A 964065-nucleotide genomic window follows, 5' to 3' on the forward strand; every position below is an offset into this window, starting at 1 on the left:
TGATTGCAAATTCACTTTCAAACACCAAATTGTTACTTTTGCCAGAATTTTGTGTAGCAAATATGTGACAAATTGTCGAACATTCTTAACAGTGTTACGTTCTCAGTCTCTCTTCGCACTCACGAGTCATTCTTTGTCTCTCCCATTTAATAGACTCTCCATTTCACCTGACTATCGCTTTCCATTCCCAGCACCCCGATTCTACACTACACTCGCTAATACTTCATTCAGCTTGTCCCAAGATACTACTAACCTACCCTCTGAAATGCACGCTTCGTTTTTACTGTTCCGTCAACTTCCTCACAATAAACATATAATTGATATTCTGAACATATCTAAAGTTATTGAACCTTCATCCCAACCTCTGGTTGTCCAAGTCCGTGATAGTAAAGCCGAACCAGTCTATTCCCTACCGCTCAGGAATAAAAGACCCTGAGGTCATGAAACTAGCTTGTCTTCCATTTATAATTGAAACTTATCAAAGATATTCGTCCAAAAAAGAAATTTAGGCCTCTGATGACATAAATTGATTACTCATTAATTACTGCTGTATGAAAAATACTTGATACTTTTTATCTGCAATAGATAAGCTAAGTGGTCGAAAACGATAATTTCCCGTGCGATGAAAGGCGAGTAATTAGATACAGGCACGCGAGCCTGCTTTTTCTTCTCAACATTTGATAGTACGATCCAGAGTAAGATGTCATTGCGGAATTTTATCCTGCAGCCCAGAGCTTTAGCACTTGCCGCGAGGAAAAGATAAGATGAAGAAAAGAGTAAAACTCATAATTTTTTTTTTTTTTGTTTGTTGGCGATGTCTGATATCTTTATGATCAGACAATAATTCTCCCGGTTTATGAATTATGGATGGGACGTAACTGTGCGAGGTGGGCAAGTCCGAGGAGAGGACAACCCATGTTTCACAACGAGAATACCCGTGCTCCGGAAAGGAAAGCACAAGCAGAACCAGGACAAGCGAGAATACTGTGGAACTGTTGGAATCTAGAACTAGGATCAGGCTGATTGTCAGACATCGGTGACAATGGACATTCAAAGTTCTCCTATAGCCGTTGTTTGAGGATGCACTCACCTCGTTCAATCGGTCCACCATGTCTCACCCCGTTATCAAGAAAACATACATGAGCTACGAGAAATTGATAATACAGGGTGATCCATTTATGTTAGCGCAGTACAGTATATTGAGAACAACGCATTTATAGGGAAAAATGTTTGTTTGCAGTAAGAACTTCATGGTTCGACGGAGTCTAAACACTGTTCTATCGTACCTTTCATTCGGTGGAGATTGACAAGGTTATTTGAAGGTCAATATTGTTTTTCGAATAGGATATGTACTTGTATCTCTGGTTTGTATTGCACATTTAAAGAAAAACTTTTATCCCTGATTGTTTTTGGGGACCTTGTAAACTTCCACTTAATCAAAAATGCGATAGGACAGTATTTTGCCCCCTTCGGTCATTGAAACTTCTATTGCAAATATATGCCTTTAAAATAAGTTGTTTTTAAGATATTCTGATATCTCAACTTAAATAAACCACCCTACGTAAGATTAATTGCAGGGATAAGTTCAAATAGCACAAAGTAAAACTACTACTTTGCTGAATGAGTACAATAAAGTCTCAAAAAATTCCTTGGCAATGTTATTCTTGTAGAATGATTCGACAGTCAATTGAGTTGAAAATTTATTAACTGGAGCAGCGCGTTAGAGAGGTCCGTCAACGACCCTGTAATAGTACGGGTGTATCATTAATACGCACCATTTGGTGAAAGGATGATGTCATAACTATAAAAAGAATTTCACGTCGTAACTCTGACCAAGAGTCACTGTGGAACAGTGCGGTTTTATATAATTTATTAATTCACCTCTTGCCTCTGCCCCACCACTGACACACAGCTCATGCATGACAGTTCTGAAAGAAATGATGTACTCGGATTGAAACTACGTAAGTGAATTAACGAGGTTTGGTTCACAGAGGCTGCAAAAAATTGAAGAAGGACGAAGATAGGGAGGCAAGAAACCGTTGAGAGGAACGGAAATTGAGGGTTGGATCCATGAGAACTCCCTCATACTGTCGCTCGTCTTCAAGGACCCGTGGGATTAGTATTCCTTACGTGGAGCCGCCTACCGATGTGCCGGGTTGCGCTAAACGGATTTGCCATCAATTCTATACGAACCCACTTCCACGCCTTGTCCCCCCTCGCTGCGATCCCTTTAGAATTGAATTCCTCACCTGTAAGATCGCCTATTAGAACTGACCCCTAATCTCGAAACACACGGTCACGAATGTCCACCGCCATAAGAACTTGCTTGGTCCCTTTTCTGTACATATATTATGGTTGCACAAAAACGACAGCGCAAGTTGCATGGGCAGGAAGACGACTATAAATTTTAGCAACAACCTCTTTCAAGTTGAATAGTTCGAAACTTTTGGCTTTTCTTCGAGGCTTTTTTATGAAACAGACTAATAATAAAAAGTGGCACGAGGTCACATCTCTTGAGACATGTCTGGTTCCTATGTAAACCCGAATTACACACTTATTTTCAAATTTCAGTCCCTTAATAAGTGATATTAAATTTGGTACTTTGTAAATTGAAAATCAATTAGACAGGTCTGCACGGAAATCCTCCATCAAAAGAAAAAAAAAAAAGAAAGAAAATTATCGACACTAGGGTTTAATGTGCCGGATCTATATCTGCTTTCCATTTGTTGCTGTCATGTATATATTACATGATGTGATTTTCTTTTTATTGTTAAAAATTCAGAATTTGTTATGTTTTGTCTTTGCATTTACACTACTTTAATCTATTTAAATAGCATCTGCACATACAAAACCAGTTGGAACTAATAGAAAGAGCATAAAAGATATTGCCTAACATTGTTTTCACACCAATGCATACACCTGCGCAGTTCTCGTTGTGACTTCATGTGGCGCACTACGTTAAAAAATTGTCTCGCGGTTATTTCTGTTTCATGCAGAATATTTTGGTAAGTTTTGCGTACAATTTAGACCTGAAGTGAAAATTTATGTTTATCTCAACTACACAGCGCATCGAAGTGTTTTATTTCAAAATACAATATAAATATATAATTAATATATTATATAGTTCTATTACATAATACTTGCAGAAGCAAAAATTCTGTTTTACCAAAAAAAAAAAAAAAACATGACATGAAAAGTGTACGTAATACATACTTTTTATCACTATATTTCTATTCAAAAGCATCTAATCATTCTAATCTATTATGTGTAATACACGTAATAAGAAGAGAAAAAAAGGTTTCTTTGCAGACTAGTGTTATTAATTGAAGCCGATTAGTGTTACTAATCTGAAGTACTTCATGGCAGAGCTGGTCCTGTTCATTCTTACTCCAGAAATTTCAAGCACACTGTAAGACATGGAAAAGGGTGTAAAAAAACTTTTAGAAAACTTTTGATAAAATCACAACTCTGATCTGCTGACGTTTTTCGTATCTCATGTAGGTTGAGACGCGGATTTTCCATTTTCGGAAGGTCTGTATAATTTTGTGAATTTGCAGTTTTTATTTTTAAATGAATGCCAAAGTTTTCTAAATGAATCCACTGACATGGAAAAAAGTAGGAAAAGCCGTTCGAAAGTAAACAAATTCTTGAATGAATTCATTGATTTACTTTCTAACAGTTTTCTCAGTTCTGAACAAATATGTGGCAGCTCCGTTCTTAGTGTTTTTTCTTCACGCATCAGTGTGCATGCACCTAAATATTTGGATCAAAAGTATCGTCCAAGTGGGCACCTTTTGCCCTCTTAGAATATACCGATCTAACATACACATCAGTGTTTTAAAGTTTCCATCCGCTTAGACGAGCGGCTCACTCAATGGATTGTGGAACCATCGCCATACAATGATAGGGTGAGCTATATTTTGAGCCAGAAGTGCAGTCATGAGTTGCACATCACCTGACTGCAAATACTGTTTTTTGGTTTTATTCTCTGATTATTTTATCGTTCCAGGTGGACTCATCTTCGATCCCATATGGATGGATTACAAAGAAATAGTTGATTGTAAAACCATGTATTCACGTTTATAAGCTGCGACACGCATTTGGAACAGAAAGTTAAAAATGTACAGAAAACAGCGGGGAATTTCGAAAAGATTGAACGCTGTTTCGGAGCAACCCACGATCTCCTTGGTGGATCTTTCGGGAAACTGTGCCAGAATGTTGAAATAGGTGGGTAGATATAGTGCGACATGGAAACATATGAAAAGGACAAGGAAAGGGAAATGCGCCCTCGTGCAGATAAGCCTGGGGGAAATCCTCAGTAAATGTCTCCTCGTGCTCGTGTTTACCAATGTGCTACTGCTTGCACTGGACAACGGCAATGTAGGATTTTCTTAACAATCCTGACAAATGTTCGAGTATACGCCTTGACACCGGACCCCTTGTAAGCCTTGCCTCTCAAATCATCCAGAATTCAGATCTGTCTCGTGGCAAATCTCTCGTCTGAGGTGCGGTGAAGAGATAAATGTACCACTGGCAAGAAACAGCCTCGTACCAAGGATTGACCACCTCCAATGCAGTCTTTTAACATGACTTTTTCAATCAAATGAGAAATCATTTATGAATCTCTAGATACCTTTTGAGTAACCGTCGAAATTCGGTTAAATTAATCTGAAATCCTGTATGGTTTTTTTTCTAACATATTGACTGATTTTTGATAAAAGAGCGGCAATCTTTGATTCTATCAAGCGACCTCTAAATTTTTCTTTTCTGGTTAGCATTTACATAGGTATTACCCGTAGAAAATGACCAGACCAGGTGCGTTGTGAACTGTGCAAAAAATTTAAAAAAATTTACATCGATAGTATAGGTAGACAAGCAATAATTAGTCATGCTACATCCAAAAAGCATCAGTGGCGACACCTTTCGAAATTTCTTTTAGAGCGGATATGGGCAAATCTCCAGATGTTTTAATTTCTACCGACGCGCGATAAAATTGAGAATATTTTTTAAGATAAAATTACAAGGGCAGTTGTTGATTTTTGAGCTGGTTCTACACTGTACAAAAAACGTATTTGCATAGTCAAATCTATCAAAATATATATATATTAGACTGACCGTTAAAAAAAAAGTTTGTACTAGCAGTTGAAAAACCTAAAGTTAACCTTGAAAAAGGAAGATCCTCCAAATTTCAATGCTCTATCTTAATATTAAGGTGTGCCGATAATTTTTTCAAGTTTTTTTTTTTTAATAAAATTTTGTTTCAGATCTTGATATTTTTTAATATTACAATGATTTAAAAAAATCAAACGGTAGAAAAAAAAATCTGGGATTGAAAATACTTTTTACTCAACATTCTCAATTTTTCATGATGGAATATTCAACATGGCGTATGGCGTCCAAAAAACATACATCCTAGAAATTATTCTTTAAAAAATTGTAAGGAAGCCTAGAATAAAAAATTAACAAATCAAAATATAAACCAAAAATAAACCAAGTGAACACAGATAAATGAACTCAAACGAACCTAAACGATGAACCCAAACGAACCCAAACAAATGAAAGTAGTAACAAAAAATAAATCAATTGTTCAATTGATTTTTTCAAGCCTTCTCCTTAATTCGTACATTAATGAAAGGATTTCTCGATAGTTAATCAATGGGACGCGAAAAATACAGTTATGAATAAATTTCTTTATTACAAAAATGAACAAACCATCAACATATACTTACAGATACAATCACTTCGAATTTTTATGCAAATTATCTCATAACTATTGGTTTTGTACAGTCAGGAAATTTTTTTCTATAGTCTGACAATACTCGCATTAAAAATTGCTTTTGTTCTTCGTCCCTTGATAAGATATTTACATAGCCTTCTACCAAACTTACAGCTCTTTCTGCTGTATCGTTGATAATTTTTAATCTTTTGACAATTTTGAGGCCTGTCTGAAAATTTTTGTCTTGAGCCCAAATTTAAGGATCTTTCTGCAGAAAATCAGTGTTAATTTCAAACCTCTCGGAAAATTTTAGTGACTCTGAACTAATAAAATCATCAATTTCTTTATCATGTAACTTTTCAATGTCTTTAGAATGAATAACGATTTTTTTCCAATTATTTTCACACAATTCTTCATCTTCACTAATTTTCATTTTTGTTACCATCTTTTTTTTCATATCATTTGAAAATTCTGAATAAAAAAAAAAACATTGCACCTGCTTCTGGAGTGAGATACCACAAGTGATGACCAAATTTTCTAAGTGTTATTTGAGACACTTTTAAATCAATAGATTTGCAATTGTATAATTTTTTTTAAAACTGTAAATCATGGTTCGGGGCTTGAGGCGCTAGAGGCGCTGTAAACCATGCTCTTATATATATTATCACGATGAAAATGCATATTTCTGAAAGAGCTTTCTTTTCTTTCGCTGTCAATCGAAATTGTGAACGAAACAAAAAAATTTTGAGGCAATATATCGCTTTTGACATCCAGCGAGCATGGTGAAATTCCCCTGGATGTTTGAACTTGACCTCATGAGGCGGAATAATACCGCAAAACACTCTTGTCAGTTCCAACAGTTCTTTGTAATCATTACGTGGATGATTTACCTTCAGCATTTCATCCACAAACGATAGAATGTTTTCAAGATGGCTTTCCAGTGCATTCGTTACCGCTTCGTCGGCTAATCCACCCAAGTAGTTGGTTGTATCCAAACTGTTCCATGTATCTTGGAATCTTTTGATAATCTGAACATTTGGACCGTAAGTCTGAGGCATTTTTTCATCAAACACACTTTTTATAATCAACTCGTAAATATATTGCCAGCATGGAAGATATGAAACTTCTCTTTCTAATAATTGTTCCAAGTTTATTGCAGCACCATTGATAATACCTAAATTAGACTTACAAGGAAACGTTTTCAGGTGTCCCCCTCCGATTTCGATGAAACTCTGGTATGTTATAGAGGGTCAAAATCGATGACATACGTATTTTTTTTATCGGCCCAAACTCATTTTAAAGGGGTGAAACACCCCTCCAAAGTTAACCACCTCCCAAGATGATTTTTCTGTTTTGCATACAAGGAGGGGATTTTGATAACTAATAATGATAGTAATAAATACATTGTCAAAAGTGACGAAAAACACACTTCGAATATTCTCAAGAACTCTTTATTTTAGGGGTTAACTTGTATGTACAAAGTTCATTTTTTACATTAGAAACAAGATGTTCATCAGAGCTCAATGAATCCAACAGCACTGCGAAGAGCATGCAAGAATACAGAATACGGTGCTTTCGATTTTTTCCAAAAAACTGAATTCTTATCGACTTTTTTCCCAATATTGCGGATTATGTCTAGTATTTAGCCATGAATCATTGAATAACATTGTTCGAGGCTCGCATTCATTCTGGCATCGCTCTCTTATCATTTTACTGTTTTACCATTTTTTTTCAAGAAACGTAAATATTTTTCATTTCAAGCAGACTATCAACTACTCGAAACTTCGATGTGTGTCATATGTAAACAAGTCATATCTCTACTTGAATTAATTCTATGGCACAGATATTTTTTTCAACGATTATGCGTATCTTTTGGATATTTTCAATATGAAAAGTCGTGAGACCGTTCAGTGCTTGTTAATACGTTAATAACAGAACTTCGAGCAGTTATTGAATTTCTTCTCACGTTCACAATGAAAGTGAATCCAATAAACGTTATTAAACTTCTGTGGGCAGCATTTGAGGTAATGAATATACCCGAGTCCCCGTTAACAAATGATGAACGTGAAATAGTATCGAACTTCGAAAACATTTTATTACAAAGCATGACAGAATATAATAGTGTGGAAATGATTGAGGAAAATTCTCTTGACTTTGAAGAGCCCTACAAAAGTCTTGAAACGTTCGCAGTGGAAGATGCAGATTTTCAGGTGCCTTCCGAAGGACCTGAAGATAGCTGTTCCGAAGATGACGAACCTTTAAGTTTCGATTATAAAAGAAGAGCTGTTGAATATTGGAGAAGTGCAAAGACAAAAAAAATCGCTCAATTGATACGGTTCGTCATAGATGTAAAAAAGTCAAATCAGTACGACAATTGCGTCGTTGGGCACACCAAATCAACCAGGGAGGGACATACATGGAAAAATTGGTTCGCATATCAGAGTATACATTGCAGAATATGAAAAATGCCATTGACACAGGCTTGATTGTTCATGATACGGATCTGCGAAGATGGGCTTTACACGCCCAAGGACTTATCAGTCATAAGGATTTTCGATTTAAAGCATCGCCAACGTGGTTACTTCACTTTAAGAAGATCCATCGCATTACCAGCAGAAAAATCAGTAAATTCGTCACGCGAAAATCAGTGGAAAATAGTGAATATTTACACAAGAGTGCTGAAGAATTTTTGAAAAGAGTTGAACCTTATATTTCCGAATATGGATTACAAAATATATATAATTCTGATCAGAGTGGTTTCCAAATAGAGATTCATTCTGGACGAACGTTAACGGAAGAAGGAACTAAACAAGTGTCGTGCATAGTACGATCAGTAACTTCAACAACGCACAGTTATACTATACAGCCTACAATTTCAGCGGACGGAAAATCATTATCTCCTTTATTTATTGTTTTAAAATAACCATCCGGAACGTTCGGACCTATAGTTGAACAACATTTATTCAGACCGCCAAATGTTTTTATCACAGCTTTCAAATCAGGAAAACTTACTTCAGGTGTAATAATTCTTGTTTCGCGCTGCATATATTAAAACGGTATTAATCACAATGATTCATTACAGAGCATTTCAAGATGTGGTTAGAAGAAGTGTTTATCCCAAAAGTGGGACTGAAGAGTCTACTTCTAATTGATTCTTGGAGTGGGCATTGTTCTAGAGTTGTGCAAGAGACAACACCCCCAGACAAAAAGTTGACGACTTTATTGATACCGAAAGGAACCACTGGAAAAATTCGACCTCTCGATGTTTTCGGTTTCCGTATATGGAAAAATTATATTCGTCATTTTTCAGACACCCTAGTTCTTCTTGATTATGATTTAAATTTACATTTAAGGAATAATGTAATAAAATTACAGTCTTTAGTTCACAACCAACTGTCATCTCCGCGATATCATAATTTGTTTCGTTATGCGTGGCATAAAAGCCGGTTCATTGCAAAGAAACCTGATGAATTTGATAACCCCATCGATTTTGCATTTGAACAGTCATCTCATCCGAATTGTGAAATCGAAGGTTGCACGAATGTCGCAGTAATCAGATGTTCTTGGTGTAAAAAATCACTTTGCCTATAGCATTTTTTTGATGAATATCATTATTGTACCGACAATCATCCATAAAGCGATTTATAGATAAACTTGGAACTTGTTTTTGTTTAAAGGGTGTGGCCACGGTAGAGGAAGTAGAATCATGTGCGTATTCAACAATTTTGTATTATATAAAAACGTAATTTATTTACAAAACTATTTACAGGTGTATTTAGTGTATGAATCAAAGTAACAAAAAAAAATTTCTCTATTCATTTTTTCAATGCAAAATGGATAATAATCACTACTTGTTTTTTGTATATCTTTTTCCCAGCCCTTACCCCTCAAATATCTGTGCCGTAGAATTAATTCAAGTAAAGATATGACTTGTTTACATATGACACACATCGAATTTTCGAGTAGTTGATAGTCTGCTTGAAATGAAAAATATTAACGTTTCTTGAAAAAAAATGATAAAACAGTAAAATAATAAGAGCGCGATGCCAGAATGAATGCGAGCCTCGAACAATGTTATTCAATGATTCATGGCTAAATGCTAGACATAATCCGCAATATTAGGAAAAAAGTCGATAAGAATTCAGTTTTTGGGAAAAAATCGAAAGCACGTATTCTGTATTCTTGCATGCTCTTCGCAGTGCTGTTGGATTCATTGAGCTCTGATGAACGTCTTGTTTCTAATGTAAAAAATGAACTTTGTACATACAGGTTAACCCCTAAAATAAAGAGTTCTTGAGAATATTCGAAGTGTGTTTTTCGTCACTTTTGACAATGTATTTATTACTATCATTATTAGTTATCAAAATCCCCTCCTTGTACGCAAAACAGAAAAATCATCTTGGGAGGTGGTTAACTTTGGAGGGGTGTTTCACCCCTTTAAAATGAGTTTGGGCCAATAAAAAAAAATATGTATGTCATCGATTTTGACCCTCGAAATCGGAGGGGGACACTTGAAAACGTTTCCTTGTTAGATAGGCATCCATCGGGAGTGGTTTCAGCGTTATTCGTTCATCTGTAGTCGGTGGTGATCGGTGTTGAGCTGGTACGTGACCCCTGTCAGGCAGTGTCCTGGTATCTTGAAGCGGAAGTCTCGTAGATGGTTCTCGTAGAGCGTTACAAAATTAGAAAATAGAATGGAATTAGCTTAATAAGGAGAATTTCACTTAAAGATAACTAGTCGTTCGTTTTGGAGTATTGGCCTCAGACGTGCTTTCGTTATTTTTAGCGATATTCGTACGTAGGGAAGTGCTATAATTAAACCATGTGACGGGGTACGAAATACCACGTCACAACATATATATCTTTCGTTGGTTAAACCAACTCTATCACTTTAAAATTTTATACTTTATACTTTAATACGTTATAATTCTGCACGGGACAGGAGCCCACATAAATGTTTTTCTTATAATTACACCCGTATGCATTCTAGGCCAGTAGACTTAAACATGAGTTCTATTCAACAGCCGCGCCTAGCCGTGCCAAATCGCCAATTTTTTTGTAAGTAGTTTAGATCTCAAAGAATATAGTGTGAAATTTGTGGAATCGCCAAATGACGACTTTTGGCCGAAAAAATTATTGTAAATAAACAAATGTTACTATTTTGATGTTATTATCTTTGGAATGAGATTTATCGAAAAATGTTTCCTACGAATGATGTGCGCCGTAATGAAATCTACAAAATAAGTTGAATGCAAAAATCACTTAGAATTGTTAGTTTGGCGGTAAATCACTGTTAAACAACAATTTCTCAAATAATTTATTATTGTATTTACGTGGTTTATTTATAAAGTACTGTTCTGAAACTCATCCACCACCTAAAAGAAACTGTTATGAAGAGATATCGGTAAGTTTTGTCCAGCCATGTTATATAGTTCAGCAATAATGACCGATTTTCGTAAATCCGGCGTGTCGATATAGCACTTGTTCCACAAGGCCGAGAAGGTGCAAAAAAATCAGGGTGATTCTTTTCAGCATGTACATTTAGGATTTAACGAAAAAAATTGGTTTTTTTAAAAAAAAACCATGTTTTTCGAAGATATAAAGTTTTAGCTTATAAACAAATAGAAGTTACGCCTTAAATATTTAAGTTATTCAAAATGTTCTTCAAGATTCTCATAGGTCTTAGCGAGACGCGTAATTTAAAAAAAAAAAGTCTCAATATCTTCATTACAAGCCGAGATACAATCATTTTTACGTTCGTTTAATTTATTACTGTTTATATCAATATTTTCGCGAAATTCAACTTCGCGGGCATTCGTAATAGTGCTACGCATAATATTTGATATTATAGAAACCGATTTGAGCATTAATCTCATGGGAGATCATGATTGCATTCGGTCGCTCGCGCGCGGAATGTACGGATGGCGACGTCGGTGCCGCCGGGTGGCGTGGTGGGAGCCTGCGTCTCGTCCCGCGGCTCCTCTCGTGCGGCTTAGTTAACTATTTCCATATCTCTCTTATAAATTGTCGTAAGCAAATTTTTTTTTTTTTGAATTAACGTAGTTTTTTCTCACGAATTCAAAAATGCTCATGAAAGTTGATATTCTCCAAGCCTCGCGCGGCTTAATAAACTATTTTCATATCTCCCTTATAAATTGTCGTAAACAAATTTTTTTTTTTTTTTTTTAACGTAGTTTTTTCTCATAAATTCAAAATTGTTCATAAAAATCAATATTTTCCAATACGTACCCCAAAAACTAGTTTTTAAATTCAACGTTTTGTGTGGGGTGCCGCAGGGAAGTGTTCTCGGTCCATTACTCTACTCTACTCTACTCTATTTATGTGACAGATCTTGGTCATCTTCTCAAACCTTATAAACACTTATGCTGATGATTTGGTCATTTACCTGGAATGTAAACTCAGTGATATTGTAAACTGTGCAGATGGATGGAGATGCAACTTTTTAACATACATATTCCTGTTTGCGAAGTTAAAATCTATAAATCTGTATAGCTTACTTCACCTCTACGTAAACTTGTACATTTTCGCTTTTTCGCCTGGAGTATAGGCAAACCCGCCACACTTGTACGTCGGATGGCTTGCCTACCCGGAGGCTTTGGCTGCTGGAGTTTGGCACGCTGTGCTCGCGGATAGGGTTCTCCCCCTTACCTCCCTTGTACCATAACCTGTCCAGATCTCCTCCCGCTCCTCTGCTACTACTACAGCGAGTGAAGCGACTCGCATGTTGTTTTCTTGCGCTGTTGAGATCGGCCAAAACTTGTCTCTGGTTTGCTCATCTTACTTCTTTATGAAACACGATTGTTTCAATGTTTTATTCTGCTACGGCTTGGTGTAGTCAGTGACAATCGCATCTTTAGGTGCGTGCTTCTCATTTATTAAGTTCGGTTTTTACGTATTTCGTTTACCTTTTTCGTGAAATGAATATGTCCTACATTTATCGTTTCAGAGTATCGAAGAAATTTTTGCTACGATCCTCACGAGAGGTACAGAAAGCCGATTTGCATAAATTCACAGAGACCTCTTGTCAACGTGTTGAAAACAATTTTAATCTTGTCGTACGGGTGCGATGACTGCCACAAATATATTGTTCCCGTAGATGCAGGTACAGCATTCCACGTTGGTTGACTTTTCGTTTTACTTATTATTGGTATTATTTATTTATATTAATATACTTTCGTTTTCAGGTATTGAGGTTCGAGGTGATGGACATCAGCATGGAAGAAATATTAAGGATATTTTTCAAGGTACATGAAGTCACGAAATTCAGAATGCTAAATGTAAATTCAATCAGTTCGCCTAATTTCAAGTCTTGATTTTAGTCCTTTTAGTTCGGTTCAAATTCCTCCAAGTCGAAGTGCTGCTTCTTGTTCCAAAGAAGGAACCCAGAAAAAATGAAATGTTTGCTTTGATATACACAAAAGGCACAAGAAGGCGGCTAGCCGGTAATTACGACGGTACCCTCTCTGTACCGTAATTTACCGACGTGCGATTACCATAAGAGAGCTTCACAGGTTCATACCATAGCTTCAAGATTCATATCGATCCACATACGATTTAGAGCGGGCGCTGACCAACATTCCGTTTGCAAAAACCGATGACCACATTCTGATTGATGATTTGAGTTTAGAAAGAGTTAAAAAAAGTTATTGTGGAGGTTGCCGGACAGAATTATGGTCCAGTTTTTTTTTTTTTTTCTTGTTCGCAAAATAAACATCAGCTTGTTCAATTTCTTTGCACGTATGCTCCAACATGTTTAAAAATCAATGCTGGAACAGAAGTTTTCATTACCGGTGGGTATGAAGATCCCGAAAAATGCTTCAAGCTCCAAGGTAATAGTTTATCCGAAGTCCTAGACTTGAAATCCAATCACCTAGAAGCAGATTGTAGAATGTTCAGCCACAACGGCGGCAACTTTCATATGGAAGGTATAGAACGCTCCACAGTTGAAATGCTCTAGGTGTGGAATTTCCACACCTGGGATTTTGAAAAATATCGTAATTTTATTTCCGTATCTTAACAGATTTTTTTTGTCGGACGACCTGTCGCCTGCTATAGGTACACGTGTTCGTAACTTATTTTCCTTCTAATAAGTTCATTCGTGCATTTTAACTACAAAGAATTGAATGGCGTTAATGGCCATCGCTTCTATCGCCAAATACTGAAAGTTCACCAAAATGACCAAAACTCGTCTTCTCCCGGTGCAAGCGGCAGCCGGTATTAGAAAATTCTACCTTGTTTGCGGGCGGCCGGACGGTGCGTTACGCAACTAACTGCCACGGCATTGCTACCTAACCTGTATACGTAAAGGTTTGTGTACGTCTACTGTTTACAGAAGACCACGGTTTTAGACAGGTCTGGGAACTCCGACTGTAGAACCGTGCTCGAAAATGAAGCCGATGTTGTGAATTTTCGCCGCTAGCCCCAGTGAGGGAGAGGCCTACTTAGTACGCATACACCGGCCTTGGAGATTGCAGCTCTCCGGTCTTCGGTGCATAAATTGAGAAACACAGGCTTCAAGATGGTCACGCTGCGTTATATAGGAAGGGGATTGGAGTGCCCAGACCTGTCTATAACACCGTGCTGAAGACTGAAAGAGTTCCCCATTGCGACTTGCGGCCTACAAATAATTGAATTGTGGTAGTGTATGCCATCGCCGATGAATTCATTAAAAGAAATAATGTACGCAGCAGCTCGTTTGCTATAATAAAATACAGATCGTAAGAAAATAATGTCTCCCCCCCCCCCCCCCCCCCCCCTTTGGCATAGCTCCACACCTGGCAAATCGGAAAGCTGCCGCGCCTGTTCAGCCATATATTTCATGCTGTTCGTGGAGGTATTGAACAAATAATTATAAATAGTACAGATACCGATGTTTTCATGCTTACCATTCACTTTTGGCATAAAGTTTCGAACATTGGTTGTCGAAGTATTTGATTTGAAGGATCGTACAAAAAAAAAAAAATCTTTTAAGCTGTCATTGAGCAGCTGAATCACTTGGCGAAAAAATTTGTAATATTTTACCCGCGTTACTTGCTTTAACAGGTTGCGACACGACAAACCGATTTGCGAGTAAAAAGCAATGTATAAGCGCTGCATCCGAAGAATTCGTTCAGGATGTTCTTTCTATTTTTGCGAATAACTCCGAAACTCCGATGAATTTTAATGACATTGAAAAAGTTTGCACTTATTTATTTGCTAAACAAAAAACTACAGCAGATGAACTGCGTTTCAAGCTAATTTCTCGTAACATCGGCTTCAATTTCAATGTATCCAAAGTTATTTGTACTTCTGATGCTTTGTATTTACATTGCTTAAGAGCTGCAGCTCAAACATATTTGTGGAGAAATTCCTCAGAACCAACACATGAGCCTCTGAATTTTCTCTAATTCGGTTATGAAAGACGAGATGGAAATGTACCCGGTGCAAATGGCATAACTGCCTTTGCCAAATTCTTTAATCAGACCTTGCAAATGTAATACTGATTGCAGAACAATGTCCTGCAGGTGCAAAAAAAGCGACATTAATTGTGTATCCCTTTGCAAATGCATCAGCAATAATGGTCAAAACTTACCAGAATAAGAGTAAAATTTTGTTATTTTTCACTACTTATTAATATGGAAGCACTTTTTTTTTTTCAATGATTAAATTTGTATTGCATTATCATCGTGGCGTTTTTCATTTCATACTTCACCCAAACAACCTTTTAATAGTCAAGAACAACGTTTTTTTTCACAGCTACAGCGATGGAAGGAAAACTCTTATTATAGGGCCGAAAAAAACAAATTGCACTATAATTCCATCCGGCTACCTCCACAATATCGTTTTTTAACTCTCTAAACTCAAATCATCAATCAGAATGTGGTCATCGGTTTTTGCAAACGGAATGTTAGTCAGCGCCTGCTCTAATTACCATTTCAGTGTGTAATTTGCACAATCTACATACAACATACGATCTGTTATTTCGCAACCAAGCCTACATTCGTGTAATGCTATGCAGTATATGTTGTAACGTAGATTTTTCCGTACCTCGACCACTCGGAGAAAATGACCGAGAACTCACCACCTGCACAATAATTTGGCGGCCCAAGATGTAACCTCGATCAACAAAAAAACAATATCGCGAAATGTGGTTGGGCGCCTGGCGTGATTAACACGCCTCGAAATCGTCAATGCGCTATACCTCGCAAATATGCTCGGTAGCTCAGTACCGCGGAGAGGGGAGGAGTAATTTTTGGGGAGAGAGAGCGCGAGATACTCAACATCGACACGTTATTTTACAAAACTAATATAAAATAAAATAATATATTTCTAGACAGCGATTATACAAAACAAGAGAAATAATAATTCTAAATTCCCTCTTCGCGATTACGGATCAAATGCTTAGATCTAACAACAAAAAAAAAATGTATTTCAACATTCGCTCCTCGCGATTCGAAATCAAACAACAGCTACAAAAAAAGACATTGACTCTAGAAGAAACTTAAGACTACGTGAGCTAGTCGCTTCCTTGAATACTCAACGGTAAACCAAAAACCAAAAAGAAAATCTGACCCGACGCGCTAACCGCGACAGTCCTCGACTAATTATAGCGGTAATCGCCAACTTAACAATAAGCCTCTGGATAAAATCTGGAACCAAAATCTTCCTCGACGCGCTAACCGCGATCGTCCTCTACGGTATCGCGCTAATTGCAACCTCGGCTAATACGCTCAAGGGCGGAATCTTTGGCAAAAAGAAAACGATAACGAGCCGTGCTTGCCGAGCTAGTTTCAATCCTAATCACTACTTTAAATCATGATTGCGTATTTCTACTTTGCTACCGTTCGTCGCAACGCATCCGAGTTCATCTTTCCCCGCAGTGCCCTAACACGATTCGCGAATTCGAACGCTTCCCCTGTCTATGATACGCGACCTACACGAGAGGTGACATTTTACCCAAACTGACTCGACGTGACCTCGGACAACGGAATTTGGGTTGCCCTCAAGTTGACACAATAGTGACTCGACTCAAAACCGTGACTCTACTCAACGTTCTCAATCACTCCAAATTGGCTCTATTTTATCACGCGCAATTCAGGCTACGGTCCCCACGCAAAGGTATCGGCCAAATAATCTCGAGTACTTTCGATAACGCAAATCCTAGATGGCTATCCGTTCCTCGGTAAGCCGTTATTGACCTACCCTCGAAATTCTTTTGCGAGAATATTAACAGCGCTCACCGCTCCACATCCAGTTGACGAATTCTCCAACCCCCTCGTGATTTTGCGGTGGTTCCATTTTGTTTCCGCAAGACTCCAACAAAAACGTACTCGCTCACGACTTTTTGACTTCGCGACTATCTCGCACGATCGCCAGAACTCGAGTGTCTCGGAATTGACGATCGCCGCAACGCCGATCTCGCTACGGTATTCCCTTCGTGATGTCATACCCCCAATAATGCGTAACAATCGATCCGTTATCGATTTCAGGGATTGCGCAACTTGGCGCGCCCCTATGTCGTCGCTTCGCAGCGCAGAACTTGAGGCTAGATCGCGATGTCGTCTTCCGCGCAGCTCTATAGTGTCTCGGGGTTGGGCGGGATGGTGCTCCCTCGTCGCTGGACGGTCTCTCGAAGCTGCCGCGATCCGATTAGTCCAGGGAAGATAGGAAATCAATCGGAAATTCTTGGAGACAGCAGATATTGAGATGCGGTTTTCTGCATTGTGTTCAGAAAGGTTCCAGGAAAAAAGTCCATATCGTCTGGTGGGGCCATTTTTCGAAAAATGCATTTTGCAATTGCATAATTACTTGCAACATCATGAGAAGGACTGGAAACTCGGAAAAATCGCTCGGAAATCGTTACTCGGGGGTTTTTGGGGATGCTGAATTCTATTCTGGCGTTAGAATTATCCTTGAAAACAAACGAAAATCGTTACTCGGGGGTTTTTGGGGATGCCAAATTCAATATTAATAGAAACTCCGACGATTTATCATTTAAATAAAGTGTTATTTTCATAATTTGTGATTTTTCACTCTCTCCATTACCTTTCCCGTAGAGCAACCGGAAGCAATTTGTTTATAATATATGTAATATGATTCAAGATTAAATTAAAATGTTTATAATTTATACCCCCCGATAATTCTATTGCCAGAGTTGAATTCGGCATCCCCGAAAACCCACGAGTAACGATTTTCGTCCGTTCTCATGGACGCTGCAATTTTTCCCCCAATCATCCCCCCCCCCCCCCCCCCCCCCTCCGGGCACGATCGAATGATTCTGATGCTAGAATCGAATTTGGCATCCCCAAAAACCCCCGAGTAAAGATTTCCGAGCGATTTTTCCGAGTTTCCAGTCGTTCTCATAATATTGCAAGTAATTATGCAATTGCAAAATGCATTTTTCGAAAAATGGCCCTACCAGACGATATTGACTTTTTTTCTGGGACCTTCCTGAACACAATGCAAAAAACCACATCTCGATATCTGTTGTCTCGAAAAATTTCTTTATTCCGGCTGATTTTGATCTAAATGCCCTGGACTAGATGTCGGCTGGGTGAGCAGGGGAGGCTGCGGCGCGCCGGCCGCCAGCGGGAGTCGCGTCCGCCTTGGATTCCCGCGTTGCAGGGATCTGCGTTGGCTCCCCCTCCGCAGCCTCGACATCCTTCCCGCGAGATCGTCGCTATTCCATCCCACCGAACTATCCTCGACATCAGAGTTGACCGCTGGCCTGGGGCCGGTGTACTCAAAAAAAATAAAAAATAAAAAACAAAAGCCTGCAATATCTCGATCATGATTCGCTACTGTGTCCCCTCACGGAAGCTCGGATGCGTGACTCCAGTTCTGGCGCTCTTTTACAATTACTTTGCGACCCGATCCCTGAAACCCCTAACTATTGGTTCCGCCCAGGGTTCAGGGGGCACCTTGTAGCGGGCAGCACAAAAAAAAATGCCACGTTACAATGTATAATTTTCATTTTTAACTTTGCGTCTTCAATTTCAACTTACACATGGACCGCACGCTCTACAATCAAAATTCGCAGAACTTGGGTTCATAAATCTCGCTCAACGAATGCTAAGAACGTGAGAACAGAAAGAATGAGGAATTCACAAAGCATCATTCTCAGAAGTCAAAAATGCATTCTTATAACTAAGTAACTTTTCGCTATTGCGCCGATTGGCCTCTTTAGGAGCAATTGTCTTGCACTAACGTAGCTGAAGACCAATCAGGAGTTTTTTACAAATCTCCCACTATTGGAGATCCTTTTCAAACCAGACTGATGCAACAGAGAATCACTTGAGACACGATGTAGAACAAATTAAGAGTTCAGACAATTCAAAATTATGAGACACTCATATTCAGAAACTTCGAACTTTAGTACAAATAACGTAATTCCGTTAGTGAAGCATATAAGTGAACAATCTATTGTAAAACCGAACTTTGAAAATCGATCGAAAGAACTTCTTATTGTTAATAAATGTGTGTTTAAATTAAAGTCTTGTGTAAAAAAAAGTATTTCAAGCGCACATAGTGATAGTTGGCACGATCCCTAAGAAAATAATTCTAGATTCAGACAGGTTGAATGAGAAATCAGTCCGTGCAGATTATTGAAGTTCATAAACCAGAATCTCAGAAGGTCTGTAAACCGATCTTAAGTCAAAAATCACTCAGTGCACCAAAGATTTCTCGCAACGTTCTTCCCGGGACGTAAAACTGCCTTGTATTGTATATAAATTTTCACCAGTCAGACTGTTTTTTGAAGAAAAGCAAAAGTAATACTACCATGATAATTTCACAGTAGGCTAATCTCTTAAGATATGCCATTTTTTTTCTTGTTAAATGATGTGTAGCGGTTTGGGCTGAAGTTGCGAATTTAATAAAGTACCGAAAGCGCCAAATTCCGAATTTTTTGGTGGCGAAATTTAAAGTAAAGAAATGAAACTTTGATGCAACATCAAGGTATCGAATGGTCAGGAACCCAACGTTCGAAGTTTTGAAAAGGCATAACTCCGACAGGTCAAAGTTCCGAAGTATTGAAATTCTGAGTGATCCAAGATTTTCAGTTCTGTGAATTTCTGGCTTGGTGAAACTTCACTATTTTGATCATTCTTCGTTTTGAATTTTCGATATTTTTACGTTCGGAATCCTGGTCACTTTGATTTTCGGATTTTCTGATTTTTTACACCCACTCGTTGAGTCAACTACGCTGTGTGAGTATATTTTAATTTTCAGAATTGTACTTTACCGATACTTAATTTTTCGGAACTTCGTTTCCTCGGAACTTTACTTTTCGGAACTTAGCTCTGTGGTAACTTGAATTTTTGGAATCTTGCATTTCGGAACTTTAAGCCGTCGGGTTTCAGACCATTCGAAACCTCGATGTTGCTTCAAAGTTTGGTTTCTTTACTTTAAATTTCGCCACCAAAAAATTTTGAATTAGGCACTTTCAGAAGTATTCAAATTCGGTATTTTAACCCCGCCCACGTATTGTATCGTAAGTAGTACACAATTCAGTCCAGTTGGCACGAATGTTGCATAAACATAGACGATGTAATTCTTATTTTTACAAATTCAAGCGGTTTACCAATTCGAATTTAGTTCCTGGTGAGATATTGTAGTACGGAATGCTATCAACGGCAAATGTTTTATGTCTTGACCGGTAGAAAAATTGTGTTCATCATGAACGATTGCTTATACGATATATTGCATTGGATGTGTCGACCTTATATGCGGATGGATTATGAGAATTTGAGGGTGGTGAGGGTCTCCACATCTGTGGCAACTTTCAAGAAAAAAAATGGACGCCAAACAGACCTGAGCGTGCACAGCCACCCCCTCATCAGTGAAAAAATGAAATGCGTTGGGGACATCACATGTGAAAAATCGGGTACCGAAAAGCGCGTGGCAGTGACGCCCGATGAAGATAAAATCTGGTTCTTAGACTCTTAGCCAACTGATTTATGCAATAATTGACGGCAAACACAACCGAACCCGCACACCTCCACTATCAATCTCTTGGGCGCATATTGTTACTGGCTTTAACCTGCATGCTTGCACTCAGATGGTGCATCCCGCTGGAAAGCGTGAACTTGTTCACCCCCACCACCCATCAGTGAAAAAATGTGTTAGGGACATCTGATGGGAAAAAAATTGGTTAGAGAAAAGCAGGTGGCGAGCGGCGTCTGATGGAGTTAAAATCTGACCCCCCCCCCCCTCCGGCCCCGACTCTTGACAGAGTGATTTATGTTTATGATAGTGACGTACAGAGGGGATCTAGTTGAGTGATTTATCCAACGGAGATTCATAAAGATCGATAACCGTAACGTTGAAGCGAAAATATCTCCAGCTCTACGGACACAATCTTGCTACATTGGTGACGGCTCATATCGTAGCTGAAGTAACAGTTTTCATTCTTGCGGTTGCAACTTTCGCCGAGTATGAGTTAAAGTCTGAGAGGTATGAGAGTTGAACGCGTGTGAACGAAGGATTGACACGACGATGTACCCTATGATTCGCGAGATTGAAGAACCAGCATTTCATGTTAGAATTTAGTGGTTTTCACAACGTCGGTCCCCACTCTTTCACAGATAGTGGATTCCGTGAGACCGAGCCTCGGGCTCGAGCAGCTTGTCAGTTGTGCTTCGTCTGGCCTTCTGCCGCTTGGCGATAATCGACCGTAGACGGACTGTCAGTCTCTGTCCAATCCCAATCATTCAGAACAATTCACGACTTTCTGAACAGACTTCTGCATTTCCGATGTGGACTCTGAGTACCGGATGCGAATAATGAATTTCTCGTCTTATGGTGTTGAAAGTGTAGTTGTTGCACCCAGAAATCTGACGAACGTACGAGATCACACTTTCAGGAATAAATCTCGGGTTAGGACTCGAATACCTCTAGCAGTTAGGTTAGTAGATCACCGTTGATAGCCTGGTCACCCCACGGCTTCCGTGCCTTACGAGAAGAGGGGCTTCGCGGGTCATACTTGCGAAGATGGATTCGTCCGATATGTGCTCTACTCGGGGCTCGAGCCGCTAGTGTTACGGTCGCTTCTCCACCGCTCGAGGACCCCAGCTTGGTGCGCATACTCGCTGCTACGCTTACGCAACACACGCTCGCTTTTACCCCGGTCAGCCAGCTTCGTTCAGTGTGCCTACTCACTGCAGCGCAAGCGCAGCATACGCTCGCTATCTGCTACCCCCAAATGCGAGTACGGTGCAACAGCGTTTCGCTCGCAAAGGCACCCGACCGTATTACCTTACGTCTGACTCGCTTTTCGATATGCGTGTGCGGTCTCCTGTCGTCTTTTCTTTAGGATGATGCTGAGACCGCATCACTTGACGCCTAGCTCGCTTTTGGTATGTGTGTACGGTCTCTGGTCGTCTTTTACTCAGGAAGATGCTGCGACCGCATCATCCGATGCCCGGCTCGTTTTCGATGTGCGTGTACGATCCTCTGGCCGTCTCTTCCACAGGAAGATACCGATACCGCATCACCACCTCGTAGACTTATCCTTCATAGGCTCCTACGGACTGTTATTCCACTTGCTTTTTCCAAACTGCTTGGCCGGATTATGGAGCTCACAGGTCACTGAGAGGCAAGGAAGACACCTCGTCCTATTCTCTCGTCGCCGTTCTTCCACTTTCTCACACTTGCGACTTATTCGCTAAAGCTGGTCCGACTAAAAAGGGGTTTAATAGGTGTTGTCCTTTGGCGACTATGGTGCTTAGCAAAAGATTGTTTGGGGAAGAGTCACGTCCACGTTATCAGTGGTCAATAACTAACGGGTCAAAAAAAAGTTGAACCCCTCGAACACTAGCTAACAGATCTTTGTTTGCGTTAGTTCATGACACTTGATAGAAATCGGCGGGAAGGTTAATAGTCACGTGGCACCTGATGGAAAAAGTTGGACTCCACAACTGATAGTTGAGAGATCTACGTTTATAATGCTTGGCGGCAAGAAAAGAAAGCGTCTCGAAAAAATTTTCTCTGCATTTATTTTTCTCACGTTACATTTTGTCGATATCCCATATGGTGTGCTACCTCATCAGCGATTGGTCAGTATAATTAATGTAGAGAATACAAATTCGAAACTTTCAGGTGACTTGAAAATTAACGACGGAGCTAGGAATCGAACTTGGTATCTAGAGATGCTTTGCCGGAGACTTAGCCACTAGATCACCTAGCCGTCGTGACTACAATGTCATTAGTTTCTCTTATCACCTGTATTCGAATTTGTTTTGGTTCGTGTGTTGTGTATTTGTAGAAGTTGCAGATTTCGTCGCAAGAGACACATTTAAGAAGTTGTGTGTATGTGGCATTTACGAATGTAACTCGGTACAATACTGTAAACAGCCAAATCGAACGGACCCGGCCGTCCATGAGACGATATGTAAGAATCATATTAATTATTTTCGAGGGGGAAATTTTATGTAGAGACAACTCAACAACAAAAAAATATAAATAAAAGGTAGAAATATAAAAAAAATCTTATGCCCACCCGTGCGAAGCCGGGAGGGGGCGCTAGTTCACAATAAAACGATCCATTATTATTGCGTATATGCTGAAAAACTGAATAAAATTGCCGATAAATGAAACATCTATTCCAAACGTCCAACCGTTATTTTCAAACTTTATTTTTCCCTTATTACCGCCACGTAAAAGTAGTCATTTACTGGTAGACATTAAAAAATGAAAGCAAAGTCGATTGAACGATGCCGATAGAATGAAACAACGATTGATCGATAAAGAAGTCGCCACTTCTGATGACATCTCCGTCGGTTAAATTTCTGCCATCTAACGGCAAAAGATTCAATAATTAACCTCTCTGTCGGTAGAATCAATCGGAAATATAGGTAATTTGTTACTCTTCGCAGGTAACATCAACTATCCGTAAGACTAGAGGTAGCACCATCTTGCGGTGGACATTGGGAACGTAACAGACCTGATTGATAAGACAGCGACTGATCAATAATGGGGGCGCCACCTGTGGTAACACTTCCATCGGTAAAAAGTCTGCCATGTAAGAGCAGAAATTCAAAATATACGCTCATCCGACAGCGAAATTTGAAAATGTTCACCCGTCTGATAGCACAAAATCTCGTTATCAAACTCTCTGTCAGCAACAACGACCGGTAATATAGGTGGCGCCATCTATAATAACGCTGTTGTCGGTAACGCTTTCACCGGTAAGGCAAGAATTCGTACCCCTCGCAGGTGACTTTGACTGCCGGTAAGATAGGAATCGGGGCTGATCCTGTTGGTACGCCACCATAATTGAATCAAGAATTCTCGTACATACTCTACTTACATCTTTCAAAAACTTGTGAAATCAAATTATTAATGCAACATGAGTTCTTTGACCTTTTTAGTCTTTTTCTATCCTCTTCCATAGATAACTACCGTTTTTTATCATCGTTCAAGAATTTTTTACCCTAGATTGACATTTTGTTTCAACTTGTGCAGAAAACTTTGGTAATTAATCAGTGCCCACAAAATGTATTCATGGCATCATGAGAAACAAAATGGATGCTCTTTACAACTCACTTAAACATGAAATTGCAAAAACTGATTTGTCACTAACGCTATTCCCATCGCTAGCTCTATCCAATATGTCCAAGGGTTTCGGAAAATATTAAGAGGCTGTTGAAAACAGGCAAGAGATTCATTGTCAACAAAATCAGGAACACCGACTTCAATTTGTTTTAAATCTGATAAATTCTGTAAGAGTGACGAGCCGTGTTATCATGATTTCAAAGTTCGATTGCAAAAGTTGTCGAACATGTTACGTGGGACAATCATCACAACATTACAAAAAAACCTTCACCAACATGAGTACGATCTAAGATGTAAAGAAATGGGAAAATTCACATTGGTTGCACACGCCCCGAATGAATTCCATGATTCAGACCTTGATGATTTTATTGTACTGCAAACTCAACAAAATATAAAATAAAAGAAAATAAATCATGAAATGATACAAATCTCTCTATAGGATGTTACAAACTGACGGACACATATTTAAAATCTGAGCTTTACCGACATACTTAGCACTTCTTACGACTAATATCAACCTTGCGATTACCTATCCATAGATACTTATCTACGATTTTTTTTCACACAACGGACTTTTCAATAAAACCATTTTTACGTTCGCCAAATGTATGACTGTCACTGTGTCACCAAGCTTGTCACTCACTGTGAACATATTAAACGCGACACAGAGAACGAAATAAGTCAGTGAAACAGTCATAGTTGTAACATGTTGATTTTTGAAACTTCTTCCTGCAGTATTATTGATGTAATTCTTATGTAATTGAAATTGAGAATGTTTCTTGTTACTGTCTACGAATAATAAAACTGTTAATAAAGATTTATCATGAGGCATATTCGAATAACTTCATGTATAGTCACATACGCCAAATGCATTACCCTACTTGTGAATGGTTTTTGATTGTTGCTATTTTAATTCTATGTTAATGTTTTCCGCCAATTGCTTTCTACAACAATAATTAAAAAATGACACGGAAATATACAGAAGTGGAGAGGAACTAGATCCTTCTTAGGGCGTTCGGAACGAACCATGAGCTGTTTAAAGACGTGAGGCTAAGTAAACGAATATACGAAATGAATCGGTGAGACAAGGCAGAAATTATATGTGATGGAAAATTAATATTCGTTTATTCAGGAAGTTAACAGGATAGCAAGGTACCTATAAATATATCCGTGAGAGCAAGGATGTTGGGTGTTTAGGAGTTGGCTCAATTTTCAGTGTATTTGGGATAGGTGAGTGCTTAGGATAATTTCACTTCCACAGTCGGATAGTTGGACACAAGGATTATGTACAATAATGTAAGGATAAACAATAACAAACCTCTGCTATGCGATAGTGATATACAGAAATACAACTATAATTGATAATAATGAATCCCCGCTATCGTATGGTTATACACAGAATAAATTATAATTTCGCTTTCAGTTTGTTCCTATTATTTGTTACGAGGACTTGCTGACGAGCGGTAACTTTGAAATTGAAAATATGGAGGTAACGTGATATGTGTAACTCTCGATTAAATACAATGTGACGAGACGCATTCTCGGAAATTATGTGCTGAATGCTGGGAGAATAACATGGAGCTAATACATGAATCTAAATACTAAGATGTAATATTTCCAAAAAAAAAAAAAAATTACAGTTTAATAGGCAGAAAGGCCAAGGCAATCTGGGTGCACGACTGCTGATTTAACTCGTGATTTAACTTATGATCGAGAGGCAGAAACGTCGAAGTACGATTTGCGATACTTTCCCAATCAGCAGTGTTCTCTAATACAATTTTAAATTTGCAAAGCAAATTCAAATGATCTTGACAGACAGAAGGACCAAAGTAAAACTCGGGTTGCGTCATCGTTGCCCTCGTAATATCGAAAGGTCTAATAGGCAGAAGGACGAAGTACAATCCGCGATGCATTGCCAACGAGACGAGGTAATAAATAAATCTACAAAGCAAGAATTCCATGAAGCCAAGGGTAGACAAAAAGACCGAAGTACGATCCACGATGAGCCACCTCAATATATAGGTAATATATTAGCAGATCTGATTCGCTGATTTGACAGATTAATAAGGTCCTATTCATTTATAATAATATACTAATTTGTTTACAAGACAACGATGCCATGCGGCAGACTGATAGGAAAGCTCGATCTGTCCGGTTTGATTTCTTTTGTAATATGTTATAGTAGTCTAAAAACTAGGCAACACGTATTTTTTGTATCTGCCATTAAACATTTTAAGGGGGTGAAACTGCCCTCCAAAGAAAGGTACGTCAAGGGGCAATTTAGCAGTTTTTTGTTCAATTGAGAAAATTATATTTTCCATTTCTCGTTATGAGAAAAATTTTCCAGTTGGATTAGTTAAAAAATATTATGTTGAGGCAAGTGCCCCAGTTATCCATGTAGACCCTGTCCCCATTATTCACCTTTTTTGGACGTATCTGTTCGATCCTTCATTTTAAAATTACCGAAAAATAAATTTTGAATGTCTAGCCCTCTAGCAATTGGTTTTAGTCATCGAGAAATACATAATTCGTGCCGTCAATTTATAATTTTGGAAAATAAAAACGTCAATAATTGGGTCTAAACATTTCAATAACTGATTCACTTACCTCATGCCAAAGTGAAGCAAAACGTAGCGAAACGAAACGAAGCGGATGGAAGAAGAAAAAAGTCGTCGGAATGTATCGGAATCGAAACGAAGCAATCGGAAGTTATCGGAAGCGAAACGAAGTTGCCGGAATTTATCGAAAGTGGAATTAACGTTTTATAAACGATCGGAATTATACTACTTAATCATTCAAGTAATTGATCACGGATTGATTAAGTAATTTGATTTTTGGTTAATTGATGAATTGGGGGACCGGGGTACGAAGCACCCCTCCAAAAAATTTTGACCAAAGAAAGTTGTTTTTTAATCCTGAGATATTATCAAAGGTTAGTTTAATATGTATTGATGCAAAGTATTAGAAAAAAAAAATTTCGAAAACTTAAAAAAATAATATTTTACATAAGTTCCATTTTCTCTAGAATAAATTTTTTTTTTTGTATTGCATATTGATAGATAATTAATTATTTATTCAATATCATTGGAATTAAAGAATGCAGAGTTAGTGAGATAAAAGAAATTTTGAAAAAAACTTGGAGGGGGTCCATCATGTCTCAGATCTTTCTTTTTTTTTTAATTATGGCAAAACAATGATGAATTTGTTCGAGATGGATCAAAAACATTTCTACCCGTTGCTTAAAAGCCATAAAAATAATTACCGGCTTGGGGAGTCCATCGTGCCCCGCTCTCGCCTTTGTAGAATGAGTAATAAAAATGAATTCAAAAAACAAATTGATTAGTAATTAGTATGAAATTTAATGAATAAATAATAATAAAATTAGTAACGATTTTTTAAGTAAGAATTTCGACAATATCTTTATTGGAATAATGTGCATTAAATATTTAAAATAATTCAAAAATTCTAATTATTAGCTGTTTTTTATTATTAATTATAACCTCCACAATATAAGCACATAATATCAAAATTATATCTTGATAATTCCAAAATAGAGAATTTTTGCACACATAAATTCAAGCATTGAAAATGATTGATTAACGATACGTGTTTCTAGATAGAAGTCAGAAACAAAACTGTTTTTACAATAATTTTAGTTGACGCAGCAATCTTATTCATTTCGTGAATTATGTAAGCTTTTAAACGTATTTTGATCTATGATGACTACTACATCAGAAAAGGTGGCAAAACGGGTGACTTCGCCCTTTGTAACAATATTATCTGCACGTGTCAAAGTTAGTGCAAATCGGAGTAAATTACGTTGTAGTACTGTTGGGCATATTTAATCTAGTGTAGTCATGTTCTCAAGCCGCGGCAACCGATCCATATTTCACTAAGATTTTCTGTCTGCAACATTGCGAAAAAGTGATACCCAAATTTCCTATTTCAGTCAAAGAGCAAGTGTTGTGCAGTTGATTATCCCTTGTTTGACACGCTTTTGCAGAATCGCATACTTGACACGCACTCGGGTCGCTTGTACACCAGAGAGAAAAATTGTTATAAAAAAAATGAACTATTTAATATTTGCACTTGAAAATTTTTTTTGAAGTTCTTGAAAGCTTACTTTTTGAAACTAAATGGGGTATATAATAGAATATCAAAATGCTAGATGGCGCCACAGACACGATTATTTAGATTTCGGTACTTTAAATTAATGAAGAACAAGCGTTGGGTCGTTTGTACCCGAGAGTGTCGAACAGGGGTTGATTATCACTCATACCCATTTGGACTCTTTCATTCTGCGAACGAACACTACAGCAGGAGACACAAAATACTCATTGAAAAATTCGTTCATATTGACGGTCTCTAACATCGAATTGTCTCCCATATTCCGAATTCTATAAGCACCAAGATTTTCTTCATTATTATCGACGTCCAAATTTGTTAACATGCCATCTGGTAAGAAATCAGGCAGGACGCATGTAGATAAAATCAACTTTTCTACACATATTCGGGCTTCATTTTTTATTCTACGCTAGTAGATCCTGAACTTGTGAGTCAGAATTTCAAATGCATTCTCTGATATACGCCTCGCTTCAGACGGTCGGTAATTGAAGATTTTCTTCGACTCATCGACTCTTGATTGAGTGCCAGGGCATGAGCACATAATATTCCTTCTGAATAGAAAGGCTTTGTCCCCAACAATCACGCAAGGCAACGGCTGAGAACTTGAAGGCGGTGCCTTACCGGCAGGAATGCTCAAGTTTCCTGAATTCAGCGCTTTGCCAAATGTGCTTTTTGCAAAAATACCTCCATCACTATTCTTGCCGTATGCATCCACGTCAAGGGCAATAATCCGATAGTCAGCATCTACTAGGGCCACGAGAACGATGCTAAACATTTTTTGATAGTTGAAATATAGGGATCCGGAATTTCCGGGAGCTTCAATATTAATATACTTGCCATCCAGAGTCCCAATATAATGTGGAAAATTCCAAATTCTTTCATTGAAAAATTTTTACACATTGTCATAGTATCGATATCTTAACCTAATGAAGGGGGGATCAAAATACATGATTATGTCACAGATATTGAAGAGTATTACATCATCTTGCTCAGGAAATATGAAGGTATTAATACAATCTAACGTTAGATTTATCTTCATCTTGTTCCTCTTCTTGACCAGATTTTTGGTTTTCTGTTCCCATTATAAGGCATATATGTATAATATATAAGACATCTCGAACGGCACTTTCTTCGATGAAAAACTGACTGTGAAGATGAAGTCTCCAGCATATGAAAATCTTCACTCGAAAGCATCCGTAAGGGTATATAAAATTCAGAGCAGTTTTTTTTAAAGTACAAAACAAAAGCCGTATACGACACCTAAATTATATAGACGAGATTTTCAACAAATTTAGAGACATTCATACGTGATTTTACATACCTAACAGATTTTCCAAGGCTCTTTATCACGATACACTCATCTTCCGAGTGATATATTCTGTGGTCCGAAGCTGTTGGAGCAGGAAAAGTATATTTATAATACCAAATATTTACGTATTTATGGGCTTCGTGTGAAACCAAGTCAAGAACGTTCTCAGCTAGTTTGTACTTATCAAATTCAGATAAAGATAAAAGTGAACGGACCTAGTCCGATTTATCTGACGGATTATCTAGATGCGGATTAACCTATACCTATGTTTTAAGTATTTCACACCATTCACCAAGTATTTCACAACTATTTCATGCAATTTCACGATCGTTTCACAAGTATTTCATGCTATTTCAAGAGCATTTCATACTATTTCATACCATTTCATACCATTGCATACTATTTCATACCATTCACAACTGGTTCTCAAGCGTTTCACAAGCATTTCGCACCATTTCAAAATCGACTGTTCGAACTATTTCACGAGTGATTACTCCCTCAGTTAAGCCCCTTTTATCGTGATTTTATATGGTGAAGAGTCGAAACCTACCCTTCATTCATATCACAAAACTTCAAAGTAGAAATTCCGACTGTACCTTTGAAGTCTCAGTGCTCAGGCGGAGGGTTGATGGATATCTATATTACTAATAATAATTTTATTCATTTTGTTGACACAGTACACGCTTCATTCAAAGTTTGCGGAAACTCAACCTGTGTTTAGTATAGTGGAAAATGTGTATATATATATGCATATATATGGGTGATCCTTACTTAGAGTGTTGATGATTTTTTTTCAGACCACCCCCCAAATCAACTTTAAATAATTCAAAAACAATTTCCTAATTCTTTCAGATTTTTATATCAATTCTAACCCGTGCCTGTAAATGGATGGATGTCAGAATTTAAAATACACCTATTTCAGATACATTCTCAGCATATAGGTAATTTATTGTAAGACTGACGATGTTCGAATCAATCTGTAATTGCGAAGATTTAGTGAGTATTAGTACTACTATCTGAGAAAAAATTCACATCATCATATCAACCAATCTCGACGAATTGCACACCCTAGAAATTTGACTTTTTCTTTTTATTCATAAGAGATGCAATTGTCTATATTACCTGGTATGATGATGTGAATTTTTTCTCAGATAGTAGCACTAATTATAATGCTCATTAGAACATTATTACTCATACAGTAAAATATATACTAAGAACGTGTCCGAAACACGTGTATTTGAAATTGGGAAATCCTTCCTCTTACAAGCACGGATTACAGTTGATATAAAAATCTGAAAAAAATTGTGAATTGTTTTTGAATTACTTATAGTTGATTTGATGGGGTGATCCGGCATAAATTCCTCAACATTCTAAATGAAGACCACCCTAATATATATATATATATATATATATATGAGTAAATTATCTATGAGAGTGGTAGTGATTTTATTTTTTATTTCGCTTGTATAGTTGAACAATGTCAGCAATGCTGGCGTAAAACTCCGTGGCTACTATGGAAAAGCTATAAATGCTCGCAAAACTAAGAGTGGACAGACAGCTAATAAATTTACACCATGGAAATACGAACAGCACATGCAGTTTCTATCGTTGTATTCAGTAGATAGGTCTACCCGATCGAATGTCTGCGATGATACGTCGATTGAATCTTAGGCGAATAGTCAAGGAGACTCACCGAGACTGGAGGAAGTGGAAAATTTGGAATCCGACGAAAGTCTTGAAACTGATGATCATGATGATAGCGAAAATGAATATAGGGAATCAAAAAACGGGCCTACGAATGGATCTGGCAATCTGGATTCATACCCATAGACCCTAAATACAGTATACTGAGTTTCATTGTTTGAACATGTTTACAAAGCTTCGAGATCTCACATGATTTAAACGATTAGTTGCGGGTTCCGAATTAACTAGGAATTCACATGACTTGGTAAGAATTGACACGATTGTGTTTAGTGTTGATAGATGACTTTCTAATATTATGTGAACAGCGTTACCTGGATCTTATTTACTTATACGCTTACAGATATCGCCTCGATATCTGCTGGATATAGAAGAAAGAAAAAATTGAATAAATGCAGTATGAAGAATAGTGCAACAACTTCAGAACGAGATTTATCAGTAGTGCTGCTTAATTATCTACACATAAAAAGTACTGATAGACCTTCTGCTGATGATAAACCAGCATTGAGCCTATTGATGAGTTTTTTCATGAGTATAGGCCAAAATGTACAAAATTTATCGGATGAAGATCAGATTCAGATGCATCTTGCGATTAAGGAAAATCAAACTGCGAACGGTACTGCTAATTATTTTTGTATCCATACTGATTTCGAAGACCCTCCGTGGTGTTCATCAGTTGCACCCATAAATGTTCTTAATGAGCCATGCTTAGTACTAGTTTGACTCTCATCATTACTGAAATCTACTTGTGCCGCCTTTCAGATTTCATCAATCAATTTCGTAAAGTAATTCGCATATTTTCATTTATATTTTTAACTTTTTAACCCGGCTATCACGTATTTATCATCGATAGATAATAACTGAATAAAGTCGAATTATATGGCTCACTGGTAAAACTACCTAAAAATATTACTTTAGCTATCAGTTTAATTTTCAATAAAAACTGGGATGTTAAAAATTGGTACAAAAACAGCTTCACATGATTATTCAATTTTATCTGCAACTGGATTATTATAACTGGTATTTAGAAAGTCATTATATTTATAAAATATTGAACTGCATTTACTGTTGATGTAACCATGGTTCAAAATGATAATAAATTATACGCGTCATCAATTGGCACCGAACGTGAATGCTGGTATGAACATTTTTATATATATTTACCTTAAATGAACAATAAGTCTTTCTTCTGAACATATTGAACGTCAGACGATCGTCTCTTCTTTTTGTAAATTGATATTTCAAAAAAGTGATCTGTGTACAGGCAATGACCAACGTCAATTCACGCTCTGATTCGTGTTTATTAATACGATTGTCCGCTATCCAAAATGACACTGATGGTATCTGTGCAAACATTTTCATGATACGTATCGCAATGGCCATGATTGATATGCACAGGGTGTCCTGTTGTAATTGACAGACATCCCGTTATTTGTGTAATTCAACGCAATAACTTCGACAGAACAAATACGTTTAAATAAATTCGAGGTGTCGGTGTTTAAGACTGAATCAATTCACATCATTTATATGTGAAAGAACGTACTCGCTTAATTTTGCAAATATGAATATTTGAATTTAGAGTATGCAGTATCCAGAGAATGTGAAGTAACGTACAATTTATGATGAGCGACGAGGGGTGATACCGTGTTTTCTAAAAAAAAAATTAAAATAAAAATGGTTTATTCACTGCAAATTACCAAAAAAACAAACAAAAACATTATTATTGTAATAATGTTGTTCCCTTATTGAAACGTGAATATATATCGTGGAATTTAGTCTAAACTTGTTTCAAAATTGTCGGAGTTTAGGGGAGTCATAAAATATGTAGATTGGATAATAGGACCTGCAAATTTTTCACGTTGCGCTAATAATCGCTGCTAATAATAATGTTCTTGCCACAAATTTTCCTCAGACTTTAATGGAATACAATAAAATGGATTTCAGATTAAGCAACAGTGCTTTCGAATCATTTTTATTTTAGCGCTGCATCCGGCATTTTACTGGCGATTTGTAGTGATAAAACGAACAGCAATTGACGTGGGAATATTAGGTGAAATTGAGTTTCACGAAGTAGGTATGATTATTATTATTAGTAAGTAAGTATTCACCTTGAAATTAGCGAGAACGCATTAATTTTATGAGCGAGCCGAGTGTGCGCTTTTTGAAGTTGATCAAAAATAGGATTGATTAAATTCAAGCAAAATATTGAATAAATTAATTAATCAATCGATCATTAATTTGATTATCTTATTAGAATTGAAGTGATTCAATTTACGATTTATTAATGTAATAATTCAATAAGTGTAAAATCAAATGAATTTATCAATCCACGATCAATTATTTGAATGGACAAGTAGTACAATTCCGATCGCTTATAAAACGGTCATTCCTCTTCCGATAAATTCTGCAACTTCGTTTCGCTTCGCTTCGGTATAGTGCGCGTTGACCTTTAAAGTGTTCAATGGCAGATAACGAAAAATGCCTGTCGCTTAGTTTTTAGTCTACTATAACATGTTACAAAAGAAATCAAATCGGAGAGATTGATCTGGGATAACTTCTTTATAAGTGAAGTTCGGCGCTGCCATCCGTGGTCCGGTAGAGACTGTGGATCACTGTCTTACCTCGCGCACTTACATATTTGCCGATCGGCGAGAAAAATTGACGAAATTGTGTGTCTTGATTGGCTGAATTCTAAGTTACAAGCGGAATTGTGTGAATAGAGTAGACGGATTTTGGCACGTTGCAATACCTACCCTCTAATTTATCCACTTATTGGTTATATAACATCGTTGACTTGCCCTTACTGTTTATTTATTTTTTTCATATTTCTATCAGCCTGATGAGTCATGATGGTGGGCTAGGCCCGACCGAAACGACACAATAATTGAATAATTGTGCTTAACCTCCTCCCTGGTGAATAGACTTCTACTTTTTTAACGAATAACGTCTCTTATTCAGAGAATATTATCGTTCCTACAGCCAACACCATTTAAATACGATGAAATATGAAAAAGCAATATCACGCACACCATAAATTAATATTCACTAGCGCGGCTAAGCGATCCTATGCAGCTGCCGGTAATGCCCCCCCTCAATCCTAACCTATCCAAGATCGCAAATAGCGTTGGCTCATGAATAAGGTTACGGTTAGCCTGCAAAACGAAGAAAGGTTTCGTAGAGGAAGGGTTTGTAAAGGGATTACTCAGCGTAGCGATCGTCGTTCAAACCGAAAACGTTGATAGGCAGTATCGGTTCATTGATACGAACTATTATACTCTCTTCTCTCTCCCTCTCTCTCTCTCGTACATCCCCGGAGTTGCTCCGAGGCGCAGAGACGGAGAGAGACGGATCGAGAATACTGAAAGAGAAGCGAGAGCGACAGAGAGCGAAGTATAGAACGGAGCGAGACTCGGCTCTCTGTGTTCAGTAACGCCGCGCCCCTTGCGAAGTGCGCTGTTCACCGTGAGGTTGCTCTGCGCGATTTGCAAGGCCAACGTTTTACGAAACCCTCGTGAACCGTCGATTATAACGCGCCGCATAATCGATGTGACAAGTCGCAATTACGACGACGCGATTGAAATGATATAAACCTGATTTTTGCACTCCGATCGTTACGTGCAAGCGCGACAAGGGTGGTGCTCGGTTTGTTTGAAAGATAATTTCTTTCCATTTTTTGTTTACTTTCCTTATCACGATCGCGCGCGCGCGTCTGTGTATGTGCATGTGATTCCTCTTCCGCATGAAATATTTTCGTTTCCCTTCGAGCCTGTTTTTGGCAGTCGAGTCACAGTGTAGGGGCGGTGACAGCCGGGTGTGCCGCGTACAAGTACAATTTAAGCAGAGTGATCAAGTACCTGCGCAGTTATCGAGGCTCTTGCATTACTTGGAGAAGCGGGAGTAACTGTTCTCGGCCGCAGCGAGCGGTATTTTATCTCTCGAATCTTTGGGGAAAGTTATATCGGAAGCCGGTGAAACTTTTCTCAGCCTGTAGGGAACGAAAGAAGACGTGGGAGAAGACGGAAATTCAGGACCGGGTAAAGAGACGAAAGTAAATACAACATTCGGCAGTTCTACTGCGATGTTGTGATCTCCTACCCTGTCGTTGGTCAAACATGAAAGAAAACTTTTCACGTCATCGACATTTACCGTTCTAGAAAGCGAATGTTTCGAACAAGAACTTCCATTCCTTTTGGATCATAATAATAACACTGGCACGCTGAACCTACTCAAGAAAAGCGATCAACGAATAGACGTTGCTAAGAATTCGTGAGAGAGATTAGACGGTCGAGTTAGTACAGAGTGATCAAATGCGTCAAGTGTTGTGGGGTTACTTTTGCGACTGTTTGTTTTGCTCCTAAATTGTTGACGATGGCAAGGAATCGACCAAGTGATACACACCGCGTGCCCCAGGCATTCGTCCGTTGAGAAATGGAAGGAATCGATGTATTATTCATAGCCGGAATTAATTCCATTAAAAGGCTTTAAACCTTCGGCGTAGCTCGTCCCGTTTTCGTTCTCGGCCGTGTACGTAGTCTTATACGTGCCATATTAATTTGCCGACGGAGCGGATGATTTGGTCCGCTACAAGATTACATTGCGTGTAAAAGTGTAAAGGTATCGAAGTGTGAAAGTGTAAAAGTGTAAAAGTGTCATTAAAAAAGAGAATCAAGTGATTCGAGATACAAAAAATCCTGCGAATACACAGAGATTACTAAAGCTGTTGAGCTGAGGGGCGACCAATTATAATAAACAACCCCTCTATTGCATCCTGCCCTCCTCCCCGTCTCTTCGTTGACACCTGTGCTGATCGGAAGTGAAAAGTGAACATACTAATTGCTTGTGGAAGTTATTTTACAAACGAAAAAGAAGAAGAAAAGCAGTAGAGGCTCGTTGGATATATGTGGAGTTGAAATTTTTCACGGCAATTTTGGCGGAGATTGAGGCATAGACGCGTCTTGGAGTGGATTTGTTGCAGTTGGCGTGAAAAATGCAAGCGACGACGAATGTCTAGAGGTAATGTCTGAGGAGGCGTGATGCGGTACTTTTGAAAGTCGAGAACTCGCTATTCGACTTATTTCCGCGGCAACCAGGCTGTGAAAAAGACTCGTAGCAGTCACGTTGATGTTAGCTTCAGGATTTACAAGGATCTCTCACCTATCACCTTCTATCAACTCAGGCGGCCCAACTTTTAGTCCTTGTGACAACAAGTGCGCGAAGAAACGCCTGCCTGGTGAGTTGTAATTTGTGAGACAACTTCGCTTCTTATCATTATTATAGTTATTCCATGTATTTCTGTATCGATCCCGTTCAGGCCTTGTTGGATTTTGGTTCTTGTACACTTGTTGAAACATAACAACGGAATCAACTGGGAATCATCTTTTTGGCTAATGTTTAAGAAAATTTCGGTGACGAGCTTTTCGATTTAACGTCACATTAACTTGTGCGGCAAAGGGATTAAATAGTTCGTTTTAAGTTAAAGTAGCCTGTAAAAGATAATCATTCCCGTCAAAGTTTAAGCTGTAAGACGTGTGTTCTACATCTCCGGGTCCTGTCAATCACGAACATGATGGTCGAAGAAAACTTTGTACAAAATAATTTATGATTCGAAGTTTCCTTGGTCCATCGTCAAACAATTGCGTATATACACAACAGTCGTGCCCAATAACATCGCAGCTACTCTTCTTTATAATTGGCAATTTTTGTTCATGATGATTGCGAATTGCATTATGAGACATTCAGTTATATGAATAGAAAGTAAATTGGGTGGTAGCAACTGAGAAGAAAATTTATGTGCAGCGGAGGAAAAGAGGACATACAATAAAGATTCAACATTTATGTACAGAATGAGGTGAACGAGGTGAAATTCGTTGCTGGTATTGCACAATAATCAAAAAATTAATTTTCACGGGAGGACAATTGTTGTACTTTGATCATCATTTTGTTACTTGTAGCTACATTGTACTGCGAAATCTTAGGTGGGAAACACATCCGAAATGAATGTCTATTCGCGTAGAAAAAAATAGGGAAAACTATACGCATGGTGAACAAATCGAGAATGAAATATTCGTCACCGTGGATTCATTGGACATTAGACATATGTTGGTTGTGCGTATTTTCTGCCTGTAAAACATTGTTGGTTATTCCGTCAGGAAAAGACTTCGTATCAATGTGCTTCATTGTTTATCCACATCTACAATAAAATGTACGAAGTTAGGGACAAACGAAGTAGAGTTTTACACGAAGTAGCTAATTGATTAAGAAAACGTAATCTTACAATATCTTGTTTTGTAATGACTAATAAAAATGTAAGACTCGTATGTTAAAAGAATCACAGCATTTGCAAACCATTATATTTCATTTTATGGTAGAATCGAATAACGAAAATGAGTTTAGTGCTTTAGAAAGAGTGAATTAAAATCTCGTACGTTCGATATATTATAATTTTTATTAAACCAATATACGAAAAACGGCAGTCACCTGATGTTATGAGTAACGCTGGCTCATGACTACCGTGATACACCACGCATATCATAACCCCAATCGACCAACTTTGTTAACTATATTTTGAAATTGAAAAGCTTTGTAACGATGCTTATCTGGACCTCTGGTTCTACGTTCATATCCACGAGGTTATAAGATATTTTTTACATATCTATAGTCAAAGCGACAGTGTACTTCAACGTTTAAGAACGAGTTGATCGAATACGTAACAATCTGAAGAAAATTTGCGTTGTATTAAATAAGGCCGGTATTTGATGTGAGGTTCCTAACACTAATGAACTCTCACGTTATCACTAGGTGAAACATATTCGCAACTCACTTTAATATTCGGGTGATACTTCCACCTATTTCTTTAATAAATTAGGAACTAAAGATCACATAGCCTTCTCAAAACTTATTTCTCTCTTCACACATATGAGATCGTGGATGCCTCACGGATGAACTGGTTGTAAGACGAGCACATACGACACTCGCAGTGTCACATATCCAGCTACATTAATTCCCCCGCTATTCTGAATTCATGTACTTTTCATGCATAATCGCTTCTCATCCACTTTAAAATGTCAACTTCTATTTCCCCTTCCAAACAATATCGTGTCACTCTCAGAACCACTCCGCGTCGACGCCAAATCTTATACTTAATAACCAATTATCATTAAACTACATCCTTTTGTCACAATATAGAAACATTTATTCCTTTCGTCACCTATTTTGTCCATCTGTTAGTCAGTAATTGTAGTTGTACGTGAGCATTGGAATCAATGAAAAGAACCGTAATAAAATCTAGCAGACAAATGTCTGGGTGAGCTTAGGTACAGATTCTGATTGCCACTTACCGGATCTTTCCATCTAGCCCGTAACACTTAGATTTGAATAACTTATTTTCGATATCTTGTTTCATTTTTTTTTCACATCATTTCAAGAAGACCGAAAATTTTAACCGCTTACTCAAAATGGAACCTTTCGTGGCCCATAACTTATAAATGTCTTAGAGAGTGAAACCGTCATTATTTTTAGCTGAGAATTTCACGCGATAATTGCTTTACCGATTAAAAACTGTGCAACAAGCGATAAGTACTAGTACACTAGTACTCGTACGATTTCCGCATTTTCCTTTTATGCACACTCATCGGAAATCGTCCACTTTTTGCCCTAGTAGTACAATTTATTTATAATTACTTACGTTTGATGACGTAATCATCAGATGTTAATATCCGCACGCACAATACGCTCACTTCGTCACCTTGCTTCCTGAGGTACCCATGTCTTTAATTTTGCTCTGAGCAGATTTACCAAGAAAAAGATGGTGGCATCGTCACAATTGCTGACAGCCAGAAATCGGCTGGAAACCTGCAAATCGGTACGTATTTATCAAGCAAAATAGGCCCGATGCTTGACCTGAGGTTATAAGGGAGGAGTATTAGGTCCATCCAAATAAAAATCCAACAGGGTCAAATCAATTTCTCACAAGATTGGAGGTGATTTATTACCCGCGTACTTTACCTTGCGACGGCTGTACCACCGCAACGATTTTGCGGCCTGATAAATATCTGCAACGAGCGAAATTGTGCGCCAAGTTTAAAGTGCTGAAATTTCTTTTGCTCTCTCTTGAGTCAGGCTGGTTTGATATGCCGGCAAGAAATGAGAGAAATCAGTCTTGTCGCACGCCGAAAAGATTATTTCTTAAATCAATACTCAACCAGCGCTGTATAGTCTTGATGGCACTATTTCAGCTTTCTGTTTTATTATTTCGCTTTTTGAACGATGTGGTTTCCAAAATCCGGTCAAACCCATTCTTGTTCCCCGAAATAGATTTCAAAATCTATTACCTTTATGTCTAAATTTTTTTTCGAACTGTCCAACTGGGTTAATATTGACACTTAACTGGATTTATATCGGCACCCAACTTTTTATACCCAACAGGCACTAATTAAACAGACATTATTTATAAGGAGAACGAAAAAGAGGGAAGAAAGTTGAATCAGCCTTTTTGGGCAAAGTACCCTAGTACTCATATTTTATGAAAGTTTGATATTTTTAATTCTACGGATCAATCGACTTGGAAACATTTTTCGCTGGTTTTAGTTTTGAAGGTAAGTTCACGGTAACAAGAAACAAGGTTTTTAGGAGGATCCCAGAAAAAAAGGAATAACATGTTACGCTATAGATTCATACAATTTCATAAATTTTATGCGGTATTATACGAAAACTCGTTTAATTATTTTAATCTGAATGAAATATAAATGTAACCGGAGCTGCGAAGCAAACACGTTTTAGAATATCCAGAATTATATCGAGCACCAAAATATATCGGCTGTGTACAGTCTATTGAAAAAGTTTATTAACAAAAATATCTTGAAACTCTAACTGTATAGAAAGTTTGACTGGGTAAAGTGTGATCAATAGACTTAAATGTGGCGTAGAAAACAATTTTTATTTGCAATCAAAAAACTGTAAAATCCAACTTTCGACAGTTCGACACGTTTCTTAAAAAAAAAAATTCGAAAAAACGAAGGATTCGGTGTTGGTAAAATCATTACAATTCAGCTATAAGAAATCTGTTTGTGCATCACTCAAAAGCAAATACATGTCAATAAACTGCTATCTCTATTGATTTCTAGAAAATTAACGAATGAGAAATCAATTCGAACTGTTTAGAATACAACGATCGACGCTAACTATCAAATTTAGTAGATTTTCACTATTTTCCGATGGAGGCACTTTTTTCCTGTCACCCAAAATCTATTAAATCACCTTCTTAAACATTATTTCTGCGTTTTTATGTTAGAAGGATGTTTTCTCTCGCAATACATTATTAAAAAATTGAAAGTTCAATTACGTGGATACAGTCGAAATGTAGAAACGCAGGGTTCCGGAGCGTGATTTTGTTCGTGACACAGTTACGTTATGCCGGAGCAATACCGACGGCAAACATTTCATAAAGTAATATTGAAATGTGTTTCCCTTTCTCCCTGCCGTACCGCCATCGTAACTGGAAGGAGGGCGTACGCCTCCCGTCTCAGTTTTACCGATTTTCAAATCGATTTGCATACCGAACAATTGTCAATGTATAATTTCCAATTACGAAGATAGGCTATTGACAGTTCTAATGAATTTTTCCATACATATATTAAAATTGATTGATCAACTAAATTTCCATGGGAAGGGTACGGCTGTTCGATTCGGCCTCATCTTCGATAGTTGCTTTGCATCTAAGTTGCAAATAATCATTTCTCAACATGTTACTGCGAAATTGAAAGAATCATTATTCATTCCCGTATCAGGTATTTTTCTCGATATCGACCAATGTCTATTTCCGAACATCATTTTTTGCATAGTTACTGTCAATCTACTATTTTCATTTCATTTTCAACATAAATTCATCCTAAGAAAGAACCCTGTTTGGAATTCGAACATTATGTTTGGTTGCATCTGCTACTAATCTAAGCATCCGATATGCACTTGTACTTCTTAACGCATCGTGCCGGAAACAAGTCGTCATCCGCTTTTGGAAATCACTGAGGTAGTACACACACCTTTAGCGTGCCTCTTTGATTGCACATTGGGATGAACAGAACGCTAAATAAAATAATAAGACGACACGACTATCAGCCTTTACTTCCGGCCTTCCGTACGCACAGTCGCTAAACAGCGGCATGCACGTAAACACAGGCCGAAAAGTAACGTTGAGATAATCCATTTGTGCGTAAACGCTCGTGCGTCTATTGTCAGAGTATGTGTCCGTGTCTTAATCAAAGTAGCGTATAATATAACCATTAACCGAGTGTACGCGATTTAACAACCGATCTGAACCTACATATAAGAAAATAAACACGTCGAGCCAATTAGCTCTTTCTTCAGGTACACGACTTGAACTGCGAACGCATTTCGATGAATGCAAAATTCACTGCAATCCAGCTGGACCGTTGTACATACTAGTACCCGCAACCAAAACCATAAACAGCCAAGGATAACCAATGCGTTGCCTCCTCGGACAATGAGTTCAAGCAATTATCACCTGAATCCAGCTGAACAACTGTTTCGGTCAGGCCGTGTTCAGGTCAGTAATAGATGCCTGTGATCTGTAATTCTGTGGGAGCACCGGTTTGTTTTTGTTACTACAAAAACTACTCTAGTGATCGTAATTGCGGATACTGCGAAACATGTCTTGAACAATTTGAGATGTTGATTTATGAAGTTCGAACAGTAATCAGTCCGATTTGTCAGAGCGGTTCTTGTCTTTGATTGGATATCATCAATGACAGTAAAAAGAGCAGAAAAGACTAAAAACGTATTGTAATGAGTGTGGAAAATGGTTATATTATAACTTCCCCGGACGTTTCGGTTCTCAGAAACAGAAAACGTTTCGAGATGTACGCACACTCCATTAACCTGCAAGGATTTTCGATTTGGGAATTGACTATTTGGAGTTTAAAGTTAAATCCTCAGTGTAGAATGAAAATTAGATGGTGGGTTCGGAATTTTAATTTGCGTACCTAGGAAGCACGACGTTGGAAAAAAAAATTCAATAAAAGTAAAAGCAGAAGCGAAGACAGGGGGATGTGGTGTGGTCATTTATACCAATGACACCCGCACGTGTAAACATGCAAACACTTTCATTTTGTCGATCCGTTCGAATGCAGTTTGCGAATGAAACTACAAAACTCTTCTGCAAATGCTCCGCATCCTTCGTATCCCAGTCTATTCCACACACTACTCTACGACTCTAACTAGAATTCCGGAAAATATTGCATTGAAGTTGTTTGCGTGGTTAATCGGCTGCGTTTACTAATGTGTTGGCATCAAAAACTAGAGGTAATAGTTAAAGAAACATGAAAAGTCTCATTTTTTTGCAGGAGGCACGACTACAGTAAGATTTCTCAGAGTTCGTTACTGTCGCAAAGTGAATGCGAACTTCAGAGGTTTTCAAATCAGCCATACTGATTTCTACTTCGTCAGTCAGGTATTTCTAGTATTTGACACTTGTCTTCACTTAAAATACCGTTGACAAGATATCTTGAAATAATTCGGGAAAATAGATTTACCTGTGACGAGAACTTGTGTACTGGATATTAAGACAGTGAATGGAAAGTGGGTATCTTCAAAATTTTTCAACCTGCAATGTAATGTTAATGTGACGGCACCTTGAAGACAACTTACTGTCTTGCACTTGTTTGGTGATTTTAATGCAGTTGATTTCGCAAAAAATGAGTACATTTTGCCTGATTTCAATTCGCTGAATTTCAGGCAAACATAACGTTTCCAATGACTAACGATTTTTTTTCACGAATGCATGGTTACTTTACCCTTATATTTTAAAACCGGAACTCCCAGACGATTTCGTAGCTAATTCTACCAAATTCTAAATTTTCATCATAATTCCGGCTGAGATGATGTATCCACTCTTCTGATAGTCATTAACTTCTCCGGATAGTTAACTCCGCTGTCAAGCGCCTAATGTAATTTATTTCCAAATACGGTCATTAGTCATTTTGCAGCAGCAAAGAGCGATGGACATTTGAATGGTTTTGTTTAATATCTCTACCAATTTATTATAATCAGTCAATTACTTTTTTTCAGATCAAAATAAATGGTCGAACAGCTTTGTGATCACGCTTCCAAAAACGCATATGCACATAGTGAATGAGATGTATTTTTCACGCCTCAAGTATGTAAAAATCGTCCAATTTAAGTGCGAATAAACAAGCTGAGGTGTGTTTTTTCAGTGATCATAGATCAAAGCAATTCTAATCATCTTTTTCTGTGGTTAGCCGCACGTGTATGTAGGCTGAAAGGCAAAGCTATGGTGGTCCACACTTTGTTTAATCAGTGATAACGGTGGGAAAAGAAGAAAAAAATATGCACATATACAGTTATAAATGGCACATTCTGAATAACTACGGACTATCCACAGTTGCCCATCCTCAAAATTCATTGGTTACACTATTATGTACTGTGTCATCAAACTTTATTGCCGGATTTTGAAAATCTACGATTCACCTGTTATATTCAAAGTATTATTTACCTCGAATGGAAGTCGTCAGATTCTTCGCTCGATATTCACCGTGAACCATTCGTTGTAGAAGAAGCATTTGAGGATCGTTTTCATACATTTAGAAAATTTCAAGTGTTCGGTTTTTTGAATCCTGTAAAACCAGTTGATGACATTGTTCTTCCGATATTTTGTTTGTGTCCAGACCTGAAAAGTACAGCGCACATGGTTTTCTTCGTGAACTTTTTAATATCTGAATGTCAGATCTATCCTTAGTACCTCAGTCTTCCCATTCAACCGTTCATCACCGTCAATTTTGTAATCTGACATCTTCATAATTTGTGCACACAGTATGAAACTCAGTAATGATCAATCGTTCTTTTAGAAGTGTCACGTAGCCTCCAGAAGTGTATTAATTCCCGTTGTTAATAATGCAAACGATTTTATCTGAATTTTGCCCTTTACTACACTCTGTGTATCTTTAAAACGCGAGTGTGAATTCCGTTGGGAGTTTCAAATGTAGTGTTATGCATCCGAAATGCGAGTCTCTGACCCATAAAATATACAAGTGTCTGGTGAGTATCATGCTGCAGGTATTCGATAACTATTTGCTTGAATTTAAATGGCGACAATCTGAGTGTCGAATAAATGTTTTATAGCCTTGGGTGCAAAGTGGAGCGGTCCGGGGATGGGGACCATTCCACCAGCATCCCGCACGTTGTCGTGGGGACGTATGTCCATAGCTATACATATATGTATAACGTATATCACGGAGTGGCGAGGGTGCCTTGATGTCCGCTGGTATGGTCCACAAGTAGGAAAGATAACGGAAGGATCGAATAACTATTAGTTGACGGGTGCGTTTTCAGGCCCTCTGGGGCCAAGTTGGTACGGATAAAACGAGGTTCAAGTTAGTAACGTTACTGTAACGATGCATGTTTAGGAACATCGTTACTTCGCACCCTTAGGATTGTCTGAACTTCAGGCAGTAAATCGTAAGAAAGAAAACATGTTCATATTTTGAAAAGCCATCTTCTTGAGTGTCCTTCTAAAATTTGACAACGATTTATTCCATGATGTTTCGACACGTGAATGTCACTAACTTCCGCCTTGTAAGATAAAAATTCGTCGCGCCCGTACGACGTGCCCTGTAGAATAGAGAAATACGTCTGCAACACTTCGCGAAGTCACAGAGACGGAATGACTTAACGACAAAAGAAAGGACCGTAATTTAAAAGTAAACACTGATTGAGTTAGCAACATGACGCTTTATTGGAGTACTGAATTATATCCAGTTACACGTAAACGTATTTGTGGCACATATTTAAGCTATTTTAGTAAACGGCAAAATGAAGTATCATTCACAAAACGCATAAGAAGAGTGTTCGGGACATCCTGAAAATTTTCCTACATTTGTAGCATTTTGGATAAGTCTGACAAATGTCGGTTTGTATATTGAACGTATCTGGTGACAAATATTTTCATACTTTATTACTGCTTGATGAATTCCATTCAACAATTTATATTTTCTTACGAAACATTAGTCGGTGTCGTAATCATAAATTCATGGTAACTTTGTTGAGCCTAAAGTATGTACGTTTATTATCACACAGGAAAAAAAAAACACAGGGAACATGGTTTTTTTGGAAGATCATTTGATTTTTGATTCATTTTTTATTTTTTTTTTTACTTGAGCAAATCAAAAAATATACCCAAGCATTAGATGCCTCGCAAAAAGTGTCATAATCATAGAGATAGTAATAATGACACAGGTGAACAAAAAAATTTGTTGCATGGTTTATATTTAAATAAATAAATTTTGATTGTACGAATCGAATAATAACCAAAATCTTTATTTATTACTTATAAAGTTTGTTTCTGTCTTTTTTACGTTGATAAATACGTCGGTGAAGTTTTCGATTGATAGTATAATCAAAAGGTAGCAAGCACGTTGAAATAAAAACAGACTTTATCTCATGAAATTTTTTCTTTTATTCCTTGCGTGAAAGAAGTATAAATTTGACGTCTAGAACCCAGACTCAAAATTCGTGTTGATCACCGCTAACTGATTGAATAAAATATTATTTCTAAGTGTGGACATTCATTGGAGCTTGTGCCAACAATCAGAAAATCGTATATATTTGGATACTTGTTCAATTATTATTATTATTGTTTTCTTTATTTAGCAAACGACATTGGTTGAGAAAGAGTGATATAACAGAGAAGGAAATTCACACGACCATTTCAACGAAACATGAACTATTCCTGGATTTCTGAACGAACATTGCAGTTAGAAACGAACGTCTTCCTCAAATTTCCACCTACTATCAGTGATTCTTGAAAGGTTCTAAGCTCCTGTGCCTCCATACCTAAAATGTTAGTTTTCTACAATTTGACACCTTAAATGGTCGTCATTCATTTTCGTATAAATAACGTCACACAATTCATTGTTTTACCTTCGCAACGGTCTGTCTACGTTTATACCACATTCAATTTGGTTAAATTTTTTTCCTGCGTAGCATTACAAGTAATTTGCAGTAAATCAACACCCTTATGAACCTGAATTTTCCGTAAACCAATACAGCTCCCCTTTTTGATACCATAAATTTGAAAGCAAACAACATCATGTTTATAACCCATTCCAGTAAACATTCTTGACACGTTTCTACCACTGTGACACTGTACTGTACGATCACTAGTACATTTCACCTTTTACGGTGTAGTTCTCCTGTGAAATTGTTATATCACAAAACGAGCACAAATATATGTAAATGTTATGTCACGTAGTACTCTGGTCGCTCATTTTACAAGTTCAATGTAGCAATATATTTAGGAAAGCAGAATTAATACGTGGAATTGACATCGTACTTCACACAAGTAACTATTGCATAACACAAGGATCACAGCGTTACGCAGTTAGAACAGCACAATTTTATATTAAACGCAAATCACGCAACACTGTCACTTTGCCTTGGATATTCAATGTTCATGTACCGTGCCTGATATGTCAAACTGATAGATCACTAACATGATACAACAGGTATGTATACTCTACAATGCTCAAGTCTCTATGTTTCTCGGCAATTTCCTCTCAACGACTAGGAACTTTTCCCATATATCTCAAATCTCAGGACCTCATAACGTTTGAAAAAATGTAACCTCACAATATTACATGGTTCAAAATCCTCACAGCTGCGTGCGTGCATCGACAACACAACCTTATAACATCACAATTCATAGAATCTAGATAAATTTTGCGTGTCAAGAATGGTCATGTAATGATAAATTCAGTTTAACGTAAAAATGTTTTACTGCAGTAATGTCAGCATTGCGAGTGAGTGTCTAAATATTTTTACAATCCTCGAAAATATAGATAGTCAAGGTAAGTACCAGACTGCGGATAGGTAGGTCATGTACCAATATATAAGTTAATTTTATAGGTACAGATAGGTATATTAAATGTGGGTACGTTGATCGTAACTAACAATACATTTCTAATAAACAAAAAACACAAGTACACCGAAGATATGTTTTAGTTTTTTGCAACGCATTTTTGGCTACACCTGTGACATATTGTTGTTACATCAACGTTGGATATCTGATTCGTAGATCTCCTAGGCATCTGTGTCACATTTGTTATATGAATATGTATCTCTATTTACCAACTCAGTTCTGTATCTGTGACGTATCAGTAATAACAGCGGATGTAATGTGATTAGTAATATCATGATTGCTATTGTGTAGTTTCTGCCGAGATTGATCACAACCCTCGTTATATGTACAATATATTGTATATATTACAAACGAAGTCATATTAATTGTATAAAATCTTACTACCTGCAGTCCTGATAAAGTCTCAGAATTTCAAGGGGCCATTTCATCAAACATACTAGACAAATTCACTGCCTACAATCAATGAACTTATTTGCCAGCTCTGCCATTGGTTTTCCGGTTGTATTATTAATAATTATATATTAGCAGTTGTGTTGAAAACTGAAAACGAATATTATCTAATTTTCGAGCACGATTTGAGTTCGGCAGTTCTCTTTTATTGTAGTTATTGGCTCCTTGCGGACACAAAAGTACGAGATACGAAAAATTGCTGTAGCAGTGTCGAAAGCTTCATCGGACGTAGCCGCCAAAAAATACGTAATCACGCTCTCCGTCCGCCTGAAGAAAAATCAAACAAACAAAAAACCAGTGAAACACAACTGATCAATGTTTTTTTCGATCAGGTTGAACGGCACTATTCGATATCGATCGCTGGCATTCTCCGTTCTCGTTAGAAATTGTTTTTTCCTCTCAAGTCCTGCCTATCGGGAAATCCTTTTTGGTGAAAATGTTGGTTGTCATTGTATTTCGTTTTTCCTGTACAAGGTATCTGCGCCGCATATACGTGCATCTATTCGCCTTTCAACGGGATTAACGGCGGCGGAGGGACGAGGGGGGCTGGTTACGTTGCGTTGCTGAGATTTCTTTTTAGCGAAATTGAATCCGTTGCATTTAACGAGCCGCTAGTTAAATTGAACGCGTCAGGATCAGGTATCTAACTGTGAAAAAGGTTTCCCTACATTTGGTCGATTGAAATTAGCAGTGAGTGCTCGTTCGTACGCTACATCAATATTCGCGCATTTTAAGTCGATTCTGACTCGAAGAGTGATAACGCAAATCTCGAATCTGCCTCGCGTTCACAGTAATTCAAAAACTTTACGTGTGATTCTTTGATTTACGACATAACTGATCCGGTCATCTAGCAAATTACTAAGTGAGGCTGTGAGAGAAAAAACGAAGGGAAAACGGTTTGAGTATATAATAGTGTTCAATTTTAGAGGCGTTTCTTCGGTCACTCTTGATTTGCAGTGTACTCATATTAATTTATATATGTACATATGTATATACTTCACGTGTAATTGTCTAGAATGTAGATAAAGAAAAAAGGAAATGCAAGGCAATATCTACTATTTTATGGATAGGTAGAACTCGTGGTGTTTTGGCGCTGCGGTAAATAATGATCCATGACATTTCTTGTTCGAGAAAGCAACTGATCGTAACTTTTTCCGTTTCAGACAACAAACAGGCGTGACTTTTCAGATTGGGAAACGTGCTTGCGTGACTTTCCCCATTTGGGTCCACGCGCGGCCATGACATTGCATCTTAGAGACCTTGAGGCGTCCAAGACATTTCGCGTTCGTGACTTTGAGAAAGTCCCTGGTCTGACTCAAGTTGACCGGGTGCATGACACTTCTTGAACATAAAGCGCGATAAGGATAGTTACTCTTTGACTTACCTATTGAAAATCAAAGAAGTACAGGTTTTAGAATTATAGTGTTGTCGCTATTATTCACTTATGAGTTAGTATAAGAAAAGAGAAACAAAAAAATAAATCAAATTCCGAGTGAAGTCTAGAGGTCCTAAACTCCTTCGGGTTCACTGATCATGACCAGCTGATATCAGTTACACAGAAATGGATAAGTTACAGTTTCAGCTATATCAATGATCCAGGAATATATGATTAGTCTTGAAACTGGACACAGATTTATTCCGTAAAGTAGATTTCACATTTCAAATTTGTGAGATTATTTTCTAACACTTGTAGGTATACTTTCACAAACGTTTCAATGCGACGGCATTAGATCCTTGCAGTATTCAAGAGGCTGAAATTTTCACAGGACTTTGCGGCATGTAAATACTGGTGTTCGAATATATAAATACCTTAACTACTACCGAAAGCCAAATATGTGGGCTAAACTGCAAGGCACAAAGTTTGAATGGCTTCCACTCTGGTTCATAATCCAGGAAATAACACTTTGCTAGAGAGCACTAGAGTATAACTAAGACTTCATATCTCGCCTGCACTTTTGGGCTTTACATAGCGTGTCTAATGGTTTAAGGTTTTAGACTATTCAACATGAAAAGAAATACCCTGCACGTCACGATCTACCAAACCTGGCTTTATCAAAATGCATTTCTGAGAGTAGAGCGTTCGATAATGTATGGTGAAGGAAGTACCATTATCAACAATAGTACGGACGTTTTTCAATTATGCAGGGGATTTTTCAGTTTTCTTCTGTTTTATTTTCATACAATTAGTGTCGTATTAGGTATATTTATAAATTTATATCCATGGATTACCTTATCAGAATTTTATTAATAAATACATTTTCTGCAATCCACAGTTTCACACAAATTTAAAATCGGCACCTCACCTTTGCGTGTTCTAACTGATCATTCGACCGAGTCACTCATACGTTGCACTTCCTCCCTCTTACTCTCTATCTCTATTTCTCACAGTCCACCGTATTTGGGCTTAACGAAGACATCCGTAGAGGTGTGAACGATCGTAAGGTGACTATTCTGGTGATCTTCGATTACAGTAAGGCTTTCCGTACGCTGTCTCCTGCTATTCGACTAACTAAGCTTTATAATCTTGGCTTCTCGCAGTACGTGTTAAAGCGGGTAGCGTCATACCTTCAAAACAGGGTGCAAGCGGTTTCTGTCGCGAACGCGGGTTTGCCCTCGTGGGCTCCTCTTGATCTGGGGGATCCTCAGGGTTCGGTCTTGGGTCCACTGCTATTCTTGCTTTTTTTCAATGACATTTCTACGTTCCTTCGCCACTCTTTCACCAGCTTTTCTACGCTGATGACCTACAAATTTACCTGCAGTGCACACCTGGAAATCTTCCGGAGGCAATGGATCGTGTGAATGAGGATATTGAAGCGGTTTTTTCTTGGACTATTTTACACGTCTCAATACAAACAAGACCTTCGCCCTACTGCTCGGCAACAGACCGTTCGTCCACAGCCACATCCACAGCCGATCTCCAAGAGTAGCCTAACATGATGCTAAATGGACACCGCTTTCCCTTTTCTGATTGTGAGCCCGCAACCATGGAGTTACCCTCGACAAGAAACTTGCATGGGCCGCTCATATCAACTTCATTTCTAGCCGTGTACATGATACTCTTCGTCAGCCATCTGCCTTTTCAACGCCTCGTTTCGAAGCCGCTACGCAAAACGCTAGTCACTACGTTAATGTTTCCCATCTTTGACTATTGGTACGTCGTGCACTATGATCTGTCTGGCATTCTGAATATAAAGCTCTTAATACGTTCCTCTTAATACGTGCGTACGCTTAGTAAGTGGTGTCACTCGTGACGAACATATCATTCCGTTTCGACGTAAGCTTGGCCAGTTAACGATTAGTGAGAGAAGGTTATATTTTCTGCTCTCGTTCTTTCTTACTATTGCTCGTACCGGCTGTCCCTCCTACTTACGTGAGATTCTCATCGAACGCGATCTATCTGCATACGGCTTACAGCGACTTGCGCATCTCCACTTTGTTACACCTACTCCGCGCACAGAATTGTTCAAAAATTTTCCTCGACATTCCCGTTCCACTTTACTTTACCTCCGCTAGTTCTAGATCTATATCTCATGGCAGTAGAAGTCATATAACATGAAATCGAAGAGCATGCTAGTACAAAAAATGGTCTTTTAGTGGTTTTCATTGACTTAAAAACGTATCTCCTCTTTCAATACTTGATATCAAGATCCGCTGATTTTTCACATGTTCTGTTGAGTAATTCGAACAACTTCAAGCATAGATTTTGCGAAATTCTTTTTCATTCTAAAAGAAAAATTTCAAACATGGCGAAGTTTTGCCGGAATTATTTTTCAATGTGGGACATCATGTCTTATACAAAACCATGCAAAAAAAGAAAAAAAAACAACAACAAATTAACAGCCTTTTAGCATATATGTATCATAAGGCTAGAATTTCTCCTTAACACTAAAAATGTACGTCGATGGTACTTCCCTTTACTATTTCGTCTGCACACCTTACCTTTGTTCTCTTGTACTCATAATTAGTCTAAAGTTCTTTCGGTACCTCGCTTAAGTTTGTCCAATATTGTGATGGATGAAAGTAAATTCTTTTCTTTCTTTCTTTCTTTCTTTCTCTCTCTCTCTCTCTTTCTTCTTCTCTCACTTTTTTGTCTTAATACATTTACTTTGAGTATAATACGTCGTCGCACCGGGAGGAAATGATGAAAGTTAGCCAGCTCGGTGACTTCTCATGCAGACTGGGCACATTAAGCTTCAGCTGTCAAGCGCGGCATATGGAGGTTTTGTAGGCTATGCGAATTTTTTATCAGGATAAGGTTCCAAAAGTCTCAAATGATTGATGTAATGATTTGCGATAGCTTGCCAAACTTTTATTGTTAATATGACTCAAGACCATCTAATGACTGCTACAAGTCATCGTAACAACATTACCTCCATTCGCTACTTGACAAGGAAAAGTTTGCCTTGTTTCTTGTGAGTTGCCTTCTTTGCCGTGCAGACGAAAATATTGCCGCGATATGATTTCGCTGACTGATAGATTCAGTCAAACGCAACGTAACTATGGTAAATTTTCGGAAAATCAAGTAACTTTTATCGGGCAGTTTTATTGTTGATGAAAGAAAACTGTGTTCTGATGAGTAGAAATTGTTTATTACATTATGGTACCACGGAACTTGAGAGTAGACTGAAGCAAACGCTTGACGCTAAGTTCATTGGAACGACAGGCTGTTACTACCGCATCTTGCATCAAGAAGAACATTATCCGCTTGGAATAAATTATCATGAGCGAAAGCAGTCGGGAGAGGTCCACCCTACCAACTGCTAGAACTTTCCAAGGCCCGGTATTTGATCCAGAGTCCCTGAAAAATCAATCTTCATTGTGTCGATATGTAATATACATGGCTGAATGATACAATGGCGGTATTTTAACTGCTGTTCAATAATCCTGATGAAGTGCTACGTCTGTGCCTATGTTACATGATGGGCCTACGGTCACTCTAAGGATAGCTAGTCCAATTGTTATTCTCATATGATACATAAATTTCATTGAATCATAGGACTGATTTGGACACTTGTTTCCTCTGAGGTTCGATTTTTTTTTTTTTAACCTTACGACATTGCCTTTGATAGCGGTTCTGATTGGCATGCTCAGTCATGCTCATCATGACCGTTCGTGACTTAAGCTGTCACCGTGGTGCAAACTTAGTGTCAATTTGAGCAAACTGCTTACAGCTAGTTCCGATGTTTAGCTAGTCACAGTGATTCCGTGTTGATTTATTGAGTAATTAATTCTAGCGTGGTATCATTATCTATGGATGCGAGTGAATAAATTTGCTCTTACTCAGCTGATAAAGTTTACGCCAGTAGAACTAAATCAGCACAAAACAGTCGGGTAGACTAGTTTCTGATGTACCGCAACTATAATTCTTGTCAAGAATCATTAACCTTAACGGAATGTTTTCCATCGGATCCTTTGATGTATTTTAAAATTAAACATTCCTACTTCCTCTCTCAACTGTTTACCGGCGGTCGTGACATTTTTGCGAGCAAAGGCCGATAGGTCAAGCTGAATTTGGTCTCGTTTCGATTACGGTCGAGCCCTGACATTAAGTATGTGTGAGGCAAAATTCACGCCTATCAAATTACTGAAAAATCAACGAGTTGTGCGCGTCTCCACGCTACGACACTTTCAATATTTCTTTCTTTTATAGTCATAAAACCGAACGTTACGATTTTCACAATTTTTACCCAAATTTTGAAATACACAAGATCAGGAAGTCGGAAATAATAGATCAGAATTTCAGATTTCAATAATGTTTTCTCTTTCTGTTTACTGCTGTCTCTTATTTACCGTTGATTATGGGTAATTGGAATACCTAGTGTAATTAAAGCCAAGGCTAAAAGCCGTAGTGTTTTAACAAACTGAGCAAAAGGAGAGCTTGCGTATCGCAATATATTTGAATACCGTTTGATAACGGCGAGGGCCAGAGTAAGGAATGCCGTTGTTCTGATCAAAACGACTCGGAAGTAATGGCCCGTGAATGCTTGTGGAAAATCTAAAACCTCGCGAGTCACTCATACCGCGATGAGGAAGTGAAGTGGATAGAGGAGAAACAAACGAATCCAAGGGCAGAAAAAAGAAGCGCACACACGAGGCAGAAGAAGAAAAATGATGCCCTCCATAAAAGAGAAACTCACCGCAGGGAACTCTGGAGGTCTCGCAGGCATAACACAACATCGCAGAGGGGATGCCTTCAGATTTGGTTAGGTGAGGTAAGTTCATTTAAATTTAAAACAATCGAGGCGTCGCAAGCGCCGATGTGGGGTTGTACTGCAGGAAGGAAAAAAAAAACAAAACAGAAATGCAGGGAAATAAATGGGTGGACAAAATAGTGGTTGAACTTTGGAGAGAAGAACGATTATAACAGTCACAATGGTAGTTGCAATAATAAGGATGCGGGTCCCATTTCTTGACTTAGTTTCTGGCACAGTTCCAATTCCGGACAAGAATACAAACGAAAACAAAAACATTGCAAAATAGTTCTCGTCTTAACGAGGCCTGCTTTACCGCTTGCACGCAGGGATACCAAAATTAATGTAATTGAGGGTCATGTTCGTGAAATTTATCCTGTGTGAGGGTCGCGGACGTGTCACTACTGTTACTTACAATTAGACCGAGGCTGAGGCAACGAGTTCCTACAGCTCACGTCGTAATTGCTGGCATTTCAGCGCTTTCACACTCAGCCAGTCAAACGAGCCCTAGGCAATCTTGAGGCACAAAAGAGTCTCGTCTTAACGAGGTATTCCCTTTGTTTTTCCTCGATAGGATCGAAGGAATAATACGCCTCTAAACACCCTGAAACGTATTTCCCGTTACACGTGGTATTCGAGAAATAAGCGATCTGATTAATAGAGAGCTGCGCCCATACCGTTTGTTCAAATGAAATGAGCCAAGGAGGCAGGAAACGGGGTAAAATTGGCGACCGAAAATTGTCTACCGTATACGAAATGTATACAGACACGCACTGGCCGTGCTCTAGTCTGTTGGGGGGTCGACTGGTACCGTGGGGACAAAGGGCGGGCCGAGGGTCGTCATGCTTCATTGGTTTCCTTTGTGACCGGGGAAGTCCTGGAATTGGAATGACTGCTGTGATACCGCCTGGTGAACGCCTCTTTCCGATTCAATCGGCGCCAGAATCAACCAGGCATCGATATCTGTCCGGTGCGGCGGTAGGATTAGAAAAAAAAATATATGCATAAAACAGGCGAAAAGTAAAATGTAAAAGGAAAAAGATTAATTGCTTTTAGCCACGTACAAGCTTTTGAATTTTTCAGACATATTGCGTTTTTAATGTCATTAAGATCTTAGGCGCCACCTCGCCACTTTTTGCTCCTGAAAAAGGCAAAAGGGCGTACATTTTTTTTACATCGTATCTAGACCTAATATGATCGGAAACATTGAAATTGAATACCAGTTTAAGATCAAAAGGTCGTGTGTACTGTCTACGATCTACCACGGTAATTGTATAAAGGCTGATCGGGAAAAAATTTTTGTTGTTATTCCTAGCATTCCGATAATTGACGATTTGCATAATCGACGTTTAGAAAATCGACATCCTCACCGCATAACATTGTTAGTTTCCATTTTATGTACGTTTTAGTTGGCGGTAAAACGTTTGCAAGAAAAAATAAAAAATTGGTAGTATCGACCTTTTGTTGTTATTTTTGAGAATTTCTTTTTACGATTTCTGATTCTTTGCAGATGTCGATTTACAAAAAAAAAAAAAAATTGTGCTCCCGACCTTCCATTACAATCGATTGTTTTCAAATGTACTCATAAATGGAAGAAGGTTATATCTGCCTAATATGCGACCTTTTGCCCTTATATTTTCAAACAGCTTCATTTCAATTGAATTATACGTTTTGATCATTTTCAGAGCTATTGATGAAAAAAATAAAATTCTACACCCTTTTGCCACTAAAATCGGAGTTAGGGTTTTTTTATTTTTGGCTACAGCCTTATGCCGTTCGACACGCGATATGGTAATCAAATATGTTGAAAGAAATGTTTTGTTGCGGGAGGGGCTCCGGTGAAATTCCAATAATATCGAGGTTTCCGCTTTTGAAATGTCTAAAAAAAAATGTGATTAAAATTTCATTCCGTGCTCACACACTTTCACCACAGAAGATTGAAATTTTATTTCCCCGACGAAAAATAAACCTGTAAGTTCGATATCAAGCATGCATTTCGTAACAGTTTGAATACGTCCGCCTAACTCAAAGTATAACTTGACTAAGTAGGTAAGCCCATAGGTGAAGCCTTGACTTGGCGGTTACTTTGACGATTTCCAACATGACAATCTCTCACCCCCATTCCCTTGACGCCGACTGAACGATAGAAACGTACCTGAGTAGAGCAATATGGAGTGCGTTCTTCAAAAAAACTAAAAACGTTTATCAAATCTACGTTTGTCCTTGAATGTTAATCTTCGTTGTCATCAAACAAAAATAACTAGTTTGCAAACAAACACGGTCGAGATAAAGCCAACGTATAACTGACACTTAGATCTAAAGTGCGACGGAAATCTATTGAAATCGAAACAGGAAATGGAGGCCTGAGCGAGGCAAAAATCCTGTATGGACTTTTCATGATAAGTTTTTATAGATATACATTTTAGTTATAGAGTTTTATTGCCATACATTTTATTTATACAGTTTTTATCGTTATACATTTTATTTATACACCTAGTAATATAAATTTACACCACTGTAATTTTGAAGATTTCAAAGTATTGTTCAAACTTATGTCTTGTCACAGGAACAATTAGATAACGGAAAATTTTGTGATTGACGAAAGTATTTCATATTTAAGTTTAATCTTTGTTACAATAATACAAAACAAAAAGAATCCGTTACTTTTCAGACATGGCTGTGAGTAACGATTTGGAAAAGAAACCTGATATCATCAGTCACTGCAATAAATATAAAACCAGCGTTGACACTACAGATAAAATGCTAAGAAAATATACAACTCAACGTCGATGTTCAAGGTGGCCAATGGCTATGTTTTTCAACATGTTAGACATCAGTTCACTCGCGGCATATAGAATTTGTTATGAAAATAATAAAATATTACCGAAAAAAATATCAGAATAACGTCATTTCATGCGGTAATTGTGTGAAGAACTAGCCAAACTAATGATTCAAACTTACACGACGAATGCTCGAGTGATGCGCAACTACACTCCAAAAATTGTAATAATATCTGAAGAAATTGCTGGTCCGACGGCTTAGCGAGACATAACGGAGAGGAAAAAGATCACTGGCTCTGGCCACATACGTTATAAATTAACATTCTTAGTTTGAATTTACATTCTTTCAACAATATTCTTCTCGTAAACAATGATATGCATATCCGCATATCATTCATTAGACGGCTTTGCTTGTCTTAGGGGGCTTCCCATCAGAAGCAAGAATTTCAGATGTAAACATTGCACCTACACATTATATTCTTACTGGTGCTTGAAGAGACGAAAATTCTCGATACGTTATAAATTAACTATTGAATGACGACGGAAACGGCGTGCACTGAGTGTCAACTGCTTGTTTGTGATGAACAGTTAGTAAATACTGTAAAATGTAATGATTGTCACGAATAACAATATTTTGTGAACATAATTGTTGTGTCTTTGATATCAAAAATAAAAACTTACTTGCGTGCGTCATAAAAAAATAATTTATCATGTACAAAGTATAAATACGTGTAGTGGGTACCCGGTTACCCCTTTTGCGACTAGAGTGATGGCTCAAGTTCGGTTCAATTCTTTTTCGGGGTTAATCGGAATACCAAAATCATGACCAAAATCGTAGCGATTTGTAAAATTCATAAAAATTTCATCCTGAAATTCTCTTATGCTGCCATTAATTTGTTAAATAAGAAATCATCCTCGCGGCAGGTCGTAGATTTCTTGACGCGAGTTCCCCGTGCATTGCAGATGCAGGTGAGCCTCCAGAATATTTCCCGAGTGGCGATAACCGCGATCAACCTGGCAGCGAATGTAGGTACGTGTAATCGAACCTGCCCACGTACATCGAATGTGAAAAATTCAGTTTATCTGGTTGGCTTTAGCGTGGGTGGACGATGAATGGCCGGCAGCAGCACCCGCGACAACAAGGACCTTCCGCTGCACGTTAAATCGAGTCCCAGGGTCCTCGATTGATTCGATAGAATTGAGCTGGGAGTAAATTCGCGCGTTCTCGTTATATTCGCTATCCGACTAACAACGCTGCGGGGAATACAACGTAAAAGTGAGAGAAGCAATTTTGTTTTTTCTTCCAACATTTTTCTTTTTCCTTTTTTTTTCTCCTCTGATTCCTTCACGTGCAAGAAATGCTTGTCGAAACGTTGATGGATGGTGGGATCCGATACGAGCCCGCGGAGAACACGGAAGGGCACTAAGGACACGAAGGGCACGGAAGGGCACGAAGGAACACGGAATTTTTAGATTATTGTCCCGTCTACCAGAGGATTCATCGGAAATGTCGTATCTGTCGGTGTAACGATGCGCCAGATTTTGATCAACTCGTCTGAGAAGTCGTCAAAAGAAAATACATTCTTCCACTCTCACGCTTTCGCCCGTCGCTTGTTATTGAGGCTTACACCCACCGACATGCCTGAGCTTTTTTTCAATTCTGTATAAATAGAATCTCTTTGACAAGTGAAGTAGGGACAAAGTTAAGCTTTTCTTTGAGCTGAAAGTCAGCACTGAATGAGATTTCTATTCCAGATAGAAATGCAGACTGTACTTTGAAAAATAAATCAAAAGCACAGATGTGGAATACGAGGTCTTAGAACGAAAGTGTGTCATTGTCGGCAGAAGAAGCAGGAAATTCTGGAGAACAATGTCTCTTCCCAACTTGAGGATATATCGAAAACCCCGTATAAACAGAGAAAATATTGCAAAGTAAACCGCAACACAAAATGTAAATATCAAGCAAAAGGTTCAAAATTGCGACTCAGGTTGATTAAATTCAATACAAATGAAGGAACAGCTTCCGAAAAAAATGGTGTTTGAGCCGTAATGATTTTATCTGTATAAAAGTCAAACAATTGAAAATTATACAGCAATCACGTGATTCCATTGTTTAATTTTCACAATTCACATTAAATGATGACTTACTTCGATCGTGACAAAAACCAGTTCTATTGCAGAGTCCAATATTCTCATGCTCTAGTAAGAGATATATATAAAGTCCTTCGATATGCGTTATATTTTGTAAAAATCATAAAAATAAGGTGCGGTCTGAAATTTTGTAGCAATAGTATATACGATAGTTTGCGATAGTAGGAATTGGGGAGTGGAAAGGGAAGAAGGAACTTCCAAACAATATTAATCGGAAAAATGAGTTCGTCACGTACGTTCAATGCTCTGAATAAACGTTCAAATTTTGTAAAAAAGCAAGAAAAAGGAACAACACTTTAGTGAGATGTCAGAAAAAGAATCAATAACGACAAGGTATTCGTCTCCGCGCAGCTTGTTTGAATGAGATTCATCGCCTTGGCGATTGAATACTCAAGTGTTTCGGATGTAGAAGCCTATATCAGAGACAAGTGTATGACGAAAACAGAATCGGATGAAGCGAAGTAGGAGAAAATCTTATATATTCAGAAAATGAAGAAAATGTGTCGGTGGAACTGAATTTTATTTCGTTTCGCTTTATTTTCCTAGGCCGTTCCGATCAATCTTGCCCTCGAATGGAAGGACCTCTTTACCTTGAATTTCGATTTAAGTGCTCGAGGGAAAAAGAGAGCGAGAGAACGAGAGAGAGAGAGAGAGAGAGAGACAAAGAGAGAAAGAAGGAGAGAAAGATAAAGACTCAGACACAGAGTCGATGGACACTTTCAAAGACGAGAATCGATTCAAATATTATCCCCTCGTTCTCGTTTGAGCCCCTGAGGACGTTTGCAACCACTTGTAAAACCTTGAACGATTGGCCCCTCGCTAAAAGTATGCTGCCGAAAATTCCTGTCTGGCTCTTCCTTGTCAGGATTCGTAAAAACGTGACCTAGCTTGTCCGTAAGCGGTTACATTTGTACTCAAATCCCACTCATTTCTCAGAACTCCTTCGACTGGGAAACCCGCTTCGAAACAACCTCCACGACTTCTCTCTGCAGTTTCCCCTTCTCACAGAAATATGCATGGAGGTATCTACGAACGTACTAGATTTATTCAATTTTTTTTTTTTTCATGTTTTGGTTCATCACTGTTATTTCTTTTTCTACGAATTACTTCGTACGAGTAAGAGAGGAAATACGAATGGGCGAGGAAATAGCGATTCATATTATACCAAAACAGGGCGGACAAAAAAGCTTAAGTCGAAATTGGAAGAATGCGGGATATAAGGGAAATAAAGGAAATATTCAGCCTGTGGACTGTTTCGTAAAGTACTTCGTAATCCATTCAAGGGAAGGAAGAAGCGGTAAGAAAATGCAAAATTGAGCAGAAAGGTGACTTCATATTGTCCAAGGATCAACGATACTTTGACAACGAAGGCCTGATACCTTGTTTGCCAGTAGTGGATGCCCTATTACCGAACGCTTGGCGAAATGGTCAATCCGATTGAGAAAATAATGCGGAACTGTGGAGGCATAGGCTACACGGGTGAAACTCATTACGTATACGAACCGCGTATTGAACGGATGGCCTGCCTTAGTTCCTGTCTTTCTCGTCTCTTTTTCTCTTGTCCAATTCTATGGTATAAGCTCTGTAAGACATCGAGATAAAGATACATGCTCGAGTGGTGTGAATCTTCCGAATGTAGAAGACTTCTGCCCTTACTAGGCTTAGAGAGGGGACAAATTTTGGCGCGTATCTTTGTTGAAGAGAAATTACCGCGCTCACCCCCTGCAAAAGATTACCCATCAAAATTGTTCGCGGCAGCTGAACTTGATCTCGAATAACTGATAGATTGAATGAAAATTTTAATTCGGAACAGTAAAAAAACACTTCTGTGGCACAAAAGACAGATGAGTTTTTTAATAAAATTTGATATCATCAATTTCACTACTTACATAATATCAATCAAAGTTTCAGGAAATTTCTAATACACCCGAAAGCAATTTCCATATAGATCCGAATGGCTACGACATGGAATAGACGCACTATTTCGTAGGTAAATCGCAAGTTTATAAGCGAACTGCGCACGCCTTTGGTTTGCATGTTTACAATGTATATTTTGATACGTAACGATGTCGGGTGATACGAAAGATTTTTCTCATCACTATGATCGACGAAAAATTTTGATAAACTGCATCACCTTGAACTATGATAATTCATTCGTAATTTTATAATTTCGCATGTTATATTACAAATACTGCATCATACGTATCGATAAGTTGTGCGCTCTATTGCAGCTATGATAGACTATTCTCACCGACAAACACTTGACGTAATAATCGCTTTATATGAACATCGTTTCGACAATAGAATAATGTGTCACTTAACGTGCTACTTGAAGGTTGAATAAATGAATAACAATAGTCAGTGCCTTGGTCGGAAGCACGAAACATCGTGCAATTGGTGGAGAAGGCGCCTCTCGGGTTTTCGAATTCATGTTCATGCTTTAAACATCGAAGGTGCTTACTCGCTTTCATGGTCTTTCAGCATTCCTTGCACTTTGGTAGCCTTTGGTGGTAACGATTCTTCTTGCAACCTACGGCAAAATACAACTGCATACGTACGCGCGAATGACACTCACGGCCCTGAGTTAACATTTCATTCGACTTTATGCAGCTTTGGATTAACTGCATTTTTAATTTGGGTTCTAGATTATTCATTTGGATCTAGCCAGGTTCACACTTTACAGGACAACAATTTAAATTTGATATTTCGGTGACGATAAGTACGAAAAACTGACGTCGATGTCATGCCTATTTTATGAGGGGATTCAATTATTTGATTCATCACTAAACTCGAACTTTTTGCAAGCACGGAACAGAGGACTTCTTATCAGTTCCAAATTTTGTCTCTGTTCAACTTGATTTAACTATATGAAAGTTGTAGACCTGATCAGATCAATGTAAATCCAATTACATAGATAAATGCAGACTTAAACGAATCTACTAATGACACATGATTGAATCTATTCAGATATGATTTGGTCCACCAATTATATTTATTAAGATCAGATTGGGTGGAGACAAAATCTAGATCTAGTTAGGTAAAATTACCTACATTCAAGAACACATCAAATCATGTCTTTTTATATACCGTAATGCACCTACAAGGAAAGTAACGAGGCTGTAGTTAGTAACGTTAACGTAATGATAAATCCGAATAAAAAATTATAATTAGACACTTTTATAATGACGTTTAAGGAGTTGGCTTTTCAGAATTAATGTATATTTTGTTTATAACCGTTTACTAAATGTCGGAGAGTCATAAAGATGCGATTTAGCGATTTCTCCTAAACATGCATCGTTACGGTAACCTTACTAACTTCAACTTCATGGAAAGTATCCGTAGTGTACCTCATCGATTTTATTCATTCCAGACGTGTTGTAGTACATCAAAAACAATACATAATATGATACCACTCAAGTCACACGTCCATCCTTCCTCGCTCGCAGGTATTCAATGATCAATGTACGAAAAAAATGCAACTTAAAAGCTGACGTAATACGTCGGGGCCAAGAAGTTCTAAAATTAAACAACCACATAAGCAAAAGACTTCTGATACGTCACCGTACGAGCTAGAAGTGGATTGAGGCTATCGGTTCTCGTTGGGCCGCGACGGCGGGATACATGCGGGTTTGACTGGAAACGGTGAAAACAGTAGCAGAGCCCTTCGTGAAGAGCCTTGTAGAAAACACAATCAATAATATAAAGTCAGTGATCACGCACGATAGTCGATAAGCCAATCGAGCCCGCGTCAAAAGCTGGAGATAAAGACAAACCACGATCGACGATGATGTAGCGCACGGTGTTGTTAACCGCCCTCAGGCAGATTTGTAAAGACTTTCACACAGTAGTCCAACTGCCCGCAGGAGAATCGTCCAGCATTGCTTTAAATTTTGTCTGTTTTACACTCGAGGCGGGGAGGGTTTTGCATTTACATACCGTTCCGAAAATCAGCATTCAGGTCCGCCGGTCACCGAACTAAAAACGCACGGTAGATTCAGCTCGGTGGGAGCTGGTGGCGTTTAGACTCTGCGAGGAAAATTAAGTCTGCAATATTAACCGAGTACATGACATCGTGGCCCGAAGAGCTGAGCTAATCTCAACTGGTAAGTAGCAGGCATGTTTCGTCTCACGCGTAGTTATGCTCACCGCACAAAGGCAGCTAGGATGTGTCACGCGAAGCGCATGCAGGATATCAACCGTTGGAATGTAATTGTATTTGATGACTGACTAACTTTTTCCTTTTCCTAATCGCTCGTCGACCTCCAATCCCATGTTTTACTTTGACAGAGATCGTTCTTTACGCTCGTACTCGACTTTGCATCGCTCAGCCGCACCCCCTGAGGATGCCTCAGGGAATATTGACAAAACTTTGTAGTCGGAGATATTTCCAGCAATATTAACCGATACTCCGTTCTTTTACGTCTCAAACGAGTAGGCTGCTAGTCTGAAGTCTGGCTCGCATATACTTCATGCCATCTCTAGGGGGTAAATAAGCTTTGAAATAGGGAATGTTGAACGCAAAGATTATTAGCGCCGCTTACAATATAGTCTTTAAGTGTTTCATAACCAGGACGAGTGCTTTCGGTGTCTAATGTCATGGGACATCGAACATTTTTTATTTGTTGGTATGTTTATCTCTCTCTCAAGGTGTATCATACCTTGTCATGTCCCAATCGGCATTTAGTTTCAGGTTTTAGTGAAAAACCAGACGCAACTTAAGCGTAACAGGAGTTGGTAATAATAATAAATGCAGTGAGTCAAGTGTACATTGATGACTGAACTACCATTCGTACTTGATGGGATGCTATGATATAATCACTAAAATCACAACCATCAACTCCCTGTATTGAATGAATCCAAAATCAACTCCGATTCATTTTTGGAGACTTATGTCACCATATTTCATTAAATCTATACAACACGCAAACAATTGTTTGGTACTTGCGACATGTAATCGAATCATTTAAACTACCTGTTCAGCAGTGCGGACTCCAAAAATTTACCTGCATTGAAATCACAGGAAAGAATCAATTAAATATTTATTTTGACAGAAAGTTTCGTCATATTGTTATTCAATTTGGGATGGGAATATTTTCATGTTAACTTGCAGATTCTACTTCATGTCATAACTGCTTCGATTCAGATATTAACCAACAGAGTCTCAAGACTCAAAGACTGAATTTTGGAAAATTCGTATTTCGAACGCCTCATCAATGAGTTCCTTTGACAGCTCAGCAGCCATTGTTGTACACTTCTGAGATTGCTGTAGCCGAGGAGCTTGATCAAATATGCATGTAAATATTATTCCTAGATCGAAGTTGCCAAAGGTATGATTTTATATTTCATCGCTCTTGTCTCGCATGAAAAACACCGGAAACCGAAAAGGTTCGGGCTGGTGTTCTCACATAAAAATAAGGAGATAGTTGCTAGGTGGCACGATGGATATTCTGAGCTGCGAAAAAAATGTGATTGGGTTTGAAGCTGGTATATACATATATATATATATGTATGGACGATATTGACGATATTGACGGAAAATCGAAGTTTCCAGGGAGTCAGGTATAGGCGAGGCTTTTTTCCCGTTACTCCTAGATTGTGTCAGCGTATATTCTGCCTGGCACTCACACAACCCTCGGAGGAATCAAATAATACTCTATGGTTGTGGCGATCGTAAGGAGTGTGGGGAAACGTTGGAGACTTGTTCTGATACTTCAAAATTATTACACCAGCCAGCGTATATCCATTTTTATTCCTATTGCTGAATGTCGTTGCAGGAACAGCTCTCTGCTGTAGCATCACTTTCGCCGCCCAACTAGGATGTATACAAATTTTTAAAGTTAGCTTGCCATGTACAGTGGTGAAATTTTTCGCGATCTAATTCACTGCAATTTTCCGGAAAAAGTCATCATGTGTCGAATATCACTTTTTTCAACAATTTCACGTCCTTTGTAGACAATTTTCAGAAAAATTTATTCAAGGATGAAGTATTGCGCAAGAAATTTAACGCATCGCAGTACAGTATTCGCAAAATGCGTAGAACAAAAGTTTCCGATTTACTACGAATCTTATTTTAACTTCGATGTAAGAAGATTGCGAGAAAGAATAACAAAAGTTTGGCGTATGTGAATGTTTTCAACAAGGCTATCCTGACTTTGGCTTAACAACTTTTCTTTTAGTCGGTTGTGAAAATATTATTAACGCATTAGTGCCATCGCCAAAAAACATACAGAAAACGGTCAAGAGCTTTCAAGATGTGTGGGGTGGCTCCAGCCGCAATAATGAAACTTTAAACGGCACTTGAAAATGGTACGGAACCGAAAACGTCGTATTGAAGTAACAGCGCGCGGTGCTTTCGAGCGAAAAAACCTCAAGCAAGAGGAAGAAAAGAGAGAAATAACGTTACACTTAGATCCAGTAGAATGCAGAAAACGAATAAACGTTGAAGAGCGAAGAAAGTCGTTACCAAATTGATTCCGTGAAGGCGAGTCTTGAAAGAGAGACTGTTTCGAAGTAGGTAGGCCTTATCGCGTCGGATGCTTCAAAGCCTAGCAGTAGGCAGTCTTCGAACTCTAAATGCTTTCCGTGGGATCCGCTTAACAAAGTTTCGGTCCACCTACTATAACGTTATCGTAATCCATACCACCGAGGAACACGTACCGGCCATAACAAAAGTTATCCTAGTGGAACGTACGCCCGTACCCAGCCAACTAGATGCGGAAATATTACACGGATATGCCAGAATCTAGTCAGCACTGCAGCATCCTCTGCCGAGGCATTACGAATATGATTGGATCTCTCAGCCCACGGATCGTTCCCAGTTCCTTCGGGTCTGATCTTACGGCCGATAACGCGGCTTTTCACTGCGTTTCAGGTTACTTCGGATTTATCTAGTCGATTTCCTTTCTAGAGGGTTAAAAAAAAATTATTCTACGAAACTAGGAATCACGCTTTACTCATATTTATGTCCAATGTCTCTCAAAATCTGAGGATAATTACCTCATTCGTTGCCTTGTTCTCAATCAAATATTTTCTCTTTCATTTGAATACAGCAAATCAGTCCTGATATCTAATACTGGAATTATTTCGATCAAAGCCGCCTCAATCAACCAGTTTGAAGACTCCCGAGTACCTAGAATAACATCACGTTTAGAAACAATATGTATTTTTTCTAGCAAGAAAAAAAAAAAAAGGTTCGGATTGAAAACCAACCCTACATTTTTGGATACTCTGAATCCAGCGATGAAAGTGTCCCAGGAATATCGAGTACGCCATGTTGTACAAGTATGGAGGGAAATCGGACCCGAAGGCATATTTTCATTCAATCTTCCACAGAAGAAGATAGATATTGTAAAAAGTAAAAACAATTTCGAGAACCCATCCAAGCACTTGTATCGTTACTAGATCCATTTTCCGTAATTGAGTTTTCCTTGGAGAACTGCTTGAAATGTTAGATTTAGCTCAAGATTCACTCATGTATGTGCAGGTATGAAGGTAGAATTTTGGGAGATTATAAGCCATAGAATTACATTATATGGTGATAAATAATTTCCTTTCTCTAAACCGATTCTTTCTCGCAAGCAGGAGTCGCATCACTGCCAGTATTCCATTGAAACAGTATATTAAGCTACAAGGGATGAAAATCGAACTTACGTCTGTGCGTGTCATGATTCCCTCGGCTTCGCCTTCGCCTCGGGAATCATACCACGCAGGGACGGGTTTTCAATTTTTGTCTCGTGTAACTTGTACTATTTTTCTTCATAGCCGGTCGAAAGTACGGAATTAATTGTGTGATTGATTTGTCATTATTCATTCTAAAATTTTCACGCTATGAATTTATAGTCAATGCTCGCGGCATTCACAGCACGAGCACCAACGAGGGCTGCTGGCCAGCGGCGGGCATTGACAACCAATAATTATTTTCAGTTTTAATTTTTTACTCATTTGTTTAAAGTAAACAATCTAAATTATCCTCCTCTTCTGTGGATAACGAATTTTTATTTTCTTGTCGCCAATGCTTGTAAGTGTCGTTAACCGCTAAGTACCGGCCGGTCGATTTCTTCGGTAAAGTTTCCTTTTGCACAATTAATGCTGCCTCTTATGGAGGATTTATATGTATATTTATATTTATATTTATATTTATGGAGGACCAATTATGGAGGACGAGCCTGGTATCGCTATACATTTACCGAGCGGTAAACATTCATTTGGCAAAGTTCTTGACACTTCATATTTCATTTTTCCGTTATTAGACAAAAGACTGACTAACTAAAAATTGAAAGTTGAGTTTTTCTTTTTTGTTTATATTCCACTTTAATTTTATACATTTTCTTATGTTATTCTCCATGGAAATATAAAAGCCAAGTAGGTTCTTTGTCACCGGGAAGCTTTTCCAAGGGATGGAATTACCCGTTATAGCGGAAACACTAAAGGGGTATTGTTTAAATTTCACCATTTACCGTTGCAAAAATTAAATAGGCCAAAATATGTTATAATCTTGGTGGTAAATGATGAAAAATACATTACGTTTCATATTACAAAGTTTCGTATCCACAAAAGTTATTAGAATGGAAATTCACCAAATAGCTGTAATAACAACCTGCTGCTTACATTTTCATTGGAAACATTGCAATTTGAAGACCAAAAGAAAAAAAATAGTCAACACCTGGTTTTTAGTTTGTCCGAAAAAGGCGTATTTGGAGTGACATATCGCTACAGATCTATGCACTAAGTCTTGGTACGACCTTACTTTGTTTATTTCATTCCAGTTAATTTCTACCCTCATATTTCCAACAATGTCAATATTAAAATCATATCAATGACGTTAAATTGATGTTTCATCTAAAATCGACCCCTTTATGCTTCGTAATACAATGATTTCTATACTTTGAAAACTCCAAGACGTTTAATTTTGAGAGTTTTCAGATATTTTTGGATATTTTTTGGCTGTGAATTGTTGAAATTTTTAATAACAAGTTGATTTACCAAGATGTCATTGGACGCCTGGCGTATCAACAGCATAGGCTGATGAAAATATGTTCATTCAGTAAAATCAACGAATTCAAACTTCTCGGACTTACGGCCAGCGTTGGAATGCAGAAAAAATTTTCCGTTATCGATTTCGCAACAAATCAATCATGACTCGTGCACTGCCAAACGAATTGAATGGTCAGCGAAGATGCCATAATATATGTTCTCCCAAACCTAAGTTTGCTGGCTAAGAACTTGTCGTGGACGCAGGCATGATTCCAGCTATTTACCGTTTACTAAAAATGATCCCATTCCTCTAATTCATCTGTGTCGATGGGTACGATGAAAACAGGAATGTAATGAAAATTTCTTATTTTACCCGCAGCGGTGAATAACTGGAAAAAGAATCGTGTGTAGTTTAAGGCGCAATCAGGTAATCTGACAGCGACGCAGTATTGAGCTCGAGGCATCCAGCTTGGAAGGACGGCGAGTCAGCTTGGTACGTTTCATACTCGGGATTACGACCAATGCTCCTGGTACGGAGGTCGGAGCTTACATTCCCTGAACAATGTCTATCTTCCTAGATTTCTAAGTGGTAAGGCAGAAAGCCAGCGCAAATTTGAAGGACGTTCATCGTAGCATTCAAATGCGCAGATAATTTTCGTGTCAAGCAGCCAATAATGAAACGGCCGTTTTTACTGAAGTGCATTGCTGATGGTTCTAGAATTACAGACTTATGACTGAGCCTCTGGGACATGCCTCTGGACCTCTCGAACCACTTTCTTCAAATTATTGATTTGACCATGCTGTAATCTCCACACTCGTCAGAAATTGCCCAATTTCGGCACTTGCAACACAACATACGGTTTTGTAACACATACACGATTTTCACGTTTTTTTACATGACTTCGGGAGAAATGTAACCCTTTTACAACCAGCGGGCAGTCAAAATCAACAGAGGGCGGAAAAGTTACAAGTGACCTTTATACTAATTAATAGTATATTATGAATGAATCGAATGAATATATATATATTGCATTGATTCCCCGATTTCATACATATTTCAATTTATTGATCAATGTGATTTGACCCCGGACTTTTGGCAGGAAAACAATGCCATATATATACACATATATGTACCAAAAAATATGGTTTGTACCAAGGGTGAAGGGTCAGTTTTGCCCTTGTGTATTTGCATTACCCGTTTCCGGTCAGCGATATGGACTCGCTTCGCTCGTGCTTGCGAGCCTGCGACTAGTACTGAAAATTTCACACGCGGGTAAAAGTGACCCGTTAGCCTTGGTACAGAATATGCTATTTCCAAACGCGTGCTTAGAATGTTCGATTTAAGAAGCCTGCGAAGTGTGCGAAAGTTTCCTATTTCCAAACAGTGCGGTAAAAACAACGTTGGCGCATACGCACAACTGAAGTGCTAGATTTTACGCACTGCGTCATTTAGCGTGTTACCTATCCCTAAATTCACGCGCCGTCAATAGCCGTTTTGCTGTTTCTCACATCAAACGCTTCTTCCCAGGTCTTGAGAAAAATGGCGTGTGTCACAGGGGCGAATGGGCGCTATATCTTTCTCGTGACTACAGCGCTCACCTCGGCTCATCCTGCCATCATATTAGTATTCATACAATTACAGCACTCGCCTTCGGCTTTTTCCGTTAACTTTGCACTCGTATTCGTGTGAACGTAGCACTCCTTTACGGTTTACGCTGCGAAGTTCACACTCATCGGAAAACTGCCACATTTCGCACCGGTAACCCATACTATTTCCTCCATCACGAACTGCTAAATAACTTGTCAAGATTTATAAAGAACTTCGACCACCCATTTCCAATTTCATATAAGATTCGCAAGTTTTTCGAAACTCTGAAATTGGTAGGTACAGTACCAACTAATTTTCAAGCGATCGTATTAAAGCTCGGTATTGAAATTTAAAAAGAATCATGATATAGTAAGTCATATTGATAAAATTATTAGCTCGAAACGTTTATGTATTTATTTATTCATTCGTTCGTTTAAATATTTATCTATTAATTTTAACTAATAAAAATAAAAGGGTTATCTTAGTTCAGTTGCAATTCCGACAAAATATCGTACTCTGAAAAAGTTTCACCCGTTAAATTCTTGTCAACTTCTATCAGCCTTCCAAAATAATATCAGAAGAATACTTTATTTCGCCCATAGTCCATAGCTTCACATCCCCCTTAACGTTTTTCTCGATCAAATCATATTATGTCATAGCGTTAGACAATCCCAACCAGAAGTCGGATCCACCGAACATTTGGCGTAGGAGCGTTCGCAGCACTATCAGGTTTGTTTCTTGGGCAGAAACATGCGGGTGCCGATAACAAACCATTGGGTGCAATCAATACGCGCACCGTGAAAAATCTGCACATGTGTACGTGTAACACGAACGCATCCTATGCATGTATCCAGGAGCTGAGTTCAGAATTTCGAGACTGTTGGCGTCGAGATGGTAGCACACTGTGCGCGTATTTGCAATTTAAAACAGTTCTCGATTAAACCTATATGTATATGAACTATGAACTATGGACGTGGGGTGAACGCCGCCGAGCCCATGAATACTGGATCCCTGGGAATGAGGAGGGCTATTTTCTTTCATCCGGTATCATCATTTCTAACTCTCCCCCATCCTGCCTGCCCCATGCTCTGGATGCCCTCGTTTGTGCCCGAAAAAGGGAAGGGTGGGTATATTCTAGATAGCGCGGTGGCTGCAATGATATCACCTTAAATTCTGGTACTTCTGAACCGGTAAACCGCTTCGTGCACCGCGATAAACGATTACTCGGGTCTTTTAAACAACCTGAATCTCCTCTGGCTAGTTGTGCTTTTAGCTATGCATGTATGTGAATTAAGAATTTATTTGGTTTTGGTTGAAAATCGTGGCTTCCATAATCTATTCAAGCGTCGATCTATCAATATGTATACATATTATGCGGGGTGCTGTAGGGCAGGTATATAATATCATACATAACCAGGTTTCTAAATGAGAGTTCCGAAAAATATGATCGAGCGGCTTTTTTTACTACCATATTAATATATATTTATTTCGTACTATAAAACTGAGGTACGGAAAAATAAATTGTGTGAAAAAATACTTTCAAGAGAGATCCGAAGTTTGAGAATATATTCATGATGCCAATTCTTAGCGAAGGAATCATTTTCCAGTTTCGCACACGTTGGTATAATTCAATGTTGAGATAAAAACGACTTTTATCATCGGTAAAGCAAGAGTCTGAAAAAAAAAATATGGGGTGAAGTTTTATCTAGACAGAAGGAGTCAGGGAGGTTGATGTGGGAAATGCTATAGACAACTGGGTAAGACTGTGGCGGCGTCTTATAAACGACGCGTAAATCGTAGGAAAACAAATTTCGGCCCTGTAAGCCGAGATTTAGCGGGGCTCGTGCGCTGGCGTGTGACGGGCGAGGGTTTAACCTACTCAGGTACCTGCACACACGTCAAGGTACGTCTCACACGCGCACGTGTTACAATAAACCCATTGCCCAACTTTGGGGCGACTCTACCCTTACCCTTAACGTAATTGTTTGTCAGGCCCTGTACGCATTGTTGTAATTAGCCAGAACTTGAGACGGACTCAAACGAGGTGTTTCGTGTCCCAAAACAGTCTCAAGACTTTTGTTCATCATGTGCAGAGTATATGGAATGTAATATGAAGAACTTTTATTGCTGCCTCTGATCAGGAAGAATCGTATCACAATTATTATAACGTTTTTATTTTTTCGATGGGTAAGGGTCTTGAACCACATCTGTCAACATCATTTTTGTACCCAAGTAATGCGTAGTTTGACTTGATTTCTTTCATCTCGAAAGTGACGAAAATCGTTATTCTTCTGTAAAAATTTAGTTTTTGGAATCAGAAGAGCAATTATTTGAAGTTGAATTGACGGCTAGCAATCGTTTCAATAAAGTGAGCCAAAGTTTTTGCCTGCCAAACAGCCTTATTTTTGACAAATTCATTCGAATTCAACCACGTTAAAACATTGATAACATTTTGATGGCGACAATAAAGTTAAATCAAGTATAGATACATTTTCCGATTATTTAAACATGAACATTACCCCTCGCGTGTTACCCTGGGGTTATAGCAACTCCAAAATGGAACCCCAAACTCACGTTTCTCGAGAGACAATATTTCTCAACTAACTGTATCTCAGAAGCCTTCAAATCTTACAATTTTTGCATTCTATAAATATTTTTCGACCAATTGACTGTGGCAATTGAAAATAAAATAAATATAAGCACGACTATTTTACTGGGAGTTATGATCAAAAACTGGGTGGGATTTCACGGATCGTGGGTAGTAGGTACGTCCCAAAAATGTAGATGTGGTATGCGAGGGTTAAGAAAATACCACTCACAGTGCAGGCATGAGAAAAAATTTTATCTGTCGTCCGGTGTAATTCAATGAACTTCAATACCACTCAAAATAAATCTTTCTATCTTTCTTTCACCACGTTGTCTTGATCCATTATAAAATTCTTCAACTATGTTGATAATAATTTTGTTTTCGGTCTTTCACCAAACAGATGGTCGTTCGACCCTCAGAATAGACAGCGTGCTGCGTGACACGTTCGACTCATCCCGTTTTCTGAAGCACTTTAAGCAGTGATTGGATCAATCGCACTAAGTAATCCTAAAAATACAGTAAAACGTTTCTTATCGGAAGTAATGGGACTACTCTTCAAATAAAGGGCTTAACGATAGGAACCTTGTGACGTCATGTTAGCTCAAGGCTCATTAAGGATATGACATTCAACTTATGACTTCAGCTCCGTCTAAATTAGCCGAAATTTCGGGTACGGGAATTTCGCATACGGAAAGTTTCACTGCATTCGGAAAAAGTATTAAAATTCATCGTAGCACTTGTGTTTTTAGGTCAGAGGGTCGAAACATCATTTTTTACAAGATCACGCATCAATCGCTGAATTTTGAGCGAAGTTAAATGCCCCCAAGGTTACGTAGTGCAAATTTACACTTGTGCTCACGCCTATCTCCCACCACCCAAGATTTTTTAAACTTGAGGATTTAAATTCTCAAATTACATTTCCAGCGTTTGTTCATAATCGAAATTCTACGCTCGAGTATGGCTAACAACTGGAAAACAAGATTGCAACAGCAATAAGATTCTTCTTTTGCTGGTAAATTGGTGTCAATTTCTATTTGAGTGTTCAAAAAAACCTCCCAAAAAGATTTAAATCTAAAATGTAGCTAAAACAGAATTAATTTTTCGTTTTATGCGTTCCATCAAAAACTGCTGAGCTATTCTTTATACACATCACAATTTTGTCGAGAACCGTTCACTTTAAAATGAAAATATCGACTCAACATGCTCTTATTTGACAAAAGAATCACTTTTTGGACGATTTTGAGATGTTTTGGACGTGTTTCAGAAATTGAGTTTTTTTTCGACATTTACGATTTTTTCGCAATATGAGAATAATTCTACAAATTAAATAGCGTCAACCGATTTGTCAGAAAATTTTACACTTAGTTCATATATTTGACAATTACTTGATATGCAGTATATCTCGGGAAAATCGTAAAAAACGAAAATCAAGATTGTATATTATAGTGTACAAAAAAGCAAATGGGTTAATTTTTCTCGTTTGAATCACTGTCATGGCGAATTGTTTCTCGCTCGTTGAACATTACTAACTTAATATTATATTGAAAGATTCTCGAACTTCAAGCCGTACGGCGTCGGTGAAGTACGAGATAATACCTCGGCTCAATTACCAAAACAAGGTTGATCACCACAAGTACGAATTATTTTTTGGATGTTTATTTTTAGTTCGGAGGAAATCATTCAGATACTCGAGAGGCTTTATAAGTATTCATATTGAGAATTGGTAAAAAATTGTCGTATGATTACCGATGTAGCAACTTTTTATCGAACGAAATTTTTTTTTTTTACCGCGACACTTTTTTACACTGCGGTAAAAAAAGGAAATACTTAATGTAATTTGATTGTATTCATAATATATATGTCATGTGAACCAGAACACGAAAAAGAAGAGCGAGGGAAAAAACATTAAGAAAGAAAAAGAACAAGTTCCCTCCGTCGTTGGCTGAATTTTACCCATAATAAAATTTACTCCACTTGACGTTTCAAGACAAAAAATTTTCACCCTGTGCGAGGATTATCTACATAATGATTTTTCCAATATTGAGACATTAACATATACGTGATATACGCATCGGAGCGTTAGAAGAAAATGCAATTTTTCATGCAAATTTCATACAAAATGGTATATTATGTTACAAGTGCGAAAAGTGGGCAATTTGTGATGAGTGCGAAGCTTGCAGCATCAGACATGAAAGCGAGTGCTGCGTTCACACGAATATGAATGCGAATTTTATAGCACTAACCCAAGCTGAATGCTGCAATTGTACAAGTGATCGTGTGAACATAACATGAGCCAAGGTGAGCGCTGTAATCGTACGAGTCATGTATCGCTCATTCGCACGTGCGACACACGCTTCTTTCCTTGTTCCTGTACACGAAAACTTGATTCGAGAAGCACCGACGGAGCCATTAACAGCGCTTAAAATTCGAGTTAAATAACTTACGTTTAGTGACACAATGCATAAAATTGAGTTATTCGAAAATGCGCATGCGCCAAAGAAAGCCCTAGAATGTGATCGAGCATTTCAGCTGTGCGCATGCGCTAACACCGTTTTACCACGCCTCTCAGGAATGGGGCACTTTACGCACACTCCGCAGGATTCGGAAATCAAGTTTGCCAAGCCAGTGCTGGGAAAAATAACACCGACGGGTCCCATTTTCAGTTTGGGATTAAAAATGTAAACTACAAATGTAATTAGTAACGATTTTTTTTCTAATTACATTCGAAATTTGTAATTAGAAGAATGTGCGATACCAATCACATCTGTCGTTTGTAATTAGAAGTAAAATCGATACTAATTACATTAGTAAATTTTAATTGAAATTTTTCTAATTACATCTTACAATTGTCATTAGTATATCTTATTCTTCTGATTACAAATTGAAATTGTAATTTTCTTTCAGTCTATTACAAATTACATTGGGTAAAATATTTCAAAGTGTAAGAGCATGTTAAAATTATTCTAACAAGGTAACGACATGTACGAATAGGTAACTAATGGTGGGGAAAAAATTTGACGCTTAGAACGTAAAAAGGTGCCTTACATTAGAGTACACAACTGTTTATTGAAGACCGTGGGCGAGACATAAGCAAACCATGAATTTAAGCTTAAGGGCCCAACGAGGATACCGAAAAGCAAGGCGTCAGCTAACTGCTGAGGGCTCTAAACCTGGTTCTCGTCGTAGTCGGACGTTAATTTGTATAGCCAACGTCGTTTCACAGTACTGTGCGGTTTATGCACGCTCTACAGGCTTCAAAAATTCATATATTTTTTTTCATAGGACGGTGAGCCGAAAAAAATTATGCTTCAAATTTTGCTTCAGTACGAGGAGAGCTGCAGTTTCTCTCGTATCGTAACGCCAAAAAATGATCTCACTTTTCTCTAACTTTCCGGTTTTTCCTGTACAGTGGCTACCATATTTTCACCATTATTGCAGATGTCACGATGATTGACTTGGAAAACGGTTATCTTGATCAGTTTTCCAGGTCATCAGTTTTAAAGAAACGATCCTCAGACAACTATCCGTCAGATTCGAATACCAAATTACGGAACGTGCTATGAAAATTTTATATTACGTACGAAAAGTTAATTCATAAAAACCAAATGGCAACATGTTAAAAAAAAATCATAAGGAGGTGTGTGCGTATAAAGGACACTCTCACTTAAATATCCTAACTTTGTCATTTTTTCTATATTTTCATCTGAAATTTGGAAGTGTTACCTCTTAGATACAATAATTTTGGAGAAAAAATAGTAGCAAAGTGCGCATTCCAAAAAACCTATTTATTCTCCGCGTACGGTGTTGTTTGATCGGCTGTCAGGTCAACACTAAAGCATAATTCAAACGCCTAACGGTCACGTAATTATAGAGGAAACTTTGAACCCCAGGTACATCTTGACTAAAGTCACGTTTGAAGCCAGGGATTATTAGAGAGTTAGGCCGAAAAATGATCGATGGGTCGATTCTATCTAGTTTGCCTACGAAAGGTGAAAGAGAATTTATTCACATTTTGAATATCCATTGAATATAGTTTGTTGTTATGTCAATAGTTGCAGGTCTGGTACGATGCAGGCACAATGTATTCAGTCTCGATTTCAGTGACAACAGAAGTTTTTGAGCCACCATAATGTACGTACATCACTACGCAATTTGCAGGGAGAACTTCATCTTGCCTTGAAAGAATTTTATTCTAATCTTGTTCTTTTTTACTCTCTTTGGTATTTTCAGCTTTCTGCTACGCTCTTTTTTCTTCGCCTCGCCTTTCATATTTTGGCGCTGTCCTAAGACGCCATATACAGATATACGGTAGCAAGCAATGGTGTTAGCGAATGGAAAGGGAAGCTTGGGTAGGGGGAATAAAAACGAGAGCGGGAAGATTTGCAGATGTTTCGTCGAGTCTCATTTTAGTTTGTGACCTAATCAACTTTGCGGGCCAAATTTTCTCGCCGCTTTACAGGTGGCGCCGTCATATACATCCTCAAGTTATCTTCCACGATTGCCACCTGCACATCTATACACGTGTATGTACCTCATGTAAAGGTATCCCCGCCCTCGTATTATTTATACGTCGTAGGAGAATTGCGGCCGACACAGAATTGCCGACGAATTAATCTTCTCCACAATCCGTAGACTCCAAACGTGGTTTCTAGTAAACGTTTCAAAAATTTGTAACGCAATACGGAATGCAAAAAAACCTCATTAACGAACCACAAAACCGTTCTCCTCTTCCTAGGAAACTAAATCATACTTGTTTTTCCATATAACGCAGTGCGATATGTTGAAACGGTAGTATCGGAATTAGTAATGGTGAAGGGTATGGAAGTTCTGTGTCCTTGTATAAATCATAATATTGATGAGATGAAAATAAATGTGACTTAAGAAAAGTACTTAGCAAACACAGCATTGTCAGCATTTTAATGGGCCAGCTTCGGTAACGAAGGCAAAGTGTTGGCATTGATTTGCCTTTACTCAATCAGTTCGGGCATGGTGACTGATACCTGGTATACTTTAGTCATGGCCAGATTGCCATCACTTCACCTTTATGGTATGTGGCTTGGTACTATTTTTATGGTTTAAACATAGGCGACACCGACTCAATTGTGATGGTGATATGCCATTGTTTATCCGACGAAAGCAAATTTTTATATATCCATGAAATGGAGTTCTTGGTAGATACATGGCATTCGGAATTGACTGATTCACCAGTTTTTTCTCCAATGCACTCTTTTAATACGTGACTATGGCTCATAGTAGCCACGAGTCGCCTAATGTCACTACGATTTTTGCCTCTGGAAAAGTTTGCTTTTCGAAGTATTATAGAAATGAACGTTCTCGCGCCCTTCAGGCCCTCACCTGATATTTCGCATGAACTTACAAATTTAACTCGTTCTCAAACCATTTGAATATATGTCCCGAATAGCCACAAATTTCGAACACGCTAAATTACACTTTTACATTTACTTAAAACAGAATAAATACTAACGAAATATTGCATTTGATCAATAATTTTCGATCTAAATATGCTGGTCTTATGAAGTCATAGAACCCAATTCTCTCTAAAGTATCTGAGGACTGATAACGATAAAATTTTGGATGGTAAAAATTCTCAGTTGAAAAAAAAATCTTACAGCTCAAGTCTTATAATTCCGCAGAAATAGTAAAATTCTCCACAAACAATCATCCTTTCCTCCTTTATTGCGGCTCTAAAAATCAACAATATACACGGATATTGACAACTTGGAGCCCTTTGTTGAGGCAATCGTTAATCAAAATTTCCGTTATTCGATTTGTCTAACGAGGTGATTTGTAATGCACTACCACAACGAGCAGTTATTTCAATAGTTAGAGTCGTGCGATATTATGAAAAAGTTTCTCTACACTTAGAGAAATGGTTTACTTATTCAAAAGAATGCAAGGTGGCGGTGGTGGTCACTTTGGATTTATATACAGTTCGACGTCTCAATAAGAAACGCCCGCAATACGAACGTATCCTTAGTTTCTCGCTTGTGTACTTTTCTCACTTTGACTCAACCTCAATGCTCCAATTATCGGCGTGCGAATCTCCCAATAAGAATGCTCAGCCTAAAAAAAACAAGAGACTCTTCCCCATGAGTGCTTTTGCGTTCCTATTGAGAGGTCGGACTGTATTATGGGAGGATACATTACACATATATGACGGCAATGAAGTAATTATGTTTCAAATTGAAAAAAAAACATCGAGAGCTTATAAATAACTGATAAGCACTTGACCTTATGATCATGCGTGAAAAGAAAAATTTGTGATTTTTTACAGCCACTTGTAAAAGGCGGAAAGGAAAACACTCGAGTAATGTGCATAACGCTCGGTGATTCCGGGTATAAGGACGGTAAGGTTCTTCATGAATATACAAGTTCTTCCCAAGAAGTCCTACAAAGTTACTCTCCAGGCCTCGTGTTTCCTGGAGTTCGAGGGTGCCGACTCGAAAAATACCCAAGTCAGACCTATTTTCTTTCATTCTTTCCTCGTGTTGTAGAGGCCCTCTGTTCTTTCAGACTTTAACGTTTTGGCGGCAAGGATTTTCGACCTCAGAGTTACGAGGTATGAAAAAGAAGGTGGAAATAAAGAAAGCGAGTAAATTCCTCCACAACACAACGTCTGGGCGATTGTGAGGCTGGCTGAGGATTCTCGATTCAATGACATAACTGACATAAGGTTCGGTCTTTGTCAAAACCACCTCAAATAGTCTAAAAGTCAAAAGTCTAGAACAAACAATTAAATCGAGAAATGGAATTATTGTTTATCATGTCGCTCAAGTACTTGCAAATATCCGCACAAAAGAACATTTAACGTAGTTAAAGAGAGAGAGGTGTCTAGATGTGGTAACCAAAAGCCGCGGACTGCCATATATAAAATGGATATCAAAGTTTCAAAAAATATTGTTCGAAATTAAAAGAGTAGTAAAAGGTCAAGGCAGAATATTTATTCACCACGGTTGCTTTATCACTTCGTGGAGAGTAAGGGATCTGGGTTGGTATTCAGAGACGGAGGAAAATCAGGTTGATCGATGCGTACTCACAATCAGTTCACACCATCTAGAGAACATTGTTCTCTCGAAATTAACCGTAGCATAATGGTGATAGATTGGTCAAGTCTCAGCTTCGGAATATTCGAGCGATGCCAGACACTGGACACCAACTTCAACACGGCTGGACGTTGGAGAATTTCATACTTGGTTTCCTAGGAACCTTAGACCAAGTTCCTTCCAGATTTATGGCTTCACCGGGGTGAATAATGCTCGTCCCTTATTTCAGGCGATCCCTCGATACAATATTGCATCGAAGGCTCGTAGGGGTTCATTGTCAGTAAGAAAGAGTGTTCTCGGCGTTGGTTCTTTATTTCTTATTTTTTCAGCATTTTGTTCAACTTCTTTTACTTGTTTCTTTCACAGTCTTACTTTTCTGTTATTTGTTTCTTCGAAAAGGCCGCTTACATTGCGGAGTGGCCATTTCACACATAGATTAGAAGCATGGGGGGCAGGCCTTCGTTTGAAACACAAAGTGACGATAAAATTATCGCATTAAGGTCTCCCGTTCGTTTGGAGGCACAGAGAGACTCTGTAACCCTGTCAGAGATTCTTCAAAGGCCTTTGGAGGTACAGAGTTGATCCGACGATCCATAAATAATACGAAGACGATATTAACTTAACCCAAAAAGCTTACACGCTGGCTTCTCAAAGACTTCCGGATAATTCGACCATATTCCATTGGACCCCGAAGGCAAATAAAGGTCAATTTTTCTCTGCCCCATGCCCACAACGACCACCGTACCAACGGTTTCTAGAATAGATTGAACCTTTGATAGGCAGGAAATCACTTTTTGTCTGAACAAGAAACGCAGATATTCAGAGTTTGAGTATTCGATACTAGTATGTTACTGAAACAATTGCACGAGTTGTGGAAACGTCCTTCAAATTTTACGGTGTTCAATTTTTTTGACCACAGAAAGCCGGCCTATTCTCGAATCTCATATGAAGAAGGCTTCTGCAGTTTCTGACCAGTTTATTTTATACTTTTAAGCATTCCTCTGCTTCCAATTTTGTCGATGGAATATTTCTGAGTAGTTTAGATGAAATATAAGTCGATACGATAAAATCGTAAACGCGTATTATTTACCCATCACAATTCACGGTGAGCACAATTTCGTAATTTGCATAGAACATTTATTTATCACGTAAATATCATTTGAATCGGTCGAGCTCTATAGCCCTAATTAAATTATCTCAAATCCTATAGACACACACGTGCTGGCTTAAAAACGAAGACGTAGATGATACGAGGTAAGCAGAAAGATTTATTCTTGACCTCAGTATTGATGAATTGGAGGGGGGGGAGGGGGGGAGAGTTTCTTGGATACGAAGGTCAATCAGACGACACAGGTTGCTGAAGTTTCGGCCCGAGTGGAGGCCCTCCTCGGAACGATTCTTCTAATTTGACGTCTGTCCAATTCATCTGATCTGACATCTGATATAAGGGAAGGTTTCTGCACCACCGTTTTCCAGAGCCAGACGTTTCCGTGCAGGGTCATTTCGGCGCTGAGGCATTTGGCGTCGGATGTTATGGTGCCAGACGTTTCGATATTTTTGCTTGGGTACGTCAAACACCAACGTACAAAAAATGTGACATCTGACGCGGCGTCACTCACAGAGAACCCTGTAAAAAAAATTTCGGAGTCCGAGCTTTGATAATCGGCTCCGAAGACCTATATCCTAGATCTGCAATGCTGTCGTGTCGTTGTTCGTGTTCATTGGCTACTGACATCACCGTTTTTCTTTTTACCTCAAATTTTCACTCGGCACACACATATTGAATAAAAGTCTTCACTTGAATTTTTATCTCCGCCAAAACGCTTTGTGCCGAAACGGCTCAGCGTGGAAATAGCTGTCACCGACACCGTAACACCAAAACGTCTTACAATTAGTGACAAAACGTCCTGGCGCCGAAAAGTCCGCGCACCGAAACCGTGGCGTCGAAATGCTTCACGCCGAAAGGTTCTGCTTCCTAAAATAATATGGAAGGTTAAAGACATCATTATTTGAAGTAGTGCCTTCAACGATTGGATTGATGAAACGTATTCCGCATTAAGATCGAACATTAAGAAAAAAAATGTCGTCAGTACCCATGCACTCGGAAATGACAATGAGGCTTCTACTTGGTTTCTCTAAAAGTGCTTTCAAATAGTTTATAAGCCTTGTTCTTCTGGAAAAATTTCTGTTAATTCGTGACATATAAGAAATGAAATAATTATGCTTTTCATAGGTCGGAAATTTTGCTGAGATCAGCTCGTAACAACGGGGATTCCTGTACACAATTTTTAAAAAAAATCCAGAGACTGTTCTTGGAAAAAAAAGTGAGTGGAAAAGTCTTCATTCTATGAACAGAAAAAAAGAAACCCTGCATCATAAGTCAATGACTGATCTCCATTGGCATTTAAAACATTAGAAATGTTCAATAGAAGTTCTCTCTTTGCTTACATGTTATGTTGTATCATAAAGCAATTGAATTGTATTTTCTGGCCTACCAAACTTGTCCAACACTGAATTTCCCATTAAATGTGATATCTTTGATAGTTCCAACTTCTTTTTCTACCCGTTCAATGCTCTTCAAATTTATTGTGTTACGTCGCCACTTACCGATTACGCTGGTCTGCAAAAAAAAAAAACTTCTGATTCTCCTTAATATTATTGTATATAATTATAATAAATTTGATGCTCTTGTATAGAAATATAGTAATAAAAAATATGTACGACGTATACTTTTCACGTAATGTTTTTTGCAATAAAATGCTATATTTGCCCACAAATTATAATAAAACACTTATGATAGCAACGATATTTATGAAGAAAAGTTGTAAAGTTGAAAAGTTTAAACATTAAAATTGTCAGAAAATATATCTACTAGTATAATTCTAGTTATTACGTAGTTTTCTTTATTTTCGCGAAGTCACAACCAGAACTGCGCAATCGCATTCATTGGCTCTACATACATTCCAGTGGTGTGAAAACAGCGTTAAGACGATATCTTTCTTTCCATTTCTATCATGGTTTTGTATGCACTTACATACAGACACTATTTAAATAGGTGAAAAAACACGAATTCTGCATTTTATACAATAAAAAAATCATGTAACGTAATTTATACGTCACAGCAAAAAATGGGAAATATATATAGATTTAGCAAATTAAAACCTTTATATCTGTAATATTTCATTTGAAGGAGGATTTTGTTGCAAACCTGTATTATTGATGTCTATCATGTTAACACAGATGTGAACAATCATCCGTAGCACCAGCTGTGACGAGCACTCACTTATACTTCTGATTCTTACAATTCTTCTTGAAACACCCAGCGAAATATGGCCACTTATCCCCTCCATTTATGATTTCACTTCACGTCTCAAACGTCAGTCCCTTCATCTATATTCTAAGGTTATGCTCCATCCATTTATTCCTACATCTGTGGATCCTGATAATCAAACCAGCGTTGGCCAACTTGTTCTTTTAATTAAAGGGTGAGTTACAGTGACAGTAACACAGATCTGCGGTTTTCTTTCTGCAAGTTCTTTTACTGGAGTATTAACACTCGTGAAATTAGTCCTGAATATAATACAAAACGACTTTCATATCATATACCTCACGTCACATTCAGCAGATTCAGCTGAAACTGTGTTTAAATGGAAAATAGGTGAATGGAAACTACTAGGTTGAATGAAATAACTCTACCTATACCTAAAGTTTTGATTAGATTGGTTAATAGTGGTTTTGTTGTCCTTGATATTTGAATATCTTAGTAAGATTTGAAGCTTGATGTAAATGACTAATGATCACGTACTTATAGGGGAAACTTTGATGTCATCGACCCTAGGAGTAAGTGTAGTTTTTCGAAATTGGCTCGAGTTATTTATTTTATCAACATTTTCATATATGACTTACAAAAGCAATATTTAGATGAAAAATTTAATTTTTTTTCTTACATCTAAAGTTTATCAAAAAAATACTACACCGCTCAACGTAGAAAATTTTTTTTTTGTTGCCCTGATTTTTTCCGTGAATTTTGGTGTTTCAGAACGTAGAATTTAGGAATAAAATCATGATTATGTTAGAACCCCCGCTTACAATACTACAATAACATGCAAACTAGCGCCAATTTAAGTGAATGAACAATGTTATGAGGTGAACTTTCAGACTCATATGAAACCCTGAGTTCTTATAGTTACTTAACATTAGTTAGAAAATATTTTTATAATTAGGATCTTTAACGTTGCCTGAAAATTTAGAAACAACGATTATGAAGGACTTTCAGAATTTTTTCTGAGCTTGTCATAACATTCTGAAAGTCTGCACCCTCACACCAACGAAGTAAACATGAGTTCACTAAATTACTCCTTTGAAACTGATACATATATTTATTATGATGTGATTCGTAAAAACGAAGTTCATGTTCTAAATCAGCAGACCAAAATCTATATGTATCGTGCACAAGTATTCAGAAAACTTTTTCATCGCAGACTTGTGTAATCAGTAAATATTCCATGACTTGACTGATAATTCAATTCAATTAATGCAACTTCATAACTTCGTATAACTAAATTGACTTGATGAAAAACTTTTTATGTTAGGTCAAACGATTTTCATCAAATATTCTCTGAATGTATTCAAACTGCCAATGTATTGTTCGGAAAATAAGAAGATGCAGTCGGTCTATTTTTTAATTAATTTTTTTATATCGATTCAAGCTCAAAACTTGATGTTGAAGAATTTCCAATGCAAAATTCAAAAATTTCTGACGTTACTGTATAGCTTCCAGAAATTTCGAACATAAAATTCCAAATTTGGTTTTACACACATTTTCACTTATTTGCGAAGGTTATGAAAATCCATTTCGTCTCGACACGATATTAAACAGCTGTAGCAGAAATTTTTTGCCACTTTCCATTAGACGAGAAAAATGGCCTTAATGTTTTTGCCTAAAACGAGAAACCAACTAATCAAAAAATTTCAAATGTGAAACTTCACGAGCGTACCTATAAAGTATACTTATCAGGGACTAACAGTTTCGCAGCAAATTTGAAATTTCAAAGCTTTTCACTCGAGATTGACTGTTGTCTTCGTAAAAAGATGAGCGATGTGATATCGATGCACTTTGCAGTTTCACCATCTGTGCTAAAGATTCTCTTTACATGGTCAAACCTGAAATTACAACGAGCAGTGATTACTTGCCAATACTTCAACAGTAACAACAGTGATAATGCTAACGAATATACCTATTAGAAATATATTCATCGGGATGTGATCATTGAGTTACGCATAGTTCGACAAAGAATAACAATCAGAAAAAATTTTCTCAGGTCAATGCCACGCTTCATTTTCTTATTGAACTTTGCGAACTTTGGTGTGCGTTGTAGCAATTCGCGAGTAAACAGAAAAGTTTTTCGGCGAATCAATTCTTCATTTCCTCATTTCTCTAAAGCCCTTTGTGCGGCTACACTTCACGCGTGAAATGTCAAATTACGTTAAAAGTTTTCTCATTGAATTAGGATCCAAAAAGGATCGAAGATAATTGAGGCGGAAATGAAAGCAATGGAAAGATCAGAAATAAAATAGAACTAAGTTGTAATTGAACGTAGGATATGTAATAAGGCAATGCCTTAGGGTCTCAATTGTCCAAAATTCAGAAATGCAACAAAATAAAATTTCTAAATCCGATATCCATGGGAATAAAAGTATTATCATAAAGTTTAGTATCCTGAACCCCTGGGAGATACACTACCCAAAGATTTAAGTGGGTTCTATTATTTGTTTGGATTCCATGAAGGCATTTCTATCACTCTGGGGTCCAGAACTTTCGTCCTACATTTTATACGCCAGTTAAATGTCTAAAATACATTAAGTGAATTCTCATTTTCTCCAATTTTTTCACAAGGGCGTAACGCTGTCATCGAAAATTCTTAAATCCAAATCATTCATCCGATAGTTTTCTTCTGTAGCCGCTTTTAGCTGCTGCGTAGGTGTTTCAGTCACTGTGGAATGAGGCAAGGACTAAAGTGGCTGAAGGTTATCACGGTAAGGTTCTATCTCAATTCATAAAGCATAGGTACTGACGCTAAATTTGGCTATACAGAGTTTATCAGATTATTTTTGGGATTCCTTAGGACCATCTAGCAAGGAAGGTATCCCAGGACAATCTCTCTGATTTTGATCTATGATAGTTCATATATGTCGTAGTGCATCGAAAACTAAGTGACACGTATTTTTTTCAGCGGCCAGAAAACAGTTTAAAGGGGTGAAAGTACCCTCCAAAGGTGAAAGTATGGGGCATCAATTTCGTTGTTTAACCCATAAAAATATTATAATATTTAACCAAACCAACTAGAAAATTTTTCTCATAATGAAAAATAAGAAATGTGATTTCCAAATTTGAACTGGAAATATATTTTGCAACACTTGCTTAGAAAGTTCGATTTTCGAAGCATGTGGACCTTGCATCAAGTGCCCTATTACTGATAGATATCTGACTAATCTAATTATATCACTTGCTTTGGTTCGTGCTACGTGCACACTCCTTGGAAATCGACCACTTTTCACACTTGCAACATAATATAATGTATTCTTATTATTTCTAATCTAATATACAATCTAACTCGGGCCGAAACGTTAACGAAAATTTACGTAACGCATTTACCGACCGCTCACCAAGATTTACCACTTCATTATCTACGAGGTCAAGAATTCTAATCCTTCATAATCTAATATGCCTGTAATTTCACGGATGCTGTGTAAAAAGTCTTCTCTTCTATGCTAATATATCAGATTTTTTATCTGTATGTTTGTACGGATTTAATTTAAAGTCTACGTGATGGCTTTTCATGAAATTTTTTTTTTCAAATATTCCTTATGATTCCAGAAGTGCTATAGGCTCTGTTGCATTCAACTTTTTATATAAACTTTTGAGTTAATAATTAATCGAAGTTTTATGCATTCTGCATTACTTGAGCTATCGCTGAGATTCACCGTTTCCCCACCACTCTGATCGCCCGTAGTGGGGGTTAGGTAATTGCTAAGGAGAGCATGGTATGAGTGGAAGAAGTGGAGCTAGATCTGTAATGCTTCCGGTCGCGTGGACAAACACGCGCGAATGGGCATTCTATGATGATCTCCTCTGTAAATGCGATATTTTTTCTTTATGAAAGAAAAAATTATAACCCAGGCAACTCCGAGTACTTCTGCTAGTTCAGGTATAAAAACAATTTTTCAATAAGTTGATTGGGTCTCGCGGATTTAATATGTACAACCAAGTGTCGGAAAATATTTGTATAGCCCTGGGTTTAATTAATCCTACCACTATGAGCATTATGAGAAATTTTCATTTTAATACAAATATATTCCATCCTTGCTAGCTATTTTGAACGCCGGATTCCGTCATGATCAGTATAACACTGAGCAGATTCCAGGTTATCGGGAATTTTATAGGTACGTCATTCATTACCCGTTGATATCCATAATACGATAATTGAGCTGTCTGAAGGTTCTCAAGAAGTAAAGTGGCGTTCGAGAGGATGTATACCTAGCACTCGACGAGTGATGAGGTCAATTTTTGCTGTGACATTGATGCAGAGGAGTGTACTTAAGGCTGCGACAGTGATCCACCCTGAGACACCGCATCTGGCGAGGGCGAATAACATAGGACATAAATTATTCATGATTAGATCGCGTGGTTGGGCCCAATGTGAGAGTCAAAGTTTCAGTCTCGTTATCTTTATCGATAGTTTGATAAGTTTATCCCTTATGGCGAGCTTCTCAGCCTTTTTTTCACAAGTGAAATGGTATTCTTGGACCCGTTACGAGGTCTTAGAACCATAGGCAAAGTGAATCTAGGGCCACTGGAAGAGGTAAAGCTTGCGCAAACAGGAGCCCACTTTTGTTGTTGACGTAGAAACTAGAGACTTCTTCACGGCCGTTGACCCTCACGCTACATTACGACGGAGGCAATGGAATAAAGCGAGATATCAAATATTGCACACTACGCAACGGGTTTGCGGTGAAACCCACATGCGGAGCTAATTCTTTTGTCTAAAAATCCAGGAGCACGAATAATGCATGCAAACTGATTAGTTGCGAAACAAGTGCTATAGTGGTAGGTTTTCGAACAGAAATTAGCGAATACTGGCTGATAATTAAACTGAAAAAATGGGTCTCGGCAGAGGAGAGATGGACAGAGATCTAAGAAGTAGAGGGAGACCAATGAAACAAATCAGAAGCTGATCTATCAAACTCTCGTCACATCCCGTTCTTCCAGGAACACTGCAGATCTTCAACTTTTTTTAAATCTTCATCCAGCAGCTCGATTGCGGGTTTCCTTTCTCTTCGAACACTTGCTGGACCAGAATTTTCTCATCTGGTAAACTGTTAGCCTAGGTCTACTGTCATACGCCTCAATTTTTTAATAGCTTTAGACTTCGGCGTAAAATACTTATTTTAATGCTCAGCCTGGCATTTCACCAGGCATTTTACCTCTCCAAACTTAATCAGTCATTGCAAATCAACGGATTCCGTAACTCGATCCCAGAATCAATCGTAAAAAAGCCCCTCATTTTAAGCAGGTAAAGATTCTTCGGAACGAACATCCTTCATAATTATACTGATTGGTATAATTCTCACGTGGTCGCGATATTCACCACATTCATTTGCAGAATCTTCCTTTGAGAGAATCTCACTTCGTCAGTTGATTCACATTCGATTCGTTCAGATTTCGATGCAGTCATGATTTAAATGGATCAGGTCGATTTTCTCATCGGCGCAGTTTTGTCAGACCCAAAAAAACTACAATACCACAAAAGTTATTATGATTTTCATGTGTCATTCTTACAAACTGACTTTAAGTACCAGTAAACCGCGATGAAGATTCTAATTCAAATAATGACTTTGAAATGGTACCTGAACAACGAAATTAGTTCAAGTACAGTGCAGCTATATTGATGTCCCCAATATTGCGTAGCAATTTTGGAGATAAAACGGACAAACTGTGTCATTCTGTCTTAGAATGGTACTAATTGAACAAGTCAATTAATTTAAAGTCTCAATATTATTCACAGGTGGTTTACGTAAGTTTGATAACATTTCATATTGATTTTTAGTTTCATTTGATTTTCACAGTGAGACCACTTCCGTCCCAGGCTTTGCTCTGTTTCGGTTTTCGTTGCTACTATCGTGACCCTTGGTTTCGGGTCATCCTGCTGTGACTTTGTATTTACGGAATTATCCCTTCTCAGATCTCTGAAGAACTTGAAATGTAAATAACGAATGACTTCATCATAATGGAACACCACCATTGACTTGTACTTGTCTAGACACCCGTGTAAACTATATTTCATACAAAACTCGTTATGTAGAGTGCGGGCAATGGCTATGGGTTTAGTGTCCGAGCTGTTTGGCTGAGTCCACTGATGGCTGGTAGGCCCAGGGCTATCGAAATCGAGTAAAACCACGAAGTCTTGCATGCCAAAAAATCAGTCAAGTACTGGGTCAGTTCTGGTGTTCTACAACCTTTGAGGGTAGGCAGGCGAATTATGATACTACGTACTCTCGAGAAATCGAAAAATTCATACGTCACTGTCTTCCTCCAAGGATACTTGCGTCAGTTTGTTTCCACTCGTTATGGTATGTTTACCTTGTAGACAACTATGGGTGAACTTGGCTTTAAATATCAAAAGGGACTGACTAAGAAACTTGCAACGATGCACCAGACCTGAATCACCATCTCGTTGACTTCCTCGCTAAACTACCCAGTGTGAAGATTCATCGTAAATCTGCACTTTTGAATCTAATCACCCCATTCACGAGGAATGTCTCCCTTGGACCCTGGATACCGTTTCTCCCTTGATTCTACGCCCGCACGAACTTAATCTTACATCTTTATTCCGACTCTCACAGTTTCTACCCTCCCCATTCCTTGTACTTACTTTACGCATTCAGTCGTGACATTGGTGTCCACAATATCTAGCCTCCTATTGGTGTCGAACACTGTCACTCTATTCAAATTCTATAACCAAAATCTGAAAGCACGTCGTTCTGCCTCGACTTCTTTCTTCGCTTATATATTTCCAGAACAGCAATAAATATTCTTATATCTTTTTCAGCTTTGTTCGATAAATATTAGAAATGTTTTACGGTGTCCATCGTACATAGAATATACTTTGACATAGCCTGTAGCACGAGAGTAATACATGCAATAGGTTCAATACATACGGTCCACGTACCACACATTCCCTATTAATAGCTCAAGAACGTTACAAGGGGAGGGACGGATGAATGGGGTGAAAGGCAGCACTTAGTTAACTTATTGCAAGAATAGCTGAGATATAGGGTTAGGTATCGTAACGGCGTGGGCGGCAAAGCTACCTAGCAATATTTTGCCACCACCCTCCTCGCAGCCCTCGGAATGTGGCTTACACTGGGCGGTAATGGCCGCCAGACCAATGCTCTATAGACTTATGATGGCTTAGCGGTCCAGTATGTACATACATGTTCGTGTGAATGGTATATAGAATTTTTCATACCTCCAAAATTTGGATACCTTCAAGCAATGAAAAATTAATAATAACGCAAATAGGTGGTTGACCTTCAACGCACAGCTACGCCTTATGGGTATTTTATTCCGACGACGAGTTCATTCCTTCAATAGATCAATTCACATCGGTGGGATACACATGGAAAAGCATTTGTTTTGAAATAATTCGCATTTACTTTCGAAAGGTCTTATAACTCGCGTCTGTAGCTACAGAATATTTCCTTATTTTTAAATTAAATTAAAAGTAGAGGATACGGGTCCTAGCTGTTAGACTTTTTACTCTATGATTGTTAGAATTTTTTCGAATATAATTTTATTTTATAAAGGCATGGGGCACTGTAGATGCACCCTTTGTACACCTAGAGAAAATTCGTGGTTGTTCCAAAGTCTAGATAGGATTTTTCGAATTTTTCAAAAAAAACATTTGTGGAGTGTGAAAACTTACCCCGGAGATAAGTTTTCCCAAGTATTTTAAATGACGGAAACGAGCAAAAAATTATGAATAATTTTTTTTTTGCACCTCTGTTTTTTTGTCTTTGTTTTGCTGTCAGAAACTCGAGTTTTCAGTGTAGATTTTTAAGCATTAATTCTTTTCTTCATTAGATTTTTTCCTGGAAACCATGAAACAGTAGACCTATACTGCGAAAACCACCAAAATCCGCCTCAGGCTTCGAAAATCCCGAAAAACTTGACCCGGACTCAGAAAACCACGGAAAAGTTGAAATGGAGTAAGTTGTCGGGAAATTATTGTTACATGTCACAACTTATTCCAACCCACGATTTTGTTTGAAAATGTGCATATCTTGCTGATCCGCTATTCAAATATCAAAAACATATAGATCAATTGAATGCGATAATAATCACCTTTCCGATCATCCTATTGCGAAATATCCCAATGTAGCCAAGAAAACGAGAAAAACATATTTTGAAGGAGAAAAGTAATTATTTATCAGGTCCGATTTTCGTTTTTCAATCACTGCGAAGCCGCATACGATGCGGTTCTAGTTAATAACATTCATTTGTTTCAAACATTCGACTACAACTTCAATCTATAGCGCCGCTTGTTTCGATATCTAACAGCGAAGATATGAACCGTGTGGCAACTGGTACTTGTGACAACTAGGACCCGTCTTCCCTACATCAATAAGGGTAGACTTCGGTAAAATTTTCCCCAAAAATGGTCGAGGAATGAATTTTTTTTGTTCCTCAAGGAAGAATGGTCTTGAAAACCTTTACCGAATCGATAAAATTTTGCATTCCTGTACACAATTTTTGAGGTCTGTTTTAGTCTGACGCATCACGGAGCGAATAACGCGCTCTGGTGCCACCATCGAGCGGAAAAATGACGATTGATTTGTTCACGAATCAGTGTGTCGTCTAAGCTTACCACCTACATTTAAAGTATCTGTGACTTAGTATGTTTTGCCGAATTAGGGGTTTTAGCCGCAGATTTGAGAGTTATTTCGACGCCTTATGAACGGGCTAAAAATAGGACATGATTTGTTCTGCGGCTTATTCTAATTGATTAATTTTCAAATAAATTTATTCGTAATATTTGGAGCAATAACCTTGAGCTTTAAATGTAGGCACAGTGAGTTACAAACACAATGCACTAATACCGTCAATGAAGGATGTTATAAATGTAATTGTTATTCGTTCTTCATTGAAAATATACGAACGCAGTGGAACCTAATTTTTCTTACAGATTACTGATGAATAATCCATATTAATTATTTTCGCGGTGCATTCTATCTTATACTATATAATTCATTAACTGCAAATAATTTACGCGTCTAAAAATTGGCGTCATTATCCTAGAGTTATGTTTGGCGTCTTTTCTGATGCCACCTAAAGGTATCTAGGGACGAACGAAATTTCATACAAGGGTAGTTCGTGGTAACTATCTGTCAACACCGCGCACATTCGCTTATCATACTGTTTCTCGAACGAAAGATTAACGAACTCTGACAAAACTTTCTTTGTGCGATTTGAATTACTTCATCTGTGAATTTTTACGAGATTACTTTTCAAAATGAATTGATCTAACTTTCTATGGCACGCTTCCAAGAAGTGTTCAAGTAAAACAGCAGATCACTTCCAAAAAAATTTCGTTGAGCAGGCTCCTACCGTACCTCATTCCTGCGCTCCTTTATCCGTGATCTTTCTCCACTAGGTTTTAAAGACACGAAGATCAATGCAGTGGCTGGATCATCTGGAGTAGGATCAAGATCTCAAATCCTGGAACCAGTCAACTTGACAGAAGTCTAAGCAATGGAAAGCTTCGAGAATCTCAGTCTCTTTGACATGATGTGTACATGAGAAGAAAATGGCTCCCAATTCGGAGGCATCGACGAATTTTTCTACATATACTTTATTTATTAGACTGAACTTTTCAGGAACCTTGCGTGCAGTGAATGCACAGTCACCAATCTCTTCGTACAGGTAAGAAAGCAATTAGATAGCAGACAGATGTGCTATCTAGATGAATACAATTCGATTATCCGTGCTCGTCAATTATCATTGCACATAAAAGTTAATAGATTTTTATACTTTGTTTCTGGTTTTCACATCAAGAGATTATATTCAAATTTATTGCACACGAATAAAAATGCTTCATTACATATACGTTGGTTTGTGCAATTATTTAATTTCCACCAAATTTTTGATGGTAATAATTAATGTCGATATGAACTTGGTCAAAACTTCAAATCTTCGCAGCAAATGGCTCATATTTTGCCTATTTATTTTCTGTTTCTCCGACACTGTGTTATAGCAAGTCATTGAATCGCGTTCATCTTACAACTCGGTCATTGAAAGACGCAACTTTATCATTAAGTGAGTTTTCACGATACGACGTGAAGATTCCAAGTAAGAACCTGGCAGACTATAAAGATTGGAACAATGGAAAAAATGTCTCCCTCAAAAGTGATTTAGAAAATTTACAAAAAATGAACAAAGATTTCAAATTTACATTCTATTAAATAGTAATGTCGAAATTAAAAGGTGTGAGGGTTAAACGTTGCTCGAAAGGGAGTAGAATGCGCTACAAATATTCGGATGAGATTAGAGATCGATAAGAAACCGATAACTCAACAAAATTAGCGAGACATATTTTAAGGAGTTAGGAAAATTTCTTTCAATCATTCCCAACTAATCGATTAGTTGTGCAGTGCATCAAACTAGTAATGATCTGAATTATTCCATTTTCTCCTCGTAAGTTAAAGTCCAGACTTTGGACAAGAATCCTAGTAATACCTCTGACCAGAGTAACATTTGAAGTCAGTCATGCAAACTTTACGCCACTATTTTGTCTCGAAATATGTTTAATTCAGTCACATTGAAGAAATATTTGACGAAATAATTCACAAGTATGACTTTACAGTCTCACTATCCGTTGAATATTGAACCAAATTGTATGTATGGAATGGTAGATACTTGTCGATGAAAATCCAACATTGAACTGCTGGATAATATTGTTCGCTGCAATGTTCGTTCCAGCAAATCACCAAATAAAATCGTGAAAACATAACAATCTTAAAATAAACTGACACTCGGAGGATTTTAATATTTACTTGCGATAGTTGACAATGGCATTATTCTTTGCAGCTCTGAAATAAATCATACTGTAAGCTGGTCCGAGACCATTATTGCATATAATTTTTGATAAATCGTGTTCCGAATACCTAGTACAGCCACAAATGAACCAATGTATTCAGGTGACAAATGCTATCATTTTATTCGTATTTAAACGTAAGGCGTAAGATCTCGCAAATCTTGGATTTTGCATGATTCTGAATTTACAGAGCAGTCCGCTGCTATAGTAAGATTGTGTTATCTAAAAATCCCCTTAAGACGATTTCGTTCTTCGGAGATTCGTAGCCGTTCAAGGCTTATGTGAAGCTATATTTCTTCGAAAGATGGTGAATCGGATTTGCAAGAGAATAAAATGTACGGATTCTGACTTTTCTTTCAACGATACGAATGATAATGTTGTAAGAGGGATGTATTTAGGTTCATTGAGAAGGAGAGAAATACGAGTGTTATTAAAATTACAGGTGATTTATCTAACAATAAGTCATTTTTCGAATGACATTAGCCGATGAGTCATTCTTTCAGAATATGGATAGCAAACTTTTCGAATATGAATAATGAGTCAAATATAACAATGGGTTTTTCACATTCTCACTTTGACCTGTACACAAGTGTACAAAACTGTGAAAAAGTCAGTATCTATATTCAGAGACTCGTAATCATAAATAGATAATGAATTTTTCAGGGTCTTTTCGAATCAACAGAGTTTTTTCAGTGCAATCACCTTATAAAAAATTCTGAGAGTTTATGCAACTGAACAAGTTGAGATAACAGTACGGTTTGATTATTTGATCATAAATCCTCGGCCATCGTGAGGTACATAAATCCAGCATCAATTTCATCCTCCCCAGTTCAATAATTCATGGGCAATTTAATTCTCCTCAAAACTACGTAAAGGTACTTCTACCATTTTACAATATAGTGCAGAATAATCGTGGCACAATTCATGTAATCTCGGGGTGTTATCGTAATTTGTTCACCCCTCGTTTGAACGACTCGACTTGACTTCAGGCAAAACTAACTGGTGATTCGGTACACTGCACCCAGGGTCTTGAAATACGAATTGGAATTGAATCAGTTCTCATCCCGTAGATTGCAATTAAGCGGACAAATCTCGACTCTAATTCTTATAGCTTCTCGCGGCTTTCAGACGAGAATTCGAAATGCTCATTGATAGAATTGATCATCTCTGACTATTTAAACTCGACACATCTACGAAATCGAGACATCACGGAAGATGTATCGCAGAAAAAGCACTCACAAAACTTTTACAAGCAAGAAAACTGTAATTCCAATACTGATGACGATCAAGGACGAAACAGAGCGTCTAATTAGCGTATACCATAATTCAAAACTTGTATATTGTCAGAGTTTGGCATTGATGGAGAGGTTTGAGGCTACCGCAACCTGTCGTTGTGTTCTATTAGGGAAAGCAAGATTATTGGTAATAAATCAAGCCTCAGTGTTTTGTTTCTGGAGGCACTGCTAATGATGGCAAAAAATGCGGGTGAGCAATAGTAGATGATGGTTTGATCATTATGTAATAGTTGTTTTTCCTTCCATTAGAAGCACCATACAGAGACCTTGACAAGCAAACGAGATAAAAACATGCTGTGATTGAAACAGTTTACAACAATGTCTTCTGAGATTATTTATTTCCTGTAAACGGAGGGTAGGGTTTTACTTTAGCTTTAATTGTTTTCAACGGCGAAATTTTACTCTGGCTATTATACAACGATCTTTGCCTGTGTATGTATCTTATTCACAAATAAGGGAAATTGAAAAATGTAAAGAAAGAATCGGACACACCCTAGCTTGCGAAAAAAACTAACAGACGAAATTCAATGATTGAATTCAGTGAAACAGAATCCCCGATACCAAGACAATTTTAAAAGGTAGGGGTTCACCCCCTTCAAATAACAGCTCAATGGGAAAACCGCGAGTAAATGGCTCGGATCTCAAGGCTGATTAATGAACTGTGGACTGAGCTATACGAATGGTAGGTTCGACGTCTGTAGGAGAGGACGGGTGGATTCTGTACCTACTGGCAGGAGGAGGAATTGAAACGATGTCAAAGACTGCAATTAGCTTTCAATGCCAGCTGACATAGGGGGCTGTTTTACGATACTTGATATCTAAGCGTAATTTGAACTGAAGCATGCTAATTCCAGCACTCAAGGGCGGTCACGCCCCGTGTCTCGAGTGTCTCTGTTCCTCGAGTACGTAAAATCGCTGTTAATTCCATGGAATTTTTGCCTCATGACTGATTACTACGTTTTCAGGCCTCCTTCACGTTTCAAGCACACCGATAACTGTGCATGCTAGGTTTATTAATTCAACAGTTAAACCGTTAACTAGGAACATTGACTGGCTCTGCCATACGCGCAAGCACTTACATAACGTTAAGTGGTGGGAGGCAGACAGCGTTGTATGACAATCGATACTCACTGTAAATATACAAAAAATAGTTGTCTCATATATTTCACGTCAAATGAAGCATTGAAAGGCCCACGTACGAATGATCACACAACTATGAACAATTAATCGACATAAATTGGTCGAACAGAATGGTTTTGATGACATCGGTATGGTGATTCCAACGAAAATAGCAAGTTTAACGTTATGATGATTTGAGTTGATGAAATTTGCTATGTCAATTAGTTATGGTATGCTTTGCTGGCCTATGATTGGGATTTCGGTCAGTCAAAAAGATTAGTTTGACCTTGCATCGATGGTCCCAATCAAATCTGTTGTAACTCAATCAAAAATGTATGAGATCAAGTAAATTAAATGTTAAATTTTATGTAACTACGGAAAGCATATGACGGGCGCAAATCTATGATAACCTTGAAACCTAAGAGCGGAAAATCCCAGTAAAATAGATTAATTGAGGTTTGTTACAGCAAAACGAAAAAGAGGAAACAAATTAACTGTTCAACGGGCATCTGTTTGGTTGTTGATAAATATTGAAGCATTTGCTAGGCGCGAAAACCTGACGACGTAGAAACGTTCGAATATTCAGAAATTGCAACCAACTTGTTACGTCTCATCGGTTGCAAATTTAAATTTAATGAAAAGTATCCGAAGGTTCCCGTCGAGTATTTTGTGGCCATAACGGATATCTATCATGAGTAGTACCCAGCTTATTGCCCGCTAATTCAATCTAGAGAATTAACAGTTCTTTACAACTTGTGTTCAACGACTAGGCATCACTCATTGACTACAGGATATAGACCAGAAATATTTTCTACAAGATCGGCCAGAATACATGACACATAAATTACATTTTGGTACTATTTAGTCGAACTTCAACATGGCTGCTGTGAAAAGTTCTGAACTTATAATATAATAGGTTCGTGATCTAAGGCAAGAAATCCTCAGTGAGATTAAACGATTCAACAGTGGACCAGTCTGAACCCTGTCAACTCACCTCTAACGTTTGTCGAGATATCGTGAATTGTTATGGTGAAGCTTTGAAAAGTGAGGTTTCTGCTTCGGGAAATGTGCGTACCGCAAGTGCAGATGAAAATATCTCAGCTTTAAAAACTACGAGGCATCGGTGGCAAGTGGCGGTACTAAAAATGTGATCAATTCGAAAGAGGAATTTCATACGATTGTGATAGAACTTCACTTAGACGTAATTTTGTTGAATTATTCAAATAGTTTTGCTGCACACGTTGCAGCACTATAAAATAATCGACAACATAAACGAGTATGAACATTTTCAGTTGCACTACTGAAATTTTTCTTAAACATTTTTATTTTTCCCACCGTAGAAATACCTGGTGCCATGTTAACGTCAATTGATTCTGTCACAAAGAAAAAAAACTTAGTCAAATATTTAGATGAATCGATAAAATTAACGTTACCATAAGTAATGAAATGGATTTCATGAAATGGAATAGAATTAAAAAGCTTAACTTGTTTGTCTTCACATATTGTGTACTCCTTGGTATTATGCACTAGGTACTGTGTGCAAAGGTACTTTAGATCTTATGACAGACGAGATGATAAGTGAAATGACTTTAAAATGAACGTCACAGAGAGTGGAGCGAAGAATAAGAACATCGCAAAAGGAAACGATTGCTAACCATCTTTAAGTAAGATAAAAGGCAGACCGCTGCCACTTCAAAAGGCAATGTAAATTTGTGTTTACAATTCAAAGCAGTACGTAAGCGGTATAACTTCCACTTCAGCCGAATATTTGCCCAAAACTTTACCGATGCCATATTATAGAACAAGCATTACAAAAACGCAGAAGAATTTTGATTTCAGTTCAACATAATCTGCTACACACGATTCACTTCGCCTAAAATTTCTTCCAATTGAACGAAACAGAACCCCACTCATACGATGTGTGTTTCGTGATTTACTTTTGAGAAAAAAGAAGAAGAATAAAGGCTACTTCGATTTTCAAATCTGCTATAAGCTTCAAGACATGGCTCAGTTTTTCTAACGATAAAAATTCAAGTCAATTTCATACCTTTGGTATTTTTTTTTTTTTTCGAAGAAATTGGAAGGCTACATTAGGACACTAAGAAGATCATTGAAACAAATGCATAATATCACAATCGCCTTACTGCTAGTAATAAGTCAAATGCTTCTCAAAGTATGATTCCTGTGTTAGAACCTGATCATCCGTGATACCAGAAACAAAGACAATTGCGTAGCGTACTACTAAGAATAAAAGCCTGCAAGTTCACAAATATTATTGATATCTAAAATGAGTTGTTCCAACATTGGATTGTTTGATTCTCGAAGCATGTAGAGCGTGCGTAAGCGCAGTACAACACCATTAGCGCATGCGTATAATGAAAATGTTTCTACACACTACAGATTTCCTTATCGAATGCCCACTGTGTTATGGAATATAAGTGACCTAATCCTATTTTCACGTGTTTTCAGCGGCACATTTGTCGCCTTTCGAATAAAACTTTGCTTTACAAATGTGAGAAAAAATGACGTATGTCACATGCGCCGAAGTGCAGTATCTAAATCATGTGATTATAGCGCTGCTCGCCTTAGCTCATGCTGCGTTATCGTTAGTACTAGTGGCAGCGGTGGGATAAGGTAATTGGCGAGTAGCAAAGTTACCAATGAAAAAGAAAAGAAAAAAAATCGAGTACAAGGCTTAGGGACAAGTACGGCAATATCGGTCAGCAGGCAGTTATAAATGTCAACGGTTTTAGCATTTGTATAGAAGTTGGTGCTAATTTGACTATTTCAGATGATACATTATTCACGCGGAAATACGAGAAACTAGTTTGAACTTCATGTCTATGTATGTTCGCCGAAATCAGTCCCGATTGTCTCTCAACGTTCTAATCTGCTAACATTTTTGTTATAAATATAAGATGTGGGTCGTGTTTAAAGTGGTTATTGCTGTGTTACAACAACCAATATGCGGTAAATCACTCGATCCTGTGAGGGCTACTGTCCCTATGACACATATAACGGGGCTAACGAAGAGCAGGTTGACGGTTAGTGGTAAAGCATGCGCTAAAGCGTGGCCCAGAAGGTCTGGGACTTAAAAATTAACAAATGCAGTCCTAAGTGGTCATTCAGGCGCCTTCCACCCATCGAGCAAAGCTTGATGCCGTGCATAGGAGACCTGGTGCTCCCTTCAGAGTAGAATGGTATAACGAACTACAAAGACGGAGACTTTTACAAGAGACGGAAAAGATTCCGACGAACGTCATTCTTATTCATCTAACTTATGCTCAAATGATATTCTTTTTTTGTCGATTTTGACATTATCGAACACTCAGCTGTCTAGCAATATTGGAAATCGATTAAAACATTATTACCTTGTCTTGATTACAATTTTTAGCTGCCTAGAAATTGCAGAGCACAGAAAAGTCGGTACGAAGAAGAAGAGAAAAGGACTGAAGAAAAATAACACGCGCGTCGAGTAGCAGATAACGTATCACTTAGCAGCATAACTTTGGAAATGGTAGGTAGCTGATCGTTATCAAGTTCAAAAGTTCGCAGAACGCAGGATCCAGTGTGGAAACTGTAAAACATGCTATTCCACAGTAGTGAGTGACCGTTAATTGGTTCAAAAATATTCGTGGACCGGAAAAACCTTTATGAGGATTATCAAGTTCAAGCTTTGGACGCCAACGTACCTTGCAGGAGATTTGTAACACCACGAGATGAAAGACTTGTAGAGGCAAAAAGAATAATTGCCTTTTTTCATGTTCAGTTATGCAGCACCTAAAATATCTTCACAGGATTTTCCCTACGGCGTAACTCCCCTTCTGAAATTCGCAAATCGTAAATCACGTGGGCAAACAATGTAAAAAAAAAAGCGTTTAAACAGTATTTATCACGGTACTTTTTATCACTTGACAAATAAATCCAATTATTGAAAGTACCATTAAGTATGATCAAAATCTGTTGTCATCGCCGTTCTTTTTTCTTCATAAATTAGTTTCTTTCTTTTTCATTAAAGTGTTTTTTTATGCATTATTTTATTCGTTTCATAGCAACTTGTATAAAAATTCTCCTAATTGCCGAGTGTACTGTGTCGGTGTTTTTCAAGGTTTTCGAGTTTTCGTTTCGATAAAAGCATACACTTAGAAGCCCACAATACAATTCTAAAATCGTCGGAATGTCATCTCGAGATGTGTAAAACATTGAAATTCATATTTTTCCGACTATTACATGCATTCAAATAAAACAAGATATGGCTTTTTCTATGCTCATCATTCAAGTATGAAGTTGTGCGAATTTTATATTTTCTCTTTAAACTGTTTCCGAGAACATCGCGGAAGTTTGTCGGGACAGACAGTCAGATCGACAAACTGAGATCTATTTCCAAAGCCAGTTTTTTGGATACCAGAGATCGGCAAACGTGAAGATAGATTTAAATTAGATGAAGTCGTTTTCGGACATCGAAACGACCCATGGGTCGCTGGTTCAAATCCGGCTCCAAGGACCAAAAAATGCTTAAAGATATAGCAATAGATGTTGGATCGTTGGCTCAGGATCCGCTAATTGGCGACGAAGGAGTGGAATTAGTGAACAGGATGGTAACTAACGATAGTTGATGATTGGTACACAACAAAAGACATACTTCATTTGAGAGAGATATGTGCTAGCTGTATCGCGAGATATCAGACTGACAACTGAGATTTTGACACAGGCGAGCGACTACATAGATGATACACATAGAAGATATTGAGGCAGTAGACAATGCGTAAAATACACATCTGGTATGTTTCGAAACGCGACACGGACAAGCGGCAGGATTCGAGGTAAAGATGGGCAGGTAAGTGTACGAGGACGACTCGAAATATGGATTGACATGAAACTGTAATGAGCCCTAGATAATACTTTCACTTGACCTGTTACATCGCTACTTTGCCGAAACAGGCTTAAACCATTACTGTCTTCGTATCGCCGTATGTAACGAAAGTAAAAATAATACTGCGAAAGGGGAACAGGTCTTTTGTGCTTCGATGTCGGGAGATCAATATTCGCGGCAGCGAATCGCCGCTAAGTACCAGCACGTCGCCAAGCGTTAGCCGAAAACCATTTGCTCGAAGTCAGAGTGGAACGAGTGAATATTTTCTAACAGGAGTTACAGAATCGAGAGACTTTGTCCATATGACCTTGTTCTATAAATGTGATCGAAATATGTACTACAGTTTCGGCCGTATTAACGGCCAAAGTTGATGTGGAATCAAAAGTCTTCTTTTTCTTCTACGCCTCAATAAGCGATGAACGGCCACACGCAATTGTGTTTATCATAAATGATCGGTTATACGATACAGTATTATTGCTATCACATACTTGCAAAAGGTAGTGAAACCCGAATGAAAAACGTCCGAAACGTAAAAAACGTCGCCAAGTAGCAAAATTATCTTACAATGAAAACCTTGTCTTTAATCTTTGCCGTGAAATCAGAAAAAATGACAAGTTATACAGCCTCGTACACGTCGTGAAGTCGGATCTCGCTGTTTCGTGTTCTGATATCGAAACATCATTCCAAGAGCTACGTACTTGGCGGACACATTTTTTCTATTCTAACAACGCTCGTCCCTAGCGTCCTTTTGTCTTCAACAAAACTGCACCATCGATAATAATATTATTAGCTCTGAATATAATAATTGTGATGACGATAAAAATTATATTTATATCGATATAATATGCAATATTTTCTGTATTATAATCAACACTGCTCACGCAAACAACTTAAACTCGAATGACTTGTAAAGGCTTTATGCATGAGGTGAGAATCAAATAGCTAGGGTACATAATCTAGCATCACTTTATTCTGATCAAAAAAATCAAACTTCCTTTCTTGCGTTTTTAATGTCACCGGATAAATTCAAGAACCGACTGGAAATTGCTGCTTACTAAGGATGTAACGACTAAGGATATAACTACTATTAAAAATAGCTTATCTTCAATGTGAAATATGAAAAGGCTTATTTCTTATGCTCATATATAAGAGATACGCCCTTTAATATTGCCACTTTGGAGATAAGCTCTAGTATTTTATTTGCAGTTTCGCTGCATAGTACTTGCCCAACAAAAATTGACTCTTCTACCGTTTTCTCGAAATCTTATGCTCGGACTTCGGTCGAGAACAATACATCACTACCTAGAAAAAAAACTTCATTTTGTACATAAAGTTAATTACAGAGGTGATTGTCGATGTTTCTCGCTGCCGAAGTTGCGACGTACGATCTGTCAATAATATATTAAAGTATTTGTCTAAGCTTACCTGTTACTTGAAGAATGAGAACATGCGCCGCACGTGGCGAACTTCCCATTTCCTGTATACAATAACCACATCCAAATGCCACTGACCATAAATATGAATAACAAAAGTCATACTATCAGCAGTTTCTCTCATACCCTGCTAATTGTAAGTGCCGGAACATGTGTTCTTAAAGAAAAGATGTCGGCAATTATTTGAAGGATACAATTTAGGGTGGTTCTTATTTGCTCAATGTTCGAATTTCAATTGTGCCACCTTCTAATTTGTTTCTAAATGAAAAAATCGAAAATTAAAAATTTTTTTAAATCACTTCCTTTTCATCATCTAATGTTATTATTTTACTGAAACATCTAATCTTTGACGAGAAAAAAATTGTATCAGCCATTCTAAGGAATTTTTACCCTGCTTTTTTGAATATTTTTCTTTGTTTGAAAATGGTGGGAAAAAAGCAAGATATCAGTCATATCTGACGTTTATTACGTATTCAGATTATCTAGAAATATAATATAAAGAATCCTAGGTTCTAACGAAGCCATTAAAGAGACATTTAAGTAGTAATCATCCACCTTTAATGTAACGAATGAAAAATTTCGAAAAAAAATAAACGTCTTCCGAGATCGATTTTTAGATTATTTCTTCAATGCATCTGTTGATATTTCCTCTTTTATCAATTAATAGTCAAAAAGTTTCTTCAAAAGTTGTAAGTCATGATTGGGCGCTCTTAGTGTGATCGGACATGTAAACCATGCTTCGATGTAATGTAAAATGATAAAAATTGATGTATCACAAACCGCTGGCCTTTCGCTTTCAGAAATTTCATACTCGGCGCAGAAAATGAATATTTTCAAGTTATAAATTGCTTTTGCCATGAAACGCGCATGATGATAAGCTCCAAGAAGATTGAACGATATTTTATCGGATAGAACACGTCCCAAATAAATAAGCGTTAGCTTCAGGAGCTCTTTGTAATCGATTCGAGGTTGACGAGTTTCCAAGATAAGTCCTGCAAATTAACTTATTCGGTTAATGTCATCAAATGTCACAAGCTTTCTTACATTAACATCTTGTATCTCACTCCTATATTTGATCTTATCAATAATCGACCAATTTTTATTGAGATTTTTGAAGAGTGGGATGATCGACCCAGTTGTCTCAGGTTGATTTTTTTCGAACAGACATCGCAATACCATATCCAACCAACCAACTCCATACCATACCAATCCAACTCAAAAATATGGTGTCCGCATGGCAGGAATAAAATATCTCTCATCAATAATCTTTCTAACAAGATTGCAGATCCACTTCTAATGCCGTGGTATAGCAGCAAATACCTTGAACAGAATTTGCGGGTCCTCAGTAATTTAAAACTTTATAAACTGCTTTCGCTTGCATTTTTTCTTCGCTGTTTTCTAACGCCAAAACCTGAAAAATTTTTTCAATTTTTCGATTTACCAACAGAATGGGAAACCTCTCTATTTTCCCTTTCTTATTTACAACTTCCAGAAGTTTCCCGTCATAGTGCACGACAAAAACTTTCAATTCCAATGTTTTGAAATACTCTTTCGTTTTTACAGCCCTTGCTTTACGTACTTTTCATCTGGCTAATCGAATCAAGGAAGTATGCAAGGTTACAAGCAGAGGATCAATCTCCAAAGACTGAACTACAGCAGCATCCAGATGAACAGCATCTTTGTCACTAACTTTGCTCTTGTCCAGGGCTGCCACGACTTTGTCATTATTAAAGGTATTGAGTGTACCTCGAGATCGTTTTGCTAATGATGGACCGACCGGCATCCGGTTCCCACCCTGACGAAGAAGTTGATTCCTCACCAGCAGTTATTTGACTCAAACCTTGCGGAGTGCCGTCACTACTCGAAGCCAAGACAACCATATCATCTGGAATATATTAATATCAAAACAGATGGAATAAATAAATTTATTCAATATATAATAATATTTAGAACAATGTCACCGTGCCAATAAAAAAGCTTATGGAAAATACGGTTTTTTTTTATAATAAATGAAGCAATAAAATTGAACTTCATTATTTTAATTGTTTGATATTACGCAAGTTTATCGTTATTATTATTAAATATGTATTTGAAATTAGTTTATAGCTTGTATCACCTCTCAATAAACAGTCTCATAAACTTACCCAATTTATTCACGTCAATCTCACTTCTTGCTGTGAGAAAGGATTTTTTGTCCTCTATTTTCTTGCTCCTCGAGTTTACCAAAGAGGCTCTCGGCGTCGCTGATAATACCTACGCGACGATTTTCTTTTTGGGCAAGAAAAAAATCTTTTCTCTGATCACCATCTTCCAATCATCAACAATACTACCGTAAGATATGTCAAATAAATTATTCATTAATCAAACGAATTGCTCCTCTTTTGGAATGTATTTAACATTTAACAACAGTTATTTAAACTGTTCTTTGTTTTTTTCTTCAGATTTAATCTCGATACAATGTAACGATTTTGTCCAAGCACCGCGATTCGTGCTGAACAAGAAATCAAGCCGTTTGCCAGAAAATTTTCACTTCGTTAGAAACCAATCGAAGACTCTCACGAACAGATTGTTATATATTCACAACACCTCGATGACTTGACCATTTGACTGCAATTTGTTTCCACAAATTTTTGGTTCAATATTGCCAGTAAAAAATTTCTTGTCACGTAAATCCATGGCGCCCGATATAATTTCTTTAAATTGCCATAAGGTCAATTAATAACTATCTAATTCAGACAATAAAAAATAAACGAATAATCCTACATGCATTTAAGTTAGTGTAATAATCTTTTTCTCATGAAGACTGTTGTGTGTAACTGACAGATACTAATAACAAGTCTAGCTACCACCGGCAGAAAGTTTAACTGCATTCGCCACTCGAACGTCGCTTGCCCTGCATCGGATAAAAATGAAAACCATTCTAGCACCAGTACGTTGAACTACTGGTATAATTTAGAATTTCATAGATTATGCTCTTTTGCACGTAAAAAAAGCTATGAAAAGTATAGCTTACTTTACGTAAATATTTTTCGAAATAATCTAAAAATCGATCTCTAAAACAATTCTTTTCCTTCGAAATTTTTTGTTTTTCAAATGAAAAGTGGATGATTGTTATGTAAATATCTCTTTGATGAGATTGTTAGAACTTAAAATTCTTCGAATTATATTTCCAGATAACCTGAATACGTAATTACCGTCAGATATGACTGATATCTTGCGTTTTTCCTACCATTTTCAATTGAATTAAGGAAATTTATTGAAATCAGCAAGGTAAAAATGCCGCAGAATGGCCTTTACATTTTATTTTTTTTTTTCCCTCGAAAGTACTAGCGATTCCTGTCAATTACACATAAAATTGATTTTTCTCGTCAAAGATTAAATGTTTCAGTAAAATAATAACATTAGAAGGTAAAAATCACGTGTATTTTAAATAGCAAACTTCGCGTCGTTACAGGAGGTAGTAAAAATCAAGTTGGGGCATTCATACTGGGCTCAAAATTGTTGTTTTTTCTTTATTTAGAAACAAATGAGGATGCGGCAAGATTGAAATTCAAACATCGGACAAATAAGAACCACCCTAGTATACATACAGTGTCGATATTTGAGTTTCGAGTTTCTTGATCAGCAAAAGCAGTCAACACGTATATCCTTTCCTCTTTCTAATCATCAAGCCGGGTAAGAAACAAATACATTGATGGCAAATTGCAGAAATTTAATGTACTCGCCAATTACGTAGCTCTTGGAATGATGTTTCGATGTCACTGCACGAAAAACGAGCTCCGACTTCACAATGTGTACGTGCGTGGAGGTCGTGATTAGCATTTTTCTTTTTCTGATTCTACGGCAAAGATTCATGATAAATTTTTCACTGTAAGATAATTTTGGTACGTGGTGGTTTTTGTCACATTTCCAATGTTTTCGAATCGGATTAAACTTACAGCTTCCTCTATTCGCGTTCTTCACTTTTGCTAACGCAGTAACGCGTATCTTATCCACGTCGTCTTGAGTTGCTCAGAAAATTACTTGACACACGAACAGAAACACCGAACCTCTCGCCGTAACGGTTTGCGCGTTTTGATTGTCACTGCGATTAGTCATTGTTCGCTTTTGGTGTCGCAAATAATTCAACAGAACACTCGATTTTCTTTCAGACAATTACCCGAGTGAGCTGGAAGTACCTTTGACATTACTGCAAAAGACAAAATGAAATTCAGTGATTAAAGACAGCGCGAGATCGTCTGTGTTTGGCATTTTAGAAACAAGTATTTACTTCACCCGGGCTTGATCCATCATCGTGAAATTTAATCTTAAAATTCTGTCTGATTTATTGACTTTCGGGAAACGTCACTAAAATATCAAACCTCCGCGATGTGAAACAATTTCTTCATTTCTAATACGCGTTTCACAAGTCATCTCATTCTTCCAAGACTATGTGGTTGGCTAGTATTTGTTCAACAGTAAGCCATGCAAGTCTATAAACTTGAAACAACAGGCAGTATCTGTTTTCGACGTAACGTTGAGAGACGGGGATGCATCTAAGTGAAACCTTGAGTGCTTTGTCTTGGAAATGACAATACCTGGCGGACAGATAGACGGACGACCGATTTGTCCTTCGATGTCTCAACATTGTGCAGCACTCAATACCCGCAACCGACGCGGTCGTGCTTATTGTCACCGTATTCAATTACGGAGGAGGTATTAATAAAAGCTTAGATCAACTACTCGGTATCTACATACGAATGCAACACTGATTCATATGTGCAGACCAAAAGATGAACGACTGGACGGAACACGGCTCAAATAAAAGTATGAATTGACAGGTGGTCGAAAGTGCGGAGGAAACCGATTCTGGATTGTTTCAAAAGCCCTACTTAGTGGTGCGAGGTTCTGGATGGGTCGGAAGATTTTCCCCTTCAGGCTACGAAACTTTTCTGTATAGTTTTCCAAGCAACGTTTTCGTCGTTTATTTTACTTCCATTAACGTACCAGTACTGCAACGTAACGGACGATAAATTTAAGAAATTTTGTCGCTGATGTTACGGTGTAAGTTTAAACGGTGTAAGTTTTATTTGCGAAATCGTTCATACCACTCTCTGTCTTGAATGAGCTCACAATTTTCTGTCACAGCACCGTTGAGCTTGCGATCTCAACTTTACGCTGATACGTACATCATCTGCAGTCGCCTAACAAGAGACAAAAAGAGGAAGCGAGACAAATAAGAATTAAAACACATACTGAACTTGTGTCAAGTTGTTGTCAGAGTACACGTCTGTCTTTCTCAACTTTTTTTAGAACAACGGCATTCGCCGTTATACGAGCAATTTGATGTTGTTACTAAAGGAATCTGTTGTACCTTGACCATAGTGTGCATTATATGATATGTTCTATATTGAGGGGCACAGTAACTTTTATCGAAAGAATGCTGCAGCTTCTGATAAACGGTTGTGTCCAAGAATTCTCAGACATAAATTTGTCTTATTCACTCCGTACAATCAACGTTTATGGTAATTTCAAGATACCAGCATCTCAAATTAAGTGTTTTAGAATTCCGCTTTTGGACAGGCAAATGAACAACTTTTTCGGTAATCCATTGAGGGCATGTGACATGTACATATACCCAGTGAGTATACCATAAAATTCGTGGGAGATACAAGCATAACCTCTGAATATGCAGACCTTACTTTTCATAAGTTGTACCCTCTTGTACCTTGATACGCATGAGCATCGTGTACCTTGGCACACTTTTTTTGTACGAAGTAAGTTATTTTTCGATCTTGTCCTCTTCTCTAGACGGGAAAAAGACTGATTTTTTTTATTTAGATAGTATAGATACCCACAAATGTCAAATTGACATCAGGGGTACTTACTTTATGCATTCCACAAGTTTGATGTAGGTACAAAGTAACACAAATGTTACGCGGTTATACAGCAAGGAGACCCTACTAAAAATGTTTATGTGCGAAATCATAAAATGTTTTACAAGAATTTGGCGTGTAATTTATGACATGATTTATCTTGTAAATTCGATGAAATATATAAGAAATCACATCAAACTTCACATAGTTCACGATATAGTTGATTATATGATTTTTTATCTAGTATATCTGACGATTCGTGCGTTCGTAATTTGTTATCTGATTTCTTATTAATTTTATCAAATTTAATAAATAAATCATGTAACAAATTACACACGAAATTCTCTCAAAACATTGTATGATTTGACACATGAACATTTTCAGTAGGGGGAGCACGATTGGCTCGTACAATAAATATCACCGAGTGTTTCCCTTGAACTTTTTGCGGAATTTATATTAATGTGATGTATCACAGATGTCACATTGTTATATCACTGACACACGTTGTTACGTGCAATTGAACTGCGATGCCGTAACGCCATGATCGGGACGTGTTAAAAAGAAATGATAATTTCCTTGCGGTATTTGTGAATGTCGGTGGTAATCTTTCTGGCAAATAAGGCGATTACAAATTCAGTTGCAAAATGATAAAAAGCAATCGGGGGGATCTTAAACGTGACCTATTTCAAGTGCTCCGAAAATTCTGAAAAAATTCATGCACGGTCTTTGGGGCGTCTAGTTTAAGATGGAATATTTTTTTCAATTAATTATTATTTTGGGAAAACGCCGCGCGCCTTCTGGTTTACAAAATATAAACATACCAAGAAATTTCAATAGAGGTGAAGTGTTGTCGATAATACCAACGCTGCTCTCACCGTCTGCTTATAATTGTATGTCCGATCGCACTTCACGTAACAAGCGAGTGCAGGAGATTTTTTTCTACGTCACACATCTATAAGTTATTAAAAATCAAGTAATAATATCAATGGGTTTGGTGAATTCCATGAAACGCATCGTACGAGAACAATATTTTGCCGCAGTGAATTATCCAAAGCTGCAGAAGTCAAACACCTGCACAACATTCTGACCTTTGTATCTTATAAGAATGTTATGGATACTGAAAGTATACCTGTCATATTCAATGAGAACGTGAGTGCAAACTTTGATAACCAATGCGAATAATCAATAAAAAAACGATGTAAAAACACACAAGAATACACAAAAACCAAAATTAAGAGCGATATCAGCTGCACTAAACCACTTCGAAATGCAAATCATATTTTAAACAACAGCCAGAGCACTTTACATATAAGCTCTCAAGGTATGTCGAAAGGTTTAGCATAAAGAAGTTTTCACAGTTAATGCGTCTATGTAAAGTATTCATGCCAGGAACTGTATCAGCTACCGTTTTAGTTTTTACCCCGCTCATCCCTACTGATATTATTAATGCGAAAGTGTGTTTGTTGGTTTGTCATTCTTTTATGCAGCAACGGAGCAACGGATCCACGGGATGTTTTTTTACAGAGATAGTTTATGGGCCAGAGAGTGAAATAGGCTACTTCTTATCCCGGAAAAATGCACGACGCATGTGGGATAGCTATTTAGCATAATTTTGTAATTCTCTCTTCACACTAACATGGCTGAACGGATTTCGATGAAATTCGGTTCTCCAAGTATCGATGACTACAAGTTGTTTCTACAAGTAGCGGTCCTATAAGTTCGTTTCTACAAGTGTCGGTCAAATAATTTAAATTAAATTAAATTCAATTAAATCAAAATGCACGAAACTGGCAATTAAATGTATGAGAAACGAACTTGTAGAACCGCAACTTGTAGAAACGAACCTTTCGGAGTGTATTGGGAGAAACGAATTTGTAGGACCGCTACTTGTAGAAACGTACTTGTAGGACCGCCACTTGTAGGTATTGGCACCTGTAGAAGGCTGTAACTCGAAAATCGTTGATTTGAAAAAAAACTTGCTAAGAGTAATTTTAGTCTCATTATTTTGCAAGGAATCCGTGAGAGCCCGGTGGTCCTCGAATACTGAAACACCCTGTATAAATAGTTCATTGAGCAGACAATTAGCTAAAATTTATTTGAAAAAAGAAAATATAACATTTTTCCGAGTTAGTTTCACGCGTTATAAGTAGCATACAGCTGAATATTCAGAATACAACTACGCAACACCCAAATTCAATAGATACGTGTATCTCTTTCGGTACAAACAAGTTTTAAAATTGCACATGCAATGATAAAAACAAGTAAACTGCAACTGAATGTTTATAACCCATCATACATTTTATCAAATAGTTAACGAACATGTATATAACTCATGTAATTACCAACATTCAAACATTTTCCAGAGTCAAATCCAGGTCCTGCTAGTTCATAGTTCATGCACTTCATACGTTAAAAACACTAAAAATTCAAACTGGTAATGTAGCTTGATACTGATTAATTTTCCATTTGAGACGTGGTCAGGATAAGCATCACCGTAACTCTGCAGTGTCACAGCATTTGCTTTTTACATATAATCAATAATATTTGTGACTCAAATTGTACTTATGATTAGCTTTCAGATTGAAGTTGGGAAACAAAATTGCTCATATCGATTTAGCAATCGCTAAAATTATGGGACATAGAGTAAAAAATGTAGATTGGGCGCAAATACATGCAACAGTGGCCGCTACTTCAGCAAAGAATTTCAATAAAATAGTACCTGTGCTTTTAAATAAAAGCGGAATTGGATGATTTTGAGGCAAATATAAATGAACACGTGGAATAGAGACACGAGTCTGTAAGTACTTGTCTCTCAAGTTTTTGTACATATATATTTTACCCCGTGCATATTTGCTAGTAGAAAACAGCACGTAACTTGACCAGCTATCTAGCCATAGATGATATTATACCTTCTATGACGAACAAGATGTAAGCAAAGCAGGTGATTCTGGGGTAAATTGTTTCCACGCTTCAAATAGTTCTGGGAATCAACTCGTTTTATATTTTCAGTATACAAAATTTGCATGTCCCATGATATCGAGTGTAAAAGGCTGTGCATGATACAAGAGCGATAATTGACAACCATCTTCGAAATTATGTGACTAAACAATAACCTAAGGAAATAAATGCTGCTGTTGCAGAATAGAGGTTAACATTGAAGTCATCGAGTAAGCTCATACTTGAATTCACATCAACTAAAAATAATGTGCACAAGTGGTCTGATGTTTAAAAAAATATAACCACAAGTAATACATTTTGGCAAAATTTTCTTGAAAATTTTGATTTTTGAAGCCTGTGCAAAATAATCATTGAACTACTTTCTGTTGTTAGATAGAATTTGTCCACTCAATCGAAGGTTACAATGCCAGAGATAATTTTAGTAGGATATTGAAAAAAGTTTTTACAAATCCACTTGCAATTCAATACTTCTGGCACGGTCTTTAAGGAAATCATATAAGTTATGTTTTTAGAACCTTATCCATCACACGTCTCTAGAATCACATAATTGTCATATGGGACTCGACCCCAGTATGGAAGCTGAGGGTTGAAATCTGCAGGTAAAATGAAAAGTAAATCATTTTCCTATTGCTGTTACAGATATGTTAAGTAATTAAAATCTTAACTGTATACAATATAACTACCAAATGGCTTTGCAATGTATGCAAGTAGATATTCTAAGGTGCACGGAATAACAATAAGAGTACATAGAATATGAATAATGTCATCATACCGGTTGCCATCCTTGAAGTCATTAGTTCTATTATACTTGATAATGATCATTTCAATTTTTTTACTGCTGAAGGCTTATTTTTTGAAAACTGGAAAATCTTCCGAAAATGTGAGGTGCATGGATCTCATTTGATTAATGACTCTGCTTGTGCACTCAATTATGTGCTGAAAAGCTGTTATGTTTGCTTTGTTTTTCTCACTGACAGAGTTCTAAATATATGCAATGTTATACATGAATTACTGAGTAATAAAATTTGCTGAATAGGATTCGTGAGTTGCGCATACGAATTTCGCTTTGCAGGTACACAGATTATGAGACAAACAGATCATCATTCGAATTCCACTACAGTGGACTCTCCATAACTTCGTACTCTTCGGTTGCTCAGGGAAGAGGTTTGCCGAGAATCGTAAACTTAGAAAACCATCCCTGTGCGCTAATCAATCAGAAACTCGTCGTAATGCGTTCATTTCTACTCCTTCGTTTTAGTTATGCAGTCGTGAAATTCATCTGTGTGCCGGGATATACGTAAGAAGAATCAAGAGCAATCCAAGTGAGACGTCGGTGAGCAAAAATGGAGTTATGGAGAATCCACTGTAGTAATATCAGTCTGCAGCTTTGGTGGGTTTTTTAGAAGTATGCTGCATATCACAATCTCTAACGTTATACGTATATGTTTTTATTTAAAACGGTAGTCATCAAAGGCACAAAATGAAAATGACAATATACAACGAGTGGTTCAGACATGCCTCCCAAAGGTTAAGCGAGAACGGAAACAAGCCTGGAACATTCATTATGTACCCCAAGCTGTGATGATATATTATTATCATATATATGTGAACGTTTTATAAATGTGTTAACACATTACATGCTGAAAGTTATATCCATAGATGATTGTAGTTTTATTTGTTGAATTTTTACAAACGTTGGTTTTCTCTGAGCTCTCTTCCGATAAGTTTCAAGAAATGCCTCTCACTTATCTTTTATGATGACAACCCTGGCTTTATTCACTTGCTTTTCGATACTGATTTTTGATTCTACCCAGGCCTAGGCAACTTTTTATTGAACATACTCTGAGGAGGGCTACCGAGTAATCTTATTAAATTTTAAGAAAGATTTGAGGCAGGTTCAGTTTTTCTCTCGAATGTATCTGTGTCTTAAGACTTAGTCAGTCAATAATCCGCTCAAAATACTTAAGATTCGGTAAGTTATAATTTCTTGGGTATAATGATCTGTTCACCGGGTATTTTATGATTTTATGAATATATTTTCATATTTAAAATTTCATTGGGCTAGAAATTACTGATGTGCCCTAAAATATAATAGTTAAAGAGTAACCCAGAATTTCTTTAAATTATTTTAAGCCATATCTCCGTTTCTACGCAATGATTTTTGATATGGGGTCTCCAGCGATCCCATTGTGACACCGGTCTTATACATAGAATGTGTGCGAAGTAAAGGTTAAATGAAGAACGGTATCACTAATTCTATCGGCGATGAAATGAATTACTTGTTACCTGAAATCTTGCCCCAAATCCTCGGGATATTCGCCGAGAATCCTGAAACGTGTTCTAATACCAACTATGAATTGAAAAAAGGTATCATTGTTTTTAAATTTCTATTATACATTTATTATTCAACCAGAGACGCATACGCGATGTCCTTTGATCGTCGAATAATTATTTGTACATCCATGTATTCCTAAATGCATTGCCGAACTTAGGTTTACTTCATTGAATAAAGTGACAAATGTTAATTTGACATACACATACTACTGAATTTTACTGTACTATTTATCACGTCCGTAGTACATGAATATGCTATGTACCAGAGACGGAATAAGTACATGTTGCAGTGTAGCAATAGTATCTGTGCTTTACGGCCTACATCTGTATAACCCCCGCGGTACGTACGTAGCTATCGGTGGTGCATAGATGAGATATCAATGATACACGTTCATGTGGTACATACCTTTGTCTCATACTCGGGAGGTTTCTGAGACATGCCTGTGTGGCGGACATCAAGTGCCACATGTATGACGCATAAACGGCGCGTGATGCATTGCAAGAAATCGCGGCCCAGCGACGAGGATGACAACTCAAAAATTGGGAGTTTTCAGTAGAATCAAATAACTATAAGTAAAAGCCTTGCATGCTTATCGAAGTTAGCAGTTTTCTACTCTGTGACGGCCAATTTTTTAACTACAGAAAAGTCACTTTTCAAGCTTATATATTAGAAATTTGGATTGTAACGTGGCATTTTTGATGCCCGTTACAAGGGGCTCCTTGAACCCTGGGCGGAACCAAAATTTAGGAATTTCCGAAATTGAGTCGCGAAGTGTTTGCAAAAGAGCGCCAGGACTCGAGTCACGCATCCGAAACTACGAGAGGGGACCTTAGCGAATAGCCTAAGATATTTCAGGTTTCTTTGTTTTTTTATTTTTCGAGCTACAACGGCATCAGGCAAGAAGTCGACACCGAATTCGAGGAAATTGCGAAGTGGCGGGCTAGCGACAATTGCGAAGGAAGGATGTCGAGGGTGCGGAGGGGGAGCCGACGCAGATCCCCGCATCGCGGGAATCCAAGGTGGACGCGATTCCCGCTGGCGGCCGGCGCGCCGCAGCCTTTCCCCCTTTTCTCCGCCAACAATTGACTAGCGAAGTTGCGATGGACCGATTAGCGACGAGGGAGCACCACGCTCACCGCCAAGACGTCATGGAGCTGCGCGGAGGATGAGATTGCGATCTAGCTTTAAGTTCTGCGCAGCGATGCTATTGAAGGTGCGCGTCGAGTTGCGCGATCGACGAAATCGATGACGGATCGATTATTGCGCATTCTTGTGGGTATGACGTCACGTATGGGATGGCGTATCGAGATCCGTGTTGCGGCAGGTCGTAGGTTTTTGAAACCACTCTAGTTCTGCCGGTCGTGATAAGTAGTCACGTTTTGGGGAGTTTCGCGAAGTAATGGAGTCGCCCATAAATCGCGAGGGGAACAGAAAGGGGGTTGCAAGGATGTAGAAGGTAAGCGCTGCTTCTATCCCCGCGATTGAATTTCGAGCATAATTACGAAAAGGCTTGCCGAGTAATGGATAGCCGTTTTGGATTTGCGTTGTAGAAAAGTACTCGAAATTCTTTTGCCGATTCTTTTGTTTGATGACCGTAGCCTGAGTACGCGTGTTAGAGTAAAGTAAATTTTGAGTTCCTGAGAAAGTTGAGTAGAGTCACGAGTTTTAGTTGAGTCTCTCTCGTGTGTGAAACCAAGTATAGGCGAATTTCGCTGTACCGGGTCGAGCCGCGTTATCGGGTTGTTCAATGTCACCTCTCGAGTAGGTCGGGAAGTACCGAATTGGAGTGCTCGGATTAGCGGATAACGTTTTGGAGGATTTTGAGAAGGTTTGATTTCGGATCCGTTGCGATAGCGTATAGTTTAGGTTACGTTTAGTTGCGCCTGCATTGAGTTCCATACCCGTTAGTTAAGATAATGTAAATTGAGTTGTGTTACCTTGAGCTTGTATTCAGTTGAAGCTGAATTTAGTGGTGCTTGCGCTTAGTTAAGTTGCCGCTTAGTTAAGATAGTGTTTAGTCGAGTTGGGGTGATGTATAGTCAAAATTGCCGTTGCGTTGAGCAGCAGTTGAGACGAGAAGTTTGAGTATCAAGTTTTGGTTGCGTTTGAAATATAGTAACGTTTGCGGATTCGTTTAGTTCAGATAAGTAGGAAGTAAGCTTTAGGTTAAGTTATGTTGTCACGTTTAGATTTAGGGCAGCTCGCGGTAGAGTCGAAGCTCCCAGTCGGGTGAGATCTCGGGTGAGATTGAGGACGCCGTCTGTTCGGTAGCCCGACGGCGCACCGTCGAATAATTAGTTTTAGTTTCGGTTTCGAGTGATTAGTTTTAGTTACCGTTTCGAGCAATAATCGCCATGGAGAAGAAATGGCGAATTTGCAAATTCAGAATTGCGTATGAAGATCTTGTGATCGTTGAGTGACATTTTAGCTAAGGAGCCGCGAGTTCAGTAGAGTAAGAAATAGAGTAGGTTACGTGCAATTTTCTGTTTATCTTTCGAATCGCGATGAGCGACTTTTGGATTAAATTTTTTTTGTTTTTGTATCACCACTATTGGAAAATATAAGATTTTATTTTACTTCTTTTGTTAAATAGCGTGTGTGTTTCGAGTGTCTCTCTCTCTCTTCAAATATTACCCCTCCCCTCTCCGCGGTACTGAGCTATCGAGCATATGCCCGAGGTATAGCGCATTAATGATTTCGAGGCGTGTTAATCACGCCAGGCGCCCAACAAAACTTCGCGATATTGTTTTTAGATCCAGGGTACATCGTGGACGCCAAATTATTGTGCACGCGGCAAGTTCTCGGTCATTTTCTCCGAGTGACCGAGGAGCGGGAAAAATCCACGTCACAGTATATCCAAATATGGTTCCAACTCAAAAATTACAATGATTAACTCCACGTCATAATATTGAAAGCTTTTCATTTACACTAAATGCAGGACTCATTTGTTTATTGATTTGTGTGTTTTTTACCATCGCCTGAAATATGTTCCAATTACCGAACCGATAGACCAGACGAACATGAAATGTTCAGTTAATAACGAACGACGCAATGAAAAACGAAGTCTGCTTAGTGCTCCGAAGCTCACAGTTGACATCGATATACTACCATATTCCATATATGCTACGTTACCTTGATTCACATAAAATACGCTTGAAAAATAAGAAGCCACAAAATGGAATCTTTTCTTCGATTGCCTATTATTTCGCATATCGCGTGATTAATGCCAAAAGGGCGTATAAAAATTGTACGCCCTTTTGGCTTTTCAAAACCAAAAGGGCGTATAATTTTTTTTTTTGTGCCAATCGTTTTGTCAATATATTCTAAGCCTAAAAATGAAAAAAAAAATTTCAAAGCCAAAAGGGCGTATATCTCAAGTTATAAAGCCAAAAGGGCGTATTATTTTTTTTATCACTAATTGTCTTTTAATTATATTCTAAGTTGAAAAATAAAATTCAAGAGTTCACATTGAAAGTATTTTTATTATTGAATTACACAAACTAGAAACAAATGACATGTAATTCAACTTTTTATTATTTAAAACATATTATAAGAAAATTTATTTATTGTTATAAAAAACAAATTTTAAAATTAGGGTGGTTAATTAAGGTACAATTCCCATAACTTCTATATCTTCATCTTCTACATTTTCTTCTGAAAAGAAAAGAACAAATTTATAAATTCCATTAACTCTTTAGTATACGAAAAAAATTTCAATTCAATACCATAATCTAAGTTTTCGTAAAACCGGTGATATTTATTTGGGATCGCTCCTGTAGAACAAAAGTATTGCAAATCGTCGTATTTTTTCCTTGAAATTGGCAACTTAGTATCATAAAGATTATCCAAAATTTGATTTTTTTTAAAGGAATGTTTCAAAATCACGGTTTTAAAAAAACTCCAATACTCATTTTTGATTAATAAACATCTAAAATAAAATTCATAGAGATGAGAATGGAATTAAAAATGAAAAGTTTAGCAATATACAAAAAATACGATACCGAGGACTTTTTCGAGTAACTTGAAACCATTTACCAGACTTCCATGTGACTTTAGTACCGTCGGTAAACCGCAAATTCGAAGGAAATAACTAAAAGAAAATCATCGGATTATTACAAAAATTGCATTGAAATACACAGCACAAAAATCGCAAAACAAATAACGATAAGTTAATCGTAATTTAGGATCAAACTTCACCCTTTACATGCATAATTTTTCATTAAAAAATTTCCAATATTTACACAAACTTACCCTGTTTTTGAGTTCTTTGTAATTGTTAAATGCGTCTGAATGCATTTCATGAACATAATATTGTTTACCGGTTTTTTTGGCCTGTCTAATGATTCTCACCCAATCACAAGGCGCATATATGGGTGTGTTTCGTGCTGCACGTTCAATTACTGAATGCATTGTATCACACTCCATATATGTGTGTCCAGACTCTAAAAATTTCAAATTAATCTCTTTAAGAATTGGATATTCATGAATAGAAACACCCAACATCGCCAGCACAATTGAATTTTTATTTTGACCTAAAAAATATGATGATAAAGATTTAAAATTAATTAGTGATTGACGTCAGATTTTTAGAGTTTTTTGGCTACTAACGTATGAAAGTATAATAATAAGTATTAAATAATTAATAACTGGATTATATATTCATTGATTAAAATAGCAAATAAAAATTTTCAATTCAATTACCTGCACAGTTGTCAGCGAAAAAATTCAATGTTTCTACTCCATTTGGAACCTCTTCATTAATGAATTTTGCGAGGCATGTAGAAATTTCTTGAGACCCTTTTTTTCCTTCACGCTCAGACCAAATGTAGCAATATCCTTTATGAAAAAATAATGAATAATTTTCGATTATTAAAATATACACAGAGAATAAAAATTCTATTAAGAAAATTTTTTTACTTCGAGATTTTACAAATTGAATAAAACTTAGTTAACGTACCATCATTTGTTCCTAAATTAAAAATAGTGAAATTGTGGGTGGCTAATTTTCGGCGATAAAACAATTCTTTTGATTTGAAAAATGGAGAATATAAGACAGCCTCAAGGTCAAAAACAGCTGTCGTGACAATATTTGAATTGCGACAAGCTGCTGTGTCGAGATTTTTTTTTTCTCGAGCAGCATCTTTTCGCCGAATATGGAGGTCATATTCTGCTTGTTTCTCAGCTTTTTCTTCGTCCGGCAACTTGGAGAAACGAGCACACCAGCACTGATCCTTTCTTGGTTTATGGAAACCAATATTCAGTTCTTCCAATTCAGCAAAATATCGAGTATCGCTAATCTGCCGAAAATTATTGTCAGTTGCATAATCCACATACAACTTGTAAACTTCCTGCTTGGTCCTAATGCCTTCCAAATAAACTTTGGAGCTGTCTCGTCGACACCAATGAGCCGGAACTTTAGGCAATAAAGACAAATGATGTCGAATCTGATTCACATCTTCCTCAGATAGCTTATTTACTGGTTCATGATGCCCACGCTGATCAGGAGATAACGATCCAGAAGTGCTCCGTTTTTCTTTAGACAGCATGGTTCTGACTTTTTTTTCAGAAATATTCAACGTCTTTAAGAAAAATTTTTGACAAACTCGGACGTAAGCATCATTCACTTTGAATCGGTACGTTAATTTGTTCCTGAAAAAAAAAACGAAAATTAATTTTTAAAATAAACCTGATTCAAAATTTTAGGCTTTTTTGAACATGAAAACTTTAACAACTTGGTTTAGATTTTTTTTAAACTTATTTAACTTTTTAAGACTTCCAAGAATTGAATTAGACTTACTTAGGCTTAAAATCCTAGTTAATAATTCTAGTTCAATGTTCAATCCTTAAAAGTCTTAAAAAGTTCAATAAGTTTAAAAAAAAACTAAACCAAGTTGTCAAATTCACAATGGAAGAAATCATTTTTATCATGTTTTGTTTAATTAGATGAAATATGTACTTACTTGCGTCGTCTATTATTATTTATATCAACTTCTACAACAATAAGTTTGCTGATTAATTCTCGCTGTCGATTTATGTCTCCTAATTTCCAAAATTCATTAAAAATAACTTCTCTGTCAGCTTCAGTGACACTAAATTCGCAATTCATGCGACACCCGCAGGAAGATCTCATTTTTTTTGCCGGTTGTATCTCACCTTTAACTTTGGTGTACTCGAGTCCTAGATTGCGGTTACATTTTCGTTTATTTTTCACCCATTGATGAGGTTGAGGCCTTTTATTTCGAGTACGACGTTGAGTCTCAATGTCTTCGTCGTTGGTGTTCGATGAATGATGATTTTCTGGCTGCTCAGGGTCTGGTATTTCGGAGTCAACATCTTCAATTTCGTCGAGTTCTTGCTGATCATGCTGGTCACTTGATGGAGTAAGCACGTGTCCCCGACGTTCAGTAGAGGTAGCAAGAGAACTATCATCCTCGATCTCAAAGTCTTCTGTTTCACTGTCTTCTGTTTCACTGTCTGAGAGTATGCGGTTAAATTGAGTCTTCCTCGATCTGGATGTAGAAGGAAGAGATATATCTTCTATATCTGATTCCTCTTCATCAGTTTCAGGAATGATGTGGTCGAATCGATTTTGTATCTGCTCAGGATCAAAAGTTAATGATGTTCGATCTTCCTGCTCACCGGGTCCACGTAAGCTTAACCTTGATGCCTGACGACTCAACTCCTCAAAACCTTCAAATATGTCTGGACTTTCTTGCTCATTGTTATCATCACTTACACAAGACTTATCCATTGTAATATGTATCATGTAAATAATAATATTTTAAATTTTATCAAGTCACACTATTCAATGACAACAAGTATTAAGTATAATTTGAAAAACTCTAACACAATTGTCTAGCAGAGCACTTTCACTGTTGTAGGGGGCGCCAGCGATAAAGTTTCGATTATCATATGGTAGCTAAGGCGCGAGATTGAGAAATATTCAAAAGCAGATCAGTTTAACTGTTGTAGGGGGCGCCAGTGGTAAGGCCTAGCTCAACATATGGTAGCTGAGACGCGAGATTGGGGAATATTTAAATATTGCCTGTTACTGTCTTATTCAATAACTTTTTTTTTTCCGATAAACTGAAATTGAAGTGCGCGCGTAATTTTCTTTTTGATAATAATTTCTAATTTATTCCTTACTCAATAATATGCAATTTTTATTCAAAATTTTGAAAAATCTTGATTTTTTTTATACGCCCTTTTGGCTTTAGGCCGGCAATTTCCTAAAGCCAAAAGGGCGTATATCTTGAGATACGCCCTTTTGGCGTTAGTACATCGAAAAATTTTTTTTTGCAGATCTTTACGTTTCGAGTGATTTTAAGTCGAATGGCAAAAAAAAATTTTTTTATACGCCCTTTTGGCATGGATCCCTATCTAACTGCTGTAGTACGCCCTTTTGGCATTAGTCACGCGATATTTTAGTCACTTGGACCATTTCTATCTCATTATCAATCCGCTGAAACAGAAAGACGTTTCACTGTGTTTTCACAAGACCATGTCGCAAAACAAAAGGTGGCCTGCAAGTATGCCAAAAGTTAACTCTCTATGTATGTCATCAAAATGAACCAGCTTCCACGAGACTAGCAACCACTAACTCGACCTGTCAATACTTCGGTATTACTAACTGCTTACCGAGAAGACCGGTATTAATAAATGTCATTACCTGCAATCAAATGGTATGCTATATATTTCCACGTTCACTAAATCACCTCACCTCATATGATACGTACAAACGCAGTGATGAGCCATTATCACTTGTTCGTTTCATCGAACTATATACGTAATAACACCATGATTGTTTTTTATTTGATATGTTTCATAGTCATGTAGACCATCTCTATTCGATTATCAATTCGTTGGAAGAGACATTACATTTCAACAAGTCACATCCCAAGGTACAATGCTCTTCTTTTACAATAATAACGAATGATCACTACTTGTAACACTCTACTCTACCAGAATTGTTCAAGCAAATAAATAAATAAATTAAAGGTAAAATAGTCGATAAAATTGTATAGATAAAATGGTGTAGATAAACAGGCTCATATAAATAGATTGAAACAAATAGTAAAAACAAAAGTGTGCACATAAAAAAGATCAAAAGTTATCCATTCACATATCCAAACATTCACACAATTTAAAAATACGCCTCCGATACACAATACATTAAAATATACTGATTCCTTGTCTTTTTCGTCGAATACTGTTAAAACCGATTAATCACTTTCCAATCCAGATATTCTTCTTTCCCTCCCTCTCGTTCGATGGATGCTTGTCTTCACCTTTTGGTTTCGTAATTTATACATGTTGTGATAGGAGATGAGACCAGCCTGGATCGTAAGGGTATCAAAGATTCGGTGAACCGATTCGGTATCATAGACCACCCTTTCACAAAGTTCATGAATTATTATTTTCAGCATGGGCTTGTACTCTTGGATAAATCGTAAAAGTATCTCTCTTCAAAACAATAAGTGATACATGTATAGTGTAAAGACTTTCTTACAATCCAAAAATTTGTTCGGAATCGTAAGACATGAATCTAATGCGATAAAAACAGCCCTTGAAAACGTAAAAAATTCAAAATTTTGACAGATTACAGATGCAATTTTACTCAATTGTGGAATAACTTCAGAGACACAATTTAGTAAAAGCGATCGCACGATTTCCAGGTGATTTCTTTTCGTAAATCCACATGGTAAAAACTGGCCATGCCAACATTTGGAGAGTATTAAGAAAATTCAGTGAAAGTTCCAATCCTCACGACAGATCCTCAGTAGATCTTGTAACCAAATGGCCTAATTGGTATAACAGATCGAACGCGACACAAACGAAGAATCAGTTTTCAACACCAACTACTGTGTAGACGATCAAATTCTCCATTATGAATTCTACCACAACTGATCGTAAATTATGGTCAGAGTTTTCGTCGATGCTTTTACCAGAAATGGATCACGTCCAAAAATGTCTTGACTCTTTGTGAACTGAACAGAGCTGAAAAGGTATCTCGAATCACTGGTATTTATGCAATTTAATTGGTACGCATTGATGTATCGTCAGTCGCTGAGGTCCAGGCAGAAAATTAGCTGCTTGGGTTTAGAAAATGGCACGTGTTTTTGACAAACTCAAAGGTAAATGTAAATGTAAATTTCATAAATTCCTGCCACCCACTGCTGTAGTTTCAGATGGTTACGGGAGCATCGTCGTCCTAAGAATTACCGATTGGATTTCTGTAAAATTCGACACACAGGTATATTTTGGGCTGAAAGTGAACTAATTAAATGTATGGGCCTTGGGTACACCTGAGAAAAGTTACGAGTTCTTTCTTTCTCAAACGCTCCACTCGGAAGCGTATGGAAAAACACACTTTTCGTAGTATTGCACAAGAAGTACGGTTTAAATTTTAATAATAATTTTCACCCTGTTACTGTCAAGGCTCAAGAATGTTCTGAATGAATGTATGAGAATAACGTTTTAGTAGACATGAGCGGGGTAATAAGTCAGTGTATGACGATAATTGAAGTTTTTACGGTGCGTTGGCCATGTCTCAGATGATGTAGCAACATAGGCAAGGTTAGATTATCGCAATTGCATACAACAGAAGCCGTGCAATGCCACTGCTGTATTCATTGTACTCCGCGATATCGCTACATCGCTATTAAACACCGCACCAGTCAAAAGCGAGCGTTCATTACACCGACCAGTTATGTACCGATGCAGGTACCACCTTAAAATCAATATGAATGTCATGCTGATCCGCAATCGATGAAGCGCGTCACACCACCGGAATCCTTTGCCTCTGTCACTATTGGGTACTTCACCACTGAGTTTCAAGAAATCGAACAGTATAGATCTCCCATCCCGTTTTCTACTTGCTGGAAGCCAAGTAGGAAAGCGTTATTGTAGATAGAGTCCTTTGTCGAAAAATTGGTATGTGTAAATATGCAGGTAAGAAATTCATACGCAAAGATTTCACGAGTGTTCTATTTAACTGAGCAGGATAAGACGAAAGTTGCGAAGCGGGCATCTATCGATCTCAAATTCTCTGCTTCCAGTCGTTCATCGCACAAGCTTAGTGAGTGTAGGTTGTTGGATGCTGGCTGGAATCCAAAGATGCAGGGTTTTATGGGAAGGAATGGGGCCTTGAATCTAGCACACACTAGTCGACAACTCTTGCCCCTACACTACGCTGTCTCCTTTTATATCTATGGCGAATGGAATAAAACACGAAATTAACGGAACTTGGTATACCGGCAACACAGGGGAAACAGACAGAAGAGATGAAAAAGGACGCCGGCTTAATATATTTCCTGGAAATAATTATGTTGTTTGAAAGAACTTCAATTACCCGCCTGTAATGTCTGATGTCGATCACACACGCGGTGAGTTTATGTGCACGCAATACGGACTGGAGTTCGCAAAGGATCCAGCGAAAATAAGAAATGTGCTATTTAAAGAACTGTATTTGCAGAAAAAAACAAGCGAGGCAAATTGTTGGGCTTCTGTGAAAAATATTAGGAAAATGATAGTTGAATTGACACACAGAGCGTTACAATCAAGCAGCAGAAAAGTATTTTTAAAATACGCAAGAAACAGAAAGCTGAAAGATAAGATGTACCGTATGATAAAATATCTCTGCGGAGTATCAATCAAAATATTTCACAAAGGGAAGACACAAAAGCTGTCAAAGACAAGTGAGCGTAAAATAGACGGGAGACTTTATAAAAAAATTCTTAACGGACGTAGAGAAGAAGAAATGAAGGTGAGCTACTGTTAGATAACTGATAAGAAAGCAGGCTTCAAGTTTATTTATCGAAATTGCAACGTGTTCTATTGGTAGAAATTGATTTTTTCCACAATTGGTTTGAAAGTTTGATTTTTGACGTCTGTGTAGCGTGCTTTAAAGCCTCATTTCCGTTAAAACAACGTGGCCGCGTACGTACTACTGAAATGTTCGATTCTACACACCGAAGCTTTCTTTGGCGCATCCTCGCTTTTGAATAACTCAATATTACGCATTGTCATTGAACGCGGGTTATCCAACCTCAATTTTGTACACTGTCAGTGAACCTTTGTTGCTTTTCAAATTAAATTTTGTTTCACAGGTGCGGGAAAAAATTTCATGTACCTGCTACACGTGGAAATAGGTAACAATCCGACACATTTGATTACAGCCTTTACAAATCACCCACTTTTCACATTCTTAACAATATATATTATTCTCCATGACGATCTTGAATGGTGAAAATTGTGGCAAATTAGAAAATTTGCGTAATAGGTTACAGAAGCCCGCGGAAAACATGGTTCATGCGAATATTTAGTGCAAATATTTTTTTTTGTTTAGATACATTATTCTTCATTCGGATTCAATAGAATGATATTTCTTTCACTTGACTGTGATAGAAATTGACTATCAAAGTATTCTGAAGTACGTGAGAAGTGGAGAGCTGATACCATTTCCTCTCTTTTTTTCGCCTGTGGATTGATTTTCTGAAATAACGTACATTTACGGAAGTCACGGTGCAGCACGCAGCCTCTGAAATACGGCAAGTAAAAGCTTTTCCGGGTATAAAAATGTAATGAAAACAGTTGAGAATCAGGAGATAGAAACATGGCGTTCAGTAAGAAATAATCCGGATGTGAAGATCCTGATAGCAGCTACCGCTATACGTTTTTTGGCTGGAAGTTTACGACGCAGTTCTGCTATGACCCGGGCCCCCTCTTAGGAGCAAAGTGGTCGCAAAAAAGAGGAGAAAAAATGGGAAAGAAGAAAGGGAGAGAGAGCTGAATCTTAGTGTCACGGTGCAGGATACGAGGAGAGTTATTCTAACAAAGTAGGCGCGCTTATCGTGATTTTCCCGGCTCTCTAGCCCTCCGCTTTATATAGTCTATGCTCTTATGCACACTTTGTTTTCACTTCATAAGCTTTTGCAAATATTCTGCAACCTCTCTGAACTTGCGGCCAAATCGGTTGAGCAACTAATTCGTTCAAAAATTAATTGACCAACATTTTTGATGCGATAATTGTAGCATTCGGCTGGGTTTATTATTTCAATAGGAATGGACATTTTTTACTATCAACATCAACGACCTGGTTATAAGCCATTTTTGAATCCCTGGTCTTCAATTAATCATGGATTTATTTGTATTCAGAAAAGCGGTGAAAAATAAACCTTCTAATGAATATGTATTCTCGAATTAATTATTTTTACTATAAGTCAATAATATAAATAAGTTCAATAAATATAAATAATTCAGTCGACGAGGGTCTGAAACTAAAGTAATACTCGTATATTGAGTAGAAATTTAGATTTTTCATAGCAGAAGAAGCCAAGAACAAGTGAGCTTTCAATATATGCGAACAGATGCTGATTGATGGTAACCTCGATCATATAATCTCTGATCAAATTTAATACTGTATAATACAATTGTAGAAAGAGTTGGTTCTTGATTTCTTTTTTCTCTCTAGTCTTGACACACATACATTTGGTTTGCCAATGGGCTCTCCCTTGTCCCCCATCTTATTGAATATGGTCATGGAAGAATATAATCACGGGCCTCAAATTCTTTAAGTTTCCGGCCAGCCTTTTATTACAGCTTCGTCAATGGTATTCTGCTTACATTTTCACCTAATAGCTTAGACCAGGTTCTTTTCATCTTCAACAGTTATCATGACAGATTACAATTCACCTCAGAAGTTGAAATAAATGGGAAGATTAGTTTCCTCGACGTACTTACAATGAATCGCAATGGTGAAATAATAACTGATTGGTACAAAAAACCATCTTGCTCCAAAAGGTACTTGAATTTTTTATTCTTATCACCCTGTGAAACAAAAAGTTCCGAACATCTATGATGTGGTAGACAGGGGTATCTCATTGCTAAACTCGCATTTTCAGAATAACAGTTTAAAATTGTTGAAAAAAATTCTTGTAAATAAGAATTATCCTTCAGAATTGAAAAACCCAGTTTTCTTTCCCTATGTCGAAGGGCTATCACAATAGATAGATAAAATGTTGAAAAGGTTCAATATTAGGTACGTCTACCGTAACACAATTAATTTGTCAAGGTTGTTTGTCTTACCAAAGGACCAAGTCCCCAAACAAAAGTCTTCCAGCCTGGTTTATAAATTACCATGTAATTACTGTGATAAATATCATACTGGCCAAAATAGCAGGTGCTTAAAAACTAGAATCAATGAACATAAATGTAATATTTTCGTAGGTCCGAAAACACAAACAGCGTTAACAAATTATAAGTTATGTCAGAGTTGGATCACACGTTCAATTTCAATGATATCAGCATCCTCTGCCATGAGAAGGATTATAGAAAAAGACTTATCCTGGAGATGTGTAACACCGTTAGCCATAAAAATGCTGTGAACCTTAGATTAGATACCGACAATCTGAGTGATGTCTAACCACAGGTTAATTACCAATGTGCTCGGTAGGTAACTTTTTCTCACGACGGAGGATCTAACTTATACAGTCGATAATAGGTCTGATAGTGGGATTGTTGACGCCATGACGATGTCGATTTTTGACGCCAAGCTTAGCTTATATGTATAAGTTCATCGTTCTTGTCAATTTGTTGTCTTTGTGTTCCCTCCTTTTCTCTATGACCTCGTAGGGACCCGTTACGTAAAAAAAAGGGTCCTTGAGATTCAAAAAAAACTTTGCAAAAACTTAATGTTGTTAAAAGACCCAGAGAAATAAGAGGGTTACCACCCAATTCTACGGTAATATTATGATAAACAATAAAGTTTATTTGTAATAATGGGAGACAGATTGACGGGAACGATGAACCCAGTCTAGATTTTATCGTTGTAGTTGAGGACCTAGCTATGGTCCCTGGATATGAATTTTCTGCACTGATTGTCATTTACTTTTTTTTTGGAATTAATGTCCTAAATTAATTCTACGTAAGCTCGATGTAAGTATTCAGAACTATTGTTTTCCCATTTGTTTGTTCGTCGCATCAATGTTAAAGATATTTTGGGTGACGCATTCTGACTGTAAATAAATGCATTACAGTTCTGAGGAAGGCCCCCCTCAAATAGCCGAAACGTAAACTGAAACTTGTTTCTATGTATTCACTGTTGACGCCCAAAAAAATTCTTTATATATATATATATATATATATATATATATATATATATATATATATATATATCTCTGGAGGTTGAGAGCCCTTTCATACATAATACAATCGTATATAATGTTTATGGGTTTCATAAATTAAGAACTTTTCTTGGTAAGAAATTTTCAATATTTTACTCAGGTATTTCATATAATGAAACTGTGTGATATTAATTGGAAGGCTGTCATCGATCGGGTCGAGTCAAGTAACAATATTAGGATTGAAAAACGAGATTATTTTCCTATTTATACAATTTAGCGTCTAACAAAAGACGAAATGGGATAAATAAAAATAAATTATTTCAGAACAATAAGTAATAGCCCACGACTGTTGAACGAAATTTATTTTGAATTGACAGTCAAAAAAGTGAAAAGCAGTTCTTTATTCCCAATTCCCAACAGATGTTAAACTGTAAGATTGAAGTAAATCATATATTTCCAAATCTCACTCCTTACCGGCAGCCTTCGCAATAATAAACCTAAATGTCTACTCAAAATATTACTTTCGCTTCAGACCCTCGTCAAGTGAATTATTTGCATTCATTGAACACGAAGTTATATTCACTTATAGAAATAATAATTAATTCGAAAATACATATTGATCAGACGGTTTATTCTTGACAGCTTTACTGAATACAAATAAATACATAATCAATCGAAGACCAGGGATTAAAAATTGGCTTGTAACTGGGTCGTCAGTTTTAATAGTAAAAAATTTCCATCTCTACTAAATAATGAACCTAGCCGAATACTACAATTATCGCATCAAAAATGTTTTGGAAAATATGCGGTTACTCGGCTCACTGAAGTGTTGCGACGCAGCATGTTTATTGAGGCTATTGGAGATACGCAATTTCATCCATTATTTTTTGCAACACCTGCATGGAAAGTCCATTTTTATGCACCATTTACAAGCACCGAAAGTAGTCTTTTATACACATGCGCGGGAAAAAATTTCGCGCATCGCTAGCGGTGTGAGAAAAAAACCTTCGCACTTTGCCGGCGGTATAAGATAAACCTTCGCACATTGCTAGCGGTGTGCGAAAAAGACCTCCGCGCTTTTATCCACAGTTGCGCATTTCGCAAACAGCTGCACTAACGCCACTGATGGAATAGTTTGTCACTCTTTGCCGTGCTCGACATCGTCACTGCACAGACATCGTGCCGTGGTTTCGTGTAAATATATCCGTGTATGTCGGACTTTCCATTACAGGTGTAGCAAAAAATAGAGTTCGATACACGCGCGAAAGTTGGCAATGCCTATCTCGCGTGAATGCGCCACACTCGCCCTTAAACTCGTCTCTGGGTTCGTGCTGCGCCTTCACGCTTGTGCGGGTATTGCTACCTTCGCGCACTAGTATCGAAAAACACTATCTTGCAACGCCTGCATGGAAAGTCCACTTTTATGCACCATTTACAAGCACCGAAAGTAGTCTTTTATACACATGTGCCGGAAAAACTTTCGCGCATTGCTAGCGCTGTGAGAAAAACCATCGTAAATTGCTAGCGGTGTGCGAAAAAGGTGGTCGCGCTTTTATTCACGGCTGCGCATTTTGCAAACAGCTGCACTACCGCCACCGATGGAATACTTTGTCACTGTTTGCTATGCTCAACATCGTGCCGGGAGGAAGCAGTATTATTTTTTTCATTTCATATCCCTATGTTTATCCCTCGTATACTATTATGATGATATTACTTTTTTTTAATGGGATTTCAGTTCCCATTTTAGGTCGGGGGGTTTCGCCTCTCCACCCCACCAGGGGCTTTGCCCCTGGACCCCAACGTCACGTAGGGGAGACTGGGGAGGTTTGACCAACTTTTTTTTCAATGACCTTGTTTATCGTTATACGGGAAATATTGACTTGTTTATTGGTATGACCTTTAAATTACTGGTGTTCAGAATATACACAAATTATTTTCAAATTTAATTTCTGTTCGCAAAAAAGTTGTTTCACATTTTATACTGCAATGTAATTGTGGCCAAACCTCCCCACGTATGGAAGGTTTGACCAATGCCATGGGAGGTTTGACCAATCAAGAAATGCACATAGTAATCGATAACGAAGAATAGACTGTCGGTTTATTTTGTGAAGTACAAGTTATTAGCATTTACATCATAAGAAACTGACAGTGAAACTGATGTGAAAAAGGTAATTTCATTTTTTTGTCACTACATTATTTTTTGATTCTTTCCCCTTATTCTCTTTTACACTATTTTTCTCCTTGTTCTCCTTTCCACATTTTTTATCCCTGTTCTCGTTTAAACGTTTTTTAAGTTGGTTCTCCTTTCCACTTTTTTTCACTTTCGGTACATTTTTAGCGCGTTCTGCTTTTTCTCTCTTAACTTCAATTGCTTTCATTTTTTTTGCATTTCGCGCCTCATACTCTTCCTCAATCGATTTCTTTATAGGGCTATCTGTTAGAATTCTGCTGATAACCCTCTTCCGTAAACGTGTTCCTTTTCTTTCTCCTGTTTTGGGATACGGTCTTATTTCCTCAGGAAGCACAATAGTTGGAGTGGTCTGATTTCTCAAACTTTGAGTTCGCAGCCGTTTCTGCTCGACTGCTGAAGAAGAAGTGCCCGGGATTTCCACTAACACGTCATTTTTGGGTGCCGTTATTGTGCCCATACTGGAACTGGAACGTAGATGAGGATCATCACTCATGTTCAAACTATTAATTGCAGCACCAGGATTAGGTCGGTCGGTCACATTCGAACTGAGGAAGTCATCTTCGGTAAATATGTCGGTATCTAGTGGACAGATTCCAGCGCACAGAAAACCTTTCTGAATATTAACTGGATTGAAGGCTTTTCTGAAAGCTTTTGCTGCCAGTGCTGGGAGGTCGTAGATGGTGATAGGTTGCGCTGGATGAGTAACCATGAAGTCATCAGCAGCAGCATTGTAATACGTTTTAAATGGGCCGAAAACACTCCTATCCAGAGGCTGCAGTTTGTGGTTAGTGTGTGGTGGCAAAGTGACCAATATGATCCCATCGTATTTACATATTTGCAATCCTTTCGGTGTTATATGGGACTCGTGGTTGTCCAAAATTATAAGGACTGGATTAGTTTTCGAGCACTTGGTGTATATTATAAAGTGCAACCAATACTTTTCGAAGTTCTCCGCAGTCATCCAACCACTCTCGTGAACTGCAATTTCCGAACCTGGAAGAGCTCCAGCGCTCATTCGGGGATTTATTCGTTTTCGCGGAAAAACGAACTATGGTGGAACCGCCACACCTATAGCACTCACAGCACAGCACATGGTAACAAGGGTTCCTTTCTCTGCAGAAGTTGCGCGGGATACCTGCTTTTGTCCTTTTTGTGCAATCACCTTACCTGGCTTTTGCACCGTCGTGATTCCAGTTTCGTCAATGTTGAATATGGCATCTGGACCGTATGCATGTTTGCTTAACACAGACTTGACGTTGCTAAAGAACTCTTTGACAGTAGTTTCATTAAACGCTGTTCCTCGAGATAGACTAGTTGCTTCAGGGCTTCGCGACGATAAATTGGGATGCCTATTCATAAAGCCTCGAAACCAATCATAGCTAGCAGACTGGTTACTGGTCCACTTTGAAGGTACCTTCTTATTGTTTTCATTCGCAAATTGGAAGGCGAACTGTCGAGCACCCGACGATGACAAACCGTAATTCAATTCAAACGAGTAAATCAAATATTGCAATAGTGCATTTTCTTCATCAACCGAAAATATTTGAGAAGAGTTATAATTAGCGACAAAAGTGGTTTCTTCGTTTTTTTTTAACTTTTTCGACATATCGGCCCAAGGTTTTCCTGTTTACGTTAAATTCTCGAGCAGTTGCATTTACGCTGTTATTATGCTCCAAGACATGCTTCACAGAATTTCTCATTATTTCTGCAGGCACCTTTTCGCGGACTTTTCCTTTGGATTTCCATACGAATGGCATTCTAAAAGAATTAAAACATTTATCGTACCTACCTATATAACAATCTGGACACACCTCCCTGTCATTTATGGGTCAAACCTCCCATGTGTAATATTTTTAACAAAGGTGAGGATAAAAACAAAATTTCGCGAGTAAATTAATCCGACGGGTCTCATATCTTTCAGGGCACCTACTGTACATTATATTTATAAAATAATAATCAAAATAAATATTTACGTACCTCACGTATATCCTTAGGGACAGACTTAAAAAATAACAACGATCTATGCTTAAAAACAAACTTGCACATAACCTTTTGTCTACGCTTCAGAAAATGACACGCATGTATTGTTTATGATTGGGTTGGTAGTACAATTATGTGGCGCCAGATGTCGCCATTTATCACGGTTTTGTTTTAAAGAGAACAGTTATTGGTCAGACCTCCCGTATGGTCAAACCTCCCCAGTCTCCCCAACAGTGGTCTGTTAGAAATCTCTTTTTTCAAGATTTTCGGACTTTTTCACTCTTTTACTGGTTTCATTTTCTTATGTCGGACTTTCCATTACAGGTGTAATAAAAAATGGAGTTCGATACACGTGCGAAAATTGGTAATGCCTAACTCGTGTGAATGCGCCACACTCGTGCGGGCATTGTCACCTTTGCACACTAGTATCGAAAAACACTATTGTAGAATTGAATTACTGAAAGGCTAGCAAGTGAAATTTAACTTTCATGCTATTGGCTCAAACGAAATCAACTAGTTTTAAACTATAAATCCCAAAATGACCAACGTCTTTTTAAGTTCGAAGAACCAGTTGTGCAAAAAGTATCGTTACTCCGTAAATCACGTCAACCTACGGAATGGCTGAATCATAATGTCAGGATTTGATTCAGTTTGGAATGCGTTAACAACCATTCGTACTTCTTTCCTAGCGAAGCATTCTATTTCTGTCACGTCAGTCTTAGAAATATTTTCCATTGAAATGTAGTTCGCAAAATCATGTAGTTTTGAATATTTTTTTCCAGATGCGACAAAATTATCACGATTAGATCGTCTTCTTTTACTAAAATGATAAACCCTTGAAAAAATGTACTGGGTATGTTTTTTTTTCTCACAAGCAGTACTGACAGCGCTGCGAACGCGTTTGGGTATACTGAAACTGTTATGACATCATCGAATTTGTGTGCTATTGCTGATGCATACATGCCGTACTTCTTACCGCGAGGACTCAAAGGCAGTCACAGTGAAACTAACAGGGTGTCCCTCTATCGCAACGACACTCGTGGTCACTAGGTGAAACGATCGGTGCTTCAATAAGAGGACACCCCCACTACTAAAATTTTGACCGAGTTTCTAGACCTGTATGTAAGACCGTGGTTTGAACTCTATCTGGTGGTGAAAATCTCAATAGCCCTGCTGAGAAGCTGATTGGCCGCATTTCGAATTCCGTGTAAATTCCCCTAGCTAGTTCCAGAAGCATGATGGCAGTACAGCCTATGCTGTTTACACGCGATACAAATATTTCTGTAATTTTGCTTAGTATATTCGTATAAGTAGTGTTTTTGCAAAATCATAATCGATATTTGTTTCCAAAAGGCACCCTCAAATAATGTACCAAAAATTGATATGGGTATGGTGGTGAAGTTTTTCAATAGAAACGAAAATTCCGCCGTAGCTGAAACACACGAAGTAACAACAGGTAGGCAGGTAATGTTTTGTGATTTATGTATTTTAGCATATCATGTTGGTAAAAATTTATGAGATTTGGTCAATAAATTGTGGTTTCTCTTTCATATATCAGGGATTCTCCGTTTTTTTTACCCTAGAACCTCGATCCGTGCCACTCTGGCGATTTTTTGGCGATATTGTCACACATATTGGAAGACTCTGTAATTTGTTCAGCAAAAAAAGGGTCCTTTTTGAATAAAAAAAATAACTTCTTCCTTTTTTGCAAAAAAATCAGCGTTACCGGAACGTAAAAATTTTTCCAAAAATTCCTCTCGAAAGCTAACGAAAAACTACAACTTTTATGTGGAGTCATTTTTTTTCAATTACTTCAAGTTTCCGAGATATATTCATTACAAAAAAACCGGCAATTTCTCAAATAATGAATTAAAATATCGGAAAAAATTCACATAGAGTACCTTTTAGTAGTACTTTAACATAACCAATTATGGGGCAGATCTGAGATGGTTGAAAGAAAAGTGGCCGAGTTGTCGGAGAATCCCTCATATATGTGTGATTCATTAACATTTTAACATTTTACGGCAAGATCTCGAAAGTGCATTATAACATCACAATGAACGTCAATTGCAGTCTGCTTCATTAATTGTGTTTTCTATATGCTTCTGTATACCCAAGAGAATGTGCAGAAATTATTTATTTATTAATGTCAATGAGCATCTGCGTTTTCGACATACATAACCTGGCAAATATACATCTTTTATATAATTAGGTTTGCACGAGAAAGTAGTGGTGAATCGTGGTGAGCGTTCAGTAAATGTTTTACGTAAATTTCCGTTAACGTTTCGGCCCGAGGAGGGGCCCTCCTCGGAACGATCAATTTTTTTATTTAACTGCCAAGAACATAGATTCCATCAGTAAGACAATAAGATCAATGGATATCATACTATTAAGAATCATTACCTATTGTAGATTGGAAAATACATTCAATATATGTATTACAACTAAAAATGTATATAAACAATTAAGGGAAAGTTTACCTTGTATAAAAAGAGAATAAAACACTGGTCAGTATCAGAAAAATCAAACAGGTGAGAGATGGTTCTTCAGATTAGATGACCAAAGACAATTGGTATCTTCTCCACTCGATAAACGATGTAGATGTATAAGATTTGACACTTAACATATAAATAAATTAACAGTGAGATGTTCACGAAGCACAATTCATAAAATTAAAAAAGGTAGAAAAAGGTTAAGCAAGTTAAAAAAGTTACAACGATGCCAACTACAGTAATATGGGTATCCTTATCTCCCAGTTCTCCGTATCAGAACCACTTTAGTCAACCGTTTAACTCAACTAGTAAACAATGACTCCTGGGCGAACCACCTGTGACCCTGAGTGAAGGCGAACAAATATAGTAAGAAGTAAAAACAATAGCAGAGTGGGAACCTCAAATGATGTACCACTTATTGTTAAGGTTAGACAATGTGTGACATGTGGTCAGTAATAAGAGGTTTGTAAACATTGCTAAGGTGTTCGACATCTTGTCTAAGGTTAACAGAATTTGAATGCCCTACAATATTGCACATTTCTAATAACCGTTTATAATAATTAGATTCTTCACCGAGGATGTTTACATTACCGTAATTAAAAGAATGATCGTTGTTGATCACATGTTTTGTTAGTGCCGTATGCCGATCATCATTCTCCTGCACATTACGTTGGTGTTCTTTAAGCCTAGTATCTAGATGGCGGCCAATCTGTCCAATATAGACTTGATTGCAGTCTTTGCAAGATATTTTACAGACAACATTCGATCGTTTGCCCACAAGGATCCCATTCTTTCCAGAATCAAAGACCAGTTGTAAAGCCTTTGAATTTTTTCTCACAAACTTGACATTATATTTTGGAATCAACCTGATCAAAGACTCAAAGAGACCAGATACGCACGAGAAAGTTCGTCGCTGAGCTCAGCATGCACTGAGGAACAAAAATCAGTCCAGTGCATAAAGTGCGCAGCAAATCTTACGTAGTAACATCGATGGCGGGCAAAGCCGAAGAGTTAATAGAATCTGCAGAATGTCACTAGTGTGCTGTGAGAGCTGGTATGTAGCATGAATTTAGTATCTTGTTTGACAGGTGGATGAAAGCTTGCTATTGCCTCTCTCATGTGGCTTTACCGAAGAAACGTAGATCCGGTACCTATAGAAGTTAGCTGATAATGGCAAAAAGTGAAGGATAAGGGTCGGAATATACAGAAAACTAGGCTCTCATTGAACAAGGCATTTTGTGAACAATCCGTCAGCTGTGTGATACATGATGCAAACGATGTTGGCCATTCTGTATAACAAATAAGTTGCTGTACAAGTATTTGCTGGCACTGGTGTCTCCTTTTTTGGCCTTGTTACCCTGATAAGTTGATTGTATTGTATTCGGTGCGAACTTATCGCAGGTCTGTTCTTGTTCGGTTCTGTCCATTTATTCATCATCATAGGGGTTGGAAATTTTTGTGCTACACAATGAAAGCTATAGGATCGGCAAATAATCACTTGAACACTACACATGGTTTGATATATTCTTGGAGTCATAACTTCGAGTGAAAACATGTAAAAAATGTAGAGTGCTCTATTTTAAGTAATTTATTCTTCTGTCTATCCTGAACATTAAGACATTCTTTCTATATTTTAGAGATTAAAAGCTGCGACTGAAGCAGAATTAGTGTGACGTGCGTATCGACAGCTAGTTTTTCATATATGAACGACCGAACGCAGGATCCAACACCAGCATCGTGGGACCATTCAATTGAGAAATTAGTTCAAATTACTGGAAATCACTGGAATTCAAGATGTACTTTAATATTGAAAATCACTTGGAAATCAGTAGTATGCCAAACATCTTCAAACGTTTAGGAACCACTTGAAAACTAATGAAATTCAAACTATTTTCGAATATTGGAAATCACCAGGAAATCACTTGTAAATTGTTGACCTTTACAAAGCGCGTGGCCTCTTCGACCATTGTCGTAAAATCTGTCCACAGATTTCTTTGTCCAACTTTAAGGTGCATCAAAATAAGTTTTATATTATCGCTTCAGGAAAATTTCAAACTTTTACACATTCAGAAGTTGAAATCGAGTCTTTCGTTAAAAATATAGTGATACCAATTTAACAGCAAAGTCCATGTGTGTTGATTTCCATATAATTAAATATTGGTCACTTAGAAGTAAAAGTTCACAAGATTGAACATAGTTCTAACATCTTTACTCTTGATGTTGTGTAGCTTTCAAATTTTAATTAAAAATTCAATTCGCTGTTCATATCCAGATTCCATGATAAATATATGAATAATCACAAAAATATACAAATTAATCACTATTATTAGACTACTTTAAACTGGTTTGATGAAACGCGGAGCTTTTGAAAAGGCTAGATGTACAGTTAATAGTCTTACGAAGCCCAAATTTATGCTTATGTAATCGGGTAGACTTGATTTGATAATTTAAAGCGCCTTCGAACCAACTGGATGCTGCGATGAAATCGTCTTAAAATAACCATGATGTTGTTTCAAAACAATTCTCTTCTTTTCGAAATTATCAATGTCGATTATAAGTAGTTTATACATAAGACTAAAGAACGAGTAACCAATAAATTTGTACAAAAAGTAGTAATATCTTCTCAAGAAGCACCTCTGGTGCAAAAGCCTTTCGCTAAGTACATTAAAAATGTGGTCATTACCCTCAAAGATACTTTCACTAATCACAAATATATGCATATAATCACCTCATACAAAAAACGATTCAAATCACATACGAATTGCCAAGTACACATATGTTTATTCAAAATAAAAGCATGATTGAAATTTAACCCTTAGACTACAAATGTAATTAAGTATGAATAAAAAACGAAACACCTCATACATTGATAAAAATCCACAAAAAAAAGACTGAATTAGTAAGTGGTACTTGGCAGACCGTTTTAGAAAAATATCTTCAGGAATAAATCAAATTGTATCATTATCGCTTCATATAAGTATCGTGCCTTGAAAGAGGCCCGTCAAGTTTTTCGTACCGATTTAATTTTTGTTTCAGGAGTTTTATCAACGTGTGAGTCATTTTGTTTTTCATTTATTACATATTTAATTATTATTTGTAGTTAAATGCATGTAGGGTCGTTCTGACCCCAGTGTGGCAGTTATGTGCTTCCAGACAAATGTGAAAGCTAAGGGTCAAGTTTCAACCATGCTTTTATTGTAAATTAATAGAAAATCAGTTTTTTTCTGTACGAGATCATTATATGCATATATTTCTGATCAGTGAAGGTATTTTTGAAGGTAATGACCATATTTTTAATATACTTGGCGGAAAGTTTTTGCACCAGAGCTGCTTTTTGGGGCGATAATATTCTACCATTGAGGTTATGTGATAGATAATTACATATATTTATATGAAAGAATTAATCATCCCGTGATACATTGTACCTATATACTTAACTTATTACATCTTGTGTCAATTCTTGACATACTTCTGTGAATTTTCGGCACTTATTTCTATTTTTTAACTGCAATTCAAGTACTGACTTTTTATCAGTGAATTCCAGGTTATGATGAGCAACTGAGAAAAAAACAATCGAGCTACATGCAGCGAACTGCAAACTGATCCATTCGACACATATTTACAGTGTTGAAAGCACTAAAATTTATTTCGGAAAAATTCTGCAGTGCACTGTGAAAGCGCCATATTGGAAGCACTGACAAAACGTAACCTGATTTTCACAAGTGTGACGTGCATATTAGCACCGTTTGGTATCATTCTGCATTCTTGTAGTAGTGCTGACATCTTTCGACCGCAATTAAAACCCTTGCAAATATACAATATCTTCTAATATCTCTTGTCCTTTGTACACTTGGAGACAATGAATCTGAAACGGCTAATTTATTACACTAGACACTTATGTTGGCAACACAGAGAAACATGCAGCGCCATAGTCGGCAGAGTGCGAAACTAACTCAATCTCAATAAACATAACATAACCTATGACCGTCGAATCTGACCTTAGAATACCGTGGGGATAATGACTTGTTGGATCGACACGCCAATTCTCAAGTTAGATTCGAAGTCATGGTTTATGTTATGTTTATTGAGATTGAGTTTGTTTCGCGCTCGCCAACTATAGCGCTGTAGGTTTCTATGTGGTGCCAACATAACTGTCTAGTGGAAAAAAATAGCCGTCTCAGATCTATTGTCCCCAAGTGTACATCAAACCCCTTTGTGATTCGCCTCTTGGAGAATTTCATTGAATCGCGATAAACTCAAAACTATGTTTATGGTTATTTGAAAAATTTCTTGTGCGTTTTATCTTAAAATGTGTAAAAATAATTTAAGTTCTAAAGAGTACAATTCATTTCCATGCGGAAAATTTGCCAAAAATTGTAATAGTTAAAAGTCCAGCTAGTTTAGGCAAGCATCCAAATGATGTTTAAAACTGTAATGGAAAGTTTCTTTGACAAATTTTTAGTTTATCACATTAAGCAGATTAATAAAAAACATCAAAATTCTACAATCAAACCTAATGCGCAAGGAATGTTTCGAAAAAGATGTAGGAAAATATTCACAAGATTCAAATTGCTAATATTACCTATTGAGCTCAAATTTGGACCAGTTTCCGATTTAAGAGTTCAATACAGATCATCCAAAGTTGGGAAAAGTTTATGTCAAAGATACGTAATTTTTAAATTTCTTAATGAATTTATTGAGGTTCTGTGTGAAATTGTTCAATTAATGTTAAAGATCAAATTCCACGTCAGAAATATTTACTTTATCACCAAGGGGATCGTAGAACTAGTTGATAACCTTCTTTTATTTACTCACATTGATTGTTTGTTGCCTGAGGTTAACGTACAAAGGCTCTACGAATTTGGCCTAGCGCGGTGAACAGAGTGGTGGGAATCCCACTGACAGCCTACCTTCGCCATATCAAACCTCACGGACGTGGCGTTCGCCTGTGTAGGGCTTGATACAATTCGTCGCGTAGCCGAATTCACCCGGGAGTCTTCGGAGAAACAAGAACTTTCGCTAAACAAGTTTCATGAAAGGCTGTGCTCCCCTGAGCCCTGGTCAGAGATGGCTGATGGAGACTCGAGCTGGTTTCACGTTGAAGAGAGTAAAGAATCAGCTGACACTAGCGGCAACTTTGATGTGATAAAACAGTTCAGCATGATTTTAATTTTTCATAAAGACTACTGCAAGATTGTTGTCACTGCCAAACACGAATCTATCCGAACGAGGTTAAAAGATGATGTAAACGGAGTTATTTCAAGTCAAGACGCAAGATTCAAATTCGTACTCAATAAAATAGGTTGGTTATTACTGTATTTATAGCTATTATATCAGTAAAAAGACAACTTGTTGAATTTTATTCAGAAAGACAAACCTATTCCGATGAGCTACTCCCCACAGCATGAAAATACTTTCGGAATGTGAAGGTAATCAATCAGCTCGAAAAACCTCGTTATGTCATATGTTTCTAAACAAGCCGTGAAAATGAAACTGACATCACTGTGACATCAGCGAAGTTAAGATCTTTCCAAACTTATAATTTTATCCGCAGGGTTATCTGAGTCTGAATATGACACGTAATGTGTACGCGTTCCTGTATGAGATATGAACGAACTTCCAAGCTATCTACTGCAACAAGAAACGTGAGCCGTTGTTGATGATGAAAAAACTCCTATAGTACACACCCTTGTTCGTCATTGACTGCTCAGGGCAAATCGAGTCTCCTCAGTACGGACCTGTTGATATCCATCTTGAATTTCAAATCGAAACGAACTTCCTCACTGAAACGTCGGCGTATTGCTTGATTCTTGACGATCGTTTTGTCAAATACAATCTACTGACAATGAGTAGTGAGATGAATAGGTTGGTATAAAAACTGTGTCAGCTGGAATATGCGCACTAGTATGTTCCTTGATGGGGTTCATAGTTTACACCAAAACAGTTGGCGGTAGCGTCATTCAACGAACAAATTGTTACGGCAATTTGCCTCCTTCAAGCATCGTACAAATGGGACTGTTTGTTCGCTGCATTTGAAAGTAAAAATTCATGGCTGTAACATAATGTCCATGGGGAAGTTCAGAATTACGATGATATAACTTCCGCAAAAATTGATTGTTTCATTAGAGATACATTGTGTGATATTTCAAAATTGAATGAAAAAATATCGCAAAAAAAAACAAAAAAATTGATTGAAGATAATTTTGGAGAGAAATGTCGAAGTCATTGATTTGATGGATTTGCAATTTCCTTCGTTGCAAAAATTGACCATACTTTGAGTCAAATTTTGAGCAACACTGTATTTAGTGTCAGTTAGAAGTTTACCAATTGATTATACACGCAATTCAGATTTAGTACTATAACAAAAGTTTATTAAAAAATAATTGGTTTGAGTTGAGAAAAAAAAAGAAATGATGTCATTGAAGAAAATACGAAGCTTGGAATTCAATAATTTGACTTCGATTTGGTTACCCACTTTGCACCTCGAATGATCTAAGATGAGTTGTTACCGGGCATCAATTCTCTGTAAACATTAAAGATCAGCTTAGACTTGGGAGACATGTTCTCAATGAACTTTCAATAGAGACTGCCTCACTGGGAGTATTTTTTTAAGAACTGTTTCGCTCACAGGTTTTTGATTTTGATTTTTTTTGCCTTGATCCTAACTGTGCAAGGCTTTCTTTATAGTGAGTTTTTCAGTTAGCAGTTTGTAACGCAATTTCTAATTGATTTTTCGTAATTTTATGGAATCTTGACAGACGAAAAAGATTTATATGGGTAAAGAATATTTTGAGTCTTCTTATTCGCTCTTTCACTCCTGCATTTTTGGCCTAGAGTAAGGTAAGTGTACCACTTATTGGCCCTGTTCCAATTATTAACCGTTTTTGGTTGTATCAGTTTGATCCTTGGTTCTAAAATTACCAAAAAATCAATTTTTAGCATAGAACCCTCTAGAGATTGATTTTACTCATTGAGAAATTCATAAGTTGAGCCAACAATTTAAAATTGTCGAAAATACAGGAGTCAATAATTGGGCCTACGCATGTAAATAAACGCTACACTTCCCTTAGTGGGTTAGTTACACCCACTCCAATTCTTCTCAAGGGCGCGGTAAGAATTTCCATCGTTTTCTCATGCATAATACTAATTAAAGTAACGCCACCTTCACTAACTCATTTTAGCGGTGGCTTGCACTCGAGCTGATGGTACTATGCCAGCTAATGAAGATTAAAGTTTTTTCCGAAAATCCTTTCTAAAGTTCGAAAGAACCAAGAACTTTTAGCAAAATCAAGAGTGTAAAGAAGCTGTTCCATAGAATAAAACGACTGTTAGCTTTGGTTGGTAATCGGGAGGATAACATGCAGCGAAAACTGATGGCCGTTGCGATATAGTCGATGAAACGTAAATTCAACATTTTGATATTTTTTCCCGATTCCTTCTTTGGTATTCTCTTGCCGAAGAATCTTTTTCGAAGATTTAAAACGTGACCTCATAATTCCACTTAGCTGATACACTAAAAATTTATGGAATCGTTCAATTTTTTAAATTCATACCATTCCATTCATTTTTGTGTATTCCATTCTCGAGTGGGTTGGGATTTGAAACACTTTCGCGTGTTTATTTATATTTTCATGAATTTTTTTGGAGGGTAAGGAATGTGTATATCTGTTCAGGGTCATAGATACTTTTCATCACGTAATTATAGTGTTCAAAATGATTTTTGTTACATCGGTCACTGTGAAGCTCTCCGGATGGGAGGCCGAATGCGGCGTACACTCCAGCACTTCGCAGGATTATTTGAATTAGTCTGCGCAAAAATATTGATGAGTACATACATGTGATTACTTGATGAACCAATAATATTCAAAAAATAATAATAATTGGCTAAAGGGGAGGCCTTAGAACAAAAAAGTTTATTTTTTCGGAAAAAATTTCAAATTTTGCCCCAGTCAAAAACACGTTTCTTTAGATCGTTTTGAGTCAATTTTAGGTTCGTCACTTGGATATAAGTATCACAAAAACGTGTGCTGAATATGAGCTTGATCATTTCCTCTCTGTGTGATTTATTGAATAGATATATATGGTACCTATATATATACCTATGCGCAGAGCTCCAAATGGAGCAGAGGTGAGTTTCGCTCAAAGGCTCTTGGGGCGCCATGTTTTCAAAATGACCAAAATCACTAGCTGCATCGTTTTCTATAACAGGTTTGAAACTATAACTTTAGGCAATAAAAAAAAATTACATTTTGCGAAGCATCCATAGGGAGTGGTCCCATTAATTCGATACAGTGGCTCCAACAGAATTAAATTAACGAAACGTGATACGCATATTTTGGGAATTGAAAATTGATGAACGGTGAAAATGAAGAAGATGGGGAAAATGTAGCGGAGGCAGATGAAAACAGAAACAAGAATGGATAAACCAATTAAAATCATATCAATATCGGCTTACACATCCATGGGGCGTTTGTTACGCTGCGCGCTTTAGCGAACACTGCCATGATTCCTTGTTACATACAGAGTACAGTTTATATAATTTTTGACAAAATAATCAAAATTTGCGGTAGCGAATCGCCGCCAAGTTACTTCGACGGCGAGAGCTAGCCGAGAGTTATTTACCCGGCCGAACTACTTCCGTATCTTCCCGTGTATAAGCAGTATGTTATATCTCAGGAACGCGTGAATTTTTAAATGGGACTTACAAGGCTGGTACTCCCGGCTGATATAACCTTAGTGTAAAATTCTGATCGTAATCTGTCAAGTGGTTTCCACAGTATCAGCTGTCGAAGATAATGAAAAAAAAAAAAAAAATTTCGTCTTCTACTTCTTCTTGTGCACGCCAGAGCGCCTTGCGAACACGATTCTGATTGAACATGTACACCAATCGACTTCAAGTCTTAAACACACATATTTTGCACCGCAATCTCGCCCCCTATGGATTTTGGTATGAATCTGAATCCGTGTTCGGCTGTTATATTATCATAAAGTTATGAAGTGAGTGGATAAAAAAAATGGCCGCTGGGTAGAGCACTTCATAATATAACCGCCCGATGGCTCTGCTGATCGTTTAACCGCAATGGCCGTCCCTGGCACTGTCACGCTCGTCACGCTGGTGATTGTAAAAATATCTATAATATATTGTTATATTTATTTATACGTTATCCAGTCTTGAAATAAACTTTTAAATTTGGTGAAAATCGGCTATGCCGATTATTCTATCAAATAAGTGAATGAGTGAAACAGAGTGAGTGTCCTGAGAGTGAAAAAGTACGACCGTGGCTTCAGGCCAATTCATGTTAATTATCACTAACATCTGCATTATGGGCTCTTGTCATTCCACAATATATATCTTTTCAACTAGGTGGTATCAAATAATCGAACCAACAAAGATGCGATATTGCGCAACTGATACAAATTTCCAAAACAGCCTAAATAACAATCAAAAGCATTTGTCTCACGCGTGAATGGATCGGAAGAAAATGCCCCGGAAAGGGTTGCTTGTTCGTCATGAATCTGACAACACAATGCTAGCCAGAGCACAGTCACGGTGCATGGAATCAGACGATATAATACATACGTTGATTCTCATTGGATTAAATTTATTCACGTAAGATGTAAAAGATGAATAGATCAGCCTCAATATTTTCATTTCCATTAAATGCAGGACTCATACACTACCGGCGGTAAGTTTCCGGACAAGAGTTAGAAAAAGTACCAGAACAGTTTTTTATGCCATTTCGCCGGTAGTTGGCCTAGGCCAATTTGACTAACGGCACTTTAAAGAGGGGGGATTTACCTACATTTTGGCTTTTCAGAAAAATTTTTACGATTTTTTTGACACTCAACACACAGTTTTGAAAACGTCCATTTCTTGTCGTTTTTTTGTTCTTTTGTGAGTGGACCCCGTTTGCAGTAAAAATTTTTTTCATGCATTTCTCCGACTAAAATCATAAAGGGGGAAGCCTAAGCTAGTTGTCTTACTTTGAGATCGAGAGTGCGGCTAGCACAAGTAGATTTAGGATTGATTCGATATTTTGCCTTTCTTTAATTTTGCATGTCCCTCACGAAAAGCGAATTGTATATTTTGTTGCTTTTTTTTTTTTGTGTATCGCTTTTCGTATAGAATATATCATTTTATTTTCCTTTCCGTTAAACTGCGTAGCATACAAGTGTCCTCTCTTTCTCTCTACAAAATTACCCCTTCCCTCTTCGCGGTAATGAGCTATCCGGCGCAGGAGAGCTCAGCCGAGGACTAGCGCAGATGACGATTTAGAGGCGTGTCGACTACGCCAGGCGCCCAACAAAAATTCGCAATATCTTTTTTAAAATGAATTTTTCCAGTTTTCATCGCGGGCCGCCAAATTATCGTGCACACGATAAATTCCCGGCAGCTTTTCCAGGTGGCCGAGTAGCAGCGAAAATCCGCATTACAACACTCAGCAATATACTATTCCTAAATCACCTGTAATCATATAAAGCGGGCTACAAACTTTATAACCATTTAATTATAGTACAGTTGAACCTCGCTAATTTGAATCTCAGGGGCAGAGCTAATTTCTTCGAGTAAGAAAGGTTTCGTCTTGCTGAAGTTTTAGAGTTATAGAGGGTGACCAAAACAATATTTAAATACATTGTTGAAACCCGGTAAAAGGTAGGTTGAGAGTAGATTTGTTACAGTGCAGTGCTCCGGAAGTCAGTAATCATGACGATGAACATGATATACATACAAATAAAATCAGCAACAAGGAATGAAAAAAATTATTCATCTTAAACACGAAGCTTAGGAGTACAAAAAGTAGCAATTCACAGCAGACGTACCTATAACGCAATACCCTCCAAAACCCTCGTTGACTCCGTTGAATAGTTGACAGGTAGGCAATATTTTCAGGTAGAAAACAATCCATCATCAAAGCGAGACTAAAGTTGTCAGACATCGAAGCATGTAACTAAATTTCTAATTCTGTGATATTTGAGTATTATAATATTTTCACATCTCTTCAACGATGGAATTCGTTTTTTTTAGCAGGCTCGAAATTTCAATTTTGGTTAACACGAGGAAAATCATGCCTTTCCTGATGGTCTGAACGTTTGGCGGCAAGGACCCTGGCTTCTCGATTGGTGTCACCATTCCAACCATTGAACCTGGTTGTTCCGACAGACAATGGGTGTCCGAGTGAAATTCTTCAGGCTATCGCTACCTTCGGCAAAATTGAAAAGCGTGATACACTACAGATCACGGTGCCTGAATATTCGATCATTGTAATTTTATCGAGACAATAGCAATAAGTTTGTTATTTAACCGATGCAGCTAACTCATTCTACCGAGGAATCACTTCGCATACTGTTGTAATCCAAACAGTATTATTGGCCAGACTTATTTTTAAAAGTTTTACACCATTTAATTTTGATATTTTATTTTGAAGCTTGCTTTTACTCTTTTTGGCATTTAATTCAGATGAATCGTGTTTCAAGTCTTGTATTAGATTGTAGGGATAAATTTTGCTAGGAAAACTGAACCAATCTAAATCTACAAAGGTTAAATAACTTCAGATGGGAATGTCTTTAAAGTTGATCTTAGTTAAACGTGTCATCTGATTAGTTAGTTGCAGGTATCATACATGCTTGGGAATCGTTCAACCCCAGAAAAGTCTAAGGAATGCATTCATTTACTGGTACACGTTGCCTTGCAAATAATCACTTGGTCTACACTAGGATTTACTTGCTCGCTAACTATTTTTTGTACTGAATCTGGATCAGGGTATTATCCTGAAACTTATCGAAAGTGTAAAACCAGATTCAATTTTAAGCTCTTGAAGAGGCCCTATGCTGTGACTGAAAGTCTGTGGATCTATTTATTGCAATTATTTCTGCATTTCATGTTAGCACTGCCTGAAACAGAAAAAATCTCATCCGGATGCTGGAAATGGAACCTGGAATACAGAAGTTATACAGTGGTACAAGGTGAAAATCAAGAATTTTATAATGGTTCCTGCGACACAGGAATTCTTTCTGAATATCCATGTTACAAGACGATGTTCGGAGCACTATGAGATAGATATTGTATTGGATTGGATTGAGTCTATTGTTCCTAAATAACAGTAACTAGGAGATTATTTGAGAACATATTTTCATGACTTGGTTGAAAATTGGATATTCATTTGTTTTAGAGAAACAGGGGACACGATTTTGAATTCGATTAGACAATATCCAATTAGTCATTTTTAAGACGTGTATCATTTAAGTGTTAATAAATCAAATATTACTGAATATTCAATTTTAGCATTGGGTCCTCTTCACACATTCAATCGGACATTGTCGGAAATTTGTAAAATGAACTTTGATAATTATTGGAAAATTTTTAATAACAGGAAAAATAATTTATTGATCAGAACGAATACATTGACTATAAACTATTAGTAAACTTTCTTGAACTAAATTCGAGAAAACATGGCTTTGCTATAGATAGTACGATATTCCAATTTCTTGAAAGATCGGTTTGATGTTTTTCATTTTCAAAAGTCATAAAATTTAATGTTGCATCCTGTAATTAAGCGAGAGCGAGAAAGTTACTTAGAAGATATGATTTGAATTGAAAGAAACCCTGAAACCTGCAACTTCTTTCGCCAAACTTGTTTTAAATAGATTTCTTACTTCAATCGAATAAAACGAATTTTCAAAGATTATAAACATTAAATTCCGACCGTTCTCTGAAGAATCAACTTTCCGACCCACTAACAAATGGTTCCCAAACCTTTCCTGGTCACTACCTTAATTACTTGAGATTCCAACCTTAAAAATTCGTATCAACTATATCGCCTCCAGGAACAGAGTTTGACAGCTGAAACTCGGGGTGGCCAGCCTGCACGAGCAGACGATAAAACTCGCGCATGCGCAGTTGGTTTTTCAAGTTTCAAGAGATTTAAGCGGTAGAGGTCGAATTACAGAGGCAAAATAATGAACCTTGACAGGTTTGGAAAACTTCGAGTTATTCTCTGCTTTTTCTTCAAATCACAGGGTTTTGTAAAGGAATAGACTGCATCTCAGATATATGGAGGTTTTCGAGTTATAGAGCTTCGGGTTAGCGAGGTTCGACTGTATAAATGCAATAGTATAAATGTATAGTGACTAGTTGTGTGTTCCTGGTTTTTTATGTGATTGTTGTTTTGTATATTTTTCTACAGAAACCTAAATTGTTCTTATTATCAATCCATTGATGAAAATTATACTCATTGTCAGTTTTAATGATAGTCAAAATCAGGATGTGAGCGTGATGGATGCTTTAGAACCAAGGGATCATTCACTTATGAAATCTGTTGAACACCCCGCTGAAAACTTGTGACTTCTTCCGCAAGCTTGTGAACTTTTGTGCGATCAAATCTCTTAAGTTTGTCTGTTCGCTCTGAATATCAAGGCACCAGTGTTGCATTGTACAATAAAACACTCCACTATGCTACACAAGCCAATTAAAACTGGTAGATTTTACCGCAAGAGTAAACCAAATAAATGAACTGTAAAATGCTTCAAACGATAAGACATCTTATAAAATCTTTTGAATAATTTGAAATGTATAAGATTTTGTTGAATCAATTAGAATCTACCGATATCTTTCATATTTAAAATGAAATTTCTTCGAATGTTTTAAATAATTTGTAGACTTGTGAAATTATTTGAAATCTTGGTAATGTTTGAAACCATTTGAAACCTATGAATTATGATAAATTAATCGACTACTTGTGGAATCGTTTCACATAAAATCTCTTAAAGTCGTTCAAATCATTTCAAATTTTCTGATGTTATTTTTAAATTAGTGAAATCCTCTAAAATAAGTATGTTGAAATGTTGTAAGATTATTTTGATAATGCTGAAGTAATTTAGAGTGTTATAAAATCTTTTGAGATCCATGAAATCAGTTGAATTACTTGATATCTTGCAAAATCTGGTCAAAACGGTTGATACCTTGTGAAATATGCTATCTATCAGATTACTGAAATAACGTACGCTATAATTGATATGTCCTTGTGCAATCACTTTGAACCGTGCGCCCTGGCCTGTATCTTTATAAAGCAACCTGTCCTGCAGATCCAACCACTATCCGCATCTACCCATACATTACATGCAATTCCTTGTCATTGTGATATGTTGACCAATTGTGATTATTTAACTCCTATTGGTTATCTTAATGTTAATGGTTCCAATGCAATGGCGAATATGTTACAACTGTACGACACGTGTCTAATTAATTAATAGTAAAATATTACATATATTTATCAGTCACAGAGAATGCTGTACATGAATTTCATTGTAGTTTAATCGCAGTCATGGATTATAGTATGATACTCACTTGATACGATAAATCATCAACATGCAGGGCGCAACTTGAAAATATCTATTTTAGGAAAATAGCATTGAAAACTGCAAGGTTGAATATGATGATATCTACTACAGGAAAATTTAAAATAAACGATATGCAAAACTTGAATCAGTGAAAATACCCGAAATATGAACTGGAATCACTGCTAACCGTACGTATGGATCAATATACTATAAAACAAGGAGTCATTTAACAGATCATGCTCCATAAGAAGAAAATACAACATTATTAATGGAGATGAAATAACAACTTTCACTAGCGTGCTACGATATTCGGACTGCAATCAACGACAATTAATATAACAGTAAAGATTGATGAAATGCATCCATCTATTCCAAAATCGACAATACGATAATCCGTTCGAAGCTAAATGATCAATTGACTTAATCCCATTGTCCTGAATTCTATAAAATATGAATATAGGCTGCAAGAAAAACTGGCTGTAAAACTATTTCAAATTGGATACGTTAGTAATATTGAGCAAGCTGTTATCAACCAGTCATTGTAATGCAAAATTTATTTTCTTCGAAAAAAAATCAGTTCATTTATTTGATGATAAATGTCAATGTCAGAGACGACATTGTTACACGAGTATAGACATTTCAGTAAAAAATACAAAGTAAATGTGCCCGCAAAGTACGTAGCTCTTGGAATGATGATTCTATCGAATCACACGGAATAGGAAGGTCCGACTTCACGACGTATACCAACTTGCTGAGAGATCCTAGAGCTTGGAGTTTTACCTTAATTTTACGACGGAAACTGGCAATACCTGACTTGTTCTTGTATTTTTATTGTAATGTGGTTTTGGTAACTTAGCGAATTTGTTCACATTTCAAGTACTTTTGACTCGATATACATTTCCAGGTAGGTAGTTCTGTTTCAATTATATCTAACGTTATGACTTGAGTTACAGCTGAGGTTATTTCTGATGTTATTTCTCATTATCTTATACCCTCACAATCGGTCCTTTTCGCAACGCTATCCATGACTCAAGTGGCAAAAGTATCGGGAATGAATCAATTTCCTTTCATCACTCCCACCCCTTATTCCACTATCCACTTCATCAAAATATATGGTAGCCAATCTAACCATCAATTCTCTTATTTTCATGAATTAACAGTCATCGAACGTAATAAATGGGCTGTCTACCAGTAAAATTAGAGTTCAGTAGAAAGGGATGTGATGAAGAAGCGTGAAAGAAAAAAATGCAAGGAGTTGAGTCAAAGGGTCTAGCCGAATAAGCATGTCAAAAATGCCCCCGAAGATTTTCAGCTGGGAATAGGGGCAAAAGATGTGTCATCCAAAAGAACACATTTCGGCCAAATTTGAACCCTCTAATCTTCCTATTTATTGCAGACTGTCAAGTACTGCATTATGGCGTTTTTCCTTTTTTTCACCGACCTCATTGGAGCTATCGTACTAAAAAACAAATCACAAACGCGGAACTGGTCAGAATACGTGAGCAAAATAGTTTTTTAACCCATCTTGGCGTTAATTCCGAGTAGAAAAAAATGAAGAAGTTTTCTTTTCCTGTTTTCACTATGATAAAATAAACTTGCACCTATCATTATTTTTTAGAAAGAGTATGTGCTCAAAGTACAAAACCTCTAATTTTTTCGGGTTTTTCGCATTCGTGCGCCATTGTCAAAAAAAAAAAAAAAATAAATAAAAACCGCATTTTTTGCTAGTTTTCCGGGGTTGTTCAGTATCTGGATATTCTATGGTTGATTTATTTCACTTTCAGGCACGCTCCTACAAATACACAACAGACGAAAAAAAAAAAAATTGCTCCAAACATGTATCGATTGGCCGATACTACTCATGGAGATTCCCGATGTAAGTTTAGAATCTCAATTCTGTCATCATTTTTTGTAATCATGCGAATGCGCCAATAGATTACGCACTGTTGGATGCTGCTCACACGTGGCCGTCACCATATATTATCGCGAGATTTTATCGCGTCCTTTTAATATTGGAAAAGTTTATCCGGTAATTAACGATGACACTGACGAAGATTGAAACTATTTGGTATGCATTTTATAAATAAATGAAATTTTCAAATACATACAGGACTATTTACTTCCAACCTACCACGTAACATTAATACTAGAACGTGAATTTGAGTGACCTCCAGTGTAAATGTGATACATAAATATAAATACTAGAAAAAAATCATTTACGTTCCTGCTGATTTAATATTGGGTCACATTAAAGGCTAGCTAGCTAGCTAGCTCAGGGTGAAATCTCGAGTTTCGTTTTGGAACAATGTGTCTGTACGTGTATTTGTAGAAGCATGCTCGGAAGTGAAATAAATCGACCATCGAATACCCAGATACTGAGAAAATCCCGGAAACATATTTAAAAAAGCGGTTTTTATTTTTTTTGACAATGGCGCACTAATGCGAAAAATCTGAGAAAATTAGAAGTTTTGTACTTTGAGTACATACTCTTTCTCAAAAATAATGATAGGTGCAAGTTTATTTTATCATAGTGAAAACAGGAAAAGAAAACTTCTTCATTTTTTTCTACTCGGAATTAACGCCAAGATGGGTTAAAAAACTATTTTGCTCACGTATTCTGACCAGTTCCGCGTTTGTGATTTGTTTTTTAGTACGATAGCTCCAATGAGGTCGATGAAAAAAAGGAAAAACACCCTAATGCAGTACTTGACAGTCTGCAATAAATAGGAAGATTAGAGGGTTCAATTTTGGTCGAAATGTGTTCCTTTGGATGACAAATTTTTTGCCCCTATTCCGCGCTGAAAATCTTCGAGGGCATTTTTGACATGCTTATGCGGCTAGACCCTTTTCATTGAACACATGGCATCAATAATTATACTTCCAGCCATGAGTATTATTATCACTTTTTTTAACAAAACTCGTAATTACACAACCAGTTACATTGATAATCGCATAATACGAATATACTTGACACGGTAAAGGTTCGACGGCGATACAGCGAAGCGGGAAAAGTTTTCTACGTACGTTGGCTCAGATATGGTATCGCGAGGCTAATATACAGGAAGTCAGTTGCAAGTCAAGCTCGCTGGCCAACAAGTTGAGTTTCTCCAAGTTTCATACAAGAAGTTAGGTGGCTGGCCTGTTCCAAGGCAATTAATCTGCCAGTGAACAAAGCGAAACAGGCCGTAGCGGTTACGATGCAAAAACTAAGGCAAATTCTGCAAACTTTTCCGCTGTGATAAGTAAGAAGGGCAGAGAAAAAGAGCAGAGACTCAACCCTTGCACGTGATAGCGAAATATTAAAAAATAGTAAGTACCTACTTCGCCGCTAGGCAGCGTGCTAGATGGACACTCTTTCCAGACTAATATATATCTATAGTGGGAAGCACGTCATCAAGCAGCTAGACTCCTTATTTGACAGTACTGGCGATTTCCCCGTCGCCGTGGAAAAATTCTGAAAAAGTAGTAATAGCGCCGCTATTAGCGAAAGCTAAAACCATTATGTGCTGGAATTTTCACCGCCGCCAGCTCCGTGTTACGTATGGGGAGTATCTTTTCTTTCCTTCTATACTTCATTTTCTCGTCAAGTGATCCTTGGTACTCTGTCCAACATTGCCATGGACAAAGATAAACTTTTCCTTCTTTTTCTCTACCCTCCATAGTCATTAACACCAGTGCTATATATATGGTCTACAGTTTTCCAACCTATAATTCGTGACCATGGAATTTAACAATTCGTTTATTATACTAGGGGGGCTCCGCCCCCCTGCACGCCTCGCGCGCCAGTCCCCATAGGAGTTTGGGCAAGTTCGGGTTAGGTTATGATAGGTTAGGTGCCGGTATTTCCGGATAGATTCGGGCAAGTTCGGATAACTTCGGCTAAGTTCGGATAGGTTCGGGATTCTTGACACGGCAGCGGCGGTGGAGGCGGCGATATCTTTATATAATACAAAACGATATATATCTATGGGTGGTTTCACATGAGTAGAACTCTAGGCTTGAGACATTCTTTCAAATCTGCCTGTCAATAGTCAAAATTGCGTAAGAAATTGTGGTGAGTAGTTGCAATACGGATTTCATGCGAGTTAATGTCACAAATTGTATTTTCTCAAGAATAATGTAACGCAGATGTTTTTGCGATCATATGCAGAAAATACTTAATTTTAAGCAAGAAGATTTCTCACGATTAATCTCAAATTATTTAAAGCACAACGTTGGTTTCGAATACTTCTTTCTCTCAGTATTATTTTTCAAGCATAAAACTGAGTATGATAAGCATGGCCTGCGAAAATATTGCTTTGACTATAATTGTAATGCAAATATGTAGATTTCTTTCTTCCAATTTTAAAACTTCCAGCTTTTCATCTCCGTAAAGGACAATTAATGTTATCGGACTCTCAGAATAAAACTGCGTTGGGTCGACATATTGTATAATTTAATCACTTTTGCTTACATTAGTCTCGTGGAGTTAATTCCATCGTAACACATGGCAGTTGATAAGCCTGCAGGACACTTGAGACACGAAGCAATAAATTACAGTGGCTTTGTAGAGTTACGCGCGAATGAAATTACGTTGTACTTGAGCGTCGAAATTTTTTATCGTGCCCCAGAAGGCAAGGAAGCCCTGCATATGTCGAGAATAAACCCAAAGGCATATATACCTATGTGTAGGTGAAAATTAATGCAGGGTTGAATAAGCCCACACAGGTGATTCTGGGCTGTGGAGGAAGCGAAACGAGTAGAATCCCCCCAAGTTTTATGTTCCTTCTGCTTTTATTTTTCTTGAATTACACAACGAAACGGACTAACCCTGGATTCACGTTGCTTCGGTGCCGCGCTCCTTGATTCCCTGCGGGACTATTGCGTAGTTGTTGCGCAAACTGCGGGTTAATGAGTGATTTCAATAGTATATTGCGTAACAAGGAGGCAAGTTCTGTCTTTTTGGACCGAGCGTGAGTTTGTAATATGAGTCGTCGGTGAGCCGTAGACGAATATTGCAAACACACGAGCTGAAAAGACCATCAAAGGGCCTTCTTGTTGCATACGATTCTTTAAATATAACAAGAGTATGTTAGACGTTTTTTCACGAAGCGCTAAATCGAGCGTACGGTCACGTAATGTCAGGTTTGTTTGCGACAGCGCATGCGTGCAGTACAGAAAAGAACACTTCTAACCCTAGGACATGAAAGTGGGCTTTTCAGTATTCCGCGCATGCGCATTCGCAGACTCACTCGACCGTTACAGAAACGGTTACTTTGTGTACGGAAAATACGCATGAAATAACGCGAACGCTTAATTTACGGAAGAGAAGACACAGGCGTGTTTCTTTCTTTGCGACGAAAATCCTCTACTTAATCGTTTTCACGATCCATCTGCAGTTTTTATTTATGCAAGCTCGTCCAGTTCCATTCGCGTAAAAAAATCCGTTACCGTTTTCCAAAATACAATAATGTATATTATATTTATTTTTGCGTAGAATTTAGGGTATTCGAAAAACATGCAGTGTTCAAATACGTAACACGATTATGACATATTGTACAGGTTATACGCAGAGAAGATATGACAATCAGACACAGAACTCGCGAAACTCTTGTGTGTAAACTTATTTTTTCTCACGTCACAATTAGAAAAAAACAAATGCTAGAGTTTTTCCGGAGAGAAATCCATGGATCATATGCATTGTAGATTATTTTTCTTAGCGGTATCAAAATGTTTAATGAGCTTATTGGTACGTATTCCGGCATTCACTAGATCATTGTATAACTAGTTGAGAAGAACTTGCTATCCGTTTTCCATGTCTAACTCAAATGTAGTGGCAGCTATTAAGAGTTCGTTGATTGACTTGGAAAAATATATCAATACTATTTTTATTTATTTATTTATTTTTTTGTTTTTTTTCAGAATATGAGACCTTTATTATTTCCATATATTATAATTCAAACATTAAAAATTATCAGTAAATGTTTTATCTCATAAGACTGGATAATTAAATTATTCTGCATCTCGATGAAGTGTGAAAAGAGGATTTTATACCTTGCTTTGTGTATATTAATATTACATTTTATATAATACACAGCTCCGATAAACGCTCCGGATTTGAAATTAGTTGAACAATGTTCGAACGAGCAAGGAAAGATTTTCAACGGTGCCGCTAAACCTTCGACATGGCAATAACTTTGGAATTTTTGAGGACAAAGTGATTATCAAACGTCATAATCCAGCCGCAGAGACTTTGCCTCCAAATTGGAATTCCTGCTGGCAGACCGACTTCTTAAATACTCGGCGTGACGGCATTCCAATATCCGTTCCCGTCGACTATCGATATGGACACGCAGCTATAGACTGTCTTTCATTCCGTGAGGACACCTTCTTCGACCCGAGCGAAGCAAAAGGGAGAAAGGTGTGCATAAATTGATAAATATGTGAGGAAATGGATCCAGTAACTCATGCTAACCAAAATTTAGCTGTTTTCTGAAGCTAAACAGAACAATTATTGTATTTCTTCAGATTGATTTGCAAATTGTCGAACTCATTTGATGAAGTGTTGCAAGGATGAAAAATGAGAAAAAATAGCTAAATTATTTTTTGTTTACTTATTTATTTTTACATGAATTTTTTCTAGGTCCTCACTTAAGTGTCTTTCACGAGATGATAAGGATCGCAATAATAATAGTCAATTTTAAGGTGGTAAAATATAAAGTCACATTTTCAAACTTTCAAGTCACGAGAATCTCGATTAAAAACCCTGACGTCACGAGCGCCCCTGAGGTGTCAGTTTAAGGTTAACTTGACATATTTTATTCAAGTAAGATTCCAAAAATTTGAGAAGTTACTTGAGGGCCAAGAACGTCTATTGCAAGGTAATTGGGTGTCCGACTGCGCATGCGTGAATGTGTCTTCGTCTTTTTCATGTATGCTGGATACGTTACGCATCATGAAGTCGAAGCTAACAGCCAAAGTTAGCATTCAACGCGTTGGACTTCTTTTAAATAGTGTAATGCAGTCCAATTTTATGCTAAACTTAATATATATAATTCTTCTGTGCGTCTGTTTGTTATCGTGCAACTTTCAAACGACTTGACTGACTGAGATCATATTCATACAACATATTTGTACTGTCGAGACGATGGTTCACAGATATGCAAAGATTTTTTTTTTCAACCGTGGGTTAGAATAGGTGCGGTTCTAGATTATGTCATTAAATTGGAATGCGCGACGGCCAGCTAATAGATTTGTAAAATTATCTAGGGTTAAGTGTGTTTGATGAAGTTTTGATTCTCGGGTTTCAATACTGACACAAAATCGATTTTTTATGAAATGTGGCGTCAAAATGAAAAAAAATCTAGAGCCACCGGAGGACTCAAAAGTTTACAATCCTTACTATTAGGCCCTGAACCTCGGTTGCTTCCCAGGCCACTTGAGAAGTATTACTCACAACAGGCTCTTGGTTTCTTTATCGGGCAGGTTCTTGTTCTTACTCATTACATGTATTTTACAAATTTTCCCCAAGCAAATATCAGTACCGTAATTTTTTCACGAGTCGAACAGGCGTATGTCGTATTCAAATCAACAATAGCACGTTCAATTGCAAACTCTGGCTGCTAACTTCAGTTTTGTAATGGAATGACCTGATTGATTTCGACGTTGACGTATATATTTTCAAATATCGCAGTCTACGTATGTCAAACAGGTTCATCAGGTCTCAAGTATAGTTCTTGTAGCGATTCAAAGAGGCTTGGAAAACCTTTAGGTCAACTTCATGCTGACTGATGATTGCTACAAGTCATCATAATCCATAATTCCAATTTATCACTTGACACGGAAGAGTTTGACATCTTATGCCCCGTTTTGGATAAGTTATCTGACTCACCTTGCAGATGAAATATTGCCGCGATACGATCTCCCCGATAAATTGAGATCAATTACTTTGCGCAAGCGCATTCGATTAATCAGCCTACGTGGTTTCACCGTTATCTTTTCGGTATATAATGTATGGGTAAAAAGAGGTTAATTTTGAGACTTAAAGACTTATCCTTCAAAAAATTGGGATTCTTTGTACCGTCACACTATTCTCTCTTCCTTAATTACGTGAGAAGGATCATGCTCAGGACACGAACTATTGAATTGTTACCATTTTTATTCCAGTTTTTTTTGAACAGAAGAAATAAAAGTCACACTGACGAATTATGTTCTAGAAGAGTTACAAGGGTTCGCATGTTAAATATGGGGTTTTTATTTTCAGGTATGAGAGTGGCTATTTCAATCACGGGCTTGAAATTTGAAGATAAGTGTTTGGCTTTACTCGAAAATTCTTTTTCTACGGTTTTGCAGTCATAAAACTGAAGTTACTGATTAAAAAGTTGATAAAGAAATTCTGAAAATTCAATATTTCTGTACATATCCGCGACATTTTGAAGAACAGTGAATATCTCCAAATTAGCACCTTCGTTCAAGAATTTTCTTAGTTGTATCTATGTATATAATTTTAAGGTTCTTAATCCAGATGTTAAATTGGAAATTTACACCCCTACAGTACGGAGAATAAGCTGTTCCCGTAATACGAAGGACAAACTTCTCTGTAAAATTCACCTTACATAAGTTTGGTGTGCGGTAACACGACATGACAAAACTATTTCCTATAAGTATGTGATACAATTGACATCATTAACCTCGAACCAATCTAGGCAAGATTATAAAATCTATGTCGATGCAAAAAATAATAGTTGCATATTTCACTGTGTAGCAATAAGTCACGAATAAACTAAACGGGAATGACTGTTTGAACTAATCCAGATGCATGTAGCTGGCAATCCAATTAAGGTACCTTACACTGGAGAAGGAAGGCTATGAACTACAATGAACCTGCGCAACGCGGTTTCCAGGGAGTATAATTCTACTGACGGCAATTTGACACTCGTCCAAATGCAAATCGCTGGCCATTTAAGTTTCTGGAGCCAGTTTCAGCCGCGAGTCATCCACTCTCCCCTACTTCTAGTTTGAATTATACTCACGTCTAGTCTCGCCGCAGCTTTTGCAGTACCGGCAAAAGAGACGTTGCCCGGAGAGACTCAATCCTAACAATTACACCGAACAACAGCGCAGTATTTCATTTTTTCTTTCCCCGCACAATTATCACGTGAACGAACATGGGATAAGAAAATTTCCAGTCGCCTTTATTACCAGTCTTAATAAGTAGTTAGAAAAAGGGATAAGAATGTAAGTTTCCACTCTCTTGCATTTGTTTCCTTCTCTGCAGACGTGTGTGTGTTTTTTGAGGTTAATTTTTGAGGAAGCGAAACTGACTCCATGTCGATCAGTGTAAAGTCTCAAAGCTGATGATAATTCGCACGGTTGTCTGAGTGACTTGAGTTGAGGAACATGCTGATAAGGGGAAACTTTGTTTAGGAAGTCAAACAATGCGTAATCTTTAAAAAAATTTCCTGCAATCAAAACAAAACTAATCATTTCGAAAGTCTGACAATATTTTATAGCATATACAAATGACGAAATACAATTTCTTATTGACAAATACCAAAAATAGTACAGAGTGGAACCATGTTGGTAGTATCGCGATGCTATTTTATTGCGTCAACTCAAGGCCGCAATTTTGTTCAATAATTAGGAGATCAGTTCTTTTCTTTAATCAAATCTATGTATCGCCCAATTAAACCAGAAGAACTGAATGTAAGAGAAAAGGTGAAAAATTTACATAGCTTTGAAATAAGATAACTATTTTTACAAGAAAGTTCAGTTTTTTTTTTCATCAAAAAAAGTAGTTCAACCTGATTTGTCATATTAATGTTTGGCCTTTGATTAATACAGAATCTAACTAGTCAAAAATCGAATCGAAAAACAGCTGAAACAGTAAGCTTAATTTTTATTCATAGTTTACGCATATTGATGAAAAAGTAACGAAACGTAACGTAACGAAAAATAATACTGATCGAAAACACACAAAAATTATACGCTAATCTGGGACGGCAGGCTCATATAATAATGTTTTAGCTTTGTCGATTATTCCTACAAGTCCAAACCTGGGTTCGAATTCACAGACACAAACAATGACTCATCTATTTAATTTAATTCTAAATTTCAAATGGGTATTCTCAAGTTGTGGTTCTATCGATCAAGATTAATTTTGAAGTTTAGAATTTTCGGTCCCTACCATCCAAGTTTCCCACGTTAGCAGCTGCGGAAGGGTGGAGGGTGGTAAAAAAAAAAAAAAAATAGAGTGATGAAAAAAATTAATGAGAGAGAAAAAAAAAGCGAGAAAAATGAGGTTCTCATGTAACTGGAGCGTAACGCATATACAGCTTGGCAGTGTCAGGTAGAAAAATAGAAACATTGTTCCCTACGTCTGGGAGTGAAACAAAATCTGCACAGATCCACCTGACACGTTAAGCCATCGTGTGGATTCTGTGAGGTGGAAAATGAAAAAAGCTGCAGTCTAGCACCAGGTTAGAACGTGGACAAAGAAGAAAAATATATGTGGACAAATGGAGACAGACGAGAAACTGTAAACTGAAGCTGATGCGCAGTTCTTACATTTAGCGCCAGTATTCACAATGCAAAAATAGCACAATTACATGTGTGTTGGCACGGGTGTTGGAATAAATCGCGATGCTCGTTATTCACGAGTATGATATTGTAGTCCAGGAACTCGTATCCAAAAACTGCAAGAGTTTTCTAAAGGACCGTACTTTGATATAGTGTTATATCAATCGTGCAGATGAGTGAACAACAGCGGGCTTTGAAATATTTAGTATAGTCAAGCATCATAACAGTGTTTGGGGAAAATCGCAAAGTGATATGCAGGTAGTTTTGTATGTATAAAACTGCAAGAAACTGCATTGGATTGATACGTCAACAAGTCATTATCCCAGCGGTATTCTAAAGTTGGATTCCACGTTCATGGGTTGTGTTATGTTTATTGAGATTGAGTTTGTTTCGCGCTTGGCATACTATGGCGCTGTAGGTGTCTCTGTGTTGCCAACACAACCGACTAGTGTAAGAAATTAACCGTCTCAGATTCATTGTACCCAAGTGTACATGTTACATATGTATATTCACGGAGGAGGTATATTCTCACATGAAGGGTTGTGCTCGTGGAGATTTTTTTTCAGAATGTCAATATCTACACGTATCAAATTTTCAATTCTCATAAGATAATTGTGGGTTCTTTGTTGTTACAAAAATCTTTTGCATCAGCTGAACATTAGAGTTATTCAAGCGGACAAAACTTATTCCTTGAATCATATCATTTTTGATTCCTCAAACTTGAAAAGTTTGCGAGTTTTACCCGATGTGTAATGGGTCACGCCCGAAAACTTATTACTGTATGTGTAGACGTTTAAATTGTACGTGTGTCAATAGTTTTTGTTTATTTGTAGTCAATATCAATTTCGATATATCAAGACTTCGTATTATGCTTTTTTTGATTCTAAAAGTTTTTATGAAAAAATTATCTAACGTCATCCGTTTCTGACTTCCTCATTGGCTGCCGGGTTTTATAACTATGTCTGAAGCTACTTTCGTAGCGAGAAAGTTCACCGTCTAGTAGCCGTTTATAGTACTAGTATACTGACGTTTACGACGAATATATTCTCTACTTGTTTCAAAGCACGTGGTCTTTCTTTTACCTCGTAAACAAATTAGTGCAGCTGATTCAACGAGTTACGCCAAACGATCTCCGCTGAGATCAACAAAGCATGTCATTCAATCGATGTAAGTTTCTTGTTTGCTAGATTCGTGTACTTATTTTATTTGAAGTACCTAATTGTTTTTGTTAACGAACATGCAAATTTGAGGAACAATACGTAAACTTCAAATGAAATGATATTTATTGTTAGTCAACTTAATTTCGGAAACACATGAAAAGGTTTATTCAAATCAATACTTCATTCGATCGCGACAAGAAAGACTTTTGTTGAATCAAGGAATTCACAATTACTCAAGCATTTTGACAAACTAACTACGTCGAAATTGTTGCATTGAAGTCATCGTATTTAGACCAAACAAGGGATACTAGATTGAAGCGAATGGACTTGAAGAAAATCTATTTTGTTGGTTCAAGAATTTCTTTCCCTCTGTGCATTCACTAAAGCTCGGAAAGAGGTCGGGAGTGTCTCAATTCGTTGGATGAAATACTCCCCTGTCTTGCCTTGCTGACGTTGGAATGCTGGCAATTAGGTATCGCAAATCGTACGTTTTAACACGGTTCTATTAGTTAGCCGTTTAGCCAGATGTCACCCAACTTTGGACCATTGTACAGAGTGAAAGAATCTATGTGCTATCGTTGGGTATCCTCCGTTTCCCGGAAACTAACATCTGTTAAAAACTTTTCGTGTCTTAACATTGAAACACTTCTGTTCGACAAAATATCAAAAGATCTATCACAAATACACAAGACTTCGTTATATTTTTTCGTACTTGATTTAAAATCTTAAAGGCTCTTACATGTTTGCAATATTTTTTTCTTCGGTGACATTGCTACTCGATGTTTTCCTTTAATTCGAAAATTCTTCATGTATTTTAGGTACGACCGTTTGTCGAAGGGGTACCTTGTACGTTTGCTGTAGCGAAAAAACGTTTATTTTAGAGAAAAATGTGAAATCAGCGTAGAAATATGTTTTGTCACCTTCAAAGTCGTCCGTAAGTAATTCTAAAACTTGATGTATATACGTATGTGTGTATATGCATTTACATGAGCATTGACTAAAAAAACTGCTTGACTCATTTGGTTGAAACTTGGACAGCACATTCATGACGATCCAATAATTTTGTCGACCCTTTTATACATTCGGAATCGTAATGGCGAAAGTTTAAACTTTTAGAAAATTCGCAACTTTCACATCCCTTGAGGTGATCAGTTTAACTTCTGAATAAAACATTTTTTTTCGTGAAAACAAGTTTCTCAGAGTACTCCCGTGATTTTATAACCAATAGATCGGCATAGGAATTTTTTTTAGACAGAATTCTGAACTAATGCCTGAAGCAATTATGCAGAAATCAGGATGGAAAATGAAGTACGCAATTTAACAGCGTTAGTATTGCGTGTGGTCAAGCCTTGTGTGAAAACGTGAAGATTTCCGGCCACACCGTTTCTTGAATCTGTAATGATATTATTTTTTTTTTTGCCAAAACCGAAATTAATGATGAGACAAAAACGAGAACTACTATAATTGAAATTCAGACATAGGTTTATATTATTACTAGTTCAATAAATGAGTGCAGAAAATATCTTACTCTATGTAATATATTTGGTTTATTCGAAACCCATGCGAAGAATATTACTCAATTTAACACAGATATGGTACCAAGGATAATAACTCACAATCATTCATTCATCCATTTATCCATACACTTGAAAATACGCCGTGAGGCCTGAAAGTTTTCAAGAATATATATTCAAATTTGATTTAAAAAACAAAAAAGAATCCCTGTTTCAATGAATCTACGTTATACTAAAGGGATTTGACGCTAAATTAACAGGACTATCAAAAGACGACGATGATTGGATTTCGGATAACACACTCGCAAATTTTACAGTATTTAACTTAATACATGATGATCATTACAAACTGTGACACAATACGACTATAGTTCGTAAGAGGTAGACCAAGATCTTTGATGAACTGCCACGTGGAAAGGAAGATCTTCAGCGATGTCCCACAAGATCCGTAGTAGACATTTGCGAAGAATTTTATATCAGGCCGACCAATAGCGAGTTATGTTTATATTTCATACACGTGTAGCGACTAAGTATGAAAAATAATGGCACACTGCTGCACGGAATTTGAGGAATCAATGTATTGCGACTAATGGCTTAAGCGTCTTCTAGCAGAGTGATAGCGATGTGGAGACTGAGTACTGGAAAATCGGTCATGTATGACTCTCGTTGTTTCTATATAAGCCCTTATTTGACTCTCGTCGTAGATAATTTTGTTTTGAGCTACTTAGCTCTGATGGCAGGTGTCAGCGTTATGTACCTGTCACAAATCCCAGAATAATTCGAAAACTTCTGTGTCAAATGATAATAAGCGTGAACAAACTTCTAGAACAGTGTTACATTTCTTACCTTTCATTGAGCCTATTTTGATGGACCTAATACAGTCTATTCAATACCGATAGGCAAAACACACTGAAAGAAGATTGTGTAATTATCATAAATTCGCAGTGACAGTTGAATATCATGCACGAAAACTCGGATTATGAAGTATAAAAGAAATAATTCGTAGTCATGTTTGTGACAAATAAATTCACACACAATACGAACGGTTCTCCTTTTTTTCTGAATGCTCTATCAGTTAATTCTGATTCTCCATTCTCTAAAATCATACGTGATCGAGTATCGGTGATTGCATTCTATGTTGACTCGATAAATAAGGGAAATATCAGGAGACTGATTACTTCGAAGCGTTGCCACCCTTTTTTGCAAACTTCACTTATCTTCGAAGACTGACCTCTGCTCATCTTATTAGTAGACCCTGTAATAAATTCTGTAAATTGCTGTTGTATTATAATTATTAGTTCGTAACGATATATAACCTCTCCTTGAATTCTCCAACAAAGCATTTCAATTCGTATAATGTGGCATTTAGTTCCACAACGTTAAAGCTCTCACTTTATTCTTGGATGTTCCACCAGCCACGCAATTTATTTCTAGTACAAAAAAAAAGGCATCAGAAAGAAACTGTAGTTCAAACTCATTTCTTGAAATGGCAGTTATTGTACTTGGAATTTCTTCAATTTACTTATGAAGGTTGAGATTTTACATATTAGACAATTTTGTAGTTGTATCAAAATTGTCGTGCGAATTTTCTAATGCTAGAAACTTTCGTTCCGTTGATTTGTTGAAGTATAAGAGGTTTTTCGTACAGCAGAACACGTTGCTACCAAAATCTTTGAAAAAATGGGTCACCTACATTTAGAATTTTCCTTATACTTGAATTTGTAAGCTGAAAATAATTCGCCTTTCCCGATTAATTAATCCTATTGACATTTCTGTAGGATTTAGTAAGAAAGCAAAAAATTTACTCGCTGGTTATCGCATTACTTGCCAATTTTCCAAAGTCATGATGTTTCAACGGCTTTAGTGAAAATTCAGTGACTTGAATATTGACGACGCATTCCTTTCATGACCAGCCAATTGAATGTGAATCATGCAAATATGTTACGGATATGAATTTTTGTCATATTAATCCATGCACGACTCATTAGGCAAGCTTAGTAAAAACGAATTGGATGATGCAAAAGCCGAAGGGGAAATGAATAAATTCATAATGGTGAATATTAACTATAACCCTCAAATATTCTTCACATATTTGATGCACCGTCATTGAAAAATACGTACCTCTCAAAACCAAAGAGGTAATTTCATAGTTCTTGTGCTACGTCGGCGTTTTCCGGTTTTCTAGTTCATGATGAGATGGATCGATACCTGCATTCGCCAGATTTTTTTGTCAGATACGGAATTGATCGCTTGTCGCCTTTTGGCGCGTTGCCCAGAAAAAAGATAAAATAAATTGCCATCTTATACGTTTGCATTTTAAAAAGAATCCTTTGCCTACTTACTGTATTACAGCGTTTTAAAGATTTTACGTTTGAGTGGTTTCCATTATGATTACGTGCAAGCGTACGATTGAAAATGTAAAATCAAATTTCAAGCTGTCGCGTATGGCTGTAGAACGATTTTATAAATGCCATAAATCACTTTGAAAAATTACTTTGACTTCTGAGGAGTATTGCAGAGTATTTCTCAAATTCCAGTGAAATTACTTATACGGCCAAAGCTTGTTTCGCATTACGCTGCGCTATCTACAAGATTGAGTTACGTTGTTTTTTCCAAACATTTCAGAAAATAGGTGTGAACAGATTAATCTCCCCCTGAAATTTAAATTGGATGTATAAACCACGCGCACTAACCTTAACTGAGATTGTTTTTACCTCTGGAATGTGGCAGCTTAAAAATTGAATTTTTTTGAAACAGTGTACGGTATTATTGTGGACGGTTAGGATATATGAAGAAATACAGCGAGGGCGAAAGAGAACAGATGTGGGTCATTTTTGAATTTCGACCAGTGTAAAATAATTAAAAAATGATTTTCTTATTTTTTCAGATTGTTTTCTTAACTCTAAGTCGTGCCCGTTAGAGGGTGGATTTTCCCATTCATCCCCTTCAGGGGCACAGCAAATCTGCCGAACGGATTTCGATAAAATTTGGTATAGCAGGATTTCTTGGGTCGCTGACTACGCGTCTGAACTTAAAATTTGAAAATTCAAAATGATGGATCTAATACGGTGTATCATAATCCAAAAAGTCACGCGATTTTTGTGAAATTCGGTACTTAGGGACCTTTAAGGTAGTTAATTACGAATCTGAAGTCGTAATCACAAAATTCAAAATGACGGATCAAATATGATGGACCGAAATGCCAAGAGTCACTTTTTTGAATTTTGTAATTTCAAGTTCAGATTCGTAATAAGTGACCTCGAAAATTCTCGTGCACGGAATTTCATCGAAATCAAATATGTAACTTTTTGCATTTGGGTCCGCCGTATTGGATCCGACATTTTTAATTTCCAAATTTTGAGTTCAGATGCGTAATAAACGACCCCAGTCCAGTGGATTTAATGTGCTGCTGAAAGGCTTAAACAGGGAAATCCACCCTCTTACAAACATGGGTTAGAGTTGAGATAAAAATCTGAAGAAATTTGGGAATTATTTTCGAATTATCTGGAACTGATTTTGACGGGTGAGTTGGTCGAAATTCGAAAATCACCTTTTTACGGACTACCTCAAATTGTAGGTGTTGCAGGAACGCTTTTTAGTGTACTGGAACCTTGCGCAATGTCACCGGTCGAACGTAATTTCAGTAAATTCATCGACTTGTGGAAAGACTTTTTTACCTTGTGCGATAAATTTTAAGACTTGGTCCAAGGCTTGCCAGCGCGGTTGTATAACGACAAATTTCTCAGGGATGATTTACAAGGGGGCAACTTTATAGGTTGCGTTGCTGGCCGATGAGATGTCTCGGAAAATATATACCGCGGTTATAATCTTGTCCCGCATTCCTCGCTGCTGTACCGAAATACAAAGTAAGGGTTTCATATGACAGTTTTGAAATTTTTTTTGAATTGAACAGAGGCCGAAGATTTGACCGTACAAACAAAAATAAATAAAAATTGCATACTAATGAGAAAAAATATTACAGAGCGGTCTCAAGCGTTTGAAGACCAATTGTTGTCTGTCTGAAAAATTTAAGCAGTGGTCCAGATGAATTGAGTGAAAATTTTACGAGGGTGGCGGTAGCCTTTGAACGTTGGGGATGAATGTGGGGCAACATCTGAAGCCGAGACCGTTGTCTTGGCAATCTCTCAGAATGAAAAGCTTTTTCTTTGATCGAAACGGTGAGGAAAGACTTTACCGTCGAGGGCGCGCTACGGGGATAATATCTCCGTTTTTCGCAGTGGTTGAGAAAAGTAGGATATAATCTGCCAATGCGTTGGCTCATCCAATGGCCTGATTCGCAATCACCCAAAAGAATGGCGTTCAGCTTTTTCTCTGCACGGCTAATCTTTGGGTAATAATAATGCCTGTACTCACTTTCATTCGTCTTAGTAAATTGGGCAACTTCCGTCCCACCTATTTTTAAGCCTACCGATGATCTTGTCCGCCTTCTTTTGTGTTGTACCTCAGGCAGAGTGTGAGGGCGTATTATTTTCGTATCGTGAAAAGTAAATTATGATTCAAGCCTGAAAAGTACTAATGTAAAAACGAAAGCTTACAATCTACCAATTTGTTACATTCTGGGAAGAAAGTCGCGAGAAATCTTTGATCCACTGATTGTGAGTGATTTTCGACTTAACTTCGATTTACAAACCTTATGGTGTCCAGGTTCTCGAGCTTCGATGATCTGCTGGTATTGATTTCTTGTTCAGCTTGGCTCAATCTGGATTTATGTTGTTGTGTGTCATCCAACTATTACTATGCGTGATTGAAACAATTTTTTTTTACATAACTCTTTTATTTAAATAGCCATTTATTAACTATGAAAGGTTCTTCTGACCGATTTTTAAGGTTCGGTTTTACAATGGTTTTGTTCACTTACATGATTCATTAATGCAATCACGTTAATTATACTAAAGTTCGAAGTTTCTGTATATGAGCGTTTTATGATTTACAATTAGTATGATCTGCACTGCTCGTATTTTCGATGTGTTCTGAATTGGCTGAAGTTTAAATTGGTTCTGCGTTTAATTTAGTTCTGTTTTCTTTGGTGTCTAAAGTGATTCTCTGTTGCGTCAGTCTGGTTTGAAAAGGATCTTCAATAGTGGAAGTCTTGGAAACACTCTTGATTGGTCTTGTAGAGGCCAATCGGTGCAGTGCTGACAAGATTCGTAGTTGCCTGAATGCTTTTCTGAGTTCTGTAAATGACGCTTTGTGCACTGGTCATATTTTCTTTTCTCACGTTCCTTGTGTTCAGTTAGCAAGGTTTTGGAATCTGGGTTTTGCGAATTTAGACTGTAAACCATGCGGTCTATGCGTGGGCTGAAATTGAAGATGTTAAGTTAAGAATGAAAATTATACATACTGTATAGTATTACACGAAACGTAAGCTCGATTTCGACATAACGGATGGTATGTTGCATGCAGATTGCCGGTGCAAGACCATTGCATACTGAAATTGTAACTGTATGTAGATCGATATGGATCTCAACGATATGATATGAGCATGTGCAGCTCTGTTATGGTAACTGCACGTCAGAAGTCACTGTACAGAAAGAGAATCGCCGTAATCATCGGCTGGGACGTAACAAATCATTGCAGTTACTGTAAAGAGTGGCGAGATTGAACATAATTATCAACTAGGTACTAAGACCCTCAAAAATGATGAGGAAAATTTTATAGAATTCCTTATTTGTACGTCAGAGACAAGAAAGCCTGTTGAAATTCACCGAATAACCGTGGAGTAAAGTGCACGTAATGGTAATTCTCTGACAAATGATTTTTGAAAATGTTGACCAAATATGATTAACGTACCAGCTGAGGCTGAACCAGGTAGAGTAGGAACCAATGATAGGTCCTACCGTACTTGGTTGGGTAGGGGTGAAAGAATCCAAGGTGTGGTACGATATCGACAGAAGGGGAAAACCTCTGGACCCGACATATCACGAGTGTGAAAATCCGCGGGCCAACTACGTCACTGATGTCTATTGTGGCACTCGGATGGACGGCCGAGGATGAGCGTATCTGACAACCACTTGCATGCTGTCAGTAAATTTAGCGAAGCACGGACTTGGCCCTGGTAGTTGGTATGTTTCTCCAACTTTCCTTAAACACGGTTATTTGTGATTGCTGCAAATGTGCGAAGTTATGGTTCAGGCAAATAATATAGGTAATTTTAGACTTAGCCTGGAATTGACTTACCTTGTGGGATGGAAAATTTCCGACTAGTTAGTTTGATTGGTCGAATCAAATATTTAAAAAATGGATTATTATAAGCAGTTATGCTAAATACAGAAAATCCGGACATGCGGGACCAAACATTCTGTCTTGCAAATGAATCTCATGATTCGTTCGTCAAAATAGCACGGAAAATTTAATCAAGGTGCCTAACTCTCCCACTTTTTCTTCAATAGTTTGTTCAGAAGTAATCCGGTATTTAAGCGAAATTAGCCGATTGTGAGTTGAAACAGGAATTTCTTGATGTAATTCTTAAATAATAAGTTAAAAATCACTAAGAACGAAAAATGTGGAGTCGAGCATTGAGTAGGATGAGTTTTCATCGTGACTTTTTTCGCTGAGACTTTCAGAAACACGATTGATGCTTGTTTATTGAATTATAAACGGTATGTTCACATCTGCTCTGTATTAAATCGCTATCAACTTTGCAAAATCTTGAGTACAGTTTTATTTGCGATTCAGGTTGAATAAATCTTTGATAAATTAATTTGAAGTATGGTTTCATCTAGAGCAACTATTTCTTCAAATCCAAGAAATTGACTAAGGTGCCGTATATTTCATGAGTATATTGGCTCTTCAAATTGCCATTGTAGTAAAACAATATGCATACTTGGGAATATAATTCTGTGAATTCCACGAAATCTTATCAACATTCTAAAGCTTCGTGAAATTTGTGAAGTCTCGTCGAGTCCCCATTGAATATTTTAGAAATTCTGATCGTTACTTCAGAAGACCTCATGATCTTTGTGAAGTTTCACGTCATATGTTATTTGAAATCCGTGTGGAATCGTACTCGAATAATGATGAATTGAAGTAAACTTTACAAATTCTTATCAAGCTCCTTGAGTTGGCTATCGTGTGGCTCTCAAGTGTGACCTTATTTCTTTATGTCGATGTTGTGCTTTGCACATAATCATTATTTTCTCTGTAAATGTTTGCCGCACCTCCGGTATTTCGGTTTGTTTCACAAGTAATTTCATGAAATAATCCCTTTTTTGTTGTTATACTACAACTTCTCCAATCGATTGAAATTCTTCGAAATTCTACCAAACTCTCGTGAAATCTTCTGTAATCCTATGAAATCTCGGTTGCAACTGATCTAAACATGGTGCATGTTTCATCACATGTTTTGATGCTGCATTTTGTGGAGTTCATCTGTGCCTTGGGGTTTGAGATACGTAATGCCTATATAATAAGAAATTCTTGGCACGCGACCCACTCAATCATAATCCTAAGGGAATGAAAGATCAGGTGCCGCAGGTTCAGCCCGGTGCTTTGACAGGGGTTTGACGGGAACTGGGTTATAAATGACAGGAGAAAGAGGAGTCGAAGGAAAAAGGTGAGTGGATCGGGTGCCAATCAGTCGGCAGGAGGCGGGGAGGTGTGACCCATTTGAACCCCGTCGATGTGTCTCTGCAGATAGACAAATAGCCCGTAGTACTCCGGCTGGATAAGCCTTCTTCTATGTAGTCTGCACCAGGCGTCCTGCAAAGAAGAAGGGTGGCAAAAAATCCTACGATAAAAAGCCAAACTATCACGCATCCATTTTTCTCTGGTCTAAAGACAGCGGCAAATTATTAAAGTACATTGTAATCGACCTAACGATCGAGATGACAGCAAATAATGTATTGATGCTCCTTCGCCACCCGCATCACAATTCTTGATGCTTCTATTGCTGTCGTTCCTCCTGCTCATGTTGTTGTGGCTCTTATTGCAACGTCACGGAGCTGATCCCGACACGTCTAGAGTGATTAATGCACCACCTTTCGGCGAGAACGGGCTTTATAATGGTAAAAGGCTTGCGGCGAACCTTAAATTCTTATTGTACAACAAGATTACGCCCGCAAGAAAGAGCCTTCGGCTAATCGCTTTTTAGTGTCCTGAAACAGTCTCACAATGGCTGACATCCTATACCTTCGCTTTTGAATTAATATGTGACAATCAATTATGAACCCCTTCTGGGTGGCAACTTCTTGTCACCGATGGTCACATTGTCGTCAATCTCGAAACAAATGTTCTTTTCAATCTGAAGTGTATGTAAGGAATCTTCTGAACACGAACGTCAAGTGGAATGTTAGTACCTTGTAGTGTAACCATATGACTATTGGGTTCTGTAGAATATCACCTCAGATCATATATGTTCTCAGGTGTCGTCACGGTGACGGCGGTTTTTACGGCCCTCGAAATAGGATATTCTATATGTATATTATATACATGCCGATATTACAGTGTTTATAGCTCAACCCGGCGAGACACGTTTTTACTTGAGCATTAAAGCTTCTGACTCAAGAGGATTTTTCAACATTAGACGGCACTCCGAGTCAAAATCCCATGATGGAAATACCTAATCCTTCGTGATACCTGTTCTAAACTTAGTCTTTACTTGTTCTTCGTTGTCATTCCAGGATAGACGGTCTGAGGATTGACGCAACGCGCGGACCAGTCGAAGAAAGCGATCGCTGGAACCACAAGCACGTGTGAGTATTCACGTTAGTAGTGACAAGAATTTCAGGAAGAAAAAGATGGTTCAGGAGACATGGGTGTCTAGATCGTAAACCAATGTTTGAAACAGTCTTCTCACCTTTCGAAAGAAAATAAATCAATATCAACTGTCACATATTTTTCATGGAAATTCGTCGTGTCCTCGAGCCTCGTCCGAATCGAGGGGAGCAGTTGTATTTTTGAATTCATGATTTCTACAAATTAGCTGTTTTCGAATTGCCTAATATACCTGCAAAAGTGTGGGTACTGACTTGATTAAACTACCATTTATAAATTTAATTGCATTGTGGAATGGTTACTAAAATGACGTGCACTATTCGATCGACTTGAACGAAGTTGCAGTTACGATGAAATATTTCACGTTTGCACTCATTGATTGAAAAAATTTATTCGACTGACTCCGCCAAGATTTGATATATGGGAAATGGGACTTGAAGAGGGTGACAGTATTTATTCTGATTGGAAATTTGTCAGGATTTTGCGAGTGAATTTACAATTACTGTGATTGAGTTTGTATATATATATTTATATATATATATATATATATAAGTTTATATGTATGTTGTCGTATGAAAATGCAATTTTTATTTGTGTGTACCATAAATTACAATGAAAAACGCGTCATTCAACGTTGATTCGTCTTGCTGAACCTTGAAAATTTGCCATCTCAAAACCTTGTTTAGTAGTTTCTAAAAGTCACAAAATGCAAAGATACGTTAAACCTAGCGAAATTAATTTTTTGTCCGTGGTTAATTCGGTACCTTTCATCAAAGTGAAGAAAAGTAAAGAACTCCATACACCCAAGAGCATGGAATTTTTGCAACAGGCACGACTGCATAACGGCATTCATTCCTTTTAATTATTCGTCGTTCAAGTTTAGTTGATATTTGAATAGAGAAGAACAGAGTAAAATTACATTCAAACTTAAGGAATAGCATGAGCAGAGTATAATTAAAAAAAAAAAAATTAGAAAATCAAGTAAACCGTATTTCGATTATTTTGAAGTTTGGGTGGCTACCGTTCGATAAACGGGAATTCCCAAATGTGTAAAAACATCGCGATACCCCGATTCAATTCTAGATTTTTTCAAGAACTTCTATTAAAATCTATAAAGCTATTTTTCATAATTCAGCGCAACTACTTAACTACAAGTGATAGAGGATTCATCATGTTTGCCGTACATCTTTGTCGGATACTAAATTCAGCCAAAGAATTTTGTGAAAATCGGCTGAACGGTTTGTAGAATTTAGGATGCATAAAATAATTATTAAAAAATTTCTATTCTGTAACCGAAAGTAATTAAAGTTTGGAAATTCATAAATCAGCTCCATTCAATACTCACTTTTTCGCCCATATTTTATCACAAATATTCAGAATTGAGTAAATCGGACCGACCTTTTTCCCAGAATTAAGGATATACATTTTTTTTCACAAGAGACATATACAACATACTTTGGCTGTAAAGTATTTAAAGCAACTGAAGTGTACAATCTTGCAAGTGTCAAATAAATAAACTTTCAGGGCAATCATGTAAGTACTGATGGAGCAAGCAATAAACTATTCCGGGTACTTTGACGTGAAACCGTAGCTCACGTCTGGTACAAATAGCATCATTAGAAACGTTTCTTCGATTCACTTTTCGAACACTGGTCCATCTGATTGTAATTGTGCAGTGCTTTTCAAATACCAGACACAAATCTGCGGAAGTCTTTAACCCGTAATGGTGACTGGGCTCCAGAGGACCCCGATAAAATTTACGGCTACGTAGCTTAGAAACTTCTACTTAAAATTCACCCAATTTTCCTCATCACAAATCCTATTATTGAATTTCAAATTATAGTTAAAAATTCATCACTTCAATCTTTAAAATTTCTATACTTTTTCAAGTGCCAACATTTAAACTTTTTGTCATTTCAAAATATAATGTGTCGGGAATATGCCCTTATATTTATACGGAAAAATATTGAAATTTGACAATTATGACTATTTATGTAAAAGAAGATAATAATTATAAAAAAAAATTCATATTGCCCATCGTAATATTGAAAAGGAGATTTTCCCCAAACAAACTATCCGGTCATGGAAACTACAATTTATTGTACGTTCAGTTAAATTTTTCTAACAATATTTCAATTGGCAAAGAATTACCAACTGTTTTCAAGCATGACCCATGTGACTATCGCGCTACATATTTGGAAATGTGACCACTACGTATTGGATAGTAGAAGAGCTTTGAAATATAGTCCAGTTCCGTAATGTATTTTGTATAATTTCTCGCTTTCGTCATAATCAGGAATGAAGGGATGAAATTTCTTTTCAACTTTCAATTATATCGATCTAAAATTACCACCAGATTTGATCTTCAGTGAAGAAAAAAAAAAAAAAGAATATCAGTGGGCGGTCTTCCAAACCTGCAGATACTGAAGAGTTTTTTCATTGCATATTGTGAGCAGTGCAAAAATATTTTCTTTACCCAGCATCAACCGTTTATTCAATGATTTTTTCACTTTTCCGGGTATGGTCACGGTAATTTGGATAACTGCACTAAACTTGAACCGCATGTTAAAACGTTCATCCTCCGGTTAACGTTCGTTCGTTAGTGCCTCTCCGGCACCTACGTGCATGTATGTGTTCACACAAATGTGTAAGGACTGTTTTATGGGGTCTTACGTATGTGTAGCGTACGTGGGCATGCAGGGTCTCTAATGGAGAAATTAATTAACATTCACACATAGGTTAAAGGTAAAACGGGATGAAATTTGGGTTCAGGGTGGGGGAAACCTAATAACTTTGAAACACGTCAGAAAATTACGGCAGCCACAGCCTCTGAACATATGCTTTGATTCTAATTTATTAGGTAACCCGAATAGTGTGTTGAATGTGCAAAATTACCCAAGCGGGTACATATGGCTTGAGCATTATCTATACCCATATTCACCCTTGCTCCTTGGGCTTCGAATGAATTCAACTGAAACGATGAGGGTAAACATACATATTGCAATAATAGTTTAATTTCATGAGGCTGAAGTTGGTAAGTTGGTAACGGAACAAAATATTTTGGTAAAAATCATCCCTTTGTAATTTTAGAATGACTTTAAGAGAGTTGACTTTTAAAAATAGGAGCATGTTTTGCTCAATATGGTTTACTAAATTTCAGATAATATTAAGGGTACGAAGTAACGATTTTTCCTACACATAAATCGTTACATTAACGTAACTGACTTCATCGTTATTCAATTCGCGGCTTCCATCGGAAGAAAGTGAAAACTACAGCTTGAGAAACGACGTCTATTATCCTTAAGGTCTTTTCAGTTTTTCCAATTCTAAAATTTTATTGCGCGATTGTTTTCCGGAATTCCGGAAGTCACGTCCTGTTCCTCTATTAAAAAATCTTCATTTCTGTGAATATTAAATTCGTCACGTTTCGAAAACTGATGTGCTGTGATTAGTGTTAACGTTAGTCATCTGAAAACCGCCAGGTAGTAAATTCGAACGAAACTAGTAGCTTTTTTCGTGATCCAAGCTTACATTAATTCCATACAATGGGTTGTTATCAATTCAAGAAATTCTTTACGTCAACGCTTCACGCAATTTCGCATCGACGTTTATCAATTCGTGGACATTTTTGGATCTAGCAAAAGTTATAAGTTGTATAATTTCTGTCACTAGTGGAAAATTCGAATACAAAGATTCTTCGTTCAGAAAATTTTATATTTCAACTGCTTATTGTTTGGTGAAATGTATGATTATAATTGTAAACATCCGGTCCGACGGTCACGTGTTCTAACGGAATGAAAGGTGAACAAAAATAATGAGCACTGAAAAATTGCTTATGGAATTTCTCGCGTGAGTGAGTATTTAGAAATTTGAAAACTTGACTTTTTGAAAATAAAAAAAAAAAAAAAGACATAAAGGGAAAAAGCTCATAAAATGCGTTCTATTATCATAACAATCATACTAGAGATACTCGTAAAACTGTGAGTGTAAATGAGTTATACAACGAGAATTCGATCTCGTGCCCTGAAAATTTGATGCAAGTACGCGTCAGGTTAGATGTTCGCTGCGTGTGATTTATGCAGATGATATTCAACGTCAACAATGCACAGCGGTGCAACTATTCGGTTACCCGTGAATCCAGCCATAATGCATTATCCCATAGATACCACGTCCGCCGTCGGTGTTACGAAGATACTCCAGACTTTTGCATGGATGCGTGTATCCACTTGCACCGCAGGCTTCCAACTTCTACATGCACGCCATAATCTCGTGTAACCTCGAGACAAGTAAATTCTGCTGGGGGTTGGTCGAGGGCGGGTATCTCCCTGAACTTGGCATAAAAACCGCAAACAGCAAAACCTGTCCCATGGATCGTCATTATCTCACTTGTGCAAAAAAGTCAACACAACGTCTATAATGTGTGTACCGGGATGCCCTCAATGCGCCCCGCACGTACCTTATATGTTTGTCGTACCGTACAATACCAGCAACATGTGTTTGCATACCAACACCAAAGACCTGCGAATCTTTATGCGAGTACGTGTATCCAAGTGGGTGTTTTGTATACACACGTTTACGTTACTACAGGATGCGCCCATCCACCTAGCATTCCTACGTATATTTCTAGCCTTGGGTCGTGTGGTCGGCACTCTGCGGGGACTTTCGCAAAAACTTAATCCCTCAGCGCCATCGTGAAATGCATATATATACCGACGTATGGGGCATTCTACTCTCCGAATTTCGAAAAAGTCCGTGTACCTCAACATTGTCAATTTGCGATAAGAGGGAGCGGCTTCTCTGGTAAGGAAGAATGTCAAAATAAAGAACATGTCGATTCGTTGAATTACCAAAAAATCAATTTTCCAGTCTTACGGAATTCGAAAAAAGCTCACTCGCATATATATGAATCACATCCGAAACTCGTATTGTCCAACAACCGTGAAAGCTTTTGCGCACAAACATTCGTTCGGTATTCAATAAGTTTCATTACCTCGTAGCAAAATTCACATTTTTTTCGGATCTCTTACTGACCGTGAGACTTCGTAATACTGTTTCTCATGACGTTGTTATCGTTTTTTTTTTTTTTTTCAAAGTCTCTCGCCGTAATTCCAATCTCAATTATTTATTTATAACCTTTTCGCGTTTCTAGCTTCTTCGATCGATTATGGAACGATATTTTTGGTAAAACGATATTCAAAGTAACGACTGCATTCTCGGTGACTAGAACTATTATGAGAAAATTTCAACATTCTCACCCGTTGTTATTTCTTCACAGACATCCGACGCGTGGCAATTGGAAAAACTAATGGAAGATGATGAGGGTTAGAGGTGGGTTGAGTAGACACGGAATGCCCCATACCCGCAGCCATGTGTGATTATACGTGCTCCATGTATTATACGCAGGATGAAAAATGACAGCCTCGTTTGCAAATTTTGGATGTATGTATAATCTGCTGAGGGATGGCATGTAATCCGTGAATGTATTAATTCCGACAAGGCGTGCAGGAGTCTTTGACTTCAATTTGCATGCTATAATATCCGCGAATACCCATTTTGTAAATGAAATACATGACCATATATATTCGTCTACCTGTAAGCATGTCAAACTTGTGCAAGTGCAGATTTCTTCATGCCTGTCAGCGCGTCGAAGCGAGGTTGAACAGATATGCTCGAGCATGTCCGGTGTCACGTCGGTTATAATACGACTTGATGCACGTGATTTATTAGAGCGTAAACATCGATGATTGACAGGTTTGATTATTTTTAATTCAATACCGGATAGTCTACATTATCTGGGCATCAGACACGCTCAGGCAATGATTCAGTCGATGCTGGCTAATAAAATATTCTCCCCAGGCGCAGGAGTGGAATTTTGTCTCATAGCTTGTAAGTTGACTGATAATAATCAGTTCTTCGGTCAGATCTAGGTACGGTGCTTTTGCCTGTAATCATTTGTCCGCACACACTGCGTAGACTTCAGGAAATTTAGTTGTACCTGCAGTTCAGTGAAACTATCTTTTTTTTTACTGTCAGTCTTACCGTAATATCGGACAAACGTCGCAGTAGCTAAAATGCATTTTGCTTGTGAATCAATTACTAGAAGGTTGACTTGTATGAACGTTTTTTTAATTTTATTGAACATACTTTATTCACTACAAATGTGATATGCAGTTAGAAAGACAAAAACAAAACAACCGAAATGATTTCGTGTCTTCGTTTAATGTGATCGAACAAACTTTTTCACGTAGATTGTACCCACAGAACCGCTTTCCCTCAATCGCGCTCAGCAGCTTTCCCTACTCAACCACTTGGTGAAAGTGTATCATGCAAAGCCTGATTATGAGCGTCTAAAATTCAAACGCGGCGTCCGCAGAATCAAGCGATGCTGGAGGAACCGCCGTTCTTGGAATTCTCTTCCCCTGTATAATACTTACTACCATGGCCGGCCCCATTACGAGAATCGACTATAATGACATCAAAGACCGACTTAACATCATTTACGATGAAACTTACACATCATTCTTCAATGCGATAATCGTTTTCTCTGTTCGTGTTCATTTTATGTGACTATTCGACTGTATGCTTAGGATGAAAACTGTGATGCAAAAAACTTTAAATAGTAATTTGAGTGACCGTAACTTTAAATTTGCGTTTACCGCAAGCTTAGTGCGGCTACTGACAGCAATGGTTCGTTTGCGAATGCTTGCAACTTCTTATTATCTCTCGATAATTTTCTTGTGAAAAACATCGTCTTGGATTATTTCAAAAACACTACGTCTAATTTGGATATGTACAAAAATATATCCGAATATTCTCAATATTCGAGGGAATAAGAAGTAAAAAATAAAAAAAAAAATGAATACATAGTGAAACAGGTGAAGAATGCAGCGACAATGAAATAAAAAACGATTTGCAGCCGTTGCATCATTCGTGACTGATTTCCAGTATGAAACTCACTTTCTCAAACCTAAGAGGGTTGCAACGTAGGAACAGAATTTTTTTCAACCCGTATGCCACGGCATGGCATGTCAGTGGAGTTGCCCAGGGGGATGAAAGAATTGAACCCTTGCCAGAGAGATAGCGGAGTCTCTGAATCATTCTGAAATACGTACCGTTGGGAAAATGCGAAAACGGCCGCGCGTTATTCGCGCACCACCGTGAATCCCTCCTTCCTTCCCTCTCTCGCCCGTCACCCTTCACCCCCCAAGGAACGGTCACCCTTGCAATTTGCACAGGGCCAGGGGGCGCCGCTGTGCTGTGATGACCAACAGGTGGAGCGCGAGTTCCCAGGGGAACCCGCAAACGTTAATTTAGTCTCGTTTTGCGAGAAGTGCAGGGTGGATATCCGGTCGACTGGGAAAACTGGACAACAATTTTCGGACTGTTGTATCGATGGAAGAGTTCGGATTTATTTTCATAATAATTTGTACTTTCGAGTAATTCTTTGTCAAGCTCGTCTCGTCTTACAAATCCAGTGTACGAACTGAAAAATTGACCACCCTTGAAGTATTTCTACATCACTCTAAATATTTTTCCAAATCTCATTTCTTCTTATATATTTTCTTATCGAGTGAAAAATCTTCTCATTTCAGCAAATCATTTCAAGCACGTGACGACTTTCAGAGTCCTCCACCGATCGAGATCGCAGGGTAAAACAGTATTCTATATTCCGCCGAACCACGGCTGGCGATGCTAACCTTCTCTCGTCCTTAGGGTGTGGCACCGATACACTCGTTGCTGTCCCGCGAACAAAGTAACATTTTTTCATGAATACCTAGGGCTTGATTATTCGATCGAATCAGTGAATCAGATCTGCTCATAACATATTGGCGTGCTGCATCGAAAATCGTACTTCGGTTGTTCTGCTTATCCTTGGGTTGTCGGTAAGAGTTTAACGTATAATCCTTGCGAATGAATTCATTTATCAACTTCTCTCAGTGGCGACATATCGTGGATTTTATTTCGGTCCTTCCGCCTGTCAAAATCGTCTGAATTTGCCTTTAGCATTAGAAGTGTTATTAAATAACTCTACTCATTGAAAAACCATCACAGATCGTACTTCGATCTTTTTGCCCGTCAGATCCTTTGAAACTACGTAAAACTGATATATTAAATAATGAATAAAATTGCGTGATAGAAATTTGTAACGATCCTTTCTGTTACATACTATTGACCGTTATCCAATGGCTTAACGAGATTTGCGCACTCGCAATAAGTTATTTCAACTCTCTTCGTTTAATATACCGGATGTGTACGCCATGGTATTTGCCGTAATTGCTCTTCTTCTCTTCCCCTACCTCAAATAAATTATTGAGACTACTTTTCTACCCCTCGCGTGATCATTTCTTCAAAGCTTTGCCCCTGTTTTTTAAGCTTCAGAATCGGCCTCAGGCATTCCCTGCATTCTTTTAATCATTTTTTTCCCGCCTCATTCAACTTTTTCCATACACATAAATTGGACCTTAAAAACTACGATTATAAAACGATAATTTATAATATACGAATTTGATACTGAAATCAAAAGTTTCGAAAAGATATTAACCTGGAACTAATCTAATGCGATTCTTCGTCAACCGGCGATGTTTACTCAACGTCGAGACGATTCTTTCTCACATTTACTCTTAGCCCCGCTGTTACATACGAGAGTAAAGAAATTATATCGTTCATTATTAACTCGCATATCAATTTTATGCCTCGCTTTTATGCTATAATGATAGTGTATGCAATATGACGTCTTTTTGTAACCATGGACAATTCAAAAATACATATATATTATTCCCTGGGATAGTTGGTAAATTATACAGATGCCCGGTAATGAAGTTAGATCATTATGATTGCTACATTATTATCGCTGAAAGAGAATAAACAATTCATCATTTTCCAATACTGCGATTGATACGAGCGTGTCGTAAATTGGATTTTTATATCTGCACAGTTGAATTTGAAGGAACCAGCACAGCTTCTTTCAAAAGCAACTATTATATTTTAAAATCGACTAATCTCTTAATTAATGTTCATTTCACATCCGAAAAATGTTCAAAAAAAATTTGCGTCGCAAGGATTCTTTCACATCAATGGTTCATTCATCCTTTCGATGCTTTATCTCCTTTGACGAACCATTCCTTATCGTTTGAACGTAGGCTTTCGAAAACAAAACATGATGCGAGTAATTATCATTAACAGATCAGTTAAAAAAAGAAAAATCATCGTCTAATAACTCGGTCAACATTTTTTTTTATATAATCCCCCCCATGTTCAATCTGTTCATATTATGACAAATGGTTCGCCGATAGATATGAGGCATCGCAAAGAGGAACTGGCCCATCGGTGTGGAGCAACCCTCGGGACACAGACTTTATTTCCAAACCTTTTTTCAACGTTGAATATACGTTAATTCAGAATTGAGTCGGCTTGGACTATGTTGATGTTTTTTGAAAAAAAGTTTTACTGGCCCCATCAATGAATTCAGATTATTCCTCCGACGTATGATTTTTTTGAATAATCAGTGTCCTGAGAAATACCTGAATATATTTTCACCTTGCGAAATTAAGTTACGCAATTCCCGTCGAATCGAACAAAAATTCTAAGCAATTCAACGAAAAAGTGTAATATACCGAGAGTTCTTTTCGAAAGGACCTGCTTCATAATTGTAACTCGTGTAGTTTGTAACGATGAAGGGAAATTATGACAGTTTCACAAATTCTATATTTTGAGCGAATTAAAATATCATTTAACCTATGCGTCATTTTTTAAATAGTGAGTTTCCATTTATTTAATACATATATTAAAAATTCTGAAGAAAATTTCGATCGCGTTTTTTGTCATATGCTTTCATACAAAAAATGATAAAGCCGATCTCAAACATCAGTATAGAATCTTTATCGAGATTTTATGGAATGCCCCATATATATAAGAGCGGTCCTATTTAGGGTGTTGACGATTTGTTTGTCGAACCGGCCCCCAAATCGCCTTAAAAAATTTATAAACAATTCCCTCATTTTTTCACATTTTTATTTCAACTCTAACCCGTGCGCCTGTAAGAGGATGGATTTCTCCATTTAAAACACATATTTTATTGCAAGAGTATCGATGTTCAAAAAAATTTGTAACTCCGAAGTTTTAGTGGGCACTAGTGCTACTACCTGAGAAAAAATTCACATCATCATACCATGCAATCGAGGAATTGAACGCCCTCGAATTCCAACTTTTTTCCATTTAAAGAAAGAGCAATTTGCCTAGATCACCTGGTATGACGATGTAAATTTTTTCTCACGTAGCAGTACCAGTGCCCACTGAAATCTCGCAGTTGTAGATTTCTTTGAATATCACTACTTTTACGGTGAGATGTATACTCAGAATGTGCCCGAAACACGTGTATTTTAAATAAAGAAATCCTCCCTTTTACAGGGGCACGGGTTAGAGTTGAGATAAATATGTGAAAAAATTAAGGAACTGTTTTTGACTTATTTAAAAATATTCAGGGGCGGTGGGGGGCCCAGAAAAAATTTGTCATCGCCCTAAATAAGGATAATTCTAATACATATGCAGGGTGTCTCATTTGCATCAATTCAGTCAAATATCTCGAGAACAAATAGTATGAGTGGAAAATGTTTCAGACAAAAGTTGTAAGGTTCAAAAGGGGAAAGAAGATGAGAACATCAGATTTTCCGTAAGTGGACCCGCCAAGGTCGGATGTAGGTTAACTTGGTTTTTTTTTCAGACAAAATAGTATATTTATTTTTTAATCCACATCTGAAAGGGGATTAAATTATTCATCGAAAAGTACTCGCATACTTACCAATTAAACTCAACTCGTGATGAGATACGATCCGGTCAAGTCGCTATGGAATGTTCCTGTCGTACTTGGTTCATGAGTTCCGCATGGATTCTTAGAGATGTGCATCTGACACGGGGCCCCCTTTACACCTTTTTCCGAAATATTAATATTTTTCTTAAGTTTTATCCTTGTGTTACGGGGTGGATGACCGTGATCACGACGAGCGGCTATCGATGACCGCATCTACACCCAGCCGTGATGTTATCACGGCATATTTCGTGTTCGTAACCCATCGACTGCTTGCACGTATGAAGGATCAGAGGAAATAAGAGGAAGTTGCGCTCATTGTCAGGTGTTGAATGTTCAAGTATACGTATAATTGACTTATCGTCAAAGATATGGAGAATACAGTGAGAAGATTCGGAGAAAGAAAAAGGGAAGAGAGGTGAATTTAGATTTTAACCGGATGGAAGATGACTTGAGAGTGAGTGTATGGGGGGAAGGATGCAAGGGACTGACTAGTTGCAGTGCAGGAGTAGAGGGGGTATACTGCTGACTCGGTGGAGATAAGGTAAGGTAAGGAGATAATTTAAATTTTTTGATTTTTCATTTCAATTTTTGTTAATTCCTAATTTTCTAATTCCACCTGTCTTTAGAAGGATGTTAGTTTATATTATTAGCAGCTTTAAAAATAAAAGGTTATTCGTAAACCGTATTTACGATAATATATTGTCAAATTATTAACACGTGTCGCGCTATTCGGAGAGCTGTACTACCATTCACAGTCGAACAATTTCATATAAGAACTCAACGATGCATTGAAAGTATGAGGAGATGTTCGCGAACATTTATTAAAGTGATTTATAACCGTATGTAATTTGGTATCGTAAACATGGTTTACGAATATCGAATTGATATGAGAAATGCTTATGATTAAATATATAGATGGTTTATTGGGATAGTAAAGAATTTATATGTATAGTTGAACAAAGTGGTTATTTTTAATATTGGAATTCGAGTCTATTTGATGAAGTATGGAACAGGTGTCGATTATATGAACGTTGGAATTGAAGTGACTTTGACAAACGATGGTATAGAAGGTATCTTGAAGGAGGATGGAATAGAAGTTTTGTGAGAGTTCAGAATAGTGGGGAATAGAATTAGCGGAGTAAGTGCGATAACGAGTAGCGTGAGGTTGGATAGAAATAGGAGGACAGGGTGAAGTCCGTGACGCTGCTATGAGGAATGTGGAAGAATTAACAGGTACAGGCAAGAGGTGGTCAAAGTGGATGAGGAAGACGTGTAGCCTAATGACGCACGTAACATAATGAAAAGTTAAACTGAAAAATTAAGATAGTGAATTAAAAAAAATAAATAATCTCGAAACTTGAAAATAAAAATTGACAAAATATTAATATTTATAAAGAAGGTAGAAAGAGGACCCTTATGAACGAAGTACGGCAGAAACATTCCGTAGCAACTTGACCGGCTCGTATTTAATCACAAGTCGAGTTTAAGTGATAAGTCAGTTAGCACTTTTTGATGCAGCATTCATTGCCCTTTTAGATGCCGAAGAAAAAAATATACTGTTTTATTTTAAAAAAAAAACCAAGTTAACCTTTATTTGACCTTGGGGGGTCCATTTTCGGAAAATTTTGCTTGATCGTCTTCTTTCCCGCTTTAAACCTTACAATTTTTGTAAGAAATATTTTTCACTCACACTTTCGGTTTTCGAGATATTTGACTGGATTGATTAAAATGAGACACCCTGTATACGTATCCACTAATGATTACCTGCGGCATACTTCCCCGTTGCAATAAAATGTGCGACCAAAGTCGAAGAATTTTTATGGATTTAATGGACGGTTTAGAATTTTCAAAGAGGCGGTTCAGTGAGTAAACGTTTTACTAAACCAATTATTAACTGATTTGACGAGGCGAATTTGTCGCATGAATTCAACCATCGGTGGTGTATATTTTATTCAACAAAGACGTATTAGGCCAAGCAAGTAAAACGAGTGCTTTTTCTCGCAGCATTTTCCCCTTTACGATGCACGCATTGCGAAAAACGTTCCACTCGCAAACTGTTGATACTTTCACTTTAGCAGTCTCATGCAAAGCATACTCACCCCTCGGACTGTGGACACTGACAGATTACATATCCCCGTTGACACATGGCTGGCGTAGGATCAACATTTCGAATGGATTGAATTTTCGAAGATAAATCGTAATGCAAGTGACGAGTCGGTGCGATGTATTATACAAACGTTTTAACGTTCTTACGGAGCTTTCACTAAGTATTATGTCAAATCCAAATCACCCTAACGATAGGTTCGATTTTCCGACGCATCGGAGCTTGGAATGCCGGCTTCCAAATAAACATTGCACCAAATTACTGAATTAGCAGTATACCCGTTAGGATGCCTTAAAAAAGCTACCCAAACAAATCACTGAAAATACTATCAAATATGATAAAAATCATACATCGTTAAGATTCTTTTTTATTCATAAAACGGTTTCTTTATTGTTCGTGAAATTGTTTTTCATTGCATCATCAATTCGATTTTCAAGATCATCGTGGAAATTTGTCCGGACCGACAGGTAGAAATTTTTTGAAAATCGTTCATTTCAAGTACTAGAAGTCCGAAAGCGTGAAGATTTATTGAAATTAGAAAAAGTTAGTTTTGGCCGAAACCAATATATTTTCACATCACCATGGGCGATGGAAAGTAACAATGCAACAGAAAAAAATTTCATGGTGAATAAAGAAACCATTTATGGACAAAAAAAAACGGCACAAGTGCGAGTAGGATTCGTGCCCTGAGCGTTCCGTACAGACTCAATTCTTTTTTTTCACCCGATATAACTACAAATTCAGTGTTTTCGAGATTTTTCCTTTACTTGAGATGTGAGACCTTGCTTCTCTCCAAATTTCGTGATTCCAGGTCAACGGGAAGAACTCCATAGTTTTTGGTGACTAGATTTGCGAGTATTTAAATATGTGACATAAATGATCGTATCTTTTGATTGCGTTGACTTAGAAGCTTGAATTTTTTACACCTCCGAGGGACCATATATCTTAGTATTTGGTATTAATTTCAACTTGATACCTCTACCCGTTCCGTTAGAGAAAGAATCTTGACAGACGGACAGACAGACAGACATACGGATAACGAAATGATCCTCTAAGGGTCCCGATTTTTCCGTTTGTAGTCGGAACCCCGAAAAACAGAAAAGTTAGGTACAACGAAAGATTCCGATCGTACTTAACGGTACTTCCATCAATTGAATTAGTTTGTGAAGTGACGAAGAGCACCGTGAAAAATGCTATTGTTACGGCCCATTTTTTCCATATTTTTCGTCATTATTTTTCTTTAGCATATCTTCTGAACACGCGCTGACAGCGTGGCGCGGAGGAGCAAAGGGATTGATATTTTTCAATGGAAATTCCCCTCTCTGGTAGAGCATGTGTCACTCGCTGAATAGATAAGACCTCAGCATCGGCGAGGCAGGAACACAGCGTGACGAGTGTCAATCAATCTTGACGCGTGGAGTCGCAGCTTTTGCGTTGCGGTGGATCAGTTGGGGTGGCGATGTAACTTGGCGGTGGAAGGGTGCCGAGAGAGCGAGAACAACCATTGAGAGATCTCGGGTGAAAGTCTACACTTTGTCAACGTGGCAGAAGAGCGTAATCCATTTTGCACGTGCTTCCAAGCTTCTTTCGAATTCTTTCATTTTTTTTTTTTTTTGTATTTCTTCTGTCGTTTTATTGTTTCTTTCTTTGTATTTTCCTCCGTTGGTTTCCTTATTTCATCAGCGCTACTGTAATGAATATGTACCGAGAGTTCTTTTTGAAAGGACTCGGTTGTAATGCGCGCGATTCAACTTGTTTTATCTCGATTGGCTGATATCGATTCTTTTAACCTGAAGCAAACCTTCGCCGACAAGAACAAATGGCCCAGAATCGATCAGTTGACAGGTGACAGTCAACCATAACCTACAATTTTTCACAAATCTGTCGAAGCCAGTAAACTAGACGAGTTGCAATTGTCGAACGAGTCCGTTTCAAGAAGAAATCTTGGTATAACTATCAATTTTAACTTGAATTTGCTCTAAGGTGGAGATTTGAACAGTTTAATTTATTTCGCTACTGTCATCTCTGGTGATTTTGAATGTTTACTTTTTATTAGCAATCCAAATGGCATTTTGATACAGTGAGCTTTGCATGCACTGAGAGAAATTTTTAGTTCCGCTTACCGCTCAGTCCTTAATTATTTTCATTTTTTTACCATAATCGAAAAATATAGTTCTCGGTAAAAAATGAAAATTAGTTTTGTAGCTGTTACCAGAAAGTCTAGTACCTGTTACTATTCTTTCTCATTACGATCACCGTTACTATATTCTTTTGTAACTGTTGCGAAAATTTAATGCTTTTGCAACAATAAATTGATGTTAAAGTCTTATTCAACTAAAAAAGTACAGTAAGCCGAAGAAACTGATTTTGCGTCGCAATTACCAAAAAAGAATCGACAATAGCGCAAAATGGTTACGTGTATCACGTTTTTCGTAATTCCAACAATATTCACACAGTTTTTCTAACGATACCTGTTTTACTGAATTTTTCTAGTTACTGTAACAAATGAAATTTTTCTCGGTGCGATAGTCTCTCCAGTGGCTCCCCTTAGTCTGAATTATCAAACGACCAATCAACATGTCACATCAAAACCATGTGAATGATTTTTTTCTCCAACGGCATAGTATAGTTCTGGACTGTCGTCATTGTAACCACATTGTCATTCTAATTTAGCTGGATTTTTCTTCGTACAGTCAAGCGGGTGAAGTGTTTTACTTTTATAAAATTTTTTTCCAATTCGGTTCAAAATCCTTCACATGTCTATCAATTACTTTGATTGATTACGAATTTTTTGTGTAAGCGAATGTTACAATGGGCTTGACAATAACCTACATCTGGATAGTTTTTGTAGATAAATGAGATATCTTTGTTGGTATATACTTCATGATTTCGGTAAATAAATGAAGAATTTTCAATAATGTGTAAAATATTACATAACATTGGAGTGATTAAATGCTGACAAAATTAGAATCAGAGTCACATGATAGGCTTAGTGTTGTAAATTCGGATTTCAACTTTCGAATTACATATCATTTCATAAAGAAAATTTAAAGTGTCGCACTGAGCTTATCAAACTCATTTTCATATGAGTATCATATAATCATTGAAACTAATTAGAGGAATTTTCAAATATTTTATTATTAAAGAACAACTCAAAACAAAGAAAATACGAGACTCACTTCTGTAAATATTGCTTTCTTTCGCCGAGTTATAAGCATTGTCAAGGTCGAAATTTTGAAATAATATATGGTCTGAGATCAAGTTGATATAAGATTCTGAAGAAAATCTTTGGTGCTAATTCGAATGGGTACTGAAAGACGAAAACAAATTAATGAATCAAAAACTGGTCAGGGTTAATCGCATGTTAAGTTGACATAGAATATCTTGTACATACATATATATACAAGTAATGTGCGATTAATTGGTTGATTGATAGTCTCGATTGTCATTTCTTCCGGTAAATCGATCTATTGAATGATCAACGGTTTTGCTTATTTGTTTTTATGATTGATCGATGAATAAATGTTTTCTAACCGTGATTTTTTTTATCAACCGTTTGGCGTTCCTCCCAAAACCGCATTTCTCAGCTACTCGTATCAAGTATTTTCTAGAGAAATTTGAAATATTTCAATTTTTTTTTTTTTTTTTTTCTTCAAGTATAGTTTTGAGTTTCACTTGGGTGGTTGCATGAAATATAAATTATAGCCGTACACGTTGGACAGAAATTTGTAGTTAACGTATTATGAATGAATCAAGAACCTTTCACAAATTGGTTCAACGATTATTCGAAACAGTCGATGAATCGGATAATCGATGAGACCAATTAATCGTACAGCTCTAAAAGATAGAGTATCATTTGCGCACAGTGCGTAAAAGCCCATACCAACTTGAGTTGACGGTAATTTTACACACTGTTTGTTTGTACACGGCCTGTTTCCACACAGGCACTTCAGCACATGGCACTATTGGACTCAAGATTTTTTCCCACGGTAAAGCATGAACAGTTAGGAGAAGTAAAATGTATGAAGATGGATTATGGGTAAAAAAATGTATGTGAATCCAACCTGATCACAGTCACTTTTCGTAATTTTTCGTAAGGAGTTTGGCTGTCGAATGTACTTTTCAGCTACAGTACACCGGTACCCTAAATTTTTTAAACTATTTCACAGTCACCTCCTCTAAATTTTTCTAATGCTTACGGGGGTTCGTTACCTGTTGGCTACAGGACACCGATAACAAAGCCGGCGTACAATATTGCCGTGTTCTCAAGGATTGTATGCGTGAGTGTCGTACAGAATAAAGTTTGTGTGTGCTAACGTGCTGTGTGATCAAATTCGTGTACGTAAACAGGCCGTGTGCCAACATGCCGTTTACAAACAAACGGTGTGCAAAAGTGCCGTCGGCTAAAGCTGTTGTTGGCTAATACTTTGTGTGAAAGAAGACCTTTCCTTCCCTAATATATACCCCCTTGAGGGATCCCCATGGTCTGTATTTGAAGAATCATGATAATTTGTAACCTAAAATGAACTCCATGGGTATAGTTGTGTTTGTGTTATAAACTGACAATACTAATTTGATCACATTTCACGTTTTTCAATGTCAGTGGACACTATTAATAGACAATATATCCTGTGTTATGCGCTTCGCGCCTCAGTGTTTAATGGGTTTTGTGGCCTGACATATTCTAGGCTTTGGAGTACTAGAGATCACTTAAAACCAGCTCACTTGTTCCAGCTTTTGGGCTGAGACAATAACCTGCAGCGTTCGTATCAGATTTTTGCCACATGCTCTGCGTAATCTTGATATGACTTACAATTAGTTGATATGTTATATAATTGATCATGTAGGATATGACTTTCAAATTTCTGCTAATAACATTGAGACAAAGCTTATTTTCGTTGTGATTTTAATAGTTCAATTTAGTGAAATAGGCCTCACCCGACGCGGCCGTGATCCGTCGGCTGTCGGGGCTCTGGATCTGATTATATTTAATTTTATTTGACAATCAATGGGCGCCAATTAGTTTCGGATCACTAATAACCTTATTTAATAAATAATTAACTAATTAAGTAACTAATTTCTTTACGAATAACACGAGACAATCACAGGATGGCTCCAGTTGGGGACCGTACAGTTAGATGTTGCAAGAAAAAAAGAGTTGAATACAGAGTGCTCGAGACGAGAATTATAGGCTTATATAAGGTTGACTTACTTGTATAATTGTAACCTCGTTACTTAATGAAATTGACGAATTGGCCGATATCACAGGATGGCTCCAGTTGGGGACCGTACAGTTAGATGTTGCAAGAAAAAAAGAGTTGAATACAGAGTGCTCGAGACGAGAATTATAGGCTTATATAAGGTTGACTTACTTGTATAATTGTAACCTCGTTACTTAATGAAATTGACGAATTGGCCGATATCACAGGATGGCTCCAGTTGGGGACCGTACAGTTAGATGTTGCAAGAAAAAAAGAGTTGAATACAGAGTGCTCGAGACGAGAATTATAGGCTTATATAAGGTTGACTTACTTGTATAATTGTAACCTCGTTACTTAATGAAATTGACGAATTGGCCGATATCACAGGATGGCTCCAGTTGGGGACCGTACAGTTAGATGTTGCAAGAAAAAAAGAGTTGAATACAGAGTGCTCGAGACGAGAATTATAGGCTTATATAAGGTTGACTTACTTGTATAATTGTAACCTCGTTACTTAATGAAATTGACGAATTGGCCGATATCACAGGATGGCTCCAGTTGGGGACCGTACAGTTAGATGTTGCAAGAAAAAAAGAGTTGAATACAGAGTGCTCGAGACGAGAATTATAGGCTTATATAAGGTTGACTTACTTGTATAATTGTAACCTCGTTACTTAATGAAATTGACGAATTGGCCGATATCACAGGATGGCTCCAGTTGGGGACCATACAGTTAGATGTTGCAAGAAAAAAAGAGTTGAATACAGAGTACTCGAGACGAGAATTATAGGCTTATATAAGGTTGACTTACTTGTATAATTGTAACCTCGTTACTTAATGAAATTGACGAATTGGCCGATATTCTCGGAATTTGCCTTCGGTAGGCAAATTCGAGAAACAGCAACGCCACACAGGTCCCCACAAAAGTCAATAGACTTCTTTAATACATGCTCGAACACTATTAATACTTAGACAAATTCACATACGATACCTCAACAAAATTATAATGACTATACAACCGGAAAACACGACGAAACTCCTCGAGGACTGACCTATCTCTCTCAATATTCAGAGATAAGTGGCAAATTTTGGCCCGCTTGACCACCTCGCTTGCGGTTCGCTAAACGCGAGGCATACGCATCCTTGTCTAACTCATAGGTAGGTAGAAAGGGTTTCGTCTCTCAGCCTCTCTCCGTCCCGTCGCTCACGCTACGACTCTGTTCAACGAATTTGGTGGCTCTCGCCTTATACACATGCAAACGGCCAATTTATTATTAACTAAATATAAACTTAACACTACTCATATTCGTTAAGGCGACAACGGATAATAGCGCCCGAGGCGTCGGATCGCGTATTGACGTCGAGGGAAAAGACGAGAAATATATTTTCCTGTCACAACATACTAAGCTTGACACAATTGCGGATCTCACTTTTCTGCGTCTATACATGTTCTTCTAATTCCTTAAATGAACCATAGTATCATCAACTTAGAGCTGCCATTAGGATCTGTGTGTAACGTAGACAAATCTACCAATAGAACTTCAACTGCTGGTTAAATATTATACCATCTCCGTGTCGGTAAAACAACAACCTGATGCGCATGATTCGTTATTTTTTTTTTTTTTTGGGACAGCTTCACATTGTTAGATTTCATTGTTAGTTTGTACCAATGGGTTTCATTCAACTGTTCAATTTACTGTTGAGAATGTTTGATTTAAGCGTTAAATTATGATGGTGAATTTCAAAACTATTTTTTCCAACACTTACTTGGAAAGTTCGCTTTCGAAACTTGTCGAGTATGCGTAAAGTGCCCCATTTCCTAACAGTGCGGTAAAAAACCGGTAGCGCATGCGCGCAATTTGAATCCTATACTTTGTACACTAGAGCTTTTTTCAGCTTACTTTCGAATAACTCAGTTTTATGCAATTTGTCATTGAGAGTGAGTTACCCAACCCCTAAACATTTTACGCTCTGTCCGTGGCACCTTCGTTGCTTCTTAAATTAAACTTACCTTTACAGGTCTTGCAAAGAAAAAAACAGAGTTCCAAGGAAAGGAAGCTGTCGTGCGCATGAAGCTGGGAATGGAAATGCTTTCCATTTGTGACTCAATTAACTCTTAAGTCACGATGTGTTGCAGCCCTTTCCATTCTGACACCCTCTTTATCACGCCTTGTTTCGATTTGGTTTGTGTTCCTGCGGGTAGAAAACCACTGAGAGGGTGTGGTTGCTGTGATGTTGACGTTCATGTTGGCTTTGGTAAGCCACATCTAGGGCAGGAACTGAGTAATTTTGAAACCTTGCGGTACAATAAACTTCTTGTTTGCCAGTTACGGATCACCTCGCAATGTCAAAAATAGTTCAGTGAGGTTAAAGTAAATCAGGAAAGTGGTTTTGCAGCACGATATCATTCAAATACCAGAACAAAAAGTTGATAAGAACTTTGAGTTAGGGAGGTTGCGTATTAGAAAAGTAGCATTTGCAAAAATATCAGACAGCACCGATGAATTTATCGTGTATCGTGACATAACTTCGTTTTGTTAAGTCGTAAACAAAGTTCTGGGGTTTGCTAAATTTGGTTATTCTGAAATCATACTTAATCGACGTCAACTGTATCATTGGGCACGGATACACCACGTAAATTTGTTTCGGCTAATCTCACAGAACAAGTATCAGACTCCCGCGTCACGGATGCTGCTGATACTACTGGGGATGTTAGTTTGACCGAAATTATGGAACTACTGACGTATAGTTTAATTTACTAGGCCTTTTTTAACATAATTGACAATTAACTATGTTGTTGGAAATTTGCAGTTTATACAAGTTCTGAGCAAGTAATGGTAACGGTTTAGTGCTCATTTTCATGTCCCGCACCTTATTGAGACAATATTCAAGTGCAATATACATTCGCATATGCACGAAGGTCCACCTGTGTATGCACCGGAAGATCTGCCAGTGCATAAATTTAACTAACGCCTGGTTCAACAGCCGAATCACACAAATGGAGCGCGAAAGTGCGGCAGGTGGCAAATGGGTCAGAGGTGAAAAGTAAACACAGGGTACGTGCGGGTATGTGCGAATGGTGGCAAAGGGGTATACGCAGCGAAGCGAGGTCCAGTAAGGGAGTTCTTTCGAGTCAGCGACCAGCGTATCACCGAAAAGCTAATTTTGGCACACTAACTCAGGAAAGCATCAACGTGAAAGCCGACGTCAACGCTGAGCAGCCCCGTTTTCACCCCTATTCGGATTGCCTACTAGTCGTTGAGTTTGTCGAACAAGAAGCCCTCGGTAGGTCGACCCGTCCGATTTTGATCTAGTACATACATGTAGTAGTTCGTCGAAAACTGGGAGACACGTGTATTTTTTCTCATCTGCTAGTTAACGGTTGGAAGGGGTGACAATGACCCCTAAATATCGGCACCCAACGGGGTGGTTTTTCAGCTTCGAATGAAAGTGCTTGACATATTCAAATGAAACCATTGCTTAGAAACGTGAATAATTATTAAGGAGTTCATCTCGTGTCCAGCTACCGTCGAACACGCGGAGCGGCCCGCGGTTCGAAATAATTTAGATAGACTGAAGGTAAATTGACGAACCTCATTTCAAAAGCTTGTGCCCACTCGGAATAAACCGAAACTCAAAGATTTTGAAGAGGAAAATTTAGTGTTAATTTAAGGTACGTCATGTTGAAGGATTCGTTTTAGATTTAGCATCAAATTGTATTGCGAGTTACTTTTTTTTTTAAAAACGAATATTCAAATCTAATTCACTATACCTAATTCCACTTTTACTCACTCTGTATCTACTCAAATTTCCACGCCGTAATAGAAACAACGAATTACCTGCGTAGGCTAAATGTGGCAAGAGTGTTCCACATTTTGAAGTTAAGTGAGTTTAAATTGCGAAACATAGTATATTGTATTAGGAGTGCGAGAAGTGGGTGATTTTTAATGAGTTTGCAGTTTGCAGCGTCAACCGCAAAGGCGAGTGCTGAAATCACATGACCACTAGTATAAACACAGCATGAGCGAAGGCGAATGCTGAAATCACACGAACCAGTAATCGCCCATCTACACGCATGAAATACGTTATATTCTTCCAACACCTGTGAAAGAAAGTTTGATTTGAGAAATAATGAAGGTGCCACGGACGGCGCGTAAGATTTGGGTTTGGTATCTTACGCTTAAATACACAGTGCGCGAAATTAAGTTGTATGAAATTGCACACGTGTCGACGAAAGCTCTGTCGTATTTATTTATTTATTTATTTAAAGCCAGATAAATACAATGTTGAATATGAGAAATATTCGATCATTATATCCTATAGAGGTGAATAAACACCTGTACATAGCTCTGGTGTGGAAGGAACTGTTTACAAAAATAAATAGCTAAGTAATACATAGAAAAGTTGTATTATTTCCTTGTATCAATAAGACGATTTTCCAGATGCTTTTTTACAGTATTTTTACTCAAGTTCAAAGCTTTCAGGTAATTATAATGTTTATTGAAGAAGACCATCCCTATTATAAAAGTACTTCTGTGATAAATTTATTTTTAACATTGGGATGGATTATACTTTTATTTCTCGTATTGAAACTTGAGCTATCATCGTTTGATTTCAGCTTTTCATACTAGTATTATAATGATTGTATAATAAAGGAGTTTTCAAAAGCCAAAGGCGCTTTCAACTCAGAGTTTTTAAGCACTATTTTCAGGAACCTGTTCTGTAATCTTTGTATAGAGGTCCAATAACGTTGGCATGTGCTCCTCCGCAAGCAGCTATCCTATATAAAGCCACACTATGGAATGAAGCTTAATAGATAATTAATGTAGTTTTTAGATCCAGTATCTTTGCTAGTTTATAAAAAATGAATAATAGATATCTAAGTTTTTTTTTTTTTTTATAACATTTGCTTGTATATGACATTCCCATCTCAGATGGCAATCTATAATTATTCCGAAATATTTACAGAATACAGTTCTGTTTAAAGTTATGTTATTTGTTTCGATTTCGATATTATTAGGAACACTGTCTTTATAAGCACCAAATGTCATGAAGACTGTTTTGTTAATATCCAATGAAAGTGCATTGTTGACTAACCAAATTGGAGCTTCTGCCAAATAATAAGAGATCTCAAGTTTAATTTCCTCCCACGTGTCTCCTGAGCATATAACAGCGGTATCGTCTGCATAGGCAATTATATTAGTGCTCCGTATGATTTGGAGCATATAATTTATGTAAATAATGAATAATAATGGACCAAGTATTGTTCCCTGAGGAACACCGGTAATTACTATACTAACATCACTGCGTGTATCGTTTACTCGAACGATTTGATTACGATTAGTTAGATAACTACGAATGAGTTTTTGATCCCATACAATTTTGTTTTTTCAAGTAACTTTTCATGATTAATAGTATCAAAAGCTTTTGCCAAATCCAAAAACGCAGCTATTACGGATTTCAAATCATTAATGTTCTTATAGATTTTGTCTAGTAGTTGGGCTATTATTGTATCACTAGTTCCAATGTTTTTTCTGAAATCGAATTGACTCGCCGACAAGATGTTACATTGGTTAAAAAGTTTAATAGTCTAGTATATATCGTGACGTGGATTTTTCCCGTACTTCGGTCACTCGGAGAAAATGACCGAGAACTTACCGCGTGCACGATACTTCGGCGGCCCGCGGTGTAAGCTGGATCTAAAAAAAAAAAAAACTATCGCGAAATGCTGTTAGGCGCCTGGCGTGATTGACACGCCTCGAAATCGTTAATGCGCTATTCCTCGGGAATATGCTCGGTAGCTCAGTACCGCGGAGAGGGGAGGGGTAATTTTTAGAGAGAGAGAGAGAGAGACGCTCGAAAAACGCACGCTATTTAACAAAAGAATTAAAACAAAATACTATATTTCACAATAGCGATGATACACAAAAACAAAAAAAATAATTCAAAATTCGGTCTTGGCGATCAAAAAAAAAAAAACAGAAAATGATACGTAACCTACGCTATTACTTATTCTACTGAGCTCGCGGCTCGCTAACTAAAATCTATCTCAACATTTACAAAATCTCCATTCGCCACTCTCAACGCGCAACTTCGAAATTTTTCCGCTATAGCAATAATTGCTCGAAACCGGGGAACTAGAACTACTTTCTCGACGGTGCGCCGTCGGGCTACCGAACAGACGGTGCCCTCAATCTCACCCGACTCGGAGCTTCGACGCTACCGCGAGCTACCTTACATCTAAACTTGACAACTTAAATTAAAACAAATCTTATTTCGTACTTATTTCAACTAAACAGATTCTTAAACGCCAACATATTTCAGACGGAACTAGAACCCAATGACACGAACTTCTCGTCTCAACCACTACGCAACGAAACCGCAATCTCAACTATACGCAACCTCAACTCAACTCAACTAAACACCATCTTAAATAAACGGAAACTTAACTAAGCGCAAGCGCAACTAAACGTACCCTCAACTAAACGCAATCTCAAGTTAACGCAACTCAACTAAACACCATCTTAACTAAACGGGAACTGAAATAAGCGCAAGCGCAACTAAACGTCACCTTAACTAAACGTTATCGCAACGCATCCGAAATCAAACCTTCTCGAAATCCTTAAAAACGTTATTCGCTAATTCGAGCACTCCAATTCGGTACTTCGCGACTTACTCGAAAGGCGACACTGAAAAACCCCCATAACGCGGCTGTACGTAACCGGTACACCGGAATACGGCTGTACGTAATTTCTAAAACGAGAAAGACGCAACTAGAGCTCGTGACTCTACTCAACATTCTCGAATACTCACAATTGGCTCCATTTTATCACGCGCACTTCAGGCTACGGTTACCAAGCAAAAGATTCGGCCAAAGAATTTCGAGTACTTTTCTACAACCCAAATCCAAAATGGCTATCCGTTATTCAGCAAGCCTGTTCGCAATTATTCTCGAAGTTCAACCGCGAGGATATAAGCAGCGCCTACCTTCAACATCCTCGCAACCATTCTCCATCCCCCTCGCGATTTTTAGGCGGCTCCATTACTTCGCAAAACTCCCAAAACGTGACTATCTAGCACGACCACCAGAACTAGAGTGGTTTCAAAAACCTACGACCGGCCGCAACACGGATCTCGATATGCTATCCCATACGTGACATCATACCCACAAGAATACGCAATAATCGACGCGTCATCGATTTCGTCGATTGCGCAACTCGACGCGCACCTTTAATAGCATCGCGGCGCAGAACTTAACGCTAAATCGCAATTTCGTCCTCGGCGCAGCTCCATGACGTCTTGGTGGTGAGCGTGGTGCTCCATCGTCGCTACTCGGTCCTTCGCAATTAAGTTCGATGGTCAATTGTTGGCGGGGAGAAGGGGAAGAGGCTGCGGCGCGTCGATCGCCAGCGGAAATCGCATCCGCCTTGGATTCCCGCGATGCGGGGATTTTCGTTGGCTCCCCCTCCGCAGCCTCGACATCCTTCCTTCGCAATTGTCGCTAGTCGGCCACTCCGCAATCTCCTCGAATTTGGTGCCGACTTCCTGCCTGATGGCGTCGTAACTCGAAAAATAATAAAAAAAAAAAAAACAAACCTGAAATATCTTTCGCTATTCGCTAAAGTGTCCCCTCTCGTAGTTTCGGATGCGTGACTCCAGTTCTGGCGCTCTTTTCTAAATACTACGCTACTCACCCTCGAAAACCCCTCAATTTTGGTTTCACCCACGGTTCACGGAGCCACTTGTAACGGGCATCAAAAATGCCGCGTTACAATATGTATAATTTTTTAAAATACTTTTGCCACGATGGGTGTGAGAGATAGAGATATTGGCCTATAATTTGTCGTTTCATGAGGAGAGCCAGCCTGAAATATTTGAACAATGATGGTTTCTTTAAAACGCATAGGCTATTTTGATTGTGATATGCAACCACCGAATACATGCTCAAGAATTACACTCAATAATTAATGGTTTCTTTATTCTTCCAGCCAAAACACTGTCAGTATTAGTAAAGTATTTATCAAGGCAGTTTGCTATTTCCTTTCCTTCAAAAATATTTTTATTATCCGCAATCAGTAATCAACTTTGTTCGTTTTGGCGCTTTTGGTGCTGCCTTCGACTTTACTATTTATGTAATTAGAACTTTTTGGCATTAGCAGGTATCGTTTGAACAATTTTTACTCGTGCATTTGTCTCATACAATTTGTAATTGCATTTTTGGTATCTTTTTCCAGTTGCAGCCACTTTCTTTCTGTATTCAAATTAGAAATGACAAGTCCATTAGTAATCCAATCCATCCTTGCTAACATCTTTGGTTTTTTTTAAATTTTAATTGTAGCTTTTACAATTATTTCCTTAATGGCACGCTATAATGGTTTGGTAAAGACGTTAACATAATTTTATAATAACACATGATCAGAATTCGTTTGCTTAATGCGATATTCTAATTTATTATAGCTTAGGGTATTATAATATATGTCGGGGTGAAGCCTCGGAAAGGCGGAGAGGATGAAGGATTGGCTCGTCGAGGATTGCTCATTGTAAAAGCGCGATGATCTCAACACGTCCGGTCAATTTGCCCGCTTGACCGTGACTGTCGATTTCATCCAAGCGTTGTTACAAACAAACCATTTGTTTGTTCTGTATTCAAAGCATGCTGAATAACGTTTGAATGCATTATTCAGAAAGGTAAATCAGCATCTCAGCTAATTGTCATATAATAATAGATACTTTGTGTGGCATGCCTGCAACCCCAGTGTTTTCAAACGGGGATGAAGCGTTAAGTGTGAGCTCGCGGCTCGTACTCCAAACATCATTTGAGTCAAATACAGTTTACACGCGTGAGTAGGTCGTTTTGCATCATTTACTTTCGATCGGGAGAGCAGACGAATGAGTATGTTTAGAACTAAGATAAGAAATACTTCATACCACAGTTTAAGCCGCGCATCAGAACTACGCTAAAAGTACTTTATACCGCAGTTAAAATCGCACATCAGAACTACGCTAAAAGTACTTCATAGGGTAGTTTAAACCGTACATTACAACTACGCTAAAAGTACTTTAAAACGCAGTTGAAACCGCGCATCAAAGCTACGCTAAAATTACTTTACACTGCAGTTCAAACCGCGCATCAAAACTACGCCAAATGTACTTCATACCGCAATTTAAATCGCGCATTAGAATTGCGCCAAAAGTACTGTACACCGCAATTTAAATCGCGCATCAGAATTACGAATAAAGTACATTATACCTAAGTTTAAACCGTGCAACAGAACTATGCTAAAAAGTACTTAATGCCGCAGTTTAAATCGCGCATCAGAACTACGCTAAAAGTACTTTACACCGCAGTTCGAACTGCTCATTAGAACTGTGATGTAAAAACGTTTTCGCGTAGTTCCAGATTTTATTATGTCAAGTGGCACTTCACTGATCGAGAATAGGCGATGCAAAGCGACCCTGTTATGAGTATGCCGAAAAAATGAATGAAAAATTGCAAACTCTTTTGCTTTCCCATGAATCTCTCTCAATTTTTACTTATTGTGTGCAGCCACTGGAGCAGACGTGGATCCAAATTTGAAATCATTACATTGAAAACTTCCAAAGTTACGGCATTCTTCCATTTTCTTATGTCTGAGTGACTGTGTCTTGATCATATCAATTTTCTTGGTCACGATTGGTATCTCATCCCAGGTACCCAGCTTACACCGCTGTGATATGAAAGTTATGTTACTTCATTCTTTCTAGACTCACAGAGAAATCACATGGACTATAAATGTTACAGTCCGTGAACTCTAAAATATCTGTCACATACTGGCATGACAGATATGTCAGTCATAGATCAGCGTTACAGAAATATGACATACACAAATTCGTATTAGAGTACACTTTGGAAGAAGAACCGAAATTTTGATTTCGTGATTCACATTTTGTTATCCATCCTCTATAATATGCAAGAAAAATATCTGAAATGTAAAAAAATCCGCCAAGTTACCAAAACCACATCAAAATAAAAATACAAGAACAACTCAGGTTTAGCCAGTCTCTGTAATTGAGAAAAAAACCTCAGCCCTAGGATCTCTCAGCAAGTAGTCACGCGTCGTGAAGTCGGACCTCGCTGTTTCGTGTAGTGATATCGAAATATCATTTTACGAACTACGTACTTGGTGGGCACATTTGCTTTTTTTTTTAAGATTATACTTGTTCGTGTAGTGGTCCCATGTAACAACATCGCCTCGAAGGTCGACGTTTATCGTCAAATAAATGGACTGTATTCTCTTTAGAACACAATCGAGTTTGAATTGGAATGACTGGTTGATAACAGCTTTATCAGTGTTACTAACGTATCTAATTTTGAATCTTTTTTTCTTATTGAGCACTTAATGGGTTGAGTTAATTGATCAGTTAGCTTTGAACAAATTATGGTATTGTCGATTTTGGATTGAACAGATGCATTTCCGTTTGCCGTTGTTTACCGTCCGAATATCGTTGCGTGCGAGCAGTGTTGGGCGTTTCTTATAAATTAGTTATATTCCAATTACAAATGTAGTGTAATTTGTAATTGAAAAAAAGGAAATGACTAACTACAATTTTAATTTTCAATTGGAAGAATAAAAATAATCATTACATTTGTGATTTGTAATTAGAAAAATGTCAGTTACGAGTTACGAATATCATTCGTATCGATTTTACTTCTAATTACAAACGGCAGATGAAATTGGTATGGCATATTTTTCGAAATTACAAACGGCGAATGTAATTTGTATCGCACAATCTTCTAGTTAGAAGAAAAATCGATTCTAATTAAATTCGTAATTTGTAATTGGAAGAAAAATCGATACCAGTTACGTTTATACTTTGAAGCAGAATCGATACTAATTACATGTGTAATTTGTAATTGAAATTTTTCTAGTTATGAATTGCAATTATAACTAGTAAGTTTTTATTTCCTCATTATAAATTGAAAATATAATTAGTATTTATTGTTCTCGTAATTACAAATTACCAATGTAATTAGTAATTTCGATTTAATTAATTGTACAAAGTAATTAGTGGTGCCCAAACAGAAGTGCAGGCAGCCTCCTGGAAATTGCGTATTATTTTAAGTGAATTCAGATAAGGTAAGTGAAAATCAAAATATTTTGCAGTAAATAAGTAAAAACGAGACATTGGACAGGAAAATTGTACAAACTAGAGCTTCTCTTGCTCGTGCCACGTAAAGTATTCAAGTGTGGCGACTTGGCCGTTCGCCACTGACGTTTTAAAGTATTTTCCAGTTTTAAAACATCTTCGGCATTTCTCAACAAAGTTTCAAATTTGGCCTTCACTCTAGTGCCCACGTCAAGCATCGCCTACGCCATCGCAGGCTAAGACTTTTTCCTACACATCTGGAATTTTATGACGCCATGCCACCCTTAGCCGCGGTCCGGGCGATGCCTGCATTTTCGCTTGAAAATACATGCAGTTTTAAACCAGCGGTCAGTCAGGCAACATATTCCTTTTTCGCCTTTACAGTCTTCGTCAGTAAACTCACTCTACACTCTACCGTTCCTTGAATAAATATATTTTTCGTTATTGATATAAGCTTGTGAGGTATTGATTCACCGTCACCCTGTTTACCTCACAAGCATTCTGTTTTCATACAGCAACCGGTTTTTGTTTTGTGTGGTTGAATAAATACTATTTCACGCTGTGAAAACATGTACAATTTATATTTCCAGGTCATTATTTCACGTAAATAACGTGAAAGATTGATGCCCATGATCACCTTGTCGCAATAGCATGCGTAATTCATCTCCATCAAAAATGTGCCCTCAAGTACACTTTAGAATATTGCAGGGATAATGATTTGTTCGATTGACACGTATATATTCTAAGGTTAGATTCGACGGTCATGGGTTATGTTTTGTTTATTGGGATTGAGTTAGTTTCGCGCTCGGCCGACTGTGGCGCTGTAGGTTTCTCTGTGTTGCCAACATAACTGTCTAGTGTAAAAAATTAGCCGCCTCAGATTCATTATCCCCAAGTGTACGTAGCTCTTGGAATTCTGTTTCAATATCACTAATCAAAACAGCGAGGTTCGACTTCGCGATGTATACTTACTGAGAAATCCTAGGGCCGGGGGTCTTTTCCTAATATCACGACAGAAGCGGCAGTACTTAAGTTGTTCTCGTATCTTTATTTTGATGTGGTTTTCGTAACTTATCGGATTTTTTTACGTTTCCGATGTTTTTGCTCGGATTTCTTTAAGTTTTTGTAAGTATGCGACAACGATACTGCTGTACCTAAGTAACTAATGAACCAATTGTTAGTAAATGAAAATATTTACACCTGTTCATTCGCAGAATTCGTAATTGTTGCGACGTATACATTTCTATTAAAATAGGTAGTAAAGTGAGATTGATTTAATTATGAAAATACCGTTGGCATTTCCCAACGCGGGTTTTTCCCGTTTTACAACATTCAGTTAGTTGACAGATATGAACCGTAACCAGCCTGGACAGCGTGGCTGGGAAAGGGTCACCTATTGTTTAACTTTTGAAAGCTTACCTCATCCTTTTCCCACCTTCGATGCCACTTTGCTTAATTTTCTTCACCAATCGTAAAATTGGTAACATTCCCACCAATCGAAAATCGCTAAACCGTGCGTTCTATTCAATTCCGTTTCCTACCCTTAATCGCGTTATGACAAATGAATCAAAAGGAGTGATAAACAGCTGTGACTGACGTTAGATTATTCACGAGATGTTTATGAATCTCATCGATTTATGATCACGTAGCTAGTGGATCAGAAATTTAGATCAATCGCTACGAAAATTATACAATATGTAAGTACAGATGTGAGAAAGTAATTGACGCAATGTAACGTCAGCATCCGTATTAACTGCCATAAGTATTATTTAAATTAATACCATATTTATATATGCAAATGTGTTTGTATAATCAAAATGAGTTATTAATTTGATGTTGTGTTCTAACACTTTTATTAGATCTTTTTTTTTTATGAAATACTCCACAAGATCGATGAACTTAGGCGTTGAACAAGAATCGGTTATTCATTTGTATTTGTCGCTCCTGGACACATAAGAGCGTAATATTAACATCAACAGTTTAGGTTCGATGTGCGTATCGGCTTGTATATAATAGAGATTAGTTTATGTGCATACACCTATATTATATATAAACCTGACACGCTTTTTCAAAAATTAATAGCCAATAAAAATAAACGCACTTTCCTTGTGCTTTCTGAGGCAAGTTACAAATGGTCCAACATTTGCTGCTCAGAATTAGGGAAACCCAGATAAAATCTAATTAGACCATTGAGCTTAATATTGAGATTCAATCGATCGATATTAACACTAATACTGTTCTAAGCCCATTGCGGTTCTCAGTTCCGAGAATTTGGCTGCTGTCAACACATCAGCCAACTGGTTACCTTTAGGAATGTATTTCAATTTTATTCCGTTTTTCTCAATCTTTTCTCTGAAAAAATGATATTTTATATCAATGTGCTTTGATCTTTTGCGGTCAGTCGAATTGTTTGCTATACTTATACAGCCGTTGTTATTCTCATAAATAACGATTGATTCTGAGCTACATATATATATATATATAAATACTGGTTGACAATGATTTTAATCACAAAGCTTTCTTCGACCGCTTCAAAAAGGACCATGTATTAAACTTCGGTAGATACGGATGCTACTAATATTTGTCTTTTCGTATTCCAGCATATCGTGCAACTCTCAAATAATTTAAATAACTAGCCCGTCGTACTTCGATTATTATTTTGGTCATATTTTCCCCAATCTGAATCTACGTAACCATTTAAAAGGACATTCTTACCACTTCGGATGTAAGTCAATTTCAAATTATCTGAACCTCTAAGATATTTTAGTAACCTTTTTAGATATCTCCAGAGTTCTGTATTATTTTTATTCAAATATTTACTCTATATATTGACAGCTGTGCTTATATCAGGTCGTGTACATAATATCACGTCCATTACGCACCCGACGAGATATCGACAAGGAGCGTCATAATTCTCGTCAGAATTTAAAGCTGTGTAATTCAGTTTATATTCATGTGGCGTATTGACAGCTTTACAATCGTGCATATTAAATTTCTTCATAATCGTTTCAATATATGCATTTGATTTAAAGTTATTCTATCACCGCTTCTATCAACTTTGATTCTTACGAAGAGTTTGATATTTTACAAATCAGTGATGCAAAATTGATAATTTTTGAAATTGCTCATTTAATGCTCGTCGTAGCAATTGTCAGATCATCCACGTAAAGTACGACATAGATATTTTTAAATACATTTCCTCTATCCAAAATATAAATGTAACGATCAACAGAAGAATTTTGAAAACCTTTGTCATTGAGAGCTTGTTAAAAAATCTCAAACCATCATCCTGCTGTTTGTTTCAACCTATATGAAGCTTTATTACATTTACAGACTTGATCACCTTTAGTTATAATTCCCTCAAGAACTTTCATATAAATTTCCTATTTCATTACGCCATTTAAAAAGGCTATCTTCCCGCCCCTATGATGAACTAATAAATAAAATTTATTTGAAAAAGCTAAACTGAAAAACTAAAGCTGAACCTAAAACTTGAATTTCTTCCAGCTGGCCTAAAAGTTTCATTATAATTTATTAGATATTCTTGAGTGAAACCTCGAGCAACGAGACGAGCTTTATGTTTCAACGGGTTTCCGAGTTCACCATTTTTGATAAAAAATACCTATTTACAATGAACAATATTTTGTTTCTAGGTGTCGGAACCAAAGAACAAATTTTGTTGATTAAAGGAGAATTGATTTCGTCTTTCATGGCTTCCACCCACTAAATTCTGGCGCATCTATTTTGCATTTCCTTAAATGAAGTAGGAATTTTACATATAATAGATTGAACACACATGAGGTTATGAGGTTATCTGGTACAGGATCTTCGTTATAAGAGATAACAGGACGATATTTTAACCTTTTATTTCTCCTTGGCTCAAGATCATGTGATATTTGTCTTTGACACTTAGGATTTTGAAAAAAATATTCATTGTGTACATTTGATTCAACTACAGATTTATTTGGATCGTGATGAAATATCGTATTTTTATTATAGGTCTTTTCTATTTCCGGTTTTAATGTATCTGATTAACACTATCACATTTATGAGGCTTTCCAACTAAATTTGACTGAGTATCAGATGCTTCAGTTTTATCACGGAAGTTTTCATAATTAATCCCTTCTGATTTTACTACTGGCATGGGTACCAAAAAATTTATCTCAACCACACTCACGTCTCTTACTACAATAGACATTTCAGTTTTCACAATCCACACTTTATATACATTCATTACATATTCAACCAGTATACCTTTCCAAGATTTTTGTTCAAATTCTTTTTGTCTTGTTTTATTATGTACGTAAACAGTAGAATCCAAAATCGTTAAATATTGCTGTGAACTAATGTCTTTTTGCACACAATAATCTTTCATCTCATTCGACAAATATTCTCCACCATTATCGCAATATAGGTCAACGACTTTTAAATTGAAGTGAGCTTCACTCAGCAATATAGTCTTGAAATACTGAAAACACAACGGATTTGAAATAAATTATACAAAATAAAATAATTTTGGTTTTTTATTGCTGACGGAGTGATTAGACCACAAACATCCGAATGAAGAATAAATAGTGGTCGTTTTACATAACTTTTATTTTCCACCTTTTCGAATGGAAATCGCGCCTGTTTTTTATTCATACATGCTTCACACAACTTGTCATTAGGATTTACTTAAGCAATTTGCTTTGTATCATCCATCATTTGTTTGTTCTTAAATTACAGAAATTTTTATTTCTCAACGTGACCCAAACGTTGATGCGACAATTCATAATTACCACCTCTGGTATTATTTACTCGAACAATAGAGTTGACTGAATTTTTATCGATGGAAAAATCAACATCAAGCAAGTTATTCGAAGGCTTACCTTACATTCTGGTCTGACCACTTTTATTGATTTCAACACCTTTTTTGTTGAAAACAACAGTTATTCCAGCCTGTTACATTCTTAGCACAGACAGTAAATCATATGGAATATTTGCGCAGTGAAGAACGTCCTCTATGAGTCCCTGGATTCCAATGTTGTTGATCCTTTTAATGTGCGTTTCTTCGTCGTCGTTACGAAGACTCCATTTCTCGCAACAGAAATCTTTACTGGTCGTTGTAATGCGAGGAAACTCATAATTCACAAGGTGATTTTATCTTTGTTTGCATCTTCAGATTCAAATTTGTAGTCTCCCGCCATAAAGGCAAAACCTGAAGTGTTATTTGATGTTGTTGGTTGAGTCATGTCAACGGTTTGCACAGTTCTTCTTCTCTCAGTATTTTGGTTATGAAGTTTCTTTTTATGACGAAAAATTTTTTTCTTTGGGATTTGAATCGAGGTATTTTCAGGTGTCCCTGACAATAACCATCTTGTTCTTGGTGATAATTCTTCGACGGTCTTCGAGTTTCCGAATTGGGTTTTTTTAAGGTTTGAAGCACCGTTGCACTTGTATCACGGCACTCGTTTGTTAGTTTCACTTCATGATCGAGGAATCTTGTTTTGACAAAAGCCAGAATTCAATTATCTTCTGATAACGTCTCTATTGCAGGTATTATCCATTTCCATCCATCGTAAAATGTAGAAAGCGTCAGTAATAAATGAGCCACTTTGTCGGTTTCGTCCGATATTGCACCAGTTGCTAATAACTCCGTAACTAAATCATCGAATTTTGGAAAATGCTTTATCAAGGAAGTTTTACTTTACAGTTTCAGACCTAGCAATTTCTTTCTTAGGGCCAATTGTGTGGCTAGACTTTTACGCTCGTAAATAACGTCTAAACTTGGCAGAACTTTTTATTTGCAGTACTTTCTGTTTTTGCAAAACCAAAAAAAAATCGTGCAGATGTTCTATAATAACGATTTTAGCAATCTGTTTGGCTTTCTTCCACTCTTCAGTCAATGGACTAAGAATTGGATCATCAATAACGTTAAGCAGATCAAATTCATTTGCTTTATCAAGCCGGTACTCTAAATTTTCATACACCGTATCTGTAACCGTTAAAAGCGTTAATGTTCCTTTGTCCTTTTAAGTTTACCATTTTCTTCTGCACTGAGGTCCCACACAAAATTTATGAGTAAGTATTATAGTCTTATCACTTTTAGTTGTTACATAGTACACAGATAGCCATGCGCGTATCTTGGGCTCATAACCTGTAAGTAATGGATTAATAATGCGGGATTATATTCCAACACTTTTATTAGGTCTTCCTTGTACGAAATACTCGACAAGAGTGATGAACTGTGGCTCTAAACAAGAATGTGTTATTCATTTGTACCTGTCACTCTGGATACATAAGAGCGCAATATTAACATCAACAGTTTAGGTTCGAGATATACATCGTCTTTGCATACACGAGAGATTGTTTTTGTACATACACCTATATTACATATACATGAAACCGACAAAACGGAGGTCGTTACTCTTTTTGTTTCGGCAATTAAAAACATTTTGAGCATTGGAATAACAAGAAACAGAACTTTTGCTCGAGTAATAAAAATTTTTCGGGGACTTATAAATATTTTTCATTACACGATAATTTTTCTTCTTTCTGAGCTGAATGAATGCTACCGTAAATGAAATTGAGATCTATCTGTTATGCGTTCACTTATTCGTATTTTGCTAACAGACTTTGTAGTTTACATTGTTGTTTTATGTGTAGTTTGAAATAGTTACTTCATCTCCATTCGTATTATTGTTTTCTCTTCCTGAGGATTATGATCAGGTAACTGTCTCCTTGTTTTATATGTTGATCCATACGTACAGTTGGGCGATGATGCCAGTTGATATTTTGGGTGATTTTACTGCCTTTCAAGTTTTTCACATCGTTTCTATTACATTTTCCTGGAACAGATATAATCGTATTCAACCTCAGAGTTTTTAGTATTATCTGTCTGAAATAGCTATTTTCAAGTTGTACCCTGAATGATGATCATTTCTCATATTGAGTAGGTAGTATATGACCTAAAACTGGATTCAAATTAACATGTGATTTCTGTACAGCATTGTTTGTGAGTGATAAATATATGTAAAAATAGTTTACTAGTAATTAATCACACATGTGTCGTATAGTTGTAACTCATTCGAAATTGTATTGAAACCATTAGGATACACAACAGATTGATTCGAATAATCATAATTGGTCAACACATTACAATGACAAGGAATCACATTTAATGTTGCATATGCAGTTGGTGGTTGAATCTGCAGTATAGGTTGTTTTATAAAGATACAGGTCAGGTCGCACGGTTCAAAGTGATTGAACAAGGACATATCAATTGTACCGTACGTTATTTTCTTAATCTAATAGATAGCATATTTCACAAGGTATCAACCGATTTGACCAGATTTTACAAGATATCAGGTAATTCAACTGATTTCATAGATTTTAAAAGATTTTATAACACTCCAAATTACTTCAGAATTTTCAAATTGATCTTACAATATTTTAACATACTTATTTCAGAAGATTTCACTAATTTACAAATAATATCAGGAAATTTTAAGAGATTTTAAAAACTTCAACAGATCTTATGTGAAACAAGTAGTCTAATGATTCATCATGATTCATAGGTTTCAAACGGTTTCAAACATTACCAAGATTTCAAGCGATTTTACAAATTTAAAAATGATTTAAAACATTCTAAAAGATTTCATTTCAAATACGGAAGATATCGGTAGATTCTAATTGATTCAACAAAATTTTATACATTTCAAATTATTCAAAAGATTCTATGAGATTTCTTATCATTTGAAGCATTGTACAGTTCATTTATTTGGTTTACTCTTGCGGTGAAAGCTACTACTTTTAATTGGCTCATGTAGCATAGTGGAGTGATTTATTGTACAATGCAACACTGGTTCCTCGATATTCAGAACGGACAGACAAACTTAAAAGATTTGATCGCAGAAAAGTTCACAAGCTTGCGGAAGAAGTCACAAGTTTTCAGCGGGGTGTTCAACAGATTTCATAAGTGAATGATCCCTTGGTTCTAAAGCATCCATCACGCTCACATCCTGATTTTGACTATCATTAAAACTGACAATGAGTATAGTTTTTGTCAATGGATTGATAATAAGAACAATTCTGGTTACTGTAGAAAAATGTATAAAACAAAGACCACATACAAAACGAGAAACATGCAACTAGTTACTATACATTTATACTATTGCATTTATACTATAATTGAATGGTTATTAAGTTTTTAGTCTATTTCATATGATTACAGGTGACTTAGTAATAATATTTTGCTCAGTGCATACCATTTGAAGTGAGACTTGGGATTACATCAGACATGTCGCTGGAGAGTCAATGGTGCTGTTGGATAGGCAGATGAAGTTAGTGGTTGGCAGACCAGTAGTAGTTAGTTCAGGGCAATGAGACATACGTAGAGTGCAACTTCGGAGCAAGTCTGGACCGTCTTTTGTGTCGGGACATTGTCATGCTGAAGTATCATGTTTGTCTGTTCCACCGAATTTATAATCCAATAGGGATCGTCCAGGTGACTGTGAAAATATGAAATAAAAAACATTCATGGTGTCATTATACATGTACTTAGATCAAATAAACAAGTGATGACGACTTATCATTGTGCTTGTACACATCATATGAGGGAAGGTGATTTACTGAATGTGGAATTGTATAGCAAACCATTTGATTACAGATATTGACATTTATACCAGTTTTCTTGGTAAGCAGTTATTGGTGGTAAGTATCGATAGGTTAACTTAGCGATTGGTAGTCTCGTAGAAGTTGGTCCATTCGATGCAATACGTAGAAGGTTAACTTCTGGACCATGTGCGGACCACCTCTTGTTTCGCGACATCGTCTTGCCAAATTGAAAGGTCTTTCTGTTCGAATGGATTAATAATAGGATAGGAATATGCCAAGTGACTGTGAAACATACAAAATAATAAGCAATTGAAGAAAAGGTTCCACTTTATTGCTTCTCATTTTTCAAGCGTATTTCGTGCTAATCAAGGCAACGTAGCAGATACGAAATATCGTGTCAACTGTAAGTTTCGAGGCAGTAGGCAGATTTTGTGTTTGATCGCATCATTTGTTATTTATTTAAAGCTTCATGTTCGCCAAGTTTATTGTATTCGTAATTGCGACATATCGTAGATGATTGAAGAAATCATACAAATAAATAAACGAACAAGTCATAGATTTAATAGACATGAAAAGGTTGAGGATGATCTATTCATTTCTCACATGCTATATGGATAAATGTTATCTAATGAGAATCACCGTACGTAATATACCATCTGATTTGAGGCATCATGAATATTCTTCCACCAGCATTGTTTCGTCAGATTCATAATGATCGAATAACCCTCTCCTGAGTATTTTCTTGCTATCCATTTGCGCGTGAGACAAATGTTTGCGATTGTTATTTAGGCTGTTTTGGAAAATTGTATCAGATGCGCAATATCCCATCTATGTTGATTCGATTCTTTGTTTCCACCCAGTTGAGAAGATTTAGTTTGTGGAATCACAAGAGCCCCGTAATGCAGATGTTAGTGCTAATTAACATGAATCGGCCAGAAACCACGGTCGTCGTACCTTTTCACTATCACGACACTCGCTCTGTTTCACTCGCTTACTTCTTTGATAAAATAATCGGCACAGCCAATTTTCACCAAATTTACAAATTTATCTGAAGATTGAAAGCATATAAATAAATGATTTACAGTGAACGTTTTTACGATTGACTGCGTGACAACGCCAGGGGGCGGCTATTACGGTTAAACAGTTTACAGCTCCATCGGGCGGTTATATTATCAACTGCTCTACTCAGCAGCCATGTTTTTATCGACTCACTTCGCAACTTTATAATAATATACAAGCCAAAAATGGATGTAGATTCATGCTAAAATCAATAGAGGTCGAGATTTCAATGCCATATATCTGTGTTTGAAACTTGAAGTCGATTGATAGTCGCGGTCGATCGGTATCGTCTTTACAAGACGCTCCGGCGTGGGAAGAAGAAGAAAAATGTTTTTTCATCACCTTTGACAGCTAATATTTCCGAATCCAATTGATCGACTTCGATCAGGCTTCAACACTGAGGTCATATGAGTTGGGAGTACCAGCCACGTAAGTCTCATTCGAAAATATTTACGCGTTCCTGAAATATATCGCCATGCTTATACACGGAAAGGTACGGAAGTAGTTCGGCCCGATAAATAATTTTCGACTAGCTCTCGCCTTTAAGGTTACGTGGCGGCGATTCGCTACCGCGAATCTTGATACCAGAAAAGTTAATCACTCAATTTCTTAGGCTGTCATCTGTTGAATTACAAGTTGATGAAGGACAAGCTTCTGAGTCAAGATGTATGCATACGCGTACAATCACATGTCAGACGGATGTGACGTCCCTGGATACGAGGACAGTGAAGCAATTAAGTGTAGAGGTGTAGTGACGGAAGGGGACGATGGACTCCTTAGCATCCTAACTACAAATACGTTCGCGACTTGCCACCGCTTCGACCCTTGACAAACTCCAGTTTTAGAGATTGGACTTACTTCATAGCTACAGTTTCATTATGTCCACGCCTGCTCAGAGATCGCAGTACCTACAGAATTTGTAAATATTTATGTGTTATTCTGGATGAGGCTGAAGTTAGTCACGTTAACATAACGATACATTACGAGAAAAAATTATTTTTGGACAAATTTAGGATGACTTTCAAAGAGTTGTCTTTTCAGAATTAATGTTTATTTTGTTTATAATAATTTACCAAAATTCGGAGAGTCATAAAGATACGAATTTAGGATTTCTCTTAAACATGCATCGTTATGGTAAAGTTACTAACTTCATCCTCATTATTCTGGTCCCTCGCACGTCATTTCAGAAAGCCATGACCAGTGACCAGAAGCATTCACAGTCAGCCTTGTTCATACTCGAGGTTTTTTCATGGATGGTAGTTAAAGTAAGCAGACTGATATAAAAAGATTTGGAAGAAAAATCTCGAATACGTATAGTTGTCGCAGGACCAGTTTAATTCTATCACACAATTTTTCTAACCTGCTACCATCAAAATTAAAAACCGAACATCAAAACGAACAAGTTTCAGCCATTGTCAACTTCAATAAAACCACAATGTTGTTTCGCATTTTAATGGGAAGGTTCGGTGCACTTTATCTATACGTATTGTTCTTGACCGTACGTCAATGAAGAAAATACGCGTCGTGAGTATAAATGAACATTTGCTTTGACCGAAACCGTTTAGACCCGCGAAGTGTATTTGCTTTTTTTGTATTTATCATAAATATCGATCCTAGAGGATTCAGAATTTTTTTTGGAGTTTCATCTGCGATTGCGAAGGACCCTTTACGATGGGCGAAAATTAAAAAAATCCATGACAGTTTCACAAATTCTATTTCCGAATGAAGTAAGATATCGTCAAACGTAATTCTTGAGACAGTAAGTTTTCATGTATCTGAAAAAATCGGAAGCTGATATTCAGATAATTTATAATTTATTTGCTTTGTACATGTTTTCTATTGATGCATTATTTAATGACAAATATTATTAAAGAAATACCTTGTGGTTAAAAAAGTACATAACTCATTTACTTCATACATATTTTCCATTAAATAATGCATTATGAATTATTATTTTTTATACCGAAAAGTTGTTCTTTAATGTGAAAATTTACCCTTAATACTAAAATCATATTCGTTGACCAGTTTTCAAGTCTTGGAACTCAATTAACCCTTGTAGATGAGTTTCTACGAATGACCTATAATGAATTTTTCTTAACATTAACATACGGATACAGCATACATTCATTAATTATATAATCTGTAATCATGTATTTAATCTCTGTTTTGCGAAATCTATATGGCCAAATGCACCAAAAAGAGCTGAAGTGATTCTAATTTACAAAGCGCGACCGAAAAATGATATCAGTAATTATAGACCAATATTGATTTATAATTTGGGTAAAATATTTTCGAACATAATACATAAAAGAATATACAATTTCATCTTGGAATGCCCTAAGGTCTTGGCTAAGAACCAGTATGGTTTCATAAAAAGTAAAGGGGCAAATGATGCTTTCAGCTATTTAACAAATAGAATCTATAATAAACTGGAGAAAAGCAATTCAACTGCTTTCATTTTTTCGGCCTACCAAAAGCTTTTTACACAATTGACCACAATGTGCTATTGCACAAACTTCAAAGATATGGTATTAGAGTGAAAACTTTAAACAAGATGAATAGTTTTCTGGATGATAGACAACAGATGCCTATAAAATAAAATTTCAACTCGAGTTCTCCAGAGCACTAGCTTGGGACCTTTCTTATTTATATTATATATGACATCCTCATAGATATTGATGGTACTGCCTGATGGTACTGTGCTGTCGTACGTAGGTGATAGAGCTACAATCTCTACCGACGAAAGTTGGTTTAGAGTAGAAAGAAAACTGAAAGATATTTGGCTTGTATTTTAAATTGGCTTACAGTGCATGAATTATCTGACGGTGTTTATAACCTTTGGAAGCTAATGAGGTAGTGAACCCACTAAATTGGGTATACTAGTGAAACGTATAAAACTAAATAGAGCTGAATATTGTGGATATTTGAGAATAATCATTGATTTTTACTTGAAACGGTATGAAGACATTGAGTGCATAACCAAAAAGATTAAGATCTAGTATTTATATTTTATAAATTGGGTAAAATAATTTACAGGGAGACCTCGGTGAAAAAAAAAGTCCCGTATTTTTGGATAAATTTCATCGAAACTTGGACCATTTATTTACAATCCTAAGACTAGAATCTGATCCAAAATTCAGCTCAATAGGACAAGTAATTCCAAATTTATGCATTTTTTCATTGTAGAAGGTTGACATTTTTTGTGGATATATTTAATACTATAGACTAAAAATTGTTGCACGGAATTTTCGATTAGAGATTTCTAAGTCATTGAAACTACTATATAGGCTGGGAAATGAATTATATTCACCGGAGCTGAAATTCCCCGTAATAATTTCAAGATCAAATGCCCAAGAATATATTTGCCAAAGGACAAAATGATTGGTTGAAACCTAACGCGCAAGGAATTTTTTGAATATCTGAAAACATAGTTCTGAGATAAGTGCGATTGAGTGAATTCAGTTTCATGATCTTCTAAGAAGCAAGTATGAAGTATGCACAGAATGAGTTATTTATTGTAGAGATGAGAAGCTTTGACTTAGTTGACTTTGGCGTTGATTTGGACCATCCAAATTGGGTCGAAAGAAAAAAAAATCAATATTCAGTAATTTTTTTTTTCTATTTAATTGAATTGAGTTCAAAATTCATCTCAGAATGTTAGTAATAATATTGATAAATTATGTGTCGCTCGTCAGTGCCTATCGCTGTTTTGATTGTCTTCAATTCCATTCCTCGGTGCCAGTTTGTATCCAATCGGATTCTGCATGTCTGTTCTGAGGTCAACCCTCTTCTTACTCCGCTTCTTCCTCCAGAATCACTCAATTTCAATCAACTCACTCCGGGACATAAAGGCAATGAAAGATCCAATCCTTTTATCGTGCAATCATTATTAGGACTAGACAAATATTTCGATCATATAATGAGTAAATGAAAACGATCAACTAATATTTATCTAGCCTCCACTTGAGTCTACTATACAACAACGCACCTGAATTTAACTTTGGAGCCGACTGCTTGAAAATTAGTCCTGTGAAGAAATCGTTAGAATTCCCCGGCACCATACGTTGTTCCTTCGGCTTCTGTTTCAGTCTCCTCCGTAGCGGTTTTTTTAATTTTCACTGTTCGTCTAGCTTCCTTGCACTCCGTCGTTGCTTTCCACTCAGCCTTACGCTTTCATCTGTCATCTCGTTGCTGACTCACCTTTTTTGCATTATGTGCCACCTTCTCAGGCCTCGCTGACATATTTGCCTTTTGAGCATGGAGCGCTCCCATGTTGAACTCAGCAACTGCGGTTGTTACCGCTAATTCTATTCTCTATTTGGAGATGAATATCTCTTTCGAACTTCAGTGCCAGATCAGGAAGTACAAGCTTTCGTTAGCATTCTGTTTCGCACCTCGGGCACACCGCGCTAGTGGATCATTGGTCGACAGGCCTTCGTACAGAGTTCAGCTTTTCGACTACTCTCGGGTTGAGCTCTGGTCACATGTTTTCATGGCCTTACCACTCTCCTCTCTTGGCCACACTTCAGTTGTAGAAACACCATGAGCCTGGTCCAGTGGGGCATTGCTCGTGCTGAGGATTCCTGTCGGTTGACCCGCAGTGGCTAATCGTTGCATCCATTGCTCGTTGCATGGATGGTATGTTAGGAATATGTTTTACAATGGCATTTCTGTAATAATTAACCAAGGATACGATCGTCATCTCCTTGAGTGTGCCGTCGTACCGCCTCCCCCCCACAGTCTTTCTGCTTTCACCTTCTATTCTTTGACGAGCGTTCGGAGTCCGGTACCCATTTGTTTCGTGATGTGATTCACACACTCCTCCGTTGTGACGGGCACATGGTCTCCGTATGGGGCGATACTTTTTAAATGACTAAATGTCTGTGCGTCTCCGTCGGATAGAAAAGTCGTGTATCGCATCTGGTTCTTCTCGACAGACCTGTTCCACAAATACGCTGCTGCCTTCGTGCCTATAATACCAAAGGATTCGCTGTAGTTTTTACTGCAATCTGATTTGTGACCATCTTGCCATACTGCAAAATCAGGCCAAGTAGCATCTAGTTGGACTGCGACAATGATACACACCTGGCAGTATTTTGAGAGTACCTCGTAATCGGTGGCCAGTCCAGTAAGGATGTCGACGACTATTCCTACTCCATATAACGATGTAAGGCCTCGTTTGTACCACGTAACGTCGTAAGATACTGCGACGTCAAGTACTACCCCACTCTCCATTGAAGGATCTATTACTTCATGCGCTCTCCTATCAGTTTTTCCATATTTCTCGAAAACTCTTGATTCTAACTTCTCAGTCTCCGCAGTCAACTGGTCCACGTGACTTTTGAAGCTACTGACACTCATGTTTTTCATACCCATTATGGTGCAGAATTTTTTCATACTTGAGTGCCCTAGTCCAACGCCGATCAATCCATCAACTAGTCGCCCGTTTATTTTGAAGGGTGGCCATGTCGAAGTGTCATTGGCTCGTGGGCTCTTGTAATTTTCACCCATTTTGTAACCCCAGCTATAGCATTTGACGATGAGCGAGTACTGATTCGATTCAATTTCAGAGGCAAATCTCTTTAAAATTTACGTCGGAGTAGTTGAAACCAAAAGAAAAATTTATCACATTTGGTCAAATCTATCGTTCGAAAAATAATATGGCCAACACATTCGCGGAGAATATTTCATTGTGACAGTCAAAAGTTCAAAAATTTGTTCATCGGGCCAAAAAACACGTTGAAATAATATTTTAGCAATGTCAAGTTTTTTCCAGGTGGGAGACAGTTCAAAGAATGTTTTTCCGTTATAAAACCGAAAATCCGTTTTACGGTCATTATTTACGAATTTTCACCGAAGTTTCCCCTTGACATCAGAACACATCGTATGGTTTTTTATGTCTTTTTCCATAGTATAACTATTTATGGAATAATTGCATGCGCCGGTGCTTACCAAACATGCGCAAATTTAGTGCAAGCGCTTCAAAATAGAATACTAAAAATAAAAAACAAAAATACTTTAGTCTTAAAAATATTAATCAACATTGAACAGGGTTTCTCTGTCCAATCTTTGAAATTTCACTACGTAGATATACAACCAAAATCTTTAACCTGAAATAGTAAAACATAGAACAATTACCAAACGTACGAAAAATATTGATAGGAAGTAAGAATTATATTAGCAAAAAACTTGAGGAAGGATTACGGAAAAATGTATGTGAGTCAACTTAATAAAATGAAATACGCTATCTGGTCGAAGAACATCTGTTGGACATAAAATGTTTACAAATGAGAGGTATAATATGTTCCTTTTTTCCATAAAATAAGAGGATACACTGAAAATTTAGACGTCTAGTTTATAAGTTTTTGTCTTTAGAATATAGGTGCCAATTCTGCGAATAGGTAATATTCGGCAGCTCTGCAGGTTCTATTGTAAGATAACTGGTGAATAATTGAATAAATGAATAGAATAATTATTTGAAATAAATTACCTCTTTCATTAACAAGCGAATTCACAAGAAAAAATCATCCGGGATAGACGAAATGAGTTACAGTTTATTAGAATTGAGAGAATGGTAAGATTTTGCGGTATTGTATAAATTACGCATCCATGTTATTAGCCTGGAAAGATTTATAACTGCCCTTATTTCATTCAAATTTCTTGGATCGAAAGGTTGTCTGTGTTGATGAGATGTTGTTTTTATTTTGTTATTACTTTAATGATCTTTAATTACAGTTTTAAACTTTTTTTTTTAAGTAATTTTTTCTAGATTCAATTTTCCTAGATCTTTTGTACGCTAACTTTCCTCTGTAATTATCAAATTTGTACGAATAGCGTTTTGTTGATCAACAAAGTCAATTGCCAGAAACCGTATCACAGAAAGTTTTCAATATCAACAGCACACGAGACATTCGGTCACGCAGCTGGGCGACACGCACAACATCTATATAGATATGTCCACATTCTGTTGTACATATTAATGAGGTGAAATCATTCTCTCGGGAAGAGCAGAGACGCACCGAATTTGCATGCATCACGCAAGAGCGTTCATTTGTTTTCATTAATACATCGCACCCTTTCCGTTTACCACGTCCCTTTTGAGGGATATATTTCAGACCCAGGTTAGCTCACGACGACAGCCTCATGTCTCCGTGTTTTGACAGACAACATTCCGCGTAATGAATCATGCAGCCGTACCTTCCGTTCCAACATGTACAAAATTGGTAAATATCTAGTTACACAGATCACAGGAATAAACATTTCATACCAACGGAACTGCTTTTCTTTATGCCGAATGAAATACAAACTGTAAGCAGTAGTAAAGGTGGAAAAAATTAACACCAAATAATAATGCTGGTCATAAGCATTTATTGCCACGTTTTTATTAGCTCGATTTCTTTCAACGCCAGTTCTCCTATCTCAGGACTCAGCCACTAGTTATAATTGCAATTCGCTTGACTTATCATTACACGAATTTTGATTTTACCGTTATCGGTTCACTCGTTGAGAAATGTCATTTACCGTAATATCTGCCCAATATATGTCTGCGCTTTATGAGAGCAACCGATGTTTTGTCCCTCGGTATATAAGTCTGCTCGAAACATATCAGCTCGATCTTTAAAATTTAATTATAAAATGGAATCCAAAACTTGATTGTCGGTATTTTCCTCACCTATTGAAGTTCACGTCATAATACGCGGTGATCTTTTCCATCTTCTTATAAAATGGATCCTAAAGATAAGTAAAGCGTTCAGTAACAGCTCGCATAAGAATTGCAGGCTACATCTTTCGAAAATTATAAGTAATATTCGTAGTTTGCATGCTCGGTCGAAGTTACAAGGAAATAGCAATTAAGTGGCTACATAACTGTTTTAGTAGTTTGAAAACCGCGACAGTTAATTTGCTAGTAAAGAGTCATTTTCAAGCAAATTACCCCGACTTTGTTGAGTTCAACAAAGTGGATTTCTTATCAACCGGGGTAATCGATATACGAGTTCATGCACACGTTTTGCCAAGCGTCTGAAGCACTGATAAATAAGATCTGGACTTCAAAGAAGCGTTTCGACCATAAAATATCAACATTCAGTGGGTTGTGGATAATCGAAAGATGAAAGTGACTTCTGAGCGTTCCACGGGTTAATTTTTGCATTCGGAAATGCCCACCCACTACGTGCCCGACAGAATTAATTTCGCAGTTCTGAGAAATCGTAACGCTTTCCCGAATTATCATTACCCATCACAGGAATGAGCTGGTTTTGCGTTATCGCTTCAATTCATGCCAGGGCGCTCAGTGTTCCACTTTTTTTCGCACCTTTTTACTTGCTACACTATTTTTTTAGTTCCACATGGTTCCTGAAATATTTCTCAGTGTAAAAAAATATAAAATTTATTTATTTATTTACTTGTTTATTGCAAAACTAACACATGTACACAAATGGTCGAAATTCGTAATTTTGCACGAAGAAAATGATTTTCTACTGATCCACCACGAAAATCCAAATGCCATTTTTTACACAAACTTAATACTCACCAGAAAGTATCGCAGAATTGTTTCAAAATTTTTCTTCTTGTTGTTTTTGTTCGTCCGCCAATCTGGATCTGCCATTTCGAATTTTCCAATTTCGAGCTCAGATTCGTAATTAGTGCCTCCATAAACCAAATAGCATGAAATTTTATTCTGAATAAAATATTGTATCCGCCATTTTGAATTTTCGGATTTCATATCCAAATTCGTAATCAGCGACCCCAGAAGCCCATGGATGCAAAATTTCAAGTGAATCGCACATAAGAAAAAATGTGTGCATGAAAGGGTTAACTCAACCCACACGAAAATCTACGGGCGCAATTGACCAAATGCTGAACATAATAGCAGCACCACGTTCTCCTGAAACCCCATCAAATGAATCGACCGCTCACGCGTCTACATCCACTACACTCTTTCAACGAATACGGTACATCTCGCGTCCGTCGAAATTTTCCTGACGTTTGCTGATAAACCTCAAACGCGTATCTACTAAGGCTGTGTAATTAATCGATTAAATAGATGGCCTTGATTAGTGATTTTTCCGATCAATGGACGATTTCGATCAATGGTTTTGCCTATCATGCGATTGTTTCGATTGATAATTTTTCCCACCAATCTATTAATTCGTGGTTTGAATTTATCATCTCTTCGATTATTAGTTAATCGAAAAGACGGTTACGTAAAACAATCGGCTAATCGATTAATCGCAAAGCCTTAGTATACACAATTACATTGTCTCTACATCAATTAGTGGTACCAAAACTTCCCACCGATGATGCCACAGGTTTCGAGATTAAAATTTTCAATTCCCAGCTTGGTTTTGCTGGAAGAAACAAAAATAAAAGAAGTTCCTACAATTACTCCGACAATGAAATGTCTAGATATCATTAGATCTTGATGTTTTAAAGTTAGAAAATCACCTCCGATCATTTGCAGATGAACATTTGGGTGTGTGCGTGTGCGTGTGCGTAAATGTATGCTTTTTTTAACTCAATAATCAGTTGATAAAATCGTTCGAACTATTATTTCCTATCGTGTATGCAATAAAATCGTCATTATTTGTGTAAAATGTATATAATATGTGTGAAAGGAATATAAATATGTGTATAATGTAAACTTATCACTAGCGATCCGCGTATGATTTTATCCCCGTGTTTGTCCAGTTTCGTCCGTTAATTTATTCAATTGTCCTTTTTGCGTTTTCGTAGTTTATTTATTTTATATGTTTCTCTTCTTTTTTATAATTCAGGTCCTTGTTTAAATTTGATAAATTGGTGAGTATTGGATAAACATTTAATTTTCGAAGAGCTCGCTCCATTTTTATATATATCTATATTATGTTTTTGACACGTGTCACCGCTTCGGTCGTCGTCGAGGGAGTGAGAGCGAAAAATGGTGAGAACGAAACTCATGGGCATAGCTACGGAGGTCAAGCCGTCACCTTTACTGATGTTCAAATTTTGTTGTGATTTAGGCGGGCTTATTTCAGCTGTTACAGAGGTTCAAAAGTTTAAACTTTTTTTCTGATTCATAGGACAATTTGAGAACCACAATGTATCCGAATAAAATGAAACAATAATTTAATCAAATAATTGACAAAAACCGTCAGGTTTTCGATAGTTTGTTAATGTTGGTGGCTTTCATATGGTATTCTGCTATCCGTTACAAACTGTCTGCAGATGGCTTCATAACTGTTTGCAAGAAAGTCAGGTTACTGAGATAACCTCGGATGGCATATTCATTGGAATTGAACACGCATAGGTCCTGTTCTAACACAAACAAGGTATGTACGTCACAGTCCACATTTTGTAAAAACTGTAAAACAATGAATATTTAATAACAATTAATATTTATAGTAAAATAAGTAATGCTTTAGCAATGTATAAAGAGAGTGGAAAAATCTTTGAAGTGAAAAAAAAATTTTACAGTGGTTTTTGGAAGTGCTCAAAGCTCGGAAAAATCTATGAATTAATAAATCTGTAAGTGATATCAACTCAGAGATTTGGAGAACCGCGCAAAGAAATCACTATTCCGGTCCTGCTCACACTACATGGGCTATAATTATATGTTCACCCGCGTAATAACATAACTGTACTCGAGGATAAATTGAAAAATTTTATACCACCATTACCACCACCGATGATGGGGTTACATCAGATTTTCGAGGTACAAGCAATTTACCTTTGCTGACAACAGAAGCTGACTATTTCTCAGTGGAAAGTGTGAAACGATGTCGGGGGCTACTGACGGAAAGATACAAAGGGTGGCAGCCGTGTCCTATGTAAATCCGGAAACATACACACACATACGCGGCCATATAAAAATATACCTATATATAGTGAGTTATTCATTCATATACAATGGGTGGCGTGTACGCAGTTGCGTCACAAGTGGCAGGCTTCAGTTCCCAAAAATTCATCAATGAGCCCCCATGCTTGCATGAACCCAAAGGCAGATTCAAATTTACATAAATAGCATGGATGACTGGAAAATACAGAATTATTAAGGAAATTAGCGTTTTTTGCTCCAGCCATACGGGCAATTCCTGAACCCTATTTGTTCGTCCTAAAGCCGTATAACGATGGTAGTCTCATCGTTTTACAAATAAGTGAAGCAATTTCACTAGAACGCGTAAGTAACATTGGACGAAAAATTGAGAGTGAAATAAAAGGATGGTAATAAAAACACTGCTTAACGTACATTTGAAGAATTTAAATTTGTTAGGAAAGCAATAGACAGAAATAACATGAATCAAACGAAACACCAATGACTTATTACTCTCACAAAAAAAAAAAATGGGTGCGTGTACTTATGTACGCGCGTGAGAAGTTATACTTTTTTGGCATCATTAAAAAATACACCAAATGTCAAAATCTTCTGTCACACAATGATAAAGAAAAGAAGTATGTAATAAAAAACAATAAAACAAATAACGGATGTCTTACATTATATTTAAATAATCTATTAAATTTTTGTCACGAACTTTTTATTAAATGTTCTATTAAATTTATTTCTTCATTTTGTAAATATTAAAAAACCAATAATAAATACTCAACATTGATAATTTAATAATATTTAGTATTAATTATATTAAATAATGATATTTTAATTTATATCAATAAATAATACATACGGATAACTAACCTCAATTATATTGGAGCACTTGAAAAAGTATTTTAGCACAATTTTTTCACTAATATTCACAAATAGTAAATAATATTAATCCAAATATTCAATTTAAATCACTACTGAATATATTTTATTGCCACATATATAATTCGCACTTGTATGAAAATAAAACAAGTGTTGTGACTGTAAAAACTAAAACCATGTGGATAAATATTTAGCTTTTTTTCGAGACTTAATGAATTCGGTTGAGTGGGCAACTTCATCCTGTTAATTTTGTGTTACAATTTTGTGTTACAGTGATGCGCGCGCATCCTGAAATTTCACTCTCATCAGTTTTTCATAACGCGCCTAAAGAAGTATAACTTCAAAAAGTGTCTGAAGTTATCAAAATTTTTTAGATACGACCATTGGGACATTGTAACCGTTAACGGACGATATAGACCATAACAGATCATAACGAATCTTGGAAAATTTCCTTGATAAAAATATTTTTGAGGAATGCAACGTGTTATTTCAGTTTCACAAAATTATCTCAATGACGCAATTGACCTGATAAAATTCACGAATATATTTCAATCATTTTTCTTCCTCACTTTATGGCTTTATCACAGCAGTATTGGCTTTGAAAATAGCCATCAAACTCCATCCCTACCTCAGATTTGTTTATCTCTTTTCACGACGATTTTCCAGACCATTAGCATCCACGCCGTTGGCTGGTAAAGTATCACCTTTGCAGGGAAAAATAACCTTGGAAAACTGAGAGAGAGATTTGTTCTGTCGACCGCGAAGTATGATTGGTAATCGAATTTCTCCGAGGTTGGAATTCTTCAAGAAAGCTCGTCCGGTCGAATGGAGGATATACGTATATCGGTGCCATCTTATACATGTGAGCATTTGCCGCGTCATTGAGTCGGTAAATGTTATACAGTCAATACGATTTGTGGAATTATCTGAGCTGCTTGAGTTACCTTATTTATGCGCTATTAATAACAGTGAAGAATAATTTCTAGAATCTGTTTAGATCGGTGTAAATGGGTATTAAATTTGTTAATCAGTGAACAAGTCAGGAACAAGCAGAACCTGGAGAAAGTGATTAATTATAATCCTCTGATGAGATCGATCCTGTCTCTGCACGTTTTGTGAAAAGGGTATCTTATTGAACGTCATTTTATCTCCGTTAAAAAATAAATTGAAAATCAACATACAGTTAATCGTACTTCTTGATGGGAGAATTAAGTAGTACTGAGACACGCAGAGGAATACCCACTAATTTTTCGGAAACACGTCGGGATGTTTAGAAGTGTGTGCTCTTTTTCTTTTGAATAACAAAATTTCCCACAATTAAGGATCACAGTTTCTCATAATTTATGTTTTGATGTCACTATAGCGAAAAAAAAATCGCAAATGTTAAAATTAGCAAAAGTCTCTTCTACCCCTTCCAATTTCATGAGTGAAAACTTCTCACGCGGGGCCTTGTTGAGCTGATTTCGATACAAAAATAAACTGCAGAGTTCGCTTTGAGTGTAACGTCTTCGAGGGAATAAAAATCCGTCACGAACCCTCTATCCTCGGTCTCTTCTCTGTGCTGATCTTCGTCCCCCCACTGTTTTATGCCTAAACACACCGAGTAGAGAGCCTTAGTACTTTGGGCTATATGCGTAGTATATATACATACAAGAACAATGATAATAATAATATTTATTCAACGTGACACCGGGACTAGTCCCATTCACACACAAACCACAATGTACACATTGTACATTGACCCAAAATAATTGACCCAATTTTTATTTTCAGTAATAAATATCTTAATAATAACAATAGTGAAAGTAAATATTCAGTATTGACACAAAAAAGACCTTACAATTGGACGTATATGTGTATAAAGACACGCCCTATACCAACACTCACAAGGAAGGTATCCCAGGTCGATCTCTCCGATTTGATTTCTTTTGTAATATGTTATAGTAGACTAAAAACTAGGTGGCACGTATTCTTTTTTATCTGCCATCAAGCAGTTCAGGAGGGTGAAACCACCCTCCAAAGTAAGGCATGTCAAGGGATGATTCAGCAGTTTTACCTGCAAGAACATAATTTTTTTTAACATCCAACTGGAAAATTTTTCTCATAACGAGAAATGAAAAATTTAATTTTCTCAATTAACCCTTGGCGGCCACACGGGGTAACTAGTTACCCCAGGCTCGGAAGATGTGGAATTAGCGGTCTAAAACCTTTGAAATTGATACAAGTAATGACATCTTCCGGTAGTAGACAAGTGTGATAAAAATCATTATAAATGTTGAAGAACTCTTCAACAAACATGAAACAATCAGTTAGAAGTCTTCAAACACCCATATATGTCTGGTACAACTAGGTTTTTCAGCGTGGGGTAATGAGTTACCCCATGTGGCCGCTAAGGGTTAAGAAAAACACAAAAAACACTTCCAAATTGTCCCTGACATGAGTTACTTTGGAGGTCGTTTTCGCCTCCTTAAAGTGTTTAATGTCAGATAAAAAGAAATACATGTCTCTTAGTTTTTAATTTACTATAACATATTACAAAAGAAATCAAATCGGAGAGATCGACCTGGAATACCTTCCTTGTTAAAATGGAATCCTAACTAGTGCATTGTAACTAGTGCGGCGTAACTAGATAGAGAGAAGAAAACTACGGAAAAAATCAAGTTTACAAATGATATTCTTGCGACATGTAAACACGCGACAATGTGTGGGGAGCGAAAATTTGCAAGACAAACATTTAAATAATTTCATGCGCAGAAGACGTGCTAATCGTAGCTATACCGTTACACCTGCAAGCGCCCCTGGGCTTCTTGAAGTGAGATCTAAGCAGCCAGTCTACGCTTGAATGCCAGTAGCAGGGCAGATTCAGGAACGCTTTGTGGTAGTGCGTTCCACAGTTATATTCCACCTAGTGTGAAAGACCTGCGAATATATTCCGTGGCATAGACCGGTTGTGACGAGAACTCGTAGTCTAATTAAGACTAATCGATAAGCTTTTGACTGCGAAGGTATGAGAGACTAATTTGACTAATCGCAGTTGATAATAGAGTACAGTAAGCCGAAACATTGACTCGATCACCCTTGGAATACTGTTATTTTATCATTTCAAACGAGACACTCTAAAATTATGACCATGGAGTAGGGAGCAGGCAGAGAGAATGGGCACTTTCCACACTTTTTTTCCAAACAGTTTAATTTAACTGCTTTAAGTAAAATATCTTTAAAAAAATAATTTAAATTAATTACCGTCAATTTAAAATCAAATCAACTTGGCTTCATTTTAAGTGAAAAATAGACATTTAACATTCGTTAAATTTACATTTTGAGAGAACACTTTAAATCCAACTAATAAGTAGCAATGTTGCGGAGGTTCGATATTCATGTCTACTCTTGACAACGCTATTTCAACACCTGATCCAGTTGAACATCAATAAATGAATAACTGCGAAAATGAAATTAAAGAAACTTAATAACGTTGAATTCTACCTAGAAGATCTCACGACTAAATTTCATCAGCAAACATCCGTGGCCACGAGGGATATATCAACGATCATCTTCAATCATCGTGGATCACCTTCATTTCACTTTACATAGAAGCTACTTTATTATATAAAAATTAGGTTAATCGATGGTTTCCTATTCGTATCTCTTCATTTCTAACGAAAGCACGAACAGACAAAGTTCACCTTCCCGTCTTGACCTAATTTATGAGAAACATTTCATCGTTCTCAGAGACATTTTTTTTTATGTATGAATGATTGCGTAACTAATTTAATAAAAACCAATATTATCCAAAACCTAAGAAACTCAGATTATACAATTTTATTTATACAGCGGAACAAGCAGGTTTGTTCTGTCACCAGCAACCCTGCGATTTACTCGCCTAGCGACATGGACGTCCTCGGCTAGATAGGGCGATGCCCCTCTATTCTCTGTTGCAAAAATATACTTCCGATGAAGAACAGCCAGCGACTTCCTGAAGTCGACCACCCGAGTTCGCGTCTGTGGTGTGACACACGCTCACCCCTTCGCAGGCTCCACGCGAAGCGGACACAGTTGTTCAGTGCAACAAGTAGCGTCGAGTCAATAACACCTGGCAAGTCGTTGCAGACTACGCTGCAATAGTCCAGATGCGGCTGTACCAGCATCCTTACAAGTCACTACCACAACTGTATTGTCCCGTACGATACTTTGGTGGAGTAAGGACATTTAATTAGAAATCAATCGTTGAGTCGAATTTTGGAAAACCTAAATGTATATTTACAAGTTGAATATTAGTATTATTCGTAGTAGTCTATAAATTTGAATCATTATATAGTAGTGATGTTCATATTGTATAGTAGTTTATTTGTTGTATTTTTCAGAGTTCGAAATGGTTGTTTATTAGATAGATCGATAATTAGTTGACTTGATAGTTAGTTAGGTTTATATCGTTCATGGTTGATGCTTGAAATTGTCAGGTAGTTGTTATCGGTTTGAGGACTTGACGTGTAGTGACTTTTTTGTTATGATCGAAGAAGGAATTTGGAAGATTTTTGGAAATGTGGAGGGTATAGGAGTTTGCTGATTGGTCAATTTTTCGTATTTGTTGATTATCGTGATTGGTACTAATTTATGATTGGTTAAGAATTTGTACTGGAAATGTTGCATGCAGGAGAAGAAATTTTATACATAAGAGGGAAGTGAGAGCATGCAAGTATGTCTTAAAGTTAAACAATACACGACCCTTCCGCGCTTTCGCGTATCTACAGTCCAGGCAGGTCAGTATCCATATCTGGCAGCCAACTGAGGGTTGTAAATGGTTGAACCCGGGGATAATAAAGGAGAAAAACGCGCGCTTAAAGTCACGTACGACCCTCTATTTAGGTCGAGCATAAGGTGGCGTTAAGTCACCGTGCCATGTGCGTTGCACACCGATAATTGAACCAAATGTGTAAAAGTGAAAGTGATTTTGTGTCAGTATACATGAAAAGACGAAATTCTTGAGAGAAGGTAACTTAAGCGAATGTTTTGACTTGAGTCGCGCGTCCCCGCGATGCTCTTTTATTTATATATTATCATAGTTACGAAAAAATACAAAAGTATATAAATACGAGTATGATATAATAAAAATGAACAGAGATAGGATAGATAATAAAGAAATAAAGGTGGGAACTACGTGAAATAGAATAAAATAATGTGAACTAAAATATAATCAATTGAAACAGACAGATTAGAATAAGGTGACACATTAAACTACATTTATGTAGTAAGGAACCAAAAGACCTTGCTAAACGTAGCTTTAAGGCGAGGAACCCAGAAAGGTAAACGCTGCAATGAGTCAGATTAATCTACGTTATTGTTCATCAGCTAGTGCGAGAACTGAACCGAAGCAACAACACGTCTATTGGCCAAAACGGACAGAGAACAACGCTTATAAAAAAGATGATATTCCGCACAATGGTTGCAATACACGTGGTCAGTCTTGAAGGCAAGGTTATTTAGAAGTATCTCTTTAGATATCGCTGAATCTGTTTTACAATAGATCAGCATCTTTAACGAAATGAGGATTCCGAACGACAGACGCATGTTCCAGCTTAGAACGTACAAAGACGTAATAGAGCAGCATGATTGCTTCGTGAGTTTTGAAGAATCGTATATTCCTGCAAATAAATCCGTAATTACGACAGGCGGAAGACATTACTTCACTAATGTGCAAACTGAACTCGAACTCGACGTCAAATGTTACACTCAAATCAACGTCGCTTAGAATTCGTTCATGGTCAGATACTCGGGTAGTTTTCAGTCATAATGCAGATTATTACACAACTTAGTAAAGCTAAGAACTCTACTGTTTCTGAAAAGTAGCGATGTAGCAGTTCAAACAAAAGTATTATCTCGCGTTTATTACTGTCTCATTTCACTCGCAATTCAGAATCATCTTCACATGTACTCATACTTGCGTGCAATGTTTACCTGTACGTCTCTACCTCAAATCTAGCCGCTTGCCCGTGCCAGGTCTCGAAGCAGATTAACTCTGTATCTCATGTATTGGGCTACTGTCTCAAAATCATATCTGTGTATTATCCATATATTCTTTCGATTGTATCAAACCTCAGTTATTACATAGATCTCTTGCGATACAAATCATATTGCCCTACCGTTCCCAAAATAAAGTATCCATTATCGTTCCTTAATTCATTATCAATCTCAATCATCATCCCGACTCCTCACTACAGTCATTTGTCACTAATTCGCGGATCTTACGTCAACGATACATATCCATCGCTATTTATCCAAATATTTTTGGTATATCTTTAGTGAAGATAAAAACTACACTTATTAATATTGAGCTGAAGCCAGGCCCCTGGTACTCCTAGTTTTACCGCGTCCCCGTTGATGTTCCACTGCACTACGCGGTGGCAATAAGCACCTGCTAGCAATGTCAGGTCCCTATTGGTCATGTGAAGGTTAGAAACGACGCAATAAAGGTTAGAAACAGTGCAGAAAGCAGATTTGCGAGGGAGTGGGGAGCGTAGGGAGTGAACCAGGTGACTACTAGCACCACATAGTGATGAGGCACATTAGCGGAACGTTTCTGCTATACGAGAATCTAGTCGAGAGCCAAGGGCCCGGGTCAAGCTTATTCTGATAAAAACAATCAACTATCACGTTTAAATCCTTCCGAATAGCTATACAGTCCAAAGCCGAGTCAACTCTATTAACCCTTACGTGGCATCCAGGGGTGAAATCGACGCTACGCCTGATAATGTGTGTACGCCTAAATGAATCATACTACAGTAGCGCTCAAAAGTATTTTGACAATATGAAATTCGTTATTATTTTGATCCATAATTCTTCTTGTTCTTCTTTACTTTAGCATTATTTTTTAACGAACGAGAGTTAAATTTCTACAATTATGTAGAACATCGAATTTCTTTCAATGAAAAATATCATTGATTCTTGTATTTTATATTATAACCCAATTACTATCTTTGTCAAAATACTTCTGATCGCTATTGTATATTGCAACGTACCGGTTACTCGACATACACATAACCGAGTACACGCATGACGGATCGACATGACAGAACCAACCTAACATAAGCGGGATAACCTCTACACACGACGAGGAGATAATACCCGAATAGTAAACCGAAGATATAAGGACCACGCTGAGCAGCACCAATCAACAGTGTTTCAGCAAAGACCGGACCTGACTCAATAGACAGACGTTAGGAGCAGTGTCGAGCATAGCGCCGCCTGACTCACATCAGATATAGTTTTAGGAGCAGAGCAAACGAGGTAAAGCACCCGCCTGACTCAAGGCGAGGAGCATGGTATGCACGATAATTTCGAGTCAAAGCAACCAAATTCATCAATAGATTAGAAAAAGGGGGAAAAAAGGTGATAATAGATAAGCTAGGACAGCTTCACGTTTAAACCTAGATTCTTATAAAACCAAATTTATTTTTATATTATTTTTCTTTTATATCAATTTTTGTTCAACAACTCCGTATTATTTTGTAGAATATATAATCATTATTCATCGTACATTCGGCACGTTATAAACTAACCACGGTTGTTTCCTCATCCGATAAGTAGAATCTCGGATAGTTGAGGGATTCAGCGACGGTGACACTACCTCACGCTTGGCATCGTTATAAAAACCATGATCCAGTCGTGTTATTGTTGATCCCGAGCCTGATTGATAGCCATGGCAATCTACCATGGACTGTAAAACTTATCGATAAAATAAATAGCAGGAACGGCGAGCACGGCGAGGGTTTTTTTTGAATAGGCAATACCTATCTTTCTTGTCCCTATTCCCTTGAGATAGCCCGAATTTAACAAACAAAATCATTACTAACATCTTTCTGCAATGAACTCACAACCAATGCACTTTCCACGAGCAGAGCTGCTCTTGAGGAAGCCCGCAAACATTACAATATACCCCAAGAGAAACTGTCAAGTGTCGTGAAGATAGTGAACTGTGTTTTTCTGAAAAATTTCTCTTTCGATTTTCCAAACAAATCTTTTTTTTCAAGTGTGCTCTATTCTGTTTTTGAAGTTATACTTCTTTAGGCGCGTTATGAAAAACTGATGAGAGTGAAATTTCAGGATGCGCGCGCATCACTGTAACACAAAATTGTAACACAAAATTAACAGGATGAAGTTGCCCACTCAACCGAATTCATGCGCGCGCATCACTGTAACACAAAATTAACAGGATGAAGTTGCCCACTCAACCGAATTCATTAAGTCTCGAACAAAAGCTAAATATTTATCCACATGGTTTTAGTTTTTACAGTCACAACATGTGTTTTATTTTCATACAAGTGCGAATTATATATGTGGCAATAAAATATATTCAGTAGTGATTTAAATTGAATATTTGGATTAATATTATTTACTATTTGTGAATATTAGTGAAAAAATTGTGCTAAAATACTTTTTCAAGTGCTCCAATATAATTGAGGTTAGTTATCCGTATGTATTATTTATTGATATAAAATAAAATATCATTATTTAATATAATTAATACTAAATATTATTAAATTATCAATGTTGAGTATTTATTATTGGTTTTTTAATATTTACAAAATGAAGAAATAAATTTAATAGAACATTTAATAAAAAGTTCGTGACAAAAATTTAATAGATTATTTAAATATAATGTAAGACATCCGTTATTTGTTTTATTGTTTTTTATTACATACTTCTTTTCTTTATCATTGTGTGACAGAAGATTTTGACATGTTGTGTATTTTTTAATGATGCCAAAGAAGTATAACTTCTCACGCGCGTACATAAGTACACGCACCCATATTTTTTTTTTTTTTTGTATATCGCGTGTCACAACCTTTTGTTTTAATTTTGTTTTTCATTTATTTATCAATGGAAAAAGGTTCTATGTGCCTAAGACACAACTTTTTGCCTTTATATTTTCAAATCCTTGATTTCAATTTAATCATACATTTTGATAATTTTCAATGCGTAGAGTTGAAAGAAAAAAAAAAAATCAACTGGTATGAGATGGGTTGGGTCTGGCTATTAGTTGTGTACGGAAATCCGAACTTGTCTCATAACAGTGATGACAGCGGTGGGATTATAAATGATCGACGTTTCCAATACGTTTTTTAAGGTCAAGAACTATACCTGCGCTCATACAAAGATCTGACACGCATTGAACTAATGAATATTTTTGATCTACTATTAATGAGTCACCTGAAGTTATTTTAATACTTTGCCTTGACTTCAATATCACATCCTGGATTTGTTGATTAATGGCTAATATTTGTTGTTCGTGTAACACTGTGTTTTTTAATAACGTGTTAGCATTCGCATTTATTCGTCCTGGTTTGTATTCCCAACTATATTCGTTTTCCGCAAGCTCCTCTCTTATTACCCTGTGCTTGTAGTCATAACTCGATCTGTTTTTTTTTCTACCTCTTCCTTAACACCGCATCGTTTGCATTTTTTCCACCCTCGACTGTAACGAACTCATCCTTATAGCGAACGCACGCACTCCGACAACTGTAAATCTAATCTAACTAATTGTGAGCTATGTCGTAATTCTCATCCGCATCAAATCTCGTTTCTTCTGTTTGGGATCTTGATGTTTGATATGGAAATGGAAAAACAAATGCTGAGTTCTTTTAAAAAATTGAGCTTATCAGAAGTGTTAAAAAATTCACTGACAGCTTATCTGAATATCTGCAATTTTCCATTTTAGAGTCTCAATTTGATAAGTTCTACACAGAGTTTCGTGGAGTTGTGAAGTGAGAATTGCGGGGATAAATTTGAAAATTGAGAGTAGCAATGTTTCCTAACATTTACCCTGAATACCGCCATCTCATTTTTCGTCCCATGAAAATTCAGACTCCATAATCTAGTACGGAATCTTGAACAACATCCATAGCCACTACAAAGCGGAGTACACCGGATCAACAATAAACAAAAATACAAAAAAAAATTGGAAAGTATATTGCCTCTGCACGGTCCGGTTGAGAGTACAATAAATATCGGGATTTGGTTCGTAGTCCAGAAAAGTTCCAGCACGGGGTGTGGTGGCGAATGAATGGATGAATGAATGGATAGAGGGAAGACAGAAAGGTAAGGATCAGAGATTCCCCAGATGCCATGGACATTCCGCGGTCCAGCTAGAGGATGAGTCACGTGCGAATGAGAGGGTCAGTTGGGAAGAAGTGGCATGCGTCTTTCGAGCTACCCACGATCTTGTCGGAGAACTTTGGTCAAAATGACTTGACCCGTTCTACGTTCGCTGAGGTCAACTGAAGTCGAGGCTACGTATCAAAGTGAGTTACAACTATGACTTTGAATACTGTGAGAAAACCTAAACGCCTTATTTAACTTTCATGCCCAATGTTTCAAGTGAAAATTGACTTGGATATTTTCGTTGAATCTTGTAAAAGAGAGATAAATGAACAAAAATGAACCATGTGGACCTCGCGATGTCGAACAAAATATATTGGCTCAAGCAATTGTGTAACATTTTGAACGGACAGAAACTTGACGATCATTTGCAGTTTTCACAAATTGTATTCAGCGTCTTCGGCTTAGAAAAAAGATTGAACTCTCACTAAGATGGATTGATAAAAAAATTTTAGCATGGTTTGGATGAAATAACTGAGTGCAAATACTTAAAATGTATCCGGTTGGAAAATCCGTTGGATCCACAATGAACTAAGCATTCTGCGTTGCTTCACGGTGCTTCCTGAAACAAGTGAATATTCAACACCCCGTATGTGATAAGCTGTTGTTAAATCTTTAAAGATCTATTGACACTGGAGGTCTGTCCACATTCCAGAATTCAAGTTAAATTCATTATTCTAAACACTGCTCACAATCAGTATAGACGTGAATATGGAAATTTAAAATATCTTGAACAGCGTGTTTTCATTCGGTCAGATGCCCATGTTGTTTGCGCTCGGCATCGATGGCGGTAAGAGATTTTTTACCAACGAGGGTTGTAAATCCTCGTCAAACCAATCGGGAAAGATTTTCGATGCACTGGCGTCCTTGAGACAATTGGATTTGACTCAAAGATGATTCAATGTTTGAAGGTTTTCAATCAACAAATATATTTATTAAAAGGCTTGAAGTAAATTGAATACACTGTTGATCTAATGTTGTACGAGATTCACGCGGGATAAAGGTAGTTAGAAGAAATTGTGGAAGTTAGAATAAGTTGGTCTTCTCTTCGCGTTGGTCGAAACGAATCTGCTCTTAGAAGTAGTTCTTAAAAATTAACTGAGTTCCGATGGCCAAAAAACCACTGGAAGGGGTAGGAGTGTCCCTTGAGAGAAGGGATAAATTTTGCTTGGGAGTGGGAGAGATAGTCACTCATAGGAAAATTTTGCACCGAAAAAAAGATTGTAGTGGGTAGGTACGAAGGAATGAGAGGGGGTGAGCAAGTGAGCGAGAAACAGAAACGTACATTCCCAATGTGAGATGCACGTGCGGGCGTTTTATGATACACGTCATAAAAAACAAGGAACGAAAGGTAAGGATTAGAGGATTGGTAGGTAGGCGAAGGTATTTACTACTAGAAAGTAGAGAAATTGTCGAGATTGCAAGACTGGCTGCCAGATGTGGCAGACAGGCGTAAGGATTATCCTTTTTTGCAAATCAGTCGAAGAAATTCGTCAATAAGGAATGGGAACTTCCAGCAGTTGAGTATTTTATGAGCTTTAAAACGTGACTACAATGTCCACGCAGAGATTTAGGATTAAAGAATGTAAAATAAAGATTAAGAAGGTTGAACGTGAAAAAGAATGCCGCTAATTTACAGAGCGGATTCAACACATGTTTTAATTTTTTTTTTTTTCGTCGTATCGTTTATCACGTTACATTTCTTATGAAAGGTCTTTATAGCCATGTAAGTTATTTGTTGGAACCTTTTTTCCGTACATTCGTTGAAGTTCCCTATGTGTACCTCCATAGATAGAGCTTTACCCTTCCCCACAAGAGATTGAAAACTTGTAAGTGGGGTATGGAAGGTTGAGCTTGCTTTTGTCCATCATTACGTTGGTGTCATCCGTTCTATATTTTTGTTTCCAATTTTGGTCAGCTTCATTCCGAGTTTGTCATTTCAGTGAAGTGTCTTCTTTCTTTGGTCAGATTTATTTTATTTTTATTTTGTTTTCTTAACTCATTTATAGACTGCTTACTCCGTTCCTTGGTGAGTTAGTTATGAATATTTATTCCTACTTATATTGTCTACTCGACGTTATCCATTTGCCGTTTGCGTTTTCAAGTTGGTTACTTTTTCATCGACTTTTGTCTTGGTGCATGCGTGTGTACAATCTTATATTCTTGGTCTGTTGAATTAGTTTTACGCATTTTCATCGCTGCAGCTTTCATTTAGATTTATCTGATGCATAGCAATCCCGTTTCTTCAAAAAAATTTCTTTTTTTTTTGGTACGCCATATCTTTCCAGTACGCGATTCACAGAATGAGCTTCTGAGTTCTTTTTTTCTTAAAGTGGTTTCAAGTGATTACTGTATTTTCCACCCCATCCTATTACCCCGTATTCGAAGATGGGATTCTCAAGACTCTAATACCATATTTTGCACGTTGATAAAGGTATCTATACCGGTTTTCCGACTGTTACTGATATTCGTCTTATGTGCGTTTTCGATTTAAGATTTTGGTAAATGATTGTTTTCAGGTATCGCAGTTCCACCCTTTTTTTAAATTTCTTCATACTCGCATTTCTTGCATATTATATCACATGTATGTAGTTTTATCGATTCTACTGGTTCTCTTGTTTCTTTATTCACTTTGGTTATTGCGTAGGTCATTTATTTGGTTTTCTTTTCATTTGAAGATAGCAGACATTCAATGCGATATAGGCACTGCATTCAGATCTTCAGTTGCTGTTTTAAAAGCTCTTTTCCGTGTATCTTTTGCAGTCACCATGACTGTGTTGTCATTGTATATGCCAATGTTTTGATGCCACCATCATATTTTAGAGGATAATAAATGCCTATTTCCATAAATTATTTTTATTATTAACATGATATTAGCTTTTGTATGAGCGGGTGGTTTTGCATAAAAAAATTATAAAGATTTAGCTTTGCGTATTTCCGATGGAACTAATAATGATATTATAATTCATTCAAGCAACATACATACTGTATATACACGCTATATACATCCGGCACTTCTTACGCTCCACAGCCTTGTCAACAGAGATAAATATTTTTCATACTTAGTTTAGCTTCTTATTCCCGGTAGGACGCGCCGCGGTTATGGGATTATTCATGGACTCAAGAATAATTGGAGGAAGATAAGATAAAGAAGCTAAGTGCTTAAAGCTGTCAAAAGCACAGGGCTTCCTTTTCCTGTGCCACACCAACTTTTCAGAAGCGAATGAGTGAGTGAGAAAATCTCCTTCCAAATCAACGACATCCGCCTGTGCACGAAATTCACCCTTATGTTTTGATGATTATAATAAATACGGGCTGATGTTTTATTTGGACTGTTATGATTCTTATCTTTATTCTGAGATAATGTACACTGATCGAAAACAATTCAACAATTTGAGTGGAAAATCACTGATCACGAGCACAGTAAACTCTCTATAACTGACTGATTGTTAGAGGTTGCTTAGGAATTATGAAGTCTGAGAATGACCTTTTGTGCCAATAAGGTGAGCACTCGATTCTTCGTGTTCGACACCAGTGCTCTACTGAGGCCTTGGAACAGTGATCAAATTCGTCTTCGCATAGTATCAAGCACGTGTTACGAGAAGCGATCCGACCGAGAAGTTGAAGAGCAAAACATTGCGAAAAGTTCACTCTTCCTTAGAAATTCTATACGGGTCAACTACATCTGAAACCCAGAGTCCACTGTATTGTACATTATCTAAACAACCATACGATTTTGCACTCGATAGGGCGAGTGGCAAGAAAATTTTTTAGCCCCGCCAGACTCTTCGTGGTTCGAATAACTTTGCAACAACGATTTCGATGCAAGGTTGCCAAAGATGAAGGCAGAAGAAAAGAAAAATGAAGCTCCAGAGTGAAAAAGAGAGAAGATAAACTAGGTGGATTTTCCTACCAAATTCCAGGCCCAACAACCGACGCGTGGAATTGAACAAAGACTGTTCATCTCGCTGTTCAGACCGTGACCGTGACCGTGACCGTTACCGCGACATGCTACTTTCAAACACGTTCGTATGAATAGCCCACTATAGATATGGGTTTCTGTGGGAATCTTGCTGGCTTTTTCCACGTCCAAAAGAGTTTCCTACATCTCTTCCGGAAGAACCCAGCAAAAGATAGAACAGATTTCTATTAACCACCCCGCTCAGGTATGTAGTATCGAAATAATTTTCGGTCACTTATTTTATTCACTTAATATCGCTTTAACAGTATTCGCAAATAGAATCCAAGATATTTGACATGACACCTTAGGTATGTTACAGTGTAAGCCTGAAATTCTGATCGATTGACTTTGATCAAAAACTTAATTCGTCACTGATGAAAACATATGATGAAGATTTGAGGAATTGATGAAACTGAATAGTTTGCAACTCCGCAAGTAAGCTCGACCAATCAAAATTTTATGTATGTGCTGCAATATGTGATATTGATCAGTTTATTTAAATTTATGGTATAAATTAAAAGATATATGTGAATTCAAAGAACACAAAAAATATACATCTCAATTTATGTTTATGATGCTTTTTTCTACTGATCATTACAATTGATAAAACTAATGTTGAAATCGTGCCATCGACCTTAAGATCTATCTACGTCTTATCTTATTTGGAGCTCTAAATTTTGCATAGGATTAGGTCAGCCGCACTTTTTGTTTCTTAATTTATCTGTAGCACACTGACAGAGTGTATAGTTTGAAAATTTCGATATAAATACATACGATCATGTTTCATTCTGTTGATATTTATATTTTCGTCATCTAAGCTCAATATAACCTTTCTTATGCGACGATTCGTGACAAATTGTCCACGAATGCTTGATAGCTTACCGTTGGCCCTACTCACACTTTATATTACATATTTTACAGGGTTATTTATTCATTGCTGAACACCAGCGATATGCTAATGTGGAAATGGGTAGAGATTCGTATTAGTTTAGATCTTAAGCGTGTCCCAGGATTGGCTGGTATGGCTGTCACGTAGTTCGAACGAGTGTCAGAGCAGAGAGATCCACATGTCGACCGTTAAGGTCATGTAGTACTCCTAAATTTACCGACCGAGGAAAGTCACCCCTTTTTTTCGTATATAAAATAAATAAACGAACGAAAAGGGTTTAAATTTTGATGGTGCATCACTCTTTTGTAGCGGAATTCAGAAAAGTTACTCATGGACGGAAATCATTAAAAAATGTGTGGTTTCTTGACACGCGTTAGTATTCCCATATTTGCGCATTTCAAGGGCCAAAAAGTGCATACATAGCTGAGATACTTTGCATCATTCTAGAAGGAATGGGGAGTAGAATGAGCCATCGTAAGACTGTCTTCAAGCAATATTGAGGTCGCTAAACGAAAACTAGAAATTAGAATAATTTCGTAAATAAATGATACTCTCATGATCGGCTGGGTGCACGGCCAGTCAAGGAACGCTCGGGTGCATTTGCTCGGTCAGTAATAGTAGAATTACTACATCACCTTAAGTTCCCTAACCATGTCGTAATTGTTGCTGTGCAACGGTCGACGTGTAGCTACGGCTGAACCTACGTGACAGCCGCGCAACCAATTCTGGGACGCACTCACGATCTAAATTACCAAGAATTTCTACCTATTTCTACATTGGTATAACGCTGGTGTTCAACAATGAATAAATGAACTTGTCGTATGTGGTAGACTGTGTGTATTTGTATAAACCATGCATCTACCATCTATCTGATTAACAATTTGCTGTCACATTTGCAAAATCACCAAAGTATGAAAACCTCAAGTACACTTTTTTGCTCTGTTTACGCAAATCACGAGCACTACAAAAACCTGTCCTTTTGGTTTACATATATATTTTTTTATACATACATAGTTTTTGTATAGTGTTGAAATTATTGGTAAAAGCTCGGAGTTTAATTCGTTTTTTAGGTTTCCACATTTTTCCCCGGAGGTAAAAAATAATTAGGAAAGTCGTTTTAATCGCCCCAAAAGTTGAATTTTCACCAAATCTCGAACTTATGGATGAACTCATGTGTGTGTGTGTATTTGGATTCTATCAGTCACGTAGTTTTTTTATTATGTGAATTAGAAAATTCTAAAAAGTTTTGAGAATTCCTTCTGTTCATGCTTGGTTGGCTCGAAACGGATTGTACTGGGAAATTTTCAGACTGATCTCATCAAGGTCAGCTAAATCGACCACTTGTTCTTGACTACTTTGTTCATCTATATTGTACGATTATGTCTGAATATGAATCCAGGCGAGACCAAGAATCGACAATTAGGAAGTAAAATAAAGGATGCTATCGTAAGGTTTACTGCTGGGATAAAGTTATCCAGGACCCTCATCATTCACCCTTTATTTTTCGACGCCAACCACCGCCATTCACGATGCTCATTCCTTGACAAAACATATCGAGTGCTCTTCTCCGCTAGGTATGTACAAGGCGCTTTCTCACCCTCGAGAATCCGATGCAGGGCGCAGGCCTAACCACGTGCCCTAATCCTCGCGCCACCCTCGTTTGTTCCCATTCTTGACATAGCAAATAAGTAAATACCGTCAGCTTGCTTTTACGACCCAGTGGGATATTGTTACTTTTTCACGATATGCAGGTTTATATTTTACATGTTGTGAAGAATTACATCCATAGTGAGCTTCCCAAAAAAAACATAAGGCCATGCGTACGATGAGAAAACAATTTAGCGAAAATGCTTTTCTTCTTCGCGGGGCGCACGACTGAGTGCTGTAGGACTCACTTGAATACTTAATTTTCTATCAAAATTTTCTGATACTAAAATGTTGATCGAAAACTCGTATGCGAAATTATGTAATTGAAAAGAATGGAGAAATTGTAAAGACATTTTAGTGGCAGAAAGTTATATCTACAAGCGATCCTCATTCGTTCTCTTTGGAATCAAATGAAACTTTCTAGGCATCTTGAGGGGATGAAAATATGAAACATTTATATCTTTGTACTAACCGAATTTTAGTTTCACTCTCTTTTCTTCAAAGAATATTCAACATAAATAGTGGAAATGACTAAAAAACGTTTGATGCGAAATCTATTCAGTACCGTAACTTGAATTAAGATACATTACTCAGAATTTTTCAAAACATTCTACCCAACCCTCCGTCTTGAAAAGATTTTCCATATTCTGTTCTGACAAAATTCACGCCTTTTTTATTCCGAAAGATTGGTATACGACATTTGAGTCTTGTGTGGAATCACAGCGGATTATATGATTGAGATGCGCTATTAGAGCAGACTCCAGAGTTAAGCAGCAACTCTTGGAAGCATAAATTCTTCTACACCCACGAATCCCTTGAAACTCAATTCGTGAAAGGCTTTTGAGGTAGCTGATTACAAATACGAGGTAAGTTTTTAAAATGTTTTGAAATTTGAAACCGTGGTTTCAAAATGAAGGGTTGAAAATTCTGAAAAACCGTCCGAGCTCCGGAAAAATACCTATATATTGAAATAGTGTATAATATTTTTTTATTTTTTAGAGTCCTCAACATGCCCATAAAGTTTCTGTTTCAGCGAATGCCTCATATATAATAGCGATCTCTGTATCTGTAACATGTCTCATATGTTCGCAAATTTATAGTCTCGTTTTCACTCACGTTGCTATATCTGTCTCTCTTGACGTATTCTCTGTTTCTATCGTCTCTATGGTTACTTTTCTTGTGATCTATCCTTCGCGAGTCTCTCGTATTAGCTGTATCCTCAGAAATGCTCTGAGCGCGGAATAAAGCGAACCTGTTAAAGAAAATATCTCTCTCTATTTCGATCTCCACCCATCCTCAAACCCCGTCCCTTTTGCGAACCTTCTAGGATTAAAATTATTGAACTTTCTCCATCTCTTAACATTTTGGTCCCTTGAGCCGGATACCGTTGATTATCGCGTTACAGCAGAAAGTACGAGTAAGTCTTGGTCTCACTTTTTAGTCATCTCTCGGGAGAAATTGATCGAAATCTTGTATCATTTGCGGAACTAAAGTGCGTGTAAGCACGTGTGTCTGAAGTGCCGCCAACAGAAAAGTGCATTTTTCGCTCAAACTTTACTCAGAAGTGACAGTGTGAGGTCAAATAGCATTTGCGTATCGAAAAATTGAAATCTCAATGGCAGACGATTGTCATCGAACTCTCGCACTTACGCACCATACATAGACAGCCTCGTAAATTAATATGCCGTTCATCGATAATAGTCTCGTCCTCCAGGTCAAACTTTTCGGACGCATCAGCCGCGTGGTCCAAAATCTATAGGAAGTAGATGCCGCGAAAAAGACGCGTCAACGTGTCATCGCGCGCATAGGAGCACTTACTGCAAATTAGGGAAAATTCCAAACCAATCATAAAGAGCTGATGGAAGCAAAATCGGACGCTGGCAAGGAACTCAAAACGTCCTGGTACATGCACCAACCAAATCGGCCCAATAAAACAAACCGGATGGGAGATTTTCTTACTTTTTTATTACTAATGTATTACCAAAATACTGAATTTATTACCCGTACAAGTTCAGCGTAATCGTCTTGTGGCGTAGGATTGGTCAAATCTGCACCAGCCATATCGTAGCTTACCTATATTTCACACCATCAAGGTGTAGCTTACGTGAAAATTTTTCACTTTTTCATTGTTTTTTGAGGATATCAACCAAAAATAAGGAATACTAACCCATGACGAGGTAAACAGTCCTTGTTTCCTTATTCCATGAATAAATCATCTTTCAGGCTAAATACTGACCGACATTAATTGCATTCGACGTTTGTTCGCACCTGCAGGCATACAGTTATGTGCGTTGGAGCATTTTCAGACATTAGGGGTTTCAAAAACCAAGGCACGTTTTGCCTAGGAGTACTTAATTGTGTCGAGATTCATTTTCGGATGTTTGGATTGCAGTGGGTTGTGGTAATAAATTGACTTACCCCAATAACATGCGTTTCCACCCGATTCCGTCGACATGTCGCGCGACTGATATTTTTTACTAACATCGCGCCTACGATGCCCCACGCCCCACCCGCTCGGTCCTCACGAGGCCGCGTTGTTACGGTTGCGCTCCGTAGGTCCCCACAGATTTAGCATCAACCTGAAAGGCGCTCGCGAAACCTTAGTCACTTTTGCATCAACGTATCCGAAGTGCTTCCCGAAGTTGAGTCTCGGGTCCAGGTGCACTCCGAGATATTTAATTAACCCCCCTGGAGTGAAGGTCAATCCCCCCACCCTCAGCCTTAGGGCCGCTCCGACATCGGGCTTCCTTCCTCCGTGAAAGATAACGGCGTCAATTTTGCTGGCGGATACCGTCAGGCCCAAGATTTAACGCGCCGGATCACCGATGACTGCTGGATATTTGCCAGCACGATTGCCGTGTCCAGGTCCCTTGCCACACTCAGGACCAATGTGTCATCCGCATAGGAGATGACTTCGCATCTTCGTTCCCTCCGGGTCCGGAGCACCCCGTCGAAACCAAGGTTCCGCAGGAGTGGACTCAGTACCGACCCCTGTGGAACCCACACACGCACGTTCCAATAACCTCCCCCCCCCCCTGCCCACCAGGTACAAGCAGATTGTCCGTTCGAGGTACCCCGGTACCCAGCTTGTGCCGGAGCGCCGTTATGATTGTTCATCCTGGGATGCTGTTGAAAGCGTTGGCGATATCTAGTGATACGGCACGGCCACCTCACCCCTCTCGATCGCGTCCTCCACGAAGTGGCGTGCCCGCAACATGGCGTTGTTCGTCGACCGCCCCTCTCGGAATCCAAATTGGTCCTCCGATAAGCCAAGCCTCAGGTTTGCGGCCATCCACCCTTGAAGGCGTTCGACGACGACTTTCTCGAACGCCTTGCTTAGTTCGTCTAGGAGGCAAATTGGCCTGACTCTCGGCAAAGGCTCCTCCGGTTTCCCTCCCTACAGGATTAGGATCAGCGGAGCGGTCTTCCATTCAGATGGGACTTTCTCCTCGCGGAGACATCTGGTCAAGCACTAAACCATCTCTTCCGGGAGGCTGGCCCAGATTTACTATTGATCCTGTCCCGGCCGGGGCCACGTTTCTGCGTCCTCCCTTCTTCAGATCCTCGCGGGTTTCCTCTAGTGTGACGGACCACTCCTCGCACCAGACTGAAACGTCCTCTTTCTCTTCCTCTTCCTGCCGCCCCGTTCTCCCACGTAGGAACAGCGAGGCCAGCAGCTGGGTGGTCATCCCTGTGTCCAGGGTCTCCGTCGGACCCGGGGTGGATTTTCGGAGCCTGCCCAACACCATCTTGTAAGGCATGCCCCAGGAGTCAGCCTCGATGGTCTCCATCAGTTCCCGCCAACTGCGGGCTTTTGCAGCTTTGAGGATGCAAAAATATGAATTTCATACCGGAAACGACGCCATCGACTATAAATCTATGCATTATTTCTGATCCGACTACGACGATTAATCAGCATCGGCCGCTCAGACACCGTTTTGCGGTATCGTAGGCCGCCTCATCGTGTGAATCCGGCAGCGAGGGGTGGTCGTGCCTGCTGAGCTGGCACCTCGCTCGTAGACAGGCCTTCCTCAGTTCCGCGATATTTTCGTTCCACCAATATACTGTCGTTCGGGGGCTCCGTTGTTTTATTCTGGGCGCCGCTGCGTCACAAGCCGCGGCTGTTAATAAGCCAATCCACCCGTGAGGCCCCTGGTCGGAGTCCCGTCCGCTCCAGTTAGGCTCCATGCTAGCTGGAGCTCGAGGGACGCCATAAATTTATCCCGGTCGAATTTCGCGAAGTTCCACTGTCTCGTTAGTGGCCCAGAGGCGGGGTCCCTGCCTGCGGAGGATTTGGTAACTTCGAAACCAATACACCTGTGGTCGGACAGATTTTCTACCTCCGTGTGGATCCTCCATCCCGCGACCCATGAGGCTAGACCCGGCGTGGCCCAGGCCAGGTCCACGACGGAGCTGCTCTGAGGCCTCACGCAGGTCATGGTCGTGCCGTCGTTGAGGAGGCACAGGCTACATACTACCGCCCATTGTTCCAAGATCTCACTCCTATGGTTCGCCCCTGAAGGGTCTCACGTTGACGATCGGGCGTTAAAGTCGCTCCCTATCAATGTTCTCCGCCCTCTCCTAGTAGCGTGCAGACGGCTTCTTGCAGCTCGTCTAGGTGAAGGCGAAATTCCTCCAATGAGATGTTCGGGAAGATATACCCTGAGGTCATGGAGAAATACCCGCACCTGACGGCTGCAGAACAGCGCCCCTTGCTGCTTGGAACGCACCCTCTCCAATGGCTCCCGAGTCTCCAGCCAATCGACGCTCGCCCATCTTCGCTGCTGAACCAGCAGCTGGAGTCCGGGGAGACGTACGGCTCGGAGATGAGGCACATGTCCACACTCGCCTCCAGGATAGGCTGGCTAAGCAGATTCCTGGTCCGCCAGCTGTGGTTCGTGTTTCACTGGAGTACCTCAACCATCTTTGGCTGTTTTGGTAGCGGGCTTCCGCCCACACTCGCTTACCGCCGTCCATCGCCCTGAGCCCATCCTATGGGTACCGTCTTTGCCCTTCTCGGCACATACCGCACACTTTGGGGCTGCTGTATAGCTCACCGCCGAGTGTCCTTCAGTGCCGCATCTAAAGCACGCCCGCCCTCGGGCCATTGGGGCCCCGCACGAGTTACCTATGTGGACGAACCCTCAGCAGTGGTAGCACTGTTTGGGCCAGACCTCCAGCATTTCAATTTGTGCTGCCATCCATCCTATCCGTACCCTCCCGCTGGCATTGTACCCAGGCACTTAGGAGTCTGTTCGCCATCTGGCGAAGTAGCCCCACCTTGACGTCTCCCGGCTCACATCCTCTGTTCCGGGCAATGGTATCGCGGATTTCCTCCGCTGTGGCTGAGTCGTCCAGACCCTTAATTCTGAGCTTCACCTTCCTTGTGGGCCGGGTGACATGTACCCGGTCGCTGAAGTCTTCGTGGACCACTTTGCTGAGCTGGGATGCGAGTTCATCCGCTTCCTGTGCTTTGTCGGGGCCCGCGACCTCCCGAAGAACCTCCCCCCCCCCCCCCCCCCCCTCATTCGTGGCTCTCCAGACTCTAGTGTCTGGAATATTTATATTTCCCTTTGCCATTCTCTTTCTGAGGATATCATCATATGGGACGTTCTCCCCTATCCCGGTGATGGCCACTGCTGCTGTTCTTGGGGGTTCCACGTGTTTTTTGTAGCCCCCATCGCGGCGCCACCTCTCTCCGGCCATACCTCTATTCTTGCGGCTGCACCCCCTGTGCTCCCCGGCATCTTGTTCTTCTCCGTGTCCTCACCTCTGGCTTCATATCTGTCCTTGCGCTTACCGCCGTCGACCACGGTCCACACGGCGTCCCTGTCATTCCCGGGTAGTCCTACCATTGCCCCAGAATCGTTCCGGCCCTCACCCGGGACGGCCCGCGTTACGATCGAGCGAGCCGGACTAGCACCTCACGCCCCTTCCGCGGGTCTTCTCTTTGGCCCGGGTGAGTCGTTGCTCCCCATTGGCCGCCGGACTTCCCTCCTTCCCTCATTCTCCAGTTGCTGTAGCTGCCTGGACACACTTTTCAGCTCTGACGAGACGTCTCGAATTGCCACGTATTGTTGCTCCACGGCCTTTTCTCCCTTGCTCTTATATTGGCTAGCAGCCAGTTGAGTTCGGCCTCGGTTAGACGCCGTGGCTCCGAAACTGTCGTGCCGCTGGTACCCGGTGGCGCGATCTCAGCGCTGGGGCTCTTCCCGTATTGCCCGGCTGCTTTGTCACTCCCCATCACCCTAACGGCGCGGCGTGCGCGTATGTTGATATATTTCGATCTACTGCCTGTCCCTTCACCCTCTCCAGTTTCCTCCTGATTTCCACCGGTTCACACCTAGCCTCATCTTTCTTCCAGGTTTCCGCCTGGAGTTGCGCCGTTAGCTCCTGATTTCACGGCACAAGGTCCGCCGAGTCCCGGTCGCCTCCGCTTTGGCCGTTAGAGTAAGCACGGCTTACTACACGCAGGCGACTCTTCTTCATTTCTTCGCTCGCCTGCCCTTGGATAGACCTACACTTAACCCCAAGTATGTCTAGCTCGTCTAACCAATCCCGTATTTGGGCCCGCAGGTCCGCCGTGGTCCTCCTTCGGTGTTCCGCTAGCTCGATCCCTTCCGGGGACTGTTTCTCCTGCCGATGTGGTGCCCCTTTTCTTCTTCTCGGCCGTGGTGGCGGTGGTACCCCTGGTTGTGACGGAAAATCCCCCCTGGGGTGAGCAGTCTCCGCGCATTACTCCGCGGCCATCTGCCCCTTTTGGTGGTTCCTTCCTGAAGTGCGCCGCCCTACACGCGGTCTTATATCTTCTTTTCCCCTAGGGCGCAGCCGCTGTACCTTCCGGCCCTCTTCCTTCTCTTCCAAGGGGGCCATTCCGCTCGCTTCCCGATAAGTGCTGGTCGTCGGGTCGACCCACGGATTTCGCCCACCTGTAACTAGCCTCCCGGTCCTCCCTCTTAGTCTCTGCGGTCGGAAGAGTTCCCCGTTCGTTGGTTGACCTCTGGAGGTGCCAACTCGTCGCCCTTTCTTTTGGCCCTCTGCGGCAGAGGTGTCGCGTCGGATGCCGTATATAACACTGCCTCCCCCCACTCAACCCACTTGCAGTACGTCCGTTAGGACACTCCGTGCGCCCAGACCAGACTTCATCCCGGTCACTGGTCATTCTGCGCTCCCCAGCTCTTGTTTTCCTCCTTCGCCCTATTGCTTCGCAATGTTCAATGAATGCATATCTATATTTGTAGTTTCCAACGACGGTTCAGTCATCGTGGCAGCCGCACCATGGTGTGGCATGTTTCCTCGCCGAGAGGTACCCTAAGCCCTATCACGGAAGCCGCTGTCGGCTTGTCAGGTGGTCTGCCCTATCCGTGTGAACTCCCCGTTTCCAGTATTTAGCTTCGCCTAGCCGGCGATCTCCCCTGTCAATCCGAAACAGGGTCGGCCGCCGGCCGAGTAAGACGTTGCTGGATTTACCTTGCCGGGCGTCGGATATGAAGAAATACTATGTAGAATTAATCTTGACCTCGTAGATTAATTGTAGGAAAAATGTTGGGAACAAAGGTCTTGTGATTGACAAAAATATATTTTTTGTGTCAACGTTTCGACCCTTCGTTGAGAGTTATTCTCAGGACAAATTTCATTCAATCAATAATCTATAAAAACAATTGACACCAATGGACTACAAATGATAGCCGCGTAAACAAACAAAAATACAAAATATATATTGTTACAAAGTGTGAAATCACCCGTCTTACCCCCTTTTCAATGATCTAGTAGTCATCATAGATAAAAGAAGTTCATAAACCTCTTGTGTCTTCAAAACGAACAAGGTTGCTGCGTCAACCAACATTATTGTAAAGACAGTCTTGTTTCAGACTTTAGACTGGAAACACGTTTTCTGCTATTAAAGTTTTTCCATAACATTTTATTTGCGCCTATAATTGACTCTCTAAATAAGCTTGCGAATCCATATTCATTTTGCAACGTCTTAAAACGTTACAATATCAAGTGACTGACCTTGTAATGTTTCAAGGGGGGCACATCGTATCTTTTGATTTTGATTTATGTGATAGAAAAAACACAATAGAGATGGACATGCCCATCACAACGCTAGAATAAATAAAATAAAATTGACTACACACAATAGTTAGGTAATATCGAGCAACACTTGGTTAACATTATAAAGACCAAACTTAATTTTTCAGAGATCAATCGTAAGATCGCGAGAGTAAAAAATGAGAGTAAAAAAGTCATAGCGTCAATCAGTCAGGTATCAATTTTAGTACTTTTTCCTTTTCTTCCTCTCCCAACTCGCCATTACATCAGAGTTAATTGAAGAAATTTAAATAACGATGAGATCGACAATCGTGTATTGTCCGTTACACGGTTTCAAACAGAAAAGAGGGACGAAAGAGGCGGAAGAGAAAGAAGGGAAACATAAACTTATCGGGAGTAAACTACGATACCTTACAGACCGTACCAGTCGATAAGGTAATTACAATTTGATGTCAGTAATTAGTTTTACGTAGGTGTCGCTTAGTTTTTCAATATGTTGTCTTAAATTCATAAAATTGGTATAACCAGCAATGTTGCACATTTCTAAAATTAAGCGGTTAAATCAAGCCTCCCTGCATGCTACTGCCAGATGACCGGTCGACCCGCATCTGTAACACCTATTGTCCTGCCTGTAGTTTCTAATAGAAACTTGCGTCTTCCCGATTTTTATGTACCCTTGCTGTATCAGAGAAGCAACTGCCTTCTCTGAAGCCGTAACGCATGCCGCCAGGGTACCAAAGGGTGTCTTCTTGACGAAGACCACCTCCCCCCGTCCCCTGTCTGTGGCTGCCGCACTTGCTATCTCTTCTACTAGGGTTGTTGGTTCTATATTTTGGATGATAGCCTTTTTTGTCCTCTCCCCCATGACTTCAGCCTCATATTCTTTGTCCTGAAGCCTGGCCATTATATATGTATATGTATTTTATATTTCTTAAAAAAGTGTTATCGAAAAAAAAAATACACGGAGAACGAAGTACATTTGAATAACACAAAGTCAATATTTAATGATGATTAATTCAAAAATAGTGAAAATATTGATTTTCAGAGATTTTTTTCCGAATATATGAACCATTTGTTAATGTTCTGTGAATATGGGATTAAAAGAGTACATATCTGGGCACATTATATAAAAAATGCAGAATTTTTTGATTGATCTGTTTCCGTTTATCAGTGATAAAGTGAATTAAACGCTAAAAATGGCGTTTTTAAACGTCCCGCGCGCCCCCTATATATCGTCAAAAAATCGAATCATTACACGGTGACTTTTATTTCAATGATATTTTTGATTTATGAGGGTAGCCAATAGTTTTTTAATTTTTCTATACACCCTAATATATACATATATATATATTGTGACGTGGATTTTTTCCGCTCCTCGGTCACTCGGAGAAAATGACCGAGAACTTACCGCGTGCACAATAATTTGGCGTCCACGATGTACCCTGGATCTAAAACAATATCGAAAAGTTTTTGTTGGGCGCCTGGCGTGATTAACACGCCTCGAAATCATTAATACGCTATTCCTCGGGCATATGCTCGATAGCTCAGTACCGCGGAGAGGGGAGGGGTAATTTTTGGAGAGAGAGAGAGACACTCGAAATATACATGCTATTTAACAAAAGTAAAATAAAATCTTATATTTCACAATAGCGGTGATACAAAACAAAAAAATATAATTCAAAAATCGCTCATCGCGAGTCTAAAACTAAACAGAAAATTACACGTAACCTACTCTATTTCTTACTCTAATGAGCTCGCGGCTCCCTAACTAAAACGTCCCTCGACGATCACAAAATCCTCATACGCAGTTCTCAATTTGCAAATTCGCCATTTGTTCTCCATGGCGATTACTGCTCGAAACGAAACTAAAACTAATTATTCGACGGTGCGCCGTCTGGTCTCGCAACTAAAACACCATGCTCAAACTTCTCGTCTCAACTGCTGCGCAACGCAACGGCAATTTCGACTATACATCACCTAACCTCGACTAAACACTATCTTAACTAAACGTAAACTTAACTAAGCGCAAGCACCACTACATTTAACTTCAACTAAACACAAGCTCAAAGTAACACAACTCAAACTACATTATCTTAAATAACGGGTACGGAACTCAATGCAGGCGCAACTAAACGTAACCTAAACTATACGCAATCGCAACGCAGCCGAACTTGATTCTTTTCAAAATCCCCTAAAACGTTACCCGCTAATCCGAGCACTCCAATTCGGCACTTCCCGACCTACTCGAGAGGTGACACTAAAAAAAAAACGATAACGCGGCTCGACCCGGTACGGCGAAATTCGGCTATACTTGGTTTCACTAACGAGAAAGATTCAACTAAAACCCGTGACTCTACTCAACTTTTTCAGAAACTCAAAATTTACTTTACTCTAACTCGCGTACTCAGGCTACGGTCATCAAGCAAGAGAATCGGCAAAAGAATTTCGAGTACTTTTCGACAACGCAAATCCAAAACGGCTATCCGTTACTCGGCAAGCCTTTTCACAATTATGCTCGAAATTCAATCGCGGGGATAGAAGCAGCGCTTACCTTCTACATCCTTGCAACCCCCTTTCCATTCTTCTCGCGATTTTTGGGCGACTCCATTGCTTCGCGAAACTCCCCCAAAACGTGACTACTAATCACGACCGCCAGAACTAGAGTGGTTTCAAAAACCTACCACCTGCCGCAACACGGATCTCGATACGCCATCCCACACGTGACGTCATACCCCCAAGAATACGCAATAATCGATCCGTCATCGATTTCGTCGATCGCGCAACTCGACGCGCACCTTCGATAGCATCGCTGTGCAGAACTTAAAGCTAGCTCGCAATCTCGTCCTCCGCGCAGCTCCATGACGTCTTGGCGGTGAGCGTGGTGCTCCCTCGTCGCTAGTCGGTCCGTCGCAAGTTCGCTGGTCAATTGTTGGCGGGGTGAAGGGGAAGAGGCTGCGGCGCGCCGGCCGCCAGCGGGAATCGCGTCCACCTTGGATTCCCGCGATGCGGGGATCTGCCTCGGCTCCCCCTCCGCAGCCTCGACATCCTTCCTTCGCAATTGTCGCTAGTCCGCCACTTCGCACTTTCCTCGAATTCGGTGCTGGTCGCTAAAGTGTCCCCTCTCGTAGTTTCGGATGCGTGACTCTAGTCCTGGCGCTCTTTTCCAAAAACTTCGCGACTCAATTTCGGAAATTTCTAAATTTTTGGTTCCGCCCAGGGTTCAAGGAGCCCCTTGTAACGGGCATCAAAAATGCCACGTTACAATATATATATTCTAACGATCAGCTGATCGATGGCACAGCGATCGACAGCTGACGCCATATATAAACAAATGCGACGACGAGTGACGTTACCGAGGATGGAGATGACGGATCAAGATCGACGGTAGATGATCGCCGATGACAGGATTGACCAAGGATCAATAGAGATGGACATCACAGTCAGCGGCGCACACATGTGCACTACGCACCAACAGCGTTTCACACTCCAGCGAGCAGCAGCACGACACTGCTATAGAAATTTTGGGTAAAAGTAGAGGGTCCTCGGAAGGATTTTTCAGCAGAACCGTAGCACAGCGCTCGAATGACTCATTTTGTCACTGATTGGAGCTCATCTGGAGACTAACTGAGGACTTAGAATCACGAACTAGAGATATTCAATAAGCACATCACTTTGAATTAGAAAGATAGAAATTTCACGATATATTCGCTACGCGGGGATATAGTCAAATGTCAGTAATTAGAAGAATGAAATAGAATCAAATAACGAAGCAATTCAAACTTACTGAAGTAACAAACAGGCATTTAACCTATAAATTTTACGACTTTTTGTAATCGTATAATTTTTCCTCTGAAGTTGATTTTTGTAAAGCTTGATCCATTATAGTCGAGTTGTGATTAATTAAACCTTTGTTTAAACCGTATGTATTTGCTTGAGTGCCATCGTCAAACTTTGATATCATACGGGGATAAAAGATGGTGTACAGTAAACCTGGTGATGTTGTACGGCAGTGTACTCTCGGTAATCGGGAACGAGACCTGGTGAACTTGAACCTGACAGACAGCCATGGCTTTCCGCCTTGGTCTGTAGGCTTGGTTGTCAAACACAAATTAAGATAGGGACGTCAGCTACGATCTTCATGATCCCAGTCTGATGAGGAATGCGGTTCAGGTAGATAAAAAAACCCGTGAATTTCTTTCAACGAATACTTTTCACGCAATACAAACCAATGCGGTGACTATTTATATCATAAAATTTGAAACCAATATTCACGTTTATATAAAAATCGTTGGCAATTATGTTACATCTACCTTGTACTTACCATCCAATTGCAACACACCCCAGCGGTACATTACTCCAACAGTAACCTGTATATAAATATTGTATTAGTGGGCCCAATTGTTCTATCAAATGCATGACGCTGCACACTGAACGCTAATGACGTCACCATTCAGATTAAGTTCGCAATATTTCTTCGAGAATTAGAAACGTCGCCTGTTGAACTCGTGGTGGGGAAAATTGCCAAAATAGTAGCATTGATTAGATTTTAAGAAAATATCGTTGGAACATTGAATAGCCTTTCCAACATTTTCACCACATACCGGCCTTTATATGAAGCCAGCGACCTCAGTGCGAACTCATCACTCTCTGGAAAAGTTTTCAAAGTGCAATGGCAAAGTATCAAGAAGTTAAAGTCATGGCCGGTGAAGCATGCGAACATCTCCTCGCCGCGGTGAGAGACGCTTACGATTTGGTGCGCACCCTGCCTGAGGGGCCAAAGCGTAACAAAATCGCCAATATACGTAAAATATGTAATTTTTACGTAACGTTTCCATGCATCCAACGACAACTATGAATGGGAAACATCAAATTCAGCACGCACTTACGCTCATGGGATCTTGGATGGAGAAATTACGGAGACACCTCATTACCGGAGGTGGTGTCATCAATCCTCGGGTGCTAATAATCGCACTCAATACGACGACGCAGACAGCTCGATTTGAGCGATTTTTTTGTGGATGCCAAGCGTTAAGCGCTCGAACGACTGGAGGGTACCTGACAAACTGATGGAAGTATTACAGCAAATGGGTATTTTATCGTGCAAATTCTGAAACATGAAGAATGGTGTAAAAATGGTGAAAATAAAACAGTTTACTACCCGGAACGAGACAATCCTGCCAACCACCGATCTTAACCAATGGTTTCACAATAACATTACCAACCGTTTCACAGTAAAAGTCAAGGAATTTGAACACCGTGATGTCGATGGGGCCATTGTGGATATCATCAACCTGGCGATCAGTATCAACTGGTATGATCCACTGTGTCATCGACATTTGCATCGTTGCCGAAGAAAATTCAACAAAGGCGCGCTGTGGTGAATATTGTCAATACCGATGAGTATTGCTTTTTGTGGGCAGTCAATGCAGGGCTCAACACTGGACCAACTCTGCGAAACGAATGCCGACCCACCAGCTATTTGCAGCATAGCACACACCTACAGTAAGAGGAGTTTTCGTACACCTTTTTCCGATATCCCCAGGTTTGAGCTGTAAAATAATGTATCAATTAATGCTTATGGGCTTGACGCGAGTGTGATGGTACTGTTATATTTGAGTACGAATTTTAATTCCGACACATAGACGACTCACTTGCTATAGAAAACAGAATTGACATAGTCGATGACAACGAACTCGCGTGTCACACGATATTCCATTACGCCGGATTCAAAATCTTTTCCGTTTACTCAACAGCCAATTGTTGCGTTAGAGAACTGCTAAATTATTATATGACCGCTGCTTATGCCATTTTCAAGTAAAGTCCGCATACCAAAATCATGTGCAAGATTTTTTGAGTGCAAACAAATGTAAAATAGATCTACCCAATAACGATTATAAGATTGTGAAATTTGAAAATTATCGGTATAAGCAGTCTGTACCATTCACCGTCTACGCCAATCTTGAATATATTCTGGAATCTATGGTTAATAAAGCACGGTGTACTATGTTCACTGCGCTTTTGACGATTCTTTGTCTCGATTCCACCTGAACCGTGGTCCTAACTGTATTTCGTAGTTCATCAGTGAATTGCATTCCTCAGCCATGACCGTCAAAGGTTATTTGACTAAAGTTGTGTCGATGGAACGATTGAGCGCGAAACAGGAACGTCAATTCGGAGTGGCGGAGGTTTGTCACATTTGCGAGGGGCCGATCGCATTCACCGATGTAAAGCACCATGATCATTGTCATTTTACAGGTAAATATCGCGGTGGGGCGCTTCAGGGTTGCAGTCTGCATTGCATGAAGTCGCTCAATATACCGATTGTGTTTAACGATTTGTTGAGTTATGACCCACATTTTTTAATTGGCGATTTGGCAACATCCATAAAAGGATCGTTTACTCTGCTCCCGATCGATAAGGAAAAGTATATCGCATTCACAAAGGAGGTCAAAGACATAAAGGTGAAATTGCGCTTCATCGAATCGTTCAGGTTCATGGCCAGCAGAATCGACGAACTTTCGTCGTATTTGGGTGATGCAGATAAACAAGTTACTAGCAAATTTTATGATAATGCTGAAGATTTCGAGCTTGTAACGCGCAAAGGTGATTTCACGACGAATATATCGATAATTGGGCGAAATTGAATGAGCAGCAATTACCGGATAAAGAAAAATTCCACTCGAATTTGAATGATTTCAACGTTTCCAATAAAGATTATGCGCATGCAAAAATGGGAATGCGATGGAAAATGTAAAAATACACAAGGCTGTTAAGTTGGCTACATAATGGGAGGGTCTACGGGGTGCAAGATCGAGGATTGCACAGCCCAATTTTCATAGCTGCACTATATTCGACATGGTTATAATTGAACTGACTCGACTGCACATTAAATTCAAGTAACCAATATATGTAGGTTTTTCGATTCTGGACTTATTAAAGACTTGGATATACGACTTTCACTATAATTACATACAGAAAACTTTTGGGGGCAGGGCTAAGCTCATGTTCACGGACACGGACAGTCTCATTTACCATTTCACCCTTCTAAATATTTGTGATGTCGTCAAATTGGATATTTCGAAGTTCAATACCTTTAATCAGTCCGCAAACAACGTCTACCACATCCCATTAGCAAACAAGAAAGTGTTGGGTCTTATGAAGGATGAAAACAATGGAGAGATCGTGACGGACTTTGTAGGATCACGAGCCAAACTCTACACCTTTAGAATCCAAGCTACAGATGATGATGATGATGATAACGATGACGATGACGATGACGATGATAATGATGATGAGAAGAAGTCTGAAAGAGTTAAGAAAAATGCAAAGGGTATGAAAGTCTCGACACTTCAAAAGATCAAGCTTGACGATTATAAGCAGTGTCTTTTTGACTGGACGGATCTGTAAATGCCGCAATGTCTGATCCGTAGCAAAAAGCACGAGGCGAACACTATTAGACAAGCAAAAGTGGGCGTTGAGGAGTAACGGCGATAAACGGATAATTTTATCAAATAAAACTGATATATTGACCTAGGGATATCTGCGAAATTGAAATATAAATATTATAAATTTTATATAAACATTGTAAATTTTATGTAAATATTTTGAATTTTATGTATATTATTTATGAATAAAAATGCGTTTTCGGCGGTGTGAATAATAATAATAATGATTGTATATGCATCAGTGTTTTCTGCCAATGTGAAATTATGTTGTGACAAATTATAAATGATAGTAATAATAAAATTGATGGTAATTATTTTCCACATCTTGTACGATTAAGAAAATTTTTTTGTGATTGTTAATAAATATGATTGCTCTAAAAATTTTACTTTACTTATAATTATTTCCTCCTGGTAGAAACCTCCTTCGATAGATTTATCTTAATAATCGATGAGTTTGTGAGTTGGGGAATTGGTATTTTTCACCTTCTTCACGGGAGATATTTCCGTTGTCCCATTCAGTGTATAGCCTTTTTCGAATGCATTTTTATATTTGCTGAATCGAAAGCGATCACCAACTTTGAATTTTCGGTTCTGATTACCCCGTTTGACTTGTTACAGCTTCTAAACACTTCGGTGCGACTGTTTTTCGTTAATGCTGGTAAAATTCACTGGCTTCATCTGGATCGTACAATGTTTGGTGTTATTGTAGGATTTGATCAAATCATGTAAAATATCAATCCACTTGTGAGAACCCCGGAGAGTAAATTGTTTCCACATTTTATTTTTCAACGTTCTATTAGAACGCCCACATATTGAAGCCTTTAAACTACTGAATGTCGAATACAGGTTGATATTATGCAGTTTCATGAGAGCTTTGAATTCGCTATTGAAAAATCCTTCAACCTGATCAAAGTGTAGACGTCTGGATACACGATCCACTGCCAGGATGGATGTCATGGCAGCAGTCACATCTTTTCCGCTCTTGGACTTTATCGGCACCGCCCACGGGTACTTGGAAGATACATCAATGATTGTGAGCAGGTATTTGTAACCGTTGTTGTGTCAGTTGTATACAGTAATATCAACCAGATCAGCTTGCCAAGTCTCATCAAGTCCACGTACATCTACAAACCATCGCAGATAATTACCTCGAGCGGGTCTGTGAAGTTCATTGGTTATCGCCTCCTTCATGCTTTAATTCATGGATTCGCTTCCGGTTTGCAATCAATCCTGCTGTTCTGAATCTTTTCAGACTTTTATCTGTTAGTTCAATTTTCATTCTTCTACCCGCGTGGTTAAGTTGTGATTGGTTACTTCCAGTGCTAACAGCGGAACATCAAGATTTCGAATGCGCTCGAACACGTTATTCATAAACTCGATATTCTTCTCATAATTCACACACAATTGTTTGATATCATTCAAGGACGCGAAAAAATTTGATTGAAAAGTTTCTGTAAGATCCTCAACAACAGTTTGTAAAATACTGTGCAGAACTATTAAGGGAACAGCATTATTTGCCTGCTGTAAATCAGAAATGTTACACAATCATTTATTGTCTATATCGTATTAATTGTCTGGATCTATTTTGAATCTGATACCTGGAAGTCCGTGCACACATTTCTCTACCCCGCCATGCGCCAACTGTCCGCCAAATGTTTCGATGCTCATTGTTGAACGTTTAATGTGTGAATGACAATTTTCTTGTCGATCTATCGCTAATAAACCATTCCAGTTTCCTGCAACTCTTCAATAATGGCAACTATTTCGTTGGAATTACTGGTATTGACAGCCACCTGCGACGCCATAAGCAGTCGGAGACGATTCATGATTTCATTCGAATTATCCAAGTAGATGTAATCGACTTTTTGCACCTCCTTTCATGCAATCTTGTAGTTGGGTAAGCTTCTACCAGGTTTTCGGGGTGAGCTGATATGTGGTGCAATGAAATTTTTACACTACAGTTTTCGGATTATCAAGAAAACTTTTTTTTTGCCTTGTAATTTTTCCGATACGCGTTTGTGGTGATAACAATTTTTATATAATTATTTTTTTACGGGTAATTTTTTTAACAATAATTCGAGTAATCCGGGTGTTATCTCGTAAGTTTCACCCCCCCCCCCCCCCCCACCCCCCCTCCATCTAATCATCAACAAATGGATTTGTGAATCACCAATCAGCATACGAGTTATCAAATTTCGAATGCTATGTGTTGTCTACATCATTTCGTTTTTTCGTACCGAACATTTTCAAATATCGCGTTACGGGGTTATGTATTTTCTTCATTGGTGTACTTGCAGTGGGAATGTCATCTAGTGTTAATGTTTTCGAAGCTGCATCCATGGAATTCTTGTCATCCATATTCTCGTTCTCTCCGTCGAAATCATAATAATAATTAAGTTCTTCTTTTTTCGTAGTAATGTATGGAAGTTTTATTTAGATTTCTTGTTTAATCTGCTGCTTTGAGGTAACAATTAATTCTTGCAACGGGGTTACCAGAGGCTTAAACATTTTCGCCATAACCTGCTCGGTGGCATCCCTATCCGACTCAATCATTTTGTGCTTCGGACGTATTGCATCACTAGCTTTCAATATTTCGCTTCACAGATCACCGTATTTATGAATATTGGTGCCATGTATCATGACGTCCGGATTTTTGCAACAAAACCGTGCGTGGTTGCGATAATTTATGCTTATAAAGCAGTCAAAACCCTTTCTGTATCATTCCCCATCGATTTTTCTGTCTTTGTCAATAACGAAAAAACTATATTCACTATCATCCCAGGATGCCGAGCAGAAGTCTTTTGATTGCTGATAAGTTATATCGGTATCTACGTGATCGTTGGAAATACGTTTTAGATTCATTTCATTCTGGTAAAATAATACCAATAAGATCACATTGTCACGCATGAGGTATATTGGAATACGCGCATACGTCTTGCTGAGATAAAAGCTATCGACATACTGATACCTACCCATGCGGAAGTATTCTCTGATATTATCTTGCTTCTCACACGCTACATGTTCGATAATCATAATGGAATTAGGGTTCGCATCTTCAGGTTTCACAACATCCACGTTTTCACCGAGTGGGTAATAATCCACACCCTGCACCGGTGTAGTAACTTTTACAAAAATTGATAATTAGGCTGTATGAGTAATTTTGAATAGATGTAGGCATTTTCGAATCTTAATCCATTGCTGTGGGTGATAAGTGAGAGGAAGGCGTTAGTCTTATCACAATTTGATGGTGCACAAAAAACTGCTCTTACGGTATTTGGTAGTAATTTCCCGTGGCGTTTCTTTATCTTTTTAACACGCTGAACCATTTTGTCGAAATTCACAAGAGGTAACCTATTCGTTTCATCTTGAAATTTCATGATGCTCGATTAACACGACAACGAGGACTAAGATGTTCATATATAAATTTACCCCTTTTATAGTAATGTAGTCGATTGTTATTTAACCATTGCGATATGTACACGCGTGAAACGTGGTGAAGGTCTGCTGAATAAAATCATCAATCATCTCCCTGTTAAATTACACGTGCCTGCGTATAAATACTGCGGACCCGGTATGGAATTGGAAAACAGGTTCACTTGTGGCGATTATGGCATTAATCCGTTGAACACTGTATGTAAAAGATACAACATTTCATATTCAAAGAATTAGAATAACATTGCTGCTAGAAATCAAGTTGATAAAGTGCTCGCCGTGATGACGTGGAATCGTGTCTTAGCTAAAAACACTAGTATGGTTGAAGAAACCATAACCTGGGGAGTCACACAATGAAAGCTAAACCTAAAATCGATATGGGCCTAATGGGAAAGCGATCGGGACTTGGCACCAAGAGTATGAATGGAAAAGTAAAAGCATATGCTAAGTGTCCTTTAACGAGTTTGAAGACTAAACAGCGAAAGAGAGCAATTAACTTTGAATCCGCTATTAAGGCTGCGAAGAAAATAGTGCAGTCTGATCGTAAAGCTGTTGTCACAGCGCTGTCAAGCGCCCCTTGATGGTTGAGGGTCGCTTAAAGAAAATACGTGTACCTCGTATAATACCGCTACCTGATAAAATCGGCAGTATCCCACCCTTCCTCATTCCAATTCTGGCCAGTTTGAGTGCTACAGGAGCTGTAGCTAGTAGCACCGCAGGTGTAGCTCAAGCCGTTAATGACGTCAGTGCCAATAAACATCAATTCAATGAGGTCAAACGACATAACGCTACAATGAAGGCAATTACTTTAGGCATAGGTTTATACCTGAAACCCAGCGGAAAAGATATGGCTTTGTATTAGTGACTGGTAAAAAACTAATAAGCCTACTACACTGAGTTCTCACCAATGTTGATTTACGCAAATTCGCCAAAGACATTAAAATTTTACATTCTTGCGATGCTTACATGCGAAATGATCTACCAAAATCGGGGCTGAGAAAGCATGAGTCGGCAATTATACACAATATTGCATACAAGAAAAACGGTGATCAGGTCGTTTATTTCGATAGCATCTAAGATCTAATGAAATACCTCGGTGTTGGTCGCGTAAAATACAATTATAAGAGATATCAGGAATATTATATTGTGATTTGCGGCTACTTGTGTCTCAAATTCCTCAGCGGGCGGATATAAAAAGGATGACGACGCCTGATCAAAGCACTAGTCATGGCTGATTTGTTTACGTTGACGTTGTTGGGCGCATCTTGCGTGCTGAAGACGCAATATTTCCCCCCTATTGAGTTATCATCAACGAAAAATTCTGTTTTTCGACTCGTTGAATTGCTAACTTTCAATTGGATGCCCAATATTGAAGCGGACTGCAATATATTTCACATAACGCGGTCAAATGCTGATCGGAAAATCATCAAAATACCCACGGGAAGCTACAAAATTGAAGGTATTGAAAGTTTTCCATGTAAGGCACTATCCCAAGACATCACCATCAGTCTGCAAGCCAATAACAACGAGTTGATCAGTGAAGTTACATACAATCAAACGATGGACTTTAGATCGAGAGATTCCATATGACGATTATTGCAATGGGTCTCAAAGAAGTCCAGCTGGCTAATGACATCCCTCGTAAATCTGAATTACCGGTGACTATACCGAAAGTCAACGCCCTGCGTGTCGAGTGTAATATAACCACAGGAGCATAAATAAACGATCGTCTAGTTCACACGATTCAAGAATTTTATCTCACTCCTCCATTAGGATAGAGGATCATTGAAGTACCCAGCAACGACAATTACCTGGTAATCGCTGTACAATCCATAGATCACTTACAGCTGAGAATAGTTCATCAAGACGGCGAGTTAATTAATATTCGCGGAGAAACCATAATTGTACGATTACATAAAAAATCTCTGAAATAATGGGAATTGTATTTGAGATGAAAAAATCTTATGTAAGCTATAAAAGCAACACATTATGGCCAAACGCTATCAGTTGTCAAGCACCTCCAACGGAGCAGACATCTATGACGAAGCCGACATCTCTGAACGCTTGGTTTCTCCGGAGTCCAGGTCTTTGATTACGTGAAGATTAGGAAAAATAAGAATTCGCATTCGTTGCACCCTGTCTATATTACCACGGAAGAAACGATAAGATTACAGAAACCTATAACATTCGACGATTCGATCGCGCACTATGAGATTCATGCTCAACTGCCGTTTGCATCATCTACCTTCCAGAACATCGGTGAAATCCATATTGTTGTTCAACATCAAGACATGTTTCTACTGCCCAGTAAAAACTCTATACACATTCATGGAAAAATTACAAGCGACGATGGTGTTACTGTAGTGGTGACTTCGAAATTGATCAACATGGCAGTGTGCCATTTGTTCGAGGAAATTCGTTACGTGTTGAACGGTTTGGAGATTGATCGGAATAAGAATATTGGTATCACCAGCGCTATAAAGGGTTACGTATCCTTAAGTCTGTGCCGCCAACATGTCCTAAAGAATACCGATTCGTTGAGTGGGGATAACGAACTAACCGATACTGCTGAAAAGGGTACCTTGAGTTATCATAGGTGAAATGTCCCCCGTCACGAATTTCTAAATCTGTATGCAATATGTATGGAAATATCATCACAAGATTTGGTAGATTTTCCTGAACTCACAATTGAAGATTTGGAATACTTATTTACCGGAACTTATCAATTGTCACGAGCTATTTCGTGCTTGGCTGAAATGCTTGAAGATAACACACTGAAGTTGAGTATTTAAAAAGTTGAACCCAGTATAATTGGGTTCGAAGTCAAATCTAGACATATTAGTCGAAAGACTTACAAAGTCGATGTTCTTGCTGCAGCTGTCCAAATGGCCTACAGGCCGTTGGATGTTGTTCGCACGTTGCACCAATAATGTACCACTTGTCGTAAGGCAGATACCAGTCAAGAGCCATACGTCTAGGCGAAATGCTCACCCATCTTTTCGATTTGGACAATATAATATGTCCTGTAGCAGATGAAGATAGCGAAAAGAATTGAATTACTATAAGTTGCATGATACCGATAAAAATAAAATTGGATATTGTTTCAAAATTTAAGTGACCGTAAATTGTTGTTTCAGAATAAGTTAAAATATGTATAGTTCTAGTTTTCGAAATAATTCTTTTTTTTTTTTTGTTAGATTATTAGAGCCCAATAAATGTAAAGCTCAATGAATACTGTTCTTAAATTACCCAATTCCTTAACATAAAATGTTTTTTTCATTATACGTGATTATTCATTTTTATGAAAAATGAATTGTGAAATTTCAAGTACTTGAAATAAATCAATTTATAAGTGACGAAATGCTTTATTGATTATATAACAAATGGAAAGAAATAAATCTCTCTCCATGTAGGGCATTTTGAGTAAAATGCAAAAAAATATCTTTCTTTACAGAGTTAATTAGTCGATTCGCTCAGCCAGGAAACATCGCCATAATCAAAATCACTTATATCTGTCCCTAGTGGTACAATGAATTATGTTCTTTGTACAAAGCCTTCCATGTAAGATCGTTAAAAATCTGTTTCTATATAAAAATATCGATACAAATCTCAGATTTGAATTTATAGACATGACGCACGGGGTTTAAAAATCTAAGAAAATTGATGAAAATAGAATTCAACCATAAAAATGGTATAGTGGAATAAAATTTTGCGCAGCTCTATTTTGGTCAAAACAAAATCTACTTTGTGAGTTGGAATATTTTTTTAGGAAGCTTATAGATGGGCCAAGAGTCTAAAGAAATTCCGAGTCAAAAGTATCAATGTTCTCTACTACCATGAATATTTTCAGATTTTTTACCTCTATGGTTTGAAGAAAACAAAATCCAAAATACTACATTTTTTTACCCTTAGGGGGTGGAAAAAAGATTTGCGAGGTATGGACCATACATACCTTAATTTGTGGTCCCAACTAACCACAAAATTATACAAATTTAGATATTCGTGACGAGGGGCAACACCTATTATAACGCAGGGTACCCTTTGGAGGTTGTTCTACCATTAAATTATGCTTTGGGATTCGCCGAGAATTGTTGCGGAATCGTCGTCAGTGCTAAACATGAGTTGATTCTTACACGTTCCAACACCGATTTGAATGCTGTGATTCAGACCCGGCTGGCGGAAAAATTTAAAATTACCCTAAGCAAAATCCAGTGGCTGCTGTCACACATCAAACTGACCGATAAACCGATAAGCCGATAATAAGCTACTCAACAACATTGCCAAGGACCCCACCGTATCCGCGAGTTTTTGTTCTTGGGAAACGTGCGTGTATCTGATGCTGCTGTCAGCGACGCAGCATGTGTGGGCATTCAAAGCATCGACACAGCTGGGGAAGCCGAGATACGTTATTCTGGGATTCCAGACTGCAAGGAGAAACGATACAATGACAAATGATAGCGAATTTTATCATTGCAGAATCAGAGATGTAAAACTCTTTCAACTTACCATGCTATTCCTACGAAAATTTGAATCATGATACTTCCAATAATCAGTACGCTATTCTCTAAGATATGTATGTCAGGTTTCAAACGGCTTACTACAACAAAAAATCCGAACCTTCGTTATCGAAGCGTGAATCCCTTAACCAAATTCCCCTCATCGTCATCGATTGCTCCAAGCAGAACGAGTAATTGAAAACTGGATCTGTGGACATGCGATTAGCATTTGACTCTTGCACTGAATTTTCCCTAAACACTGTAGCCCACCGTATGATCTTGCACGATCGCATCGTTGACTATAATCCGATTCGTGGTAGCGTGAAAAAGTTTGTATACAGTAGAAATTGATAATAATTTGTAACCATGAGTGAATAAAAATGTATATCATGATTTGTATTTGCAACGCTTTCTCTGAATGAAAATATGCTTGAGCTAAAAATTTGGGTATAGCCGGGTTAATATGGGAAATCTACCCCCGCGGCTTTTTTGACTCGCACTTAGAGGATTGATTTGGTGTCAAATAAAAATAATTCACCTAAATTTTTAGCTCTTTAACCCAAACGGTTTTCGAGATTTTCAAAAAAACCTGTTTTTTAGATTTTACTTTTATTTTTATAGTAAAATTCAAAATTAATCAATGATGATTTTTTTCCTAATTGTTAGGAGTCTAAGACATGACAAAAAAACGTGATCATGATTCTTAAACGAAAAACCAATTTTTAGCGAAGAAAAGAAAATTAAATTTTTTTTTTTTAGCCTTTTTGAAAGGTGTCACTCACTGAATTTTGTCAGAAAATGTCTTTTATACTCCTCCATACTCAGGAATTTTTTCGAATTTTTTAATGTGGTGCAACAATATCAAAAAAATTAAAAACTCATTTTGTCTCCGAAATCTTGCGTTTAAATATATTTCTGTTTTTTTTTTTTTTTGTTTTGGCTTACGCCATCTATTGGGATTTTCAGTACCTATCCATCACTTCTTCTAAGGTCTTGCTTGTTTCGGTAACCTAACCATAAAGTAGCCTTGCTGGTTGATGTCATTCATGACATTGTATGTATTAAATTGTAATTAATTCATTAATTGATCTAGCACATTTCTATTGGGACTATTTATAAGTTCCACGATCAAATAACACTGAAATATTATTTTTGTTATTTTATCTCTTATCATCATTATAATATATTATTTTTTAACGTTAAATAATATTACGGTTGATTACTTCCACTGAAGTAAGTAAAGTTTTTTATACATATTTAATCTGTTTGTATAATTCTACAATTCTGATACGTAATTTAAATCTCTATTTTAGAATGAATGTTGATAAAAAATGCATTAATTGTAACAATTATTTGCGTAGAACAGTTGGCTATAAAAAAGTTATTATTACAATTGATGAGGCTAATAATGCGACAGAAAAAATTGGAAAGAGAGTGTTTATTAATGATACTTTCTGTAGTGAGTGTCGAATAATTCTATCAAGACCACCTAAAGTCAATATCACTGAAGATTCATCTGCAGAACAAGTAAGTATCGAAGGACAGCCGATTCTTCTAAACAAAAAATGAGTTTTTAATTTTTTTGATATTGTTGCACCACTTCAAAAAATTAGAAACAATTCCTGAGTATGGAGGAATATAAAAGACATTTTCCAACAAAATTCAGTGAGTAACACCTTTCAAAAAAGCTAAAAAAAAAAAATTTAATTTTCTTTTCTTCGCTAAAAATTGGTTTTTCATTTAAGAATCATGATCACATTTTTTTCTTCATGTCTCGGACTCCTAAAAATTAGGAAAAAAATCATCATTGATTAATTTTGAATTTTACTATAAAAATAAAAGTAAAATCTAAAAAACAGGTTTTTTTGAAAATCTCGAAAACCGTTTGGGTTAAAGAGCTAAAAATTTAGGTGAATTATTTTTATTTGACACCAAATAGATCCTCCAAGTGCGAGTCAAAAAAGCCGCGGGGGCAGATTTCCCATATTAACCCGGCTGTACCCGCGAAAAGGATTGTGGGTCATCAACAATCCTAGTCTACTTAATTGCAATGGCACCATCGTGTCCGTTAGTGCAAAAAAATGTACTTAAAGCATCCCGCTATTATTTCAAAACGGCATATTCCCTTCCTTTTTGCCCCATCACCACCACGTCATCCTACTACTCTATCTTGCTCCACGAACTTTCCCCCGCCAACACGTCATCTACCACGTCCACCGTCTTACATACAGGTCTGTAAACTCTAGTGGTGGGGATATGTCCTCTCATTGAAGCACCGGCCGTTTCGCCTAGTGATCACGAGTGCCGCTGCGATAGAAGGATTCAGGCTGTGCGAGAGATATGGAAACACGTTGTTGACTATTCGTGGTTTTAAAATCTATTTTCGTCTCTCTCACACAGCCTGAATCCCTCGATAGCAGCGACACTCGTGGTCACGAGGCGAAACGGCCAGTGCTCTAATAAGAGGACATCCCCACCACTGAAATTTTGAGCGAGTTTCTAGACCTGTATGTAAGACCGTGACCACGTCGTCATGTTCCGCCATCTTTCTTCGCCACCTTGTTGTTTACATAAAATAGGTCAGATTAGGTTAGGTTACGTCCCTACGCCGGGATAATCCTCATCAACAGAGGGATTCAAGCAAAAATGATACACACCGGGAGAGGGTATGTCACAAAGGTATGTGCAAAGGTAGGAAAGGCTCTCGGCATAACCTCAGTGAACTTCTCGCCAAATAAAAGCATGATGGAGTTCGCGAGCTTCTGGGACGAGGTCATAGCTGAAACAATAAAAGCGGCGGAAAGGGAAGGGATCAGCATTATACTGGCCGGAGATTTCAATGCCTGGGTTCACGCATGGGGATGTGCTAAGGAAAATCCCAGTGGACGAATGATTACGGACACCATCGAGATACACGGTTGGACGTGTCTTAACACGGGGAGGACACCTACTTTCCTCGGACGAGATGTCACTTTCATTATAGATATCACCGTAGCTATGCAGGTGGCCGCTAGCAAAGCAGCGAAATGGCGCGTAATCGAAGGGATTAAAATAATGAGCGACCATCGGAGGATAGAGTTCATCATAAGACCAGGCAAGGCTTGATACGGAAATACAGGGACCGATGACCTGGTGAATATATCCAGATGGGGCGTGAGGCAGACTACCAAGGAAACGATCCGGAATGCCATGCAGAAACTAAAGTTAAATGTTAAGTGGGAGGAGCTCCGCGCACCCGAGTTACACCAAGAGATCGTCCAGCTGCTGGTCGATACTCTGGACAAAGTCGCAAAGAGAAAGGGCCGCTGCCCGGAAAGCCCCCTGTCTACTGGTGGACTGTGGACATTTCACAATGTCGCACGCGTTGTGTGAGAGCACGGAGAAAGCTCCAGAGGGCACGGAAGAGAAAGGAGACGGAAGCGCGCCTAGCGACGCTGACGACCGAGTTGCGAGAGGCCCGCAAACATGTTAAGATGCTTATAAAAAAAAACAAGGAGAAGGCATGGAACGAGCTCCTGACCCAACTCGAAGCTGACCCGTGGGGGAAACCCTACAAAATCATCACGGGAAAACTAGCGGGAGCCGGTTCTCTGGCACCTGCGTACAAGGAGGATACCATCAGGGTCATCGAAGAGCTGTTCCCTCGTGGGAAAATTCATTCCAAGCTTACTATGGACGAAACAGAGAGGGTTATCAAAGAAACTGAGGCTACGACCTTGAGGGTATCAACCCTAGAGGTAACCGAGGCATTAAGATCTAGCAACTCGGGCAAGTCACCGGGACCGGATGGGATCCCGGTGGAAGCGATTAAAGGCCTGCACAAAACGTACCCAGACGCTTTGCCTGTCCTGTACTCGGCAATTATAGGGAAACTGAAATTCCCCAACGAATAGAAAACCGCAAGGCTAATTCTGATCCTGAAGCCAAAGAAAACTGCGGAGGAAGCGGTCAAGTACAGGCCTATTTGCCCACTCAACTCCATAAGCAAGCTGTACGAGAGTCTACAGAGCAAGGTCTACAGAGTATCTCCAGCGATTCCAACGCATCTTCAAGTGGCGTCATCAAACCAACGACATTCAAATCGTCACTTGTTCTCGTCTTGGACGAACCATACTTTCCTTCGAAATCGCCACTCGCGCGCGTTAAGGCTATGCACCCGGGTTCAGACGATCTCGTTTGGGTAGTAACTGTGCGCACTAAATCCTCTTCGCTCACTAAACTTATTGTTAAGTTCTATCCTTCACCCTTATGAATTTCCAAAAAAATCTCGAACATTTGATGCTGCTTTGTCTTCGTCAACTAATGCGCTTTGACGAGACGGGTAGAATGTTTCGTCGAATGCCGTATATGTATAGTAGCGAGCTAGAAGGCTGAAGGTGTGAGTAGAAGTTACGCATTTTATGAGAGTTTGAGCGTTTGTTATTTCACCATTGAACGTAGAAACGGCTCAGCAAAGTTACTATCACATCAACCACATGTCAACAATTTTCTGTTCAAATTTCAGTCTTATGGATCAGTGGTTTGTTAGATATCATGTTCAAAAAAATCCGAAACTCATATGGTAATAGTGATATGTAAATCAAAAAAAAGAAATTTTTTATTTCCTTCATTCATATATTTATCCTTGACTAGTTATAAAAATTAACATTTAAACGACACACCCTAGTCGTTAAAACTCGTGTCACAGGCCACAGTATGCGAAATATGAAAACATTGCTTCGTATTGGCCCCCACTACCTTCCAAGCAATATATGGGTGCACTCGACTTCGCCTCACGAGTATGTGTGCAAGTAAAGTCGATAAACCATATATATATACAATTAATAGTGATACCTCGAAATTGCATGATAGGTAGGGCTGATATAGAGGGCGTACGTCGAATTTGGGCAACTTGGAGTAGAATCTCTTGGATACAGATACATATGGAATTTTAGTTGATTGAAACTCAAGGCTTAAAACCTGCGATCACACGCAGCCGGAATGATTCGAATAGGAGGTGAAAGGTCAAGCGGAAGAGGGAGGTGAGAAACCTCGTAACGAGTTCGCTTAAGTTGGGATATTATTGTGTATACTTGGTTTACGTAAATACTCGTAAAATGAACGGAATTGATTTTATGTCACCTAATTATTAAATATCTAATGAAATTTCATTTCATTACACACTTCGAGGTTTTATGGGGGGTGACGTTGGATTGTCTTCATTTAGAGCAGATGTCTTCGTTAGGCTGTCAATTACTTTACCTGAAAAATAAATTAGAATAAATGGCGCTGATAAACGATAAATTTCCGTTCAGGTAATAAAAAGTTATTTGTTACAATCATGTGAAATTAATTCCGTTCATTATTGTTGATGCTGAGGTAATAATTAGCTGCAAGACTTAAGTATCTGTTTCCCATTTCACCTTTTTAATAAGCTTCTTGTCTACAAACTTAATTACAATATCCTCAGAATCAGTTTTATAGGATTTTGAGAATGTACCAAGGGACGTATAATAGAAGTGTTGAAGCAAAAATGTAATTACACAATCGTTTGAAAAATGTCTCTGAAAATTATCCAGTTACATTTAAACACAAGAGTTTTCCATGAGACAAAAAAATATTTTCGAAGACTAATATTGACTGAATTATATAAAGAACAGCTGACTTTATTTATAAATAAATTCGTCGCAAATCGGCTAATCGTGATTATATTCTGGATAGCAATAATATGATCCACAATAAATTATGCTACTTGTTGTTTTAAACATTGTTTAGCTCTCTCCTATTACATATCCACAATCTCTATATCTTATAACGAACCTGGTGCAGAAGCCTTTGTACTTCCTTGTTTGTACGACAAAGCATTTGTTACTGCATTCATCACACGCAAAGTTCAGCATGAGCTCTTTTCAACAGGCAGCATGTACGATTGTGAATTTATCTTAGATCACACCTTGATATCTAGCTTGGACTGGTGTACACTTCTAATTTGAAAGACTCAGCTTTCCAAACCTTTCTACTACAGCATTGGTTAAAGGACAGATTGTTCCTGGAATATCCCGAGCTTCGAAGGTGCTTGGTATACCGAATTTTGATGTCACGAGTTGGCGCGCACATGAGGTCGTTGAAAAAACTAATGCTTTTGAAATCCACAGCATATTCGGATATGTAATGTATAATTTTTTCTGTGTTACAAATAAATTGACGTACTGTCTATAACAATTATCGTAGATCAATCACAATCCGATTCAGGTAAAACAGAGGCCCAAATTTGAGCGGGATTTACTTTTATAGAATTTTGGACAGTAATGTTATCATAAATAAACAGAGAGTGCAATTTTTAAATTACATTCACCGCAGAATTAATAAAATTACTCACGTATGTGCATATTGGGTGGAATTCGGCTCATGCAGAAACTATATGTATAGCATCCACGATATTTTTCACTGACAAGCAAAGATTTCAAAAACAATTTCCGGTTAAAAACAAATAATCAAAATTTCAGTCATTTTGGTCAACAAAACCTGCTACACCACCTCCCAAAAACGTCGCTGAAGCACCATGATACTATCAGTGATCAAAGACATCGGTAAAGCAGCGTCATGAGACGTTAATGAGGAAATATCGACATACTATTAACCAAATTATCGGTACGGAAGAGTCTCAACAATCCAGTAGAAAACAGTATTCTTCTCACATATTAACATACAGAAACCCACAACAGAAGTGAATAAACAAATATCAACCTGACGAACTTGGATACTCAAGAATAATTATGGAGCGACAAGAAAGGTGGATAGCATCCGCAGATAGCATGCAAGTGGCTCCTCTGCAATCCTTTTCTCGTTCCTTAGACCTTTCTCAAGAAATGAAGATATAACTTCAACGCTCGAAAAATATTATTTGAATACAGTATGACTGCATAAGGAGAATAGTTCATACGTTAACGTTAATAATCATATAAAATGACGAGGTGGCCTGAATCAGATACCAAGATGAGAACAGTACCGAGAAATACGTATTCTAAACGCCATTCGAATTATTAATGGCCGGTCAATTCATAGTTCTATATCTCTTTGTGGATAATTATATCATTACCATATATATATATATATATATATTCATTTATATATATGTATTTATATGTATATATATCGTTCTATATTATGTAAAGATATCACCACCACCGCCGCCGCCGCTAAGGCCGTGTCCAAGAATCCCGAACTTAGCCGAAGTAAACCGAACTTGCCTGAATCTATCTGGAAATACCTGAACCGAACCTACGCACACACACCACCCCGAACCTACCTGAAGTTACCCGTACTTGCCCGAATCTATCCGGAACCTAACCTACATACGTTTTTTTTTTCTTATTTACCGGAGGAGGTTACAATCTTCATAAGACATCCTGTTATTTATGGATAGTGTCGGATTATTGCCGATTAATAACTCCTGCTCCGTCCTCCCGAGACAGGGTGGGACCGCGTTAGCATTACTTCGCCTTGTCTCGTTTATACTGGCCGCCTCAGGTCATCTGGTCCCTAGGTCTTATGGTAGCGGCCGCCGCCAGTTTCCCAGTCACCATCGTTGTTCCGGTCGTCGCCGCCGCTGGTTCGCTGGTTCTAGGGTCTCCAAGGACGTCGTCGTCACAGCACCGTTGACGTCCTTGGTGCCCTGGTCCTTCCTCTGGTCCTCGGTCTTCCTGGTGCAATCGCGTTCCAGCGTTGGCGCATCCGCTCAACCTCCATCTTCCAGCCCATTACTTGCCGCATGAAGCTCTGGACGGCCTTCCACTGTTCTGGTCTGCGCAGCAGAGCCCTATTGACGTCGGCGCTACTGGTAACCTCTTCGGTCGTAGACTCCATCGTTGTTCGTGCTGCCCTCCACGCTGGGTAGACCAACAGCGTGTGCGGTGCATCATCCACCTTCACTTCGCAATGAAGGGATGCTAGCGTTGTTTCCCTTCTGATTCGATGGAGGTAACTCCCGAAGCAGCCGTGTCGAGTCAGGGCTTGTCATCTGATGGTCCACTTCCCCGAAGGCTCGCTCGTGTCATGGCGCGACGTCCCTGATGGCCTCGTGGGTCCAGCGGCCATTTCGGTCCCTCGCCCATTGCTCCTACTAGGCCTCCAGAGTCTTCTTCCGTTCTTCGCTCTTCACGGTCACCCGGCTGCCCCTCTGGTCTTCTTCGGGGCTCGGGATTCGCCTGCGTTCCGCCAGCCGCATGCGCTCCTCGGCCAGTGAGTCGATCGAAGGAATCTCCGCCAGCACCAGCGCTGCTCCCGTCGACACTGTCCGACACGCGCAAGTTACGCGCACCGCGCACAGTCGGTACTTCGCCAGCGTCAGAGCTTTGCCTCACACCGGTGCTCCGTAACGTAGAACGGAGTGCACCACGCTCGCCCATAGGAGCCTTTTCCTCTGCTTGGCGCCTCGACGCCTTGACGCTATATCGTCCGCGAATCCGATGGTGTTCAGGCCAACGGGCAGCTCCATCCGAAGTAGGCCGTCGTACATGACGTTCCACAGGAACGGTCCTAGCACCGATCCCTGTGGAACGCCAGCCGTCACCCATCGACTCTTCCGTCTTTCTCTGGTCCTGTGAATCAGTCGCCGATCGGTTAGGTAGCTCCTCACCATTCGGAGCAGGTAGGTGGAAAGGCTCCTGCGGTTCTCCAATGCCTCGATGATCTTGTCCCAGCGGGCCGTATTAAACGCGTTGCGGACATCCAGCAAGACCATCGCGCACGGCTTCGTGAATCGACCCGGCTTGGCGTTGGCCTCCACGGCGATCCTGGCGGCCACTTCGATAGCGTTCATGGTCGACCGGCCCCTCCGGAAGCCGTATTGGTTGTCCGAGAGCTCTCCTGCCGCTTCCAACGCGTCCGCTAGCCTCGAGAGGAGCATCTTCCCGAGGAGCTTCCCAGCAGTATCGAGGAGGCAAATGGGCCTGTACCGCCTTGAGCTTCCTGGCTCCAGTGCGCCCTTCGATAGCAGGATGAGTGCCTGCCTCTTCCATCTGGTGTGACACGTGCCGGCTCCCAGACACGCGTTGAATGCCCTCAGCAGCATCCCCGGGCAGCAGGATAACGCCTCGGCTATCACCTCGTTGGGGATCCTGACCGGCCCCGGTGCCTTGCCAGCTGCCAAGCGTCTCGCTGCCGCTTCGATTTCCCCGCTGGTAAAGGGTGGTGGTGGTTGATCCTTCTCGCTGGCCGCCGCGGCACTCTGGTTTAGCGGCTCTTCTCGCGCTAGGAAGAGTTCCGCCACCAGGCGCTCCATTTCTTCCGGGTCGACGAGAGGTTGCGCCCTCCTGCGGAGGCGCTTCGTCACCAGGCGGCATGGAAGACCCCACGGGTCGGCCTTTACCGTCTCGAGGAGAGCTCTCCAGCATCGCTCCTTGCTGGCCTTGATGGTCAATCGTAGGTCCTTACGCACGGTCTTGAATTCCGCCAGCCGGATCGCCCAGTCGACGTCCTTCTTCCTCGCCGCTCGCTGTGCCCGTCTCCTGGCTCTTAGACAATTGCCGCGAAGGTCCGCCACCTCGGGCATCCACTAGTGCACCGCGGACCTCCCGCGGGGCGCTCTTCTTCGCAGCATGGAGGCGTCGCACGCTAGCGCGATGGTCGCCATCGTCTCCTCTACCAGGTCTTCCGCAGGTTCGCACCTCCCGCGCAGTAGGACGTTCTACGCGACGATGGCCTTCCTAAAAGCCGCACGATCCAGCCTACGAGTGGCCTACCCCTTCTGGGTCCCGGGTTGCAAGGGCTTGGCAGCCTGGCCCATCCACAAGAACGAGATGTAGCCATGATCGCTGAGACTCTCCTCGCTCTCGAGGACGCGCCACGAAGAAATAGCCGCCGCAAGTCCCGCGCTGGCCAGGGTCACGTCGATGATGGAGCTCGACCCAGTGTGCTCTACGTTCACGTTGCCATAGAACCCTGGTCGAGCACCCGGAGGTCGAGCCTCGCCGAAAACTCACTCAGGAGCAGTCCCCTTTCGTCCGTCTGTGCCGAACCCCACCCGGCGGACTTCGCGTTGAAGTCCCCGGCTACCAGGGCCCAGCCGCTACCGTGGCCGCGAATGCTGTACTCCAGGACGTCCAGCTGTCCAACGAAGATGTCGATGCTGGTGTTTGGCGAGAAGTAACAGTTGTAGACTCTGGCGCTGCCGATCCACGCCCGCACGAAGCCCGTACCCCGGCCGCCCGGCCTGAGGGGTACGTTGCTGTTGGTAATTGCGATCGCCCCGCTCGCTGTGTTATCCTGTAGCCAATCTTCGGGGGCTCCAGCGGGGTTGACCTCGGAGAGCAGAAGGACATCTGCACGCTTCTCCCTGGCCGTCTGGAGCATTAGGTCCTGGGTGACCCAGCACTTGTTTACATTGAGTTGGAGGAAGTTGATCATCTCTTCGCTCGGTTTAGTTCCCTCAAAAAGGCCGCGCTCTGGCTGGCGCGAACCCAGGACGTGGCCGGCCGAGGCCGGACCACCAGCCGCCGCGCAGACGCTGCATCTCGGGTCTCTCGTGCAGGCTTTGGAGAGGTGACCGTCCTGTCCGCACCTCATGCAGCTCGTCGACCCGTCGACCGGGTCCCCGCAGTTGGCGCTGTAGTGGCCAAAGCCATGGCACCGGAAGCACCTGACGACCTGTGTCTGCTCCCGGACTCGGCAATTGATCCATCTCACCTTGAGTCTTCCCTCCTGCGTAATCTTCTTCGCGTCCTCGGTGGGCAGGCGAACGATAGCCATCTGGGTGTCGCGGAACGCTGGTCGGAGGGCCACAGCGTAGTCGGGGCAGGAGGTGAAGGTTACCAGAGCATTCCTGATCTCCGCCTCGTCTGTGACCTTGTCAAGGTTGTGAACCTCGATAGTAGTCTGTGGGAGCAGTGTGCGCACCATCGCTGCTTCTCCGAGAGTTGAGGCGAATGCCGCGTGGAGCTCCGATACACCGCCGCTTCCCTTCTCCAGCTCCAGGAGGAGGTCGCCCACCCATGGTGGCATAGTTGGTTGTGCCGCCAATCCCCTTCACGATGACGGCGTCGGCTGGCACGGGCCTGTGACGGCGTCGCTGTCGCGGCGTTTTCACCTGCTCCGTCTCTCTTGCCCCCGCAGTAGCGGGTTGGCCCTTGGTAGGCCTTCGGTGGCGCGCTATCTGCCAGGCGTTTTGCTCCGTGGCCGAAGTCTACGGCGGTGGCAGCGCGCCAGCAGCCGGCGTACGCAGCGTCGATTGTCCGGCTTTGGCGGCGTAAGACGGCGTCCGGGTCCACAGGGCCCAGAGCCGGAGCTTGCGGCTTAGGGGCCTGGGCATACGAAGGGCCCTCCGGGGGATCGATGGTCTTCAGGGCGCTTGTTTCCTCTCCTGCCTTCTTGCTCTCCGTAGCTCGCGGCTGCGAGGGTGAAGATCTCGCCTCTTGAAGGGGTCACCTTCCTTCTACCGCTGAATCTGTTTCAACGTCCAGTTCACCTCCGTCGTGTGCCGTCTTGGCTTTTTGCCCAAGTCGGTATCGTTGTCTTGTTTGAGGGCTGCACCCCCTCGCGTTGGGCCCCAGTCCGGAGCCAGAGTGTCGCCGCCTGTTCCGACGGATAAAGGCCATTCGACTCCGTTTACGGACCGGTGTCCATCCTTCTTCTCCTTGGTCTCAAATATGTTCTCGTTGGCTTTAAATATATGATCCATGCAATTGATTAGTCTGATTAATCAATCTACACACTACATATACCGAACTTAACCTGACCCATACCAAACTGATCCGAACTTGGCCAAACCGCCATGGGGGTTGGCGCACGGAGCGTGCAGGGGGGCGAAGCCCCCCTAGTATTTATGTAATAGGTTCTCCTTATCCCGTTTTTGAGGTTAGAATGAAACCCAATTGCGTTTCTCTGTGGTACAAAAGATTTATTTACACTATGTACAAAGTTTACTAATTTCCTTGATTCTTACCTTCAGAACAAAGGAAACAACATTCAAAGCAGGCTAAAAAATATCGAAAAAATCGGACCATCATGATCCAGGTGTCAAAATAATCGAAAGAAAAGACTCGATTCTTGAGACTTTTTGAAGATTTTTCATAACGTTTTAAGATGGCGTTTCGTTTGTTGAAAATGTTTAAAAAGCTAAAAAAAAATGGAATTAAAAATCCGCCCATCATCGACTAGGTGTCGGTATGATCGGAATGAGACACTAGATTTTTCATAATTTTTTCAGATTTTTAAAAACGACCATTTTCGAAAAGGGTTCGAATAATATTTAAAAAAAAAACGGTTAGCGAAAAATATTTGAAAAAATTCAGGAGTGCCTTTTTCAAATGGTAGAATCGTATAAGAAGTCGCGGAACGAATCAAAAATGGTGTGGGAAAAAAGGGGTAAGTTTAACGTGGATTGCCCCATATATATATATATCTGTCTTATGCTTTATAAAGAAATTTTATGGGATGGAAATTATTTGAATTCGAAATTTGCTGAGCTAAAAACAGAATACTAGGCCATCAATTCTAGACAAAAGTACTCGGAAAATAAATGACATATGTTTTGAAGGCAAGTGAAGCATGTCAACATATGAACTGAAAAAAATTCAATTGAAGACGAGTTGATATAATATCACAGTTCCAATGCAAGATCCCTACTACCGACACTTAACGACAGTCGGTAAGTTACCAACAAGGGGTAAAAATTCCTGCCTTGCCAACAGTTGGTGTTACTTGCAAGAGGTGAAAAATAATCCATACTGCTGGACGATTTCATCAACGGTAGTGTTATTGACAAGAGCGTTACCACAGGTGGCGCCACCTTCATCGACCAATAGTTGTACCGGTCAAGTCTGTTTTGTTTTTAATGCTCACCGCAAGATAGTGTTACCTGCGAGAGGTGAGAAATTACTGGTATTGCTAGTCGATTTTACTGACAGAGTTTTGATGGTAAAATTGTTTTACCGTCAGAAGAACAGACATCTTACCGATAAAAGTGTTACCGATAAGAGCATTACCGTAAGTGGTGCCCCTTTATCAGGTCAGGTCTCTTACGAATCTTTGTATCCAAGTATGGCTATACATACTAGCACATAAGATGTTACAGATTCATTTTACTAATTCACAATATTCAATAATGTTAGCAGATGCAGTGAAGATATTTACTATATTCAAAATTTTCAGTCCAACTAAATTGAAAAACCAACCATTTACAAAATTGTAATTAAAATGAAACAAATCACTCATGATGAACGTAATTTATACTTCATCTCACCTGAATCTTGAAATACAATGTAATTTGGGTTTTGTTTTATTGCAATTATAATACACAAAACGTAATTAGTATATTTTTCTATTTTAATGGTATGTGGTACTCCTACCCTTGCGAAAAACACCACTTTTCGAAATGACGATAAATAATACCTGTACACATATAGAACTTAACTGATTGAAACCGCGTCAAAAATATTCATTTCATGGAGCGTTATTATAAGTTCAAATTTCAAGCGAATCAAAAAAGTGCAGAGATTCACTGACGTGGCCCTTCAAGTGATACATTCGGAAGTTGGGATGATACACACGCACACAGACACACACATACGTTTCATATAACGTGACGATGGGCTGATTAGTCACTTCGGCTATACAGAAGTGAGTCAACACTGTGCGTGGAAACACGCACTCGAACAATAAATGTGATAACTTGGGCCAACCAAGGAAATGTAAAAAATATCATCATTATTGACAGTACTTCAATAGGAATTGCACGTTCGAATACACATGAAATCCCATACGTTGTCAAGCTATTGGCAGATGATGACAAAAATGATAAAAGCCGAGGTCATACCCGTATCAAATCCAAGCACACAGCACTAACACTAAGAGAGAGAGAGATAGAGAGAGAGAGAGAATTAAAAATACAATGTATTCGCCTAGGTACAAGTCTCCTGAGGCAGCATGAGAAGTTAACATTGTAAAACGCGCACATAATAGAACAAAAATAACAGATCAATGTAATGACATAAAATAAAATAAAGTATTAAAAGTAAATAAGGACAGTAGATATAGAGAGATAGATAAATAGATGTAGGTTGTTTTATGTCTTAGCCTGACAAGGTCTCGATGCAAGAAAAACATACAAAAATAATGGAATAGAAAAGAATAGAAACGGTTTTATTGTGTTATTGGGACGAATCCCCTATCTACACAGACCATACAAGAAATATTACAACATAAAATAAAGTAGAAACGCGACGTGTGCAGAATAAAGATGACAGTGATGGATATTGATGAATAAGAATAGAGTGATAGATATTGCGTAATGTGAAATACAACTCACACCAATGCAGATAACATAGGGCAAAAGAAGGTTAGATAAACGAAGAACTGAAAAAAATAAGGCTAGTGAGCTGATGAGGATGATTCTGATGCTAATATCCAATGAAGAGTAAATACTGGTACAGTATAATAAGTGAAGTAAATAGTAACACGAGGGGCGATCCATAAATTACGTCACACAAATTTTAGAACTTTTAAACCCCTCCCCCCGTCCTTTTCACAGGTTATCACATTTTCAGAACCCCCTCTCCCCTGATGTGACTTCACAAATTTTTCAAACTTATGCATGTATTTAAAAATAATCAAAAGAAAACTGTTATTCTAATTTTTTTCTTATTTTTATCAAATAATCTGTAATATGATCAACATACAGTTAAATATTTATGATAACAGAAAAAAAAACGAATTTTTTATTCACATATAAATTTCGTGTTTTAGTATTTTAAATTTTAACATGTAACGTCACAAAGCTTTTGACCCCCCCTGCCCCTTGTCAAACTATGTCACATTACGGTGATATCCCCTCTTCCCCCCAATAACGTGTGACGTAATTTATGGATGGCCCCCAATAAAATAAATAAATATAAATTGAATTGGCTGGTGGGGTGGTAGTAGTCAAGAGAGCAGAACAAAATAAACTCATAGGATGTAAGGATAAATTCGATACAGTTAGCAAAACGTAGAGCTAGGTATGAAGTGAAGTAAAGTACTATACAGAATTAATACATAGAATAATAGAAAGCATGTTCTGTACAAAAATAATACGCAAAATAGTAAGAGTAAAGTGAAACAAAACGATGTAGACAGAATTAGCAAGCAAGTAGTAATAGCCGAAGAAGCAGAAAATTTAAACGAAAGTCAAAAAGCAGCATGGAGCAGAGAACTAAGATAAAGTAAAAAGAGCAGGCACATGTGTATTATGGTGCATGTAATGTGTATAGCCTGGATCGCATTGCCGTGTTGGAGCTAGCCTCCGCTGCTAGAAGGTGATCATAGAGGCCAGGCTTGAAAACTTCAATAGAGTAAGCATTTTTGATAGATAATGGGAGACCATTCCAGCGGTAAATCGCAGAGAGGGTATAGGAATTTTGATACGCAGCAGTACTGGCAAAAGGAGTGGCTACAGGTAGACGCCGATCTGCAGCTATTAGCCTGAAAGACCGGCGAGTGCCAGAACTTACTTCAGGGAACAGCTTACACACATAGGAAGGCGAGAATGATGCAAGGAGTTGATCTATCACTGATTGTGAGTCAAGAAAGTATAACCACCGATCAACAACTGACAGCTACCGTAATCTGGTTCGATTGGGCGTAATATGCACATCTCTTCTAAGGCGGGAAACGAATCTGATGCCGCTACTGATTAGTTTTTTGGAGTTTAAGGTTAAGATAATTTTTGGCATTACAGTAGGTACGCTAAGCTGTAATAATCGATATAAAGTAAAATCAGAGTTTGGACAAGCATGGCATTCACTTAAGGAGAAAAAACATCACCACGGTGCTCAAGCCCATACAGTGTTGCGTGAAATTTTCTACGTACTTGCGCTATATTCCTATTTCACGTAAGATCGGGCGCTATATGGGCCCCCCTACATTACGAATCGAGTCGACATAGGGTGCAGGCTGGTCATTGATGAGAATGGGTGAAAGGTTTTGGTAATTTACTTACTCAATATACAAAGGACTTCCTGGTACAATCGCTTTCGTTTCTCTATCATTTATTTTCAGACCATTTCACAGGGCCCAATTAGCAACGACCTCAGCATGGTGATTAATTTTGGCAATTGCCTCGAGGATACTGCCAGACGGGGCGTGTAGGTAATTTTGCAGGTCATCTGCAAAGAACACATGTCTGAGACAGAGAGAGAGAGAGTAGAGTAGAGTAGAGAGTAATTGATTAGGTTCTGAAGTAACCTCCCTGAGAACCACAGACAATATTACAAGACATACAATACTTACAAAAATAAATACTACAAAGAAAGAAGTAAGAAAATAATAAAAGCTGAAAAAAAATAAATGAAATCAAAAAGCAGTTTTTTCTTTTCATAAACTACAACAAGATAATTAAATTAATAATCAAGTACGATAGAAAATGTAAATAAAAGGCAGGCGTAAGAATACATGAGATTATAAACTAAACCTGGCGTAAGAAAGCAGTTTATTGCGGTGAAAAATAGAAAAACAAGTTGATGACCATAACTCACATATCGCACATACACAGAGCTAAGCAGAGGGCAAAGAGAGCACTAAAGCCTGTCCGGATACGCCTCACGTTCTTCCGCCACCATCAAAAACTGGAAGCAATGTGTGCGGAATTGTGGAAAGCTGGACGCTGAAGTTACCTCAGATGGCAGTAAGTTCCAGAGCTATATGCCAGTTATGAAGAACGACTTCTAGAAAGAGACAGTGTGCGCGGCAGGAACGAGATGCGTATCTGTTCGGGAAGGATCACACCGCGATGCAAGGGTCGCATGGAGCCGTATTTGATTGCTAAATAACCATGGCTCATCAAGGCACAAGGCCTTAAAGAACATGCATCCGATCATGAGCTTACGTCGATTGAACTGGAGGAGCTAACCGCAGGCATCTCTGTGACGCGATATACAAGCGTCAAGCGGGACCCTAAGTAAGAATCGTACGCAGTTGTTGAGCGCAACCCGAAGAGAGTGTTCGAGTTCACCTGATGTATTAATCAGCACAGGAGCACAATAGTCGATAAAGAGGAGAAGCAAGGCAACACTTCACTGCTAGGCTTCATGAGTTGTCATTCATTCTTATACGATACATATAGCGCTGCCGCTACCTTTTTCTTTATCTGCAGAGCGGACTGCAACCACGACAGGGTACTGTCGAGAACCACCCCAAGATATTTGAATATTGGCACCCATTCAATGGCCGCAGCCCTCATTCTCAAAAGCGGAAGACCCCTAAGATACAGCGAATTGATAAAGCGTGAGCTGCCTAAGACCATCGCCTTGGTTTTTCCTACGTTCAAATGCAGCTTATTATTTAAAGATCAGCTCAGCACTCTATCAAAATCATCGCTAAGGCGGACAATATACTCGGCTACGTCAACCGGGCAACATTTGAGGTAGATAACCAGATCATCAACATAGAGTAAGTAGGAGCAGCTCCGCCAGCATATTAGCAGGTTGTTGATGAATAGCCAAAAGAGTAGGGGACCCAGGACGCTGTGCTGAGGAACTCCCGATCGCGTCAAATGCCGATACGAGAGCTCGCCACCACCCCCACGAACTGATTGCATACGGCCGCTCAAGTGAGAATGGAACCACGCGAGCACGTCTGTTAAAAAGCTCAACCCCTGAAGCTTTTACGGTATCAGACGATGATCAATCGTATCGAAGGCTTTCGTAAAGTCGAAGAATGTGGAAAAGGTAAGTTCGCGGTCATCCATCCATGACGCACGTAGTCAACAAACCTCAGGACAGTCGTCCGGGTCCCTGACCCTTGCCGGCAGCCTATTTGCCGCAAATCTAAGAGGTTGCGCGCTTGCAGAAACGAAAAAACTTGCCCAAACACCAGACGCTCGAGCAGTTTAGATCTAGCGCACAGCAGCGAAATAGGATGAAACTCCGAACACAGAAACTGGCAGTGTAACTTAGGAGGAGGGGTAACAATAGAGAACTTCTAGAGCGACCGGCAGATATTGTCTTCAAGTGACGAATTAAACAGCCAAGTAATGATTGGCAGCAAGGTAGAAAAGGCTGATCAAATCACCCCCAGGACGTTAAGAAGCCCAAATGTCTGACCGCGCAGAGGTCTAGCCACGTCTCAGATGTTTGGGTATGATGGATGGGCGGATACGGCACCACCTGCAGCCCTTGGGAGCAAAGAAGCCCTTGAGGAGGCATCCTTGGAGGCAGAAAGAAGTTCTGCGTTGAACTCACCGAACACGAAAACGAACATGTAGCGTGGCAGGAACGCCACCAGCTCTCCTCCTAATAAGATTAAGAAACCGATCTTCGGTGGCCTATGGACGACCGCAACCAGAAACTTCGGACGCGAACCACATTCCGGCAAGGAGGAAATCTGGCACGCCATCCCGGGCCAACCGAGACAATAAAGCCACGACATGTTCGCAAAACTAGTTGGCAAGAACAGCGCAAAACCGCCACCATGACGTCCTTTGCGATCAATCCAAAATACTCTGTATGAAGTAAGTGCGCTTTAGTCATCTACAACGCGTTCACTAAGCCACGTTTCGGTGACAGCAATTAGATGATAAGAGTGAAAACGGAAGAACTCGCGAAATTCATCAATGTGAGCTAAAGCAATCGTGCATTGCGACAGCAGGCAACGATCACAGTGAGGCGGCTAAGTTTTAGCGGACCCTTTTCAGCCGAGGTGTCTGTCAGAGTGACAGCATTTGTACGTCGGTGGACAGCACGACTTGAATAGGTTTTAAGGCATCATTCTTTTTGACCGGGACTGCCTTGTCGGCGATCCATACGGCTTTGGGTTGCAAGTTCGGAAACCGTTTCAGGATGTCATTACGCAGCTGATGCAGTTGCGCGGGTTGGCGGTGGTTAACGTCGACCTTAGACTTCGGGTGCCACGTACTGACCTGGGAAGCACATAAGTCCAGCTTGAGCCTTTTTGCAGCAATCAGCGCTTCACACCGCATTCTGGAAGACAGCTCAAGCAACATCGCGCGGGCATGAGATCGATCCAGGCCTAGTGCCATAGACGTTCGCTCTTTTTTTTAAAAGAGAGACAGAGAGAGAAATAGATTGACTGATTGATGTTTGTTAGCTTTCTCAGTTATTTGCTTACATCGTTACATCTTAATCTTACGTCTATATTGCTCTTATTTAAATTTTAATTAATTGCCCACATATTTGAAAAAATATTTTTTGCTCCCGTCTCTACCATTTAATATTCAATTTTATCCCTCCGATGTTCTATTTCTTTTTTCCACCATGGACAATCTCTGTCATATGTTCAATGATCTGATTTCAGGTTTTTTATTTTAAAGTTCCTGATTTTTTTTCACTATTAACACACTTTTTTGTCCCAGCTTGTCGGCACATTTCTTTCTTTTCTTAGAAAAATCTTAGAATCCCTACATAGTCTTGTACACTGCATATATTCCAGACTATTTTTAGCTTTTCCGACTGCAGAAATTTGTCTCTGGTCCCAGTATTCACCTCCGCTATCACAACCGTCTTTTTCGAATTATCCTTTGCCGCCTTATGTACTATCTTCCTCTTGATGGTGGTTTCCTCCAGTCCATTTTGGTCCACTATTTTTTCTGCCAAAAGCTTTGTTCATTTTCACAGTCTTCTTTGTCGATACCAAACATCTTCATCGTCAGTTTTCTTTTCTTTGGTGATTGTATTTCGTATTTTTCTCCCATATCTTTTACCACTTCTCACTTCAGATTTTCAGCTTAGGATTTGTTTTCGCACCCTACTACAACTGTTCCTTTCGTCACATTTTTCATTTTTGTGATCCCCACTCCTAATTTTGAGATATCAATTCTTTTGACATCTCTTTTCGTATTTTCACTTCAATTATTCTCTTCTCCATCCTTAGACTTAATGATTAACACCGATTATTGATTTTTTTTCTATTGTTTCACTGTGGCTCTTTTCTATTTGTCCTGTTCCCATGCTTGGCATCGGCATATTCCTTAATACTTATTGCATCTCAGTTTTCACTGTTTCACTCATTATTGTTTCCAATTCATAAGATTTACAGTGCTGAATTTCTACTCTTACTCTATTCACTTTTCTCTCTATTCACAGAGAGAGAGAGAGCGAGAGGGAGAGGGGGAGAGGAGGGAGGGAGGGAGAGATTAGATTACAACTCATTTATTAATGCCGTAGCCTAGTTAGGCCATAGGGCAAATGGAAGAATACAGAGTAGGCACATAGAATTCAAATATGTATACAGAAGAGACAAAAGGAAAACAGAGAGAAGTAGCGATTTTTCCACCATAGGTAGTAGCTATGGCAATGGTGATGCACACTATTTAAAATGTATAATAAAAATGAATTAGAGAACTAATGCGAACATGAAAAATGATAGGTATGATGAGATAGTTTTACATAGGTGGGAAAATCGATTCAATGACTTACCATATTAATTTAAAAAGGAGGGAAATGAGAAAGAGCAATTTGCAGTACAATCAAATTCAGGTGTGAGGTTTCAACGCTCTCACGCTGTTTCGAGAGTAGATATCACTTTAGAATACATGGGAGGACATAGTAAGTACGAGAAATATAGACAGTGTAGTAAAGAGGCCAAAACGAAAAATATGAGCAAAATGGCTAGCAGATAAACAGATAAGTTAAGAGTAGGTTTGCTATCACTGGGCGTTGGATATAATCATGGACTCAGTCGTAAGCAGATGACTGAAGAACCTAGCATGAAATATATCCATAGATTCGAGAATAGGTATTACTTAAAAATAGACGGAGTGACATAATAAATACAGTAAATGGGCAAATGCAAGAGATATGGACAAAATGTACTAGCAGATCAAACAGGTAGATTACGAATAGGTAGGCTATCACTTAGCGTTGCGTATAGTTATGGACTCAACTGCGAGCTGATGACTGAGAAGCCTAGTTTTGCATATATCCAGCGACGATGCTGATCTAATGGATAGTGGAAGACTATTCCATAAATATAGTGCAGAAAGAGCAAAGGAGTTTTGCAGGGTGGAGGTCCTATGAGTGGGAACAGCAAGGGATGAAACTGGGGTTGCAATCGCCAACCTGGACGATCGACAGATAGTAGGGTCCAGCTCAGGGAAAAATTCACGGAGGTAGGAAGGCACGGATGTCTGCAGGATCTGGAACAAGGATGCACCTAGAAACAAACGTCGACGATCATGCACTGACAGCCACCTCAGTTTCTGCCGGTAGGGTGTAATGTGGATGTCCCTTCTTAGATTAAAAATAAATCTTATACCAGAATTCATGATTCTTTGAAGTTTTAGATTCAGATAATTAGTAAGACCATGAAATACTAAACTACAATAATCGATGTGAGGCAGCAAGAGCGCAAAAACAAGAAGGGTTTTAATCTGTGGAGAGAGCAGGTCTCTGCGATAATTTATCTTATACAGTGTAGCATGGACCTTCCTGGAGATATGCGCTATTTGTGTGTTCCAGGAGAGGTCGTTGGATATAAAAACACCAAGATGTCGTACCTTTTCGACATATGGCACGCGGAGGCTGTTGATAACAATAGTCGGTAGATTTCTTAGGCGTAGTTGCTCAACATAGGCGGAGCTGCCGAGAATAATGGCCTTCGTCTTGCCGATGTTTAATTTCAAGCCGTTTCGCGATGCCCAATTTGAGACTGCGTCGGCATCGCTAATAATTTTATCGATGGCAGACAGGACATCATCAGGTGGAATATGCAAGTAGATCTGCAGATCATCGGCAAAAACTGCGTGCTTGGTGTGCAAGAAATCTTGAGCTATGTCATTAATAAAGATGAGAAAAAGTAGGGGCCCAAGGACTGAGTCCTGGAGCACTCCAGACAGATTTTGCAGAAAGCTAGATTGGGTATTATTAGGGTCTTGCACCGCCTGTGTTCTGCCAGTTAGGTAGGAGTGAAACCATTTAATCGCCTCATTGGAAACACCATATCTCTTAAGTTTAGTTAATACTAAACAGTGATTGATACTGTCAAACGCCTTGCTAAAATCGAATAATAGCAGGATTGTGACATACCGGCTATCTGTCGCATTTCTAATATAATCGAGTACTTTAAGTAGCACTGTCTGGGTGCTGTGACTCTTCCTAAAGCCAGCCTGAAACGGGTCCAGAAGTGTAAATCGCTCCAGGTATAAGTTTAGCTGGTTTGCTACAGCCCTTTCAAAGACCTTGGAGAGGTGCGAAAGGTTTGCTACAGGTTTTGTGTCAGCCTCTGATCTTGGGGGTTCTACTTTACTGAGAGGAATTACATAAGCCCTCTTCCAGACATCCGGAAAAACACCAGCCTCTAATGAGACATTGAAGAGATGTGCTACGTAATGGACAAGTAACAGTAAATGATCTTTGATATAAGATAGTTGTATCCCGACAGCCCTCCGGCCACGCGACTTTATAACATAGGATGATAGTAATGCTAGGACTTGATCATTTTGGATAAGAGAGAACGATAATTGAGATTGAATATCCGGCTTCTGCAGCAAGATTTGTTGCAAATCATTTTGAGCGCATGATGGATGGACGCTTGTTACTGCAGTTTAATACGTGTTAAGTTGGTGGGCAGCGAAGTGGTGAAGTGGCGACGTGGATGTGGATTTTCCAAGAACAAGTCCTAGGCGCTCAAGCTCCGACCAGACGCTTGACATGTCGGTTAGATTTAACAGGCGACTTTTAAAATAAGTATTTTTGGCACTCTTTATTTCTAGCTTAATATCCCTTCGCAGAGTACGATACTGGTTCAAGATAGCTCTGGATTTTGTACGCTTAGCTAGGGTATAGAGCCTGCTTCTGGATTTGATACGTTGTTTAATCACGGGAGTGAACCAGCCGGCAGGGGGCTTCTTTATCTCTCTAGGAACTACCGGTGCATGACTCTTTAGGGCATCCAGTATGGACTCACAAAGCACAGAGGCTAGCTCATTTGGGCAGACAGCTGACTCTAGCACAGGATTTGAGAGGTTATGCTTCAGGGTGTCACTGAGGGTCGAGACATCACAGTTTCCAAAGTCACGATATTTCTTGACATTTACTGCGGGCTGAGGGATGAATAGCTTGTAATTTAACTCAATTAGGTCATGGCCCGCTATAAGCGGAGTCTCAGTTTTGGTGAAGGACAGCAAATTTTCAGATGAGTCAATGATAGCCACATCCAGCCAGGACTCAGAATGAGATGTGTGGTGTGTATTGCCATGCGGTACAAGAAATAGTGAGTGACTAAAGATGAATTCATGAAGATACCTGGCCTCAAAGTTATCCGAGCTTAAATTACAGTTCAGGTCACCGGTTATAATTATATTTGTATAACTATGAGAAAAAGTTTCAAACTGAGTAAGAAAATCTTCCAGCAATGCCCCTTTCGGTCGGCGATAAATGGTAGAGAACAGGGCTTTATTACACTGGGATTTGATTTCTAAAATTAAAAATTCTGGAGAATTTGAAAATAGTGAAGGAGATGCGGCAAGGACCTTACACTCCAGAGATTTGTGGATGTAGACCCCAACCCCACCCTCAACCTTGCCAGATCTGTCGTTTCGGATGAAGCAGTAATTATCCATATGGACGAGTTGGTTTGGAATGTTGGTATGTAACCAAGTTTCCGAAACGGAAATTACATGATGAGTTTCATCGGCAAAGAATGTCCTTACTTCATCTATATGGCCAAGTAACGAGCTTGCGTTAGAAATTGCGATGTTCAACAGTTGAGCAGAGAAGGACGGCAATCGGTCGGTCACACCTGTGACCTCATTCGTGTGTCATTCAGCTCTTGTTAGGAGGTGTAGGTCAGCCTCAGAACGAATTATGATGGCCTGGTCTGCAGCGGCATCACGCTTAGCGTGAACGACGCTATTTCTGGTCCAGATATGGCTGTAGCCCACATCCCCTGCACGATCTTTAGTTTTGCCCAAGAGTTTCGCCAGGGAAGGCGAAAGTCGCTCATTTACGAAGACTGGGGAATGAGGATAATCTCCATTTAGGCCAAGCTCATCCGCATAGACGTGCCCTTTGGCGCGCTTTGCAGCCAGAATTTGATTTCGGAAACCCATTGATTTGAGTCGAGCTAAGATCGTCCGTGGCTTATCTAAATTTCGAGTGCTCTTGAGACGTACGATTTCGATAACATCAGTAGGGGAGACTGCAGTTGCAAGAAGAGTAGTCATTGACTGAAAAACATTGAGTAGATCTTCAGCCTCAAGTTCCGGGACTCCAGAGATCATTAGGTCGTTGTTCAAGGAGTTCTGTTCTACTTTGGATAGGCGGTCAGTAAGATCTATATTTAGAGATGTGAGTCGTGAGATCTCGGCATCCCGGTCTTCACGAGCTGTTTCCAGTTCGACTATTCGAACTGTGAGATCCTCTAATTTGTTGGTGAGTTCGGAGATAAGCGCAGTAGTGCTTATCGACAGCGTAGTCAGCTGCGTGTTGATCTCCTCGACTTTTTCGGGCAATGCCAGTAGCCCATCAAGCTTTGCAGAACTGGCAGTTACCGCTGCCATGATAGCTTCGAGTGTCGTTGCCGGGGCGGTTGAGGAGTGACTTTGCAAACTCGATGTCGTAGCCAATGCAAGGAACATGACTGCCGAACTTCTTGGTGTTCCAGCAGTACCCATCCCAGCCGTAAGTGACGTGGTCACGCAAGACTTGCATTTGAGGAGTAGCTTGCCATTTGCAGTGGTTTTCGTAAAGATGGTACATCTTGGATGGTAGCGACCAAGGCATGCGAGGCAGACAGTGGGGTTCTTGACTTCATTTTTGCAGCCTTTTCAGATAATGGGTGAGCGTGGTGACTGCGTAGGGGTTAATTTACCACTCATGGTTGAGTCATCAAGCATTTGTAAATATAAATTAAGAGTTGCAGAGTATTTAGCAAGATATACACCAAACAGTCGCACATCCGACGATCACTCGAGGTCCAATGCACCACTCACGTGCCGTACAATTGAAGAAGCACAGAATTTAAAGTCACACCATCAGCTGTTAAACAGAGTACACCAGATCACACCAAGCGACGTACATACAGTACACATACGCGCCACACAGTTGCACACAAGCACGGACTTCAAAGTCACACCGTCAGTTGTTAAACAGAGTATGTCAGATCGTACCAAGCAGCATACATACAGCAACATACGCGCCACACAGTTCCACACAAGCACGAAAATTAAAGTCATACGGTCAGCTGTTGTAAACAGAGTATGCCAAACTACGCTGAGCAACATACATACGGCACACATACAGGGGAAAGGTTTTGACTCGACCATTATGATGACAGACTGCCCATTTTTCACGCTATGAGAAGGATCTTTCACAAGCTCTCATTGTCAAACAATTTGTACTAATGCTACATTACCAAATTAAAGTGTGTTTAAAGGTCCGATCGTCGCTCTTTTGTGCATACGCAACAGTCGGCTGTCACAGCCATTGTATGGCAGATTCGTACTAAGCAACACACACACAATACACGTACCAGGCAACGGTGCCTGGCTTAGAAGTCACGATGACAGATTGACCGTTAACCACGATATTAGAAGAAAATGTATCACAAATTCTTAACCAGTGAAACAGGCATTGAATTTATAAATTTGGACACCAATCCTATGCCCACTGAAAGGCATGTCTTTTGCGCATACATTGCACCACAGTATAGATTTTTCAGATAATTTTTTCCATAAATAAACGTACGTCACTCTTCCAAGTCTCGCTAGAGAGAGAGAGAGAGAGAGAGAGAGAGGGAGAGGGAGAGGGAGAGGGAGAGGGAGAGGGAGAGGGAGAGGGAGAGGGAGAGGGAGAGGGAGAGGGAGAGGGAGAGGGAGAGGGAGAGGGAGAGGGAGCGGGAGCGGGAGCGGGAGCGGGAGAGGGAGAGGGAGAGGGAGAGGGAGAGGGAGAGGGAGAGGGAGAGGGAGAGGGAGAGGGAGAGGGAGAGGGAGAGGGAGAGGGAGAGGGAGAGGGAGAGGGAGAGGGAGAGGGAGAGGGAGAGGGAGAGGGAGAGGGAGAGGGAGAGGGAGAGGGAGAGGGAGAGGGAGAGGGAGAGGGAGAGGGAGAGGGAGAGGGAGAGGGAGAGGGAGAGGGAGAGGGAGAGGGAGAGGGAGAGGGAGAGGGAGAGGGAGAGGGAGAGGGAGAGGGAGAGGGAGAGGGAGAGGGAGAGGGAGAGGGAGAGGGAGAGGGAGAGGGAGAGGGAGAGGGAGAGGGAGAGGGAGAGGGAGAGGGAGAGGGAGAGGGAGAGGGAGAGGGAGAGGGAGAGGGAGAGGGAGAGGGAGAGGGAGAGGGAGAGGGAGAGGGAGAGGGAGCGGGAGCGGGAGCGGGAGCGGGAGCGGGAGCGGGAGCGGGAGCGGGAGCGGGAGCGGGAGCGGGAGCGGGAGCGGGAGCGGGAGCGGGAGCGGGAGAGGGAGAGGGAGAGGGAGAGGGAGAGGGAGAGGGAGAGGGAGAGGGAGAGGGAGAGGGAGAGGGAGAGGGAGAGGGAGAGGGAGAGGGAGAGGGAGAGGGAGAGGGAGAGGGAGAGGGAGAGGGAGAGGGAGAGGGAGAGGGAGAGGGAGAGGGAGAGGGAGAGGGAGAGGGAGAGGGAGAGGGAGAGGGAGAGGGAGAGGGAGAGGGAGAGGGAGAGGGAGAGGGAGAGGGAGAGGGAGAGGGAGAGGGAGAGGGAGAGGGAGAGGGAGAGGGAGAGAGAGAGAGAGAGAGAGAGAGGCCGGAAATACAAAATAGAGAATTATTTGCTATCAAATTCATAGACACATATGATATCATAACATAATAAAGATCGTAGAAAACAACTCACATAATACGAACAACGCAATAAATAGAATAAATTAAAAAGCAAATAACAATGAAGCAAAGGCTGAATAAAATGAAAACAAAGTAATTGCAAATATATGAGTAAGTAGGAGAGCAAGCACTGTTAACAATAAGTAGCGACTTAAAAATATATCTCATTTAGTTAATAAACAAAGTTAAGCAGTTTGAGAGCAAGCAAGGAAACAAGTCAGTAGGGGTAAGCAACAACAAATGCTTACACACAAATTATAATCTAACAGGTATCTATCTCAGTCAAATAACATAATATAAAAATAAGAATATGCTTATAATCAAGGAGAGAGAAAGAAAGAAAGAAAGAACATATTTTTATTGTACTAGGATACACACATCCGCGGGTACAAAGAGAGAGAAAGAGAGAGAGAAGGAATACAGAAATAGAGAGAGAAACGCACTGATCAAAGACTGGGATAATGAGTCCCCTGAGGGCTTACAAAAATACGGTTGTGGGAACAAAGGCTCTCATTACACGAAACTTACAAATACCTATAAAACGTTCGATAATGATTCACATAAATTAATTCAATTAAATAGCAACAGACGTGAACGAAAAACATAATAATTTATCATAAAAGAATTAAATGAAGATTGGAAATCTTGAGGTTATATCAGTGAATAAGTTTCGTAATTTGTGACAAGTTGGACAACTTGTGGCATAAAAAACAAAAATAATAGTTGTGTATTGATTATACAAGTCTTGGGTTGATATTGCACGGTTCTTCGTGAAGTTGATATTTTGAATAATATTCTTTTCAAACGAATTAAAAGAAATTGTAACGGATCGATCGTAGGTAACCCTTAATTCACGTACCGATGTATATATGCATTCAATGTCAACTCAACCAAAAATATTCACCTCACTATTTTTGATTTACTTCAAAATTTCTTATACGGTTCTCCGATCTCAAAAAAAATGATACTAAATTTTTTTCAGATTTTTTCCTACACCGTCGATTTTGTATGATTATTCAAACCGTTTTTAAGCCTTAAAAAATTCTCGAACAAGTTATCTTCCATTTGGCTCATTCTGACATGAGCCCATGATGGGGCGATTTTTTTCGAGTTTTTTTCAGCACCTTAAAAGTCTCGAACAAACAAACCTCATGTTTGAACGTTCTGAAAATTCTTCAAAAATTCTTTGTTTTGTCCTAAATCTTTTTACACAAAAACACAGAATTCATGGTAATTTTTGCGAATTTTGGGAACGTTGAAACATACTGTATTGTTTGATCAAGATGTTCAAAGTCTTAAAAAAATCAACCCATTGTAGACCGCTGTTAGACTGATTGGAATAAAAAATTAGATTCTTAAGAATTTTTGGAGACTTTGGAAAAAATTCGTATTTTTAGATAGGTTTGAATAATCGTAAAAACGGCTATAGAAAAGAATGTGAAAAATTCAGGAGCGCTTTTCTGAGATCGGAGAATAGTATAAGAGATCCTGAAGCAAATCAAAACTGGTGAGGAAAAATCATTGGTTAAGTTAACATTGAATGCCCCGTTGGTCACGTGTTCCCCCTACGATGGGCAAAACGTTCAATTCATGTTCAGTTTAGGTTAGCGACAGTGTAGGTAATGTAATGATCCGCTAACTCAAATGCACGCACAATGCGACGGTAGCGAACGAATGAAGCTCGTACTGTTTTGCTGTCAAAACATTGATTTACATAACCTCAAACAGTAGCAATGATTGAGAAAATCCAGATGCTTCGAAAATAACGTAGTTATCGTAACCTGTTGAACAGGTAATTACTGTATTTGTAAAAATTTTGTACGGAAATTAAATGTATTGAAAAATAATTTATCATTTTATTAGACCAATATGTTGATAACATAGCAATAGAGATATATTCTTTGCATGTATTTTTAAATTTTCCCCGGGTCGATTACACGGGTAATTTGTAGTAGTCCGCTGTCCACAATACCTACCATCCACGATGCCCTGCATGCAATCCTTCAAGTGTATGATTTGCAGGAAAAACTTTGACATTGGACTAAATGACCGTATTCCATATCTGAGTCAGAAAGTGAAAGTGATCGTGTGGTTCGGTACTCGATCGCAGTTCGGTTCGGAATAATTCGACAACGGCCTATATTGAAATCTTTGCTAAATGGAACCACCTTTCTTGCCACGTCACCAAACTGAGCTAGGAAATATTAACAGGTTTCCACAATTAACTACTCTCTTTACACTGTAGAATCCCTTTTTCATTTATTTTCTTGAATAAGGTTAAAACGGTTTGTGACTTGAATTAAATTGATAAATCCGGTCTCTGTGTTTTAGAAGCACGAACCACCAATCCGGTCACAAATATTTTATAATTAATGAGTTTATAATTTTTTACGTAAAACTTTCAAATTCAGGCAGTCTCAGTTTTGGATTTAAACAAATTCAGTTATTCAATCATCAATTGATGAAGTGATTAAGGTGTAGGCTTGATTGTTATCAAACGGAGGACTCCAGGAGAACGCAATCGAGTGATCAAATTATCTCTTATGAAATTTATTCCATTAAACTTCGTTTTACTCGCATGCGCTCTAATCTGGTTGATTTTGTAATGATTACACAAAATTTATTCATTTTACAATAACGGATAAAGATCATTGTAATAATTGTTTTTTAATAAATTATTTCACCTTTATTTTTCTACCGAATCGGTAATCACAGATCGTGAGATTTCGATTACCCGACTAATTTTCTTTGTACCGATCGCATACCCAAGATCAATTTTAACCTTTTTACGAGTTAACCCAAACCATCGATTGCCATGATGCTCGCGACCCTCTAAATACCTGGGTAGACAGTGATTATTGTCAATTCAGCAAAATGCTTCTGCCGTGCTCAGCTCATGTACAAATTAAGCAAGTGTTGTCATAAACGTACTGCGTCTCTCCGCGAAAGGGGGTGTTTCAAGAAGGATTCTCAGAATTTTAGAGCTGATGAGATACATGAAGCAACACCTCCCCTCTATTTTTCCCCATTTTATGACATCACACGAGCCCTGAAGCATAATATGCGAATCCAAAATATGCAACTTCAGCCAAGATTCAGATACGGCTATGATGTCGAAGTTGTGCTGCTTGAAATATTCTAGAAATTCATCAATATGAGCTAGCAAAGATTTGGCATTCACCTGACCATTTGCTGAGTTTCAGCCACTACATAATATGTAATTCTGAGCATTGGAGTATTGGCAATTGCGAGGCAATAAAATACTTCACCAAAAATACCTACGTACTGCATTGAAGCCACTTGGGTAAAACGCGGTGAAGACTAAAGTTTGACAGCGCTTGCAAAGCGATTATACGAAATCATTGACGTTCGTGCAACGTCGCTTTTGTAACACCAGCGAAGTATGTTTAGTGGGTTGTCTAGGGTAGTGGTACTTGCTATAATGGGATTTCTTCGATTCTCTCGGATCTGATTACAGAAGCGCTATCGCTTTAAGCACAAAGATCTTGCCTCCTAGGATCCAGAGATACTTGACAGCCTTGGCCTTTTTTTTTTGCTGCTGTGACAGCGGCGTGAATTTCGGCACAGTATAGCGGTAACGAACGATTAGTGACGGTACTGTTTCCTTTCCAACAAATATGTCCTGTGTTCAGTTAGACTTCGGCTTCATTTTTTGCGGTGATTACTGCATCATCGATCCGGCTGTCAATGAATATAAGCACGATAGGTCCCGAAGTGTTAGCTCTTTTATTTTATTGATACATATTCCTCACAGCAGTATCCGTTAGTGCAATTTGAAGCGCCTAGCAGACCCTTCGAATGACTTCGAATGACTCCAAGTGACTCCTCGCTCCTCATGTAGGAGATTTCGGTGATTTCTCAAATTCCAGCATGTGGGTCTGATTTCATTTCGTTTGTTTTACGTTCCCAACTTCACGATCCTAGCCATCAAGAGGGCATTCTCCGATGACATTGCTTTAACCTGACAACTGACAGCTGACAACCTCGTTGTTGTTCGACATTTGTAAGCATTTTTGGTACCAACTTGAGACTTAAAAGGTAACCATCAAGCAACTTTTAAATAAAATTACATATAGAGTTGGCAACATCAACTATCTATAAGTCATATCACGTGTCTGATTCTCCGCAAGTGAAAGTAGAACCGAAATCTTTTAAGATGCTTCTTTCGCCGATCTTTCATTACTAGTAGAGCAACGACTGTTTCTGAGGAAATATAATGTCGACGGTTACCTCGAGCAAGCAAGGAGAGATTTGATTTCCCATTTCATATATTATGCACCGTCACTGCATCGAGATCAAGATATCTGCTTTGTAAGTACAATTTGTCTTAATTAATAGCGATGTATCACGCGGCCAGCAAAGTTTTGATTCAGACACTTTCCGAATTTAATTCGCCCTCATTTTACTACCCGAGGGAGATCTCCATCCTATCCCTACGTTCTCTCTGAATTAGAATATTCAGAATTCATACAAAGTTACAGACTTCGGGGGGCCTCTTCTTTGCAAAATTCAATTACTGAATTCTTTATCCTTACGTGAAAGGTAAATAAAGTATTGCTGATTTGAATTTTATTAACTTTATTTTATCGCCAATCACTATCTGACATGCACCCTATGTTTTTGTATTTATGGAGCCCAATTTCGAACAGATGAATCGAATATCTTTGTTTCATATAGCGGTTTCATAGTTTAAAGAGGGTCATATTATCGCACACTCAATTCGATCTGAGATAATGTAACTTTCGGGAAGCCCGCTAAGCTACCATTTCTTCAAGTTGAAAGTGATTTTTCCTATGATGTAAAAAATTTCGAGTTTCACGGAGATAAATTTGAATGTATACTATTTAGCTTCGTTTCACTGGCTATTGCTTATACTCAAAGTATAAAAATTTGTTCTGAGTCTTGAAAACCGTATGATGGGGAATAAATCGGAAAATTAATTTTTTTTTTAATTTTGTGATTCAAAGAATCCATGGAACGATGTCTGGATTGTGGAGAGTCTTGAAGTGAGCATTGAGCACCAGCTTAGTTGCTGTCTTTTTAGCAGAATCCGTAAGTACATGACTTTGACACAAAACGCTTCTTGTTGTAATCCCTTCTTCCCGTCCGCAATCTTTCTTTGGAAAAGAGAGATAATATGGTGAGATGCTGTAATAACCCCGAGAATGGAAAGTGCGGTTTTCTCTAGATTTCTATGTTTTAAGGTCTAGAGAATCACTTCCGACCATTTTCGATCGGTTCCGTAGTTTTTGGGTTATGTAAATAAAAAAAAAATACAAAGATTAAAAATTTAGTTGATGATGTGTCATGAGCTTGAAATGCATCCGAGCAGGAAGTTCTAAGACTGGCCGATCAAAGGCAGTCGGATTTAGTTCTTCTTTATTAAAACTTCATTTGTTTTTTCTTTTTTTTTTTCAGTCAAATGATTTTCTGTATCACTCCTTGTTTCAGAGTTATTTGTCTAGTTTTTCCAGAATGGGACACCCTATATGTGGACTATCAAGCGAATGGTCTCCTCTCTCGTTAGAGGAAACCGCATAAAATGTTGATAGATCTGAGTTATATGGGATATTTCACACGAAACGGGACGGGTTTTACCGATGATCAGCGAATCGGACGTCTGGTCGGAATCTCGTTCCTTACTCTCTTGTGAAGAGTGTTCCATAGTTTTGGGTCCCAAAGAATTCTTGGCTTACCGCAAATCACAATTGAAGAAATTGCCCTTAGGGTCTACCCGATTCACTTCAAAATTTTACTGAAAATAATTGAAATTATGAAAAATTTTGCTGCAATTTTGAGCCGGATGTTTTTTCAACAGAATATTTTTTAGAAATAATTTACTACAGGCAAACAAAAGGAAATGTCCAGCTCCAAATTATACGACACTTTTTTCACAACTTGAACTATTTTCAATAGAATTTTCTAGTGAATCGAAAAGACCCTAAGGGCTATTCTTTTAATCGTAACTTTCTGTAAAATAGAATCATTTGGGACCCAAAAATATAAAAGACTTTTCACCAGATAGTAAGGAAAGAGATTCTGGCCAGACGTCGAATCCTCTGACCATCGGCCAAAACCTGTCCCGTTTCACCCGGAATATCCCGGATGTCCTTCTAGATAACGATTACCCCATGAAACGGTAAGGTAGCAATAAAACTAAATGAAACCATTCTGTATAAAGCGTCAAGATCCGTATGAAAGTGAAGTTGGTATCGAGCTACAAATCTTCTGTCAGCCACGTTGTTTCTCACATCTCCACTCATTTACATGTGAGTGCATGGCCCGAAAATTCAGGTTATTTCGATCAGCTTCCAAGAGTAGAAAGTTTTAAAATTTTGTCACCTTTCAAAATCATTTCAAGTTCCCTCTTACACTAGTGGCATATGTTAGATACATCAAGTGTCAAGTGTACAAGGTCAGATATTTTATAAACGTTTCTTCCCGTACGATCGTCTAATGGTACGTATAGCAATTCTCAGTAACCATTTTACTTGAATTCTATGCAACAACATGTGATGACGTGTGACTCAGTAAACATGTTTTTCTCAGCACGTGGAGAAGTTTCCACAGAAATTGTGCAGTAAATTTCATTTGAAACGACGACTCGGATCTCGTGTTGATGAGGACGTGGGAGAACGTTAACACAGTATCACAGCTTATACTTATCTAGAGTAAGAGAGGGATATTATTGACCCATTGATTTGACAGCAATGTGAGCTTATATAGTATTTACAAGCATGAAAAATGGAGTGACCCCAAAAACGATACCCAGAAATTCTCAGTATTTTCTTTATTTGATGAAGTGTGAAATTTGGAAGTATTGATTTTCATAATTGCAAAAACTCATTATGAGAGATAGCTTAGTCGATTTCACTCAAAATTTGATCACCCCTGATTGTAAGTTAGAAAAAATCATATCGATTGCAATCAACGTCATTAAAATTCGGTCTCGAGACATCGTATGAACGAAACATTCGTCACGTACCCATACGCGTGCGCATGTAGCCTGGAATTAATCTGAAAATGGTTGAAGATGATTTTATAGCCTTCAAATATCGTGATTTAGAGAGAACTCAACTCTTCATCTTGGGAGTGATAACATATAAAGTTGAAGTTCGTAACGGTAATATGACCATGAATTTTGAGGCAAAATTGTTAGTTTAGAAATTGAGAGTTGATCGAAATTCAGGAGATTGAAATAACGCGAATCACATATATATTTAAACGCGTGTACCTAATGTACGTACATGGTGACCCACGAGTTCCAGGATGGCTGAATAACTTAAATACTTCGAATCGTAATAAAATTGTTGGGCACCAAAATTGTAGGATATTCCCTTGTCTATCCAATCATGACCGTGGATTTGATCTTGACAATGATCTGCGAGGATATTTTAAATTCGAACCGATTTCTTCAAATAGAAATCCTAAGTTTTTCATCACAGAAATAAGGAGAGCGGAAAATTCTACAATCATACAGGATATTGAGTACTGCAAATTTCGACCTCTCAAGGTCATCTCAAGGCTGAACGCTACGTTCAGATCAAGCACGTGAGTTTCCCAAACATTCGGCTGCTACTATAGTTGCTATCTCAACAATAGCAACAGCAGGAAGTAGTGTCTCAAGCCTTTGTTGGAATCCTGCGAGGTATCCAAAAACTTCAAGAATAGGCACAAGAACTTTATGTTCCTTCGGTCCCGATCCCGACTAAAAGGACTTCCACCCCTTTAACCCCGGTCCCAACAAGGAGGAGGGACCTCAATGCATTCAATTATGAACCAGTGAAGGTATGATTCCATCTACGAAGAAAGCGAAATTCATCCAGTTACTAATATTTTCGAGTCTACTCGGGATCAGCACCAAGCGCAGGTTAATTTCTTTCCTTAGTGTTGCCATGTTCAATTGTATGACGTTTTAGAAGGTCGGTGCTGCACTTGTCACGTCGACTCACTCGGGGGTCGATAACCTGATAGAATTTATAGCCTTTTCAAAATTGAACAGTAATGTCGATGTGCTCTCTCCGCAGATTTAGAACTCGCTCGGACTAAATCAGCTCGCCACGTCTACCGCAACTCATGCAGCGATGCCTCCGAAACCCTAGGATCTGAAACCCGACATGTATGACAGTTGATCTATTCGGAGTTTGTACGACAACGTCAATTCAATATGATACGCAAGGTTAGCGGCTGAAGCCCTTCGCAAAATGGGGTCACATTGGTACAGCTTATTTGACCGGCCCAGCCTTGATTGTTCTTGGATCACTTTCGGACTCTGATTCCAAAACTATCGACAAGATGTGTGCGGCCTTTAAGCTTAGGTTCGGGGACAAGCTTTTGACCAAACTTTATTTTACATAATCTGAAAATAGGTGTCAAGGCCCCAAGGAATATTTAGGCTCCATCGGAAATGATATTGGGCGTGTTGCCCGACACTCCCTTCCTGACTGTTCCGCAAAAGCTAGGGACCAATTAGCCCGAGCTAAATTCATAAACGCGGTTCGAAACCCGGAACTGCGTTATCATTTAAAATTGGCGGCCCCAACCTCTCTCCATCGGGCGATAATTAAGGGGTTGAAGTTAGAAGGCATGAACGAAGCTGATCTTGGTCCATGATGGCTTCACCGTTTGTGCCAAGCGGAACCTTTCGGAGATTCTTCTTTCCGTTCTACAATGAGTTAGCCGAGCTCAGATTTCCCGACACCAACAAAGAACAGCGATTTCTCTCGCCATGCAACTACAATAGATCAAACACCAAGCGAACTGCTCAGAATGTCAGTTTTACGATGCAAGGAGAAGTATCGCAACAAAGATTTTTAAACTTGAGCATCAATTAAGAACTCCAGAAAATTTATGGCGTGATAGTGCCAGGGTAGGTGATAGATACATTTATTTCCTCTTTTGGGGAAGATTATTGTTGTGGTCGACAACTACTCCAGAAAAGCTCCACCCTCTCGTTGGTTGCTGCACTGCCCCACACGGTACGGCGATCATTAGCATAGGATCTAACCGACAGCGGCCACGCTCTCTTCTTGCAGTATTCAACCTGCCGTTGTGGCATCCTTATCGTCTAGAAAGTAGGCCAAGTTACCACCAGCTTTTTGCTCTCTGTTTTCCAACCAAACGCTGGGTGTTATTGCAATTGGGCTCATTGTGCAGTATCTGAGAGGGGGTAGCTGCTACCCCTTTCATCCGCACACAAGCTTTTGACCTCTCTCCTTGGTATCTCTGACCACCATATCATTGTTAGGGATACGCGCGTTCTGAGTCTCAACCGAGCGTTCGACCTTGAGATTACCTTCAGAGATCAAAAGTTGCAATGCCTAATGTCGTATTTTTATTTGAATTTTCCACCCTCTTCATTTCCGAGGTCAAGAATATGGGGTCCCATTTAAAAAAATCGGCCTCTAAAGTCATTACACAAACGAATCCAAGAATATCAATGAATAGCTAAGGGAAAATCTTACAATCTTATTGCCCAACATTTTTTCCACGACTCGGAGTTTTTAAGTGATTCAGCCGTCCTGGAACTTATGGGACACCCTGTATCATGAATATGTGCAGGGGTTAATTTTTTCATCTCAATTTCTTGTAACTATCTGTGTATGAAATATCGGAATCACCTCTGGCTTCAAGATGATAGAATGAACTCATTTTTACACAATAGTACGTCATGCTTCTTGCATCAAATTAATATAACGAAATAAAGTTAAAATATTGGAATGAGCTTTTATGTAAGCACATACGTTGCGTTGATGTCTCGTGTTTCGCATTGCTCGAGTGAAAGTCTCAATCCTGATGCTGAAATCTGTCCACTGAATATCAACGAGGCAACACAGAATATTGAATCAGAGAACTCTGGGGAAACTTCATATACAGTCGAGCAGCTAAGCCTTATTCAGCATTTCCAACTCACCTTGCAAGACCGGGTAAGCAAAAGAAAGTATGTTCCATCGGTTATTCGCATTGCATAACAATATCCCTGGATACGTATGCCTTACTGTATTCGCATGGCAGACCTGCTGAAGCTGCCGAGAAGAAAAACAGGGGCTGGGGGAAGAAAATTAACAAGTCGAAAAAGGGGTCCGCTGACAATGAGATAGGGAAAAAGCTTCGTCCAAATGTTACTAAATCTACATCGGTTTGAATTGATTATACTCAAGGGAAAATATCATCCCAACCTTGCCTGCGAATGTTTGGAAAGCCGATTTCACAGACTTCCAACTTTTGATAATAATAGTCTACCTACAGAAGATGCTAGAAGTGATGACCCTCGACTCGCAAACAATTGTGAATACGCTGATGAAAAGACCATTTAACTTCAGCCAACATTTATGGTGTAATTTCAGTACATGCTCGGTGTATTCTTTCTTTCATGCCGTCAGGCGTGGTAGATGCTACCGCCATTACGCGTTCTTTGACAAAACCCCATAAGAAGTAATCAAGTGATATTAGGTTAGGTGAGGTATCTTCTGTAGGTAGACACAAACCAAGGTTAATAAATCCTTCGAAAATAATTATTTTGCTTTGATTCGATTTTTCGACTATTTTCGTACTTCGCGTGCCTAGAATGACCTTGTGTTGTAAATTACTGAATTTACCTCAAAGTCATTAATAATGACGTAAAAAAAAAGTGCATTGTTCCATTTAAATAGTGACGTTGACCTTGACGTAGCTTCTGCACCTCCACCGAAAAAAAAATAAGATGGTCCAGTACGACGGCCTTCTCGAACAATGTAACTTTCATCTGAAACTTTTTTGAGTAACATCAATAGTTTGAGTACTATTGCTCTGTCACACTTTAAATGCCCCACCCTGTATACTGTTTTTCCACGTTCAGCGATAGTTTATTCAGAGCCAGCTGTATTGATATGTCATTGAAGTAATTATTCATTTTTCGTTCTGCAACTTCCCAAGAGTCATAAGTTAGGGTAACCGCAGGATCATCAGCATACGATAATATCGTATCTTCAGATGTATCAATTACAAGACGGTTTACGTATAATATCAACAATAGTGGTCCTAGGATAGTTCCTTGCGGCACTCCCGTAGTTAAATTAAAATTCCTACTAATTTCAATTATTCGAACGTTTTAATGCCTGTTGTGTAGATAGTTCTTCAAAACTTTGTTTGCATTACCTCTAATTCCGTAACAATATAATTTGTCCGATAAGACGTTATGGTTGACAGCGTCGAAGGCTTTAGCTAAATGAAGAAAATGATTTCTTGACCATGGTAAATTGTTGAGTAAATATTATTCTTGGATATGAAGGTCATAACAAAAAGAATTTTTTTGTGTTAACGTTTCAGCCCGGATGGGGGCCCTCCTCAGAACAATTTATTTGAGAACATCTGTCACGAACAGAAAAACAAATTATGTGATACAGTTATTTATCACAAAATTAATATGTAGAAAGCTTCTGTGATAAAAAAAGGGGATTGTGCTAGTATAATTAAGGGAAATTACCTGATGATGAACTGGCACTTTCAATTTACGAAGAAAAAATACAATGAGTAGAAGTAATAAATAAACATAAGCGTCTTCGAAAAACTCAACGTGTTTATTTTAAAAAATGTTATTTTCATTAAAAAAACACAACAACTGCGATGAGAAACTCCCAAGCATTCATCTTGATTGGTAAATTGAATAAAATCAAACAGACGACCATTTTTGAGACTGGCTCACTTTTGAACATGAGGATCGTCACGAGTGTAGTGGAAGGAGAACGACTTCAATCATTAGCAGAGCAAGCACAGAGTCAAAGGTTTAAATAGATGTAAGAAAATGTTAGAAGGTAAAATCAAGAGCAAGCTCAGTCGATAATTAATAGTTATGTAGGATGTATCATAGAGGTGTAAATAGTACTCAGATGTTCAATATCTTATCTTCGGTTGACAGAATTGGGGTGTGCAACAATATAGCACATTTCTAACAATAGCCTTTTGTAATACATTCGTTCTACATCTAAAATGCTGGCTTGAGAATAATTAAATGTGTGATTAGATAATATAGATTAGCTAAATCTAAGAAAGTTTTTACTATAGGTTTACTTGTATCGAGACTCTCATAGATTTTGTTGGTGATAAAACTCAGTGCATCTTTAGTTCCTTTCTTTTTAATGAAACCAAATTGATTTGTGGCTAGAATTTTATTTTTGCAGATGAAGTCAAATACTATATTATATATTAGTTTTTCAAAGATTTCGGCTATATTAGATATCGGTCTATAGGTGGCAGGCACATCCTTTTAACTAGATTTATATATAAGTACTTCAGTTGCTTTCAGGTCTTTGGACGAATTCAATTTTTCTTTACATATATACATTAAAAAGGTGCGCTTGTACACATGTGATATAATTATAAATTATTTTCATCGTCTTTGTATTAATTTGAGCAATTCCACCATTTTTTATTTTCACATTATTTATAATTTATTGTATTTCAAGAGTATTAATAGGTTTCAAAAATATTGTTTTTGGATTCATTTGTGGCATTTTCACTTCATTTTTATCTGGCGCTCGTATGTTCTTACTCAAATTAGCTCCTGTACAGCAAAAGTGTGTATTCATATAGTCTGCTATATCGCTAAACCGATCAATTTTATTGTTGCTTTCGTTTGCTAAGTGGTTGATACCATTGCCCCCAGTAACTTTTTATCCAATATTACAGTTAATAAAATACCATAGTCGTTTTCCATTGTTGTTATTTTTTTCCATTGTTTCTTTATCATGCCTGAATTTGACATCCGTAATAATTTTATCTAATAGTTTGGTGTACTCCTATAATTCAGCCTTTAGCCGTGAATTGTTAGGCAGTTTTTCCATCTGAGTTTCTTTTTCATTCGACATGAATTTATGATTGCTTTGGTAATCCATTTGGTTCTAGCTTTTTTTTGTTCATTTTCCTACTCGTAGGCTTATATTTAGAATTTTCTAAGCAATATCGTATTTCTTTAATCAGTGAATCGTCGGTCGCCTCGTTAGGATCCCGAATTGACTTAATGTATACCCAAACTCTTGGACTTGCTACATGATGCAATTCTTGTTAATTATAATAGTAAGTTGTATCTTTTTTTTTTTATTTTAGTTTGAGGATTATTTATCGAAATGAACAGTGGATAATGATGTGTAATCGGAGTCATTAATCTAAAGGTTTTCGTGTGTATAGACTCTGATTTAATGAGTATATAGTCAATGCAGGTACCCTCGTTATTATTGTCGGATGTTCTAGTTGTATCCATAAAACCAGGCATACAGTCTTTTTCCAGTAGATTGTTTAGGAATTTTTGACTGATAACGTTAAATTTAAATATGTTTATGTTGTAGTCACCTACTGTTAGGTGATTTTCACTATTTCTCTTATTATATATGCGTATAGATGTATATAAGTTTTTAGGCTTGAGACAAAGTCTAGACTATGAAGATCGTGAGATCTATACATAGCTGCCGTTTCTAAATTATTGTTATTATTTAATTTGATGCAAGAGTTAAGAATCTCAAGTTTGCCAAAATCTATTGTTTCAGTTATTTCAGTTACTTTATTATCTATCTTATATATACAACATCATCTGCTCTATTTATATTCCTATTGTTATAATAAATTTCATAACTAGGTATATCAAAATATTGATAGTGGTCAAGATTCCAAGTTTCCGCACATACTTTTATGTACGGCTTGATCATCAAACTCTCAATAAGAACTCTGAGTTTAGAGTGATTAGCATTTAAACTACGCCTGTCGACATATAAAATCCAAGTTTCTTTTGTATTAACAGCTTCGTTGAGAGTTTTAAGGTCAGTATAAAAAACTTCCTCTTGGATCATCTGACTTTGCATTTTTTTAACCAGATCAATGTGTTGCTCCATTATGAAAGACTACGGGGGACTGAGAGGCCTTGTTGTTGTTGTTGTATTCTTGTTGTTGGCACTGAAGGGGGTTGATGTACCGACCGTTGCCTGTCTCGATTGCTTGCTTCCTTCCATATTGCTAGAACAAGTGAGATTGGGTAATCCGTTAGGTCAATCACTTTTTTCGATTTATTTCTTAAAATTTCATATTTCGCCATATCATATGCAGTATGGTTTGTATTGTACTTAGTTTTATACCTAATGTTACTAAATTCGCAGTTTGCACATTTTATGGCGTTGCTGTTCCAGCGTTTCTCTAGATGCTCACCTGAGCATTCGAGACATTTCGATTCATTTTTACATTTTGAACCACTATCCCCAAATCTTCCACAGTTAAGGCACGGTTTGATATTTATTAAATCGTACACCTTGCCGCTTTGATATTCGACAAAGATTCTATTATTATTATCGCAGATGATTCTCTCGTTTATATATATATATATATGTGTGTAGCACTTGGCATTTATCAACAAAATTATTGAAATTTCTGCTATTTATATCAGTTTCCATCTTTTATATTATTAATTTTACATGTTACATTATGTATGTTTCTTAGTACGACGCATACTGCCGAACTGGGATGAAACGCACTACTTCGCGCCTGTTTTACCTGCATGAAATGACACGATATCAGAGGGGTTGGACAAAATAATGCATTGTTTGTCAAGGGCGCAAAGACCTATTTTGCGAGTGTGCAATTTGCGGCACGAGCTGAAGAGAAGTCCGTAGTGCACACGATTTTTCTCTTAACACTTGCTCTGCAGAAATGCCTGTTGTCAAAACGTGTGAGCGGGCACAAAACAGCACTTTGCGCCCAAATGCGGGAAAGTAGTCTCTTTCAACCGCGTTTAGCGAGAAGATCTGCTCTGTGCCCACTCAAGAGGTATGAAAAGTGACATTTTGCGAGCAGGTATCGACAAAAAAAAATATCATCTGCACCAGAGAAGGAAGGTTTTGCATCATCGGCAGAGCTTGCCTCTTCCTTGGTGCACATTATACTGTTCTCTCACGGGAGGCTAATTAAAAGTATACCACTACAGTAACATTTTCATTTCTCATAATGTTCCCTCATGTTTCTACAGTATGTAGAGAAGTTTCTAGTGATTTCGTAGTGCGATAGACTACTGAATGTCACAGGGAAATCTGTTAAATGGAAGATGTTTCATTAAACCTCGGACACTGCGTCGCGATGACACGACTTTATCAACTTTCATTCGATTTTCTAGTTGTACAAGAGTAGCCTAACAGTTCAGCTCTTACAATGCATAGTGAGAGGACATAGAAAAAAGGCAAGGTTCTTCAACGCAACCGGATTGTGGAACTGAAGGTAGTTGAATTGGAAGAAAAAGACTGCTCTTTGAGTTACTTCAGACGAAAAATAGACTCCTGAAACGCTAGTTTTTTTCGTCGCTACAGGTATATATGGTATTCTTTCACAGCTGGTTTGTCAGAGATGGCTACAGCACCTACCGTTTTGATAGTGCTTTCTTACGCTTCGTATATCTGGCTTAATACAGCACCGGCTTATGATAGTCTCAGGAGAAGCTCAGTGCAACTTAAGCTCCTTTCAAAGTGTTTTTGGGCAAACTTGAATTGAGAACCGCGAATGCTTTTCGCCAACTTCAATCCAGTGGTTTTTACTCTGACGAACTGATGCTGACAATTCACCAATTGTGCAACAATGCGGATAACAAGACATTACATTGGTGTTTCTAATCGAACAATCTTAAATCAGTTAGCAGGTAAGTTGTATTATCCACTTGGAAATCAAATAGTACCAGAGTACACGTCATTTCGAAGTCGAGTACGGAGAATCACGGTGGGTCGACCCCAGTAACGCTTTCAGCTAATCGTGAAGGTATCATTCAGATGCAGAAAATTTGAAAAAACAAGAAACACTTTATCTTAATAATGTTGTAATCAAATCTAATAATGAAATCAACAGTCAAGAATAAATCCCAACTGCTATGTCAATAAAACAAAAACATTTTTTGAAGTCGTTACTGCTCCAGTGCACTATAAATGGGATGGTATTAACTGCTCTTTGTTGTTGTTGTTTGTTTGTTTGTTTGTTTTATTTTTTTTCGATGTCAAAACTTACAAATGAGTTCACATTTTTTTTTATCGCTTCTTATGCCGGCACACGTATTGTTTGTGCACTTTTATACTTGGAATCCGAGTCTCACAATCAGCGAACGTTCAGAATATAATACCATGCAATACAAACACTCCGCAACTTCGTTGTCACTAAGGATTTCATTTTCTATGAACTCGGGTCTTTTCCTTCATTCTTTCTGATATTTACTTTGAGGCCTTACCCTTCTCCTGTCGCCATTCTCTCTTTGTTCTCGAGTAAGCAGCATGTTTCTGACTTCGTCTATTCTGCTTCGAACGCATATTTTCTGAAAAATATCCTGTGACCGACGTGAACCATATCTTTTGTCAGTTGCATTATCCAAAAAGAGAGCTAAAAACATACTAAATTCAGTGAAATAAATATTGGCTACAAGAATAAAAGGTTTCGTTTTTCTTGGCTCAGTCGAAAATTTTCGGAGTATTGAAACAGGACTCAAAACTTCTGCATAAACTACAATAATAGCGTGCGACAACAACTGCAACCTGATTAAACAATTTTGAATATTGTAAAACTGAAATCTTGACTGTTTGACAATCAGATGCAGCCAAATAGTCTTGGTAATTTGCTTTAGGGTAAGCTTCATTAATTTTTACTACATAATTTACAGCCAATTTTAAGAAGATCGTTAATGTTTCACTTATCCAAAACAGTCGATTCGTTGCAGTCAATTTTACCGCAGCTGTAGAAGAACCATTAGTTGTGCATTGTTTTTTCCTGCAGAGGCCATAAAATATTTTGCCATCCCAATCATACGATCCTCTTGTAATATCGAATAAGAACATTTTGACACAGCACACAGAGGGCAGAAATCGCACAAGGATTGACACAATGCACACGCAGGGAACTCTCATCTTAGGTTAATTTGTAAATAAAATCAAAAATTAGACCTGAACGACCTTTCAGGCCTGACATGACCAAATAGCCTCTATGAAGAGAACAAAAAAAAAGAATGAGGAAATACTCGTTTAACGCTTAGAACGCGTGGCGTTCGAGCACAAACTGGAGAGAAGGCCCGCTGTAGAAAGATGCCAGTAATAGAATCTTGCACGAAGTGCGTTGCAGGTGTCATAAAATGTTCATCTACTTTTTGAGGTTGGAAATTTTCTTCTCAATCAATATTACGGAAATAAGGTCTGGTAAGGTCCTGATGGGGAAATCTATATAGGGCTCTATTTAGAAAGGCGTCGCAGTCCCGATCAAGGGCTGAACGATCTTTCCTGGATCAAAAACTATTTTCGAATCCTGATATTAAATTCATCTAGTCTGACACTACTGGCACTTCAGACGAGCTGGTTCAAGAATAATAAAAGAAGTTTGTCTTGTGTAACAGAGACAGATGATTGCTTCTGTAGCCATGTGATGGAAAGTAGCATCGAAAAAATCATGTTCAACATCAATGAAAGTAAATTAGGGAATTCATCGAAACGATAAAACTGCAATAACATAACCTCGTTAAGTAAATAATGATCTAAAGTTTTGTACTGACGTGAAGGGTGCTATGAAAGAAAAAGTAGCTGGTATTCAGTTCATAATAATTTTTATTGAGTTTAATAAAAAGATTATATCATTTTGAAATTGCTATATGGACAACGCATTGATAGTTATCCGAAATTGTTTAGACAACCTAATTTCTTCTGATATTATTTTCAACCATCCAGGAATGAATAAAAATCTTCGACCGTCGCTGAAATTCAATAGACAATCCACAGAATATTTTGTTTGTCATTGAGTATGACTGAAAGTTGTTACACATCACTCCGGGGCACTTTAATTCGCAGCAGGTTCACCCAAACTAAACTTATTTAGTTTGAAATGGATTGATAACTTAGTTTACCAAAACTGGGTCAACTAATAGTCAATCAATACTGATGGTTCGTTAAAGTTGTGTATCCGCATATCAAACTCATCCTTTGATTCAGAATTCAACAGTAATAGTGGTAAACGTTAATCGAATGCATCATTTTCGTCAAAGTTTGGAAGCTTGAGCTGTATATTAAGGTGGACACTTCTTGGCCCACGAATGTTTATGCAATTAAATTTTACGTAATCCTGAAAATTTGCGTTAGCACGCGCGCAAACGTGTGGCAATCATTCGCGGTCACAGTGGTCAATTATCAATCACAAGTCAATTAAAAATAAAATTTCTTTCACACTGAGGGAACAAATTTTCCTACGAATCAGTAGGTCATTCAATCCGAGGTAGCCTTGTCAGTTACGGTTTTAATTATGCCGCTTATCGAGCGGTATAAGGACGTATGCGCCGTTATACGACCCTTTACCACGCGTAAAGGCAAAACTGTGTATTTTTTCCCCTTTGCATTTACGCGAAAAACATGAACATACATTCTAAAACGTTGAACTTGGATCGTTCAAATGGATCAATTAACAGTAAAAGGTCGTAAGCACTGTCGGTTATGTCCTTTCATCATGAACTTTATGAAACATAATCACCTTCACTAATGGTGTATGGTTGCATGTGCTCGTATACGACCTTATGCCGTTACGTCCAATATTATTTTTTGAGAGAATAAAAAATTTGTAAGATTTTTCCCTAAATTGACGAATTCTTACGTTTTACAAGTTTTCAAAGCGTTTGCGAAAAAAATTGGCGGGTACGACTTTATACCGTCAAGTGCAATAATTTTTTTTTAGAAAGTGAAAAATTTCAAAAATTCATTCTGACATCGCTAAATCTTCAAGTTTTAAAAGTTTTTGCGTTGCTTACAAAAAAAATCCATGATCCATAGATACATATAATCCTTCAACCCTATGAACTAAATACTCAATGTTGAGAAGCACAATAAAGGTGAAGCATAACATCAACGTAGAAAATTTTTCTCAGTGACATTCCTAAAACAAAATAGCAAGGGTTACGAAGAAAAAAATCGAAAGTTTTAACTTCAGATGACAGAAAAAATAAATTACGATTTTGCAGAGAGCCCCTCTAAAAAACTGACGTCACATTTCCCAATAATTTGGATTTGTGGGAAATATGATCTCATATTTCCCGCAAATGCGTTTCAAAGAAAAATCTGCCACTGTCGTTCCGCTTTTGAGAATGAAAAAATTAAATTTATGGTTGAGTCGGGAATAAATGTATTTTTTGTTTGCTAGATTGTAATGAAATTGGATTCAAGATGCACTATGATTCTTTTCCTTAAGAAAAAAAAAAAACAAAAAGATTCGTGTCCCATCAAGTCCCTTTTGCTGTCATATGAATGTTTTTACGAACAAGTGAAATGTGAGGTGGATATTTACCCTAGTCTGGGGCGAAAAGGTGAAAAAAATGAATGCGTCGTTCTACGGCTGAGCAACCCAACCGACAAACGATATCCGGTCGTAAGGACCGCAGTATAGAAGTATAATTTGAGACAAATTATAATTGCATTTGACATGCTGCAGATGACTGGCTGGTCTGAGTTAAGACGTCGAACACTTTTCAAGAAATATATTTCGAATCAACTCAAAAGTTTACCTAAAATTATTATCACGACAGTGGAGAAGATCCCTTAAGGCAGATCATTTAGAAAACATAATCATCAATCACAGTTCCACGGTACTTGAGAATTGAACCATACTCTACTATAGATACGCGGAAAAATGGAACAATAAATGAGAGATAGGCGAGTCTTCTGGGAATCCAACTGCTGATCAAAACATACAATAATGCTCGACGATGGGTTCCCCGTGACTCACATTTTTTTTCGGGACCAAAACTGGAACGAGTTTCTTTTCTAAACAAATTTCATACGCCAATGAGCAGCGATGCAAGGAACTGGAAAAACAAACTATATGTCGGCAACTTTTGTTGCTCGTGGAAGTTGCAACGTTGATCACAGACACACAAAATTTGTGCAGAAAGGAAACTCGTTCAGTTTTAATCTTAAGAAAAAAGGTAAACCACGTCTAGACGAGATAATTCTTCAAATCGCTAGCAAACGATGTATAATACTTTGGCGAGTGAATTTCTTCGCAAGTGATTTTCAGTAAGTAGAATAATCCCGTAATAGCTATATTGAAGCTGCTTCGTAAGCTCACTTGGTAACCGACATCTTCAGTGGAAGAAACTTCTCAGAAGAACGAAACAAAAAGCTCAGGATATTTCTTTCCACGGTTGTCGCTAAAATAAAAAAGATATCAAGTCTTTGAGAATTTTGCTAGCGCTAATTCAGCAGCTGTCCGTTTGAAATTCGTCTGAAATTGTTTAAGGGACTTATACAAAATCACTTGTGCACTAGACCGACTCTGGAAAAGATCTTTATCGAGCTTCCTTCCTTTAAAACTCATATTTGACACCTAAAATTATTCTTGCCCAAATCGAGCCCTGTACGTTAGGATTAAGGGAGCTTTCCAGTGTGACAGCCCGAAAAATCGCTGTTTTTCGCGATTTTTTTTTTTAAAGAAAAAATAATCTAATCGGTCTGGTTTTTTTTTTGTATATTAATTGGGTATTGAAGAATACAAAACAATTTTTTAAAGATCGATTTATTTATTAATTAATATCTATAAAAATGATGAAACAATTGTTGCAGAAAATGCACTTGGATGTGGTGTCCACGTTGGGGGTCACAATTTTGATCTGAAACAAAAAACACAAAAAGATTATTGATCGGTATATAATTGGCTTTCGTGCTATGGAGGCTTTTTTCTTTTTTTTTTTTTTTGCAAAAATGGCGCCGGTTTGAACAAAAAGTATCGATTTTAGCATTTTTTTTGGCAGTTTTTTTTACAAAAAAATAGGAAGATGTCAAAAAAAAAAAAAAAGCTTCCATAGCACGATAAACAATGACGTTAAGAATATTGTGTAAAAAATTCAACTCGATAGCTTTAAAACTCTGCCCTCCAAGTTGGACACCGTTTTGAAAAATGCTGTTTCGAGAAAAACGCGTTCAAAGTTTCAAGTGAGGAAATTTTAGGTAAATCGTTTACTTACGGTCAATCAGCGATGCCAGGTCCGTACAATATCCCTTCTGCTTCTTCGAAAAGATCGTGCTCAATGGATTGTTCAGTCCGACGAGCTGTCCTCGCCTCTTTGCTATCCAGGGACGCCTGGCGGTTTGCTTGGATGATGCGCGCATTCTTGTACTTAGCGGCGAAATGTGCGGCGCTCGGCCCTATCGTGCATCCCATCGTCTTCAAAATTTTTAAAATTGGGTCGTAACCTTCATTGAAGGTGCACACAGCACACTGCGTAGCGATTTCTACTATCTGCTTGCCGCAGAATACGTGCTTTGGGGCTAGTTGCCACACACAGTGATTGATTGATTTTCAAGAATTTAGCACGCCATCCGCTTTTTTTTTGAAAATTGAGTGCGACAAAAAAATAAGTCGCGCGACTAATTTACGGCTAATTAACGGCAAATTATGCAATAGTCCGAATTCACATTTTCGACAATTGGCGAGCCAAGTTCATGTACGTGCAGGTAGGAACGAGACAATAGAAATAACAGTCGCACGGGCAGACGGCCGACGCGGCAGCTGTAGCGCTCCCTTGCCTTCTTCCAAAAAATGCTGTACAGTAACCGAAATAATCTGAATTTCGGCATGAAAATTTCAGGGAATATTCGGAAGAGTGTATACTATTCGATAAAGCAAAAAAAAAAAAATCGATTTTTTGAAAATTTCACACTGGAAAGCTCCCTTAATAGGTGCTACATCGCGTGTGAGTATTAATTATTTCATTGACACAGGAACAATCGATATCTTTTAATTATACCTCAATAATTTCGTTTTGAAACTATAAATTGTGCATTGATGCAATAATTTGGGGGGGGGGGGGGGGCATTCGATCTAATAAAGCATATAAATGTGAAACGTATAATATGCTAATTGTTAACGAATTTACGGCAGAATGAAATTCGTTTATTTGGAAATGGCTCCACCGTTGCTCTCAAAATAAAAAGTACACATGATCTGACCTATCTGATCAAGGACTGTACTATGATAAGACATTGAGTTTCACTTTTTTCCAATCATAATTGGAAATTCAGTCAGAAACATTGTCCGTTACTCCTTACTCAACGAAAATGCTATTATCCGGAAGGCTTTTGCGAAACGTGAGACTGACAACGAGAGTGTGGTGTGCATATAATGCACCACATCTAAGGAATATGCCCACAATACGAATCTGGAATGTTCTAATAAATCAATATGATAATCAAGCCCATAGAAGCTTACATGTATAGAAGCATCTAGAATAAGAAGAACACTTCAAGTTAGTAGAAGGTAGTAGAAGATCCTCGACGGTGATCACTTTTCTCGTCGCGCATCCTTTCCAAAAACAAATACTTATTGCTCGAAACAAGAAGCAATAATAATAATCGGATAAAACCATTTGCGCCAGAGATAAAGCTAATCCAAAGTCTACCAACTTCCACATAATTAACTGATATCTCGATTCTGATTTAGTCGTAAAAAATACATTGAAAACAAAAGACCATTCCAGATACACATTTACTAATTCAGGAGATCCGAAAATCTGTGTGATGCACCATATAAGTGAGGCAGTCTGGAACTCCTCAGATCAGTAACGCATGATCTATTCCGCGAATAGTCGATCCAGTGAAAGAATCTTATCCTGAATTTTTAAAGTGATAATAATGATAAATAATTCAGAATATTTGGATAAAATAATAATTTCGAGGTTTAGTACATTGACTTAAATTAATTAATAGAGCAAAATGTTCATTTCATTAATTAGCCTGAATAACCATTTTGTATATTTCTTCTATATTTTCTTCATTTCCTATGTTTTGTCTACTTTCCATATTTCTTTGATTTTCTTCGTTCTCTTTATCTTCTGTGTAAATACTTCTTTCATTTCTATTTGTGTCAAATAAATTATTAGTAAAGTGTAATTATTATATCAGTATTAGTGTCATTGTTTCATTGCACCTTTTAAGGATTAACCCTCCAATTGCTAAGATTATATATTGTAGTTATAAGTCAATTATTACTAACATATCTGTGCCTTCGTATTTACTTTCACACTCAAGCCGATATCGATTTATTGTAAACGCTCCGCCTAGGCCATTACAATAGTCATAATTTTTCAGGTGTCTGAAGGATATGTTGTAAACCGCAGTTACTCCAAACCAAAAAGTGAGCAGAGCACATGGTACAAGATGGTTTGAAACCAAACAAATTTATTGATGCTCGATACAGTATCATCACTTCTTTACATCAGGCTTACGTGTAAAACACATCGCCAGAGGATAATCAAATAAATATCTCTATGTCACGAGTCTGGGGATGAGGATTTCAGAAACGTAAAAGGATTCTGTGGAAGCTAATGCGTAAAATTTGGTTATATATTTCAGGCTTTCCAACCTCCATCCCCGTGGAACACTCTCCAAAAGAATTGAGAATAAAAGGACATCTTTGAATTTATGTTTTGGTTCGTTTTTGCTTAGAGCTTTGCGCTGCGCGAGGCAGGATATCCAGAGGAACCTGCCAGCAGACTGCAACGATGCACGAGAAACTAGTGCCATCGTTAAAGTGTCAGCCCCCACGGAAACAGTCGTGGCTACACCTCGCATCTGTTGAACATTTTATTGAACTCGGTAGGATGAGCCGAGAACAGAAAGGGAGAGGGAGGAGGATAGCTCGTGTCAGAAGTCACAGGACGAAGTAATCTTCCCGGACGCGTACGCTTGACACACCAGGAGCATCCAACGTGTCTGATACCCGACACTGCAGTCTCGACAACGCAGCCAACGTTTGCGCGACACATTTACGGGCATCTGAACCCTTGGCTTTTCCTGTCGTCGGTGGAATCTCGCAAGAGAGGAATACGCAGAAAAAGTACACGTCTGTACCTTAGGGAATCTTCTCTGGCTGTAGGAGTTTTGCTTTTCATTTCATACGGTGTGGTTAACATCTACGGTGATCTGAAAACCTGTCAACATTGCAGTAACGGCACGCGGAGAATAAGAAAAATCAAAATCCCATTTCCTAGCGGCATGGTGGCACGTAGATAGATTCCCTAGCGTCTCGGTTGGTCGGTGCTGTACTAGTACAGCATTTCATCTGGAATCGGTTTACATATTCTTTCAAACTTGTAGACTCGAATTTACTTTGATATTTTTCAAGCACAAGCCATACGAACTTTAGTTACTATTTCATAAACTAGCTATAGCTAATTTCACTTCTGTCACCTTTAGCCTCTTGCCTCGCCAGACCTCTTACCGAATGAAAAAAAATTTAATGGTAAACTTCTGCAACACTGTTATACCTTGGATTACGTTGACCCTAATACGTATCATCCATTTGTAACCGCAAACGAAGTTTCAAAATTCATTCTGGTTATGTTTTTTTGCGCGCATTGCAATGCTTTATTCATCCAAAATCAGAGCTATGACGATCAACGTCATATGAAAAGTTGTCATCGCGTGTTTTGGGACCAAGCAGACCGTGTACTAGCTGACGAGTATTCCGATCACCCATGTTACATTTTTCTCTGTAAGACATCTGGGGCTCGTGTTAAAACAGCTGAACCATGGGTGGACCGACGCGGACGGTTGAACGGAACAACAAACCGTGAAGCCGGTATGCCTAGCATTGCATGTATGACGATTGAACTCGGTGCAATATCATAACTCCAGTATCATCAGTTGTGCCAGTTTCCCATTCTGGGTTGAGGGCTAACCTCAATTATTAGTGACATGCGCACGCACATTATTGTTCGTATTTCCGAACATGAGAAGGAATGATTTCACATCAACTAGAGTAATCATGGTAATCATGATACCATGATCGTAATAAGCATAACGAGGACGCTGTATGTAACTGGTAAACCCTTGAAAAAGTGCGCGAGACACAAGAAAATCGCGATAATGTTTTTCTGAATGTTTCACACTAAATCAGAGAATACTTTGAGACATGTGTAGTTGATATTGTGTGCTAGGTTACCATAAAAAATACCATATGCAGTAAACTCTAAAAATATAGAGTATTTATAAACATGAACAAGACGTGGATAGAACGAAAGCTCACAATTAGTTTGCTTTAGGTTCTTTGTCCAGTGATGAGCATAATAAAAAGTTTCAACCCAACTCTGAAGAATTTTCATGTTATCCACGGAGAATAAAAATTCATCTAACCAGCTACATATTATATTAAGTCAAAGCTGAATTGTTCAAGCAAATCATCCGCTTTTTAAATCAAACATGGTAAATTGGGTATCAAGGTAGCAAAGCTGGTCTTTTTATGCTAAGTTTGGGTTTGCGATATGATTGGTAGTTGAGCCAGTGCGCTAACTAAAAACGAATATTGCAAATACGCGAGGCATAAAGAGACTTCACCTCCGTGGCGCACACTATACTTTATGTAACGAGAATACGGTTTACAGGTTGTTTTCATTGCGAACGTAGGTAAAAAAGACCTACAAACCATACTTGCTTAATGTACAAGAATCAGTTGGAATACGACATTTAAACCATTTCATTCAATCACAGATTTGATTGAACGAATCAATCAATACAATTACGATATTTTATAATTTAACTGAATCGTACAGTCGCCACAGTTATTTTTTTTTTCGTAATATTTGAAACTATACCGGAAACATAATTATTCTTTTCTAGATGAAAATTTAATTTTAAAAAGTCTATAAAATTATAAACAAGAGCGAGAATTACACCTATCTTTTTCAACTACATTAGCTGCGCCAATATATTTTTCAAGGTATATATTGGAATTGTTGACAAAAACCACCCATTAAAAAGAAAACCTGATCAGTTAAAATTCTTTAATAAATTCTTGAAATGTCTATCGACTAGAATGGAAGTCCTTTCTGAAACGGTTAACTTTAGATAAATCGGTTACACCAATGCGATATTCGCTTGGTTGAAAAATTCGAATTGGTTCCTTATTATCTGCATACGACTATTTGGAATAATCAAAATATTCATGACAAATTTGCATGTCAAGATGAAATCCATATTATATCATTGTGTATTTGTATATGGCTGCCAAATAAATGGAACAAGATGATCAAGTTTCATAAGGGGTTGATTCACGTAGTAAATAGAAGTGTGCGGTTGTATAAAAATGGGTAGGTAGTACGAGCATTATATCTCGTTTTTATTCCGTTCATAGTTCGTACCTTTCCAGAAAATAAAAAATGCCTCTTCTTCAATCTACAGCTGATTATGAGTAGTTTGCGTCTGATTAATGTGTTCGGTAAGTTACAATCACCGTATGGGACAAATTTAAATTTTGGTTTCGACTACTAACGTTATGTGTCATAATCGTGGGGTCTTCTGAACTAATTACTTGGTTTCTTTGAACATATCCTTGCAGATTCCCAGAACTCAAAGACTTTTTGCACCTACCGTTTAATCGTTTGAATTGAAATGCCATACGGTATAATAAATCTACAGTTTCTGTCGAGTCAATCGAATATGAAATTAGAGATACTTTTTCTTGTTTGATTCAAGTGTACCATGTGATCATTGGTACTGCTTTGTGTATCCTGAGTTTGACCACAAGATTCAGTCAATTCAACCAAATTCTCACTTAGCGGCCGGTGATTCTTTTGTTTAGATGAGACAAAAGATGTTTCGTTGGCTTAGCTAATTCTTCTGTTCAGTGTAAGTGTTGCTGTAAGAACGTTGCCAATCCAGAAAGCGAGGACATATACATGGAAGAACGGGTGAAACCGACGTGAACAGTCTTTCGAAGAAACCATTTAAATATATTGCAAAACTTGAATGACAAGCACTGAGAAAAAAAAAAAAAAAATTGCTAGCTGTTACACAGCTCCAATAAATGTCAGAGAACTTGCAAATTTTATGAATAAAATTATATTTGCTTATAGAAATCCGTTTGAAAAATGGATATAATTTTTTTTGTTAATGTTCGTTGAATATTGTCTATCATCTGTCCATAAAACTGTACAGGTATAATTCATTTGATAGCAGGCTACAGTTACAACTTTCACAGTGTTCTTCCAAGCTGATTACACAATACAGTTTCCAGTGTTATTTTTGTACGTAGAAAAAATCATCTCGACATCGTGCCCATAAAAGAATGAAAAATATCGGTTTTTGATTTTCACGCACCTTTAGAAAAAATCTGGAAAAATCACAGAAAATTACACAATACCAGACGTTCAAGATGTCGAAAAGAGAAGGTGGTCACTTGCTAGAATCCACCGGAAATCAACAATCTAAACGTTCAAGAATTTTGAGACGCTCGAGTCTGCTACCGAAAAAATCCTTGACATTTGTACAGGTGTCTGCTAGATTTGTGATCTTTTTCATAATTTTCAAAGTTAAAATGACTGATTTAACGCGAATAGACTGAAAATCGAGTTATCTTGCGATAATTTCGAGCAAAATGGAGTTAGAAGGCTAAAATTTGGTATGGGTCAATCAATCATCAATAGAAAGCAAAAGGTCACTTGCAGAATCTATTCGTAGCGGGGGCACTTTTAGCATGCTTACCCGGCTATGCCTTTAATATACGAGAGTTTTTTCGGTCGCTGACTACGCATCCGAACTCAAAATTTAAAAGTTTAAGATGGCGGATCCAATACGGCGGACCATATCCCACAAAATCACTCGATTTCGGTAAAATTCAATACTCAAGGACTTTTGTGGTCGCTGATTACGAGTCTGAACTCGATATCACCAAATTTGAAATGTCAGATGTGATATGGTGGACCAAAATCCCCAAAGTTGTTTGATGTTATCATATTGGATCCGCCATTTGAAATTTTCAAACTTTGAGTTCAGCTTCGTAATCAGCGACTCAAGAAAGCCCCCCGTACCAAATTTTATCGAAATCTGTTTGGCGAATTTAATATGCTCCGAAACGGATTAACTGGGGAAATCCACCCTCTTAATCCACGTGTGTTAGAGTTAAGATAAAAAAATAAAATAAAAATGCAAAAATATGGGAATTATTTCTGAATTATTCGAAACCGATTTGGAGGGTGAAACGGTCGAAATTGAAAAATGACCCATTTAAGACCCACCCTGGCATACCATACCCAGATTTGGAAGATTGTAACTTGGACATTAAAAATTCTAAAACATAAAATGAGTCCTTACGGATGCTTTATTCAAATCTTGTGAATCAACAACAGTGAATCTTGAAAATTTCAATGCATCGAGTAGATGTACCTATCTGATTGAATTTGCTTTAAAACTACTCCTGTGCCAGGAACTCGCGGGTTGATCACAATGGAACGTGTAACTAGAGCCGATCGAGCATATAATGGTGAGCGAATCCCTGCACCCACTATATGCCAGAAGCGGTAAACCGAACCGAAACCTCGTTTCACAGGGGAAGGGAAAGGTGCAAGTAGAGAGCAGAATCAGGGAGTCGGACACATTTTCGAATCGGTGGATCTATACATGCGATCCCTGACAGATTACATTTCCCCACCCTTGTATGTTCCCTCGAATATATCACGTGCATGAAATCATACGGGTCATTCCATATCGTAATTACAGTTTAAAAAAAATCGTCTGAAATATGTTTTTTCTTATATAGAATATGAAAAGAATTGACACGTAGTTTTTAATTTTGACATGGCATGAAAAAGTTCGAAGTTATGAATTCTTGAAGTTTCCAAGTCAAAACAATCAAATTGTTTTTGAATGCTTTGAGTTCGGAAACAGTTTCATAGAAAAAAAAAAAAACAAAACTTTCGGACAAAGTCTAGATTCGCTCAAACTTCGCGTGTAGCAATGGATAAAAAAATATTTCGGTGATTTGATTTTTCGATCGTAAATACGATATGGAATGACCCATAGGCTAATTACTGAGGGTTGGTCTCACGCTATGCGTTGCATACTGCGCTAATCGAATATCTGGCGAACTCGCCCGTTCACTTTAAAATGAAAATATTGACACAAATTGCCTTTATTTTAGTAAAAAAACACTCTTTGGACGATTTTCAGATGTTTTGGACATGTTTTTGAAATTGATGGTTTTTTCTTTTAAATCTGCGTTTTTCTTGCAATGTGAGAATAATTCTACAAAATAAATAGTGGCAATCGATTTTTCAAATGTTACCCCTATTTCACATACTTGACAATTATTTAATATGTAGCATATCTCGAGAAATTCTTACAACGCGACAATCAAGACTGCACACTGTAGTATACGAAAAAGCGGATAGCGAATTTAATACGTTACTTCAAGTCAAGCGGAATGATAGCTTCCGTAAATAGCTTGAACTTTCGTATATAAAAAAAGCCCTTGTCGCCTAATTATGACCCATTCTGTTAAGGGAGTTCTATCGCAAACTCAACTGACGGTTAAAAAAAGATGAAGATTGAAACATTAAAGACAAATCAGTTAAATTTTTATGATTCGCGGATGCATGTGGGCCAAGATATCATTATACATAATCTGCATTATTTAACAATTTATCGTGTTCAATCACTCAGCACCTAATAATTGACGGTTAGATGTCGACGAAACGATCTTTAATAGCGACAAAAATATCTAACGAATCTTTTCAACGTTTAATATTGTTCAAAGGATTTTTGTGAATCGAAGAATGAATAATCTGGCTACAGAGATTGAGATTTTTGAAGAGAGCATCACCATCGATGTACCGGACGTGGCAACAGAGCGGTATCCGGGTATATAACGTACGATTTGAAGCCGACTAAGGGTGTACGCCTGTGTCCATGGGGGTGGGGTACAAAAATATGAAAGACCAAAAATTCAACGGTAAGAAATCCCGAAGGGCAAATTACTGACAGTTAAAAACATAGAGAAACCATAGATACGAAAAGTTGTCATGTAGAAAAATAAAAATTGAGAACGCAAAAAGGTATAAGTTTTAAGCCAACATTGTTTTATGACAATAGGCAACATTACGAAAGGCAAAAATTGAATGGCAAAACTACCGAACAGTCAAAAAGTAGACTTTTCAAATGTCAGACTCGGGCCTTTTTCGAAAACTTACGAATTCAAATTTATCATATAATGTCTTGAATAAATTGAAGGTATGGAGAAGAAGATGCACTGTTTAAATGTTATTAAAGACATGTTGCCTATGCCATTGCGTTCTTTTTTCTCTGATGACACTGACGATTGTCTAATACAATGAGATAATCTTGATAAGACTGTAGTATCAAATTGACGAATTTTACAAATTCCAAATTTTTAGAAGATTCGGTATTTTGGCCTTTCGGTATTTCGTAATTTCGGGATTTCTGATGTTTCTGCATTTTGCGAAGCGAAATTTTGCTCCATCTGAACTTTGATCGTCGATAAATAATTTTTTTTTGGTTTTTCAGCTGTTTAAAGTATTAGCCGCTCTCGATTTTTGATTTCGGAACTTTTATTTTTCTATATCGTCATATTCGGAATTTATTCGGAATGACGATTGTTCTGAAAATGCTTTTTCGTATATAAGTGCATTCGGTAAAATGAACTTCCGGGAAAACAGTTATTCTATAAGGTGATTCATTAGCAATCCCAATTTCGGTACACTGATCATTATTTTCAAATTCGTATCTCGGAAATTTCGGATTTTTGACCAATCGACTTTTTGATCGATCGGGATTTTGACGCTTACCTGTAATGTTTATTCATTTGAAAAATAAACAAACAATAACGAGATTTTAAAAACTACCCTAATATTTTTAGAAAAAAAAAACACTTAAATTAAGGACAGGGTTTCTTTTTTAAAAATAACTTCAAAAAACAGTTTTCTTTTAACGTATTAAATAAAGACGTTATAGCTATATTTTTTATTTGTTTCGTAGCTTCTTTCTTTGTATTGTTGCATTGTTGTGAGCATAAATGGCACATAAACTGTATACACAAACAAAATCATTCATTCATCCATTTGATTATTCGTACCTACAACACGTTAATCGTTTTCAAAAGTGTACAACGTTTAAATTTTAAAGGGTGAATTGTCTTTCCTTTCATTTTTTTTTCACATCAGTCATTTAAAATTGTCTCTTCGTATTTCTTTCCTATTTTATCAATTGCAAAATTGTCTCACTTTTGGTTCTTTTTTAAATCAAGTTTTCTTGATAATATCTTAAATTTTGAAATTAAAGAGAAAACACATGGAATTACGCGAAGATGGACACCACGTGATTCATACTGAGGGTCAAATTTCACGTTGGTATTGTTTTGATTTCAGGCAGGCATATTTGATTCGTTACAGCACGCTAACGAGATGTGAATCTCAATTATTGAGAGTAATCGTCATGGATCAATGGTTGAATTTAATTCCATTCACGGGTAGTTTTAACTATCAAAAGCTTCCGTCACTAATTTCCTAATTTTTAGCCATTGCTGACAATCGACGTGAATCTTGTAAATAACTAAAAGCCTCTGCCATAAATTATTGGTAATTGCCAATTTGATGAATAGGTACTCGCAGTAACTCTAACAAAACTAAATTTCCAAGAAAGACTGTGCTTACGAGGAAAGACCGTTGAATAGTACAACTCAGGGAGCAATCTAGTCTGGCCTATGACGAATCCAATGAAAGTCCAAGCTGTCACACTCGACTTGCTTCGAGTGGAAAAGTTGACTTTCTAGAAAAATAAACAATTCATCTAAGTGATTAAATTGATTGATTCGATTGGTTTATTTGTCTCGTCTTAAAGAACTGACAGAATATTTGTGAAGCCTTTGATTTGTAATGCACGACGTGAAGATATTTTGTGATAATAAAATAAATGACACATTTTTCGCTTTCAACTTTCAGAGCTCCCGCAAAAATTTAACATCGGTAGCTATACGTGGATGTATGTGAAATCATTTTCTGTTCCATTTTGAAAGAAAATATCCCGAGGCTCGCAATTAGATCCGGTATGTAGAGCTTTCACACCAATTTAACATCGATAACGAAACGAGGATGCATGTGGCAATATATTCTGTTTTATTTTGAAAGAAAATATCCCGAGGCACACAATTAGACTCGGTGTGTAGAATCTTGATTGGGTCAACTGGGCTTTCAATTAAACGCATGTGAATTTGCTATGATATTGAGAATAAATGAATTTAAATCCAGCTTTCACATAGTTTCGTCGAATTGTTGTGAAATCACAGGTCATCGAAATATCTGAAATTTTTACGTGTTTGTATAACCATTGCGACACGGTGCAATAGATAACCAAAAAATGGAAGCTGCCGTCTCGATGAGCATGTGACGTCAGCTACACCGCCATCTCTTTACCAATCACCCTGATCTGGTCTACCTAGGACTTGGACAGGACCTTCTGGACCACAAACACTGCTGCACCGTCCACATCAAACAAAACGCGATGGAAAGGCTGGGTACCGAGATATCCCGTCAGCCGTTGGTCTTCATCGGCCATTATCCAAATCTGCCAACCAACACCGTCCACCGATCGTAAAGAGCACAGCAAAGTAGCTGAGCATCACCTCTTTCTGAACTGCGGATGTTCCTGTTATCTTTCATCTTTACCATCCTTTACTATTCCTATCAATAATGTAAGAATTTCAAGCAGTTCTATCAGTCTGCACCGTTAAACCATTTCGCCAGATCGGCGATTAAGACGGCAGGCTTTCCACTTCGACGCTTTCTGCGCTATCCTCTACACATACCGTGTGTCCATGAACAAAGTGCGCATCTTATGCGCATGCGTCAAATTGTTCGAATTTTAATTGGCTGACAGTTACCACCTGATTGAGCAACCGACGCAACACCAATCGCGACTGTCAGAAAATCTCCCTAGGAGCCCACCGCTACCTGTGGGCAACTGCTGTCGATGTTGTTACGAAAAACAGTTCGCCGATTCGGAGCTAATCCTAAGTAAAATAAATCAGACATACGTTAATCGTGTCAATAAAATCGTCGGATTCCTTCGACGGGAAATTTATTACTGTAATCTGGAAATCATTATTAACAAAATACTTTGCCAAACTTCGCGCTTCCCTTGCGAACTCGAAAGAGGTTATGTTCTGACAGTTGCGATTGGTATTGCGTCGGCTGTTCAATCAGGTGGCAACTGTCAGCCAATAAAATTCGAACGACTTAACGCACGCGCACAAGGTGCGCATTTTCCTCACGAACACACAGTGTAAGAAGATGTCCTGAGTAATACAATAACGCCCGGCTCAAACTTCCGAACACAGAAGCATAAAATTTTGGATGTACACTTCTTTCGTGATGTACAAGTATCCACTGAGAAGCCATTTTTGTAAATTCAACTCCCAGGGGGACGAAAAGAGGTGAAACGTGTTTTCACGGATTTCTCGACAAATCTTGGGCCCGTTGCAATATCAACCTGGTGGTTTTCAGTGTAATAGACCTTGATGTGTGTTCACCACTGACAATTGGTGAGGTGCGTGTAGCGCGCAGGGGTGGATCCCCTGGTAGTTAATGAATTTGAGAGGAAGTTTTTGGTTGTGGAGCGTATAATCAATTAAAAATTCTCGGATATCGACCATTCATTTATTAAAATACGGCCGGTATCCTTCATCAACCTTTTTTTGTATGGGTATAGCCGGACAAGCATATAAAATCTGCCCCCAGTATTTTTTAAAAATCCATATAACTAATCAATTTCTGAATAAAAAATAAAAATTTTCATCAAATTTCAGCATATAGACCCAAATAGTTATGATATAATTCAAGAAAACGTGTTTTTCGGTATTTATTTTATCGTAACTATTCTACTGAATATTTTTTGAGAAAGATTTTTTTGGTGAGAATTATCGATAAGAGACGTTAAAAACCAATTACTTTATAAATTCTCAACCGTCCCTGTTTCAAATTAAAAAAGTTTCTGTCGTTTTACTTAAATACGTTCCTTTCGGGTGTAACTCACGAATTTTTCACAGAAAACTTTTATCTTACTCTTCTTTACACGGAAATTTTTTTATTTTGATCCATTTGGTGCAACATCATAGTAGTCCTCACATGGTAAGAAAAAAAAAAAAAATTAATTTTTTAAAATGTTATTTCCGAATATTATTTATTATTTTCTTTCCATAAGATCTAAGCCATCTGTCAAGTTTTGATAAAGTGGTAAAATATAATCTAGTTATAACGTTTTTACTCATGAGATGCCAATACTTTGAACAGTAGTAATAAAACAAATGATCTTGCAATCTTTGTATTTTGTCAAATGCACTATTTATACAAATAATTTAGCCATATTGTCAATTATATTTACATTATAACCCTAAAGATGGCTGGCCCTGGCCCAGCCGAAACGTCTTTATCTTCTTTTATACTTAGTATCTGAGCCATTTTGATCAATAATTATTAAACGAGTCCAGTCTTCTGTCATGTAGTCTTGCGTTACTGATTCACGTTACCGAATCCTCAGCCACGACATTCAAATATATTTGACCAGAAGGTTTACGTTGTCCAAAATCTCTTACTAGTATTTTCTAGTCAGCGACACACTCTTACAACAGCTTATTGCACGCACTTAGCCGGACGATCTCGGATGCGGAACTACATTACTAGCCACTGTTCATATCAACACGCGTATACACAACGGTAATAAATTAATCTCAAGTATTTAGGCATTAGCTTGTGCCGCTAATCGTCATGTAAACTGCGCAATGTCTTATCTGATAAGTGGAATTGTGCTTTCGCTGTCACAATCGTGATTGAAACGCACAGCTCTGTTAATTTTTTCTTGCTTATTTTCTTGTATTGCTGCTGTAAAATTCTATTGTTACGCTTAATAAAGACATTCTTATTTTTTTTTTTTTTATCTACTAATGAGGAAAGTTATTTATTTTTCATAATAATCGCAGACTATTAATTTATTAAGGACAATTTTTGCATGTTTCAACGAATCAAATTGCTTGTAAATTCTATTTCTTTTTGAATAAATGCGTAAAAGTAAAATTATATCAATTATAGTTTGCTTTTGTAAGCAGAAATTCTTTTTGTTAAATTTAATCATTCATTCGTACATCTATTCACTGTCATTTATACCAGTGAAAAATTTTCTCTTGAGAAATAATAAACGTTTGTAATAAATTAGGTTCTGACGAGTATATTAGGTTTTGCGCAATTTCGGATGAACTTAACTTTTGTACGATATCGTAGAATTTTCGCGAAGTGAAACGAAAGTTATTCAAGGTGGTCAAAGATGGTCGTCGATGATTCCCTCGCGCCAACACCAAGCTGCTGAAATTTATCTGATGTTTGCACACCATTCATTCCCAATAATCGCTTAGAGAAGAACAATGTGCTGTTCCAGTTTTTTTCAAAGAATTTGATACGCTTTATTTTTCATAACTGCAATTTTTTATCGTGCAACTAACGTATACGGAGAAATCCAAAAACGCTTCTACCACCTTTCAGTCCTCGATCCTTGCGTAAGTGGTTCTCGCTGGTGGTACCTCAACGTACGTATCACAGCACGTTCCATACTTATGAAAAAAGAAAGAAAAGAAATGTACTCAATTAATTAGCTTAGCTTAGCGTAATTTGTGAGTCCATTTTCCAAGAAACATCGGTGTCGGACTTACCTCGGGAGCTGTTTTCAGTAGTTTGCAGTGATTTGTGGGTTAGACAGCCCTTGCAAGTTGATGAAAAAGCAGCGTTTCACGCATACAGAAACACAAGCACGTTTATTTGCTTGTGAGGATACGCTGGAGGCTTCATAACTCCCTTGCGTCAATTGTTTCACGACCACTCCAGCTGATATCGTCGGTGAGGATTAGGCGGCACGCATCTATCCTTCACCTATTTCTATTCTCTTTCGCTCCTCAAAACTCTAACGGTAACCCCAATTCTCTGCTATTACCCTTCTACGAGCGTTATTGCCGGTATATACCGTGTACTCAGAAACTACGGCCGTAGAACCGAAAATGCTTTAGTTTGCTGTAAACTCACCGCATGAAACCCACCTCTCGGTCCTTCGCCTCATGAACACCAAACCGTTTGGTATACAGTTGACAAACCGTTCCAGAATTGAGTAAACATTTCGAAACCTGATAATTATTGTCTCTGGCCATACGATGTACTTCTAGGCAACGATAAACATGGAGCTCTGACAGTGTTTACTGATTTAGGTTCCGTGCTTCGACAATCGCGCATTGAGATCCTCACCGAATCTGTTCACACTCCACAAAATATTTCACGTGAGTCCACGTGCATGATTATACTCGTGTAGCGGTATAATGCCCATGGGGATAATCGCTTACAGAAAGGGTGTCCCGGATCGATCTCTTCGAATTTGATTTCTTTTGCAATGTGTTATACCGGAGTAAAAACTAAGCGATACGTATTTTTTTTGATCTGCCATTAAACACTTCAAGGTAAGCCCTCCAAAGTAAGGCATGTCAAGCGGTGATTTGGCAGTTTTGCCTACAGAAACATAATATTTTTGAACCGATCTAACTGGAATGGTTTTCTCATAACGAGAAACGAAAAATATCATTTTCTCAATTAAAAAAGAAAACTGCCAAATCGCCCCTTGATATGCCTTACATTGAAGGATGCCTTCACCCCCTCAAAGTGTTTACTCGTTGATAAAAAAGAATACGCGTCGCTTAGTTTTTAGTCTACTATAATATATTACAAAAGAAATCAAATTGGAGAGACCGACCTGGGATACCTTTCTTGTTAGAAAAATTGCCTTACCGGCATACTCAAACCAGATGCATAAGACCTCATAAGAATTAATTCGAATTTCGGAGATAATCAACCCCTCAGACAGTTCTCCAGAAAACGTGTTCAGAATTCTGACATTATTATTCACGATTTGTCCGAAAAAGAGCTCTTTGTAATGCCTTAGAGTAAACTCATTTGAATCCAACTTCATATGCATATCGGATTAGTACGTGTTCAAATATGTTTTCTATGGCGATTGGAACCTTCAATTCTGAAACAACAGTGTGAATAAAACTTTTTAGATTGCAAAACAATAATTCCCTTTCTGCTTTGAGTAGTGACATTTGTCAAGCTGATTATTCCAATTTCTGAGAACTCATACATGTATACATATTACATACATATGCATGAAATGACTTTGAAGACCCGATTGTTGATGAATTCAACTTATATGCGTCCAAATTTACTAACAATAAGAACCAATTTCCACTCACTAGTACACTTTAAATTGTAGATAAAACTATCTGGATGAAAATTATATCATATCTCACTATTGAATCATTTTTGTTAAAATTTCCAAGTCTACCAGCAGTTCGAAATTGCCATTGAAACGTAGATATTCAACTTATTCTTCTGCGGGAAATTTTCTTACTTCAGCAGCTTTTCCCAAACACCGTAATGGTTGATATTTTTACCAAATTCGAAAATCAAAGAGAATCAGTATTTTTGTTAAGTTCCAAATTTCCGGCGAATCGTTTTTATCATCCTTGATAGACATTTTCTCATGCTTTCGTATCCAAATTCAGACTGATATTGACACTCGTAAAAGGAATTAGCTGATGGACTGGTTGGTAGGGCATATGTAGTGAAAGCTTTTTTTATTGCGCGTGTTATTCTGAGATATATTAACCATTTCTTTGATAAGCCTGTGGTGGTGATTTGTCTCCGATTAAAGTATCCTGCGATTTTCAAAACCAAAAGAGTGCCCCAGAGTCAGGCTGCGATTGGTCAGTGTCGATTTATTTGGATCTCTGGATTTGATGCTATATTTTGTAACGATTTTTCGTCTTATTATTATTAAAAACTCGTAGTGACAAAATTATTCAAGTGATTTATGCGTGAAAAGGTGCACTCCATATACAGGCTTCAAAAAATGCATTTTTTTTTTATTTTACTACCAAGTGGAGAGATGAGTCGTTTATTCAATAATAACGGTTAGAAACGCTTTTAAAAGTTTCGAAACCTGGGTGCTTACAAATGAGTTTATACAATTTGTCGACAAGTCTCGGAGCTGGATTAATGCGAATGAGTTTACACAATTTGTTTCGAATTTTCTAAGTTCTGATTCCCTGATTCGTTAATTTACGAACATCCTGCAGATGAGATAATATCTGGCAAAATAATACCGCGCTAAAGGAACTACCAACCTAAACAGTAAAATAATATCAAACATGACTAAATAGTCAAAACGTCGTACGTGACTTCCAACGCGGTTTTTTTTCCTTTATTATACACGGGTTTTAACTCAAACTCTTACAGCCTCTACAGTTTCAAATAATTTTCCAAATTCTTTCTTCAATCATCGCCATAAAGTGAATACACGTCAAGTCCTCACACCTACAACCATTTCCTAATAATTTCGAGCACCAACCAACAAAATATCTAACAATAAGCCTAACTAACTATAAAGTCAACTAATTATCGATCTATCTAATGAACAGCTATATTTCGAACTCTAAAAAATTCAACAAACAAACCAATAGTCAATATCAACATCGGTACTATAACGAGTCAAATTTTTAAACTGCTACGAATGATACTACTTGGAACCTTTCAACCATAAATTTCCTATATTCAACTTGTCAATATGTAGTTAGGTTTTCCAAAATTTGACTCAACAATTACTACCTAATCAAATACCCTCATTTCAATCAAGTCTTGTGCTGGAGAATACAGAAGAAATATCATCTCAATGAATACTACGAATGAAACAGAATTTTTAAAAGAGTGTGTTGAAACGCAACACGCAATTGTCGAAATTTATACGAAAGATTTTGAAACTCGCACTGAAATCAAGTTGTTATTAGCATCGCATGGTATGACTTAATCTAATAATAATATTTATAGAAAAATTTAGAATAATCTGTGCAATCAATTACGATCATAACCTGACAATTTGAAGTATAAGTCAATTTGACTCAAGTTAAATTCATAAAGATATGGAAGATGATGAATGTACACTCCACTTTTGAAGAAGAAAACGATTTTCCCTACGTGTAGACAAGATCGAAACTATATTCCATTATTGGTCTTATCACACGTCAAATGAAACAGTGTTTTTAAAGTCACGCATGAATTTAAACTTTGTAGATACGAAGGGTTGGAAGTTATCACCCACATCGTTTCTGGAAACGTCGCTTAGACAAAAAGAGCCGTAAAATTTTCGCCAAAGTTTTCAACACATTATACGGCAGTATATTCGGTTCTACCCTATCTATTCTATGCTCAAGTCTTACACGGCACGAAGCGGTCTTATATTTGAGCTGATGCTTCTAAAAACTTTCTTATAACACCAGTTGATTATTAGTGACTGTGAAGTGATAGCACATAATTGAAAACTTTTGATGTGTGTATGAATTCAATATTTTCAATAATAATTTAGTCAACTTTCAAATAAAACCAGATGAAATAAATCTCAAATTTTGATCCAACATACAAATATTTCACATAGTTTCAGGTTCTTTTACATCGTTCGTAAAATTGTTCGAGTATCTACAGATTTTAGAATATATCTTTCACTTCCTAAGATCTGAAGCATTTTATGAGTAAACCAAAAGTGTCAGAAGACGTGATATTTTGAAAGATTGACACGACTCGGGATTTTCAAAGCTGACAAAGAATTATTGCAAATTTTGGCAGATTTGAAGAAATTTTATTTCATGCGCCTTTCAAAGATTCGTTCATGGGATTCCACAAAATTTGTTGCACGAATTCATCGCTCACTTGATATTTCCTATATTTGAATATAGTTTACTAAATTTCTGAAAACTCTGAGAAGGTTTCTTGACATTTTGAGAAAAAAAAAATTCCTACCGATTATTTCTTCGGTTTTGAGTATGCCATGTGATTTTAAAAGATGTAATAATTTCTGGAATTTTTAAACTGTCCTGAGATTTGAAATTATTCCACTCACTGTCAGTACAAAAGAGTTCATGATACTTTGAATGCGAATTCGTCATATGGAAATGTTTTCCAAAGCTTTCAACCAAAGTTATAGGAATAACTTTGTTTGACATAATATGGTTGGAATGAAATTCGAATAGTCGATTTACAAGTGATTTGTAAACCTGCAGCGTGTAGATGATTTGAAGGAACCTTGCGTAATTCGAGATTAGAACTGTATTTTAGGGTTACAAGGCCACTCGACAATCCTCGTACAATCTGTAATGAACGCGTTCGTTGTAGGAGCGCACAGACTCCGCCAGCATTTCTGCTTGCGGTTAGACTTTGAAGAATACATACGCGAGCCGGCACGGCACTCGACGAGACGTCAAGCAAAGGAGAAAAACGGGGCAAAATGCTGGCGGTGAAACGCTAACGCCGAATTTATGGCTTTCGTTTCTTGGTTGGTGGAACTCGCGTTACCAGACTGCTTGACGAGGGAATAAGTATTTTTATTTTTGCATTTTCACTGTAACTCATTGTTACCCAAGTCACGTATTGAATCGTTATATGAACGCACTTTTTTAACCTCCATTCTCGACAAACGATTCTGAACAAAGATTTCACGTAACTGGTACCCTTTCTTGTTATACCACAAGTAGAATGTGGAAATTACAGTCCTTTTTAGGACACGTTGTAGGGTAAATTACATTTTGTTTAATTCAATATGGGTCTTGTTAAGGTCATGAAATACTCCTACTCTTACCGACCGAGCAAATTCACCCTTTTTCTTCTCATATTGACTAAACAAACGAGCAAAAAGGGTTCAAATTTCGAAGGTGCATCGCTACTTTTTCAAGGAGTTCCGAAAATGTACTCATATCTCAAAAATCGTTAAAAAAATTTGTAAGTTTTTTGACATGTGTTACTATTCCCACATCTCCCGTATATCAGGGGCCAAAAAGTGCATAGCTAAGATACGTTGCGTAATTCCGGAAAGAATGAGGAGTAAAATGAGACATCGTGAAATGTTTTTAGGCAATATTGAGGTCGCTAGACGAGAAATAGGAATGCACAATAATTTCAGAAATGAAAGATGCCCTCGTGATCAGCTGGGCACATGGCCGAGCGTTCCTTGGTTGACGTGGTCGCCGCAGCACGAAGTGGCGCTTGTGGTCAATGGAGCTTGCGTTCTTCTCTAGCGACCTCAATATTGCATGAAAAGTTTCACGATGGCTCGTTTTACTCCTCTTTCTTTCCGGAATTGCGTAAAGTATCTTAGCTATGCATTTTTTGACCCGTAAAATGAGGGAAATGAAGAGATAGTAAAACGTGTCAAAAAACTACGCAATTTTTTGACGATTTTTGGGATATGAGTAACTTTCCTGGATTCCGCTACAGAAGAGCGATGCACTGTCGAAATCTGAACCCTTTCCGTTCGTTAATTTATTTAATATAGGAAGAAACAAGGTGAGCTTGCTCGGTCAGTAGAGCTAAGAGTACTACATGACTGTGAGTGAATAAAGTGAACGATGAGTCTGCATATGACTTGAAATGAATTACGGTCTATATTGACGGCCACGTGGAAAGAGTTGCTCTCTGGTTTGGATTGGAAAACCGGCTATCTCGGGTTTCCATCGAAAATTTAGTTGGCAGCACTGTCAGACTCCATATAATACTCATCGTTGCGATCTGGAATTCGCGCAAGCTCCATTTTGGGGATATTATATTAATTTCTACACATAGGGGCGAGGTGGCAAAATGTGCCCATTAAGGTGAAAAGGTTTCGAATGGAGACTCGAATTGGTGGATAGAGTAGGTTTTCTTCGCAGGAACACCGTATTATCAACAACACAGACAACAAACGTTTTTTCCAATTAAATATTTACGGGACGGGCGGGCAAAATAGGCCTTATGCGATCCAAGTTATTTTTGAAAAAGTGTTTAAAAACTGTTCTCAGGTCAAGACTAAATAAATTTGTAGGAGCGAGACCGGCAAGGACTCGTTCGGGTGTAGAGCCCATGTCTATGACTCGTGTGCGTAATTCAGAGTGCTTGACTCACACCGGAGACTGCGTACGTCTATCACGACGACCGGCTCACTTCTGATCTACTGAGTCTCATGAGCTCACTCTTATCTATCGTACGACTGACCTGCCATCTGGACTAACCTCTTACGTAACATTACAAGGTATTTACTACCACAAATTGTTATCTCGAAATTTTTGGAAGATCATGTTCTCGGTAAGGGACCCATTCTTCCCGACCCCCCCTTTATTTACATTAATGCATTATGATGAAACATTAGTTGAATGTTTATACTTTTTTTTAGCGAGTTCATAATATAATTTTCTGCAACTGGGAGCTATCGAAACCTTTCAGTATCATTAAATTCCAGAACCGGCAATTTTTTAAACCTTCAGTACCGATCATTGACTCGTATTGGTTTTCGGTTACATCGTTTTTTTTTTAATTCGAAATCAATTGAATAGTTGACAATATCGTGTTCATATGAAGAATACCTACTCTTTCCATCGATTCAAGTCTCCATTCGAAACCTTTTCTCCTTAAAGTGCATATTTTGCCACCTTACTCCTGTTTCTAAGAATATATTAAAGAGGGGGTAAGGGTTTCATCGTAAAGAAAACACTTTTTTTGTGCATTTTTTTTTTAAAGTATGGATTGAGCAAATTTATTCAAACCTTTTGTACATTATTAAGTACACTTTTAACAATATTCTGTTATTTTTTGATGCGGAAATATTGCAAAACAAGCCGGTGACAGAGCTTGCCCCAGAACGTCTTAGAAAAAAAGCAATTTGCGGTGTTCACTATATCTCGGTTGGAAATTATCTAAAATCAAAAATCATTAAAATTTAGTCAAAGTATCATCGAATCCTCCCCCCAACGTTCTATGATTATTTTCTTTTTTTCATTTACAAATTTTTGGTGGCCATCTAAAGTGTAAACTGCTATTTTCCATGAAAAATTCCGCCATTTTGTGGGTGGGAAACCCTCTTAATGTGAAAAAAAAGTTTTAACTAAGCATTGGGGGGGAGGTATTTTATATGTAAAAAATGTGTACCAAGTTTGAAATGAATCGATCCAGTAGTTTCTAAATGGCAGTGAACACGGACTTTGAAAAAGTAGTTTTGAGAAAAAATAACAAGCCCACGATCGAACGTACAACGACAAACTGACGCTCGTTTCTCGTTTTAAAATATTGTACAGTGTATAGTATATACATACAAATATAAATTACATTTTTATGGCTTTACTTACCTGTCTTTACTAAACAAAATATTCTCGAAACAGGATAATGGACCAGAACGATACAAGTGAATAAGCTGTATACCTGCTATCAGAGCTATAGTGTTAAAGGACAGGAGACTAACTAGACAATAACGTCAAGAGTTTTGCTGCCAACTAAATTTGCGATGGAAAAATTTCTCGAGCGAGACAGCCGGTTCTTCAAGCGAAACCTGAGATAGATTGTTCAATTGAAACCCGAGATAGCCGCTTTTTCCACGCGGCTGTCGATATCTGTGTTTCCCAAATCAAGTCCCATTTTTGCACTAAAACCTTGAGAAATTCTTGATGACTATAAAGTAAATGAAACTATAACTGCTTTTACCGTTTTCAGCTGAATGTGTACCAACTGTTGGCATAATAAACAAGTAGTCCCGGCTATTTATTAAAATTGAAAAATTGGGGTATATATATATATTGGTAATAGATTACAAATGCAAAGGTGTATACTGATACGAAGAATATCTGACATACAGGACCGAACAGCAGTAGAGGGGAGAAGAAAAAACTAAAACGTACAACATAGTGTCTGAAAATAATTAATTGTTTTCCATCAATAAATAAGTAACACGGGCAAGTAAAAGTATTGATACTCAAAATTAGGTTTATCTTTAACTCCCTGCGCTGCAACTATTACCAACGTCCAATTACTGCAAGCCACCTTCATCATACGCTGTAACTATAGTTCTAAGATCCAAATCGAACTAAATTTCACGTTTAAATATCATACGTTTAATATTTGCCTGCATATAAAACGCATGATCAGAATTTGCAAGACTCGGAGTAATGAATACCCACGATAGATCCTAATAGAAAACAAACAATAAATATAACTGAAAATTAAACGTGAGAAAGGGAAGCATAAGCAGTTCGCAATCAAGAACCCCTTATTATCAGAACAGAGGTTTTCTACCAGAATTTCATAGCTTGATCCTTCTTGACCAATCGTCTCGCGTTGACATATCGAAGACTCTCATTCACCAATCGCAATCCTTTTAACTACTCCTGCATTACATTCTTCATTCGAATCCCAACTCAGAGCAGAGAAGACAGAATCATTTTAGACATTGAAGGGGTCGTGCAATCGGAAAAAAAAAAATTTTAATCTATCAGCATTGATTTTAAACTATTTCTATTGACTGTTGATCGTTAAGAAATAAACCTAGAGTAGAGTCAGGCTGCAGTGATATCTTTATGGCCAGTAAGACTGTTATCTTTTTGTGCTTGGTTACTTTTTCCTATCAGGGTTTCAGTGCGCGCGTGGCGATATGTGCGATAATGTAAAAGGGCGTAAGTGTATTTCCTAAATCCAGCCATCCAAATAATTTAGCCTGCACCAATAAAATTTCTAGTGTACTCAGAGATCACCTACGACTGAAAATGTTACTCATGTTTCCAAATGATTTTCCTTTTACTATGTAACGTCCTGGACGACTTTCAGTGATTTTCGAGTTAGACAGAATCATTACAGAAAGTCACTGGAAATCACCTTTGACGCTCGAAAATCATTTAAAATCAATAAAACCACAGAATAAGTCAAAATTCAGTAGGAAACGCTTGACGTCGATGTTGATGAAAACTATTTAGGGTTTATCGCAACGCATACAGCTATTATTATAATTTCGAACGCTTACTATTTGATTTCTTAGCGCTATCACGTGATTTCAAGTGATAAAAAATGATTCCAAAACGCATTTCAGTCACCCGAGTACCCAAAATTCACAGTTTTACTTCCATAAATTTATGACTTTCATGAGTGAATGTCCCACCCACGTTAAAAGTCCGCCATCCGTTCAATGATGTTCATGAAACACCATAGAATTTAGGAAAACACTGCAGTCTTCAGCGCCGATTCATGATTCTACCATGGACTTTTCGGCAATTTTTCTCACCTCAGGTCACACAGTCACATCACCGATGACTCCCTCTTGTTTCGCTTTTCACGAAGCGATTTCTCTTCGAGGTGATAACCGAGCGCGAAAATCTCTCGAGGTTCATAAAGGACCGTCCCTTAGCCACCCTTTCAAGGGTAGCTGAGGTGTGTCCTATCCGCCGGTAACTGCGGGGAGATTTTAATCATCCCACGTTCTTTCCCTTGAGCTTATCCCAAAAAAAGCATACCTTGAGTTTCGCGCCCCGCAGTTCGTACGCCGTGCGTAATTCAAACCGGTATACCTCCGCCCCGGAATATTAGGTTTGAGGTATTAAGTTTTAGGTTTCTACAGCATTATTAGTGATTACAAGCGGGGCTTTTGTATACATAATAGATGCATGTATACATAATAAACGTAGGTAGAGGCCCCTAGGTGGCAATGAGGAATTCCTAGTCCGGACTTCGTGTGTGTGAAGATCCCAGTCCCACAAGCTCTGAATCGATATCACGTGGGCGCGAATTATGAGCCCCTCAATTACGAAAGCACTCGACAGCCTGACCCAGTTATTTGATGAAACTTTAGCCAATTATCATATCCATTGCACAAATTAAATCAGCTTAGTTGACAATCCATTCAACATTTAGGTAAATGATACTTACGAATTTTTTTCAATTTCTCTAAAGTATACCCGACACGCCTGATACTCTAAAAAATTACTAACGATCGCTTTCCAGAAAGCCGAATCTGCACTGGAAGGAATAATAATTTTAACAGATTTACGACGTTTTTCAGAACTGTGTGGAAAGTTGATATTCTTTCGCAAAATTTCGGGCTCGGGATATCTCGAATATAGCACGAAATGTGATTTGAATACGTATAGAAATAAAGTGTGTTTACATAAAGCATGCAAATTTGTCCTTTATATTTGTGACTGTAAGGAAATCTTATTTCTGAGTGAAAGAAAATCTGAATTCTGAATGAAGAATTTCGGCTGACAAAATTAGAATTGATAGATTTCAGGCACGCGATTTTCAAATTGAAATTACCGAACTCAGCCATCACGACTTTCTACAGTCGTTTCAAAAAGGATGCTATCTTTATTGCACCTTGGGACTCGTCATTTAGATAATTATATATTGATCCATTTCCAACTTTCCATAAAATGAGATGGAAAACGGACATGCAGAGAATTTTCACGAGTCCAGCTTGTGAGGCTAATGAGTTTTCCTATCGCAGAATCTGAATTTTTATTATCGGGGGTAACATACATGTAATAACCTAATCCTCGCAGGAATCGCTCTTTATTATCCGATGAGCAAGGTTAAGCAGTGACGACTTTCCTCGATAATTGGATACCCGATTAGAATCAAAGGTATTGTGAACTGCTACCCATGCCAAACAGTACAGGGTCCGCACCTTTGTTTGCTCAATTTCCGTTTTATGACATACCTATACTAGTTAAGTACAAGTATACACACATAAATTAATACGCATACACATATGACACATGTTCCGCCATACTTGTTATTTCATTTTTTTTTTTCTCTTCTTTCTCACAACGTTTCACTACCAGTTAAAGTCAAAAAGTTAAAAAGTTGGCTGAAACTTCAACTCGTACGCCGCCTATTTGAACAACAAATTTCATGGTGAGAGGAAGAAAAAGAAGGCGTAAACCTGCACCTGCTCAATGCAACTTCCCCTGTCCAACTTCTCTTCAACCGTCAAACACGCAACAGAAACGTACGAAGCTCTCGTCTCAAACTTTTCTAAAGTCTAGACATTTTCCAGACCGCGTTGACCTCGTAGATACGTCGCGCGACATCGTTTTACATATGAAATTTTGCCAAACACTTTTATCACCCTGCAATATGGCTCACTTTGTCCAATAAAACCCCAGCATAGTTCGGTGTCGCGTTGCTCAACCAAAGTAAGTACAGAATCGGTCAAATATCAAAGAAAGCTAATTTATTCATGGTATTTCAAAAATAGAACCATACTGCAAAAAAAAAAAATAACAAAACTGTTAAACCATATCATTTAAAGACGTCAATTCTCTGGTGCTTGGAACCTTGGACTGGTAATTTCACAATCCATTGGAAAAAAAAACAATAAAAATTCCTATGTATTGAATTTTTCTTTTATCGTTAGGTGAAGAACTTTTGCAAATAAAAATTTTGAAAACTATAACAGGCCTTCCATTCATTGTTAGAAAAATCCGAAATACCCAATCAGTGGCAGTATTATTGACCAAGGCGTATGCATTTTGATGTATGGAATTGATAAAAGTCACTCTACGATGATCTACAAATAATTCAGATAGCAATTGAGTAAATTGTTCACTAAAAACAGATAAGTAAAACCTCATCCGAAACTCATGATAGTTTGACCAATCTAGGACGCAGTATGCATGCGATATAGTTGAATATGTTTCTATATTTATATCGACAATTGGAAGCAGTGGCCACAATCCACTTAGGTGAAAATTGTCAGGTGCTATTCGCGCTAGCACAGTGTGAAGATTCTGCTCGTATCTGGTCTGAGGAGGAAGATGGTGACGACGAAGTGAGGAGGTGAGGCGATGCTGGGTGGTAGCTACGTGCGGTGAATCTAGAGTCCTCGAGTACCGAGTCCTGGGAAATCCTGGAAAATCCGTGGATAGAAGTACATGGATAGAATCGAACTGTGTACAGAGCTAACGGAACTACTATAAACCAACCAAAAAGATCTGAATAGACCCGTGGGAGTCGAGATGGTGAAAGCAATCAATTCGAATGTCTGTCTTTGATGATATCTGCAGCCCGCAGCCCCCATTGAACCGCGAACAGGAAACCTAAATAACGTTCTTCAACAGCATGTATCGGCTCATGACTTAAATTCTGCCAGTGTTCATTTGTTTCTCAGCTTTAATGAATGGAATATTGCGAAGACTTCATCAAGGTGGTGCCTATTTCTGAACATCACTAGTTATTGAGAAGTACTTACATTGACCCTTTGATGCATAGATTTTTTTTTTACATGCAATTGACTTGAAGTTTCGCTTTTGGGGTCGCTGATTACGAATCTGAACTTGAAATTCGAAAATTTTAAATAGCGGGTCCAATATGGCGGACGTAAATTCAAAAAGTTGTTTGATTTTGATGAAACTTTATGTTACATGGTTTCTGGAGTCACTGATTACGAATCTGAAGTCAAAATTCGAAATTTCGAAATTCAAAAACACGTAGAAAAGTGTTGAAAACATTCCGTCAAATTTTTTGGTGTGTATGAAGTTTGTGTAAAAATAGGCATTCAGATTTTCATCGTAGATTATCAAAAAATTCTTCTTTTCGTGGAAAAGTACGAATTTTGACTATTTGTTTACATGTGCTACTTTTGCAACAAATAAGTAAATAATTTTTTTTTTCTCACACTCAGAAATATCTCAGGGATCATGTGAAACAAAAAATCTCGGGAGCTGTGATCAAAAAAGTAGTGTAATTAATTAAAAGCTGCAAACAAAAAGTTGGGATTCTGAGTGTACCTGCGTAAATTAAAGAGTTAACAATTTATCACAATTTATTTCACTTCAGTATTTTAGGAAATTGAGGCCAAATAGAATGAATTTAAAGCGTCACTTTCTGTGAATTCAATTTTTTGGAAATCAGCAACTAATCAAAAAACTCGTATATTTTTTCGTCATTAGAAGCAAAAAAAAAATCAAATTTTAGGTTACGCTTCTTTCATAAATAATTTCGTCTTCGCGTCGACACTTTCTTTACTTGAAGGAGGTTGAAAAACTGAAAGAAATTAATTTTAAGAAAGAACAATCTTTCTCACTCTCCTGCGCGTTTTTCTACGGCTTTCTATTTTCAGCCGAATTTTTAATTCTGCTCCGATATACCTGTTCTCCCGCGCTTCCCCGTACATGCCTCTGTTTTAATGTGAAAACATATATTTAGAGATGATTGAATGGCAAAAAACACCCAGTATTTCAAGGGTTATACTTTTTTCTCTTTATTGGCAAGTCTACGACGTAGTAAAATTCTCATAGATATAGAAACGTAAATATTGTATAAGCCAGAAAATTTAGGTTCCACTCTGAAGCTACGTCCCATAAATTTTTACAGCGTGAGCGCTATTGTAATGACTTGAGGGTCCGGTCGTTTATTCCCAACCGGGAAGGAACAGAGCCCGTCTATCTAGGTTCAACTTCACTTATCCGTTTAAGAAAAACCGGGATAAGGATTCGTGATTGACATATTTAAAGTGAACATGGCTGTCGGAGATAAAATAGCACTTGGTGATCTAGTGCTCATTACCGTATGCGTGGTGTCGAGTAATTAAAAAGTCGCGACGGAAAGTGAATAGGTTGAGGAGGGTAAACGAAGTGCGTTGTTCAAAAGGTAAATGGAACGTAACGTCGGATGAGCAAAGCGAAGCGTGAGTGAGCGCAGAAAGCAAAGCGCAATATCAGAGTTTTTCGAATAAAAGGAGACAGTCGGGTTCGCACAGGATGCGCGAGGGATTGTTTAGTATGAAGAAATGAAGAGGCTTTTAGATGGGAGGGATAAAAGGCAATGTATAAATAATAGAGGAATGCGAAATGGTGATGAGCACGTAACACTCTTAATATTGCATTATCGGTATTGTTTCAGGGCTTCTCGATAAGAGGGGAAATACGTACAGCGGTATCAAAAAATCAAACTTTTTTTTCTTTACGACAAATATTGGCGACACATTTTAAGAATACTTTTAAACAGAAATGCATTCTCAAAATTACATCTTTCAAGTTCATGGGAAACGTAACTTCAAAATGAGTTAAAATTTCAATTTTTTTTCTCCTAATGTGTCCCATATTCTCAAATTTCAACTTTTGAAATATTTTTTAGATATAAATTCAGCATTTAAATGTCGCAATACCAAAACTTCTAAGCTTATAGTTTTCAGGCCAATATTGAAGTCGTTGGATTGCCCATATAAACGGACAATTGACGTCAAAACCTTCCTGAAAAACTACGCCATAACGTTGCCATTTTGCAATATTTTTGAACAAATATACTTGTATGAACAGTTTAATTATGTGATGAATTGTTCCTGAAGTTTCATAAATGTGACATGTTTCGTTCCTTCCAAAAAAAGAAAAACGATCGAAACTGGCTAAATCACTGGAATACCATAGTTAATTGAAGATTGCGTTTACCAGCGTGATGACCTGGACTAGCAATCAGCACTTTATATTTTCATTTTTCCAACATCTGCTTGGAAAGTTCGATTTTAGCCTGTGAAGTATGCCCAACTTGCCTAATTTCTGAACGGTGCGATAAAACAACGTTAACGCACGCGCCCAATTAAAATTCTCGATTATAGACACGCTGTTTTTTTATTTTTATTTTCGGCACACGTGCATTTTACGAGTCAATTTTACGCACTGCGTTTAATGAGCGTAAGTCACTCAATCTTTAATTTAACGCGCAGTTAATGGCAGCTTTGATGCTTCTCAAATCAACATTTTTTCAACATGTGTTGTAAAAACACTCCCTTACCGATCGAGCAAACTCACTCGTTTTTTTTCCCTATAGTAAACAAATAAACAAACGGGAAGGGCTTATACTCGACCATGCATCCATCTGATTGTGAGAGCATCTTTTGCGAAATTATTTTAATACCTAGTTCTCGTCTAGCAGCCTCAATTCGTACGAAAACAATCTCACGATAGCTCATTTTACTCCTCATTCTTTCTGAAATTGCGCAAAATATTTCAGCCATGCACTTTTCGGCCCCTGAAATGTGGGATAATGTGGGAATAGTAACACGTGTTAAAAAACCACACATTTTTTTGACGATTTTCGCGATACGAGTAACTTTCCTGAATTCCTCAAAAAAAAGCGATGCATCGTCGAAATTTGAACCCTTCACATTTGTTTGTTTATTTGATACAGGAAGAAAAAGGGTGAGCTTACTCGGTCGGTAAAGGTAGGATTACTACATCACCTTAACAATTGTACTCTTGCGATTACAGGACTTGGTTTTGCGGCTTACGCTGCTACTTCGAATCTATCAAAAATCACCTGCCCTCCGCACTTATAATACAGTATTCTATTTCAACATGTATTCTGCAAATCGTGATGTAATATTCATAATTTTCCGCAGGTACTCAAACCAGAGACCAGTCAGAATTGTGGCGAATGTTTGGTGTGCGAGCTGATCGTCTTCGAATCCTGAATTAATTTGGGGAATGGATGGCGAGGTGAGTAAGTCTCTACGGTGATTCTGAATAAAAATTTTCACACTCTTGTAATTTTGATCATGGCTACGGAACTCCTATTTCACCTCCAGATTAATCTTAACTACGTGACAGTTCCCCCCTGCAGTAATGAACTTCCGCCGAAGTATGTATTAGTAGGGTGATCCTGAAAAAGGTTATTTTTGGACTTCGACTGGTTCACCCCCTAAATTGGCTCCAAATAATTAATACATAATTGCCTTTTTCTCGGATATTTATCTCAACTCTAACCCGTAGCCGCAAGAGGATAGATTTCCTCATTCGACCCCTTCAAGAGCACACCAAATCCAACCAACGGATTTTGATCAAATTTGGTACAGGAGGTTTCTTGGGTCGCTGACTACGCATTTGAATTCGAAATTTGAAAATTAAAAATGGTGAATCCAATATGGTGGACCATAATCCAAAAAGACACTCGATTTTGGCGAAATTTGGTACTCAACGACAAGGATTTTTGAGGCCGCTAATTACGAATCTGAACTCAAAACTTTTTATTGGATCCACCGTTTTTAATTTCGTAATTTCAAGTTCAGATTCGTAATCTGCAACCTCGTAAGCCCTCGAGTACGGAGGTTTGTCGAAATCGAATGACTTTTTGGATTTTGGTTCGCCATATTGAATCCCCCGTTTTGAATTCTTGAATGTTAAGTTTAGATTCGTAATCAGCACCCCCCCAGGAACCCCCCTATACCAAATTTTGCCGTATTTCATTCGGTGGATTTCATGTGTTCCTGAAAGAATTAAATGGAGAAGCCACCCTCTTACGGGCACGGGTTAGATTTGGGATAAAAATTTGAAAAAATCAATGAATTGTTTTTGAATTATTCGGTATTGATTTGGTGGTTGAGCTAAGCGAAATTATAAAATCACCTTATCAAGGACCACCCGGATGTATTAGCTGCTATTATACGATAAAGGGTTTCACGCTCATCCAAACGAATTCTTACCCACCGCTTCAGCTACCCCGTGATGATTTCTTCAAACTTAATAATATCAGTTGTGTATCCCAAGTTTCTATATCGCAGGAGTGACTTTGTGGGTTGAAACTTCGCATGTGTAAACTAACCCTCAGCGTAACGATACTTACAACGTCAGAGGAGTCGTAGAAAAGAGCATTCAGAGAAATGTGTGGTACTAGGAATAAGAGAATAAAAGTCAATAAATCCGATAAAGAATTCGGTGCAGAGATCCAGCAAATTTAGTGAGACTCCTTGGTTTCTATACATTTTCAAAAAATGAATTTTTCTCGCATAGCGAAATGCAAGTACTCGCTTCAATGCAATACGCGGTTGATTCTATGTTTACATTTCTCCTAATTTCACCTACCCAAATAGTAAACGGACGAAATATAGCCGATAGGTAATTAATATGTTCTTTTGCCGACACACTTTGCCTTCAAGTGATACATGTAAAAAAAAAATGTTGTCGTTCAAGACGAGACTGAATATTGCTAAAGAAACAAAACCGTACTGCAAAATTATTCTACACGATAGATAGACTAATATTATTTGACAGAGTTCAGTGCATTATAATCTTAGTCAAGTGGACTGAAAAATGGGGAAAACCAGGTCGGCAAAACAATTTTTACAATAAAACAAAGAACTCTTCTGTGAACGGTTTTCACATCAAAGCGAAACGTAAGATGGAAATCTGGAAATAAAGGTAGAGGAAAAAACAAAACTGCTTACAGTATGAATTGAATAAATATGCGACCTTAAAGGCACCAAGAAAAATCGAGAAAAATAATCACGGCAAAACGGCCAGAGTCGTTGGCATTCAGCGCATGCGCGGTCGGGTTCCTGTATACATATCAGCAAATTTTCCAGCTCTCTACACCCATTAAAGGGGAAACGTTTGAAATATGTCAGTGAGGCGCGAGGCAAAAGTTGACGAGACGGTGAGATTGTGCCGGATCCTTGCTTGTTCTCCCAGGGTTCTGAGGTAGAAATCGTACGTCAGCTGAGCTGAGAAATTCTCGCTGTTGCTCTCATTCTTTGTCGAGCCACTGTTGAAACTTCTTCGACGATGAAGATTCAATTTTCACATCAATGATCCCGCGCGAACAAATTCCTGAGCTTCCGAACGTCCTTTCAGGCTCTGCCGTTTTTTCTTTCATTTTGTAACGGACTATTTCTTATCACGGTTTGTTCCGACAAAGATTTAAATGCAAACGAGGAGCCTCTTGCAAATAACAAAGTTATCCGTTATCATTCTTTTTTTTTATCTTTTTGTTTTACAGGACACAGATTAAAACGAGACATTTTCAATGTTTAAGATGATCGGAACGGAATTTAGGACATTCGGTATGAACCAATTACATGACTATATAACATAAAACCGAATAAAATAAACGTAGAAATATAAAAAAAACAATGATATAAAGAAATTGTATAACTAAAATTTGTACGACGGACATCTATAACGATAGTAGTTCAATAAAATGTATACCTATAAAATTAGAGAAATAACATGTCAAATTATAAAACTTATCATCAACGTTTCTTTCTGGATGTTTTCCATGTTCCGGTTTCCCTTTCCTCTGTTGAACTCGCTAATTCTTTGCCTGGCCAATAGAACTCCCATCTTCCGTCATGTTCTGGTGCGATTTCTTTGTCGCTGATCCGCAAAATTTGGTCGCTGATAGTTTTTTTGTGTAACCACAAGTTTACCCAACACGCGTGAACTTTATTTTGTTAAATTTTGATCAACTCGTTGATTTTTTTTTTTTGTTTGAAGAGCGCGCTCTAATAACTCTCGATCGTTCAATCGTCGTGAAAAGAATCTCCTGGAGATTGCGATCCTGTATCATTCCAATAAGCGCCCAGGTCAAGGCTTTCCCTACGGGCTTACCCATCAATGAGTCCAGTTGTCCTTGTTTTTGGCGGGCGTATTCAAACTGTTACAATTTGTACATTGAATTTTCACATAACAATTTGTTTACACACTTCCTTTCGGTGTGATTGCTTTCAGTTCTTTGATACTAGGCAGACTTTTTCGTAATTATCCTATTTTTTTCATCCTCTTTCGTGATCTCGTACAGTATTTATTCGTATCATGTCACTAAATTTCACGAAACGACTTTACATCACAGGTTATTGCCTAGTAATTTCAAGCCGTTCGAATTATGGCAAGCTGTTACCATTTCCCAACCAATATCTTGTGTCGCTTGTTGCGTGGTATATCCCGCTTATCTCGATCGTAATAATTGGGTCCCGTTCTTTCATCGTTGTTATTATTATTATTGTTGTTGTCATTATTATTATTATTTTATCATTACCACGTTTTTATCGACTCGCTTTTTTTGTCTGTCTGTTTGTTTGCATGTATCTTCGGTAAAAATGTTGCAATCGATTTTAAACTAACCATCCGATGAGCTAGAGACTTGAAACTTTAAACATAGCTCAGAACTGGATGACTATTCAATATTATTTGTTTGTCCGATTGGTACAAGTTTTGCAATCAATTTTATTAAGCTATACAGACACGAGCTGACGTTCACATAAGGACGATACAACGATCACCGATGGAGACCGAAGGTAGTCGAAGACGTTAGACGAAGACGACCAACGACAGATGCAGACGGCAGACGTGGTCAGTAGTAACGCAGATTGACAAACGACTCAACGACAAGCGTTCGAAGCAGCGACCTGAAATTTGCCACATATCTCTGTCATAATCTCGTCAAGATGTGTAAATAAAAATCGATTGCAAAATTTTGCACGGACTAGACGAAAAAGTAGAAAATAATTATGTGAATTGAAATAAAATTTTTAATTTATCATGCTGCTAAAACTGACTAAAAAGAATAAAGTAATAAGATTTGAAATGAAAAACGTAGGTGTCGTTGAGGAAACGCCGGCAACAGTTCATATTATTTGCAGTTCGATAAATTTTTTACTGACTTAGGTAAACTATCCATTCATCAATTGTCTATTACATGTGCCCCACGTTTTTCGTTCTAAATGTTATTATTTTACACTTTTCAGTCCGTTTCAAAAACGCGATAAATTAAAAAATGTATCTTTGTTCAAATAATTATTATTGTTTGCTCACCAATGTCTTATAATTTGCATTTCATTTGCCTGGTTTAGCTTGGATATGTACAACAAAAATCCGCAACTCGTTACGCATTGTTTCGTTTCGACTACCATTTTTACGTGACATTTGGCAAACATCACGCACATTCCTTGAACCGAGCGTCCAAAGCCTTTATCTTTATTTATGACCCTTTTTCTTTTTCAAGAAACTTCACTCAGTAATCTTTTTTCACTGTAAACTCGCATCCACATTTCAATTTGGTAAGCAATTATTCAAGCTAGCACTCGAAACTTTATATTAAAATTTATGGCTTCTTAAATTTAATTAATGCTAATTTATGGCTGACAAGGTTAAAAAAATTTGGAAATTATTTCGTTACGTTTCACTCTCTCCCTGAAAACTCTTCTTTATCCACCTCTTCCAGGAATCCTTACGTTCAAACTATTTTCACTCTAACCCCTCAGACACCTACTCGTTCAACCAGAACCCTTACACTCAAAACTTAACAAATGCATTATTTTGATCAAGCAGCCGACTCCTCCAATGCAACCAATCGCCACAGCTTAGCTATTTGCTACGTCTACTCAAGATTCCTTCATGCTCCTCCATCGCCAACAACCAAAACTCTACTCGATTTTCAAGAGAGTCCCGTGAAAACATCTCAACTTGAAGCACGTAAATCTACAGCATCATCTTCTTAATTGAAAAATTTAATCCCACACAATTACTTACTTAAACATCAAAATTTAAACTACATCTTTTAAGCTCATGGGAAACGTAACTTCAAAATGAGTTAAAATTTCAATTTTTTTTTCTCCTAATGTGTCCCATATTCTCAAATTTCAGCTTTTGAAATATTTCTTATATATAAATTCAGCATTTAAATGTCGCAATACCAAAACTTCTAAGCTTATAGTTTTCAGGCCAATATTGAAGTCGTTGGATTGCCCATATAAACGGACAATTGACGTCAAAACCTTCCTGAAGAACTACGCCATAACGTTGCCATTTTGCAATATTTTTGAACAAATATACTTGTATGAACAGTTTAATTATGTGATAAATTGTTCCTGAAGTTTCATAAATGTGACATGTTTCGTTCCTTCCAAAAAAAGGAAAACGATCGAGACTGGCTAAATCACTGGAATAACATAGTTAATTGAAGATTGCGTTTACCAGCGTGATGACCTGGACTAGCAGTCAGCACTTTGTATTTTTATTTTTCCAACATCTGCTTGGAAAGTTCGATTTTAGCCTGTGAAGCATGCGCAACTTGCCTAATTTCTGAACGGTGCGATAAAACAACGTTGACGCACGCGCCCAATTAAAATTCTCGATTATAGACACGCTGTTTTTTTATTTTTATTTTCGGCACACGTGCATTTCACCAGTCAATTTTACGCACTGCGTTTAATGAGCGAAAGTAACAATTTAACCGAGTAATTTTTTCCCCTTCCATTCAGAAGGAGTTATTCAACTGTTGACAATACTGTCGTAGATCCGTTGAAACATTACCCAATCTTTAATAGTCTCTTATTCAGTAATATGATTTTTTTAGTTTTACCAAAAACACAGTTTTTATGAACAAAAATTAGGTTATACATAGTGTTACAACACCCTGGTCAACAAAATATTGTAACAAGGAAGGTGCTTTCTAATTTCGAAATACGGCACATCTCTCCTCATTATAAAACCATATTAATTTTCATTCCATCAGGTTCAGTCGTCGTGCTACAGCTACTACCAGTAAAATTGAATGTTTATCATTTTAACTTACCTCTTCCGGTTCCGGGTATTTTCTTATTCATTGTAACTAATTAACTGGTACTTATAGTAAATAAGAGAACGCCTTGAATCAACAAAGTTAAGTCAGAACGATAAACATTCAATTTTACTGGTATCAGCTGTAACACAACAACTAGACCTAATCGAATCAAAATAAATATGGTTTCATAATGAGAGTAGACGAGTATTTCAAAATTAGTAACCACCTTCCTTGTTAAAACAATTTATTGACCATTGTTATTAAAACAATCAACTCACTGAAACTAGTGTGAGGCTTAAATGTTACGGCAACAGCTTAATTCTAAGAGAATAAAGAGCGGGAAGTACAAATATGAAAAAAAAATTTCGCACGAAGAAGATGGGCCACTATATCGTGATATAGTTTCTCAAAGCAACTAATTCTAGCAGTCGATATAGATTGTGTAAGTTATAAAATAACCGAGTTTTTCGTGACTCCGTGTTTTTATAGGAGTTAAGGTTAAGGGTAGTTTTCAGCCGAAAGCAAGCGAGTAACAACATCGCGCTATAGATTTCCGGATTTTCTAATTTCAGAATTAAGTATTCGTCGTGTAATTGCTAAAAAAAAGGATGTTTTGCATAAATTCGTACTTTTATAGCATTAGGGTTATCTTTCTAAGTTGGGATTGTTAATTTGAAATTTGTATCAACGTGAACCTCAGACAATTAAACATCAACTCAATATGCCGTTTTGTTTGCTTTTTTCGGGGGGCATGGAAGGGGGGGGGGGGGGGGGGGAAGGTTTCGATTGGGTCGATGCTAAACTTTTTTCATCCCAACAGCAAACTCGGGATTCCCGCAACAAATTACCAACAAAATGGCACTAAATCCCCATCTAGATTTCAATTAATTGTCCCCAAGTGGTCGTACTTTGAGAGATATCATCTGATGTGGTGATAGTAACAGTCACCATGTGTATAAGTGCAGAAACATTACGTAAAAATTGCAGCCACCCATCGAAACTTTATCGCTGCGATTTTATATCATAAGTTTTAGTTGTTTGTGTTGAATAATATTTGTAGGTTTAAACTTTTTCTTTATATAATGTATTTATACAACATTTGTTCTTAAGTTTATAGTTTTTCAGCTAAGATTCTTATTTATTTGAGTGTTTTACTTATTATAACCATAGTTTTCACGAATTTTAACTAAATATTATTCCAACGAGTAGAAAGAGCTTGATAATATCCAATGGCTGACCGTTTACTATCATAATTTAGAACTTCGTCACATTGACTGTCTAATTAAAGTAGTTATTTTGAAATGATTCCATTCAACTTTTCACACTCTCCAGCGATATATATATAAAGGTATTACTTTTGGCGCATAAATGGCAGTACTCATTTCGATTAACAATGAATACCCTTTTTTTGTGGTGACTTTACTATCATATCTACTATATAATCTTTTCCGTGCAACTCCTCTTTTTTCTATAAACGATTACAAAGTGCAGGTATTCTTGATTTGACTGGTTTACTTGGAATGAAGAATTAAAAGATCTCTCAGTTTCATCGATCAGTAAAGCTAATAAAATTGACAAAATGACGTCTAATATACAGCAACAGTGTTTTCAAAACCAGAAAAATATCTCATTCCTCTAAAATAAAAACAAGCTGTTAATTGATCGCGTCTATAAACTACAGAGAGAAATAGATAACCAAAGCATGTATTGGAGTATGAAACTGAATCAGCAGAACATGAGAGATAAATTCAAACAAACTGCTCGCCTTTCTAGTTTTCACCCCGACGTACGTCTATCGGGAACTTTACTGCGGCTTATCTGGAGTTCTAAGCTCAGCAGCTCACGTCAATCGAAAAGGATATATCTGACACAAGCATTTTCACAACTGGAAAAGTGGTTCAAAGCTTTAGTTCCGTGTTTAACAGTCTCAGCATCTCAGTTCTTTTGAACCTTTGGCATTGCTAAAGAGACACCGAGGTAAGAAGACTTGTTCTTAATCTGGGAAGTAGTCTCGATGTAAGCTAACAGCCACGGGGCATAATTAGACCATATTATTCAAGTTTATTATTTCTCTTTGAAGGCATTAACAAGCAGCCCGAAGGCTACGAGGCTTGTGCAGACTGTGGTATCTAGCCCTCGTCCCAAGACGCCTTAGGTTTCAGATAAGATTCGAATAAAAATCATAAAATACCAGCCACCCACGGTTCCAGGAACGACGGAATGTTTTCCTCCATTTGCTCTAGGCTGACTCTGAAGTTTTCTTAACTCTCAGCGGGGCGAGCCTGCAACTTCCTTCTCGCAGTTCGCGCGACTCTGAATTATACCAACAAACATATAAGTATATACATATATGAGGAGTTCTATATCAATCCATTAGAAACAATTTAACTTTTTTCCCGGCTACGGTTTACTTATTTATGTTTTCACCTGTTACGCATTCAAATAAGCATTGAGATATTCAACCGCGAGTATCTTTATATTTTTTGAACCGAGGATATTTTCAGGACTGCAACTATCCAAAAAATTGATTTGAAGCGATTCATTTCATTTTCAGATCAACGTGGCTAGATATTTGAGTGGCCGATGAAAAAGGTTCTCACGAAAAAATTTGTCCTGCTGAAAAATTCTAAATAGCCACTCAAAAAATGTCTCTAGTTTTAAAGGACAGGTTGTAGGAAATTGTTTGTATCGAAAATGCCCTCATAAATTTAATTAAATTTCACACAAAACATCTCCTTTCCAATTCTATAAGCGATTGTCTGTGAATTTTGAGACAAAATGAGCAGTACCTAGGCTACAAGCTACTAGTGGGCAATATTTCAAGTGTCACTGCAAAAATTTTCAACCAGGCATAACGTATTTTGGTCGAATAGTTATGGCTACGTAATAATAAACTTTATAGTATGCAACAATGATAAATTCTAATACGACATAGAACATTGAAACCAAATTAATGGATGACATTTTTCAGATTTCGAAAAATATATCGTTTAATCTTGTACTCGAATCCAAAATTCTGCACATGATTTTCACAATGAAACCGTTGACTTGAACAACCTGAAGATATTCTTATACTGGATCCTTTTATTTGATACTTGACTTGTGTAAGTGGGTAGAAAATCAAGAGGGATCAGAGGAATGGACCGTTTGGTTGTAAATAGAAAGCCGAGTAGGTACCGAAAGGAAATAATAAAAGTCAGCAAGCTGAGCAGCCTACGTGTACATTTGTGACTTTTATCGTCTTGTCATACAGGCAGACCAACCCTGACTTGTAGCTGTCAAACGTGACTTGTAGAAGTCATGTAAGCGATACGAATTTTTACGTTCAACTTCAGGCGTCGACCTTTATAAAACCCATGTGTTGCTTTATAGTATGGGGGGTGAGTGTTCTGAAAAATATGAACCATCTTGGAAACCAAAATCATAAATCGAGATACTGATGACTGACGATAAAAAAACATAAACTGATGAAAAAATGTAGAAAATCTATGAAGTTGGGTCACCCATTTGCTTCTCTTGCATCAGTTTTTAAAAAATATTCGTTACTTCATAGAAACGACAAATGTAACGAGTACAAATCCATCACAGACTACCATGAAAACATTGAATACTTCGAAACATATAACACAACGTACTTAAAATTCGAAGGGTCTGGGAGAGGTTGCGAAGCAGCCCTGAAGTTGGCACCCGTGTGTTCAACCATGCAGATATTTGTCTGGTTATCTGCTTCAGTCACAGGCCTACCCCTGTTAACGAATGATATTCCAAACAATAATTGGCACGGGGGTAAATAAACTTTTATTAACGTTATTAAACCAACAAGACGTATCTAAACTGAGCGCGGATCGAGACTGCTGTACACAGACAGCTGAGTTGCCGGTTGCTCCTACTGTTACTACTAGAGTCAAATAAAGAATATGATCCCCAATTACTGCCGCCCCCCGCCCGCCAGGTTCGCTACATTGATTACAAGAACACCACTTTTTTGTATTAAAAGTCATTTCAACTGCGGTGTTCAATAAGTTCGAAAAATGTTCGCAAATGTAACTTGAACATAGGTACCAATGAGTCATTCTCGACGTATTGCCTGTAATTTTTACTCCAAGAATTCGCTGATCGAACGAGTTTCTTTTTTCCTATGGTGTATAATTTGGAGAAGCTTATCAACCATTTATTGTTAAACAAATGGTAACTGCTACGATCATCATATAAACGCAACCTCAATCCGCCACTTGCCGCGGAAGAGTTTAACAGTGCATACATTTATGGCCCATTTAGAGTAAGTTAACTGCATTATCTAGCGGACGAAAATATTGCTGCGGTATAGTATAATCGATCGATGGAGTACAATTATCTTGCACATGCGCAGTCAGCCGCTCAGCCTCTTAACTTTTACCACCTCGTCTCGGTATATATATATATATGTATATTAGGGTGGTCCTTATATGGAGTAAAAAAAAAAAAAAAAATTCATGACGGAGCCTGTCAAATCGGTTTCAAATGGTGAAAGAAAAATTTGAACCTCACATAAGGACCGCTCTAATGTATATATTGTAATGATTCAAATATAACCGCGCAATGCACACGGCTCGAGCGGATGAGGCTAGACCCAGGGAGTGGGGCACCTGGTCACAAATTTAAGAAGAAAGGTTGCTTGGTCTACGTCTCTCCAGGAGGAAGGAGGTGCGGAGGTTCCCCTGTCTGAAACTAAGTCGTAACCGATCGAAAATCGACAAACTAATGATAATAAAGTAAATCTAAACCACGAGGACGAACATTTCAAATTAATAATTAGACACTCCAAAAGCCAAGCCAAATTTTAAAGAGAGACGATATAAAACGAAGAAACAATAGAAGTGAAATCAAAAAATATAGTGCCTCGACGACAGACAGTTATTTACAATTATTTATAATTTTAAGAATATCCACCAGTTTTAACAATATACACTATTTTAAACAATATACACCTGGAATGAATGAATTGTGGAATGGATGAATGAATTTTGAACCTAATGACGGCTCATGTTTTGACATCTTTATAAATAAATTAAAATTTCACTCTGCTATTCGTACTTTATAAAAGATACTTAACATTAATTTCGCCTAATTTTCAATTTTCAAACAATTATTTACATTATGTATTGTATATACTGGTAAATCCTAAATAGAAATTTTTTTTCAGTCTCACCTCTTGAAATGATGGTGTTTGATAGAAAAAAGATCGTCCCAAAAGATAAGCTCAAGTCTGAAAGGACGCCCATTTGATTTTTATTTCTTATTCATTTAACATGGGATAACTTTATTTATCGTTAATGGTTAAAATACTCGTAAGCTATTCAATATTTTCCATATTCATGCATTGATGGTTGAAGCTGATTTCTCGAGCTTCCCAAACTTTCATAACCAAGGATAGTTATGATCATTAGGACACTACCGATTTTCACTTTTCGACAAAAATCAGTCATTTTCAGATGTCTGTAGTGTGTATTCTAAAGATGATAACTATGCTATGTGTATATACTTTCGATTTCGTTGGGAGGGGATGGAAGAGGCCAGTGCATTATTATTGTGATTATTATTATTATTATTTCTGGATTTCTAACATCTTGACGGCGACGGCGGTGAGATATCTTTATATGCAACTAATATAGGGCACATATACGCACATGTATCGTTGTTGATCCTTCCTAAAATTCTATTAGTATAGGGGGAAGTCCCTCAGTACCAGACACCTAAGGTTATTCGTTAATAAAATCGTCATTTAAGTGAAAAAATAATTATTTTTATTTTTGTTATAATCTTTGGAGTATGTTTAACAATATAGGAAATTTTGGAATTAGTACATAACGTTAAGCTAAGAATAAAATACAAATTCATTTATTAACGAAAACTAGGGTGTCAGAGAAGTGTCCCCTACTACCGGACACTCATAGTACGGATGGAAAAAATGTCTTAATTAAAATTTAATGAAATTTACAATTATAAATGACATAGCGACGCAAAGAGCAAGGAAAAAATATTTGCATTAAAGAAGTGAGAATTTTTTTAGACATCACTAGTCACTCACCAAATGTACTATACTGTACTACGATTATTACATAACAGAATTATTATTATTGATGTCATTATTATTATTATTATATTTATGCAGCTTTATCGAAAAATATTGAATAAAATGACAGCTTATGAGCATGTGTGATACAAATTATCAAATATTGATCGATCCTGATTGAAAAAATCCTATTAGTGAACAGATCACTAGCTGGGGGGGGGGGGGGGGGGCAAATAAGTTCGGGACTACAGGCGGCTCCAAGTTAAATCCGGCACTGCCCAAGGGTGTGTGTGCGTGTGTGCGTCTGAAAATATTCAGGTATTCACGTGTAAGTTCGGATGTGTCCGAGTGTCTTCAGGTGCGTTCGGATGTGTTCGGGTGTCTCCGGGTACGTTCGTGTGTGTTCGGGTATCTTCTGGTGTGTTGGGATGTCTTCTGGTGTGTTTAGGCGTATTCGTGTGTGCACATGGACGAGTGTGTGTGTGTAAATGCGAGCGTGCGAGTGTGCATGCGTGTGCATATTGGAAGGGTGGATCAGGATACATATGTCAGGGTTGTCAGCAGCGGCAGCGGCGAGATTATATGGTATAGGGCATACTGAAAAATAGGGAAAAAGGGTCGGAGCAGGCAGGAGGGGGAGGATAGACAGTAAAGGGTTCGACGTTTGTAAATATAAGGATGCATATTAAGACCCCTATCGAAATTGTATAATGTTGTATCGCAATTGTATGATATCCTGGAATTCCAAGGAATTAAATCTCTTATCATTTCTCAAGATTCATGATACGTAATTAAATAAATTAGTACGTTTAGTCCAAGCATCAGAGCTGACAGACAGAAATAATTTCACGAGAAATAGGGAAAATTGGAAGTTAAGCTGATGTGATGGGAAGTGTTAAACTAGAATTTCTCGAGTAACTTCCTTGCCTTTGAAGTTGACCGTGTCAACGACTACACTGCTGACTATAATCTGCTGTGCAACCGCTTCTTCATCTCGCCTTCAGCAAAATAAGCATATGGTTTGCTCATTCCAATTTCTCAATAAACCAGTCAATGGTAAGATTGATTGTTCAGGACTTTTGCAACTACTGCCTTTTTAGGTTTCAATATAACCTACCTTAATGAAGTTATTACTCCTGGGGAAACAATGAGGAGAACAAATAAACATGAATGGTTGAATTTTGTGTGCAGATGATATTAAGAAAAAAGAAAAGAAGAGAAAATCCAAACAATTCATACAAGTAGTGCATGGATGTGATTGGTAAGAGTCAATTGGGAGCAGGTTCAGACCTGCATACACTGGTAGGAGTGCAGCGGTCGAAACTGTTTCAAAGGGGGGGGGGGGGGGGGGGCAAAAAGATACTTTTTGAAACTAAAATTAAGTTTTAAAAAAATCTTTAAAATACTATACAAATTATTGTCAGGCATTTCTTCTATATTAGCAGCATCAATAACTCACATGATAATCAATTATAATAGAAAGACATGTAGTTCAAAATGGAAAGGAGAAAGAGAAAGTCAGAAAAATCACGCGAGTCTTACAGTAGTCGCCAATGTTGTGTAACATCTAATCTCGATAACACGAAAAATTTTTGTAAGAATATTAGAGTCGTGCATGGCAATGCGTCGTGCCGTTAAGGGGTCTACCCTAATTAGAATTTTAGGAAGCCAGAACGAAACTAAGGCAGGCTATTTTGAATGAAAATGAGTGCTATGAAGAAACTGAAGGCATAATGTATGGTGCAGGTATCGCTGATTAGACGTAAGTAAGATTTTGTCACGATTTTTCGTTAAAGAAAACTTTAAACGCGTTTTTCTCAAAATGACGTTTTTGGACGGCTTGTTTCAAAATAGCCTGCCTTCGTTTCGTTCTGGCTTCCTAAAATTCTAATCAGGGTAGATCCCTTAAAGACCAAGATCAGCAGAACTAACGGTTGACGGCTGTGTCTTCTGTTTCTTTCTCCCTTTCTCTCGGTCTGTCTCTCTCTCTCTCTCTCTCTCTCTCTCTCTTTCTCTTCTAAAACGTTATGAAAATTTTGCTCTTCACCGTGCTCGCTATCACGCTGCAGCACAAACGCCACCTGGTGGGAATTCTAGGCCGCACCGAAGAATCATATTATAATGAATTGAATTCTCCCTACATCCTGTCGCATTCGACACTGCCAGCTTCGTAACACAACAAATCCCTAAATGTTTTTGTGGTTAATTAAGTAAGTCTGAGTCAAGTAATATGTCATACCTGGAATCTTATCTTTTCATTCCACGTGTACCGCAGTGGGATTCAGCCCTAATTGGGTCAAATAAACGTGACTACACTTTCCGAATTCTACTTCTTCCAATCAGATGTGAGAACGGAATAAAGTATCCCGCAGGGTATAAGGTATTCGGTCATTGAGTATTTTCACTCGGCGTTGTAGCGGTACGTGAGAATACTTCACTCTGCACACTCAGGGTTGATCGTGAAGAAAATACGGAAGGTCTTTAGTAAGCACCGTGAAATTACAGCAAAGTCTACATAAAACTCCTTCAAACACGGTTGAATAATAATGTTTAAAATATGTTTTATCATACGGTGATTCGGCAGCCACAAAAGCTTCATCTCGTACCTTCTGCAGACTTCGGACCAATCACCACGCAAACGTGATCCAAGAACAGCTACGGCACTTTTCATAAATTATAGTGTATAATATGTGTATCGCCTAATGTAATGTGTGGTGCAAAGTGGACGAAAAATCATGTCAGTTATGTATCTAAATCATTTCACTTCAAAGCGCGCCCTTTTGACACAAGGTTTGTATCAATATTTCAAAATTTCATGAAAAATTTTATATACGACGTCTGTTGACGATATCCGTATGTAACTTCAATTTATCTTATTTCTCATCATTCCGGTTGGCCGTTTTATTTCTTCGTGTATCAATTAAGTAAAATGAAATAATTATGTTCAATTACTCGATTCGTTTATTATAAAGGCCGTAACTAGCGAGAGTGAGATGAATGAAGGTTATTAAAGCAGAAAAAATATGCGAGAACCGAATAAATATAAACACGACACGATCTGTCTACTCGGCGTTACGTTCGGCTAACGGGATGAGCTGTCAGTATCTAGTCAGTATCGCAAGGTGTAAATGCTATGGGATAATTATGTGTCCATGCGTAAATACGCGTACAGTCTGGTATTGTGGGAGCGTATGGCTATCAGCGTGTCGATTGGGATAACTTGCATAATGAAATTAACTTGTGGATAACTATGAAATGAGAGCAAGTCTATGCGGAATACGGGATTGGCAAGCTGGCCCCTGGGGACCTGATACGGGGGTTACGCCAGGATGACACACCGGGAAACTGGCGCAGAAATTACCTTCCGTGAATCATTAGTGGAAGCGAAAACGGTTATCGTGGGTTGACCGTCTCGAGTGGGTCTCGCAGTTGCGAGGAGATTCTCGTGATGGTTGACATGCTGGGAAACCAGCTTGGATATGAAACCCGTGAAATAACCGTATGGAGCGGCAGCGCCGTCGATTACGTGGGATGACCTTCCCGGAGCGTGACTTCAGGGTGGTTGACAAGCCGGGAACCCGGTGTGGCTACGTGGCCCAAGGTATAGATAACGCTGGTCCACAAAAATAAAAAATTATCTGAACTCGGCATGCGAAACACGTTTCCTTACGTACTTTTTACCGCTGAATCCGAATCTGAAGTCAGAATGGGGGTCTTCCGGGCTGATTTTCAACAAATGGATGGTGAAGGTGAAAAAATTTCAAAAATCAGATGTAAACACCTAATCTATAGATTAGTATATATTGTCCCAAAAACGTATAGCTATGATGATTGTCGCTGCTTTAACAGTTGTTTTTCGTTTTGACTTTGCAATGACTTTGATTTTGACCTGATAGACTCAAACCGATCCCAGATTCGGATTCAGTTACCCCAAAAACGTATGTTGTAGTGCTTGTAATTTCGAAAATTCATACGACTGTGTATCACTATTTGCTTACTTCCAACAGCCATTTACTGAAAATCACCCCGGAAGACCCCCCATTCTGACTTCAGATTTTGTAATGGTATCAACCGATTATGTACGGGTTAAAATAAACCGATATTATTTACCCACATGTCAAATAGATTCGCTAGTTATATTTCAGTGAAACTGGATAAAAGAAAACGTGTGAGACTACTGGTTGACGATGTTAGTATTGGAAGGAACACACCACCTAGAGAATTTGATTTTGCAATAACCAAAGATGTGGTGACTTCACTCTCAATTGAATGCCTAGAATTATCGAGTTATTAGCGACGATTGAATCAATGTCCTTGGTTTACAACGTTCTTGCTCCGATAGAATTCCTTGAGATTTCTTTAAATCTGAAGGTTAGTATTTTTAACGTTACACGCGCTTGAAAATTGCAAAATAAAAAAAAATGAATAAATAAGCAAATATGGTAAAACAGTTCCGTATGATGATTTCGATCATATCTCCAAACCAATTCATTATAAACAATCCGGATGGTACTCATTCCTAAGCTAGTGAAAATTCCCATCAGAAAATATTTATAAATAATTTTTCCTCGTAACATAACGTCTTTTTTTTCGTCAACACAAATCTTCGAATAGATTTTTCACGATAATTTACACGACCTAATTGTAAGATTCCAAAAATACCAGCCTGTCGCTCGTAGAATTTACAATAAAAACTGAAATTTTTATGACGGAGAAACACCGAAGTGTAAGTTAAAACTGAGGAAATCTTGTTCTTACTTTGCAATCAGGTCTAACGTAGGTTATATGGGGAAAAAATTCGGTATAAATAAAGTTATTTAAAAAGGTTTGTTTCGCGAGGCCAAGTAATCATTTATTATTTATAATTCTACAATGAGTACATTTTTTTGCAAAAAAAAAAAGATCTAGCAGTTCTTCTGCTATCTGATTGTCGCAAAATAGCATAGTCCGACAATTTGTAGTGGATCGCTTTGTCAAAAGTAAATTGTTCCACGCCATTTTCCTCACAGTTTTGTAAAGGTATCGTCCTGGTCAGTTCGAGTTGCCCTCAGTGGTGGTTGCAACCCCTTCCATCCGGATGCTCGGAGTCGAGCAGGGTTCAGTTTTGAGAGGAGAGAGGAAAGGGTGATGCCATAATTAAATACAATGATATTCGATTAACAAGTTGGAAGATAGTAAAAGCAATTTATTTATCTTGTCATGTGAACTTCTATGAGACAACATCGATACTGTGCAGGTGCTGCAGTCAACTTGGTGAAATTTTTTATTTTTTTTTTATTTGGATATCTACCTACAAATACGAACTCTTAACTAGCACGTATGTGTTATGGAAGATAATAGAATGCAATCACAGCATGTATAATGTCGCATAGCCCGCCCCGTGGAGTTTGAAATTTTCAAACTGAACTGAGTCCAAACAACGCTCCAGATTTCCGGCCAACGTTTCTGCAACCTCAAGTGCGAGGTATGGTTTCAGAAGAGATTGTGCCTACCAAGTGCGTATGAGAAGAACCTCCACTCCCAATGGTGGTCTGTGGTGCATAGACCACGAGTGGTTTGTGCCACGTAAGAGCCTGGGTTTTTGAAGTGGAGATCCATGGGATATTGGGCATTCCTTGTGGGTCAGCGAAGAAGGCAAGATATTTTTAGTTTGCCATTAGAAAGAGGCTCTGCGTGATACACCCCACAAGCACTACTGTCGGGTATTTGCTTAATAGGTATAATTATATTTGGTTAAGTCATTATTATACTACTGTATCGAGTCAACAAAAAAAACTTGCCACGATATGCGGCTTTCTGGAGTAATAGTAGTGGTATAATTCATTCGTAAATTTGGATGTGAATACGTCGCGATATAAATTTGAAACTTCAATTGCGCAATGCTAGTAGAAAGTACAATCACAGTGGATGAAACGTAATGCTATTGTAGGATTTTGGAAAAACGGCGACAGCGCCACGAGCGAGTGCGAATGGTGTGTGTGTGTGCGAGAGTGCGTGTTTGAAAAGATCGCCGCCAGAGAGCGCGCGAGAGCCACGAGGCAGTTGACACGAGGCAGTCGAAGAGTAAAGTCGACGTCGCGAAATTAGCATCGTAAGATTCTTTGTTCAATTCAATAAAGTATTTTCCTCTTTTTTCATCAACCCCATGAATTCGTCATTACCCGCGCGTATGTTCCAATAACACCAGGAACAGAAATTAATCCCATAAATTTGGGGGCTCAACCGGGATGACGCGCAGTATGGCGAATTTTCTAACCGCCGTTTAGAAAAAGTGTGAAACAAAGACGTAAGACGAGGTAAGACGAAAAGACGAAAAGACGAAAAGACGCAAGACGAAAAGACGAAACGAGGTAAGACGAAAAGACGAAAAGACGAAAAGACGCAAGACGAAAAGACGAAACGACGAAACGACGGAAAGACGAAAAGACGAAAGACGAAGATAGACGAAAGACAAAGGACGGTAACGACGAAAAGACGAGATCGAACGTGTTGAAACGCGGTAGCAACCGCGTGTCGAGCGTACAGCGTGTGCCCAAGACGCATAGAGGACACGTAGAGGTCGCGCGAGGCGCGTTCAGTGTAAACACGCGTCAGAGTAAAGAACGTTCGAGAAAGTGCTACGAGTGAAAGACAAAGACACGAACAGCAAAATGTTAGACCCGAAGAAGTGTACGACGAAAGCGTTAAAAGAAGCGCTGGCGTCCTTGGACTTGCCGACAACTGGCAATAAAGCCGAGCTGTTGCTACGTTTGACGAGAGCCGAAGGTTTCGATATGTCGACTCTGGAAGGATCCGACGGTCATACCGAAACAAATCAAGACGAAAATGACGACGAAGGTGCCGCTTCGATGCAATGCATGTTGGAGCTGTACAAAAAAGAGAAAGAACTTGCCGAACGCGAAGTCGCGTTGCTACGACGAGAGCTCGAGATGGCGCAGCGGAGGCAGACGGACGACGAGGCACGAGGTGCGACGAGCGCGGAACAACGGCCCGCGGTGACCTCGAGCAGAACGGTTGTTCACAACGATCAAGGCCCCACGCGCGTGAGTCTCTCGATGCTCGCAGATCTGTTGAGTTTCTTCGATGGAAACAACGAAGCGTACGAGAGATGGGAGAGACAAGTGCTTTTCCTGAAAGAAGCGTATAGACTAGACGAAGATTCAACGAAAATATTAATTGGAATGAGACTGAAAGAGAGGGCGCTAGAGTGGTTTCACTCTAAGCCCGAACACATTCAAATGGCGACGGGCGAACTGTTGCGTGAGTTGCGTGGAATGTTTTTCCAACGCCCGAACAAAATCGCTGTGAGACGACGCTTCGAGGAGCGAACATGGAAGAAGACGGAGACGTTCAATGATTACGCACACGAGAAAACGATCCTAGCGAACCAATTGGGTTTGCCGGAAGAAGAGATATTGCAATACATCGTAGACGGTATTCCGGATGCCAACCTGCGCGACGCCGCGCGCATTCACGGATTCACGACGAAAGCGGGGCTTCTCCAGGCCTTCGAAGAGATAACGCTGCGCGACCGCAGCGACACGACGAGAAGTACGGCGAAAAGTGAAAACAAACAAAGTGCGACGAAGACACCGGCGAAAAGTGAATCGAACCGATCGAGCGAAAGACGCGAAACAGTGCCAAGTGTCAATAAGAAAGATCGAGCTGTTGCACAGCGCTGCTTTAATTGCGGTGAGCGAGATCACGTAAGCCCAAAGTGTCCGTCGAAAGAATTGGGTCGAAAGTGTTTCAAGTGCGAAAAGTTTGGACATATCGCGGCGGCATGTCCCGGTGCGAGTGAGACGAAGAAAGCGTGCGTGCTTGCAGACACTTCGGCGAAAAACCAAAAGCAAGCGAAGCGTGTTGTTGTGAATGGAATGATTGTAGATGCGATTATCGACACTGCGAGCGATCTTACGATTATTCGAGAAGATCAGTACGACGATTTGGGAAAACCAAAACTCGTAGGTGAACCGACGCCATTCCGTGGCGTGGGGAAAGAAGTAAACAAGACAGTCGGGTTTTTTAACGCGACAATGAAAATTGACGAGCACGAATACGAGGTTCGGTTGTACGTGGTTAAAAAAGAATTGTTAGACCACAAACTCCTGATCGGTACCGATTTTCTCGATTGCGTTAAACTTTTCCGATCCCGCGGAATTTGCAAAATCGAACCATTAAACGATGTGAATGATGAGAGTGCAAGTGTGCCTGAAGTTTTGCGAATTCAAGCGATCGAGTTGAACGACAGCGACACAGCTGATTTGTCAAACGTATGTGTGAACGAAAATCGAGAAAAGATTGCAAGAATGATTAAAGAGTACAAGCCGGAAAGACGACGCGAAGTGGGTGTTTGCATGACGATTGTTTTGAAAGACGATGTGCCGATATATCAACGAGCGCGTAGGCTAGGCGAAGCGGAAAAGCGCGAGGTAAACGAACAAATACAAGAGTGGATGAAAGACGGGATCGTGCGCGAATCGCATTCCGATTACGCTAGCCCGATCGTCGTAGTTAAGAAAAAAGATGGTTCGAATCGTTTATGCGTCGATTATCGATTGTTAAACCAAAAGATTATTAAAGATCGCTACCCACTCCCGCTTATCGAAGATCAGCTTGATCTTTTGCAAGGAGCGAAAGTTTTCACGACGTTAGATTTGCGGAATGGATTTTTCCACGTCCAAGTTGAAGAAGCGAGCAGGAAATACACGTCGTTTATTGTCCCAGACGGACAATATGAATTCTGCAGAGTTCCTTTCGGACTTTGCAATTCACCTGCAGTTTTTCAGAAATTCGTTAACGCAGTTTTCCGAGAGTTGATTAAAGAGCGCGTTGTGTTAACGTATATGGACGATTTGATAATTCCGTCGAAAGACGATGCGAGTGGAATCGAGAACCTCGAACGCGTGTTTCAAGTTGCGAGCGAAGCGGATTTGATTTTTAAATGGTCGAAATGTAACTTTTTGCAACGCGAAGTAGAATTCTTGGGTCACGTGATTGGTCAAGGACAAGTTCGACCATCAGAGAGAAAGACGGAAGCCGTGCGTAAATTTCCGGAATTAACAAACATCAAACAAGTCCAAGCGTTTTTGGGGCTTACAGGTTATTTTCGCAAATTTATTCCCAAATATTCTTTGATAGCTCGTCCGCTGACAAATCTTTTAAGAAACGGTGTAGAATTTCGTTTCGAAGACGACGAACGAAATGCTTTCGAGAATTTAAAGATCGCTTTGACAACTCGCCCAGTTTTGAATTTGTACAAGACGAATGCTGAAACTGAATTGCACACGGACGCGTCAAAACACGGGTACGGCGCGGTGTTAATTCAAAAGAATGTAGACGACGACAAGTGGCACCCAGTGTATTTCGCGAGCGGCAAGACGACCGCAGCCGAGGAGAAATATTTTAGTTACGAACTGGAATGTTTGGCGATCGTGAAAGCTCTGAAAAGGTTTCGAGTTTATCTGTTAGGGATAGAATTTAAGATTGTAACCGACTGTCGAGCGTTTGCGCTTACGATGAAAAAGAAAGACATTTGTTTGCGTATTGCGCGATGGGCTTTTTATTTGGAAGACTTTAATTACAAAATCGAACATCGCCCAGGAAGAAACATGATGCACGTCGACGCGTTAAGCAGGAATCCGCTGCCTACTTGCCTGCTGATCGACGACCGAGAAGACGGTCTTGCAGCGAAACTGAAGAAAACGCAGCGTGAAGACGAAGATTTGAAGAAAATTATTGAAAATGTCGAGAACGGAGCGAAGACGGGGTACGTCATGCGCGGAGGAGTTCTCTACAAAGGAGTTGACGACGATATACGTTTGGTGGTTCCTCGATCATTGTGTTCGACGATTATTAAACGTGCACACGAGAAGGGACACTTTTCGGTAGCCAAGACCGAAGCAATTTTGGTAAAAGACTATTGGATTCCAGGGTTACGCGAAAAACTCGAAAAGATAATAAGAAATTGCGTCGATTGTATCGTGGCAGAGCGTAAACAAGGAAAACAAGAGGGCTATCTCAACGCCATCGCGAAAGGGATCACGCCATTGGACACGTTCCACATCGACCATCTCGGTCCCTTACCATCGACAAAGAAGAGCTATAAGCACATTTTGGTCGTTATTGATGGATTCACGAAGTTCACGTGGCTTTACGCAACGAGGTCTACGACAACGCTTGAGGTCATCGATCGTCTGAGCAAGCAAGCCGCAATTTTTGGCAATCCTCGTAGGATAATATCCGACCGTGGTACCGCGTTTACCGCGAAAGAGTTCGAAGATTACTGCAAGAAGGAAGAAATTGAACACGTTCTAACGACGACAGGAATACCCAGAGCGAACGGCCAAGTAGAGAGGGTTAATCGAACGTTAATTCCTCTGATCTCCAAGTTGGCAGCGCCAAAAGTAGGAGAATGGTTTCGATACTTGAGTCTAGCGCAGCAGTATCTCAATACATCTTTCCATCGCAGCATCGGATCCTCGCCTTTCCAAGTGATGTTTGGAGTACGTCCGCGTTTACGAGAAGACGTTTCGCTTCGAGAGATGGTAGAAAAAGAGTTCATCACGTCATTCGAAGAAGAGCGCGACGAGATCCGATGTCAAGCAAAAGAACGAGTGCAAAAGATCCAAGAAGAAAACAAAAACAGCTACAACAAAAAACGAAAGAAGGCGAGAACGTACAAGGAAGGTGACTTGGTCGCAATCAAGAGGACACAGCAGGGTCCAGGGCTGAAATTTGCGTCGAAATTTCTTGGTCCGTACGAGATCAGTCGCGTGTTGCGCCATGATCGATATCTGGTCCGAAAAGTTGGAGAACACGAGGGCCCACAGCAGACTTCCACGGCAGCCGATCACGTCAAGCCATGGGTCGAATACGAAGATTCGGAGGACGACGCAGGAGATGTCGAAGAGCCTCATCCGAGGGCGGATGAAAAATTTCAGGACGGCCGATTGTAGGATTTTGGAAAAACGGCGACAGCGCCACGAGCGAGTGCGAATGGTGTGTGTGTGTGCGAGAGTGCGTGTTTGAAAAGATCGCCGCCAGAGAGCGCGCGAGAGCCACGAGGCAGTTGACACGAGGCAGTCGAAGAGTAAAGTCGACGTCGCGAAATTAGCATCGTAAGATTCTTTGTTCAATTCAATAAAGTATTTTCCTCTTTTTTCATCAACCCCATGAATTCGTCATTACCCGCGCGTATGTTCCAATAACACCAGGAACAGAAATTAATCCCATACTATTAACGGTAATTTATTAAAAGTTACAAACTATATCGGCCGATTGAATGCTTCTCACTTATTCATTGGTTAATATTTAGTTGTTAGTGCATTTGCTCTTACTTTAACTTAACTTACTTGCTGACGAATTGTAAAACTATTATCAAAGTAATTGAATGCACTATAGAATTATATAATTCGTCATAATACTTTTCTTCTTCACTCGTATCGGTATAATTATTCAAACACTGGGACAAGTTTTTTTTTTTTTGTTGAAACAAATAGTTAAAAAATTGAATGAACAAAAAATAAATCTCGAATATTGCCAGCTCCATTTCTTCGTTCCGGAATAAATTAAACATCGATATCTAAGTCGTTATTGGAACGTTATCGTCCGGGTATTCGAGTGCTCTGTACGACCTCTCTCAAAACCAGCCAGCGCCAGCACCCCAGGGATGAAAACAGTATCGTTATTAACACATGGGAGTACTAATATGCGCGTCTCGCATTCTCCTTGGAATATAACCTGTTTAATAAGCCGCTAGCATTACCAGGTGTTTCTTATGCCTAATACCACACATTTCGGGTAATAAAATCGAATTAGCATATATATTTTTAACGACTCTATATTGTGTGCCGACATCTGTTTTCGCCAGTCATGTACCAATTTTCTCCAAACGATCTCCCCTGTGTGCTGAAAACTGGCCCGTTTCAATCCGCCACCAATATTTTATGCCGTTCGGATTTTATTAGGGCTTTTGCACAATACGGAAAGAGGGATGCCCAAAAAAAATTTCGGTTTTCTAAATGTTATCACCAAAGATGAGATATTTCTTTTAAGGCAGTAGTCCGGTCTAGAGCGACATTTTTGACGTCATTTTTGGGTTGGAATAATGTTTAAACCGTTGAAGTTGTCTTGATAAAATTTTACATATGTATTTATTGTTCCTTTGAAAATGTATCTACATTAAAAATAAAAAAGTGATGGTAAATATTTTCATGTAGTTTTTTATTTCTTCACAACATGGCCCGCCGAAAACCGCCTCAATCGGCGCCCACTCTGGGTGATGTTGTATACATCTGGAAAAAAAAAATATATATATATATATATATATATTCTCAATCTGTATGGGTATTCTGAGCACTGGTAGCAGAATTAGTACTTAAAAAAATTTTGTTACAAAATGGCGGCCTGTTAAACTTTGATTAACGATATTTCATACATTTTCGGGTATTCGACGAGTTATAAAATGTGGGCAAAATTATTGTTTGACTCAATTCTGCTACCAGTCCTCAGAAAGAGGCTACCGAAGGTATGTGCAAAATTTGAGCTCGATCGTTTAATTAGTTATCGAGATATCGTGGGCGCTGATTTGAAAAACATAGTTCTGTGATGAACGCGTTCAAAGTTTTGTTACCGCTAGATGAGATTTAAATTGAATTACCGATGCTTACTAGTTAATCTGCCAACCCGGGTCCATACATTGCTCCATCTTCCCTTTCGTAGAATTGATCTTGCTCCAATAGTGCAAGTTCTATTACTCTGCTAATTTTTGGAATATCAATAAACGGTTTTCACGAGCGTAATAAGAAAATCCTAAGGAATAATAGAATTAAAAAAAAAAGAAAGAAATAGATTTCCTCAAATTTCTAGACCAGACTACTGCCTTAACCGATACGTCACCACTAAACCCCAATCACCTACTCGTCAAATATTTCCAATGTAGGTATGATTTGTATTTATTCTACGCCATGTTTGTCATGGACGCTTATATAAAAAATACATCTTTGTGTTCATCACAGCAAAAATATTCTGGAATAACAAAACAAAACCGCTATTGCATACGCAATTTTGTTAAATTTCACTACGCGGAAGTTGGAATATCACTCTTCTTAGAACTATAGCAATTACATGCTATTATTTTAATTTTTATGTCACAGAATTATACGATAATCGTCAAAAGCTCTACACTTCCAACAACCCTGGCTACAAAAAGCAGATTTATGAATTTCTAATGGTCTCAAAATCCGAAAAACATGGGATGATTTTCAAGTTATTGAAGTATATTTTTCGGAATGTCAAATATCCGATAAATTTCTAGAATTAAATATTGTTGGAAGACTATTGATCTCTCATTTCAATTTCCCCGTTCTAAATTGGGATCTTGTTTCAAAAATTGTTGAGCTCAAAGGCTCTGCGTGTAAACGTACATACGTGAGATATGCACACTGGTTTGTTAATAAAGAGACCACATTGTACTCAGGACTTTGAACAATTGAAAGATATTTCACTATTTGTATAGGTGCAACGAGCTTCTAATATTTCGATGTTCAATGAGTAATTGAATTTATTAGGAAATTCAATAGAAAATGTGTAAAGAGTATAATTTGTGATGTGTTTACTACGGACAATTGCTGTCAACCTGATTCCAGTTTGCTTCCAGCTGATTATAGATTTTCATTTTAATCAGTGGCCTGCAGCCCCTGCTTATATTCACAAGGAGGCAGGAGATATGGTGTTGTAACTCTTCATTGGTTCGCCCTTTTTGGGAATAAAAACACTTGTCTTCTGTCACATGAGTAGTCTTCAGTTCTTGCCTTATCGTTTATGGTATTGGTTTAGCCAACTTAGCGAGGACTGCTGAGTTTTCTTTCTCCAAACATCCCAAATTGACAAACTATGATTCCCTACTCTGCTTCAAGTTACTCCTTGTCTTTGCTACTCAGAACGTCGAAACCTGAAACCCTTGAGCTCTTCGAGGCGCCAGTGAGTCCGATGACAAATGGATTACATAACTTCATCGTAATTGAAAAACTATCAGGTGCATTGATTTTCTTGAATAAAAACACACAACAAAATAAAATCCAAAGGAATCTACAAAATCTTGGTGAATTACAGCCAAAAAAAAAAAAAAATGCCAAATTCATAATTTATTACTACTCGCTAATGAGGATGCTCTCAAGATTTAAAATAGAATTCTATGTAGTGGAATTATTGAAAATCAGGCGTAGATGGGCTTTTCCATTTGAACGTAGAAAAGTGTGCGATTCTCTGACCAAAATGTAAATTCTTATAGATCATACTATCCGTTATTTGACAAACCTAGCTCACATCTATGCAATGCTAACCAGCGTATAAATAAATTGTATCTTCAATATTAACCCTCACATAAAACACATAATCTTCGACTGGAATTCGCAAGACTTGGAGTCATGGACTCCACTCCGCCGACTAAATGCCAAGAACGCTAGGAAAGGATTCATAAGCACTTTGCAAGCTCCTTTTCCTAGAACAGAGATTTTCTGTCGGCACTTCATCGCTTGGTCGTTCCAGACGAATCGTCTCGTGCTAACATATTTAAGAACGTTGTTCACCAATCATTAACAGGGTTGCAAATTTTTTAATGAAAAAGTAATGCATTAACCATTACTTTTTCAATTCATAATGGAAATAATTTCCATTACACTATTAAATTATTTCCATTATGAATTGAAAAAGAATAAGCATTTAAACTGCGCCTACATTTCATTCTTCATTTAAATCCTGAGTCAGAAAAGAGAAGTTAGAATTAATTTAGTCATTTAGACAGAATAAAACTATTTTAGACATCAGACGAAAAAGTCGAGAACAAAATTCGACATTGCATAAAACAGACTTATTCAAATGGACAGAACAATATTGATTTTGAATTCACGCGTAGTACAGGTCAATCCAAATCATATATGAGGATGAAGTTGGTGACGTTACCTTAACGAGGCAAGTTTGGGAGAAATCGCTAATTCGCATCTTTATGATTTTACAAAATTTATCGAACGATTATGAACAAAATATACACTTATTCTGAAAGGCCAACTCCTTGAAAGTCATCCTAAAATTACCCAATAATAATTTTTTCTGCTGATATATTGTTACGTTAACATTACTAACTTCAGCCTAATAACCATACAAGACTCACATCAGAAACTTTCAACTTTAATATTATTGATGTGACTACACTTAGTGAATCTTGTGAGTGAATAAAATCATTGTCGAAACCGAATTTTAAGAATCGATCCACAGAATTTGTTAATCAATGTATATTTAATTAAAGTATTTATGTTAAGAGAATTATTTCAATAAAGCATAGTGCAGATTGTAATACTGTGAATGTGCAAATAAATTAAAATTTAATAATTGCTTGATTCGAAATCAACATTATAATTGAGTGATTCGTTATTTCATCTAATTATCTATAAAACTAGTTAATTCACCCATCTCACATTTGTAATCATTCATTCCTTGTAACTATTTTTCTTTCGAAATAAATTCGGGTACTTGATACCACCGTTGATACATCAATCTTCAAAAAATTTGTAATAAATTTTTTTATAACTGTATTGGTTTTTATAAAAGTTATTAACAATTGTATAGGTTAACAGGATAATTGGTCAGCTATATAAATTTATTTGATTTAGACATTGAGTAAAGAGTCTATAAATGAATATACAGTTGTCAAATTTACAAAATATTATTACAAATTACCTTAATTGATGAATTTCAGATTTTGACCAATTACCAATTAGATATCCTTATATTTTAGAAGTGTCGTACGTTACAGATGAATTGTCTTGATTTGGAGTAGGTTGTCAGTACTTACAATTCGATTAGCCAATTTTCAAAATTTACCATTACGAAAAGTAGATGTATATAAATTTCCCAACTTACTTGTCATCATAGCTTTCCTTGAATATAATAATAATTTCTTAGTGGATAAATTGATGATACTTTCTTAAACTACAACGATTATGTGTTACAACTACTTTGTTATTTTGTTTGGTATCTACCAGTCTATAAGTATTACCAATTCTGACTCGATAAATTCTATAAGGTCATTGGTAAAGCCCAAAAATGTGTGAGCCACCTTATCGATTACAGGAGACGGATAAAGAACTCTTAATAAAACAACATCTCCTAAACTTAACTCTACTGTTGAGATACCTTTTTGATTTCGTCTGCACTGCTCAAAATTCTTTGGGGTTTTTACTATTGCTATTCGCGTTTCAATTGTAATATCCGTTATTGTTGGAAATTTAATCTTCATGTTTCTTTCATAACACGTTCTGTTAGATTTGATTGAGGATGGCGAGTTGAAGAAAATATGTCTCCTTTTTCTAAACTAACTTTCTTTCCATTTACTATGAATTGTGTTCCATGATCTGATAAAATAGCTTTAGATTTTCTGATATTGATGAAGTAGTGGTTCGAGATTTCATTCAAACTAGCTTGTGTTGTAGCTCTTATGATTATTTGAACATGGTACTAATAAATTCACCCGATTTAACCTTATTTTGTCGGTGTGCATAATTTTTACTGAAAAAATTACCTACCAAATTATCTTTTTCCTTGCATGATATTTTATATCAAAAGTATGTTGCTACAATAAGAAACTTCATCTCATTAAACGCGAGTCAAGAAAAGGTGTACTTCGTAGAAATGTTAGTGCTTTATGATTAGATATAATTTTAAAATGAGTACCGTACAAATAAATTTGAAATTAATTAATTGCGCGTACCATAACCAATAGTTCTTATTCTGTTGCACAATAATTTAGTTCTGATTTTAATAAGCAACGACTTATCAAAGATATAACGTATTGATGACGTCTTTGATATAATATTCCACTAATACTGGACTTACTTGCATCTGTTTATGCACTAAAGATCTTATTTTGCTTGTGGTGTTTTAATGTTACGCAACTTACAAAGTTTTTCTTCAAATTCTCCAGTTCCATCTGATATTTTTCCTGCCATTTACGTACACTATCTTTTCTAAGTAATTCTCTAAATGGTTGAATGTAATTTGAGTATTCTAGACTGAACTTTCGATAAAAATTACGAATGCTTGAAACTTGCTATGAAAGTGTACGGTTCATTGGTGGACGAGAATTACGTATAACTGCTTTTTGGAGTTTACTCCTTAAGAAACGATTTGAGTTATAGGGCCCGGTACGGAAATTATATGAGGAGTAAAATCAAGTGTAACACGAAAACTTGACGCGTTATAGAAAGAGACAAACATATATATTGAACGTGCAAAAGAATGACTGAGAATGAGATGGAATACATCACACAGTGTATCCTATACTCGGGGTCTCCTCTTTGTGCGGTGCTTCGTAGTCTCACTGTATAGTTCGCTACCTCTGGTCTGAGAGTTGAATGTGTGCGTATGTCTGTACGTGTGTGTTGTGTGCCTGCGTATGAATTTATAAGACGTGACGTTATCACCTCAAAATATTTGAAAATATGGAAGAAATTGATTTAGATGATAATGAAGAAGAATCCGAAAAACACATGGATGCGGTTAATTGGTACGCTTATCGTTTACATTTATGAATAATATACATTTCAAACACGAACAACTAGATCTTTTATTTAGTGTTTTTATTAGTTTTGACTAATTGATTTAATATATTTTATATTTATACATTATTTTCATTACTTATATTAACCCTTAGCGGCACACATTTTTCCTTACTTACTATCGACTTGAATTTTGTACTCGAGGGTTTTTGGGTCGCTGATTACGAATCTGCACTCAAAATTTGAAAATTCAAGATGGCGGATTCAATATGGCGGACCAAACGTGCAAAAAGTCGTTTGACAAGAGCGAAAGTTGGTACTCGGGGGTTTTTAGGGTCGCTGATTACGAATCCGTACTCAAAAGTTAGAAATTCAAGATGGCGGATCCAATATGGCGGACCAAAATGCAAAAAGTCGTTTGACAAGAGCGAAAGTTGGTACACGGGGGTTTTCGGGGTCGCTAATTACGAATCTACACTCAAAAGTCAGAAATTCGAGATGGCGACAAAAAGTCCCTTGACGAAAGCGAAAGTTGGCACTCGAAAATTTTCGGAGTCGCTAATTACGAATCCGCACTCAAAAGTTAGAAATCCAAGATGGCGGATCCAATATGGCGAACCGAAAATGTAAAAAGTCGTTTGACGGGAAGGAAAGTTGGTACTCAGGGGTTTTTGCGGTCACTCATTACGAATATGCACTCAAAATTTGGAAACTTTTGAAGTAATATAAATAATCCGAATAATTACAGATATATGTTTGTTTCTCTTATCATTTTGGAAGATGCGTTCATTTACCCTCTTTTTCTATTCGCTATATATCATAATTATCGTTCGTAAGGAGCAAACTCCAGTCGTGCGTCGGAGCTGACACACACAATTTTTATTTTTTTTAGGATTTGGTTCGACAGTGATAATTAGCACTACTAGAAATGATCGAATTCACAGATAATGACGAGCTGAACGAGAAATCTCTACGAGGTGATCATGGGAGTTCATGATACAGAAATCACAAGGTCTGTAAATCGAACATAAATCTAAATCTCGTAGTGAACCGAAGATCTCTCGTGACTTTCATCCCAAAACGTAAAACTTACTTAAATATGTATTTTTGGTTTAATGTAAACGCCTTCAGTCTTCGTTATCGCCTAAAGTAAGGATGAGTGGTAATTAGTGCTAACACCGCAGTGAATCGCAAATCTTTGTTGCAGGCAAAGAGAGAGTATAAAACGCTTTCCAAATAAAGCTTGAAACAATATCGAGGCGGATGAATTCTATAGCAGAAGGATAAAGGAGAGTCGGAAAAGCCCTTGCTAAAACCTTTAATCAATTCGTGTCGATTTCGATGAGGACACAATTTATCTGCTAAAAACAAGCAGACCGAAAACCTGAACCAGACAAATTGATCACGGAGAATCCGGAGCTTTTTATCATCAATTTTGAGCTGTATTCAACCATTCTCGACTAATTGACCGCGTGGAAAGAAAAAGTCGATAAAAATCATCCCCCGCTTTGGTGGAGGCCGAAAGCTCGCAATCTTTTATAACCTAATTAGGTGATCGCTTTCACGCGAGCTTTTGCAAGTTTTGAAGTATCAATTTTATGGAAGTTTATTCGCGTTGCCTTTCACCTAGCAATGGCTAACCAACGGTGATTTAATCTTGAGACTGAAATCGTCTTTTCACAAGATACGTGAGGACTTCTGTACGTGTTGCCGTGTCTTGACGTCTAATCAGGGGAAACCCGTGACGAAACTTTCAGTAACGATCAAATCGCCAACTCACGGTCTGTCGCATACTATAGCAGAACGTGTTTCCCTAGACCACGAAACATCTCTAAACAGAGTTTGTCGAACGGTGTCGTGTTAAAAATTATCATCAATAAACTGTTTTCAACCAAGAAAAGTCAATTCTTTAAGTCGATTTATTTTTCAGATCGCTCGTTCAAGATTTCTTTTTTTTTTATATCTTCAAAAAACCCTGATGTAGGATCATTTCAGTGTCACGGGATGAATGATTGTGATGAACAAGCGGAAAGCAGAGGAACTCGTATTTCGGAGTTGAATGTTTGAGCATATAATTGATTCGTTGTGAAAGATATGGAGAGCACAATGAGGAGATGTGGAGGAGGTAAAAGGAAGGAGAGGTGAATTTAGATGTTGGCCTAATGAAAGATGACTTGAGAGTATATATTACATGGAAGGCAGCATGCAAGGGACTGGTTAGTTACAGTTTAGGAGTAGAGGGAGCATTCTGATGATGCGGTATGGGAACTGAGGGCGCGAGGTCGTGATAAGAAGAGGATGTAGGGTATAAGCTGTAAGAGTGTAGGAAAAGAATCCAAGCTCTGGAGGACGTAAAATTAGTAAGCAAACTACATCGAAAGATATTTTTCTAGAATTATTGAATAGCACAAATCTATAAAGCCATCCCAGTTCAGTACTTGATGACGCATGATCTCAACTCTGATATCGCTTGCAGTGTCGATTGTAGCACGTTATAATTCCGAAAGAAACTGGAAGAGCAAAACTAAAATCTGGTGTTCGTGTTAATAGTCCAGTCAGGAATTCTATTGCAGAGCATAAAAAAAAACGTTACCATGAGTCAGAAAAGTAGAAATAAAAAAACCTCATAAAAATACGTCGAAACGTTACTCGAAATCTATAAAGAAATTTCCATGAATCTTTGACAAATAACAATACAGACACACATTAATTTGTCTGTCATATTTCATTTCTAAAAAACACCAGTGCATCAATTGTCACATATGGGGCTCAACCTGCTTGCATTGTGAATAAAGCGAAATATCATTGTAATAACGTTTAGTAACGAATAATCGCAGTGATTATTATGAATATATTATTGTTCGTAAAAATTTGAGTTGACTCATGTAACGGACCTATTTTTTTCCACAATATTCATGGACTCGATGTGTTTGAGGGTAGTATGTGAAATAATAAAAGATGACACAATAGATAAAGTTGAAAAGATAGACGATTATCGTTTCATTTTAACGCTGATTTCAGCAACCCTGATCTTTCAATTTAAATGCCTGAAGAGGCTATCAAACATTTGTAAAAAGTTGATTTAGTTACAAGAGGGTCGTAACAAAATGAAACTACGTTAACTGATAGATTACTCTAACAATAAGATACGCAACACAATCAAATTATACCTCGAGTCCCATTCTTCGAGATCAAACGTAATACCGCATATTTCGCTATTGTGCGCCACAAGTTTAGGGCAACAACAAAACAAAAAAACACGCTCCAAGCATCTCGTGCGTCTGTGCACCTTACGTCTTCATTATTTTGTTTATTTATTTATTTTTTTTTCTCAAAAACGACACGAGTTACAAAACATGTTATAGTGTAATTAGCCTCCAACAAAAAAATAAAAATCTGTCCGACCTGCTAAGGGAATGAACCAGTGTCTATCCAAGAAGATGAGTAAAAGCAGTGAACACAACCAAGACGACAATTCCGAGGAAAAACTTCGTGAAAAAATAAAAAGATTGAAAAAAAAAATCCAACGTGGATGAAATCGTAAATCACCCAACAGGTCCAAACTAGGTAAAAAATAAAGGTCGGTGGCGTTTTCTCTTTTTAAATGCAACACATCCGTGTGTTAATTCACTGGTTTTTTTTTTTTTTTGGGCTGACAAATTATGCACGTAGGAGGTCATGATCGTCAGTAGCTGTATGCGAATGTGTCTTTTCAAATAAACCAATCTCCAAGGAAAATAATGAAAATCATACTCCAAATTCGCATGGTAAAATTCTCGGGGAAGAAATGCTTTCTAACGATGTACCCGACCAACATGTTGAGATTAGAGTCGAGGAAAGTTCTCGAGGATGACCGAGCAGCCATAACAGTCGATTTTCTGGTGTTTCATCCAGATCTGGCGTCCCGGTAGACATCGTACTTGACCAAAGGTTTGTCAAAAGATATCATGGATGATCTGTTATCAGAGCATCCGAGGAAGGGAAACGTCTTGTTGGAACTGGAGATTCTAAATTACGAGAATGCAGTTACACTCAACGAAGCTAGATTAGAGAAAGATAATCTCTTTGCATAATTAAACGCACATCAATAACATCCGGATGAGAAGGATTGACGTGACGACTGCGGAGACACCTGGTGGTCCAGTAGATATAAGTCCACGAATAGGCTTCCGCTGGTCCTGGGTTCGATTCTTATGGTCGTACGTTAATTTTTCTCATCGCGAATATCTTTCATTTATATAATCTCTTCACCCAAGAACAGAAGTGGACTGGTATAGCCCTTTTACCCTTGGGGACAGCTAGCAGCATGAATTTAAGAGACGGCGATGATCTAGTAGATCGTTTGAAACTTCTCGAACACCTTGCCGATGCGGGAACGTGTCCAACACAACTACACCACCAGATCTCGTCTACGAGGAAGGTCTTCATGGCTCCTTTATTATCGAAATCGGCCGAAGATTTAGTACAGAAAACAAGTCCAGATGAGGAGACTACCTCTATGGAGAATAATTTACAGATACTCTTGGATTCGCTAAATCAATGGTAAAAATGGGCAAGGAATTGAGGTATCAGAGCCAGCTAGCCCCTTCTACGAGTACAGTGAAGAAACTCTTTTCAAGGCCAGCGAGACGCTTTTTAATCTGGAAAGGCGCTTATACAAGACAGGGAGAAACGTATCAGGACGAAAAGACGGGTAACCTAAAGCGAAATTTCCCGAGGCGGTTCCCACAATTTCAAGGCATCACAAACGAACCGTGACAATTAGAAAAAAATCGAGTAATACTCCTGGATCAGTGACGATTTAAAATGAGGAGATAAGAATAGCTGGTCGCTTAAAAAGTTTCCTTCAGACATGAAAAAATATTACAAAGGATAAATTCATTCTTGAGTGTATAAGAGACTACAAAGTACCATTTTGTGAACCTTTTCATCGATGTGTCATTTATTCAAGAAATTTTTCTTCTGACGAAGAGAGAGATGTATAAAAAAAAATGTCAAAAGTATTGATCATTGGCGCATTATTCGATGTAGACCATTGATGGGAGCATTTTTTTTTTTTTATCTTCTCTTCATAGTCCCTAAACCAAATAACACTAAGCGCTTTATCTTGAGTCTCAAGGGTTTTAATCAATTCGTAGAAATGTCCCATTTAATCCTCCGCGGTCACATATTCTAGTAACACGCTGGTCACGCTGGTCACGCCGAGTCGCAGTAACCCTAACCATATTTTAAGTAGCTGTCGCATCGCTTTGATTGATCAAAGTCTTCTGAAAAAAATGTAGGGTTACACTTTGGATATTCGTTGTCATATGAAAAATCAAATGATGAAACGGTGCAAAAGAATCTCGAAGGTGTAACAGTGTAAGTACTTTTTTTTTTTACTAAAAGATTCATAACTTTTTCATTTTTCAGTATTTTTTTTTTATTGAATTTTATAGATTATACTTTTGAAATATTATACCTTCAGGGAAAAAATAGATTGATAGTGAGCGATCTGATAGCAATTTAGTCTGAGATCTGAAGAAAATCTATTTTGGAGTAAAGTAGAAACGCATAATTATGAAAAAAGTTTCAGTATTTTTCCTCGTTCAATTATACTTATTTAGTGTTAAAGTTGAGAGTGGGGTCGTTTCGACCCCGCGTGACCGTGGAGGGTCAAGAAAAGTAACAAAGCTTATCGCACGTAATTCTTACATGCTCAGTTTAGATCTGAAAGATACATATTATTCAGAATAGGAAATATTTACATTTCACTTTTAAAGGTCAATCTCTGAATTTACATGCTTTCTTCTCTTTCGATTGTGTACAAGCCCCTTTGTATTTGGGGCATTCCATGAAATATCGATCAAGATTCTAAGTCGATGTCTCAGATTGGCTTTATCATTTTTTGTATGAAAGTACACGACGAAAAACGCAATCGCAATTTACTTCCGAATATTTTGACCCAGTGTATCTGCAGAATAATTTAAAAACTTGAAAAAAAAAACCCACTTTCTAGAATCTGAAAACAATCAGAAAAATCTTATAAAATATGGAAAAAATTTTGATCCCCGTTAAAAGATGGCAATTTCATAACTTGAAAAGATAATGCGGGGAAAAAACCGATTGTTATTGGATTACATTTTTGACATAAGAATAAACATAAGAGCTCATTAAAATATGGACCGAAAATTGTCTATTCAGAGAGATATTGTAATGAGCTATTATTTTCATTCTTATGTCAAAAATTTCCATCCAATAATAATAAACTTTTTTTTTGAATTATTCTTTCTTTTGTTTATTTATTTAAATTATGAAATCTCCATCTTCTAATAGGAGTCAAAAATGTTGTTATATTTTATGAGATTTCTCTGAATTGTTTCAGATTTTAGAAAGTCGTTTCTTTTTTCAAGTTTTTAAATTATACTGCAGCTACGCTGAGTAAAAAAATTCTGAAAAAAATTGCGATCACATTTTTCGTCATGCACTTTTATACAAAAAATCATAAAACCAATCTGAAACATCAAATTCACTTCAGAATTACCAGATTAATACAAACCTCATTTGTAAAAATGATTGTGTCCACTACAAGGGAATTTCCTCGGGTAATTGGTTCGTTAATAGCAGCTTATCCAATGGTAGCATACGGTTGGCTTTATGGTGAATGCTTAGAATGTGAGAAATTACTCGCATTCACCCTACATAATCAAGATTATGTGAGTATAAGATTTAACGATTTCCAAAAGTGTTTAAACGGAAATATTAAGGTAGAAATCAAGAATTCTATTATCTAAACAACACTGTCAGACAATTTATTCCTTTGGCAGAAATATTCTCTGATGCGTGTACCACAGGTTGGGACACCCACTCTGATCAGAAGAATACTCACGGTTTTTGGTCGAAACGTACCATAATAACCATCTTTAATCAGTAAGGCTTTTTAACGTTTAAACTCACTTACCTTCTGTTTACTTCAACTCTCTGGTTATTATCATTCTCTTTGACTGCTTGATTATTACTATATACTTCGACTCTTGGTTATTAATGCTTACTAAGAATCTTTGATTATTAGTGCTCAACTCCCTGACTTTGATTTTGACTCATACTCATTAACTTTTTTTTTTCTTGACTCTTTCCTCAAGTTCAACCGACTATTCACTCATTTCTCAGAAGTAAAGCTTGCCATTATTTTTTTTTTCATGATTTATAATTAGTTCTCCCAAAATTTATAGCATCTGGGCCAATGAGCAAAACTGTTGGATTGTGGATGTGGGTGTGATTAATTTTAATCAAATAATCAAAGATTTATTTTAGGAAGATTGTTCTTTTTATTCAAAATAGAGTGTCGAAGGTATGTCTTTCTCAACTGAAGGATCAGAGTGAACTGACCGATTGAACTGGCTCCTTGGAGCCATACCACTGCAGCTGTATTGTTAAAAAATATATATTTCAAGGGTCTATACCATGTGCAAAATTATACCTGGTTATATGGCTCTGTTCGAGTGCTCCCATCCTTACTTCCAGAAAACCTTAAAAGCAATCGCTACAGGGCTGACAATGTGTTTACCAGACGTTGCAAAAAGTGAAAACTTTCACTTTTAAAACAAATAGACACAACTTAAATATGAGAAATATAATATCACAAAAGAGAGAAACTTTTGTAGACGAACTCAATATTTCAACAAAAACTAACTTCCAAAACAGCTGTCTTGAAATTTTTCAATTCGTTCTTCGAATTTCACTGTTAAACAAGGGGCAGTGGGAAAAGTTACGCCAGAAGCTGATTTTCTCGAGTGGTCATTTGTAATTTCCATCGTAATCTTTTGTTTATATCTGAGAAAAGAAATAATTTATGTCAGTTGATCTCAGCCCTAGAAACCTCATATTCTGGAGCTGACGCCACTTGTTGCTTGAAAGGTTTTAGTGCTACAAGTGTGCCCAAGTTGGTGTTGATGTTCGCAAGTACCACTAAAGAAGTAGGAAAATTTTGCTTGAAACTGGATGAGGAAAATATCAACTAGAGAAGGTCGTAAGTAACATGACAGTCGGCGCGTAATCTCCAAAAACGGCACCGCCGGTCAGTTTAATCTAGCTGATATTCATTAATTTGAAAAGAAATATTGTGCACTGATAAGACAGCTCGGCAAGATAAGTCAACTTTTTTTTTATTACCATAATTTTTTTTTCTAAGTTCTGTTGTTTGAGAACGTAGAATTTACGAATATAATAATGATTACATTAGATTGGTTCTAGTTTTTATGTTATTGTAGTATCGTGTTCGAAATAATTCAATGTTTATAGGCGAATTTTTCTTAATAGGTTAGACTTAAGAAAATTCTATATCAGTAATTTTTTATAGAATGTAAAATTTTTTATCAGAATATTTATTTAGATAGTTTATAAGTCAAGCCGTTTGCTAAAAAATTCAAAAGTTTTCCGACATTTTTTTACGTGATATTCAATTGAAAAATAGAAAAAATCAATATTAGGAGCTCGGATTTGGCTGAGATATTCTATTTCATATCGTCTGCCGAAATTTTGATGCGTTATAGAAAATCTTTTATTTTTGAATTTTGTGGTGCCATATTTTTCATAGCGGGAACAACAAAGTATTATATTTTACATATTTTTTTCACTTTTGTTTGAATAAAGTAAGTATAACCAAAGCTATTTATAGCATTTCTTTGATAAGCTTCTGATATTAGCAAAAAGAAATCGAATTTTCCATCTAAATATTGCTTTCTTGAGTCAAATACGAAAATATCGCTAAAATAAATAACTATAGCCAATTTTCAGATGAATATAGAATCATCAGTATATCGCACCAAAATCAATAAAAGAAGTAGAACTGTCCTCATTCATTTCTTTTCATCAAAAAAATTCGAACCTGGATTGAGAACGGGACGGAAAATTCGACACGGATCCGTCCGTAGGTGTGTATCCATAAACATGGCCACACGCTTATGTGTGTGTGTTACACTTCACTCCCGCGAGTTTGACGCAAAAGAAGTGACACAGCCAAAATTCTCGTCAATCCTGAAATTCAATTTCCTACATTTGCTTTGGAGATGCTTCTCTTCCTTACCTTAACTTTTCTTTATGGCGTATTCATAGCTGAAACTACCTTTCTGTGACAATGGATTCTCAAACTTCCTCCCTCCCACCATGAAATCAACAGCACAAAATTCAATGCTCAAACAGATAATACGTACTGAAACTAACAGAGAGTACTGATCACAATTATTATCTATCGATTACTTCGAATTAAAAGCTAAGTCAACTTATGAAGCTCAGATAAGTAACTTACACGTAACGACACATTGGGAGAGAAAATCATTATTGGGCAATTTTAGGATGACTTTCAAGGAATTAGCGTTTCAAAATTAGTGTGCATATTTTGTTTATAATAGTTTACTAAATTTCGGAAAGAAGTAAATAGGATATGAGAGTCCTAAATAAAGATCCGTCCTACCGACACTTACCGCAGTCGGTAAAGCAAGAATCGTTACCCTCTGCAGGTAACTTACCGACTGTGGAAAGTGTCGGTAGTAGGGATCTTGATTGAGAACTCTCGAATCCTCTTTACTGAAATTCATAATGGTGCGAATGAGTATTACTTCCTCAGCATGCATTGTTACGGTAACGTTACTAACTTCATTCTCATGTCAACGTACCTTGTGGAATATTCAGTGCTTATTGTAACCACGAACACACCATGGGAGAAAAATGAGCGTCTCACGCGAATATTCATTCACAGTAGCACATCCTGCAGTCACCTTGTTTTACGAAGAAAGAGACTGGCAATAAGCATCAGTCGACTTACCCAAGGTGTACGCAGCTAGGCACTCTATAGACTTAGAGACAGTGACTCTAAGACGTAACTGCGGTCTTATTCTCCACTGTAAACGTGACGATGTTGCACAAAAACTTAGCCGGCTTAAAATCACTGTACCCAAGTGTACGTACCAAGCTTGACAAAATCATAGCACCGACGTAGAAATGATAGTAAAAAGATTTCCAGACATCGCCATAGCCTCGGGCGTTGCGTCGTTGGTAGTCACATGTGAGATTTTTAGAGAGTGAAAAAACATGAGTCGGTATCATAAATGGTTAGAAAAAAAATTTTCTTATTACCAACCTTTGCTCAGGCCCGTCGTTGTGAACAAATTGCACTTGGGATGGTATAGCCTAAAAAAATATGAGAAGAAAAAATATGGCGAGGTACAGGAATAAAAAGTGACAGGGGTCCTACAGAAGATGATTCAGTATACCGTAAGAAAAGAAAACGTCGTGACCATTATGTTGAAGAGCATTTTTTTTTTTTTTTTTTGTTGTAATTCAAAGTTTTGAATTTTATCAATATTTATTTTCGCTCTCAAGTTATATTCATTTGAGAAGTTGAAAATGAAAATTTTCTATTGACTGAAAAACAAATTGAGGTAATAATTTCGAGTGAATTAATAATGCTCCTTTGATTAGACATGCATCCTCCTGGTAATCACCCCTTCAATTAGCTGTTACAAACCGAAAATGAGTGAAAAATTGTTTTGTGAAACATTGCAAATATCAGTCATTGAAAATAAGTAAAAACAGTAATAATAATAATAATTAGCAATTGCTTCGTCGCATTACAATATTCAAATTTACAAGGTATTTGGCGCAGATGGTCCATTTTACCAATTATCGTTTAACAATTTGGAGTAAAAATTTCGATTTTTCTGCAAATTTCATACCTTGTAGTACGTTCAGTTTGATTATTTGGTTTAGTCAGATTCTACTTCGCAAAAAGTAACACGATGTAGAAAATAACATCATTTCTAAGAACATTTACTTCTAATTTCTAAAGTCTATCAAAAGTGAAACCCAATATTTTCAGTAAGATATTGAGAATTTCAAACAGGAAGCCTAATAAAAAACAAGTTTTTGGCGAATATTTTTTTTCAATGATTCCCAACCTTAATCTCGAATCTAATATTTGTACCTCAAAATTCGCATTTTTTTTTACATTGAAAATTCATACTTGAGACAAGTGTGCGAAATAGCATCAAACAAAAGTTACAATTGATTTTACGATACATTATTTTTTTTTTCTCCGAGTCAAGAAAGTTATTTTATTAGGCACGATTTTTAGTAAACAGAGGGTTTCGTATACATTTGCCATTGCAAAAACGTCAAATTTCACTATTTGAAGAAAAACTTTCCAGTATTTTCAAAAGTGGATGTGTGTGAGCACGGACTTGTGAAAAGGATTCCAGTCAAATGGCTCAACCAATTCGAATAAAATTTCTAAGGAACAGTGTTTTTATTGTTGTGAATATCTATCAGTAAAGCTTTGAGCTCAGTCACACTTCCTGTTTTAAAACGAAAATCTGTATAACTTAGTCACTTTCGTTTTGAAATTGAATGCCTCTGAAAAACAATTAAACGGTATTTTTTGCCTATCCAGTGTTTTTTTTTTCTGTTTCTGTTAATACCACTTATACAGAATTATGATCAATCTAAAAAAAAATTATTCCATTTTTCACAATACTGTGATTAATGGTAGTGATTTTATGACGCCAACAGTAAGGAAAGCTGATTTAGTTAGATTTAGAGCTTCTGTTTGAGACTTCTCGTAGCGAGAATTCTCGGGAAATTCTAGCCTTACTCGAGATGAAAAAAAAGTGTCGAGAAATCGAGACATCACGTCTTGATTGTATGTAACTTTAATTTAAATATTGTCTTTATGAAGATACTTCAGGTACCTAAAACTTGTTTAATCAACAAACTGTGTGATTAATATTTTTACTCGCCTCAGGAAGGAAGCTAATTTTAAGATACATAAACAAAATACCTACTTGTGATTAATTAAAAGACTGTGTCATTAATATTTTTACTTTCCTCAGGCAGAAAGCTGAGATGTACATTCAAAGAAACCTACTTGTCATTAAAAAGTCAAATTAAAAGTTTTGCAGACAGAATCCATTTCAAATCCGGCAGGGAGGAAATCCTGATGCTACGGAATTTTCCCAAATTGAAATATGTCATTATTGAACAAAATTCAAGTGACCCATATTTTGTTTTTTTTCAGTTTTTTTCGAAATAAAATCTGGTGCAAATTTACGGCCATTTCAACGTTTGATCTCGCGCTACCGAAGTTCTTAATAAACGAGCACTTTTTTCTCTAAAACGCTATATAATTGGAACGAATCGTCACAACTATTTGATCTTAGTCTTATTTTGTAGAAGTTTTTGCATTCTTTTCAAATGTAGCGAGAAATTTCAAGATTTTTGAAAATTGACGAAATGACGTTCTTTATAGATGAGTTGAGACTCGTGGTCAAGCGTTTTTTTTCCGATGAAGAGTTCGTCGGGGAAAGTCATAAAAAATATAAATGCCTGGTTAGCATTTAATACGGGCAACGATTCAGCATGGGCCCAGCCAGCCGTATTCAGGCTCTTTATTTGGAACAAATAATTAAAAAAAAAAAAAAACTAATATTCTCGCACTTGGGAAAATGTAACTGCTGTTAAGCAGCGTATTGATGTTGAGGTTAGAGTGCCTCTGCTATTCCACATAAAGTGACGATTTGATAGTACATCATGCCAGATTAGACGCGTGTAAATAGTTTTAAACTTATATAGGAGTTCGAAAGTTAAAATATAATATAAACAAGAATGAATTAATTAACTTACATAAAATGACATTCGTAAGCATTTCAGATTTTCGGTTCTCGGCGATCGAAGAGGAAGTGATTTCAATTATCGACAATCCAGATGGCTGACAGTTACAGATACTTGAGCCAGGTAGTAAATAGTTAAAGGCGAATTTAAATTATGAATAGAAATAGGATTATGGCGAAAATTTTCAAAATTGTTTAGACTAGTTGCATTGGAAATGAATAATGTTGGAACAAAGATAGCTTAAGTTTCAAATGTCAGTTTTTTTTGTTGGCGGTCTTGTTTTTAGAAATTTGAATCATTTCCTTGATTAATCTTCTGTGCCAGTTGTGATCGTTTTTTTTTTTTTTAAATAATACACAGTACATGTAGGGTGATATGACGAATATACTTTAACACTATGCTAAAACACTGCTTCATACCGTAAAAAAATATTTTATGCTTTACTGAAATTTGTCAATTTTTGTGCTGGTGTCGACTTTGTGGGCATAATTGGGATTTATTAAGATTTTCTAATCCAAATGAGAAATTTCTCTCAATATTTCAGAATAATGCAGAAAACCATACAAAATGAGACCAAGATCAAATAGTTGCGACGATTCGTTCCAAAGATACAGTGTCTTCAAGAAAAAAGTATTCGTTTATCAAGAACTTCGGTAGCACGCGATTAAACGTTCTAATGGCCGTAACTTGGTAGCACATTTTTTTTCGAAAAGAAAAACTACGGATCACTTTTGTTTTTTAAAAAAACAACACGTTTCAATTTCAGAAAATTCCGTGGCATCGCGATTTTCTCCCTACCCGATTTGAAATAGATTCGATCTATAAATTTTTTTATTTGACTTTAATGACAAGTAGGGTTCTTTGAATATGTGTCTTAGCTTCCTGCCTGAGGAAGGTAAAAATATTATTCACATAGATTTTTAATTAAACGGAAGAACATTATGCTGGACAAAATTAATTGTAGCTGTCGAGGAATCCTATTTCTTGCACCTACTACAAATACACGCCTTTGATACTGAGGACTGCCAGCTTTCAAATAAAGATGTTAAATTCGAGATTGAAGTTGGGAAAAATCGATAAAACCATCTTTTTTTTTTAAATTTTACATTTTATCAACGAAACCACCTTAGATCATTTTTCCCTACGTAAGGACAAAATCAAAATTTAAATGCGAAACTCCATCTATTTAACGTTGAAAAATTGACTAACATGTACATCTCAGACTGTAAGAGATAGAGTTCTGAAAATTGCACTAAAAACCGCTAAATGCAAAAACCTTCGTCTCTTTCTAATTGGTTTGCAAGAAATACCTTCGATGAATGTCGCCAATCCCAAATTGTACAACGGAAAGGCTATTAGTGATGTTTTTGAGAAAACGTACTTTTCATGAAGGCATGAAGAGGTATATCTACGCAATCGACGCCATTTGTCGAGAAAAAGCATTCGATCAATCGCTGAATCGATAGCTCATAGGTTACACCACAGAAAGGCAGACATGGTTGTATTTCCTGAACTCCACGATGCTCTGGTGTTAATTTTTCAGTTCTCCGAGTCCAAATTAGTTGGAAACAGCTACTACTTACTGATTAAGAGGTACCAAGTTTAACCTCTAAGTATGCTAATTAGTAAAAAAAATTCCTGATGATTCGAAGTATATAAAACGAACGTTAAAATTTGTATCGGATCATTCTGATAGTTCAATAAGAACAGCATTTTGGATTTTCAGCTTTGGAATATACCGTACATTTCACAAATTCTTGCGATATTTTTTCTAATTTCTGTCATTGTTATTTTTTCTCTCCTCAGTGAGGAGTGTAGCAGGCTTTGAGCAGAGTTGAAAGTGATCTAGGAAAATACATCTGAAATATAAAAAATCCACCAAGTTACCAAAATCACATCGCAATAAAAATACAAGACCAACTTAGAAATTTCCAGTTTCTATCGTAAAATCAGGAAAGAATCCCAAGTCCAAGGATCTCTCAGTAAGTTGATAATAACTTGTTCAATATTACCAACGTATCCAATTTGAAAGTTCTTTCTTTTTACCACTTGCAGCTTAGATTCATATTTTATAAAATCGAGGACTTAATCGGATTGAGTCAATTGATCAGTTAGCTCTGAACAGATTATTGTGCAGTCAATTGTGGATTGCATAGATGCATTTCATCAAATCTTTCTGTTGTATCAATTGCCGTTGATTATATCCTGGCGTGCCTGGGGTGCCTGCACTCCAGCCCTCCCATACACTCACGGGCAACGATATTCAGAAAATGTATACTAATTGCGAATGAATTCAGACAAAGTGACTAAGAATCGAAATATTTCGTAGCAAATAATTAAGGATAAGACCTTGTTCAGGTGAATTGTGCAAATTAGGTCTTTTGTTGCTTGTACCACACAAGGTATTCAAAAATTCTGTTTTCATACACATTGTTAAAAATGATCGTGACTTTAACTACACATTTTCAGTGCAAAAGAGTTACCGATTTACGAAATCAGGTTGCAAATTTACAAATTCGATATAGTGACATAAATTGCTATGTATTTGTTTTGAATTTCCAATGAAATTTTTTGATTTTACTAAAATTGATAAGAAGAATACAAAAGAGTAAATTAAATTTACTAAATTGTGTAGTAAATCTACTGTATTTGCAAATTTAATAAACAGTAAATCTATCGTGAATTCACTGTTTCGTATCCGAATAAAACTTCCAATACAGTGTAGGAAGTTCCACAGAGAGATGTTTAACAGTGCAGCATCGAGTATTCGTTTCGTGTGATTAAATGAATACCATCCTACGTTGAAAGAACATGTACAATTTATATTTCCAGGTCATTATTTCACATTAATAATGCGACAGATTAGTAGCCGTGACCGCTTTGTCGCCATAGCATTCATAATTATTTTTCACGAAAAATTGTCCCTAAGCTCTTAGTATGATGTTTCGATATCACTACACGCAACAGCGAGATCCGGTTTCACGACATAGCATACCTACTTACTGAGAGATCCTTGGACTTGGGGGTCCTTCCTGATTTCACGACAGAGACTGGCAACACCTAAATTTTTCTTGTATTTTTATTGCGACGTGGTTTTGGTAACTTGGCGGCTTTTTTTTATTCTTTTCTTTTTTATTCTACACTTCAGATGTTTTTGCCTAGATTTCATTACTTTTTGTAAGTATGCGGCGATGATACTACTGTACATTTGGGGACAATGAATCTGAGACGGCTAATTTTTTACACTAGACAGTTATGTTGGCAACACAGAGAAACCTACAGCGCTATAGTCAGCAGTATGCGAAACTAACTCAATCTCAATAAACATAACATAACCCATGACCGTCAAATCTAATCTTAGAATACCGCGGGGATAATGACTTGAGGGGGTAGTCTGCTTTAGAGGCTTCAAAAAATCGATTTTTTTTTTTGCATAAATGTCTTCCTGAACTATCCAAGGATGTGTCCCTAAAATTTCAGAAGCAAATTCGAAATATTTTCGGAGTTACAGAAGAAATAGTGAGCAAGCGTCGAGCAGGTATACGAGCGGTTTTTTGAAGTTTTGAACCAGCTTTTTGAAGAGTCTGAACCAGTTTTTTGAAGTTTTGAACCAGTTTTTTGAAGAATCTGAAGGGCAACTCTATGGACCAGGAATCGCTGATTAGCATATTAATGCGGTAAGTTCAAGAAAATTACGATTTTTTATGTACGAAAACTTTAAAGCCCGTTTTCTCGAGTTTTCATATTCACAAGTTTTAGAAAACGGTGCCGGCGATAGCAAAAACAATATATGTCCGATCGAAAAAAATCAAAGTGATCTAGCTTCAGTATTAAATCATCTTCTATTTGAACTGAAAAAGTTGGACAAAAGTACTATTTTAATTACTTGTCTCGCAACTTGAAGTGAATTTTTTTTTTCAAGAAAGTGAATTTTTTTTTCAAGCTTCGAAAAAATTTGGAATTTCATCATTTCTTCGGTATTTTTTTAGTTCATATAGAAAAGGAACTTAAAAAAACTAAAAAAAAATTTGGTTCGACTGTTTCAGATGCATCGCACGACCTCCACCACCGGCACCGATTTAAAAGTGCAGACTCCAGGCGCCCAGAAAAATTGTTATAACTTTTAAAAATTTCAATATTTTTTAATAGTAAAAATTGTTCCTTAAAGCTTAAATATCATACACTATCATCTCAAAATTTCGTTTTACCGCAATCATTTCCTTCCCTTTCAAAAAAATTGCTGAAAAAACGCTTTTTTTCGGCTTCTAAAGCAGACTACCCCCTTGAATCGATGTGTCAATGTGTCCAGCTTGCCCAACAAGTCATTATCCCCGCGGTATTCTAAGGTTAGATTCGACGGTGATGGGTTATGTTATGTTTATTGAGATTGAGTTTGTTTCGCGCTCGGCCGACTATGGCGCCGTAGGTTTCTCTGTGTTGCCAACATAACTGTCTAGTGCAAAAAATCAACCGTCTCAGATTCATTGTTCCCAACCAATTGTACCTAAGTAACCAGTCAACTAATTGTCAGTAAACCACAACTTTTATACTTGTTGCATTTATACTTGATATCGTTGCTATGACTTAAGATCACCACGATGAGAACGCGAAATAGCAATACTGCTGATCCAATTGGCGCACCAATATATTTCGAGGTAAACACGATTCAGGAATTTTTTTAAATTTTTTATTCAACGGGCAAGTACAACAATCACAGCTAAAATTTATCAGTCTAAATATGTAGCTGTATTTTACACAATCTCAAACTCTCAACTCCAAATTACCAATTGATAATACATGCCACATGCTCAGACCTACATTTCATGATCTCAAAATATATTACTTCGGGGAATTCTATTTCCTGTTGATTCTTATGAAATAAGATTTGCTCGTGCATTGTTGAAAATAGGCCTTTTTTTGGCCGAATTAAATATACCCCCCCCCCTTAATAATAAAAATTGTTGATTCAATTAACCTCTTTCTCTCCGATTTCAGATCATACTTATAATAATTAATAATAGTTATTCAGAAGTACACCTTAATTAGACCCGTTCGAATCTTCTTCCAACTGTGATCCTCTTCGTTGCCTCGATATGGTTATTGAAGAACCTGGATTGAGATCTTTGACAGTGTCCCTCGACTGTGATCTCTCTCCTACCTCTGACGTGTTGAATTTTGACATCTTCGTCCACATGATTTCGCTCTCATCAGTTTCAGGTTGTAATTACATGGCGCAGTTTTACCGCGTACTCTACGAGAGACATACATTTGAAAGGCCGTCAACAATTGCAGTCTTTCTGCTTTCTGCAGGTTATTACCTTCGCAGGCGCATATATACCTAATTATTGTCATCGTGATTTTGAAATCCATGCTCGGTCAAAGGATTCCACCACTGCAGAGAGAGGTCACGAGGGCAAAAGGAATGAAGAGGGTCGACCAAATAGTGAAGGAGCCGAGAAGGTAGCTATTATTTTACCAGGCCTGACACGTACGCGTAATTACAACCGCGGTGCGTTTCAAGTCACGAACTGCTTCCAAGGCTGAACTTACAGAGTCATCGTCGTAGTATGGCTTACTTATTACGGTTGGCAGTATTCTTTCAGACCTGTAATACACGTATTCCATTCAGAAGAACCTGATTGTCATACCAGGTGCTTTCTTGACTTTAATTTTTGAAGTTATACTTCTTTAGGCGCGTTATGAAAAACTGATGAAAGTGAAATTTCAAGATGCGCGCGCATCACTGTAACACAAAATTGTAACACAACATTAACAGGATGAAATTGCCCACTCAACCGAATTCATTAAGTCTCGAAAAATTTGTGAATATTAATGAAAAAATTGTGCTAAAATACTTTTTCAAGTGCTCCAATATAATTGAGGTTAGTTGTCCGTATGTATTATTTATTGATATAAATTAAAATATCATTATTTAATACTGTAACACAAAATTAACAGGATGAAGTTGCCCACTCACCCGAATTCATTAAGTTTCGAAAAATTTGTGAATATTAGTGAAAAAATTGTGCTAAAATACTTTTTCGAGTGCTCCAATATAGTTGAGGTTAGTTATCCGTATGTATTATTTATTGATATAAATTAAAATATCATTATTTAATATAATTAATACTAAATATTATTAAATTATCAATGTTGAATATTTATTATTGGTTTTTTAATATTTACAAAATAAAGAAATAAATTTAATAGAACATTTAATAAAAAGTTCGTGACAAAAATTTAATAGATTATTTAAATATAATGTAAGACATCCGTTATTTGTTTTATTGTTTTTTATTACATACTTCTTTTCTTTATCATTGTGTGACAGAAGATTTTGACATGTTGTGTATTTTTTAATGATGCCAAAGAAGTATAACTTCTCACGCGCGTACATAAGTACACGCACCCATTTTTTTTTTTTTCGTTTTTTTTTTTAGAAAAACCGAACACGTCAACGTTGATTGAAGTTATTCATTTGGTGAAATTGGGAATAACGCTGCCAATTAATAAGTAAAAATTAATAAGGATTGCAGAAGCCTCGCGTAACTTTTGATACACCTCCCTGACAGGAATCATTTTTGCGCCAAACTACGAATTTCATTTTACGATTTTCTACGAAAATTTCTATGATTAAGTAAAGAATTTTGGACACGTGCGTAGTTTTGGGATAGAATATTTTTTGTAGATTATTGTACTTTTTCATAAACTTTCGTAGATTTTTGTAATGTGTTCTAGCCCGTTGCCGTTCATTTTTCGTAAAAATGTATATTGTTTTGTAGGTCATTGTACATTTTCGTAAAATATTCTACTATTTTGTAGACTATCGCAGTTTGGCGTAAGTTTCTTAACCTTCTGGTCTTGATTGTCCTTAGATTGTTGTATTTTAGCGTAATTTATCGTAGATTTTTTTTTTTTTTTTTTACGTCTCTATAATCCTGTGGTCATAATTTCTGTGGAAGTTCATAATTTTTCGTAGATCATCGTATTTTTAAAGAAAGTCTTTTTTTTCATAAAACTCACCTAAGTGAGATAAGATGATTCAAAAATATACGACACATTCTTTAAATCCGTCTAGCTCGTATTCAAAAGCTAAAAAAATCAGTTATCGGATATAAACCCAAATTTTTTCTCGGTACTTAAGTTGTCTGTAATAAGTTTTCATAGAAAACTAGACTTAGACTTTCATAATTTTTCGTAGAAATTTGTACCTTTCTACACAATTCAACGCCGTTATACGCAGAAAAAATTCGTAATATTTAGGTCCGAAATTGAAATCATTTTTCATAAAAGTCATAAGTATTCATAATTTTTCGTTAATCCTCAGTTTTCTACGATATTCTACCAAAAAAAAAAATTAACTACTTCCAGCGTATAATTTTCATTGTTTTTCGTAGAAAATCGTAGATTTTCATAATCTTTTGTAGAATTTTGCACTTTCTTACGAAGTTCAACGCGGTTCTTCAAAGAAAGAAATTCCTAATGTTTAGGTCCGAAGTTGAAATTATCTCCCATAAAATGTCGTAGATATTAATGATTGTTCATTGATCTGCGCAACTTTCTACGAAATTCTCCAAAAAAAAAAAAAATGAATACTACTTCCAATATGCATTTTTTATCATTTTTCGTAGAAAATCGTGGATTTTCATAATTTTTCGTAAAGATTTGTACTTTTTTTACGAAAAATACTATAATTTTTCACGATTATTTTTAATTTTTTATGCATTTTTTTTACGATTTTCTATCATCTTCTATATACGATCTTCTACGACCGACAACTTTTCACAGTTTGACGTACAAATTATTTTCGTCCAGGCTAATACGTGATGTCTTGTCCAACCTTAATCTACATGATACGCTAAGACCGAGTGTCGTTCAAAATCCTGCGATGTTTTGTCAAATTTACAAACCATTTCGCATGATATTCAAAGGCGTTGTATAGAATTCTACAAAATTCATAAGAATTTATGTTCAAAAAGTTTTTTGGTGAAAACATTTTTCCTGCAGTTTTTTTGGGATGAACATTAGGCGCTGCATAGGTCCTTTAACTATTTATTTGTAGCGAGCGTTTTAAAAAAGGACCATATCGTCATCATTGTGAGATAACACACAGAGATTCAGATAAATGGAATTCAGGGGGTCATACTTTGATTCGTAGACGCAATTTTGATTGTCAATATTCATTTGCGAAAACGGCTACTTGAAGAGATGATACACACCTCGCAATCAAATTCTTCAAGGACCAAATATAAAAAATTTCAAACACCGTCATCGAAGTAGGTGATTACTTAGCTTTTGAAGATTTCGTCTCCCACTATCATCTCCGTCTAATCTTGACCTGATCGGTGAATCAGTTTTTATTTTATCGGGAGTTCACAATCTCATTACCTTGGTCAATTCACCGCCACATGCGGTACGAATGATACCCAACTTAAGCCATAAATGGAGTGCAAATTGAGTAAGTTGAGAATCGAATAAGCATCTTTACGTCGCTATAATTTTTTCATGGTATACTATAAGCATCTAAATTGAAACGTAATTAGCAGTAATCGAAATTGTAAAATGTAATATCATTTTCTAAGGCGAACGACGCTGATCATTGATATTATCTTACCTAATACGTTGATGATCTCACAGTTTGTTTCTGCTTGTGTGTTTTTCTTTCATTGTCTTTTTTTTTGCTATGGATATAGTCAAAAGACAGAGGACTAGGTCTGTCTGAAACATAGTATCAAATAATAGATAAATGAACTTCGTCTCCGTTAAAGACTTGTTTCACTAATAGCTTAGAGAAGATGAGAACTTTGAAATTTGTCCCAGAATTTAAGCCACGTATCGATCACTTTGAACTTGAAATACTCGGCATTTTGTAAAGTTTTGAAGGTTTAAAAGCTTCCGTCGATCATTTAGTCCCAGTATTTTATTTCGTACGTAAATTCATTCAAATCAGTAAACTCTTGACACGGAATTCGAAATACAAAATTACACACGCAGCTCTGAATTCTTTTTTTCCAATTTTTAACCATATTCCTCGCAATGACAAATTTCTCAATCAGTTTTCTATGCGAATGCCAGAAAATACCTAAACTAAATGATGTCGGCAAAAATGCAGAAGAACTAACACTTTCTAAATGGACATAATCCAGATTTACCGAACGGCTACCCCAAAGTGAAAGAGCGATGTGCCAACTGCTCGAAGAAACGTCTCTCAGTAAGAATTCCCATAATGACTGGTGATTTCCGGACACCTCGTACACTTTGACGATATTTTTTCCTCGGATAGGGTAAAGATAATATTGTTATGATATTACATTCACTACGAAAACGAGATGTCCAAAAGTTATCATAGTCTCTCTGTGGTCACTATTCTTGTTACGAAGAGTTTTTTTCATGTTGCAGCGACGATCTGCAGCTGAGATACGATTAGGAAGAGTGCAGCTTGTCATTGGTGAAAACAAATCAGGTGCGGCTTAAAATTTATGAGCCTCTCGTAGGTAAAATTTGATTGTGATTTTTTCACGGAGCGTGAACTGATAGCAGTAAAAAAAAATGGATGATTCCAGCATAACTTGACGCATGACGGTTGATGTAGAAACTGATAATGCGATGGTGAACGAAGATCGATGGAGGGTACGTGAATAATTCTGGGAATGTTTGAAGAAGAGGTTCCGGAGATTTCTCAGAGCTGTCGGAATGAATACTAAACGCGGGCAAACCCATTGGCCGAATGCGTTGGGCATGTTGGCGGGGTTTGAGGAAAGTTTGGAGAAGTGATAAAAACGGAAAAATAGAAAAGATGGTTAGAATGGCAAATGATGGCCCTCGGCTAAGAGATAGCATTGAGATCGGCGAGGAACTCCTCCAGGGTCGTACACCCATGTACAGCCGCGGGCAGGTGCTAAAACATTCAAGTAAACACACCGACGAAGGGAAATCTTATCCTTAATGTACGTTATATACTGCCTCGAAGAAATCTGCATACACATACATTGACGCGAGCCTTTCAACCTCCTGAAGAAACGCAAACCCAACCCAACCTCATTTTCATTCAACCACCGTCTAATCGCCCGGTATTTTCATTCTCAGTCAAGCTTCAAGTCGGGCTGCTGAACCGTGCGCTGGGGACTTTAAATACGTGTATTGGATACAAATGCGATGATTCAGAGACGGAGAGAAACCATGTAGGAAACAAAGTTATGAAAATAGTAACGTGTATGCAATGCATTATCCATTACTTTTAACAATGTGTATTGGATAATTTCTCCATTAGAAATAAAAAAAAACAAACTAATGTTTAATGGATACGTGATCCATTACAAATTTAAAAAAGTAATGTGTAATTGATTAGTGATCCATAGCAAATTGAAAATGAAAAAAAAAAGTGATTTATAATTCCATTACAAATAGAATAATTGCTCCATCATTGTTTTATTTCGCTCACTAAAAGTTTCTTCGAGGCAAAGTTGTTTTTCTTGTGTGTTCAAGATCATTACTTCACGCGGAAGAAGAACGTGCAAATTAGAAACCTGCACATTGCATTATCGTTGTTTTATTACGCTGAAAAAATTTTCTGTATGAGAAAGCTCTCACCTGGAAACCAACTTCCTCACTCTACACTACAAGTAATAAAACACGTATTTCAACATTTTTCAAAGTTCAACTCTTAGCAGATTGTAAGGGGGTGAAAAAGTTTGTACGTAAAAAAAAAGTTTTCAAAAACAATTTATTGATTACTCTACATTACAAATTACTTTTTTTTTCATTTGTAATTTGTAATGGATCACCTATCAATAACACGTCACTTTTTTAAATTTATAATGTAGCACTCATCCGTTACACATTACTTTTTTCATTCGTAATGGAGCACTTGTTCATTTCACGTGACGCGGTGTGATATGTAGTGAATACAGTAATGCATTATTTGCAACTCTGATCGGAAACATGGATCTTTTTTATATCTGCCAATGAGAGAAATCACAAAAACTTTGCGGAAACACTATAATCTAGCGTACTGTGTATTTTTATTCCAGATCTTCGAATAGAATGTAGGCTATGGAGTATTTCACTACTATCATATCTACCAAAATTTATCAACATTTCGTTCAAATCCATCATAGATGATAAAACTGGAATAAGTGTTGGATACAAGTGAAACTTAATATGATTACGTAACGTGTTCTTTTATATGTGTAAATCTTTAATATTCAACTAAGCCGCGAAGAGTTTGAATATAAGTTGAATACGGATATGTTATACAGGATTGAAATATCTATAATAGACTTTTCTTGGAAGGCCAGGACAGTTTTAAAGTTGTCATTTTGTGCTACCTCACTTTCGGAGAGCATGCTGATGAAAGTCACTCCGAAGAATTCTCGCCTCGTTCACCCCCGATCCGGGGCTTGGCTATCTTCGGCATAGTTTGGTCAAGTTTTGTGACATTAACGTGCTTGCGCTTGACTTTAGAACCAAGAAACCTCTAACTCTCAGAGGGTATGTCTCGCATAATGACAAGAATTGCGAGAATCCGTTTCACGTTTAAAGAAATTCTACTGTGCTTGTAGATAATTATCCAAGCTCATTATTCACATGAACTTTAGTCAGATGGCAACTGCATTTTCGTGGTTGGACTGTATTTGTAACATGCTGAATTAATTTTTCCAATATCCGCTTGGAAGTTCCGATTTCGGAAGCCTGTGGAGCGTGTGTCATGTGCTTTTTTCCAAACAGTGCGGTAAAACAACATTGCTACATGTGTACAAGTGGAATACCCGATTTTGCACACCAAGGCTTTCTTTTTTTTGGCGCATGTGTATTTAGTAATCACTGATTTTCAGGCGCTGTTTCATGGAGCGTAAGCAACCTAACCCCAAGTTTGTTCGCCGTCAGTGGCGTCTTCGCTGCTTATGGAATCAAACTTTGCTTCATTGATTTGGACATAATAGCGTGTGATGAGCGATATTTGACTTGTGTGTTTCCAGCACTTGCTTTCGATTCGTGACGCCAACTTCGATTTATATCCGCGTTAACGCAGTGCTTACCCTTCGCAGCTCACGCTGTAAACTTCACACTCACTGGGTCTCGCCCACTTTCGGCATTTGTAACACAATATTATTCTGCCATGTAGCATCGATTGAGACGCAGCTCCTAGAAATCTACAGCTCTCATCACCTTGCCAGTCTTGAAACCATTCACAAAAACGTATGAAATGAAAAAAAAAATACCATAAAATGAATATGTGTATATTAATAAGATTTTATGATACGATAGCTCTCGTGACGCTGTAAAAAATTGTTCGTGGAACTAAATCCATTAGAAGTGGCTGTTTCGAGATATTTGTCTCTGGTGAAAGTCAATTTTGAGAATTTCGTGCTATTAAATATTGGATGTCTGGCTTTGTTAGGTTAGGTTAAGCATTGCATTGATTTATGTGATTACATATAATATACATCGCATATGGCCAATTATATTGAACGAATAATTATGGATTGTCACAGTATTTTAGTTACTTTCATAATAGAGTCTTCTGAATTTCCGCCTGAGTGTAAATGTGTAGGGGAGAGCGGAGGAAAGCAGGCATCGTCGGAAAACGGGCACCAAAGCTTACCTGTAAATCATAATTTTTGAGAATTCATTCCATATGTTATACTCTATTTTTTTTTTTTTTTATTTTTGTATTTATAATGTACGGAAGAGTGACAACAATAAAATATCGATCTAGCCATCAGTTTTTAGACGAAGCCTATATTACGTCGAACACATACTTCGCTTCAATCCATCGGATTCAATCGACCGGACATTTAAGATATAAACGCCCGCATTTAAACAACCTAAACGCTTAGCCGGCAAAGTCGAGGGAGCTTCCCTTTCGTCCTCAGTAAAAACACTCCAACGGATTAGTGGCGTTTTTGCAAATCCTAGGATGATTCCTGCCGTAAGACGAAGGAAGATCTTCCATTTCTTGTTCGTTCCTATTCATTTAATGACCAAAGATCGTTCCGTCACATTAATCTCCTTCGAGATCAAGAGATGCCGCTAGTCAAATTAAATTATCCCTTATAAAATCACGATTCATGGCCTACCGTAAAAAAATATCACCGAGGAGTAAAAAGAACCACAGGTAGTCCAGCAAACAATTTTACTATAATTGGAGACGTGTTTCTTCGGAGTTCTCGAAAAAAAAATATTCAATCACATTTTACAATAATTATTAGTAGACAGTTTTCATTTATTTTTACTAACGATCGAATAAAAAATTTAAGAACACGTCGCTTGACATTACTGAACCAAGATCAAGGTAATTTGCACCTACGTGTACCTGGTGGCGCTTTTTATTTGTGTCCGCTCTTCAAAAGATAAAACTGGCCATCGGAACGGCGCTCTCTCGCGAAAGCTCAATGGACTTGTGGAGCCATAGAATGAAGCATCACGACAGCATCGTACTATTGAATCTTCCGTACACCACCCCAGTGCGGGGGTTGATGTAGCTAGACATAATTGAGAAAGCACCGTCGGAATACTTCAAGAGACTCCCGCTGCTTCTTCGAAATATGGCAAGTAGTTCGCTTAGACTCGAACTTGGTGTAGCGAAAATTGCTTTAAGAGTTCTGAAAGCAGCCTGGGGTTGGATTATAAGAATCTAAGGAACGAGCGCCGACTTTTAGATCCATAACACAAGCCTGTGAAATATAACTTTTAATTTTCCCTTAAAGTAATGTTTTTTTTTTTTTAGGTATTTAGGTATATTGAATTAGAATGTAGCGCTACTGTTTTTACAGCCCATCGAGATTTATTTTGGTGCAAGATATGCATATTTACAGATTTTTTAAAAATTATCATGGAAAATTAAAATATAATGAATATAAAACTGAATGTTTATTTATAAAATGAACAGCATTAGTTTTAAACAAGACTTAAGAGACCAGATAAATCAAAAAGACTTATAATGTCTTTTTTTACTTTTTTAAAAATTCTTCTTCAATCTGTTTATCTTGTACTTACGTAGGTCTGAATATGCTTAAAATCACGATAAACAACAACTGGTGAGGGTAGATGAATATGTAAGTATCAACACTACCATTAATACATATAATTAACACAAAAATTGAAAGTTAACTGTAGTAGTACTATAAAAATTTAAAAATTCTCCAAAAATTTACGTGATAGAATTTATTTAAATTACTCAGTTTTGTCATGGTAAAAGCATTGCAAACCTGTGTAAGCGATCGTAGGTGCCTCAGAAATAAAACGCACAAAGATATAACTTTGGGACACCGTAAGCTGCCTCTGTAAGTGGCAAGTTTGGGGCAAGACAAATGTCAGCGGACCGTGATTTTATCTGTTAGTTCTGTAATTAGCTTTGCAAGCAGGTTTAAATTTTTAATTATAGTGCTTCGGTGATTTACATGCAAATGCATTTTCTTTTTATACTATAGTCAGTGTACATCTAAGTTACATATCAACTGAATATTGTGACTAATTGTAAGATGCGACGTCTACTCTTTGGATTCTTTAATATTACAAAAGCGCAATTAGATTCTGGTATCACTATTATAAAAGCTGATGACAAATTACTGCACTGTACTATTATGAATTACCGAAGTGCTAAAAAGGAAATATAGACTCGTAGAGTCCATGAGGCGTATTTTTCATCACAATTCGCCAAGGTAAAAAAAGATCAGACTTTAAAATTGAATACGTCTGAGCTTATTATAGAAAAGGAAAAAAATTTAAACCGCGTTCTCATACGTGGTGTCATTCTAGAGACTATGGGATCAAATCGAAAACAATCCAATTATCGTTGTCTCAAACCTAAATAAGAAAAATTTGCATCCTAGGTTGTTTCGTCGAAGATTCTCCTCCGTTCCAGTATCCGCGGGTGTGGGATACGGTTGGCGATAATTTGAAGATTTAGAATGGGAATAATTTCACCGAAAATGTGAATCTAGATTATGGTAAGTTAAGGTCTTCGATCTATGTCATTTAAACGAAATTACCTATTACTTATTATGCATAATTTTCTACTCTCAACTCATCTGGATATGATTCGTTATCTATACCTAATAACTCTCACGGGATATTTCAAGAAATTTTTGAGTTGTATTCAGCCGGCTTCAGCGACTAATTGGTAACTTTAGAATTTAAAAAATGCTTTGGTAAATTCTGAGGAAGACCTTATAACTTATCCTAACTGGTTCTTTCTATACTGAGACCCTTCCAAGAATTGATTATCTGTATCCACAATCTACGCTGATTATTTTCTACATATTCCTGTTGTTTCTGCAATTGTCAACAAACGTGATCCAAAGAATCACCTTCAATCTGTTACGATTGAACGTCTGTGTCTATGTGTAAACTGTGATACGCAGGCTCTGAACTCACCCTACGGAGAAGTTCACATTCACACGAGTGCATTGACAAACACCGAATGTATAAAAAAAAAAAAATTACAAAAACCAGAAGCAAAACAGTAGAATAAATAGAAACTCGTGAAATGTCGAAAATCCGAAAAACGAAACTTGTTGAACACCAGGCACTAAGTGGCACAAAATTGAAATTCGCGAATTTTGCAGGTGATTGTTGTTCTTGCCATATAGGGTGAGGCAACTAACAATGAGTCAGCTCGCGTAAGCACTGAATTTAAAAAAAAATCTATTATTATTAACTTGGCACGAGACTCAAATGAGTCTCTAGATTGGACAAATCAACTTTAATGTGGTAAGGATATCTCGGTGATCAAATTGAGTAAGTCTCCAGCAAGGCATCCATAGATGCCAGGGTCGATTCCTGACTCAGTCGATAATTTTTCAACTCGCTTAAAAGTTTCGTAAATATCAACCCATATATTACCGATGTGTTTCTTGTGAAAATCCGAGATGGAAATATTTTTTACCTTCGAGAGGAAATTTTTCACTAACGAATTAAAGCCGTTTGGAATTGATCAATCCGGTAGCATCCGATGGCTCGGGACAGCTGTTGAGTGTATGACGATTCGCTAACTTATCGTCAATAGCATTTGCTGAATCACAAGAGGACTGCAGTCAGATTTACCGGTCTCAAACAGCTGCAATCCGCTAACGACAAATTTCTTATCGAAAGCAGAGAGCGTTACAGGCACAGATTTTTGCGAGGAATAGGTACACTGGTTCAAGCCTGTGGGTCGATAGTCCCAAGGTTACCCTGTATATGAGGCCGCAGTTGACTTTTAATTCCAATTTATGTACATCGTTATTATGTAAACGATTTGGGAAGGTACGTATGCAGGTGATTGCATAAATGGTTGGGTCTTATGGGTCAACCGTCCGTAGTATCGTCCCGCATAGCACGGGAGGATCTGAGTTCAAATCCCCGGCCTGAAGCTGAGGACCTGAGGGACAACCCGCAAAAATTGTAAGTTGGGTTGCGTGGCTCAGGTGCCGAATCTGTAAGCTAAAGTTTCAACTCGGTCCGGTTACACCTGAGCAAGGTTGTCTGCAGTTTTCCTCCCCTCCCCCCTCCCCTGTGCGAACACAGGTGTTTCTAATTAACATTTCAAGACAGCTTCAGACGCATAATGATAGTCCCTAAACTATCCCTTCTTCACAACGCACAAGCTATCGACTTATGACGACGTACGTGAAAACGTATGGCAGGACTAGAAGTGATTATTATTGTCATTATCATTGCTATTGTAATTGTTATTTTTATCGTTACTGTCACTGTACTGTCACTGTTGGTGTTATTATTTTTATCGTCATTATTGTTGTCGGCTTCGCCATCGCTGACGTCGTCATCGTCATTAATAGCATCTTAATCGTTGTGGTTTTATAGTATGACTTTCGAAAAAAAACCAACATTGTTAAATAACCGATGCCCACTATGGTGGTATATATTATATATGTATATTGAATTCTGTTAGATATCTTTATTAATTATATGAAATTAGAAATTATATTGAAAGTGGTGATGTAATAAATAATTGATTGTTTTTTCTTTTTTTGTTCATCTGTTTCAAACAGCCGTAGCAATAGAAAATCTAAAATTTATTGCTTCACAAGATTCATCGTCAGTGGGAAGCAATGTATTTGATATAAGTGTTTGAAACCCTGGTTCATAGTTAGACTTTTGACGCCACGTGAGATTGATGTCATATTGGTTTCTGAAACAGGTGTGTTGTGTTCTCTCTACAATTAATGTCATTATTTACACGGTTGTCTGTTTATAGTTATTGAACTCTGTTACTCCGCTTTTTGTGAGTTTTTAGATGAACTTTTTCCTTACAATGAGGACACTGAAGAACACAGACAAAAATTGATTGTTGTTTATTTCTCTTTTTGGTAAGAATTACGACTGATACCCTACAGATCAATTTTAAAGAGATCTAGTAACATTTAACCTAAGATTTTGTGTCGTTACAGTTGACGACCTTGGCAATCTACCGACATGAGTTGATCCTTAACTGATATTATGTTCGGATCGTATGTAATTATATAAGTATCTTTTCATTTATCGCCAAGAACATATTCTCTTCTTTTTGATTCTCTAGCATTTACATAGTTAGTTTCGTTGTATCGAACGAAATGTTATGATTGTTCAGATGAAATTGCAGTTCTGAAGAGGGCCCCTTTCACAAGGCCGAAACGTCAACACTTGTTTGACTTTAGTGACATTTCACACCTTAAAATTACTGCATATATTTTGGATGAGTTCAAGAATGTTTTTGCTTGTACGTTTTGCGGGAAATTTTTTTTTTTCATCATTTATATGCTAATTTTTTTTTGCTGTGAACCTTCATTAAAAGACCAACCATTTGAATGAAAAACAAACCGTATGCTAAAAGGATTGACTTAGAAATCTGAATAAATTCATTTCTGATTAATTATGAACAATATCTGAAAGGAACTACAAAAAAAAAAAAAAAAAATGGTTTGACTGGAGGAGAATCCCCCACATCCTTGTGGTTTCGTAACTCATAATATCTATCGTTATATTGAAAATAATGGAACCTAACACAAAGGACGGATCAACAGGCAGATAATGAAATTTGAAATATTCGAGGTATCTCCTCACGATCAAAAACTCACATTTTTTTTTTTTTTTTGGACTATCACGACTTTCGCTTCTTCATTTAACAAGAAATAATTTCAGTAACCAAATAATGAAAAGTCTAGGGCTACTGGCTAGTGCGTTTGCTGCCTAGGTTTTCTTTTTTTTCCTCATTCTGTGCAAAATCAAGTAACGAGCTCAACTTGATATCACTCTCCCTCCTAACTCGGAAAGAGAGTGATTTTCATTTCGAGTTGAATAAAATTTATACTAAAATTTTTAATTTACTTAGACGGACACACAGTTGGGGATTTCGGCCGAAGTGCGGCCAAAATTCGAACATTGTGATTTTCTTTTGTTTTTTAATGTATGACTGGTAGGGATTGGCTCAGAAATATTCCCCCTATTCAAAACCGTTAAACCCAACCCCCGACGACCTGTGGTTGTCGAGATATTTCAGTGTAAAGTTGACCCTCTGCAACGGCACATGCTCGACGCACGCATCTACGAAATTCATTACAAAGTTCGAAGTAATATTTACGCGAAGTTACAATCATAAAAAAATATTTAAAATATGGCTGAGGTTCCTGGAGGTATGTAGAATATCATGGGTATTCTACTTTTTCTGAAAAACTGTCGCTCTGTTTGTTTATTACATATAACAGTAGTATAACAAGGCGGGTTCTCCGTAGAAACACCTTCTTTACCGACCAAGCCGACCACTTTGCCTATCCGTGCATCCCAGACGCAAACCCTTGAAGGTTACCCCCACTCTTGTGAGATAAAATGTGCTCTGCCAACCGCTCGTCGGTAAGAAAATCTCTCAAATGACCATGATCGTCGGTAAGAAATCCTCCAAATGACCATGATTATCGGTAAAAAATCCTCCAAATGACTATGATCGTCGGTCAGAAATGCCTGAAATTGCTGTGGTATTACCCCTTGTGGGATAAATTGTGCTCTTTGTCGGTAAAGAAAATCATGCCATCGAGCGGGATCGATAACTGCATTGCCGAGCGGACTCCGTGAATCCTCAGGCGTTCGAGCGGACCCCGTGGATCCTCGAACGTTCGACGGAGAATCTTGGCATGTGTCAGGTTTTGGGAGCTTCCAGAAGGTTCGAGAAGATTCTCACGGCCTTGAACGAATCTAGACTGACAAACAATTCGTCCGACGTGTTTGGACTCGACGTTGAGCGGCATGCGGTCAAAGGATTTCGGTGCGACGTTGAATTCTGAAAGACCTGCTCTGGCCTTGAACGAATTTTAGACAAACCATTCTCGGAATCGTTAGACGAAAACAATACTCGGACGAATTGTTTGTCAGTCTAGATTCGTTCAAGACCGTGAGAATCTTCTCGAACCTTCTGGAAGCTCTCAAAATCTGACACATGCCAAGAGTCTCCGTCGAACGCCTGAGGATTCACGGAGTGCGCTCGGTAACGCAGTTATCGATCCCGATCGACGGCATGATTTTCTTTACCGACAAAGAGCACAATTTATCCCACAAGGGATAATACCACAGCAATTTCAGGCATTTCTGACTGACGATCATGGTCATTTGGAGGATTTTTTACCGACGATCATGGTCATTTGGGAGATTTTCTTACCGACGAGCGGTCGGCAGAGCACATTTTATCTCACGAGAGTGGGGGTAACCTTCAAGGGCTTGCTTCTGGGATGCACGGATAGGCAAATTGGTCGGCTTGGTCGGTAAAGAAGGTGTTTCTACGCAAAACCCGCCTTGTTATACTACTTGTAACAATACATCAAAAAAGTGACTGTTTATTTGAAAGAAAACTGACGATACACAGACGAAAAGTACCAAGTCCCGCGGAATCCCGTGATCACTCTTTGATTAATTTAGAGTACAAGCTATTAGTAAATTATTCTGAAAGAGCTAGTGACCAGTTTTGACGGGGTTAGGTGTAACATATTTTATTATATCTGTCTTTACAATGTTGCAAGCTTTGTTATGTGTCTCACACTCTTGCAGAGCGAGCCCCCCTCGCCCCACCCCATATACCGATGCTGCAGCAATCTCTATTCGTATAACAATCGTGTACGTAAGTTTCGATACAAGAAATATTCAATTGTTTTCGGCATCAGAACGCTAGGCTGGAAAGGACAAGCGCCAGACAGTTGCTAGTCGCGGCTTGTGGTGGGGATGGCGGATAAATGCTGGAGAAGAAACATCTCAAGCCTCTGAACACAAAGGCACGCAAATTCTCACATACACGATTTTTTCAGCTGGCAACTAATAGAAAAAAAATGTAAAAATTTGCAGGCGACTCTTTTCTACCGGTCACCTTACATGTTAATTTTTTTTTTTTTCGAGGTGCTGTTATGTTCGTGAAGGTTATCCATGCCGGAGCGGTAAGGAATAGATTGCTTTGGCTTCGCTTTTGCGTTCTAAGACAACCGGAGGTTAGGATGAGGGTTGAAAAAGTATAGGTGGGTTTATACGTTAATTATATGTTTATTGTGAGGTACTTGATGGAACAGTAGAAACGTGTGCAGTTCGAAAGGTAGGTAAGGGAGTCTATAATGTGAGTTTGTTGATAGTTAGAATATGAGTGAGCTCAGACATAAAGTGTATGGATCCAGGAAAGGTGTGAGCATACAGAGGGTGAGGAATGAAATTAGCTGAGTAACGGTGATGTCGAGTAGCGTGAGGCTGGATGAAGATAATAGGACAAGATAAAAACTATGGAGTTAATATAAGAAATGTGAGAGAGTTAGCAAGGGGGAGTAGTAGACGGGTGGCGCTATGCCGGACGTAACACCGTGAAACTTAATACAAGAAAAGTTTTAAAAAGAAATTTCACGTTTTTTCTTCAAATGAACCAAGCAAACTAGAACGAACCCATTGCATCGATGATTTGTCTTCTTCCTATCCAATGAACTCGCCTGTAAAATTTCAGTTGCTCATGCACGCACGATATGACCTTTTCAGGCTTGCGATTTAGGAACCGGGGTGATTTTCGAAAAAATCATCGATGGTTTTTTATTCAAAGGCTTGAAGAATATTTTGGTACTCTGCAAGTGGAAGAGAAAACATCGTCAGAAGTCAACAAAGGTGGCCCATCACGTGGAAATTTAACATGATGTAGTCGATTCTTGACATATGGTACATACACAATTACCAGCAAAAAAAATATACTGTGTTAAATGTTCGAACCCTGAGTGAAGTACAACGAGCGAAAATTACCTCCGAAAGTACACACGAAAGAACGGCGCGCGGCCCCTTCTTTATTGATTTATCATACCCACATGATTGAGTGCACTTCTGATAATTTGCGAATACTTTCACCACGTGCTCTGTCAATTATGTACGAAAAATCAGAAGTCTGATGAGATGACAAGAGTTGTGAGTACTAAGTATATGTAATAATATGACTTTCAGCTGAATATTTTTCTAAAGTCTCGTATGAAAATTAGTCGGTTGTATTTTTTTTTTCTTTTTTACATTTGAGGAGCCTTTGTCTAATCTTACAAGGAACATCCGAGAAGTGTCCGCCTCCGATTTTGATGAAACTTATTAGGAATGTTAAGTACGCTAAAATAAGAGATATGTATTTTTTTATGTCGGCTGAAATTAATTTTAAGGGGGTGAACTACCCCCCTGAAATGCTATTTTTGACAATTCTTAATATATTGTATAATAGGGCCTAATGTACAAATTGCAGGGAAACTTGATTTCTAGGGGTTTGTGACGTTGCTCTTTCTAAATCGGAAGTCCAAATTAGAAAGTTCAAAATGGTGGAGACAACATGGCCGACGTCAATAACGAAAAATCGAACGATGTACAGATTGCAGGGAAACTTGATTTCTAGGGGTTTCTGACGTTGCTCTTTCCAAATCTGAAAGTTCAAAATGGCGAATTCAACATCAGGAGACACAGGAAATACTCCAGAAACAAATATGGATACCAATTTTCGTAGAGATGGCAGATATTGTGATGATTTTCTACCGCCGTTTTGAATTCGTCGCTTCGAATTCAGAATGTTCGTGGTCAAATCCATGATCAGCGACCTCGAAGACAGCTTCCACCGACTTTCGGTGAAAATCGATCGATTTTTCGTTATTGATGTCAGCCATGTACGATCCGCCATTTTGAACTTTTGAATTTGGACTTCAGATTTGGAAACAGCAATGTCAGAAACCCTGGAAATCATGTTTCCCTGCAATCTGTACATTAGGCTCTATTACGCAATATATTAGGAGTTGTCAAAAATAGCATTTCAGGGGGGTAGTTCACCCGCTTAAAATTAATTTCAGCCGATATAAAAAAATACGCATCTCTTATTTTAGCGTACTTAACATTCCTACCAAGTTTCATCAAAATCGGAGGCGGACACGACGCGGATGTTCCTTGTTAGATGAGACAGTCATTGAGCCGGATAAATTTCGTCGTTTTCTCACAGTATACTAATAAACAGAAATCTGAGGAATGATGATGCAGTTGCCTCATGAACTGCCACTAAATATATCAACAATTCAGTGGTGGTCAACAATTCAGAGAAGCAAAAATATTCCGTTGAATTCTAAGAAGAGAATATTAGTAAGAGACTTTTATTAATTGAACGTAGCTCACGTGGGATCGTATGACCATCCGTTAGTGGAAATTCAAGTGCCTTACTGAAAAATTCTCAGCTTTCCCATAAAAAACTCAGAAGTAAGATACATTTTGGTAGCATATGATGAAAAGTGGGTTTTTCCCAAAAAACGTGTTTTGAGATTGACTTCGAAAAGTTATTCAAAAATAAATAACATATTTGAAAAAGTAGTAATTTTTCATATAGGATAGCTATTTTTTCAAAATTTTTTTTCTTTTGCCAATAGCGATACGAAAATAATTCGCGTTTAAACCTCAATTGATTCGAAGTAATAAACTTAAATGTGATATTTCTCGCTAATGGTTAGCCCTAGAAAGTCCAAACTTGGTGAACTTTTCAATCTTAGTACACGCTACAACAGGTAAAAATTTCAGACAAGTCAGTTTTTTGATATCCTGTTCATTTGTTGATAATTAATTGGTGGACGTTCCCATATGTACAACGATCCGACATACATATATGAAAGAACAGAAGAGAGGAGTTTGAATCGCGCTGCAATCAAACTGCGTTTTCATACAAAAACTACACGGAAACAAAGGCTCACATATCGTACTAATCAGTTACACACGTTTGTGTGTGGATGTAGTTAACCTTAGAAAAAAAACAAAAAAGCAGAGTTTTAGAAACCCATGGTCAAGGTGCGTTGTCGTAATCGGAACAGAAGGAATCACGTCAATTATCTTTTCTTTCTCCTCATCTAATCCTCCATCGATGTTTTTATTTTTTTTAATTTTAATTTTTTTACTCTTCGAGTTAGTCAAAAAATCTTTGAAGTACGAACAAGCACGTGTGTCTCATCACCGATCGGTGAGGAAGTAGCAATTGAGACCGGGTAAGCCTGCGTGAATTATCACGATCGAGACGGTGGACCCAGTCAACAGTTTACTAGACCAGAGGAAATAGTCACATTGTAAACTATGGGTAACTTATCACACTGATTATGAGTTGGTAAGTAATCTGACGTAGGTGTCATTGAATTGTTCAATATCTCGTCTGACATTAATCGAATAATATCGGTATTAATCAATAAATAATTCAATATTGTAAGGTCACACCGACGTATGAGCAAAACACCGATCCTAATCCTTTTGTCGTTCGAACGTCAACCCTACCGCAGGACACCAGTATGAATACGAGTGCCTCGGACAAGCTGATTAGCAGATGCATGGTACAATGCTTGCCTGACTCATTTTTTTTTATACGTCGTAGATCTCGTCACTAGCCTAGGACCGAACTTAGCAGTTTTATTCGTCATAAAAATAAATATAACCTATGGGCAAAGGCCGTTTTCGAATTAAGCATTGAAAAATCACAGTGACGACAAAGCATAGCGGCTGTCTTGTCGAATAATAGATAGAAATTGGGGAAATTGCGAATTATATAAATTTTTTTTTTTTTTTTTCACCATTTACCACGCCTTTAACCCTCTGGTCTATACCATTTTCCATCGCTACTTTTATGTGTGCCATGAGTCATTTATGATCTGAAAGTTCTATTCCTTGTACAACTAATTCAGAGCATTTGTTTTTATAAGTTCAGTAGTGAAATTGAATCATCAGTATTTCATGAGTAAGAATATGCAAACGCAAATGCGATATCTACATTCAGTAAATATTCGTTTAAAAATGAAGCCAGAAAGGCGCGAAAGATTCCTTTTGCAGGAGCATGACTTTTAAAGTGCCGTCGGGTCCCAGGTCCCATTAATGTCCCAAGTGTAGACCAAAGGTTAAAGCGGACTAAGAAGTATAAAATAATGAAATTTAAAACGAAGAACGTTGGACGCAAGCAATAGATAACACAACTCTACAAAATAAAAACTTCTTTTTGTTGCCCTGATTTTATCTGTGAATTCTGATGTTTGAGAACGTAGAATTTCCGAGCATAATCATGATTATATTAGATTGGGTCTAGTTTTTTATATTATTGCAGTACTGTATTCGAGATGACTTAATGTTTATGGGCGAATATCTCTTCACTGGTTAGAGTTTGGAAAGTTTAATTAGCATTTTTTTTTTCTAGTGCGTGGAATTTTCTATAAGAATATGTATTTAGACAGTTGATAAGTCAAGTCGTTGAGGAAAAAAACATTCCAAATCTTTTCGTTGTTTTTACGTGTTATTTAAATGGAAAATAAAAAAAATCAATGTTAAGAGCTTATATCTGGCTGAGATATTCTATTTGAAATGCACTACTGAAATTAGAATATTTTCTATATTTTGTTCACTTTGGTTTGAATAAAGTAAGTCTAACTACAGCTATTGATAGTTTTTTTTTTCTTACTTTATACATGAAAAAAAAGGCAGAAAACAGTCTTTTTCACCTGAAAATTCATTTTCTTAATCATATACGAAAATGTCGATAAAACAAAAAACTAGAGCCAGTGTTGAAAAACAACGCATACTCCTATGGTCGTTGACATCAAATCTTTTACAGATCACTCAAATATCCAGGGCAAGGAAACTACCGTTGACCAGTAGAATTGATGCATGAATAGTTCACCTAAGTTTGTAATAATGTTACTGCTATGCAAATGATTTGAACTGCTCTGTGAGTTTTCTCAACAACAGCTACTCGCTACACTCCTTACTCTATTTCTTACCCCCCCCTCCCCCACCAAGTTTTTCGTTTTATACCAACAAATATGTTGATGAGATTATAACAGAGATATGTGGCAAATTTTAGTTCGCTGCTTCGAACGCTTATTAGCACGGTCTTACATACAGGTCTGGAAACTCGGTAAAAATCTCAGTGGTGGGGGTGTCCTCTTATTGAAGCACTGATCGTTTCGCCTAGTGACCACGAGTGTCGCTGCGGTAGAGGGATTCAGGCTGTGTGAAAGAGACGGAAACAGCTCGGACGGTCAACAATCTGTTTCCATCTCTCTCGCACAGCCTGAATCCCTTAATCGCAGCGACACTCGTGGTCACTTGGCGAAACGGCAGATGCTTCAATAAGAGGACATACCTCCACCACCAGTTTCCAGACCTGTATGTAAGACCGTGCTTATCAGCGACTCTTTTGACAATGTGCGTCACTGATCACGCCTGCCATTTCCGTTTGTCGCCAGTCGTCTTCTTCTAACGTCTTCGACTACCTTCGGTATCCGTCGGCTATTGTCGTGTCCACCGGTCTCCGGCTACCTTCGGTGTACGGCGGCGGTCGTCGTATCGTCCTCATGTCGCACGTCTCGACCAGCTAACCGTTAAAATACATATATATTTTTATAGTTGAAAATCGTTGCAAAATTGTTATCGACCTTAATTTAATACTGCATTGCCCTCCAGTTCTGAGCTATTTTTAAAGTTTCAAGTCTTTAACTCATCTAGAAGTTGGTTTAAAATAGATAGCAGAATTTATAACGAACAAACAAAGAAACAAACAAACAGAAAAGAAAGCGAGTTAAGAAAAACTTGATAAAGTGTTTAACGAATAAAATCATAAATTAAACTCGTAAACTAAATTCACGAACGTAATCACAGATCACGCATTATTTAATTTACCTAGAATTAGTTTATTAGACTATACGACCATTGTTCTTGCATGTGCACCTTGGTTGCCAATGCTTTTGTAAATTATCAGATAAGTTTTCGTTTGATTAAAATTTGTTAAAACTACACTTGCGTCTTTATTAACTAACGAGTTGCATAAATTGCTTTAGAATCAAACAATAGCCAGAGAACAGCGACGGAATAACGCCCAGCGTCTGCACAGCTTAGGTTATTCAGGGAGCAATGACGGTGTAACAACCAGAATCTGTGATGAGGCAACGGAGTGGATCCCGTGTCTGCAAAGCAGTACATAAAATCAAACAGATAGCGAAAGGAATACGATGATGGTATTTCATTGTTAGCCTGAATCTATATAATTTGTGTTAGCGCAGTAACGGCACGGATCGTCAGAATTTGTTTCTGCACAGTGACATCATCGCCCAAGTCTTAAAAAACCACGGACGACTAACTGAACGCCCGAATTTGCATCTTATTGCAACAGATTAAATAATCCTACGTTAACTGGAACAGATAGACCAAGACCGAGACTTGACAAATACACGTTACTAATAACGCGTACTTCCCTTAAAACACAGTTCCTTTTATTTGTCAGAGAGTAATAAAAATTTTCTAATTTCAAAACGGACAAAGCCATCCACCGGTCCGGTATTTTCAAGAACACGGTGTCCATAAAACCCGTGAAAATTACAATACTTAGAATTGAGATGGCTAACTGATGTTATCACCCCGTAGTCGTTAAGCGGCTTTTCCTTGGTGTGTATTCGACAATGACAACCAACGTATTTAACTTCAAGATAGTTGCTAATCAGACATACTACACAGAGTATTCGGGGTTTCTTGGCGGTAGAATGGTCCCGGGATTCTTAGAGTATTGACGTGGCATTTACCCAACAGCAATTAAGCGTAGCGTTGTGCTGGCATGGTCACTGATACTGTGGTACTAGCTGCTATCGCAAGCTAGCAGCGATATTAGAACCAAGACAACATCATCAAGCTTGCAAAGCCTGTTACTATCTAGATGCCACATATGTTGGTCCCCTTGTCAAGTACTTACCGAGATAAAACCATGAAGTGTCCACAAGGCTACCACATATCTATAAGGGTTCGGTTATGTAGTTGCAGTATAGCTGCCACATGAAATTGTTACCTAGAATGCTCTTACGGTTGCAGCAAGAAGGAGAATCTCACTGTTGACCAGGCCTGTTTCTCATTTGAAGATAATCACCTTTGTCCATGTGTGCCAAAATGCATTCGAATCGGCAGACCGTAAGGTAATTTTTTTTCCTTTCATGTGAAGCTGCTGAAGTGTTATGTATAATAGTATATCTGAAACGCACCGCATGGGCTAAAGTTACAGGAAGATTGGAGCTTCTAAAAGTTCAACGTGCTGCCGCGTTCATGGGGAAGCGCAGAATCTGATGGAAACTAATTGTAATTTACTGAAGTGTGTTGTGAGATAATAATATTGCGGAGGGGTCAATGCACATCGTTTAATTTTATTGCTACGATATTGCAAGATATCAGTATTCCAAAGAGGCTTCCAGATAAAAATTATTGACGGGTGTAATAGCGCCATACCAGTGCGTACTTTCCTGTATTATGAAAAAAAAAGTTGGATAAAATTAAGAGCAGGGGTGGAGCGTGGATGCAATGAATGGCAAAGGTGAGTCCGGCAAAGCGTATATACGGAAAACATAATTAAACCGTTTTACTCCAGACTCAGCAGGTGCTTCGCTAACGTAGAAGTATCGCGAACCAGCACCTCGCTTACCTTGCAGATAAAGTTCGCAAACTTTGCCATGGGTTGCTCGACCTTATTGCCGAGGTTTTAATTAAACCGTAATTAAATACCCAAATCGGAGATTGATAGTGATTACAGAAAATTAGACGCTTTACAGTGTAACGTATAATTTCATATACGTCTCGTAGGAAGCACGGCAAAGCACGTAAGAAACCGTTTAGCAACTCATTCCTGGCCTATGAGTCCTATAAAGGGATCTTCTCTTCACCTCGACTTCACCTTTAAAACCTAACCCTTTCTCCCAACGGTACGTGGGATTCATAATTCTCAATCTCGTGAAGACCAAATTTTCTGACATCCTGATGAAAAATTATATTTTCGTGCTAATTCTTTCATTGAATAGTATGAATTATACTGCTAAAAATCACTGGCCCTGAAGCATTAAAATATGTAGATGATTGATCCCCGAATTGGGTGAAAATCTTAGATTAACTCGTCTCTCAAATTTATTTATTAATTCACTTTCTATTTAGGTAAGAATCGAAGGTCAAAAATTCGGTCTACAAATTTATAGAAATAATTCAACCATATCACTTACGATGTGAGAAATATAAATTTTAACTAGTACTATGATTATTTTCAGAAGAACTTAGTTCTACCGCTCGGTTTCTATAGGCCTAAAATCTGTTAATATAATACACTGCGGGGTATTATACGAACATAGATTATTCTTTGATGTCAATCGTACCAACCAATTATGTTTTCTCTCCGCTATTGGTTAAAAAACATATTCTGAAAATGAATAGTAGATTATTTAGATCGTTTTCCATTGCACTTTTTAAAAAATCACCAATTGAGTCAAATACAGTGCAAATGATTTTCGTTTCAGTGAACTGAATTGCCTTATTTTAAAACGCAGCTTATATTCTTCAGAAAATTATAGCCAACTCAATGAGTTTCGTGAGATATGTGTTCGGTCAAGTCTTTAAATACGGAAGGCTAACTCAACACTATAAACAAACGCGATAGGGACATCAATAGAATACTTTTTGGTGTCAATGCAACACTATTTGATGTCAATCTATGCTGCTTATCGTCAATTTAACACTATCCGACGTTGAAATTTTGAATTGACTGCGAAAATTGTTCTATAGTAGAATTCCACACCGGCCGCTTTTGGTCAATTTCAATACCGTCAATTTTTTATTTATTTATTTTTTCTTTTATTTTGATATCAACTCATTTACATGTTGAAGAGTCTGTCTAGGAATTTTTTGTGGAAAAAATATAATCCAATAAAGATATGTCTCTTCGTGGTTTGCGATGGCTTTCGTGCGTGGTCACAAGTATCGGTGGACTTTCACAAAAAATATGCTCATTAACTACATTGTATCAGATTTCCGGCGACGAACCTTTTCTGTGTAATAATAATACTATGGTTGACTTGTCTTTCTTTGCCTGCGTTCCGTACGTAAAGTAATCATGTTTGTGGCAATACAAGCATATAGTATCGGAGTATTTAAAATTGCACTTCACGACCATGTATTGGTATTGCTATAAAAATAAAAAAAAAATGAAAAACACACTTTTTTTATTTAACGCACCGCGTGTACCATGAAAGCAAAGTCTTTTCCGCTTTGCATATTTGCAATATTCATCTTCGACACGTGCACGCGCTCGCCTGCAATTCATATTGCAAACTTAATCGCTCGACGTGAAAATACCCACTTTGCCTCCCTGGTGCATGAATCAAAAATTTTCCGAAGTTCTTTCAGCGTCATCGACTCCCGAAAACGTTGCATTATTATCATTCATAGCTATTGGACAAATTGAAAACGACAAAAGCGTTCGTGACCCGATAAATACTATTCTTTTTATAATGCAAACCTAATTCCAAGTCAATTCATCGATTACAGCTCGAGGTACCATGTACAATATTTTGAAAAATATAGTTTTGAGAAGAACGCGTTCAAAGTTTGAGCACTAGCTTCTTCAGTGAAATATTTTCGAGGATACACCTTAACGTGTTAATTAGTTGACATCAAAAAGTCATTAATATATGGCATGAGTAGTTTTTCCTATAATTGGAAAATTGACCTTGTGACGTTACTTATGGCCTACCTTTCACGCCACAAATCTTATTCGACTACTAAGCAATAAAATATATCTACAGAGGCTGAGAATATTCAATGAATAAAGCACGTAATTTAGTAAAAAACATGTTCACGGAAGAACATTTCGTTTATTCAGGATCAATCTGAGAGAAGGTAAATGGGAAAATTAGTGGAAAGTGTGGATTAATCAAAATTATGAAAATAAATAATTCACGCACTCTCGCACTCCAATTAAAATACGCATAATACATAAATTTGAAAATGGCAAAGGGGACTTCTAGCTGTTGAGAGTGACGCTAAATTGTGAAATAACTCGATTTTATGTAAATGATTCTAAATTACAGCATAAGGATGATTTTACATAATGCATTATGACAAAATTTAACCATGTGAGTATACTAGAACAAGGAATGAATGAATGTGGCATGGGCACCTATTATTCATTCATTTGTTACCTTAGCTCGGATGTTCCAGGTGAAGTGGGTGGCTCGATGGTTCCAGAGATGTAACAGTTGCTGGTGAATTTGCGAAGGAATCAATAATTGATCGTCACCAGTTATTGATTATAACGGCCATGTGGATTCGGTCTCGTTGATTAATTTGAATTTGAAGGCCAAGAGATATATGAGTCTGCTTTTTTACGTCTTTTAATCACGGATGAATCAGAGCACATTGCACGTGTTTGGATAAAAAAATAAAAGTTTTGTCGTACAAGGAATTTTCGGCGAACCTGTCGCCTCGGCGTCTTCCCGTAGAGAGCTCGATGTTACTCCTCTACCGGGCAGGTGATCCGATATCGACCTCTAGAACCGAGTGTTTGTTTCGATTCTCAAACGCTTTGCGGCGTTTGACATTTGCTCAAGGCCCTTAAATTTGAATGGCTTTACGTTCTTATACCGTTACAACCTGTTTCGACGCTCGTCACAGTAGGGTAACCCCCTTAATTACCTTATTCAACAATTGTATACAACACAAATGGTGGAATGTGATACAGACTGTGATGCATGGTTTTCGATGGGTTCGGTTAGTTGCATTGTTTGATATTACAACGCGAGAATAATTTGAGATAGTTTTAACAACTTGCAAAGTGCGTGTGATCTGGATAAGGGTTTCCTAGTAAGTAACAAGGATGGGAAACTTGTAACGGATTCGGAGTTCAGGCAAAGGTAGAGAAAAAACAGACAGTTATGTCTGCAAAGCCAAGGCGGTGATAAAGGACTCGAAAATGTGACAAAGGAAAGACCCATATAATTGGAAATTTAGCGACGGTTATGGAAAGGTACTTGAAATTTCCTCCCGCAAAACTCTGGCATCGTGCTTAACAGACTGAGTAATTTCGTTTCCTTTTCCTTCAATGCTCATTTCCCTCGTTGGTACCTGTGATTCTCAGGCACTTTTGTAAAGTCAACATTTGCCTCCTGGGCTCAATAAGCACACGAATGAAAACTCCGCACAAGCATACAGCGATGCCCGCCGCCTTCATCCTCCGCTCCGTCAGGCTGAGTAAGAGAATTCAATAAAATATCGTTGCAAACGACTGAACCCACTTGGGTACCCAGCCTTGCTTTTGCGCCTGCTACTTCGAAACTGTTGCTGCCAGATTGGAACGACAGCAAGATCCTCATTTAACTTCCTGTCGAAATTTATGAGTATAACTCAATCACGTGTTTCCCTCATATCTCCGAGGCTTCGGGTTCTAATATACACTTGGAGCGAAAGTATAGGTAATTGTAATAGAATCCGCGGAAAAATTACTACTTATTTTCGGTGTCTCGGGATACGGTTTTATGATAGAAATAATCACTGAACCTGGATAGCTCGTTGCTTCGAATGCGATAAAAATTCTAAAACGTTTCAATGGAATATATTAAGATACGTTTTGAAAAAAGTTTCATCAAAATATTTTTTTGAAAAGTAAAACAAATATGTTTTAAACATTTTAATGAAGTATTTTGTAAATTATTTCATTCTGATATCTTCCCATAAATAATTCTTGACAGATTCTTAAAAGTTTTTTTGGAATATTTTTTGAAATATATCTGTGAACTTTCCGCCGTGTTTTATCGAATTAGTTTTCATCATACAAAATAACATTTCAATATGATGTATTTCAAATTTTTACAAACTCACTGTCAAGCACTAGCTCAGGTTCGATGCATGGTCTGAGCAACTGAACCTGGATAGCTCGTTGCTTCGCTCGCGTGCATCTTTGTTAAGGTAGCACGAAAAAAAACCTCGAACGTTAGTTTTGCGCGTTGCTTTAGCACTATCCACTGCTGGGTAATATTTCAAATAGTTTCGTTTAAAAGAAGCATTCATTTGGGTTATCTAGAAGCCCCGCGGCGTCACTATCGATTTTGAGAACTTGGAAAAATTTGGATGATCTGGAATTTACATCTACTTTTTATGCGTCTGTAACTTCCTCTCGGAATTTCTTTAGCATGAAATTCTGAAATCGTCACTACTACTAAGAATCAAATAAAAAAAAAAAAAAAAAAACGTTATTAAGTTTGCTCTTGTAGAAACTAAAATAATATTTCGGATATTCAGAAAAATTACCTAGTTTCTCAAACATTAATTGTAAATAACAATCGAATAAACTTCAGTTTCACATTTTAATTATCCTTCCGAAAAAAAGAAAAAAAAAACGGTATAAAATATCATTTAATCCATTGTGTTCCCATACTGCGATCAAAAGAGACTATTATATTCCCTACTATTTTTCCTCTCAGTGCGTGTGAATACCATCTGAAAATAAAATAAAAAAATAAATCATTGCACGAAAATTTTCAATGTTGGCGGACCTACAAAATACAGGATAAGAAAATAGGATGAATCCTTTTTTTTACGTACACGTAAGAGATAATATACATACGAATGAGAAAAAGTCTTCTCTTCTGTTTCAGATTACTATGACGGTCACTACCCATGCTCAGGGTTGGGGATAAGCAGAGAAAGTGGTGTTTGTGCAGTCATGTGGCACAAGCAGTTCCTAACATGCTGCTGTCTTGCCCTCCTCTCGGTTATGATTCGATCACAAACGGGTGAGTAGACGCATATATGAAAATCAGGGCGTTTTTTGGCGCGCAAACTCTTTCTTGACAGGACTTTTCGGCGCCACGACCTTTTAGCGCTGGGATGTTTTGACGCTAAACGCTGTGTTATGGAATGAAAACTTGAATTGAATGCTTTTATTCAACGTTGTCATAATTATACCTGAGTGCTGAGCGAAAATTTAAGTTGAAAAAAAAAAAATAAGGAATATCGTCGGTCGGTATACCTAACGAATGTGAACCACGATGAGTTAGACTCGCAAAGTCGGTTAGACAAGGTTCGGTCCCTGGGAAAGTTCTTGCAGGTCTAGCTACGGATGACGGGAAGTCGGAAGTCACATTTTGTGGGTGTTTGTTTTCGAATTTCAGCCCTGAACGAATGTATTTTATGACATACTTTGAAATATAGTACATTATGTAACAAGGGAATAAAGTCGAGCGAAGCGAACGATGAGGGTCATATTTCCCGCAATTCTCATATTTGACAAATATGCGTTAAGAGGGAATAATATGCTACTTTTGCTCCGCTTTTTAGGTCAATTAGCCTTATTGGTGATACCAAAATTAACGTTATGGTTGCGTTGGGAATCAACAATATAAAACCTTAGCGTCTAACCGTCCCAATGCCGAATCATCCCCATCCCGAAACGTCTAGCGCCAAAACGTCCCCATGCCGAATTGTCTCAAAGTCGAATCGTTGTCGCGCCAAAACGTAACGCATCCACGCATTTTGGTGAAACGATTGCCAAAATTGTCAAAAAAAGTTCAGCTTCTATCGGTCGGTGTAATGTATTCTTTAGTAAATGAAAACGTGTACGTATGCGGATATAAGAAAGAATGCAGGTACGCTAGTTATCTTGGTACCGACTGCACCCACTTCGATAGAGCTTGAATGGGGTGCGAAGTTGACGGAACAATTACGCACAGTTGAGAGCACTGAAACAAACTACGGAGAAATAGGAGAGCACATCGAACCAAAAATGATGGGAAACCATCGTATATCACTGGTTGAAATACCGTAAACATTCCGCGGGAGAAATCGCGAGTGAGCAACGTCACGACGTATCGTCGTTATGTTCAGTCTCACTAATTTATCAGTGTTGCGTGTCGTGTCATGCGGTTTTAGATGAATATAATTCTATTTGCAACATTATCACTATTCGAGATGCATTACCTATAGATTCTTAAGATCGATTCGGTGATTTCAATAACAAGACATCGGGGGTTGTAATCACACCGGGAACAATGCGTACCGTAGACAGTGGCCGGCACATCGGCCGGGAACCCATGGGGCAAAACAGCCACAAAAAGAGAACTACTAGCTTTTTTCTCTAGTTTTGACTGACACATTTGGCAACCAAATGCACGATCATGAGACGCAATTTTTCCCAAGCGTCATTCTCAGAGACCCGTTTATGGGACTTTCCAATATTTCTATTTCTATTGGTCCTATCCACATACCTTTTCCAAGAAGCCCTATGTACCAATACTTCTCTTCCCATAACGCATTCCTGGTGCACATTTTTTCGGCCAATCCCAAAAATCCACCAATCCTAATAATCAACGAATCTCATAAATCCACCAATAAATATAAACAATCAAGCTCCTATACCCTTTCACTTTCTTTTCAAATCATTCTTCAAAACACCCCCCCCCCCCAGCAACGAGTCTATTGCAATTCTTCAAACCGTCAACTCTGCTTCCCTTGCATTTGCAACTACAACCAATATTCAAGTTGATATAAATTATTAACAGCGATCAAGAATTTAGTAAATATAAGCGTAACTCAGGAATCTTACTGTCAAAATATTTGCAAGTTTCAACTAATATTAGGAATTATACTTCAAGTTTCTTTTTTATTGATGCAGTGTTTGATCACTTACATCAATCGCCTCATCTTCAATTCGTACTGGCTACACAAAGACGGTGTCTGCTTATGGCGTGAACAATTACCCTGACTGTCGATCATCACGAAAGTGATTCAACTTTCTCATTTTTGACGGTTCTTTATACATGTCGAACTATGAATAACTTCCATGTCACAGATCTTTTTAATTTCACACTCATAAGGTTTCTGCTCGTCTGCTCGTCAAGATTCACGTTTTTCTCAAATGGTTATCAGTCTACTTAAGTTTTTTCGGAAAAAGTATATGAATGGAACATATGTTTGGTGACGACAAAAAAAAAAAAAAAAAAACGGTTGTAATATGTATTTTCATTATTGCCCAGGTCTTCACTTGGACTCCATACATACGGTAATTTTTTGTCTGGAAAGGTCAAGTTTTCAACGTATGAAAGGAGCTTTCAATTGTTTTACAATTTACAGTCCTACAAACCTGCAAGCCACTGATGACGACGAGATGCGATCTGACCTTGCTTTTCCTTGTCATTCAATATATTTTTTGATTATTTATGATTTTACTCTGAATTTTTAGTTGCATAGTTATGTTTATTTTATTTTATATTGAACTATTTTTTATGTAGCCTGACATACGGCTCGATTTCTTTCTTTTATCACACCTTCTAATTTTTATCGCTGTACTTGTGTTGTTCGTTTCTCAGTTTTATTTTGCTATGAATATTGTTGATTTCTTTTTTAATTAATTTCAGGTTTTTTAATTGCTTTTGTTTTTTCTGAAGTGGTAATTTTTAGCTTTCTCCTGTTCAAGATTTTTGTCTGCCTTTTTGTTAAACGTGTTTGAGACAGATAATTCAAAGTCGTGCAATATTGCCATGGACATTATTAATCATTGAAAACATTAATACAAGCAATACAATTAGACAAGTGACTTCGAGAAGAGAGTGAAATTTTTCCTGATAAATAATTAAAAAATTCTTAATAATTTAACTTATACAACGAGACGCACAAGTACATCAAAATTGATCTATGTACAGCTGCGAAATCGTGTTATCGAATCGATGAAATTCTCGATATAAGAATATTGAAATATGGTTCATAGTGACAAGCTTCGGAGAGAATGTGTTTATCACTATTTCTTCCTGTCTTTTTTCTTTCTCGGCCTGTTTCTTTAATTGTATCGCTTCCGTATGATATGGTGAATATCTATTAATCCTTTCCTGCATACATTTTTCTTCACTAATTTCTATATAACTAATTTCTTTCACTAATTACGAATCTGAACTCAAAATTCCAGAATTCAGTATGGCGGCTGCAATATGGCGGACAAGTAAAAACAACAATACGGAAAATTTAAAATAATTTTGTCCACTTTTTTGGTGTATATTAAGTTTGTGTAAGAGATGGCATTCGAATTTACATGGATATTAGCAGGAAAGCTTTTTTTCGTGGAAAAGTACGAATTTCAATCATTTGTTTGCATGTGCTATTTTTGCAATAAATAAATAAATAAGTTTCATATTTTTTTTTTTTTTATCTAGGCTCGGAAATATTTCAGGGATCACGTGGAATAAAAAAGAAAAAAAAAATCGCAGATGTAGTATCACAAAGATATCTTGTCTGCATGTGTAGAGAAACATACGGAAGGACTCGACGTTGGTTAAAAATAATTATCACACGGTTGTCTATAATTACGATGTATTCGAATATTTTACAAGATATGTTATTTAAAGTGTACGTACATGCAGGATATGTGTGGTCTATCTCACCGTCGCTTGCTAACTAACGCGAGAAGCCTCTTCACATATGTATGTCTCTTTCAATGAGGATAGCATGCGCGAGTGCGGGGGGTGGTTTATAACCACTTAGGTTTTCCTTCCCAGGACGTAGATAATTGTCTTCGAGGAACAGGGCCTTGCAATTTTTAAGTTAAGCAGACACATGACTATCAGCGTTTTTACAGTGGCCCACGACCGTTAAAGACCCTTGGAAACTCACATATTAGTCTGGTCTGTACAAGCCCGTGTCTTATTCCGGCTAACTCCGTTCTGCTCGCTCTATTGCAAAGCCTCGTCTCTTTCACGGCACCATCAGGGCTGAACACATCTTATAAATAATCCCGAATAAATTAGGAAACATCGTTAGAATAGTTCGACAAGGAACAATTATTCCGATAATTGGAAATTTTCATTCTGGAATTATTGGATTCAGTGAATACTATAACGGTGCAGAAGATCAAACAAATCAGAATAGTATGCGAGTGAAACAGTTTGATGATGGGGATTTTATTAGAAATAAATTAGTAACAGGGTTCCGAGGAATCCGTTCAATAAAAATTAACGCAACATTTTGAGTATTTAATCAGTATAATATTGAATCTTCTAGATTTGGAACCTGGAACTACGTACGTGATCAGTTTTTTTTTTTTTAAATAATCACCTCGTAAGAATTTAACAAGAGTGAAATCGGCGCGGCAGAGTTACAGTGATCAAAGCCGTTAGCCTCGCCAATCGAACTAATAAATATGATTTATCAATTAAATCAAATATCAAAAAATATTTTCAATTTACTCGAGAAAACAGTCAATAAATAATAAGTAATCTTTCACAGCACAAAGTGAAGTTTTTCGTTAAATCATTTTAATACTCCTGGCTCAGCTTGGTAGCATTTGAAGAAACTGAGTTTCATTTCGCAGAACTTCCAAAATTGGATGTCGTCGGTTAATTAGGAGACTTTGAATTCAATAAGTAGCGAACAATGCTATGAAAAAAAAAAAAATGGGAACTCCTAAAAATTGGAAGACATCCGTTTCCCAAATATGATAAAATTGATCAACGTGTTTTACGAGAATGGTCAGGATTAGGTTAGGTTCCTGAGAGACCTCAGAATTAAAGTGTTTTCAAATCTCATTGCTAGTGTGTTCCACTACAAGGTATTCAAATGTCGGAAAAATCAAAAATATTGCCGTAAATAGTTGGTCAAAGGTTCGTGGATCGACCCGTATGTTAATGTTAAGGTAACTGGGCCCAACATGACTCACCCGTGGTTGAGGAATTCATAATAAAAAAAAAAAAATGGGAGCTACATAAAAGAATGGTCAATTTTACGTACGAAAAAACCAGGAGAGGCGTACTGGCATATGTTTCTAAAGAAAGGGTACTTCTGAATCTTTTTCAAAAGAAATATTGAAAAATTTGTGTAATTTGATCAAATTAACTTACACTGACAGGTATATGACTTCTTTTATTGTTACGTAATTCAGTGAAGAGAGATAACAGCTTCTGTATCATTTTTTGGCAACTACACAATCCTGTTCATGCAGTCTCCACACTTGCGCAAATGCGCGTATCTTTTATTGCATCCAACTCGCAAACATTGCACTAGTAGGATTCTTTTGGCTTCTTGCATTTATATTTGTCTTCCGATGGCTTTATTCAGTGCGTTCGAACTTTGAATGTTTGTTCGGAGACAATGGCCCACTTAGACCGTATTGGTTCCACCAAGCATGAAGAAGAATGTTCTCGATAACTCGATAAAATCATGGTAATTAGAAAATCCTTTTACATGATTTGAGAGTAGGGTAAGCGTACTGATCGATAAGCATAATATCAAATTTAACAACAAAGTACTGACAATTACTCATCTACCCTTTTTGGTACAGCGTCTTATATACGAGACACCTGTTTTTAGTTATTCTTTCAAGTGTTATTCAAGAATTATTCAAGGTTTACATTCAATTTTCAAGATATCGTTATCATTTTTTGCATAATTGGACTTCTAAGATGTCGATGTTGATGTCTCAACACTTTCATGCAATAGTGGTAAGTATAGTCCTTATCCACGCGAATTCTTCTTTTCTACACGTCCACATATTATGAAAATTGGTACGCAGGGGGTTTCGAGGTCACTGATCAGAATTTTACAAACAGATTTCGGAAATTTGAAAGTCCAACCCAGTGTGGAAGTTAAAAATTTAAAAATCGTTGGATTTCGCTGAAGCACCGTACATCTCGTATTGCTTATTGCACTTCGGTTGCGAAAAAATTTTCCAAATCCCATTCGACTCACCACTTAATGCGTTTTACAGAGTAAGCACGATTGCAAAATTCGGAATCAATTTCGAAAAGATTCAACAAGTCAGTGTCAACGTAACAAAGTTTGATTCAGACTAAGTAAGCAGTAGTAATTACTCTGCTTTTTAACAGCACTCAAAGTTCTTCGTTTCATCTAATTCTCCAATTTACGTACACTGAGGTTCCTATTCAATGTTTTCAGCACTAATCCAATCGACCCGACAATCATTGTGGGCGACAATGAAGTGAAGAGAAAAAAAAAAAAAAAAAAATTGCAGATTCTTTCCCGCCGTGAAGTTGGATTATCAATACAGGCACTCGTAATTCTTTATTTCTGAGATACGAAGGTTGGCTTCTTTTCTACGATTGATCTACAGACGCAATGCTTTTTTAATTTTAATATTACAGCCTGCGTTGGAATGAATCTGGAGATATCAGATTAACATATCTTCGAAGAACCAATCGCGAGATGTATATATAAATATATATGTATCGCATGTAGCATATTGGCCTCACGGTTTAGAGCGCGATATCCTGCAATTGGTTCTATCCAAGTGGGTCAATCACCACTTAGAGTATCACGTTAGATTTCGTTTTTTTTTTATCATCAGCTATAAGATGAAGGTTCAAATGGTGCAAGTTTTCACGGCGAAGATATCGCATCTCCAGTTTTCCGGCTTTCTCTATCGCATCAAACTGGAGAAGTTTAATACTAACGCTACTTATTTTTTTTATCTTTCATGGAACAAAAGAAACCAGAACTGTGAATAAGAAGCAACACCTAATGTTTTGTATTTCCGCTAACGCAAGTCCGTGGAAACCGAGGTTGAAAAATGTGAAACGGAAAGATACTTCTCAGGCCATTGCGGTGATAAATTAATCTTTTCTAGGATATGGGGACTCGGCGTTGGATTCAAGCCAACCTTGATAATACTTTTTCACTCTGAATTATGGAGCTGGAGTGAAATTTGTCTTCAAAGACTCTTTTCGAGTGGACTTTTGTGATCGTGCGAAGACCTCAAAATTAATTCGATCAAAATCGGGGGTAAAAGTAGATTTGAAATTTGGCAAAAATATTATCCAATTGGCAGGGTGTTCGATCTAAAAACTCATCCACCTTCTCTGCTGTAGAATCGTTAAAAAAAAAAAATATATAGGCAATCCTGTGCACCACACCAGATTACACCGCGATTTCAAATCTCGTTGGTTTATGTATCGATATCGAAAAATCATTCCAGCAGCTATATACTTGTGGGGCACATTTTTTACATAATTCAACGGTACAGTAGTACTTCTTTCAAGTTGAAAAATTTTTTTTTCTGCTGAATCTCAAGTGAAAAAATCATGAAATATATTATGTCGAAACATTACGATTTATGAATAATGGTTGTTATGTTCGCCGTCTCCACCCTATTGCAAATTCCTTATGGTAACAACAAAAAGTCATAGTTCACGATACAGTTAAACTTCGCTTTGTGAAAAATGTATTTTTATTCCTTTCGTTTTATTTTGTGTTCGGATGTTCTTTCTCAACCCAATCGATCTTCAAGGTGTCCGCCAGAAAGCCAACATCGTCGAGAGATAGGAGGGGGAGGGGTGGGGATCATCACCTGGAAGCTGCTAAGATGGAATAATGTGTTCCACGGTCAAACTCAGCCGCCAGGTGACGCGATCGCTTCTTGATCTTACCAAGGGCAAAATTCAGAGTTAAATTTTGTCAGGAAACATCGTATTTATACAATGTGATTGTATAACAATCTGATAATTAACGAACTCCAGAATATAATATAATATTTTATAGAACGTGCAGACGCAAGAAGTGTTGTGTATCAATACAATTTCATTAATATAATTGAGAACGATAATTAGTCTTATTTTCAATGTAGATATACATTCTTATACGGTTGGGATTTCCACGACACATAGATCCCAAGCTAAGTCAATTCTGAATAGTAAGGGCAAGAGTTCCACATTTGGTAAGATCATAATGCGCTGAAGGAACTACGCACCTAAATAATAAGATAATGTCAAAAAATAACTAAATAGTCAAAAGTACGTGACTTCCAGCGTGGGTTTTACCCATTTACAAAATACTCAGTTGGCTGCCAAATGTGGACGCTAGCCTGCTTCGAGAGTACGAGTATATACGCAAACAGACATAACAAACAGACATTTGAGACATACCTGCATGCTCCAACTTCCTTTCCATGTACAAAATTTACACTCTTAAAACCAACATTTCCGGTACAAATTCTTGACCAATTCTAAATTCCCACCAATCACAATAATCGACTAATACGAAAACTTGACCAATCAGCAAACTCCTACACCCTCCGCGTTTCCAAAAATCTTCCAAATTCCTTCTTCGATCATCACCAAAAATTCAGTAAATATCAAATCATCGAACCATACCATTCAATTTATGCCCACATGTGTTTGCACAAATACAATTTGATTTCCCTCTATCATCATAAATGTAACTCTCTTAACATACTTTCAACGAACAGATTGCTCCAATTATCATGGCAAGATCACTACATTAGAATGCTACCGTGGATTTACATTTCGCTTCATTTTGCAGCGTACATTATACGATATATCAACCTTGTGCAAAATTGTGCCTTTGCCTGGTATATTTAATACTATTTAATTAACTTACACTGATCGCGAACCTCTAACCTATTTCTCTCACGCTGCAGTTTTGTGGACGTAGCGCATACACCATGTATTACTTTTACACTGCTCCTAATGTCCATCTAGGTAAAAGACGGCTATTTTCTTCAAAAGGCCCCGCAGAATCCTTATGAAAATTGTCCCCAGGTCAAATTTGCACGATTTTTAGTACATTATAATATATACCTGTCCAGATTTTTTAATATCTATGGATTTCGTGATTTTCACGAATTATAAAACTTCAAGGGAATTTCAGGTAAGACATGCCACTACAAAAAATGAAAAAAAAAAAAAAAAACAACTGCACGGTTCATTCTCTAAGGAAGCTGTGATTGATTCCAGCAATGCATTAATTCCATCCATAACCTCGCTGGTTTACTGGAAGGAGGTGCAACTGCAACGTCAGATTTTGCGTGAAGAACGAGACCCTCTGACTCTTGCAATAATCGACTTGTCTTGCTATTCAAGCATGTGTGGAGGCTCTGTGAATTAGCTGTACAGTTTTTGAGTGATATGTTTAATCTTAGGTCCCCCTTGAAGCTTTGTAATTCGTAAGAAATCACGTAAGCCATAGATATCAAAAAAATTCATACACTTCCTTTCCGACGCCTATATCTCGGAAGGTAATGATTTTTGGGACTTGTGTCGATGAAAACAATTTTGATCAGGAGAATATGTACTATAACGTACTAAAAATGCAGCCAATTCGACCGGGAGCCAATTTCCGTAAGGGTTCTGCGGGGTCATTTATCCTGATTTTCGCTGACGTATTTCATTTTTTAATACAGCTCCCAACTTATTTTACCTCATATTTTGTGGACACAACGAATTCATTATTGTCAAGCAAGCTACCGTTTGAAACAAATACATTATCCACCCAGGACCAAGGTAGAAATTTAACAGCATCATGCGCACAAATCAAGAATACTATTTACAGCCAACAAAATTACCACTCCACAAAAGTTCCCAAAATTGACTTATACCAAATCTTTAAAATTTCTGCGTTTCCTAAACAATTATATCAACATCTCTTTTCCGTGATTGGGAACATCTATGCCTGCTCGTGCCACGACTCTGAAGACACGTCAAACATAATGATGAATCAATGTCAATTGATCACACCAAAAAAAAAAAAAAAATCTAATTTTTGAAATACCACCAGCAACCATTCCATGCAGAAATAAATTTGGCATCGACCCCGATTCGTTTGATTCCATGAGACATCAACTTTGTAAGATTTTTTTAGACAGCAATTTTGACCTACCGTACCGAATTAGCATATGAATAAAATAGGAACTCGCCCCTCCGATTCGATTAGATATGCACTTTTAACCCTTCCAATCATACATGAATTTTCTAACCGGGGGGGGGGGTTGGGCTGATCATGAATTTAAAATCGGAATTTAATGATTTCTACAACCGAGATGGCGGATCCAGTATAGTGGTTGTAAAATTGAAAAACTATCAAAATTCAATGATTTTGACTCAAATTTGTTACTGGGGGGGGGGGGGGGGTGGGATTATACGAAGTAACGAAAATCACTTGAAGTTGTAAACAAACTGTGATAAGGCTAGGACATGGAAATTTTTGAGGTCGCATATTAAGCATCGAATGTGACTGTCGATGAAAGAGTTAGGAATTAGATTTAAAAAAAAAGAGGTAAAAAAAACCAGTAAAAAGGTAACGAGGAAGTTCTCTCAATATCCCTGCATTATTTCGTCAAATCGGTTGGCGAATTTCAGCAACGGTGATGCTTTATATAAAATAACGCAACGAAATGCAGGCCATATTTTTACCATATCCGCACACGTTACCTCACATAAAAAAAGACAAATTCAACCGCGAGATTCAGCCGTTTATACGAGGTTAACTTTTTATGGCTGTGAATACAGCTCCAAGGTTAGTACCCACGTCTGCACGTATAACAAAATCACGTTCGTATCGGCGACATCACAGTTTATACCGTAATATCCCTCGCCAATAATCCTGCTAAATATTTTACGTAGCTGAAGGTATTAAATAACTAATATTTCTCGAGAAATAAACGAGAGAGTTGTGATCTTATTAATTGACTATGAATAACACTGAATGAGGGAGAAATATTAATTATCACAGCTTATAAAGGGTATTTTTTTCGTCTTATAGATCTACTTCAAGTGAGTCGTGACGTTCGCACTTTTTAGCTGTTACACCACAGTTGTTCCTTTGTGAGAAAAAAAAAAAATAAAAAAAATTTGCGATACTCTCAAAATTTCTTTGAAAGCTCCGCTTTTATCTGTTGTTCGGAACACTTCTCGGAAGAAAATCAAACGTCGTTAAAAAAAAAGAAAAAGAACAACCAAACAAAGAAACTCATCAAACCAAGAAGTTTTCAGCTCGCTACATTTTACTAAAAATATCGTATAATTTCGTGTTCTGCAGAGAATATTCAATATCCATGGCGATTGTAAGAATATTTCTATATGAAACTCTGCGAAATTTGTCTAAAAAACTGCAAAATTTCTGTGCAATTCAATACACTTTAAACTTAAATCTAATACAATACATTATACGCGTCTACTGTACATTTATAACTCTAACGTGGAAATACATAAGAAAGGTTCCCCGTAACTTATATGATATTAAATTTGAAATATCACACCGGTTGCGAAAAAAGGATGTAATATGTCATGTTAAGATTCTACTCTAAAAAAAAAAAATCACTATGAGAAATATCAATTATTTTGCTGTAAAATTTTTCCAACTATTACCTCAACACCTCCGGTATGTCTGGTTTAATTCCACGATGAGTACAAGTTTCACACAAATTGAGTTCAGACCGAAAATTTTTAGATTTTCACAATGGAATTTTCAAAATATTTTATTTGGTTGCGGAATATCTTTTTTCCAACGACAGGAGATGCAGAAAATTCGAAGTAAGACATGCGATCGAAAACAAGTCAAAAATTCATCGACGTGTTCTTAGTAAGCGGTAGGGCCTAGAGGTTTATATTTGGAGGATTTTCGTATCTCAGTACACATGATGACACTCCGAAATCGTGGCCAAATCGAATTTTTCGGACGTAACAGCTTACATACCCATAATTTGCGGAATGTGGCATATAATGTAATAAATAAATATATTAATACAATAAATTCTATTTCACGCACAGGATTTATGTGACGAACCGATTGGAGTGTATTCGGGCATCCCAAGTAGACTGTGAAAATATTATTCTCCTCTTTAAGAAAGCAAGTCCGTGGTACATTCTTTTAGAATTTCATAAGCTGGTAAAGCATCAAGATAAGAGCCGGTGAAATAAAATCATCTGATGATCCTGTTGAGGCGACTGAGCATATTACAGCAGCCAAATATACCTTTAAGCTACAGCTTTCAGGCACTTACCTGCATACATGGAGGAAAAGGAATTCTTGAACCAACAAAATACATTTTGTTGGACTCCATTCACTTCAATCTAGTATCTTGTCTATGCCTTATTTGTTACAAACTCGATGACTTCAATTCAACAATTCCGATATAGTTAGTTTGTCAAAATGATTTTGTTGAGCAAATTCCTTGATTCAACACAAGCCTTTCTTGTTACGATCAAGTGAAGTATTGATTCGAATGAATCTGTTCATGTGTTTCCGATGTTGAGTCAAGTAAATATCATTTCATTTGAAGATTACGTATTATTCCTCCAAGTCGCATGCTCGTTGGCAGAAACAATTAGGTACTTCAAATAAAGTAAGTACATAGATCTATGCAACAAAAAAAATTTACATCGATTGAATTCCATATTTCGTTGATATAACCAGAGCTTCTTTGGCGTAACTGGTTGAATCAGTTGCACTAAGTTGCTGACGAGGTAAAAGAAACACTACCAGCTTTGAAACAAGTGGAGATCACATTCGTCGTAATCATCAGTATACCGTTACTACAAACGGTCACTAGGTGGTGAACTCTCTCGCTTCGGAAATAGCTTCAGAGATCGTTATGAAGCCGGGTAGTCGGCTAGGAAGGCAGACACGGATACCGTAAGATAAAGTTGGCATGAGACCTCTTACAAATGACAGTAAGCATAATACCAAGTTATTACTCATCGAAATTGATATCGTCGACGGATAAACAAAAACTATTGATACATGATCGATTTATACTTCTACATATACAACAATAAGTTATCGGATTTTCTCCATGAAATATCGCGTATGGCCCACAAAATTTTGAGCCAACAGAGTTATAAATGACATCATTCAAAGAATACGTCTTGTGTACTTGAATAACTCTGATGTTCAGTTGATGCTGAAGATTTTTTGCACCAACTAATTTATCACGTGCTTTAAGCATTGAACTCTTCGCTGAATGAAACATGAATTTAAAACAAGCTCAATTTGCTGTGATACAACAATTTGACATTCTTAAAACAACTCGATTCAGGCGCGTTGAATGAAATTTTTGGTCATTTCAATCACACATTTTCTTGATACAAAATATACATTATCGCAAGAAATTCACACTGTTATTATTATCTTGATTAAATCGATAGTCAGCAGGATAATTCAAAGGCTTGATTCAATCCTACATCAAGTTGTCACAAGTATTTCGTCCGCCAAAAGTATTCTGTTGAATTAAGTAAGTATTGTGTTCGGTGCATTTGACAACAGTATTTAGTCGAATCAAACGAATATCACTTTCCTCAAACAATCCTTTCCCTCCGTGTATTACATTAGCGGAAAAGCACGTATGGAGGTATTTGATTCGAATTTAACAATGGAAATTTTTTCCTCTTGGACGCAGTAACGATTGAGTTTAGTTTACATCCAACCGTGAGCCGTTCGACTTCCACGATAAAAGTTATATTATTACGTAGAGTACACTGCAGTCTGGGCGCGATTGTACGTGCAATCTCTTTTCCGCCTTCAGCTACGAATATGTGCACACACGGTATTGCTAGCGAATCGTCTTGACAGAGGCCGATCGTTTTGTTCGGGAGAATTGCCAATGTCTGTATATGGAAAGCCGAGTGTTGCATGTGCATTGCATTCGTTGATTATTCACCGCCCGTTCATTGCTCACGTCGCGCCGTGATCGTGAAGCGAGACGACGTGACGGCAGCCACAGGATCGTTTTAATATTCACACCAGTCACAGCCTCTGTTCTTTAGACCATTTTACGACTTCTCTGTTCTTTTTCGCCGGTGACGAAGACATCTGCTAAAGGAGACGTGAGCGCGCTGATGAATAAAATTAACAAATTTAACGACAATCATTTTACCTTATTTCTTTAGTCCAATCTTCCGCCCTTTTATCTCTTCTTCTTCTCTTTTTTTACGATAAAGATTTATCACCCAAATTTGAAAGAATAACCTTCAAGTATTTAATGTTATTTTGCGGAAATAATGTTTTACAACAGCCAATATATAACGATTAAAAATTTATAATAATTCAAGAAAATATGTCACCTCAAAATTGCGATCGGAACTTTGTAATTATAGGCTGTTACATAACATTCGAAATGAAATTGATGGAAATTAATTAAGACTTGGTAATAATGGTTACTGTCGAATGAAGTCATATAATCATGGTATGGGTACAATTAAGTACCTTAGTTCCGAATTTGACAATATATCTAAACAGCAAAAGAATACTTTTGTAGTTTACACAAGAAAAAAATAAAACTTTTGCTTATAACAAAACTACAGCACTAAAACAGAGCTTCATGAGCTTAAGAAATCTCAATTTCTATAACAAAGTATCCATAAATTTTCACGAAACGTGCATAGCAATTTTGGCCGACTTTGTGTGAGTACCTATCCCTCAAGAAAACAGAATAAAAGCTGAATAGTGTTTTTCGATACTAGTGCGCGAAGGTGACAATGCCCGCACGAGTGTGGCGCATTCACACGAGTTAGGCATTGCCAACTTTCGTACGTGTATCGAACTCCATTTTTTGTTACACCTGTAATGGAAAGTCCGACATAAGAAAATGAAACCAGTCAAAGAATGAAAAAGTCCGAAAATCTTGAAAAAACGGATTTCTAACAGACCACTCTGCGCGGCGTTGAGGTCCAGGGACAAAGCCCATGGTGAGGTCCAGGGATAAAAGCCCGACCACCTTTTTCTCACACTGCTAGCAATGTGCGAAAGTTTTTCCCGCACATGTGTATAAAAGACTACTTTCAGTGCTTGTTAATGGTGCATAAAAGTTGACTTTCCACGTAGGTATCGCAAAAAAAAAAAAAAATCGTTCTGCTGTTCCCTTAAACGAGAAGAGCAATTGAAAATAAAACATCTGTTGATTGGTTAAGTTGACGTTGAGTGCTATCTCAAACTCTGATACAGAACTCCTCTGATCATGTTGAAATTTCTTTGGGCTTCAAAGCTTAGCACGGTTGAAAGATGCAAGAATAATCAGGCGTACTTGAATTTCGTCTCAATTGGATTAAACTCCGATTCTACGTGTATATCTGTAGTTTCTAAAGTTTTCCAATTAAAGTTCACTCCAACGAGCGACAGAGGTGCGTTGGTTGTTGATAGCTCCAGGTGTTTTTAGATGTTGATACACGCGCCGGTGTGGAAAATTAGTTGGACATTATTGCAAATGAACCAAATACCACATGTGAGCCTTACCGAGGGTTCCATTATGAAAAATTTCCGGTTGTCGCAAAAAAATGGGTTCAGATTACAATATATTTATCCGCCAAAAACATTACTGGCTGGACCTGCCTAAATATTGCTTACAGCTTTCATTTGTCCATTCACGGTCCTTTTTTCTGGTATGACGGGTCCTAATCAAAACGACACATCTCAACCTCAAAAAATGTACCTTGGTAGAAGACTCGGTACATTTTTTCATTACGAATCAGGATTTGAGAGGAAGTAACGCTCTGATTATTGGATATCTTATTGTTAAAGGATTCTGTCAGCTCACTATTCAAAGTGCTGAATGTTGCCGCAACCGCTACATCAAGTAACTTTTATCAACAGTAGCTATCTTAACGGTATCTGTTTCCAACTATGGAAGTTCGCTAAACAGTAGTAATAATTGATAATCAATGGTAATATTGATGGTGTTATTGATACGTAGAATCTGTATTGATTTTCTTCACGTGTACTATGCGCAACTATTCCAAACCGAACAAGTGCTTCTGAAAAACTGAACAATAGCAATTAGCATTTGTTTGGTGTTGAGAGATTATAGGCTCAGAAAAAGCGAAATTATTAGCCACTCCAATAATTTTGCAAAATAAATATACTTTTTGAATGATCAGCGGATACTGTTATTTGTTTATGGTAGTGGTATATGTTATGCGTATAATCCTAAAATTTTAGCCCTTAATATCGAAAAATGGCGGAGTAATGAATATTTTTCTTCAAAAAGCCATTTTTGCTGAAGTTTCCCATATATGACCAGTTTTTAGAACGCCATCTATAAATTGACCGATAAAAATCATTATAAATGTTGAAGAACTCTTCAACAAACACCCATATATGTTTTGTAAAACTAGGTTTTTCAGCGTGGAGTAATGAGTTACCCCATGTGGCCGCTAAGGGTTAAAAAAAGATCAAACCAAGAGAGCAAGAAGACAAGCTGGCGCAATTTCTTGATCCACCTGCTGCATGATAGGTTAGTGGATAGGTATAACTTCTTTCAAGAAATTGAACAAATAAGTGGCGGAAATAAGAAACGGATATGGAAAGAGCGGCGAAAGGATACCTCCGATCAGGGGGGGGGGGGACAAAATTGTTCACAGTCGAATGGCAACGGGATCCCCACGATGCCACACCTGCGGATCTCTTCCTTTTCCCCTCGCCACGCTGAGTCCTTACACATATATCAGATCCATCTTGATCTGTAAGTGCACCTCTCCTCTAGTCCCTTGGCTCCATCCTGTGGACCGATTCGAAGTTCCTGCCCGCTTCAAGAGAAGATCACTCGGTTCAAGCCGGCATACATACATATTTTGAAACGCTATACCTAGACTGAGTTCCGACGGTCGTATGATAGCTTATCCAGATCCCGTGCTTGCGAATGAGATATAGCCACCAAACAAAAGCTCCTGGTAGGGATGTCACCAGGCTGGGGCAACCGTGGTAATGTCCCGGGGCCCCCGAGTTAAGAGGGCCCCCCAAGACAGGGAGGGGGGGGGGGGGAGGGTAAAAATGATTTCGTAATATTGTGCGATGCATTCCGCAAAGGTTTGGTTATAGTTCATCAGTTTGCCATCACATGCCAGCATGGCATTTTAGCCAAACTAACATCTTGTCAGCGTGCTTCTGATATTTTTCATTTTAAATACTCATTTCAATTTCATATTGTAACGGTATTGACGATTATAGCGACTTTATGGTCAAAAATGTCAAATATCTTCATTGGATAGATGGTGATCTTATTTTAGAATGGATAGACTGCCTGAGTCGAATATCTTACTGATTTATTGGGAGCAAATTCATGAAGCATGGGAGGGGAGGCTTCAGAAAAATATGTTTCATTAGTCATCCAGGAGGGCCCAATTTGCGTCCTTGCCCTGGGGCCCCTAAATGCCTAGTTACGCCCCTAGCTCCAGGACTTGTGCGGTACTGCCGATCTGCGTGAACGTTTACTGCGTGATACATCTACGTACGTGTACATCTATTTCGTGGCATTTGTGCCTGCAGCATATCTGTATCGTGTGACGCTGATGTATACTCGCTCTACTTACGGGCTGCTAAGTCCGGAACGGAAGTTATCCAACGTACAGAATGCTTTGCTTCCATGCGTAGTATACGAGTTGTACCCTGCAGGCTATTTTGTGATACCGTAATATTTTGAGACCGTATGTTTGTAACAAGATTACATGAAACTAAGATAATAGAAACGATTATGTCAACAATATGTTTGATATGGCAAGAGACAGATGGCAGGGAAATATATATAGAGAGAGAGAGGGTATGAGGAGTGTGAGTGAAAGGCGGGTGAAGTGTACAGCGAGAGAGCAAGAGAGTAGTAGAGGGTTGACGTTAAAGGTATTAAGATGAGAGGTGGAAGAGAGTATGGAGAGAGTAGAGAGAAAAGAGTTATGTGTGTGAGTCGAGATATAGAAGTAAGAGAACGAGAAGACATGTTAAATTACTGGATTTAATAATCCTGCGTCTCTAATTTATCGACGTATTGTTGATGTATTGTTATCGTGAATATATATGTATATAATTTGTTCTTTTTACCGACTCCCGAGTGGAATTGAATATTTTTTCCCGTAAAAAAAAAAATAAAACAAATAATAATTATAAATAAATAAATAAATAATTTGACATTATCTAGACCATTCCATACACTCACCTAACAAATGTATTGTCGATTGTATTTTTCAAATATTTTCATTCTTCAATTTTTCGCAAAACCAACTTAATATAAATGGTTGAGTACAATTCATTTTTATACATACATTTTTTTTTCAACTTGCTTATTATGATAAATCTTCAACAGTTTTGGAAAATGTAGCTAACAATCGAATTGTATGTGGTTGCATATATCGCGGCCAGAGAAAATATCTAGCAATATCGTAAATGTTTTCATCGATCATGCTGTCTTCAAAAAGCGCATTCATAATCATATCGTTTAATGGTTGCAATAATATGTTCTTTGATCTCGGATGAATTGTACATGCAGATCAACTTCTTTATTGTCATCTGTTACGATGCGACTGTGGTCTGCAAGTGTTATAAATCAATTGACACAAATTCGTTATACTTCAACGAAAACGGTGATTGAATACAATCAAAATTCAATAATTTCACGAGGGTCTTATAAAAAAAGAATAGTATTCGAGATTTAATTTCGTGAAATACTGATTTCAGATTTCTCTCAACGATAGGATATAATTTCACAGGAGTGAAGTCAAATTAGGACATTTAGAAACGATTTCACTTTGGTAGATGGAATAAAATTTCAACTCACTCCGAATATTTAGATTGAAATAACGTAGAACGATGTTCCAAACGTAATTCATCAAACAAGTATGCTCGTAAGTAAAGTTCTATCGTAATTGTGTGAGTGCGTTATTCCAGATAGTTAAACCCTCCCAACATGAAATGTTACCCGAATGCTTCTCTCTCGACTGGCTATTTGAAATGATTCAAATTCCATCAGGTTGAATTTGTTTCGTCAATGTGCGCTATTTTTTCAAATCAGAATAATCTGAAATACAGTGAACTGTAGTAAAATGTAACGCTGACTCACATTTTCCAAACATAACTGTCTCATTTTCAGTCCCATTCTAAAGCTCAAAAATAGTGGACCACTTTGAAAATTTTACAAGATACCTACTCGAAATGTTGACTAACGAGATCCTTGTGTGATGACAATATAAATACAGATAAGCGACAGTTTAACCAATTTAATAAGAAATATTAAGATAAAAAAAAAACCCAGCCATACATTTTTCCACACAAATGAAATCACATAGCTAAATCAAACGCACGTTACATTTAAAATTCCTCAAACAAAGTTTAATTTGAAACTGGTGATGTTCACTATTCGTTAATGCACAGATTATAATGTTTTCAAAATCTAAGCTGAAATTACGCGAAACCTTCTAGTCTGAGGAGCCTACGGATAAAAAAAAAATGTTATCGATACTGTAAAAGATCAAAAATATAAGAAGGCTGCTTTGTGGTATACATTTCTTTGAACGGCTTAACCGCATCGCTAATACCAGATTTATATCACGAACAATGGAATATAATATACTTCCCATGATATAATCTACGCGTCTTCCAGTTTTCTAGTTTACGTTATTGACACGTGAAAATGAAAAAAACTGCAGTTCGTGTGAGAATAATAAATCAACTGAGAATATAAATGTCGAAAACCATTATATTGTGAAACAAAGAGACAAACTCGGTCTTTCAAAGCCGTGCATAAGTTTGCAAAATGAGCCGTAGGTGAGACGAAGACGAGTATTGCAAATACGCGAGGTGAAAGGATCGTTGCCTCCTTGTTGCATACGATTCTCGATATAACGAGAGTATATTACGCGTTTTTCACGAAGCACGAAATTGAGGTTAGTGTCGCGTAATGTCAGGTTTGTTCGCGACAGCGCATGCGCGCAGTACACAAAAGACCACTTTTAACTCCTAGGACTTGAAAGTGGTCTTTTCAGTACTCCGCGCATGCGCATTCGCAAACTCATTCGACCATTATAGAAACCGTACCAGATATGTGTGGAAAACAAGCATGGAAAGATGCGTAAAATATGCTCACGATATATGAATAATCTCTTTCATTTCCCAGTGGGTTTCGAAAAAACAAGATTCCCAAACTTCTTCAACATCTAAACATCTTTTCTCATCAACCCAGTTCTGTGTCTGCCTTCAAAGAATTCGTTAAAACCAAGCTGTATTATGATTACGTTGAACTACTGATATAGGTAAGTAGGTATACATGTATCGAAATTGGCGTCAGCAAAACAAACTGCCACGCGGAGTTTGAAATTTTCGAATATCTGTGTTGATGGTTAAGGGAGTATAAACATTTCATGGGCTTCTCTGGCAGGCAGGATGAATTAGACCAAGAAGAGCACCGGGCAACTATCAGTCAAACACTCATCTTAACATTTTGCTCTGCAAATACATGTCCTTATCCCTACACATATTTGTGTCCGTGACAATCTTGTGCTGTATGTGTGTAACACAAGCTAACCAGGAGCCTACTCTTATAACAGGGTGGCGATAATTGTGATGATAACAACGATTGATTATCCACTGATAATTCAAGTAAAGTTTGTTTCTTTTTCCACGTTTATTATACTCGGATTTGACACTTCTTAAGTTGCTGCTGCTTACCGTATGCTGCTTTATTTTCTCTATATTAGTTTATTGTTATTCTCGTAGGTGAGTAGACCCCTTATTGCCCACCAGTCACCGTGACGATTACCTTAAGGTCATGTAGTATTCCCACCCTTACCAACCAAGCAAACTCACCGTTTTGCTTCCTATCTTAAATAAACAAACGAACGAAAGCTCTCAAATATGCACTTCTTGGCCCCCCGAAGTGCGGAGAATGTGGGAATAGTTACGCGTGTCAAAAGAACCACACTTTTTTTGACGTTTTTCGGGATATGAGTAACTTTCTTGAACTCCGTTACAAGACAGCGATGCAGTGTCGAAATTCGAACCCTTTCCGTTGTTTCGTTTGTTGAGTATGGGAAGAAAAATGTCGAGTTTGCTCGGTCGGCAAGGGTAGGAGTGATACACTTATTCTATATTTAGATTTTTTTAATTATGACACTCGTAATAGTTCATTTGTCATCATCTACGGGGTTGATTTTCGGTAGTCTGGCTCGTACGAGTACACACTGATGTATATAATATAGATTGTATATCAGGCACGTAAGTGGTATTTTCAGTAAGTGGAGCCTATAAGCAATGTGGTGTTCAGCGTGAAGCACGCATTAGGTAATGTGCTGCTCTACGCAGGTCGGTACCGGTATGTGTACACGGTTATGCATAAAACATGAACACGGGACTATGCTTGAATTAGAATGATGTACTTGGGTCGGCCGGCTCTGAAATTAGGCCAATTTCAAGCTTATACGAGGCAAGGGTCACTCCGGATACAGATAAACTGCGAATGATGTTAGGCACGCCAAACCTCGCTAAAATAACTGAGTTTCCTCAAAGTTGAGCGCAGTGTTAAATACGCCTGGTAAATTGGCGATTACAAATCGAACCGGAAAAAAAAACGACTACGTATTTTTTTTAATCAATCAAAACCTTTGTTACGCAAAGTAAACGTGAGAAGAAAGAAACGAGTAGTTTTCCATCCGTCAAAATACATTTATCGAAAATCATACAATATTAATTTTTTGGAAAAGTCAGTGCATCTGTTCAACTTCACGATTATTAGCTCCCGTTCTATCCAACGCGAAGCATTTGAAACAACACATTTATTAAGGGGTTACGCCATCCTGGACAATTTGAAAGATTCTTTTTTTTTCACATCTTTCCAAAGTTTGTACTTTCCAGAATATCTTGAGCCAAGGTTGAAACAATGTAAGTGTGGCTCGAAAAGAGACGCTGTATGTGCCAGTAATCACATACTGAAGGTAAAATTGAAAATTCACTTTTTATCAGACATAAAACGCCTACTGCATAAACGAGTACTAGTATTTTGAGTTTTTCTCGAAATTACGTTTTATCAGGGCGACGATAGAAAAAAATAAAAAAATATCAAAAAAAAAAAACTGCATGTCCGATTTACTTCAAATTTGTTACACATATTCTTCATAAGATTAGCCGAAGTATGGCATAAGATTTTTGCGATACGCTTAACCATTTGTTGATAGTAAATTTTTACTATGCTTAATAAATAAATAAATGTTTAGTGGTTGAAATGGAAAAAGTTGGCAAGACAGATTATATGTAGTGTTATAAACTTTCAATAATATTCCAGCTTTTAAACTATCATCACACTTACGCATGATAAAAGAATTATAATGATTTTTAATCTCAAATTTAGAAATTACTTAAGCAAATCGTAGCATTTCAATGAATAAAAGTATAATTTATGACATTCCTTAAAATTTTATTAAATAAAGATTTACCTATGAGAATAGATGTTGCTGTTACACGATTATGCAATATTCAATGACACATTCTTTCTATTTAACCCATTAAAACCCAAGAAAAAACTGTGTCAGATAGCATTAAATTAACTACTGGATTTTAATGGGTCAATAACGTATCAGACATATGCATTTTTTCCTAGGTTGGGGGGAGGGGCCGGTTACGGGAGTGATCTCCAACTTTATTTTCTTGTTACAAAATGTACTATTTTTTGTGACAGAGTACGATCTACGCATCCTTTTTAACCCCTTCAAGCTGTAAGAAGCTAATTTGAAAGTAATCGAAATTTTCGAAACAATCCAACATTTTAATTGTTGCAATCTGAAATTTGAATGTTTAATTTTTTTTTTTTTTTTTTGCTATTTCCGGCATTTTCCAAATTTGATGAAAACATGAGGCTTGAAACATCACATGAAACTGCGAAACATGTATTTTTTTAGGACTGAATCTCGGTGTGATGTTCTTTTTTTTTATAAATGAGGAAATGATGCACGATGCACAGGTTACATGTGATAATATCCCATAACTTTTAAAATAATAACCCACAACGATAGTATCGTGAGACAATGCCTCCTGGCGTCAAAACGTCATGAGACGAAATAACCGTAGACAAAGACATCTCACGGCAAAACATCACGAGACAAAAACATTTCATAACAAAACGTCAGGGGACAAGGTGACCCTATCTGCGTCGTATGAAGTTTGTTGGTATGCAGGCCCGGCGACTTATGAATTTTTCAGGTATGGAGTTTGGGGGGGGGGGGTCAATTTTTAACAGTAGCCATATGTATTACACATATTTTAAATTTATTTTAAATAAATATAAATTATACATAAATAAATTATTTATGTATATTCGATATCTCTCTGTATGAATATATGATAGTCGATTAATTGGTATATAGGACACAGGTACACGCAAGCAAAACTAATAGGGTTGGGATAACCGGCTAATCCGGCTATTGTAAACAGTAAACATAGTAACCAGCGCTCCGATAGAGTAAAATTTGTACTCTACATTAGAGATACAGTATCGTTAATCGGTATGGTAGATTTCTGATTTCTCCGATATTTCCAACTATAGCATTAATGTGGAAAAAAATTTCCTCAAATTCCCAGGTATGGAATTCCATACCTGAGAAATTCCAGGTATGGTTCAGTCCGTACCATCCAGATGAAAGTCGCCGGGCATGTTGGTGTGCACGGGATCAGTGGGGTGTTCTCACCTATCCTAACCCAGAATATCCCACGACTCGTAAATTTTAACACTGGTTATTTTGTCGATGTTATTTGGCTCCTGTTTCTTTTGTCACGGGTTATTTTGTCGATGTTATTTGGTGCCTGTTTCATTAGCCTCAAGTTATTCTGTCGTTTGATATTCTTGTAACTAGTTATTACGTCGTAGGTAGTTGATACGTGTTATTTTGTCGCTGAGATCTATTGATTGAGTTTTGATGTCGACAATTTGGATTTCTAACTGAAAATCAGTAACTTTCAAAATCTCTGCGTACCCATTTTCATGCAAATAGCATGGATTTTAAGATTTAACGCATGGAATTTCGGATCTGTTACGGGGTAGAGGGAAGGTATTGACGCGCGGCTATCAATAGGTCTGTATATCCACCCGGGATGTTACATATTGTAACGTTTTTGGGCGTTACGTTAATAAAATATGGATCCGCGAGTTTACTTATTATCGAATCAAAAGAAATCAAGAGCGTGAACAAAATATCGTGAAAAATGCTTTTAATGCAAGATATGTGTTTCTCGTTTAAAGTCTGAAACAAGACTGTTTTTACAATAATATCGGTTGGCGCAGCAACCTTATTCTTCTTGAAGACATAAGAGGTTTATAAACGTCTTTTATCTATGCTGACTACTAGATCATTAAAGAGGGGGCAAAACTGGTGATTTCACCCTTTGTAACACTACTCCCCCCCGAGGAAAAGAGTCGTCCCGACTCGGGAAAGATAAAACAATTATAAAAGTAGTCTAGTAGTCAGTGCTCAAAGGTGAGTTGGAGCTGTGGCTCTAAAAATTTAAGAACTCCCTTTTTTACTATCTGGCATTTGCCCACAGTCTCAAGGTAAACCACAGAAAACCTTGAGCAGATAGTTGAGCGTTAAATAATTCCAAAAATTTATGTGCCTTGTTTTTACAAAGGTAAGTGTTATCTAGTGTTGTGTATCTTCATGAATTCAAAGTTATCAGCAACGGCCCAGATTGATGTCGGGAAGAAATTCAATCTTCTTCATGAAGGATCCCTTCGAAACAGGTTTGGATGAAAACATCGAACCGGGAACCGACAATTCCAGGACCAAATAAGACGAAAACAGACTTCTCTTCATATGAAATAAGGAAATCATGGGGTGACTGAATCCAGAGCTTCTTCTGAGACAGCACACCCTAGAGTTTGGAGGACAAATGTGAGTGGTGGTATAACAATTCAAATTCACTAAGTGAATTTGAGAGAATACTTGAATAAAATAAATGAAATATGTATTCAAAAGAAAAGAAACGATCTTATCTGAATCTTTTCTGCATCCTTCTTCAAAATAAGACCACCAGTCATCTTTAGGAATCGGGAAAAGATTGGATGGAAAAGGCTGTGTCAAATAACCTGAAAAAGTACTCACAAAAACTGACACTTAAGGTTAATAAAATGTGAAAATCAAGCAATCACTCATCGACCTCAAAAAAAAAAAAACAATCGTGGCTCTTTTCACATTAATAAAAGAAACCAAAGCCTGTCCGTTACAAAACTCGATTCCAGAGAAGAAGTTTCTAGAAAGAAACAATCGAAGAAAACAAATTTCAAATTGATTAGCAACCCAGAAATAACAAATCATTATCAGAAAAGTAGTCATTGAAGACATATCATGAACCCTAATTCAAAAGAGCATATTTCCCTAAATGCGGGAGCATTATCGCGTAAATGTCTCCCAAGCAATATCGAAGACCTCTCAGAAAAAGAAATCTGTGATTTTCTTGATTCAAAATGGAAAGAGATGTCATGCGGCAAGTTAGAAGGCTTTCAAGAAAAAGGCAGAACGGATTATTCTTGCGAATCTTGCTTCATCCTCCAGTAAGTTCATCATATCGAATAACACAAATAAATTATAAACGTAAAAATATTTTTTTTTTTTTAAAAACAGCTCAGAATCCAAATTACTGGACCATATAATTTCCTTTCACCTCACATTTCATGAGAAAAAGGCTAAATGTTGGATCTGTGGCCAAAGTCTATTCATCGCAAAAAGAGAGACGAGTGGGTGCAATGAATGCGAAAAAGTGAAAGAGGAAATTAAAAAAATTAAAAATGTTACTCGTTATTTTCTTTTTTAATTATATTGTTTGTTAAAATTAGAATAAAGTTTCTTATTGAATAAATCCTTTTTTAAACAAGAAATTTCTCTAGTCTTGTCCGTGTGTCATTGCAAAACAAAAACTAGAATAAACTTGGTCGGCTGTGGATTCTGCATTGATAACCAAAACAGGAGCCGATAAAGAAGAAAAGGTTTGTTTTACTAGCCAATCTTCATGAACCTCATGAATAGTTCTGAGTAGCTCTAAAGAAATACTCGATTCTTCCTCACGAGAACGGGAACTAACTCGAGCAAAAGAAGTTTCTGGGGAAACTCGCAAATAAACAATCAAATCTACTCTGAGCTCAGACGAGCGAATGAGAAGATCAAAATTTTTTGTCAATAAATGAGATTCGAAGTCGCGAAAATTACCTAACCTTCGACGAGCTTCTACAAAACAATTGCTACTGGATATCGATCTTTCCATCACCTTTACAGGCAATGAAGTCGTCTGCAGATGTCTATCAAACATAACCATTTGAGCGAAATGCTGAAAATAATAGCAATAACGATCTGGGTTCTGATACATCAAATCTAAAAGATTAATTCCAGCTACATTTAGATATTCTTCAAGAGGTTCTAAAAGTGTACAGACCTGGCGATCTGCTAAAAACCTCTTGGTGAAAGTTGTTTTTCCGTATCCGATATTTTCTTCTATAATAATCGTAAGCGGTCGAGTTTTACTCAAATGAATTCCGAAAGGTAAATTCTTCTCCCAATCGATAACCGACTGTAAAGAAGGCCAAATCGATCACAGTCGTCAATGGTGTTCGTTTGAAGATCTAACCTCGAAGGATGTTCCTGGTCTTGGAGAGACTGTTCCAGGTTGATCCTCTTCAAAAGGAGCAAGACGATCCAAGTGAACCACTTTTTGACGCGAATGAGAAGATCTTCGGATTCTATAAACAACATTATTTATCCGGTTAACCACTAAGTAAGGGCCTTCCCAATTTCTTTGTAGTTTTGGACATCGTCCTTTCTGTCTTCGAGGTTGAAAGAGCCAGACAGAATCCCCAGGATTAAATTTTAAATCTCTGGCTCGAATATCATAACGAGTTTTCAATTTATCTGAAGCCATAGAAATTCTATTCCTAGCAAAGTGATGAATTTCTTCTAAACGTTGTTGTAATGAAAAGGCATAATCTGTTTGATGCTGTCTTTGCACGGGAACAGGGCCTTTCTCTAAATCTGACGGAAGTCGAAGATTTCTTCCAGTAAGCATGAGGGCTGGCGTCTGCTTCGTCGTCTCGTGAATCGCAGATCTGTAAGATAAGAGGAAGAAAGGGATCCAGGAGTCCCAGTCTCTCTGATTCTGCTCTACGAAGGACGACAAATATTGTAGCAAAGTCCGATTCAGACGCTCTATCATGCCGTCAGATTGCGGATGCAAAGGAGTTGTACGAGTTTTCCTAACCCCTAAAATCTCAGTAACCTCTTTCATTAAGGTTGACTCAAAATTTCGGCCTTGATCAGTATGAAGTTCTAGAGGAACTCCGTGTCTACAAATAAATTCTTTAACGAATGCCTGTGCTACAGTAGAGGCTTCTTGATCAGCGAGAGGAACCACTTCAGGCCACTTAATAAAATAATCAGCAATAACCAAAGCATATTTATTTCCAGAATGGGTTATCGGGAGAGGTCCAAGAATGTCCATCGCTATTCTTTCAAATGGAGCTCCCACGTTGTAAATTTGAAGAGAGCTTTGTCCCTTCGCTCGAGGTCCTTTCTTTGCCGTGCAGATTCGACATCTTCGACACCAATCTTCGACGTCCATCCGGCAACGGGGCCAAAAGTAGAAGTTGCGAATTCTGCCCAGAGTTTTATTTGACGCGAAGTGTCCGCCTGCAGGAGAATCATGATAAAGAGCAAGAATCTCTGGAACTCGTGACCTGGGAACCAAAAGTTGCCACCTGATTTCTTTCAAGTCTGCAGATTCCCATTTTCGGTATAAAATTCCATCAATTAAAAGAATAGAGTCCCATTGAGCCCAATAAATTTTCAAATCTGGCTCGGCTAAGGATATATCCTGCCAGTCTGGGCGAGTTTCTGCTTCTTTCCAAGACTTCACTTGATTCAAAGTGTCGTCCTCTTGTTGCGATTTTCTCCATTCCTCCTGGTTATTTTCGAAAGAAATCTTCCGTATTATAAGAGAGGGGTCACGATTTTTCTCTAATCGTGCACACTGTTTACACTCTGGCATTTCCTCGCAGGGTCTTCGAGAGAGAGCATCAGCGTTTCCATGATGAATTCCTGCTCGATGACGAATATCAAAATCGTACTGACCGAGCCTTTCTAACCATCTAGCTACCTGACCTTCAGGAGATTTGAACGAAAGTAGCCACCTGAGAGAAGCATGATCTGTACGTATCAAAAATTTCCTTCCGTACAGATAATGGTGAAAATGTACTACAGTCTTAACGACAGCTAAAAGCTCTCTACGAGTGACACAATAATTCCTCTCGGTTTTACTCAAAACTCTGCTGAAATAGCTTATCACTCTTTCTTGACCTCCCTGAATTTGTGACAGAACCCCGCCTATTCCTGAAAGAGATGCATCCGTATCTAAAATAAAAGGAATTTCGACCTCTGGATAAGCTAAAATCGGCGAAGAAATAAGATTTTCTTTTAATTTCTTGAAAGCCTCTTCGCATTCCGGGGTCCAGTCAAAAAGAATCTTGATTCCGGTCAAATGATGGAGAGGTTTAGCTATACTAGCGAAACCTTTTACAAATCTTCTGTAATACGTACAAAGGCCTAAAAAGCTTTGAATTTGTTCTTCATTCTTAGGTGTCGGCCAAGAAGAAACCTTCTCTATTTTAGATGGGTCGGTCTTCACACCTTGTGCTGAAACGATATGTCCAAGGAAGCCTACTTCTTTCTGGAACAGATGACATTTTTTCGGGCTCATTTTCAGACCTGCTTGCTTCAGCCTAGCGAAAACTTGTCTGAGATTTTGAACTTCTTCTTCAAAGTTCTTGCCAAAAACGATTATATCGTCTAAATAAACGAGGCATATTTTGCCAGTGAGCCCATGGAGAACAGCCTCCATCATTCGTTCAAAGGTAGCCGGGGCATTACTCAAACCAAACGGCATAACCTTGAACTGCCATAATCCTCCTAAACCCGTAACAAAAGCTGTTTTTTCTTTATCTAGAGGATCCATTTCGACCTGCCAGTATCCGCTCTGAAGATCTATGGTGCTGAACCAAGTTGCACCAACTATCAGGTCGAGTGTCTCATCGATTCTGGGTAAAGGGTAAGAATCCTTCTTCGTTATATCGTTCAGCTTCCTGTAATCGATACAAAATCGTTTGGATCCGTCCTTTTTGTTAACAAGGACGATTGGTGAGGCCCAGGGACTAGACGATGGTTCAATAACATCGTTCTTTAGCATGTCTTCCACAAGTCTTTCACCTCTTCTCGGGCGTTGAGAGCGAGTCTTCGAGGAGCTTGTTTTATCGGCGAACTCTCTCCGACGTCGATCTTGTGCTTGACAGAAGTACATCGGCCCTTATCACCACTATCTTTGGCGAAAGAATCTATAAATTCTAGTAAAAGAGATTTAAACGATTCTACCTGAGCTGAATTTAACGAAATCGAAGATTTCTGAACAAGGCTCTGTAAGTGTAAAGGAAAATGTTGTTGCAAATCATCCTCCGAAAGTTCTATTTCTCGAATTCTAGGAGGGGTCCAATAAATTCCATTCCTATTCGTACAAAGAGTTATTTCGCGATTCTTTGAAGCTAGTGAATTTTTCTTAGTCGAGATAACACAGTTATGAGCTGTAAGAAAGTCTATTCCCAAAATACCTTCATCCTCTATATCTGCTATAAAAACTTATGTGGAGAGTCGATACACCCAAAAAGGTTAATTTGGACAGTAGCCTGTCTCAAAACCGGGGTCGTCTCTCCAGTGGCTGTTCGCAGAGAAAAAGAGGGAACAATCTGGTCATCGGATTTAAAGAGATCCGATCGAACTACGGTTACTTCCGCGCCCGTGTCTATTACCCATAGACAATCGACGCCATTTACAGTACCGCGCGCGTAAAGACCAGACTGTCGTAGACTTCTAATTAAAAACTGTTCTCTAAGAGGGCTTTCACTTCTAACAATCTGCGATGATTTTCGCCCTGACAAATCATCCGAAACTAGTTTTTTGGGTAAGTTCCTGTTAAAGAACTCGATTGAGGATTTGCTTCCCCTATTTCTATGTTTTTCTTACGCCAATTATAAGAATTTGGATTCGAGCCTTGCATCGGTTTTCCACTAATTTTTTTAATTAGAAAACAATGATTGGCGTCGTGACCTGTTTTTTTACAAAATATGCAAGTCAAGCTAGTTTGACTTGTCACGACCACGTTTTTATTTACACGCTGGTTTTGTTGGTTTTGAAAAGAACCTCGATTTCTTGGTTTAAAATTGTTACTGTTATTTTTATTTTTATAATTTTGAGGTTTTGACTCCTCCGAGTGTTCAAAACTTCGCCTTTCTGAGGCGTTTTCAGACACCTCAATCCGACGAAGCTTGTTCAGCCCAAAATATTGCTTTCTCATTGCCTCCACCTCGAGGGCTTTGGCCGTTGCCTCCCGCAGAGAAGTGAGGCCCGATGTTCCAACGGCCATTTTAATCTCTGGATCATTGATCGCATTCAAGAAAGCTTGTGTTGCTAATAAATTACGAGACGGCTCGTGATCTGGCAAAGCTATACGAGAAAGCCGTTCGATATCTTGACTAAGAGACGCGAGGTCTTCGTCTCGTCCCTGTCTTCTTGTCTGTAATTGTGCCGTATACAGTTTCGTCAAGTGGTCATTTCCGTATCTTAACTTTAGTGCAGAACTAAGTTTTTCGTAATCAGAAATTTCTTCTTCAGACAATGCCGTTAAAACATTCAGAGCCGGCGTCCGAAGACAAGAAGCAAGGCTGTGGGCCCTCATGGCGGAGTCCCACTGATTATGTTTAGCGATTGTATTAAATTGACGTTCATACTCCGCCCATGGAATCTTTCCATCAAAAATTGGCGGTTTCAAAGGACAAAAGGATTTCTCATTAATCTGAGAAGTAACCCCAGGAAGTCTCGAATTATTTAATTGACTCAAATTAGAGTATTGAGGCTGAATCTGAGACAGAGGCTCGGAAAAATCAACCTCATTGTTTACTCTATTTCTACAAACTGGGGATTCAACTACTCCCCTAGTAAAAGGCACAGACCTTGAATCTCGAACATCCTGGATTCGCCCTGGATGTCGGATCTCTTGAACAATGGGAACAGGAACAGGCGAGGGAACAGGAGAGGGAACAGGAGTAGCGACTCTAGAACCCTGCGGTGTAACAGCCGGTTCTCCAACTCCACTTATTTGATGAACGGATTGAAGGGCCGCCACAGTCGTTCGAAGAAGGTCTTGCAGATTAGTTTCGGAACGCTCTCGAGCCTCTCCAGTCGTCCGAAGAAGGTCCTGAAGATTAGCTTCTGAACGCTCTCGAGCCTCCGTTTCTCGTCTCCGTTGTTCTTGTTGCTCTTGAAGCAGCTGGATTAGTTGTTGCTGCTGTTGAGCAGCAGTTTCTTGTTGTTGTCTTGCCGCTTCTTGTTGTTGTCTTGCCGCTTCTTGTTGTTGTCTTGCCGCTTCTTGTTCTTGTGTTAAGATCTTTAACAGATCAATTTGAGAGATTGTCGAAGGAATTGAAAGAGGGTCCACTGAAGGTGATGGAATCGTTTCAGGGACGCGCGGATTCTCCATAACGAAAGGTTCTTCTCCGCTACTTTCTCTTCGACGTGAGCGCGTCAAATGACTGCTACTCATAATTAAAGTTCGCGCACTGAATTGACTCAATTAATAAGAACTCAAGATCCCGCTTCTGACACCAAATGTAACGTTTTTGGGCGTTACGTTAATAAAATATGGATCCGCGAGTTTACTTATTATCGAATCAAAAGAAATCAAGAGCGTGAACAAAATATCGTGAAAAATGCTTTTAATGCAAGATATGTGTTTCTCGTTTAAAGTCTGAAACAAGACTGTTTTTACAATAATATCGGTTGGCGCAGCAACCTTATTCTTTTTAAAGACATAAGAGGTTTATAAACGTCTTTTATCTATGCTGACTACTAGATCATTAAAGAGGGGGCAAAACGGGTGATTTCACCCTTTGTAACACTATGATACCTTCGGATCCGATATTGTCGCTGGTTTGAAGTCAAGGAATAAAAGAAGGAGTAAGAATTGACACGAGGAAGATGTATTCAAATGTATCATGGTTTATTGGATTGTTAAGGAATGTAAATGTGTAAACAAAGTGCGTCGTAGTTATGAGTATTGGAATTGTTAATTGGAGAATGACTTAGGAATCAGTTTGAGATTTGGAATAGGAACTTGGAGTGAAAGTTGACTAGTTAAAAATTATTTAGAAGTATTCCCGACAAGGGATGGATTAGAAGTCTTCTCGCTGAAAGTTGGTATACAAGTGTATTTGATGGAAAATGGAATACAAGTGAGTTAGACACGAGTGTGATTGCTAGAAAGGTGCGAGAATTCACTTATAATTAGTCACTTGAACAAGGTCTGACTTCACGTAGTATTCAAAAGCCAAGAACTCCATATTTACTTTTCTGCCGCTGGTCAGAAACTCAAAGCCATACCAAAAAAAGTGCAAAAGATTAAAATCGTGTTTTGTTGTGCCCTACCTGATAACAGTACGTCGAAAGAATTCCGAATACTTTAGAATAGGTTTCTTACACAAAAAGTAACAGAATAAAAAAAAAAAAAAACCAGACTGTAATCGTCTTTAATGCGTTTCATTCTTCTGTTCAGAGTGGATATTCTGTACGTCAGGATGATTATCATTAGATTTCATTCAACATGGTGCATCCAAAACTAACGCCAAAGATGAAGCTGTTAAAAGAATCAATTAAGAGTAAAATAACTGTCTGCATTGGGAAAAGGCGTTTTCTAGCGGGCGTATACGCATAATTTTTTTTTTTTTTTCTGGTCTTCATGAAGTTCACCACAACCATACAGGGTTGGTAACCTCTGAACCACGCCATGTCTGTAATTGCCTACATTTGTTTGGCATTGCAATTTTTCTTAGATGATCCCACAAACGGAAATCCAAAACTATAGGTTGCTTTCTGATCAGTAGTGACTTTTTCACATGATCAAGACCCTTCAGTCTCACCGAATTCAAACTAACCACTGTCAGCTGAATTTTTCCAGTACATGTAATGCAATTTTCCTTTAGACCAATTGTGTTTGTGAATCTTGATGAGTTGTTCACCGGAGGGACTTGGAGATTGATTACGTTCACGTGTATCGATAGTTTGATAAATCTAAATAACAATACTGCGTTTGCTTCTTCACGTGCGAATCATTAATCAGCTAACGCAAAGCGTGCTGGACTGATGCTTCACAGGCTTTCAGCTGGTTTTAATAACGGCCATAACTCTGCAGCCTAACCGAATTCTAAGCAGCACGGCTTAGGCTTGGCTTAACTCGCGCCCTTTTCTCATACAATAAACCAACCTGCCAGCGCGGCAAAATGCGGCTGACGCGCGATTTACCCGAGGGACCAAGGACTCCAACAAGTCGCGCTAATCTACAAGAAACTGAATTAGCAGCCTCAGCATCGTTTGAATTTTTCTTTCTTCATTTCCTTTTTTTTCTTTCCCGCTTTCTTGTTCTTTCAGTTTCAGTAACTTCTCTGCTCTGTCTACTTAAAATGAAAGTATCCCAGATCAACCACTCAGAATCGATTTCTTCTGTAATATGTTATAGTAGACTAAATACTGAGCGACACGTGTTTTTTTTTTTTGTATCTGCCATAGAACACTTTAAGCGGGTGAAACCATCCTCCAAAGTAAGGCACGTCAAGGGGCGATTTAGCAGTTTTTGTTATGCCCCATCGTTCATCGCTAGGGTTAGGACAGAGGTTGATTATTTTCGTTACTACCAATAACGGGATATGTGAATCTGACGAAGTATTCTGTCATCACGTTTAGTTATACTGGAATTTCGACGTGAAACGGGAGCTCAACTATCACTGAAATCACCGTTCTGCCTTAATTTTACGCATTCAGCACCTCACTGATCTGTTTAACGAACTCCAGGCTGAAGAATAAATAATAAATGCCCCAATAAATACTGGCACAGACTGTCATCGATTTTCTCTAATGGGTATATAAATATCAAACTGCGACCGCTGCGTAACTTTATTGCACATAACCTCCGACTCCACACTCGTACATCTTCTAATCGGTGAGGGGAAATTCGTGAATATTACCATGTTGGTGGTGGAATTAATTCTTTCCAATTTCATTTTGTCAATGCTTGATTGGTTTCTCTAAGAATGTAATGTTTTGGTTGTTTTTTTTTCGTAAAGAATTGTCAGTTGACAATTTAACTTATTATCAAGGCTTATTGGACAACACCTATCAAACATTCGTGGGTTGGTTAGAAATTTTTGCGGTTTTTTTAGAGGTATTTCTGTATTGGTCACCGTCTGTCAAAGGCATCCACAAATTAATAAATTATTGCTATCCTAAAAACGTCCCATACTGTGTTCATGTTATTGCCTAGTTACTGATACCGTTGATAATTTAGTCATAATTATATAAATCTAATGACCCCGAATAACAATATTCATGAGACTCTCAAATATTAAAATTTATTTTATTGTTACAACATTTGGAGAATTTATATATTTCCACGTTACTGCTAATACCAAAGTTAATCGAAGGTCCTCAGATACTGCTTATATGATTTTTTGTGAAGTTGACATTTTAACCTCAGAATTGATATGTAGAACGAAATCTTGGAAAGGTTTTGATCAAAAAAGAAGCATCATTTTTCTCAACGTTTAAGCCCTTTGTGTGGGCCCTCCTCAGGGCACATATTGATTTATCATCTATATAGCAGGAAACATACACATTTCAACGAACAACTGTCTGTGTATAAAACAAGAGTAAACAAAGGAACATGAAACTGACCTTGTACAAATTTTAGACCACGAACGAGTGAAGACTCAAATTCTATACTTTACATAAAAGCCGGTCAACTATTATTTACATATTAAACACTTTTAACGAAACTAATACAGAGGTTAGGAATGCATCAACCTTTAAAACTGTATAAAACTAGACGAAAAAAAATATGTACAAGTAAGTAAAGTATATAAAATGTCGGAAGAACAACCACCATATTGAGACGTGAATTGATTTTATATAAACTAGAGGAAGTTTAGAAAGGACCAAAATTTTTTGACAATCATTTGCACACTTTATAACTCTGTCGACCAATTTCATGATAGTTCCAATTTTATAGGATCTAGGATGGTGAAAATTTAAATTTAAATACCCCTGTGACCATGTGGGTTTTTGATATCAATCTGTTTCAATAATCGATTAGTTGGTGATAACCGTTACATCCAAATTGTTAATTCTACCACCCAACATCGCCTCATGAGTGAATTTTAATCTAGTATGGAACTCATTCAAAATTTTCAACAATTGTGTCAATGAATCTTTCGGTACGGCGGTGAGAATTTCATCAACATAACGGTAATAGAACGGTAGTTTGACAGTCAATTTGATGATACATTGAAATTCCAAATTATCCATGAAAAAGTCCCCTAATATTGGGAAATCCAGTGATCCCAACGGCAAACGAAAGGTTAGAGGGAAAATAGTGTTGTCAAATTTGAAAATGGAGGCATTAAAACACAATTTCAAAGCTAAAGTAAGCTGATCCAGAGGGACAGAGACATTGGACAAAAGAAATTGCCAGCGTTTTTTATGGAGTCAATTGTCAAATCTGACAGCACGTTCGTAAGCAATGAGATCACAGCGAAGAACGCCAACATAGATTACAATTAGGGGGGGCAAAATGCATCCTCTGATTAGGTTGACTAAAATGAAACTATCCTTAATATATATGGGACTTTGGTATAACTGGGGTAGATTTGAACCACGAATTCAACAATTGGCTAACTGATAAGTAGGACTATTGATAAATGACGCAATCACTCTCACCGGAACATCTGTTTTGTATCTTTTTGACAAGTCGTTCGTTCTGGCAGACCACTTCGTATGGCCAATCCGAAATTATTGTTCCGTAAAGCAGTTAAGGGCAACACTATTGTGTGCATTACAATTGATGATTACAAAAGTAAAATGTAAACTCAATTGTCAGATATCAACACAAAGTTGTTAAACATGGTCTCACTTACATCCCTGCGTGTAAATTTACTAGCTAACATTTGGCATGAGAATAATTTCATTACTGACGATATGAAATGTAACATTCACATGAACAATAGTGTTCCTGCTAGAGCGTATGACGTACGCACAAATCGTGCTTAAGTGCATTACGGACCTTTTTCGGAATAAAACTGATTTTTCCCTTGATACATAATGAACTATTTCTAACGACATGTTCTGGTTATTATTTATAATATAGTTCACCATGCGTACAGTCAAACGTAATATAGGGGAATGCGGGGGCACGATGGCCCCCCCAATAAATTTTCATTTTGAATATTGAGATACTCATAGAGATTTGTTTAATGTATTGAATTGAAGTACGCAACATTCTTTTAGGGAAACAAGCATTTTTTCAAAAGGTTTTTTCTTTAATTCATATATTAGACAAACGCCATTAGCTCCGTAATATAATATTGTTTTTTTTTTTCTCTCTTCGTACATATTGATATGTAATCAGTGTTTTATTCAATACTGGTAGAATTTAAGAATAATAATAATTAAAAAAAATTTAATTGTAAAATTTTAGAATGGGGTCTGTCATGTCCCGCAAAGTTTTTTTGTTTCTTTTTTAAATCATGGCAAAATAATGATGAATTTGTTCAAGATAGATCAAAACAACTTGTACCCGGTGCTAGAACGCCGTAAATAAAAAAAAATAATTAACGGCTTAAGGGGTCCGTCATGCCCCGGTTTCCTCTTCTTTGATAACAATGTATCAAGTTCGGGCGGATAAGACATTTAAAAAGAAAAAAAAAAAAAAATCCAAATGTGATTGATGGTTTGTTGTAACGTTGTCATGAATTAAGGCGCGAAGAAATAAAAACAAGACTGTTTATGGATACAGACTCTCTTCACTGTAAAGGTATACCGGATTTATCAGCCGGCGAGTGATCACGTATTGATCTCTCTTTACGTATCCGCATTGTAGGTCTTGTCAGACCTCAAAAATTGGGGGTAAAATGTTACTTATAGTTTCGTAATGCTACAGGTTTGTTTATATCTTGCACACTAGCTTCGATATATGATCTCGTACTGCAGTTTGAAGAGCCCGGGAGAAGGACCATCGAACAAAATTACTCCATAATGAAGTTCGACTCATATCCATTTAAAAACTGTATCTGTAATTTTTTCGTCGTCAAGAAATATATATATATATATACATATATATATCCTCAGTGTTTTATAGCAATAAAAATATGAAACTGTCTACTTGTCGTCAGATTTAGCTGCGGGAACGATAATTTCAGCAGATCAGGCAAATCAGCATGAGACTAGAATACAGATACCCCATACCCACGACTTTTGCGTCCCCCTTTTCACATCAAGTATGGCATACCCCATGCCTACCAGCTCCTCAAGGAGTTACTTCGGCAATCGAATTTGACTTAGCGCAGGGAATCCATTGTGCGATTCCGTTTGATGAATCGTCTCTCCTGGGAGTGACTGACTGCCGCTTGAACAGAATTTAATCAAGCATTTCACTCAGCATTTCGCTTATTACGTAACTAATAATTCTCTGCATAAAATGATCATTATATACGGTATGAGTCAGCATGTGAATTGCAGAAGAAGGAAAGAAATTAAAGCGGACAGTATGAAGTGAGTCGTCTTTGCAGATTCGGTTTATTGATAGCGATATGTATCACGCCGATTTTCATACATCGATAAAAATTTAATCACAGTTATATTCACTCCGAAATTGGATCCCAAATTATTTGTATAATTGTTATATTCTATATGTTATTACGATGATGATCGGTAATAGCCCGTTTGCAAGCACAAGCCGAGTATTCCTTTTGACTGTCATCCTCATTCTGATCAGTTTTCCGGTAATGACTTATACCTCTAATTTTAGATTAGATCCACACGTAACAGCTTTAAAAAAGCCACCTCAACGGAGGTATTATTTTGTCTCTTATTCCGCCTCAGATAGAGTTTTCTGACCTTGGGTTTCACAGTAAACGTACCCGCACGTTGGGTCTTTTTGCGCATGAGTTGCGTGACTCACCACTCCAAACAACTCTGGTTCAACTAACTTTGAGGATTCACTTATTCCGTATTCATCAAGTGTACATACCTAGTTGGTATACAAGCTAGTGTACACCTACTTCAGGGCTTCTATAGTACTTATGTTACATAAGCTAATATCCGACGTTCCGTGAATTCGCTGTGCATCGCAATTCCAAATATTTCCACATTCACGAAACGAGCCTCGAACTTATCGCCGCAGTTCTATGAGGTGTACCAATGAACAGATCTTCACAATTAAATATACCGTTGTAGAATGGTCACGATCGTGGTATTATAATGTCAGATAGAATGTCGGCAAATTGGGATTCCTTACATCTTTTTCTATAAGTATAAATCTATCGGGTGATTTCCTTATTCTGCCTTTTGCAGTTACAGTACTGTTGTCTATTTCTTTTTTTTTTATTTGTTGCAATTCTGAATCGTCTGGGTGCTTCGTTGTGTCGCTGATCGGTGAATCTAACAACTGTACGCTTTAATTTGATATTTTTGTGCACTATCGTCAAATGATTCTGTGCTTTGAAATGATTCATTGCAAGTGTCATCGTCATGAGTTTCTGAGCTTTATCTGTCATCGTGTGGTTCGATGTTCGGATTCTCGCGAGATATGTCTTCGTTTTTGCTGTCAGGACTTATTAGTATATAGTAATGCGTTATTGTTTTGTTTTGACCTTTAGTTGCCGGTTTCGTCTGTTTCTTTTTTTGAATGTTGTTTTTCAACGGTCTTGTAAATCGTTGATTTCTTGTCGATGTGTCGAGGTTTTCTGTCTGTATTTGATAGCGTCTGTCACTGGTTTTCTCTTAAGCTTTGGCTGGCTGCAAGCGTTCCTTGGGTTTGAGTTTTATGTACGTATCTGTGTTGTTTGGGATTTCTGGGAAGGTTTTAGAGCCTTTTTTATCGCAACATTTTGTCCGTTGTTTTCGTTGTTTGATGATCAACGATTTTAACTCGTTGGGGTGTGGTTGTGATTTGTGTGTGGGATTTGGTAGGTTGTCCCCGAGTTTCTTTGACATTGTAATCTCTGTCAGGTACCGACAAGTTTCCCATGTACGGGCATGTTTCGATAGTGTAGTCAAGCGAGACAAATGTTTTTTTTTATTCTCACTTATGTTTTTTTTATCATTTTTTTTACTGTTTGTATGTGTCTTTCGGACATTCCATTAGATGGGAACGACGTTACGACGGTGAATTCCCATTGTTTGGCGAATTCATTAACGTCACTAGAGATGAATTCTTATCATCCATCGGTTACTGAAGTTAATGGTAGGCCGTACCTCGCGAACATTGCATTGTGTTGCTTAACCACGTTTTGACTGGGCATGTTTTTGTTTAATTCACCGACTTCGAAATGTTTCGAGTAGTAATATATTCGTGGGAGGTATTTCTGGCCATTTATGTCACATATGTCGTATGCCATTTTATTCCATGGTAAGTTTGGTATTTCGTACGGTTGTATTTGTAGGATATAAAGGTAGGCTAGAAGAAAAGAAGTTTATAGATGCAGGTGATCGTATTCAGTTAAACTTGTTTATTCAACCTGAACAAGGATACGACTGAGGCTTGCGGACGCATAGTAAAGCATCTGTTACGTGTCGCTATTATAGCTATTAACGAAAGACCACAGCATTGGCTCCCTGTTTTGTGACTTCATGTATTATCGACACAATGGACAGCTTTCTACCGCTTGTCATGATTGATTGGTGATTGTGGGCCATAATACTAAGTCTTGCGTAGTTTGAGAATTTTGTTCATACCTACATGAGGGCAGTAGTGGATCCCGGACAAGTTTTTAAAGTACCTTGTAGGTATTTTGGTCGCAGAGAATACGAGAAGAAAAGTTGTTCAACTTTACATGTAGCTCATTTTTGTACAAATATCTGATAAAATTGTAATATTCAAGATGAGGAGATTTGTGAAACATGAACACGTAATCGTATCCTGTCACAATATTTCGAATTCGAGGAAAAAAAAAGAAAATGTATAAAAAATATGAAGAACTCGCCGCGATCTGCTTTACTATCTAATGAACCTTTGTGAGATTACTAAGAATCAGTAATTCGCAATAAGTCATTACAATTTCGGAAAAGTTTTATAATTTACAATTTCCATTGATTTCATGAATGCATTTCAAAGTAATGTGAATAAAATAGTGAACAATTTTATCAAATCAATTGTGAAGGCTGGTTTTCATGGAGCAATACATTGGAAGGAACATTTTTTTTTATTGATGCTTGATTAATTAATTATCTAAATGAAAAATCAGTTATTATAATAATTGAAATATTGTTTCAAGAAAATGAGCTTTGGCATTTGAAGACCTAATTCGCCTCAATGCCTAAGCAAAATAATGACAAATATACAAGTCTTTGCCCCCCCTCACCATGGATCTGCACTGCCCCACCAGCGCCTTGACAGTGTTATCCAAGAAACCTTTACTTACAAACTCTCTACAAAGTTCCTTACTTACATCAGGATTCCCTGATGGATTTTTACTCAAAATTCGATAATGTTACTTCTTACTTCGTAAAGAGAACTTCTCAATGTGCAATTATATTCAGTTTAGCGGTGCACTGATTCTTACGATCTGAAACTATTTGAGAGTTACACGAAAGCAGTGAACGTCATACTTGAGGAAATCCACAATAAATGTTGGCGGTAGCATGGGTGGTCCAAATTATACGCTCTTCCAAGGTACAATGCTCTCCCCTACATACGTACAGTTGTACGTCTATGTTGAAAGACAGTAAGAAATTAACGTATAATTGATGAAACATGTTTCCAGTTTGACATGAATTTTATCTGACAATGAGTGATGTTTTTCATGATTGCAGATCCAACTCATTTTTACTGTTGTGCTTGATAAGAATTGTACCGAATATCTGTAACTCATATCAAATCTATACAGATTGTATGCAATAGTTACGTTGTTGGCTGACTCGTACTCCGTATAATTACAATCGTAAATAGTTTTCTAAATAAACCAGTAAATTTTTCTCCAGTTACGAAGGCTTCTGGTGAAACCGCCCTGTTTTCATGGCGTCAAACTTTAAGGAGAGGGCGAAAGTCGAATATGATGATTTTCATATATTCGTCGACCTGAGACGAAGAAGAGCGAGGTAGGGAGCGGCTGCCATATTGGTAGCCCGGACACGCCCGACGATCTCTCCAGAATTCTGATCAGTTTTTCTCCTCAGAGAGTAAGAACCACAAGACGAATAAGCTGGGATACAGAAGAGTGCAGAGAAGCTACTGGAAGAGACGCAAATAGTTCAGAGAGCTCTAGATGTCACATTGTGACGCACACACTGAGAGAGATTTCTAACTGTCTGAAAAAGAAGCAAAAGCCTTGGGATGTGGGGGAGGGGGGTGGAAAGTAAACGCACTTGCGAGATCTCTCTCGGTGCGGGCAATTTTTTCCCCAACGTTCCATGTTTGCGTTGTTTGCGAGCGGGAATCCCATACCTAGTTATTCCTTTTGCCCACTGGTATGAAGTTGAAGCACAATATACTGCACCACGTTTAACTCTCTACCAGCAATCTGCCACTAAAACCAATTTTCCCATCACACATCCACTCCCGGTTACGGTTCGTGTTGTTTATTCACCACACGAGCTTTTTGATCACCAATTGAACCAATTACCGGTCGGTACGTGACGATGAATACGTGGCGATCGCCACATTATCATCTCCTGACGACGCGAGCAGGTTCCAGCGTCCAAAACGTTGAGATGAAGACGAGGAGAAGCAATGGAGGGAGGGGGGGCAGAAAGGAAAAAAAATCAGGGTGGGCCCTCTTTTCCCGGCCACTCGTTAACTCACAAACATTACTATGCAATAACAGCTTCAAATTATAATTACAATAGTGAGTCTTAGAACTGTCAATGAATATTTAATTGATGTTCTCTTGTGAATGTTGCAATTGAAACGGCATTGTGCAGCATAATTTTGATGAGAGTCTCCAGGTGTGGATTGATTCACTTAAACGGATGTTATGACATCATATTTGTATATGTCAATAATTATGAAAAATCTAATAAGGAGAAATGATAAGTTCCAAGACTTCTCTACTATACATTTGAAAAGAAATCATGGAGTTATAATATAATAGTAGCTTATGCAACAGAAGCGTAAAGCAAAGTTTGTGGCACGAGTGTCGCGCCGCTCGATCGCACGAGTGCAAAAAGTTTACGCCCGAATCGCATAGAACATTTTTTTGGCCTCTCAGCGTAAAGTTTTGTATACTGAAAATCATAGGATGATATTTACAATTAGACCATCATTATCGACAGCACAATGAAATAAATCGCACGTGTTAGAAAGGTGGAAGCGGGGTCTAGGGGGGGGGGGCTCCCTACCTTTGATGGATAAAAAAAAAAAATTTACGAACCACATAAATCGACTCAAACACTTGTCAAACAGGAAATATGTAGGAAATATTGTGACAAAAAGAATTGTCTTAACGTAAAGTGTATTTATGGAATATAGAATCCATATCTGGAGTATCATTTTTCAATCTTTACATCAAATTTACATTCAAACAAAATACATTATTTATTAAAAATAATACTTATTCATAAAATTATCCCTAAAAATGATTGTTAAATAGTATACTTAATCGTAACGAAGAATTGTGCTCCAAAATTCAAGTGAAAATTTTCAATTTCGATATGAATTCACTGATTTTACCGATTGCGTTTTCAACGATGAATGAAAAAAAAAAAATCATTTCCCAGAAATTAGTATGAAATGTAAGATTTGTACAATTAATGAAACTGAAGTATTGATTATTTATACCGCGTTTCGAAAATCGATGTTGATCTCGGAAAATGCTCGACACGTATTATTGTATGTAATGAAACTGCATTATTAATTATTCGTGCAGTGTTTTTTAAAAATCGTACGACTGATGAAAACATCGGCGGTTGAAATAGGTAACGTGAGGATTTTCGCTACAACGCGTAACGAAAACACTTTTTGTACAGCATTCTACTTTACACACACCCTGAAAATTTTACATACTTGCGTGCGAAAGAGCTCACTTTATGCTCAGAATTCGGGACTTCATACACGAACTTTACGCATACGAGGCCAAAAAGAATTCTATTTTTGCAAATGACTCGGTCGGTTTTGCTCAAAATCTGCTCTGTCTTAAGTTGGGGAAGAACGGTATCGATTCAGACTGATTACAGCCTATTCCATGCCTATAATTACGGATTATTATTGTCGGCTTGTAACGCTTATCAGCTGTTACAGCCAGGTATAGGTGATCCTCCCTTTTAACGTAATACCGAGTATTTCTCTCTCGACTCATCCGGCGAAGGTTCACCGAGCTAGTCTATCTTATCTGGTGCAGAAATGTATTTGGGCCAAGAATTATAACTGCTAAATTATGATTTAATATTATGATTTTTGAATAATAGACGTGATTTTATATAATTTCCGTCCTTGTCAATTTTGTCAGGCGGGTCGGCCATCAATGCCATCATCAGGCGACAACACTCTCAGCCAGTGGAAACGATCGCGCTCTTCCACTTACAATAAAAAAGTAATTCAATGAAAATAAAGTTTCTAATTTACCACGTTTTTAAAACGGACCGAAAAGTATAAGCTAATCAGATTTAAAACGAAAAACGTGGGGCACATGCAATAGATCATTTATGCATGAATAGTTCACCTAAGTCAAGGTCAATTTTATTACAGAGCAAACGATGTAAACTGTTGTCAGAGTTTTCTCAACGACAGCTACCCTCTACACACGTTACTATCATCTACCGCATACGCCTCACGTGATTCGTTTTATACCATTAGTTTACACTTCTGAGTTCTTTTTAAAAACTTAGTGAACTGAAAACTTGACTTTTATTTAAATAATTATTTTCATTTTTTTAGTCTTGTGTGTGTGAAATTTTTCGATGGATTTTCAACATCTTGATGAGATTTTTTCGTCTGTGTGCGTCACTGACCACGCCTGCCGTGATCGTCTGTCACTTGTCTTCGTCTGACGTCTTCGACTAATTTTGGTCTCCATCAACTATTGTCGAGTCCATTGGTCTTCGTGTTAACGTCAACTTGTTTCTGTACGATTTAAATGAAATTGCAAAATTTGTACCGAACAGACAAACACATAATATTACATTGTCATCCAGTTCCGAGGTCTGTTTCAAGTTTCAAGACTCTAGCTCATCGGGAAGTTAGTTTAAAATCCCTTGCAAAATTTGTGACGGACGGACAAGCAAACAGACAGACGAGAAAGCCAGCTAATAAATATGGGGTAAATTAATAGCATTTGTAACCAAAACCATTGTCATAACGAATCTTGGGTTATTAAATTTTATTAAAGCTTGTGATCTATCTAATGCTTCTTTCTGCCTCGTACCGTAAATTAAAAAAAATAAATAAATAAAACATCAAAATTCGTTCATTCGTGCGCAAAAATATCGCCGGAAGAACAATTCATAATGCAGAAATACGCTATTAACATTCACATCAAAGGTTAATGCATAAAATATTGGATATCTCTAGACCTCAAAACGTAGAGATCCCGTGAAAACTCAATTTTTATTTTCGAAATAATTGCAATGTAAGCATCCCTCTCAGAAGAGCAGGAATAATCAAAATTTACCAATTATCAATAAACTAGAACGAACTTCATCTGAAGACCTCGATTTTCACTCATTTCGCTATGTTTTATCTGACAGAAAATATAATACATAGTATATACAATATATTCACATTTCTATATGTACTATTTACCAAAGATGATTTCTTAGATCATGTCAATAAAAAGAGACCGCGTTCGAAAAATAGAACTTTGAATGAATAATCTATCACACGACCAATAATCTTTTTAGCTAAAAAATGTACAATAATCTTAAAGTTCGTTCATTTGCCAATCATAAATGTATCCTCGAATTACGTATTTTCACCATGCAATATTATTCAACAGCATTATTCCGGTGATTAGTCTTCGTTATTATTTTTAATCACATCTTTTGGGATATTTGATAGGAGCTGTTTTTTTTTTTTTAATCATTATTCAAAACGACAACCGCCGGAGTGACCGGTGCTAAAGTCGTTAATACATTGACAGTTCTTCCCGCATCGCTAGCATCTCCAGCAGCTGTAGGTTTCAACTTTGAACTTTATTCTAGCTTCGTGAATTAAACAACGTCTTCGACAGCGGGGAGAAATTGCGGGCATCCTTTCGCACGCCGAAAGTCAGTAACGCTCGGCCGCGGGGTGATGAAGAAATGTAAACTTATGCAGGCTCCCCTAAGAACCAGATATAAGTGTGAAAAATTCGCTCGGAATATTTTATTACTATACGGCTTTCCCAGTTTTTTCCAAGTTTCTCAGGTAATGGCGAAGGTATCTGATGAATGGAAGATCATGGCTGAATAAAATATCAGACAGGCGACCCAAGATTTAGCATTTATATAATCATTGCATTATCCATGATAAGCCATATAAATTATCCGTCGTTACTGACTTTTTACCCATCTCACTGTCAGTTACAATTTATTGCCAACAGTTTCATTTGCCTCACAAGCAGTATTAGAAAAAAATCATCCATTAACGTCAAGTGATTTCACCCAATATGTTTAGTCCATCTTTCAGTGTGGTGCTTATTGTTAGCCAATGTGAGTCCATAGTAGCGGTCATCAGTGGTCTAGGAATATCCAGTTCAACGTTCTCCCAAAGGGTTTAGTGTAATAAATTCGTACACCTAGTGAACAATATTTATTCGTGTAAGTCTCAATTGTGAATACAATATGGCGCTTTAAGATAATGATATAATATAATTGAGGAAGAGTTTCGCGTAGCCAAGATACATCCCGTGTCTGGGCTCTTGCAGATGCGATGCCCGCGTCACATGACGGATGGCGAGGCCCTGAGTCGTGGCTTACATCATAGTTAAACCTATGTATATAAATATATATATATATACATATAATATGATGGATGATATATATATATATACCAAGACATTACAGTCCTTTGTATATCCTTGGATATACGACACCATGGTTTCAAGTGCCCTGGAATACCGGGCTTATCCCGAATATTTTGCTAGGAATCCCGTCGCTTTTACTGGGTGAAGCCTTGTCAGAGTCTATCTCAAATTCTACGGTTGAATGAGAGGCAGAGAAAAGTTGTGACTTCACGGTATAACGTGATAATGAAATCAGAAACCTACACATGCTCGCCAATTCTTTGTCACCGAAGTCGAGCCAACTCGAAGATGAGTCAACAGGTTTTCCATGAAATGCCCGTGAACCAGCGGCAGCGAAGCCTGGCGAGGATCTTCCGGAGACTCACAATCAGCAGGCACACGAATCTAGGGAAGTACGTGTCTACTCCCTTCGTGACGGAGTGGGCGTGTCACCCTCCAAGAAAGGACGGCAATCTTTCCGAGAATACCATCGAGCATAGACCTTTTTATATTGTGAAGCCTTGGCTTGTATTGATCCCTCGAATAAACCTGTATAAGTTTAGAACAAGTTGGACATTGGACCAGTCTTGGACTCTTTTGATGTATAGGACGATTTTTCGCAATCATCAGTGCAATACATACTTACCTGGAGATAAGGAGGCGGGCAGACTTGTAAACGAAAGATTAATCCGAATTAGACTACTGAGGGTTGTAGATAATGTAAGAGGACACAATATGCGAGATTCCGCCGTAGAAATTTAATGAATTTCGTGATTACCGTTTTGAACTGCCGAAATATTTGCCAAAATATTTTTCTATTGAACGTGATTTTTTTAAATCCATCTTTTGAAAATATCTCCTTACTCGGTCCTCCTAAAATTCTTATGCATGTTTCAAACGCAGTAGTTGCCGCCTACCAAATGGTGGGTATTTATGAAGAGACTCTTAGCAAAAAAGTGGCCTTGATGTCATTACAGCGAAGTGCCATTCTGATTGAAGTATATGTATGTTACTTAATTCTGGGATGACGTAGTTTCAAAGTATAACAAATCCCCAAAGCTCTCTGCTTTTCCCTCCCACCAATCCTCTTTCTGATATTCCTCCTAACTTGTTAGATAGCTTGAAGTGTGTTATCTAATTACGAGCGGTGATCTAAACCATTCAAGTAGAGAATTTGTCTGATATAAGCGTCATCCGACTTAATAAATGCGGCGTCATTTGGTCCGTTGTTTCTGAAAATGAGACCCCAGATCTCGGAGTCCCGAAGAATAGATATACAGTAACTCTCAAAAGTATTTTACCAATACGAAATTCGTTATCATTTGGATCGATCACTTTCCTTATTTTTCTTTATTACAACTTTATTTTCTATCGGACGGAAGTTAATTTTCTATAATCGTTTAGAACGTCGGATTTGTTTCAACAACAAATATTATTGATTTTTGTATTTTCTATTTGTTCTTAACTAACCCAATTACTATCTTTGTCACAATACTTTTGAATGCTAGTGCATGTCCTAGGTAATTGACTCCGGAGAAATTTCCTTTCTCCCGATTAAGTCGTTCGATTTAATTCCGTCACTGATATACAAACCTATGACAACTTCCCGTATCAAACCAACTTGAAGTGTTCTTTGACATGGGTATGTTCACTTTGAAATGCGAGCTGTCCGACGCCCAAGCCAAAGTTCCCCACGCATACTTTCATTCCACTATTTACTTTGTCTGTCTTAACACTTGTGCGATTCACTCTCCTGACTTTTTCCTGGCACCAGGGAAAGTGAGAAATGAGAGAGATAGAGGACATATAACCAGCAGAGAGTGTTCCCTCGGTGTTTCGCGGGATTGAAATACCAACCCACTCGAAACTACTCTCGTCAAAAAAAGGGAACGGAATTGGGTGGAATTTCAGACACATCGTCCCAACTGATAAGAGAGCACCTTGATTGTAATACGCAACCGTTCTACGGACATGGATAGTCCAGTATGACGAACTTGTAGGGCTAGTTTCACTTGTCACTGTGCACATACAAGCATTCAGCTTAACTAATAAAACTCAGAAGAAAGATAGGAGAAAGTGGGGGAATCACGGACGGCGGGTAATGCCGGACGCGTCAGTTTAGGTATGCTAGAAAGGAATGAAAGATATTTTGTATGACGCAATCAAGAGTTGGGCCCGACTCTAGTGCCGCACGGTCAGTGACGAAGTAAGACCGCTCTCGCTGGACAAGATGAGTTAAGTTGAATATTTTTTTTTTTTTTTTGCAACTGCATGCAATTTTTTAAAAAAATTTGAGAAAGCGGAACATATTTTAGCTATAACATAAAAATTTGTAATAATTTTGCACAATTAATAACTAATCAAACAACGTTTTCAAGTATATGCCACGTGCATTACACGAATCTAACCTAGAAAAGAATATCGTTTTGACATTTTGTGCGTGTCGACTAATGGCGGTCGATTTGAGTACGGCAATCTCGGACGTTCGTAATTACACCGAACAAATCAAATTATTGAATGTTCAATTTTTATTTCATTATTTTGAAACACATTGCCATCTCTAAATAGTAAATGTACGATATACGAATTTGTTTATTGAATAAAAATGACGTATTTACACACTGAAATATGCTTCAAATGCCTCGAAATTACCAAAGAAAGACTCAAACCAAGTACAAATTAGAAAACTTAGAAAAGGTCGTTAAAGATATCAGAAAAAAGTACTTTCATTAGGCAAAGCAGCCGTTACTTGTTCTGTGCCGAAACGTACTATACACATTTTCATCTCAAGAATGAAGTTATAAAACAATCAAAAAATGGAAAAAAGGCTATTTTTTCCAAAGAGCAAGAAAATGAACTGGAAGAACATATCATCAAATGCAGTAAACTTTTCTGTAGGTTGACCATACAGAAATGGAGATGGATGGATAGAAACGGTGCGGAAAATAGCTTTCAAATGACCTTGCAGAATCCTTGTGGATTTTAGTATGTTGTACCCTTGTAATGAAAAGTTCTCACGGGCACAAGTGTCAAAAATCCGTTGTTGCCTAGATACAGACCTCGGAAGGGGGTCGCATGAATTTTTTAGTATCTCTGAATTACGCGATTTTGACGAATTACAAAGCTTCAAGGGGACTGAAAGTGAAACTAAAAGTAAGAAAGCAGTAAAGAATCTCAAAACATTTTATGAGGATAGTATAAAGATTAAGGCTCAAAATGAGCTACCGTGCAAGAAATAAAATTACTGAAGGAGCTACGAGGGAGAATGAGTATTACTGCCTAATTTGTGCTGAGAACTATAAGGAACAACCTGCCGTCGAAGTTTCGATGAAATGCAATAAATGTAGCTGAAGGGCCCATGAAAACTGAACGAATAGTAAAAGCATATCGACGGGATTCATCTGTGATTTTTGTGACGATTAAACCGTATTCGTGATTACACGACGCCCCATTCGAAATTACCCCATGCGCTATGGGTAATCCTAGAAGGCGAAGGGATTCGTGTTTTTGTTGAAAGTTGATTTTATTTGGAAAATTTAACTATGTTGACTGGTTGAATAATTTAAGTAAACTTCAGGCAATAAACAGTATTTGTAACTTTGTCTGACTTTGTTTTTATTCGAATTCACCCTCAAGTATTCGCAATTACCACACTCTCCCCTACGCCAGGTCAATATCTCTGATTTAATTTGCATTGTAATATATTACAGTTGAATAAAAACTAAGCGACACGAATTTTTTTGCCTTACCATTAAACGCTTTAAGGGGATGAAACCACCCTCTAAAGTAAGGCATGTCAACGGGCGATTTGGCAGTTTTATTCTATTTTATTTATTTTTTTTTTTCTGTTTACTGAGAAAATTACATTTTTCATTTCTCGTTATGAGAAAACTTTTCCAGTTCGATTAGTTAGAGGATATTATGTTCTTCTATGTGAAACTGCCAATCGCCCCATGACATATGCCTTACTTTGGAGAGTGGTTTCACTCCCTTCAAGTGTTTACTGGCAAATGAGAAAAAATAAGTGTCACCTATTTCTCAGTCTACTATAACACGTCACAAAATAAATTAAATCGGCGAGATCGATATGTGTCACCTTCCTTGTCAGCTGAGACACTAGATATCCTAATTTCGCTTATTCTTCATCAGCCTGGGATACCGATTACCTTATGATCGAGAAAGATTGTAAAAACTATGAACACCATGCACAATACCTTTACTTTGGCGGCACCATTAAACCTCAACAGGACAACGTTCTTATAAAAGTTATTTCCAAAGAACCAAACTTACGTTTATTGAGTGCTACTCAATATTCGACTACGTGATTTTTCACGAATAAGAAATGGTAGTTTATTTCAATTCTCAACGTCAAAGAAGATTATTTCCATTACATATCAATAATGCGATCCTCAATCGTCAACTTAACAATTCAATTTTCTTATGAACCCAAACATTAAGTGAATAATTCAATCATACGGAAATAAAATTCCCGTGAACTTTCACTACTTTTACGCAGACGTAATTGTTTTGACACATATCAAATGCTAAAATTGTCACACAGGTCGTAGCGACGATAGATAAAGCTGAGCGGCAGCATACAATTATCTGGCTATATTTTCCTCTTGCAGTTTATTTCCCGCCAGGTTTTCATATCTCCACAGCATACTGCTGACAGTATCGCACAAAACACGCTACATACTCAAGTTTCATAAGGTTGCAGCCTTCGGAGCTTCGTAAATCTCTTTCCATTCCATTCAGCGACCTGTGCTGTGCGAATACGTGGCTTTCGCTTATATTCACACACTCTGGATGCGCAACTACCTTCAGGCGTCTGAATAGTTGCACTGATTTGTTAACGTTTGAGGCTAAGAAAAATTTCTTGAGATATGACATGAAATTTGATTTGACAATTCGAATCTAAACGAAAAAGTCATATTTCAAGGTTATTATAAATCTGAAACTAATCGGCTAAATAACAAACAAGGGTGAAAGTTCAAATAATAAATCTGTCTATCCTATAAAACTACCGTTCGACAAAGAAAACGGAACATCGGTGCCATTTTCCTAAGGTGGTAATAGTAGACTAGTAAATAGGTCTTTTTACACCAAGCGTTAGTTTATAATATGAGTCGTTATCCACTATTGATACCACATTCTGAAAAACTATCACCTTTCGTCATCTTATCGAACTTTTTAATACCTTAAGATTTCTGAAGATTCTTTTATTCGTAATTTCTCCTTGTAGGCAAAACTAAATTACTTATACTATTTTTGTACTCGCCATATTACCATAATTGACAGCAATGTGATGTTACTGCGAAAAGCGCAACTTCTCCATGCGACGATCGTATCTAACGTAAGTCAAACAATAATCTTGAATGACTTCATCGGAGTTGTGTTAATATTTGTCATTGCCACATCAAACTGATGCGGTCTTCGCAGTTTTATTGTCGAAGGTGGTAAGTAAGTGGAAGGTACCCATTGAAGTTGACACTCGTTTGCACCCGCCTGTGTAACTGATCGAGTTTAACCCATGCTCTCCTGATCATACATTGAGTGTTACAGAGGACCATTAAACGCAAACGACCCCAACAAATAGGGGTGGGGTAGCATGTGAAATACGCCAGATGGTAGCTCAGCCCGTAACGATTACACAAGACGAACGGATGCAAATCAACGAACAAGAGAAATTAATGCACATACATTATGATGATACGAAGATGGGTGGGTATGAGTAAAACTCTTCTCATCTGTTTCCTCTGCAACCCTGCTGAGATTGTAAGAGTGTGAAACTGAAGTGCAGGTGGAACTAACTTATGGTGGAGAAAGATGGTTGTGATTTATTAGAGATTTCCAATTTATTTGCAAGTGAATTTTCTCTGGAAGAGAAATCATTTGACTCAGTAGTCACAAGACTTGATTATTCATAAAACACATCCATTTGAAACATTCTAAATTGAAGCTCGGATTTATTCATCATTTGGTCGACAAAGGAAATAACACAATGTTCAAGAACGTGTTTTCTACAGTGATTAATCGAGTGAAAAATCTTCATTTCGGTTGCCTGTGCGATGAGAAATGGTTCCAATCTTGAACGTCTATAAGATAAATATTCCTCTTAAGACACTCGCAAAAAAAACTTCAAATTTTGAGTATCTTGCAAGGCGCGAGAACTCTTCATGGCTGAATTGTTTGTTGCTTAACTATCAAAACGTTGTTACGACTCTAAAGTACGAAACAAGCGAACGTCATTTTTGAGATTTTAAAAATACAGTAAATTTGAATCGAAGTGTGATATTAGGAATGTATTGGAAAAGGGACGAAAGCTACGGAGTATGCATTTTCAAAATTCGTATTAAGAACCGTCAATACGTCTTATCGTTTTGTGGATGCGCTTGGGAACACTGAAATTTTTTTTGGGATAACATTGCAATTTCTATCAACTGTGGAATCATAACAGCCATCGAGGTATCTCAAAATTAAAATACTTAATACGTATATAAGGAAAAAAAATCTATACCAGTGTGGTATATAACAAATTTTACAAAATCATTCTTTACTTAACTACAGTATCAAGGGAAAGCAACTACCCTCACAGAAAAACCCCTCAATTTGGGGGTGAATTCGTACACTCAATTTTTTTCTTAGGGGAGTTTAGCATTACCTATGAATTAGGAGTACGAATTGACACCTAAGTTGAGGGTTTTTTTCGTAAGGGTATAAGGGCCCAACCAGTGATTTTTTAACCAAAGACTACTTTGCTTTCGTAAATACGTAATGGTAATCTTAACAGTGGAGCATCGTTAGGGAAAAATTCAAATGCATTTCTCCAGATGGGCGGATGCTACATCATTTTAAAAGTAATGTTACGCCCTTCCGGCAGTAAGTATTTGCAGCCTAGCCTTTTTCTTAATTTTAATTCTGCCAGATTGGTGTGAGAACTTATTCAATTTTCGTGGCTTACGTCCGCCTGGCGGTAAGTATTCGTAATTTTTCATGTTGTTCCAATTTCACTAACTCTCAGACGGCTGCAACCCGCCACAATTTAAAAATGTCCCGCCCACTTGATGGAAGTTAGATTGAAAAAAGTTGCAAACACTTACTGCCAGAAGGGCGGAACGTTTTTTTCGAATAATTTGACTTACACCTTTGTGGCAAGACCAAGCCAAAGAGCGCTGTGGCTTATACCCTTCTGGCCAAACGGGCTTGAATTATCATCTTGTTGAACCCTGATGTTAAAATTGCTGTCACTACCTTATGGCAGGATACCTAACTTTTCAGGTTCACGTCCTTCTAGCTCTAACCTTCAATATAGTAATATTCTACTCTTTTGCTTTACTCGAATAATTCTAAAATAAGCCTTGCAACAATATTTGATCTAATGGCTTGACAAGTCATGGATTTTAGCAGGCAGGCAATTCACTCTTGTCCTAGAGATTGTACGCGAGAGGTATTTCCTGTAATATTGAGACGAATTCAAAGATGACGAATGCGAGGAGAAGTTTTATGAAGACAGAAAATTTTTTTTTGACTTCTTGAACATTCATGGTGAAGTACGCGGGAGTCGCGCATTTTTGTGTGGCTTCAAAGCGATGAGCGCTGATTTTTGGTTGCTGCGATTAAATTTCGAGAGAAGTAGAGCATTGCGTATCGGCAACGCGCTTGATCATTTTTAAATTTGTGCATCGGAAAGTGTTTGCAATTTGTTGAGTCGAGTTTATTTTGTTTGAAGAGCGGATTCGAGCGCTAAATGACAACGTTAATTCGAGTCATTTTGTTCATTGATTGCGTCCAGTCCAATTCCGTTGTACTCGGTTAAGTCATGTTAGCTTCTTTTTGAAAGTGTCACCTCTCAAGAATAGGCCGCGTATCGCATTGTGTGAGCCTTTGACGTAGAATTAAGGCAGGTTAGCGGTTTAATATTAAAGTTTCGTTTAGAATAAAGTTACTATTAGAGTAATATGTGTTTGAGGGCTTTAGGAGTATTGATACCGCTCATCAATATCAATCCCTCTATCCCGTAACATTATAGAGGCAGCGGATTCTGAATGAATGTTGAAACCTTTCTCAAAAGCAAATCCAAAATTTATCGTGCTACTTACAAAGGAAGATATCTACGAATCATTGCCCAACGCATACCAACGTCATAAGTAATTGTGCTATGACAGTTCCTTCAAAGACTATATTCAGTCTTCTCCGAATCCACGTTCAAGTGCAAGTGATCGATTGCCACATCACCGGTATTGTAGACAGATCTCAATAAAAAATTCTGTGAACTCAAATTTAAGACACTGCTATTTGAAGCCATAATATCGCTACTGCACATCCACGCTAACTCATGTGTAACCGAACACCATACATCCAATCCCACCGCTGCCACCAGAATGTTACCGGATATAGGGATTGGTGTTGACGAGCGGCATCAATATCCCCCTACATCCGCCAAAGATGTTTTGGGTTTTTTTCGGGTCCATATTCATCAGTGCCCTAGGCTCAAAAAAAGGTGGAAGGAGCAATAAGTGAGATGAGGAACGTTTAATTGAATGCGTAGACGGTTTATTAGGCTAGTGAGGCCTGTAACGTGTAAACGAAGTGTATTTTGAAATTAGAAGTTGAGTTTGTAGGACGTAGCAGTAGAAGTGGATTAGACGAACATTGGAATATAAGTGGGCCTGAGACAAATAGTATGAGTAGACGAAAGGTGTGGGAATCCAGAATAGTGGAGAATATAATTAGCCAAGTAAGGGCGATGAGGCTGGATAGAAACAGAAGGACAAAATGGAGACTATATATACTATGAGGAATGTGGAAGAGTTAGCAGGTAGAGACAAGAGATGGTCGAAGAAGGTGGGGAGGACGTGTGGTGAAATGCCAGACGTAACGCTTCTCTTTCTTCCTTTCTACTGATGGAACCTATAATTTTTTCTTTTCCATGATAAGTATCGTGAAACAAATGGTATTTTTTCGGCTCGTCTTATGTTCCTTATTGGATAGTAACTAGCATGATTATTATCGTAGTTTCTTGTTGCTAAAATTGCCACACGTAGTGAATAGGTTTCGATTTACGATTGCAATTGGCGCTTTTATTTGGTATTAATTTTTGTATTGCTGCGAATATCGCAGGTTATTAAGGTTAATTTACAAATTGCGAGCATTACGTTAATTTAGTGTTAAGTGTCTGATTTGTTGCGCTCACGATTAGCGCAGTGTTGTGTCAGTTGAAGTACGATCGCGACCAGTGTTTTTGAGCAATAATCATCTTTTTGTATTTTCGGTCGCGATTAGCGCAGTAATGTTTAATTGTAAGTAGAGGCACGATCGTTATCAGTGCGATCGAGCAAAATCATTACTTTTCTAAGGTCTTTTGTCATTGTGGTGAGCACCGGAGTCTTAAGCTTGGTGGCATGGATCGGCATTTTCTTTCATTTTGCTACATATTATTTCTCTTGAAATCTGTTATGCATTATATTACGTCAAGACGTTTTTTTTATCCGTTGTTTTTTGCTGTTGTATTGCTACTATTACGTAAGAGATGATTTTTGTTCTATTCTGTTAAACTGTTTTGTTTTATTTACCATGCCAAGTACCGTACAGAATCTTGCGATATTCTCTGTAAGATTCGGGCTTCTGTCGAGGGCCGTCGAATCGTTGTGCGTGAGGTTCGTACTCGGAAACTTTTGCGGATTGTTCGGGGACAGCGGAAATCCGTGTCTCAGGGTATACCATAGGTATACATGTAAGCGTTTCGAATTGTATGAGAAAAGTCAGCGCTTGGTTCTCGGAGCGTGAACAACTCAGAAACTTTTGAAAAGGAAAGTTTGTAACAATCCTACATTAACCATGCTGTACCATTGACCCGAAAACGGATAACCACTCGTAACCCTGTGGCCTCTGTTTAATAAATCCAACAGCCTTCACCTTCAAGCACACGCAGACTTTTACAACGTACATACTGTACTAGCGAATTCACCGGGTTGAAATACGATTTTTCCGAATCCAAGTAGAAGTCAGCGATTTAAAATTTCGTCGGCTCAATGCGAACTTCAAAATTTCCCCGATTTTGACAAAATATTACAGCAGTATAATAATTTTCTGTGTTTCATTTCGTAAAGATAATACGGCAACAACGAGCATGTTTGATTGTCACGGTTCATGGTCATGGTCATGAATACAACCAGAATATGTTCTGATATTCGAGATGGCCATCATTGATCGATTCGCCTCCTCCAAGTGATTTGTCATTTTTGATGGTATCGATTAGCAAGACCAGTTACATTGCATCCGACAGGCCTCGGGGCGCGCAACCAGCGTCACTGCAGAGGAAACTCTTCAGCAGCCAAACGTCGCTGCGATATTTTACGCATTTTGAAGTGCAGATGTAGGTATTCAGGATGATAAAGGGTACAATATATATATATACAATAAAACACGGTTTGACGCCGTAGACAGGAAGGCAAGACGAACTGCAAGCTGCACGGGTTATTTATAGCAGATTGCATTGTTTGTCACTCTTCTGAATTTTAAAACGTACAATGCACGAATGAATTTGAAAATAAGTATGTGAAAGCGATGGAGATCAAATTTCGGAAAAGAAATATCTTTTGATAAAGATCCACATTTTTTCTCTCTATTATTTCATAATTGTATTGACTTTTTATTGTTTAGTAGAAACTAAAGGTGTCAATATTATAGTGTAATCATTCAAGTGTATGCTGCAATATATCATTGACGGCAGTGTAACGTTCCGGGGAACGTTTCGGCAGTGGTCTGGGTAGCTGGTCGTGGTTAGAATAGTCGCTTGGACAGCGAAAGATCCAGGGTTCGAGTTTGGGTCCAATTCAAGCCATTAAACATATTTTTAGAAAAAAAGCTGCATCTTGAGTTGCGGTTTGCTGCAATCAATTAATTTCATAGCCTCTCAATAATAGTGTCAACCGTCACGAGCCACTTTGGCCCGTACTAACTAGGTTATACTTTGGTTCTCTTGGCAAATTCAGATACCACATTTCTCCTATACAGTTTCGTAGAAAGACGTTTGGCGGAGGAGTTATCGGCTTTTTTATGCTTCGATTATATCCATCGAACATCGTATGATAGATGGTTTTCCCGAATAACTCACTACCTGATGCATACAGAAGCAAGATTATATAGATGATGGATGCATCCATAAGAATACATTATACTCATTTTGTGAATTTGCGTAAGAAGTGGTGACGTGTAAGGTAAGAGACAGAGATAAATGTAACTTTTCAAGTATCCATTCCAGTCCCAAAACAATCAACTGTTGAATTTGTTCACGTTTGTTCATTCCAAGGTTTGAAATACTTATTATCACGCAATAAAAAATAAATAAAAAAATCCTCACATTTTCCGACACATAAATATTCAGTACGTTCAATTTTATTTGCGACTAGCAAGTAGCAGTAGCTGAAATAGTAATCCATTCCGTGAATTAAAAAAAAAAAAATACTCACCAAAAATTTCCCAGCAGAGTTCCTTGAATTCTAATAAAAAAGCTCGAAAGCGTCGAGAGAGTTGTGCCTCCTTTGGGATAAACTTGCTCAAAGAAATATTCATCAAAATTTCCTGTAGAACGCTTAGGCTTAAAGTTCCTCTAAAAGTTACAAAGATTCTGAGCGATGGGATCGGAACTTCAACAATTACAATTATTTTTCGGTCCAATTAGTCAGTTGATAACTTCTATGTATTTCATGAACACATCAGTTTCTCATCGAAAGTAATTGAAGTCTTCTGATTGGAGACAGGCACAGGGTTTCATTTCTATATCATCTTCTGGTATAATCACGTTACACAAAGAGACGAAAAAAAAAGAAAGCACATTTTAGTCGAAACCGCAGAGAAAGAGAGACACATTAAGATTTTTAGTGAAAAATACCCATGTCAATTTTATTTTTGACTGTAAATATAGTAGATTTTGGTCTCCGTACAGAGGTTTTTACTGTTTTCAGAGTAAATTCTGCATTTTACAAAGTATATGTTATCGAAAAACTTAATGTTTCCCTCGTTTCCTGCAATTTTAAGCAGAATCTGCTGTTTTTTTCTCTACGTGTATGTATCGTTCATTGCTGATGGTTGGTAATCTGAAATAAGTTTTATTGAGCGTGCACTTCCATTCAGATTATTGATCATATGGTCGTCATCAGAGAATGTAGGTACCTGTAATGAAGCTGTCAAAAATAATTTTGGTCAAAGTTGATGAAGATTGGGTAATATTTTTAAAATTTTAACAAGATTTCTCCAATTATTTCTTAGTCCTTAGCACCAGAACTAGGAAATTTTTGTGAAAGGTTTTAAGAACTATTAAAAAAGATTTTAACAGAAATTTTACTGTCTTACGTGAATTTCACCAGATTCCCAGCATTTCTCCAGAGGCGGCTTATAACGACTCAATGAGGTTTGGGAATTCTCACAGGGTATCTCTAGTATTTTCTAAAGTATTTTCAAGTATCTTTTGGGTCCTCCATGAAGTGAAGTTTCCGGAATTCAAGAATCGAACACTTAATATTGTTTTTCTAGGAAGTGGCGGAGGAGGGGGAACGGGGGAGTAGGTATGATTCCATGCGGTTGTTAATCTTTTCCATGACTCCTATGCGTCATGAATTTTTGATACGTTGACGATTGATGACATATAAGTTTGAAAAAAAAAAAAAATTTGTAATATCAACATACTGAGAATTAAAAACGAAGTGAACTGTTTGTATCTCCGAACACTTGAAATGGGGTTGTGAAAGCACTTACTGTCACCACGACGTTAGGGTGAAAAGACTACCCCGTCACCTTAATTGTTAAATACACATACCTACTGACACAATTTGTAGAGTTCTTACTTGATAAGATAAACATCGTACCGACAAGAATATGTTGTAACTACATAAAAATAAATCGATACAAGAAATATATGCCCCTTTTTTATCCATCCTGCTATACCTTTGAAGTTTCTAAATTGCAGGAATGAAAGAGCAAAAGAGATACCGACAGAGAGAGAGATGGATATCTAAAAGTAGATCCTATGTCGTTAATAAAGATAAAAAAATAATAAAGGTCCAAGCACAGAGCCGTGTGGGACTCCAGAAGTAGTAGGTAGCCAATTAGATATATTTGACTTATCAATAACAGCTTGTGTTCTACTAGTACGATAAAGAATGCACCCAACTTAAGGACGATTCAGAGAAACTGATATCTCAAAGAGTTTTGAGCAGAATGGGATGGAAAGCGTTATCGAAGGCTTTGCTAAAATCAAACAATACTGAAACAATAACGCACCCATCGTCACCCGACTTTCTAATTTCAGGACAAAGCTGAAGCAAAGCTGTGTACTGTGAGTATTGCGATATCCTGATTACCGTGAATCTGAAATACTATTGTTCGTAAGTTATTTGGCTATCTGATTGTGAGCGATCTGTGTGTAAATTTTGGAGAGTTCACTCAAATTTACTATCCGTCGAGTGTCAGAAGGAGAAAATGGTGAATTTCTTTTTTAGAGTGACCTTATGAAAGCCCATTTCAAGATTGACGGAAAATAAGAGAGTCAGAGTAGGAATCAAACAATTTTATCAGCAAGGGAGCAAGTTGTGGATTTGCATTTTCAATTATAAACGAAAAGACACAGTCAAGCCCGACGAATGAGAATTGGAAATAGTTGTAGTTATCAACTGGAATAAGTCATTTTCCGTTACATGTTTAAACTGAAACAGATAATTCACCGAAACAACAGGGGTCTTAATTACATGCAATTCTTCGTCAGAACAAGTTGGCAATACACTAGAAATAGACACGACGGTAAGAGTTCAGTTGATCTGGTGTAAAAAAGTTGAGAGAGGAGGCCAATGATGTTTTCACTAGCCCAAGAGTCACCAACTTGTTCCATAATCTAACTACATTATTAATGTCAGCTAATCTGCTGAAATTATACTCGCTTTTCGTATGTGTCAACTTGCACGTCAAATCATCTCTAAATCTACAATAAATTGCATATCCCAACATACTATTCGCTCTCTTCGCTTATTTACAAAGTACTTTGCGTCTTTTGATACGCGATTTTAATTCAGGCGTGAGCCACGATGTAATCGGTTTACGCTGAGAGTAGCATTCTTTCTATGGCACTAAGAAAATAACTAATTTCTTCAGTGATTATGAAATCCTTGGGTGTTCATTCCACTTCATTAATTAGGTTTCACTTTACTTCTAAGGCCAACAATAGAAGGCAAAAAAAAAATTTCGGCGGACAAACATCTGTTCTGCGTTGCGCGGTATGTTAAAAGCATGAAAGAGTTCGAGAAGATTATGTCCGGCAATGAACGGAATTTCTGACTTTGCAAAGGCCATATTTTTATCACTATTATCAGTATTCATCAACTCAATAAGCGTATGACGAGTTGCTTGAAACTCAACCAAGTTCAACGAGAGTGAAGAAATCATATCACTAATATACTTAGATTCGGGAAAAATTGGACAAAAGATCGGAAGCAGAAAATGAAGAACATGCAGCATTCAAGCGAATGAAGAAGAATGACAAGTGGAAAAAGAGTGGCGAGCAATCGTTGCAGAAGAACAAGCCTGGTAACTATTACGTATGCAATAAGCCTGGTTACTGGAGATGCGACTGCTTAAGATACTGGACAAACTATAACAATAATGAAACAAAAGGTGAAGCTCTGTTATTAGAGATCGTAGCCCTATGCGAAGGTGATATCCCAAAATGGTAAAAACACGTATGTTGTTGACAAAGGTAACATAAACGTACTTGCATATGATAATAAATCGTCCGGAAGGTGAAGCATCCTACTGAGGTGCTTCATGTACCCGAATTAAAGTATAACGTTTTCTCTGCTAGAGCAGCACTCGATAAAGATACGCAGCTTGTTGCAGATTCCAAGGAATGCCGTTTTATACGCAGATGAATTGTTGAAGTAGTGGAAGTACGCAAGCATAAACTATGTCAAACGCAGTTCAAGCTGCTAAGACCATCACAGGCAGACAAACGAGCAGAGCCATGTGCAGCTTACATGGCCAAGCAAAGCAGCGTTCACACTTGATTCATTAATCAGCAGGTGGAATAAATCACAAAAAGTTATGGTATTCACCGTCAAAGAGCCGTAGTTTACACTCCGGAGCAAAACGGTAGTGCTGAAAAGGAAAACAGGACTATCATAGAATCAACAAGGGCAATGCTACATGCCACGGAGCTACAGAAAATTCCGTGGGCGAAGGCAGCCGACACCGCAGCCTTCATGCTGAATCGCACAGGCAAAAGCGAAATTCGTGACAAAGCACCGTATGAACTTTGGTTTGGCAAGAAACCAAGAGACGAAAAATTGATTGCTTTTGGATTGGAAGCGTACTCACATGTGTCAAAACAAAAAAAAAACTTTACCATAAAGCAAGAAAAGTGCTTTTTGTTGGCTACGGTGAAAACGTTCAGAGATTCAAAATTTGATTTGCCTGAGAAAACTAAGTTGAATATGGCATGGATGTAAAATTTAAAAGAAACGCGAAAGAAAAGCTACAGATGGATCCTTTCAACATGTACCACAACGAAATTGACTTAAGTCCAGCAATCAACCGAAGAAGACGAATCTTCAGAAGAACAAGAAGCAAAAGAAGAGAAACAGGAAGAACAACAAGATGAGAAGGAAGACAACTCAGAAGATAAGGTCTTGGAAGTACCGAAGGGAAGACTATCGCAAGAACAACGAGACCAACCACAATCTCATTCGTTAAGAGACAGAACACAAATTAAAAAAAAAAATTTGCAGCAATCGCAAGTTAGGATGCGGTGAAGTGGAAGCGAGCCATGGACAAAGAAATAGCCTCGCTCACATGGAATGTAACATGGTCGCTAACATAACCTCTGAACCGACCATCTGCGATAGAAGATCGCTGGGTCTACAAGATAAAAAGATTACCAAATGAAGAGATAGTAAGGTAAAAGGCCAGATAGGTGGCTAAGGGGTATTCCGAAAAATATGGAGTTGACTATAACGAAACATTCAGCCCAGTTGTCAAGTTCGACTCAACACGAATGATATTGGTGCTAGCTGCATCAACAGGATTAAAGCTACAACGGTTCGACATAGAAACAACCTTCCTTATAAAAAGTTACCGGAAACCATCTACATGATACGACCTCAAAGCTACGAAGACGAAACAGGATGACTTTGTAAACTCGAAGGGAGTCTGTATGGACTGAAACAGTCATCAAGATGTTGGCGTGAGAGATGAACAGGGTTCTTGAAGAAACATAACCTAAAGCTAAGCAAGTCTGACCAGTGGGTATTCACGAGTGAACGAGACGAAACCCTAATACTTGCCATATCACATGGGCATGCAGGTTCCTCACTGCAATTTCTTGAAGTGAGGATAGTTTGAATTTGAAGGAGAAGTAACCTTCGATGTACGGTGAATTTAATGGATAATAAATCAACTGTTTCATTTAATATGTTAGATGTCATGATTGGTTATGGTATACAAATGTTGATAGATATAAGGGGTAGTGTAGAGAAGGCTAGGACCGTTGTTTTATATTGAGAAGGATGTAGGTGACTTGTTGATTGGTGTTAAACTGCATGTTGCATGTTTAGGACCATTTTGAAAAAACTAAGGAGAAGTGGGTGGAGTTTCAGAGGAGGTTGATTGGCGGAAAGGCATAGAATTGAAAAGTTGGAATTCGTAAGAAAGTTCTTGAGAATGCAGGCTAGAAAGAGAAACCACAAATACTATGTATGGAAAACGTTGGGTACAAAGATTTTTAGATATAAGGGACGGGTAAGAAGAGGAAAAGATACAGTGCGGAGTAGTAAAGAGGCTTAAACTTAATAGATGGAAGATCTAATAATGATAGTGTAATTTTACGTTGATTTCGCAACAAATTGTATTGTCTGGATAATAATTAGTACAGATTGCAGTATGTTCTTTTAACTACCAGAACCTCATTACTTTCATGGTCGTTATTTCCATCACCAAAAACGTACCAAGTATGAAAGAATATAAAAATAAAAACGGCCACAAGTAGTACACAGCACATTTGTTTAAAGCAGTGTGACCTACTCGTCGTAAAAATATGTACTGGATTAGTAAAAGAAGATATTAATATCAAGCCGACCGAAGTAGCATCACGAATCGAATCGATGAGCTGAAGTTTGAACTTGGTCCGGCTGCAGCTAGACAAAGTCTTGTGTAGTTCCTTTGCATAAATGCAGGTGCTTCTGTGCCGACGCATCAAAATGGTCACCAACCCATCTTTCCCTCACCCTGCGCAAGCTGTCCGCTTATGAGGACACGAAAGAGCATAGCAGTAGTGAAAGTGATTATTATTATTATTATCATCGTCATCGTCGTTATCACTATTATACTCATTATTATTATTATTATTACAATTATGAAGTGGAGAGAGCGAATGAGTTCAGCGATTCTACTTGAATTCAAACGCAAATGCACGGACGAAGCTGGTCCTGGCCGTAAGGAATAATTTATACGCCACTAACCTCTGTGCCTGAACATGTCAAAGAATCCACGTGCTTCAGGACGTTTGCTCGGAAAGAACTTCCCTCTCGACATTCACGGTGGCACGGTTAAGGAGACGTGACTTGTGCAAACAGACATGCTACAAGCTTTGATTTGCGAGGGTCGCTACTGCAGACTCCGGATATGTGCCTGTGATTGATCCGTCACACGTCTATTTATTCTGTTGAACGAAATACGACTTCAATATCATATTGGCCCCAATTAGCGGTGGCAATCGAAGTCGACCATACAGCGTCGTTATCGTGGTCGAGCGTACATGATGAGGCAGCGTTCAACTATTACTTACCCATTTCGCTTCTAAAATGCTGTAAAATTTAAGTCAAGCTCCTCCTCCATTACTTTAAAATTATTGTAAAATGATGGATAAAAAAAAAAAAAACATGAGAAATTTGAAACTACCCAGCATTTACCTCATGCATTTAGGCCCAGGATCCCGTCCGGTTGAATTTTTGAACTTTCGCATTCCTGTACCCCACCCCAGTGATCACATATAATTACTTGATTCATAAGATTTCTTAAAGATGGCCATTTAATATCAATCTCGTCGATAATGGCGGACTGGAAATGAGTAAATACGTTTATTTTCGTCCCTTTCGAAAAACTTCTTCTCCTTTTCCAACTCGCTGACAGATAAAAAAAAAAAATGGAACTAAAATCAAGGTTGAAGTCTATATCGTGGAATAAGAAAGAAATGAAAATTTTTCCTCGATTTAGTCATAACGTCCGATGAAACTTTGGTCTCATCTCTTCAGATTCGCCTGACACCACGGAGAGGACATCAACGACGATGGCCACTACAGCGAAACGGTCAATCCCAACAGATGCACCAATGCTCAATTACATCTTTGACGCACACAGCACCCTTAATAAGCATCATCATCATGACCATCGATGGGGCCCACATTTCGAAGGAAAGGGCCAGAACCTCACGGTTCAAGCTGGCGCAACAGTCACTTTGGACTGTAGGATTTCCTTGCTGCAAGACAAAACGGTGAGTAGAGATCTTGGAGTTTGGATTAAGAAAAGGCAGTAAAAACTATGAAGTATTCGCTTAGCTCAACTTTGGGCTCAACAACAATTTGGTTACCAGAATAGGGCATTTAGAATACGATACATGAAATATTATTAGATTGATATTCGAAATAGAAAAATGGAAAATGAAGGTCGTTTCCTTGGTTGTACTTGAAACACAGAACGTGAGTAAAGTATTTGGAAAACGTCGTGACGCGTAAAATTATTATACAACCGGAAGTGTATGTATGTTTTTTTAAATTCATTTCTATTTTATAGTTTGCCATCATTTATACCTATTCTTATATACAAATGGACTATTTGTCTCAAAAAGCAACAATTCTATCATCTACCCTCATACTGAGATTTAACTAAAATTTAAACATTCGTGGAGAATCTGTAGGGATTTTCGTAGAGTTTCATAATAGTTTCACAAAACTGTGGAAAAAATATTACTTCTACAGTTAAGTGAAGAAATTTTGTTTTACACTTGATACACATTCCATACAAATCTTTGTAGACGTTTGACTTTCGAAAAAGGTCAGCTATGACGAATTTCAAAATTATTCTAAGACCTTACAAAGTAACTTGAATCAGGTTTTGTGAGCTTTATACCGTACGAGTTTCTAAGAAATTCCATAACAGTTGAAATAATGAATAATTCTTTGTTATTTTCAAATAGAATCTGCAATCTTCTGGACCGTGGCTGATAATTTATAAAAGCGTCGAAATGTTTCATAGAAATTGCGGGCAAATTTTATCTCAGACTTTCCACAGAAATTCTCCCGTAAATACATATCGTAATTGGCAGGTCTTATATGGCCTTAGCATTAGATGGATGTGTTCAATATGCAGTTGCAGAGAATTATTTTAAAATATTGACTTGCATTTGTCTTGACGAATGCAAACACCATTCAACGTTTGATGAAACTATGCAATCATAGGTAACAATTATTTTTTCCTTTGACCAATAGAATGGAAAAAAAATTGTTTGAGATATGTACTTTTGGAATAGAAAATGCAAAGTGCAAATTTTACAGGTCAGACAAGTATGTTCAAAACTCAAGCATATTAAAAAACTGAGGTTTTAAGATAAACATATTCTTTTTCATCATCTTGTCAATGTTTGCAGCCTCGATGAAATTTAAAAAGTCAATGTCAGCTTGTAGAAAACGTTCCCTTCAATGTTCGAAATGCAGTATGAACCATCCGAATAAGATAAAATTTCATTTTGCTGGTGACGATGTGACGATAATAATTATTAAAACTCTTGCTTTAAAATGACACATTTAATGTTCAAGAATATTTTTCACCTCATCATTCTGGACGATATCATTGGGAATTTCACTTAAATCCGCAATATCACGTTTCGATTCTTTTATTTTTCATGAAATTTTTTTCTATTGTAACATTTTATTCATTTTACAGCTATTTGTATAAAATTTTTGCAAATTTCTTGTGAACTATGTGAGAGTACTTTGAGTTTTATGAATTTTCTCCGTAGTAGCATGCGGTCACAGAAAACGGGGCATGGCAATTTTTAATGCCCATCATTTGATCCTGAGCTCGTGCGATTTCAGACTTTTTCATCGAGCCGTTACCGAGATCGTCGCGGGAGTTTGTCGGGACAAATGCTAGAGGTTCCAAGACATGAAGATTCATTCAAATTACAGAAAGTCATCTTGAACCAAAACCTATACTATTCTCATATCACTATAGGTGATGAAAAGTAAAAATTATTTGAATAAAAATAAATTAATTAATTCCGCACGTTTTTAAAACGGACTAAAAGTATAAAATGATAATATTTAAAACAAAAAAGGGGGGCGCATGCAATAGATAATGGATCCATAAACATTCACCTAAATCAGTAATAATTTTATTGCATTGCAAATGATATGAACTCTTGTGTGAGTTTTCTCAACGGCAACTACTGTTTACACTCCTTACTATTATCCATTGCACGTGCTCTACGTTATTCATTTTATACCATTATTTTACACTTTTTAGTCTGTTTTAGAAAAATGGTAAATTAAATTTTTACTCTTATTTAAATAATTATTTTCAGGCTCTTAGTCTCCTATGTACAAAATTGTGCCATCGATCTGAAGCATCTTGATGAGATTATGATAGAGACACGTGGCAAATTTCAGGCTGCTGCTTTGAACGTTTGCCGGTGAGCATTATGTCAGTGTGCGTCACGGTATAAGAATAAGAGGTGGTCCGACTGCCCTTGAGCTCTGTGATTATTACGTCTTAGTACGACGGAAATCCGCCAGAGACCTCAGGCGTCGGTGAGGTTGAGGTAAACAATAATGGCGGCGATCTAGCAAACAGTATTCACGAAAGTTTGACGTTTGCATGTGGAAAATCAAATCTGCTGCTGAAGATTACATGAATACATTAATATTTAACAAAATAAAATAATTGTATGATGAATGTATGTGACTATAGCAACAATATATTAGTGAAAATGAAATCCATGATGAATCGAAAGACCAAAGATTAAATAAAATTCCATTGATACGCTTCCTTGATAAAGAGAAAACGGTAATCACATTGAATCAATCATGCAAAGGATGGATGCACAATAATAAAAGTGTGGGGTAATAATAATATATTTACGAATTATGTATAATATTATTATTATTATATTAAAATATATTTCAAAAATTTAACGTTTCTTTTTTATGTACGGTATAGTTTGGCTTGCTTCTTTTTTACCCTACTAGTCTTTACCATTTCCCAACTTTTTGTTTTAGTTTAAATTGACGCATTCTCATAACTTTATAGTAATGTAGACAGTACGCAATAACTTCTTCCTTATGCAAATCACGTGGAAACGAGAACTTACAATTTATTAGAGCATTATCAACTGTCACCTGATATAAATTAGGTAAGCCATAATTGAAGTGCTTTTCGCAAATAAATTGATTGAATTTAAGATCGACGCCAAATTGTTTCACAGCACTGGACTACTTTTGAAATATAGGGGACTGTTTCGTCAGCTCCTAGACATCCGCTTCGACAATCGGGCGAACAACAATTCGCCATTTTCTTGCCTTTTGAGTAAACGACAGAAACCCAACGTCGATCTTGGATTGCCTGTCAACTTTCGTTAATATTACCCCCACACATTTATTATTGTGCATCCTTTGCATGATTGATTCAGTGTGATTACCGTTTTCTTTTTATCAAGAAAGCGTACCGATGGAATTTTATTTAATCTTTAGTCTTTCGATTCATCATGCATTTCATTTTCACTAATATATTGTCGCTATAGTCACATACATTCATCATACAATTATTTTCGCTTGTCAAATATTAATGTACCCATGTAATCTTCAGCAACAAATTTGATTTTCCACATGCAAACGTCAAACTTTCGTGAATACTGTCCACGGTCTTACATACAGGACTTGCAGCGAATGTGGTGGGGGGCTATCAGTTCACGTCCGAAACAGAATTACAACTTATGGCCACAAGAGCGGCGCTACGAGTTACTCATAAGCTTAGTATTATTATTTGGCAGAACCCTAACCAATCTTTTTGATACTCATACACAGATAACCTTACGTTGTAATGTCACTCATATGTCTATGAATAAGTGACAGCGCCGCGTAGTGGCCAGTAGTGGCAAAAAAAATGGGTGCATGTACTTATGTATGCGCGTGAGAAGTTATACTTCTTTGGCATCATTAAAAAACAATAAAACAAATAACGGATATCTTACATTATATTTAAATAATCTATTAAATTTTTGTCACGAACTTTTTATTAAATGTTCTATTAAATTTATTTCTTTATTTTGTAAATATTAAAAAACCAATAATAAATATTCGACATCGATAATTTAATAATATTTAGTATTAATTATATTAAATAATGATATTTTAATTTATATCAATAAATAATACATACGGATAACGAACCTCAATTATATTGGAGCACTTGAAAAAGTATTTTAGCACAATTTTTTCACTAATATTCACAAATAGTAAATAATATTAATCCAAATATTCAATTTAAATCACTACTGAATATATTTTATTGCCACATATATAATTCGCACTTGTATGAAAATAAAACACGTGTTGTGACTGTAAAAACTAAAACCATGTGGACAAATATTATAAATAAATATGAAAACAGTGATCAGAGGCGACAAGCGTACCAACATTAGCTTTTTTTCGAGACTTAATGAATTCGGTTCAGTGGGCAACTTCATCCTGTTAATTTTGTGTTACAGTGATGCGCGCGCATCTTGAAATTTCACTCTCATCAGTTTTTCATAACGCGCCTAAAGAAGTATAACTTCAAAATTTGGACAATAACGCGGCTACCCTCACCACTCAAATTTCAGTTCGTTGCAAGACCTGTATGTAAGACCTTGATAATGTCTGCTAGATCGCCGCCATTATTGTTTACCTCATCGTCACTGACGCATGATGCCCATGGCGGATTTCCGTTGTACTAAGACAAAATAATAACAGTGACCGAGGGCACGGTCAGCCCCCTGACACTCACCACTGCTCGCATACTAAAAAATTGTACGCGTCTTGTCCTCGTTTTTTAGTTCCTCTACGTGGCGCTAGTAGACTTCCGACACGCTCGTTGCCCTAGCTGACCGCGAGCAAGCTCGTCAGGTAACTACTAGCGCCACTAGTGGTTCGCAAAATGTCCCTTGATTCTGCCGCCAATCTCCACCACTAGTGGCGCTAGTAGTTGTCTGACAAGCTTGCGCGCGGTCAGCGAGAGCAGCGAGCGTATCAGAAGTCTACTAGCGCCACGTAGAGGAACTAAAAAACGGGGACAAAACGCGTACAATTTTTTAGTATACGAGCAGTGATGAGTGTCAGGGGGCTGACCGTGGTCGTTGTTCGTCTTCGTCAACGTCTTCAGCTACCTTCGGTCGCCGTCGGTGGTCATCGTATAGTCTTCATCTCAACATCAGCTCGAGTCCGTATAGTTTAATAAAAAAGAAAGTAAAAACTGGAAAGGACTTAAACTGCCAATATTGCGAAATACCTGAGTAATCCTCACTTTTATCCAATGAAGACGAGAATTATAATTCACAATAATGAAACAATGATAATACTCTGCACAATAGACGTCGCTAGCATTTTGTTATTTTGATCGGTGTCATACTTTACAAGAACAAAGAGTTATCCATAACTAATAAACTTTTTATGCAGTACACCAAGGCTTTCATATTCTGTATAACCGGAAAATAATCAGTAACACTGTCCTTGAAGCTTGTGCCGTTAAGGGACAACTGATAATCAACTCAACAGCCAACAGTTAGAAACTAGGGTAAACTTTTTTTCTGATAACTGAAATACGTTTTGTAATTACTCGATGAATTCGTGACAAGAATAGCGATAAATTCATAGTAACTTAGAAGCATAAAAAGAGACGAAAAGAAAGGCAGAAAAAAACAACTCATTCAATGTTTTTTTAAGATTATAGCCCATTCCACCAAGTTTTGTATTTTTGCCTGATACAATCACACATGAAAAAAGCAAGTGGCGTAACTCGTGAATCTGAAATTCCCCCCAGTCATGCTGCAACTATTTCTGCTCAAACACTGCCAGCTTTTTGAAAGCCAGTATAAGAACTAATTTTTTCAGGAATATTCAACGAGTGCAACAGACATGGGTTCATTAACGTGTTAAATTTTCATATACGGAATATGTAGGACGTACGCGGTACGGAACGGCATGGCAAAGATAAGCGCCGTTGTTCAACTGCATGAATGTATGATGTAATATAACGGCCCCTTATTATTTTCAGAAAATAAACTTACCTCTGTCTTACGGACCCGCGTATCTTGATCAACCATCTCTATGGTATTTACGCTTTCCACACTTGCCTCAATAAATTTCACTTGAATTCAGATTCAGTTTTGATCACCATATGATAAGAAAACCAGAAACGACTTTGATGTATGGGAGTAAAAGATAAGGTCGAAGCCAGTAAGTTAGCTTGAAAATAAATAAGTTGCACCGGCTGTCCTGCGTGCAGAATGCATTTCAGTGTCTCCAAACTCGACAGCGAAAAAGATGTGAAATGAAATATGTAAAAAGTCTATATCAGTTTAATGCTTATCCCGATGATTTTTAAACAGGTTTCTTGGGTCCGGAGACTGCCTGATGGCGAACAGTTGAGCTTGCTAACGGTTGGCCAGCACACATACACCGGGGATATGAGATACACGGTTGAATTTCAGTACCCGAACAACTGGCGGCTGCAGATCAAGTTCGTTAACGCCAGCGACGAAGGCCAATACGAGTGTCAAATCAGCACGCACCCACCGAAGTTTATATTAATAAACTTGCACATAAATGGTAAGTTTGAGTCTTCGCATACCAAGCAAGCTAATTCGATGATCGATGCTTTACACGTTTAGTCACGTGGTACCCTGTTTTCTCACCAAGTACAACTCTGTAACATGTTTAGAAATGAAATAGTCGATGTACATTGAGCTTTCTAAAGTCGATTCAATTTCTATGAACTCGGGAAAATCATTCAACGCCTGTATATTTCAGCCGAAACCTCTCGTGAAAATTTGTGAAAACTCATAAAATCTTATGAAAATCTCATCAGGCATTATTGCCAGTTTATGTACTGGTTCTCGATGTCATAGGTCCAATAAAGATACTGTTAAATACTTGACGTTTCAGCCCTTTGAAGGTGGAAAGGGAGACGGGGGGGACTCCTCAAAAGCTGATGAATGTGTTAATAAAAATTATAAGTTATACGAAAAAAGCAACCAAAAGAAGCAAACAATTCCTAGACTAATACTTACATCAAATACAAGAGTTACCCTTGAAAACCATAACAATTTCCTAAATGAAAAATCCAAGAACATAAAAAATTCCGGAGGCAAGTTCGTGGAATAGTATATTGTGTAACAAGGAGGCAAATTTGGTTTTTTTGGGCTGAGCGTAAGTTTGCAAAATGAGTCGCAGGTGAGCCGAAGACAAATATTGCAAATACGCGAGGCGATAGGATCATTGCCTCCCTGGCACACATGATTTTTTAAATAACCAGAGTATGTTACATGTTTTTCACGAAGGACGAAATTGAGGTTCGGGTCGCGTAATGTCAGGTTTGTTCACTGTGTTCGTCGCGATAGCGCATGAACGCAGTACTGAAAAGACCACTTTTAAGTCCTAGGAGTAAAAAGTGGTATTTCCAGTATTCTGCGCATGCGCATTCGCAGAGTCACTCGACCGTGACAGAAACGGGTACTTTGTGTACGGAAAACACGCATGAAGAAACGCGTAAAACATACTCGCGTTGGATAAAAGTTCTTGTAACTTACAATTTGCAAAATAATATTTTGCAGCTTCTGAGGAGGGCTTCCCTCAAAGGGCCGAACCGTCAACTATTTGCCAGTGTCTTTATTGGACCTATGACACCAAGAAACTTCATTCGGAGTGCCCCATTTTAAATTACGCAGCTAAATATCTCGTCAAGGGGAGCCACCAATCCGAAAATAAGTCTGACAAAAGTTGTTGGGTTCGAAGGGGGACATCGGATAGTGACCTTCAGTTTGACCTTGAAATTGACCTCAAAAGTCAAAGGTGAAGGTCAAAACCAATATTTAAACAGAAACCTCTATTTTTGACCCTGGATTCGGAAAGAGCGCAAAATTTAATGTTCAGATAGATGTTTGAGGCTCTTCCTTGGAATGACTTTCTGAAATTATTTTTCTCATTCTTAAAGAATTTTCGAAAATATTCAAAATTTTGAAAAGTTTCAAAAACATTCAAAATTTTGCTACGTCACAGCCGGTAATCGCGGCTGTGCCTTCGCCGCATCACTAATTACCGACGTGCAATCACCGTATCAGCGTCTTGCACGCTCTTACCGTAAGTTCTTAGATCCATATCGATCCACACATAGTGTACACATTACTGTATTCATAATTCTTATTCATCATACCATCTTTCATGAAGCAATCCAACTCGTAGCTACGCAATGCTAACCAGTATATTAAGGTGATCCTTATTCAGGGTGTTGACGAATTTTTGCCAGACCATCCCCTAAATCAACTTCAAATAATTCGAAAACAATCGCCTAATTTTTTCAGATTTTTACATCGAATCTAAGATAGTCCGCATTGTGGTCGAAGTTTCTTATGGAAATTAACATGGGTAAAACATTTTTTCTCAGTATGTATTTTATTGCAAGAGTAATAATGTTCCAAATAATCTGTAACCGCGAGGTTTTCGTGAGAATTAGTGCTGCTATCTGGGAAAAAATACACATCATCGTACCAGGCAATCTAGACGAATTGCACAACCTCGAAACCTGACTTTTTTTTATTTAGAAGAAGTGCAATTCGTCTAGATTGCCTCGTACGATGATGTGTATTTTTTTTTTCCATATAGTATCACTAATGCCGACTAAAACCTCGCAGTTACAGATTTTTTGGAACATTATTACTTTCGCAATAAAATATATAGTGCGAAAAAAAATTTTTCGCATGTCAGTTCCATAAGAAACTTCGATCACAATGCGGACAATCTCAGACTTGCTGTAAGAATCTTAAAAAATTTGGCGACTCTTTTTAAATGATTTAAAATTGATTTCAGTAATGGGGCGGTAAAAATTCGTCAACACCCTAAACAAGGACCACCCTAAATTATATATAAACATTTATACTAGGGGGGCTTCGCGCGCCAACCCCCATTTTCATGTATGGTTAGGTTAGGTTAGGTTCGGGTATTTCCGGATAGATTCGGGTAAAGACAAAGACAAAGATTAATTTAAGATTTGATTTTTCCAAATAAAAAATGTCATATTTTCAGGAGGCGAAAACATATTCATTATTTTCCTTTCTGCTGGTTTTTATGATACCGTATATTTTTTGCTTGAAACTGCTTTCAAAAAAAATACCTTTTTGTTCTCGATGTTTTTTTGAAATATCCATTCTTTTTATTAGAAACTTAGCGTTGAATATGAAATTTTTCAAATTGACCGAGAGTGATTCTGTCCAAACGAAAATGGCAATTAAAAAATCCCTTTAGGAGTATATTTCCAAACTCAAAACGTTTTAGAAAAAAATTATACGACTTAAATTCCCGACCCGTTCAGTTTGGCTTGGTCGTTTCTTTGTGAAACGCCCCATATATACGTATGTCTACATTGAAACTGCGTATCTTTTTCAACACTAGCCTGCACACAGGGTACATAATCTCAGATTCAGTAAATTATTGCATAACATTTTAGACAATAACACAAGAACAAAAAAAAACGTCAACCTGCATCCTGAAACGCGAAGAGCGAGAGACAGGAAATTCGTAAGCATTTCATCCATCCTCTATTCCTTAAACGCGAACACACAAGATGTCCTGTCAGCACTTGCCGATAGGCCCTCACAGACTAGTCGCTGCAAATGCGCTGACTTATCTAAGAGCTTAGCTTCCTGCAGAGCTTCTTCTCAAACTCCTCTTACTTCCACCTTTCCAGGAATCTCGATAGACACAATGCAGAACGTAAATTAACATCAAAGAATAAAGATTCATTCTAGATTGCAGAACATAAATTAACATCAAAGAGAACAGAATAAACTAAATTTAAAATCATTTCCAAATTCAAGTGCAGGGCAAATAAACTGAATCCATCAAACTCTTAGATTCAGAAATACCGAAATTGCTATTGCAACCGTAATTAAATAATTTTACGAGCAAATAAGTCATTGTTAAAAACTAAGTTTGAGAATTGATCGAAAAGAACTTGTTATTTGTTAATAAGCGTGTATTTTAAATTAAAGTGTTTGTGTAAAGCGAATTATTTCAATCACGCACGGCGACAGTTGGAACGACTCAAAATAACCAAATTCACAGCTTGAACGAACCGAACATTAGAGTTCGCACACATGAACATCGAAAGGTTTGCGAATCTAAATTCTATCTGAATTGAACAACGCAACGAAGATCTCTCGCAGACCTTTTTCCAGAACGTAATAATTTCCAGAATTTTCGAAAAATAACCTTTGAAGGTCATTCCAAAGAAGAGCCTCATGTACCCATCTAAACGTGAAATTTCGTACTCTTTCCGAATCCGGGGTCAAAAATATAGTTTTTGTTTAAAACATTTGACTTGTCCTTCAAATGACCTTGAAGGTCAGAGTCAAGCTTCAATTTAAGGTCATTATCCGATGTCCCCCTTCGAACCCAACAACTTTATTACGAGTTATTTTCAGATTGGTGGCTCCCCTGACGAGATATTCAGGTGAGTAATTTAAAATCGGACGCCCTGTATATTTAAATTTTTTACTTTGATAAGGTTGATGGAATACATTAATTATTTCCAGTGAAGAGTAGTAGATTATCCCCCAACGGACGGAGGTCTTGTTCGAAACTGGTCCAAGCTTCATACTAGAACATTGATTTGTACCAAATATTATTAAGTCCCGACCGAAACTATTACATGATTTGTGCAGACAAACCTAATTTCTGATTCCTGAGTTTTATTTTTATTTCTGAGTATTTAAATTGGATGAAAATATTAAACAACACTCACAGTTCTAAGCTAAGTGAAAAACTCATTTTCTCGCATTTTCTCGCATTTGGTAAGTATGCCCAGATGTGATGCTGCAAAAATTCGCATTTAAAGTCTGAATACAACACCGCACAGCACCGAGCGGAACAAAATGAAATTTTAATGCAACCGTATATAGGCAACATTTCGACTTGTAGTAAGAATCATATTTTTTTGGATTTAAAAAGAAACCTCTGAACATGAAATTGATTGAAGGATTGTTCTCCACGACGCTGGAAAATCGAACTTTTACCAAAAAAAAGAAAACTTATCCTATATTTTTCATCGCATCAGATAAAACATATATCGCATTAAATTGTCAATGGAAAAGAGGAACTGAGATGTACCTTAATTCACCTTTCTCATCAAAATATTTTTTCTACTCGGCAATGATGTCAAGTTCCACGATGCCAATTTTTTTCTACGTTCTCAATACACTGCCAAGTACCCTGTAAAATTTAAAGCGAAATCAAAGTTGTCGCATGGAATCAAAAAACAATTTTCAATTTTTTTCGCTGAAAATAGCCTGTTTGATGCCATTAAAAATATAACATACGTAGCATTGCACAGTACATGAAAAAAGATAACTTTTTTATGCTGAAATTTATTTTGCCCAACTTCAATCTTCCACGACATACGAGTTTGAAAAGGAGACGATTTCCGAATCGAATAAATTAGAAAATTCTGAAAAAATTTACAAAGAGTACCTTGAAATAGTAATACTATATTACCAATTATGGAGAAAATCCAAGAGGATAAAAGAAAAAATGCCCGAGTTGGTTGGGGAAAGCCTTACATATATGTCGGAGAATGGCCAATTATCACTTGCGAACTTTGTGTTTTGCGTTTGGGACGCATATCGAACCTTTTGTTTAACAAAGAAAACTCTGAACTACGATTAACAGAACTTTTAAAAAACGTTCAATATTCAATTTTAGAAAGACACGTCAATCCGATCGAAGATTCTCTTGTTGACAGCTCCTCGTTTCTCTAGCAACATTTCAGAATAATAGAAGAAAATAACGACAACCTTGTTCTTTCGTCATCCTAGGCATATATTATATATTAGAGTGTACATATGTATATGTACATATTTCACCACGCGATCCACTACTGCACCCATAATTGTCTTCGTAGCAACTAAATGTCACCGACCATAGCTGATGACGAGTAACGAGTGACCGGAAGTGACAAACAGCCGTAACGCCGCTAGCCAACGATATTTCGGTATCGATTTTTCCACCACGCCGTCGGTGGGTCAGTTGAGAACTACAGCACACACGCAGCATCCATATGTGTGTGTGTGTGTGGTATATATTTCGCACCGCTTTCATCTGATGAGTGCCAATAACTTTGCTTTACGACCTTGAAACATGCTGAAAATCAAGAGGGAGCAAGATCAGACTCTAGTAATATACAGTCAAGTTTCGAGTACATACATGCAACCTTTCGATAGATATCGTCATCCATGGTGAATAAGTGCAAACACGAAGTGAAAATCATTTCGCTTCTGGAATTCAGCTCGTATTCTTAATACCTATAGATCTGTTGCATGATTTTTTTTCAACCTCAGTAGTGTACGTCCCTATAGGAGTACTGACAACCTTGTAAATTTAACGTCAAACTATTACTTCGTTCAGAAGATAACTCATATAATGACGTCATTTTCAAATTAGCTTGGGTGAATTATTCTTGCTTGTGTGCGCCAGCCGACAAATAATTGGTGGCGATTCGCTGCCGCGAATCTTGACACGGTCTGAATGAAGACACGTTCTCGTTCAAATTGCACGGGGGTTCAAAACTGATGGCGTTAGTAGTATGGTCTCGTGACGGAGTTGCTAATTTGGACTGATGTAGGACTTACAAGAAAGGTATCTCTCCAAGTCGATCTTTCCGAATTGTTTTCTTTTGTAATAAGATATAGTAAACTGAAAACTAAGTGATATTTAGTTTTTTTATCTGCCATTAAAGAGTGGTGGAACCACCCTCCAAAGTAAGGCATGTCAAGGAGTGATTTGGCATTTCTTTTTTTTCCATTGAAAAAATTGCATGCTTCATTTTTCGTTATGAGAAAACTTTTCCAGTTGGATTGATTAAGAAAAAAAATATTATGGTCCTGTGAGTGAAAGTGCCCAATCACCCCTTGACATGCCTTACTTTGGAGGGTGGTTTAACCCCCTTAAAGTTTCCAATAGCAAATAAAGAAACAAAAAAAATATACGTGTTACTTAGTTTGTAGTATACTATACGTATCACAAAAAGAATTAAATCGGGAACATCAACCTGGGATACCTTTCTCGTTAGTACAAAATGAAAAGTGGCATCCACAGATCAGTCCGGGTCGGCGATACAGTCACGTGATCCTGATACTTAAGCCTTCAATCTCAAGTCTTACTTCAATTTGAACTGAAAGATGGTTCTAAGATTTGACTCCAGAAGTTGCATACCATGTCTACAACCAATTTAAGGAAGTAACGCAGGAAATAGAATTGATGGGCAGAAAAATACCAAACTTTGCAGAATGTTCGATTATAATGTAAGAAGAACTCATGCAAATTTTTACGATCCGTGGTGGGTTTTTACGCGAGATATTTGTAATTCTTTTTACATCTTTACAAGCCACTTCAACATGGCCTCTTATGAGAAATGACGGAGTTAGCTGCACATTATTCCTTATATCTCCGTAATTGATGGATAGATCAGAATGAAATGTAAACAGCAGAGATATGAAATACTCAGGATCATTTATCCGGCTTAAAAATATTCAATGGTGACTTATGATAGGAATAACAAAAACAATAAAAAGTACTACTAGCGAATTTTCGTGCCCTCGCTAAAAATATTGCAACGTCGCATATTCGATGTTATGAGCGCGCATTTTGAAATTTCAACGTATGTGACAGCTCGTGAAAGAAATTACATTTTTTATAATTCTTCGTTTTTTGGTTACACGACATATTTTACCTTTCCAATAAAATCTTGGCTTCTTTCGTTTAGGCATATCGAACTGGCGCTTAAAAGAAATTCACTGATACCGCTGATGAGCTGTCGACGGCATATTTGACACACATATGCACGCGCGCACAATCAATGAAAGGCGACGTTGCCAGATTAAGTACTACTTAGGTCAAACCACGGGCAAATGTTTTTATGACGAGGTGGGTAGTTGCGTTACTTCCTTAAACAAGACGGTGGTCGAGCATGAAGGAAGATCGAGTGCGGGATGGTTTCTCTTCGTATAGACGTTGTCCTCGCGTAGAAAAGCATTGAGCTGTATGCTATTTTTCTTGCTGATGGATGTACGTTTGAATGAATCATTTCATATCAGATAGGTCAGCCTTACTCTTTGACCTTCGTTATTATTCAATTCAAGTATTATTTACTCAGTTTCTCGTGACACGATCAAAAAATACTGCTGGTAGGGGTAACGATTTGCATACAGCGAATTGTACAGGTAAACGTAATCACCGAATAGAAAACATCGAGACAAACCAACCGGAAGTCTGGTTATAATTTATAATCTTAAACATAAATCATCTTACTTAATTAATGTCCTGAAATGCTTTATACGTCAATATAAGGGCGATAAAAACGGTAGGTGATTGTAGATCGAGAAGCATAACGAATCAAAATCCAAAAAACCGGGTCAAGGCCAATATTACCTGATTCAGTTCCATAACTTTAAGTTGATAATAATGAAAATGTTAATAGGATGATTAATGGTTACAATTAGAACTATCAAAGCGATATCAGGTCAGGCCTAAATGCTGTCAATTGATCACAATTTCATGAAACAACGATTTCAAATATATGTAGATGTAGTAAGACTACCAAAATCATTATTAAAATTGACCAAACAATGGTTTTAAAAATATAAAAAATGACAATAGTACGATTGAAGTGATGCTTGGACACTCTCAACCATTTATTCGCCTATAGTTTCTAATGCTGTTCGTTGATTCTTGGGGTCACCTTAATATACAAAATTACAACAAGGACTTAACACCAAGAAAATTATTCCTTTAGTTGTTATTAAAAATTAAATTTTAGATGTTCAGTGTCATTCGTCTTGGAAATGCACTAAGAAATACGCTACGGCTTTATACACAAGGTGGCACGTGCATTCTGACATCTTCATCGACGTCGGTCGGCTGATAATGGAGATTCTTCTTTGGTAATTACGTCGTTTGCCATCTACGGTAATCACCCCAATCCTTCGTCACCGTTGAATGATGATGAATCTAAATGATGTGAAATCACCAGGGTCCCCTTACAAACGTTCGATGGTAATTAATGAGCGCAGGTGTCGAAAATGTGTGCTTCCATCTCTGTGGATAATGAGCGACAGAGAACCTTCTAGAGAGTTATTTTCGGCTACCTTTTAATTGATGTTGACGAGAGTAGTTGTTGCGTGCCGTGTCACGCGGTTTCAGATCAATTTGATCCCTTTTGCAACATTACTACTATTCAAATGGCAGTAGGTATCTATAGATTCTTAAGTTCAATTTGGTGATTTCAATAACAAGACACTCGGGTTGTAATCACACCGGGAACAATGCATGCCGTAGACAGTGGCCGGCACATCAGCCGGGAACCCATAAGAGAAACCAGCCATAAAGGAGAACCTTTTTTCTTTACTTTCTACTGAGACATTTGGTAACCAAATGTGCGATCATAAACGTTATTTTTCCAGGCTTCATTTTTACAACCCCGTCCATAGGAGTTTCCAATATTCCTTCTTCTATTGTTCCTATTCACATACCCTTTCCAAGAAGCCCTATGTACCAATACTCCTCCCGCCGTAACGCATTTCCGGTACACATTTTTCGACCAATCCCAAAATCCACCGATTCTAATAATCAACCAATACTAAAAATCAACCAATCAATACAAACGACCAAACTCTTACACCCCTTCACTTTCTTTTCCAAATCATCCTTCGAAACACCCGCCAACAACCAGTCTACCGCAATTCTTCAGACCGTCAACTCTACTTGTCTTGCATTTCAAACCAATATTTAAGTTACTATAAATTATTATCAGAGATCAAGAACTTAGTAAAAGTAAGCGCGACTCCGGTATTCTATTTTGAAAACATTGTCAAGTTTCCAGTAATACAACTAATTATACTTCACATTTCTTTTCAATTAAACAGTGTCTAATCATTCACATCAATCACCTCATCCTCAAATAGAACTGGCGTAAACAGTAGTCATTTGATCGTTTCCAAGTTACGTGTATTCTCAAGCATAGCGGGGTTCCGGTGCTGAATTTGAATTGGAGTCGCCATACCTCATTCCATTACAATGTGACGATCAACGACTGCGGATCCGCGAACTCTCCGGCACACTCGGGACTTTACTGCTGCTTGTTTATTAATTTCTCCGGTTTGGCGTTGGGATTCTATGTTAAGATGGTTCTTTAAGTCAGCTCAACCCGCTTTTTGCAGATTCTTTGGCAAGGACCCATATTTACATATGGGGCATTCCACGCCAAATCGGACGGTTCAAAAAACTTTGATTAAGAACACGAAAATAAATTAAAACGTTCGTTATAATTATTTGTACATAGAATTAACGTTGACTTATTGATTTTAAGCATCTATTAACAATTAAAAAGTATAAAAATTGATTCAAACTAAGTAAAAAATGAGTATACAGTGGCAACAATTGGTACGTATAATGATTTGTAGCGAAAATTGTTATTTTTTTTTTAATTTTCAAAAATCGAAAAAAATAGTGAGTATGAAGGGCCCACGACCGGACCAGTTTTAAAAGTTGTTGAAAGAACAGTAGTTTGAAATAAAAAATTTTCAAAAACATCGAAAGAGACACTCACTTTCGAAAACACGATTTAAAATTTCAAACTCAAAAATCTTAATCACAGACGCTTTAAATATTTATTTTTTGTATTTTTTTCTGTAAAGGCCATCTAAAAACAAAGATTTAGAAAAAAAACAAACTATAATTTGGACCATTATTAAGAAAGTTATGACTAAAGAACAAGAAAAAGAACGAATTTTTGGAAAATTTGGTATTTTTTTAAGAAGCTATCAAAAAAATCTCAAAATTCACCAGAAAGGCTCTTATTAGGGGTACTACAAAATATCAAGAAATTGAGGAAATCAAAAATCAAAATTTTTCAAACCGTCCGATTTGGCGTGGAATGTCCCATATATACACATTCGCATTAGGATGGGTTCATAAATGAGTTTACTATAAGGCTGTGTCTTGAGAATTCAAATTTCCAAGTTGTTTGTCTTTGTTACTTGTTCTTAAAACGATCCTAATTTCAGGATACAAAGTTGGCCACTTCGAGTTTCACACATACGAAAATGAGTTTTCTCTTTCGCAGTTGATTTTGGTAATGAGCCACGTAAACATTCTACCACAGCCATGTCTTTCATTTTTGCCAGACGACCACATGTACACACCTAGAAGTGGATTTCACGTGATGAATCAATGAAAATGAAACAGGTTTTCTCGGAAATATCGTACCAAAATTATGCCTTAAATAGATCGGCAAGATTACTTTCACCTCCAAAAAATATTAAAATCAACCCGCATTGCTTCGTACTTGACTTGAAAGCAAAAAGAAACAATATACACGAAAAATACAGAATTAGGAATAGAATGGATGATTCGGAGTTGCATTTGTACTTGGCGAGCCTTTCTAAAAAACGATGAATGAACCATAGTGCACCTCGGTATGCCCGAGATGAATAGACGCATTTTTCGAGCAAGCAAATGTCAGAGTACAGGTAACCACCGTTGGATCTCTGAGAAAGCCTTCTTAATCAGGGGACTCATATCTTGCAACACATCTCTAAATTTTCCGTTCGCTACCCCGTGGATCATTTTTACTATTCATTCTAGATTATTATGCGCGTGCATATACGATTTCAAGAAACAGTAATTATTAGAAATGATTGGATGTACAATGTGCATAAACATTATGGTGGTTCGGTAAAACAAAATAATTTGCGATTTTCCAACATGGCAGCATCTAATAAGTTTGTTTAACTTGAAAAAAAAGGTTCTGTCAAACGATGAGCGTTCTACGTTATATGGAAGATTCCGCTGAGTTGATTTTTCACTTTTATACATTTTTTTCAATTTATGAAATATCGTGAATGAACATTTCTTTTATTGCTTACATCAATCATAATATCAATTTACTAGACAAAGAAGACTTATAGTTGTAAATATTAAGTCTCCAGTTGATGTTTGAGAAATGTAGCCGACGCCTTTATCATTATTGATTCAATCTCATAAAATAGTTATTATTTAATATGAACTTTTAATTCAGAAGGATAAGATTCCCGGATGATATATTGTTTTGTTATGCCCATCCGAGTCAAGGTGTCGAGCCTAATACTAAACTTCATTGAACGAATCTTGCAACTTCCTCCAGTAACTACAATGTAACTTCCCGATAGAGTCACTCTTTTGAGTTTTGAGGGGAATACATTTCTCAGAATCTCGGTTCCTCCAACTCTGACTACAAACGCTCACTCTCAAAAGTTAGTTCTCGACTCTCTCAATAGTACCACGCGAAAAAATCTAACTTTCGTAAGTTTGTATTCCATTTACGTACATACTACTGTATCACTGAAGTAAGTATGCATGTATTTCACCAACGGCATCGTTGAGAGATAATGCGGAAAAGGCTGGAATGTAATACAGTAGTGGGGGAAACGCGCAAGCACGGATTAGGGGAAGTGACGCTTTTGGGAGTGGCATTATTGAGAGGTTGTACGGTAATCAAAGCTCAGCTTTTCAAGAATGCGAGACCCCCAAGGCTTATCCGAAATACAACTGGTGTTTACAACTCAAAAGTCTCACTCCAAAAAGAGAAAGGCTATCTGATAGCTCTAACAAGACATGGATTTCACAGTACATATATCTTCAAGCATCCTATTTGCATATCTTTTTCCAGCTGGAAACATCAGGCTGAACAAATACCTCAGTTATAGAGTGCCACTACGGGAGCAACGAATTGTTACAGAACTAAGACTATTTAATAATGTTACCGTGGGACTCCTCGTAAAAGAGAATAAATCCAATATCAATCAAATTCTGCAAATACTGTTCTGATTTGAACATGCTTTTCCACAAAATCGAACAGTGTCGACGCTTTGGCGAGCGAAGAAGAAAATATTGAACTAGAGTGGTTCGTGGAGATCAAAAATTTTCGACAGTATTGATTAGTACTTCTTAACAGTATTAGACCATAAGAAATAACCAATTTGGCCCTATTTGTTATTTTCATCCTCTAAGGATGCTGAAACCTAGGCGCTCATCATATTTTATTATTGTCCTCCAATTTAATTCTTGGAAGATTCAAAGGGGTCGTCTAGTGTAAAGGCTGTTTTTTTTTTTTTAAAGGATTGGAGTATTTTTTTTAGTCAAAACATGGAAATAAAATTTCTGATAATTTTCATATTATATTTATTGATATTTAAACAAACTTTGCAGATTTTTTGGAGCTGAAATGTTGAATATAACCTAATGTATACTGCCGGACAGGAAGGCATGTAAAAAAAAACAAATGTGCTCTAGTGTAGACATGAATCCGATTGTGCTGCTCATCTGAAATCAATAAAACAAATGGCATTTTAATCTTTAAGCTTGTGGTTATGGTATGAACTAGAATACCTCAATGTTTGAGTTTAAATTTTTCACACAGTTTGTAAGAAAAAAAATTACAATTTGCATTTTTCTCATACAGAGTCAGCAGATTGCTCCCTACGCCGCCAGTCGCACACAGCACATGGTAAATTGCAACTAGTCAGTCACTCACATGCTTCCTCCCATACACTCACTCTCAAGTCATCTTTTATTCGGGCAACACCTAAATTCTCCTCTCTTCTCGAAATTAAACTGAACTTTCCCCGCTTTCCAGCTACGAAAAATTCCCCTTCCACACCTTCTTATGATATTGTTCATATCCTTTACATTAAATCAATTACATAATCCAACATTCTACTTCATCAACAAAAGTTCCTTTTATCTCGCCAAGAATGGATCCGGTCATCAATAGCTGTTCGCCGTGATCGTAGTCATCTTACCAGTTACATTTTTTTTGAATATTTTTTTAAATAAATATTTGTGGATTGCTATTTTGGTGGTATCTAAGCTGCAACGTAAACTTTTGCTTGTCAATTCTACTCGAATGTACCTGGAGCACGATTCTTGTACTGGAGGTACTTTTTGGGGATTGCGCAACTTTTTGTAAACTTTGATAAATTCAAAACACAGTTGAAACACAGTGAATTTTTTTCTGCACATACTCATGGTTATTCTGGGAGGATTTCATCGCTTATGCAGTTTGTCCGAAGGCGATATGGCTTGAACGCCAAGTTTAATCTGTGACATAAACGTTTCTTGGGCTTTGCAAGACTATTAACTGTGCGTCTAGTCTCACCGAAAGATTCGCAGCTCATGGAACTTGACCTAGTCTTCAACGATTGAAACGGATTTGCAGGGTATGATTTCGAATTTTCAAACACATGAACATCATTTGCCTTCATATATATAAAATGAATCAGTGACCAAACGATTTCCTTAGCGTTGTCACTGTACAGATGTACACTTCATCATATCAAAACAGTTTTCTTCTGAGAAATTTAAAAATTTGTACCAAAATTCATATTGCTGACTTCGCTTGTTCAAAGCCTACTGTGGTTCGAGTTCTGGGATATTAATTATCATTGGCACGACTTACTTTGTCATTTCAACTTTTTTCACCTGGCTATTTTTAATACATTGATCATTCAGTGCAACGTGGCTCGCTTCGTGTACCTGAAGTTTTGATCAATCGAGCTTATTTGCAGAGTTCCAATCTGCCCAAGATTGTTTGGACCTTCAAATATTATCCACGGCATATCAATACTCTCGACGAATTAAATTTTCAATCAAAGTTGATCGATTGGAACATTAGGTACACCTTGCTTTTGAATCAAACACCACGCAAATGAAAAATTGGGATAACAAACGTTACGTAATATAAAACTTGACTGTCATATCAAAGCTACTATCATTCAATTACTTCAGAATTAACCAACATGAAAATTTAATCTGGCATTTGTATTAGTATATCTTTATAAAAAAAACTCAAATATAGATTCTGAATATGTTCTAATCTAAATCCTCACTGAAACAATATCATCAAAAGACTTTTACAGTTCAGTAGGTCTATGAAATATTCGACAGCAAACTCTCTGTGATCGGTTTACAATTGTACGATTATTCGAATTGCGCTAAGAAAGCATCATTTCCATTTCACCAAATGAGACCGCAACGCTGTTGCCGCGGTGAACATAGCTACAATCCTGAAATACTGTGGTTGCAATTATCATTCGGATTGCATGGCACGTTGCTGTCCGTAAGTTTCGTTTTCCAAACCAGCATGCAGGTGTATCTGTGTAAGGTTGTTGATCATCAGAAGATTAATATCTAGAGTGTACTGCAACCGATTGTTGAACTGTTACTATTATACACCGGCAGTATCTTACCCCACATTAGGTACATCGTCATTCCAAATTTCAGAGCAATTAGCGCGGCCATCAATTCTTATACTCGTCAAACATGTTTGGACATGAAATGTGATGATAATGTTCCAAGAGTGTAGAAGAAAATACTGGATTACTTGTTTCTTTTCCGTCGATTTACCTTTTTCATTCAGTGTTGTTATCATCTTTGAGACGATATTTGAACTGCCTCCTTTGCTTGCTTTAGACCTTTTGTGAAAGCGATCCACGTTAAATTCAGAGTTGTTAAGAATAATTTCTCTAACGCCTCTGATCAACCTTTGAGGTACGAAGTTCGAGACGATACACTACAACTACTGTCAATCTCTGAATTACGTTAGGTCAAGTTTGGTGAATTTTTCCAGTGAAAGTTTGGTTCCTTTTACGATTATTTGCCGTCTTCTGATAGATTTAGTGAATCCATGACATCCGATGTACTTGAAATGAGCGTGACAGAACCGTGATGAAATCGATATTTGTTATACAATTGCAGCTGCAGTGAAGGCACGGCTGTCATTCTAGTTCAATTAGTCTGTTTCAATTTCGTCAATTTATTATCAAACAGCATTAAATTGAACTCATAATTATTATACGATAAAATTCACGACTGATGAATCAATTTTGTGTAGTGGCGGGATGGGGAAGGTATACTATTGAAACTGAATAAATCTTTGTAATTAGTTTTCGCTCTGTAGGGCTGCATGAGCTTCTAATTACCGAATGTTACACCATCAGCAGTATCCAGAGCGAAGCCATAATAATACACGGTGCAGACCAAAGCTGATCCGTTATCCACCCTCTATTTTCTATATTGCAATCGTTAATAGATGTGCGGGTGCACTCATTCGGAACGCGAAACGTTACTGGGAAACGGAACAGTTACATTCGTCACAATCTCAATTTCTGCCATTTGCCGAGTATTATAAAACAAAGCACCCCGCAAAATCCTTATGGGCATTCGCTCTCGGTCGATTTGGCTAGATTTTCAGTATGCCACAGTACATATCCTCCTGATCAAAAGTTCTTATGGACACGAATCCCAAAAATCAGTAGTTTCCGTGATACAGGCTCAGGAGAAGGGAGTCCAGATTTCTAAGTATCTATGGATTTCGTGATTTTCACGAATTATGAAACTTCAAGGGGATTTCGAGTTAGACATGTCACTACAAAAAAAGAAAGAAAAAAAAACACACAACTGCACGGTGGGTTCGCAAAGATAGGCAGGAAGCTGTGATTGATTCCAGCAATGCATTGATTCCATTCATGACCTCGCTGGTTTACTGGAAGGAGGTGCAACTGCAACGTCAAATTACGCGTGAAGAACGCGATCCCCTGACTTTTGTAATAATCGACTCGTCTTGCTTTTCACGCGTGTGCGAAGTCTCTGTGAATCGGCTCTGCAGTTTTTGAGTGAAATTTTTAATTTCAAGTCGGCCTTGAAGCTTTGTAATTCGTAAAAATAGCGTAATCCATAAATATCAAAAAAATCGGTACACTTCTTTTCCGACGCCTATACCTCGGAGGTGAATAATTTTTGAGACTTGTATCCATGAGAACTTTTTATCGGGAGAGTATGTACTATAACATACTGATAAAGCAGCCAATTCGACCTGGAGCCAATATCCATAAGAATTCTGCGGGGTTCTTTCTCACAATGATTGCCTTAATTCTTACAAGTGCCACTTACTCTATGTCTCGTCTCTTCTGCCTACTGTAACTTCTCATGTGGAAGTAATAATACATACCTATACAACCCCTCGTACGAACAGGACTGAGCAGTTTTCTCTGGGAAGGTAATTCCGCTGCGACGGTAGACGGGCACCGTCATCGCAGGTCGACGAGGAGAAGAATGACGAAAAAAAATATGGCCCACTTTGTTAGGCAGCTTTGTGGGAGGGGGGTATCATTTACGGGATTACGCCAGTGAAAATAATCTCGGGCACCGAGCCAATTTGAAAAAGTTAAACTGCCGTGCCATTCCACTGAAAAATACCTACCCTACTACAGCTGGAACTAATGCCATTTTTGTCCTCTCATTATACTGTCTTTTTCCCGTTCGCATATCGTATGCCAGTCAACGTATGAATTTCAAAGAAAAATCAACAACCGATGTTAATCCGACCTGGAACCGACTGACCCTTACTATCACTGTTCGTATTGTATCCTACTTCAACAAAAAATAACACTCTGAAGGACAAACATATAGACCTTTACGTACAAAGATATGTGGAGATAGGATGTGAGTTGAGTCTTGTCCCCCAATTTTTTATACTCGCGCACAATTAATGTTGTAGTCGAATGTATTCGAAATGACCCATAATTATCAGTTAATTATGTACCTAGTTCACTTTCTATAATCGCACAGTAAAAAATGAAACTTGAAGCCTGTGTAATTCTTATGCGCACTTCTTTCATCTTGGATTGACGTACACATAGAGAAAAATTATGTTCGAAATTGCTAAAAACACAAGCTTGATTTTTCATTAACTTTTATTCGCTGTTCGACATGCTCTTCGAACAATTAGTGTGTAAAAACAAACGAATTAATTCTTATACTTTGATATTTTATATTTTATATTACACCATGTAACTCCAAAATAAGTTCTGTACCTACAACATTATACCATATAATGTGTCAAAAAATTTGTAAGATTTTGTTGTGAACTGTTTATACAATGTATTGGGAATGTATACTCACCCACTTGAACACGCATTAACATCGAGGCGCTATATTTTTTTACATATCATTATAAGATTCCATGTACATAAGTGTATACCCCTCCTGATATTTTTCCAACATTCTTTAAACATTCGATTCCCTACTCTGATCGAATGTTTCCTCCAAGCCAGGGTGTGTTACGTTTTTCAGACCTTAGATTCTTTTCCTACACTCTTACAGTCACTTTATACCCTGCATCCTGTTCTTGTCGTAACCTCAGTGTCTCATGTCAGTTTACGTACCGCACCAACGGAATGCTCCCTTTACTTCTGCACTGCAACTAGCTAGTCCTTCGTATCCTTTCCCCCGTATACCACTCTCAAGTAATCCTTCAAGCGGCCAACATCTAACAAACGTCTCTTTCCTTTTTTCTCCGTCACGTCTTATAAATCCGTCCGTAAAGGAAGGCCGTGAATTTCTACGACTCGCTCCCCCTACCCCCCTTCCCCTTCTCTCGCCATCACAATTAGTAAAAATCTTTGATCACCTTTTTCTGCCGAACGTCAGGTGGTTACCCCATCAAAGACCCACGGTCCCCTATTTCTATAAAATCGAAGTTGACGTTAGAAAAATATAATATTGTAAAGACCCTTAAGTTTTTACGGTTGCAAAAGTACTAGAATTAGAAAATTGAGCGTGTAAGATCGAGTTACGATAGAGTGGGGGTGAAAATGTAGAGACATCATTGCAATATCGATTCATCAGAGACGTGAATATCTGGTTTATAAAATTTTATAGTGTGGAAAGTTGGAGTACGGAAGATTCAAGAAGTAGAAAGGTAAGGTATAGAAAATTTAGATGCAGTATCCTCCGAATTCTGACGATCCTATACTTCAGTTTGCTGTATTCTCAATTAGCCTGATAATTTTTTATTTCGGTTTTCCGTACTTTGACCATCCGATACGTAACAGACTTTCTTACTCTGGTCGCTATAATACAGTACTCAAATATTTTTTTCCATAAACTTCTTACAGTCGATTCAGTCTACACCATAACCTAATAATAAACTTCTGGATATAAGCTGAAAATAAGTTTTGTAGTTGTAACTTGAAAATTTAGTACGTGGAATAATCTTTTCAATCGCTATGTTTTCCTACAACTGTTGCTATAATTTGATATTGGTGCAACACTAAGTTGATATAAGACCTCGTTCAACTAAAATATTTAGTGAATTCAATAAGCGGATTAAAATCGCAATGGCCAACAGATTTATTATTGACAACTATGATCATTTGTTACTTCTGATACTTACTTCACTTGGTGTTGAGTTTACTTACTTCTATTTAGTTACTTGTATCACATTTTCTTATACTTTCAACAATATTTGGGCCATTATTCCTACGATACTCATTTTACACGAATTTTCTGTAGTATTCACAACACATGGAATTCTTGGCGTACATTTAGACTTTTCTAGAGTTCTGAAATTCTGTTCCACGCATTGTGCGTTTCGGAAAGTTCGATGTCGTGATCCTTCTCTTTTTCAATATTCCTACATTTTTATCCCCATTCGTGTGATCAACTTAATTTTACTTTGGTATTTTTACGTCAGCAATAATTTAACACACGAACGAATTTTGAATTAATTTGTAATAACGATTATCAGGTTAGCTATTAATAAAGTATGAAAAATACATTTGTGACAATATATCAAGAAAAAGGATTATTGTAGCATAGGTTCTTTCAAATCTCGGTAATGGGATTTTTGCGAAAGACGTCCTAGATAATGGCAGTCGTGTATTCCAAAATTTAAACAATAGAAGTAGGTCGTTATATATGCGCATCGATTGTAGACCACATACGCTAATCTTTTTAGCAACAGAACAATAGTCATGCTCAATCTTAGGGAACATATTTTCGCTGATTCTGACGGCAATAAATCTGAGATACTTGTGTCTCATTTATTTATTTTTTTTAATCATAGCAATAGTAGCTAGTTTGAGGAGAATATACAGGAGAGGCATAAATAAGCGTATGCCTGACGAAGCAGTTGTTATGGGGTGATTGTTTAGGGAGTGTTAAAGTTGAATGAGGATCTTATAATAAAACATCGTGAGTTCATTACTTTATCAACTATCATACCTTCATGTAAGGCAACCTATTGTCAAATGCAAAACGCTGTATAAATTACGCAGTGCAGTTCATTCGAAGTTGTACGAGAAATTTTAAAATTGTGGAAAATCGTCGGAAATTGTAGTATTTTGCATGGAAAATTACGAATTTTTACGAAAAATTATGAAAAACCTACAATTTTCAACTAAAAACGATTTCGATAATACATCTTCCAGACCTCAAATTTTTCACCAACCTACACTTATCATTTTACTCTTCAGATCATTCACAATAAATCAATTAGATAATCGAACATTCAACTCCATCGAAATCAATTCCTTTCACCTTCGCTCATTTCCTACATTCGGAGTAGTGGCACGTGAGTGCAAAATCGACCGGTACGAACCCTAAAATAGCCAATTAAACGTCTTGGCTGGGCGTAGAATAGATTCCGGAAGCTGCTTATCGAAATCTAAACGACGTGACGTTCCCCGTAACAAACACGATGTCGCATCCAGAAAAGTGGATTTTTTTAATAGTTATTCTTAGAATTTCGACTAAAAGTGCGAATTTTAATGAAAATTAAAAAAAAAAAAAAGACCATATTTTCTACAAAAAAATTAACCATCATTTAAACCTCAAACTGCAGCCCATGGTAATAATGATTTCCACAATAATCCACAAAAATACAGAGAAAATATTTAAAAAATATAGCATGGTCTTTATCTGTGAAATCATCTATAGAAAGCCATGAAATATTACAAATTGAGAAATAAAGTCACAATAATTTAAATAATACTCCATGAATTTCCTTAAAGAGTACAAATATCTACGAAGAATGACGATGATCAACAATTTTCTGCATGAAAAGTAATAAAGTCCAAATAGAAACTAGAAACCTTTGCAGGTATCAAGGAAATCTGCAACTTGAAAATGGAATAAAAAAAAAATGTTCTACATAGAATTTTGCAGAAAAATGTATCTCAAAATGAATGTCGATAAGATTACGAGAAAGTGTGAAAGACCAGCTTGGACCCTGGTTAAATGTTGTGTCTTTCTCACAAGGAATACTTATTGCAGATAAGTGTACTTAGCAGGATTTGCATCTACGTTCGAAGATTCTTCTCACCGTTGAGCATGATGTAGACTGATTTAATAAATCTATCGTATATTTTTGAACTCACCTTGTCTCGATAGTAGACTATTATGAAAGTACAAATATTTCTTATCTCTCTACATCACAAATTCTATGATATTCTACAACAAAATATGCTTATGTCGATATGTGATGTAAAAAAAAAAAAAAAAAAAAAACCGTATACATGGAATTGGCAGAACGAATAATAATCTACCAAAAAACACAAAATTAAACTCGAAAATACGATTCACTACAAACATTGACCGACCCAAAATTACACAGAATTCCAAAAAACTACGATATACCACGAAAATAAAATTGAGAAAAGTTCTGTCATGTTAGAATCGGCCTAATAAATCGTGGGAATTTCCGTATCAAATTATAGGTTAAATTTTCGGAAGACTAGAAATAAAACCTCTTGCTAGAAAGAATTGCTCTTTATCTCGCTTTTCTCTCTCATACCTGCTTTTCAACTAGAGAGAAAACCGCAAGTGAATTTTTATACGATTTGAATTCATTGTTACGAGAAGACCTTGACCATTATTTGAATTGTTATGACTTTGAGTGTTCAAAGTGCTGACAATACTGTAGAAAGAGCCATGCCGCTAAAAACGAGGTGGCAAGATTTCGAATACAGAATTCTGAATGGAGATTCCTGGATCAAGCACCGTGGAGTCGCGTACAGGGATCGGGGCACAGGCTGCGCGAAACGGACGACGTCTGGTGTTTCTCCATATTTATGAGGCACGGGTATTGTATATCGGAGGAATTTTTATCATGATGAAAAAACATCAAATGACATGCTAGTCTGGAGGGAACGAAAAAAAAAACAACGAGGACATAGAAGTAAAGCTCGCAGAGATTCTGTCTAATACGCAATATGCACCAGTGTATTTGAACATTTGATGGGAATCTCAAATATAAATCAGTTGCAACACCTTTGATTTATTCTGTTTCAAATTTTTTACGCGTATACCAAGACTTAGGAATCATACTACCGTTCGAGTGATCAAACAGTGACTTATTCCGGCTAAGTTAGTTTGATGTTCCAATTATAAAACTCAAATCTCATTTCAACACTATTCTGTAATGTCCCTCGTGCACGCAAAAGTTCCCTGTTTGAACTTTTCGATATTCAATTCATGTCATTGACATAAAAGTATAATATCGCGTTGTGTCGCCATGTCGGCCTGACAACGCATAACACTTCCCCATTCCACCGAAGAAAGTTTTGTGAAAAGTTTTGCTGAAAACTCGAAGATGGCTTATATCACCTTACGGACACCAAACTATTCAGAGGCGGAAAAAATTGCTGTTCGGCCAAAACCTTCTTCAAGTACCTGCTCGCTTTGCAGTGAAACTTTTCTTAACACACAAAAAAAAAAAAATGGCGCGGTCTTCTACCAACGTGTACCGGATCGATACCAGACTAATTTTGAACAACGTTATAGCGGTTTTAAGATCATATAGGACTCATAGCCTTACCGACCGAGCAAACTCACCCTTTTTCTTCCTATATTAAATAAAGAAACGAACGAAACGGGTTCAAATTTCGATGGCGCAACGTTCTTTTGTAGCGGATTTCAGGAAAGTTATTCGTATTCCGAAATCGTAAGAAAAAAGAAAAACAATGTCAAGCTATTTTGACACGTGTCACTATTTCCACACTTCCCGCATTCCAAGGGCCAAAAAGTGCATAGCTAAGATATTTTGCGCAATTCCTAAAAAAAAAAAATGAGGAGAAAAATGAGCTATCGCGAGACTGTTTTCATGCAATATTGACGTCGCTAGTCGAGAACTAGAAATTGCAATAATTTCCTAAATACTGAAACGAAACTTTCACAATCAGCTAGGTGTACGGCCAACGAAGGATCGCTCGATCGTGGGGGTGAGTTTGCTCGGTCGGTAAGGGTAGGTGTACTGCATGACCTTAAATTATAGATTTTCGCGATATTGTTGCACGAGTTGTTATCGGCGAGTTGGTGAAACGGTATCAGCTATCAAATAGAAGTAAGTAGGTACAAAGTTTTGCTGCAAGTTGAATGGCACGTCTCGTCGATATCGGGAAAGCATTAACTTTTAAGAGAGACACAGTTGAAGTCATATTGTAGGTGAACTTCGACGGTGTCTGCATCAAGTATGAATAAGTTTCTTTCCTCAAGTTAGTCGGTGCAACTCTATACTCTGCAACAGAGATAGAACACTGTGCAAAGTCGGAAGACTTTCTTCACAGCTGGTGAGCGTCGATGTCATGAAAAGTTGCAGCATTTCAGAAAGTCGGCATAACTGCCGTGCATAACGCTTTTGAACTTCGAGTAGTCAATTCTAGACTGCCTCCTCACTGTACGCTCTAGAAACATTCGCATGCCAGTGAGTTTAGGTTTGTTCGAGGAGAGAAAATAATTGATACGTAAGAAATACGTGTACTTCCCAATTCTTGCAGTTCATACCTACGTACTTCACTTCGAGAAATGATAGGTAATACCGACAAATTTCGGACTTTGCAAATGAAATGTCTGAAACAATCGCGACGAAGTCGAATTTGGAATGACTTAATTATTTGATTATTGATAATGAATTGATTAATGATATAAAACGATCTAATTTACGCATTTTCTATTTGGACATGAAAATAACTATTCATTTTAAGTAATTATACAGAGGTAGTTCAATACATCATGTATTAACGACACGCAAAAGAAATAAATGCGTTATGATAAGATTAACCTAACTCAACTTCTTTTTTTTTTTTAATTTATTTCTTTATTTAATTCAGTAATTTCAATCTCTATGTGTAATTATTTTGCTGCAACATCATGAGTATAATCACATGGTAGTGTGTTGTATGATACATTTGTGTTTAGACGTGTTAAATTTTTAAATGAGATTCATGTAGATGTGAATGCAATACATTATATATAGTAACATTTCGTTTGTGAAATAATACGGCGCATGACAGATGAAGGCGGTTCATTTCACTTAATCTCTCTATCTAATAAAAAAGTTCTGAACTAATGAAAAAGAAGTAGCAACAGGTGAAAGAGATTATAATAACAATAGTATAAAAAAGATTATAATAACAATAGTATACGCATGAAGTTGGCGGTGGAGTGAGATGCCGAAAACAAAACAAAAAGCATCTAGCAAACAAAACTTCCTTTGACAACTGTCATCGGCTGCTTATGACAGTCTTTGACAAATATCTTCATAGGTATCTGTTTCTGACACGCAAAAAATAAACATGCAAACGAGAATTATCAAGATGATTCCCGACGGGAATTGTCTTTTTCGCGCGCTGGCGTATTGTGTATACGGCACTCAAGATCGACACGCAGAGGTGAGACTGAGTATCGTTTCAAATATATCATACTGGCAAACATGTCAGCAGAAGTAATGAAACAGAACTCGAGGAGAATTATATCAGAGAAGAAATAGGTTTTTTCGGATCCTGTAAATCCTTGATCCGGTTAACCACTAAGTAAGGGTCTTCCCAGGTTCTTTGTAGTTTCGGACATCGTCCTTTCTGTCTTCGAGGTTGAAAGAGCCAGACAGAATCTTCGGGATTAAATTTTATATCCCTGGTGTTCAGTGCCTGAGCGTCGTTTGTGCCCGTGTCATTGCGATCTCCATGCCAGCCGCGCTCGGACGACTCGTCTCCGCAGGGATGCCAAATCTCGCGTAAACGAGGAGGCGAGCGCGCATCGCGCATTTTTGAAAACAGTCCAGTTCGATCGTCCGTCTAGTGACGATCGTGAGTGACGCCGTGCGTTCTCTCGTACCACGACCATAAACGAGAGGCCCAAATATACTCTCGTATACGTTCGCTTTACGGAGTAAGGTAGATGAGTACGGCTCGAGTGTCTCTCATTCTACACGGGACCGAGTGCCCATACGCACATACCAAGGGTCTTGCACCCTTTCATCATACAACGAGCCCAAACGCTCTTGGTGTACTACCAATACCAAATATACTCTCATATACGTTCGCTCCTCCGAGTAAGGCAAATGCAAATCATCCGAAATTCGATCGAATCGAATAAAACAAAAATCACAATACGACGGCATGAACCAAACGGGCTGTAACAGGCATATGCACATTCATGTACACAATCGACACATTCACGTGTGCGACACACGCTTTTATAAGTTTACAAATAAACGTTCATACGTCGTGGGTTTTTATGCCGCAAGGCTTTTCCCACAAGAGCCAATAAACATTCATAATTCGATGGCTCAAACGCGAGAGTTTTTTATTCAAGAAAACCTCAACCTCTATCCTTCATACTAATAAAAAAGATTCAATACAAAACTACGAGGCAACTTCGCCTATGAAGAAGCTTCGACAATCCACCTGGCTCGAATATCATAACGAGTTTTCAATTTGTCTGAAGCCATAGAAATTCTACTTATAGCAAAGCTATGAATTTCTTCTACTATGGGGAAAATAATAACTATAGCAAAATAAGTCGCCAAATGCAATTGGGGATGCATGGCATCGGGGGTTTTGTACATGTGAGTAGATTCGTTTACGAAAACAATCTGAGCAGACCTGCATAGGGAGCCAATAGCAATGTCGGGTTGATACGAAACAACCGATCAACAGTTGCAGACCTGTCATTAAATCAGCATAAATAAATTCACCTGTCTAACAGACACTGTATAAGGAAATAGTGAGGCCCGAAGCACCGAGGTGGGGTTGGCGCGCGAAGCGCGCAGGGGCGAAGCCCCTAGTTATCCATATCATTTAATTCGTTCATCATCGTAGAGTGGGCACTGCCATAATATGTGGTTGATGTGTTACTTTGTATTCCCGCATTGACATCTGGAGTTATCTACCAGTCCGTTACGTTGAAGGGAGAACGCAGGGTTGTAATGACGTGATCTAAACTAACAGTTGTCTCTTACTATAGGTAGCGCATGAACCCGTACAATCATGTGAACTCACTTACTATGAGGTGGAAATATTTAACACCGCGTAAAATTTTCGGAACGAATTTGCAAACATACAAGATGATGTCACGAAATCATGAAAATACGCTTAGAATCCCAATTGAGATCATTAAAAACTATTGGGCCATAATAATTTTTAGAAAAGTGGGGAATATCCGTGTATCGATTACAAAATAAACTTCAAGAAATGAATAATTATGATATGCTTCGAATAAAATAAACCATGCAATGTTGTGTTGTCTTCCTGATTTACAGACCCATCGGTACAAATAGTCGACGGAATGGGACAGCCGTTGAGGGACAAGTATTACGAAGCTGACAGTACCATCGAACTTCTGTGTGTGGTGCGACACATCGCGATGCAGATGCAGTATAGTGTCGTTCAATGGCTTCACGGGAACAGAACGCTCAATTACGATACGACAAGAGGAGGTATAAGGTGAGCTCAGAACATGCTAAGATAATTTCATCAGCGTGCATTGCAACCCATTAATCAGTCAGTAAATGCAAACATACTTATTAGTCATAAACCTGTGATTCCAAGTGCCATTGATCGGTGGCTCTGAATGCCACTTGCGAATTCAAGGAGTAATGGAACCACGTCGATTCTCTGCACAGTTGCCTTAACGAATTTATTTGTTGATTTGAAGAGATGGTGTTACGGATGATATGACACTTCGATTCCAGAAACGGCTATCAGACTCAGCGAGAGTGCACCTGAATGAATATCAATTTTCTAACTTAGATGAAACAGGGATTATGTGCCGCGATTACGCTGCTCGACTAGTCGCCATTTTGCATTTCAACGACATCTCGACTACAGTTAAGGTATAGCTGTTTCAACCTACTGAAATGCATTGGCTCAACGTCCATAGCAAACGAACACGGCTTATTTCAAAAGCATCTGTAGCCGGTACATTTCTATTTCTCATTTTTTGCAACCCAAATCCTTATTCTATACTAGCCAAATGATCAATGCACATATATTTAGGACAGCAAATAGATCTTCAACCGAGTAGCTACGAATATTGAGTTGACATGTTAATTGTACGAAAGCGTGAAATCGTTAGGGTAAATTGTACGTATATTTCGGCGAACACAACACTTTGAAACTATTCGAGAAAACGTTTCGTGCGTCGGCAGGTTGCCGTGGCACTTACCCTCAACCCCTTTTCATTGTTAGAAGTGCTCTCCAGGGGCTAGGGCACTCTTGGTCACATGTACGGTCGGATGTTCTCTTTACCTTGAGACACCGGGATTCAACCTTCCTGGATACGTCTTATCGCTAACCAGTTCTCTACCGTTATTTGCTATGGTCGACTGTCCGCGTACGTAATTTAACAGAAACTAGTTGAACCCTAAGCTCACTCTTAAGATTCATTTTCAGTATTAGAAATTCCAGTTTACCTAATAATATTTTCACTTTATCATTCAATCGATCAACAATGCGAACTGGCCATCGTGCTCTAATCATACGTTCATCACATCCTTACGGTATCACTAACAATCCCCCAGTATTGTTTCATTCCACAAAAAATTTGAGCGTTCTACTCCACTCTACAAGCTATGATTGTGTACACGTCTGAAGATCTATGGTTCAGCTTACTCCAAAGTGAATTGGCTCAAACGGGAAATAGGAGGAGTACGACGGTGAGGGTGAGAAGAGGATTCCCGAAGGCAGAGTAGGATTCCCGCGACGCATGTGACTATGTGTGCCCGTTGTATACGATAGCGAAAGGCAATCCGACCAGAGAAGTTGGCTAGGTTAGTGCTTCCAAGTTATAATCTACTGTCAACAATTTGAGCCTGGGTGTAGGAAGAAGACTTAGCAAGAGGTTGGTGAAGTCAAGCTCATACCAAGTGAAATTACGGATTTTCTGTATTAGTCCTCGCATTTCACAGGCACGTTTATGTGCGCTGAATACACCCAACAGGCCTTGAGTACTCTTGGGAATCCCGACGAAATTCAATTACAGTTCCCTACGACGTCCCTAACATCGGTTTTCAAAGCGAAGATGTCAACCTCCCATTAAACAATTAAATTTCCCCTCGTATGAAGATAAAAATTTTCTTCCAGCCAGTATGATACGTCCTCAGAGACGCTTCTTCATATCTTCCGTATCCCACCGCTGTCACCAGTTTCACATTGCGTCAGAGTATTCAGTAATTCGTTAACGAAGCAATTGGAAAAAATTATCAAACTGAAAAATTCGCTGCAATCACAAACGAAAAAAAAAAGGTGAAAGTCTCTGTACTCATACATTTGCAGTATGTACTGCCGATATAAGTATAACATACGTCTGCAGAAAGAAACGTAGAGTAAAGTTAGCAAACTTGGCAGAATTTGGCTACACTAATCGTAAGCTGGACAAAACCTACTAATGGAAAGCCTTAACTCTCAATCGCGAGTGCGAGCGACGTTTTGCCAAAAGCTCGTAGCAGTCACGCTTACCAACGTCAGCAGATTCTGAAACGCGTCAACTTAACGAGACCCACCCTCACATGGATCAATTTACCTCACACCATCCTCACGTGATTCTAAGCGCCCGTCTAATACACTAACGGCGGTTACATTCACCGATATACAGCTGAATGGGTGAAATTGGATAAACAAGATAAACTAAACTAACGTACGACATGTTCAATCGTAAAAAACGGGGTTTTCAACCAACTTTGAAAACCCTCTAATCCTTACAATATCCATCGTTATCTCGATCAGTATAAACAAAATTCTATCATATGTTCTACGCCTCGCTTCTAAAACTCATGCTCCTGTGCATTTCACTATTCTGAGAATACGCAATGTTGATGGGCTTGTTAGTCAAAACCTAATGAATAACACAGGTCTACAACCAAAAAAGTGCACCAGTTTTTTTTGTAGTGTTTCTTATGGATTTTCACTCACTGAAACCGGAAAAAATACTTAAACGAATCCATCACGGCAGGTTTTTTCTTGAAATGGTGTTTGTAGTTTCATTTCGAGTAAAACTCCCGTTTATTTCGAAATTTGGTGCACTGTTCTTGATGCTAAAAATCCAATGGCATAATGATTTCTTACTTCCATTTAATATGTATCAGAGTGAGACTTAAAAATAAATACAAATACGAAAACAGAAAATGGAAAACGGAAGCGTGTTCGGAGACGTATCGAAGAGAAGAGAAGGTTTTATAGGCGAAAAGAATGAACACGTAATGCTGACTATATTTCATAAAGAAATTGTTTGTTGAATTTTATAAAAAATATTGTTTAGTTCATTGTAATAAAACGTTTTTTTTTTTTTTTTATTATCGTTATGCTTTGTCATGCAAACACCTTGTATTTTGCAAGAGTACTGGACGTGATCGACAGGAATGGAAGTCATTTTTAGGTTCAGCAAACTCGAAAACATGATATTTACCAAAAACATCCCACGTGGCTGAAAATAAAATATACTTTTCTGCAGACCTGTGTAATCACATGTACATGAAGTGCTTTCGACAGTAGAGGTGATGGGATAGGTACATGGCTACTCTAGATATACGAGCAGAGCTGCAACATGCGATTGTTAATTTGATTTCGGTCAGAAGTTTTTTCCGGGTGACAGATCGAGCCCCTAAATTTCGGTCACCTTTATGCTAATTTCTGGGTAACATACAGGAAGAATAATGGGGGATAGGGAGTGAAGAGGCAAGTCATTGTCCCGACTATAATTCAAGTGAATGCACTTCAACGACCAGTTATTATTGTTCACGTGGTGAATCTAGGTAGATTTTAGCAAGTTACCGGGGTGCCACAGGGAACTGAGTTTGTATAGCAAACGCTAAATGGGGCTGCGTGTCACAAGGCAGAATAGAGAAATAAATGAAGCTGGACACATGAGTCCTTGGGTCTGCGACTTGCAAATTTAACATTGAAACAATTCTGAACCAACCGATAGAGTTTTTGACTCTACCCTGAGCCTTGGGTCATTCCCAAGTTTCTGAATTGGGGGTTTCTCTGCTGTAACGAGCTTTCAAGAGTCGTCCTGGTCATGACGTCCAAGAGTGCATACTAAAACCTCTTCCACGAACACTGATGAAAAACAGCGAAATACTTAATGCTATGTTGGCAGAATATGACATATTAGTGCAACGCACTCCCCCCTCCCTGTAATTAGCTAGTAGTAGAGATGTTCGAGCTCAGGTGATGGCGCCAGTCCTTATCTTGGACTCAGGTAGTTTAGACATTAATAAATCGCTATGAATTAATTGTCCTTATGCCTCATTTGAGCATATCTCCGGTTACCACAATTCTCATCTTTTCGAAAATCATTAATAAACACCACGGGGCAAGAAGATTATCTGGTGTTAGAACGCTTCGATGGCAGTCGTTTTCATACTGGATAAAAACTCATAGCAAATACTGTTATTCAATGATGTGATAATACATGAGTGCTAGAATAACTGAGTTGAAAAACACAAAATCATGTGATTAGGTATAGACACTCAACGTGGCCCGCGATAACAATACAGACTCACGAAGACGTCTCCAGAGTCGGTTAGAAAAAGTTTGGAAGTCAGTCTGAGTTGTGGTTTAGCCCTTTAGCGCCGCAAAGAAACCGCGGGCGTTCGTCAATGCAACAGCTGATCCTCCTCCGCTTCTCAGATCTGCTACTTACGATTTCTCTGCATCTGTATTGAAGTAACATTGCAGTACAGGCTATCAAGCTTCTCGGCTTTTACCTTTCCACAGAAATTTTACTGGTGGTGTTCGGTGAAATCGCAGCTCGACTGCCACGTCATCATCAATTTTTCAATGATTCTGCATGCGAATAACGTTTCACCGATCATTTTCAGAATTTCATTCGATTTTTCTCTTACTTATTTATTCTCATTATTTCACGTATGCTGTGGAATCCGCTTTGAAGCAACCTAATCGTAATCCGCATTCAATAAGCGGCTTTGCTTCTTACGGTAAACATTTGACCTTGATCACTTGTCACAAGCAGAGCACCGTGAATTAGGAATTCGGAGAAATTGCATATTGTGCTGCGAATTTGGAAAGTGGGCGATTTCTGATAAGTCTAAAGTTTACAGCATCAGCAAAGGCGAGCGCTGTAATCACACGAGTTAGGTATCACCGACTACACGCAGATATAAGGCACGATATTTTTTCTAATTCCTGTAAATAAAATTTCGATTTAATCTTTCCGGTCACAGTGGGACGGTCAACGTCTCAACTCAAAAAATTTCATGACGTAGCCTTATCACAGTTTATTTACAACTTCAAATGACCCTTGCTACTTCGTATAACCCCAAAAACCCGCGAGTAACAATATTCAGGCCAAAAGATTAAGTTGAACAATCTGTAAATGAAAGGGTTAAGAGGCAACGGATGTGCTACTGATGGCACGTTAAAGTGGAGCTAGGTAACTTACACTTAATGACATAGTACGTGCGATTGAGTTATTTGAAAGTGTAGGTACTTGCGCCAAAGAAAACTCTCATGTGTAAAATAAAACTTTTCAGTTATGCACATGCACCAACGTCGTTCTACCGCACTTTTTGAAAATCTTAACTTTCCAAGTAGGTGTTGCCGTTAGTGGCATCTTCGTTGCTTCTCAAATCAAACTTTCATCCAACGGTGTTGGCAACAATAACGTATGTCTGCCTCGTGTGATCACAGTGCGTATCTTGGCTCATGCTGCAACGTTAATACTAAGACTCATCTGACTGCATCTAACCAATTTCGAACTCGTATTCGTGTGAACGCAGCACTCGCCTTTGCCGCTGACAATATACAATTTCGATGTTCCTATTGTTGTAACCTGAATACAAAATAGTTAGGCTAAGGTCCGACGGACAAATTAGAAACTTATGTACGTTTGGGGACAATGAATCTGAGACCGGTTGGTGTCAGCCATAGAAGGTTGGTTATTTAGAGATCATCTCATGTATACTTGGGGACAATGAATCTGAGACGGCTAATTTTTTACACTAGACAGTTATGTTGGCAACATAGAGAAACCTGTAGTGCCATAGTCAGCAGAGCAACAAACTCAGTCTCAATAAATATGACGTAACCCATGACCGTCGCTGACGTGTCAATCCTACAAGTCATTACCCCCGCGGTATTCTAAGGTTAGATTCGACGGTCATGGGTTATATTATGTTTCTTGAGATTGAGTTTGTTTCGCGCTCGACCGACTATGGCGCTGTAGGGGTCTCTGTGTTGCCAACATAACTGTCTAGTGTAAAAAATGAGCTATCTCAGATTCATTGTCCCCAAGTGTACATGAGATGTTCTCTCTAAACAACCAACCTTCTATGGCTGACATCAACCGGCGTCAGTTTATAATGAGACGCGTAATATGAAGAAGGGTAAAAACGTATTATCCATTCATAAATGTTGTAACGAACTAGAAGCTACAGAATAAATAGAACCGGTTCGTTAGCTTATGAAGTGAACAAACAAGCAGCAAAATTAAAAGATGAGGAAATATCCTTTAACGGCAATGCGTGTTTACAGTTTATAGTCTGAGACAGGACTGCTTTTACAATAATGTTAGTTTACATAGTAACCTCATTCATTTTGTAACATATGAAAAATTTTATATATCTTTTGTCTGTGACCACTACTAGATCAGAAAGGGGGGGGGGGGGGGGGGGGGGGGGGAACGAATGATTTCACCTTTTGTAACAATATTATTCGTTGTCTAATGAACTTCTGTAGAATTTTATCCAGGCCAATCAGGCGAGTAACCTTTTAAAGCTACCACCTAATGTAACAAAGAACTTATGAAAATAAAGGTTTCATTTAAAGAAATTAGAAAAATATTTTATTGCACATAATTTGAAAATTATAAATAGTTCTGTTTGTTATTTCTTTTTTTCTGATAGAAATAGCGATAAATTATATGGTATTTTCATTCATTCATTCATTCAATCACTCTCGTATTCGCAACATAAATTTCTGGTCAAAAGATGTATGAGAAAAAATATTATAAATATAACTGACTACTGGTATCTTACATATCAGATAACATGCGTGACTCACAATCAGCAATTGTCTGCAGTGACATAAAGCCGAAGTGGTAATTTTACCATATAGTCGTATTATACAGCCCGTGAACTCCAGCAGCCGGATGTTGCACGAATATTTTGTGGTCTGAAGCACATGTTAAATCGTAGTCGACTTTTACAGTAGTTAATTACTGTTGTCAGCGTGTTCATTTCCTGATAGCATTTTTTAACGGTGAGAGACACTCGTACTGGACATTGTCATATACACGTATATATAAATCTCCGGAGGTTTCATTTTGTGAAATGAATGTGAGGGGGGAACAATATTTTTGTGCGCCGAAACTGAATAAAGAAGCTGAAAATAAAAGATGGCAGACGACAACGTGAAAATTATGGAATGAATGTTTAAAAACTGATACTACTTCAGTTGAACATAAAATTGAATTTTATCACGAGAATATTTGCGCGTCATGGAAAAATCTTTTAATTGTATATTCAATTAAAAAATTTAACCTTCAACGACTCTAGTGAAATCGTATTTCTTCGATATAAGGGTCGTTTTACTTGTTCGATTTTGAATTGAGCATGGTTTCAGTTATAAATAGAATTATTAAAAATCATCTGAATTCTTGAATAAGAAATTAATAAATCTCTAAGCTTCTCTTCTTTACTTTTTACTTGATCTTTTTCTCCTCTTCTTTGGTGTGTAAAACTCAACGTCTTTCTGTCTGTCTGTCCGGATGTTACCTTATAACTCCAGAACAACTCAACCAATTTTAATTCTGTATTTTTTTGTGGATAGCTACTTCGTCTGGTCAGGTTTTAGACTATATTTTGTTATAATCAATTCAATAGTTTTGGAGATATCAGAATATTTGCAAACCAAGTCGGAACGGGATTACACACTTATGCGAATGCTGACTGAACGATTACAGATAGAGGAAAGTTATGTTGAAGCGTTCTCAAGGTTTCGAAGAGCTCTCCAAAACAAAAAAAAAAAACGTCTTTGAGAGCATATCGCAATGTCTGATAGTTTTGCCATAAGGGGCATTTGAAAATATTCACAGGTAGAGCCACAACGTACTGCTAGAGTCTGAAGTTACAAAGAATGTACGTTGTATTAATGAAATTCAACTTGATTATCTTTGGTCACAGGTTCTAAATTTTTTATATCCATAATTTCTTATCGTTTCGACACTATATTGTCAACTGTAAATTCAATGCCAAAGTATGATACTCCATTTTCGTAAGAATTAAAATATCCAGGCAAAGATGTTACGAATTACCCGAGCATTTTCTAAAATTATATGAGTTCAATTTTATTACATTGGTGATCGGTCGGTGATACGCTTCTTCTCTCTAAATAGATATTCTGAACAGCTTCTAGAATTTAAATATGGTAATACGATTTCCCTTCGTCCTTTTCACTAACAGAAATAAGGATTTATTGCATTAAAACTCGGTGTGTTTTCCACTCCCCAAGATAGAACAAGAAATCAAGGTGGAAAGGAACAGAGAAAGCTGTGGGGTCTTGAATTCATTTGCAAATTATTGTTTCAGTGTAAAGACAAACTTGATGGAAGAAGGGGCGAACTCTACACTTAGCATAGCGAGGGTTGGCCCCGCAGACAGCGGAAACTACACCTGCACGCTAACGATGATGCCAGACCAACCCGCTATTGTTCACGTGCACGTGCTTAACGGTGAGTGTCATGACTTGGAGCCCCTTTAACCCTTTGAATTACACATTGTTGTGCTAAGTCAACTTTTATAACAAGATAGAATTCGCTGGTTTTTGAGGTCGCTGATTACGAATCTGAAATCAGATATCAAAACTTCAAGATGGCGGATTCAATAAGGCGGACGAAAATTTCAAATTTAATCAAATCCGGTCAAAAAAACTCTATGCAGGGGCTTACGGACACGCTGATTAGATTCGCCATACTGAATGTCCAAAATCTGATTTCAGATTCGTAATCAGCGATCACAAAAGTCCCTGGACAGAGTTTTTTCTGCGGATACGATCGAATTTGAAATTTTTGTCCGCCATATTAGATCCACCATCTTGAATTTTTTAAATCTGATTTCTGATTCGTAATAAGCCACCCTAAACACTTATAAAATATGTAAAATATGTATATGTGTACGTGTTTTCTTTCTCGAAAATGAATTATTTCTTCAATTATTACGATTTTTTACAATCAATTCGTTTCGAACAATAATAATTCACATCATATTGCAATAATAACCGTCGAATATTGAAAACCTATTAGTATATTATCAGAAATAGCCAAAAAACCGCAAAGAAATATGTTGTTGAGTTCTCTGAATACACAAAAAATGGATATGAATTAGGTGGTAAGAATACTTACCATTATGACCCAAAGGGTTAACCATTCGCTCGTATTAAATTTATCGCACCAGATCTGCCTATCAAAATTGATTAAAGAACTTGATGAAGTATCTAATATAATAGAACAGGTTGATTGATTTATTAAGGAAATTACAGATATATAAACAAGCTAATAAATAAAGTTTAAGAGTATAATTGTTTATAAGTTGACATTAGTTTCATAATTTTGAGGTACAAAGTGGTCGGTCCAAATTTTATGTATAGTGTGTGCTACCTGTGCACATTTTACATGGTGAGGATAACCCCGACATGCGACTTTGCAAGACGGATTTTGACCCTGATATTAAAGGTTACACGTGGCCAAAGTTTTGTATTACGTTGAAAAAATTCCTTTCGTCTGGAGCGTCAAGTGTTTAAAAAAAACTGTAGTGCGCTCTGAATTATCTAGTACCATCAAAAAAATGTTCTGTGCATCGAAATAAATCTCCAAAAATGAAGAAAGAATTAATGCTGAATTATTTGTGTACTGACAAAATGAGAGCATAAGTTTTTCTTATCTTAATGGCCAAAATTTTCAATAATCTTAGTCAAGTTGGCCGTCCAACTTCTAATTTTCCGAATGTTCTTTATTGAAATCATTTGGTGGGGGTTTGATAGTTCGCTTTGGAAATTTAGTGGCCAAATATGTCTTTCAAATTTGAAAATCAAAGTTTGCTGGTCAAGCTGGCCTCTGTTATATCGACATTTTCAAATCTCCTTTCTGCACTCGTTTTGCGGCTGTTTAAAGATGATCGGTACTCTATTTGCAATTTTGGCAGTGAATAGTTTTCCTTAGAACAGATGAAATTAAAAATAATATTGGAGCGCTGTAGCTCTGTGAATATATTGTTCAATCAAAAAAGTAAGAAGTAGGTTTTTATCTACTTTTTTGATTGAACAATATATTCACAGAGGGGGAAAACAATGTGATACTTTTACATGATTATTCACCAATCTTTGAATTTCTTGAAAATGACCACCAGTTTTTGGTCAACAAAAGAAGAACCGTGAATTCAAATCGAAAAAGAGTGGTGAATAATCATGTAAAAGTGTCACATTTTTTTCCCCTTTTTCAATTGCGAAGTCGTAGTATAAAAGTCATTCTGACAGTTAAAATTGTAACTGAGATCCACTTGAAGATCTACGACAACACAATAGTTTCACACGGAAATTACTATTCTTGCATTCGTAACGATCTTCAGATGATATATTCGATCCGTTCTCCGTTTTTGCATTAAGGATGTCCTGGCTCTACATTCTCAACCAAAAGTGAATCTCAGGTCGATTAATTATTCGAAACCTAACGTTTGCCGTGGAATTTTCATTTCAGGTGGGCGAGGAGGGTGGAGGAGGTCAATTTGAACGTGGTGTTTGAGTATGATCTTTGTTTCAGGAGAAAGTTTAGCGGAGTTGCATCACGGCTCAGCGAGTAAACGCGATGGGGTCTGTCTTCCAATTCTCCTTGGTTTCCTACTACGAATCGTCGTGGTGAGATGAAGAACCGAAACCAGCGCATCCCGCGCAAATACTTACGTTCTACCATACAAGAGACTGAACGAAGCTTACCTTTAGTGATCGTGAAGGAGCAGGGAAGAATAAATTATAAACAGAGTGTTTTCTATGGCTTGATTGGACCTTACGTAGAAAACCAGCATTGAAAATTTGAATTACCTGGAAAACTCATACCCTGTTTCATGTAAAAAGAAGTGGTGATTTGTTAGATATAAGCGCAGTAACTCTATAATACATCGGGAAAAAAATTGATTCTCTATCTCTGTGCATACCGCAGTATCGACTGTGTTCAATTATATTTCGAGACTAGTTTTCGAGATTGCAATGTAGTACTGCTCCTTTCTGCTAAATGTCACCCATTCAGAGAGAATTGAACTTATTTCTTACAATTCCTTTGTTTATGTGCTTCCATGGCTTAATATTGTTGTTCGGTGTACAAGATATACGCCACGCTAAGTGTTTTTTGTACTTTTGCACTTTTATGTTCATGTTAAAAAATTTGTCGTGGAACAACCAAAAAAGGGATGTCACTCCAAAGATAAAGCGAGCGGTAATTTAGAGGATATCGCAAAAGAATACGAAAACCACAAAAAGGTTATATCACACGATGATCAAAAGCAAAAACCGTGTGCATAATCAGCAGAATGATACAAATGGGCTGATGTTGAGAGACAAGAGTATTAGCAAGTAAGAAGAGGGCAGCTTTTTGGTCCAATCTTAGTTTATTAAATTAGTAGGCTTGTATACAAGGTCAAACCGGCATACTTTTTTCACGGGTAAAGCTCGATCAATGGACTAGACACTCAACTTAAGTATATTCTTATTCATTCACAAACAGGTGGATGATGTACAAAATCCCGAATAACCAAATACACGAAAATTTCAATGCAGAATGTTCAAAATTTTGAAATGTCATGATTCCGAAGTACTACGATCTGAAGCTACAAGACTTTGAATTTGAAAGGCTCCAAATGCCAGGGTTCCGAATAATTTGTTTCCAAACTTTCAAAGCTGCGGTAGTGTAATATTCAGGGTGACTGATGTCCTGAACGACGAATCACAAAGCAAGTGAGACTTTTAGAACGCATTTCGATGGTGCAAAGTCCTGAATCATCACTGCGCATGCGCGAGCCACCTGCACATGAGCTTTCAGTGAGCACATATACTGTATGTGAGTGCAAAGGATTCGATACAAAGACATTTCAGAACCTTGCTACATCAAAGTGCAGTTATTTACTGATACGACCATTTAGAAGTTTGTGCATTGTAGATTTTGAACCTTCAGTATTCGGCCGTTTGAACTGTCGGTCATTCGGAATGTTGAATAATCGGGATTGTGCACTTGCGGAGCTCTCATTTTCGAAATCCAGCGTATTCTACTTCTTGCATTCACAACGTTTTGATGTATCAGAGTTTGGCTTTTAAAATAATCAAATCACGGGCTTTTGATTATTTGGAATCCTAGACTCTACTCCAACATGATGTCTTTCACCTAAGAAGATGATTTCTGACAATTCGTTGAAAATGTCGAAGTTCAAAAAACGCCAGTATCTTTGAAGCTTGAGACATTGAATCTTCGTGGTAAAGATTCAACGAAAATTAAGCTGAACTTGCTTGCCTTGCACCGGCATTTAGTTATAAGATGGGATCATGGATAGCATTTGGACTCAAAAGAGAATTAGTCCTTGAATAGCTAAATAACTGAAAAGGACAATTAAAAAAGGCTGTAAGTGCCATTGTTTGCAAGAAAAAAATATCCTACCGATCGGTCATTATGGAGTGAAGTGAAAGCAGTTTTTCTTCAGTTTTTCCCCAATTATTTGTTACAAGCACTTACAGCATCTTGTAATTATCCATTTCAAATACTAGACACCAATTTCGTGGAGTCCCAAAAAATGATCGGCTCAGCTATGGTAGCCTCAGGGATTACTATTTAAATGATTAAACAAACTGACCCGTAAGGCAAGTTCTACCATAATTGTGTGCGGAGCCTCTTTTGAAAAGATAACTTATGGCTTCAACCTTCTAAGATCGCTACAGGAAAAGCCATTACATCCTGGATGATCCGGAGATCATGGAACGCAATAAAAAAGGTTGATTTTTCGGTCCTCCACGCTGTTTTTGTAACACTATCTTTGTTCACGCCACTTCGTTCCGCAGCCGAAGTCGACGCATGGTGAGTGCTAAGAGTTTAAAATTTACGTGTATCCACTTCGCTTTTTTTAGGTTTTGTATCCGTAACTAGGTATGGACCTATCGACTTAAATTCTGAGTAGTGATCGCTCAATACGGTCAATTTTTAAGAAACTCTCTTGAACTGGCACTACATAAATTGACTTATCTTTTGTGTAAAACGGTAAAATCAACTTTTGGCTGCTTCTTATTTTAGTTTGGCATTTCAATTCTGTTGTGCATTTTTATTCAGATGGAACCTTGAGCTTGCTCTATATTTTTTAATCTTATGAGAGACAAGAGAGAGTTTTCATCCGGTGGCCTATGACGCCCGCAAGCAGAGTAACCAGCTCTATCGTAAGATCCTAAAGGAAGTTTTCCTTGTGTGGGGAGAAGAATAATGGATAATTGAACAATAGCTACGGGTCCCAGGTCTCATTATATTCAGGTCCGCAAGTTACTAATTTAAAAGCGCTTAACTCTGTCACCCTGAGCAATATCACTTCCAACTATCACCGAAATAACTCATCGAAAGGTGTTCAATGATTCATATGAGGCTCCATCCCAATATTTCTTTGTTAAAAAACACAGGACCATGGCAATTGAAACCTGATAAGGATTTAAGGTATTTTTTGAAGAAAAATGCCACTATTTTTCAAGGCGCTTTTGGATTGCTGCAGTGAAGATTCACTTTTGGTGGACATCCTAACTTGATAGAATTCTTAAGGGTCCCTCTCAAATCAAAGGCCTTCTGGATAACACTACTGTCATCTAAGTAATTTTCTACCAAAGCGGGTAAGATATCTTATTGAAGAGAGTAACAAACTGATTTCTGAAGTAGCAATACAAGAGAGGGGTGTCAGAATACAGATTCCTTTCCACTCACCGATATTATTTTCACCCAAACACAAACCCTTTTCCACAATGACGTCAACACCTCTGTCACCGCAAACAACCCCTGCTGTACCAACGTTTTATCAACCAAAGGTCAACATCTCGCTGCTTTACTTACAGTTTGCTAAATTTCATCATCATTTCTTAACGACGGTCGCGGTATAGCGGAGACGTAAACCCTTCTCTATGGAACGTTCACTCTCAGGAATTGCCTGGTTCACTTTAGGCGGCTTCCAGTACGATGTCAAACATCCTAAATTCCATAATTATTATTTTCAAGAACTGTTTGTCGATTTAAATTCCGGCGTGGTACCAACCACGTGAAATTCTTTCCCCGTGACTCCGACAACTGTTTGTCGGTGCAATTTCCGGTCCGATATTAACCACCCCACATTCCACAATCAACAGTTGCAAAAGTTGATTGTGATAGTCTTTTCGTCTGCTTCAGATTAACTGAGCTGATCCAGGATGTAATGTATGTAATAGTGTAAGGTGATCAAACAATTGCTTCAACATGCGCTACATACCGCTCTTGCGCTTTCTGTAATTCGCTTATCACACATACCTCCACGTACACACTATATAGTCATACGTAGAGCTCGTTTTATAAAAGTATTCCCACTACGGCAAAAGGCAGTTCAAGATTCAACTTACCAACCGCACGTAAGAAGAAGAAAGAAGAAGATGAAATCCAAGAAATGTCTGAAGTTTATCAATATTATGGAACTAAGTATCAAACTTTAGATGAATCATTGTCAAAAAACGGAAATTCAAAAATGGGTCATCTTTGGAACTCAAAATATACAGTTTCTGAGCAAAATTCTTGCACAAGGCGTCAACGGTTACAGAAAAAAAAAAAATTCTCACAACGATCGGTCTCTTGAAATCGTTTTCGACGAAATTCAAACGACTTCAAAAAACGGATGAAAATTTGCACAACCAAAACAGAAGCGATCGAATGCACTGGGAAGAATTGCGGTCTGCTTTCAAGGGGAGAATTCGAACTGGATCCACCGTTAATTTGCTACATAAAGACGTGGAGAGTTTTCTATGAAATGCAAAGGAATTTGCTGTTACAAGCCTAAATAATGCTTTGCAAGGGGTGAGGAGCTTGAAAGTATACGTCGTCCCGGCTTGTGAATTCCACGTAAGAATAGATGATCACATAGTTGAAGAAATCATATTTTTTAACACGAGAAACAAAATTATCCTTCAGTCAAAGAATATCAGCAAATAGTTCATAGAAAATCTGACACCCGGTTTGTTAACAAAGGTTTAAGCTTTCCACAAAAACGACTCAGGCCGGTAGTTAACTGAAACTATATAAATCTCACCATCAACATTAACAAGTATGCGCCCTGACGAGGTGGTCTGCATACCTATACTCTGTTACCAAAGCATATAAGAGTTAAGAAGACTGAAGTAAACATCCGAAGCAACGACTACATCTGCTTTCTTTGGTCGGTCACTGTAACTCTGTTACCGACCAACAACAATCCTAGCGTAACTAGCTCGTACCCACATTCCAGCTCAGTGCAGTGGTATGACGATATAAGCTTTCGTACATCTCCAGACAGCATTTCAAAATTTGAAAAACTTGACGGACATCCTAATAATGTTTATGGCATAGATCAAGATTATCGAAAAAACAGTGAAATAGTACCGTGTTACTTCAGCTGAAATAAAGCTGATAAACCTATCATTCATTTTGTAGTATTAGAAACCGAAATTATAGTGGACGACGATGATGTTGATATGGAAAATTATGAAAAAAGTGCAATCCATCATTCGGCGTGAATTCGGAATTTATCTCGATTAAAAAATTCGCAATTCTTTAGCCATCGTTGTTATACTTGGTTATGTAATCAATGCCTGACTCGTTTCCAATCTTAAAGGTGTGTGTCAAAGCACAGCTTTGATTGCACAGCTTTCAAGAAGAGCAGTAACTTTACGGGTAAAGGAGAAAATTTTGAAATTAAATCAAATTAAACACCAAGAAACTTTACATTTACGCGGGTCTTGAGTCTTTATTGTAACCCACACTTAACATGTCGGGTAACAAAACCATTTATCAGAAGTATGTGCGCTTCGGTTTCTCTCGCGGCAGAGTTCTACTTTGGTGCTCCTCACGCTTTTCGTCCTTCTTTTCAAACTACTGCGTTGTCTCCGCCAGATGAATTTTGCAGACATTGTTGCCGATTCCCCGTTTGGTGTCGCATAAACTTAAAAACAAAAATACACAAAAAGCCTGAAATATGACTTATTCGCTAGCCTGTCAAGTATTTCTTCTCGGGTCTCTGATGCGTGAACCTCGTTCTGGCGCTCTTTCTCTACCTTACTCTACCTTATCTACAGTTATATTCACGTCATCACTAATTTTGGGTTCCACCTAGGATTCAAGGAGCCGTTTGTAACGTGTATCGAAAATGCCACGTCACAACGCATAGAAACAAAAAAAAATTAACAGGAAATAGAAGAATAACGTTTTCTTTTACTCTGAACATGTGGTGATATCTATCAGAAATGAGCCGTACTACGTTGTAATCACCTTGAACGAGCCTTTGATATAATTCGGAACGAACTTTGCAATAGATGACTTGCTTGATCGGGTTATTATTGATCAGACCCAATGGCATCTTGAAAATGAAAATAGAAAGAGTATCTATGTGAACATATGATTATTCTAACCTAAATGGGCCAGTCTCCGTACGGTACTTACCACTTCGATGAGTACCGAGTTTAGAAAACATTGGAATAGAACGTTATTCTGTTCTTATTATGCTATTAAGATAACTTTAGAACTATTTAACTGTTTAAATCCAAATTCTGTTCAGTTCCGAGTTAGAAAGATCCACGTTGATTGAAACTCGGATCAAAGGGACCGTTGAGCCGTTCTCGAGATATTGGAATTGAATAATTTTGTCTTTTGAAAAAGTAAACAGAAACACTACTGAAAGTTGATGTCTTTGTTTCCCAAAAACTGAATTTTACAGAATAGGATGAGAAAGGCATATTGCAACAACGAACAATACCAAATGAGTGAAAATTTGTTTCAATGCTTTGTCAATTTAGTTTTTATCGAAACATAAGGTGAAATTTGTAATATGATGAAAGCAATGACTGATAATTTTCGAGATGCGAATTTGTAAATACTTTTTCCAAAACCTGCTTGGAAACATTGAGTTTTGAAGACTGTAGAGCGTACATGAAGGGCCCCATTTCTGAACAGAGTAATAAAACGTGCTTAGCGCATGTGCATAGGTAGAATGCTGTATTATATTTCACACACTAGGGCTCTCCTTGGCGCATGCGCACGTTCGAGTAACTCAATTCTACGGCCATTTCATAAAGCGTAAGTTACCTAAATGGCACAGGAAAAATTATCAACAATAAGAAACGGGTTTACCATTACCTTGAAAATTCCTACTATTCCAATCGAACCATCCTTCTTTAATGATGGAATAATGTGGGTCCCCCACTCACTGTACTCTGTGGGTTCAATTGTTCAATTGTTTTTCAATTAAGGTTTACTTTAACGCATCTTTTTGTGAAACGTCCAAACCCCGGTAAAACCTTTGTTGCTTCTTAAATCAAACTGCTTCACAGGTTTCGGAAAAAATATCGTACGTCGCAATGGCAGAGTCGTGCGATCAAACCGCTTGCCCTGGCTCATGCTATAAATTTCACACTCATTGAAAATCACCAACTTTCCGCACTCGTAACACAATACTAATTATTTCCGACTTAACGATAATGTTCACTTTTTTGACCTGACAAGCTGGAGAAAAGTATCATATGATTCATCCATATACGTTCTCCCGCAAATGAGTTTTTCTGGTTTTCTCTTTGTTTGTCAATTTTGAACTAATTCCCTCTGTATTATTATGAACTTTCAACAATATTCTAGCTTTTAACCTCTAAAATGCTCACACTTACATATAAATGGTAAAATCACAATAATTTTTCATACAAATATGCTTTAATTGGGTTTTTTCACATATTATGATGATTTTTTATCGAGAAAAAAAACATTTCAGTGTAATTCCGAAATTAAGTAGAGGAAATATCAGTTGATTACATAGATCTACAAAATAAAAACTTTTTTTGTTGCCCTAATTTTTTCTGTTAATTTTGCTGTTTGGGAATGAAGAATTCACGAATATAATTATGGTTATATTAGATTGATCCTGGTTTTTATGACATTGTAGTATTGCATTCGATATGACTCAATGTTTATAGGCGAATTTCTCACAATCGGTTACAATTAAGAAAATTAGGTATCAGTACTTTTGGATAGAGTGTAAAATTTTCTATAAGAATTTGTATTCAGATAGTTTATATATCATACCCTTTACGAGAAAAAAAAATTCAAAAATTTTCCGAATTTTGTTTACGTGTTAAATAACACGTAATACATTAAATAAATGGAAAACAGAAAAATTCAATATTAAGAGCTCGTTTTTTTTGGAGATATTCCATTTGATATGCTTTATCGAAATTTTTATGCGCGTTTGATAATTTTTTTTTTTTTTTTGGAATACCCGCCTGCCCTCCTTTTGACTAAACTCGTGATGCCGTATTTTTCATGGCATCAACAACAAAGTATTACATTTTCTAAATTTTTTTTCACTTTCGTCTAAATTAAGTATGTGCAATTAAAACTATTGATAGTATTTTTTTGATAAACTTCAGATGTGAAGGAAGAAAAATCGAATTTTTCACCTAAGTATTGCGTTTCTGAGTCATCTATGAAAATCTCGAAAAAAAAAACTAAGCTGTATTTCCGTGTGGTGGAACCTTCAAACGGATTATTTCGTGGGGAACGATGTATTTTTCAGGAATACACGTCATTATCTTGGGAAAAGTAATATGTGTCAAAAAAATTAAGACTTCGACGTGGAAAATCTTCGTATTTTCTTTTCAGTTGCCAACTGTTCCGTAGAGTCAAGAATTACTTTAAAAAAGGTTGTATAATTATGCACAGAAATGAGAATCAAATTCCTTTCCATGTAAGAACAGCAGATTAATCAAATTTCCAATGCCAGGCTGCTAGGTGAGAATTGGTAGATAGAACTATACAGTGTGCAGCGGTGCGTCGAAAAGAGATTTTGCCGCATAAAATGGTGAAAATAGCAGAGAGAAATCGCGAACTAAGTCGGGTGAAGAAAGGCTGAATTCAACATCGTCCACAATAAGTTCCGGCTCTTCTCTCTTCGACGCTTGCTTTTGTCAGACTGTATCTAATGGATGACGCCATAGCCGACCGAGTGACATGAAAATAGAAAAGTTGATACGCTGGAGACGAAAGCAACTGTTGTACTCAGTTCGGAAAACATGTGACGTCGGTTATCAATATGGAATCGAAAAACGGAGGGAAAATAGGAGAAAGCAAATGACAAAGGACGAGAAGAGGATGAAATCATCCGTTGCCTACATCATCTTGTTATGTGACAAAACAAGACTTTCGGTGAGACATTACTACTACTTACAATTAGAAATACGGACCCCTTTAAGCAGTTTATAATTAACACAATTCATCACCAGAACTAAGGCAAGCTTTAAAGTCAGCTACTTTGCATCGCGACATTTACGCTGCGACATTGCTGGTTTAAAATGACATTCAGTTGGACGGTAATTACAAACTCTATACATCATCGATATAAGGAACGCACTGCTTCACCAAAGCAGCGTCCAAATGAAATCTTGTGAGAGTTATGTTTGAAAACGAAAGTGAAGTTTGATTAGTGTTAAATGCTGTTAAAATCAAATGAAACTATTGTACGAAGGAAAATATATGACCATGCTTAAGTTACAAAAAAAAAAAATAATATGGCGCGTAAAATCACTGAAGATCACATACAAGATAAATCTACACGTTATTACTTTCGAAGAATCTCACTCTTGTCACTGTTAATGACCATTTCTATACGAAATTCTGTAATCAACACTGTCGTCTGTGATTATACATCGCTGCATAGTTGTTCAATTAACCTTCTTATTAAAAGACGTGGTATGAGTTTTTTTTCACTCAGAGGACATTGTTTTAAGTGAATTTAATTGGATAAGCTTCCTTTTGAAATCTCATTCACATTGTTGCATTATACAGGTATAAATACGCGACAAGGAAGCTGTGCTTACAGAAATACGAAACTGACAACTATAAAATTTCACATAGTCAGAAATATACTCGGATGAAAAATGTACATTGTAAATTTTTCTTATAGAAACTCTAGCAGTTATGCATAGATATAAATATTGAGTAATTTAACACGTGAATTGCTGTTTCATGGAGACGCGTTGTAACTATACAAAAATATAAATAGGGATATAATATATGCGACAATCGACATTGTCGATTCATTTTTAAGGATGATATTGATATGATACATGGGTTTAAAGAAACAACTGTATATTCTTTATGCATTGCGTTGTCATCGTCGAGTTGTGCACCGAATTCTCAGGTATCGAGAAAATGTTACAGCGACGTTTATTTTGAGAAAAAGTTAATCTTTATGAAGTAACCTTGTATAATAATAATAATAAAAAAAAAAAACTATATGGTGCGAATGGAAAGTAACGAAGTTTTTATATCCACTTGTAAAAGTTACATCGTTTAACCAGCTTCAATCAACTCAAACAGATTATCTGTAAAATTCCTTAAGGTCATGGAATACTCTTACCTTTATCGATCGAGCAAGCTCTCCATTTTTCATCCTATATTAAATAACCAAACGAACAAAAATGGTTCGAAATTCAGGAAAGCGTTACTTGGTTGGCCGTGCGCCCAGCTAATCGTGAGAGCATTTTTTATTTACAAACTTATTGTAATTTTTAGTTCTCGTCTGGCGACTTCAATATTCTATGGAAACAGTCTCACGATGGCTCACTTTACTCTTCAATCTTTCAGAAATCGTTCAAACTATCTTAGCTACGCACTTTTTAGCTCCTAAAATGCGGTAAATGTGGGAATAGTAACACGCGTCAAAAAACTACACATCTTTCCGACGATTTTCGCGATATGACTAACTTTTCTGAATTCCGTTACAAAAAAAAAGCGATGCACCGTCGAAATTTGAACCTTTCTCGTTCGTTTCTTTGTTTAATATAGGAAGAAAAAGAGTGAATCTGCTCGGTCGGTAAGCGTAGGAGTACTACATGACCTTAACTTTCTGTCTTCTGCGTATGTTGCTGTCTTTTTTACGGTGTGTAGAAAGGTTATGTGTGCGAAAATTGCCAAAGAGAGAAGAGATGTGTCCGGAGTGAGCAAAGCTGACGGCAGTCAGGCTAGTGGACTGTTCAATTTCGATTGCAAGCTGTGTATAGAGGAAGAATGAAACAAATCGAAATAACTGGACAAATAGCCGAGTCCCACGTGTCTTCAGGTGCTTATTCGAACACAAGGCTAATCCGTGGTTGAGGAACGTGGTCGACGATGACCGAGGACATAGTATGATGTAGGATCATAAGAAATACAAATACACACAAACATGCATTTCTTTTACTCTATCAATTGTTCATCCTACACCTAATGTATGAAATAAACAGAAATAATCTTAAGATTTATTCAACGATACCAATGATATTCTTACAAGGAACCCTAGGTAGATCGACCCCTCCGATTTTGATGGACTTTATACATGCTGTACTGCATCGAAAACCAAGTTACACATACATTTTTGTATTTGCTAATAAACGATTTAAACGGGTGAAAACAATTCCCAAAGATGAGCACCCAACGGGGTGGTTTCTTGATACGCTTGATGGATTTGAATGTAACAAACACTGAGGTTTTTTATTGACTTATAAGAATGGAGTTGTTTTCATTCATCAGCACCATTTATTAGCAAATAAAAAAATATACGCGTCTTTTAGTTTTCGTTGCACTGTAACATGTATGAACTAAATCTAAATCGGAGGGGTCAACCTATCTAAGGTTTCTTGTCATTCAGAGAAACTAAATTTCTTTCTCCTCAGTGTCGAAAGATCCAACTTTTTTCCCATAATGCATGATATGTTTGTTTGATTGCGAATTACATATTTGCGACATCCCGATGATTAGAATTGTTAGAATTCGTCATAAACAGAGCTGCGCAATGAAAACGAACGTCAAAAGTTCACATATAAAAGTGGATTCTAACCGATTGTACAGCTGTGTCGCCTGCTGCGTAGAATAAATAGATAGTAGCAGAAGTCACCGATAGTCTTGAATCGGTCCGAATCCACATCCATACATGTACCTGAAGAATGGGAATAATGAAAATCTGTAAAAAATACTGTGAAGACTAATTGATCAATAGATAGAAAACGACAAAGGGAGAGAAAAGCGCGTTGGGACTTTGTTCTGAAATTCCGAGTTAGCATACATTGGTGAAAAAAATGGTATGGCGATGAATGGAGAAGAAGCGACGAGAGTAAATACAAAGTGTGAGTGATACCCGAAATTCTCTCTCACGGCCTTGATTGGCAGTATAACTTTGACTGCGGTAATATAATTTAATCGCTTTGATCAAACAGAATTTCATATCGTTATCTCATTTCGACCTGAGTTCGGTGCTCGTCGCGGGTAAAATTCTTTAGAGCGTAACGAGACGAGGGTGGACTTTTAATTATTGCCTATACCAAACTCGACTTTAACGACTAAGAATTTTGCGCTGAATTGCTTTTCATTTGCAATGAAATCAAACTAGCAACATTTTACATACAGTGCAACATTAATTGTAAATACATACACACCTTATTATCACTGTTATCATTATTATTATTACACGAATTATAAATATACATGCGATTTTTTACAGTTTCAGGAATTCCATGAAACTGGGTCGCCTATACATATTATACGAACGTAATATAATAGCTGATACGTATTAAATGAATTTTGATGAAGAAAATTTGAACCAAATAAATGATTCGGACGAAGTGCATGAGACATATTTCGAATATCAAAACAAAGGCAGTCACTGGCATACCTATTATAGAAAATATACGTATGTATATATCGTATATACCATTATACGCGTACCTTTAATTTAACACATTACTTTACATACGACACACAGTGCTCCCAAATCCCGAAAACATGGATTACCGTAGAAAGCGTCGATTAATTTGAAAAAAAAAAAAATAAATAAAAATCTTAATATGGATGGTTCATTCGATTGGCACGGAATTCAGTATTCCGGAGTTCTCAAGGTTGCTGATGATGAATATGAAATCAAACTTCAATAAAATGCGAGTGAAAACGATGATTGTAGATAAATCAACTGAAACATTTCATGATATTTTCTATACCTATGAACTTTGGGGAAGAAGAGTATTGAATTATAGTAGAATGTGCATCGAGAGCGAAAACGGGCGTTTCCGCGTCGCGCATAAAGTTACCGAGGTGAAGGGGTTCATCGCTCTCGTAAAGGTCCAGGAGGAGAACCTCCCAGTTAGTGGTTTCGGTGAGGGGGAGGGGGGGGGGGAAGCTCCCCCGAATTGACTATAATCACAAGTTCCAAGAACATTTCATTGAAAAGTCTTGAGAACACATTCAAAATTACTCTGGGTATCTTTTATTCAATATTCACCGAATTTCTTGTTTGAAAGGCACACTATCGAGATAAAGCTTCCTTTTTCAAATCTAATCCCTCATATTTGATATTGTTTTTCTCGCACTCTTCACCAAGACCCATGAGAATGCCCTCCCACGTGATGATGAATTTTTATTGAATTTTTAACTTGTACTCTGTTTAACAAAAAAATTGAGACGTAGATTGTTTTATTGCTGTTGCTGAAATCTTGAATTTACGTCGAATTAAAAATATTACAATCAATGAGAAATCATGAAACCTTTTCAATCCTCCGCGTTTTACCGACCGAGAATCGCCCGTTGGCGATCCTCCCGAGCTCGTTTTCGCTCCGCTGTCGAAAAAAAATAATAATCAATATTGGAATGATAATGAAATAGTAGGTATATTATCTAACAAGGAGTTTAACTCGGCATTTTCTGGCCGAGTGTAAGTTTGCGATTTGAGTCGCAGGCGAGCACACACACAAGCCGAAAACAAATATTGCAAATACGCGCGGCGAGAAGACCGTTGCCTCCTTGTTGCACACGATTCTTTGTATAACAAGGGTATGTTACGCGTTTTTTCACGAAGCGCGAAATTAAGGTTAGGATTGCGTAATGTCATATTTGTTCGCTGTGTTTGTCGCAACAGCGCATGGCCGCAGTACTGAAAAGACCACTCTTAAGTCCTAGGACTTAAAAGTAGTCTTTCCTGTACTCTGCGCATGCGCATACGCAGACACACTCGACCGTCATAGAAAGGGGTACTTTGTGTTTGGAAAACACACATGGAAATACGCGTGAAACATGCTCGTGTCATATAAATTTATTTCCCTATAATTTGACAATGATGTGAAGAATCATCATGGTATCTTCATCTCAGCATCATCGCTCGTATAATTCAGATTACTGTTTCTATTTGGTTACCTTGTTTCCATTTTTGTTTAAACTTTGATATCAATTTAGCAATATCTTTTAAATTTTGCTGCATGTATAGGCATTTAAATTTTTTTGACACCTCTGATTCAATAATGCCATTCGCTAAGGTGATATTTTTGTCTAATATCGATTTCATGAACAAGAAAATTTTCCTTCTCGTGAAAGAAATTTCTTAGGTATGATTCGCAGGTCCTGTAGAAATTAAAAAATATGATCAATATCAACTTCCTATGAACACCATTTCATAGATGAAAATTATGCAGAATTGAAAGTGGAACAAGCGCGGATTCATGCATGTCCACACATTATCGCATAAAAATTATAATAGAAGCCGAGCAGGCAGATATCGGCCGCTAGTTTTTTCAGAAGTTTTGAACAAATGTCTACTAAACAACTTCCGTCTGGTTTTAGAGTAAAATCTGACAAGAGTTTTGACTTATTGTTTTTTTTGATAATCACTTTTTAGAACGGGACCAAGAAAGACTTCCTTTGTTATTAATTTGCTATTTGGTGTATTGTTAATATTTATTTTTGACTGATACGTTTGAATTGACCTTACTTTCTGAAGACAAACTCATTTTACAGAGTAAAAATAGATCCCATCTTCGATATTCTACGTGCGTTTGAAATTAATGAACTTGGACAATTGATAGAACTGATTTGTGCATCACGAGCTAATGATGTGACACGCTGTACGGTCACGAACGAAGTGAATTCCTTAGCTAGGCAGGGACCTTTGCCCTTCCTCGATGGTCATAAATACTAGATGTACCACTACAACTATTCCAATAGTCGAAAGTCCCTAGAAACAATAAACATTTGTTCAACTTTTGGCCAGCTTTTCGAAATTTGGGACCACTGTGTGATGGATGTAAAGTAATGGGAATGGAGAAATAAGAGTTAAGGTGGCTCCCACGACTTCTAATGCAAACATAAATGTCAGACAAAGTCATTGAGGGAATATAAGTCATGAATTTCTCAACGATGTGCAGAACAAGTGAAGATGACGGTTAAAATTTTTTAAAAAAACTAAATTAAAAATGCTGAGTTTAACACAGTGTCTTATGGGAGTGACAGATTATTACTTGCAGTGTGGATATAAATTTATTTTTCGGCATGTAAAAAATGGAGGTCATAGTACGAATATCTAGCAATCGGATAAACTTGAGAAAAGTGTACGTTGACGATTAAATATTTCTAAAAATAGCGATTAGAAGCGATGATTCACGCTCTCACGTTCTAGATGCACATGTTCATGAGATGTGGCAACGTCGCCCTAAAATAAGCGCACAGCACAAACGATGCAAAGAATTCAGACCGCAGACGACACATACGATCCACATGTTTAGTCCAGGCAAAATAGATCTGAATATGAAGTCATTTTAGAGTTGCATGGCTGGTGTTTCGAGTAAATAGCAAAATTGGACGTTTTTTGCGTTTTCCTCAAAACGTCCTGTCCATAGATGAAAAATGACTTGACCGTCATGCAGAGCGGAGAATCCTACATCCAATGAGGTCCTCACATGTACCGCATTAACAAATTAAGAAAAGAGAAATTATTTCACCTAAATTCCTCAGATGTTGTCGATAAGTTTAATTTCTTTTTTTTTTTTTAATTTATCAATCCGACTCCGTTTCCGACATATGTGGACATAATTTAACGTACAATTTCCCATGCTAGACGATGGTCAAATCATTTTCCGTCTATCGACAGCAGTTTTGGAAGAAAACGCACAAAAATATCAAATTTTGCTGTTTTGTCGAAACGCCAGCTATGCAACAGAAAAATGACTTGAAATTTGAGTTCCTGCGGGTTGAAAACCTCTGTAGATAAAAATGCAGCCATATCCCGAATGTTTTAATTCAAACATGTTTAGACTGGACTATGTTCGCGTACAACAAGAAATGTTTTGTATAATTATTTTTGTTGCGTAGCCTTTTTTTATCACGCATTTGTGCAACTCAGTAATTTTAATCTTAATTTGCATTTTAAATATTGGTGAAGAAATTATATCCCGAGGACTTCCGCCTGATTCGCGAAGTCGTACAGGAGCCACCGTAAACGAAACAAGCACAGAACGGTAGAAGAGTGAATAGAAATAAATTCTACTTTGACCAGCATTGTTAATGTAATATAACTATCTGTAAATTATAATGTTATACGTACTACTCTATGGTATTCTATACATCTTCAAGGCCATAAAACGAGCTATTCACCCGCTAGGGAGGATAGTATTTCCACGATAATTAATTACTTTCATCGCTCCATGACGATAATCAAGGAATTTTCGTGATAATTAATATGAAATAATTTTCGTCAAGGGAGTAGCTTTATTTTGAAAACTCATTATTCAACTGTCATTCATCTATCACTCCGAAGAGACAATATTGTAGATTTATTACAGCAACGAAATAGTGCTTTTTAAATCTACCTTATTGTTGAAACGGTGGGAAAAACTGCACCATCTCTAAGTTCAACATAGGTATAGTTTAATAATTCACTTACTATTGTTACTAGATGAATGCAGCATCAAATCTTTCAATGGTATAGAAAATTTCATATATTTTATACACTGATCTCCTTGATTTTTTTCAAGATATTCTTCGTTTTATAAAAATATGTAAAATTCGCCAGAACTGAAACTGCATTAAAGTAAGTCCGGTACATTGCTGATCATGTTCCCGAAAACTCCAAAATATTAGCAAAGAACGTATGTAACAACATTTGTGTAAAGATGAAAGAATAATAAAATGAATACTAACGTTTTACAGCAATTAAGATACATATCTATCATATAATATAATACATAGATCCTTATTTCCTTGCTGAAAATTTCTAAGGTAAGGTAAATTTTTATTATGAAAAAATATCTCGTAGAATAAATATTTATGTAATTGCTAATCGAAATTGTTGTCTCCTTGGTTCACTATTCAACATTTTTCAAGGTGTATAAAATCGTTGTACAGGTAACGCATAGAACAAAAATTTGAAAAATTTCGACAACATTATTCACGAAAGTCAAATTTACAGTTGACCAAATTCAGGATTTATCAAAATTCATTTCTAGTCGGCAAGTTTTTCTGGAACTTAGTCTTTAACAAGTTATTCATTTCATTTAGTATGAAACTATTGAAACTGTTAACATGCATATGAATTTTTTTGTAAACATTCACCCCTTACCAGAGAATCAGTAAAGTTTACATTTTACAATGAAAAAATCAGAGAAAACTACTATTGTTTCACATTTAAATTTCTATTTCAAACCATGATGATCATAATACTAAATGCAAAATATTCAAACCATCACTCGAGGAAACAATTCACTCACACAAGTTCAAGCCAAACGTTATCTGGCTGATGATTTACCTCAGTCGGCAATTAAATACGAAGCAATATTCACCGTAAAAAAAAAGAACAACATTTCATGGAACTTGAGCAATTAATTTTACAAGAAATCTCAATTGAGAATCCGGAAACGAAATACACACGTTCTTTACATTTTCTGAACTAAACTCACGGTAACAACAATACATTAATGTATTTTCCACATGTAAAATTTGCAGCACAATTCGCTGCTACGTATCAAGAAGCTCATAGCAACTCGATCCGAAAGGGTTAACCGAGATAATCATGGAGGATGAGGTAGAGCCCGCAAAAGGTAGGAATTCAGGGATGACGGTATCAAGATCGAAAAACATAAACAGAAGAACGAAAATTGATCTAGTAGGTGACCTCCTATAATATAGTTCAGTGAATTTTCCGTTTGAAAATCCTTCAAAAATTATCAATGAATCACGAAATGTACACGAAAACTTGGATGGGAGATTCTGCTGAAATTTTGCGTCGGGATTCGACTAATTATAGCTCTGGAAAAAAAACATTGAGCTCTCAGAATTACTTTAATGAAATGTTATATCTTACACCTGTAGATACCACAATGTGACACATTCAGGTAAGTTTCGTATCAAAGAATGGAGAAGAAAAATGTACATGTATCAAAGGTGATATGTGTAATTGATATAAGCGTGAATGTTATTCGCAGGATAATTGTTCAGCAGAGTGTCATAGTTTTTCAGTGAGCGAGAAGCAAAGATCAGTGATCACCAGAGGTCGTCAATTTCCTACCCTTTAGAATACGAAACTGATAGAATTTTTTTCGAGATCCGTGGCCTTTGTGAAAACTTCTGACTAAGCCCGTATCTGTTATCGACGAGCATATATCATCTCCGAAGCACGTTGCTGCTTCATCATTTTGTACAACTTAGCATCACTCCAAACAGGATTTCTTTTTTTCGTCGAATCAACTCTAAATTTCAACTTTATAAAAAAAAGAAGAAAAAAACTCAATCATTAAATTCAAACCTTCCAGGCCGTTAGGCCTGTTTCAAAATGTATGAATGAATGTGTGCGTTTTCTTTTGTTAAACATTTCCATTTGTTAGCTCATCCTGCGTTGGAATAAATGCCTCTTTCGAGAATCATCTTTAGCGTAAATGATACTGTGTGTCAATTTATTGTATTATCCTATCACAAATTAAGGTTTTTGAATATTATCTCGTCCCCAGTCGATTGGCACAACCATTTCTAGATATAAAATAAGTGATAAGTATTTAACTGTCAGGATAATTTCTTGTCGATGCAGTTAAAATTGATGGATATCAGTGAATAAGCCTGAGAGCAAGAGTCTTGTTAGAAGCGTCAATTGGCAAAAACTTGACACCTCAGCATTGCTGGTCTAAAGTTTTGATATTTTAATTTGTGATAACCTTAACTATAGAATTTTCAAGAAATCGTTTTTTTTTCGTATATTCTTATAGCTACATGTGTTAAGAATATTTGGGCTCAAAGCTGTGACGTCGAATTTTTCAAAATTGAGAAAGTATGAGCCTTTGAGTGCAACGACGTAATGGTATGCGCCTCAATAGAGCTGACTTCGGGCTAGAAAGATTAGTCTGTGAGGTAGCTGCGAATAAGGCAGAGGGCCTCCAATGTAGCCCAGGAATCGCCGATTAAAGGTAGGTGAAATTTTCATCCAATCTGATACAGAAATCAGCGTCAAAATCGTGGTGAAAACTTTAAACGCGTTAACTTTAAACGTGTGTGTCTCGAAACTACATTTTACAAGCTGGCCGGACATAACTTCAAATTTTTACCGATTCACTTGAAAATTACACTATAGCTTTAAAATTGCATAATCTAGAGAAGAACGTAGAGAGTTTGTCATGTCTTATGTGCTTTTTAATAATAATAATAATAATAATTACTGCTAACACACGCCACGCCCGATAGGGTATGTCAACCGTCATTGTGCGGCTGCAGCCATCTTAAGATGTTAATTGGAAACACCCGCATTCGCACAAGGGACAAAGAAAACTGCAGAAAACCTTACCGAGGTGTAACCGGACCGAGTTCAAGCCTTCACCCGCCAATTCAGCGCCCGAGTGACGTGACCCGTCTACAATCTTTGCGAGCTGCCGCTCAAATCCTCTTTTACAGGCTGAGAATTTGAACTCAGTTCTTCTCGTTCCGCAGTCTCGCACGCTACACGCTACGCTACGGCCGGTAGTTGTTATTTTATAAACAAAAATACATCGATTGTGCGCTATCTTTACGAAAAACGATACTTTCAATACTTTTTTAAATATTTTCGATACTTACGTGCTTTCCGAGCTAATTTTAAGTGCAACTGAGAATTTTTTGTTATTGTGTTGCAGGTCAAAAAATTGGAGGAGTAATTGTTCTGGTCGTGGGACACTGCGTGCAAAATAAACTCTCTTCTACTGAGCTCCGGGGCCGCCATTTCGTTGAGAATAATAGTTAAAAATATCGTCAACTATCTTTAAACTGTATAACATACAGACCTTTAAATAGATTTTTGATTTTATGCACTTATAAAAAAAATCTCAAAAATGGCCTTTCTTTCATCTCTATAGTGGCGTTACTCCTAAACATACCCTCGTACGTAAGATTCCCCGTATTTACTATTTTTTTTGTAATATTATCCTGTACTATTCGGTTGCTAGCAAGTATCACGTACTGTCTAAGGGATAATCAATATCAATTTCCGACGGTAACAAAAATTACAATCAAGCGTGGAAAACGAGTAGAAGCTGCAGGTACAAAATTATCGAACTCTGTTGCAGAAACGAACGGGACTCCATTGATACTGATTGATCGAGAATCCCTCCATCAATTTCCGTTGAGTTCGTACAAGATCCTCTTGTCCCTCGGCCATGTCTCACCACACCCGTCCCGTCACCCGGTGACCGCCCTCTCCCAAAGCTCTTTGCCTCTTTATTTCTTCCCTTTACATTTCGGTGCACAGCCATCAGTCCACGTTAATCCGCTGGCAACGGGGCTGAAGCCTCGTTTCACCGTGGGATTTTTGAACCAGCAGCCAGCACTTTTAACTTTGGCGTAAAAATTCGGTCAAGTAGAAGGCATGAATATTGATAGGAGCCCAGCTCTGAGTGATCTGTTTTCGGCGTAATCTTTGTTCCTTGACAAACAACCGTGTCATCCTAGTTCGAATTCAAAGGGCACGAGCTTTGTCGTCTGCTCATTGGCTGGTGGGCGAAAATATCGCCATGGTACGACCAATGATATTTAAATTATTTAACGCTTGCCCAGTTAGTCGCTGAGCCTGCTAAGTGTCACCATTTTCTTGCTGTACTCGTAAACAGAAATCTGAGAGATGATGTATCGTGGTATTAACAGACCTTCATTAATTGAACTTAGCTAAAAGTAAAAATTGCAGCTTTCACATGCAAGACTAAAAAGTAAGATAAATTTTGAAGGCGCATGAAAAAACCTTTTTTTGCTGAAAAACGTGCTTTTGAGATTGATTTCGAATAGTTATCAAAAAATGAATAACGTATTCGGAAACGTCAGAATTTTTCACATAGCACACATATGTTTTTATGCAGATAATGATACGAAAATATTTTGCGTTTAAATCTCAATCAGGTCGGAATCATAAAATTGGATGTGGCATTTCTCGTGAACGGTAAGACCTAAAAGATTCAAACTTGGTGAACTTTGCAATCTTAGTACACACTACACGAGGTAAAAATTTCAGACAAATCGATTATTTGACGTCTCGTTTATTTGTTATTACATTCTATTCAAATGTTAATCATGTTGACCACCTTGGTCTCGAACTCTGTGCAGAGACGCTGTGTCTCGCTATCTGGTCTGCACTTGATAATCAGACTCCGTTAGTCACGCGAGAAGTGGGCAAACCTCCTGCTGGCTGGTTTACACCGGAACTCAAATGTCGCGTCAAATTGCGAAGTAGAACGTGCTTCTTGGTCAGTTTCAAGCCATTCGGAAGCTTATCAAACGTGATATTAAAAAGTGTGCAAAGAATTTATATTTTAAGGAACGCTCAGCAAATTTTACTAGCCCTACCAGCACGTGGTCTGAACTTAGGCGTCAGAGTCTCATTGCCAAGAGTGCTGAGTCTTCATCCCCTCTCTACCATTTTTCTACTGACTGACTCAATGGACACTATTCTTCGGTGACAAGTGTCTACTCCCCCTGCTCGGTGTCCGAGCTATCTCATATCATGTCGAAAATCTTGGCATCCTTTGTTACAAGCTCACGTGGACAGAGTATAAACGGTATTAAGTTGATCTAAAGTAAAGGATCCAATAAAAGATCTTTTGTCAATACTAGTATCGTACCTTACTAAACTTTTCAACACTTTGATGTCCTCCTGTTCGTCTCGACCATCTAGAAAACTGCTTACATTATGCCTCTAAGTAAATCTTACCCACAACCGATTGTCAGTCGAAAACGAGACCTGTAGCAAATCTCACGATCAGTCATGTAGCCAGTGTTTGAAAGAATAGTGTCTGATCAAATTACTAGCTATCTATATCAAAATAACATTCTGGACCCTATTCAAGTTGGATTCCGAAAGTGTCACAATACCCCGACTGCTATCATCAAAGTGCTCGATAACGCAAGAACGGCTGTCGATGATTCATGAGTCACCATTCTGTTTGACTTCAGTAAAGCGTTCAACGGTATAAATAATAGGCTACTCCTGTCTAAGCTGAAACGTTAAGATTTTTGTAATGAAGTGACAAAGTAGTTTCATTCCTACCTAACGGGTAGAATTCAGTCAGTTCAAAATCTTTTTGAGCAGCACTCTAGTTTTCTGCCCAACAGCTCCGAGGTGCCGCTTCCTAATATTTATTGATGATGTTGGTCTGAGGTTGAGATACACCAAACCTGTGATCTTTACTGATATTCTTGAGATTTACCCGTGCGCTTTACTCAGTTACATTGATGAGGTCATAGCTACGATAAACATGGACGTGGAGTCAATCGTGGAATCGGTTTAGGAAAATATTTGAAGTTGATTTCGTGGGTCATCCCAGAAAAACTTCGTCAACACCCTAAATATTAATCACCCTAATACACATCTGCGGACCTAACTTGGAATGGGCTCGTAGCGTAAGAGTCAAGAAAGGTCTATTCCTCTCTTTATATACTCAAACACCGTAACGATACCCTCTCTCCACAAATAAAGGTCATGTTAGTTAATGCTCTCATCATGCCCTACATTGACTACTGTAGTCTAGTGAACCATGGTGCGACGGAGTACTTAAATCTCAAGTTGCAAAGGCTTATTAATAGTGGCATCAGATTTGCTTATAACCTACGGAAAGAAGTCTATATCACACCTTACCATAGCAGACTCAGATGGCTCTCTGTCGTGGATCGTAGACTTCTATTAGTAACTAATTCTTTTTCGATATTATGATTAATTTTTTCTCATCTCTATTTCTGCTCTACTTAATAATATTTATATCTTATGTACTTATTTCTCTGTGTTCTACTATTTGGTTACCTATGCTATATGCTACTCTATACTTGCCTCAAGGACTGGCTCGGCCAAGACATAATAGAAACTGATATCTACTTATCTGTCTACTCCGTAATTCCTTCGAAATCGCCATCAACTCCTTGCTCGATGCCCTCAAAACTCGAAAAATGAAAAGCAACAAAAAGTGTGAAAAAATCTTACTCGATATTACTTAAATTGTCCCCTAACGGAATTTTGGATGCGTGACTCCCGTCCTGGCACTCTTTTCGTAATTGATTGTAATCAATTTCGCGAAAATGATAATTGTGGGTTCCGTTTAATGTCCAGGGAGCTTCTTGTAACGTGCATTCGAAATGCCACGTTTCAATTCATCACGTCGTTCTTGCAATTGCCTCACTAATCATGTCTTCAGTGCTGGATGATAATTTTGAAACATACACGAACGAGAATTCATACTAACCCATCATAAGTTATGAAAGGTTGGTTCACATTGCGTGCGAGCGTTCGGCGCCATCGGTACAATGTGGGATTAGTAATTTGAGCAATGAATACGTCCCAAGGTCGATCCTCTGATCAACTCATGTGGGGTCTCCTTATCAGATTCACAATGCATTTTAATCATTAGGCAATTCATTACGATCGGACTCAAGATTTTAAGGAGGCGATATTGAACTGTTCTCATCGTGAGTAGAAAAAAAAACACATGATACCTGGGTGGTCCGTGATTTTTTGAACTACTCAAATCTGTACAGCAAATTCAGTTTACTATGTTTGGTAAAATTAATACGCAGATGTAATGTCATATTGCTACACGGTACATTAAAGTTGGAAATTTGTTTTGTAACATGATTAACAAACTTATCGTGAATTTACTCTACCGTATATGCATAAAGCGTCCTACACAACAAACAGTTTGAACAAAGGAGCAGTAGAGCTTCTCGTTTTCGTATCGTCTTGCCTACTCCATTGTGGTTCAAATTGGAAGTTTTTTGATTGTATCTTTTTATCATTTATGAATAATTTCAAATTCAACGAGGTAGGTCATTTGGAGTAATTATTTTATTATACGACGTTTCGGTCAGACAACGGACATTCTTTTTCGTAACATAGGTTATTATTTATATGTTTTCTATTACAGGTATGTTGTACAGTGGCATTTTTAATACGCGTTACAAACAAGTTCCCGAAGCTGAACCCGAAAAAAGGAACACTCTACAGGCTAGCGAATGAGATATTTCAGGATTTTGATTTCTTTTGTTTTCGAGATTATGCGACACTAAGTGGAGGATTGGCGCCGAATTCAGCAATTTCATCTGGTGATGACAGCGCAGAAATTTCGAAGGGAGCGCGACGAGCGTGAATTTATCATCGACGGCCGTCCATGGAGCTAGGAATGGAGCGCCAACGTAGAGCTCTGTCGCGAAGGAAATCGAAGCGGACGAGATTTCCGGTGTTGGCCAGCCAGTCGTAGCCTCCCCGCAGCACACCTCGGCATCGCCGTTTTGCAAACATCTCAAGGTATCTACTCCGAAATCTGCAGTACCGACGTACCGTAACTACCGTTCCGATATACGATAAGCTAAAATTAAGAATTTCGTAATTCATTACCGAATAAGAACTGAAAATATTGCGAATAACAAGTGCAGGTGTTTCGAATTTCTAGCTTCGTGTAGCGGAGCTCATCACTTGAGTCGTGGCAAGTGTAACGAAAGCACGGAAGTTGTTAAAGCGAATAAATATTGTTGTCGAGGAGAGTTGGAATAGTGGTGTTCTTTGGTCGTACACAACGAGAAGCGAACTGATGTCAGAAAATTAAATGGGGAACTTAGCAGATTGGTTAAGGTGCTGGTAGCGCTAATTTTCTTCTCGCGAACTAATTTCGAGGGAGATCAAGTATCCGTATACCGACTAATGATTGGCAATTTTGAATTTATATTTCAACTTTACCCGAAATACGTTTGCCGATCTTCTTGCTTGGTGGCTGTAACCTGAGTTTTGCGATTATCGTAGAGTTAATTTCGTTTATTGAAAATTTAGAGTGGACTCATAGTTTTGACTTGAATCATTTACTGTGTTCATTTTGATGCGATTGCGGTTAACGCGTTTAAGTAATGGTAGTTTGGGTCAAGTTTAAGATTTGTTTTACATTTTCTTTTGACTTGCAAAGATCGAATTTAAGATTATTTTGTTTCTTTTTTCTTCGTATCGCTTTTGTTTGATTTTATTGAATTGCGTGACCAGTGTTCTTTCTTTCTTTCCGCAAAATTACACCTCTCCAAGGTATTTAGCTACCGGGTGCAACAATAATACAGCCACAGATTAACGAAGCTGACGATTAAGAGATCACGACAGATGCCCAACAAGATCTCGCGATAACTTCTTTGACATCCTTTTTCCAGCTTTCATCACGGATTGCTAAATTATTGTGAACATAATAAGTTCTCGGTATACTTCCCCTGGTGAGCTGAGGGCCAGAAAATCCCATGTCATAATGTATGCACAGTGAACTTGCATGCGCGCAGTTTTCACAGTGGTAAATTGGTCTTGCGAATTAAAGTTCATTAGAAAAGATACTGTAATTAGCACAAGCCACTCCCACTTATTCAACATGTTGACATAACCTGTGAAAAAGTCTTATATACAAGAGAACAACTTTTCTTCCGTACCCTTTTTATTTCTTTGTCTTTTCTCTTCTAGTGGTATTCTTTTGGGTAAAATAGGTTGAAATTCCCCGGACAAACGGCTGCAATTCATTGTACTAATACTACTATTTCTGAGATTCGTTCTACTTGGTCAGTTGCCAAACAACTCACAAAGCGTTTCGTGTAATCTATGATCCATTCAATTTCTTGTTGCGGCGTACATGACGAAACCATACCGCAATAAATCACGGTTACATTCATGAACCCTTATCTTCACGTGATTGTCGCTTTATTTGATATTCATGGATGGAGTATAACCACCCCCATAACATTTTGAGGTTACGTTTGGGACATAACATGGGATGTTTAAGAGGATTAGATGCAGGACGCACGCTAAAAGCGCGCATCTGACAGTTTGTCAGCGCTGTAACGTCCGTACATTCTGTCGTGATTCGGTACAACTCCATCAAGGCAAATTTTATTCTGTCGTATCGATTAAATGAAAAAACCGTCTTGTTCTTTAATTTGTGTGGTTATACTCAATACCGTGTATGGTATCTCAAAACGTCTTATTTATTTCACGTCATTGTATCATTTGCATTCGTTTGCAGCCCGTCAGCTTTCTTCAACTTTTTATGACATGACGATGAAGTGTCATTATTATTTTCATCTTTGGGTTATACAGATGCATAAGCGTAACAGTGCACTAACTATCAAACTGTCACCACACCCAATACAGTGCGAAGACGATGACAAGAAAGGGTTGTATTCTTTGAAAGTATAACGGTGCGCCACAACTGTCAAACTGACACACCACACACTGACCAATGAGAGAACGCATAACATGCCAGCAATGTGCTCGATATATTTCGATAACTTCGAGATTCGATTGTCACATCAACTTCTTAAAAAAGGATCCTGTAGTCATTTTTTACCGACCGCGTTAAATATTACCCATTATCAAAGCCTACGCATCACTAATTCGAAAATCCAGCAGTCAGCACGATTCTTCAGGTAATGTCGAATACAAATAACCAAACAAAATTAAATTTTACGCAACAATAATTCTCATAAATGTCCTCTTGAAATTGTATTACCACTCATTGCAAGAATATATTTCCTGGCGTTGATCTCGTATGAAACGCTAAAGTTTCAATTGAAATATTTCTCGAAGTATGACACTTCATGTGCTTCTTGATTTCAAGTACTCCAGCATCTGCTACATCCCCGAATGGAGAGCTATTAAAACATTACAAAATCAATACACCTTTGTCAAAAAATTACACAGAATAGAGAAATATAATTTTGTATATTCCCTTAAAATAATGATGCTTTTTTCAGTTATTTAGGTATGTTGAATTAAAATTTAGCGTTAATTTTTTTACACTACATCGAGATTCGTTTTTATGAAAGATATGCATATTTACAGATTTTTTAACAATTTTTATAAAAAAAATGAGCCATCACGGGACGCCTGGCAGATGTGAAACATCGACATTATTTTGTAAAGTTAAAATTAATTATAATTAATAATCAATTCAAAAAAATTAAAATTAATTAAAATTAATAATCCATTAAAATAAAAATCAGTATAATTTTACATTTACTGGCGTTAAAACACACCAAATATACGCGTGCTTAATGCACAGATAAATGCACACTTTAATTATAAAAATATAATTAACTTACTGATGACTTGATAGTGTGTCATCGGGTGATTTTGCTTTTTTTGCAGGAGGCTGATCACTTTCACTCTCTAAATTATTACTGTCAGACATTTTATTATCAGAATAATTTGTTTTCAAGTTAAACACAGGTTATGTGTACTGTAGTAAACAAAAACAAAACACGCGCGGCGACGCGTCGCCACGGCTTGGGTCGCCACGCCTGAAATCTGTTTTACGTGCGGCTATAGATGTTTCACATCAAAAATAAAATATACTGAATATAAGGGTGTACTTCCGTTTAGAACATACCTCCGATCGATCTGAAATTTGGTATACTTATGTATTTTGATGCGCTGATCAAGAATATCATACTCAAAACACTCGCAAATTCAATTTTCAAGGTCAAATCGACAAAAAATCGATTTTTTAAATGTTTTTCACATTTATTGCAATAAATATAAGGAAAAACCCAAACCCAAACCTAAACAAACCCACACACACACACACACACACACACGCGCGCGCGCGCGCGCGCATACAAAAAAAAAAAAAAAATTGATTTGACCTTGAAAATCGAATTTGCGGGTATTTTGAGTTTGATATTCTTGATCAGCGCATCAAAATACATAAGTATACCAAATACACACACACACACACACACATACAAAAAAAAAAAAAAAATTGATTTGACCTTGAAAATCGAATTTTCGGGTGTTTTGAGTATGATATTCTTGATCAGCGCATCAAAATACATAAGTATACCAAATTTCGCATTGATCGGAGGTATGTTCTAAACGGAAGTTTATCCGAAAAAACTTATGGTATCTTTTTCTACTTTCTTCAAAATTCCTGTTCATTCGTTTTCAATTGGACTTTTACGTAGCTCTACATATGCTTAAAATTACCATAAACAGTAAGCAGTGAGGGTAGATGAATATTTAAATATCAACACCACGCTTAATATACATAATTTACACAAAAATTGGAAGGTAACTCTAGTAGTAGTAAGAAAATAGAAAAAAAAATTTCTTAGAAAATTTACGTGATTAAATTTTTGGAACTTTTTTTTGATAGATTTGTAACTAATACCTGCCGAAATTACTACTCAGTTTTGTCAGGGGAAAACTATCGCAGGCCTGTGTTATCAAGTAAAAAGCATTCACTTTACAAATTTGATTTCAGGATTAACCTCATTGAACCGATACTCCCAGTTACTTCATGTCTGCTAATTAAACACCAACGGTTATCAATAAAATTGATTTTAATAGAGTATCATTGTTTATCCAGAATATCATGCACTTTGTTTTCTTAATTGAATGGTTCGATCCTGGTAATTGATATAAGTGAGAATATTCCAGAATTAGTCTAGAGTCTTAAAAAAATGTTTATCTAACCTTGTTTCATGAAATCTCGCAGCATAGAACATCAGATACGTATGTATATGGGTGGGACACCCGTAATTGTGGTCGAACTCAATTTCCGACTCAAACAAAATTCAGAAGCAGGGCGTACAAACTTCTGCCTCATTTCCTTTATCTGCAGTGTTTGACCGTCGTCAGTGCAAATATACAGGCTAAAGTATATATATATATATATATATATATATATATATATATATATATATATATATATATATATATATATATATATGTCTGCATGGTAATATCTATTAGGGAGGTAAACGCAAACAGTAAGAAGCTGCAAAACAATAATATCCTGGGTATTAATGCATAGATTACAGTCTGATCCCTAAGCATCATTATTCGACCATCATCTCAGCAAGGGAAGGTAATCCTTCATTTGTTATCGTATTACACGACACTATGTACACAATAGAGTATAATTTCAGAGGGTAGGAACGATCCAGTGTCTACGTTATTACACACGCTCCTAATCCTCAACAGGTTAGTCCAATCTTCCATGTGGTCCGATGATGTATTATGAGAATAATTCAACGCTGATTTCTAGTCTGCGAAAATCTTGTTGTTAATAAGTCCCACATAATTGTTAAATTGATAGATAGAATAAGAGAGTTTTAAATTTGAATTCAAATTTCCCCCACCGGATGGTGTACATCCATCCCTTACCGAAAGTCGTTACCTTACCTGTGAGGAGTAAGTCTTACCCGTGAAAGTGTTAACGACAAGAGTGTTACCAAAGATAGCGCTACCTGTATTTCCGGTCGATTTTACCTACCGGGACTTCAATAGCAAGATTTCGTGTTACCAGATGAGCAGCCATTTTTAATTTTTGCTGTCAGATGTGCAAGCATTTTGAATTTTTACTGTTAGATGGCAGTCATTTTACTCGATGGGAGTATTATCACTGGTGGCGCCCCCCCTTTATCAGTGAGTCGTTGTTTTATCCGACTGGCCTGTTTTGTTTCCAATGTTCATCACATGAGTGTGTTACCTCCCGACCTTACCGACAGTCGGTGTTGCCCACGCGGCGTGAGAAGTTACGTCTACTGCCGATCGATATTACAGACAAGGCGTTAAATTGGGGTTTTCTCCGTCAGATGGATAGACATGTGACCAACGAAGTTTTACCATAGATTTTTACAGGTGGCGCCCTGTTTATCGATTAATCTAATGTTCTATCGATGTTCATCGACTCTACTTCGTTTCCGATGTGCACCGCAAGCTGGCTACTTTTACAGGGTGGTGGTAGGGGGGAAAATATAATGTTTAGAAATAACAGTTGAATGTTTTGAATAGATATTTTTATTTATCACCAACTACATTCAGTTTTCAGCTGATACACAATAATAATAATAGATCGTCTTATTCAAAATGAAACAAATAACCTTATATATATTTTCTCAATCCATGCATGAATGATTAAACATCTTGTTCCAAAATTGACTTACATTAATTTTTTCACCGTGCCACTAATCAAACTGTACTCGACAACATGATCGTGCAAGATGATGCGATAGGCTGCAACGTTTTCAGGAAATTTCACGCTCGCTTCAAATTCCAATCAAATATCCACCAGTCCGGGTTTCAACGATTCATTCTGTTTTGAGCGACCGATAACGATGAGGGGTGCATGGTTTATAAATTCGTTTTTCAAGAGCAAAAGTTCGGGCTTCTTGTTGTAGTAGAATGTTCAAAACTTGACATACATATCGTCGAGAATGGCGTATTGATAATTGGAAATATCTGTATTCAAATTTCTATAGGGGTAACACTGATTGTGAGAGTTGAGAAAGAGCTACATCTCTCATTCTACTGTGATCAAATTCGCTAGCATTTTTCAAAGCTTCGTTTTTCTTCGCAGTTCAGAATTCCATCACGATGTATCTAAGCTTCTCTAGATGCGTCAACATCTTGACTGCCGACACATGTCGAGTCGTTGACGGCAGCATCGTTCGATTCTCAAAAAACGAAAACTCATAGATATGGCAGGGTCCTTGGTGATGTAGATGAGTAGCTGGATTTTCGACTTATCGGCTAGTTTGATGTAGGGCAGTGGTGACAGAAATTTTTGAGGATAATCTTAAACTTCTCGGTACAGTTAGTCTGAATAACCACTTTTACGTAAATCGGTGTTAATCCATACGAGAGCCAACTCATGTTTGGCATAAACGACGACTCGGTAATAATCCTTTGCGAATCCCAGTAGAAAATGCTGCAGCATAACAACAAATCAAAATTTCCAGCAGCATCGGTCAGGTTGATATCGACTGTCGGGGGTGAGGCATAAGTGATCCTTCATAACACTGGTGATGCCCACATTTTTATTCCGATCAAGTTCCATACCATTTAATTCGTAACGTCTTTTCTCAAACATATGGCAAGCAGCCATGTTGACCAATTTCGTGGCAGTCACCATCGAATAATCGTATTTCATCACTTTTCCGTGAATGGGTAGGGAGCTTTTCTCCGGTAGCACGCGCTCCTTACGATTTTGAACGGAAATACAAATTTCATCGTTGTTCCCGAAAGTTGATGATTTAAATGGTTGACGAGCGTGAATCTCAGCGTGCGCAATCGATTCGTGAAATGACACGAACTTCTATATTTTTATCATTTCTTCTATGGCAACACGCACAGGATGCAGCGAATACTAATTTTCATTTTCCGAAATTTCCACGTCATCGAAGACCTACGTTCTGGAGAAATTGAACTGTCAGAGGTGTCAGCTTCGACGGAGATGTAAGCTTTGTCAGAGGTGCTGGGGGACTTATGATTTTTGGCCATGATTTCTCACTTTTATAAATTCTGCCCGACTCTTTCGTCTCAAATACAATCCTCATTTTTTGAGAGATTTCACATCTAAAAGCACAGTCATCGGTTCTCAACTCAGAGAGAAAAATTGTGCTTTCAGAACGGAAGATATGCCCAGCAGTGCCAGCGTCAACGATTTCGCCATGACAAATCCTTGCTCATGTAGTACTCTCCTTTTTATAGCTGCACGCTGAGAAATTTGAGACACACGTGGCCGCAAATCACGGTATGATATTCCCGCTACCTCTTATGATTGTATTTTATGCTAACCACACCGAGATACTTCATCAAATCCTCAGGTGGTTGCAAATCGTTGAAACTATCAAAATGCACAACGTGATCGTCATTGTACGTATATGCAATCCAATGTGACCCTAGACCGTTTTTATCATCAAGATTAATAATTGCAGATTCTTGCATCTTGTGCCCTGATTTCGGTAGACCATTCCACATAAAAACGCTACGAAAATGTGAAAGTTTCATATCATTAGCGTATTTGCGTAAATCAATGTCAGTGAGAGCTCGGTGTGGTGGCTTTTTTAGTTTTTTGATGGTCGTAAAAATAGATACCCATGCTGCTGCAGTAGGGACTTAGGTATACTTCCTTCATTAGCGCAATCACCACCATTGTTGCAATGTGCCGTTTAGTCTCGCTTCACTGATGTTTCTTGGCGTTAGCCTCATTGACCGTTTTAGCTGTACCCGCGGCATCACCTGCTAGAGCCCCAATAGCACTTGAATCAGTCAGAATTGGAATGACAAGTGGTAGGATGCCGCCAATTTTATCAGGTGCAGGTATAATACGAGGCACATGAACATTATTCTCTGCCCCACGCACAGTCGCATGAGCACCTGCCAATGCCCACTCGACGGCTTCACGACCCAGTTGCATGGAGGCCTCTGCAGCCTCAATAGTAGATTTAAGATTTATTATTCTCTTCCGCTGTTTAGTCGTCCCACCCGTCATGGATTTTTTCTGCAACTCCGCACCCACTTCAAGTTTCGACAGCTTCCTCGCCAATTACATTCTGAGTTTAAATTTAGTTGCCATGGTATTGGTGACTCCCCAAGTTACGGCTTTTTCACCCACACCAGCGTCCTTAGCCAAAACCCGATTCCACGACTTTTCAGCAAGCACTTTGTCAGCCAGGTTTCTCACTGCGATACCATGGTTCATTGTGTATGCAATGTCATGAACTTTACATGCAGCATTTAGCGGATTGATATTCGGATCAGCACAAGTCAACCTCTTGGGCAATTTTGTTCCCGGTCTGCAATACTAATACCCAGGCACGTGGAATTCAACTTGAAAATGATTGATGATTTTATTTAGCAAATCTCCACCGCGTCTCTCATGTGTACGTCTTTATAGCCGAGCAGCAACTAACGAGAGTTCTCTTATAAAAGGATGAATTTATATGCGGTCATCTTAGTTCATGTTATCACGTTAGCCAAGTATCACGAGATTTCAAGATCAGACAGATAAAGTGCCTGTCACAAATTTCAACAAAATGCTTCAGAGTGTAAAGAGGAAGATACGGAAACGTCAACAAAAATTGATACCAAATATCGTCAGAGCAATTTCTTGCGGCCCATCCAATTGTGGTACAACTAACACTCTCCTCTCACCCATCACCCACCGCGATATACTGAGATTCAGAAATGTCTACATCTATTCGAAATCTCTCATCCAACCAAAGTATCAATTTTTCCAAAAGTTACTAGAACCCGTGCACGGTGGGCATTGCGACGTCGATAGTTTTTATCTCACAATCAGTTAAAAGTATGCGCGTATTCCAAAACACCTGGGCCGTGACAATACAAACTTATCGGTGCTATTTAGGCAGAATAAAATGAATGTGAAATATATCTACAACGATCACGTGAACACCGACATGACGTATCAACAATTTAAGAACTTATGCTCGGTATGTTGGAGTGATGGTCAATACACAGTTTTGTCGTAATTGACAAGGATAGCGAGATCAACAGAGGAAGTTACAGTAAGGGGTTTGACTGCATTATAAACATAAACCAAGGCAAACTTGCACAGCTTCATTGTGACAGTCAAGTTGCCAACATGGAGAGTACCAAGATTCGTACGCATAGCGATACGTTGAGTGAAATATCGAAAACAAGCAATGCCATACGTCGAAATCAGAAGACGATCAAATTGCACACAGATACGACCATGCAGATTATGGGAGAAGTGTTCAAGCCATTAGTAACGCAGTTATAAGAATCGGTGGATACTCCAAAGCAGCAGCAGCATATTCAACAAGAAATTAAAACAGAACCGCCGGATGTTACAATGAAAACAGAAACAGAAAAAGGTGATGCGAGTTCGAAGGATGACGATGAGGAAGACGAAAATATGGACGACAGGGATTTCATGAATGCGAATGATATAGCACTGAAATTTTGTGAAATTTTTACCGCAAGCACTCCGGTGAAGACAACAGTGGATTCTGTGGCCCGATATTTGCAAATATTCAGCGCAAGCAAAAAGAAGGATTTAGATACCAAATACGGCGTTCGAAAGTTTACAGACCGTATGATGATTTGTGATTCGCGAATCAATTTCACCGATAATCTGATAGACGTAGGAGATAAAAGTTACCAGAAAACGCCAGAACTACTTGAATTATTAGTTTAAAAAAAAAACACCTGATATAGCGCTTGTAAATGATGCAGACATGAATAATTACGTAAAAATTGTAACAACGATAAATGCACGTCGGGAACGTTTCCAAGCCGATGGAAGTCTTCGCGACTGTTCAAAAAGTGCAAAGTATAGAAATTTCATTGCACAACACGTCAGCTCGCCGAAAAAATCAGGTAAAACCTTACCCGACTGTAAGATTGCGCGAAATACGACGCAGAAAGTGGATGACGTCTACTGGAATAATCCAAATGAAATTGTACATCGTCTCCGACTACTTGTGGCGTCGCAGATTGCAGGCAATACCAGCCATTCCAATGAAATAGTCACCAATATTGAAGAGTTGCGGGAAGCTGAAATCGTTTATTAGCAACATATCGATATAAAATCATCATTCGTTTAGTAACTGTCGAGTGATGAGCATAGATATATTTGGACGACAGTTGGAGCGTGGTGAGGGTGAGAAATATATTCGTAGAACTTTAGGCGTCGGATTCAAAGTCACGAAATCCTGCGTAACAGGAATGATCACTATCATGTAGGTAGATTATTGGAGCTCATTCGGAAGCTTCATACTAGAGTGACATCATTGGATTAATCCAGCAAAGAATCAATACGGTTGGGTATCAAAAGCGTTTGAAAGAAAGTTTTAAAATTGGGCAGCAAAGGGCCAGAAACAATGAAGATAGCATTTGAACTTCATAGACCTGCTCGATGTAAGTATCCATGCCGGTTCGCAGATGTACGTGGACTGAATGAGACCTAACTGGCTGATCTTGTTGACATGGCCGCACGCAGCTTGCACAACAAGGGATACAAACACACAAACTGTAACAGTTGAATTTAGCCGCCAAAGCAGTGACTACGGGACTCAGTAATAGGTAGGTCCGTAGGGAGGGGGGCTTTCACCTAAGCGGTTATATGACAGATGTATCGGCAATCGATCGAGAAGTGTAAGCGAGAGACGACGGATGAGCGGTCGATCGTCATCAGAGTGCGCTCTAAAATAAAGAAATCATAACGAACGAATAAATACAACCGACGAAAAATGAAGTAAAACGCATACGGATTCTATTGCGAGAACGAAGGACTCGTAGCAGCGACCCATCTTTTCGGATTCCCGATCAAGGAAAAACCACCGAGATATGACGGATGAGGGGATTCAAATTGGCCGGGCACGGAATTAGCGAGCGCAACTGAGGAAATGGAAACTGGGATTTGAAGAATATCCCCAAAGACACGCTTATGATAAGTTTTATATTCGGACCTGTACTATTTTATCTGTAATTTTACGAGTATGCCGTTTATGGAATTGTTATTGTCCTAGATGTCCGCCGTGCCCATTTTATTTATACAATTTATTTATTATTTTCTCTCATATTTATACTTTTCTTTTATTCGGTTTCCATATAGATGCATGTCATTCGGTCATACCGACATCCGAAATTCCGTTTTAAATAAAAACAATAAAAAGTAAATTGATAGCGGATGACTTTCGTTAATTGTGAGAGGCTCCGCAGTTGGAGTTAATCCTGGTCGAAGCAAACCGCGAAAACGAAAAGACCGTTACAAAACACCTACTCACAACCATCGACACATTTTTCAAGTACACGTGGGCGGTGCCGATAAAGTCCAAGAGTGGAAAAAATGTGACTGCTGCCATGAAATCTGTACTGATACAGAACCGTATACCCAAGTATCTACACGTTGATCAGAGCAAACAATTTTACAACAGTAAATTCATAGTCCTCATGAAGCAGCACAATGTCAACATGTATTCGACATTCAGCAATTTAAAGGCATCGATATGCGAGCGTTTTAATCGAACATGAAAAAGTAAAATGAGGAAGCAGTTTACTCGACGAGGATCTCACAAGCGGATTGATATTTTTGGAGATTCAATGAAATCGTACAACAACATTAAACATCGCACAATTCGGTTGAAACCGGTGGATGTCAGCACTGTCAAAAAAATCAACTTTATCGAAGCGTTTACGAGCCTAGGCAAATTAGATGGAGTAATCGGCGGCGGAAATTCAAAGTTAGCGATCGAGTTTGAATCAGCAAGTACAAGAATGTATTCAAAAAACGTTATGCACCCAATTGGACGACGGAAATATTCACCGTGAGCAAAACATAAAATACCAATCCGCCGACATACAAATTTTGCGATTATTAAGACCATCGTATCGAAGAAGGCTTCTACGAGACGGAACGCAGTAAAGTAAAGAAAGCTGACGGCTACGAAAGTATTACGCAAACATGGGAATCATTTGTATGTGCAGTGGTTGAGATGTGACAGTTTACGCAATAGTTAAATAAATAAAACAGAAATGCAAAATAATTTGTATGTATTTTCAAAATGACAATAAAAGATTAAATTATAGAAAATATTTCCATATTTTTGTCAATATTTCCACTTGTACACACATGTGACATATCCATTATTTTAAAACTAATAATAATAATACACAATTTTTTCATACAATTAATACCCATTTTATTGTCTGGAAAACGTTTTTTCACTCTCTGAAAACTTTGTTTTTAGTAAAGGAACAAACATAAGTAAATAATTGTTAAACATATCAATTTTGCAATACGTAGTATTCGCATTTAAAACTTCGATCCGTCCAATATCATATCGATGAAGAAACATCTGAGCCTGATGAAGGATCATCTGAGGGGTCAAACGCGAATATTCACAACCGTTCTATACATATATACAGCTAATCCTACGACAAGCTTATCAGGGCAGCGGTAAACCCCCCAAGGTACGATGTCGGTCTGCTCAGGTATCAATCGTCGCTTGTCATCTTACCAACTCAGAGACAATTTTTTCTCTACCATAGTGCCAACTTGGATTTTTTTGCTACGTATTTGACATTGTGGTCAGCCCAACTCTTTGTAAGCCAAAAGGCAGCGCTTATAATCGTCAAACGTGATGGTGTTCAGCGTTGTACTTTTGATACCCTTGAGGCGTTTGCTGACTTTGATGTCATTGATGTATTTTTTCTCGACCTCACCCATGGTGGTAAGTGTGTACAGTTTCGCTCGTAACCGGATGAACTCGGTAATAATTTTTCCGTTGTTCTGGTCCTTCGTCAGGCCCGGACGTTTCTTGTTTTTAGGCGGAATACCAATACCGTACACATTGTTGGGAGGATAGTCAGAAGTGTCGAATATTGTGTCGACATCATGTTGTTGATACCATATACAACATTGACTTGGTAAATACGGAAATAATTACTTTTAAGTATGGGAAAGTGAATCGTGTCAACGTTTAAGTTATGCAAATTTTAACTGAAAAAATTAGCACGATGACGCTTTTCTCTAACTTCGCATGATGGGAAAAATCTGAATTTTATTCCGTAGAGATTGATTCGCAAATTCTTTAATTTGTCAAACTTTTTCTCAACATGCAGAGTATCGGGGAATTAGTTATCAGTGCAGTCCAACTCGAAAATATATCGGCGATAACTATGCGTCTGGCTAGCGTTCATTCATAGGGTGAAGACCTGCAGCGGTGGCTCAGAGAAGGCATCTTTCGTCTTCGTTTTTCACGTTCACGACCGCCTTCTGTCGCTAAATATCCTTGGGTAGCTCGATAAATGTTGAAACACTTGCAGCAAGAGATTGGTACCGGTTGATGTTTACGGCGATATTGAGGATCTCGATCATACTCCAGCCGGAATCACGTTGATCGAGATCTTCCACCTTCGCAAGCAAATCACTCCGTGGGCGCGTAAACCAACTGTCTATATAGCTCGAGGGGAGGATCGTTGCGTTGAATGTATTGAAGCTTGTAACTTACGTGGCGATATCACCGTGCTTCACGTTTTCAAATTTGCACGCGGGTGAGTTGTTGACCTTCACATTTCCCTCATCGCACCGCACCATCTTCAATATCTGGACGCTGACTTGCTGCGCATCGTCCAAAAAGGTCTCCAAATTCTTATGATGCAGATTGGTGACAATGCTGGTGTGAATCCGGCCAGCAGAAGCGCTATCAACATCGTCCCACTGTTCAATCGCAGGACTGCCGATATTGCCGCCTGTCACTACAGCGTTCTGCTGCTGCTGCTGTTGGACCTTTGCCACCCAGAATTGCAGGACCGTTTTGTGTGTTGAATTTGTTTTGCACCCACACTCATTCATACGCCCAGAGAAATACCATTCAGAAGTTGGATATTTCCCATTCCAATGGCAATTCAAATATTGAAGATGTTGTGATTTTCTTGTTCAGGAGGCAGATCACTTAGCAAATTGTGTGCGGTCTCGATTTGCTTGAGGAGTTCAGAGTATGCTTCGACAGCCACGACCTCGACGTTAGTGGTGATGATATATTCAGAACTCTTAACTGTTTCACGTATCGTGTAACACTGATGAGTCTGAAATGGATGCGTTGACCTTATATACGAATGGGTCGTGAGAATTTGGAGGGTGGTGGACGTACTCCACGTTCTATACCACCTTCCAACAGAGAATAAAAAAAATCGACGCCAAACATGTCTGAGCCTGCACACACCTCCCATTATAAGCGAAAAAATGTAATATGGAGGATATCTGATATGAAAAACCGGTTAACGAACAGCAATAATGAGAGGTCTCTGATACAGAAAAAAACTTGGAGAGGGAAATTCACGTCCGCACAAACTGTGGTCAATAATCAATGCATCAAGAAAATCGAACCACCTCGAACACTAGCTAATAGACACCTGCTTGCGATCGCTTATGACATTTGACAAAGAAAAAGTGGCTTAATGTAAGTCACGCGTGTAACACCTACCACGAAAAAAACGGTAATTCGAGAATGAAAAAAAAAAAAATTATCGAACCCCTTGGACAGTAGCTGACAGACTCCGTGTTCATGACACTTGACTATAAAAGTGGCTTCAGGAAAACTCACGCACATAACGTCTGCTACGGAAAACGAAGCAACGGTCAATAATTATTGCATCCTGATAGGAACAATCTTGCTCTGCAACCGTTAGCCAAGAATCCATATTTTACGATGCTTGGTAGAAAAGTCTCTTGACAAAAACCTCTTGAGAAAGTTTTCTCTGCATATATTTTTCCTACATTGCATTTTGGTCATACACCACATGGTCTGCTACCTCATCAGCGTTTGGTCGGTTTGCACATGGGTGTGGACATACCGTCATTTCTCCCTCTGGATGAATTCGAATAGCCGTTTGAAATTGCACTCGCATTCGAAAAATCCCCCGTGCAGAAAAAGTGTTTGACGAAGTGACCAGTGAAAATTGTTTAGTCAAAAATCCAAACAGTTCAAACAGTTTACTTTGTGAGTACTTTATCGAGTAGCGGGTCATAGCGTTTCCTCCGCTGAGTATATGTATGTTTGCATTATTAATAACCATCATCCTCAATTGCAACTGGGACGATGAAGTGGGGGAGGAAATAATTATTGGCTTTTTCGAAGTGACGTCGCAGTTCTCGCTGTAGGAGCTTCGGGATCTTGTTGAGGACGCATGGGCGGCTCAAGTGATGCCAAACAGCCGATATTACATAAATTATAATCAGATATCTTTATAAATTATTATCGAAAAATGGGAGAATGAGACTAGAGCAATAATGTTGGGTATTGAAAATAATGTTGATGATGATAATGATGATGATGATGTTGATCACAATAGTTCGGATAATGACTATTTTACAGACTATTTTGAAAAATAAAACTATACATTACTCAAAATTCACAATTATTTATCATGTATTCTTCCACAAGTAAAATTAACGATATTTTACATTTTCCCTTAAACAAATTTATATTGCAATAACGGATTGAAGTTATGAACATATATTTATAATTGTAATAGATATTATTTTATAGATAAGTAAATAATTTTATTGTATATTTTATTTTAATTCTATGTATAAACTTGGATATAACTGTATATAGTTGTAATAATTGTAATAAATTCTATTACTATTTTTGTACATATTGACTGCAGTGTTTAGGTAGATGGCTGCATTCCAGATAGTCTTTAACTAGAGGATTTGGTCCATCCGTTAAATCACCCTCAGGTCGTCGTGTATAATGCAGGAGGCATCTGCAGCAACTGGCAATGTTGTCGTCCATTTTCATATTCTCGGACAGTTTATCTCATACGTCACTGATGGTGTTTGATGAGAACGTGTAGATAAATTCGTTTGGTAAAAACGCAATATCCACAGACTCCATTGCCCTTGAACCACCCAATTCCTTTTGCAGACGGAAGGATTTCTTGAGGGAGACGGTACACTCCTTCAAATATCAACTCTTCAGCCGCTGCATGTTTTCGAAGGCACAGTTGTACATCGGGATGTATTCAGGGTTGTCATCATATCAAATCGCTCCTTCTCCCGCATGTTTCGAGATATTTTCTGATGAAAAGTATCCATGGTTTAAATTATGCCAAGGTGCCGCTTCAATTTTTCCAGTGCAGAGTGTGTGATATGCAAATATTCCATATTAATAACACACGTTGTACCATCGAGGATGTCCGTCAGCTATGCGTTCTTCTCCTCCCTTTTGGCGTATATTTTCTCACAATCTTCGGTACATCCTCGTGAGATTTGTTTCCATCATTCTATGGTGTTCCGTAATAATTGCATGTTAACCAATTTCCCCCAGCCGTATTACACATTTTGGACAGCTGATCAGAATCTTCTTGTAGAACTCTTCCGATTCTCGGTGGAAAAAAGACGTTGTACTCTCCCTCGATCGTCGCCAGAACACGTACCCCAAATTTTGTTTTGACCAGTCTTAGCCCAGTGATGTTATACACCTCACCAATGTCGAGTTCTGACATCTTCTTGGTCTGCAGATTCTCCAGGTGCCTAACGTGGTTAATTTTTCACAGATCCATGATTTTCCACGTCATCCACGTTTTTGATGAGAGCTTCGTTTTTCATTGGTGCGAACAGTTCACGACAAAAGAAGACGATGAGAACAGAGTGACTATCGAATTAAGTTCGCATTTTATGTACTAGCCAACCCCATCAGAATTTTCCAGCAAATAAGCCTCGACATGCATTTTTTTCTTTATTATTAAGCATTTGAAACATACATAAAGGCTTATAGCTGCATTACAGTGATTTTACAGATTCAAATGTAATCGGATAGATATTATGTTCCTGTGACTTGTACAGTTGTGGATTATTGTAGTAGAATCAATTGTTATACTATTAGGTTATATTTAGTCGAGAATCTGTGTGTGCAGTTACAAACGTTGAAATTATGATCCGATATTATTGTTTCAATACAGAGCGGTGGGTAAAGTATCATTTTTGCAGGCTCTTGGATGAACTTTGCTCTTTGAATATCGTACAGAATGCATTGCCACAATATATGGTTGGTATCTTAGTTTTGTTGCCCGCAAGGGCACAGATGGTTGTCAATAACGTTGATGCGGGCCAGAGACGCAGCTAAGTGGTAATGATTTACCCTACATCGGTTAATAATTACAATGCATGCTCTAGTGAGTTTCTTGTTGCAAAACCATGGCTTGAAGTTTTCGCGAAAGTAACAATCAAAATATCTTTTACCCTTGATTTTTTAACAACTCGTTAGTTCGTTGTACCAAATAAATGTTCCGAATAGATCTGTATTTGAAATTTTAACGTAATTTGTTAGTAGTTTGTTTGTTGCTGATTTAGCTAAAGAATTAGCGGGCTCAATTCCCTCGATTCTTAATATTGAAGGTATCCAATAGAATTGTATGCTTCTGTTGTGATGTTGTTTAGTGAGCAAGCTGTATTTTTGCTTCATTTGATAAATTAATGAATTTGTTTTGTTGCAGAGTTTCATGCTTGGTATGCCTTGAAGTGCGCTGAGAGAGTCGGAGAAAATGAAGACGTTTTCTTGGGAAAAAAGTGCTAAATTCATGCAGTAGATTCCAGTGCAAGCAGTACAAGCAGGTTCCGGTTCCGGTGAGTACGCTTGAAAACCTGCTTGTGTCACTCGGCCTTTTTCGCTTGTTTGCTGCCGTTTCCTGCCTCCGGGCATTTTTGTTGCAGAACCTCTCGCCTGCGCCCTAATGCGAGCCATCCGATACTCAGTAGGGTTTGATGACTTGTTGCTTTTTGCTGCTCTCTGCTGCTCTTTTGGAAACCGACAGTTCGTATTCACCTAGATGTGTTTATTTTGACATCAACTGTCACAGCACTTCATCTACTTGCTTGTCACATGCCCGGACTGCTCCACGCATGCGCAGCTCCTCTTACTCAACTGCTGCTCCTCACTACGCATGCTCCTCTTTCCACCTGCTTACACGACGTGAGGATAGCGGTTGAATATTGGACTTCCGCCTTTCTTCACCTGACCTGCTGCTGTCACCTTCCCCGTGCAATCTCGTCCATCTTTACCGACTGTGTTCTCATCTCATCTCAATCGTAACTGATCGGAACTGAGCTCGAAATTTTCAACTTTACTTGTTTTCTGAATCGTGATCATGGCTCCGACCCGCACTTGCTTTGGCTGCAGTGGGAGCAATGTCAAACTAGCTTCTCACTGCACCGCATGCAAAGCTTTCTATCATCCGGGCTGCGTAAAAAGGAAGTCCTGCTGCTGGCATGCTGCCTTCAAGGAAGTAGTCCTGAAACCGCCCACCTCTTCTCAGTCTACATCTCAACCATCTCGACCCCCAGATGAGCCCACTGGGCTCTCCACTTCGTCCTCTTCGCAGCTGTTGGACGACTTACTGTGCGGTGCTGCCTCGTCATCACAGGCGGCTACTATCCTGGTCCCGATGTCAACTCCTGCTGGCCCTTCGACCCTGGATGAGGTGTACCGTCTCCTTAACGCCCGCTTTGACGACCTCGACGCCCGGCTCAGCGGTCTTACCTTGCTCCGGGATCAGGTAGACGAAAATTCGAGGAAAATAGATAAACTGGAACAGGAAAACCAGGCTCTTCGTGGGGAACTCATGGCCTTGCGCCAGTCCCAATCCTCTGAGCATGCTGAGCTCAGACGTGTCGCGGTGGCCGTTCATGAGGCCGAAGTCATAATTTCTGGAGCTCCGTGTCCTTCCGTAGAATCCACAGGTGCGATCGTCAAGCAGGTCGCGGCTGCTGTGGATTGTCCTTTGCTGGACTCAGACATTGTGTCCTCTAAATTTTTGATCTCTCGCGCGCGAGCTAGTCTTTCTACCGGAAATCTTACTCCACCGCCCGTAGGACCAGCTAGCAACATTTATATTAACGAGGCCCTACTGTCTGATCTGTATAGACTGCTCGCGGCTACGAAAACTGAGGCCAAAAGATTAAGTCTCAAGTATGTTTGGCACCGGGATGGCGTTATTCTTGTGAGGAAGAAGGATGGCGCACCGATCAGCCGAATCCGGACCATGGACGATCTCGCTGCTCTAAAATCGTCTTGACTTTCTGCGACCTCTCGCCCGCTCTCCAGTACCGGCATGCCTGTCCTGAATTTGTCTTCGACTGATGCTCAACGACCTCTCCGCCTGTGTCATTTCAACGCCACTTCCATCTCTGGCCACATCGATTACGTTCGGTTCCATTTCTCTTCTCTCATATACAGCGTCATCGCTGTCACTGAAACCTGGCTCCATTTGCAGATCGCCGACTCCGCTGTCTTGCTACCAGGCCACACCATCATTCGTAATGATCGAGAGGGCAAAGTTGGTGGGGGTGTTGCGTTGTACGTCTTGCAGTCTATGCGAGCTCGTGTGTTGGCTACTTCACCAGCACAATACACCCTTAGTCCGGAGTATCTTATCGCTGAAATCAAGTCCCCATCTGCTCCACCGTTTCTTGTGGCCGTCATCTATCGACCACCCAAGGCATCTAACTTATCTGACTTTGAGGAGGCCTTCGACCGTGTCAGTGGCCCTTATGCTCTCTCGCTAGTCTTCGGTGATTTTAACGCGAATCAACTTGCTCAATCGCCCGAGGCGGCCTATGTGCATGATTTTTGCACGTCGAGGGCGCTCTACATGGTACCCTATTCTGCCACCTGCCATACAAACACCTCTGACACGTTTCTCGACCTCTGCTTTATTAGTGATCGAGATGCTTTGATCTCGTTTAACCAATCGCCTGCGCCTTTCATAGCGTGCCACGATCTAATATCAGTCGCTGTTCTACTGTCTGCTCCTCTGACCCTCCGCAAAAGCGTCAGATCACGCACCTATCGTAATCTCTCGCATGATGCTTTCTCCGATTTCCTCGCTCGCTGCGATTGGACGTGCTTTTGGACCTCCTTTGGCACTTGTGTCTCTGTTAATGACCTCGTTTCTTGTCTCCAGGGCAACATCACACGCGCCCTTGATGAATTCACGCCCCTTATGTCACGCGCATACTCAAACCCGAAACACAACCTTGGGTTACCCCTGAGCTCCATTCTCTTTCGCGGGCCAGGGACAATCTCTACCGTGCTTACAGGCGTCGTAGAACGGAGGGCGCGCTGCAGCGCTACCGAGAGGCTCACGATAACTTGTACAGACGCATTTCCGCCGCGCGCGCCGAGTATTACTCTGGGCGGTTGTCTATCATCCACCATTCCCGCGACCTTTGGAGGGAGCTTAGACAACTTGGAATTGCAACCTTGCGTTTGAACAGTTGCGGTAACTTCTCTCCGGAAGAGCTTAACCTTTTCGGCCCGATCGGTGACTATGATCACCCAACGTCCGACGCTCGCTCTGTCCGATTGGTGACTATAGTCACCCAACGCCCGACGCTCGCTCTGTCCGAGCGGTGACTATAGTCGCCCAACGCCTGACGCTCGCTCTGTACGAACGGTGACCATGGTGACCCAACATTTGACGCTCGTTATGTACGAACGGTGACCATGGTAACCCAACATTATGTTATAATTTTTTAAGCATTTTATTTACGAGCGACTGCACTCGCTCTGCGTAAGATAGCCTGGTATTGTGCGTCTGACGGGCGCTTGCAGTTGTTCCGCAAGTACGGACGCTTGCCGCGACTGCTCGGTCAGCGGGGACGGCACGACGTAGAATGCGTCCGTAGCGAAAGGGTTAATCGCCTTTTCAGTGTTGTGTCACAGCGCCCTTCGTCCTCTGCAGAGGTCATGGCTTTTTTCGCCGGTCTGCCTGAGACTGAACTCAACGACAAGCTATTTCACTTCCATGACATCTCACCAGATGATTTCTTACGCGCTCTTAGTCACTTTAGCTCCAAGTCTCGTGGGGTTGACGACTTATCGATCACCGATCTAAAGCTCTCTCTACCTGCTGTTTTGCCACTTATACTTGAGCTACTAAATCGCTCCTTGAACTCTGGGGTGTTTCCCGAGGTTTGGAAGTGCGCGCGCGTCACCCCCTTGGGCAAGGTAAAGCTCCCCACCACTCTTGAACAGGTGCGGCCGATTGCCAATCTTTGCTTCCTTTCCAAGGTGTTTGAACGCATAGTCTTGGAACAAATTTCCTCCTTCTTGGTACAGAACGACTTGCTCGACCACCGTCAATCCGGCTTTCGTCGTGGCTTCAGCACCCAGACAGCTTTGCTTCGCCTCACCGAGGACGTTCGACTTGGCATGGACAGTCGCAGGCTTACTATACTAGTCCTCTTCGACTACAGTAAAGCCTTCGACACCATTCCGCATGCTGTCCTTCTTGACCAGCTCCGCAAAATCGGTTTCTCTCATCATACACTCCGCTGGATCTCTTCCTACTTGCAGGGCAGACTGCAAGCAGTCTCGGTGACGGATCAACCAATGTCCTCATGGGCTCCTCTGGATTTGGGTGTGCCCCAGGGTTCTGTCCTGGGGCCACTCCTGTTTTCTCTTTTCATTAACGACATATCATCTGTCTTGAAACACTGCTCCCATCTGATTTATGCTGACGATCTTCAGATCTATTTACAGTGCACCACGGATCAATTCGCGTATGCCGTTGCTCGGATGAATGAAGACGTGGAAGCAGTGCTAGGTTGGTCGCGACGCGCCTCGCTCAAACTTAATGTGTCGAAGTCCCATGCTCTAGTCCTCGGCAGTGGCAATCTTCTGACACGGCATTGCCCTGTACCTGCCGCACTCGCTCCAGTCCTTCTTGATAGGTTTCCGCTGCCTTACTCTCACTCTGTACGTGATCTTGGGCTTATTCTTGACAGCAAGCTTTCTTGGACTGCCCAAATCAATCTGATTTCAAATCGAGTGCACGTCACTCTGCGTCAGCTTTCTGCTTCGCGCCGCTTACTCTCTCGCTCGTTGCGCAAGCGCCCCGTTGTCGCTCTGGTCTTTCCTTTGTTCGACTATTGCTGCGTGGTCTTCCTCGATCTTTTATCCAGCCGTAACCTCAAGTTGCAGCGCGTTCTAAACAATTGTGTCCGCTTTGTTTATGGCGTTGCCCGAGACGTTTCCGTCCACACCTTTCGCAGGGAGTTAAGCTGGCTTACAATTAGCGACCGACGATTGTACCTCCTCCTGATTGCAGTGTTCAATATCTTGCGCACGGGGCAACCCGCATACTTGTCCGCATTATTCTCGCTTCGTACACCTGCAGCTTCCACCTCCACGTTGCGAAATCCGGGTGAACTTGTGCTGCCCCTTCCGCATTCTGAAGCTTTTCGTCACTCCCTGACGGTCAGAGGCGTGCGACACTGGAACTCTCTACCTACCGAGCTCAAGTCTGTCTCGACGCTTGCGGTTTTTAAGCGCGATCTGTATCAGCATCACTTCCGGACGGAGGAGACCCGCTCTTGATGGCGGCTCGTCATCTAGTCTTCTCGACCTCCTGTTTCCCACGTTTCTATGTTTCTATGTTGCTACTTTCTTAGCTTCATTCTGCTTTCTTGTCTTTTCTTTTCTTTTTCGCTTTTTTTCTGACATTGTCTTCGCCGTCTTTCTCTGTTCTATTCTCCGTTCTAATTTTTATCCCTAGATCTTAAATAGTAATATAGAACTAGGCTAAGGTTTTGGAATTAAGGCTCTGTTTCTTTTTAATTTTGCAATAATGTTTTCCAATATTGTTATGGAAAAGATGAAAAATAAACCATTAAACCATTAAACCATTAAACCATTGAACCATTCGGCGCTATAGATAGATGCTAATTTGTTTAAGTTTTTGCTTATTTCGATATTTTGTTTTAAAATGCAGGCTGCACTAACGTGGTTTTTGCTCTGAATTTTACGGCCATCAGTGTATATAACATATTTTTTTTTTCTTCGAAAAATTCGCGTATTACAGAGCGAGGCTCCTTGAATTTCTTTAGTCGGTTTCCTAATTCAGTGTTTATCGGTATGGACAGCGTTACAATTTCGAATTCGTGAATGTAGCTGCTAAGATCTCTTGACGTTTCGATATAGACAGAATATTTATTTACAGTGTAAATGCTCTCATAAATTAATCTTTTCCGCTTTCCATAGGTTGGGCAGTGATAGATTATGGTGCCGTATATTAGAGATGTCGTGTTTGATAAGGCAGTGGCGACATAGCGGTTCCTTAAAAGTTATACATGTTCAACAATTGGTAGCAGTTTGCATTCGGCTCATAAGATGTTTGTGGATGTACTTCTGCAATACTCTAGAGTAGCTCTAATAGCTGCATATTGTATTCTTTCAATTTTTTTTAGAGCAATGGAACTCTTTGGGAGGTATATGAAGCTGTAGTATGCAATGATTGAACGGACAAAGCTTTTATACAGGGTAAGTAGGGTTTGTGGGTCAGAGCCCCACCAGGTGCTTCGTAAGTATTTAGTAATATTGAGTGCATTGTTGCATTTGATTTGCACTTTATTGATGTAAAAGTCATTTTGTAGTCGAATATGATGCCGAAAAAACTGGTAGTTTCAGATGATTTTATTGTATTGTTGTTGAAAGTTATATCCGTTTGACCCGGAGGGATGTTTTTGTTGTTGAAGTGAAATAGTTCAGTTTTCACCGGGTCGAGTTCGAGTCTTAATTCAGTGGCGTTCGTATTTATTTGATTTATAGTAGTTTCAAGCATGCTTTTACAATTTGTAATAGAGCTGTTGAGTGAGATTACTCCAATATCATCTGCGAATTGCAAAACTACAATGTGTTGCAAATTTTCAGCCATTTTTGATACGTATATGTTCTACAGCAGTGGGTTAAGAATGCCGCCTTGCAGAACTCCTTTGCATACTATACGTGATTCGTAACCCTTTACGTCAGAGTGGACAATTCTTTCATCGACATACATTTCGTGGGAGAATTTTTTATGAATTTCCAGACTTATTTATTAACAACGACGTCAGGAATTTTGTGGGAAAGTTTGTTATGAATCCTCTATTCCAGGCTGATTTATTTACATCAAGACCCATCAAGTTTATTGTCTGCACTGTCTCAAGGTCGACATTTTCCAACGAAAAATCATCTTACCGTTATTTTGAAACATTTATGACATCAACTGTCGGTCAGGTTAAGAGACAACACATTGTGATGGACATTGGAAACATAACCAGCCAGACCGATAAAACAGTGACTGATAGATGATGGGGGCGCCACCTGTGATAACACTTCCATTGGTAAAACGTCTGACATTTAGCAGCAAAAATAAAAAATTTTTGCTCAACTAACAGCAAATATGCAAAATTGTTGCTCATTTGGTAACACAAAATCTCGTTATTTAACTTCCGGTCGGTAAAATCGGCTGAAATTACAGGTGGCGCCATCTATGGTGGCGCTCTTGTCCGTAACACTTCCACCCGTAAGGCTTATACCCCTCGCAGGTAACATAACAACTGTTGGTGAGGTAGGGAGATAACGCTATCTAGTGGGGGAAATTCTACTTAAACTCCAATACTCTTCTATCCTATCTACTCAAATTAAATCTCTCGTGAAACTTGTAACGGACTGGCTTTTGCAAGCAATGAGATACAGTTGTCTTCTTTAGATTACGAATTATTAGAAAGAGATGCTTTGATTCAATGGTCTAATGGAATGCAAATATAGATAAATAGAGACACAATCATATTTTATCATGCATGGCACAAATTTTGTAGCATTCTTTATCAGAAAAGATCTTACGAGATATGCATTCATTCATCGCTCATTGTTCCAAGTTAAAATACGCCGTTCGGCTTGAAAGTTTACGACAATGTTTATTTAAGTTGGTTTCACAAAAAACACAGAAAGACGTCCTGTTTAATGAATCTAAGTTATATTAAAATAACTGACGCTGAATTAACGATACTTTCAATAAACGATGATATTTCGATTGCGTATAAAAATCGCAAATTTTACAATACTCGATTTAATACATTACGATTATTACGAACTGGAACACAATACGACTACAGTTTGTAAGAGCTAGACGAATATCTTTGATGAGCTGCCACGTCTTTCGGAGATGATGTATTGTCGTCGAGGAAAGTATTCAGCGACGTCCCATAGGATCCGTAGTTATTTATGGTCAATTGATGATATTTACGAGGAATTTTATACCACGCCAACCCACAACGAGTTATATTTACAAGTCGTGACGGGGCATTTTTAATTCCCGTAGAAACGGTTCTCTGGACTCTGGGCGGAACCAAAATCAGGGGTTTTTCGATATCGAGTAGCCTGTATTTGCAAAATGGCACTAAAACTGGGGTCACGCATCCGAGATTCTGAAAGGGGACAGTGTAGCGCGTAGGGAATGAGACATTTCAGGATTTTTGTTCATTTTTGTTTCGAGTATATGCGACACCAAGTATAGAATCGGCGGCAAATTCGACAGCGTTTCGTGACAACGGTAGCGAAGAATTCCAACAAGGTAACGACGAGAGCGAAGCTACACCGCAAGCGGAGGGCTTCACGCAAGGCTGCGGAGAATGCGCCAACGCAACGTAGAGCTTTGCCACGAGGAAAACTGAGGCAGCCCAGATTCCAGTTGTTGGCGAGCGAGCGGTAGCTTTCCCTAAGAACGCCAACATCGTATAGCCTTGCGAAGCCATCACCACGCTACTCCTGAACGATGGAGCACCGTCGAACTCGACAGCCAATCAAGGCTCCGTGACAGCGGAAATCGACTTTAGCGATAAGCTGGACTTTAAGAATTTCGTAATCCGAGAACCAATGTGTTACAAGCAATATGATGCTTTGTATAATGTATGCATGTATGTGTGTGAGTGTGTTATAGAGGTTGTGACGTTGCACCTAGGGTGCAAGTCACAACAAACCCCAAACCCGCGGGGAAGAGCCGAACGGGTGAGTCCCGTCCCGTCGGGAAACACCCGAAGTTAACCGAAGCCCACCGACGCTCGGCTGAGCCGAGCACCAGCCAGCAGTACGACAGCGACCTACGAAGAAGAGTGACGTGACACGCCAGAAGGAAAGAGGAAGAGAGAGAGAGAGAGAGAGAGAGAGAGAGAGAGAGAGAGAACGACGAACCGAGGAGACCAGAGACCCCAGACGCTCCCCCCTCAACACCGCTACACAGACACTCCGACGACATCAGGTTAGCCTGCAATCTACCGCCGATCTGCACCTCCCCCCGCAATACCAACCCTTTCTACCTCACACTCCCCGTTACCCTACACCACCTTCCCCCGATATACCGACCCTTCCTACCTCACACTCCCCGTCACCCTACCCCCCCCCCCCCCCCCCCCGCGCGCGTACCTGTAAGTTAGAATTAAGTGACGCTAAGGGCTGAGGCGTGATCAGCCACCGTTAATGTCTACAACCCCATTGTAATAATCTTTTGTAGTTTTAAGTCGACTCCCCCCCCCCGATCGCAACTCATGTACACTCCCCCACAAATACAGACACAGAGTTTTACCTATTCAATCAGTCTCGACTTCCTCGCCCCGTCTCTAACTGTTCCTCCCTTCCACATAATTAGTGCGGACTCGAAACCCGTCACAAATTGGCGCCCAACGTAAATTACCCACATTTTTACCCCAAATCCGAACAATTAAGAGACAAAACACAAGAATAATCGCGAACAAAGTACACATAGACTCACGAAATAAAGCTACACAGTCACGAAAATTCGAATAAAGACAGTTGAACACACACACTACTAAACACGATACACACAATGGCAGACCAAGGACACAGGGAACCGCAAGGCCTAGCGCGCGAACACTTGGACATACACACACCCGAACGCAACCAAAACAACTCGACACAGAGCGAGCCGCGCGCGACACGAGACCAACAAACGCCGACCCAACCACAAGAAACAAATAGACGACACACGATAAATTCACCAAACGCAATAAATATAATCGATGCAGCTATCATAGAGAATACACACAACTTACATAGTACACAAATCCAACATCAAGAAAGCCCAGAACCAACAAATCCCACACAAACATACAATACAATCCCAACACCTACACACACGCAAACTAACACGGTAACAACCAATCAAACGAACCGACACTTCACGGGAACAGACTCATTTTTAGCCACCAACACACGTAACACACGACTTATACAAAACCTGATAGACCTCGGAGCACTACCAAGCGACAGAAACGAATACGAAGATCCACATATATACAGCACACAGTCAATACACCCCACAAACAACCAAAACACGACACACCTAAACCACACACCAAACCCGAACAGTACATACTGGAATCAGCCAGCAATGGCAATGAAAACAATACAAACATGGAACATAAAATACTCGGGAAATACAAACGAAAACATACACGAATTTTTACAAAATCTCCGCGACTACCAAACGGGATATGAAATACACGATACACAATTAATCAACAACCTCAGCCCGATACTCGAAGGTGACGCAAAAAACTGGTACAGATTAAATAGAGCAAATGGCGAACACTGGAAGAATTCGAAAGAGACATTACACACGCATTTCAAGACATACAACACAGGGACAGACTGGAACAAAAAATCAAAAACTACGTACAAGGACCAACACAAAAAATTACACAATTCCTAATACAATTTAGAACACTACTATCACAACTAAAACCGCCATACCACCCACGAACACAATAAGACTTGGCATACAGAAACATGAAAATAGAATACAAGACATACATAAAACCATACGACTTCACGAACTTCGACCAACTGGAAATAGCCGCCAAAGAATGGGAAGCAAACATCGAATGGGAAAACACAAGACAAACAATATTAAATAACTACACACACCCACAAGAAACCTACACACACCAAACACACCACACACAATACATCCCATACAAGTACGCACAAACACAACCCCGCCCAGCAATACTCCCAACACCAAATATACCACCGGCACTCACAGACAACATACGACGAAACCAAACAAACCAAAACACGCAACAGACTCGATACCCCGCAATCACCTATAACTCACCACACTACACTCAGCAACAAACACAAACGAACTCAAACACAGGCACAACACCACGCAGATGCTTTAACTGCAACCAACCCGGACACCTCAGATGGCAATGCACACAGGTACAGAACCAGGGAAACGAGTAAGGGTTGACCCAGCAAGGGTGGAGGGCAGCCCCACAAACAACACAAACACACCCGAGACAGTAGCACCGACAATAGATAACAACAGAACTGAAAGTAGATTCCACATCAGAATCGAAATACACAGTCACGAATTTAACGCATTAATAGACACAGGCGCGACACACTCATACCTAGGCGCAGAAGTAATACAAATACTACACAACACAGACACACCAATAGACGACACGCCCGACAGAACAGCTACAATGGGAAACGGAACACAGGTGACGATAGAAGGAGCAGTAACACTCCCAATACGCCTCGGCAACATAACAAAAAAAATTAATTTCGGATTAATACCAAACTTAGGCTCGCAATGTATCATTGGGAACAGCGGCTTAATGAGATTTGGAATACAAATAAATTATGGAGAAAACACATGGTCACTTATAGACGACTGACAGACACACTACCACATGCAAGCCAGACCACAAGAACTACCAACACCACTCAAAGAATACATACAAATACATCAAACACGAAAAATACGACATCAATCAACACAAACACACACAAAACAAGCAAAAGCAGCAGAAAAATTAGAAGCAACGAAACAACAAACGCACCCGAAAACAACAGAAAGACACGAAAACACAGAAAAAACAACCATAAAACAAAAACCACTAACCCCAACACTACCCAGCACGAAGACACCACCGGAAAACACCCCCCCCAAAAGACAACCCACAGAACACACAAATCACAAATCAAAAAATCATACCCACAAACGCACACACAACAGACGACACACAAAAGGACGAAGAAACCGAACCACAGATATGCGCAGGAATACAAGAACTCACACAATCACAACACACACACCTACAGACGACAATACAGCAGAAAATCTCAACATTACCAGGCCAACTCGGCCTAACACACCTAATCAAACACAAAATAGAAACACAAGGACACGAACCCATAAAACAAAGATATTATATGGTATCACCAAAAATTAGAGAAGCCATCCACATAGAAATAGACAAAATGTTAAGAGAAGACGTGATAGAACCATCAGAAAGTGAATGGTCGAGCCCAATCGTCATGATAAAAAAGCCAAATAACACATATCGTTTCTGTTTAGACTTCAAAAAAGTAAACTCAGTATCAAAAAAAGATGCATACCCACTACCATACATGACAGCAATATTAGACAAACTACGGACAGCACAGTACATATCAAAAATCGACTTAAGCCAAGCATACTTCCAAATACCACTCGACGAAGACAGTAAACACATAACAGCCTTCACAGTCCCGGGAATGAGCTTATTTCAATTTAAAAGAATGCCATACGGACTGACAGGCGCACCGGCGACATTCCAAAGACTACTAGACAGACTCATAGGCCCAGAATGCGAACCATATGCATTCGCATACTTAGACGACATAATAATAGTAACACAAACATTTGACAAACACTTACAAAGACTAGAACAAATACTCAAAAGGATTACAGACGCGGGACTAACAATAAACCCAGAGAAGTGCGAATTCGGATGCGCACAAGTAAAATATCTCGGATACATAGTAGACAGACACGGACTACACATAGACCCCGACAAAACACAACCCATAGAAAACTACCCAAGCCCAAAAACAATAAAACAATTACGGAGACTAATTGGCATGGCATCATGGTACAGACGCTTCATACCTAACTTCGCACACATTACAGAACCACTAACACGACTACTGAAAAAAGACCAGAAATGGCACTGGGGAGAAGAACAAGAAAACGCAATCAACACAATCAAACACGCACTCACATCACCACCCACACTCGCATGCCCAGACTACACACAAACATTCACACTACAAACAGACGCTAGCGGAACAGGGATAGGTGCCGTACTAACACAATCTCTCGATGACGAAGAGCATGTCGTAGCATACGCTAGCCGTGCGCTAAGCGAGGCAGAACGAAAATACTCCACCACTGAGAGAGAATGTTTGGCGGTACTCTGATCCATAAAAAAATTCAGACCCTACGTGGAAGGATACCACTTTAAAGTAATTACAGATCACCACGTACTGAAGTGGCTAAGAGAATTAAAAAACCCCACAGGCCGACTTGCACGATGCGCACTAGAACTATTAGAATACGACTTCGACATTACACACCGAAAAGATACAATGTACGACGTACCAGACGCACTTTCAAGACGACACCAAGACGAAGAACACATAGAGACAATAGAAGACACGACAGACAAATAGTACACATACAAGAAAACACAAGTACAAACACGCCCAGAGAAAAACGAATCATGGCGAATCAGAAACAAACAACTATACTTCCACCGCCCCAACCCCTTACACTCAAACCTCTTACCAGACACAAACCCATGGAAACTAGTAATACCCAAAGACAAAATAACACACATACTACACGAAAATCACGACGTAACGCAAGCAGGCCACTTAGGGATCGAAAAGACATATCAAAGAGTAGCCAAAGAATATGATTGGCCAGGTATGTACAGAGACACAGTAAATTACATAAAAAAATGTGACACATGCCAAAGAATAAAAACAATACAAACGCGACCGGCAGGGCTAATGGGTACAAAAATAATAGAAGAACCGTGGACAGTAGTAGCCTCAGACATCATTGGCCCACTCCCACTATCAAAACAAAAAAACCAATACATCATAGTTTTCGAAGACCTATACACCAAATGGGTGGAAATTATACCGATACGCAAAGCAAACGCAAAAACAGTAGAACAGACATTCCACTCACACGTAATATCACGATGGGGTACACCACGCATACTACTAACAGATAACGGCACACCATACATAAACAAACTCATACCCGAACTGACACAAAAATTCAATATAAGACACGCAACAATCCCCCCATACCACGCACAAGCCAACCCCGTAGAACGAGTCAATAGAACCGCTAAAACAATGATCCAAGCCTACGTAAACAACGACCACACAGAATGGGACATACACTTACAAGACTTACAATTCGCAATCAATACATGTACTGTAACGTGGCACCCGCGGGAGACTAGCGAGCGACGAGGGAGCACCACCCCGCCCAACCCCAGGACCCCGCAGAGCGGCGCAGGAGACAACATTGCGATCTAGCCCTAAGTTCTGCGCCGCGTAGCGACGACAGGTGCGCGTCAAGTTGCGCAATCCCCAAAATCGATGGCAGATCGATTGTTGCGCATTCTTAGGGTTATGACGTCACGAAGGATTCGCGGGACGAGATCGGCGTTGCGGCCGATCGGCCAGATGAGCTCACTCTAGTTCTGGCGACGATCGGGAGTAGGGAGAGCTTGTTCTCGCGTAGAATTTTTTTTTTGGTTGAGTGTGACGAGTAGCGTGGGTATTTGCGAAGCAGAATGGAGGGACACCGTCACGAGGGAGTAGGCTGCTTTGTGGCTTGGATGTGGAGCGGTAAGCGCTGCTAATATTCTTGCGAGAGAATTTCGAGAGATAATAAATAAAGGCTTGCCGAGGAACGGATAGCCATAGAGGATTTGCATTAACGACAGTACTCGAGATTTTTTAGCCGATAAATCTGCTTGGTGACCGTAGCCTGAGTTACGCGTAATAAAGTAGCGCCAATTTCGGGTGATTGAGAAGTCCGGATCGAGTCACGGGTTGAGCCGAGACGCGGTCGTCTCGAATTTGCGTGTAATCAAATTCTGTTACACGGGGTCACGTCGATTTATTACGATACCACCTCATTTCTCGTGTAGGTCGCGAACAGTCTAACGGGGAGCGTTCGAATTCGCGACCGCGTCCCGCCGTCGTGGAAGCCGTTGAGCTCGGGTGCGTGTAAACGATTTTTTTTTTTGTAGAGGACCGTCGCGGGTGACGCGACGAACCTTCTCTTTTTCTTTTGGACTTTTGTATTAGTGATTAGAAATAAGGTGGCGATCAGCGCCCGTAGGCATAAGTAATTTTCTTTCTTTTTCTATTGTTTGATTCATTACCGATCACGGGCAGCGTCGGCCAAAAATTCGGTCCCGTTTCCGGCGAGGAGTTTATTATTAAGTTGGCGATTAGCGCCATTCGGTAGAGGACGATCGCGGGCAGCGTGTCGGGTCCTGTTTTGTTATTAATTTGGAAGTTAGCGGTTATCGTTAAGACGGCGACTAGCGCACGTAGGCCGGAAAGTTCTCCTAGATCTATTGATTTTTTTTTTGTTTTTGCTTTGTTGTGATTATATTTAAGCCAGTATCTGGAATCGCGGCGGCGACGTTCGCAGTATTGTTATTATTTTTTTTTAACTTTTTTTTGTATTATCGCTATTTTGAAGTATATTGTTTAACTTTCTCGCTGCTTTGTAAAATAACTTGTCAACGTACGTGTGGCGTATCTCTCTCTACCCAAAAATTACCCCTCCCCTCTCCGCGGTAATGAGCTACCGAGCATATGGTCGCGGTATATCGTATTACCGATTTCGAGGCGTGTTGACCACGCCAGGCGCCCAACAAATCTTGCGGTCTTATTGCAGGTTCAGGGGACATCGTGGACGCCAAATTATTGTGCACGCGGGAAGTTCTCGGTCATTTTCTCCGAGTGACCGAGGTGCAGAAAAATCCACGTCACAGTACACACACATCAACTAAACACACACCAGCCTTTTTGAACCTAGGAAGGGAATTAAATCCTACACAATGCCTAAGAAATCAATTAGAGAACGACGACGAAATAGAATTACAAGACACAGACAGATGGACAGATCACCTGAGACGACTACAAACACTTAGAGACGAAGTACAGAGGCACTTAATAGAAGCAAACGAAAAACAAGCACACTACTACAACCTACGAAGACGAGACATACAATTCAAGGAAGGAGACAGAGTACTGAAAAAGAACCATACACTCTCATCCGGACCAGAAAGAACGGCAGCAAAGCTAAGTAAAAAATTCATAGGCCCATACATAATAACAAAGAAAATCTCACCCACGATATACGAATTGACAACAGAAAGCGGTAAAAATATAGGAAAATGCCACATAGAAGACCTAAAATTATATACATGATCAAATAAGCAATAAAAGAACCACGCCCGATAACACATCTCGAAAATAAACTAACATGTGTATTCACCCCACAAAAAGACAACATGGAAGACAAACGACCAAGAATACCGGCCCTAATGACACTACGACTAACGAGACCGACGACAACAACAACGGACACACAAACAAACACAGAGAGAACACCACTACTACAAACACCAGGACAGGCCCCACACCCACACAGATACGGACGCGACGGCACACACCAGACAGAGACCCGACGAACTCCACTACCGACACCCACTACACACACACAGGTAACACAGAACGCCACGACAGCAACACACACAACAACCACCGCACCCACAAACACCCAGAGACACTCACAAACTCACACACCAATGACCACACACACAGTTACACTCTCCGGACCAATGCAATGCCCAAAGTGCAACGGGCTGGTCCGGGGCACAAAATACCCACAACACACACAGACCTGCACACAAACAAACACAGACACACAACACCCACCAACAGTCACCCAACTACACGAACCACAACCACGCATACGACGACACACCCACCCACCAATAGACAAACACCCCACACAACCACACACCCCACATCGACACCAACACCACGACACACACAACCTCGACACACACTACTCCCCGCATCACCCCCTTTATGGACACGCACCAGACTTACGAGACCACAGACAACAGAAGATAGAATCCTAGAAACATTTGCCAACATGGACACACGCACAGAACCAACGCAGACAAGACAGACAGACAGAAAACACGTAGGACCACCCCCAGAAATAATCGCAATCATTGCAAATCTACAAGCCACAAGCACCCTGGACGACGAACTACAGGCAGAAAGAGACAGATACATCATCAGACGGGCACACCAACGTACGAACACAGACGAGACAGAAACCAGCACCTCTACACACCAACCACACATCACACACCAGACAGCACCACACAAAACACACCCCTCAAACACACCAGACACCGACACCGACACAGACTCCACCACCTCCACCGCAGACACAGTTATACATATCGAAACAACACACACAACCACGCAAGAGACACAAACGACGGACGACGACACAGACAATAACACCAACACCACCTCACTCACCGACACAGACGAACAGACACAAACACCCCAACCAACCACACACACAACACGGGACTCAAGACGATACAAAAAACGAAAAACAATACGTAAACAGAAAAAAGAACAAAACAGAAAACACTAGATAAACTGACAACATCAAACGGACGGACGAACAACGACGCACACACAACACAGGACGCAAGACGATACAAAAAAAAAAAAAAGAACAAAACAGAAAACACTAAATAAACTGACAACACCAAACCGACGGACGAACAACGACAGACGGAGGCCAGAGAAACAGAACACAACCCAAAAACTCCAACGCAGAACCACGGAGAAGCAACCACGAGCCACAAGGAACAAGGAACAACGCAGAAACTTACCAAGACCCACACCAACGAGAGCCAACGAACCAAAACCAAAAATTTAAGTACAAAATAGTATAAGAATAGGATAAGTTAGTATAAGAGAAAAAGCATAATTTTGATAAATACACAGGAGACCACGTAGAATAAGTAGATATAAGACAACCAACAACCCCACACCCAACGCACACCCCCGCAAATACAACCCGACTCAAATCCCTTAACCCCGACAGATCGGAGCAGACAGCAACCCGGACAACAGCAAAAAGATACGACAGCGCACATAAACGACGGAAAATACCAAAAGGAGAAAACCAACTCCAAAGGAAAAACACAGACGAAATGACCACAAAACCCGTCACCGAAGCCGGCTCACCCTATAGGCCTCGCCCCGCGTGGGAAGGGGGGAGTTGTGACGTTGCACCTAGAGTGCAAGTCACAACAAACCCCAAACCCGCGGGGAAGAGCCGAACGGGTGAGTCCCGTCCCGTCGGGAAACACCCGAAGTTAACCGAAGCCCACCGACGCTCGGCTGAGCCGAGCGCCAGCCAGCAGTACGACAGCGACCTACGAAGAAGAGTGACGTGACACGCCAGAAGGAAAGAGGAAGAGAGAGAGAGAGAGAGAGAGAGAGAGAGAGAGAGAGAGAGAACGACGAACCGAGGAGACCAGAGACCCCAGACGCTCCCCCCTCAACACCGCTACACAGACACTCCGACGACATCAGGTTAGCCTGCAATCTACCGCCGATCTGCACCTCCCCCCGCAATACCAACCCTTTCTACCTCACACTCCCCGTTACCCTACACCACCTTCCCCCGATATACCGACCCTTCCTACCTCACACTCCCCGTCACCCTACCCCCCCCCCCCCCCCCCCCCCCCCCCCCCCGCGCGCGTACCTGTAAGTTAGAATTAAGTGACGCTAAGGGCTGAGGCGTGATCAGCCACCGTTAATGTCTACAACCCCATTGTAATAATCTTTTGTAGTTTTAAGTCGACTCCCCCCCCCCGATCGCAACTCATGTACACTCCCCCACAAATACAGACACAAAGTTTTACCTATTCAATCAGTCTCGACTTCCTCGCCCCGTCTCTAATTGTTCCTCCCTTCCACATAATTAGTGCGGACTCAAAACCCGTCACAAGGTGTAAGAATGAGCTGATGAATTAGGAGATCAGTCGTGATTTGCGTGTTGTCAGAGTAGTTACTCTGCTTCCACACAGCTCTGTTTATATTTTGATTTCTATGGCACCTTGAATACACCCAAATCAAGTTCTAGTCTGTGTATTCATTTTCTGCTCCTCCACCCTTGGTCGCAGATCCATTAGTTGCAACACAATGAGATCCAGGCAATCTTTTGCGACTGATAGCGCCTGTGTTTGAATTTTGGCTCCGCGTAGCGAAGCTCTTCACTCGGCTCCTGGCGTTATTCGACTGAAGGATAAAAATTTAGAAATCAAGCCTAGAGACGAACTTTTGGAATAGAATTTGTTGCGTTTGCTAGTAAAGATTAGCGGAACTTAAGTTCGAAAATTGGATTGGGAGATTTTTGGTGTCGTTGCGAAGCGGTAGGCGCTATTAATTCCTAGCCAACCAATTTCGAGACTGATTTAGATCGGCGCACCGGTTGACGGTTGGTCATTTTGTAATTGCGTTACAAGGATACTTGAAATTTCATTGCCGATCTCCTTCTTTGATGGCCGTAGCTTGAGTTTCCGGGATAACGCGTAGAGTCAATTTTCGTTTTACGTACAGCCCGAATTCCGCTGTACAGAGTCGAGTCGCGGTATCGTGTTTTACAGTGTCGCCTCTCGTGTAAGTTGCGATTTGCTGAAAGGGAGTATTCGAATTAGCGAATAGGGTCTTTGAGGATTTTGAGGAAGTTTTGAGCTCGGATGCGTTGTAATTGCACTGAAATGAGTTAGCGTTAATGATTTCTGATCAAATCATGATTATGATTCGAGTGTCGTTGTGTCGGTTTAGTATCGGTTGAGTTGCGAATCCCACGGTTTGGAGTTTCGATTATGTTTGAGTTACGATTTATTTTGTGTGGTGTCGAGTTGCATATCGTGTAGATTTCATTTTAATTGAGTTGAGTTACAATTAAGATTGTGTTTAATCCCATTGCGGTTACGTCATGTTAAGTTGAGTCTAAGATAGTAGTAAGTACAGTTTAGATTTAGAGGCGTTTAGTTTGAATAAAGAATAAGATTTAAGTTGTCGAGCTTAGATTTAAGTCATTTCGCGGTCGCGCCGAAGCTCCGAGTCGGGTGGTTAGAGTCGAGAGGATAGTTTCGGTTTCGTAAAAATGATTGCTGTGTTTTTGAGTGCTTCTTGGGTTATAATCTCTCTCTCTCCTTCTCTCTCTTATTGTATCAAAGGGTCCGCTGGCCTCCCCCTTACATCACTTCGGGGCTGACCAACTAAATGTTTTTTATACTTCCATCACAAATGCCCATCCTCCCTGCTCAATTCATGAGTTAGATCAGCTGCTAGAAGACGTTTTACCTTTGGTCAAATCTCAGTTTTCGTTGTCACCTGTCCTTGAATCCGAAGTCCTGCGCCTACTCTCATCCTGTCTTACTAAATCGCGCGGTCAGAGCCCTGACGATATCCAATTATTACACCTCCGGGATCACCTAAACGTGATCGCACCTCTTCTGACAAACCTCTTCAATTGCTCCCTTCGTCATACTTCATTTCCTGAGATCTGGAAACGGGCTTATGTCGTCCCGTTGAACAAATGTGAATCACCTGCCTCCGAATCAGATACTCGACCTGTGGCCAATCTAGCTCATCTTTCGAAAGTCTTTAAGAAGCTAGTAGCAACTCAACTTATGGCCTACCTCGAGCAGAATGCCATACTAGATCCGTATCAATCGGGTTTTCGTAAATTCTACAGTACCCAGTCGGCCCTGCTCAAGTTACTGGACGATGCGAGAGAAGCGATTGATAATAGATGCGTTACTATTTTAGTCCTTTTCGATTTCTCGAAGGCGTTCGACAGTATAAATCATCGTTTACTACTGGCTAAGCTCATTCGTTACGGGCTGACTGCCGATGCAGTTAGGTGGTTCCAGTCTTACCTTTCAAACCGATCCCAGGCCGTCCAAACTCTCTTCGGCACACATTCTAGCTTCCTAACAAAGCACTCAGGAGTTCCTCAGGGCTCGGTACTGGGTCCGATTCTCTTTCTTATCTTCATTAACGATATTGGCCATGTACTAACCCACACGAAGCATATTGTATTTGCCGACGATCTCCAGATATATCTGCATACCTCCCTGACCGGCATTGCTTCGGCTCTCGGCCGGGTCAGTATCGATGTAGAGGCGGTGTCGGATTGGGCGACCGAAAACGGCTTGAAGCTCAATGTTGCGAAAACCAAGGCCATTATCCTTGGTAGCTCTTCCTATCTTACTCAACTGTGTCACGACAATCTTCCACGAGTCACTATAAATGGACAGTGTATCCCATACGTTAACTCAGTTCGAAATCTTGGCGTCTTTATTTCTGCCGATTTATCTTGGAACGCTCACGTAGCTCAGATCTCTTGCAGAGTCCATGGGACTCTTCATAAATTAAAACAACATAGAAATATTCTATCACCGGAAGTCAAAACGCTGCTCGTTCATGCGCTAGTTCTCCCTCATCTTGACTACTGTAGCCTCGTCTATTGCGACCTTACCGATTATCTAAATCTTAAATTGATGAGGCTCGTAAACTGTGGCATCCGATTTATCTACAACTGTCGTAGGGACACTCATATTACACCTTACCGTCTGCAGTTGAAATGGCTGTCGGTAGCAAATCGTCACCTGTACTTTTTAGGCTCTTTTCTGTATCAGCTTCTATTGACGTCTATACCGACTTATTTACGAAGTTCTTTTGTCGAAACAGATCCCGACGTACGTCGCTCTTTGAGGCTTGCAACTACAGATTACCCATCATCATTTCATATCCCCGCTCACCGCACGACTTGCTACCGAAATTCATTTCTCCTGTCGGCTATTTATTTCTGGCACAGTCTACCCCTATCACTCCGGCAATCGTCCTCTCTGGCGGTCTTCAAGGCTAAACTCTTCGATCGGCTTTTCGCATTGGAGTTAGCAGCCGTCAATCTACCACCGTCGCCGAGGCTCTGATTACTAAGTTTCGTTCACTCCCTTTTAGGTTAAGTCTATTCCCTACCTCATTATCGTAATTATAGGTGTTATTTTGTTATCTTGTTACATTGCCCTTGATAAATCTCACAAATGTACCTCTTTATTTTCTTTTCCTAATTATATCTATATAGTATTATATGTATTTAGTATTATAAGTTTGCTGTTGCTCTTCCTGTTTATGTCATGTCTATTTCTAGTAATACTATTAAGATATTCTATTGTTCTCTCTGTCTCTGTTAAACTTGCCCATTGGCTCCTACAGACCACGGCATAAAATTAAAATCTCTCTCTCTCTCTCTCTCTCTCTCTCTCTCTCTCTCTCCCCCTCCCTCCCTCTCTGCCCCTCCCTCCCTCTCTGCCCCTCTTCGACGTTATTAAACCGTGGATAGACGTGTTATTCAATCGCTCCGATTACTTGAAGTTTTTCTCTATTAAACGAGGCGTTGCGTACATTGCCGCCTAGCTGGCAGTTTTGCCTTGGGCGTATGCAGTAACAGTGGGGGGGCGGGTGCAGCATTTTATACTGTAGAGTACTGATTTCGGCGATTTTTGGTAATAGTTTCGTGCCTTTTTCCTTGGTTTCGGATTCGCCATCACTCAAAGGTGACACGAGATTGTGTACAGTCAGCAAGTGTGCGTGTGGTTTTATTTTGGTGCTGTTCTTAGACTAAATACCAACAAACAAACAAACAAACAGAGATCTTTCGGTGTGCGTGGGTGGTCACGGTCTGTTTATCGCCTGTCCATCTAGTTGCGAGGACGTTTCCCTCGACTGGCGGTGTGTAAGCGAGTGGGGACTGTATGTGAGGTGAAGGTTGACGGTTGACGGTTGACAGTCAAGTGATAGTGGGGAGCGGGTCGCTCTCTTGGCTGGCTGGGGCGTACACGGCACTGTGGGCAGCCTAATCTTTGAACTTCTCTCTCTCTTTTTCTCTTACTCCTATGGCGGGTTCCGGGTCGTCGCCTCTCACTCCACGGCAAGACTGCGATGAGACGGAGAATGAGTCGGACTTCGAGTCCGTTGAAGATGTTGACGCAAAGTCACCGGAGTCAGTGGTCAGGATGACGCCTAAACACCTCGCTGGGCTCGCTGGGCTTATGCGAGATATTCCTTACTCACATGCAGACGTCACAAAAATGCTAAATTCGATGACTAACTCGAGAGAAGTTATAGCCTCTGTATTACTGACAAGTAAGGAATCGGTGGATAGGCGCAAGCCGGTAAATGGGGCCTTGAACCACTATCATGACTCTCTTCACGCCATAAGCTCCGCGTATCTTCAACTGCTCACCAGGCTTGAAACTATCGTCGCGTGTGATAGGCTGCTTAAGGCAAATCAAGCCAAAGAACCCTTGGGCGATGGTGCTAGGCACGGGATCGGGGCCCCTGCTACGCGTTTTTTTTGCTGAAGCCGTTGCTGGGAACGGTGAAACGGTGTACCTTGCACGTGGCTCCTCGTTTATGGTGCCAAAAGCCGCTAAAAACCGCGTTATTATCGAACCTAAGGCGTCTGAAGCGGCCCGCTTCACGTCTGTCAAGGTCACTAGGCAAGCGCTCCATGGATCGGTAGACCCGGCGGCCCTGGGTATTAAAATATCGCGAGACTCAAGTGTGCGCAATCATGGCGTGCGCTTGCAGGCGAGGGAAGAAGACCTCACGAGATTAAAAGGACTTGCTAGTCTGGAAGCGGCCGGTCTCGCAGTCAAGGAGGACGTAAGGCTCAACCCTCGAATGATCCTGCACAATGTCCCGTCTGCAATGAGTCGCGATGCAATTTTGGTAAACCTTCTCGCGCTAAACCTTGTCGGGAGTAAAGCAGAAGACACAAAACTCGTATATATGTATCCACCTCGGGGGCGTCGTTTTACTCGTTGCGTTATTGAGACCACGGCGGAAAATCGGAAGCTTCTTCTTGCTCTACCTGAGATCTCGCTTGGCTGGAATTCGTCTCGTGTCGCGGATCACATTCGGGTGCTCTAGTGCTTTAATTGCCTTAATTTCGGACACTTGGCCAAGGATTGTAACAAAGAGGTTCACTGTGGCCACTGTGCTGGCAATCACCGCTCTAACACCTGTGTCTCTGAAAACGTTCCTGTGGTGTGTCACAACTGTACAGTTGCAAAGCTACCTGATCGCGGACTTTCGGCCTTGGACAGTGTTCATTGTCCCATCCTACGGAGGAGGATTGAGGCCAAAGCGTGCCTAATTAACTATGGATAGATCCCTCTCTTCTACTAGGCCCCGGCATCTCACCTTCTGCCATGTAAATTGCCAGTCGCTGCTGCCTCATATCGACGAGTTTCGCCTGCACTTCATGTCCAAAACTTACCATGTAATCTGCCTGACGGAGACCTGGCTTAAGCCCGAGATTTTGGACAAGATGGTAGAGCTACCGGGTTATAAGTTACTGCGCCGAGACAGGGTGGGCAAACTTGAAGGATGAGTGGGAATATTTGTGGCTGACAGTCTTCAAGTCTCTGTCTTGTCGGCGTCGCCTGAACTTTACTACCGCTTACCTGAATTTCTTATTGTGGAACTCAAGCTTCCCAATGCTCCGGCGCTTTTGCTGGCGGTAGTGTACCGCCCCCCTCATCTGGGCCATCTCTCTGTGTTCGAGGATCGGTTCACTGAGATTATTCCGGACTACTCTCATGGTATTATGTTTGGAGACTTCAACGTGGACTTAAACGCGGCCTCGTTCGATACTGTGCACCTCCGCGATTTCTGTACGGCAAATAGACTGCATATTGTCCCTCATGGGGCCACGCATCACACTGCGACGTCAAGTACCCGCCTGGATCTTTGCATTGTCAATGACGCATCTAATGTTCGATCTTTTGGCCAATATCCTGTGCCATTCCTATCTGCACATGACCTTATTTTCGTGGTGTACGATGTTATCGTGCCGGCGCGCGAGCCTATCTCATTTACTTGCCGCAGGCTCAGGAGGGTGAACGCGGAGGCTCTTCTCCGAGACCTCTCGGCCCTGGACTGGGAGCCCCTGTACCAACTTCAATCCGTCGACGAGAAGGTGGACTTTCTAAACGCAGCTATCTTGGGAGTTTTTGACATTCATGCGCCAAAAAAGCAGGTCTATGTGAAGCGGCGGCCCGCCCCGTGGCTCACCGCTGAATTGCGAAAGTGGATTCGTCGCAGGGATCGGCTCCGTCGAGCCTTCGTGAAAACGCGCCTGCCTCATCTGCATGTTCGATTTATAGCATTGCGTAATGAGGTTAAGGCAATGCTCAGGGCTGCACGTGACAGCTACTTCCTTGACTGCTTCCAAGCTGAAACGGACGATGCGCTTTGATCTAGGCTGTATGGTCCCACCATTCCGTACGGAGTGTTTCCACAAGTCGTTCGCGGTTTCAGCCTGCACACTCTGGAACTCTCTACCAATAGACCTTAGGAGGAGAGCCTCCTTGCAAGGTATTAAGACGGCCTTTCGTGCGTTATTGCTTGCAGGTGGTGATGCTTAGTCCCCAATGTATGTAAGCTTGTAGAGCCAGCATAATTTAATTTAATTTAATTATTAATGTACAACTATATCTTATTTTATTTTATTTTTATTTTATTTTATTTTATCTTCATTTATCTTTATTTATCTTTATTTCTAGTTTCCATCTAGAGTAAGTGCGTCTTGTGCGCTCTCTCGTATAACTTTTCATACATGTGAAAACTTATTTTCCTTCTTATTCTTTAATACTTATATTTACTGTTTCACTGTTTACTGTTAAGTTTTAAGCTTCCATGATCGCCTGTAACCTTTCTACTAAATTTTCCTGTATCGTTTTTTTTTTGCACGGTGCTCTTAGGGGATCTCAGTCCCAGAGCACGAAATAAACAGCTCTCTCTCTCCCTCTCCCTCGCCCTCTCCCTCTCCCTCCCCCTCTCCCTCCTCTTGGTTTAGTCTCCTGGATGCTGGTTATGAAACATAGCCTGCAACCTGTCAGCCTGCTTGCTGTCTGCCTTCTATCGCGCATGCGCTGTTGTGCTCCTGACGTTACGCATCGATCGATCGTCGTTCGGCGAGTGATTCATCGATTCTTTTCACTCCTATGCCTCAACTGACTGCTGCTACCTGCCGCTTATCGACCGTACCTTGTTAATCTGTGTTGGTACAAACGACTCGCAGCATGCCTCCTGCCCGAATCTGTTCAGGCTGCTCCAAACCTGTAGCGCGCGATGCCGACTTTTGCGCTGCATGCAGATCTTACTACCACCCCAGCTGTGCGATGAAAAAGATTCCAGCTGGTGCAACGAGAAAAACTCAAGGCTGCTGCCCTGGCGCATTGTTCGAACGCCTTAAGCTCAGATCTCCTCCGCCTTCCACCCACTCCTCGCCTAACTCGTCGCGGAACATCGATTGCACCTATGGCTGATTGGCCGGTCCCTACAGCTGCCACCCTTAATGACCTTTTCCGACTGGTTAACGCACGCTTTGACGACCTTTCTTCGCGTATTGGCACTCTGGCTGCGATGCAAGTACAACTTGATGCCAACTCGGTGCGTATTGTGGAACTTGAAGGCCAGAACCGTGCCCTTTCCACTGGTCTAGCTGAGCTACGCGTGAGGCTTGATGCTGCTGGACAAGCAGGGTTGCGCCATCCCGTCGCCTCTGCTCGTGCTCCTGGTGTGATTATATCGGGAGCTCCGTGCTTTTCTGTTAAAGCTATACCCGTGGTGTTTAGCCAGATCGCGGCTGCCGTTGGATGTGTTGTTAATCCTACTGACATTGTTGACTCTCGCTTTTTAATAACTCGGTCCAAAGCTCGAAAGGATACCCCGTTGCCGATTATCGTTACCCTCCGGTCTCGTGATTTGTCAGCTCGTCTCCTGGAAGCGAAAAAGGCCAAGGGCCACGTTAACACCGAGGTTCTCACTCCTCCGCCTGAGGGTCTGCCCACAACTGTGAATGTCAATGAGGCCCTACCCGCTGATACCTACAAGCTTCTCCTCGGTGTCAAAGCAGCTGCGAAAACCAGGGGATTCAGATTTGTTTGGCACCGCGATGGCATCATCTTTATGCGAAGGGAACATGGTGCTCCTGTCGTTCGAATTCGCTCTGCCGTGGATCTTGAATCAGCTGCCCTTGACTGACGCCGACCATCCTTGCGACCATCTGTGGACCATCACCTGCACTCTCCAAGGCCTGCTGGACGCATGCAATCTTCTTGCAATCAACATCTGCGGATATGTCATGTCAATGCCAATTCCGTACGAGGTCACATTGACTTACTGCGATATCACTTTGCCTCCTGCTTTACCCATATTATCGCTATCAGTGAATCGTGGCTACACTCATTGATTCTTGACTCTATGGTGTCACTGCCGGGCTATGGTATTCTACGTAATGATCGTGCCGGCAAAATAGGAGGTGGGGTCGCATTGTATATGCATGCCTCGCTTCGTGCAAAAGTGCTGGCTGTCTCACCGTCGCAGTATACGCACAGTCCGGAATTTCTTATTGCGGAAATCAAGTCTCCATCTAGCCCGCCTTTTCTTGTTGCTGTGGTTTACCGCCCGCCTAAGGCAGCTAACCTTGCGGCATTTGAATCTGCCTTCGACGCTACATCTGTTGCCTATAGTCTCTCGGTAGTGTTGGGTGACTTCAATGCTAATCAGCTAGGCCAGTCCTATGATGCGGATTTGACTTGTGCCTGGTTAGTGATCAGAATACTGTGCTCTCGTTTTGCCAGTCCTCCGCACCCTTCATTGCTGGGCATGACTTAATTTCGGTGGAACTGCATACTCCTGTTCCGCCACCTGGTCGCAAATCCTTCAGAGCACGTTCCTTCGGCAGCTTTGACCTTGATGCGTTCCTGGGTCACTTAGCGTCCGCCGACTGGTCATCTTTTGAGGCTCAGAATCCGGTCAATGGTTTATTGCGTTGCTTACAGGACAATGTCACTCTGGCCCTAGATCGGCACGCTCCTTACCGTGTTTGCACTGTCAAGCGTAGTATGCCCCCATGGATCTCTCCGGCCCTCACTGCTCTCACACGGGCGAGGGACTCATTGTATCGTTCTTACAAGCGCCTTCGTATGGAAATTTCCCTTGCTCGCTATCGAGAGGCTAGGGATGAGCTTCATAGGCTTATTTCCGCGGCTCGCTCCGATTTCTTTGCATCTCGTCTTCTGGCCATCACTAAGCCTCGTGCGCTTTGGATCGAGCTCAGGGATCTAGGCATTGTCCCTGCACAAGGGAATGACATTGGTGACTTCTCGGTGGATGAGCTTAATTCTCACTTTGCCGCAGTTTCTCAGCGACCGGGTTCCTCATCGGAAGTACGTGCGTTGTTCGTGGACCTTCCTCCCGCGTGCTCTAGTAATGAGCAGTTTTACTTCAAGGACATCTCGCCTATAATGCTCCAATCTGCGATTCGTCATTTCTCTTCGCAATCGCGTGGAGTTGATGACTTATCGCTCTCCAACATCCAGCTTGCGCTTCCAGTTATCTTTTCTTACCTTCTTTCTCTGCTTAACTACTCGCTCAGCACCTCTGTTTTTCCGGAGTTCTGGAAGCAAGCTCGGATCTGTACAATAGGGAAAGTGAAGTCGCCAACCTCACTCGATCAGGTTCGTGCCATCTCAAACCTCTGCTTGCTGTCCAAAATCTTTGAGCGAATCGTCTTAGAGCAGATTACCGATTACCTTGAGGAGCGGAACCTACTAAATCCTCGCTAAACTGGCTTTCGACCGGACCATAACACCCAATCTGCTTTGCTTCGGCTTACTGAAGATGTCCGTAGAGGTGTTGATGATCGGAAGGTGACTATTTTGGTACTTTTCGATTATAGCAAGGCCTTTGACACGCTCTCCCATGCTATTTTACTAACTAAGCTTCTTGGTCTTGGATTCTCGCAGCACGTGTTGAAGTGGATAGAGTCTTACCTCCAGGATAGGGCTCAAGCGGTCCTAATTAATGGCATGAGTCTGTCCTCGCGGGCTCCTCTCGATCTCGGAGTTCCGCAAGGCTCGGTACTGGGTCCTTTGCTTTTCTCGCTTTTCGTCAATGATTTGTCCAAGGTGCTTCGCCATACTGATCACCTGTTGTATGCCGATGACCTGCAAATTTACCTGCGGTGTGCACTCAATGATCTTCCTGAAGCAATAGCTCATCTAAACCAGGATATCGAAGCGGTGTCTGCTTGGTCGAGGGAATCCTCTCTGCATCTGAATACGAAAAAAACTCATGCTCTGTTAATCGGCAGCGGTTCCTTCGTCTCAAAAATAGATCTCTTGAGGTTGCCTAGAGTGATGCTGGATGGACAATGCATTTCCTTTATTGAGTCGGCCCGCAACTTGGGACTTATCATTGACAATAAGCTGGCCTGGGAAGCTCATATTAATTACATCTCTTGCCGTGTACATGGCACTCTTCGTCAGCTTTCTGCCTCCCGGCGCCTCCTTTCGAAGGCGTTACGTAAGATGCTAGTTACAACGTTAATCTTCCCGATCTTTGATTACTGTTGCGTTGCGTACAATGATGTGTCTGGGATTCTAAATACAAAGCTGCAACGTCTTCTCAATACATGCGTACGCTTTGTATGTGGTGTCGCACGTGATGAACACATCACTCCGTTTCGGCGGGAACTTGGATGGCTGACGATTAGGGATAGGAGACTATTCTTTCTTCTGTAGGTTTTCTTTACTGTCATCCGCACTGGCCGCCCCTCTTACCTACGTGAGCTTCTTGTTGATCGCGACGCACCTGTGCACCGCTTGCAGCGACTTGCGCGCTCCCAGTTTATCGTCCCATCCCCGCGCACAGAGTTCTTTAAGAGCTCCTTCGCTGTTGTGGGGGTCCATCACTGGGATTCTTTGCCTGCCGACATTAAGTCTGCGGTCTCACTCCAGTCGTTCAAGCGTGGCTTGCATGTTTTTCTCTTCAGCACGGAAGATGCTCGGTGATGGCAGGCCGTCTCGCTTCACTGCGCATCCTTTTCGCATCCTTTGCGCACCTCTCCCTGCTTTCTCTTACCTACGCGTAGACCTACTTACTTGTATACTTAGATTTAGCCTACCTTTAACTAGTCTTAAGTTCTTTCTGTACCTTGCTGTTATCTTTGTCCAACATTGCTATGGATAATGATAAACCATATTCTATTCTATTCTATTCTCCCTCTCCCTCTCCCTCTCCCTCTCCCTCACCCTCTTCCTCTCCCTCTTCCTCTCCCTCTCCCTCTCCCTCTCCCTCTCCCTCTCCGTCTCCCTCTCTCTCTCTCTCTCTCCCTCTCTCTCTCTCTCTCCTCTGTTTGTCAACTGTCAACTTGAGTGGTTGTCCTTACCTCAGCTGCAGGATTTTCCTATATTTTTTTCCTATATTTTTTCGGACTTTACGGTTCGGTTTTATTTTGTGTAGTGGTATCCCCTGAGTTTTGGTGTACCTCTCACTATTCTGACTGTAATCTATTCCCTGTAACTGTACTTTCAGTGTTTGATTTAATCGTTGAAAGTGAAATTTTATAACTGCCACTTTAAGTGACTTAATTCAGCTGTTAGCCGCTAGGGTGTGATTGCGTGAGCTGGTTTTATGTGTGTCTATTGGCATATTACGTACAAGCACACATCCTAATCTACAATCTACAATCTACAATCCTAATACTGTTGGTGATAGTGTTTACATTATTTTTACCTCAGCTGCTTTGATAATCTCCGGATTGCCTAAACATCTATTTACACTCACCTTACTATGACGCAACGTTGTGGTTTCTGCAGCGGCTTCGTGTCGGAATCAGACATTGGCTGTCAGGGTGTCTGTGCGAGGTCATTTCACGCAAGTTGTGTAAAAAAACACTTGGGACTGTCTTCTAAACCCGTACCTGGAGCATTTCAGTACATGTGTACTGCTTGCAGTCCTTCTTCTCCAGGTCAGGCTATGCGAGAGTCGGGTACCGCAGCTACCGCTGGTACTGCCGGGGTGCGTAAAGGGCTGGGTGAAGGTCGTGTTTTTGGGGGTCGGCCTGTCTCAATCACCTCACTGGCCAATGAACTCCGTACCATTTCAGAGGCGATGGAAACTGTCCTCAAAAAACTAGACAATTTCGAGGACATCAAAAAGAGGCTGGACTGCTGTGCGCAGAAGCTCGACAGTGTTGCATCAGTAACGCAGCAGCTGGTGTCTAAGGTTGACGAGCTGACGCGGTCTAATGCCGCTCTAGCCGCCCGCTATCAAACCCTCGATGATCGCTCTGATGTGGTTGAGAACAGGCTGTCAGACCTGGCTGCATTGATAGGATCGCTTCAAGAGTCAGGCTCCTCCACCAAAGCACTGAGAAGGTCTTGTCCGCTTACCTCTTCAAGGCTGGACCAACTGGAGAAGCAAAGTAAAGACTTCGAGGTTTTTGTGACGGGTCTTCCGGAGATTTCTGGCACTACTGTGCTAGGGATGGTGTCACGTCTTGCTGGTGCCCTGGGTGTGTCCTGTTCAGCTATCTAATTCCTTCTAAGGGCGACAAACCGCGTCCACTCATCATTCGTTTCACTTCCTGTGTGATGAGGGATATGTGGCTGGATAAGTGGCGAGCTGAAAGTGGGCTACTAGCCAAGGATGTCGATGACTCTCTTCCTGCGGCTCGTGTCTTTGTTGAAGAATCCCTGACATCCTCAGAGCGACTGCTCCTGAACTCCGCGCATAGCTATGCCCGTCAACACGGCTTCAAATATGTTTGGGCCAGGAGCGGTACAATAAACATATATTAAGAAGACCATCGGAGAGGTACCATTACACATACGCACTCCTGCTGACCTGCCTACTGCTCAGCCCTCTGCGTCTCTGTGACGTGTGCAACGGACATCGACGTCGACGTCACCTGCTACCCTAGCTACTCGACCCAACGCACATCTTCGAGACTCGGACTGTTTGACGATCTGCCATGCGAATGTGCAATCGCTTGTTCCGCATTTCGATGAATTTCTCAGTTATTTTTCAGACAGTTTCTACCATGTCATAGCAGTCTCTGAATCGTTCCTTCATGATCTTATTCCCGATGAAGTTATCGGGATTCAAGATTACATCCTTTTTCGGAACGACAGATTAGGCAAGGGCGGAGGTGGGGTTGCGGTATATGTCCACAACAGTTTAAATGCGCGGTTAATCTCATCCTCGCCTAATCTCTATTGTCACAAGCCTGAGTATCTGATGATGGAGATTATCGTACCAAACGCCTCTAAACTTCTGTTTGCGGTCGTCCATCGACCTCCGTAAATTGGTTTTTTATCAGAGTTTGAGGATGCCTTTATGCAACTTGCGCAATCGTATGAGAATCTCGTTATTGTAGGAGATTTTAACGCCAACCTTAACTCTGACTCGTTTGACTCCCGTCGACTCTTAGGTATTTTTCATTGTAGTGGCCTTCATGTTATCCCGTATCGGGCGACTCATCATACTGCGCACTCACATACCTGGTTAGACCTTTGTATTGTTGACGATATCGCTAAGGTTTCAGCTAATGGGCAATCTGGTACCCCTTTTCTTTCAGGCCATGAGCTTATTTACATTAAATACTCGCTGAGGGTGCCTAAGTTAGCGACTAGATCAATCAGGTACCGAGATATCAAAAATATTGACCAGCAGTCCTTCAATCGTGACCTCCTTGGTCTTGACTGGTCTCCTATTTTCGATAGGTTTGTGAATATCGATGATAAAGTAGCCTTGTTTAATGAGCATGTGCTTAGTACTCTGGACACCCATGCCCCCTTTAAAACTTGTCGTCCTAAGCGTCAACCAGCTCCGTGGTTGTCTGAAGTTATCCGTGACCGTATCAAAGAACGGAACGTGTGTTTTAGGGCATTCAGAAAATCTGGTTCTGTGACTCTCTATGGCGAGTACAAGGCTGCTAGGAATCGAGTTCAGTTGGAAATTCGTGAAGCTAAATCGTGCTATTATGAAGATCTGTTTTCCGCCCTAACTACTCCTAAGTTTTTATGGTGAGAATTCAGGTATCTTGGCCTCTGCAAGCAGCCTCAAGGTGTAGTCCATGCTGAGTTTACGACCTCTTAACTTATATAGTCATTTTGCTAGGATTGCCAATTCTGCCTGCCAGTGCACGGTCAGTCCAATCGTACTCGATCCCGAGTCCGCTTTCGACTCTGAGCGCTTTTACTTTAAACACATCGCTCCTACTTATCTCGCAGAATGTTTACTCTCCTCGAAAACTGAAGCCTGTGGTTGTGATGGGATTCCGGCAAGCTACTTACGTCTGGTTATGTAATCATTGCTCCCTTTTGTGCTGGAAATTTATAATTACTCGCTGACTTATTCTGTCTTCCCCCTTGAGTGGAAGAAAGCGTTAATTTAGCCTATCATAAGATAAAAAATTCAACCTCGCTTGATGACTTCCGTCCTATATCTATTCTTTGTGCTCTCTCCTAGGGTATTAAAAGGATTGTTTACTTCGAGTTAACTGCTTATTTGGAGTCAAAGTGCTTGTTGGATCCCTATCAGTCGGGTTTTTGTCACGGGTACAACACTCAGTCTGCCTTAATTAAACTAACGGATGACGTTAAAAAAGCTGTTGGTAACCGGATGATCACTCTTATTGTGCTATTGGATTTCCGAAAAGCTTTCGACACTGTCTATCATGCGAAGCTGTTAGATAAATTAAAAGCTCTTAACTGCTCAGCTTTGGCGGTTGAATGGTTTAGGTCGTATTTGAGTGATCGACGTCAAGCGGTCAAGGGGTCAGATGGGGATTTATCATCCTGGGTTGATATTCACTCGGGGGTCCCACAGGGCTCGGTGCTAGGTCCGTTACTATTTTCCATTTTTGTCAACAACTTACCCGCATCGATACGTTACTCTAAGCATGTCTTGTACGCTGATGATCTACAAATTTACCTTTCATTCCTACCATCAAATATTGCCGAAGGCGTAAGTAAAGTCTCGCGTGATGTACAAGCAATTCATGATTGGGCCGGTGACAATTGCTTGAAAATCAATTTCAGAAAGACGAAGGGAATGTTTTGTGGTAGTTCCAAATTCATTAACAGGCTAGATGCCTCTCATCTACCACTAACTAAGGTTGGGAATCATACAATCGAGTATGTCAACAGGGTCCGTAACCTTGGACTAATTATGAATTCGACTCCAACATGGAATGACCATGTTGATGTAATTTGCAACAGGGTCAACAGGGTTTTATACCATTTGAAAATCAACAAGGAACTGTTTTCTGGTTCTCTTCGTAAATGGTTAGTTACGGCTCTTATATTTCCTCACCTCGATTATTGTTCAGCAGTCTATAATAATCTACCTGGTGTACTTGCTATTAAGCTCCAGCAACTTATAAACGCCTCTGTTAGATTTATTACAGGCGTAGTGAGGGATGAGCATATTACGGGACACCGACTTGAGTTGGGCTGGCTAACTCAGCGAAATAGGAGGCTATACTTAATCAGTTCTTATCTTTTTACTATTTTACGCTCAGGTAGGCCAATTTATTTGGCTGAGACGTTGCAACCAGCTGAGGCGCGGTCGCAACGTATTGCTGTCAATACGGGAGCTACTGCCAGGCTTTGCATTCCGCACTGCCGCACGGTCTGTTACCAAAAATCATTTATAGTCAGTGCCTGCTATTTGTGGAATTCACTCCCACAGAACATTGTTGACAGTGACAGGCTAGCTACATTCAAGGTCAAACTTTATGATTATCACTTAAATCTCCAGCAACAAAGATTTGATTCTTAGCAGTAGTTATTTTCCTCGTCTAAAATATGAGGCTATTTTATTTTATTATATTTTGTTTTATCATTTTATTTCAGTGAATCTATTTTTATGTTTATTGTGTTTATTGTTCTCTGCCCTGCTAGCCTTCTGTTTCTGTTTCTTACGGTCACGAGACAATTTTCGCCCCGGCTATGTCTTTATCTATAATCCTATTATATATTGTAACGTGGCATTTTTGATGCCCATTACAAGGGGCTCCTTGAACCCTGGGCGAAACCAAAATTTAGGAATTTCCGAAATTGAGTCGCGAAGTTTTTGCAAAAGAGCGCCAGGACTAGAGTCACGCATCCGAAACTACGAGAGGGGACACCTTAGCGAATATCGTAAGATATTTCAGGTTTTTTTTGTTTTTTTTTATTTTTCGAGCTACAACGGCATCAGGCAAGAAGTCCACACCGAATTCGAGGAAATTGCGAAGTGACGGACTAGCGACAATTGCGAAGGAAGGATGTCGAGGCTGCGGAGGGGGAGCCGACGCAGATCCTCGCATCGCGGGAATCCAAGGTGGACGCGATTCCCGCTGGCGGCCGGCACGCCGCAGCCTCTTCCCCTTCACCCCGCCAACAATTGACCGGCGAACTTGCGACGGACCGACTAGCGACAAGGGAGCACCACGCTCACCGCCAAGACGTCATGGAGCTGCGCGGAGGACGAGATTGCGACCTAGCTTTAAGTTCTGCGCAGCGATGCTATCGAAGGTGCGCGTCGAGTCACGCGATCGACGAAATCGATGACGGATCGATTATTGCGTATTCTTCTGGGTATGACGTCACGTGTGGGATGGCGTATCGAGATCCGTGTTGCGGCAGGTAGTAGGTTTTTGAAACCACTCTAGTTCTGGCGGTTAACGAGGACTATCGAACACAGTGATCGTGCGTTTTTTTGGTTTTTGAGGGTTTCGAGGGAATTGAGTGATTGCGAGGAAAATGGCAGCAAGGGACCACGATGGAGTGGCCCTTTCGTCGCGTGGATGTGGAGCGGTAAGCCCTGTTAACTTTCTTGCGAGAGAATCTCGAGAGATCATTAGTAAAGGCTTGCCGAGGACGGATAGCCAGTGAGGATTGGCGTTAGCGACTGTACTCGAGATTCTTTAGCCGATACGTTTGCTTGGTGACCGTAGCCTGAGTTGCGCGTGAGGAAGTAGCGTTAATTTCGGGGGATCGAGGAGATCGAGTCGAGTCACGGGTTGAGCTGAGACATTATTGCCTCGAGTTTGAGTGTAACTGAAATCCGTTACACGGGGTCATTTTACTTCATCCGATACAGCCTCAGTTCTCGTGTAGGTCGCGAGCAGTCTCACGGGGAGCATTCGAATTCGCGACCGCGTCCCGCCGTCGCAGAGAAAGTGGAGCGCGCTAATAAAAATATTCGTTCCTAGAGGTGAGTCGCGGGTGCCTCGACGAGCCCCGTTTCAGTTTATTTTTTTTTTTATTTGCATATTTTATTTTTTTTTTAGCGCCGTTCTGTAGAGGACGATCGTGAGCAGCACGTCGCGTCCGATTTTGCTTTTGGTTTCTTTTTGTGTGTAAATTAGCGGTCACGAGTAGTATAGTGACTAGCGCACGTAGGCCGTAGAGGTCTTCGGGATCCCTTCATATTTTTTTCTTTTTTTTTTTTGATTGATTATTTTGTTTGCTCGTTCTTTTTTTTTGTAAGCTAAGCGTTTGCGTTTGGGATCGCGAGGACAAGCTTCCGCAGTATTGTTATTATTTTTATTTTTTTTTGTATTATCGCTATTTTGAAATATATTGTTTAATTTTGTTGCTGCTTTGTGAAAGAACTTGTCGGCGTACGTGTGGCGTATGTCTCTGTACCCAAAAATTACCCCTCCCCTCCCCGCGGTACTGAGCTACCGAGCATATGGTCGCGGTATATCGTATTACCCATTTCGAGGCGTGTTGACCACGCCAGGCGCCCAACAAAGTTCGCGGTATTATTGCAGGTTCAGGGGACATCGTGGACGCCAAATTATTGTGCACGCGGCAAGTTCTCGGTCATTTTCTCCGAGTGACCGAGGAGCGGGAAAAGTCCACGTCACAGTATGTATTGTAACGTGGCAGTTCGGCTAGGCCTGCCCGTTACAAGAGACTCCCTGAACCCTGGGCGAGATCCCGGAATCAGGGTCTAGAAAATCGAGTCGCGGAATAATCTCAGAGAGCGCCAGAACTGGAGTCACGCACCCGAGCTTCGACAGGGACGAAATAGAGCATTGCGACCCAGATATTTCAGGCTTTTGTTTTTATTTTTTTTTCGAGTGTACCGGCTACCCTCCCGCGACCAACTCCGACGCCGAACATCTTTCGAGGCAAGGCGGAACCACCAAGACCTCGCGGGAAGGACACCGAGGCTGCGGAGGGGGAGGCAACGTAGATCCCTGCAGCGCGGGAATCCAAGGCGGACGCGATTCCCGCTGGCGGCCGGCGCGCCGCAGCCTCCCCGCTCACCCCGCTTACGGCAAACCAAGGCAACCGCGAGGTACCAGCTAGCGACGAGGGAGCACCACCCCGCCCAACCCCAGGACTACGTAGAGCTGCGCGGGAGACGACATCGCGATCTAGCCTTAAGTTCTGCGCCGCGTAGAGACGACAGGTGCGCGGCAAGTTGCGCGATCCCCAAAATCGATGACCGATCGATTGTTGCGCATTCTTAGGGGGATGACGTCACGAAAAATTAGCGCGACGAGATCGGCGTTGCGACCATCCGAGATCACTCTAGTTCTGGCGAGGAAACGAGGCAGTCGTTTTTTTTTTTCCTCTTGCGTTAGAGTTGTGGTTGCTTGGTGCCCGTTGAGAGATTTTTTTTTGTTCGTTGCGAGGAAGACGATGAGCCGTCACGAGGGAGTTGGAAGTTTTGTGCAGTGGATGTGGAGCGGTAAGCGTTGTTAACATTCTCGCGATCGAATTTCGAGGTTAATTGAGTAAGGGCTGATCCGATAAAGGGCAACCGTTTTCTTTTTTTTAGTTTGCGTGTCGAAAAGTACTCGAAATTCGTTTGCCGATTCTTTTGCTTGGTGACCGTAGCCTGAGTTGCGCGTAAGAGAGTAACGTTAATTTCGGGGGATCCAGAAAATCAAGTCGAGCCACGGGTTGAGCCGAGACGTTATTGTCTCGAGTTTGAGTGTGACCGAAGTCCGTTACACGGGGTCATTTCACGTCATCCGGCACATCCTCGATTCTCGTGTAGGTCGCGAGCAATCACGGGGAGCATTCGAATTCACGACTGCGTCCCGCCGTCGCCGAGGAAGTGAAGCTCGGGTGCGTGCTGATAAGAGTATGCGTTTTTAGAGGAGGATCGCGGGTGTCGCGACGAGCCTCGCATCAATTTAGTTATTTAATATTTTTTTTTCTTTCTTCTTCTTTTTTTGTTTGCATTATCAGTTAGTATTAAGTTGGCGATCAGCGCCATTTTGTAAAGGACGTTCGCGGGCAGCGCATCGAGTCCGATTTTGTTTTTGGTTTTTACGAATTAGGGTATTATTAAGACGGCGACTAGCGCACGTAGGCCGTAGAGGTCTCCTAGATTTATTCACCTTTTTTTTTTTTTTTTTTTTTTGTTATTATTTTTTTATTTTTATTTTATTTGGAGTATTTCTACCTTTCTTATTTAGTTTAGATAAAAGTAACATTGTATTTGGAATCGCGAAAGACGACTTGCGTGGTCGTATTATCATTCTTTTTATTTCTTTTATTATTTTTATTTCTTTTTGTTTTTGTATTATCGCTGATGAAAAATATACCATTGGAATTTTATAGAAATTTAGTCACATCACGCGTTGGCGTACTTGTGTTGCAATTCTCTGGACCCAAAATTTACCCCTCCCCTCTCCGCGGTACTGAGCTACCGAGCATATGGTTGCGGTGTGTCGTATTACCGATTTCGAGGCGTGTTGATCACGCCAGGCGCCCAACAAACTTCGCGATATTGTTTCAGGCTGAGGATACCTCGCGGACGCCAAATTATTGTGCACGCGGTAAGTTCCCGGTTATTTGCTCCGAGTGACCGAGGTGCAGAAAAATCCACGTCACAGTATATATTTTATTTATACTTATTTGTATAAAACTCTCTCTCTCTCTCTCTCTCTCTCTCTCTCTCTCTCTCTCTCTCTCTCTCTCTCTCTCTCTCTCCCTCCCTCCCTCCCTCCCTCTCTCTCTCTCTCTCCCTCTCTCTCTCTCTCTCTCTCTCTCCCCCTCCCCCCCTCCCCCTCCCCCCCCCTCTCTCTTAACCCGTTCGTTGAGTTGACGTGCTCTGTTTCTCTCCGTGTTCTTACCATTTTATTAACGGCATATTCTGTCATAAAAAGTTCTAGCATAGTTTAATGGAAGTGCGGAAAATGAACCTTTCAACTACCGGAGATTTCTGACCTTTTTCCAGTTTTTCTCCAAATTCTATTCGGGAAAAACTTTCTTATCGATTTTGCGTGAACCGTTATCGTTGTCTTTCGCCATGGTTGATTGCGTATTATCATCTGCGTGTGTTTCATATGTGTGTCACTGTGTACTGACAGTGACATAATACACTCACCAGCTGACTGTGAATACGCAATTTTAAAATTGTTTTCGTTTGAATCACCGACTGTCAAAGTTCCATATACCTGGTAGAGGTTATCAATTTGCGTCAAACCTGTGGTAATACTTTCCTACGGGAATATTAACGACCACTCTGATAGCGTGACGTTTGAATTGGTCAGAGCACCTCGAACTCAGTGTACTGTGTATGTACGTGTCCAAAACAGCTGATCAGTGTGCATGATCCTAGCTCTATTTATTGTCGAGACCCTCGCAGTGTGTGCTCTGATTTATGTATATGTGGAAATGTGAGTGTGAGGATTAGACCTTGACATTTGGATTTTCAATGGTTCATGTTGTTAGTTGTATGAGGACTGTGTGCGTTGCTTCAGTGAGCAAGTGTTACATTGTATACATTCGGAGCTGTCATCCAAGGTAACATCAGCTGTTTACTCGAGAAAATCGCATCCAAGTTGACAGGTTGCAATGTCTGAGGAAGGCGCTTCGCAAAATCAGCCCCAGTTGGCCAAATTGCTTAAAATCTGCAAAGGATGCAAGAAGGAGGTGAAGAACGCTGTCTGTTGCCATTTCTGCCGTAACCACTATCATCCGGCGTGTACTAAAATGACAAGGATTATGCATGAGAGCAAGTCGGTTGCCAGGTGTAGACCTTGTTCATCTGCAGCGAGCGCATCTGAACTTTTGAAGTTGAATATGCGGCGTATACAGTCTACTCCCTCAAACCGCACCACTGTATCCTCTCCGGCACTTCAACGCAGCCTGGAGACTGTTCTTGCGGCAATGGAAGCGAATGCAGAAATGTTTAGGGAGTCTCAGCGTAAACAAGCTGATTTAGAGTCCAAAATTGATGGACTCCTGGCCTTACCAGCTAGAATAGACGAACCATCATTGAAAGTTGATGCTCTCTCGCGATCAGCTACCGACCTGAACACTGAACTAGCTGCTCAAAAAGAAGCGGCAGCTGCAGAAAATCGAGCGCACGCAGCTCGCCTAGACGAACTAGAAAATGTGCAACAAAGTCACCAAGGGGATGTCCGGCAGGTTGTAGAGTCTAATGCAGAACTTCGCGAGCGCCTGAAGAGTCTAGAAATGAAAAATCTGATGTGTGATCTGTTAGTATCTGGAATCCCGGAGCTGGAGACCGAAGATCTCCAAGACGTTTTTAGTTCCATGCTTAGGCTACTTGAAATCGTACCTACTCGCAATGACCTCATTGAAGCCACTCGTATTAGAAGTACTAAAGTCACGAATAAGCCCAGAATGATCCTCCAGAATGATCTTCCGTCGACGGACTGTGCAATGCCGGAACGAGATTCTGTCAGCCAAGCGGGCGAAAGGTGCCATCCATGCTGATGAGATCAGTCTTGCCGGAAACCACCCGCATACACCAGTTTTCTTCAACGAACATCTTCCCCCCTCATTAGTGAGATTCTTAGCGACGGTCAAGACTCGGGCAAAGGAATGTGGCTATCGTTTTGTGTGGATCCAAAATGGAATTGTCCACATGACGAAGAGCGAAGGGGCAGATAAACTCATTATCAACTCGGAGGCCGATCTAGATCTATTGGTTCCTGTTCCGAGAGATTGACGCCACCTAGGTGATTTGCTGACAAAGGAGACTATTGCAGGGTCTGCAGGAGCTGCTTTTGACGGTGCAAACTCTTCGAACGGTTCAGCTGGCCTAAGCCATCGCAATATGAGGATTGCTAGCTTCAATGCGAACTGCTTACCGGCCCACATCGATCAGATAAGATATCACTTCTCCAAGAAATTCTTCCATGTAATTTCTGTCACTGAAACATGGCTACACACGGACATTGCTAGTGATGTGGTGACCATTAGCGATTATTGCTTCTTGCGGAATGACAGACTCGGTACAATAGGAGGAGGAGTGGGTGTGTATGTCCACAAATTCATAAAATGCAAGACTTTAGATTCATCTCCATCTCTGTTTACAAATTCTCCAGAATTCCTAATACTTGAGCTGATAGTTCAGAATGATAAAATATTATTTGTCGTCATCTATCGTAGGCCAAAGAGCGTTTTATTAGACGCCTTTCTAGTGGAGTTGGACAAATTCTTTCATAATTATACTAATGCCATAATCACTGGAGATTTAAATTGTGATCTGAACCGACAGAATTTTGAGGCAGATTATCTGCGAGATCTTATTTATAGTCATTCGCTCTTTCTTGTTCCCCATGGAAGCTCACATCATACGGCCCACTCGGACTCATGGCTAGATGTCGTCATATTGGACTCAGCTGAGAAACTACTTTCACATGATAAGTCCTCATCCTCGTTTATAGCGGGTCACAAACTACTCGAGCTAGAATATAGGTTGCCAATCAAGACCTTCGCCGAGAGTGTAAAAATATATCGCGATTTTCGAGGGTGTGATGTCAATGCCCTTCGGATTAGCTTTCTCTCAATTCTAAACAATACACTAGAGCATTTAAGTGCAAACCCAGATTTTGATCTCTATACAGAGATGCTGTGTCGCTCTATCGTGACTGCGCTTGATAATCAGGCTCCACTAATCACACGTGAAGTAGGAAAACCTCCTGCTGGCTGGCTTACACCAGAGCTCAAATGTAGCATCAAACTGCGGAACAAAACCTACGCAGCTGCCAAACGTCTTAACTCCAATGAACTTTTCAGTCAGTTTCTAGTTATTCGGAGAGAGGTCAAGCGTGACATAAAACGTGCGAAAAATCTCTACTTTAAGGAGCGGCTAGCCAAACTTACCAGTCCAAATAGCATCTGGGTGGAACTTAGACGTCAGGGTCTCATTGCCAAAAATACGGAATCGTCATCTCCGCTCCACCATTTTTCGGCAGATCAATTGAACACCCATTATTCTTCGGTGACAAGTGCCCACTCTCCCTGCTCAGCGTCAGAACTAGCATTTATCTTGACTCAGCAAGCAAGTGTAAATTCTAATTTTTCTCATGTCACGGATCAGCAGGTATTGAAAATCTTGACATCCTGTCTCACACGTTCGCGTGGCCAAAGCCCTGACGGCATCAAGCTGATCCATATAAGGGATCTTCTGTCAATACTAGTACCGCGCCTCACTGACCTTTTCAATGCATCGATGTCCTCCCGTTTGTTCCCGACTATTTGGAAAACTGCTTACATCATTCCTCTGAGTAAATCTTACCCACCCAGGTCCGAGTCGGACACAAGGCCTATAGCGAATCTCAGTCACCTGGCTAAAGTACTTGAAAGATTAGTGTCAGAGCAAGTTACTAACTTTTTAAACCAAAATAACACTCTGGACCCGGTACAGGCCGGTTTTCGAAAGCACCATAGCACCCAGACTGCTATCCTCAAAGTGCTTGATGATGCACGGAAAGCTGTTGATGATAGGTGTGTTACCGTTCTCTTATTGTTCGATTTCAGTAAAGCGTTCGATAGTATTAATCATAGACTGCTCCTGACCAAGCTCAAGAACTATAGCTTTTCCAATGAGGTGATAAAGTGGTTTCATTCCTACCTTACAGGTAGAACCCAGTCCGTGCAAGATCTTAGCGGCCATCACTCTACTTTTCTGCCCAACAGCTCCGGGGTGCCGCAGGGTTCTGTTCTTGGGCCGCTGCTCTTTCTGATATTTATCAATGATGTTGGGCTTGGGTTGAGGTATACTAAGCATGTAATCTACGCTGATGATCTTCAGATCTATCTGCATGCTTCACCCAGTTGTATTGCAGAGGCCATAGCCAAATTGAATCTGGACGCGGAGTCAGTCGCGGATTGGGCCCGGACAAATGGCCTACAGTTGAACGTCATCAAAACTAAGGCAATTATTTTAGGTAGTTCTGCCTTTGTTGAGCAGTTAAAACGCCAATCAAAACCACTGATTATCATCGATGGTAAATCTGTGCCTTTCGTCGACACAGTCCGAAATCTCGGTGTTCATATATCTGCGGAACTAGCTTGGAATAGACACGTAGCGCAAGTGTCGAGAAAAGTCTATGCCTCGCTTTATAGGCTCAAGCACAGGGGCGATACGCTCTCTCCTCAGGTAAAGGCCATGCTAGTCCATGCACTCATCATGCCCTACATTGATTACTGTAGTTTAGTCTACCATGATGCCACAGAGTATTTGAATCTCAAGCTACAAAGACTAGTCAATAGTGGCATTAGATATATCTTTAACCTGCGGAGAGACATCCATATAACCCCTCATCGTGTCAAGCGCCAATGGCTCTCTGTCGTGAATCGTAGGCTTTATTTTATTGGATGTCTCTTCTATCAAGTGCTCCTAACGTCTAGGCCATCTTATCTAAATAAGTTAATCCCTGAGGATGATCGTAGTACGCGACGATCATCCAGGTTAGCGGCATCTTCTCAGGGCATGACGCTGCCTATTCCGTTAGCCAGGACAGCGGTCTACCAAAACTCCTTTCTCTTATCTGCAATGCGGTTTTGGAACAGCCTTCCATCGTCCCTAAAAAACTCCCCGTCACTTGTAGTTTTCAAGCCTAAGCTCCATTACTATCTCGTAGCAGCAGAATCGGGCTCTTCCGTGACCCTAATAAGATCCAGGCTATGACTGGCAGCGGCCGTATAGCAGGAAACTTCACAGCGTGGATTAACTATCAATTATCTGGTTTTCGTCTATCCACTGTTGTTCTATTTTTACAATCTATGTCTATTTCCGTTTTACTATGTTATACTTTGTAACGTGGCAGTTCGGTTAGGCCTGCCCGTTACAAGAGACGCCCTGAACCCTGGGCGAGATCCCGGAATCAGGGTCTAGAAAATCAAGTCGCGGAATAATCTTAGAGAGCGCCAGAACTGGAGTCACGCACCCGAGCTTCGACAGGGACGAAATAGAGCATTGCGACCAAGATATTTCAGGTTTTTGTTTTTTATTTTTTTTTGAGTGCACCGGCTACCCTCCAGTGACCAACTCCGACACCGAACATCTTTCGAGGCAAGGCGAAACCACGAAGATCTCGCGGGAAGGACACCGAGGCGGCGGAGGGGGAGGCAACGCAGATCCCTGCAGCGCGGGAATCCAAGGCGGACGCGATTCCCGCTGGCGGCCGGCACGCCGCAGCCTCCCCGCTCACCCCGCTTACGCCCAACCAAGGCAACCGCGAGGTACCAGCTAGCGACGAGGGAGCACCACCCCGCCCAACCCCAGGACTACGTAGAGCTGCACGGGAGACGACATCGCGATCTAGCCTTAAGTTCTGCGCCGCGTAGAGACGACAGGTGCGCGGCAAGTTGCGCAATCCCCAAAATCGATGACCGATCGATTGTTGCGCATTCTTAGGGTGATGACGTCACGAAAAATTAGCGCGACGAGATCGGCGTTGCGACCATCCGAGATCACTCTAGTTCTGGCGAGTGAACGAGGTAGTCGAGTTGTTTTTCGAGGTAGAGTTTGCGGTAGTTTTGCGCCAGTGAAAGCTTGTTTCGTTGCGAGGACGAGGGCGATGAACCGTCACGAGGGTGTAGGCGAATTCGTGTGGTGGATGTGGAGCGGTAAGCGCTGTTAACCTTCTTGCGATCGAATTTCGAGAGTAATTGAGTAAAGGTTTATCAGATAAAGGATAGCCGTTTTGGAATTTGCGTGTCGAAAAATACTCGAAATTCGTTTGCCGATTCTTTTGCTTGGTGACCGTAGCCTGAGTTGCGCGCAAGGGAGTAGCGTTAATTTCGGGGGATCCAGAAAATCGAGTCGAGCCACGGGTTGAGCCGAGACGTTATTGTCTCGAGTTTGAGTGTGACCGAAGTCCGTTACACGGGGTCATTTCACTTCGTCCGGTACATCCTCCATTCTCGTGTAGGTCGCGAGCAGTCACGGGGAGCATTCGAATTCGCGACTGCGTCCCGCCGTCGCCGAAGAAGTGAAGCTCGGGTGCGCGCTGATAAAAATATACGTTTTTAGAGGAGGATCGCGGGTGTCGCGACGAGCCTCGCCTCAGTTTAGTTATTTTTTTTTCTCTTTTTGTTTGCAGTACCAGTTAGTATTAAGTTGGCGATCAGCGCCATTGTGTAAAGGACGTTCGCGAGCATCGCATCGAGTCCGATTTTGTTTTTGGTTTTTACGAATTAGGGTATTATTAAGACGGCGACTAGCGCACGTAGGCCGTAGAGGTCTCCTAGATTTATTCACCTTTTTTTTTTGTTGTTATTTTTTTATTTGGAGTATTTCTCCCTTTCTTATTTAGTTTAGATAAAAGTTAACATTGTATTTGGAATCGCGAAGGACGACTTGCGTGGTCGTATTATCATTCTTTTTATTTTTTTATTTTTATTTCTTTTTGTTTTTGTATTATCGCTGATGAGAAATATACCATTGGAATTTTATAGTAATTTAGCCACATCACGCGTTGGCTTACTTGTGTTGCAATTCTCTCGACCCAAAAATTATACCTCCCCTCTCCGCGGTACTGAGCTACCGAGCATATGGTCGCGGTGTGTCGTATTACCGATTTCGAGGCGTGTTGATCACGCCAGGCGCCCAACAAATTTTGCGATATTGTTTCAGGTTCAGGATACCTCGCGGACGCCAAATTATTGTGCACGCGGTAAGTTCCCGGTTATTTGCTCCGAGTGACCGAGGTGCAGAAAAATCCACGTCACAACTTTTATTTTCATTGTTACTCTTAATTTTATTACTATTTATAATTTATTATATATACTTTCTTGTACTACCTATTCTTATCCTGTATCTATCTAATTGTTATTTTATTCCTACCGTCGGTTCTTTAAACTATAAACCATTCATCATTTTCAACGATTATGAACTCTAGTCTGTATACCTATTATTAGTTAGCTATCTATTTACTTAAGGTAGTTCTGGAGGTACACGTATCAGCCGAAAGTTTCGACCGCAGCGTACAGTAAAACCCAAGTCTTATATGATGCCGTCGGTTAAGAACTTTTGACAGAGCTTATACACTCTGTGTGTCCTACGCAATCACACCTCATGCACGGATAGGTCCCCTACACGCATAGAGCGCGGCGCTGTAATCGTGGCAACAGCGCAATTCTCTTATATATTTGTAGTTTCCACCGTGTATCAGTGTTTTACGAAATATTTTTAACAAAAGAGTGTGAAAATGTCATTACGAGTGAGATTCAAGGGTCGGTTTTTGAAGAAGATTTTGTTGGAGTTTGTAAGCCTTATAAACAATTATTAATGGTAAAGACTTTACTACCAACTTTAAAAGATTTGAAAGGCGTGATTTCCAACGAGATGATTAAAAAAATAGCAGGAGCCGGAATCCACTATGAAATTCTAAAAGAGGTATATTTAAAAAACGGCGAAGTGGGAATAAAAAAATTATTATCCGAGAAAACGATCTCAAACAAACCAAAGGTTACACAAGCCACAAAAATTATCGACAAGGTTGTTGTGCACCTAAAAAATAAGCTTTGATTTTAATATAACTTGTTTATTTATTTTTAAAAATATATTGTTGTTGTTTTAAATATTTTTCATCATTTGTTGGACACTCAATACATATTTTATTTATTAATGCATTTTATTTTATAAAGACACACAAATGTCGATCAAACATGGTTGTCAAATGTCGTGTATATATATATACGTATGAATGAATGAAATAAATTTCATTTGTTGAGAGAAAACATTTATTTCAACTCGTTTCCGCAATTATTGAAACTCAGAAAAAACACATTTCAAATTCCCGGAATTTACCGCGCGCCCACCAGATCGCCGCAGCGAACACTGTTGCCATTTCATCACAGCTGATTGTGTTTTCGTGGCGTGAATTCCGTGACGAATAAAATTAATACTTTTCGAGTGTCAATATCTCCGAAACTGAGTAGTGGATAATTACCATTTTTTTTTTAAAGAATCGCACAAAGTACTGCATACACGTGCATTTTTATTCGAAAACGGTAAGTGGCGTTTAGCGCCTATAATAAAAAATCTAAGCAAAGTCTATCCGTTCACGTGTTAGGTATAGGCATCGCGTACAAAATAACCGATTTTTAATTGCAATTATCTCACAAACTACGGAGTGGATTGATTTAAAAATTTAGGAATCGCTTCATTAAGGTTGTTTCTACACCATATTGAAATTTCATGCAATCCGTAAGTCGATGAAAAACTCCAGAACTACCTTAATCTTTCTGGTCTGGTGGTCAGTAATATATCCTTTTTATTGTGTTATACTTTTGTTATGTTACACTACTATCACTGGATCTATTGTACCATCCGGTTCTTGTATTCTATGTCTCTACCTATGTATCAAAATTACCTGCATCGATCTTTGAAGTTCCTTCACTGATCGCCTTTTTGTTTGCCTTTTGTAAAGCCCAAGCGGGTCATGGCATAATAAACTCGATCCATCCATCCATCCATCTCTCTCTCTCTCTCTCTCTCTCTCTCTCTCTCTCTGTCTTAGCGGTTTGACGAACGTCACGTCGACCTCTGTAAACTCGTTCAATTCACACGAGAAAGAGAGATCAGTTTTTTATTCTCTATGGCTCATCAAATGCCGAATCCAAGAATTTATCAGTAGCCGTAATTTCTGACTCGCGAGTGCATTTTTCAGACCGTTATCAAGTTTTTCCACTTTCCTGTTTCAATCTCGCGATAAACGGTTTGGACAGTGCCGTGCGCCGATTTACTGCACAGACGTCTTTATTGTGTAACGATCAGTATGACACATTCAAAGGGTTTGAATGTGCATAACTCTTTATGAGATTATCCAAAAGACAAAAATATATTTAATTCTGGGAATCTGGCTTCACCAGATCAACGTCCGATTTTCCTTTTTTACAACAATTAAATAATAGAATATCGGTTCACTAGCCGTACAATCCCTACAGGGCGAAATTACGATGGTCTTAGCAACTTATCTTCTCCAGATCCCTCGTCGATCGTTGGCTCTTTCTTTTAAACTCTGAGGACTCTCGGATGGTGATTTGGCGGAGAATTAATTTGTGGAATCTTCCGGTGTTCAACTCGATCGGGATGGGCCGTCGGTATCCAGTCTACGTTACCCTCCCTTCCTCCTTCTCCAGTTATTATAAAGTGGCACGCGACTGACCTCTTCAATGTCCCCGGAGAGAAAGAGAAAGAGATCCCGTTGTCCCCGAATATCTTACCCCTTTCGCTGGCCGAGCGAATACCGCGACCGTATCGGCTATTAACGCTACTCGGCGCCGCTTCACCTATCTCCTCTCATTCAACATTTTAGTGGCCTAATAAAGCCGCGAATATTCGAATTTCGCATCGGCACTTACATCTTAGTAAACGTATTGTGTAAACACAGACTTATAATAAACAATCCTGTTGCTGGTGCCCCTCGCAGCTAGGTCGTGACCAGCTCAACGTTTAAACTGTGAAACCAGTATCATGAATGTGAGTCATCGAAATTTTCGCGCTTGAGATTACGCGGGCTCAGGATCGTGTGTGGGCGTGTACGTGTGTCGATCTCTTGTTGCTGACAAACATTCTCACACTAACAGCATTCAGTGCGTGTAGTGTATAGTGACTTAGACCTTTTAACTCTTTCGCTGTTCAATGTTTACTTATATGAGCACATTACAGTGTGTGTGACGATGTTTTTTTTTTCGTATCTTCAACTCTTCGTGTCATGAAAAACTAACTCACATATATTGAACCATCATCAGAGACTTACTTCACGATTCTCGCGCGACTATAATATCAACGCACATCATATCATATCACAACAATAATTTACAATGTCGCGCTGCTCGGACTGCAACAAAACGACGAGAGGACTGAATACTGTCGATTGCATGGGCGATTGTGGTGCCATAATCCATGCTGAGTGTGCCACAAACAGACTAGGGTACGACCCCGATGGCGCGAATTCATTAGACAGTGTCTACTGCGAACCTTGCGTCATGCAGCGTTCCACAACCATCCCACGGTCACCTATAAAGAGCCATACGTCAATCGATCCTCCAACGCACAAGGAAGTGTTAGATGACACAGGATCTCACGACAAAATCACCTTAGAGGATCTCATGCGTCAACTAAAATCGATGAGCACAGTCAACATCGGCTAATTTAAATGCCTTCAAACGTCAATCTCAAGTGTAGAGCAAAATATTGCCGAACTCCGTGCCGACGTTTCAGTTTTTTCATCGTCGTACGAAACGCTCAACAATCGTATCGGGACACTAGAACTTAATTCCGAAGCGACAAAGGTGGACATTCAAACGATCAGGGAAGAAAACTCTGCACTCAAGTCGCAAGTCAACTTACTGTCGAATCGTCTTACCAACAACGATTCCAACAACACGAGCGCGGAAATCACGATATCTGGACTGCCGATTGATATCACAGATACACCGAACACAATAGTCGACAGGATTCTTAAGGCACTCGGAATTCCCGGATTAACTAGCGACGTTCTTGAAATACGACAAATACCTTCGAAACAGCCTTTGGCTGATGGGGAACGTCCGCATACATCCACTACGACCCAAGCCTCTTTGGGGACTCTGATTGTTTCACTAAAGTCATCAAGAGTTCGCGATTTTATCATCCAGAAAAGACGTGAGAAAAAGGAGTTATCTATCAATGAAGTTTTCGCACTTAATAGAAAAGGAAACATCTTCATCAACGAATTCCTGCCGTCAGCGACCTATAACTTGCTGCGTCGCACAAAATCGAAAGCAGAAGAACTTGGCTACAAGTTCGTATGGCTGAAGGCTGGGAATATTTACGTTCGAAGGAGTGAAAAAACCGAAATTATCCAAATCAATGCCGAGAGTGACCTGGATTCACTCACATGACTGAAATCGAAGTCTTCCAACGACAACGTTACATCACCGCCGCTAGAAACTAACTCGTCTCACGTTAAGGGGACCTGGTGGTCTAGAAATTTCAAAAAATCGATTTTTTTTTTCGATATTTCGAAAGTATAGTATCATAAGAATATACTGTGAAATTTTCATGCGGAAATTCCGAATATTATAGCTTCTACAGCCCATTCTAGGTAGAGAGCGGTCCGCGCGCTTCTAACGGGTTCAGCACTCGGAGCGCGGCAGCTTCCCGACCCTTCTCCGCATTTTACCTTTACATTTGTAACCGAATACAATATAATCCCTTCGGAATATAAACGTTCCGAAAGGACCCTCTATGGTGCCGGAATCGCGGATTAACTGTAAGTATTCAAAATTTGCTCAATTTTTGAAAATATCTGTACCTCAAACTTTAAACTCATTTATCTCGAAACGGCTTTTTTCGGCACTGCGGGGGTGAAAATAAAAAAACTATTCAACCGAATGACTTGAAATTTGGATATGTTGTTCACAACATGTATGGCTATCGTCGGAACTAGAATCATAATTTTATTTAAATAATTTCCTATTGTTTACACTAAAAAACTAGTGAAAAAAACCCGATTTTACGAACTTTTTTTTTCAACGCCCGCCATTTTGTCAATTTTCAATTTTTTCGATTTGTCCTAGTTCCGACCATAACTGCACTCTTTCTGATTAAGAATGTCTTTGAATTTTTTGTTTCTGATGAGTAGAAGTCTCGAAATCACCTCCGCAGTCCGGATCCGATTTTTCGAGAGGGTCATCTTTAGCGGCATTTTTATAATAATAAATATTGTTTTTAAAAGGAAAAAAAATTTTTTTTGTATGATTAATAAACGTAGTAATAAGCTCGAAAAGTTAGAATATCGTTTTTTTATTTTTAATAGCAAAAAAAAAATCGTGAAAATAGGTGTCATTTTCGTGCGCTAGACCACCGGGTCCCCTTAATCTCAATATTACGCATTTTAACGCGAACTCCCTATTGGGTCACATCGATCTTGTCCGAGCTCTCTTATCTAACCACAGCTATCATATCATCTCAATATCCGAGACTTGGCTGCATCCTCTAATACACGATGATCTGGTTCAACTAGATAATTACTTACTCATAAGGAACGACAGGCACGGAAAACGGGGAGGTGGAGTGGCATGCTATATTCATAAATCTCTTACTGTACTAAAGATCTTAGCCGCTTTACCGAACCAATTTTCAAATGCACCAGAATACATTATCCTGGAATTACGCTGTCAAAACAAGGAATCTCTTATGTTTACCTCGATGTATAGAAGACCCAAGGGGTTCTTATTTGCCGATTTTTTCTCTGTTTTCGATCAGTTTGCGTTTGCGTACAAAAATATAATTATCACTGGTGATCTAAACTGCAATCTTTTAAGTTCGGGTTACGAGGCGGAGTTTCTAAGAGAATGTTCTTCATCTAAATCGTTGCACATAAAAGAATCTAGGGCCACTTTTCACACGAACACATCCCACTCTTGGCTTGATGTTTTTATTATTGATTCTTCTTCCAAGAAAGTGTCATTCTCCAAGTCTGACGCTCCGTTTATCGCCGGGCATGACTTGATCGAATTGGTCTATCAGTTCGAAACACCACCTATTTTGAATCGTACGATCTCTCGGCGTAATTTCAAGAGATCCGATGACTTGGCGTTTCGTAATATGTTTTCAGTCGAGCTCCGGACTAGCCAGGCGTTATCTTCAAATCCACCTCTCTCCAGTTTTAATATTGACTCTTATACGAATTCTCTTTCTACTATGATCTCCTCAATCTTGGATATCCAGGCCCCGAGACAAACGTACAATATTAATAAACGTCTTGCGCCTTGGCTAACCGAGGATCTGAAAACACGTATCAAGAAACGCAACTCTCTTTACAAACGAGCGAGAAGATCAGGTAGTCTCCTCGGGTTAGCGACATTCAGAAAATTCAGAGATGAACTTAGTAACGACATAAAGGCAGCTAAGAATAATTTCTATTTGCTAAGAATTTCGTCAATCACTGACACTGCTAAATTATGGAGAGAACTAGCCAACTTGGGACTTGTAAAACCGACTACGTCTTCTCCGCTCAATTTTTTCTCGCCTGAAGAATTAAATAAACACTTCGCAAGTATTTCCTGCTCTTCCTCGGCGTGTGAAATACATGACCTTGACGACATTATCGCCGATGAATCGCATGATCAACCGCAATTTGAGTTTGTACCGACTACTCCGGATACCGTTCAACTAATCATCAATTCGTTTTCCTCGTCTCATTCTGCTGGCCCGGATGGCGTTTCAGTTTTCTCGATTCCAAAAGCACCACCTCTTTTGGCAGAAATCCTAGCGTCCTTGTTCAACCATTGTTTTCGATTATCGTGTTTTCCGACTTTATGGAAGCGTGCATTCATTCGGCCATTATTGAAGGTGAATCCTCCCCTGTCTCCGTCTGACTGCAGGCCAATAGCCAAGTTATGTGAACTCTCTAAGATGTACGAGAAAATAGTTCACAAGCAAATCAATGATTTCCTCTCAGCGAATAATATCCTTGACTCGCGTCAATCGGGCTACAGGCGAGGCTTTAGCACGCGCACTGCTTTGTTGCGCATATGCCATGATGTTCGACGAGCTGTTAATGAGAGACAGCTAACAATCCAAGTATTTTTTGATTTCAGCAAAGCATTTGATACAGTCTCACATTTCAAACTTCTCACAAAATTGCAAAAAATTGGCTTTTCGTCCAACGTGCTACACTGGATATTTTCCTATCTAACGGGCAGGCAGAAAGCTGTAGTGGATAACCAAGGTGGATGCTCCGTCTGGTTGAAAACAACCGCTGGAGTTCCCCAGGGGTCTGTGTTGGGTCCGCTTCTGTTCTCACTTTTCATCAACGATATCAGCCTGAAATTGAAATTTACAAAACACATGATTTTTGCAGATGACACACAGATTTACCTGAGCTGTCTGCCCTCACAACTCGATGATGGTATCGCGCGTATCACACACGATGTCAACGTGATTGCTCATTATGCGAACGATAATGGGCTTAAGCTCAATCTATCCAAGTCCAAGGTCCTAATACAGGGAAGTAATAACTACATTAGCCGAATCGATGTCACCTCTCTTCTTCCAGTTGTCGTTAACAACGTCATTCTTCCCTACGTTGACGAAGTACGAAATCTCGGTGTGATAATGTCGTCAAACCTCTCATGGCGGAAACACGTAGTGTTAATCTCCAGGAAAATAAATTTCTCTCTTTATAAGTTAAAATATCACAGGAACGTTTTATCACGGGAACTAAGAACTAGACTGATCGTCTCACTCTTATTCCCACTAATTGATTACTGTTGCGTAGTATACAATGATGTAACTTCAGAGCTCAACAACAAGCTCGAAACACTCGTTAACAATGGAATAAGATTCATATTTAATTTAAGACGCGACGCCCACATAACACCGTATCGACGAGTTCTTGGCTGGCTCACTGTGAAGTCAAGACGACTGTATTTTCTCGTCATATTAGTATACAACGTATTGCACGGAAATTCTCCTTCATATCTCACAGAGCTATTCACCAAACGAAATCAGCCAAATCATCCATCACGACAACGAATAACGGACTATTTTTTCATACCCCAACACCGCACAACTACCTACAGGGACTCCTTTTTTCTGTCAGCTATTTATTTCTGGCACTCCCTCCCTGAGGAAGTAGTAACGTCATCTTCACTTCCGATCCTAAAAGTCCGGCTGCGAAACTACCTCTTTTCCTTAGACGGAATCATGGCTTAGACATTTTCGACATGTCGACTTAGATATGTTGGATCAATCATTATTCTGTTTTTCTCACACTATTGGTATCATTTAATTATTTTGTATTATTAGCACTAATTACTCACCATTTCTCAATTATATCTTCAGATCTTTATTTCTAATTCATTTTTATTTTTATTACTATGTTACTATTTTATATTATTTTTTTTTTTTTTATTCCGTTATATTTCTTTTATACTTATTATTCTAAACCTAATTACCGACTTATTTTAAGTTATTCCATAGCTTTGTAATTTGCCTCAGGGTGCTACCAAGGCATAATAAACTGAACAATCAATCAATCTCTCTCTCTCTCTCTCTCTCTCTTGGTGAGTACCTGTCTAGTTCACTTTCTGTTACCCTCCTGTTCTGCCCATTTTCTGCTGTTTCCTGCCCGTTTTCGGGCTCTGCTTCTAGGTTTTTTTCCTCCCCCGTTGCTGTCGCAAAAATTTGAGCTGAAAATCGTCGTTGCTCTCTCTTTTGAGCTACGGGATGAGGCAATAAACTGAAGACTGGTATTCTATAACCTATAATTCTTGACTGGAACGACTTGGCAGTTGACGGACGGACGATTTCGCTGTTTACAACTCCTACGCTACCTTCCCTCTTCCCATTGGACGACCGCTAGGGAAACTCTCTGAAATAATACTCTGAAGCTGGAATCAATCCTTAAGTACCTGTTTACGTCAATACTGCCTTTTTCAAACTGCACTCTTGAAATTGGCATTTTTTCTTCCTCTGCACGGCGCTTTTTGGTTTTGGATTTGACGGTTTTCCTAACCTCAATCTTTGGGTTGCTCGTTGGTGCGCTTTTTGCTCACCTGTCAATCTCGCCTTTTCTCCATTGTGGACTGGTGGCGCCATCTGTCGGGATCCTACTATCACTTGCGCCACACTGAGTGAGACCGTGACGTCATCTGCTGGGATTCATTTTTCATTTTACGAGCAATTATCGATAACGAGCTCTGTCGATTATCGGATCATTCTCCTATCATCTGGGACTACAAGGATTCAAATTACCTACTTGCGAACACCTTTATCGATCGCTGATCGATCGATTGAGTATTTCTCTTTCACATCACCATGGCTCCTAATTGTGCGATCTGCAATGTTGCTATCAAACGCAAAGAGCCTTCTGCCTCTTGTACGGGTGTTTGTTCACGCGACTTTCACCTTTCATGCATTGAATCTGCATATAATTTTGACCCCTCGGAATTCGGCTCGTCAATATTCAAATGCGAACAATGCATGCGACGTCGGTCGACCATACTCGAGCATTCGCCCATATCATTACCTGACCGTTTGAATCTGGAGCTTCCCGCCTTGATGCAAGCGACTGCAGCGCCAACTACTGCAACTGCAATGGCCACCACTGCGACTGCAGCGTCTACTGCTGCACCTCGTTTCTCGATCGACGATGTAATGTGCCAGCTACAGGCTAATGCTGCGGCCCTTGACTCCAAACTCGATAAAATAATCGATAAACTCAAAATGGACCTCACTATTGCCTTCGATGCTAAACTCGATCAAAAAATTGAGACCTTGAAACTCAACATGATGCAGCAGTATGAAGATATTCAAGGCACGGTGGCCGGAGTTGTTCAAACAATGTCCACCATTCGTGAGGATGTTGCTGGCTTGTCTGCTGGTCAGAGTACTATCTTGTCGGGAGTTGCGGGTGTTGAATGCCAAGCTCTCGTGTCGGCTGAGGAGATCACTTCGATAAAACAACGACATGTCGAAGAAATATCCGCAATTAAACAGGAGATGGCCTCCTTCATTGCCTCGACTTCATCCTTGTCTCGGTCATCTGCTGCACCAGCTTTATCTACGACAACGGAATTTGTTGTTCGCGGTCTACCATCGGAGCTCTCCCTATCCGACTCTGAGATTGTGAGTGCTATCTTCTCCTTTCTGGGTCTCTCTCAGCTCTTAGGCGACGTTCTGGATTCACGCGTTATGAAACCGAAAACGGGCCAGCCCAATGATCCTCACGTTCGTAATTCCACTTCGAGCGCTGTGTCCAAGAGATCGCTGGTGGTTCGCCTGAAATCATCGGCCACTCGCGACTTCGTCCTCGAAAAAGTGTCAGCTAGAAGGGTCCTTACCGTCCGTGACATCTTCTCTTTGAACCGTGATGACCGCATCTATATTAGTGAATTGCTTCCATCGAATATCCATAAGCTCTTACTGTTAGCTAAATCTAGAGCTCGTGAATTCAACCTAAGCTACGTTTGGGCTAATCGGGGTGTTGTCAAGGTTCGGAGAGAAGGCTGTCCTGAGATTATAATTCTCCAGTCCGAGTCGGATCTTAATCGACTTGCCTGACTACCGCAACGTTCTAAGCCGACTTTGCCGAATGTTATAATGCAACCATCTATGTCACCTCTCAAGGTCGCGTCCTTTAATGCTAATTCGGTCCTTGGCCATTTTCCGTTCTTTACTGCGCATGTTGCTCTTAACTTTTATCATATCATCTCAGTTTCGGAAACGTGGCTTCATGACAATATCTCAGACGATCTCGTACAACTACCAGACTACTTTCTCTTACGCAATGATCAAGTTGGCAAGAGGGGTGGTGGGGTTGCCTGCTACATTCACAAATCGCTACGCTTTAAATTATTGGCGCTCTCTACGCCTGATTTCTCCAATGCTCCAAAATATCTGATCTTTGAGACTCGCAATGCCCAGGACCGCTCAGTTTTGTTTGCTACAATATATCGACGCCCAAAAGGCTTTTTATTTCATAATTTTGCGGACATATTCTCTTCTATTGCCATTAACTATCAAAACATTATCATAACTGGCGACTTCAACTGTAATCTACTACAGAATAATTTTGAATCAAACTCACTTCGTGAATTTGCCAGCGTGCGTGCTCTTCATATTGTTGAGGCTGGAGCGACCTTTCACACAAGTACCTCTCACTCTCTACTTGATCTTTTCCTAGTCGATTCTTCCTCTAAGATCCTTTCTTTTAATAAATCCTCGGCTCCTTTAATTGCGGGTCACGATTTGCTCGAGCTCACGTACAATTTTCAACCTGATCCTCGCCCAGCCCACACGATTGCCCGCAGAGATCTTAAACACTTTGTTGTGACAGAATATCTGGCATCGCTGTCATCTTCTCTGTCCCGACTAAATGCTCCGTCCTTCTCTACTCTTTCCTCTCCTGATCACTTTGACAATATGGTCCGTGGTGTTTCGTCTGCCATCGCTCAGGGTTTTGATACTCATGCTCCGCTAAAGCAATGGACCACAATCAGAAAGATGGCGCCATGGCTAACCGATTTACTACGATCGAAAATTAAGTACAGAAATTCGCTTTATAATCGAGCTAGGCGTACGGGTGATTTGCTGTCCATGGCCGTTTACCGTCAATATCACAATGCCCTTTGTAGTGAATTACGTATCGCTAAAGATAATTTCTACTGCTCCCGCATCTCGTCGATCTCTGATCCCTCTGGAATTTGGAGGGAGCTGTCGTCTCTTGGTCTCACTAAAGCTAGGGGATCTTCCCCTTTTTCCTTTTTTCTCCCGGTAGCCTTAATCAGTTTTATTCCGCCGTCTCAACCTCTGATATTCCCTATCCAGACTCTCTATCTTCCCTATGTCTCCCCCCACTGTCTCCCTCTCAACCTGTGTTTGAGTTTGCCGAGATAACCGCTGAGTCGCTGTCGTCAGTTTTGTTTGTTCCCCACTCTTCCTCATTATCCCAGGGCCCTGACTTACTTTCCAACTATGCGATTAATAAAGCTGTCCCGCTTCTTTTTAACAGCCTTCTGAATATGTTCAATGCTAGTCTCCGTCTGTCACATTTCCCGTCTTTATGGAAATGTGCCTTCATTCGTCCGATACTTAAAACTGTTCCTCCGTCATCCCCATCTGACACTAGACCAGACGCGAACCTCTGCGAGCTCTCTAAAGCCCTGGAGCGAATTGTTTTCGGTCAGGTTACTGACTTTCTTCAGGTCAATGATCTCGCCGATCCCTTTCAGTCGGGCTACAGGAAGGGTTACAGCACGTTGATCACTCTGCTTAAGCTTAATCAAGATATCAGACAGGCAGTTGATGACAGAAAACTACCGGTGCTTGTTCTCTGTGATTTAAGCAAGGCATTTGACATGGTTCCACATCACCTACTTCTACGTAAACTTCGTCTCTTGGGTTGCTCGGATGGAGTGCTTGCCTGGTTCTTCTCATATTTGTCGAAGCGATCGCAAGCAGTTGTTGATAACAGGGAAACTGTTTCCTCCTGGTGCTCCACCAATATGGGTGTTCCACAGGGATCGGTTCTTGGTCCTCTTCTTTTTTCAATCTTCATCCGTGATGTTGGAATTTGTCTGAACTATACCCAATACCTCACTTATGCGGATGATACACAGATTTATCTTATCTGCTACCCCAGTGATCTGGCTCGTGCTCTATCCGATCTGACTCTCGACGTAAATTATATCTTCGATTATGCTGTGGTGAATGGACTCAGGTTGAATCTTGTGAAGTCAAAGGTGATGATTTTGGGTAGTGGTGCTTACATTAATCAAATTGATTTTACGACTCTCCCTCGCATTCCAGTCAGGGGAAATGAGCTTCCATATGTCTCGCATGCACGCAACCTGGGCATCATTATGCAATCCAACCTCTCGTGGCACAAGCACATTTTGCACATTTCGTCCAAGGTGAACTTCACTCTCTTTCGCCTAAAATATAATAAGAATCTTCTATCGAAAAAATTACGCATCATGCTTATAACTGCACTTGTTTTTCCTCTTATTGATTATTGTTGCCTCGCCTATATCGATTTAACCGGTGAACAGAACTTGATATTGGAACGAATAATCAATAACTGTATTCGCTTCATTTTCAACGTACGTCGTGACATCCATATCTCTCCATTTCGCAATAGCTTATCTTGGCTTACGGTTTCTAATCGCAGAAAGTACTTCATGGGCATCCTTATTTTCAAGCTTCTCAAATTAAATGTCCCTTCCTACATCTACGACCTCTTCTCTTTTGCTCCTACATCAGCTCGTCCAACTCGTCTCCACTCAACACTAACATTTTCCATCCCCTTGCATCGTACCTCCACATTCCGCAATTCCTTCGTTCTCTCTGCATCTTATTTCTGGCATTCCCTTCCTCCTAGCATCACAACTTTGCAGTGTCTCTCCACCTTCAAGAGAGATCTGCGGACGCATTTGTTGGCTTCGCAACTTTAATATATTCGGTTGCACTCATTGCGTGCGGTTAATCGGCTTGCTGGCCACTCTCCTTTTCTTTTCTTTTCCTTTTATTCTTTTTCTTTTTCTTTAGACTATTTCTATGTTTTATTTACACTTTTGTGCTCGCGGTTTCTCCGCATCTTGATTCTGTACGCTTTTTCTTAGTTTTCTTAGTTTTCTTAGTTTTAAGCTCTTGGGTTAAGTTTTATTACATTATATTTCATTACATTATATTCACTCCATTTTCATGTACGCATTGCCCACGGAGTTTTTCTCCAGGGCATAATGAAATATATTCATCCATTCATTCATTCTCTCCCTCTCTCTCTGGTGAGTACCTGTTTAGCTACTTTCTGTCAACCTCCTCTTCTGAACTATTTCCTGCTGTCTCCTGCCCGTTTTCGGGCTCTGCTTCCAGGTTTTTTTCCTCCCCCGTCGCTCTGGCAAAATTTTGACCTAAAAATCGTCGTTGCTCTCTTCTGAGCTACGGGCTGAGGTAATAAACCGAAGACTGGTTCTTTATAACCTAAAATTCTTGGCTGTAATGACTTTGACAGTTTACGGACGATTTTCAAGTTGTTTACAACTCCCACGCTGCCTTCCCTCTTCCCATTGAATGACCGCTAGGGAATTGCTCGTTGATCATCGTTGGACTGTGATCAATCTATCCACAACCTCGGTGATCCGCATGACTGACTTCAGCTGCCATCCATAGTGTCCACATCGTAACTTTCATCTCTATATCAACAGTGTCGCGTAATGACTCTGTATGTCTCCCCCTCGCTGCTTTAAATGTAAGAAGTCGATAGCAAATCAAGCATTATCGTGCTCTCAGTACGGCCGTCATTTCCATCCCGGCTATAGTAAAAGTTACCTAACTTACCGATCAGTCAATAGCTGTTGCTTAATTCATCTTACCACGATGTTTGGTAGAAATTCATCTCAGCTCAATACTGGCGCAGTTTCAACTCCGCTACCGACTATGCAGAATGATCAGGTTACACTTCAGTCAATTATGGCCATGTTACGTAATTCTGAAGCGACTTTCGCTGCTTTTGCAAATGAACAGAGACAAGCGATTCAGAATATCAAAACTTCAGTCAGTGAGTTACCAAAACTTATTCAACCCGTCACTGCTCATTCTGAAAAAATCGACCGGTTGGAGGATGCTAATGCTCATCTAAAGCAGGAGATATTGCAATTATATTCGAAACTAGAAGCTCTAGACACTCGATATAATGACACGCCAAACAAGATTGTTGTAGCTGGCCTTCCCACTGGGCTATCTGACACTCCGGTTTCTGTGGTCCAAAAAAATTTTCAATGCACTCGGCATTACTGAATTGATACCTCATATCCTTGCTGTCAGAGTAATGCAAAAGAAAAACAACACTACAAATAGTGAGTTGCTTCCGTTAGGCGCGCATTCGTTACGCGTACGTCTCTCTCTCTTGTCGTCACCCTCACTTCTGCTGCAGTCAGAGAAGCAGTTATTAACAGCAAGCGCGTTAAACGTGACTTGAAAATCAGTGAGGTTCTTGGTTCAAATTTTTCCGGTAACATTTTTATTAATGAGCTCTTGCCATCAGATTTTTACAAATTATAGCAACAGACTAAAGCCCGTGCTAAACAAACCTCTTACCACTATGTTTGGGTTAAAAATTTTACCATTTTTGTTAGGAAAGCGAATGGTCAGCAACCGTTCATTATTCGCACTATTAATGATCTTGAGCTTCTCATTTGACTGCCTCAACCGGACAAATCTTTTCAAATCATTCTCCTCATACTCAATCTGTGTCATCTCATGTAAAAATTGCTCAATTCAACGCTAACTCCTTGCTTGCTCATATTGATCTAGTCAGAGCTTTTTTGGAATCAAATTTCTTTCACATTATTTCTGTTTCTGAGACGTGGCTTCACTCACACATTCATGATGATCTCATTAATATTAGCAATTATTTTATTTTTAGAAATGATAGGGAAGGTAAAGAAGGGGGCGGGGTTGCCGTTTATGTTCATACTTCACTCAAAGCTAATATCCTCTACGCGTTCCCTAGTAAATTCTCAAACTCCCCTGATTTTCTCATTCTTGATATTTTTCAACCAAATGGTGAATCTATATTATCTAATTCTATATGTAGGAGACCTAAAGGTCATCTCTTTCAAGATTTCACCTCGAGTCTTGATCGTTTTGCGCATGCGTATAAAAACATCATTATAGCCGGCGATCTAAATTGCAATCTTCTATCCAACAACTTCGAAGCACTTTCTTTAAGAAACTTAATTTTTTCTCATTCTCTCTTTCTTGTTCCTTCTGAGGCGACATTTCATACTTCGCACTCCGATTCTTGGCTCGATGTGTTTATCTTGGATAGTGAAGATAAACTTGTGTCATACTCTAAGTCGTCTGCTCCCTTCGCCGTAGGTCATGATCTTCTCGAACTTAGTTTTGCGTTTGATTTATCTGTGCCTTCACAACGGCACATAACAAGGCGCTGCATCAAGATTTTTAGTCAACGAGATTTTCTTAATACGCTAGTTACTCTTTTATCTCCAACTGAACCTGTTCTCTTTCCTCACTCGATTACTTCTGTAACTGATGCAGATCTACAAGTACAGTCGCTTACATCATCTCTTTATTCAGCATTTGATTTACATACTCCCAATCGTTCGTTCGTCGTAAGGAGAACAGTATCACCATGGCTCACTCCTGAGTTTAGATCAAGAATGCGTAATAGGAACAAACTCTTCAAACATGCGAAGCGTACGAGTAGTATTTTAGGATATGCTATCTATCGTCAATACCGTGACAAGCTGATCACTGACCCTACACAAGCAAAAAATAAGTACCTTTTAAATAAACTGAGCTCTACTGATGAGCCGGCTAGAATGTGGAGGGAACTTGCAAACTTGGGCATCACAAAATCTACACTTTCATCTCCACATCATTTCTTTTCTCCTGAACAGTTGAATGCTCATTTCGCCTCTGTCTCTGGAGTAAATCTTCCATTAACATTTTCATCTTTTTCATCCATGCTCATAGAAAACCCCCAACCTCTCCTATCCTTCTCATTTTCCCCGATTGCTATTGATACAGTGTCTCATTATCTTCACTCTCAACTATGTAACTCACTTGCGTCTGGTGCAGACGGTATTTCCTTGTTCTGTATCTCCAAAGCTCTACCCAAGCTAGTTTCACATCTAATATCCATCTTCAATCTCTCTATTCACCACTCTCATTTTCGAGCAGTTGGAAGTGAGCGCTCATCAGACCACTATCAAAAATCAAAACACCTCGCTCACCGTCTGATACCCGACCGTCTGATGTCAACCGATTTTCAATACCGTTATATATCAGGTGAAAACCTTATCCTCGATTTGTCAAGCAGCGATAAAACCGGTGATACAATTGGCGAGGCAAGTGCCATAAATAGCTCTGGATCAACATCTAGCGACCAGGACAGTAACGATAACGAGAAACGGTGCAGCGATGCCAACAGACGGAAATCGCGAAGGGAAAACCATATGGATTCGAACTCAGGATTATACTGGAACGTGGGATTGCCTCCCGCAAAGAAATTGACGATGGACTAAATACCCGAACACGAGCTGCCGGTTCCGAAACTCAAAGAGCTGGTCCTAGACAGCGATTCTGAGGCAATTAACCGAATCGCCAAGCTATCTATAAAAGATGATGACAAGCCGCTGGCCGGTGTTGTCGCTTCAGTGGCAACATTTGTCGGGTTGATTATGGTCAAGCCAATTGCTAATCTCCCTGAATTTTCGAAGCTCTTCGAGAGGATAATTCACAGTCAGATTGTTGACTTCTTTCAACTTCACGACATCATTGATAATCGACAATCAGCTTACCGTAGTTCATTTAGTACCCAAACAGCGCTTTTAAAAGTTTCTGACGATGTCAGGCTAGCTATTGATGAGCGAAAACTAACTATTTTATTACTATTCGAATTTAGCAAGGCTTTCGACACTGTTCCTCATCTACAACTTCTCTCTAAACTAAAGAGGCTCGGGTTCTCTGATTCAGCTCTCACTTGGTTTTTCTCGTACTTAACGGGTAGATCGCAAGCTGTTATAGATGATCAGGGCGAATCTTCTAACTGGCTTTGTTGATGTATGTACTATACATTTATATTGTACACACATATATCTACACTCTGTAATGTATACTGACATTGAGGAAACCGAATCTGACCTACACGTATGTATTCTAATACCGAGTGAGTGTGTGAGAAGCAAGAGTGTTTTTTTTTCTGTACACAGAGTCGAAAGGAGTCGAAAACAAGATCGCAGGCAAAGCGCCACGAATGTCTGGTGTTGTCCCGAATATTCAAATATTAACTCTTAACGTATTTCTATATAATAAATATACCAATAGAATTATTGGAGCCTCATTTTTCCCAACCATTCTAACAGGCTTAATACTACAGCTGGTGTTCCACAGGGTTCAGTTCTTGGACCACTGCTTTTCACCCTTTTCTTAAATGACATTGGAAACAATTTGCGTTATTGTCAGCGAATGATCTTTGCAGATGACACGCAAATCTATTTGCACTGTTTACCATCTGAAATAAATGATGCGATTACCAAGGTTTCCCACGATGCCCAGGTCATTGCTGAGTTTTCTCGTTCGAACGGTCTAACTCTAAACATATCAAAATCGAAAGCTATTATTCTTGGCAGCAATTCCTATGTTCGTAACATTGATTTGACTACTCTACCATCCATTTCTATCGGTAACAATCCCCTACCTTATGTATCGAACGTCCACAATCTAGGCATCCTCCTTGACAATGATCTCTCATGGAACCACCACATCTCTTTGATATCGCATGTTCAGTGCCTGAGCGTCGTTTTGTGCCCGTGTCATTGCAATCTCGAGTGCGAGCCGCGCTCGAACGATTCGTCTCCGCAGGGATGCCAAATCTCGCGTAGATGAGGAGGCGAGCGCGCATCACGCATTTTTTTTAAAACAGTCGAGTTAAGTCGTCCGTCTAGTGACGATCGTGAGTGACGCCGTGCGTTCTCTCGTAACACAACCAAAAGACGAGAGGCCCAAATATCCTCTCGTATCGTTCGCTCCTCGGAGTAAGGTAGATGAGTACGGCCCGAGTGTCTCTCATTCTACACGGGACCGAGTGCCCATACACGCATACCAAGGGTCTTGCACCCTTCCATCATACAACGAGCCCGAGCGCTCTTGGTGTACTACCAACACCAATCATTCATACACGTTCGCTCTACGGAGTAAGGTAGATGAGTACGGCCCGAGTGTCTCTCATTCTACACGGGACCGAGTGCCCATACACGCAAATCATACGAAATTCGATCGAATCGAATAAAACAAAAATCGCAATACGAAACGCACTCGAGATCGCGGTGGCGCGAGCCAAACGGGCTGTAATCGGCATATAGTACACATTCATATACACAATCGACACATACTTTTATACGTTTACAAAATACACCTTCATACTTCGTGGGTTTTTATGCCGCAAGGCTTTTCCCACAAGAGCCAATAAACATTCATAATTCGATGGCTCAAACGCGAGAGTATTTTTTTTATTCAAGAAAACCTCAACCTCTATCCTTCACCCAAATAAAAAGGGTTCAATTCAAAACTACGAGGCAACTTCGCCTATGAAGAAGCTTCGACTATACAAATTTGGTGTCAGAATCGGGATACGAACACACGCCCGCATAGAGGACAAGAAGAAAAAGGTGCAAACGTGCATCGTATTCAATAAATCGTGACACTCTTCGACTAGCCAGCCATCGTCTCCAAACTCATCACCCCCCAGTTCGCCATCGATGGAAAACGATCACCATCTACAAAAAGATAAGTACACAAACGGTACACGATTCTTAATATCGTATCTTACATTTTCTTTGGCGTTGTACGTCTTTCTATAGTTCATAACGTTCGACGTAGTCGAAAACACATTTCGGTCCAACGCACGCTTTGTGTGAAGAACGTAGCATGCATATATCCAACAATCACGTGTATAAAACATAGGTCTCGTTTTCTGTTATGAGAGTCTCGATATCTAGGCGTTGAAAGATAACCGTCGCACGGGGAGGTTTGTTTACACTTGACGCGGGCCGCGCTCGCTCTCTTGATCTTATACGGTGAAAGACGGACGAGTTCGCGCGCGTTTTCGAAAAGATACGCGCTGCACGGGGAGAGGCTTAGAGCCGACCCTTGAAAATCAGTCCAGCTTCGACATCGAACGCATAGACGTCGTATCCTGTTTTTTCTCGAAGATCTCAAATATTTGTACGCACAAGCTCAGTAAAATGGCTGCCCGCGTAAAGTTTATTAATCAAAAGCGTGCGACTTTAAAGGCGAACATTACCAAACTTAAGCGACTCACGGAGGACGCGGATTTTGAACCCGCGAACATAAAAATGCGGGCGGATCGTGTAAAAGAACAATTTCGAACATACGAGGAATTACACGATGAACTCGCATTATTAACCGACGGAGACGGTGACAACGTCGATGACTTCGACGAGTTGCAAGATCGATTCTACGCGATCATAACTAAAATCGAGACAGATTTATCATCGACAACGCCACAACATCCCGGTGTAGCAAACGTAACGTCGCTGCCGATCGACGGCACGCGTCGACTTAAATTGCCGGTCGCCGACCTCCCAAGGTTCGACGGCAATATCGAAAAGTGGCTATCGTTTAAAAATACATTTTTGACAATGATCGACTCTCGCGAAGACATAACGAAATTACAAAAATTCTTATATCTAAAAAATTGCCTAGAGGGTGACGCGTTAAATAAAATTCTCATTTACAACGTGAGCGAAGAAAATTACGGGACGGCATGGAAGTTACTTCTAGATTCGTATGACAAGACTCGAATTTTGATAGTAAAACATCTCGACGCGATCCTCGAGTTGCCCGCGGTAAAAAAGGCGACACATAAAGATTTAGCGCGACTCGTCGACGACATGCGCCAACACGTGAACATGCTCGCGTCATTGGACGTGATACCAGATGAACACTTATTAGTCCGGATAATCGAGCGCGCGTTACCCAACAATATTCGGGTGAAGTGGGAAGAGACGCTCAATCTCGACACCTCGCCAACGCTCGAGCAAATTTACAAATTCGTCTCCGAGACCGCGTTTCGTTTATATACGCTCGAACAAGATGTATCGCGTTCCGAAACAGAGACCAATTACAAACGACCGCTTCCGAATTATAAAGATCAAAGCGGAATCAAGACACGACGGGGAGAAAATGGCGCGCGTACGTTAGCGATAGGCACGTCAGCAAAGTGCGTAGTGTGCAAACGGGAGAGTCATCCCATATACCAGTGTCGCGAATTTCAAAAAATGACGGTTCATCAACGGTGGAATTTCGTCAAGAGTTCATCGCTCTGCAAAAATTGCCTGCGCTCGCACCGCGGCAAATGCACTTCGACGCATTGCAAAAACTGCTCCAGGTTTCACCACACTCTTTTGCACAACGAATCTCCTGCTGCATCCACCCATGCGACCCAAGAAACGATACCATCGGATACACCTAAGTCGACAACAAAGGTAAATTTAACATGTAGCAAAATGATTACATACAGCTTCACGTCAAGGGCGTTACAGTCGCAGTTAATGCTGAGCGCCCAAATACGCGTCAAAGACTCACGCGGTCAATACCTAAAACGTCGCGCTTTGTTAGACACTTGTGCGACAGCGCATTTTATCACGGAGGATCTTGTGAGAGAATTGAAACTACCGATACGCGCGTGCACGATCGCGGTAGGAATGATCGACGACGCAAATACAATTTCTAAAGGCGCGGTCGAATGTACATTTTATTCGATACACGATAATTTCAACAAAACTCTCACGTTTCTGGTCATACCGAAAATAGCTGATAACGTACCGAACGAAATCTTTCCTCGCGAATCAATCGACTTACCGCGGAATGTAAAATTGGCCGATCCGCAATTCCATTTGCCTGGAAGGATCGACATCCTCATCGGGTCAGGGACAACGTTGTCATTATTATCGATCGGACAATGCGATTTGTCCCGCGACGGCTGCGATCTCGTCTTACAGAAAACTCAGCTCGGCTGGGCCGTTGCCGGCGGAAAATCAAACACGACGGTCGGGAAACGAACGTCGTGCCAACTAACCGAATTAAAGGAAACAATCGAAAAATTCTGGTTGCTCGATGATGCAAACGCTGGTCAAAGAAAATTATCAGAAAATACAAGCTGCGAAACTCATTTCATTCGAAACGTCACTCGCGAACCGTCGGGACGGTACGTCGTTCGTCTGCCGTTCCGCAGCGCCGATCGAGACCTCGGTGATTCGCGATCTATGGCTTTGCGACGATTTGCTGGCTTGCAAAAAAGGCTTAACGCGGACCCGGTCCTTAAAGCGGAATATCATCGCGTTATGAATGAGTACATAGAACTAGGCCATATGTCACTCGTTGTCGACGAATCGCTACCCGGTTATTATCTCCCACACCACGCGGTCATAAAGGCGACAAGCACTACGACGAAGACCCGAGTTGTCTTCGATGCGTCCGCCAAAACAAGCATGGGAGTGTCGCTTAACGATACGCTGATGGTCGGCCCGACTATTCAATTGAAACTAATCGAGCATCTTTTACGATTTCGCAGTTATAAATTTGTGATTACCGCGGACATCGCGAAAATGTACCGACAAATTTGGATCGCCCCCAGCGATCGTCGGTACCAACGAGTTTTCTGGCTCCAACAGGAAAGAATTCGCGTATTCGAACTAAACACCGTAACGTTCGGCGTGTCGTCGGCTCCGTTTCTTGCGATACGAACCGTACAAAAACTTGCAAGCGATGAGAGCGCGGATTATCCTAAGGGGGCCGAGGTTTTAACGCGCGACTTATACGTCGACGATTTGTTATCAGGGGCAAACACCTTTGAGGAAATCGTACAAATTCGGGACGAAGTGATCGAAATATTGAAGCGTGGCGGATTCGACATTCGACAATGGGCGTCAAATCACCCGCAGGCCCTAAATAATTTGAGCAAAAAAACCGCAGATATCGATTTTCTGACAGACGAAAATCCTGTGCACAAAACACTCGGTATATCATGGAACGCGCGGAATGACGACTTCCTTTATACGGTGAAACGTATCGAGCCCTCCGAGAAGGTCACAAAACGATATATCTTATCAGAAATCGCGAAAATTTTCGACCCCCTCGGTTTACTCGGTCCGGTGATTCTCACCTCGAAAGTGATTATGCAACGATGCTGGAAAGCAAAAACTACATGGGACGAGTCCGTACCCAGCGCGTTAGATTCCGCATGGCGATCGTTCGCGGAACAACTGTCATTAATCAACAATTTAAAGATTGACCGATACGTTTCGACAAATAACCCAATCGATATCCAGATTCACGGATTTTGCGACGCGAGTCAGACGGGTTACGGAGCTTGTATATACGTGCGCTCTTGCGAGCAGGACGGCGAAATTCGCGTAAGACTTTTCTGTTCAAAGGGACGGGTGGCTCCGCTAAAAGATCAAACCATCCCTCGACTCGAACTCTGCGGCGCTTTGACACTTGCTCGCTTATATCGCGAAGTCCTCGAGGTAACGAGCTTTCGCGTGGACAAGACAATTTTCTGGTCAGACTCGACAATAGTTTTACAATGGCTAAACAAACATCCGAGCGTCCTAAAGGTGTTTGAGGCACATCGCGTCGCAGAGATACAGGAAGTCAGTAAAGACGCGGAGTGGCGGCACATCCGGACTGATCAGAATCCGGCAGACGCGTTATCGCGAGGTCAATTTCCACGGGAATTTTTAAATAACGACTCGTGGCTTCGGGGGCCTGCGTGGCTAACTCAGCCCGAATCCGTTTGGCCGCAAGTCACGGTAACGCCTCAGAAGGATTTACCGGGGATTAAAAAATCATTGTGCATGTTCTCGCAATCGCAATCGGAAGAAATTTTCAAAAATTTCTCGTCATACACACGATTGATTCGTGTCGTCGCGTACTGCTTACGTTTCTCACCCAACAATAATGTCAAGGGCGTTTTGACAATCAAGGAAATTGAGGAGGCCGAGTATCGCGTTATTCGATTAATCCAACAAGCGCACTTTCAAGACGAAATCGATCGTCTTTTATCCGAAGAAAGGGTGAAATGCGCAAAACTCGGATCTCTGAATCCGCGAGTCGACGAGAGAGGCTTGATTCGCGTCGGTGGTCGTATAAATAAGGCCGATATCTCGCTCGATCAAAGAAATCCGATCCTTCTTCCGTCGCGACATCACGTAACCGACCTTTTGATTCGTCACATGCACGAAAAATTCTTTCACACTGGGATCCAATCGACATTATATAGTATCCGGCAAAGATTCTGGATACTAGACGGCAGAAATCAAATACGTAAAGTCGTGCGACGTTGCGTGCGATGCATCCGGTTTCGGGCTAAACCAGAGACGTACAAGATGGCCGACTTGCCAAAATCTAGAGTAGACAATGCACCGCCGTTCTACCACACGGGAGTAGATTATTTCGGTCCGATACTCGCAAAAGAAAAGAAACATCGGAATCGGAGCAGCATTAAAGTGTACGGCTGCGTATTTATTTGCATGTCGACTAAAGCTATTCATATCGAGATCGCAAGCGATCTGTCAACAGACGCGTTCATAGCGGCTTTACGACGATTCGTCAGTCGTCGGGGCATTCCGGGCCATATCTATTCGGACAATGGGACGAATTTCGTCGGCGCGAACAGTCAACTTCGTGAATTTTACGCTGTCAGAGAGTCCGAAGACTTCCGTTCTCAACTGTACGAATTTACGTCGACCAGAAAAATTGAGTGGCATTTCAATCCGCCCCTCTCACCTCATTTCGGGGGTATATGGGAGGCGGCTGTAAAGTCGTGTAAACACCATCTTAAACGCGTCATGTGCGATTTTTTGTTTACGTACGAAGAATTGACTACTATAGCAATCGAGATTGAGGGCATTCTCAATTCGCGCCCATTGTGCCCTATTTCCACAGATCCAAACGATCCAATTGCTTTAACCCCCGCGCACTTTCTTGTTGGAAGACCGCTCACAATGCTGCCGGAAAATGATCTTTCGCTTGTTCCAGACAACCGAATATCCTCGTGGCAACTAATCACTAAGACACGACAAGAATTCTGGCGCCGGTGGCAACTCGAATATTTGAGCGAGTTACAAAAGAGACAGAAATGGATAAATCCGACCAAAAATATCGCGCTGGACACGGTAGTCCTATTGATTGACAAGAACCAACCATGTATGCAGTGGCGACTGGGTCGAGTGGTGGAACTACATCCTGGAGACGATGGCGTAGTCAGGGTGGTCACCGTAAAAACGACTCGAGGACTCTACAAACGCAACACGAGATCGATTTGCGCTTTGCCCATAAGCGCTTGAGATTATCGGGAGAATTCAACGAAAACGATAATTTTCGAACTCTTCTCAGTTGAAATTTACAATTGATTCTTTCTAATTTTTCAAAATTCGAGTTTTCGATTCATACTTACGCAATATTCAGTCAATATACTATGTAGATGTAAGCCAAGGATATTTCTTCAAGGTCATATTCCAATTAATTATTTACTCTATGCATAAAATATCAACTTTAGACTTAAGGTAATCGCTGTAAAAGGATCAGTTATAATAAGGTTAATGACATGTACTACTATTTGCATAATTTTGTTCGTTAGCACTCCCAACGGGGGGAGGGTGTTCAGTGCCTGAGCGTCGTTTTGTGCCCGTGTCATTGCAATCTCGAGTGCGAGCCGCGCTCGAACGATTCGTCTCCGCAGGGATGCCAAATCTCGCGTAGATGAGGAGGCGAGCGCGCATCACGCATTTTTTTTAAAACAGTCGAGTTAAGTCGTCCGTCTAGTGACGATCGTGAGTGACGCCGTGCGTTCTCTCGTAACACAACCAAAAGACGAGAGGCCCAAATATCCTCTCGTATCGTTCGCTCCTCGGAGTAAGGTAGATGAGTACGGCCCGAGTGTCTCTCATTCTACACGGGACCGAGTGCCCATACACGCATACCAAGGGTCTTGCACCCTTCCATCATACAACGAGCCCGAGCGCTCTTGGTGTACTACCAACACCAATCATTCATACACGTTCGCTCTACGGAGTAAGGTAGATGAGTACGGCCCGAGTGTCTCTCATTCTACACGGGACCGAGTGCCCATACACGCAAATCATACGAAATTCGATCGAATCGAATAAAACAAAAATCGCAATACGAAACGCACTCGAGATCGCGGTGGCGCGAGCCAAACGGGCTGTAATCGGCATATAGTACACATTCATATACACAATCGACACATACTTTTATACGTTTACAAAATACACCTTCATACTTCGTGGGTTTTTATGCCGCAAGGCTTTTCCCACAAGAGCCAATAAACATTCATAATTCGATGGCTCAAACGCGAGAGTATTTTTTTTATTCAAGAAAACCTCAACCTCTATCCTTCACCCAAATAAAAAGGGTTCAATTCAAAACTACGAGGCAACTTCGCCTATGAAGAAGCTTCGACTATACATCGCAGAAAATATATGCGATACTACATAAACTTAAACATCACAAAAACTCACTTTCTGTACCGCTTCGTATTAAACTGATCAGGACTCTAATGTTCCCTCATGTAGACTACTGTTGTCTTCTATATAATGACTTAACTGACGAACTAAATACTAAACTTCAGCGTTTGATAAACTCGTGCATTCGTTTTATTTTTAATTTACGTCGTGATGAACGCATTACTCCTCACCGTCTACAGCTGAATCGGCTAAATGTGAGCAATCGTTGAAGATATTTTCTTGGCATAATGACATACCGTATCCTCTTTATGAAATCACCTCTCTATCTAAAGCTTCTCCTTCGCAAACTCGACCCTGATCTGCGACGTTCTTTTCGACTTCCTTCTTCCTCCATTTTTCATATCCCTATTCATAGAACAGCAACGTATCACTGCTCTTTTCGACTCACTGCAGCATATCTCTAGCACTCGTTACCAGCTAATATAACTTCCTCCCCTACTCTTTATACTCCTACTCCATAAATGTTCGCTATTTGTTGTTAGCTTTTCGACCGAGCCGCGTGGAAGGAGTTGATCGCTGTGGTGTCAAAGATGAGAATTTGATTATGTTGTATGTACACCTTATTTATTTATAGTTTATTCACATATATACAAAGGCAGTTAGTTATTTGGTTGCTACGCGAGGGAAGGGGTAGTCGTGGTCTTGTTGCACCGCGGTGGAGGCTACAGCGATGATGTGCGGCAACGAATCGGTGTGGTTCTCGGTGGCGGCGTGTAACGGCTCTCTGGAGAGCTAGGCGGCGTTGGAGGACGGCGATTCTCCGGTGCTGATATTGGTAGTGACGATTCCCACTCGCAGTCAGATGGTGTTGTTTGCGTGGCCGTTGACACGTAGATGGGTTGTGATTCCAAGAATGGAGAGACCGCTGCCGGGATGCTCCGGTAATAGCTCGGAGAAGTGACCCTGGCTCGTCGGACGTGCCACAGCGAAAGTAGGATTGTGGGTGGCCTTGTCAAAGGCCTTGATGAGAGGTCCACAGGTCGAAGCACCCAAGGGGCTGAGGGGTTGAGGGAGCTTGCCCCTTGTGTTGAACTGGCTGGTGCCAGTTGAAAAGAATCAGTCATGCAGATGTCCAAAAAAGCCTGCGTGCTGGTCTGTAACTGTGGCGTACTGGAAACGTAGCGTAACAGTGGTGGTCAGTGGCGTAGCTATCATAGGGCCAGGTGGTGCAGTGCACCAGGACCCTGGAGCTCAGGGGGCCCTCTAACCTCAGCTTTGAAAAAAAAAAATTTTTTTTAAATTAAAAAAAAAAATTAAAAAAAAAAAAAAATTTTCAATCTTGTGACTGTGAGCAAAAAAAATAAGAAATTAAAAAAAAATATAAGAAAATCTTGTGACCAGGCTCGAGCCTCGAGTCTCGAGCCTGCTCACAAGATTTTTTTATATTTTTTTTAATTTTTAATTTTTTTTTCGAATCAACATCACCATATCACCAATTATAGAACTTCTTATTTAACATTTCCAACACATGCGCTAAGCGTCCTCGATAGGCATGTGCTGTTTGTTATTGTTATTTCGGTTATTTGGTAGTTTGGATGAGTAAACCAGTAGCCCATTGGATCAGCGATAAGCTCACGTGCTTGACGGTCGCGAGATCAATTCGCCAATTCCACCCATCAACTTTTTAATGAAGTTTTCATTCGCTCTTGCCTTGCATCAATTCTCATTTATGATATTTGTGGCGATGTTTTCAACCTTCTGGGGTCTGGGACGAACTACAATAGTTCAAATAGTTGACGCTAGGTGTGTCGCTGACTGTTGTAATTCGTAATTCCCTACTACCAGCCTTATTTCATCAAGGATCACCACTAATGTTATGATTTCTATTCCGCACATCCATCCATCTGGCACCAAATTCTGCTAGAACTCATTTTCGCTAAAAAAATTTCCGATGACAAAATATGTATGATACAGGTTGCAGCCCAACGGTAACCGTATAATCTATGATAGCTCTCAACATGATCGACAACAAAAAATAAACAACGTTATTCTAAACTCAAATTCAAATTGACAAATGAGCTACTATTGAAACTATAATATTTTCTTATGACCTTATGAGTTAATATTGATTTTACCGCATGATTATCAAACAAGCTGTTTTGTGGGTCTTTTTTGTTGAGCTTCCTGTAATCTTTACTGAACATTGAAAAGCAATATAGGAAAATCTCAGTAAGTACTCCGAATTTCTAAAATTTCGATAGTTAACAATTAAAAATTATGGAAAATATTATGAAAAAAAGAACGTAGCGGTGCCGCAAAGCGGAAACAATGTCAAGAAAGGGAAGAAAGTAAAAAAAAATTGACCAAGCTAGATAGCTTTTTTACGAAACCGCTTTCTGCTACAGTTCCTTCAACAGCTGAAGTATCGGTCAAAAGTGACAAGTGTTCATTTATTGATAACGTGGGTACAGCTGTGTTAATTAATAAAGCGACTCTAGTACATCAGGAATATCAGGATCCAATAACTACCACCAATGCCACTGCTGAAAATGACTACCTCGACGCTTCCGTGAAACCTACATTAGAAAAATCATCCATTTCTACATCTTCAAAAGTTCTTGAAATTTCAAATGACTTGGGAAAGTACATGAACAAGAAATTGAACGATAACGAAAAACGGCTGATTCTTGACAAAGGACCTTTGAAACCTCCGGGACCTTTTCCGAAGGACCCCCACCAAGATAACAGGAGCTTTTCGGAAACGTATTACGTTTCTACGTCACAATACGGTCCAGTTGATCGTTTTTGGATATGCTACTCGAAAATGCTGGATGCTGCCTACTGCCAACCGTGTTGGTTGTTTGCTTCGCAAATAAATGCATGGTGTACAGGCATTCGGGACTGGAGGCATTTATCAGATAGAGTTGAGCAACATGGTTCCTCGAAAGCACACACGGAGGCGTGCGCTGTATATGAAGCGTGGCAAAAAAGTTCTACCATCGACAGAGAACTTGAAGATGAAATTCGCAAAGAAGCATCATTTTGGAGACAAGTTCTTCGGAGATTATTCGATATTATAATTACTCTTGCCAAGAGTTCTTTGGCTTTGAGAGGACATCGAGAGGATCTGAGTGAAGGAAGAAACCACGGAAATTTTCTCTCAATTGTCCAACTCGTTGCTAGATACGACCACATCTTGCGTCAAGTTTTGGATATGCCCAAAGGTAAGAATTTATATCTCGTTTACTGAGTTTATAATTTATGTTATCATAATCTAATGTTTTCTCATATTCCCCATGTTTTGAAGATCAACAAGATACCTCAGTGCAACGATTCAAAATGAAATGATCGAATGTTTGGGCACCAAACTCGAGAATCATTTATTGGATCAAATCAAGGCGTCACCGTTTTTTACCATTATCATGGATACCACGCAAGACATATCAAAAGTGGATCAACTAAGCATTGTTGTAAGATATGCAGTGATATCAAGATCGAAAAATGGACAACCAATCGGTATTGAAGTAAGCGAAGTATTTCTAGGTTTCCACGCAGTCACTAAACACAGCGCCGCGGATTTGGTAAATCAAGTTACCACGTTGTTCTCCGAAAAGGGTCTTGATTTTAAAAAGTGTGTTGGGCAAGGTTACGATGGGGCCACTGTAATAAGTGGTGCGTATAATGGACTACAAAAACAAGGTAAAGATATTCAGCCGAACGCAGAGTACGTACATTGCGCCAGTCATAATTTAAATTTGGTAGTTAATGATGCCGTTCGAGGTTCCGTCGAAATTCAGAAGTTTTTTGCAACAATTCAAGACCTGTTTAACTTCTTTGGAAACAGCATTAAGCGCTGGGACCTTTTATCGAAATTCACCGGTGAATCAGAACTTACTTTGAAAAAATTGAATCCGACAAGATGGTCCAGCAGGGTAAACTAAATACCTGCAGTCAAACTTCGTTTTTTCGATATCATTAAAGCATTGTCCGAAATAACGCTGAAGAGTTCCAATAAAGATGAACGTAGTGAAGCAGAAATTATAAAATCAAAAATGCTGAATTTTGAGTTTGTATTTCTTTGTGAATTCATGCACAGCGTATTGAACAACATCAATTATGTTTCCAAAATTTTTCAAAAACGTGATATCGTTTTGGATGAGGCGAGTAAGGCTTTGGACGAAACAACGGATAAATTGAAAAAGTTTCGAAATGACTTCGAGTCCTTCAAATCCAAGGCTACCGAAACCGCAAGAAAATACGATATCAATCCTACCTTTCCAGAAAAGCAACGGAGAAAAACTAAAAAGCATTTCGATGAATTGGCTTCTGATCACCGATTTGAAAACCAGGAAGAAGTCTTTAGAGTAACTATTTTCAACAATGTACTCGACATAATAATCAATCAGTTAGATGCGCGTTTTATTGGTATGAGTGCAGTTTGTAAATCGTTCGACTTCCTGATGCCAAAAAATTTGCTTAGCTGGAATGAAACTATTTTACTCCAGAAATGTGATCAGTTTCAGAAGAAATATTGCGATATAATTGGACCCAATTTTTCGCTTCAATTTCTTAATGTTTATCATCTGATCCTCCCTCAATTGATGAAGACGTGGTCTATTCGCGCGCTTTGCAAAGAAATTATAACGAAATTTGGGGAGCTCGAATGTGACCTTACGGAAGTGTATACAACGATTCTTCTGTTTCATACAATTCCCGTTACTTCCGCGGCAGCAGAAAGATCATTCAGTAAACTGAAGATTATAAAAAATTATTTAAGAAACAGAATTCGACAAGATCGCCTCCGACATTTATCGTTAATTGCAATAGAAAATGAGGCGGCATCAAACTTGGATTTGAGTGAAATTATAGACGAATTCGCAAAAATTAAAGCGCACAAGAGATTGTAAATTGGGCGGCGAATTCTGTTAAAAATCGTTTTTTCCCTTAATTAATCTCATCTGTATAATAAATATTCTATATTGTCATGTGCGTCGTTGTTTATTTATTCCCTTTTTCTTCTATTAAACACATGGAGATTCTAATAGAGACGACGTATGGATTTAGCCTACTAGGGATAAGTTCAACTCACTGTTTCTTATTCTTATTCTTATCAATAATTTTGAAGACCAATATAAGTTCAAACTACGCGGAAAGAGGGGAGGAAAGGGGCCCGATTCTATCCCTATGCACCAGGGCTCTTGTCCCCCTAGCTACGCCACTGGAGGTGGTCGTAAAGGCTGGTCAATTCCGGCGAGACCGAAGTTGTCCTGCCGATCGGTGAGATCGGTGGTCTCTTATCTCGGCCTCGGTTCCACTTCAGCAGCGGGAGACCACGTTAGCTGATTGCGGGACGCGCTCGGCTGCGTGGGTGGCGTGAGCGGCGCGTGTGACGTAGCGCTTTCTTCTGTGGCGCGCGACTGGAAAGCGTGAAACGCTTGTTGCGGTGCGTGAATTGTACGGCGCGCAACCGACAAGTTGGTTTCACAAAGTTGTTGTGAACATTTAAATCACAACTTTTTGCACATTTTTTGCAGCCAGAGCTGAGTTTATTAACTGCTCAGACATAATAAATTTATTTATTAAATTCAGCATGAATTATTTCCGATTTCTTCTTAGTTGCGCAGATCTGTGTATATTAACAATACATCATTGCAATATCCTTTTTAACATTTTACTATATTAGTCTATATTCGATTCCCATATATCTTTATTATTTTGTTATTTCCATATTTAGTTCTTTTCAAGCATTAAAATTAAGTTTAGTTTTAAGTAGTTTTAATATTGTTATTACACCTGTACAATTATCTATTCATCAAAAATATTCTCTACATGAATCAATGTATTATATGTTGCCCCATAGCGTTCTAGGGCATACCAAACTATCTATCTATCTATCTCTTCGCGGTACTGATATGAGCTACCGAATATATTGGCTTTAGCGAGATTTAGCAAAGGTCAAGATTTTGGAGGCGTATTGACTACGCCAGGCGCCCAACCAGCTTACATCGCGGGTCGCCAAATTATTATGCACACGGCAAGTTCTTGGTCACTTCTCCGGATGGTCGAGTTACAGCAGAAACCTGTGTCACAATTTATAACGACTGAATATGAAAACTCATGGTAAACAAAAGTTTCGAAATTGTACTTTTTCTAGCAAATTTTTCTCGCTCAAATATTAATTTTTTCTTTCATATCATTTAAAAATGAACGGCTGGGTCCATTCAAATTGGGTAAGAATAATGTAATGTAATATGATATACACATATTAACAGCCACATACAGATGTCTGAAGTTCACATGTCACACACAAGTCGGAAATGTGCCTCGCGACGAATTTCAAATATGTACATATTCACGGCACACGAAAACAAAAACAATTTCGAATACAGGTAATGAGAGAAATTAATGACACTGTAGTCAGGGCGGCTAGGTGGTCTAGTGGAGTAGTCTCCGGTAAAGCATCTCTGGACACCAGGTTCGATTCCTGACTCCGTCGTTAATTTTTCAACTCACCTGAAAATTTTCGAAATTGTACTCTTTCTAATGGTACTCTGTTAAAAGGAACTTATGTATTGCGAATCGTCGCTTAGGCGTCTTCTCGCAGAGTGAGAGGGATGCCGAACTCTAACTCAGCTTCGAAAATTGATCACGTGTGGCTCTCGTTTTTATCCAAGCGCTTATTTGACTCTCGTTGAAGACAATTTTTATTTTGGGCTATCTTACTCTGATGGCAGGTGTCTCCATTAGGTACCTGATACAAACGTGTCAGCGAAAAAACTCTAGCCAATGAGACAACTGATACTGCGAGCTGCAAAAAGTAACTACAGGAATAATCGATCAGATGAATCCGGACGTTCTCAAACTGAAAACTGTAATATACGTACACTCAACTCTCACGGGAAGTGTACGCGTGCCTGAAATTGTTTGATGAGTTGGTAACTAGTTGGCAAATTGCATGCCTGTCCATCATTTTCCATACAGCTTAAAAACCCATCAAGGTGTATGTGAATGGTTTTCACAACTGCACGGCAACGCCTGTGTCCATGAGACTGACGACCGTACAAAAAGCGGGGTGCGTCATAGCAACGTCTCTTACAGCTAACAGAGACCAAACGTCGAAAGATTGTCTCTTTCAATTTACCTACAACGGTGTCAAAGTGGAGACTGCCGTTCCCTCAATTGAATCCAGAATCAGCTGCTACCACTGAATTTTGTTCGTCTACAATTCAAACAGATGAAGCCATTGACTTCCGCAACTTCTGCATCGCATTGCGCTAGGTATAGATACCCTTATCTGTGTAAATTGTGTTTGAAGACCTTTGTAAAGCTCGTAAGCAGACACTTGGAGCCAGATGCAGAGCAGATCAAGAGGTATTCAACCGACTATGGCAATTCCGTAAAATCTTCAACTTTGCAGTTCTCGTAAATATGTCCAAACAGACCGTTTCACTATAGTGCGGCTACAGACCCAGCCGAACGCAGCACAGTGCTGGAATCAGCGGGTAGCAGATCAGCTCAGGGGCAGGGTATATAGAAATACATTCGAAGAAAGGACGAGACGCAGCATTTTATAACCACCTGTAACCAAGGAGTTGCGTAACGGCTGCGGAAACGAGCAAGGTAAACGTATGTCATGAAACTGCCGTCTAAGATTAAACTGTTTTTTTCCGCGCTCTGAGTCCTAACGTGATTTTTAAATCTGCCAGATGAATGACAACTCTTGTTCGACGTAGTTTCTCTCTTGGTTGTTCATCTTCAGTGGAGATTTACAAATGTGAGGGCGGTGTGAATGAAGACAAATGATGAGACACGCGCTAGTTGGATACGCTACGTTTTCTGTAACAGAAAATAACCAGACAAGAACCGCGAAAATCCAACATTTCTTTTCACGCATTAGTAAGAGCTTACTTCGCTACGGGGGTAATTTTTATTACAGCAATACGATGGATTTAGCTTTGAATATTGAGTGTCGTTACTGTGAGATCTCAGACGGTGGTAACAGAGTTAATCTGATATGGCAGTGAGAAACATCGGTTGTGAAAATACTTTGGACATTTACGATATCAGAAACTAATAACTATTTAAATCGAAATGAAATTTTTAATTTCCCACGTTTTTAAAACGGTGTTACGTCCAGCATACCACTTCTCTCTATTTTTCCTACTCGCTAACTCTCCCACAGTTCTTACATATCTCATGGTCTCTGTCCTGTCCTCTTATCTCTACGTAGTCTAACGCTATTCACCATCGCGCTTACTCATCAAATTCCATTCCCTACTTCTAGCATTGTCACACCTTTTCTGCACTCGTACGTTTCAAGTCTCGAGCGACATTCCTATTCTAACTCTCGACAACTCCACATCTAGACTTCTTATATATCTTTCGCACCACACAATTCATTCCTACCGGTATCTCAAGTTCTACGCAATAAACATATAATCGATATATCAAACATACTCAAGCTTATTTAATCCTCATCCTGATTTCCGGTTGACCTGAAACGTAAAAGCGAAGCCAACCAGATTACTCCTTCCGCTCAGGAGTAAACTCTACTCACGGACGTAACAACGGAGTAAATAGTATTGAATAATGAGATTTAAAACAAAAGCACCTCACATTTATCGTTTTAAAGCTTTTTATTTTATACTGTTTAGTCCGTTTACAAAACGAGGCGAATTAAATATTTTACTTATTCATATAATTATTTTCTGCTTTGTAGTCTTGTGTATGTGGAATTTTGCAATCGTTCTTAAACATCTTGATAAGACTATGACAGAGCATGTAGAGCAAATTTCAGGTCACTGCTCGAACGCTTGCCAGTGGGTCTATTTGTCAGTGTGCGTCATGGATCATGCTTGCCGTGTCTGTCTGTCGTTGGCCGTCTTCGTCTAACGTCTTCGACTACCTTCGGACTCTGTCGGCTATTGTCGTGTCCATTGGACTTCGGCTACATTCGGTCTCTGTCGGTGATCGTCGTATCGTCCTCATGTCAACGTCACCTCGCGTCTGTATAATTTACTAAATTCCATTGTAAAATTTGTACCAAACATACAAACAAGAAATATTGCATTGTTACCCAGTTGTGAGCTATGTTCAAAGTTTCAAGTCTCTAGCTCATCAGGAAGTTAGTTTGAAATCGATTGCAAAATTTATACCGAACATACAAGCAGACAGACAAGAATGCGAGTTAATAAAAACGTGGTAAAAAACAGCGACGCTCAGCTCTTCCTCTCGAAATTACTGACCTTCTTTTTTTAGATTTACTTTCAAGTTTTATAAACATTGTGTCCTAATCCACAAAGCTCACGCATTCCGCGAAACTCATACATACCCCACGAGTACGTCTCAAACTCTAAGCCATCGATTCCGTCTGCAGTTAGGAACTTGAAACGCAACGATTCAACAAAGAAAAAGTAGCACAGCTGACTAGTAACGATACGTCACCGAGTTAACAAAACAGCCTACAACGTACTAACAATCAGTCATGAGTAATTAGCCATATCACCCACTGTAAGCTTGTTTAAATAATATTGAATGAACAAACTCAGTATCTCGTTGTTGCAAATCATGGTGGGCATTTATTCCACTTCCGGGCCGACTCTACCTTCCAAAATATATATTCCTGTATAAAAGCGAGGCACACGCAATAATTGTTAGAATGACTATTCCTACAAATCACTTTCTCAAATTTTAATGAACTGTTTTTACTTTATAATTTAATAATTACTATTTATTTGTAACGTGGGATTCTTCACTGTACAACGGATATATGGAGACACCTGTCAGTGGACGATAATATCGATACTTCGGAAAATGTAATGTACTGACAATATAAGAAAGTCAAATACATGGGTAAAATCAATACAATGATAGTCTTATAGTTAAGGCTTGTTCCCGATATCACCGTTTTTGTTCACTCTGTGGGAAGAATTTCAGTAATACCTCGTAGACTCAGCCAATCTTTTCATCCTTATTGATGTTCAATGTGATTCAAAACAGTAATTTAATGGTAACTCTTCAGAATTGACATACCACCTTTGAAAGCGCTTGAAACATCGTCAAGGAATAACATCATTAATGAACGGATTGTAGAGCATTGTGTCACGATTCGTGACCAAGCTTTCATTATAAGATGAGTGCCTGCAATTCTTAGATTATATATAAATCGTATTCTGATTTTGCTTCTCTTCCATGAAATCCTGTAAATTTAGCTTCGACTCTTGTGTAACCATTTAGAGTCATTTATGCAGGTTTCACCAACTGTCTCGAGTCAAATTAATTAATCAACTGTACTCATTACAGGCTGATCGGCGTATTTTCAAGGAATGAATGTTTATATGTTAGTGTTTATCTTGATTTGAGAAGTCTATTTCTAAACATTGTTAAAGGGCAAACCACGCTGCTGTCATATGATTGCTCCATTTAATTGAAAAACTGCCTTGAATGAATATTAAGTAATCAACCGTTTACGTACTGATGAAAAGATATGTTTCAATTTTCTGCATAACCCCTTTCCTTAGTTTCGAATTAAATAATTCGTAAAAAAAAAAAAAAACATGTAAAGAGAACATTGGTACAATCCGAGATATACAGGGTGAATCAGTTAAAACGGCCAGAATGGGAGGAGCTCAGTCGACGGATCAGGCCGTACCTCTTAGCCAATCTGAAGCGAGTCAATTGAAACACCGAGAATGGGAGGAGCTTTGTTGACCGATTAGACCCTAGCCCGCATGTTGATATCAAAGTAAAGTCCGCAGTCTGCTTACAGGTATTCAGTGGTAATACGAAATAAAGTCACGATATGACAACACGTGAAGGATCATAATAAGAGTTTATTGCCTCACTTGTTGTATATCGCTACAACTTAAAGATAGTTCAACATTACATTCCACGACTAAATGATAATTTCAATTTAAAACTCGAATGATATTCTCACAGATAATTCCCAAACCATTTGGTACATACTCAGTCAAAAGATTCGAGTCATTGGAACGACATGATCAGAAACTGGTTACAGGGGCGAATAGGTAACTTAAAAACGTTGATCAAAACCTGCTGTCCACTGACACCTAACCAATTGATCGGAGACTTGATCGGGCCTCACTTAAGACTTACTTATTTTACCACATTTTTATCAACTGGCATTCTTGGTTTTTTGTTTGTTTATTCGGTGCAAATTTTGCAACCGGTGTTGAACTGACTTCCCGATGAGTCAGAGACTTGAAACTTTGAACATAGCTTAGAACTGGATCATAATGCAATATTACTTGTTCGTCTGTTTAGTACAAATTTTCGGATCGTTTTTAACTATACAGACACAAGCTGGCGTTGACATGAGCACGGTCTTACATAGAGGTCTGGAAAGTCTTGTGAAACAGATTGTTGACCGTCCAGGGTTTTGAAACCTGTTTCCGTCTCTCTCATACAGCCTGAATCCCACGATAGCAGCGACACTCGTGGTCACTAGGCGAAACGGCCGGTGCTTCAATAAGAGGACACACCCACCATTGAAATTTTGAGCGAGTTTCCAGACCTGTATGTAAGACCGTGGACATGAGAACGATACGACGATCACCGACAGAGACCAAAGGTAGCCGAAGACCGATGGACACGACAATAGCCGACGTGGTCCGAAGGTAGTCGAAGACGTTAAGCGAAGCTGACCAGCGACAGACAGAAACAGCAGGGGTGGTCCATGACGCACACTGACAAATAGACTCACTGACAAGCGTTCGAAGCAGTTACCTGAAATTTGCAATACGTGCTCTGTCATAGTCTCAACAAAATGTTTAAAATCGATTGCAAAATTTCACACAAACAAGACCAAAAATATGGAAATATTAATTCAAATAAAAACAAATTTCTTCTTATTTATCACATTTTTTAAACGGACGAAAAAGTATAAAATAATGGTACAAAACTAATAACCTGGCGTGCATGCAATAGATAATAGTAACGAGTGTTAATGAGTAGCTGTCGTTAAAGAAACTTACACAACACGTCATATCATTTGCAGTGCAATAAAATTGTTACTGACTTAGATGAACTATTCATACATCAATCATCTATTGCACGTGCCCCACGTTTTTCGTTTTAAATCTTATCACTTCAAACTTTGTAATCTGTTTTAAATTAATGGTAATTAAAAATTTTATTTTCATTCAAATAGTTATTCATTCTAAGCTCAGATTCAATCAACTTTGAATATTGGCTTTTAAACTTTCTTGAATTGCGGATTGATTAACTGCAAATCCAATCGAGAAGGAATAAAACGTCACACAGATACTTATAAATCATTTCACTTAAAGTGGAAAGCATAAATCTTGGAATTCAAAAATGCAAAGTTCACTCACAAGTTCAATGTGTGATGCTACGCAGATTAAAATTCCTAGTTCACCACAGTGCCGTAATTTGCTCTATGCGGTATTTTCAATGCCGGGGAAACTTTCATTCGCCTCGTTTTGTCTTGAAATATCTTGGCAACGTATTACTGCTTCTCCACCTTCTCCTCTTTCGCCGTCGTCTTCCTCCATTACCTACGAGCAAAGTTCTGAAGGTTCATAAAAAATGTAGAAACTGCTCCGCATGAAATTGTTCAACCGAACATTCGGGCGTCATGTAAAGCGGTCACATGCCATTTTATATCCATATTTATTTTTTTTTTTATTTACGGCAGGGGTACTGGCTAGATTGGAGCCTGTATAGGGAGATTCTGGCAGAGATGTCACACGAAAACGACCGCGCTGTGATTGGTCTAGCATCTACCCCACCAGTCAACCAAGATTCTGTGTGCCAGCGTACGCTGGCATGTCAACGCTTGATCGACTTTATATGCGATAGTTACGTGGGGTTGAGACGTAAAATAGTGGCGGTTGTAAATGATTATAAATAATCAAAGCTGCTCCCACGTAACGGCAATGAATAAAAATTAAAAACTTAAAGGGCCTATCTTTCGATAAGCCGGTATGTGGGTTCGTGTTGCTATAGTCCTATACAGGGCCGTGGGAGTTGTTCAAATGGTTGTGAAAAAATTATAATAATAATAGGTAGGTGATCGTTCAAAATGAACGAATTAATATGAATTAATCTGGTAAAAGATTAAGTATATTGTTTAAACGATTCTGAGCGAATTATAGCTAACAAATCGATGAAATCAAACGACATGAAAAGTTATAATCGGTAAAATATGACAAAGTGAATGAAAGTAACGTTGATGCCCGAATTTATATTCAAACATACTCTAGCTGCGGAATAATTAAAAAAATTAAATTCAGTCGTTGAAATTCTTTAAGGGCTCACATACTCCTGAAATTTTCAAAAAATCGTTTTTGTTTACGGACTTTTATTATTTATACTTTTAAGAATCTTTCAAAAGTAACATTGTAAGAAAATTCAATAAGTATGATCGGACATCGGGTTTGAACGGGTACGTGGCTAACTGCCGCGCTCCTCTCGACAGCTGCGTTTCATACTTTTTTTTCTTAGCAAAACCTGGATTTCTTAGAAAACAGGGTCTTTTATATCGGACTATCTGTGAAGTTGAAGATTCTAGTATTAGTTGACTGTCGTCTTGCGAAGAGTAGATTTCGTGTATTTCCTTGAACATTTGACAAATGTTGAAACGTCGTTCCGTCGATCGCAAAGGATCAAGGGATCAACGTGGTATTTGTCTAAAGAAGAAGATACCAGGATACAATAAATTCAATCCACTAAAGAAAGTAGAATTGACAAGAGATTCCAGAAAACAATAAAAAAACATGAAGATACAAAAGGAAGAAGGTGTACGGTAGGATGCTATAACGGGATCGAGACTAGCCGTAAGTTCACGTTGTACCTACCAGAATCTTGAACGCGTTTTTCTCGAAACTGTTTTTACATAGCACGATAATTCAGCCAATTCAATATTTTTTTTTTACTATTTTTTTTCAATCTTGATAGTTATTTTCTCTGTAGTCTGACGAGAGGTTTTTTTCAATTTTTTGGTTGGACAATTTTTTATGAATTATTGAACGCGATTTTTTTTTTATTAATTGCATAGCAAGGTTTCAAATACTGTAATTTCTTTATAACAAAAAAAAAAAAAACATTCTGTCAGACTATTACTACTACATTATTTTACAAGATTCTTTTTTATTTTTGCAGATTGGATAATTTTTGATGAAGTTATGATGTCGACAAGGAGGCGCCGTGGTTCATTAGTAGTCCATTTATACATATATAAAAAATAGTCTTAATATTGATGAAAAACAACATTTTTTGCTTATACTTGAAAAGTTAATAAAAAATGTGAAATCGTCAATTTAATTTTCTTTCAACATTTAACCTTTATAATAATTTTTCAAATTTACTCGGTTTTCAGCGCGCCCACGAGTATGTGAGCCCTTAACAAATGTAATATCAATCTAAATAAACTAGGTACACTTGGGGACAATGAATCTGAGACGGCTAATTTTTTACACCAGACAGGTTGCCAATACAGAGAAACCTATTTTTTTGATTGGCATAGATATGCATGTATGTTCCATGTTTATTCATACACGATAAAAATCTTTGACGTTATGATTATCTTGAACATTTGATTTGTTTTTATGTCAATTCTGTTCCTGATACATGGTTTAAATTGATGTCTATATCCTGGTTACTAATAAATGCAATATATTGCAGTATAATGTTTATTCTTCATCATTGTTACTATATTTTCGATGCCTCCAATAGTTGCACCCCGTGCAATATCTGCAGATATTCCATCTGCTATTTGGTTCTGGTGCCTTAAATAAATTGTATTCATCTGACAGCTAACGGACTTGATTACGTCCTCGAGTACGTTTCTCTCGTCGTTGTTCAAGTCAGCATTGTAACACAGGTTACGAGATATTATGAGTACTAAAATATATTGTACTCTAGATTTCATGCATTTGATTGGTTACCTGTTCTTCTCAGGCTTGTAGCCCCGCTCTCTTCGACACGCTCTCCAACGATATAGCAGGTATTTTCAAAGCCAAGTTTCCACTTGGATTACCGTTATCCCATGGTGTCCTACGGGGTTATCAAGATTCTAACGATAGTATTCCCCAATTTGACACAGGTTTACCTGAAGGTAAAAATTGTGTAAGCATTAATCCGACAAATGTTTCCACCATTAAAATGGCGCACGTATTTATGCCGCCATTGCTTTTACTTCATGCATGTATTTACTAATTTGCAACAACTTTACAATTTAATACGAACAAGTTTGAATTTTTCCGGAACGGTAAAAACAAAGCCAGAACGTATTTAAAAAATGAGAAAAAAATGATTATGATTGAGCTACTGAGAAATGAAGAATTGTTATTGAGTTCAGTGGGGGTCCCACATTTTAAATCTCCCGACTTCTATTAATCAACATCGTTTAAGGTAATGTAGTACTCCTACCTTTACTGACCGGTAAAACTCACTCTTTTTTCCCTATATTAAATAAATAAACGAACGGAAAAGGTTCAAATTTCGACGATGCATCACTCTTTTGTAATAGAATTCAGGATAGTTACTCATATCCCAAAAGTCGTCAACAAAATATGAGGTTTTTTGACACGTGTTACTATTCCCACATTTGCTGCATTTCAGGGGCCAAAAAATGTATAGCCAAGCGTTCCTTGGTTGTCTGTGCGTCAAGCTAATCGTGAGAGCATCTTTTACTTACGGAATTATTGTAATTCTTAGTTACCGTCTAGCGACTTTAATATTGTATGAAAATAGTCTTAAGCTGGCTCATTTTACTATTTATTCTTTCCGAAATTACGCAAAGTATCTCATCTATGCACTTTTTGGTCCTTGAAATGCGGGAAATGTGGGAATAGTAACACGTGTCAAAAAAACTACTAATTTTTCTGACGATTTTCAGGATATGAGTAACTTTTCTGAATACCGCTACAAAAGAGCGATGTACCGTCGAAATTTGAACCCTTTCGGTTCGTTTATTTATTTAATGTATGAAGGAAAAGGGTAAATTCGCTCGGTCGGTAAAGGTAGGAGTACTACTTGATCTTAACATCTTTGATATCATTTCTGATTTCCATTACAATCTGTAACACATTTTCGTCGCTATTCATTATGATGATGTGAAATCATAAGTCGTACGAACGAAAACCAGCGAAACAACGGTAAAACGAGGATTGAGAATCGCGGAGCGCAAGTATAAACACGTGTGCTTTCAACCGTGGCTCAGACCAAACGCCCCATTGCTTTTGCTGAACAAAATCATTAGTATTGGTTCAAGTGAGAACGTCGATACAACCTAAAAATAGCATGGATCAAATTTTCGGGAATCTAGGTCCAAGAGTGTTCTGCAGAAATAATTTCCCCGGAGGAGTGAGTAATTTCGAAGATACAAGTCAGCCTAGAGAAACGAGTCAAGGAACCAATTTCATCAAGCTTGTTTGTATAATCCAATATGAAACTATGAATTCTGTTTCTTTTTGGTCTCTTGTAAGGACATTCTAAATCAGTAGCTGAAAATGTAGCCAGAATCTAGTTTTAATCTCAGAGTTATCCAGTACATCGAAATATGTGCAGGATAGTAAAAAAGGCGTCAGTAAATTTTACATCGAGATTCTATTCTGGATGTTCTTGGCGAAACACTGAATTACATTTTCGAGAATCTTATTTGTATCTTTTTTGCTGGCAATAAGTATAATGGACTAGGACCAGTAACCTTTAAGCCGCATCCATTCTATGATTAAAACCTGCTGTACAGGGAAATAAAAATCGTAAAACCTCAGCAGTGATCCGTTTACTGCATTTTTCGGTAACTTGACTACCGTAGTTTAGTCACAAGGAACGTTGTTATACATGTGTGCACGTTACTGTACATATTTAGGAATAATGTACGTATCTCCGGGTAGTATACGTCGTAGGTATTGTTTTACTCTTTCTGTCCCGTGGGAATCGAGCTGAAGAGAGAAGTTCTCGCAGAGTTTCGAGCTTCAATTTGGGAGTTTTTGCCCCTTTTATTTTACATCGAGCTAACTTTTCTTCTTCTTTTTATTCTGTTTCATGAGATCGAGGTAAAAAGACTTGACGGCTGGCCAGCAGACCGGATTTCCACTTCTATAACATGAATTATACACTTAGCTTAGCCAGGTGACACGCGGATTTAATACTTCTACATCAAGAGGCCAATTAGGTGAACGTAATGGATCACGAGCGTGTAATTAGCATCTCGAGAATGACGCGATGAGCGCTGAAAGTGGCATCATAAACCTTCATTAATTCCAGGGAACGATAAAATACACGTTTTAGCTGCTGCGTCAAGACAATTCGAGATTAAAGCTGGGAATTGTGACGTATATTTTTACTGTCAGTTTAATTTTGAGGGTGCAGCCCCCGTGCAGCCATTTCAAGAAACTCATCAAATTTGCCTTAATCTAGCAGGCTAATTCCCGAGCCATGCTCCGACTCTCACTTTTTTCTCTGTATTTATAACTGGCCAAGCAAAGTTTGCAACAACCATCCGCGCCGATACTCTGTGACAGGTTCTATTAATCTATGGAGAACTCGTAAGTGGCAAGTTCGGTTGATTCTTCGGGAAAAATGCGTTGACGGCCTAATGGAAGCCGACAGAAATGAAAAATCAATGCCTCCGTCTGTGTCGCTCGTGGGGATACGAACCAAGCAGAAACAGGCTCCGAGAAATAAGGACAGAACTATCAGCTGACACCTCATTATTTATGGCCATCGAGTTCGCTGATCAAAACTTAACGTCTTTACTTCGCAAAAACCAACGTTCAAAGGCAAAAAGCATATTTTTAACAGCCTATCGACTGACAATACCTACCAGTTGTCACCGAGCCCAACCAACGCACCCGATGCAACAGTACTGTAATTGAATCTCAACTCAGCATCTAGATGCTACGGGGACCAAAGACTCAGAAGAGAAGATCATAATGAACTAATTACAAAGTCTGGGTGATCATAAATAAAATCAAAATTTTTGCTTTCGAGTGCCGCTTAAATTCGCCTGGAAGCGTATAGAAACACATCAGTTAATATTTTTCTTATCAGTTTTGATTGTACCAGAACCACAATGTGATTTATTAAATAGGGACCTCAAACTATGGTCTTCTCTGTATTGCAGCCATATGGCCACTCTGTCTCATCCTCTATTGATCATTACGATACTACATCGATTCACAGTTTCGTGCAATTTTAATTTTCAATTAAATTCCTTGCCAGTCACTTAAGAGATAAGTTCGTGAACATGGGTAGGTGGGAGAGCCGTATCGTATCACCTTATCTTTTATAAAATAATTTACTGTTAACTGGCCGATTCTTTTATCTGCAAATGATTTGCATTTTTAAATAATACTCCCGCGTGTGCACTATGTGGTCTGTTAGGGTAAACAGATTATGACCTATGTACACTTCCCCTTTTAGCAATTTTTTTCGTTATAACTATTGTTTATTTTCTTTTTTTTTTTTTAATAGACATGGAATTTACACATGGAATGAATGAATGATGGAATGGATGAACGAGTGAATCTTAAACTTAAAGACGGCTCGTGTTTTAGATATACATAAAGAAAAGAATAAAAGAAATTGTGCCATGTTCGTCGTACCTTATAAAATATGCGTAAAGTTTATTCGCTAATTGATTAATGAAATTTAAATTCAACAAATTCTTATAAGTTTTTTTATAAATACTGTTGTGTTTCGTTAATTTAAATTGCTGTACGTCGTTTGTTTGCAAGAAATCACTCTTTAATTTTTATTTTACGTGGAAATTTGTTTCGACGTTGGCAACTTAACTGGCTTAATTTTGTAATGCTCCTCTATCAACGATCTCCAATGGCGACAGATTCGTTTCAGATGTTTATAGTGGTATGTTCCGCTTCCGAAGGAACTTGATAATTTCTCAAGATATCACTTCACCTTTTATTTGATGAGCTTGTAGATTCTTCATATAGAAACTTTATATTAAAAAATTGAATTTTCTCTCGCAGAACCTACCTGAATGACGAAAGGAATTTGAGGATGATTCTCGGGCCATTGTCAACGTATCAGGTTCGTTTTAATTAACGTCACCCACGCAATAGAAAGCGCCCCAGGTTTCAGAGAAGATTTCATTCCAAGCTTGTTGACACTTTCTTGAAAATTTTACGGCTGGAGCGGTAAGAGAGGTTCGTAGGGAAGAGAAGGAGGGGATGGGAGCTAAAATAATATTTTGTCACAGCCTGAGTTAAGACGCTGGGCGCCTCTGAGGATAGAAGGCTGTCTATTGAACCTGACGTTCCAGGACATCCCACGCGCGAGAAGAAGGCCCTCTTTGCAGTACAATGCTAATGTATTTGCCGATACTTGGACCGCGTGACGTAATCAGCAGGTGGTGGTGATAGAATAACTAGGCACTTAAAAACATTTTAGTTTAGAAGCATAATATTGAGCATAAATTAAAAATGAGTCATAAAACAAGCATTGGTACCAAAAGTGTTTTGTGCAGTAGTGCACTCGCATGCACACATTTTAACATCCCCCCCCCGGTTCATTTTCCTTGTCTGTATCTGTAACCCTTTTGTCATTTCATGAAAAGTGTATTGATTACCCGACACCATGATCTGAGCAATCTTGATACTTTCGGGATGTATTCATTCTTTAATTTTTGACCACCGAAAAGTTTGATTAATCTGTCTAAGACGCTCTTACAGCGACATGGAGAGGAAGGTTTTCCGTCGGGAGATCCGCCTCTGTCGCTTTGTCGTGAGAGTGAATAGGAGAATTTTATTATCTCGTATATTGGGATTGTCACTTTGCAATCTGGTGAAAAAAAAATCAAACTAATATAACCATGCTTACAGCTGACCATTAACCGTGTTTTTTTTTTGCATGTGGATGATAGAACAGGTATATTATTGATTGCATTTCATTAATTTATTTCACATGAGAAGTTTGAAACCCTAAGAATTACTCTCTAAATGTGAATCAGTTATAAGTATACCAGTGAAGAAAATAAGTGTATATGCACTGGAAATCAGTATGCAGGGATATCGGTGAAAAGTCACTGTAACGTCAGTGCATATGCACTGTTTTTCTTTTCCAATGGTATATTTATAACTGGGAATCAGTGAATTTTCACTCATTCAAATTTAGAGAGCACGATTTGCCGTCATTAGAATTTAAAACTTAGGTTGTATGGTGATAAAATAGCACCGACAACCAGGCATCTTTTGCATGGATAACTGTTGTGTAATAATTATTACGCTGTTCGTTGTTATTGCTGTATTAACAGAGGCCACCCCCACTGGTATAGACGTATTCCGTATAAACTTAACGAATTGTTAATTCGGATGGAATCAATACAACCGCGAGGACCTCGAATGTTTTGCCTTCTTGTTTTTCATTATGAACCCTTATAATTATGAAAAACAATTCCGTGAAAAGGGAGGGGCAAGTAGGGGAGAAGTAGATTTCACGCCCTCCCTTACCTCGGCAAAGTGCCCAAGTTTTATTATCCCCTTCCAAAAACTCCAGCGGAATTGTATCCGGAATAATTACTCTAGGATTCATTCGAACCAGCCTTGGTCTGACAGTCGTGGATTGAAAAGCCCAGTTCTTTGTCCCACTCCTGTTCTTCATATCCTCTTTACTTACTGTTGCTTGTGACGGTTGAATTACTCTTATACTACAAAAGGGAAAATTCGGAAAGGAACGAGTAATCGGGCCGTTTGAATAGAAACACGGTAATTGCGTGGACAATCTAACAACGAACAACTTACTGAGGCATAAAGACCCTCACGGAGTAGAGGGAAAAGCCCGAGCAAGCCAATGAATGACACTGAATGTATTCAACAAAATCAGGTAACATCCAAGTACAGGAAAGGGTGAACACACCACCACAAGTTAGAGAATTAATTTCTAACTCAATCTATCGTAGTTGTAATGATCGTTCGAATAGAAAGTTTTCGTCTCTTGAGCACCCGATGTAAGAATGTATGTAGATGAATGTTTTGTCGGCATATTCGAGAAGACAGAGAAGAGAGAGAAAGGACGACGAAGAATAAGAAAGAGAGAGGAGGAGGGAATAAGCGACGGATAGACAGTCGGTCTAGAACACCTGGCCGGGGAGGATCGTATCTCACAATAGTCAACAATTACCAATCAGAAACACCTCAGTGATTATTACGAATATTGTTATAAAAATCAATCGGGCTATAGCCAACAGTGGAAAAGGGGATCAGAAGGGGACGACTTGATAAGAACATTGGACAGAGCGTCCAATATCGACGACGCTGGAGCCGGGATTCGATCTGACCATTTCTCTTTCGTACCATCGATCTCACACGGGACTCGACCTTATTTACGACACATCATCCCAGGGAATATCTCCAGGAACGAGGAAGACGCTGAGCCCACGGGAATTAGACGAACACCGAGTTACAAATTGAGGACAGTTTTTCGAATTATTGTTGAAGGTGTATGATAAGACAAGAATTGGTAATAATTAATAAGCGGGTGATAACCCTTCAAGGTTTCGGTCACCCATCTCTTCATTTTGTGTTTTTCTTCCATAAATAGTTAATAAATAAAAGATATTCTTGCGTGGCTTCCCATCAGAAGCGTAAGATTCCAACATGTAAACATTCATCTACATACATTCTTACGTCGGGTGCTCAAGAGACGAAAGCTTTCTATTCACACATACCAAGCACAAGAAAACAAATTTGAACTCACTGGTGATGAGAGGAATTAACGACAACAGAGTCAGGGCGGCTAGGTGGTCTAGTGGAGTAAGGCTCCGGTCAAGCATCTCTAGAAACCAGGTTCGATTCCTGGCTCCGTCGTTAATTTTTCGAAATCATCAGTTTTTCAAATTTATATCTCCAGTAACGATCGTTCGTTTAACTATATCAACTAAGAGAGCTCTCTTACATATTGGAGGGTACAACTTCCCCAATATTTTCGCAATACACGGTGTGCGCTATGATCCCGGGACCACCCTCCGTGCTACGTCAAGTCGCCGGGCAAATGACGATTTCCGGATGGCAAAAGCCCAGCTCGTTACAGGACCCCAACGTCTCGAGAACGATGACAGCCGGAACAGCGATGTCACAACCGATGCACCTTCAGGTGAAAGCCCTGTCTTGTATCGTCCACACAACCAGCTACAGGCACACGATGATAAACTACCACAGAACAACCACTTTATAAGTGACGACATAGCCGAATAACAGGATACGTAAATTATAAGAGAATCAAGAATTATCCAGAAAGTTGGATAGATGCTGAAGGCACGAGCGTTATCTCTGAAGTCTCTTTTCTATCTGCCAAATTGAGTCGAGTGTTTTCAGAGGGCCAGGCTGTGGGCAACAACCCCCACACCCAGCGTAGTGGATAACCACATGTCCTGAGTGAATGCAAGGAGGCAACCCAGGCCTTCGCCCGAAGGTCCCGACTCAGGTCGCTTTCTCTAAATTATGGCTGGTACACGAGAACTAAGCGAATTTGCCTTCAGGCCTGGGGAATGGTATTTTAAAACTATTTTACAATTGTCCTAACGTGATAAGACGGAGGGAGAGTTTTACTCGGCTTGACGCGGTCAGTTGGAAGCCTATGTAATCTTCCCCGAACCGGCCGGTAGAACCATGTGAGCTCCCACGTTACCATCACGGGCTCGTGCAGAGGCATTTACAAGATGCTACGCTGAGTGAAGAAAGTAAAAAATAAAGGCGCGCACAGCACATATGTATAGTTAAAAGCAAGTGTATACGGAGTCGTCGAGCAATACGAAATGCCGGTGTTTACACAGTTTCTGGTTTTCGTCAGTTTTTTGGCCTCGATCCATTGAAGTGAAGGAGAAAAGCAGAATAAGAATAAAAATTAGAACGGGGAAAAGAATAAAAGAAAACAATGAAGTGTGAGAGGAAGGAAGAAAGACAAATCATAATGGTGGAGGGAGAAGAGCAAAACATTGATGGAATAAAACTTGCCACACCATTAAACTATAAGTACCTTTCCTGTTTCACCGAGAAAGTAATCATTTATACGCATACAAACTGATCGTGTGTTGATTAAGGTAGTACCGTGATAGCAGCAGTCCTCAACTTCCAGAGAAATATCCCCTGTATAAAACATTATAACTAAAGTAAAAAGTAGTTGAGATACAGTACACCTTTGCGCCTCCTCTCACATGCGCAGAAGTATAAAAATTTTCCCATTGCGTCTTTCGTCTGACTTGGCAACGTTGCATTCTAACTCAGTATCTCTTGCCCCTCAAGCATGTGTTGTAGAGAAATGTATTGTTATGAAATCAATTTGAGGTTAGTTATAATTGGAGACTGAAAATAATACACAATGACTTCGCGATTAAAAAACGGCAAAGTTCTGACATTTATTTCAATTCATTGGGCCTTTATGGCATTTTAAACTTCCCGCGTAGGGCAACGTTGCCAAGTCACTATTTCTCACGGGTCAGGTTATGAGAGAAAGTTTGAAAATCATTAATAGCAACAAACTTTAAGAATTATTTACAAAAAAATGAATACTGCTTGTTTATGTTTTTTTTGAAAAAAATTACTTGTTATATCCTCAATTAATAATTCTCAGTTTTTAAAAAAAATTCTAAGAAAAGTATGGCTGTTATTAAAGAAAATGCTCACTCTAACTACGGTCGGGATAGGGAATACATGTAAATTGTACGACTTTTGATCGCTAATATTGCAAAATTTAGTACCGCAAGGACTATTAAAAAAAATTCCTACGTATAAAGGACACAAATTATGTGTATTCAAAAATTGAAAGATATTGTAAGAAAAGTGATTTATCACGGTACTACCTTAAAGTAACGAATAATTACAAGAGTAATTAATCTCGACAAAACAATCGAAAAAAGTCTTGGTCTTATCGAAATAAACGATAATAAAACTCACACGGCGGTTCGATCGATACTTTTATCGTATTTCTAAAGTTCGTTATCCTCTTTTTATCATGGGTATGGTATTTACAGCCTTCTCAATTCCCACAGTTTTTTTTTCCATCAACAAAAAATGTCTCTGACTTTGAATTTTCACCATAAAGAATAAAAAGATAAACAAGCGCCAACCTGAGCTGACTCTCTAGTTATATACTGTAATACACGCATACAAGTATTCAGACGGAACGCGGTGGGTATCCAACCCAACAATCTCCGGAGCGCAAATAAAACGCTAGTTTTTTATGCGTCGCAAATTGCTGATTCGCTTACACCGGGCGTGTGTTGTTATAGGATTTGGCCATTCCCGCTCCCGCCCCCTGACGCCTCGGCATAAAATAAAAATGTTCGAAAATACGAAAGCCGTATAGGTGCTCATTCGGTGTACACGGGTTCACAGTGAGAATCCTCGGGCTCTTTATCTGCTATTATTTGTAAGTTTCAAGTGATTGCAAAGAAATAATGCGAATTTTATACGTTCCCGGAAGTTCGCCAGGCTCTCCAGCATTTAGTGCAAAGCAGAATCGAGGTGTTCATCTGCAATTATACAAATTATTCTGCAATTTCGACGTCTTGTCAGCTTGTCACTTGAGGTTGCATCGTGGAAACTACAGCAGTAGTATTCGTTCGCTTACCTCTTTATCGCGACAAAGAATCTCACATGTTTATCAAAAAAAAAAAATTAAGTTGAAAAGTAGCAAATACGCATGCTTTGATTCACCTTTTATTTTCTCTTTTTTCTAAACTTGGTGATATTTCGAGTTTCTAGATATAGAGAAATGGATCGTGTTATTAGACAAATTTAAGGGAAGAAATCTGTTTTGACGCCCGAAAATAGTCCATTTGCCATGGATTTTTTCAAAGGTGATAATATAATTGCATCACCTTGATATTTTGACATTATCTTCTTACAACTTTCAAGTGTTACAAAGAATTATTTTTTTTTTTTTACCAAATAAATTGTCGGCGTTCTAGTGTGTTTCTTCAGTCATCTTTTGCGTAACATCAAAAAGTGCTCTATTTATCGGCTTTTTTCTATTGATCTAAAACAGAAAATCAAAATATTTTTCGATTATTGACATGTGTAGGGGAAGGATGTACCTATAATAATACAAAAAAGTATAAAATACAAAATTAAGTAAGATTTTTAATCAAATGTTCATATATTTAACCATTTACCGATAATTTTAACCCCAAAATAGTACATTGCGCAAAGTAAAGCAGGTGCGAAGTAGCACGTTACACACCAATTCCGAAAAGGGCGGACAAGGACAAGGACTCGTTTTCAAAGGAATCAGGCAAAAAAGAAATTTATTTACGCGATAACCTTAAAACTTCAAGGGTATTCTCCCAATGGTATTATAGTGAGACACCTCCCAAAATTTTAACCAGATCAATCCATAATTTTTTGAGTTATAACATGAGTATTTTTTGAAAATGCAATTTCGAGATAGCCGCGTTTGAAGTTTCATGACAATAACTATTAGTTTTAGTGACTTACCGATTAATCAGCCTTTCCACGCGCATATAATAAGCCTTCAGCTTCCTCCGAGCTGATTATCTTCGAGTTGCTGCTGTTTTCGGGTTGTGCGAAGTACTTTTGTCTCAGAAAGACTCCTTCAGTTTTGTCTCGCTACCCGCGCATCATCCGTGTTTTCGTCAAAGACTTTGGAGTAGGTATTAACAATTATATCTAACGTGGTCATAATTTTCAAAATGGGCTGTATCCTTCATTAAGTACCCTAGCGGCAATGTTATAGATTGAGATTTGAATGGATTTTAGACCAGAATTCAGGTGCTTTGGAGCCAATCACCAAACTGTCACGTTAAAACTTTCGTTAGCATTTTGAGTATCGCCACCCAAGCATCTTTGAAGTAAATCGCCCCTGGATAAAGCCGCATAAATTGGTAAGAGATGCTATTTCACGTCGTCGCCAAGTAATAAAATAAGATCTTCAAGTTTTGGATCATTTTTTAAAGCGATAGCTTTCTGTCACGTGCACCAGCATTCGGCTCTAGTCGGACAGTTTTCACAATTCAGTTCTTTTTTTTCTTGAAAAAATATGAAAATAGGTAGCCATAATTTCTTTTTTCATATTTTCGTTACTATTTCTGTTTCTTTGAATACTCAACCAATATTTCCTAAGTTTTTTTACAATTTTATCCGTTAACTCTCTTTTTCCCGAAAGTTTTTCTGCTTTTCTTACTTTTCGGAGTCTGGTGCTGATTCTTATTCTACGAGACCAATACACTCACTTTTTATAACAGTCAACGCATTACCACAAGCATTTAATTCTAGGATGGCCATGAAAGTTTTTGAATCCCCATCACCTATATAGTTATTATACTTCACGCGGAACGTTTCTTCCGAACTCGAAAACATTTCTTTCACAGAATCAACCTCAATTTTTCTTAAAATGTTTTTCGATCTATTCTTTAATAATTTTTCGTGAAAAAAAAAATCAAATGAAGACTTAGCAGGTGCATAAAAATGGATGATGATTTTAATATTTTAGTAACAGCCTTGACTCAATTCAGTGCAGATGTCTATGAGATTGTAAAATACATTTATTCTTTCTCTTGCGACGCCCAACAGTCTCATGTCCCACACTATCCATCGATTTATTTCGAAAGCAGTATTAATAAAAGATCCTGAATTTATTTCTTTATTATATTTTGACGAATAACGACAATTTTAAAACCCAAGCATCTCTGTCCCGACCTTCCAAAACTTATTCTTTGCTCGCATGTAAAATAAATTGAAATGTCTAACGGAGCAGTAAAAGCTGTGAAAAACTCAACAATTCTGCCTCCGTGCAAAGGATTTTTATGGATATCCTCACTGCTGGCAGTCTTTAGTTTTTCGGCACTTGTACTCGGCCCGAAACTCTCCCCGTACTTATCTGTGAATCGATTCCCTTGGTAATGTCTCATTTTAGAACTTCTTCGAGCTATATTACCTCTCAATCCTTTATTGTTTGGTATTTCAGCTTTGAAAATTCATCTGCACACAACAAACGTCCGAGCTAAACTGACTCTATCGTTCGGGCAACGTTTATTTCGCATACCTACAGTTACAGGCTATATACAGATATATATATAACCTTCTATAAATAAAATATAATGGTATTTTTGTTTGAAATATTCTAAAGGATATCTGCTATACCAAAACTAAAGGGACAAAAACACATTAACAAAAAGTTTATACAAAGCTATTGTGAAAGAGACGTTGATCCGCTTCCAGCGCTTTGAGTAGGGGAGACCAGGGCTAGAAGTTACAGAGGAAGGTTGTTACAACGGTTATTATTTCTAAACTATGGAATATGATGCGACGGTTTAAACTAAAAAAGCTATGTTCTAACGTAACAAACAAATTTTACGCCGCTGCAGTGAGTACGTGTAGTACTTTTTCAAAAAAAAAGTTCTTTTTGGAATTTATTTTTTAAGATAACTTCTTGTAGTAAAAATAAAATAAAAAGAAACTCTGTCGTGGTAAAACTCGACTTTCTTTTTGATTCAAGAGTGAAACGAAGAAAATGATTTGTTTTTGATCGAATTAAGCTTCGTTTTCTCGAAATCTCAAGTATTCATTACTTTTAATAAATAAAGAATGTTATTCGTAATCACACTTGGTGCGTTTCATTGTGAAGGTAAGACTAGGGTTAACTTCCTCTTACACCACAGAAAAAAAAAAACTATGTAACAATTTACCCCAGGGCCGTAACTCCTTGCCCCAGACCGGGGTAAGGTTTAAAAAAAATGCACATCTCAAGAACGATTTTCGATATCCAATTAGTTCTGTCGCAGAAATAATATTTGATAGTAAACCTATCGCCACATCAATTAGGAATGCATTCGTAATTATATACGGTGCGAAATTTCGTTTTTGGTAAAAGTGTAACTTCTAGCCCCGGTCTCCCCTACTAGACCTGACTCCCTAGTTCACAGCATGCAGTCCTGACGCGCTCTCGACTATGTGCTATAACTTCGTAAGTATTTCAGATTTCGATTGATCAACTTTCCAGCATACTCTCGATATATTATATAAATTGAGTTTTTGCACATTGTAAAGGGTTTTCTCCCCCTTAAGCAAGCGCGGCTTATTTCCGACTCAAACTTTATCCCCGGTTGGTGAAGTGCAACGTAGGTAGATACGTAATGTATATTGTATACGTGAGGGCAAAAACTATACTCTGGGTAGTTTCAACTTTTGTAAATTTATAAAACCGGTTTACCTCTGCTTGCCTACCCTCGCACGTGTAGTACGCGTTGCAATTTGGGAGATATATTGCGATCTATTGTGGCTGGGTTATTAATTGGCAAATATTTTAAGGTCTGGACGATATTAATATCTGCCTCTACAGGTTCGAACATCGTTCATTTGATATTGGCCCGATAAATCAAACGGTTATGATTCAATGCAGTTTCTTCCACCGATGACAATCAATCAATAAACAAGCTGCACTCTTGGAAAATATGGTGTGTCAATTTCAACATTATTTTACTGTCCCTTTTATAGAGGACCTATGCCCTTGAAACCAGCCTTACGAAATAAAAACGTTCAGTGGTCGATGATTCTTGTTAGCACTATTTCCTTCGAATATTAATCTCACAAAAGCTCAACATTTTTTAATCATTTCGTCGTCATTTTCCAAAACATGAATTTACCAAAGCACCATAATCGGAAGTTCTTCGGTATTTGGTGGAATGGAATGAACATCAGAGGTCATAAATATGCATAAGTTTCTGACAATGGGTGCAATATTAAAGCAATTTATAACAAGTCTTTTAGATTCAAAATACGCACGAAAACAACAATATTCACAGGTTTCTATAGGTTGTATTACGTTACTCGTCAAAATGTTTGCAGCATATTATTCTCTTTGGCATCATATGTTTGTAGTCATATTAGTTCATGTGTGTAAGGGGTCAGGCCAGAAACTTACGGCAACGAATCAGGACGTAAAACTGCTTTTTGTAGAATTTCAGTGACTTCAAATCGTATCTCTTCCCACAATTTTCAATATAAAGAACTTCTAATTTTTTCAGATCTTCAAAAGACTAACTCGAAAAGCCTATCAGATTGGATTTTCGATATCATCATTATATCCTAATTCACATTTTTGAAAATGGTGAAGAAGTAATTCAAAAATGTTGAGCTTTTGTAAGGTAATAATGATACATGAAAATAATACGCCAAAATGCATCAGAGTCCATTTAATATTATTTCATAAAACTGGTTTCGAGGGTATAGCCCCGCTTAAACAACAACATAATTAGTAAAACGAAAAAAAAATTACAGAATTTAGATTCAAAAATTGAAGTTAGAGCATTATTAAATTGAAATCTATGTAAACAAATTACTGTTTAGAGTAAAAAGAAATCTGGTTGTGGATGATTTAGAAAAAGAATGTATCAACAAACTTGATTTCTTATTATCGTTTTATTTTAGATATGTTGATGACATAATTACCACCGTTTCTTGTGACAAAATAGATTTTATTCTTGATATTTTTAATCAATTCCACCTCAGACTACAATTTACTTGTGAAGTGGAAGCTGATTGTAAAACTAGTTTTCTTGATGTCTCGATTATCCCCGATAACCAATATATTAAAACCGATTCGTTTCATAGGAAAATTTGATCACAACCCGGGTGAAAATGATTCTATGAATTTCAATAAAAACTTTTATGCGAGAGTGTAGATTTTGGTCGTTGTCATAGTTTTCTAACTTGTTGTTAGATTTATGTAGTTTCTCGTAAATATTTGTAGAATGGAATACTATTCGAATCAAGTGCGCTACTTCTGTAATAAATATTTTTTTTTCTCGTACAAGCAGATTTAGTAGAATAGCATGAATGTTAGTTTTTTCATACGACTCACTTATTGAGATAAGGTGAGTTCATAAATATACGACAGATTCTCTAAATCCGTCTAGATCATACTCACGGATGAAAAATGAGAAGATAAGTCTTTAGACGTACACCCGAATTTCGCTAAGAACTTAACTTGTCTGCAATAAGTTTTCCTTGTGAGAGAGGTGTGACATCTAGCGGTGATTCAAAAATAGTATTTCATACTTTCTCATACATATTCGTAATATTATCAATCTAAATTGAGTTCTCAAATTGTCTGTTATCACAATTATTCGTAAAAACTCGTACTCTTTTATGCGAATTCATGGAGTTTACGAAAAGTTGTACTTTTCAACATTTGGAATACTAAGTTTAGATTTTCGTAGATTGCGATAGTTTTGCTTTGCGTCATCGAGAGAAATTATTCCATTCCATTCCATTTCGCTACGGTTGTACTTCATCATAGATTATCATTTTTTTTAGATTCAGTGTGAATTTCAAGCTTAAATTTTCATTCATCGTCATAGTTTTATTTCGCTTAATCATGATAAACTATTCCATTGAATTACGGTTGTAGTTTTTCCATAGATTTTCGTAATTATAAATTCAATGCAAATTTAAGGCTCAGATTTCCATAGATCGATGTAGTTTTGGTCTGCTTAAATGAAAGAAACTGTTCCGTTCAACGACGATAGTAGTTTTTTATAGATTTTATTTTTTTACTTTTTCGCAACGGATGCAGAACTATTTCCCACGATTTCAATTGTAAATCTTCATATATGAAGAATTCTAATCTATAGATATTGATACCTGCTACCAAAATTTACGGTAAACTATTACGCCTTTACGGAAGTTGCATATTTTCGTGAATTCTCGTTAAACATCGTCAATTTTCATAGATGTTCATGAAAAGTTGTAGTTTTCTATGAAAAAAACTATAAACAAAAATACAATTCCTGAAGAATTTTTACGATTCACGCTTTTTCCTAGTTTCTCATAGAAATCATTTTGACCAAGGAACGTTATTTAAATCATTTGTCACATCATCCTAGACCTTACAAGATTGGCACTATTTTGATTTTAGTTAATAGAGTCATCAGACTGCCTAGTTGCGAATTTCACAACAAGAATTCATTCTTGATTTGTAATGTATTACGTATTATCTGCACTGTTTGCTCAACAAACACATTCAAAAGAAATACGATGTTATTCTTTTGCCTACAACAACAGACCGTCTACAGTGCAAGGCATTTCAGAAAATTTTAGTTCCATCCCTTATGTAGAAGGTCATTTTGAATCTTAAAATAGGATCTTTAGCACGTATAATATCCAGTTCGTTGGTAAAAATATTCATGATTTACATTTAATCTACGATTCAGGTAAAGATCTGTTATCTCAAGATAAACTTTCATGTGTAATATATAAAATTCCAATAAAAGGTACTAACGAGGTTCATATTAGTCAAATTTGTAGACAGCTACACACTAAAATTAACGAACATAAGAAAAACATCTGTATTTAACGAGAAATAGTGTCAAATTAGAGCACGGTTCCAACTGCGATCATGTTAGCATATTAGATGAACAGACGAATCCTCCTGGAGATGTGGAACATCCCCCATGCTGCAAATTTATGACATGATGTTGAATACTACGCTTTGGCGATAAGTCAATGACTTACATGGTATGTTACCGACAGTGTTGACTTAGTCTACTTAACTTCTAAATTATCTACTAAGTGTGCACATCATTTTCCTTGTTGACACGAATTAGCGCGCGTAGCACCATCATCTTGTCTTCCTTCTTCCACCTTGTAGTCTACTCGATAAGCTCAAAATGGTCTAAAATAGAGATACTGCTCTTAAAATTATGTGCGATAGCTCATTGGATTCGGAATGACGCCTAGACAAATGTACTAAAAAATTTTATAAGCACATAAAAAATTTCAAAAGTTACAAACAATTAAAGATGAAAAAAAAAGGCATTTCGTTTTTCGCCAATATCTCATAGAGTATTCATATTTCTGAAATTTTAAAAAAAGATTCTTAAAGAGGAGGAAATTTCCAATAAAAAACTCCACAAAAATCAGATAAGCGATCTTCATTATTAGCCTTTACCGAACGAAATTCTCCCTTAATTTTTAATCGTGAACTTGAAATTTCATCAATATCAAGTACAAAAATCTTCTGTGAGTGAACGAGTGTGTGTGACGTGAGGGAATGCCTTTGTGCATGGTTTATTTGTAAAAATCTATGTTGCTCGCTCAAAATAAAACATGTTAAACTTATATGTTTGTACAAAATTTATGAACAAATGGCGGAAAAAATTTTTTTTGTGAATCAATTGATATCTTGTATTGATAAAAAAACAATAATATCATGATTAAGAAAAAAAAAATTTTTTTCTAGTGAGGTTTAGTTTATCACGGAATCATCTCCATAAAAGATTAGGTTATTGTGATCTAAGCAATAGGAAAGATAATGATAAAACCGAGAAATTTGAATGGACAAATTATGAATTATTTCTCAAAAAATCATCGATTTATCAAATTGCTTTATTGTTGACGAATTATCGCAAAAAAATTTCACCGCAGAGGACTAGTAGCTTTCAGCATAAAATTGCTCATCGGTTGAGTGATTTTAGCGTGATGTAAGAATCTAATTTCCAGTTCTAACAAGGGGAGTGTCAAACTTGGGAATCACAGATTTCCATCACTTTTATATATATTGTAGGGCAGGGTCCCCTCAATAAATATATAAAGCGGCAAGACGCCATTCGTTTTTATTATTGAGAAATTTCAACTCAAAGTTCTATATGTAACTTAAGTAGAAGGAACCGTTTTACCGGTTGCAGCAATAGTTCCGTGGCGTAGCGGTAACGCTCTTGCTTACTGAGGGACCGAACGGCTGTTCAAGTTCCGTTAGAGTTACTTTTTTTTTTTTTTTTTTTATAAATTATTTAATACAAAAATAAATAATTAATAATTGATATTTCTATAAATTATTTTTTTATTTTTAAGTTAGGAAAAAATACAAAAAATGATAAAAATAGGATTTGTAATAATTATAATAACAAAGTAATCAATATTATCAAAAATAAAGTCGCTCAGTAAGCAAGAGCGTTACCGCTACGCCACGGAACTATTGCTGCAACCGGTAAAAAGGTTCCTTCTACTTAAGTTACATATAGAACTTTGAGTTGAAATTTCTCAATAATAAAAACGAATGGCGTCTTGCCGCTTTATATATTTATTGAGGGGACCCTGCCCTACAATATATATAAAAGTGATGGAAATCTGTGATTCCCAAGTTTGACACTCCCCTTGTAAGTAATCTTTGAAGGGCGCTGTCCCTGATACTACCCTGACACTCCAACTTATAACATCTCCACTCAGAGTAAGATCACCAAGGACATATCACATCACCGAATGAACGGGGTCATAGTGTAGAGAGCCGTGTTCACAGTCAAGAACAATTTTTAGTCTTAATTGAATTTTTTCTCTGTTATTCTGTGGTTCATAATTCTTTACAATCTAGCGTACACACATCTTAGATACAATCGTTATAATACAACGTAGTTTACCAAAATGCCTTGATTTTTAATCAAGGAGTTACTAAATCGAAACTCAGTACATGCACATAATGTGCCCCACGCCGGAGACCTAAAGCCGTCACACAACACTTTTGAGCCCACGCCGCAGTCACTTACTTATCAATCATAGCATCAGGGACTCCAGTACACACATGTGACTTGCTTAGATTAAAAAACTGCTGAAATTCAAGCCGCGGAAGCCACCAATTCTTTCTACCAAGAACGTCAATAATCCGGAACAATGATCGATTCAATACAAGCATGTATCGCACTGTCTATCCCAAAGTGGACTATAAGGTGCCTGTGACACGTATCTCCGCCTACTCGTATTGGGATCAAGATTAACCTCCTGCCGCTTCTGCTTATGAAACTGATATCAACTTGACTGTCTCAAAACGGACGCGCTACCCCCACTTGCGACAGTTCTACTACAAGAGCCAACAAGCAACCTTTTGGTCGCCTAGCATTCCGGCTCAAAACGCATAAAATCAATAAATTATTTATGATCCTAAACATAAAAATATGAATTTCAAACATTTTGCGCGCAGTAAGTAACCTGAGTATATTTTCAAAAATGTCAAAAAATGTAGCAAACCTATATCATAGCAACCCGTCTGATCTCGATAATATTGTTTAATGATAGTCCCGAGATACCGAGAATATATTTTGTAGACGCCGATAGCGCTGCACGTACCCAAAAGACCATTTGAAAAAAAAAAATCATACAGAGAAACAATTATAGCATTCCGTCTAATTTTGAAAATGTACATAGATTTTGTAATCTTATTACTAATATTTTTGTTTTTAGATATCTTGTGCGTAGCGACTGACCTGAGCGCATTTTCAAAAATGCCAACAAATTCACTTGACCTGTATCGTAGCGTCCCGTCTGAAAACTTGTAATCGTCAGCCTTCTGCCAGGCGTGATGCGGTATTTATTCAACCCTAAATTGCGCAGTTGTGCAGTGAGTGATATTTGTATTCAATTCGGGACACCCGGTACGTGATGCTCAGTACGAGAAAAAATTGGCATACATACCCCTCGTTGTGAAGCGAGGGAAGAGGAAATAGTGGGCCTTGGTTGTTTCAATCGTAAGAACTCACCCCTGCCAATATGGCCACCGGTGCGGTATGAAATAACGGATAGCTCAGGGTACCAAATAAACAGGAATACGAATGGCTCAGTATGCTAAATAAACGGAAGTACGGAGGTCTCAAGACGTCAAATAAATGATAATACGGATGGCTCAGGACGCCAATTAACCCGCCTACATCAATAAACTTTTCCGAATCAACACAGTAACTAGCCAAGATGTAAACAGACGAACAAAACGCCCATCATCCATGAGACTTTACTTGAAACCATGAGAATATGGTCAAAAAGAATTTCGAAAGATCTAGAGCTCAGAGAACGGAGTTACACATCACCCTTATTTCTTTTGACGAGAGGTGATTATCGTTGCCTATTAGCGGCGAAGGAATAAAGAAAAAATGGTACAATACTTTGAAAGAAGAAACGGTGATAAAATTGCTGCTATGGGTAATCCTAGCTTTCGCTCAGTAGACCAGGGCTGAAACCTTTGAAAATGGTAAAAAGTGAAAACAATAATAGTAGGATAAAACCCAATGGAAAAAGAAGAGAATATAACAAAAATGAAAGGAAAAATAAATTACGGGCGAGCTGACGTCGGGAAGTGGAAGGGGGTGAGTTTTTAAGGGTAAAAAACGGCTTATCTCGATTTCCAGTAAAACTACAAGTCCTATGGAAAAAAGTTAAATGGCAAAGTTGTAGGTAATAAAAAGATCTACAACTTTGTTGTTCACACTTTTTTCACATAAGCTCAAAATTTATGTGAAAAATTCAAATAACCAAGTTTTTGGTTTTTTATTCTTATCTTTTACAAAAAAGTTTTTTTTTTTTTACGAAATTTTGTACAAACTTACCTTTTTATCTCCCAAGCACACTGTAATTTTTTTGAATTGAAATATTTATTTTTTCACCTTATTTTGACTTAATATCGAAGAAGCACCCTAATTTTCAATCGAAAATTCTCACGTCAAAATATCTGCTTTTTTAAAAAAGTCGGTGGGCTTTTTGTTCGTTTAAATCTCTACTTTCTGATGGTGTAAAAAAAATATACATTACTATGGTAAATGTTCTCAGAAAATGCAAAGAAACAAAAAAAACTCGAATCCGAATTTTTTTTTTTTAATCATATGTACAATTTTGAGCTGTTTATTAAAATTTACACTTTAATTACTCGAAAAACGTAAGATTCCATGTTACATTGATGAACAAAAGAATTGCAAATCCATAAAATATAAAGATTGTACAAAACATGCAAAAATAGTTCTAAATATTAAAGATAGGATTTAAAGGGGATTTCATCTAAAAAATGTGACCGCTGCAATTTTGTTCAGTAAAAAATGTTGTTTATCAAATTCTCATTACATTTATGTCATAGAAAATCTTATAATATATAAATATACATGTAAATCGTAGTATTGAATTCAGATACTTTATACTGATTACGTTATTAGTTATAATATTTTTAAAATTGGTTTAAAAAATTATCGACTCTGGTCTACAGCGCGAAGGGGTTGGAAAGGGCTGAGATAGAAGCGCGACATGACTTTCATCCAACATCCGCGCTTGTCCTCGGGTTTATTACTAGGCACATCCGGTTCCGCTCCAAGCACTCCCAGGTATACACCGACGTCTACGCGATACAGTGTAGGTACCGGTGATATTTCGCCGCGTTTCTGCGACATTGGCGCGATCGTCGCACGGTGTTATCCACTTCAGCGACGACAATGCTGTGGGCAATAAATTGCCCGGAGGAGGCCATGCCTCTCGTGCCAGATACAAAACTGTTCCTTTCTCTTTCGGATAACATGTCGAGCTGCAAGACTGCCCACTTCTACTCAACCTCTCGTTTGTCCGACTTCTTCACTTAGTGATAAACATATTCTTACACTGTCAAAAAAACACAAATTCATCGCGATGTTTGAATAGTTTCATTAAAATCCCATTCCATTACGGCAGCTTAATTTTATAGCGAAAATTAAAATTCATTTATTTCAATGAAATTAAATTAGTTTTGCGAAGTGAATCATTTTTGATCAAGAGAAATTTCAATTGCACAGTCATGTGTTAGTTGAGACAACTAAATATTTTGTTAGTTCTAAAAATGATTGATAGAAAGTTAACAAACCTGGCGAATTACGGTAATGAAATAAATTTTGTTGACACCATCGTCCCTTAGGGTTGAGACAATTATTCACGTACATAGTATGTTCTCTATTGAATATTCAATATGTTGAACGTTTCGAAAAAATGGCCGAAATGGCGTCTCGGTATAGCTTGTGCGAGGCTCGAATTAGCAAAGTATGCGAAGTATTCTATCAAATAAAATTGTTGTTAGACGAAGATGACAATGACAGCGCCAGAGCATCGTCCCAACTTACGGGCGATACCTCAATGAGACAATACATGATCCGCTTCAACAACAAAATGTCTTTCCGATTATTATTCAATTAAAATACATGAAAAACATTTCCTCACTCAGATTTCAATATTTTATTCAATATTTACACATTTCTCATTACAATGGGTCCCTATTAAATATCAACTAAAGAGTTCCAGGAGCATCTTATTTAAGACACAAACTGATTCGCTGACAGCTGTAAACACGAAAAAAATTTTACTAACAATTATCCATCATAAATTCGATAAAAAAGGAAAAAAAGATTAAAAATCAAATATGCCCGATCTTCCACTCAACCGACAATGCTCATCTTTCGCCAGAATTTTGGTTTCTACCTAAACTAACTATTTCGGGTGTGGCCCGTTGGAAAATCGAAATTTTTTTTATTTTGAAACACCCTAATGTATAAATATATTAACGCTATTCAAATGGTTAATTTACTACACATTTACTAGACAAAAATGTAATTAAATATATTATATTTATACATTTACTGTACATTTGCCATAAAGTATTTGGAATTTACTAAACATTTCGCTAAATTCACGCAATGAATGTACAAATAAATTTGATCACAGTCTGTTGAAATTGAGAATATACTATAGCAGAAGGAATTAAAAGGATTGCAAATATCTCACAACTAGATTCGGAAATGTCGCATGTGGGTTTTCAGTTCCTTAGTCAGATTTCGACTTTCCCAAATCTGAGTTCTAAAATCACCCCGGAGAATTTTAGTTTTAATTGATAGTATGTCACGTGTACTGTATTACAAGATTTCTCAATAGTTTTTGGAAACTCCGTAATTTTCTTGCGAATCTACTCAAGTTGTGCGCGTATAAACTTTATACGGCATACTTAACAGTATCAGATCCGAACAAAGATCAAAGAATTCCCACGTAAATTTTGAAATACGCAATTTTTCAATTTTAGATAATTACGCTGTAATTTTACAGACTATCTAACAATTTACTAAATTTGGAAAGGGAATGCTTTCGTAAATTTATTTAAAATTGTATTGTGAGTACGAATTCTGAAATTATAATCTTATTGAGAACGTGCATTGTGTATTACCAAATAAATAAAGTCATTGATCTTACGAGGTAGTTTGTCGTAGTAGGTAGGGTACCTGTCTAGGAAGCTGGAACATTGCAAGCGACGGGATTCAAGCCCCGGTTGGGAGAAAATAATGCGCTAGGTTTTTTTTTTGATAGATCTAATTGTAAAATGCGTTATGATCAATGGCATTTGCTAATAAGTAGTTGAAATGCTGTTTCTGCTCACAATAAATATTAACATCAACTATTTTTTAATATTTATTTTTTAACGAGAAATCCCGGATAGTTACCGTATAAGCACAACTGGGCTTAGGCTGTCCAGCCGATCGTAACACTACTGTCCGGGAGCTGGCCGGAAAGGCTGCTCAGTGCCCGGTTTGAAACCGCGAGAACTGACCAGTACTCGGCCAATTCCCGGTTTCAATTTCCGCACGGGATATATTGCATATCTTTCGACCCCCAGCGTACGGACTATGTCTGATTTATCGCCACCGGTGAGTCGCAAAGGGCTGAAACTCGGTGGACTATCCAATCTGAGTATAAGCTATTAAAGACTAAAATTTCAGATCGAATTTCTGAAGTTCCGTTCATTTGTCGTTAATTGGTGGAATTGCCCATATATACAATCTATTTTTTTTTGTTTCTTTAGATTCATGAATAAACAATAACACTTTTGAATCCGCAGCTGACGCAAAAGGACCTCAAGGTGTCTGTTGAAAAATGAGATTTTAAGGGTATCTGTTAAGGGTTGCGGTGAAATCGATATTTTTATAAAAGCATGTTTTTGTGTAGTATTCGCCGTGAACATTTCTGTCCTTACAGATGTCGTGTACCGACTTTCTTTTCCTTCGACTTTGTCTCTCAGCTTCTTCGCATGGAAACGCGACCGTATACACTTCTTCATCTGAGCTATCCATAATGACTAGGCAAGAAGTAGTGGCAAATATGCATGATTATTTATTGTGTGCCCATGATGACTGAGACAAATGGCGGTCATCGGATAATCGATAAATATCTCTTTTTCATAGAAACAGTATCGGCGGGTGGTCACAGCGACTATAGTGGGCGCACCTCTCAATAACTGCGCCGCGGTCCGCCGTGGTTTAGTGGGCGTCAGCCTTAATACAATGAGCTAGAAGTAACAAGGGTACCGGTACAGCTGAACGATGACCTAGTAAAAAAGGCAGATAAACTGGCAAGCAATTCAGGGTACACATACACTTTGAGCAAAGTTCGTAAGAATTGGACACTAATATCAATTTTTCTATGAAAACAGAGCAGCACATAGAAATCGGAACACTAGAGCTTCGAGTGTATGTATAATGTATATGTGGTCTTTATTTCGGGGTCGAAAAAATTTTCATTGAAACGCTCCCCAGATCTATGCCAAATCATTACAAAAAAATCTGTGTAAAATTTTAAGCCTCTGCGTCAACTGGAACACGTGCCTCTAATCACCGAAAGTTTTAAGTATAAAATACATGTAGTTTTTACAATACAATCTTACAATACATTTCTTTTTATATATACGCTTAATAGCATCACTTTCGTTAGTTTTATATATAAGGGAACAATAATTATACAATTTTTATATTTTCAGGGTTTGTTCCTATCGCTATAAGCAAGCAACAATTCTGCCAAGTTTCAAATTGGTCCCTCAAGTTATACCAAAGTCATACAAAACGAAATAACTGGATATTAAAACTACATATATTTTACATTTAAAACTTTCGGAGCCTAGAGGCACGTGTTCCAGTTGACATAAATGCCTAAAACTTTACACAGATGTTTTCTGAATGTTTTGGAACAGATCTGAGGGGCATTCCGGTGAAAATTTTTCCAACCCCCAAATAAAAACCGCCCTGTAACATAATACCACATTATTTTCATCAAGCGTCCCATAGGGACCGTTAATGATAGGTAATTGAGCGTACAAATAAACTCTGAGTAGAGCTCCGATGACCGACAACTCGCAAAAATTTGAAGACGAGTCACGTCGTTCAGGCACCAAATCGGTGAGCTGAGGTTTGAACTCGGTCGAGCTACACCCGGGCAGGGTTTTCTACAGTTCTCCTTGATGTTACGTCCCAGCCGATAATTATGGCTGCACCCTCTCTGTATCGTAACCTACCGACGTGCAATTATCATGAGAGAGCACGGATGCTCATACCATAGCCTTTAAGAACCATATAGATTTATGAATATAGATTAATAAAGTATATAAAATTGGAAAATTTCCACAAAAGTCGTGAAACTCGTATTATTTTTTTTTGCGTAACAGTCAGTCAGCACTAAATGCGTATAATTCATCAGAGTAGGAATATTGGAGCCCCAAAGCACGCGAGTACGATAACAAAGAAAATTAGATTTTAATTCTTCGGACAGAGTGCAGACGACAAAAGCTGCTCGGATTTTATGATACCAATGCAGAGGTGACAAGAAATATTTAATCAAATCGAGATTTACCGTGGTGAATGGATTCTGAGGTTTTTTCATCTATTTTGATGATAATCCCACCAATGCCGAAGGAGTGACAGATGCTGATCCAGAACTGAGCACCGAAGAGTAAAGAATGGAGTGGTGAAAAAAGAGGCGAGGGCGCAGATCCGTCGACTCCTAAACGCGCCCAGCTGAAAGCCCTTCGAATAAGATGTAAAAATTGTATATTACCGCACCGGGTTTTATTCAACGTCACTCGTTTCAACCCATCTCTATATGTCCCGTGTTTTATATACTGGATTTTCCAATAACGTATTCATGACATCTAGCTATATGTAGTACAACATCTCCCAAAACAGCTGGAAGGATAAGTATATCTGCGAAAAAGGTCGCGGGGCTTCCATTTTGAATTTCCCTTCCAAATCCTACCTACACTCCTCTCTCATTTTCCCTTTTCTCTCCCTTTTTTCCATTCTCTTTCTCATCGCTCTATCTGATACAACGCAGCACATTGCCGACGCAACGACCAAGAAGCCACTGGTAGGCACAGTCACCACGTAAAAGCCAGACACACAACGAAAGTCGTGATCTCACGTATCTCCAAAAAGAATTGTAATAGGGACCGAAGTAAGTATACGGGATGGTACAATACCACCGTTTTCGTTTACCTGAGCAATTACACCATTCTCGAGCCGTGCAAAATTTACGCATACACTTGCACATCCCTTTCTTATTCTTAATCTTCTCTTAACCCTTTGAGTCATATGGGTAAGTATTTTTACCATCTCTTTTATATTCATTTTTTGTAAATCTACAGAACGTTTCAACATATTTCCTTGGATTTTATACTATTTTTGATAGTATACTGATAGGTTTTCAATAGTCGAGAGCAATTGTTGCAAAATAAGTAAATTTTTATTGTTAGAAACAAATTTATTGAAAAAATCGTGAAAATTGAAGGAATAACTCATTTCCGAGAAAGTCACCACTCCTCCCCCCCCCCCCCCACATATCCATATACATGTTTTGCATAAATTATAAGTTTTCGGGGTCGCTGATTACGAATATGAAATCAGATTTCGCAAATTGAGTATAGCAAATCCAATCAGCGACTCCGAAAACCCCTACATAGAGATTTTTGATTGTATTCGATCAAATTTTTAATTTTCGTTCATGATATAGGATCCACGATCTTGGATTTCTGAAAATTCCATTACACATTTGTAATTAGTAACTAAAAAAACCATGGAATACTATCTTGTTATGAAAGATGGCTCAGCACAATAATGTGCGACTTAAGGGGTTAATCGTCTTCTTGGCCCTTGATACGTTGTGATAAAATTGATAATTAGTACCTTTTTCTTCTTTTCCGTGCAAAAACAAGGATCGTTGCATATTTTGTGTGACTCTACTGGGAAACGTGAATTACCGGATTTCAAAAAAGAAAATTAAAAAAATACCATGAAATAATGGTTCAAAAGCTGTAATTACGATCAGTCGAATTGAATTTTATCTACTTAATAACTTCCCAAATTAAAAAATAATTTCGTGCTCACGATTTTCAATCAAACCTTACCTATTATCATGATAATTTTAAAGTAGTAACTATTCGCATTATTAATGAGATTGATGTTCGTGACCGCGTAGATGTACAGATTCGATTTATTTGGTGATAGTCGGTAATGGAATGATGTACTTTAAGCAATCAATTATATTTTTCAAAACGACGTTTCGCCAGGCCCCGCCTACCATCGTCAAGTTTCTTTAATGTAAAGTGAATCACAAATTTTAGTTGAGAACTTTATGATATTTACAAATTTACTAATGTACATAAATGCCACTGTTGATTGTTTAATCCTATTATTGAAACGACTGTGAAAATTGAGATTATTCATAGCTGACGTATATCGATATTAGTAGCATAGCTATGAGAGTTCTACTTACAGATTCCTGTTACCGACACTTACCGACATTCTCCCCGGACTCAAACCCTTTTCCGCGATGACGTCACAGTCCGCCGTGCCGACTTGAGGTCAAAACCGTGCAACCTTACCGACAGTTGTATCAGTCCACGGTAAAAATCGCACTGCCTTACCGACAATTCTTATTGGTAGAAGGTCAAAATCGTGCTGTTTTACCGACCGAAGGTCAGAGTCCCTATGTAGTGCTCACCTGCTAACGGTAGAGGTCGCAGCGGGGGGCGTGAACTTTTTTACCCACCTGGATGTCGGTTACCCGCCCCGCATTCATTTCCCACGATAGGACTGTTGATTTGTAACATCAACCACTTCGAATTCTTTTCCCACGGTAGGACTGCTGATGTGTAACGTCAACCACCCCACATTCTTTTCCCACGGTAGGACTGCCGATGTGTAACATCAACCACCCCACATTCCTTTCCCACGTTATCAACCACGCGACATTCCAAAATTAATGGTTCTGAGAATTGTTTTTCACTTACTCGGGTGCCGGTTTGATATCAACCACGTGACATTCTTTTTGGCTTGTAACTGTCATGTGAACTCAACGATGAATTTTGAACGGGTTTAGTCAGGACCAGAGTGCAGGGTCGACCGATAGCTGCGGTACATTCAGAGCCTGCGGTGTTGTGTTACTATCGCGCTAGGAATGCAAAACATAACTCGGTTTGAGTACAGCTCGGTCAAGTATGGAGAGCAAGGTTGAATCTTACATAAGCTTTGTATTGAAAAAAATTCCCTCTTAAGAGCTAAGGTGAAGGTGTAAAATCATTTCATGAATATTCTTTAAAAAACAGTTTTATTGAGTACAATTTTTAGGGTACAGTTGACAATTACTTCAAAACGACAGTACAATAATTCTATTCAACAGTATCATAACCAGGATGATATATTCGCCAGGAATGCGCGACCGTTCTTGTAGACGCTTCTGCGCAGTAACACAAATCGTACACCATCGCCATCCGAACAGTATGATGATTTTGTAGCCAATTTTGAAGTATCAAAACGTTTTGTGCTGCACAGATTGCGTTTGGTATTGTATGCACGTCACATCTTAGAGACACAGCTGAAGTTTTTTGCAAGGTTTGAAGCGACGGACAGTCAAAGTCCAGCATATCGATGATTTGAACTTTCGGGACAATTTTTAGTAACCAATCTCGTTTTTCTTCTCCTTTTACGTACACGGTTTCAGCTATGCACAGCCTGTCTTCAATGGTCTACTCAACTTCCTCAAACGGTATGGTTCCACAGCTCCAAGGTAAACCGTGGAAATCGTGTTATAACCAAGAATTTTGGCTTTTGTATTTGACGTCCAGTAAATCCCATTCGTAAGGTGGCTTGAAGAAAAACATCGATGGAGATGCTTCCGAGTAGATTGAAATTATAGCCAATTCTTTCATTGTGAAGGTATTGTTGAAAGGTCTACGAAAGCCTTGTATGTCAACGATAAACTCCATCTTTGAACTATGCGATATGGTGGGAACGGGTCAGCTTTTATACCAACTTTTTAACCCCACCACTGAGCAGGTTATATTCGACAATACGATCGTGAACAATCAAGCAGTACGCTGATGTTTCAGCGGGAAAGTTGGCTTTAGCTTCAAATTCAAGACGGATGTCGACAGGTCCGTACTTCAAAGATTCGTTTTGTTTTGAACAGTCGATAACGAATAAGGGGACGTCTCGAAGGAATTCACTCTTTGTCAGCAGCGGCTCGGGGTTCTTGTCGTAGTAGGTAGCTTGGAAGTTTGCGTACATCTCGTACAAGAGCGCGTACAGATTACGACTCATGTTGAGGTTCAGGTTACCGTACGGATAAGATTGAGAGTTTAAAAATAGCTTGACGTCCGTGATATTGCAATGATCGAAATGACTTGCGTTCTTGCCGGTCTTGTTCTTTCTACTTGTTTGGAAACCCAAAATGACGTACCGAGGTTTTTCAAGCTGAGTGGAAGTTTTCACAGTCCAAACGTGTTTCGATGTTGTGGGAAGTAAGGGATATTCGTACAATTCCCAACTGCGGAAGCTCATCGAAATAGGCGGATCTCTCTGAATGAAATTTAGTAGGTCAACTTTTTTCTGATCCGCGAGTTTCAAATACGGTATTAGCCATTCCACTGCATTGATCGTGATTTTGAATTCCTCCTCTTGAGTCTGCATGATTGCGTTGACGTCAGTTTTTGATCTCATCAAAATTAACTCATGTTTAGCGTTGACAACGATCTTGCGGTAGTCTTCAGCGAAACCCAATATCATGCTGAGCGGTATCAGTACGTCAAAATTGCCCTCGGCATCGGTTAATTTTTTCTTCTCTTCTACATCAAGCCATCCAGCGTTCTCCATCAGCCAAGTCTGACCAGTGTGCAGGGAAGCGTAACCCTTCATGAGACTTATCAAGCCAACGTCCTTGCTTCTATCAATCTCAACCAAATTAATTTCATAGCAAATTTTTTAAAATAAATGACAGATTGCGTTGTTTACGAGCTGTGTGTTCACAGTAGCTGTACCATGAAGTTTGAAGAGTCTTCCATGGATATGTACCGGACTTTTGCTGGGTAATATGCATAGATCCTGATGCCGAACGGTGATTCGAATTTCATCGCTGTTGTTGAAAGTTGACGAGGCGTAAGGTTTGTGAGCGTGAATCTCGTAATGCGCAATGGATTCGTCAAAGACGACTGGCGTTTCAATGTTTAAGATTTCTTCCTCCATGGTACGTAGCAGATGATAAAACAGCAAAATCGGATTTTTAGTTGTCGGAAATTCCTCTTCCAAAAGGTGTCAGTTTCAGACCCAGAGCTATCAGGAACTCCACGTTTCGAGGTATTAACGGTTCGAGAATCGATCGATGACTGACTTGATCGGGGCATGCCGACTTACTGATATACCTACTCTTTGACAGTCTGTTATATACAATTCCCATCGTTTATTGCGATTTGATATGTAGTCTCACAGCAATAACTTCGCCACGAAAATTAACCAGGCCTCCGTCTTGAGCCACTAACCGGAGCTGAACGTGATCTATGGTCCTGACGGTGATCGGAAGGTAAATGACATGCGACGGTACTTCCACGATCTTATATCCTGGTGGAACAGTCGGGAAAAACTTGTGAATAGTGTGTACTTTGTGTCCATTGACGTCGGTGTTTACATGGTCGTTGTATACGTGTCTCAGGTTCATATCGTCTTGTTTGAATAACACGAGTAAGTTTACGTTGTCGCACACGAGATGTTTGGGAATACGCGCCTACGTCTGACAGAGATGGAAACAGTCAACGTCGTGATGTCTACCCATGCAAAAGTAAGCACTAATATTGTCCTGCTTCTCGCACGCTACATCGTCAAATATGATTATTGAGTTGGGCGGTGCTTCTTCTGGTGTAATCACTTGCTCACGCTCAGTAAACGCAAAATACTCCGTATCCTCAACATGGTCCAACAATTGCTGCAACAATTGGTATTTAGGTTGGTTGAGAGATTTTGGGTAGATGTAGATATTTTCAAATCTGAGTCCGTTGTGATGGGTTATAAGTGTGAGCAACGCATTAGTTTCACCACAATTCGACGGTCCACAGAATATTTCACGTACACTATTCGGGAGTAATTCACCGTGCCGTTTGTGCCTTTTGACATTTTGCTCCGAAAGTTTGTCAAAATTCATCACGGGAAGCTTAGTAGGTTGTTTCTCAAACCGCATCTCGGACATGACTGATCGGATTTGCTATAAATATTCCGTTTTAAAGCACTTTTCTTAAGTCAACGCACGAACATGATCGCGTACAGAGGTAAACGAAGCAGCAGGCGGCAAGATCGTGGCAAGGGTCTGGTGAATAAAATCATCAATAGCCTTCCAGTCGAATTGCATGTACCTGGTTATCAGTCCTGTGAACCTGGTACAAAGTTAACAAAGAGACTCGCGCGGGGTGATCCTGGAATCAATCTTCTCGACGCAGCTTGCAAGGACCACGACATTGCTTACTCGCAGAATCGTGAAAATCTTGAAGTTAGAAACGAGGCTGATAGGGTGTTGGCTGAGAAAGCTTGGAAACGGGTTCTCACAAAGGACGCAAATTTGGGTGAGAAGGCAGCCGCTTGGGCAATAGCTAATACAATGAAAGTAAAATCAAAACTCGGAATGGGAATTCGAAGATCAAAAAATGTGACCTTGAGATCAAAACTCTCATCCCAATTGATGGATCGCGAACAATGGATTTCTTCGTTCAATGACCGAAGTCCGACCGGGACGGGTTAAAGTTCCGAATTTTGAAAGTTCCAAAAGTGCCTCATTCCGAATTATTTGTTGACGAAACTTCAGTTAAAGAAATCATACTTTTGAAAAATAACAAAGTGCCTCATTCCGAATTATTTGTTGACGAAACTTCGGTTAAATAAATCATATTTTTAAAAAATAACAAAGTTTCGAATGGTCGGAAACCCGACAGCTCCAACTTCCGAAAATTCAAGTTACGATAGAGCAAAGTTCCGAAAAGTAATATTCCCATAAAGCAAAATGTCAAAAAACCAAATCTCGGTAGGGTAAAATTAGGGCAATTAAAATATAGTAGTGCAGCGTAGTTTACTCGAGCGGGTGTAAAAAATTTGATAATCCGAAAATCATAGCGAAAATCAAAATGACCAGAATTCCGAACGTAAAAATATCGAGAATCCGAAACAAAGAAAGATCAAAGTGGTAAGATTTCACCAAACCAAAAATTTACAAAATTAAAAATCTTCGATTATTCGGAATTTCGATATTTCAGATTTTCAAGTTTTCTCATTGTCGCATTTTCGGAACTTTGACTTGTCGGAGTTATGCTCTTTTGGCATTTCTCCATTCGGATTTTTACCCTTCCGGAACTTTGCACTTTCGCAACTTTGAGCCACGGGGTTCGGACCATTCGAAACTTTGATGTTTCGTCAAAGTTCGATTCCTTATTACTTTAAGTTTCGCCGCCAAAAAATTCGGAATTCACCGCTTTCGGAACTTTTCAAACTCGGAATTCAAACCCCTCTCCGCCAAAAGATTCCGGTAAATTTAACCCTACGCTCCATAATTCTACTTCCGAGAACTGTCACGCACCATAGATATCTCGCACCGTGAATTGTAATTTTTTAACGGAAGAATCGCCTCAAGGCTCTCGACCTCGCAAAAATGTAAAAACAGTCGCGATAGCTGAAATTCTCCAAAACATATTATGTTGTGTTTGTGTGTATACACTCAGAGAAAAGTGTGGTTGTCGTTACCATATAAAATAGTGTGCTCAGGGGACAATACGAACTCATAGTTAATAGAACTTATTGCATTATGTTGTTCCGAACTATGAACTTATCGTTACATCTGACAAAAGTTGTATGGTTAACGGTACAATAATGAAGACCTGACTATGCTTAAACATTAGTGCGATAAACGTGATAAACTTATCGTTACTCGATTTATAATTTGGAAATTCAATACCGAAATTGTAGATTGCAGTTTGTTAACTTTTACCATGCGAGTTGAGTAGCTTCATCGTAAATGTATAGTAAAACTGGAATGAAAAAAAATAGATGAGGAACTCGTAGATAATTCATCTCAATGATTTTTCGTGAGCGCAGACACCATTTTGACAACTTTTGAAAACGCATTTAGGATCGATTAAAACCTAGCGCATCATCTTTTCCTTACCGGGGCTCAAACCCCATTCGCTCGCAATGTTCGGATTATAAGTCGGGCACCCTATCTACTACGCCAAACTACCTTATGAGAATCTATAACGTTATTTGATTGATAATACAATATACGGTCCATACGGACATGACGGGTACAGTCACTGAAAACTGATCAATAAGATTATTCCATTTATCAAGTGAATTCAGCAGAATTTTTAGTAAATTCCAAGTACCGTAAATGAAATTTTCAAATATACCTGATACATTTACTGCGCAATGAAGTAAATTCAAAATACCCTTTTGCGTGTTTCCAACTAAGTTAAGCAAAATGACAAAATTATAATGCACATTTATTGAGAATGCTTAGTAATTCACTTTATAACACGAAATTTGTAATTCAACTACACTTTTGTGTTGTAAATGTGTCGTAGATTTTCAAAGATTTTCAACAGTTTATGTTTAGTTGTTGAAACTATGTTCGTAGGATCTTGTCTGAATAATTACTGTACTAGCGTTAACCATATTTAAATCGAGTCAAACTATATATGGTGCATTCAACTCTGACAAATGTTGCAGGAATCATCTCGTGTGGTTTAAATACTTATCCGTAAATAGTTGATTATAAATTAGTTAATTGAACCATACTCTATACTATCGAAGACTACAGAACAGAGCTCACCGCACTATACGAATATAATCCTGATGAACATCTGTGTATGGTGAACATTATAACAAAAAATATAGTTAATTATACGATTATTATAGTCCCTTTGACGTTCTTGGATCAACTAGAAGTGTGTGGTAAAATTAACATTTTGTTTATAGTGCGCCAAACGATAATTTGAGTAAATTCTACTATAAAAATTATCTTCCCGACTATAATATTTTAACTATACAGATTTTTAACTATATGCGGAAATTTTTCTCTCAGTGTACATATGAACATGTACGCAACCTTTACGACGGAAATGAAAAAGTTTGACAGCTATTGCGAAGTCCAAACCCCGGGGGCTGTGCTTTTATAAACACATTTCTGGGTGAAAATTCTCGCGAAGGAAATCTTTTTTTCGCTCTCTAGCCAGGCGGGCGAGAATTTCTGAAAAACTTTGGGGAGGGACTCGGTCTTCAGCATATCTCGTCATTTCCCAGATTTTTCAGATAAGTGACAATTTCCGTTATCGAAAAAATTCTAATTTTACAAAAACATTGTTCTTTCATTTGGAATTTTTTTTCTTCATTTTGCTGAGAGAAAACAATTCAAGAAACTACTAATTTTCACCTCAGTATGAAGACATGATCGGTATCTATTGTATATTTGTACGCAATATGTTTGTCTGTGCATATGTATATTTTTTGTAAGATCTATCATGTAGATCCTTAAAATTATAATCGGGTTGTGAAAAAATACGAAGCAAACTGCGAATAAAATCCAAATGTTAACATAATTATTCTCAATGGTAAAAATAAGAATATCCTTGCCCTGCAAGTTATTTCAGCAAAGTCTATGTAATTTTATCATCGGCATCAGGGAGGTGCTTTTCAGTTGGTACTTAATAATGCAAATTAAAATTTCATATGGGATTTTTGCACGTATGTGTTTACGAAACTTTTTTCGGCGCCTATATGTGTAGTTATAGCCGGTGATATTCCACAGTATGTATAAATATACTGTACCGTTTTCTAACGATTGAATATCAATTACAAGAAACCACTACATACACAAAATAGTTTGAGATAATGTCAACTATCGAAAATGTGGAGTTGGTTCGTAAACTTTGGCACCCTCACTGCAGGAAGAATTGGAATTTGGGTAAATTTTCAAATAACCAAGCTTATTCTCGACACTGTAATCAACGTGAAACGTGTTAAACACGTGAAGAACGCCTACAGGTGCAGCTTCACATGCTCGATGCTACATGGAATTCCTTGACGAACCTGCTTCTAAAAATGATCAAAAGTAATCGATTTTCGATTAAATTCATTATTTTTTCCCGATTAATCGAGTATGATGGATTATTTTTCAAACTTGATTCATCGACCGACTTGATTATTTTTCCCTATAATCGGTTTTTGTTTTTTACTCCCAGGAACGACGTAATACAATATCAATTAATGTGATTGGAGTATCAATTGTTATCATAGTCTTACTTTACTAATTACCTATCAGATATAATAAGAGAAAGATAAATGAATATTTTCACCTGAAATTGATAAATATTATGAATGAAACTATAAATCATCAAAAAAACTTTTCCGCTATTACCAATAAGACTACAAACTGAAATTTACAAAATTTTGATTTTTTATACACCGTTTCAAAGAAATGCGAAATAGTTAATCAATCGATTATTTTGTACCGATTTAATCGAGTCGTGTCCGATTATATTCTTGGACCCGATTAATCGACGCATCGATTATTTTTAGTTTAGTAGCCATCACTATTATACCTGCTTCTACACCTAGCCAGACAAAAGCAAAAAGGCAATACAGAACCCAGAGAACCAACCGACAAGCAAGAAGAACCACGCCAGTAACTCAACCTTTGGGTATATCCTTCAAACACAAACAAAATCGAAGCAATGCCGTGAAATACACATGGACATGTGCATTAAACATGTGTACGCAGTGCCAATGCTATCCGAGACGTACCGACTGCAAGATAGACGACATCATCGCAATATGAACCAATGAACGGAAATAAAAAAAATACTTTCCAAACAAGGGCGGGCCGGAAGGACAGCAGTTATCCTACGAAAACACAGAATTAATATACTCTGCATTGCGAACACAAACCAATAATCTACCCAAGTCATCAATACCAATGCCAGTCGTAAGGATCGTTGCCTACATCTACTCAACGACCTACAGCGCCCAATGACCGTCAGGAAGAATGATCGAGCAAGAGGCTCGATCGCCATTCTTGCAAAGATGCGACTTGAACGACCGTATGTTTTATTGCTCATAACTATTCCTTAACACTAGTACCAACTAACCTAATTCCAAATGTTAGAATCTTGTAACCAGATCATTCATGGAAAATGTCTAACCATGGTGTAAGGAAACAAGGTGTGTTCTTGCGATTCACTGCCATTATGCACATGAAGTTATTTTGAGCACTATTTTTAAAAGCTACAAAACAGTCATTCATTCTTACGTCCACCATGCCTTATTTGATGGGGGAATAATATTTAAATGTTAAATAATTGTTTACAGAGGTTATGTTGTACCTTTTACGACAAAAACTGAATTTCCGTCATGACGTCATGTGGGAATCACGTGACTTTCCTACTGCGCATCTCTTTTTATATTAGATCACACCTTGCTTCCTTATACCATATGTCTAGTCATCCAAATATCCCTAGATGAGGTATAATAACAAGAATTATCAATGAAGAGTCTAAAATCATATTACGAGATCTTCGCATTACAGAGAACCATAATATTATTATATTAATCCTATAATTAACTATGCAAACATTATACAATACTTAATAATGCTACTAGCGATCACGGAGCTTAGAGCTACATTATAGGCAACCTACGTTACACCATATAGCCTTGAAGATAAACAAGACTGTAATACAATAGATACATACATAATCAATACAATGTAGAGATGTACGCATTGCTGCAATGACCCATAAAACCAACGACTGGAACCTCCAAAACCATGAATACCAATTATCTAGCATAAATAGTAGAATGTTTTCCGAAACGCTGTATTGCAGGCATCCCTCGCAAACGCTTAGGAAGCTATGCAGATCTCTCGTGCGGAACTCTACCGTTAGCGAGGGTGATGGTTAAATCAGTGAAAATGCTGTCAAATTTGAAAGAAGCTAAACTGTGGTTGTAACGCTTGTAACAGTAAAGAAATTGTCACACCTCGGATGTATCGATCAATCGATAAAAGGGGCGAGACTTATCCGAATACGGATCGCGTGAGTCCGAGCACGATCGGTTGGATTTAGAGCGTCGCCGAAATGAGATCGTTGAGTGACGAGTGAATCGACAAGAGCGTATGCCTGTATTGGGGGTTGTCGATTGAAGTACACCGAGTGGTCTCCGAGGTTAGCCGTCTCAAGGAGACGGAGTCCGCTCTGGAAAAGCTAGGGTTGTGATAGCATCCCGAGATTGTGGCTGAATGTGTCTACCGGTATGGTTCAGTCCGCGCATTCTTGAGCTCGCGCCTCGGTCGGTAGGAGACCCGTGATCTTTATCCGCAGGGTCTCCGAAGCTGGCCATCATCTCAAGCAGATGGTTTCCACCCTACGAGAGCCAGGGTTGTGACAACCTCACAAGATACTAGTTGGATGTGCGATCTATTGGTTCAGTCAGCAAATTCCCGAGTTCACGCCTCTGTGATATCCTAACGGACAGTTCCGGACAATTTATGAGTTAGCCTCTAAATTTAGTAGCGAAAATGTACTAGGACGTACAATTAGTAGTTTGAGTTGCGAATATCCATTAAGTACTAAAATACACTGGACGAGCGTGAAATAATCGCGTTAAAGACTTATAATTAAAGTATTAAATGACATTTGAAAGACGGAACTGGAGAGATATAAGAATAATTAATGTATAACTCACCTTGGATTTACCCGACTCAGGATCCGCAGTCGGTGCTTCTCGATGACGAATTGTAGATGAGTTGTTGGTGTTCGAAGATTCAATTGATAATTAATATATGAAGTTATAAGAGAATTTTTAAATAACTAAACTTTGACTTTGATGCTAGTAGTTTATTCAGGATTCAAATGATAGTGTACATTGGATTACACATTGGAATATAATATTATTCAAAATTAAGTACGAAAATGCCTCGGATGGAATATAAATGAATCTACTTTCGGGCAGAGTGACCCCTTACTAATTGAATTTTTGATATTAAACTGTTCTACGTTTGGGCATAGTGACCCGTTACTAAATGACTTTATATTTTCACACTGCGCTTGACCTTGATCCACACCCGTTTATACCTATATATTATAGGCCATCTCCTACACAATTTCAGTTGACAGATCTATGACATTGAGTCTTAAGTGATCTAAATTGTGATTAGTTCGCACCGGGTTGACTTAATTTCGTTCCGTAGTTGTTACCTAAACGGGTATGCTTCACATAGCCCCGGCTTGCTTCTGGCTTGCTTCCAGAGCTTCTTTGTTATGTTCATAATATTTGATATTAAATGAGCTATCGCTTGTGGCTTCATGTATTTTCAATATCATATCTATAATCAGAATATGCTTGAAATTCCATAATTTATAATTGAACAATTGAATAATATACTAATTGTATGATTTCGATAATTGTACGAAAGATGGCACAGATGGCAAGACTGAACAGGTGTTCGGAGTGTATCGAGTATAATTATCTTAGGTAGAGTTCTACGGGGCTGCTTCACCTTTGGGGCTTATTCCTAACATTTAATATTCGATATTTCAAGTAAGATAATATTGACTAATAAGCATTTCATCTATGATCGAATATATCTCTCAAGACTCCGCCACGTTGCCAATTGCCGCGCACCAATTCTAAGAATTACACCTTGGCTGAACTAACAGTGGCACAACACTGCTTAAACTAGACTCACCTATAGCAAATGTTATGATTATATTGAACTGAATAAATTTTTACAGTTAACCAATATTTAAATTGTCTATTTTATATTGAAGTAAAATGTGATAATATTCTTCAGATATGAATAGAACGTTTTCGTCTCTTGAGCAACCGATGTAAGAATGTATGTAGATGAATGTTTACATATTGGAATCTTACGCTTCCAATGGGAAGCCACGCAAGACGGGCAAAGCCGTATAATAAATGATATGCGGATGTGCATATCATTAATTACGAGAAGTTCGTTGTTGGGAGATATAAATTCTTTATATCTCCTATTCTTCAGATATATTGGATATTATAATGCGAACGACGATATGAATTAACAATGTTTAAAATTACAGATATTTGAATTCATAATTTTGATAGCAATATACTGATTTATAATATGAGTAAATAATATTTTAGTATAGAAAAACAATATTCTTGTTCTAAGTGTTTTGAAATAGTAATGTGTAGTTGAACAGTATTTTGGGTTATTGGTGTTAAATTATGATGTATAGGAATAATGCTCAAGGTTATATGTATAAAGGTATTGAGATATAAGTACAATATTCTCGGTTACCAGTGTTAATTATGTCTACGGTGTCTGTACCGATAGATCTACTCCGTGTAGATGGGGTTGCCTTTATTTTGGCGTTAGTCTATGCTCTCCCGGAAAACCTCCTCTAGGGGTTTTCCGTTGACTATAATTAATGCTAATTATACTTTTAACAGGTTAGGTTATAACTATGGCAATACTAGGATTCTGTAAGAAGATCTTGCGACTTTCAAGTTAGTCTAGCTTCAAATTTAGTGACGCCAGAAAGCTGCTTCGCTGCGGTTTGATTATATCAACAAGACTCATCGAGGGACTTGGCTGATTTTCATCGAAGTATTCAACCCCAGAAAGCTGCTCCGCTGCGGCGTAAATGTATCGACGAGGATCATTGAGGGAGTAACGTTTGAAAATTTCCCACACAAACGTCCGAAAATTAATTCTCTTCGATTTCTTACTATCATTTTCCAATAAACGATTTATTGGCAATCCATCATTTTAATTCGACGAGTTTGCTCATTCATTCATTCATTATTCGTTGTTTAATCACAACAGCGTGTAACACAAATTACTAATGTAGCATTATTTTGTTAGCAGATAATTGTTAATCATTTATTATAATAAAAAATCATTTCCTTATTCCAACGATTCAACAAAAACATCTTACGATTGCAAGACAAACCTGACGTTAAAATTAATAAATCTTATGAATTGACTTGAATCATCTTTCTTACCCAGTCCAATTTTCCCACAAATTCACTTATTCATAGGATTAACTTAGTTTTATTTTCAAAGGTGAAGGATTGAATCAGTAAAGGTATAATGGTATATACGTGGGATGAAAGGTTAAATCTTCATAGGCATATAGGCATAAACGTAAGAAAAAGATTTGATTCTGCATAAGTATGCGGGTATACATGTATGGCAAAGGGTTAAATCTTCACATGTATAATGATATATACGTAGAGTGAAGGGTTAAATCGTCATAGCCATAAGGACATAAACGTTGCGAAGGTCGAAGGTCGATCAATAATCGAAAGTCAAAGGTCGATCAAAGATCGAAGGTCGAAAATCGAAGGTCGGAAATCGAAGATCGAAGATCGGAGGTCGAATACCAAGGGTCGAAGTTGAAGGTCGAAGATCAAAGGGTGAAGGGTTAAATAGAGGAAGGGTGGGTGGCGGATGGAATGACTGAGGAAGGGAAGGGTGAGAGGGATGGTGAAGGGAAGTGGAAGGGGATTCTTGACACGGTGGTGGCGGCGATATCGTTATATAATATAGTACAATATAAAATATATAATTTGACGGCCCGCGATGTAAGCTGAAAATAAATGTGATCTTACAGAAGATATCGCGAGATTCTGTTAGGCACCTGGCGTGGTCAACACACTTCGAAACCTTTATCTTCGCTAAACCTCGGGTGATATTCTCAGTAGCTCAGTACCGCGGAGAGGGGAGGGGACATTCTGGAGAGAGAAAGATACACTCGATAACAACACACTATTTAACGAAAAATAAAATAATATAATACATTTTACAATAGCGGTGATACAAAAACAAAAAAAAGGACTAACAAGATTCGCTCTCCGCGTTATCGAAATTAACAAACAAAAAAAATAAACAGAACTGAAAAAACAAACTGTCCAAGAAATCTTAAGCCTACCTGCGCTAGTCGCCCTCTTAATAATAAACAAAAGGGCAAGAACCAAAAACAATATATCACTCGACGCGCTAACCGCGATCGGCTTCGATTAAACTACAGCGCTAATCGCAACTCTAATTATTATCCGAAATTACACTTTTCTCAACTTTGATTTTACGCGATAACGTGGCTCGACCCTGACAGCGGAATTCGGGCAGTACGTAATTCCAAAAACGAAAAAGACGAAACTCAAAACCGTGACTCCAGTCAACATTCTCAATGACTCAAAATTTACTCAACTCCGTAACACGCTACTCAGGCTACGGTTACCAAACAAAAGAAGCGACAAAAGAATTTCGAGTACTTTTCGACAGCGCAAATCCAAAATGGCTTTCCGTTATTCGACGAGCCGTTTCTCAATTACTCTCGAAATGCAATCGCGAGGATATTAGGAGCGCTTACCGATCCACATTCAAGACGCGAACCCTTCCACTCCCTCGTGACTTCTCGCCGACATCGTCGCAACAAAAAAAAAAACAGGACCAAACGTGGTGTCACAAATTTTCTCCAACTATCACCTCGCGCAATCACCAGAACTAGAGTGATCTTTCAAATCGTCGACCGGCCGCAAAGCCGATCTCGATACGCTACTACTTATGTGACGTCATACCCGCAAGAATACGCAACAATCGATCCTTCATCGATTCCGTAGATTGCGCAACTCGACGCGCACCTTTAGTAGCATCACCACAATGGTCTGAATCGCCGAAAAAGTCGGCAAAAGTACACCAAGCTTGTGATTGTGACAAAATTTTGTGTTCATACGTTTTCGAGGTCGCTGATCACGAAGCTGAAGTCGAATTTGCAAAATTCAAAATGGCGTATTCAATATGGCCGACCGATATCACAAAATTTCATTGGATTTGAGTAAAACTTCGTATAGTTATATCTTCCATGTTTTTGAAAACGGATTTCATGTCAAAATTTTTAATTCCTGAGTCAAAATGGTTTCTCAAAGTTACACTTAGTATATCCAGGTTTTACTTGTTGGTTGGTCATGAATAGTAACAAAAAAAGAGTGCAAAGCGTGGCTTGATGAAATATGAGACATGTATTTCAAACATTTTCTTCTTTTTCAAACGGTAGAAGTCATCGTAAATATATACTAAACTACATCTAAACTATTCGCATTCATCGTCATCCTCTACCACGTCCACAGAACCATCAGAACACAGAAACATGGCCGTAGCTTCAGATGAGAAGCTACTTCGTGTCTTTTTCAAATATTTTCCCAGAGTTGAGATGTAGCGATCAGATGTGATCATCATGCGTTGAAAAACATCTTCCATCGTTTTCTCTCTCGAACATTTCCGCGAAAAATTCTCTCTACGTTTTTTTTATATTCTTATTTCTTGCTTCCTGAGCAGCTTTCGACAACTGCCCGATCGGAAGTGGGGCCCTATCGACAATTTGAGCTCCGTGAATCAAAATTTTATGAACCGAAGTTGGTATGCAATAACAGGAATATAAGTGAACGAACATTTCCGCAGTCTCAAGACAGAAACTCAATGAGAAACACATTATTATAATAACCTGAAATCTTTAAGGCCAATAACATCCACACTAATTTTGGAAATGAAACCTAGCAATGTACAAACATTAACTTTTTACAAAGTCCATTACGACTTCCAAAGAAGTGGCCTAAATTGCATGAATGACAACCCCACGGTTAATCGCGCGCGTGATCCCGTGCCGTAAACTCAACGCGGAATGCCTCAAATCAATTGTTAAACAACGCATAAAAGCAATAAAATCGCAATGGTAACCGCTTACCATAATTTTTCTCAAAATTTTCAGCTATAGTGCATCCTTCTATTGTTACCCGTTACCGAGCTCACCACTTGGGCTATTATTGACTGCCGTGACCATAATTTTAGAAATTTCTACGAAATACAAAGGCATTGCACGCAGAAAGCTTCAAAGATTGAGTATGATTTTTTGAATATTTTTTCCAGCGATTTTGAAAGAGTAATGACGAGTTGAAGTTAAGTTACGGAAAAAAATGTGCAAAAACTACGTTTTTCAACATACATTGAATGATTCATCCATGTTGGCAACACAGAGAAACCTGCAGCGCCACAATCGGCGGAGCGCAAAACAGACTCAATCTGAATAAACATAACTTAACCCATGATCATCAAATCTAACCTTAGAATACCGCTGAGATAATGACTTTTGGATTGACACGTCAATTCTAAGGTTAGATTCGACGGTCGTGAGTTACGTTCTGTTTATTTAGGTTGAGTTTGTTTCGCGCTCGGCCGACTATAGCGCTGTAGGTTTCTCTATATTGCCAACATAACTCTCTAGTGTAAAAAATTATCCGTCGATTCATTGTCCCCAAGTGTACAATCCAAGAACGTTACTCTGCTCGAACTACTACCGTTTTTATTTCACTGTATTAAAAGTGTTTAATCCTATACGTATCTTCAATATTCAGAATATACCAAGTTTAAATCCAATTATAAAATTCCATTTAGTGATTCTTCTAAAACTTCCTTTCATCACATTAATCCAATGTTCGTCCAGATCCAATTACCCACCAAAAAGGTATGACAATTTTAATTTAATAATTTAACTAATATTTCCTTTTTCCGATTCTATCTGGTATGTGCTGTTTTTGTTGAGTGACATACTGACGTCACAACTCAACGACATAGAGTACGTGGCGAAATTAACTCCTAAAGCTGTTAATGATCTTTTTTATCTCTATTGCCTGGTCTACACATACGCTTTAAGTGGGGGGCTTAAATTGCGCCTCCCATTAAAGCTGATGTGTAGCCGAGTTTATATGAACTTTGAACGCCTCCCACTTAAAGATTTTCTGAATCCCACTTTAAGCTCAATTTTCAGCGAGAAGTAGTGCCAACCGTACCGACATGACAGATATATTGAAATCTCGCGTGGTTTGAACCCGTTCTTTGTTCTTTGTGCTTTTTTCTTTTCTTCGGTCGGCATTTTGCCGTAACCAAGTTTGGTACATATTTATATGTACCAAACCAGAGATGAGTAGGGAGATCTCCAACGCTCGGCTTTTCGTGATACCAGCTAAGTTGGAGCGTCGACGTGACACCTAGGCGGCCACGCACCGAAGGTGGCCCATTTCCGACCTGATACCAGGCAGCCATGCACCGAAGGTGGCCCACAATCGTGTATATATAGTGTGACGTGGATTTTTCTCGCTCCTCGGTCACTCGGAGAAAATGACCGAGAACTTACCGCGTGCACAATAATTTGGCGTCCGTGAGGTATCCTGGATCTAAAATAATATCGCAAAGTTTTTGTTGGGCGCCTGGCGTGATTAACACGCCTCGAAATCATTAATACGCTATTCCTCGGGCATATGCCCGATAGCTCAGTACCGCGGAGAGGGGAGGGGTAATTTTTGGAGAGAGAGAGAGACACTCGAAATACACACGCTATTTAACAAAAGTAAAATAAAATCTTATATTTCATAATAGCGGTGATACAAAACAAAAAAAAAATATAATTCAAAAATCGCTCATCGCGAGTCTAAAACTAAACAGAAAATTACACGTAACCTACTCTAATTCTTACTCTAATGAGCTCGCGGCTCCCTAACTAAAACGTCACTCGACGATCGCAACATCCTCATACGCAATTCTCAAAACGTCACTCGACGATCGCAACATCCTCATACGCAATTCTCAAAACGTCACTCGACGATCGCAACATCCTCATACGCAATTCTCAATTCGCAAATTCGCCATTTGTTCTCCATGGCGATGATTGCTCGAAACGAAACTAAAACTAATTATTCGACGGTGCGCCGTCAGGTCTCGCAACTTAAAACACCATGCTCAAACTTCTCGTCTCAACTGCTGCGCAACGCAACGGCAATTTCGACTATACATCGCCTAACCTCGACTAAACACTATCTTAACTAAACGTAAACTTAACTAAGCGCAAGCACCACTACATTTAACTTCAACTATACACAAGCTCAAAGTAACTCAACTCAACCTACATTATCTTAACTAACGGGTACGGAACTCAATGCAGGCGCAACTAAACGTAACCTAAACTATACGCAATCGCAACGCATCCGAACTTAATTCTTTTCAAAATTCCCCAAAACGTTACCCGCTAATCCGAGCACTCCAATTCGGTACTTCCCGACCTACTCGAGAGGTGACACAAAAAGAAAACGATAACGCGGCTCGACCCGGTACGGCGAAATTCGGCTATACTTGGTTTCACTAACGAGAAAGATTCAACTAAAACCCGTGACTCTACTCAACTTTTTCAGAAACTCAAAATTTACTTTACTCTAACCCGCGTACTCAGGCTACGGTCATCAAGCAAGAGAATCGGCAAAAGAATTTCGAGTACTTTTCTACAACGCAAATCCAAAACGGCTATCCGTTACTCGGCAAGCCTTTTCACAATTATGCTCGAAATTCAATCGCGGGGATAGAAGCAGCGCTTACCTTCTACATCCTTGCAACCCCCTTTCCATTCCCCTCGCGATTTTTGGGCGACTCCATTGCTTCGCGAAACTCCCCCAACACGCGACTACTAATCACGACCGCCAGGACTAGAGTGGTTTCAAAAACCTACCACCTGCCGCAACACGGATCTCGATACGCCATCCCACACGTGACGTCATACCCCCAAGAATACGCAATAATCGATCCGTCATCGATTTCGTCGATCGCGCAACTCGACGCGCACCTTCGATAGCATCGCTGCGCAGAACTTAAAGCTAGCTCGCAATCTCGTCCTCCGCGCAGCTCCATGACGTCTTGGCGGTGAGCGTGGTGCTCCCTCGTCGCTAGTCGGTCCGTCGCAAGTTCGCCGGTCAATTGTTGGCGGGGTGAAGGGGGGAGAGGCTGCGGCGCGCCGGCCGCCAGCGGGAATCGCGTCCACCTTGGATTCCCGCGATGCGGGGATCTGCGTCGGCTCCCCCTCCGCAGCCTGGACATCCTTCCTTCGCAATTGTTGCTAGTCCGCCATTTCGCACTTTCCTCGAATTCGGTGTCGACTTCTTGCCTGATGCCGTTGTAGCTCGAAAAATAAAAAAAACAAAAAAAACTGAAATATCTTGCGCTGGTCGCTAAAGTGTCCCCTCTCGTAGTTTCGGATGCGTGACTCTAGTCCTGGCGCTCTTTTCCAAAAACTCCGCGACTCAATTTCGGAAATTCCTAAATTTTGGTTCCGCCCAGGGTTCAAAGAGCCCCTTGTAACGGGCATCAAAAATGCCACGTTACAATAGATACACTCGGTTGCTCGAGCAAGTGGTTGCCAATCGCATCCTTGTCCCCGCTCGCACAGATGTTTCCAGGAATGCAAGAATTGGCATTTTTTTGTTTCAGTTATGAATGTCAGCGAATAAACGTATCTCCAGATTTGATAAATCTTGGATTCAATTAGCGGACGCTGAACCAAATTAATTAACTATTCCCAGTCCGGATACTTTTTTTTTTTTTAATATATATTATTTTTTTATTGATACGAAAATATGTGACGCCTGGTGTTCTCGAAAATTTGTACACGCAGTCTATGGAAAAATATACGAAGCCAGCTCGATAACATTTATGCAAAATGTGCAATGGGCAAGTGGTTGGGGGAAATTTTTTTTTTCTGGAACTGAATCTTCCAGAGAAGCATCAGCGAATTCGAAGCAAGCTCCACAAACGCGCGCTCACGGACGTAGCTGTGGTGTGGCTGAGTGGATACCCCATGAGGATGAATTTTCAATCACAGGTTTTTGCGCGAAATTTTCCTGCATTTAAGTTAATTACTGCTGCCTTTGCTATAATACTGCATTCAAGTCTTAAACAAAACATTAAAAAATAAGTTAACCACTTAATGTAAAACAAAATGTTAGATTGAGCTTAAAATTTAAGCCGGGGTTACATAAACTAAGATAATTACAAGTGCAACATTGTAAATATTGTACAATTATTGTTCATCTAAATAAATATGGTTTCCTCCTCAAAAAAAAAAAAAAAACATGAGGATGGAGTGATGCGGGACACGGGTTCGATCGCAGTTCACTCTTTTTATTTATTTTTTTTTTTTTTAAATTCAATCCCGGCTTTTGTTTTCGTATTTTCGGAGAGAAAAAACAAATGAAAGAAAGAAAATTTCCAGAGCCGGTCGACTTTTTCCTCCTTTCCTTTTGCTTTTTTTTTACTGAACCCACCCTTTTTGTAGTGGGGGTAACCCAGAAGAGAACAAATAATTGAAACAATAAAATTCCGAGAGTGAATCGATTTGTTCCCCGTTTTTGGCGCCTCTTTTTTAATAAGGAAAAGTTTTGACAGTAATGAAAAATAGAGATTACTAAAAACAAATGTATTGTTTTTTAATAACACCGGCCCACAAAAAAAAAAAAGAAAAGTGGTCTGTACTTTTGACCGGACCTACCTATCTTTATGTATTTTGACGCACTGAATCCGAATCTGAAGTCAGTTTTGCCCGTACACCCTCAAAATTTTGAGTAAATTGCAAAAAACCATAAAAATCGCCAAAAATTAGCAGTTTTGGTGAGAAGAAAATTTGTGGAACTATAGACCAAGTATGATTTGTATGCATTTTGGTCCGCTAAACCCAAATCTGAAGTTTATTCAACCATAAGCCTTTTAAAATTTAATTGGGCCGGTGTTGTTAAAAAACAATACATTTGTTTTTAGTAATCTCTATTTTCCATTACTGTTAAAACTTTTTATATCATATAACATCTTATATCAGTCTTGACGAGCATTTCTTAAGAATTTTGAGAGATGCGAGATTGGAACAACAAAATTATTTCAGTAGCAATAATGTATGGACCCCTCTCCTTTTCTGATATTGGCAGCCAGTTAAGAGGCTTCACAGTGTTCAGTTTAGTGCCAGCAGCTCTCGAGGTATCAAGATGGTAAGTGAATTACATAATTATTTTACATGTATGGAAAAACCGGCAGGTTTGATGCTCGTCTATTTACTTTATAGATTAAGAAGAGAAAAAAAGGGAAGGACCTGTAGTCGTATTTTATACTTTATTTAATTTTCCTTCAATTGTCAAACGTTTTTATTTTTGAATGTATAGGAAGAAGATGTATGGGGAATTCCATTCTAGTGCCCAAGAATATAGTACACATTTTTGATCATTTTAACTTTTTTTTTTTTGGGAAAACATTTTCCTCAATTTCCAAATTTCCTTAATTTTTTGGTATTCAAATCGATTCTTAACAATTTTGCGCACAGGTGGGATTTCTTTAATTATTTTTTCCCGAATCCTGAGGATATTTCCTATCTGAGATCACTGTCAATAGGCGAGATTCCGGAAATCATAAAATTACCTTTTTTTCTAATTAAAAAGAAAATCACATAAGGCCACTAAGAGCTCGAAATGAAAATCTGAAAAAATTAGAGATGGTTTTTTATATTCGAAGCCATTAACGTAAAAAATCCGTTTAACGACCATCCTAATAGATATACATTGTATATTGGGCATTCCACGTCAAATTTGCAACCCATGTACCTCACCCTCTTCGCTTTTGATAATTGTTTGGTATGATGTTGCAACCACGGTTTCAATCGACTTAAAACAGTGTCGGAATTTTTTGCAGATTTCTTTAGCCACCACTGAAGTAGAAAAAAATTGAAAAACTAATTCCGAAAACGCTTCTTTCAAAATTCTGAATAAATTCACACTGATTTTATAATTAAAAATATGATTCTTAAGCACGACACGATAATGGGATCTCTACATTTACTATTGTTTTCGCAAGTTTTTAGTTTTCTTGGATCTTTGAATAACTTAAAAAAAAAGAATGAAATGGTATGAACTATATTCAGGCCTTCTGGCATTCCTCTAGATTTCAGAAAAATTGAAATCCATTAATAATAGAGAAATTTATGACCGAACAAATGAATAGAAACTCCAATATCGGCAGAAGCAAGCGACAATGTACCTGATACAATAAAACGTAAAGCTGCTCACAGAACTGGTTCAAGAACTGCAAAGACGAAGATGGAATTGGAGAAGCAATGGCTACAGCATTTCAAGATTATACAACAAGAAAAAGTTGAAAAAAAGTTATTAGCTGAAAACGAGAATAAGCGGAGAGAAGAATTACAATTAAAAAAAGATGAATTTGATTTAAAACAAAAAAAGCTACGTTTTGAAGATTTGAAACTGGAAAGAAAAATGGTAAGACACAGAGAAAAATTAATATAGAAAGAGAGAAGTGCAATCTTCTAAAAAGTATTTTGGACCAAAAAAAATACTTTTATCCGTGGAGTGCTTTATTGATTAAAGCGGTTAACTCTTTCAAGACTGAATGTATTTCATAGTTTTGTCACAGAGTGTATAGTATTTTAATACCAATAGTTTCGTGCTTGTAGTTAATACTCATAGTTATGTACGTGTACTGTTATTGTATTCTTGATCAAAACAAGACTGTTACAAGTTAGAGTGCTTTATTGATTAAAACGGTCAACTCCTTCAAGACTTTAAATGTATTTTATAGTTTTGTTATCGACTTATAGTATTTTAATATCTATAGTTTCATGCTTGTACTTAATACTTATAGTTTTATCAAACCAGTTTTTATGTACTTAAACCCTAAGATGATATCATTGTTTCTGCCCAAAGACAAAAGAAAAAAACCTTTTTATACAAAATCTACTCAATTTATACCCCTATTATAACTTACAGTTATGCAGCATCATATCTTTAGCATATACATTTTAAATTATACATCTACTGCTTACATTTATATAATATACAATTTCATGAAGATGAAATGGAGTTCATATGATACAATTTTGGAAAAATAAGTTCCGTCAAATATGTAGCAAATAAATTTTGAATTATACTTCTATTGCTTACATTTATATATTAGTAAATCAAGTCATCGGAATATCATTGGATTCGAACTCTCAATTTCTAATTACAGATTTTCTGGAAACATATTGTTGAACAAGTATCCCCGAAGATTTCTTGGGTCTCTTTGTGGAACATCCCTGTCCTCATTTACATCTTCATTATCTGATATGTCATTCCATTGTTGATCAAGTTCGTCATTGAAGAAACCTTCCCCATTATCTCCATTAATAAAACAAATATTGTGCAATATGCAACATGCGACAAAAAAACGTATCATGAATTGAATATCTCAAAGTGGCATCATTTGCAATAAACGAAAACGACCCTTAAGAATGCCGAAGGCTCGTTCGACTACTACACGTGTTTGATAAATTTTCGTGTTGAACTCATCTTCTTGAACTGTTAAATTTCCGTTGTCCCGAAAAAGACAAGCCAGCCACGTTTGTGCTACACCATTATATCCTTTATCGCCTAATAAAAAGCTATTGTTAGGAAAAATTCTTTCGTGATTCTGTTCGGCTACTACAAATAGATCGGATCTTCTTAACATTCTGGCATCGTGAAAATCCGCAATATACATTCGTAAATTTTAGGTCGCAGTCAACCACAGCTTGCAGTAGAATAGAATAATGTTATTTCCTGTTGAAATATACCCTACCATTTCCTTCTGGCTTATTAATGTGAATATCAGAACCATTTATTGCACCAATGCAACCACAAATACCTGTTACATTTTCAAATCTCTCAGATATTCCCACAACGTTATTTCCTTCTGGCCATTTAATGAACTGAGGAACAAGTGTAATGAGCCAATCAATGACTCTTCGCACTATGCGAAATACAGGTGAAAATGAAATATCAAAGAAATTTGACAGTAACCTATGTGACTCCTTGTTCCCGAGAAACCAAAGTGTCATTAATAAACACAATTCAGCAGGTTTCTTTTCCTTTCCAAAGGTATGGATTGGAATGAATCCACTATTTTCCAAACTTTCTGCAAATATATCGACGTATATGTATTAGCTTTTTCCTTTAAAAATATCAGTATACAACTACTATGGTGAAATATGTGCACATAATTACCCAATAATATGTTAACAATTGGCCGCTCCAATCTGAAATCTTCCTTAAACTCCTCATTGCTTTTAGCTTGAACTGTATTGAGAAAATTTCGCACACGCTGTCGTTCACGTCCCTCCATTAGAAAGTGGAGAAGGGGAATAAAAGATCATTTTCGTAGTCATCTTCTAACAGCGGGTTGAAACCATCATCGCTTGAAGAATCTGAACTGCTGCTGCTGCTACTACTACTGGATTCATTCATCAGGATAGCTAATAAAGACTCTGCCATCTAATAAAATCAGTAATATTTAATTTTGAAATAACATACAATTATAATTGCAAAAACATATTTTAGCTCTTAAGAAATGAACTCGATTAATATGAATACGTTATTCTATGGATTCATTCATATTGTAATTATTTATGTAGTATATATCATGTTTGCTCCATTTAAATATAATACACAGAACTTTTAATATATAATCAATTTTACTTTTACATTTTTATTTACTCATCGCAAAGCTTAAATTTGTTGATACCATTCTTTTCACATTTTTACCTTGCTGTGTCGTGCGCATCAACTCTCGCGCAAATGTGTGATGTTCCATTTATTCGTTTTCGAGAGTCGACACGAGTTGACACAAGTCGACACAAAAGTCATGTAAATAGAAGTACCCATTGCGTTGCCGAGTTCGTGAGTGCTCTGCCTCTGTTCTAGGGAGTTTATATCACTGCGAGCTAATTTCGGAACGCTACCATGGAATGACATCTAACGGTGGGTTTTTCAGACCTGGTTTTTTATATTTCAGTTCGGCGGGTTTACATAGGCGCGGTTACGCGGAAACTGATCAAAATACATTAAATCTAGTAAACACTATATTCCAGGCATTTTAATTGGTTATCACTCAACCGCGCTCCGCGCCGTCGCGCCTATGTAACATCCGACTAGAACGTTCATACGACTACACTAATCACTATACTATATAATTATACTAATCACCATAACTCCAAATGTAACAACCCTATGACTAACATCACCCTAACGTGAATTAAAGCGCCATTCTTAGAACGCCGTACTGTAGACAACACACGCGCTTTGTGAGCGCTGCAGATCCCCGTTGCGGAACCACACATCCGATTACCCGGGGAACATACCGACAGCACAACAACAGGGCGCCCGAAGATAAGCTAACTCAGGGGATAATCTCGTAAGGTAAGGCAACAAGAATACTAAAACGAAAACACCATGAAAGCCACTTGATATATAATAACCGTTTGTATAACCTTTTAAATAAATATAATCAATACTCATAAGTAATTAATATGTGACCACAAACAAACCCCAACATCCCGCAAAGCACATATAAATCATTCACGTGGCAGCCCCAGATACTAGGCAACCAACACATGACATCGTATACTCGCACCACGCTCGTAAGGAGTCCTGTCTCAAAAAACATCACGCTCATGAAAAAAAAACCATCATCACAGATAAGCGGCGACAATTTCTATAAATATCGAATCATTACTTAAGGTAGTACCGTGATAAATCACTTTTCTTACAATATCTTTCAATTTTTGAATACACATAATTTGAAGTGTCCTTTATACGTAGGAATTTTTTTTAATAGTCCTTGCGGTACTAAATTTTGCAATATTAGCGATCAAAAGTCGTACAATTTACATGTATTCCCTATCCCGACCGTAGTTAGAGTGAGCATTTTATTTAATAACAGCCATGCTTTTCTTAGAATTTTTTTTAAAAACTGAGAATCATTAATTGAGGATATAACAAGTAATTTTTTTCAAAAAAAACATAAACAAGCAGTATTCATTTTTTTGTAAATAATTCTTAAAGATTGTTGCTTTTAATTTTCAAACTTTCTCTCATAACCTGACCCGTGAGAAATAGTGACTTGGCAACGTTGCTCTACGCGGGAAGTTTAAAATGCCATAAAGGCCCAATAAATTGAAATAAATGTCAGAACTTTGCGGATATAGGTTACGGTACAGGTTTTAATCGCGAAGTCATTGTGTATTATTTTCAGTCTCCAATTATAACTAACCTCAAATTGATTTCATAACAATACATTTCTCTACAACACATGCTTGAGGGGCAAGAGATACTGAGTTAGAATGCAACGTTGCCAAGTCAGACAAAAGACGCAATGGGAAAATTTTTCTTCTTCGCATGTGAAACTTCTGCGCATGTGAGAGGAGGCGCAAAGGTGTACTGTATCTCAACTACTTTTTACTTTAGTTATAATGTTTTATACGGGGGATATTTCTCTGGAAGTTGAGGACTGCTGCTATCACGGTACTACCTTAACACCGGAACATTTAACTTACAAAACCAATACCATACCAATAAGATATGAGAGGCCTAGTTTACACAACTAGTAACAATAGCAACAACGTTGTCACTTTAATTAAACAAAGATACAAACCAGTCCACCATGATACTATGTTAACCACAAGGCACAGCAAGCATAATATGTCAGTACACATAGCTTATAAAAGGATCTTATTAAGAAACAGGTAACCGATGCGGCCAAAGCTCACACGCGTAGAATCTTGACAAATTACTCATCAAAAACGCTTATACGTTATCAATCTAATAACTGTATCCTGCTGCACATAGCACTAATGACTGCATTGGAACAACGCACGAAAATATAGATATTCTGGGCGTGTCTGGGCTGTAAGCGTTGAAAGGTGAGGATCCTAGCATGGCTTATGAATACAAGATTATCATTAGAACTAAAATATAGGATGGGGGAGTGAGCGGTGTTGTACGGCTGCGTTGCGTGACTGACTACCATATTATATTTTTCAGTTTGGCAACGTCACGTCAAGTTACCGTGAATGCTTTGTATATTCACTCTATATACTCTCAAGATCTGTCATTCATAAAATCAATTTTTCTTATTTATGACAGAAAAGTAACTCTAATACAGTAATTTCATGTTATACCTACGCATGTGACGCGCTGATGCCACGTCATAACGTACTGTGACCTGCACAGTTGGATACAACCTCAGCCATGTGTACATTTTTTAAATAAATTTTCCCAATATCATGGGAGTGATGAATAATTCTGAAATATCTATATCAATTATTATTAGACTTGCTTCTACTGCCAAAAAAATGTCAACGAAATTTTAATACCACTTCATTACAAACTTAATCGATGACTCCATTTCTCGTCCATTCCTCCATGAGAATACGTGTAAAAGATGCGAGCAAAGATATATTTGCTTATATCTCATAAACAATCCCGTGAATCGATCCAAAATTTTAATCTGGTGATTGAATCACATAAATCTTAAATTACCAAATTTTATCGAAAACTGAATGTTAATTCTAGCGTCTAGTTGCGTTTTCATCAACAGATCACAGTGGCTAACCACTGGAATTTCCGGGAACTGCCGCTCGACGTCACACCTATGCGAACCCAGCCTTATGTGTCATGGCTTTTTCGCGCCAGACAATTGTTGCATGTTGCAAATGTGTTGTGCCCTTCTTTAAATACCCAAATATTGATGTTCTACTAGCGAATAATTATTCTGTTAATAAGCGCTGGCGAGGAATCGTTAGCGATGAAGAATTTGACGCATTACTTCGTGAGCCCGCCAAAAACGCGGCAAGAAGTTACCGCTTCACCAGGGGATAACCAAAATTCGGCTACACCCTCAAATGCGGATGGCGACAAGAAATACGCTGCTTCCGTTGACTGTACAAGAGAGGAAGCTGAGCTCGGTAGCGGGAAGAAGACACCGGTGAAAAGACGCCTGAGGGTCAAGTTAAAAATATCTGTAAACGACTCGAGGACAACGCGGTGTGACATAATCAACAACAAGGATGACACCGTGGAAAAAACCCCCAGTCCGTTTGCGGTGCACAGCTCCAATACACGTAGCCCAGTCTCCGGAAATGAGGATTCTACACCCTTTATTGACAGTTGTGCCAAAGACAAGGTGACGCCAAACGCCTTCAAGGTTCTCATGATGGGTAAGAAGCCGCTGCGCCTCAATATGCTGCCCACATCCTCACCGCGAGATGGTGAAAATAACATCAACAGGTCAAAGGAGCATAAGAAAAAGCTGAAGGACAATCAGCGCAAGCTCATCGTCACGGCTGATGAGAAAGGCTATTCCAAGCGCAAAAACACTGAGGCTGATGAGATCGAAGTCATCGAGAACAGGCCTAAAAAGCGTGCAAAATTATTCGACCGCAAGGAGGTCGAAAATCGAGAAAAGAATAGCGATAAGAGAGCGAAGCGGAAAGGTAAGAATCGGTGGTCAAGGCTTACGTATAGATAAATTTTGCAGTGTTAATGCCATACATATGAAAACTAACAGATCACAGTTTTGATCTCAGACTGAAGTATTAACTACTAATATCCAACATGTTTTTGCCATTAAAAATTAATTGTTATTTATCATTACTTTGACATATGGCTTATATTTTAAACTTCAATGTAATTTTGCAGCTGTTTCACGAATACTTTTTTTCAAGATACTTGTCATAAAATATGTCTTGACGTATGACAAATTACTTCAGTTACTAGCTTTTAAGAACCAAGAGCAGATAAATTAAATGAAAATTCTCGCACTTTCGTGTCTCTTGATCAATCTTGCTTATGATTTCCCTTCGGTGTTTTGTGATTTTTATTTCAGATTATCTCATGTAAAACCAGGATCAATTATGAGAGTATATCGATGGACTAAAAACTGATCTTCTAAACGCCTTTTAACAACAATAATATTGTTATATTTTCTAATTGTAGTCACCATCACTGTTTAGTTGCTTTGCTACATAATGAAAATATGTATTTCGTGTTATAAGTTGCACCTGTTTTATTCCAGGTGAAGCAAGAAAGAACACAGCACAAGGTTTTCTTAACAGTATGCGGAGTAGCAATAGCGATAAAGGTGTCGAAATAGAAGAGGACCAAGCAAAAGAAGGTACGAGCACTGTAGCTAAGGACCTTGTAGTCAGACAACCTCCGAGTCTATCGTTATCTATGTCATCGTCATCCTCATTCTCCACAGATAATACACTCAAAACTAAAACCAAATGGACTATGAGGGTTCAATTGCATTCTCAATCTGACAATGAAGAAGTGAGAGGTAAGTTTTCTTCGTTTTGGATGTGGTAAATTTCTTTTCCCATCCGCTAGTTGATATTTACGCATTGATGTTACAAGTTTGGCAAACCGGAGATAATAAAAAAAAGTATGACAAGTCACAGGATCCCTGATTTACTATAAAAGTTGAGGCAAACCAGTTTTATTTTAAAGAATACTCTCATAGCTGCAGAACTCTTTGAGTACTCACCTTTTCCAATCCATCTCAATTACTTTACAAAGTGCTTCACTCGTTATTCACAGAGAACAGTCCAATTTCTTATTTTTATTATGGTGGTATTAAGGGATTTATTTCATTCCACTGATAAATATACTTTAAATGACAAATGCTGTTTGAGAACATGACTCTGGTGAAAAACTTGTTGCTCTACCATAAAATAGTCTTCCCTAAGGATTTTTGGTTAAAAATTTATTATTTGTAAAAGTAAATGATATTGACAGTTTTAAAAGATTACCGTATAATCCATGCTTCCCGCCAGAAACATAATTAAATTCATTACCATCTTTATACCAGTAAAATTCACCATGTCGAATTTTTCAAGAGGTGAAAGAGTATTACTCATAATACTCATATTTAAAAATGGCGACTAAGATGATGACACACAGAATGAGAGTCTCCTGTGCATAATTCATGCACAGTATGATGGCAATGATTGTTGCACTTTGATCGCTGATATTTTTCTGTAGCTGACAATTTTTGTGATTTTGTGGATTAGAAATAATCTTTACTCACATTTACTTTACAGATGGTAGTTCCAGCAACGATGATTACATATTCACCCCCAAGACCAAAGTAAAGTTCCGAAAAACTAAAATACGATCAAATAACAGGGAAGGAAAAACTGAGGAGAGGAGAAAGTCGATGGAATGCAAAAAGCAGGATAAGACAAATGATTCAAGAAACGCCACAAATTCAATCTCAAAATTTGATTCCGAATTATCTCAGACACGAGAAATGAAGCACCAAAGTCGCAGGAAAAATAAAGCGAAGAAAGGTAATAGAAATATTGACGAGGATATCAAACAAAGTACAGATAAGAATCCTCTCATAGACACAATAGAAAGTAGTAAAACGAATGTGATTAAAAATCCTGGCGAGCAGAGTATTATAGTCGTAAACGAAATTATGGCAGAAAGTAACGATTGCCCTGCCATGATGGTGAAAAAAAAACTCGCACCTTTATTTGTCAAAAAATCCAAGCCAAATTCAGCAACTGTTGAAGCACGGCGGAATTTTCTGCTATCCGGTATCCCAGAAAACTTAAAAAAAATAATATCTGAACCGAGAACTTGCTACAATGACATCGGATCATCGACAATGCCCTTTCCCATGGTCAGTCACGTTTCCCAGCTACCGGCTGAACCAGATTCGGAGGAAATTAGCTGTCAGACTTTGCACAAACGTAAACAAGAACTCTCGCTACTCAGTTTTTCAGTCAATTCGAGCCACTTCAAGTCTCTTTTTGACTGTAAAGAAGCTCTGCCAAAGGTCATGGAAAAATCTGAATTAAATGAAATCGATCGTGTCGAAAAAATTAATTTTGAAAGCGTGTTAACAGACATTGAGTCGCGTTGTTCAGAGACGAGAACGATGTGGGCGAGTATATCATCGTCTCTAAATCACAAGGCGAAAAGATCGCCAAGAAAACGTACCAAGAAGCTCAGTCTCCAAAGAAATAGCAACAATCCGCAAGAGGAAGAAAATTCAGAAAACCAAAACCCAACTTGGACTTGTAAATATAAACCGATAAGTTCTGGCGAAGTTGTTGGTAACGACGAGGCAGTTACTAAATTACGGAACTGGCTTAGCGGATGGCGGTTACCTTCACTCACTGACGATCACAGCAGTGGTGACGAATTTTACTCATCAGATTGTGATAGCCATAATTCTTGCGAAAACAGCCAAGTCGCTGTTCTGCTTGGGCCACATGGCAGTGGAAAAACAGCTAGCGTCTATGCCATTGCTGCAGAACTTGGATACAGGTTAATGTTCAAATTATCAATTACAGTTCAGACTTCACACTTGCTCATTCACAGGTTTTTCACTTGACTTGCACACTTTCTCACCTTTTTATACTGTTCCTGACAATCGAATGTTGTTAGAGCCCTGTATCCAATTGATCGATTCCCTGAGAACCAGTGTGTTTATTTATTGAGAATTGTTTTTTAAATAGAGTACTAGAGGTGAATGCATCGTCCAGGCGTACAGGTAAGAAAATTACAACCGATTTCCAAGAGGCCACTAAATCGCACCGAGTAAAGAGGGTTCAGGGATCCTTGTCGGTACCAATGAAGAAACAGCCTCTTGACAAAAAAGTGCCGCAGAAGTCTCTGATTCTGATCGAAGATGTGGACCTTATCTTTGAGGAAGACGAGGGGTTTATCTCGGCAACTTTTCAGCTGGCCGCCAACACTAAAAGACCAATTGTCATGACCTGTAAAGAGACATGTCCACATCTCAACAAAATGGCTCCCCATCAACAATTCATTCATTTTCAAGCAGCTAAAGGAGACAGAGTCTCGGCATTATTAGAATTAATATCATTAGCTGAATCTGGGTATCGACTCCCTCAACCTTGCTTGAATGTAAGTAGCAGATGGCCCCTGTATTGGAAAATTGTTAAACGTCAGGGAATTTCAGGTGTATAGTGAAACCAATCAAATTGTAATAAGCAAGCTGTGGCGCCCTTTTTTTTAACTTTCTTGGTCTTGAACTTTTTTTTTTGAGAGCTATTACATTGTGTAAAATCAAAGCCACAAGTTATGCAATCTTGTAAAATTCTGAATTCGAAATTGAATAATCGAATTGAAGCTCATTTTTTAAATTGTCTGCCTAGTTTTCCTCCCTTTACTCACAGCGATTATATTTGATATTGTTTGCAGATCCTTCTACGAAATGGAGATTTAAGACAATCATTGCTACAACTTCAGTATATTCTGCTATCTGGACCACCAAGTACTTCTCAATTGCATTCAAACACCATGGCAACTTTATGGCCAGACATGCAGCCTCTGCTCTATAAACCGGCGATTAAGCTTAGCAAGAAATATAAAAAAGAAAAATTAAATGATAAGGCAATCGCCGAGAAAAACGCTAAACTAGTCAATACACTGGCAGAAAAGTTAGATACTATTTCTTTAATATCGTCATTAACAGAAACGGAGAATCCTGCGGCACCTCCTTGGAGCCAAAAATTGAATGCCAGCCTGTCTCTTACTGAAGACTTTAATCCATACTCAAATTTTACTGATCTTGGTAATGACATCGCTGAATGGCTACACCGATTTTCATTCAAATCTGAACAGTCCTTCAGCCTGACAAATTTTGACTGCATTGATCAATTGGCTGTAAAAAGAAAAGTGAAATTGGGGGTCGATTTCGCGTTGTCACAAGCCATTCCTTCAACTCTAGAACATAGATCTACAGCAACAGATTATTTACCCGTTGTAAGAACTATCTGCAGAACTGAACAAAACCGAGCAAAAGCTAATACCAAACGGGGAAACCGATTTCACAATTATTTACACAGCCTAAACCTGACATCTGCATCAAATAACATACTCGCTGCAGCTAGCACTGTTTTTCAAGATAAACATACATGACTAAATTTGAGTTTAATTTAATCAGCCCTAATCCGGGAATCAGTTAGGTTAGGTCACTCATAGTGCCTTAATAACTTATTATCTCGATTCCAGAGGTCCAATTTTAAATTGTATGATCCGATCTCATTGAACCTGACAATGATTTGAGGTAAAATGCGGGTTGAATTCGAATCACAATTGAATGGCCAGTTTATTTTATGCTGCGGAAACAACTTTCCACCATCGTCAAAGCTTATCTCAAATGTCCGGCTATCTCAGATTCCAGCATATCTTTTTTCTATCTATTTTTATTTTGCCTAACAATCCCTGATTCAAATTTTTCAAGTTCTCATCTTTTGATCTTCAGCATCTTCGCAAAAGTAAAACAAAAAATTTTACTCTTCCCAATGTTCTTGTTTTCAAATAACGAACGAATGCTTCTCATGGTTAATCTATGTATTGCCATTAATATTTTTCGTACCATTATTACTATTTTTTTCATATGTTAATTGAAGTAGTAAGTTGTTCCTGAACTTCATTGTCAACTAAATTATTGGATTTATTTTCCAAAAATTGGTAGAGTTTACACAGAATTTATTGCAGATGTGGATTTTTCATCACGAATATTTTTAGACTCAGGTAATTTAACAAAAACTACAGAGACTACTCTCAGACGTGACTACAAAATATAACGCAATAACGAAGTATACTCATTGAGTTTTATCCATACAACTAATTTACTTTAATATTTTCATGATTTTTTACTGCACTGTTGTTTGGTTATCCATTACACGTCAATTTCCATGTTATGCGATTTCAAGAACTTTGGTTGTGAAAACATTTTTTATTTATTTATTAGTGAACAGTGTTTCGAAAATGAGTTAATTGTTGGTAACGAATCAAAGAGTTGTAATCAACTCGTGAATTGATCTGAAATTTTCTTTCTTTCAAAATAAATCAATTCTATCATTACAACTGTTCTGTGCCGGATTTGAAGTTGTTGATGGCATGAGTTTTGTAGTAAACAACATCTTCGAAAATGTAATTTTAATCTGAAATTTTCTGTAGATAATTCGTAAATCATAGTAACATCTTTGAGAAAAGAATCAAATTTATTTTACCGTTGTAAAGGTGACCTATTAGTGATAATATGCATTTGGTGATGCAATAATGTATATACTGTGAATAGGATACGTTGTGCCTAATCTATGATGTAACAATAATGCATTGAAAAATATTGGTATCGATAGGTTTTCGACTTTTGTATCAAAAAAATATAAAAATTATTTATTTTAAAATTTCATTAATTTATTCTCCAAAATTTAGGTGTACACAAATTAATCATAATTGCAAATCTACATTCCAACAGATTAGATCTTTATTTTGTGCAGTTTGCGATTGAGTTCTTCAAACTTTAATATCTTACGGATAAAGAAATCACCGTAACGATGAGCCACCTTGGTGTCAGCGATGTGGATCATGTCGTGATCGATGTAGAAGTCCAGCTTTGTAGTAAAAAAACCAAAAATAGTTCATCAAAATTTCATCAAAACCATTCACAATTGTGAGTTATTCTGCAGGATATAGATCAATCGGGACATTGAAATTCTTAATTCGTTTTCCATATAGATTATACATGCAATATAATTACAGACTATTGCAAAAATAAAAGCAGAGAATTCATGAAGCTGTTTGCACTGGAACTCCATCACTATTTATGTTAAATCAAAATATTTTGAATGTCACACGCGAAAAACGATGGATCAAGTTTTTCATACTCGAGTTTGGAGAATCAAGTATTTACTCAACAGATTTTGTTTAGGGACCTTTGGAATATGTTCTAGATACCCAAAAAATTTCAATAAATGCTGGTGTTGAATTTAAAGGACAGAGAAGTGTATAAGTGCACATCCACTTTAAGTAATTCTTTTCATAGAATCAAGACTGAACTTTTAAAACTGATACATGGAACCAGTATACTTTGAACTTTGTTAAAAATTGGGCAGCAAAATCTGAACTAATGTGTAAGATATTTAAAAAAAATTAATTACTGAAGAAAGAATTGGAAACTAACTGTTTTCAAGAGTGACAATAAAAGAATGCACCGAAGAACGTTTCGATCTAACTCCGACAGTGATGAAGTTTCACTGCAAATAAACAACTCAATAAAGTTGACACCATAGGAAAAATTCAACTCCCTGAAAGTCATTAACACATGCTAATTAATAGTTAAAGATCTTTGTGGGACCGGACAACCCGTTTTATGCAAAGTAGATTTCATTAAAAAATGACAAATCCTTACCTCAGAACCAGACTGAAACTTTCCATCCAATCCCGAAGAGCCTTTGGTCCAAACAATGTTTTTCATTTTATGCTTGAAGCAGAGCAAATAAATACCCAATGTGGCTACCTCTTTATCCAAGTCCCAAGATCCATCAGGCCGAGTACTGCTGCACATGAATGTGGCCAGTTTACTGAGGGGAAGTGTAGTGTACAGCTTCAAGTAGGACCTAATTGTGGGTAACATTTTCTGCTGGGCAACTTCGTCCATAAATACTTGGGTTTGATGCTTGATAGCTTCTTTGACGTAATCCTCATTGGGGGCATCAGGTGGCGGCGGACAAGGAGACAAAAACTTGGGGCAAGCGTAGAGAAAGCAGGCTTCAAATTCAGCAAGATCACCATACTGCATCTTGTACATCTTTTCATGGTAATTCTTTTCACGCAGAGCCTGCTGCAGAACCTCGTCGATGCATTGAGGGTGAAGAACAAGACAGATTGCAAGGAGGTGGTACATTTGCTCGGTCTGTTTGTTTATTTGATCATTTTGGTAGCTTCTTGACGTAAAGAGTTGCTTAGTGCGCTGAATATAAAGTAGGATGCTCGAGAAGGTCCTTATGGCATCTGCATACCGGCGCATCATCATGTAAGCAAAGCCGACATAGTAGGCTGTAGAAATCTGACAGGCTGGGACGTGCGAATACGCACTTTTCTTGTAAAGTTCCACATTCTCAAGGACTTTTATAGCCTGATAGTAATCTCCGAGCAAAGAGTGGAGCCGGAGAAGACCTACCAGTGAGAAATATCCAAGCATTTTATACAGGGAATGTCTACCGAAACTTCCAGCGACAGAATCGGGATCCCCACCACTGGCATAAACCTCAAGCTGACTCTTGATCTTCGATTTATCAACTAGCGAGTGTAGAACATTGAGAATACAAAGTACGCTCCATATGTTATTATGTGCATTCAAGTTTTCTATCTCTTCCGGTGTCTTTTTCAACAGCCTTGCACGGTACTGAGCAAAGCACTGAAACTGGTAAACAAATTCGTCGATCAGCTCCCACAGCCATTGATCAGGGAGTTCCAATGGAACAGGAGTCTCTGCGCTGAGAATATAGTTGAAGAGATCACAGTAATTGAAGAAAGAACCAAATCGCTGCTCTAGGGTCGGACCACCTGGAATCCTGGCGTAAATGTGCCGGTAGTAGAGCTCCTTATAGAGGACCAAGAACACTGGGTCGTTGTCGACGATGTGGGCGACGTCGGTCTCGTCTGGCCACGACTGTTTGTCGAAGAACTGCTCGGACAGTTTCGGAAAAGAATTCTCGTAGAGGGTTTGAACCTCGAATATTACTCCTTCGTTTATACAGTTCCGAAAATATATCAAGAACTTTCTAACCAGTTCGGGCACCTGGCGGTATGCGTCCCTGTCATACTCATCGGTGTGGGTATCCGCGACTGGCCCGTAGTCGGCGTAGCTATCATACTGGATTATGAAAATACAATGGAGTTAGACAGTGCTAATTGTTGCATATTGCTCGATTTACTCACCTGATCATTGTAATCGTCATACATCGTGCTGAAATCCCACACGACGCGTGCTAAGTTAACCTCACGTAACTCCTACGAAAGCAGCTGGCCGAAAAGCAGTCAGTATTGCTAGATGGTCGTGTTACTTCCTCCTAGGTACTCTCTAGCTTAGCCCTTACAGCATATCCAACTAGAGGCAGCTACACATGCCATCAACTTCGCGAAAACTCTGGCCGTAGTGATGAGAGGGCGAAATATATATCCCCAGGTTACCGTGGATACTCTGACTCTCTCACTCTGGATTTTATTGGCTGAAAGGAAACGTATCAGATAACCAGGTTGTAGAGTGCGAGAGACAGGCTGTACATCGCAAGGCTACCATCAGTAATATATGCTCTAAGGGTTCCGCCCAAAACTCCCGTAAGCGAGCGTTCCACCCAAAACTCCCCTTAGGAAGCGTTCCAAAATTAGGTAGCCGCGCTAAAAACTCCCTAGGACACAGGCAGAACTATTCACAAACTCGGCAGCGCAAAAACGATAAGAAATTGTTGACAGCACGGGGAGCTAATATCGGAATGCACCCTAAATAACCATCACCAACCGCCTGTGACATGCGACCGCCTCGCTACAAATATTTTTCTTTATATTCACAGTTTTTACAAACCACGCCTTGCTTTGGCATAAGGATGTTGCGATCAAACCAAAAGTTACTAGATGACGTTTAGTTACTCATACCTAACTATGTATTTAAATTGCAAACCAGACTTAACTGAAAATCGTGACATCCTCCTACAGAATCTTAAAATTACCATAATCATAACTTGACCTACTCAAAGGCACTATTCAGCATTAATTGTAATCAATCGAAAAACCTCAGAGGTGGTTCTCAGGAAAAGCATAGACCAACGCCACGCGCACTAAGTGGTTTTGTCGGTAAGGATACCATAGACATAATCGACACTTGTACTCAAGGCTATTATACTCATATCTCATTACCGATATATAGCATACATAACCATGCCTATTATTTCTCTATGTTACAATACTTATATTTAATAATTATATTTACCTTCATATAATCATCAGCCTTACCATGCTGTGCCACCGTCAGTGCGTCGGTACGTCGCGAAGGCTGAATTCTCAGAAATGGTGCACAACAGCTTGCAACGTTGCGAAGCCTTAAGGGCCTTCTTCGATCATATTTGATCATAGATGAAAAGTCGTATTAGTCAATATTATTTTACTTGAGGTGAAGCAAAGCCATTAGGTATCGTATATCGGGAAAATCTCGTGAAACTTGAAAATAAACTGCGCATGCGCGAGTGTTATCGGCCGTTCATGCAGGCTGGCCATCCCGAGTTTCAGCTGTTAAACTGTTTCTGGCGGCGATGTAGTTAATACAAATTTCCGAGGTTAAAATCTTAAATAATTGAGGCAGTGGCTCGGAAAGGCTTGGGAAGCATTTGTTATTGGGTAGGAAAGTTGATTCTTCAAAGAGCAGTCAGAATTTAATGCTTATGCTCTTTGAAAATTCAAACGCACACATTATGTACGTTGGCCTCCTGCATCGCAGACAAGAATATCGCTCTGGGAAGATTTCGCCGACCAATGAGATCGAATTATTTGGCGCATGCGCAGTTTATTTTCAAATTTTAAGAGATTGTCCCGGTATAAAATAACAATACTCAATGCACCCTTGCACACCTGTGCAGTCTTCCAAACAATTATTTAAGTATACAATTATTCAAATATAAAATTATTGAATTACAGGAATATTTCGATGGTAAAAATTATTCTAAAATATACATGGAGCCACACGCGAAAATATATTCAATATCAAATATTATAAACTCCAGCAAAGTAGCTCTGGGAGCAAGCTAAAAGCTAGCCGGGGTACGCGAACAGACTTTATGAGGTGACGAAGTACAATTTCATCCAAGTATTTTAAATAATATCATATTCCAATTTGTAATCCAACTTATAGTGTTATCATCGATCTTGAATGATCTAAAAGTATCAGATTCAAGTTTTAATTCTTTTTAAATCCACCTATAAACTCAAAGTCTAATTATCAATTAGTTCCTCAAACCCTAAAACTTATCGTCGATTCCTTGCCGCTCCACGAGAATCATCGGCCGCTAACTGCTGGTCCTGAATCGAGTAGAGACAAGGTAAGTTGTACATCAAATCATTATTATTAATCTTATTATCCATCGAGTTCCTCCTTGTAGATTCCACTTAATATCCCAACTGTAATTTTATAACATGACTGTTTCACGTCTTTCCAGTGTACTTTAATACTTACAATTAATCGATATTGGCAACCCAAACTACTCATTGTACATCTCAGTACATTTTTGCGATTTAATTTAGAATGTAACTCCTTAAGTGTCCGGTCGTAAACGTAAACGACATACCTATAACGTCCGTACAGCCCGTAGAGCTCATATATCTGAGTATGACGTCTTAACGAACACTTTTCAACTAATCGAGAGGTGGACCTTAAATTATGTAGTGAAAATGTACATACCAGAACGCAGAGTCAGTAGTTTTGGGTGGTCATAAGTACCGACCATATAGTCTTGTAAAGATACACTGCGCGGTGTTACTGGGTTGCTGAAGGGGGGAAACCGGTTTATGAGGTCGAAATTTTTCTGTTTTTCATGATTTTTTTTAACCAGGAAGGAATAATCACAAATTGTTTAAACTTGGAGGATATTTTATTTATGTTTTGAAGTACATTTTAAAATTTTTTCAAACGATTTCCGCCGGAAATAGTGGAGTTACCGCGTGCAGTCCATGGGCGATTGCCATCCGAGCATTTGGCTGGCGTACATCCCTGAGGTCGCAATTTTTATCTGTAATCATCGGGATTTTTTTTTTTCATTAAAAACATATTTTCTAAGAATATGAACCTAATTTTGATCAAACGAAATGAAAATTGCATGTTTTTGAGGTGTTTGAACACAATGTCATGTTTTTATACTATATTTTTTCATCTTTCTTGCATAAAAACATATATTTTTAATAACAATATAATCCCCGAATTTGGTTCATGTTACGTGGAATTGAATAAAGAATATCTACACCAAATTTCAGAACGATTGATCAATAACTTTTTGAGCTAGAATGTACGCTAGTCGAAAAAAAGTCGTTTCGAGAAAAACGCGTTTGAAATAAAATGTAGCGAAAACGAGAAATTCAAGGCAGTAATTAATTATAAAAAATGCTCACCGGTTAATCAGCTATTCCAGCACCATATAGCAATCCCTCTTCTTGCTCATATGCGTCATTTTTAGCTTGCAATTCCGCTTGACGAGCTATACGACCATCCTTCGTCTCCAATGAGCTGCGCCTATTCTGTCTCGTCACGCGCTTTCTTTCCATGCTCTCGGCATAATTGAAGCTCTGTGAGCCAACGACGAGATTTAATTCATTCATCAGTATTAGAAGGGCTGAATTTCCTTTATTGAATAATGCAGTAGCCAAGAATGCTGCAACCTCGACTATTTTTAAACCAGCATGTAGATGCTTTGGAGCCAGTCGCCAAACGGTTGAATTGAAATTTTCGTTCGCATTCTGCGTATGATCGCCTAAGCATCTCGTCAGCAGATCGTCTCTCGATAAATCTTCGTATATCGGAAGAATTTCTTTTTGAACGTCGGGGTGTAATGGGGCAGGGTGCGGTTCAGGCTCTGTTCCAAGTGCTTTAGCTTGCTGCCACTTGCACCAGCTATCTTCTCCCTCTGGACAGTTGTCGTGTTGTGGATTGTCGTCTGTGGATGTCATGTGCTGAAAAGTTGCCATTATAGCCTTCTTCATGTCTTCGACGCTGTTTATATTTCTTCGAATCGCTAAGCCGTAGTACGTGCTGAGCTTTTTCACCAACGCCTCTGTCAATTTTCCTTTTCCGCCAAGTTTTTTATCTTTCCTGATGTTTCGGAGCCGAGTTCCCATCCTTTCCTGAACATGGCCTATACATTCACTTTTAACAACTTTAGTTCATTACCGTAGGGATTCAAATTTAGAATTGCTGTGAAAATTTTCGAATCTCCATCACCGATATAATTGCCGTATTTGACACCATGTAGTTCCTCCGATCTCAAGAACATCATTTTCACCGATTCCACCTCCATGCTTCCCGCGGAGCCATCATGTGTTTTCATACAACTTTCTTCGTCGTGATCCTCTTTCCATGCTATATATTCTGCTGAATTTTTCGATTTATCTTTCCAATATGTACATGATTGGCAGTAACTCCTTCGTACAACCAGATCGATGACTTTTCCGGAGTAATATCCGATGAGGGTTGTAACGCCAAAAAGTGATTTGAATCCTCTTTTTTTCCACGTTCCATCACCAGATATTTTCAAATTCAAAATAGGTCTCTCGAGTTTCTCGTTCTCTTTCTTTTCTTCTTCAACTGCTTTCTTACAGCAGAATTCATACACTGTTTTCGCAGCGGCGTGGATGTGAGCGCAAATTCCATTATATGTTTCTTCGGCTATACCACTGCCAATGTCCATGTAATTACAAAATAAATTTAGCCCTTGTTTGCCAACACCTAAGAGCCGCATGACAAATACAATCCTACGATTTATCTCAAATCTAGTGTTGATTAAAAGACCTGAATTAATTTGTTTCGATCCACAGTGGCAATCGACAACAAGCTTGAAACCAAGGCCACGTTTTTGAGTTTCTTGAAATTTTACTTTTTGTTTACAATTTCCGCAAATAAGAATGTCCGACAAAGCAGTGAATACTGTGAAAAATTCGATGATCCTATAACAATGTATAGGATTCACAATCAAATTCTCACTAGCAGCAGTCGAAAGTTTTCTTTTGCTCGTAGTTGCTCCACCTTCTTCACTGACACTCGACTCACTCTTGGTGTTTTGATTTCCATAGAATGATCTTTTACGTGGTCTACTTCGTCGTTCGCAAGACTCATGAGAACCTTTCGGATACGAGGACATTTTGAAAACTCTCGGTAAGAAAGCCGGAGCTCAACTAACCAGACTCGACGCTCTGTCGAAATATCGTAAACGTTCGAGAACGTTCTACCCAATGCCAAACAATAACATCTGCCGAAACTCCCCTCTTTCTATTATTCAATAGCACAGCGGTATTGAGGCAGGTAGCTGGAAAAGAAGGGCCTGGGCGACCGCTCCGTTATAATTACCGTGCGCTTCTTCACAAAACCGACGGGCGATCACTCAAGTGCTCATTGCATTCGAACTAATGGGAATTTTGCTTTGAAATTTGGACCACATATTCTTGAATAGTTATACTAACGATTCATGTCTCTCTATCTAATAAAAAAGTTTCAAACAAATGAACGTAGAAAAAGATTATAATAACAATAGTAAAAAAAGATTATAATAACAATAGTATACGCATGAAGTTGGCGGTGGGGTGAGATACCGAAAACAAAACAAAAAGCATCTAGCAAACCCTTTGACAGCTGTCATCGGCTGTTTATGACAGTCTTTGACAAATATCTCTACAGGTATCTGTTTCTGACGCGCAAAAAATGAACATGCAAACGAAAATTATAACGATGATTCCCGACAGGAATTGTCTTTTTCGCGCGTTGGCGTATTGTGTATACGGCACTCAAGATCGACACGCAGAGGTGAGACTGAGTATCGTTTCAAATGTAATGGATAATTGGTCTACATTTGCGGGTTTTATTACAGGTAATGAGTCAAACGGTGCTGTGATTAGGTGACCTGGTGATTACAAATCACATATGAATAAAAATGCAATATATGCAGCTGCGGAAATTTTTAAGATATGTTAAATCGAGTATCGCGAAGAACAAATTCATCCACACCGGATTGGATCACAAAATGGAACACAATTCTCGCTACTCTTCACCGGTGACGGAGAGAGTGGACACTTTGATGTCTTGCAGAACCAAAATAAAATTCAGATAGTGAGTAATAAGTATGAAAAGTAACAATCAAATAATAGTAAATCTAAATATATCACCAAACAGTCAAAAGGACAGCCAGGATTTACGATGACAATGGAGAAAGGAGGAGTTTCAAGCAGCAGACAAGGCGATGAAGATGGTGGATGGTCGGAAGTATCACAAAAGAAAGAGGAAAATAAAATTGTAAGTGCGAAGAACCAAATAAGGCAGAGAATAATAATAAACAAATATTCCTATAACCAGGCAAGAGGACGACCATGATAGATGTTGACCACAAGAAAAAGAGGTGTTTTACGGAGTGAACAGCAACATAAATACAGAGAAAAAAAAAATATAAAGAAGGTGATTTTGGAGAATAACGGGCAGAGCGGTAGCAAAAATAATTCAGCAAGTCAAGGAGATAGACAGATATCAATAGAGAAGGAACACCAATTTTCAACCAACGAATGTAAGCTTAGATTGATGAAAAAAAGAAAAGTAAGCACAGAAGGAATTGAAGTGGACAGCAAGTGCAGGACCTGTCATTAAATCAACATGAAGGAATTCGCCTGTCTACTAGACAATGCGTAAGGAAATAGCGAGGCGCGTAGCGCCGAGATGGGGTTGGCGCGCGAAGCGCGCAGGGGCGAAGCCCCTAGTAATAAAAAAAAGACGATTTTTCGATCGGTCTAAACTGGTTTCCCCCCTGAAGCCAAGAACGAAGCAGGACTGTATACCTAACAAACTGCTGGAACCAATTTTAAAGTGAATGTTTCTAATCATTTGGACAAATTCAGAAAATAATTTTTGTCATTTGGAAAACAATTAATAAGTGATCGTTAATGAAAATTACTTAAGTGTACAGCTGGCAAGTAAATTAACCAATTTCATTATTCTTAGTTTATATCGCCTCTCAATAATAATTACTGCCTAAACCAACCATGCGCGATAGGGTATATCCCCAGAAAACATTTTCTGGCTTGTGCGGTGCAAGGGATCAGCGAATGGACCAGTAACCATCATTTTGCGATTGCAGCCGACTTAAGATGCTTAATAGAAACATCTGCATTCGCACGAAGGACAAAGTAAACTGCAGAAAACCTTGCCCGGGTACAACCGAACCGAGTTCAAACCGCAACTCAATGATTTGGCGCCTAAACGGTGTAACCTGTCTCACAGTTTTCGGGAGTTGCCGCTCAGGTCCTCTTCGAAAGGCTGGGGATTTGAATTTCAAGTCCTTTCGTTCCAGAGTCATGCATGCTACGCGTTACGCTACTACGGTCAGTAAAATGATTTTGAAATTATTAACCCTTCGCGGTCACCTGCGGTCAACACGACTCCAGAAACTAATGTATTTCTTATGAGACGAAAAATGAGAGTGACCACGAAAGGTTAAATAACACCTATCCCTCACTATATTATACGGCTCACTATATTAATTATGGCACATTTTCGATTTATGGCCTTCAATGTTTCGTTACACGGCAAAAAAAATTATTCTTATGTAAGCATGTTTATAGGAAATAAAAAGAATAAAATACTTTATGAACAAAACACTATATTATTTTATCAAAAATTGGAATAGATCTAATTGAATTTGTATGGGTTTGTGTAAAAATAATTGATTCATTATGCGGATTTTCGCTTTGCGGCCTACTTTTCCGGAACGTATCTAGGCCGTAAAGCGAGGTATGCGTGTATTAGGAAAACAATTTATATGTATTTATTGATAATTGAAAGAGGGAAAGTGTCATCCGTGTACTACGCAATATACATATATATATAACGAAAAACTATATTATATATATATATACTGTAACGCTAAATTTTGTGACCCTCGGATGAGGACTTACCGTTGACACTTTGGCGCGATTCTCTACTTATTCAAAATATCAAACTATAACAAAATCAATTATGTTGGGCGCCAGACGCGTTAGCGTCGATTTTCAAACAATAATACAAATCAATAAAAATAACACAAAACCGTACAAAAAATAAATAGAGAACCCGTTGTATGGCTGGCTAGGCTCAGGTCCGCACACGTACATCCCGGTAGAGTGGCGGTATTCAAGGCAGCTAACAGTAATTACAGAATTAAAGAAAATAAAAAAATGAAGAATAAACTCAAATCAAAAGGAAAATGAACAGGTCAATCGATCATATATTGTTGAGAAGTTTACATTGTTGAGACAGGCAAATAAAATAGTATTGACAGCGGTAGTTAATGAAATAAGCGATCGTTGTTCACAATAATTTCGGTAGAATAGCAGTAAACGGTAGCTTTGAAACGAGAGACGGCAGTTAACAGAGAAAAATGAACGTAGGTCGGGAGATGCGATATAATGCAAGAATTTACTTAAAACTACACGTCACTGGGCGACGTGATCTTACCCAAGATGCAAATGACGCTACGAAAATTATTATTCTGTCAATTAGAAACGAGAGAACTTTACTGCAATCGGTAGAAAACAACGTAACGATAGTTCGGTAGATAATATGACGAATTTACCATAAATTATAACCAGTACGAGAGATTGACATTCGTTAACAATTTACAAAGTCGACAAACGATCGACTAGATAGCTTTCGGTAGAGTTATTCATAAACGATAGAATCAATAATTTATAATTATTACGGACCTAAGGAATTAAACAATGAATTCCTAAACATAACTTTTGAGAGAATACAAAATACAAAATTATGAGAGAGTGAGAATTTCGGAGAGTTTACAAAATAAAGAAATACACTAAATACACCGCAGTACAAAAGAATAATTCGCAGAACTTAATTTAACAAAATACAGAGAAATAAATAACAGGCAAAAATAATATAAAATTGCCAATAGCAATAAAGAAAAAGTGCGGTAATATCTAGGGGCTAATTCTACGCTCGGTTGTACTCCAAGGAACTCGATATATGATACAATAAGCACAAAAATAAATAAAAATATAATAAGCAATGACAGAAATAAAATATAAAGCACACTACTATTACAAAAGAGTACGAAATGAAATGTAAAGCCAATAGGGCTCAAAATACGATAGAAAGTACAGAAGCAGGCTAATAGTAATTCACAAATAATCAGAAAAATCATAAATACAGAAGAAATAATTATTCGGCAGTTACGAGGTCGCTCAGACACGAAAATAATAAATTACTGAAATCATGCAGTCACACGGCGGCTTACTGCAACTCTGGGCCGTGGACCATGATTCACACAAAACTGGCATCACACGATGCAACCAAGAAACAATAAATATAATATTAATGACCGAAATCATGCAGCCACACGGCGGCTTACTGCAACTTTAAGCCGTGGACCATGATTCACACAAAGTCGATAAATACCATAAGAAAGAATACAAATTATGAGCAACTTCGTAACGATACAATACAGAGGCAGAAGCCTTACCTTGGTTGGTAACTTCAGGCACACAAACTGACTCTACTTTTAATTATACTGAATATTAGCAAAACTGAGAAGGAAGGGAAAAAGAATGAAACGAGTTTATAGGATAAATTTTACGGTAGAATAAACGATAGAACGGTAGCGGGACGATCAACGGTAGAAAACGATAGCGGTAGAAGGAAAGGTATCGGTAGGGGGGCGTCCATTAATTACGTGAGGTAGTTTTGAGAATTTTTTGACCCCCCCTCCCCCCTTGGTCAGATATTGTAAGATTTTTCTCGACCCCCTCCCCCCTGCCCCAATCTCACGTGAGATTTTCCAAAATTTCTATGTTGGGTATAAAAGCGTTGAATTTATTAAAAAAAAAAACACAATTTGCTTAATTATTTTTATTTAAGACTAGTATTGCATGAGAATATTGCTGTAATCTTAAATCACAGTGACAAAATTAGATAATAAATAATTAAACGAAAATTAATAAAATATTTATTCTAATTCAGTCCATGGAGACTCGTGCACGGTCTCAAGAGTGACTATTGGAACCAACATATCCAAGTGATTTTCAATGCAATCATCTGCTCCTTCAACTTCGCTCTGATTTAGCCACTCTAAGCCGTTGTCGCTTGCACACAGAAGCTCATTTAAATGTATTTATAATTCACATTAAGTTAGTGCACGATTTTTAAAATAACAGAAAATTATAAAATACTGAACTATTGCGAAACAGAAATGAAAGAAAGAAAAAAAGGATTCAACCTACCTTATGAAGGAACGCTAAAGTATTTCGAGCCTTTCTCTCCGCCGCTTCTCTCAGAAGCTCGTTGATCTCATGTTGAACGTGCTGAATCAAATCTTCTTTCTTCGGAAAATTATGTTTTGCTGTGTTCCATAACTTTACCACCTGTTCCTGACAGCGCTTTTTCGTCTTTAAGACGTGTCTTTTGACGTGAGCATTATAATAATCTTGAAAACTCATTTTAAATTAATCAAAACGTCGGCTGAATTGTGTCAGATTTTGCCATATTTTATTCAAGACACGTTGTTTACTTTCATCTAGCTTTAGTTTAACTTAATTATAACGCAGTTTCACACCGTTTTCTGCTAGAAAAAATTTCGTGATATTTGCCAAGACCCCCCCTCACCCCCAAGTGAGATGTAGTAAGATTCGGTTCGATCCCCTCCCCCCCCTGAACACCTCACGTAATTAATGGACGCCCCCTAGCTTAAGACGAGAGAATAATCGGGAGGATACGGAAAACACAGCTGTCACTCTGCAGGTCAAGCGTAGAATAAAAGGAGGTCGGAGTTCGGCTCGCCGATCTCGCGGTTGTCGCAAGGTGATTCTTCTTCCCTTTGATTGGTTGGGTTGACCCCCACCGCAAATAGGCCATCCCCCTGTGGCGAATATTGGTTACTGCGTGGTCATACGTTTTCCAAAATTACCGCTAGATGTGATGTAATGTGCTGCTCGCGATTTCGTCGTTGACACCAACTCGTACGATTTTGTAGCTGCTTCGGTTTACGGTCCAGGCTGCCTATCATCGGGGACTTCTTTGACAGAGGCATACACAGGGTGCCTCTCGGCCAAAGTTACCGAGTGGAGAGTGACGCCTCATTGTTCACCTCCACCGGCTTTTGCACAGACAGTAGCTAGCTGCCTGTACCTGAGGTCGTGCAGTCAGACGGTTGACCAAACCGTGGACCACGACCCACACAATTAGTCCTTGCCGATAGGAAGGCAGCGTCGATCCTCGGAACGATGGCTTTATCAACCTGGACGTAGTGGTTTGGGGTCGGTCCGGCACCAGGCCGGTAAGTCGGAGGATGGCAGGCTACGGTCTGCCCTTCACGCCATCCTTACGGCATCCGATAGAGCTGGCGGCTGGTTCCTCTTCGAGAAACGGTGCCCTCGGCCGCCGGGAGGATTTTTATCTCCCTGTTCACCGGCAGTCGAGGCGATACGGAAGGTTCGGGTGGATGCTACCCCAGGTGTATATAAAGGTGCACCAAGGTAGCCAGTATAGTCCAATAGACCGTCGGTAGGCGAAGTCGTCGAGAGCTGGAAACGGTAACTAGTGGTCTCTCGTTGGTCGGGATCGTTGTCGTCCAAGTACCTTATTAGCTTGCGCCGAAGCGCGAAATAAAGAATTTACAAAAAAAGAATTAGTTAAGAGTAGTTATTGCCGAGTTTGTATCGAGTTCGGTTGGAGTGCCCTGCTGAGGACGCGTAAACTAGAAATAATCATGGTTGTGTGCCCTTGTGACGGGCGACTCTGAAACGCCACGTTACAATACATATACATATAATATAGTTTTTCGTTCATAAAGTATTTTATTCTTTTTATTTCCTATAAACATGCTTACATAAGAATAATTTATATATATATATATATATATATATAAAACATCGTGTGACCCCATTCCCTCGCGCTTCCCTCTTCAACGACCGTTTCTCGCTCTTCCATTTAAGAGAGTTAAGGCTATGTTGCTCTCCATGACAGTTTCGGTGTTAGGCGTAGTTGATAACTTTGAAGTAGTAAAATTTAGTTGATAAAAAGACTACAGCTTGTAAATCGTATGTAGGTGATTGATGGCATATTCTCAACGTTTGGTAGTCAATAGATTATTCATAAAAATTGAAACAAATCGTCTAGAGAATTCAAGTAACATAATTGTCAAGCCCCATGTTAAATACAGAGTGTACGTTCCGAAACAAACTGGCAGCACTAAAAACTCCCTAGGATAGAGGCCGAGCTAGTCGTGAACTTTGCAGCGGAAAACAGATAAAAGATGGTTGACAGCACTGTTACATCTAGCGTACCGCTCACACGTCTTTCACGTCTATTGCTCCTGCTTGCTAACTTTCCCATATTTTTTATATACATGCCATAGCTCTGTCCTCCTATCTTCATCCAGCCTCACGATATTCGCTATCGCCCTTACTCAACTAATTCCATTTCTCTCCCTCTTATTTTCACACTTTTTTTTTATACCCATTCGGTTTGTTTCTAAAGCCACTCATATTCCAACGTCAACAACCTCACATGTCTCACTTCTTACTTACCTTCTGAACTGCCCGATTTGTTTCTATTGTTCCATCAACTTCTTCACAATAAACATGTAATCGATATTCCAAACACACCTAAAGTTATTCAACCCCCATCCTAACCTTCGGTTGTTTGAGAACGTAAAAGCTAAGCCGAATCAGTATATTCCTTACCAAATAAGAGTACAATTTCGAAATTTTCAGGTGAGTTGAAAAATTAACGACGGAGCCAGGAATCGAACTTGGTATCTAGAGATGCTTTACCGGAGACTTACTCCACTAGACCACCTAGCCGCCCTGACTACACGTCATTAATTTCTCTCATCACCTGTATTTCGAAGATTGTTGTTTTCGTGTGCCATTGAATATGTTTACATTTGAGAATCCGTCGCGAAGAGACACAGTTTTGACATGTGTGTAAAGTTTAAGTGGTTAAGTGAATTAAATTTAATTCACATAAATATATCCACATATAGCACATGTGTACACATACCAACAAGCTTTACACACATGTCAAAACTGTGTCTCTTCGCGACGAATCCTCAAATGTAAATATATTCCTTACCGTTCGGGAATAGACAACCTTCACGAACGTAACAGCACTAGGAGCTCATTTTGAATTGCACATATGTACCTAGAGTGAATAACTAGCCGCGAGTTCACATTGTAACATCCAACCGCCCCGCTACCAATTTCTTCCTTTCTATCCATAGTCTTACTAACTACGTCTAACTTCGGTACGAGAATCTTGCGATAAAACGAAAAGTAAACTTTTCGATAAGCTCAAGGTGAGCTTAATGTCATAATTGCGAAAATGCCCCCCCCCCCCCTAAGAATGGCAAGCCTGGGCTTCAGAGTAACTAAGCTACGAAGACTTTTAACTAATCTTGGACAACCTGTTGGATTCAGCGAGGGGGACTGGAGTCATTCGACTAGCAAGATCGCACTTGGTACATAAGTCAAGGTCTATTTTGGCTATGTTTCCTCTGCTAACAGTGAACGGTGAAGGGACACTGGTAGTCTCCAGAAATTTATTAAAGGACATCAAATTTAGAAATATTTTTTGAATATAATCATCAATGTTTATCTTGCAATCAGTGAATAATTTCTTCAACGAAAAAATTTCTTTTGTAGCTGACGCGGCGCAAATGTACTCAACTTCAGTGGAAGATATCGCAACGCATTGTTTGTTTTTACTTTGTCAAGAAATGGCTGCGCTTTTATACTTGCACACAGTCCCTGATATAGATTTTCGTGAGATTTTCTCACTAGCATAATTTGAATCACTGTAGGCCTCAAACTTTTTATCTTTGCAATATAACAATTTTACATATAACGTTCCTTTTAAATGTCGAAAGATTCGTTTTAGAATTGACCAATGATTCTCGTTCAGTTTTTCTAATTCTCTGGATACAATATTAACGTCAAAACTTATGCCGCCTCGAGTTACAATCTGTAGGAGCATTAAAGCACTTAATGCTTCGCGATATGGCGCTTTCGTACAATCATTTCTATGAGTTACGTAATCTCTATAATTACATTCAATCGGCATAGATACATCGTATGATGTCGCATCGTTGGTATTAAATCTCTCTAACATCTTAGTTATGTAATTATACTGATGAATGAACAGAGAACCATTTTTCATACTTCATATTTCTACTCCAAGAAAACTTTTGTTTTGTTTAGTGCTTGTGATTGAAAAACAACTTCCTAAATATTTAAACAATTGATTTATTAAATTATTATTTGTGGCCACTACCAAACCATCATCAACATATATCGATAGTAAAATTTTATCTTGATGAGTAATAAAAATGTAAAAATATGGATCAGCTATGCTTTAATGAAAACCTAGGTCTTTTATAAAACTACTGAAATCCTCTGTCCAGCATCTTGGAGCTTGTTTTAATCCATACAGACTTTTAAGTAATCTACATACGCGCAAAGTTCCGTCATCGAACCCCTCAGGTTTTTTTCATATAAAATTCTTCTTTAAGGAAGTACCCTCGGTTAATGAATTAACAAACAGAAAGTGTCGAAAATTCGCCGAGATGTCAAAGCCTTTCTAAAAATGACTCAATTAAATTTTTGTAAGCTTTGGTTAACTTTGAAAATAGATATTAACAATTTTATTTCGAAGCACTTAACATCCGGTCTTATGAGAACCTGTGATTTTGTCGTACTTTATCGCTTATCCAGTTGAAATTAACAAACAAATTTTGATAAAATTTTAAGGAGATATAAACGAATATCCCATGAATATTTTTCTTTTTCCAAAACATGTAAAACTCGCTTGTGTTCGGAGGAATAACTGAAAAAAAAGACTTTTTAGCAATTCACAAACGTGGCAAAACTGCAGTATGATAGATTATGGCGCTTCATTCAAAGGTGAGTTACTAAATTAAAGCACTTGCGAACCGTATGAACATGTTCATTAACTCAATGATAAAAACATTGTAATCCAAAAAAATGATTAATCCATATATTGCTGGTTGCTTCAGCCTCCTATACATATAATTATTAGACGCTTGTACGTGAGCATATACATCGAAGCAAGGAATGCGGTGTTGCCAAATTATATACTACGTTATTCAAGTAGAAGGTTGAAATTCTTTGACTTACTGCGTACCAAGGGTACTTCGTTAAGGTTTCCATACGGAAAGGCCGTTTTAATATCAAATTGACCAAGACATAGTTTTTCATAAAAAACGTATTTTTATAATCTATGCCTTCCTTTTGTGTGTACCCTTTTTTATACCCTTATTTTTTTTGATATTATATTTTATACCCTTTTATCACTAACCGTGCTTTGAATCTTTCTGTACCATCTAACTTTACTTTTTCAGTAAAAACCCATCAGCCACTTAAAACCCATTTAATCTCCGGTTTTTCTACTAGCTCCAGGTTCCGTTTTCATCCAACGATTTAATCTCATCTATCGTCGCGTCACGCCAATACTCTTTCTCAACGGATATAATTGCTTCATTATACGTAGATGTTAGTTTTTGTGAAACAAAAGTTATTGGACAGCCGTAAAAATCTGTTCGTTTAATATATAACCTATCGCGTAACCGTTCTTGATTATTCTCTGAAGATTACAAAGGCTCCGTTTTTCTCGTTTCATTCTCTTCGACTTCAGTTTCAGTTGTAGCAGAAGATTCATCATTAACTTTGGCTAAATGGCTTTCATTCTCAGGACAAAAAGATTTTAATTTTTCAAAAACTTCTAATTCATGTATAATAAAATAAATCTTACGAAAACTCGAAAAATCATTTTTAAAACTAACGAAATACAACTTTCTACCAACAGACTCTACTTCTACCGCACCGCAAACATCGGTATACATTATTTCACGTACTTTAGTCGCCCGTTAAACTTTTTCATGAAAAATTAATCTGTATCACTTTCCATAAGCACATCCGTCACAAAAGAAATCATGATCATAAAACTTTACATTCATAAATTTTAAAAACTCTCATACGTTTCGAACATTTTGATGGCAAAGTCTTTCATGCCATAATTGTAACGTACTAAGGTCATTTTTATTCATTATATCTGCTTGCTCGGAAAAATTACACACTTATGGCATTGTAACGCGTTCATCTGATTTAAACAAATTTGCATACTCAGAACTTGTTACTATTGTCTTGTTGTTACGTTTCAAAAAACATTGCGTACCTTGATTAGTTCTTAAATAATCTATATCTTTTTTACCTGCACACTTTACAGGGAATAAATTATGCACTGCATCTGGTACAAACAATACATCACGCATCGTCACTTCGACTCGTTTATTATACACATACATTTCGATATCTCTGTTACCTTTTGTCGCTCCTGAATCTACTATTCAGGCATCGTCTTCCCTGGCGCTTTTGCTCATTATCAATGCTTGTTTTGATGAATTATTTCCTTGGTTGTTATTATTATTCGGCATTTAATTATAGCATGCTTCATTTCAATCGTTACTCTGATTGCTTCGATTCTGCAAACAATTACTACTTCGGTGCCCTTTTGTCTCGAACATAAAACATCGAAAACAATTTTTTATTAGGTGGCTTGTTCTGCATTTCCACAGTTGTAGCATGTCTGTGTCTTGTTATAATTTCGATCCTGTGGATCGTATTTAGACTTGTTTGCTGTTCACCTTTTGGTATAGTATTCCACTCGGACTTTGTAACCAACGCCGCTGATGATTCGTAGACGTCTTCTTGTTCTTGTAATCTTGTTGTTTCGCCCATCAAGCGAGCTGTCAGATTCTGCAGATTTTTCCTTGTTTCCTCCATCGAGTTCCACGCACTATGAAAATGGTTGAATTTCCTAGGCAGAGAGGACAAAATTCTCACAAGTAACATGCTCTCTGGTCCCTCGCTTCCACGCGCCTTCATTTTACTTGCCAACAGCTCAATTTTTGGTAAGCTACATGCCACATTTTCGCTTTTAATCCACTTACAGTGAAAAAATTGTTTGTACACTACTAATGGATTTTCATCGAACTTCATGTCACAAATAGAATTCAGATTCTGTTACATTTACAACAAAGCGCCACTTATACCAGTTATCACGATCACGTAGTTGATCAACATTTGACGATTCCCTTGTTATTGCCGATTTCTGTATGTGCTACACAAACAATTCACACACTTTTTGAACTTATTTAAACTTTGCTTCACTGCAATTTTTTATTTTCAGTAAAACATTGTATTGCACTTCAAGCCGAGTCTAGGGCTCTCCCTCCCTCCCGCCCTCCCTCCCTCCCTCCCCCCTCCCTTCCTCCCTCCCTCCCGCCCTCCCTCACTCTCTCTCTCTCTCTCTCTCTCTCTCTCTCTCTCTCTCTCTCTCTCTCTCTCTCTCTCTCTCTCTCTCTCTCTCTCTCTCTCTCTCTCTCTCTCTCTCTCTCTCTCTCTCTCTCTCTCTCTCTCTCTCTCTCTCTCTCTCCTCCCCTCTCTCTCTCTCTCTCCCCCTCTCTCTATCTCTCTCTCTCTCTCGAGCTTTCAACTGTCAACTTCAGTGGTTGTGCTTACCTCAGGTGCAGGATTTTCCTATATTTTTTCGGACTTTACGGTTCGGTTTTATTTTGTGTAGTGGTATCCCCTGAGTTTCGGTGTACCTCTCACTGTTCTGACTGTAATCTATTCCCTGTAACTGTGCTTTCAGTGTTTTATTTAATCGTTTAAAGTGAAATTTTATAACTGCCACTTTGAGTGACTTAATTCAGCTGTTAGCCGCTAGAGTGTGATTGCGTGAGCTGGTTTTATGTGTGTCTATTGGCATATTACGTACAAGCACACATAGGTCAATCCTAATACTGTTGGTGATAGTGTTTACATTGTTTTTACCTCAGCTGCTCTGATAATCTCCAGATTGCCTAAACATCTATTTACACTCACCTTACTATGACGCAACGTTGTGGTCTCTGCAGCGGCTTCGTGTCGGAATCAGACATTGGCTGACAGGGTGTCTGTGCGAGGTCATTTGACGCAAGTTGTGTAAAAAAACACTTGGGACTGTCTTCTAAACCCGTACCTGGAGCATTTCAGTACATGTGTACTATTTGCAGACTTTCTCCAGGTCAGGCTATGCGAGAGTCGGGTACCGCAGCTACCGCCGGTACTTCCGGGGTGCGTAAAGGACTGGGTGAAGGTCGTGTTTTTGGGGGTCGGCCTGTCTCAATCACCTCACTGGCCAGTGAACTCCGTACCATTTCAAGGGCGATGGAAACTGTCCTAAAAAAACTAGACAATTTCGAGGACATCAAAAAGAGGCTGGACTGCTGTGCGCAAAAGCTCGACAGTGTTGCATCAGTAACGCAGCAGCTGGTGCCTAAGGTTGACGAGCTGACGCGGTCTAATGCCGCTCTAGCTGCCCGCTGTCAAACCCTCGAAGATCGCTCTGATGTGATTGAGAACAGGCTGTCAGACCTGGCTGCATCGGTAGGATCGCTTCAAGAGTCATGCTCCTCCACCAATGCACTGAGAAGGTCTTGTCCGCTCACCTCTTCAAGGCTGGACCAACTGGAGAAGCAAAGTAAAGACTTCGAGGTTTTTGTGACGGGTCTTCCGGAGATTTTTGGCACTACTGTGCTAGGGATGGTCTCACGTCTTGCTGGTGCCCTGGGTGTTTCCTGTTCAGCTGGGGATATAGCTCACGCCTATCTAATTCCTTCTAAGGGCGACAAACCGCGTCCACTCATCATTCGTTTCACTTCCTGTGTGATAAGGGATATGTGGCTGGATAATTGGCAAGCTAAAAGTGGGCTACTAGCCAAGGATGTCGATGACTCTCTTCCTGCGGCTCGTGTCTTTGTTGACGAATCCCTGACATCCTCAGAGCGACTGCTCCTGAACTCCGCACGTAGCTATGCCCGTCAACACGGCTTCAAATATGTTTGGGCCAGGAGGGGTACAATATATATTAAGAAGACCACCGGAGAGGTGCCATTACGCATACGCACTCCAGCTGACCTGCCTACTGCTCAGCCCTCTGCGTCTCTGTGACGTGTGCAACGGACATCGACGTCGACGTCACCTGCTACCCTAGCTGCTCGACCCAACGCACATCTTCGAGACTCGGACTGTTTGACGATCTGTCATGCGAATGTGCAATCGCTTGTTCCGCATTTCGATGAATTTCTCAGTTATTTTTCAGACAGTTTCTACCATGTCATAGCAGTCTCTGAATCGTTCCTTCATGATCTTATTCCCGATGAAGTTATCGGGATTCAAGATTACATCCTTTTTCGGAACGACAGATTAGGCAAGGGCGGAGGTGGGGTTGCGGTATATGTCCACAAAAGTTTAAATGCGCGGTTAATCTCATCCTCGCCTAATCTCTATTGTCACAAGCCTGAGTATCTGATTATGGAGATTATCGTACCGAACGCCTCTAAACTTCTGTTTGCTGTCGTCTATCGACCTCCGAAAATTGGTTTTTTATCAGAGTTTGAGGATGCTTTTATGCAACTTGCGCAATCATATAAGAATCTCGTTATTGTAGGAGATTTTAACGCCAACCTTAACTCCGACTCGTTTGACTCCCGTCAACTCTTAGGTATTTTTCATTGTAGTGGCCTTCATGTTATCCCGTATCGGGCGACTCATCATACTGCGCACTCACATACCTGGTTAGACCTTGGTATTGTTGACGATATCGCTAAGGTTTCAGCTAATGGGCAATCTGGTACCCCTTTTCTTTCAGGCCATGAGCTTATTTACATTAAATACTCGCTTAGGGTGCCTAAGTTGGCGACTAGATCAATCAGGTACCGAGATATCAAAAATATTGACCAGCAGTCCTTCAATCGTGACCTCCTTGGTCTTGACTGGTCTCCTATTTTCGATAGGTTTGTGAATATCGATGATAAAGTAGCCTTGTTTAATGAGCATGTGCTTAGTACTTTGGACACCTATGCCCCCTTTAAAACTTGTCGTCCTAAGCGTCAACCAGCTCCGTGGTTGTCTGAAGTTATCCGTGACCGTATCAAAGAACGGAACGTGTGTTTTAGGGCATTCAAAAAATCTGGTTCTGTGACTCTCTATGGCGAGTACAAGGCTGCTCGGAATCGAGTTCAGTTGGAAATTCATGAAGCTAAATCGGGCTATTATGAAGATCTGTTTTCCGCCCTAACTACTCCTAAGTCTTTATGGCGAGAATTCAGGCATCTTGGCCTCTGCAAGCAGCGTCAAGGTGTAGTCCATGCTGAGTTCACGACCGCTCAACTTAATAGTCATTTTGCTAGGATTGCCAATTCTGTCTGCCATTGCACGGTCAGTCCAATCGTACTCGATTCCGAGTCCGCTTTTGACTCTGAGCGCTTTTACTTTAAACACATCACTCCTACTTATCTCGCAGAATGTTTACTGTCCTCGAAAACTGAAGCCTGTGGTTGTGATGGGATTCCGGCAAGCTACTTACGTTTGGTTATACAATCATTGCTCCCTTTTGTGCTGGAAATTTATAATTACTCGCTGACTTATTCTGTCTTCCCCCTTGAGTGGATGAAAGCGTTAATTCAGCCTATCAATAAGATAAAAAATCCAACCTCGCTTGACGACTTCCGTCCTATATCTATTCTTTGTGCTCTCTCCAAGGGTATTGAAAGGATTGTTTACATCGAGTTAACTGCTTATTTGGAGTCAAAGTGCTTGTTGGATCCCTATCAGTCGGGTTTTCGTCACGGGTACAGCACTCAGTCTGCCTTAATTAAACTAACGGATGACGTTAAAAAAGCTATTGATAACCGGATGATCACTCTTATTGTGCTATTCGATTTCCGAAAAGCTTTCGACACTGTCTGTCATGCGAAGCTGTTAGATAAATTAAAAGCTCTTAACTGCTCAGCTTCGGCGGTTGAATGGCTTAGGTCGTATTTGAGTGATCGACGTCAAGCGGTCAAGGGGTCAGATGGGGATTTATCCTCCTGGGTTGATATTCACTCGGGGGTCCCGCAGGGCTCGGTGCTGGGTCCGTTACTATTTTCCATTTTTTCAACAACTTACCCGCATCGATACGTTACTGTAAGCATGTCTTGTACGCTGATGATCTACAAATTTACCTTCCATTCCTACCATCAAATATTGCCGAGGGCGTAAGTAAAGTCTCGCGTGATGTACAAGCAATTCATGATTGGGCCGGTGACAATTGTTTGAAAATCAATTTCGGAAAGACGAAGGGAATGTTTTGTGGTAGTTCCAAATTCATTAACAGGCTAGATGCCGTTCATCTACCACTAATTAAGGTTGGGAATTATACAATCGAGTATGTCAACAGGGTCCGTAACCTTGGACTAATTATGAATTCGACTCTAACATGGAATGACCATGTTGATGTAATTTGCAACAGGGTCAACAGGGTTTTATACCATTTGAAAATAAACAAGGAACTGTTTTCTGGTTCTCTTCGTAAATAGTTAGTTACGGCTCTTATATTTCCTCACCTCGATTATTGTTCAGCAGTCTATATTAATCTACCTGGTGTACTTGATATTAAGCTCCAGCGACTTACTAACGCCTCTGTTAGATTTATTACAGGCGTAGCGAGGGATGAGCATATTACGGGACACCGACTTGAGTTGGGCTGGCTAACTCAGCGAAATAGGAGGCTATACTTAATCGGTTCTTATCTTTTTACTATTTTACGCTCAGGTAGGCCAACTTATTTGGCTGAGACGTTGCAACCAGCTGAGGCGCGGTCGCAACGTATTGCTGTCAATACGGCAGCTATTGCCAGGCTTTGCATTCCGCACTGCCGCACGGTCTGTTACCAAAAATCATTTATAGTCAGTGCCTGCTATTTGTGGAATTCACTCCCACAGAACATTGTTGACAGTGACAGGCTAGCTACATTCAAGGTCAAACTTTATGATTATTACTTAAATCTCGAGCAACAAAGATTTGATTCTTAGCAGTAGTTATTTTCCTCGTCTAAAATATGAGGCTATTTTATTTTATTTTATTTTATTTTGTTTTATTATTTTATTTCAGTGAATCTATTTTTATGTATATTGTGTTTATTGTTCTCTACCCTGCTAGCCTTCTGTTTCTGTTTCTTACTGTCACGAGACTATTTTCGCCCCGGCTATGTCTTTATCTATAATCCTATTATATATGTATATATTTTATTTATTTTTATTTTTATTTCTGTATTTTATTTTTTATTTTTCGGCTCACTCCCCGAGTTGTTATGCTTGAGTACTGGCGGTCTCAACTAATCCTATTCTGTTTCTTTCTCTATCTTTACTTACTTCTACCTATTTATTTATTTATTTTTACACATTTACACATCTACTTATCTATTTATTTATTTATTTTATTTATTTTCTATCAATGTTATTGTGTTTTATTTTTATTTTATTTTGTATTAATTAATTAATTTACTTATTTTCGTATTTATTAATTTTTCTGTTTTCGTTCTTGATTATACATATGCCGCCTGAGGGGACTTGTCCCAGGGCGAATAAATAAACGCTTTTCTCTCTCTCTCTCTCTCTCTCTCTTGATTCAGCTCTCACTTGGTTTTTCTCGTACTTAACGGGTAGATCGCAAGCCGTTATAGATGATCAGGGCGAATCTTCTAACTGGCTTAATACTACAGCTGGTGTTCCACAGGGTTCAGTTCTTGGACCACTGCTTTTCACCCTTTTCTTAAATGACATTGGAAACAATTTGCGTTATTGTCAGCGAATGATCTTTGCAGATGACACGCAAATCTATTTGCACTGTTTACCATCTGAAATAAATGATGCGATGACCAAGGTTTCCCACGATGCCCAGGTCATTGCTGAGTTTTCTCGTTCGAACGGTCTAACTCTAAACATATCAAAATCGAAAGCTATTATTCTTGGCAGCAATTCCTATGTTCGTAACATTGATTTGACTACTCTACCATCCATTTCTATCGGTAACAATCCCCTACCTTATGTATCGAACGTCCACAATCTAGGTATCCTCCTTGACAATGATCTCTCATGGAACCACCACATCTCTTTGATATCGCAGAAAATATATGCGATACTACATAAACTTGAACATCACAAAAACTCACTTTCTGTACCGCTTCGTATTAAACTGATCAGGACTCTCGTATTCCCTCATGTAGACTACTGTTGTCTTGTATATAATGATTTAACTGACGAACTAAATACTAAACTTCAGCGTTTGATAAACTCGTGCATTCGTTTCATTTTAATTTACATCGTGATGAACGCATTACTTCTTACCGTCTACAGCTGAATTGGCTAAATGTGAGCAATCGTCGAAGATATTTTCTTGGCATAATGACATACCGTATCCTCTTTATGAAATCACCTCTCTATCAAAAGCTTCTCCTTCGCAAACTCGACCCTGATCTGCGACGTTCTTTTCGACTTCCTTCTTCCTCCATTTTTCATATCCCCATTCATAGAACAGCAACGTATCGCTGCTCTTTTCGACTCACTGCAGCATATCTCTAGCACTCGTTACCAGCTAATATCACTTCCTCCCCTACTCTAAATATATTTAAATCACAACTTTATGCACATTTTTTGCAGCTAGAGCAGGGTTTGTTAAGTGCTCAGACATAATAAATTCATTTATTAAATTCAGCATGAATTATTTTCGATTTCTTCTTAGTTCGGCTCTGGTCTGCGTATATCAACAATATATCAATGCAATATCCTGATTTTGATTTCCAGTCCTATGAGCCCAACATTATACTATATTACTCTGTATTCGATTCCCATATATCTTTATTATTTTGTTATTTCCATATTTAGTTATTTTCAAGCATTTAAATTAAGTTTAGCTTTAAGTAGTTTTAATATTGTTATTACACCTGTACAATTATCTATTCATCAAGAATATTCTCTACATAAATCTATGTATTATATATATATATATCTGTCTCTCTCGCTGCCACTCAAGATACTACGTGTGTCACGGCCGCCAGAACTCCGAATTTCTCGTCTCGTCTCGCTCGACGGCATCACTACTATCAGACATGATTCAGATGTTAATTAGGGTACTTGTCAACCCAATGCTGCTGCAGCCGCCAAGCGAACTAACTTCCGGAAGGTAACGCGGACCACTATTTGTACCATTCGATACGGAGACCCGGGATTCCCGAATTGCACACGAAGTGCAATAATTCATTTAATGATAGGTATAAAACAAAGTGAAATGATCTATAGGCACATCAATGTATTGCAACGGAATGCTGAAATCCATGAACCGGTGGCCAAGCATTTTGATGACGCATCATTATAATTAGATCGGTGAACCACACAACGTCGACAATGCCAAGTATACCGGTTCTGAGAAATTTACTAATCGTGAGGTGCATATAACCATAATTAGTGGGAATCTACGTACGGTTAAGCAGCGTAACCTTGTTTGCTCCTTCTCTTTCTAATTCTGAGGTTACGATCGCAACTATCCTCAAGGCATTTGTAACGGTTGCGATTGTATAACTCACGCATAGAACTGCTCAAGGGCAAACAACATAACCGCGTGTTGACAACGGACGAGGAGACAGCATGACAGAGGCTACGGGTTTTCTTGTTTGTCACGTCACGGCGCTCAGCAGCCATATTTTATTGATGAACGTCTAGCTCACGTGGCGCCAATTCTCACATTCTAATCGGTTATCCGTTCCGATCGACGTCTCTTCGGTTACTCGGGGTTAAATCCCACCTTTACAACGTCAAATGAAATGTGGACAAGGGAGTGCAACAAAAAAATCACCTTTTTAATGTTGACCTGCTTTGGATTATACTACTTGTGATGTCAAACTTTTAATGCCAGCACATTAATTATATGTATTGACCTTTTTTCCAACGTTAGTTCTAAATACTGTCTTTTTGAATCTATAAATGTGAAAAAGTAGTTTAACTATATTTACCAACAGTTGGAGATACTGGTAATTTATCATTTTCCAAAGTCTAACAATATATCGAACATTTATTATTAATTCAACGTTTAGATGTTTGCAAGAATTCTTTGCAAGAATGATTTCATGAAAAATGAAGGTATCAGATTTTACAAATAATGTTACTTAATACAACTTCTATCTTTCGTTTTAATAAATATAGACCAAACATAACCCAAATATTATTGTTATTGACGAAAAGTTTCCGTCCAAAGGTTATAAATTAGTTTTCAACATAAGCTTAAATTCTTCTTGTTCAGAATATAATAAATTATATGGTTTTAAGAATATCGTCATCTTTGTACCGTAAATTCGCCATTGCTATTACTTTGAGTTGGCGCATAATGTAACTATTATTTTACGCTCTGTGAGTGTTACACATCTAAATTGCGATGGCTCGACAAATGTAGATGTATTGGGACATGGGATATGTAATAACTGTATTCCGAACAGCATGATAGATAAAATTTCGTATCTATAACATCTGAATGAGGGATGTCCGATTTATAACGAAGAGTCTAAAGATTGATCTTTTTATCTTGAAAATTCGATCTTGCAAATCGGTCTTTTCACGCTTCGATTTTGCGGGAATCCATCCTTGGTATATCAAGAATTGCTAAATGACAGTTTCTCGGGGTTTCCCGTTCACGTCATTTGATTTTGATGCAGTGGGCGTTGTTTAGAAACTGAACGATTATATTGCCGTTGTTATTTGTTTTTCTGTTAATTAAAGAATAAATTTTTATTTGTATTTCCCGGAAGTACGATTTTATTACACTCCACAAGATCAATCACTCTCTTGCATAATGCTTCAAGACGTACAACGTGGATAGATTCTTTGGAAATCAATGATCATCTCGTTTAGCCTCAACAAACGAAACGGGGGTCGATCAGTCGATCTAGGGAGATCCCCTAGAGCTTTGACGTTACCGACGGTTCTCTAAGCGCTCCTTCATATGCCCGACCGCCTTGTATAAAAGTGACCCCGCTGAGCGGGCGCCTAGTTTTCGTCCGATCAGGGTTCAGTTCACTTCATGGACGTAAAGCAGCAGTTACTGCTTTGTACCATTTGCATCCTATTTGAGAGCACATAACTTGTGCAAACACATCTTAATACAGCCTCTTTTGCATTTCACGTCAAATTAAGTGATAAAATCGTGATTGTTTTTTTCCTTTAAATTAATTTCTTTCTTTATATAAGACTTTCATTATTATTGCCTTCTTATTATATATTTCCCTTAATAATAAATTCAGTCTTATCATTTTAAATAGTTTACTTTAACCAGACTTCCCCATCAAATAGCGTAAAATGCTTATTTTACGCCATCTTTTGCGGGCGTCAAATGCCAGTTTCACACCTCCGGGGGCGTGAAATGTAGGTTCTCGAAAATCATAATTTTTAACTGAAACAAGCAGTTTCGGAGTGATACTACGCAAAACTACGCTACGCACGATGTTTTTCATCACTCTCGCGCAAGTGAAGGATCAGGATTCTGTCTTTTTTCGTGTTTGCGGGCTGGCCGCGACAAATCAAACTCACAGTCAAAATGTGGCATCTCCGCGCGAGCGTGCGCTACTAAACACCACCGAAAGCATTGTAACGGTTGCGCCTTTCTGTTTAATATTGTTACCGTTATTTCAGTGTTGAGTGCCAATCGAACTTGTGAACACGTGTTCAATTGATTGTATGGAGTAGAATGAGTGATAACAAACCGAGTGATGAAGATTGTATTTTCCTCAAAGTAATAAAATATAACATGATTAACTTGAGGGATGTTTTTGATGATTTTTCAGTCCATTATTATTTCAGTAAGGGGGCTCCGCGTCCCCACATCCTGTCAGGGGCCCTAGGTCCCCGATTAGGGGCTGTGCCCTTGAAGCCCCACCTACCCTTTAACAAGCCGCCCCACAGTGGACTGAATCGCCGAAAAAGTCGGAAAACGTACACCAAGGTTGTGATTGTGACAAAATTTTGTGTTCATACGTTTTCGAGGTCGCTGATCTTGAAAGTCAAATTTGCAAAATTCAAAATGGCGGATCCAATATGACCTACCGATATCACAAAATTTCATTGGATTTGAGTAAAACGTCTTGTACTTATGTTTTTCAGGTTTTTGAAAACGAATTTCATGTCAACATTTCAAATTCCTGAGTCAAAATGGTTTCTCAAAGTTACACTTAGTATATCCAGGTTTTACTTGTTGGTTTGTCATGAATAGTAACAAAAAAAAAGAGTACAAAGCGTCGCTTGATGTAATATGAGACATTTATTTCAAACATTTTTATGTATTTCAAACGGTACAAGTCATCGTCAATATATACTAATTTCTCTAAACTAATCTAAACTATTCACATTCATCGTCATTCTCTACCACGTCCACAGAACCATCAGAACAAATCCAATGAAATTTTGTGATATCGGTTGGCCATATTGGATCCGCCATTTTAAATTTTGCAAATTCGACTTCCGATTCGTGATCAGCGACCTCGAAAACGTATGGACGCAAAATTTCGTCACAACCACAACATTGGTGTACTTTTGCCGATTTTTTCGGCGATTCAGCCCACTGTGCTATTGTGGGAACTCGGCCGTGCCGGGTCGTGCGGACCATGCACGTTAACGAGAAAAATGGCCGTGATCTCGAATATGAAGAAATAGGAAACATTTGTTTAAAAATTACGAAACTAAACACTATTCTGCATGTACTCAAACATCAAACTACGCAGGATCTCTTGGGATCACAACTTTTTCGCTAATTTTCAATCAAGATGTTCAAACATCGATGCAAGTTGCAGGAGATTTTTCGTCTCCACGTTTCGGACATGCAATTATCGAAAAAATAGGTAATTAATGCGTAAATATATTCTACATACCTTCAGGAACACCCTCCATGTCGCACATAACAAACAACACTTTAATAAAAATTTACTCGCACTTTCAATACAGCGTTTCTTTTGAGCAGCATCAGGTCGCAATGGTTACTGTCGCAACGGTGCACTTTGAACAACTGTTGTAGTCCAAATACCTAAGTCAGCACTCTGCCCTTCCGAAAACTAGCTAAGGACCCCCTTCTCTTAAATATATTTCAAAACCAATTCTGATCGCCAACTTTGAAATTTTGACTTTTGCCGACTTTTTCGGCGATTCAGCCCACTGTGCGCCCGTCCAAATCTTTCCTTCAGTATCATTTTTATATTGCTTCGTGTTTTTAAATTGCGTCTATTTTTTGTGTTTTAATTAATCTACGCAATCTCGTGAGATAGTTTCCACCCACTGTATCATGAACTGATATTTGCGACTCAGGCGTAGGATTTACGCCCTTGTTAGGAAAAGTACTATTGAGTCTGGACAGTGGTTCTTTGTTATATCTGCTAGTTCGTCCAAATCTCAGGTAAGATTTTGAAAACAAACAATATTTAGGGGTACAATGGCATTTCAAATTTCAAGTACCTTTGCATTGTCTAATCTAATATATTGCTTGCATGTATTGTTTGCCATTCACAGCCTTTGTCCCTAAGACCACAACGGCCTCATCTTATCCTTCGGCCGAAAATATATTTGACACAATGTTGCTTACGATGCAGAAAAGTGAGAATCCTTAAATCTCGATCCATTTTTTTTTACTGCAATGTAAAAGTTCAGTGTGGAAAATGTACTCAGGGTCTAAACTGATCCCGGAAAACCGGGAAGTCCGGGAAAAGTCAGGAAATTTTTCAGTGACTGGAAAAGTTAGGCAAAAGACAGGGAATTTGAGAATTGTGTTAAAAAAGCAGGAAATTTCCAGAAATGCAGTACAACTCGTCTAGACTAAAACTCCGGCTACACATAGTTCATGGACGCGTTGCCTTACATAGTAATATAGACGGTATAGTGACGGGGAATTCTTTGAATCGCGAAACGTACAGATTGCGTTGCACTGCCCTGCCACATGGTAGCGCCACGTTCGTGACACGAGAAGAGACTTCCAGAGGATGTACGATATCTAGTGAGGTAAGTAGGACAACTTGACTACATATTATATATCAAATGGCCAGCGACAGTTGTGACTTGTCTTGAAAAAAGGGGAGCCCTAGTTTCGTTGATTGAAAATTATTGATTACAAATGGTAAGTAAGAATAAAATATCAGTTTCCGTGATCTATTCACAAAGTCAATGGTCAGCCTCGTGACCATGGAGACTAGAGGCAAGGAGCCCGAACGCTGTACTATGGATATGGACCCTGAAAGCGCCAAAAAAGATACATAGGCTGTGGTGGCGCTGCTGTCGTTAGTATAGGGCATAGACTTATAAAGATAGACTGAGCGCTCCTATAAGAGGCACTGACAATTACATATAAAAGACAGAGATATATCGGGAGTACTGCTCTCTCTTTTCAATCGCCGTCATGGTGGGAGACAACGGAGCAGTGGAAGTGGAACAGTTATAGATATAGGCACATTCGCCTCATTCTCCTCTACCACCTCGATCCCCGCCACAAATATCGTCAGAGAGAGAAAGGAGTACTTCCGGCATATTTCTGTCCTTTAAATGTTTGCTTTAAGCGGCTCATAAGAGCGCTCAGTCTATCTTTATAAGTCTATGGTATAAGGTCAATGCCATACTTCATGTCCTATACTGACAACACAAGCGCGCACGTGGCTGATTTCGAACTACAACCAACATATATCTTTTTCGTCGTTTTCAGGGTCCAAATTTATGATGATTCTCCTATGCCGTTCGGGCTCTTTGCCTCTAGTCTCCATGCTCGTGACACCGAAATGATTTTTAGGTTGACTTGCAAGTTTGAATACGAAAACAATAAAATCAGAATATTTTCTCCGTTCTTTTACAAATGATGGTGTTCTCTAAACGTAAGAATACACAGTTTCGGGTTGAGTGACTGAATAACCCAAGTCTGTGTTGGCTGTGTGAGGTAGATCGTGATAAAAAATCGGCTCATTGTAAACTATGCCAGGTTACCTTCAATTTAAGTAACATTGGTTGCACGGCAGTAAACAGCTATAGCAAAGGAAAGAAACATCTTGCCAGAGTAGAAAACATGAAGTCGTCACCGTAAATCGCAATGTTTATACCATCGCGCTTGTTGACCAAAGCAACATCTATTTTCTACAGATACTGCTGTCTTCATTATCTTAAAAGCAAACTTGAACGACTGGAAATTCTATCAACATCATAGACCCAACCTTCCACTGCTGAGAAAGTTGAGACTTTGCACTCTAGACGACTCAATCGTAGATTAGAAAAATTCGTTTTAAAAAAAAAACGTCATTAAAGCGGAAGTAATATCACCTCTACAGTGCGTACTGGTATACAAATTAGCGAGAAAAATAGAAAAAGATGTGAAGAGATTTTCGCATATGGTCCCGAACATTGAAACATCCAATAAGATGCGGGTACACACAGATAAAATTGGGTACATGATTGTACATGGCATAGCCCTGTTTTCAAACAGAAACTCGAAGGAAAAATTCTATCCTGCGATAACTTTGTAATGGGTTTTGATGAATCGCTGAATTGAGTTGCTCAAAGACAACAAATGGATATTAACGTTAGATTTTGGGACAATAGCGTCGATGAAGTAGCAACACTGTGTTTGCCTTCAGATTTTCCCGGCCGTACTCGAGCTAGCGATATGTTGAACTCGTTTTTAAGTGCTATCTCACCATTATACCCTAAAAAGATCCTGTAGTTGTCTATGGATGGTCCGAACGTTAACCAGAAATTCGTAAAAGACTTTCAAGTGCATTTGAAGGAAATGGAACCTGATCGAGCCTTTTCGGGTATTGGAAGTTGTGGATTTCACGCGATGCACGGTACTTTCAAGACTGATACGAATGCTACTGGCTGGGATTGGATGGGCTTCTTAACAGCTTTGCATTACGTATTCAAAAACTCACCAGCGCGAAGAAGTATGTACACCACCTACTCCAGCTCAAATTTTTTTTCCTCTCTAATTTTTTCAGTAAGATGACTGGAAAATGCGAATGTAGCTGAAAGGGCCCTCAGTATTCTTCCTCATGTCAAGGCTTTTATAGAAGGTGTAAAGGAAGATGAACAAGAACCCTCCAACAACAGCTACAAGATTGCCAAAAATTCTGTGCAAGACGAGCTATTACTTGCAAACCTTAGTTTTTTTTTTACATCACTTGCTTTGAAATTTGAAAAATTTTTCTGCGAATTTTAGACTGACAGCTATCTCTCAATATTTTTATACAGTGAGATGATTATGGAGTTGCGTAATTTGATAGAATGCATAGTCAAGACCGATTTATTTAGCAATACCGCGTTGTTAATGAACCTAGATCTCGAAAAGAAAGACCATCTTTTTACTGCAGCTCATTTCAAGCTGATATTCGCTACCAGAAGTATTTTTAAACAATCCAAGAATTTGTGTGACGAAGATATTTTGATCTTCCGTAATAACTGCAGAAAATATGCGCACAAATGTGTGAAAAAATTGAAATCACGTTCACCTCTCCTGCATCCGCTGACAAAGGCTGTTTCTTGTTTCGATCCGAAAGTTATCTTCAATCATAAATTATTATAATGACTTTAATACTTTCGCATGGTAAGGCGAATGCAGAGCGGGGGTTTTCCATGAATAAAGACTGTCTGCTAGAAAATGCGAAAAAAGAATCACTGATAACCAGAAGGGGTTTTTATGACTTCGTTTCATCTGAACGAGGTCCCGATGTATTTGAGATCTCAAAATCACTTGTTCACGCAGCAAAAAATTCGCACAGCAAATATATTGAGGCATTGGAGTTGAACCATAAGAAAAGCTGAAGGAGAATAGTTCGGATTTGAAACGAAAAGCTATTGCTCTCGAAGCTAAGGAGTTGCAGAGTAGGAAATCAAAAATTTTAAAATTAGCTCAAGAAGAAACAGTGATGATTTAAGAAGAGATTGGAAGAAAACGCAAACTGTTGTGACTTGTACTAAAAAAAATAGTCGGGCTTCTAATATGTTTCATATATTTGTATGTTTTTATCTGTTATGTACGTATCTATCATGTGTAAAAATATATATCTAATCTATATTTACATAGTTTATGTCATTTTTACGAAACTTTAACAAACAATATGTAAACTACTCCGTATTTATCACATTGTATAATTCGTACTTATTTTTAGCTTGTGTGCCTGATGTAATAGTTTAATAAAGAGAATGTAAATTTAAAAAATTTAAAAACACTACCTCAAATCCGTCTATAATCGTTGGAGAAAAGTCGGTGCCAGAAGGATTGTTGAACTTATTTTTACTTAATGGATGTAAGAAAGCTAATTTAATTTTACTACGTTGACGTCAAGAAAGAAGCTGATCACTGTGTGGCATCATTTTGTTAGAACAGTGGATAGCGAAACATGCAAATTATGCAAACCAGTAGTAAAGACTAAAGGGGTGTCACGACTCACTTGAAACATCATCTGAATTGTAAACATCCAGAAGTAATGTAGTGGTAAATCTTGGTGAGCGGTCATTGAATGTATTACGTATATTTTCGTTAACGTTTCGGCCCGGGTGGGGGCCCTCCTCAGAACGATCAATTTTTCTATTCAACTGCCAAGAACACAGATTCCATCAGTAAGACATTAACATCCATGGATATTATACTATTAAGAGTTATTATCTATTGTACATTGGAGAGCACATTTCAGTATATCTATTACGATTAAAAAAGTATGTAGACCTTAAGGGGTAATTTACCTTGTATGAGAAAGAGGATTAAAACACTGGTCAATATCATAAAATTCAAATTGGAGAGCGATGGTTCTTCACATAGGATGACAGTAGACATTGGCATCTTCTCCAATTGTTAAACAGTGCAGGTGTATAAGGTTTGAGTATTAATAAATAAATTAACAATAATATATTCACAATGCATAAGTCAAAAGATTAAAAAGGTTAAAGAAGGGGTTTAGGAAAGTTAAAATAGTTAAAACGACGCCGACACAATAATAATGGTGTCATTATCTCCCAGTTCTCCATATCTGAACAATTTCACTCAATCGTTTGAACCAACTGGTAAACAACAACTGCTGGGCGGATCACATGTGACCCAGAGTGAAGGCGAACAGGTACATACAAAAGTAAAAACAATAGCAACGTAGGGACATCAAATTATGTACAACTTATAGTTAAGGTTAGACAATGTGTGGCATGTGGACGGTAATAAGTGGTTTGTAAATATTGCTAAGGTGTTCGACATCTTGTCTAAGGTTAACGGAATTTGGATGCCTTACGTAAGGTCTATATACTTTTTTAATCGTAATAGATATACTGAAATGTTCTCTCCAATATGCAATAGATAATAACTCTTAATAGTATTATATCCATGGACGTTAATGTCTTACTGATGGAATTTATGTTCTTGATAGTTAAATAAAAAATTGATCGTTCTCAGGAGGGCCCCTACCCGGGCCGAAACGTTAACGAAAATATACGTAATACATTCAATGACCGCTCACCAAGATTTACCACTACATTATCTATGAGGTCGAGAATTTTAATCCTTCATCCAGAAGTAATGTCTGAACCATGTGAGCCCAACGCTTAGAAACGACGAGCAATGTTCGGAATTGACTTGATGAAACAAGTAACCTGTTTTCATGTTGATCAGACGATGCCAATATTTCTACACTATTGCAGTATAGGTATGCGCCATGAAAAAAATTCCTATTTACATCCTTTAATTTTTCATTCATAATAGTGGCGAAGAAAATATGCCGGATGATCTTCAAGCCTATGAACACAAGAGTTGAATCGAGCGAACCAACCTATGAATCAAGATCTTCTGCATCTTTGATATCAGTGGAATCAAGCTAAGTGCAAAAACTAGCATCCCAGATTCGGCTAGATGATGCTTTTACAGCTGATAAACGTTTTGAAAGCATCATGAAAAACTTGTATTTTTAAATGTGCACCAATGTTTACACACTTCAAAATACCGATTTTAAACCGGAGACATTTTCATAGCTGTGAATTGAATTTCTTAGTACAGATGATGGAACCACAGTTGGTAGAGTGACGAGCGCGATGCTTTTCATGATTTCGAAGGACAATTTGTTACTCCATACTGCAGAAAAACAAGGATGTAAGGTGTTCACGAAGACGGTAGCACCGCTCAATATAATTCCAGGGCTAAAAACTACCACAACACTTATCGAAGAAAAGAACAGGACATTGTCACGGGAGCTGAAAGCATAACTCGGAACTGTTGAAAACACTTCCATCACCACAGATGTATGAACAGAAACGCTTAATGTAAAAATCTTCTAAGGAGTTACATCTTCTAGCTATTGATTTTAGTCATCGAGAAATTCATAATTTGTTCCGTCAATTTATAATTTTGGAAAATAGAAGGGTCAATAATTGAGTCTACCCGTGTCAATAACTGGTACACTTACCTTACGCTCCACCAGTGGAATATCCTATAGAAAAGATGGTCACTGTTATTTCAGACAGTGCTTTAAAGATTATCAAAGCCTTTACGGATATCTTTGGTACCGAAAAACATTTGCCGGCTGTTTCGTGCATATCCTGAACTAAGTTGCATCAAAGGTCATTGAAAATGATTGAACATTCAATTTTTTGTACTTGCAAGTGAAGTCAATTATTTCAAACATTCCGTTGTGGGTGCGGATCAACTGCTCAATTAGAGTAATCTGAAACGAATACAAAAATAGCTGATAATTGTACTTGTTCGCTCGGTTTGCTCGCTTGTCAAGCGAAAAAAAATCCCGGCGAATGATGAAGTTTACACAAGCTGTTGAACACTAAGAGAGGAATATCCTATGAAATTCTTAGCGAAAAAAATTAAATCGGCTTTGAAACTTCTGAAAAACTAATATTTTTTGAGTTTTCAAGAACTTTCAGTGGTCTCGACACATTTTTGCATATAATGTCATTAAAGTTAACGCCAAACTGGAACTTGTTTTATACCTAACTTTTTTCTTATAATCAACAGTTTTCGAGTTATACTTAATTGAACTTTGTACACTCGACTTCCGCATCTATTATATCGAATGCTGACGTCTAAACATCATCGAATAAAGGTCTTGAGAAATCACCAATATTCTCGAGAAGTAACAGAAGGTTTTCACAAAGTTTAAACTAATTCTGAGAGGGTCAGGCTTTTGGTGAGGTCGATCTGACCTGGAATGTCCCATTTACAGAGTAATTAGCTCACGACAAAATGGGTTAACGCGTATGCATTAAAATTTGAGACTAAAAGTAGTTGCTTTGTCAGGTCGACGAACCGTCTTAAATTCAGATCACAGGTCGCTGGGATGTGAGTTTAACCTTGAAAAGTTTGACAGTTGGGACAGTTAATGTTACATACATCGCAGCGATCTGTCATCTGATAACTTATGACGGTTGGTCGACCCGACAAAACAACTTCGTTCGCTCTTGAATTGTCATGCGAAGTATCTTTGATCGTATTTCTGGGCTACACAGTACACAAAATAATCTGCTATTATGAATCATGGTATAATCAGAATTTCATTGAATCATTCGCACGGACTCTAGTTGTAATTGGTCAATTCTGATACCAAACAATCCTTAATAGATTTCCTTGAATATCAATCATTTTCTCTTGTCTTCGAAGACCATTGTAATCAATGTCGCAAATATAGATCTTTTTCAGCAGAATCGCACATCTCTAATCAGAATACAGCTGTAGTACAACATCGACCACCAAGACGTAATGTTTGCACCCGGTTCCTATCGCAAGGTAGATCGTCAAAAGAGAGTCATTTAATCACAAGAATCAAATACCATCTGGCAAACTATCTGTAAGATGGCGCTGCATCAGCAAAAATGCCATCTGGCTGACTTGGGCTGACAATCAGTCAGTTACAAGCGCTTCAAATTATGATACGTAGATAAAGTAGAAGAAAAAGAAGTGATGCTGCAGGGCTTCTAGAGCAGTGGTGCTAACGGGCTTCTCGCTCACTCAAATTTTTCCAAGTCCCCAAATCGACGTGATTCTGCAGGCACGATAGCGCTGAAGCAATGCGCAAAACTGACGTTCGCAATGGCATGCGTTCGGGCTGCGGATGTAGTAAAATAAAGTATATATAGTGAATATCACTGTATTATGCGGGAATACGATATACCTGTAGCCGATTTACGAGGGCTCATCCAGTCTGGAAGAATCAAATTCTCTCAGGGCAACATCGGCAAGCCAGCGCGACGCATCGATCATTCCTGGTTCAGGTAGCACAGAAAAGTATTTAAAAAAAAAATTCAATTTCCAATTCACGGAGTGACATTGTTTGATCTCAAAAAAGTTTGTTGTTTCAGTGCCTGGTGGTTCAAACTATGAATCCGAAATCTCGTAAAGCACGTTCGGTTCCATATCTATTTGGCAGGTCTTTCCTAGTTGTCCTGACGCTGACTTTCTCAGAATGGACACCAGCGCCAGGTTCTCTTGGCTGCTGTAACACTTTATTTCTCCCTGAACAATTAATAAACATAAATAAATAAATTATAAATAAAAGAGTCGACAAAATTGTAACGATAAAATAGTATAAATAAAACAGTTCAAATAAGCAGATTGCAATACAGGGTAGAAATAAAAGTGTTCATATAAAAAATTAAAAACTAAACATTCGTTCGAACATTCACACAATTTAAAAAATACGCCATGGATACACAATACGTTGAAATATGCTGCTTGCTTGTCTCAATCTTCGAATGTGGTTGCACCATGTGAGTCACTTGCCGATCCTGATCTTCTTCTCTCCATTGCCCTCGTTCGATAGATAGTTGGAATTTGGATGTTCACCTTCAGGCTTCGTCGTTTACACACGTTCAGAGTGGAGATGAAATCAGCAAGGATCGCAATGACATCGAATATTCGGTGAACTTCGTACTGTGTATATTGAGTTTTGTAATGTAAAAATAGACTAGACTTTCAACTGCTGCGGAGTATTATAGGTTTCGGTCTGCACAGGTTGGCGTCTTTCCACAGAGTCTCCTTCGCTTCTATCCTCCAGATTTGTGGCCGGTTCCACTAGACTAGTCAAACGCTCACTCTCCTTCCGTCCGATCAAATCCGAAATATTGCCGCCTATATTCGAATGCTTGTAATGTCACATTACCCCCTTTTTTCATGGACGTTGCATCGTTTATGAAAAACGAACACTGTCATTGCACTTTGTTTTATATCACTTTCGTTACGTTTTCTCACACATACGTTCACGCATACACACATTCCTTAGTCATTTATGGTGTCTGAATCCTTATATTCTATTTAACAAAATTTTCTCAATATGTAACCCACTCAATTGTTTCTGGGTGAGACATGGAGGATAAATCGGACCTGTGCGACCGTGAAATTTATCTACTAATTTTTAGAAACGTCTTGCATAATAGGTGGATTGACAATACAACCTTAAATTCACTCTATTGTATACGCCTTTTACTTTACTTTCATCATCAATTTCAACTAACCGATAAGCATTTTTTCCAATGATACTTGATATTTTAAATGGCCCTTGAAATAAATGAAAAAATTTCTGTGTCACCTTATCCAATAGACTTGATTGCATTGGAACCCTCATCAGAACCAGGTCACTAATATTAAGTTCTATTTCCGATTTTTATTTTTAATATTTACATCGCCGATTGAATGCTTTTTCAATTCTTCCTCTAGCTAACTCAATTCTCAATGGTTTGCTTATCAAATCTGTTTGCGGAAATTTTATAATTTGCTGTATCTTATCGGTATGATCTTTGTCAAATTGTAGCTGATATGGTGTGAAACCTGTACTTTGATGTACTGTTACATTTAAAATTTTTTGTATATTTGGTATGAACTTTGCCCATTTCGTATGCTGCTCTGCACAGTAGACTCTAAACAATTTTCCTAATTCTCTCATAACCCTTTCGGTCGGATTTGATTGTGGGTGCCTTATTGACGAATAACATACTTTAATACCCATTTTTTCTAACTCTGCTTTCCATTTCGCAGCAGTAAATTGGTTTCCATTGTCGGACAAAATTCTGTTTGGTTTTCCCAAAGTTGGAATATGGTGTTCGGTAATTTTCTTTAAACTTATTTGCGCTGTTGCCCTTTTTACTGGATATAGTGTAACATATTTTGAAAATGCATCTAAGGCCACTAAAATATACTGAACACCCCCTATTGACCTAGGCAATGGTCCATAGTAGTCTACTGTGACGAGATCTCCTGGTTTTTCAGATCTCACCATCTGATATGCTCCCCGACCATACTGTAAGTTATATGTTTTGTACGCTGACATAGACCAGAAGCCAACACAAAATGTTTGACGTCGCTACCCATATGCTTCCAATGATAATATTCCCTTAAATATTGACTTCTTTTATATACACCTACATGACCTAATTTAGAATGCACTGAACCAACCAATTGTCTTAATAATTCAGTTGGAATCACAAGCTTCCACTTTTCGTCATATTTGTCATTAACGAATAATACGTCATTATATACTGTAACGCTAAGCCTTTTCGGGCCCCTCGTCGAGCGCCGATTTGTAACGCTAAATTCTGTTACGTTCGGATGAGGACTTACCGTTGACACTTTGGCGCGATTCTCTACTTATCCGAAATATCAAACTATAACAAAATAATTACGTTGGGTGCCAGACGCGTTAGCGTCGATTTTCAAATAATAATGCAAATCAATAAAATTAACACAAAACCGTACAAAAGGGATAAATAGAGAACCCGTTGTATGGCTGGCTAGGCACAGGTACGATCGCGTACATCCCGGTAGAGTGGCGGAGTTCAAGGCAGCTAGCAGTAATTCCAGAATTAAAGAAAATAACAAAATAAAGAATAAACTCCAGTTAAAAGGAAAATGGATAAGTCAATCGATCATATATTGTCGAGAAGGTTACATAAGTGAGACAGGCAAATAAGGTGGTATCGATAGCGGTAGTTAATAAAATAAATAATCGTTGTTCACAAAAATATCGGTAGAATAGCAGTAAACGTTAGCTTTAACACGAGAGACGGTAGTTAACAGAGAAAAATAGACGTAGGCCGAGAGATGCGATATAATGCAAGAGTTGACTTAAAACTACACGTCACTGGGCGACGTGGTCTTACCCAAGTTGCAAATGACGCTACGAAAATTATTATTCTGTTAATTAGAACGAGAGAGCTTTACTGCGATCGGTAGAAAACAACGTAACGGTAGTTCGGTAGATGATACGTCAAATTTACCATAAATTATAACCAGGATGAGAGATTGACATTCAGTAACAATTTACCAAGTCGGCAAACGATCGACTAGGTAGCCTTCGGTAGAATTATTCATACGGTAGATTCGATAATTTATAATCATTACATACTTGAGGAATTAAATAGTGAATTCTTAAACATAACTTTTGAGAGAATGCCAAAATACAAAGTTATGAGAGTGAGAGAATTTCGGAGAGTTTACAAAATAGAGAAATATACTAAAATACGCCGCAATACAAAAGAATAATTCACAGAACTTAATCTAACAAAATACGGAAAAATAAATAACAGGCAGAAATAGTATAAAATTGTCAATAGTAATAAAGAAAAATGCGGTAATATCTAAGGGTGATTCTACGCTCGCTTGTACTCCAAGGAACTCGATATACGATACAATAGGCACAAAAATAAATAAAAATATAATAAGCAATAACGGAAATAAAATACAAGGCACACTACTAGTACAAGAAGAGTATGGAATAAAATATGAAGCCAATAGGGCTCGAAATACGATAGAAAATACGGAAGCAAGATAATAGAGATTCACAAATAATCAGAAAAGTCATAAATACAAGAAATAATTATTTGGCAGTTACGAGGTCGCTCAGATACGAAAATAATAAGTTACTGAAATCATGCAGCCACACGGAAGTCGTGGACACACAAAACGGCATCACACGATGCAACCAAGAAACAATAAATATAATATTAATGACCGAAATCATGCAGCCACACGGCGGCTTACTGCAACTTTAACCGTGGACCATGATTCACGCAAAGTCGATAAATACTATGAGAAAGAAGAGAAATTATGAGCAACTTCGTAACAGTACAACTCAGAGGCAGAAGCCTTACCTTGACGGTTGATCTCAGGCACACAAACTGATTCTAATTTAAATTATACTGTACAATAGCAAAACGGGGAAGGAAAGGAAAAAGAAGGAAAAGAGTTTAGAAGGATAAAGGTACTCGGTAGAATAGACGGTAGGACGGCAGCGGTAGAATGAAAAGGTGTCGGCAGCTTAAATCGGTAGAAAGGTCGGGAGAGTAATTGGAAAATCGAAGCTGTTCCTCAACAGGTCGAGCGTAGAATAGCAGGTCGTAGTTCAGCTCGCTGATCTCGCGGTTGTCGTGAGGTGATTCTTCTTCTTTGATTGGTTGGGTTGACCCCCACCGCAAATAGGCCATCCCCCTGTGGCGAATATCGGTTACTGCGTGGTCATACGTTTTCCAAAAATTACCGCTAGATGTGGTGTAATGTGCTGCTCGCGATTTCGTCGTTGACACCGACTCGTACGGTTTCGTAGTCACTTCAGTTTACAGTCCAGGCTGCCCATCATCGGGGACTTCTTTGGCAGAGGCATACATAGGGTGCCTCTCGGCCAAAGTTACCGGGTGGAGAGTGACGCCTCATTGTTCACCTCCACCGGCTTTTGTACAGGCAGTAGCTAGCTGCCTGTACCTGAGGTCGTGCAGTCAGACGGTTGGCCAAACCGTGGACCACGACCCACACAATTGGTCCCTGCCGATAGGGAGGCAGCGTCGATCCTCGGAACGATGGCTTTATCACCCTGAACGTAGTGGTTTGGGGTCGGTCCGACACCAGGCCGGTAAGTCGGAGGATGGCAGGCTACGGTCTGCCCTTCACGCCATCCTTACGGCATCCGATAGAGTTGGCGGCTGGTTCCTCTTCGAGGAACGATGCCCTCGGCCGCCGGGAGGATTTTTATCTCCCTGTTCACCGGCAGTCGAGGCGATACGGAAGGTTCGGGTGGATGCTACCCCAGGTGTATATAAAGGTGCACCAAGGTAGCCAGTGTAGTCTGATGAGACCGTCAGTAGGCGAAGTCGTCGAGAGCTGCAAACGGTAGATAGTGGTCCCTTGTTGATCGGGATCGTTGTCGTCCAAGTACCTTGTTAACTTGCGCCGAAGCGCGAAATAAAGAATTTACAAAAAAGAATTAGTTAAAAAGTAGTTATTGCCTATTTTGTATCGAGTTCGTTTGGAGTACCCTGCTGAGGACGCGTAAACTAAAAATAATAGCGGTTGTGTGCCCTTGTGACGGGCGATTCTGAAACGCCACGTTACAATACCTTATATCTAACATTGCCTTTTTTTGAATTGACTGAGTCGAAGATTACTTTTATTGATTGGTCAGCTCTCTGGACCCTTCCAAATTGTTTAAAATGAACTGGAAGTATGGTATCCATGGTCAAAGATTTCATTAAACTTGATAACATTTGGTGATTATTTTTCTCATTTGGTAAAAGATTCGATGTAATTACTGAAATTATTCTGTAATTGGGATGATCCTCATGAAATTGACTATCAGGATTACGACTAAAAAAATCTGCGACAATGTTGTCACTGCCTTTACAATGTATCGTTTTGAAGTCATACTGCTGGAGTAATAAACTCCATCTTATTAAACGCGCATTTTGATAAATTGTAGTTTTGAAGAAAGTCAAAGCTTCATTATCCGTTATGATTTCAAATTCATTTTCAACTAAATATATTCTAAATTTTGTAATCGAATAAACAATAGCTAGGAGTTCTTTTTCTGTTGTATTGTATTGTACTTCAACGTCTGACAAGCATCGACTAACTAATCCAATTATATATTGATTTCCTTCGTGACTTGTTTGATATAATATACCGGCAATTCCCTTATCACTTGCGTCTGTTTGAAGCTTGAATTTCAAATTTGGTATGAAGTGATTGAACGTTACCGTTTTTATAAAGCCCTCTTTCAAAATGGTAAATGCTTTTGTCTGATCATCTGTCCAATTCCATGCTGTTTCATTTTTTAGCAAAACTCTAAATGGCTGCATCAAATTAGCGTATTCTACTGAAAATTGACGGTAATAATTGCACATTCCAAGAAATTGTTGTAGCTGACGTTTGTTCTTTGGCTTGGCAAAGTCTTGAATAATTTTAACTTTCTCGGGGCACGGACAAACCCCCTCTTTTGATATAATAAAGCCTAAAAATGGTATTGATTTGGTGAAGAACAGCGATTTACTAAGCCCGAGTGTAAAATTATGAAGTCTTAATCGAGTGAAAATTAAGTCCAAATGTTCTAAGTGCTGTTCGAAACTACTAGATGATACTAAAAGGTCGTCAACGTACGTTGTTAAGAAACTCGAAAATTCATTCAAAAAGGCTAAATTTAATGCTCTAATAAAACCGCTACCTGCCGTTTTCAACCCAAATGGTATCCTACGAAATTGATAAAGCGTTGAGCCATGCAAAAATGCCGTATATGGTCTCGATTTTACATCTAGTGGAACTTGCCAATACCCATGCGTCAGATCTATACTGGAAAAATATTCAACTCCATTATAAGTTTGTAAAATTTCATTAATCAGTGGTGGTGACTCATTGTCTGCTACTATAACCTCATTTAAGTAACGTAAGTTCAAACATACTCGTACCCTTCCATCTTTCTTTCTAACGATTATAAGCGGGTTACAAAATGGACTAATTGAACGTTCAATAATTTCTGCGTTCAGCATCTCCTGAATTTCTGTATTTACTGCCTTTCTTAATGCTATTGGAACTGGATATGAGCGACGAATAAATGGCCTGTCGTTAATTAACTTCAGCTTGTGCTTGTACATTGTGGTACAATCTGGTTTCTGAGAAAATAACTTTTTGTGATATAACAATAACTTCAAAATTGAATCTCTGAAGATTAGACGCGATCATTCGCAACTCTTCAAAAAAATTATCGTCGGCTTGATTTTCATTTGAGGCATTAATGACTCGAGATTCTGGGATCTCAAATTGTGATCTCAGCAACACCTTCTGCTGGCTGAACAACCCCCCTGAGTCTGGTATCACACATAATTCATCATCAGTCAATTGATCATCGGTAAAATCATCATTGGGTTGGTTTTGGTTAAACCTCTCATAACTATTGTTATTAAAGAAATGTGCTGAACAAAATTCATCATTACTGTCTTCAACTACTTCGATACTATTATTTGCATTGTTAGTTATATCCTCCTCTTCTACAGGCATGGTATTATAATTTACATCATTTATCAATTCCATACTATTTCCTACACAATTATTCTCATTACTAACACCCTCTTCAATAGGCATAACATTTTCATCTGTATGATTTATGGATTCAACATCATTAACCGGCACGAAATCATTTTTATCAACATCACCCTCCTCAATAGGCATGACATTTTCATTCACATTATTAATCCCCTCAACATTATTAACTGGCATTACATAATTTATCAATTCAAAATTATTAATTGGCACGAAATCAGTTTTATCAATATCACCCTCTTCAATAGGCATGACATTTTCATCGACATTATTTACATCAAAATTAATACCCTTTTGATGAGGCATATTATTTCCAAACATAACCATATTATTCTCTATTTGCTTTTCTTTCATATTTTCAATACGTTCTAGTTCACTCTGATTTGACATTGGAAAGTGCATTTCTTTATTTCCCTGTTCTGTCCCCTCAGAATATACATTTAAACTTTGATTTATTATGTGATAATTATGGTGACCATTTAGATCCCTCCTATCAGTATTACCTGCATGCATATTTTGAATATACGAAATACTATCCTCATTAGCAGAAACCAATTCATTTGAACAGCCGCGACTGTACGACACTAATTGATGATCTACTTCTGATCCATCGATTTTTATTGTTTTATTATTGTAATCAAGAACCACGCGATTTCTCATCAACCAATCGTCCCCAAATATAATCGAAGCACACCACCTAGGTACGACTAAAAAAACGCAAGACATCATCCTACGCTCAATAAACGTGTCCACAAGAATTTGTTTTTTTATCGTAACACTTGATTTTCCGAAAGCTGGTATTACAAGCAGATTAGAAACAGGCATCTCTGGTAAAGGTGACTTTTGAGACAATTGTTGATAAAATTTTTCAGAGATACAGGTCAGCTGACTACCAGAATCTATTAAGGCTTTTACGGTCAAACCACTAATTCATACTAATAAATGTGGACATTTTACATTATTGTGATCAATATCTTTGGTTGGTGTCTGATCTAATTCTCCTGCAAGGTCCTGTACTATACTGTTAAAATCCTGGTACGATGCCGGACCTGGTCTCATCGCACCCATCCTCAGTTTAAATGTTGATTTTGATATCGCATTTGTAAAGGATTCTGCACATGATAATTATGCTGATATTGATCATGATATGTTGGCGGAGGAAACTTGGTGTTAGGCAATACAAAACTTGGTTGACTAACATTATTACGGCCGTAATTTTCGGTTGAATAGCTTTTAGAATAAGGCGATTGCCTATAACTTCTTTGCTGATGGTGACTATGAATGACTCTATTATTTTCACTATTCGATTCTCTTTCCGTCAAACGCATACCCGCAACATTCCCATTATTTGCCGATTTATGATAAAGATTATACGAACTACTTCGGTCATTTTCTTTCTCATCATGAGAACTATCCAAGTTCGCTAACGCTTGTAAAATTGACTTTGTGTCAGAAAAATCGATTGTGGCTAAAATGTCTCTAATTCTTCGAGGAAGTTGTTGTACTATCGCAAAATTGATCTCATAACAGGATAGTCTTGGCTCAAAATATTTAGCTTCGCGATTTTGTTGACTAAAATAATTTCTCAAACTCCCCTCTCGTGATCTATATCGGCGTACAGACCATCTACTTTTTACCTTAACCTGATATTGTACGGAGTAAAATTCTTGCCTAAACAGCCTTTTGAAATTTTCGTAAGTATCACACACATCTTTGTTCATGTCAAACCAAATTTTTGCTCTAACCATTGATGTACTATTGATAATTCTCAATCGTTGTCCATCACTTATACTACTAACGTTAAAATAATTTTCTAATTCAGACAAAAATTCCAATGGATTTTGACCATCTTCGTCACAAAATTTAGGAACCTTAATATCAAGTTGCATACCCTGAAAACGATTAATCAATCCACCTATTATACTATTTGTTGTTTCTACCTGCTGATTATTTACACCTTGACGTAATTCGTTTGATGCTCGATTTTGCGCTTCCTTTTCATTCTGCAATACTTCAAGTTGTATTTCCAATTCCTTACGCGATCGATTGTCATCTTGTTTTCTCGCTAATTCCTCCCTAATCCTAATCAGCTCGTCTCTCTCCAATCGCACCTGTCTCAATTGCTCATCCATCTCTGACCCGTCGTCCTTTTGTTTTGATTTCGCCTTGTTGACTGGCGATGAAATAACGGTTGGAGACGACCTTTGTTGTATTGCTTTTGACCTAGTGTGAACAGGACTGTGTTGAACGTTTGCCATATAAATATCTTACATATACATTTAAAATTAGCCATTCACAGACAACTCACATACAAAGAAAGCTATGAGATTCACTTCGTGCCTCACACGTTGGGCGCCATTTTGTAACACTTTATTACTCCCTGAACAATTAATAAACATAAATAAATAAATTATAAATAAAAGAGTCGACAAAATTGTAACGATAAAATAGTATAAATAAAACAGTTCAAATAAGCAGATTGCAATAAAGGGTAGAAATAAAAGTGTTCATATAAAAAATTAAAAACTAAACATTCGTTCGAACATTCACACAATTTAAAAAATACGCCATGGATACACAATACGTTGAAATATGCTGCTTGCTTGTCTCAATCTTCGAATGTGGTTGCACCATGTGAGTCACTTGCCGATCCTGATCTTCTTCTCTCCATTGCCCTCGTTCGATAGATAGTTTGAATTTGGATGTTCACCTTCAGGCTTCGTCGTTTACACACGTTCAGAGTGGAGATGAAATCAGCAAGGATCGCAATGACATCGAATATTCGGTGAACTTCGTACTGTGTATATTGAGTTTTGTAATGTAAAAATAGACTAGACTTTCAACTGCTGCGGAGTATTGTAGGTTTCGGTCTGCACAGGTTTGCGTCTTTCCGCAGAGTCTCCTTGGCTTCTATCCTCCAGATTTGTGGCTGGTTCCACCAGACTAGTCAAACGCTCACTCTCCTTCCGTCCGGTCAAATCCGAAATATTGCCGCCTGTATTCGAATGTTTGTAATGTCACACTGCGGTGTCTGCTTCTCAATTCTCTTACGCATGGCTTCGCCGGCGTTTCGCGTCTTAAATCGCTCGTACGGATGTAAAGCCTCGTCGAGTACGTCGTTCTCCTCGTACACATGCATTCGAACCATTAACGTTTCACTCTGACTTATCACTGCTGCGGCGATTCGCCTGTGGTCCAACACGACCCAGGAATCGTCTCGAGCATCGTGCACCGCAATCACGGGATCTCCCTGCGAGCCTGTCTTGGTCATAGAGGCGGCCAAGCCCCCGATGTAAGAGCGGTTTCGCGTGAATTCGCCCATGTTGCTTTGGGAGAATTTGATTTTTCGAGACTGGATGAGCCTGCGTAAATCGGCTACATGTATAGCGTGTTCTCGCATACTGCTGTGATATTTACTATATTGACTTGGAAAAAAAAAAAAAAATTTTTTTCAGTCGTAAGGGAACACTGTTCGACCATGAAGATGTTTGGCGTTCCAGTGCCTAGTGGCTCAAATTATGAATCCGAATTCTCGTAACGCACGTTCGGTTTCATATCTATTTGGCAGAACTTTTCTGGTTGTCCTGACGCTGACTTCGTCATAATGGAAGCCAGCGCCAGGTTTTCTTGGCTGCGTTGTCTGCTTCTGGATTCTCTTACGCATGGCTTCGCCGGCGTTTCGCGTCTTGAATCGCTCGTACGGATGTAAAGCCTCGTCGAGTACGTCGTTTTTTCCAAGTATATACCGGGACAATCTCTTGAAACTACACATACAATGCGCATGCACCAAATAATTCAATCTCATTGGTCGGTGAAATCGCTCCGCGGCGATGTTTTCGTTTGCTGAGCAGAGCGCCAACGTACACAAAATGAAACTAAAGCTGTAAATCTCTCGCGCGTAAAGCCGTGGATTGAGGTTATGCTGTTGTTTATTTTTACGTAACGTGAATTGTTTAAGAAGAACAGTATCGTTCCGCAATACCGCGTTCGATATCGGAAGATATCCAACCTACGCAATAAAGAATTTAACGGAAAAGCAAATATCAAATGATACAGAAATTGGGTGTTATTTATTGAAAGAAGAAATTTGAAATTCAATGTGAAATGTCATTAACAAGTGGGAGTCTGGACAAACAGAGGTAGGTAAGTAAAAACAAAGTTTATTGTGACAGATTCTTTATTTACATAAAATTAAAAATAAGTCTCATTAACGATTTATGTTTTGTGCATTTTATTGGAAATTAGTTGTATCAAAAAACACCAAAAGATCCTGTCTGATAATAATAGCTTCTAATATTTTCAGGTACGAAATAATTCATTGTCAAAGCGGGACTAAATTTGTCAGGCATGGAAGCATGTAGGTACATTTCTAATTACGTGATCTTTGACTATTACAATATTTTAACATGGATTCAATGATAAAATTAGTTTTTTTTTCAGCAGGCTCAAAGTTTAAACTTTGATTAACACGAGGAAAATTATGCCTTACCTGATGGTCAAAACGTTTACGTGGCAAGGATCCTGGTTTCTCGAGCGGTGCAATCATTATAACCATCGAAACTGGTTGTTCCGCCAGACATCAGGTGCCAGAGTGAATTTCATCAGGCCATCGCCACCTTCTTAACATCAGTTGAGGCAAAATTGAAGGCCGGGATATACTACAGATGATAATGGCTGAATATCCCATCATTTTACTTTGATCGAGCCAATAGCGATAAGTTTGTTACTTAACCGTTGCTGCCAATTCATTCTACCGAGGAATCATTCTGTGCACCATTGCAATTCAAGCATTATTATTGACAAGCATTGTTTTTCAAACTTTATTCCAACCAACAAACTTATCTCTGATTTCGAATCAAAGATTTCCTTCATTTCTTCTGATTCTCGTAATACGGCCCGCCAAGATTTTACCAACACTATAGAAAAGTTCATCAACACCCCTTCTCCCCTTCGCGCTGACAAGAATATCCTTCACAAAATTAAAGAAACTAAGATCTTTCAAAATAACAACCAGGACTTACTTTTCTTGAAGGCTGACAAGGGAAACACGACTGTTGTGATGAACAAACAAATGTACGAGGATAAAATGTTGCAACAACTCTCCAACAACAACTCTTACAAAGTTGTTAGATACGATCTCACCTGTACCTTGCAACAAGAAGTCAAAAAACTAACAACGGATTGGTCTAAAAGCAAACTCATCTCTGATCAACTTAGACGTCAAATTGCAAAAACTGATTGCCTACCACCTAGAGCCTACGGGCTACCGAAAATTCACAAACCGGATACACCGGTAAGAATTATAGTTTCGTTCACTGATAGTCCGACTATCAATCTGGCTCGTTTCCTCAGTAAAAGTATAGGTAACAACATCGTACCTCCCTTGTCACGTGTAAGAGATAGTTTTGCTCTGGTTAATGCTATTAGGGACTTTCGTCTCCCACCTGATCATATTTTAGTTTCGCTGGATGTTGTGTCATTATTCACAACTGTTCCACAAGATCTTGCAATCAACGCTGTTAAACAGCGCTGGCATCAGTTGGTGGACAAAATTCCGGTCCCACTTAACGAACTCTTAAAAGCATTGCACATATGTTTTAAGGCTGCCATATTCAAATTTAATCATAACATATATGCTCAAACTTATGGTTTACCGATGGGCTCACCGCTCTCTCCAATATTGTCGGATTTGGTTTTGGATGATCTTGAACAATACTGTCTCAACAAACTGGACTTCAAGCCTTCATTCTTTTTCAGATATGTAGACGACATAATTACAGCTGTCCCTTCGAATAAAGTTGCAGAAATGCTTTCCGTCTTCAACAGTTTCCATCCGAGACTACAATTTACCTCTGAATTAGAGTCTAATCACCGAATTAGCTTTTTAGATGTCCTGATCATCAATGATAACCAGTTCATTAAAACTGATTGGTTTCATAAGGCTACTTGGTCACAAAGGTATTTAAATTACCATTCTCACCATCCCAGATCATACAAAATTGGAACGATTAATTGCTTAGTTGACAGAGCGATCCGACTCTCAAGTATGGAATTTCACAAAAAAAATTTTTCCTTGATTCAGCAGGTACTAAGTAAAAACGACTATCCACCTCGCCTGCTCAACAAACATATACAGTTCAAATACGATTCCATCTTGTCATCGACCAGCCCTAACAATAATATCGATGTAACTACTACACAAACCAATCGAAAAAGCTATATTTCCATCCCATACGTCGCGGGGTTGTTTGAGTCACTCAACAGAACATTCTCTAAGTACAAAATTCAATTTGTGGGTAAATGTGCACATGATCTATCCTCGATGTTTGATTCGGGTAAGGACCCCTTACCCTTGGGTATGCGCTCTGGTGTAGTTTACAAAATACCTTGCCACCAATGCAACATGTCTTACATAGGCCAAACTAGTAGGCAACTACACACCAGGATAACCGAGCATAAACGCAATATCCATGAATACGAGGATAATTATACTGCATTGACGAGACATGCCATCGATTTCGACCACTCTATTAATTATTCTCAAGCCAGCATTATTGACGTCGAACCGTTGTATTACAATAGGCTACTGTTAGAAATGTGCAATATTGTTGCACATCCCAATTCTGTCAACCGTAAACAAGACATAGAACATCTAAGTAATATTTACACCTCTGTGATACGACCATTGTAATTGTCCATTACCGACTGAGCTTGCTCTCGATTTTACCTCCTTAACAAAATTTTGGTTTCCTTTTAACCCGTTGACTCTGCGTTTGCTCTGATAACTATCGAGATCGACCTCCCCCCACTACACACTGGACGTTCCACTTGTGCTTATGTGCTCTGGACTCAACCTATAACGGCGGTGTGTTTTATTTCATTTTACCAAACTAACAACAAATATGAATTCGTGGGAATTACGTGTCACGAACGCAGTGTTTCGGTTTTTGTTTTTATTGTTTTTTATTGTTTTTTATTGTTTCTATTTATTCATCAATTACCAACACGCATTCTATGTAATTGGAAGTGTCATCTCATACGAGGTAATTCCTCTTTTATACTTGCTCAAACATCCTTGCATATTATTTATACCACTATGTCTAATTTTGTTAAAACCTAGTTATACATTATTTTATTTTTGTTCGTGACAGATATTTAAATAAAATGTTCTGAGGAGGGCCCCCACCAGGGCCGAAACGTTAACACGATAAAAAAGTGTTTTGAGTTGTGACCTTCATATCCAAGAATAACATTAATAAACAAATCTTCAAGGTCAAGATAAATCGTCTTCAACTTTATACCAATTAATTTGGTATCTTATTTTGAAGCTTACTTTTACTCTCTTCGGCATTAAATTTAGATAAATAGTTTTTCAAGTCCTCAATTAGATTCTAGGGTTGAATTTTTCCAAGCAAACTGAATCAATCTAAATCCAGAATTGTTAAATAACTTCGGTTAAAAATGTCTTTAAATTTAATCTTAGTTGACGGTGTCGTCAGGCTAGCTAGTTGCACGATAACTTAAAACCATATTTAATTTTACACTCTTTATAGGGTCCTACGCTAAGACTGGAAGCTTGTGAATCTCCATTTACCGCAATTATTTCTGCATTTCATGTTAGCATTGTCTGGAGCAAAAAAAATCTCATTTTGAGATTGGAAACGGAACCTGAAACGCAGAAGTTATTCAGTAGCACGAATTGAAAACCAAGAATTTTATAATGGTTCCTGCAACAAAGGGACTCTTTCCAAATATCCTTGTTACAAGGTGATGTTCGGAGGACTATGGACAAGATATTGTATCGGATTACATTATTTGGAAAAAAAACTTCACAAACTTCGTTAAAAATTAGATATTAATTTATTTTGATGGAATAAGGGACACAATCTTGAATCCGATAAGTCAATATCCTCGTAATAATTTTCTGACATTACTCTAAAACATGATTGTCCTTGAAGCTAATTGTGACGTTAAGGCGCATTTTGAGAAAGTTGATTTTCAACTTGTGTCATAGGATGTGATCTACGTTCCTGGTTTCTACGCTTCCGATTAGATTTTCTTTATTGCGAACCGCACTAACATGAAATACAGCAATCATTTTAATAAATCTAATATTACTTGAATTTTCAATTTGAGTATTAGGTTCCCTTCATTTATTTAATCGAACATCATTGAAAATTTGCGAAATGAACTCTGATAATCATTAGAAAATTTTTAATAGTAGTAGCAATAATTTATTGATAGGAAAAAATACATTGACTATCGACTATTTCTAAATTTTGTTGAACTATTTTCGAGAAAAAAAAAGATTCACCATTCTGTTACAGATAGTGAGATATTTAAATTTCTTGAACGCTCGGTTTAATGTCTCATTTTCAAAAGTGATGAAATTCAATATTACCACCTGAAATCACAAGAGACTGAGAAAGTTGCTTAGTTGCTGGAAAGTGGCGATGATCTTTGTACGTGTGATAAATTGAATAGGCAGATAACAGTAAATATTAGAGATGTAATTACTTTGGCCGTATCACCTGTTGATGGAAAAAAACTTCATTGTTATTTCTAATGTACGAAATGATAAAGGTGATCGAATAAAATGTTCCCACGTACCTGCTGCGTTTCTTCCAAGCACCCAACATTTAAACAGATTTCTCATTTCAGTCGAATAAAGCCAATTTTCAAAGAGCATTAGCATCAACTTTCCGAGTCACTACCTCGACTGTTTGAGATTCTAACCTCAAAAATTCGTATGAACTACATCGCCGCCAGAAGCAGAGTTTGACAGCTGAAACTCGGAGTGGCCAGCCTGTCCGAGCAGCCGATAAAACTCGCGCATGCGCATTATATGTATAGTTTCAAGAGATTGTCCCGGTATAGTAAATATCACAGCAGTATGCGAGAACACGCTATACATGTAGCCGATTTACGCAGGCTCATCCAGTCTCGAAAAATCAAATTCTCCCAAAGCAACATGGGCAAATTCACGCGAAACCGCTCTTACATCGGGGACTTGGCCGCCTCTATGACCAAGACAGGCTGGCAGGGAGATCCCGTGATTGCGGTGCACGATGCTCGAGACGATTCCTGGATCGTGTTGGACCACAGGCGAATCGCCGCAGCAGTGATAAGTCAGAGTGAAACGTTAATGGTTCGAATGCATGTGTACGAGGAGAACGACGTACTCGACGAGGCTTTGCATCCGTACGAGCGATTCAAGACGCGAAACGCCGGCGAAGCCATGCGTGAGAGAATCGAGAAGCAGACAACGCAGCCAAGAAAACCTGGCGCTGGCTTCCATTATGACGAAGTCAGCGTCAGGACAACCAGAGAAGTTCTGCCAAACAGATATGAAACCGAACGTGCGTTACGAGGATTCGGATTCATAATTTGAGCCACTAGGCACTGAAACGCCAAACATCTTCATGGTCAAACAGTGTTCCCTTACGACTGAAAAAAATTTTTTTTTTTTTTCCAAGTAAATATAGTAAATATCACAGCAGTATGCGAGAACTCGCTATACATGTAGCCGATTTACGCAGGCTCATCCAGTCTCGAAAAATCAAATTCTCCCAAAGCAACATGGGCGAATTCACGCGAAACCGCTCTTACATCGGGGACTTGGCCGCCTCTATGACCAAGACAGACTGGCAGGGAGATCCCGTGATTGCGGTGCACGATGCTCGAGACGATTCCTGGGTCGTAGTGGACCACAGGCGAATCGCCGCAGCAGTGATAAGTCAGAGTGAAACGTTAATGGTTCGAATGCATGTGTACGAGGAGAACGACGTACTTGACGAGGCTTCACATCCGTACGAGCGATTCAAGACGCGAAACGCCGGCGAAGCCATGCGTGAGAGAATCGAGAAGCAGACAACGCAGCCACGAAAACCTGGCGCTGGCTTCCATTATGATGAAGTCAGCGTCAGGACAACCAGAGAAGTTCTGCCAAACAGATATGAAACCGAACGTGCGATACAAGAATTCGGATTCGTGGTTTGAACCACCAGGCACTGAAACGGCAACTGAAGGGGTCAACTGCAGGTCAGATGCAACAGGGCTTCCAGATCATCAAAATTTTTTGAAGTTCTCAGAATCCATATTGACGCCGCGGGGCTTCAAGATCACCCAAACGAACGTTTTTTTCAGACGAAACTATTTGAAGTATTACCAAACAGTGGTGGTGCTGAAGCAACGCGCAAAACTAACGCTCACAATGGAATGCGTTCGAGCCCGCGACAGAAGAAACACTGTTCGTTCGCGAAATTTCTTAAACCCACCGTCTAGCACTAGCTCATGTTCGATGAGAGATATCAGAGACTGCTAACAGCCGAGAGAATACGTATGCCTCGAACAATAAATATAAAAGTACTCGTTACGAAGTGAAACGTAATTCGGTTTCATATCTGTTTGGCAGGTCTATCCGAGTCGTCCCGACGCTGACTCCGTCATAATGGAAACCAGCGCCAGGTTCTCTCGGCTGCGGTGTGTGCTTCTCGATTCTCTTACGCATGGCTTCGCCGGCGTTTCGCGTCTTGAATCGCTCGAGGCAAGATAATGAGGCGTGCAATGGAACCCGTGCACCGATGTGACGTGCCGCGCTGGATAAATTAATTTTTTCCTACAGTAATAATAATTTCTCCATCAAATAAAAATGCGTTATTGATAGATAATTTGACGTAGAATACGATGGTCGTGCTGAGAACTCGCTACGAGGTGAAGGCAATTGCTAAAAATCGATTTAAACATATTAATTATTTATAACAATATAAATTTCGGAATAATCGTAAATGAAACAATTGTTGCATTAAAATTCATTTTATTAGCTTTGGGTTTAAAAAACCAACTTTTCAGCTCAAACAGAACCGGCGTTATGAATTTTTGAAAATGAGTTCTCCGTGCCAGAAAACACCAAATTATCAAATTTTCGGTCCCCTCTATGTTACGAAATATGTAAAATAAAAAAATCCTCGAATACGTATTCCCTATTTTTTCTATGTAGAACCCGTGAAACAATTTTAAGCTACATCAAAATTGTGTCGGTCGATTTTTATCTAAATCTGTCCGATTCGTCAAAGAATGTCCCATATTCAAGGGTGTATCACGGAACAATAAATTGAATTTGCTATATTCACCGTAAAACTATCAAAACAATCAGTTCGGTCGTGATGCAATCGCTACACGCATGACGTCCTCATTTGCATGCAAAATTCGAGTCAATCCTGTTGGTATGGTTACCGACTCAGATTCAGGCCCTTTACCGACCGCGTTTTGTCTAATATTGTGTTGCGCTACTCCCCGGTGGAGAGTACCACCTTCGAATGGTTTGGAACCGAGGAAACATACGCAGAGGGCGCTTCGATCGATTACATCTTTTAGATCCAGGTCAGCGGCACCTTAAGTAACCCTTTTCCTCCATGTAGTATTAGTACCTACTTACCGCTTGCGAAATTTGCCTTACTTATAATTTTTTTTTTTTTTTTCCAGCTGTAAGTTTAAATATTGCTGAATGACAATGAGTGAAAGTGATTTCTAGGTGCTTATACATTTTTGTAATTTTCATATCTGCAATACTAAAATTGAACTTATACTTATGATTACATATTTGTAACCTGCATATGCGAACATCAAAATTCCTTCAATTGAGCTGATTGAAACCCCTCTTATTTTATTTATTTCTTACATTACAGAATAGTAATTGGGCTGAAAGCTTCTTCTTCCAGAACTTCCATTGAGACTTCCTCCTTTACATGGGTTCAGCGTTTGGGTATAGTTCAGGTAGAATTTCATAATTTTTGAGCTTATGTAATTTATTCCACAGCAGGCTGTGGCTTACAGACAGAAAAGCTGATTTAAAGTTCACAAATGTTCAGGAAAATTCCGCTTTGTACCTGCTTAAATGAACCTGAATAACTGTGTTTGACGAGAAGATATTATCCATGCATCCACACTTAGCCCTAAATTCTTTTTGAGATTCAGGTAACAACTTTCCATCTTCCACCCAAACATTCAATATTTTGCTCTTTATTTGTATAAAGACTTTGAAACAGACTTTAGCTCTGTGCAATTGGTCTATAATTATTAGGATTACTCTTTTCACCTTTCTCATAGATAATTTTCATCTCTTAATAGAGATTTAGATCCTTTTTTGTTACCACTCTTAATTTTTAAATGGATCCATTTCCTTGCATCTCCTCTCAATTCGTGGTTTATTAACTATTCTCTTATTTTTTGGATACACTATTATACCTACAATGTTAACCGCGTTTTTAATCAAGGTATTACACCTTGTAGCAAGTTCATGGATAGTACATTTCACCAGAACGTCATTCTCCACATGATATACCTTACCATAGGTATCTTCAAATTGGTATTTCCACTTGAGCTTCCAAGTATACTTTAACCGGAAAGTAGTCCAAACGCGTCACAAGTTGCATAAATTTACGGTCCTTCATCACACGCATGCACAGATTTGGCGTCTTACGCCATGCCAGTAAGTCACTGAACTAGTCTATTCGTTAAGCTCAAAATGGTCTAAAATAGAGATACTACTCTTAAAGTTATGTGCGACAGCTTATTGGATTCGGAATAACGCCTATACAAATGTGTTAAAAAGTTTTATCAGCACATAAAAAATTGCAAAAGTTATAAACAATTAAAAATGAAAAGAAAAGGCATTTCGTTTTTCGCCAATATCTCATAGACTTTTCATATTTCTGAAATTTTAAAAAAAGATTCTCAAAAAAGAGGAAATTTCCAATAAAAAACTCATCTCCCGGAACTCTATCTCCATTATTTATAATTTTAAATTAACGCTGAAAATGGATCTCCGCGCTTCGTTTTTAGGTCGCGCGTGCGCGTCAAAAGCGAGTACGACAAATTGATTAATTTTTTTAAGGTATTGAATATTTTTTAAAAATTTGAAAAAATTATGGTGTATTTTGAACACTTCAAAAAATTTATAGTCGAAAATTTTACTTAAAGTTAATTTTTCAACAAGTTAAACGATTGTTAAGTAACAAAATTTTCTCCAACTTCCGTCTTCATTGTAAATGAAAAAAAATGTTTAAATAATTGTCGCAAAAATATTTCGCTTCGTGGAGCTTTTCTTATATACATACTCAACAATATTACGCCATAAAAGTTAAAGAAATATTCATACTTTGTTTATAATAATTTTTGTACTCGAACAAAAAATGCAAAATCCAAGTAATACTGTTGAAAAAAATTTTTTTTTTCTTAATCATGATGTTACCGTTTTTTTATCTATACAAGATATCAATTGATTTGCAAAAAAATTTTTTCCGCCATTTGTTCATAAATTTTTTACAAACAAATTGATTATTTGAATATTTTGTCAAAATTTTTTTTCACAACTTTATCATATTGTGATTTTTTTGATTTATTATATTATGATTTTTGAAAAAAAAAGTTTTCTTAACAACAATTTTTACTTGTTTATAATCGTTTTTTTTTATATTTCTATTGTTTACATAATTAGTTGAGGAATTATTTCTCATCTAAAAATCATAATTGACAGTCCTCTATAAAATAACAAAAAAAATTTTTTTTAATAACAATTCCATTGTTTATTAACTTATCAATTTGTTATAAACAAATTTTTAACTTTGTTATATTTTTTTCTCAAACTTCTAAAAATAACTAAAACAACCATATATAACAAAGTACAGAAAAAAATTTTGTTCAATTTTTTATTGTAATTTTAAAAAACACGTGCTACAAAAGTTGCAGCTTCTCTAAATTTTTTTTTTCATTTCATAAAAAATTATTGTCGATTACAGTCTATTCTTTAAAAACATGCACAAATTTTTGCAAATAATGTGAGGAGAAAATTGTATTGTTGAATAAACCTGTAATTTTGATTAAAAGTCAGCAAAGAAAGCAGGTAACAGAAGGGATCAGGATCAAGGGTCGGTCAAAAGACTTGGCCTCTGAAAGAAGCAGCTGCTCATTGTAAAGTACAGAACTCAAAATAAACGATGAATATTACAGGCAAAATAATAACTGTGAAGAGAGAGAACCATAAAATTTAGAGAAAAACGGCATAAATTTATTGAAAATTGACATTATTTATAAATAAACAACTGCAACGTTAATATATTTTATTACTTAACCGAATTGCCTTAAAGGTCCGTATTTGCATTATTTAAAAAGTTAGAAGCCATAAAAGTTCCAAAAACATCGAAAAAAACATCAGTTTTTATAAACAAATGCGCATAACAACAGATTAACAATAACTACAAATTTTTTAATAACTCATTTGAAAGATCGTTTAATTCTTTATAAAATCCACTGGAATGTTCATTTTCCTATCTGTAATAGTTTAAAAGTTATATTAGTTTTTCACTAGACAAATGAAGCAGCCCCTGCAACTTTTGTAGCACGTGTTTTTTAAAATTACAATAAAAAATTGAACAAAACTTTTTTCTGTACTTTGTTATATATGGTTGTTTTGTTTATTTTTAGAAGTATGAGAAAAAAAATTTTTTTTTGTTATTTTATAGAGGACTGTCAATTATGCTTTTTAGATGAAAAATTATTTCTCAACTAATTATTTAAACAATGGAAATATAAAAAAACGATTATAAACAAGTAAAAATTGTTGTTGAGAAAAATTTTTTTTTCAAAAATCATAATATTTATAATATGATAAAGTTGTGAAAAAAAATTATGAAAAAATATTAAAATAATCAATTTGTTTGGAAAAAATTTATGAACAAATGGCGGAAAAATTTTTTTTGCAAATCAAATAGTATCTTGTAATAATAAAAAAAACGATAATATCATGATGAAGAAAAACAAATTTTTTTCAACATTATTACTTGGATTTTTCATTTTTTGTTCGAGTACAAAAATTATTATAAACAAAGTATGAATATTTCTTCAACTATTATGGCGTGATATTGTTGAGTATGTATATAAGAAAGGCTCCACGAAGCTAAATATTTTTGCGACAATTATTTAAACATTTTTTTTCATTTACAATGAAGACGGAAGTTGGTGAAAATTTTGTTACTGAACAATCGTTTAAATTGTTGAAAAATTAACTTTAAGTAAAATTTTCAACGAGGATAAAGTTTTTGAAGTGTTCAAAATACACCATAATTTTTTCAAATTTTTAAAAAATATCCACACCTTACAAAAATTAATCAATGTGTCGTCCTCGCTTTTGAAGCTGCGCGCGCGACCTAAAAACGAAGCGCGGAGACCCATTTTCAGCGTTAAATTAAAATTATAAATAATGGAGATAGAGTTCCGGGAGCTGGGAGTCTTTTATTGGAAATTTCCTCCTTTTTGAGAATCTTTTTTTTTAAATTTCAGAAATATGAATAGTCTATGAGATATTGGCGAAAAACGAAATGCCTTTTTTTTCATCTTTAATTTTTTATAACTTTTTGCAATTTTTTATGTGCTGATAAACTTTTTAGCACATTTGTATAGGCGTCATTCCGAATTCAATGAGCTATCGCACATAATTTTAAGAGCAGTATATCTATTTTAGAGACCATTTTGAGCTTATCGACTAGACTAAACATCGAGTAAAGAGTAACTTGGTTGCGGGTGGTGAAAAAAAAAAAAAAATTAAAAAAAAAATATATTTCACTGTCCCAACTAAATTTTACTTGCCGTAACAAAATCTGTCATTGCCTTGCCCAAAAAATTACCGCCGGCAGCGATATACATGTTGCTTGGACGAACAAGTCTCTTTTGTTAGTAGGGAATTGGTTGGTATTCGTTTATTTATAAAAGATTATAATACGTAGAACAGATGGACTCTTTCCAGGTGATATAAATCTATTTACGATGCTGAAATGAATTCAATGAACGAAATATCGGAAGAAGTGCAACGGCTCCATTTCTAAATCTGATTAATCCTATTAGCTAGGGAGCTGGGTGCCAAAATTTCTGAATGATTTGTCCGTCTGGCAGACATTATTAATATCAAATTTTGTACCATAAGAAACATTAAGGACCGCGTCCGCCACCATGACAGGCCTGCGTTGTCAATTGACAGCGCTTAAAAAATTTAAAAAAAAAGGGTGTACTAAATCATTTGTTCGTGTCTGCCTCTTGGACTGATGGTCAGAATCATCCTGAAAACGATCAAAATCCAGAGGCAGACATCCAGACCTCTGACTTTTGTAGCAGTAAATTTTTTAAGTTTTTTTTTATGATTTAAAAACGTGTTTATGAAATGTTCGCTCGGCAGACCTGAATTATTCGATTAAAAACAATGTGAAGGGCCACAGAAAAATGGTCTGCCACCATGGTAGCGCTGAGTTGTCAATTGACAGCTCTTCAAAAATGTAAAAAGAAAAGCTGTGCTAAATCATTTGTTCGTGTCTGTCTCTTGGATTGATGCTCAGAATCGTCTTCAAAACGTTGAAAATCTAGAGGCAGACCATTTGAATATAAATTTTTTTTTAACTCTACGCTCGCGCCAAGCCACAAGTAAAAAATTCTGCGCCAACAAAATGTTAATGAAAATAATTAGTGTTACATACAAGCAATCGATAGGAACAATTTTAAAAACATATTTCAAAAATTCGGGTTCTAAATATGTTACCTGCCGTCCCGCAGGTATAAAAGGAACTGTATAGTTTGTCTTTCTTTCTTAGAGAGAAGAAAGTGAGAACGTTATAACTCCGTAGAGAGTTGGGGCATACCTATACATAGATATGTGTGTAGGTATATGTATACCTATACATATGTAATAAATTGTTAAATAATTATTTGTTTAAACAATTTGTTGATAACTTTTGGGCAATATTATTATTCATGATTGTTGTTCATAGCATGCGGAATGTTGTTGAATTTTTTCATACTTTTATTGAGTAACAAAGTAAGAAAAGTCTGATCGTATACAATTTTTGGCTGGGACGATCCATGACACACATCCTTAAACTTATTTGCGTCTTCTGACGTTGTAATAAACTGTTTTTTTTTTATTGCATCCATTAAAAAAGACTGAACAATATAATATATATAATAATACTAAAACTATTAATACCAACAATAAATAGCCGTAATACTCACTTTCCCTTGATTCTGCGTGAACTTCAAAAAACGGTACACCTCAAAATCAGTGACCAAAATGTCTGCCAACTTTTTTTTTTGTATTCGGGTAGTCCTATTGAATGGAATGGACGCAACTAGAACGACGAACAAATGATTTAGTAAAGCTTTTTTTTTTACATTTTTACAACTACGTCCCGTGATAATGCAGGGCCCTGTATGTCTGCCTCTGGATTTTCAACGTTTTGAGGATGATTCTGACCATCAGTCCAAGAGGCAGACACGTACACATGATTTAGTATCCTTTTTTTTACATTTTTGAAGTGCTGTAACTCAAAAACGCAGGGACGTAGGACCTTAATTAACTGGACCAAATCGATTTGTATTGATCTGAACTTTCATCCCTATCGATATGAAAGACGAACAAATCATTTACCAAAATGGCAGCCAGCTGCCTAACTATAGTAGGCCACACCTCACAATCAGTAGAATCGTATAACGAGTACACTGGGTGAAATTCACCTCAAATGTGATATTTGACTGAATAAAAAAAAAAAAGAAAATGAGCTCTAGATATTGTTTAAGGATCGCAGACAAATCTTTTTCAGTTTTCCTAACCAAAATTGATTGTTTAAATATTGCAAAACATCGGTAAAGTTAAAGAAAATGCCAGAGTGCCAAAAAAAAAAAAAAAAAAAACTAAGGGACTCTACTAGAAGTTTGAAAAATATTTGGGGTCAAATTCACCGCAAGTTATACCTGTTGGGGTTAAACTCGATATAGGGTAGATGCGTCGGTAGTCGGATACTTTTTCGTACGGTCATGTTCAACACACAATATGTTTATGTATAAATAACCGTAAAAACAAAAAACTTAATTCAAGCAGTCTGACAGCGACCTTTAACAGTGTATTTTCGCGTGCGGATGCTAGAACGGGCATATTATTAATTACGTTTAATTAACCCATATCACTGCAACGGGGTCCGGTTGACCCCGAGAACTAACTTTGACGTACAATTTTAAAGTCAGCGTGCTTAAATCAGGGCTGCTTGTGCAAGTAAAATTAAGAATGTTTGAAAAAACTTTGTGGTTTCTTATCGCAGATTGTTTTACTTTTTTTGCTTCAAGAATTTTTCCCCACATCCTCCATCGTTTTTTCCTGAAAGTAAGATTGGAGTCTAGATCTGAATTTCTAAATTTTGTCTCAGAATTTTCTTCAAGTCGTAACTGTGCATAACGTAATATTGTGTACAGTAATAACATTCCGAAGTTTGGCTGTGATCTCAGCAACTCCGTGTAAGTAACGTGGAAGTTTCCATAAGTGTAAGTGAGTGGGGTTAATTTAAGTGACACGTTGTTTGATTTCACAATCATTTCATTCATGACATGAGTAATTTGAAACTCCAAGAATTACGATTTGCCGCCATTAGAATTAAAAAAAAAAGAAGCATGGGCTATGTGGCGATAAAATGGCGCCGGCAACCAGGCTGTGACGTCATGAGGACATTTTCCAATATCGACCAGACTCTATTTTGAAAGTTCTTGTGGTTGACTTTGTCCGTTTTGCCAGTTATCACCCAGGTTTCCAGCCCCTGATGTTCAGGGTTTCATTTTCGCAAATATACACTGATACGCATTCGTTCACGTACCATAAGTACTTATGCACGAATAAAGTATTTTTCGTCTGACAATTCTTTGGAAGTGGTTATTTTTTTTTGGATCGAACTTGAAACGGTGTATACAGTATACAACGTTTTATATCTCGTATACTGCTGTAATATGTATACGCATACACGCTCACTTTACCGCAGCGGTTTTCTTCCTACTTGGAAAACATTCTTATGTAACTACCTAAGTGCGCAGGATGTGTGCAGTCTGTTACTGAAAAACAAGAAGACCATTCTTTATTAGTCCTCAGAAGGCCCGATTCAGTAACCGGTCCTCTATATTTAACCCATGTCACAGAACGCACACATCTACGTATGTTTGTATCCATGCACATGTATATGGGGCGTTCCACGTCAAATTAGTAGTCCATGTACCGCATCCTCTTCGATGTTGATCATTTTTCAGTGTGTTGTTCATATCAACCCAAAAGGGGCTCGGAATTTTTTTTCAAATATTTTTAGCTACCGGTGAAATTTGAAAAAAAAAAAAAATAAAATCGTAAACTAATTCCAAAAACGCCATTTTTGAAAATCTGGAAAAAAAATGTCACACCGGTTTTATGATTTGAAATGTGATTTTTAAGCAACACACGATAACGGAATCTCAATATTTACTACTAATTTCGCAAGTTTTTAGTTTTAATGTGTCGAAATTGGAGTTTCTTCTTTCTGTTGCTTGATCTAAACAGATCACGGAATCGTAAAAATAATGTGATTCTGCAATCTATTTAGATCGAGACATATGCAAAATAAAAAAAAAAATAAAAATAAAAACAAATTCCCGGAACACTTTTGAGTCGATAAGAACATTATACTAAAAAATGATCAGAATCGAAGAGGAGGGGCGGGGGGGGGGGGGGGGGGGGACTGAGGCACATGGGCTGCTAATTTGACGTGGAATGCCCCATATGCAGGACGATATTTCATTACACTCTCGTTTCTATTGCCGGTAACGTATCTTCTGTCAGCTTTATAATTTGCAGTAACATTTCTTTCATTTCTGTTGATCGACTCGTGATTTTTTATCGAGAAATTCCGTCGCCGACGCCTACAGTGATTCCCTAACAATTATTTGAATATATTGCCGAACTAGCATTGGAGTGATATGTAAGAAAAAATATATTACCTATATGCTGAAAGTGACATTAATTTATTTGTGTGACCCGAATTCACCTCCCTGACAAAATACCAATTCTTGCATAATACGAGTAATCGTTCGTTTTTCTTCATTCACCGCTTTTTCTACACCAAATCAGTACACATACAATATACTTCGTGAAGAAAATCGAATCACCTGAATTCTAGAAGACTCTATATTACAATGGATTACAAAATTAGTCACTTCGAATGTGGCAATTTGTCAACTAAATCTCAATTTTTCATCCGAACTAACTATTTTGTTACTAAAAGTATTACCAAAGGTGGGATAATAAAATTATTGCAAGGTTTACTGCAGACAAAAAAAAAAAAATAAAAATCTGTCACCGTGAAGTATGAAAATTCCGTCAACTTTTTCTCTGCACGCAAACGAGTTTAAGCATGGAATGAGATGCTTTTCAAGAATTTACAAAAGAATTCCACGCCACTCACAACATTCTCTCTTTAAACAGGTGATCTGTATTATGTATTATGCCCAAATAATCGTTACAACTTACCAGGGCGAGACACATCGGTATGATGATGTGTATTAGTGGCAGTTTACAGTACCTATACGGATCAGAAATGTGATCGAAACATATCGTTGCCTTGAAAAATGAGAATACCTATTAAACAAATTGTGATGTTCATTATACATATATACCACGATTAAAATTTATCATAGGGGCCTTTAACAAATTACGTAAGCACGTTTTGGAGACGGCGGGTTCAGGGATTATCCTGATATAACGGATAGAAAAACAGCTGATTTTTGTGTTTTCTTTTTGATAATAGTTAAAATACGTTAATCAGTCTGATTTTTTTTATGTCAAATTAAGTACTCATGAAGAACAGAAGAAAAATTATTTATTTTTATTTACTTTAACTTTTTCTAACGGTTGAAAATTATTTCAACAAAAAAAAAGGAGTCTTCTCGGTAGACGCGGTTGTGGCCGTAAATATTATCTGAAACAAAATTTGTAAACGATTATTAATCAGTATGAAAACCACAATTCTGCTGTTTTCTTTTTTAACAAAATTGATGAATTGGCAGCCATTTGAAGAAAAAGTATTGAATTTCGCTTACTTTTTCGACAGTTTTTCTTGAAAAAAAAAAAAAAAAAAAATATGAAGCTTTCAGAGCAAAAACTTCCATAACGAGATAAAGAATGGCGTGAAGAATGTTGTGTCCAAATTTGAGACGCATAGTTTAAAAACTTCTTCTTTGACGGTGAGCATCGTTTTAAAACATTACGTTTCGAGAAAAATGCGTTTAAAGTTTTGGAATTTTCATACAAATAGTCTACTTACGATCAATCGACGATGCTAGGTCTATACGATATCCTGTCTATACTATTGGATAATGCAGAGAAAAAAAAAAACATGAGAGCTGTCATGGGACAGCCGGTACGAACGAAGTTCCTTACGCTATATTACTGCTCATTGAATAAATTAAGAACGTTTAATTGAAGAATAATTAAATGAAAAATCAAATATATGAAGGAATGGTAATAAAATCGTACGAATGTGTTTTTGAAAGATATAAAAAGAAAGAGAGGCAAAGTATAGACGTACGCTGTGAGAGAGCGCGCTGCGGCCCAAAGTATAGTTGTACGCTGTAGGAGAGAGAAAGAGGGGCGAAGTATAGTCGTGCGCTGTGAGTGAGAGAGACCGCTGCTGCCGTCTCCCACCCCAAGCGCTGAGACAGAGAGAGAGAGCGCGCGCACACGCTGGAATAGAGAGAGAGAGAGAGAGAGGGAGATCGCGCGCACTATAGCAAACGAGCACTATAGCCAAAAAGTGTCGGTTTTTTGGTGTCGTTTTTTTCCGCCTAGCCCCTACGGTGAACGAGCGATAAGGAACTTCGTTCCAAAAAAAAAAAAATTTTACACTAGGATGATCCCTTAACATCCAAAAGGTGTGTTCTTTATTTAGCTACCGAGCTACCGTTGGATGCGCTTGAAGATTTAAATATAGATTAGTGCGCAAAAAATTCAAGTATCTCTGTGTCATACATTTTGGATTAGCTGCACCAACAAAACTGGAAAAATTTAGTTATAGTGTACTTTGTTCAAAAAGATGTTTTAGACGAGTCGTCACTCGACCTCCCTCGTTATTCATGATTTTTATCTTACCAGAAGTATCAATTGATTCTTAGACAGCGTAATTTTGGATGGAATGAAGGAGTGAGAGGGTATTATAGGCATTCAATTTGAATCACAATAGCAATGAAAAAAAAAAAACATAAAATTACTCTGGGCGGCCAAATCTCATTTTGTGTAATACAACTATTGTAATACAACGCTACATGCTGTTTACTTTGATTTCCTTGTAATTATTTCGTATGTCTGGGAAACTGAATTAATCTTACTGTCCCACGTTTACTTTGCTTATCTTAAAATAAATCATGTTAAATATAAGTATTGGTTGGCACAGTATCATTTATGTATAAAAGATGCTAGTTTTAATGAAATGCGTGAGAATAATTAATGTCAATGTTTGTGATGTCCGAATATTTTTTTTTCTACTCATTTCAAGTAAAAAATCGATTCGAAGATCGGCCAAAATGGACTTATTTCAATTTAATTGAATTGATTCTTATACTGATTTATTCATACATAATGCCCGTTCAATTTCATCTTTCATTTACTTACTTTGTTCAATATTGACAGCTTTCTTCAAATTCATTAATCGCTGAAATAGATCCATTTCACAATATTGTCAGTCGAAGACTCTTAAAAATTGAAATTAATTAACGTTCCGCAATACATTGGCATTCTAAACTTTACACGTATAAACTACGTAATCACTATTTTCAAAACTACTTTTCATTACCTTTTGTGATATAAGAGAAGTATTGGTGGCGGTCGAAAATAACTTTTTATAATTTTAACGAACTTTTACATTTTCGAACCTCTAGAATCCGAAAAACAGGTTCTTAGAAAAATTTCTGTCGATTTTTCTACTTTTTATGGTGATAAAAAGTGTTGCGAAAAAAAAAAAAAAAAAAAATAATCGGACACGAGTCAATTGATTCTGTGAAAATGAATCGGTTAATCGATTATGTTGTATTTTTTTGAAACATTGAATATCAAACCAAAATTTTGTAAATTTCAGCATATAGTCTTAATAGCGGAAAAGTTTTTTGATAATTTATAAATGCATTTAAAATATTTTTCAATTTCAGGTGAAAATATTAATTCATCTTTCACTTATTATATCAAAAAGGTACTCAGTGAGCAAGCAAATGACAATAATTAATACTCCAATCACATAAATTGATAGTGTATTACGTCGTTAATGAGAGTACGAAAAAAAAGGACCGAAACCGATTGTGAGGAAAAATAATCGAGTCGGTCGATTAATCGAGATTGAAAAAAAAAATAATGGATTTAATCTAAAATCGATTACATCTGGTCATTCTTAATACATACCGGGACAATCTCTTGAAACTTGAAAATCAACTGCGCGTGCGCGAGTTTTATCGGCTGTTCGCGCAGGCTGGCGATCCCGAGTTTCAGCTGTCAAACTGTTTCAGGCAGCGATGTAGTTGATACGAGTTAACGAGGTTAGAATCTCAAATAAGTGAGGCAGTGGCTCGGAAAGGATTGGGAAGCATTTGTTATTGGGTCGGAAAGTTGATTCTTCAAAGAACGGTCGGAATTTAATGCTTGAGCTCTTTGAAAATTCAAACGTACACATTTTGCGTAGGTTGGCCCGCCTGCGTCGCAGACATGAATATCGCTGCGCGAAGATTTTGCCGACCAATGAGATCAAATTATTTGGCACATGCGCGGTTGATTTTCAAGTTTCAAGAGATTGTCCCGGCATTCATACATATATGATTGTATTACGCTCGTCACAGACACCTTGCATCGACAAGGGTGCAGAGAAGGTTCGTCGTAGGCAATCGTGCGTTCTCGGCAAGCCTCGGGCCAACGGTTCCACCGCCCCGATTCGATTCGATTCGATTCTCCAGAGCCGCCAGTCTCGCGCACGACCTCCGGCGGTGAAGATGTCTCCGTCTCTTCCGCTCTCCGTTACTTTAATTTCGTGAAATTCCGGGTATTAACGGACACACAAACAGATCACAAAGCATCGAATCAGTGCAATTCAACACGCTGCCCGCTCCGCTTGAGCGTGAAATCGGTTGTTTTCTAAACAAGGTGGAAAACGGTGCAAATTGTTCGTCAGTTTTTACTCGTGTACACATGTGTTTGTGTTTTGACAGTTCAGTGAGGAAAACGGTATAGAATTTTAAGAAATAGTGCGTAAAATTGGAGTTCCGTTACATTTAAGTTCGAATATCAAAAGTGCGTGGATAATATTATAATTCGCCGATTGCCCGAGTGTGAACATCCATTCGGTTGCTATTTATCGCAGACCGCCTTAGGCGCAACAGCTTGTGTGCCGATATAGGCGAGCATCGACCAAACGACGACGGTAAATGAACGTGAAAATGTTACCGCAGACTCCTGACATCATTCCCACGTCTTTGAATCAGGTACTGTTCGCCACACATGCCTATGATCATCTTCTACCCAGTCGCTATCCTTCCTATCGCGACGGTCGTTAATACCGAATGACTCTCGCGTGGCGCGCTTTTGGTTCGAACGGGCATTTAAAAATTCAAAAATACCGCACCGCGTTCAAGGCGCACACGTCACGCGTAGTGCGCCTCGCCACGTATGTGGCACGCAGGTATATCCGTGGCGACGCAGATGATACGCGATGAAAGAACACATTGTTGTTTCGCTAGCTTATCTTATCAGACCTCTTTCATCATTCACCTACTTGACCTCGGCGTCGAATTTCTGATATACCTACTCGTACACCCACGATATTTATATCGGGCAAACACTGCTCTTGAGGTGTTTCAGCGTAATTGCGTAATTCGTCGTGATCGACTGAAAGTTTTTATAAAAGTCTATTTCATTTTTTCGTAAGCCATCGATTCGATTTGAAATCCTTGGTCGCATAATTTTTGATGGTAGGAAGTGCGGTCTGGTCAGCTAGGCTCGATAATTTTTCATATGAATCATTAGTCGAATAATTTGCAAAGTGCAACCTCCAAGCCTGTTTCGCAGCAAAATGATTATATGAAAAATCTATTATTATCTATTTTTAATCCTGGCTCACCAGAGCGCACTTTTCAACAACAGCATCATCATTTAACGAGAAATTCGGTATCGATTCAGAGTTTTACGAAAGAATGAGATGGATTCTTGTAAAAACTCGTTGCGGCGGGTGCCCTGGTCGACTTCGACGTTCACATGTATATCTCCGCGTCAAATGAAAATGAATTGGAATGTTTTCGTTCATAATTGCGTATAGAATGGGGCTGTTGAGCCTATTTTCGCGTTAAAGATACACGGACTTCGATATTTGGAGATATGCAACGTCGAAATCGACGAGGACAACCTCTGAGAGTATTCTATAGTCAGTCTTTACTGATCATAGGTTATTTTCACTTGAAATAAAAAAAAAAAGTATTTGGATATACTTTTGACAGGCATTGCATGTAGGGTTGTGCCGACTGCGGGCATTATCGGATCAATGCTGCCATCAAATAAGTGACATTTTATTCAGTCGGTAAAGACTGACTACAGTATACTCTTGAGTAAGAAATTTGCTGTTTTTATACGTTAATATGACTATCTGCGTAAATCTATAAGCTCCCCCTGTTTCTCACCTGTTTCATTCGGTTTATTTTCATTATAAAATATCCGATCATAAAGAACTTGTAACGAGTACAAATTTTTTCCTCCACTTGCATGATAAATTTACGCCTCATCCGCGATTACCAACTATTGTGTATACTGTGATATTCACTGTTGAAGATAGAACAGCTTCTGAGATTTTACGCGGAAAATCGTACAACATACACACACGCACACACCCACACGCACACATAGCATCGAACCCGTCACACGGTTATCCTCAGGTAGAACGAATAAACTATATATTTTCGGATTATAGGTTAGGTTAGGTTAGGTATGTTTTACGTGTGTCGAACTGCCTATACATATAGATACACGTACCTGTGAACGGTATCTGGGTAGGTTCGTTCTGCAAATCGATGGTTGGAAGTGGAATGATTGTATTCGGGCATCTAGCAGATGGTGAATTGCGTGTTGAGTTCGGTTGCACGTGGGTTGTGTGTATTTAGGCAATTTGTATAACGCGGTAGTTTGCCCGTGTCAGTCGTTCACGTCGACAAATCTCGCCAATTTGATAATATTTAACTACGCCACGCCGTATATCTGCTCTAGCAGTATTACAAAAAACATCATTCAAAAAAGAAAAAAGACGCGTGTGTGTGTATTGTACAGGGACTCGAATTTCGCCTGTGTCAAGGGTAAAGAGAAGGCGTTTCAATTGGCGCTCAAATCTAATAACTATTATCATCACCGCGTAAATGCGTCGTATTCAATCGTGGGATGACTTTTATCAGACTTCAACGTTTCTGTCTCATAGAATCGAAAGATGTATCGAGGTGGTTCACCCATCATGTTTATTGTTCAATTTTCGAATATGTGTAATCCAATGTGCCTGGCTTTATCTGCAAGAAATTTCAATGCCGCGGGTTCATATCAAACATTGCTACTGCGTTTTATTTATGGAAAGAGGTTTAATCTTCTTTTGGTCAGTGATTTATTGACAAAAATAAATTTTCGATCGGGACCCAGGCCGGTCGTCTTCGGGCTGCAGAATAATTATATTTTAATGTATGTTAAGACAAAGTATGAAAAAAAAAAGTTACAGACAAATCCGTAAAATGAAAGTTGGTTAATCAACGATTTACATATGTATGCAGTCACGTGACATATGAAACACTCTGTGCAACATTATATAAACAGATAAATTAACGCGGGAGAATATCTTAATTACTACCTAACTATGTCGTTTGACGCTGATTAGTGTTAATCGTTTTATTAAGCTGCCATGATGTGTTTATTTTAACTTTCATTTTTTTCCTCAGTTCCTGACTGCTTGCACTGGGAACGTAATTGGGCTAATTTTAATATCGATGATCGTCGGTCACAGTCGCATTATCGCATTTGAGGACTGGGTGAATACGATTAAGATGAAACGTAAATATAAGTCCACAGACTTGTACAAGCATGACATACGGTTTTTGATGATGTATCAAATAATGTAGAAATTCAAAAATGTACTCGATCAAAATTGAATTTGATTAAAAGAAAATATTAAGAATAATTAAAAGCATATTTTCTTGATACTGAAAAAAAAAAAAAACTTTGAACCTGATTAACTTCAACTCATTATGAGATATACGGTTTGTGAATCATTTTGAAGTATGAATTATATTATTGTACAACAGTTTACCAATTCCAAACACGTAATGTTGTTTCGATTTCCATCAATGATACATATGGCTAACTCTATTGGCGGATAAGTTTTATGCAGTACCTGTGATGAGTTATTATCCTTATAATATGGCAGTTCATCGCAAACTATACTGTCTACAAAATCATTGACAATCATTGACATTTATTCATTCGTAGTTGCGGTTTTCAATTTGTTTCAACATTAGTGAGAGATTCTTTCAGTAAAATATAACACAATCAACTTCGTTGGCATTTCTTCAATTCCGAGTTTGATTATTTTTATTTTTGTGTGTAGAGATGCGTGGAGGGATGGATCGAATAATTGACGCCGAAGTTTCGGTAACTGTAACAACGGAGATAGCAAATGGTTTATTTATAAATAGTATGGCTGCAGGAGGCAGAGATGAAACTAGCTGGTTGAGTACGTTGCGGAGACACGGTAAAGACTGGTGAAAATTATGCAGAAATAATGCAGGCTCACCCCCCAAGTCAGAGGTAAAGGTTGCGTCACGCCACAAATGCCAGATATGTGGAAATCCCAGGCGCGGCCGAATCCTTGACCATCGTTGACAGGCGAAGCACGTCCTGGACATATCGGAGAAGGGATAATCAACGTTGCAGTAAAGAAATTGAACAGAATAAAAAAAAAAAAAAAAAAGAATAGTATATCGTGTAACAAGGAGGCAATTTCGATCTTTTCGGGCCGAGCAAAAGTTTGCAAAATGAGTCGTAGGTGAGCCGAAGACGATTATTGCAAATACGCGAAACGAAAAGACCGCTGCCTATTTGTTGCACACGATTCTTTATACAACGTTTTTTCACGAAGCACGAAATTGAGGTTACGGTCGCGTAATGTCAGATTTGTTCGCGACAGCGCATGCGCGCAGTACAGAAAAGACCACTTTTAACTGCTAGGACTTAAAAGTCGTCTTTTCAGTTCTCCGCGCTCGCGCGTATACAGACTTAATCTACTGTAACAGAAACGGATAGTTTGTGTAATGGAAAGACGCATGGAAAATGCGTTTAACATGCTCGCGTTATATAAATAAATATATCAAGAATTTTCGTCGTAGCCGTCTTGCTGGTGACGAATGTCCACCGCATTGTGTTCGATCAATTTTTCGACCGGGCTTTTCTCCTGATTCTCTCTTCGACACACGATAGGTCATACATCTACATAACATATTCTGTGACCTAAGAAATCTTGTACGTAGTACGCAAAAGAAGAGAAAAAAAAAAAAAAAAATTAATAATAATGGTAACGAATAATGTTCAACCGCTGAACAAGTACATGTTGTAGTTTTTTTTTCTCTCCATTTCTAATTTAGCGGATCTGTTATTTAAATAGGAATTTTCAATTCAGAGATGTTGGTTGTTTTTTTTTTTTAAATATTCACATTAATATCACCACGTATAAGAGCATCGCCAGATTGTATTTTCACGTCTATGAAATTTGCCACGAATATTTATAGGACAGGTGAAATGATGATTCATCGTTATGTCCATACCCCCACTGCACTAGTGACTGTTCTTTCCAAGCCACACGTAACCTGGAGGTGTTGATAAGAAGATCTCGTATCGCAATGTGAATGTCACACGGATGAATCACGAGCAGTAGACCCAATTTAGTGTCTTGATAACTTCAAAAATACAATGTAAAATATGCAGCTGAACAACGACTGCGATATTATTGAGCATGCATTCGGTGGACATGAGTTGCATGTGTAACTTATTTTGCTGTCTGCTTCAATGTACGTGTTAATGAGCGTGATACAGGTGTGCGTGTCGAATGTTCTGTACACGTAGCGTGGCATCTACCTATACTATATATAGGTATGTACAAGCGTTCCAACTCCGTCGATGTGCAATCCCACGACTCAGCTCGCTAATGTCAACATATTATGGATTTCTGAGACTCGGGTCTTACGGCGAGACACCGCAAATTTGCAAATATACATATTCACTTATTCACATTCCGCGGAACTAACTCCAGTTACATATCTGTTTGCCAGTTACGTCACCCGTATGAGTGTACCTTGTTGAAGAAATATATCTACATCTTTTTTTCTTGCACTTTTTTTATTAAGAATTTTAGTTTTTATTTTCATTCTTTTCATCTTCGTCCCGCAAACTGTCTAAATTTTTAATGTTAACGAGATATATATATATTAGGGTGGTCCTTGTTTAGGGTGTTGACGAATTTTTACCGCCCCATCACTGAAATCAATTTTAAATCATTTAAAAAGAGTCGCCAAAATTTTTTCAGATTCTTACAGCAAGTCTGAGATAGTCCGCATTGTGATCGAAGTTTCTTGTGGAAGTGACGTGAGAAAAATTTTTTTTCGCACTATATATTTTATTGCGAAAGTAATAATGTTCCAAAAAATCTGTAACTGCGAGGTTTTAGTCGGCATTAGTGATACTATATGAAAAAAAAAAATACACATCATCGTACGAGGCAATCTAGACGAATTGCACTTCCTCTAAATAAAAAAAAAAGTCAGGTTTCGAGGTCGTGCAATTCGTCTAGATTGCCTCGTACGACGATGTGTATTTTTTCCCAGATAGCAGCACTAATTCTCACGAAAACCTCGCGGTTACAAATTATTTGGAACATTATTACTCTTGTAATAAAATATATACTGAGAAAAAAAGTTTTACCCATGTTAATTTCCATAAGAAACTTCGATCACAATGCGGACTATCTTAGATTCGATGTAAAAATCTGAAAAAATTAGGCGATTGTTTTCGAATTATTTGAAGTTGATTTGGGGGATGGTCTGGCAAAAATTCGTCAACACCCTGAATAAGGATCACCCTAATATATATATATATACATATATATGTATATATAATTTTTGAAATCTCGCTGGTGATTCGTTACGAAGAAATAATCAGTGCGAGATCAAGTTTCGTCTCGGTTGTCTAATCCGTTTTTCAATACATTTTCTCGCGAATAAACCGAAACGAAAGACACAAGCAATATATGTCACGATTGGAGCTAGATTTCATGATAAATAATCAAGAGAGAAAAAAAAAGAGTTATCAATTAACCGATCCGAAGGGTTAAAAAACGTTGTAATCCGATCATGGTAGGTTTTTTTTAAGAATCAAGATGTGAGCTTCGATATTACAGGGATACTTGATTTTCAGGCTACGTTTGAATTTTACCATATGGGTAGGTAGGAGCTCTGATTCGTATAATATGACTTGCCTGATAGTAGGATCCAATTACGGCCTGTATAGACAGTGGTTCTCATCTCCTTGAAGATGGGAATTTTTCAAGTTCAGAGAAAAGAGAGGATGCGGGCAGACTCGGGGCAAAGTGCGGTGTATTAAAAAAATTAAATGAACAAAAATTGTTTACACACATTTTCCGGTTGTGTCCTAGTTCGCTACTAATAAAATTCTTGTCTTGGGAGTTTAAAGGCTGCAATATTTACGTTAATTTATACAAGTAAACGGTAATAGAGAAATATCATTTGATTCGTCGAATATGTAATATGTTTTGATTAATCATAAACGCCACGTTATGTCCTGCATATCTCGAATGTTCTTTTTTTTTACTCGTACTTTTCGAACACTTACTGAAATTGAACTCGGAAATATCGATTCCATATATAGGTGAGTAGCGGACCAATATATAACATAAATTCAGGTTTGAATGGGGCGGGGATTAAAGTCTAAATTTGAAAAGTTCCGGAAGCGCCTAATTCCGAATTATTTAGTGGCGGAACTTGAAGTAAAGAAATCAAACTTTTACGATACATCAAAGCTTCGAATATTCCGAAGCTCGACGCTCAAAGTTCCGAAATGCAAGACTCCGAAAATTGAAGTTATATACGATAGAGCCAAGCGCCGAAAGTAAAGTTCCTATATAGCAAAATGCCGAAAAATAAAGTTACGATAGAGTAAGATTTGGAAAATAAAAATTTACTCACACAGCGTAGTTACGTAACTCAACGAGTGGGTATATAGAAAATCAGAATGACCAGGATTTCGAACATAAAAATGTCGAAAATTCAAAACATTAAAGAAAGATCAACGTGTTGAAATTTCACGCAGCTAGAAATTCATAGAACTGAAAATTTCCGATCATTACGAATCTCGAAGTTTCAGATTTTTTAAATTTCTCGTTTTCGCATTTTAGGAAATTTGACTTTTCGGAGTTATTCTCTCTCGGCGTTTTGTCTTTTCGGAACTTTGAGCACGGGGTTTCGGAACATTCGAAGCTTTGATGTTTCGTCAAAATTTGATTTTAGTACCTTAAGTTTCACTACAAAAAAAAAAAAATCGAAATTTGTCGCTCTCGGAACTTTACAAAATCGGAATTCCGATCCTGCCCCGTTTGAACGAACGAGGTCGCTTATATATTAATCACGTGTAAGGGTCGTTATATTGTGCATACAAGACGTATAACAACGTACGTGCAAATACAATTTTACTTATACATGCCTAAATGTCGTTTAGCTGCATGATCGATCGAGCAAAGAGTTTAGTAATTAATTTAACGGGGGCGCCAGCCTCTGACAGAGTTGAGTACGCAAGCTCGCCTAGTCACGTTTTATAGGCGAGATAGTAACGAAGAGGGAAAGAAAAAACAGACGAGGAGGAGGAAAGTAAGGTTAGGATAAAATGACATTGGCCAAGGAACAACAACTGCTCGAGGATGAAAGCTGACAGTTTGCAGGGTAGAACGGCTCCCGGGGTAGAATCGATTCGGCATTTAACGGCGCCAACCGTAGCTTGCAAAGCCCGTCCGCGCCTTAACACGCCAACTCCAACCCACCTTCTAGGAGTGAACTCGAGAGATTTTTCATCCAGATTTTTCGTTTTTTCCCTCATATTTTTTACCTCTCATCTCTTTGGTAGAAATTAATCGAACCCAACAGATGGAGTAAGAACTAATCACTCGTTGAATCTATTTTTAATAAAGCGAAAATATTTTTGCCATTTACCTACGTTTCAGCGAATATTAATTTTTTTGTTTCCGAAAAACAAGAGGGCAATATTTGTGTTAATCGAACAATAAAAAAAAAAAAAATAGAATCATTTCGTGAGTCTGAAGTGACAAAGATGAATCCGATTATCAATATCAGGTGAATTGTATGCATTAGTTTACCACATTATTATTTTAGTATTTAGCATTAGTTGACTTAGTTTCTCACGAACCAAGTAATTGTTATTAGTGTTTGTTATTTTTAAAATCATCTGTCTCTACAGCTCCTCAAATTCTAGAAACGAAGGCAAAATTATTTCGGAACAATTGAACAAAAATGATATTTTGGCCGAATAGTGTGATCCATTTTGAGTGGAATGCCCAAATACTTATGAGGTTGAATTAAGTAGCATTATCGTAACGAAACGTTGAGAAAAATCCACTATTTTCTTATTTTTACAATGATTTTGGACGCACTAGAATTGACCAGTATGAGTATATTTCATTTTATTACGGTTTACTAGATTTCAAACAGTTTCAAAATTGCAAAATAATGGTTTTTCCTCAGCGTGAATCGTTACGACAACGTTACTACCTTCATTATGATAAATATACAATGTTGAAGTTAGTAACGCCATTGTAATAAAATATTGGGGAAAAAAATCACTTTTTTTTTTTTTTTGATTCTACAATTACCGAAAGAACTAATTGTATCATTTAAAAATCTGAACATGTCTTGGTTTATTACGGTTTACTGAATTTCACACCGTCTTAAAGTTGCGAAATAATGGTTTTTCCTCAACATGAATCGTTCCAATTGCGTTATTAATTACACTTTAACCATTTAATACTATACTTTGTGCAAGTACTGCAGGAAGTTCTCGATTACTAATAATTCACACGAGTCAGGCATTGCGGAATCGTCGAGCCGCAAGTTACAAACTCTTATTTATAAATCCTGTGGTGGAAAGTTCTGCTGTAGAAAATAGGAATTAAATAAAATGCAAATATTTATCTTCGGCTCGTGCTGTGATTGGTACTCTGATCTATGATAATCAACGGTTGAAAATGGGTGAAAGAGAAGGGCCACTGAACCGTATTTAAATATATTAAAATAATTTCGGATTTGAAATTACCAAATTTTAACTAGTACTTGTGATTAAAACCATAATTTTGGAACGAATCAACAATAACGATCTTATTTTTTGTTGGAGTTGCTTCTCAACTGTATAATGTGAATCTTCGGCGGCTTAAAAATGCGACGATTCTTGAGTCGTTGAAGCTAATTCCACAAATTTTTTTGACGCATTTGTCTCGTGATCAGTTACAATTTATCTAACACAAAGATAGTTTCACTATCAAGAAATCTGAAGCAAGTTCGACCTCTTTTTACTACAATCACTTATTGTTAGAAAGTTGTTGGAAACGCTACCTTTTTTCCTATTCTTCCTAGGATATTTGTCTATTCAACTCAAAACGGCACATACTCTATGATCTATTTGAATAAAACTGAGAATATCAAGAAGCATATGAAATTTTGCAAAAAATTTAAATCTTGCATGATTGAAATGCCGTGACTTGAACTCTTCACTTCGTTAGAATCAATGATTGCTTTACCGAAGTATGAACAGTTCGTCAGATGTTTATATTCAGATCGGATATGTACATATGTCTATTTTTTGAAAATACATTTTTTCACAATGTTTTGCACACCGTCTTTCTTTTTCAACTCACATGACGTTCTGTACTGGAGCTGTCTATAGAGCACTGAAAACAATGGTAAAATGGACATGTGTTGGGTATTCCGTGTATCGTGATCACTGAACACTTCTTATTTTCCAAAAGGTCACAGGTGGTTGGAGTTCGCTTTAACCCAGAATAAATCTCTTCCAACGTACTACATGTGATACTTTCACATCGATTATCATTCATGGAGTGTATACAAAAGCGACATTCGTTACACTACGCATTTTAACATATTAAACCGAAAATAATATATTCTAAACTATACGCGATACAAGAAAAAACGGAACATAATAATACTAAAGTCGCTCTTCGCACGTTAAACAAATAAAAACACCAAAAAAAGTATCAAATTAATCCTAAACCTAACCGTGTTAGTCGCACTCACAAACGAAAGACAAAATTAAGTCTGTTGAATGTGACTTGAACGCGTTAACCAAGATCATCTTCGACTTAAACTAACATGCCAATCGCAACGAATCCGAACTTAACCTTAAAAGTGAATCATATGGTCTTTTGTGCTCGCGTGAATTCTTGTTATGTGTATATTTTGTAAACAAAAAGGCGCGTGGCTTTCTCCACTCTATGGAAAAAAAAAAAAAATGGGTGCGTGTACTTATGTACGCGCGTGAGAAGTTATACTTCTATGGCATCATTAAAAAATACACAACATGTCAAAATCTTCTGTCACACAATGATAAAGAAAAGAAGTATGTAATAAAAAACAATAAAACAAATAACGGATGTCTTACATTATATTTAAATAATCTATTAAATTTTTGTCACGAACTTTTTATTAAATGTTCTATTAAATTTATTTCTTTATTTTGTAAATATTAAAAAACCAATAATAAATATTCAACATTGATAATTTAATAATATTTAGTATTAATTATATTAAATAATGATATTTTAATTTATATCAATAAATAATACATACGGATAACTAACCTCAATTATATTGGAGCACTTGAAAAAGTATTTTAGCACAATTTTTTCACTAATATTCACAAATAGTAAATAATATTAATCCAAATATTCAATTTAAATCACTACTGAATATATTTTATTGCCACATATATAATTCGCACTTGTATGAAAATAAAACACGTGTTGTGACTGTAAAAACTAAAACCATGTGGATAAATATTTAGCTTTTTTTCGAGACTTAATGAATTCGGTTGAGTGGGCAACTTCATCCTGTTAATTTTGTGTTACAATTTTGTGTTACAGTGATGCGCGCGCATCTTGAAATTTCACTCTCATCAGTTTTTCATAACGCGCCTAAAGAAGTATAACTTCAAAAAAAAAAAACAAAAACAAACGTGCGCAGTTCACAGGTGGTAGAAGTGAAACCTTCGGAAACTAAACTGCGAGAGAATGAGGAGAATGCAGTATCAGGAGTGGAATAATTATTCGTTTCGTCGATAGTCGTTTCATTTCGTCACATCGATAGTAACTTCATATCGTTACATCTATAGTCGTTTCATCGAGTTTCAAATCACTACCGCGCTAATTAAGTTAAGTTTTGCATTTCCGTTTCATCGATAGTCGTTTCATTTAGTTTCATCGAGTTTCAAATCACTCCCGTGCTGAAGTTTTCACCAACGGCGCTAAAGAAGTTTTCACTTGAAAAATCACGGTGTAACTTATTAGCCAGCCTGGAAAGTGTCCCCTCTCGAAGTTCCGGACGTGTGATCCTCGTCTTGGCGCTCTTTTTCTACTATCTCGACAGTTGCTGTTACGATTTCTTTAATTGTGGGTACCGTCCAAAGTTCGTGTTAAAAATGCTACGTTACAATATATGGTATATGGGGCACCTCATCACTTCGATCTGGCTCCGATCGTTGACCTCTCGAATTGGGCCCGTGATTGTTATCACTGTGAAAGGCACTCGTTTTTTTAAAAAATTTGTTTTCTTATTTTTTTTTGAGAATAAAAAAAATCTGCAAAATCTGGTGTCAGATGTAAAAATTTTCAAGCTTAGTGCTCTAGTGGAGAGATCTTTCTATCTTACTGTTAGCTTATACACCTAGTTTACTGTAATTCTATCCGCTAATAATGATAACGTCAATTTATACAGTATTAATCCAGTGATATCTTATAAATTTCCCCAGTGTAGTTCTTTCGATTTTAATAACAATAAACTAACAGGTAAACGAATCCACACTGCCTCTAGATCTCAAACACGTAACTCTTGTTTCATTTCAACCACTGGCTCGTTTCAAATGTAACTGCCTTTTCAAAGCAGGAAGATCGCTCGACAAGTATTATTAATTGCCCGCAGAACTGTGATCGCTTCTTGAAATTGATATTTACAACGCGTGTAAACCTGTGAATTAAAGATGAGACGAAAAAGATAAATATTGTTTTTTCTGTTTCTCTGGACGCCCCGATATCCAAACAATGTTTATAGACACAAATTGTTCGGCGACAAAAACAGGAAAAGGCATGACAGCGTAACGTATAAATTAAACTTCAATTGCGACTGTATAGGGGTGCGGATTCACTAAAAACTCCAACGACTGTCCCAGCCCTTAAGAATTAAGAAACATCCCTCTGCGGGTGCCTGCGTTTTTGAAATTAAATTGATCAGAGCGTCTCTAACGGTGCACGGTTTCAAATGCGAGGAATAATCATTGTACATGGATTGACCCGTTGCGGCCTTTTTGATGTCTCCTACTTTCCTCGAGAGGTTTCTCAACAACATATGTAGGGCATTCCTAGTCAGCTCAATTGGTGTTTGACGTCTGACGTTCAACTGTGGCCACGTCAAACTAACAATGAGTTTTAATCCACATCTTTTCATTTCAACGTGTTCTAATTGCGTTGAGTTTTGCGAATAGTTTTTCTGAAATCTTAAACTTGACAATTTACGCCTCCTTGCGGTAAGTTTTTTAAGTTTTGAAAATTATGAGTCGAACTGCGTTCATTGGGTACTATACCGATTTGGTGATATTTTATATTCAGTAAATTCGGTACATGTGTCAAGATTAGTGACGACAGTGAATCGCCGCCGAGTCTCTATCCGTACTCCGGCGACTGCTAGATGTGAATATTTACCCGAGTAAACTCGTTACTGACGTCATCACGCACGATATTTTCCAAACCTCGGAATAATTTACACGGAGATTCGCACGGTCGGAATTTCTTGTATGAAAACTGAGATTCCCAACATTTGAAAGAAAAAAAAAAAAAAAAAAACCGGACCACATGTTTTAGTATATGGCCAATTGTAATTGATATATTGAACATTTTCACCCCAAACATTTGCTTCCTCTTCCTCCCAGTCGTTCTTTGTCGATACCACAATTTAGACTGGGCCAGAAAAAAAAAAAAAAAAAAAAAAAAAAGAAAATTCTAATTTTTTTTTGAAGCCACGCGTTTAATAGTTGTAGAAACAGGAAATAAGATGCTTGTAAAAATTTGAGGCCATTAATGTTGCCATTTAGTAGTTCCTGAACGCCATTTTTCATTTTCCATTTGACGAACGTTCGAAAATAATTTTAGTTTCATTATGAATAAAGTAGCTCAGTAACGAGGCAATGCACATAAATATCCGATACATATTTTTGTAGCGAATTCAATGTTCTACAAAAAAAAAGGTCTCTTATAATTCTTCGATAACTCGACTCTCCAAATTTGTTCAAGGTTGAAGTTGAATTCATGCTAAAATTCACTTTTTTTTTGAGATTAAGAGCAAACAAAAATAAAAAATACTAGAATTACTACAAAATGTGGGTTTTCTTTGCAAAGCATTTCAACTACTAAAAAAAAGTGATTCACCTCCATTGTGGTGTATGCACCGGATGGAAATTTTAGAATCGCATCGTCAGACATTCAAATTGTGTTAACTTACGTCAAGCATCGAACACCCAAGTAACATCTGTACACGTGCGATACGTCGATAACGTAGCATACACCGACTTAACGGTCGGTAACAGTCGGTAACAGTCGGTAACAGTCGGTAACAGTCGGCTAATTAGGCTAACTCTTATTGTTAAAGCATGTACTGACGATGAGAGGCACATGTCTGATATAATCTTGCTTTCTCTACATCTGATTGTGTGAGATAAATGGAGCAATCCGAATATGTATAACGTGTATAATAATTTGTATGTTCCTGGATTTTTCCAAAATATTCAAATTTTATACCGTAGAAGCACGGTACGTAACTCTTATAATATCGTTAATCGTTCTGGTCAATGGAAATCAGACATTCTGTACTCCTACTTAGGATTCGAAATAACCATAAAAAATATGATGAATATAACACACGTTTAAAGATTCATAGCTGCGTAAGTGCAAAACCGAAATGAACGACCGACGTAATATCGGTTCGGAATTGCAATTAACATTATGAAGACGTTAAAGAATAATTCGCTGGACTAGCAAATTTTAGTGTCGATACAAAGACAGTGAGAGAACTTGTCGCTGCACCTAGAATTTTGCAAGTTCAACTATCGGGTTTACCACATACATTGGAAAGCCCGCTTCGTTATGCTTCCAAAATCTTTATTACTGCAGTAAAGGTTCTTGCTTTGACACCTTGAATTCTATTCATCTCTGTACTAACCCTAAACTATGCTTGTCCAGCGAAATATTGTTTTCCGTGATTACAAGCGTTTGAATATAGTTATTGTGTATATGGTGTGTACACGATGCCAACACGCACACTGCACATTTGAAAGGCACACTCCAACCATATTTTAGATATAAGTTTTTTTTATTTAGTCGACAAAGAGGACTTTGGGTATCGCGTATGTTTGAATAAAGATCATCGTGGCTCTTTGGCACTCTCGCAATCATACAAATATCTCCGACCAATGTAAATATAATATATTATATGTATATCCTTCTCGAGCTGAAACCCCAGCACGGTTTTGTATCTTCGGTTTTTATTCGTTGACAGTTTCAAACGGAACCCTGATATCCGTGAAGCTATACATGACATACACGCTCCCTCTGGAAGCAACACATATGGTCTGCATAGGACAGGACTAGTCCTAGCTTATAATAATGTCTGTACGTCACAATGAGAAAACTCGTTCACTCCGACTCTCGGAGAATGTGTCTGCGCATCACATATTCCCATATGCCTGGATGATATAATACAAAGATCACAATATTGTGAATGTGCTTTTAGAAATTGAAAATTGAATCGGTCGGATTATGCATACGTTTTTTCACCTGAATTTCGTCCGGTGATTATACGCTCTGTGGGAAACGAGTGGATCTATTCATGCATCAGCACAGCTTTTTATGCCGCCATTATTGTTGAAAATACAGACTGGGACACGCAATATATCTTATTTCGGTATTTTTGTTTTTTTTTTCCTCTCCAAAATCTGTTTCTTTTAAACATGATTGGTGATTCAAACTTGTTCGACTAGTGATCTGTTTGTTTTAGTTTTTTTTTTTTTTTTTTTTTTGCGAGGAACTAGTGGATGGCTATTTTAATTCAATTCTGGCATTGTTTTGATATCCTCCGTTGTATTCCACGAAAAAATTCTTTATTGTGCGAACAATACACGAAGAAAAAAAACTTGGAGCTTATTTCAGTTGCAGGTTATTCCAATTTACAAACGAGGCGAAAAATGGAAAGATACACTCATTATAGACCAATATGAATAATCTCAAAGCCTGCAAAGATCTTTGCAAGGTCAACAAAGAATCGCATCTGCCTTTTTACAGAAACAGTAATCTGTTATCCGAAATGCAATTTGATTCTGAAAAGTAAAAATATTCCGTCACACCATAGCCTACATATTTTCTAATATAATTGTAATAATTTGAATGAATAAGTAAATAGAAAATTCACGTTTAGGTCATACTATCTCATCTGTAAAGCAAAAATACTCTTAATATACATAAACTAAAACATATATATATATATATCAATATATATATATATATATATATCTCAATTCTGGAACTATGATGTAATTAAAAAATTTGAAAATAATTATTAGTAAAATTGTTACTTTATTTGATGTGTACAAACTCTTTAATTTATTAATATTCGTTTGGTTTGTATTTTAGACTGTACCTCGGTACGTACTTAGAACGATAGTATCAGAAATCTGCATCCCCGATTCTATTGAAAATGCTAGAGGTGTTTCTTTCTCCAAAATTATAGCGCTTCTGAAGTGTAGTATGATCCATTGGGCTGTTATTCGCTCTGATGAAAATTGATTACATAGCAGTTTAACGAGTAAACTATTTTAATAAAGAAAATTTGTTACTTATTTTTGCCTGAAATTTTCGTTTTGATTGTCCTCTCGCAACGTTCCAATGACAAGTTTTCATAGATTCTAGCGTAAGCGGATTTATTATTATTTGAAAGCCACGATGTTGGTTGTATTATCATGAAAACTAAAAGTTATTCGTGCACAGAAGTGTCCCATAAATAAATAAATGTATACGGAGATAAATGAACAGATTAGGTATTTTTGTTATTGTTTTTAAGGAATTGGATACTGAATTTTGGATCAGGTTTGATTTTTACAGTTATTGTTTTCAGCAATTTCTTGTGTTTGAATTGGTTCCGTTTTTATGATAAGAAAAATTTACCGTTAAAGTGAGAGATATTTTTACTACTGGACCTAGGTCATTTTGTAAAAAGTTGTTTCAATATCTAGTGCCAGTCATAGTTAAACTGGTTACACGAACTTCGTAAAGTGAATTAATTTTTTAACACGTGTGAAATAATTATATCATCCGGTACAGAAAAAAATGTCAGTGTGATTCTGACTTCGTGTTTCTTCTATGAACACAAAACACGAGGTCGAGTCACTAAAGTTGTGAGATTATACAAAAAACAAAAATATATTTAATTCTGGGAATCTGGCTTCACCAGACCGACGTCCGATTTTCCTTTTTTACAACAATTAAATAATAGATGATCGGTTCACTAGCCGTACAATCCTTACAAAGTAAATCTCACTTACGTAGGTAACTACTTGTAATTCAATACCGTACCGATAGTTTCAATCACACTAAAAGATACCGGAATTTTTGGGGGTCACAATATATGAACCTAATAATAAAGTTCCAAGATACCTTTTCAATTGAATATTCGTCGAAACAATATTTTGGGTACTTCATGGATTCTAAGTACTCGGTGAACTTAATTCTTAATTCTAAATAAAAAAATACATGTCTGTAACGGATGATTTGGTTCCATAATAAATTTGGTAACAGAATTCTATGAAAATGTGTTTAATATGCTTTTACGCTGCGGAATTCAGTATCTTCGCTAGTTTGGTTGAAGAAAATATTGGACTTGATATTGAAATTAGTTAGAAGACGTGACCTTTTTAAAAAATTATAAAAAATAAAAGTAGTCTGGTGAAAAGATTAGACAAGTCTTACGTATGCAAGATTTTTCAACATTGATTTAATGACGGGTTTACATGAGATAAGTGATAAATTTTTAAAATTAATTAAAAAAAATTCATTCAATTCAACATTTTTCTTCGTACCGTTTTTTCGAAAAAAGCATCAAAGTTTAAATCACCTGATCCATTTTGAGTTCAAGAGCTTCAGGGATGTTGTTCAAAAGAATCTCAGAACTTGAAACCACTTGAGGTGAGAACTGACTTAATCTAACCTAGCCTAACCTAATCTAAAAATTTTCTATCCTTTGGAAGAAGACTCGCGCCTTCGAGGGCCGAGATAAGCAATTGATGACACGTCATCGCATTATGTAAAAAGGGACAGGAAAGGAGATCCTGTGGCATGCCATAATCTATGTGTCGCTCAAAACTAGAGGTGATCCATTCGAGCAACTGGGAGTGCTATCGGAATGAGGATCCAGGTCTGGACTTAGAACTTGCCACCTGCAGGACTACGTTTTCGAAGTTAATAGCTCTGAAGCAGTCGCCGTGATATACGTTGGAGGAGCAGGTTCTACAGGAGCAACTTTGATCCAACAGACACGACTCGAGCCTTCGAGGCGCACGAAGCGTGGAGATGGCTCTAATTCCACGACGTTTTTGCCTCTCAACTCTGAAGCTGCGTACGTGGATTACGACACTTGGTCTGTATTCCCAAGTACACCCAACGTGACTGATTCTTTTGTGAAGTTAACATTGTTCAGGGATCAGTTATAGTAGATGGAAGTTCGCGAAGTTTTCTGTTGGGTTAAAAGCAAAAACACTTGACTTGCAGGATAAATGAATAAATTAATATGACTCCTTAGAACTGTGGATAAAATATTTGACAGTCCTTGAAACATGAAAATATTTGTTACTATTGAATTATGTAGTATGTAATGAGACTTGTTTCCGGTATCAGGGCATTTTGCGCGTGTTGCGAATGTCGTGAAAATGTGGCAAGAAAAAAGTAGAGATTTTCTTCTGCTTTTTTCGTACAAGCAAAGCCTTAATCGCACCCAATGTGACAAAACGATGAAATTAGTAATATCGAAACGGAATGAGAATTAAGTTTTCAATCACCAAGAGTTTTCGCCAATGTAGACGGGGATTGGAAGATTTCAGACTACGCAAATTTAAAAGAATGGAAATCGATTTTAAATATTACAATTCTTCCGGAATTACAATATTTCATAGTATGGTTTTCGAGTCGCACGAATATTAAAGTATTTAGAAATTACAGTATTTTATGATCCAGTAAATTTTACGTTGCTTGAAAATATGCACAATGAGATTTCCGAAGATTTCTTTATTGGAATTTCAGGGTCTTGATAGGATTTTATACAGTTTTTTTTAATTCAATCATCTCTGAAGATGTTTCGGTACATTCAGTTCGTGATATTCTACAATAAAAAGATCAGGGCGATATTACCGTAGCACGATACTTCTTTTTTCACATTGGAGTTTTGATTTTTCAAGGTGAACCAGCACAGATGGTTCTATCAATTTAATTTCACGAATTCAATTAGTATAACCTGAAGTCACATGACACGAGTCATAAATGTGAATCGAAATTTAAACAAAAACAAACAAAAAGTAATCGAGTATCTAAAGTTTTTCACATTTCCCTAAAAGCACCTACATCGTTTTTAATTGAATTCCTAAATCAGTTGACAAGATTGAAAATGAATAATTTGGCGCACTCAGGCATTATAATGTGATAAGTGAATTTTTTAATTGAATTTAATATATTCCTCGAAAAAATTATAAATCCATTGCGCTGATTGCCTTAGAGAATCAATCTTGAGTTCTCTTTGAAGGCCCTCCTTAACCCTTTGTGACACAGCGTTTCATATATGAAACACTTTTCTCAGATCGTTATTCAAGATTTACCATTCAATTTTTGAGATATCGGCATTTTTTGGCATTGTTTCGACTTTTTAGATGTCAATGTTGATGTTTTAAGTGGGATTATGATGGTTTCACGAATATAGACGCAATAAATGTAATTGCGGCAAGGTTAGTATAAAAGTGGAAGTCGGTAATTTTGGATTTTTTGGGGGTCGCTAAAAACGAATCCTACGTAAAGATCTCAAAATTCGAAATAGCGGATCCAATACGGTGGACTGAAAATATAAAAATTGATCCAATTTGCTTGAAATTCGTTAACCGAGGATTTTCGGGGGTACTGAAAACGAATCTGACGTCAGAATTCAAAAATTCAAAATGGCGGATGCAATGTGGCGGACTGAAAACATAAAAGTTGATCCGATTCGCTCATATTAGATCAGCCATCTTGAATTTGGAAAATTTCTCACATCTGAGGTCATTTTTCAAATCAGTGACCTCGAGAATCCTTATATAACCAGTTTCAAGGGATTTGACTGACAAGGAAAAATGTATACTTCAAAGGGTTAACCATGTCGTCGTATCAGAAGTATTGTACCCTATGGATCAATGAGAGATGCCGAGTAATCTTACTCCAAGGGGGGTCGGAATAAACCTCGTTGGATGTACACGATATACCCACTGGCTTCAAGTGCGAGGCACAACCTTCGCCTGGCGTGTTGGTGCGTATAACCAGCGTATATACATGCGCACAGATTTTCACGGAGTCATTACAGCTACGAGCTACATATATGTGTGTGTGTGTGTGTGTACGCACACAAGCAGCGTGACAATGTCATGCAACTTTCACTTTCGACTTTTACACGCTCATGCTTTATAGGTATCGCGTGTACAACTGAAGCAATCTTGTTCGGCGGTGACGTATACATACCTACTCCAAATGTCATACATGAAATACTGTCGTATGTAAGAACTGAGTTTGCACTTGGATTTGGAGGAAATGTTACCCACACTATCCTTTTCAAAAAAAAAAAGAGAAGAAGCGAAGAAAAACAGATCTACAAACAACAAAGGTGACGGAACAAGGTCGAAGCGGTGAAACCGAGCTTAGATGTGCTAAAATTGCGAAAAAAAAGAAAAAGAAAAAACCGCTTGAAAATGTATAAGCAAATTTGCCGAACGATATAATGACAATATATACTCAACTATCAGCTAGGAAAAACGATTTATTCCTCGATTTATTCTCTTTTTTTTTTTTAGACACAATTCTTGACGTGACAGTTGGTACACAGAAGGATTTCATGTCCTGGCTGAAGGTTAATGTTTGCACGACTTAAATTTAACGTGACTTTTGCAAAATGGTTATTTCGTTCACCAGACAAAATTGCAATTGCTATGCAGGGACGTTTATGAATAAGACTGTTATTTTTCCGTTTCGTGATGGTGACCAATTTTTCGACAATGCAACAAAGCCTTTCCCTAATAGCTCTTTTGAAACAGAGTGTGCAAAATATCAAGTAGTTGTGTAATTGTACAGTCTCATTTATTCTTCTATTTCGTCCGACCTCTGACGAAAACAAAACGGGTTGATTACACATAGGAGCTTTTGAATTACCGTAGGCACACTTTTCATAAAGTTGAAGTTCATAACGGTAATAATCCAACAAGTACCTGCCTATGCGAGATTAAAAATTGACTCATTTGAGTCGTCTTAAAATTAATCTTTGAATTTGTTTCCGCATATGAAGGAATTCAATTCGGCAGTTTCGAAAATGAGAAAAGAGAAAAAGAAAAAAGAAACAATTTTAAATTTACCGTCGTATAGACTTATGGACGGAGCACATGATGAAATTACAGACAAGTAGTATGAATATTGCGGGATTACAGACGGTAGCAGGCCGGCCATATTGATAATAGGCCCTATTCTCGTGCTATTTTCAAATTATCACAAGATAGCCTAAATCTGTCGATAAAAGAATTGTTATCAGCTGAGTTCAGTTTCAATTTTTTTTTTTTTCCAGCAATAAGATATTATTTTACGAGGTCATTGATTGTATATTTCAATAACTATAGATATTTTTAAGAGTAAAATTTTATTTATGAAAAAAAAAGAAACACGATTTCTCTCTAAAAAAAGAAACTTTTGAGGTAAAATTGCCTTTCAAGTTGATATGTAGGTAATTTAGGTATATTAGTGAAAGGCAAATTATTCATATCTCACAAATAATGTATTTTAGCAAATTTGGCGTGATGACGCAACGCGCATAAATGAAAAAGTCAATTGTTCTTCGTCCGAAATCCTAACCAACAAGTTTATACCAATGATCTTTCGCACTAGATTTCCACATGATACTTGTACCCAGCACGTGGTTGAATTTTTCATAAGTTATCTTATCATTTGTCACAATGCTTGGTATATGTTTACCGATAGTGCCTGTCAAGATGGCTGACCGTCTCGATCACCTTTCCGTCTTTCGCTTCAACCTGCAAGGATCCATTTCCATGTGTCGTAGTATTCAATTGACAGGAATCTACCTGTATCTCAAAATATCCAGTTATTTTTTACTAACGAAATAGTAGTTTGCGTCGATGTCACAGGTGTTGAAGCGATTCTAATGACAGGGTGCCTAACGGCCTGAAAAAACCTGAAAAGTTTTAAATGTCATGAATTTCAATGCGACCCTTAAAAAGTCATGAAATGTCATGAAATTTTAGTAATGAACCTGAATTTTTTTTTTTCGGTTAATTAACAACTCAGATTTCAACAATATTGGAATATCGATACTCATTTACATTTTAAAAAATTTTGAGTCGCTTGTATAGATAGATCGATTTAATGAAAATATGATTATTTTTTCTTCCTATGTACGGAACATATTGCTATATTTATTGCGACTATTACGAAGGTAAAAAAATATATGCATTTAATACGTTTCTTGCTTTAGCGTTGTGGTAGAAATATCTGCGATAATTAATAAACAAAAAATCGAGATGTTGATGTTAAGTTGCTCGCTATACTCTAATTATTTGAAAAATCACATTTAAGAATTTTCTAATGTAGTTTTGAATCGTCAAAAAGGTTATGAAAACATCCATATTTTGTTTCTGAAAAAACCTGAAATGTCATGATTTTCTGCTCGCCGAAAAAAGTAGACACCGTCTCGAAGCGTCTATTCGCGTGTGAATCGATCTCGAATCGTTCTACATTTCAACCGAATGAAATACCCGTACTGCCATTGTTCAAAGATTCTCCGATCGAAATAACTGAAAAACCGGCATCATCTTTTCACCTTGTCGCACCATCCGTGGTATAGTTGTATACATATAGGGCCGTAAAATGTTTAAAGCGAAAATGGGCTCTCCGACCCGATCGCGGCATTCCAATTAAAAAACTAAACTCTCATATTCAGCATCTCGCTTTATCCTGGCCGATGGCCCGGCTCTTGTCTATCAAGGTCACGAAAAGAGCAGGTGTGTAATATACAAAAGTCTACCTGCCGCACGGAGGCCCGGAGGGATGCCACCTTTTCAAAGTGTTATGTATGATATTACAGGCAATACATACTTGCCCGTAATACGTATGATACACGTGTATGCACGCGTCTCCTACGTGCCTATATGTCGTATGTACGCCGTGTATACGGGGTGAGGAAAAAGTATGGAAATCCCTGGAAATCTCGCGGGGTTCGGTGAAAAAAAAAAATGGGTGCGTGTACTTATGTACGCGCGTGAGAAGTTATACTTCTTTGGCCTCATTAAAAAATACACAACATGTCAAAATCTTCTGTCACACAATGATAAAGAAAAGAAGTATGTAATAAAAAACAATAAAACAAATAACGGATGTCTTACATTATATTTAAATAATCTATTAAATTTGTGTCACGAACTTTTTATTAAATGTTCTGTTAAATATATTTCTTTATTTTGTAAATATTAAAAAACCAATAATAAATATTCAACATTGATAATTTAATAATATTTAGTATTAATTATATTAAATAATGATATTTTACCTTATATCAATAAATAATACATACGGATAACTAACCTCAATTATATTGGAGCACTTGAAAAAGTATTTTAGCACAATTTTTTCACTAATATTCACAAATTTTTCGAGACTTAATGAATTCGGTTGAGTGGGCAACTTCATCCTGTTAATTTTTTGTTACAATTTTGTGTTACAGTGATGCGCGCGCATCTTGAAATTTCACTCTCATCAGTTTTTCATAACGCGCCTAAAGAAGTATAACTTCAAAAAAAAAAATTACAAAGGTTGAATCTTACGTGATTTATAAACAAGTGATTCAATGGTGACCTTTGATTTGACCTTGAACCTCGTCTTTAAGGTCATTTTTGTTGTTAGCAAGCGATCCCTTGACCTTTATTTGACCCGTAGAGGTAACGCTGACCCTAGTCCTTGACACATTTTTAACCGTATAATTTCCCGATATTTTCGATTACGGCACCAAAATTGATCTCAGAATGACCTTGAGGATGATGCTCAAGGTCGAATGAGAGGTCACCCTTGTTAAAAATTACCCAAGATATTATTTAACCTTGGTAATTTATTTTTCACCGAACCCCTAGGAGATTTCTGGGTGGCTTCCATACTTTTTCCTCACCCTCTATGGACGTATGATACACGTACAAATACGTGTTGTATGTATAACACGTATGCGTGTGAGCATCGCTCGGCCACACGGAGCTTGCATATTAATAAGGCGGCATGCGTCTTTTGACTGGTACGGTGCTTGATTCCGTAGAGATATATCTCGCAGAGATGAGAGAGGGAAGATGACTGAGAGACCAATTGGGGAAGAAAAAAGAAAGAACATACAAGGGCTGACGGTGAGGTGCATCGATTTTTTATTCTTTTCTTTTTGTTCCTTCTCTTTTATTCCTCGCTGAATGAGATATTAAAAAAAAAAAAATATGTACTGCTTGTTCATTTTCACTCTTACGGAACGAGGAAACTTAATGGTTCTTGGTTATTTTCACCATAGACGGTAAGCAATAGCAATTCCGAGTCGGTGGATATGTAGATACGTCGACCTCGCTCCAAAGAGATTTATTTTAAACTCCTGTGAGAACCACGTGGTTCGAAATGTGACCAACACGTTTTCACGGTGTTCCCACGTTCACCCCCCCCCCCCCTGCCCCTCTCCTTCCCGACTTCCCTTTCTCACTCAACCAATCCCCCCCCCCCCTCTCTCTCTCTCTCTCTCGGTCCTTCTCTCTTTGCACACACGATCAGAGTTATAGGTGCATCAGAGCTGAAGATACCGTATGGAAAATGGACGATGATGCGTTAACTTGTGCAAAATCATTTGAGCACGAAATATGCAATAATTTGATCTTTGTGGGAAAAAATTGTTGCACAATATACCCAGTGATGAATATGTATTATATCGTAGGATTACGTGATTTGTGAGAAAAAATATTGTGAAGTATAATAAAATTTTTATTTCAAACATTACCTTATTCCAGAGTTTGTTGTTTTCAAATATTTTAATCAAAGAAATTTGCAAAATTCAACTCGACATTCTTGTGAAAAATTCTATCAGATAATATCATGAATTTAAACTTGGCAGAGCATTTAAAAACAATTTTTATCAGTGAACGGAAATAATGAGCGATACTTTTTCAAAGTTATGTTTCGGGCAACCAAAAAAAAAAAGAGAGAAGATGAATAGAAACAGAAGATATACGCTAATGGACTTGTTTCGTTCAACTTACGTCGCTCGTTAGCGGAACCTGCAGCCTCTTCGTAAGTTTTGCGTTTATCGTTTCTTATAACCACTTGGTGTTTTATTTGGTTATTTCTGATACATATAGGTAACACAATTACCACGGAGTAGCACGAGAAGCATCCGATCGCTTGCTCCGGTTTCCGTTGCCGCTGCGTCGCTTGCCCTGTTAGGTTAGGTTTTAATCGTAATTCCAGCGCAGAAATTTATTCGCTGCGCTACACGTACGAGCACGCAAACACAGCTGCTGTCCATTCGATTGGTTGGGGACTGCGTGTCAGTGAGCATAGCGGAAAAGTTTCTGCGCTGAGCTTTATAAGTGGTCCGATAAACGCTCGCCGTTTTGAACGACCACCCCGTCATTAAATCTCAAGATCATCCTGAAGGACTCGCGTTTACCACGTAGTGCCTGTAAATGTCCACATATGTGTCCCTGGTACGTGTAATATACGTGGTATTATACCTTATACCTACCTGTGTCACGTTAAACACGCAAACGCGGTTAAAAGACGAAATTCCATTCAGATGCCACTTTGGGTGTGTAGGTTTTCCGTCGTTATTTCAGTGTAATATCAACGTGGTGACGAGTCATCGTCGAAGTTCTCGAATCGTGGAATTATCGTTTGGAATTTCGTGGTATGGTGGATGCCTAGAAAAAAGCCTGACATTGTCAGAATATTGTATGTTAAGGGCACGTAGTACTCCTACCATTACCGACCGAGCAAGTGCACTTTTTCTAGACTAATATTTTACTCCTCATTCTTTCCAGAATTGCGCAAAGTATCTCAGCTATGCACTTTTTGGCCTTTGAAATGCGGGAAATCTGGGAATGGTAAAACGTGTCAAAAATCGCACCGTCGAAATTTGAACCCATGCCGTTAATTATTTAATCTGATATTGGAAGAAATAGGATGAGTTTGCTTGGTCGGTAAGGGCAAGAGTACTGCATGAGCCTAAGCTTAGAATTTGTAGGAAAACAAAGAACTTTTTAACCGTCGTTCGTGAAAGTTTATTCAATGTTCCAGATATGAATAATCACGTTGAAAACAAATTCCGATGCAGAGTTCGCTGCTTTTTCCCCCGAAAGCGTTTCGCGTACTTTTTCGCCATAGAAACAATGCCCACATATAACTGTAAAAACTTTACGGTTTGTTGAAATTTGAAATTTGTTTTACGTAATTAAGTAAATTACAAAATAAAAAAATAAACTTCCCGTTGTATGGAATTTAATTTCAACTCTGCAACGAATCGTTCCGATGAATTGAAACAAAGCTGAAAATGTAGATCCTCCAGCACTTTCTTACATTCGTGAGTCATTATTGTCTATCTTGTTATATCTACTTATATTCTCAAGCCATTATAGTTTATGAAAAAATATTCAAACTGTGGTTTTCTTCTGAACTTTTTTGGTAAGTGTAACGGAATCTCGAGCTCTGTCTGAAATCGATCAATCAATCCATTCCTGACTGAAAATGTGCAAGTATGCGTTCTTTGCGATGTTATACTAAACTTGGTATAAATCCTATGACTTTTGATAGCCCGTCAGTTCAGATTCCGCTGAAAAAATCTAGTTTAATTTTTGAAATTCATTGGCCGTCGAGTCACGTGATCAAAAAATCAACCCTCACAGAAAGAATACATAATTTTATTCTCCTATACTTGGAATCATCGGAAATCTCTCGAATCTCTTGTTTGAATTTGACGGAACTTTCTGTATCGGTATTGTCTCTATGCAAAGCGTCGTCTCGTAAAAAAAAAAAAATAAAAAAATGAAACTAATGCAACCAGGCCGACAGCTGACCGTTGGCTGTCTTTTTTCCCGGTTGGATAGCAGAACCGATATATTATTGGTTATGTTTAATTAATTTACGTAATACGAGTGATTTGAAACCCCGAGAATTACGATTTGGCTCCATTAAAATTAAAAACTTAGGTTATGTGGCGATAAAATGGCGCCGACAACCAGGATCTTGCGCCATTTTACTCTCTTCTTCTCTTCTAGATTATTTCTCCTCTGATATGTGAAATAAAATACATTAAATATATACACACATGCTATATATTGCACATTGTACACGCTTACGCATACTGTGTTAGTGTCAATCTCGCATCTCTCGCTCTGCGTGGGATATTTTTATCCGCTATCTGCAGAATTATCAGCCGCCTACAGAGATACGTCTACGCTAGCCATCGTATACCTACGCCGGCGCGAGCTAATCTCGGCTACTATAATAATTCATAAAACATTGGCCCTGCTGCTTTATGGCTGCACTCAGAGAGCAGTGACGGATGCACTTTATACGGGAAGCATCAGTACCCGAATGCTACACCTTATACGTGATGTTCCTACCGGTCCACCGATCGTTCGAACCATTTCTGATTTTTTTTTTTTGTTTTTTTTTCGTAAGTGTAGTAATTGAAGTAAGATTGTTTTTCAAATTGTTTGTCTTTTCTTTTCAATTTCTTATCGTATCACTTCAAGGGAAACTTACATCGTCGGAAGAAGCTTGTGGATTTTAAACTTTTTTGAAATGATTCATTCGTTAGGCCTGAAAGGGTGAAAATTGCACTGTACAATATCAATGTAAGGAGAAGTAATTATTTTGATTGTACTGGATAGATCTTAGAGCTGGGTATAGCTCAGTTCATTGGGAAGTGACACTGAAACAATCGCTCGTTTTTCAATTTTGCTCCGTAAGACTCGGACGTTACAATCTTATCCTAGGAATTTCAGAAAACTCGATTTTCATATGAACAAATAATTGTGGAAAATCAGTTTCGATGTAAATTATAAAGGAAGGAATTTTGTCTGTTTAATTCGCAATAACTTGTATTCCTTTGCCAATTTTAGATCAAGATATTCGCATATGTCTGGTGTATTGCACTCGATTAAAATTTCACAAATATATTCATTTGCCACCGAGGATTAATGCCAAAAGATGGAAAAGAGCATTCAAAAGACGGTATGATAAAGAGTATTCTACGAATAGCAATTCGTAAAGATCAAAGTTTCAGATTCACGTAAGGAAATCTTTGGCGTATAATATCAATCATTTTATTTACACTTGATTTGAGATTTCTTCAAGTTTTGGCTAATCTCCATAAACATTTTCAGATTTGTTCACAGAATAAGATTGATATTATTTTCTCAAGTTTTATTTGCGAAAGAGTTATTTTTTACAAAATTTAAGCAACAGACGTTTGATCACAACCAAAACTTCTGAAACTGGAAAATTGACTCTTATATGGCATCTCTTTAAAACATTGGCAAACATGTCATAGCAACATGGAGTATTTATGTTAGGATATCTTACGTAGGTATTGATGGAGATAAATTCTGATCCAATTGGAGAATAAAAAAAAAATTCGATATTTCTTCGGTACACTGTCAGAAAAATTTAACTCAGGATAATGTCCCGGCAGGTCTATTTCATATTTGTGCTATTTGTTACATTTCTGTTAGCGAATATGACACAAATTTTTGTCATTTTAACATTTAAATTGTCATATCGACACGTAATTCGTAAATTTTCCTCTTTTTTTTACTCAGTAATACGTAAAAAAAAAATAAAAATGGTCAAACCACCCGAAAATTTTAGTGGACCTGCTGGGACATTTTTTTTCTAACCGTTTACGTACAGTAACGTATGTATAGATGTAAAATATTATCGTGATGCCAGAAACTAAGAGTCCCGACAATATATCGGATACATGGGAAAGTGTAGCCGTCGAAGAAGGGAGACTGAAAATAAGGGTCTTTTTTATTCTCCTTCGCCTCCGGAGCTGACAGGAGGCCGATTCATCGATCCTAAGTAAACGAAAAACGAAATATGCTCTGGCTTCTTACAGTTACACTTATACTCGCGATGATAAACGTGTTTACAGTTATTACTATATTTTAGACCCGGTTTTGTAAAAACACGCGACACGTCAGATATTTCCCAATGGTATTTTCCGCTCTCCTTTTCTGTCTTCTGGTTTTCACTCTATCATACTTTCCGGATAACTTTCATTTCTCTTTGAGTCGATGCATGATCACAGTCGCTCGCCTCTGTGGAGAAGAGGAATGCTTCGTAAAGGATATTTGCTGGTTGACGGTAGCTATATTAACAACGATAAGATTAAGTATTTAAACAAGTGTCTCAAATGTGTCTCAGATTTTTTAATCATCCCACTTTGTAAATGAGCTTGTAAAATTCGAAGGAATTCTCTCGCTATTACAGTCTTGTTCTTGTACTGCTCTTATACTTTAAGATTTCCAATAGTAATTTTAATGAACTAAACTCTGTTCGGTTTTAATGAAAATTTAAGAGTACTTCAAGTACGCGAGGTGAAGAAGACTTTGCATCTATAGTGCGCCTGATACTCGATGTAAAAAAAAGTGTGGTTGACAAGTTTTTCTTTGCAGCAGAGTACAAAAAAGAATACTTTCAATTGTTGTGACGTAATAGTACACTTTTACGCGCTCCGATGCTCTTTTTTTTTATTCTATCACAAAAACCAATTACTTTACGTACGGAACGTAAGCGAAAAAAAAGAAAAGACGCGTAAGTCATAACTAGTGTCAGATGAAATAAATTCCCATACAATTTTTAGTTCAACCCTTTCAGTCATAGCGGTAAGTATTCTTACCTCTCGTATTATATCAATTTTTTGTGTATTCAAAGAACTTTTAAATATATTTCTTTGCGGTTTTTTTTTGTGATATTGCTAATAAGTGAACTACCGTATTCGATCAAATATGAAATTTTCGTCCATAATATTCGATCCGTTATTTTGAATTTTTGTAATCTGATTTCATATTTGTAATCGGTGACCCCAAAAACCATAGAACACCATCTTGTTATAAAAGTTGACTTGGCACAATCATGTGTTACTCAAAGTGTTAGAGAGAAAAAATAATGGCAGATTAATAATGGAATGGGCACAAATTACAATTATAATTTTAGTATTTTGAAAACAGGGTTGGGAACATAGATGACAATTTGGATTTGATGTTTTTAAAATTTGGATTTCTCACTTCTGTACAGGGGCGTACAGAAATTCGAGTCGCAATTCAATTTCGAAAATTACGTTTGTTTCACTTCTTTCGTATCAGTGATTCCTGTCTACTTTTTGTCACCTCAAATGAGTTTCGGTATTACCATCAAACTTTTCACACCCGGTATTATCGTTGAGCGAGAAGCTAGATATATACAGATAGGGTTTGTTATGACCATGACAATGTTGATCGAGAATCAGAGACACGAATAAAGCAGTAAAAAGAAATAAAAAGAGGTGAAACTAAATGTAGAAGTACGAAGGTATAAAGTAAATATAATGATAATTGATTGGAAGATGGCAAGTACGCATAGAATAAAGTAAAATTAAAGTGCAATTAAAAAAAAAAAAAAAACAGAAAGAAAAACAAAACAAATAAAGGAGAGAGAAAGTCGAGCGTGCGGAAAAGAGCTGCTAGATTATTATAATCAATGAAAATGACAATCTAATATACCTATAAGTTAGTTGATGAATAGGTTACGAAATGTTGAGAAATCAGCCAAAAAAAAAAACGCGATAACTTTTTTTTTAAAGAACTATTCCTTAGTTCTACACTGAGAAAAATTTCATTTGTTAGAGAAACTAGAAAAATTCAATAAAAAAGGTATCGTTTAAAAAAAAAAAACTGTTCGAATATTGTCGGGATTACGAAAAACGAGGTACGCGTAACCATTTTGCGCTATTGTCGATCTTTTTTTGGTAATTGCAACGCAAAATCAGTTTGTTCGGTTCACTCTGTATTTTTAGTCAAATAAGGCTTTAAAATCAATTTATTGTTGCACAAGCATTAAATTTTCGCAACAGTTACTAGAAAATATAGTAACACTGATCGTAACGAGAAAGAGCAGTAAGAGATACTAGACTTTCCGCTAACAGCTAGAAAACTAATTTTTATTTTCTACCTAGAACTATATTTTTCGGTTGTGGTAAAAAAAAAAAAAAAAAAACGAAAATAGTCGAAGGACTGAGCGGTAACCGGAAATAAAAATTTCTCCCAGTGTACTACGAACACCTCGAATTCCCAATAGTTACAATATTCTGAAAATTCCCAAAAATTCACCCCCAAGCGAGACGGATCCTGTTCAGCGGTGTCTGATAGCGGCAATAAAACTTTCCACTCCCGTCGCCGCCCGGAACAGCCACGACCCCTCAGCCCTCGTACTAATCCCTCTCCGTCATGAGGGTGTCACGTGCAGACAAGGGTGATTTTCGTCAGAACGGAACGCCTGTTACAATCTGCTCTATGCGGCCTTGTTCCCTCTACGTATAATCTCTCTGAAGACTGCACCAAGTTTGTCGGCGATGACTAACCGAAGTAGAACACACACGAATTTGACGATATTTGGATCCCAGGCAATTTTATTTTTATTTTATTTTTTTTTTTTCTATTTTACGGCTTATTTTTTCTCAGCCTCGAGCGAAAATTATGCAACTGAACGCTCACTGCTGATATTTCCACACGAATCTGACGTATACAAGTATGAAAAGATGTATAACAATGTGAGAAATATGTACATGCGGTTCTGACTGTAATGATCGAAATTTTGATTCGCACGATGTAGTTGCGAAATTCAACGTGAAAAAAAAAAAAAAAAAAAAAAAAAAAATGATCATTAAGGAACTAATTGTAAGATTTCGAAATATGAGCGTGTTTTGTTATATTACGATTTACTCAATTTCAGACAATTCCAGAATCGCGAAATAACGGCTTTGCCTCAGCGTTAATCGTTACGAGTTTTTACGCTTCTCGGAATTCTAAAATTCTCTAACTTTTCAAGGTATTCCAGTCGGAAAATAAGATTTTTCCAGTAAACTTTCAAAGAAATGTCGCTAATTAGTGACAAGTTTATTTACACATCAATACTAGTATCTTCAATATCACCTAGTAACTAACTCACTCTGTGTGACTATTAGCTTACAAACAACAACCTGCGATTTTCCGTATGAAATAAAAAATTAAAGAATTTAAAAAAAAAAAAAAAACAAAGGAAGGTTTGGTATTAAGTAATATACATAGAATGTATGAACTTTCATTTCTCTCAAGATCGATAGTACTTTGTATACGAACGAGTTTATTTCACCGATAGACTCAAAATTCTCGTCTTATTTCCGAAAATTCTTAATTCGAAATTCCGGCCTTACGAGATCAGAGAGATAAATTCATAGTCGTATTTTACTATTGTTCTTATATCTTTGGTTAACAAAATTCTTTACGGATCCCGTTCACACTGCTATTTTCATATTGAGTAATACTCCAACTTAATCTATTTTGTTGGTTCAAGAAATTTATTTCTTTTCGCGCAGGTATGACACACGTGAGCAATAAACCCTTTTGAAGGGAAAAGACAGACCGACCGACCTGCCGTGATACGGATATATGGAAAACAAAATTCTTACACGATGTCAGATTGCTAACTTATGACGCACTTTGTGCACAGGGCTCTACAGTTCTTGAGAGCTGTTCAGGGGACTTCATCCGCCTGTAGATGTACCATGGCAGGGGTCGCTCCATTACATACTTTGAAGTGTCTCATACGGGAAAGCCTGACGCAAACCTGTGGCTAACAGTTACTTAAAGCACTTGACATTATTCGGAACGTTAAAACGATCGTTTTATCTTTTCTTTGCCGAGTGCTTGATAGCAATTTGATCAAGCAGTCAATTTCGATACGCCTTGGTCGTGGCGTGATAAAGAAAAATGAGATAAAGAAAACTACGGATAACGAAAAGCAAGTCTTACAACATCTGTAAATCTACACAAATTTTCATCGACGAAGTTGAATCCACATCTACTGATTTATGTTTCATTTATAGTCGTGTGATGTATGTAACATTAAATTTGCTTAATATTATATGCATTGAAAATTTTACTGCAGATTCGAGTTCGATGGAAGAAAAAAAATTTTGTTTCAAATGGTTGCAACCCACAAATTCTCTTCCACAATTACTACAAAGATTTGAGTTATTATAGGTCACGTTAACAAGGCTTTACTAAGTATCGTGCAAGATTTTGAATTCACATGTAGCGTGTCGTAGTATTCCCGACTTATTTTCAAAGAGAACAAACATGTACTTGAGATAGCGTCTTTTTCGATCAAATCTTGAGGTACCGCGTCATCACTCCGATATACCTGTACGTTGATTGAACGTAATCCGGATGCAGCATTGTACTTTCTGTCGCAATGTGGCGTGTTTCCATATCTCACAATCAGACTCCAAGGTATGAATTTCTTTACCGATGCAGCGAAGGTGAATAATTGTGTGCTTAAAATAGTGACAGTTCGCTTTCCATATCGACTTGGTAACGTGCATTTATGGAAGATAAAGGCACGGACTATCACCGTGTATAGAAAGTCTTCGTAAATTAGAGGGAAATTAAGATGCTACAGCAAAAGTTCCATAAAGCGCCATTCTGGAGATTTCTTGAACCATTCTCACTTTTTGATGAAAACTTTTTTATTGTCAGCTGCAAACCAATACGAGATACTTCTCCTTACCTCCACCCTCCACAAGTGCATTGTAACGGGTCAAAACTTGATTGGAGGTAATTGACCTGTAACCCATGCCCACGTTCGCGGAACTACCAAATATGGAAAAGTCAAAAAACTGCAGGCGTGCTTACGACTGGTAAAAACAGACCGAAATACGTATGACGGCTAAAATAAGTACGAGCACTTGACTAGAGAGGCAGTTGCCTCGACCCCGTTACTTTCTTTACCAATGTTCCTGTTACTGTCGCACACTTCACCGACTCATCGAGATTTTCGTATGATTTGATACTTCTGAATGCTAAATTTTTCACTTGCCATTAGAGGAGGAATAACTAGTTGCATAAGCCTAATATTCTTGTATCTCATTATATTTGGTTTTTGACTTGTTGAATTATTTTTAATTCGTAACACAACCAGATTGAAAATCCGCTAGCTAATTACTCTTTCAGTATATCGTTTACGGTTCGCCATGTGCGGTACAAATCTTTGATCATCTGATTTCGTGCAACAAAATGTCAGTACCTATTGATTATTTTCAATCTGACAAATTTTTGTTTTACACGGGAACCTCGTTATGTCCTTTTTCTTAAATTTTACTTCAATACGATGATTTGCTTAAAATGTAAAAATGAACTTCCTAACGTGTATAAAATATTTGAAGTGTGAACAAAAATCAATATGTTGCTCTGGCTCATTGAAAAATTAGATATAGAATGAAAACTTGGTGCGCCGAAATTCAATTAATTTATCAAACTAATACTTAGCTAGCATCATCTGCTTTGAAAGAAAAAAAAAAATGTCGAGTTCACATAAACTTAACACTTTTACATTTTGTAAGCGTTGCATTTATATATTCGGCGAGCAGCAAAATTAACAGGAATTAGTCTGAAGTGTTACCATCAAAGGATTACGTAATTTCCGCGATACTTTTTATCACCACAAAAAGGGAAAAGTTTGTCAGTCTTGATCTCATAAACGAGCGAATGAAAAATCTAAAACTGATGGGACATTTTTTCGACAAAACATATAAAAAGGGAAAAACAATATCGTTTATTTAGAAAAGGTAACAAAGAGGAACAAGTATAGGTTTGTTGGTAAAACATTGAAAATCGATTGATTTCCGATAGAACAGGAAGTTTAATACAGAAATTTTTCATGCCCATCATTTCGTTGTGAAATCCTGTAGGTTTTAGACTTTTTCATCAAGCCGTTTCCGAGATCATCGCGCAAGTTTTTCGGCCAAACCGATGGGTCGACAGACCGACATTTTTCTAACACCCTGTTTTTTGGATCCCAAAGGTTCAAAAACGTAAAGTTTCGTTGAAATTAGAAGATGAAATTTTCTACCGACACCAATACCTCTCTTATGTCACCAAAGGTTATGAAAAGTGAAAAGTGACAGCGTGAGTAATAGTGAAAATAAGTGAAATCTTGCTCGGTCGGTGAAGACTGAAAATTAGTATCCTCTTAGAAATCTTAGAATTTGTGCCTGTTCTACATTTCTGCGTTACATGAAAATGCATTTGAGTTTTTTTGTTCAGAACTGCGTGTAGAATGGAGCCGTTAATCCCTTTTTCGCGTTTGAAATACATGGATTTCGATATTTGGAGATGTATACGACAACGTCGAAATTGTCTAGGACACCCCCTTAATGCGAAAGACAAGAAAGGAAACTTACGTACAACTGCATAATGAAAGCTACGCAGACTGAACACTCCACAGGCATACCCACTTGAGGTTGTTAAAGAGAGAAAAAAAAAACCTCCACAGGTTTCGTCTCAGCCGAAAAATCGGTAAAAAAGTATCCTAGAAAGAGAAAAAGACATTACCATCGTGTTGCCACCGGAGCATTTTTTCAAGCGTTCCAGCTGATATACTTGGATTGGGGCCCGGTCGGGGCGGTCCCGCTTTGAAACCAGAGACACCCGTCCAGGGCCGAAATAACCGTTGTTTGTACACGTACAGTGGTGGATTCTGACCGACTCAAGGCCACGAGAATCGTCTGTTGCCATCTATTCTACTCGTGTGGCATAAGAATCGGTTGGCCCTGAATCGGTCAGAATCCACCTCTGCAAAAGTACAATGATCACTGTTGCAGAGTGTATCTTTAGGTTGGGTTTTCTTCTCTCGCAGTTTCCCACTCCGTTTGTCATTTCTCAAGCTTATGGATTCGAACTTTGCATATCCAAATATGGTCTGAATTAAAAATTACCAATTTTCGCGTTGTGTCATTTTTGTCGCCAAGATGCGACACGTTGTTGTTACAGCTTTATCCCCGAACAGACATTCTAATACACTTAAACGCACAACCAGAAAAATACTTCAGTCACTCCAACGAAATCGTTTTGTAGGCATTTTTTGGCCGTCGTAACGAAAAATATTATCAGCATAGCTCTTCAGTTTTGTTAATAATACTTAATTATTTAGTTGTTTATACTTAGTTTTTTTTCAGCAAAATGGCTTTGTCATGAATTGTGAATTGAATTATTGTTTTACGACCAGCCGAATGTTTTGGTGGTTGAGTACTACAACCTGCGCGCAAACATTGCGCAATGCGAAAATTCGGATTAAACGTCCGCGACAAATTTTCTGTTCATCGGCAACCAATAGCTTTGGGTGTCAGTACCGTAACCTGCGCGTGAACGTTGCGCAGTGATGCGAATTCGCAAACTGTCGATGAGCACGCCGCATATCTAGTGTGGTCGTCGCGTGCAACGGGTTCAACATTAAAAGTTTTAAAACACGCAAAACAAGGACAAGAAGTGGAAAAATACTGATTGCGACATTAATTTAAGAAAATACAGACGGACGATGAAGCTAGTTTGATTTTACGAGAGTGGAGTGGAGATTTTACGTGTGTAAATTCTTTGCTACAACAAAGGAATTCACACAAAGTTCTTTTTAATTCTATCTAATTCGTGTTAATTCCGTTTTCTCCTACTCAATTCGTTTTCGTTCACTGGGAACAATTCCTTTTACTAGTTTACAAAAATTAAAGCGGAGCTGGCAACAATTAATTTTGTTGGTTCAACAAAATATTTGTTGATATTTTGATTTGTTGTCTCGACCAAATTATTTTATCATATCGATTTTGTAACAACTATTTGATTTTTATGTTGTCCAAACGAACCAATGGATTGTTGTTACAAAACAATGCAACAAAATTTTTTTTTATACTTGGCAAAAACTTAGTTGTTTAAATAGTAACATAAAAAATAAATATTCAGTTGGTGCAACAATTTTTTGGTGTGACAGCCAAACTTTTTCCGAATGGATGTAAGACTTCAGGATGAGGTTGGTTTCTCCATCTAAAAAAAAAAAAAATAATCGTTATCCAATGAGTTCTTCTGCATCCTGCAGTACGTACGGGCAAAAAAAGAAATATGGTACAAGCACGCTGTTCTTACGTTTTATATAAATTTTTTTTGCCGATTGCGGCTATATTTTGGACTAACATGCAACCTGCGCTTATAAGAAGACAAAAGTTGTCTTCAATTGATAGGAAGAATAATTAAAAATTATTCGACAAGCGTATAGATTTTTAAATCACACGCGGTAATGTTTACATCCATCGATACGAAGTTAATGATTATCGATTATTCAAAGTAATATTTCGAAATTAACGTAAAACCTCCTATTCATCCACGAAATTTAGCGCCAACTCAGTGAGTACATACTAATTATCACCTTCTGTGATTTTTTTCTAACAATCTGTATTATTATTCTCTGTAACGTCGAACTTGTTTTTGGTTGAAGCCCTGATTATTTTTACGTATCTATTTGATTGCATCGTTCTTGTTCTCGATGACAAGCTTCCATGATTTTATCAAAAATAATCCGTGTGCTTGGAAAATTTGAAAGTGAGAAGACGTCATTGATCACGTGACAGTTTTGACTTTATAATTTTATGCTTTAATGCATAAAACATGTAACGTACCCGTAAACCGTATACGTATACAAAGTCTGGCCGTTTCAAATCCTCCAACATATTCACATATTACCGACACTTAACACTCTGTAAAGACGAACGGAAGGAAGTGGAGAAAAGAAGCAAGCAGGCTTGCAGCAGTTAGTAGGTGAAAACTCGACTTGGCAAACACTTGTTGAAGTACTTCAGAGTATCAAGAAAAAAAAAGATAAAACAATAAAAAATGACGGTGAAAGAACGGAAGAAATGCTTGGAATTAAATATTTCCTTAGCGCCTCCGTCTCTACAGATCCTTCGTTCTTCTTGCGACTGTTTCTTACCTACCTCCGGTTGTTTTATTGATCAATAACGGGCGCACATGGAGGATTCGATCGTGGCATAGGCCATAAATAGTCGCCCTCACTCACGCCTGCCTGGGTATCAGGCCATCACATCCACATATGCACGTCTCTCACGCAACGTGGTGTAGCGTATCTTTCGAATCTCATTCTTATGAATGCGCCTATTATATTCGCCGCTCCAGCCTACCAAGTGACAGCCAACAGACGCGTTTTTGCTAGTATGTATCCGTAATCTGCTGTGTCCACAACATGTATAATAACGTATATCCGGCGCATACTAAAAATAAGTGCAAGAGTGTAGCCAGTGCAGTTATAACACACACTCGAGAATAAAATGCAACTCGGAAGAAATATCGACTGTAATTACTTCGTGAGGTTTGGATTCGGAAATTTTTTCGATCCGTGCCAAGATAAGTATAATATTCCCTGTTTCAACACAATCCGGTCTTGACCCTGATCCACTACCATCTGCAAAAATTCGTCGGTCTTTCTTCCTGTGACCACGTCCGAGGGTTAGTTTGGTTGGTGGCTATTGGGAGAGGGCGGAGTCGTCCATCCATTGTCGTCGTTTGGTTACTGCATCCTGGCCACCAGCCACCGTCAATAGGGCAGTAAATCTTTAGCGCAATTCCTACCAAGTGAAGTGAGGAGGAACGAGAGTTGTATTCTGGCGGTAAGCGAGCGGTCTCATCATCCATCGGTTTAAAATTTATAGGTTAGGTCAGACTGAACGCGCCGTGTTCGCCAATGGTCTCGCAAATTTTTATCAGAGTATATATTGTGAAATCCTACGTGGTGGGTCGTGTTTTGGACTCGTTGCATCTGTGTATCTTTATTTCTTCAATACTTGGATATATAATCAGAGTGGTGAAAAATAAAATTCTTCGACTACGGGGGCCTCGTGACAGCAAAGCCAACCGAGTTCTGAACAAATGGCGTCGCTTGAAGCTTACATTGCGGATGACTATCTATCTATGATTGCTAGTGCGTATCGCCATTGATCCTACGTCGACTCAAATTCGTCAAACTTGGGTATACCAATACTGGTTATCGTGATACAAGCTTACGCAAAGCGATGCTATCGTGATATCGGCTTAAGGTTATCGATAGTAGGTGTATATGACTTATCAACGATTAAAGCGGTCATTTTTACTCTGAATTATTCTTGGAAATAATCGCTAATTGAGAAGTGCAGGGAACGAAATTTATCAAAACGGAATATCTATTTGTTTTTCACATTAACATTTTTTTCACTAGTCTTAAATATGTGTAAGTATGGAATAGTTGTATTACATCAATTTGAAAGCGTTGAATCTTGTAGCGTATTCAAAGCGGAGACCTGAGCTCGTTTCAACTTTTAAAGTCTGACTCAAGTACATAATGTCGAACAAAAAATATATCTCAAAATAATCTTTTCTACAATTTAACAGACCATTTATCCAAAAGAGTAAAGTGTAATGCTGGATACGTTTTCAGTATTTTAATTTCAAGCTGTATGATCTGTGCATCGTTATGAATTAGGATTAAAGAGATTAAAACAAGATAAGCTTTATTTAAATGAATGGTCAACCTACAAAATTCATTTTTTATTTTTACAGGAATACATGTAAGTTCGAAAAAAAAAAATATTAAATTTTCTTCACTTGAGAAGAAATGAAATACTTTACAGAAAGTTGACAACAATTCTAGCTGAGAATCTCAGAAAGATATTATCGAACTTATTTTTATTAAAAAATTCGATACTATTCTTCCGTTTCGTCTCTGAACAATTTTCATTTTAACAAAACAACGAGGGAATAGAACATTCTTACGATTGTTATTTCAGTTGTTCAAAATACTATTCACGCCTTAAAACAGTCGGAACTTTCGCAACAGCCCAAGACTCTTTACAGCAAACCGAAATAAGAAAGGTCGATAAAAAGAGAAAGAAAGAACGAAAATTGGAACGTGGATCGCCGCCGGGTAGGCGAAGGTCGTTAAATTTGAGTGTCGCAGTCGATCAGCCGGGCAGTGCACGGTAAGGCGGGTGGGCATCTTCTCAAGAATTCGAGCCTGCGACGTTGCAGGAATGTTGTCTAGGCCAGGTTGCGAGTTCTCTGACGATGAGTGGTTAGTTACTATTGCTCGGCTAGGCGCGTGTCTCTGCCACGCATCAGGCTTCACCGCACGCACTTACGAGCTATGACGAGTTTACGTGAGCTGCCTTCATGACGTGTACGCCCTGGATTGCGAGGAATACGACGTTAAGGTCATGCGGTACTCCTACCCTTACCGACCGAGCAACCTCACCCTTTTTCTTCGTATCTTAAGTAAAGAAACTAACGGAAAGGGTTGAAATTTCGACGGTGCATTGCTCTTTTGTGGCGAAATTGAAGAAAGTTACTCATATCCCGCAAACCGTAAAAAAAAAAAGAAAAAAAAATGTGTGGGGCTTTTTGACACGTGTTACTATTTCCGCATTTCCCGCATTTCAGGGGACGGAAGGCGCTTAGCTGAGGTACATTGTGCGATTCCGGAAAAAACGAGGAGTAAAATGAACCGTCGTGAGACTGTTTTCACGCAATGTCGAGGTCGCTAGTCGAGAACTAGGAATTACAATAATTTTGTAAATAAAATATACTCTCACGATTAGCTGGGCTCACGGCCGAGCGTTCCTTGATTGGCCGTGAAGTGAGGGTGAGTTTGCTCGGTCGGTAAGGGTGGGAATACGACATGACCCTAACAGCGCTGATGCTCTCCTATAATGTGGCGCATTTTCGGTATAATTGCGAGTGGTTGTGACTGTGTATAAGCGAAGTTCCCGTGTAATATGCGAGTATATTACAGTCAACCACTCGGACACGGTGAGTCTTAATATTTTTAAATGAAAAGTTCGAGGACCCCAAAACTACGATTGGGAATTTGTTATAAATCGTCTCTATAATACATTTTTCATCAACTTGAAATAATCCCCTGGGCCGTTTTTTTTATTTCTTAAAAATTCGTCAAAATTGCTATGTATAATAACTTAAACGCTAAATAAGCTGGTTCATTCTTATGATACGAGTTTGAATAAATATTTAAGTAAGTTAAAGTACTTGCAAATCATTATTGTAATAGTAACATGAATATTTTATTCAAGTATTTTTCAACAATCACTAAAAACTAGCCATATTTATAAAATTAATAAAATAATTTTTTTTTTTGAAAAAGAAATTTTTATTTGAAAAAAGTTACACGAACTTACAATGTGTATGTATTTTGTTGTTAGTACGTTTTGAACTAAAAAAAACTCAAAGTTACATAAAATTTAAAGAAAACATAGTAAATTTCATTCAAGCAAGAAACTAAAAAAAATGTATTTGAATATTTATAACTTTAAGTATTTGCAAATCAAAGATGTCTGCTGTTATATTCCCGAACAGCTTTGAGTAAATTTTCTGCATACTTAGGATGTGACTTTTTCACTTTATACTTAATCCATATTTTTTTAAAGTCTGCATGAGCTGATTCCACAGCTTGTTCTGAGTAGTATCCCAATCCTTTTTTGTTTTTTTCGCAAAAATCTTTAATATGGAAAAAAACGGCGTGAACTTTCGGAGTAACTTTAATCTCTAAATCTAAATAGCTTTTTTTGAAAACAGCAATCTTGTCAAGGTAATCCGATTTTAAATCAATCGAAAAACAAGAATTTACAACTTCTTTGAACTTGTCAAAACAAGTAACAAATTGCATACAAGAAAAATTACAGGTTGTTGTGCAAATTTCACGTAAGAGATCCACTTTGTTTAGTAACGTTTTACTCGAATTCCCATTAAATCCTGCACTTCCGTATAAGATTATTTTGTTCGCTGTTGAATTATTATTTAAAGGTGCATTATTACTAACGATCGATAAAGTAAATAATTATCATATCGATAAATAGTAAAGTAGGATAAATATTCATGTTACTATTATAATAACGATTTGCAAGTACTTTAACTTACTTAAATACTTATTCAAACTCGTATAATAAGGATGAACCAGCTTATTTAGCGTTTAAGTTATTATACATAGCAATTTTGACGAATTTTTAAGAAATAAAAAAAACGGCCCAGGGGATTATTTCAAGTTAATGAAAAATGTATTATAGAGACGATTTATAACAAATTCCCAATCGTAGCTTTGGGGTCCTCGAACTTTTCATTTAAAAATATTAAGACTCACCGTGCGGAGCTAGTAACTCGAAAAGGAGACAAAGCTGACCTGCGTCAACTGTTAGCTTTACTGCCAGTTTCGAAGGTGTGTGTGATTCTTCCAACTGTGCAAACACTTGAATCAGTTGAGACAAGAAGTGAGAGACAGCGAAGCTGATGAAAGAGACAGCGTTTTACACGTCTTGAATTCCTATTTTCTAACAGCGTTATTGTTACATGGTTTGTGATTTTATCAAGTTTTTCTTCTTTGACAGCGAACATTCGTTTGAATGATTATACAAATTATAGTATCCTATTTGTTTTACCCAAAATTTGGTCTACTACATACATTCGCCCAATCGTAAACATGAAGTTGGAAGAAAAAGTTATTGATTAAAGGGGAAACATTATAATGTCCATATTTCTTAATAAATTAATTTTTTTAAGCAGTTTTTATAACGGAGAACTTTGATATTATTCAACATTATGGTAAAATAGATCGTTACGAATTTGTAATACATGTTATATGCGAAGTTTAATAACGTTTCAGACATCAATTTATCATATTTGTAACTGGACACCTTTTGATGTGACTAGAAATTGGCAAAATTTGAATAAGTACTTACTTGTCTTATTAATTTTTATTGGTTGAGGAAGGTTAGGTTTACGTTGTTTGAGGCATTATAATTATTTACCGTCAAAATTTTACAGCTCTAGGAGTGTACGAAGTTTTCTTAATCTCAATTATTATTCCTTTTCATTACAAAATTTCTATACTCACCAAACTTTAATTGGAATGCAACATCAATATCCTAAAATAATCCGTTTCATTCTCTGTTTTTCTGCAGTAAATAAACTGCAATTCTTTTTCTATCTCATATAAAGAAACTATATCAGTAACGAGTATACACTTATCGATTATGATTACTTGTGAAATATATACTATATTGCATTTACAAATTAGGTATAGTATTGAAATGGTGCTACCGCATCACCAGTGAGTCTTTCTCCCGAGCAATTTATCCGTCACGACTAGTCAACGCCTAATTACTCCAATTAGTTTCAATTAACGACCTTTTTGCTGTACGGTTAATGAATTAGACACGTTCATTTTTATGCTTACTTACTTTGGTTTCCACAACCGATTATTACACGAAGTTAACAGCAATCGTCATTCCTGAAACGGAGTAACGGGTCATCATTCTCACACCAGTAGTTCAGTATTCAGGTTCAAGTGAATCTGATTTTATTAAGCGCCACAGAGTTGAAAATTCTCAACCAATGCGTCGAACTTCAAATTATTCACGATCAATAATTGGAATATATCTTTAGGGTTTGTTACTTTTTTCAGTAAAAATTCAATAAAAGGACCGTTATCGGTTATTATGGAAACAGAACATCTAAAACAGTGTTATGATTGATAAATTCGGTTAATATATTTTAGGATCTGGTCCACGATCATTTTTTGGGAAAGAACTATTCGAAACTATGTTTTAGGAATGAATTTATAAAATACAAATATCAAACGAGTACGCACGAATTGTGCGCATTTGCTTTGGCATCCCTAAACTTTATGTTCAATGGTTTTTGAGGTCATTGATTACGAATCTGAACTCGAAGATTGCAAATTCAAAATACCGGGCTCAATATGGTGGACAAACAGAAACAACAAGAAGAAAAATGTTGAAAAAATTTTGTACAATTTTTTGGCGTGTATTAAATTTGTGTTAAAAATTGGCATCGGGATTTTCATGGCAGATTAACAGGAAATGCCTTTTTACGTCGAAAAGTACGAATTTCGATCGTTTGTTTACACGTGCTATTTTTGCGATGATTAAATAAATAAGTTTAATTTTTTTTTTTTAAGACTTGGAAATATTTCAGAGACCACTTGGAACCAAAAAACTCGGCAGTCGTTACCAAAAAATTTGGTTAATAAATAAAATGCTGCTACTGCTGCTGCTGCTGCAAAAAATATGAATTAGAGGATTAAGCTTAACGTGTTTCCTGTAAACATGAAATTTATGCTCATGTGAAAAACATTATTCGCCCAAACAAACTTAGCTTATATGACCCTTTTCCTACGATTGTCATACGAACCGGTGCTTTGTGGGTAAATTTCGCCTATCGGCACGTAGGTAATGGAATCGTTCAGCTGCCAGGAAGTAACCCGAGAATACTTCCCCACCTCTCCGTCAGTTATCATCGTTGTGCTTGCACAAAGGGAAAAATGAGTACGTGTGCGAGACGTTGTATTATTTGACTATGTGCGTAAGCTCGTTCCTTACTTACATACCTACATGCATCTACGTATATGAAGATACTTCTCTTTGGTAGATGCAGAACTAGCACATGGTTTGCGGACGTAGCCATCTTTCCTAATAATCAGACGCAAGGTTCGAAAAAGGAATAAGAATAAAGGCGAAGGAGGATGGGATGGGGAAAAGAAAATAATTCTCTTGGCTCAAGACTTACGTATCACATAACACCCATTATCTTTGTCAGCGATTATAAGTCAGGTTTGTAATCTGGTGGACGCTTTTGTATACGCTAACGACGATAATTACGTCTTAACTTTTTTGTTATAAATGTGAGGATTTTTTTCTTAACCTACTAACTAATCCGTTTCTAAGACTTGACGAAAAATATTGTGCATTTCAGTCTGAATGATGCTCAACTTCACCTCTGCCGCTATGTGAATAGACTGGAAAAAAATTAATTTTGAATCGTACTGTCAGAAACAATTCTCCCCAGAGAAGCATCAAAAATTAATTTTCAAAATGCTCGATCGACGCCAAAATTTAGCTTTAAGCCCAGTGAATGACAGACTTGAAAATATAACGCCACGCATCTGACACCCAAGCAAAAAGAAAAAAAAAGAAAGGATTGTACCGTAACAAGCGGGTCTGGACTGATCGTGAGCCAGTCTTTAAACTTCCCATTTATTACTCGTTTTGAGCCGAAACAAGGACAACAATAAAAATGTTGTAAATCTGACTTTAGATTCGTGATTAGCGACACGAAAAACCTAACGGTACGAATTGATAACTGAAATTTTCGTTTTCCGGGTGATTACAGTTAAATTTAAATTTAAAAAAAAAGTCGAACTTCAATGTTCAAGAACGCTGAGATCCAGGATTTCCTGATTGATTTTTTTTTAATATAATGGCATTCCATACCGAAGTGATAATCTTTCTGAGTATAATAATAAGAGCGTTCATTTTGGTCGTTTGAACTTCGTCATGCATCGGTGTTGAGCCATTTTTCAACTGAATTTCCACCTGTTTTTTTTCTCCCCTCTTCTTTCATGTACCTAACATATACGGGCGATTCCGGCTAATTGATTAAGAATTATCAAGGTTCAACTTGTTCTCAGATATTCATTGCATCACTCTCGATAGCGCTAGATAAAGCTCTGATTCCTTTGAACTATTTAACAACCAAATTATTTCACTTTTACTGATTGAATCGGAGCTCGACAAAAAAAAAATAAACAATTGTCCGAATCAAGAAAGAGTGAATAAATTAGTGAAGGGATGTCGTTCAACGCTCCAAATATAAATTAATAAACATTAAGGGAGTGCTGCTCTGGTCCATTTCGACGATGACGTATAAACACTTACAAATATCTGAGTCCACGTATCTCTAAAACGAAAGAGTGCTCGACAGCCAAATTCCTTACGCAATTCTCTAGAAAAACACCCCAATACATTTTCATTGGATGCAAAAATAAAGGAATGACATGAATTCTATGAATTTATTCCTGTGATTTCGTAGAATCCGTGCCGTTTCTTTATTCCTGCGTCAAATGAAAATGCGTTCGAGTATTCTCCCTCAGAATCGTGTACAGAATGTGGCTGTTGAGCACTTTTTCGCGATTGGGATACGTGAACTTCGAGAGGTGGTGTTGAAGTTTCGAAAGCGCCTGATATCGAATTATTTGGTGGCGAAACTTGGAGTAAAAAATCAAAATTTTATGAAACATCAAAGTTTCGAATGGTCGGAAACCTGAAGGCTCAAAGTTCCGAAATATAAAATTCTGAAAATTCAAGTACGATACTCAGAGCAAAGTAACGAAGAGTAAAATTCCGACAGAGTAAAATTTCGAAAGTTAAAATATACTCACACAGCGGAGTTTACTCAACGAGTGGGTGTAGAAAATCAGAAAAACCGAAAATCAGAATGACCAGCATTCCGAACGTAAAAATAACGAAAATCCAAAACAAGAAAGATCAAAGCGGTAAAATTTCACCACGCCAGAAATTCACTGAACTAAAAATCTTTGATCATTTGGAATTTTGATGTTTCACATTTTTAAATTTTCTCATTTTTACACTTTCGCAACTTCGACCTGTCGAAGTTACGCCCTTTAGGCATTTTGTCCCTTCGGCATTTCGTCTTTTCGGAACTTTGAGCGTCGCGTTTCAGAATATTCGAAGCTTTGATGTTTCGTCAAAGTTTGATTTCTTCACTTTAAGTTTCACCACCAAAAAATTTCGAATTTGTCGCTTTCGGAACTTTCCACATTCGGAACTTCAACGCCGCCCTAATACATCGATTGTATCCGAACCCACTGCAGAGTTCTACCGTTATTGCACAGTCTGTGAAGCCGCTCCTTAACGAATCCAGACTTCGAGCGTGCGAGATGATTTGCAAAAATACTCAATGTTACGCGGTAATTTGGCGTGTCTACACGGCAGAGGAAAGATGACTACGAGTGTGGCTAGTGGCGAGATAATTGATGTTAATCGAGAATTTTCGACAGCTGAAAAGTTACGCCACCGCCGATGACTTCGGGTATCGGATCATGGAGTGGAATAAAAACAAAAGGTTAGAGATAATCGAGGGTTTCCCTGATCTCGGACACGTGGCGAAGGGTTCGTACCCTTCACCCTTCACCGTTCTCTGATCTCTTCCGCACGACGGCTTCCGTCAGGCAGAAAGGAACCGGAGGATGCTGTGCGCTCAGTGATATAAATAGAAATACATGCTGTGTACATATACTTACTTTACCTCTGCGTCATGTGCGGTGCACATAATGGGTTGAATTCGGTTGGTTTTGATATACAGCCACTTACTCACCACCCTCGGGCGTTTTAAACTTCCCGTCACGTGCTCAGCCCCAAGCTCCGTTGCATGGTTTATGGTCGAGTGATCTGGTAGGCGGGTAGGCAGGCTTATCGATACGTGCGTCTGATGGTTGTTGTGTGCTTTCCTTTGTAACACTGGCATGGCAACGAATTCAACGAAGATTCTATTCGGAAATCGAATTTCTGTTTTGGTTTATAAGCCCGGACTAAGGCTATTGAAATTTCATTAGTAGTAACTCGTGACAATGACATCGCCGGTTGAGTAAGTCGGTCCTTTCAACCATTCCAAAGTCCATTCGTGGTCAGGTACAAAGTAGTATCGATAAACCAGCATACTTGTAATTAAGGATGTGCATTAATGAAGGAGCGAGCTGAGTCTGCGGAGTACAATTGTTAAATTAGGGCCACGGTTGAATGTGCCCAAGTGCTCTCGGAAGTATACATTATTATTTTTTTTTTTTCAGTGCAAAAATTCATTTATAGAGTAAATAGATCAACGTTTGGTTTGTGAACATGAAATTACATTATTCAAATTAGATGTTTCAAGAACGTAAGTAAGTACGAAGATGTTTGATCATTTCTTCACGCTCCGGAATTCCCAGTTCCTGAGAATTTTCTTCAACATATTGTTTATATATTCAAGCACGAAAAAAGCTACTGCAGTGGCAATGGGCTGAGGTCTTATTTTAACGGGTCCCTAAACAGAAGAAAGAGGTCAATTTGTTCCATCTCTCCAGATTTCATTAGAATATTATCTTCATCTCGTAATGCTTCATGATGAAATTTTTTACCAATTCACTCGTAGATTTACCTAATCTTTTTTTTCTCAAATTTTAACGTCTGATCTGACAATTGAAAAATTTGGATTGAGGAGGTTTTCGAAATGAAACGTGAAATTCACTTAACTTGGCATGCAGCAGTTTATTATCATCACCATTTCACTGAGGATTTCGAATGATAAGTGTCAAAATAACGCCAATTGTTGGTGAAAGTGAGCGAAGAAAGCCAATTTAATATCTACAATATTGGGCCGCAAATGATGTAAGCAGTTACAATTTCCATGATATTTTCGAGACTATTTGTGCTTGTCTGATGAAATCTTCACCGAAACTCAGCAATGTAACTTCATCTACCGATCACGCCTTTAATTGGATATTTCACAAACCATTCCCTGAATTGTCTGATATAAATAGGACGCGAAAAAGAAATTCTAATTGTAAGTTCAAGGAGTATAAAATTTAACGCTTTCATGCATACATTTTTCCTTACATGCAAAATTTTGCACAGATGGGCTTTTGGGGTCGCTGATTACGAATCTGAACTCGAAATTCGAAAATTTTCAATGGTGAATCCAACATAGCGGGCAGATAAAACAACAAGAAATTTTTTTCGGTGTGTATTAAGTTTGTGTCAAGATTGGCATTAGAATTTTCATGGTAGATTAGCAGAAGACGATTTTTTTTTCTTGGAAAAGTACGAATCTCGACCATTTGTTTACATGTGCTATTTTTGCAATAAATAAATAAATAAGTAAATTTCGTAGGTTTTTTAGACTCAGAACCACGTGAAAAGAAAGAACTTGGCAGTTGTTACCAATAAAATAGTTTTATAAATGAAAAGTTGCAAAGAAAAACGTTAAACGCAAATTAAAGGGTTAAAAGGAATGAATTACTGGTGAGGTATAAGCGTATCACAGAACTTGGCTGTGCTTCGAAATTCTTTGCAAAGTCCACACGCAAACACCGAAGCAGCAGCGATATTGGCTACTTGAATGGAATATCGAATATCATTCATGATTGAATAGAAAGTTTTCGTCTCTTGAGCACCCGATGTAAGAATGTATGTAGATGAATGTTTACATGTTGGAATCTTACGCTTCCGATGGGAAGCCACGCAAGACGGTCAAAGCCGTCTAAATAAATGATATGCGGATGTGCAGTATCATTAGTTACGAGAAAATGCATTGTTGGAGATATAAATTTGAAAAACTGGTGAATTCGAAAAATTAACAACGGAGCCAGGAATCGAACCTGGTATCTAGAGATGCTTGACCGGAGCCTTACTCCACTAGACCACCTAGCCGCCCTGACTCTGTTGTCGTTAATTCCTCTCATCAAATGCAAATATTGATCCTAGCGTAAAAATGATAATGACCAAACTTGTGGGAAATTAAATTTCCAACAACTTTGGATTCTACCATTTTTGCCCTAAGGTTGTAAATTAACGAGTTATTTCAGAAAAACGAAAAAATTGAACTTTAAATCAAGATGGCGGCGAACGCAGTGGCGGGATTTTCCCCAAAATCGAGATTTAGACTTCCAACCACCTCCCCCCCCCCCCCCAAAGTTAAAAAAAAAATATCGCTCCCCCTAATTATTTCCATTTAAGGCTATTTTTATGTCTATCTCGACTGGACTACCATAACCTCACACGCTGTGTGCGGTTGAATTTGAACCAACGTATACAACACGAGCATGTTCGATGATCAGCGGGCGGTTGAACCAGGAGCTGGAGTTTACGCGCCCATAATATCGCATTAATGAGCCCACGCGCATGGTGCGTGTGCATCGGCTATTTTCATCTGTCGTATAAGGATAACACACTTGCACGCGTACGCGTCATGCGTGCATAACCGGTCATCGCGTTCATTCAAACACAGCGCGGAGCACGAAGCGTCTGAATACTGCAATTCTTGCCATTCGCTTGAGGCGATTTCTCCCCTCAGTTGTGTCTTGTACGTTTTTCCCTTGGTAGATATCCTCGATGATGGTAGCTTGATGATTGTGCCTAGTATACCGCTGTTGGATAGCGGTACTGGCAATTATTCACATGGTGCGATTCAACTTTGTGAAAAAGAAAAGATTGCGTTACCAGCTATCGTCTGCGTTACGGTGATCGAGAGCTTGGTAGGGATTTGTTGAAGCTATGGATACTTCCTTCACTTACTTGCCCCCGCTAAATATGGCAATACGCGTTTTATCTTTGTTCAAACAACAGTAGAGCCTCCATTATACGAATTAGTTGGAACCGAGCCTAGTTTGGATAATCAAAAGTTCGGATATCCGAAATGGAGTTTTTATCTTAAGGTGTAATGATGTACAACACAAATTTAAATCGATAAACGGTCCGTATTAAACATCTGAATACGTGTTGAACCTCTTTCAAAAACAGAACGCTTATTTTATTACTTTTGTTTTATCTAGTCGTCTTTTGTCGATTGACGAACGTCTGATCCATATTTTTCAACGGCAACGATGTATATTTTGCACTAAAAATGTAGTTCTTGAGCCGACGTTCGGATAAATCAAGTGATGGTTCGGATAATCGAGATTCTGCTGTAATGCTATTCTCATATTTTTATAAAGGATACAGTATGATACAGACCTAGTGATGCACGTTGTTTAGGTAAAGTACTTGAGGCATAAGCGATTTTCAGCTGTTATAACAATTTGGCACCAAAATTGAGCTGTTTTTATTCGCTTTGATCATGTCATATAAGAAGTAACTGATTGCAAACGTAAGTAATAATACTCATTAAAACATGAATAAGTTACCACCGAGAGGAACGGAATTTCCAAAACTCCAGACAACGAAACTATTTGTTGAATCTACACCGAATTGATTTTTTACACTCAAATTAATTAAATCACGTTCAATTACCTGTAATGGATTTATTTTTGCGAACTGCTACTCTTGAAAGATAGCCGTGGTTATAGCATGATTGGGCAGGAAAGTATAAATCATCGCACCAGGAAAGAATACGTGGGAAAGGAATTGATTATTCTTTTTATCAATTTCTTTTCAATGTATTTAGCAGATACGCATCCACACACCATTTATTCACGACAAACTGAATTAAAAAAAAAAAACAAACAAGTACATGCCTCTCTGTTTCGTGGATGTATCTAAGCGATCCTGAGATGTAATTGAAATGCATAGTTATACAGTATACAGATTGAACGTGGTACGAATAAGATTTTAAAGCAAAAAAAGAAAGTTGTATAAAGTGAAGAGAAGTTGACTTACAACTGATTCCAAGAAATATTGAAAACTTCGAGTTAAACCAAAAATTTGTTACGGGCTCTACGGTGATTAACTATTAACTGTTCAAAATACAAACATAGTTAGTAAAATGCGCACTTGGCTCGTTATAACTCACACCGATGATTATTTCTTGTGACCGTAGATATGAGATGAAAATCGCGACATATATGTGAGGTTTTACAATTTCTGAATGTCCATCATCGGACGTATCTTGATGGAAAGTTCTCATTCATCTCATGTCGGATTAGTAAATTCAGAAAAAAGAAATTATTTCACAAAAATTCCCCAAATGCCGTCAATAAGTAAAATTTTTTTTTTTTCGTTAATTTGTTACTCCGACTTCATTTCCGACTTATAAGGACATAATTTGATGTAAAATTTTCCACTCTACACGATGGTCAAGTCATGTTCATCTGTCGATAGCAGTTTTTGATGAAAACGCGAAGCCCGTCAAATTTTGCTATTTTCTCGAAACATCGACTATGCCGCTCAATAATGACTTCAGATCTGAGTTTCTGAGGGAAACGAAAACCCCTACAGACAAAAATGCAGCCACGTACCGAACATTTTCAATTCAGACCTGTTCTAACTAGACACGAAACTTGAGTTTAACTTTCAATCTTCTTGTCTTCTTACAATATCACTCTTTTCTCTCTAGGTTGAAATGACTGAATATACCAATACTTAAAAAAAATGTATTCGATGCATTTTCATTTAATTATTAATATTTTCACTATCACCGACTGATTCTTCTTCTCTCTACAACTTCATATCCATACTTTGCTTTCCTTTCTTCTGCATCCAATTGTATTTCCTGCTTTCAGTACCTGTAAATAATATTGTTGTTGTATATCTTCGGCCTCTCCGTGCCTTACTCAACATTTAATGAGTAGTAATAAAGGCATCTCTCTTTTGCGCGGGCTCTCTTATCTTCTTTGTATTGAATATCTGTAATTATTCTCACCTCTTCTAAATTTACATAATGTATGCTCTCCCTATCTCTTTCTCTTTTCTAATTTTCTTGTGTTAATTTCAAGACATTCGCGTGTGATTTCTTTCGTAGTTCCTATTTATAGACATCCGTTCACCAGTTAGTCCAGTTCCAAGACCGAGAGTCTGGTACTCGAGGAGTGACGTTTGATGATAGATGCGGCGCCATGCGGTTATTATTTTTAATTTCTTTTCTTTACCTTTTTCTCCTGCTTTCTCCATCGGTATTATCTGTTCCTCGTACTTATATGTTCTACATGCGCTATAGCTGTGTATAGCTAATCAATGCGAAGTTCGCTTCGCATACGTGCGACTGTGTTATTAAATGAATGGCTCTAAACTTGACGATATCAAATTTACATAAAAGGATGTAAGCAGGTCCAATTGATTGAGACTGTTGTCCGTTTTCATCATTTCATAGCGATTATTGTGGCAAGTTGCGAAGAAACGAACCGAAAAAAAAACTGAAATATAGAGAAACAAGTCATATTATAAATAACGGCCTGTACATCTGGTTACGCAAGTCGAAATGCGAGGTGTATGATCAGGTTCAAGGGGCAGCAAAGTACCGTAGAAAAAACGCTAAAATTCATATTTGGAAAGTAAAGCAAAGTATTAGAAAGCGATAGAAAAAAAAAAATATTACATATAGGTGAAATTTATGTAATACTTTTAAATTTGTCGATTGAAAATACGCTTGAATGAAATCGGAAAAAGAAAAACCTGCTATTTCAGAATGAATCTCAAACATTAGATCCTATGATCGCCATTTCACCAATAGTGGTATTATTTTATAAGTACACTTTTTTACGATTCACTTGAAGTTTAATTCAACATAAAGGGATGGCGATGTGCTTAGACGAGTGTTTAAACAAGACGACGATCCCAGTCAACGAACAACAACATCATACAGTAAATGATGGGAACGTCTATTAACTGAAGTTTCAATTCCGATTCAGTGCAATGTCAGTTATCGAAAAGCCGGCAACCTGTTATTGTTTCTGGAATTATTCGGTTTCACACTAACAAACGTGTTACTCTGAACAATTTTACCATACCGTTCGAAATTTGACGAAGCATTCTACAGAATGACACTGGAATTATCCGATTGATCCGAATTGATCAGTGTTGCTAGTTCGCACATCTTAGTTCGATACAAAGATCATCTAATCGAGTGCACGTGCATCAGCAGAGATGAATATTGCATCTGGAGTCTCGCTCCAAGTACTAAAAGTACCAGAACTCAGAACGCGCTGCAGTCATGAGTTACCGTTGGTTCATTTGGCCTCAAGATTCATCCGCGTTACTCCGACCGATCATCAACAGAGAACGGGCTCTTTTTCTGCCTCTTCACCTTTCTCACAGCTGATACAGGCTGTGGCATCAGCGCCGGTTTGCATATGCAGTATTAAACACGCTGCATGCAGACGGTACTCCAGTTTCAATGTTAGGATTCACTGCCATTTCTGTCCAGTCCAGACTCGGCAATTCGATAAATTCTATGGTTTTCATTGGATTTTGCTTCAGATATACATACGTAAATTAATTCTGTGACAGCTAATTTTTCTCTAGCCAGTTGCGTTGGAAATTAATTGTAATTGGAAAATTTCAGCTCGCTGCGCGCTAATTATGGCACAATGACATAAACTGCGAAGACGCACAAGTGTTCATTTGAGGGGTTAGTCTCACATCTCAATGACTTTTTTTTGAAATTTTTTTTTTCTTTCATTGTTATATTCATTTCATAATTTCAAATTTTTTACACACACACACACACACACACACACACACACACACACACACACACACACACACACACACACATGAGAAGCCAGTTATTCACGATGGGAAAGAGTATCTGCCGCAGACAATGAGTGAGCGGCTATCATGAAAACAGAGATAATAACGCAGAAGATGTACACTTGGGGAAAATGAATCTGAGACGGCTCATTTTTTACACTAGACAGTTATGTTGGCAGCAGAGAGAAACCCACAGCGCCATTGTCGGCCGAGCGCGAAATAAACTCTATCAATCAATAAACATAATGTAACCCATGACCGTCGAATCTAACCTTAAAATACGTGTCCATCCAACAAGTCATTATCCCCGCGGTATTCTAAGGTTAGATTTGACGGTCATGGGTTATGTTATGTTTATTGAGATTGAGTTAGTTTCGCGCTCGGCCGACTATGGCGCTGTAGGTGTCTGTGTGTTGCCAACATAACTGTCTAGTGTAAAAAATTAGCCGTCTCAGATTCATTGTCCCCAAGCGTACATATGTACTTGAAACGAGGTTGCAGCCTCGGGTGCAGCTACAAGGAGGACGTTATAATTGCATATTGATTCGATTGAGAAGAAAATTAAGCCCTAAAAGTTGGGCCCCACCGGGTGCACTCAAGTACATTGGGTATACATCATCGTAGTATACATGTACATAAAAATATATATGTATATATGTACGAGTATATTGTAATTATATACGTCATAAACGTCGTCATAATACATCATGCGTGACGGACAAACATTGTAGACACTTGTCTGTTTTAGTGCATTTGCATTCGTAGCCATACGAACCCACACACGTACGCACATATTGTTCCAGCATCGCATCACAGAGTAAAACGTGGACAGTGAGAATCTCGTGAGCCATAAATAGACTCGAAAGGTCATTTTACATTTATGTGAATTACGAGGTCAACCAGAGAAGGTTATATTTTCTCACTCGTGCCTAGCGAGAAGCACTATTTGACTATTACAACACTATCTACGAGTATACTTAATTTCTCTGGCTGTTCTTTCTCTTTTGTTCTTTCCGCTCTCGTGTTAATATTTGTGAAATAAGAAATTGAAGGGAAACAAGCGGAAAGCAAATAAAAGACGTCACTCGTCCAAGCTGAATATACGCTCGGCATGAGGCGATTTTTATTGACACTGCACGTGAGGATTTGAACCCGTTGAACTCTCAGCGCGTTTTTCAATTGGGTATGACAATAATAATTGATTTACATCCAGCCAATAGGGAACGAGTGAGCGATAGCTTAACAGGTCAACATTTGACAATGACGTCATGCTGTTGTGTTTTACTGCCGGTTTAACGTTGAGAAACCATTTGTCGTTACAATCGTAGGCACGTGTGTTGTATGCAGACGTAGTTCTCACTATGTGCATGATGCGGTACGAATATGAAAAGATGGTGGGATTTGGAAAACCTAACCATCGAGTCAAATTACTGGTCCAGTCGAAGATGTTTGGATTTAAAGTATTCGGCCTGGAATGTGTTATTTGTCTTGACTCGGTGCAGTTTAAGTTATGTTTCTGTGAATTTGCGGTTTCCTTAACAAGCTACACTGATAGGTAGTGTATCTTTTGTGAAATACACTGCCCGCCGAAAGTTTGATTTCACCAGTCGAAATTTCTTGCCGCGTTAAAAGTTAAATAGCGGACTCGAAAATGAAGATAACCAAATCAAATAAAATCGTACGAAACTTTGTAAAAGACGAAAATGTAGATTTTGATATCCTATTTAAGTTGACCGTCGAAATACCCCAGGGAACATTTTTTGATAAGCTGTGGGGTATTGGACGGCTAAAAAATAGGCGAAAAATGGCCATGTTCAAAAGTACGTGTCGGGGTTGAAAAAAAAATCGTAGAGAATTTTCTAAGAACGCAAACTGAAGGTAAATTTGCCCTCTTTAAAACCCCACTTGGTAGATTTCATTATCTTTATTTTTAATTCCGATATCCAACTTTTAGTGTGGCAAGAAATTTGGACTGGTGTACCCAAACTTTTGGCCGGAAGTATATCTACGAAACTGTTGATGCTAATTTGAGCAGATTTCCAATGGAAATTGAACAACACTTATGTGTGTTACAGTTCCAGCATTGAAATGTATGATATAAAATTTAGAATATCCGTTAAGTAAATATATTCAATTCTGAAGGAGTCTCGAAGCCTTTGACGACGCGAATTACAATTTTTCGCCACGTACACACGGGGAAATGAATTCTGAGCCAGCTAACTTTTTCGACAAGTCGGTTGTATCGGCAATGCAGAATTAGCGTGCAGCGCCACAGGCTCAATGTTCAAATGGGTTATGTTACGTTATGTTTACAAAGATTGAGCTTGTTTCTGTGGTGCTGCGCGCTAATTCTGTATTGCCAACGCGACTAACGTGTTAAAAAAGTTGGCCGTCTCAGAATTCATTACCCCGTGTATACCTACAGATACTCTCGATTTGTACCGTTCGAGATTTGGGTCGATCAGTAGCCAGTAGACGTCGGTGGATTTCAATATGAATTTCATCCAGCTGTCTTGAATAGTTTTGGAGATATCTTGAAAAGAATCAATAATTTCGTTTAAACGACGCGGACGGATAGTTCAGTTCTTATGCTATGGAATCAACGCGATATTCAATTGCTTGTGAAAAGTAAAGTGAAGATTGATCTGTTTTTGAAAATAGAAACCAATCTTCCACAAATTCAAGTAAATCGACCAATCGTCGACTTCGGTCGATCAGTTACTTCGTCTAATCTCATTTTTCCTCATCTTTTCCAGCCAAAATGTGTCAAGGCTCGAGCCCTCTACGACAACATTGCAGAGGCACCTGACGAATTGGCTTTTCGGAAGGGTGACGTCTTGACAGTTCTCGAACAGAATACTTCTGGCTTGGAGGGATGGTGGCTCTGCGCACTCAGGGGAAGACAGGTACGACCTAAAAATTTACCAGCTAGCAAATCCTCCTTGATAGTGGAATTAGTTTTACGAAAATGTGACTAATCAAAACATAATTTCTATTGAAAATTTTCATCAAATTCACATGTACCTACAACTCCTAAACTTGTCATATTGCGTGATAAGGCGTGACGAAAGATGTGTTTTTGACGAAAATGTCCGCAAATTGGTTTTCAAAACTGGACTTTATACTCTAAACCTTACATAAACCGCTGAGTGATCGAAATCCATTGAAAAAGTATGTTACATCAAGAGCTTGAAACTGAATAGACAACACTTTTTTTCAATTTTTGTATGCCTAAAGTCTGAACGAATTTCTATTTGTCATTTTTCAAATGCTTGGTTCCATAGCATGTCATCTAAGTGTAGTCAGCAATTTTTTTTTTGTCAGAAAACGTCTGATACGGAAAAATGAGTTTAATTTTTTGCAATCAATTTTCTTTGGTGCTACATAGTGATGCTAATTGAAAATAATTTTTTTCCTGATGTATCTTTTCACGTGTTTTTAACAGTCTCGGATTAGCACATCTACTCAGAGATAATCGATAGCAAAATGAAGCCTTCTGAATAACGACGTATCAAAACAAGATAATCTGGTGCAAGCTTTTGGAACATCTATCGGAATAATAACAATTATTGATCTTAACAAAAATTTCAAGAATTTTGATACACTGAAAATTGATTAATATTACAGAAAAAAAAACGTTATACGAATATTTCGATATCCAGAAAAAGAGACTAGTAGGTTAATCGAATGAATTGGAATTCATTTTTTCATATTAATACTTCTAGGATTTATACTCTGAAAATTACGATCGATAGTGATATTTCATATCGCAATGTACGAAAATACGTTTTATTCCCGTGTTCATGACGGAGATATTGAAAAACTGACACGCAAATGCGTGTTTCGTATACTCCTACGAGATTTCTTTCTTGGACTGCTTTGAGACATAGATGTCGCAACGTAAGAAAAAACGCCTTAAAAGAATGTTTCTTCTACGCGCAGGTTTACCGTCAAATGGATCTGCATTCAGAATAGACGAAGTAGATTGTATGGTGCGTCATTTGGTTTTGCCAAAAAGACGCCGCACATATCAACAAGAGACGTGTAAGAGACGGCGAGTGATATATTTTCTAATGTATTCTCTTGGAAGAAAGTAAATGAATGAAAATGTATTCATTACGAATAATTTTCTAGTACGGTTTTCCAACTTCTATTTTATACGTATTGTGCACCACAGCAATTTTCACGGTGTTTTCACACGCAAGTTTCCAGAAATAGTCTCACTTTCGCAGAAAAGGAATATCGCGTCTTATATTAGATCGAGCTTTGTCGGTTATATTGTCTTAGAAAGTGATCGAATCCGAGAATTAGGCATGAGCATATAATGTAAACGATGAAACATGAAAAATACTTTTTTACCATTTGGTCCACTGTGTTGCGCCAAAGAAAATCGACCGAAACAAAAGAAATCAGTTTTTCTACGTCAGACGTTTCCTAAAAAAAAGTTTGGCGTTTGTACCTCGATGGGAAACTGACATATGAAAAATGATCAAAATTTTTTCCATCGAATTGTAACACACAAACATTAAACAATAATATTCTTCCAACACTTACTTCCGAAGACTGTAGAGCGAGTGTAACGTGCCGTATATCCGAATAGTTCCGTACAATGATGTGACTCGGTTATACTATTTTTTTTCTAGCTGTAAGCTCTGAATGTGATGTCACTTTCCATTAAATTCTGTCATTCGGAGAAAAAGGTGAAAATTAAAATTAAGAAATCACTCTCTTCTTGGTTATTTGAGTTACATCTGTAGACCTAATATTGAGCATGAATTAGGGTTTCGGTATGAGAGAACTTTGAACCAATTTTGAGCAAACTGCCCGACGAATGCCGATCGGATATTTTTACAGGATTATGGCTCTTCGTATGCATATTATACGTTAGTGAATTATAAAAGGCGAGCGATCTCTTGGCGCGTACTATACGTTAGTAGGATCAGAACGAAAATTTCTGTGAAAAAATATTTTTCACAAAAACTAAGATGATTTTTTTACATTTGCTTTTCATTTCTTAACTTCCTTCCGTCTTTCAAGACTAACGATTTTATAGACACACGCTTTACTTATATTTCTGAAAAATAGTCTCACCTCGATTAAAAAAAAAATACGATGTACAATTCGCATGCATGAATCAACATCGATGTAACCAAAACTACTATACTTGCCGCCTCCGAATTTGTATCTTGATTTGGATTAATGGTTATATGATCCATTCTACTAAAAGTGCTGGTATTTTGACAAGGATTGCATCTTAATAGAACTACCTATCACTTGAGTAACCATGCAGTTTCTCTCAAATCCATCCGTGGAGTTCTTTCTAAACATAACCAAAGCTTCTATAAAGTTGAAACAAATAGACATGATGTTGTTGAACTATAGGCGTTAAAAAAAGGAAATATCTGCTTTTGTCAAACTCGCTTTTTGGTCCAATATTCAACCTTTCGTTTAACACCCTTTGATAATATTGTCAAGAGACCCTTGGAAGTTGGTCAACACCTTATGGTGTGGAAATTGATACCAAACTATGTGGAATTCTATACTACCCAACAGTCGTTGGACTCTACGTTAGATTTGAAAAATGCCTACATATAATACCTGTCAGTATTACTCACATGGTGTAATATTTTTTGTTGTTATCAATCGATATCTAGTGTTAACTTTTCATAATTGCATCGTTGCAGCGAGATCGAATTTCTCGTACAATCCTATTTGAAGAATGCCAATCACCGCAACAGTATTCAACCCATACGTCTCTCTTCTCGACATAACACCGATCAATACATTTTTACGTTCCACGGTGGCAATCCACTCTATAGATTGTTGAAATGAGTCACCTTGTGCACATATGGTTTTGCGTAGGTACATACCTAAGTGCGCATATATGTGTGCGTACCTGCGGGGATGCAACACTTATACGTGGATGGCCAGTAAGTGAGGCACATGCATTGTTCATATTGTTGTGTTTGTATACTTATTCATACCAACGATGCGTTCCACGAGCCGGTAGTTAAATGCAACGAACTTGCTTGCATTGGATGTCGATGGTTGCTTACGGGGGATACCCTCACATCTGTCACGTGTTTTCTACACACCCCACGTGCCACTCACGCAGATCAGCTCGACAGAAAACCATATGCTTAAATAACAATGCGGAGAACCGAGTTGGTCATTGAATTATTTTTATTTAACCGACGTGACGTACGCGACGTTTTTTTGTAATATCATATACCGCGGAAAAAGCCAGTTCGTCGACGTACTCGAGAAGCAGTGAAAGTGGAGAATTTCATGCGACTGCGAGCATCGTGACCTTTTTGAGTTGTCTTGTGCGGTTGTAAGTCTCACATCAAATGACACTTGCGAACGTTCCGAACTTCAACTCAAGGGTATGTAGTACTCCTACCTCCATCGACCGAGCAAACTTCTCCTTTTTCTTCTTATATTATAATAAATAAACAAACGAACTGAAAGGGTGTAAATTTTGTCGGTGCATTACGCGTAGCGGAATTCAGAAAAGTTATTCATATCCCGAAAATCGTCAATAAAATGTTTGGAGTTTTGACACGTGTTACTAATCCCACATGTCCCGCATTTCAGGGGCCAAAAACTGCATAGTAAAGTTAAGATACTTTCCGCCGTTTCGGAAAGAATAAGGAGTAAAACGAGCTATCGTGAGATTGTTTTCATGCAATTTTGAGGTCGTTAGTCGAGGAATAGGAGTTACAATAATTTCGCAAATGAAATGTGCTCTCACAATCAGCTGGGATCACGGCCGAGCGTTTCTTGGTTGGCGTGGTCGCCGCAGCACGAAGTGGCGCTTGCGGTCAGTGGAGCCTGCGTTCTTCTCTAGCAACCTCAATATTGCATGAAAACAGTCTCACGACGGCTCATTTTACTCCTCGTTCTTTTCCGAACTTTGCAACGTATCTGAACTATGCACTTTTTGGCCCCTGAAACGCAGGAAATGTGGGAAAGTTAGGACGTGACAAAAAACCACACATTTTCTTGACGATTTTTGGGATATGAGCAACTTTCCTGAATTCCGCTACGAAAGAGCGATGCACCGTAGAAATTTGAACCCTTTCAGTTTATTTGTTTAATTAACGTAGGAAAAAAAAGGGTAAGTTGGCTTCATCGGTAAGGGTAGGAGGCTTACTTCGTACAGGCAAAATGATGACATTGTTATTTTGAAATCGTGAATTATTAGTAACAGAACAACAAATAACTGTAATACACCTTGAAAATAATTGAACAGAAATTGAAACGGTACCGAGAAGATTGCAAATTTACCGCGTGGCCTTTTATTTTTTACGCCTTGAGAAATGTTAGTGGGCTAGTTGAAAGTTAGTTTTCGTATGAGAACAAACAAATTTTTACAACACGCGCAAGGCTGGAACAGTGGTAGTCGCTGGTCAGCCAATTGAATATGACTTCGTGCCGATTGTCGTTTTTTATTGGCTTTTAAATAATTGAGCAGCACGAATTGTTTGCGGCCTGGATGAGGTTTCGGTAACCTGGAAAAGTCCCGTGAGGTCAGAAATTAAAATGACTGGACTAAAATAGTGAACTCGATCTAGAAAGAATTTATAATACAATGTAACAGGAGAGAAATTCAAAGAAATGAGTTTCCTATTTTTTTATTTTTTCCGTCATTTATCCCATTCACATCCTTGATCGTAATTTTCTTGTTGCTTATAATTCTGACAAGAATTTCATTGCCCATCTCTGAAGCTCTTATTGTCAGCTCTAACAAGAAACGTATCACAGGTCGATCCCTCCGATTTGATTTCTTTTTTAATATGTCATAGTTGATAGACAAAATGCGTGTCGCTTAGTTTTCAACCTGCCGTTAAACACGTTAAAGGGATGAAACCACCCTACAAAATAATGCCTGTCAAGGGGCAATTTGTTATTAGAGAAGAGATCAAATCGGATAGATCGACCTGGGATACCTTGTAAACCTCGTCCAATTTATACGTAACAGCAGTTTGAGCACAGCGTATGAACTTCTATAACCTTGCAGTTCTTCGGATGAATTTCTCTAGTACCTATTATAATCGGAGTTTGTGAGCCGGATGCAATGTAGCAGCCGACTCAGTCGATTTGTTCATGTTTGGACAGATGAATTCATCCAACTAAATGTATTCCTAGTCAGTTTGCGGAAGAAATCCTGCCTACACTCAAATAATAAGGTACTAACATACTCACGATCGGTACGCAAGGCAAGTCAGGCATAAGACGTATCGTTGTGCAGGCCATGAATGTGCCGTTCACATTTACCACAAACAATGTGCGTATACTGACAGTAAAATAAAAGAACACTCCCGCGAGCGTTACACAGTTGATAACCACGATGACTAGGTGTGAAATTATATTCACGGAAGTATAAATGATGTATGAACGTGGGTGGCGTATATCCGTAATCCCGGACTCGCCTATCGTGCATCTCATTACACCCACTATACGGAACAACATCGTTGTATTCAGGTTTGTAGTTTCTTCAACATTGTTAACGATCGAAGACAAGTATAATTGTGTTTATCCGTTGCGGAGGGATTATTGCTTTCGTTTACGCAACCAACGTATTTTTGTTTTGATTGTTACACTCGTGTAGTGCAGATTCTCTTGATAGTTCAGTAGTAATAATCCTTCAGATAATTTTGTTCTAACGACAACAGTATTCCTATTCAACAGTTAGGAAATATCAAAATTGTACATTGTTTCTGTACGTTGACGTATATAATATATATATATTTTAAATGACACATTTTTGAACCTGTTTAATTTTTTCCTCAAAGGGCCCCGCAGAATCCTTATGGAAATTGGCTTCTGGTCGATTCATTGGATTTTTAGTATGTTATGTTATGTTATGTTATAGTAGAGGTCCTCCAGATCAAAAGATCTCATGCACACGAGTCCCAAAAGTCAATAGTTTTCGAGATACAGGCTTCAGAAGAAAAGTGACCGGATTTTTTTACATCTATGCATTTCGTGACTTTCATGAATCAGAAAGTCATAAGGAGACTGTAAATCAAACAAATCACTCAAAAAAACTACACGATTGATTCTCAAATATAGGCCGGAAGCTGTGATTGATTCCATCTATAAACTCGCTGGTTTACTGGAAAAAGGTGCAAATTCAGATTTCGCGTGAAGAACGAGACCCTTCGACTCTTGCAATAATCGACTTGCCCTGTTTTTCACGCGTGTTCAGAGCTCTGCAAATCAGCTATGCAGTTTTTGAGTGATATATTTGATTTCAAGTACCCCTTCAAATTTTGTGATTCATAAAAATTACGTATCCATAGATATTAAAAAATTCATACACCCCACTTCCGAAGCCCGTATCTCAGAAACTACTGATTTTTGAGACTCGTGTCCATGAGAAACTTTTTCTCTGGAGGATATGTATTGTAACATAGTAAAAATACAACCAATTTCCATAATGATTCTGCGGGGTCCTTTCTCCGTGTCGCATAGAAAAAGGAATACAATCGATGAGCATTTACTGCAAAAGTAGGTTGTCGCGTTAGATTGACAGTCGCACAAATTTTTCCGCGTTGTCAGATTGTACCTATTTTCTAGCGCGGTGGTATCTGTCATCATCAGTATTATTATCAACAATTGCGATTCGCTTCCGCCCCTGAAGCAGACCTTATCTTTAACTTGTGATCGCCGCTTCTCAAACAAACGATGAGTGGTTTCAGCGGATTAGCTGGAAGCTAGCAAAACTCTGTTTCTCTCTTTGGCATGTGCCGAGGCATAAAAGGGACGATATTTCTCTGTCATAGGGTATTTGTCCGGGAAATAGACTACGACTTCTGGTTGGGCAGTACGAGACTGGTGGGTGCCTCGCGGGCAGCCGGGGTGACCTCAGCATACAAGAAGATGGAATTCAGAGGCACGGAAAACGGCGGAGTTGGCACGTACAGCCCAACAGGGTGAGTTTTATCACACTTAAATGTATTCCTAACCGTGGGCGCACCTTTCATCAAATTTATATCCCTCTTGTCCACTTTTCTCGTTCTTTCACCCTTCGTTTAATTTTCCTTCCGGAAACACGCCGAATATGACTGTCTCAGCGTGGATTGGATATACGAATTGAAAGAACAAATTTCCGCACCAATTCTTTCGGGGAATTTCGTTTCAACTAGATTGGAGTGAAATTTACTTTCTCCAAGGAATTCGGTGCGAGTATATTCTACGCAAGCCGTGATTTAGTGATTTGAAACATTGAATTTGTTAAGATATTAGAATGCTTGATCTTTTTCTTTCGTTGCCATAAATGGGAATGAAATTTTACACTTTTCATAACCTTATGCGGTGACTCAAGAAATCGCGACAACTTTGTAATAAATTCTTGAAACAATAACCAACAATAAAAATATTTGTTTCAGCTTCTTGAATAACTTATTTTCTTCAGTTCCTGATTTCTAAACAAATTTGCTTGGCAGAACTGTTGCACAGAATTATTCTGAAGAGTCTGAAATTGTCAGAAGTTACTTTTCTGGCACAGACATGATTGCAGAAGAAGGAAAGTTCTTGTTTACTCATTATTGCCTACCGTGGAACAAAGCTACTAGAAAAATGTCAAGATTTTATTCAAAATTTCGTTCCAGTCGTGGCGCTTTACTTCAATTGCGGATTTAAAATTAGATTCACTAATGCGTTACCTAAAGAAGGAATTTCAATCGATTTCACATTGTCGAAATGAAATTACATTATTTCGCTAAATAAGAGTGTATTTATTAGTTGTTTTGCTAATCTTAAGATTGCAAAAAAGAAAGAAAAACTTCATATAAGATAACACTGGACCTCGTAACAATCTATATTACTATTGTTGATTGGTAAAGGAAAATTCAAATCCAAAATTTTATTCAACAGTACAAATTTGACTCTAGTCTGATTAATATCCGACCATCAGCCAAACAATATGTTTTATTATCATTCGCACGAACGTCAATTCTGACAAATAAATGATATACCCAAGGAACTAAACAGTGACAGTAATAATATGCTAATATCACGCTTAAATCAAAATCCTTATCTTTGTTGACGTTAGCACAGGCTAAGATAAAGTTTTGTCCCAATATTTTGATCGTGCACGGCATTATACATAATTTTTTCAAAGTTAGTTTCCAATTTCTGTCGTCGTTTATTATATTCTTCCGGTTCTTTAAGTATTTTTGATTACCTCCCATTACTTTCCCCCTATTTTTACATTGACAATTAGTTACATTTGCCAATTGCAAATTCGGGTGACAGCAACAATGGAAAAATCAAATGGACCGATCTAGCTCGACTACCCTAAAGGACATGCAATCTCACTTCACGCCTATCCGAATACAAGTTTGACTGAAAATTAGCATTTGTCGCAGCGGAAAAATGAATCACTAAACGAAGGGTGCAAGTTGCAAGGAAGCCGCATACACAGCGCTTTGAAAATGTTTTAGTTAGTGACGTTTTAAGCACGTCCATTTCCCCTCTCCTTCCGTGTAATTGTCCTACCTTCCGAACACTACAACAGAAAGTCGCAACAACGAAACAGGGAGCGAACAAACGATTAACCCTTTCATGCATACATTTTTCCTCACATGCGATTCACTTGGAATTTTGCATGCATGTGATTTTGGGGTCGCTGATTACCGATCTGAAGTCGAAATTCGAAAATTCGAAATTGCGCATCCAATATGGTAGACGTAAATTCAAAAAGTTATTTGATTTTGATAAAACCTTATGTTACATGGTTTACTGGGGTCACTGATTACGGATTTGAACTCGAAATTCGAAAATTCAAAATGCTGGATTTAACATAGCGGACAAACAAAAACAACAAGAAAAAAATTCTGAAAAACTTGTTGGTGTATATTGAGATTGTGTAAAAATTGGTAGTTGGATTTTCATGGCAGATTAGCCGAAAATGCTTTTTTCGTGAAATAGTACAAATTTCGACCATTTGTTTAGACGTGCTATTTTTGCAATAAATAAATAAATTTAAAAAAAGGGTATACAGGGGTTCTCGAGGCTGCTGATTTCAAAAATGGAGTCTAATCTGAGAAAGTTACAAAGTTTAAAATGGCAGATGTGATATGAGCGAATAGAATCAATTTTTATATTTTCACTCCGCCATATTGGATCAGCTGTTTTGAATTTTGAAATTTTGAGGTCTGAATCATTTTTAGCGACCCCAAAAACCGAAGATTACCGAGTTACACATTTCTAGTCCCCATAACCTTGCCACAATTAGATTTATTCTGTGAAAACAGGCATTTTCTACACTTTGTTTATTTATAGCGCTCGCTTTATTCGTGGAATCATCATAATCCCTCTTAAAACATCAACTTTGACATATAAGAAGTCCCATTATGCCAAAAAAAAAAATTACAATACATATCTCAAAAATTGAACATGAAACTTTAATAACCGCTGGAAAAAAAGTGTCTCTTATATGAGGCGCTGTGCCGCAAAGGGTTAAATAAAGCAAAGCATCGTTTTTACTCAAGTTTCGTCAATTTGCTTAATCCCTCGATTCACTTCACTCACTCCATTCGTTCAATCGCTTATCTGTGGATCCCACGTCATTGATCCACCATCATCATCCTTCTCTCCGAACTTAAAGATTATTTCAAGGGAACAGTCTCTCATACTTCGATTGCACGTCGTACACGTGCTCTTTTACATTCTTACAACTTGTTTCTCTATGCAACGTCATCTCCATACCCTAAGTTTCTTTGCGGTAGCGATTATTCCTGATTCGACGACGCTCGATTGTGGCCATTTTGCAATGCGTCATCTTGTGAATAAAAAAAAAAAAAAAAAAATCAAGCTAATGCAACCAACCTGACAGCAGACCGATTACCGTGTTTCTTCGTATGTGGACGACAGAACGGGTATATTATCGATTGTGCTTAATTGATTTATGTGATGTCATGAGTGATCTGAAAGCCCAAGAATTACGATTTGCCTCCATTGAAATTAAAAGCTTTGATTATGTGGTGATAAAATGGCACCGACAATCAAGCTCTGACATAATGAGGACATTTTCCAATAACGTAAGTATCTCCAGACGCTGAACGACGCGTGCGCCTTATTCAAGCAAGCGGAGCTACAGCTCATGTTCAGGTTGAGCCTCGCATCCCGCCACGGCCATCTCAAACGTTGTCAAAACAAATATTATTTGACGTTTGTGATGACGGTGGGAGGATACGATGCTCAATCTGAACATGAGCTGAAACTCCTGTTGCTTGAATAAGGCACACGCATCTTTCTAGATCTGGGATACTTATTGTTAGGGTATAAGAGCACGGGTGCATGCGATGAGGATAATTTTCCTGAAGTTCAACTTCTATGACAATACTCGAGGTGAAGAGCACGCGAAAATTCATTCTTCATAGTCTTCTATGGAAAATTCACGAAAACAGACATTGCGAAAGAATTGGTTTTTTTTTTTTAAACAAGCTACCTGAACAAAAAAGTTGGAATTGAAATATTAATAATCAGCAAGCTAAAAGGTCTGACTGGAATCGATTCAAGTTGAATTTTACAGAAAAAGTTTCAAACTCACGTACTTTAACTGCGAAAATCGGATGATTATAAATTTTCTGGAAAACGTTGAATGCGAAATCATTATAGGTTTCTATTGATGCACGCATATTCTATTGAGAAATCTGTCCACATTAATAAAAATTCGTATCAACATGATTCGTAACAAATTCGTTTGTAATTAATACAAATTCTAAATACATCGAAAGTGAATAAATCATACGATATTGATGTCAATGAAATGAGACACGGATGCAATCTTTACGAAATGATTGCTAATTGAGCTTGCTTTATTCGAATTTATGATTCTCAATTTTTCCTCTTTATTGAGAAAAAAAGTCTTTCTATTAAAATGGACTTCAATTTTCAAATTTTCACTACTTGGTGCTTTGCCTTTTCAATATCGTGTTGACGTGAAAGTGTCTGTTTAAGCTGATTTCATTGGCGCATCCGCACCTTCGAATAACTCAATTTTACGTACTTCTTCATTGACCGTAAGTTACTTATCACAAATCTTATGCGCTGTCAGTGGCGTCTTCGTTGCTTCTCAAATCAAACTGTCCTTCATACGCGTTATAAAAAAGAACGTGTGTCACACGCGCAGATGAGTGATATCGGATTCGTGTGATTACAGCGCTTGCCTGGACTCATGATGGAAATTTTATACTCGTTGAAAATCGCCTACTTTCCATACTTGTAACAAATATACTGTTAATCGCTACACCACTTTACCAATTTTTGGAGATACCATGGTACACGTGCATAGTTACCTATGCATGCATTTGCAGTGCGTGCAGTGTAAAAGTATGTCGCAGCATCGCGGTGATGACGAATAATTACTGCGCTAGACTGAGAGCGGAAATGAGACTGTCGACTGTGGCAAAACGGAACGGGCGGGAACTGTTGGAAACCGCCCGGACTCTTTCGGTGTAGGCCAAAGTCATTTTAGTATCGATTAATACGAGCCAACCCCTCCTGGTTCACTGTACAAAATATTATCAACTATTGAGCAGTATTCGTATGCACGTGACTTCGATGTGAGTTCTTTTTTCGTTTGGATGGAAAGGGTGAAAAATAAAGTGCGTGCCAGTATTGATTGATTCTAGTGAATCATCGGGACAACAAGGAATGTTGAACACGGAAATCTAAAAACGTTTTTCCTACAGGAGAGATTAACGTCAGAAAATGTATCAGTAGGTGAAAGTTTGAACTACGTGAGCAGGGGTAAAATGTCTTGCCTTTTTCAATGTTCAGAGTGAAGTGAGATACGAATAAGTAACACAAAAGTAGTGAGACATCAAGAAGACAGGGTTCAAGCCAAATAATTAATACTCAATAATTTTGATTTTGATAATCTTAGAAAAATTATCCCATCACAATTATTCACCTTATTTTATGAGACTCAATTTTTTTTTTCTGCAAATGCTTCAATTTGCTCCAAATAACACCTGAAAATGTATTTTCCATCTCTCCTGTCCAACCGAGGTTTGCCTTACAATTATTGTGCCGAAATTTCTTCCTGCGCGAATGACTAAGAAAATTTCCAGAAGCAATAAGTTCAATATAGTTTGTCTTTGATTCGCTTTTAATCATGTAGTAAATCTTCTCGGACTTTTAGCTTATCCACGTGTAAGTATCCAGTTTTTTTTAGCATCCTTATGTAACACTAGTATTGTTTACGCGACTGTTTTTGCTTGCGTTTTGTACCTAAATTAATCGTTTCTGCGATAGTACAAAAAAAAAAAAAACGGTATCGGAGTACCTAAAAGTACTCTTTTTTGTATTCCGCTATATAAAAAAAAAAAAAAAAATTGTAAACCTCACTTTTGTTGAGCGCGCTCGTCTACGACTCATATTGCAAGCTAAGTCTCAGCGTAAAAATACCTACTTTGCCTCCTTGGTGCACGATCTACTATTGTTTTACCTTATTACGATCTCAGTGAGGGTACCTCAAGTTTTTACCAAAAGCTTTTCGGGGAAGGTCATGGATAACACCAGGCCCGTAGATCAATGAACGGTAAAACGATAGAACTATGACTGTGTAGTTGAAGCTCGAGTCCTGCGATCAGTACGTAAGCGTCTGGTGGACGGAAATACACCAGAAGGGTCAACGAAACGTCGGCTCCGTTTGTCTGCGCGCCTGTCCGGAGACTGAACCCGTATCTTTTCCCTCCTTTTATACAACTATAGCAAATATTCTACTCGTCAACTCCCACCGTTCTTCTACCAAAAATAATTTTACATTCGACCGTGTGGATGCCACGTGGGCAATTATTTCCTAATTGCTGGAAATAGTCCCAGATTTATGTTTGTTTTTCTTTATGAGGCAAACCTGGAATACGGAACCGTAAGTGCAAAACGAAGTAGTTTTCTCTGGTAAATGGTGTCAAAAATCTGACGAAAATTCGAAAACCTGCTCTAAAGTCAAATTGAGCGAATACAATTTGAAATTTGGAAGGATTTCAAACATTCGGTCCCGAGGGGTGAAAAAGTTCATAGATGAGAGGTCAGAAAGTAAGGAGGCTAGCCATTCTCAAAATTTATAGAAAAATTTATACCATTAAAATCTGTTTATAACCAACCTAACGTACCACTCAACTATTTGCGATGCAGCTAATATCAAGATTTTTGCTTGAACGAACTCTGAACTTGCGCCATGGTTTTTAACTTTTGCTTGAAACTTTGTTTTTGATTGAACTATTGTACCGTGAAGTCGAGTAACTAAATTGTTTATGCCCATAGTAGGTGATAGGCTAGTCAAATGAGCGATTTTTATAGTGTGAAATTCCAGTAATTTTAAGATTATTGAAAAAATACTGGTTATATCCAGGACGACGTGCATCATCAGAATCTAATCGTCAGTGCTCATTTGACTGGCCTATGATTTTGAAATATACTTTAGAGCAAAATTCACGCAAGTTTGGGTACTATAATGTCACTGCATGTGAATACAAGGGACTTCAAATTATTGGTTATGACATTATGTTGACAGCCGAATAATTGAAACCTGACAGGACCTCAAAGAACTTCAGATATGACCTTAAATGTGCTCAAGTTATTCTAGTATTCTAGAAATAACTTGAAGTTACCACGTCTTCGACTAATAGCTTGAAGTGATTTGCAAGACAAAGTGGTGTTAGGCGACACAGTATTATAATGTTAAATCCACAAAGTAATATTAGAGAGGAGAATGGACTTGTCTTGGACAAGTGGGCCCAATTTCGGTGGGAGGGTTTGATAGTACCGATACTGCCGCTGGTAGCGTGGCGGTTCCGAGGCAGATAATGGAATTGTGGGTAATGCCTAGTGCAATAGCAGCACGCCAAAAGGTATAGAAAATTTGCAATATATTGTAATACAACCAGCTGTTCTAGCCGATCAAATGCCTGGCATAGCAATGGTTAGCGAGACAACTCTTTTTAATTGGAGAAGCGCGAAGCTTACATTCATTTTATTTCATTTTCTGATGAATTTTCAAGATTTCGATGGAACATTATCTTCTATCCAAATTCGTTTTCTTATGTCACCAAACTTTAAGAATTCATACTAATTTTCCTCGTTAAACCAAATCTGGAATGGAAATAACTTTGGTGAACCCAATTACAGAACCCAGCGGACAGCTATGAATTTTATTCCTGGTCCGAGCTTGGGAATTTCGCACGTATAAAGAATAGGCACGGTAAGCCAGGATTTCAGTCTTCCTGCTCTGCGGAGGGAAAGGCGGTTCTGGCAACGTAAATTGCCGGAGTCCGTTAATGAAACTAGCTGACTAGCGAGGGGTGTTTTTTATTGGTAAACCTAATTATTTTCTATCTACTAAGCGGAATTCCTTTTTCCATTAATATCCTTTCTAGGAAAAAAATCTCTTAACAAAAGGATTTTTACACGAGCCTGTGGCTTTCTGAAAACCATAAACGTTACAATATACAGAGTGTTTCCGAGTAAACCCTGCAGTATGTTGGATTCCTACCACTGAGCAGAACAAGTATCGGTAAAACAGACCTACCGAGTCATTATCACTTTAGTCAAGTCAAGTCGTATAATCACTTTAACGTGACTCCAGAACGGGATCATTGAATGGTTCGGTACAAACAACGAAACAACTGTTTGGACAAATCCGCACAACTTGGTAACACGGGCCAGCTCGCTCACGAAGACTTTAAACGCGCTCTCTACCGATAACTCCGCAAGTCTGTTTTACCGATATTTACTACCCTCATTGGTAGGCAACTCAACATACTGCGGCAGTCATTTGCAAACACTCCGTATGCGCTACAATATGCTGTAAGCTACGACTGTACTTGATTCTTTCTTCTTCTGCTTCAGTGTATTACCTAGAAATCCTAAATCTGCCTCAGAACCACCATGCTACAAGCTGCACCCTCAGTACTACCAAACTCTGTAACCAAAACTAGGTCCACTATTGACGTGTGTTGGGAGTAGGAGTTCGGACTCGTCCCTAATTATTATTTCCCGGCAAGACTCGAAACGGTTCACATTTATGAACTGTACATGACTTGGAATAACCTTGATTGACTTGAAACGACCCAGAGCTTGGCGTATAAGTAAGCATTTTTCACTTCAAAGCTATCCTAATTTAGTGACTGAAGATGCATGGTATCAATGGTGACATGTTATACTTCAGAAAAAATTGGAAGGATGGGAATAAATAAAATCTGCTGTTTTTGGAAATCGTACGCTAAGAAATTCTATTGTAGAGCAGTAGAAAGACCTTGCTGTCATACGTGAACACAAAAATTAATTAATCTGATTACTAAGAATATGAGTAAGACTGCCTGCACGGGAAACAAAAATAAAATACTTGCTAAAACACATCGAAAACGTGGAATCCATCTGGAAACATGTACGAATCTCTGACAATGAGGACACATATTATCTTGTCTGTCATGTCTTATATTCTAACAGCACCCACGACCGCGGCTGCAATAAGTTCATCAATTGTCACGGGTAAGCTGAATTTGCTTGTACTCACTATCAGAAGAAAATGGAGTATTATTGTGATGATTTTCAGTGACGAATAATTACAATAATCATTGATATGTTATTTTCGCAAGCATTTGAGTTTGTAAATTTATCTTACGTCGTGCAATATTTAGATGGAGAATATAAATGTACCTGAATTAAGTTATAAATAAATTAGGTGTGATAATATTGAAAAAATGTTTTGTGATGGTAACTAACGTACTTTTCAGTATGATATTGTTAGTAGGTCGCAGACCTCCTACTCGCTTCGCCCGGGCAGTAAAATCACCCGCGGGAATAATCTTCGACTTTATTCCCTTGTTACATAATGCAATGTTGTCTACTCTATTTATGGGATCTCTGTTCAAAAGTTGATATTGTTGTGTTTCTTAAGAAAATCAACAATTTTCTTATACTCAACCACTTCTGCCGTAGATTTTTTACGACCATGTGATGCCAGTTCACTGCCCCCAGTCTAACAATATTAGCTCTTGTAACTTTATCTTTAATATTTGTATCTTTGCATATTAAAACATGTTCCATACAACTAATAAGTTCATCGGTTGGTAACTTATTTCTGTTAAGGAGGGTACCTTGGTCGATTTCGACGTTGTCGTATATATCTCCAAGTATCAAGGTCCACGTAATTCAAACGCGAAAAAAGGCTTAACAGCCCCATCTTATACACAGTTCTGAACAAAAACACTGCACCACATTTTCATTTAACACAGAAATAAAGATATGTCATAAATTCTACGAATGGACTGTTGCGATTTCGAATAATACGTACAATTTCTTTATTTCTGCCTCAAATGAAAATGCATTAAAGTATTTTTGTTTAGACTTGTGTATAGAATGGGGCTGTTGAGCCTTTTTTCCGTTCGAGATACGTGAACTTTGATATTTGGAGATATATACGTCAGCGTCAAAATCGACTAGGACATCCCCTTGAAAGGTAGTCCATGTTTCGGACCTAGAGCTGAAAATTATTTCATATCATCAATTAACGGTGTGTTGAATGGATTAGCGAGCCATTTATCAGGTACGTAAGTAACTGGATTGGTTCGCTTTGTGGTGTACTTAGTTTGTTATTAATTCTCGTTTTTTATGACTGAAAACAATTTATCTGCTTTCATATCATCTAGATTAAATTTGTAGTATTTAGCCTCGGTTTGTTGTTGTCAGTGAAATTCGAAAATTTTTGTATCTAACCCGTAGTAACCACACCTCTATTGAACATACCGACTCACTAGTGCGATTCGCACTATAGCTCCGGTATACATAATACGAAAGTGATCGATAAACAATGTTTCTTGGAGAACAAATTCCCTAGAAATCGAATGGTAATATTCTAGAATGCGAAGAATAATATTATCATAGTAAAAATGCTTAAAATTCAGAACAACGATGTCTGAAAATGGTTATTTCATAAAAAAAGAACAATTACCATTTTCTTTCTATTTGAAGGAAATTGTTTCTTTTTTTTAATTTTTTTTTTTCATTAAATTTAAAATGTACTTTGAGGAAAAAAATATTTCACTGTCATTATAGGCCATTGAAGATTTTTTCAAGGTGTTTGAACACATCGTATATTCGAAAGGTGAAGACGTCAGTGCATGGTTGGTTTACGGTGACAAAAAGATTTAATTTTTTTGAAAAAAGTACCACTACGGGATACCGCCGATCTTGATTACAATTAAACCATCACTAAGAAAAGCAGGAACGAAATTACCGCAGGTATGTCCAAGTTACTGAACGTGTAGAAAAATGGTGGTTAAAGTTTTCAACGAGCTCATTTGTCGGTGGTTTTGGTTCTGTGATTTCGGCAACGAGATCTCATGCAGGTATAACAAATATAATTATATGTACGCAACAACTCAAACGCCGGTGACTGCGTCCGGCTTCGCCTTTTCTCCAGTGTGTATTTGTTAACAGAGCTCATACGTGGGTTTCTACATTGTTTTCTTGTCGCCTCTGAAGATCTAAGATCACCATTTGTACATGTTTACCACTGTGCACAGCCTGGCACGGCGTACCTACCATAACTTTGTCGGAGTCCGTGCCGCTCTGCTCTTTGAGCGACAGTGCCGCGGCCGCGTGACATTCCTTTCAGATGACTCTTGAGGTCGCCCCGCTTCGCTGGAAGATGAACACGTATATATACATTGGTGAACCACTCTGCCCGTAATTGTTTACATACGTTTCAAACTCGAAAGTTTTGCAACGAGGAACTTGTATGATCAAAATGGTAAGCGAACCAGTTATTGACAAGTTCAGACCTAATTATTGACCCTTTTATTTTTCTCAATTACAAATTGATGGCACAAATTATGAATTTCTCGACGACCGAAACCAATTGCTAGAGGGTTAGGTGCTACAAATTTACTTTTTCTTAATCTTAAAACTAAGGATCAAACAGATACAACCCTAAAAAGGTCAATAATTGGGATAGGGTCAATAACAGGTATGCTTATCTTATTTCTGATGCGGAGCAATAGCGTGCAGGAGCTCATCATCCTGCGCAGATCCTCCGGTCATCTCAAAATTTCATCGATTACAAACTACGATTAATCATGTAGGGGTTAAGGTCATGGATTACTCCTACCTTTACCGACCGATCGAATTCATCCTTTTTCTTCCTATATTACATAATGAAACGAATGGAAAGGTTTCAAATTTCAACGGTTGATTGCTCTGTTGGAGCGGAATTCAGGAAATAGGAAGGAAAAGGGTGAGTTTGCTCAATCGGTAAATCTAGGAGTACTACATGACCTTAAGTATTTCTTTGAAAATGCACGTTACCCATGAGGGTGAAGAAACTTGCACAAGACTCTTGTATCTGCTCCGATGAATCGTGTAAAAGAGTTATCCAGAAATTGGGACATGTATAATCTTGCATGGAAGTTAATTAAGATTCAATCAAAGTTTTCAACTGTTTTTAGGCTCGCTTGATCTCGCGATTCAAATTTTATTAAAATCGTAGGTTGCAAGAAACCACTCGCTGACTATTTCTTGAACAATTGCTGTAACGAAAACTTCTGAAATACTTGAACCGCTGCGAATGAAGATAACATATTTTTGAAAACTTCGAAAACAGCCAAATTTGGGCAAATTGCTTCTTTTCTGACGTGTTAAAAGAAAGCCATAACACCTCGTCACATTCTGTATTGCCGCCCTTCTTTATGACGATTAAGACATTTATGAAACAAGAATTTAAAATTTGGAGTTGTAAATGTTCATATGTCGTCAAAACTTTTAGAACGTTTACGTTAATCAGAAGCGTATACAATATTGAACATTTCGAAATTGCAATGTTTTGTCTCTAATTTCTATTCCCGGTGAAAGTAATAGTACTGGTAAATGCGATCAAAAATTGAAAATTTTCACAAAAGATCTTTGACAGCATTGTTTTTCGATTGAGACAACTATCATCCAAAAATCAATCCAAAGAAATTGAAAAAACTTGTCGAAAATTCATCTCAAACTATTCGTACATCGCACTTGGTTCGATGCCGTTTATGAACGTTATGAGTTATCGAAAATGTTGACCAATTGGACTTCTTCCGATTTATGTTATCAGCAAAACAACTTCATCCCGCTTTAGCGAAGATTTTCTTTTCATAAAACTCATCTACTTAAATATTACTCAGACTCTCATTTTGTGATATTTTCCTGGATATATTTTAGTTATTTACGAAAGTTACTACAGGACTAGGGTCTTAATATATCCACATGTCTGTTGAATTATCCGAATGCTACGGCGTAAAAACAAAAAACTCACTTCGCGTAAGAGTAATCAATTCCGCGGTGGTTCTTTAACCGCGACTTTTACCTGTATACTGTGTAATTGCGCTCGTGAAGGGCTAAGTATCCAAGACAAATTCCTCATCTTTTTTGCTAACCCTTATCGTGACCATGGGGACTGACTCGGTGGACAAGGCATAGTCTTTGGTCGAACGTTGTCTCGGCAGAGGAGGGACTTATAAGGACTGTTCCAGGCTCAGCCAGGGTCGAGGGCAGACTCCTTTTTAGGAACTACCGGCCAGCTTATAGCATTGACCGTTGTTGCGTCCGGAGAATTTGTCGCCTAAAATAAATTGGATGGTTATAAAGAAATAAATAAACGAATTAGTAATTATATGCACTCTTAGGAATGACACGTGGTACGTATCATAATAGAAAGTTTTTATCCTTAGTAATTTTTGGAGTTCATTTTTCACTCCACGTTTCCGTCGATTCCTCGAAGTCGGCATTGTTTGGATAACTTAACGGAATTGTGTGACTTTTAAAATACAGTCGAAATGTTGACGAATTTTTGATAATTTCCCATCCAGGCCTGTTCCTGTTATTTTACTCAAATATCTGATCACGCTACAAAGAATTTGATATTTCATTCGGTAGCTTTCTAATTCATTAGCTTTTATTTCGGTTCTAGTTGAAAAAAAAAACAAAAACCTCAGTATACACCAAGCCCACAGTTGGAGCATGAGAATTACGAAATGAAGCTTAAAATATATGACTAAATCAAGCTGTATCTTATTCAAATGACATCCCCAAAACACCGAAACCTACTTTCGTGGCAAATGCGCATAAAATAGGGATATTTTGTCGAGTATATAGTAATGTAAAGAAACTGGTACGAGTCAATTAATTCCTTTTTGCGGACATGCCAAAATAGTATATTGTACAGCAAGGAGGCAGACTCGGTCTTTGTGGGTCAGGCGTAAGTTTGCAATATGAGTCGAAGGTGAGCCGAAGGCGAATATTGCAAATACGTGAGGCGAAATGATTGTTGCCTCCTAGTTGCATACGATTCTTTATATAACAAGTATATGTTATGAGTTTTTTCACGAAGCACGAAATTGAGGTTAGGGTCGCGTAATATCAGATTTGTTCGCAACAGCGCATGCGCGCTGTACAGAAAATACTACTTTTGACTCCTAGGACTTGAAAGTGGTTTTTCAGTGCCCTGCGCATGCGCATTCGTAGACTCTCTAGTCCGTCATAAAAACGGGTATTTTGTGTACGGAAAACACGCATGGAAAAACTCGTAATCATGCGAGTCAATTTTTGTAACAATTAGTGTTCATAGAAATTACAAAGTAGTCGAGTTCTTGACGGAAGTAAGCCAGAAAAATATTTGAAACAAATGATTTCTAACTGAGAAAAGCCTAGTCATTGATAACTAGAGAACAAATACATTGTTCTGTTATTTCTATTAATGAATTACATCTTATTTAGTTTTTTAATAAATTCCCTACACACAACTGGAGATGACAAAATCACAAAATTGTCAATCACAAAAATCTGGTATGCAAAATCATTGTGGATTGTAATTAACAAAATAATACCTTACCTTGAAATACGTTAAGGTAATCAAAAACTCATTTGATATGATCTGTATAGCATCTATTGACAAATGATATTAGCCGTGACCCATAAAAATTCAATGAATATAACGATTTTTTCATTAAAACAGCAATGTGATTCCGTTTATTTCATTTTTTTATAATTTTTTTATATAAATTTATGGGTTTTTTTTTAAGTAAATTTTAACTCGCTGGACGTAATTTCCACTCGAATTTGAGATGTCTTGACTTGTTTTATTATTATACTCTCAAAATAACGCGCAAACGCAGCAGCTGGAGGTTTCGATCAAACGTCCTACATCCGTAACCATTGGCAGCTTTAGGCAGTTGCAATAAACGTTGTAAGTAGTGTCTTGTACACGTATGTAATCGTAGGCGAGGATCAGACACACGTAGGTGTCATTCGGCGATCAGTCGGGAGGGGTGAAATAAAATGAACACCATCAAATGTAAATGGCGCTGAACATACGTGGGCCGCAAGGTTCATTCACGTATCAATGAACTCGGTAGAACTTGCTCGCGTGGGACAAACTGACTCTGATTGCGAGTTCGTGAGACTGGAGCTGCACATGTTCGCGACTGGCATTTATTTGAGATGCAAATTATACGCTGTTACTCGTTCGACTCTCTTTACATGCTCCGGAGTTTTCGTCATTCACTGCAAATATGCGTGTAAAAGACTTTCGAGGCCAGTCGGTTATACCGGTGTTGAATTTAGAAAAACCCTTCGCACCTCAGAGAAAGGAATAATATAACTGTAACCAATTATTTCAAATACAGACCAGAATCTGCGCCATCGTATCAGATATTATTCGTGAAGGTCTATCCATTATTTTGCCTCTTATCTGAAATCAGGTCACGTATTGAGAGGGGCCATATGTAAATAGTGTTCAAGATTCGTACCATTTTCCAAAAATTTAGGGAGAGGATATGAATTGGGACCTGAGCAAACATTTTTTGCAATAAATTGTGAATTTATAAATAGCTGCCAATAGCGCAGGCCGCCATAACTTCAAGGCCATTGATGAAAATACATATTTGTGCTGGGACAGTGAAATTTTCACCATGGAACTCATTGTCAGTAACACAACGGCTATTCGTCGATATCTAGTGTGGGAGCAATCAAACCGTGAAAGGTTCAGATACACTGAAAATTCCACTAGACCTAGGATTGACAGTTTCAAAAATGTCTTGGAAATGGTGACGCCTGTATCACTATAAACTATCTAACTTTGGGCAAAGGCTAGGTGTAAATTTCATGATGAAGAACACGCGTGAAGCCTGAGTTCAAGTTGTTATTGCACGCTTAAGAAATGCAGCTGTGAATAAATGTAATTCATGATAAAATTATAGTTACTGTAAATGAAAGTTAAGTTTTGGAGAACCTTTTACGTCACATGTATTAATTTTTAGGATTCTGTGCCTCAAAAGGGGAAAAAAACAGAATCCTCATAGGATCACTTCGTTGTTCGTCTGTCCGTCAGTCATGAGCCTTTTTCTCAGGAACGAATGGAGGTATCAAGTTGAAATTAATATCGAATACTAAGGACGAAGGCCACTTAAAGTTACGAAAAATTCAAGTTTCCAAGTCAACGCAATCGAAAGATACGGCCATTAACGTTACATATTTTGATAATCGCAAACTCACTCATCAAAACGTATATAAGGTACTTCCCGTTGACCCAGAATCATGAAATTTGGAAAGAAGCAAGGTCTCACAGAACAATTAAAGTAGAAAGCCGAAAAAAAGTTAATTTATAGTTATATCACATAAAAAAAGAAAATAATTTAGTTTGTACGGAACCTTCAGCGTGCAAGTTCTACTTGTTCGCACTTGTCCGGTCTCTTTAATGTTCATCGACTATTTGAATCCTCTATTCAAGTCTGTGTGACAAGAAGCTGGGGATAAAAATTACGACGGTCTACCCACCACTCTGCACGTAGCATATGCAACGGTGAAAAAAGTAAAGACAAGAAGAAAGGTATGAAACGGAAAGTAAGAGTAAAAAAGCGGGTACGATGAGATTGCATCGGGGTGAGAGCGAGTGCAGGAGAATGGTCATTGCAGACTGCATCCTGCAGGTAGGCCGAACGTGGGCTCAGTCAGCATTTGTGCCGGGAGGCTTGTTGGTTAAGTTAGACCGGCGTAGCAAAAGCTGCAACGTTTGCGTGGGCAGGTCACGACTTACGAGTATTCTCGCGCTAAATATTCACTGCCGGTGTTGTATACCCACGATGTCCCCAGAGCTTCTTCCTCTCCTGCGCAAACTCTCGTTGCTCGGATTTTTAGGAAGCATAAATATGGTAATGCTACACACGCGAAAAAGCGGGAGCGAGAGAGGAAGTGAACTTTTCAGTATGCTATGTGCGGTGCAACCACTGTAAGTCTACCATGTTGAAGTTGGTAACGTTAACGTAACTAAACATCATGGAATATATCGTTGTATAATTTTGAAGCGACCTTCGAGGAGTTGGCTTTTCAAAATATGAACATGTTTTCTTTGTTACGATTGAATAACTTGCGAAGTAACAATTTCCCCAAACATGCATCGTTAAAGTAACGTCTGCCGTTTCTCAGATGTAACTGTTTAAGAGATTATGTATGTTCGCAGAATGAAAATGAATTTTACATCAAAACACTGAATGGTATGATTTCAAATTAACCATTACATCGAATCTTGTAAGTTCGAATGAACAAAAATCTGAATATTTAGAATTTTTGAATAGTTCGAGCTTGGAATAATCGAATTTACGAATTATGAATCTCAAACGGTTCTAATTTCAATAATTTTCTGGGGTGAATCGTTTTGACACTTTGCGTAAGTCATTTGTTAATCTTCACTTCTTGGTATTTTCTTTATTTCGAGTTTTGACTCGTATCGTGAAAATGTTCTTTACAATTGCTACTAAAAAAAGGAACTAATAAAACAATTCGATACAGTTGTGTGCCATGATCTGATAACTGGAAAAATTGGCACATCGACTAAACATGGTTGTCCGCAACTTGATTGTTATCAGAGGCAGTTCGTGATATAAAGTGAAAGAAGCGTCAATGAAAAGTGAAAAATTTTCGTACGAGTATTTGATAAAATTGGAACATTTAAGATCAGAGATTTACTAAACATTGATATACGTATACGTATTGAGTCATGATATTTTAAACTGAAGAAAAAGCTACAAAAATAAAAATCGTATTTTTATACATTTCTATTTCAAGCTTCAAATCAAGATTTGCCTGCTAATAATTATTGTTGAATACTGTTTTAACAATCAACATTTGACAGGAGTCAGTGCCGAGAGCCTTGACTCAAAAAATTGTATCAAATCGCTCCGATCCGACTATTTCTTTGAGAAAATCACTATAACAGTAGAATTTATTTATGCCGTTGACAAACAAATGACATTTATATCAACAAATATGTTTGAAAAAAATGTCAAAGTACTGTGAAAAAGTGTATTTTTATGGTTAGGAATTAAAGCGAAAATTGTGAAGTCACAAAATAGAAATTATCAGCAAGGCTTGTGTTCTAGAGAAACAAAAGATATGGTGAAATTAATCGGTTAAGATCCAAAGTTTCTCGGATGCTCCTTTTTCAAAATAACCCACGCGTAATGATTCGTCTCGTGTACAAACTAGCCCCGGTCTACCCTACTCTAATGAATCAATAATTTGTGAGATTACCTACTAAAAATCGATCATTTCCAGTAAATTACTGCGATTTCGCAATCCCTCAACAAGATTTGTAATTTCACGATTATCAATGATTCCATGAATGCATTTTAAAGTAATGTGAATAAAATAATAAACAATTCCATAAAATCAATTCTAAAGTCTCGTTTTCATGGAACAACATAACGCAAGCAATATTTTCTACTGATACTTAACCCTTCAATTCACGCTGGGACGCTCATCTTTTTTTGCAGCTTTTTATTTATTAAACTACTTGTTTGGTAACAATTGCCAATTTTTTTGGTTCCAAATGGTCCCAGGAATGTTTCTAAGTATAAAACGAAATATAAAATTTATTTATTTATTAATTGCAAAAATAGCACACACAACAAACAAATAGTCAAAATTCGTACTATTCCACGAAAAAAAAAGCATTTTCTGCTAAGCCATAACTCAACGCACACCAAAACATTTTACAGAATCGGTTCAAAATTTGTCTTGCTGTGTTTGTTTGTCCGCGATTTTGAATTTTCGAATTTTGCGGTCAGATTCGTAATCAGTGAGCCCAAAATCCACGTGACATAAAGTTTTATCGAAATTAAATAACTTTTTGAATTCACGTCCGCCGTATTAGATCCGCCATTTTGAATTTCTGAATTTCGAGTTCAGGTTCTCCTGTCAAGGATTCTGCAAATGACTGAATAGGTTGCGATTTTTACCGAGGTCTGGTTTTGAAACATCACCGATACCAATCTAAGAGTTGCCTAGGTATAGTCATCGGCAACAATTCTAAGGTAGGTCTGGCTAACAGCTGACTCATAATAACCTTCGAAATGGGGTATATCGCGAGCCAAGCCCATCCTCAACGGCGCGCCTTTCTTATCGGGTAAAGAACGCGAAATATAGGCCTCGATATTTACGGTTATTAAGGAACTGGCTCAGTTTGCACGAGAGCACTTTAACAAATTGTATTTACCCTAGATGGGTCAGTCCAACAAGACTCGGTAAAGACATCAGCATCGTTTATTGATGATCCGTTTCGAGTTCTTGCGTACAGACGATGCGTGTAGTCGTTTAGAAATTTTTATTCCAGACGAATTCGATCTGTAATAGAACGTACAGTTATTTAGGTTACAAGTTATGTACATTGATCAATACGATTATAAAATATTCGAACTTTGCGCCGTAAATTTTATTCTTTTGTTAATTTCAAGGGTGAGATACGTAATTGAACGTTTTAATCAAGTATTCGAATATGACAATGGAAAGCTATGTGGTGAAACGTCTTTAACGTATTTCGTAATTTTATTATTATATCACTTATGAAGCTCAAACTTGCAGCCTGAGCTAGCAGCCAAACGTGTTAACGTTTTTGGAAATAGAAAAATGAAGTCCAGTCTTATACTCATAATTCTATAAAAGTATTGGGGATTCAACGTATTTTACAAACTTTGGATTTTAGGACTTCGCTATCTTATTGAAATGAACATTAGAACGTTCGGTTGCTAATTCTGGCTACTATTTTCAGCCTCGTATGTCACTTGGGTTGATGGATTTTTGAAAAATCGGTGAACTCGACGTTATAGCCGCTGGCTGAATTGACTGGAACGGCCTCTCCGCACTTCATCCTTTACTTCTCTCTCTGTTAGCCACCATACCATTGAGCAACATCTAAAGTTTCCTATGTTTCAAGTTAACCTTTGCCTCACGCATCACGGCTGTATAGATTATATCAGTCAAAAGTCGCTGATTATAGCTGGCGACTCTCCAGAGTGAGAAATAAATAGTCTGTATTCTCCCACCATAATGTTTAACGGATTTTTTTACTCTATCCAGATGAAGTGCAGTTTTTTATTCATCGCTAAACAAATTCAAGAAAGAACTATATGAACCTTAATGCATACTCTATAGGCTCAGAAATTCGATTTCTCCACGCGTACTGTTTTGCAATTTATTTATATTATATTTAGACGATTAGTTGTATTTTGTTACAATCTACTACAACATCTTAAATCGTATGTGACGTACGAACATTTCAATGACTCCATCGTATAGTAAGAATTTAATCGGTACAAAAAATTAAAATATATGGCTATTTGATATCGATTTTTTCATGCAATTAAACTAATAATTCATATTTCTCGCGCGTAATGCCTACAAAAAATTATTTAAAAAATCGCCCGTGAAACACCACGTTTTTCAAATCAAAGCCGAAACAACACCTTCCTCCTCCTAGCCGACGATACGGTGATGTATATTCCGATACGGCTTTCGTCTGGTTCGATAATCCGCGACTCACGGTCCCTCCACATTGTAAAAAGTCCATCTTTCCATGCAGGTATAACAAATAAATTTTTCTGCCGAAGCTATTTGCAAAATAGTGATTTTTTTCCAAAGGTTGGGATAATTGTTCATAACTACTAGAACGATTTTCTGTTTTCCAAACCATACGTTTATACCATGAGGTATACCGCATCTATGGACATGAGGCATCAAAAGGATAAATTGGCCATAAGTATGTAAAAATCCTTAGGTCACCATGTTTTTCTCCGAATAGTTTTTCCACGTGAAATGATTTTTGATTAAGAATTTAACCGATCTTGGACTTTATCAAGTTTTTGGAAAGTAGTTAGCTGACCTGGGTCCCTGACCGTTTTTCTTGCAAAGTTAGTAAAGTTGTTACGAAGCCAAACTTTAACACGAATACAACTAGTCATGTTTACAAATAAACTTGATAGTCAGTACCGAAGAATTTGAAAAATTGAGTTAAATACAGATTGATCCGAGAAAACAAAGAAGAAAAGTTGAAACTGAATTTTTGTCAATCAAATCGTTGTATAGAAAATGTATGACGGTAAGTCTAAGATTTTTTTTGTGCCGGATAGGATTGCCATATTATTACAACCTCACTGCTGGAATCGCGATTTTCCCACTGACAAGATAGAAAAGGCGGTTTATTTTTTTGCCAGTTCTGCGAATCTTTCTCACATACTTTCCGAATTAGAATCAATTCCGTGTACTCCAAGTCGGTTTTGATTCATCTCCTGGAGTAAATCCGATCGCGGTATTCATTTTTAATCTCCACGCCCTGGCGCTATACTGGAATATGTATGGAAAAATATTGAAATACAATGAAACGCCGAAGGTTCGAAGGATCACAAAATGGCTGGCATTGATGTCTGCAGACCATTGAATCCATCCCCGTGAATTAAACCATGGTTATACCTACCTGTCGTGCTTTATAATCTTTCGAGCATCAATTGAATAGTATACTATCACGAGATATACCAACGTACGCTGCCTGCAGGATGGTAGTAGGTGCGGGTCGATAACGGATTTGCGTAGGTGTTGGTGCACACCGAACAATCTGCACATATATACAGCGTCCTACACGCCGCGAGACATAGAGAGGAAGAGAAAGGGACGAGAGGCGGTCTCCATGGCTACCAGGACGGAGTTTGCGCCACCCCTAAAGTCCTTTCAGGACTCTGGAATGGCAGCCACTACTCTCCGCAATTCCACACTGTCACGCTTAAGACAGATTTGCGCGATGACATTCAACGATATAGTCCGGTTTAGAAACTAAAAACTTTATTGGAATCTTGCCAATTGGATGTATTATATTCCAAAGTTTGATCTACCTTTACCACTTTTTATTCAAGAATTCCTATTTTCGGAAAGGACCCCGCGTGAAATCAGCTCCCGGTCGAATTACTTGGATTTTCGATATATTATAGTATGTGTCCTACCGATCGAAAATTCTCGTGGTCGCAAGTCCCAAAAATCAACAGTTTCCGAGATGCAGACTTCGGAAGAAAGGTGTCCAGAAACACCTTTTTTTATACCTATGGATTTCGGGATTTTTATGAATTACAAAGCTTCAAGGGGACTTGAAGTCAAACAATTTACTCACAAAACTGCAAGGTTGATTCTCAAAGATAGGCCGGGAGCTGTGATTGATTTCATCAATGCGTTGAATCCATGTGTGAACTCGCTGGTTTACTGAAACGCTGTGCAATGTCTGATTTCGCGTGAATAACTCGATTCTCCGACTCTTGCAATAATCGACTTGTCCTGTTTTTCACGCGTGTGCGGAGCTCTGAAAATTGGCTGTAAAGTTTTGACTGATATATTTGATTTCATTATTAAAAACGATTCGTCGAAGTTGGTCATGGTAGAACATCCTTTTATTAATTGATTAAGTGGTCGCGACGTTTCGATCGGCCACGGCCAATCATCTTCAGGCAATAATTATGGACAATCCTACAAGCATAACGTATTGTTGTCTAGCCATGTCAGGAGGAAGTGTCACTTGTATTGCCTGAAGATGATTGGCCGTGGCCGATCGAAACGTCGCGATCACTTAATCAATTAATAAAAGGATATTCTACCATGACCAACTTCGACGAATCATTTTTAATATATATAACCACATTGGTCACGAATTTCAAACTTCTATTTGATTTCAAGTATCCTTTCAAGTTTTTTAATTCGTAAAAATTGCGTATCTTTAGATATCAAAAAAAAAAAAATCCATACACCCCCCGTTCCGAAGCTTGTATCTTGGAAAATACTGATTTTTGGGACTTGTGTCCATTAGAACTATTGACCGGGAGGATATGTACTACAACATACTGAAAATCCAGCCAATTCAACCAGGAGCCAATTTCCATAAGTATTCTGCAGGGTCCTTTGAATACAATATTGATGACAGGGAAGCTTCTTTTCTGAAGAGTCAATATGACCCCAATGATTGACGCTTGGCCAAAGATTAACTTGGAACCCCACGAAACCGAAATATTATGTGAATTGGACTTTTTCTTTTGTAATGTTGCATAGCTACTGTCGGGTGCTAAATATGAAGAATTAAGAAAGCAGTTTCGGAAAGACTGACGCTTGCAGTTTATGCCACGCTTGTTTCCGTCAATCGAACAAAGTCAATTTTTCACCGTGATTACTGCAGCATGAACGGATTCTGTTTTTTTTTCAAATTTTTCACGGTTAACCGATCACAAAACCATGAGTCTCATGAAAAACTTTATGCATCCTGGGAATAAATGTATTACAGTTCTTATCGTTTTTATTGTTAGAGAAATAACACAAGTTTGAAGTTGACTTTACATGTGATATTGATATCTGATCTTTGAAGGTCATCATATTTGCAGTGGCGAAAATAATCAATCATTATTTGGTTACGGTGATAAAACATTACTTACAGTCTTATGAACTCAACAGAAGAAACTGTTCCCCAGATTTTCCTCAGATCAGCAAACACACATTATTGTTAAACTGGATACAAAACTTCTTTCGTGTGGAATCGACGCATTTACATGAGATCGTTTATACGTATATCATTCATGGGTATGCCCTCGTGTACTTAAAAACAGTCGGTTTTCTACTCGATGGGTGGGGATGAAAAATAAGATAAACCGAAAATCAGAATGGCCAGAACTCCGAACATAAAAATACCGAAAATTCACAACATGGAAAGAACAAAGTGTGAAATCTCATCGAGTCAGAAATAATACAAATAGATTATAAAAGTACCTAACTTTAAAGTTATGGAATTTAGAATACACGACTGGTGAAAATTTCGAAAGGCCATTTGCAGAATGAGGCAAATGCTATCGCTCATAAACTGAAATAAGATACATTCAGATGAATAATAATGTAGAATTTTGGTCCATTAGAATTCACAAATGCGAAAGGTGAAGAATCAGAACGGCTAGAATTTCGGATAGTGATCTCATAGAAGGATCAGAATATAGAATTGAAGTATATCAGAATCGTCAGAATGAAGAATCGCAATATATCAGAAGAATCAATAATTTAAATCATATTAAAAACCAAGAAATATAATTTAATGACATGGGAAGTGATATTTCATCTTTCAATGATACAAAAATATTGCAACTAAAAATATGCGCCCGATGCATCTGTTTGAAACTCGAGATTCGCACACTCTTATCTTATATAATCCTTTCATGCATACATCTTTTTTTACGTGAGATTCCCTTAAAATCTTGCAATCATGGGTCTTTGGGGTCGCTGATTACAAATCTGAGTAGAAAATTCCGGTATTTGAAAAGCTGAGCTGAATGAATGAACGAGCTCAAAGATGCGTCATTCAGCTTTTTGCCCGCGACATGAGCAGTGGTTCCACTCGTAACACGTACTAATCCTGCCTGATTCAACGGTTTTCAAAACTAAAAGTTGTCCATTTGCTTAGTGTTTACTTTTCTTTGTTGAGTATTCAGTAAAGAATTTGATGTATAAGCCAAAACATTTTACAGTTTAAAATAAATTAAACCGTTAGGCTCGAAATGTGAAATTCTGACGATAAGCGCTCGATACGTTTACTTTAGGAATACCAATCTTTTTAAATTGTACAATTCTAAGTAATGACTCTTCTACATTCTGGACGTCTGTTTTCTACAACTTCCAGATGATGAGTTCAAATTTAAATTTTTATATTATTTGGACGTTTGAGAATTTGAACAATTCTACAGATTTGTTTTCTGGAATATTGACTGAATTATTAAAATAACGTTTTCTGAAGTAATTGATTCGGAAAGCAGTTGAGCAGGAAAGCAGAAACCAAACACATTTTTAGTAAACCGCAGCTTCTTATTGGGCACCATTTGGGACTTAAAATTTCAGACAGTAACTATTCTGCAATAGTTGTCATTCGAGTTTAATAAATTCGGAATTCTGGCCATTCTGATTTTCGGTTCTTCTGATTTTTTTTTACCCCTCTGCTCGATTCTGTAAAAATTCATCAGCGCCAAATCCCCGACGTCAATGTTGAGATGAAAGAGGAAACAATCTGAGTCCTTTGTCTTCTTTGTTTTCTTACTACATCCCTTGCAGATTTCCTTAAGCTCGGGCCTTTCGGCTTATTGAAATATGGAAAAGAACGAACCGGACGTGAGAACAGTTATTTTCGTGGCAAGTCGCTATATGTGTACATGCCACAAATCCTATTTTCCACGCTGACTCGGGCCAAAAACCACCAAGTAGTCGAGTTCTTGACGGAGGTACCGCAAAAAGAATACATTAACACAATGAGGGTTGACTTCTGACTGTATATCAATTGTGTGACTACCTAGCCCCGAATAATTCAACTGTTCGTGCTTCAGTAATCAGACGTTTAACTCAAGCGGAGGTGACTCTTTTCTATTTTTCAGGTGGTTACACCCCAGAAATGCGGTGACGTCTACCTCTACGATCTTCCGGCAAGCAGGGGCAGCCCAGCACCTTCGTCGCGCCACGATTCACCGCTCAATCCAATTAACGATCATCTTCACATCGGTACGTGTACTGTACTGGCCTTTTTATACAAGAAGAGAACAAATATATTCAATTTAGGAATGTGCGATTAATCGATTAATTGGTATATTTGATTAATCCTTTGTTCGATTAATCGATTGATCAATTCATCGTGTTGTATCAATTGATCTATTTTGTTATTTAGAGAAATATAATTTGATTTGAAGAGAAAACGCTGATTAGGACATTAATTTGCGTTAACAAGTGAAGAACCATTTACAATTTTATTGAACTTAACGATATCGGGAGTCTTAAATACAAGAGGAAGAAGGGTATGCTGGACTACCAGGTAAATTGGACCACTCTGTATTAAGGTCATAATGTACTCCCACCTTTATCGACCGAGAAAACTTACCCTTTTTCTTCATGTATTAAATAAACAAACGATCGGGAAGGGTTCAAATTTCAACGGTGTATCGTTCTTTGATGGCGGAATTCAAGAAAGTGACTCGTATCCCGAAAATCGTTGAAAAAATTTGTGGTTTCTTCACATGTGTTACTATTTCCACGTTATCCCGCATTTCGAAGGCCAAAAAGTGCGCAGTTGAAATAGTTTCCGCCATTCCAGAAAGAACACGGTCGAACATTCCTGGTTGGCTCCTGAATTCTGCTACAAAAGAGTGATGCACCGTCGAAATTTGAACCCGTTCCATTTATTGATGTAATGTAGGATGAAAAGGGCGGGTTTGCTCGGTCGGTAAGGGTAGGTGTGCTACATGACCTTAAAGTATAGGACAAGAAATATACTTCTTATACAACAGTCCAATTTTACATGGTGGTCCAACATATTATATGCTCTAATTTCCCCTTATCTGTATACATATGTCTGGTCATAAGGATGTGGAACAATTTTAGGTCTTGATATTCCTCTCTGCAATTTGAAACTTGTTTAATTTATTCGTGCACTGTATCAATTTTCGGAATACGTATTCAGAGATAGCTAAAGCAGTAAACATTTTTCAGTTACAGTAATCGGATCAATCCGTAGGTTGATAATACACGATTAATTACTTGAGAAATGGTTGAAAAACTTCAAGAATAAATCACTTTGCGAGTAATTCATAACGTATAAAGTCACTTGGAGTTCGAGAGAGTTGAAAAACCTAATCCTAAACCTACAAAAGTTATAAAATACCGCGTTTCGGCTTAATGTGAAGAAAAAAACTTTCTCCACTGATTGTGAGATACGACAAATCTTGACTTTGATTCACTCGCAAACGGATTGCCCCGGGTTTAATGGGATTAACGTGAGTAATTGAGAGAAATGTCTGTCAAATTGTGACACCATCAACGTCAAAGAGGCTAAACGTTTACTTGAAAACATACTACGCGGAGTTAGTGTAACCGAAGAATAATAGGTGATTAGTCTTGAGTAATTATACAATAATTTCACGGACAATAAAAGTTTTCTTCGAGATTTAGTATCAATTTGTTGAATGGTTACCTGGAGGCATGCAATTCGAACAAATGAAACCTTTAATAATACCACCTATCAGCGTACTATTTGTGAGAACACAAAATCGAAGAGAACAATGAGCCGAGAATAAAAACGGCACAGCCATCTGGATCCTAAGTAGTGACTCGTTATTGTACGTGGATTAATGGCCTGACGTTTGACGAACGCGCGTGCCTGCGTCCTCTAAATTTGAATACCTCCGGAGGCAAATATGTCACGAGGATTGTGACTGGCATTCAGGTTTAATGTCAATTCCCTTGAGCTCCTGCCGCGCAGTTTGCATTGTTCCCGTAGAATATTATTTCCTAAACTAATATTCACTTAATTAGGTTAGGTTAGGTTTGGTTAGGTTAGGTTAGGTTATATACATTACACCTACGTATAATAGGCCTGTGAAGTGAGCGATATTTTGAGGCTGAAATCACGATAATTTTTCAATGGATAAAAATATGAATGGAGATAAGATATTCGGCATGCCATGTTTAATCAAAATCTGAGTTGCTGATATTGAAGGTTGGAATATTTTTGAAAAAAGAAATATCTAAAACGTTCGAATAAGTTGAGACTGAAACAAGTAACGTCAACCCTTACTTGCCACCTGGGGTATAGACCACCCCTGGCTTTTTTTCCCTCAATTATATGAAATTAGAAAAATTATCAAACTTTTTTTCTTTCAATTTCCTTTGCATTTTTTTCTTTTTTTTTTTTGGTGCACCTAATTTAATTCTTGACTATATTATCTACATGATCCTTTAAAGTAAACTTAATGCGTTCGAAAAAAAAATATTGTATAGCACCCTTGTGTGGCAAGTACGTCATTCTATAGAAGCGTGGCAACAAAGGGTTAAAAAATCATTATTCGGCAATTTTATGATGATTTTCAGGGTATTGGCCTTTCGAGATCAGTGTATATTCTATTTATAATGGTTTACTAAATTTCGGAAAGTCACAAGGATGCGAATTTGCGATTTTTCCTAAATATGAATCGTCACAGTAACTTTACTAGATTCATCCTCATCAAATACAGCTATATTTCAGTATCGCTGAGACTCTCCGCCCCAACGAGCAACGCTGAAAAAATGGCTATAGTTATTTAAAGAAAAATGTAAATGAATGTTTGCTTTCTCGTAAGAGTATTTCCGGAAGCAATTCGTTTTTGGCAGGATTTTCCTGGACAGATGCTGGTTTTTCATTTAACAGTTGTATTTTCCGAATGTACTCTCTAAACAATGGTATCGCTAACTCGTTTTCAATGAAAAATGGACCAAAGTGGTTTTTTTTTCAGGACCCTTCAATTATAGAAAAATTTGGATTCTACAAGATTCTTTCTCGTATTTTTCTCTCTCCAAGCCTTGCTATTTGAAAAATTACAAAAATTTTGTCACGCAAAAATCGATTTTGTTTATAACTAAAACTTTCACAATTTTCTCACACTCTCGATACAACATTTTCAATCATTATTTTTATTTGCTCTACAAGACGATGTCAAAAAAATAAATCGGTAATAATATTATTACGAGGGGTAATTCGTTATTCACATAATATTAACGATCTGCCGAATCTTCGTTGCGTCGACACTTATAATGAACCTCTTTTTCTAAAAAGTGATTGACGCTGTCAGATTCAATGTACTGTACTTCTAATCTTACGGGCTACTTAACAGTAACATCAGCTATTTCTCACACGTTTAAACTAATTACAGGGTTTTCAATATGCATTTGGTTTGATAGGAATTTTACGTAGAACTAGTTAGATTTTGAATATAATTAGCTTAGTAGCTTTTGCGTTCGTTAAATAACAAAGTAAAAAAAAAATCATTTCATTTGTTGATGTTTAATCGGTTTGAAACGCACCCCAGTAGGAGGTTCTTAGTCTGGCCCCATTCTGTGACGTATGTAATGAGATTTACGCCGCATCCATGCTTATCAGCAGAAAACGCATCTCGCATTAATTCACCTGCAGTTCACTGTTATTTGCATCAACGATGCAAGTAATTGCAGTCGACATGTTTCGCTACTCCAACGACAGTGATTTTGATAAAATTTTTCAACGCCTCAATGCAACGTGTCATACATAGGTCAAACAAATAGGAAGTTACGTACGAGAATAATTGAACATAAACGAAATATTCATGAACATGATGATAATTATACAGCGCTGACTAGACACGCTATCGATTTTGATCACACTTTTAATTACGTTCAAGCCAGCATATTAATTTTCTTAAAAGTTTTGCCGATATCGTGAACCTCCACTTTGGAATTCATTTTACGTTCACATCTTTTTTCTTCTATTAAATTGATGTGTAAAATTTTTATGCAAAAAGTTATAAGAATATTTAAATCCACATCTGCAGTTATGGACATCACTCCAGCTGAAGTCACAAAATGGAACAACAGTAATTTTTTTAAATTTACAATAAATGTTCATAATTCTATTGCTATGCATTATTCAAATGCACTATTTTTGTTTTTTTCTTTGTGCATTTTGTTGACCATTGATTAACGTGTGTTTGTAAGCTTTCTTGGAAGTCAAGTGAAACATTGAAACAATCAATATCGTATTCAGTATGAGTGATATGTTTTTACTTTTATTTTACCTCATAACTTGAGCAATAGCGGAGTACGCGATGATATAAACTGATCTCTGTCCCTGATCTTTTTATTACTAGAATTACGACGAAGTAGAGAATCCGGTTGAAAGACAGATGTGCCGCTGACATGAGTCGCGGTGCATAACACTTTGCTGCACTCATTACTCGGCACTTTCTCACTGATACTCTTCCGCAGTATTATTTACATTTTCCAAGTGTTCGTCGGTTTCAAATTCTAAGAGAACTGTACGCATAAATGTTGTATAGTACTGTGTGTCGCACTCCGGCCACGTACGAATCTTATCTTATCAAGTTGATGTTGGGTACCAATTGTCACGAGTAATAATAATGAACAACGAAGTGGAAACGTGAAATGCGGAGAGCAGTACAGTTCTTCTGAGGGCGCTAAGAATTAACCATGGGTTGTCCAAATGTCTTAGGCTAGGTAACAGAACGTAGGCAATAAAGCGGCGAGGCAACCCAGACAAGTATACGTGATGGTGAAATAATATTGGATTATTCAGGAAATACACGAGATAGATGGATATACATTTAATTATTATAGGAGTTACGGTGTTGGATGTTTAGGAGTTAGCCCAATTTTAAGTGTATCTGGGAAGGGAGACTGTTTAGAACAACGCCACTTACGTTATCAGATAGTTTTATGGAAAGATAATAGTAATTCATATATTGATACTCTCTAATCTTACGTCTCGTATAAATAATCCTCAGACGGTTGGGCTTATCGGTAAAATAATTTTTTGATAATTATCTGACAGGCGACTCTTCCTTCGTCGAAATATACTTCATACATTTTTAAACGTATGTTCTAGAGCACATTCGAATGCTTTCTTATTCGTTACGTAGATAATTCTAACAACTTGGCTCTTATAAACTAAAAGTCGACGCACCGTTATTCAAGAAAGTACAGCAATACTCGGTGCCATTTTTATGCCGCAATATTTTTATATTTAACAAATCGATGTAAATAATCATCACCGATTTATGGCTTGTATTCAAAAACTTTTCCACACTGGCTCTGATATTCTTTCTGTCCGTTCATTCGCATCACGTGTCACGCAGCGGACAAATTGCTCACGAAATTAAATCGTATACCGTACTGCCACGTTCGTTATTATCGACCGAGCGCGAGCGATCGGCACGCGTTCTCTTGTGCTGTCTCCGTAAACTTTTGGGGGTGGATCTATTTTAACCTAGTATGTCTACCTATACATATACACTTCAAGCGTATGTCATATATTGTAGTCTGAAAAAGAACGGTCTGAAGGTGAATGAAATTCTTGACCGAACTGACGATTTCGACGATGCTGGGAATATTACAACTGATATATTTTGGCTCTTCGTGCATCGATCGGTTATCGAATTTCATCGTGAGAGGGGAAAAATATGTGATAATATTCTCAACTTGGCGCGATCGGCGACCACAGATCTTGATAAACGTGTGTATTCAATTTTTTTGTGCAACGACTACTCGAGAATGAGTTACCGGATTTCAATGATTTTGGTTGTGATCGGTTCAGTAATTCTTGAATCATTTAAACGACAAAATTCTAAGAAGAAAATTAAAATGTTGATATCTTGAGATTGGATGAACAGATTCTAATGAAAATTGGTACCGTAAAGTTTTTGGGGTCGCTGATCACGAATCTAAAGTTAGACTTGCGAAATCCAAAATGGCGAATCCGATACGGTAGAAAAAAAATCTCAAAAGATTCGGATTTTGGTAGAAATTAGTAGCTGGAAGATTTTTGGGTCACTGATAACAAATCCAAGGTTGGACTTCTGAAACTTTAGGCTGAAAACAAGGATGATATTTCTTTAAAAAAAAAAAATAAAAAACCGAAAACTGTTCATGTATAATGTTGATCTATCTTTGAAACGTAATCTCGTTATGGAAATCTCTGTTGGTCATACAAGTTAGTAGATATATCACTATATCTGTTAACATCCAAGTTTCAACCATGAATTTTACAGCAATGATGTAACGTGATTGCTATTTTTGGGAATTCAGGAGTGACGGAAGAAAAAGGGCTACACGGAAAAAAAATTCTGTTCGGCGAGCTGTATTCTACAGCTCCAGTAACTATACGCACTCTACGGTCTATCTTGTAGTTACAGCAACTATATATTAGTCAGCTCTGATAGCTGCAAGTTGTTCAGCTCTCACAGCTGAATGGTTTTGCTCTAAGAGCTGTAAGTTGCGCTGTGCTCTGGTGCGTTGACATATTTCATAACCTTCAAATTTCATGAGTATGATTTAAATACAGTTGATAGATAATTGTTTAAATAGTCCATTCAAATATGTAAATGACACTGAATAAATAATGATAATAATGATGAAAAATAATACTAATAGCAATATAATTGTACTATTTAATAATAAGCGCTGTGAGCGGAGCCGAAAAATTCTGGTCTAGCTCTTCGAACGAAGCTGTTTAGCTGAGAGAGCTGAACAACGTACAGCTATGACAGCTGACTAACAGTCAGTTATACGAACCATGCAGTGCTCTTCCAATAACAGAACGTTTAGTTCGACGAACTGTTTACAAGTAACTATCTAATATTTAGTTCCACGAGCTGAATTTTTTTTTCCGTGTAACCCTACTTCTTTCCCCTTTTCGTCCTACCACCCACTCCTTGGGATTTGTAGGTCTAGGCTTATTGCTTCTTAAAATATTCACCTCGAAGTTTCGGGAGCTGGAAACTTTTTTCGCCTTCAGAACTTGGCGATCTGGTGATCGCTGCATACTGAAATCCACGGCCATGCATTATGCAGAGATCATCAGATTTGCTCCTTTCAGGTGGGAAAAAATTAGTATCCTAGTACCGAAATGTAACGGCATCGAGGGATTCAGTTCAGTCTCACACCAAGTACACGATTTTATAGAAAGTATAGAAAAAAAAGCTATCGTTTAAACCCAATTTCAATGCAATGGGTGAACGGAGAGCCGACGCATAATAATTTGCTATATTTGTAGTGCTCAGTTCGGGCAAGAATATTCGACTTCTCCATTTTCAGCCCAGATTATTGATCCAAAATTATATGAGTATAAAGATAGAATTGAGAGGTGATTGTTTTATGCAGAAGCACAGATCTCTCCTATCTCTGGCAGAAGTTACACAGAGATAGAAATAACAGCGCAGGTCGATCCAGCTATATTTGGTCGATTGTAGGTATAAGAGATTTTTATAAGTATACAAAATTATATAAATAATCGCTTGACCTGTACAAAACTTGAACAGAGATGAAAATACGGGTTTACCGGTCTATAGCTATAATAACGTGGTAGTGTGGTACATGACTTAATTTCGTAAAGAATTCATTAGCTGTGCAACCGATGGCGTATGATGTGAACGGACGGAAAGCAAATATATAATTGACAGAAATGATTATTAACTATTAACCCTTTCATGCATACATTTTTCCTTACATGCGATTCACTTCAAATTTTGCGTGGACGGGCTTTTGGGGTCGCTGATTATCAATCTGAAGTCGAAATTCGAAAATTTGAAATGGCGAATCCAATATGATGGACGAACAAAAACAACAAAACAAACAATTTTGAAAAAACTCTCTCAATTTTTTCACATCGCGTGTAAAAAATTTATGAGGTCCATCTTACTCAAGAGAAAGTTTGATTAAATCAGACAGGCTTCGAAAATTTAATTCATCAATTAATCTAACCGTCTAATATGTACATATTTCTAGCTGGCCTTTAGAAAATATGTATAATGCAGACAGCGTGCTTCGTGGGTTGAATTTTTATTTTTCAGTCCCTAATTGTTATGCGACGGGAAAGTGAGAGGACAGAAGATTGGACAGTCGTAGCACTATTAGCTAGGGAGCTGGGTGCCAAAATTTCTAAATTATTTGTCCGTCTGGCAGACATTATTAATATCAAATTTTGTACCATAAGAAACATTAAGGACCGCGTTCGCCACCATGACAGGCCTGCGTTGGCAATTGACAGCGCTTAGAAAATTAAAAAAAAGGGTGTACTAAATTATTTGTTCGTGTCTGCCTCTTGGACTGATGGTCAGAATCATCCTGAAACGATCAAAATCCAGAGGCAGACATCCAGACCTCTGACTTTCGTAGTAGTAAATTTTTTAAGTTTTTTTTTATGATTTAAAAACGTGTATATGAAATGTTCGCTCGGCAGACCTGAATTTTTCGATTAAAAACAATGTGAAGGGCCACAGAATTAAAATCATTTATGTGATATTATTAACCTTTATATTTATGTATTTGTGCTTTTTGTGAGTTAAGTATTGAAGTAATTGGCAAAAAAAAAAAGTTTGCAGTCTCAGATTAACAGAATTAAAGTAATTTTACATAAAAAATAATATAAATATGGCATATGATATTTTTTTGTAGTTTTATTGGAAAATATTTGAAATTTTTGATTAGTGTTATTTTTGATCGCTGATATCTTTGAAACGGTTGATCTGAGGAACTTTGATCTTCAAACGTTTTTTGTAGAGCGTGAAATTTCCTACAAATCTCTTTTTTCAGATTGTTGTTACGATGAACCGTTCCAAAGTAATAAAAATTCAAAAATAAAAAAAAAAAATTTTCCCGTATTATTTAAATGGAAAATAAACAAATGGATATAGGCAAACCTTACTATTGATATTAAGAGCTCATATTGGCGCCAAAATTTTTGTTTTTAGGTATACTATCAATTTTTGGACACCATAAGAAAAAAAATAAATAAATTCGTCTTTTCTTGAAACACCCTAAATTTATTACCTGTACATAGATATATGTGTAGGTATATACCTATACATATATAATAAATTGTTAAATAATTATTAGTTTAAACAATTTGTTAATAACTTTTGGGCAATATTATTATTGATGATTGTTGTTCATAGCATGCCGAATGTTGTTGAATTTTTTCAGATTTTTATTAAGTAACAAAGTACGAAAAGTCTGATCGTATACAATTTTTGGCTGGGACGATCCATGACATACATCCTTCAATTTATTTGCGTCTTCTGGCGTTGTAATAAACTGTTTTTTTTTTTGTTTTTTTTTTTTATTGCATCCAATAAAAAAGACTGAACAATATAATATATATAATAATACTAAAACTATTAATACCAACAATAAATAACCGTAATACCCACTTTCCCTTGATTCTGCGTGAACTTCAAAAAATGGTACACCTCAAAATCAGTGACCAAAATGTCTGCCACCTTTTTTTTGTATTCGGGTAGTCCTATTGAATGGAATGGACGCAACTAGAACGACGAACAAATGATTTAGTAGAGCTTTTTTTTTTTACATTTTTACAACTACGTCCCGTGATAATGCAGGGCCCTTCATGTCTGCTTCTCGATTTTCAATGTTTTGAGGACGATTCTGACCATCAGTCCAAGAGGCAGACACGAAAACATGACTTAGTACTCTTTTTTTTACATTGTTGAAGCGCTGTAACTCAAAAACGCAGGGACGTAGGACCTTAATTAACTGGACCAAATCGATTTGTATTGATCTGAACTTTCATCCCTATCGATATGAAAGACGAACAAATCATTTACCAAAATGGCACCCAGCTCCCTAGCTACATGTGAATTCGTACTTCTCATACAAACGGCTCGTTTACAAAGGGAGTGTGACAAATTCAACCAACAGTTTTTTCGCACTGTAGTTTCCGACTTAGTGTTAAACCGCATTCACATGAGATTGGAAAAATATGCAGGTTTACAAAATATGATCACTTTAGTATGATATTGGTGATAACATAATCAGACTAAAGCCGAATTTTAGCGTGGATATGTATATCACGTAATTAATGAGTTTGAATTTTTAATTAATTTTGGATAATTAATGGGATGCACTGCTCGTCTTGTCATTTGACACAATCATGAAATTTTACTGGATTATGATCGTTCTACATAGAAGACAGCATCGAATATCGGCGTGAGATTGTACTATCATAAATAATTTTTCAATCACTCAAGATACACGTGTACCTCCTCGACCCGTACTCACCGATGAGTAAGCAGAAAGTTTCACATCCAAAAAAGTTATTCGAATACGCTGCCTTTTCGTTCGTGTACTATTTAATGAGTTGAAAAATTTTCCATTACACGAAAATTATTTTAGCAACATTCATGGTTCGATGTATTCTTCGACTTATAACTCCGAGTGAGAAGATGTTCAAGGGGCCCCCGAACTGGCTTACCATATATTATATTTCGCGACGTCATAAGTACTACAGCGCTTCTAAATCTTCAACGTTGAACTCAGACTCGGCACTAAGTGATTTGATTGGTCGGATCTAACGGAATTGGCCAATAAAATCACTTAGTACCGTGTTGTGTCAGAAAATTTAGGTAAAAGGAAAGTGGCCATCAATGAACGGGCTCCTGTCACCTGAAAGTTTCCTCGTTAAAGTGTGCCGTATTTACAAAATGCTAACTGATGTTATAGGTTTTCCGGGATTACGTGTGTCTTTTCATTCGTCCCTAACTCCTTGTTGGAAGTGAAATAAATTCGGAAATCGTAGAAACGGTGAATATTCAACAAGTCGATCGTTCCAATCGTCCATGTTTGATGCGAATGACGGGATTTTGTTTATTCGTCATTAATCGTAATAAATATTATCAGCGATGTAGGTCAGCAATTACGGATTTAGGGACGTACACTTTTATATAAGCTACGATTTAAAAATTTTCCTAGTCAGATTCGTAAACCCGCTTCTCGCACACTTTAACGAGAAAATTTCTCCACTCTCCAGTAAAAGTCAAAGAGGACTTGTACACTGATCGTGAGTTACCTATAATTTTAAGTCCTCGTGGCCTCCACTAAAAGACCCGGTGTAATACTCTTTTTTTTTGTCATCTATTTTCTCATCATAAGGATGGGCGTAACAGAGTACGTAGAAGTAATGAAACAAAACCGAAACTCAAAGCGTTACAAAGACCTCGTGTCAGTATGGTTTGTACAGGAATTTGCTTCGAAATGAGTGATACCCCAAAAATCAAAACGTTCTATCTAGGTTTTGAATACCAAGAACTTTCACTGAAGTGAAATCGACACTCCTTGCACGATTTCAATATTTATCGTAGATGTAGATATCAAGAATCTTTGGGAATTATTATTTTGGTAGTTTCTAAGTCACAGAGTAAATTTTTATTAAGAGCTTCCACTCTAATGTGTGCCGTGAAATGTTCTTGCATATAAGGTGCTTTGGAAGCATTTAGAATACATGAGCTTAATATATAGCAGAACTGATTTCAAACCTATCAGCTTCCCGATTTGCGATTACAATTCTTGCCAGTTGTCGTTCAACTCAAGTCCTTTCGTTCCGTGGACTCGCAGGCTATGCAGATCAATTTTTTCGTAGCAATTCCGTTCGTCAAGGAGGTATGGAGATATAAATTTTATTTATTTTTAAGTACTAGGGGTCCACAAACTTGGTTTTGATAGTTTCTCGAGATCACCATCGATATGACATCAATGCACATCGATGATGAGTGAGTGAGTGTAAATTAATCTTTCACAACCTGCGTGTCAATCAATGTAATTCGTATTTAGTGAGCTATCGAATTTCTACGTTAGACGTCTATTGCGTTAAGGTAGCCAATTCAACACAAAATTAACGCTATTGAAACTCTATCTTCTCAGTAAATCATGAAACTCAAAACTTCACCTTGTTCCAATCCATTGTATCCTGTGCGTTATAAAGCCCCTTCCCCATTATATTGATCCGTTGCCTAGTTACTTATTATTTCACTTGAAGACACATCACCATCTTCATAGGGACCAATGTGTTATAGACTTAACCCCGCGAAAAATGTCATGCTTGGAAGAAAACTTTGATCTTTGACTTGGATCAAGTACAGCACTCCCCATTTCCCGGAATACTGAAGAACGATGTATCAAAATTCTGAAAACTCAACCGCATCCGGTTACAAAATTAGAACTATCCAATTGCCACAATTTTATACAGCAGGCGCCCTTTATAAGAATTTATAGGATTTCGTGCGATTTCAAAAGATTTTGTAAAAAGGGCAGCACTGGATCACTTATTCCTCTCTTTGCTCGTAGCCAATTATTCATTGCGATTTTTGAACACCTTTACACCGTTGCCGCCCAAGCGGGTGAGGTTTTGGTATTTATTCGGGAAATTACATATCAAAATTAGAGATATATACTAGTCATTGATGTAAGATGGCGTGAAAACTTGATAACGGAAGTAGCTAATGGTGACTAACAATACACAAGTTGTACTTGCAAAACACACATTATATTACCGATTCTTATGGTCGAAATCTTCGAAATTAACGTTCAATGGGAAAAGTTCTCCCAAACTGGTTACACACTTCGAATTTCTGTGTTAGTTCTGTAAGTGGAAAAAATTATTTTGAGGTGATGCTCATAAAATAGTAAAACATGTCGGTTTTTTGATTTCCTAAGCAATGGTGCACTTTCAGTAAAAAAAAAAATTCGATAAAATTACTAGGGATTACCCAAAACCAGATATTCACACCGTATAAAGGAAAAGGTGGTCACTCTTTAAAATCCACCGGAAATCAGTAATCCGAATGTTTAAGAATTTTTATAAGGTACAGCTTACTACGGAAAAATCTGAAAAAATCCTTAACACATTCTCAGCTCTCCGCTGGGTCTCAAAATTTTTTAAATAACATTACCCCGTCTAGACAAAATCACAGTGTGATATCTTGATAATTACATTATTTGATTGCCTCAAAGGCAGCAGCTGTTGAATTTCGCCTTGCTGGATTTTCATCACGTCTCCATTTCACCTAATATATCTTTCCAGGGCGATATCCTTCCGGGGCGAGGAGCTCGGTGGATAGTGGTGGTGACGTAAGCGATTGCTACGACGTTCCGCCAAGGGCTGTGCCCGTTATTCCATCGCCAGCTAGCAGTCCGAGTCCCGCGCCTTCCTGCTACGACATCCCTCGTCCGCCGACGTCTTACACCCCTAATTCGAACTGTTCCGCCGGTTCCGCTGGGTCCATTGGATCCGGGTTGACACCGATGGATTGCTATGACGTTCCTAGACCTCTGCAGCCTCTCACTCCAAGCAGCTCAGCATCCAGCTTAACCAACGATGGATCTCTCAGTGGCTCCAATAGGTGAGAAACCGGATATTTGAGCGCAATATGTCACGGATCAGAATTTACTCCTCCATGGTATTTTCAATTTATTTTTCTTATTTCTTTTAACCGTATATTGGTTCCTGAGCTGGAAACGAATACAAATTGAAGCAGCTAAATGTTCCAAATCGCTGGGAAGTCCTTGAAAGAGACGCAGCATAGGTGATTCATTTTTCGATAACAATGAGGAAGATTTCCGATAGAAAATATTGTTGACCCGAAAAAAAAAAAAAAAAATCATACACTTATGTAAATATAAGAATCTCTTGTTTGTGATTTATTAATCACACATTAGTATCCTGAGGATGATAATAACAATAGTATCTATCTCTCATGGAGTTAACGCTTATGAATACGATGCTTGGGAAAATTTCTACGCTATTTCGTTATGTGCTTCGAGAGGACGTTTACGCTGCACGGGCGGTTAACTCCTGTATCGTGCATATACGATAAGATCTGTGGTGCCTGTAGCTCATTGTCAGCTCACGACGTAGATTGTTTGATATTCATTAGCGTATGAATTCTGTACGCAATATAAGCTTAAAAATCGGACCACTTGAGAAACTGGATCGATGCTTGATAAAGATAAAACCGGACGGGAATTGAAGACGAAAATTAAAAATGGTTACTTACAGCCTTCTTTGGTCTTCCTCTTCGATTGTCTACTTGGAACTCTATCATGTATTGTCTTCCAAATATACACGATGAACAATCAGAAATGAGAGCAATCATCGTCTCGGATGTGATTTTACATTGGCACGCTTATCAGTTGCTGATTGTCGGTGACAAATCTTATCAGTCTAAAAAATATAGACAACCATTCACAATAAAGATGTAATGAAGAAAACTGAAAAAACGAAAATTACTATTAAATATGTGATTGAGGAACGGTTTAGTATTTTGTAAAAATAATCAAGATGAACTTTCAGCGTTCTTGTGTTTAATAAAATTCTGTAGCGAATGAGTGAATCGTAGTTTCAGTTCACGGCACTTTGTTACTTGGACAAAACTGAGACTTAAAAAAACTAAACAGGCAATTAAATTGAATCACCATTCATAGTAAAATCTATAATATAGATGACCCCCGGGCAAAGTGGGACTCTTAAACGAGTGCATGATTATACTTGTTCGAATTATATTTATTTTTTCTGTTCACTTAGAAACATCAGGAAAAATATTCCCCGTTTTAGGCTGTAGAAAAAATTCCTATCCATTATTTGACGGGCCCTAGTGATGCATCCCGCTTTTCCTGCCCTTTTTAGTAAAATCTGTTCTTTTAGTGTCTCCGTGCGTGAAAAAGGTGTCTGTTGTATAATAGAAAACCTCACTAACCTTAATGAACTCGAATTTTTTCATTTTTCTTTCTTTTTATTCTTCCCAGGAAGTGAAAAGCCTGATGTTACGAACTAAGGGTCCTTCATGACACGTGGTGAATACCGCAGTGCATCAATGAGGTTTTCTATAAGTAAATTGCCATGTTTTCCACGCCCTTGCAGGTCTTTACCCCCTTGAAGTGTACATTGAGAAAAATTTCATTTGTTATAGTAACTAGAAAAATTCAGTACCGGGTTTCGTAAAAAAAAAACTGTTTGAATATTGTTGGACTTACGAAAAACGAGGTACACGTAACCATTTTGCGCTATTGTCGATCCTTTTTTTTGGTAATTGCAACTCAAAATCAGTTTGTTGGGCTTGCTGTATTCGTTTAGTTAACTAAGGCTTTAACATCAATTTATCGTTGCACAAGCATTAAATTTTCACAACAGTTACAAGAAAATATAGTATCAGCGATCATAATGAGAAAGAATAGCAACGGATAGTAGGCTTTCTGGTAACAGCTAGAAAACTAATTTTCATTTCGTACCTAGAACTATATTTTTCGATTGTGGTAAAGAATGAAAATAGTTGAGGATTGAGCGGTAACCGGAACTAAAAATTTCTCTGAGTGTAGATCACGTAGAGAAGAAAAAATGAAATAAGAGCTTCTCGTTTCGCAGATCAAGCCTCGCCGCCCCAGATTACGACGTTCCACGACCACGTCTTCCCGCGCAGCAATCATCGGCGTCGAATCAGCCCTCAAGGCACAACACACCTGTGCCACACACGCCGACGCCACCCCCGTCGCTCCAGCAGTCCCAACAAATTTACGACGTCCCTGTGAGCAAAGAACTTCCTCTGGAGCTCGAATCCGCTCTCGAAGGTCTTCAAAGGCTCCAGGGAGAGGCTGGCTCCGCGATCGCTCGACTTCTCGGCTTTGTGAGTCCCGGATGGAGAACGTCTCAAAAGCTAGACACCACAGTTATGGACCTCAGGCTTGCCGCTCTCAGGCTAAGAACCTCCCTACACGATTTGGCAGAATTTGCTGAAGGTGAGATTTTTCACGTATCAATATGCTTCACTTGTCAATACCTGGTGAACATCTCTTCGTACATTAAGCCGCAGAGAACCTTTCACGTAAGTCCGTGAAGTTGAACAGATATACATTTCGCTGATTTTTTGCTGCTTCGCTTTGAAACGAGGAAAATGATTCGAATTTTATAAAAGTCGAACGTTGTGATATGCTATTCTACCAATATTCCATGTTAATCGAAGAAACGGAAGCGCTTATGTATTTAGAAACAAATTCACAATTTCTCATCCTATGAATAGATACCGATTCAATTCAAGTCCATTTTATCATGACATTTATTCGAACAGAAACAACCCATCTGTCTCCAAGTAAGCAATCAACCCAAATAACCCGATTCATCTGATTTTCGTTTGAAAAGCGAGATATTATGTTTGTTTTATTTTCAAATAACTCATTTATTGAATATAAATGTAGGTTCGCAATAAAACTGATCGTACGAGTGATACAAGTATTAAGGCCGTAGTGTAATGTGTGAGTGAATCTGCATAATGATATTATGGCTCTAATTAACTGTCAATTGTATGATGAATAAAACTTCAGGTATGTAATAAATTGATAAAACAAACTTTAATACGAATCGAGAAAGGTAAAGTGGGTTAGAAATACTGTGTTTCTTTATATTGGGTTCGCGTGTTAACTGTACGATGTCCAGTTATAAACACTAATGTTGAGTGTTCCTTCTTGACCCGTATCCTTTTTTTAGCCATATATAGCTTCTGTCTATACCGAGAGTTCTTTTTAAAAGGACCTGCTCGACAATTACAACTCGTTCAGTTTATAAGCGCGACGTAGCCAATTTCGTAAAAATATCATCAACATCGTAGGTATCGTGGCGGTACTGTGACTTGGCCATTCTTAAGGAGATACCCTGGTCGATTCCGACGATGCCGTATATACCTGAAAATATCAACTAAAGAAATGGCATGTTTTCTACGTATTTACCATTGCCATTTTGTAGAATCCCTCTTATTTATTTATTTCGGCGTAAAATGAAAATTTTTTAATAGTGTTTTTGTTCAGAATTGTGTATAAAATGGGGCTGTCAAGGTTGTTTTCGCGTTTGAGATACGTGGACTTCGATACTTGGAGATGTATACGTCAACCTCGAAATCGACCAGGGTACCCCCTTAATACGCGAGAGGTTATGGTTGATTGTCACTTGTCAACCGGTCGATACTAGGGATTTTTTTCTTGTCAGCTAAGGCTTGCGTCAAGCTGCAGGCACGAACGTCAGCCAATCAAAGTTGAGCGAGTTGAATTGCGCACGCTACGAGCAGGTCCTTTCAAGTAAAATTCTCGGTACACGTATTGTTATACTCCAAACATATTGTTAAAAAAGACGGAACCATGACCTGAACACTCACATACGCATTACTCGCGTCCACACAACTTCTCCACTCTCTCTTCACACATACTCAGCGCCCAGTCTACGCATATATATATATTATAACCTAAAAAGTAATAAGGAAGGCACGCACGTGACAAGAGATTAATGGTATTTCAATATCGTTGCGAATAATTCTCAAATGAATATTGACATTCATATAAAACAAAAAATTCAAGATTCTATTTCATTCAATCCAAACAAATAACAAAAACATACCTATTTCTGTCCGTCAACAAAACGAATCTCGCGAAAGTTGACGCATTTAGCATTTATTAACACCCTGCTGCCCCTCTTGCTAAAAGCTGGTTGACATGAGCGAACGAGACGTTTTATATTCTCTTCCACTTAATTAAGGGGGCGAGCTGCTTCAGGTCAAAGGCTTAATCCGCACTTACGGAAACTTTCGGGAAACAATTTTCATGTAAAAGTTCTTTACATTCATATCGGATTACTTCCGCGATCCGTCCCATAGGGACCCCTAATTATAGGCAAATCAGGGTACATATACACTCTGAGCAGCTCCGAATTTCGCTCACAATCAGGTGACATCAGCTGTGTGACAACAAAAGAGTAGCGGAGCTGCTCAGAGTGGACTTGTACCCTGATTTGCGTATAATTAGGGGTCACCGTCAGGCGTATCACGGAAATAACTCCGTATAGTTGGACGTTGAAATTCTGGATGTTACACTATTTATATTGACGTGTTATATCTTTGAAAATTGATAAAAAATCTCCGGTTTCGTAGCTGATGGCTAGAAAAAGAAACAGAAGAATCCAGTGTCTCAAAAAACCAGTATAATAACGATTTCTGCTATTCCCATAGCATACGAAAAGAAAAAAAAAACATCCATCCAAATAAAACTCAAGTTGAGTTCACCCATTTTAATCATAATCTCATCGGCAGTTTTAATTTAAGGAATAAAATCGACCAATAGAACAAACTTCACCTTCATCACTCTACCCGTTTTCGAGATATTGTAGGACAAAAGAATTCATATTTTTGAAGATACACCCACGCACAGATATACAACATGTGTCCATTTTCAGCATAATTTTTACCACTCGTTACCGCCCCTTCGTAAAATGCACAATAGACCTGTCCTTAATAAGGGTAAAATCGAATTTTAATGGTCTCACCCCCCAAACTGGTTCGAAATACTTTATAAAAAAATTTAGGAATTAAAAAAAAAATTTTCCCGCGATATTCACCCACCCCTAGAAAGCCTTACTTTTTCCCATAAGAAAAGCATTGGTCTTTCGAGGTTTTAATCAAAAATTCGTACCGGGCCCAAAAAAAATCGTAAAAATTTTTCTAAAAAAGCAAAATAAAGGTGAATTTGCCCCCTTTCGAACGCTGCTCGGAAAATGTAGCTATCTCTATTTTTGACTCCGCTATGTAACTTTTAGTGCGGCAAGAAATTTCGACTAGTGAATCCAAACTTTTGAGCGGTCAAGGAACTCAATGGGATTGGTCTTAAATAAAAAGGAAATTCTTCACTGGAAAGAACAAATAGAAATTCAAAAATTTCGATCACCTAATCTTCCTTTCTAGTGTTTGGGAAACCGCTGGGAAAACATTTTAAAAATGTCGAAAAACGTCATTTGGAGAGCTAAATATCGAAATAATTAAATCGGAGTGATCGTAAAAAATAGAAAATTAAAACTCATGGCATAATCGATTTGGCTGGAAGGGTGGGGGTTAAATGGACGCTCACTGCTAGTCTGACCACCGCCGAGTTGACATCAGCTATGAGTAAACGTAAGACGCCATATCTTGGTTAAATAACAGGTTGACAATGAGTACCCTCTTTTACTTTACCGCGCCGAGTTCGTGCATTTTTCGTTCAGGCACTTAGTTCGTGCACTCTATTTCAAGGTACCTAGTTCGTGCAACCTTCTTGAGAGCATTTAATTCATGCACTGAACTTGATTACACCTAGTTCGTGCAATCTTGTCCGAAGCGCCTAGTTCGCGCTATTGTATCTAAACGACTCGTTCGTTTACAATCATGAAACGCATTGTCTGTACTACTTCCTTCAAGTCTGGATATGTTGTCTACTCACCTTTGAAAATAACCAACTTTTACCTACATTTCTGGACAAACCTCCTCAATCAACAACGAATTAACACTGTTTCTTTACTTTTCAGATTCTTCCAATACAGAGCTACTCACGCTACGTTATAACACCACGATTATTCTTCCGATTTCAATTACTTTTCCTATCTTACCTCGTTTATTATTACAATTAACTTTCTAATATATATTTTCTATACCCGCGGACTCAGTTTGGTCCTTTAAACGATTCATCCGAGCCAAACCCTCATATTAAATAGGCCCAGTATTATTTCGAACCAATTTGGGGGGTGAGACCATTAAAATTCGATTTTACCCTTATTAAGGACAGGTCTAATGCACAACTTAAACTAGCTATTTTCATCTCTGTGTTTTGCGTCCATTAGTACGATTCGATCGCCTAAACCTTGTAACCTTGCTTATTATTGCACGAACCATTTCTTATCTGTGTTGTTACACCAGCCTAAGCATGTGGCGTCAATTATTCGATCAATCACCTCAACATCTTCACAAGAGGTAACTCTTTAAGGTCAACGCGCACCACATCGCTGCGAATTGGTATTCTCGACCCGTTTTCTTATGCATGTGCGCGCATCGCAACGCAGCGAATGGCGGTGAACCGCTGCGAACGTCTAAGCAGGGGCGGAGGGGATGGGGAAAAATTTCACAATAAATAATAATATGTTGTTATCTGAACTAAAAATTTGAAACATTTCATATCTCTCTTCTGCCTGGGTAACATCACTGTAAAAATCTAAAAAATACACCATTATTATTTTTTTTTTTTTATGGAAAAAGGTAATAAGATAATAATATTTATGGAAGTTATTAGACATATATTTAAGTATAATACAAAAAGTTATCATCAGCAAATATTCAAAAAATAGCGACACTGAAGCCATTCTCGCCAAATTTGCGGCACACGATTTAACTGGGGCAAATTCGAGTCGAAAATAAAACAATTAAAAAAAAAAAAATAAACGTATTTTAATAATCCTCTACGTATTTCTATGGCTATTAATATGTAGATTGAGTAATTTTTTTCAGATTCCAATTTCCACCAGTTATACTGCGTGTCACAGAATTCGACATGTCTCGCTCTGGTGTCGTCATTTTTGAATGTTTGTTGATATTAGTTTTTTTTTTGTATTATATTTAAATATATGCCTAATAACTTTCTCAAAAATTATTAACTTATTGCTTTTCCTTCACACAAAAAAAAAAAAAAATATATATTATCAAAAAAGCGCTTTTTTTTGTTTTTACAGTGGTGTTACTCCTCAAGTGATTGCAGTAATCTCGCTCGCTCTAGCAACTCGCAACACCGTCTGTATGAACCAGTTGCTTTGCGGTAATTCTCCGTGTTTATTATATTATGAACCATACACACTTGACTCCTTTATTTGTACCCTGTACAATACACAATAACAAATTTATTCTTGCCGAAAAGTTCTCTGACATTTCTGTAAATTTTGGAAACTATTGGACTTAAATACGTAAATAAGGGGGCGGCGAATTTGTTCTACGCCCCGGGTGGCTAAAACTCACGCTACGCTACTGCCTCTACGATAATTTGTACACGCACTGTACGTCGGCTACACGTGGCGAATTTGAATATTCTTGTTTCTTTTCCGCATGCAGGTATGTACAATATGTCGCAGCAAATCGAACGGCGCCAAACACCAAACAGAAGCCAATGGCTATGCAGAAATAGTGGAATTCTCTCTTCTATTTATTTGAACTCTTACTTTTTTTTGGACATTTTTAACATTTTTGCAATATTTTTTCATAGTATTGAACGAATAAATATTGACATATCAAAAGCACGTTATGCGATCTCGAAATACAATCCGAAAAGATGATTTAACGGATTGTCACCGGAGAAGGTGAAATTTCAAATTTCGATTAGAAAATATTCAACGTTTTAATATTAGTACGTAAATACATTTCACTTGTGCAGATAAAAAAATATCGCCGCTAAAACGTTTGAATTATAAAAATTGGTAGCACATTGTAGGTAACAGTGACGAGATATTCGTTCATTATGCACACTCAACCTTTCGTTTTCGGAAGTACTGTAATAACTTCCCGCTTGTTTTTTATATTATGAACTGGCAAGCTAGTAATAAGTCAGAATAATAATATGGTCAAATCATAAACTGTCCAAAGAGCTATTTGATACATCCGAATGTTATTTGGAATTCATTTTTAATGAAACCAGTGCTCGCTATAAGCGTTTTTGATTTCTGCTCGTACTTAAAACTTTTAATGATTTATATGAAAATATTGTTTATATTCATATCAAAATCGGTAAATTCTGAAACTAATTTCTCCTACTTGTATAATACTGATGCAGTTATGACATACCAAACTACACACGATTATATTAGTTGAAAAACTACATGTACATGTTAATGATCACACGAACGCATTCTGATTTTTATGACACCGATTGGTGTCTGTAAATTTATTTAACATTACCATAAACAGTTACACGAATAAAATTTCTTTGACTCGACTGAGTTATTACTTTCAATTAAGACATTACGCCTTGCAATCAATTAAATTCTTATAAAATCGCAACCAATTGAGTAATGTTCGCCTGCGCGTAGGCAACTACTTGCGCTTTAAAGTTTAATCACACTACGTATTGCCTAAACACAGGCGTTCGTATATTTTACAGTTCCTAATGGAAATTGGTGCAGTAAGTACGAATCAAATTAGGCGACACAAGATTTTGGTCTGCAATAAAAAAACTTTTTTTCTCCTTAATATTATGTGCAACTATAATATATTTTATGCTCTTGAACCGAAATATAGTAGTAACGAACATATACCACGCACACTTTTCACGTCATATTTTTTTTTTTTTGAATAAAACGAAATTTTTTTTACAAATTATAATGAAATAATAATGATAGCAACAGTACTTATAAAAAAAGTTAAAACCCTAAAAAGTTTAAACCGTAAAATTGTCAAAAAACCTAGCTACCACATAGTAGGTATTATTCCAGCTATTTTGTAGTTTTCTTCCTTTTCATATCATCGATTGGAGTTTCAAAGCGAATCTCTTCTCTTTCTAATTTCTCCTTTCCAATTTCTCCTTTAAATTCTCTTTCAATGGGTTCAAACTGATTTTGTATGTACAGATACTATTCAAATAAATTAAAGTAGTGTGAATGCAAACACAAATTACAACTCTGAATTTTAAACAATAAAAAAAAAAAAAATCATATTATGTAACATGTACGTGACAGCAAAAAAAAATAAAAAAAAATGTAACGCAGATGTAGGTTCGCCATATTGAAACCTTCATGTTCTCTAATATTAGATTAGTGTAAAGAAAAAAAAAAATGTTCTCTCACTGACAAACTGTCCGTTGAGCATGCTAATAAGTGTAAGTAGGTATTCTTGTCTAGTTTATTTGGTTTATTTTCAAAACTGCAAAGTAAAAGTCGAATAGCGAGAGATATTGTGTTTCAATCTTCAGAGTGACATGCGGCAACGATGTAAATTTTTCTTTACGAATACGACTTCGAAGCACTTCAGTGAACATATTGTTCTTTGAAAACAATCATCTTTCAACTATCAAGAATCTTACTACCTGGTGTCTCTATAGATTTTTCTACGCCAAATCGTAATTCAGCCCTAAAATATATTATGTTCAACGACTTAGTATCCTTCTAATGCGTAATTAGTTTGAAATGACGAGAAACACATTTGTGTCGTGGTATCCATAAACCTAAGAGAATTAAAATATATTATACATTGAAGTATGTTATCCCGTGTCTCAAAATTATATCTTTTTTTATATTTATATTTACCCTCATAAACTGTTTTTCGTTTTTCGTTCCTCCTGAAAGATGCTAAAGTTAATGCTAAGGATAAAACTATACCTAAAGTAATAACATAGCCTGATTCACGATAAGTCCATCACACGTTGTCGGGCGATCAATTTTTAGTACGTTTCACCCGACGAGCGCAATTCCGGATTCCAATAACCAATACTCTGTAAGTCGCCTCCGGGGAATCTCAAAGTAAGGATTAAGTTTTCAATTTATCTTTCAAGGGACCCTCGGCAATGCGGGAAAAGCGCCCGACAAGGGTTTGGCGACGAAGCTTCGCCCGCTGGTGAAAGCTCTTCGCGACTCCGACCGGCTCGTTCAAGACGCAGCGACCGAGCTTGACTCGATTAAATGGGATGTTGCGAGGCTGTCTAGAGGCGGCGATGACACACCAACCCCAACGAACGGCTCACCCCCGTCCCTCTTACCTCATCCGCAGCCGGATCCCTTGGATCAACTCGTTGCATGTGCCAGGGCCCTCACCGAAGATGTTCGTCAAGTCGCCAGTTTCATTCAGGTTAGAATCTTAACGTTACCTTGTTTAACTATTTCTTCTAATTGGATGCACAAAGGATGGATATTAGGGTGGATGGAAGAAAAAATTTTGCTTTTTTGTTCTCACTTACTCGCTCAGATGTTAGTGTTTGATAGAAAAAAGCTAAGCTCTCTAGCTGTCAGATCTAACAGGTCACTTTCTTTTTCGCTTTTCGTTGAGACTTGAAATGCTCGTGAAGTATTTTATATTTTTTGCATCCGTGCGTAGATCCTTGAAGCATACCTTGAAGTATGTACAGCAAAGCGTAGTTATCATCATTCAATTTAGAACGAACATTACAGTCATCTGAAAGAGAAAATCGGTAGTTTTCAGATGACTGTAATGTGTGTTCCAATGATGATAACTATGCTTTGTAACAGAAGTTTGAAAAGCTTGAAAAATCAGCTTCAAGAACCTATGCATGAATTTGAAAAATATTAAATAGTTTACGAGTATGTTAACTTTCAACGAAAAGTGAATCCCATGTTAAATGAATGGGAAATAAAATATAAAAACGCGACCTGTCAATCTTCAGCTAGAGAGTTGATCTTTTGGGAGGATCTTTTTTCTATCAGATACTAACATTCACGGGGGTAACGGCGGAGAGAAGCTTTTTGTTCGAACCACCCTAATGGATATACATTCTATGGGTGTACAGACAAAGTGACGCAATAGATTTATCGTTAGTACTCTTTTGTTTAGCTTAATATTTTGGCTTTTTATCCGTACAAGTTATCTCGGAATCATTTATTATCGTGCAAGTCTGCATTTGTTTGTGAAATTTGTGCACTTTTAGAGAAGTACAGATTGGAGTTTGAGCTGCCATAATCTATATTTATATCACGGTGAAAATCGAACCGAAATATCTAACGAATACCTTTGTACTGAATTTTCTTCCATCGACTACAATTCTGCAAATCAAATTATTTCAATTCGATTGATCCTTTAATTATCTGTCGATTAATTATTATCTCAAAAGAAGCGTAGTTCTTGTACATATTCGCAATTCTGAGGTACCCGAATATGGTTTTCGTTATTTCGATCACATTTAGGAAATTTTAAGTCAGAAAGCAAAAAATTCAACGTTTGAAACACTTATATAATGAAAAATGTAAATAATGCTACACCAAAAGCGTATTTTGAAACTTTTCACACTATACTTAAAACATTCCAATAGTGTACACTCGTAAAAAATAGAGAAGACAAATTTTTACAGTCTGTCTACAACATTTTGGTACTTCATGTTCAAGTCAAAGAATCATATACTGCGATCTAAAATACAATAGATCCAAGCTAATCTGAGCTAATATGAACCCACCATAGCTCGGATAATGGCAAAACTTGAACAATAGGTAATAAAGATACAACAATATATTTTTAAGGGGTTACGAGAATAAATTAGTATGTCCGCTATGAGCAACTAGACTTATGTGTTTGCATTATCTAAAAATCGTTAAAAACGACCAAAAATACAATTGTGTTTGCATATTCAAGAAAAACAGGTCACGAAAGCATAATTCAACTGCCATAGACGTGCGTATTAGAAGTTGAAAAGCACAGATATTTTTTTCTAACAAGTTTCGACGCCACATTTTCCCAGCCGAGCCCATACAAGAAAATTCCATTATGTTTGAAAATGCAGAGTCGTGCGAAATTTTTGCATAGCACTCTAAGTTCCGTGCTCGATTCATATCCACAAATGATGTCTTTACGATGAAAATTGATAAAACTGAAACAATTTTAGCATGCAATAACAATAACAACAACACTGACAAAACTTATTTCAAATTCCACATTAGGGCAATTCGACTTTACTCTTCAAAAGATGCTCGGTGATGTCGAGCGGGAGTAACAACAACAGTAGCAAGGAAGGAACGGGCGAGGACTACGACTACGTGAATTTAGAGTCGCGGGAGGTGGTCGCTAAGCAACGAGAAGAACTGAGGGCAGCTTTGCCGCAAGAACTTAGGAGCAGCTATGACCTCCTCGTGACGGAGAATGACACAGCCGCGGTCCAGGCACCTCCCGCTACTCCCACGCCGATGGATCCAAACGATAAACAACTTCTGGCCTTTTATGCCGCTCAGCTCATAACTCACGGTGCTCACCTCACCCACGCTATCGACGCCTTTTTGCAGACGGTCGAACGGAATCAACCTCCGAAAGTGAGAATTAACGGCACATTAGTTACTTAAGGAAGCGCCGATTAATCTGACAATCTCTCGAGGAACACCGAAACGGCTTTGTATTCACTTTAAACAGTCTAATGTTCCAATGACAGTGGATTCAATATCTAACAATCATGAATGTAGGAACCAGCCGCGGCATCTTCTCGCATGACACGTTCAACGTGCCTGTTACTTGGTGCTGCAAATAACCCCGCAGAATCCTTATGGAACTGAGCTCCCGGTTGAATTGGCTGGATTTTTAGTATGTATAGTGCATATCCTCCCGATCAAACGTTCTTATGGGCACAAGTCCCAAGAATCAATAGTTGCCGAGATATAGGCTTCGGAAAGGAGGTGTATCGATTTTTTGGTATCTATGGAGTAGGCGATTTTTACGAATGAAAAAGCTTCAAGGGGAACTTGAAATTAAATGTATCACTCAACAACTTCACAGCCAATTTGCAGAGCTCGGCACACGCGTGAAAAACAGGATAAGTCGATTATTGCAAGAGTAGGAGCGTCGAGTTCTTCACGCGAAATCTGACATTGCACAGCGTTTCGGTGAACCAGCGAGTTTATGGATGGAATCAATCACAGTTTCCCGTCTATCTTTGAGAATCAACAGTACAGGTTTTTGAGTGATTTGTTTGCTTTCAAATCCCCTTCAAACTTTATAATTCATGAAATCACGAAATCCATATATCTCAAAAAATCTGGACACCATTCTTCCGATTCTTCGTATATGGGTTTATAAGAACTTTTGATCGGGAGGATATGTACTATAATATACAGAAAATCTGGCCAATTTAACCGGAACCCGATTTCCATAAGGATTCTGCGGCGTCCTTTGGATTCTTCTTGTTCAAAAAGTTTTCAAATAACAACAGTTTCATTATGGCTGTATCGGTCCGATTTTGGACGTGATATATGACCGTAATTGTGACATTTCAGTTTCGAGCGAGTTCGATCGTAAACATTCAGAGAAAAAAAGAGTAATCTCAACCTTGGATACGGAGGATCAGAACAGAGTGATTTTATCAAATAACGCTATTTCAAGAGATTTTTCGGAAGCCATGTTTTATGAATCTGGTATTAAAACTTTGAAGCAAGCAACGGTAACGAGAACCAGAGGATAATTTCTGAACCCTTGTGGCCTGGTGCCCTAGTACGCGGTACGTTTCGCGACAAGCTCCGTGGCATTGGAAAGATCTCATCGAGTACCTATTGCAAGTATCAATAGGCGTAAACCCGAAACCCTTCGTAGTAATGGCACTAGTTGTAGTATAGGGCCACAAACATGAGAACAGTTCATAAATCATCGTTAGCCTGAAAGTAAAAAAAATTTTTGTCTAGTGCATCGAGAGTGAGACCTAATCCTAGATATACTTTATCAGTTCTAGCCTTGGAGATACGACATAGCGGTTGAAATTTTAAAGACACCTGTCGAGTATAGGACCTATTCCTGAGTATCTTTGGTCTTTTCTAGTAAATCTCAATTTAAAAAGCAATTGAGCGTCGAAAAAACAACATCACTGACTTTCTGATATCCGAAGGTCTATAACTCGAGAATGCCAAAGACGTCAGTTTTACAGCTCTTGATTTTTTTCTTGTACTTGACGAGATCTTTGCAAAAATAGAAAGTTCATTGTAAAATCGCCAGGGTTAATTTTGGAATTGTATGTTCTCTGTTCAGCCCTCAGGTTCGGTAACGACACTCCGAAAAATGTTTGACAGCGAATTGTCCCAAAAATCAAGCGATCATTTAGTGACAACCCATCACTAATTCACCGTGATCAATTCACCATTTAAATTTCACAAATTCAGTCTTAGGTTTGGAAAGATCACCAGCCTTCCAAAATCAAAGGCTATAGCGGGGTAAGCATACCAAAAGTGTTAAAATTTAAATTAAATAAAATGGGGGCACTTTTGGTATGCTTACCCGGGTACAGCCTTTCATGAAAACCCAGTAAATAGTTTTACAAGTACAGTCGAAACTCTCTGAACGTTTAGAACTTTCAAAACGTTAATTTCTCCGTGGTCGCAAGCGCTTTGGCTTTTCCTATTACTCAATGCGCACGACACTTGGTAACGGCGAAGTTATATGCAATATGGCTCCAATCCTAATTACCTAACATCAACCTGTCGTATATGCTATAATTATTACTCAGTAAACGAAAACAAATGCGAAACGTGTCGAACATTTTAATTCTCATGAATCGCATTTTTCAGTCCCAGAATTTGAATTGAAAAAAACATAATAGTATACCATGCTGTTTGCTCGTATTCGGCATATGAATCTTTCTCTATCGAACCGCACACCTTTCGGACAAAAGTTATATCGATATTTCCAAATTCTACAAAACTTCGTGAATATGTCGTCTATACCTCGGGAGAATTCCTCGATTTTTTTTTTTCCAATTCTAATCTAATGATTTCCAGCGTCAGTATTTTCGGAGTTGCACGGGGTTGAAAATAAATAAAAAAAAAAACAAAAAAAAAACAATAAAAAAACCAGCAAAACAGTTGGACATGATGTTCAAAAGCTCTTATCACCGAACCTATTCATCGTACAGGGTCCGGTTGGGGCTTATTTTTAAGCAAATATAATTATCCTACAGAAAATGTATATGAATTATGAATTCCTCTTCCCTCGTAACATACCGTCTTTTTTCATTAGTTGAAATATTCAAATGGATTCTTCGCCATACACGACCTAAAATTCTAGAAAAAAAAAAAAAAAAATACTAGCGCGTTCCACGTCCCATTTCCAATCCAATGGAACCTGAAATTTTCATGATTAAGAAGCAGTAGAGTATGTATGAGAGGTGACGAAATTTTTCTTCGTAAAGTTCAACGCAATCTAGCCTATATAGGCGACAATTTGGTCTAAAAAACTCGTTTGGGAATGTTTATTCCTTAAAACCCAGTCATCATTTATTACTTACAACACTGCAGTTAGTATATCCCTTTACAAAAGAAAAAATGTTGCCAGTTATTTTGTTTTCTAATCGTGACACAAAGATATGGTCTGACAACATGCAGCAGGTCGTTTTGGTAAGAATAAATTGTACGGAACTTCTCTTCTTCTCCAAAAGTACGGAAAATTGACTATAGAATGAAAAAAGATTTGATTCAGCTGCAAACACTTAAGAGGTTTACCCTACTGTGAAATTATCAAGATAAAATTATTAATTTTATCCCTTTAAAAAATAGTTTGAACGGTCAAAATTATTATGCAGTACAAGGCAGGAATGGTAGATTAACAGTAAGATGTATAAATTTATGTTTTTCTCAACAGTTTTCTCGAAACTATGTTTTTCAAAACGGTGTATCTACACTATATCTCAGGCTTTAACCGATAAATCGACTTGAAATTTGGTACCTACACATATTCAGAGGAATAGTATTTTCTGGTTGACGAACAATTTTATGATTTTCAGTTTTTGTTCAATAGTTATTAATAAGAATACAACGTATTCTTCAGCAAATACGGTCGAAAAAATGGGATTCTACGAAATCACAATACCAAATTCGTAAAATTCATGCCATTTTTTTATTTCTACGTCAAAATGAAAATGTATTGGAGTGTTTTTGTTCAGAATTGCGTACGGAAAAGGGCTGTTAATCCCTTTTTTGCATTTGGATATGTATACGTCAAAGTTGAAATTGACCAGGGAAGCTCCTTAGGTGCGTCCGTCAATTTTCTAAACTTTTTTCACCCAATCCACAAGCACAATCATACACGCTATCATTTTCCGAAGTTTTAAGAAATTTCATTACTTAGGAAGAGAAAGAATTGTAAAGATTTGGCGAATTTGACGGGGATCTGATATCCCCTTAACTGTCGAAACGTACATATTACCCTCTTCTCCCGCCACTGGCTAATAATTACATGACAAGTTATTATTTATAGGTTAGGTTATAGAGACTTCACAATATAAGACATTAAACATGCGTTTGCGGAACCAAGTGCTTGGGCACATTGAGTGTTGGGAAATGCAATGGCGGAGAAAATACACGGTTTGCGAGTTTCATTCGGTTGGAAAGTGATATACCTTGAGAAAGATTCAATTGTACTCGTAGTTGTCCAGTGCTTGGGCCTTGGTGTTGACAATATCGAGGTTCCACTGTAAAAACATGGCGCCAATCAGCGCAACCCCGTGTCCAGATGTTAATTACGTTATCATATTTTTTGCTGTATATTTTTAACTCTGACCCTTTCTCCAGGTTTTCTTGGCGCACGGAAAATTTGTCGTCCTAAGCGCACACCGGCTCGTACACATAGGAGATACGGTGCACAGAAACGTACAGAGGAATGATGTTCGAACGAGAGTATTAGAATGCGCCAATGCGCTGAGTGAGGCCCTGGCGCAGACTGTGTTGAAGACGAAACAGGCAGCGCAGTTTTTCCCGAGCGTAACCGCCGTCCAAGAGATGGTGGATAGCGTCGTCGACGTATCGCACTTGGCAAAGGACTTGAAAGTCGCCGTCATCAACGCCGCTCAACAGCCTTAAACACCTTAAACACCTACTTATAATAATTGTACAATAATTTATTGGTAAACCTAAGGTAAACCTTGTGTGTGTGCGTGTGTGTGTGCGCGCGTGTGTGTGCGCACGTGTGTGTGTGCGTGCGTGTGTGCGTGTGTGTGTGTGTGTGTGTGAGAGTGTGCGCCGTGAGTTTTTCCAAACAGTGAAACGATCCGAGCGCCTGTGAAAGGCAACCGGAGTTACATATCATGTTCAGGTTGAGGCCATTCCAAACGACAAACTGAATTTGATGACAGCCTTACTTTCAGTTTCTTCATTATTGCTTTAAGCTAGATTTTCACGTATGGTAAACAGTTGGATGCAGCAACAGCAAAATGCTCTCATTGGCTGCTTGATGTGTACATGGTGGGATGCTTCTGATGTATGTAGCAAAGCAAACTGATGTAGAAAGTAGGTTCATTTCTACACTTCTAACAGCAATTTTCATGTGCAGCAAGATCCTGAAGAAGACACCAGAATCATTGACCAATCGGAGCATTTTTGCATCCATGTGTTTGCTGCATATTACGAAATTCGGAAAATGATAAAAAATTGGACTCGGAAAATCAACCAAAGCTGCATTTTCACGTGCAGCAAACACCTGGCTAAGATCAAAGTGTAGGTGTTTGATGCACGTGAAAATGTAGCTTTAGTTGATTGTCGGAGTTCAATTTTTCATCATTTTCCGAATTTCGTAATATTCAGGTTATTTTGACAAATAATTTTTTATGCTTGTGATGCCCGTGGCGGGATACGGTGCTCAACCTAAACATCAGCCGTAACTTTGGTTGCCTGTATCAGGCGCACGGATCGTTTCGCTGTTGGAAAAACACACGGTACATCGGGTTATTTCATTGATACGTCCCATATACGTGCCTGTGGGATGCATCAAGGAAATGACCTGGTATACTAATCCTTACTTACTCCGCTGGATTTTCGACGATTTTACTATCGGACATGCACAACAACACACACATTGTGCTTTTCATTCTTGTTCTGAACCCATTGACGCATGACGCATGACGTTCCACACATAAAATGCGTTCAAGAATTTAAAACCATCTTGAATTAAATTTGATAGAAAAGCATTTTGCAAGCTTCCAAACTTTTATATACCTTTATACTAAATTACCATAGAATAAAAAATACGGTGAAAAATATACGTAAACTAGAATCAGGGCATTTTATGCCACTACACGGCGTCTTCCTATACATCGAATACCAATAATCAGGCTGACGGTAATGCATGACATGAATGCTTCAAGGGGTGACGAATGGAACGACAGCTCACTTTGTAAGACCGATGAACGTCAGATTAGGTAATCTGACCATTCCGTTTACATTATGTATAGAATAGCTATCAAATTTTTGAATTATATTGCAAAGAGGGGCTTTGTTTTTATAATTCGGGCCTACATCAACACCAAATTGGTACAAGTAACGCTACTGCCAAAGTATATAATATTATACACGTACGTACGCATATTGAAAAAAAATCGTAAATATGCTGTAGTTTACTCTAAGTATTGGGATAGAGCATCGTAAATCGCGTATGTAATAATGCGTGCGGTGATGATTGTACTAATGTATATATAGGTATATAATCCTGAACGTGGTATATACAACATATATATGTAATACGAATTCAATGTGATCCTTGATGATCGTTATTAGAAAACGAATATACAGTTGTGTATGAAATCGTTCAATGCATAGATACAGAGAAACGCTGAGATAAAATTATAATAGTGGTTCGAATTATACGCAATAGACGCGTATAAGACGTAATGAAACTATGTATATACGTATTATAATTTAACACGTCAAGGCTGTGTTTTAGAATTTGTGTCATTGGCTCTTTAGTTAATTTCTATATACATATTTTTACGTTATATATGTTTAATTAAGTTAACATCAATTTTGGCTGATTACTCAATTCGTTATTAAAAACAAATAAGTTCCTCAATTTTAACAGTAAGAACCCGTTATGTTCGGTTTCTCTGTTAAATCTCGAAACAAAATAATTAAGAACGAAGTTGCATCTTATCTCGTCAAATGTACGTAAAGATCTATAGTTTGCTGTTTTTTTCCAATTAAATAAATATAGTGAGAAGATTTTTATTTCTCTTTCACGGTATTAGGTTCAATTCATGCTAAAAATGAAACGAAAACAAAACAAAAGATATTCTTAGCGATTAATTAATAGTTCGAACGCGTTAACACATTTGAACTTTAGGCATATGGAGTATTATGGAGTGCAGCACACGGTGCACTACTTTGACTCAAAAAAAGCGTTCACTTCCATCTGTGTGCTTTGAACACTTTCAGATCGCGTTATATTTTCAGTTTTGAAAACTAAAAAAACTTTTGCTCTGGGTAAAAGATTTTTTCAATGCATTTTAGTTTATGTTGAAGGTATTACGAAATATCCTTGAGGAAAAAAACACAGCCGAAGACCTAGTGAAGAGTCGCACTATGTATTATATTATAAAGTTAACGTCCTTGTATTATATATACCTTTACCTATGCCGCTACATAAAAATGAAATAATTCATGAAAAAGCTAAAAATGGCGGTTTGATATTTATAAATATTTTAGCAATTTATATTACTTTCGATATCGATTGATACAGTATTCTTTTTTTTTACAACCGTAACCTTGTTACTTTCCAAGAGAGGTACAATATCGAAGTTGTGAAGAGAAATGTAAATATATTCAAAAAATATGTTTACTTACACAACTCATGACTGGAGTCCGAACGCACCTCACGCAAACTTTGAACTACGCTCAGCGTCGCTGTCGCTAAGCGGTTTACAGTCTTCGAATGGGTTTTTCATTGACTAAATGTAAATAAAATCAGATTTCTCGTGCATTATTCCTTTCCTTGTGTAAAGAAGATGAAACTACGTGTGAGAAAGTCTGATTGTCAGGATAGAACCGGTTTTATGATCAAGACAAGCTACGAGGTGTGTTCGGAACCCAGTCATGCGTTTAAAGGTAGAAAAATAAAGTCGTGAGTTGTAGGGTTAAGCTTTAATGACAGACAGAATATACACAAGTGCAATGGAAATAAATAGGAACTACAGACACTTTAAAACTTTCATTACGTGAACTCTTACCGGGGATCATTACGTAACTATTTTTAAGTTTTGTTATTTATCGTATGGCCGTCAATGTAATTTCTTTTTATAGAAAAAAATTTTAAAGCAGCTTTATGTTGGGAGTATAAACATTCTATGCGAGATCTGGTGGCGATTCCGTGTACAATTCAAAATGGGGACCGCGGGGTTACAGCTACACGTCATCGTAGGCATTATCTGGGCATTACTCGTAATTACTGCGCATCTCTTCGCGTCAGATCATTCTTCCACCAAAATTTTTGCAAATAACGCGTTTATCAGTATTTCATCAACAGCTCTTTCAACCTTCATAAAATTTCACCTAGTGAAAGACGATTTTGTGTATCCAAAAAACGATTTAAGACACACTGACAGCATTGTCAAACGTAGAAATGACATTTTCACGGAAGAAAGTTTACACGCTGCGTCAAATCAACGCGAACCTTGCTAACGGCTTATCCCCGTGGCGGGCGTGTTCGTTTGGCAGCATCAGCGTCCTCCAGATGCCCGTCAATGTTTTCAATCCCAATATTATATAGACAGCTAGGTGTAGTGTATCGGAGAGAGAAGGAAGTTTGTTTAGAACTACGTGAATACATTTAACGGTACGATAGAATAATCCTCGATGGTTGGCCATCGTACTTTCCTTACTTACTACTTATTATTATCACGCGTACAGTATACGCTAAGAATGACCAACAATAATCGATTTGCCATTAAATCGATTATTTTTTCCGAACTAATCGAGTGCAATCGATTATTTTTCAAACTCTATTAATCAATCGCGTCGATTAATTATTATTCCTCGCAACCGATTTTTGTTTTCTTACTCCCATGAACGATGCAATATAATATCAATTTATGTGATTAAAGTATAAATTATTATCATTGTCTTACTTATTAAGTACCTAATTGATATAATAAGTGAAAAATGAATGCATATTTACATCTGAAATTGAAAAATAGTTTGAATTAAACTGTGAATTGTCAAAAAAAAAAATAACTTTTCCGCTATTAATGCTTGTGACGTCGGATTTTCGATGCACTCAGCCACCCGAAGAAGTGACCGAGAACTTACCCCGTTCACGATAATTTGGCGATCCGCGATGAAAGCTGGAAAATTGATCTTACAAAAGGTATCGCGAGATTTTGCTGAATGTCTCTCAATCGTCAGCTTCGCTATTGCTCGGCTATATTCCTCTGCACGAGGTATCTCAGTACCGCGGAGAGAGGAGGGGTAGTTTTGTAGAGAAAAAGAACGAACACCTGTACGCTACGCAATCTAACAAAGTAAAATAAAATAATCTAAGTACTCGATAGCGCAAAGGCGATACAAAAATAAAAAAAAAAAACGAAAAAAAATGCTCAATTCGCGCTTCATGACTTCAAAAGCAAAAATAAAGGTAAACCAAATATCTAATAAATCTTTAATCTATTGCGCCAGTCGCACCGTCGATAACAAACAAAGTCAACAAAACCAAAAAGAAAGGATTATTCAACCGCGCTGACCACGATAGTTCTTCACTAGATCAAGGCTCTAATCGCCACGGATTTTAACTTAACTTCAATAACGGTACTATTCGGCAAGCATAAACAAAAAAACAAAAAAAAGAGGAACAAAGTCAAATCTTATAACTAATTACGGCGCTAATCGCTAAGGAGAAATGGATAAATTATTGAACAGTTTCGAGACTCTATTCGCAACGACGTTATAGAAAAATCTTAATAACTTCCGCGTTAATCACGATCTAATCCGAAAACGAACAAGGGAAAGAAGTGAATCCTGATAAATTAGCTTACTCTAAATCTCGAGATAAACTCAACTTAACTAATGAAATGGACGCTTTACGCCACGCATCCGAAACCGCCAATTTATGCTAAATACGCAAACTATCCGACAACATAGTCGAACGCACACACACAACACTACCTACACGAGAGATGACACTTTGAAAACACGCTAACGCGACTAGACCCCGTGCAGCGTTTGGCTGTACACAATTTACAAAAGAAATGACTCTATTTCAACGCGTAACTCTACGCTAAATTTCTAACAAACAAACTCGATTCTACGCGTAAATGCGAAGACACAAGCTACGACCACCGAGTAAGAAGATCGGCAAACGAATTTCGAGCACGTTTCGAGACTTCAATCTTTGAGATGGCTAGTCTTTTTCGCACCTGTTCGGTTTTTCCAACCTAAATTCCAAAAAGTAAATATATCATTACAGATACATGGGCAATGAGTGGTTCTTACTGTTGATTCGTCACTACATTATTACCTTTCATTGCTACTTCATATGCGTATACTGTAACCTAGGTCTTCGCTACGATCTTCTTTTTCGAAATCACCAGTTGTTCGAATTTATATCTTTCAACAATTATATTCTCGTAATTAACGATATGCATATCCGTATATCAATTATTAGACGGCTTGTCTGTCTTATTTGGCTTCCCATCGGAAGCAAGAATTCAAAATGTAAACATTCTCCATCTACATACATTCTTACACATATAGTGCTTGAAGAGAAGAAAAAATTCATCTTCTCTACGATCGCCTAGTCCGGGTAACCAGACGGCCACTAGCTATGGCTTACAATGATTTGGCACCCGCGATGATTCCCTGATCAGATGTTAACGTCGGTGTTAGATATCGAAATAAAAACACAGAACCTGTAATATATATTTCAAATGTTTATTTGAGGGTGTTTACACACCGTACATTCGCACAGCTCGGCAGCCACTGACTCTCTTCCTCTCTTGTTGCCGGTACATGACGGTCGCGAATAATTTTGATGGGTGCCAGGTATATTGCTACATCGCTTTTTCAATACGCTACTGGCTACTCAGCTCTTTCGCGACAGCTCTGATTAACGCAATATTATGGAGAGGGAGTGGGACGACTTGAGGGAACAGAGAATGAGACAAGGAAAACAGCGGAATAAATTTGACATACTTGCGCTATAATTAATAATAAAAATTCAGGAATTTACATCGAGAATTTACAACAGGAGACAAAAGAAAATTAACCAATACTTGAGTTAAAGCGCAAGCACAATACAATATGTCGAACTGAGGAAATAATATCACAGCCTTATAATCGAAAGAAGCGATCGGAATTACTGTCGTAACTGAATGCTCCCCAAAAAGATTACGGAATTCTGTGACTACTAGCGATAGCGTAACGACGAAGAGTGTCAAAACCTTCTGCGGACTACCTTAACGCGGACCCTTTGCACCACCTCTTCCGTGACGTCATGTACTTGCAAAAATTCGGAACAATCGATTCTAGATCATATACGTCTATTGCGCAATTCGTTGCGCATCTACTGTCATGTCGCTAACGCAGAGCTGAAAACTAGGGCGTAATTTCGTCGTTTGCGCAACTCCTAGATGATCCGGTGAAGATGGATCAGGTCAGGCGTCGTCGCTAGTCGTTTGTTTCCTCTAAATTTCGCGATCAGCTGTTGCGGGGGGACGGCGGGGAGAGTCTGCGTTTCGCAGGATTTTGTCGTTGTTCGACGCTACTCTCCTCGATGTTTATCAGTTCTGTCCGTTTCGTCTTTCTTCGTGTGAACCGTACCTCGCAAAAGAAAGTAACGAAAAGAATAAGCTAAAATCTTATTACGAACTTGCTAGTGTCACCTTTCGGAATATCGCCCCTTCTCGTCATGATATTGATCCTTCTCTTTTTCCTACTGAATCGAAATTATGCCGTTTCAGATTCGGAAAGCTTCTTTGTAACGTAAGCTTCGAAACGCCACGTTATAATACACACATTTGAGTTTTAATTAACTCAGAAATTTCCAGTCTTCTTATGATGCAGAATGATTCCGTTGCATTCCGCATGGATCAAGGCGACTTCTCCCTGGCGTTCCGGATGGGCTTTCATGTAACACGTTCATCTGGAATAATCGTTGAACTGTTGAACGGTCGGCTTAGTTCCAAGTGGATAGGGTCCCAACTGCGGTTCCACGTCTGCGCAATCGCCTTGATCCATGAAAGAGCGCGGTTATACAGTGTCAGAAAAATAGTTGAAGTTTTGAATTTATCCAAACAATGAGGGGCAGACTCAGCTTTCGTGTCAAAAATCGTTCGCATTTCACGAATTTCTTTCGACGCAGGTATTGGAAAGGATTTATTTTGGACATGGCTTTATATTTCATACAATATCGATACTCCTCAGTCTTCAGGGGTTAGGGGTAGTAAGAATTGTCGAAAAATTGATTTTTAGGTATTTTCTCTAAGTATCCTGCCTCGAAAATATTCTCTGAAAATTTCAAGTAAATATAATGAATATTTTCCGAGATATCCTACAATAACCGAAGGGCTCTAGAACCCTCGATGGCAAATAGCTGATGACCGTTGCTAATCACCGGTTTCATTTTGATTTTGAAGAAAATTGGAACTTGAAGGTTTGTTGGGTCGCTGATCACGAATCTGCGGTCAGATTTGCGAAATCCAAATTGACGAATTCAATATGTTGGATGAAAATTTAAAAATATTCGGATTTTGGTAAAAACTAGTCGGTGGAGATTTTTTAGATCACTGATATCAAATCCAAAGTATGACTTCCAAAATTTGCAGTGGCGGATCCATTGGCTAATCAAGTAAGAACACTAGACTGGCCAATTCCATCCAACTGGAACGTCACACCCTGACGGATCCAGTCCAGATACATATAAGGATACCCTTCAAGGGAGCAGCCAGTATCAGGTTGCCTCTCGCCCTGATGAAATGGACTGCAATGTTCACGAAACGTTGGCAACAAACCGTTCTTCAACGCGGCTCCATCCCGGCAGCCAAGTGTTATTTGGAATCCTGTTGTTTTCTCCGAAAAATCCGACTAATGGTTGGCGATCTATTTGTAATATGAACTTACTTCCGTAAGGTAATCATAGAATTTTTTTAATGCCGAATACGATTGCTCGTGGCTCTTTATCTATTGGTGCATAGTTCAGCTTACTCGCTGATAGCGACTTGGAAGCGTACACTACTGGGCGCTCACCTTCAGTAGTGAAATGGGAAAGGATCGCCGTAGTCCGTAACAGTAAGCGTCACATATTAGTAAAATCTCTTTTTGTTGATGAAAATTCATTAGAACTTGGGCTGAAATTAATCCTCTCTTTGGCGTCTCTAAAGATATTTGATATGTCCCTATCCCAGAAAAACTTTCTCTTTGTAAAGATTCGTATAATGGTTGAAATTTGGTGACCGGTTTCTGTAGATGAGTATTTACTGGCCGGATCGTACTCGGCAAATCCGGACCTGATACTGGTGACATTTCTCCTGGATAAACTGTCTAAAGCGAACTCGTCAAATCTCGACTTGGCACTGGTCAGCTTTTATGTGCATGTTCTGGCTAGGGCAAACTAGGCAAGGCCCGACTTGGCAATCGCCAGATTTATCTGACCCTAACTGAACCTGACACATTACAAGTACCGAGAGCAGCCACCCGGCGTCATGGGACTCCTTGACGTTCCCGTGATAAAAATATCACACGATTTCTAATATCCTGTGGCCATCCACTTCCAACGCCGTACGAAATATTATTTTCCAGTATGTTATTTTTACGGACATCTGTCTGCAGATTTCAATTACTCACTTGCGGAAGCATTCTCTGTCCATTTACATGAAACTGAATAATTTGTTACGTAATTTAAAACCTAATAAATCTAGTAAAAAAGAGCCTAATCAGGCAGTAGGCTGCAAGACTGATGAAGTCCTGGTCTCGATGGGATTGTAGTTTCTACTCGAGTAACGTCGAGTTTTCGCGTTAGATACTGGCGAGTACCCTGGTTAGCAGCTGCTGAGTCTTCTGACCAGAAATTCCACTAAGGAATATTGCATTACATGCCTGGTCTGGAATTAGACAAGGTCTAGCCAGCGCCTATTTTAAATTTCTACACAGGAATCTTTCCATAGAATTTATCACTGAAATATATTATAACTGTTTTAACTCCGGACTGAGTGGTAGCTGCGCGCACGCTTCTCTTAGGTCGATTTTTGAAAGAAGAAAGCATTTCCTTGAATCCCCCAACAAATGATCCATCCGGGGTGACAAGGGTTTATCTACAATTATATTTTTATTGATCGTGACACTATAATCATCGATTATTCTTATTCCTCCGCCTGCTTTCATCAGGAGTACTACAGGTGTCCCCCAGTTGCACACGGCTACTGGTGTCAAAATGTTTTCGTTTAATAATCTATCGATTGATCGTGCTACTTCATCCTTTAATGCAGTGGTATTGGTCGATTGTTTTGATACATCGGAATTGCATTCGGATGCATTTGTGTGACAAGTTCGGCCTTGTCGTAAGCGCCTAATTCCATGGAAAACAACTTACTCGTTCCGTTTACGCTGTAGTATTTTTTCTTTATCCTCGCTAGCAACGAACCAATTGTTATTTTTTTCAATTTTTATCGTATTATCTTCTAATTACCTCTACATAATGGTTATATACCGAATTCGAATAACCAGTGACAACTAATAATTGGTCTTCCGGTTTCGTCCACGACATTCAGTTTGACTTGAGCCGTTACCGAGCCGTACTAGATTTGAATATCAAGTGAGATAGATTTCTACTGTTGTGCATTTTTCACCATTATAGTAATTTAGACTAATCTTAGCTATCTTTAACTTCTTGCAACTTTCTTGCAAAGTGTTTTTGTGATCAGTTTCACTAGTTAGCCCTTTCATGCGCGAACTTTTCTGTGCAAGCAGCTCTTCTAAAATGACCTGGATAGGCGGTTTTCGAGGTCGATGATTACGTATCTGAGCACAAGATTTCGAAATTCAGAATGGCGGAATCAATATGCCGGACGAAAATTCAAAAAGTCACTCGATTTGGGTAAGATGGGGTACCCGAGGGTTTTCGAGGTTACTGCTAACGAATCTGAATTCAAAATTTCGAAATTCAAAATGACGGACTGATTATGGTCAATGAAAATGTCAAAACATACTTTTTGGCCGTGAAATTTCATATCTCAAAGTTTTTTGGGTCGCTAATCATGACTCCGATATCTAATTTGCAAAATCAAAGATCGCGGGATTAATACAATGGACTCAGATTCGTAAAATTACATTTCTGCCATGAGAGTTAGAGTAACAAGGTTTTCTTAGTCGTTGGAGATGAAGATGCAAATAATCGAAAATCTGTTTGAATTTTATCTTAATTCAGTGACTTGCAGTTTGGTTAGCCATATTGAATCCGCCATTTTTAATTCTAAAAGCACGATTCCGGATTCGTTATCAGCGAGCCTCAAAACCTGAATATCTATTAAAATATTGGTATGTTCACGTCCGAATTTCACCAGGAAAGTTTTTTCCGCAAACATTAATTTTTTAATTCTTTATTTGCTTATACCAATAAAATATGTACGATATCAGTTTTCGGGAGTCACATATTATTAAATTCATGTCTGAAGATCATATGAAAATCTATTTTGTGCAAACATATACAGAGAATGAGATCTTAAAGATGAAATAACTTTCACGAAAAAGGTGTTAAGTATTTCTAACACCGTGCAGCTCAGGATTAAGAAGAAATAAAACCTGTACCCTCTCTTCCCGATACATTACACTAGGCATAATCTACAGTGATGCATACAAGTATTATAATTTTTGAATTAAAATATTTTACACCCAAATACGGTATTTGTACGTACACATACTACGCGTATTTTCACTTTTCATAAAAAGTGTTCCATACTGCTATGTAAAAATATGTGAGCTCTCCAAGGATTTCTCTCATACCGATAGATAAAAGTTTGGCACAAAAGTTGTAGAATAATAGTCGTAGTTGTAAATTTATATTTTATTCTTGGCAACTTTCTTTCTTCTCTCAGAAGAAAAGATTTACTAATTCCACCAATACCAATTGTTTTAGTAAACAATTATTAAAAATCTCACAACTTATTTATGCTCATTGCAGTTTCACTTCTGTTAGGTTGAATTTAATTATTATTGATTTTTAACGTAATTACAATAACGTGTAATATGGATCATCAGTTTTATAGCCACCGCAAATTTTACGTCGAGATGACGGTAATAGATATTTCACGTACATCATAACCTATGTGTATAGAAACTGTTAGATACCTGATATTGTGATTGCACTGCCATGCCCTGGGATTGAAAAATTCTTGACTACAGATGTTCCGTGCACTTGAAAAGTTCTGATCTTGATTCGAAATTTAGTATCGAAACAGTTTTAAAATAATCTACGAAGAATTTTCAGGGAATTTCAGAAAATCTTGTAGGAATAAATGATCAATCTATAAGTAGTCGTGTAGATAAATCTGTGTGGTAATGTTTCAGTTTTAATTAAAGAAACCGGGAATATGTATTTTGCAATTTTCTCCGAAACGTTAGCGAAGGAAATTCGATAGAATTTCAGCAATTCAAAAATAGACGTAGTCACAGTTTTCACGGGTTTTCAAATTCGAATACAAACACATCGAAGAAATGATGCAAACTTTTTCACGCAAATTTTGCAACCTTCAGGGTTGTCGGTCGAATAAAATAAATATGTAAGGAATAACTTAGCTCTAATCATATTGAAAAGGTTCGTCAAATATGTACTAGATGCGAAATCCGGCGACGCCTTAGATGCGTAGTTGATATCCACAGGTTCTATGGAAACGGAAGTATTCCGTATTTTGAGGTACGTCCGTTTTATCCGGTCTGTTTCCATGGGATCTATCTATGTTTTGTGAAGGCCCTACTATTGTGCATATAGCCTGAAACTACACAACATGTATTGAAAATTATCCAGCTATATAATAACAAACAAACGGAGACATAGTTCTGCATTTACAGATTATGTATCATATATATATATATATATATACATATTATATATATATATATATATATATATATACATGTATACAAATGTAAATTTAACTTTTTGTCATGAGTAACTCTGCAGCGGAATTTTGTGAATGTAAATTCATATTACATGCGTACATTATATGTATACTTATATATTATACACACCAATTTTATTGATTAACTCTGCGTAAGTTTTATATCATACGTCAATGGAAAAAAATAAATGACACGAGATACATACAGTTGATAAATAAACGAATAAATTGAAAAACGAATGAATGTGTATAAATTGTAACCGCCTAGATCAAAGATTAGAGTATAATTGTAGGTATTATATATGAAATTCTTAGATAATTCTGAGGTAGCGACCACAAATGTAACTGGAAAATGCATCATCACTTTCGTTCAATTACTTTTCGCGTTTGTTCTTAATTTTTTTCACATAAAACACGCTCATTACATGTTCAAGATAATAAAATAAGAACCGAGTACACAGATGAATTCAAATTGCTGGTGTACAAGGTATATATGAGGTATTCCATGCCAACTGAGAGGACATTTTCCCTGACCCCCGCCAATTTGCTTCATTATTTTTTATATGATTCTACAACCTAAAAAAAGCACTCGACATTTTTTTTCAGATTTTTCGTGCCAATCATCCTTTTTTAAAAAATGTTACAAACCCTTTTATGGTCCTAAAAAAACGCCATTTTTTGTTTTTTTATAAAAATTCACACAATTTCTGGGTCCCAAAACAAAAATTTTGAGCCATAGTTCAGAGTGGAGAATTGATTTTTTGTATTTTTTAAATATTTTTTCAGAAAAATAATTTTTCTTATTTTGTATGTACACCCTAAATAAATCACTCACCATTTTTTTCAGATTTTTCGTCCTAACCATTCTTTTTTAAAAAATGTTACAAACATAACATATGTTTTGTATACGGGGCATTCCATGCCAAACCGACCTACCATCGAAATTGACAAGTTTGATTTCGTCGTAATTATTTTATCTTTTTGTACTCTGTGAAAAAGAGCTCCATGATTTTTTTCGATTTTTTTTATCAAGCCGTTCACGAGATATGAATTTTTCAAAATTTCAGATGTTTTTTTTTAAATGCTCATAACTTTTTCAAAAATGCATCAATTTGAATTTTTTTTTCAAATTGTGTGTATTTTCATGAAGTTTTCAAAAATATGATGCATAAAAATATCGAAAAATTATTTACTTGATTTTTTTAAATTCATAGATTAAATTCTGATTTTGAACATTGTTTGTATCCTTCAATTTTCTTTGAAAAATTCTCAAAAAAACTACTTCCCATTTCGCAAATTTCAAGCCTGGTCCCGTAGGGAGAAAACAATTTTTTCTATTTTCTCAGAATTTTTCAAAATAATCGATTTTTTTTTAAATTAAAGAACTTCAAGCATTAGTTTTTATGTGTTATAGAAATTCTTATTTTCAATCTCAGTATGCAAAATAATAACTATTTGGACTGATAAATATGGGAAATAAGTATTTCCTCCGGTAGCCGCTGCACAGCGCTATAGGCGCTCAGCTGTTTCCTGGCATTGCGGTCAGCTGTTTTCTAGCATTCATTTATGTTTCGAGTCACATCAAAATATTACGGTGTCGTTAGAGAAATACTAAAGAAAACATTGTTATTTATCTGTGTTATTTTCAGAAATAAGTAAAAGTCATACTTATATCATATTAAGTTAAAAAAAAAATTTGATAATTTTCAAAAATTCTGGAAAAATAGAATAAATTGTTTTCCCACGACAGGACGAGGCTTGAAATTTATGAAATGGGAGGTATTTTTTTTGAGAATTTAAAAAAAAAAATCTAAGGATACAAACAATGTTCAAAATCAGAATTTAATCTATGAATAAAAAAAAATCAAGTAAACAATTTTTCGATATTTGTTTGCATCAAATTTTCGAAAACTTCATGAAAATACACACAATTTGAGAAAAAAAAATTAAAATTGATGCATTTTTGAAAAAGTTATGAGCATTTAAAAAAAAACATCTAAAATTTTGAAAAATCATATCTCGTGAATAGCTTGATAAAAAAATTCGAAAAAAATCGTGAAGCTCTTTTTCACAGAGTACAAAAAGATAAAATAATTACGACGGAATCAAAATTGTCAATTTCGATGGTAGGTCGGTTTGGCATGGAATGCCCCATATGTACAAAATAAGAAAACTTATTCCTCTAAAAAATATTTAAAAAATACAAAAAATCAATTCTCCACTCTGAACTATAGCTCAAAATGTTTGTTTTGGGACCTAGAAATTATATTAGTTTTTGTAAAAAAACAAAAAATGGCGTTTTTTTTAGGACCATAAAAGGGTTTGTAACATTTTTTAAAAAAGGATGATTGGGACGAAAAATTGGAAAAAAATGGTGAGTGCTTTTAGGTTGTAGAATCATATAAAAAATTATGAAGCAAATTGGCGGGGGTCAGGGAAAATGTCCTCTCAGTTCGCATGGAATACCTCATATACATAATATATTATATCTTATGATTATTATCGTCATTATCATTATCACCATCACTATTGTTAGCATTATTCTTATTATTATTATTGATATCATTGTTATTATTAATATTATTAATAATATATATTATTATGAAATCGCAAAAGAATCTATGAATCGAGATTAAAGCGTGAATATGTGCATTATACACGTATATAACTATTAAAGTAAAATTTTTCAATCTCCAACAAGAGTGAAAATTCATCATGTGGTATACATGAAATAATAATACTGTTTGGTATGTAAATTGTATGTATAAACACAATCAGGGCTGGGTAACATTTGAAATGGTTTCATTTTCGATGTGCAATTAATGTGCAAAATGGCATTTTGCAATTTCTATTCCAAATAAATTCGCACGTGCATTTTATATTTTATATTTTGAATGGAAAAATGTTATTTAATTAATGAATATTTACCAATTTCTACAATGCCTGTGTTCCAACAGATTCTGAACTCTGAAAAAAATTCCCAATATTCTAGAACTACATTCTCTCGGATTGAGATACGTAATGTTAGAATCAGGTCTTCACTAAATATGCCTCATTTTATTGTCTCGTTCCAGAGATATGAGAGCGTTTCAAATGATATTCTATAAAGAAACAGCGTTTGATTACAGTTTTTGAGATATTTTTACAATAACTAATAGACTAGTTATATCTAGCAGTAATGTTGAAAACTGTAGTTTTCTGCAACTGAAAAACCGTTCTTGAAATACAATACTTATCTACCATGGATTATTTCCGTATAGTGTAATGCTAATGTATTCACTAAGAAACACATCAACTACCTAATATAATTTGAAGAACTGCCGTTGCTTGTCAAAAATAGTAATCCATGTACAAAATAAAATGACAAACATGATGTGGCGTATCTCAATTATTACAAGAAATATAAATATTTACAGAATAAAGTATACCATTTCATATATTTTAAATTAGTTTGAATACGTATTTTACACTATTTATTCTAAATGGAAGAGAACCAAAGCATTTCCATTTGTCCGTTTGAATTATATTTTCATAAGCATTTTTCATCCTCGATTTTAAATGTATTCATAAAAGTATTTTACCCAGCCCTACCCACAATACGTCGATATACTGATACCTACTAAAAAAATTAATATTATATACATGTACAAATAAAAGAGAGCTGGTTGTTACTTGCCGATTATTTCTTTAATTGTAAGCATAATGCACCTATAATTGACGAAGATCGGTTCCATTGTGAAAATGTTGCATAATTTGATGAACTTGTGAAAAATTTGCAAGAGGAAGATCAGTATTTTTGCGTGATATTGAAGATACAGATTCGACTGTTTTGCACAAGTTACAACTGCAGAAGTGAGTAATTTCTAATTAGTATAACCGAATGCCGAATGCAGCGTGAGTCAGGGCGCGCCTTGTAATGTTGCGCACCCGAGTCACATATCGATCATCCGTAACATTTTAATTTTTTCCAACACCTGTGAAGATAAGTTTGATTTGAGAATTACCAAAAGAGCCATTGACAGCGAGTAAAACTTACACCGAATAACAAAGTGCGTAAAATTGAGTTGTTCGGAAGTGCGCATGCGTGAAAGGAAGCCCTAGTGTATGAAATCGAGCATTTCAATTGCGTACATGCAGGAACATCGTTTAACTGTGCTATAGCACTACTGTTCGGAAATCAGGTACTTGACGTATACTCTACAGGCATCGAAAATCCAATTTTCTAAGCAGGTGGTGCGAAAAAAAATAATTCGCTGCGTAACATTCTAAAATTCTAGTCTATTTTATGTATGATTTCTTATTATGTTGCTGTTTTTTTTTTTTTTTTTTTTTTTTTTCAAACTGGGAAGACTATTTTCATGGTATTTGATTGATATGTAACATTGAGAATATGTTCAATTTAAAGAAATAGAATTTTTCTAGATTTTCGCAGATTTGTAAATACTTCCGGAAATGGGAGTTATTCGATTTACTTTCATTTGATGTTTTTTCAAATTTTCTTTCGTTGTGATGTTTCGCCGAAAATTCTTTGAACACACGTTTTTCATATGAACAACTCTGGACTTTGTGATAAACTGCAGTGCCACCACTCACCTATCACGCAATCCAACAAATTGAAAAATTTCACAACCATTTACCGTTAGGAGGAAAATGACGTTAGCCTTGCTTTTTCGCGACACTCAGAGCCTGGAAACTTTTTGTCTCAGAATCGTTTTGCAGGACTCTTTTCCTACGAATTGGTCTAGCAGGAATACGAAAAAGACCTCTGAAGAAGCGTGGGCTCAACAGCAGAGAAATTCCAATGGAAACCTTTCGATTTTCGGCTGTAATTCTTGATACGTTGCTCGCAGCGTATTCGGACGGCGTTCAATCGATTCCTCTCGAAAAACTACTTCGATATAGTGCATCAAATAATTGACTCAACTATTTTTCAGAATCGGCCAAATTTTATGTACTTCATTTCAAATGTCATTTAAATGCAGCATTCTCCTATACACTGCTAAAATTTCATAAACATAACCGATCGTCGGGTTGGTTAAATATGTGACAAATACGTCAATATCTTATCGAATAGAAAATAGTGTATTATATGAGAAGTGCAGAATCTGGACAATTTCCGATAAATTTGAACGCAGCATGAGCTAAGACGAGCACTGTAATCACACGAGTCAGATATCACCCACCCACGCGTGTTGGCACTCACTAATTTTTCAATATCTGTTAAGGGAAGTTTGATTTGAAAAGCATCACATCAGAGCTACCGTCGACGGCGCGTAAAATTGAGGTTTAGCAATTTGCGTTCAATGACACATCGCGTAAAATTAAGTCATTCGCAAGTGCGCATGCGCCAAAGAAAACCCTAGTGTGCAAGTATCTAGCATTTCCAATGTGCGCATTTGCCAGCACTGTTCTATCCCACTGTTCGGAAACTGGGCCTGTTAGACACGCTCCACGAGCTTCGAAAAACAAACTTTCCAAGCAGGTATTGGAGAAAAGGTAGATCACTAACAAGAGATTAGAGGTGGTGCGCACAACACGCGGTCGAATAATAAATTTGTGTTCGTTGGCCTGATTCGAGATTCCCAATCAATTCGACAAGGTCTCTTGATTCCGATCAACTTGTGCTTGATTCAATTGATGTTCGTTGGCGTAAAAAATGAAATAAGACTAAATAAGAAGAATGGAATTAAAAAAATAAAATGGACGGAATAGCACAAAAACTTTGTAATAAACTCTGAGAGATTTCACATAAAAACTACAATTGACTTGCCACGATTTATCGAGCGCCAAGGCCTCTCTGCCTTTCGCTATTGATTGTATACTTGTACATAAATAGAGGCGTAATCACCGGTCTCCATACATTTACACTGAATGGCGCATGCTGTGGAAAAAGAGAGATCTGATTTGAAGGCTAGGTAGCTATCTTTGACCAAGTGAAATATATGCATGTTTAAGTGGTCAATTCAAACTGCAATAACGATGGGAATATGTATTAAATTCAAAGATTTTCATACAGCTAAAACATTGAAAATAGAGAGCTCTATTATTAGTATAATATTTTTATTGCTAAAGGTTGATTTCGCTGTATGTTCAGTGTAATCATTTGAATCAAACTTAAATAACACGTATTATAATACATACTGCGTACTATAAAAGTGTAATCAGTAAGAGTAAGGTGTGCGTGATGCGTAAGACAGAATGAAAATAAGTGAGGAATACATAGAAAAATGCATTAAACGCACATCGTAAATGAGAGGATTAGAAAATGATAATTTATTCCAAATTCATTTGATTTTTAAATTTTTCCCAACAACCGTGATAATTCATAAGTTATACATGAATGCACTATTAACTATAAAGTGCTGGATGTATATAAAAATATTGAATTTCATGAATTGAAATATTAAATGAAAATAGGGCTGAAAATTGAATTCAGATTAATAATAAATTATAGGTAAGTACAATTATGGTTTGAAAATAATAATGCTGTAATTGGAATCAAATTAATCAATCATAAATGGAATATATAATATACAATTGTATGAAAAAATCTGTTTACCCACGATTAAAATTCAATCAATCATAAATATACACATTCATAAACTGAAAATAATCAAACTGTGAAACAAAATTCAATAAATCATGACAAATAGGGTGTAAAAATTTGTGCATGTGACTCACTATGATAAAAAAAATTGAATGAGAAATTTATATACCTACTAATGCATCGATGGGTCGTCGTTCTTCGTCAATACTTGGAATGCTAATGATGTTTTGCAGTAACTGCAAAAAAGAGAATAAACTGTTCAACACATAATCGTGTCTGGAACGTGGTGGATTTTGGAGATGGAGGAAGGGTGTGGGGGTAAAAATGACGATGGGGGTGGTGGTCGATTGACAATTAAGTTGTAAAAATATTTATTTGTTAGTGAATTGCGAATAAAAGTCAATCTTAATTACAAGATGCGTAAGTTAAGACCGTCACCAAATATATAGCTATAGGTATGTTACATTAAATAGAGGAAAATGTTATATGAGAGTAAAAAACAAAAATAATTCGAGAGTTGGAAACCTTTTCATACATAATTTTACAATACGCAAATTCAACAACACTTTAAACATTTTTCTTCGTTTTATCCTATACCACATAGTTGTGCTACTCGTACCATCGCGGCAATACCTCATACACGGAGAGAAAAATCTGAAAAAAATTAACCTGCTGTTACTATGATCGTGATGTAAAAGACACTTAATGCAGTTTTGACGGTGCTGCATCAGAAAATGCGTCGTCACATTTTAAATTTTGTGCTGCCGAAATACATAGTTTCTAAGCAAGGTAGTAATTTTTTTCATGAAAACCTATAATTTTTGTAACACGCATCAATAAAAAATGCATTAGGTGTCTTTTACATCACGATTCTAGACAGCAGGGTAATTTTTCTCAGATTTTTCTCTCCGTGTACTAATCATGCTTTGTTTAAAATATCATTTCATGTAACCACATACGTGATTAGTGATTATGGGACGGCAAATTTAATACAATTTTCACAGATTTTTTCGATCATAATAAAATCCGAACTAGTAACATTACATAAAGTAGTAGTAAAGTATAAGTGATTCAGATGATAGTTTATCGACGAAGCGGTCGCAGTAAAGTCCTTTTGTTCACTAATCACTCTCAAAATGTACAGTGAATGTGCCAAATTTCAGATTTTTTTCGACTGCTATCGCATACGTAACGTGAATTATGAGGTATTATTATCAAAAAAGTAGATGTATTTTCATTTAAACTTTCGAACACTTACTGGCACAGGTTAAAATTATTCGAGTGCCTTCAAACTTGACACACATTTTTTTTGCACACCTTGATTATATTTTAGTGGGAAGAGCAATAAAAAATTTCACAGCCGAAATAACTGCCACCCTATTGAATGTATGATTTGTAGACTGACTTTGATGTGTTATGGCTTCTATGCATTCTTTCAGAAAGTGGTTCTAAACACGAAAATTGTGGAATTAACCGGAAATAAGTATAGACGTAATCCTTTCTGCTACGTATGGTACTAATCAACATCCGCATACGGCTCCATCATGGTTGCCACGTCGTCATATTACGATCAACATTATCAAAAATGGCTGCATGGTTTTTAACTCGTAACAAGTCGGCCCATTAAATACGCCATCCAGTGTATACCGTGAGTTTCTGTACATCGAGGCCTCTTACGAAAAGTAGCACGTTTCAGAATTCTTAAAAAAACTACCTTGTTGTGGTTTTCACCGCGAAAACTAGCACGGTTAGATTTTCACTACGAAAACCAGCATGTTGTACTGCTGGGTATAAAAATCCAAAAAGACTAATTTGGTCGTCTCCAATGAGGTATAATTGTTGTTACCCTCTTGTAGAAGGATTACGCATAGTTTAGATAAGGACTACTTCATGTAAATATAATCAGACCAATTGATATTGATATTTATAAAAAAAAAGTCTCAAAGAAATTTAAAACTTCTGTAAAGAACATGTGAAAAAAGCATGCATTTTTCTAAGATCTGCATCGACAACGAGACCGAGACCAGACTAGACAGAGATGCAAACCTGCGAACAACTTATTGTTAGTGGAGGCAAAGGAAAGATCCAACATGTACTACGATAAAAAGGTGCATCCGTTTAAAGGTAAACCATGGGACATGGCACGCGTACAGATTGAAGCGAGAAAGGGGAAATTTAGCAAGCGATACCAAGGACCGTGCAAAACAGTGAAAGCCTTGGGCAATAATAATCTAATTTTGGAAGACAGTAAAGGTGAACGATTTGTGAAACACATAGATAAACTAGACTGACGAACGTGACTAACAAAAAAAAAAACTGATATTTGAAAGAGCTATCATTCTCGAGTCCAAGAACAAGGGAAACCATGTGGAAACTAATACTACTAATTATTGAAATCTTTATCATATATAAAATCAATGGGAAAGATTACAATCCAAGTTAATGCAACAATTTCTGTAGAAAATGACAGAATATTCGAAGAACATCGAAAAATACAAGAAACAGTTCGAAAGCGAGCATTTCATGTGTAAGGTTCGGATAACGGAAATATACCCAGAAGAGAGTGCGCTACGGAAAGACGTGCGGGAACGATCCGAAGAAATTTCTATGTCAGATATCCATACACTCTTTAAATCTGAGTAGCTTTAAGATTAACGCTCCCGGCTGGGGCGTGACCAACCGTAACGAGGGATATGCAACTGTAACTAGCTTTAAGTTTGAAGTTCGATATCTAGGATAAAAGTTCGGCAATGGACTCCATCCGTCCCTAGATCTTGTTCCGAAACTTCCCGATTAAACAAACCAAGTACTATGTTAACCTTAGAAAACCTCCCTTACTTTCAAATTCCTTTCATTCCAAATTAACATGAAAAGTGCTACAGTGTATTAGAAAAATATGACCATTGGAACTTCGGCAATTATTTGAAAGAAATTGCAATTTGGTAAAAGATCTTACAAAATTTAACAGGAGGAAAGGTGAACAAAGAACGCGACGTACGCAAAACCTGCGGGGAGAAAGATCTATGGGAGCATAAAAAGGAGGCTGTCTGTACAGTTTGCTGACCCATGGCATGACTTGAAAGTACTACCAGGAGTTTCTGCGCGTGAAGAAATACCGTTTCAAGATGACCCTTTGCCGGAATGATGTACCAGAGGAAGGTCCACAGTTACCCACAGAATGTATAACAGAAATTGCCCGTCATCTACCTTATCCAGACCGAGCCAGGATGAAACATTGTAGTCTTATTTTTAGTCTTTCAGTTAGATTGAGCTTTTAGTTTCAAGTTAACATGTATAAGTTTATGCTCTTGTACAATATTACATCTCCTTCATTTTTATTTTTGTTGTTCAATTTGTTTTTCAACATGGCTATGAACAGTACAATCACAAATGTGTAGGACGTACTTTACAACTACGTTTGTGGCCTGTTTACCCAAACTTATCCATGAAAAACAATAAACACGCTGAACGGGTTACGGAAAGGATAACCAAGAGTGAACACCGCGGAGCCATCGCCTCGGGAGAGAAGGGAGTGATTGACAGGCGCTCGAGACATCCACTAGCGTCTTAGTGAATGCTCCGCAAAATATTTTGTTTATTGTAAATTATTCTTTGTCATCACTGTTAACTAAGCCTGCATTCCCGATCGTCAAAACCGACATTGTTGTTGATTTTTAAGTTATAAGCTTGACTCTTATAACTTAAAAGGGTTGCGGAAATAATAATTTCTGGGTCTCAACGACTTGGATTGATGTAGAAACGATACTAAAACATTATATTAACACCAATCACAAATAATTACATAAATAATAACAAAAATAATTATAACACTTATAGTCACCTAAATCAACAACAATGTCGGTTTTGACGATCGGGAATCCAGGCTTAGTTAACAGTGATGACAAAGAATAATTTACAATAAACAATATATTTTGCGGAGCATTCACTAAGACGCTAGTGGATGTCTCGAGCGCCTGTCAATCACTCCCCTCTCTCCCGAGGCGATAGCTCCGCGGTGTTCACTCTTAGTTATCCTTTCCGTAACCCGTTCAACGTGTTTATTGTTTTTCATGGATAAGTTTGGGTAAACAGGCCACAAACTTACATCCCCCCTTACCGGAGAGGATTGGTTAGGATCTGGGACGGGTTGTGAATATGGGACCATTTTGCTTTTGTGAAAAATATTCACATCTTTTTTTCTTGTACCGATATCAATTTCATAAATGGATTTAGATAATTTTTTTGTAATTTTGAATGGTCCAGTTCGGACGGGATCTAATTTTTTTCTATTTAATTTATTCCCATTTTGTATATACACTAAGTCATTTTCGTTATATTCTATTGCATTTGTGTGAGTGTCGTAGTATAATTTATTCCTGTTATGCGATTTTATGGAATTTTCTAATGCTTTTGCTTTATTGAAATCTAAATTCTCTTTTGTGTTTTCATTTAATTCCCTTGGAATTATTGACTTGTCCATTCCCGACAGCAAATAGTTTGGTGAAAAACCTGTAGAACTATGTACTGTATTGTTATATTCACTTATGCATTGTTCGGCAATTGTTGTCCATGATTTATTTTGGTTTTCGTGAAGTTTACAGCGAATTCTGTTTACTAATGTTTGATTTGTACGCTCATTTTATCCATTGGAGAACGGACAATCTACCGCTGTGAAAATCAGTGTTATATTTTTTTCTTTCAAATATTTCTTGAATTCTTTGGAATTTATCCCAGGATATTGGTCTGTCAGAACTGTTTGAATTTTACCTCTCTTTTCTATTATTTGTACTAGGTTTATAAAATCTTTTGCTATTTGTGTTTTTGAAGTGGACATAAATGCATATCGAGTTAATTGATCTACCATTAAGTGCATGTACTTTTTTTGAGATTTATTTCCCGTGAAACCGCCTATTGTATCTAATGAAACTATTTCTAACGGCTTGGACGCAGGACCCAACTGCGACAATGGCGCCTTAAAGTTTCCAAATCTTGTTTTATTTTTAATACAAGTTTCGCATGATCTGCAGATCACTGTAATATGCTTATGCATATTTTTGAAATAAAATATTGGTGTAATCGTAAGTGTCATCTGTTTAGTTCCAATGTGACCTTGTGACCTATGTAAGTTTTCAAGGGCTGCAATACCATATTCTTCTGTTAACCAGATCTTTTTCCTTTTGTTCAAGGTTTTATATATAATATCATTTTCTTTACTACAATGTTTGTCCCACTTTAATTCTTTTTGGTTTTGTAAAATGTTTTGCATAGTTATGAAGTTGACGATTTGTATTTTAGAGCCTTCATCATTTTTGTTTTCTGATAGAACCAGGTTTCTTGATAAGCAATCAGCCTCTGAGTTATTTATGCCGGGATTATATTCGATATCAAATGTAAATTGTAAAATGTAATTGAATATGTGTAAAAGTTCTGTATCTTTGCAATTTTTTATGTTGAAATTACGTAAAGGTTCATGATCTGTGAGTATTTTAAATTTTTGTCCTAGTAAGTGATATTGCCAATATAGAATCGCTTCTTTGATTGCTAAACATTCAATAAATATAGCTCTTCTTATTTTTTGAGATTCTGACAATTTTCGCGAAAAATAGAAGACAGGTTTAAGTGTGTCATCTTCTTGAGGTTGTTTTAGTATTGCACCCACGCCTTTAAAACTAGCATCTGTATATATGAAAATTGGTTTAGTGGGGTCGAATATTGCAAGAATTGGTGCTTCACATAAACAACCCTTAACTTTATCAAAACTGTTTTGACATCTAGCGGACCAATCGAACTGCACATTTTTTCTCAAGAGATGATGCAATGGATCCAAGATAATTGAGGATCTAGGAATATATTTCAGATAAAAATTTACTTTCCCCAGGAATTGTCTAACTTGTTTCTTTGTTTTCGGAATCGGAAAGTTTTTGATCACTATGAAATTGTCATTAATCGGTTTTACACTATTGTTTGATATTGTGTGTCCTAGATACGTAACTTCTTTTTTAGCAAAACTGCATTTATTCGTGTTTAATTTCAAGCCTTGCTCATGTAAAATTTCCAATGTTTGTTTAATATGTTGTACGTGTTCATCGTAATTTTTCTAAAATATCAGAATATCATCGATATAATTAATTGCAAAGGTGTCTAAATTGTTGTTTCTAATTATAGTTGAAAGTATTCGTTGGAATATTGCTGGAGCCGATTGTAAACCAAAAGGAAGGCACGCCCATTGCCAATGACCGTGGTGTGTGACGAAAGCCGTTTTATATTTATCTTTCGCCCGTAACGGTATTGACCAGAAGGCTGAGTTGATATCTAACTTCGAGAAGTAAACACACCTCCCAACACCAGCAATCAGATCATCAATTCTAGGAAAGGGGTAACCTTCTGGTACTATGAGTTTATTTAGTTCGCGATAATCAATACATAGTCGCGATTTTGTTTCTTCATCTTTCTTGTATACTAAGGTCACTGGTGAGGCATATGGACTATACGACTTCTCGATCAATCCTGATTCCAATAATTTCTTTATTTGAAATTCTATTTCTAATTTATCGGGAATAGAACACTTATATGGTTTTCTCGATATGTACTTATTTTCCGTTAATTTTATTCTTGCTTCGAAGTTTCTGACTGTACCTATATCGAACTTTTCCTTGCCGAAGACTGAATCGTATTTATTTAACAAACCATTCAGACTATCTTCGTTATTACCGTTATTGTTCGAAGCATAGTTTATTTTAACACAATCAAAACTTCGGTTCGAACTTATATTTTGAGAAATTTCAAGATTTTCGTTTTGACGCAATCGGAATGATTTTATACAATCCAAGCCAAGCAACAAATCTTCTTCAAATAAATCATTTTTCATTATTAGGAATGGCGCTACTTTTTCTATTTCAAATATCTTTAATTTCAAAAATACCGTTCCATTTGTACTTGCTACGCCGCCCATTGTTCTTATCGTTGAGTACCCACTCATAGGGATATTCATTTTTAATTTTTTGTAAAATGTATAATTAATCAGGGACACATTGGCTCCTGAATCGTAAAGAGCAACTGCCTTTTCATTACAATTTACGGTAACATGTAGTCTTATGAGTGGGATGCTATCTAGTTTTTTGATTCGGCAGATTTGATAATCGCTGATCTTGCATTTCTGCAAATTTCCTCTGGATGAAATATATTTTTATAACCGGCTTTCTCGCAAATACGACATGGATCGAACTTTCGATTTTGCTTATTTACTTCTATACGTGAGTTGTTATTGTTTGATATTGTTTGAAGTTGACTCAGACTAGACATTAAATTTTCTATTGTTTTCAATTCATGTTTATGAAGGTGTGATCGAACAGTGATGACAAAGAATAATTTACAATAAACAATATATTTTGCGGAGCATTCACTATGACGCTAGTGGATGTCTCGAGCGCCTGTCAATCACTCCCTTCTCTCCCGAGACGATGGCTCCGCGGTGTTCTCTTGGTTATCCTTTCCGTAACCCGTTCAGCGTGTTTATTGTTTTTCATAGATAAGTTTGGGTAAACAGGCCACAAACTTACATATATATGCCAGTGTTTCGGCAAAGTATCGAATAGTTAAATGTGTGTCTCGCGACACTCAAAATCGTCCTCGCACATGTACGCACACTCGCGTGCAATGTTTACTTGCCATCTCTGCGTCAAATCTCGCCGCTTCCCCCGTCGCGACTCAAAACCTATCAGCTGTATCTCATGTATTGTCTACTGTCTCGAAATCATGTATGTATGTAATCTATGTGTTCTCTCGCTCTGTAAAATCATCACTCTCTGTAACGTTCTCTTGCGATATGGTCTGTATCGCCACATCGAAACCAATAAAAGTCTCGTTTATCGGTAGTCATGATCTCTCTCCATCTCAACATCACTTTCGTTTCATTTACACTCGTCCTCATTACTAATTCGCGGATCCCACGTCGATGATCCATATCTTTTTGCCTTCTCTCTAAACAACCAGGCTACACTGAAGGTTTGAAAAGAGACGCCCAGCAGGTACGAAGGTCCACCTCCCTCCACCTCTTCAGCAGATGGGAGTCCTTTTTTCCCGCAATCAAACAGAATGTTTATACCTGGCGATGCTCATGACTTTTGTGACTGTAGCTAAATGAATATGAAAATGTGCGGGGACACGAGTGCTGTCAAGAATGAAATGTGATTGAATGTAAGCAATCATGAAAAATTTTCAAAGCACTTTGATTATATTGTGCTTCTACCCAAGTATTGATTTACATTTTCTAAAGGAAGTCAAAAGTGGAATTTGGTACCTACGTATAATTGATATTTTCTGCGGCTGTCGAAAATTGGTCCACTTTGCGCGTCTGTTGCTTCAAAAGTAAAGGTCCTACCGAGATTATGTATACAACCTTATTTGTAGACAGTTTTGTCACCTTTAATTTTGTATGGAACTATTTTGCCCGATAAAATTAAATTTTTGTACTTTTTGGTCATTACAGAGTTCAGCGTGAGTCTAGGGTGGGGGTGAAAACTTGAAATCTTGTGAATTATACCAAAATGAAGCGCTTAAAACAATAAAACCTTTACCATTATTTTTTCGCACTTTTGGTCGATTTTATCGTTCTGTCCCGTTCTGATGCCTGACCTAATAATGTTTAGCTCAGTTCAAGTTGTCTAGTTGAGGTTTTAGTCATTACACGGTTGTGCCGATGCTCGGAATCGGGTGATTATTGAGAATGCCGTCTGTTCGATCACGTGGTCGGTAAAGGTGTAAGAATACCGATAAGATTCTCAGTAAAATTGCCAAAAAAATACCGCAATTGTACCGAAAATTGATGTAATTTTTTTTTATCTAATCTTGTGTTGTGAAATTACGGTCACAATTTTTTTTCGGTCATTCTACGGTAAAAAATAGGGTAACCCCATTAAATTAGATTCAAAAATTCCGGTCACGTTCTTCTTCGAAAAATTAAACAAAATGATAACTAGATAGAGGTAGCACGTCATTTTTTTCACCTCTCATAATCATAAATATCATCTTTTTCGCTGGAAGACTATATAATCTTTGCATCTGACTATGAATATATTGATGAAATTATAGTTTCATCACAAAAATATATGCCCAAAAAGATGATTCTTAGATTTCTTCTTAGTTTTTTTTTATAATTTTTTCTTATAATATTCTTCTTAGAATAAGTATGTTAGTTTATGAGACTTTTTTCATGTGACCAATGTGGTAAATTTGCAGTCACATTACCTGCTTGTGACGGTAAAAATATGATAAATTTACTGGTCATTTTCACCATTTATATCTTCAGCGGTCGGCATGCCGACGAGAATTAATTATAGTTTCGAGGTCGTAGTGATTATCGCTTTTTGCTTACAATTAGGTTGAGAATTTAGAATGTAGTTGAGATTTGGGATTTTGAAAATCTTAAGTTGAGTCTAGTTTTACTTAGCGATCTGAAAGGCTCGACAGATTATGTTTCAGTTTAGTTTAGTAAGCGAGCTAAGAGCTCGATAGATTGAGAAATAGTTTACTGTTACCCTCTGGTATTCGTTTGCGAGTCGCGAAAAGCAAATTTAGGGATTATTTGTTTCTTTTTTTTTTTTATCGTTTCTGGTATACAAAATTTATGATTTTTTTTTATATCGTTAAATGGCGCGTCATTATCGAGTATTTAGAAGTCTGTAGAATTGTGTTTCAACTATCATCGCGGGGTGCCCATTCTTTGTGCTCACGGCGAGTTCTCGGTCACTTCTTTGGGTGCCTAAGGCCTATAAAAGTCCGGCGTCACAGCATATAATACATTATTATTGCATCCACGGTAAGCTATAACAATCCAGCAATATATTATACATACATAGATTTCAAACTGCATACTTTTACACATCTCCACGACTTGTTAGTACAGATATATGAATATTAAAATCATGACATACTACACTGAAGAATCAAAATACACACTTTTGAATCATCTGTTATGTAGACAAACTCGATCGAGTCTTTGATCACACTCATGTTGCAGTATCATTTGTTACATGCTTAGGTAAGTTACTCTGTAGGTAAGTTTAAAAGTTTATGCCTCCTGGAGTTACCGATATGCATATGATACCTATGTATACATCAGCTAGCGTTAACACGTCTACATACATTCGTGCACATAAGCATATTGTTTCTTCGATATAACAACCCAGGCAGCACACTTGCTTCGTTTATGTAGCTGCTGGATCACAATGAAAAAGTCGATGATATATCTGGTTAGGTATATAAATGATATGTTGTATGTGCCCTACAAGGTACGTTGACGATAGTGTAACGTAACCGCTACGTGAAAATTTTATGTTAAATTCACAGAATAGATGTTACGTAACATTTGGGTCTCCAAGCATTCGTCTTTGTTTGGTCCAAGGAATTGATATATCTGTTAGATAATGTAACGAATTTTTTGTTTATCTTCAGGAGGATACTGTGTGACGAGCGTTACATTTTATTTATTGTCTCAAAAAAAAGGACTCTTTTCTTTGCATGCACTCTGCACGCATGACGTGGGTTAGGAAGTGTTCAGGAAAGTCTCAAGTGAAATTATGTATCGCGGATGGGGGGATTTAACCGTCGTGCTTGGTCGCTCGTCAACTCGGACGTTCGACCAGACTCGCCGGCCGGCGTGCTTCCCCCTCCTCCTTTTTTTTGGTCTATGTTCCCGGCCTGCTTCGCTCTTGCCGCATTCGTTCGTCGACCACCTTCGCGGTCAGCGGTCTGTTATTCTCCTGAGTCTTGTTCTCTGCTTTGGTATCTCTCAAGTAACATTTTCGACCTGATCTACAGGCGCGTTACGACCACGCGTGAATATTTGCGTGATCTCGTGTCAATTTCGTTCGGCTTTCTTCTGAGCAGTCAGCTCTTCGGTTATTTTCTGCGCTAGCGATAAGCTTCGATTGCGTGTAAGACACGCGGCGACGCGCTGTGAGCGGTCAGCTCTTCGGTCATCTTCCGCGCGATAAGCGTCGATTGCGTGTAAAACACGCGGTAACGCGCTGTGAGCGGTCAGCTCTTCGGTCATCTCCCGGGCAATCGATAATCCTCGATTGCGTGTAAAACACGCGGCAACGCGCTGTGAGCGGTCAGCTCTTCGGTCATCTTCCGGGGAATCGATAATCCTCGATTGCGTGTAAAACACGCGGGAACGCGCTGTGAGCGGTCAGCTCTTCGGTTATTTTCTGCGCGATCGATAAGCCTCGGCTGCGTTTCAAATATTCGTTTTACCGGAAATCTTCTAAACAGACAATAACTCTAGTCAGTGCTTCAACGTATAAGGCTGAAAGGAGAACGCACGACGTCCGGATCACGAATTTTCTTCAAACTTTGTACAGTTTTCGTACTCTATTAGAACAACATAATGTCCAAGTAGCAAGGCGTACAACTTCGGCGTTTTCGAGAAAATCGCAAGAGAAATCTTACGTAATTCAATATCTACCGGTGCGTAGCGACACTGACAACGAGGCGGCGGCGGCCGAGCGGTGAGCGTTCAATATCCGTGGTTGCTGGATCTAGTCCCGCTCGTGTATTTTTTTTTTTTATTTTTTTTTTCCTCCTATAACACTGATCATATTCTTTTTCATATATATTACAATTTAAAGGTAGTGTAATGAAAAAACACGTGTATTTGCATGAACCTTTATCGAATTTCCAATGTTATATAGTCAAACATCGATAAATAAAGGTGTAAATAATTTCCGCTTGTGAGTTGATATTTCTACGAGCTCTCGTCTCAATTTGGCAACTCACGGGTGTCCAGTGGTTTCCCTCGAGGTGCCTTTCCCAATTAACTCACCCTTCCCCAGATTTCTCACGGCACGTTTTCCAAACAGGAAGAAAGAAAAAAAAAGAAATAAATAATAACAATGCTAACTATATAACCTAAGCTCTAATCGCTATCCGAACATCAAATGTTTAAAATTATGAATATAAAAACAGAATCAATAGAGTTCATACAGAAAATTAAAAACTAAAGACATATCAAATAAATTACACACGGCCAATATATGCATAGATAAAATTTCACAAAAGGGACGTCCTACTGACGGGAATAAATATATACTAAAACCAAGAATACGAAAGAAACACGCGGCAAATAGACACTGGACCAGTTTTGAATTAAAAGGCCTAAAAAATAAATGAATAATAGAAAGGACAACACAAAACACAAATCTACTGGGAAACCCCGGGATATTGCTCGTATGGCCCGGTCCTTCTTCTTTTTCCGTCTCAGACTACTCCCGTGTATCTTATAGAAAAGTCTACTTCCGAAAATGTGACGATGCCGAAATCTGTACCGCGGTCCTTTTGTGTAAATGACTGGTGACCGACTGACCGCCGCGCGCCGTCCTGCTTGGCTGGCGGGCTTTGTCAGCTCCGGACACAGGGATGAATGGATTTTGTTGTGTGATAATCCCAGCCAGCCTCACGTACCAGTCACACTAATATTTCTTACAATTATGACGTGTACATAAATAAAATATATTTCTGCTAACATCACAGATATGTATCAAGGGATCCATTCTAGTGTGTCTTGAAGTATTTGTGTCCTGAGTAGCAATACAAAGCCGGTTCTGAGTACAAACACCTTCTTTACCGACCAAGCCGCCTACCCGCCGACTAAGCTGCCTATCCGTGCATCCCAGACGCAAACCCTTGAAGGTTACCCCCACTCTCGTAAGATAAAACGGAGAAGATTCTCCGGCGATCGAGAGGTTTCGAGGGCAGAGGTACGACGCGACGTTGGGAGGCTCATGCAACGGCCTTGAACGAATCTAGGCTGACAAACAATCCATCCGACGTGTTTCGACTTGACGTTGAGTTTGTGAGCCGTGTGAAGAAGCCGCCTCGACCCTGAACGATTCTCGGATACTTATGCTGACAAATAATGCGTTCGACAAGTTTCGATTTGACGGCGAGTGGCCTGCGGACAACGGATTGAGGTGCGACGTCGAATTCTGGAAGGTTCTGAAATAAACTCTTAACTAGCAAGACACAGGTTCTGAATTAACGGTTGATATTGATATTGGGTTCAGTCAAAGCCAGAGTGCAAGGTCGACCGATAGCTGCGGCAGTATCCATTCAGATCCAAGGATCTGCGGTGTTGGGTGACTATCGCTCCAGGAATGCAAAACATAACTCGGTTTGAGTACAGTTCAGTCAAGGATGGAGAGCAAGGTTGAATATTACATAAGCTTCGTATTGAAAAAAAAATTTTCTCTTCTTCTTACCAGCATGGACCGTGCGACTATTGAACGTGATCAAAAACCAATTTCAAAATGTCTAAAAAATAAAGATGCATACTTGTTATATATCGGGTATAAAATAAAGAGGCACATACGTAGGCCGGCGAACAATGCGTTCGACAAGTTTCGACTTGACGGTGAGCAGCCTGCGGACAACGGATTGCGGTGCGACGTCGAATGCTGGAAGGTTCTGAAATTTGTATGCGGCTGCTTCGACCCTGAACGATTCTCGGATACTTAGCCTGACAAACAATGCGTTTGACAAGTTTCGACTTGACAGCGAGCGGTCCGGACCGTGAGAAAGAGCTTCTTTGACCCTGAAAGATTCTCGGAAACTTACAATTAGACTGACAAGCAACGCGTTCGATGAGTTTCGACTTGACGGTGAGCGGCCTGCCGACAACGGATTCCGGTGCGACGTCGAATTCCGGAAAGTTCTGAACTTTGTATGCGGCTGTTTCGACCCTGAAAGATTCTCGGAATCGTAGGCCGACGAACAATGCATTCGACAAGTTTCGACTTGACGGCGAGCGGACGGCGGACAACGGATTTTTGTCGCTAAAGAATTGTCATGCGAAAATCACGCAATGATTGTATATATTCACGTTTATTCAAAAAGGAGAATTGCGTTATAATTGACAATTTACAGCAATTGTGAGTGCGGGCGTTAACGCTATATTAAATTTATGTATAAGCAAAATTAGGCGTGCGTTACGCCGGGAGGCAGTATTGAGACTGTCTATCCAGTCTCTTGCCGGGCTCAGCGACAGTGCATACAAGTGCATATAATCGCGTAATTTGAGCACTGCTGCCGATAAGGAAGCCAAGCGCGCAAGGCGGGCTTGCTGCACGATGAATTTCGCACTCATTTAAATGATCCCCAGCATGTTCCTACGAGAGGATATAAAACTGTTACATTTTATGACAAATGTTCCAGCTCTAACACAGAATATTGCATACGGCTGTTCACGAATTTTCGGCAATGTGTGAATCACGTCGTTGTTTACCCGTAAATGGGACCGTGCCAGCGTGGAGCGGTCATTCTAGAGCAAGCTTTGCAACTGTATCTTTGTCAATTAAGTGCGTGATCGAAAGAAGAAGAAACAAACATGGATTCTGAAAAGTGTTTGAAATTATTACAAATCATGGAAACGGCGTTCAAGATTTTAATTGAAAAATCGTCAACGGCAGAGATTGCAAAATGGATTCGAAGCGGAACTCAAAATACCAGGCTTTTGAATAAAATCTTACGCAACAACGCCTCAACGATCGGGGAAAAGATAAGAATTTTGACTACAATTGGAATTCCGGAATCGTTGACAGCCAAATTTCAACAGTTTACGGAAGTGGGCACTGGATTGCGAAATCGACGGAGGATCGACCGCGTACGATGGGAGGATTTGGAGACGGCTTTCGAGAGCCGAATTCGAACGGCAGCCGTCATCTATCTACGACACAAGGACTTGAACAGATTTCTCGAAGATGCCAAACACCTCATTGTTGGCAGAATGAAGAGAATGCTAGAAAAGGCTGGAGGTTTAAAAGCCAACTGCATCTTAACCTGGAAATTTGGTGAAACAAAAAACGCCGAACTTGTTGAAGAAATGAAATATTTTAATACCAGAAACGAGATCATCCTCCAGCCAGCTGACATACACGGGTGGTTCGAAGAGCACGTGAGACAAAAGATGTTAAGCAAAATCGAACATTTTCAAGAGAAAGACTCTGGTTGGTCGTTGACCGAAGTTATAAATTTGACTGTGAATCTGAACAAGTACGTGCCGCTGCGAGCAGGTGTTTTCACATACACACCACTACCGAAGGATGTTCAAGACAAGAAGACTGTCGTCAACATCCGCAACAGAGACGCTTATTGCTTCCTCTGGTCGGTCACCGCAGCCCTCTTTCCGGCCAACAACAACAATCCCAATAAAATTGCTTCATATCCACATTTCAGCTCAGAGCTACAATACGACGGTTTGCGTTTTCCAATGTTTTTGACCAGATTCCAAAATTCGAGAAACTTAACAAACTTTCAATCAACGTTTACGGTGTAGATAGTACGGAAAAATCAAAGCACAGTGAAATTGTACCCGTTTATTTGAGCCGAAACAAGTCTGATAAACCAGTAATCCATCTTTTACTAATAGAGACTGAAAACGACGATGACGACGATGATGATGATGATGGTATGGAACATATTGGAAAGAATGTAACCCATCATTTTGCATGATTTCGAAATTTGTCGAGATTAATAAGTTCTCAAGTTTCCAAACGCTCACATCAGACGTGGTTGCGCGATGGGTGTCTGTTTCATTTTAATTTTGAAAGATGCTTGTTGGAGCACCGAGTTGATTGCATGAGTTTGAACGAAACGAAAGTTATTCTAGCTACAGAGGAGGAAAAGATTCTAAAATTTAAAAATTTCGAACATAAGGAATCCGTTCCGTTCTGCATCTACGCGGACCTCGAATGTTTACTGGAACCTACTCTCAAAAAGATGGGTACAAAAAGATCAATTTACCAAAATCAGATTCCGTACAGTATAGCGTATTATCTGCATTGTGCGTTTGACCATTCGCTTTCAAAATTCAAAATTCAATATAACATTCTGGGTCTAATTTATAGCTTACAAGAATCGAGACGAGATTATAGGTGTTACGAAATTTCGTCAGTCGGTGATTTTTTTTTATTTTTTTTAATTTATTGCGTTAAGAGTACAAAAATACATCTTTTAGCAAAAGGTGCCATGGGCAAAATGATGTTTATAAATATTTAAACTAATAATTTTACACTTAAAATTAGAATTTGACATAGAGTTAAATAAATTTTAAGCAACAAAAGAAACAGAACAGATAAATTCTAATTAAATCTAAACAGATCATAAAATTGAATAGTTTAATACTTTAATTTAATATCTAGTAAGAGAACACAAGTTTGGCATGGGAAAAGTGTCATTTGACAGATTACGATGAGAAGAACGACATGGATGCAGTTTTGTAGGTCAACTTTAGTGTTGTAGGGCCCAGTTGCGGAGCAGGATACATTTCCTAGTGTAGTTGTAGACGGGAAAGATAGACCGTTCACTTGAAGCATTAAGTAGCGTGGTTACGTTGGTGTCATTGAGTATAAGTTGGCTGAGATAGTGGTTTCTGTACGGGGTGAAGAGCGGGCATCTCATCATGAAATGTTCGATGGTGTCTAGTTCTTGCAGATTGCATAAAGGACACATATTTGCTGGATAAAGTTTACAGGATGAGTTCAGGAGTGACAGGTGACAGATGAATTTATTGGCAAGTCTCAGCTGGGCAAAAATACGCTTGATTGAGATCGAGTAATTTGCCACGAGGTAGGCCGGTTCCCGGTCCTGCAATGTTCTGTGGAGTGATAGCTGAGCAGAGGTATATTGCCTGTATGCATCAAAATCTTCATTTCTTAGAACAGCCCGGTATCTGCTAAAGACATCATCGGTTTTAGCTTCCCAGAGGTCGGGATCTAGGTTGTTGAAAAGCTCCGCATGATTGCACTCTGAGAGGAACTCTCTAAGTTGGGATGCCCAGTTAGTTTTAGAGACATGTTGCATTTCCTTCGCCAGGTTATAGGTTCTATGTAGGCAAATTTTGACCAGGGTAGATTCTTCAGATCGTAGTTTCTTGATGATCCACATCCATAGCAGCTTCATGGCCTTCCAGGCCACAGGGGTCAGGTTGAACTCCAATCTGATTGCCCAGTCAGCAGTGTTACGTGGGAGATGTAGTAACTTTTTGTAAAAAAAGCATTGGGTGACTTCTAGTGAGTTGCGGTATCGGAGACCCCAAGCAGGGAAGGCATACAATAGTACCGAGGCTACTAAGCTTTCGTACAATTTATTGTAGGCATCCCAGGAGTCGCATTTAGCTTTTGATAGTATCGAGATAGCGATACCTGTAGCACTTTTTGCTTTTAGTACAGCTGAGTTGAGAGCAGCGAGTCCAAGGGTGGATGAAGATATTTTGACGCCTAAGAAATCCAACTTATTAACAATGTCCAGGGGGTGCCCATTGTAGGATCTGAGCAGTTCAGGAATTGGTCTTGTTCTGCCAGCTGCTTTGTAGATCATAATTTTGGTTTTACTGCGATTTACTCCGAGGCCGTTAGCTGCGCAATAGTCCTGTAGCGCTTTTAGCTTCCTGGAGAGGTCCACATGTGAGTGTGCGAGAATTAATGTATCATCTGCATAAAGTAGAGTAATTAGATCGTTTAATCCGTCTATGTTTAGTCCGATTAAGCCCCGATTCCGGAAGAACTGCTCAAAGTTCCACAGGAAGAAGATGAAGAGATCGGCACTCAATGATTCTCCCTGTAGCACACCCCTGGTTACATCGAACTTATCCGAGAGTTCACCGTTTGTTTTAACTTGGAAAGACGCCGATTCGTACAGTGAAATAAGTACGTTTATGAATTTGCTGCTTGCATTTTTATCTCGCAGTTTTTGCCAGAGTCGTGGATGTGGAACAGAATCGAAGGCTCTGTTGAAGTCTACCGAAATTCCAAAGATCTCACGTCCGTCATTATGCCTTAGTTGTAGTTGGAGTGCACTGTGGAGAATGAAAACTGCATCCCTACAACCTCTCCCTTTCCTAAAGCCCAGTTGGGATTCTGGAAGAATTTTTTCTGTGTCCATCCATTTCACGAATCGTTTTTTCATTATCAGAGTGAATATTTTTGTCACCGCATTAACAAGGGCAATACCGCGGTAATTAGCTGGATCGGTTTTGTCTCCTTTTTTGAAAATCATTGTCATCAGTGCATTGGCCCAATTATTGGGGACGATTTCTTCTTCGAGTATTCGATTAAACAGATCCCTTAGTAGATTCCTCCAAGATCCTGTGAGGTTTTGAAATAGCTCGTTTGTCAGGAGGTCTGGTCCGGCTGCTTTGGCGTGTTTCAGAGCGCAAAGAACCTCTTCCAGTTCATCGTGCGAGATTTCGGAGTCTAGCAGTTCGTTGTAAAAGGTCGAAGGTCTGGCGTGGACATAGTAGCGGGGCTGGTAGATATTGGTGTAGAAGGTATTCCATCTGCTTATTGAAATAGTCGTGGACAGGCTTCCTTTGAAGGTATATTTTTTTACCGCTGCCCAGAAACTGGCTGGATTTGACAAGTTAGCGAAGGCGTCTTTGATATCTTTATAGTAAGATTTTTTCCTGGTTGCGCAAATATCTCTGTAGGCTTTTTTACAGCTAGCCACGTTATTTTTGCTGATGGGTGAGAGATGACTGGCCTTATATGTGCGTAGGGCTTTTCGGAGATTCCTTTTGGCCATTTTGCAATTTATGTCAAACCACGGATTTATCAGGCAAGAATGTGGCAGAGAAGGAACTTTTGTCACTAAGATGCCCGCCTGGTCAGCCACCTTAATCATGGCGCTGTGTATTAGATCATAGATCTGCTGTGTTTGTAGATTATTATTATTGGGGATTTCCGCCTTGAGTAGCTGCAGCTGGTATTCGATCTTGGATTCATTCGACCATTTAACTTTTGTGACTGGTTTGGCAGGAGGGACTGAGATGATGTCATAATGAGTTTTCCAGGGAATGTTAAGAGTAAGGCAGACTGGCCTATGATCAGACAGAGTGGACTCCATGAGAATTTCAAGATCCATTATGAGGTGCATACAGGAGGCATCCACCCATATCAGATCGATGATTGAAGTGCCTCTTTCATCAAATGTCGGCTGTACTGGTGAGTCGCTTAATGATCTTCCGTTGATGAGTACAAAGTTGTTATCAGCCATAAATTCAATAAGTTTTCTTCCTCTTTCACAAACGGTACTATCGGTAGTGCTCATGCGGTCGTTTATCGTGAGACCTTCGAAGATTTCTTCTGGCCAAATATCAACCAATCCTACTTTGGCATTCATGTCACCCCCGAGGACGAGAATATCATAGTTTTGCTGAGCTTTTATCTGGTCCAGGGTGTCCTGCAACAATTCTAGTAAGTAATGAAGATCCAGATTCTTTCTGAAGTATACAGACCCGATAATCATAGTTGTATCACCAGCATTGACCTTGTTGAACAGCCACCACGGAGATGACTCTAGAATTTCTGAGGTAAGATATCTATTGATGGCCATAAGGAGACCTCCACTGGGTCTACCTACTTGGTGTTCCCTCACGGCGGCTGCACAGAATGACTGATGGTTTGGCATGTAGACAGAAGTTATTTGGTTGGTGCACCAGGTCTCACAGACAGCTAGAACTTCATGCCTATGAATATGTGGACACAGAGATAAATTTGATAGCCCATGAACGTTCCAAAAGGTAATTCTCATCGTTGCGTTGTTTTTACTGGTTATGCTGAGTTTTTTTGCGAGGAGGAGTCAGTTTCCATTGAAATGCTGTTCTCATGATAGCTTCTTGAATTCTTGCTGCTGTCTTGGATGACGAGTTTATTATCCTCGATGCTCCATCTGTAGACAGTGCCGTCTACTGTTAAGGTATTGTGTCTTCTTGTTACTTTTTTGCCATCTTTTTCGAGTTGTTTTTTAGCAATTCTAAGATGCCAATCTTGCAGGGACTCTTTAGCAGTGCGGTCTGGTTCGATGAAGATATTGGTACCAGCTAGTTTTTCTTTTTTATTTCTCATTACGTTGGTTTTTAGTTCTGTGCATTTCAGTTCCACTATTACACGTTTTGGGAAAATTTTAATCGAGTCGTAGGAGCAATCAACATTAAATTTAGATCTTAAGAAGTTTTGTACGTAAGAAGCCTGGTTGGTAGCTGGTAGCTTAAGTCCTCTGATTGAGATATTGTTTCTGTTACGCTCTTTCTCCAGATACTCTAGTTTCCTATCCAAGTATTCTAGTTTTCTGTTAAGCTCGACCTCATTATTAGCTAGTATAATCTTGATCCGGGACTCCAGGGTAGTTGTAAGTTCCTGTAAACGCTCAATCTGAGAGTTTTCGACTGAGTCTGTCTCCAGAGCAGTTATTCTTGCTTCATGTCTGGCCTTTGATTTCTGAAAATCCTCCTGTAGTTTTTTTAAATTTTCCGTAATTCCAGAGCAGGCCTTTGTGAAGGCGATAGAATTTTATTCAATCCTCTCGGTAAGATCTTTGTGTTTGGTGTCTTGTTCTTGTCTGAGAGCTTTGATTTCAGCTAAGATTTGTTCCATGTCTGCGTCTTCACCAGTGCCAACAATTTCAGGGATTTTGCAGGCACTGTGCGGGATCTTAGTTGGTCTGTCCACTGGCTCGTTGTTGTAAGAGCCCTCTGGCTCACGTTTCCTCTTTGGCTCAATATAATCGAGGATAGATGGACAGGAGGAAGACCTCTTGACGTTGTTCGTTGGCAGCCATTTCACTAAGTTAGCGCATAATGTACTGCTTCGCAAAATACCGATAAATCCGTCGGTCTCGTTTATGAATTAAGACTTAGAGTTATTTCAATAATCACACCACTACCGTCAAACTTCCACAAAATATGTCCCTTCGTACTAGGACCGACATTCAAACACTTATTATATAAATTCGAATGAACAAAAAAAAAACCTACTTTGCCCACCGAACGAACGTCAAATCCAAAGTCACCAGTCGGTGATTTGAAGATGCGACTGCAAAAATATACGTGCCGTCGTGAATTGCGATCGAAGTACGAAGAAAATATTGTAGCAAACAGGAATGAGTGTTTGACTATTAGCGTATTATCTGAAGGTCAATCAGATTGCTTTCAATGGTTTGAAGAAAGAGCAAAACGAATTACATGCTTCAACAAAGCTCACCGTATTAAAACGAGGCGAGAGGCATTTGAATCTTTGGCGACACAATTCAAAAAGACTAAATTTGATGGCAAAATGACAGAAGCTATGAAATATGGTCTTGAAACGGAGCCGGATGCAAAAATGTCTTTTGAAGAGCAAACTGGATTGAAAGTCACTTTAGTAGGGTTAATTATAAGTATGACCCAACCGTTCTTGGCCACGAGCCCCGACGGAATACTATTAAGCGAATCAACTTTATTGGAAATCAAATGCCCATTCACCTGTAAAGATCAGCAAATCGTAAACCGTGACGATAAAGTTTCGAATGTCCCGTATTTGGAATTTGACGAAAATGATAATATTTTTTTGAAGAAAAGTGACAAATATTATACGCAAGTTCAGGTATCAATGTACATACTCAACGTCGAAAGGTGTCATTTTTTCATTTATTCAAGTCACGATAGCGTAGACGTCATAGTTGAAAGGGATGAACACTTTTTAGGAGGGTTAATTCCGAAAATTGAATGGTTTTATTTTACATATTATCTTCCGCTATTATTCTGAGCATTCAATTAGAAGAATACATTTTTAACTCGCCGTGTCAGTATTTTTTATAAGTGGTGGTTTGCTATTAGCAATAACACAGCACATGTGCATAATAGCATCAAGATATGTGTTCGCTATTTGTTGTTAGCTGGTTGTTCGACCGAGCCGCGTGGAAGGGGTAGATCGCTGTAGTCAAAGATGAGGTTTTGGTTTTATTATATGTACATCTTATTTATTAACTATTTTATTTACATATATACACGATTTAATGTAATGGTTGCCACGAGAGGGAAGGGGTGGTCGTCGTCCGATTGTACCGCGGTGGAGGCTGTAGTGAGGACGTGATGCGCTGAGTGGGCTCGGTCCTCGGGGGCGGCGTATACCGGATTTCCGGAGAGCTCGGCGGTGTCGGGGGGCGGCGATTCTCAGGCTCGGTGGTCCTTTTCGGAGACTCCCACTCGCTATCGGACTGGGTCGTCTGGGTGGCCGTTGAGACGTAGGAACGCTGTGGTTCGGGGAACGGAGAGACCGCTGCTGGAATGCGGCGAAAGTAGCTAGGTGACGTCACTCTCGCTCTCCTCACGTCCCACAATGAGAGCAGCACCGCCGGGGGCCTGGTGAGAGGTCTTGACGGGAGATCTATTTGATGCAACACCCACGGAGCTGGAGGGTTGCAGGCTCTTGTGCTTCGGAGTGCAGCGTAGCGTAGCGTTGCGTAGCGTAGCGTCGTGTAGCGTAGCGTAGCGTCGTGTAGCGTAGCGTAGCGTAGCGTCGTAGCGTAGCGTAGCGTATCAGTTAAGGTCGGTCAATTCTGGCGAACCCGAAGTGTCCTGCCGATCGGTCCGATCGGTCGTCTCTTATCGCAGCCTCGGTTGGTCTTCAGCAGCGGTAGACCACGTTGGCCGATTACGCGACGCGCTCGGCTGCGTGGGTGGCGTAAGCGGCGCGCGTGACGTAACACTTTCTTCTGGGTCGCGCGACTAGAAAGTGTGAAATGCTTGTTGCGGCGCGTGGGTTGTAAGGCGCGCGACCGACTAGTTGTTTTCACAATGTTGTTGTGAACAATAAGGTAAAAGCGTTACAGGAATTAATTTTAAAATATTACAGAGTTTTATTCTTTGAATAGCACGCTCGACATGTATTCTAACTGATGCGATTTTGTAAGTTTCATCTACTTCAGAGTTACTGAATTGTGGATGGAACGCGAAAGGAGGTATCACCAATAAAGTTTTACGTTTGAGCAGTTCAGATTTTATCTGAGGAAAACCTTTGTCCGCTAAAACCGTATCCCCTGGTTCTATGAATTGTAAAAGTCCACAGTCATTTGTGATAAAACTATCTGTAGCTCTTCCGCCATATCCCATTGCCAATTTACAAATGAAACCATCGGGCGTAATAACGATCAGATATTTTGCTGTGAAACGTGACTTGTAGTTGGAGTACATGAGAACGCGTTGTTCTACGGTAGGTGGAGCAATCAATTATGCATCTGCAATTTGGATATTTTTGAAAAGCGACCGGTAAATTTTTTTTAATACTTTCCCTTGATGGCCAAAAAATCCAAGTTTTGGTATTCCGCGTCAACGTACTCAACATTTCCAAAAAGCCTTGAGAAAAGCAAAATAAAGCATAAAAAAAGCAATAATCGGTTTTGTTTATTTAATACCCGGTAGTAAGCAGGTTGACCGTCTGCTTTCGTGTCAATCAAATTGAGCAACACCATAAAAAAATTTAGTGTAACTCCGCCTAACTGCAACATAGTCTTATCGGTTTTAATATCAGAGAATCCTGAGAAGCCGTAATGTACAATATCGTCAGGACCACACAACTTAGTGGCAACGGTTTTCAGTCCGTTAACTATAATTCGCTCATTTTTTTTTGGCTTGCCAATGTAAATGTTTGTCTGCGTTGAAGCTTCATTTTTATCGTTATTCCAACTCCAGAAAGTATTCCCTATTCGACTGTCTTCTTCGTAGTCACACGCATCGGTTTGGCAACCAATGCTTGTGCTCCCAGCTTCATTGGTAGATTCATTTAATCCTAGAAATATATAAAATTATCAAAAGTGTATTTAAAATAACGTACCATAATACGAATGTAAATTTTAAAAACTTGAAACCGCAATAAAAATCATCATTCATTCACAGATACTGTTAATGAGATCATACATACCACACGTGCGTTGAACAACTGTAATATATTTTTATCGTTGCGGATTGATGTAATTATCCCCTCAAAATTTATAGATTGAAAAATTAGTATAAATGATAAATTAATGCGTTGTAATTAGTTGTTGGATAAAAAAATGTGGTTACTACTAAAAATTTCACTTTGATTTGGTAACGTCAAGTCACTTCGAGACCTGAAATCATAAGCCGTAATGGTAATTAATTTACGATTTTGTCCTTAAAGTTTCGGCTAGCTAACATTTTTATAACACTTATAACAACATTAATATTTAACGAATACGCAGGTGATTTTACTTTTTTTTCTCCACTATTTACAAAAGTCACGGTCCATTTGCTGCCATTCAAAGAATCTAATTTTTAATAATTCTTTTCTTGCTTAAAAATTCAGTAACCCCCTCTGGTTTTTTACACAGTCATTTTTGAATATTTTTGTGTGCTGTGTAAAAGAATCAAATTTTTCTACAGATATTGAAATATTTTGCATGACCTCATTAAAATATATTTTCAATTTTGCATCTTACCTACTTCAATATCACTCGCGAGGCTTTCTATTTCTTGCGGTTTTGGAACTTTTGACGTGCCCTTTCTTCCTTTTCTTTTCAGGAGTCGCTCGTGTCTAGCTATGGCCGATTTTGTTATGACTTTTTTTTGGGTACAGGCGGAAAAATTGTTGGAATGTACGCTGGTTTGTTTTCGATGATAGACTGCTTGCCACCAATAAAATGAGCACTGCAGATCCGAGTGTTTTTATTCGGCTGCCACGGCTTGTTATCTGGTGTACTATAAAAATAAAACATTACAGAAAATCTGACGTTTGTATATTTTCAATACGCTAATTCCTTGTATTAAATTGTTGTAATATTACTTACATTCTTCTGACAGCTTTTATCCACTCATTTCTCTTGCTAATTTCCCAATTTCGTCTTGGAAACGAATAAAAAGTTAACTCTGGATTTTTCTTTTGGGCATTTTTGCAATCCACAACACAACAGTACCTCGTACCACCCAGTTTTCGTTTATTTCGGAGAGCACTTTTTAATTGAATTAATACATAAACCGCACAGCTGACCGCACTCGCACGTCCACGTGTTGTCTGAATCTGCCACCGAGCCGCGCCACTAGAGTTATCCAAGAGGCGTTTTGCTCGAGTGCTGGCTTGTGACTTTTGTCCTGCTTGCTGTACGGATTAGAGGTTATGGTTGAAAAACTGAGAGTGTTGATTTTGAGGAATTGAGCGAAAAATCATCTGTATAAATCGTTACATAAAATATGTAGGTATGTACAGAATCCACTGATATGCATTGTAATGTTGTCAAATTTTTCGCAATTGTACCGGTAAATGAAGGTGAAATTGAGTATCTCACTCCGAGATTTGGAATTTCCCTACAGGTGGGGAGTTCCGCGCCAACCGGGATAGCCTTTGACCCTCACCCCTGTCGACTTTCTTCATATTTTTTTATGATATTCGTTTGACCGAAAGAAGTGCTCGTGATTTTTTACAAATTGTTATCTCGAATCATTTTCGATTTACATATTTTGGAAAATTTGCAATTTCTGACGACCGTCAAGTGTTTAAACGCTTATATTTCTGGATCTATCAGTCGGATTACAAAACATGACTATGTGAAATTAATCGGCAAGAAGCGTAATTTCAAAAAAAAAAGTATGTCGAGATAATTGTGCCTCGTCCTTCATAGTGAACTTCGTTTAAACGTGTAAAACTGACTTTTCTCAAAGTATGACGTGATTCATAATTTTCAAAAAATTCTCAAAAATACTTCGAGAAAAATACAAACATTTCAAGTTAGGGCCGATCGTGACTTTCTATTTCCTTCTAAACTATTTTTCGAATTTAAAAGATTTTTAACGCCAAAAGCCGCTCGCCCAAGATTGCTAAGTTTATTTTCAATTGCAGGAATACATAAACGAACTTTTCTAGTGTGGAACTACGTATCTCGTGAAATTGCATCGATTGATGAAATAACAATTCATTGTTCTACTCATTTCGGTGCTTTTGAATGTTATTTGTCCGCGCCGAAAAATAACTGATAATCTATTGGGCTCTTCGGCACATATAAGCGTTGTTGAAAACAAAAATGAGAATTTCATTAATAACAGCGATTGATCAAGGTCAGAGCCTTTTCGACACACATGTCTCGAGGCGTGTTTACAAACTAAGATACGGAATGCGCTAACAATAAGAGAGGCACGCTCTCCGGCCTACACTAATCCATACACACGCATACTCAGCACCATGACCAAACAGATATAATGACAGAGGCAAGAGAACCACACAGGTTCAACAATAACTTCGTTAGAAATGGGATCCATATATGAAGCTGTCAGTTTGATACTCGTGAAATACCTGGTGAAAAATATGAGCAGCGATTGAACTTGGCATTATGTTTCGTTCATTGTTTTTGGAGTTTACTCCTTAAGAAACGATTTGAGTTATAGGGCCCGGAACGGAAATTTTATGAGGAGTAAAATCAAGTGTAACACGAAAACTTGAGGCGTTATAGAAAGAGACTGTGACGTTGCACCTAGAGTGCAAGTCATAACAAACCCCAAACCCGCGGGGAAGAGCCGAACGGGTGAGTCCCGTCCCGTCGGGAAACACCCGAAGTTAACCGAAGCCCACCGACGCTCGGCTGAGCCGAGCGTCAACCAGGAGTACGACAGCACCCTACCTGCAGGATAGACGTGACTAGAGAAAGAACGAGGAAGGGAGAGAAAGAACGAGGAAGAGAGAGAAAGAACGAGGAAGAGAGAGAGAGAACGAGAGAGAAAGAGAGAGAGAACGACGAGACCAGGAACACAGACACCACACTCAACACCGTTACACATACACGCCGACGACACCTGCAATCTACCGCCGATCTGCATCTTCCCCCCCTCCGCAATACCAACCCGTTCTACCTCACACTCCCCGTCACTCTACACCACCTCCCCCCGCAATACCGACCCTTTCTACATCACACTCCCCGTCACCCTACACCACCTCCCCCCGCAATACCGACCCTTCCTACCTCACACTCCCCGTCACCCTACACACCCCCCCCCCCCCGCGCGCGTACCTGTAAGTTAGAATTAAGTGACGCTAAGTGCTGAGGCGTGATCAGCCACCGTTATTGTCTACAACCTCATTGTAATAATCTTTTGTAGTTTTAAGTCGACTCCCCGCCGATCGCAACTCATGTACGCTCCCCCCACAAATACAGACACAAAGTTTTACCTACTCGATCAGTCTCGACTGCCTCGCCCCGTCTCTAATTGTTCCCCCCTTCCACCTAATTAGGCGGACTCAAAACCCGTCACAAATTGGCGCCCAACGTAAATTACCCACATTTTTACCCCAAATCCGAACAACTAAGAGACAAAACACAAGAATAAACGCTAACAAAGTACACATAGACTCACGAAACAAGGCTACACAGTCACGAAAATTCGAATAAAGACAGTTGAACACACACACTACCAAACACGATACACACAATGGCAGACCAAGGACACAGAGAACCGCAAGGCCTAGCGCGCGAACACATGGATATACACACACCCGAACGCAACCAAAACAACTCGACACAGAGCGAGCCGCGCGCGACACGAGACCAACAAACGCCGACCCAACCACAGGAAATAAATAGACGACACACGATAAATTCACCAAACGCAATAAATATAATTGATGCAGCTATCATAGAGAATACCCACAGCTTACATAGTACACAAATCCAACATCAAGAAAGCCCAGAACCAACAAACCCCACACAAACATACAATACAAGCCCAACACCTACACACACGCAAACTAACACGGTAATAACCAATCAAACGAACCGACACTTCACGGGAACAGACACATTTTTAACCACCAACACACGTAACACACGACTTATACAAAACCTAATAGACCTCGGAGCACTTCCAAGCGACAGAAACGAATACGAAGATCCACACCTATACAGCACACAGTCAATACACCCCACAAACAACCAAAACACGACACACCTAAACCACACACCAAACCCGAACAGTATATACTGGAATCAGCCAGCAATGGCAATGAAAACAATACAAACATGGAACATAAAATACTCAGGAAATACAAACGAAAACATACACGAATTTTTACAAAATCTCCGCGACTACCAAACGGGATACGAAATACACGATACACAATTAATCAACAACCTCAGCCCGATACTCGAAGGTGACGCAAAAAACTGGTACAGATTGAAAAGAGGCAAATGGCGAACACTGAAAGAATTCGAAAGAGACATTACACACGCATTTCAAGACATACAACACAGGGACGGACTGGAACAAAAAATCAAAAACTACGTACAAGGACCAACACAAAAAATTACACAATTCCTAATACAATTTAGAACACTACTATCACAACTAAAACCGTCATACCACCCACGAACACAATTAGACTTGGCATACAGAAACATGAAAATAGAATACAAGGCATACATAAAACCATACGACTTCACGAACTTCGACCAGCTGGAAATAGCCGCGAAAGAATGGGAAGCAAACATCGAATGGGAAAACACAAGACAAACAATACTAAATAACTACACACACCCACAACAAACCTACACACACCAAACACACCACGCACAATACATCCGATACAAGTACGCACAAACACAACCCCGCCCAGCAATACTCCCAACACCAAATATACCACCGGCACTCACGGACAACATACGACGAAACCAAACAAACCAAAACACGCAACAAACTCGATACCCCGCAATCACCTATAACTCACCACACTACACTCAGCAACAAACACAAACGAACTCGAACACAGGCACAACACCACGCAGATGCTTTAACTGCAACCAACCCAGACACCTCAGATGGAAATGCACACCGGTACAGAACCAGGGAAACGAGTGAGGGTTGACCCAGCAAGGGTGGAGGGCAGCCCCACAAACAACACAAACACACCCGAGACAGTAGCACCGACAACAGATAACAACAGAACGGAAAGTAGATTACACATCAGAATCGAAATACACGGTTCCGAATTTAACGCGTTAATAGACACAGGCGCGACACACTCATACCTGGGCGCATAAGTAATACAAATACTACACAACACAGACAAACCAATAGACGACACGCCCGACAGAACAGCTACAATGGGAAACGGAACACAGGTGACGATAGAAGGAGCAGTAACACTCCCAATACGCCTCGGTAACATAACAGAAAAAATTAATTTCGGATTAATACCAAACTTAGGCTCGCAATGTATCATTAGGAACAGCGGCTTAATGAGATTTGGGATACAAATAAATTACGGAGAAAGCACATGGTCAGTTATAGACGACCCACATACACACTACGACATGCAAGCCAGACCACAAGAACTACCTACACCACTCAAAGAATACACACAAATACATCTAACAAGAAAAATACGACATCAATCAACACAAACACACACAAAACAAGCAAAAGCAGCAGAAAAACTGGAAGCAACGAAGCAATAAACGCACCCGAAAACAACAGAAAGACACGAAAACAGAGAAAAAACAACCATAAAACAAAAACCACTAACCCCAACACTACCCAGCACAAAGACACCACCGGAAAACACCCTCCCAAAAGACAACCCACAGAACACACAAATCACAAATCAAAAAATCATACCCACAAACGCACACACAACAGACGACACACAACCGACGAAGAAACCGAACCACAGATATGCGCAGGAATACAAGAACTCACACAATCACAACACACACAACTACAGACGACAATACAGCAGAAAATCTCAACACTACCAGGCCAACTCGGCCTAACACACCTAATCAAACACAAAATAGACACACAAGGACACGCACCCATAAAACAAAGATATTATATGGTATCACCAAAAATTAGAGAAGCCACCCACACAGAAATAGATAAAATGCTAAGAGAAGACGTGATAGAACCATCAGAAAGTGAATGGTCGAGCCCAATTGTCATGATAAAGAAGCCAAATAACACATATCGCTTCTGTTTAGACTTCAGAAAAGTAAACTCTGTATCAAAGAAAGATGCATACCCACTACCATACATGACAGCAATATTAGACAAACTACGGACAGCACAGTACATATCAAAAATCGACTTGAGCCAAGCATACTTCCAAATACCCCTCGACGAATACAGCAAACACATAACAGCCTTTACAGTCCCGGGAATGGGCTTATTTCAATTTAAAAGATTGCCATACGGACTGACAGGCGCACCGGCGACATTCCAAAGACTACTAGACAGACTCATAGGCCCAGAATGCGAACCATATGCATTCGCATACTTAGACGACATAATAATAGTAACACAAACATTTGACGAACACTTACAAAGGCTAGAACAAATACTCAAAAGGATTACAGACGCGGAACTAACAATAAACCCAGAGAAGTGCGAATTCGGATGCGCACAAGTAAAATATCTCGTATACATAGTAGACAGACACGGACTACACATAGACCCCGACAAAACACAACCCATAGAAAACTACCCAAGCCCAAAAACAATAAAACAATTACGGAGACTGATTGGCATAGCATCATGGTACAGACGCTTCATACCTAACTTCGCACACATTACAGAACCACTAACACGACTACTGAAAAAAGACCAGAAATGGCACTGGGGAGAAGAACAAGAAAACGCAATGAACACAATCAAACACGCACTCACATCACCACCCACACTCGCATGCCCAGACTACACACAAACATTCACACTACAAACAGACGGTAGCGGAACAGGGATAGGTGCCGTACTAACACAATCTCTCGATGACGAAGAGCATGTCGTAGCATACGCTAGCTAATCGAGGCAGGACGAAAATACTCCACCACTGAGAGAGAATGTTTGGCGGTACTCTGGTCCATAAAAAAATTCAGACCCTACGTGGAAGGATACCACTTTAAAGTAATTACAGATCACCACGCACTGAAGTGGCTAAGAGAATTAAAAAACCCCACAGGCCGACTTGCACGATGGGCACTAGAACTATTAGAATACGACTTTGACATTACACACCGAAAAGGTACAATGCACGACGTACCAGACGCACTTTCAAGACGACACGAAGACAAAGAACACATAGAGACAATAGAAGACACGACAGACAAATGGTACACATACAAGAAAACACAAGTACAAACACGCCCAGAGAAAAACGAATCATGGCGAATCAGAAACAAACAACTATACTTCCACCGCCCTAACCCCCTACACTCAAACCTCCTACCAGACACAAACCCATGGAAACTAGTAATACCCAAAGACAAAATAACACACATACTACACGAAAATCACGACGTAACACAAGCAGGCCACTTAGGGATCGAAAAGACATATCAAAGAGTAGCCGAAGAATATTATTGGCCAGGTATGTACAGAGACGCAGTAAATTACATAAAAAAATGTGACACATGCCAAAGAATAAAACCAATACAAACGCGACCGGCAGGGCTAATGGGTACAAGAATAATAGAAGAACCGTGGACAGTAGTAGCCTCAGACATCATGGGCCCACTCCCACTATCAAAACAAAAAAACCAATACATCATAGTTTTCGAAGACCTATACACCAAATGGGTGGAAATTGTACCGATACGCAAAGCAAACGCAAAAACAGTAGAACAGACATTCCACTCACACGTAATATCACGATGGGGTACACCACGCATACTACTAACAGATAACGGCACACCATACATAAACAAACTCATACGCGAACTGACACAAAAATTCAATATAAGACACGCAACAATCCCCCCATACCACGCACAAGCCAACCCCGTAGAACGAGTCAACAGAACCGCTAAAACAATGATCCAAGCCTACGTAAACAACGACCACACAGAATGGGACATACACTTACAAGACTCACAATTCGCAATCAATACATGTACACACACATCAACTAAACACACACCAGCCTCTTTGAACCTAGGAAGGGAATTAAATCCTACACAATGTCTAAGAAATCAATTAGAGAACGACGACGAAATAGAATTACAAGACACAGACAGATGGACAGATCACCTGAGACGACTACAAACACTTAGAGACGAAGTACAGAGGCACTTAATAGAAGCAAACGAAAAACAAGCACACTACTACAACCTAGGAAGACGAGACATTCAATTCAAGGAAGGAGACAGAGTACTGAGAAAGAACCATACACTCTCATCCGGACCAGAAAGAACGGCAGCAAAGCTAAGTGAAAAATTCATAGGCCCATACATAATCACTAAGAAAATCTCACCCACAATATACGAATTGACAACAGAAAGCGGTAAAAATATAGGAAAATGTCTCATATAAGACCTAAAATTATATACATGATCAAATAAGCAATAAAAGAACCACGCCCGATAACACATCTCGAAAATAAACTAACATGTGTATTCACCCCACAGAAAGACAACATGGAAAACAAACAACCAAGAATACCGGCCCTGATGACACTACGACTGACGAGACCGACGACAACAACAACAAACACAGAGAGAACACCACTACTACAAACACCAGGACAGGCGCCACACCCACACAGATACGGACGCGACGGCACACACCAGACAGAGACCCGACGAACTCTACTACCGACACTCACTACACACACACAGGTAACCAAGAACGCCACGACGGCAACACACACACCAATGACCACACACACAGTTACACTCTCCGGACCAAGGCAATACCCAAAGTGCAACGGGCTGGTCCGGGGCACAAAATACCCACAACACATACAGACCTGCACACAAACAAACACAGACACACAACACCCATCACAAATTGTCACACACCCACCAACAGTCACCCAAACCACACGAACCACAACCACGCACACGACGACACACCCACCAACCAACAAAGAAACACCCCACACAACCACACACCCCACATCGACACCAACACCACGACACACACTACCCCCCGCATCACCACCTTTATGGACACGCACCAGACTCACGAGACCACAGACAACAGAAGACAGAATCCTACAAACATTTGCCAACATGGACACACGCACAGAACCAACGCAGACAAGACAGACAGACAAAAAATACATAGGACCACCCCCAGAAATAATAGCAATCATTGCAAACCTACAAGCGACAAGCACCCTGGACGACGAACTACGGGCAGAAAGAGACAGATACATGACGAGATGGGCACACCAACGTACGAACACAGACGAGACAGAAGCCAGCACCTCCACACACCAACCACACATCACACACCACACAGCACCACACAAAACACACCCCTCAAACACACCAGACACCGACACCGACACAGACTCCACCACCTCCATCGCAGAGACAGTTATACATATTGAAACAACACACACAACCACGCAACAGACACAAACGACGGACGACGACACAGACAATAACACCGACACCACCTCACTCACCGACACAGACGAAAATACACAAACACCCCAACCAACCACACACACCACACGGGACTCAAGACGATTCAAAAAACGAAAAACAATACGTTAACAGAAAAAAGAACAAAACAGAAAACACTAGATAAACTGACAACACCAAACGGACGGACGAACAACGACGCACACACAACACGGGACGCAAGACGATACAAAAAAAAAAAAAAGAACGAAACAGAAAACACTAAATAAACTGACAACACCAAACCGACGGACAAACAACGACAGACGGAGGCCAGAAAAACAGAACACAACCCAAAAACTCCAACGCAGAACCACGGAGAAGCAACCACGAGCCACAAGGAACAAGGAACAACGCAAAAACCCACCAAGACCCACACCAACGAGAGCCACCGAACCAAAACCAAAAATTTAGGTACAAATAGATTAAGAAAAACACCCGAGTTCGTACAAAATAATATAAGAATAGGATAAGTTAGTATAAGAGAAAAAGCATAATTTTGATAAATACACAAGAGATCACGTAGAATAAGTAGATATAAGACAACCAACAACCCCACACCCAACGCACACCCCGCAAATACAACCCGACTCAAATCCCTTAACCCCGACAGATCCGAGCAGACAGCACAGAAACGACGGAAAACACCAAAAGGAGAAAACCAACCCCAAAGGAAAAGCACAGACGAAATGACCACAGACGACCACAGAAAACACAGACGAAATGACCACAAAACCCGTCACCGAAGTCGGCTCACCCTATAGGCCTCGCCCCGCGTGGGGAGGGGGGAGTTGTGACGTTGCACCTAGAGTGCAAGTCACAACAAACCCCAAACCCGCGGGGAAGAGCCGAACGGGTCAGTCCCGTCCCGTCGGGAAACACCCGAAGTTAACCGAAGCCCACCGACGCTCGGTTGAGCCGAGCGTCAACCAGCAGTACGACAGCACCCTACCTGCAGGATAGACGTGACTAGAGAAAGAACGAGGAAGGGAGAGAAAGAACGAGGAAGAGAGAGAAAGAACGAGGAAGAGAGAGAGAGAACGAGAGAGAAAGAGAGAGAGAACGACGAGACCAGGAACACAGACACCACACTCAACACCGTTACACATACACGCCGACGACACCTGCAATCTACCGCCGATCTGCATCTTCCCCCCCTCCGCAATACCAACCCTTTCTACCTCACACTCCCCGTCACCCTACACCACCTGCCCGCGCAATACCGACCCTTTCTACCTTACACTCCCCGTCACCCTACACCACCGCCCCCCACAATACCGACCCTTTCTACCTCACACTCCCCGTCACCCTACACCCCCCCCCCCCCCCCCCCCGCGCGCGTACCTGTAAGTTAGAATTATGACGCTAAGGGCTGAGGCGTGATCAGCCACCGTTATTGTCTACAACCTCATTGTAATAATCGTTTGTAGTTTCAAGTCGACTCCCCCCCGATCGCAACTCATGTACGCGCCCCCCACAAATACAGACACAAAGTTTTACCTACTCGATCAGTCTCGACTTCCTCGCCACGTCTCTAATTGTTCCCCCCTTCCACCTAATTAGGGCGGACTCAAAACCCGTCACAAGACAAACATATATATCTGTAGGATTGAACGTGCAAAAGAATGAGATGGAATACATTACACAACGGGAGCTTTCCAGCATGGAGACACAGTGTGACACTGTGTTACACGGTCGAACACTGTGCCTTGGTGCTTGTTGGAACGCTTTGAAGTTCCTAATTCAGTCACTAGAGTCCGCTCATGCATTATACGAAAAATCTAGGATCATTTAGCGCTCCAGGAAAAAAAACATTTGTGAAACGCGTATAGATTATCATTGCATTTAATAAATAAATATAAACAATCCCATGCGTCGAAAATAAAATCTCTAACTGAAAAATTGGCAGCAATGAATCCGACACTATGTCCAACCATGATCCGCAGCTGTGTCCGACTGTGTCGTTCTGTATCGTTGTTGGAAAGCACCATGTTCGACACAGTGTCGCTCTGTGTCGCTCTGTGTCGTTGCTGGAAAGCTCCCAATGTATCCTATTCTCGGGGCCTCTTTGTGCGATACTTCGTAGTCTCACTGTATAGTTCACTACCTCTGGTCTGAGAGTTGAATGTATGTGCGTATGTTTGTACGTGTGTGTTGTGTGCCTGCGTATTACAAAGTTCTGCCGCAACTTGTATACAGCTGCCGAATACAGGGTATGCATGCTGTATAATAAATACACATAGTAGCATTTATTGTATCGATACAACGTACACAAACAGCAACCTAACCATCAACTTTTAATGTTTTGATATTAAAGTTTTCTTGTACTTCTATGCATTGATACGTGTATTTTTATGTACTATTAAAGAAATGATCAAGTGATTAAAGTTAAAATAATCCGAATAATTACAGATATATGTTTGTTTCTCTTATCATTTTGGAAGATGCATTTATTTACCCTCTTTTTCTGTTCGATATATATCATAATTGACGTTCGTAAGGAATACGCTCCAGTCGTGCGTTGGAGCTGACACACACACTTTTTTTTATAAAACTTATTTTTCGAACGTGTATGCAGTTTGTATAGCGCGCTTTCCTCAATGAATAAATGCAGTACCGCCATCTTTTTGGCGTTGAAAATTTTTCAAATTCGAACAAAAATTCAGAAGAGAAAGCCGCGATCGGCCATAACCTGAAATGTTTGTTTTTCCTCGAAGTATTTTGGAGAATTTTTTGAAAATTATGAATCGCGTCATACTTTGAGGAAAATCGATTTTACACGTTTAACCCTTTCAGTCATGCATTTTTCGTCTGCACCGATTTCGATGAAAATTGGTACTCGGTGGTTTTCGGGGTCGCTGATTACGAATGCGGCATTAGATTTTAGACATAGAAAGGGTTAAACGAAGAATTCACCACAAAGGACAAGGCACAATTATCCCGACATACTTTATTTTGAAAATTACACTTCTTACCGATTAATTTCACACAGTCATATCTTGTAATTCGACTGATGGATCCAGAAATATAAGCGTTTAAACACTTGACGGTCGTCAGAAATTGCAAATTTTCCAAAATATGTAAATCGAAAATGATTCGAGATAACAATTTGTAAAAAATCACGAGCACTTCTTTCGGTCAAACGAATATCATAAAAAAGTATGAACAAAATCGAGAGGTGCGAGGGTCAAAGACTGTCGCGGTTGGCGCAGAATTTCCCAGGTATATACATAAATTCATCGGCGAATCGAAGAAATCGTGTATAATGTTGTGCTAATATTTGTTTATTGTATTATTTGAATTTGGTTTAATTAAAAATTCTGGAAGAATGAATTATGTTCATTGCAAACGTCTTTTTATCCGTGTAACAGGTTATAACACGATTTACACTGCAAAACTCTTGATTAAGTATCTAAACGTATTTCGCGAATCAATAAAAAATGCTATCATACATAGATACACGTCTGTGTATGATATCAATGTTTACAAAAGTTAAAATACGCATTGCTAATGCTAATGCTAAAACTTGTGCTCATTTTCATTGAAAAAATTCAAAACCTTACATACTAAAGTTTCTTATTTGAACGACATGTTGTTCATAAAACTACCTAATTCCAAATTACCAGCTGGATCGAAATGATGCCAACATTCCTGGGTATAAATCGTTAAAAAATACATCTAAGAGCTTAACATTTTTCTCAATAGCTAGGAAGTACAACATGACATGTCGAGATACTAAATCGGTAACCTTCGACAAATTGATCAGAATTTTAAATGAAACAGAATTACCCGTACCCGTACTGATACCTCGATATCTATTAGGGTGATCCTGACTTAGGGTGTTGATGATTTTTTTTCAGACCACCCCCCAAATCAACTATCAATAATTCAAAAACAATTTCCCAATTCTTTCAGATTTTTATATCAATTCTAATCCGTGACTGTAAATGGATGGATATCACCATTCAAAATACACCTGTTTCAGATACATTTGTTACGTGGGAGCGAGAGTGTACTGAGCGGTGGTAGTTAATGATTAATTGAATAATCAAGCTCCCACGTAACGACAATGAATAAAAATTAAAACTAAGAAAAGACCGACCTTTCCATAAGCCGGTAATTTGTAGGATCGTGTTGCTATAGCCCTGTACAGGTCTGTGAGGTTTGTTTAAATTGTTGAAGCAATTTTATAATAATAAAAATGGGAAAAAGGTCATTCAAAATAAATGGTTTAATATGATTTAACTGGTAAAAGATGAAATATATTCTGTACGATTTGGTGATTGAAATGTCTGATAACAATGAATTGTGATAATGACGTAAAAGCCGAAAGTAACAATTTATAAAGTGTTTAAGTTTATGTAATAATCCACGCTGACGGACGAATTTATATTCAAATGCAGAGAAGCTGCAGAATTGCTAAATTCGACCGTTTACGGGTTTTGGCAAATGATATGTTATTCTATTTTGAATGATATTATTATTTGGTACCAGGAACATCTACTCTGAACGATGGTTATAACTAGCTGGTCGTGATTTTTGTATCTCTCTTTTTAGATTATCTTAAATTAATTATATTCCCTGTTGTTAATTCTTGTTGGTTAAATCTTGGAAACAATACGTATGGTTTAATTGGGGTAGTGAAGCTAGCCACCAATACTAGACTTGCTTTTAAATGGATATTACAGAAGTAAGTTTTGATTATAAAGGTGAAAACAAGAATTCGTTCAATGTCGAAGATTAACACTCGGATTGACTTATTTTTAGGTGAATTAGTCGACGAGTTTGAGAGCCGTCGGATCGTGTCGGTCTGCGTCAGTAGAATTCTGGACCAGGGCCTCACCTCAAGTTCGGAAGAGTTGATGAATCGAACGATGTTGAACGTCGGGCACTTAGTCTTTGTGGATTTAGAATGATTTAACTTTACTATCGAAGGCTATGATTTGAAAGTGTCAATTTGTTGATTTTGATATATGATAAAAATGATTCCAAAGATTATTTATTAAAAATGATAATGTAGTTATTATTATTAGCACTTAAAATTACCTGATTCGGCTAAATCAGGGCCGAACTCAATTTAATTACGAAAAATGGAATGGCATAAAAATGTCTATTCTCGAAATGATGAGATTTAGTAAAGCACAGAAAAGATGGAAACGTAGAAGATAGTGAGTCTTTTACAGCTAATAGAATAACTGAATGCTCGAATTTGACGAATTAGCGTGAGACTTTAGGCCGGTCACAACTAAGATTTTCCGAACGCTACTATTGCTCAAGAAGGGCTAATACGGGTTGACGTCCACGCACCTCGCGACTTAACAGACGAAAAACGCGGCTTCTTGGGCCTGAGGGTCCAAGGAGCTGCAGTTGTAATAAGTTACAACGGTAATTAGCCAATGAAGTGCGAGGGCGACCTCCCGGTGCCCGAATCCACATGGTCAGCGTTACTTCACGCTCTTCGACGGTGTTCCGACGATTCTCAATCTCGTCGGTGACATATTAAAAATATGAACAAGAGATATTTACATACAATGTTCACACATTCATTCATACATCTTAATAAGTAATCCATTTTAATTTAGTGGTTCCAAAGGTAGTGGTTTATCCTAGTCATTGGTTATAGTTTTAACTTAAAAAGAAGGATATTTCCAGGCTGAGCGCTACTGATGCTAATTCAGCAGTCCCTTATCTCCGTTCTTGGTACCAGTTAAATAGAAGAAAGTCGAACCTTATACTAGGGATCATTGTCGGTCTCTACGTGAGTTTTGCCAGGAGGGGTGGAACTCGCCGTTATTAGAATATGAGATTTTGATGAAATAATATCTGTGCATTAAAGAAATTAATGAAATGGAATGAAATGGAATTTTGAAAAAGGGAAGCCAAGACGGTACGTCGGGGCGTAACACATCCTCAGCATATATTTTCTTGTAAGAGTAACGATATTCGAATCAATCTGTAATTGCGAAGATTTAGTGAGTATTAGTACTACTATCTGAGAAAAAATTCACATCATCATACCAACCAATCTCGACGAATTGTACACCCTCGAAATTTCACTTTTTCTTGTTATTTATAAGAAATGCTGTTCGGTCCTGCATGCCCGAATGTTCTATTTTATAGTTTTATTGTGGATCAAATAGTTTCTTGACTTTTTGAAGTTTCCCAAACTATGAAGGGAGGCAATCCTAGGCCAGGTTTGACCCACGGTTTTCATGTGCTGTAAAGAACGCACATCAATTATCCAAGAAATAACCATGCCTGGAAAGGTAGCAGAGACAAGGTCAGAATACAGCCAATGAATTTGGGACCACGGACTTTCTCCGTTTACCGCGTCCAGGTGGTTGCCACACGCGTTACCATGAGCTGCCCGCTAAGGGTCCTACGCCTAGGGTCTCGCAAATGTAACGTAGGCGTCTCTGTGTTTTTCCAACCCATACCGTACCATGCATGGAGGTACCTGGCATTGCCTCCCACCCTTACGGGTTCAGTTTTTACTGCCTAAGGCATAATTTTCATGTTTAAACAAAATCAGTTACACGAGAACCATCACTGAGGCACTACACTCTTCCGGTTCTTTATCGTAGTTCCCTCAGACGTACTTCAGTCTGCTGTAGATTAATCAGTTAGAGTCCAGTCAAATAATATTAGGCACTTTAACTGTAACCGATACGTGTAGATTGCATTTCCGAATAAATTATTTGTTTGTTTAAATGTGATTAACTATTCACGATGTGAAAATAATACGCCCCTGGGACACTTATCTTAGGGTAGAAACAAATGCAATTGCCTATATTACCTGGTATGATGATGTGAATTTTTTCTCAGATAGTAGCACTCATGCTCACTAGAACCTCACATTCATGGATTTTTTCGAACATTATTACTCTTACAGTAAAATATATGCTAAGAACGTGTTCGAAACACGTGTATTTTGAACTGGGAAATCCTTCCTCTTACAGGCACGGGTTACAGTTGATATAAAAATTTGAAAAAAATTGTGAATTGTTTAGAAATTATTTAGAGTTAATTTGGTGGGGTGAACCGCAATAAATTCGTCAACATTCTAAATGAGGACCACCCTAATATCCATCCATAATGGAAACGATACCATGACGCAAAATAAAAAATTATCTACCGCAAATTTTATCGTCTCAAATTTTTTGACCGCAAAAAAACTGTGTGTAACGCTCTCTTGCTAATTTTTTTTTTTATTTATTTTCAACTCTAATTACTTATACAAATCAAATAACTTTTTACAGTCCATCATGAACGGGAATATGCAGCCCTACTTGGCTTCGGATGTTCGCACGTTGACATGATCGGACTTCCGGATTTTTACAGATGTCTTGTGCGGAGTGCATGTATGTCTTAAAATCGGTTGGCAGTATTCTAGCATCCGGAATTGCATGTTCCAAGTGTGCACCGGTTACCAGACGAGGCCTACACACGGCAGTTGTCGAGGTTCCTGGGGAATCGGATGATGTTGACGATGAACGTACCCGCGGAAAATACATCTATTTGGAAATGCCTCATGATAATACGGCAAATGACCGTTTGCAGTGGTCCCCGAACAGGCCGGAGTAGACGGGGCCGCAACCGGTACCGGCGTAAGATGTGACCTCCTCAAGCTCCTCGTCGGGCTCATTGTCGGACAAAGTTTGGGTACCCCTGCTGCGGATCCTGAAGTACCTCAGCTGTTTCCGCTGCAATTGCCGCTTCCAATATTTGTAGTCTGGGTCTCCTCGAATGTCCGTTGGCTCGTTTATTTTGGGGATGAAACAATTCGATTGTGGTACAATGTAGTCCTCATAAATCGGGGTGGAACATCGCATCTCGGTTGGCTGTTGAGGGAAAGAAAAAAATCATCATTAAATTCGATGAATTATTGAAGCAATCCAACAACTTCAAAATGACAGCAACAATGACATTTACTCGTTGTGTAACTGTCCTTTGAATTGTCTAAGACAGAGAGTCTCGGTCTTGTCTCGCGTTACTAATACCGTCTCGTTATGCTTTATCATTTGATTTCAAGACGTATTTCTCAGGCTCGAACTCCAGTCACTCACTTCGCCCACCAGAATTATCTGTCATTTTCCTACATACTCTCAGAGCACGGTCTTATAGACATGTCTGGGCACTCCAAGCCCCTTCGTATATAATCGGCATCGGCACTAGTTTTCGGTGAGGACAAATCATGGCCCCGGTCCAGTAACTGGGGTACTTTATCGGACACCACGGTGCATGAGCAGGTGGTGGTCTAGCGGTGGGTTTTTTGGTTGGGCGGATATCTTGCACGAACTGCCCGCATAATATTAAACAGCTTATTGGGTTGTAACGGAATGTCCTTTTTCCGTTACAATACAATAAATAAATTGAAATGATAAATAATTTGGTGTAACACCTTCGCCGTATCTCCGCGTGATACGTTTAATAAAAGAACAATAAAAAAGACGAAAATAGAATACGTAACCAGTTGATAAAATCGTTCGAACTATTACCTCCTATGGTGTATACTATAATAAAATTGTCGTTATTTGTATAAAATGTATAGAATATGGGTAAAAGGAATGTAAATATGTGTATATGGTATAGTTGTCAATAACAATCCACGTCTGATTTTATCCTCGCGTATGTCCAGTTTCGTCCGTTAATTTATTCGTCTGCGCTGTGTTGTCTTTCCGTATGTTCCTTTAATACATATTGTGACGGGTTTTGAGTCCGCACTAATTAGGTGGAAGGGAGGAACAATTAGATACGGGGCGAGGAAGTCGAGACTGATCGAGTAGGTAAAACTTTGTGTCTGTATTTGTGGGGGGAGCGTACATGAGTTGCGATCGGGGGGGGGGAGTCGACTTAAAATTACAAAAAATTATTGCAATGGGGTTGTAGACAATAACGGTGGCTGATCACGCCTCAGCCCTTAGCGTCACTTAATTCTAACTTACAGGTTCGCGCGGGAGGGGGGGGGGGGGGGGGGGGGGGGTGTAGGGTGACGGGGAAGGGGAGGTAGGAAGGGTCGGTATTGCGGGGGAGGGGGTGGTGTAGGGTGACGGGAAGTGTAAGGTAGAAAGGGTTGGTATTGCGGGGGGGAAGATGCAGATCGGCGGTAGATTGCAGGCTAACCTGATGTCGTCGGCGTGTCGGTGTAGCGGTGTTGAGGGGGAAGCGTCTGGGGTCTCGGGTCTCCTAGGTTCGTCGTTCTCTCTTTCTCTCTCTTCCTCTTTACTTCTCGCGTGTCACTACTTCGTAGGTCGCTGTCGTACTGCTGGTTGACGCTCGGCTCAACCGAGCGTCGGTGGGCTTCGGTTAACTTCGGGTGTTTCCCGACGGGACGGGACTGACCCGTTCGGCTCTTCCCCGCGGGTTTGGGGTTTGTTGTGACTTGCACTCTAGGTGCAACGTCACAACTCCCCCCTCCCCACGCGGGGCGAGGCCTATAGGGTGAGCCGACTTCGGTGACGGGTTTTGTGGTCATTTCGTCTGTGTTTTCTGTGGTCGTCTGTGGTCATTTCGTCTGTGCTTTTCCTTTGGGGTTGGTTTTCTCCTTTTGGTGTTTTCCGTCGTTTCTGTGCTGTCTGCTCGGATCTGTCGGGGTTAAGGGATTTGAGTCGGGTTGTATTTGCGGGGTGTGCGTTGGGTGTGGGGTTGTTGGTTGTCTTATATCTACTTATTCTACGTGATCTCTTGTGTATTTATCAAAATTATGCTTTTTCTCTTATACTAACTTATCCTATTCTTATATTATTTTGTACGAACTCGGGTGTTTTTCTTAATCTATTTGTACCTAAATTTTTGGTTTTGGTTCGGTGGCTCTCGTTGGTGTGGGTCTTGGTGGGTTTTTGCGTTGTTCCTTGTTCCTTGTGGCTCGTGGTTGCTTCTCCGTGGTTCTGCGTTGGAGTTTTTGGGTTGTGTTCTGTTTTTCTGGCCTCCGTCTGTCGTTGTTTGTCCGTCGGTTTGGTGTTGTCAGTTTATTTAGTGTTTTCTGTTTCGTTCTTTTTTTTTTTTTTGTATCGTCTTGCGTCCCGTGTTGTGTGTGCGTCGTTGTTCGTCCGTCCGTTTGGTGTTGTCAGTTTATCTAGTGTTTTCTGTTTTGTTCTTTTTTCTGTTAACGTATTGTTTTTCGTTTTTTGAATCGTCTTGAGTCCCGTGTGGTGTGTGTGGTTGGTTGGGGTGTTTGTGTATTTTCGTCTGTGTCGGTGAGTGAGGTGGTGTCGGTGTTATTGTCTGTGTCGTCGTCCGTCGTTTGTGTCTGTTGCGTGGTTGTGTGTGTTGTTTCAATATGTATAACTGTCTCTGCGATGGAGGTGGTGGAGTCTGTGTCGGTGTCGGTGTCTGGTGTGTTTGAGGGGTGTGTTTTGTGTGGTGCTGTGTGGTGTGTGATGTGTGGTTGGTGTGTGGAGGTGCTGGCTTCTGTCTCGTCTGTGTTCGTACGTTGGTGTGCCCATCTCGTCATGTATCTGTCTCTTTCTGCCCGTAGTTCGTCGTCCAGGGTGCTTGTCGCTTGTAGGTTTGCAATGATTGCTATTATTTCTGGGGGTGGTCCTATGTATTTTTTGTCTGTCTGTCTTGTCTGCGTTGGTTCTGTGCGTGTGTCCATGTTGGCAAATGTTTGTAGGATTCTGTCTTCTGTTGTCTGTGGTCTCGTGAGTCTGGTGCGTGTCCATAAAGGTGGTGATGCGGGGGGTAGTGTGTGTCGTGGTGTTGGTGTCGATGTGGGGTGTGTGGTTGTGTGGGGTGTTTCTTTGTTGGTTGGTGGGTGTGTCGTCGTGTGCGTGGTTGTGGTTCGTGTGGTTTGGGTGACTGTTGGTGGGTGTGTGACAATTTGTGATGGGTGTTGTGTGTCTGTGTTTGTTTGTGTGCAGGTCTGTATGTGTTGTGGGTATTTTGTGCCCCGGACCAGCCCGTTGCACTTTGGGTATTGCCTTGGTCCGGAGAGTGTAACTGTGTGTGTGGTCATTGGTGTGTGTGTTGCCGTCGTGGCGTTCTTGGTTACCTGTGTGTGTGTAGTGAGTGTCGGTAGTAGAGTTCGTCGGGTCTCTGTCTGGTGTGTGCCGTCGCGTCCGTATCTGTGTGGGTGTGGCGCCTGTCCTGGTGTTTGTAGTAGTGGTGTTCTCTCTGTGTTTGTTGTTGTTGTCGTCGGTCTCGTCAGTCGTAGTGTCATCAGGGCCGGTATTCTTGGTTGTTTGTTTTCCATGTTGTCTTTCTGTGGGGTGAATACACATGTTAGTTTATTTTCGAGATGTGTTATCGGGCGTGGTTCTTTTATTGCTTATTTGATCATGTATATAATTTTAGGTCTTATATGAGACATTTTCCTATATTTTTACCGCTTTCTGTTGTCAATTCGTATATTGTGGGTGAGATTTTCTTAGTGATTATGTATGGGCCTATGAATTTTTCACTTAGCTTTGCTGCCGTTCTTTCTGGTCCGGATGAGAGTGTATGGTTCTTTCTCAGTACTCTGTCTCCTTCCTTGAATTGAATGTCTCGTCTTCCTAGGTTGTAGTAGTGTGCTTGTTTTTCGTTTGCTTCTATTAAGTGCCTCTGTACTTCGTCTCTAAGTGTTTGTAGTCGTCTCAGGTGATCTGTCCATCTGTCTGTGTCTTGTAATTCTATTTCGTCGTCGTTCTCTAATTGATTTCTTAGACATTGTGTAGGATTTAATTCCCTTCCTAGGTTCAAAGAGGCTGGTGTGTGTTTAGTTGATGTGTGTGTACATGTATTGATTGCGAATTGTGAGTCTTGTAAGTGTATGTCCCATTCTGTGTGGTCGTTGTTTACGTAGGCTTGGATCATTGTTTTAGCGGTTCTGTTGACTCGTTCTACGGGGTTGGCTTGTGCGTGGTATGGGGGGATTGTTGCGTGTCTTATATTGAATTTTTGTGTCAGTTCGCGTATGAGTTTGTTTATGTATGGTGTGCCGTTATCTGTTAGTAGTATGCGTGGTGTACCCCATCGTGATATTACGTGTGAGTGGAATGTCTGTTCTACTGTTTTTGCGTTTGCTTTGCGTATCGGTACAATTTCCACCCATTTGGTGTATAGGTCTTCGAAAACTATGATGTATTGGTTTTTTTGTTTTGATAGTGGGAGTGGGCCCATGATGTCTGAGGCTACTACTGTCCACGGTTCTTCTATTATTCTTGTACCCATTAGCCCTGCCGGTCGCGTTTGTATTGGTTTTATTCTTTGGCATGTGTCACATTTTTTTATGTAATTTACTGCGTCTCTGTACATACCTGGCCAATAATATTCTTCGGCTACTCTTTGATATGTCTTTTCGATCCCTAAGTGGCCTGCTTGTGTTACGTCGTGATTTTCGTGTAGTATGTGTGTTATTTTGTCTTTGGGTATTACTAGTTTCCATGGGTTTGTGTCTGGTAGGAGGTTTGAGTGTAGGGGGTTAGGGCGGTGGAAGTATAGTTGTTTGTTTCTGATTCGCCATGATTCGTTTTTCTCTGGGCGTGTTTGTACTTGTGTTTTCTTGTATGTGTACCATTTGTCTGTCGTGTCTTCTATTGTCTCTATGTGTTCTTTGTCTTCGTGTCGTCTTGAAAGTGCGTCTGGTACGTCGTGCATTGTACCTTTTCGGTGTGTAATGTCAAAGTCGTATTCTAATAGTTCTAGTGCCCATCGTGCAAGTCGGCCTGTGGGGTTTTTTAATTCTCTTAGCCACTTCAGTGCGTGGTGATCTGTAATTACTTTAAAGTGGTATCCTTCCACGTAGGGTCTGAATTTTTTTATGGACCAGAGTACCGCCAAACATTCTCTCTCAGTGGTGGAGTATTTTCGTCCTGCCTCGATTAGCTAGCGTATGCTACGACATGCTCTTCGTCATCGAGAGATTGTGTTAGTACGGCACCTATCCCTGTTCCGCTACCGTCTGTTTGTAGTGTGAATGTTTGTGTGTAGTCTGGGCATGCGAGTGTGGGTGGTGATGTGAGTGCGTGTTTGATTGTGTTCATTGCGTTTTCTTGTTCTTCTCCCCAGTGCCATTTCTGGTCTTTTTTCAGTAGTCGTGTTAGTGGTTCTGTAATGTGTGCGAAGTTAGGTATGAAGCGTCTGTACCATGATGCTATGCCAATCAGTCTCCGTAATTGTTTTATTGTTTTTGGGCTTGGGTAGTTTTCTATGGGTTGTGTTTTGTCGGGGTCTATGTGTAGTCCGTGTCTGTCTACTATGTATACGAGATATTTTACTTGTGCGCATCCGAATTCGCACTTCTCTGGGTTTATTGTTAGTTCCGCGTCTGTAATCCTTTTGAGTATTTGTTCTAGCCTTTGTAAGTGTTCGTCAAATGTTTGTGTTACTATTATTATGTCGTCTAAGTATGCGAATGCATATGGTTCGCATTCTGGGCCTATGAGTCTGTCTAGTAGTCTTTGGAATGTCGCCGGTGCGCCTGTCAGTCCGTATGGCAATCTTTTAAATTGAAATAAGCCCATTCCCGGGACTGTAAAGGCTGTTATGTGTTTGCTGTATTCGTCGAGGGGTATTTGGAAGTATGCTTGGCTCAAGTCGATTTTTGATATGTACTGTGCTGTCCGTAGTTTGTCTAATATTGCTGTCATGTATGGTAGTGGGTATGCATCTTTCTTTGATACAGAGTTTACTTTTCTGAAGTCTAAACAGAAGCGATATGTGTTATTTGGCTTCTTTATCATGACAATTGGGCTCGACCATTCACTTTCTGATGGTTCTATCACGTCTTCTCTTAGCATTTTATCTATTTCTGTGTGGGTGGCTTCTCTAATTTTTGGTGATACCATATAATATCTTTGTTTTATGGGTGCGTGTCCTTGTGTGTCTATTTTGTGTTTGATTAGGTGTGTTAGGCCGAGTTGGCCTGGTAGTGTTGAGATTTTCTGCTGTATTGTCGTCTGTAGTTGTGTGTGTTGTGATTGTGTGAGTTCTTGTATTCCTGCGCATATCTGTGGTTCGGTTTCTTCGTCGGTTGTGTGTCGTCTGTTGTGTGTGCGTTTGTGGGTATGATTTTTTGATTTGTGATTTGTGTGTTCTGTGGGTTGTCTTTTGGGAGGGTGTTTTCCGGTGGTGTCTTTGTGCTGGGTAGTGTTGGGGTTAGTGGTTTTTGTTTTATGGTTGTTTTTTCTCTGTTTTCGTGTCTTTCTGTTGTTTTCGGGTGCGTTTATTGCTTCGTTGCTTCCAGTTTTTCTGCTGCTTTTGCTTGTTTTGTGTGTGTTTGTGTTGATTGATGTCGTATTTTTCTTGTTAGATGTATTTGTGTGTATTCTTTGAGTGGTGTAGGTAGTTCTTGTGGTCTGGCTTGCATGTCGTAGTGTGTATGTGGGTCGTCTATAACTGACCATGTGCTTTCTCCGTAATTTATTTGTATCCCAAATCTCATTAAGCCGCTGTTCCTAATGATACATTGCGAGCCTAAGTTTGGTATTAATCCGAAATTAATTTTTTCTGTTATGTTACCGAGGCGTATTGGGAGTGTTACTGCTCCTTCTATCGTCACCTGTGTTCCGTTTCCCATTGTAGCTGTTCTGTCGGGCGTGTCGTCTATTGGTTTGTCTGTGTTGTGTAGTATTTGTATTACTTATGCGCCCAGGTATGAGTGTGTCGCGCCTGTGTCTATTAACGCGTTAAATTCGGAACCGTGTATTTCGATTCTGATGTGTAATCTACTTTCCGTTCTGTTGTTATCTGTTGTCGGTGCTACTGTCTCGGGTGTGTTTGTGTTGTTTGTGG

General features: G+C 38.3%; 12 protein-coding genes and 2 long non-coding RNA genes across 20 annotated transcripts; 10 read left to right on the plus strand and 4 right to left on the minus strand.

Moving 5' to 3' along the window:
• Window positions 1-34851: 34851 nt before the first annotated feature.
• Window positions 34852-524560, plus strand: LOC107218031. Of its 3 annotated transcripts, none has more exons than XM_046732062.1 (10): window positions 34852-36633; window positions 170148-170219; window positions 292603-292687; window positions 338689-338785; window positions 413783-413920; window positions 477993-478231; window positions 484379-484598; window positions 510451-510634; window positions 518737-518879; window positions 520962-524560. In XM_046732062.1, the coding sequence occupies exons 5-10, from the start codon at window positions 413851-413853 to the stop codon at window positions 521063-521065; spliced, it is 960 nt and encodes a 319-aa protein (XP_046588018.1). In that variant the 5' UTR covers window positions 34852-36633; window positions 170148-170219; window positions 292603-292687; window positions 338689-338785; window positions 413783-413850; the 3' UTR covers window positions 521066-524560. The 3 variants fall into 3 exon arrangements, with proteins under 3 accessions (XP_046588018.1, XP_046588021.1, XP_046588020.1); XM_046732065.1 differs by having other exon boundaries at window positions 520965-524560; XM_046732064.1 differs by lacking the exon at window positions 292603-292687.
• Window positions 270604-272636, minus strand: LOC107218032. The gene is made up of 5 exons (XM_015655775.1): window positions 272606-272636; window positions 272329-272522; window positions 271919-272251; window positions 270848-271832; window positions 270604-270806 (listed from the first exon to the last, which is right to left on the minus strand). The coding sequence occupies exons 1-5, from the start codon at window positions 272634-272636 to the stop codon at window positions 270604-270606; spliced, it is 1746 nt and encodes a 581-aa protein (XP_015511261.1).
• LOC107220321 (transposon Tf2-1 polyprotein) lies at window positions 357327-361634 on the plus strand. The gene has a single exon (XM_015658873.2). It carries the CDS (start codon window positions 357327-357329, stop codon window positions 361632-361634), a length of 4308 nt encoding a protein of 1435 aa, XP_015514359.2.
• Window positions 524561-586440: 61880 nt separating the features above from the next.
• Window positions 586441-587091, plus strand: LOC107219354. The gene has a single exon (XM_015657551.2). The coding sequence runs from the start codon at window positions 586441-586443 to the stop codon at window positions 587089-587091; it is 651 nt and encodes a 216-aa protein (XP_015513037.2).
• Window positions 587092-610738: 23647 nt separating this feature from the next.
• LOC107217996 lies at window positions 610739-611800 on the plus strand. The gene is made up of 2 exons (XM_015655728.1): window positions 610739-610980; window positions 611098-611800. The coding sequence occupies exons 1-2, from the start codon at window positions 610739-610741 to the stop codon at window positions 611798-611800; spliced, it is 945 nt and encodes a 314-aa protein (XP_015511214.1).
• A 15378-nt stretch (window positions 611801-627178) lies between these two features.
• On the plus strand, window positions 627179-632305 carry LOC124292806. The gene has a single exon (XM_046730811.1). The coding sequence runs from the start codon at window positions 627179-627181 to the stop codon at window positions 632303-632305; it is 5127 nt and encodes a 1708-aa protein (XP_046586767.1).
• A 2884-nt stretch (window positions 632306-635189) lies between these two features.
• Window positions 635190-636793, plus strand: LOC107218167. Its single transcript, XM_046730812.1, has 3 exons — window positions 635190-635265; window positions 635851-636669; window positions 636753-636793. Exons 1-3 carry the CDS (start codon window positions 635190-635192, stop codon window positions 636791-636793), a joined length of 936 nt encoding a protein of 311 aa, XP_046586768.1.
• A 60779-nt stretch (window positions 636794-697572) lies between these two features.
• LOC124292921 lies at window positions 697573-700202 on the minus strand. Of its 3 annotated transcripts, none has more exons than XR_006902880.1 (3): window positions 699690-700202; window positions 699219-699485; window positions 697573-699129 (listed from the first exon to the last, which is right to left on the minus strand). It is a non-coding gene; the product is annotated as an uncharacterized LOC124292921 (long non-coding RNA). The 3 variants fall into 3 exon arrangements; XR_006902881.1 differs by having other exon boundaries at window positions 699756-700200; XR_006902879.1 differs by having other exon boundaries at window positions 699696-700199.
• Window positions 700203-702657: 2455 nt separating this feature from the next.
• Window positions 702658-709225, plus strand: LOC107225854 (ATPase family AAA domain-containing protein 5). 2 transcript variants are annotated; one of them, XM_015666448.2, is made up of 6 exons: window positions 702658-703483; window positions 704065-704163; window positions 704251-704328; window positions 705092-706328; window positions 706520-706931; window positions 707229-709225. In XM_015666448.2, exons 1-6 carry the CDS (start codon window positions 702796-702798, stop codon window positions 707946-707948), a joined length of 3234 nt encoding a protein of 1077 aa, XP_015521934.2. In that variant the 5' UTR covers window positions 702658-702795; the 3' UTR covers window positions 707949-709225. The 2 variants fall into 2 exon arrangements, with proteins under 2 accessions (XP_015521934.2, XP_046586676.1); XM_046730720.1 differs by having other exon boundaries at window positions 704065-704328.
• LOC107225855 (eukaryotic translation initiation factor 3 subunit L) lies at window positions 709211-711955 on the minus strand. The gene is made up of 3 exons (XM_015666450.2): window positions 711762-711955; window positions 710230-711696; window positions 709211-709432 (listed from the first exon to the last, which is right to left on the minus strand). Exons 1-3 carry the CDS (start codon window positions 711783-711785, stop codon window positions 709298-709300), a joined length of 1626 nt encoding a protein of 541 aa, XP_015521936.1. The 5' UTR covers window positions 711786-711955; the 3' UTR covers window positions 709211-709297.
• Window positions 711956-713519: 1564 nt separating this feature from the next.
• Window positions 713520-737148, plus strand: LOC124292934. The gene is made up of 3 exons (XR_006902896.1): window positions 713520-713911; window positions 735519-735668; window positions 735785-737148. It is a non-coding gene; the product is annotated as an uncharacterized LOC124292934 (long non-coding RNA).
• Window positions 737149-759882: 22734 nt separating this feature from the next.
• On the plus strand, window positions 759883-760915 carry LOC124292809. The gene is made up of 2 exons (XM_046730834.1): window positions 759883-760781; window positions 760909-760915. Exons 1-2 carry the CDS (start codon window positions 759883-759885, stop codon window positions 760913-760915), a joined length of 906 nt encoding a protein of 301 aa, XP_046586790.1.
• A 17403-nt stretch (window positions 760916-778318) lies between these two features.
• Window positions 778319-910179, plus strand: LOC107222872 (breast cancer anti-estrogen resistance protein 1). Of its 2 annotated transcripts, XM_015662397.2 has the most exons (9): window positions 778324-779165; window positions 835307-835456; window positions 842342-842491; window positions 867302-867425; window positions 880312-880630; window positions 882649-883019; window positions 890592-890884; window positions 892702-893067; window positions 897298-910179. In XM_015662397.2, the coding sequence occupies exons 1-9, from the start codon at window positions 779109-779111 to the stop codon at window positions 897583-897585; spliced, it is 2118 nt and encodes a 705-aa protein (XP_015517883.2). In that variant the 5' UTR covers window positions 778324-779108; the 3' UTR covers window positions 897586-910179. The 2 variants fall into 2 exon arrangements, with proteins under 2 accessions (XP_046586411.1, XP_015517883.2); XM_046730455.1 differs by lacking the exon at window positions 842342-842491 and having other exon boundaries at window positions 778319-779165.
• Window positions 910180-932424: 22245 nt separating this feature from the next.
• LOC107228133 lies at window positions 932425-935724 on the minus strand. The gene has a single exon (XM_015669506.2). The coding sequence runs from the start codon at window positions 935722-935724 to the stop codon at window positions 932425-932427; it is 3300 nt and encodes a 1099-aa protein (XP_015524992.2).
• Window positions 935725-964065: the final 28341 nt, after the last annotated feature.

This window comes from Neodiprion lecontei, chromosome 2, assembly GCF_021901455.1.
Source record: "Neodiprion lecontei isolate iyNeoLeco1 chromosome 2, iyNeoLeco1.1, whole genome shotgun sequence".
Lineage (NCBI taxonomy): Eukaryota > Metazoa > Arthropoda > Insecta > Hymenoptera > Diprionidae > Neodiprion > Neodiprion lecontei.

What these genes read in the sequence shown, in the direction of transcription:
- LOC107218032 (XM_015655775.1), bottom strand. Translation starts at nt 272,636, where the DNA reads ATGGCGGTTTGGCCAAGTTCGGATCAGTTTG. An exon ending in GCCAAGTTCGGATCAGTTTG is followed by an intron (nt 272,523 to 272,605) that starts GTATGGGTCAGG and finishes ATATATTTAAAG; the next exon opens with CCAACGAGAACATATTTGAG. An exon ending in CGAAAGGGGACTGCTCCTGA is followed by an intron (nt 270,807 to 270,847) that starts GTGAGTTTTCGG and finishes GTGCTCGACCAG; the next exon opens with GGTTCTATGGCAACGTGAAC.
- LOC107220321 (XM_015658873.2), top strand. Translation starts at nt 357,327, where the DNA reads ATGTTAGACCCGAAGAAGTGTACGACGAAAGCGTTAAAAGAAGCGCTG.
- LOC107218031 (XM_046732062.1), top strand. Translation starts at nt 413,851, where the DNA reads ATGTGGCACAAGCAGTTCCTAACATGCTGCTGTCTTGCCCTCCTCTCG. An exon ending in ACGACAAGAGGAGGTATAAG is followed by an intron (nt 510,635 to 518,736) that starts GTGAGCTCAGAA and finishes TTATTGTTTCAG; the next exon opens with TGTAAAGACAAACTTGATGG. An exon ending in TCACGTGCACGTGCTTAACG is followed by an intron (nt 518,880 to 520,961) that starts GTGAGTGTCATG and finishes TCTTTGTTTCAG; the next exon opens with GAGAAAGTTTAGCGGAGTTG.
- LOC107219354 (XM_015657551.2), top strand. Translation starts at nt 586,441, where the DNA reads ATGTTTGGAGACTTCAACGTGGACTTAAACGCGGCCTCGTTCGATACT.
- LOC107217996 (XM_015655728.1), top strand. Translation starts at nt 610,739, where the DNA reads ATGTCGCGCTGCTCGGACTGCAACAAAACGACGAGAGGACTGAATACT. An exon ending in CCTCCAACGCACAAGGAAGT is followed by an intron (nt 610,981 to 611,097) that starts GTTAGATGACAC and finishes GTCAATCTCAAG; the next exon opens with TGTAGAGCAAAATATTGCCG.
- LOC124292806 (XM_046730811.1), top strand. Translation starts at nt 627,179, where the DNA reads ATGGCTGCCCGCGTAAAGTTTATTAATCAAAAGCGTGCGACTTTAAAG.
- LOC107218167 (XM_046730812.1), top strand. Translation starts at nt 635,190, where the DNA reads ATGTTTTCAACCTTCTGGGGTCTGGGACGAACTACAATAGTTCAAATA. An exon ending in TAGGTGTGTCGCTGACTGTT is followed by an intron (nt 635,266 to 635,850) that starts GTAATTCGTAAT and finishes TTTCTGCTACAG; the next exon opens with TTCCTTCAACAGCTGAAGTA. An exon ending in AGTTTTGGATATGCCCAAAG is followed by an intron (nt 636,670 to 636,752) that starts GTAAGAATTTAT and finishes CATGTTTTGAAG; the next exon opens with ATCAACAAGATACCTCAGTG.
- LOC107225854 (XM_046730720.1), top strand. Translation starts at nt 702,796, where the DNA reads ATGAAGAATTTGACGCATTACTTCGTGAGCCCGCCAAAAACGCGGCAA. An exon ending in TGACAATGAAGAAGTGAGAG is followed by an intron (nt 704,329 to 705,091) that starts GTAAGTTTTCTT and finishes TTTACTTTACAG; the next exon opens with ATGGTAGTTCCAGCAACGAT. An exon ending in TCCCTCAACCTTGCTTGAAT is followed by an intron (nt 706,932 to 707,228) that starts GTAAGTAGCAGA and finishes TATTGTTTGCAG; the next exon opens with ATCCTTCTACGAAATGGAGA.
- LOC107225855 (XM_015666450.2), bottom strand. Translation starts at nt 711,785, where the DNA reads ATGTATGACGATTACAATGATCAG. An exon ending in ATGACGATTACAATGATCAG is followed by an intron (nt 711,697 to 711,761) that starts GTGAGTAAATCG and finishes TTCATAATCCAG; the next exon opens with TATGATAGCTACGCCGACTA. An exon ending in AGTTTCAGTCTGGTTCTGAG is followed by an intron (nt 709,433 to 710,229) that starts GTAAGGATTTGT and finishes TTTACTACAAAG; the next exon opens with CTGGACTTCTACATCGATCA.
- LOC124292809 (XM_046730834.1), top strand. Translation starts at nt 759,883, where the DNA reads ATGAACAAACAAATGTACGAGGATAAAATGTTGCAACAACTCTCCAAC.
- LOC107222872 (XM_015662397.2), top strand. Translation starts at nt 779,109, where the DNA reads ATGAACGTGAAAATGTTACCGCAGACTCCTGACATCATTCCCACGTCT. An exon ending in GGCACGTACAGCCCAACAGG is followed by an intron (nt 842,492 to 867,301) that starts GTGAGTTTTATC and finishes TCTATTTTTCAG; the next exon opens with GTGGTTACACCCCAGAAATG. An exon ending in TTTGGCAGAATTTGCTGAAG is followed by an intron (nt 883,020 to 890,591) that starts GTGAGATTTTTC and finishes TTATCTTTCAAG; the next exon opens with GGACCCTCGGCAATGCGGGA.
- LOC107228133 (XM_015669506.2), bottom strand. Translation starts at nt 935,724, where the DNA reads ATGAGAATTACCTTTTGGAACGTTCATGGGCTATCAAATTTATCTCTG.